We start from the raw sequence: 1,131,639 nt of genomic DNA, 5'->3' as shown, positions 1-1,131,639 counted from the left end.
CACACTATATTTAAATCTTGGATGCGATTTTTGTCATGTTGGTGACTTTCTACATTACTCCACCCTATTCCATCTGACACAGGAAAGAGTGTCCCCGCCTCCTTAAGCAGCCAATCAGCAGGGGTGAAGTGCATGGCACTTTTCCCATGTAAGAACCAAACCCAGCGGGCCCAAGCTGCCATTAATGTGTTCTGTGTGGAGGAGGAGGGTGGAGGGTGGAGGATTTTGCAGGCAGGTGATAGCAAATCAAAAACACATACACTCATTGACTACATTTGTTTAGGTCCCAGTGGCCCGATATTCAAATTGCAAATTATATACTTGAAGAAAAACTTTATTCTCAGGAGCTGACTATCTGCATCGCAGATCCAGAGGAAAGAACTTGTGTCACATATTAAAATCCATCATAGGTAAAGCTTTATTGTTCCAGACAAATCAACATGAAAGACAAATAAGTCCTTCACTCCTTTATATTAGTTTCTCTTAACAGCCTCAGCCTAACTCCGTCCAGGCCACGCCTCCCGACATGTTTCTCCCCACTCACAGGGCTTAGTCGTGGAGGTAAGCATCAAGCCATACCTCCATGACTAAGCCCTGTGTGTAGGCAGGTGCAGTCTGCTGTCTACACTGCAGGAGGCGTTCAACTGCAGTGGCAATGCAGAGGAAAAGGAAGTCAGGCAACAGGGTTCTTCTCTGGTTTCCTGTGTCACTGGGGCAGCGATCCACTTGGATGCTGGCCACCCATGTGACTCTGGTGGCCATCTTAGGTGTGGCAGAGTCTATTTAGGACCCTGGCCCCTGGGTTTGGCACGCTTTATGCGAGTAGGTAACCTCGTCTGTAAGGGACAGTACTAGTGACAGGAAAAGGTTCCTGATGAGGAGGGAAAGCATAGGGTTGCATCTCTCTGGATACCTTCCTGATTGGGCATGAGACAGCAAGGACACATTCTGTTCCCTTTCAACAGATGCTGTCAGTTCAGCTGAAACCTTCTTCTTCTCGTTATTGGAACTGTGAGAGTGCCCGACTGGGTAGCTGTCCCACCGGGTTTGTTGTGAACAGTTGCTGTATAACTTCAATACAAGTTTTCCATTGCACCTGACTGTGTAAGTTATTGCTGCCACATTACACTGCACCCCACCTGGGTGGGGCAAAACCTGTCAGGGGTGTGTCCTGGATGGAGTTAGGCTGAGGCTGTTATCACCTATTACACGCTGGGCTTGTATGATGTGGGGTGTCTGAGATTTTTCTCTTCTAGTTCTGCGGATTACGTGGAGTCAGGGTGGACTCCTAGCCTGACCTGCACCCTCAGTGGAATACACCAAATGGGGGACTTAGATGCCAGAGCGGAAACCCTAAAGTTGGTTTAGGTTCTCACTCTGCAAGGCGCAGTTGTGGGTGAAATATGTCAGAGAGGAAATTCCCAGGCAGGACTTCATATTTTGTACTGAACAATAACATTTTACCTACAAAGAATTATAAAGTGTGCCACCAGTTCTTTTCTTTAGATATGATAACAGTGTTTGGGGTGTAGACCAGCCCCTATCCGGCTTTGGGACCTGATAGATGAAGTGGTGACCCAGAACATAGGGGTAGGGAGTTGGTGACAACCTCTTTCTATCTGTATCCATTGTCAGTGTAGTATATTTTAAGCTGTATTGTTGGTGAAAAGATAAGATCAATTGCTGTTTAGCTCCAGGATCTAGGGTATCCCATAAACACGGGTCGCCAGTGGGTTGATCGAAAAAAAGCTGACTTAATTCCCCATCATCAGATTCGAGCTGGATGGGGGAATCCTCCCACTGAGCTATTGTGTTCCGACAGCGGGGAGACTTCTCCGCAGTCAGATTACAATGATCAGCGTTGTTTTGGCTATGCACCAAACGATTTTTGTTTTTTCCCACTCATTTACTGCCTAATTACAAACACCTATTCACTATATATAAATAAAGATAGGGGCTTGCTGCCCAACACTAACAACATATTACAAATTAGGAGAAAGTTTGGGGCATCATGTCTCATCACAAGCTAGGCCCACATTTAATAAACAAGTCCCTAAATTGCAATTGTACATCTGCATTCCGTACAAATAGTACATGCTCCCCTGATAATAAAGTAATAAGGATAAAGAAAACTTTTTAACCTTCTGTTAGATAATTTATTATATACATATTAGTATTAAATGTTAGCAGTAATACATAATATTCTAACTAGTGATATGCATATGTCAACAAATTAGGGTAAAAGTGTAGCGCTAATCAAAATAAAGACACCAAGTCCACATCCGAGGGGAAGAAAACCACAGAAAAAGTGTCCTTTCAAGATCGATATGTCTTCTTATACATGAAAACAGGGAAGAGCCATCACCAGGTTCAATCATACTGACTCTTACCAGAACTCACTGACCCTCATAACAAGGGTCAAAGACAGCAGGAAATCTCAGATCAGGTAAACATGACAGAGAAGATCCTCCCGGCGTTCACTCTTTGTGCATCTGTCTCCCTTCTAATGGTATCCTCAGTTCATGTGGAGATAAGGTAAAACACCTCCCATAGTGCAATACGATTAAAAATTTTATGGAAAAAACATGTAGCAACTTACATCAACAAAGGATAATAGCAGTGCGTCATGTTTCCTCCAGTACTATATGCAAATGTTGGTTCCAACTGACGTGGTCAGTTAGTGACGAAACGCATTGGAAGGAGCCAACGATGTGTAGCGCGATTACGGACGGGGGACATGGTGGCCATTTTGTTGGTTGGAAACCAATATTTGTGAATAGTACTGGAGGAAACATGACGCGCTGCTATTATCCTTTGTTGATGTAAGTTGCTACATGTTTTTTCAATATAATTTTTAATCGTACTGCACTATAAGAGGTGTTTTACCACATGAACTGAGGATACCATTAGAAGGGAGACAGATGCACCACAGAGTGAACACGGGGAGGATCTTCTTTTAATATCTAATTTTGATCTGTTTTCTATTCAAGAGCATGTGTTGGCTGCTTTTCACCATATTAAGGGAATTGGTTTAGTTTGAACTAAGCGCAGCATACTATTTATATAATATGTCAACAAATGCAGTGTCTGATCTTCATATGATACTATCCACTATGCAATTTACTGACCTCTAATAGAGCCAGAGTTACAGTGGCCCAAGATCATTTTCATGCCATTCTAGTCAGAATGGATTAAACTGCAATACACAAAAAAAAAAAAACGAATTGGGCTGTAGAGCTTCTTTTGAATTGTAGTTCTGTCTATATAATCTTTATGATTGAATATATAAGCAGGTGTATTTAGCTAGTCTGCCGCTAGCGGCTCTGACCCTAAATAGTGTGGTAATAGGCACTTATGTAATTAGGTGTTAGGTCCCCTTTTGGACAAAGCCTTCCTGTAGTGATTTAATGGGTGGAGTTAGTTCCCATCAAAAAATGCCAGAAGGAGAGGAGCCTTTTGAGACAGGGCATGGGGGCCAAACATCGAAAAGCCATGTAGATGTAGTCAGCTACTGCCAAGGGTCCTTAACAGGGATGAAACCCAGGAGAGGTAGTTTAACACCCAGAAGAGCCAGCTGTAGCGTAGCTGACTCTTGTTGCGGTCTGAAGTGTACTGTAAACGGGATGCAAAAGGCCTTTTAGGCCAGGCTAAGTGTTCTCCAATGTGAGTGCTGATAGACCTGGGAGTGAGAGAGTAACATCAGGGAGCATGCCCGGCTGGGCAGAACTCTAGTATGGGACATAGAGAGAGGCTGGTGTACTACACAAAAGTACCTAAGTGACTGGTACAAAAGGTTTATTCTTGTGTATGGCAATAGGCTAAAGAGTTCTCCCAGTATGTCAATGTGATTTTTAATGTCACGGCCATCTTTGCAAGCTACAATAAAGTGCAAAAAATTCAGTATACTTCTTGTGCAGACATTTTTTTCCTCTTGAATAGTGTTGAGCGAACACGGACTGCATTATTCGTGTTCGTACCGAATAATTGGATTTTTGTTACCCGAACACGGACACGGACACTTTACTGTATGTTTGGGAAAAAAATCCGTGTTCGGTCGTTTTATTTCCGGGTTTTGCATGTTTTGGCGCTCTTTTCATGGCGGGCTTTCAACAGCCAATCAACAATCGTTTAACTGGTGTGCCTTAAGCTATCCCAGCCATGCCTGCAAATGTATGAGTAGCTGTGATTGGCCGTCTGAAGCATGTGACCAAGTCTTTATAAGTTCGAGGCAGCCGCAGCGGCGTCATTCTGCTGCTTAGCTCAGGGACAGAGCACACATACGTGCTGGCTGCTGATTAGGGAAAGACAGGCAGGGAAAACTAATTGGTGTCCGGATAGAATTTAGGGTCAGGTCGGAGTGTTTAGGCAGGGCGAGTTGTAGGCATTTTAGGGATAGAGTCTGCTGAATTATAGGGTCAGTGTGTTCTACAAACTACAATCGATATTGCTGTGTGGTGTGGGATAGGAGATAGGCAGGTGTCAGTGATCCACATCCATTTTTCTGTGTGTGGGCTGCAGTGAACACAATCTTTTTGGGGTGCAGTGAACACAATCCTTTTGGGGTGCAGTGAACAAAATCTTTGTGGGGTACAGTGAACACAATCTTTGTGGGGTGCAGTGAAGACAATCCTTGTGGGGTGCAGTGAAGACAATCCTTGTGGGGTACAGTGAACACAATCTTTGTGGGGTGCAGTGAAGACAATCCTTTTGGGGTGCAGTAACACAATCTTTGTGGGGTGCAGTGAAGACAATCCTTTTGGGGTGCAGTGAACACAATCTTTGTGGGGTGCAGTGAACAAAATCTTTGTGGGGTACAGTGAACACAATCTTTGTGGGGTACAGTGAACAAAATCTTTGTGGGGTACAGTGAACACAATCTTTGTGGGGTGCAGTGAAGACAATCCTTGTGGGGTGCAGTGAAGACAATCCTTGTGGGGTGCAGTGAACAAAATCTTTGGGGGGTACAGTGAACACAATCTTTGTGGGGTACAGTGAACACAATCTTTGTGGGGTGCAGTGAAGACAATCCTTTTGGGGTGCAGTGAACACAATCTTTGTGGGGTACAGTGAACACAATCTTTGTGGGGTGCAGTGAAGACAATCCTTGTGGGGTGCAGTGAAGACAATCCTTGTGGGGTACAGTGAACACAATCTTTGTGGGGTGCAGTGAAGACAATCCTTTTGGGGTGCAGTGAACACAATCTTTGTGGGGTGCAGTGAACAAAATCTTTGTGGGGTACAGTGAACACAATCTTTGTGGGGTGCAGTGAAGACAATCCTTGTGGGGTGCAGTGAAGACAATCCTTGTGGGGTGCAGTGAACAAAATCTTTGGGGGGTACAGTGAACACAATCTTTGTGGGGTACAGTGAACACAATCTTTGTGGGGTGCAGTGAAGACAATCCTTTTGGGGTGCAGTGAACACAATCTTTGTGGGGTACAGTGAACACAATCTTTGTGGGGTACAGTGAACACAATCTTTGTGGGGTGCAGTGAAGACAATCCTTGTGGGGTGCAGTGAAGACAATCCTTGTGGGGTGCAGTGAACAAAATCTTTGGGGGGTACAGTGAACACAATCTTTGTGGGGTACAGTGAACACAATCTTTGTGGGGTGCAGTGAAGACAATCCTTGTGGGGTGCAGTGAAGACAATCCTTGTGGGGTACAGTGAGCACAATCTTTGTGGGGTGCAGTGAAGACAATCCTTTTGGGGTGCAGTGAACACAATCTTTGTGGGGTGCAGTGAACAAAATCTTTGTGGGGTACAGTGAACACAATCTTTGTGGGGTACAGTGAACACAATCTTTGTGGGGTGCAGTGAAGACAATCCTTGTGGGGTGCAGTGAACAAAATCTTTGGGGGGTACAGTGAACACAATCTTTGTGGGGTACAGTGAACACAATCTTTGTGGGGTGCAGTGAAGACAATCCTTGTGGGGTACAGTGAACACAATCTTTGTGGGGTGCAGTGAAGACAATCCTTTTGGGGTGCAGTGAACACAATCTTTGTGGGGTGCAGTGAACAAAATCTTTGTGGGGTACAGTGAACACAATCTTTGTGGGGTACAGTGAACAAAATCTTTGTGGGGTACAGTGAACACAATCTTTGTGGGGTGCAGTGAAGACAATCCTTGTGGGGTGCAGTGAACAAAATCTTTGGGGGGTACAGTGAACACAATCTTTGTGGGGTACAGTGAACACAATCTTTGTGGGGTACAGTGAACACAATCTTTGTGGGGTGCAGTGAAGACAATCCTTGTGGGGTGCAGTGAACAAAATCTTTGGGGGGTACAGTGAACACAATCTTTGTGGGGTACAGTGAACACAATCTTTGTGGAGTGCAGTGAAGACAATCCTTGTGGGGTACAGTGAACACAATCTTTGTGGGGTGCAGTGAAGACAATCCTTTTGGGGTGCAGTGAACACAATCTTTGTGGGGTGCAGTGAAAAAAATCTTTGTGGGGTACAGTGAACACAATCTTTGTGGGGTACAGTGAACACAATCTTTGTGGGGTGCAGTGAAGACAATCCTTGTGGGGTGCAGTGAAGACAATCCTTGTGGGGTGCAGTGAACAAAATATTTGGGGGGTACAGTGAACACAATCTTTGTGGGGTACAGTGAACACAATCTTTGTGGGGTGCAGTGAAGAAAATCCTTTTGGGGTGCAGTGAACACAATCTTTGTGGGGTACAGTGAACACAATCTTTGTGGGGTGCAGTGAAGACAATCCTTGTGGGGTGCAGTGAAGACAATCCTTGTGGGGTGCAGTGAACAAAATCTTTGTGGGGTACAGTGAACACAATCTTTGTGGATTACAGTGAACACAATCTTTGTGGGGTGCAGTGAAGACAATCCTTTCGGGGTGCAGTGAACACAATCTTTGTGGGGTACAGTGAACACAATCTTTGTGGGGTGCAGTGAAGACAATCCTTGTGGGGTGCAGTGAAGACAATCCTTGTGGGGCGCAGTGATCAAAATCTTTGTGGGGTACAGTGAACACAATCTTTGTGGGGTACAGTGAACACAATCTTTGTGGGGTGCAGTGAACAAAATCTTTGTGGGGTACAGTGAACACAATCTTTGTGGGGTGCAGTGAAGACAATCCTTTTGGGGTGCAGTGAACACAATCTTTGTGGGGTACAGTGAACACAATCTTTGTGGGGTGCAGTGAACAAAATCTTTGTGGGGTACAGTGAACACAATCTTTGTGGGGTACAGTGAACACAATCTTTGTGGGGTGCAGTGAAGACAATCCTTTTGTGGTGCAGTGAACACAATCTTTGTGGGGTACAGTGAACACAATCTTTGTGGGGTGCAGTGAAGACAATCCTTGTGGGGTGCAGTGAAGACAATCCTTGTGGGGTACAGTGAACACAATCTTTGTGGGGTGCAGTGAAGACAATCCTTTTGGGGTGCAGTGAACACAATCTTTGTGGGGTGCAGTGAAGACAATCCTTGTGGGGTGCAGTGAAGACAATCCTTGTGGGGTGCAGTGAACAAAATCTTTGGGGGGTACAGTGAGCACAATCTTTGTGGGGTGCAGTGAACACAATCTTTGTGGGGTGCAGTGAAGACAATCCTTGTGGGGTGCAGTGAACACAATCTTTGTGGGGTACAGTGAACACAATCTTTGTGGGGTGCAGTGAAGACAATCCTTGTGGGGTGCAGTGAAGACAATCCTTGTGGGGTGCAGTGAACAAAATCTTTGTGGGGTACAGTGAACACAATCTTTGTGGGGTGCAGTGAACAAAATCTTTGGGGGGTACAGTGAACACAATCTTTGTGGATTACAGTGAACACAATCTTTGTGGGGTGCAGTGAAGACAATCCTTTTGGGGTGCAGTGAACACAATCTTTGTGGGGTACAGTGAACACAATCTCATACTTCTGAAGATTTGAGGGTGCTGCCTGTTTCATCCTCCTCCTCCTCATCCATCCTTTTAGGGGTACAAACAATAGTAATTGGGGCCTAGTGTGCTTCTGTAGGTGTGAAAAACATACACTTTTTTTTGATCATATTTCCTATTCCGCTATTCAATAAAAAACCTTTGGGGATCAATTCATTTGCGGGATAGTCTGTGTCGGTACGTGTGAGATCCACCTTTCCAAGTTTTTGGGGTTCATCTCATACTTCTGAAGCTTTGAGGGTGCTGCCTGTTCCATACTCCTCCTCCTCCTCATCCATCCTTTTAGGGGTACAAACAATAGTAATTGGGGCCTAGTGTGCTTCTGTACGTGTGAAAAACATACACTTTTTTTTTATCATATTTCCTATTCCGCTATTCAATAAAAACCTTTGGGGATCAATTAAATTGCGGGATAGTCTGTGTCGGTACGTGTGAGATCCACCTTTCCAAGTTTTTGGGGTTCATCTCATACTTCTGAAGCTTTGAGGGTGCTGCCTGTTCCATACTCCTCCTCCTCCTCCTCCATCCTTTTAGGTGTACAAACAATAGTAATTGGGGCCTAGTGTGCTTCTGTACGTGTGAGATACATACACTTTTTTTGATCATATTTCCTATTCCGCTATTCAATAAAAACCTTTGGGGATCAATTAAATTGCGGAATAGTCTGTGTCGGTACGTGTGAGATCCACCTTTCCAAGTTTTTGAGGTTCATCTCATACTTCTGAAGATTTGAGGGTGCTGCCTGTTCCATACTCCTCCTCCTCCTCATCCATCCTTTTAGGTGTACAAACAATAGTAATTGGGGCCTAGTGTGCTTCTGTACGTGTGAGATACATACACTTTTTTTGATCATATTTCCCATTCTGCTATTCAATAAAAACCTTTGGGGATCAATTAAATTGCGGAATAGTCTGTGTCGGTACGTGTGAGATCCACCTTTCCAAGTTTTTGGGGTTCATCTCATACTTCTGAAGCTTTGAGGGTGCTGCCTGTTCCATACTCCTCCTCCTCCTCCTCCATCCTTTTAGGTGTACAAACAATAGTAATTGGGGCCTAGTGTGCTTCTGTACGTGTGAGATACATACACTTTTTTTGATCATATTTCCTATTCCGCTATTCAATAAAAACCTTTGGGGATCAATTAAATTGCGGAATAGTCTGTGTCGGTACGTGTGAGATCCACCTTTCCAAGTTTTTGGGGTTCATCTCATACTTCTGAAGCTTTGAGGGTGCTGCCTGTTCCATACTCCTCCTCCTCCTCCTCCTCCATCCTTTTAGGTGTACAAACAATAGTAATTGGGGCCTAGTGTGCTTCTGTACGTGTGAGATACATACACTTTTTTTGATCATATTTCCTATTCCGCTATTCAATAAAAACCTTTGGGGATCAATTAAATTGCGGAATAGTCTGTGTCGGTACGTGTGAGATCCACCTTTCCAAGTTTTTGGGGTTCATCTCATACTTCTGAAGCTTTGAGGGTGCTGCCTGTTCCATACTCCTCCTCCTCCTCCTCCATCCTTTTAGGTGTACAAACAATAGTAATTGGGGCCTAGTGTGCTTCTGTACGTGTGAGATACATACACTTTTTTTGATCATATTTCCTATTCCGCTATTCAATAAAAACCTTTGGGGATCAATTAAATTGCGGAATAGTCTGTGTCGGTACGTGTGAGATCCACCTTTCCAAGTTTTTGGGGTTCATCTCATACTTCTGAAGCTTTGAGGGTGCTGCCTGTTCCATACTCCTCCTCCTCCTCATCCATCCTTTTAGGTGTACAAACAATAGTAATTGGGGCCTAGTGTGCTTCTGTACGTGTGAGATACATACACTTTTTTTGATCATATTTCCTATTCCGCTATTCAATAAAAACCTTTGGGGATCAATTAAATTGCGGAATAGTCTGTGTCGGTACGTGTGAGATCCACCTTTCCAAGTTTTTGGGGTTCATCTCATACTTCTGAAGCTTTGAGGGTGCTGCCTGTTCCATACTCCTCCTCCTCCTCCATCCTTTTAGGTGTACAAACAATAGTAATTGGGGCCTAGTGTGCTTCTGTACGTGTGAGATACATACACTTTTTTTGATCATATTTCCTATTCCGCTATTCAATAAAAACCTTTGGGGATCAATTAAATTGCGGAATAGTCTGTGTCGGTACGTGTGAGATCCACCTTTCCAAGTTTTTGAGGTTCATCTCATACTTCTGAAGATTTGAGGGTGCTGCCTGTTCCATACTCCTCCTCATCCATCCTTTTAGGTGTACAAACAATAGTAATTGGGGCCTAGTGTGCTTCTGTACGTGTGAGATACATACACTTTTTTTGATCATATTTCCCATTCCGCTATTCAATAAAAACCTTTGGGGATCAATTAAATTGCGGAATAGTCTGTGTTGGTACGTGTGAGATCCACCTTTCCAAGTTTTTGAGGTTCATCTCATACTTCTGAAGATTTGAGGGTGCTGCCTGTTCCATACTCCTCTTCCTCATCCTCCTTTAGGGTAGGAAAAAATTTAATCGGGCCTAGTCTGTGTTTGTACGTGTGAGATACACAGTTTTTTATCCTATTCCGCTATTCAATACACACCCTTTTGGTGTAAAAAACATTAAATTGCGGCATAGTTTGCATATTTGACTGTGAGATACACCCGTGCGATACTGTTGTTCTTTTGTTCTGCTATTCAATAAAGACCTTTCTAGGGCAAGATCTTAAATTTCAGAAATATGAGGAGAGCGTCAAATAGGGGCCGTGGCCGGGGTCGTGGTGCTGCTGCTAGAGCTCCTGTTGCAAGGAGAGGACGTGGTCGATCTGTGCCAGCTACACGCACAAGTGAAACACCTTCCTCAAGTGTGAGTAGGCGACAGAACCTGCAGCAGTATTTGGTAGGGCATCATACGCCTCTAGAAGTGATGAGGCCAGAACACAGAGAGGCGATAGTAGATTGGTTTGCTGCTGACAGTGCCTCCAGTTCCTTCACATTGTCTCCCACCCAGTCTACTGCAGAAAGGTCAGAGTTGGCACCTGCAGCCAATGTCCAACCGTCTTTCCCCTCACCCCCTTGCAAATCAGGCAAGCAGTCTGAGCCCCAAGCCATACAGCAGTCTCTTATTCTTTTTGAGGACTCTGTCAGCAGGGTTTCCCAGGGCCATCCACCTAGCCCTGCCCCAGAAGTGGAAGAGATTGAGTGCAGCGATGCCCAACCACTTATTTCTCAAGATGAGTACATGGAAGGACCATCACAGCACATCTCCGATGATGACGAAACGCAGGTGCCAACTGCTGCGGCGTTCAGCATTGTGGAGACCGACAGGGAGGGCAGGGGTGAAGACTGGGTGGAAGATGATGTGGAGGACGATGAGGTCCTCGACCCCACATGGAATGAAGGTCATGCAGGTGACCTGAGTATTTTGGAGGAAGAGGCGGTGGTCGCACAGAGCCACCAGCACAGCAGAAGAGGGAGCAGGGTGCAGAAGCGGAGCGGCCGTGCCCTAGACACTACGCCTGCTACTGCCCAACGCAGCAAGGGAACGAGCGCACCAAAGTCAGCTCAAAAGAGTTCTCTAGCGTGGAAGTTCTTTAGAAAATGTGCTGATGACAGGACACGAGTGGTTTGCACCCTGTGCAATCAGAGCCTGAAGCGAGGCATAAACCTTCTCAACCTGAGCACAACCTGCATGATCAGGCATCTAAGTGCAAAGCACGAGCTGCAGTGGAGTACACACCTTCAAAACCAAGAAACGTCTCTGGCTCATCCTGCTTCCTCTTCTGCTGCAGTCTCGGCCGCTCCAGCCACCTCTGTAGTCATACCGGCACCTGCCACCCCGCAAACAGACGATCTGTCAGCAACACCACCACCTGGGTCACCAACAACCATCTCCACAATGTCCCGTGAAAGTGTTCAGCTTTCCATCTCCCAAACACTTGAGAGGAAGAGGAAGTACCCCCCTACCCACCCGCGATCCCTGGCCCTGAATGCCAGCATTTCACAATTATTGGCCTTTGAAATGCTGTCATTCCGTCTGGTGGAGACGCCCAGTTTTAAAAAGCTTATGTCGGTGGCTGTCCCACAGTACGTCGTGCCCAGCCGCCACTACTTTTCCAGGCAAGCCATCCCTTCCCTGCACAACCAAGTGGGGGGAAAAATCAGGTGTGCACTGCGCAACGCCATCTGTGCCAAGGTCCACCTAACTACCGATACGTGGACCAGTAAGCACGGTCAGGGGCGTTATATCTCCCTAACGGCACACTGGGTAAATGCAGTGGCGGATGGGCCTGAGGCGGATAGCAATTTGGCGCATGTCCTTCCACCACCGAGGATTGCAGGGCGCTTCAGTTTGCCTCCTGTTCCTAACTCATCCTACTCCGCTACCTCATCCTCTACCGCCTCCTCATCCGGACAGCGTAATACCTTCACCACCAACTTCAGCACGGCCAGGGCTAAACGACAGCAGGCAGTTTTACAACTTGCCTGTTTGGGGGACAAACCACACACCGCGCAGGAGTTGTGGAGGAGCATGGAACAGCAGACAAATGAGTGGTTGCTGCCAGCGAGCCTCAAGCCCGGCCTGGTGGTGTGCGATAATGGGCGAAATCTCATAGCAGCTCTGGGCCTAGCCGGTTTGACGCACATCCCTTGCCTGGCGCATGTGCTGAATTTGGTGGTGCAGAGGTTCCTTAAAAACTACCCCGATATGTCAGAGCTGCTGCAGAAAGTGCGGGCCGTCTGTGCGCACTTTCGGCGTTCTCACCCTGCTGCTGCTCGCCTGGCAGCGCTGCAGCGTAACTTCGGCCTTCCCACTCACCGCCTCATATGTGACGTGCCCACAAGGTGGAACTCCACCTTGCACATTCTGCAAAGACTGTGCGAGCAGCAGCAGGTCATAGTGGAGTTTCAGCTGCAGCACGCACGCGTGAGTCGCTCTGCGGAACAGCACCACTTCACCACCAATAACTGGGCCTCCATGCGAGACCTGTGTGCCTTGTTACGCTGTTTTGAGTACTCCACCAACATGGCCAGTGGCAATGACGCCGTTCTCAGCTTAACTATCCCACTTCTATGCCTCCTTGAAAAAACAATTCGGGCGATGATGGAAGAGGATGTGGCACAGGATGAGGAGGAGGAGGAGGAGGATGAAGAGGTAACATTTCAAAGGCTTTCAGGGCAGTCATTCGCAAGGGGCTCCGAGGGTGGGTTCCTGCACACACAAATGCCAGGGACACAATTGTCCAGCAGGGGCACAGTTCTGGAGGATGAGGAGGAGGAGGAGCTGGAGGAGGAGCTGGAGGAGGAGATGGAACCATGTTCACAGCAGGGTGGCACCCAGGCCAGCTCATGGCCATCACTGGTGCGTGGCTGCCAGGCTGGGGGGATACAGAGGACACGGACGATACACCTCCCACAGAGGACAGCCTTTCGTCGCCTCTGGGCAGCCTGGCACACATGAGCGATTACATGCTGCAGTGTCTCCACAACGACCGCCGAGTTGCCCACATTCTAACTTGTGCTGATTACTGGGTGGCCACGCTGCTGGATCCCCGTTACAAGGACAACGTACCGTCCTTAATTCACTCACTGGAGCGCGATCGCAAGATGCGCGAGTACAAGCGCACGCTGGTAGATGCGATGCTGCTGGCATTCCCATCTGACAGCGGGGCCACAGTGGAAGCACAAGGCAGAGGAGGAGGAGGAGGAGGAGGTCGCCAACGCAACCAGGGCACCGCCAGCACCTCAGAAGGCAGGGTTAGCATGGCCGAAATGTGGAAAAGCTTTGTCAGCACGCCACAACAAACAGCAGCACCAGCAGCTCAGATGGAACGTCTTAGCAGGAGGCAGCATTTTACCAACATGGTGGAGCAGTATGTGTGCACACGCCTACATGTAGTGAATGAGGGGTCTGCCCCCTTCAACTTCTGGGTCTCCAAATTGGGCACATGGCCTGAGCTTGCCCTTTACGCCTTGGAGGTGCTGGCGTGCCCTGCAGCCAGTGTATTATCTGAACGGGTATTTAGCACGGCTGGGGGCGTTATAACAGACAAGCGCAGCCGCCTGTCCAGAGACAATGTGGACAAGCTCACGTTCATTAAAATGAACCAGGCATGGATCCCACGGGACTTTTCCGTACCTTGTGCAGAATAGCAATGGATACCGACCTTACCCACCCATTGTTCCATTTTTGCTCTTTCTCACTCTTTTGGGGTGTACCCTCATTTAAAATTTGTGAAAAGAAGCAGTGTTGGCTACCTCGTCCTCCTTCTCAGGGCCAGATTAACGTAGGGGCTATTGGAGCTGCAGCTCCAGGCCCCTACCTTTTATATAGGCCCCGGGTTGGCCATATTCACTGTGACCGCTCTTCTGTCACTTGTAAACACAGAAGTCTGGCTTCTATGCTCGCTTCCCCAGGCAGCACCCTCAGAACCTCCCCACACAGCGCGAAGGCCTGACAAGGAGGGACAGTTGCCGATGCATGGATGTGTTTATGGGCTTCAGAGACAGCATCCCATGTTGAATTAGGCATGCATGGCTGCACCCTTCCTCCTCTGGGTGCATGCCAAGGCACGGCCCTTAAGGCCCTTCAAAATCCTCAGCACCAAGACCATGATGCTCTTAATCCGGCCCTGGTCCTCCTCCACCGCCGCTTCCACCTACACCGCCCATAGGTGTGCGCAGCCTATTGCATTAGGGTGTGCACCCCAAAGTTGAAATACACATGCATGTGTTTGCCTACATGTACATGGCCCCGATACATTACTCTCCCTGCTGGCAAAGAGAAATAGAGCAGAGCAGGTCCGAGGGAGATCTTTCCCATCTCCTCACTGGCAAACAGAGCGATAATGCTATGTGCCCTAGGTGATTAGGGTGTGCCCAGGTACACCCTGCACACCCTGTGCTCACGCCTATGACACCGCCACATCCACCCCCACCTCAACCTCCCTCCTACTCCATATGGGCCTCGTCCTTCAGAGATGAAGAACATTGTTTTATTTTTCTGTTTTTTTTTTTGTTGTTTTAAGTTATTTCCCTATCCACATTTGTTTGCAGAGCACTTGCCATGCTCTTAACTACGTTTTGCTGCCATTTGCAGCACTCTAGCCCTTTCCATTGGTGTTTTAGAGCCATTTTAGTGCCTTAAAGTTCGGGTCCCCATTGACTTCAATGGGGTTCGGTGTCCGGGAAAAGTTCGGTAAAAGTCCGGGACACGGACCCGGACTTTTTTTTAAAGTTCGGCCGAACCCGTCGAACACGGACATCTAGGTGTCCGCTCAACCCTACTCTTGAATATAAAGGCTCAAAGCTGGGGATGTTGTGGTGGGCCTATGGCCAGAAGTTGGGCACAATATAGCGAAGGCTTCTATCTACTAGCACTGAGTCACTGTTCTATCCAAGAAGAAACGGGTCTGAGGATTTAGCAATTTAACGCCAACACACAGCCAATGGTGGCCCCCCTTACAAGTCCTCCTGTAGAATTACGTATATCAACCATTCTATCCAGATATTGCACCATAAATTAAATAAACACCGACCTGACATCAAGATAAGGGTAATGAACATCTGGGGTAATTAAAGCGGACCTTTGCCCCCTTTCACTAAAAATCACATTAGCATGCAGCTCTGTATACTGATGTGAAATCTTGTCACATTCATTAGTTAAAATGTTTTTGCTTTTATGTAAAATTGCTGTTTTTCCACTTCCTGGTTGAGTGAGGCACAGGTGACTTAACCTGGCCTCACAACTACATCCTGGAAAGTTCTTGTCACACGTTCCAGGAGGCAGACCCTGAGTTCCGTGTAGTAGGGGTGATTGGTTAATCTGCCCTTACTGAAAATGGCCAGCAAAAGAAGAATAGGGAGGAAAAGAAAAATAAGTTTTGCAAAGAAAAAAAAAAGTGCGCAATCATCTATAAATATCTGTGTGGTCCTCTTTTAGGGGTGTTATGAGAAATAGCCCTCGCTAAACTGGATACTGTGGTGAACCTGTAGGTAAATAACAGAAACAGAACCTTCTCTAAGTGGAAGAGTGGGATTAATTATAAAGTAGGTAGTCCAGTACAGAGTCGATTCCATTCCTGGAAAATTAATCAGTGATCTAAGCAAAGCAATTGTGAGCAGAACTACTGCAACCAGCATATAACATTAACCATAAGTACTGTATATACAGTAGAGTAGATGAACACCAGTACACCAGTATAGAAATAATACAAGCTTTATGTAAGAAGATAAAAATAGTACATACATCCAAAGTACAAACAAGTGTTACCAGTAAAGGGCCTGATTCGAGTTCTGGTGGAAGTGTGCATATATACCTGGGTAAATATAGTTAATAATAAAGATTCCACTAGATACATGTTGCAGCAATGTCCAGCTGCAGGGGCTCCAGAAAATGACTGAGATGCAATGTCTGTCTTTGTGTCGAAGACCTGAAGACAAGATATATTAGTGGTGATGGGGAGATCCTCCAGTCATGGTTCAACCTGCCTGGAATACAGATTCTCACCACCGAAACTGTGGTGTGGCACTGGAACTCAGAGAAAGTCTATCTACTCTGCATCATAGCGCCTAGTAGTTTCTAATCGGTTATGCAACGGGACCTCTAACTACCAGAATTGTTCATCAAACGCCTAGCCTGGCTCTTTGACTATGCTGGTTATTGAGGCCTAAGCTAAAGCTAGCTATACGATCCCAGACCAGAATGGACAGGGTTTACTAAAATAGCAGGAGATGCATATAAACTCTATTACAATAAACAGGTCCATCTACTAATATACTAGATGGTGACCACTACATACAAACAGTAGCACATACCTAGCCATCTGGCACAGTGCATGTGAGATAATAACAAGACAGAGAGTCTGTCATAATGATTTAGATACATGAAGCAGTTAAACTATTAGAACATAAGAATACTTGTCTAATTGTTCCTGCTTCTAGTCTGAGTGAAATACAAATGCAACAGCAGCTCCTGTGTGTGTAAGGTCATGAGGCTCAGTTCTGTGTGCATATTTCTTGGAAACTCTCCTTTATATACCATCACAGTCCTCCAATCAGGGTGTCTGACTCAGTTACTATATAAAATACACAGAGGGCTCACCGACCTAGGGCATTATCCCGAGACAAATAACTTATTGTATAAAAACACAGTAAGTATTATATTCACAAAAGTAACAGTAAAAAGTGCATCACAGATCTCAGTAAGTTTCATCCAATGCATCAACATGTATAAATAACAGTCACTGAAGACCCCGTGGGCTGACGCGTTTCAAGGAATTCCTCTTCTTCAGAGCCTGACTCAGCAGGGACAGGAAGTACCTGTCTGTAACCAACGAACTCTGTGGTAATTAATAAGCAAAAGCTATTAACAAAAACAGACAGTAGATGTCATCAGACCCTACATCTGTTTGTAAATTGTCATTACTAAGCATCTCTAATGGTGCCTTTCTTGTAATTTTTATAAGAGTGAATTTCCTCTTTATTAAAAGTGTCTCAAACAAGTTCTATCTCAACTTGAGTCATTACCCATAGCAATCAGTCAGCTTTTATCTTTAATTTTTTTTCACGCTTAGGAAATTAAATTTTAAAAACTGATTGGCTGTGCTCCAGTTGTTGTGTGATAAACCCCCCACCCCCATTGTTTCCACCTTTGCAGCACCTTTTTCATTCCATCTGGTAATTATATTTTGAAGACCATTTAATATACAAATTCTTCTTAGATTTAAAGAATGGGCACTTTAGCACCAAATTTTGTTTAGAATTGTTGTATGTGTATATTGGAGCCACTTTATTGTATACTAAAATGACTTTTGTTAGTTTAGCCATTATTGGTGAGCAACACTATTGTATTGTTTCACACCAGGTTTAACTTAGTTTTGCTGCCATCTTGTGGCACAAATGTATAAGTGCATCTAGATTTCTTCATTTGAACTCAAAGCAGACCTTCACCCTTCCCATCCACTGTCCATCATTTCACCTCTACCCATCTCCTCTCTCCCAATCGGGCCTTTATTTATTTATATTTATATTTATTAATACCTCTTTTGAGGAATACTTTTTCCTAGATTCTTACCTAGGCCCCAATTAATTACTCAGTTGCCTCCTGGGATACTTACATCTTCAAGGTACTCTATAGCATGTGCATCACAACACATTGTCTCTTCCTGGTTCTTGCAGCCCGCTGCAAGAACTCAGAACTTTATGCAGATAAAGACTTTATTACTTTTGCCATTACTTTTGCCTTCCGGATCTACAATTTTGTTCAGTGTCAGTGAATCTGAAAGTATTGATATCAGAGGCTCAGTAAAACAAGCAGACAACTAGGATTTTCAGCATGAGGTCAGAAATGAAAGCTCCTGTGTTTCTTTAACCACTTTAAGACCAGAGGATTTTTCCTGCTTAATGACCAGGCCACTTTTTTCAACTTGGCACTGCGTGACTTTAACTGACAATTGCGCGGTCATGCAATGCTATACCCAAATGAAATGTACGTCCTTTTTTCCCCACAAACAGAGCTTTCTTTTGGTGGTATTTGATCAACTGTGCACTTTTGATTATTTGCGGTAATAATAAAAAAAAAGCGAACATTTTGCGAAAAATTTACATTTTCTACTTTGACAGTTAAAAAATATCCAATATATTCAATTTATGTCATATATTTAGGCCAAAATATATTTAGCTACATGTCTTTGACAAAAAAATTCTCAAGGAGTGTATTTTTAACCTCTTTAACCACTTAAGCCCCGGAAGATTTTACCCCCTTCCTGACCAGGGGGTATTTTGCGATTCGGCACTGCGTGACTTTAACGGACAATTGCGCGGTCGTGCGACGCTGTACCTAAACGAATTTGGCGTCCTTTTTTTCCCACAAACAGAGCTTTCTTTTGGTGGTATTTGATCACCTGTGCGATTTTTTTGATCATGCGCTATAAACAAAAAAAGAGCGTACATTTTGCAAAAATAGCAATATTTTTCACTTTTTTTTATATGAAATTCCCCAAAAAAAAAAATGTAAAAATCAAAATTTTTTAACATTTTCGGCCAATTTGTTTTATGCTACCAATGTTTGGTAAAAAAAATCGCAAAAAGCGTATTTTGATTGGTTTGCGTAAAAGTTATCGCGTTTACTAACAAAGGGAAAGATTTTTGTCATTTTTGTTGTTTTTTTTTTTAACGCGTAATGGCGGCGATCTGCGATTTTTTTGCGGTACTGCGACATTGCGGCGGACAGATCGGACCCTTGACTGACATTTTTGACACTTTTGGGGTTACCAGTGACATTACTGCAGTAATCAGTGCTATACATATGCACTGTTACTGTAAAAATACACTGGTAGTGAAGGGGTTAACTTTATTTGGGAGGGAGGGGCTGTGTGTGTCCCTAGGGGCGTGCTTTCTACTGTGATTGGCTGTGGCTTGAGCTGTAAGGACACTGATCAACGGATCTACACAGTAGATCCGTGTGATCAGTGTTTTTACACCGAGGAGAATGACAGGTGGCTTGTTTACACAAGCCGCCTGACTTTCTCCCTCTCCCCCGCCGATCGCAGAGTGGCCGGCGGACATCGGGTCCGCCGGTCACACACGTGGGGGGGTCCGTGACCACGCGGGAGCGGGAGCGCGCCTCCGGGGGTGTGCGCTCGCTCCCTAGACCCTCACAAGCAAGCGACGTAGCCCTACGTCACTTTGCCTGTGAGGGGCTGACCGCCGACGTAGATAGTCGTGCGGCGGTCGGCAAGTGGTTAAGGCCGGAAGATTTTACCCCCTTCCTGACCAGGCCATATTTTGCGATTCAGCACTGCGTTATTGTAATGGACAATTGCGCGGCCGTGCGACGCTGCACCCAAATGAAATTTAGGTCATTTTTCCCCACAAATAGAGCTTTCTTTTGGTGGTATTTGATCACCTGTGCGATTTTTAATTTTTGAAAAAAAGAGCGACAATTTTGAAAAAAAAAAAACAATATTTTTCACATTCTGATATATAGCATTCCCCAAAAAAATTTACAAATCAAAATTTTTTAACATTTTAGGCCAATTTGTTTTCTGCTACATATTTTTGGTAAAAAAATTGCAATAAGCATATTTTGATTGGTTTGCGCAAAAGTTACTAACTACGGGAAAGATTTGTCATTTTTATGGCAGTGATCTGCAATTTTTTTGCGGGACTGTGACATTGCAGCGGACAGATCGGACCCCTAACTGACATTTTTGACACTTTTGGGGGGACCAGTGGCATTACTACAGTAATCAGTGCTATAAATATGCACTGTTACTGTAATAATGACACTGGCAGGGAAGGGGTTAACACTGTTGGTGATCAAGGGGTTAAATGTATGCCTCATGCTTACTGACGTGTGGGAGGGGGAGGGGCTTCTGTGACAGAGACAGAGATCGCAGGTTCAGCTATGCTGAATCCTGTGATCTGTCCCTTTCTGTCACAGAGAAGATCCGTCTGCTTTGTTTACACAAGCGAGCGAATTTTCTCACTCTTTCCCCGACGATCGGGGAAGAGAGAAGGCGATCGCCGCCTCTCCTCCTCCTGCCCGACTCCTGCTGTGTCTAAACACAGCGGGAGCAAGCCTCTGGTGGCGTGCGCGGGCCGCAGAGACAGGGGGGAATCCAGCGACGTAGGTCTACGTTGCTGGACACAGGGCTGCCGCCTTGCTGCAGCAGCAGCAACGTGAGCAGTCTTAGAGCCGGTTCACACTCATGCGGCTGCGGCGTTCGCATGTAATGTCGGAGCGCAATGCTCCTTCATTACATGCGATCGGCTGTGCGGTGCGATTTTAGCCATACACTTTGTATGGCTAAATTCGCACCGCACCCGCAGCAAACACGCACAGGACCCTTTTTTGCAGCCGCATCAGGATCGGATCGCACAGCGGTTCACACTTGTGCGATCCGATCCTGTGCGAACTGCAAGATCGCACTGCGATATGTGATCAAACTGGGGGTGTCGTTACATTGACACCCCCAGCGTATCGCATATGGCAGTGTGAACTGCCGGAGGTGCGTTTGCGATGCGGGAACAGGCTGCAAATTCGCAGCCTTCCCGCATCACATAAGTGTGAACCGGAGCTTAAAGTGGTTAAAGTGATTAAGGCTCGGTTCACATATATGCGATGCGGGAAGGCTGCGAATTCGCAGCCTGTTCCCGCATCGCACACGCACCCCCGGCAGTTCACACTGCCATATGCGATACACTGGGGGTGTCAATGTAATCTTAACGACACCCCCAGTTTGATCGCATATCGCAGTGCGATCGCGCAGTTCGCACAGGATCGGATCGCACAAGTGTGAACCGCTGTGCGATCCGATCCTGATGCGGCAGCAAAAATGCCTCCTGTGCGTGTTTGCTGCGGGTGCGATGCGAATTTAGCCATACAAACTGTATGGCTAAACTCGCACCGCACAGCTGATCGCACGCAGAAGTGTGAACCGGGGCTAAAGCTTTGTTTTTTGTTTTGTTTTTTAAAATAAGAAACATGTTATACTTACCTGTTCTGTGCAGTAGTTTTGCACAAAGCAGCTCCGATCCTGTTCTTTTTGGGTCCCCCGTTGGTGCTCGTCCCCCTTGAGCAGTTCCCCCAGAGAAAGCCGTTTGCCCTGGGGGCACAGCTGTGTGCACACTCCATAAGAAACATATAGCCGCAGTTCAGCCCCGCCCCTGCTCTATCCCCATAGGCTCACTGGCTGTGATTGACAGCAGTGGGAGCCAATTGGCTCCTGCTGCCATCTCAGCCAATGAGGAGGGAGAGCCCCCATTCAGCCGAGGCTATCGTGAACATCGCTGGATTAGAGGGGGCTCAGGTAAGGATTGGGGGGGTTGTGGGGGCACTGCACACAGAAGGTTTTTCACCTTCATGCATAGAATAAGAGTAAAAAACCTTCAGCCTTTAGAACCACTTTAAGGTAAAGATTACTTTTCAAGTTGTAAACACTTACATATACTCAGTGGAGTTGCTGGCCTTAGGTGATTCATAGAAATTAAACAAATTCTCCTACAGAAGTTGTATCTGTTTATCTTCAGTCTTTTCTTCTCTACATCCGTTCAAAGTTCAGAATTTATAAAGCCTGTCTCAGCGTTCAGAAAAAAGGGGGCGGAGAGCTGAAATTACACTCTGCAGAGCTCAGTGAGGAAAGCTCTGGAAGCTGATTGGAGGGAAGTGACACACCGCCTTCACACAGTTCACAGGAAGAGGGCTGAGGCTGTCAATCAGCTGGAGATCCCTCCCCGTCACCATTTTTCCCTCCTTGTCCGCAAAACTTGTCAAAAGTAATTATGGCTGATAGCAGAGGAACGAAGCAGCAGACTTTGTGACACTTAATGCTCTTAATTGAGACAAGTATACACCATAGAAGGATATGCTTTTCTCATATTTCATGTTTGAGGTTAACAACCACTGTAAGTAAAGTAGTAACTTGTCGGGAACATTTAACCACTTGACGCCCATGCTAAAGCAGCAAGACGGCTACAGCGCAGGCTTCAAATGCCAGGAGGGCATACATGGATGTCCTCCCGTTCTCGCTGCCTGCTCTCCCCAGGGGGGCACACTCTGTGATCGCGGAGTCCTTGGGGTTCGGCTGATCACAGAGCAGGGTAAAGGGCCAATCGTAAAAGGCCCTTTACCATGTGATCAGCTGTCAGCCAATGACAGCTGATCACGGAAGTAAACAGAAGTCGGTTACCAGCTTTTTAGTTCCTTCACACTGTCAGCGTGAAGAAAAGAAGAAAGCCATTAACCAGCTTCTGTTAGAGGGACATCGGTCCCCTAATTGCCAACTATCAGTGCCCATTAGCACTGCCAATCGGTGCCCACCAGTGCTGCCTATTAGTGCCCACTATCAGTGCCACCTCTCTGTGCCACCTATCAGTGCCACCCATCAGTGCCTCCTGATTAATGGCCACATCAGTGCCCATCAGTGCAGCCTATCAGTGCCCATCAGTGAAGGAGAAAAGTTACCTGTTTGCAAACTTTTATAATAAAATATTAAAAAACGTTTTGTTTTGTTTTTTTATTTTTGGTCTTTTTTTTGTTTCTTTCGGTCTTTTAATGGCGTCTCAGTCTTAGTCTGTTGAGTTAAATATTGAGTTGGCCCATCCTTTGCAGCTATAACACCTTCAACTCTTCAGGGAAGGCTGTTCACAAGGTTTTGGAGTGTATGGGAATGTTTGACCATTCTTCCAGAAGCGCATTTGTGAGAAGGCCTTGCTCGCAGTCTCTGCTGTAATTCATCCCAAAGGTATTCTATCAGGTTGAGGTCAGGACCAGTCAAGTTCCTCCTTGCCTTGTGCACTGATCCAAATCATTTGGTGGGGGGGGGGGGGATTATGGTGTGGGGTTGTTTTTCAGGGGTTGTTTTTCAGGGGTTGGGATTGGCCCCTTGGTTCCTTCCAGTGAAAAGAACTTATAAGGCATCAGCATACCAAAACGTTTTGGACAGTTTCACGCTCCTAACTTTGTGGGAACAGTTTGGGGATGGCCCCTTCCTGTTCCAACATAGCTGCGCACCAATGTACAAAGCAAGGTCCATAAAGGCATGGATGAGGGAGTTTGGGATGGAGGAACTTGACTGGCCTGAAAGTCCTGACCTCAACCTGATAGAACACCTTTGGGATAATTTAGAGCGGAGAATGCGAGCCAGACCTTCTCATTCACATGGTCAATTCCCATAGACACACTCCTAAACTTTGTGGACAGCTTTCCTAGAAGAGCTGAAGCTGTTATAGCTGCAAAGGGTGGGTCAACTCAATATTGAACCCCACGGACTAAAACTGGGATGCCATTAAAGTTCATGTGTGTGTGTAATAATAATTTTGGTAATAAAGTGTATATGCCAGCTATAACCTGCCTTAGGCCTCTTTCACAAGGGCGTTCCGTATGTCCGTATATCACCCCATCCGTTTGCGGGTGATATACGGACATAATGCATGTCTATGGGATTGCGGATGTCAGCGGATGACCATCCGCTGACATCCGATTTGCGTCCTTTCAGTTCTGTTCCATTTTTTGGAACTGAACAGAACCCTATTTTTCTTCTGTTTAAAAAACGGAAAGGACGCAAAATCGGATGTCCGCGGTGTCATCCGCTGACACCCACAATCCCATAGACATACATTATGTCCGTATATCATCCGCAAACGGATGGGATGATATGCGGACATACGGACCGGATGACACAAGTGTCATCCGTGTCCGTAAAAAAAAAAAAAAAGTGCCGGAGTGGATCGCAATACGGTCCGCTCAGTGCGAAAGAGGCCTTATTAGTTTGAAAAGCTAGAAGTAAAAATATGTTGTTAAAGTGTAACTATTTCCTAAATATGTTTACATAACATTCATTTTAATCTTGTTACTAACTCTTTAGACTTTATACAGTGGGTACGGAAAGTATTCAGACCCCCTTAAATTTTTCACTCTTTGTTATATTGCAGCCATTTGCTAAAATCATTTAAGTTCATTCTTCTTCCTCATGAATGTACACATAGCACCCCATACTGACAGAAAAACACAGAATTGTTGACATTGTTGCAGATTTCTTAAAAAAGAAAAACTGAAATATCACATGGTCCTAAGTATTCAGACCCTTTGCTCAGTATTTAGTAGAAGCCCCCTTTTGATCTAATTCAGCCAGGAGTCTTTTGGGGAAAGATGCAACAAGTCTTTCACACCTGGATTTGGGGATCCTCTGCCATTCCTCCTTGCAGATCCTCTCCAGTTCTGTCAGGTTGGATGGTAAACGTTGGTGGACAGCCATTTTTAGGTCTCTCCAGAGATGCTCAATTGGGTTTAAGTCAGGGCTCTGGCTGGGCCATTCAAGAACAGTCACGGAGTTGTTGTGAAGCCACTCCTTCGTTATTTTAGCTGTGTGCTTAGTGTCATTGTCTTGTTGGAAGGTAAACCTTAGGCCCAGTCTGAGGTCCAGAGCACTCTGGAGAAGGTTTTTGTCCAGGATATCCCTGTACTTGGCCGCATTCATCTTTCCCTCGATTGCAACCAGTCGTCCTGTCCCTGCAGCTGAAAAACACCCCCACAGCATGATGCTGCCACCACCATGCTTCACTGTTGGGACTGTATTGGACAGGTGATGAGCAGTGCCTGGTTTTCTCCACACATACCGCTTAGAATTAAGGCCAAAAAGTTCTAGTTTGGTCTCATCAGACCAGAGAATCTTATTTCTCACCATCTTGGAGTCCTTCAGGTGTTTTTTAGCAAACTCCATGCGGGCTTTCATGTGTCTTACACTGAGGAGAGGCTTCCGTCGGGCCACTCTGCCATAAAGCCCCGACTGGTGGAGGGCTGCAGTGATGGTTGACTTTCTACAGCTTTCTCCCATCTCCTGACTGCATCTCTGGAGCTCAGCCACAGTGATCTTTGGGTTCTTCTTTACCTCTCTCACCAAGGCTCTTCTCCCCCGATAGTTCAGTTTGGCCGGATGGCCAGCTCTAGGAAGGGTTCTGGTCGTCCCAAACGTCTTCCATTTGAGGATTATGGAGGCCACTGTGCTCTTAGGATTCTTAAGTGCAGCAGAAATCTTTTGTAACCTTGGCCAGATCTGTGCCTTGCCACAATTCTGTCTCTGAGCTCTTCAGGCAGTTCCTTTGACCTCATGATTCTCATTTGCTCTGACATGCATTGTGATCTGAAAGGTTTTATATAGACAGGTGTGTGGCTTTCCTAATCAAGTCCAATCAGTATAATCAAACACAGCTGGACTCAAATGAAGGTGTAGAACCATCTCAGGGATGATCAGAAGAAATGGAAAGCACCTGAGTTAAATATATGAGTGTCACAGCAAAGGGTCTGAATACTTAGGACCATGTGATATTTCAGTTTTTCTTTTTTAATAAATCTGCAACAATGTCAACAATTCTGTGTTTTTCTGTCAGTATGGGGTGCTATGTGTACATTCATGAGGAAGAAGAATGAACTTAAATTATTTTAGTAAATGGCTGCAATATAACAAAGAGTGAAAAATTTAAGGGGGTCTGAATACTTTCCGTACCCACTGTAGTTGCATAGTTAGTCTGGCTGAAAAAAGACACATGTAGCTAGGTCAACCATCTATACGAGTGGCTCAGTGGTTTGCCCTTCTGCCTTGAAACACTCTCAGGCTTGAATCCCAGTCAGGACATTATCTGCATGGAGTTTACCTCCAAAAAGTCCTAAGCCATGTTAGAACCAAATGTGACTGACTATTTAACCTTATGTATACTTTAACCTTTAATAAAAACGATTAAATTACAAAAAAACGCCATTTAGAATTCCACCAGTCACATGACCTGTCAAGTCATTTGGGATCGCACAGGAACACTGGCAGGTTTTTCATTTCCAGGAGAAAAAGACTGCCAGCATCAAATATGGCACTAGATCCCGAAGATTAGAGAGACCCAGGACAGAGGAAAATGGAGCTTATTTGTCAGCACTTTGGGGGTTGGAAGTTTGATGGACCTTCATTAATTGATATGTAGGTGCTTTTAAACCTTTATTTGATGGTCATGGTCATGGTTAAGCTTTTGTGAATACTTCAGGAGTCAGGACCTATGTTGCAATAAGTTATTTTACTAGGCATGACGGTAAGAGTGAATCCAGGATGCTAGTCTTGAGAGGATATGATGTCAGGCATGCAGGCTCCACCCCCTATACACGTTACGTCAGCCCATAAGCATTGACTTCCTCGGTAGGGGGGCGGAGCCTGCCTGCATGTATTGGACCGATTTTGGATCTGAGCAATCTTCCATATATCCATTGATGATACCATCTCGTGCATACCCCATTAGAGGGAACAAGCTATTTTAGACCCTTGGTGATGCAGGGGTCTAAATGTGAGGTGAGAGGCCACATTTACTGGTGAAGGGTTGGTGAGCACAGTCAAAGTGGTGCCAAGCACTGAAGATTTTTTCACTGATTTCTGTGGACTCTTTATTTTTCACCTGGAAGCACTTCTTACCACTTTGTATTTAAGTGTTATTATAGATTTGGCGCAACACTGTTTTGGTTTTTCTATATTTTCATTGTATAGTGTGAACACAGTTAGTGGATGCTACCAATCATTTCTTTTAATATTAATTTAATATTAACACAATAATATTAACACATTATATATATATATATATATATATATATATTTGCATTTATATATTTGAGGGCACTATTTGTTTATCACTTCTCATATTTTTTGCACATTTTATATGCTGCACCATTGTTTTGCGTTGATATTTTCACTTTGTTTTTAAACTGGCTGGGCCACCTGAATTCCTCCGAAACCGCTGAAATTCTTTGTATGGCAAGCTTTAGAGGCACAATAATAGTCCAATTGTGGTATTTGATCTTGGGAGGAACATTTCCTTTAGTTTATTTTTTTATTTTTATTTTTTATGTGAATGCCGGGTTTGCAATAGTGTGAAAGTCAGGGCAATTTTTTTCATATGCAGCAGTACTTACCCCAAATCAATATACCTTTTATGTAACTGCCATTCAGCCAGGAATCTTGATGTATTAAAGCTGAATTCCAGGAATTTAGCAACTTTGCAAAAAGTGCAGGTACACTATAAGTTAAGTCCAATTAGGTGCATGTCCCATTTGGGGCTTATCTCTATTACTTCTATGTGACAGGTTCATTCCACTCTCAGGAGATATACTTGAGCTGTGAGAAGAGAGAAGCACACTGAGCAGCTATGCCCACCCCTCCCCTCTGCTGCCCATTCACAGAAACCTTGTATTTTGTAAATTAGTTTACATAACACAAAGGCTTCTGTGAATGGGCAGAAGTAGGTGAGGGGCAGGCATAGCAGTTCTAGCAACTCTGCTCTTGAAGGAACTGAGACCACAGCATGCAGTGCTGGAACTCCAGAAGTTATCTTCCTGGAGCACAATATACCTGTCAGATGTGAATAATAGAGATAGGTCTAGGAGGGAACAGGCACTTTTTTAGACTTAACTCAAGGTATGCCTTTTTTACAAAGTAGCTGAATTCCTAGAAATAAACTTTAAGCACTAAATATTGGTCTCTTATCTATATAACATTTCCTAAGAGGTGTCACTGCAATAAATTGGTGGTGATTTTACAAATCTGTAAACCCTCATGGCTAATAACATCACAAATTGTACACTGGAGGCACAATACTGTACCGAAATTATACAGAATATATATAGCACACACAGTTTGAGCAGAGCTTTACAAAAACAAAACAAAAAGGGGGACAGTACAGTTAATACAATTCAAGACAAGAATTAGGGGGCTCTGCTTCTGGAAGTTACAATTTAAAGAGAAGATGGCCTCTCCACCATTTTTTGTGCATATAATGGCTGATTAACCACTTCCATACCACGTCATTGAAAAATGACAGCGACAGGAAGTGCTCCTCGATTCGGGCGCAGAGCCCATCCCCGATCAAGGTAAACAGCCAATGATATTGGCTGTTTACCACGTGATCGGTTGTGTCAATCACAGCTGATCACATTAACCTCCCTGGCGGTATGATTCTTTTGGATTTTAGGTGCTGAAAGCGGTACCATTATTTTGCATGTAATTCTTGTGAATGAGCAGCCCAAACCAACTGTATACATTTATTATATATATGTATATATATACGTATATATATATATATATATATATATAATGTATATAGTTGGTTTGGGCTGCTCATTCACAAGAATTACGTGTGTATATGTGTATATATATATATATATATATATACGTATATATATATATATATATATATATATACGTATATATATATATATATATATATATATATATATACGTATATATATATATATATATATATATATATACACATACTGTATATATATATATATACTGTATATATATATACATATATATGTGTATATATATGTATATATATACATATATTTACATAAAAAGTACAGTAAAACTGCAGGAAAGGGCACTGGGGGGGCAATGTAATGTGATTTTATTTTATTTTGAACGGTATCAGTGTGTTTGGTGCATTTTACATTTGAATTTGCCGCCGGTTCCACCCCCCGGCGGACGTCACGTCGCCGGAGACGGAAGCCGGGGGTTGCAGACGATCGGGAGGAAGCTCCGCCGCCGCACACCGCCCGCAGTCTTCGCTGGATCCCGGAGAAAAGGTAAGTAAAACCTCCTCCAGCATCCAGCGATCTTCTTAGCGCTACCCCGAGTGTGACTCGGGGTTACCGCTTTTGGCACTAAAATCTTACCCCGAGTCACACTCGGGAATACCGCTAGGAAGGTTAACGGCTCCAGCGCAAGCCGCTCGTTCTCTTCTCAATGAAATTGGCTTTTTACCACGTGACCGGCTGTCAATCACAGCCTGTCACAGAATGTCAACAGAGGACACGGTAACTAGCTGTCACCGTGTTCTCCTCCTCACACACTGATCCTGTGTGAGGAGGAGATTGCGGTAACAGCTAGTTACCAATTACAATGCACCCCAAAACACACTGATTGCCCCCCCAATAAAGAGGACCTGTCACTAGCCCATCAAAGTACCTGTCACCAGCCAATCAGAGTACCCGAGTACCTGTCACCAGCCCGACAGGTACTCGGGTACTCTGATGGGCTGGTGACAGGTATTCGGGTACCTGTCATCGGAGTACCTGTCACCAGCCCATCAGGTATTCTGATGACAGGTACTCGGATGGGCTTGTGACAGGTACTCAGGTACTCTAATGGGCTGGAGACAGGTATTCGGGTACTCTGATGACAGGTATTCGGGTACTTTGAGTACCTGTCATCGGAGTACCCAAGTACCTGTCATCAGAGTACCCGAGTACCCGTCATCAGAGTACCCAAGTACCTGTCATCAGAGTACCCAAGTACCTGTCATCAGAGTAACCGAGTACCTGTCATCAGAGTAACCGAGTACCTGTCTCCAGCCCAGAGTGCCCTAGTACCTATCTGCACCCCATCAGAGTACCAGAGTACCTTTCTGAAGCCGATCAGTGTACCTGAGTACCTATCTGCAGCCCATGCGTCCTAGATTATGTGTTGGGGTGTTTGCTTTCCAAAATGGGATCATTTTGTGGGGGTTTCCATTGTCCTGGGGTTCTAGGGCCTTCAAAAGTGTTATTGGTTGTAATGAAATTATATGTGTAATTTATGCTCCTAGAACACCTGACGGTGTTCCTTGCATGTTGGGCCTCTGTATGTGGCTATGCTGTGACAAAGTCCCACACATGTGGTATCGCCATACTCAGGAGGAGTAGCAGAATGTATTTTGGGGTGTCATTTTTGCTATGTACATGCTATGTGTTAGAAATATCTTATAAAATTGACAACTTCGTGTAAAAAAAAAAAAAAAAATGCGTTTTCATTTTCTTTCCAAAAACTTGTGGAAAAAAAATAACATGTTCAAAAGACTCATTATGCCTCATAGAATATACATTAGGGTGTTTGCTTTCCAAAATGGGGTAATTTTGTGGGTAATTGCATTGTCCTGGTGTTCCAGGGCCTTCAAAAGTGTGATAGGTCGTTAGGAAATTGTGTGTGTAATTTATGCTCCTAGAACACCTGACGGTGCTCCCTGCATGTTGGGCCTCCGTATGTGGCCAGGCTGTGTAAAAGTCTCACACATTTGGTATCGCCATACTCAGGAGGAGTAGCAGAATGTATTTTGGGGTTTAACTGCAAGTATGCATATACTGTGTGTGAGAAATAACTTGTAATTATGACAATTTTGTGTAAAAAAAAAAAAAAAAAACATTATTTCTTAATTTTCCCAAGAATTGTGGGGAAAAAATTACAACTTCAAAAAACTCACCATGCCTCTTACTAAATACCCTGGAATGTCTACTTTCCAAAAAGGGGTCATTTGGGGGGTCCTGACATTTCAGGGCCTCAAGAAATGAGATAGGCCGTCAAAGATATGTAGAAGTATAAATTTTGGCCCAAATTTATGAAAAAAAATTACTTATTTGCAAAATTTTATAATGGAAACTAAAACAAAAGGTGTTTTTTTCAAAATTTTCGCTCTTTTTTCACTTATATTGCAAAAAATAAAAAACCCAGTGGTGATTAAATACTACCAAAAGAAAGCTCTATTTGTGTGAAAAAAATGATAAATAATTTGATTGGGTACAGGGTTGCATGACTGAGTAATTATCATTCAAAGAGTGAGAGCAGCACGAAATGCCAGTAGAATGCTTGGATGTATAGGGAGAGGTATAAGCAGTAGAAAGAGAGAAGTGCTTATGCCGCTGTACAGAACACTGGTGAGACCTCACTTGGAGTATTGTGCGCAGTACTGGAGGCCATATCTCCAGAAGGATATAGATACTCTAGAGAGAGTTCAGAGAAGAGCTACTAAACTAGTACATGGATTGCAGGAAAAAACTTACCAGGAAAGGTTAAAGGACCTTAACATGTAGAGCTTGGAAGAAAGAAGAGACAGAGGGGATATGATAGAAACTTTTAAATACATAAAGGGAATCAACTCGGTAAAGGAGGAGAGCATATTTAAAAGAAGAAAAACTACCACAAGAGGACACAGTTTTAAATTAGAGGGGCAAAGGTTTAAAAGTAATATGAGGAAGTATTACTTTACTGAGAGAGTAGTGGACACATGGAATAACCTTCCTGCAGAAGTGGTAGCTGCAAATACAGTGAAGGAGTTTAAGCATGCATGGGATAGGCATAAGGCTATCCTTCATATAAGATAGGGCCAGGGACTATTCATAGGATTCAGATATATTGGGAAGACTAGATGGGCCAAATGGTTCTTATCTGCCGACACATTCTATGTTTCTATGAGAGCGCCGAAAGCTGAAAATTGGTCTGGGCAGGAAGGGGGTATAACTGTTCTGTATGGAAGTGGTTAAAGAGGTTGTAAACCTCATAAACCCCCCCTCCCCCCCCAAATAAAAAAAAAACCCGTAAGACAAAAGGCATAATGAGCTAGTGATACTAGTGCATTATGAAATACTTACCTTAGAACTAAGCCCTCAAGTGGTGCCCGTACACCGCTGAGACGGCTGACATCTTCCTGGGTGTTTCTTCCAGGTTCGCTGTGAGTGGCCAGAGCTGCGATGATGTCATTCCCGTGCAAGCACGCCGGAGCTGCCATTTACGGCACGGGTTCTGAAGGTCCGGCCAGATAAGCCCAACCTTCAGAGTGCATTCACCAATGATGTCATCAGCTGCATGCACTCAGAATATCTCCTAAACTGTGCAAGTTAAGGAGATATTCACAGTACCTACAGGTAAGCCCTATTATAGGCTTACCCGTAGATACAATTAAAGCGGTTGTAAACCCTGGTAAAAAAAAAAAAAAAAAAAAAAACAACCTGCAAGACAAAGACATAATGGGCTAGTATGCATCGCATACTAGCCCATTATGTGTAACTTACCTTAGAACGAAGCCCCGACACGGACCCCCGGACATTGCTGCGGGCGCTGCCATGATCCCTCGCCGTCTCTTCCGGGTTCGGCGGCTCCGGCGCGGTGATTGGCCGGAAGAGACGGCTCCGGAGCAATGATTGGCCGGAGCCGCAATGACGTCACTCCCGCGCATGCGCGCGGGAGTGATTTTCCGGCAAGCTCCCGGCAAGTTAATTGAAGGTCCCCCCGGACCTTCAGGAGCGCATGCGCCGCTCGCGAGAGCGGCTGCATGCACTGTAAATATCTCCTAAACCATGCCGGTTTAGGAGATATTATTTGTACCTACAGTCAAGCCTTATTATAGGCTTACCTGTAGGTAAAAGTGTCAAAAAGCGGGATACTACCGCTTTAAAGAAGACGACTTTACTTCCTCCTTAACATAGTAAATCTGTGCATCATTCCTTTGCATTAAGTGTCCAAACCTTCCATAGTCATGTAATTAGAGATTACCAACTTGTGCAGTCATCGCTCTTCCTACCCTGCATCTTTTGAAATGAAATAGACAAGCAGGATCATGTGTACTCATTTTTAAAAACAGAACAACCTTATGGTACTTTCACTATATATTATTTAAAAGTGTGTTTTTAATCCATGTATTTTAACTTTTGAATTATGTCTTTATTCTGGTGCCTCAATTTCTTGGGGGTAAAAAAAAAAACACACCTACAGGCCACAGTCAAAAACAAGACAGTACAGTTTATATATTACATTTATTGAACATTTAAAAGAAACAAACAGGTATAATTAAATATTTAGGTGTAAAAACATAAAGCAAACCTGTACCATCCAAGGCAACAGAAGAGTTTAAAACATTACAGGAGTAACCATAATCTGTACTTCTTTTCTCCACCTTTGCCACCTTTCAGGCACTGAAGGCTGCAAGTAGGAAAGAGTAGTATAGCAGCTTCCCTCATGCCAGGAACTATCATTTATCTCTTGGGCAGTCCACCACCAATAAGGGCAGTAGGGGTGCGCTGTGAAGGCACATACTGACTGATTATGATATTACCTGGAAAGCAAACCTCCTATTTTGTGTAGGTTGAATCAAAAATGTCCACTCTAAAGCTGAACTCGTCATCTGTGAGAATTAACAAGGAAACAAGCAACCACCCCCACACACACTGCAAGAGTTAATGGTTTTTAGTCTAGGAGGGAACAGGAAATAAGCGGCAAGTTACCTTATTTCTTACTCCCAGAGCATCCAGAACTCTCAGACATTACAGTATATGTGCAGTCGCTTTCAGGGCCTCACATGCTACACAGGACAAACACATGATGACGTCTGACGGGTAATGGCTGGTCAAGTGGCAAAGAGGAACAGCTTCATGGGATCAGTGGTACGGCATACACAGGGATCCTCAAACTACGGCCCTCCAGCTGTTGAGGAACTACAGGTCCTATGAGGTATTGTAAAACCCTGACACTCACAGACATGACTAAGCATGATGGGAATTGTAGTTCCTGAACAACTGGAGGGCCACAGTTTGAAGACCCTTGGCAAAGAGTAAACGAAGGAGGAATAAGGTACATATTTTACCTTATTTCATTACCCACTAGACAAAACTAGCCGTTAACCTCAGCTGTGCCTAAGGAGAAGAAGGCACTGCCTTGTTTATTTTTACAGCTGGCCGGAGTTCATTTTTAGTCTTTAGCTTAAAAAAATGTATTCTACGTCCCTGCAAAACAGATACATTTGATAAAATACCCATTAACGTTAACATTTCAGGACATGAGTAAACCCACACGTGTGGAACTTTAACGAACTGTCAAAATGCTGCACTCGGTGTTGAGCAAGCCTTGAAGAATCCAAGAACCAGGCTTTGTAGTTTGCCATTTATATTTAAATGTCACATGTGTGCAGTGTGAATGAATCAAACATCTGCTACGAGGCACGTTCTGATAGCAGATGTCCTTGTCAGTTAAGAAATTCACAACCTGTGCTTGGACAGATCATGCTGCATGTGCTTAAATGCAAACAGTAGAGCTATTCCCTTCACAAGGATTACTTCATTGGCCTCGGGTCAGTCAAGTCCTGCTTAAACTAATAAAAGAAATGGTATAGAACTTTTCCATTTAGGTTTTTTAAAATAAATGTGATGCTAGTAAGGCACTATGCGCTAAGAAATTTTTTCATCTTTGCATTGATCTGTAGGTTTGTCACTTGTTTAGTTTCCACAAAATTAGGCCCTTTACACATGGACAACAGGAGCCTTTACAAATTTGTCTTCCTGTCCTATTGAAAATTTAATTGGAACTCCAATCATACCCTAAATCTCTTTCAACCCCCATTCTAAGACTATTCTATCTACCCTGTAAAAGAAAAGATGCCTACACTTAACTACTCTGAAGCCGCTTTGGACACATGACCAGCTTCAGTGTAGGTGACCGACTTCAGTAAGCCTATGGGTGCCGTAATCGTCCCGGCTCTGAAGCCATTGTTGCTGCCTCTCCTCTACACTGAAGCCGGCGCTGGAAGCCAATCATGTGACCGGACTAGTGCAGCTTCTAAGTACAGACATCTTTCCTTTTACAGGGTAGATAGAATAGGCTTAGAATGGGGGTGGAAGTACATTTTGTCAGGTTTTTACTGCAATGCCACTTTAACATGAGTTTCCCTGTGCTTACAGCTTACATATATATTCATGACGGTAAGATATAATACATATGTACCATAGGTCTAAAGAACCTATAGTATACAGATCTGCATGCACTTGTAGTGCTTGATGTAATGTCTGCTGAACTGTGGTATACAATTTATTACACCTGAGCTTAATCAGAAGGACTTTCAGACTGTAGACGTGTGTCCAATGCTATCAGGTAGCAAAAATACCTATAAATTTGCTGTTCCTCATGTGCAAAAAATAAAAACCTTCGAAGAACAAGCTGAGAAATAACATAAAAAAGGAACAGGATACTGGTCACAGCCCCCACCGGTGTTCACACAGTACTGTCATTTTAGGTACATGAAGTGGACCAATACAGATGCCCTTGATTAAAAAGCAATTACACAAAAATTGCTTTATATATAAAAGTTTTGTCAAGTGTAATAGAGGATTGTATCATTTTCAACACAATGTAGAAACTTAGCCTGATGATTAACAGTCGTAAACAGCACAAAAGGATTGAAGTAAAAGCAATATTTTTATGATAGGCAAGTGTCTAAGTGGTCATTTATATTCCCTTCAGGAACCTCAGCATTACATACAGGACAGTTGACTTTCCTGTTCTGGCTACTGGAGGTGGTTTGGTTAGTAGGTCTCGGTTGGTCCGAAGGAATAGTTATTGTTGGTTTATTGCCAGTAGTGCTAATTCCTGATATGTTTGGAAAAAAATGCTTAATCCCCTGACTGCTGTCCATTCTGGGCCTTTTAGGAGCTTGCCCAAAATGGCCTTCACTCCTGGATTCCAGTGAGGTAGATGGTATACTCTGCGATGAGGCTAGCATTTCAGAAGATATCCTCTTTTGTGTCATAGTAGAAGCTTTTTCACTTTTTGTCACTGATGATGCTGCATTCCTGCTATTAAAAGGCAGTTTTACTGGAGATCCACCAACACTGATGAACCTTTTCGTGTTGGCAACTGAAATTTTAGGCATCCCGGAAATGGGAAATTTGTTCTCCATTTTATTTGATGATGATGATGTCGTAAAGTTGAGGATTCCATTGATGGGAGTTTTTGGCACAGGCTTGGTTAGTGCAGGTGAAGAAGGAAGGACATTCTGGACTCTCTCATTTCGAATAGATTGACTGGATTCACCAAGCTTAAAACCTTTACCGCTAAAAGGCATAAACGTACGAATGTCAATCTTCTCGCTTTTTTCTGCAACAGATAAAATACGAAAATAAAAATTCAATATACTGTATCATTAGTCAAACACGCTATATATTTTCTCATTCATTGCACATTAAAATGGTTCCCCTCCACATACCTAGGAGAAATATTTACAAAGCTGTGAATGTGACTTTCACCAAACATTCACTGGTTGTGAATCATTTATTTAACAACACATGCACCCTGAAGATTCACCTGCAGTGAATGTTAAATTGTCATGTACTCCATATAAAAAAATTATATCACAACACCTTTAACTACCTCCCATCCGCGCTATAGCCGAAGTACGGCTGCAGCGCGGACTCACATTTTCGGGAGGCCGTCTTTAAACGGCCTCCCAGAGACAGGCTCCCCGCGCGCGCGCATCGGGGAAAATCTGTGTCGGCCATGTCCCTTGGACACAGCCGATCACAGATCGTGGTGAATGGCCAATCACAGCGGCCATTCACCACTTGATCGGACCGTCCAATGAGAGATGATCTCATATGTAAACATATGAGATCATCTCTCATCGCCAGCGCTCCTTCCTCACACAGACTGCAGTGTGAGGAAGGAGAGAGCCGATCAGCCATCGGGGACAAAGAAAAATGTAATCAGGGCACTGATCACCAGTGCCCTGATTACACAAGGTACACTAAACACACTAACTGCCCACCATCAATGCCCACAGTGCCCGCCATCAGTGCCCCCCATCAGTGCCCGCCATCAGTGCCCATAGTGCTGCCAGTCAGTGCCTGCTCATCTAGGCACTGATGAGCACTGACTGGCAGCACTATGGGCACTGAGTGTGAGCACTGATGGTGCTGCCCATCAGTGCTCATCAGTGCCGCCCATCAGTGCCGCCCGTCAGTGCCGCCCGTCAGAGCCCATCAGTGCCACCTCTCAGTGCCCAGCAGTGCCACCTCTCAGTGCCCAGCAGTGCCACCTCTCAGTGCCGCCTATCAGTGCCGCCTATCAGTGCGGCATATTAGTACGTCCTCATCAGTGCCACCTCATCAGTGCCCATCAGTGTAGCCTATCAGTGCCGCCTCATCAGCGCACATCAGTGAAGGAGAAAAATGTATTTATTTTCAAAATTTACTCGCAGAAAATAAGAAAAACTTTTTTTTTTTCAAAATTTTCTGTCTTTTTTCTTTTTTTTTGTAAAAAATAAAAAACCCAGAGAGGATTAAATACCACCAAAAGAAAGCTCTATTTGTGTGAAAAAAATGATAAACATTTCATATGGGTACAGTGTAGCATGACTGCGCAATTGTCATTCAAAGTGTGAGAGCACTGAAAGCTAAAAATTGGTCTGGATGGGAAGGGGGTTTAAGTGCACAGAAGGCAAGTGGTTAATGGTCTTCACACACACATTATATATATATATATTTTTTTTTTTTTTTTTTTTTTTTTATCTGCACCCCAGTGTCAGGGTTCTGAATCAGCAGATTTTCCCTGAAGTGCTGCTTCATGCATCTGCACATATACTGCACTGCACACTTCATTGTATGCTCATCATATTTACATCATGAAGCTGCCTTTTGCTAGAAGCTTCTGCAAATTTCCAAACTGTTACTAGTAGATTTACATAACATGTACCAATGCAATATCATAAACATACAGTACACATTGGCATTTTTATTCCTAGCTCTTCAAGTGGAACTTTCGTCAGAAAATTAATTAAGTCCTGCTAGGTCACTTCAGTCTGGCCCTTTTTGCAGGTATAGTTATGTAAAGCATTAACCACTTAAGGACCGCCCACCGTACATATACTGCAGCAGGACGGCCCTTAAGCGCAAAAACATGTAGATGTACGTGATTTTGCTTTAAGGCTCTAGGGGGCGCCCGCCTCCGGAGCTGCGCTCCCGGTGTGATTAGACACAGCGGGACCGGCAGCCACCATCGCCGCCGGCTTCTCGCAATTGTTAAGATACGGTTGATATTGTTAAGACACTATTGTTAAGCTACATCACTAATCTGGTCTCAAAATACCGACCAACTCGTTCTCTTCATTCCTCCCAGGACCTCCTGCTCTAGCTCCCTTGTAACCACTTCCCATGCTCGCCTCCAGGACTTCTCCCGAGCTTCTCCCATCCTCTGGAATGCTCTACCCCCATCTGTCCGACTATCTCCTACTTTGTCTACTTTCAGATGATCCTTGAAAACACATCTCTTCAGAGAAACCTATCTGGCATCCACCTAACAACTCTACTTTTATTTTCTCCATCAGCCCATCCCCCACAGTCATTACCTCTTGTATCTCTTGACCCTCCCTCTTAGATTGTAAGCTCTAACGAGCAGGGCCCTCCAATTCCTACTGTATTAAAGTGTATTGTATTTGTACTGTCTACCCTCAAGTTGTAAAGCGCTGCATAAACTGTTGGCGCTATATAAATCCTGTATAATAATAATAATACTGGCAGAACGGCCATCTGCCTATATAAACATGGCAGACGGCTATTCTGTCAGACAGGAAGGGAGAGATTGTGTGTTCCTAGTAATCAGGAACACAGATCCCTCTCTTCCTGCAGTTAGTCCATTTCCCCCCCTCCCCCCCACAGTTAGAAAAAACATTCCTTAGGAGCACACTTAACCCCTTGATCGCCCCTGATGTTAACCCCTTCCCTGCCGGTGTCATTTATACAGTAACAGAGCATATTATTTAGCACTCATCACTGTATTGGTGTCACTGGTTCCCAAAAACTGTCACTTAGATTTGTCCGCTACAATGTCGCACTCCCACTAATTAAACTGATTGCCGCCATTACTAATAAAAAAAAAAAAAGTCCATAAATCTATCCCATAGTATTATTTGTAAACGCTATAACTTTTGCGCTAACCAATTAATATAAGTGTTTGGGGAATTTTTTTAACCAAAAATATGTAGCAGAATACAAATTGGCCTAAACTGATAAAGAAAATAGATTTTTTACATTTTTTTTTATTGGTAATGTTTTATAGCAGAAAGTAAAAAATATTGTTTTTTTTTTTTCAAAATTGGTCGGTCTTATTTTTATTATAGCGCAAAAAATAGAAAATCACAGAGGTGATCAAATACCATCAAAAGAAAGCTCTATTTGTGGGGAAAAAATGACATCAATTTTATTTGGGTACAGCATTGCACAACTGTGCAATTTTCAGTTAAGGCAATGCAGTGTCGTATCGCAAAAAATGGCCTGGTCATTAAGGGGGTAAAACCTTCCATGGATGAAGTGGTTAAAATAAGTGCCTATACTGTTTAAAATCCAGTAATACACTGTCTTGCTCTGCCCTGCACATGCTCAGTTGCTTTCCATTTTCGGCATTTTTAGGCACTGCAGAGTTTGCAGAGGCTGATCTGCTGACAGCCTTGACTCAACCCCTCCTATTCTTTACAGCCAAAGAAGCTGCTTCTGTTTGATCTGCAACTGCCATGGTGCTGCACATGTGATCAGTTATGACACTAGCCGTTTGACAGTTTGGTTGAGGACACAAGCAAATGTGACAGTTAGCAATCCCAACATTCCAGGAATGTAACTTTTTTTTTTAAACAGTTAAATGGATAGGTTTAGTTCCTCTTTATGATTTACTACTGCTCAGGGGCTCTGGGCTTTAGCAAAATGGCAGCCTCCAGCAAGAAGACACAAGAGCAATGGTGGGGGCAATTTACAGCACACACTAATTTGGGAGCATAATTAATAATGTGGAAGGTATGTAAAGAACGTTATTTTTTATCATATGTTATAGGTAAAGTTACGCTTTTAAGGAAAAAAAAAACAAAATGGTTAGGGGTCAACTTTTTATTTTTCTGGTTGTTAATTTTTGAAATGGTTATATAATTTTTATATATTTAAAATTATATACATACACATGAAGTGACCACTCTCCTTTGTCTAAGCATGTTGACTGAGATAGTCCCCCTGTCAATTTTCCACTCCTGGAATGTGGACAGCAGAGAGGGCTGTAACAAACCGGTCAACCCACCTTAGAAGGCCGGCTACTTCCCGAACCGCCAGAACTCTTCTTGTGCCCCCTTGGTTGTTGACATAGGCCACGGCCATGGCATTGTCCGACTGGATCCATACTGGACACCCCTGGAGACGACTTGCCCAATGATCCAGACAAAGTCTGATCGCTCGGAGCTCCAATACATTGGTCGGTAGCCTGGACTCTTCCAGAGTCAAGACCCCCTGAGCACACTCTGTGCCGAGGACGCCTCCCCACACGGATAGGCTGACATCTGTGGTAACAACTGTCCAGTACAGGGGAAGAAATTATTTTCCCAGAAGTGCCGGAGAACGAAACCAACAAACTGAGGACCCCCTCATGTTCACATTGTCCAGAGACTGAGGATCTTTGTTCCACTTCACCAGAATCTCCTTTTGCAGAGATCTTGTGTGAAACTGTGCAAATGGTACCCCCTCAAAAGGTAAACACCATCAGGCCCAGCACCCGCATGCAAGCCCGGAGAGATGACCATCTGCTGGACAGCAGGAGTCAAAAAGTCTCCTGCGACTTGTGAAGTTTTTCCAGAGGAAGAAACACTCTGGCCGAGGCAGAGTCCAGAGTCAGACCCAGATAGTCCAGTCTCGTGAACGGGACCAGAGCAGACTTCTGAAAATTCAGAATCCAAACAAACTCCCTCAGTGTTTGCAGCGTAATCTCCAAGTTGGTCAACAGAGCAGTCGAAAGCAAAAGCAGACCGTCCAAGTACCCCAGTATCGCGATCCCCCGTTGACGCTGTAATGCTAGAATAGATTCACATCCGCAAAGTACGCTCCTCAAGGGCGATGGTGAATCTACCTAAAGGTTGATTTACTGGCTTGCAGCAGCGTGGGAAACACCAATTCAGACAACCCTCTAGCCTTCAGCACCTGGCTTCGACAGCCAAGCCGTTAAAGCCAGCGACTGCAAAGCAAGATGGAAGATTTACCCTTGAGCACGCAGATCTCTAAGAGGAAGTTACCAAGGAACATCGATGACCAACCCTAACAGATCTGCGCACCAAGACCGAAAAAGCCAGTCTGGAGCCACTAGGATGGCCATAAACCCTCCTGCCTCTAGTCTACGCAGAAATCATTGCAGAAGTTCCAGAAGAGGAAAGCCGGATTTCACTGAAGTTAGAGCAGGAAGTGGGAGTATACCCCCTGATACTGCCCTATGGGTGTAGTCAAACATTTTTCTGCCTAGTGTCCTACTCCTATAGAGAGCAGCATAACCCAAGGGTTAAAAAAGATCAGGAGCTGTGTCCATTAATGAGCGAAAGAGAAAATTAAATTTTTGTCTTACCGTAAAATCCTTTTCTCTGATGTTCATTGACGGACACAGCTCCAGAATCCTCTTAACCAGTGGTGTATGCTGCCCCCTACAGGATCAGCTTTACCTCGCCTATGGGGCAGTCCCAGGGGATATACTCCCACTTCGTGCTATAGGCATTCAGTTTTGTTGCAAGCAGAGCCAGAAGAAAAAATAACCCAACTCAATAGAGGGGGTGGGTGCTGCATCCGTCAATGAACATCAGAGAAAATAATTTTACGGTAAGACAAAAATCCAAATTTTTCTCTTTCGTTCATTGACGGACACAGCTCCAGAATCTTTTTATTAAAACAGAATAGCGCGCAAATGCAAAAGAAATTACTACCAAATCTGAAGAGAGTCCATAAATAAAAATGGGGGTTTGGTCCCACCATATGGCCATATCGTGCTCAAGCCCACTACTGCGTCAAAGTACCCCATTATCAGTGGGTCCTACACTATCCATGAAAAAGAGATGAATCCAGCCTTTCTAACCCTTGGAGATAATACTCCTTGCTGGGAGAGATGTGCAAATGCACTACAGGGGACTCCTCCTATATCCACTTCATGGTGGACACTGATTGAGTACAGGTGTGTGTGGGGGGTGGGGAGGGCTGCTCAACCTCGATAGTCTGGTCAGACCGAATACATAATAAACAGGCAAAAAAAAAAAAAAATTTTTTGCCAGAATCTTTTTAACCATTGGGATATCCCAAAGCAGTGTTAAACATGAGGGGTGATCAAAAATACAGCAGAAAATTTTTTTCCAAAGGGCTAAACCTAGCCAACCAGGTAACATGGAGCTCAACTAGGAAAAAATGAAACTCACCTGAAAACAATACACCCTTAAAGAGCACCAGGTCCTCTCAAACAGCGGCCTGTAAAACCGTGCAGCCTAAAGCAGCATCCACAGATAACAGTACATCTATTTTATAAAATTTTGTGAAATTGTGCACAGATGACCAGGTGGTCGTCTTGCAAACCTGTATCACAGACGCCTGGTGGCGGAAAACCCAAGAGGCACTAAGCGCCCACGTAGAAAGCACCTTCACAGGGAATGGAGGAACCCGACCCTTGATGGAATAGGCCTGCACCACCATCTGTCTTGTCCATCTGGAAATGATCGCGGCAGAAGCGACCAACCCCTGCGAGGTCCATCCGAAAAGGACAAACGGTAAGGTTAGTTTCCTTAGACTTAGGACACAGGGAAGGCAACACAATGTGTTCATTCAGATGGAAACCAGAAACAACCTTAGGAAGGAAAGACTGACAAGGGCCCAGCACCACTTTACCTCTGTAAGCCACCAAGTAAGGTGAACAACAAGACAATGCCACCAGCTCTGACACCCTGCGTGCAGAAGTAATAGCCACCAAGAAGGCTAACTTCTGGGACAATGGAAGGAGAGGAAGCTTGCAAATATTTTTGAAAGGCGGTTACTGGAGAACCGACAGCTCCAAATTGAGATCCCACGGAGGCAACGGAGACCAAACTGGGGGAGCCAAGCGGCGAACCCCCTGAATAAAGCTGTGAAGCAAAAAATGCATAGACAAAAGGATGGTAAAAGAAAACCACCAAGGCCGAAAACCTGGCCCTTGACAGCACCCAAGGCCAGGTGCTGCTCAACACCTCGTTGGAGGAATGCTGAAATCTGGGCCACTGAAAGGGAACAGGGATGACCCCAAGAGACTCACACGCGCAATGTACGTCTTCCAGGCGCACTGGTAAATCTTCCTAGAGGTAGATTTTCTAGCCTTTAACAGCGTGGGAATTACCTATACGGATAACCCCCTACCCTTCAGCACCTGGCTTTAAACAGCTAAGCCATTAAGCCAGCGACTGTAAAGCAGGATGGAAGATTGGCCCTTGGGCCAATAGATTTTCTCTAAGAGTAAGTCTCCGATGGGCATCGGGGACCGGCCGTACCAGATCCTGTGTACCAAGACCGGTGAGCAAGTCTTGAGCCACTAGGATGACTAGATCCCTTCTGCCTCAATCATTCGCAGAAGACTCTGCAGAAGTTTTAGCGGGGAAAGGCGTATATCAGATGATACTGACCCCAAGGAGCCACCAGTGCGTCTGTGGCGTCGGCCAGAGGATACCTTGACCTTGCCACAATTCTATGTACCTTCCTGTTGAGATGAGAGGCCAACAGGTCCACCTTGGAAATTCCCCACCGGAGACACAGCTGAACCTTTGAATGCCAGCTACCTCCCGCGCTGCCAGGACACTTCTTATACCCCTTTGGTGATTGACAAACGCCACGGCCGTGGCATTGTCCCATTGAATCCTAACCGGGAACCCCTAAAGGCGATTTGTCCATGAGCCAGACAAATGTTTTCGCCCGAAGTTCCAGTATATTGATCGGTAGTCTTGACTCCTCCAGAGTCCAGACCCCTTGAGCACATCCGTGCCCAAAACGCCTCCCCCACCTGGACAGGTTGGCAACCGTGGAGACCACCGTCCAGTACAGAACCGCCTCAAAAGGTAGACACCATCAGGCACAGCATCCGCATTTAAGTCCTGAAAGATAAGAGACTGCTGGACAATAGGAGCCAAATCGCATCCTGCAGTTTTTGGAGTTTTTCCCCAGGGAAGAAACAATCTGGCTGAAGCCGAGTCTAGAGTCAGACCCAGATAGTCCAACTTGGAAGTTCAATTTCCAATCAAACTCTTGCAGAGTCCATACAGTAATTTCCAGGCTGTCCTTTAGAGCAGTCGGAGACTCTGCTCGCAGAAGAAGAAGAGCGTCCAGGTACCCAGTCCCCAGCTGCCGCTACAATGCTTTTGTGAATACCCGAGCAGCTGAGGCGAGACCAAAGGGTAATGCCATGAATTGATAATGCTCCTCGCCCACAGCAAAGCGGAGGAAAGGCTGATGATGAACATATTTTGGAATATGAAGGTAAGCGTCCTTTGATGTGGGGATGCCACTACCGCACGAATGGACTCCATTCGGAACTTCTGTACCCGCACAAGGCGGTTCAAAGCCCTGAGGTCCAGAATTGGACATACCTTGCCTTCCGTCCTGGGAACTGTAAACAGGTTTGACTAGAAACCTTGAAAACGTTCCGATTTTGGAACCGGAACAATCACCCCTTGTAGTAGAAAGCCCCCAAAGGCAATCTAGGGTCAAACGCAGGTTGGAAGGAAAGAATCTCACTGGAGGATAAGACCGAAAGTCGAGCTTGTAGCCAGACCAAACCAGCTCGTGGACCCTTCTGTCTTGAATTAGGGAGGTCCATGGGTCCGGAAGAAGCAAAGATGTCCCCCCCCCCCCCACCTCAGACACGGCTGAGGGCACCCCTTCAGGCAGGAGAGGGCTTGTCTGCAGGTCTGGAAGAACCGGCTCTCAGGTTAACGTCTGCGACAAAACTCCTTGCCCCTGGCAGGTCTGTGGAAGAAGAGTTCTCTTCCCCCCTGTAAGGCTCTTAATATCATCCATATCATGCGCTGAAGGACAACTGCTATCACGGACAGCCTAGAAACTAAGGGAGCCACAACCAGAGAGGCGTCACAGACAAACTGCAACCCCTGAACCAACAGGTCCGCCAGCTCCGCAAGGGCAAGCTGTTCCTCTTCCAGATCCTGGCCCAAAAGCTTGCCCACTCCGTTAAAGTCTGGGACACAAAGGCTATGGTGAACCCCCGTCCTATGTACCGAACTGACCGTAGTAAACATGTGGCGGACCAAAGTCTCGGCTTTCCTGTCAAAGGGGTCTTTAAAAGCCGGAGAATCCTCCACTGGATTAGAGTGGATTTATTCAGCCTGGAACCTGAGAATCCACCACTGGTGGGACTGTCCACTTTTTAACAGGGACTCTTCAAAGGGATACAGTCTAGCGAAATGCTGAGGCACCGACCCATTGCATTTAGGTCATTGACTCGTGACAATTTTGTCAAAATAGGCGGGAAAAGGGAATGCTTTTGAAGCTTTTGGGGGGCTGTGGACGTAGACCCAATAGGGTCCCTACATACTAAGCTCACTCCGAAAAAATAATCAGGGGAGACTGCGATCCCGCAAGGGGACACCAGCCAAGGGTCTACAAATGGACAACCTATGAGACCCCGCAAAAGAACATAATAGAACATAGCCCCCCTTAAAGGTGGGTCGACCCGCGTGATGCGGACGCGCAGACAGGGCACCCCTGCTCACACAATAATGGCAGCAAGACTGTCACTAAAAATGAAGCGCCCCCCCACGGCACCACCCGGTTCAAGAGAGGTGTTAAGCTGACCATATGGCCCAAGCCACTGCCTAAATATTTGTGGGGGCCCAACCACAAATAGCACAGATCTTCAGTCTGGCAGATGCCCAAGGGGGGAGTTGGGGGGCTTCAGCTAGACCCACTCCAGCGGCGGCGCCCAAATCGACCACAGACCGCGTCTTACTAGGCTGCAAGCCATGGCCTAAATTGAGGGCGCCCTGCCACCGGGACGCGAGTCCCAGAGGATCCGACCACTCAGGGCAGCGGAGGGGAAGGTGGATGCCCAAGCGGAAGGCAGTGGCTGCAGCTATCCTCACAGGGGCCGCCTCACATGTGGTCGAACTAAATTTTAGTCACCAGCTCCCAGGATGGCAGGGAACCCTGTTCAACCCCCTGTTGCACCCCAGGAAAAACCCGGTCAGCATCAGCAGCTCGGCCAGCAGCAACTACAGCCAGCCCCCCCCCCCATTGGAGCATGTGGCAAAGCCAGCTCACAACTTCACCTGGGGGGGGGGGTGTATGGTGGTGGGGTTCTGAAAGACCCACAGTGACTGTTTAGAGGGGCTGGGGGAAGGGAGGGGAACCCGGGGGTCCAGCTGTCCCCAGGGAGGGGCCCACGTCTACCCCAAAAGACCACCAGGGGAGAGGGGGGAAACTACTTACCACACCATGGAACCAGGTGGGCATTGCTCCAGGCAGGCCACTGCACCATCGGAATGGGGGTGCCAAGAGGAACGCTGCGACTCAGGCCAGGACACGGTTGTATGCGCCATCGCGAGACGTTTAACTCACAGACCAGCCCCCGTATATTGAAGCTATGTCGTAGCCAACCTTGCGCGGAGCTGAGGCCTGCGCACGCTTGCTGGCCAGCCTGGGGAGACCTTAAGGATCTAGGATTATCTAGTCCGTCGCCCAGTCCAGCAGTTGATTGTAGTTCTCACAGGAACAGAAAATAATAAAAAGAGGAAAAAATTCCATTTATAAAAGGGAAAAAATGCTAGGACCAGAGATCCCAGCAAGGAACTAGGTCCTTACTCCTGACTAGGCAGAAAAAAAACTGAATGCCTACAGCAGAGTGTGGGAGTATATCCCCTGGGACTGCCCCATAGGCGTGGTAAAACTTTTTCCTGCCTAGTGTCCTACTCCTGTAGGGGGCAGCATAACCCAATGGTTAAGAAGATTCTGGAGCTGTGTCCATCAATGAACGAAAGAGAAATTATATTTTTTTACATGAAGAAGAGGAATGTCAGGATTGGCCCAGACTGGAAGTGGTTTTATGGACTTCCTACATAGGTAGTCAGACCAGTGAGATATCACTCCCTTGCTAGTGTGTGAGATTTGGCAGCACTTTGGGCCAGGGAGGGAGTGATTCCAAAGAGGTAAGTAGAAACCTCTCCCAGGTGATTTTGCGGGTGGCTTTGTGTGACCAGCGGCCAAATCACCTGTGTGACATCTATAATGGAGGTCAAGGCCTTAGTATTTGAAGCACCTAGACCAACAAACTACAGGTGGTGTGAAATTAATAAATGTTTTCATCATAAACCTTTATTACCATTCGTCGTGTTCTTGGCCTGGCTTTCAGAAACCTTCTCTTTTTTCTTGTCTTTGTGAGAAGTGGACTCTGGTTCTTTCACCTTTGTGTAAGTTCCCCCACAAGTTCTCTGATGGTCAGCCCACCAAGGATCATGTGCAGATGGTGCTCGGTTCATTGCGCGTTTCACATATCCAAAGTATGGTTTTCTGGACTGACAGGGGCCATTACACCTCCACCAGTGTTTTCTGTATTCATCTACTTCATCGTGAAAACTGTGATAAACCTAATTAGGTAATAATGATAAAGTAATACAGTGAATTTACAAAGGTAGTCAAAGCAGAACAAAGAAAAATACAAATACACTAATTGTTCATTTATTTCACTTTATGAAGAGCCTGTAAGAACACATTTATGATACCACTGTCTCTATAATAAAAAAAGTCTTCTGGAAAGATTTTGTGGTCCAAGGCTTACCGATTGAGATTCTATAGAAAATGTAGTTGACATCATACCCTTTGCTGGTTAACCCAAGTTATTAGGGGGATCTAAAGAATCCTCAAATCTTGCATATTTGATCTATCCAACTCCAAACGTTCTGCCTAAATTGATGGCTAACAGGGTACAATACTCTAGTACTGCTACTGGAATTTTATAACCAAAAAAGGTGTCTACAGAAAGTAGAGATCTTTTTCCTGATCTGGGCTTTTCACTATTTTTATGTGATGTCTAAAGAAGCTGCCAACTGTTTTCACAGATATAGTTAACTACCAGACTGGATTTGTTCCCAGCCAAAGAGCGTTGTTTGAGTGGGCCCAGCTTTTACAGTCAGGTTCAGAGACCAGTAGCTATAGCAGCAGAGGGATTTCCAACGACCAGCAGGATTGGTATACAAGCAGATCACCCCGGCAATAATCGCAGGCTCACCTGAGGTGCGGAGTCTAAGTATTAACCAGTGAGGCCGCAAGGCTTCACTGCCGGTTTCCCTCATCCTAGATGGCGGCGGCAGCAGCACCCGAGAGCCTATTGAAAAATTAGCGCTGGATTTGTGGATAGGTAAGTGTCCAAATATTAAATGTCACCAGCTACAGTATTTGTAGCTCCTGACATTTATTTTTTTTCTGAAGGAGCCTGGAGCTTCGCTTTAAGCTCTTCCAAATCTCTTCCACTAAGACTGAATACATTGCAATTATTTTGGCAAACTTGGATAGGTATACATACTTGTTTCTGTTCTTCAGATTTAAAGAAAGTCCATTCTAGTACAACTGATGAAACTTTCAAAGTGAATGCTAGGTGGAAGGCTCTACCTTGAAAGCGACAAAATATTTGAAGATGTCTCCTCCGTTACATCTCTAAAATTCGCCCCTTTTTAACTAATGAAACCACCAAGCTACTCATTCCACTACCTCGTTATCTCTTGCCTTGGACTATTGCAGGTCCCTTCTTATAGGCCTAGCTCTCTGTAGGCTGCCACCTCTTCAGTCTATATTGATTGCTACTGCCAGACTCATCTACCTTACCAACCACTCAGTGTCTGCCACCCCTCTCTGCCAATCCCTCCACTGGCTTCTGATTGCCCAGCAAATTGAATTTAATATACTAACAAAAGATACAATGCTATCCATAATGCTGCCCTGAGCTACATCACCAATCTTGTTTCCAATTATCCCCGAAACCTTCCTCTCCGCTCCTACCCAGACCTCCTGCTCTCTAGCTCTCTCGTCTCCCATCTCCCATGCTCATCTCCAGGACTTCTCCAGAGGCTCTCTCAGACTCCGGATCGCTCTACCTCAGTCTATCAGGCTATCTGCAACTCTGGCTGCCTTTAGGCGATCCCTGAAAAATCTTTTCAGGGAAGCCGATCACACATGCAACCAACTGAACTCTTAACTCTTCCATCTGCTCAACCCCCACAATTATAAACTTTTGTATCACTTGCCCCACCCTATTAGACTATAAACCCTCATGAGCACTCTTCACCCTCTTGTATTTTATTGTATTGTAACTGTACTGTCTCATTTTAGATTGTAAGGCACTCCGAAAACTGTTGGTGCTATATAAATCCCGTATAATAACAAAAATAATAATAATAATCAAATGATCAATCCCAGTGTTTTATTGAACAGTGCGCTCTGGCATTTTTTGAAAAGAGCAGAGATGCCTTTAATTTCACCATAAGCTCTGCAGGAGAATAAGTGTGCCAATTACAGATGCAAGGGGATGAGGATTTTGGGTAATTACATTTACAAACTAATATTGCTGGTTTGTACAGTAAAGGTAGCGTAGATACTATTAAAATGATCAAAAGTTTGGTGTAAAAATTATAAGCACCCTTTTCTTTTTACATTTTTTTGATAAAATAAACACTTTTTTTTTTTTTTTTTAAATATAATGAAAGGATCGCACACAATTTTCAGATACAATGTAATTACTTAGAGCTTCTATTTAACTATCTGGGCCTGCACCCCCTTTTGTTCAATTGATTAAACATGTACGTAAAACAATTACACACGTACTTACAGATATTTTGGCACCAGTAAGACCATTTATTCGATTCATATGTTTAAGGAACTCTGGACCATGAGAATCCCGATCCTTGTTGTTATGTGTGACAAACAGAAGGGCATGGATCATTTCATGGAGTAATGTCTGTAAAGCACAAAATCAAGTAATTCTTACACAAAGATTTACAGACAGAAAATGCTACCACCAGCCTTTATCTGTCAACTGAAAATACCTAAAGCATTAACATCAGTAAGTGAAACAACAATTACAGCCCAAAGTAAAAAGACAGAAAAGAAGAAACTCCGCATGACTTTTAATCCCAGTTGTCACTGACTTGGGCTCCTACTAACATTTGGTAATTTTTAAATGAAAACAGTGTACCAAAAACAAGTCTTACAAGTCCTTAACCACTTCAGCCCAGGAAGGTTTTACCCCCCTTCCTGACCCTGCCATTTTTAGTGATTTGGGTCTGCGTTACTTTAACAATTGCGCAGTAGTCCTTTTTTCCCCCATAGAGATTTCTTTTGGTGGTAATTGATCACCTCTGCGGTTTTTATTTTTTGCGCTAAAAACAAAAAAGACCGACCATTTTGAAAAAAAAAAAACTAAATGTTTTACTTTCTGCTATAAGGGGACATTCACATCTAGGCATTGCTATTTTTACAGGTGTTTTTCAGGAGTTTTTGCAGTGCTTTTAGGTTAACAAGTATCCATTAAAAATAAAAATAAAAGTGCCTGTTATCTGCCAAAAAAGAAGCTCATGTACTTTTGAGTGATGGGCGTTTTGCTTAAGGCGACAGAACATTCAGATGTGAACAGGGGGCATTGAAATGAATGGAGTTCGTCTTGTTGGGTGTTTTTAGAGCAGAAAATCGCCCAAAACGCTTAGATGTGAACAGAGCCGTAACCACTTAAGCCCCGGAAGATTTTACCCCCTTCCTGACCAGGGCCTATTTTACGATTCGGCACTGCATGACTTTAACGGACAATTGCGCAGTTGTGTGACGCTGTACCTAAACTAATTTGACGTCCTTTTTTTCCCACAAACAGAGCTTTCTTTTGGTGGTATTTGATCACCTGTGCGATTTTTTGATCATGCGCTATAAACAAAAAAAGAGCGTCAATTTTGCAAAAATAACAATATTTTTTTATATGAAATTCCCCCAAAAAAAAAAAAATGTAAAAATCAAAATTTTTTTACATTTTAGGCCAATTTGTTTTATGCTACATAAAAAAAAAAAATTGCAAAAAGCGTATTTTGATTGGTTTGCGCAAAAGTTATTGCGTTTACTAAGGGAAAGATTTTGTCATTTTTTTTTTTTTAACGAGTAATGGCGGCGATCTGCGATTTTTTTTTTTGCGGGACTGCAACATTGCGGCGGACAGATCGGACCCTATCAGTGATAGATCAGTGCTATACATATGCACGGTTACTGTAAAAATGACACTGGCAGTGAAGGGGTTAACTTTGAGAGGGAGGGGTTAAGTGTGTCCCTAGGGGCGTGCTTCTAACTGTGATTGGATGTGGCTTGACGTGTAAGAACAGAGATCAACGGCCCTACATAGCAGAACCGTCTGATCTCCATTCTTACACAGGGGAGAATGACAGGCGGCTTTGTTTACATTAGCCGCCTGCCTTTCTACCGCTGTAACGGACAATCGTGAGTGCCCGGCGGACATCGGGTCCACCAGGCACACGCACATTTCTTCATTAATTTAGGCCAATACGTATTCGGCTACATATTTTTGGTAAAAAAAAATCCTAATAAGCGTATATTGATTGGTTTGCGCAAACATTATTGCGTCTACAAACTATGGAGTAGATTTAGAGACTTTATTTTTTTATATATTTTTTACTAGTAATGGTGGCAATCATCGATTTTTAGCAGGACTGAGACATTGCGGCGCACAAATCTGACACTAAGTTAAATGATGCTGCTAAATTTGGCCTGGGCATCAATTACCTCTAGTCATGAAAGGTTTAAAGGTTTGCTTTACAACAATCCATACAATTTTGCATGGTTGGTGCTAAAGTTAGCTACTCATAACTAAATTGGTTCTAAAAGCAGAACATTTTTTTTTTTTTTTTTTTTATATAGTTACATACATAGTAGGTGACGTTGAATAAAGACAATAGTCCATTAAGTTCAACCTGTGTAGGTGGGTGTGGCTGTAATCATCTCACATACCCCTGAATGTTCTGATCCTTGAGATGTACGTCTAAGAGTCTTTTGAAAGCCACCATACTACCCGCAGAAACCACCTCTTGTGGTAGAGAATTCCACAATCTTGTAGCCCTAACAGTAAAGAACCCCCCACGTTGCCTGAGGTTAAAACGCTTCTCCTCTAATTGCATTGTATGTCCTCGAGTTCTCATACAATCTTTTCGACTGAATAGCTTTTTTTCTATGCTAAGATCACTATTGAAATATTTATAAATTGTTATGTCCCCTCTCAGGCGTCTCTTTTCCAGGGAGAATAAATCAAGCGATTGCAGACGCTCCGCATATTCAAGGTCCTCCAATACCCTAATCAGTTTAGTTGCCCTTCTCTGGACTCTCTCCAGCTCCAACACATCCCTCCTGAGGACTGGCGACCAGAACTGGACAGAATACTCCAGATGCGGTCGGACCAGAGTTTTATAAAGTGGTAGGATTATAGTCTTATCTCTGGAATACATCCCTTTCTTTATGCATGCTAATATTCTGCCGGCTTTGGCAGCTGCCGCTTGACATTGCATGCTATAGCCTAGTCTATCCTCTACCAAGACTCCCAGATCTTTCTCCATTTTTGATTCCCCTAAAGTGTATTGTGCTTTTATGTTTTTAGTCCCCAAGTACAAAACCTTACACTTCTCCACATTAAACCTCATTTGCCATGTCGTTGCCCACTCCGTTATTTTGTCCAGGTCATTCTGTAGGATATCTGCTTCATGCTGTGCAGTTATTGCCCTGGCCAATTTTGTGTCATCTGCAAAAACTGATAACGAACTACTGATCCCGTCCTCAATGCTGTTTATGAATAAATTGAACAAGGTTGGTCCTAGGACTGAGCCTTGGGGGACCCCACTTACCACCTCAGACCAGTTTGAGTATGCGCTGTTTATTACCACCCTTTGGACACGCCCTTTTAGCCAGTTCCGTATCCAAGAGCAAACCCTACGGTCGATGCCTGCAGACCTAATTTTATAAATTAAAACGCTTGTGGAGAACTGTATCAAACGCCTTAGCGAAACGCCTTAGCCGCGGGCGCAGCGCAGGTTTCAAAAGACCCGCCTCTGGCCGGCGGCCCGCCTCCCGGTGATGTCACTACTACTACGATCTGTGCATGAATGAACTAACACACCGGGCGGGCGAGCGGCCGCTAATAGCTGTAACTAAGTGAGCGCTTCACTTCCCTATCAGGCGGGTATCTCCTCTGACAGGGAAGTGAAGCGCTCACATAGTTTTAGTTATTAGCGGCCGCTCGCCCGGTGCGTTAGTTCATTCATGCACAGATCGTAGTAGTAGTGACATCACAGGGAGGCGGGCTGCCGGCCAGAGGCGCGTCTTTTGAAAGGAAGGACACCAGAGGAGCAGAGTGAGAGTAAGGAGCTTGCATCCTTGGGATGGGGAGGGACGCTGAGGCGGTGGGGGGGGGGGGTGTACTGCCGAGAGGGACGCTGAGGCAGGGGGGGGGGAGGGCGTACTGCCGAGAGGGACGCTGAGGCAGGGGGTGGGAGGGTGTACTGCAGAGAGGGACGCTGAGGCAGAGGGGGGGGGGGGGGAGCTGAGGCGAGCTTACCAATGGTATTAGTATTATGCAGCATGAGGGGGTTAATGTATTGCCACTGCTGGTCACTGATGCATTAGTGACCGACCAGTGGCAGTTAATTAACCCCTTTGTGCTGCATTAGTGCAACCAGTATCAGTGCAACCAGTGTTAATTAACACTGACACTCGTTGCACTAATGCAGCACAAAGGGGTTAATTAACTGCTACTGGTCGGTCACTAATGCATCAGTGACCAGCAGTGGCAATACATTAACCCCCTCATGCTGCATAATACAAATACCATTGGTAATTAAATTAACCACTTGCCAACCCGTCACAGTTCATATACTGTGACAGGGTGGCAGCGACAGGTGTACGTCGCTGCCTGTTTTTGGTGTATGCCCCTGTTCTATTTTAAAATTATTTGTGGGAAAAAGTAATTTTCGGTTTTCGGCCAAGGGCATCCTGCATTTTCGGTTTCGGCCCAGAATTTTCATTTCGGTGCATTCCTAATTTGAACCATGTATGGGTAGGCTGAATGTACCGAAATTGATTGATCAATCAATTTGGGTAAAGCCAGCCTGCCAGATTTTACATCCGTTTATCGTTACTGGCTGGTATATGCCTGGCCTAACCCAATTTTACTTCTTATGGTGGACTAGATTAAACAGGACTCTCCTTAAACACATGCGGCCACAGGGAAAACAACCTTCTTATATTATACCTTTTTGCCATACCACCTCCAAGGCCTGGTCAGAATACTCACAACTAAAACATTATCTTCAAACTTTGACCCCACTGCAATCACTTACTAGACCACAAATAGACTTCATTACTTCTTGAGGCAAACAGACCTGAACACTCGCCCTCCACTCTTTATCAACTGTTACTAAAAGAATTGTATACTCAGATTCTGTATTATCTAACCAAATGGGAAGAGGAACTTAATTTATCTCCTGATAATATTGACTAGGACAAGGTAATAAATCTCTGTTTCATCTACAGCCCAGAAACACAATTATAAAATAATTCCTAGATGGTATAGATGTCCTACACCACATTGACCCAACCATTCCAAACCTATGCTAGAGATACCATTCTGCTTCAGGAACAATGACATCTGGTAAATGACACACTGACGCGTTTCGTCATTGGCTGACTTCAACTGAGGGCCCTGACGAAACGCGTCAGAGCGTGAGCACGCTATTACCCCAACCATTACGTGCTGTTAGCGATATGGGAATTCCCGAATGCGGACGGCAGTCACGAGGTTATCCGAACCTCTCCGAGTGTGATCAGAGCGGAGCCAGGCTAACGGAGGTGTCCGAACGTCTCCGGGTACAGCAATTTGTGGTCCGATCCTAGGATTCACGGCCGGGGACGGAGCGGTATTGGTGAGATCTTGGCCGCCTATTATCCGGTCATCTCCTTTCGTTTAAATGCCTACTTTTTATACATGTGAGTGTAATGTGATGGGGATTGGCTGGATGTATTAATAAATCGTTTGCATTTGGACTACTGCCCTATGAGCTTTTTTTCCTCTATACACACATGTGATGCTGTTGGGAGTACTGCAGTGGTTATTGTCTATTCCCGAGTGTGAGATTCATGAATATCTGCCGGCATGTAGTATTCAGTGGAGTGATCCTGAGTCCACGATTTTGAAGGCATACTGATCTCAAGCCTTTGGTGAGTGTTGACTGCCTAGGGCAGTGGTGGCGAACCTTGGCACCCCAGATGTTTTGGAACTACATTTCCCATGATGCTCGTGCCCTCTGCAGTGTAGTTGAGCATCATGGGAAATGTATTTCCAAAACATCTGGGGTGCCAAGGTTCGCCACCACTGGCCTAGGGGGTCACGTGGTGTGGTGGAAGTTTTTGTTCTCCCAATCATTTCTTCACGCCGTGGTGATGGGTCATCCCTCTGAATCTGTTTGGACTATTTAGCACATCGTTCTCACTCACTTATATACATATTGACATTTATGTATAATCTTCAAGCGCTGCTTATGTGGTTACCTTTTTTTTGTCTAGACTGACCTTTGAGGGTATTCACATCTTTTATATCATTACCAATATATTGTAAGCTAACTGGCGATAGGATACCTAACACCCCTCAAATCACTCTACTTTCTGATACCTGGATCATACAAACAATTTAAAAAGGGTCTCCCATGTCACTTTCTAAATTCCAAACACACTATTATCTTTAGAAATTGGCAACAACCTAAAGCTCCCCCAATGGTGAATTTGGCATGCCAAATGGAATACGTATGCCAAATGGTAGGACGATCTCATGGGAAAATGGCAAATCTGATGATTTTCAAATAACTTGGACTATATGGTCTCATTTCAAATTATCTACAGAATTTACAGGTAAACTTTACCACATGGCCTAGAGATACCAAAACCTAGCCATCTTCTGCCAGGTGGGGCAGACAACCTAAGAACAGTGTTCGGCTCAAATATTTTTATCATTGTCTTTTTTTCTCCTTTCCCTTTTCATTTTTCTACATCCCTTATATCCCTTTTCCCATCTCTACTCCCCCCCCCCCCCTTTTACCTGAATAAATCTTTGCTGACGTACAATTTTTTGCATGTTCATACATATTTTCATGCATGTACAGATGCATGTGAAAGGAGTAATAAAGACTGGTCAAAAAAAAAAAAAAGGAAGAGTTTTTCCATTCAAGAAGGGATGCAAGCAGCTTCAAAGAGAATTCTGGGAAAGGATGCCCAGAGCATTGCTACTATAGTGCAAAAAAGTAAAATAGTAATATCCTGACAGTTTTAGATAATCACAATATATGTCGACTAAAAAATTTTTAGTAACACATTAGAAAATGATTTGTGTAGCAGTTATTGGTGTATTATTCGTAACCAGAAATAAGCATTTTTTTGTTAGCCATGTGTTCATCTTACCTGTACAAGATCTTTTCTTGGCCTTAATGACAACAGAGGTTTACTAAGACGTATAGAACACAAGCCTCCCCTTCCTTCATAGGAACAAACTCCTGCACATCTAAAGAAAACAGAATACAAAAAAAAAAAATTATAAATATATGCCATACATACATTCCCATATACATAGATTTATCCTTTGCTCTCTGTGACTGCAACCTTAATGCCCCTTTCACAGCTTCATCCGCACTGTCATGAAAAAACACACAAAATATGGATAACAGCTGATCATTTCATTTTACATTTGATTGCACATCTGTCTTCTGTTCAGTTCCATTTATATCGGTTTTGACCATGTCCACATGTTTAAATAGCCATGATTCTTTATATAGATAGATAGATAGATAGATAGATAGATAGATAGATAGATAGATAGATAGATAGATAGATAGATAGATAGATAGATAGATAGATAGATAGATAGATAGATAGATAGAGAGGTGGAATTAGCACTTTTATCTGTCAATAAGTGGCTAAACTGTACTAATTTTCCCCTATGGAAGTCCAGTATATACACTCACCAGCCACTTTATTAGGTACACCTTGCTAGCACCAGGTTGGACCCCCCTTTTGCTTTCAGAACTGCCTTAATTCTTCATGGCATAGATTCAACAGGGTGTTGGAAACATTCCTCAGAGATTTTGGTCCATATAGACATGATGGCATCACGCAGTTGCTGCAGATTTGTTGGCTGCACATCCATGATGCGAATCTCTTGTTCCACCAAATCCCAAATGTGCTTTATTGGACTGAGATGTGGTGACTGTAGAGGCCATTGGAGTACAGTGACCTCATTGTCATGTTCAAGAAAGCAGTGGTGAGATGATTTGAGCTTTGTGACATGGTGCATTATCCTGCTAGAAGGAGCCATCAGAAGATGGGTACACTGCAGTCATAAAAGGATAGACATGGTCATCAACAACACTCAGGTAGGCTGTGGCATTTAAATGGTGCTCAGTTGGTACCAAGGGGCCCAAAGTGTGCCAAAAGAATATCCCTCACGCCATTACACCACCACCAGCAGCCTAATAGATTAATCCTTTCATGTTGGTTATGCCAAATTCTGACTCTACCATCTGAATGTCACAGCTGAAATTAAGACTCATCAGACCAGCCAACGTCTTTCCAATCTTCTATTGCCCAATTTTGGTGAGCCTCTGCGAACTGTAGCCTCAGGTTCTTAGCTGACAGGAATGGCACCCGGTGTGGTCTTCCGGTGCTGTAGCCCATCTGCCTCAAGCCCCGTACACACGTACCGATTGTCGGGCGTAAATATTCGGCCGCCGAAGGATCGGCCGATTGTCGGCTTGTTAATATGATGCTTCCGACAACCGACAGCGACTTTTCGGCCGAACAGAATCGGGTGTGCAGGCTATAAAATTTTTGTTGGCCGTCACCAGAACGGCCGATTGTTCGCCAGTCAGTACAGAATTCGGCCGACAAACAGCAGATTAGCAAGACTGGGCATGCTCAGAAAAGAAAAAACACACGGAAAGTTAACCATCACATGACATCACTTCTGCAGTCGGCTGTTGTTGGCCGACAAAATTTGTGTGCAGTCTTTTGCACTTTTCAGCCGACAGGACAGCACCGGACAAAAGACGGCCGATCGTTCGGCCGACATTCGGTACGTGTGTGTACGGGGCTGTTGTGCGTTCAGAGATGGTATTCTGCATACCTTGGTTGTAACGAGTAATTATTTGAGTTCCTATCTATCATCTCACAAATATAAAAATCACAAAAAATCCTGCGCTAAAATGAGAAATCTATGTGAATAAATATGAAAAATATGACCGTGAAAGCAGCTGAGCACTTGATCAATAGTAAATCAGACAATATGGAAAAAGCAAAAATAGTGCAGCGCTATCTTATATGGTGCAACCCATACAGTGTATTACGATAAAATATACTGTGTATTTAAAGGAGTAAAAAGTCCATTAAAATAATTAAATGTGAATCCAGCAAATGTGCACAAGTCCCAGAATAGGTGATTACAGAACGAGAGGCTTGAATCCCAAGGTAAAACCAGGAACACACCCGTGATAAACGTATCAAAGTGGCTGCTTACCAGAAGCTTAGGCCTCCAATTTAATGGAACGGCCACACACGCTTAGATGTGAATCCAAATGCAATGCATCCTTCAGGAACCAGGGAGAGAGATATATTCTACTGCAACCTCTTAGACTTAGGACTCCAGGAATATTGACATGTGTATATGGAGGAAAATAAAGGGCATATAGCGTAATCCCGTATATAACACACAAAAAGTTTATTTAAAATAGCACTTACAATCGGCCGACTTGAATCGAGCACATCCAAAGAAACCGCGGCGTCCTGCGTGTATAGAAAAAGTCGGCGTCTAGGGGGCGTGACAGCTGTGCAGGGCGGTACCGGATGCACAGCTGTCACGCCCCCTAGACGCCAACTTTTTCTATACACGCGGGACGCCGCGGTTTCTTTGGATGTGCTTGATTCAAGTCGGCCGATTCTAAGTGCTATTTTAAATAAACTTTTTGTGTGTCATATACGGGATTACGCTATATGCCCTTTATTTTATGCACCGTTTAGGAGATATTTACCTTACATGCAGCCAGTGACGTCACTGGCGCATGCGCTCTGAAGGAACGGCCACTCGTGCCGTTCCTTCAGAGCTCCGTGCCGTGACAGTGGGCTCCCGTGCGTGTGCGTGGGAGTGACGTCACCGCGGCTCCGGCCAATCAGATGGCCGGATGCCGCGATCCCGGAAGATGGGCGACTGGACATGTCGCCCGTCATGCAGGTAAGCGGACAGCACGGCGGGGGGCTCGTTCTAAGGCAAGTATTGCATAATGAGCTAGTATGCGATGCATACTAGCTCATTATGGGTTTCTCTTGCAGGTGGCAAAAAAAAAATGTTGGGGGTTTACAACCTCTTTAATGGACTTTTTACTCATTTAAATACACAGTCTATTTTATCGTAATACACTGTATGGGTTGCACCATATAAGATAGCGCTGCACTATTTTTGCTTTTTCCATATCTATCATCTCAAACCAGTCTGCCTATTCTCCTCTAACCTCTGATATCAACAAAGCAATTTCATCCATACAACTGCCGCTCACTGTATATTTTCTCTTTCGGACCATTCTCTGTAAACCCCAGAGATGGTTGTGCGTGACTATCCCACTAGATCAGCAGTTTTTTAAATACTCAGACCAGCTTATCTGACACCAACAACCAGGCCACATTCGAAGTCACTTAAATCCCCTTTCTTCCCCATTCTGATGCTCGGTTTGAAGCATGTCTGAGTTGCCGTAATGCGATTGGCTGATTAGCAATTTGTGTTACCAAGCAATTGAACAGGTGTACCTAATAAAGTGGTGGGTGAATGTATATTTCATATATAATTTTTTTATTTGTAGTTTTTTTTTTTTTAAGAATAAGATTAAGGACTGGGGGGAAAGGCACTGGCTTATCTAGTTATCTAATCAATATTCCAACAGAAATATTTAAATTATAGGTTTAAAAAAAAAAAAAAAACACTGACTTTCTATTTAAAAAAATGGGCTTCTACTGAACAGACATCTACTGTGCACATCTGTTTACCTCAGTAATGTCTTGTTCACACAGGGAGTATCAATGCATAGGCCCATTGTGAGGCTGTGTTTACCCCACCCAGGTGCTCCATGCATTCTCACTGATATCAATCAGACCCTACTTGACATCTATACTGGTGCAGGTGTGAGTCCTCGGGCTCAGGCCCCTTTCACAAGAACGATCAGATCAGCCTGTCCGTTTTTTAGGCGGATCTGATCGGATGCTCCATGCATCCTTATAGGGGCAGTGGATGTCAGTGGAGACATGTCCGCTGACACCCGCTGTTAACTGCATCCGATCCTGTCTGAAATCCGGACGGATGGAAACCCTATTTTCCATCCACCCAGGGGATCAGATCGGATGAGAGCGGACAGGCGGTCCCGCTCTCATCCGATTCCCCCATAGAGAGCAGCGGGGCTCTGACACCTCCCTCTCAGCACACAGAGCGGAGAGGGAGCTGTCACCTTCCTGCTCAGCGGGGATCGGCGGATCGATCCCATGCTGAGCAGCACGGAGTCCGCCGACGGAGGCGGACCGTGTGAAAGAGCCCTCACAGTGTGTGTTTGCAGCCATGCACCTGCCTGGATGTCAAATTGGGAGCAGCATTTCTGTCTGTGCAGCCAGTGCATCCCAACTGACATCAATAGGACTACCTGCACGGAACACCTGTGTATTCCTGTGCAGGTAAACAAGGCCTCACACAGGTGTATGCATTGATATGCCCCTTCCATACAAGGCCTAAGGCCCCTTTCACACAGGCGGAACGTTCAGATCCGCCTGTCCATTTTTCAGGTGGATCCGAACGGATGCCCCATATCTATGGGGCATCAGATGTCAGCGGAGACATGACCGCTGACATCCGATCCATCAAATCTGGACAGATGGAAACCTTATTTTCCATTTGTCTAACGGATCGGATGAGAACAGACAGACGGTCCGTTCCCATCCGATTCCCCCATAGAGAACAGCGGAACCTGACAGCTAAACCTGAGCATTGTTTAACCACTTTAGCCCCAGCCACTGTGCTGCTACTGCGGCACAGTGGCTCGTTCCCATCCAGCGACGTAGACCTACGTCGCTGGACTCCTCCCCCTGTAGGCAGGCTCCCGCTGTTTTCAGTCACAGCGGGAGTCGGGCCAGGGGAGGAGCAGCGGCGATCGCCGCCGCTCTTCCCCGATCGTCAGGGAATCGAGTGAGGAGATCCGCCCGCCTGTGTAAACAGGGACTGACAGATCGGAGTTTTCAGCATAGCTGAACATCCGATCTGTCCTTCTGTCACTCAGTCACCTCCCCCCCACACGTCAGTAAGCACCAGGCATACATTAACCCCTCCCTCTCCAATAAAATTAACCCCTTCACTGCCAGTGTCATTTTTACAGTAACAGTGCATATATATAGCACTGATTACTGCAGTAATGTCACTGGTACCCCCAAAAGTGTCAGTCAAGGGTCCGATCTGTCCGCCGCAATGTCGCAGTCCCGCAAAAAAAAAAAAAAAAAAAAAAAAAAAAAAAATCGCAGATCGCCGCCATTACGCGTTAAAAAAAAAAAACACCAAAAATGACAGAAATCTTTCCCGTAGTTAGTAAACGCAATAACTTTTGCGCAAACCAATCAAAATACGCTTATCGTGATTTTTGTTACCAAACATAGGTAGCAGAAAACAAATTGGCCAAAAATTTTACAAAAATTTGATTTTTACATTTTTTTGGGGGGGAATTTCATATAAAAAAATGTTAAAAATATTGTTATTTTTTCAAAATAAACGCTCTTTTTTTGTTTATAGCGCAAAAAGTAAAAAGCGCACAGGTGATCAAATACCACTAAAAGAAAGCCCTGTTTGTGGGAAAAAAAGACGTAAATTTCGTTTGGGTACGGTGTCACACGTCCGCGCAATTGTCAGTTAAAGTCGCACAGCGCCGAATCGCAAAAAGTGGCCTGGACAGCAAAATCCTCCGGTGGTAAAGTGTTTAAATGCCACGGCCTACCTGAGTATTGTTGCTGTCCATTCCTTTATGACTACAGTGTACCCATCTTCAGATGGCTCTCTCCAACAGGATAATGCACCATGTCACAAAGCTCAAATCATCTCACCACTGCTTTCTTGAACATGACAATGAGGTCACCATACTCCAATGGCCTCCAGAGTCACCAGATCTCAATCCAATACAGCACCTTTGAGATGTGCTACACATCACTGTGAAAGGGACCTAAGCTGGGTCACCTTTTGAGCAGAAAAGTGTTGGCACTCCTGTCCCTCTGCCACTCAGGAACTGCCTTATAACTTTGTTAATGAGTACTAAGTGGGATCTGATTGATTGAGGTGCAGAGGAGGGCACACAATCTCAGCCAACTGGAGCCCACTTAGTTATCACTTTTGATATGTTTATTTGTTTTACAAAATGCATAAAAAGAATGCAAACAGTGTAAGTAGTAATATGCATCTCAGATGGATTTGTGTAATAGGGTCCCAAATGGAAAACAGGACAATATCGAGCACAATGTTCTAACTTTGTACAAAATATCTCCAAGAGAGAAAACTACCACATTCCCAGTGTCGTGCAGGTACATACAATATGTGGCTTGTGTAACAACGTGCAGGCACTCCTGCAAAAAAAAAAAAAAAAAAATCACATTTTCACATTTGACTCCTCCACTTCCTGGTCCCAAAGGAGAAACTGAGGACTGAGGGAGGGCAGCAGGACCTATGGGCTCCTACTGCTCTCTGTCAAACTCCTCTGAGGAGGGTGTGGCTTACTGATGCTGTGTGTGTCTATGGATGCACACAGCCTGGATCGGGAGCAAGCTCGCACAGGTGCCCCCATAACACACGGCTTGCTGAGGGGGCACTTGGAAGATGGAGTGGGGGACCACCAAACAGTAGGTATGAGACTGCTCTCTGCATTATAAGGGGGGGGGGGGGCAGCAGGCAACATTGCAGCACTGAGAACATGTTACATACTCCATCCCAAAATCGGGTGGAACATGTTCCCAAAAGGTGAACGTATCCTTTAGCCCCCGTTCCCATTGACTGCGGCTTTGAAATTATGCGACTTCATCTGAAATTGCACGCTTTCTCGGATGAGACTTTGAAGACGTCTATGCGGCTTCATGCACAGACGTCTATGTAAGTCACACCCGAAATCGCCAAAAGTAGTGCAGGAACTACTTTTTCAAATCAGTGCAGCACCGCAAAGTCGGCATCACACCGACTTGAATAGTGCAATTGCCGGCAATAGGCTTCGACTTGTCATGGGATTTGACCTGTCAAATTGCATGACAAGTCACTCCGATGTAAACGGGGGATTTAAGCAGTATTAAAGTGATTGTAAACAACCACCTTGTAAAACAACCCATTCAGTTTAAAATAAAAATGTAAGGCAAAACGTTTATAGATATAAAAAACATTATAAATACCTTTTTCCCTTGTTATATACGTGATCACATTCCCTCTGTTCACAGCTGTGTAAGAGCTGGGAGAAGGAGAAGGAGAAGCAACACTACACTGAGCTTCCCAGTGAATGGCTGTGAAGGGGGGGGGGGGGGGGTGTCAGGAGTCAGGACACATTTGATCATTGGAGAATAGCTAGAGAACTGACCACGGTGTGTTCTGCTTAGTGTGGTCAGTTATTAATAGGGAAGCAGAGGGACTGGCTGGAACACCAGGGATTTCACGCAAAGGAAGAGAACAGGATACTTTCTCATACAAGTACTTGGTACAGCAGACAAATATCAGGAATATGAAATGTTGAGGTAACAAACACTTTAAGACTTGGTGCCAAATCCCACATTATGTTGTGCTTTGAAACATGGCGCTAAATGCAAAGCACTTAAAACCATAGGTGTTCAACCTGCGGCCCTCCATCTGTTGCAGAACTACATTCCCATGAGGCATTGCAAGGCTGATAGTTACAAGCATGACTCCCAGAGGCAGAGGCTTGATAGGACTTGTAGTTCTGCAACAGCTGGAGGGCCGCAGGTTGAGCACCTGTGCTTTAAACTCTTCTATCCTTTACAGCAGGGATGGGGAACCTACAGTTCGGGGGCCGTATGCGGCCCCTGAAGTCATCTGAGTCTGTGTCTCTTAGCTGATCTGTCTGAATGGAGCCGATGCTTCCTGTATAGTTTCGTGCTCCGTTATTACAGTCTGAGTGAGTCACAGGTGGAGTGATATCAAATGCACTCCGCCTGTGACCAATACAGGAAACATCGCCTCTTCCACCAGCATGGCGCTGCTACACTTCTCCTAGCCAGCATTTCCCACCAGCAGCACACACAGCAGTACCAGCCAGAGCCAGCAGTACCAGCCAGAGCCAGTAGTACCAGCCAGAGCAAGCAGTATTAACCGCAGTACACACAGCAGTACCAGCCAGAACCAGCAGTACCCACAGCAGAACCAGCAGTACCCACAGCAGAACCAGCGGTACCAGCCAGAGTCAGCAGTACCTACAGCACAGTACCAGCCAGCAGTACCCACAGCAATACCAGCCAGCAGTACCAGCCTGAGCCAGCAGTACCCACAGCAGTACCCGCCTGAGCCAGCAGTACCAGCCAGCAGTACCCACAGCACAGTACCAGCCATCAGTACCAACCTGAGCCAGCAGTACCTACAGCACAGTACCAGCCTGCAGTACCCCCAGCAGTATCAGCCTGAGACAGCAGTACCATCCAGCAGTATTCGCAGCACAGTACAAGCCAGCAGTACCAGCCTGAGCCAGCAGTACCTGCCAGCAGTTCTTTTCAAAACTTACCACCACAAAAAAGTCGACTGCGCTCCAGACTGACCGACGCAAACTTGGAAAGCCTGTTGCTAGTAGCAACATCAACAATATCAGCTAACATCACACACCTCACCAAAGAGAAGCAGTTGCAGCCATCACATTAGGGGTGAGTTAATTAAATGTTTGACCAAATATAACAGGCTAATTTTTAAGGTGATAATTTTGTACGGCCCCCGAATGGTTTTATAAATACCAAAATGGCCCTTGGCAGAAAAAAGGTTCCCCACCCCTGCTTTACAGCCAAGGAAGCTGCTCCTGTTTGATCTGCAACTGCCATGGTGCTGCACATGTAATCAGTTATGACACGAGTAATTTGATGGTTTGACAGTTTGGTTGAGGACACAAGCAAATGTGACAGTTAGCAATCCCGGCATACAAGGAATGTAAGGGTCTTCCCAAACGGGCTTTCTGCCCGGCGGACTCCGTTTTCCTCAGTGGGGATGATTGAGCAGGTAGATGACAGGTCTGTCTCCGCTTACTTTGCAAAGACGGAGCTGTTAGATCCCATTCTACTGCATCCACCGAGGGAATGGAGGTGTAATGCTTTTCAGCTGGTCTTTTCCAGGTTGTACCATCGTTATAACCTAATTATTCGAGTTTTTAAGACAACAGCCAGTCATGGATGAGGGTGGGTTGGACTGTCTCCCTCTCACCTGTTCCCCCATCCATTAGCAGCCATGTGCCTCCAGTGGAGGACACTAAATTAAGAGTGTAGGACTGCAGATATAATGGGGTGCCGTGAAGTGGCTCTGCAGCTTTCACATGCGTTTGCAAATGTGTGTCAACTAAACCCCTTGTTCTGTGTACCAAGAGACAGGTTTTATTTGGTTGGTGACAGACTGGAGGGTGAGTACATCAGACTGGGGGCTGGCTGACTTTCATGCACCTCTTACAATCCTTCAACCTAATTTTTTTTCTTGTTATAGGGATGGAGACGCCGGGCAACACCAGCTTGGGTCTCACTTAAAGTCCCACCTAGTCCAATATGTTTAAGATCCCTGCTCTGTCCACGCCACCTGTCTATTTTCCTCTGATCCTACCCGATTCTCCAGACGCTTGGAAAATAGGGTTTCCATCCGTATGGATTTCACGGAGAGGATCGGATCGGAGAGCAGCGGGTGTCAGTGGAGATGTCCCCGCTGACACCCCATAAGGGTGCATGGAGCATCCGATCAGGTCTGCCTGAAAAACTGACAGGAGGACCTGATCGGAAATCCCGTGTAAAAGGGGTCTGTTTTTTTTAAACCATTAAATCGATGGGGTTAGTTCTGCTTTATGATTTACTGCTGCTCAGGGGCTCTGTGCTTCAGCAAAATGGCGGCATCCAGCAAGAAGAAGCAGGAGCAATGCTGGAGGCAATTTACAGCATACACTAATCTTGGTAGCATAATTATTAATGTGGAATGTATGTTGCTTGCTAAAGAACAATATATTTTTATCAAGTTGTTATGGATAAAGTTCCGCTTTAATGTGTTTCTACCGTATTGAGATCGGCAGAAGGCGCCGCCAGCAAAAACACAGCAGGTGTGATGAAAGGAATGGAAGGCGCTGTGACACAGGGGATGGAAGTTGCAGTGATATGAAATGACACCTGGAGGTGATGACAATGATGATGGAACATTCCAGGTGATCAGATCCTGGCTGTAGACAGACATTCACCTATTGATGACCCCCCCCCTAGTGTCCCCCACTCACAGCGTCATTTTGGGACTCCACCTGACCTCCACCCCGACCAGCTTCCCCCAGAAGAACGTCCGATTGAATTGGAGGAACAAGGCATGGATGTCTGGGCTGGGGTCCAGCAGCTCCCAAGATGGGTCCACTATAGAGAGATCTTTGGGCCGGTCTACAGCACTGACAGTCTCCTGAGAGGGGCGCCATGTCTGTTCCTCCGCCTCCCGATCGTATTGCTCTTGTAAGCGGACAGCCAGCAGCAGGTCATCATCCATAGCTCAGAGACCACCTTCCCCATTCACTAACGGCTGCCGGTCCCCGGAAGTGAGATCGGTAAAAGACCAGGAAGTGAGCGGCGCATACCGGAAGTAAACAGAAGCATCATCTGTCTCCCTTACGCGTCCCCGCCGCTTAGTGTGCATACTGCGCATGTGTAGTGCGCAGTCCCGATCATCAGGCAGGTCAGCTGACACGCTCTGATGTAACCCCAGAACAGTAGTGTTGTTGTGCTGTGTGTAGCTGGAGAAACTGTAGGTTTACAGCTCAACAGACATCATTGCAAATATAAAATAAAATTAAATCACTTGCCTTCCAGAAGGTTTACCCCCCTTCATGACCAGGTTATATTGGCACTGCATTACTTTAACGGACAATTGCGCAATCCTGCAATGATGTACCTAAATAAAATTTATGTCATTTTTTTTCCTCACAAATAGAGCTTGCTTTTGGTGGTATTTGATCATCTCTGCGTTTTTTTATGTTTTGCGCCAGGAACAATAAAAACCCGACAACTTAAAATATATAAATATTTTTATGCTTACTACTATAAAACATGTCCAATAAAAAAAATGGAAAAAATCGAATTTCTTCATAAATTTAGGCCAATATGTATTCTGCTACGTATTTATGGTAAAAAGAAAATACCAATATGCGTATATTGATGGTTTTAAGTGAATGTTATAGCGTCTACAAACTATATATATTTTTATTTATTTTTTATGCAAGTAATGGTGGCAATCAGGGACTTAAAGCGGGACTGACACTTTTAACACTTGGCGGGAACCAGTGACACTAATAAAGTGATCAGGGCTAAAAGATGCACTGTCACTGTACTAATGGCACTGGCTGGGAAGGGGTTACAAATTAATCTCACTTTGACTATAGGAATGTGTTAAACTGATATTTAACTCCTTCCCATCCGCGCTACAGCCTATATACGGCTGCAGCGCGGACTTGAATTTTCGGGAGGCCGTTTTTAAACGGCCTCCCAGAAAGACTCTCCCCGCGCGCTCCCAGATCGTGGTGAATGGCCAATCACAGCGGCCATTCACCACGTGATCAAGCCGTCCAATGAGAGATGATCTCATATGTAAACATATGGGATCATCTCTCATCGCCGGCGCTCCTTCCTCACACAGACACTGCAGTGTGAGGAAGGAAGGGGAGCCGACAGCCGCTGGGGACACAGAGAAATGTAATCAGGGCACTGATCACCAGTGCCCTGATTACTAAAGGTAAAAAAAACACACACATTGCCCCCCCATCAGTGCCCACAGTGCCCGCCATCAGTGCCCCCATCAATGCCCACAATCAGTGCCCATAGTGCTGCCAGTCAGTGCCCATCAGTGCCTGCTCATCTAGGCACTGATGAGCACTGACTGGCAGCACTATGGGCACTGAGTGTGGGCACTGATGGTGCTGCCCATCGGTTCTCATCAGTGCCGCCCATCAGTGCTCATCAGTGCCACCCGTCAGTGTCCATCAGTGCCATCCGCCAGTGCCCATCAGTGCCGCCCGTCAGTGCCGCCTCTCAGTGCCCAGCAGTGCCACCTATCAGTGCCCAGCAGTGCCGCCTATCAATGCTCATCAGTGCCACCTATCAGTGCCGCCTATCAGTGCCGCCTATCAATGCCGCCTATCAGTGCGGCATATTAGTGCCACCTCATCAGTGCCCATAAGTGCCACCTCATCAGTGCCCATAAGTGCCGCCTCATCAGTGCCCATCAGTGCAGCCTATCAGTGCCCATCAGTGCACATCAGTGAGGGAGAAAAATTTATTTTCAAAATTTACTCGCAGAAAATAAGAAAAACTTTTTTTTTTTTCAAAATTTTCTGTCTTTTTTCTTTTTTTTTGTAAAAAATAAAAAACCCAGAGGTGATTACATACCACCAAAAGAAAGCTCTATTTGTGTGAAAAAAATGATGGGTACAGTGTAGCATGACCGCGCAATTGTCATTCAAAGTGTGCGAGCGCTGAAAGCTGAAAATTGGCCTGGATGGGAAGGGGGTTTAAGTGCACAGTAGGCAAGTGGTTAATGTGTTCGACGCTGCTGAGGATGTCCATGACGAAACGCGCACGGCGCCGTCACATCATTTCCGGTTCCGGCTCCAGGAGGAACGCATTGCATTCCAGCTGCTTCCTGATTGCGATTTTATACTGATTGTCATTGTGAGTACCTGTCTTATATTTTTTAATAAAACTTAACAAAACGGTATAACACGATTGCTGCCCTTCTTTCATCTCCTATGAGTGCACCACCTACCCCAACGCCCTGAGGACCGCAAGGAGTATTTGAATAGGACCTTTAGGAGAACCCAGGGACCCGGGATTAGGAGACCACTTGGGATACCCCCATCCACTTCCCTAGGATCCTTAGAAGGACCCCCCAGGATACCCACCCAGGAGTGCCAGGTCGAGGCCCCCAGAGGGAACCAGGACCCACCAGAGGGATTTATCTACATATATATACCCGCTCTATACCCCTGTGTGGGGTGGGTATTTCCGGTGAGTGTGCTACTTACTCCAGGGATCACGAGCACCCGACCATTATACCCACCACAGGGTTACCACTGTCACCATTCCCTAAGGATCCACGGGCTGTGTTGCATGCTGCATATGGACTGTTGCCATTACTAATATTTACTCACCATATATCTGTTGCACACTGTTATTTATGCACACTGCCACTTTATTAATTTATTCATTTATCTTTATATATTGAAGAGTATATAGGGTCACCTTATATATATTCACCGCTTCTCGGCCTTTTGGCTAAGATCAAGTGTAGTATCTGTTCTTATCAGTTGGTATGGAACCTGATGGTTAGTATCGGTGGGGGCCGAAATGAACCAGGGCGCTCCGGAACAACCGGGGGACTGGGAAGTAAGCCACATCAGAGAAAGCCGGATGGGTCCATTGCCTCTGATTTGAATGGGTCCGCCCCTACCAGTTTGAAGGGAGCGAGAAAACTGGATTGGTTCCGTGGCCAGTTAGTACTGCTCCTGGATGTGATTGGTAAGGAACGGCGGTGGCGGTGGGGGAGCCTTTCCTCCTGGGTTGCAAAAGGCTTGTCCCCAGTTGAAGGTAGGTTCTCCCTAAGCTGTCCAAAGTTCTGATGCCCCCTGGTAGGATAGGGCTACACTCGGTCTGGCCTTTGGGCCGGGGTAGAGAAAGCCCGTAGTGTATGTGCCCCTGGGGTGGCAGCCCAGGGGTGCCTTAATTCTCACTGGTGAGGGGCAGCTCGCCTTGAGTTTTTCGGCACCATGGTCACTGCACCTACGCACACTTTTTTAAGCACCTGCCTCTTGGGCAAGGCCTTTTGGCTTCGACCAGAGGAATTTTTATTCCGGCCGGAAGGCCTGCCTTTGTTTTTCACTTAGGCACTAATTCACCTCTCCACTTCCCTTCCCCCACCTTTTTGTTGTGTGTGCTTTTTCTTTGTAGTGTTTTGTCACTTCACTATCACCTTTTTCTTCCTCTGCACGACGAGTACGGTGTGGGTCTCTGGGCCTACCTTGAAAGTCTTGGGAGAGGGTGGACACGGCCTTTTGGCTCAGTTCGCCCTCTCTCATGGGGTCTCCCTTCGGGGGAGCCCCACCCAGTACTTGGGGTGGGCTGTTTCGGCAGTCCCCCTGGAGAACGGGGTTTGCCAGGTCTCGGCCAGGCAAACCATAGGAAGTACCTTAGTCCCTGTCAGGAGTCTTGCGCCCCGGGGGATCAAGGTATAGGTCCAACCTCTTCGGAGGCCAGACAATTTTCGGACACCCTGTGCAGTTTTTGTGTGTTCACGTTTGCGTGTGTGCACTTTTTATGCACCGGGTGAAGTCTTTTGAGTGTGTTTCACACGCTACGGGCTAAAAAAAAAAAAAAAAATATTCACCCTTTTGGATTTGTAAGTGTGTGGTCACATTATTTATCTGTTTTTACTATCAATTCAAGGACCCACCACTATTGATTATCGCTAGGAGGGTTCACACTCCGTAGCACCTGTCACCTTTCTTTGGGTTTACTTATATACATCACGCTGATTTGCATCTGATCTGCATTCTTGTATCACTAGTGTTTCACTTTGATCATTCATTTTTAAAAAAAAATTGTGTTACCAGTGTTTTACTTTGATTATTTATTTCTATCCCATTATTTATCTTTGGCTTTTTTTTTTATACACCTCCAATATACCAGTCATTGTGGCAGCGCCATACCCCTTTTTTTCTCTTCTGATATTTAATGTGTTGTTATTTAATGTCCCCATAAAGTTGCTCAAAGATTCCTCATCACCCTGCCATAGAAACAGGAGGTCATCTATGTAGCGGCGGTAAAAGACTAATTCCGGCCAATCCCTGAAGTAACTAGCATCCCCCTCCCACCTGGCCATGAACAGATTTGCCAGACTGGGGGCAAATTGTAGCCCCCATGGCTATGTCCCTAGTTTGTAAATAGAACGTTTGTTGAACCAAAAATAGATTTGTGTCATTGTAAAATCTAGTAGTTTCAGAAAGAATGATTTTTAAATGATGTTAATAAGTAAATAAGTCAAGGCCTCCATCCCATCTTGATGCCCTATGCTACTGTATAGCGATGCTACATCAGCTGTAACTAGGAAAGTGGAAGAAACTACTTTGATATTTCTAACATCTCTTAAGCCTTGCTTGATATCTTTTATAAAAGACGGGGTTTCCAACACAAGGGGCTGGAGAAGGAAATCAATATACTCCCCCACTCTGGATAACAAAGAACCAATACCACATATAATAGGCACCCCCCCCCCCCCCCCCCCGGGAGCCCAGTCTGATTTTTGTATATTTTGGAGAGGTGTTACATAATGGGCAAATGAGGGGCGGATGGACATAAAAATCCCTTTCCCTCTTAGTGATTACTCCCTTCTTATACCCAGACAGACCGATGTCACTTTTGTATCTAACTGTGGGGTCCTTATTGTATTGGATTCTTTATGTATTATCATAATCCAAAATATTATAAACTTCTTAATATTATTAATATTTTTGTAATATTATACTATATATAGTCTTATGTTAATTAAGTGCCGGTTCACACTTATGCGCTTGCGCTTGCAATGCGAATTTGCAGTGCGAGTTTCCCTTGTGTTTTTCAATAGTACCAGCGCGATTGTAATGAAAATTTTATTGCGTTGATTATGTTAATTAACCACTTACCGCCCGCCCGCCGTCATATGACGGCGGGGCGGTGCGGCTATTATCCTGGGCGGCCGTCATATGACGTCCGCCCATTCAAGCAGGGCAGGCGCGCGATCGCGGGCGCGCCGCCGTGCACTGCCGGTGTCGGCGTGTCCCCGGGACACAGCCGATCACCGGCAGGGGGGAAACAGCCAATAGGCATGGCTGTTTCCCACGTGATCGGCTGTGTTCCAATGACACAGCCGATCACAATGGAGGCGCCCGGGAGATGACCGCGCATGCGCGATCGGGAGCGCGCAGCGCGGTCATGTTGGTGGCACTGTGTTCCGTAGGAACACAGCTGTCACCGGCGGTAGTAAACAGTCACTGACAGTGACTGTTTACTATGTGATCGGCTGTGAATCCATTCACAGCCGATCACAAAATGTAAACAAAGAGCAGTAACTCAGTGTTACTAGCTCTTCTCCCCTCATACAGTTTCCAGTGTGAGGGGAGCAGAGCTAGAAACAGTGAGTTACTGTTCTGTACATCTGTAAAAAGTAAAAAGCACACAAATAAATGTCCCCCCACACAGTCCTCAGCCCCCCCCAATGTCCCCTGTCACCCAACAGTCACCTCATCAGTGCCCAGAAATTGACACCCATAACGTTCACATGTGAGAGTAGCGATCGCAGGCAGAATAACCGCGATTCTGCCCGCGATCCGGAAATCATTGCAAATGGCGGGACGCCTGTGCGCTGCCCGTGATTTGCAATAGCACCCCAAACGCTGTGCGATGTTGCCGCCATTTCCTCCTGCCGAATCACGGTAACATCACGCAAACATCGCATGACGCCCAAAAAAGGTACAAGAGTTTCTTTGGGGCGTCATGCAATGTTTGCTTGATGTTACCGCGATTCGGCAGGCGGAAATCGCTGCAACATCGCACAGCGTTTGGGGTGCTATTGCAAATCACGGGCAACACACAGGCGCCCCGCGATTTGCAATGATTTCTGGATCACGGGCAGAATCGCAGTGATTCTGCCCATGATCGCTACGCTCACATGTGAATGTAGCCTAAAGTTCACCGGTCACCAGAGACTGCCATCAGTACCGCCGTGCACCGTCACCTGTCACCCATAAGTGACCATCGCCCGTCACCTGTCACCCCATCAATCACCGTCACCTGTCACCCCATCAGTCATCGTCACCTGTCACCCCATCAGTCACCGTCATCTGTCACCCTATCAATCATCGTCACTTGACACCCCATCAGTGATCGTCACTTGTCACCCCATCAATCGTCACATGTCACCCCGTCAGTGATTGTCATCTGTCACCCCATCAATCATCGTCACTTGTCACCTCATCAATCATCGTCACCTGTCACCTCATCAATCATCATCACCTGTCACCCCATCAGTCATCGTCACCTGTCACCCCATCAGTCATCGTCACCTGTCACCCCATCAGTCATTGTCACCTGTCACCCCATCAGTCATTGTCACCTGTCACCCCATCAGTCATCGTCACCTGTCACCCCATCAGTCATCGTCACCTGTTTGCCATATACATGCAATCACTTACTGACCGCCTAACGACTATATGCGTCGGCCATTAAAAGCTAAATACTGGAGTTATGGCAGCAGATAGCCCCCATAACCCCGGTATTTTTTGAAACGGCGGGCGGTCGGCTTTCAGATAAGGGTGGTCCCAGTGGCGGATTCGCCGCGGAATTACCCTTACGGTGCAGGGGAAGAGGTGCCCCCCCCCCTCCTGCCGCGTCCCAGACGTTTTCCCAGCTTACCGGACCCGCCGGCAGCGGGGAAAACTATCCGGTCCCGGATCCTCAGAGACAGGAAGTCGAGTGAGGGCAAGATGGCCCTCACTCAACTCTATGGTCTTGGAGGACCGGAGCTACGTCAAAAGACGTTGCCTAGCAACCGGTTTAAAGGGCCGCTTTTTTTTTTTTGCTTTTTTTTTTATCCTCTTTCAACAATTTTTTTTTTTTTTTTTGCTTTTTTAGTGTAGTTGTGAGGTGTGAGGTCTTTTTGACCCCAGATCTCACAATAAAGAGGACCTGTCATGCCTATTTCTATTACAAGGGATGTTTACATTCCTTGTAATAGGAATAAAAATGATCAAAACATTTTTTTTTTTAAACTGTGTAAAAATAAAAAAATAATAAATAAAATAAATAGGAAAAAAAAAAAAAAAAAAATTAAAGCGCCCTGTCCCCGTTAGCTCGCGCGCAGAAGCAAATGCATACGCAAGTCCCGCCCACATATGTAACCATACATGTGAGGTATCGTCGCAATCGTTAGAGCGAGAGCAATAATTTGAGCCCTAGACCTCCTCTGTAACTCTAAGCTAGTAACCTGCAGAAATTTTTTAAATGTTGCCTATGGGGATTTTTAAGTACCAATGTTTGGCGCCATTCTGTGAGCATGCGCAATTTTGAAGCATGACATGTTGGGTATCTAATTACTCGGCGTAACATTATCTTTCACATTATGGAAAAAAATTGTGCTAAATTTACTGTTTTCTTATGTTTTAGTTCAAAAAAGTGAATTTTTTTTCAAAAAAAACGCATTTGGAAGACTGCTGCGCAAATATGGTGTGATAAAAAATATTGCAACGATCTCCATTTTATTCTCTAGGGTCTCTGCTAAAAAAAATATATAATGTTTGGGGGTTCCAAGTAGTTTTCTAGCAAAAAAAAATGATTTTAGCTTGTAAACACCAAGTGTCAAAAATAGGCCCAGTCTTAAAGTGGATAAATGGACAACTTTGTGTAAAGCGCTACTTGGATGTTAGGCCTATGTATGTGGCCAGGCTGTGAAAAAGTGTTACACATGTGGTATCGCCATACTCAGGAGGAATAGCAGAATGTATTTTGGGGTGCAATTTTTGCTATGTACATGCTATGTGTTAGAAATATTGCATAAATGGACAGCTTTGTGTAAAAAAAAAATGTGTTTTCATTTTCTTTCCACATTTTCCAAAAACTTGTGGAAAAAAATGACATATTCAAAAGACTCATTATGCCTCAAAAATTATACGTTGGGCTGTTTGCTTTCTAAAATGGGGTCATTTTATGGGGGTTTCCATTGTCCTGGTGCTCCAGGGCCTTCAAAAGTGCGATAGGTTGTCAGGAAATTATATGTGTAATTTGTGCTCCTAGAATGCCGGACGGGGCTACTTGGATGTTAGGCCTCTGTATGTGGCCAGGCTGTGAAAAAGTCTCACACATGTGGTATCGCCATACTCAGGAGGAGTAGTAGAATGTGTTTTGGGGTGTAGTTGCAAGTATACATGTGCTGTGTGAGAGAAATAAAATGTTAATACGGCAATTTGTAAAAAAAATAAAAAAAAAAAATAAAAATCTTCATTTTGCAAAGCATTGTGGGAAAAAATTACAACTTAAAAAAACTCACCATGCCCCTTATTAAATACCTTGGAATGTCTACTTTCCAAAAAGGGGTCATTTGGGGGGTATTTGTACTTTCCTGACTTTTTAGTGTCTCAAGAAATGAGATAGGCCTTCAGTACATCAGGTGTGATCAAGTGTGATCAATTTTCAATGATTCGCACCATAGCTTGTGGACTCTATAACTTTCACAAAGACCAAATAATATACACTTACTTGGGTTATTTTTACCAAAGATAAGTAGCAGTATAAATTTTGGCCAAAATTTGTGAAGAAAAATTACTAATTTGCAAAATTTTATGACAGAAACAAAGAAAAATGCGTTTTTTCACAATATTTTCAGTCTTTTTTTATTTATAGCACAAAAAATAAAAAACCCAGTATTGATCAAATACCATCAAAAGAAAGCTCTATTTGTGTGAAAAAAAGGACACAATTTTTGTATGGGTACAGTGTTGCATGACTGAGTAATTCTCAGTCAAAATGTGAGAGCGCTGAAAGCTGAAAATCGGTCTGGGCAGGAAGGGGGTGAAAGTGCACTGTAGGCAAGTGGTTAAGCTCAGGAGGGGTGGAGCTGAGGGGAAATCAGACAAAAAATAAGAATTCGCACATAAGAATTCGCACATATCTGAACTGATAATGCGAGTCCAAACCGATTTACATTGATGTCTATGGAGACTAAATTCGCAACGCAACGCTGTAAACTCGCACAAGACCCTTTTTATCATCGCATCACATTTGCATCTGGATCGCAACGCATAGATGTGAACGACCGTCACGAATTCAATGTATTTTGTAAATGCATGCGATTGGAGACTATTTAGAACGCATCGCATTCGCAGTACAAGCGCATAAGTGTGAACCGGCACATAGTCTTCTTTATCCCAGGCTACCACACCACCAGCCTTATCGGCTGGTCTGATTAACAAATCTTTCCCTTACAACAGCTTTTTAACCCCAATATTTACAGCATGAGAATTTCTAGGATGATTAACCTGTAATAATTCTAGATCTTTAATCACCATTTCCTTCAGGTAGTAATGTAGGGAGTTGAAGCAGTCGGGGGGGGGGGGAGCTTAAAGATGCATTCCTAATGCTGGCCATATACTATATGAAAAATCGGTCGAAATTCAGTCATTTGGACAGTTTTTTCGTTTTTCGGCCAGTTAATGGGCACAAATCAGCAATCGGTTGTGAAGTTTTTGAGCCGAAAAAACTAAGGACAAGTTTGGAAATGTTCTGCCGAACAATAAATGGAAAGGTTAATGTTCCTGTTCTCACTAGGTATATGTGAAAAAAACAAACAAAAAACTGATTAATTTATGTCCATTGAACCATTTATCGGTCATCATTACATGATGGCACTATCGGTTGCTCTTGCGGCCAAGTGTTCATTTTTCTAAAATGAGTTTGAGCGATTTTTCGTGTAGTGTGCGGCCAGCATTAGGTTGAAGTTCCTCATTCCTCCTGAGTTTTGAGCATTTTTAGTAATAGGGTTCTGCAAAAAAAAATATTTCTTTCAGCACACCTGTCTAGTTTACTTATGAATGTCCACATACATTTGGAACTTAAATTTGGCCCTGGGCAACAATTGTAGACCCTTATCCAACAATGATGTTTCTTCAGGGGTTAAAGTGACTTCACGAAGGTTAAAAATACCATTATTGATTACGTCCTTCTTCTTTTGGGGTCTATGGACCCTCTCCCCACCTCTTGTGCCTCTGCATAGGCGCTTCTTTTTCTGAACTGACCCATTTCTAAAAAATGTCCCTGATATCCATATTGGAGCCATATTGGAAAGGCCCTACATTATGCTGCATATTTCTCCTATCACCATACATTCCGCATGAATCCTGTTTGTACTGATTGTTATATGTGTCTTGAGGGTTTCTCTCTCTATTTGGCCCTCCAAATGAACCCCTCCTAGGAGGTACACTTGGGCTATGATATTTTGCCTAATAGGGTCCTGCAGGAATGGGTCCCATATAGGAGCCTCCTCCTTGCCTACCATTTTTAGATTTAAATAGGTTACCTCTGTTATGATTTTTCCACTCATTTTGATATAATTATTATAGGGATGTGTTCTCTTTTTCCTATTTCCGATTTCCTCATCTTCTGATTTTTATTATGTACTAGGTTGGTCATCTTTTTGTGCTAGCAGCTTTACCTCCTAAGCACTCGCTGATTTTTTATATTAAAGTAGAATTAAAAGCAATAATTTTTTTTTCATTTTGAATAGAGTAAGGGAGGGTTATAGCCCCTGTTAGTTTTTTTTTTTTTTTTTTTTGCCATCTCTGTCCTATTGGAGAGATTTACCTTAATTTCTTGTCCCATAGCCACAACAGGAAGTGAGAGGAAATCCCTCCAAAGTGAGGGAATCCCAAGCTGTCGCCAGAACTAGTGTCCCCATTGGATGATATCCCTTCTATGACATCTATGACATGTAGTGCACCCCTGCAGAAGCCGCTAGTTTGATAATCCCTCTAAGTTTTTCTTCTTTTGACAGCCTTCTCTCACTAATCCTTGTTCACCTATCTTAATGCAAAGGGACCCCTTTCAGCTTTATAGCCTAAACTTCAGATAGACTGACCTGATGTATAAGGTATGATGAGGGACTACCAGGTCCGTACTGAGATGTATAGACTGTAAATGATGCGATCTGCAGGGGATGTCAATGTTAACTTAATTTCACCTTAAATGCCGTTTTCAAACGCAGTGCACTTCCTGCACCGGATTGCATGGCATAGTGGTACCACATGATCCAGTTGCTGTGTAATTTGTAAATTAGTGCATGCACTACTTTAGGTGCTGCAAACAAAGAACAAAGAAAGGGCGCACCGGCCTAGCGCATTATCCTCAATGTAGGCTTTATTATTAAAATGTAAAAATGGCTACTCACAAACAGAGATGTATAGTAACTAAGTAGAACTACTTCACTACTGTACTTAAGTACCGAAAGGCGGTATCTGTACTTTCCTGGAGTAGAATTTTTTTCTCCTACTTCCACTTTTACTTCACTAAATTTTTTCGATGATTTCAATACTTCTACTCCAAAAAAAATTTTGTGCTGCATAGTTACTTGTTACTACTGCCAGAAAAGTAGATGGCATGTTTCATGAAGTTCAAAAAAATGTGTATAATGTCATGTGTAAATCAGCGCATACAAAAATAAATGCTACTTTATGTATAAATAAAATGGTCTACATATCTGCTGTTAAGGGGAAAGAGAACCTCCCCCAACCAAGGAGAGTCACAAGCGTACATAGACCTTTTTTCTGGTAAGAGGCTGATTTTGCTTTTTTCACTGGAAGTTGAGAGCACAGGTTTTGCAGTTTTGTTTCACTGAAAGAGTCTATTCGGATATTATTTTGAACTTACGTTCATCCGCCGGGTAAGGGGGAAATCCATAAGGTGGTGGGAGTCTGCGCCTATTATTTGGAATAGCACCTGTTTGATTCCTGCACCTTTGAAAATATATTCATCTTGTTTTGACACATATATATGGTATTATGGCTCACTCATTATTGGAATATATTGTTGTATATCACATTGGTTTATATATGATTTTGCGCACCAATAAGCTGTGGGGAAAAAAAAACATGCAGGGAAGAGAAGGAGGGATGCTTTAAAGAGGAAAGGGAGGGAGATACTTTATCTGTTTTTGTTTACAAAAAGTTACAGCCAAAGGAATTGTGATTGTCCTTTAGGTTAATCATTTGAAATAATAAAAAACAATATGATGTTCAAACTTTTGACTTCTTTCTTTAATAGCTACATAACACAGTACTTGTACTTTTACTTTCAGTACTTGAGTAGCAACATTTTTAAAAAAACTACTTGCAATACTTAAGTACAAAAATTGTTGAATACTTTAGTACTTCTACTCAAGTCACTTTTTGATAGAGCACTTCCACTTCTACTCAAGTCACTTTTTGGTCGAGCACTTGTACTTTTATTTAAGTATGGGTTTCGAGTACTTTATACAAGTGTGCTCACAAACAATGGTATAAACCAGCATATCAATTCCAAATATCAGGAGCAGTCCATGTAAATATCCACGGTCCTTAGAGGATGACGGCTGATGCATTTCAAAGCTTTGCCTCTTCCTCAGAGCCCACAACTTTAGGCTGCTAAATACGGAGAGGAGAAGCACACCTATATTTTATGGATGAAATTGAAACCATATGTTCTTCTATGTTTTCTGCAGCAGAACAGCTAAAAATCATTAAAGTAGAACAAAACGCAAAACTTTCTTGATATTGGATAGATTACAGAAGGGTTATAACTCCCGTCAGATTATTATTTATTTATTTTTTGCCATGTCCCTTTGGGGAGATTTCCCTTCACTTTCTGTCCTGTGGCCACAAAAGGAAGTGAGAGGAATTTCCTCCAAAATGAAGGAATCTTTGGTTGTCAACTAGACTAGTATCCCCATTGGAAGATGTCCCATCTATTCCTGTTCTGGTGACTACATTTGGGTAATTTATTTATTTTACTTTCGCTCACCATGATAAAGGTAAACAGGAGAAAGAATGGGTGAATCTCCCAAACAGGGATATATACAGCAATAAAAACCTGTCAGGTGTACTAATCCTTCTCTGCTCTAACCAAAACTTAACAAACAAAAAAAATGTCAGTTATATACCTTATTATTGTAATGATGAAATGTGCTTCGATCACTTCATTCTTCTGGGACTGACATCTGTGCAGGTCAGTGAGTTTCCCACATACCAAAAAAACTTTCACCAGTATGCCATAATCCTCTTACTATCAACAAAGTATAAACTACTTCTATCACTTGCCTGACGAAGACTCCCTGCCTGGCTCCGAAACATTGCCGTATGTTTATCATGTGACCACGAAAATAAAGCTTTGGACCTGTTCAAGGACTCCCTGGTGTTCGGAGGACAGTTGCACAATTTCCAGCTTATGGTCATTACAGCACCCAGCCATACTCTTGAACATGTGCATAGGTGATATTGCATTCGTACTAAATCGTTAGCAATCACAAGAACTTCAAACAGCATAAGGTCTTGTTACTGCATGAAAAGAGATTTTCCAGCCCAGGTCCCCATGGTAGATATGACACCGATTGCATTTTTGGCCTCCTGCAGCTTGGTAGATTTACGTATCACTACAGCAGCAGGAGAAATGGAATTCTCAGGCTACTGCCCAAGCATGATGTATTTTGTCCTTAGATGGCCTGGCTCCGCTTTACAATATACCAGCAGAGCTCCCATCTTTGTGCTATAATCCCGAATACGAAATCTGCACATTCACACCTGCTGCATTCATACATGTGGAAATCGAATTGTTTGGGGCTAACAGTCCTGTTAATATCAGACTTTTACCTACACTACAATTTGAATGTTAGGCATCTACTACTGATGATCCAGGTAGTGAAAAGTTATTCTCGATGTAAAGACTAAGCCTAGGTTTACATCTTTGCGTTTGCGTGGGCACAGCTTCCAATTAATTTGAATGGGCTGCTGAAATGCAGGAAAAAAAATTCCCAGCACCTTTTCAAAAACGCACACGCAGGGAAATCACTGTGCGTTTGTGTGCGGAAAACCATGGTGCAATTTCCAGTGCGTGGGGGTGCCATTAACCCTGCGTGTCTGCCTAAAAGCAGCACATTTTGTGGGTGCAGGAATGCATGCAATTAACACGTCTTCCAGTGCCATCTTAAGAGCATTAAAGGGCCCGGGCAATGCAGTGCACTGGGGCCCCACCTACACAATCACCCACGAGAAAAAAAAAATGGAACAGATTACTCAGGATCTTTCTGTCAATAGGATTCTAAATATAAAGCTCAGTAAATTATTACATCCGTGTGTTAATGACCTAAGCTGCATGGGTAATATCTTCCTACTGAAAAATGTGATCACATGCCTGCAGTCATCTTAGGTTAGAGCCATGCAGAAGATTTGTAGTATCTTAAAGCAGAATTGAAGGCACAAAATGTCTCTTCTGCAAAAAAATACACTTACCTGCTTGTTCGCAATCCCTTGTATAATGTACACTGAGTTGCGCATGCACAGCTCAGTTTACATTCCAACACACTGCCTGTGTGTTGGAATGTCTGCACTCTTGTACATGTGCGGGAGTGACATCATCCCATGCTGGCCAATTAATAAGGTTGATGACTGTCCCCTAGAAGAAGCTAGGGGGGATGTCAGTGCTAGCGAGGAATCTTGCAAGTATGGGACCATGGGTGAGTATCTGTACCTTTAGTTCCACTTTAAAGTGGTATAGTAAGGCTTTGTTTTTTTTTAAAATAACAAACATGTTATACTTACCACCTCTGTGCAGTGGTTTTTGTAGAGTAGCTCTGATCCTCTTCTTTTCAGGTCCCCCGCCTGCACTCTGGGCTCCTCCCTCCTTGAGCAGTGCCCCCAGAGAAAGCCGCTTGCCCTTGAGGCACCACTACGTGCTCGCTCCCGAGCTCCTTCTATATGCATCCATAAGACTCTTCTCATTGGCTCACTGGCTTTGATTGACAGCAGTGGAAGCCAATGGGTTCCAGCTGTTGTCTCAATGAGGCAGCAGAGTCCCGGGACAGCTGAGGCTATTGTGAACATCGCTGGATCAGAGGGAGCTCAGGTTAGGATTGAGGGGGGCGCTGCACACAGGTTTGTACCAGAAGCCTGTTTGCGTTCTGGGTTGGCCTTGGGAGATGTTTTAAGGTTGTACTCAATAATGGAGGCATGAGGAGTGGATCCAGCTAGTCCTAGCAAGGGAATCTCAGGTGAGACGGATGGAAGCAGGTGGAATTATACAGTACTTGAAGATCCTATCTAGATCAAAAGGCATTTTTTGACCGTATGGTCATACTTTAAGGTGAGCGGGCAATTCCCGTATTAGTGGCTCGTGGTGGTATTCAGCTTCAGATGATCACTTTGGAACGATTACTAATAGAGAAGTGTCTGTGGACAGAGCATCTTCACCCATTACCGGATCACTTCCAATGTTTTTCTTGTTTTTGGACAGTGTTTTTCAATTTTTTTCTTTGGATATTTTTTAAAAGAAAGTAGACATTTTATGTTTTGTACAAATTAGGTGCGCTATATACACAATTATTAATATTTTTTTAATATATTGTTTTTTTATTGATAGGCTCAGATAAACATCAAATAAATGTGGAATAAGCGCACACATATAAATTTATCAGGCTGATACTCTGGCTTCAGAGCATTGTACACTGCGTCAGTAAAAGTCAAAGCAGTCTCCCTTAACTTAGGAGCAATAGCTGTAGGCAGAACCTACATGACGTAAGCACGCCTCGGCCATCTTAGTTTACCTTCTGACATGCTGGTATGCCTGTTTGATTCTTATTAAATGTGAGTGTCATTTTTATCCTAATAAATTGTGAGCCTTAATTACTACACTATGGTAGCCTTTTTATACCTCTGAGGTTAAGCTGGTTGGTTCCTTTACTGCCTCTGGATTGGAAGCCCACCTGACTGTGATTGTGGAGTATCGTTACATCTGGATTATCCAATACACTTTTTGTCCGTTAGCATTGCCGTTACTACCTGCTTTATGCACATGCCCTTACTGACCTCTCTATAATTTGGTGGTCCATACGATCTGGTTATCAGGATTGCCTCTCTCATCCCTGTGGTGACATGTGTTTCCAGATCAGGGGAGTCGTGGGGACTTGTCTTTCAAAGTTCCATGAACTTTTTTGCACTTTATTGGTCTATTTCTCTGGCGCTGCATCCCTTTGTTTTATTGTTCATTTATGGGTGCATGATCAGACTTGCTGGGGCTGGCTACCTACATCACTATTTATAGTATTTACTGAATTTACCAAGCGCAGATATATCTTTGTTTTAATACCTGTAGACTATAATTTCTCAGGGTTAAGTTTGTTTTTGGAGGACAAAATGTGATTCAGAATTAGACAGTCTCTGCGACCGATGGTTAAGAAGCTGCTAAGGTTTGGGTAAGTCATAAATAATCTGCTAGAGGATGCATGAGTATGCTTGTGGCCTCTGAAATCAGTAATCAAATAACTGAGTCATTTCAGTAAATTTTAATCCTATTGCATGAGCTCTGTCTGGTGTAGCTGAGTGCTCTGCCCCAGAAGGACTCTGAGGACAGTAGAGACTAACAGAAGAGGACAATGTGACTCCAGGATTCAGATATCAGCACTAATATTAGGCATGCTGGAAGCAGCTCCTGACTTGCAAGTGGAAGGGGAGCTGGGGGCATGCAGTGCAGTGAGCTTGTCTCTCTCTCTCCCCCCCCCCCCCACGTCGAGAATCAGACATGTTGCAGTCACAATGCAGTCAGACAAAGTACAGGCTCTGAGTAAGAAGCAAGACCTCAAGTACTTACGAAACCTTGTAGAAAAAGAGGATCAATAACAGAAGGGTCAGATGGCTGGAGGTGACCTAAGTCACTGCAGGAAGACTGTATCAAGAAATCTCGAAATTGAATGTGATTCTTTACAACTGGAGCAGGGGATATGCTTTGAGAACTGTAAAGTGTGAAAAAGGCAGAACGCTTGGAACAATCCTCTCTGTGGGATGACATCAGCTCTCTGTCCCACAGAGTGAACCCTTTTATAGAAAAGCCAGGGTAAACAGTGAATAATGGCACCCAGTGATCAATAAAAATGAGGGAGCACTGATTGGTCTGCTTACTGTGAGTTTTCAGAATTATGGCAAGGACAGAGGCAATGCAAGTGGCTCTACACCTGGAAAAAATGGATTTTTGTAAAATCTTACCGTAAAATCCTTTTCTCTTAAAGCGGAGTTCCACCCTGGTTATACATTTTTTTACAAAAATACCCCCGGGACAGTCAGGGCTAGCACATTCCACAATGGCTAGCCTCTGATCTGTCCCGGGTTGCACTTACCTTTCAGGAGATATACTTACCTTGAAATTGTCTTCTCCAGCGCTGCCATCTCAGGTGTGGGCAGCTTGAAGCCAGCACGATCCTCTTCCGCGTCCTCTTCGGTCCTCTTCCTCCTTCTTCGGTCCCACGATGCACTGCACCGGCCCCGACGTCACTTCCGGGTCGCGCGCGTCATCCCTCCACAGCTTCTGGGCATGCCCAGAAGCTGTTTAGAAGGGGATGACGCGCGCGCCCCGGAACTGACGTCGGGGCCGGTGCAGGCGCAATGATTCCTGGGAGCTATGACGTTCAGCTCCCAGGAATCATTGCAAAAGCCAGGAAGTGACGAATCGCCGTGGCCGCCGAGGGGAGGAAGAAGGAAGTAAGGTGAGTATATTTTCTCTAAAAGGTAAGTGAAAAAAAAAAAAAAATTGCGATTATCCATTTGTTTTTCAGGTGACCGGGAGCGAGAAGATGGAGGTAAGTATAAATTTCGGGTGGAACTCCGCTTTAAGCTCATTGACAGACGTAGTCCTCGTTGATTAATAACAACTCGGTTATGCTGCCCTCTACAGGAGTAGGACTAGACAGGAAAGAAAATGTTCTGGCCACACCCTAGGGGCAGTCCCAGAGGGTATATCCTCTCACTTCCTGCTACAGCAAATCAGTTATGTCACAAAGCAGTGTTTAGAGAATTTAACCCAACCCAACTCAAAACAGAGGGGCGGGTACTACGTCTGTCAATGAGCTTAAGAGAAAAGGATTTTACGGTAAGATTTTACAAAAATCCATTTTTCTCTGTCGCTCATTGACAGACGTAGTCCTCGTTGATTAATAACAACTCGGGACGTCCCAAAGCAGTACCACAAATGAGGGGTGGGATGACAGAAATCAAAATCCAGAAGGCCCAACCGGAGCCAACCAGAAGCATCAAGGACTCATCGAGCAAAAAGATGAAACAACCAACAAACCCTTGAGATAGACCAACAGTCTCCTCAGATTGCGGCCTGCAGAACCTTGTGGCCAAAAGAGGCATCGGCCGATGCCATCACATCAACTTTATAAAATGTTGTAAAGGTATGAACTGACGATAAAGTCATCGCCTCGAAAACCTGGATCGCTGACGCCTGATGGCGGAAGACCCAGGAGACACTAGGCGCCCGAGTAGAGTGCGCCTTAACAGGGAACGGAGGCTTCCGACCCTTAATAGAATAAGCCTGTACCACCGTCTGACTGATCCATCTAGATATGGTCGCGGCAGACACAGGCAACCCCCTTCAAGGGCTATCCGTGATCACAAAAAGTGAGTCCGTCTTACGAAAACAAGTTCGTAGTAGTCAAGTGTATCCTTCTGAACCCCATCCAAGGAGTGTAATGCAACTCCCAAGGATGGCTAGTCTTAGGACACGGGGAAGGTAACACAATATTTTTATTCAGATGAAAACTCTGAAAACCACTTTAGGAAGGAAGGATGGATTCGGAAGAAGAACCACCTTATCCCTATGAACCACCAGAAATGGGGAACGACAAGATAATGCGGCCAGTTCTGACACCCTGCGTGCAGAAGTAATGGCCACCAAGAAGGCCACCTTCTGGGATAATGTAAGCAAGGGAATCTCCCTAATATCTTCAAAGAGAAGTTTCTGAAGAACTGACAACACTAAATTAAGATCCCAGGCGGTAAGGGTGCATGCACTGGCGGAGCCAGATGTCGCACCCCTTGGATGAAATTCCGCACCAAGGAATGATTAGCCAAAGGTTTCTGAAAGATTGCCAACGCTGAAACCTGACCCTTGATAGTGCTCAAGGACAATTTCTGCTCAACCCCTTGTTGCAGAAAGACCAAGATTCGGATCACTGAATAGGTATGTGGGGGAAATCCAAGAGATTCACACCACGCAAATATAAGACTTCCATGTGCTGGAAGTCGCTTTCCTTGCTTTAACTAGAGGTAGGAATAACTGAAGCTGACACTCCCTTGTCCTTCAGTACCTGGGTCTCAATGGCCAGGCCATTAAGCCAGCGATTGTAAAGCAAGATGGAAGATCGGTCCCTGAGACCGCAAATCCTCCCTGAGAGGAAGTCTCCAAGGAGCGTCCGCGACTAGCCTCACCAAGTCGGCGTACCAGGCTCGACGAGGTCAGTCCGGAATTTCCAGAATAACTGGAATTCCCTCCACCTCTATCCTGCGAAGAAGTTCCCGCAGTCGATTGGATCCGAATCGGGCTGCTCTAGAGCTGCTCGGTCCAGTAAATCAGACAAAATCTGATCGCTCTCCCGATACCCTATTGGTAACCTGGATACTATCGGAAGGAATGACTTCCCCTGGTTGAGCATCAGAGGCTCCCTGGTCTGCTCGCCCAACCGGATCCGATTGTCCAGGAAATCGGAATTCTGATTCCATAAGAAAAGAATCTCTTTCAGGAGAATTCGGGTATGAGACTGGGTATACGGTACTGCCTCTAAGAAGGCCACCATCCGTCCCAGCCAATTGACGGACAGCAACATCTGAATCGTTGACTGAACCTTCTGGAGTTTCTCCGCAAGGAGAAAACCTCTTGCCCAGGATGTATCCAACCTTAGGCCCAGATATCTCAGTCTCCTGGTGGGAACCAGGGATGTGGGAAAGCGAAGAAAAACGCTGATGTCCTGCGATGATGGGGATATAAAGATAGGCATCCTAAATGTCTATGGACGCCAGGAATCCCCCTGATGCAGGGAGGCCACCACTGTTCGGATGGACTCCATCTTTCCCCAAGTCCAGAAATTGGACGCACCTTGCCCTCTTTCCTGGGCATTGTGAACAGGTTCGAATAGAACCCCTGAAACCGTTAAATGTTAGCAGGGAAGAATCGCACCGGTGGAAGTGATCGAAACTCGATCCTGTATCCTGACCGTATGACCTCGCGAATCCCTTAGTCTGGGGTTCCGGCAAGCCATGGATCCGGAAACCGGTGAAGACGTCCCCCCACTCCAGAGATGGGTAGGGGCGCATCAGGCTGTATTTGTCAGGCTTGGCTGAGCCGGACTTTTTGTTTAGCCGACCAGCGCCCTTTGAAACCCTCTGAAGGGGCTTTGGAGGGTTTCGCCTTATCGCCCGCCCTCGCGGAACGAACAACTCCTTATGAGCAGAAAGGGAAGGTCCTCGCTGGCTACGAGGTCCTCTTTAACCTAACAGTCTGTGGCAAGACAGCAGGTGGTACCGTCTATCCTTTAAAGAGGGATTCCTCAAACGGATAGCGCCTAGCCATGCGTTAGGAAATAACAGGGGTTCGTTTCAAAACGACCCCATTTGGGTAAAGGAAAATCCTTCGCCCTTTTGGTAGGCTAACAAGTACCAAAAAGGAATTTCAGTCTCAGCTACCTCTGCCGGTATAACCTCAAGACCAAAGGTTTCCCGGACGGACACAACTAGTGCATCCACCACTCTTGTGCTATGGCGGAGGCAGAAACGTTCTCCTCACTGCTGAGGAGACATTACCTGAGACAACAGCCCCATAAGAGGGACCTGCAGCTGCATTGACCAGCTCCGAATCCGTATCTGAAGTATCAGATAAACAATAGGGGTAGGCGGGGGTCGCTTCTTGATCCCCGTCCCTGACAGGCCACCTCCTCCCGGGATACCAAAGACTCCAAAACTGCAGATAATGCATTAAAAACAAGTGGGGTACTGGAGGGTCCTGCGGCCACCTTGAGGGGATCAGGTGGGGATACCTATGCGGCAGGGTCAATGATTATACAAGACACTTGCCAGCGACAAAAAAATGACAAAGTAAAAAACTTTTTTTTTTTTTGTGTCCCCCAGTCGCAACAGCGCCCCTCAGTGTTACTTGCCTTTTTGGACCCCACAGAGAGAGAGAGAGAGAGAGAGAGAGAGAGAGAGAGAGAGAGAGAGAGAGAGAGAGAGAGAGAGAGAGAGAGAGAGAGAGAGACCCCAAGGCTCATCCCTGATGCACAGAAGTTTTCATCAGCTTGGTCAGTGCTGTCCTGTTACAGACAGGAAGTCTTTGGCCCTATTTCCTGGGTAAAGGAGGCGGCTCCGCCCCTTAACACGCCTACCGGCACCTCCCCCTGGCTCCATGAGGTGTTTGGTCACCTCAAACATGGCCGCCCCCATGTTGGAGACGCGAGGCTACGCCAATATGGCAGCCTTGTGTGCTCTGCAAGAAAATGGCGGCGGCCTGTTAGGATAGCGGCGGCTTAGCAGCGGCCTGCGGGATGCTGTATACGGCCTAGCGGCCTGTGGGAGTGCATCGGCCCCCCAAACTTCACCCTGGATGGTGATAAGCCTGGACGGCGGTACCGGACTCTGGTGGGCCGCATGCGGTCCGTGCCTGCCCTTGCTGGAGGAATGCGATCTGGACTGCAGTTATACATGCATAGACATCGCCCTGTGAACACCTCTGACAGGTAGGATACCTTATGCTACCACAATAATATTCTAGTACTGGCACTGACTTCAGTCATCTTTACAGTTTTGAAATGACATTAGATTGTCAGCTCCCAAACCAAGCCTCCTGGTTACTTGTTCACAAAAATCACACTCAAATAGGGGGATCTGTGACACGTTATAGGATAGAGGGGAGACCCATCCTTACCATTTCAGAGAGGGGCCCGCGTTCACCACAAAACCCGTCAGGGGGAGAAGGGGGAACATACTACTCACCATACCGGAACCAGGCGGGCGCCAACTCCTGACAGTACCCCTCTCCACCGGGGTGGGAGGGCTGTCGACCAGTACGGACGCCGTGACTCATGGTCATTGGCGTTTCAGCGAGACGTTTAACTCGCAGGGTCAGTCCCCGTCCAGTGGGACTATGTCGCGGCCGACCCAGCGCGGAGCTATGGCCTGCACGCGCTCGTAGGCTGAACTGGGGTGACCACTGGATCTCAACATCCAGCCCGTCGCCCAGTTCCAGCTTTCTTGCTTGAAGATCTCACAGGAACACTGGAGAAAAAAAGCTGTCTAAAAATCTTATAAGAAAAAAATCCTGCCAGGACAGAAGATCCCAGCAAGGTATCTAGGTCCTTACTCCTAACTAGACAGAAAAAAACTGATTTGCTGTAGCAGGAAGTGAGAGGATATACCCTCTGGGACTGCCCCTAGAGTGTGGCCAGAACGTTTTCTTTCCAGTCTAGTCCTACTCCTGTAGAGGGCAGCATAACCGAGTTGTTATTAATCAACGAGGACTACGTCTGTCAATGAGCGACAGAGAAATACTAACTCAACCAGAACAGAGTCTTTCAGGCTCACTCCAAGGCCAGTGGGGTCCAGATGCGGTTCGTTTAAAAAGCCAGGATGAGGATTACCACACGGGATAGCTCAAAGTCAGAGGGGAGAGCTCCAGCAGAATTGTAGAGATGAGTCTTGGTTAATTAAAAAAGTGAAGAAAAAAAATAGCTAGAAACATGTGATTCTTCACAGGTTAGGCTTTACAACATCAGAGCTGAAGAAAATATGTCCATACTTCCAGGAAACTAGCAAAAAACTGAGGCAAGCTGGTAGTAGAAGGGGTTATACCCTAGATTGGCCCATAGTGTTTTTTTTAGTACGCAAGTTACCAATCCTCCCATAGATGGCAGTATAATCTGAAGGTTCGAGACATTTAAAAAGCTGCAATTGTAAATCACTGTTTAGAGAGTTTCCGCACTAGTTTATATGAAAGACAACTCTATATGTTCCATTCGAACCACAACTTTAAACAAATTTTTATTTTAATGACCATGACAAAAATATTTGGAGCTATGAAATTTACAGTTCATTAATTATTTTGGACCAAGCATTTCTTCAGGCTTGACCCACTGATCAAACTGTTCTGCAGTCAGGATTCCCAGTTTTATAGCAGTTTCCTTTAATGTGCCACCTTCCTTGTGTGCGGTTTTAGCAATTTTAGCAGCTTTATCATATCCTAAAATAAAAAAAAATAAAAATAGAGTTTAATATTAGTATGAGAATGTTCCTGAACAAAAAAAACACACAAACACAAAATGGCAAAAATGCTATTATCCTGTGAAACTGATAAGATTTATACGAAGCATAAAAAGATGCAGAATAGTGAAAGTAAAGCTGTGCTTTGTTACTGATAGGCAGCACTGACAGGCGATATTTATGAGAACCGATAGGCAGCACTGATGGGCACAGATAGGCGATAATGACGGGCACAGATAGGCGATAATAATGGGCACAGATAGGCGGCACCAATAGGCAGCACTGATAGGTGGCATTGATGAGCACTGATTGGTGGCACTGATAGGCAGCACTGATGGACACTGATAGGTGTCACTGATGAGCACTGATAGGCAGCATTCATGAGCACTAATAGGTGGCACTGATGGGGCTGCACTGATAATCAGGTTACCGATGATCAGAGCCCTGATTATCAGTTTAAACAATGTACTGACAGTCTTGCTGGTTAACGGCTCTCCTTTCCTCACACAGACACAGCGTGGGAAGAAAGGAGTGCTGATAACTGACAAGTCTGTTTACATGTGATCAGCTGATTACATAGTAAATGGCCACTGTGATTGTCCGAAGGACACAGCAGTCACAGAGCATGCTGGATGCATGACCCAGTTGGCATATGGTAGGTAGGGTTCTTCGAGGATGTCCATGGACGCCCATCTCAGGAGTGGAAGCCCAGATGGAAGGGGAAGGGGGGGGGTCAGGGGGGCCCATCATGGTTTCTTGCACCGTGGCCCTGAAGGTTCTAGTTACACCTCTGAATAAAAGAGAAGTAGGGCCAAAAATTGTTTGGTCACACTTCATGTGTTTTACAGATGTGCACTTACTTTTTCCATCCTGTGACCCAGAATCAGCAGACAGCTGTCAGGATTCACCCAGATTTCTGATTGGCAGCTGGCTCAGCCTCTCAGCATGCCACTGAGAAGCTGGGACGGCCGTTGTAGCAACGGCCGTTGTAGCCCGGCGCTCCAGTGAGTGCTGGAGGAGTAGAGCAGAGTGGACCCGAGAACTCAGCTCGGCACTGGCAGGGGACAGCTGCAGCATCGGATTTTGCTTTCCCACGCTTCTCCTTTAAAGCATTTGTAACCCCAACACTTCATATTCCTGATATGTGCCTACTATACCATGTACTTGTATGAGAAATTATCCTGTTCTCTTTGCATTGCTTCCTTTTGTGTGAAATCCCTGGTGTTTCTGACAGTTCCTTTGCTTTCCTGTTAAAAGCTGCCGTACTAAAGAGGAACTGCAGTCTGCTCATATAATGTATAATAAAAACATATTTGCCATTTTGAAGCTTCCCTCCAACCACTTTGCATATTGTTTTTTATATACTTTGATTCTGTACTTGACAAATATGTTGCATAAAACAGAAGCGCAACGGACCATTGTGAAGCCATAGAATTTAAAGGAGTACATTTTTCATGAGCTTTTCTTGCGCTAAAGGTGTCGATAATGGCTGACATTATTATTATTTATTTAATGACATTAATAAAAAAAGTAGAATATAATGCAATTCTATATAATGAATTAAAAACTGTCATTTTTGGATTTTGGCCAAGGGCATCCTGCATTTTCGGTACCAAAATTTCCATTCAGTGCACCTCTAATAGTTACATCACTGCTTGCTACAAAGGACTACCGAGGGGAAGTGACAAAACCGATGGCTGGGAGGATAGTGGGAATAGCAGCCATTGGTCTTACAATACGGATGTTAAGGGGCCTGGGGCCTGCCATTTAAAAAATACTTAGTGGATTTCTCAGTGACAAAAGACTGGTGAATGGAAAAAAGAACAAACTGGATTAATGTAGGAAGGCAGCAACAATTATCAAAATTTTTGCCCGGAGTTCAGCTTTAAGGGATTATTATAGCACAGAATGGAGGCTATACTAGTTTCCTACTAGCATAAACATGAAGAATTAGGGAAGTGTATAATCCAGAGGTCTCAAACTGGTGGCCCTCCAGCTGTTGCGCAACTACAAGTCTCATCATGCCTCTGCCTATGGGAGTCATGCTTGTAGCTGTCAGCCTTGCAATGCCTCAAGGGAATTGAAGTTCTGCAACAGCTGGAGGGCCACCAGTTTGAGACCCCTGGTATAATCCAACTGAAATGGGTTCAGAAGGAACTTTTAGGGCTCATTTACACTAGCAGTGGCCATCTAAAGACAGCATTTTAACTCCCAAAAGCCCACGGCTGTGGCGCGGCCCCATTTGATTGAATGGATTGTGAAAGGGAGATCATTTTTGCCCCACCATGATAAAAAGAATCTCACTCAAATCATAATATGGCTGCCTGCGCAGCTTGGGGGAGCAATATAAACTCAGCTCAGCCGCCAGTTTTTAAAGCCTCCCCATGTACAAGTCTAAACTAGGCCTTCTTCTAAAATCGACAGTATTAGGCCTGCATAGTTCACTAGAGGTTACATGGTATGAGTTAGATGGTATATATTCCAACCCTACTTTCTATGCAGATGTCTTACCTATATGGGGATTGAGAGCAGTGACAAGCATCAATGATTCACTCATCAGTTTGTTGATTCTCTCTGTATTTGCTTGAATCCCAACAACACAATTATCAGTGAATGAGACTGATGCATCACCTATAAGCCTGATTGAATTTAGAATATTTTTTATCTGAAAAGAAAAAATACGTACATAAGAAAAAAATAAATACAAGAAGCAGGAGTTTAAATGCTGCATTTTTTTTATTTATTTTATTCTTTTACAGTTGTATTACAACAATAAGGCCCCTTTCATACTTATGCGACCTAAAAGTTGCGCAAATTGTACCGCGAGTTTGACTGAAGTTGAAGCAATGCCTATGTCTTTGGACCTCAAAAGTATTACAAGGACTACATTGAAGTCGTTGCGACTTGAAGTCGTACAGATATGAACAGTACTCATTGGAAATCATGGAGTATGACTTGTCATGCGACTTTGCAGTCCCAAATTGCAGGACAAGTCACACAAGTGTGAAAGGGGCCTAAGTTGTATAAATAAATGACTTAGACTCGAGGAACAGTAAAAAAATATAAAACACAATAAGAGTCAACCTAACTCATTTGCTTTATCATATATACTGAGTTCATTGCCAATACATGTTCCAGGTCCCAACATACCTCACAATGGGAGTCCAAAGTAGAAGTGGGGGAATAATAACATGCAGCATGTGCATTGTCTCAGTTAAGGCATTGTATATTTAGGTTGAGTTATAGGAATATCTGACCAGAAAGGCTAATATTTATGGAACATCTACAACTACATGATAAATCAGAGATTGGGGAGTAATTATGCGTTTAAATAACTAAGTAACGAAGTACAGCACAATTCCCATTGTCAAAATGCACAAGACTTCTTTTCTCGTCGTATGAGGAAACTCCAACCAATTTCAATGCTATATTTACTATCACTCTTTATCAAGCATGGGCCAGTATCTAAAACACCGAACTAGGAAAAAACACAAGTACTTTATTTATTTTTTTATCAAGAAGTATTATCAAAACGCTCCCCCCCCCCCCCATTTTGGATAGAGTAAGGGAGGGTTGTACTGTAACCCTGTCGGATTTTTTTGCCATCTATGTTTCATTTGGGAGATTTTCCCTAACTTCCTGTCCCATAGACAGAACAGAGAGTGAGAGGTAATCCCTCCAAAGTGAAGAAACCCCTGGTTGTCACCAGAACCAGTGTCCCCATTGAAAGATTTTCCCTCTATTACTGTTCTAGGGACAACACAAAATTTGAGATTTTATTTTACTTCCAGTGAAAATGATCACCAGAACAAAATACAGAGGGTGAATCTACCTACCAAGGACTCAGACTGCAAACCTGACAGGTGTTCTAATCCCTCGACACTCCACCCAAAACTAAAAAAAAAAAAAAAAAAAAAAAAAAAATTTTGCCTTATATTATAAAGCACCTCATACCCAGTGTAATTTTAAAGGATGCATTTACACTTGTCTGTTTTGACACAGATTAAAAATCAATGGAAATACATGAAAACATGCCAACACGTGTTAAAGTGCATCACATGCCTTCTATTGATTTCCATTGCAAAAAAGATGATCCTTAAAAGGATACGTTCAACTTTATTAACATGTAACACCCGTACTTGGGATGCAATATATAACACGTTCCTAAAACGCACCTGCCCACACCCCCAGCCCCCCACCTGTAACAGCAGGTGGGGGATCCTCTCCCGTCACCCGCAGCCCACACAGAAGTGTCATTCATTCACAGAGATTTGAATGAATGAACTACAAGTCCCGTCTTCCATCACGGCAGATGGCTTGTAGTTCTCAAACTGCGGGGATGCTGCTCATTGATTCTTGCTGCTCTTCAATAACTGTCTGCCCATACGGGAAGTATGGGCAGACAGCTGTACTGAGCGTTTGCAGGAGCCTGACTTTGCACCCACAATCTACTAATCGCTGGTGCAAAGCTCTGCAGGCTCCGGAATAAAGAAATAATGCATGCAAATTTTTTACCTGCAAAGAATATGTGCATTTATTTATTTTTTAAAAAGGTAAAGGTATCCGTTAAAATGCATGTGAATGCATGAGAAATACCCCTTCACAGTTTTCATACCAATTGCCTGCTATCTATGGTAGCCATCTGCCTATCTCCCACAACCTGATTCAGTTACCATGAACAAAACTAAAAAAAAAAAAAAAAAAAAAAAAAAAAGGTTGGAAATGCAGCACTAGAGCCAGCAATTTATCACAGAAGGAAGTGTTTGGTTGTATCTTTGAGTGGCCTTGGATTTGGAAGTACCAGAGCACACTAAAGGGTTACAAAGGTGGTAACATGCAGACATCTGGATGTGTCTGCTCTGTGTGATATTTGCCAATTTATATGTTTTTGGACCACAGGATCACTTCATTTTACCTTTGAAGGCAGGTTAAATTGCATGCTAGGGATAAAATATGGATTACTTACAATCAGAGGCTTGAATACGTTCAGTTCAAAATGTCCATTACTGGCCCCTATTGATATAGCAACATGATTTCCCATCACCTGGGCTGCTACCATAGTAACAGCTTCACACTGAGTGGGATTTACTTTGCCTGCGTAGAAATAGTAGAAAAGCAGAAACAAAAGAAAAAAGGGTTTTAGTAAAGATCTTCAAAAAATAAGTGCAAAAATTATAAACAGTTCTTGGTAGTAATCATAGGACTTCAAAAAGTAGAATGGAATCAAATCAGATGATAAAAATAGATCCAGAAAGAGAATGCTCTCCATTAAAGAATCTGCATATGCCAATTCAGAACTGTCAGAATTATCACAACATAAATCAGTTTAAGAACAAAAGATTCTGTGTTAATAAATAAGGTGTCAAAAAAAAAAAAAAAAAAGGAAACTGCTAGGGTTGCACCAATGCCGATACTAGGCATTTGCACGGGTATCGGTACTTGTGCAAATGCACCGATACCTGAAATCAATATCTTCTGGTTTGGTTCTTTCAGCTGTCAGCAGGATTTCCCCACTAAAGCCTTGTACACACGATCAGATTATCGAACGACCTGTCGTCCGTTTTTTGTTGCATGCTAGTCTCATGTGGAAAGTGAAGAGGTTATTTTCATACGAAAATTCCCGTACGACAGAATTCAACTTCAGAAGTGATGTAATGTGTTGAATTGTTTTGTATGTGTTCTTTCGTTTCTGAGCATGCCTAGTCTTGCTCTTACGATTTTTTTCAGTCGAAAAATGTACTAATTAAACAAAAATCGGACGTTGTGTTGACGTACGATAAAAATTTTATAACCTGCACATCCAGTTTTTGTCGTCTGAAAATTCATAATCGGCTGCCGAAAGCACTATACTAACAATCTGAAAATTGGCAGATCGTTCTTCGGACTAAATGTTCCTTCAGATTTTTGTATCGTGTGTACGGGCCTTAACAGTTAAAATGTAAAGAAAAAAAATGCCGGTGTCGTGTCGAGGAATGCCCTCCGTCGGATAATGCCCGGGTCGGACTGCGCATGCTCCGTAAGTGACGTCACCCTGTCGGAACAGCTGATCGGCTGGGGTTGGCGCGTGCGCAGTCCGTCGGGGGCACAATCCGACGAGAGACAGAGCGGGGAAGAATCTAATGTCAGATTCTGACTCGCTCTGTACGATGATTACACATATGAACATTCTAACTCGCTATATGTAACTAATATATATATATATATATATATATATATATATATATATATATATATATATATATATATATATATATAGTGTATATAATATATATATATATATATATATATATATATATATATATATATATATTATATATATATACTATATATTGTATGTGTATATATATATATATATATATATATATATATACATATACTATATATATATATATATATATATATATATATATATATAGTGTATATATATATACTATATATATATATATATATATATATAGTGTATATATATATACTATATATATATATATATATATATATATATAGTTACTATGTATAGCTATATATAACTCATTAAAGGGGCACCCTGAAATACTATGATCAGTACTCATATAGTATATTATAGTATATATATAGTATAGTATATTTATATATATATATATATATATATTATATATAGTATGTATATATATATATATATATATATATATATATATATATATATATATATATATATATATATATATATATATATACACTATATATAGTATATATATATATATATATATATATATATATATATATATATATATATATATATATATATATAGTGTGTATATATATATATATATATATATATATATATATATATATAGTATATATATATATATATATATATATATATATATATATATATATATATATATATATATATATAGATAGTTACTATATATATATATAGCTATATATAACTCATATGGCACACATTAAAGGGGCACTCTGAAATACTATGATCAGTACTCATATGGGACACATTAAAGGGGCACCCTGAAATACTACGATCAGTACTCATATGGGACACATTAAAGGGGCACTCTGAAATACTAAAGGGGCACGCTGACTGCAATAATAAAAGGGCACTCTGACCGTGGGTCATAAAGGAGCTATGTGACTGGGACACATAACGGGGCACTCTGATAGGGACACTGGATGTAAAGGGGGACTCTGACGGGGACACTGGATGTAAAGGGGGACTCTGACGGGGACACTGATGTAAAGGGGAACTCTGACGGGGACACTGATGTAAAGGAGGACTCTAACGGGGACACTGGATGTAAAGGGGGACTCTGACGGGGACACTGATGCAAAGGGGAACTCTGACGGGGACACTGATGTAAAGGGGGACTCTGACTGGGACACTGATGTAAAGGGGGACTTTGATAGGGAAGCACTAGATGTAAAGGAGGACTCTGACAGGGACACACTGGATGTAAAGGAGGACTCTGACAGGGACACACTGGATGTAAAGGAGGACTCTGACAGAGACACACTGGATGTAAAGGAGGACTCTGACGGAGGCACCGACACAGGCCAAATTACGGCGGGGGGACATGAACTGCATGACGGCGGGGACACAGGGTGGAAGACGGCAGGGACAGGGGCTGAATGACGGCGGGGAAAGAGGCTGAATGACAGGGGGATACAGGCTGCATGATGAGGGACACACTGATGAGGCACAAATGAGGAGGCACTCATTGGCATGATTTAGACACAGATGGGCATGAGACACAGGTGGGCATAAATAGGGCAGAGATGGGCATGGATGAGGCAGAGATGGGCATGGATGAGGTAGGGGCGGTGCCCATCGGTGTGTACAGCGTGCGAAGAGAGAGCTAAACCAGACATGCAGCGTTCTGTTGACAAATGATCGCTCTGTCATTGGATGGAGCGATCACATGGTAAATGGCCCCTGTCGTTGGCCCTTTAACACAATCCGTGGGAAGCGCGATTCGGATGTCTCTGTACGCCCTCCCAGAATAGGCCGACCACGCTGTAGCCATCATTGGGCTATGCCCTGGTCGACAAGTAGTTAATCCCCATAGTCTTAGCTATCCGATATTACCCGTAAAGCGGGGCTTTGCATTACTTATGTTCTGCAATATTTGGCCAAACTCGATCACAATGCCAGTCTCTGTGAAAATTAGGCATTGCCCCCAAAAAATGTGTGTGGCTACTGGAGGTCCTCTAGTATAAGTTTGCCAAGTATGGTGCCCTGAACCCCCGTGGTTTGGGCTCTACATTTATAGAAGCTTGGCCTGCTATGTTAATCTATGGCAGAGTCTTAGTCTGGGAATTTGAGGGGCTACAGCTCGGACCCCAAATGAGTCCGGGGGCCATATTTGGCCCAGAGGTAGGGGGGTCCTTCCTTTACCACCCCAAACATTTTGGGGTTTGTTAGCTCAAAATTTCCTGATCAACTTTTTCTAGGGCCCCTTGAGAGTATGTGGCCCCCGGGCCATACGGCACAGCAGGGAGTGCTGGATACCATTGGACTATTCTGCGGTGGTCAGCTAAAGTCTACCCCAATGCAGGTCCCTGTGAAAATAAAGCATTGGCCCCAAACAAATGTATGTGCCAAATTTGGTGCCCCTGAGCACCGTGGTTCGGCTACCACAGGGCCCTACATTTAAGCTAGCCTGGCCCATTATGTTAATCTATGGTGCAGCCGCGATCAGGAATTTGAGGGGCCACAGATCGGGCCCCAAATTAGTCCAGAGGCCCAGAGGTAGGGAAGGTCTTCCTTTAACACCTCTACATTTTTGAGGTCGCTAGCCTGAAGTTTTATGGTCAGCTTTTTAGGGGGCCCCTTGGGAGTGTGTGGCCCTCGGCCACTAATGCGGAGTGGGGATTGGTGAGTACTGCAGGAATCTCTGGACTCTTAGCTATTTAACAATATTTGCAGAGCCTGGCTCTGCAGTTCCTATGTCCTGCGGTGGTTGGGCAAATTCCACCCCCATGAAGGTCCTCATGAAAATTAAGCATTGGCCCCAAAAAAATTTTGTGGCCCCTGGGGGTCCTCTAGTAACCCTATACCAAGTTTGGTGCCCCTGGGCAACATCGTTCCGCTACCGTGGGGCCCTAGATTTAGGCTAGTTTGGCCTAGCCTATGGTAATATATGGCGCAGTAGGGAATTTTGGAGGGGCCACAACGTGGGCCCCAAACATGTTCAGGGAACCTGGACTCTTTCAGGGCCTGGGCTGTGGCCCCCTCAAATTCCCACCCCCATCAGAGTCATGGATTAACATAACGGGCCAATGTACCATTTTTCTAGGGCCCCTTGAGAGTGGGGCCCTAGAGGGGCCCCACTCTCAAAAGAGGGCCAGTGTATCCAGCACTCCCCGCTGCATGGTACGGGCCGAGGGCTGCAAACTCTCAAGTGGCCCTGGAAATAGTTGACCAGTACATTTTGGGCTAGCGACTCCAAAATGCTTGGTAAAGGGAGCCCTCCCCTACCTCCGTGCAAAATATGGCCCCCCAGACTAATTTGGGGCCCGAGCTATTTCCAGGGCCACTTGAGAGTTTGCGGCCCTCGGCCCGTACCATGCAGCGGGGAGTGCTGGATATTGCAGGAATCCCTGGACTCTTAGCTGGACTCTTAGCTATTCAGCAGTATCTGTATAGCGCTGCTCTGCAGTTCCTGTATTCCATAGTGGTTAGCCAAATCGACCCCTATGCAGGTCCCTGTAACAATTAAGGTCCTAAAAAAAGCATGTGGCCCCTGCCACGTTTGAGGCCCCTAGCCACCTAGGGGTCAGCTAGTATCCCTGTACCAAGTTTGGTGACCATATCCCCCCGTGATTTGGGTACCACAGGGCACTAAATTTATGGTACATTGGCCCGCTATGTTAATCCATGACTCTGATGGGGGTGGGAATTTGAGGGGGCCACAGCCCAGGCCCTGAAAGAGTCCAGGTTCCCTGAACATGTTTGGGGCCCACGTTGTGGCCCCTCCAAAATTCCCTACTGCGCCATATATTACCATAGGCTAGGCCAAACTAGCCTAAATCTAGGGCCCCACGGTAGCGGAACGATGTTGCCCAGGGGCACCAAACTTGGTATAGGGTTACTAGAGGACCCCCAGGGGCCACAAAATTTTTTTGGGGCCAATGCTTAATTTTCATGAGGACCTTCATGGGGGTGGAATTTGCCCAACCACCGCAGGACATAGGAACTGCAGAGCCAGGCTCTGCAAATATTGTTAAATAGCTAAGAGTCCAGAGATTCCTGCAGTACTCACCAATCCCCACTCCGCATTAGTGGCCGAGGGCCACACACTCCCAAGGGGCCCCCTAAAAAGCTGACCATAAAACTTCAGGCTAGCGACCTCAAAAATGTAGAGGTGTTAAAGGAAGACCTTCCCTACCTCTGGGCCTCTGGACTAATTTGGGGCCCGATCTGTGGCCCCTCAAATTCCTGATCGCGGCTGCACCATAGATTAACATAATGGGCCAGGCTAGCTTAAATGTAGGGCCCTGTGGTAGCCGAACCACGGTGCTCAGGGGCACCAAATTTGGCACATACATTTGTTTGGGGCCAATGCTTTATTTTCACAGGGACCTGCATTGGGGTAGACTTTAGCTGACCACCGCAGAATAGTCCAATGGTATCCAGCACTCCCTGCTGTGCCGTATGGCCCGGGGGCCACATACTCTCAAGGGGCCCTAGAAAAAGTTGATCAGGAAATTTTGAGCTAACAAACCCCAAAATGTTTGGGGTGGTAAAGGAAGGACCCCCCTACCTCTGGGCCAAATATGGCCCCCGGACTCATTTGGGGTCCGAGCTGTAGCCCCTCAAATTCCCAGACTAAGACTCTGCCATAGATTAACATAGCAGGCCAAGCTTCTATAAATGTAGAGCCCAAACCACGGGGGTTCAGGGCACCATACTTGGCAAACTTATACTAGAGGACCTCCAGTAGCCACACACATTTTTTGGGGGCAATGCCTAATTTTCACAGAGACTGGCATTGTGATCGAGTTTGGCCAAATATTGCAGAACATAAGTAATGCAAAGCCCCGCTTTACGGGTAATATCGGATAGCTAAGACTATGGGGATTAACTACTTGTCGACCAGGGCATAGCCCAATGATGGCTACAGCGTGGTCGGCCTATTCTGGGAGGGCGTACAGAGACATCCGAATCGCGCTTCCCACGGATTGTGTTAAAGGGCCAACGACAGGGGCCATTTACCATGTGATCGCTCCATCCAATGACAGAGCGATCATTTGTCAACAGAACGCTGCATGTCTGGTTTAGCTCTCTCTTCGCACGCTGTACACACCGATGGGCACCGCCCCTACCTCATCCATGCCCATCTCTGCCTCATCCATGCCCATCTCTGCCCTATTTATGCCCACCTGTGTCTCATGCCCATCTGTGTCTAAATCATGCCAATGAGTGCCTCCTCATTTGTGCCTCATCAGTGTGTCCCTCATCATGCAGCCTGTATCCCCCTGTCATTCAGCCTCTTTCCCCGCCGTCATTCAGCCCCTGTCCCTGCCGTCTTCCACCCTGTGTCCCCGCCGTCATGCAGTTCATGTCCCCCCGCCGTAATTTGGCCTGTGTCGGTGCCTCCGTCAGAGTCCTCCTTTACATCCAGTGTGTCTCTGTCAGAGTCCTCCTTTACATCCAGTGTGTCCCTGTCAGAGTCCTCCTTTACATCCAGTGTGTCCCTGTCAGAGTCCTCCTTTACATCTAGTGCTTCCCTATCAAAGTCCCCCTTTACATCAGTGTCCCAGTCAGAGTCCCCCTTTACATCAGTGTCCCCGTCAGAGTTCCCCTTTACATCAGTGTCCCCGTCAGAGTCCCCCTTTACATCCAGTGTCCCCGTTAGAGTCCTCCTTTACATCAGTGTCCCCGTCAGAGTTCCCCTTTACATCAGTGTCCCCGTCAGAGTCCCCCTTTACATCCAGTGTCCCCGTCAGAGTCCCCCTTTACATCCAGTGTCCCCGTTAGAGTCCTCCTTTACATCAGTGTCCCTATCAGAGTGCCCCGTTATGTGTCCCAGTCACATAGCTCCTTTATGACCCACGGTCAGAGTGCCCTTTTATTATTGCAGTCAGCGTGCCCCTTTAGTATTTCAGAGTGCCCCTTTAATGTGTCCCATATGAGTACTGATCGTAGTATTTCAGGGTGCCCCTTTAATGTGTCCCATATGAGTACTGATCATAGTATTTCAGAGTGCCCCTTTAATGTGTGCCATATGAGTTATATATAGCTATATATATATATATATAGTAACTATCTATATATATATATATATATATATATATACATACTATATATATATATATATATATATATATATATATATATATATATATATATATATATATATATATATATATACACACACTATACATATATATATATATATATATATATATATATATACTATATATATATATATATATACTATATATAGTATATATATATATATATATATATATATATATATATATATATATATATATATATATATATATATATAATATACTATACTATATATATACTATAATATACTATATGAGTACTGATCATAGTATTTCAGGGTGCCCCTTTAATGAGTTATATATAGCTATATATAGTAACTATATATATATATATATATATATATATATATATATATATATATATATATATATATATATATAGTATATATATATACACTATATATATATATATATATATAGTATATGTATATATATATATATATATATATATATATATATATATATACATACAATATATATATATATAATATATATATATATATATATATACTATACTATATATATATACTATAATATACTATACTACTATAATATATATATATATATATAATATAATATACTATATATATATATATATATATATATATATATATATATATATATATATATACACACACTATATATATATATATATACTATATATATATATATATATATATATATATATACTATATATATATATATATATATATATATATATATATATATATATATATATATTATATACACTATATATATATATATATATACTATATATATATATATATACTATATATATATATATATATAAAACTATATATATATATATATATATATATATATTAGTTACATATAGCGAGTTAGAATGTTCATATGTGTAATCATCGTACAGAGCGAGTCAGAATCTGACATTAGATTCTTCCCCGCTCTGTCTCTCGTCGGATTGTGCCCCCGACGGACTGCGCACGCGCCAACCCCAGCCGATCAGCTGTTCCGACAGGGTGACGTCACTTACGGAGCATGCGCAGTCCGACCCGGGCATTATCCGACGGAGGGCATTCCTCGACACGACACCGGCAATTATTGGTTGTTAAGGAGCAGGGCCGCCACGTCCTTCACAACCAATGGCATTTCATCTGTCCCCGGGATTCCCCTCTCCACTGCCTCGTCCCCTCTGGCCAGCTGTCACCCTTCTGTCCTTAAGGACAGAGAGAGCAAAGCCATCTAAGTGCAGTATGACTGCAATTTAATGTATAAAAAAGGCAAAAAATACGCTCGCAAGTTTAAAAACACTTCAAGCATAAATGATGAATGTGGTGTTCATCTGCTCTACCCTTGAGTGGTAGTCACTGGTGTGTCGGTGGCCAGAGGCGCTGGTGGCTCCAAGCACTTCCTGGTGCACAAATTACGTCACTTCCAGGTACGTCATCAGTGCCCCAGAGTGTCTCAGAGTTTACCAGGAAGCGCTGGGAGCCACCAGCGCACCTGGACCACTGGCCACCGACACACCAGCAGCTACCACCCGAGAGTAGTGTAAAGGTTTTTTAAAAAAAATGCATGTTCCAAGAATGTCGTCATTATCCTTTTATAATTTGGCGAGCCACTGATCTGAAGCAAAAAGGTGCTTATCACCGGTATAGGATGCTTGACCTGCACACACCTGTGTCAGTCATCCTTGCACGATTACTTGGCCTCTGGCCTGAGTAATACAGAACCAGATGTTGGCAATGGCGTGTCTAAGTGGAAATCAGCTGCTTTTCCTCTGCTAATAACTAAGCAATGGCATTTGGATTTCGGAATAGGGTAAAGTAACTGCTCTTTAAAAAGAAGCTTTAAAAGTTTATGATGGGGAGTGACACAATGCTGCAGACGTTTTTATGCTATAACAGAGTTTTAACACCACTAGTGCAACACATTAGGGAATAAGAAAAATCTTTTACCTGGCATAATGCTGCTTCCAGGTTCATTTTCTGGCAAGATTAATTCTCCCAGACCTGATCTTGGTCCAGACCCAAGAAAACGAATATCGTTGGCGATTTTCATTAGGCTACAGGCAACAGTGTTTAGGGCTCCACTTAATTCAACCAATGCGTCATGTGCAGCAAGAGCTTCAAACTTGTTAGGAGCAGTGATAAATGGTAATCCTATTAAAAATTAAATACATATTTAAAAAAACACTTCCATTTAATAGATACAGAATACACAAAAACAAGCCCACCAGACATCATTTTGAACTGAAAAATAGTTCCATATCCGCTTGTTTACCCACGCAGTACATATATTGCAATGTGGAGGCTCCTAAAGGCACAGCAATGTACCTGTACATCGCCGCCTGTTTCCGGGTTTCAGGCGCGTGCCCCCTGCCGCCTACTCCCTTGTTAACACAGCGAGAGTTTGTCAGCAAATCTCAGCCAATGCTTCATGCCTGAGACCTGCCGATCAGCTGTGTCCAATTACAGCCCAGAGCCCTGTGTTGACAATCAACACAAAGCTCTATACAGAGGGGACGATCGCTCTGTAATGAAAAGCAGCACATATTACACACATTACACATTGTTAGGCACACAATTAATTAACCCCCTCGATTGCCCTTAGATATTAGCCCCTTCCTAGCCAGTGTCATAAGTACAGCGACAGTGTATATTAGAAGCACTGATCACTGTATTCGTGTCACTGGAGAGGTCAGTGGCATTTAGTTCCCACAAAGTGTCAGATTGTCTGCCACACTATCACAGTCGTCACTGCTGCCATGGCTAAAATAAAATAAATAAAACTATCCAGTATATATACACCATAGTTTGTAGACGCTATAACTTTCACGCAAACCAATATACACTTAAAGGGATTTTTTTTTTCAACAAAAAAATGTGCAGCAGAATACATTTTGGCTTCAATTTCTGAAGAAATTAGATATATATTTTTTTTAATGTAGGTTTTATAGTAGAAAGTAAACAAAAAAATTTGTGTGTGGAAAAACTGGCTTTTTGTCTTACCGTAAAATCCTTTTCTCCGATGTTCATTGACAGACACAGCTCCATATCTTCTCTGACCCTTGGGTTATGCTACTCTTCCTAGGGAGTAGGACACTAGGCGGAAAAGAGTTAAAAGAGTTTGACTACGCCCATAGGGCAGTCCCGGGAGGTATACTCCCACTTCCTGCTCTAGCTCTTCAGTTTTGTAACAAGCAGTGTGAGAAGAACATAACCCCCAACTCATTAGAGGGGTGGGTGCTGTGTCTGTCAATGAACATCAGAGAAAAGGATTTTATGGTAAGACAAAAATCCAGTTTTCTCTTTCATTCATTGACAGACACAGTTACATATCTTCTTTGACCCTTGGGACGTATCAAAGCAGTGTCAACATGAGGGGTGGGAAGAACACAGCAATAAATATACTTCCCAAAGGATAAATGTAGCCAACCTGGTAAAACAGGGGCTCAACCAGTAATAACTGGAGCTCACCTGACAAAAAGTACACCCTCAAAGAAGACTAATGCTCTCCAACAGCGGTCTGCAAACCCTTGCGGCCAAAGAAAGCATCTGCAGATACCAACACATCCACCTTATAAAACTTTGTGAAAATGTGCATGGACGACCAGGTGGCCACCTTGCAAACCTGCACCACTGACGCCCGATGACGGAAAGCCCAAGAGGCACTTAAGAGCCCATGTAGAATTCGCCTTAACAGGAAAAGAGGGATCCTGACACTTAATGGAATAGGCCTGCACCGCCGTCTGCCTAATCCATCTCAAAATGGTCTCAGCAGATGCGGCCAGCCCCTTACAGGGTCCAGCCGTAAGGACAAATAGGGAATCCGATTTTGGGAATTATTTAGTCGCTGCCAGGTACACCCTGATTGCACGAATCACATCCAAAGAATGTAAGGCAATCTCTTTAGGATGCCTAAGCTTAGTACACAAGGAAGATAACACAATGCATTTGTTTAAATAGAAACCAGAGACGACTTTAGGAAGGAACGACTGGCAGGGCCGAAGCAACACTATCTCTGTGAACCACCAAGTAAGATGAACGATAAGACAAGCTGCCAGCTCCGCCACCCTACGTGCAGAAGAAAAAGCCACCAAGAACGCTACCTTCTGTGACAATGTAAGCAGAGGAATCTTGCAAATATTTTCCAAAAGCAGATAATGAAGAACCGACAACACCAAGTTGAGATCCCACGAGGTCAATGGAGACCGCACTGGGGGAGCCAAGTGGGGAACCCCCTGAACAAAGGTGCGAACCACAGAAAACGTAGCCAAAGGACGATGAAAGCAAACTGCCAAGGCCGAACCTGGCCCCTCTGTGGTACCCCAGGCCACAAACTGCTGCACACCTCATTGGAGGAAAACCAAACTCCGAGTCACCGAAAAGGAGCAGGGGTGAACCCCAAGAGATTCACATCTGCAAATTACGCTCCTCAAACCTAGAAGTAGCTTTACTAGCTTACAGCAGTGTGGGAATCATCGATTCAGACAACCCTCTAGCCTTCAGTACCTGGCTTCCGACAGCCAAGCCGTTAAAGCCAGCGACTGTAAATCAAGATGGAAGATTGGCCCTTGAGCCAACAGATCTCCTCTAAGAGGAAGTCTCCAAGGAGCATAGGCAACCAACCGTATCAGATCTGCATTCCAAGACCAGCGAGGCCAGTCTGAAACCACTAGGATGGTCGTAATCCCTTCTGCCTTGAGCCTACGCAGGAGTCTTGGCAGAATATCAGACGATACTGGTCCCAAAGGAGCCACCAGTGCATCTGTGGCATCCGCCAGGGGATCCCGAGACCGTGCCACAAGCCCATGCAGACCCAGGAAAGTCGCTTAATGCTAAGCTCACCCTGAGAAACAGCAATCAGAGGAAGCGCAGATGACTGACATATCGGAATGAGAAGGGAAGCATCCTTACTAATCGATAGAGACCAGAAGATTCCCCTGTTGAAGGGATGCCACTACCGTAGGAATGGACTCCATTCGAAACATCTGTACCCACACAAAGCGGTTCAGAGCTTGAGGTCCAAGATTGGACGTACCTTGCTTTCCTTCCTGGGACCTGCAAACATGAATTAAATGTTTAGATTATGAGACGAACAATATCCGCTTGTAGTAGCAAGTCTTGCACCACCCTGAAGAGACCTCGCAGGCGGTCTGGGGATAAACTTAGGTTGGAAGGAAAGAACCTCTCTGAAGACCGAAAACTGAATCTTGTAGCTGGACCGAATCAGCTCGTGGACCCACTTGTCTTGAATCAGGGAGGTCCACGGGTCCGGAAAGAAGCAAAGACGTCCTCCCCACCCCAGATACAGGTGAGAGCGTTCAGGCAGAAGGGGTGTTGTCTGCAGGTCTGGAAGGACCTGCTCTCAGCCTACCAGACCAGGTCCCCATGGAACCTCCGGAGGAGGTCTTTCCAGGGAGAAAAAAAAAAAATCAGTGTTAAAAGGAAAAAATGCCAGGACCAGAGATCCCAGCAAGAAACTAGGTCCTTACTCCCGACTAGGCAGAAAAAAAACGTAAGAGCTAGAACAGGAAGTGTGAGTATATCCCCTGGGACTGCCCAATGGGCGTAATCAAACTCTTAACTCTTTTCCGCCTAGTGTCCTACTCCTAGGAAGAGCAGCATAATCCAAGGGTCAAAGAAGATATGGAGCTGTGTCTGTCAATAAACGAAAAAGAGAAAAAGATTTTTAAATTTTATTTGGATACAGCAATGCATGACCACACACTTGCCGGGTAAAGTAGCGCAGTGCCAAATAGCGCAAAATGGCCTGGTCATGAAGAGGGTCAAATCTTCTGGAGCTTGAGGCCTCATGTACACTGCTACTGAAAAACGGACGTTTAGGAGCAGTTGAGCATTTTTTTCAGCAGCCCCTAAACTCTCCTCAATGTTATCATATCTGCCCATGTACACTGAGGTTTTTATAGTCGTTTAGAGGCAGTTGCGCTTAGAGGCATTATCTTGAAAGCAAAAAAAAATGCATTCAGGACAGATGTTTATAGGCATTTGAAATGCCAAATACTTCTAACAGCTTGCAAACGTGTCTAAACGCGATAGAAATATTTACAGGCGTCTGTAATAGGAAAACATTGCTGACCATTTGCAATGGGGAATAACAGGAGAGAGAGAGAGCATGAGAGAGAGAGAGAGTTGTAGGCATTTGGGATCAGTAAAAACTTTTATCTGCACAAACTTTTCTAGACGAGAACGCTGATGAACGCTGGTAAACATGGAATGCAAAAGTGGTCAAATGGACGTTTAAGTTTGTTCACTAGCTGTCAAGTTACAGAGCCCAAAAGAGGTTTTCAAATGTCCACCGTACATGAGGCCTAAGTGGATATAATAATTATTTAATGAAATCAGTTCTCCTAGGCACCAAGCCACCAACACAAAATATTTAAATCCTTTTTTGCTACATGTTTTTCAAGCATTCAATGCTTGGATATCAAATATGTTCAACTAGTAACACATTAAGTCACCTTTTAGATCCCTGTAGTGTCCAAAGTACATTCACAAGGCAATCATCAAAAGTTTCCCACTGTTTAATGCCCTTGGACAAAACCAACTAAACCCATGACTCAAATTCATGCCTCGTACTGTTGGAGGAAGCAATCCTGATCTAAATCTGCTTTGCAATGATAGAGACGTAAACTGGACTTCAGAATACAACTGATTCCATTTAACATAACCAGAAGCTATTTATACATACATTTCATATGTTGTGGATGAACAAATGGGTTTCCTATAATCTAAAAAAAATATCTAACATACTGTATCTTAGGACATGGCCCCATTGAAATTGATATAGGAGGTAACTGTGCAGCCAACGGTAACACTAAAGGATGCAAAAAAAGCTATAGCTCGGAAAAGGACGCAGTTTAAATTGCAGGTATGCATGTATGTGAGGTCTGAATGAGACTTAGGAAGGAAAAACACAACAGAATAAGTCACTTTGTAGAAAAAATGCTCTTTTCTGGACCACATCTACTGCATCTTACCTGTAAGTTGAGACACTTTGGCAGCAACCTTCTCTGCAAATCCAATTCTAGTGTTTAAGCCAGTTCCAACTGCCGTGCCACCAGCAGCTAATTCGTAAACTCTTGGTAATGAACTTTCAATTCTAATAATGCCATACTTTATCTGCTGTACATAAGCACTAAACTCCTGGAAAACAAAAAGTGGAAACATATTCTGTTTAGAAGTACATCTAATACAGTGTGGAAAGTAATTGGCTGCCAGAGCTGTTAGCAGGGGCGTAACTACAGGGGTTGCAGGGGGTGCAATTGCAACCGGGCCCCATGCTCCAGGGGGCCTTCTCGGCTCCCCTGTACACCTGGATAGGAGGGGCAGTGAGGGCAGCATGTAGAGAAATCGCTGTCCTCCTTTTTCCTCCTGTAGCTGCAGGAGGAAAATAGAGGAGATTGGTTCTTCTGTATGCTGCCCCCAACACTCCTCCCATCCAGTTCACTTGTGTTCTGCTGTCTTTGCAGGACTTGTGAAAGGGTCCCGCTGCGGGACCGTAATAAAGGGCCCCACAATGAAAGTAAAGGGTCCAAAGATCAGTGGGAAGAGCCCCAGGCTTGAAGGGAAGGGCCCTGGGTAGGGGTCCGGGGGGGCCCTTCATGGTTTCTTGCACCGGGGCCCTGAAGGTTCTAGTTACGTCTCTGGCTGTTAGGAATGGAAAATTCTCTAATCATAGAAACCACAGAGATTTAAAACAAAGTGGAGCAGTGTAGAATGGGTTCTTAACCACTTTACTACCAGTCACGTAACCTCTACGTGATCAGACTTTGCGGGGTTATACCGGGATGATGCCTCTAGCTAGAGGCATCATCCCGGTACCGTTGTTTGAAGCCGACGGTCGGCTTTCCGTCGGTAACGATCGATGCGGCTCGGGAGCCGCTCGATCGTTACCCGGGGGGGCGGGAGGGGACGTCCCCCCCCTCCCGCCGCCTTCCGCGGCTTTGCTCGGGGCTACCGTCCCACCGGGAGCCCCGAGCACCCAGCCGGCACGTCCGCCGGCTGGATGGAGTCCCGATGAATGCCGGAAACGGCATCGATCGGGTCTCCGATGACGTAACCCGGAGGCGGCGTCCATGACGTCACGTCCGGGTTACTGTGCTGCAAAAGGCGGCAGATTTGAAAAACGGCTGTATGCAAAAATGCCGTTTTCGGCGTTTTGCATACAGGGAAGTGTAGTGGAGGGGTCCAGGGTCTTTTAGACCCTCGATCCCTCCATAAAGAGTACCTGTCACGACATATTGCTGTCACCAGGGATGTTTACATTGCTTGTGACAGCAATAAAAGTGATCAGATTTTTTTTTTTTTAAAAACCTGTAATAAAGTTTAAAAAAAAAGAAAAAATAAATAGGAAAAAAAAAAAAAAAAAAAATTTAGCCGTCCCCGTCACCGTTAGCTCGCGCACAAAAAAAAACGTATACGCAAGTCGAGCCGCAAATGAAATCGCTGTTCAAACCACACATGTGAGGTATCGCCGCGATCGCCAGAGCGTGGGCAATAATTAAAAAAAAAGAGCTACACTCTAACTCTAAACTGGTAACCGTTAAATAAATTTAAAGCGTCGCAGATTGAGATCTCTATTGACCGTAGTTTGTCGCCATCCCACGGGGGGGCGCAATTTTAAACCGTAACATGTTTGGTATCTATTTACTCGGCGTGACATCATCTTTCACAATATACAAAAAAAATGGGCTAACTTTACTGTTTAGTATTTTTTAAATGCAGTGAAATGTGATTTTTCAAATTTTTTCCAAAAAAATGGCGTTTTAAAGACCGCTGCGCAAATACCGCGTGACAAAAAATTTTGCAATGACCGACATTTTATTCTCCAGAGTCTTTGCTAAAAAAATATATATAATGTTTGGGGGTTCTAAGTAGTTTTCTAGGAAAAAATACTGGTTTTAACTTGTGAACAAAAAGTGTCCGAAATAGGGCTGGGGCTAAAGTGGTTAAAGTGTAACTCCACGTTCTTGGGGGGAAAAAATAGCAAATAAAGAAAAACAAATATAGCGTATACAATTGCGACATAAGTCATATTGTTATTGAATATTAAAAATTACATTTTACTTTTTAATCTGCAGCCACTATAATTTTTTGAAAATGCAATGCAATATGGCTACCTGGAGGTGCTATGTACACAGAATGTATACTGACCACACCCCAGAAACATCATTTCCAGCTTGTGTGATTGACTCACCAATTTTCCTAGAAGTCTGCTAAGATAGAAGTCAGATTTCAGGCATCCCCTGCAACAAAACTGTCATTTTTGGTGAGATACTCCCAATAGGAATGTGGTTCCAGCAGATTTCCTCATTAGTGCTCTGCAGCTGCACAGCTGACTGATGATAAAACCACTCCCATTAGACCCACTCAGCACAGAGGAACAAACAGTGGTTTCTTCAGAATAACAAAAAGGTAGGAATCTGCAGCAAAGGATGTTATATTCTTTGCAAGGTACATAGATAATCCAGAGGGGAATTTTTTTTTTTTTTTTTTCCAACAAAAGTGGAGTTGTGCTTTAGGTACTCTAAAAGCCTCATGAATAAAGGGCTGGGCTGAAAGGCCAAGTTCACATATATGCGAATTGGATGCGTTTTACACCACATCCAGTTCACATGACATATGAATGTGACTGGTTCACACATGTCCAATGCCACGTTATAGGTTTTTTTTTTTTTTTTTTATGTGAAAATCAATGGTTCCCTATGGGAGCCCAACGCCGAAAAAATAGCTTTTTTTTTTGCCCCCCTCAAGATCCTCAGAGCGCAAGTCGCACCACAAGTCAGGATCATCCTAATCCGACTTGTGATGTAACTTCCATTCAAATCAATAGGCTCCCATAGGGAACCATTGATTTTCACATTAAAAAAAAAAAAAAAAACGTATAACGTGGCTTAACGCTGTATAAGCAATGTTAAGCAGTCTTTAGCAGCGTCCTCAGAATGCACTGGCCCTGGGGTTTTTTTGCAGGTTGAAAACGCCTATGCCACTTATAGCTGCAAAACATCTGTGTGTGCATGAGGCTCCAAGATAACATGGAGGGGCGTTTTTAAGCTGCAAAAAAAAAAAAAAAAACACGTCTAACGCTACTAAATGCAGCTGCAAAAACGCCCTGTATATGCATGAGGTCTAATTACAAAACATGCTGTACTGGGTATTGTTGCCAGAAATGCAGTGAACTTGTTTTTCCCATGAGCCGAACTAAAAGCACAAGAAATCTTCTCAAACATCTGTAAACTACAATACTAATCTCCTTACTCTCTGTGTCATGGACTTAAACAAAGGAAGACATGTTAGGGCTGGATGTCAGTTATGGCACTCTCCACAGATAACGTGAAGGAGTGAGCATAGCCATTTAACATTTATTGGTGTATTTTAACAAATTCCCCACCCCCACCCCAAAACAGGAAGATTATATTCCCTTAGTGGGTATACCAGCTAAATGATTTAGTTGACCATTTAGTTTGGTATCCACATAGACATTTTATTTAGGGTTATGTAATTTAGCCATCTCCCACTAGGGGGAGTAAAGTCGTAGGATTACTTCCAATAACATACCTATCACGGTTATGACATAGCCTATTAGGTTCACCCTACATGGTTTATGAAGTTTTTTTAGCCCTTTTAGTATAAGACGATCTATGTCATTTTAAGATTTGTAATGTTATTACATGTAATTATGAGCGTGACTATATTTCGTAGTGTCCAGCATGGGCAGATGGACATGTTTGCTATTCAGAGGCATTTTTTCCAAATTTTGTCCCCATCCTCCATTTTGGAGAAGCCCAACCAATAGGATCCTTTCCACCACCATGAATGTAAACCAGAAGAGGCATTTTGTCACTTCCTGAAGACACCTACAAAGCAAAAACATACATCGGAGCGGGGGACTCGTCACTTCCAGGTCCCATGTGACTATCCACCAGGCCCAGTATTGAGAGCGAGGCGAGAATCGCATGCCAGAGTCAGACTGACAGGCCCATCTGCACATACTGTATACACCTAGTACCGGGAACAGGCACTAATACATGTGAGTGCACACTTTTTATGTACTTATTTTTTAGGTATTAATAAACTTACTACACCATGAAGTACTTCTTTATGTCTCCTGTGGAGTATTCCTACATCCTAGCCTTGTTGAGGGATCTAAAAGTGGAGTGGTGTTATCTAAGTATCAATCTGGGTTTCCAATAACGCTTTTCCTGACCTTCTGTAAAAAGAAGGGGTCAGAAACTTCTGGTGAGTTGCCATCCATTTATTGAGCACTCGTGGTGAAGAAACCAGCAGACAAGAATATCTAGAAGAATTTACTTTTGGTGTTGGAATGGTCACATTGGACTTTTATTACACATTTATGGTTTTAGTATTTTCAGCCTCTTTGTGACCACACTCCAGGTGGTGTTCAATGGACTTTGTTGTCATTATGGTTCCATTTATGATTTTTGTATTGTGAGCGCCTTTTCTTTATATAGCCACTCAAAGACCGTAATTGTGTTATGAGCAAGATTACCAGGTTAATATGAAGGAAAAAAAAAAAAAAAAAAAAAGCCTAAAAAAAGGAAACGAAAACGAATGCAGCCAATAACCATATCTAAGGATTGATAAGCTGAAATTTTTTTTTTACAGTTTTGGGTTAGATACATTTGAAATATTTGTGATTACTGTACCTGTCCCAGAGTAAGTGGCACTGCATCTTGTGTGTGTGTACGGCCAATTTTAATAATTTTTGCAAATTCCTTTGATTTCGCTTCCAAAGCATCGTGGAGTTTTCTCAATCCTGGTAAAAGGATGTCATGGACTTCTTTTGCAGCAGCAATATGCATTGCTGTAGGAAAGGTGTCATTTGAACTCTAGCAAGGAGAGAAAGAATGCAGTGGTGGCAATTATTTACTTGACTAAGTGAAAATGGTTTGCAATAGAACATAAAGACAACAACTATACAATATTAGAGAATATTCTGATAGGCACCATGTCAGAATGAAATGCTGTACAAGGTTATTTGTGGTCCTAACTGTATTTTATCAGATGCGTTATTTGTCAATGCTCTGCAATATCAACAGCACAATCTGTATAACATCACTAAGATGATCCTTGCTTGCTTCTGTATTGTAGATTAGTACAGTTGTTCAAAAATGTATAAACCGGTGCCTGACTATAACAAACATGAGCCCACAACTCAACAGCTTCTTAGGTTTTGCATAACTTGGGTAAGTGTTAGAACCTCTGCCTGTCACACACAGCAAAAACTGGTTTTAGCTTGAGTTGGGCTATAATCTACCGAGGATCACACACACACAGAATTTGAGTAACTGAAGCATGTAACAATGCCACTAGTAAAAAAGAGTAATACTCATATATATATATATATATATATATATTTTTTTTTTTTTTTCCTCTTTTTTTTAAATTTACATGAGAAAGATTAACTTAAAGTGGAACTTAAAGCGGAGTTCCACCCAAAAGTGGAACTTCCGCTCTTTTGCTTCCTCCCCCCTGAAAGGTGCCAAATGTGTTTTTGACAGGTACCCTTCCGCACTTCCGGGATATGACGCTGCGGCGCCGTCCCTCGGATGTTTGGCCCCCTCCTCCTTCCCCTGTCACCGAGGCAATAGGACTGCGCAGCGCACTTCGCGCATGCACAGTAGGGACCCGCCCGTAAAGCTGCAAGGCTTCACTGCCGGGTTCCCTTACCGGCAATGGCGGCGACAGCACCCGATAGCCGATGGAAACATCAGCTGCGGTGCCGACATCGCTGGACTCCAGGACAGGTAAGTGTCCTAATATTAAAAAGTCAGCAGCTACAGTAATTTTTGGAGGGGGTGGAGGGGGAGGCGGAACTCCGCTTTAAGTCCATAAATACTTACCTCTGTTCCAACATTTCCATTTCTGCAAGCTCCCTCGCAGATGGCAACATCAGTACAAACAAATGGCATCTGTCCCAACCTATAACTGGCCTTAATAGCAAGCAGCACATCAAAGTGAGACACACGTCAATCAAAAATAAATTCCCAGCCCAATTTACCAACCAGCCTGTAACAAACTGAATTGTCCTGTCTAACCATTCACGTTAAAACAAGGGTCTAGTTTGCACACATTTGCAAATACATGTGTAAGCTGGTGAGGCCGTGACAAGGCACCCCAGTATTATCTGCAGTCCTAACTTTATAAATTTTGAGAGCCTCCATAGTTGGAGCACATATGTAATAATGGATAGATTGAGGGCAGGCAAGCCGTGAGGGAGCCCACTCCTCCTTAAAAAGGCACAGGGAAGCACTGAACACCCAGCAAATAGCACAATGGCAGCGTAGATGTCCAGTGCGCCTTCGCTCCAAATAGCCAACGGTACAAACAAACTGCAACTGCCCCAACCTATAATTGGCCTTAACAGCAAAGAGCACATAGAGGAGTGACAAATGTCAAATAAAAACAAAGAGAAATTCCCAGCTCAACTTACCAGCCAGTCTGCAACAAACCAACAGTTAACTTTTTGTTAGAGGGCAACATCTCCCTGGCCAAATCTTTGGCCATCTTGACTGGCCAGCATGGGTTGATGTAAAGCAGATGCAGGTGTTCAATCATTCCAGCACCAAGGCACTGTGCTGAGATAGTACAATGAACTGCCCATGCACAGAAGATTTCAAACAGGCAGGCAAGTTTGCTAATTAACCTCTCTCCCAGCCTGACCGCAGTGTGGATGTGGATATGGAGTGGCCTTAGACAAATCTCCCTCGCAGGCCAGGCCCCTCTGATGCATTTTGCCCCACCCACCTGAGCTTAGTCATGGAGGTAAGCTGTCTATGGCCACTGTATATCCACATCCACACTGCGGTCGGGCTAGGAGTGCGGCTTCTTAACAGACAATGCATTTATCACTGGAGGATAAGTGAATACCCATGCCAACACCCCTATCTCTGAGGACCAGAGGGAACAAGCTCATCTCTTAGCTTTGAGCGGCGCTCTAAGTTCCATTACAGGCAGGCAAGTTTGTTTTATTGCAGATGAGACACGCTATGTACCTTCTGCAATAAAGAGTCTGGCTGCTTACATTTTTTTTTACTTATTACCTTTAGTTCCATTTCAACAGTCTTATCAAACTGAGGCAATTAAAAAAATATATCTCTATACTTTATCATTATTTAAGTACACGGGTAAAGCCATTATTTCTCATTACATATGCAATCTCTGCTACTTGCTACCAAACAGGGTGATGGGAAAAAAATAGACAGCAGAAAAACACATCCAATGCTTCTGGTAGAGACTAGGATTAGATTTTAGGTCACAAAAAAAAAAAATAAAAAGACTGTAGTACTTATTTTTTTATTAGCAATATTGTGATTTAGTAATGCTGACATGTGCCCTATTGATTCATATGCGGTATGACATTTAGAAACTAAGGGTAGCTCCTATGAAAAATGAGAAAGTAAAGGCCCGTACACACGTACCGATCGTCGGCATACAAACGTCGGTGGACGAAGGATCTGCCGATTGTACGCGTGTTAGTATGGTGCCTCCGACAGATGTCTGCGCACAATCCGCGGACAAAAGTCTTTCGTGCAAACATGAAAATATTTGTATGCCGACACCAGAACGGACGATTGTTCGCCTGTCAGTACACAATTCGGCCGACAGACCGCAGATTTGCAAGACTGGGCATGCTCAGAAAATAGAAAACACAGGGAAAGTTAACCATTACATGACATCACTTCTGCAGTCGGCGGACAAAATTCTTGTGCTGTCCTTGTGCTGTCTTTGCACTTTTCAGCAGACACCGACATCCCGGGGAGAAAAGAGGAACATTTGTAAGCCGACCATCGGTACGTGTGTACGGGGCTTTACTATCAAATACTTACCATAATTTTCCTTTCCTGGTGGACTCCATGGCAGCATACATTTGGGTAGCCCCGATCTCAATCCTACCCCCATAGGACCCCACTCCCATGAATTTTCAGGCTGAGCCAGAGGCCGCGTTCTGTAACTAGCCTTTATTAATGACTCTGAAAGGGAACTCCTGCTGCCATGGAATCCATCAGGAAAGGAAAATTATGGTAAGTATTTCATAGTAAATTTTTCGTTTTCCTGACAGACTTCCATGGCAGCATATGTTTGGGAACCAACTAGCTCAAAAAACAAGAGTTGGATGTCAGAAAAGTAGGGTTTCAATCATAGCCAACAAACCCTATGGATAGATATTGACAGCATAAGGAAGTTAGCTACACCCAAAGTGCCAGGACAGCTTTAATGGAAGATATGTCATCCTCCAACTACTCCTGGCGCCCTTTCACAGGGAGCCCATGAAGCCTACACACTCCTGGATGAGTATTGTGACTGCTTCCATAAGAACCAAGCCCTACGCTTTATAAGCCTAATGGACTAGCTGGAATAACTCTTCTCATAGAATGCCAAAGCCACAGATTGCCGCCCAGTATGGATACAAACACTATCCATAGTGGGCGGAAAGCCACAAGGATCCCTCTTGGCACAAGGCCCAGATCCCGGCAATCTCCTGACTGAGAAGAACCAAAACAAAGGCTGCCTTCATGATTGAGCCTTTACTCAAAACTGAACTGAAAGAGATTCCACCTGGAGCAGCAAGCTGTCAAGGGGCCTTACGAGCCCTGATTCTGGCAAAGCTTCCTGCTGAGGATGTAGACCTAGAGAGATTGACATCATGGCTCAATCCTTACTCCAACTGGACTGGAGGGGATTCCATCTGGAGCTGCAAGTTCCCAAAGGATCCTTCCTAGGCTAAAGCTGTGATCTTTGCAAACTTCCTGGCTGAAGAGCTAGCCCTTAGAGTGCCTGTCTTCAAAGCTCAGTCTTTAACGAGGAGGCTGACCTGCAAATAGATCTCATCTGGAGCCAGCAAGAAAACCCAAAGCAATAAGTAAACCCTGCCTAGAGAGACTTGGTTCTCCTTCGAGTCTCAGATGCAACCCTCAAAGTATTGGATGAGTAAGGGATAGTCTACCCAAGGGACATTGGATATGACAAGGACTAACAAGATCTGCCCTCTAATAGAGCTTTAGGATTAGTTGAAGTCCAGAATGCACCTGACCAGCAGACTGAAAGAAAACAAAGCAGTCCAAAATGAACAAGCTCTATTCGAATCCTTTTGAACAGCCCCCAAGGACACACCCAATCATCCTGCTTTAGTATACCCCTGAAGGACACAGCATCTTCCAATGAAAACTCCATGTATACGGCTAAGCTGATGAAGGCCGCATCAACCAAACAGGTCACTCATTATGCTCGAAAACCTCTTCCCCATAAGTGCCTTAATCTGAGATCCTGCAGTGCAGGTAGAAGTTTCCTGGTTGGGGTTCGAACTTGAGCAACCCAGTACTGCAAGGTGCTGACCACTAAGGCCCCTTTCACACAGGCGGACCGTTCAGATCCGCCTGTCAGTTTTTCAGGCAGATCTGAACGGATGCCCCATGCATCTCTATGGGGCAGTGGATGTCAGCGGAGACATGTCCGCTGACATCTGATCCGATCCTGTCCGTCAAATACGAAGGGATGGAAACCCTATTTTCCATCCGTCTGGCGGATCAGATCGGATGAGAACAGACAGGCAGTCAGTTCTCATCCGATTCCCTCACAGAGAACAGCGGGGATCTGACACCTCTGTCTCCGCACACAGCACGGAAACGGAGCTGTCATCCGCCTGCTCAGTGGGGATCGGTGGATCGATCCCCGCTGAGAAAAACGGAGTCTGCCGACGTAGCGGACAGTGTGAAAGGGGCCTAAGACATTCTGCTGCTCTGTCCTTCTGTTCAATTTGCATCCCTCTTGAAGAATGATCTTCTAGCTTAAAAATCATAGGAAAAAGGCAATGCATTCCTTTGGAAGTGCTAATTGCATTGCAAGTACCTCTGCCATTTTAGGCATCCCAGCAGCCTATGAAACGAGGTACAAAAAACCTGCTCAAAGATCTTCCTGCATATTCCTTTTAGGCATTGTTTGAAGAGAGGTAAATTGACTGGTCCTGCAAGGAAAAGCTTGACATTGTCAGAGTAGAGAATCCTTGCAGAGGGAGAGTTGTAACGGACTCCTTTAGGGCCAGTTCACACTATTGCGAGTGCGGCGATCGCATGTAATTCGGAGTGCACTGCTCCTTCATTACATGCGATCGGATGTGCGGATGCAAATTCAGCCATACACTTTGTATGGCTGAAATTCGCACTGCACCCGCACAAGACGCACAGGACCCTTTTTTCCAGCCGCATCAGGATCGGATCGCACAGTGGTTCACACTTGTGCGATCTGATCCTGTGCGAACTGTCAGATCAAACTGGGGGTGTCGTTAACATTTAATTGACACCCCCTGGGTATCGCATATGGCAGTGTGAACTTCCAGATGTGCGTTTGCGATGCAGGAACAGGCTGCGAATTCGCAGCCTTCCCGCATCGCACAAGTGTGAACCGGGACTCAGAGTGTCTTGACTATCTGTGGCAACCTGATGGTCGCTGTCATCTTGCAACTTGGATGCCTGAACAAGGCAGGAAATTCATACAGGGTTTTACCAGCCAAGGCATGAGCAGCAAAGGCCCAGTTTACGGTGTGAATAATACATTTAGATCTGGGGACGCTTAATAGCAAGTGTCCATTAGTCAGCTTTTCATACACTAGCTTTAAGAGACCTGCAAAAGGGTTGCCGATCCATGAACAGAATCAGTAGGGAGACACTGCCCCCTCCAGCTAGAACCTGCATAGAGCAGACAAGGCATAGAGGTATAAGGCTGCACAGGATTTGTTGCAGAAATAAACACATCTCAGTAAGTTTAATGAAGAACTCCAGATTGTTGAGTAGCAATTGTACATGTTATAATATTTCTTTTCTTAAGTCATGCAGTAATTTATTAAATGGCCTTCCCAATACAAACTGCATCTGCTGAAATTTAAGCTGTGCAGAGAGACAAAGTTAGGCTTCTTTCACACGGTCCGCCTCCGCAGGCGGATCCGTGTTGCTCAGCGGGGATCGATCCGCGATCCCCGCTGAGCCGGGCGGATGACAGCTCCGTCTCCGCTTGCAGAGCGGAGAGGGAGGTGTCTCAGCACCCGCTGCCCTCTATGGGGGATCGGAGGAGAGCGGACCGCTTGTCCGCTCTCATCAGATCCGCTCCGCTCCGATTACTGAACGGATGGAAAAATAGGGTTTCCATCCGTCCAGATTTCAGCACAGGATCGGATGCGGATGGCAGCGGGTGTCAGCGGAGGTGACCTCCGCTGACACCCGCTGCCCCATAGAGCTGCATGGAGGATCCGATCCGCCTAAAAAACTGACAGGCGGATCTGATCGGACCGCCCGTGTGAAAGAGCCCTAAGAGTGGATTGTTTGCTAGGTGAGAGAAAGGAATACTACCACAGCAGACTTCTCTCCACAGGTGATTTCATTAGACAGAGCATTCAACACAGAAAGAAAAAAACTTTGCTAAAACAAAAGCCCCGTACACACGTACCGATTGTCGGCCGTAAATATTCGGCCGACGACCGATCGGCCGATTGTAGGCTTGTTAGTATGAAGCTTCCGACAGCGCACTTTCGGCCGAAAAGAATCTGTCGTGCAGGCATTAAAATTTTTGTTGGCCAACACCAGAACGGCCGATTGTTCGCCAGTCAGTACAGAATTCGGCCGACAGACAGCAGATTAGCAAGACTGGGCATGCTCAGAAAAGAAAAAAGACAAGGAACGTTAACCATCACATGACATCACTTCTGCAGTCGGCTGTTGTTGGCCGACAAAATTCGTGTGCAGTCTTTTGCAGTTTTCAACAGACACGACAGCCCTGGACAAAAGACGGCCGATCGTTCGGCCGACGATCGGTACGTGTGTACGGGGCTAAACCGATATCTGTTCAGGACAGAAAGCAACTGCATCAAACTTTGATAAAAACCCAACAATGCACATCACAGCATAGACATCTCCATATGTTTGCATTTTGGTGATTTTTTTTTTTCTTTTCTAACCCAAGTGGAGTTACTCCCTAGCAGCCCGCACAGCGTCTGGTGACTTCTGCTGACCTCAAGCCAAACATGCTCACATATTCTGGACCTCGTCCACAGAGCAATCAATGCATCCGCAGGGCAACATAGATCCCAGAATATCAGAGCACACTGTCATGCTGGGCACACTTTAGAGGTGACCCGCTTTTAGCAGGGCATCTGACCGATCGCAACTGCTTGCCATTCGCAGAGCTTCTGTTCTTACAGGTGTCAATATTCTGCGCATGTGTGCCATTCACCACCTTGCTGTTAGCCGGGCATTTGGTGACTACTGGAGCCATCCTGGAACTTCTGGACACCACAGGAAGCTCCCAATATCCACACGGCTGTCCTGCGTGAGACCCCAGTCACCACATATTCCAAAAGGTAGGAAACTTCATACAAAATGGTCCTTATGAGTGAGGAGGACTAAAAAGGAACGCAGCCTCTGGCTCAGCCTGAAAATTTAGGGGAGTGGGGTCCTTTGGGGTAGGAGCGAGGGCGGGGCTACCGAAATGTATGCTGCCATAGAAGTCTGTCAGGAAAGAGGTTTATGGGGATCAGCATGGCAGACTTGATAAGATTAAAGATGATACAGGGTAACAAGTTAGAATTACACAGGAAGTCTGGCACTAGATTTATTGCGCTCGCTCGTTCGTGGGGACACCTCAAATGTGCGGTGCGATCACCGTCAACATATGCATGTGGGACCTAGATGGGAGTTTAAATTTGTGGTTAAGTACAGGGGCCCTTTAATTTTATAGAATTGTATTTTATTTCTTTACACTGTCCCTTTAATGTTTTTTCAGCAGCTTTATTGCTATCACAAGGTATGAACAACAACCCTGTGATAGCATGGGCTGTGGAAGGTCCTCTTTATGGAGAGATCTGGCGTCTATTAGACTCTATATTTCTCCTCTGGCCTCCAAAGCTTCTGATCAAACTGAGTGAGCTCAGGGGCCCTTAAAGTTTTTTATAATTTTATTTCTTTACACTGTTCCTTTAATGTTTTTTCAATCAACATTATTGCTATCACAAGGGATGAACAACAAACCTTGTGAGAGCATGGGCTATGGAAGGTCCTCTTTATGGAGAGATCTGACGTCTTTTAGACACCATATCTCTCCTCTGGCCTCCAAAGCATCTGATTAAACTGAGATCAGTTTGACCAGATGATGTACAAGCCAGCAATGACTTGTAAACCACAAATTAAAACCAGAAATGACAAAATCCTCATCGCTTCCGGTTTCTTACATCACAGAGGGAAGGCAGGCACTCTTCTCCTCCCCTTAGCACACAATGCAACAGCAATCCTGGTCTCCCGAATTGCTTGGGAGAGCCCAGAGAAGGCGGGAGAGCCCATGTAGAAGTGATCGGGTAGCTGTACAGCCACTTAAAGTGGAGTTCCGGCCTATTTTGCAACTTTAGTGATTCCTGGAGTGCTCACTATGCTGATCAACAATTGGGCATTTTGCATTTTTTTCGGGGGTCCCTTACCTTATTTTCAGGGCATTTTTGATTGTACTTCCTCCTTCTCCCCCCTCTGTGACCACAGCCACCGGACATCACTTCCGCCTTTGCATTGCATCCTGGGAGCTGTTTGTCATCACTCCCAGGAGGCTGGAATCAGGAAGAACCCCCAGAACACTTCCTGGAATCAGGAAGAAGGACACAGCAGATTACACTGCGGCTTCAGATGCCCACGTCTAAGATGGCCGCGCACAGACAGCGTTTTTAAAAGTAATATTTTGACTAAATTCCAATACTGTACACCTTGTAAGTATGAGAATAGCAGTTCTGTAATGATGGATTAGTATTATAGGGGTATTTTTAGTTAAAAAAGGTATTTAAGGCCAGAACTCTACTTTAAATCACTTCTACAGAAAAGCCCATCACTGGCTGAAGATTTTGGTACCAGGATGATGGCTACAGCTGCATTTTAAAAAATATTAGTAAGGCTCCAAAAGGACCTGAACTTTGGAAGCTGTGCCTGAAAGAAGGCCATCAAAGGGCAAAAGACTTGTCACTAGTATTGTCTGTAGGATTAATGCTAATGTGCTTTTCTCCATTACTGGCTTACCAGGTCTCATTCAGCACAGTGTCTGTGTGAAGGCGGCCATGTTGGTAGAGGAGGAGAACTTTGCCTCTTTATGTCAGAGCTACCACCCTGAAGACTGGTGATATGAGTAGCAGTAGAGCAGCAGCAAAAGGTGAATAAATTACACCATCACAGGAGAATTAAAGCAAAAGTAGGGAGACCGTTGCACTGCATGTCCTTTGGTACGAGAACAGTTCCCTCGCCAGCAAGAACAGTGAGCTACACCCCTAAAAACTCAGAGGAGACCCGCAGTCAGAGGCAGCAGCACCTTCTGACACTGCATATACACAGCTTTGATATGTCAGGAGGTGCACTGCTATTATAGCAAATTTTCCCTTTTCAGGTCAACTTTAATACAGAACAAAGTGCAGTGCAAATACAGCGCAAAGATCAGTGAAAAAAAAAAAAAAAAAAACTAATATCAATAATAAGTTGCTAGAATGCAGCTGTTCATAAATTATGGTGACCAAAATTCATAGGTGCAAAAGAAAATAAAATCACAGCGCAAACAATAATGAATCATATACAACATAGATAAGGTTCTACTCAAACTCATAAAGTGCACCGTGCAAATATGTGCAAAAAAAGCAGGAGTGTAAAAACCATGTAAATATATGCAGTAATAAAAGTGCCAGTCCAAATAAAATAGTTCATTAAGATCTCAGTAGATGATAAGATATATGCAGTCTCAAAAGTGTATCCCACGAATGTGCTGGAGTGCCAGGATAAAAGTGCACAAACATGCAATATTTTTCGGTGCTGTGAGCAGGTGCCGGTCCTCCCCCTTTGGGTGTTCACTTACCGGACAATGGTGACCCCTATGCCGTATAGCTATAGAGATCGACAGGGCTTGTGTCCTAGTAAGGAACCGACTGTCAAAGACTCCTCCAAGCTAGATGTATCTCCACAGATGTAAAATACCCCGATACATGTATTGGAGAAAAGGATGCTCACATAGTGTAAATCCGATAAAAGAATCGCAATTCCGGTCTACGTCTTGGCGATACGTCACTTCCGGTGCGGTGGAACGCACGCCGTAACCACGGGGCGTTCTAGCGGCACCAGCCACCAGGAAGGACGAGATTTTTTACCCTATACGCCTTATACACAGCCACGAAATGTGAGTTTGTTTTAACTATTTGCACAAATAAACATAAACATTCTTTTAAAATAAAATATTGCATGTTTGTGCACTTTTATCCTGGCACTCCAGCACTTTCGTGGGATACACTTTTGAGACTGCATATATCTTATCATCTACTGAGATCTTAATGAACTATTTTATTTGGACTGGCACTTTTATTACTGCATATATTTACATGGTTTCTACACTCCTGCTTTTTTTGCACATATTTGCACGGTGCACTTTATGAGTTTGAGTAGAACCTTATCTATGTTGTATATGATTCATTATTGTTTGCGCTGTGATTTATTTTCTTTTAATACAGAACAGGCAACCAACATATAATCGGATACTAGAGCATATTATATGGAAACCTATCCTTTTCTCCCTGTGCATTTCATTTTATTATTGCAGGCCACAGGAGTTAGCAGGGCCAGACCAGCAGCTTATATCAAGATTATGATGGGCAAAACACATACCTAAAATGTAGTATCCTGTGAAAGTGTTTTCATATAGCACCTAGAAGTTAGCAGAGTGTACTGGATTCCCTGTCACATCCTATGATGAGCCTAGTTTTAATTTAATGCTTGTAAGTGCATTTTAATCCTTTGGCGTTTTTTTTGTACCAGAGCCTGCTTCCCTCTTGTTGATGCCCAAGTGCTGCTGTGACACCTGTTTGCCTTATCTGTATCCATTCGATTGCGGACATCTCCTCTGGCTTGAATCTGTTATCCAGCGTGCCCTCCATTTCCTTATCCTGAAAACAGTAACAAGAACACTTTATTGTGTATCTGATATACCTGGCTTTTGTTAACATGATCGTTGGGGTGTACTGGATCTTTGCTTCCCAGTTTTCCACCCATCATCTCAATGGCACGGTTACTGATGACTTCATTGACATTCATGTTGGTCTGTGTTCCAGAGCCCGTCTGCCACACAGCTAGTGGAAAATGATCGTCTAATTTACCACTAGAAACCTTTATTGAAAGAGAAAAAAGAAGCCATCTTGAAGGAGTACATTTTCAGAAAAAGATCTTTCCTAAATTCTCAAAAATATAGGAACTTACAATATGTTACATTGACAATGTAATACGGTTGAAGAAAGGGTTGATGAAAACGTTACATTATGGCAAAAAAATAAAGAATACAGTCCAGTTTTCTTGGGAGACTTCATTTCTACATAGTTACATTAGTTATACTGGTTGAAAAAAAGACACAAGTCCATCTACAGTAGTTCAACCAGTAAATGGAAAAAAAAAAAAAAAAAAAAAAGGTTTTACAATCCTATATACACACACACAAACCTTTACTCACAGTTGATCCAGAGGAAGACAAAAAAAAAACCAAAAAAAAAAAACCACCACCAAAGCAAAATTCAATTTGCTCCAGCAGGGGAAAAAAATCCTTCCTGATTCCCTAAGAGGCATTCAGATATTCCCTGGATCAACTTTACCTATACATATTAATTTCCAATTATATTATGTACATTTAGGAAAGAATCAAGGCCTTTTTTAAGCAATCTGCTGAGCTGGACAAAGGCTTGAGAGAGAGTATATTCCACATTTTCACAGCTCTTAATGTGAAGAAGCCTTTCCATATCTGGAGATTAAATCTCTTTTCCTCCAGACCTAAAGAGCGCACCCTTACGTCCTCTGTGATGACCTTAAAGTGAATAATTCAACACCAAGTTCACTATGGACCGCTTTTGTATTTAGACCTGATGATCACCCCCCCTAATCTCCTCTTTAGTAATAAAATGATCAAATGAACATAGTATTTTGATATTATTAAAGCGGAGTTCCGGGCACAGAAATGATTTTTCAATAAACATACCCCCGGGACAGTCAGGGCTACTACATTCCACAATGGCTAGCCTCTGATCTGTCCCGGTTCGCACTTACCTTTTAGAAGAAATACTTACTTAAAAAATTTCTTCCACAGCGTTTCCATCTCTCTTGTGGGCAGCTGAAGCCGGCGCGGTCCTCTTCGGCGTCTTCTTCCGCGTCTTCTTCTCCCAGAATGCGCCTGCACCGGCCCCTCTCGTCACTTCTGGTGCGGCGCCGCATTCCTAAACAGCTTCTGGGCATGCCCAGAAGCTGTTTAGCAGGGGAATGCGGCGTCGCCCGGAAGTGACGAGCGGGGCCGGTGCCGTCGCATTGATTCCTGGGAGCGATGACGTTCAGCTCCCAGGAATCAGTGCAAGCCAGGAAGTGACGGCGGAGCCGCGGCGCTGAGGGAGGAAGTGAAGACTAGGTGAGTATATTCGATCTTCAATTACAAGGTGAGTTTAAAAAAAAAAAAAAAAACCTAACTATCTAATTCCTTTTCAGGTGAAGGGGAACAAGCGGACGGGCACAAAAAAAAAATATAGATTTTGTGCCCGGAACTCCGCTTTAAGTAAAATCAAATGGCACTAAGGTTGATATTAATGTTTAAAAAATTAATGATTTTTTTTTTTCCCTTTTCCAATGCAATTACGTGTGTCATGTGACAGTGCCTGGGCCTAGCGATTGGTTGGTAGGCCTTGACCACTGGAACAGGAAAGGAGGTCACCTGCTCCTCTATACCTGGAAGTGCTGGGCGTTATGGACATATGCATAGGAGGAAGGAGCAGCCAGAGAGAACTGGTCAGGCGGGTATAATGGGGGTCAGGAGTACCCTTTGCAGAGAATTTATCATTTTGTCCTGCATGACAGCATGACATCCTAACTAGATATATTCTTAAAATGTTCCCTCCGCCCTCCTAGCCCATTCCTACTTAACCTGTAAACGAAAAAAGAAAAAATCTGCGTACTTCTCTATATTTTATCTGCTCCAGTCCAGTTACATGATCTTACAACTCTGCGTAAGGGAACGGTCAACAACGGCGCTGAATTACAGAAGCTGTGATGTCACCCATAGGCTCCCATATCCAATCCTTTGTCAATGCTCCCTCCTCTCCCATGCAGCAGCTGCTGACCGACACAGGGAACCGGAGCTGCAGGATCATGTGACCAGACTGAATAAAACTAGATACATAAAGGATTCAAAAAATAGGTACGAACCAGGACCTAATGCCTGAGCATATACTGTAGACAGTCCCGTTAATTAAACCAATTACTGATAAATTAATATCATGGTTTGGAAATCTGGCACAACACATTTGTACTTAACAGTAAAAAGTAAAATTTGTATTTCTGAATATTTAAACCTGTGATGACAGTCACTTTGGTTTGGTAAATGGTTGTTAAAAATGGTAACAGTTCTACACTCTGCAGACAAGTAAAAATGGGCAACTTTTTATCAGACGGACAGCTTACAGTTTACCTCATCAGAAGCTTTGGAAATGTAATCTGCGATTTTGGGATCAAGGCCATAATCCTTATTTACTTCAGCTGCAGCCTTTTTCAAGATTCCAAATGCTCTTATGACAGGTATCTTTAGGAAAAAAGAAAAAAAATGTTTTCAGCACTTACACAGCACCCCAGCTGAAATTCAACCACTAGTTTGTAACACTTTTTTTTTTGCATTCTTTATTTATACAATTTTTCAGTACATGAACAAAGGAATAAAACGAACAAGAAAATTATAAAAGAATATAGGACAGATAAAGCAATCTGTGCGTAATAAGTTATGTTCATCATATTACTAACTACTAACGGAATTTGACAGGCCACAGGTAATAGTAGGGTAATAAGATTGGAAGGTTAGATAGGAGGCAGAGCTGCACTATTCTGGATAAAATGAGAATCACAATTTTTTTGCTAAGAATAAAGATCAGGATTCTCGGCTTAACATCTTTTACATTATACCAAAAAATTTAGCTAACTTTGACTGCTGACGTAGCCAGAACTTTTTTCTGCCAAATGTCCTACTCCTGTAGGGGGCAGTATAACCATACCGATAAGGATCAGAGAGAACTGCGTCCGTAAAAGAACGATAGAGAAATCCCATTTTCTCTTTCGTTCATTGACGGACACAGCTCCTGATCTTCTTAACCATTGGGACATCCTAAAGCAGTGTTAAACATGAGGGGTGGGAACAGCGAAAAAGGAGCGCAACAAAAAACAACTGGAGCTCACCTGAAAAAAACAATACACCTTCAAAGAGGACCAGGTCCTCTAAACAGCAGCCTGCAAAACCTTGCGGCCAAAGAAGCATTCGCAGATGCCAACACATCCACTTTTATAGAACTTTGTGAAAATGTGCACTGACGACCAGGTGATCGCCTTGCAAACCTGCATCACTGATGCCTGATGATGAAAACCCCAGAAGACACTGAGCACCCGAGTAGTGTGTGCCCTGACAGGGAAAGGAGGAAGCGGACTCTTGATGGAATAGGCCTGAAATCACTTTCTGTCTGATACATCAGGAATGGTCGCAGAGGAAGCGGACAACCCTTTCCAAGGCCCATCTGTAAAGCCTCGTACACACGCACAGATTGTTGGCCGACCGATCGGCCGTCTTTTGGCCAGTGTTGTTTGTTGGTTGAAATGTGCTCTAGACTTGCACTGGACTTTTGTTGGCCAACAAAAACCAACTTCAGAAGTGATGTCATGGGATGGTTGACTTTCCGTGTGTTTTTTCTTCTCTGAGCATGCCCAGTCTTGCTCATCTGGTTTTTGTCTGCCGAAATCTGTACTGACTGAGGAACAAATCGGCCGTTTTGTTGTTGGCCAACAAAAATTTTATAGCATGCACACCAGATTTTTTTCGGCCGAAAAGTCGCAGTTGGTTGTCGGAAGCATCATACTAACAAGCCTTCAATCGGCCGATCGGACGTTGGCCGACAATTTACGGCCAACAATCTGTGCGTGTGTAAGCACAAATAGGGAGTCCGATTTCCTAAAAAATACTCCGTAGCTGCCAGGTACACCCTAATCGCCCGGACCACATCCAATGCAAGCAAAGCAATTTCCTTCGGACGTTTTGGCCTGGGACACAGGGAAGGTAACTCAATGTCTTCATGCAAATAAAAATCAGAGACAACCTGAGGAAGGAACAACGGACAGGGACGAAGAACTACCTTATCACTGTTAATCACCATGTAAGGTGAACGACAGGGTAACGCCGCCAATTCCGAAACACTGTGCGCAGAGGTGAAAGCCCTCAAAAAGGCTACCTTCTGGGACAGCGTAAGCAGGGGAATCTCCCGAAGATTCTCAAAAGGAGGCTTCTGGAGGACAGAGCACCAAATTGAGGTCCCAAGTTGGTAACAGAGACCGCACTGGAGAGGTCAAGTGCCTAACTCCCTGAAGAAAAATACGCACCAAGGAGTGTGTGGCCAAGGGCCATTGAAAGATGACTGCTAAGGTCGACACCTGACCCTTGATAGTACTCAAGGCCAGTTTCTGCTCAACCCCCCATTAAAAGGAAGGTCAAGATCCGAGCCACCAAAAAAAAGAAGCGAGGATGAACCCAAAGAGACTCACACCAAGCAATGTACGTCTTACACGTACGATGGTAGATCCTCCTAGAAGTAGGTTTCCTAGCTTTTTACAGTGTTGGAATTACCGACTCAGACAAACCTCTATCCATCAGCACCTGGCGTTCAACAGCCAAGCCGTCAATGCCAGCGACTGTAAAGAGGGATGGAAGATTGGTCCTTGGGACAGCAGATCCTCCCTGAGAGGAAGCTTCCAAGGAACGTCGGCAACCAGCCACACCAGATCAACATAGCAAGCCCGGCGAGGCCAGTCTGGGGCCACTAAGATGGCCGGAATTCCTTCTGGCTCGATCCTGCGTAGAAGTCTTGGCAGAAATTTAAGTGGAGGGAAGGCGTAAATAAGACAATACTGACCCCACGGGGCCTGCAGTGCATCCGTGGCGTTCGCCAGAGGATCCGTGACCGAGCCACAAACCTCTGCACCATTCTGACGCCAACAGATCCACCTCAGGGATGCCCCACCAGAGACACAACTGATGAAACCCCTCTGGATGAAGGGACGACCCTCCTTGGTCCAACACCTGCCAACTGAGGTAATCCGCCTGCCAGTTTTCCACCCCGGGAATGTGTACAGCGGAGAGGGCTGGAACGAACCGGCTACCTCCAGAGACGCCAGGACACTTCTTGTGCCCCCCCTGGTGATTGACATAAACCACGGCCGTGGCATTGTGTGATTGAATGCGCACTTGACATCCCTAAAGGATGATCCGTCCAATGTTCCAGGCACAGTCTGATCGCTCGGAGTACCAAGACATAGATCAGTAGTCTGGACTCTTCCAGTGTCAAGACCCCATGAGGAGAATTGAGGCCTCCCCAGGTAGACAGGCTGGCATCCATGGTGCCCACCATCCATAACAAGGGGAGGAAGGATTTGCCAAGCCGAAGCACCAAAGAACGAAGCCATCATATCAAGGACAACTGGATCGGATTGTCCAGAGACTGCGGATTCTTGTCCCATTTGGCCAGAATCTCTCTTGCAGGGAACTAGCATGGAACTGTGAAAATGGAACGGCCTCGAAGGTAGACACTATCAGACCCAGCACCCGCATGCAAGTTCAGAGAGATTACCATCTGCTGGACAGCAGGAGAGGAATTACAGCCTGCAGTTTCTGGAGTTTGTCCAGAGGAAGGAGCACTCTGGCTAAGGCCAAGTCCAAAGTCAGACCCAGATAGCCCAGCTTTGTGGACGGAACCAGAGAAGACTTCTGAAAATTCAGAATCCAGTCAAACACCCTCAAGCTCGTAAGGTGATTTCCAGGTTTTCCACCAGAGCAGTAGGAGACTCCGCTCGCAGGAGGAGGTCGTTCAAGTAGCCCAGTACCGCGATCCTCCATTGGCGTAACAATGCTTGCACCGAGGCCAACACTTTCATGAAGACCCGAGGAGCAAAAGCGAGATCAAAGGTTACACCAAACTGATTTCCTTTCCCTGATGCAGGGAAGCCACCACCGTGCGAACGGACTCCATTCTGACCTTCTGCATCCGCACAAAGCAGTTCAGGGCCTTGAGGTCCAGAATTGGACGCACCTTGCCTTCCTTCCTGGGGACTGTAACTTCTAAACACGTTCCGAAGTTGGAACCGGGACCATCACCCTTTAAAGTAAAAGGTCTTGCACCGGCCCTAAAAGAGCCTGTAAGCGGACCGATGACAGTCGCACGTTGGAAGGAAGAACCTTACTGGAGGGTAAGAACGAAACCTGATCTTGTAGCTGGAACGAATGACCTCGTGGACCCACCTGACTTGTACGAGCGGAGTCCACAGGTCCGGGAACCAGCAAAGACGTTCCCCCCACCCCAGATACGTGTGAGGGCACACCTTCATGCTGAAGGGGCCTTGTCTGTGGGTCTGGAGAAGCCCCCTCTTGAGTTGTCAGACCAAGGTCGCTTGGATCCTCCAGAGGTGGCTCTCGAAGGGCTCCGATCCCTTGTTAGTCGACCCAGAGGGACGAATAAACTTCTTATGAGCCACAAAGGAGGGCCCACATCTACAACAAGGGTCCTTGACCTTTGTAGCCTGCAGAAGAAAGGTACTCTTCCCTCCTGTGAGACCGTTAATGATGTCATTCAGGGTAGCACCAAAACAGGAGATCTCCTTGAAAGGGAAGATCAGTCTTCCTTTAGAAGTCTTCTCCGCAGAACAGCATTTGAGCCAAAAGACACGCCGCCGAAGGACCACTGCCGAAACAGAGAGCAGAGCCACTAGGGAAGCCGAATCCAAAGAGACATCACAGATAAACTGCAGCCCCTGGACTAGCTGGTCCGCCAGCTCAGCAAAGGCGGGGGGGGGGGAGGAGCTACTCCACCTCAAGGTCACGGCGCAAAAGCCTAGCCCATTTCAATCAGAGTCTGCAACACCAGGGCAATGGTGAAAATCAGCCTCAGTGCCGAACCAGTCAGGGTGTCCAATACATATTGCGGGCCACAGCCTCCACCTTCCTGTCAGCCGAGTACTTAAAGGCTGGGGACTCTTCAACCGGAATCATGGTTGCTTCGTTCAATCTGGAAACTGGAGGGTCCACCACCGGTGTAACAGTCCACTTTTTAAGAAGGGATTCCTCATATGGGTATCGCCTAGCAAAATCGCTTAGGGACCCCAAGGTAACGCTTTGGTCGTCCCCACTATTTAGTGACAATTCTGTCAAAATAGGAGGGGAAAGGGCACATCTTTTCCACTCTGGATAGCTTGTAAATGCCAAAAGGGAACTTGTGCCTCCGCCACAGCTTCAGCTGCATCCTCCATCTTTAAGGTCTCAGGTACAGATACAATCAGTGCTGCCACTAGCGCCTTTTCATGGGCGGTTGCAGATGTGGAGGAATCATCCTCACTATCTGAGGATTCTGGCCGTGTGGTCACAGACCCAGCAGGGTGACCCACGTCCGCGGCGGCTGAATCCGGCAGGGTAAGGAGGGGGTGCTTTTTTGCCAGCCCGTCGCCCAAAAGCCACCTCCACCTGGGACACCAAGGACTCCAAGACCGCTGTCAGTGCATCGATGGATGAATGGGACCCAGAGGGCTCTGCAGCCTCAGAGAGGGGATCAGGTGGGGAGATGTGCTCCAAAGACTCAATGAGTCACCAGGGAGACCCCACAAGTGTAAAACACTGCTAAGGGATGACCCCCACCGCTCTGGCAGCCCACCCGGTTGCCAGCCACAGAGCACCAATCGATCCTCAGTAGACAGGGAGAGGCCCTTACCAGACTCACCACCCCGCAGAAACCAGGTACCACAGCTACCAGGAAAATCTGCACTGCATGAACAGCGATCAGGAAATTAAAGGATCCACGAGTCAATACCAGGGGATGAGGAGGGGCTACCACCGCTGAAATCGCCGCCCAGAGGGCTCCACTGTCATGGCCGCCACTATTTTCAATGGCAAACCACCAAAAAATGGCTGCCGGACTTCACCATCATGGCCACCGAGCATTAAGAACAAAGGCTACAACAAAATGGTGGCACCACAAGGGCTCCCAGGGACTCAGGAGGGATCCCTAGGCCTCAGAAAACTGGACAAGCAGGAAGGAGGGCCCCTGGCAGGAGCCCCCACCAGGTACCCCCCCCCCACAGCTGATTGTCCAGTTGTCAGGGGTGCACCCCCCCCTGCCAGCACAGCACCCTGCCCCCACTTCAGGCGGTGGGCCAGCCCCAGCGTCAGTAAAGGAGGGGGGGATGATATGGCCCACAGGGACCATCAGACCGATGAGGGGAGAGCCTAACTGGAAGGAGGTGAACCCAGGGGTCTGACTGTCCCAAGGAGGGGCCCACGTCCACCCCAAAACCCTTCAGGGGAAGAGGGGGACAGTCACTTACCATACCAGGCAGGCACCGCTCCAGACAGAACCTCCTCTCCACCAAAATCAGGGGCTGTTGGCCAGGAGGAACTCTGCGATTCCGGTCAAAACCTGGTTGTATGGGACCAATGCGAGGCATTTAACTCACAGACCAGCCCCTGTCCGGTGGGGCTATGTTGCGGCTGACCTAGCGTGGAGCACGCTCGCTGGCCAGACTGGGGTGACCACTTGATCTATATTATCCGTTGCCCAGTCCCGCAGTTGACTGTAGATCTCACAGGAAAATAATTATTCCTAAAAAGAAAACAAAAATTGGCAGGACCGTAGATCCCAGCAAGGAACTAGGTCCTTCCTCCCGACTAGGCAGAAATAAACTGAGTACCTTTAACAGAGAGAGGGAATATACCCCCTGGGACTGCCTATAGGCGTAGCCAGACTTTGTTTCTGCTTAGTGTATGACACCTGTAGGGGGCAGTATAACCCAATGGTTAAGAGGATCAGGAGCTGTGTCCGTTAATGAACGAAAGAGAAATACTAATTTTAACTTGTAAGCAACAAATGTCAGAAAAAGGCTTAGTCTTTAGGTGGTTAAACTGACCTAAATTGCAGACTAAAGTTCATCCCTTTGATCTAAAAGAACCAATATATAATGTTTAATTTTATCCCTCAGCGCTGAGCAATGTTGTGATAAACTTTGCCGGCTGACTTTTTTTTTTTTTTTTTAAAGCTGTCAGCTGTGAGCAGAGAACAGCTGTGCACTGAATCGTGAAAATGCCAGAATAAGATCGTAAGGGGGGTTTGAATAGAGATTGTGATTTTTTTTTTTTTTTGACGATTAGTCGTATAGTTCTAATAGGAGGCCAGAAGTAGGTCGGACTATGGTATAAAAGCAGTAGGTGTGGGTCCAGGGTCCCCCAAAGATACCAAAAATAATCAACAAGAAAGCAAAAACTGTAAATGAATTATAGAGACATATAAGCTATAGAGCTGCATGATTAATCATTAATAGATCGCGATTTTAACCCCCACACGATCTTAATCCAGCATTTCTACGATTCAGGCATGTAATTTCATCTGTCAGCGGAATTCCCTCACTGACAGCTGAAATGTAAAAAAAAAAAAAAGCCGCAATCATTGGTTGTTATAAGGAGCAGGGCCGCCGCTTGCTTAACAACCGATGAGTCAAAAAAAAAAGCCAGCAATGTTTATCAACAACATTGCTCAGCCACTGAAACAGACAGATAAAAAGAAACATTGCATCTTCTTATCTTTCCTTTTGTTTATTCATTTACAGATCAAAGGGATGAACGTTGGTTTGCAAATGAAGTTAATTTAAAGCAACCTTGTCAAGTTAAAAAAAAAAAAAAAAACAGACTGGTACATTAAAGCCGAACCCTGGGATTAGCAAATATTGTCTAAATACATTTGTCGTGTCTATTCCTCCTTGAATCTTGGTGTGCTTTCTGCATTTCATCCAGATCCGTTCAGTAATCCAGTGTGGAACTTTACCTCTGTGCAGGAGCTACCTGTAATAAAAGACCAGTTACCGCTGCTCTCTCATTCTGCATGGTGACTGGTCTTGTCTCAACCCCCTCCTGTCGTGCTTTGCAGACAGCTTGAAGTAGGTACCTCCCACAGCTGTGCTCGCTGCACAGGCTATGTACAGCACAGTGGTGTTGTCACCACTACTTTACAAGATAATATCTGGGTTTGAAAAGGCATTTGCAACATACTAAGTAGATTTATATCCTTGGTGGCTATTAGGGAGTATGAATGTTTTTGGTGCCTGGGGTTCAAGGTTCAGTGCCATTCTTCCTATAAAAACTATGCCCACCACCTCTAAAGCCAACCTCCTTGTGGCTAGACTGACCAATTCGAAAGGCTCAGGAATGTATTTAAATTATTACTGCATGGAACATACAAATAGAGATTTATTTAGAACACTATACATAGCAAAAACATCTTGAAACTGAAAACCAATACATTTCCTGGAGAGCACAGGATGGCCTTCGGTGATACTCAAAAGCTGCCAGCTTATTTTTGACAGTAAAAAAACTAAGGCTGTTATATGAAGAGACTACAAGGCTTATGTCAAAGTAGAAATAAAAAATCTGCAGCACTGCATCAGGGATAATGAGATGTGGAATTGCTCATAGCTATAAATACACAATATTCTGTTCCACAACTCCTTATGTAATGAAGACGTCCATGCCAATAATTTCTGGGCAGGCCCAGACATCTCCGGCAAGATCCATTAGGATGAAATCTACACCCCAGCATGACCAATTCTGCTACTCATATTTGTTGAGCTTAGGATGGAACTCAGTTATTCAGGAATTCACAAACTCTAGAAAACAGGCCTAAGTATTTAAGGCTTTGTTCACGACTTTTGATGCAGCTCTGAACATACAGTTACATGACAAGGTACAGCCCATTGATTTTAATGGAACTCTTTTAAATATACGCAACTTAAAGTCGCAATGACTTTGAAAAGGTTCCAGCACTACTTTGATGCGACTTGAGTGCCAGAGAGCGCAATAGTCATATTTAAAATCATGCGACTTTGGAGTCGCACAAGTGTAAAGAGCCTTGGATGATAAATTCCACACATATAAATAAGCACATCATAAAATCAGAGCACGCTTTGGATTTGAGAAAAGTTTATAGTTGGTTTAAATGTGATAGAACAACAGATTGCTAACTTCTATGCATGTGTTAGATTTACAGCTTGACTGGAATTACTATTCCCAAAGTAGAACAGAAGGCAGATATTTAATGTAAGGCCCTTGTATTTTTATTTGTGGATAAAAAATAATATATCAATCATGCTTTGGGTTGTTTCAATGACCGGTCTTTATTACATGAGCAGAAAGGGGAAGTGCTGGGAAATGGCCAAGCTATCTGGGATGATTGGTTGGATTAAAAAGGCATCATAAAACTTTCGGCAGGTATTCTAATTTATATAACATGCATTAATAAATAGTGAACCGTGGTCCGGACCCAGACCTAGCGACAGGTCAGTCTGGACTGCTGCGGCCTCGCCATTCAGCTGCCTGTATCTCCTCCTTTTCCCACACCCTCTGTCAAGACCTGCCAGCCCCCTCCTCCGCCCTGCTGCGAAGCCGACACCGTCATCTTCACAGCATGGCAGAGGACAGGAATGCCAACCAGCCTGGAAAAAGGGCGGGAGCAGCCCCACTCATCAAATTAACAAGCAGGGATTGGCTGCTATGACACAGGTCAGTCCCAGCAACCAATCACCCACTAGCCATAAGGGAAAGTTGGAATGCCCTGGCCCTCCCAGACCTAACGCACCTCCTGGCCCTGCTGTATAAGGTATGATTGGGTGCAGTTTAAAGGGGTTTCTAAAAGGGAGGGCTATAGTCTAAAGGGGGCTGCGATGTAAAGTTGGGGACTGTGATGTGAATTGGAGGGGTTGTAATGTAGAGACATTTTATAAATATAAAAGGGGGGTGCTGTATTGTAAAGAGTGGTGCTGTGATGTAAAAGGGGGGGGGGGGGATGTGATGCAAATCAGGGCTGTGATGTAAAGGTGGGAGCTGTAATGTGATGGGGTTGTCATTTAAAAGGGGGGCTGCAAAGTAAAGGGGTGGCAGTGATGCAAGATGGGGTGCTGTAATGTATAGGGAGCTGTAATTTAAAGTGGGGGCTGCGATGTAAAGGGCAGACTGCAACACTGCGATGTAAAGGGCTGTATTGTAAATGGGGATTATATTGTAAAGGGGACAATAATGTAAAGAGGAGCACTTTGATGTAAAGGGGGACTATGATATAAAGGGGAGCACTGTGATGCGAATAGGGGGGGGGGACTGTGATGCAAAGGGACTCTGTAAAATAAAGGGGGACTGCAAAAAAAAGATGGGGACTGCAATGTAAAGGGGGGTCATAACGTAAAGAGGAGCACTGTGATGAAAAGGGGGACTATGATATAAAGGGGAGCACTGTGATGCGAATGGGGGGGGGGGGGGACTGTGATGTAAAGGGACTCTGTAAAATAAAGGGTGACTGCAATGTAAAGGGGGGCTGTATTGTAAAGGGGGACCATAACGTAAAGAGGAGCGCTGTGATGAAAACGGGGATCATAACGTAAAGAGGAGCACTGTGATGTAAAAGGGGACCATATTGTAAAGAGAAGCACTGTGATGTAAAGGGGGACTATGATATAACGGGGAGTACTGTGATGCAAATGGGGGGACTGTGATGCAAAGGGACTATGTTAAGTGAAGGGGGACTGCAAAATAAAAGTGGGGAGTGCAATGTAAAGGGGGGCTGTATTGTAAAGGGGGACAATAATGTAAAGAGGAGTACTGTGATGTAAAGGGGGTACTGTGATATAAAGACAGGCCACTGTGAAGTAAAGAGGGGGGGGCTCCATGACGTAAAGTGGGGCTGTGTTGTAAATGGGGGGATGTTGATGTGAAGGGAAGGCCTAATGACACTGATGTAAAAAGGGGACTGTGATGTGAAGGGGAGGGGGGAACAAAAACGCTGATGTTAAAGAGGGGTTGTGATGTGAAGGATATGAATCACAGAACAAATATGAGATTCGGACTTCTGCTGGAATAAAGTTTACTGATCAGACCTCCGTGAATTTTAATTCATTACCCGTGTTATATAGGCATTTCAACTGTGAATTACATTTTTGGAAACAAATAGAAAATTTGTCACTCAAAATTTGATAACAGGTTCTAGGCACTTACCGGCATGCGTTCAGTCACGCCTCCAATTTTGAAATTCATTGTGGATCGAACAGTTTGGGCTCCATAATACTTGTCATTTGGGACTTTGAGCTCACCAAAGGTGTCCGATTCTATTCGATAGGATTCTGAACTAGCCTGAAATTACAAACCGGATTTGCTACATCACAAAAAGATTAGGAAAAACCTTTAAAATAAAGTCCATGTGTACAGATATTAAAAGCCTAACCCAAAACAGATATAAAGGTCCCTTCTACACTTAAGCAAGTTTGCTACGCAACTTTGCCGCAACTTGAAGCAATGCCTGTGTATGGGGTCTATGGGCCTCAAGTCACATCAAAGTCGAACCAAAGTAGTGAAGTCGCACAGATATGAATGGTACTCATTGGAAATCATGGGGTACAACTTGTCATGTGACACTGCAGTCCCAAATTGCAGGACAAGTCACACAAGTGTGAAAAGGGCCTAAAAAAAATAAATAAATAATGAATGCTATTAATTAAAGCGGAGCTACAAGCAAAGAGAGTTAAAGGCGAATGCCACTTTTCCACTGCAAGTACCAGTGTTCCGTGAGAATTACCTACCCGTGAGAAAAACCTACCCTCGTCACTTCCGGTTGCACAGCACTGTATGCAATTCGGCGTTTACATTAAAACAGCTGTGCTGCAATACGAGTGATCTCCACTCCTGTCCCGGTCACTTCCCTCATCTAGGCTACTAAATATAAAAGCGGCGGCGGGTGTATGAGAACATAAATTACGGAGCCGAGACCCGCTTTTATATTTACTAGCCAAGATCAGGGCAGTGACAGGGACAGGAGCGGAGATTACTTATATTGCAGTACACTTGTTTTAATGTAAGCGTGGCGTGGGTAGGTTTTTTTCATGGACACCCTGATAATTTCCTACTAGTGCGCATGCGCACTAGTCAGGTCCTCAGCTCTTTCATTAGGTATCCGGGGCTGTGAGCATGCGCACTGCTGCGCTGCTCAGCTGTTCCTGGCCGGAAATGACGAGGGTAGGTTTTTCTCACGGGGTAGGTAATTCTCACGTTACACCGGCTCGGCTCTACTCGGCCCTGCTTGGCCCGGTTTGCTTTTCCACTGCTGGTAGTGCATAGTACGGTGTTGGAACGGTTCGGTTCGGTACGGTATGGTTTGCTTTTCCACTAAAGTAGTACTAAAGTTAAGTGGGTGGGATAACAACGATTCTCTGACCAATCAGTGGCTAGTAGTGACTGCATGCAAAGGATTGTGGGATATGGTACCTCTTGGAACCACAATCGAGGTGGTACTGTTTTTGAGAGCCGTATCGTTCGGTTCCATGCAGTGGAAAATCGCCGCCGTACCGTACCGAACCGTTCCTACACCGTACCATGCGGTACCAGTAGTGGAAAAGCACATAAGCGAGCCGAACCGTTCGGTTCCATGTAGTGGAAAAGCGCCATAAGTTAACCTTTTTGGGTAGAATTTCACGTTTCATAATAAATAGAAGCAGTTTCTGCAAGGATGTGGTGGGAAAAGTTGACATATAACATGTCTGATGATTTTCACTTATCCAGGTCATGGTAGATCTACTAGTAGTTATTCACATTTAACTGAATTTTTTCCATATAGCTGAAGATGTTTCGTAGCATCCCCAAGCCATTTAGGCCGGGTTCACATAATTGCGGCCGCGGTTCCCTGCATGGGGCCCAGTGCGTTTCTGTTCACCTGTTCAGGTGCGACCTCAGCTCTGAATTTTTGCCTGAACTCTTATCTGAACTGGACCCAAACACGAACAGAACCCTTTTTGAATGTGAACCGGCTCCATTGAGAGCCGGTCACTCTCGCGTCCCACGTAAATTGGATGCGGGGAAACATGCATCCAATTCGTACATATGTGAACCCAGCCTTATTCCGTTCAGAACTGGAGAAGTGGCTTGGAAAAGATATAATAACACCTCCAACTTTAACCCCTTCCCATCCAGCTCCAGTATCCTTTTAACTGAATTTTTACACCCAGGGGTGGAAAGGACTGCCCGATCACATGACCACTTTGATTGGCTGTCACAGTGATCATACGATCAGGATAGGGTTGCCATCCTATCACTTTAAAACTGAACACATATTATTTGACAGGCTCTGTGGCCGATTAAGGTGGTAATTAAACTGCAATAAATGAACCCCAGAACCTGGGTAATTTATATATGTCCAGTTTTAAAGGGATGGGGTGGCAACCCAAGATCAGAAGCCCATCCCACCAGTTCCTGATCATTACTAGAGACAGTGCTGGGACAATGCCATCCAGCGCCCAGAGCAAAGATGCCAAACTGTGCCCCCCTCTTCTTTTAGGGTTAAAGTCAGGGCGCCCACATCCCTGCAATTGACCATTGCGCTCAGGGCAGCCGTCCCTCCTGCCCATTCCTTGTCCTGGCCATGACTAGAGACTTGTAACAGTGTGCTGGGAGCGCGCAGTGAATACACTCTCAGCAAAGAAACCTCAGCCATTAATGGATGCATATGTGGACACAAGAGGTTAAACAAGTCCAGTTGATGGTTAAGCCAGCCATACATGGTTGGAATCTCAGCCGGTTCAGCAGGAATCGACCAAGATTTGAACCGTTAATGGGCAGGCTGAATGTACCAAGTTGATCGACTGAGAGGTCAGATTCTCTTGCTATTTTCGCTAGTGGCTGCTATAGCTGCTAGCGATAATCACTGTCTTTCCCTGCCTGCCCCCATCCCGGGAACAGACAGACAATTGGTCAACAGGAGGGATTCCCCTGTCAGCACTCTCTGTGCTGACGGGGAAATCGTGCAAATTTCTTTCCTACAACCCGTGGTTTCAGGAAAGAAATTTGTAAGTAATAACATTGCCCTCTTTCTGCCTATAGCACTTTTATTGATCCCTCTTCAGTGTTTCTGCCTATAAGACTTTTATTGATCCATCTCCAGTGTTTCTGTCTATAGCACTTTTATTGATTCCTCTTCAGTGTTCCTGCCTATAGCATTTTTATTGATCCCTCTCCAGTGTTCCTGCCTATAGCACTTTTATTGATCCCTCTCCAGTGTTCCTGCCTATAGCACTTTTATTGATCCCTCTCCAGTGTTCCTGCCTATAGCACTTTTATTGATCCCTCTCCATGTTCCTGCCTATAGCACTTTTATTGATCCCTCTCCATGTTCCTGCCTATAGCACTTTTATTGATCCCTCTTCAGTGTTCCTGCCTATAGCACTTTTATTGATCCCTCTTCAGTGTTCCTGCCTATAGCACTTTTATTGATCCCTCTCCAGTGTTCCAAGAGACTGCTTGTATGTTACAAAAAAATGATCAGAAACTGGCAACATCTTACAAGAGTCTGCTCATTTTATATGGGGACAATTCCAATAAATATACTGGCACCTACAGTATATGGAATGCTCCCTACCAGCCTAAGAAGAGATAATCAAATTCCCATTCCTCATTGTGAAACCCCACAGCTGGATACATCATCAAAAGGGGCTAAAAGCAGATGACTGCCAGGTGCTGTAGAGCAGAGAAAATGGATTGATAATTAACTCCACATGTGTAATTTATTTCAAAACTATTCAGTTGCATCAGAGCGTTATGCAAAACAGTTTGAACTGGTAAACACTGCTCTATCACTTAACCGGTTGCCGACTGCTCACAGTATATTTACTGCGGCAGTCAGCCCCGGCCAGGCAGAGTGACGTAGGTCTACGTCACTCCTTTTAGAGCCAATAGCGGGCGAGCGCGAACCCGCCGAGGCGAGCGCCGGCCTCGGCTCGTTCACAAAGGAGTGTGGGCGTGTGACCGGCGGACCCGATGTCCGCCGGTCACACTACGATCGCTGGTACAGCGGGAGAAAGACAGAGCGGCTTATGTAAACAAGCCGCCTGTCATTCTCCCCTGTGTAAAAATGAAGATCAGACGGTTCTACTATGTAGAGCCGTTGATCTTTGTTTTTACACTAGGAGACCTGTCCCCCTACAGTTAGAATCACGCCCCTAGGACACACTTAACCCCTCCCTGTCCAATACAGTTAACCCCTTCCCTGCCAGTGTCATTTTTGCAGTAACAGTGCATATATATAGCACTGATTACTGCAGTAATGTCACTGGTACCCCCAAAAGTGTCAAAAATGTCAGTCAAGGGTCCGATCTGTCCGCCGCAATGTCGCAGTACCGCAAAAAAAAAAAAAAAAAAAAAAAAAAAAAAAAAAAATCGCAGATCGCCGCCATTACTCGTTAAAAAAAAAAAACACCAAAAATGACAGAAATCTTTCCCTTTGTTAGTAAACGCGATAACTTTTGCGCAAACCAATCAAAATACGCTTTTTTCGATTTTTTTTACCAAACATATGTAGCGTAAAGCAATTTGGCCGAAAATGTTAAAAAAATTTAGATTTTTACATTTTTTTGGGGGGGAATTTCATATAAAAAAAAAAGTGAAAAATAGTTATTTTTGCAAAAATTATGCTCTTTTTTTGTTTATAGCGCATGATCAAAAAATCGCACAGGTGATCAAATACACCCAAAAGAAAGCTCTGTTTGTGGGAAAAAAAGGACGTGAAATTTGTTTAGGTACAGTGTGGCACGACCGCGCAATTGTCCGTCAAAGTCACGCAGTAAAAAAAAAAAAACGCAAAAAACCCCCTGGTCAGGAAGGGGGTAAAATCTTCCGGGGCTTAAGTGGTTAAAGAGGCTGTAAATCCCCTAAGAAAAAAAAAAAAAAAAAACCTGTAAGACAAAGGCATAATGAGCTAGTATGCATCCCATACTAGCTCATTATGCAATACTTAGCTTAGAACGAAGCCCTTCCAGCGGCGCCCGCTCACCACTGAGACGGCTGACATCTTACCCGGTGTTTCTTCCGGGTTTGTGGGCTCCGGCACTGTGAGTGGTTAAAACCACGAGGATGTCACTCACGCACATGCCGCCGTTTACGGCACGGCTCTTTAGGTCCGGCACGGTAAGCCGGAACCTTCAGAGAGCATGCGCCGATGACACCATCTGCCGCATGCACTCTGAATTTCCCCCTAATCTGTGCAAGTTTGGGAGATAAGATTTACCTGTAGGTACTGTGACTATTAATGGCTTACCTGTAGGTACAAGTGGTGTAACAGACTTACTTTAATCTCTCTCTCATACCACGTACAAAGCCAATTTTACATATATTAGCTTTGTATAGCTGATCACTGGACCGTGGCACATATAAGCTACCAGAGTCCTGTGGAAACTAGTATGGGAGCTCAACCATGGGCAATACACATAAGCCCAAAACAACTATTTTATTTATGGTATTGCGACTGTACTGTCTCCCTTATTATACTGTAAAGCACTGCTTAAAAGGGGCGACACGACTTCCCGGGGCGACCTGTGAAGTCACGGTGAACAGCGTGCACCGCGACCTCGGCGCGACATGCACGGACTTCATATTATTGAAGTCAATGCAAGTCGCCTCCAGGTCGCCCCAAAGTAGTACAGGACCCTTTTTCTAAGTCGGAGCGACTTGTGTCGCACCTATTAGAACGGGTCCTGTGCTAATCAATGGCAGACGACCCACCGCGACTTGTCAGGCGACCAAGTCGCCTGACAAGTCGCGCTAGTGTGAATGGGGTCTCATGGAGGAAAAAAATAGCAAATAAAGAAAAAAACGTATACAATTGCGACAAAAGTCACATTGTAATTAAATGTTGTTAAAATTTACATTTCCTGTTCAATCAGCAGTCGCTGAAATTTTCTGAAAATGTAATGCAATAGGATATGGCTACCTGGAGGGGTTCTGTACACAGAATGTATACTGAACACACCCCAGAAACATCATTTCCTGCTTGTGTGATTGGCTCACCAATTTTCCCAGAAGTCTGCCTAAGATACAAGTCACATTTCTGGCATGCCCTGCAACAAAAATGTCATTTTTGGTGAGATACTCCCAATAGCAACACCGCTAAAGATATGCAGGCCAAGCAGCTTTCTTCATTAGAGCCCTGCAGGTGCACAGCTGATTGATAATTATGAAACCACTTCCATTAGATTCAATTTCCCACATGGGCACAGACAAACACACAGGGATTTCTTCAAAATAACAAAAAGGTTGGAATCTGCAACAAAGTTTGTGAAAATTGTTGCAATGTACAGAGATCACCCAGAGGGGAATGTTTTTTTCTCAATTTTTTTTAATTTTAACACAGTTTTAAAAAAAAAAAAAAAAAAAAAATCTGATCACTTTTATTGCTGTCACAAGCAATGTAAACATCCCTTGTGACAGCAATAGGCAGTGACAGGTACTCTTTATGAAGGGATCCGGGGTCTAAAAGACCCTAGACCCCTCCACTATACTTCCATGTAGCCGAAAACAGCATTTTTGAATACACTCACTTTTTAAATCCGACGCCTTTAGCAGCCATGTAACCCGGATGTGACGTCATGGACACCGCCTTCGGGTTACGTCATCGGAGACATGGCCGAAGCCGCATCCGGCTTTGATCGGGACTCCAGCTAGCCGGCAGACGCGCTGGCTGGTTGCTCGGGTCTCCCGGTAGGACGGGAGACCTGGGCAGGGCCGCGGAATGTGGCGGGGGGGGGGGGGGGGGAGTAACGGCCGAGCGGCTCCTGAGCCGCAACGGTCATTACTGCCGGAAAGCCAACCGCCGTCTCTAAAAAACGGTACCAGGATGATGCCTCTAGATAGAGGCATCATCCCGGTACAGCCACTTAAAGTCACCTGTTCATAGGTCTACGCCAGTTTGCGTTAAGTGGTTAATGGCAGCATAGGCACAGTATTTTTAATGCAATATTCACTAATTGTAAATGTGGTTGATTGGTGTGTTCATAATTTAAGGGCTAGCGCTGCTGATCACATAGAATATATTCAAATTGAGATAATAGTGTTAATTCTAGTTTTTAGTTTTATTTTTAGTTTCATTTACACATTAAATCTTTGGCGCGATTCACAGAAATCACAAATAGTTTTTGCAGTGCTTTACAATAAAAGGGTAGATGGTACAGGCATACAAAATATGGTTATAACAGCGTTTGCTCAGGATTACAAAAAAAAAAAAAAAAAAAAAAACATTTTAAAGTTGCATTTAAACAGTTGCATGCCAGAAACAGGCCAATTATATGAGAATTTCAGGAATCCTCCAATATACTGGCTGCCTTACTTCTATGCTGTTCATATTAGCCTGTTGTTACTGTTTATCAGGGCAAAGTGCAGATGGCACAAATGTTGAATTTTAAATGTTTACTTGTGGGGGTAGATGAAAATCATTTAAGGCCTTTTTCACACTTTTGCGACCTAAAAAGTGATGCAATTTTGACGTGGCTTGAAGCAATGCCTGTGTAATCTTGAGGTCTATGGACCTCAGGTCGCATCAAAGTCGGACCAAAGTAGTGCAGGGACTACTTTGAAGTCACACAGATACGAACGGTACTCATTTGAAATCATAGCGTACGACTTGTCATGCGACTTTGCAGTCCCAAGTCGCACAAGTGTGAAAGGGGCCTAAAGTAATATTGCGTGAACATTAACCACTTAGCGAGCGCCCACCGCAGATTTACTGCGGCAGGCAGAAACTCCTGGGCAAAGTGACGTAGTACTACGTCGCTCGCTCAGGAGACTCTAGGTGGCGCACTCCCGCCCCCGCTCGTCAGCCAGGGAGCCAGTGCGTGTGACCGACGGCTCCGATGACCAGCGGCCACTCACGATCTCCCGCAGCTGAGAGAGAAAGACAGACGGCTGATGTAAACACAGCCGTCTGTCATTCTCCCTGAAGAAATCACAGAGGCTATGCGATCCTGCTATATAGGATTGCATGTCTCTGATTACTTCACAAGCCACGCCCCCTGACAGTTAGAATCATGTCCCTAGGGACACATTTAACCCCTTGATCACCCACGGTGTTAACCCCTTCCCTGCCAGTGTCATTTTTACAGTAACAGTGCATAGTTATAGCACTGATTACTGTAGTAATGTCACTGGTACCCCCAAAAGTGTCAATGTCAGTTAGGGGTCCGACCTGTCCGCCGCAATGTCGCAGTCCCGCAAAAAAAAAAAAAAAAAAAAAAAAAAAAAAAAAAATCGCAGATCGCCGCGATTACTACAAAAAAAACAAAAATGCCATAAATCTTTCCCATAGTTAGTAAACGCAATAACTTTTGCGCAAGCCAATCAAAATACACCTATTGCGATTTTTTTTACCACAATTATGTAGCGGAAAACAAATTGGCCTAAAATGTTAAAAAATTTTGATTTTTACATTTTTTTTTTTTAATTTCATATAAAAGAATGTGAAAAATATTGTGATGTTTTTTAAATTGTCGCTCTTTTTTTGTTAATAGCGCAAAAAAAAAAAAAAAAAAAAAAAAAAAAAAAAAAAAAAATCGCACAGGTGATCAAATACCACCAAAAGAAAGCTCTATTTGTGGGAAAAAAAGGATGTCAATTTTGTTTGGGTACAACGTTGCACTACCACGCAATTGTCCGTTAAAGTCACACAGTGCCGAATCGCAAAATAGGGCCTGGTCATTGAGCAGCCAGCCAAATCCTCTGGTCTGAAAGTGGTTAATGTCTTAACCGCTGGCAACAAAAGTGAGTACACCCCTAAGTGAAAATGTCCAAATTGGGCCCAATTAGCCATTTTCCCTCCCCGATGTCATGTGACCCGTTCGTGTTACAAGGTCTCAGGTGTGAATGGGGGGCAGGTGTGTTAAATTTGGTGTTATCGCTCTCACTCGCTCATACTGGTCACTGAAGTTCAACATAGCATTTCATGGCAAAGAACTCTGAGGATCTGAAAAAAATGAATTGTTGCTCTACATAAAGATGGCCTAGGCTATAAGAAGATTGCCAAGACCCTGAAACTGAGCTGCAGCACGGTGGCCAAGACCATACAGCGGTTTAACAGGACAGGTTCCACTCAGAACAGGCCTCGCCATGATTGACCAAAGAAGTTTAGAGCACTTGCTCAGCGTCATATTCAGAGGTTGACTTTGTAAAATAGAATATGAGTGCTGCCAGCATCGCTGCAGAGTTTAAAGGGGTGGGGGGGGGTCAGCCTGTCAGTGCTTGGACCATACACTGCATCAAATTGGTCTACATGGCTGTCACCCCAGAAGGAAGCCTCTTCTAAAGATGATGCACAAGAAAGCCCGCAAATAGTTTGCTGAAGACAAGCAGACTAAGGATGTGGATTACTGGAACCATGTCCTGTGGTCTGATGTGACCAAGATAAACATATTTGGTCATTATGGACATTAATGGCTGTGTGTTGAGTTATTTTGAGGGGACAGCAAATTTACACTGTTATACAAGCTGTACACTCACTACTTTACATTGTAGCAAAGTGTCATTTCTTCAGTGTTGTCACATGAAAAGATATAATAAAATATGTACAAAAAATGTGAGGGGTGTACTCACTTTTGTGGGATACTGTATGTAAAACGGGTTCAAACCACACATGAGATATCGCCGTGAATTCATTCTAGCCCAAACCACCTCTGTAACTCTAAACACAAACTATAAAAATGTTTTAAGCGTTGCCTATGGAGATTTTTAAGTACTGAAGTTTGGCACCACTCCACAAGTGTGCGCAATTTTAAAGCATGACATGTTAGGTATCCATTTACTCGGGGTAACATCATCTTTCACATTAAAAAGAAAATTGGGCTAACTTTAGTGTTTTTTTTGTTGTTTTTTTAATTCATGAAACTGTTTTTTGCCAAAAAAAAAAAAAAAAAAAAAACACATGAAAAATTGCTGCGCAAATACCGTGTGTAAAAACTTGTAATGACCACCATTTTATTCCGTGGGGCAGTGATGGCAAACCTTGGCACCCCAGATGTTTTGGAACTACATTTCCCATGATGTTCATGCACTCTGCAGTGTAGTTGAGCATCATGGGAAAGGTAGTTCCAAAACATCTGGTGGTGCCAAGGCTGCCCATCACTGCCCTAGGGTCTCTGTTAAAAAAACAAAAACATATATAATGTTTGGGGATTCTGAGTGATTTTCTAGCAAAAAAAAAAATGGATGATTTTTCCATGTAGGAGCGGAGTGCCAGAATTGGCCTGCTATAGCAGTGTTTAAAGTGACCATGTTCTAAGAGAAAAATGGGGGCTGCCATCGCTGACCTCACTCAATAAATACAGATATCCCAAGTCTCCTGCGATGTGCGAGAGTCTCTCGTATATGGGCTGCGGCTCCCTGACACCCGCAAGTGCCGAGCGATATGCCGTCTTGGGCTGTCAGAACGGAGCCGATGTATCCTGTATAGTTCCGGCTCTGGCCTGTCACAGGCGGAGTGATATCAAATGTGAGAGGAGAGATACAGGAAGCATCGGCTTTACATGCTTCCTGCAGTGCCGCTCCTCACATTCTGTTGATGTCTCTCAGAGGAGCCAGCATTTCCCGCCAGCAGTAACAAGCAGCAGTACCAGCCGGCAGTAACCAGCCGGCAGTAACCAGCAGCAGTACGCGCCGGAAGTAACCAGCAGCAGTACGCGCCGGCAGTAACCAGCAGCAGTACGCGACGGCAGTAACCAGCAGCAGTACGCGACGGCAGTAACCAGCAGCAGTACGCGCCGGCAGTAACCAGCAGCAGTACGCGCCGGCAGTAACCAGCAGCAGTACGCGCCGGCAGTAACCAGCAGCAGTACGCGCCGGCAGTAACCAGCAGCAGTACGCGCCGGCAGTAACCAGCAGCAGTACGCGCCGGCAGTAACCAGCAGCAGTACGCGCCGGCAGTAACCAGCAGCAGTACGCGCCGGCAGTAACCAGCAGCAGTACGCGCCGGCAGTAACCAGCAGCAGTACGCGCCGGCAGTAACCAGCAGCAGTACGCGCCGGCAGTAACCTGCAGCAGTACCCGCCGGCAGTAACCTGCAGCAGTACCCGCCGGCAGTAACCTGCAGCAGTACCCGCCGGCAGTAACCTGCAGCAGTACCCGCCGGCAGTAACCTGCAGCAGTAACCAGCAGCAGTACCCGCCGGCAGTAACCAGCAGCAGTACCAGTCTGCAGTAACCAGCAGCAGTACCAGTCGGCAGTAACCGGCAGTAACCAGCAGCAGTACCAGTCGGCAGTAACCAGCAGAAGTACCAGCCGGCAGTAACTACCGGCAGAAGTACCAGCCGGCAGTAACTACCAGCAGAAGTACCAGCCGGCAGTAACCAGCAGAAGTACCAGCCGGCAGTAACCAGCAGAAGTACCAGCCGGCGGTAACTACCAGCAGTACCCGCCAGCGGTAACTACCAGGCCAGCAGTACCCCCAAGCAGAAAGTCACATGTGCTAGGGGTGCAACTAGCCCCCAGCACATAATTGTAAATATCCCAGCATGTGCAGTGTTTCTGACTCCTACCACCATGATCACTTCAAATCAATGAAGTGGTCATGGTGGTTAGAGTGTTCCTTTAATATCTCTCAGAAGAAGTAAACCTCCGTATACTTATTCCATTTTATTATCCTCTAGTTGTGTTAAATTGGTGGGGGTGAGTTTTTGCAGGTTTGGATGTCTGTAAATCTTGTTGCCCAGCTGTATGGTGTGCATACACTTGGAGACACAGAGCTGTGACTTGTAAGCTGTAATATGAGTGTGAGAGATCCTGGTGGCAATGCTTGTTACAGATCTGTGACCTGGAATGCCAATCAGTGTGTCACCTCCAACTCTGACATTATAAAATGAATGGCGATCAATGTCAGCCTCCCCCATTCTCCTAGGACTGTGCTCCCTTCCAGTGATCTGAAAATGTACCCATGACAGTGACCTCCTTGTAGGATTCAATCCCAACATGCCTGACAGTCCGCCTAGTGTGATCCCCAGGACAGGAAGGTCACCTTCCTCTGCAGCACGCCGATACCGCCGGCACACATCGATCCTTACCATCCTGCTTTGTTTCCAAGACAACTGGAGCCGGATCGCAGCACAGCGCGGCCCCCCCTGGCCGGAGATGTGCCGGAGAAGTTGTAGGGAACTGAAAGAACGGTGCATGGTGATCCCAGGACACTGACACTGAGCACAACACGGGGCCCGCCCACTCCAGAGCAGAGCAGCCAATCACCGAATCCAGGGCACGTCTACACGAGAGTACACTCCTAGGGAAGAGCAATCGATTGCCGTCGGTCCTGCTACTTTGTATCTATTGGAATCCGCTATATTTGCTTATGACGTTTAAATAAAAATGAATTACTAATGCTTGGGAAGTACAGGGGGCACTGCAATGTTTATATAATGGGACCCCCGAGAGCTAATAAAATGGCAGGTCCTGTACCGTCCCGGTGTGTAATACATTACATGCATACCTCCCAGCTGTCCCTGATTTCAAGGGACTGTCCCTGATTTGGAACAAAGCCCCTCTGTCCTCCTCATTTGTCCCTCATTTTGGTCTGATCTACAATGCATATGGAAAGTATTCACAGCGCTTCACTTTTTCCACATTTTGTTATGTTACAACCTTATTCCAAAATAGATTCAATTCATAATTTTCCTTAAAGCGGAGTTCCGGGCACAAAATCAATGTTTTTTTTTTGTGCCCGTCCGCTAGTTCTGGATAACCTGAAAAGGAATTGGATAGTTAGGTTTTTTTTTTTTAAAACTCACCTTGTAATTGTAGATCGTAAATACTCACCTCAGGGTACTCCCTCCCTCGGAGCCGCGGCTCACCCCGTCACTTCCTGCCTCGCGATGATTCCTGGGAGCTGAACGTCATAGCTCCCAGGAATCAATGCGACGGCACCGGCCCCGCTCGTCATTTCCGGGCGACGCCGCATTCCCCTGCTAAAGTGAAGTGAGGAGAGGGGCCGGTGCGGCGCATTCTGGGAGAAGAAGATGCGGAAGAAGACGCAGAAGAGGACCGCACCGGCTTCAGCACCGGCTTTAGAAGAAGTATTTCTTCTAAAAGGTAAGTGCGAACCGGGACAGATCAGAGGCTAGCCATTGTGGAATGTACTAGCCCTGACTGTCCCGGGGGTATGCTTATTGAAAAATGACATCTGTGCGCGGAACTCCGCTTTAAAGAGGTTGTAAACCCATGGAACTTTTTTTTTTGCTGCAACCTGAAAGAGAAACCCATAATGAGCTAGTATGCATAGCATACTAGCTCATTATGAAATACTTACCTAAGAACGAGCCCCCACCGTGCCGCCCACTCACCTGTATGACGGGCAACATGTCCAGTCGCCCGTCTTACGGGATCGCGGCATCCGGCCATCTGATTGGCCGGAGCCGCGGTGACGTCACTCCCGCGCACGCGTGCGGGAGCCGACAGTCACTGCACGGGGCTCTGAAGAAATGGCACCAGCGGCCGTTCCTTCAGAGCGCATGCACCAGTGACGTCACTGGCTGCATGTAAGGTAAATATCTCCTAAACGGTACATGTTTAGGAGATATTTACAGTACCTATAGGTAAGCCTTATCATAGGCCTACCCAGGGCCGGCCCTACCATGGGTCCCGGTGGGACCATGGGACCCAGGCGGCACTTAGAGAGGGGCGGCCCCCGGCCGCCTCTTCTCTTCGGCTATTGCTAAAAAAAAAAAAAAAAAAAAAGGTCCGCGGCTGGCCTGACATGCACACTGCGCATGTGCCGCCGGCCACCGCCGCTCGGAAAAGCCCGTAAAAGTTCGGCTATTTCCGGGAATAGCCGAACATGTACGGACTTCACCGAGCGGCGGCGGCGGGCGGCACATGCGCAGTGTGCATGTCAGGCCAGCCGCGGACCTTGTGCCGACGTTCGTTTCCCCAGGCACTCGGCTCTGATCGGAACTCCGCCTCCCCAGCACACATGGATTCCGCCCCTCCAGCTTCCTCCAGCCTTCTGAACTCCAGCTCCGCCTCCCCAGCCATTTTTAAAACCTAAGGCGCCCTTTAGGAACAGGTAAGTGAGACTGCTCCATACACAGCCACACTACCTGCCATTATGTGGGGCTGCATGCATGCTACAGAAGATGCAGTGCTGCGGCGGGCATGGTACATGCCCACAGCACTGCATCTCCTGTAGTATGCCCGCACCCTGCATTCTCCTGCACCATGCCCGCACCCTGCATTCTCCTGCACCATGCCCGCAGCCCCGCATTCTCCTGTACCATGCCCGCAGCCCCGCATTCTCCTGCACCATGCCCGCAGCCCCGCATTCTCCCGTACCATGCCCGCAGCCCCGCATTCTCCTGCACCATGCCCGCAGCCCTGCATTCTCCTGCACCATGCCCGCAGCCCCGCATTTTCCTGTACCATGCCCGCAGCCCCGCATTCTCTTGCACCATGTCCGCAGCCCCGCATTCTCCTGCACCATGCCCGCAGCCCCACATTCTCCTGCACCATGCCCGCAGCCCTGCATTCTCCTGTACCATGCCCGCAGCCCTGCATTCTCCTGCACCATGCCCGCAGCCCCACATTCTCCTGTACCATGCCCGCAGCCCTGCATTCTCCTGTACCATGCCCGCAGCCCCGCATTCTCCTGTACCATGCCCGCAGCCCTGCATTCTCCTGTGCCATGTCCGCCACCCTGCGTTCTTCTGTACCATGCCCGCAGCCCTGCATTCTCCTGTACCATGCCCACACCCCTGTTTTCTCCTGTACCATGCCTAGAGCCCTGCATTCTTCTGTATTATGCCCGCAGCACTGCATTCTCCTGTACCATGCCCGCAGCACTGCATTCTCCTGTACCATGCCCTCAGCCCTGCATTCTCCTGTACCATGCCCGCAGCTCTGCATTCTCCTGCACCATGCCCGCAGCACTGCATTCTCATTCTCCTGTACCATGCCCGCAGCACTGCATTCTCCCGTACCATGCCCGCAGCCCTGCATTCTCCTGTACCATGCCTGCAGCTCTGCATTCTCCTGTACCATGTCCGCAGCACTGCATTCTCCTGTACCATGCCCGCAGCACTGCATTCTCCTGTACCATGCCCTCAGCCCTGCATTCTCCTGTACCATGCCTACCACCCTGCATTCTCCTGTACCATGCCCGCAGCACTGCATTCTCCTGTACCATGCCCTCAGCCCTGCATTCTCCTGTACCATGCCTGCAGCTCTGCATTCTCCTGTACCATGTCCGCAGCACTGCATTCTCCTGTACCGTGCCCTCAGCCCTGCATTCTCCTGTACCATGCCCGCAGCACTGCATTCTCCTGTACCATGCCCTCAGCCCTGCATTCTCCTGTACCATGCCCGCAGCCCTGCATTCTCCTGTACCATGTCCTAGGCCCTGCATTCTCCTGTACCATTCCTGCAGCCCTGCATTCTCCTGTACCATGCCTGCAGCACTGCATTCTCCTGTACCATGCCCTCAGCCCTGCATCCTCCTGTACCATGCCCGCAGCACTGCATTCTCCTGTACCGTGCCCTCAGCCCTGCATTCTCCTGTACCATGCCCTCAGCCCTGCATTCTCCTGTACCATGCCCGCAGCCCTGCATTCTCCTGTACCATGTCCTAGGCCCTGCATTCTCCTGTACCATTCCTGCAGCCCTGCATTCTCCTGTACCATGCCTGCAGCACTGCATTCTCCTGTACCATGCCCTCAGCCCTGCATCCTCCTGTACCATGCCCGCAGCACTGCATTCTCCTGTACCATGCCCGCAGCCCCGCATTCTCCTGTACCATTCCCGCAGCCCTGCATTCTCCTGTACCATTCCCACAGCCCTGCAGGGCACTGTGGCATTATAGACAGTAGAAAGCCTGGTGCGCTCATCTGCCCAGTGTCAACTGCTCTGTCCTGCTCTTGCTGTCACTCCGTACACACTCACACCCCTCTGACTGCTTTCATAGTCCTATAGAATGTGGGGGCCTCTTGGAGGGCGTGAATTTTTTTTTTTTTTGGGGGGGGGGGGGCAGCATTTCATTCTCGGACCCAGGCAGCACAATGTCTTGGGCCAGCCCTGGGCCTACCTATAGGTAAAAGTGTCAGAGGAGGGTTTACTTCCTCTTTAAAAGCCTACAAACAATACCCCATAATGACAATGTGAAATAAGTTTGTTTGAAATCATTGCAAATTTATTTAAAAAAAAAAATCCCATGTACATAAGTATTCACAGCCTTTGCTCAATACTTTGTTGAAGCATCTTTGGTACCAATTACAGCCTCAAGTCTTTTTGAGTATAAAGCCCCGTACACACGTAGCGATTGTCGGCCGCAAATATTCTGCCGCCGACCGATCGGCCGATTGTAGGCTTGTTAGTATGAAGCTTCCGACAGCCGACAGCGCATTTTCGGCCGTACAGAATCTGTCGTGCAGGCATTAAAATTTTTGTAGGCCAACACCAGAACGGCCAATTGTTCGCCAGTCAGTACAGAATTCGGCCGACAGACAGCAGATTTGCAAGACTGGGCATGCTCAGAAAAGAAAAAAAACACGGAAAGTCAACCATCACATGACATCACTTCTGCAGTCGGCTGTTGTTGGCCGACAAAATTCGTGTGCAGTCTTTTGCACTTTTCAGCGGACAGGACAGCCCTGGACAAAAGACGGCCGATCGTTCGGCCGATGATCGGTACGTGTGTACGGGGCTTAATGCTACAAGTCTGGCACACCTATTTTGGCCAGTTTCTCCCATTCTTTGCAGGACCTCTCAAGCTCTATAAAGTTGGATGGGGAGCACCGGTGCACAGCCATTTTTAGATCTCCAGAGATATTCTTTTTTGAATCAAAAGAAAGGTTTATTGAGAAAATACACAATAATACATGTTATGAAACTCACAATCAAACATGTCAGTGCAGAACGTATAAAGAAATACAGCTCACAGTCTGACTCAAAGGTAAAAATATACAACATCAACAGGACGGATATCAGAGCTCCAGAAATATTCAATCAGGTTCAAATCTGGGCTCTGGCTGGGCCAGTCAAGGACATTCACAGAGTTGTCCCGTAGCCACTCTTTTGTTATCTTGGCTGCGTGCTTAGGGTCATTGTTCTGTTGAATGCTGAACCTTGGCCCTGTCTGAGGTCCAGAGCGCTCTGGAGCAGGTTTTCATCAAGGATGTCTCTGTACATTATTGCATTAATCTTTCCCTCAATCCTGATTAGTTTCCCAGTTCCTGCCACTGAAAAACATCCCCACAGCATGATGCTGCCACAATCATGCTTCAGTGTAGGATGGTATTGGCCAGGTGATGAGTGGGGCCTCGTGTTCTCCAGACATGACGCTTGCCATTCAGGCCAAAGAGTTCAATTTTTGTTTCATCAGACCAAAGATTTTGTTTCTCATGGTCTGAGAGTCCTTCAGATGCCTTTTGGCAAACTCCAGGCGGGCTGCCATGTGCCTTTTACTGAGGAGTGGCTTCCATCTGGTCACTCTACCAAACAGGCCTGATTGGTGGAGTGCTGCAGAGATGGTTGTTCCTCTGGAAGTTTCTCCTCTCTACACAGAGATATGCTAGAGCTCTGTCAGAGTGACCATTGGGTTCTTGGTCACCTCCCTGCCTAAGGCCCTTCTCCCCCCACAAGATTGGGTGATGCAATTCAGCAGAACTTCTGCTCATTTACTAATGCCCCGTACACACGTTCAGATAATCGGACGACTTATCGTTAGCATTTTGTTGCATGATACTAACATCGAATTCAACAATGCGTACAAACCGTATGATTTTTGTCGTACGATTCGGGAAAAGCTTCCTGGTTGCTTAGCTACGTATCGGATGGTGCAAAACAAAAATAATGGCAGCCAGGCTTTTTCCGTGTTATTTTAGTGTTTCTGAGCATGCGCGGTCTTTGTCGTTCGATTTTTATCGGACGCATAGTGTACTGATGAAACGATTGTCGTTCGCGAGGCTGTCGTACGACAGAAGTTTTCCTGTTTGTCCCTTTGGATTTTGTTGGATGAACTGTCATGATCGGCTGTCAAGAGCTGTGTACTAACAATCAGATCATCGTGCGATCAGGGCGAGTTTTTTCGTACGATTACTGGAACGTGTGTACGGGGCATAAGGCTCCATTGATATGAACCGCTGTTGGAATCGCCATGATTCCAGGACGAGTTTGCGATGCCAATATTCCTTAATGCCACTTCCCAAACAAGGTGCAATTTTGCCGTGATTGTTGCGGCAAAAAATTGTAACGCCAAATGCTTCTGGCTCTCAACCCCACAGGCTGTTGTCAGGGGTCTATATCAGGGCACATACAGTCAACTTTCAGGGGCCCTCAGCAGGTCAATATCTGGCCAAACAGCTTGCTCCCAGGGGCCCGCAATAAGTCTATATCAGGGCACACAGGGTGCTTTGAGGGGTCGGCTGTACATGTATGTTTTTGTGCAAAAGATTTAGGCAGATGTGAAAACATGCTGTAAATTAAGAAAGCTTTCAGAAAGAGAAGTGTTAATAGATTATTTTTATTAATTAACAAAACAGAGTAAAAGTAAATGAACAGAAGAGAAATCCAAATCAAATTAATATGTGGTGTGACCCCTGTTTGTCTTCCAAAGCATCAATGCTTCTAGGTACACTTGCACACAGTTTTTGAAGGAACTCGGCAGGGAGGTTGTTCCAAGCATCTTGGAGAACTTAACCACAGATCTTTGATGGTGGTAGGCTACCTCAAATCCTCTTCCTCCACATGTAGCCCCATCTTGATGATGTTGTGATCAGGGCTCTGTGGGGGCCAAACCATCACTTCCAGGACTTTTTGTTCTTCTTTACGCTTAAAGGAGTTGTAAAGGCAGAAGGTTTTTTATCCTAATGCATTCTATGCATTAAGATAAAAAGCCTTCTGTGGGAAGCAGCCACCCCGCAACCCCTAATACTTAGCTGAGCCCCATCACTGTCCAGCGATGTCCACCAGTCCCTCGGGCCGCCCGGAATTCTCCCTCTTGATTCGCTGAGACACAGCAGCAACGTTAACGCCAACAAGACTTTACAATCATTCTTAGATGGTTTTTAATAATTGGCTGCATGTTTGGGGTCGTTGACCTGCTGCAGAATAAGTTTGGGGGCAATCACACACCTCCTTGATGCTACGACATGATGGAAAAATATCTGCCTGTATTTCTCAGCATTGAGGACACCATTAATCCTGACCAAATCTCCAATTCCATTTGCAGAAATGTAGCCCAAAACTTTCCAGTGCTTTTTAGCCCCCCAATGCTCTTCAGCTCCCCACAGTGCTTTTCATCTCCCCCCGTGCTCCCTGGCTCCCCCCTAAGTGATTTCCAGCCCCCCCCCCGTGCTCTCCATCCCCCTGGTTTTCCCTGCCCGCCCCCCAAGTGCTCTCCACCCCTTGCACCTTCCAACCCCCCTGCAATGCTTTCCAAACCCCCCCTCCTTAATTCTCTCCAGTCCCCCCATTCCCCCCTGCCCTTCAGCTCCTCCAGTGCTCTCTGCTTCCCCTGTGCTCTCCGGCCCCCCTAGTGCTCTTCTATCTTCTATCATGTCTGCAGTCTCTGACCTTCTCTTGTATCATGTCTGCAGTCTCTGACCATCTCCTGTATCATGTCCTCAGTCTCTGACCATCTCTTGTATCATGTCCTCAGTCTCTGACCATCTCTTGTGTCATGTCCTCAGTCTCTGACCATCTCTTGTATCATGTCCTCAGTCTCTGACCATCTCTTGTATCCTGTCCTCAGTTTCTGACCATCTCCTGTATCATGTCCTCAGTGTCTAACCATCTCTTGTATCATGTCCTCAGTCTCTAACCATCTCCTGTATCATGTCCTCAGTCTCTGACCATCTCTTGTATCATGTCCTCAGTCTCTGACCATCTCTTGTGTCATGTCCTCAGTCTCTGACCATCTCTTGTATCATGTCCTCAGTCTCTGACCATCTCTTGTATCCTGTCCTCAGTCTCTGACCATCTCCTGTACCATGTCCTCAGTCTCTGACTATCTCTTGTATCATGTCCTCAGTCTCTGACCATCTCTTGTATCATGTCCTCAGTCTCTGACCATCACTTATATCATATCCTCAGTCTCTGACCATCTCTTGTATCATGTCCTCAGTCTTTGACCATCTTCTGTATCATGTCCTCAGTCTCTGACCATCTCCTGTACCATGTCCTCAGTCTCTGACCATCTCTTGTATCATGTCCTCAGTCTCTGACCATCTCCTGTATCAGGTCCGTAGTCTCTGACCATCTCCTGTATCAGGTCCGTAGTCTCTGAGCATCTCTTGTACCATGTCCCTAGTCTCTGACCATCTCCTTTAGCAAGTCTCCAATCTCTTACTCAAACTTAAACACGTTTCTAATAATATTAGCGATCTGTTTATGCCAAAGTAGGACTGTGCAGGGGAGGCAGAGAGTGCAAAAGGGGGAACTGTGATTAGAGAGACAGGGGGGGGCAGACTGCAAAGGGCACTGTGATGGGGGGGCTGTGAAATGTGTGCAATAAATATTCTTGAAAACATTACAAATTTTTGTGGGTGTTTTTACATTTTAAAGTTGGGGGGGTGGCAGATATAGGATCCGCCCCGGGTGCCAAATGCTCTAGGTACACCACTGCATAACGGGCATCTCCCGCTGTGACACGGAGCTTGAGTGTGAAAAGCCGGGCGGCCACTGTAACATAGTCCTGCCCCCTTGACCGGCTCCTGTGATGATAGGCGGCACACTGATCACAGGGAAATTAAATCAGTATGACGTGTATCATAGGAGCCGGTCTAGGAGGCGGGACCTTGTTACAGTGGCTGCCCGGGAAATTCAAAAGCTCTGTGACACAGCGGGAGATCACAGCTCTGTAATCTAGGCACCAGTAAGCTACATTTGGTGGGCACTGGTAAATTGCATTTAGTGGGCACTGGTAGGCTGCATTTGGTGGGCACTGGTAGGCTGCATTTGGTGGGCACTGTTAAGGCTGCATTTGGTGGGCTCTGGTAAGATGAATTTGGTAGGCACTGGTAATCTGCATTTGGTGGGCTCTGGTAAAATGAATTTGGTAGGCACTGGTAATCTGCATTTGGTGGGCTCTGGTAGGCTGCATTTGGTGGGGACTGGTAAGATGCATTTGGTGGGCACTGGTAAGATGCATTTGGTGGGCATTGGTAAGCTGCATTTGGTGGGCACTGGTAGGCTGCATTTGGTGGGCACTGGTAAGCTGCATTTGGTGGGCACTGGCATTTGGTGGGCACTGGTAAGCTGCATTTGGTGGGCACTGGTAGGCTGCATTTGGTGGGCATTGGTAAGCTGCATTTGGTGGTCACTGGTAAGCTGCATTTGGTGGGCACTGGTAGGCTGCATTTGGTGGGCACTGGTAAGCTGCATTTGGTGGACACTGGTAAGCTGCACTTGGTGGGCACTGGTGAGCTGCATTTGGTGAGCACTGGTAGGCTGCACTTGGTGGGCACTGGTAGGCTGCATTTGGTGGGCACTGGTAGGCTGCATTTGGTGGGCTCTGGTAAGCTGCATTTGGTAGGCACTGGAAAGCTGCATTGGTAGGCTCTGGTAAGCTGCATTTGGTGGGCACTAGTAGGCTGCATTTGGTGGGCACTGGTAGGCTGCATTTGGTGGGCACTGTTAATATGCATTTGGTGGGCACTGGTATGCTGCATTTGGTGGGCACTGGTATGCTGCATTTGGTGGGCTCTGGTATTGCTGCATTTGGTGGGCACTGGTAGGCTGCATTTGGTGGGCACTGGTAGGCTGCATTTGGTGGGCACTGGTAAGCTACATTTAGTGGGCTCTGGTAAGCTGCATTTGGTGGGCACTGGTAGGCTGCATTTGGTGGACACTGGTAAGCTACATTTGGTGGGCACTGGTAAGCTGCATTTGGTGGGCACTGGTAGGCTGCATTTGGTGGGCTCTGGTAGACTGCATTTGGTGGGCACTGATGAGGCTGCATTTGGTGTGCACTGATGAGGCTGCATCAATGCATTGATCTCTTGTATCATATCCGCAGTCTCTGACCATCTCTTGTATCAAGTCTGCAGTCTCTTACCATCTCCTGTCTGGGGGCTCTGTCTAACATAGATGCCATAGAAACATTTGTAAATGGGAGGAGTTAGTAAGATGACCACGCCCATGTGGGGGCACCAGAAAACTTTCTGCACCCAGGCGGACAACCCATGCTATGTCGCTGGCAGGGGTCAGAGCTGATGCAGCTGCATGGAGAGATGGAGAGTTTAGCTGTTGTGGGGGAAGGGCTAAGAGGTGGCTGCAGAGATAATCTGTGAGAGAAGGGTGCAGAGGTGAGCTATGGATGTGGGGGCAGAAGTGTTTTCTGTGCATAGAAAACCTCTGAACCCTGTACTCTATGCCTAACACCCTCCTGTGTATTATGTAGTCCTTTGCCCAGCGCTCTGTGTATTATGTAGTCCTGTGCTCGGCGCTCTGTGTATTATGCAGTCCTGTGCCCAGCGCTCGGTGTATTATGTAGTACTGTGTCTAGCACTCTGTGTATTATGTAGTCCTCTGCCCAACGTTCTGTGTATTATGCAGTCCTGTGCCCAGCGCTATGTGTATTATGTAGTCCTGTGCCCAGCGCTCTGTGCATTATGTAGTCCTGTGCCCAGCGCTCTGTGTATTATGCAGTCCTGTGCCCAGCGCTATGTGTATTATGTAGTCCTGTGCCCAGCGCTATGTGTATTAGGCAGTCCTGTGCCCAGCGCTATGTGTATTATGCAGTCCTGTGCCCAGCGCTCCATGTATTTTGCAGTCCTATGCCCAGCACTCTGTGTTGTATGCAGTCCTGTGCCCAGCGCTCTGTGTATTATGTAAGTCCTGTGCCCAGCGCTCCATGTATTTTGCAGTCCTATGCCCAGCACTCTGTGTTGTATGCAGTCCTGTGCCCAGCGCTATGTGTATTATGCAGTCCTGTGCCCAGCGCTATGTGTATTATGTAGTCCTGTGCCCAGCGCTCTGTGTATTATGCAGTCCTGTGCCCAGCGCTATGTGTATTATGTAGTCCTGTGCCCAGCGCTATGTGTATTATGCAGTCCTGTGCCCAGCGCTATGTGTATTATGCAGTCCTGTGCCCAGCACTCTGTGTTGTATGCAGTCCTGTGCCCAGCGCTCTGTGTATTATGTAAGTCCTGTGCCCAGCGCTCTTTGTATTGTGCAGTCCTGTGCCATTTGCAAAAAAAAAAAATGTCCCCGGATTTAATTTAAAAAATGTGGTCACCTTAACACACAGCCAGCTCTCAGGGGCCACAGTAGGTTTATATCAGAGCACACACAGCCCGCTCTCAGGGGCCACAGTAGGTTTATATCAGAGCACACACAGCTCACTCTCAGGGGACACAGTAGGTTTATATCAGGGCACACACAGCCAGCTCTAAGGGGCCACAGTAGATGTATATCAGAGTACACACAGCTCGCTCTCAGGGGCCACAGTAGGTTTATATCAGGGCACACACAGCCCACTCTCAGGGGCCACAGTATGTTTATATCAGGGAACACACAGCCCACTCTCAGGGGCCACAGTATGTTTATATCAGGGCACACACAGCCCACTCTCAGGGACCACAGTAGGTTTATATCAGGGCACACACAGCCCACTCTCAGGGACCACAGTAGGTTTATATCAGGGCACACATAGCCCACTCTCAGGGGCCACAGTAGGTTTATATCAGGGCACACACAGCCCGCTCTCAGGTGCCACAGTAGGTTTATATCAGGGCACACACAGCCCACTCTCAGGGAACACAGTAGGTTTATATCAGGGCACACACAGCCCACTCTCAGGGACCACAGTAGGTTTATATCAGGGCACACACAGCCTACTCTCAGGGGCCACAGTATGTTTATATCAGGGAACACACAGCCCACTCTCAGGGGCCACAGTAGGTTTATATCAGGGCATACACAACCTGCTCTCAGGGGCCACAGTATGTTTATATCAGGGCACACACAGCCCACTCTCAGGGGCCACAGTAGGTTTATATCAGGGCGCACACAGCTCTCTCTCAGGGGCCACAGTAGGTTTATATCAGGGCGCACACAGCTCTCTCTCAAGGGCCACAGTAGGTTTATATCAGGGCGCACACAGCTCTCTCTCAGGGGCCACAGTAGGTTTATATCAGGGCACACACAGCCCACTCTCAGGGGCCACAGTAGGTTTATATCAGGGCGCACACAGCTCTCTCTCAGGGGCCACAGTAGGTTTATATCAGGGCACACACAGCCCACTCTCAGGGGCCACAGTAGGTTTATATCAGGGCGCACACAGCCCACTCTCAGGGACCACAGTATGTTTATATCAGGGAACACACAGCCCACTCTCAGGGGCCACAGTATGTTTATATCAGGGAACACACAGCCCACTCTCAGGGGCCACAGTAGGTTTATATCAGGGCGCACACAGCTCTCTCTCAAGGGCCACAGTAGGTTTATATCAGGGCGCACACAGCCAGCTCTCAGGGACCACAGTAGGTTTATATCAGGGCGCACACAGCTCTCTCTCAGGGGCCACAGTAGGTTTATATCAGGGTATACACAGCTCTCTCTCAGGGGACACAGTAGGTTTATATCAGGGCGCACACAGCTCTCTCTCAGGGACCACAGTAGGTTTATATCAGGGCGCACACAGCCCACTCTCAGGGGTCACAGTAGGTTTATATCAGGGAACACACAGCCCACTCTCAGGGGCCAGAGTAGGTTTATATCAGGGCACACACAGCCAGCTCTCAGGGACCACAGTAGGTTTATATCAGGGCACACACAGCCCACTCTCAGGGGCCACAGTAGGTTTAAATTAGGGCACACACAGCCCACTCTCAGGGGTCACAGTAGGTTTATATCAGGGCACACACAGCCCACTCTCAGGGGCCACAGTAGGTTTATATCAGGGAACACACAGCCCACTCTCAGGGGCCACAGTAGGTTTAAATTAGGGCACACACAGCCCACTCTCAGGGACCACAGTATGTTTATATCAGGGAACACACAGCCCACTCTCAGGGGCCACAGTATGTTTATATCAGGGAACACACAGCCCACTCTCAGGGGCCACAGTAGGTTTATATCAGGGCGCACACAGCTCTCTCTCAGGGGACACAGTAGGTTTATATCAGGGCGCACACAGCTCTCTCTCAGGGACCACAGTAGGTTTATATCAGGGCGCACACAGCCAGCTCTCAGGGACCACAGTAGGTTTATATCAGGGCGCACACAGCTGTCTCTCAGGGGCCACAGTAGGTTTATATCAGGGTATACACAGTTCTCTCTCAGGGGACACAGTAGGTTTATATCAGGGAACACACAGCCCACTCTCAGGGGCCAGAGTAGGTTTATATCAGGGCACACACAGCCAGCTCTCAGGGACCACAGTAGGTTTATATCAGGGCACACACAGCCCACTCTCAGGGGCCACAGTAGGTTTAAATTAGGGCACACACAGCCCACTCTCAGGGGTCACAGTAGGTTTATATCAGGGCACACACAGCCCACTCTCAGGGGCCACAGTATGTTTATATCAGGGAACACACAGCCCACTCTCAGGGGTCACAGTAGGTTTATATCAGGGCGCACACAGCCCACTCTCAGGGGTCACAGTAGGTTTATATCAGGGCACACACAGCCCACTCTCAGGGGTCACAGTAGGTTTATATCAGGGCACACATAGCCCACTCTCAGGGGCCACAGTAGGTTTATATCAGGGCACACACAGCCCGCTCTCAGGGGCCACAGTAGGTTTATATCAGGGCACACACAGCCCGCTCTCAGGGGCCACAGTAGGTTTATATCAGGGCACACACAGCCCACTCTCAGGGGTCACAGTAGGTTTATATCAGGGCACACATAGCCCACTCTCAGGGGCCACAGTAGGTTTATATCAGGGCACACACAACCTGCTCTCAGGGGCCACAGTAGGTTTATATCAGGGCACACACAGCCCGCTCTCAGGGACCACAGTAGGTTTATATCAGGGCACACACAGCCCGCTCTCAGGTGCCACAGTAGGTTTATATCAGGGCACACATAGCCCACTCTCAGGGGCCACAGTAGGTTTATATCAGGGCACACACAGCCCACTCTCAGGGGCCACAGTAGGTTTATATCAGGGCACACACAGCCCACTCTCAGGGGTCACAGTAGGTTTATATCAGGGCACACACAGCCCACTCTCAGGGGTCACAGTAGGTTTATATCAGGGCACACACAGCCCGCTCTCAGGGGGCACAGTAGGTTTATATCAGGGTAAACACAGCTCGCTCTCAGGGACCACAGTAGGTTTATATCAGGGCGCACACAGCCCGCTCTCAGGGGCCACAGTAGGTTTATATCAGGTAACACACAGCACACTCTCAGGGGCCACAGTAGGTTTATATCAGGGCACACACAGCCCGCTCTCAGGGGGCACAGTAGGTTTATATCAGGGCACACATAGCCCGCTCTCAGGGGTCACAGTAGGTTTATATCAGGGCACACACAGCCAGCTCTCAGGGGCCACGGTAGGTTTATATCAGGGCACACACAGCCAGCTCTCAGGGGCCACAGTAGGTTTATTTTATGGCACACACAGCCAGCTCTCAGGGGCCACAGTAGGTTTATATCAGGTAACACACAGCACACTCTCAGGGGCCACAGTAGGTTTATATCAGGGCACACACAGCCCGCTCTCAGGGGGCACAGTAGGTTTATATCAGGGCACACATAGCCCGCTCTCAGGGGTCACAGTAGGTTTATATCAGGGCACACACAGCCAGCTCTCAGGGGCCACAGAAGGTTTATTTTATGGCACACACAGCCCGCTCTCAGGGGCCACAGTAGGTTTATTTCAGAGCGCACACAGCCCGCTCTCAGGGGCCACAGTAGGTTTATATCAGGGCACACACAGCCAGCTCTCAGGGGCCACAGAAGGTTTATTTTATGGCACACACAGCCCGCTCTCAGGGGTCACAGTAGGTTTATATCAGGGCACACACAGCCAGCTCTCAGGGGCCACAGTATGTTTATATCAGGGCGCACACAGCCCGCTCTCAGGGACCAGAGTTAGATTGTAAGCTTTAATGAACAGAGCCCCCTGATTCCTCCTTTATTAAATTATATTGTAACTGTACCTCTGATAGTAAAGTGCTAAACGGTTGGCGCTTTATAAACCCTATATAATAATAATAATAATATCAGGGCACACCCAAAACATAGACCGCCACTAGGAATAGAGGTCACACAAAGAAGTTACCTTCCTTCATAGACTAAGTGGCTTTGACACGGACTTTTTTTCCAAAGCACAAAAATAGTTTTATTACATTTCATTAATATATGTTATCTAAAAATTGAATCACAAATTAAAAAAACAGGGCACACACAGAGTGACCCGCAGTGCCCAGATTGGGGTACACACGCAGCTCTCACTATCGCAGTGTCCAGGGGTTCCATCCAACTGTCCTGAGATCGGGGATGCACGGTGTTCTATGTAGAGGTGCGGAGGGGGAGGTGCAGCGCTGTATTCATGTATAAGTGCGGAGGGGGAATTGCAGCGTGGTATGCTATGCAAAGGTGCGGAGGGGGAATTGCAGCGTGGTATGCTATGCAAAGGTGCGGAGGGGGAATTGCAGCGTGGTATGCTATGCAAAGGTGCGGAGGGGATGCGCAGCGCTGTATGTAGAGGTGCGGTGTATATCATTGGCGCGGAGGGGGATGCGCAGTGTTTTCTTATAGAGGTGCGGAGGGGATGCGCAGTGCTGTTGTAGAGTGGATGGTGATGATGCTGATGATGATGATGAGGCAGTAGCTCTCTCTCTCTCTCTCCTGTCGGCTCTGCCCTGTGTTCTCCTCTCTCTGCAGCAGACATGGCATCTCACATCCTGCAGATTCTCCGCCAAGGTGTGTGGGCGGCATTGACCGGAGGATGTTACCACGACCCCGAAGACAGCCAGTTCAATAACATCTGTCACCTGTATCTCTGGGTCTTCCTCCTGCTGTTACCTCTGGCCATGCATCTGGTGAGTCCAGCCTGTGCTGGAACATGGCATTGGCATGTATATAATAATATATGAGGGAGTGTGATAATAATACCTGCATGAAGCTAGCTCATCTGTCAGCCTTAGCTGATTGATTGTCCTTCTAACTATCAGGATTGGGACTTCACTGGCTGCATACTTTTTCAGATTTTCATGATATGCAAACAAACTAGAAAGGCTTTATTTATTAAGGAGGCTTTATTTATTAAGGTTTTCATTGGAAAGTGCGCAAACCTTAGGTGAAAGATGCATTTAAAATATTGAGTAGACCCCAGAAATGTAAAACTAAAATCTAAAAACTGTGGCAGCGCCCCATGTGGGCCTAATAGGGTTATGATTTTATATGTATTCCTCCAGCTTCATTAAAAACATTCACTGATTTTAAACTTTCATCCCTGGCACTTCCTTTTTCAAGGTGACAACACTCAGCCACCACCTTGCAATACAGTGACGGCGTTGTCACCCTGCATTACATGCCCGCAAGCGGGACATACTAAAAGCAAGCTTTTTCAAATAATTGTAGGATGAAGTTTAAAGAGTAAAGCCCCGTACACACGTAGCGATTGTCGGCCGTAAATATTCGGCCGCCGAACGATCGGCCGATTGTCGGCTTGTTAATATGATGCTTCCGACAACCGACAGCGAATTTTCGGCCGAACAGAATCTGGCGTGCAGACTTTAAAATTTTTGTTGGCCGTCACCAGAACGGCCGATTGTTCGCCAGTCAGTACAGAATTCGGCCGACAAACAGCAGATGAGCAAGACTGGGCATGCTCAGAGAAGAAAAAACACACGGAAAGTTAACCATCACATGATATCACTTCTTCAGTTGGCTGTTGTTGGCCGACAAAATTTGTGTGCAGTCTTTAGCACTTTTCAGCCGACACGACAGCCCTGGACAAAAGACGGCCGATCGTTCGGCCGACATTCGGTACGTGTGCACGGGGCTTTACTCCACTTTTCTTGAGAGAAAATGATTCCCCTCTGGAAATCAATATACGTTGTAGGGATTTAACAAACTTTGATGCAGATTCCTACCTTTTACAGAGGAAGTTAAAGCGGAGTTGCACTCAAAAGTGGAACTTCCGCATTAAGTGGTCCTGACCCCCTGACGTGCCACGTTTGGCATGTCATTTTTTTTTTTTGGGGGGGGGGGGGGCAGGTACCTAGTTTTTACAGGTACCTGCCTCCACCAACGCTCAGTCCGCCTAGGTCCTCCTCTCCCCCTCCCTCCCTGCAATCTTCTGGGACACGTCACAGGTCCCAGAAGATTGCCTTTAGATGTGATTAACCCTTACCAATGCTGACATGTTTGTTGCAGAAGATGCCCAAAATCTTATTTGCATCATGGTGCAGACTTCTGGGAAAATCATTGAGCCTATCACACAAGCAGGAAATGACATTTCTGGGGGCATCTGTGTACAGAATTACTCCAGATTGCTATATTGTATTGTGTTGTATTGCATTTTAAAGAAATGTACAGCATTGCATATTGAAAAAGAAAGTGCATTTTATTACAATATGGCTTATATTGCAATTATATATGCTATATATATTTTTTTTTGTTTGTGATATTTTTTTTCCTACGAAAGTGGAGTTGCCCTTTCAAGTTTATGTAAACCCTGTATTCTCATATAATTTGTGACTTGTTGATGTCATTTTAAAAGTCAATATTTCTAAAATCTGCAGCTTTTCTTATACTAATCCCTTATGATTCTACCATAAAAGTTCTTGTCCAGGCACTTTCTGTTATGGAGTAAAAACAATCTGTCCTTGTCCCTCCAATGCACCCCTGCATTGTCACCCTGTCACACATGTGACACTTGTATGGTATATTTTCAGGTCTCAGGGGACCCCTGATAAAAAATGATTGGAGTCAGTTGGAAAATGCTTCTTGCATTAGTGGTCAGTAAGAAGAATTCCCCCTACAGTGGTAGTCAGAATGTCACCCTTACAGATAGCTAATGCCTCGTTTCCAGTGAGCGGTACGGTTTGGTTCGGTACGGTACGCAATTTGTGCTGTTTCCATTGTCAAAAGTTATGAATGGTACCCTAATTCCGAACCGTACCGTACCACTTTTTTGGGACCCTGCCATTGGGGTACCAAGCACAATCGTACTGTACTAACAGGGTGGAGATACACTGTTGAAGTACTGTTGAGCTGAGGTACTGTTGGCAGTGGAAACGCAAGCATGATCAAGGTGTACCGTTCCAAACCGTACTGAACTGTACCAAACCGTACCGCTCGGTGGAAACGAGGCATAAGAAGATCAGAAAGTAGCTAAGTTCCGATAGGATTTCAAATGTCAATCCTTGATGAGGGGTAGAAAAAAAGAGGGTTATTGGGTATCTATCTATCCCTAACTTTGTCTGGATATCTAATAATCCCGTTCCCCTATAAACTGACCCTCCCGAGGATCCTTTTTTTGCAGCTAAGAAGATCCTTGGTGTCATGCAGCTGGACCTGTCAAGTGGTGTATGCTCTGGAACTATACAGACACAATGGGTGGCACAGTGGTGTAGTGGTTAGCACTTTCGCTTTGCAGTAAAAGGGTCACTGGTTCACAATCCCAACTACGACACTACCTGCCTGGAGTCTGTTCTCCCTGTGCCTGCGTGGGTTTCCTCCGGGTACTTCGGTTTCCTTCCATACCCCAAAGACATGCTGGTAGGTTAATTGGATCCTGTCTAAATTGGCCCTAGTATGTGTATGAATGTGAGTTAGGGACCTTAGATTGTAAGCTCCTTGAGGGCAGGGACTGATGTGAATGTACAATGAATATATGTAAAGCGCTGCGTAAATTGACAGCGCTATAAAAGTACCTGAAATAAATAAATTAAATAGCTGAAGGAACCGCTAGCAATCGCTGGAGAGATCTAAGGCTACGTTCACATGTCAGCGTATCGATCGCGGGCAGAATCACCGCAATTCTGCCCGCGATCCGGAAATCATTGCAAATCGCGGGACGCCTGTGCGTGGCCCGTGATTTGCAATAGCACCCCAAACGCTGTGCGATGTTGCCGTGATTTGCGCCTGCCGAATTGCGGTAACATCGCGCAAAAAAAATCGCGGGACGCATGACGCCCAAAAAAGGTACAAGAGCTTCTTTGGGGCGTTATGCACCCCACAATTTTTTTTGCGCGATTTTTTTTGGCAGGCGCAAATCGCGGCAACATCGCACAGCGTTTGGGGTGCTATTGCAAATCATGGGCAACGCACAGGCATCCCGCGATTTGCAATGATTTCCGGATCGCGGGTAGAATCGCGGTGATTCTGCCCGCGATCGATACCCTGACATGTGAATGAAGCCTAAAGGTTCCACAGAACCCTAAGGCTACGTTCACATCTTGGCGTTGCTATTACATGCGTTTTTATGGGCGTTTTTTCAGGCGTTTTTAATGGGCGTTTTACAAGCGTTTTTACATGCGTTTTTTGTGCAGCGTTTTTAGATTGAATAGAGACCAATGGAAAACGCCTGTAATCTGCCCAAAAAGAAGCTCATGTACTTTTTTGAGCGTTGGGCGTTTTGCTCACGGCGTCAAAACGCTCAGATGTGAACAGGGGCCATTGAAATGAATTGGATTTGTCTTGTTGGGCGTTTTTTGAGCTGATCCTAGAGCAGAAAAACGCCCCAAAACGCCTACATGTGAACGGAGCCTTAGGCTAAGTTCACATGTAGGCATTTTAGGGAGTTTTTCTGCTCTAGGATCAGCTCAAAAAACGCCCAAGACAAATCCTATTAATTTCAATGGCCCCTGTTCACATCTGAGCGTTTTGACGTTTTTAGCAAAATGCCCAACGCTCAAAAAAGTACATGAGCTTCTTTTTGGGCAGATTACAGGCGTTTTTATTTTTTTTCCATTGGTCACTAGTCAACCTAAAAACGCCTGTAAAACTCCTGAAAAAACACCTGTAAATGGCAACGCCAAGATGTAAACGTAGCCTAAGGCTCCGTTCACATTATAGCGTATGGATCACGTGCAGAACCGCCGCGGTTCCGTCCGCAATCGGGAGATTATTGCAAATCGCGGGACGCCTGTGCGTTGCCCGTTGATTTGCAATAGACCCCCAAACGCTGAGCGATGTTGCCGCGATTTCCGCCTGCCGAATCGCGGTAACATCGTGCAAAAAAAGTCGCGGGACGCAATACGATCCAAAGAAGCTCTTGTACTTTTTTGGTCGTATTGCGTCCCGCGATTTTTTTTTTGCGCGATGTTACCGCGATTCGGCAGGCAGAAATCGCGGCAACATTGCTCAGCGTTTGGGGGTCTATTGCAAATCGACGGGCAACGCACAGGCGTCCCGCGATTTGCAATAATCTCCCGATCGCGGGCGGAACCGCGGCGGTTCTGCCCGTGATCCATACGCTATAATGTGAACGGAGCCTAAATGAAATTGGGTGGTCTATAATGTTGGATGAGAGAGAATATGTTTCATATGATTCTTTTTATTTATGATACACTTTAGTAAACAATATACAATTTTGACATAACTTAGGCTACGTTCACATCTTGGCGTTGTTATTTACAAGCATTTTTTCAGGCGTTTTTATGGGCGTTTTTTTCAGGCGTTTTACAGGCGTTTTTGCAGGCGTTTTTAGGTTGACAAGTGACCAATGGAAAAAATAAAAACGCCTGTAATCTGCCCAAAAAGAAGCTCATGTACTTTTTTGAGCATTGGGCGTTTTGCTTAAAACATCAAAACGCTCAGATGTGGGCCATTGAAATGAATAGGATTTGTCTTGTTGGGCGTTTTGAGCTGATTCTGGAGCAGAAAAATGCCACAAAAAAGCCCCAAAATGCCTACATGTGAACTTAGCCTTAAAGTGTTACAAAACCCAGGACCCTGCATTCACTATATCTCGTCTCACACACACAGAACATGGAAATGCAACTATTTTAGTAAATATAAACGGCTAAATACCTTTTCTCATCAGCAGTATATAGCAGTCTTGTGACTTCTATCACTGCCTGGCAGACCACTGGTTACAGCTTGTAGGAGGAGTTGTTATTCTCCTCTGACTGTCCTATGAGGCTGCATGGCCCATTAACCTCTGTCTGGACAGTGCTAATTGGACCTGTGCCGATCACATACACCCTCCCAAAAAAAAAACAACTCTCTAGCAATACACACCAAACTGAGCATGTGCAGAGTGCCTCCAAGGCTCTGTTCTATCAACAGATGGATTGGGGACAGTAAAAGAAGGGGCGGATCAGAGAAGACAGTATCAAACATATATTTTTGAGGTTTGCAGATGTTTAACCCCTTAGGTTCCACATTGATTATAACAAGCATGCTTTACTGCATATACAGACTGATTTTACTGCTGTGGGTTTAGTAACACTTTAATTCAACTTTCTTCGGGTGTGCCTAACATCCAGGAGAGACTTGATAATCACTCAATAAGATTTTACTGTCAGATAACAGAATCTTCTTTTAAAGGATCTTGCCCTCTCTAAAAAACCTTATGGAGCCTGCAAATACCAGTGTTGGTCTTTAAATCTATCCCTATGGAACCCTTGTTCATTCCTGGTTAAGAGCCGGTTCACACTTCTGCGTGTGCCGGGTTCGCATGTCATGTCGGAGCGCACTGCTCCGACATGACATGCGATCAGCTGTGCGGTGCGAGTTTAGCCATACAGTGGCTAAATTTTGTATGGCTAAATTCGCACCGCACCCGCAGCAAAGACGCACAGGAGGCATTTTTGCTGCTGCATCAGGATCGGATCGCACAGCGGTTCACACTTGTGCGATCCGATCCTGTGCGAACTGCACGATCGCACTGCAATATGCGATCAAACTGGGGGTGTCGTTAAGATTACATTGACACCCCCAGCGTATCGCATATGGCAGTGTGAACTGCCGGGGGTGCGTGTGCGATGCGGGAACAGGCTGCGAATTCGCAGCCTTCCCGCATCGCAATAGTGTGAACCGAGCCTTAAGCTCCACAACGTGTCTTGAGTTTTGCTCAAGCTAATATTGAGCCATGCTCCTCCTGAAGCTGATTTCAACTGTTATGGTTTATCTTTTCCAATTTTTAGAATTTTAGTGGATGGTAAAGGCTTTGGCATTTGACAGATGAATGGCAGGAACTGGGACTTAGAGCCAGAAGTTTGGCCCCCCTCCTTCCCCTGTAGCCTTCTGGGACACATCACAGATCCCAGAAGACTGTGGGACCATTCACAAAGTGCACCGCAGGAAACTATCTGTGAAGCCACAAAGTTCCTCTTATTTAAAGCGGAGTTCCGGGCAGAGAAACGTTTTTTGGATGAACATACCCCCGGGACAGTCAGGGCTAGCACATTCCACAATGGCTAGCCTCTGATCTGTCCCGGTTCGCACTTACCTTTTAGAAGAAATACTTACTTAGAAATTTTCTTCCACAGCGTTTCCATCTCGGTTGTGGGCAGCTGAAGCCGGCGCGGTCCTCTTCTCCGTCTTCTTCCGCGTCTTCGTGTCCCAGAATGCACTGCACCGGCCCCTCTCGTCACTTCCGGTGCGGAAATGACGAGCGGGGCCGGTGCGGCGCATTGATTCCTGGGAGCGATGACGTTTAGCTCCCAGGAATCATCGCGAGGCAGGAAGTGACGGGGTGAGCCTCGGCGCTGGAGGAGGAAGCTGTCATAGGTGAGTATTTACGATCGTCAATAAAAAGGTGAGTAAAAAAAAAAAAAAAAAAATAACTATCCAATTCCTTTTCAGGTGCGGCATACCTAGCGGAGGGGCACAAAAAAAAAAAATCTTTTTTGTGCCCGGAACTCCGCTTTAAGATGCAGGCGCCTGCACCCGAAGCCGAATGAAAATTCAGCTCGGGTGAGGACATCACTAGATCCCTGGACAGGTAAGTGTCCTTATATTCAAAATTAGCAGCTAAAGTATTTGTAGATGCTGACTTTTTTGCCTGGCCCAAGATGGCTGCTGGAGTCTCCCTGTGACTGCAAGAAGGCACAGAGGAACCACGTTTCTCACAACTTCCTTGCCCTTCTGCATTGCCACTTCAGTCAAGCGCCACCTGCAGTGGGGAGTACAGACTGCACCTGCCTACATATGGGCAGCTATTTTTTTTTTCTTATCGTATGCTAGCCAGATTCACTTTAACCACTTCCGGACTGCCTACAGCATATATACCTCCGCAGGGTGTCGCAGGGTGGCCCGTGTGCGCAAAATCACATACATGATTGGACGCAGTGGGAGCCAATCAGTGGGTCCGGCGGCCGCGGGACCCGCCGATTGTTTAGCGGAGAGGTAGAACGGTGGTCTGCCTATGTAAACAAAGCAGATCGCCATTCTGTAAGGAAGGAAAATAGAGATTGTGTGTTTCTGCTAAGCAGAAACACGGATCTCAGTTTTCCTTCCAGTCACAGCACTCCCCCCACCATTAGAAAGCACTTCCTAGGAGCACACTTAACCCTTTGATCGCCCCTGATGTTAACCCCTTTCCTGTCAGCGTCATTTATACAGTGACAGTGCATATTTTTTTTAGGACTGATCACTGTATTGGTGCCACTGGTTCCCAAAACGTGTCACTTAGTGTCAGATTTGTCCACCACAATGCCGCAGTACCGCCATTACTAGTAAAAAAAAAAAAAAAAAAAATTCCATAAATCTATCTCATAACTTTTGTGCAAACCAATTATTATATGCTCATTGTGATTTTGTTTACCAAAAATATGTAGCAAAATACATATTGGCCTAAATTGATGAAGAAATTCGATTTTTGTACATTTTTTTTATTGGCTGTGTTTTATAGCAGAAAGTAAAAAATATATATATATTTTTTTTTTCCTTCAAAATTGTCAGGCTTTTTTGTTTATAGCCCAAAAAATAAAAACCGCATAGATGATCAAATACCACCAAAAGAAAGCTCTATTTGTGGGAAAAAAAGACATGCATTTGGGTACAGTGTCGCACAACCGCGCAATTTTCTGTTAAAGTAAAGCAATGCGGTATTGCAAAAAATGGCCTGGTCAGGAAGGGGGTAAAACCTTCCTGGGACTGAAGTGGTTAAGGGAACTACTAAAGACACTTCCAGTTTTTTCTTTTCATTTGACAAAGATTTGTTTTTAACATGCCATTCAACACACAAACAGACCACACAATCAAGTTTTTGTTTAAACATTCAACAGAATTTTTTTTTTGTTCGAGGCATGACTGTATTTCTACTTTAACATTGCTTTACACTGCAATATGTTTACTGACTGTATGTATTTCCCACAGGGCTTGCCAGCAACAAGACTCACATTATGCCTTTACTGCATATCCACAACTGTGTTGTTTACAGTCATTAAGTTTGTAAGTTTTCGACTACATCTAATGTTTGACAAAGGAACCGTGATCCATCATAAAAAACCCAACAAAAAGGCCAAGAAGGCCAAAGATGTCGGCAGCAGCAATATTTCAAGCAACCACACAGATCCTAGGTAAGATTGCTTTCCAATATGTTTATTATCAATTTTGACTTTTTTTCTGGTATGCATTGTTCTCTGTGAAAAAAGGTATAGTGCGCTCAACACAATCATAAATTGTAAACATATGACATCTGGGATGACCCAAATATTATGGTGATCTCATACAGTGTGAAAAACCATATGTGAAAATTCTTTATGCAAAAACATATACTTTATAACAATCATGAAAAATATATATAAAGTCCTCCAATTGATCCAGATAATCTCAAATAGCCAAAGATCAAGCTTCCATCAATATTGGATCTTCAATCTTGCTAATCTTAGAACGATATGTGAGGGTGAAATAGAAGAAATAGCCTCTTACCAGAAAACACTAAACAGTGAGCCTTATTGGTGAATAGGCACTTTCCACTCGTGAACAAATAAAATCTAGTGAGGTGACACCTCGGTGGTAGTGCAAACTTCTTACCAGAAGTATGTAGAGGGTAGGCATAAACCACTGTCGTTTATACGGATGCACCAGATAGAGGGTATTCAATGGCGGCTTCAATGTGTGGGCTGAATGTTTCTCCACTCCACCATATCCAACTCACCGATGTGGCTGGCGATACTGTACTCTAATGTAGCTCCCCCATAACAAAATATATAAAGTGCCAATAGTGCATTATCCTATATATCCTAAAATATTTTTCTGTTGTTGACAGCAAGAATGTAGAGTTGGATATTGAAGAAGTTACCCAGAGCCATCAGGAAAGCAACACTGCAACTTCCCCAGACTCACTTGTAAGTATTTATTGTTATACACACAATATATGAGATTGTGGATCATTAAAGAATATATAAACCCAATATTTCATATTCCTGATTGGTGGTTGCTGTACCATGTTCTTGTATGAAAAATATCCTGCTGTCTTTGTACTGCTTCCTTTGTGAGAAATTCCTGGTGTTCCTGCCAGTCCCTCCGCTTTCCTATTAAAAACTGACCACACGAATCAGGAGAACACAGCATGGTCAGTTTTATAGCTGTGCTGCAAACTCAGCCTGCTCTCCTCCAATCATCAGACTTGTGCTTACAAGTCCCCCTTTCCCTGCACAGCCATTCACTGGAAAGTTCAGTATCTGCTGTTTCTATACCCTAGCTCTCTGAGCTGCTTATGCAGCTGAGAACAGAGAGTATGTGATCACTTCTAAAAAAGGGGGAAAAAGTTATTTACAATGATATAACTTTTTTCCCCTTTTGTAAATATTTTATTATATTTTTTCATTAGACAACACTTAGACCCCGTTCAGACAGGGGCGACATGACTTGCTGGGGCGACCTGTGAAGTGCACCGCGACCTCGGCACGACTTGCACGGACTTCATATAATTGAAGTCAATGCAAGTCGCCTCCAGGTCGCCCCAAAGTAGTACAGGACCCTTTTTCAAAGTCGGAGCGACTTGTGTCGCTCCTATTAGAACGGGTCCTGTACTATTCAATGGCGATCCACCACGACTTGTCAGGTGACCAAGTCGCCTGACAAGTCGTGCTAATGTGAATGGAGTCTTAAGAAATGACACTTTGATACAATGTAAAGTAGTGAGTGTACAGCTGGTATAACAGTGTAAATTTACTGTCCCCTCAAAATAACTCAACACACAGCCATTAATGTCTAAACCGCTGGCAACAAAAGTGAGTACACCCCTAAGTGATAATGTCCAAATTGGGCCCAAAGTGTTAATATTTTGTGTGGCCACCATTATTTTCCAGCACTGCCTTAACCCTCTTGGGCATAGAGTTCCCTAGAGTTTCACAGGTTGCCACTGGAGTCCTTTTCCATTCATCCATGACAACATCACGGAGCTGGTGGATGTTAGAGAACTTGCGCTCCTCCACCTAACGTTTGAGGACTGTAGCTCCCCAGCACTCATGCAGCCCCAGACCATGACACTCCCACCACCATGCTTGACTGTAGGCAAGACACACTTACCTTTGTACTCCTCACCTGGTTGCCGCCACACATGCTTGACACCATCTGAACCAAATAAGTTTATCTTGGTCTCATCAGACCACAGGACACGGTTCCAGTAATCCATGTCCTTAGTCTGCTTGTCTTCAGCAAACTGTTTGCGGGCTTTCTTGTGCATCATCTTTAGAAGTGGCTTCCTCTGGGATGACAGCCATGCAGACCAATTTGATGCAGTGTGCGGCCTATGGTGTGAGTACTGACAGGCTGACAACCCCACCCCTTCAACCTCTGCAGCAATGCTGGCCGCATCATACGTCTATTTGCAGAAGACAACCTCTGGATATGATGCTGAGCACATGCACTCAACTTCTTTGGTCGACCATGGCGAGGCCTGTTCTGAATGGAACCTGTCCTGGTAAACCAATGTGTGGTCTTGGCCACGGTGCTGCAGAATGCTAGTGCTGGAATATTAGAGAGTGATAACACCAAATTTAACACACCTTCTCCCCATTCACACCTGAGACCTTATAACACTAACGAGTCACATGACACAGGGAAGGGAAGATGGCTAATTGTGCCTAATTTTGACATTTTTAATTAGGGATGTACTCACTTTTGTTGCCAGCGGTTTAGACATTAATGGCTGTGTGTTGAGTTATTTTGAGGGGACAGCAAATTTACACTGTTATACAAGCTGTACACTCACTACTTTACATTGTAGCAAAGTATAATTTCTTCAGTGTTGTCACATGAAAAGATATAATAAAATATTTACAAAAATGTGAGGGGTGTACTCACTTTTGTGAGACACTGTGTATATATTATATATATATATATATATATATATATATATATATATATATATACACACAGTGCCTTGCGAAAGTATTCGGCCCCCTTGAACTTTGCAACCTTTTACCACATTTCAGGCTTCAAACATAAAGATATAAAACTGTAATTTTTTGTGAAGAATCAACAACAAGTGGGACACACTCATGAAGTGGAACGAAATTTATTGGATATTTCAAATTTTTTTACCAAATAAAAAACTGAAAAATTGGGCGTGCAAAATTATTCAGCCCCCTTAAGTTAATACTTTGTAGCGCCACCTTTTGCTGCGATTACATCTGTAAGTCGCTTGGGGTATGTCTCTATCAGTTTTGCACATCGAGAGACTGAAATTTTTGCCCATTCCTCCTTGCAAAACAGCTCAAGTTCAGTGAGGTTGGATGGAGAGAGTTTGTGAACAGCAGTTTTCAGTCCTTTCCACAGATTCTCGATTGGATTCAGGTCTGGACTTTGACTTGGCCATTCTAACACCTGGATATGTTTATTTGTGAACCATTCCATTGTAGATTTTGCTTTATGTTTTGGATCATTGTCTTGTTGGAAGACAAATCAGGTCTTTTGCAGACTCCATCAGGTTTTCTTCCAGAATGGTCCTGTATTTGGCTCCATCCATCTTCCCATCAATTTTAACCATCTTCCCTGTCCCTGCTGAAGAAAAGCAGGCCCAAACCATAAAGCTGCCACCACCATGTTTGACAGTGGGGATGGTGTGTTCAGGGTGATGAGCTGTGTTGCTTTTACGCCAAACATAACGTTTTGCATTGTTGCCAAAAAGTTCGATTTTGGTTTCATCTGACCAGAGCACCTTCTTCCACATGTTTGGTGTGTCTCCCAGGTGGCTTGTGGCAAACTTTAAACAACACTTTTTATGGATATCTTTAAGAAATGGCTTTCTTCTTGCCATTCTTCCATATAGGCCAGATTTGTGCAGTATACGACTGATTGTTGTCTTATGGACAGAGTTTCCCACCTCAGCTGTAGATCTCTGCAGTTCATCCAGAGTGATCATGGGCCTCTTGGCTGCATCTCTGATCAGTCTTCTCTTTGTATGAGCTGAAAGTTTAGAGGGACGGCCAGGTCTTCGTAGATTTGCAGTGGTCTGATACTCCTTCCATTTCAATATTATCGCTTGCACAGTGCTCCTTGGGATGTTTAAAGCTTGGGAAATCTTTTTGTATCCAAATCCGGCTTTAAACTTCTCCACAACAGTATCTCGGACCTGCCTGGTGTGTTCCTTGTTCTTCATGATGCTCTCTGCGCTTTAAACAGACCTCTGAGACTATCACAGTGCAGGTGAATTCATACGGAGACTTGATTACACACAGGTGGATTCTATTTATCATCATTAGTCATTTAGGTCAACATTGGATCATTCAGAGATCCTCACTGAACTTCTGGAGAGAGTTTGCTGCACTGAAAGTAAAGGGGGTGAATAATTTTGCACGCCCAATTTTTCAGTTTTTTATTTGTTAGCAAAGTTTGAAATATCCAATAAATTTCGTTCCACTTCAAGATTGTGTCCCACTTGTTGATTCTTCACAAAAAATGACAGTTTTATATCGTTATGTTTGAAGCCTGAAATGTGGCAAAAGGTCGCAAAGTTCAAGGGGTCCGAATACTTTCGCAAGGCACTGTGTATATATATATATATATATATATATATATATACACACCTGTATATATATATATATTTACAAATGTTTTACCTTTCATTTCTATTTTAAACTGAATGGGTTGTTTTACAAGGTGAGGGTTTACATATACTTTAAAGGGGTTGTAAAGTCGGAGGGTTTTCTATCTTAATGCATTAAGATAAAAGCCTTCTGTGTGCAGCAGCCCCCCTAATACTTACCTGAGCCCCTTTTTATTCCATCTTTATGTCCACAAATGCCTCAGCTGTCAGGGACTCTCTCTCCTGATTGGCTGAGACACAGCAGCGGCGTTTTTTTTTTAACGAGTAATGGCAGCGATCTGCGATTTTTTTGCGGTACTGCGACATTGCGGGGGACAGATCGGACCCTTGACTGACACTTTTGGGGGTACCAGTGACATTACTACAGTAATCAGTGCTATACATATGCACTGTTACTGTAAAAATGACACTGGCAGGGAAGGGGTTAACTGTATTGGACAGGGAGGGGTTAAGTGTGTCCTAGGGGCGTGATTCTTACTGTAGTGGGACATGGCTACTAGTGTAAAAACAGAGATCAACGGTTCTACATAGTAGAACCGTCTGATCTCCATTGTTATACGTAGACCTACGTCACTCTGCCTGGCCGGGGCTGACTGCCGCAGTAAATATACTGTGTGCAGTCGGCAACCGGTTAACAATAAGCACAAGACATACCTCCCAACTTTCTAAAATGGAAATGAGGGACACCTATTAGCAAAAGTATGTAGGCATAGGACACACACCTTGCCACGCCTCCTGAAGGAGAATTGAACAAAAAAAATGATTGGTAAACTCACAAGTGCTTTTTTACCACTACTATTCCTTGACAGTACACTGGCTTTTGGAATTTACAAATGCAGCAATTTAGAAATTGGATGAAAGGTTTAGCACTGGGAAACACTTTTTGATAGATAAATAGTGCATTTTATATACAAACATATAGATCAGACCAAAATGAGGGACAAATGAGGAGGAAAGAAGGGCAGAGGGACTTTGTTCCAAATGAGGGACAGTCCCTCAAAATCAGGGACAGTTGGGAGGGATGCAAGAGAGATAACATGGAAGGAATATTGGGAGGAAGGCTGTCAGTATTGTGCAGATGGCTATCTATCAGTGTGCTGTGCTCAGAGGTTTTTGTACAGTATACAGAACACACTGCGCACACCCCTCCACCCCACCTAAGCAGAAGTGACTGCATCAGGGAGAATTTCATCTGCATCTCACAAGCACAGAAAGCCAAAGGATGCAAAGCTCCTCCTGCCTGCTAGGAAACATAATGCAGCTTTAAACCAGGAGCAGTCAGGTTAAATAAACTGCAGAACATTAAGGGTATCAAATGGCGACATTACTGGGTGCCAAGATGCACAGTCTGAACAGCAAGTATGGTGGAGCTGCATGCAGGCCGCAGTTGAATACCAGTGGGCTAGAGACTAGAAAGCAAGCACACAGACATAGAATTTACAAAAAATGTTAAAAATAACATTACAATCCCGAAATACTGAAAAAGAGAACTTTTAATTGTTCTGGCTTGCTCAGATTTTTTATACATGTACAAGCAATTCCTGGTGCTGAAAACCGGTTGGTCAGAGATCCCAAAACCTGTGATGTCAAGCTATATGGGATGGACGGCTTTTAGAAGAAGTGCCAATAAGTCATATCAGGGGTGCAGCTGTCCCATGCTCAGATCCAGCTGAGAGAAGTACAACACAACAAATAGATGGGTAGGATAGCGCTCCCAACAATGATGACAGGTGGGCACTTGAAGTCACAGATAAAAAAGGATGATCACTGTGATCATCCTTTTTTATCTGTGACTTCAAGTGCCCACCTGTCATCATTGTTGGGAGCGCTATCCTACCCATCTATTTGTTGTGTCAGATTTTTTATAACCCAGTCTGTATTTCAGCCAGCATGTATACTTGGGGTCCAGCCTTAAAGGAGAAGTAAAGCCAAAGCAGTTCATTCTGCACACCTCGAACCCATTCTCAGCAGACAGCACACTGAATTCAGCTGTCTGCTGATGTCACAGAGCCGGTCCAGGCTCGGGCAAATCGCGACAATGTCGGGATCAGCTCACATGCCTGGACCGGCACCCCGAGCCACTGAGAGCCTGAGCCTGCCACTCCCACCCCTCTTCACAGCCCAGTGCTCCAGTGTGTGAGGGGGGGCAGAGCAGGCAGCCGCTGACTGACAGTCAGCAGCTCTCTGCTCAGGGAGCTGTGAGAACCAAGCAATCGGCGTTGTTAGATCGCTCGGTTCTCTGTCTTAGAGGCGCCGGGGGGCGGATGCAGCTTTGGGCTGATGCTGCATCCACCTAGGTAAGTATGAAAGTTAACCCCATACTTCTTTTAATGGTCTGCTCATACCAAGCTTGACACATGTGTCACAGCTGACCATTATTTTCTATATGTGTGTGTATTGGTAACTTGAATGTTGTGATTAGTATATGATGAGTTTGTGTATATAAGCACCCTGCTTTTGGCCTATGGCCAAGTAAGCCCTGTCTGCCCTGCCCAGAACTGCATCAGCTGGGAGTTACCATGGGTGAGGACTGTCACAATGATGGTCACAGTGATTTCATTTTCAATAAACTGGAACATATGCAACATTATCAGTGTGCGGCGGTTTGCTATTTCCTTTCCATTATTTTCTATAGTTGGATCTGGCACATGTGCACTAGCTGAGACATTTTTGTTGTTTTTGGCAGTCATCTGTTTCCCTACTGTAGAGATTATACTTTGATTCCTGTCAGAAAAGGAAGTGGTGGGAAATCTCCCAAACAGATCCATCTAATACTAACCAAGACGTTAGGTTTAAAAGTAAATTGAGCTTTGAAGTGATTGTAAACGATCACCTTGTAAAACAACCCATTCAGTTATAAATTGAAATGAAAGGCAAAACATTTATGTATAGATATAAAAAAATAATATAAATACCTTCTTTACCTTTTTTATATGTAATTACATTCCCTCTGTTCTCAGCTGCGTAAGGGCTGGGGGGAGTAGAAGAAGCAGCACACTGAGCTTCCCATTGAACAGGGCCGTCTTACCGCATGGGCATGCTTGGCAGTTGTCCAGGGGCCCCACTTGCCCGCGGGGCCCCACCTGCCCAGCGACCCAGCCCAAGCCAAGTATTAGGAGACATTGCAAGTCTCCCGCGATGTGCGGGAGCCTCCCGCATGCAGCCTGTGGCTCCCTGACACCTACAAGTGCCGCACAATATCCTGGCTGTCTGTGTCAGCTGAGCTGCCAGAACGGAGATGATGCTTCCTGTATAGTTCTGGTTCCGTCCTGACAGTCACAGGCGGAGTGATATCAAAAGCACTCCGCCGGTGAGGAGACCAAGAGATACAGGAAGCATCAGCTCTTCATGCTTCCTCCAGCGTGGCACCGCTCCTCACACTCGCTCCGTTGATGTCATGTGTCTCAAGCCAGCATTTTCCGCCAGGAGCACCAGCCAGCAGTACCCCACCAGCCGTACCAGCCAGCAGTACCCGCCAGCAATACCAGCCAGCAGTAACCACCAGCAGTACCCGCCAGCAGTACCAGCCAGCAGTACCCACCAGCAGTACCAGCCAGCAGTAACCAGCAGCAGTACCCGCCAGCAGTAACCACAAGCAGTACTAGCCAGCCGTAACCACCAGCAGTATCAGCCAGCAGTACCTGCCAGCAGGAAGTCACATGTGCTAGGGGTGCAACTAGCCCCCAGCACATAATTGTAAATATCCCAGCATGTGTGGTGTTTCGGACTCCTACAACCATGACCACTTCAAATCACTGAAGTGGTCATGGTGGTTAGAGGGTTCCATTAATATCTCTCAGAAGAAGTAAACCTCTGCATACTGATTGCATTTCATTTGATCATCCTCTAGTTGTGTTAAATGGGGAGGGGGGGGGGCGCAGAGTGCCACCTCCCTGAAATAAGTTTGCCACCTCCCTGAAGTAAGTTTTTGTAGGTTGAGATGTCTGAATTAGTTCCGACTCCTGTGTGCATCCCGTCGCCGAACTTAGAAGGTGGCAAGCGCCTGTCGGCCCTGCGCTGCTGTCAGGCCACTTGGGCCATGGAGGGGGAGCCCACAACTGCAGGAATGCCTCTACGGAAGCAGGCACACACAGGACAGTCGAGTCTGACTCCCGTCCATGAGTGTGTTCACCGGCCCCAGCCACCAAACTTGGAAGCTGTCATTAGCCTGGCACTGCTGTCAGGCTAATCGGGCCATGGAGAGGTGCCCACAGCAGCAGGAGATCCTTCCTGCTTCCAAGGTCCACCGGGAGACAGGCACACACCAGGACAACCGCAGCGCAAGCCGCAAGAGCGGGGGCACTATTGCAGAAGCCTAAAGTGGAAGCCAGCATGGCAGAAAGGAAAGAAAGACAGAAAGGGTAAAGTACTAACGTTTTTATGTGCAAAAATTAATAATGTCTTTGTATGTTCAGAAAGCCAAAACATCTGCATGTCACTTTAATTTTGTATACAAGTGATGCCCAAATTAATAAGGCTATCAGTGTATTTTTTTTCTCGTGGGTGATTGTGTAAGTAGGGCCCAAGTGCACTGCATTGCCTGGGGGCCTATATTGCTTTTAAGATGACACTGCCAGTAAATGGCTGTGCAAAAGGGGGGGGGGTGTGTCAGGACAAGTCTGGTCATTGGAGGAGAGCAGGCTTAGTTCCCAGCATAACTGGAGAACTGACCATGGTTTGTTGTCCTGACCAGTTTGGTCAGTTAATAATAGGAAAGCAGAGGGGCTGACAGGAACACCAGGGATTTCACTCAAAGGAAGCAATACAAAGAGAACAGGTAAATTTTTCATTATATGTACATGGTACAGCAGTAAATAATCAGTAATATGAATGCTGGGGTAACAAACACTTTAAGAAAATCAGGGGAATTCAAAAATGCTATAAGGACTATTTTCTGCAAGCAATTTTCTTAAAGTGGTTGTAGACCTCAGACATGAAATATGAAAAAAGCATACCTTTTTTTACTGTGTACTTGCCTCTCTCCAAAGCTCTGAGTGTAATTTTGCTGCCTGGTTCCTCTGTTATCAATATGACTCAGTACTGGCATCTTTTACTGACACCAAGAGTCAAAATGGTGGGGGGAGCTGCAGCACTCACCCTGTGACTGTTATCTACAGCTGAGCTTGTTCTCTACTGTGTGAAGGGGGTGTGTCCCTTCCCTCCAATCAGGGCTCAGAGATTCCTTCCTCCTGCTGATAGAACTAAAGAGAAATCCTTTCATCTTTGTGTTTTCAGAAGGATCTACAGAGGAAATGGCTGCATCTATACAGCTTTTACTCCTTAGGAGGATTTGTTTCATCTCTGTTTATCATCTAGTGCTAGTCATTTCACTGGGTACGTGTGAGGGTTTACAACCAATTTAGGAACGACCCGCACCTAATTCATTTAAGCATTTTTCCTGGTAACATTACTGGCACAGGCGGTAAATTCAGGAAGTTCTTGCTACCGCTACTTTAGGAGCCTGTTGATATGGCAGCAACAGATTCTTACTGTCAGTTCTTAGAGTAGGAAACTGGAAGTAATAAAGACCATCTCTGAGCTGGGGTATAGAGGGTATAGAGGTACATCAGCACTAAGAGTTGGGCATGTCTGTTCCCAGCTGAAAGTTAAAATGTAAAAATATGGCAATGCCCATTTTTGGGAAATTACTTTTCACTGGGTAGATCCCTCCAGCACACAGGAGACCTCCGTTCCTCAGCACAAGTTGTGTCCGGTACCAGAGGGACCCCCTAGATGCCTGATGCCCAAGACCATCCTATCTATTATTCACACCTGTTCACATGCTACTCTTGTGAGTAACATTGTTTTAACCTTTTAATAAAAAGTGTCTTCATACTGCACTTAGATTGGCGCTTGTGGTTCTCTCCCCTTGTGTTTTGATGACAGAGCCGCTTCTCTCTACACTGCCAGCAGCCATCTCAATGTACAGATCCCTCATTGGAACTTTATTAGAACTCTCCTGCCCTCTCCATCCCAGTAAGGACTGCCTGAGCATTACTCGCTATCTGTTTGCGCCAATATCCCTTTGTAATAGTAAAAAGATAGCCTAATGTTTTGTGAATAAGGCCAATAGTTAACTAGGTGAACGCAAAATAGATTGAACATAGTATTGATATTGACTGACAAACAGGATATCACCAGCAGAATTTAAAACAATGTTTGAGTTTGACCTCCAAATCAGCAAAAACAGTAGCAACTCCCTAGAAGTTCAGCCATAAGCAGTAGGTAGGTTTGAGTTGCTAAAGGCTGGGGCTATACTGCTAACATGCACTAGTGGTTGAATTGCCAGGCCTAAACTGACTGGATAATCTTAGACCATAAAATGACTGAATGCTTAAAGAGACTAATAAGGTGTAATAATAGTACAGAGAGGGGCAGTCTCTAATATGGGTCTCCGCCCAGCTACTGTTGGGGCCCTTTAAGAACGTTGGTGCACTTGGCAAAAGTCTTTTGAGAGTCTATAGACAATGCAGAGGCAGTGAATACCGGCTTATTTCAGTATAGTCCTGCAGTCAGTTTTGGGTGCAGTTTAGTATTGCTGCACAGACAATTTGGAAGAGGTATAGTGCAAAATATTAGCAGGGGAGCTGGGTTAGCCTGGGTGTGGATGGGTTCTGCTGCCTAGATATCCTGCTTTCAGTGGCTCTTGTGTGTAACAACGAAAAGAAACCTGGTCTTGCGGCCCTCTCACCAACTTCTGGGCTTAGCAATCTGCTCTCACAGTGGAAGGGGCACCCTCAATTCTACTATTAATTTAACACAAGTCCAGTGGTCTGTAGCTGTCAGCTCAGCTGCAGTGAGAGAAGAGCTGTGATGCAGGCAGGGCTGCTGAAAGTTTTTCTCTCCCTCTGCTGATTAGTTCTGAGCCCATCTGGCTTGACCTCCTTGGAGGCATGTGGACATGGATGCATCTGCCAGAACTCCTCTGGTGCCAAGGGGGAGGTGATTCTACTTAAGTCCCCTTTGACTCCTCCTTTGCCCCCAAAGCATATAGGGATCTGTAGTTTGGAAACCCAGCTGCTCCATTACATGACTGTTGCTTTGAACCACAGTTCCCAAGGTTCCCACAGTCCTGGATGGAAGTTTATGGGTTTTCTTGGCTTTATTCTCCTTTTCTGACCAGAGGATGGTGTGCCCTGCCTTCAGTATCTCAGGAAAAACAGTATAATAAAAGCATCATCTCGGTCGACATATTACTGTAATCCAGAACCCGGCTACATCAAGTCCCCCCCACCCCTGGTACATAACTTCTCAACCATGCCCCTTTCAGTGTCTGTGGCTGGGGAGGAAGTGCACTGAGGAAGGGCTGTCCAGATAGACTCCTGACTTCAGTAGGGGCACCAACAAATTCATGTACCTGTTTCTGTCAGGCTCAGCAAAAAAAAGTCTAATAGTGTATGGTAATCTTTAGTGTTGGTTGCATGTCCATCTTTGTGATGAGCCAGTAATGAGAAGGTAGGAAAGGGTAGACTCTTGAAAGCAGAAGCTGGTTGTTGTTTGCACAACAGACCACCCCATGTTATGGATCTCTTCAGATGCTTTAGAATACAGCAAAACTAATATGCATGAGACTAGACATGCCTGCTTTATTATTGAAGTAGCAGTTTTACAGACATTATGGGGACTGCAGGTACATTCAAACATACAGTAAGAAAGCGCATGGGGTGTGCCAGGTGTGCCTGGGCACACCCTAATCACTCTGTGCGGTGCCGATTCCCCCTACTGCCTGGACTTCCTGCTGTGTTACCCCACAGTGTTGCTGGTCTCCCTCCTCTCCTCTCCCCTCAGCTTCTGTGGGGGATAATTTAGGATGGAGAGGAGGGGGGGGGAGGGCTAGCCAATATTTACCAGCCCCTTCCTTTTCTAGATGAACTCACTGGCTTACTATGTTCATTCATATCTGAAGCATCATAAAATGTGTTTACTATGCTTCAGTTTGTGAATGAACAGGAAGCCACTCTGCACAGAGCACTTCCCATTCATTCATTGTCCAGTGAGGCTGCAGAGAAAGGCATGTGTTTGAGCTTTGGGGTGCACATCCTAATGCAATAGGCTGCGCACACCTATGCATTTAAATATTTTTCTGTTTCAAGTATTTTATTAAATAATGCAAGTGAGTAACAACGTTTGACATACAGAATAATGCAAGGTAATGTAATCAAAGCTCGGTAACAGAGCATGACCAATAACCGTAACTACAGCAAATCGTGAGGGTTAGTAGACAAGGGGTGGTAAATGGGTTGTCACGAGAGGCATTTAAATATTTTTATTACTAAATGTTCAATATATTTTTGATGCTAAATGTTTTTAAGGCCTTCTGCTTTCTTCTGCAGTAATAAATATCCCCTCAAAATTGTTGATAAATTAGGCCTTACGTCCCTGGCCTATCAGTCACCTTTTCATGTCAAAAGTTTGTGACTAATTAGAACCCAAGCATGTCTGACAGTTGTTGTAACATGCTGAGCCAAATGGAAATGTGCAAGTCTAATTTGACAATCAACCATCTTTCTCATTGCATATTTTGCAGTCTAAACTGTTTGCTCTGCTTCTCTCCGCTTGTCACTTACCTGGAGGATGGGCATATGAGGCCACACACAGCATAAACTTGTACATATTTCCATGCCAGGGAAGCCCAGGTGCTAGGTATAGCCACCTATAGATATAAATGGCTGTGTGGCTGTACGCAGGTATACTCTGGTACTAGCATACACCAGTGTTTAATGTAAAGACTTTTTTCTACCTGTATTTTGCAGTTTTCAGTGCTGACATATGACTTCAATTCATCTTCCTGCTGAGTCCAAGAGCAGCAAGTGGGTGTGATTACTTAATGCTAGTGTTCTGTCTCAGCATCGATTGTACCTGTGACCCTCTTGTAGACCTCCAGTCTGTAAGTGTGTGCAGCAGGTTGAATGATGGCTTTAACAGATAGTTTACTCAATGAATAAAGACTCCAGAGGTGTTCTCCAATGCTTCTTTATGCTTCAAGTTAGCAAAGGCATAAACATAGAGGCTTTTCCATAGGTAAATTTACAATGAAGTTACACAGCTTCCACACTCTGCAGTCTCCTCATAACAACTAAACAAAATGGCAGTTACAGCAGGAAAATGGAGATGGGAGAAACCATCTAGCCAGAAACAGCAGGGGTGCTAGGAAGATACCAATAACATAGCATAACATAACATGTAATAACAACTGCTAGACAGTTAAAGCTGCGTGGCAGCACACTCCCCGCCTGGTATCGTGAGATACCACTACACAATTATTTTCCATAAACATACAATTAACATTGCATACAGTAGAATGCTATGTAGCCCTCTCCTCTAAGCTAACTATGCTAGAGATTTAAGTGACTCCTTCACATAACACTGAATCAGAATTTTTGGAAGCAGGCATAATTAGGACTGTCTCAGTGACTGGTCTCAGGAAGGTTTTTGGGCTCCCGTCCTTTACAATCCTGACTTTCACACTTCGGACCTTTCCATCATCACTAGCAATGGCCTTTGAAATAACTCCAACTGGCCACTGGATCCGATTGGTTTGCTTTTCTTTTAGAAGAACCAGGTCCCCTTCCTTTAAGTTAGGCTTCTGGGTTTGCCACTTTTTACGTCCTTGAAGAAGTGTGAGGTATTCCCTCCTCCATCTGTCCCAGAAACAATCTGCAAGGTATTGAGCGTATCTCCATTGACGTTTATATATGTCCTTTTCATCAAAGATGCTCTTTGGCGCTGGGATCTGTCCAATTTTCCGGCTCAATAATGCAGCTGGAGTTAAAACAGTTGGACATTCTGGGTCTGTGGATACAGCTGTCAGCGGTCTTGAGTTGATTATTGCTGCGACCTCAGCAAGGAATGTATTAAGTACTTCATGGGTAAGACGTGAAGAACTCACATCAAGCAACATAGAATCCAGTATGCGCCTTGCCATCCCAATCATACGTTCCCATGCTCCGCCCATGTGTGAAGCGTGTGGTGGGTTGAATTTCCACTGGTTTGCAGTGGTGGAGAAGGTAGCCCTTGGAGGTGGCTCCCTCTGAGAAGCCCGCTCCCGCAGGGGTTTGTTAATGCTCTGGGACGCTCTCTCGCTATAATTGAACTGGTTGGTCAGTTTTCTCTCCTTCTTGTTCCTGGATGATATTTCCTCACCTTCTGTCCATTCTTCACTAGCCTGAGCGTCAGACTTCCTATCTGTATCTTTGTCTCTTGGCTCTGTGGAGTCGTTGGTCTGAGTCTCTTCAATGACTCCCAACTTCGCCATCTGTCGCCGCGCTTCATCAGAGTCTTCGCGTGGCATGTTTCCTTCCAGGGAGAAGTGTACGGCCAGCTGGTCCACGATGCTAATGGGTTTGTAGGCCCGTTCCTTAAAACTGTACCTCACAATGTTCTGGGGGGCATGAGGGTTGTTTGTAGTCAGGATACGAGCGAATTTCTCCTTAAGTTCAGCCTCGCTGAGTTCCAGCTGGTCCGGAGGCTTAACCAGAGTCTTGGCCTGCATCCATTCATCAGCTCCATCCCCCATATCTGTGGAGTCATCTTCATCCTCCAAATTTCTTCTTGAGCAGATGTTGGAACTCAATGCTACAACTTCAGGCCGGATTTCCGGATCAGTATCTGGATCCTCCAGGTGGAAATCGATAATTTCTTCTGAGTTTGTAGAAGACTGGTCCATTAAAAACTTGGGTCCTGAAAACCAAATGGTTTGTGTGAGGACAACTGCTGGCACTAAAATCTTCTGCATGAATGCTAGAAAGTGCTCTTGCTTCTCAGGTTTGTTACGGAGAGTTTTCTTAAGTGCAGCAAATCTGGTTAAAGCTTGTTCTCGATTGTTAGTGAGAGTAAGCCTTGGTACTCGGAAGGGTAATGGAGCTACCCAATTGTTGGAATTGTCCTTGAAGAACTCTTCATCCATAATCTTAATGAGCTCCTTGTCTTCAACTGAAGGAGCAATCTTGTTGTCATCGCAAGTAGTCTGGTACACTGAATCACCAAAGTCCTTTTGAGAAGTGACCTTGCAGTTAATACTTTGAAGTGCTTGATATGGAACTTCGTTTTTGAAATCAAGTCTTTCCTTCACATAATAATGCGATGGACATTTCATCAATTGACAGGTAACATTAGTTTTGTAGGAAGCTACATCCAAGAGCTTGTGAGATTGGTCTAAACAGACTTCTCCTATTATCACCCATCCAAGATCGAGTTTCTGGGCTTGAGGAGCATCATCTGGACCGTTACATAACTCTCTTATTTTATGAACTCTAGGAATGTCTCTCCCTAGTAGAATCAAAATCTTAACATCCTTGTTAAGTGGTGGAATGTAGTTAGCAATGTGGCTCAAATGAGGGTGATGACGTGCAACCTCTGGTGTGGGGATTTCTTCTCTGTTGTTCGGTAGCTGATCACATTCGATTAGAGTTGGAAGAGGAAACTCTGTGTCCTCATATTCTGATGCAACTATGAAGCCATGGGCTCTTCTTCCAGAAGTATTGACCTTTCCTGCACATGTCTGCAAGGTATAAGACCAGGTCTCTCCTTGAATGTTGAATAGGTCAAAGAATTCTGTACTGGCCAATGAGCGATTGCTCTGATCATCGAGTATGGCATACATTTTTATGGAATTTTGTGGACATCCTTCAGGAAAAACTCTTACAAGACATATCTTGCTAGAAGACTTGCTATGAAGCCCTTCTCCACATACCTCTGTACACCTTGTGGTTACGGGGTCGGCATATTGCTCAGTTCTCTCCCCGCCATCATCTGATGTAGTCTTGGGGTTGCTGCCGGGTGAAGGTTTCCTTTTGAACAGGTCTGAATGAAGAGCGTCCACATGTTTGGCACTGTTGCAGAGAGAACATCTGATGGCAATCTTACAGTCTCTAGCTAAATGATCGGAGGATGCACAACACTTAAAACAGATATTATGCTCTTTGAGAAATGACTTGCGTTCTTCAATAGGCTTGTCCTTAAATGCACGACATTTGGAGAGAGAGTGTGGCGCATTATGAATAGGACACTGTTGATTAAGATTGCTAGCTTTAATGTCTGTAGCTAAGACGTTGGATGCTATTGCAGTCTTCCTCACGGCAATAGGATGCCTTAAATCCTTGAATTTACTGTTGGTGGCAATACCCCTTGAAGTACTTAAAGGAATGGTGGTTGTATCTGGATAGAAGAAGCTTGGGTCATTCTTGGATCTTGCAACCTTCCGCACGAACTCTGAAAAATAAGAAAAGGGAGGGAAGGAAACACAATGCTCATACTTATACTTTGATCCTACACTAGTCCACTTTCCCTGAAGATGACTAGGCAACTTTGCTACAATAGGATTTACGCCCTGAGCAGTGTCTAAATAGCTAAGACCTGGTAAACTAGGATCTAACTTAGCAATTTCAAGTTCATGAAGGAGGTCACCTAACTCTCTAAGCTTATGATTGTCCTTAACAGAGATTTTAGGAAAGTCGTTTAGTCTCTGGAATAAGGCAGATTCAATGACTTCGGGGCTCCCATAGTCTTGTTCTAGACGTTCCCAGGCAGCATCAAGGCCTGCTTTAAAGTTATAAATGTAGACAGATTTAAGTCTCTTTACTTGTTCTGAAGATTGATGCCCCAACCACTTTATTAGTAAGTCAAGTTCTGCTTGAGGTTCAATGTCCAAGTTCTTGGTTACCGCCTTAAATGTAGATCTCCAACTCCTGTAGTTCTCTGGGCGGTCATCAAATCTAGACAGTCCAGTTGTAATCAACTCTCGTCGAATCATATACTTGCTGAACTCTGCAATGTCAGTGCTTTCAGTTTTTATAGCCACAGGGGGTACTGATGGTGCGCCGTCTTGGACCATGGTTGGTATATGATGTTGGCTGGTAGGTAGAGAGAAAGGTGTTGCAGATGGGTTTAATTTAGGTAAAGGTCTGTCGACTGAAGGTCTCTGAGCATTTGAAGTCAAAGAGAGCTGTATCAAAGGGGGTATAGAGTTCATTCTGTAGTCTTCTGCTGTGCCCTTGTAATCTCTATGCACATAGGGTTGTGGTGGCACATGAGCTGTGTAGGTTGATTCACTTGATTTTGTGACGTGCGGTAGTTGTGGAGGGTCTCTGTTAGTAGGTGTGTCTAGTTGACCAGCTTGCTTTGGCGACACGTTGCCTTCTGATCCACTTGCTGGATGATTATGAGAAGAATCTCCAACTGTAGGTGGGACTGTATTGTCGTGGTTCTGAGTTAGGACAAACTGTAGGGTCCTTTCAACAGGGTCTTGACAAGCAGCTAAGCTGGTACAAGCTGCTCCTTCTTCTTCCAATAGGGCTTGTTCCAAGACAGATAACTCTGCTAAAGCTACTTCCTTTTCTCTGTTCTTCTGAAGAATTTCTAGCTGAGCCTCTGTGTCTGCTTGTATTCGTTTAGCTTCTGCCTTGAAGGCTGCTTCTTTTTCAGAGCAGGCGGCTTGAACCTGGGCTACTGCAACCTTTTGGCGAGCTTTGAGTATTTGGTCGCTCAGTATTGACCTTATAGAGCAGGACCGCAATGACTTAGAAGAAGATTTATGATATGAGTGGGCAGACCTAGAAGATTTTCCTGAGTGTCTGGAAGAAGCAGAGTTACAGGATATAGTCTCATGTAGCTGTGCCAATCTACGTTCTATCTGTGCCTTTGCTTCAAGATATGTGCTATGCCTCTGCTGGTCATTAGAAGTAAAGTCCTTTAATTCCAATGCAGCTTCCTCTATGTTGGAATGTGACAATAGGGAATAGTACTTCTCAGAAAGTCTTTTATAATTCTCAAATGCCTTCTTAACCCTTGAGAGAGCAGTGTTCAATTGCTCAGAATTGTTGCTAGTTTCATTAGTGGCTGTTATACAACTTAAAGTCTTTTCCCATAATGCAGTCAAGTTACTAGATGTTTCTTCCTTACTTGCTTCATAAACCTCCCTTGCCTTCAAGGATGGATGAGGGGCTCTGACAGGACGAGCAGAAAGAAGTAAGGAGTCTGCTTTATCTTGACTAAATGCAGGTAATTCTGTGAGATCTCTGTCAGACATAATAAGTACTGTATTTCTGGTGTCTTGTTAGAAATCTGCCAGAGCTCAGCTCTGTAAGTAGTAACTTCTGTTATTAAGCAGGCTGGCTGAGGTGCTGGGTATTTGATACAATAGCTAGCTATTGCTGGAACTAGTTCAAACTGGATCACCTCAGAAGGCTGTAACAGTAATGAAGCATTCAGTAGGTGGCTGGTTTCATATGCAGAGTAATGCTTCTGGTGACTCACAGACAAGTGTGGTACTTACTGTTCTGAAGCTGCAGAGTCTTGGAAATTTACTTTTCTTAAGCTGCAGAGATACCTGTGATGAATTCTTCATGTAAATTTACTCTCTGAAGCTGTGTACTCCTGTAAATTTACTGTTCTGTCTCAGCATCGATTGTACCTGTGACCCTCTTGTAGACCTCCAGTCTGTAAGTGTGTGCAGCAGGTTGAATGATGGCTTTAACAGATAGTTTACTCAATGAATAAAGACTCCAGAGGTGTTCTCCAATGCTTCTTTATGCTTCAAGTTAGCAAAGGCATAAACATAGAGGCTTTTCCATAGGTAAATTTACAATGAAGTTACACAGCTTCCACACTCTGCAGTCTCCTCATAACAACTAAACAAAATGGCAGTTACAGCAGGAAAATGGAGATGGGAGAAACCATCTAGCCAGAAACAGCAGGGGTGCTAGGAAGATACCAATAACATAGCATAACATAACATGTAATAACAACTGCTAGACAGTTAAAGCTGCGTGGCAGCACAGCTAGTAACATCACTTCCAGGGAGGGGCACTGTTCCTGTGTAGCCAGTGGGTGTATACAGGATGGGAGGAGCTGATTATAGGTTCTCGCCCAGTGTTCTCTCATCAGTAAGGATGAATTGTATATCATAATTCATGAGAAAACAAAGAAATAAAAAAGAGCAATAGTGGAAATGTAGACAACAGCTTTCCACTTTGGACACATAAAGTCGCATGACAAGTCACAGCCCATTGATTTCAATGGCACCCGTTCCCATCTATGCGACTTTAAAACTCTGCGACTTTGGAAACGTACCTGCACTACTTTGATGCAACTTTTGATACGACTTTGATCCAGAGAGTGTGAAGTTGGATCAAAGTCGCACTCTAAATCACACAACTTTGGGGTCGCAATAGTGGAAACTTAGACTAAAGTTCAGTTTCCACTAGTGCAACTTGTCATGCGACTTTGGACACACAAAGTCGCATAACAAGTCACAGCCCATTGATTTTAGGGGCAACCGTTCCCATCTATGCGACTTTGATCATCTATGCGACTTTGAAAATCAGCAACCTTGAAAAGGTACCTGCACTACTTTGATGCATCCAAAGTTGGATCAAAGCTGCACTCAAAGTGGCATCAAAGTCGCACTCCAAAGTGGCACTCTAGCCTAGTGGTTACATTTCCACTAGTGTGACTCTTAAGTTGTGAGATTTAGAGTTCGACTTTGAGTGCAGCTTTGATCCAACTTTACACTCTCTGGATCAAAGTAATGCAGGCACCTTTTTAAAGTCGCTGATTTTCAAAGTCGCATAGATGGGAACGGGTGCCATTGAAATCAATGGGCTGTGATTTGTCATGCGACTTTATGTGTCCAAAGTCACATGACAAGTCGCACTAGTGGAAACGGAGCCTAAAACTCATTACTCACATTTTGAGCAATAGAAATGGATCTGTATCCTTCTAAACTTTCACAAATGTTCCTTTGTATCCTATTTCTTTCATATATTGCACTGGTCACGTGACCCCCCTCCCTCTTCCCCCCTCTCTCCCTCCCTCCCTCTCTCTCTCAGGAGAAGCTGCTAGTCTAAATGAGGTTATGAAGATAGGAATGTACTGTGAAGGATAGGAGGGGTGGGGCTGGGGCTGGGCAGGTCTAGGCATGCCTGTCTAAGAAAGCCTGACAACCTTTTCAGGAAGTGAAAGACAGCATAGCAAGTTCAGATAATAGGAAATAGCGTTGTCGGTGAAGAACAGGAAGAAGCTGATTTGTCTGGCTAAGATAAGACTTTCTAGGCTACGCAAGCAGCTAGCCAGAAAATGAATAATATGAAAGATAAAGATATTTCACATACTGTTAATAGGAAAAATTTCATTTTTGACTGGAGTTTCCCTTTAAGCTTAAGTTTTAAGTCCTTAGGAATCAAAACTGCTTTATTAATTTGTCTGATATATTGTAGATTTAACTAATCATTTCTTTGTATATTTCTCCTTTAAAGGGGCGTGACAGGGGGTGTGTCCTATGCCTACCTTCTATTGCTAATAGGTGTCCCTCATTCCCATCTCAAAAACGTGGGCGGTGTGGTTTAACCACTTACCGCAAAGTGACGTAGACCTACATCGGCTGACTTTGCGTGGTTATACCGGGATGATGCCTCTAGCTAGAGGCATCATCCCGATACCGTTGTTTAGAGCCAGTGGTCAGCTTCCTGGCGGTAATGACCGATGCGGCTCGGGAGCCGCTCGATCGTTACCCCGGCAAGCGGGAGGGGACGTCCCCCCCTCCTGCTGCCTTCCGTGGCTCTGCCCAGGTCTCCTGTCCCACCGGGAGACCCGAGCACCCAGCCAGCACGTCCGCTGGCTGGATGGAATCCCAATCTAAGCCGGATGCGGCTTCGATTGGGTCTCCGATGACGTAACTCGGAGGCGGCGTCCATGACGTCACGTCCAGGTTACTCTGCTGCTAAAGGCGGTAGATTAAAAAAAAACAAGTGTATATAAAAATGCAGTTTTCCGCGATTTGAATACATGGAAGTGTAGTGGAGGGGTCTAGACCCCCGATCCCTCCATAAAGAGTACCTGTCACTGCCTATTGCTGTCACAAGGGATGTTTACATTGCTTGTGACAGCAATAAAAGTGATCAGATTTTAATTTTTTTTTTAAAACCTGTGTTGAAGTTAAAAAAAAATAAATATATAGGAAAAAAAAAATTTTTAGCCACCCCCGTCGCCGTTAACTCGCGCACGAAAGAAAACATATATGGAAGTCGCGCCGCGAATGAAATCGCTGTTCAAACCCCACATGTGAGGTATCGCCGCGATCGCCAGAGCGTGAGCAATAATTTAAAGGAAAGAGCTACACTCTAACTCTAAACTGGTAACCGTTAAAAAATTTTAAAGCGTCGCCTATTGAGATTTCTATTGACCTTAGTTTGTCGCCATTCCACGGGTGTGCGCAATTTTAAACCATAACATGTTGGGTATAAATTTATTTGGCGTGACATCATCTTTCACAATATACAAAAAAATGGGCTGACTTTACTGTTTAGTTTTTTTTAAATGCAGTGAAATGTGATTTTTCATAATTTTTCCCAATAAATTGCGTTTTAAAGACTGCTGCGCAAATACCGCATGACAAAAAATATTGCAATGACCGCCATTTTATTCTCCAGAGTCTTTGCTAAAAAATATATATATATATATATAATGTTTGGGGGTTCTAAGTAATTTCCTTGCAAAAAATACTGATTTTAACTTGTAAACAAAAAGTGTCAAAAATACGCCTGGTGGGTAAGTGGTTAACAAATACATATTGGCACTTATAAGTTGAAAATAAATCCTTCTGAATGCAGAATTCCCCAACCTTCAGGTGTGTGATTATGTTTTATTGACAGTGTTGTAGGAAATATATTAATAGTTTTTTTTATTTTTTTTTTTTATTTTAGGTCATAGAAGCAGTGAACCACAATGAAGGTCTCAAAGGTTTTTACAATTTTTTGTAATGATTATACATTATGATTTTTTTGTAATTACACTGAAAATTATTAGGATTTCTGCAAATTTTCCTCTTTTCACGACAAATATTCAAGGCATATAAAATAGTGTCTGTGGAGTTTTTTTTTTTTTTTGAGTATGGCTCCTTTCACACGGCCGCTCCGTGTGAAAGGTCCGCTGCGGGACTTTTTTTTTTTTTTTTACCACGGAGCGGATGACATTTCTGTCATCCGCTCCGTGTGCCCGCATATCATCCCATCCGTTTGCGGATGATATGCGGACATAATGTAAGTCTATGGCACTGCGGATGTCAGCGGATGACACCGCTGACATCCGATTTTCCTTCCTTTCCGTGTTTTACACGGAAGAAAAAATGGGTTCTGTTCCATTTGTAAAAACGGAACAGAACTGAATGGAGGAAAATCGGGTGTCAGCGGGTGGTATTCCGCTGACACCCGCAGTGCCATTCACTTACATTATGTCCGCAAATCATCCGCAAACGGATTGGATGATTTGCGGACACACGGAGCGGCCGTGTGAAAGGAGCCTAAGGGAATTTTTATTAACCAGATTTTTTACAAAACAAACAAACAAGCAAAAGTTACAAAAAAATACTTGTAACAAAACAAGACACTTCACATACACGGTACATGTTATTCGATCAATCAACAAATGAGTAAAACATTTGCACACAAGATATAGTGCACAACACTAAGAATATCCAGCATACATCAAGAGAAATAACTTCACCACTAACAATAGTACATGACTTTATTTTAGTTGGAATCACATTTGTTACTTTAGCTAGCCACAAAATGTACCTACTCCTGTCCGTAGCCTACTCTACCCCCAAGCTTTAACTAATTTTATCTACCCTGAGAAAGGCATGAATATGATGAACCATTCGAGTCTAACCACCAATACTTTAATATTATTTGTTTATTTATTTTTGTTAGGGTGTTAATATTACTACTACTAGTACTAATAATAATAATATTAATAAATGAATAAATACATGTAAAATAAATAGAAAAATAAAAATATTTGAAAATAAATAATAAATAAATACAATAAATGAGTACTAAGTAATAATAAATAAATAAATACCCCTAACCTTAACCCCTAACCCTTAAAAATAATATTAATAAAAAAAAACAATAAATAAACACCCTAACACAAAATAAATAAATAAATAATTATTATTATTATTGTTATTATTATTATTAACAATAATAATAATAATAATAATAATAATAATAATAAAAAAAATATTTTTTTTTTGTTCAGGTTTGGATGTTTATAATTATTATCAATATTAATAATAATAATAATAATTTGTTAAATATTTTTCAAGGTTAGGGTTTAGGGGTTAAGGGTTAGTTATTTATTTGTTTATTACATATTATACATTTATTTTTCTTATTTTTATGATAATTTTTAGTTATTTGTCTATTTATTTAACCTTTATTTATTTATATAAAATTACTTTTTGTTTTTTTTAGCAAAAAATCACATAAAAACAAGCAACAAAACAAGCAAAAGCACACAAAAATGTGCAAATTGTGTGTTTCTATTAATTTCTATGGGAATAAAAACGTGCAAATCTGCCCAATTGTAATTACAAAAAAGCTCCAGAACTTATTTGAGCTTCAGGCATTTAGCTTCAAGCTTCAAAATGCTGAGGTGTGAATGGGGCCTAAAGCCTTACAAAGTGATACAGTTTAAGTTTATGTTGCACCATCCCCAAGGGTGGATGTGACCACCAAAATACAATCTCTATTTTCTCAAGTAACACGTGTTTTTCACATAAGTGCTGCTTCTTTCCCCAAACAAGAAAATGGAAATGTAGAAGCAGCTTTGAGACATTTAATGCAGCTTAGATCGAGGTCAGCTCCAGGTCAAATGCACCTGTCAGTGAACTTCTTAAGCTGATCTCAAATTTAATGAAAATTCAATTAAAGAAAAGTAGCATTTGCCCAGTTCTGCCCTGAAATGACTCCTGCTAACCCCAGTAGCCTACCATTGTGTTCACACAGTGTCATAGGGGTCAATTCACTAAGAGTTAAATGACAGCAAATAAAATGCGGTAAAATAATGCATGCAGTAAATTAGTTGTGAAAGTTCAATTGACTAAGAATTTAGCATTAAATAACTAATTTGGTATTTTTTCGATTGTTCGGTAACTACCGCATTTTCTCACGCAGTAATTTATCGCACGTGTCGATGGTTAAGGGTTGTTTAAAGTTATTTCCTTCTACCATTTTACTTTTTAACATGTTTGTTATTTTTCTTTTGCAAAAAAAATATTTTTTAATCTAACATTTTTTACAGTAATCTGTATTTGGAGGCATTGAAATTTTAACTACCTTTATGTCTCCTGATGTTTGGTAATCCAAGCTCCTTTATTAAATCCATCATGCCATACATTCATAAATACGTGTTTTTTTTGTAAATGTATGGCCTACTAGAGTTGTTGAAAGTGCTTTTTTGTGTGTTTTTGGCCCAATTCTGCCGATGAATAAATAAATAGTCCCGCGCAATTAAAGTGCTCCCAATACAAAAATGAATAAATAAATAAATAGTGAATATATGAGTATTAAACAAATAAATAAATTAATATATATATATATATATATATATATATATATATATATATATATATGACATATATATATATATAAACATAAATATCAAATTGTCACAAATACCAAGGTGTTAAAAAACATGCAAAACAGTGATCAAAAATAGTGAATAAATACGTGTAACCACTGCATTAATATAATTAAGTCAGAGTGTTTCAAAACCATCTGGTAAACAATATACACTCATGTAAAGTGACAATAGTGCTGAGAACGATCTCCTCCGTGATCGATTAAATAATACACTTCCCAGTGAAAATGTGATCAAAAGAACAGTTCACTTCAAATGTGATAAAATGTGTGACAAAGCGAATCCTCCGTGGTGAATCACGCGTTATGGTTGACAAATGCCATTGTTGCACTTTTGGAAACGTTTACTTTAAATTTTTTTTTTTTTAAGTTCTTGATGTTAAATTTTAGCTGATGTCTGCATTTAATTTGCAATGCATGTCATACCTTTTTGATTTAATAAAAAAATAAATAAAATACTTGTGTACTCGTGATGTATAATAATGCTACATTTTTGCGTGTCCACTGTTGGTGGAATAGCGTCAACTTCCTGTGGTACCTCTGTGGGTGGAATTAAACCCCTCTCTAAGGGTAGTATTGTACCCCTTTCTGTGGGTGGAATAGTACCCATTCCTGTGGGTGGAATTAAGCTCCTTTCTGTGGGTCTTCTGTGGGTTGAATTAGGCTCTCGTGGGTGGAATGCCCCTTTCCGAGGGTTTGAATAGACCTCTCATTCTGATACCGCACTGGTTACTGCCACCAAAAGGGTGATGTTAAATTTATCACCTTTTTATAGTTCCTGTTTCGTTTGTGAATTGGACTTAACAGATTACCGCATGATTTTTTTTTTTTGCGTTGTTTACCACAAAATAATTTTTTTCTTCTTTAATGAATTGGACTTTATTTACCGCATGCAATAATTTATGCAGATGAGTATCATGATAACCTTACCACATGTGGTTAAGCTTTGTGAATTGACCCCATAGTCACAAATTTGATTACGTAATTATGCTTTTAATATGTTAACAGTATTGAGATTACAGGGTCCCAATCAGTAAATATCGTGATCATGAACCTACTTTTATAACCACCTCAATCAGGCATGGTCTGCTGGAAAGATCACATAGGCTGCAGCCTGTGGGGTACAGGTGTGTGGGAGGAGGAAAAGCCCCCTTCCAATTATCATAATGCTGTAAAAGTTAGCTCGCCAAGTAACTGCATGCAAAATACTCATATGTTATTTTTGTGTGGCATGGAGACAAAGATCTCTGGCAATTACCATTGTATAAAGTGGCTCAGAGAATAAGGAAAGTAGGGTACAAACACTAAAACTATTTTTTTTTATATTTTAGACCTTATTAAAGACCATTTTCCAGAAAAAACAAGGCTTTCTGAGATTTTAGAAGAGAATAACAAGCCAGCAGGGGAAAACGGTCATTTGTGGCAGGAGCAACCATGGTAAGTAGCTGGCATTCTAAACATATTTTAAAGTATATGTCCAGGTAAAATCTGTGTATTTCGGATTCAATAGAACTTCCTTTAATGCTCACTTTTTTTTTTTTTTTTTTCATAAATTTGTTAATGCTCACTTTTTTTAAACAAAACTGAGTGCTCTGTTATCATTAGATTTTCCAAAATGCTCCTTTCTATAAAATTTACTTTTGGAGGGCTGACAATGCTGCACACGCACTTCTTTGCAGCAGGATTGCCACACTCCCCCCAACCTCCTCTTTGTAATGCCTCCCCATGGGCAAGTAGTTTCTTGTCTTCCACAGGCCTCAAATGAGAGCCTACTCTAGGAGGGCTTTTCTCCCAGTTACATGTCTGCCATAAGTGCCCACCCACCAGTTCTGCAAAAAGATAAGGAACCCGAGGCTAAGTGATCACGTGACTGCAATAAAAAAAAAAAAACTGCACAGAGCTATCCATGTACCTAACAAACATGTTTATAGGCCTTGCCTATACATTAAAGGATGAGTTTACGTTTAGTAACATATTCATGTTACAACCATATTCAAGGAGTAACATGTTACTAAATCAGCAGCTGCACACCCTGTTTCCCGATCCCTCATTGTGACAGCAAGCGGGGGATCCTCTCTCCGTACCCATTGTCACAATTTAAAAACAGCGGGTCTGTTTGGGACCCCACCCACACAGCCGTGTCATTCTTTTAAAGCTATCTGTAAATGAATGAACTACAAGTCCTGTCTTCCACAGCAGAAGATGTCTTGTAGTTCTCAATGAACTGTGAGGGCACTAGTGAGTGCTTTTGTAGTTCATTCATTCTTCCTGCTCATTAGTACCTGTTTGCCCATATGAGAGAGAGGGCAGGATCCTGAACATGCACTTTTTACCTGAAAAAAAAAGTGCATTTAATATTTTTGTTTTAAAAGGTGAAAATTAGGAACATGTTACAACCATATTTAAGGAATAGCTTGTAACATTTTACTAAAGCAGCAGCTCAACACCCTGTTCCTTGATCCCTCCCATTGTGACAGCGGACAGGAGATCCTCTCCCTATACCCGCTGTAACAATTTAAAAACAGGGCCTCTGTGGGTTACTCCGGCCACACAGCCGTGTCCATTCATTTACAGCTATCTATGAATGAATGAACTACAAGCCTGTCGGCACAGCAGATGTCTTGTAGTTCTCAATGAACTGTGAGTGCTTTTGTATTTCATTTATTCTTCCTTCTCTTCAGTGCCTGTATGCCTGTATGAGTGCAGGATCCTGAAAATGCACTTTTTTACCTGAAAAAAAAATGTGCATTTATTATTTTTGTTTTAAAAAGGTGAAATTTAGGAATGTGTTACAACCATATTCAAGGAGTAACATGTAACATTTTACTGAAGCAGCAACTCCACACCCTGTTCCCCCTATCCCCCATTGTGACAGCGGATGGGAGATCATCTCCCCATACCCGCTGTCACAATTTAAAAACAGCACGTTTGTGCGGGACTCCGCCCACACAGCCGTGTCATTAATTTACAGCTATCTGTGAATGAATGTACTATAAGTCCTGTGGGCACAGCAGGTGTCTTGTAGTTCTCATTGAACTGTGAGTGCTTTTGTAGTTCATTTATTCTTCCTGCTTCTCAGTACCTGTATGCCTGTATAAGTGCAGGATTCTGAAAATGCACTTTTTTATCTGGAAAAAAAAAAAAAACTTTGTGAACTTTAACTTTATACCATAACACTTGGTAAATTTTAAAAAACAATTATGTTAGAAAAATCTACCTGCCCTTCATATTTATACAGGTATTTCTCAGTTGTTACTTCTATTTGTATCTCTAGAGTGAATGCTAATTACTTATTGTCCTACCTCTAAGTTACAACTAGAAACTAAATATTTATAAATTGAATTAAGAATTTTAGCATAGAAAGGAGATATTTTATCTGTATAATGCATTTTGTTGTATTTTCAACCAGGGTTAATTAAACAATATTCAGACTTATTGTGACTTTTTGTGCTTCCATATAATTCCATCTGACTAATATCTGTACATCTTTCATTACAATCAAAACCTGTGGGAAAACGGAACCTATGCAACTGTCTTCTGTAGAGGGAAGCAACATTTTTTCCATAATGTTTCTTCGGTTAAAGGTGTAATAAGGCCACATTGGGAAAAATAGCAATGCATGGGCAAATCTCAGTGCTTTTCACTAGTTTTTTATCCAGGCATTGTTGCATTAGCAGCTCACCCCACTCCCTTTTTGTTAGTAAGCTGGTGATCCGAGAACCCCTGTTTGTGATACAGCTGAGCTATTCTAAAACACACCCACTGTAGACTCTTTGTTGGCTCCTACACACATAAGGCCTCACATGAAAAAAAGTTTATAACGCAAAGACGTTTTTCATAAGCACCAATGAGGTTCAAGAGTGCCATTAAGGTTTGAATACAATCAGCAAAGAGAGAAGGTTAGACAACATAGCTTTTAGGAAGTACATTCCCAGTGACTCTTTAATGAGCTTTTGCTGCAGTTCATTACAAAGATTAAGGCGAAATTGAACTTCCGATTTTAGCATAGATGCAGCTTTGCTGGATAGCATTAATAGCTCAATATTTGTCTTTACTTGCTGCCTAAACTTGCTCTTTAAAATGTACCTGTTGGCTGATTGCTCTTTTCATGAGCGAATTACATTAATTTGTTAACCCCATCTACAGGTCAACAGGGTCTACCACACCTCCCCCCTTTCCCATTCACTTTTTTTTCTAAATCCCCTATCTGACCCCTTTTTTTGAGTCTGTAATCACGTTATGATTGGTAATCCAGAGATGCGATTTGTAGCTATGCCATTCAATCCCCTCTTCATGTCATTATCATGCCTCTACAGTCATGAAGCCCAAAAAGACCTAGCTACTTGAGAGCCAATAGCCAGTAACATGAACCTTAAAGAAAGACTCACTCACTCTGCTGTCGAAGAAGATAAGATATGGGTGTGACCACAGATTTAGGGATTTTGGGCTTTTAGATTTTTTTTAAATTTACTGCAATTATTAATAAGACAACGATAAAGTGTTATAGTGCTCGGTTCACACTGCTGTGACTTCTGAGACCCCAAGTTGCGTGACATGTGAAATCCCATGTTAGTCAATGAGAGCTGTCTTAATTAGCACTACTGAAGTCACTCGGACTTTAGAAAAGGTTCCGGTACTACTTCAAGGTGACTTCTATCATACTTGTGCCCATAGACTTTAATGGAAGTCGGATCCTCATCTAAATTTATGTGATTTAGATCTGACATTACAGGAAGATTACCCAGGCATTCCCTGAAGTTGCTTCAAGGTCGCTTCAAAGTTGCTTCAAAGTTGCACTCAAGTCACACTGAAGTCGCCTGGCAAAGTCGCATAACTTTTATGTCGTGGTATTGTAAACCTAGCCTAAATGAGTGTGTGTTAAGTGAGGAGCTTTACCTTTTCATCTTGAGCATGCGCCAAAACACATTACTTCGAAGGGAAAAAAAAGAGACTTTTTATTCTTTCTAAAAGATAATTCATTTTTTTTTATGACCCATGCAAGAGATTAGGCGTATGATGTCTTGTGCATCATATCGCACATGCACAATACAACATTGCATCAATCAGTATAAAAAAATTACTTTTATGGAGAACTCGCAGTTAAAAACAAGATCGCTCTGAAGGCACTGGTGATGTTGTCTTCTTAGGAGGCATCTATGCAGTGGGCGCTACGCCACCATTGCCTTCAGGGGAACCAGAAAAAAAGAAAGTAAGTAAACGAAAAAAAACTTTTAAAAAAACAAATATTAGATAATTTCCCATCAGCATAGCTGCATGCTGATGTAAACTTTATTGTAAGTTTCGAAAAAAAGAACCTTGGGTGTTTTTTGCTGCAAGACATTTTGTTCAGGGTTAAGCACTTAATTAGCTTTCCTCCTGGAACCCCTAGCTGGGGCAATTCGCGCACATCCCCTAATCAAGGGATTCCAGTTTGACTCCAACTCGCATTTAATCAACCTATTTGCGAATGATGTTGTTCTCCTCCTGACGGATCCACTCCTATCTCTCCAGCATGCCCACAAGATCTTAACAGACTTTAGTAATATCTCTTACTGTGACGTCAACTACACGAAATTCCTTATTTTAGATTTGGGAGTACTAAAGACCATCAGGAAAAAGCTTCAGCTTTACTCGTTAAATCTGAGTTATTCTTACATCCTGGAGGGGGGAAGGGGGTTGAGCCGAGCACCAGGTATAGTTTTTAAGAGTACTTTTGGTCCTTCTTCTTGAGAAACTAAATAACTAGCAAGGTACTAGATGCACCATTGTTTTACTGCAGCTGTTAGCTGGCCAGGGTTGCTTATTGCTTAAAATAATGCTAATCATGTAGGAACACAGCTGGGAAGGTCGGTTTCAAGGTTGCAAAAACACATTTATTTCTGGTGTGTAATTCTTTATTTTCTTGTAGATTAATTTAGGGCTCTTTCACACGGGCGTTCAGTTTTTTTTTGCCTGATCAGGTCCTTTTTTTTTTTTTTTGAAACGGACACGGATGAAACTTGTGTCATCCGGTCCGTCTGTCCGTTTTTCATCCCATCCGTTTGCGGATAAAAAACGGACATAATGTATCTCTATGTAAATACGGATGTCAGCGGATGACACCACTGACATCCGTTTTTGCGTCCGTTCCGTTTTTTGAATGGAAGAAAAAATAGGTTTCTCTTCCGTTCCAAAAAACTGAACTGAACGGAAAGGACGAAAAACGGATGTCAGCGGAAACGGACATACGGAACGCCCGTGTGAAAGAGCCCTTAGATAAGAAATTAAAAAATTAAAGCTCTGGCACTTTTTTTTTTTTTTTGGAAAAAAAGTGGACATTGCCTTTTATGTTTACCCATAACATCTACATGGGGTAGAGGACTGGACTTTAAAATGTACATCCTAGGTGGTTCAGTGGTAGGTATATTTTCTGATTTTTACTTTTGTGTAATAACCTATTCTAGAAAATGTTCTTTTTCTTGTTTTTTTTAATCTGCCCAGAACACAGCTTTTATACAGTGAAATGAAAGCTGCTTGGTTTCTGTAGGGTATTGTAGTTTATACATTGTCATTGCTTGACATTTCCCTACTGAATGAATACTCATGTGTGTAAAATTTCTACTAAATTACAATATATGTTGGATCAATTGTACTGTAGATATATATTAGTAGGGCTCTAAATTACATTCAAATTTTAGTTGCCAGGTCAATGAAAATGGTAAAGCCATATATAAAGTAATTCATACTTCACAACAAGATACCTCCGTTTTGCAAGTTATATGTGGATTGGAAACTTCATTGCAAGATGACGCACATATTCATACACAGGACAGTGGTGAGTTGTTAAACTTTTCCATTTATAATGTATACCAACAGCGCATGTCAAAAGGGAGGCTTGATGCGGAGAGAGAGTAGAGAGGTCATAATGACACAGGAAGCCTTTAACTAAAATATTACTTGTTGGGTGGACTGAACAGACCAGAAGACATGTACATTAGACATAGAGACTGAGGCTGGTAAGGGGAATTCTAATATTGAGATCAAGAAGTATGTACGTTATTTATACTGTGTATGACTTTGAAGACAATGTAAAAACATGTAACACTGTGCATTGATACTGAGAATACACACTTGTATTTGTCCACAAGATGGCAGTGTTAAGCACCGTTACTTGCAACTGCCGCATCTTAAGTTAAAGGGGGCCCCCTATCGCAGACCTACTGTTATTGTCTGGATTGTCGCAAAAGGACTGGTGAGAGGGTCGCTGACTCACCCACCATTACTGTCATTTAAGTTAATAACCCTTGCTGCCAGCCAGGCCTGCTGCATTCCACAACAGTGGCCTGACATCAGAGTCAAATGCACTACCATACCCTTATTGCTTTAAGCTGACATTCCTACTTTGCCACTGTGGTCACTGCAAGCAGGTTGCTGGGTTGAGTTAACCCTTTGTTTTCTGATATGCAGAACCTTGTCCTTACAGCAGCATCCATTTCTGTTCAAGCAATTTAAAAGAGTGTGATTTTGCAGCTTAAGTTCAAATCAATCTCCTAAAAGGGAAACATGCCTATTACACCCCCCCCCCCCCAGAGAGACTATTATCTACAACTCAAAACTCAACTCAACTTCTAAAGTGAGTCTTGCCCACAATTCAAAATTTTCAAGTGATCACTCCCAACAGGTTCACGTTTTAAAGTGAACTGTGCCAGTCACTTTGCCTCTTAAAGAGAATCATTCTGCTTCTTTCACATCTTAAAGGGACTGCACATTGTACTGCACACCAGTCATAGGGCCCCAACTAAGCTGGCAGAATCAACCTTTCATATTTTTTATATTCAGGGACTGTCTTTGTAGAAGTGCTGGTGTGCAGCAGGTGTATCAGATTCTCCTCTGGGATTGAAGACTAGACTCTCCTTACTGATGGCCTAGAAGTGATCTAACATATTTATCCTTCTTGATATCCTTACACGTCACACTTGGGGACTGATCTCCCAGTCAGAGGGCTATTGTTTATACCCTGTCAGGAACCATAAACCAAGTGGAGACAGAAAATGCAATTAAAATCACACCTTTAATAAAATAGCAAAAAATAACACCGTTCAGGAACCTAGTAAAAAACAAAAGCCAGGGTTTGGATGCCAGAGTGGGTAATCAGAGGAGCCAGGGTCAGGAACACTGGAGATCATAGACCATGCAAAGGCATGGAAGAAATTAGCAAAACTGTTTAAATAGCCAAATGGGCTGTCTTGTAGGCTGGACTAATGAAGTAGTGGTAAACAGGTGGATCACTGTGGAAACAACGAGTGGCTGGTAATTAACTGACAGCTGAGCAGCCTCTGTGCACTGAAAGAAAAAAGCTGCTCTTAAGTAGCAGGAGCCCAGCCCTGACATACCCTCAGTTCTACAGGACATAGGTGGCCATACTTCAAAGGTTACTTTAACATACTGTATTATTCTTGTGTTGATTTACTGTACTTATTAGGCAAATAAAGTGTACTTACACCCGCGCAAAGAAACCAAATTAAATAAAACCAACAAATGAATAACAAATAGATGAAAGAGAGGTGCTTGTTGTCATCAGACCCAACCAAGTCCAAATATGTAATAAATAATGTTCCAAGGATATATTCAATACCTGACTGCGTATAAATCCTAAAAGTAGAAACTCAATGTTTTTCCCTTTAAAATACAAACACAAAGGGGGGCGTGGCCGGATGTGATCGAGGCTAGTCGTGCTTCTGAGGAGCTCCCGCAGTATCCTGCTAATTACCCTGTTTGGGGCTATCCTCCTGCCTTTCTGCGGGTCACCTATTGTGGGGAAGTCCAGCTGCACCTCGGGGATGCCCACTTCGGCTTCAAAGCCGCAGCGTGAGCAACAATCCGGACGGAGGCAGACTCGCTCCACTCGCGGCCCGGGCCGGGGCTCCGCCTCCGCCATCTTGGATTCGTCATCCGTCCCTCAGCGTGCTTCTGGAGCGGGCGCGAAAATGGATGCGGCGCAGCAGGGAGCGGGTTCTTCTCCGGCTGTACAGGTACCTGTCCCCTTTCCCTCTACACCGCTGCAGGAGCAGGACCAGCGAGCCATCACGGCCCCCATCCTGGCTGCAATTGACAGTAGCAAAGCGGCGCTCATGGTCAAGATAGACCACCTTGCCTCTGAATGCACATTAATCAGGCATGACTTGGACAAAATGAGGGGCCGCATTACAACAGCGGAGGAGCGCATTTCCGAGGTGGAAGATAGTACTCACTCCCATGCCTCACAGTTGGCGGACCTACAGAACCTGGTCAAATCCCTGCAACATAGAGCTGATGACGCAGAGGACCGCCAGCGCCGCAAAAATGTCCGGGTGGTGGGACTCCCTGAAGGGGCAGAGGGGACTAGGCCGGCCATCTTTGCTGAACAGTTCTTTAAACAGCTCCTGTCCCTTTCGGATCTCCCGCCTACCTATGTGGTTGAGCGAGCCCACCGGGTTCCGATGGGTGCCCGACCACCCGGAGCTCCGCCGAGGCCTTTCCTGGTTAAGTTCCTGAATTATAGGGATCGGGACATGCTGCTATCGGAGGCCAGGAAGCACCAGGATCTGCACTTTGAAAATACCCGGATCATGCTTTTCCCTGACTTTTCTGCGGAAACCCAGAGGAAACGTCGTTCGTTCACGGAGGTGCGCAAACGACTCAGGGATAAGGAGATTAAGTACAGCATGATGTATCCCAGTCGGCTCAGGATCCAATACAATGGCGCAGTTAAATTTTATGAAACGCCGCAAGAGGTTTCTGACTGGCTGGATGGTCTGCGCTGAAGTGCCGCTTCCTTTACCTGCTTATTCCCCCTCCTGGATTATGCATGTGGTTCTATGCTGGCCGCATGATGGGCCTGTGCCATCTCTCTGGTGCGATACCCTTCCCCTTCTGTTTCCTGCAATGCCCCTTGGCTGCCCTGTTGGTTCCGGGGGCTCCTCTGGAGTCTTTTCTATTGTCATCACCTAAAGAGACTGCCGGACTTTGATCGCATTTGACACTCGTCCACAGTTCCAGATGTTGGGGAGTTCTGGGCTTAAGCCTCATACCGGCTGGATGGTTACTAGTTTTTTTTTTTTTTTTTTTGTTGCTGGTATAAGGGCATTGGGAATGTTTTGTTGGCAACTCGACCCTCTAACGTTTCAGCCTCAGTGGTCTTGGATCCTTTTGCTGCTACTTGCTCTCAGTTCACAACGCTATTTTTGGTGGAACATTTCTTTTTCTGAATCCCTGCTGACATTTTTTATTGATGCCCATGGCTGATGCAGTACGCTTCCTCTCATGGAATGTGAGAGGTCTGAACAATAAATATAAACGGGCCAGTGTATTTCAATGTTTGAAACAGGCGAAACCGCATGTCGTCCTCCTGCAAGAGACTCACCTGGATGGTAATCTGGTGCTCGCTTTGAAGAAACCGTGGATTCAAAAGGCGTTTCATGCCACATACTCCACGTACGCCAGAGGTGTATCGGTGCTTATTAGTAAATCTATTCCATGTTCCGTCCACCAGGTGATCTCAGACCAGGGGGGACGATATGTGGCTGTGGTGATGGAATTGTATTCGTTCAAATTTATTTTGGTTGCTGTTTATGTACCTCCTCCCTTTAATGTTCAGATGCTGTATGACCTACCTGCTAAGCTCTCGGCTCATGCCTCCCTGCCTATGTTATTTATGGGTGATTTTAATGCAATTTTGGATGGGGCGTTGGATACTTCCAACCCCACCAGGCAGGCCTCGGTGGATCTGGTTGCCTGGGCGGCTGCTCAGGGCCTGGTTGAGTTATGGCGTTGGAAGCATCCGGATGGTAGGGAGTACTCTCACCTGTCCACTACGCACCGCTCAGCGGCCAGGATAGACCTGGCTTTTGGTAGTGCTCGTTTCCAGTCCCTCGTGACTGCTGCTGATTACTTGGCTGGGGGGGTGTCTGATCATAACCCGCTTCTCTTGACAGTGCACCTCCGGTTGGGGGCTGGAGAGCGGGGTTGGAGACTGTCTCCGGGCTGGCTTCAACAGGATCAGGTCACCTCCCACCTGGTACAGGCGGTCCAGACGTACTGGGCGAGCAATGTAGACTCTGCCGAGCCTTCGGTGGTTTGGGAGGCCTTCAAGGCGGTGGCCAGGGGGGAGTGCATCTCAGCTATTAAAACTGCCAGGAAAGATCATAATGGGGAGCTCCGGTCTATGCAGGAGGTGGAGAGGGAGAGGGCGCGGGATCATGCTGCTTCGCCATCCGAGTCCACTTACACCTCCTTATTGGAGGCGAGGCGTCTTCTCTCACTCCACCTGTCTGATCTGGCCCATACTGAGGCTTCCCATTTCAGGGCTGCTGCCTTTGCACAAGGGGATAAAAATGGCAAATTCTTGGCTAGGTTGGTGGAGGATCAGAGGGCCCCTATTAACATCCCACGTATTAAGAATTCTAGGGGGGGAAATGCTCACTCATCCGCGGGATATTTTGGAGGAGTTCAGGAGTTACTTTGAGTCCTTATATGCCCCTGTCCATGACTATGACGATGCTGTCATAGAGTCTACTCTCCGTGGCCTGGCTCTACCTACCCTGACTGACGAAGATAGCGCCTTGCTAGACGCTCCGATCACTCCCCTGGAAGTGGAAGGGGCCATTGCCTCCTTCCCGCCGCAGAAGGCTCCGGGCCCGGATGGGTTCCCTGCGGACTTCTATAAGGAGTTCTCGGAGCAGTTGGCCCCGCGCCTGAGTGCCCTGTTTCAACACTGCCTGGAGGGGGGGAGCTCTCCCGCCGTCCATGATGGATGCATACATGGTGCTGCTGGCAAAACCGGGAAAAGACCCTGAGGACTGTTCCTCATACAGGCCCATAGCCCTGCTGAACGTGGACCTGAAGGTCCTAACCAAGGTCCTAGCGAATCGTCTGGCGAAAGTCATACATACCCTGGTTGACCCTGACCAGACGGGTTTCATGCCGGGGAAATCGGTGGATACCAATATTCGGCGTCTGTTTACGCACCTCCAACTCCCGGTGGCTGCCTCCTCGCAACGCGTAGTGGTCTCTATTGATATAGAAAAGGCCTTCGACTCTGTGGACTGGATCTATATGCACACGGTCCTGTCGCTCATGGGTTTTGGCCCCAATTTCCGGACTTGGGTGAAACTGCTATATTCTTCTCCTCGTACGGCCATTCGCTTGGGTCTGTTGACCTCAGTGTATTTTAGGGTGGGTAGGGGGACCCGTCAAGGTTGCCCCCTGTCGCCCTTCCTTTTTGTGCTTACCATCGAACCGGTTGCCATTGCATTGCGCTCCTCGCAGGGTTTTGAGGCGGTCAGAGTGGGCTCCATAAAGGAGTGTGTGGCGTTATACGCTGATGACATGCTTCTTTTCCTTAATGATCCTGGTCCTTCCTTACAGGCTGTCTTACGGATCTTGGATGAATTTGGCAAGTATTCGGGACTCCGGGTGAATTGGGGAAAGTCCTCGATGTTGTCTGTAACAGGAGTGCCTGGTGCACTAGTTGGAGATGGCCCCTTCCCGGGTTGGGTTGACGCATTTACCTACCTTGGGGTCCGGGTAACTAGGCATCCGAAGGACTATTATGACCTGAATCTCCTCCCGCTCCTGCCTAGGCTTCAGCGCCTGGTGCAGGTGTGGAGGAGGATTCCGCTTTCCCTAATGGGAAGAATAGCCCTCCTTAAAATGAAGTTTCTCCCTGTGGTTCTATATTTCCTGCGCCACTCCCCGCTGTGGGTTCCAAAGACGTTTTTTAGCAGATTGGATAGTATTATTAGCTCCTTCCTCTGGTCCCCCGGGGTTCCCAGGATTGGCCTTCGGGCCCTCCAGGAGCCTTGGGGTAGCGGGGGTCTGGCTCTCCCTGATTGGCGGAAATACTATCTAGCTGGGCAAATGGTTTTTGCGAGGCGATGGCTGCGGGCGGATGAGGAGGACTCGGCTACGGTCCTGGAGGCGGCGCACCTGGGATCCTATGAAAGTCTCCGTCTGGCTCTCCACAGGGGGGTGGGTTCCGACCTCCCGTTGACAGCGTCAATGAAGGCTACCATTAGGGCGTGGAGACAGACTCTACGACTGGCCTGCCCCAGCTACGTTGGACTTTCCCCGTCTACCCCTCTCTGGCTGAATCCAAAGCTCCCTCATTTTTACCGCTTACCTGACCCTATGGTGTGGGCTACTGTGGGGGTGAAGACGTTAGGGGACATAACGACAGAGGGAGAATTACTATCATTTGACAACCTACGTACAAGACATGACTTACCCTCAACTCATTTTTTCAGATACCTACAGCTGCGTCACGCCTTTCAATGCCAATTTACTGACACCAAGATCGAACCGGTACCATCTGAGCTAGAATTAATGCTAACTAATCCTGACCTTACCAAAACCTTATCTTCAGTTTACAAGGATTTATTCAGACTGACTCCACCAAGTATTGTGAAGTGTAGGGAGCGTTGGACCGCTGAAATTCCTGAACTCCAGGGGGAGGACTGGGATGACATGTGGGTTGAACCATTCAAACACCTCGTTGCTGCTAGAGACAAACTTATTCAGTTCAAGTTTCTCCATAGAATATACTATACTCCTGCTAGACTAGCTAAAATTTACCCCACGTCCTCCGCTGAATGCTGGCGATGCTCTGCCTCTCCGGCGGATGCGTCCCATATTTTCTGGGATTGCCCGCTGATTCAGCGCTACTGGTCGGAAGTTACCACCTGCTTAGGGGAGGTGCTGATGACTGCAGTCCCGCTGACTCCAAGTGTTTGTCTGCTGGGTTTGGTGGAGGAGGTAGTTCCCTCGGTGGCACATAGAACCCTTCTAACTATATTGCTATTTTATGCCAAAAAGGCCATATTGTTACAATGGAAGAAGGTGACCCCGCCTTCCCTGCTGTACTGGAAGGGTCTGGTGAATGCCGTGTTGCCCCTTTATAAAGAAACATATTTGTCCCGAGGGTGCCCCAAGAAGTTTGAGAAAGTGTGGAGGGCATGGGTGGAGTCTCCTGTTACCGTACGGTAGATAGCGTTTGTAATTTGTTGTGATAATGTTCACCTAACTGAGTGATGCTTCCTTTATGTGTGGGCTGGGAGCGGGGACGGCTGGGCACTGTTGCGCCGGGGCTCAGTCGTTCCGGGTCCCATTATCCTGCTTTTCTCGGAGGGAATCCGGCTGTGTTTGGGGGTTGGGTTGCCAGGGTGGGGGGTGGGGGGGGGACTTTACTGTTTTGATGCTGCTGTTTGTGTGACTCCCCCATGTTATGGTGAGCTGGTCTATTGTTTTTGTATGTTTTGTTTGTGTGAAAACTTCAATAAAAAGAATTTTACAAAAAAAAAAATACAAACACAAAAATGATTATGCGATAAAGAAATCTGTGCAAATACAATCGGTGCACTAATTACAAGAATTGTTCACAGTAAAATAAAAGTAAAAAAATATTGTTAAAAACATGTTGTGCCACCACTGTGCTCTTCCTCTGCTCCCACTTTTAAAATGCTGCACTCGAACTCGTCAACCCCTTTATTCAAAAAGGAGCTCAAAGGGGCTTATTTTATAAGTTGGCAACTTTCACAGGGGATTGGTAGGCTTCTATTAACATCCAATCCATCAGCTGGCTTCCCTTGTACACATGAATAAAAATGTGACCAACTCTACCCTTAAGCGGCTCTGTGCCTTTAAGAAGCTTGATAGAGAGATAAGAAACTCTTTTAATATTATGGATTGGAGGGGGACCCTGCACTTTTTTTTTTCTAAATTTTTCAAATCAAATGTTTTATTTACATTCAGCGGTCAGCAGGACACCCACTGACAGCTGATAAGTCATCTGTTGTTAAGGATGCGGTGGCCGGTTTGCCGGCCCTCTTGTTAACAACCAGCTATAAATTGGTTGTTAAAGACACAGGTGGGCTGCTGGCTAGAAAAAAATATGCAGGAACCCGGTGCATGGCAGAGGTTAATAGTGTTTAGGAGCTTCTAGGGGATGTCAGCTTTTTTTTCTGCTGGCCAATGGCTCCAAAAAAAGCAAAAAAAAAAAGTTTTCTGCTCCTAGAAGCTGAAGCTTAAAAAAACGCTCAGTTCCGGCACCTCTAGCACTGACTCTATGTAATGGCAAGGGGTGCTGGGGTGTGCTGCAGGGTCTAATAATGCTTGCTGCAGGGGGATTTATTCCATCTGGAGGGAATCTATTTTTGCAGGGGAGGTCTATTGTTGCTGAGGAGGTCTGTTGTTGCTGGGGGGACAGTTGTTGCTGGGAGAAATCTACTGTTGAGGAAGGGATCTATTGTTGCTGGCTGATGGAGAGTCTATTGATACTAGCTGTGGGGAGATCTGTTCTTGCTGCCAGGAGTTAATTGTTGTAAGGGGGCAAATTTTTTGGCGGTGGTCCATTGTTGTTATGGGGATCTATTGTTGCTGGAGAGGGTTATAGTGTTTCAGGCTGCAGGGGATCTATTTTACTGCTTTTCTTGTTATCATTACCATATTCCATACAAATTATTTAGCCCCTCAAAATTATACTCGGTTCTGTATTCTGTAAAATGCAGTACTGGGAGGTGGGTAGGAGGTGGAACCAAGAAATGGTGCCCGGAGGTGGGTAGGGGAAGAGAAAAGGGGTGACTCAGAAAGAAGGAGTTCCTGCATCTATTTTCTGAGAAAAAAAGCCCTGGTAATACTCTATGGAATAACCAAGGACCTGACATTTACAAAGGTGCAGTTCTTCTTGATGAACCAGTATGTCTCTGAAAGATCATTTTAAACTTGTCACAGACCTGGGTAATTTGTAATCTTAATTCTTATGATATTACTAAAATCTAAACCTCTTTAAGACATTCTGAAAAAAAAAACTGAAAATAAAAAAGCGGAGTTGTTATACTGCAAAAAGCAAAATGCCCAGTAGATGTCACTTCCTGACCACAAATTATTCCAGCAAACTGTTTTTAAAGCGGAGCTACACTGCAGCTGAGCAGCACAAACCAAAAACATTAATAATTTTTAATATTTAAAGCCTTTATCCATTCATGTCCCCATGTTTTGTTTTGCTGAGAAACCACTTAGAAGAACACCCCTCTAACATTTCTGGCCGCCGCAATCTAAAGGGCAGATTCATTTACTTCCTGGTATCTGGAATCCATCTGCCCCTAACTTAGGCATGCAGGCAGGAAGTGGTGCTTAGCTGAGAAAGTCCCTCCTCTCCTGAAGACTTCTGTTATGTATGACTATTTATGGTATCATTTGCCTAGGCATAGAAACCAGAAGGTAACTGAATAAATGTAAAAAAAAAATTAAAATAGTCAATGCTGATTGAGAGAGTGAAGTTCCACTTTATGTCTGAAGTTTAGTCTGCTTATAGCAATAATCACAAACCAGGCGCTCCTGGGATGCCTGTAGGGTGGAGGGATAGATGTACGCCTGTGAGGCTCCCCAGCGGTTGTTCTGCTGTTAGCCAACTAATGGCTCAGTAAAGAGATTCGCACCCAGGGCAGCCATAGGAAAAAAATCCAGTCCAGAAGTCAAAGTAATAATCACAAATCTGGTGCTCCTGGGGTGCCTTTAGGGTGCAGGGATAGAAGTAAGCCTGTGAGGCTCCCCAGTGGTTTTTCTGCTGCTAGCCAACAAGCATAGGAAGGGTGCTGATATGGACAAAAGTACATGAGGAAGGCAGCTCATGAACCACACTGGGATGCAATGGATAAGGAAGTCAGGTGAACATCCAGTATAGGAAGGGTTAACAGTTTATTGGTATTAATAAGGCGCTATGCGCTTTATCAAGTCATGGGCATAGCGCGAAACATGTAGTCATGGCAACCATATAGCTTATGGTCCACCCTGGTTCCTGGTATTTCCCCGCAAGTGGCGCCTGTCCGGCTGATGTCACCACTACGGAACTGCAGCGGAGTCCTTTCATCCTCGCGCCGGCTGGTTTCTGGCTTTGTGCACACACTGCTCAGCAGTCCTGGGAGACTGACCTCCTCGCACTTGTGTTGCTTGCTGCCAGGTGCCCTTGTCTACTCCAGCCCAGGGGGATGTAAGCATTTTATGTACTTTGTTTTTCGGTTATTAATACCAATAAACTGTTAACACTTCCTATACTGGATGTTCACCTGACTTCCTTATCCATTGCATCCCAGTGTGGTTCATGCGCTGCCTTCCTCATGTACTTTAGTCTGCTTATAGTCTGCCCTCCCTGGTTCCTCTATCTCCCTCATCAATATGCTAATAACATTTTAATTAAAATTGTTCCTTTTTCATTACATACCATATAATAGACCCAGAGGAGTCATCACTTCTCTATACAATACAGGCAGATCATGGCTGGTGGGAGCAGTAGGTATGGGATGAACATAGCTGCCAAAAACATCACAGCACCCTATCCCAGTACTCCTCTCAAGAGCATTTAGCATGCAGACTGATAACATCCATATGTGATGCTGAGCCTTAATGATTGCGAGAACTGAAATCTAATGAATCAAAGAACCAGGGACAGTTAGGCTGGGGAGGAAAGAGCTAGCTGATGCTGGATGTCCACTAGTTTGGAAATTCACACTGTGGGAATCTGAGTAAGCAATATTAGTGCAGGAGAGGGGGTAGCCTATACAACTGCTCAGGCTCGGTTCACATATATGCGATGCGGGAAGGCTGCGAATTCGCAGCCTGTTCCCGCATCGCACACGCACCCCCGGCAGTTCACACTGCCATATGCGATACGCTGGGGGTGTCAATGTAATCTTAACGACACCCCCAGTTTGATCGCATATCGCAGTGCGATCGTGCAGCTCGCACAGGATCGGATCGCACAAGTGTGAACCGCTGTGCGATCCGATCCTGATGCGGCTAGAAAAAAGGGTCCTGTGCGTGTTTGGTGCGGCTGCGGTGCGAATTTAGCCATACAAACTGTATGGCTAAACTTGCACCACACAGCCGATCGCATGTAATGTCGGAGCAGTGCGCTCCGATATTACATGCGAACCCCGCACGCGCACAAGTGTGAACCGGGGCTCAATACTATAGGTAAGGGTGAAGTTCCGTTTTAAAGGTCACTGTATCCAGGAACTAGATATAATAAATTAGACTTTCTGTTGACCTTTGAAAATACTGCTTACTAGTCCACTGGCTAACATTTTAGAGCCTGAAACTGAAGCATATACTATTTATTCTGAACTTGAAAGTTAAATCTGAGTGTATACAGGATCAGTACTTATCAAATATGCACTTTTAAGACAGTAAAACTAAATTATATATTGATAACAATTCTAATAGTTTGCTCCTTTGCACTTCACCCTTATATTTCTAGTACAGTTCAAACTGTCCTCTATCAGGCTTTTGCCAAGGAACCCTGACTAATATTTTTACACACACATGTGCAACAACTGGCAGTCTTTTCATATGACATCATATGACATCAACTGGAAGAAGAGATACTCCCAAGTGGAGGTTTGCTCGCTTTCTTGGAAGGTTTGAGGTTTTATAACTTATTTTCCATTCTAACTGGGAAATCATATAGGAAGCTAAGTGCTAATTGAGGTGTTTAGAGGTTGCTTAACGCAGTATTAAATGGTTTCAATTAACATTGACTATTTTCAATCCTTATGCTGCGAGCATTAGTAAATAGATAAGAGGGTATATTATAGGGGGAGGTGCTAGGAGCTCCGTGCACGTGATGTCGTCCACTCTGGGGTAGCGGACTTCTGCTTCACCTCCCACCACTAACCGCCATACAGACACCAGCAGAGACCGGCACCTGGATGGATCAGTGCCTGTCTGTGGCCATCCTGCTGCCCACCTACAGCTCTCTGCCTGCTAACCCGGACACAGGAGGCCAAGAACAGAGGAGCAGGTACCTGCATGTATCCTTCCCCCTTTTTGCGGATTGCTCGGCCTTAGCACACACATAATAACTGGCTGGCAGCTGAAGTCGCAGAGGGGAGAGAGAAAGACTGGGAAAGAAGGAGGGGAGGATCTGGTGGAGCTCTTGGAGAACCAGACCCTGGATCCAGCTGGGGACGAAGCTGTGCCTCTTAAAAGTAGAGATGTCCCGAACTATTTGCCGGTGAACATCGCTTGTTCACGTTCGCCGCGACGGGCGAACATATGTGATTTTTGGTCCGCCCCTATACATCATCATTGAGCAAACTTTGACCCTGTACCTCAGTCAGCAGACAGATTCCAGGCAATCAGCATACCCTCCCTCCCAGACCCTCCCACCTCCTATAAAAAAGCAAGGACAGCATCCATCTTAGATGCATTCTGAAGCTGCAGTGTTAGTTAGAGCAGGGAGAGTGCTGCTGCTGCTGAATTAATAGGGAAATCGTTAGCTAGGCCAGTGTTCTGTGTCCACTCCTGCTGTAAGGACAGCGCCCTGACAGCATCCTGACAGCACCCCAAAAAGCCCTTTTTAGGGCTGGTACATCAGTCTGCTTTTATTTTATTTTTTATATATATATATATATATATTGCAGTTGCCTGCCCGTGTGTGAGAGGCCACAGGTCCACAGACTGTACTGTGTGCACACCACTCATATCGGGTGGCATAGTACATTGCAGATAAAAAGGTCATTTAATTTTTACCCTTTAATATAACTGCAGTTGCCTGCCAGTGTGTGTCAGGCCCACAGACTGCACTGTGCCCACTGCCAGTGCCCACCACTCATATCGGGTGGCACAGTACCTTGCAGATAAAAAAGTCATTTCATTTTTACCCTTTAATATAACTGCAGTTGCCTACCAGTGCATGTCAGGCCCACAGACTGCACTGTGCCCACTGCCAGTGCCCACCACTCATATCGGGTGGCACAGTACCTTGCAGATAAAGTCATTTCATTTTTACCCTTTAATATAATTGCAGTTGCCTGCCAGTGTATGTACGGCCCACTGACTGTACTGTGCCCACTGCCAGGGCCCAACACTCATATAAGGTGGCACAGCACCTTGCAGATAAAAAAGTAATTTAATTTTTTCTCTGTAATATAATTGCAGTTGCCTGCCAGTGAGTGTCAGGCCCACAGACTGTACTGTGTCCACTGCCCACCACTTATTTAGGGTGGCACAGCACCTTGCAGATAAAAAAGTCATTACATTTTTTCTCTGTAATATAATTGCAGTTGCCTGTCAGTGAGTGTCAGGCCCACAGACTATACTGTGCCCACTGCCCACCACTCATATAGGGTGGCACAGCACCTTGCAGATAAAAAGTGATTACATTTTTTCTCTATAATATAATTGCAGTTGCCTGCCAGTGAGTGTCAGGTCCACAGACTGTACTGTGCCCATTGTCCACCACTCGTATAGGGTGGCACAGCACCTTGCAGATAAAAAATTAATTTCATTTTTCCTCTGTAATATAATTTCAGTTGCTTGCCAGTGAGTGTCAGGTCCACAGACTGTACTGTGCCCACTGCCCACCACTCATATAGGGTGGCACAGCACCTTGCAGATAAAAAAAATAATTTAATCATTTAATTTTTTCTCTGTAATATAATTGCAGTTGCTTGCCAGTGAGTGTCGGGCCCACAGACTGTATTGTGCCCACTACCCACCACTCATATAGGATGGCAGAGTACATTGCACAGCGCACACGCAGAGCCCCAAATTGGAAGTAAGAGGACCGACCAACCATCTTTTTCCATCTCCCGGTTCCTAAAATCTATTCCATTCACCGGCCCCTGATAGGGGACAAAACAGAGATTAAACTGGTAAGAACAGATTTTCTTAATTTAAAAAAAAGGGGACAGCCTCTGCTGAGCTGGGTATTTTTTGGCCGCGTTACTAAACGCTCATGCACAATGGCTGCAGGCTCATTGCGGAGGTGACAAACCTGGTCAGTCAAGCCCAAGGCAACATCATCGACCTCATCCCATATGCATTTTTTCTGGAGCGTGCCCTGCGAAGAGTGCTGGATCAGGCTGTAGATGAGCATGAAGAGGAAGGGTTGTGGTCACCATCACCACCAGAAGCAGCCTTGTCATGGTCGATTGCTGGACCTGCGGCAACGCAGAGAGAGGAGTCTGAAGAAGAGGAGTCAGAGGAGGAAGGTGGTTTTGAGAAGGTGGAAGACCAACCACAGCAGGCGTCCCAGGGGGCTTGTTGTCACCTTTCGGGGAAACTTGGTGTTGGACGTGGCTGGGTGGAGGAAGAGACCTTCAGTGACGCTAGTTAGGACAAGGAACAGGACACGGCTAGCTTGGTATCCAACCTTGTGCAAATGGGGAGTTTGCGGTTGTGCAAATGGACTGTTTGCGGTTGTTTGCAGTGCGTTAAACCGGGAGTTTGGTCTGTCAGAGTTTGGTCTGTCACTGTGAAGCGGGCGTAACCCTTACACTACCTGATCGATACAACATCATACCTGATCGTATACACACACTGGATGTTTTTAAGCACATTATTTCAAACAATTTAGGAATGTTCATGAGTAGGGAATGAACCCTAAAAGGACTGGGGAAGGCTCAAGGTATCGGAGCCGGACACCAAGGAAAATAACAAGCAAGATAAAGAAATAAAAAGAATAAGGACAGGATAGGGGGGGGGGGGGAGGGAAAGAAAGGGAAGGAAATTGGAGAAAAAAGGGCGGGGGGGGGAAGGGGAGGGGGGAGGGGGAAAAGGAATAGCGGGGAAGAAACAGGAAGAAAAAGAAAAGGGGGGAGGGCTGGTGGGATTTTTCAAATGGTACTGTAGCTCATAAACTTACAAAATTTTGTTAGAAATATAAAATATTTATTGATCCATGTTAAAAACAAAACAAAAAATCAGACAGTTACAGTATTGGGAAGAACTGTGCAGTACAAATACATATAATGTTGTTACAGCGGCAATTTATATATATATATATATATATATATATATATATATATATACACACACATTGTCCAATGAAAAACTCATCGGAATTTAACCCGACATGTTTTGCGGACTGGAATGATCTTTTTTTGTTGTTGGATTCTTGGATAGGGTGCGGTCACGAGCCATGGACCTCTTGGGCAACGCGTGGACAGGTTTCATGTCAGGTATTCAATCCACTTGTGGATCACGTACCAAAGTTGAGGAAGACCTTCGGGTCTATCTGGGCAAAATGCAGGGTCTTTTGAAATGCAAGTCCCATTTGTACTGACACATGGAATACTTCCAAAAGTATATCGATGAGAACATCAGCCCTCAGGGTCTGAGAATACATACTCTCCCCACTCTCAGAGATCCCTCTGAGAGATTTAAAAAGGAATGGGAGGGTATCCTAAATAATTGTAGCAGAGACCTTATGAAGTCCCTAATTGTTCAGTACAAACAGGACATGGCACTATTAGATAAAGACATAGAACTAACAAATACTCAATTTGAACATGTTTTAAATATACCTTCTTTTTCCACCAGCTGGGTGGATGTCAAAAATAAACTGGAAGCTATTAATAAAGACATCATCACTAAAAAACAAATAAAATTTAATAAAGATAAGCAGGCCTTCACTGAAGGTTATGCTTACAAATGGAATACCAAGACACGCACTTCACGCACATATAGATCACGTAAACAGAACAATCACGATTACACAGATGAAAATCTGGAATCTGATTCCTCACTTTCCAGTTCTGTCTCACAGATGTCACATTTTTCTCGGCAGGGACCTTCAGTCCCTAACAAATGCACAAAATCACAAAAGCGAGGCAGTGGTAGCACAGGCCCTCCACCCACGCAAACCACTAGTAATAGTAAGAAAAAAACAGATACACATGTACAATTAAAAACACTTACCCATATGACCAAGCTAGCACCCACACTACAAAAAGTCCTTGCCAAAGGGCTCATACCTAATACCAATACTGAAGATTCAGCTTCTACATCTGCAGATGATGGTTTTTTAGGGTTACCCAACCCTCAAACAGCCAGAAACGAAAAGCAAGGCAATTTATACACCTACATGAAGTCCAAAACCAATTGAGGAACTCCCTGGACTTATCCAACAATTTGAATATTATTAATTTGACTAATCTCAACTTAGCACAGAGAGAGGTTCTTGGCCTCGGCCTCGGCTTCTGTCCTTCCAGGGCTCTCGATACATCGGAAACCATTAAAGACTTGCATTTATTCGCAAGAAATCTTACCTTCAAATATATATATGATAATGATAGAAAACAAGAACAGTTGGAGAAGCACTTGGCGGAACAAACCAAGCATCTCTCTATGGCGGAGAGTCGAGCATTGAGAGACCTGGTTCTCCTCTACGAGGAGGGCAACACGGATGTTGTCTCTGCGATTGATGCCGTGGACGCCTCCGTTGGGGCCCCCCTGGTACTGGAGAACCAGGCCCCTAAAAAATAATTTAAAGCGAAGTCCAAAAGATTTCCCGATTTAGCCACCAATCCCAATATCTGGACTTTTGTCCAAAGAGTGTCACAAGAACTAAAGACTACTTCTTGGCCCTCAACGCCCAACAACATAACCAGTGAACAAACATCAGCACTAAAACAACTCCAGACGAATAAAGACATTCTAATCAAACCCTCAGATAAGGGTGGTAATATTGTTATCATGTCCCCTCCCCAATATGAAAAAATGTGCCTTGAAGTTTTGTGCAATCGGGATTGGTACTGTCCCATTTCACCCAATTGCATAAAAGACTTCATTGATGAATACAAGTCCTTGTGCACGAGTGTCTTCATAGAGGGCCTCATTGATAGAGACACCTACAACTTCCTAAATGTTAGACACCCCAAGGCTCCCACTTTCTACACCTTACCCAAGGTGCATAAAAACCTTGTGCATCCTCCCGGCAGACCAATTGTCTCTGGCAATGAATCGCTCACTGAAAATGCTAGCAAATTTGTGGATTCTTTTCTGCTGCCCCACGTGTTGGGACTTCCCTCCTACATACAGGACACAACAGATCTCTTGAAGCACTTGGAAAAGATTCAAGTTCCTCCGGATGCCCTGCTTGTTGCTATAGATATTGAGGCGTTGTACTCAAGTATCCCGCACGACCAGGGCATCCGGATGACTGAATCTTTTCTCAAGGAACAAGACCATAAAACATGGCCTTTAATGGATTTTGTCCTGAAACTTCTCAGGTTCATATTAACTAGGAACTATTTCACTTTTCTCAATCAGACATATCTACAAATTCAGGGGGTTGCGATGGGCACTTGCTGCGCACCCTCTTATGCCAGTCTATATTTGGGTGCCTGGGAACGGCTGGTCTTTTCGGACGATGAAATGGAGAGATGGTTGCAATATATTCTGATATGGCATAGGTTCATAGATGACCTATTGGTCATTTGGACAGGGACCTATATGGATCTTATGCAATTTCTAACAGCTTTAAATTCGAATAATTTAAACCTTAAATTTACACACACCATCCATAAACACCAAATATTATTTCTGGACCTAAAGATCAGCCTACTAGCGGATGGACAAATCGATACGGATTTATATCATAAGCCCAGTGTTGGCAATACTATTCTATGCGCAGCAAAGTGGCTCGTTCCCGCGCGCCGCCGGAGGCTCGCTCCCGCTGTTTTCAGTCACAGCGGGAGTCGGGCCAGGGGAGGAGCGGCGGCGATCGCCTCTGCTCTTACCCGATCGTCGGGGATCGAGTCTTGAGATCCGCCCGCTGTGTGTAAACACAGCGGGCGGATCTCTGAAGTGACAGGCAGGGTCAGATTGCAGGTTCACCTCCCCCCCCCCACACGTCAGTAAGCACCAGGCATACATTAACCCCTCCCTCTCCAATAAAATTAACCCCTTCCCTGCCAGTGTCCTTTTTACAGTAACAGTGCATATATATAGCACTGATTACTGCAGTAATGTCACTGGTACCCCCAAAAGTGTCAAAAATGTCAGTCAAGGGTCCGATCTGTCCGCCGCAATGTCGCAGTCCCGCAAAAAAAATCGCAGATCGCCGCCATTACGCGTTAAAAAAAAAACACCAAAAATGACAGAAATCTTTCCCTTTGTTAGTAAACGCAATAACTTTTGCGCAAACCAATCAAAATACGCTTATTGTGATTTTTTTTACCAAACATAGGTAGCAGAAAACAAATTGGCCAAAAATTAAAAAAATTTTTGATTTTTACATTTTTTTGGGGGGGAATTTCATATAAAAAAATTTGAAAAATATTGTTATTTTTTCAAAATAAACGCTCTTTTTTTGTTTATAGCGCAAAAAGTAAAAATCGCACAGGTGATCAAATACCACCAAAAGAAAGCTCTGTTTGTGGGAAAAAAAGGACGTAAATTTCGTTTGGGTACAGCGTCGCATGACCGCGCAATTGTCAGTTAAAGTCACACAGCGCCGAATCGCAAAAAGTGGCCTGGACGTAAGACAGCAAAATGCTCCGGTGGTAAAGTGGTTAAACCTAAACACCACGCAGATTGTAACACGCAAGGCCTAATATACCTCATGACCTGCCAATGCGGGGCTTTTTATGTTGGGAAAACGATCCGCAAATTAAGCCAACGCATTGGGGACCATATATATTACTCAGAAGGCGGGACAATTCAAACCAGCGTCACACGTCACATAGGCCTACATCATGGCTATGATAACACAGTAGTGTCTTTTTATGTCTTGGAGGTGATTATCCCAGACCCCCGAGGGGGTAACTGGGATAAGCGCATATTACAAAAGGAAACTTATTGGATTGAGTCTTTGGAGGCGACCAAACCCCCAGGGATAAATGAAGTACTAACATACAAACCTTTTTTGGGATAAGGTTTATTCCAGATCCAATTCTTGTCACCATCAATGTTTCCGCATGAATAATTCTTCCCCATTTAATCTCTGATAAGATTACCTTCGAGGTCCTGGCCCATTGCACCTATGATCCGGCCCATACAGCATGAGTGTGTGGACTTGATAAGGGAAAAATGTTTTATTGTTATCTGTTTTTTGTTCCTGATTGTCACTTTGATGGTTTATTCCATCATTCTGCATATGTTTCCCCAAAAGCATTAAAGCATCCATTATAATGTAAACTGTATACACCAATATATATATATATATATATATATATATATATATATATATATTTTTTTTTTTTTTTTCTGATAAAACCTGATTACCCGTAGGTTTCTTGTACCTATCGGGTACAGTAGTTATTATCTATTATAGGTTTTTGTGATCTTGGGTCTCGACCTATGAGGCACTATGACATAATGTATTGCCAATATGTATACCTTTAATTCTGCTATAAGGTGTATTTTATTGTGACTCTATTTGTTTTGATTAAAACTGATCGTTTGTCTTTATATTTTGTTGTGATTTTATATATCGGGTCATGCAATTACGGGCGCTTTCATTTGTCAGACACCTGTCTACTCTTCCCATGCCATTCCCCTTCTTGTCCGGGAGGGGGCTGTGCCTCCCTAATCTCCCAACGGATGTGTGATCTTCAGACATGCTGGCTGATGGATGGGCCCTCCCCTCCATTGCCGTCATTGTGGCCGCACGCAGCTGCGCAGTGTGGCTACCTTTCAGTGTGGCACTGCGCGCGCATCTCAGGTTGCGCGCGCAGTTGAGGATCTGACCCGCGTGTCTGTCGCATGTCTATGACTTGCACCGCGCGCTGGGTTGAAGGAGTATTTAGGCGGACGATTTCCCAGCAGCTTTTAGGAGATGGTTTTCACCACCGCTGCAGACACAACATGGTAGGTCCTGATTGGGCTGCTTTCATCTTGATATATTTACCTTATGCCTATTTGTTATCTTAGATGCTTCCAAACATCGGAACCCAGCCAAAGCACTTCTAGTACCACTTTATGCTGTCAGTGGATTTCCTTTCGCTTCAGCCAATATCCCACAATTTCCTAAAATGCTGCATCTGCTTTAACTTCTGGCCTCTCCGGATACTCTATTCACCATTGTATGAGTTAGTCCTTATTGCCCTACCAGACTATGCAGCTACACATTCACCACATGCTTAATATGACTTTTTATTCATGGCCATTTTTTTATATGCAGGAACTCTCCTTGCTGGTGTTTTTGCATTGGGCACATGTCCATGCTGCTTTTATTGCAGTACCTTCAATAGTGGCTTCTGCCCAGGTATTTATTTTGAACTTATGCTCTCTCCCCCCCTTTGGGGGATATAGCCTGCTTCTCAGTGGTGCCTATATACTTGACACCTGCTATATCTCTGATTAACCTTTCCTCCTGCTGCTGGTTATTCTGGCTGCTTTGCCTTTTTTCTCCTTCCACATCTGTTGGTGAGGCGTTTTTGGGATGCACGTTTTTCCTCTCTGTCTTTTTTTCGGTGACTTGGCACGGGTGAGATTTCTGGTGTACACATGGGGGCGCCATTTATTTAAGTATGACCTGATATTTTTGATGATAATAACAATATTTGTTGTATTATGCAGGTTAATAAAGGCACATTTCTACAGTATGATACATACCCCTGAAGAAGTGGATCATTCCAGTCCGCGAAACATGTCGGGTTAAATTCCGATTAGTTTTTCATTGGACAATGTGTATATATATATAAATTGCCGCTGTAACAACATTATATGTATTTGTACTGCACAGTTCTTCCCAATACTGTAACTGTCTGATTTTTTGTTTTTAACATGGATCAATAAATATTTTATATTTCTAACAAAATTTTTTAAGTTTATGAGCTACGGTACCATTTGAAAAATCCCACCAGCCCTCCCCCTTTTCTTTTTCTTCCTGTTTCTTCCCCCCTATTCCTTTCCCCCCCCTTTTTCCCTCCCCCCTTTTTTTCTCCAACTTCCTTCCCTTTCTTTCCCTTCCCCCCCCCTTTCCCGTCCTTATTCTTTTTATTTCTTTCTCGTGCTTGTTATTTTCCTTGGTGTCCGGCTCTGATACCTTGAGCCTTCCCCAGTCCATTTAGGGTTCATTCCCTACTCATGTATATCCAATTGGGATGTCGGTACCTTTAAATATATTCTGATACAAACACTATTAATCTACATCAATTTAGGAATGTTAGGGGATTTACGCGAGGATTTGCGGAAGTTCGCATTCTCGAACGGAAAATTTTATGTTCGCGACATCTCTACTTAAAAGGCATCCAAGGTTGGTGTAGGAATGATAAATGGACTGAAAGAAACTGACATGGCGAATAGATGCCCCTCTAAGACATAAGCAAATGGGATTAGAAAAGCACATGCATGTTTTGATGGGACTTCCTTGTATGTAACTATATTAACCATTTTTCATCCACTCACCCATCCATCCACCTACCCATCCATCCACCTACACGTCCATCCACCTACTAACCCATCCATCCACTTATCCCCCTGAGTTTTTCTGAGAACTAGAGCACCTGGATGTGTTAAAGTGTCCCGTATAATTAACATCTACCTCTATATAAACTCCTTCTGTTTCTGATATTTCATATAATTATGTAAATCCAGCCAGCTGTGTGTTTAGGCACTTAGCCACCTACCCACTCTCCCATCCATCTTTTTATCTGTCTATTTACCTACCTACTCATCCATCTAGTTATACATTCATCAACGTATCCCTACAAATAAATAGTGGAAGATAGAACTACCTTCTTGAACAACAACTTAAGTACCCACTACTCCCCCTGGAAAGGGAGGGGCAAATCTAACTGGCTGCACAAGGCAAAGATGAGAGGTAAAATAAACAAGGTGGGGGTTGAAAATCCACACAGACAGTTTCTGACCCAGGGGGGATCAAACTGTATGTGTCAGCAGAGACGAGTTTAAAAGAAGAAAGCGCCTGCAGCTAAAGACAGATAATGTCTACTTGGGCAGGCAAGCAAAAACCGGGGATAGAGACTACAACGGGCGCACATACAAGTGGCCAAGCTTCCAGCTGTCCAAAAGGCATTCGGGGCAATCCCTCAGGGAGCCCCAAAATACTTAATAAAGAGTTGAAGGAAGCCCTAGCAGGAGAGACAGGGACACCATTTGAAGATAAAGTAATGACCCAGGAAGCTCAATCAAGCGTACCATTAACAAAGGATATCCTAGTGGAGCTGCTAGCAAAGTTGGAAGTGTCACTGAAAACAGACATCGCCATGGCTCAGGCTGATCTGGGGCAGGTTCTTGATCGAGTGGAGGAGGTAGAGGAAAGACTAGATACACATGATCATGTTCTTGGGGAAATGCGAGTGCAAGTGAAAACCTCACAGAGAGCACATAGATCCTTTTTGTACAAAATAGACGACCAAGAAAATCTGCGCATAAAAGGCCTACCGGAGAAATATGGAGAGGGAGACCTGCCTGTATTAATGAGAGGAATATTCAACCTAATACTAGAGAGGCGAACATCAGAAATTTCAAAAATTGAGAGTGCATAGAGTAAGGAGGCCTCAAAACCAGACCATAGAGGTACCAAGAGATGTTATGGTGAGGTTTCACTATGCGGAAGAAAAAGCTGTAATAATGGAGAAAGCACAACCTTCATCTGGAATCACTTTTGAAGGAGTAGCTTTACAGATCTATGCGGACCTGGCAGTAGAAATGCTGACAAGAAGACAGCTCCTCAAGCTACTGAGAACAAATGTGTCTAGCCAATATCCAATATTGGTGGGATTTCCCAGCTTGTCTCAAATGAATAAAGGATGGGCGCACGGCGGTGCTAAGATTTCCAGAAGACTTGCAAGACTTCTGTACCAAGTTCTATCTGTCTCCCCCAGCTCTCCCTGGATTGGAAGAGAAAGGGGATGATCTAGCTCCATTAGGAAACAAGCGGTGGTGTCACGTACCTGGTAGGTAGAGCAAGAATGTGCGGAGGAAGGCCTCTCTTACACCTCTGACTCAGAGCCCCTGATAGAGTAAACAGGAGGCGCAGAGTGCAGAGTCTCACGAGTGATGGTGGACGTGCAGGCTGCAGGACTGCTGGTAGCGTAGAGTTCCAGAAGGAGGCAGGTGTCCTGGGAGTAGTTGGATCAATGCAGCAATTAGGAAGCCTCGGGGAATACTGGAAGGTAAGCAGAGTCAGACAAGCCGGGTCATACACAGAGAAGTCAGATCAGGTACAAGTGGAGAGACTGGAGAATGGTCAAAGAACAGGCTGGGGTCGGTGCAGGCAGAGAACTGGAGTAGTCAAGGGCAAGCCGGGTCAAGATTTCAGGAACAACACAGGTAACAGGAAGCAGGACTGGCACGGAACGCTGTAGACAAGACAGCACTGATCCGCATGCACACTCAAATTCGCGTCCTGGCACTTTCGCGTTTGCCAATTAGCCAATTAGCGCGCTTCTTCCTTGGGAGATTCGAGGGGCAGGACCTTGCCTGAGGTTGCCAACTTGTCTTCTGGCAGGACCTTCCTGACAGGTGGTCTTGAGCGGTGGGGAGTAGGGAGGATGAAAGCAGGGAATGAAGGTGGGAGGACAGGACAAAGGTCCCTCTACTCCAGATGTCTAATCTCCCCTCTTTTTTCTTTTTCCTGTCTCTCCCTTCTTTTGAGACGTCTTTTTTTTTTTCTTTTTCCTATGAGTTAGATGGAGGGGAGAATAGGTGTCTGTAAAGTCATGTTTTTGATATATATAAATATAAATATTTGAGGTGGAGAGAGTGTATGGGCAGAGAGTGTCTGATGGGGCGGTGGGAGGGGATTAGTGTCCGTGATACCTGCAGTATTGGATAGACAGAGGTAAAGGGAGAGGTACCTACCCAGAGGGTTCGAACAATTGGCGACACCAAGTTGAAAGTGGCTAGAACCAATTACCGGGCATGACCGGAAGTGCACCCTACCATCTGGGGAGGGAGGAAGGGTAGGGTTGGCTTCTTTTTTTTTTTTTTCTTCTCCTCTCTGGTTCCCACACAAGAAGCAGAATTGCTGGCTGGTTCATTGGTTGAATAAGGCCTTGTTAAATTTAGTGACCTATAATTTTAAAGGTTTGAATACCCCTAGAGACACATATCTCATATGCTTCTAGGTGTAGATTACCCTCCCGATACTATCCTACTTGGTTCTGTGGTGACTCAACCTCGAATCGTTCGAGAGGGGTTGCCATTGGATTTGCTGGCACCTCTACGTTTACGGTAGAGGGGCAGCTAGCAGACCCGGAAGGGCGATTTTTATTTATAAAAGGAAGACTGCTCCTGAAAAAGACATTGAAAAAGCTAATGGTTTTTATAGAAGAAAAATCATTTATACCAGGAGATTTCAATTTGTGCCTAGATTTACAGATGGATTCCTCAGGAGATGCCCCTCATTTATCAAGACAAAGTCAGAAAGAGATTAAGAATCTCCTCTACGAATATCAGTTAGTGGACATATGGAGAATTAGCCACCCGGCGTCCAGAGACTGTATCTTTTATTCAACAGTATATTCAAGGATAGACTACTGTATATACTGTTAGAACATCAACTACTAGACTGCTTAAGGGAGGTGACTATTAAATCTATCACCTATTAAATCTATCACTCTGTCCGACCACGCACCTGTGGTAGCTCAGATATAAGTTCCATCGGTGACACAGAGTAACTACAACTGGAAACTGAATGAATCGCTTAATCCAGGATCCTAGGGTCATTGACAAAATAGAACGGGAGCTAGGGGAGTTCTTTTCCATCAATTATACACCAGAGGTCTCCGAGGCCACTCCGTGGGAGACACACAAGGCCTATATAAGGGGCATTTTGATGGAAATAGGAGCACAGAAGAAGAAACAAAGAAGAGAGAATCTCCTTTTAAAAGAAATTCAAGAATTAGAACAGCAGTCTCGACCTAAAGGCATTCCAGAAAAGCAAGAACTAATTAGGAAAAGGGAGGAGCTAGCGGCCTTTATGGAACAAGAAACAAAACGTGCATTCCATATGGTTATGAAGGAATAAAAAAATAAATAAAATTAAAAAATTAAAAAAGGGATGAGGAAGGTGAAATGGTGTATTCATCCCTGGAGATGGTCAAGGTCTTTCATACATATAAAAGCGTATATAACATGAGCCAGTCAGTAGATCTTATGGGAAGACAAGAGATAGGTGTTAAAATACAGCAGTACCTTCAGAGCCTGGACTTCCCGACTGTGCCTAAAGAGGAGTTGGATCAACTAGAATGCCCAATCACACAGGAGGCGGTGATTAAGGCTTAAAGCGGAACTAAATCCATCAAATTAACAGTTTCAAAAAACAGTTACATTCAAGGCATGCCAGAAATGTAACTGTCCCATTTGCTTGTATTCCCAATCAAACTGTCAAACCATATGACTGTGTCATACAGTAACTGATCACGTGTGCAGCACCATGGCAGTTGAACATGGCTGAAAAGGATAGGAAGGTTTTTTTCCGCTCTAACGATACCTAATTTTTACTTAATGCTGTGTGAGACAACCTAAAATTGTAAAAGCCTGGTAACTGCTGTCATTATTCTGGCATTTCTCAGAGGCCAAAACTATTAAGACTTTTCTGGTACATTCCTTACCCAAGAATGTGTTCTATTGGGAAAATCCTGACAAGATTATCATCCCGCCCCAATGTTCTTTAAAACAAAATCAATAACAGTATGAAGCATTTAAAAGAAAATAGGCTGTTCTCACTGTAGACCAAGTGATTTCAACCAAATACTGACTCTGTCTATTGAGGATGCCCCAGTATTTAGGAATTGTACTAACAAATGCTTGGAAGCTCTTTTCAAATTTTCCCTAGCAGGTTGTGATATGCAATCTGTTAAACCTTAGGGGATGGATTACATTTATGTAACAAGATCTAGCCGCTATTCTTACTAATCCTATAGTGTTGAGTTTATACCTTCTGCCCTACACTATTGTGTGAATGACTTTGACATTAACTCATCTATTTTTCCAAATTAGTGCCATGTACATGAATATGCAGAAAACTCTTTAGCTGAAATGTTTATCTGCAGAACTGAAGTGTAAAAAAGCTTGTTTTACATGACTTTTGATAGTAAACGTCTTTTTGGTGCATCTTTTATAACTTCATAAAGAATATCACTGGCTGCAAAAGCACCCATTTATCCCAGCATTAGAAGCCTAGACATCAATCTGGAAAGATTCATCCTACTTTGAAGACAGAGAAAAAATCTTTTAGGCTTCAAATCCTAAATCTAGACCCGAATTAGGGATCCATTTCAACTGCAAGCCTTGGGCCCCACAATGCCTATCCAAACCTGCGGACAAGTCGTCTTCATCATGAAGGGACACCCTAATTATCCAAAGTGGTGGGACATCTGTTAGCCTTCGCAGACACCTGGTCAAAAAGCATCTCAAAAGCCTGAGAATATAGTGTCCAGGGACTTTAAGCTGGAGTTCAACACTCCATCCTGCTTGATGTGTGTGTTTTCCAGCCTGTGTCTCTGCACAGACTAGCAGACTTCCATGCTGCACTCGCATATCTATTGGCCCAGGGCGTTATGACCATTGTACCAACAACAAAAATGTTTCTGGGTTTCTACTTCCTTTAAACAGTTCCAAAACAAAAAGAAGCATTAGCATAATTTTGGACTTGAAAGCTTTAAATGTCTTCATTTGACCAGTTTGTTTAGCGCCAATTCAACCAGGGCTGCCATAGCTTACCTTCATTAGAGAGACTTTCTATAGTCTGAGGACATTGAAGATGTTTATTTACATGTCCCTATGTTTATACCACATCATCATTACCTTTGTAGGTGTCTAACACCACCTGTTTGTAGCTCTACCATTTGGCCTGTCTTCAGCACCCCAAGTGTTCACCAATGTGCACCAAGGCCCCTGTACCAGCCTTGTATTGGTTGCAAGGCATCCCCACACTGGATATCTGGACATCCTCCTTTTGAGGCAACAGTCATCACAATTCCTGATCAACAATGTGTTGTGGACAGTCCAAACCCTAAAAACGCTGGATCCTAAACCTTTAAAAATCAGTGCTGGAACCAACCCAACACCTGGAGTATCTATGTCTCATGCTGCTTACATCTCTTTTCCCAAAGAAAAACTCCTGACTATCCACTCACAGATTCAGACTCCACTATCCAGGAGCCTTCCAGCTCTGCGATTGTGCATTAGAGTTCTGGGCATCATGGTAACCTTTCTTAGAGACAGTTCCATTTGCTCAGTTTCACTCCAGAAATCTACAACACAACATTCTGTCACTGTGAGACAAACAAATTCTGTCCCTGAACAAACCGATTCATCCAACACCAAAAACCTAGTTGTCTCTGACTTGGTGGCTCAGGAATCCAGCCCTCGAGTTGGAAAAGTCCTTCCTTCCACTCTCTTGGCAAATTCTTGGCTGTCAGGCTAACAGACTGGGGAGTAGTCCTAGACACCTTTTGGACTTGTTTACCCTTTTGGCCTGGGGGTGATAAAAGTAGGGGGGTAAAGCAGACGGGTATGGTTCCAGCTGATTGGAAAAAAGCCAACGTGGTACCAATATTTAAAAAGGGGCCGAGATATATCTCGGGTAACTATAGGGCAGTCAGCCTAACATCAGTAGTCTGCAAGATTTTTGAGGGGGTGTTAAAGGACCACATACAAGACTTTAGTAATGAAAACGGTATTATTAGTAGTAATCAGCATGGATTCATGAAAAATCGTTCTTGCCAAACCAATCTATTAACCTTCTATGATGAAGTGAGCTGCCACCTAGATAAAGGTAAGCCTGTGGATGTGGTGTACCTGGACTTCGCAAAAGCCTTTGACACCGTTCCCCACAAACGCTTACTGTTCAAACTAATGAAGGTAGGTATGGACCATAAGGTGAGAACCTGGATAGAGAACTGGCTCCAGGGAAGTTTGCAAAGGGTGGTGATTAATGGGGAGTACTCAGCTTGGGCGGGTACGGAAAGCGGGGTCCCCCAGGGTTCTGTCCTGGGGCCAATCCTGTTTAATGTATTCATAAATGATCTAGAGGAGGGGATATCGAGTAAAATCTCAGTATTTGCGGATGATACTAAACTAAGCAGGCCAATATCTTCTGGGCAGGATGTGGAAACCTTACAAGCGGACCTGAACAAAATTATGGGGTCGGCAACTACATGGCAGATGAGGTTTAATGTTGAAAAATTTAATGCACCTAGGTGCCAGAAACCAGAAAGCAAGCTACTCACTAGGGGGAACCTCTGGGTGAGTCTAGGATGGAAAAGGACCTGGGGGTACTGGTAGACAACAGGCTTGGCAGTGGCATGCAATGCCAAGCCGCTGCAAGCAAAGCCAACAGAATACTGGGATGTATAAAAAAGGGGATTCACTCCAGAAATAAAGAGATTATTCTCCCACTCTACAAGACTCTGGTCCGGCCACATCTGGAGTATGCTGTCCAGTTCTGGGCACCAGTCCTCAGGAAGGGTGTGCTGGAACTGGAGAAAGTCCAGAGAAGGGCAACAAAAATAATTAGGGGAATGGATGGCATCAGCTATGAGGAAAGACTACAAGCACTGAACTTATTCTCTCTGGAGAAGAGACGATTGAGGTGGGATATAATATCAATGTACAAATATTGTACTGGCAACCCTAGCATATGGAAAAACCTATTCAGAGAAAGCAAATACAATAAGACACGTGGCCACTCACTAAAACTAGAGGAAAGGCGGTTTAACCTTAAAATATGCAGGGGGTTCTTCACTGTGAGAGCAGTAAGGATGTGGAATTCTCTTCCGCAAACAGTGGTATCAGCAGGGAGCATTGATAGTTTCAAAAAACTATTAGATGGGCACCTTAAAGACCACAACATAGAGGGGTATACAATGTACGGTTAACAGCAAACACACACACACATCATAGGTTGAACTGGATGGACTGGTGTCTTTTTTCAACCTCACTAACTATGTAACTATGTAGGCAGTTTAGCAGTGGGTTTCCTAACCCCTGACCGCTCACCCTAACCTTTGAAACTTCCTCCTCATCTACTCTGCAGGATTAGGCTAGAGAGCATTACAGTGATCCTTAGAGCTCCAAACTGGCCCAAAAAATGTTCTCCAACCTGATCAAACTTCTGGCAGACACCCCATAGACTCTTCCATGTCTACCAGATCTAATGTCCCAAGAGCCCGTTTACCACTCTGCTTACTAGCTGCTGGCTTTAAAGCAATACTTTTAAAGCCCAGGTCCTGAAGACCGATGCTTCTCTAACTTGATCATTCCCACCCTGTTAAAAAATCTAGGAAGCCTACATCCTGTAAAGTCTATCATCGTACATGGAAGGCTTACTTTGCCTGATATGAGGCAAGAAATACTCAGTGGAACAAATCCTAACCTTATTGCAAATAAGCTTGGATCAACAAACTGGCCCTAAGTACCATCAAAGGGAAAAATCTTGGCACTTGCAATTGTATTTCAAAGATTACTAGCTTTACATTTTTGGGTCAAAACCTCTGTACAGGGTTTGTTTCACATATCTCCTCCTGTACATGACCTGTCACCTCATGGGACTTGAGTCTTTCCTTTGAATCTGTTAGGGACATTCCCTTGTCCACTCTCAAGGTTGCTTTTCTTCTTTACTAAGTTGGTGTTGGCCTTTGACATCAACCAGGACATTGTTCCATCTCTGTGTCCAGCTCCTGTATACCAGAAGGAAATTTCCCTTCACTGCCTGTATGTGATTTTTTTAAGGTCTTACCTTGCCTTCCTGTTGGCAGCCATCTTGGACATGTGCAGACAGCTGTCTTTTATAAACTCTGTTTGCATCATTACTTGCCTGCTGCCTGGGCATTGCTCAGTGATGATGTTGCACACCTGACTACATATATCACCTGTTGGCTTGCAGTCCTTTGCCCTTGTGTTTGTGCTCCAAGGTGCATCACTGCTAGCAGTCTTCTGTTCTCCTTGTTCCTCCGTGCGTGACCTGGCTTTGCTGATGACTTTCCAGGCTCTCGATTCTGCATCGGTGGATGACCCAGACTACCTGCCTCTGGACTCGACCCTGGCTTGGATCACTACCTGCTTCTAGACTAGATCCCGGCTTGGATGACTACCCACTCTGGACTTGACCCAGGCTGGTCCTAATTTCGCTCCTCACTCTTGCTGTGCATTTATTGTTGTTGCTCTAATAAACTGCTTTATTTTACTTGTAGCTTCATGTGGTCTGGTTTCCTGGAACTCTGACAGATTTGTACTGTGAGGGTTTACCTCTCAGCCACTGCTTCCACCATTAAGTCTGACTCTATCCCTGATGGGCTTCATAAAGTTGAACCATCTTCTCGGTTCATTATTTCTAAATAGCTCAGACACATTATTGTTCAGGCTTATAGCCTTAAAGATAAGATTCCACTTTTCCCGGTCAAAGTGCACTATTTGGGCTAATAGGCATCGGACAGCTGTTTCCCAAATTTGCAAGGTTTACCCAGCATCGAGCATAAGATCATTCAGGCAGCTTTTTGCGCCCCATTTCGACTGTTTTCTGTTACGTTAGCCTGTTGGTGTTTTGTTACTGTTGCTCACCACTCAATTTGACTGCTTTTGAACATCCCATACGTTCTAAATACTTATCCCTTGCCCCCAAATAACGATTACGAAAGCAGCATTTTTAAACTTACTGTAAAATCTGTTCCTTGGAGTTCATTAAGAGACAATGGACCCACCCCTTTGTGTTTGTGATCTACTTCTATGTATTACTCTTCTACAAAACGAAAGCATGCTGGGAGTAGGAGGGGTTATTCTTGGCTGGCCAATAACTTGTTTGCTTGCCAGTATCTAAATCCTCCTGTAGGTGGCTGTATAACCCTTATGCCTCAGAATAAGCTCGAAGAAACTGATTTTATGGTACAAAAATCCAGTTTTTTTGGTTGTTACAAGGTTAATTAAGAAGATAAAATAATGAGTAATAGTAGAGTTTGTAACTAAAATCAAAACTACCTTTTCTTTTGACTCAGAGAAAGGAAATATTGGTAAGCTGATTGTTGTGGTTAATATCTTTAAATAGTGCCATTTACAGAGGAAGTTTTAGATTTACTTATAATGTAACAGTTGTTTTTTTTTTTTACATTTATTTTTTCAGAACACAAGAGATCATGCTGCCAGAAAGGTGGACACCAGTTGGAAATTCAGTGTGAATCAGTAAATCTTAGTGTGGCCTCCATAACACAGTGAGTAAATATATATCTAGGGTATTAATTATTATTACTATTATTATTCTTATACTTTCTTTATATTACACCAACAGTTTGCGCAGTACTCTACAAATTAAGGGGTGGCAGTACAGTTACAATATAATTTAATACAAGAGAGTTAAGAGGGCCTTGCTTGTGACAGCTTACCATCTAAAAGGTAGGATCAACTGAGTCAAATTATTAACTGTGAAGAATGGGCTTATGTATAGTACAACTAAATGTACAGTTGATTTATTAGGTGATGGTGTGATAGGCCTCCTTGAGGAGATGAGTAGGCGATAGTGTCGGATAATGAACGGTTGGTAACATGGATGAATTTGGCAGCAGCATTCATGTTGGACTGAAGGGGGGATAGCCTATATAACTGAGAAAGGAGTTGCAGTAATTGAGGTGAGAGATAATAATTAGTAACTTTGTTTGGTGTTGTTGGAAGGGGATCATTTTGGAGATGTCACAGAGGTGGCCCCGATCCTCCTTTTCTCGGGGTCCCACGCTGGTGCTCCTGGCTCCTCCTTCTCATCGGGTGCTCCAATAGCAAGCAGCTTACTATGTGGGCACCCGAGCCAAGCCACGGCTCTGTGTGTCTATTCACACACAGAGCTGTGGTTCGGCTCGCCCCCTCTGTCTCCTGATTGGTTTACTGGCTGTGATTAACAGCCAGTGGCTCCCGCTGCTGCAAATAGTCAATCAGGAGTGTGAGTCCCCAGAGAGGCAAGGCTCTTGTGGACATTGCTGGATCGAGAGGGGACTTGGGTAAGTATTGGGGGGCTTCTACACAAAGGTTTTTTTCATGAAGGTAAAAAAACTTGTACCATTACAACCACTTTAGGGCATCAAGATTTGGACAGTAATTAGATGTGGGTCTGAAAAGGGAGGTCAGAGTCCAGAATTATACCTAGCACTCTGGCATTCGTGGAGTTACCGATAGTTATATCATTGATCTTGAATGAAAAGTCAGGGGTGGAGGTGGGCTATTATGAGCTCAGTTTTGGAAAAAACAGGGGTTTAGTTGCACACATTTGCAAATACATGTGTAAGCTGCAGGCCCTGGCAAGGCACCCTGATATCTGCAGACCCTAACTCTACCTATAAAGATTCTCCACAGTAAGAGAACATGTATTCTGATGGAGTTAGACCTATAGCTCTGCATTCAGCAAAGCAAATGCTCTCTACTGATTGAAGTGTAACTCCAGCCAAAAATGTTTTTTAAGTGTTGAATAGATATCATAGAGAAGGGTTAACACCCCTGTAATATTTGTTTTGCTGTCTGTGCCCCTGTTCAGAAGATTTTACCTCACTTTCTCTTCTTGAGACAATTGGATTTTGAAAAATTTGAGTTGTTGCGGAAACAAGGATTGGTGATAAAGCTTTAGTGGAGACACCTTTTTCCCATGATAACTCTTACAGGAGTGAATTTTCCTTCGGGAGGTAGATTTCCTCCCACTTCCTGTTGTCTCCCTCTGTTTGTAAGTGTAAGTCGTATATAATTCGTTTGTATGCAACTCAGGAACTGCCTGTAGTCATAGATTTGCATCTTTGGGATTTATCATCACATGCTTAGAGACCAGCTGTAAGCTTTTAGCTAAATTTTGCTATTTTGAAGCAAGCCAATGAAGAAAAAACGAAACAGGAAGAACCCAAAGTATCTGCCTAAAAAAGAATTGGAGTCAAAGCATACCATACCAGTAAATCTAATTATAGTTGGAATTACAAGAAAGTACTTGAAGTTATCCTGAGTAAAAATGCACCATATACAGTATTTACCTTTTAAAATACAGTAAAAAATATATAAACAGATAATAAGCTAAATAAGATTTAATGTAAATTGGACTATACTGTACAATGATGACATTCAGTTATGTGTCCCCATAATTTTAAAAGAGTGTTATTTCAAAATGTCTTGTATTACTAATGATGATTTTTTTTTGTTCTATTTAGTGATACAGAGTCTAAGTCAGAAACAGAAACAGTATCAGAAAACCAGGGACTGTTTTCTGATGATCCTGATGAAGAGTCATTGCAAAAACAAGTTTCATCAAAGCCTGCAAAACAAACTGTGAGCAGGACAACAGAGGTTAGTGCTTAAATTTTATTCTTACATTTTAATTGTAGTAAAAAAGCATAAAAGTGCAAAAATCTAGAAGAGAATTCTAATGGGATAGCCGTTTGGTTTTGTATTGGTAAAGTGAGCCTGTTCTCAACATACACTGTTACCAAAAGTATTGGAATGCCTGCCTTTACAACATGCTCATGAACTTTAACGACATCCCAGTCTTAGTCCATAGGGTTCAATATTGAGTTGGCCCACCCTGTGCTGCCATAACAGCTTCAACTCTTCTGGGAAGACCGTCCACAAGGTTTAGGAGTGTGTCTATAGGAATGTTTGACCATTCTTCTAGAAGCGCATTTGGTCAGGCACTGATCTGGACAAGAAGGCCTGGCTCACAGTTTGCGCTCTAATTCGTCCCAAAGGTGCTCTATCAGGTTGAAGTCAGGACTCTGTGCAGGCCTTTCAAGTTTCTCCACCCCAAACTCACTCATCCATGTCTTTATGGACCTTGCTTTGTGCACTGGTGTGCAGTCATGTTGGAACAGGAAGAGGCCATCCCCAAACCTTTCCTACAAAGTTGGGAGCATGAAATTGTCCAAAATGACTTGGTATGCTGACGCCTTAAGAGTTCCTTTCACTGGAACTAAGGGCCCAACCCCTGAAAAACAACCCCACACCATAATCCCCCCTCCACTAAATGACTTGGACCAGTGCATAAAGCAAGGTCCATAAAGACATGAATGAGCAAGCTTGGGGTGGAGGACCTTGACTGGCTTACACAGACTTCTGACCTCAACCCGATAGAACACCTTCCGGATGAATTAGAGTGCAGACTGCGAGCTAGGCCTTCTCTCCATCATCAATGCCTGACCTCACAAGTGTGCTTCTGGAAGAATGGTCAAACATTACCATAGACACATTCCCAAACCTTGTGGACAGCCTTCCCAGAAGAGTTGAAGCTGTTATAGCTGCAAAGGGTGGGCCAACTCAATATTGAACAAAGAAGGCCCTGTCCGTTCTCCAACTGGAGAAACTGGCTGGGACAATGCAGGAATTTGAAGGTGCCAAGCAATAAATATACTATGTATGATCAAAAACGTATGTGAAATACTTAAGTATAAAACATCAACAATTTATTAATATATGATATTAAAAATATGTTACAAATGATCAGTTGAACAATATTCTGATCAGTTATACATATAATTAGCCTGATATTGATGAAATCCAGAAGATAAGGTATAAGTGCATATGGATCAATGCGTTTTGCCCAATTCAGGGGCTTCTTCAGGATCCATTTGCAGATAATTATATGCACTTATAAACCATTCAAGACGTGAATATCAGTCTGTTACACCCTGGTTAGGTCACAGCCAATAGACAAACTAATCCATAGAGATGTTAAAAGAAAAAGGGAAAAGGGGAGGGGAAGGGGGGGGAGAGGGGAGGGGAGTGGCAAAGGGAGAAAGGGGGGGGGAAGAGGGAAGGAGAAGGGGACGGAAAAGACGGGGGTGACGGGCCCTGAGTTTGGCCTAAATTCTGTAGCAAGTGGAGGGGGAAAGGGAGATAAAAGGAAATCTCTCACTCTCTATCCCCACCAAGGGTGGATTAGTTATACTTCCTAGCATTTAATCTGAACAATCCTAAGTGGCCATTCTCCAACACCAGTTGCGGCTCATGTGGCTGGAGCTTGAATTGCTAATTGGAAGGATAGACTTTCACAGATATTGAAGTGATACCATATCACTTGGTGATTACAAGCGGGGACGGTTAGCTAAACATTGGGTGCAACAGACTGATCTTGAATGGTTTATAAGTGCATATAATTCTCTGCAAATGGATCCTAAAGAAGAGCTGGAATAGGGCGAAACACGTTGATCCATATGCACTTATACGTTATCTTATGGATTTCGTCAATATCGGGCTAATTATATGTATAACTAATCAGAATATTGTTGTACTGATCATGTGTAATATGTTTTTAATATCTTATGTACTAATAAATTTTTGATGTTTTATATTTAAGTATTTCATATACATTTTTGATCATACATAGAAAATGTATTGCTTGGTACCTTAAAATCCCTGCATTGTCCCGGCCAGTTTCTCCAGTTGGAGAACGGACGGGGGCCTTCTTTGTTCAGTTTATTTAAGGATAGTGCCGTGAATTTTCTGTACAGCACCCTCCCCCCTTCCCCTTACACTGTCAACTCAATATTGAACCCTACGGACTGGGATGTCATTAAAATTCATGTGCGTGAAAAGGCTTGCATCCCAATACTTTTGGTAATATAGAGTGTATAAGTAATCCTGCGAGCTACTATGTTAAATATTATGTATTAAGCTGCCTACACTATTCACTCCCCTTGTGGTAAGTGTGCATAGAATATTTGATTGTAAAAGTGCAGCGTTAATGATAAAATAAAATTCAAATATCTGTGAATGCATATGAAATGTGATGTTAAAGACAATCAATAATTAAATAAATGCTAAGAATGCAACGCAGATAATAAAATGAAATTAAAATATCCGTGAATATATATGAATGTGAAGACAAAAAAACAATTAATTATATATAAACAAATAAGTGTTAAAATATATTGTCATTCGTGAATATAGTCCATACAATAAATACCAAGCGATATAAAGAATGTCTTAACCACTTCCATACAGAGCAGTTAGACCCCCTTCCTTCCCAGACCAATTTTCAGCTTTCAGCACTCTCACACTTTGAATGACAATTGCTCAGTCATGCTACACTGTAACCAAACAAAATTTTTATCATTTTTTTTCACACAAATAGAGCTTTCTTTTGGTGGTATTTGATCACAACTGGGTTTTTTTTTCTTCGTGATATAAGCAAAAAAAGAGCAAAAATTTTGAAAAAAAAACACTTTTTTTAGTTTCTATTATACAATTTTGCAAAAAATAAATTTTTCTTCATACATTTGGGCCAAAATTTATACTGCTACATATCTCTGGTAAAATTAACCCAAATTAGTGTATATTTTTTAGTCTGTGTGAAAGTTATTGAGTCTAGAAGCTATGGTACCAATTGCTGAAAATTGATTGCACCAGATGTACTGACGGCCTATCTCCTTTCTTGAGGCCCTGAAATGTCAGGACAGTACAAATACCCCCCAAATGACCTCTTTTTGTAAAGTAGACAGTCCAAGGTATTTAGTAAGAGGCATGGTGAGTTTTTTGAAGTTATAATTTTTTCCCACAATTCTTGGGAAAATTAAGAAAAACTTTTTTTTTTCTTTTTTTTTTCCCACAAACTTGTCAATTTATAAGCCATTTCTAACAAATAGCATGTACACAGCAAAAAAGACACCCCAAAATACATTCTGCTACTCCTTCTGAGTATGGTGATACCACATGTGTGAGACTTTTACACAGCCTGGCCACAAAAAGAGACTCCACGTCCAAGTAGCACCATAAGGCGTTTTAGGAGCATAAATGCACATAAAACTTTCTTACTACCTATCACACTTTTGAAGGCCCTAGAGCACCAATACAATGGAAAAGTCCACAAAATGACCCCATTTTGGAAAGCAAACACTCCAACGTATATTCTATGAGGCATTATGGGTCGTTTGAACATATCATTTTTTTCCACAGGTTTTTGGAAAATGTGGGAAAAAAATGAAAACTTTTTTTTTTTTTACACAAAGTTGTCAATTTATAGGATATTCCTAACACATAGCATGTACACAGCAAAAATGACACCCCAAAATACATTCTGACACTCCTCCTGAGTATGGCAATACCACATGTGTGAGACTTTTTCACAGCCTAGCCATATAGAGGGGCCTAACATCCAAGGAGCATCATCATGCATCCTAGCCACTTGCCTAGGCCTATTTTTGACATTTGGTGTTTAAAAGCTAAAATCAGTTGTTTTTCTAGAAAACTGCTTAGAACCCCCAAACATTATATATTTTCACACCGTATTTGCGCAGCGGTCTTCCAAACGCAATTTTTTTGGAAAAAATTCACTTTTTTTAATTAAAAAATAAGAAACCAGTAAAGTTAGCCCAATTTTTTTCCATAATGTGAAAGATAATGTTACGCCGAGTAAATAGATACCCAACATGTCATGTTTCAAAATTGCGCACGCTCACGGAATGGTGACAAACTTTGGTACTTAAAAATCCCCATAGGCGACAATTTCAAAATTTCTGCAGGTTGCCATCTTTGAGTTACAGAGGAGGTCTAGGGCTCAAATTATTCCCCTTGCTCTAACGATCGCGGCGATACCTCACATGTGTGGTTTGAACACAGTTTACATATGTGGGCGGGGTTTCTGTATGCGTTCGCTTCTGCGCGCGAGCTCACGGGGACAGGGCGCTTTAATTTTTTTTTTTTTTTTTACTATTTATTTTATTTATTATTTTTTATTTTTACACCGTTTAAAAAAAAAAAAAAAAAATTGATCATTTTTATTTCTATTAAAAGGAATGTAAACATTCCTCGTAATAGAAATAGGCACGACAGGACCTCTTTTTTGTGAGATCTGGGGTCAAAAAGTCCTCAGATCTCACAAGTACACTAAAAGATAGAAAAAAAAAAAAAATTATTATATAAAATGAAAAAAAAAAAAGGACCTTTAAACCGGTTGCTAGGCAACAACATTTTCCGTAGCTCCGGTCCTCCAAGACCATAGAGTCAAGTGAGGGCAAGCTTGCCCTCACTCGACATCCTGTCTGTGAGGATCCGGGACCAGATCGTTTTCCCCGCTGCCGGCGGGTCCGGTAAGCGGGGAAAAGGACCGGAACGCGGCGGGAGGGGGGGGGCGCCTCTTCCGCCATCCCGGAAGGGTGATCCCACGGCGAATCCGCCGCTGGGACCACCCTTATCGGAAAGCCAACCGTCCACCGTTTAAAAAAATACCAGGGTTATGGCAGCTATCTGCTGCCATAACACCGGTATTTAGGTTTAAACGGAGGACGTATATAAACCTTTTTGGACTTGGACATGGTGGCTGTATGAAGGATGACAGGTACTCGGGTACTTTGCTGGGCAGGTGACAGGCAGGTGACAGGTACTCTGGTACTGATGAGCAGGTGGAAGGTACTCAGGTACTCCGATAGACAGGTGACAGGTACTCGGGTACTCTGATGGGCAGGTGACAGGCAGGTGATAGGTACTGATGAGTAGTACTGATACTGATAGGTGATACTGTACTGATGGGTACTGATGATCAGTACTGATACGTGATAGGTACTGATGAGTACTGATGAGTAGTGATGGGTACTGATGAGCAGGCGGCAAGTACTCGGGTACTTCAGGCGTCAGGTACTCTGATGAGCAGGTGGAAGGTACTCGGGTACTCTGATGGGTAGGTGACATGTACTCGGGTACTCTGATGGGTAGGTGACAGGTACTCAGGTACTCTGATGTCGGGTACTCCGTTGACAGGTACTCAAAGTACCCGAGTACCTGTCATCAGAGTACCCGAGTACCCGTCATCAGAGTACCCGAATACCCGTCATCAGAGTACCCGAGTACCCGTCATCAGAGTACCCGAGTACCCGTCATCAGAGTACCCGAGTACCCGTCATCAGAGTACCCGAATACCTGTCACCAGCCCATCAGAGTACCTGAGTACCTGTTATCAGAGTACCTGATGGGCTGGTGACAAGTACTTGGGTACTTTGATGGGCTAGTGACAGGTGCTCTTTATTGGGGGGGGGGAAATCAGTGTGTTTAGCGTGCACTGTAATCGGTAACTAGCTGTTACCACACTCTCTTCCTCACACAGGATCAGTGTGTGAGGAGGAGAACACGGTGACAGCTAGTTACCGTGTTCTCTGTTGACATTTGTGACCGGCTGTGATTGGACACAGCCGGTCACGTGGTAAAGAGCCAATTTCATTGGCTCTTTACCTAGATCGGGGATCGACTCTGTCCGAGGGACGAGCCTCGTCCCCGATCGCTGCTCTGCGCGCCCCCAGGGGCGCGCATTGCAGAGAGAACGAGCGGCTCGTGCTGGAGCAGCTCATGTGATCGGCTGTGATTGACACAGCCGATCACATGGTAAACAGCCAATTTCTATTGGCTGTTTACCTTGATCAGGGATGGGCTATGTCCGAGGGACGAGCCTCATCCCTGATCGCTGTGCTGCGCGCCCCCGGGGGCGCGCAGTAGCAGCTAGAGCGGGCGGAGATCATATGACGGCTGCCCGGAACGGTAAAGCCATCCTGCCGGCGTCATATTACTATGCGCCGGTATGGATGTGGTTAAATATAATCCGTGAAAAAAATTATGAATAAAAAGTCCCCAAAGTAAAAAATAACAAGCAGTTGTTCACAAAATGATTTTGTCTGATGTTGTCACCTTCACTCGTGTGACCCCCCCCCCCCCCCCACAAGGTGGGTTTCTCACCTCATAAAGTGTGTCCTCGTTGTTACGCTTTGTCAATGACAGCATAAAATTATCCAACAGGGAAAGGGTGTGTAAAACTCCTCCGATGCTGTGGCTCCCAATCTGGCTTTAATGAGTTCACCAGCTCTCCTGCATGGGGAAAAAGAAAACATATATCCATGGTGCAAGTACCATTTATCAAATCCTGTGTTTATTAAAAATGTTTGAACACTCACATTTGTCAGGTGCTGCAGTGCACCAGACTATCCAAGCCAGATTTTTACAGGCACACAAGTATTCCGACATATATGCTCAATAGGGTACTTGCTGTTCAGCCCAGCAAACACGGTTCCTCTCACTGCCTCACTGACACAGCCTTGGCCCCTCCCCTACGCGTGACGACACAGGGACTGACGTATCTTCCTCAGGGGGAATCACTGTGTCATCACGCGTAGGGGAGAGGCCAAGGCTGTGTCGGTACACCCTGCTCCTCCAAGATTAAGGCATCAATAGCCAAGCCATCAAATTTAGAGACTGTACAGTAGGGTGGAATATTGGAACTTGAGAGAGCAATCCGGACGCAGTGGAAGAACCCAAGGCCTTGTCATTTCCAACCTTTGGATTTGTGCATACCAAATCCTCCTCAGCCATGCCAGAGCTACCAGAATTACTGGTTTCCCCTCTAGCTGGATCCTGTGCATCAAACGCGGAATCAGCTGCACCGGAGGAAAGGCAAAAATCAGGGAAAACTCCTTCCAAGTAGTCACCAAAGCATTCACTCCAACTGCGAATAGATCCCTAGTCCTGGACACAAATCTCTCCAACTTGTTGTTGAACCTGGATGGCAACAGATCTACGTGTGGGACCCCCCAGCATAGGCAGATCGATTGAAAAACTCAGGATGTAAGGACCATTCCTCCGGAAACTTCTGTTGACGGCTCAAAAAATCCACCTGCCAGTTCTCTATTCATGGAATAAACACTACTGTCAGGCATGGCACAAACTTCTCTGCCCAGGACAGGATGATATCCACCTCATTCTAGGCTGACCGACTCCTTGTGCCTCCTTGGTTGACATAAGCCACAGCCGTGGCATTGTTGGATTGCACCCTGACAGGGTGACTTGAAGTCTGCGTGTCCAGAATTTCAGAGCCTGACTGACTGCATGAATTTCCAGAATGTTGATGGGGAGGCGACTCTCTACCCAAGACCTTTTCCTCTGGACAGTAGCCTCCTCCAGAACAGACAGAGGGTCTGGCATGGAATTGAGCATAGGGAATAGCCTCGAATGCGGACACCATCTTCCCCAATAACATCATGCAAAGATGTATAGAAGGATATCTCAGCCTTAATATGGACCGAACCTGATCCTTCAGGTCTGAGACCCTTCTTGCTGGCAGGAATATCTTTGCCTGCACCAGACGTTCCCGAAATTGTACTTTCTGAAGGACATTTCGGCTTAGAGCCGACGCCGATCGATCTGTTAGTAATAGATCGTCCAGATATCCCTCGGAACCTTAGAACAGCCAATACAGGAGCTAGGATCTTAATGAACGCTCTTGAAGCTGTGGCTAACCCGAAGGGCAGGGCCACAAACTGAAAACGATGGTTTCTTATCGCAAAATGAAGAAATCTTTTATGGGCCTGAAATATAGGCACATGCAGATATGCATCCTTGATGTCTATGGATGCTAGAAATTCCTTTCCCTGCAGGGAGACTATGATTGAACGAATTGACTCCATGCAGAAAGAACGAATGTTCAGAAACTGGTTTAAAGCTTTGAGATCCAGAATAGGTCTCACATCCCTGCTTGGTTTGGGGATTATGAACAGGTTTGGGTGAAAATCCTTGAATCTTTCATTCTCTGGAACCTCAGTTATCACCCTTTGAGCTCTCAGCTGGTCCAACGCCCGAAAGAGAGACTTTCTTTTTAAGGGATCTGTTTGAATACTTGACCTTACAAACTGAGGATGCAGGAACACCCAAAATTCCAGCTTGTATCGCTGTGAAATGGTGGAGACAACCCTGTTGTCTTGAATGGACTCCACCCCTACCCCTGAGAACTGCAGAAGCCTTCCCTCCACCCAGGTGAGTGGGGGCGCCCCCTCACAGAGAGGGCTTAGAGGAAGATTTGGCTGATCTCTGGGCCCAGGGCTTTTTCTAACCTTGCCCTAAAGGCTTGGGTCCGGATGCAGGCGGTTGAGGCCGTCGCACACTGCCTGGAATTAGACGCACAGGTATTATGAGTGCTGGGGATCTTAAAGGAAGGACGCCTGCTCTTCCTCTTTACAGGTAGCCATGTACCCCCCCCCCCCCCCCCCGAGATCTTTTGGAAATGCTTATCTAGAACATCACCAAAAAGGTGTTCTCGCTGAAATGGAAAGCTAGCCAATAATCTTTTACATGGTAATTCCACAGACCAGCTCCAAACATGTGGAGCACCTCTCCACAGCAACCTTCACCTTTTAGACACTGGTGAAAAAAATGAAGGTACCTCCTGTGTGAGAGGGGTTATATAGGGGGTCATCAATTCTGATTGGTTGCCAGTGTCCTTCACCTATAGGTGGCAATATAACCCATATGTTATGATTTATGGCTCTGTGTCCCATGATGTACGAAAATAAATAGTGTATTTTTGACCCACACTTTTTGGAATGATGTGTTGAGTTTTTAGTTTTGCAATTAGCACTAGAATTAGCCTGGATCAGCATTTTTCCGTTAAATATAAGTATTTCACATAAACTGTGTTATAGAATCCCTGTTAGCCATACTTTAAATTTTAGGTGTTAATCTGCTTCAATAATGACCTCATTCATCCTCCTTTTGTAGCAAGACATCAAGGCCTGGAAGGACCCTTGCTATGCTGGAAATTAGACAAGCGAAAGTATGTGTTTCCTAGTTTACAGTTTAGTTTTAGTACATGTTAGACTGTTTTTAACCATCTGACATTTTCCTGTATGCCTTGGAAACTAACGATGTGCACGATGGAAAAATTTGTTTCTCATCCGAATCAAGCGAATGTATCCACATCAATACATGTTCATTTATTATGTTATTAGGTTGAATTCATTTCCTTATTCCCAACTGTCTTTTTTGGGCCACACGCTTACAAATTAAACAAATGATCTCTCAAGTTCAACTAGAATGAAGCACCCTCTAGCTTAGTGTGCTAGCGTACATAGTTTTTTTTTCTCTTATGTCCTCCGACAGTCGCCACCACCTCTAAGTCATCACTGTTGGGTATTGACTTCCCATCCGCAGGAGTAGCTAGGCATATAGACTTAGTCAAAAGACAAAAGGCATTAGCATATACACACCCATGGGGGCTGTCCCATCTGGTCAATACCCCCCCCCCCCCCCGCATCACCACTCCCAACTCAGTTTTAATCTGCCTAGAGTCAGGAGTAGTCAGGCTTACCTTGTGCTGGGGCTTCAGTCTCAGCCTTCCTAATCTTTTATTTGATTTTTTTGAAAATGCCAGTTTTTTCTCTTACTTTACTAGCTGTTTATTTTGTCAGCTTCTAGTGTTAGTCTTCTCTTCGGATGAAGATGGATCATGCGGTGCTGGGATTCGGACTGACCGCCCTGGTTCTCCAGAGCAAAAGGGTCAGATAGACCCCCAGCCCGCCATCGAGCGTTCAGTTATGGCTCGCCCTGGCATTACGAACGACCCATCCCTGTTCGCTGCAGGGATGCAGCCGTGAGGTGGCTACCTCACAGGACAAATCTGCGGTGCTGCAGTGTCATGTCCCTGGCTCACGGCACTCCCAGTCAGGTGAGGACAGCGGTTTTCCATGCATAGAGGCTTCCCACGCCATCTGGTACAGGTAAGTACTTCTGTGTGGGGCCTCTGTCTGGGGTGGCAGTCTGTGTTGCTGTGTGTCCCCCATGTCTGTGCCTGTGTGACTCCCTGATGCGGTCCCTGCGGGGATCGCTTGTGCAGTTTTCTGTATGTGTGGGGGTCCCCTTCCCTGTGTCACTTCGGTGCATTGTTGGGGGTGCAGACTTTGTGTGGCGACCGCAGCGGAGTGAACTTGCACGGTCCGCCATCTTTGATTTGGACAGGCATGGTCAGCCTCTCTGTGGGCGATACTGCATGCTGTTTTGGCGCCATCCGCCGCCATTTTGGTGGGTGTAGAACGATCGGTCCGACCGCATGTTCGGAGGCCATTTTCTTGAAGCCTCCAATGCAATCCTATGGGGCAGCCATTTTCCCTAAGACTGAAAGTCTTTAAGTTCAGCCTACTTCAGCAGCACTTCCTTTCCATATGCAGCAGGACTTTGCGGGCTCTGCAGGATATCACTCTCAATATTCCTCTGTATTATCGCTTCTGGCTCAGTTTTCTCTCTCCTTTTGGGGTCTTTGTCACTGTAGCTGTAGCGGTGGGCTGCGCATTCCGCAGCAATTTAAAAGGGGCAGTACACATTTATTGCACTGTTTTTTTCCGTGAAATTTGAGCAATGGATTCTCAGGAAAGCAAGTTCCCCCCCAGCTTTAGTGGGGGTCCCCAGTTCTCCTGTGGCCCCGCTGCGACCCGAGTTAGCTGCTGTAATGGCGACTTTGGTGTCTAATATGGAAATGCTGATGTCTGAACGTGCTGCAAAAAAGAGGCCCAGATTGTCTCTCTCTTCTGATTCAGATGGGGATATGGCTGCTGCTGTGAGCGTGCCCTTTTCAGGGTCCCGCTCATCCCTGGACCCCCCGGGGTCCGAGGGGGAGGCTGAAATGGAGGGGGTTGATACCTCCTCCCCAGGGTCACCTGAAGAACGGGTGACCATGGATGAGTTAATTGTTTCTGTTAAGGAAACCTTGCATTTAGAGGATGAGCCCTGTCCTCCGGGCATTGTGTCCTCATTTGGGACGCACAGGACCCGCAAGTCTGCGCAGGTTTTCCCCTGCCCAGCTGAATTTCATTACACTGTTAATGAAATGTGGCGCACGTTAAAACGTCCATTCCTGGTACCTAGTCGGTTCAAATTGCTTTATCCTTTTGCGCCGGCTACGGAATCACGATGGTGTGTGCCTCCACAGGTAGATCACACTGTGGCCGTGTTAAACAAGGCTACCTTGGTTACTACTGAGGATACCCCGGTTTTCCGGGACCCCACGGACCGGCGGTTGGAGTCTCTAGCTCGCCATTCCTATACGGTGGCGGGTTCGTTGCTCAAACCCGTTTTCGCATCCGTTCTGGTGGCTCAGGCAGTGGCTGATTGGACTAAGATGCTTAGGTGCAATCTCGTGTCTGATGGTGTTCCGCCTGCCCGGCTGGAAATGGTGGATCAGATCCACCAAGGAGTCATGTATTTGTGTGATGCAGCCTTGAATGAGGCCCCCTTAGTGGCTCGCCTCTCTACTTAACCGGTGACTGATATGGCTGAAGAGCTGGTCGGCTGACCAGTCCTCACGGAAAACAGTTGCTGATTTTCCCTATGCTGGTTCTCGCCTTTTTGGCGAGGCGTTGGATACCCTGGTGAAAGGCGTCACGGGGGGCAAGAGCACTATGCTGCCCCAGAACCCGAAGAACAAGTCCTTTCGGGGCAAGCGGGGTTCTGCGCCTAGATCCACTCAGGGTTCCTTTCGTGCCTTTCGGAACCAATCCAAGGGCAAGCCCTTCAAGGCCCAGGGCAGTCAGAAGAAGCCCTGGGCGGGTAAGCAGAAGTCCGGCAATGCTGGCGCGGCGGGTCAATCCGCCTCTGCCTGAAGGGGCGCCCTCACCCGTTTCAGGGGTGGGGGGACGTTTGCGCGGTTTCCTCCAACCTTGGTTGCTCCGGATATTGGACAGGTGGGTTCTGGAAATCGTTAGATCGGGATACAAGATCGAATTCCTTTCCCGGCCGGCGGACAGATTCTTTCTTCTTTCCCTCCAATCTTCATCTGCTTCCGGGGCGTCTGCAGGACTTGCATCAAGCGGTGCAGGACCTGCTTGCTCAGGGAGTGATTGTCCCGGTGCCTCATCGGGACAGGTTTCGGGGGTTTTATTCCAATCTGTTCACTGTGCCCAGAAAGGAGGGCAATGTGCGTCCTATTCTGGACCTAAAAGCACTGAACCGCTTCGTGCGTGTTCGGAAGTTCCATATGGAGTCTCTCCGTTCGGTGGTGGCCTCCCTGAGTCCAGGGGAATTCCTGGCCTTGATAGATCTGAAGGATGCGTACCTGCACATCCCCATTTTCGAGGGTCATCAGCGGTACCTTCGATTTGCTATCGCAGAGGACCACTACCAGTTTGTGGCGTTACCTTTCGGTCTCGCTTCGGCACCAAGGGTGTTTACCAAAGTGTTGGCGCCGGTTCTGGGCCTACTGAGGGTTCAGGGCATTGCGGTCTTGGGTTACCTGGACGATCTACTTCTGAGATCACGTGCCAGCCAGGACCTAGTGCGCGATCTGTCCACCATGGTGCAGACGCTCCAGGAGTTCGGATGGAACATCGACGTCTCCATCGCTTTGTCTTCCCTACCTGGGAATGATTCTGGACTCTGCTCAGGCAAAGGTGTTCTTGCCGGAGGACAAGCTCCGGACTTTGCGGGACGAGATCAGGTCCCTCAGGGACAGCCCGTCCTCGTCACTCAGGACCTGTATGCGGGGCCTAGGGTTGATGGTATCGGCCTTTGAGGTGATACCCTTTGCTCAGTTCCACACGCGGGCTCTCCAAGTGGAGATCCTGGCCATGTTGGACAGACTGCCTCAGTCCCTGGATCTGTGTGTCTCCTTGAGTCGTCAGACCAGATTGGCTCTTCTGTGGTGGCTCCAGTCCCCGTCTGTGGCGGAAGGCAAGCCCTTCCGTCCGTTGGTGTGGACGGTGATTACCACAGATGCCAGCCTGTCAGGCTGGGGTGGAGTTCTGGGCAACCTGTCTGCCCAGGGCACTTGGTCGGAGGAAGAGTCCTCCCTCCCAATAAATGTGCTGGAATTGCGAGCGATAAAACTCTGTCTCTTCCAGTGGTCGGGCCGTTTTCGAGGCCGTCCTGTCCGGGTACAGATGGACAATGCTACCGAGGTGGCCTACATCAACCACCAAGGGGGCACCAGGAGTGCTCGGGCGGCCCGGTAGGTGACCGACATTCTGTCTTGGGCCGAGGCTCATGTCCCAGCGATCTCGGCAGTTCACATTCCGGGTATGGAGAATTGGCAGGCCGACTATCTGAGCCGCCAGACCCTGGACCAGGGGGAATGGTCCCTACACCAGGAGGTCTTTTAAATGCTTTGTGCGAGGTGGGGATCCCCAGATGTGGATCTGTTCGCATCCCGGCTAAATCAAAAGGTGGAAAGGTTCGTGGCAAGAATGCGCAATCCGTTGGCGGATGCCTTGGATGCGTTGGTAGCCCCTTGGCATCAGTATCGTCTGATGTATGCCTTTCCTCCGATTCAGTTACTGGCCCGGTTCCTCCGCAGATTGGTCTCGGAACCGCACCTGGTGATTCTGGTGGCTCCGGACTGGCCACGCCGGTCCTGGTACGCCGAAGTTGTTTACCTGGCAGTGGCGCCTCCGTGGCGTCTGCCTCTGCGGGAAGATCTCCTGTCTCAGGGTCCGATCTTCCATCCTGCTTTACAGTCGCTGGCTTTAACGGCCTGGCTGTTGAAACCCAGGTCCTGAAGGACAGGGGTCTCTCTTCTGAGGTCATCCCTACCCTTGTCAAGGCTAGAAAGACCTCCTCCGGTAAAATCTATTGCCGTACCTGGAAGGCTTATTTCGCCTGGTGTGAGTCCAGGGGGTTCTCCCCTCGCTCGTACTCGGTGTCCAGAGTGTTGGCCTTCCTCCAGTCTGGGGTGGACCAGCGCCTGGCGCTGGCCATGATCAAAGGCCAGGTGTCTGCACTGGCTATACTTTTTCAACGCCCTGTGGCGTCTCACTCGCTGGTTCGCACCTTCATTCAAGGTGTGCAACATTTGGCTCCTCCCAGTAAGGAGCCTTTACCTCCATGGGACTTGAACTTGGTTCTGTCCTTCTTACAGCGTGCTCCCTTTGAAAACATTCGGGAAATATCGTTGCCTCTGCTGTCTAAGAAGGTTGCCCTTTTGGTGGCGATCACTTCGGCTCGCAGGGTGTCTGAACTGGCAGCGTTATCTTGCCGTTCTCCGTACTTGGTGATTCACCGGGATAAGGTGTTTTTTTGTCCGCATCCCTCCTTTCTTCCTAAGGTGGTCTCTGAGTTCCACATTAATGAGGACATTGTCCTGCCTTCGCTTTGTACGAAGCCTAAGCATCCTAAAGAGGTTGCTCTGCATTCCTTGGATGTTGTCAGGGCGATCAGGGTTTACCTGTCGTCTACGAAGTCCTTTCGGAAGACGGATTCCCTCTTTGTCCTTCCTGAGGGACCTCGGAAGGGCATGGCTGCTTCTGCAGCCACTATTGCCAAATGGATCAGACAGACCATTGAACAGGCTTACGCCTTGAAGGAATGGGTTCCACCCTTCCCGGTTAAGGCGCACTCTACCAGATCTGTCAGTGCGTCCTGGGCCTATTGGCATCGGGCCTCGGTGGCCCAGGTGTGCAAGGCTGCGACTTGGTCGTCGGTGCACACTTTTTCCAAATTCTACAAAGTAGACGTTCGGGCATCGGCTGATGCTTCCTTTGGCCGCAAAGTTCTCAGTGCGGCAGTGCCATGATGGACCCTTGTGTTTTTTTCTGGGTCCCTGGCTGTTGGCATTTGCTTTCCCGGGCTGTTGCTCCTGTGGAGCATTGTTTTTTCGGTTGCCCAGTTGGTTCTCTTACAGTGCATGTAAGATTCCTTTCTCTGATGTGGGTACTGCGTTGCCTTTTCTACGGTTGCGTCTCCCACCCCTCATGTTTATACTGCTTTGGGACATCCCAACAGTAATGACTTAGAGGTGGCGGCGACTGTCGGAGGACATAAGAGAAAACGGAATTTTTGTAAAATCTTACCTGTAAAATTCCTTTCTCTGAGTCCTCCGACAGTCGCCGCCCCGCCCCTCTTTTGGGGTTCTTATTACCTACTGCTATGCTACCAAACTGAGTTAGGAGTGGTGATGCAGGAGGGGTATTGACCAGATGGGACAGCCCCCATGGGTGTGTATATGCTAATGCCTTTTGTCTTTTGACTAAGTCTATATGCCTAGCTACTCCTGCGCATGGGAAGTCAATACCCAACAGTGATGACTTAGAGGTGGCGGCGACTGTCAGAGGACTCAGAGAAAGGAATTTTACAGGTAAGATTTTACAAAAATTCAGTTTTTTGTAGTGTTGGTAAAATGTTTGGCTTTGGCCATACAAGGGGGCCCCCAGATTCCGGCCCCCCATATGTAAATGAGTAGGGGGTACATTGTGCCTCTACCCATTCATCCAAAAAAAGTAGTGTAGTGTGAAAAAAGCAAAATGCCTTCTTCCTCCGGTCTTCTTCTTTCTCCTGTCTTCTACCTCGGGTCTTCTTCTTCCTCTGGTCTTCTTCTTTCTGCGGTCTTCTTCTTCTTCCTCCGTCTTTTTTTTTCCTCCGCTTCTTCCTCAGGTCTTCTTCTTCCTCAGGTCTTCTTCTTTCTCTGGTCTTCTTCTTCCTCAGGTCTTCTTCCTCTGGTCTTCTGACAGCTGATGACGCATAGGTTGTTAAGGTGGAAAGGGGGGGGGGGGTAAATAAGGGGGAGGGAGGGTGAGAGAATGGTCAAAAGATCCAGAAGGAAGACTGAGTAGAGTCCAGTGGTGAATTCAGCCAACAGACCTGACGTAAATGCTGACTCCACCCAGTGACAGGAGAGGATATAAGTGAAAGGTTACACTCATTAGCCAGATGTTTACCACCAAAAGATTTGTCTCCAATCCAGTGCACAGTAGTCTTCCTAGCAACAGCAGGCAGCTTGTTACCTGAAACAGAAATAACCAGCAAAACAGCCATAGAGAGACATGTACCTAACATTCATCCTAGCCCTCTATTAAGAGTAACATTTACTGTATTTAAAAACAAATGGGCGATAGGATAGGGATGACAATCCCATGGGGCCACGTCTCTTTTTTATTATTTTTTGACCCTGACATTCCAAAAGCTTAAATGGAGTTTTCTATGTTACTTTCCAAGCTGTTTTAGAAGTAGCAGGCTTTCATAATTGCCTCCCCCCAGTATGTTGATTACATATTCACATTAAAAAGTAAGCAAGTTTTGCTTCTATCTATCTAAGTGAGGAAATGTTTACAATTTATGATATGACTTGTGGCTCCAGAGTTAATGAATTCAGTGAAAAAGGATAAGGCACCCTCTTTAATTGAAAGGCACACATAGTTTCTGACGCATCCTCTGTTATCCCTGTTAACATTTTTGGCCTTTTGTTGATTAATATGCTTTTTGCTGAATAATTCTAGCTTTAAAAATTCTGCAGTTTGCTTTTAAATTACCTGTCTTTTTGCATACAAAACATTGACATGTTTCACTTTGCATATTACTTTTATTGCGGTCATTGGTTCTTAATGCAGATTCTGTAGTAGGACTTTTCACTGTTTGCATCTTCAGTTTTTTGCTTTTATTCATCCACAAGATTCCCTTTAACATATTCCAGGGTAAGCCCATCATCTGGGAAAAAATCAAGCGCTGTAACAACTATCTCATAGCTGTTTGGGAGACCACTGAGTAAAAGTGCTGCTATATGAAAGTCTCTTTTTCTCCTATAGCTTGCAGGCTTTCCATCATTTCTAAGTTACTTCTTATACTGTATATTCCTACACCTTTCACCTAATTAAAAAAGGTATAGTTTATTGGAAATGTCATCATTATGTAATCATGTCAATTCTGTAGCTCCTCCCACATTTGTTTTGCAGTTTCACACTTGCATATATGCACAATTTGATCATCATCTATATTCAGGTATATACCGTAGTAATTTGAGCTTTCAGATATTTTGTTGTCCATTCATCTGTAGATACGTTTAAACTGGGCTGCTTTATACACTTCCAGGTACCCTCTCTCCTATCAGCAGCATCTTCATTTAAAATTTTTAGGACTGGTAGCTCTGGTTTGTAAAAGTAGCAACTGAAAATGTTGATGAAACACTCCTAGTAGCCATCATATAAATGTTTTTTGACAGTTTTTCTTTTTCAGAGACTGTTTTGCATTCAGTTGTATCTGTATCTGCAACAGTGTTTAGTACTTTGACTGTAGCTGAACCAATAACCTTTTGGAAAGGTGCTGCAGATATGACTCTTACCAGTCAAGATGTTGTTGGACACATGGCTGAACCCCAGACAGGAATCGACATCATTATTCAAGCTTTAGCCCTAGTTTACACTTGGGCGGATTTGAAATCACGATACTTCAGCGAGATTTCAAAGACACATATCAATGCGATTTGCACTGTTGATTTCATTGCGGTTTCATTTAACACAAGTCTTTGCAATTCGCAATGAAATTGGTAAAAAGTAGTGAGAAACCTTTTTTATAATCGCTACGACATGAGTTGCAGTGATATGAATTATTCCATTGCCGACAATTGGATGCGACATGTATTGGGATTTTGAACTGTCAAATCGCAAGACAAGTCTCACTGGTGTGAACGGGGGCTTAAACTTAATACTATCACCTAATATTGGCAGAACTACTCGTCACTGTATAATATATGATGATGGTTGTTGCACTTATTTCTGTATAAACAGCATTCTAACAGTTCTACTTTGAATGCAGGTTTTCTTCCTCAAAACACAACAGTTTATTTAAAACAACTAATCAGGTACTACTTTTTAAATGGAACAGAAATTTGACTGGGATGCCATGGCAGCAGCTCCTCTTTTGCATCAGGTTGCTTTGCACCAAGATTTGTAAAACTAATTTTGTAAATATTCTTTGCTGTAATTATATCTTTCTAAACATATAGCCTATGGTACAGGTAAATAATTTTGTTATTAAAACTTGTATTGCATGTTTTTGCTTCCAGACATTGAGTCATGAAGCTGAAAATTCTTCATATGTCTCATCAGAATATAAATTTCCAAAGAAGCAATTCTATAAATTCAGCATTTTTCCAGGCAAATGGATTAAAGTTTGGTGTGACAGGCTTACATTTTTGGCATTGTTTGACAAGTAAGTAAGGGCTATGTAAACATGTATCCTTAAGTGGTAGTAATACAAAATGTTAATCTTTTGCAGTTTACCAATTCTTAGATGTGGTGGTTGCATCTAATCTGACAGATTTAAATCCCAAATCCAGGAACAGAAAAAAAATATATACTTGCAGTTGGCCTTTCCCATTGTGCAAGGGCTCAATACCTATTTATGCCTAGGGGTAGAGTAATAGGGTGTAATACTTTACTTCTTGCCATCTTTGTGACCAGTCCTCCCCAGCCTCCTCTCTAAGGCACTGCAGGCATAGTCATACACTTAACTCCTCACATACCATACAGGACTTCTAGCTGTGTATTTTACATGAGGGCGCCAAGGGACTACCCACAGCCTGAAGTGGAGGATAGAAAAGGAAAGCACCAGAGACTGCCAGAGTGAGAGGTAATACAGCCTCTTCCTCTATGCCCTAAAGCAAAGGTGTCCGACTTGTGGCTTCCGAGCTATGAATGCGGGCCAACAAAAAATTGTAAACTTACTTAAAAATGTTGATTTTTTTTGTAAAAATGTGTTTACACTTAGTGAACACATGCGGCCACAGACAGTGACACTGGTCTCTATTCACAGAACCAGATCACATGATTGGTAATTTAGGTGTTTTCCCAAATATTGCATGCGATCCTAAAAATGTTAATTCACCACTGCTTTATGCGGTATTTACGGCATAAAGCAAATACGCTATGTAAATGCATAAAAGAGGGAATAAATGTCAATTCACAGAAAAAAAAAGTTGCATGCGGTAAACAAGTAGTGCACCGGGCATGCGATATTCAAGGAACAACCAGTAAACAACCTGGTTGTTAAAGGAGCGGACAGCCGCCGTGTCCTTAAAAACCAATGAGTCATCAGCTGTCAGTGGGCTTCCCTGCTGACAGCTGAAAGTGAAAAAAAAAACCTTTCAGTATGACCCTGTCCCCTTGTGGTGCATGTTAGGTCGATGGCATCACAAGGGGGCCACTGAGTTATTTAAGAACTGTCTGGTGGTGGAGCTGGCAGACGGTGGGAGCCTTCGGTGCAAGTGGAGCTTTTTTTTTTTTCTTTCTTTTTTTTTTTGGGTCGCTGGTGGTGGCGGGTGGCGTGTTTGACAATGAATCTACACCGAGGGACATTTATTTTTATTTTTTATATAAAAGACTTGTCAATAACTTGTGTTGTGTTTTATTTACTTTTTACACTTTTTGGTAAATGAGTAGGTGTACTAATTAAGCCATATTCATTCACATGGGGGAGGGGGGCAGGACCCCGCTCACAGACGCCCACAATCACTGACCAGGGTTCTGGGGCCCACACCATTTTTTAATTTCATTTTGACATTGGATTTCCCCTCAAGATCTATACCAGACCCAAAGGTCTAGCATTGATTGGGGGCACACACCATTTTTTTTTTTTTTTCTTAATTCTTGCCAGCATTTTTTTTATTTTCATCTGTCAGCCCATTTCTTAACAACCATGACAGCTACTGGTTTGTTAAGGACGCTGGCAGCTGCCCTCTCCTTGACAAACAGCTAGTGACAATCCGTGGTAAGGATGCCAGCTAAAGCCAGCTGTAAATTACCTCAGGCTTTCACTACTAAAATAACGCATTTTTTTTAGTAGGCTAAAGTCTGCAAAGACTACAAAATTAGACTTGATCACCCATTGTCGTAATCAAAAGAGAAGCATAGTTTGCAAATTTCTTAGCAAGAGTCATCCACTGACCATCTGCAACCCAAGCAGGCAGGATGCATGCATGCCTACTTTTGCTCATCAAATACCTCTGCTGCCTTGCTTTTCTTGAACAGTGTATGCAGAGTTTTGCTTAGCACAAGCATCAGATAACAGGTCTGTTTTAATAGCACTTCAGTTAAAATCATGACCAAGAATTTATTTTCTTTCTGGCTGTTTAGCTAATTCCTTTAGCCAAGGAAACCAACCTAGTAGTATATTAATGAGCTTTTACCAACAAGGTGACCCTTGTGCATGAAAATAGACATTTTAAATGAATAATAATAAAATGCCTTCACAGTAATGTAGGAGTGAAATAGGTTGTCACAAGTTAATGCAGTAGATCTGACAGTACGCTGTGGCTAGTAAAGAGGCTATGTGAAAAGAGAAGCCCATCCTGGATCCTTGCAAGAAAGCAGAGCCTCACACCTACTAGGTGCTGGAAGGCATCTTCAGCATCCTCATTCTGATACTTTTGGTTTGTAGGAAGGCGAGTACCAAGTACCAAATCTAAAAATACCACGGATTGAGAATCTGATACATAAGTGACAGATTAGCCCTTAAAGAGTGACAGATTAGCCTTTAAAGAGTGTCACTACAATGTTGTACAAATTGAAGTACAGTGTGTGTATCACCTTCCCAGCTGTTGACAATATCATCTATTTACCTAATACCTGTTATAATAAATAATGTTGGCGGAGAATGGATTATGTTTCCATATTTGAGGTCCCTGTATCCCATCTTTAAGTTTGCATAACTGGAACCATAATTGTCTTCCATAATTATCTATTAGATCTGGGAATTAAAATTGATCTAGGTATTTGAATTAGTTGTGTTCTAATGATAATTGTGTACTATTTAATATAAACTGTGCCTGTTTGGGATTAATGCAAGTGTGTTTGGTGGTAAATAATGCTGCCAGACCTATGTGATTTGGGATGGATGTGCAGAAGGAACAGAGGTCTAAAGACAAACATTTTTAGTTATTCAGATTTTCCAGTAGTTAACAAAAAAATGGGATAGAGAAAGATGGGGCTTTACGGGCCAGTGGGAGTAGAAGGATCATACACAAAACCAGTTTATATAAAACAATTTAGCATTTTATTGAGTCAAAGATAAAAAACATGGGCAAACATGCACATGTTCACACGGACAATTTAACATGAAAAGAAATTTATAAAATCAATCAATAAGAGTTATTGGAAATATAGAAACACATCCCGTTAGGGACAAACCAAAAGCCTGTGTAGGATGGAGAATAGGTCTCAGAGTGGAAGAATGCGGTCAATGTAGGTCCCCAGCAAGCCGACGCGTTTCGCTCAAGGCTTTCTCAGGGCCTGAGAGACCAAAACAGACCGGTATTTCCTTTTTAAATGACTCAGGAGGTGGCAGGTTGTAGTGACACACAGAATAATAGATATAGCTTCTTCAATGTTCATATACAGCCTTCATATTGTACTTATAAACACATGTTTCACTAAGCTTAAATGTCCAGCCTCGCCATCACCACAAGAGCAACGCTTTTTTATACACTAGAAAAGCACTTTATTCTAGCTTGATTACCAGGGTTCTCCGATATATTCAGATAATTTTGAGGGTATAGGTGATCAGCACTAATAGCTGCACTTCATATGTCCACCTATGGTTTTCTCTTCTTTTAGACGAGCCCAGTGAGGTAACAGTTTGATATACTCTTATACTCTTAGATATATACGGTGGTTACAGTCTTTAAGTGGTTCACGCCAGGCAGGCTCTCTGGCCTGAACCACTTAAAGACTGTAACCACTGTCACTCTTGTGGTGATGGCGAGGCTGGACATTTAAGCTTAGTGAAACGTGTTTATAAGTACAATATGAAGGCTGTATATGAACATTGAAGAAGCTATATCTATTATTCTGTGTGTCGGTACAACCTGCCACCTCCTGAGTCATTTAAAAAGGAAATACCGGTCTGTTTTGGTCTCTCAGGCCCTGAGGAAACCTTGAGCGAAACGTGGCGGCTTGCTGGGGACCTACATTGACCGCATTCTTTCACTCTGAGACCTATTCTCCATCCTACACAGGCTTTTGGTTTGTCCCTAACGGGATGTGTTTCTATATTTCCAATGACTCTTATTGATTGATTTTATAAATTTCTTTTCATGTTAAATTGTCCGTGTGAACATGTGCATGTTTGCCCATGTTTTTTATCTTTGACTCAATAAAATGCTAAATTGTTTTACTGTATATAAACTGGTTTTGTGTATGATCCTTCTACTCCCACTGGCCGGTAAAGCCCCATCTTTCTCTATCCCATTTTTCTGTTATTCATATTAGGGGTAAGGGCCTATCTACACGGTACCTCTGTTTGTGCCATTTTCCAGTAGTTGGTATGAATTTTTAAAATATGAAGGCAAAGCAGGGACTAGTGGCTGTACGATAAAATCTAGAGGCCTTTGGCTAGATTTATGCTTCAAGCATAGGTCTGCTAGGAGGGGATTAATTGTCTTTATGAATCTTGAGTAAATTGTATAAATATGGCACGTTGTATAATTGTTTATATACGAAAGCCCCTTCTTTTCTTATGATATCGTTGGATCATTTTTTTTTTATTTTCAAACATATATGTAACATACACAAACAAAATCAAGGTGATCAGGATTGTCCAACACTTGTATAAATCCAAGAATAGGATTATAACATACACCACAAACTCAAAGGTGTTGAATAGCCTGTCCTGGGATAGGAACCAGGAGTCAGCGATATTGTACTCAACAATGTTGGTCAAAGGCCAACCCAACAGGAAAGGGAGGCCATTTTGACCACAGTAAAGGTCAGGAAGATAATTGATGGACCGTAGGATGGGAGCACCACACAGGGGATTTGATCTGGTGTCCATGATACACTCTGGATCATTTGTTTTAACAAGTTGTTTTTAATCATTTTAAGGCATACAGTTGCAAACATGCATGTACTAAATACAGTACAGTACAACACAAAAAACAATTTGCAGTTCAACTAGGGAACTGTCAGTACACAAGTTGTTGATCCACCGCAAAAATCTGACACATAGTTATGAATTAGTAGGCACTTATTATTGGCATGTCATGCCAGAGAGCAGTCTGTTTCAACTATAGCCCCAAACATTGGATATTGTTTGATAGATTATTTTTATTTTATTATAATTTTGGCAGTGGATCTTTTTTGGGAGGATGATAGGTATTTTTGTCTGAAAGTACATTATTGTACTGTACAGGACGCCAAGGTTGGGTCCTGGACAGTCGCTATATATCTCCTGTGTTTGGGTTGTGGTCTCTTTAAGGGAAGTTGGGAAATGTTCAGGGGGTCACCCAAGACGGGTGAGAAATTCCTGGAAATAGCTAAAATCAGGAGGACTGAATCGCAGTTCTCTCTGTGTTGAATAGAGCGATATTTGGGACCCGGAATTTGGGGGGCTCTGTAGTGATATTAGGGTGGGAAAGAGTCCCCACCCCTGACCATAAGGGATTCCAGCACACACAGGGTTAAGACCCATGAGAAGCAGTCCTTAAGAGACAGGAAGCAGCAATAGGTGAGTGTGGGGGGAGGAGTAGTTTGGTGGTTGCACCTGTCTGAAGGAGCTGCAAGTTTGCTGGAAGCTGCTGAGAGGTCTATTAAGGACTGTTACAAACCTTGGGGTGAAGACCCATCCACAAAACCGTATGTGCCTTTTTTCTTGCTTATTCCTTTGTGCTGAAGAAAAGCGGACTTTATTTTGTGTTTGATTTATGCACTGCTGGAAGCCTGTTTAAGTTTGCTGAAAATAAAGCCTTTTTGTTTATGTTTTAAACGGTTGTGCACTCAATCCGGTGGAGCTAGAACCCCCAAACTTTACAGTACATAATGATGGCTTACCTAGATGATGTACCTTTTTGATGACTATATCATCAAAAGTTATTATTTAAAGTTTTTTTAATTTTTTTTGTTTTTTTTTGGTATAGGTTTTGATTTTTGCTAGAGGCAGAATTACAGACATTTAGAAGATTGGCATATGTTGCATGGTAGAACATGTTTATGAATTAGCCTTTAGATTGGTAAGGGTAAAATATTTTGTTCAGAAGGAAGTATGTGTTATTTCAGGGGAAAAGGAGGAGTTCTAGGTCATTGCTATATGGAATAATGGAGTAAGCAGATAGATCTGGGTTATTTTCTAGAAATTCTTCCAGTATGTTGAGGACAGATGTATGTTGAGGTTCTAGTGTAGGACAACTATCCTGGGTATTGATAATGAGAGGGGATTTTTAAACAGTATTGGAAATAATACTTTTGTTAACTTATGTGTCGTAGTTTTGTTTAAAAAACAGAGGTTTGGGATAAATCTGTTGTGGTTGTAAAAGAGTACTTTGGCCTATAGTCAGGTGCAAAATTCAGTTATTTTATTATTGAGGGAATTTTCATTTTTGCCCATAGGGGAAGAAAGATTTTTTTTTTCTCATATTTTGTCTCCTATTGCTACCTTCTCTTTTTCCTCTTTTCTTATTTTTCGCCTTTCTTTTGGGTGGTGTGAAAGATTTAATTCTAAACAATTACTGTCAGTAGTAACAGTAATTGTGGGAACCTCTGTGGATTTTACATTTGTACAACTGGAATCTGAATTTTCTAGTTTTTCTAGTTTTTCCTGTTCGTTCACCTCAAAATGTCCAGAAACTCTTAGATGTGAATATATTGTATACTGGCTGGTTGTTTGTTCATTACGTCTTTTATCAGTTATGTGTGAAGCTTGGAGAGTTCTACATAATTCTTTTAGTTTGCTTCTGATTGAAGGAGGGGGTTGGTTGGCAAGGTTGTGTTCTCTCCAGAAATAGTGGATTGTTGAGTATCTAAACAAGATTCCTCAGATAACATTGTTTGAATTCTTAGATTTTTGTAGGAATTATAAGTTTAACAATATTGGTAGATAAATCCATAGGTGTCTTAGGGAGTTTAATTCTAATGAGTGAAACTGTGTCACCAATGATTGTGTGTGATGTTGGTTTGGGTACCTTACTAATCAAAAATCCTATCTTTTTGGTACTACTTGATATGTCTCTCTAGTTTTTTTTTTTTTATTTAATTTAGTAAGGTGTTTTCTTCAAATGTAATAGTATTATAAATAGTAATATAATTTACAGATAATTTCTATTTCTAGGGACTCTAACCATTTTTGGGCAGATTTTTACATTGTGTTTGTTTTTTCTCTTTGTCCAACACAAAATACTTATTTTTAGCGGTGCAAATCTCAGCTCATTTTTTCCATTTAGTTCCTAAATCTTGTTCTAAAAAAATATCATTTTTTTTTTATTTGTGGTCCTTTTTTCCATATGTCCTAATTCTTAAACATTCACATACTGTATACTCAATCCCTAGTATTTTTTCCAGTGTATGCTAATGTGGGACTGCCAACTCATATTACAGGCAATAAGAACAGATTCCCATTGTTACTATGATTCTTTGGCTTGAAAAAATGGGGAGAAGCTCTCAAAACAAGTAGCTATTGGAACTCCTCTGCTTTCCTGCAACCCGGTAGTGTGTGCTATCTCCAAGCCGAGAGGAATCTAAAGATTTTGCTATCCTTGCAGCACTTGATGGATCTGCTTTCCTGCAAGGATCCAGAATGGGCTTCCCTTCCCACACAGTCTCTCCACTGACTAAGCAAGGCTGTCAGATCTTCTGCATTGAAAAGCTGCTTCACTCCTATATTCTTGTGAATGCATTTTATTGTTATCACTTTAAAATGTTTATGATTTGAATGCCCATAGTTCACCTTGAGCCCTGTTCTATGTTTATATGTTTTCTTCAGTATATGAATCTTCCTTGACCAGCTAAGCTAAGGGGCTGCATGGCCAGTGTATTTTAGGACCCTATTGGCATTATAACTTTGAATTTACCTTGCATCACCTGGAAACTTTGAAGCACAAGTTGCAACTGTTATTTTTTATTGTTAGGAATGATGCGTATACAAACTACTTACAGTTACAAGAAAACAATAAAAGACATGTAGAGTGCTACAAATATGCATACATACGCACATGCACAAACTATCTATCCTTTCCAATAAAAGTAACTTAGTTACTGTTATAGCTTGTCAGCAATTTGCTTATCATACAAGACTTGGGGCATTAAGCAATTGTAGAAAAACAGATTATTGATTTTGTATTGTTCTATGGTAAAACCCCTCTTCTAGCTTATGCTGCAGGCTTTTTATCTGGAAACTTTGTAGCCACTCCCACATGGAACGTAGCACTTTTCTTTGGAGTCCTACATTAGTTTCTATTAAAGAAATATTTCTGCCTGCAAATTCCAGGTGGCAGCACAGTAGCATCACAAATATCACAACATAAATCACAAATATGTCTATCTCTATCTATCTCCATGTACTATATACTGTATATATATATATATATATATATATATATATATATATATATATATATATATTTCACAGATGCGGTGAGCAGCACTACAGCATGTTTCGTTAATTCATGTGCAAAGCAATCAAGCCATCCCACAGGCTACATATATAAAGAGAAAAGTCCACAGGGATTGCTGCACAAATATTTTTTCTTTTATTGGAAAAACATCCAGAAAGTACATACCAGTACAATTGCAGAGTATTTCATCAAGTGTAACAGTTACACAGCTATTGGGATAACGCCCTTCCTCAAACAGAAATACATCTAAATCCTCAAACACATACAAAGACTTATATATGCTTAATAACAATTAGGAATCCACCAAGTCATCAATCATTAATTAATTCAAATAGGTGTCTCCAATTAGTCGTTAAGAAGACTGAGATAAGGTTACAAGTATTGGATCCTTCCCCCAATACAATCAGTAATATCCAGTTTATTCAATCATATCAGTAAAACAAGAAAACATTTGTCATTATGATAGCTACAAAAAACACACATTTTAATTATTAAAATGACAACCTTAATCCTATGTTCAGATATTCGATATAATTGTCACTGCTGAAAGTGTAAAACACATTCACTAGTATATTTTAGACCAAACGGAGTACTTATAAAAATAGATATAAATCAAGCTCAGAATTTAACCCTTTCGGTTGTAAAATTTCCAAAAAATGAATCCACTGGACCTCACGCTTTCTTAGTTGTAGTTCACGATTACCTCCCCTTCTGTTTCTTTGTATACTATCTATGACCATAAACCTCAATTGGGACACTGAATGTCCTTTCTCTAAGAAGTGTCTCACTAATGGAAACTGTGTTAATTTGTCCCTAATTGAGTATTTGTGGCGAGCAATGCGATCCTTAACCCTTTGAGTTGTCTCCCCAACGTAATACAAGCCACATGGGCATTTGATGATATATACAACATATGAAGATTGACATGTATAGTGATCCTTAATTTTTATGTCGTATCCCCTATGTGGATGTGAAAAGTTTTTTCTTTTTATCATTTAGTTGCATTGAATGCGCAACTCAAACATGGATATGAACCTGTATTTTTTGGTCCTAGAAATGTCACAATAGGGCTGGGTTCAACATACTGATCTGTCTTTACTAACCTATCACGTAGGGTTCTACCTTTCCTGTATAATGGTAATGGGAGTGCATGAAATTCCGTAATATTGGGATAATTTTCCCCCAATATAAACCAGTGTCTCTTGACAATTTTTTGTATGTTTTTTGGAAACTTTACAACCGAAAGGGTTAAATTCTGAGCTTGATTTATATCTATTTTTACTCCGTTTACTCCGTTTGGTCTAAAATATACTAGTGAATGTGTTTTACACTTTCAGCAGTGACAACGATATCGAATATCTGAACATAGGATTAAGGTTGTCATTTTAATAATTAAAATGTGTGTTTTTTGTAGCTATCATAATGACAAATGTTTTCTTGTTTTACTGATAGGATTGAATAAACTGGATATTACTGATTGTATTGGGGGAAGGATCCAATACTTGTAACCTTATCTCAGTCTTCTTAACGACTAATTGGAGACACCCATTTGAATTAATTAATGATTGATGACTTGGTGGATTCCTAATTGTTATTAAGCATATATAAGTCTTTATTTGTTTTTGAGGATTTAGATGTATTTCTGTTTGAGGAAGGGCGTTATCCCAATAGCCTGAAACTGTTACACTTGATTAAATACTCTGCAATTGTACTGGTATGTACTTTCTGGATGTTTTTCCAATAAAAGAAAAAATATTTGTGCAGCAATCCCTGTGGACTTTTCTCTCTCTCTCAATCTCTCTCTCTCTCTCTCTCTCTCTCTCTCTCTCTATATATATATATGTATATATATATATATTGTATATATGTATTTATTTACTGACGCTACACTGCATAATTAGTCAAGAGTACCATCATAAACGGAGGATACAACTTCTTTCAAAATTCCAGTCTTCTTTGAAAAAGCTATATATCTGTGCTGATGCATCAAAGCTGATTTACCAAACCACCGAAACAGCTTATATCTCTCAGCAATTACACTGCCAGGTGTCTCAAGTTTGTCCGGACCTTCTGCATCATCAGTGGCAGGTGTAGGCTCATCAAGGTATAGCAGCTAAGGCTGCCGCAACTTGGGATCTGATTTATGAGACCCCAAGTCACATGACATGTGAAATTCTATGTTTGTCAATGATGGCTGCCTTAATTAGCACTACTGAAGTTTCTCCGACTGTAGAAAAGGTTCCTGTACTACTTCAAGGCGACTTCTTTCCGACTTGTGCCCATAGACTTTAATGGAAGTTGCCTGCAAGTCGGATCCTCATCTATATTGATTTGATTTTTGATCTGACATTACAGGAAGATTAGTCAGGCATTCCCTGAAAGTTGCTTAAAAGTCGTTTCAACGTTGCTTCAAAGTCACTTCAAAGTCTCTTCACAGTAGAATCAAGTAGAACTCAAATCGCCATGGCAAAGTCGCATTGTAAGTCAAGAGACTTTCAGGTCATGGCAGTGTGATCCGAGCCTTAGGAGGGCTTGGTTATTTCTCATTTACAAGAAGGTTTGAAATATGCTACGGGACACTCCCATGTCTTGATCCTTGATTTGGCCCAATGCAAAATAATGGATTAGCTGGCAACCAAAGTGAATAATTATGCAGTTACATAATTCTTAAACAGTAGTCAAGGTAGTCCAGACAGGTGAGAGGTCATAACCAGAAAAGAAGACAGGTTACAAATTCCAACAGAAACCACTTGTTCTAGCATTGCCACAGTGCGCTGTAAAGATTTTGTATCTGCTGCCATGTTACAATTCAGGCATGAAAAGGCATCTCATTTGGTGCAATGATTACCACTTTCCTTCACTTTTTACATAAAATTACATTCAATTTTGCATTTTGTAAAGTGAGAAAAAAAGGTTTCACATACATACAAATGTTTTATTATATATGCCAATGACCTTGGCTTATTGTTGACTTTTCTTTTCCCTACCCTGGCTTTTTGCTGTATATTTTCACATTTATATTTGGATGTTGCAGAACTGAAAATATTGGGGAAAACATCATATCAATATTGCTGGCCATCTGTGTTTCATTTTTTGGATTTTTGCTTCTGCACCAAGGCATCTTCAAAGACATTTGGATATTCCAGTTTTGTGTTGTTATTGCAAGCTGTCAATTTTGCCTTCTTAAGGTAGGAAATACCTTATATGGTATTGTGTTATATTATGTGATGAGTAGAGATGAACTAAAAAGTTGAGAGCAATTTTTCTGATTACAACTGGTCCATGTTTTCATAATGTGTATTGAAACCGCCACGTTTAGTCACCATCATAAACCCGTGTGACAGGAAGATTACACAGGAGCACAAATAAGAGAGAGCAACAGAACCTTGTCATCCTGTAACAACAAATCCCTAAACTAGAATCTTGTTGGCAGGATCACTAGGTATTTAAAAATATTTGAATTGCTTTTGAAATTACATTTCAAAACTTTCCGAAATTCCATTAAAAAATGAAAACTTTTAAAGTTAAAATTACATTTAAAATAAAAAATTACATTTTAGAAGTTTACATTTTAAAACTTATATAAGGTTTTAGTGATTAGGTTTTCATTTATTTTAGTCCATCTAGGCTTAAAGTGGATGTTCACCCTAATACTAAAATCTCTAAATCTGTAGGCATCCACGATCTAAGACAAACCTATCTAGCCCTGTAAAGAAGAAATTGCTATACATACCTTTTCTGAAGCCGCTACAGTCCGGCCTCCAGCATCGAAAGCTCTGCAGTGCTGACAGTGGCTGATAAATGCCTGGGAAGTGACCTCCCCCAAGGAGTTACTATGGGGCTTCCGTTGTCGGCTGCTTCTTCTGCACTCGCCTCCACAGAGAAGCTGCTGCTGACAGCTCAGTATGGGACTGGACCAAACCAGAATGGCTACAGAAAAGGTATGTATAGCAATCTGTTCTTTACAGGGGTATACAAGTTAGTATTAGATTGTGGATGCCTGTAGATTTAGAGATTTTACTATTAGGGTCAACTTCTACTTTAAAGGAATGATTTTAATAATGTGAGCAGCTCAGATACCTGATGCCGTGATGCAACAATTTTTTTTTTTTTTGCTATATTTGATACTGATCTGTATACTCCGGTCATGCATGGCAAATTAGTGGTGATAGCTACAAAGTGTGCATAGAGAAGGTGTAAAAGATTTGTTGCGTGTATTATGTTTCAATTACTATGCATTTAATATAATGCCTAACAAGTTCAAGGAAATGCATATAGATCTATACTAGTAAGAGAAAACCATATATTTATATAATCATTTTAATTAAACACTTCTAAAATAACATTATTTTTATCATGTTCACCCTAAAAGGAACTTACAAGATAGAAATATAAAAGCTGACATTGCTGAGGCAGTCAGACATAACTAAAAATCTGAAAATAGCTGACATGCCAACTGCATGACCTCACATCTCTAGTTTCTGCCTGTATCCCATTGTCTAACTGTGCATTGTAAGTCGTCATGTAGTTGACAGGCAACAACTGTTCAGATGCCAGTAAGTAAAACTAAATAAGTATGAAAAGACAGCCTGTACCATCAGTATATCAAGTGTCATCTCATAAAAAAGTTTATGCATTAGGGCACATTAAGTGAAATCAGTGAATCTGACATTCAACAAACATTTGCTGCAGATGAATCTTTCAGATGTGTGTGTGTTTGAAATGACTGTGATTGATTCACTACCAGTTGAAGGACTAGATGAAAGTCTTATCCATTGCTATATGAATATCCCCCATTGTCACAAAATCTTGAGCTAGATAGGTAAAAGCAGGAAATGCCTTGTGTAAAAGAAGTGGTCTAGTAATATAATTAAGGCCCTATGCACAAATATAATAATTCAATAAATTCTGTTTGCTGCAATAAGTACAATGCTGACAGCCTCTTTATAGATAGATAGATAGATAGATAGATAGATAGATAGATAGATAGATAGATAGATAGATAGATAGATAGATAGATAGATAGATAGATAGATAGATAGATAGATAGATAGATAGATAGATGACTATCTAGAGCAGTGGTCTCCAAACTTTATAAACAAAGGGAAATTTTACTGTTCTTCAGGCTTTTAGTGGGGCCGGACTATGGCCAGTTGGAGTAGAAAATGCCCCAGCATCAGTGGCCCATCATTGGTTTAATGGGGGGGGGTAGTGTCCTGTTGTTTATCAATGAGAAGAATAGTGCCCTATTGATGGTGCCAGTAGGGGAAATGGCGCTCTATCATTGGTGTCATTTGGTGGAATAGTCAGATAAAGCCAGATAAAGGAAAGTAAATCCAGGCCCCGATCCGCAGTTTGGAGACCACTGATTCGGAGCAAGCATGTCAAACTGGGGCATTTTGTCCTGCATGTGCTCCCTCCTTTTTGCCCTCATTGGTGTAAAAATGACCACTGAATAGGGACCCAACTGTCTTCAAGTTGATAAAGGAAATACATCCCTACATATTTTGCAGTACATTACAGGAAATGTTTTATGACCCCATCTTATAGGATAAGATGTTGCAGTTATAAGTGTGATGTTAATTACCAAGTTGTTATATTTTTCTAGACTTCAAGTGACTCTGCCATGAGATAAAATATGGGGGCTGCCATTACTGGCCTCCTTTTAAAAATATGAGCTACCTGGTGTGCTTGGCTGCAATACCGTGAATCACAGACCTAAGCCTAAGTTAATATCGATAAATATTAGCGGTTTTTATCTCTATACTTGTTTCTAGGTCAGTGACCTGCAACGTGAATGCATCAATAAGACAGCCAGGTAACTAACCTTTAAATGAATGGTCAGCAATGGCAGCCTTCATGTTTCTGTCAGGGTTCATTTAACTAGCTATGGCTCTCAGTACACATAATATGGTCCCATAAATACTCACTCTGTTAAGTTCAGTCCACTGTTTCATTTAAATTTGACAAACCTAATCTGGATACAATATCTGGGTACAGTTTACAAATATTGCCATTTTATTATTTTCATAGGAGCAAAAACAAAATCCTAGATCTGTATGATCAAATATTTGTATGCTATGTTGTGTGGTAATGTTTCAAATGTTATCAAGCCAATGTCATTTGACTGTCTTTTCCTTATCTAGAGTGTACAGCCAGATCCTGCATCACCGGTTCATGTAAGTTTTGGTGACACTGCCACCATTGCTTATTTTGGGTTTATACCAGGTATTTTGTATTTTCACCCCTACTCCACAAGAATTATTTATGTATAGCTCTACGCCTATACTGACTATTTTATTTTTTTAATCCCTGGTGGTGCAAACACCTAACACCGAAAAACAATTAAATGAACAAAAAACATGCATGTGAAATACGCACTAAAAAGTGCACTTAAAGGTGTGCTTTAGTCCACCCCCCAAAGGGGTAGGACCCCTCCCCGATCCCCCAGGACCCAAGGCTTCTGACAGGGACATAGGATATGACTGGTCCTCTTAGCCAGAAGGCATGAAGGCCTGGCAGACCCTGTTCTTCCAGATCAGCCAAAACCGACCATCGAATACTAGGTCAAGGTGCTCTCCTGAACAGAGACCCCCCACCCAGGGTCAGGGGAGGAAGTAACCTGAGGGCCACACATCATCCCCCTGGACATCAGGGCAAGCCCGAGGACTCACACCCTTCATCCTAGTGAGAAGACACACACATAATTGAAAGAGCAACAAACAGTGGAGAAATATAATTTAAAATAAGTGACCTTGCAATAGCACACTGGCTAGGCCCTGGAGCCTTTGACCATAATTGTTGGGATCAAACGTATCTTATTCATTTATTTTTTTAAATGTATGTACAGTATCTCACAAAAGTGAGTACACCCCTCCCATTTTTGTAAATATTTTTTTATATCTTTTAATGTGACAACACTGAAGAAATGACACTTTGCTACAATGTAAACTAGTGAGTGTACAGCCTGTGTAACAGTGTCAATTTGCTATCCCCTCAAAATAAATAAACACACAGACAAAAATGTTTAAACCGCTGGCAACGAAAGTGAGTACATCCCTAAGTGGAAATGTCCAAATTGGGGCCAAAGTGTCAATAGTTTGTGTGGCCACCATTATCTTCCAGCACTGCCTTAACCCTCTTGGGCATGGAGTTTACCAGAGCTTGACAGGTTGCCACTGGATTCCACTTCCACTCCTCTATGATGACATCACAAAGCTGGTGGATGTTAGAGACCTTGCGCTCCTCCACTTTCTGTTTGAGGATGCCCCATGGATGCTCAATAGGGTTTAGGTCTGGAGACATGCTTGGCCAGTCCATCACCTTTACCCTCAGCTTCTTTAGCAGGGCAGTGGATGTTTTGGAGGTATGTTTGGGGTCATTATCATGTTGAAATACTGCCCTTCAGCCCAGTCTCCAAATGGAGGGGATCATGCTCTGCTTCAGTATGTCATAGTAAATGTTGACATTCATGGTTCCCTCAATAAACTGTAGCTCCCCAGTGTCGGCAGCACTTATGCAGCCCCAGACAATGACACTCCCACCACCATGCTTGACTGTAGGCAAGACACACTTGTCTTTGTACTCCTCACCTGGTTGCCGCCACACATGCTTGACACCATCTGAACCAAATACGTTTATCTTGGTCTCATCAGACCACAGGACATGGTTCCAGTAATCCATGTCCGTGGTCTGCTTGTCTTCAGCAAACTGTTTGTGGGCTTTTTTGTGCATCATCTTTAGAAGAGGCTTCCTTCTGGGATGACAACCATGCAGGCCAATTTCATACAGTGTGCGCCGTATGGTCTGAGCACTGACAGGCTGGCCCCCCACCCCTTCAACCTCAGCAATGCTGGCAGCACTCATACGTCTATTTCCCAAAGACAACCTCTGGATATGACGCTGAGCACGTGCACTCAACTTCTTTGGTCGACCATGTGAGGCCTGTTCTGAGTGGAACCTGTCCTTTTAAACAGCTGTATGGTCTTGGCCACAGTGCTGCAGCTCAGTTTCAGGGTCTTCCAGTGACTTCCAGTGACCAGTATGAGAGAGTGAGAGCGATAACACCAAATTTAACACACCTGCTCCTCATTCACACCTGAGACCGGGGAGGGAAAATGGCTATTTGGGCCCAATTTGGACATTGTCACTTAGGGGTGTACTTACTTTTGTTGCCAGCGGTTTAGACATTAATGGTTGTGTGTTGAGTTATTTTGAGGGGACAGCAAAATTACACTGTTATACAAGCTGTACACTCACTACTTTACATTGTACCAAAGTGTCATTTCTTCAGTGTTGTCACATGAAAAGTTATAATAAAATATTTACAGAAATGTGAGGGGTGTACTCACTTTTGTGAGATACAGTATATATATATATATATATATATATATATGTATATATATTAGAAAATTGTTAAATATCCTGTCAGAATTTTTTTTGTCTTGGGCAAATTTCCTTTCAGTTCTTGCAGACTAACTGTCTTCCTTATTGGTACTGGTTGCAGACTGTCATATTTTATAGTCCTATATTTAAAATAGAGGAATTTACCCTCACATATTGTAAAGGAAGTTATGGGAGATATCTCCAACAGACAAAAACAAAAACACATAACAGTTTAGTTGATAATGGCTAGAACTATATAGTTCTAGCCATGTTTAATGCTTGTTTTAGCCTTTGTGCCTTCCTTTTTTTTTGTAATATAATCCTATTTTATTTTTTGTACAGGCATCACAGGAACAGGAAGTAAATGGTTTCAGGGTTCAAATTGCCCACGGAACCTTGCTGTGGAATTTTATAATCACATTTTGTCCTGTAAACAATTTAATGTTGTATGCCATACCCTACTAATATTGTGTTTATTTATTTTTTCAGGGATATAACCAAATCATTACATACAGCAGACCAGTTTATTTTTGTATTTTATGCAGTGTTATCTTGCTGCTAAATGCTGGTTCTGAAGTAAAAGACTTACATTTACACACTCTGTATGGATTCCATTTTTTGTCCCCAGAATGTTTTCAAAATGTCAGAGATCAAATTATTGGTGAGTATGTTGTAACGTCTATATTATTATTGGTTCAACCATGGATTTTGTGTAAAAAAAGTACATAAACCCCCTTCCCCTTCATCTACAAAGCTCTTCACAAGTTTTTCAAGTGTGCTTGTGCGATTTTGAGCCTATTCAGCCAAAAAAAGCATTAGTGAGGTAAGGTACATATACAGTATACTGTATATACTCTCATATACTAGACTTATGACCGCACTATACAGAGGGGCATTAATGAGGCAGGGTGGTTTTTACATACACTATATTGTCAAAAGTATTTGGACACCCGTCTTTACACGCACATGAACTTTATTGGCATCCCAGTCTTAGTCCATAGGGTTCAATACTGAGTTGGCCCACCCTTTCCAGCTATAACAGCTTTAACTCTTCTGGGCAGGCTGTCCAGAAGGTTTAGGAGTGTGTCTAGGGGAATGTTTGACCATTCTTCCAGAAGCGCATTTATGAGGTCAGGCACTGATGTAGACGAGAAGGTCTGGCTCTCTAATTCATCCAAAAGGTGTTCTATCGGGTTGAGGTCAGGACTCTGTGCCCTAAAAAAAAACCCACACCATAATCCCCCTTCCACCAAATTATTTGGACCAGTGCACAAAGCAAGGTCCATAAAGACATGCAGGCCAAACAAGTTCCTCTACGCTCATCCATGTCTTTATGGACCTTGCTTTGTGCACTGGTCCAAATAACTTGGTGGAGGGGGGATTATGTTGTGCGGTTGTTTAACAAGGGTTGGGCTTGGCCCCTTGGTTCCAGTTAAGGGAACCCTTAACGTGTCAGCATGCAAAGACATTTTGGACAGTTTCATGCTCCCAACTTTGTTGGAATAGTTTGGAGATGGCCTCTTCCTGTTCCAACATGACCAGTGTACAAAGCAAGTTCCATAAAGACATGGATGAGCAAGTTTGGGGTGGAGGAACTTGACTGGCCTGCACATCAATATGTACATTGTCATGATGTGTATACTGATGAGAACAGGCATGAAAAGGTAACTCCTGACAAAACAAGTTCAATTGCAGTTCTAGGGATCAGGGAATTTTCTCAGTGTAGACTATGCCATTTTATTTATGTCCCCTAATAAAAAAAAGATTTTATACATTGGTATTTAAAACTTTGACTTGACCCTATTAATTCTTTAATAATATAAAACTTTCAACAGTCTGCAATTACCAGAAGTGTTGATTTTCGAAGAGGCTTATACAGTATATATGCATATGCAGCATTGCGCAAGAAAATAAACCAAATCCATCCCCCAGCAGCCGCTAAAGTCAAACCCTCCCCCGGATTGTATAAGCATAAATAATGTAGACATAAACTCCCACTATATATTTATATACAATCACACACACACACACATCTTTGTGCACCAAGCCATTAAAGAGAAAACAACAAGTGCTTCATGACCTACTTAGCCTTTTTATATATTTTGAGAACTGAGCACGGAAGTGGAGGAGTGTCATTAGGAGAAGCATTTGTGGATTGTGACACAGTTTTGGACTTTTGCACAAGGACACTATTTCACTGTGTTTTTGATATATGGATTTATTGCATTTATTGAGTTGTTTTCACTTTTATGGTTTGGTGTACATAGATGAGGGTGTAATTGCACACATATACTGTATATTTACTGTATATAGCGCTGTCTTTTTGTCTACATTATTTAAGCTGACAGTTTAATGCCTTTAAAGACCTAAGAGGGTCTCCTTAGAATTTTGCAGTCTACAAAAGGGTTTTTATAGGATGTAAATAATATATTTGCACTTTCTTTTTTTCTTTTTTCAGTACTTGTGAGCTTGTTTCCTCTTATTTCCCTCCTGGGACTTTTTCCTCAAGTAAATACATTTTGTGTATATTTCTTGGAGCAAATAGATATTCTTGTGTTTGGTGGTGCTGGTAAGTTTTCTATAATGATTATTAAACCTTTTGTTCAGAGTACCTTTGAAAATAACACAGTAGAGTAGAAATACTATTTTTTTTTTTGTATTTAATATATACAATTGCAGTTGGTTACCTACTTGCCTACTGGGCACGTTTACCCCCTTTATGCCCAGGCCAATTTTCAGCTTTCAGCGCTGTCACAATGACAATTGCGAGGCCATGCACCACTGAACCCAATTACATCTTTATCTTTTTTTTTTTTTCACAAGTAGAGCTTCCTTTGGTGGTATTTAATTACCACTAGTTTTTTTTATTTTTTGGTAAATAAATGAATAAAGACCAAAAGTTCGGAAAAAAAAACAATTTTTTTTAATAGTTGTTATAAAATCTTGATCTTCGCTGATGAGGCTGCACTTATGGACACTGATAGGCTGCACTGATGGGCACTGATAAGGTGGCACTGGTAGGCACTGATTAGGCTGCACTGATAGCCATTGATAGGTGGCACTGATAGGTGACACTGATGAGGAGGCACTGTTGGGCACTGGTTGGCAGCCCTTTTTGGCACAGACTTGCAGAACTTGATTGGCAGTACTGGTGGGCACTGTTGGGACTGCACTGATAATCAGGACACTGATAATCAATGCCCTGATTATCAATGTACTGTAGATGTCCCTTTTAGTGAAGCCAGTTATCCGCTCTCTTCTCCTCTTCTCATGCTGTCAGCATGAGGAAAGGAGTGCCGATAACCGGCTTCTGTTGACATCCTGGATCAGCAGTATTTGGACACAGGTGATCATGTGTTAAAGAGCTGCTGAGTGGCTCTTTACCTCAATATGTAATCAATATGCAATCACAGTGTGTGCCATCATTTGACGGTGTCCCAGAACTAGTCTGCTGCGTTGTAGTAGTCTTTCGGCAATAGCGCGGTCGGCAAGTGGTTAAGATGTTATCTGTTTCACACCTTATTCATCAGGTCCAAACATTAACATTATTATATATAATAGATTGCTGTACGTCCTTCTGGTGTTCACCAAAGTATGTTATATCTGTCAAGGACTCACGTGCTGTGTGTTGATCCAGTCAGTTCACCCGAACCTGTGATGTTAAGTCCTTGTTGGCTCAACCTTTTGCCTCATTGGCTCTGGGTTTTCTGCTTTTGCACATGCTCTTTGAAATTTTAATGTTTGCACCAGCGCATAAAGTGTACCTAAAGTCCAAAAGGTAACAAAGTATGGGTTCCATAAGTATTTACACAACATTTAGTAGTGCCCATCGTCAAAGAATCCCTCCCATGGGCACCATTCATTAAACAACTTAGTAGCTGGGTGCTGCTACACAAAGGAGATTTTTGATGTGAAGATTGATCTATGATGTCAATATACCACTGGGCTATATGATGGTTTTTGAGGTAAATTATTTCATTTTTTTACCTGCATTTTAATGGATGGTATTAAAAAATGTGTTTTATGTTTGGTACAAATTGTGAAATTCTCTTTTATAAAATCAGTCTAAAACTGGCATGTAGACTTCATTTGTTACTCTTGTATTCTGTGTTTTTTTGGTCCAAAGATAGAAGATGTATGCAGGGTATAAGGGTAAAGCTCTTGACAGTGACGTCCCCTGTGTCTGTCTCATTAGCAGATGCTAGAGACTTTCTTTCTTAGACCCCCTTTCACACTAGCGGACCGATCGGGTTCGCCTGCCTGTTTTTTGGGCAGACCTGATCTGGTCACCCATTGTACTTTATTGGGCGGCAGATTTCAGCGGACATGTGTCCGCTAACACCTGCCAGGCATCTGATCCAACGCAATCCGCTGAAAACAGACGTATGGCAATATGTTCCCCATCCATCCATCGGATGACAATTAGATGAAAACAGACATGCAGTCCATTTCCATCCGACCACTTATAGAGGAGAGCAGGGATCAGTGGAGAGATGTCCCGCTAAACAGACAGATCTGCCCCATGTGAAAGGGGCCCACACATTTTGTATTGTGCCACACTTGTTTTATCAGCATTCTTGTATTTTTTATATATGAGCCTTAGAGGATATGTTAGTTTTATAGCTCACAGAAAATGTTCTAGAGCTTGAAATCAACTCTAGGTTTACATTTTATAGGTAGTGCTGGATAGAGAGCTTTATTTCTAAGAGAGCCAGCCTGAGCCATTCCCTTTAGGAGAGCTATCTCCTCTTTTATTTGCTTTACAGAGTTTTGTTTTAGAACATTTGTGAAATCTTGAAACACTGCTGTTTTAGGTTTTGAGAACAGTGGATTGGAATCACATGGAAAAACATACCTTGTGTACCTTTTCCCATACCCAGCTGTTCCCCTCTCTGCTTATAATATTCCACTCTGAGCAAACTAATAAAGGAAGCAGATATATTTAGTGCAAATTTTGTTTGTGACTTATAGGCCTAATTAAGTGGTTTTAGACTACGCATAAAAGTAAACCCTCAAGAGAAGGAGAGAGTTTACTTCTGTATATTTTCCTGATTAGGCTGGGGATACGCACCTGAAGCTGAGTTGCATATGGATCCAAGTGCAGGTGTCCAGTACAATGCTTAGGGAAATCTTATTTCTGCATATTTTGGAATAATAAATGACTCACTATAAACAGTTATATTACAATTCTTTTTACAACTTTTAAAAATAAGGTCCTTTGTTTCTATGGCACACATAAGTACCTTTTTTTATACAATCCACTACTATTGGTAACCACGTGTAGTGCTACCCCAGCGGGAGTCACTGTTTACTGGTTCCTTCTATTCCTGTACAGTCAGACAACATGCATTTCCAACTTGCACCCAGGAACAAGAAATCAGTCCATGGGCTTGTTTTTGTTGTTATATTGGGGAAAACAACTTGGTTATGGTATAGGGATTATGGGATGCCCAACTTCATTTGAAGAAAACAGATGAGGACAACTTCCTTCCTATGAACAGAGAAAAGATCATGGGCTGCTCTCCTTGCTAGAAACACCCAGTCTCTGGGATCAGTGACAAAGCCCCTTATGGACCAGGAGCTCTCAGCCCCCTTTGGGAAATAGTACAAATGTTGCAATGCATACAGAAGTATCTCCTCTCCTCTTGTAAAACTCCCTGCAGGAACTACCAGCCCTCCCAGCTGCTTGTCTACCAGTCCACCTGGCTGCTCCAAAGATCTCCCAGGGCAAGGGATAGAAAGGGTTAAGCATAGCCCTTTTCTTTTTAAAGCTTGCTACATGTGGCAGTCTCTCCCCCTTGTGAATCCTTTGTTGCACTGATATACTCACTCTGTCCTCCTTGCTCCCTGCTGCTCCTATACAAGATTCCTTCTCAAACTGGACGCTGAAAGGATTCTTCCACCTACATCCTCCTCAGCACTCCTTCTTCCACTCAACTCCCTTGCTGGCTAGGCTCTCCTATATTTAGGAGCTGATCCATTCACCCTGCCAGGACATTTTGCCTGGAGTTTGGTCAGACCCCCTAAGTATGCAGATCAGGACCTCCTGGCCTCCGCCCACTAAGTTCCAGAAGTTTCTCCAAGCCTCTAGATGCGGGGGAGGTACCAGAGACCTATACTGTATAGCTATCCAGCCCTGACCTGCAGTAACCTGACCCAATTTCAGACTCGCATAACTTACCATGAGTCTTAAACTTAAATTTACCTACACTAACACTAGTAGCACACTAGAGGGTGCTACACATACATAGCAGCAATTAAAGTAATTGAATAGTAAATAAAATTACATAATTGATGTTGAAATGTACAAGATTTTTAAACAAATCTATTCTTTTAGATATTTATTTTAAATGTAACTGTCACTTCTTTTTGCAGCAAAAGATGGGTTATTGTCAGCACTATACAGTTTATTTCGGAGCACTGTTATTGCTGCTCTTTTATTTATTGTTTGTCACCAATCCATAAAGGTAAGTTTATACCTTTAAAATCATCTTATATAATGCTGTAATGAAACAAAATTATATATAAGTATGATATGAAGGAGGAAGGAAGTGATTGGCGCTGCTTGGTGGGGTGTTTTGGGAATATATTTGTTAGTTACTATGCTTCTAGTGGGGTTTTATATGGAAGTATGTATAATAAATTAATAATAGAATCTGTGTGTAATCCACTAAAATCCGATATCAAATGACCAACTTGTATAAAATCAGAACAGGTCTATGTGTAATTTCTAAACATAAAAACCCTATATAAATTACATCAGCAAATAAATCTCATACGTGCAAATTGTGCAAAAAGAGGTACCAAAGTGAATACAAAAGGTGGGGTGATAAAAAAAAAATTAAATATTGTTTAAATGTTGTCCAGTAATAAATATATAACCATAAAATGACAATTGGTAAGTATGCTTCAAAAAGTACCAATGAATATAAGTGAAAAAATTAATAATGCATGTGTAACCATAAAATGACAATTGGTAAGTATGCTCTTAAAAGTGCCAATAAATATAAGTGGAAAGAATATATATATGACTGCCAATAAATAAATCGGTGCAAAGGTGCAAGAGTGAATGAATTCCTTGGTATATATATCAGTGCAAAACTGGCAGTAAAAAGATAATAAAAATATATAGAAAAAGTGTCCGTTTAAATAATCAAACAAATGGATCCAGACCAGTGTGCAGTCTCGGTGACTTAAAAATTCAAAAAAGAGTCCTAGATAAGTGAAGTCCGTATATGGTGGTTGAAGTGCTCTTTTCTCTATGCCCAAAGTATGGTGGGTGGGCAGAAGGAAAAAGTGTTCCTCTGAGCCTGGGGTCCTGCGCTTACCAGATTCCCTTACCCCTACAGGGGTAAACAGCGGGTCGATTTTTAGGGGATCGCTCCCACACACTGGCAATCAGGATCTCCCACGACCTCGGTTTCACTCCTTAGTAGTAGTACAGATGTCAGCTCAATAGGTATATAAGAAATCCAGTACAGTGCCTGGGTATGTAGAAGAAAAGGGAAGGAGCCTCCAATAGTGTAAAATTGTTTCTTAAAACATCTTTATTATAATAAAAGACATGTACTCACAATATATAAAACTCAAAAGTATGCCCGTCTGGCATAGGAGCCGCAACCTCCTCTCTTGCGGTGCACGTCTGAAGATAGCGTGCGTTCCGACCGCCGGATGTGCGTTCCAAGCCTCGGGTTCGCTAGACGGAAATGACGTGGTCACGCTCTCTCTACTCGTCTACCGAACCCGAGGCTTGGAACGCACATCCGGTGGTCGGAACGCACGCTATCATGCATTATTAATTTTTTCACTTATATTCATTGGTACTTTTTGAAGCATACTTACCAATTGTCATTTTATGGTTATATATTTATTACTGGACAACATTTGATCAATATTAATTTTTTTTTTTTTATCACCTCACCTTTTGTATTCACTTTGGCACCTCTTTTTGCACAATTTGCACGTATGAGATTTATTTGCTGATGTAATTTATATAGGGTTTTTATGTTTAGAAATTACACATAGACCTGTTCTGATTTTATACAAGTTGGTCATTTGATATCGGATTTTAGTGGATTACACACAGATTCTATTATTAATTTATTATACATACTTCCATATAAAACCCCACTAGAAGCATAGTAATTAACAAATATATTCCCAAAACACCCCACCAAGCAGCGCCAATCACTTCCTTCCTCCTTCATATCTATTCAAGTGCTCCCCTTCTTAGGGTCGCATTTTTGAAGTGGGCAGCAGCCAGGTGCGGTGTTAATTTCTACATATATACCCCCCATCCTAAGCGCGGAATTACATAGACCTCTCCATAAACAAAATTATATATAAGTTTAGTTAAGATATTCATTAGATTTATGAGCTTTGAGGTCTACTGGGTGCTTATTCCTGGAAATCCCCTGGTCCTGGCCACACAGCCTTACCCAAGAGAAGTTATATTTGTTATTCCACTGTTTACTGTAAGATTGGTTCACTTGTTCTTTAATTAAGGTTAGGCGGCTACTCCAGTCTAAATTCTGAAGTAACTTGGAGCCAATCAAATACTCTTTGCAATTACTGAGTGCTGTACTTGAGATTCAGATTGATGGCAATCAGCTGAAGGGGACACTGTTCTTTGGAATCTGGGCTCTGCTTGCTGTTTAGTGGGGATGGTGAAACAGAAAAAAGGGTGTGGCCTAGCACAGTAATGTAAGGATACTGTCTTAAGCCTCATACACAATACTAGTTTTGTTTCGATCAACTAAAAAAACCTGACAGCTCAGGCTGGAGTCACTGTACTAACAATCCAATGTTAGTACATCAATCTTCACTGCTGTGCTATTGTGTTCTGACAGGGGGGCGGCACCCCTGCCAGAACCCTCTTGTCAGGGCTCTTAGCCAATGGCAGATCGGGAGTCGGTCGGCAGACCTTTTTCTGTCATGACCCTGAACGGCCGGCTTTTGTCAGACACATGGGTCGAATGTTGGCCGGTTTCTATTGAACCGGCCGATGCCGCCCGCCATTTGTCCCTTGTGTACAAGGCTTTAAGCTGTGGTGTCCCTTGTCCAAATTTAGGGGGTTAGTGTTTCTTTATTTTCTGCGTTTGAGACTATTGAGCTTTGAATACTTATTCCTCTCTAGCAAATCATGATTAGGTTTATTGCCAGTGATGCAAGCTGGAGGAGGATTGAAATATTTGGAGTGACCTTGGAGAAAAGTTATTGTCCTCTGGGCGATTGCCAGGAGAGGTGACAATGTTGGAGGTCTTTGTCCTTCCAATCTTTTCCTGAAAAGGAGGTTGTGCAGGAAAATGTTGCCTCCACAGAACTACTGTGGGGGAGGGTGATACTGAAAGAAGGGCCTGAGTCTAGGCCTACGAAGTTGTATGCTGCCTTGCTAAAGAGTACATCCAGATGGAGTGAAGCAGGAAGATGATTGCCTATATAGAGCATCTTGGGAAGAAGCTTTGTTGCTAATTAGTGTCCTGGAGAGCTGGAGACCATTGCTGGAAGTTCTGGTTCTTTATCCTTGGAGGTACTTGAGCTACCTGGGTGTGTATAACAGTCAATATGCATTGACTGTTTCTAAAAGAGAAGTCTGGAGTCATTTTGGGGCTATCCATTGTCCTAACCCTCTTTTTGAGTGTATTGTGCTTTAATAAGCTCTTCAAATGTACTAAGTAGACCGTATGCCAAATTCCTTTCACCCCACAAAAAGTTAAAAATTCCACTCAGGGTTAGAAATGCTAGCCTAGCCTAGAGGTCCCCCTCTTCTACCCAGTAGAAAGGAATTCTATAGTAAGTAGAACTTCTCATAACGAAATTGTGGAACAGGATTTTTTTTTTTTTTTTTTATTTACATACAGTTAAAGAAATAGCTTTAAGTGAATAGTATATTTTAAAATAGCTTATTGGATTTGAATGTATCACTTACCACTCAAACATGTCTTTGTAATTATTTATTTATTAGGAGCCCTGGGACATTAGACACATTCCACCCCCTTTTTCTATTTTTTGTGGTCTTTTGATTTCGCTTTCTTATCACTTGAGCCGGCAAAGTAGTGATCCATTTATTCTAATGTAAGTAACATTTCTAAAATTAATAGCTATATATTTATTAGCAATGTTAAAACATTTAGAAAAAAAAATAGGAATATAGACATGCAATCTTTATCACTCTAGATTTCCTAACATAGGTTTGTAAAAGCTGAACTCCAGTATTTTTTTTTTCCATCTTCAACATGTTTCATTTGGGAATCAAATGATTATAATAACAGAGTATACAGAGTTTTTGCATTTCAAACAAAACCCAGGACGAGGAATGTGTTTGTAAAACAACTAAAAACATAAATGTGCATAGTTACTATAGTTTCTGCAGAAAATAAACTAGATTGTTTAATCAGGGGTTAGAAAAAAGAATAGAAAGAGTGACAGGGAGCAGGGTGTTGATGGGTATCCAGGAAAGGGGGGGGGGGGGTGGAGATGGGTGAGCTAAAGACGGCTTAAGCATGTATTGCAATGTATGTGAACGAAATATCCCTGTTTTTCATTGCATGGTTTGCTGGAGAGGGTGTATAGCAGGGTGCAGAGGGTCCATCGAGAATTTGGAGCTGGGGGAGGTCACACCCACACTCTGAATGGCAAGGTATAATTGGTAATTGGGCAATATGTGCATTAGTATTCCAATAGGAAGTGATCAATGCCTGGAGATAAGTATTTGTCTATACAAGGCAGCCGCACCTTGAGGTACTCATCTATCCAATCCCCTAATGTGGCTTTAAACCCTTCATGAATCATTACTTAGATAACTTGGTTTTTGTTTTCAAAAAGATAGAGTCTAGATGTTTTCGTGGCCTTGGCTATTGCCTGTTAGGCTGCTGTTGGGAGTTGGAAGTTTAAACAAACTGAGAGTGATATCAGGCAGGCATTATTTAGGATTGCCACAGTTGAGTCAGGGTGTATTTTGAAGACTAAGTAACCGGAGACCGTATGGGAGACTTAACCCAAAAGGCTGCAAATATTGGGCAGATCTACCAGATGTGTTCCCAGCACAGCACTGCCTCTAAAGCAAGAGGATAGGTGACTGAGGACAAATGCATTTATCCTAGGCTGGACCAGGTACCAGTAAGACAGCCCATTATAGTTTTCTTCAAGGACAGCAAAGTATAATGATAAGAACTACTTTGTGGTCTGGATTTGGTTCTAATGCTCCTCCTCAAGAGAGACACCGAGATCCACTGTCCATTTATTAGTATATGGGAGAGAGAGGAGGTTTTAGCAATCATTGTGGAGTTTAGTAAGATAATTAGGCCTCATGCATAGGGATCTCCTGAATATTTCTGAAGCAGGAAATGGGTTTAGAGAAGTCCTGTGGGGTTGAGGTTCTGTTGGAGACAGTGTTTAATCTCTAGGTACCTAAAGATTTCTGTCAGTTTTTTTTTTTTTTGCCATCTGTGTCTCATAGGGGAGATTTCCCTTCACTTGCTGTCCTATAGTCAAAACAGGAAGTGAGAGGAAATCCATCCAAAGTGAGGGAATCCCCGGTTGTCAACCAGTGTCACCAGAACAATTGTCTCCTTTGGAAGATTTTCCCTCTATTAGTGTTCTGATGTCAACCCAAAATATGATGATCACAGTAAACGGGACAAATAAATAGGATAAATCTCCCTAACAAGGGCAAAGACAGCAATAACAACTGACAGGTGTTCTAATCCTTCTCCACACTATCCAAAATAAAAAAATTAAAAAAAGCTTTAAATTTCTCTTGTAATGACTGAAAATAGATCAAGAGTCAGTTGGGTCAACTAGAGTATATAATTTAATCAGTCCAGGTCTCTTCCATTTGTTGAATGAGGCAAGAAGAACAGTACCTGGGTAGAAGGACAGATTGGCCTAGAAGGAGTGGAGGCATGTCATTTTTTTATTTATTCAAGCAGTCTAAGAATTTTACTTGGTTTTGGCCTCTTGCAGGTTACTGTACAGACTGTACGGCAGAGTTTATGGGGTGGGGGGGAAGCGTAAGGCAACATTCATGTGTTTTCCTTGCAAGGAGCCATACTGATAGGAAGAGAAAGCAGAGTAACAGAGAAACCCGCTCATCAGTGTGCTTCTTCTCCTTTCACGGTCCAGTCACAGGGTGGGGGTAAAAAGATCAGTTCCCCTGCTAGAAAGGGATGTGCTGTGGAGAAGAGCTGTCTAAATGTCCAGACTGGATGGAAAGAAATACAAATGCTTTGGCAGGTAAAACATCTCTCACATACTGTATGTATTTCATCTTTTTTTTTAACTGTTTGCCTGGAGTTCAGCTTTAAGGAAAAGAACTCGGAAATGTATGTGCTGTTGAGGATTAAGCAAATCTATAGCTTTGCCCTACAAACACAATCTAATTCCCCTGCTACGCATATATTAGGGCCATTTTTTTTTTTGCTCATCAGCTAATTACTTCATAAAATGTAACAAAACATGATATGATATCCAGCAGAGGGCCATGGTGAATTCTATGTCAATAAATCTTTACTGATTCTGCAGTTATATGATAAAATTATTTTGATTGCTTATTTATTTTATTTTTTTATAGATCCCTGGTTAAATGTAACATTTTTCGCAGACTGTTTTGTGAAAATGTAAAAAGTATTCCAACACAGCAAGAAGATCCGTTACAGCAGAAGATAAAGCTCTTATTGGTAAATTTCCTGAACAGTACAGTGAGGTTGATTTACTAAAGGATAATAAACTGCTTCACGTTGCAAGGGAATTTTTCATTAGCTTAGTTGATGTGATACAATTTCACCTTGCAAAAAAAACTGTATTATTGCTTGAAGATGATTGTATGATGTCAGTCAGCAGAGTTTCAGCTCATTTACTAAGTTAAAGTGTAAGTCCAGGCAAAACCTAATTAACGCTAAACCTGCTCTCTGCCACATTCTAACCCTAATCTATCTAACCCTGTAAAGCAAAAATCGCTGTACTTACCTATTCTGCAGCCGATCAGTCCATTCTCCAGCGGTGGAAGGTCTGTGCAGAAGATGACTGACAACAGCTGTGTAATGGCTAGGAAGTGACGTCACCCATAGAGTTACTATGGGACTTCTGTTGTCAGCTGCCTCTTCTGTACTGGCCTCCACACTGACAGCTGATGTAATATCTTGAAGTAGTAGCCTCAATTTTAGCAGCGCATATACCTTACCATACTAAATATATCCTACAAAATAGGTAGTGCTTATTTTAAAGTGACTGTGTTATAAATTAATATCTCTGTGCGAAATTAAAGTGCTATAGTGACAAAACCAGGGTGCTCCCCTTTATAAGATATCAATCCTTTTTAAAACTATAAAATATATTAAAGTGCATGTACTACAATCACATAAAATGCTGTTTACCAATTCATGGATAAACATACATCTAACAATCTTATATGCATAAATTCTCAAACCAAATAAATAGGTGCATATACATCAATCAATAAAGTGCTTTTGTGCTCTGTGCATCTTCAATTAATCACTCAAAGTCCAAAGTGTATATATCATATATTGTCCCATTCCTAACATTCTGCGAGATTTCCCATGTTCTAGTATACCTGAAGTTTGTAGCAGGTGCCCTGGCTTCCACAGGGTTTCAAATACTGAAGGTGAGACCCCTAGATGAGCATTCCATACTTGGTCTCCGAGCTGCTAGATCTAACTTGGCTGAAATTGGATGCACTTGGCCCCACTGTGTAGGGTCTAAAATCTCAGGAAGGAGAATAGGAGGTGCTTGGGCCAAAGACATGAGGACACCGCGACCTGCAAGGCCATCAGGACATTTTTGCCCTCACCACAGTTGGATGACTACGGATCCTGAAGAGGAGCTTGGAGACCACTGGGTCTGGTGGCTATATAGGTTAACCTGTTGACCTAACTGGATGTTAGTAGAGCCATTGCTTCAACTTGTGGGAAGCTCCTTCTTGCAGGAGTAACTTCCATTTATGGCGATAGAGGTTACTGTCAGGTTGAGATTCATTGAACTGGTTGTTGGTCTAGGGACACACTCTTGACATCCAAGACTTTGTATCTTACAGTGTCTGACAGGGAGTTCTAGGAAGCCAGAACACAAAGAACGATGAGATGAGACAGGTTCTGCTGTTAGCAAACCTGAATGGGAGATACCTTTCACATAGGTTTAATAATATTGTATTCCTTCTTGCCATGAAGATAGGAGATTACCATTGCCGTCTGTTTGGAACATAACTGAGGCCTCCTGTGTTTCCCAAACTACTTCAACGCTTGGGAATCACTGCACCCCTGACGTTAGCCACTTCGTCCTCCATTGGCATATGTCATTGACCTTGAGCTAGGCAGTCACTGAGGTGAATACCAAGAAAGTGAATAGATTGTGATGATTGGTATGCAAGGAAGCTGATGAAAGCTGAAAAGAGTAACTATCTTTAGCCACCACAAACGGGACTTGTCTTATATGTGGGGTTATCTTCTCTGGAGTAGGAAGCAAATTTCCATTACCTTATAAGGTCAGATTATAATGTTCTCAATCTTCCAGTGATTCCAACCGACTGCATGGATTACTGCAGACTACTTCTCAACCATTTGAGACCATGAAATATGAACAGATGGGATAGAGCTATGAATTGCCCCAGGTGAGAACCTAATACTATCACCTTTTGTGAGGTCAACTCTACAGTATTCCCCTGAGTGTCCAAAATGTCATTATTATAATGAGATGAGTTGGCCTTCCCGAGCTGATGATCCATCCAAATTTGATCTGAGTCTGAATCAGAATTTGCCAGAACCTGGAAGATGTTGAGCCACTCGCAGGCTGTTGTCCAACTATGGAACCTACTGCCCTTGCTTCTGCAAGATGGCCACTACTGGAAGCAATGTTCTGGAAAAAAGTCTTGAGTATGAGGAAAGGCCAAATGTTGTTGAATGAAGTAAAGCCCTCAGAAGCATGGGTGTACCGAAAGCGTATGTACACATCAGTTAGATCTAGAGAAAAACTACAGCTGCTTTATCTGATGGTTTGAGTGATTGTTCTCAATAACTCTATATAAAGTTTTGGATTTTGATTCTTTGTTCCATTTCCTGCCTAAATCTGCTTTTCAACTAAGAACACTGGATCGATGGCTCACTGTTGGAACAAGATTTGGTAACATTTGCTTAAAGCTTTAAAGAACCATAGTTGGGAATTAAAGGAGTTGGAGGAGTGGAAAGAAAATTCCAATGACTTCCTTCCTGCATAGGCCCCACCGATCCTGGGCCTCCTCTGCCCAATATTGCAATAAATTCCGCAAAAACACATGATGGGCAGATTTGAGTTAAAGGAACTTTGCTACTCCTAGGGAGGAGCAGACTAGGATTTAGGCGACCAAAAAAAGACAATTATGGATCTTTTAATCACTTCTATAGCTCTTCTCAGAGCCTGTCGCCAACTCTTTTTTCTGGGCCTAGGTGACTCGTCTAAGGGATTAGTCCCAAATCTAGACATCACTGATTCCATCTTGAATAGCAGTCAATTCACTTTAGAAAGAGGCATATGCAGTGAGTGGGTTAAGCCATAGGGCTTGACTAACCACACAGAATACTAGAGGAACAGCATACTGCATCACTGGTCACTTTAATTTCACTCAGGGATCACACACCACAGAGACTTATTACTGGTTCAGTTTGCCTTCAACTCTTCTGCTGAGAACCATATAGCCTTGGCTACTGAAGTGAACTCACAGGCAGCCCACACAACACTACCTAATGATATATTAAACCTAATTTCCAAATCCATATTGCTGTTCCCCTGCCTCTGCAAAGGATGAAGATTCCCCTAAGCCAACTGCCTCTGAAGTAAAGCTGGGCTCTACAGAAAGGATCCTGCATGTCCTGCTATCATGAAGACACATTTGGCCAATCTGATGAAAGCTCCTTGGCCCACTGCTTTTGAGGCAGAGGTACCCTTTAAACAAACTTAGCTGAATAATTAGCTTGGTACCTGAGCGTTAGCAACTAGAAATCCACCTAGTCAGTTTCAGCAGCGCCAACACATCTGACTTTTTGTTTACTGCTGCCTCATATGCAGCCGGTCAGATAACCACACTCCAAATACCACCCATGATGGTCCTTATTGTGATTTCCTTTAGTCTGCCTCTCCTGGCAGCACCTTGAATGTATAGCGGTTTTATTCAGAGCCAGAGAGGACCAGTGTTTACCAGAACAAGTTGCCTCTTTTCCTTTGGGGAGTGATGCTGGTATTAGGGGCTGGAGAGTTTTACCATCCATACTGCTCGCACACTTTTTTTTTTTTAGTATATTATACCTACCTGACCCTCACCTTAATGATCATGGCTGGTCTCTGAGCTGCAGGTTTGTGGTCATAATAAATGTCTGGAAGTACTGGCTAGGACATTAGCATTATACACTCTGTGGCCATCCACACATCCATCTGTAGACATTGAAACAGCAAATGGACCTATATGCTATTGTGAGCTAGGATTAACCCCTCAGAAAAAGTAATTACCAAATAGATGTGTAATAGACAAATTTTGCAAGGAAAACAAAATATACACAGAGGGCCAGACTAAACAAATAGTGTGTGGGGCCACAACTCACCAGGGAGGAGAGACTGGATCAGTCCCAACAAATACCAAGGCAGTACTGTTTTGCCTGCATCCAGAGACCAGAATCCTGCACCCCAGGACCTGGACCTGGGGGAGGCCTCCCTCGTATAGGCGGTATTTTGCCGAACGGAGGGAGCTTCGTGACAGGAGAGAGGCTGAACCTGTGTTGCTGGCCAGATGAATCTGGCAAGGTGAGGGTAAAATTAAAAAACTTTCCATAGTTATAACCGGTTGAGTATTTGAGGAACAAAAAAAGAATGCTGCCTTAGGGGGGGCGACTCATTTATATAGTATAACCAGTCCTTATTGGGTGAGGGTCAGAGCCTATACCCATACGTGGATGCTGTCATGCTTGTGTCAGAAAATTACATTTTTTGAGGCATTTTGTATACCAATGGTGTACAGAAAACCTCCAGGTTGCCATATTGTATGGAATTTTACCAAAAATTATAGGGTCAGGATTAGGTAGAGAGAGTTCTGGAATCAAATTTAAAGTGGTTGTAAATGCTCACAGTTTCTTACCTTCATGCATTCTCTGATTCAGATTCTATGATGGTTCAGAGGTTGGGATTAAGTCAGAGAGTCAGGATTAAGTTAGGCAGACAGTTCAGAGATCAGATTAAGAGTTCAGGGATCAAGTCATCAGCAAGTTACTCACAGATGGAGGCTTGTGTCTGTCATTTCCAGGGCCCAGCATCATTCAGGGGAACTGAGCAGTATGATGACTTCCACATTTTGTTTTTATTCCTCCATTTAAGCCTATCTTTGTAACAATGTATGGGTACCATCATGTCTCTATATGCCATGTTGTTGTTTTTTTCATTTTTGTCCAATATTGTTACATAGTTACATAGTTACATAGTTAGTGAGGCTGAAAAAAGACACAAGTCCATCCAGTTCAACCTATGATGTGTGTGTGTGTTTGCTTTTAACCGTACATTGTATACCCCTGTATGTTGTGGTCTTTAAGGTGTCCATCCAATAGTTTTTTGAAACTATCAAGGCTCCCCGCTGATACGACTGCTTGCGGAAGAGAATTCCACATCCTTACCGCTCTTACAGTGAAGAACCCCTTACGCACTTTAAGGTTAAACCGCCTTTCCTCAAGTTTTAGTGAGTGGCCACGTGTCTTATTGTATTCCCTTACTCTGAATAGTTTGTTCCTTATGCTAGGGTCGCCAGTACAGTATTTGTACATTGATATCATATCCCCCCTCAGTCGTCTCTTCTCCAGAGAGAATAAGTTCAGTGCTTGTAGTCTTTCCTCATAGCTGATGTCCTCCATTCCCCTAATTATTTTTGTTGCCCTTCTCTGGACTTTCTCCAGTTCCAGCACATCCTTCCTGAGGACCGGTGCCCAGAACTGGACAGCATACTCCAGATGTGGCCGGACCAGAGTTTTGTAGAGTGGAAGAATAATCTCTTTATTTCTGGATTGAATCCCCTTTTTTATACAACCCAGTATTCTGTTGGCTTTGCTTGCAGCGGCTTGGCATTGCATGCCACTTCCAAGCCTGTTGTCAACCAGTACCCCCAGATCCCTTTCCATCCTAGACTCACCCAGAGGTTCCCCCCCTAGTGAGTAGCTTGCTTTCTGGTTACTGGCCCCCAAGTGCATTACTTTACATTTTTCTACAATAAATCTCATCTGCCATGTAGTTGCCCACCCCGTTATTTTGTTCAGGTCTGCTTGCAAGATTTCCACATCCTGCATAGAAGATATTACACAATACCTTAAACAAGAATTAAAAAAAAAATAATATGGGTTTAAATTCAACAGCTGAATACTACATTTAGACAAATTGCAAGGGGGAGGATTCTTTTTTAATAGTCATCCTTTAAGTGACTGTCAGAGAGGTTTCAGTTTTTTCCTACTTATTGTTTCCTAAGCTGTGACTGGTTTCTTCTATTTTTTTTTTTCAATATAAATTATTATGGTTATTTTGTTATTGAAATAGAATAAGCAAGGCAAGTAAGATTAAACGTAAGAAATGGGCAAAAATTAAGACCTTTGGATTATGGTTTATTTATTGTTTTTTTTTTTATGTCAATTATCTTCTTCTTTATTTATGAATATGCCTTTGTTTTATCTGACATTGTTTTAATTTATTTAAACGATATTGTGTGGACATCCTAATCACAAACTTTTTTTTTTCTTCACAGAAAGAAATTTTAATTTCTGATCTTATTGTCTGCACGGTGATTGCTATTTTGACATTTGCAGTCAGTGCCAGCACAGTGTTTTTGTCTCTGAGAGTAAGTAATATATGTATATTTTGGAAATATTAATGCAAAATTGCAAATTACAATTTTGTTTCTGCTCCTTTTGTAACTTTTTACTTACTTTTGGTTGTGCATTGCTCATACTACATAATGAATCTATGGGGCTGGCTCAATAAATCTATAGAAAAGGAAATATGCACAAATAATGGTAAGAATAAGAATTCTTCAGAAAAATAAGTAATTCACCACACACTGGCCTGGAGCAATACATTTGAAAAGTTGCTGCAGCCCAGGGTGCAGTGATTGATTTTCTCTTCTCACAATTTCGCTGGAATACAACGAGCTTGACCAACACCCTGGAATCTTTTAGGAGAGCATGTGCTAAGTCACTCACCTGGTGCAGTACACATTTCTTCTTGTGAAATGAGAATTCTTGTTTATTTTCTCCATAAAATGAGCAGTTACAGCAGATTAAGTCCTAAGGGAATTAAATCCCATTTGTGCTAATTTTTTAACATTTTTAATGTTTTTGAATGTGCAGTAAGGAGCCGGCTGTGATTCATTAAGAACTCTCAGCCAGCTCCCAAAGTCAAGATGGTGGCACATTAGTATAGATTGCGGGAAGGCAGTACTGGACTCTATGGGCTGGTAAGTAACTGATTTTTTAAAAGTCAGCAGCTATAGTATTTGTAGCTGCCGACTTTTAATGAAAAAAAAAAATGGGTGAAGTTCCACTTTAATAGCCTTGGTGGATTAAAAAATAATGGAAGGGCAGCAGTATTTTCCTTTTCTGGAGAAAATGCTATGCAAGGCTTCCTCAAGTTCTACACACATGACCAAAGAGGAGTTTGGCAAGTTTTTTCTTCAGGCAATGGTAATCTGAAAATGTAATGGTGAAGTACAGAGGATTTATTTGTTGAGATTAAAGATACTTACGTATTGTGGTGGCTGAGCTAAAGTTGGTACTAAGCATGTTCACATAGCATAAAAAAAAAATATGTTGAATGTAGCAATACAGCTATTTAAATCTTTTTTATTTTGTTTTTAAATGACACAAATTATTTTTACCCAGTATATAAAAGGATTACATCCCAGTACACTACTAATACATTTTTTTCCGCACAGGAGCAAAAACTAACTGTGGGTGTGTTTATAAAGCAGCAAATGTGATATTCACCAAACATTCACTGTAGTTGTATGTTCTTGGTGCATGCATTTTCCCTTACAGGGGATATTTCACTGCATTCAATGTTTAGTAAATGTAATATTTTCTGTTTTTTTAATATAATATAATATAATAATATTATAATATAATATAATATACCGGTAATATAATAAATAATTTGTCCAGGACTGAATCACATTCTGATCTGCAGGGGAATGTGGATTCACTTCACTTTTGGATTCACTTCCACCTCAGTAGAAGAAACTTTTAAAGAAAAATAGTGAACCCTTTTAGAGTAAGGGGAGACTGTCAAGCCATAAATAGAGAATGGATGTCAAAAAAGAGGTGACCAAATGGATTAAAGCAGTGGCTCTCAACCACCAGCCTCCCTTCTGCCGATCCCTGGTTTCCTGTCTCCCCTGATAGCAAGACTTTAGCTGTTGGAGCAGATGGGGGCCTTGGCTCAGTAGGAGTGCAATGTCTTCCACTGGCTCCTTGAGTGGAGGTGGAGATGCAGGGGCCCTTCTGGTCAGCTGTGGATGCCCTGAGCACCTGACAGTGCCAGCAAGGTGATGCACACCAGACTTCAGCTTCCGTACCAGTGACAGAAAAGGAGGGGGAGGTGCCACCTGAGTGTAGTATTTAAGCATCCATGTTTTAATCCATAAGGTTAAAAAAAACTACACTCAGGTGGCGCCTCCCCCCCCCCTTTTCTGTCTTTCTTACAGAGTTTCCTTGGACACACTCTTAGGATCGCTGCCTCCTATAAATGTATTTTTTAACATGTTTTAATTTTATATCTCTGGACCTTTGGAGTCAATATACAGTTTCTGAGGCCTTATCTTGTTCAGGTCATTCACCTGTCTGTGCGCCAGATATTTATTTTCATGTCTACTTGTACAGAGCTGGCATGTGGGAGCCTTGCCGTTTTTGCCCTAGTTTTGGGGCCAGCGGGAGAGCACAACAGCATGGATTTATTGCTGGAGCTGCCCATTGCTGTCATCCTGCTGTCTGCCATGCACAGTGCTTCCCCAGTGATCACTCTTTCATTGATACCCAGTTTGAAGTGCTTGTTGTAAGTCTCTATCTATTCTGATTGATGTGTGCATTCATTTGACAAGTCACTGTGGAAAAATGTCTGCTCCAGGGATTTAACATTACATTAAAAATGAGAATTGAAAATACGCAGAGAGCTGGAGTAGTAACCAAAAGGAAAATCAGTTTTCACTGTTTATTTTTGGAGAAACATTAAACAAGAATATGATTGTATGCTTTGGGATACAGTTGCAACTGTGTGCTGTTTTTCTTCTCTATAGTTTTATTGGATTGGCCCTATAGCTTCCTATGATGATAAGTTATTAATATAAAGTGTATCTATAGCCCCAATTTATTTTTTTTGTTATGGCTAGAATAAATAAGGTTTAGAGAAGGTTTAGAATATACGTTAGCAATATATACTATATTACCAAAGTATTGTGGAACTGGCCTTTACACGCACATGAACTTTAATGGAATCTCATTCTTATTCTGTAGGGTTCAATACTGAGGTGGCCCACCTTTTGCAGCTTTAACATCTTCAACTCTTCTGGGAAAGCTGTCTACAAGGTTTAGGAGTGTGTCTATGGGAATTGTATTTGTGTGGTCAGGCACTGATGATGGAGGGAAGGCTTGGCTCGCATTCTCCGCTCTAATTCATCCCAAAGGTGTTGTGTCTAGTTGAGGTCAGGACTCTGTGCAGACCAGTCAAGTTCCTCCACCCCAAACTCGCTTATCCATGTCTTTATGGAACTTGCTTTTTGCACTGGTGCGCAGTCATGTTGGATCAGGAAAGTCCAACCCCAACCTGTTCCCACAAAGTTGGGAGCATGAAATTGACCAAAATGTCTTGGTACTGGAACTAAGGGGCCAAACTGAATCCCTGAAAAACAACCCCACGCCATAATCCTCCCTCCACAAAATTATTTAGACCAGTGCACAATGCAAGATCCATAAAGGCATGGATGAGCGAGTTTGGGGTGGAGGAACTTGACTGGCCTGCACAGTCTTGACATCAACTCGATAGAACACCTTTGGGATAAATTAGAGGGCAGACTGCAAGCCAGGTCTTCCCTCCAACATCAGTGACTGACCTCACAAATGCGCTACTGGAAAACAGTCAAACATTCTCATAGACCAGTGGTTCTCAACTCCTGTCCTCAGGACCCACTAACAGGACAGGTTTGCAAGATAACTGAAATATATCACAGGTGATATAATTTGCTGCTCAGTGATTGCAGTATTCTAGTCTGCATCTCCCCAAGCTAATGCTTAAAATCTGGCCTGTTAACGGGTTCTGAGTACAGGATTTGAGAACCACTGCAATAGACACACTCCTAAACTTTGTGGACAGCCTTCCCAGAAGAGTTGAAGCTGTTATAGCTGCAAAGGGTGGGCCAACTCAATATTGAACCCTACGGACTAAGACTGGGATGCCATTAAAGTTCATGTGCGTGCAAAGGCAGGCGTCCCAATACTTTTGGTAATATAGTGTATGTTATAAATATACAGTATGCTAGCATGTTAGCAATAGGTCGATACCGATCTACCCATCGATCACGGCCATGTTGGGGCATGGAAGGTTTTGAAAGAATTTACTGGTCTCCCTAAGGTAGAGAACCACTGTTTAAAACATATGTCTTAAGTTGGTTTCCTAGTATAGCCACTGGATGCAATAATTCTTCAATGCTTTTCTAGCAACATGTTAATAGTATTCACCGACAGGCTGCCTGGTTTATTTATTTATTTATTTTTTAATTTACGGAGGGTTTAGGCCTTATAGTCTAATTGTCTTCTCTTCTCTAACGTTGCATAACAAAAGATTCTTTCTTAATCGTACAGTGCATGGCACAGACATCTTTAAATCTTGACCATGCATTATATGCTGCCATCTTCAGGTTAGGACACTGCCAAACAAGTTGTTAGGATAGCCCATATAACCCCTCCCACTCCCAGCAATACTTTTTCATTGTTTTTGCTAGTGTCCTTAGGCTATGGATGAGCTCTCTCTATTTGGAACAAGTTTCTGGCTTTTGATTGCAATTAATTGAAAATTGAAGACTATGCCTGGATCTTCACTTGAAAATGTCCTTTCTCCACCTGGCTTCATCAATGCCACTGAGACAATATGACTGCATTTTCTGGATTGGGTACCCCTCTGCATTGCATCAGAGAATCATACCCCGCCACATGGCACTGGACTCTGCGTGTGGCCCTCTTCATCGGTACAGAAGTGTAACCAAGTATAGTTAGTGACAGAGTGCTCTAGAGGTGCAAGCCAGTGGCAATCTGAATCCCTGTAATAGTCAGAGACTGTGCTACAGAAGTGGTTGAAGACTGCAGTAATGCACAGTCTGGGGATGTACGTTACATTAGACTGCTAGAGATCCTTGCTAATGCAGTTCTTTTACAAGCCTATGCTTCCACTACTGACTGCTAGGGCTAAGGGCCACCCTGCAAACAAGGACTGCATCTGCTCCTTGGGCTGCAGGTTTAACAACAAGGTGTCAGGTATTTGTTAATATCAGCACACTTCTTCGGTATAAAGTGTAACCTTAGGAGATCTGTGGGTATAGTTTCAAAATATAACTACATTGGGATCAGAATGTTTTATAATTTTGAAACATTAGGCTAGTATTGAAATATTATCACAATAATCTTTTCTGGAAATAGAGTGTGATTTTTCTACAGGATTGAATATTCAACACCAAGAACTTAAGCAAGTACAAAATTCTTAAAAAAAAAAGATTGAGGTCTAGCCTTGTCAGAGACAAAACTGTCCAATCTATGGTTAATAACTTGATTACTGACTGTGACGGGAGTCACTTTGGACAGGGGGCTTGTGGAACCCAGATTACCTTCTGGGAAACGGGTCGGGAAACTCCTTGTCCAGCTCCCCCGGCCCCTCCAATGTGTAATTCACCCTGTGTCTATTAGGGGCATAGGGTGACCGAGAACCACAGTCTGGCCTGCACTAACCAGACTTACTGTACAACCACACCGAATTCAGCATTTCGTGTTACCCCAGATTTCCTGGGTTCTATATGTGTGGTGTGTGTTAAAATAATAAAGGGGCTTTTTCCCTTAGGACAGTAGCATTTAGGAACATAGCTTGATAGTTTGGGGTGGAGTGGGTTTTTTTATTGTTAAGTGTCTGTATCCCATTGTTCTATTGTTTTTGTCTGCCTTGGGATCAACCTATTATGGGATGTATAGGGGTATGTGGATTAGCTGCTAGATGGAAGGGGGATTTCGCCAGAAGCCCTTCCTAAAGACTGTCTACTGTTGGAAAGTTGACGATACCTGTGTGTCATGTTACTGAATGTAGTTTACCCTGCCCTGGGTCATTATGCAAAGAAGTGGGGATTGTCCCCTGAGTGTATATCTCTTTGTGCCTCGTTTGAATGAACAGTCTTATGCTTCTCACCACCATACACTGATGTCTCGACAAGTGACTGGGTGGTCTAAGGGATCTTGGATCATGCTGGTATCAGGAAGGGAAGCTTATACGGCAAACATACTCTTCTTGAGTAAGGGGGTCTGTTACATTGGTGGCAAGCGGTGGGATAGTGCTCCCTTCCTGTTAACATGTCTAAACCACCACCGGCATCCAAGATCGGGATAGAAGACTTCAGTCACCCTAGCGGAGATATGGACCTGGCACAGAGTTCCAGGGGCTTCTGCGGCTCCCCCTTTAAGTAATATCAAGGACTGTGTCTGCAGATCAATACTTGGAGATTAGGCAGCAGATTCGGGTGGAGGTCTGGATTGGAGCCCTCCAGGTTGCTGGTATGCACCAAGGCAAGTGCTTTCAACCCCAGGGCAACGGGTCAGTGACCAACGGGAGTTGCGGATGGCATTCCTGGGAGAGTGGCCCCAGGAGCAATGGGTATCCGAGTTGGACAGGCTGGTCCAGCAGGAGATGGAGCGGGACAATCGGTATTGGGCTCTGCAATGGCAAGCAGAGCAGGAATATTTAGGTGAGACAATAGAATGCTGTCCGGAGGGATATAGCTTTGGCGGCCCTGGATTGCTGTGAGATAGCCCTACAGATGTGTTTGCTTGTTTGGTGATGAAGGGGAACCTACCCTTGAGGACTTGCGAGAATACAAAGAGGCTATGCTCGGTTTTGCAGGGGTCTAAGAGCTTAAACCTGATCTGAAAAACTTGCTAAGGAAAGTACAGGATCTGGAAAGGGCATATAGAGAACTGCTAGAACGCGTTCAGCAGCATGCCCTAGAATTGGCAGTGTAAGCTCCAAAGATTGCCGTCCCCAAAGCTGAAGTGCTGACAACAGGGTTCTGCTAGCCTCTGCCAAGCACCAGTAAGATCTTCTGGGTTCAATGGACAGGAGATGGTGAACCTCTATCCCCAGATACCAGTTCCAGAGACTGGGGATTGAATAGACTTTCCTGCTGAGGAGGAGCAACCCGGTGAGCCTCTAGCAGAAGAGCTGGCATCAGAGCATGGCGCTGTTGACCATTAATTATATTGATGGGCAAATTACAATCATATTGGTTGCCCCATGTACTGTAGAGGACATTCTTAAAGCATATCAAACACAAAAAACAAAATTAAATACATTGGAAAAATCAATAATGTTTGCTATAGGCCTCTTGCACACTGCAGCTTAAAAATAAATAACAGCCTATTATTTGTAATGTGCCTACGCACACAGGAGCCATGCATTCTTCAGTAAAAACAAAATAGAAAAATCAGCATTTTTGGTCAGTAATTTATGCCTTATACTTCCAAACGCACACACAACTGCTCATTTGCATACTGTGCAGAGAAATAAAGCGAGAATAAGTTTGTGCAAAAATGCTTGACTGCACGTGAAAATGCGCGAACGCAAATGTAGCACTACCCCCTAGAGAGCTGCTGAGATTGGATTCCCCTGGGTTACCCGTAGCAACAGTCTGTAGAAACTTGTTACTTTAACACTTGGCTCAGACAATGAACAGTCCAGGGGATTTGGTTTTTTTTGTTTTTATTGGAACTCGAATGGGAGAAGGGATGAGTGGGATACTCCAACTTAGAACTATGCACAATATAGAGGACATCTGTAGAATGCGGCAAGGCCGCTGCTTCACTCTGCCACTGAAGTGAAGATAGTAAATGTGATCCTGTTGTGTTAAAACATCAGGGTCCTAACTTAGCACCCCCTTTTCTCACTTGCTGTGTATGCTAGCTCCCGCCTGGAGTGGTCCCCTTCCTGGGCAGACCCCCAGCAAGCTCCCTGGTACTCACTGTTTTTCCTCAGGTTGCTCTGCCACTTGCTCCACTGTCAGTATCCACTGGACCTCCTGGCTCAGCACCACACTTCTGGTCCACAAGGCCGACCGCCTGTGACCACCTTCCTCAGCAGCCGTCACCCTTCTCCTGGGATCTGGCTTCCCACCCAAAGACACCCTGTCACATGTGCCTGTGGCTTTTATAACATATCCCAGGATGCACCACTGTTGTGCCTACCCACTGGGATAGTCATAAAAGCCTGTGTGTCAATGGCTGGGTTTCCTCCACTGTTCAACAGGCTCTCCTATTGAATACAGTGGGGACACTCCCTCAGACCAGATGAATCGCACATGGACACATGCAACAGGCCTAACTACTGATCAGGCTCCCCTGTGAAGCAGGCAGAGAAAACTATACTTTGCCTAGCACCTACCTAGGAGGGTGCTATAAATATATGCAAAAATGCATGTGAATATGTGCAAATGCATACAAAAAAGACACCTGAAATCACATCTGAAAAAGTAGATGCTTAAACAGAAGTATCATATGCAAAAGGCCATGTAGAAAAATAATTTTTCTGTTTTGTGCTGTCTTATGCACATTTATGTAGAAAATGTTATGTAAAATTGACAAAAATAAATGCAGACAGCCAGTATGTTTGTTGGTCTAAATTAATCTGTTGTAAATTGTTATGATTAGTATAGCAAAAAGTTATAAAAGCCTAACTCTGAGCTTTTGGAACAAATAGCATTGTTCCTTCTTCTGGCTGAGGGGCTCCTATACCCAATAATGTAGTGGCATCCAAGCCTCCCCTTACTTCTTTTATGGTGCTTTGGTACCGTTTAAATTACCTCATTGGCTTAACATTTCATCAAAGCATTTTGGGCATGCCACGGAAATGATTTTTGCACTTCTATCTTACTTGTAGTTCTTGATTATATAGAACAAGTATACAGCTAACTGAAATGTGATTCTTCTGTACTTTTTTGAAAACTTTCAAAAAATTACTGAAACTGAAAGTCTAACTCTGGCCAAAACGTTTAATTTTGTTTTGGAAGGGGACGTGCCTCTGTCAGGGTTTTATTACCATCATTTTTTCTGACAGTGCCTTCCTGTCCCAGTAACAGCAACATACCCCCATTTCCTTTCCTGGCATTACAGGCACAGGAAGTGGGGAAAATCTTCCTAATGGGGCACATTCAAAATTTAAAATATGACTTAAAATCTTCTATTCTTCATCTACTGTAAAACTAAATAAAAATTGGCTAGAGTTAGACTTTGTGTAATGATGTATCTAAACAACTATTTAATTTTTTTTCTTACAGCCATTTCTTAGTATTGTGTTACTCGTATTAACACTGATAGTGGGTGTCCTGGCACACTATGTAATTCCTCAGCTTCGAAAACATCATCCTTGGCTATGGATTTCTCAGCCAGTTCTACAGAACAGAGAATATAAACAGAGGGAAGTTCTTGGTAGGTACAAAATGAATATGAATATCTTTCTTACAAGTTAAAATCAGTATTTTTTTGCTAGAAAAATAACCCCCAAACACTATATAAATATTTTTTAGCAGAGACCCTGGAGAATAAAATGGTGTCTGTTGCAAATTTTACGTCACACTGTATTTGCACAGTGGTCTTTCAAACACATTTTAATGAAAAAAGCAAAGCAGTAAAATTAGCCCAATTTTTTGGTATAATGTGAAAGATGATGTAATACCTAACATGTCATGCTTTAAAATTTGCGCACACTCATGGAATGAGGGCAAATTATGGTTCCTAAAAAATCTCCATAGGCAACGATTTAAAATTTTTTAATGGTTACCAGTTTAGAGTTACAGAGAAGATCTAGTACTAGAATTGTTGCTCTCGCTCTAACAATCGCAGAGATACCTCGCTTGTGTGGTTTGAACACTATTTACATTTGCGGACCCGACTAAGATATGCATTTGCTTCTGCGCGCGAGCATGGAGGGATGGGGTGCTTTACATTTCTTTTTTTTATTATTTTTTTATTTATTTTACTCTCTCTCTCTCTCTCTCTCTCTCTCTCTATATATATATATATATTTTTTTTTTTACAGTTTTATTTTTTATTTTTTGCATGCTGTCACCAGTGCAGTACAGTGTCATTATATGACTGGTGTGGCACTAAACAGGGATACTGACTGGTGACATTATGTAAAAAAAAATGTAAATCATTCAGCTAATCACATGGTGCATGGTGCTGTGACTGGCCCAGGTATGATGTGAGAGCTGTGGGCCAATCACAGCATCACTACACGAAGCAGAACTGTTATGAATGAAACATATTTATGACAGTTGTGTTTACACTGAGATCATGTGATAGCATAGCGATCAAGTGACATCCCAGCCACTCAAAGGCTGGTTACCCCGATTCACAATCCACCAATGCACTGGAAACATCAGTGCCGGAAGTCGCACCAGTGGCCATGTGCCTGGCAACGTAAAGGTACATCGCCTTGTCTGCAGCTGCCACCTGCCTGCAGTAAAACTTCTGTGGGCGAGCGGAGAATGGTTAATTAGTAGATAACTTTGCAAAGTTTTGTTTTAGAATCATAATGACTCTGTTAGTTTCATTTTAAACAGGACAAATTATAGTGTATTATTTTGTCTATGGTAAGACTATTTTTTGTTTGAACAGCAAAGTAAAAGAAAATAGTTTTTTTAAGTTTTGTTACTTTTTTGTCTCTGGATTGCATAAAACAATAAATTAAATTTTGCAATTCATACTGAGCCAGACAGCTGCCGCTCTATTTTTCTGGCAGCGGTAGAGGGAAGTGTGGTGTGCGATTCAGCACAGTCAACAAAAGTGCACTTTGTTAATGTTGCTGTACAGCAGATCCTGTATGGTGCGCCACAATCAAATACAGCATGTCTGCATTTTATTGCAGCATGCTGCAGCGCGGCTCCAGGCTGTGTTGCAGTGTAAATAGGATACACAGAAAACAATTGCTTTCTATGTGTCCTTGCAATGATAGACATTCTGAAATTTGTAAAACGCTGTTCACCGCACTATGTGTAAATTCAGCCTTTAAGTAAAGTGATTGTTGAATAAACAGGCCTCTAGCTGAAAGATAAAATTTGCTCTGATCCACAGAGAATGCACAGGTGTAAAAGTTGCTCTGATCCACAGAGAATGCACAGGTGTGAAAGCTGAACTGGTTTAAAAGCAATGAATATGATCAATCATTGCATGTGTATCTTCCTGGTGCATGTGTTTAAAGACCACTTGAAGACCAGTCCTTTTCTGACACTTTTTGTTTACATGTAAAAATCTGTATTTTTTTGGGGTGTTGCAAATCCTATATATCACACGGTATTTGCGCAGTGTTTTCCATAAGAATGTTTTTAAAAACATTACACTTCACGTGCTTTAAAATAGCAAGGGCGACAAACGACATACATTTCATTATCCATAGGGGACAATTTAAAAGCCTTTACAGGTTACCACTTTAGATTTACACAGGAGGTCTTGTGCTAGAATTACTGCCCTCGATCTGAGTTTTGTGGTGATACCTCACATGTGTGGTGTGATCGCTGTTTGTGGTGTGATCGCTGTTTAATTTATTTTTTAATGATCACTTTTATTGTTATCACAGGGAATAGAACTATCACATGTGATAGCAATAGGCAGTGACAGGTACTGTCCCATGCCCTTAAAAATCTTCTGATCTTACCAAGATTGGTATGATCCGGTGTTTTTTTCAAACCACTAAGGGTTTGTTTACAGCTTCAAAACGATAAGTTATAAAAGGCTCCAATGCTTCCGGTTTCTTAGACCATAGAGATGATTGGAGCTATTCTAGTGTCCAATTAGCTCTATGGTCAGCGACAGAACTGCCGGCTACACTCTCAGGGTCCCCCGGTGGGACAAATGAGCTTGAGAGAGACTCAAAAGGCGGCAGGAGGCACATCCCCTCCCACTGCATGTAAAAGCAATCCAGTAGCTAATTTGATTGTTTTTACAAGAAAACCGACCGCCGGATGAAAAAAACAATACCAGGATGATATGCAGCTACATGCATCATAACGGTAAAACCACTCAAAATCCAGCGATGTACCGGTATGACGCTGGTCATCAAGTGGTTACGGTAATTCACCTGCAGTAAACGATTGTTGAATGCCACATTCTCTGATTTAAAAATATGGCCCGTAATGTAACTCTGTAAAATAGTTTAATAAAATGCATAGAAATATAAACAATTCACAACCAGTATTTATGTGCATAAAATTCTTAAAAAGCCCTCACTGGACCCAACCGATCTGAACAACCTACGCCCTCTTTCCTCACTCCCCTTTTCATCCAAACTCCTCGAACGTCTAGTCTACAACCGACTGTGCGACCACCTTGCCGAGAATAGCCTCCTTGATCCCCTTCAGTCTGGATTTCGTCCTCAACACTCCACTGAAACTGCTCTCCTAAAACTGACAAACGATCTACTAATGGCCAAAACCAATGGACACTATTCTGTACTTCTACTTCTGGACCTTTCTGCTGCCTTTGATATGGTTGACCATCCCCTCCTCCTCAAAAAACTCCATGCCTTTGGTCTCCGTGACTGTACTCTTCACTGGTTATCTTCCTACTTATCCAACCGCACCTTTAACGTTATGTAAAATTCTACTTCCTCCTCTCCTCTTCCCTTCTCTGTTGGGGTCCCCCAAGGCTCTGTTCTTGGACCCCTCCTATTTTCAATCTACACCTCCTCTCTGGGTCAGTTGACGGCTTCCAATAACATCTCTACGCTGACGATACCCAAATCTATCTATCCACCCCTCAGCTCTCTCCCTCAGTCTCCTTACGTATCACTAATTTACTATCAGATATATCGGTCTGGATGTCTCACCACTTCCTCAAACTCAATCCATCCAAAACCGAGCTTATAATTTTTCCTCCACCACCTGCCCCTTCCCCTGATTTCTCTGTCAATATCGATGGCATTACTATCAGCCCATCCCCGCATGCCAAGGTCTTAGGTGGTGTCCTTCAAACCCCACGTCCAATTACTGTCCAAATCTTGGAGCCTCAGCCTCCGCAACATCTCCAAAATACGCCCCTTTCTAACCAAAGACACAACAAAGCTCTTAGTTCACTCCCTGGTCATCTCGCGCCTCAATTACTGCAATTCCCTTCTCGTTGGCATACCTCTACACAGGCTATCCCCCCTTCAATCCATCATGAATGCTGCCGCCAGACTCATCCACCTTACCAATCGCTCAGTGTCCGCTGCTCCTCTCTATCAAGCCCTCCACTGGCTTCTGCTTACCCAACGAATGAAATTCAAAATACTTACAACATCTTACAAAGCAATCCACAGCTTAGCCCCTAGCTACATCACTAGCCTAGTCTCAAAATTCCAACCTAATCGCGCTCTTCGTTCCTCTCAAAACCTCCTGCTCTCTAGCTCCCTCGTCTCCTCCTCCCATGCCTGCCTCCAGGACTTTTCCAGAGCCTCTCCAATCCTATGGAACTCCTTACCCTTATCTGTCCGATTATCTCCTACTCTATTAGTTTTTAGGCGATCTCTGAAAACCCTCCTTTTCAGAGAAGCCTATCCTACCCACACCTAACAAATATACCTCCATTTTCTCCATCAGCCCATCCCCCACGGTTATTGCCTTTTGTTTCACTTGACCCTCCCTTCTGGATTGTAAGCTCTAAGGAGCAGGGCCCTCTAGTTCCTCCTGTTTTGAATTGTATTGTAACTGTATTGTCTTCCCTCACATTGTAAAGCGCTGCGAAACCTGTTGGCGCTATATAAATCCTGTATAATAATAATAATAATAAAATTCAATGCATATAACATAAATGTTAACAGCCTCTGCCAAAGATTGCAACTTCTGCAAGTTCTTGAAGATATACTTATGTCACTGTTGCTTCATGAAAGCTTACTATTATTTGTTTTCCCCTGTGTAACAAAATGTCTCTTGGTAGGTAATTGCACAAGGTAATCAAGTATCAAAAAGCCGCTCGATCTTTATCCTTTATCCTTGGAGTTTGGCTTTAAGTATTAGGGCTTGTGTATACAGGCTTTTGCTTGCCCCATGCAAATGAATGTGAATGCAAAACCAACTCAGACACAACTCATAAGCATCTCAAATTCAAGCCAGTTACTGTATGTCCATGCACACAAACCCTTAACTTTTTGGATTGCAGTAAAGCAGCATAAACAATGTTGAGTCATCAAATGTTGAAAAATGTTAGTGTATGGGTATGAACAGACCATAATCAATCACTATTTTTTTTAATTTCTTAAAGGATAAGTTCACCTTTTATAAAAACATAATAAAAGCACATGATATTGCAGTTATAAAGAATGTGCCTTTAATATTGTTTTTACACTGCAGCCTGTAAAGCATTGCACCTGTGATCAGCAGATTGCGGATGCACTGCCAGGCTCCTGCAGACACTCAATATTGCTGTCTGCCATACCTCCCGTATGGACAGACAGTTACTGAATTCCACGAAGAATCAATGAACTACAAGAGCGCTCATCAGCGCCCTCGCAGTTCATTGAGAACTACAACTGACAAGACTTGTAGTTCATTCATTCACAGAATTCTATAAATAAAGGACACAGCAGAGGTATTTTTTAATTTTGAGTAGATCCCCTGCCAGCTGTCACAGCGGAGGATCAGGGGGGTGCAGGGACTGGAGCACAGTAACATGTTACATGTTACACCCTATATACAGGTGTAACATGTTAGAAGAGGTGAACTTTCCTTTAACACCTTAGTATTCAGAGTACTTTAGTTTCCACAAACGTTATGGTGTTCTTTTTACATTTTAGGTGCAGCACAACTGATGTGGTTTGAAAAGTGTCATGTGTGGCTTGTTTGCCTTGAGAAATATGTCTTGTATCCATCAATCATTTTGAGTGCTGCAACTATTGAGGCTTTCTCAGTCAGCAAATATTCAAGATTTGGAAAAAAGTAAGCTACACTGTTTCTATCATCCAAGAAATCATCCAAGGTAACAGTCGGATTGCTTAGTGTGTAGTACTGTTCACTAGGCCTAAGCAAAGCCCAAAAGGAATATTGACTTCATATTGTGATGAAACTGACTGTGAACATACTAATACATACTGAGTATTTTCTGAAAGAACATTATAACTTTTTCTTTTCTTTTTCTTTTACATGTTTCTGATGGCAGCTAACACTTTATGATAGCTGCACATTTCAAAATACCATCTTTGTCAACTAACAGAGCTTTTTTTCTCTTTCTAAAAGTCTTAAAGACAGAAGTAAAATAGTTATGTTAGCTGACATGTAGCACTGCCCTGCCTGTGAAAAATTGGCCAGTGCAGTTTTAAACCAAATTTCTCACAGTCTATTGACTGCTGGATAAAAAGAAAACCTTTACTTTAAAGTCTCTTTAGTGTCTATCGGTGCAGCCTCATCAGTGCCCATTGGTGAAGCCTCATCAGTGCCCATCGCTGCAGCCTCATCATCATCAGTGCCCATCGCTGCAGCCTCATCAGTGCCCATCAGTGCAGTCTCATCAGTGCTATCTCATCAGAGCCATCTCATCAGGGCAGTCGGAGCAGTCTCATCAGAGCAGTTGGAGCAGTCTCATCAATGCAGTCTCATCAGAGCCCATCAGTGCAGTCTCATTAGTGCCATCTCATCAGGGCAGTCTCATCAGGGCAGTCAGAGAAGTCTCATCAGTGCAGTCAGCAGTCTCACCAGAGCAGTCCCATCAGTGCAGTCAGAGCAGTCTTACAGTGCCCTCTCATCAGAGCAGCCTCATCACAACAGTCAGAGCAGTCTCATCAGTGCAGTCAGAGCAGTCTCGTCAGAGCAGTTTCATTAGAGCAGTCTCATTAGAGCAGTCAGAGAAGTCTCATCAGAGCAGTCTTATCAGAGCAGTCCCATCAGTGCAGTCAGAGCAGTCTCATCAGTATCAGTGCGGTCAGAGCAGTCTCATCAGTGCAGTCAGCTCAGTCTCCAGTGCAGTCAGAGCAGTCTCACCATAGCAGTTCCTTCTGAGCAGTCTCCTCAATATCAGTGCAGTCAGAGCAGTCTCATCAGGGCAGTTCCATCAGTGCAGTCAGAACAGTCTTGATAGTATCAGTGCAGTCAGAGCAGTCTCATCAGAGCAATCTCATTACTATCAGTGCAGTCAGAGCAGTCTCATCAGGGCAGTCAGAGCAGTCTCATCAGCAATAGTGCAGTCAGTGCAGTCTCATCGGGATCAGCGCAGTCTCTTTAGGATCAGAGCAATCAGAGCAGACTCATCATAGTGCAGTCAGGGCAGTCTCATCAGTATCAGGACAGTCAGACCAGTCCTCCCCACCGCTCACCATCAACAGGCTCAGCAGGCTTCCAGGTCCCCCTCTAATGGGCGGGCTGTCTCTTTATGTGCTCCTGCATCCGCCACGCTCAAACCACACCCCCACCACGCTGCCTCCATCCTGATATCCAGGATAGAGGCGGATTTTCGGGATTTTGCCCAGGACATTCTCAGACTAGGACAATGGCCTAATTTCCTGGAATCTTCCAGGCTAAGCGGACTGTTGGCAACTATGCAAAATGAGGATGCTTAAAGATGTCTTCAGAGCTTTATAGTTAGTAATTTTAAGATTTTCAAGTATTCACTTTTTTCTAAAAAGGTTTACCAATTGTGGCCTTCATACTCCTATCAGTAAAGCTGTCCTTTAAGATAAGTAAATGATTATCCACAATACATACACACACCCCATGTATCTGGGAGTTATTGTTTCGATATTATCTGCTTGTAATTTGCAAAAAGTATACCACTGTATACAATTCTGTACAATTTTGGAACTCTACATTTAAAATCCTTTGGAAATATTTACAATGCTTGTCTGATGCAAACACAAATATCAGTGCTCAGTGACTCCATGCATGATCCCAATCAGGGCCAGCCTTAGGTGTTCAGGCGCTCTGTGCGAGCTAATCCTGTGGCGCCCCCCCATCCTCACCTCTCGCCCCCCCTAAACATGGCTGTAGCTATTGAAAAACAATTTAAGAGTATAATTGCTGCTAATTGACTGCAGGTGGGTGCAGCAGCAAGATAAAAACAGGGAAAAAATCAGCACAAAAATAGTATTTACCATAAAATGAGATATATATATATATGTCATCCAAATCTGTGTCTGTTGTAAAAAGTGCACAGTGCAAAATTAATAATTAAATCTGCATGGCTACTACAGTATACATATCATATACCACTACTAGATAAATAACAATTAAATATTCATAACCTCTACAAAATGAATCAACGTGATTCCGTACATAGGCTTTTATTTAGGTCTGGTGAGTCAGTTTGGGGTGATTGGTGGAAGCAGCACATAGGGTGCTTTTTTGGCACACACCTTCCATTGAAGATTTGTCACCATAAATATTTATTTGCACTTTTTTGCACATTTTCTTGCACCTTTTTGGCACTTCGTTGGACTTTTCTTGGAACTTTTTTATGTTCACTAATAACTTAGCACCCCTAACATTAGAGACCCCCCACGGAGCCCCCCTTTACATCAGAAACCCCCCACAGAGCCCCCCTTACATCAGAGACCCTCACAGAGCCCCCCTTACACCAGAGACTCTCCACAGAGCCCTCCCTTACATCAGAGACCCCCCCACACAGCTCTCCTTACATCAGAGACCCCCACAGAGCCCTTCTTACATCAGAGACCCTCACAGAGACCCCCCCCACAGAGCCCCCTCTTACAAAAGAGACCTCCCCACAGAGCCCCCTCTTACATCAGAGACCCCCCACAGAGCCCCCTCTTACATCAGAGACCCCCCACAGAGCCCCCCTTACATCAGAGACCCTCTTACATCAGAGACCCTCAGAGTCCCCCCTTACATCAGAGACCCCCCACAGAGCTCCCCTTACATCAGAGACCCCGACAGAGTCCCCCTTACATCAGAGACTCTCAGAGCCCCCCTTACATCAGAGACCCCCACAGAGCCCCCCTTACATCAGAGACCCCCCCCACAGAGCCCCCCTTACATCAGAGACCCCCCACAGAGCCCCCTTTACATCATAGACCCCCCACAGACTCCCCTTACATCAGAGACCCCCACAGAGTCCCCCTTACATCAGAGACCCTCAGAGTCCCCCCTTACATCAGAGACCCCACAAAGAGCCCCCTTAAATCAGAGACCCCCCCACAAGCCCCCTCTTACATCAGAGACCCCCTTACATCAGAGACCCCCCTTACATCAGAGACCCCCCCACAGACCCCCTTTACATCAGAGCTCCCCACAGACTCCCCTTACATCAGAGTCCTCCCCCCCACAGACCCCCCTTACATCAGAGACCCCCCCAGACCCCCCTTACATCAGAGCCCCCCACAGACCTCCCTTACATCAGAGACCCCCCCAGACCCCCCTTACATCAGAGCCCCCCACAGACCCCCCTTCATCAGAGCCCCTCTTACATTTATGACATACTGGGGCAGGAGAGAGCTTACTTACCCCAGGATGAAGGCTGGCTCACGCTGTCTGCACCTTTCCTCTGTGTTAAAATTCCTGCCCACACATCCCCTGAGAGTGTGGGCGGGGCAGACCCAGGAGGAGAGGGGAGGGAGGAGGAGGAGGACGATCTCTCTCTCTCTTTCCTCTAACACACAGCTCAGCCCTGCAGACAGTCTGGACTCGGGATGGAGACAGGTACAGCCGCACAGCGGGAGGTAAGCGGCCTGTGTTAACCCTGTCCAGGCCGCGGTCGCCGCTTACCTCCCGCTGTGCGGCCTCATCATTTGCGAGCTGTGACAGCCGCACGCTGCCCCTGTTGCCCATGGCGCCCTGTGCGGCCGAACAGCTCGCACTCCCCAAAGGCCGCCCTGATCCCAATAAATTACCCATCAAATCTCAATAATTAGGCTAAGGTCCCATGAACTGAAAACCAGCCAGAGGCCCAAAGTAAGTTAAATGATAAATATGGCTAAAGCTTTTTTGGTCATACTCCTCATGTGCATTACAGGAGTGCACTTATTTCTGCACTCCTGTGACCCAGATTCAGAGGACAGCAGGCTAAAGTCTGGATCCACCAAGATGCCACACATTCTATTTTGAATAAAATATGGGTTTATGAGATTTGCCAATCATTGCATTCTGCTTTTATGTAGATTGTAGATGTAGATTTCACACACTGCCCCTACTTTTTTGGAATTGGAGTTATAATTTTCATGCTTGGTTAACATTGCAGGAACATCATCAAACTTCCCAGAAACAATTCTTTAGATACCTTCTAGTCAGCATTGGATATTTGGCCTAACACATTTGCCTTTACTTTCTTGGATCCCCTAGACTTACATTTCTTCTCTATTCTCTCCTGAATACCTGCCCAACCCATTCTTTTCCTTCCTACATTACGAAGTGGGACCAGGATATACATACTTCCATAGAATGGTAGTATTGGGGTAAAATTTGGTCTACAACAGCAAAATGTTCTTTTAAGATGACCATCCTAAACTCTGCAAAAAAGGCTTTCTTTAGGTGGTATTTGGTGCCCACCTGAATAGAAAGATCTGTCTCATAGCAACAGAAGTTTCCAGGGCTGTGGTCAACAAGGTGACATTAAGTATATTTGTTGTCCTTGTCTTAGCCACTTTTTTACTCTTGGTGGACAAACAGACCATTGCTAAGGCCTGGAAAAAGCGTTGAGTTAACTTAAAGAGTAACCTCACTTTTGTTAAGAAAAAAAAATCCCCTCTGGGTAATCTATGTACATTACAAGGATCTTAACAAACTTTGTTGCAGATTCCTTCCTTTTGTTATTCTGAAGAAGTTCCTGTGTGTTGTCTGTGTCCATGAGGGAAAGTGAATCTAATGGAAGTGGTTTCATAATTATCAATCAGCTGCTGTACCTGCACCTGCAGGGCACTAATGAGGAAAGCTGCACGGTTTGCATCCCTTTAGATGTGATTTCCTATTGGGAGTATTTCACCAAAAATTAAATTTTTGTTGCAGGGGATGCCTGAAATCTGACTTGTATCTTAGTGCAGACTTCTGGGAAAATCAGTGAGCCGATCGCACAAACAGGAAACTATGTTTCTGGGGTGTGTTCAGTACACATTCTGTGTACAGAACACCTCTAGATAGCCATATTGCATTGCATTTTACAAAATTACAGAGCTGCAGACCGAAAAAGAAAGGTAATTTTAATAACATTGATGTACAATATGAATTGTGTCACAATTGTATACGCTATATTATTTTTTTCTTTATTTGCTATTTTTTCCCCACGAAAGTGGAGTTACCCTTTAACTTAAGAAGCCTATAAAAATGCTAATAGTTAATGGAAAAAAAAAAAAAACAGTGGCATTCTTAAAGACGTCCAGGTGAAATTTCTAAAAATTTGGGAACCCTGTCTTAACTATGCCTTTGCATCTCAGCACCCCTCTAATCTCAGTTATTTATAGTCCCCCCTTTCCCACTTTTGGTCCCAAATCCTTGGAGGGAATACAGAGCCCCCTTGTCTTCTCCTCCCCTTCCCCTCTACCTCCACCCCCTCCCTTTTATTCTTGGTTTATCCCTTGTTGTTATTGCGAGAAGCGCATCATGGTTGCCTACATTATTTTTCCATTTGGACAGATTCTCAGATACATTCTGTTCAAGTTTTGAACAAATTATTGTTGTTTTTCATTCTTCACCTCTATGCTTTTTATGTTGCCAGTGTATGCTGACCTATTGATGCTGACCGCTGCTAAACTTTGCCCTTTGAAATTAAAACAAATTATTAAAACTGAAAGCCTATTAATTCAACCCCTGGGCTGAGCTGTGGGCACCAGCAGTCTCATTCGATTCTGACACTTAACCTACCAGGCCCACATGCAGCGGATGAAACCAGGAATCAATTGATTAAAAATATTCAACTGCAGGACCTTTAAACAGAACTTAGGACTCAGGTGACTAAAGCAGCCATCAGGATTCAGAAAAACAAACCAAAGCTCACAAGACTAAATGGCAGAGGTGGGGGACTCGAGTCACATGACTTGACTTGAGTCAGACTTAAGTCATCAGTTTGAGGACTTGAGACTTGCTTGACTAAAATTAGTAAAAGACTCAACTTGACTTTGACTTGAGACAGACATATGACTCGAAATGACTTTACTTTTTTAAGTTATTAAATATTTGGATTTTCTCAAGATGTGTTAAAGCAAAATCAATGTGCCTGTTATGTTTCTGACACCACAGTCACTTAAAAAACCTCAGTGTGTTCTGATTTTTAAGACACTGGCTATTTAACAATTTAAATACTTAACATGTTTTTAGTGACTGTGGTTTTGAAACATGACCGGGCGAAGGATTTTGAGCTGTTTGGGCATTCAAAGTGTTTCTTTAATATGCCAAGAAAAAAGTACTAAGCAGTTTTGTTAATGTTGAAAATAAAACAAAACCTTTCCTGACCACTGACGTTTACCTGATTTAAAGGTGAAAATTGGGGTAGATCAGTATTTTGACTTGATTTGTGACTTGACCAAAATAAATGACTTGACTTGACTTGCTTGACTTCTGGCAGGGACTCGACTTGACTTGCTTTCTTTTCGCCTCAGTAACTTGGGACTTGCTTGAGATTTGAAGGTTAAGACTTGAGACTTGCTTGTGACTTGCACATGTGTGACTTACTCCCATGTCTGCTAAATGGAACCTTTTGCTCAGTTAGTGACACAATATACTAAATAGAAGAGTTTGCAGTTGCTCTCAAGTGTTGTCACAAGTATCATAGGCATGCACACAGGGTGTCAATCACCCTGTGCTGGGAAGGTTCCCCCTGCCACTTGACTGCAGAGAAAGGGACTCGGGAATCTCTGTCCTCACTTCCCTTTTCTGCAATTAAATGGAGACATCAGACATCAGGGGTCTGTTTAGACTCCTAATATTTCACTAACCCCCCCCCATGGGGCTCCTAAAAAAAAGTTGTAAAAAACAATAATAAAAAATTATTGTAAAAACAAATATTGTAAAAAATAACATTGTAAAAAAGTAATAATATAAAAAATAAACTACTGACACCAATCTCTCCCTTCTGACACTGTCCACTGATATATATATATATATATATATATACTGTATATGTATGTATATATATATATATATACAGTATATATATATATATATATATATATATATGAACACACACACATACATACACACACACACACACGCATTCATGTGTGTTTGAGCCTTGGGGTGCACACCCTAATGCGGTAGGCTGCACACACCTATGACAAGCAGCAATGCTCAGTAAGGGCCCTATTTGTATCTCCTTTCCTCCCTGTCTCTGTTTGTTACTGCTACGACAGATGATGATCTAGTTTTGAATTATAACCGTTGTTGACAAGGTGAGGACATAGTATAATGTAAGCCAGTGTTCCAAAAGATGCATCTGCCTGCCCACAATATGGCAGAGCCAGATTCTTCTCTAGGCAGATGCCTGGGGCTCCACAGATAAAGGGGACCCAGCCAAAGGCCCTGAACCCAATGTTCACATCCCTTCTGCTTCTGGTTGCGGTAGGTAACCACTGACCATCAGAGGGCCATTCTCCCACTGACTACCAATGTAAGGGATAACTTATTTTACTGACATAGATACAGAGATAGAAGATGGGATTTTAAAGGTGCCACACAAAGGAATTAATATAAAACTTCACATTTTTCTTGTAAACATTAAAATTACTTTTTTTCACATAAAAACATCAAAAAATTATCATACAGTAATGCTGCAAAATACTCATCTCTACGTGTTTCGCCAGACTATGGCTTCTTCAGGAGATTCTAGAAAATACTGCATGGCAGATCACTGCAAAAACAGTAATATTTTATTTTAACTGCAGAACATTTAAATAACACATGGTCTTACAATAACTATAAATACATATGGGGAGGTTAAGCCCTTTTATATAGGTACAAGTACAAATATTTTTAGGCAAACTGGAAACACCCTCTCCTCATTTTGGTGCAAAAAATGGCCACTATGAATTCAGCATCGCTATAGCAAGAAGATATCAGTAACTGCAGAGGGAAGCGCATAGACCCAAGATCAAAAAGCCTGCCTTATGAGAGAGACAAATCACACGGATTACTTCATTCAGTCTGAAAAGTGTATTAAAATAAAACCTAAAATAAGGAAAAACACCATAGCTAAAGCTGACTTAAGTCAGAATAAGGTCTAAGAATTTATTTACATGGGATCACAAAGATCACTGCATCCAAGATTTAACTAAAATCAGATTAGTCTGTTTAATCCAAAAGCAGGTGCATGGTATGGGACAGTTTTAGATCTTCAAACAAAAGCTAGGACTAAAGCAGCAAACAAGTATTGGTGTTTCTCAAAAAAATAACTAATTTGAGCCAACAGGCAAAAAGTAAATTAGACTATGTCTTACCATTACACTTGCAATAAGACTCAAATGTGTCCCTCCCCAGGCTGGAATGCAGCAAAAAGCCGCCATGTCTGGGCATTTTTTACTCTCCCCCCCCCCCCCATCTCCCCTGGCGTCCAATGGTGCTGGGAGAGATACGGACACCAAAAGAATGCTACTACACATGAGCGGTCCCCGTCTGATATGATTTCATGTACGTGTGCAATAAATCATTTGGCACCATGATGGATAAGGGTTAAAGTGCCTATAGGTGGCGTAGGCAGGCGAAGGAAAATCCTGCCAGCCACCCTCAGTGTCCTAAATAAGAGGAAATAGGATGCTGCAATAGGGCGCCAGCAGGATGGCCACATAAATTAATTCCTGCTCCCCCTAGTGGCACCCTGGGCGTCCGTACGGTCACTGATGCAAAAACTTGACCAATTCAATGCAAACCCTCAAGTGGACAAAAATGGAATTAAACAAATTAAATGATATAATAATCCTATAAAGAGTGTACCCCCAGAAAGCCTTTACATTTATAAATCCATTTATAAATAAAAAATATGAGCAATTACAAAGACAATAAACTTTGTAAATATTTAACTATGATAATTGCCTGATTCTTTTACTGACCACAAATGTAATTGGGCGTTTCTCTCACTAACTAAGTATCTTCCACTGACCAGCAATGCATGCATAGTTCAGTTTACAAAAGATACTGTATAGTACATGCTGTGTATTGTTTTATGTTTTGTTTGTACCCACAGATTGGATTCTTTGTTATTATCTGTTGCTGGATTAAAACTGCTGAGATCTTGTTTCTGCAGTCCTATTCACCAGTATCTGGTTTTTGGATTCACAGTCCTATTTTTTCTCTTTGACTATCATGTTATATCAGAGAGTTTTTTACTGGATTTTTACTTTATGACCATCTTTTTCTACAAGGTAAAATAATTCATTTCATAGTTGCGTGTTTACTATACTTTAATTTGTAAATGAATGGGAAGCCGCTCAGCACAGAGCACTTCCCATTCATTCACTATCCTGTGCCGCTACGGCTGCAGAGAAAGATGTGTGTTTGAGCTTTGAGGTGCACACCTTAACGAAATAGGCTGCGCACACCTATGGTTGGTCTTATGTAAAGATTATCCTCTGGTTTATTCAACATTTTTATAGTTTTCCAGGAGACAGCAAGTTGTGTAATCAATGAACTCTTCACACAGGAAAGACCCTCTCGCAGCTTACGATTTCAAACATCTGTTCAAGTCCATTAACTGGGAGTATTCTTAAAGATTTGTTGCAAAAACTTCAGCTCAAAATTTTTCAGAAAAGGATGAAGAATCAATACTTCCCTTTCCCAAATGAAATAAAATATTTAATTCTTAAAGAGGAACTCCACCCAAAAAGGGGAAGTTCCGCTTTAGGGCTTGTCCTCTTGCACAATTGGCAATTGCACAATTGCCGCGGCGCTCGGTAATGGAAGTTCTCCTTCCTCCTTCCCCACTGCAGTCTTCTGGGACACTGATAGGTCCCAGAAGACTGCATCCACCAGTCACGATGCACAGCGCGACTCGCACATGTGCAGTGGGCACCAGGCTGTAAAGCCACAAGCTGTCACAGCCGGGTGCCCATAGTGAAGATGCCGATGCTGCCGACAGAGGATGAAGACGGTTGAGGGTGAGCTCACTGCTGGAGGTGAGTGGCTGTTTTTTAAAAGTCAGTAGCTAAACTTTTTGTAGCTGCTGACTTTTATTTTTTTGACAGGTGCCTGGAGATCCTCTTTAAAGATAAAAAAGAACCACTTATTTTTATTCCTGAAAAAAAAATATTAATTTAGGCAGAATCACACATGTGGCAATTGCAACTTTTCCTATTCTGGAATTCAACCCTGGTGGGCAAGTAAGTGACTGACAGTACAGCAACCTATAGAAAACTCAGCAAAAAACTGAACACACATGACTGAATACATATAGACACATATAGGCACCATATATGAGAAAAAAAAAAATTAAACTATATTTTTCAGGTTAGCTATAGGTAAGGCAATATTTCTCAAGCAAGGACAAATATGATAGTGGAGACAAAACATAGCCTGACATAACACTACAGCTCACAGAGGCATTCGGCTGTGTGGAAGGTGGCAATAAATAACCTCCTGGCATTTATGTGTAGGTGGAATCTAAGACAGTAAGGAGACACCTGCTGAAAGTGTTTTAAACCTCTGCAGAGCGATCACTGCTTCCCCACAGAGAGCTATGGTCCATCCATGCAGCATGCTGATTATAGACTTGTAGTCTCCAGCATCTGGGATCGCCATTGGTCTCCCTATTAGACATATGCTTCTCTTGGTATTAAATCGCCTGATTGTTGATACATGCCACCCACGAGATTAGATGCTCCTTTAAACCCTTTGGGATTGAAAACCCTCTACTGCCACAAGGTTCGATGCTGAACCTCATAGTTCATCTCTTATGCATTTTTAAAAGGGCTAAAATGTTATATTTTTTCATGTCTTTTTCCACTTTCCTACATTCATACCTTACCTATTCCCCCCCCCCCCCCCTCCCCAGACTGGATGGGGAGAACCTTCTGCAATATTTCCCACTTTCCCACACCGACACTGCTCAGAGGTTGTCTGTTTTATGTTCCATCATTATGTTCCACCTTTCTCTACTCCCAGAAAATAGATAGCATGTTTTTAAGGGACTCATCTTCCAAAGAATCTTCAAAACATTTTCATTCCAAATACCTCCAAGTCTTCTTGCTTCTGCCACAACAAAACAAAAAGTTTTGGGGACTTTCCAAAAGAATGTTGATTTTTGTTGCTCCAAGCAAATCTCAGACACCCATGGCAGGTACCTCATCTTACAAGGCTCCTTACTTGGTCCCAAAATAACTATGCTAACATTCTATGCTCACAACTCTTCTCAAATGTAATTTCTGTCCCATCTGTTTGAACTTCTAAATGCATGCAGCAAGGGCACTGAGTTCTTCTGTGGCAACTCCAACCTTGTCACCAGCCACAAATGTACCTTCATCCCCTCCTATGAGAATATATGGACTACTCCGCCCATGACAGCTACCCAATTGTAGATCCTTCCTGCTGTTCGATGGTTCTACCCCACTATAGTCCTGTGCTTTTACGTGAAATTCTCAAACATCTGCATGGTCACTTAAGTTGTTACTAAACCCAGGAGCCTGCATTCACTATATCTGCTCTCCCACAATACACAGAACATGGAATGCACGCAATTGACCAGCTGAGCACTGGTTAAAGCTTGTAGAAGTTTTCACTCTACTCTAACTGTCCTATGAGGCTGCATGAGCCCTGACCCTTTGTATGGCCCTGCGCTGATCATGTGCACCCCCCCCCCCCCCAAAAAAAAAAACTCTCTAACAATACACACCAAACTGAGCATGGGGCATGGGCAGAGTGCCCCCAAGGCTCTGTACTATCAGGAGACAGATTGGGGACTGTGAAAGAAGGGGAGGTTTGGAGAAGATAGGATCAAAGAGCCTTTTTACACAATGCGGAGGATTAACCCCTTACGTTCTACAGTGAGTATAACAAGCATGCTTCACTGCATATACAGACAGATTTTACTGTTGTGTGTTTTGTAACAATTTATTGATCCCCTGCTTGTATGCACAAATAGTGTAGTTAACAAGATTCAACAGTAAATGTTCTTTGCCTTTCCACGCCTCTTTCCTCAAGAAGTTATCTGGTCTACTCTCTGTTTGGAACTCCAATACAATCTTCTGTTCTGCAGGATCAACGCAATCAAAAACATTTACCTGCCAAAAACACTATTACTATAGAGTTCTGCCAATTCCCATATTTATTCACATATTATAAATCAAACAGAAACAAACTTTGGAATTTTCCTCATACCTGCGCAGACCCGAAATAGCAAGCAACATACTATACCGAAGGTCTGCATATCCCCAACTTAAGCAAATACTTCACAGGGTACAAATAGCACCCCTAATCTCCCTTCGAACAAGAAGTGGACAACCCTCATGGGCATACTGTATTTGCATATTGTTGAATGTGCACCAATACTCAGATACAACCTCATTTGGCTATAGGCTAACAACAGACTTTCTGTCACAGACCAGACTCTGGGAAATTCCCTTCAACAATGGGACAAAATAAAAATTTCAATTGATGTCGCTTCCCCTCACTTACCCCTGGTTAGCATAGTGGATCATCTTTACTGGATTTCCACTGGTGGATCTGCAAAGGAGTGAAGTACATATAGATCTTGCTTATAATTGATAGCGTCAAATCTCTCCAGTATCTCCATGACAAATAGCACATACTACCAATGGAAACTTTCCACTTTCTTTAAATTAAGCATAACATCTAACAAAGACCCCACAACAACCCCTATACTCCTGATGACTTTTGAGGACTGCTGTCTACAGGACCTAACACACACCGGCCTTATTTCCCAACTCTACTGCACTTAAATTTCTCGTTCTATTTCTAATAAACACCCATACTTGATAACATGTGAAATAGATCTTAGTAATGTTCTAAATCTCCTGAAATGGAAGAAAAAATGGATGGGACCTGCAAAATGTTCAACCAACATCCTTGCTCCAAAAGACTGCAGTAAGGTACTCTTTCGCTAGTACAACACATCACCAAATTCTCACTTGGGGCATCCCCAAACTGTTCCTTTCACCACATTTGGTAGTAATGCCTCAAAGTTGAAAAGTTATGAATATGGATCCTTTAACACTAGTTCCCTCTCCAGGAACTCCGGGGAAGCCCTACTACATAGACACATGTCCAGTAAATAGAGAACACAGAAAGCTTTCTATGGCAGTACTCTGAGCACTGGAGGTGTTTGTGTGTTTGTCTGTGTTTATAGACGCATGTCAACCTAACCACTTACAAAAAAAATGTTTTTTTTTTAATACTTCTGGCTCTCATAATACAGTAGTCTCCTTGGATAGACAACCTTCATTTAACCAGAGTTGTCTTACAACTGTTACTTCTATGAATATTTAGGTAGCTTGCAATCTTATTTTCCACCTTGGCGAGTCTTCTCCACCCAACCTCCATCTCCTTCTTCTTCCTTCTACAACTCTTCCTTTTCCTCCCCTCTCCCCTTTTTCTCCCTGTCTCTTTCCCCTCTTTCCCTCCCCCTTCTCTTCACTTTACACAACCCAAGCTATGCATCTCACTCCTCTTTCTGCTGCTTGGATTCTTTTCTCTCCAAGACACCAGTAAGGTGTTGCGATGTATAATTTCACTCATTCCTTACCTTTGTGCTATTAATAAATGGCTATCCCCCATTTTTTCTTTTCTGTGCCCCTTCTGACAACCAGGAAGGTATACACACATTTACTTAAGGATTGCAAGCACATGCACATCTCCAAACACCCACCTCCATCACACATTCCTATACCCCCTTACCACCAACCCCTATTTACAGTATTGTATATTCTGATCTGATGTGTATGATATGCAATTCGATCATTACTGTTAACCTACTGTACAAAAAGGGGGACTTCACCCGAAAAGAGAAGTTCCACTTGTTTGACTCCAACCCCCCTCCCCCTTTAGCATTTGGCACTTATTTGTTTTTGAGGGGGGAGCAGGTGCCTGGTTCTGACAGGTACCTGCTGCCCCTTCCGCCTTAATGGACTCGGTCATCCGAGCAGAAGTTCACTCCCCTCTTCGCCTGCAGCCTTCTGGGACACATCACAGGTCCTAGAATATTACTGGACCCCTTCACAAAATGCAGCACGCCTTGCACATGCGCAGTGTGAAGCTGGCTGGCTTCCCTTAGTTAAGATGGCAGTGCTAGAGACCTGAAGTCCAGTGAGGAACAGGCTTGGGTGAGGACAGCACTGGACCCCTGGAAAGGTAAGTGTCCTTATATAAGTAAGTGTCCTTATATAAAAATGTATTTCATTTTTTTTGGGAGGGAGACTGAAGCTCCTCTTTAAGTGTTCTTTCACATCTTGCCATTTGAAAACCTAATTAAACTATTGCGCAAGAAAGAACACAATTTTTTCTGTTCTTTGTAGGCACAATAGCTTTTATCTACCCTTTACTTCCAAGAAGCCAAATTCTAACAATTCTAGTTAGCTGAGATTCTTTGAAAGACTTTGAAAGACTTCTTGCATTTTCTGAAATGCTTGTTATATTTCTGCTACCACATTTTCTTTGTGTAGCACAAGTAGTAGTTTTAACCTCCCTGGCGGTATGATTGTTTCCGATTTTAGGTGCTAAAAGTGGTACCATTATTTTGCTAGTAATTCTTAAGGACGAGCAGCCCAAACCAATTATTTACATATGATTTTTTTTTTACTGTGCATTCTTCTTTATAACATCTCGGGAATGATAAAGTTTGAAACACAAAATCATAAATTATAATATAATAAATAACTATAAATAAGTTAAAGTATATTTATATATATATAGATATATGTGTATATCTATATATATATACATATCTATATATATATTTATATGTATGGATATATATATATAGATATATATATATATATCTATATATAAAGTACAGTCAAACTGCAGGAAAGGGCACTGGGGTGCAAACTAATGTCAATTTATTTTATTTTGTAATGTAATCCAATAGGATTACATAATATCAGTGTGTTTGTGTGTTTTACTTTTCAAATTTGCTGCCGGTTCCACCCCCCTGCGAGGGTCACGTCGCAGGAGACAGAAGATCCGGCCGCCGTATGCTGCAGGGACACATCACGGGATCCCGGGGACAAGGTAAGTAACCTCTACCAGGATCCAGTGATGCTCCCTGGTGGTACCCCGAGTGTGGCTCGGGGTTACTGCTAATGGCACTAAAATTCCTCCCCGAGCCACACTCGGGAATACCGCTAAGGAGGTTAATAGTCTCCTTGGTGATCTTACTAATCCCAATTCATACTATGGGGTTGATTTACTAAAGGCAAATAGGCTGTTCATTTTGCAAGGGAAATTACACTTGGTACAATAAATTGCCCCAGAACTTAATGAATATAGTTTTGTATGCATAAAAAACCCAATCTTGTGCTACAATTTTTTTTTTTTTTTAATGCTTTTTTGCTTGCACATGATTGGATGATGGAAGTCAGGATTACTTCACCTTATTCACTTCCCCTCTGGGTCAAATCCCATGCAAAGTGTAACTTCTCTTGCAAAGTGTAACTTCTCTTGCAAAGTGAACAGCCTATTTGCCTTTATTAAGTTAAATTCAATATCCACAGTAACCGCTGGGAATTGGCATTATTTACTTACTCTATCTTGCCCATGTTTTGCTCCCACTTTGCCCCTAGTAAAAAAAAATCTCCAACCTTTTTAACATTCTTTGCCTCAGCACAACTGCACTGTTCCCATTTAGAGGAAGTCTATCGCTACCAGAGAACTAGTTTCTAACGGAAAGGTTGGATTTTTTTCCAACATCTCAAATCTATTCCTAAACTAACTGAGCTGTTTGTTTAATTTTCCTAAGCTCTCTCTGGTATGGTACACTAAGTACTACACTAGTATACTAAGTACTAGTCTAAAAATACTACCTTGGAGATCCTGAAGTATATTTTAATTACCTTTCGTTCCCAATGTTTTTATTGTAGTTTAATCAATAAAAATAAAAGAATTACAAAAGTACAACGGACCATCGACGGGTCAAAAGTTCAAAAGTATTTAGTAACAGAAAGAGATATAGAAGTAGTAATGATCCTTGAATTCTATTTAGGGAGCTAAAGTTGAAGTCCATCCAAAAATGAGCTAGCAGATGTAGAGAATCCACCCATTACCCATTAGAATTCCAAGGAATTGGCTGTATACAGTACAGAACCATAAACAACCATTTGTGAATGTAGGATATTCTCCAAATATGCAGGAAACAAGGGAAAATAAAGGAAAGAGGGAAGAAAAGAAAGACAGTAGAGGCAAGCAACCTCACTGAAACTGGTACTAAGTCAGCATGTAGTGCCCATCAAGTATCCAAGGATTGCACGTTTTTTCAACCAAAGGCATCTTATTATGCAATAGTGCCAAAAGACATTCATTAATCAATTTTAAGGGCCTTTAATCTTACCATTGCATTCTTACTGCAATCGTGCACCATGAATACTGGTTCCTCAACTATCCAACTAAAAAATATTCTATTTAACAAAATGCCAAATACAAGAACCTCGGAGACTACGCCATGATGAATCACAATTCATAACAATCTGTAGTGACGAAAAGCAGTCTTTTTATCATTAATCAGTGTATCTTATTTAAAGGAGAAATACGTGGCCTAATTAACACTTCCCCCCCCCCCCCCACCTCTGCAGCAGTAAACCCAAAGTAGCTTCATACCTTAGCTCTGAGCAGATTGTTCTGTGTACAGCTGAAAAAAAGTAATGATTGATGTTTTATTTCAAAAACTGTGAAATTTTACAACTGATGCAGGCTTTGTTTTAATTAGATTGTATTTTTACACATTATAGTAAATTCAAACTAAGCTTAATCTTTTACAACTTAAAGTTTTTACAATTTGTTGGTTATATATCAATGTTTTTATATTAATAATTATTTTCTCTTTTAGTTTCTTGAACTACTAAATAAGATGAATTATGTGTTGGCGTATATTGCACCATGGCAAATTGCTTGGGGATCTTCATTCCATGTATTTGCTCAACTTTTTGCCATACCCCGTATCCTTTTCTTTTCCTAAATATACTAACCATTATTAAATATACTAATAATAAACAGACACAAATACATTGTTGTGGCAATTTACAGGAAGCTGGTAATATGTTCATGTACTGTAGTTAGCCAATCTATAATTATTTACACTTTTTGTGCTTTATTCTACTAACAACAATATAGATAATATTTTATTTAATTGCAACTCTATTAAAAATATATATTTGTTTTGATACGGAGGACAGAAATTTGTTAAGGCCTTTACTGCTGCTATATTCCGTATGTGTATTGTGTTTTAAACTGCGTCACAGTAAACGTTAAGAATTTAAAAGTAAGCCTTCCTCTTTTAAAACAGTGGCATCCTAATCCTTGATTACCTGATTCCATGGAACTGTCATATTGTATTTTGTTTACATTTTTAATGATTACTGTTCTGGTATTGGTTACTGTGATTACTTTAAAGTGGACTTTCAACCCAAAAGACATGTGCTTCGGGCTCCAACCTCCTCCCTCTCCCACAATTGGATATTTTCTTGTTCCTTTTCTTTTTTTTATGCAGCACTTTCTTTTTTCTCACCTAGGCAAGTATGATGTTGCATACATGTACGTAGATGTGCTGAAGGGTTCTGCTGGGCTTCTGTGCACACATACAAAATTTGACATGAGCAGAGTGGCACCGCAGGGCTCTGCCAGGCCCCAGAGGCTGGGAAAAAACCCTTTGGCACATCTGCTAATGTGCTGGACAATCAAAAATGTCAACACCAGTATAATTTTATATATATATATATATATATATATATATATATATATATATATAGTGTTATATATATATATATATATATATATAGTGTTGCCTTTTGTTATGTGTAAATGTGCATACACCCCAATCTTTGTAGTGGCATGCGCCTATACACAACTAGATCCTGAGAGATCTTTACACAAAAGAGGTAGTTCAATCCGCAATACACATTTATTGAAAGGGTTACATAATATATACATACAAATTACACACTAAACAGTATTTACAACACATTATTAGCACAAATCCCCTGGCTTATATGATATTTACAAATTACCCACAATAACCATATTTACAATACCATGTATGTATGAGCATGGAGTTAGGCTACCTTTTCACTTCAGGCATGGTGCCTGCCTTGTGTTCAAACACAAAAGAGAAAAAGCATGTATACATTTTAAGTGTGAGAGATATAGTCCATAGTTACCATCCCCCGGAGTTTCATCCTAGTCTGCCATGCAAGAGAGATTTCTCTCCTTCCCACCTTCACTAATATAGAACCATATCGCCTTGCTCAGAGCCATTCTGATTGGTGTAGCAATCTTACCCTTCTCCTCCCTCTGGGCATATCTTGTTCAGGATTGGACAATTTCCCCATCCCCTATATTTTGCATAACCCAGCCTCTCGATAGCCCTCCTCTCTGGGGGGGGGGGGGGATTAATCATGCTAGGTCATCTCCTGGGCCAAATTGTCCATCCTTGACCAGACACCCACCTTCCTTGCATATCTAAAGGAACAGTCTTTGAAGTAGAGGGCGAGATAAAGGAATGACCTGTCATGGACGATTATCAATTATTTTCTGGCCCCGTAATGTCTGGAGAAAAGGAATTTAATTACAGGGTGATACTATCAGTATGTGTTTAAGTGTAAATTAGCAGGTGCCTCCTGGTAGCTCAGGCATGCATTTCAAACTGATTTATTAGCCATTGATTACGAAAGCCGGTCCGTCTGGCTTACAAAAATTACACATCTACAGTCATATAGCAAATATGAGTCTGAAATCAAAACTTTGTACATTTATATCTATTTACAATTAATAATGGAGATTTATACATAACTCCTCATCAGGCAACACAGTAATGGAGATGCTCTAAGAGAAAAAAAAGACAAGGCTTTATTTATTGAGCATAGACATTATCAAAGTAGTGATGTAACCTCAATGTTTGTTATCATGTAAATACAGTAGTATATGAAGTAAAAAAGAAAAATAATAATCTGCGATGCAGATTATTGATTTGAAGTGAACAAAAACAGCTACCACTGAATTTGTGATACCAAATATTACATAAAAAATAAAAAACATTAGGTAGCGCTAAATTCAATTCAATACATATAATCCAAAGTGCAAATTTCAATTCATTATATCAAGTTTGAAATTATCATAATAACATTCAATAAATATTAATTAAAAATCATATATCCAAAGTGCAATGTATAAATCGTAAACCAAGTCCACAATAAACCACCAAGAGAATTGACACACATGATTCCAAGAAAAAGTCCAATTTCTATTATTATCTCCCTTAGTTGTAATATTAGTATGCAGACTTGATGTGGAATCCATGCATAACTCCCAAAGTGTATACCAGTATCTTCACTCACATGCAATACAGACAAAAAAGGCCTCTTACCAAATGTTGTGGACCATGAAATTATAAATGGTCAGGAGCGCTTACAACAATAGCCCTTTAACGGCATCTAGAATCGGTACCTCTCAGACAGATGAAAGGTACAAACCATAGTGAAGTACATAATACGGTATCCTGTTTTAAAGAAAATACCATGCACTTACATAAAATATCACCATAAGTGTTTTATTCAAATCCTGTAATCAATTAAAGCAGGCAGATCCTCTCAGACAGACTCCCCCCGACACTTGTGCTACACCCTACACGTTTCGTCAGGAAATGACGCCGTCGAGGGACTGGCTTATATATTTAGTAGTATAAGAAGAACTGCAAGGATTTGTGTTTCAGAGTAGTTAGTCTTACAGAATGGCTAACTAGTATTTCATTTATGTGCAGTACATTAGGTAAGCTTGCAGCAGGTACAGTATGTAGCCAGGCTCAGACTGACTGATTGCTAAACACATTTTCAGATAATATTGCAAACTAGAAATCATTCTATATATAGTATGTATTTAGGTAAAAAAAAAAAACAACATAAACACTCAGTAGAAGAAATACTTTTAAATCTCCTAGGGGTCCCTTTCCAGGTACAGTACATTTGTGAATCTGATACAAAACAGATCATGAAAAAGTGGAAACAAAATAGAATTTAAACAGTTTGTTTATCTCAAATCATAGTATTCAGGCTGCCTAACACAATTTATGCAATGTTTTCTTTTACATTTTTTTTAATAAAACCTTTTTTACAGGTGCTAAAGGTGTGCATAGTTTTAGATTTGTAAATGTATTTTCAGTTAAAATGTCATTCTTAATATAAATATTGCAGATAATTCTAAATATAAAAAACGCTGTCTTCAAACGATAACCAAAAACCTTGTGCCAAGGCTGATGGGAGTAATGGTCAGGGACATAAAGATGCATACAGTACATATGAATGCTCCCAGATTTGACTGTTAAACTGCCCAATCAAACAAATTAATTCTCAAATGTTTTTAGAAACTTCAACACTCAGGACCTTAAACATTGCAGATTACATTATATTCACAATATATAGTATTTACAAAAATAAAGTGTTCTCAGTGTACCTTGACACAATGTTGATTCAGATTCTGCTATGCTTTTCATTCAAACAGTTGCTACTTCTGTCTTGTCAATGCCACTTAGTCCTTTTCTTGGCAGTGTCATTTTTGTGGCATCATATGCAAGACCAATCAAGTTCTGGGAGAAAAAAAACAGGTAAAGGCTTATTTGGTAACATGTTTTGAAAAAGTAACAATCTTACCCCAATCCCCCTCCTGTTCTTTTGAATACAAAAGGCTTCATTTAAAGTTTTAGTTAGAGAAAGTCTGAAAAGAAACAGTTTCTGCTTCAGCATTACCACTGCATTGTGTACTAAACTTTGTTAAAGAAAAAAAAGTTAAGAAAAAGAATAAAAAAGTTGTATAAATGATAGCAAACTATCCATAGCAATAGTTTCTGTCTAAACAAAAAGCCTTGGTAAAAAACTCTGTGAAACAGATCTACTATGTAAAAAGGTCATTGTATTTTGTAGAAGAACACTGCAGGATTTTTGTATTTCTGTGCTTGCCTTCATCTATTTTATTCAACAAGGTAAACATAGAAATCACTTCTAATACAGAACTAGCTCCAGATCAGATCCCACAAATCAAGAACCAATAGGTGCTATGATTTTTGAATGTATAACAATGCATGTCAAAAATGGCTTCTCGCTCATTAATAGAAAATAAAGTATTTTTTTATTATTGCTTTATTTATGTTCTCAGCACTGTGCGACTTGACAATTTGAATACAAGACTACAACAGCAAATTGAAAAAGATCCAGGTAAATGTCTAATTTAATATTATATCAATAATTGATTGTGTGAAATGTTAGCAGGGCTTTTGTTTCTATTGTATTTTGCTTCTATGCACAGTATCTAGTTTGCTGTTTCAGCTGATTTTGCTTGTTATATAATATGTTTTTTCTTTTATGTCCTTATTTTACCTGTATTACCTTTCTTTGCAACACTCCATACAGTAGCATGATGGGATAATATAAATCATAAAAATAATAATAATGGTTACTAAAAACAGCTACTGTATCATTAGGATTAAAGATGCTCAGCAATCAAATAAATGCACAATTTTAATTTATTTATTGTTACAAATATTTATATAGCCTGACACTTTTACATATACAGGGGGTACCCAGGTTACAAACATCGGACTTACAAACTGAGGGATACAACAGAAAGTGAGGAGAAATCTACCTCTAGGAAGGAAATTCACTCCTGTAAGAGTTCTCATGGGAAAAAGGTGTCCCCACTGAAGCTTTATCACCAATCCTTGTTTCCACAACAACCCAAAACTTTCAAATTCCAATTGTCATAGGGACAGAAAGTGGGGTGAAATCTTCTGAACAGGGATATAGACAGCAAAACAAATGGTACAGGGGTGTTAAACCTTCCCTATGCTATCTTAAAAAATATTCTTTTGGCTGGAGCTACACTTAAAAAATTTACCTGTTTCGACTTACAAACAAATTTAATTTAAGAACAAACCTACAGTCCCTATCTTGTTTGTAACCCGGGGACCACCTGTACTGTACATTCACATCAGTCCCTGCCCTCAATGAACTTACAATGTAAGGTCTCTAACTCACATTGATACACTAGAGACAATTTAGACAGGAGCCAATTAACTTACCAATGTGCCTTTGGAGTGTGGGAGAAATCCTTCGCAACCACATGTAGAACATGCAAACAGGCAGGTAGGTAGTGCCATGGTTGGGATTTGAACTGACAACCTAGTGCTGCCAGGCGTAAGTGTTAATCACTTAGCCACTGTGCTGAAGGTATACATGTATGTTGTAATAATAAATGTATGTTGGCAATGTTAAAGTAAAGCAATCATGCGAGAGGAATGGTTCTTATCCATTTTCACATACTAGGTACACAATAATAGTTATTTGTCAACATACTGGCTACCTACTACAGCCAACCATATATTAAAATAAAACTTTAGTTATCCATATTCTTATAATTCTTTATTCAATTGTTTTTTCTATTTATATATAAAATATATTTTTCATTTGCAAAGTTCAATAATTTGGTTGATACGGACAAATTAAATATATTTATTTCCCTATTTTTGTGTATGCTATTTAATTTCAGGAAATGATGACAACAATTTAAATTCAATTTTTTATGAGCACCTTTCAAGATCACTTCAACATTCTTTGTGCGGAGACTTGATCTTGGGACGATGGGGGAATTATTCAGCGGGTGACTGCTTTATTTTAGTATCTGATTATTTAAATGCACTAGTACACTTGGTCGAAATTGGAAATGGTTTCATTACTTTCCAGCTTCGTGGGCTTGAGTTTAAAGGTAAGAAGATACAAAAGTCATCTCAAACTTCTATTTGTTTTGTGTATTTTAATACATACACATATAGAAAAATGTAAAGTGTTACTAAACTCACAAGAGTAAAATCAGTATATGCAGAAAAGCATGCTTATTATACTCACTGTGGAACCTAAGGGGTTAATCCTCTGAATTGTGTATATAGGCTCTGTGATCCTGTCTCTTTGATCCTCCTCTTCTTTAACTTACTCCAACCTATCTCGTGATAGAACAGAGCATTAGGAGTAAGGCTGCACATGTTCAGATTGGTGTGTATTGCTAGAGAGTTTTTCTTTTTTCTTGGGAGAGTGCATGTGATCAGCACAGGGCCAATCAGCACTGTCCAGACAGAGGATCAGGGAAGAATGAAAGCTCCTCCTACAAGCTTTACTAGGAATGGATACAATTTACAAGACTGTTATATACTGCTGATGAGAAAAAGTATTTAGCAGTTTGTATTTACTAAAATAATTGCATTTCCATGTTCTGTGCACTGTGGTAGACCAGATATAGTGAATGCAGGCTCCTAGGTTTAGTAACACTTTAAAGCACGACTGAAGGCACAGAAAAGACAAATAGACATTGTACTAGCAAACCTTATTTTATAGACATTTTTCCACTTTTATATTACAACAGTTGTACTGGGTGTCTAAATATGAGTGTGCTGTCCAATGGGCACCAGAGATAGACCCAGTACTGTCAGTAATCAACAAACCTTACAGTATGCACACCTAGGAACTTGCCGGAATTGAACTGGCAATGTCTGAATTTTGGTCTGGTTGCAAAGGTCATTGCCAGAATCAGTGGAATCTTTGGGATGGCCTGTAAACATTGTGTGCATAATGCTATTTGCGTGAGTAATGCACACTGTGCTTTGCACTCACTGGCTGCTTGAAGAGGAGGGGGGGGGGGTGCTGTGTGGGAACAGAAATTGATAGGTGGGTAAGTTTGTACCTTTCTAATTATCGTAGCAACTATGCCACTGAGTTGCTTGACTTGCTGACAACTGGAGAAAGCCTAGGGATCCGAGATATGCCACATGTGTTTGTCTAGATCCCTGTTTTTCAAATTCTATACAGTCAGGGTCCCCCATGAAAAGTATTTGTTGGTCTTGAGGCACCCCAGTCTAAAGCTTAGTTCACATTACTGCAAGTCAGGGAACGTGAAAAAGATCTGCTCTTTAGCAGGCGTGCAGGAGTGTCATCATTTTCTTAATGAACCACAAAAACAGTTCAGGTGCTGAAAGTACAACAGGATATATCTTGCGAGAATAGTTCTTGTATTAACCCAGCAGCTCTGTTGGAAAAAAAAAAAGGGGTGGTGCCAAAACAAGTCTTAGACCAAAGTTTAAACAAAGTAGGCACTTGGGAATCCCCATCCAAAGTGTAATGTTACTGCACTTAATGTATGAGTTCCAATTGTACACCACTATGCCACAGCATTTGTAAACCCATAAAGCAATCTATTAAAGATTTGGGCAAATAGTCATAAAACAAGTCCATATGATCAAATGGACACATCAGCCACAGTGTGCATGATGTGTCAAACAGTTCACAATTAATCTGTATATAAAATGACATCCAAGATATTGCGCTTATTCAGCCCTGGATTAGCAGTAATGGTATGTCAGTACTGTGGTGGGCAGGCAACAGCTGCACCTGATGGTCTATGTGGTTGGATCCCAATGGTGTGGGGATGCAAGCCGGTGTGGTGGAAAGGAAGCCACTGTAAGCAATGCAATGAGTGGCATACAGTCTGTCTCTGGGGACGGCATGCTGGATGTGATGTCATCCACTAGGAGGAACTGTTGTCATTACATGACCATTTGTCAAATTGAATGCCCATTCACAGAAGCCTTTGTCTTTTGTGAATGAGTTTGCATAATACAAAGCACTCTGTGATTGGTCAGGAGGAAGGGGGGTTGGTGCTACAGCTTCATTCGACTCTGCAGTTGCAGGAGTTGAGACCAGAAGGGCAGCTTAGGAAATCCAGTAAGGTAGGGATAACTTTCTCCCCAGAGCTCCATAAAACTGTCAGATGTAAATTAAAGAGAAACGTCCAGGAGGTGGCATGCACCTTTTTGGGTGTAACTTAAAGTGTGCCTGCACATTTTACAAAGTGTCTGATTTCCTAAAATTCAGCTTTAACTGTTGAAGTGGAGAGGAAATGAAGTAGACCTATACAAGTCAATTGGGCAGTTAACCATCCACAACAACCACATTGGCTTTGAACCATACTGATCAAGGCTATAGTTCTAAATACAATTGATGGATGGAGAAAGGCATAAATAGTCACAGCCTTTCTTTATGTAAAATAAATACTGTATCATGGGCATCAACTTTATTATGAGCATTATTATTATTATGGGCATGAACAGCAGCAGATGTGGTAAGGTGCCAGCTGAATCATGGGAAGAGAGATAGAATAAGGAGCGCGGTAGGTCTAAGCGCTTAAACTGCATAGATAGAAGTGCACTACAGTCTAGTCTGTTACTATATACTCTGACAGACTCAGATTTTTTGTAAAAACTGCAGATGTTTAGGAGTGTACTCTGAAAGAGTTAGACTCAGCGACCCCTTTCTTGTAAGAGATTTTAGTTGAAAACTATTGGTATTATGTGAGGTGTTATCTCCCTCAACATACAAATGCAAATAAATATTTCTGAAGGGACACAGTTAAAGCTTTTTGATTTTTTTCTATTAATTTATGGTTCATTTGTACATATTCTCTTTACTAGAAGAGGAATGTTGTAGCCTATAAAACAGTACTATGTTTTTTTATATTGATTTTTATGTTACTGTAGACTATGGACCTATCCTTTTACCATTTGTTAAACCCCCTTTTTGTTCAGGCCATTTTTCAGTTTTTGGCACTGTGATACTTTGACTGAAAACTACATGCAACATTGTACCCAGTTGAATTTTATATAAGTTTTTAGACAACTATAGCTTTCTTTTCTTTCTTTTTTATTATATGCAAAAAAGACTAAACTTTTTGGAAAAAAAAAGTTTCCCTTGCTTTAAATAAAACATTGCAAATAAATGTTTCTTCATTGAAAAAGGTGAGTTTTTGGATCTTATAGTGGAAAGTTAGGTAGTCATTTCTGCCACCATCCCGAGAGAATATTGTGTAGGTTGTGATGCCTCAGGTCAGGTATGGGATTTTAAGGGCAGGAGTAAAGGAGGTATGCAGTAGTAAATAAAATAAAATTTATTATACAGTGTATTTATATACAACAGAGGAGTGAATATATGGGTAAAGTCCCATTGTGCAGGTGAAGAGGAAATATAGGTTGTGTTACATGTGATAAGTACGTGACTTGAAAGTATCGTGGATAGGTCCAGCTCTGCAGTTCCTCTTGTCAAAGGACAGGGATTGGTGCAGAGAGGGGACCTGATCGGTAATCCGACATGTTTCGGCCTATCAAGGCCTTTATCAAGGATGTGTCACCGATTCTAAGAATAATTGAGAATAAATATATATAAATATCAAATCATGATATCATGGTGATTCAGAAACAATTGATATAAAGTATGGTTAAACATACATATTTGTCCACTTCTTAGGGTATTGCCTCCCCAAAGTTTCTCCAGGTGCTACAGGAACAGTGTGCTGTGTTGGTGAGAAAATGGCGATTTTAGAAAGGAATTGGGTATACAGAGATTTGCTCATAAATATAATAGTGATAATTACTTCTTGGGTAGCATGTCTGGTCCCAGGGTCCAATGTGGTTGAGGTTGGGGAAACTCCCACATTGATAGTAATCGTCTGTAATTATAGGTGTATAGACTTAATTACATACCGATGATAGTAAGTACATAAATTGTTGGGAAAAAGTTAGGTTTGGTTTAGGAGATATAATAAGTCTCCTACCAAATCTAAACTTACATTTTGGTTGGTTCCTGAATGGTAAAGTAACCGTTGCAGGATCTTAGTCCGTTTGGAGACGATTCCTGTGAACAAAGTGATGAACAGCCGTTGTCTGCAAGGTCCGTGTTCCTCCCTGGGTTCGGGAGAGACTGAGACATTGCAGTGTTCCCCGGCCTTTTATGGGCAGTCACGCATGCGCAGTCGTGCGCTGTGTGATGCCGATGGGCGGAGTCCGTGATACGGTGTGATGCGCGCCTGCGTGAGGCTGGAAACCGCATCCCTTGTAACCGTGCGGACGTGCCTTCGTGGCCGCCGACACGGAGTAGAAGCCGAGATCCCTGACAGGGATAGAGGAAGGTAGAGAGACCCCCCCATCGGTTTCAGATGCCCCGATCCCGGAGGATTCGGGGCTTACCGTGCCGGGAGCTCCTGGAGATTAAGGGAAGGAGGCAAAAGGAAGTTGGACAATCTGGTTAAAGAACTTGATTATGCGATGGTGCACTGTGCAACAGTGTCATCACATATGTGTATACATAATACGTATTACAATATTGTAACATTAATTAGGACATAAAATGAAATGAAAATTGCAGCATATATATTAAGAAGAAACGTCTGTGAGAGGATGTGGGTGGGTCGGAGGGAGAGATTGTGGTCGGTCTAGCCAGTTAAAAGATACTGGGTAAAAGATACTGAGTAGAATAGCCCAATGATGTTGTATGGGATTCAAAAAGGTCTATGGTGAACCATAGTGAAGTCGGGAGTGCAGATTGTATGAATCTTGGAGGGGGGAATGTCAGTTGAGATTATGCATATACTTTTGGGGGTTCCAGGGCCGGTTCTGTGTCCTGGTAGGGGTTTAATCTTTTTTCCCCGATGAAAAGCCTTGTAAGAAAGGACGGAAGCTTTGTGCTTCATTTAACCCAGGCGGGATAGTAGCTTTAAGTCGCGAAATCCATCGCATTTCCAATTGCAATAAGGTTTTATTCCAATCACCCCCTCGTAGCGGGATGTGGATCCTGTCCAGGGCCATGAATTTGATTTTAGGCATTTTGTAGTTGTGGTATTCTTTTACGTGTCTCCCTAGTGGGACATAAAAGTTGCCAACATGCATGGTCTGAAGATGTTGACTTACTCGTTTGCCAAACTCCTGTCGGGTTTTCCCTATATAGAAGGACCCGCATTCGCAGGTCATCATGTAGACTATTCCCCTGGTCTTGCAGTTGCAAAAATGTTTCGGGTGAAATGGGTCACCATTGGGTAGTATGGTATTGATCGTTTGGGAAATAACGTAACATTGGGCACAGGACCCGCAGGGGAACGTGCCTTTTGTTTTGCAGGGGTCTTTTTTGGATCCTTCTTTGAATTCACTTTTTACCAATTGTTGTTGTAGCGAGCCGGCTTTTCTGAAGGTGATGGGTGGATGTTGAGGTAGGAGTTTAGAGGTGCTGGGTTCTTCCAAGAGGATGGACCAATTTTTTGTGAGGATATTTCTGATTTCCTGGTGTTCGTTAGTGAATCTGATGATTATTCGGGTATCTGGTTCAGTTTGAGTTGGTTTTTTATTTTTAAAGAGCAGTGTTTCTCTGTCTTGTTGATTGGCACGATTAAAGGCCTTGCGTAGTGATGTTTTGGTGTAGCCTCTTTGTGATAGTCGAGTAGTTAGTGCATTGGCTTCTATTTGGAATTTTGCTGGATCTGAGCAGTTCCTTTTTAGCCTTAAGTATTGGCTATAGGGTATTGAGTTGATTAGAGGTTGAGGGTGAAAACTTGAGGCATGGAGAATCGAGTTGCCTGCTGTATCCTTTCTGAACAGTGTGGTGGAGATTTTGCCCATAGTATCTTTATATATTAAGGTGTCGAGAAAAGATACTTGATGTTTGTTATAGGTCATCGTGAAGAACATATTATGTTCGTTCTGGTTCATCTTGGTTAATAGGTCTTTTATCATGTATTCCGGTCCATTCCATATAATCAATATATCGTCAATATATCTTTGCCATATAAGGATTTTGTCAGTGTAGATGGTGTTTGCCTCGTTTGATAAAAATTCTTGCTCCCATGAGCCTAGGTAGATATTGGCATAAGATGGGGCGCAGCTGGTTCCCATGGCTACCCCACATGTTTGGATGTAGTAGTTGCCGCCAAAGGTGAAGATGTTGTGGTTGAGTATATAATCCAGCATGTCAATGATGAATTTATTGAAGTTTTGGTCTCGTTCACTGTGGCAATGAAGTATGTTTTCAACTGCCTGTAGTCCTTTGGTGTGGGGTATATTGTTGTATAATGATTCGACGTCTATAGTGATTAGGTATGTTTCTTCTGGAACAGTGATGTCGTTGAGTATCCTCAGGAGATGAAGGGTATCTTGGGTATAAGAAGGTAGTTCTTTGACATGAGGGCGTAAGTATCTGTCTATGACCCTGCTCATAGATTCTGAAATGCTTCCATTTCCCGAGATGATAGGTCTTCCCGGTGGATCATGCAAGTTCTTGTGTAGTTTCGGTAGGGCGTATAGTGTGGGGGTTCTTGGATGCGGTGTTCTGATATATTCCCACAATGTTTGGGAGATGATGCCATTCTTGAATGCATTGTCGATTTTGGAGTAGAAAATTTCTTCATAGGATTTTGTCATTATGGGAAGGATCTTCTTGTAGCATTTAGTATTCGACAATATTGTATGACACATGTGTTTATATTTATCTTTGTTCATGATGACTACATTTCCTCCCTTGTCTGAGGGTTTGATGATGATGTCATCATTATTTCTAAGTTCCTGGAGGGCTTGCTTTTGCTTGTTTGTTAAGTTCGACGTGTGTTGTTTCTCTTTAATTGATTCTATATCTTTGGTGGTTTGTCGGACGAAGAGTGCAATTGCTGGGTTAAGGTTGAGGGATGGGAATTTATTAGATTTCCTTTTGAAGGACAGTTGGTCAGGGGGTGTTTCCCGTTCATCTTCGTCAGGTTCTTTATCAGATTCAGTTGGATCGTCCCAATCATCTAGGTCACTTTCCTGAAGTAGTAGATTGAGGTCGCGGATGGCTCTGAACTCAGCCGCGGTTAATGTGGATGCAGGTTGTGAGGGTTGAGGTTGTTTTTGATAAAAGGTTTTGAGTAGTAAATTTCTGGCAAATAGGTTCACATCTTTGATGGTTTCGAATCTATCCAGGTTGGTATTTGGGCAAAAAGAGAGTCCTAGAGATAGTACTTCTTTTTGGTCATTCGTCAGTGTATGAGATGAAAGATTTATGACCGTTTTTCTTCCTCCCGTTTCTTCTCTGATTGGTGTTTCTTTGGCGGTTTCGGAGTTGTTTTCCCTAAAAAAAAACCCTTGTTGTTGTTTGGGGTCCACTTTGGATCTTGTAAAGAAATTATGGGGTTTGAGGGGTGGGTTCATGTTTCCCGAGTGTGTTCCTTGTTCCTCTGCAGGATTGGTTTCTTGGGGTTCCGTTTCCTGGTAGTTATCCTCATTAGTTTTATGTTGAGCTTCATGTTGTTTTGAGGGTTCCCTTCTTCTATTTTTATAGTGTTCAGTCCCAGAGTTATAGGAAGATGAATCCGATGAGTAGTATGGTTGTCCCATTCTATCTGTGGGTTTGCCATACTGATTTCTTCGGTTGGAGCGTTGATTGGCCCATCTATAGGCTCTGCCTTGGGCAAAGGCGTTCTTATCGCGCCAATATTTTCTTTCTTTTTTCCTGAGGATATCCTTACCATAGTCTTCTAAATGTGATTTAAGTTTATTTTCTTGTTCACTGTATAGTTGTGCCTTTTTGAGAGGGGCTAGTTGTTCGTAGGTTTTTTAATGTCAAGATCTAGGGTTTTTATTTGTCTTAAATATTCTTCTTGCAAAAGGATCATTAAATTCCGTGAACACTCGTTTAGTTGGTTTTCCCATTCTTTTTTGAGTTGGGTTGTGATGTTTTCCATAGTAGGGAAAATTTGGATTCTCAAACCTACAGGGTTGATTTTCTCGCTGATATAGCGTTCAAAGGTCTTAATGTGCCAGTGAAGCGCAGACTTTCTCTCCAGGTGTTTTTGGAGTGTCCTGAATAGTGCCAGGATATCTGATTCAGTTTGTTCTTTGACTTTAAAACTGGTTTGGATGCCCGACATGAGGGTCTCCCATTCATCGCCAACCAGATCTCCCACATCTTTTTCTTCTTCTTCAGTCATCCTTTCTTTGTAGGAGAAAGGTGTTGGTAAAAAACAGGTTTAAACAATGCCTTACTGAAACTGTGGAGGAAGTTCCACAATGAAGGCTATGTTAGCCTGGATTAGGTAGGTAGGTGCTTGCTGCCTAGCAACCAAGAATTGTAGTTTAGTGCATATAGTGTTTCCAAAGATCCGAGAGGACGTGGATGTGTTATCCATCCGGGGTATTCGTTGAAAAAGGTGAGTTTTTGGATCTTATAGTGGAAAGTTAGGTAGTCATTTCTGCCACCATCCCGAGAGAATATTGTGTAGGTTGTGATGCCTCAGGTCAGGTATGGGATTTTAAGGGCAGGAGTAAAGGAGGTATGCAGTAGTAAATAAAATAAAATTTATTATACAGTGTATTTATATACAACAGAGGAGTGAATATATGGGTAAAGTCCCATTGTGCAGGTGAAGAGGAAATATAGGTTGTGTTACATGTGATAAGTACGTGACTTGAAAGTATCGTGGATAGGTCCAGCTCTGCAGTTCCTCTTGTCAAAGGACAGGGATTGGTGCAGAGAGGGGACCTGATCGGTAATCCGACATGTTTCGGCCTATCAAGGCCTTTATCAAGGATGTGTCACCGATTCTAAGAATAATTGAGAATAAATATATATAAATATCAAATCATGATATCATGGTGATTCAGAAACAATTGATATAAAGTATGGTTAAACATACATATTTGTCCACTTCTTAGGGTATTGCCTCCCCAAAGTTTCTCCAGGTGCTACAGGAACAGTGTGCTGTGTTGGTGAGAAAATGGCGATTTTAGAAAGGAATTGGGTATACAGAGATTTGCTCATAAATATAATAGTGATAATTACTTCTTGGGTAGCATGTCTGGTCCCAGGGTCCAATGTGGTTGAGGTTAGGGAAACTCTTACATTGATAGTAATCGTCTGTAATTATAGGTGTATAGACTTAATTACATACCGATGATAGTAAGTACATAAATTGTTGGGAAAAAGTTAGGTTTGGTTTAGGAGATATAATAAGTCTCCTACCAAATCTAAACTTACATTTTGGTTGGTTCCTGAATGGTAAAGTAACCGTTGCAGGATCTTAGTCCGTTTGGAGACGATTCCTGTGAACAAAGTGATGAACAGCCGTTGTCTGCAAGGTCCGTGTTCCTCCCTGGGTTCGGGAGAGACTGAGACATTGCAGTGTTCCCCGGCCTTTTATGGGCAGTCACGCATGCGCAGTCGTGCGCTGTGTGATGCCGATGGGCGGAGTCCGTGATACGGTGTGATGCGCGCCTGCGTGAGGCTGGAAACCGCATCCCTTGTAACCGTGCGGACGTGCCTTCGTGGCCGCCGACACGGAGTAGAAGCCGAGATCCCTGACAGGGATAGAGGAAGGTAGAGAGACCCCCCCATCGGTTTCAGATGCCCCGATCCCGGAGGATTCGGGGCTTACCGTGCCGGGAGCTCCTGGAGATTAAGGGAAGGAGGCAAAAGGAAGTTGGACAATCTGGTTAAAGAACTTGATTATGCGATGGTGCACTGTGCAACAGTGTCATCACATATGTGTATACATAATACGTATTACAATATTGTAACATTAATTAGGACATAAAATGAAATGAAAATTGCAGCATATATATTAAGAAGAAACGTCTGTGAGAAGATGTGGGTGGGTCGGAGGGAGAGATTGTGGTCGGTCTAGCCAGTTAAAAGATACTGGGTAAAAGATACTGAGTAGAATAGCCCAATGATGTTGTATGGGATTCAAAAAGGTCTATGGTGAACCATAGTGAAGTCGGGAGTGCAGATTGTATGAATCTTGGAGGGGGGAATGTCAGTTGAGATTATGCATATACTTTTGGGGGTTCCAGGGCCGGTTCTGTGTCCTGGTAGGGGTTTAATCTTTTTTCCCCGATGAAAAGCCTTGTAAGAAAGGACGGAAGCTTTGTGCTTCATTTAACCCAGGCGGGATAGTAGCTTTAAGTCGCGAAATCCATCGCATTTCCAATTGCAATAAGGTTTTATTCCAATCACCCCCTCGTAGCGGGATGTGGATCCTGTCCAGGGCCATGAATTTGATTTTAGGCATTTTGTAGTTGTGGTATTCTTTTACGTGTCTCCCTAGTGGGACATAAAAGTTGCCAACATGCATGGTCTGAAGATGTTGACTTACTCGTTTGCCAAACTCCACATTGGACCCTGGGACCAGACATGCTACCCAAGAAGTAATTATCACTATTATATTTATGAGCAAATCTCTGTATACCCAATTCCTTTCTAAAATCGCCATTTTCTCACCAACACAGCACACTGTTCCTGTAGCACCTGGAGAAACTTTGGGGAGGCAATACCCTAAGAAGTGGACAAATATGTATGTTTAACCATACTTTATATCAATTGTTTCTGAATCACCATGATATCATGATTTGATATTTATATATATTTATTCTCAATTATTCTTAGAATCGGTGACACATCCTTGATAAAGGCCTTGATAGGCCGAAACATGTCGGATTACCGATCAGGTCCCCTCTCTGCACCAATCCCTGTCCTTTGACAAGAGGAACTGCAGAGCTGGACCTATCCACGATACTTTCAAGTCACGTACTTATCACATGTAACACAACCTATATTTCCTCTTCACCTGCACAATGGGACTTTACCCATATATTCACTCCTCTGTTGTATATAAATACACTGTATAATAAATTTTATTTTATTTACTACTGCATACCTCCTTTACTCCTGCCCTTAAAATCCCATACCTGACCTGAGGCATCACAACCTACACAATAAATGTTTCTTCATAAATTAAGGCCCTAGTCACACAAGTGTGATTTCTTCAGCCATCACTCTGCAATTCAGAACATTAGAAACCACATTATTGTTTATGGTGCCTGTTCACATCAATGCAACATGCAGTGCAATTTTTTGAAAAGATGCAGGTGCTTTTTTTGGCCCCATAGACTATAATAGGAGCACACAAAGAACACATTGTTGCCTAGCCACATAGATGAGTCCAAAATCCAAGATACCTTCAGGCTTTCAACTGGAAAAAATGTTATATATGATTTTCTGACTGCCTTTTACATTTTTGGAGGCTTGAAGTTCCAGGACAGTGGAAACACACACACAAAATGACCACATTTTGGAAATCCATTGCTCTAAGGTATTTGCTAAGAGAAATGCTGAGTACTTTGAAGATCACATTTTTTGTCATAAGTATTTTGAAAGTGAGTAAAAAATTGAAATACTAAAATAAAATTGCCATTTTATTAGGATACTTCTCACACACAGCATGTGCATACTTAGAATTACACCTCAAAACACCATATAATCTTCCTGAGTATTGGGATACCACATGTTTGAGACTTTTTAACAGCCTAGGGACCCAAACTCCAAGGAGAACCCTCAGGATTCCAAGTGCCATAAATTACACATCTGATTTCCTGACTACTAGAAACACCTGCAAAATGACCACTTTTTGGAAAGACATCATCCCAGTGTTTCACTGGCACTGGTGCTGACAACGCTCAGGACACTGGTTCTAGCTGACACAGGTACTAGATGTTACTGGTGCTGATTGGATATCGGCGCCCTGGTTCTGGATGATACTAGTACTAGATAACACTAGTACTGGTGCTGGCAGGTAGTGATTAGGACACATCTTCTGGCTGTCACTGATACCTCATAACACTGGTACTGGTGCTGGCTAGCAATCAGGACACTGGCACCTGATGATACTGGTACTGTCTGTGATCAAGACATTGGTACTAGATTTCAATGGTACTGGGGCTGGTGGAAATCAGAACACTTGTGGTAAATGACACTGGTACTAGATTTCAATGGTAATGACTGGCAATCAGCACACTGGTTTCTGCTGAAACTGGTGCTAGATAGCACTGGTACTAGAGTTGGCTGATGGTAATCAAGACACTGGTTCTGGCTTGTAAGAGAGTTAATGTATTTATTTTTATCTGTGTTTCTATTTTTTTCTTTGTCTATGCTCATGCCCTCAAGGTAATTGAGTCAGAAAGGTGCAAAATGTTACAATGTCTTAATGTTGCATTGTTTCCTCAGGTTAAACAGTGAGCTGGGGGCAATCAAGCAGGAATGGTTAATGCTTTTCCCACCATATTTAGCAAAGCTACTGTCCCCTACAGGTCAAACCATATAAAAGGGACTCACTCTTAGCCTCTTGAGGAGAGCTTCATGGAATACTGCCAAAATGTAGCCTGCTACTCTGTGGTGGTGATGACCCCCTTTGGGGGGTGATGGGAGCCTTGTTGGGGTTCCCAGTGGGGTCTGGAGCCTAGAAACCCTCATGAATTTATACCTACCAATCATGTATCCATTGGCTTTGTTGGTAACTGCCAATCATGGACTCCAAACACTTGCACTACCGCTTATGGATTTATTGCCTAAATGGACTTTGCCTTCTGCTAAAGGTACACACACTTTATGGAGCATACGGAAAAGAACTCTGTACAGGGATGCATAGAAACTGGCCTGAGAACTGTACTGTTATCTGCAGCTACCTCAGTAAAGGATACCATTTTTTCACTAAGAAGTCTCTTAAAAGAGATGCATGCATAGCGTATCAAATGAACAGGGCTTGCACACACAAGGGGTTGGAGTAAGAGAGATATAATACATAGAGTCCAACCTGTAGGATGCTGTCTAGTTTAGGCAATGTTGCCCTTGCTAGGGACATTTGCTTAAGGCACCCAACCAGCCAGGGAACAGGTGACAGGCGAGGTTGACAGCTCCTCTTGTAGTGAAGGGGCAATATGCTTGGCCCATTCACTGGCAACTGGTTCCCCAGGACCATTCTTGAAGCACAGAGTGCCCAGGGATTTCAGTCACAGGTGAGAGATGTAGAAGGGCCCCTGGAAGAGAACAAGCATATGGTTATAGTGACGTGCGTTTCCCTGTATCCAGTAGCAACAGTTGTACATGTCACTGGGAGTGAGGTGACAGGATATGCTGTGTTGGTGGAGGCCAGTACACCTGGGAAGTGGTGTTTTCTAACAAGTAGCTATGTCCAGAGGGTTAAGTGTTAACAGTGTAATAAGTCTGGCCACAAATTACAGAAGAGTTAACTGAGTAAGTTGCTGCCTGCTTCTAAATCTGGAGTTGCGCCTTAATGTTGAATTTGCCTGACCACACCCTCCTGCCTAGTGTTTAGGCATTAGCAAGTACAGTTTCCAAGTGTCCCCACTAGGGCACCTTAATCCCCGCTCACAGCCTGAAGCCTGGTATACACTAATACGTTTTTTTTTTTTTTTTTCGTTTAACCCAGCAGGAAAAAAAGCTGACAGCTCCAGTCGGAGCTGTTGTACTAACCGGACCGACTGACATACACACAGGCCGAATGTCGGACGGTTTTTATTGAACTAGCCGATGTCTCCCGACATTCGGCCTGTGTGTACTAGGCATTACACTGGTACATGATGACATTGGTACTGGTGCTGGCTGATGATCAGGACACTGGAACTATACAGTATGTTACTGGTGCTGGTGCTGGTGCTGGTGCTGTCAGCGATCAGGGCACTGGTTCTGCCTGACATTGTTTTCAAATGGCTCCTGCTCTATTAAAGTGGAAGTATTGTTAAATACGAACTAAGCCTAAACCTACTCCCACCTTTTTTTCTAAGCCAATTCTAACTACCCTGTAAGGGAAATGTGCCTATACTTATACCTATGCTAAGGGTGATCCTGTCAAGTCACATGATCTCTCCAGCCCTTCAGTGAAGAGGAGAGATCGGCAAACAACAGCTGCAGAGCCTGTGCGATGATGTCACCCATAGAGTTACTATGGGGAATCCATTGTCAGTTGTCCCTCCTCTACACTGAAGTTAGCGCTGGGACCCAATCATGTGACCAGACCAGAGCTGCCTCAGAATAAGTAAGTATACAGATCTTTCCTTTACAAGGTAGATACAATAGGCTTAAAATGGGGGTGGGAGTAGGTTTAGGCTTAGTTAAAAATTTGATTGGAATTCCACTTTAAGTGTGCCTTCCATCTTTTTTTTAAAACAGGAAGTGGTTAAGCACCTCCCACATTTAAAGCAATTTAGCCAATAGCACCATTTGGCTACGGTTAACCCCACCCACCCTACTCTGCCCTTATTTTCGAGAATTGCTTATTTCAAACGTATTGTGGCATGGTATAAAACCGATGAATATAGATGTGTGAAAAATACAATTATGTCCTCGTAGGCATCTCCCTAGATTTTAGATGCTTGGTAGACAGCCCAATGGAAATGTGTGATGGTTCACTGCACAGACTTGGTCAGGGGTAAAGAATATTTGGGCAAGAGGATGTAAACTTTGGGCAGGCTGCAGCTACCCTACTTAGGTAAGTAAGCAGGAGAGGTGGCAAGGCTGGAAATGTGGGTCAGGAGGGTTAGGTAGGGAGGGTAAATGTACTTAATTGAACTTGTTCTGTATTGTTGAAAACAATTCAACACTTTTCCGGGTGGCAGTTCAAATGAACATACAATATTACATTTATATATAAATTACATAGTATACAGTACTTTTATCTATTTCCTATGTAGGAGTATTTTAGAATGTTTAGTTCCATTTTAAGATTTTTTTTTTTATGTTGTATTGCTGTGATGTCATTATAGGATGAACTGATATGAAATGAACTGTAGTATGGTGAAATACATTTATTTATTTATTTATTTATTTATATAAAAAAATGTTTTGTATATTGAAATATATTTGCTTGTATTGGGGAGATTAAAATGGTAGAAAAGCCTAACTGCATCTATTTTTAAAAATGCCCACCTCCCCAACCTATCCTGCCTAAACTATATAAAAAAAGATTTGTGTACTTACCTATTTTAATCCCCATTTAGTCTAGTCATACGATCCTACAGCTCTGGGTAAGGGAGTGCATGACAACAGCTCTAAATTCCAGAACCGTGCTGTCACCCATAGGCTCCCATAGCCCAGCTATTGTCGGCGCTCCCTTCTTACCCCTGCAGCAACTGCTTACTGGTACAGGGGAGCCAGAGCTGCAGGATCACATGACAGGACTGTAGTGGGTTAAAATATGTAAGTATACAAATCCTTTTTATACAGGTTAGGCAGGATAGGTAAGGTGTGGGGGGGGGGGGGGCATTTTTAAGAATAGATATAGTTAGACTTTTCTTCTACTTTAAAAGACTTTGTTTTTAAGACTAATGAAATACATAAATCATTTTCATTTCATTTATAAAGGAACATACTGCCATCAGCGTGAAGTGGAAGCAATAACTGAAGGTTATGATGTCAATCAAGGATGTTGCTGCTTTCAGCCCGGACATTTACCACATGTACTTTCATGTAATTCAGCATTCAACCTAAGATGGCTGACATGGGAAGTAGTTAGGGGCCAATACATACTGGAAGGATACAATGTCATTTATAGTAATGCAGCAAGTCTGTTTCAAGTATTTGATCTCCGAAAAATTCTCATCAGATATTATGTAAAGGTATGGGCTCCTTTCCATTTTGTTAATATAAATTAACTAAATGCCCTTTAAATTATGTAATAATTTAAACACTGTTCTCAGAATTTGCATTACATGGTTTTGACAATACGTATGGAATTTTTTTTCCATTAGCTTATAGATGCAACAGAATTACAAAGGGGCCTATATACAGTACTAACTGTATACCTTTTTGTTAGTAGGTATACACATTACTATATTTATCTCTAATGCACAGGTTGAGTGCTGGGCTCAGGGGCAGGGGGGCATTTGCACCCAGGCACAGTGCTTAAAAGATATGCAGGGCTGGTGGCCCAGAGTGGTTATATTTCACTTTTCAGACCTCCTTTAAAACAGGACTCACCTTTAGTGACACACTCTGGACAATGTAGGTAATATGTAACTACCTTATCAAGTGGGTGGAGAATACGGGAAAAGCATTGCGGTTTGCCGATATTTCTAGAACCAAACCAGGTTTCATATATAAGTGTAGCCAGGTACTTGTCTAAAAATGGAGGGTGAGAGAAACATTGGCTGCAGCTGCTCTCTGTAACTTCTGCCCTGCTGTGCTAAACTGGGTAACAGCTATATCAAAGAGAGATAACACTGCTCAGGCTAGTCAAAGTCTACGATTCAAGGTGAGTGCTGAACCTCGGCTCGCCACCAGGAGAAGCATAAAAGAAGAAAATGGTCGCACACCACCATGGAATCCAATGAAGAAAAGTTATTTTATTCACATACCAAGTAGTGAACAAGCACGTAGCAGTCGTGTGAAACGCGTCTACCTTCCTACCCTGCTGTACCCTGTACCACATATGTGAATAAAGGAACTTTTCTTCATTGGATTCCATGGTGGTGTGCGACCATTTTCTTCTTTTATAACAGCTATATCAGCAAGAGGAGGTAGCTGCTGAGCAGGAAGACTTTAATTGACTGAGTCAAGCAGCACTGCACTGTGGGAACTATAGTCTAGAGGAGAGAGACTCTGCTGTAATCAAGAGCTTTTGAACTCCATTTTCCAGAGAGAGATTTCTAGGATTTCTGTCCAGTGTGCACCTCCGCTTCTGCATAACAGTGGCCTGAGCTGGATCAAGAGTGCTGAGTTCGGGGGTGCTGACAGACAGAGTCACCTGGGTGCAGAGCAGAGTGTGACTATTCGCTGTGTGTGACCGGATGGTGGTCTGCAATATCGCTCAAACTGGCGAGCTGCTAATGTGGGGACTTACTATCTGTTGCTAGAGAGACTGAGCCCCTTAGGAACTGACCATACAGCCATCTAGTAGCCCTATTGCTACCTGCAGGCTTGACTGGGACTATTCTCATTTGCACCAATGGTGAAAGTAGGCCCCAGCGAGTTAGGACTAAAAACTACAGCTGCTACACAGAGATTTTCATCTATGCTAAGAGGTACCTCTCAGGGGACATTACACCATATCTTAGCCATTCTCCTAGAGTGCATTCTAAGACTAGGTATAGTATATCAATAAATGATTATTTGCACTGTTTATTGTTGACTTGGCTGATTCATGAGTTAATTCCAATCTAGTGGTACAGAACTCAATTCTAAGTTACCCTGGCATAGTGGTTATACTGTCTAGTGGACTGTGTCTGAACCTACCTTCTGTGTGTTGATTTATGCTCAAACCACCATTTATTCTAACCTGTTCCAATACTATGAGTCTATTTACCACTAAATCTATCTATTTATAGACAAATTATCAAAGCCCCTTTAATATCACTCCCTTCTGGATCTACCAACATCTAACGATGCACACACTGTGCTGCGTAACTGTAATGTGTCTGTACAAAGAGCAGTTCCTCCTTGTGCTCCTTGCATGTTAGCTTCCTAAACTTCTTCCACTGCCTGAAAATGAGATAGAAGACAGGGCTTGTTTTCAGGTGTATTCAACTTACATTTGAGATCAGGTTTTTACTTTTGATCATTCACAGTTCATTGATAGGGGCATTCACTCTCTTTCTCACTACCTTCCTTCTGACTTTCTTATAAGAAGTAGCAACTAGAGATGAGCTCAGGCGTGTTCAGTTCCTAGTCCCAACCTACCTAAGCAATCCCGTCAGGATGCCCTCACTGCACACCGCCAATCATGGGCAGTGAGGCATTTCCTGGCGCACAGCTACACATACACACGCACTGGCTAGGCTGCTCATAATTGGCGTGTGCAGTGAGGATTTCCTGGCGGGATTGCTCAGGTGGGCTGGGACTAGGATCTGAACACGCTTGAGCCCATCCCTAGTAGCAACCTGTTTCAAACTGCTTTTGGATTACTATTGACTTGTATTGGGAGAGGAGAGCAGTAGAGGCCCTTCAATTGTTAACCTGCCAGCCTGATTTCAGATGTGCAGCCTATTTTAACAATATAATATAAAAATAGAATCCAGGCAGTTATTGTAGACATATTTTGAAATACTGTTTGAAAAAAAAATGTTTTGATGAATCCATAACGGGGCTAAATATTTTTGGAGCTGGATTTTTGTTTTAGAGCCGGTTCACACTACCACAACCAGAAAGTCGCCCCGTGACTTGAAGAGACTTGGAAGAGACTTGTGCACTACTTTGAAGAGACAGGCGACTTTGTCTGTGGGGAATGCCTGGCTAATCTCTTTCTTCTTCCTGGAAAGTCTGATAACAAGTCGTGTCAATTAAGATAAGGAGGCAACTCCCATTGAAGTATATGGGACAGTCGGATCACAGGTCGCCTCAAAGTAGTACAGGACCCTTTTCTGAAGTCGGAGCGACTTCAGTAGTGCCAATTAAGACAGCACTGATTGATTAACATTGCTTTTGTTATGTCAAGCGACCTGGGGAAACACAAGTCGCCTCACAAGTCGTGCTAGTGTGAATGGGCTCTTAAAGTAATGCAATAAATGTGTTTGTCCACAGAGCATAATATACTTCGCAACATGTTCACCAAAGCTTCTTCATTGGCTAAATGATCAATCAATGCAAAAGGCTTTACAATCGTTTACAAAGTGGGATCATGTGGAAAATGACCACACAATGTTCAATATTAACATAGATGAAGATTACATTCCATGCCTGCAAGGTATTACAAGAGCCAGCTTCTGCAGTGTTTATCTGGACTGGATTCAGTACTGTGCTAAACAAAATCCAAAGGTATTGTAAATTCTGCTTCTTTGCTTATGCATGTGCATATATATTGAAAAACATTTTAAAAAAAGTATTTTCTAACTAGCCTGCTAAACTTGCCAAGCTTCTATTTTCTCAGCTCAAATATTTGCTAACTAGCTAACTTAAAGGCCAAATACAGCCAATCTACTACTACTATTCTACTACTATTACGGTACTTTTGTAATCATAACTGCGCTAAAAGTGCAGTTGCACATATTTTGGCATGTCCTTTGCCTTCAGTCCCATCCTACCAGTCTAATACACACCAGGAATTACCTATGAAGATCTCGATTTTCAGGCCTCCTTAGTACCACATAGCTTCTTGTCAGAATCCTCTACAACAGGCCACATATGCACTCCACAATCTCCATTCATTTCTTCGGAGAGTTCTTACTGTTTACTGTTTACATCACTATTGTACATTTAAGATCAGTAGAAGGCTTAAGGTGATACTTAACAATAACTTTATTCTGTGAGAATAATCCATACACATCCACTACTTTATGGCCTGTAATCTATTTTTATGAAATTGTTTCTTTCTGTGTTTTTCTGCCTCCTTGTAATGCCCCTCCATAAACTCCTGAACCTTTCATTTTACTACTCACTTTTGTTTTTTTTTAATGAGTAGGGCACATTATTTGCGTTCTACAAATCCCATGGTCCATACTCTCTAGTCCAGGGGTAGGCAACCATTTGAGCACAGTGTGACGAAAAGTGTTTTCAAAGAAATTGAAAGCGCCAGCTCTTTAAAAATAATGTCAACTTCTTACTTTTAATCACGAAAAGCAATCTTTAAATAGTAAATGCTATAAATGACTTGAATAATAGTAAGAAATAAATATTCAGCTTTGCACCTTCACACTTCAGATTACCCCAATTCAAACCTTCCAACTTTCTGAGATGGGAATGAGGGACACTTATTAGCAAAAGTATGTAGGCATAGGGCACACCCCCTGCCAAAGGAGAAATGTACAAAAAATGATTGGTTAAACCCACAAGTGCTTTTTTACCACTACTATTCCTTTATATTAGCTTTTGGAATTTATGAGGGAAGCAATTTAGAAACTGGATGAAGGGTTTAGCACTGGGAAACACTTTTTAACCACTTCAGCCCCAGAAAGGTTTAACCCCTCTAATGACCAGGCCATTTTTTGCGATTAGGCACTTCGTTGCTTTAATTAACAATCGCACGATTGTGCGACACTGTACCTAAATACATATGATGTCCTTTTTTTTCCCACAAATAGAGCTTTCTTTTGGTGGTATTTGATCACCTCTGTGCTTTTTAGATTTTGTGCTATAAACAAAAAAATACGACAATTTTGAAAAACAAAAAAAAAAAAACAATATTTTTTACTTTCTGCTATAAAAGATTACCAATAAAAATTTTTAAAAAATCACATTTTTTTTATCCATTTAGGCCAATTTGTATTCTGCTACATATTTTTGGTAAAAAAAATCCCAAAAAGCGTATATTAATTGGTTTGAGCAAAAGTTATAGCGTTTACAGACTATGGGATAGATTTTTGGACTTTTTACTTAATTTTTTGTTGTTTTTATTAGTAATGGCTGCAATCAGCGATTTTTAGCGGGGACTCCAACATTGCGGCAGACAAATCTGACACTAAGTGACACTTTTTGGGGACCAGTGACACAAATACAGTGATCAGTGCTAAATTATTTGCACTGTTATTGTATAAATTACACTGGCAGGGAAGGGGTTAATACTGGGGTGATCAAAGGGTTAAGTGTGCTCCTAAATTGTGCTTACTAACTGTGGGGGGGGGGGGCTCTGTGACAGGCACACAGAGATCGGTGTTCAGTTCAGTTTAGCTGAGACACACAATCTCATTGTGCCTGTCTGACAGGAGAGCCGCCTGCATTGTTTACATAGGCAGGCAGCACTCTTGTCAGTTTCCCTGAAGATGGCGGGAGGCCGGCGGCGATCACGCCTGCTCCTCCCACGGTCTGGATCCTGCTGTATCTAATCATGCGCCGCCGAGTCCACATGCACATAATCACGTAGATCTACGTGATTATGCGCAGCCGAGCCGCCCTGCTGCAGTAAATTTGTGTGGGGTGGTCGGCAAGTGGTTAATAGCTAAATAGTGCATTTCATATACAACTATTTAGATCAGAACAAAATGAGGGACAAATGAGGAGGAAAGAGGGACAGTAGAATTTTGTTCCAAATGAGGGACAGTTGGAAGGTTTGCCAATTCCTGCAACTTCACATCTAAGATCACCCCAAATCCTGCACCTTCATACCTCGGATCACTCGAAATTCCTGTAGCATCACACCTCAGATCACCTGAAATTCCTGCACTATTAGACCTCAGTTCTCCCGAAATTCCTGCACATTCACCCCTCAGATCAACCCCAACTCCTGTACCTTCACTGCACAGATCAGCCCCAATTCCTGAACCTTCACAGCTCATATCAGGCCACTTCTTGTATCTTCAAACCTCAGATCACCCAAATTCCTACACCTTCACCCCTCAGATCAGCTCAATTCCTGCACCTTCACCCCTCAGGTCTCCCTCAATTCCTGCACCTTCACCCCTCATGTCTGCTTCAATTCATTCACCTTCACCCCTCAGATCAGCCCAATTTCTGCACCTTCACCCCTCAGATCAGCCCCAATTCCTGTACTTTCACACCTCATATCAGCCCCAATTCCTGTTCCATCACACCTCAGATCAGCCCAATTACTGCACCTTCACTCCCCAGGTCTCCTTCAATTCCTGCACCTTTACCCCTCAGATCAGCCCAATTCCTGCACCTTCACCCCTCAAGTCAGCCCCAATTCCTGCATCTTCACCCATCAGATCAAATCAATTCCTGCACTTTCACCCCTCAGGTCTCCTTCAATTCCTTCACCTTCACCCCTCAGATCAGCCCAATTCCTGCACCTTCACCCCTCAGATCAGCCTCAATTCCTGCACCTTCACCCCTTAGATCAGCTCAATTCCTGCACCTTCACCCCTCAGGTCTCCCTCAGTTCCTGTACCTTCACCCCTCAGATCAGCCCCAATTCCTGTATCTTCACACCTCAGATCAGCCCAATTCCTTCACCGTCACACCTCAGGTCAACCCAAATCCTGCACCATCACACCTCAAATCACCCCAATTGCTGCGCCTTCACACTTCATACCACTCCAATTCCTGCACCTTAATATTTCAGATCACCTCAAATCCTGGACCATCACCCCAACTCCTGCACTATCACACCTCAGATCAGCCTAATTCCTGCACCATCACCCCTCAGGTCTCCCTCAATTCCTGCACCTTCAACTCTTAGGTCTGCCTCAATTTCTGCACCTTCACCCCTCAGGTCTCCATAATTCCTGAACCTTTACACCTCAGATCAGCCCCCATTATTGCACCTTCACACCTCAGATCAGCCCCAACTTCTGCACCTTTACACTTCAGATCACTCCAATTCCTGCGCCTTTAAACCTCAGATCACCCAAATTTCTGCACCTTTACCCGTCAGGTCACCCCAATTCCTGCGCCATCACACCTCAGATCATCCTAACTTCTGAAACCTTCACACCTCAGATCAGTGCCAATTCCTGCACCTACACACCTCAAATCTCCCCATTTTCTGCATCTTCAGACTTAAATAAGCCCTAATACATGCACCCTCACTCCTAAGATCACCCCAGTTCCTACACCTTCACACCTCAGATCAGCCCCAATTCCTGTACCTTCACACCTCAGATCAGCCAAAGTTTCTGCACCTGTAAATTAGTAGTTCCCAATAGCTAACATGGTTCAACAGTGCAGGGGACAGGGGTCAGTGGAGCAGAGGATGGGGCAGAGGTCTGGGGTCAGTGGAGCAGAGGTCTGGAGTCAGTGGGGCAGAGGACAGGGGTCAAAGGACTGGGGTCAGTGAAGAAATGTATGAGGCAGAGGTCTGGGGTCATCAGGGCAGAGGACTGGGTATTAGAGGGCAGAGGTCTGAGGTCAGCAGGGCTGAGGCCTGGGTTCAGTGGAGCAGAGGATGGGGCAGAGGTCTGGGGTCAGAGGACTGGGTATTGGGGGTCAGAGGTATGGGGTCATCAGGGCAGAGGACAAGGGTCAGTATTATGTACCTAGTGCTGGAGGCCAATGGGGAGAGGGCTTTCCTTGCGGCTAAGTTCCAGACTCCCCTGAAACTGAGTACAGGAGGAGTCAGGCTCAAAGTAGCAAAGGTCGCCGGTGATGTTGTTTGCAGAGGAACTCAGAAGGATTTCTGATTTGCTAAGTAGTGGCTGCAGACAGGTGGCGTCTGTGAGACGTGGCAGGTCTGTGGTTGCACTGAAACAATAGGAAGGCAGTTCAAGCCAGAGTTCGGAGTCAGGGGTATAACAGAGCAGGCAAGCTCAGAGGTGATGCAAAGATCAGACACAGGAGAACAGAAGAGAATATCCATGAACAAGCCGAGGTCAGGTCAGGAGACAAACAGGAGAATAGGCAAGGACAAGCCAGGTCGGTAGCAGAGAACTTTCAGGATCACGGGAACATGATACAAGCTGACGATCAATCAACAACTTCAACCACTGACAAACTTCCTTATAAAGGCCCATGTGAAGGGTCCTAGAGCCCTTCTCCTGCAGTTGGTGTCCTGACAAATGCTTGGTCCTAGAGTCCTTCTCCTGCTATTGGTGCCTGGACAGTGCCCTCTCCCCGAAGGGGAAGCCCAATTGGGCAATTTTCCCTGGGTGTTTGGCCCAAAAGTCTGGGGGCATGTATATTGGCTTCCGGTTTCCAGGAGCTTTCTTTGGGTGGATACCTCTTCCATTTAATCAGATATTGGAGCTGCCTACCTCTCTTCCTGCAATCCAGAACTGACTCCACTTCATACTCTGTTGTTTCTCCAACAGTTACCGTGGTGGAGGTGGTTCCACTCTTCCTGGGAATGGGTTGGCTTGAGAAGAGAAATGTGAAAGACCGGGTGGATCCTGTAAGAGTCAAGCAGGGACAGCTCAAACGCCACTGGGTTTATCACACGCTTGATTTGGAAATGACAATATATCTTGGCCTGAACTTCCTTGATGGGCATGGTAATTTCAGGTTCACAGTTGACAGCCACACCTTGTCCCTGACTTTAAGGGAGGGATTACCCCTTAATTCCTGTCGAAGAACCTCTTGTAATCCGTTTGAGCCCGTTGTATGCAGTTTTGAAGGGTTTGGTAGTTGTACTGCTGATTCTGACATTGTTTCTGTGAGAGCGGTAGGGTAAAATCTGTAATTGGCCCAGGAAGGAGAGTGGTTGGTTGCTGAATGTAAAGAGTTGTTGAAGGCGAATTCTACCAGTGGGAGCGAAAATGCCCAGTCAAGAGGAAGCAGAGAAAAAACGCAAATATTGCTCCAGGATCTGATTTGTGCGTTCGGTCTGTCCGTTACTTTGAGGATGGTAGGCAGATGAGAGGCAAAGTTCCATTCACAGTGCATTACAGAGGGCTCTTCAAAACCTGGAGGTAAACTGTACCCCTGGATCCAAACCAATGTTACTGGGTAAACCATAGAGTCTAATGATCTCTTTGATAAAAATGTTGGCAGTTTCTGTGAGCCATCTTGGACAGATGATTTACCACTACCAAAATGGTGGTGAATCCTTCAAAGTGACGTAGGTCATCGATGAAATCCACGAAGATGATCTCCCAGGGGTAGTTAGGGATGGGCAGGGGCCTTAGTAACCCCCAGGCTTTAGCTTTGATGCCCTTGCTGCATAGTCACACTGTGCAGGAATTGACATAGGCCCTACAGTCACAGCTAAGGTTAGGCCACCAGAAGGCCCATTGGATGAGCTTGCAAGTTTTACTAGTTCCAAAGTGTCCAGCTAGCTGGTGTTTGTGAAATGTCTTAAGAACCCGAGGACTTGTCTCCATGGATATATGAAGACCTTATCTTGGTGCCACAGCAATCCATCCTGCTTTTTTAATGTGGCTTGTTCGGATTTGGGACATGATGCAAAAGCCTGCCTGATGGATGATTCCAGACTGGGCTGAACTAGAAAAAATTTTTGGGCAGAAAGAATGGTTCAGAAGATTCAGGGAACATCTGGGATAGGGCATCTGCCTTCCTATTCTCGAATCCTGGTCGGTACGTTAAATGGAAACTAAACCTGGAGAAAAACAAGGCCCATCTAGCCTGGGGAGGTCTCAAATACTCCAAGTTCTTGTGATCTGTAAAGATCATAATTGGGTGACTAGCGCCCTCCAGCAGGTCCCTCCACTCCTTGAAGGCTACTTTAATTGCCAGGAGCTCCCTATCACCCACATCATAATTCCTTTCAGCCTGGTTTAGTCTCTTGGAGCAAAAAGCTACCGGGTGAAGCAAAGCCTTTGGGTCCTGACATTGAGAGAGCACTGCTCCTGTTGCTACTTCGGAGGTGTGCTGGGCCTGGGTGTTGTAAGACAGGGGCAGAGGTAAATCGGGGTTAATGGGAAGACCATTACATATGGGCCAATTACCCATATGTGCCAAATCTGTCCCTTTATGCCAAATATATTGATGATATTCTAATCATCTGGAATGGATCAGCAGAAGACCTGTGTGGGTTTCTTTCCCATTGCAACAGCAACCCCTTTAGTATATCTTTCACCCATGTCATTGACTCCTCCCTAGTGTTCCTGGATCTGGAGCTTCGAGCTGGTGATGATGGTAACATCCTATCCAAAACACATTTCAAGCCTAGTGCGGGGAATTCCTATTTACATGCAAAGAGTAACCTTCATCCTAGGTGGATTAAAAATATACCCCTTGGACAATGTTGTAGATTGCATAGGACCCACACTTGGCGGATAGATTATGAGGAAAAAGGAGTGGTCCTGAAGAAGAAATTCTTAGAAAAAGGATATACCGAAGACAAGGTCGAGGATGCATACAGGAAGTATTGGGTACTATACAATGAGAATACCCTAAATGAGGGGAATCGATCGGTGAATATGTCCAGTCATAAGAATAAAAATAAAAACAAAAATAAGAATGCCTTTTCAGATGGGACAGAATCCATTAGATTTAGCACAACGTTTAACATCAAAGCATTTGAGATACAGCACATACTCCAGCAGGACTAGAGACAGGATCCGGTCCTAGGAAAAATGTTGCCATCTAAACCAGAGGTTGTGTTCAGAAAACCTAGAGATCTCAGGAGTCAAATAGCACTGAATAGAGCTAGTAAACTTAGGAACATCCAGGAGGGCATCTCGGGCCCTTGGTCTTCACTATTTGACCAAAGGGGGAGCTATAAATTTGGTGTAAAAACTGTGGATCCTGCTACTTTATGTTGGTATAGAAGAAAGGAAGTACTGGGGAGCGATGGTCCTTCAAGATCAAATAATTAATTAATTGTGGTACCACTTTGGTCATATATGGTCTCATTTGTCTGTGTGGCCTCTTTTATGTGGGGCACCCATTGTGGGTAAGATTTGGGGAACATAAATGTAGTATATGGAATAAGAACGAGAAGGAAAAGCGAAGGAGAGAAAAAAATACTCTGTTTCCTGGCATTTCAGGCAACATCACAATGGGGACCCGTCTGGTCTAAGGGTGTTTGGCATCAAGGCCATAAGTGGGGATCAAGATTTCAGTAAAAGATTCCGGAAATTGTGCAAGAGAGAGACCTATTGGATCTTCACTCTAGTATCTTTGACCCCCCCCCTCGGGGGACTCAATGAGGACCACGAGATTCACAGGGCTATTCAATGACAATCCCCTCGTTTAAAGTGTGTATTCCCATTTTATGAACCCAGCTTTTATTCTTATTTCCTGTGCATAACTTTCATTAGACCTACATTTCTAATGTGGGTGTACATGCATCCGTTTACATGTGAAATTATATACATGTAGGCGTTTATACTTTTAGTTTATAATCTCACTCAGATAGTAATATATGGTTTTAAAACTAAGCCCACATGCCCTCGTTTCTTTATTCTGTCTCCTTCTAATTTGTCCCGGTAGTAGTTGATAGCCATCGGGATTTATTTTAAAACATGTAGCATTGAGTTACTTCTGCACCATACACAGTCTCCTTTAGACAATCAAGTGAGGCATTTCTGAGCACCTGATGTCATCCACTCAATGCGGTTAGGAATGATACAGTAAGAATGAGGGGTGTTTTAATAATTTAGGGGGGATGTGCCCCAGGGATGAACCACACACTACATGCCTATTTGCCTGTCCTGTTTGCATTTAGTTCAGGGTGACTGGCCTGCCTTAGAAGCATATTCCCTGTGAGATACATATATTTAGAAGAAATCCAATGCAAAGTGTTATTGGATGCACACTCTCTCATATGTAGAGGCATGTGGTGCCAACATGTTTGGTGTGCCAGGCAGACCATCTTCAGGCCAGGATTATAGGGGCCCCCAGTCAAGTATAGGTTTACCCACCTGGCTATATCTTGCGTATCCCCCTATTGACAGGATAATTTGTTGCCCCACTGTTAGACGCACTGGGTAGCCGCACCTACAGTATTGCGATATTCCTGCGTCCCAATGTGGAACGCACTGGGCAGTTGCATCCCTAGAGAGGATATGGGCGGAAGTGACGTTTCGTGATGCTTCCGCATACCTGGATGTGACGCGGGCAGATGTGACGTCAATGGTGTGGGTTGTGGGCCCGTAACCAGGATATTCCTAAGATGGCTGGGAATATGGGAGACCTGATATCGAACCGGAGGTGTTCTTGGTGACTTGTATCTGTGGTTGCTAAGATAGGAATGGTCTCCTGGGTACCAGGTCCCGAGCTGGGAGTGGTGCCATCTGCTGTGTATATGGAGTCTTTGCTCCTTCGGTTTGAGAGGAATATGCAAGTCTTTCACAGTATTAATGTCTACGAAGCAGGTGCAGGCCCTAGAGTCAACGATTGCCCACAGGTTGACTTCCTTTCCAGCCACCTGCAATGAGATGGGAAGAACAATATGAGTGGATTGAGTCCCGGACAATTGGAGATAAGAAGAGGATGATTGACGGGGCCTACTTGGTCAGACGGGACAATTGCACAGCAAATGGCTCGTGGATCCACAATACAGACAGAGATTATTCTGTCGTCAGTGCTCCTTTTCTTCAGGAGTCAGAGCGGGTCGGAGTAGACCAGTCTGCAGAGGTTGCACATCAGATGAACTAAAAGGTTGAGGAGCCGGGGTAGGAATGGTTGGACCAGAGACCCTTGGCAACACCCATGTGGGTTGGAAGCTCTGGGTATGTTGGAAGCGTCGCTCCCATAGGCGTCTATCTAACTGGATGGAGAATTGGATGAGATTCTCAAGGAGGTAGGAGCCTCGATACGGGCCAATTCGTCCTTAAGGGTCTCAGCTAAGCCTAAACGGAACTGATACTTTAAATTAGCAGCATTCCATCTGGTATCAGCTAACCACTTACGGAACTCCACAATGTAGTCTTCCACAGGTCATCTGCCCTGTATAAGGGTATGGAGGGCAGACTCCGCAATAGCAGTCCTCTGTGGGTCATCGTAAAGGACAGCAATGGCCTCAAAGAATGTGGAAACAGAATCCAGTGCTGTATTCTTTTGCTCCAATAGGTTATGAGCCCAGGATTGCGGTACATCAGGCAATAAAGTCCTTGGTTGCAGAGCAAAATAAAGTTCACACGCATTCCTGAAGGCCCTCAACTTTTGTCGATCCCCTGAAAAGCGCTCAGGAGTGGTAACTCTGGGTTCTGGCAGAGGAAGTAACATGGCAGCTGGAGCAGTGGCCGGAGGACTGGAAGGAACAGCTAAAGAGTTGGGGCTCATAGCAGGGGTAGGTTCTGTGGAAGTCACTGTAATAGTAGGGGCGTGCACGCATCCTGCAAGCTGGAAGTATGCTTCTTGCAAATCCTTGATGGCTTGTGTAAGTGCAGTTATCAGCTGACAGAGAGCATCGCTGCAGCACCTCTCTAGGCCTCTGACATAGTGGCTGATTGATACTATCACATACCTGGTGCTGGAGGCCAATGGAAAGAGGGCTTCCTTGCAGCTAGATTCCAGACTCCCCTAAAAGTGAGAACAGGAGAAGTCAGGCTCAAAGTAGCATAGGTCGCCTGTGATGTTGTTTGCAGAGGAACTCAGAAGGGTTTCTGATGTGCTAAGTAGTGGTTGCAGATTGGTGGCGCCTGTGAGACATGGCAGGTCTGTGGAGACAATGGGAAGTCAGTTCAAGACAGATTTCAGAGCCAGGAGGATAAAAGAGCAGGCAAGCTTGGAGGGGAAGCCAAGGTCAGACACAGGAGAACAGAGGAGAATATCCGTGGACAAGTGGTGGTCAGGTCAGGAGACAGGTAGGAGAATAGTCAAAGACAAGCCAGGTCGGTAGCAGAGAACTTTCAGGAACAAGGATCACAGGAATACGGTACAAGCTGAAGATCAATCAGTAACTTCAATCACAAACTTCCTTATAAAGGCCCATGTGAAGTGTTGGTAGAGATGCTGGGTCCTAGAGCCCTTCTCCTGCCGTTGGTGTCCTGACAGATGTTGTGTCCTAGAGTCCTTCTCCTGCCATTGGTGCCCTGACAGTCTGTGCTAGCTGGGCACACAGCAGAGTACAGTGCCACACAGCACATAGCTGAGAACAGATTATTTTACAGACCTAACCAACCTGGAGATTTCACAGGTGAGAGCAGCAGCAAACTATGCAGCTATGTACTGTGTAGATAAAGGTTGTGTCTGTAAACAAAAAAAGTCCTTTTTCAGCTATGTGTGGGAGGGTCTGCTGAGTGCCTGTGCAGGCATGGGAGAAGCAGCTCAGCAGTCCAGGAACAGCGTCCATGGCAGGAGCATGCAATATACCCTAGATCCGGCCGAACACCAGTCACCTAACCACCTATGTCGGCTAAATGCATGAAAGCCAAATGAGGTGGGTGGGAGCTGAGGTGGGTGGGAACAGTGGTGGCAAAGAGGCAGCAAGGCAGGTAGCAAGCAGGGGCCGGATAATTTTGTTGATGTGTAGGGTATCCCAGGCTTCTTTCGCATGCTGGCAGAAATCCGACCATGTGCCATGCCTGGCACGCGTACCGGCGGTTGCTGACCCCTTATCTAGTCTATCTCAGGAGCGAGCAAGAGAAGGCGGCTACAATCCTACATACAATAGGACCATGAAGAATGAACATAGCCACCAGTTTTATTTTGAAATCAGAGTTTAGTATCACTTTAAGTAAAGGAAATGGTCCTAAAGTGTCACTAAAGTATGCACACATCTTTCTCTTCTTCCCCTGACTCCAGAACATGTCTGGATAAGACCGAGCCTTTGGAGTCAGGTGGCACATGCTCAGTTTGGTGCATATTGCTAGAGAGTTCTTTTTTTTTCCTTGGGAGGATGCATGTGATCAGCACAGGGCCAATCTGCACTGTCCAGACAGAGGGTCAGGGCTCCTGGAGCCTGATAGGACAGCTCAGTGCAGTATGAAAACTCCTCCTACAAGCTTTACTAGGAATGGATAGAAGTCACAAGACTGCTATATACTGCTGATGAGAAAAGGTATTTAGCAGTTTATTTTTATTAAAATATTTGCATTTCTGTTTTCTGTGTACTGTGACAGACCAGATATATATAGTGAATGCAGGGTCCTGGGTTTAGGTAACACTTTAGGTCACAGACCAAGTGCTTTGGTTATGGTCAAAAATCTGGTTTTAATACACATCATTTTTAGGATTGTATGCACTGCATTTTCATGAGGTTGTTCATTATCTAACACTGTGTTTAATGCAATATTGGTTTTAAATTATTTTAGAAAGTGGACTGTGATGAAGACTCGTTTCTGGTAACTATTTCCTTTGGACTGTGTATTCTGGGCAGAAGACTTTTGGCGGCAGCAACACATCACTTGTCTTTCAGGTAGATCTTGCATTTTTTTAAAAAAAATTGCAGAAAGTTTGTAGTTTACATGATAAATGAAAGCAAATATATAGCTTCCAACTGTCGTATAGTTATTTATGTAAGTCAATTCCTGTCCCAGCTAGCTGGGTCAGAAAACCCAGAATGGAGAACTTTGATATCTTTATAAAGGAGAATTTCCAGGAAGTAGACTGGTAAAACTGAGCAACATGTCGTGGCCATAGAGAAGATGCTGTTATTTTTTCACCCAGAACAGAAAAACTATTATAAACTACTAGGGAGGGTAACAAGTTCCAGTGCCCCACCACAATTCCACCCAGTGAGAAGTCCCATTCCAGGCTGGTCAGACAACAGTTGGAGGATACCTTGTGACCAATAATCTAATATTGTATATCAAACTTTTGATAAACTTTTGATTTTTAAAACGTGGCAACAAACTATGAAATCTAAATAAATCTGCTGTCCCACTTTAAAAACTGACAGAAAACAGTTGTGTTTCATTCCAAAACTGAATTTACTTCTGTGAATAGTTCTGTAAAACTGCAATAAAACCAAATAAACTGAGGTTACAATATGCTTTTACACATGCCTCTTTCAAATGCATACAGTAAACACATTTCTTTTGGAAACAGCCCACCTTCAAATCGCACAGCAAATACATAGCAGTGTAGTCCAAATATACCATGAACTTTAACGAACAATAAACTTACATATGTGTTTTAAAGGAAAAAAATAGACAAGCTTCACTAGTGTGCTTCTGGAAGGTGACTCTGCAAATAATGTGTGGGTAAAACTTTATTAACAAACACTTCCGGTTTCCTTTCCAAAAAGAAATAGACTGGAATTGCAGTGAACAACCAATAGATGACTCCCTAATGAACACGATAATAAATGTGAAAAAAAGTGTCCATAAAGTTTAATATTATCCCACTTGAAGTGACATATTAAATTTAATCAGAAGGAACAGTGTAATGTCCATAGACCAACATGCGTCAATTTGAATATCCAAGTGCTCTTAGTGGTAATCTTCCCATGCAAGAAATAGCCTCCCTCTACATCTGGTACATCACAAACTGCTTACCTCTAGGGATGGGCTAAACACCCCCCTGTTCGGTTCGCACCAGAACATCTCGAACAGGAAAAAAAGTTCTAGCGAACATGCGAACTCTATTAAAGTCTATAGGACACAAACATGAAATATCAAAAGTACTAATTTTAAAGGCTTATATGCAAGATATTGCCAAAAAAAAGTGTACGGGGACCTGGGTATCGCCCTGGGGGACATGTATTTTTTTAAAAACTATTGTTTTTAAAGGAGCAGTGATTTTAATAATGCTTAAAGAGAAACAATAAAAATGAAAAATTCCTTTAAATATCGTGCCTGCGGGGTCCCCTTAATGTGCCTGTAAAGTGGTGCATCTGTACAATATATGGAGCCTGCTGCAGCAATACCGACATTTCTAAAGGGAAAAAATGTAATTTAAACTTGTTTACAGCTGTAATGTATTGTCGGCTCTCAGCAATTAAATGAACCATACCCTAAACCATACCAGGCCACATGCCCCCAACAGGGGGGGGGGTGGATATTTTGGTGTGGGGGGCTCTGCACAAAACAAGAGTCACCGTAGACAATTTATCGATAGATGAAGGGGGAGTCAACATAAAAAAATTATAAGTGGACATATAGGCACTTATATCATTTTCACAATGGCGGTGCTTCGAATCATCCCAACATGTTTCGCCTATGTTGGCTTCTTCAGGGAACTTCCAAACAAGCACCAGTCTTCAAGTGTCTAACAAACATAAAGAATCCAAATTTTAGAAACTTTCACAAGAAAAAAAAATATAATAACAGTAATATATCAAAATATTGGTGTGTTGGCAATCAATATATTTGTCTCCTTATAGAACTCACCCCAAAGATGTTGAGCAGTAGGCATATATCCTCCCAAACAACCCTAGTGCCTGTACCAAGCCCAAACAGGGGAACAGCTAGGCAAGCCCTGCAATCGCAGAAGGCCTCAAGGCATGCCGGGCTACAAATAAATATGAGATACCACAGAATTACATCTAGTAATAGATATAATAATGAGACAAGAAAGCAGTAGGCTAATAAGTTGTAATACACTTACATTTCTTTCTAAAGAAATTAAGTCAAGTGAGGGAGCCTGGTTTAAAACAATCAACTCCAATTCAATGATTGGATAGATAAAATAAATCTCTACATTGTTATGGCTAGATTGTATCATGGGAAAACTGTGATAATGATTAATGTATAAAATTAAAAATTGAAACATTACATATTAATCTGATGGTGTATGTTTAAAAACACCAATCAAATGTATCATTTTGGAAAATAGTCATGCAAACTCTGCACAACAAATGATCTAGAGAGGGACAAGCAAAACTAAATAAGCAGAGTAAAATAAACATGTGTATGGGGATAAAAATCCCCCATTAGTCATTTGCATTATTCACCTGGCCTTGTTATATAACAAACAAGAACAGAGTAAAAAAAAATGTCATAAAGATAATGATGGCTCTAAGATGGATGATTATAGGAAAGAGATATAGAGAAAAGTCAACCATTAAAAAAGTAAAAGTTGTAGAGAATTCACTTACATATTGCCAAGACACAAACCAGGTACCGACTTCCTCTCTCCCACAGATAACATGTGGAGACGCCAGCCTTTTAACCCTCTCACTCGGTCGGCATCTGACGTCGCTGGCCGAGTGCAGACACATCTCAGTGAGAGTGCGCATGCTCCCGCCGGTGGACTCCGAGATCAGGCCTTCAAGTCCCAGGATGCACATCTCTCTGTCCAAGCAAGGGCATGACTGAAGCTGAGTTGTGCTCCGATCAAGAATGATCACAAGCACCATCCCCATAGATGGCAAGTGTCACATAGGGAGGGGTGCTAAAAAAGCACCACTCCTCGCATTGGGACAGCGATAAACATATCCAAGACAGGCCCAATGTGACCTACAATGTTTCCCAAAGTTTGGGGAAGGGATGACAAAGCCCAATTAAACTGGTTGGCGCAGGCAACAGGCGCTGAAAAACGGGCATTATTGAAAGAGCATCAGTTAACGCCCGGGATGTCCGTACGATAACAAATGTCACCATGCCGGCCCCCCTGGACGGGAAAAGAGTGGTAATATTAGGAGCAAAAATGGGATGATTGGGAGGGGGCAAATGGGGGGAAAAAAGGAAGATGAAAGGAAGATCGCCCCTCTTTTTGAATTGTTTAAAGGCATCGGTCAGCTGGCCACCTTCTCCACTGCTTCTCATTTGACTGAACAAAGCCTCAGAAACACGTTGTCCAGGAAATGGTAATCTCCCAGTGTCAGGAAAGGTGTTACATAAATTTTTCTTCAAGGTGTCCTCAAGATGTTTCATCCTCTGTAAAGGCAGGATGAGCTCTGCAACTTTACCCTTGTAACGTGGATCAAGAAGACCAACCAGTAATGATCCCTCTCCTTAATACCACAAACCCTTGTGTCCTTTCACAGGCTTTGGAGAATCAGGAAGCCCATGCAGCATAAGTTTGAGGAGGCATGAGATTCTGAGTCCTCTGGGTCACTAAGGATGACATTGTCAGGAGCAACCTCTCCCCAGCCACGTACAACTCCCGGGGTTTCTGGGGAATGAAAACCATGCCTTGAAGACTGCTGTATGTTATCCTCTACATCCATGCTGCCACAATCCTCCTCCTCCTCTTCCTCCTGTGTGTTTTGTAGCCCCACAGAAAGGGTATCTGCACAAATGGGGCCTTGTGAGGAAAGGAAGTCCTCCTCTTCCTCCCTCTCTAATGCCTCAAGTGCCCTATCCATGATTCCACGAAGCATGTAGTCCAGCGGGACCATTCTTGTGGCCTCCTCAAATGGTGACAGGACAGTGCATGCATCCTTAATCCACAGCCACTGGCGTGGCGAAAAGAAGCCAGGCTCCCCTGAGCCTGTCCCTGTGCCATACTCACACAGGTACTCATTGATGGCCCTTTGCTGCATTTGCAACTGCTGCAGCATTGCCAATTTTGAGTTCCATCTGGTGGGCATGTCACAAATGAGGCGGTTGATGGGCAGGTTGAATTCCTGTTAAATGTCAGCCAGCCGAACACTGGCATTGTATGACCGCTGGAAATGGCCACAGACTTTTCTCGTCTGCCTCAGAAGATTTTGTAAGCCCGGGTACCTGTTCAAGAAACACTACATCACCAAATTCAGGACATGTGCCAAGCATGGAACATGTGACAAGTGTCCCCGTCGGAGGGCGGAGAAAAGGTTGGTGAAATTGTCACATACAACTATTCCTGGCTTAAGCTGCCGTGTCATTACCACCTCTGAGCCTGCCCCTGCAGAGCTGACAGAATCTCTAGCCCAGTGTGGCTCCTGTCACCTAGACAGATCAACTGAAGCACTGCATGGCCTCTTTTAGCCTGACTGCTTGCCTAGTCCTTTGGACGCTTAGGGAGCACTGCTGGTTCAGAGGACAATTCAGCAGAAGAGGCCATAGAGAAAGAAGAAGAGGAGGGGTTGGAGCAGACAGATGGGGCAGAATCACCACCAGATTTTTGGAGGCGTGGTGGCAGAACAAGCTCCAGCACTTAACCCTGTCCTGCATCCTTCCCAGCTGCCAGCAGTTATTCAGTGCGCCATGAAGGAAATGTAACATCCCTGACCATGCCTGCTGGACTATGAGTCAGTAGTAATGTGAACCTTGCTGCTGACCACTGTGTCCAACGAGGCCAAAACATTGCCTTCCACATGATGGTACAGAGCTGGAATGGCCTTACATGAAAAGAAATTTATTTTTGGAACCTGCCACTGTGGTACAGCACATTCCACAAATTCACGAAAGGGGCAGAGTCTACTAGATGAAAAGGCAGCAGTTGTAGTGCTAGCAAGTTGGCCAGCAATTTGGCCAAGCCAGCGTTTAGATTCTGAGCATGTGGATGGCTGGGTCAGTATTTTTTTTTTTTTTTTACGGTTCAGCAACTGGGGTAGCAAAATTTGCCCGGTGGTGAAATCAACAGGTTGTGTTCTGTTAGCAGATTGGGTGCAAGTACCTGTGGCATCCATTGCTATAGCATCATCCTTCTCAGTGCAGGTTTTTGAGAAGACTTGAGGTATAGTAGGGGTAGAGATCCCAGATGAGGAGCAAGGAGAAGTCTGCATTTGTTGTCTTTCAGGTGCTGTTGCTAACACTCTGCATGGCAGGTTGTCATATGTCTTGTCAAGCATGTGGTGCCCAAGCGGCTGGTGTTCTGGCCATGCTTGATCCGCTTCAGACAGAGATTGCAAACAGCAACGCTGCGGTCTGCTGCACGTGCTGAAAAAAGCACACATCAATGAACTTTTGGAAGTCAGCGGAGAGTTAGCAGCGCCCTGCACCTGTGGAGCTTTGTGGTGTGATGCAATAGGGTGGCTGCCCTTAAGCCAGCCCCTGGAGGACATCCTACCTTTTTGGAGTTGTGCCTCCTCCTCCTTCTCATATTCCTCCTCTATTCTCTCAGGCACCCAAGTACAGTCAGTGACCTCATCATCCCCTCCCTCCTAATCACTGGAGCAAACTTGGCAGTATGCTGCATCTGGGGGAACATGTCTCCTAGTTTATTGTCCGTCATTGTCACCCCCTCTCTAGGCTCACATTATTCCCTTGCTCAACCTGGGAACCAACATCGGAGCATTCAAATTGCTGCCCATCCTCCAGCAGCATGTAACTGACACTATGATCGAAGAATTCAAATGACTCCTCCATGCATGATGGTGGGGCTACAGAAGGAGTAGCTGTGGACAAGGAGCCTGTGGAATAAGCTGCTTTGGCAGCTTTTGTGGAAGGCAAACTAGTATAAGCCTGAGTGTCAGAGGATGAGGAGGATGAGGATGGCTTAGTTATCCATTCCACAAACTATTCTGCATGTTGTGGCTCAATAACATGACCAGCACCAGAAAAAAGGACAAGCGTGCCCCGCCTGCAGAGGATGCACCATGTCCGCGACCACCACTTTTCATTGTGGATACAGAGGCTGCTTGCCTTCTTTTAGTGGCCTGTGAGCATCTGCCTCTCCTTGTTGGCCCTTCCGACATGATGGGGATTGTTTGGGGGGGATTTTTATAACTTTTTATTATAGAGTGTGGGAAGGGAATATGGTGCTTGGGTGCAATACTTTTGTGCTTGGTGCACTATAAACCGTTTTATTATAGTTTTTTTTTTTTTAATAAAGAAAAATGTAAGAAAGACAAAAAAAAAGAAAACCACTGGGGGGGGGGGAGATTTTTATAACTTTTTATTATAGAGTGTGGGAAGGAAATATGGTGCTTTGGTGCAATACTTTTGTGCTTGGTGCACTATAAACAGTTTTATTATAGTTTTTTTTTTTAATAAAGAAAAATGTATTAAAGCCAAAAAAAGAAAACCACTGCTGGCGCAGAAGGAATAGCACCTGCGATGCAGAAGGGGGACAGTAATTATGCAGAGGGAATAGCACCTGCGACACAGAAGGGGGAGTACTAATAATGCAGCCACAGAACCTGATGCTGCAAAAATAAAAAATAAATGAAAAGAAAAAAAATATCAATAAAAAAAAAAATGGGATCAGTGGGGTGACACAGATGTGTTGTATACACCAACACTCCATTGGCACCACTACACTTTTGTTACACAAGAATCAGCACAGCACTAAACTGCACTGACCGCACTAAACTGACTGACTGCACAATCAAAAAAACTACCTACATAGGGCTGCCATGTAAGCAGCCTTATATAGTGTGGGACGTGGACTTAGCCCCTGAGCCATGATTGGCAAAAGGCACCCTAGTCAGGTGCATGCCCAGGTCAGGTGCATGCTTTGGCCAATCACAAGCACTTACTGCACCATGCGATTCAGTGCAGGCATATGCACTGCATTTGCGATCTGCGTTTCGGTTGTCATTAACTTAATATTGACACCTGCTTCATATTGCAACTGAAATGCATTTTCAATGCATTTAGATCTAATAATGTCCTATCAATTTTCAATTGTGTTTCATATTAAAGTAAAACACAATTGAAGCAGCACTAATAATATTTAGGGCATAATTGCTGTCCCCTTGAAACAGTATTTATACTGTAACGGAACCATGACCCACAGTGTGCTTGTCGGCTTCCGTCAGTATACGACTTCCTTCAGTCTTGAATATAGATATCAGATTTTCCAGCCGTCCCCATACAAAGCTAGCCGACAACTTAGCTTGTACTGGAATCTTCTTTTTATTGAACAACGCACACAGTTTTTATACAGCATGGACATCCCCCTCCTGATCAGATTACCGCACACAGGTCAGGGGTTGCCTGATTAAATTATCATATGCAGATGAAATTGTATACAGAAATAGAATTAACCTGAACTAATTATCCTGCCATCTGGACAGAAACAATATGTAAGTTCATTAACATTTAACAATGGGACAGACAGGCTTAACAGAATCCACATCACACCTCCATACACAGACAATAGGGAGAGCCTGTCTCTGACATTGAAGTTCAATACACATTATCATAAGTGTAAACACAGAACCCATTTGAAGCAATCCAAACCATTAATTATCTGTCTTTCACTCCCAGTGACGGTGAGTATGGTCACATTTGCCCCCCCCCCCCTCCAAAGGTAGACTAACCAGGTACCAATCGGTCTTTGCCTGAGTTAGTCGGGTAACAAGTCCCAAAGAGTCAATCCATCATGGCAGCTTCCTTAAAAAAGTTCCACATAGTTTGTAAGTTTGTCCCGGCAGGAAGCATGGAGCTCTCATAGTCGATCAGTCTGTGGAAGTGGAGCCTCCTGCAAACTGGGCATTTTAAACACTGTTTCTAGAGGCATCTTGCTTTTCGTTCCTGCCTCTAAACGCATTAGCCTATGTGTCCATGCACACATAGGGCTTTAGAGTTAGGGGAGTTTAGAGGCACAACCCCCCCCCCCCTTCTCCACTGCAAGTGCATTCAGAAGCAGCAGCATTTTGGCAGAAAAATGTCTGAATGTCTAATGCGCCTAAACACGCCAACAGACCTAAGTGCTAGGCGCGTCAAGTGCTTGAGTGTTCATTCATTTCAAATGCCAGAATAAATAATATTCTGGGCAGTTAAATTAATAAACACCAAAACTCATGATGCACTTAAACAGGCCTAATCGCACCTAAACGCATTTGCAAAAACGCGGCTTTAGTCGCGTTTTTGGCGCTGCTTTTCTCCTGCTAGGAAAAAGGCATTTAAAAGAGCTGGGCAAATGCCCAGTGGGCATGAGGCCTTTTCATTCAAAGCATGCCCTGAATGTAACTGTTTTGGGAAACCATTAAATATATCAATTTAGTCCAACTTTAAAATAGTTTTAAAAACACAGGTGTTAGATGTTGATAAAAGTGTTATTTTACTGTGTCATTCTCACTTTATGATTAAAGTGGAACTTTAGTCAAAAAACTAAGTCCTGCTAGATCACTTTAGGCTGGCTGCAGGATCTGCAGGATCAAAAATATTGCCACATGTAATGTCTGAACAGCACAACAACCAACCCAGACTGACAGTCCCTGCTGGCCACAGGCAGCTGTCAGAAAGTACTTTGCTTGCTGCAAAAAGCCTCCTGCACAAAGTAGCTGACACAGCTACTGTGCTTATTCCAGTATGTGACATTGCCATATAATTTTAGCTCAACTGCAAAGCAGTTGTTTTATGTTTCAGTACTTATGTTTCCTCACCTTCTGTTATATATTCTCTTTTACTTTTTATGTTTTAACCAGGACCTAATCAGGATTTAGTTCCTATGCATAGGCCCACTGGACCTGTCTGTCTTAACTATTCATGGAAAAATACTTATTTATAGCTCAGCATTAGTAACATACCTATTTATCTATGGAGTATAAATTATACCCTTTATTGGTAAGCTCATGTTATTAAAGATGCGAGCATTCAGGACCCCTAGGTTCATTCAGGTCCTGAAAGCTTGCAACCTTTAATACCATAAGTAGTGTTGAGCGAACACGGACTGTATTATTCGTGTTCGTACCGAATAATTGGATTTTTTTTACCCGAACACGGACACGGACACTTTACTGTATGTTCGGGTAAAAATCCGTGTTCGGTCGTTTTATTTCCGGGTTTTGCATGCTTTGGCGCTCTTTTCATGGCGGGCTTTCAACAGCCAATCAACAATCGTTTAACTGGTGTGCCTTAAGCCATCCCAGCCATGCCTGCAAATGTCTTAGTAGCTGTGATTGGCCGTCTGAAGCATGTGACCAAGTCTTTATAAGTTCGAGGCAGCCGCCGCAGCAGCGTCATTCTGCTGCTTAGCTAAGGGACAGAGCACACATCAATGTGCTGGCTGCTGATTAGGGAAAGATAGGCAGGAAAAAACCATTTGTGTCCGGATAGAATTGAGGGACAGGTCGGAGTGTTTAGGCAGGGCGAGTTGTAGGCATTTTAGGGATAGAGTCTGCTGAATTATAGGGTCAGTGTCTTCTACAAACTACAATCGATATTGCTGTGTGGGGGGTGGGGTGAATCTGCACTCAATCCTGATCTACGATCTCTTCTCAATCCTGTTAGGGACAGAGTCTGCTGAATTTTAGGGAAACTGTGTTCTACAAACTACAATCGATATTGCTGTGTGGTGTGGGATTGGAGATAGGCAGGTGTCAGTGATCCACATCCATTTTTCTGTGTGTGAGCTGCAGTGAACACAATCTTTTTGGGCTGCAGTGAACACAATCTTTTTGGGCTGCAGTGAACACAATCTTTTTGGGCTGCAGTGAACACAATCTTTTTGGGCTGCAGTGAACACAATCTTTTTGGGGTGCAGTGAACAAAATCTTTTTGGGGTGCAGTGAACACAATCCTTTTTGGTGTGCAGTGAACACAATCTTTGTGGGGTGCAGTGAACAAAATCCTTTGTGGGGTGCAGTGAACACAATCTTTTTGGGGTGCAGTGAACAACATCCTTTTTGGGGTGCAGTGAACAACATCCTTTTTGGGGTGCAGTGAACACAATCTTTTTGGGGTGCAGTGAACAAAATCCTTTGTGGGGTGCAGTGAACACAATCTTTTTGGGGTGCAGTGAACACAATCTTTTGGGGTGGAGTGAACAACATCCTTTTTGGGGTGCAGTGAACAAAATCCTTTTTGGGGTGCAGTGAACACAATCTTTTTGGGGTGCAGTGAACACAATCTTTGTGGGGTGCAGTGAACACAATCTTTTTGGGGTGGAGTGAACAACATCCTTTTTGGGGTGCAGTGAACAACATCCTTTTTGGGGTGCAGTGAACACAATCTTTTTGGGGTGCAGTGAACACAATCTTTGTGGGGTACAGTGAACAGAATCTTTGTGGGGTGCAGTGAACACAATCTTTGGGGGGTACAGTGAACACAATCTTTTTGGGGTGCAGTGAACACAATCTTTGTGGGGTGCAGTGAACACAATCTTTTTGGGGTGGAGTGAACAAAATCATTTTTGGGGTGCAGTGAACAACATCCTTTTTGGGGTGCAGTGATCAAAATCCTTTTTGGGGTGCAGTGAACACAATCTTTTTGGGGTGCAGTGAACAAAATACTTTGTGGGGTGCAGTGAACAGAATCTTTGTGGGGTGCAGTGAACACAATCTTTGGGGGGGTACAGTGAACACAATCTTTTTGGGGTGCAGTGAACACAATCTTTGTGGGGTACAGTGAACAGAATCTTTGTGGGGTGCAGTGAACACAATCTTTGGGGGGTACAGTGAACACAATCTTTTTGGGGTGCAGTGAACACAATCTTTGGGGGGTACAGTGAACACAATCTTTTTGGGGTGCAGTGAACACAATCTTTGTGGGGTGCAGTGAACACAATCTTTGGGGGGGTACAGTGAACACAATCTTTTTGGGGTGCAGTGAACAACATCCTTTTAGGGTGCAGTGAACACAATCTTTGTGGGGTGCAGTGAACAACATCCTTTTAGGGTGCAGTGAACACAATCTTTGTGGGGTACAGTGAACAGAATCTTTGTGGGGTGCAGTGAACACAATCTTTGGGGGGTACAGTGAACACAATCTTTGTGAGGTGCAGTGAACACAATCTTTGTGGGGTGCAGTGAACACAATCATTGTGGGGTGCAGTGAACTCAATCTTTGTGGGGTACAGTGAACACAATCTCATACTTCTGAAGATTTGAGGGTGCTGCCTGTTCCATACTCCCCCTACTCCTCATCTAGCCTTTTAGGGGTACAAACAATAGTAATTGGGGCCTAGTGTGGTTGTGTACGTGTGATATACATACACTTTTTTTGGATCATATTTTCTATTCCGCTATTTAATCAAAAACCTTTGGGGATCAGTTAAATTGGGGGATAGTCTGTGTTGGTACGTGTGAGAGAGATCCACCTTTCCAAGTTGTTGGGGTTCATCTCATACTTCTGAAGGTTTGAGGGTGCTGCCTGTTCCATACTCCCCCTACTCCTAGCCTTTTAGGGGTACAAACAATAGTAATTGGGGCCTAGTGTGGTTGTGTACGTGTGATATACATACACTTTTTTTGGATCATATTTTCTATTCCGCTATTTAATCAAAAACCTTTGGGGATCAGTTAAATTGGGGGATAGTCTGTGTTGGTACGTGTGAGAGAGATCCACCTTTCCAAGTTGTTGGGGTTCATCTCATACTTCTGAAGGTTTGAGGGTGCTGCCTGTTCCATACTCCCCCTACTCCTAGCCTTTTAGGGGTACAAACAATAGTAATTGGGGCCTAGTGTGGTTGTGTACGTGTGATATACATACACTTTTTTTGGATCATATTTTCTATTCCGCTATTTAATCAAAAACCTTTGGGGATCAGTTAAATTGGGGGATAGTCTGTGTTGGTACGTGTGAGAGAGATCCACCTTTCCAAGTTGTTGGGGTTCATCTCATACTTCTGAAGGTTTGAGGGTGCTGCCTGTTCCATACTCCCCCTACTCCTCATCTAGCCTTTTAGGGGTACAAACAATAGTAATTGGGGCCTAGTGTGGTTGTGTACGTGTGATATACATACACTTTTTTTGGATCATATTTTCTATTCCGCTATTTAATCAAAAACCTTTGGGGATCAGTTAAATTGGGGGATAGTCTGTGTTGGTACGTGTGAGAGAGATCCACCTTTCCAAGTTTTTGGGGTTCATCTCATACTTCTGAAGATTTGAGGGTGCTGCCTGTTCCATACCCCCCCTACTCCTCATCTAGCCTTTTAGGGGTACAAACAATAGTAATTGGGGCCTAGTGTGGTTGTGTACGTGTGATATACATACACTTTTTTTGGATCATATTTTCTATTCCGCTATTTAATCAAAAACCTTTGGGGATCAGTTAAATTGGGGGATAGTCTGTGTTGGTACGTGTGAGAGAGATCCACCTTTCCAAGTTGTTGGGGTTCATCTCATACTTCTGAAGGTTTGAGGGTGCTGCCTGTTCCATACTCCCCCTACTCCTCATCTAGCCTTTTAGGGGTACAAACAATAGTAATTGGGGCCTAGTGTGGTTGTGTACGTGTGATATACATACACTTTTTTTGGATCATATTTTCTATTCCGCTATTTAATCAAAAACCTTTGGGGATCAGTTAAATTGGGGGATAGTCTGTGTTGGTACGTGTGAGAGAGATCCACCTTTCCAAGTTGTTGGGGTTCATCTCATACTTCTGAAGGTTTGAGGGTGCTGCCTGTTCCATACTCCCCCTACTCCTAGCCTTTTAGGGGTACAAACAATAGTAATTGGGGCCTAGTGTGGTTGTGTACGTGTGATATACATACACTTTTTTTGGATCATATTTTCTATTCCGCTATTTAATCAAAAACCTTTGGGGATCAGTTAAATTGGGGGATAGTCTGTGTTGGTACGTGTGAGAGAGATCCACCTTTCCAAGTTTTTGGGGTTCATCTCATACTTCTGAAGATTTGAGGGTGCTGCCTGTTCCATACCCCCCCTACTCCTCATCTAGCCTTTTAGGGGTACAAACAATAGTAATTGGGGCCTAGTGTGGTTGTGTACGTGTGATATACATACACTTTTTTTGGATCATATTTTCTATTCCGCTATTTAATCAAAAACCTTTGGGGATCAGTTAAATTGGGGGATAGTCTGTGTTGGTACGTGTGAGAGAGATCCACCTTTCCAAGTTGTTGGGGTTCATCTCATACTTCTGAAGGTTTGAGGGTGCTGCCTGTTCCATACTCCCCCTACTCCTCATCTAGCCTTTTAGGGGTACAAACAATAGTAATTGGGGCCCAGTGTGGTTGTGTACGTGTGATATACATACACTTTTTTTGGATCATATTTTCTATTCCGCTATTTAATCAAAAACCTTTGGGGATCAGTTAAATTGGGGGATAGTCTGTGTTTGTACGTGTGAGAGAGATCCACCTTTCCAAGTTGTTGGGGTTCATCTCATACTTCTGAAGGTTTGAGGGTGCTGCCTGTTCCATACCCCCCCTACTCCTCATCTAGCCTTTTAGGGGTACAAACAATAGTAATTGGGGCCTAGTGTGGTTGTGTACGTGTGATATACATACACTTTTTTTGGATCATATTTTCTATTCCGCTATTTAATCAAAAACCTTTGGGGATCAGTTAAATTGGGGGATAGTCTGTGTTGGTACGTGTGAGAGAGATCCACCTTTCCAAGTTTTTGGGGTTCATCTCATACTTCTGAAGATTTGAGGGTGCTGCCTGTTCCATACTCCTCCTCCTACTGCTCAACCATCCTTTTAGGGGTACAAACAATAGTAGTTGGGGCCTAGTGTGGTGGTGTACGTGCGAGATACATACACTTTCTTTTTGATCATATTTTCTATTCCGCTATTCAATTAAAACCTTTGGGGATCAATTCAATTGCGAGATAGTCTGTGTCGGTACGTGTGAGATCCACCTTTCCAAGTTGTTGGGGTTCATCTCATACTTCTGAAGATTTGAGGGTGCTGCCTGTTCCATACTCCTGCTCCTACTGCTCAACCATCCTTTTAGGGGTACAAACAATAGTAATTGGGGCCTAGTGTGGTTGTGTACGTGCGAGATACATAGACTTTTTTTGATCATATTTCCTATTCCGCTATTCAATAAAAACCTTTGAGGATCAATTGAATTGCGGGATAGTCTGTGTCGGTACGTGTGAGATCCACCTTTCCAAGTTTTTGGGGTTCATCTCATACTTCTGAAGATTTGAGGGTGCTGCCTGTTCCATACTCCTCCTCCTACTCCTCATCCATCCTTTTAGGGGTACAAACAATAGTAATTGGGGCCTAGTGTGGTTGTGTACGTGCGAGATACATACACTTTTTTTGATCATATTTCCTATTCCGCTATTCAATAAAAACCTTTGAGGATCAATTGAATTGCGGGATAGTCTGTGTCGGTACGTGTGAGATCCACCTTTCCAAGTTTTTGGGGTTCATCTCATACTTCTGAAGATTTGAGGGTGCTGTCTGTTCCATACTCCTCCTACTCCTCATCCATCCTTTTAGGGGTAGAAACAATAGTAATTGGGGCCTAGTGTGGTTTTGTACGTGCGAGATACATACACTTTTTTGGATCATATTTCCTATTCCGCTATTCAATAAAAACCTTTCTAGGGCAAGATCTTAAATTACAGAAATATGAGGAGACCGTCAAATAAGGGCCGTGGCCTGGGTCGTGGTGCTGCTGGTAGAGCTCCTGTTGCAAGGAGAGGACGTGGTCGATCTGTGCCAGCTACACGCACAAGTGAAACACCTTCCTCAAGTGTGAGTAGGCGACAGAACCTGCATCAGTATTTGGTAGGGCATCAAACGCCCCTAGAAGTGATGAGGCCAGAACAAGTTGAGGCGATAGTAGATTGGTTTGCTGCTGACAGTGCCTCCAGTTCCTTCACATTGTCTCCCACCCAGTCTACTGCAGAAAGGTCAGAGTTGGCACCTGCAGCCAATGTCCAACCGTCTTTCACCTCACCCCCTTGCAAATCAGGCCAGCAGTCTGAGCCCCAAGCCATACAGCAGTCTCTTATTCTTTTTGAGGACTCTGTCAGCAGGGTTTCCCAGGGCCATCCACCTAGCCCTGCCCCAGAAGTGGAAGAGATTGAGTGCAGCGATGCCCAACCACTTATTTCTCAAGATGAGTACATGCAAGGATCATCGCAGCACGTCTCCGATGATGACGAAACGCAGGTGCCAACTGCTGCGGCGTTCAGCATTGTGGAGACCGACAAGGAGGGCAGGGGTGAAGACTGGGTGGAAGATGATGTGGAGGACGATGAGGTCCTCGACCCCACATGGAATGAACGTCATGCAGGTGACCTGAGTAGTTTGGAGGAAGAGGCGGTGGTCGCACAGAGCCACCAGCACAGCAGAAGAGGGAGCAGGGTGCAGAAGCGGAGCGGCCGTGCCCTAGACACTACGCCCGCTACTGCCCAACGCAGCAAGGGAACGAGCGCACCAAAGTCAGCTCAAAGGAGTTCTCTAGCGTGGAAGTTCTTTAGAAAATGTGCTGATGACAGGACACGAGTGGTTTGCACCCTGTGCAATCAGAGCTTGAAGCGAGGCATAAACCTTCTCAACCTGAGCACAACCTGCATGATCAGGCATCTAAGTGCAAAGCACGAGCTGCAGTGGAGTACACACCTTCAAAACCAAGAAACGTCTCTGGCTCATCCTGCTTCCTCTTCTGCTGCAGTCTCGGCCGCTCCAGCCACATCTGTAGTGATACCGGCACCTGCCACCCCGCAAACAGACGATCTGTCAGCAACACCACCACCTGGGTCACCAACAACCATCTCCACAATGTCCCGTGGAAGCGTTCAGCTTTCCATCTCCCAAACACTTGAGAGGAAGAGGAAGTACCCCCCTACCCACCCGCGATCCCTGGCCCTGAATGCCAGCATTTCAAAATTATTGGCCTTTGAAATGCTGTCATTCCGTCTGGTGGAGACGCACAGTTTTAAAAACCTTATGTCGGTGGCTGTCCCACAGTACGTCGTGCCCAGCCGCCACTACTTTTCCAGGCAAGCCATCCCTTCCCTGCACAACCAAGTGGGGGAAAATATCAGGTGTGCACTGCGCAACGCCATCTGTGCCAAGGTCCACCTAACTACGGATACGTGGACCAGTAAGCACGGTCAGGGGCGTTATATCTCCCTAACGGCACACTGGGTAAATGCAGTGGCGGATGGGCCTGAGGCGGATAGCAATTTGGCGCATGTCCTTCCACCACCGAGGATTGCAGGGCGCTTCAGTTTGCCTCCTGTTCCTAACTCCTCCTACTCCGCTTCCTCATCCTCTACCGCCTCCTCATCCGGACAGCGTAACACCTTCACCACCAACTTCAGCACGGCCAGGGGTAAACGACAGCAGGCAGTTTTACAACTTGCCTGTTTGGGGGACAAACCACACACCGCGCAGGAGTTGTGGAGGAGCATGGAACAGCAGACAAATGAGTGGTTGCTGCCAGCGAGCCTCAAGCCCGGCCTGGTGGTGTGCGATAACGGGCGAAATCTCATAGCAGCTCTGGGCCTAGCCGGTTTGACGCACATCCCTTGCCTGGCGCATGTGCTGAATTTGGTGGTGCAGAGGTTCCTTAAAAACTACCCCGATATGTCAGAGCTGCTGCAGAAAGTGCGGGCCGTTTGTGCGCACTTTCGGCGTTCTCACCCTGCTGCTGCTCGCCTGGCAGCGCTGCAGCGTAACTTCGGCCTTCCCGCTCACCGCCTCATATGTGACGTGCCCACAAGGTGGAACTCCACCTTGCACATGCTGGAAAGACTGTGCGAGCAGCAGCAGGCCATAGTGGAGTTTCAGCTGCAGCACGCACGCGTGAGTCGCTCTGCGGAACAGCACCACTTCACCACCAATAACTGGGCCTCCATGCGAGACCTGTGTGCCTTGTTGCGCTGTTTTGAGTACTCCACCAACATGGCCAGTGGCAATGACGCCGTTCTCAGCTTAACTATCCCACTTCTATGCCTCCTTGAAAAAACAATTCGGGCGATGATGGAAGAGGATGTGGCACAGGATGAGGAGGAGGAGGAGGATGAAGAGGTAACATTTCCAAGGCTTTCAGGGCAGTCATTCGCAAGGGGCTCCGAGGGTGGGTTCCTGCACACGCAAACGCCAGGGACGCAATTGTCCAGCAGGGGCACAGTTCTGGAGGATGAGGAGGATGAGGAGGAGGAGGAGCTGGAGGAGGAGATGGAACCATGTTCACAGCAGGGTGGCACCCAGGCCAGCTCATGGCCATCACTGGTGCGTGGCTGGGGGGATACAGAGGACACGGACGATACACCTCCCACAGAGGACAGCCTTTCGTCGCCTCTGGGCAGCCTGGCACACATGAGCGATTACATGCTGCAGTGTCTCCACAACGACCGCCGAGTTGCCCACATTCTAACTTGTGCTGATTACTGGGTGGCCACGCTGCTGGATCCCCGTTACAAGGACAACGTACCGTCCTTAATTCACTCACTGGAGCGCGATCGCAAGATGCGCGAGTACAAGCGCACGCTGGTAGACGCCATGCTGCTGGCATTCCCATCTGACAGCGGGGCCACAGTGGAAGCACAAGGCAGAGGAGGAGGAGGAGGAGGTCGCCAACGCAACCAGGGCACCGCCAGCACCTCAGAAGGCAGGGTTAGCATGGCCGAAATGTGGAAAAGCTTTGTCAGCACGCCACAACAAACAGCAGCACCAGCAGCTCAGATGGAACGTCTTAGCAGGAGGCAGCATTTTACCAACATGGTGGAGCAGTATGTGTGCACACGCCTACATGTAGTGAATGACGGGTCTGCCCCCTTCAACTTCTGGGTCTCCAAATTGGGCACATGGCCTGAGCTTGCCCTTTACGCCTTGGAGGTGCTGGCGTGCCCTGCAGCCAGTGTATTATCTGAACGGGTATTTAGCACGGCTGGGGGCGTTATAACAGACAAGCGCAGCCGCCTGTCCAGAGACAATGTGGACAAGCTCACGTTCATTAAAATGAACCAGGCATGGATCCCACGGGACTTTTCCGTACCTTATGCAGAATAGCAATGGATACCGACCTTACCCACCCATTGTTCCATTTTTGCTCTTTCTCACTCTTTTGGGGTGTACCCTCATTTAAAATTTTTGAAAAGAAGCAGTGTTGGCTACCTCGTCCTCCTCCTCAGGGCCAGATTAATGTAGGGGCTATTGGAGCTGCAGCTCCAGGCCCCTACCTTTTATATAGGCCCCGGGTTGGCCATATTCACTGTTACCGCTCTTCTGTCACTTGTAAACACAGAAGTCTGGCTTCTATGCTCGCTTCCCCAGGCAGCACCCTCAGAACCTCCCCACACAGCGTGAAGGCCGGACAAGGAGGGACAGTTGGCGATGCATGGATGTGTTTATGGGCTTCAGAGACAGCATCCCATGTTGAATTAGGCATGCATGGCTGCACCCTTCCTCCTCTGGGTGCATGGCAAGGCACGGCCCTTAAGGCCCTTCAAAATCCTCAGCACCAAGCCCATGATGCTGTTAATCCGGCCCTGGTCCTCCTCCACCGCCGCTTCCACCTACACCGCCCATAGGTGTGCGCAGCCTATTGCATTAAGGTGTGCACCCCAAAGTTGAAATACACATGCATGTGTTTGCCAGCAGGGAGAGTAATGTATCGGGGCCATGTACCTGTAGGCAAGGAGAAATAGAGCAGAGCAGGTCCCAGGGAGATCTTTCCCATCTCCTCACTGGCAATGCTATGTGCCCTAGGTGATTAGGGTGTGCCCAGGCACACCCAGCACACCCTGTGCGCACGCCTATGTCACCGCCACATCCACCACCACCTCAACCTCCCTCCTACTCCATATGGGCCTCGTCCTTCAGAGATGAAGAAGAACATTGTTTTATTTTTCTGTTTTTTTTTGTTGTTTTAAGTTATTTCCCTATCCACATTTGTTTGCAGAGCACTTGCCATGCTCTTAATTACGTTTTGCTGCCATTTGCAGCACTCTAGCCCTTTCCTTTGGTGTTTTAGAGCCATTTTAGTGCCTTAAAGTTCGGGTCCCCATTGACTTCAATGGGGTTCGGTGTCCGGGAAAAGTTCGGTAAAAGTCCGGGACACGGACCCGGACTTTTTTTTAAAGTTCGGCCGAACCCGTCGAACACGGACATCTAGGTGTCCGCTCAACCCTAACCATAAGTTAACCAATGGTGTGTATCGTTTACATCCCAGACATTCTGCATTAAAAGACTCTAGTAAGGCTGTGAAAGAAAATTAAAAAGCAAATTTTATTCCAGGCAGCCAGTATCATTTTGGATTTCCTCATTTCCGGTTTCTGTTTGTTTGTTTACAAGCTATTACCGGCTTGCAAACCAGCTGATGAAACCGATCTTGGATTGATCAGCTGCTTTGGAGGGCAGAGGACCTGTCAATACCCATGCTGTCAGAAGGGTTGTAAAGTTAAAGTTTAATTTAAAATAAATAAATAAATGACTAGGCAGTGTACAAAAAACCTAAATAAAATAAATCAAAAACATTTAAAGCGCCCCCATTTCCCCTTTCTCATGCGCAAATGCAAACGTGCATGTAAGTCTCACACGCATATGTAAATTGTGATTGCGATACATGTGAGGTCAGAGTGAGAGCAATAATTCTAGTGCCAGATCTCCTTTTTAACTCTAAACTTGTAACTTGTAAAGGCTTTTCAAGCTTCACCTATGGATAAGTTAATGAACTGCAGTTTGTTGCCATTCCAAAGATGTGTGCAGTTTTAAAACTTGATGTGTTAGGTATCTATTTACTCTACACAACATCACCCTTTATATTTTATAAAAAATGGGTATTATATTATGTTTATGTACACTAAGATTTATTAACGTGTATTTGTTTGCAGAAAATTTGGGTTTCATACACAATGCATAAATATTATGTGACACAAAACATTGCAACACCCACCATTTTATTCTCCAGAGCCTGAACAATTCAGATTTTTACATGTACGTGTGAAATGTCTGAATTGGCCCGCACAGCAAGCGGTTAGACAGACATATGGTAGCTACAACTTCTTGTTATGGATTATAAGTAACTGGTGTTTCTCCAAAGTTATTCCCCCACAAATTAGTTACATTTTTAGCTGACTCACACTATACCAAGCTTTTGATCTTAGCCTTTCCATTGAAAAACAGTGCTGTAACATCACAAAGCTATAAACAGGTATAGCATATGATAAATGTGCCATTTAGTAAACCCATGAAAATCAAGGGGGACTCTTTGAGCCTGGAGAAATTGAGGTTTAAATACATTGTACCTAAAGTATTTTTACAAAAGAGGTAGAAAGGTGAAATAGTCTTCCACAGAAGGTTGTTCTAGCCAACTCATTTCTTTCAAAAAAGTCTGGACATGTTTCTATTTGCGCAAAATATACATTTGACAACATTGGAGAATATTGATCCATTTAGTGTCCATTTGCGGATCAGGAATGATTTTTTGTTTTAGCAAATTGCAACATTTTCTGAGAGTTTTTGTGTAACTAAATAATGTTATTATTGTATGACGGATGCTTGATGATGATGATGTGTGATGATGAGGTGTGACAAGTTATATAGCTATAGATATCATATTGCAGTTATATTGTTTGTAGATTTTATATAGTATCAACAATGGATCAAAGTTTTTGAGGTGTGTTTGTGCTTTATTGCAGTAGTGATAATCATAAGCGATACAAAAAAACGCCTCCTGTAGTCAAGATACAGAGAAAAAAAAGTGGTTACTCTAATGACAATAATAGTGGTTGGGTCTATTCCAGAAAAATGTACTTTATTTAAATACTTAGAAAATGGTTAGTGTATAAAAAATGTAGCTTTACAAAAATACTAGCTAACACCCAGTATTAAAAAAAATCATACAAGTTTTTAAGTATTTAAAAAAAAATACATTTTTCCTGCATAGACCCAACACTATTATTGTCATTAGAGTAACCACTTTTTTCACCCACGTATCTTGACCACAGGGGGCTTTCATGTGTATTGCTAATGCTGTTTTGGTTACAGTGACAACATTTAATTGATGAGTGGACTTTTGGATATTATATTTTTTTGTTTAATAAATGTTTATTAAGAAAGAACAAGACAGAACAAGCATATCAACAGATTACAGTGTGTAACATTTTAACAGTACATAGTTTGAATAGGGTTGGTACAAAAGAGGTAAGGTATAATACACATGTAGGAAAAGTCCAGAGTACATTAAGACCGACAGGATCAACTAAGATCATTAGAGGAGGTGTAAAACAGAGGGAATTACCTGGAATCTAACTAGGAAGGTGAGAATGACTTAAGTGGCACACTATAAGATGGAGGGATAAACATACAGGATACTAAGAAGGGGAGGGAGGGATAGGGAGGGAAGAAAAGAAGAAGAGAAGAGGGGGGGGGGGTGGATGAATTCTAAAAATTGACAACAAACAATAATCACAATACAGTATAAATATTACAGGGTTACTGGTCTGGGGAATCTAAGATAATCTCATTGTACAGTAAAGAAAATTTGAATTCGAACCAGTGTATTTTAGTATGACACTCAATTTTGCCTTTGGAAATACACATTAGTTCTTCTATAAGGTATATGAATCGACTTTACATACCCACTGGGATAGAGTGTGAATCTCTGGTTGACCTCATAGGGTGGGGATAAGAGATAAGATAAGCTTTAACGGCATTAAGAAGATGTGGTATAATGGAAATTTTGCATGGGCAAACTGGTTCGGCATTACAATGGAACAGTACTGCCCAAGGGTTAAAGGGCAGCGTGGTCCAAGTAATCAAATGGATATGTTGGAGGAAACCTTGCCAAAATGAGTGGATAGTTGGTCAGGTCCACCAAATATGTACATGGGTGGCTCTATATCCACAATTTCTCCAGCAGAGGGGGGAATGTGAGGGAAACAGGGAATGTAACTTGGCAGGGGTATAGTGCCACCTGGTAAGAAGTTTGTAATTGCTCTCAGATACTTTGGAAGATATGGAATAGGATTGTGAGAGTTGTAGGATTCTGTCCTTCTGTTTATTAGTATCAAATTCTGTTTCCCATTTGGTGAGGTAGTCCAGGTATGCATGTCACGGAGGGAGATGACTGCTTTGTAGAACTGTGAAATGTAGTGCAAAGGAGGATCCTTTGGACAAACGAGGGTTACCACAGGGTTTAGGTCTTGCATGTCCCCTGTAGGTTGAGGCAGGGAGTGGACGATTTGCATCAGTTAAGTGTATCTCCATTTGTCCATGAAGGTAGCAGGCCTTGTTCCCAGGAAGGATTGTAGGGGTTTAATTGTATGGATATGGAGTAGGTGATGTAATAGTAAAGGTTCATCTGGGTTACACAATTTGAATCCAGGGTCCATGGAACCAGGAAGGAAAAAGTGGTGGTTTAGGAGTGGCATCAGGGGTGAGTTGAAAGACAATGAATGACGTTTGTGTAACTGGTCCCAGATGTCCAAGGTAGAGAAGGTACGAGGTGAGGTCGTGGGAGCCATGGCTCTTGAAGAGCAGGGTATCTATGGCATAGTTGACAAGTTAGTTCCACTTAGAGTGGGTTTTAGTTGAACCCAAAGATTTGCATTGCCTGCATATTTCCAGTCAGATATTTTGGAGAGAGCAATGGGGTGATAGCATGTCTTGAGATTAGGGAGGGCTAGTCCTCCAGATCTTTTTTGGGATATTAGATTTACAGGCGGTCCCCGGGCTACAAACAAGATAGGGTCTGTAGGTTTGTTCTTAAGTTGAATTTGTTTGCAAGTCGAAACAGGTACGTTTTTTATATGTAGCTCCAGCCCAAATGTTTTTTTTTATGTTTTTTGGATAGCATATGGAAGGGTTAACACCCCTGTAACATTTGTTTTGCTGTCTGTACCCCCCTGTTCAGAAGATTTCCCCTCACTTTCTGTCCCTATGACAATTGGATTTTGAAAATTTTGGATTGTTAAGGAAACAAGGATTGGTGATAAAGATTCAGAGGAGACTCCTTTTTCCCATGAGAACTCTTACAGGAGTAAATTTCCTTTCCTAGGGGTAGATTTCCTCTCACTTTCTGTTGTCTCCCTCCATTTGTAAGAAGGAGTCGTTTGTATGTTAGAGGTTTTTAAGCTGGGGACCGCCTGTATAGGAATTTAATTTGCCTTATATTTTTGTGTTTATTTGAGTTAGGGTCCTTTTACACGGCCGCTCCGCTGCTTAAGTCCGCTGCGGGACTTTTTTTTTTTTTTTTCACGGAGCGGATGACATTTGTGTCATCCGCTCCGTGTGCCCGATGATATGCCCGATGATATGCGGACATAATGTAAGTATATGGCATTGCGGATGTCAGCGGATGACACCGATGACATCCGATTTTCCTTCCTTTCCGTTTTTTACACGGATGAAAAAATAGGGTTCTGTTCCATTCGAAAAAACGGAACAGAACTGAAAGGAGGAAAATCGGATGTCAGCAGATGGTATTCCGCTGACATCCGCAATGCCATTCACTTACATTATGTCCGCAAATAATCCGCAAACGGATGGGATGATTTGCGGACACACGGAGCGGTCGTGTGAAAGGACCCTTAGTGATAATCAGCGGTGATTGAATCAGGAAAATCAGGAATTTACACATTTTTCATTTCACTGAAAAATAGTGTGCATTGGTCTCATCTTCATAAAATTCTGTATTTTAGGAATGCAGGCAGTCTTGATTCATGTATTGTGTGGTTCTCAATAGATTTGACAATTCTACATAATTATATAATTTGGCAAATCATTAAAAATGGATTTTGACAATTATTTGGATTAATTGGATATTCACTTTTCTTCTTGATGCTTAGAAATATATTCTTCTGTCTGTACACACCAAAGGACTACTTTCTTCATTTCATATGTGTTTTAGTTAGAGTTAACCTGTATATTTGCATATTAGCTAACCTATCTTAACAGATGTTTGCCTACTCATTTTTCAGTTTGGATTCATTTCTCCATGGCCTTCATACCTTATTTAAAGGGCATTATCGAATATCTAAAGAAGAAGAATGGGTATTTGCAGATATGGACTTGTTACACACTGTTATTTCTCCAGCAATTCGGATGTCTTTGAAGCTCCACCAAGTATGTGTCCAATCCCACATTTTATTATATTGATGACCACTTTACAAGAACATACATGGGAATATTTAATGGGGCAATGTAAGGAGCTATAGCAATGTCTAAAATGCAGTAACCCATAAAAACCAACACGATTTCATATTTCATCTTTTTATAGTAGTCATAACAATAAAATATGTTTGCTTTTTTTTTCAGGTTAGTGAATGCCTTTTTAAACACTATAAGCATGATGGCAGGGGTGTTATTAGACCCCGGCATCCATGGCAGGTTCCTTCGTTCTTCTGCTGAGCACCTGTAGTGGTCTTTGCAGTAATTGCTGATGCCATTCTAAGTATGACAGACATAGACATTTGTTTAACTGTGGTTGTGGATGGCAGTGGATTTAGTAAGTATATTTGTATTTTCAGATGAAATGCAGTTAGCCTGCTTCAGATCCATATTTACCTACATTTATTGGCTGCAGCCTAGAGGAATACTTATCCTTTTATCCTAGACTGATCAACAAAAATCAACAAAAATCTGTTGAGCGCTCCCATGGCAGGCCTGGGTTTGACCACCCAGGAATCAATATCCCTTCTCCTGATTGGAGGAAAGAGGCAAAACGATGTAGTCAGCCCTTACAAACATTGCTGATCGATGGATTGCCACTGTGCCCTCAAGTGTGTGTGCCAGGCAAAGTGAAAATGGCGTAATAGAAGTCCTATTCATTTTATCACTAGCTGAAGTGCTGGTGCAGGAGCTGGTGATGAAACGCGTAGCAAGGGACTTCTATTACATCATTTCCACTTTGCCTGATAAACAGCAGTACAACAGTACTCTGTGGATTGGTAACATTATACAATTGTTTTGGTTTTGAATCCTGTAAGTGCATAATACACTTTTTATGAGCTGACCAAATAAATAAGCAGTAACCACTATGAAAGATCCCTACTGTTGTTTTGCTATTGTTTGCTTGGTTTAAGTATGCCTCTGGCTGTGCTGGTAATTTAAGTGGTCTTAAAGAAGCATAACACCTATAAGGAAAACTTGGATATGCCACTAATACCTTGGGGGAGTGAAAGTGATCCCAATGGTACTTTTGATACCAGAAAGCACATATTCACTTTATTGTTGGCAAGTCAAATAATATCTGATGAGTGTGTTGTGTTGTGTGGTGGAGAGTTTTGAAATACGTGGAGTCTATTTCTGTTTCTTTTTTGAGTTTGTTCATATGAGAGCCGGTGTTATATAATTTATAGTTAAATCTAACGTTTTGTCTGATGACCAAAAATTTCAAGTTTGGTTGCATTAGCCCAATGCATTCTCTTCTAGCCAATTTTCAGTCTCTCACATGCCTTCTAGCACATTGTCACTATCTTTTGACACTATAAAGCTGCCACTGGTGAGGCACCAGTTCAACAGCCACTGCGGGTTGTAGTTCTTTCAGTTTTCACAGGTCTCTCATAGTTCTCGCATAAGGCAGGCATCACACTTTTGACTTTGACATTGTAATAGTTATGATGACTTTGGCATTATACAGACTTTTTGAATTAAAATATCTACCATGGCAACATAATATTGGAAATTACATTAGGATAGTATGAAACAGGAATCTTTACTGTTACATCATAAAAGTAATTGATAAATCATATACAAAATATACTCACCGGCCACTTTATTAGGTACACCTTGCTAGTACCAGGTTGGACCCCCTTTTGCCTTTAGAACTGCCTTAATTCTTTGTGGCATTGATTCAACAAGGTGTTGGAACATTTCCTCAGAGATTTTGGTCCATATTGACATGATAGCATCACCCAGTTGATGCAGATTTGTTGGCTGCACATCCATGATGCGAGTTTCCCATTCCACCACATCCCAAAGGTGCTCTGTTGGATTGAGATCTGGTGGCTGTGGAAGCCATTGGAATACAGTGACCTCATTTTACTTTTTTAGAAACCAGTGGTGAGATGATTTGAGCTGTATGACATGGTGCAATATCCTGCTGGAAGGAGCCATCAGAACATGGGTACACTGTGTTCATAAAGGGATGGATATGGTCAGCAACAATACTCAGGTAGACGGTGGCATTTAAAGAATGCTCAATTGGTACTAAGGGCCTTAAAGTGTACCAAGAACATATCCCCCACACCATTATTCCACCACCACCAGCCTGAACCATTGATACAAAGCAGGATGGATCCATGCTTTCATGTTTTTTACACCAAATTCTGACCCTGCCATCTGAATATCGCAGCTGAAATCGAGATTCATCAGACCAGGCAATGTCTTTCCATTCTTCTATTGTCCAATTTTGGTGAGCCTGTGCAAATTGTGGCCTCAGTTCCTGTTCTTAGCTGACAGGAGTGGCACCCAGGCTGGTCTTCTTTTGCTGTAGCCCATCTGCTTCAAGGTTCGATGTGTTGTGCATTCAGAGATGGTATTCTGCATACCTTGGTTGTAATGGGTAGTTATTAGAGTTAATGTTGCCTTTCTATCATCTCAAACCAGTGTGCCCATTCTCCTGTGACATCCACATGGCATTTTCGTCCACAAAACTGCCGCTCACTGGATATTTTCTCTTTATTGGACCATTTTCTGTAAACCCTAGAGATGATTGTGCATAGAATCCCAGTACATCAGCAGTTTTTTAAATACTCAGACCAGCCTGTCTGGCACCAACAACCATGCCACGCTCAAACAGCCACTTAAATCCCCATTCTTCCCCATTCTGATGCTCATTTTCAACTTCAACAAGTCATCTTTACCATGTCTAGATGCCTAAATGCATTGAGTTGCTGCCATTTGATTTATACTACCAAGAAATTTACTGGTGTACCTAATAAAATGGTTGGTGGGTGTATATATTCCAATATTTTACCAGTTGTGACACTATAGCATCATATATTGACTCAACTTTTCAATCTAGTTGCCCTATAAACAACTCGGATATACATGCAGCTTGTAGTACACTAGTTAGGAAACGTGTCAAAAATGTTAAAATTTTAGGTTTTTAAGTTTCTTTTAAGAACATTTTTGACATTATCCACAGAGTCAGTTTGCTTGTCCTGAAGAATATGAAGATCATCCTGCACTTTTTGATGCAATTAAGGTATTTGAAGAAAAGGTTGTAATTTGTGATGAAAAAGATCCTGCTTGGAGAGCTGCAGTACTTTCTAACAAAGAAGAGCTTCTCACGCTGAGACACGTTGTTGATGAAGGGAATGATGACTACAGCGTGATTATGCTTCAAAAAAGCTACCTTAGCTTTAAAGTAATAAAGGTAATAGAAGTTGCTCACACTGGTTCTCTCAATGATATGTGTGTTTTTCACTTTATATATAAATATACTATAAATGTGTGTTTTTATTATATATATATATATATATATATATATATATATATATATATATATATAATACACACACACACATATATATATATATATATATATATATATATATATAAATATATATATATATATATATATATATATATATATATATTCTGACAATATGCTTCCATTTATATGTCTGTGGATTATTAGTCCCTATGAAAGATATTATGCATTTCAAACTGCATAGTAGTTTCCATGTTTTACACACTGTAATGGCTTTGAAGCTAGCAAAACTCTTTCAGTATGGATAAAGCCCAAGTGGGGTTGCTTTGTGCAAATAGCAAGAGTCCACACAGCAGGTCAGTGCTTCAAATTGGCTGCAATCAGCTTTATTGTGCACCCAATCTTAAAAAAAGCACAAAGTAGTTCCAGCATTCAAAAACTTAGGGGGCCTGTTCATAGTAATAAAGTATAACAAGTACAATATATCCTAAGCTGTCTGTGTTTCTCATTACATATCAAAATCCCCTTTCAATCAGGGAACTAGGTCTGGTTTTCAAATATGAAAAAATAAAGTAAAAAATAAAGTTATTCAGCATTTTGTATTGTTCTGAAAGCTTTATTTAACAGACTCGGAGCAGTGTAAAAAAAAAAAAAAAAAAACTGCAGCTCATAGTATACATATGTTGATACATATAGTCCATAATGATGTGTGAATTCTGTGTCAGGGCGGACCCTATGTTAAATATTTATTTGTACAAATATTGTGTATACAAAGTAAAAAGTTAAGAAATCCAATAAAAAATTACTCCAAACCTTTCTAATTTCATGCATTACTTACATACCGGTATACCTGTTTTTTGTTGTTAACTGCTTCAGCGTCCACATCTGTACACTATTATGGACCAGAGCAATTTTTACAATTCTGCTACAGGCCTGTTTTTATAGCTTTGTGATTTCTTAAGGTAGAAAAGTAATACATATATTTTTATTTCAGTCAGGGGTAAAAAAAATCACGTAGATACAAAGTATACATTTACAGTATCTCACAAAAGTTAGTACACCCCTCACATTTTTGTAAACATTTTATTATATCTTTTCATGTGACAACACTGAAGAAATGACACTTTGCTACAATGTAAAGTAGTGAGTGTACAGCTTGTATAACAGTATCAATTTTCTGTCCCCTCAAAATAATTCAACACACAGCCATTAATGTCTAAACCACTGGCAACAAAAGTGAGTATGTGAGTGAGTACAATGTGAGTCTATGCCACGTGTAAGAAATAACTAGTTAATATGACAATTTTGTGGAAAAATGAAATAATTCTTCATTACCCAAACTATTGTGGGCAAAACATTGCAACTTAAAAAAACTCTCTATGCCTCTTACTAAATACTTTGGACTGTCATCTTTACAAAAAGGGGTCATTTGGGGGGTATTTGTACTGTCCTGACATTTTAGGGCCTCAAGAAATGAGATAGGTAGTCAGTAAATGAGAATTGATCAATCTTTAATGATACGTAGCCAAGCTTGTAGACTCTATAACTTTCACACAAACCTATTATTATATACTTATCAGGATTTTTCTTTTACCAAAGACATGTAGCAGAATACATTCTGGCTGAAATGTATGACAAAATTTGATATTATTAGATTTCTTTTAAAACAGAAAGTAGAAAATGTTTTTTTTTTTTTCTAAATTTTTGCTCTTTTTTTTTGCTTATATTGTAAAAAATAAAAAAACTCAGTGGTGAATAAATACTGCCAAAAGAAAGCTCTATTTGTGTGAACAAAATGAATAAAATATCATTTGGGTACAGTGTAGCATGTCTGAGTAATTGTCATTCAAAGTGTGAGAGCACTGAAAGCTAAAAATTGGTCTGTAAGGAAGGGGGTGAAAGTGCCCAGTTTTGAGGACATGGATTACTGGAACCATGTCCTGTGGTCTGATGAGACCAAGATAAACTCTTTTGGTTCAGATGGTGTCAAGCGTGTGCGGCAGCAACCAGGTGAGGAGTACAAAGACAAGTTTGTCTTGCCCACAGTCAAGCCTGGTGGTGGGAGTGTCATTATCGGGGGCTGCATGAGTGCTTCCGGCACTGGGGAGCTACACTTCCTTGAGGGAACCATGAATGCCGACATGTATAGTGACATACTGAAGCAGAGCATAACCCCCTCCCTTTGGAGACTGGGCCGCAGGGCAGTATTCCAACATGATGACGACCCCAGACACACCTCCAAGACGACCACTGCCTTGCTAAAGAAGCTGAGGGTAAAGGTGATGGACTGGCCAAGCATGTCTCCAGACCTAAACCCTATTGAGCATCTGTGGGGCATCCTCAAATGAAAGGTGGAAGAACGCAAAGTTTCTAACATCCACCAGCTCCATGATGTCGTCATGGAGGAGTGGAAGAGGACTCCAGTGGCAACCTGTGAAGCTCTGATGAATCCATGCACAGGAGGGTTATGGCAGTGCTGGAAAATAATGGTGGCCACACAAAATATTGACACTTTGGGTCCAATTTGTACATTTTCCCCTAGGGGTGTACTCACTTTTGTTGCCAGCGGTTTAGACATTAATGGCTGTGTGTTGAGTTATATTGAGGGGACAGCAAATGTATACTGTTATACAAGCTGTACACTCACTACTTTACATTGTAGCAAAGTGTCATATATATGAAATAAAGCTTTGTGCTTTTTCAAAATGAGGGCTGATCAGGCTAAAGTAATGGTTAATAACTTTTTTTTTTTTTACTTGCCAGGTTGCTTTAACCACTTCTGGACCAGAAGGATTTGCCCCCTAATGACCAGGCCATTTTTTTGCGATTCGGCATTGCGTTACTTTAACGGAAAATTGCGCATTGGTTTTCTTTTGGTGGTATTTGATCACCTGTGCGATTTTTATTTTTTGCGCTATAAACAAAAAAAGAGCGACAATTCTGGAAATTAAAAAAAAAAACAATATTTTTCACATTCTGCTATATAACATTCCCCAAAAAAATGTAAAAATCGAAATTTTTCATCCTTTTAGGCCAATTTCTATTCTGCTACATATTTTTTTTTTATTGCTTTGTGCAAAAGTTAGCAAGTCTACAAACTACGGGAAAGATTTATGTCATTTTTATTTATTTATTTTTTTCTAGTAATGGCGGCGATCTGCGATTTTTAGGGGGACTGCGACATTGCGGCAGACAGATTGGACCCCTAACTCACTTTTTTACACTTTTGTGGGGACCAGCTACATTACTACAGTAATCAGTGCTAAAAATATGTTACTGTAATAATGACATTGGCAGGGAAGGGGTTAACCTAGTGGGTGATCAAAGGGTTAAATATGAGCCTTGGGGAGTGTTTACTAACTGTATGGGGAGGGGCTTGTGAAATGACCATAGAGACCTTTGGTCCTATATAGAAGGATCACAGGCGCTCTGTGATCATTTCAGAGAGAAGAACGGTAGGCTGTGTTTACAACAGCTGACTGTCCTCTTTCAGTGGGGAGCTATCGCGGTTGCCCAGCAGCAATCGCGGCCGCCGGCCCCATGCATCGGCATCCTCGCTGCCTAGTGGGGGCAGGAGCACGCTGTCGGCGGCGCACGCTTGCCCCCCCCCCAGCACCAATTGCGCAACCTGATATAGGGCTATGTCGGATCGCGCAGGAGGGCAAACCTGCAGCAGTAAATGTGCGGCGGGGGGTCCGGAACCTGTTAAAGAAGAATTCGGGGCTATCACTAACTAATCTTAAAACTGCCCCCACCCTCCTCCTAAAGCCTGGCACACATAGTAAGCCCATTGGGCTAAACGAAAAAAAAACAGCAGTTTACGAGGGTGTCTCTGTATGTACTAACAATTCAATGAAAGTACAGTGATCTCCCTGCCTTGCTATTATGTTTTTATAGGGGGACTGCCCCCTCCCTCTCCCGCCAGAACACACAGATGGTTTTCCAGCATTCTCATTCGATAGAAGCGGGTGGTGAAATCGGCTTCTGTCAAACAAGGACCTGTACATACATGCAGAATGTTGGCTGGTATCTACTGTACCAGCTGATATTTGGCCCGTGTGTGCAGGGCTTAACACCTATACTAACTAACCTGTAGATGTAGAAGAAACATGCTTATACTTACCTATTTTCTGGCTGCTCCAGTAGCAGCTTCAGGGAAGAGGAGGGAGAGCCAACAACAGATGGCCAATGGTAAGCTTATGGATGATGTCACATCACTGCTCAGGCATTTAAGCCTTTGACAGAGCAATCATCCCTGGAGCCAGCACTGGGTGATAGGGAGGAGATCATGTGACCGGACTGGAGTGGCCTGAAAATCGGTAAGTATATGCATTTTTCTTCTACAGGTTAGTTAATATAGGTTATAGAAGGAGGGTGGAAGCAGTTTTAGGACTAGTAATTAGGATGTATAGGCTGAAAAAGACCTGGTGAGAATGTTATTGGCTTAATACAATCTCAGGTGTATGAAAACAAAAGCTCTTCATAATCTTACAGTATGCTTTATTCAGAAAGAAGCCTTTTTCCCTACCAGTATGCTGCTATGTGGAGGCAAAAGTATGTTTGTAGTGGTCTGAGTCTTTGCTGATTGCATGCCATAGGTCTGACCCAACAGTAGTAAATATATTTTACAATGCATATTCAATTGACGATAATAAACATTTATTAATAGTAATATTTCTGTGTTTTGAATTCTAATCATCGCATTTTCATTTTAGGTCAACAAGGAATGTGTTCGAGGGCTTTGGGCTGGACAACAACAGGAACTAATTTTTCTTAGGAACCGTGACCATGAACGAGGCAGCATTCAGAATAACAAGCACGTGTTGAGAAATCTAATTAACTCATCCTGTGATCAGCCTCTGGGTTACCCTATATATGTTTCCCCTATAACTATTTCTTACCTGGGAATGCATGAGCAACTCAATACTTTATTGGCTGGACCAGTTGATGTTGGCCATATTACAACATTGTTTCAAACAAAATGGCGTGTGTAAGTAATACATGATATGCATTTTTGCATATAATTTTGTGAGTCTTGGATCATTTCACCGCATTCAATAAGCTTTAGGGCAAACTCTCCTGCAAAGTGCAATTTCCCTTGCAATCAACCCCATTGTTTTCTCCTGTTGCCTGGAATAGCTCTTTAATTTATGTGTATCTTCAGTAACCTGGCATGTATTCATCATATTAGCCTCCTGTGTGGAAATATTCTATGTATATTTATGAGTAATTTATAATATTAGTTTACTTGTAGAAAGGGTTCAAAATTTTATGACGGCAGTTCACCTAACATATCCTAATATCTAGTTGTATTTTGAACTCAACATAATTTCCGTCAAACTCCATGAATGTACTTCTTTATTCAGACCTGAACACGTGAGGAACACTTATGAAAGACTTAGCTAAAGACCATCTCCATAATATTTTTGTTTTTAATTCTTCTTATACATATTTTAAATCAAGTGGCATTCTGGCTGGTCAAGAGACAATCTGGGGTCCTTCGTCTTTTTAGCTAGTGTTGGCATTGGTCTTCAACTGCAGAGAGCAGTTGTCAGGGTTTACCTGATCCGAGGCCGAGGTGCTGAGAGGGCTCCCCTTGCGGCTCAGTGCGGCGCACCCCTGGAGATGGTACAGAGGGTGTGGTGCCCCAAGTGGCACGGGTTACCAGCACAGGCAGGTAGGTAGAACCAGGAGCAATCTGAGAGCGAACTGGAACAGGCTGGAATCACAGCAGGGTATAAGTCTTTCAAGGGCTCTGAAGCAGCCGGGCTACCTTGTGCCGAGGAATAGTCTCTAGTAGCGGAGACAGGTACTGGCCGAGGTCTGGGACTGGAGCAGGCAGCGGGAACCGTGGTACAAGCCGAGGTCATGCACAGGAGACAACCAGAATAGCCGAGGTCTTGAAGCAAGCTGGGGTAATACACGGTAGGTAACGGAAGCAAGGTCAGTGGGAGAAGCCAAGGGTCAAACCAGGAGCAGGAGATCAAACGGAATCAGGAACAAGCCGAGGTCACAACAGGAAATCTAAACAGGAAACAGGAAGCACGGGAACACAGGAAGCTGAGAGATAATCCAGCAATGAATCTGATCCTATGGCATCCTTTTATAGGCCATTTCCCTGACAGGCCAGCAGAGGGCTATGTCAGTTGAGTCAGGAATGTCCATTGCTATTACTGGCAATGTTGCCAGTTCTCCTACGGCCATTTCCCTGACAGCAGTTTTAACTCTCTCTGCAGTATTGTAGTGAGTAGCCAGGCTGGTGTGGTGATGCACCCCCAGAGCTTGCATCCATGACAGCTTGGGTTCAAAGGAAATGGGTAAAATTAAGCTGACCGTCATTCAGTACAGAAGAGGACTGGCATACAGGAGACAATGCCAGAGAGAGGGTAAGCATTACATCAAAATCTGCAATTTTTTTTTATTGTTGAACCTTCTGGACAATTTATTATGATAATATATTTTAAAAAATGGAAGTTCTACTTTTTATAGTTGAGGTGTCCATAAATAATCAATTATATTTATATATTAGTGATTCTGGGCTGACATCATTTGCCTGCTTTTAAAAGCATGCATAAAAGATGACGCTTTCTTTTTTGTCCTTTTGAATAACAAGATTGGAGTGTTTATCATGGTAATATGAATCTTTTATTCGTTTTACCATGACAACCAAAAGAGATATCGTTTTAAAATGATCAATTACATTTTACTGAACAGTATGTTAAAGTGGGACCCATGAATGATACTGCGAAGGGCAAAATTAATTGCTCTCCTCTCCTCTTATGTCCTTTCTCCTCTAAATAACTTTACAATGGCATGGAGGGATTTAGCTAATGCTTCTGAAATTGAAATATTTAGCATATGAAACTCAACAGAGGGGATGGATACATGCCTAGGTTAATAATATTAGATCTGGTCACAAAAGTAAAATATAGTATATCCATGTTTCTAAATTCAAGATTAGTTTAGATGTTAGAGCTTTACAATAAACAGAAAATATTGATATAATATTAGAGGTAATGTGGATTTTAAGTATCTTAAGTAGAATTTTGGTCAAATCTGTTTTTTCTAATTTTTGGTACTGTGTATAGGGTTTAGAAACGCTGGTGTTTATCATTGCTGGTATCTTTGTTGGGGAAATTTACTTACACTGACTATCCTGACAACCAATAATAGATAGTGAAGGGAAATTTATAATTTTACACTTGTCACATATCTTCTGTTGTGTTCTCCGGAAAAGTGAGAGGCAATCTCCCTAAAGGAGTCACAGCAAGTTTAATCTGCAGAGGTTTACAACTTTTTATTTTCTCTCCATAACGGCTGCCTGTTACTGTGAAAAGTTCATGCTTAGTATTTTTCATTTACTTATGTTAATTTAGACAAATGGCAAAAACTGTTTAAGCTCTTCTTTTAGTAAAGGTGAAGTTGAGAAAGATGCTTCTACATGTCTTTTGCTGTATTTCCTACAATAGCTTAAGCTTTTTATAAAGGAAATGTACCGTAATTTCTTCTATAAATGTACAAGAGTGAAGGGGTGAGAGGACAACCACAAAAAAATCATGCTTGACTGCTTGATTTATCCTCTCAACATGGAAGAGCCAGTGAGAACACCTATACTAGAATTCATCCACCCTGTTCTGAGTAATAAAATAATTGATGTATATAAAATATTTTAATTTTTTTAACCATTTATTGGAGAAGAGGGTAGGCTAGAAAAAGAGGCATGGCTGTTTGTAATAAACCTTTTTAAATATGCATTATCCATGCAATGCCCAATTTCAATTACATGTTTGTGCTAGCTGGATGCCTAATACACTTACAGCACATGGGCTATGCAGTACTCATCAAATTAGGTATGTACTCAGTTTAGTGCAATTTACATTTCAGACAATTTCACACATGCTACCGCACTGCACCTGGTGTGAAAAAGCCCTACAATGTAGTTTGTAAGTCATATTTAACCACTTTACCACTAGAGGATTTTGCTGTCTTACGTCTGGGCCACTTTTTGCGATTCGGCGCTGTGCGAATTTAACTGACAATTACGCGGTCGTGCGACGCCATACCCAAACGAAATTTACGTCCTTTTTTTCCCATAAACAGAGCTTTCTTTTGGTGGTATTTGATCACCTATGCGATTTTTACTTTTTGCGCTATAAACAAAAAAAGAGCGTAAATTTTGAAAAAACAACAATATTTTTCACATTTTTTTATATGAAATTCCCCCCAAAAAAATCTAAAAATCAGATTTTTTAAACATTTTTGGCCAATTTGTTTTCTGCTACCTATGTTTGGTAGAAAAAATTCACAATAAGTTTATTTTGATTGGTTTGAGCAAAAGTTATTGCGTTTACTAACAAAGGGAAAGATTTCTGTCATTTTTGATGTTTTTTTTTTAACGCGTAATAGCGGCGATCTGCGATTTTTTTTTTTGCGGGACTGCGACATTGCGGCGGACAGATCGGACCCTTGACTGACATTTTTGACACTTTTGGGGGTACCAGTGACATTACTGCAGTAATCAGTGCTATATATATGCACTGTTACTGTAAAAATTACACTGGCAGGGAAGGGGTTAATTTTATTGGAGAGGGAGGGGTTAATGTATGCCTGGTGCTTACTGACGTGTGTGGGGGGAGGTGACTATGTGACACAAGGACAGATCCAGGGTTCAGCTATGCTGAACCCTGCAATCTGACCCTGCCTGTCACTTGGGAGATCCGCCCGCTTGTGTTTACACAAGCAGGCGGATCTCCACACTAGATCCGCTGCTGCTCCTCCTCTGGCCCGACTCGATCGCCGCTGCTCCTCCCCTGGCCCGACTCCCGCTGTGACTGAATACAGCGGGAGCAAGCCTCCGGCGGCGCGCGCGCGCCGCAGAGAAAGGGGAATGCCTGACGACGTAGATCTACGTCGTCAGACGATAAGGAGCCACTTTGCCGCAGTACTATTACCGTACGCAGACGGCAAGTGGTTAAGCACTCTGTAGGTTGCAAACCCCCCTCAACCTCCCTCCTAACCACCCCCCCTAGCAAAAATTCCCCCCCCCCACCAAATTTACCCCACCTCACACAAACCCTCCTATCACAAATCCCACTCCAGCACAAACAGCCTCTCCTAAATACCCCCCCCACCACAAATATCCGTCCCAACACAAAACATCCCATCCCACCACATTTCTTTCATCACTAGAGAGAGCAGCAGTGAGTAGAAGAGAGCCTGGAGGATGTGCAGGCTGTGCTCTCTTTCATCTCTCCTCCCCCCTCCCCTCCTTTCTGTATGCAGCAGATAACACAGAACTCTCAGATCAGTTTGATTACTGCTCCCACCCAAATGAGCAGCCTGGAGAGGAGATAGGTGGAGGTATTCAAGCCCTGTACAGTCTGATAATGAAAGTGTTCCTCTATTATCTTCTGTGTTTAGCTGGCAAAACTGAAAGCTGTGCAGGCCGTCTGACCTGTCCTTAGCAACCAATGGTGTCAGCAGTTGGTAGTACGCCGGGGGAGGCTTGCACAGCTTTCAGTTTTGCCAGCATGACCTGCCTGTACACAGCTTTATGTCATTTTGTCGTGGCACCCCTGTTAAAAAACATGGAGTAGAGTATGGGCATGTATTTTATGCTGTCTTTGGTCCACTGGGGAGGTTTTTGTCCCAGAGACTAACAAGAAGTGAGGGGAAATAGCTACAAAGTGATGGAAGATCCCCTCGTAGACAATTGTAACTGGAACAAGTATCTCCCCTAGAAGATTTCCTCTCACCTCATGTTCTTGTGACAACTGCAAAATGTTAAATATCCCTTCACTCTCTTTCTTGGTGACAATGGATACCTGGGTAAAATGAAGAAGGTGAATCTTTCTAGCCAAGACATGGACAACAATAAATCTTTCCAGGGCTACTAACATTTTCCTAATCTTTCTAAAACAAAACAAAAAAAAAATATTACACAATAATTTAAAGCGGTTGTTCAGTCATTTTTTCATCTGTCCATCTATTAAATCTCCTGCCCTTGTTGTTTTAACTTTGGATAGTAAAACATTTTTTTTCTGCCAGTATATATCTTATACAGCCCACTTCTTCTTGTCTAGTAATAAGCCTAGGCTAATGACATCATGCACAGCTCTCTCTCTCACTCTCCTGAGAGTTTGCCAGCAAGGCAGGAGGGGTGAGTCATAGGAAAGCCAAGGAGAACTGGATGAGGGTGGAGATAACAGGAGACTGCAGAGATCCATGAGTATTCATAAAGAGTGGAGAAATGTGCAGGCAAGCAGTGGTGCGAGTGTGTCTGTCTGTATATATGTGTGTGTGTGTGTATATACATATATGTATAAGTCTGTCTGTGTAAGTCCAGGAAGTGAACAGCTAGCAGCTTCAGCTGCCCACAGCTAAAATGGGTGCTGCCAGACTTAGTGGAGGGAGATTTCTGCAGCATATTTGGCAAGTACAGAATCACAGTATATATAGAATAATATGCAAATCATTTTTTTTATTACAAATTATGTGAGCAGACTGCTCCTCTTTAATTACTAATAAATTCTGAAACAGGTCAACATTATGTATGTCTAGTTTTGAATATCACTTTTTAAATAAATCATTCAGGAAAATTTAATTTTTTATACACTTTAGCTTTTTATCAACCTTTTTTCTAGCATGAGGAAAGAGAATAGAAGTAATGACAACGTCGGAAATGCTGAAGAGTCTGACTGTGATAGAAGTTTATCCTCAGCAACCAGCTCTTCGGAAAGCAATGCAAGTAAAGGTTTAAGAAACTCTCAGAATGCGTGTAATGAAAATCAAGAGGGTAAATGCTTGGAAATAAAAAATCTGCAACCAATAGGTGAGTCTTTATTTTTAGTGTGTCTTGTTCTTATATGTATCCAATTACAAGAGGTTTTATAATATTACAATAAGCTTGGCTGTTTAAAATTTACCTGTGCTTTACCTATGCAGGCTGCGGAGCGCGTCCGAGCGAGTCAATGAGACTTGCCTGATCACAGATCAGAGTAAGGGGGTGGTCCCGCCCCTTACCACATGACCAGCTGTCAGCCAATGACAGCTGATCATGAGAAATAAACAGCAGCCAGCGATCAGCTGCTTTTTTTATCCTCACACCGTCAGTGTGAGGAGAAAAAAAAATGATCGCCGGCTGCTGTCAGAGGGACAACGGTCCCAAAGAGGAGAGGGAAAATTGTGCCCACCGGTGCCACCTACCAGTGCCCACAAGTGCCCACCAGTGTCACACACCAGAGCCACCTACCAGCGCCACCTACCAGTGCCCACTAGTGCCATCTGTCAGTGCCCACTAGTGCCATCTACCAGTGTCCACCAGCGCCACCAATCAGTGCTCACCAGTGCCACCTATCAGTGCCCCATCATAAGTGTCACCTACCAGTGCCTATCATTGCCCATCAGTGCCACCTACCTGTGCCACCTATTAGTGCCCACCAGTGCTCATGAGTGCTGCCTATTAGTGCCCTTCAGTGCCACCTATCAGTGCTGCCTTATTAGTGCTACCTTATCAGTGTCCACCAGTGTCGCCTATCAGTGCCCACCAGTGCAGCCTATCAGTGCCCAACAGTGCAGCCTATCAGTGCCCATCAGTGCAGCCTATCAGGGCCCATCAGTGCCGCCTCATCAGCGCACATTAATGAAGAAGAAAAATTACCTGTTTGCAAAATTTTATAACAAACTATAAAAACTGTTTGTTATTTTTCAAAATTTTCAGTCTTTTTTTTGTTTGTTCAGCAAAAAAATAAAAACCCCAGTAGTGATTAAATACCACCAAAAGAAAGCTCTATTTGTTTGAAAAAAATGATAAAAATTTCATTTGGGTACAGTGTTGCATTACAGTGCAATTGTCATTCAAAGTGCGACAGCGCTGAAAGCTGAGAATTGGCCTGGGCAGGAGGGGGGTTTAAGTGCCCTGCAGGCAAGTGGTTAAAATGTAAAAAAATGTATAAAATAGAGATTAAAATAAAAAAATAAGTGTCAATAATGTTTAAAATCCAGTAATACACTGTCTCACCTTGCTCTGCAGTTGCTTTCTATTTTTAGGCACTGCCAAGTTTGTAGAGGCCGATATGCTGACAGCCGTAAAGTGGAATTAATCCCGTCTATTCTTTACAGCCAAGGAAGCTGCTTTTGTTTGATCTGCAAGTGCCATGGTTTTGCACATGTGATCAGTTATGACACCAGCCATTTGATGGTTTGAAAGTTTGGTTAAGTACACAAACAAATGTGACAGTTAGCAATCCCGGCATTCCAGGAATGTATTTGTTTATTGAAATAGTTAAATCAATGGGTTAAGTTTTGCTTCTTGATTTACTTCTGCTTAAGCTTAAGGGCTCTAGGCTTCAGCAAAATAGCAGCCTCCGGCAAGAAGAAACTGGAGCAATGCTGGAGGCAATTTACAGCACACACTAATTTTGGTAGCATAATTATTAATGTGGAATGTTCCTTGCTGAAGAACATTATTTTTTATAAAGTTGGTATGGGTAAAGTTTTGCTTTATAGTTTGGGTGTGGCACTGATACCTCTGAAAAATAAAGTGGTTAAATTGAACCCGGGATAATAATATTAATTTAAAAAAAAAAAGGATATACATATACACTCTTAGCTATCATTTAGGCAGTGGAGGGGTGACAGACAATATTCTCTGTCTTGCATTAGTGTAATAGGGAAATTGCCTATGTTCAGCATTAGGCCCCTTTCACACGATCGGACTGATCAGGTCCGCCTGTCCATTTTTCAGGCGGACCTGATCGGGCCACCCATTCTACTCTATGGAGAGGTGGATGTCAGTGGAGATGTGTACGCTGACACCCGTCTGTTATCCAATCCGACAAGATCCACTTAAAACAGACGGATGGTAATACGTTCGTCATCTTACAGCGGGTCGGATCAGATGAAAACGGACATGCTGTCTGTTTTCATCCGATCTCCCCATAGAGGAGAGCGGGACTCTTGACAGGTCCGTCTCTGCACAGTGAGCAGAGACAGACCTGTCATCCGCCTGCTCAGCGGAGATCAACAGAGCAAAACCCGCTAAGCTAGCAGAGTCCGCCGAGCGGATCCGCCCCGTGTGAAAGGGGCCTTAGCGCTAAATGTATGAACTTTGTTTTGGAGTATTTACCCTTACCTACTGAGTCCTTGCCCAGTCCAAACTGCTGATTGGACCATTTGTAATACATATATTTATAAATAGTGACCTTCACCTCATCTGCATTTTGTAATTACCTAATATATATAACATTTGGTAGCGTTTAACATTTTTTTTTACATCTGTCATCTCAGTGTATGCCTGATTTCTATAGTAAAAGACCCAAAAAGGAAAATTTAGATCCTTCCATATCATTTTTTGCCGTTAAAAAAAAAAAAAAGAAAAAGTCCTGCAGACCAGTGACTGAAACCCAGTGAATAAAACTAGCGAATTGTACCATTTTTATAATACTAAACTGAAGGGTTGTACAGTTTTCATACTCTTAATTATTAATACTAAAAAACAACCATGCTATGTGTACCTAAGCATACAAATTTTTCCTGTTGCTGCTATTCATTTTGTAATTCTTATTATGTGCGATAAACCACAGCGCAAAACAGTAATGTGTTCATCAATCAATACCAGTGCAAACAAATTTGCTAAAAATAGATAGTTCAATGAAAATCGATTTATGAATTGATTTTCATGGGGCTATTTATTTTTAGCATATATACAGTATCTCACAAAAGTGAATACACCCCCCACATTTTTGTAAATATTTTATTATATCTTTTTATGTGACAACACTGAAGAAATGACACTTTGCTACAATGTAAAGTAGTGAGTGTACAGCTTGCATAACAGTCGACCAAAGAAGTTCAGTGCACGTGCTCAGCGTCATATCCAGAGGTTGTCTTTGGGAAATAGGCGTATGAGTGCTGCCAACATTACTGCAGAGGTTAAAGGGGTGGGGGGTCAGTCTGTCAGTGCTAAGACCATACGCCGCACACTGCATCAAATGTGTCTACATGGCTGTCGTCCCAGAAGGAAGCCTCTTCTAAAGGTGATGCACAAGAAAGCCAGCAAACAGTTTGCTGAAGACAAGCAGACTAAGGACATGAATTACTGGAACCATGTCCCGTGGTCTCATGAGACCAAGATAAACCTATTTTGGTTCCGATAGTGTCAAGCGTGTGTGGCGGCAACCAGGTGAGGAGTACAAAGACAAGTGTTTCTTGCCTACAGTCAAGCATGGTGGTGGGAGTGTCATAGTCTGGGGCTACATGAGTGCTGCCGCCACTGGGGAGCTACAGTTCATTGAGGGTACCATGAATGCCAACATGTACTGTGACATACTGAAGCAGAGCATGATCCCCTCTCTTCAGAGATTAGGCGCAGGGCAGTATTCCAACATGATAATAACTCAAACACACCTCCAAGACAGCCACTGCCTTGCTAAAGAAGCTGAGGGTAAAGTTGATGGACTGGCCAAGCATGTCTCCAGACCTAAACCCTATTGAGCATTTGTGGGACATCCTCAAACGGAAGGTGGAAGAGCGCAAGGTCTCTAACCTCCACCAACTAGCATGGTATTGTTCACATTACTGAAACACACGTGAAGCCAGCTTAAGAGATAACTTGAGAAAAAAATCTAACTAAAGAGGTTAATACAAGATATAGGTAAGGAATGGATAATGTAAGCAACAATTAATATCCATGTGTTTATCAATTGTCCAAGATAGAGTAAGTATACCTGGTGTTGGAAAAAAGACTTTATCACTTCATATGTAATAAATATTTTTATATTTTAAACAAAAAGAATGAAAATAAAAAAATCACAACTGATGGATAAATCTGGCTGGTTGGTGGATATTCAAACCTGCAAGATCTGGTAGATCTGGTAAATTACAGATTTTAAAGGATTTGCTTGTTTCTACTTAACGTGATTGTAAACGATCACCTTGTAAAATAACCCATTCAGTTTAAAATAGAAATAAAAGGCAGAACACTTGTGTATAGATATACAGTAATAACAGGTTATAACTACCTTTTTTACCTTTTTAATAAGTTATCACATTCCCTCTGTTCCTAGCTGCATAATAGCTAGGGGAGGAGAAACAGCAGGACACTGGTCTTCCCAATGAAAGGGGGGGGGGTGTCAGGACAAGTTTGATCATTGGAGGAGAGCACACTGAGTTCCCAGCATAGCGAGAGAACTGACCACGCTGTGTTCTCCTGCTTCGTGTGGTCAGTTTTTAAAAAGGAAAGCAGAGGGACTGGCAGGAACACCAGTGATTTCACACATAGGAAGCAATACAAAGAGAACAGGATACTTTTTCATACAAGTACATGGAACAGCAGGCATATATCAGGAATATAACAAGTTGGGTTAACATATTCTTTATTATAAATGGAAAAGCTGTTGAAATGTTTAGGCAATGGCATTACAGTCCTTCAAAGCTATGTTCTATTTATAACTATGGAGTGTTTTATATGCTGTAGCTTGTCTACAAACCACTGCTTCACACATATGGGGGTTGGGAACCAGTACATAATCGCATCGGTTCCCTACCTGCAGATAAAACCTTCTGCTTTTTAGCAGATGTGCAGGGTGTCATTAATTCTTACATAGTTCATCTGGTTGAAAAAAGACACAAGTCCATCAAGTCGAACCAATAAAAGGGGGGGGGAGTTATACAATCCTATGGCCACAGTTGATCTAGAGAACGGCAAAAAAACCATTAAAGCAACATCTAATTTGCTCCATCAGGGGAAAAAATTCCTTCCTAATCCCCCAAGAGGTAATTTGATATTCCCTGGATCAACTTTACCTACAGATGTTAGGATCCAGGTATAATATGTTTATCTAGGAAGGAATCCAGGCCTTTTTAAGCAATCTACTGAGCTGGCCAGAACCAAATCTTGAGGGAGTCTATTCCAGCTCTCACTGTAAAAACGGAAAATTTATATCAAATACTTACCGTAATTTTCCTTTCCTGATGGACTCCATGGCAGCATACGTATCGGGTTTGGCCCCGCCTCCAAACCTACCCATAGGACCTCACTCCCATAAATCTTTGCTCCTGTTCAGCACACGTGTTCTGTAACTATCCTCCACAGAAATCCGGGAGGGAACTCCTGCTGCCATGGAGTCCATCAGGAAAGGAAAATTACGGTAAGTATTTGATATAAATTTTCCGTTTTCCTGACAGACTCCATGGCAGCATACGTATCGGGAAATAACTCGCCGTACACACAGGGTGGGCAGGTGCTGAACAGAAAAGTTTTAATGCATTTTGTCAAACAGACAGGACTTGCAAACCAAAATTCACAGAAGAAAGAGCCGCTGGCTCAACACAGTAATGGGATAAGAAAGTGTTAATAGAGGACCACGATGCTGCTCTGCAAATGACTTCAGGAGCCACATGTCTGGATACTGCCCAGGAGGTAGAGATGCTCCGCGTCGAATGAGCTGTAACTACTGCTGGAGGGGTCAAGCCCTTAGCCCTATAAGCCCACTGGATGGTCTGGATGATCCAAGAGGAAATGGATCTCGTCGAGGCTCTTGAACCTTTGTTTTTTCCATAAAAGGTAACGAAAAGATGTTCTGATTTTCTGAAAGAGGAAGTGGCATTTAAATATCTCTTAATACACTCTCCAACATCCAGCGGATGAACCGAAGATTCTTCCTCTTCCTGTCTAAAGGTTGGTAATACTGTTTCTATGTTTTCATGGAAAACAGAGGTCCTTTTTGGTCTCGCATCCAGCATGGGGATGAGCACCACTCTGTCAGGAAAAAAGGTTAAGAAAGGCTCTTGTGTCCCAAAGGACCCAATTTCCGACACTCTTTTTGCTGAGGTTATAGCCACCAGAAACACTGTTATCAGTGTAAGCTCTCTTATGGTCAAAGAATCAAACATGTCTTGAATTTGACTCGCCAGGAAATCCAGAACTAGTGGCAGATCCCACTTGGGAAACCTGGGTTTTCTCTGAGGTCTGATTCTCACTGCCCCTTGGAAGAACTGACGAATTAGGGCATGAGTGGCCCAGGAGATCCCTGTAAAAGCAGAAATAGCCGAGACCTGGACTCTGAGCGAACTCACTGATAGAGGCAAATCCAGTCCTGATTGGAGAAAACTCAATACATCCTGGATCTTAATTGAAGATTGAGGATCAGGCCTTGTATTCAGTTGTGCAGAAAATTTTTCCCAGATTCTCTGATACACCCTGTTCGTTGAGCTTCTTCTAGCACTAAGTAGTGTCGAGATTGCCGTTTCTGGACAGCCTAAAGCCTGTAACCTCCTCCTCTCAACATCCAGACCTTGAGATGTAAACGGTCTGGGCATGGATGGAGTACAGACCCCTGGGACAATAGGTCCGGTCTGAAGGGTAGCGGGATTGGATCTTGGACACTGAGTAGCGTCAGAAGGGGAAACCATGGCCTGTTCGGCCAGAAGGGAATCACCGCCACTACCTCCACTGGCTCCGACCTGAGTCTCCGAAGGAACTGCAACACAATCGGAATTGGTGGGAAGGCGTATGCCCTGTGGAATCTCCACTGATCCGAGAGTGCATCTATCCCTGATGCTTGTGGATCTCTGAATCTTGAGTAGTACTTCGGCAGTTTGTGATTGCAGGGGGAGGCGAAGAGATCTACCTCTGGAGAAAACCCCAATGTTAGGATCCAATCGAACGTTTCCTTGTGAAGGGACCACTCGTTGTTGTCCAGATCCACTCTGGACAAGAAGTCTGCTTTGACATTCTGGACTCCTGGAACATAAACTGCTGAAAGATTCGAGAGATTTTTCTGTGCCCAGGACATAATCGGCTCCACTTCCCTCAATAGGGACCAGCTGCGTGTACCCCCTTGTTTCCTGATGTATGCCACTGCTGAGGTGTTGTCCAGGCGTAGCATGACAGGTTGGTCTTTTGTCAGGTGAGCAAATGCTCGAAGAGCTTGGAACGCTGCTCGGAGTTCTAGTATGTTGGATACTATTCCTCGAGTGGAAAACTCCCACCTGCCCTGTGCCACCTCCGACAGACAGTGGGCACCCCAGCCTATGTTGCTGGCGTCCGAGGTAACCACTACCCACGGAGCTGGTTTCAGAGAGTGGCAGTTCAGCAGGTGGTCTCTGCATAGCCACCAAGGAAGACTCGCTCTCATTGAAGGGGTTAGGAAGATGCGTTGATCCAGATGCCACGTATCCCATTGCTGAAGGAATCCCTTCTGAAAGGGTCTCATCCTCCACAGGGCCCACTTCACCATGGGGACTACTGCGACCATAGTCCCGATCACTTTCAGACATTGACGTGCCTGAAGATGAGAGGATGAGAGGGCAAAGCGAATCCTGTCTCGGAGAGTCCCTATCTTTTCCTCTGGAAGAGAGATAGTCGCCTTCTCTGTGTCGAACAGAGCGCCCAAGTAGATCAGGGACTGAGTTGGAATCAGGTGACTCTTCTCCTTGTTGAGTAACCAACCAAACTTCTGGAGAGTGGACACGACCTGCTCCAGATGAACTAATAGTTGGTCTCTGTCTTGGGACAACAGGAGTAGATCGTCCAAATAGTGGTGAAGACGGATACCTTTCAATCTCAGTAGGGCTACCACGGCCAATAAGATTTTTGAAAAGGTCCGTGGAGATGTTGAGAGCCCGAATGGGAGACAGATAAACTGAAGATGTAATCCTCCCACTTCGAACCGGAGAAACCTTTGAAAATCTTCGTCCACAGGGACATGAAAGTAGGCGTCTTTCAAGTCGATGGACACCATCCAATCTGCCGGCTGGACTGACTGCTGTATGGACAACAGGGTCTCCATTTTGAACCTTTCTTTTTTTATGAATTTGTTCAAGAAGGTCAAATCTATTACTGGTCTCCATGATCCGTTCTTCTTTTGGACCAGAAAGAGCGGAGAATATATTCCTTGGCCTCGCTCTGACTCTGGAACGGAGATGACAGCCCCTTGAGCAATGAGAGCTTCGACGTAAGAAAACAAAATCTGACGCCTTTCTTCTAGACATGGTATGGCAGTAGGCAGGAACCTTGAGCCTGGCCTCTCCTTGAAGACCCACTTGTGGCCTGAAGACACCGTCCTGACGGCCCAGGGGTCCTGAATCGAAGCCGCCCAGACATGTCGGAAGGAGCGTAGACGTGCACCCACCCGACATGTCTGAGCGGGCCCACCTTCAAAAGGACTTAGTGGGCTCGCGGTCCCCAGAGGAGACATTCTTTGTCGTCTTCCTGGAAGACTGTCTGGATCTCCAGTTCCGGTTGAACTCCCGACCAGGTCTATAAGAACGAGCTTCCCTGGCCCGGTCAGGCACAAATTTTCTGGTAGGCTGTCCTTTCTTGACGTTGAACTGGCGCCGATCCTGGGGAAGAAACCCAGACTTACCGCCTGTAGCCCGGGTTATGGCCTCGTCCAGTTTATTCCCGAAAAGGGAGGACCCCTCAAAGGGAATACGGCACCAAACTTGCTTTGATGCCGGATCCGCCACCCAAGGGCGGAGCCAAAGAGCTCTCTTAGCTGTGACCGAGGACAGCATAACTCTTGCCAACAGACGGATCAAGTCTATGGAAGCCTCCCCGAGGAACGACGCGCCCAGCCTAAGCTCCTGGATTGGAGCGCTTCTGGCCACCTCCTCCGAAACCGATCTGACCGATTCGTCTACCACATCAGCCCAAGACTCCATGGCCTTGGATAGAGCAGCCAAAGCCAGGACTGGCTTACAGGCCATACCTGCTGTAAGGTAGATTCTCTTCAAATCAGAGTCCATCCTTCGGTCCAACGGGTCTTTAAATGAGACCGTATCCTCTAAGGGAAGGGTCACGTGCTTGACCAGTCTCATGACTGCTGCGTCAACTAGGGGAGGGGACTCAAGATGTTTCACATCATCCTCTTTGAAGGGGTAAAGTTTAGCCATCTTGGATACTAAGGAATTCTTTCGTTCCACCTTTTTCCACTCCTCCAAGATGATTTCACCCAACTCTCCCAGGAAGGGAAAATTAACACGCTCCTTATTGAGCTGTTTAAAGTACTTCTTCTGCTTGGGAGGGGGAACAGCTGACTCCTCCCAATTTAAGGTCTCTCTGACCGCTTTAACCAGGGAAGGCACCAAGGTATATTCAAAACCCAAGCAGGGATCCTCATCTTCAGAGTCGCTACCTGACAAGAGCATCGACTGATGGCTTGTGTGGGCTGACTCGAAATCTTCCTGTACCTGTAGTGCTACAGGGGAGGGGCTTGGGGAAGCCGTTGCAGTGTCTTGAGAACGACTGACACCCAACTCTGCCAAAGAGTCCTTAACCACTCTCTTGACCAAAGCCTCAATGCGCTGATCGGAAGTATCCCTTTCTCCCGCAGCCTGGGAGAAACATCTATCACAGAAAAGCTTCCTCTCCGGGACACTAGCGCCACAGCCTCTGCAACCTGCTTTGTCAGGTCTCCGTGCGTGGCTGGCTGAAGTAGATGATTTTTGATGATGTGAGCCCGAACGGGACTTTCCTGTAGAGTGCCGGTGGCGAGAGCTTGAGCGTCTTTCACTTCTTTGAGAAGAGTGCCTAGTCTCTGAACGAGGAGGGCTGTGAACAAGAGAAAAAACAGAAAAAACAGACAGGAAGCTAGGAACACTTGAGTTCCTACCCCCACCCCCTATAACCCACAGCCCCACTAAGAAGCCCCAAATACCTGTTAGGGGCGGGCTGACCACCGGAGGGCAAAGTAGCTTCCATTCTGATGCTGACCTACAAGAATGAGCCGGACAGCAATGTCAGAAAACCAGCAAAAGAGGAGGGGGGGGGGAGGGGGGGGGGGGCTCCCAAACTGGGGCCAGTACTCACCAAGAACCAGAGGTTAGCAGGCAGAGCGGCAACGAACAGCAGGCGTCCAAAAACCGATCAGATGCGGAGTATGGAACACCCAGTATCAGCAGTGTGTATAAACACAACACTGCTGACAGTTCTGGGGTTTAAATATGGCGCCTGGTGACGTCATCAGCGCTCGCCGCCGACGCCAACTCACTGCGCATGCGCCGCGCTCTTACTGCGCACGCGCGAGAACCAAGCCTCGTTCTGGAGGCGCCGCACATGCGCAGTAGCGCACCGCACCGGCGGCCGGTCAGGAAGTGAACCGCTGACCGGCCCCGGACCACTAGCCACCAGGGAAGGCAGGAAAGACCAGGTAAGAGAAAAAACATATAAACAAAGGCAAATATAAGCATATAACATAGCTGCCATGGAGTGTACTCACGAACCGCAGACCACCAGGGATGGATGCACACCGGACTTATCTCTTTCAAGGGTACCGGCCACCCGCAGCAGCTGGGCTTTTTGGCCAAGGCTGCTACATCTTCGCCCCTCCTCCATACCCCGCAGCAGCTGGGGCTTATTGGAGAGCTCCATACCCGACAGGTAGAGCCATCCATCACCCGGAATCCATCTTCAGGTAGGATATCAGGTAATCCTTTGGAGGACAAAAAAAGAACACGTGTGCTGAACAGGAGCAAAGATTTATGGGAGTGAGGTCCTATGGGTAGGTTTGGAGGCGGGGCCAAACCCGATACGTATGCTGCCATGGAGTCTGTCAGGAAAAAACCTTTCTGTATTTGGAGAATAAATCTATTTTCCTCCAGATGTAAAGAGTGCCCCCTTGTCCTCTGTGATGACCTTACTCTACACCAAATTTACTATATGGACCACTTATGTTGTACATGTTGTTCAAACCCCCCCCCCCCCCCTAATCTCCTCTTTTCAAGTAAGGTTCCCAACACTAAACCTTGGGGTACACCACTGATAACCTTAGACCATTCAGAGTAAGAATCATTAACCACTACTCAGTGAATACAGTCTTTTAGCCAGTTTTCTATCCATTTACAAACTGATTTTTCCAAGCCTGAAGACTTTACCTTACACATTAGCCCTGTGTGGGGAACTGTTTCAAACGCTTTTTCAAAAACCAAGTTTACTACATCCACAGCCATTCCTTTGTCTAAGGTTTTACTTACTTCCTCATAAAAAGAAATCAGATTTGTCTGACAACTTCTGTCTTTAATGAATCCATGCTGTCTGTTACTTTTTCCAGCAAGAACTCAGCTATGTGTTTTTTTATTAAACTCTCCAGTATCTTCACAGCTATAGAAGTTCAACTAACAGGTCTTTAGTTACTTGGTAAAGACTTTGATCCCTTTTTAAGCATAGGCACCACATTGGCCTTACACCAATCCAGTGGTACTATTCCAGTCATTACGAGTCCCTAAAAATGAGAAATAATGTCTCTGAAATGGCAGAGCTCAATTCTTTTATGATCCGTGGGTGTATGCCATCTGGTCCAGGAGCTTTATTCACCTTTATTCTGTATAAATATTTCTGGATTATATCAATTGTGAGCCATTGTGAATCATTTGGGTCTGTGTCAATATCCCCATTGTGGACATGACCTCCCCCATGCTTCTTTGTATACACAGAGCCGAAGAAGGTTTTTAATACATTTGCCTTCTCTTTGTCTCCAGTCACCCTTTCTAGATTATTTTGTAAAGAGTCTACATGCTCACACCTGACCTTTTTACTATTAATATATTTGAAGAATTTTTGGGGAATTGTCCTACTATCTTTTTGCAATCTGTCATTCGTTTTGAATTTTTGCAGCTTTGATTCCCTTTTTACATATTCTGTTATATTCTTTGTAACATTAAAATGATGATAGTGTTCCTTCATTTTTAAATGTTTAAAAAGCTCCTTTCTCATTATTTATAGCTTTTTTAACTTTGGCTGTGAGCCACATAGGTTTCATTTTTAGCCTTTTAAACATATTGCCCATTGGAATATATTTTGCAGTGAGTTCACATACAGTGTTTTTTGAGGAACTCCCATTCCTGTTGTGTGTTCATCGATGCTAATATTTCCTCCCAGGTCTTGGAGAGCTGGCCTCATCCTTGGAAAACTTGCTCTCTTAATGTTAAGTGTTTTTATCTTTCCAGTATGTGCTTGTTGTTTACAGATAACATTATGGCCTCATGCACACTGGACGTTTTTACAGCTACTGTTTTTGGCTTCAGACGCTTATTTCTGCAGCCAGTAAACTCCCAAGCGTGTTATCCTATGTCGTTTTCTGGCTGTAAAAAAAACCCAGAGCTAGTGGATTTAAGAGGAGTTTTTCAGCTGTAAAAAAGCTGTAACCCTGAGAAAAGCTAAAAATGCCAAAAATTGCAGCTATTTGGCGTTTATCAGCATTTCTCAGCCATAAGCTTTTGTGGGAGTATAGTTTTGCTTAGAAAAAGCTAAAAAACACTAAAGCTATAAAACGCTGAAAAACACTACTGCGAATATGCTGCAAAACTCATTCTACAGCTTCGGCTTTTTACAGCTAACACTACTGGCTTTTTTAAAACGGTCAGTGTGCACGAGGCCTAAATGAAATAATTTTATGGTCACTGCTACCCAGAGGTTCTTTTATATGAACATTAGCAATAAGCTCTGCATGGTAAGCCATCTCCATGCATCTGAAAATGCAATGCGTTTCTGCTGTGGAAATCCCCATGATGTTGCATGCGGCTGCCCTCCAAGTGTGTTTTGAAAAAAAAGGTTGGGGACTTTATCCCTGATTTTCTAACAGGCAAAGCAGCCTATTCAAATAAATGAGCTGCTATGCCCATGCAAATGCACCTGCAAAAAATGCAGGAGTGTAAATCTAGCCTTATAAACCATGTCCACTGCGAGTCTAGTCTATTTCTTTTTAATTATGGTTCTTTTGTATACATTGGGAAAAACCTAGAAGCTGGTTTCTATGCAGAGCTTCACCAGATTTTGCACTCTCCAGTTTTAGTAGATCAACCCCGCTGTGTCAGTAGGCCGTTTTTCTTAGTTCCCATGTTCACATTTTAGTAAAAGTTAAAGTGGTTGTAAAGCCTATGGTTTTTATTTTACCTAAAAGTGATTGTAAAGTCTTGTTTAAAAATAAATAAATAAATAAATAACATGTTATATTTACCTCCCCTGTGCATTGGTTTTGCACAGAGCAGCCTGGACCCTTCTCTTCTTGGGTCCCCCATTGGTGCTCCTGGCCTTTCCCTCCTGTTGAGTGCCCCCACAGCAAGCACCTTGCTATGGGGGCACCTGAGCCGAGCTGCAGCTCGGAGTGTCTATTCAGACACAGAGCTTCTGTTCAGCCCCGCCCCCTCTCTCTCCTGATTGGCTAACTCACTTTAATTGACAGCCGAGGGGGCCAATGGCGCTGCGGCTGTGTCTCAGCCAATCAGGAGGGAGAGTCATGGATGGCTGAGGGACTCGTGGACATTGTTGGAGAGAGATGGTAAGTATTGGGGGGGGCTCGGGAGGCTGCTACACAAAGAAGGTTTTTTTATCTTAATGCATGGAATGCATTAAGATAAAAACCTTCTGACTTTACAACTCCTTTAATGCATTCTCTGCATTAAGGTAAAAGCCCTTTCATGTTCAGCTTCCTCAACTCCCCAAAATACTTATCTAAGCCCGATCTTGAGCTAGTGCTGTGCCCGAGAGGAGCAGAGCTGCTCTCTCTCTCTCTTTTTCCTTATAGGCTCAGAGACTGCAGCAAGAGTTATTGGCTCTGGCTACTGTCAGTCAAAGCCATTGGAAAAAGAGTGGGAGAGCGGAGCAGAGACTGCACAGTAACCATTTATTATTTGTAATTTATTGAACTGATTTTGGTAGACAAAATTTATACTTTCCATAAAAGGAGTAAAACACAGGAATTTTAACGTTACTATATTCTATTCAGAAGAAAAAAAAAAAATGTAGGGCTTTAGATTTATTTTAAAGAGATTCTAAAGGTACAATTTTTTTAAAATAATAAACATGGTATATTAACACAGAGCTGCCCTGAACCTCTTTTTCTGGAGTCTCCCACCAGCGCTGTTTGCTCCTCCTCTTCTGCATCTGCCCCATAGTAAACCAATTGCTATGGAGGCAAATGTGCGGGCTCATCATTGATGGGCTATGTGCATCCTTAGACACATACAGCACGGCTCTGCTGAATCTAAGGCTCCTTCCTCACAGGATTTGATTGACTCCTCTGTGTCTTGTGAGGAGAGGAACACAGACCAGTGCCACTGCAGATGGGCACAGATCAAGATAGGACTCAGGTACGTTTTTAGGGAAGTAAAAGGGCGATATAGGTAGTAGGACATTTTTTTACCTTAATGCAGGAAATGCATTTAGGTAAAAAAAATATTTTGGCTTTATAACCATTTTAAGGAATAATTAAAATTATAAATGGTTAATTCTTGTTGATGGAAAATTCCACTTTAACCACTTTAGACCCGGAAGATTTGGCTGCTCAATGACCAGGCCAATTTTTTCAACTTGGCACTGCGCAACTTTAACTGACAATTGCGCGGTCATGCAATGCTGTACCCCAACTAAATTTCGTCCTTTTTTTTCCCACAGTAAGAGCTTTCTTTTGGTGGTATTTGATCACCTCTGCGCTTTTTATTCTTTGCGATATTAATAAAAAGAGAGCAAAAATTTTGTGAAAAATTTACATTTTCTGCTTTGACAGTTAAAAAATATCCAATATATTCAATTTTTGTCATATATTTAGGCCAAAATATATTTAGCTACATGTCTTTGACAAAAAAAATTCTCAATGAGCGTGTTTTTATCCACTTTAAGACCAGAAGATTTTACCCCCTTCCTGACAAGGCCATATTTTGCGATTCGGCACTGCGTTATTTTAACGGACAATTGCGCAGTCGTGCGACGCTGTACCCAAATTACATTTACGTCCTTTTTTTTCCACAAATGGGGCTTTCTTTTGATGGTATTTGATCACCTGTGCAATTTTTAATTTTGAAAGAAAGAGTGACAATTTTGAAAAAAAAAAAAAAAAAAAAAACAATATTTTCACATTCTGCTATATAACATTCCCCCAAAAAATTAAAAAATCTTTTAAAACTTTTTTAACATTTTTAGGCCAATTTGTTTTCTGCTACATATTAAATTGCAATAAGTGTATTTTGATTGGTTATCGCGTTTACTAACTAAGGGAAAGATTTGTAATTTTTATTGTTTTTTTTTTTTTGTTTGTTATTTTACTAGTTATGGCGGCGATCTGCAATTTTTTTGCGGGACTGCGACATTGCGGCGGACAGATCGGACCCCTAACTGACATTTTTGACACTTTTGGGGGGACCAGTGACATTACTACAGTAATCAGTGCTAAAAATATGCACTATTACTGTAATAATGACACTGGCAGGGAAGGGCTGTTGGTGATCAAGGGGTTAAATGTATGCCTCATGCTTACTGACGTGTGTGGGGGGGGGGGGGAGGGGGTTCTGTGACAGAGACTCTGTATGGCAAACTGGAGTTTTAAATACGCTATTTATATACATATATGTATTTATTTATTTGTCTATTCACTATTGTTTATTCACTATGGTGATATGTATTTTATGATGTAAATGCGCAGTTCCTTTGTTTCTTTTAACGTTATAGGTGTTTTTTGCACTTTACAACATGCAGCTCTTTATTGTAGTTTATTTGTTTTTTGGGTATTGATTTGCGCAAGTTTACAACCTATCAGGTTCCTATATTTTCCTAACGCGGTTTTGTCAGTCTATGTCTGACGTCCTTACGTTACGTGCTTGTATACATCTGACCACTTTTACGTGTGGGATTATATATGAACTTCACAATTTATATGTCATTTCTATCACCTAAATGAAGATGTATTTATTTATTTGTCTATCCACTATTGTTTATTCACTATGGTGATATGTATTTTATGATGTAAGAGTGCGGTTCCTTTGTTTCTTTTCATAGTACCAATGTACCTATGGTTCCTTTGGCCATATATATTTTGTCTTTTTTAAATAGAAATATATATTTGTGTATACATCTTTTCTCTTTTCCAGGTAAAAGGAAATTGAAGAGCAAATCAGCACATACCCATTCTTCTTTAAACCAGATTTCTGCTCATTCCGGGGCAAACAAGGAAAAACGCCATACGTGTTGTGATGCGACAGATGGTTACAAACTTACCAAAAGACGATCTTCAAGTCAACATTGTGTACCAAATTGCACTCTCTCTCCCTATTCTCATGCAAATAAAAATATAAATGAACAAACCCAAGATCTGCAACAATCAGGTTACACGTCATCCACAAATTCAACATTAAGCCTTTTGTTTGGAAAGAAAGGCTTTTCTAGTGCTCTTGTTTTGTCAGGTCTGTCAGCTGCTGACGGAGACAATACAGCAGACACTCTATCCTCTGGCAGTGTAAACATTGTAGTATGTCCACTTTCTAAAACTGGAAATCAAACGGAGGTAAGTTAAGATATTTTAAAGAGATTTCTTAAACTTTAATCTTAAAGCAAAGTTTTGCTTTGTTTTTCCCCAGGAGGACATGCTCAGCTTTCCTTCACTCCCCCACTACTCTGTTTAGTAATTGGAAGCAGGGCCACCATCAGGGGGGGACAACCCATACACATGTAGGGAGCCCCAACCAACAAATTATTGCTGCTGTTTAGTAGCAAGTGCAACTCACTGGTACGGACCCAGGCCCCCAAACCAGCGAGTTGTTAACTTACTGTATAGTAACAGCCAGGCTTTTTTTCTGGCGGAATGTGCTGGATTGGTGTTCCAGCACCTCCGCCAGAGACAGTGAGTGAGAAGTACTCTCTGTACACTATTGCTTTAGCAGGGTGGCTGCAGAGTGAGCTGATGAAGCTTACTTAGTTCTGGCTGCATCCTAAGAGAGGGGAAGGCGGAGTGATATCATCTGAATTCCACCTCTCCCTGCAGACGCGATGCTGATTTGGGCGCCAGTCGCAGCTTAGCCATGTGGAAGAGCTGTGCTGTGTGTAGACTGCCTCACTGACTGCTCACTGCGGACTGGAGACGAGTGGTTAGGCATCACATTTTTGGTAAATTGATTGATAATGCTGCTGGATATGGGCCTGCGCTGTGACTTTCTCTTTGTTGGATTGGGCTGTTACTGTTTCTTTGTTGGATTAAGCTATCTCTTTGCTGGATGGAGCTGTTTCTTTGCTATATGGAGATGTCTCTTTCCTGAATATATGGGGATGTCTCTGCTGGACTGTGCCATCTCTTTGCTGAATATATTAGGATGTCTACTTGCTGGACTGGGCTGTCTCAGAATATGTGGGGATGTCTTTTTGCTGAATATATGGGGCTGTTGGATTCAGTGTAACGACCACCTGCCTAAACTAACTGGGTTATGTACAGAAAGCAAGATACATAGGGTAGAGCAAAATCAGGCTGAGGAGCAAGGCATAGCAGGTCAGGAATGAGCCAGAATAGGAAGAAGATACATGGGCCAGATACAAGCAGGCAGATTCTGGGCTACAGGTCACAGCTATTGAGCAGATGGGCATACAGGCAAAAATAGAGGCATTGTGGAAAGCTAGAGGAAAGCCTAAATACCCTTCCAACAACTTGCATTGGGTCCATACTAATTCCTAGGACCTGCTGGATGCTGGGAGGCACCTGCTGGTGGACACCAGAATTACGCATTTTAGGTATGAGGACCAAAGTGCGAACAGCAAGTGATTTAGTTCCTGACAGATTGTCTCTCAGCAGCACAACTCCCCATGCCCCACTTTCCCAGAGCTCCTGCTCTCTGTGTCAACATTCACACTTGAGCATAGCATGGTGTTTTTTTATGCTTTTTTAAACATTTTAGTAGTGATGTGCCATACAGGAGATTGATTGGAGCAAGACTGCACATTTTTGGCCCCATACAGTTTCAGTATGTGAGAGCGTAATTTTGCTGTTTCAATTGTATTTATTGAGGTTTATATAACATACAAAACGGTTGTACAATGTATAAAATATAAAGAGTTAAGGCGGATCACAAGTCATAGCTATGCATGTAAAATTTGCAATACAGGGAGCATTTTTTAAATATAGCATCAAAACACTATATAGGGTACCAAGAGTTATAACAGTATAGAAGTGGGACAGCAAGGTCCAAAATTCACTACCGTACCACCAAAAACAAGCAATTGGAGTGTGTGCTCCTCATCAGACAGATTATGGCCTGTATGGTGTTGGGCCTCTGGCGAGGGGCAGCAACAGGCCCTGAAAAGGCATATGCAAAACACAGGGCATGCAGTAACCAAAGTAGAGGGAGCTGAGAGAGTCTAGAAGAAAAGAGAAGAGAGAAAGGAGAGAGGTAGAAAAAAAAAGGGAGAGGCTGGGGTGAGGGAGGAGAGCATTGAAAGGCAAGGTGAAAGGCAGGTTAGTGCGTAATTTTTCTGGTGCTCCCATGGAAGTCTATGGGGCCAAAAGCGATAAAATCTGTCTGAAAAGAAGTTTCTATTACATAGAAACATAGAAGAGTGACAGCAGAAAAAAAGACCAAGTGATCCACCGAGTCAGTCCCATTTTTTAAAATGTATATGTATTTTATTTTGTTTTACTTTTTTGTTTTAGTATAGATCTATGTTTTTTCCACGCATGTTTGAATCCATTTACTGTTGACTGACTGGAAAGTGTCAGGTACCTGATTGGATACTGATATGACGAGGTTGGCCTCTCTTATCTCTCCAGCCCTGGCCCCACTGAGAGTGGAACAGAAGGTACCGAGAGACAGGAGGAACACGAGTGCCAGCAGGTGTTGATAGGAGAACTTGCAGCTGGAGTAGTAGATCCTAGGAAGCAGGTGGACAATCAGGACCAAAATGGTAGCTGACCCTAGGAAACCAGCCGAGATTAAAGGGGCACTCCACTTGTGCTTCAGCTTTGGGATGTGTGGCTTGTCAGAACTCTCAGCGAAATGCAAAGCAGGTGCAGTGGACAGCCAGCCAAGCACTCGAGAAGGAAGGACAGCCAGGATCGGAGGTAGTAGCGTGCCCACAGGAATAGCCAGGGTTATAAACAGGCGGGCATCGAGGTACCGAATTATAAGCAGAGCTGAAGTCAGGAACAGACCAGGGATCAGTAATGAAGCGACAAATCAGAAGCAGGATCCAAGATCAGGTCAGGGGCAAGCCAAGTCAGCAATGAGGGAAACACACAGGAAGAACAAAGGATGCAGGGAACAGCTGAAAGATCAGTCAGCACTTTGTCAGCAACAAGTGGAGTTCCAGCCTGTAAAAAAAAAAAAAAAAAAATTAAAAGTCAGCAGCTACAAATACTCTAGCTGCTGAATTTTAATATAAGCACACTTACCTGTCCAGGTATCCCACGATGTCAGCACCCCTAGCCGATTTGCCGGCATCTTCACTAAGGGAAACAGGAAGTGAAGCCTTGTGGCTTCACAGACTGTTTCCTGCTACGCATGCATGAGTCACGCTGCACTTTCTAAATGGCCCTGTGTGTCTCCCAGATGGCAGTGGGGGGAAGATGGAGGGGCTGGAAATTTTATAGATCGCCGTGATTGCGTGGTGATCTTACACAGAAATAGAAAAGGGTACCTGGTTGTGACAGAAATCTGCACCCCCCTCCCTCCCAAAAAGTGCCAAATGTGGCGGGGTGGTGCAAACAACAAGCACAGCTTCTTTTGGATGGAGCTCCGCTTTAAGCATGAGCAAAAGCATCCCTAACCACTTTGGGCCAATTCTGACAATTTGCTCCTACATGTAAAATCTACATTTATTCTTTTTTTGCTAAAAAGTTACTTAGAACCCCTAAACACTATATATTTTGTTTTTAGCAGAGGCCCTAATAAAATGGTGGGTGTTGCAATTTTTTATGTCACACGGTATTTGTCCAGAGTTTTTTCAAACGCAATGTTTTTGAGAAAAAGAAAAAAACTTTCATGAATTAAAAAAAAAAACAACAAAACACTAAAGTTAGTGCATTTTTTTTTTTATATAATGTAATGTGATAAAGAAGATGGTACTTCCAGTAAAAAGATACCTAACACGTCACACTTTAAAATTGCATCTGCCTGTGGAATGGCGGCTTAAAATTCTCCATAGGCGAGGCTTTAAATGCCTTTACAGGTTACCCGTTTGGAGTTACACAGGAGGTCTGGTGCTAGAATTATGCATTCCCACTTGCGCGTTAGCACGGTGGGATGGAGGCGTTTTAAACTTTATTGCTATCACAAGGGATGAACAACATCCTTTGTGATAGCATGGGTCTCTTAATGAACAGGAAGTGATGGCATACTCGTCACTCCCAGTTTCCAGGGTTACAGAGAGAGATGAATGAAGTCAATTCCTCTCGCTCTCTGTTCAGGGCAGCCATCACCACCAGCCACATTGCTCCGCACAATTGGACCGAAGAGCCCAGGAGAGGCGGCCGTGGAGGAGACCCCATTCAACCACCCGCAGTAGTGATCGAGTGGCTAATTAGCCATTCAGATCACTTCTGTCAGAAGGACAAACACCGGCTTAAGAGATAAATACCGGAATGATGCCTGTAGGTATAGGTATTATTCCGGTATAACCACTAAAACAGGAGGGTGTCCATGGAGGTCCTCCCGGCGGAAATGGTTAAAAAGCCCGTCTGGCCCCAACATGCACTGTGTACATTCCTGTGCGCATGCGTGTGCCTGGTTAGTATTCTACTAGTAGTTTCATGTGCATGAGCATCTCTGCGAGCCAAATGTCTAATAGGCATTCTCTGACAGGAAGTTTATTCCAAGCATCAATTAACCTATTGGTAAAATAATACTTTCCGAGATTAGTTTTGAACCTACTTCCTGCTAGTTTGAGATCATGGCCTCAACGTCTTGACCTTGGCTTCATATTGAAAATGAACCTATTTTACTCCCAAGATGTATTTAAAGGTTTCAATCATGTTCCCCCTTTCTGCTCTTTTCTTTCACATGGTAAGTTCATGAAGTCTCTCCTGATATGTTTTATCCCTCAGAATTTTCTTAGCCAGAAAACTGACCACAGTGAGAAGGATGTGCTCACATGTCTAATGTGGTCAGTTTGAAATGGGAAAGCAGGGAGAAGGGCAGGAAAATCAGGGATTTCACACAAACGAAAGAATACAAAGAGAACAGAAAACTTTTTAACACAAGTACATGGTACAACAGACACATGTCAGGAATGTGAAATGTTGGGGTAAAAAACACTTTAACTTTTTGAACCTGACGCTTTTGTTTACAAGCATCAGAGCAATGTACGGTAGTTACTGCATAGCAAACACAGCTGGGCTTAATATCTTATTACATACTAATCTTTTATTTATTAACTTACTATTACAATTATTATTCTTTTCGAATCACCCTTCGCATTATATGCTTGAAAAAATTTATTCATGTTTCATAGCATTTCCCTAAGAGCCGGTTCACACTACTCCGACTCAAAGTCGCCCCATGAAGGAGCGACTTTTTAGCGCCGACTTTAGCGCGACTTTGAAGAGACTTTGAAGAGACTTAGATGATAGGCAACTTTGTCTGTGGGGAATGCCTGGGTAATCTTTTTCTTCTTCCTGGAAAGTCTGATCACAGTCGCTTGAAAATAGATAAGGATCCAACTTAGAGGCGACTCCTATTGAAGTCTATGTGCACAAGTCGGATAGAGGTCGCCTTGAAGTAGTACAGGAACCTTTTCTGAAGTCGGAGCGACTTCAGTAGTGCATATTAAGACGCCTCTCATTCATTTACATTGAATTTGTAATGACAAGAGACTTGGGGCGACTTGAGGGCACACAAGTTGCGTCCCAAGTTGGAGTAGTGTGAACCGGCTCTAATTTGTGTATTTATGTTTAAATGCTATCTTAGTATAAGCAGATAATTACTTAATTTTTCTTGCAACAGAATTGATACATTAGAAGAATTTATGTTGTTTATATTGGATCATCATCATCATCACTCTTCTATTTTTCATATTCGATATGGTATGACTGTGCAGAACCAAAAAGCATTTTTTTACCCTTGTATCAATAAAAATGCAACAAAAGTTCTAACTCTTCCCCAACCTATCCAAAATTTAATAGGTCTTGGTTGGAGTTACACTTTAAGGCTACATTTGCACGGGCGACTAGCTCTGCTTTGAATGACAGAGGCAGGAATCTCCTGATTCCTTCAGTTTGTTTGGCCACCTATGAGCAGCTAGCTGTGGCTGCCAAGCCCTTCATACTTCAAAGACAGGTTGGTGGTGGCCACAGCTATCCGTGGCTATCGCAGCGCCAGCGTCACCTGCAGTGATCGCTACTGGATGCACGTAAAGTGCAAATGTAGCCTAAAGGCTTTAAAATGGCTCCAACAAAGCTGCTTGAAGCTATCTGAAAGTTCTACCAATGCTTTGTATAAGCTCACTCTACATGTTGACCTTACAGAAAGCTATGCTCTTACATAGAAGGCCTAAAGGAGAATAATGCTGGCCATACACTATACGAAAAATTGTTCGAACTCATGTTTGAAAAACAAACACTCGGTCGTGAGAGCAGATGATCGTGCCATTATGTAATGACCGAATTTTGATCGATAAATAGTTCAATGGACATGAATGAATCAGTCTTTCGTTTATTTTGTCACACATGCCTAGTGCAAACAGTTCAGGCGAGAAACACATTAACCTTTCAATTTATTGTTCGTTCGGCAGAATTTTCAAAACTTCCTTTGATTTTTCAGCTCTGAAAAGTTAAAACCGATTTTCTATTTGTGCCCATTAACTGGACGAAAAGCGAACAAACGGACCAAATGACAGATTTTCAAATGATTTTTCGGTTAGTGTATGGTCAGCATAAGAATGCAAGAATTTACTGTGCTACAGTTACCAAATTCAGCCTCAGAAACATTTCTAACTTCCTTTTAATAAATTCGCAAAAGTGCGGCAGTTTGCTGAATAGTGAAAATAAGTAATGGAGTAAACTTCGCCTAACTCTGACTCTTCTTTCTAGAGATTTTATGAAACATTTGAAACTGCAGAGATTGCTGAGGCAAGTCAAATGTCTGAACAAGAACATCAAGGTGGAGCTGCCAACACTCCTTCTCTGGAAACATCAACTGTCAGCCACTAAAAAAAGTTTGTCATTCTTTAATTAATTCAAATCTTCAGAGACAAGCAAAAAATTAGGAGCATGTAGCTGTAACCTCAAACTATGTCACTTTCAAATAAAAGATTTTTTCAGGGACATATCTTATGCAAAGTTGAACAGCCAACATGCCATGCATGTTCATTGATATATTTAATCACACCAGCTTGCATATGCTTTGTTATCTTTATTTAGGTATTTATTTAGTTAATTATTTTCCATTTTATTGTCGTCGAAACATTCACATGACAAATGTTGCATCAGTATTACTAACCTATGGTGGTATAACACTAAAACAAATTCAAAATAAAATTATTATATTCTCATGTATTGTTTTTATTGTCTCCAGCAATGATCGTTTCTCTCCATCTTTTCCATATTTTTCCAGTATCTCAGCTAGGTAACTGAATTAGTTAATGTTCAATTTTTGTTGGGGAAAAAAAGTGAAATATTAGTGTAATTTAATTTTCTTCAGACTAAAAACAATAACCTATTAGATTTTGCCAGTAATGGGCAATGTATTTTATATAGGGGGCCTCAAGTGCTGCCCCTGACTTCACCAACTAGCTGCACATGTAATGCTACACAAAACTGTCAGAGACTGCAGACATGCTACAGTTAAGGTTGCAGCCTCATTCCTTTAATCCATGACACATTAATTACGCAGGTTCTGAGGCTGATATAATGCACATAAGGCACCAAGTGAGTTTAATTACCACCTTAATCAGCCACAGAACTTGTGTAATTACTGGTTGTACTGGTTTAAAGGCATGAGGTAGCAACCTTAGCTACAGGTGATGGTCAGATTAATGACGACGTGCTACAGGAGTGGTTGGAGACTAGGAATATGCTAGACAGTTGGTGACTGGGGCCATGCTATTTGAAGTGCAGGCCATGTTTTATAAAGTGCAGGCACCACATTGGTTATTCTTCTGCAAGATCCATTAAAAAGATTGGAGAAAACAAATGCATAAAAGATATAAAGGAGTGAACAACACAGAAAAGGTAAGTATGAAAGACACCAAAACAACGAGCAGAAGTGAGTTTAAGCAATATTTTTTCTTTACTGGACATGGTGTACAGTGCGTCCAGAAAGTTTTTACAGCCCTTCACTTTTTCCACATTTTGATATGTTACAGCCTTGTTCCAAAATGGATTAAATGCATTATTTTCCTCAAAATTCTACAAACAATACACCATAAATACAACGTGAGCGAAGTTTGCTTGAAAGCTTTGCAAAAATTACTAAAAATTAAAAACAAAATAAATCCCATGTACATAAGTATTCACAGCCATTGCTCAACACTTCATTGAAGCACCAATTACAGTTTCAAGTCTTTTTGAGTAAGATGCTACAAGCTTAGCACACCTATTTTTGGGCAGTTTCTCTCCTTCTTTGCAGGACCTCTCAAGCTCCATCGGGTTGGATGGGGAGCGTCGGTACACAGCCATATTCAGATCTCTCCAGAGATGTTATATCTGGTTCAAGTCTGGACTCTGGCTGGGCCACTCAAGGACATTCACAGTTGTCCCATAGCCACTCCTTTGTTATCTCGGCTGTGTGCTTCGGGTCATTGTCTTGTTGGAAGATAAATCTTCGCCCCGGTCTGAGGTCCGGAGCGCTCTGGAAAAGGTTTTTATCAAGGATGTCTATGTACATTGCTGAATTCATCTTTCCCTCAATCCTGACTAGTCTCCCAGTTCCTGCTGCTAAATAACATCCCACAGCATCATGCTTCACTGTAGGATGGTATTGGTCAGGTGATAAGCAGTGCCTGGTTTCCTCCAGACATGACACTTACCATACCATTCAGGCCAAAGAATTCAATCTTTGTTTCATCAGGCCATAAAATTTTGTTTCTCATGGTCAGAGAGTCCTTAAGGTGCGTTTTGGCAAACTCCAGACGGGCTGTCATGTGCCTTTTACTGAGAAGTGGCTTCCATCTGGCCACTCTACCATACAGGCCTGATTGGTGGAGTGCTGCAGAGATGGTTGTTCTTCTGGCATGTTCTCCTCTCTCCACAGAGTAATGCTGGAGTTCAAAGTGACCATCAGTCACCTTCCTGACCAAGGGCCTTCTCCCTCGATCACTCACTTTGGCCAGGTGGCCCACTCTAGGAAGAGCCCTGGTGGTTCTAAACTTCTTCCATTTACAGATGATGGAGGCCACTGTGCTCATTAGGACCTTCAATGCTGCAGACATTTTTCTGTACCCTTCCCCAGATCTGTGCCTCAATACTTTCCTGCCTCTGAGGTCTACAGGCAATTCCTTGGACTTCATGGCTTGGTTTGTGCTCTGACATGCACTATTAACTGTGGGACCTTATATAGACAGGTGCGTGCCTTTCATGTCCAATTAACTTAATTTACCACAGGTAGACTCCATTTAAATTGTAGAAATATCTCAAGGATGATTAGTGAAAACAGGATGCACCTGAGCTCAATTTTTAGTGTCATGGCAAAGGCTGTGAATACTTATGTACATGTGATTTTTTTGTTTTTGATTTTTAATAAATTTGCAGATTTCAAACAAACTTCTTTCATGTTTCCAATTTTGAGGAAAATAATGGATTTAATTAATTTTGGAATAGGGCTGTAACATAAAAAAACAAAACTGGAAAAAGTTAAATGATGTGAATACTTTTTGGGTTCACTGTAGCTCTATTCCTGTAGGAGCTGCAGGAAAACTGTCCAGGTCTTCCCCAAAATGTTTGCCCTGCAGCCAAGCACACAAACTCATTCTCAAATCACCAGTCTAGGGGTGTTGTTTTTTGTTGCTTTATTTTTGTGGAACTTGAAAAGGGTTGAGGGAATTTAGTGGAACACTCTAAAACAGGAACTATGTACAACTACTTCTAGGAATTCTTTCTGGGAAATCTGTGATGAAGTTCGTGCTTGCAACCAACAGTGGACTGTAGATTTGAGTAGATTTGAGGTAGTAGTATTGGTAACTGCAAACTCCTTTCTTTAGAACCACAAGAGTAGAGTCCCATTTACAGAGGATTAGGTAGACTAAGCTCTAAAGAACACCGGCCGTTGTCCCCTTTAGACAGATCCATGGCTGACTCTCTAGTACAAGAGGGGTGGCAGCAGCTCAAAAGTCCCTAAAATCTCACAGAACCATCTGTACTTACACAAGGCCCAAGGACAGTTGGTAGCCTCCTTTCAGCTTCCGGACGACACCTTACTCCGGTGATACCAGACCATATCTTCATTGGATAGCTCCTCAGTCAGCTTTCTTTCTCTAGCTTCAGGGTCTCAGCATCCAGGCCCTCAGGTTGTCCACCTGAGGCCTCACAACAGCAGACATGTGACAGCAATGCCCTGGAGGGCAGCAAGCCCCTCCAGCTTGGACTGATCCTATTGGCATGGGATTGGCAAGGGGTGTATCAATATTCAAACTACCATCTGCATAACTCCACACCTATACCCAGAAGCTTCTCAAGCTCTCTGGAGACAGTTGGAGCTATCAGACAGACTGGCAGCAGCTGGGCACACTGAACAGACCTAACTAGTAGAATACAGCTGCACTCATAACAGAGAGCAAACTAAATTTACCTAACAAAACAATCATAGCCACACTAGGTACAGTGAGGCAACTAACTTTACAAAAATTTTTTTATCAAAACATAGTTTCACAAGATACAGTGAGCCATTAAATCTATCTATCGAATCCTGACACCTACCTAGGAGGGTGCTACACTAGTCAGTACCTAGTTGGGAAAAACACTGAATAGTACCACATGCAACTCTGGGATCTCAGGTTAAGCACCAAGAGATTATGTTATGTTAATGTAACATGCTTTACCTTCTTAATTACTTTACTGCATTACAGTATGTGTGTTTTACTGTCTATGTTCAAATCTGTTTCAGAGGTTCAGAGCATCGGCTTTTCCACACTACACTAGCACAAGTGATCTCTATAACTTGAAATCATTGCGCTCTAGTAAGAGGCCTTATTAGCTTAGGAGCACTTTAAGCACCGGTGCACTTTTTGCATTGAAGCACAGAGCACTTTGTTTGCGCAATAATGGACTCCTAAAAGATTTTGGACTTTTTATTATTAGCGAATAGCGATCAATTATTTTTCTTTATTATTTATTGTTTACAGATTGATTGAGAGCTGGCGGGGGACAGATGCAGCATTGGGTCAATGCTGCATCCATCTTGTATAAATGTTTATTTCAAATCCTAAACTTCTATTTTAACCACTTCTGGAGTGGAAGGTTTTACCCCCTTAATGAACAGGCCATTTTTTTTGCGATACGGCACTGCGTTACTTTAACCACGTTACCACCGGAGAATTTTGCTGTCTTACGTCCAGGCCACTTTTTGCGATTCGGCACTGTGCGAATTTAACTGATAATTGTGTGGTCATGCAACACTGTACCCAAACGAAATTTACGTCCTTTTTTTCCCACAAACAGAGCTTTCTTTTGGTGGTATTTGATCACCTGTGCAATTTTTACTTTTTGCACTATAAACAAAAAAAGAGCAAAAATTTTGAGAAAATAACAATATTTTTCACATTTTTTTATATGAAATTCCCCCCAAAAAAATGTAAAAATCTAAATTTTTTATCATTTTTGGCCAATTTGTTTTCTGCTACATATTTTTGGTAAAGATTTCTGTCATTTTTGGTGTTTTTTTTTAATGAGTAATGGCGGCGATCTGCGATTTTTTTTTGCGGGACTGCGACATTGCGGCGGACAGATCGGACCCTTGACTGACATTTTTGACACTTTTGGGGGTACCAGTGACATTACTACAGTAATCAGTGCTATAAATATGCACTTTTACTGTAAAAATGACACTGGCAGGGAAGGGGTTAATTTTATTGGAGAGGGAGGGGTTAATGTATGCCTGGTGCTTACTGACGTGTGTGGGGGGAGGTGACTGAGTGACACAGGGACAGATCGCATGTTCAGCTATGCTGAACCCTGCAATCTGTCCCTGCCTGTCACTTAGGAGATCCGCCCGCTTTGTTTATACAAACGGGCAGATCTCCACACTCGATTCCCGACGATCGGGGAAGAGCAGCGGCAATCGCCGCCGCTCCTCCCCTGGTCCGACTCCCGCTGTGACTGAAAACAGCGGGAGCGAGCCTCCGGCGGCGTGCGTGCGCTCCGCCCACAAGGGGAGGAGTAGGTCTACGTCGCTGGACTATAACGAGCCACATTGCCGCAGTAGCAGCAATGTGAGCGGTCGTTATGTGGTTAACTGACAATTGTGCGGTCGTGCAACGCTGTACCCAAAAAAAAATAATTGATGTCCTTTTTTACCCCACAAATAGAGCTTTCTTTTGGTGCTATTCGATCACCTTTTTTTTTTTTGCGCTATGAACAAAAACAATTCTAAAAAAAAAAAAAAAAAAAAACATTTTTTACCTTCTGCTATAAAACTCGGCTGATAAAAAAAAATAAAAAATTCAAATTTTTTCATCATTTTAGGCCGATATGTATTCTGCCAAATATTTTTGATTAAAAAAATCCCAATAAGTGTAAATTGATTGGTTTGTGCAAATGTTATAGCGTCTACAAACTAGGGGATAGATTTATGACATTTTTATTTATTTATTTTTTTTACTAGTAATGGCGGCGATCAGCGATTTTTAGTGGGACTGTGACATTGCGGCGGACAGCTCGGACACCTAACTGACACTTTCGACACTCTTGAGGGGACCAGTGACATTACTACAGTAATCAGTGCTAAAAATATGCACTGTTACTGTACTAATGACACTGGCAGGGAAGGGGTTAACACCAGGGGCGAACAGAGAAAGGGTTAAATGTGTCCCTAAGGGATGCTTTCTAACTGTGTGGAGGATGGGCTCACTAGATAAACACATTTATCTGTGTTCCTGAATAGCAGGAACACAAGATCTGTGTTAATTTCTGACAGAATGGCGGTCTGCCTTGTTTACTTAGGCAGACTGCCGTTCTGTTACTCTGGCGATCGCGGGTGGCCGGCGGACATCTCGTCTGCTGGACCCACTGATTGGCTCCCCCTCTGGCCAATCAGCACGCGCGCCCCCACTGTCTATTGCTCGAAACAACGTACAGTTACCTCGTTTCGCGCAATAGAGCCAACCTGCCGCAGTATATGTGCGGCGGCTGGTCGGCAAGTGGTTAAGCTAAACCCCAGGGAAATGTTAAAACTACTCTATAATTATGGCTCCCTTTACGACGCAAGGGTTAAATGATTGTTCTAGGGTGCTCTAATATATAATGTACAATGCAGGGCCAGCAGTTCTGCATTGCAAGTGAGAACACCAAGGACCTGCCCACAATCTGGGGCATCAGAGGGAAGGGGAAAGGGATGGTTGTCAGGGAGGAAGGAGTCAAGTAAGTAAAAATAATTTTCTCCTAGACAAAAATTTGCATTTAACCCTTGCAGTGTGGGGGAAGCACCAATGCAAAGGTAGTTAACAATTTTCCAGGAGTTAGCTGTAAGTAAAACAAAGTATTTTAGTATTAGCAGAGATTTTCTTCAGTGGAAGGGGAAGAGAAAACAATCAAGAGATCTCAAAATAAAAGCAGTTGAATTTACAAACACTTTCTTTATAAAAGTGGAGCTTCGACCCACCCCTAACAACCCCAAAGCTCTCTTTTGGGCCAAAAACCCTCTATAACTGGGGCAGCAATCATAAAGAAATGATCAGCGTATTATATATGTATTGTTGAGGTAAGGTTCGGTCTGATTGTGTGGGAAACTGTCACATATGTGCAGGACACTGGCCCAATCTGCTGCAGCTGGGGAATGCCCTGCCCCATAGCCTAACAAAGGGGCAGGAATATTAGTGACATTATTGTTAGTGTAATCAATTTTCCACTATAATATCCATGGCATCACAAATGGGACTACCAAAGACTGGAAGGGTCTCAACAACTTTTATCTTTTTTTAGAAACAGCAGACAAGATTTTTGTCCCATTCAAAAGAAGCAAGTGTGGCTTCATCTACATAGTCATATACTTTGTACTTAAAGGCACCTTCCCTTAAAACCATATACTGTATGTGAAGCTGTCCAGTCCAAGAATTATAAATAATGTCCATAATCATGCAAAACAGTGGAACAGTCACCTCACCACGTGGAAAATTCCTCAGTATTCTAACTGTGAATTTTCATATTGTCAACACCGGTCACCACCACCTCAGTAAGAAATGCGTAATCACCGCCAACCCACTGACCTCTAAATTAATAAAGGCCATCAAGCGCTGTATAATAAACCAGGAATATCATCCAAGCCAATCGCTTCATTCTTAAATGGTCCCTCTAGGGTCTCAAACTCTCCTTGGTCCTCGCTCCAGGAGTAATCACACCAAAAAATACCAGAAAGATAGTATAGTGTAGTCATTTTTTTTCATCCAGATAAAAACATACATATAAAAAAATTCCCATTCACTTGTGCAGGTGCCCAAGTTTAGTACCAAAGTAAACAGCCTCTATACGAACTCCCGTTGCCTCTCCACCCCCTGGAGCCCAGCATGTATCTCAAACACCAGAAGTTTGGGCCAGACATGACACCAGGGCAGAACCAGAAGTGATGGCAAGCATAAAACCTCTACTAATTTCACCAACAGCTCCTAGCCTGATGTCCTGCCTGACTTCTCAAGCCTGCATCTCCTGCTGCAAGTTCTGCTATCAACACCTGCTGGCACTTGTTTTCCTCCTGTCCCTCGACACTATCTGTTCCACCTCTCTGTGGGGCCTGGACTGGAGTTACAAGACAGGCCAACCTTGTCAATTCAGTCTCCTACCTGGTATGTGACACCTGGCCATGATCAAGTCAAATTACGGTCATACTGATTGCCTTGATCGGTACCATCTGAGAAGCAGCATATGACATGAATATGCTGTGCGTTGAGTGTTCAGTCACCCTTTCTGGCATCAGAAATAAGATTGGCCTATAAATGTGGCCAATGGCCTCAGTGATCCTTTACAAAAGTGTTTCCAGGGAAGGCCCTCACCCCTGTTTCTTCTTCTAGGCATCACAGCCTGTAGTAGCCTAAGGGCAGACATTCTGCCCACATTGAGTAGATGAAGTTGGCAGTCATCTTATGTTAGAAAGGTCAGTAGGCCTGGTTCCTGAACGATGTGGATTATGAACAATACTTTGAGTAGAAGCTCAGCCTCGGAATGAGGATAGCTCTGTTGGGCAGAAACTGAAGAAAGGGCTCATCCTGCCCCCATGCTCTAATTTCTGAAAACCTCTAGTTGAGGTAACGGTCACCAGACAGTCTTTGTACAACGTGAGAATTTTGATACAGCATGATTTCCAGAGGCCAGAATAATGAGCCCACAAGGAAGTCGAGTACCAATGTCAAATTCTATTTAGGATAGTGAGACTTCTCGGTGATCTTAGTTGTCAAACAGCATCACCAGTCTGACCGTTGCTCACAATGATTTTGTGAAAGCTGACCTGGTGGAGACTTGGACGTCTAATGAACTGAGAGCGAGTTCCATATTCAGTCACATTTGAAGTTAGCATTTTGTGTATTTGGGGTTCTGGGAATGAAAGTTGGATCTTACTGCTAACTGCTTAAACTTTCCTATATTCAGATATACCCATGGTTTGTCCCTGGTGTTCTGACTTTCAGTAAGGTGTTAGCATTGCCTCTGACCACCTGCTCCAATTAAAAGTCAGGACATTAGAGACCTCTGCACCACTATGAATGATTATATTGCCTTAAGACAGAAAGTTGAGTTACTGTGGCAGGGGCATGGATCCTGCATGCTGAACTGGCAGAAAAGGGAGCACCATGGTGATCTAAACCAGATTAATAGTCATTGTCATTGTTGGTAACTCCTGGCTTACCTGCTCAGGAGCGTTTGGTTCAAGGGCATGGAAAAAAGAAAACAAAATGTTTGTTGTAACTGCTTAGAAAGGGTTAGCTGGAGTCTGGCTTTTATTCGTTAGTCAACACTATTCTCTCCTCAAAATGACAATGCTGCTGTCCAAAGGTGTTTCCATTGCTCCTCCATCCAGTGCAAAAACACCCTAAGACAGGAAAAGTGCTACGTGGTAGTGACAAACAGTGCGGTGTTTATTGGTGCTATATACAAGTCTTTATACAAGTGCTGTACAGTGCTTTAAGGAAAAACCAGCAGGAGAAATAAGTACAAAACAAAAACCTAACCATGTCCCGGCACTAACTACACACAATGGAGGTCCTCGCTAACACTCTGACAGTTTCTACCAACCTTCTGCTCTCCTAGACAAACGTTGTCTGATTTCCCAGGCTGAGAGATCCCTGGCTGTCTGTCTCAGGTGAGTTTAAATTGGCCTGGGGAAGAGGACCAAGATTCGAACTTGATCATGGATCAGAGATCCCTAAAGGTGTATGAGAGGTGCCTGGGAGATGTATAAACCCCGAAAAGGACTCCCAGCTCTCTCTGGGACGCTCTGCTACACTGGACAAATCACTGGGTCAAAATCAATCAAAAAAGAAAAGCCACCACAATTAAAGCAGCACTAAACCCATCAAATCACAGTAGCTGTAAACCCTTACATGTACCTGTAATGATTACCTGTACTAGACACAGAACGAGGCGGCCATGTTGTTCGATTTGCTTATAGGATGCCATGGCAGTTTACAAAAGGCCCTCACTCACACAGCCCCCCTCCCCAAGCTAAATAATTCCTGGAATGCAGAGAGTTTTGACTTCAAACAAGCCGTTATCTGAACAGATGTCTGGACGGATATCTGTTCTGATACTCAGGCCGGTCGTAAAACCATAACTGGGCAAAGAAGGATAATGGCTAATGGGTAGTAAAACAGAGCCATTCAAGAGCTCTGTTAATTGAACACATTCACACAGAAATTCATAACTTTAAACACAAACAAGATATGTCTCTAGAAAGTGTATAGTTAAATGCAGAATAAAATACTGAACGGAACGAGATCATACATGACCATGTTAGCTCCTATGTAAGACAAGCTAGCTGTCAGATGCCTTACGGGTCAGAGGTTACTTTGAGATAGCCTGTGTTTGGTATCTATGGATATAAAATTCAATGCTGCACAATAATCAGTTTCAAGAAGGCAACTGGTAGATATTGGAAGATATGAATTATGGTATGTCTGTCTATACGGGAGGTTCCTTGGTATTGTCGTAAACCTTAGGGCAGCCCATGGCCACTGTGTTTATTGGCCAGGGGCCTCTGTTAACACCCCCTGCGGTCTCAGAGAAAAAGAGAGAAGCAGACGGGATTAGTGTTCTCATGGTAACATCAAGAAGGAACATCTATCAAGTTTGAGAACCGATCACAACTGGCTCAGCTTCTGAACTCTGATAATACTCAGGAAATTGAATGCAAGTATTCTCATTTCTCAATTCTACCTTATTTTTCTAATTGCTGAATTGTGTCGCTATTTCTTTGAAACACTCTGTTCTGTAAATATTTTATTCGCACCAATTTTAACCTTTTTATTATTAAACTTTATTCTGAAAAGTGTTAATCTTGTCCCTAAGCCCTAATGCAAACTAACAACGAACCTGCCTCTTGAAGAGTGCTACTGTATAGAATAAATCCTCTGAACATTACTGTCTGTGGTGACAGTGCGTGTTACAGATGATTATTCTAAAGTCATAATTGGTATTTCTAAAATTACGAGCGTCCGCTGGGCTCATAACGTAGTGGTGGTGGCAGTGAAAGGGTTAATTGCTTAATTAGCCGGTGACAATCGCTCTCAGCCTGCTGGCATCTAGATTGTGGTCCTGCAAGCTGGAAAATCTTTGTGCCGGGTGCAGCTGAGAGTGGCATTGTTACGCAAGTGACAACAGGGTGTGAGATTGGCTGGTGTCATGGTCTTACCTTCTTGCTGTTCTCCTTCGTTTGACATGTGCTGGCGGCCATCTTGGTTTCTGGGTTTCTTGTAGCCTCCCACCCTGCGGCTCCTCCTTCCCACTGGGAGGAGCTGGATACCTAGCTCATATATATAGGAGGTCTGTGGCTTCAGTTCCCTGCTTGGTCCTCTTGTGTTCACATGCTACTAAGACTGCTGCTACTTCTGGTTCCTGTTCCTGGCTTCGTCTGACTACCCTGCTGGTTCCTGATCCTGGCTTCGTCTGACTACCCTGCTGGTTCCTGTTCCTGGCTTCGTCTGACTACCCTGCTGGTTCCTGACCCCTGGCTTCGCAAAGACTCTGCATCGTTTTCGCCATCCGTTTGGACTTTTGCTTTATAGCTTGTTTTTCAATAAAGCTTTCTTATTTTCACTTATCTGTTGTAGTACGTCTGGTTCATGGTTCCGTGACATTAGGACCAAGCCATGAATTCTGACGGTACAGGGCCATCCTCGCTACCCACGCTGGTTGCCAGACTTGATCAGCAGGATCACCTGTTGGGTCGGTTCGCCGTGGCGTTGCAAACCCTGCTTGAACGCACGGTACCACAGGCCACGAATTCTGACGGTGCAGGGCCATCCTCACTACCCACGCTGGTTGCCAGACTTGATCAGCAGGATCACCTGTTGGGTCAGTTCGCCGTGGCGTTGCAAACCCTGCTTGAACGCACGGTTCATTTCGCTCCCGTTGCCGATGGGTCGGTTGTCGCTCCTGGGTCCGCTCCTACTGCCGCTCCGGTTGTTGCGCCAGAGTCTACCCCGACACCTGTTGTTGCGCCTGCGGTGTTTCGGGGTATGTCCGGTTCTGCCCCCCTTCCACAGCGCTTTGGGGGAGAGCCAACTCAGTGCCGAGGTTTCCTTAACCAGGTGGGCATTTATTTCGAGTTGCTGCCACATGCCTTTCCTACTGAGAGATCAAAGGTGGGCTTCTTAATCTCGCTGCTCTCGGACAAGGCCTTGGCCTGGGCCAGTCCTTTATGGGAGAACAACAATCCGGTGGTTGCCGAGTTTTCCGGTTTTGTTGCTTCTCTTCGGAAGGTATTCGATGTGCCGGCTCGTGCTGCCTCTGCTGCGAAGCTCCTTATGTCCATCAGACAGGGTTCACGATCCGTAGCTGAATACGCCATTGAGTTTCGTACCCTGGCAGCAGAGGTGGGCTGGAATAATGAGGCTCTGGTCGCTGCTTTCTCTCATGGTCTCTCGGATGCCTTGAAGGATGAGGTTGCAGCTAAGGACCTACCAGTGGAGCTTGAGTCTCTTATTTCTTTCCTGATTTTGATTGACACCAGACTCAGGGAGAGACCTTCCTTTAAGGAGAGTCTGCGGAGGCCTCCTAACAGATTGGCGCCTACCTTTGTTGTCCCACCCGTGCCTCCCTCTCCTCCCACGCCTCCTGGGGATGACTTGTCTGGGGGTGAACCCATGCAGCTGGGGTTTGCTCGCCTGTCCGAGGGGGAGAGGGTACTCCGGAGACGCGAGGGCCGATGCATGTACTGTGGTCTCGGTGGGCATTTTCGGTTGGCATGTCCGAACCGTCCAGGGAAACGCTCGCACCTGAGATCCTGTCGGGGGCAGATCTTGGGTGGAGTCTCCTCGTCCCCGGTTTCCCGTGTTGACAAACCACTGATCACTGTTGTCCTTTCCTGGGTCGGGGGCTCGGTGACGACCCAGGCGTTGGTGGACTCTGGTGCTGGTGGTTTGTTCATTGATAGTGTGTTCGCTGCCGCCAATTCCATTCCTCTGCAGGCTCGAGGTTCTCCTCTGGCTCTTGAGGCGATAGACGGCAGAGCCCTTCTGCCGCCACACGTGACTCATGAGACCCTTCCAGTGGGGTTAGCCATTGGTGCCGTCCACAGAGAGTCGGTCTGCTTCCAGGTTATTTCGTCTCCACACTACTCGGTGGTCTTGGGGTACCCCTGGCTCCAGAAGCATAATCCGATTTTCGATTGGAGATCGGCCGAGATCCTCTCGTGGTCACCGCAGTGTGGGGCTAGTTGCATCCATGGGCCTGTCAAGTTGCTGTGTACTTCCTCGGACTCTCTGTTGCCCCCTGAATACGAGGAGTACCGGGATGTATTCGATAAGGTGCGCGCGGTTGCCCTACCTCCGCACCGCCCATACGATTGTGCCATCGAGTTACAATCTGGTGCCGTTCCTCCTCGTGGCAAAGTCTATCCACTGTCGGTAGCGGAGAATGAGGCCATGGAGGAGTACGTGAGGGAGGCGCTTTCACGTGGACACATTCGCAAATCCTCGTCCCCGGCAGGGGCTGGATTTTTCTTTGTGAAAAAGAAGGGCGGTGAGTTGAGGCCTTGCATCGATTACAGGGGTCTCAATCGCATCACGATCAAGAACGCTTACCCGATACCCTTGATTTCCGAGCTGTTTGATCGCCTTAAAGGGGCCACGGTCTTTACCAAACTCGACCTGAGGGCGGCATATAACCTCGTAAGGATCAAGGCGGGCGATGAGTGGAAGACCGCGTTTAACACCAGGACCGGTCATTATGAATCCTTGGTTATGCCCTTTGGGCTGTGCAATGCGCCCGCAGTCTTTCAGGAATTCATCAACGATGTTTTCCGTGACCTGTTGCAGCAGTGTGTGGTGGTCTACCTGGATGACATCTTGGTATATTCTGAGTCCATGGAGACCCACATTCTGGATGTCAAACGAGTGTTGCAACGGTTACGAGAGAACAAGCTGTTCGGTAAGCTTGAGAAATGCGAATTTCACCGATCCCAGGTAACCTTCTTAGGTTACATCATTTCCGCTGAGGGGTTCTCCATGGATCCTGAGAAGGTTTCGGCTGTCTTACAGTGGCCCCAGCCCAGTGGTCTTCGCTCCCTGCAGCGCTTTTTGGGCTTCGCCAATTATTATCGGAAGTTCATCAGGGACTTTTCCATGCTAGCCAAGCCTCTCACGGATCTGACCAGGAAGGGCAGTAATTCCCAGGTCTGGCCGCCCGAGGCCATCCGAGCTTTTGAGGCTCTAAAGTCCGCCTTTGTGTCGGCTCCGATTCTGTCGCATCCCAACCCTGGGTTGCCCTTTGTCCTCGAGGTGGACGTGTCTGAGACGGGAGTAGGCGCCCTTCTGTCTCAGCGTAGAACACCAGAGGGTCCTCTGCTTCCTTGTGGGTTTTACTCCCGGAAACTGTCTTCCGCGGAGTGCAACTACCAGATTGGTGACAGGGAGTTATTGGCCATCGTGCAGGCTCTTAAAGAATGGAGGCACTTGCTCGAGGGTTCGGTGGTTCCGGTCCTCATCCTGACGGACCACAAGAATCTGACCTACCTCTCTGAGGCCAAGAGATTGACACCACGTCAGGCCAGATGGGCTCTGTTCTTGTCACGTTTTAATTACGTGGTCTCCTACCTACCCGGTTCCAAGAACATCAGGGCTGATGCCTTATCACGGCAGTACTCCGACCTGTCCAGGGAGGAGTCGATTCCGACTTCGGTCATACCTCCGAATCAGATCCTGGCTGCCATTCGCACCAGCCTGACCTCTCCCCTGGGTGAGCAGATTTTGGCGGCTCAATCTGGTGCTCCCTCTGGGAGACCCAACGGCAGATGTTTTGTGCCTGAGGAGTTGCGCACTCGGTTGTTGCGAACCTACCATAACTCCAAGACCGCGGGGCATCCTGGAAAGAATCAGCTGTCCTGGGCTGTTTCACGTCTGTTCTGGTGGCCTTCCCTACGTTCCGACATCGCCGCATATGTAGCGGCATGCTCCGTTTGTGCCCAGAGTAAGTCCCCTCGGCACCTTCCGTTGGGCCTTCTGCAACCCTTAGCCACCGGGGAGCGCCCATGTTCACACCTGGGGATGGATTTCATTGTGGACCTCCCTGCATCCCGTGGCCATACGGTCATTCTCATGATTGTGGATCGGTTTTCCAAAATGTGTCACTGTGTTCCTCTCAAGAAGTTACCCTCTGCACAGGAGTTGGCCACGATTTTTGCCAGGGAGGTCTTCCGGTTGCACGGCTTGCCCAAGGAGATTGTGTCGGATCGGGGGAGTCAGTTTGTGTCCAGGTTCTGGCGCGCCTTTTGCTCCCAGTTGGGGATTCATCTCTCCTTCTCCTCGGCCTACCACCCTCAGTCCAATGGGGCCGCAGAACGTTCCAATCAGGCCTTGGAGCAATTCCTTCGTTGCTATGTCTCCGATCACCAAGACAATTGGGTTGACCTCCTGCCTTGGGCTGAGTTTGCCAGGAACACGGCCGTGAACTCTTCCTCTGGGACGTCTCCCTTCATGGCCAACTATGGGTTCCAACCTGCCGTGTTACCGGAGGTATTCTCTCCCCAGGATATTCCGGCTGTGGAGGATCACCTTTCCGTCCTACGTGCTTCTTGGGTACAGATCCAGAAGTCCCTTGAGGTCTCTGCGCAGCGCCAGAGACTCCAGGCTGATCGCAGACGAGCGCCTGCTCCTTCCTACCAGGCCGGAGACCGTGTATGGTTGTCCACCCGCAACCTCAACCTTCGAGTGCCCACTCCCAAGCTGGCGCCTCGCTTTGTTGGTCCCTTCCGAGTGCTTCGCAGGGTAAACCCGGTAGCCTATGCCCTTGCGCTTCCTCCTGGCATGCGGATCTCCAACGTGTTTCATGTCTCCCTGTTGAAGCCTCTGGTGTGTAATCGTTTCACTTCCTCGGTTCCTCGGCCTCGTCCGGTCCGAGTGGGCAATCGTGAGGAGTATGAGGTGAGCAATATCCTGGACTCACGCCTGGTCCGCGGTCGGGTGCAGTTTTTGGTTCATTGGCGTGGTTATGGTCCAGAGGAGCGTTCCTGGGTTCCCTCCGCAGATGTCCATGCTCCTGCCTTGCTCCGAGCCTTCCACGTACGCTTCCCTCAGAAACCGTTCTTTACTCCGCGGAGGAGGGGCCCTTGAGGGGGAGGTACTGTCATGGTCTTACCTTCTTGCTGTTCTCCTTCGTTTGACATGTGCTGGCGGCCATCTTGGTTTCTGGGTTTCTTGTAGCCTCCCACCCTGCGGCTCCTCCTTCCCACTGGGAGGAGCTGGATACCTAGCTCATATATATAGGAGGTCTGTGGCTTCAGTTCCCTGCTTGGTCCTCTTGTGTTCACATGCTACTAAGACTGCTGCTACTTCTGGTTCCTGTTCCTGGCTTCGTCTGACTACCCTGCTGGTTCCTGATCCTGGCTTCGTCTGACTACCCTGCTGGTTCCTGTTCCTGGCTTCGTCTGACTACCCTGCTGGTTCCTGACCCCTGGCTTCGCAAAGACTCTGCATCGTTTTCGCCATCCGTTTGGACTTTTGCTTTATAGCTTGTTTTTCAATAAAGCTTTCTTATTTTCACTTATCTGTTGTAGTATGTCTGGTTCATGGTTCCGTGACAGCTGGTCCTTGGTCACGAGTTAGTGAGAAGGGCAGGGATCTGATACCCGCCACCCTCACAGTACCCAGTGAAGTCACTGGCCTCAGGTGACACACAGAGATGAAACAAATCCTCCTACATACATTGTAACTGTCCATCTACAGCCATCTTTCACTTACATCCATTCAAAGTGCAACATTCATACAGGATCTCTCAGCTCTGAAAAGCAGGGGGTGGAGAGCTGATGTTACATCAGTGAGGAGAGCTCTGAGAGCTGACTGAAGGGAAGGGAAGGGACCCCCCCTCCCTTCACACAGCACACAGGAACCGAGTTGGGGCTGTCAACCTGCTGGAGGTCCCTCCCCTGTCACCATTTTTCTCTCGGTGTCAGGAAAACTCATCAGAATTGATTCATGGCTATAGCAAAGGGACAAGGCAGCAGATAGAAGTGACGCTTAGTGCTCTGGATTGAGACAAGTACACACTATAGAGGGATATACTTTTTTCATATTTCAAATCTGAGGTTGCAAAAAACAGTTACATTTCTGGCATTCAGGAGAATGTAACTATCACATATGGTTATGCTCTCAACCAAACTGTCAACCCATCAAATGGCTGGCGTCATACCTGATCACATGTGCAGCACCATGGGAGTTGCAGATAAAACAGAAGCTAAGATGGCAGCTTTCTTGGCTGAAAAGGATAGGAGGGTTTAGTTCTGCTTTAGGGATTGGTAAACTGCAATATTTTGCTGATTTTCTTTTTAGGTTAAACTAATTTGAGCATCAACTGACAGGAAAAAATATTTCCAGAGATAAATTCAACGGCACCGCATCCCATTATGAAAGCTTATCCCCTGAAGAAGCCAAATTTGTTGGCGAAACATGTTGGGATTGTCACCCCAGAAGTGTTTTAAGTCTCCAGAATACCATGTTGGAGTTATTTTAATACTGCTGTTTGTATATGTTTTGTCCTAAATGATTTTTAATAAACTGAATAAAATATGTATTCATTTTTAATTAATTCTCCAGTTTATTGGCACCTAAAAAATCCCAGCTCCTACTGGAGCATTTTTTTCTTGTGTTTTATAATTTGAGCATCAATCGCTACTGTCTGAGCACTGGAAAAATTCTAAAGTGACTTTAAATGCCTTTTGTGGTATTGTGCATGGCTGCTGGGCAATTTCAGTGTGTCCCTATTCACTTGAATTGGTTGCATTTGGTGGACATTAGTTCCCAACGAACACGACAGTCTGCTGTTTTTTCACCCCCAACCATTAGTGTAAGCAAGCCCTTATTAACCACTTCTGGACCAGAAGAATTTACCCCCTTAATAAAAAGGCCATTTTTTGCAATTCGGCACTGCGTTACATTAACGGCCAATCGCGCAGTCGTGCGACGCTGTACTTAAATAAAGTTGATGTCCTTTTTTTCCACAAATAGAGCTTTCTTTTGGTGGTATTTGATCACCTGTGCGATTTTTATTTTTTGTGCTATAAACAAAAAAAAAACAATATTTTTCACATTCTGCTATACATCATTCCCAAAAAATAAAAATTTAAAAATCTAAAATATTTTTAACATTTTAGGCCAATTTGTTTTCTGCTACATATTTTTGGCAAACACAATCACAATAAGCGTATTTTGATTGGTTTGCGCAAATGTTATTGCAACTACTAACTACGAGATTTATGTCATTTTTATTGTTTTTTTTTTCCTAGTAATGGTGGCGATCTGAGATTTTTTTGCGGGACTGCAACATTGCGAAAGACAGATCAGACCCCTAACTGACATTTTTGACACTTTTGGGGGGGACCAGTGACATTACTACAGTAATCAGTGCTAAAAATATGCACGGTTACTGTAATAATTACACTGGCAGGGAAGGTGTTAACATAGTAAGTGATCAAGGGGTTAAATGTGTACCTAGGGGTGTGTTTCTAACTGTATGGGGGGCGGGGCTTGTGAAATGATCACAGAGACCTTTGATCCTACATAGAAGGATCACAGGCGCTCTGTGATTATTCCAGAGAGAACGGTCAGCTGTGTTTACAACAGCTGACCATTCTTCTCTCTTAGCGGGGAGGGATCGTGGATGGCGGTTGGCAATCGGAGCCGCCTGCCCCATGCATCGGAGTCCCCGCTGACGAGTGGGGGCGGTAGCGCGCCACCAGCAGCGTGCGCTCGCCCCCTAGCTTGCAGGCGCACGACCGATGTAAACCTACGTCGGTTCACGCAGGAGGGGCTGCCTGTTGCAGTAAAACTGCGGTGGGCGGTCCGGAAGTAGTTAAGTTGCATTTTACATGCATTTGTGGTGTGTTCTGGTATGTTTAAGTTAAAATATGCAGCATGCTGAACTCTTTTTAAATGCACAAAAAAGTGCTACAACAGTGTAAACTAGGCTCATTGAAATGCATTCATTTTTTTTGCATATGTATTGCTACTTCATTTAACCACTTCCCAACCACCCGCCGCCTATTTACTGCAGCAGGGTTGCTCGGGCAGGCAAAACGACGTAGACCAACATCGCTCATCTAAAGGTAGCTGGGGGGCAAGCGCACGCCTCCGGTGGTGCGCTCCCGCCCCCCAACGTCGGCGGGGAAGCCGGCGCGTGTGTCAGGTGGCTCCAATTGCCGCCTGACACCTGCGATCGTTCCCCGCTGAGAGAGAAAGATGGTCGGCTTTTGTAAACAAACGTCCTGGGATGATCCCTGGGATGATCGCAGAGCCCATGTGATCCTTCTATATAGGATCACATGTCTATGTGGTCATCTCAGAAGCCACGCCCCCCCCCCCACAGTTAGAATCACTCCCCTATGGTCACATTTAACCCCTTGATCACCTATACTGTTAACCCCTTCCCTGCCAGTGTCATTATTACAGTAACAGTGCATATTTTTAGCACTGATTACTGTAGTAATATCACTGGTCCGCAATAGTGTAAAAAATGTCAGTTAGGTGTCCGATCTGTCCGCCGCAATGTTGCAGTCCCACAAAAAATCGCAGATTGCAGCCATTACTAGTAAAAAAAAAAAAAAACAATAAAAAATTACATAAATCTTTCCCGTAGTTAATGGACGCGATAACGTTTGCGCACACCAATCAAAATACGCTTATTGTGATTTTTTTTACCAAAATATGTAGCGGAAAACAAATTGGCCTAAAATGTTAAAAAATTTTGATTTTTTAATTTTTTTTTTTGGGAATGTTATATAGCAGAAAGTGAATATTATTGTTTTTTTGTTTTCAAAATTGTCGCTCTGTATTTGTTCATAACGCACAAAAAATAAAAATCGCACAGGTGAACAAATACCACCAAAAGAAAGCTCTATTTGTGGGGAAAAAAGGACGTACATTTTGTTTGGGTACAGCGTCGCAAGACTGCGCAATAGTCCGTTAAAATAACGCAGTGCGAATCGCAAAATAGGGCCTGGTCATTAAGGGGGAAAATCTTCTGGTCCAGAAGTGGTTAAAAAAGTGTTCAACTACACACAGGCCCTTTTTCTTGTCATATCTGTATAATACTGTAACATACGGCGAACAGTCATAACATTATGACCACTGACAGGTAAAGTGAATAAGATTGATTATTTTGTTACAATGGCATCTGAAATTGGGTGGGATATAATAGGCAAGTGAACAGGTTGTCCCTGAAGTTGATGGGGTGAAAGCAGAAATAATTGGCAAGCCTGAGTGACTCTGACGGGTCAAATTGTAATGGCTAGACGACTGGGTCTCAGCATCACCAAAACTGCAGCTCTTGTGGGATGTCCCTGGTCTGCAGTGGTCAGTATCTACCTAGAGAGGAACCAGTGCACCGGCAACAGAGTCATGGGCGGCCAAGGCTCACTGATGCACATGTTGAGTGAAGGTTGGCCCATGTAGTCCAATCCAATAGAAGAGCTACTGTAGCTCAGAGTTCTGAAAAAGCTAGTGCTGGTTCTGATAGAAAGGCACCAGAACATACAGTGCATCGCAGTTTGTTGTGTATGGGGTTGGGTAGCTACAGACCAGACTGACCCTAAAGCGCCTACACCTGAGCATCAGACCTGGACCACAGAGCAACGGAAGAAGGTGGCCTAGTCTGATGATTTCAAGAGTGCTTTGAGGAACACAACTAGTTTGAGGTAATAACTTGGCCTTTCAAATTTTCCAGATCCTAATCCAATTGAGCATCTGTGGGATGCGGTGGAAAAACAAGTCGAATCCATGGAGGCCCCACTTCAAAATGTACTGGACGTAAATTGGCTGTAAAGCTCAGACATGAAATATGAACACAGACTACCCCTCTATAGTGTGTACTTGTCTCAATCCAGAGCACTAAGTGCCATTATTGTGCACTGCCTCGTTCCTCTACTATCTGCATTAGCCACTTCTGACAAGTTTTCCTGACACCAAGAGAAGAAAGGTGACAGGGGAACCTCCAGCTGATTGACAGCCTCAGAACTGTTGCTGTGTGAAGAGGGGCGTGTCCCTTCCCTCCAGTCAGCTCTCAGAGCTCTCCTCAATTGAGCGCTGCAGAGTGTAATTTTAGCTCTCTGTCCCATTTTCTGAATGCTCAGACAAGCTTTATAAATGCTTTAAACAGATGTAAACAAGAGAAGACTGCAGATAGATACAACGTATGTAGAAGGATTGGTTTCATCTCTGTGTATCGCCTTTGGATAGTCACTTCACTGGGTATATGTGAGGGTTTACAACCACTTTCAAAGGATCTGCTATGGACAGCTTGGTGCCAGATTCCACAGCATACCTTCAGAGGTCTAGTGGGGTCATTGTCTTAATGGTTTATGGTAGGCGTTCATAGTGTTATGGCTGATCCGTGTATATTTACATGATATGTATCCTATATGATATCTATGCAGTGGTGTAGCATGGGTTGTCAGCGCTTGGGGCAAGGCAAGCAATTTGCGCCTCCTAACCTGTGGAATTTTAGAAACCCCCACTCTCATCACACCCATCATCCTCTGATCACACCCCTCATCCTCTGATCACACCCCTCTAACTCTGATCACACCCCTCATCCTCTGATCACACCCCTCTAACTCTGATCACACCCCTCTCATTCTGATCACACCCCTCTCACTCTGATCACACCCCTCTCACTTTGATCACACCCCTCTAACTCTGATCACACCCCTCTAACTCTGATCACACCCCTCATCCTCTGATCACACCCCTCTAACTCTGATCACACCCCTCTCATTCTGATCACACCCCTCTCACTCTGATCACACCCCTCTCACTTTGATCACACCCCTCTAACTCTGATCACACCCCTCTCACTCTGATCACACCCCTCTAACTCTGATCACACCCCTCTCACTCTGATCACACCCCTCTCACTCTGATCACACCCCTCTCACTCTGATCACACCCCTCATCCTCTGATCACACCCCTCTCACGCTGATCACACCCCTCATCCTCTGATCACACCCCTCTAACTCTGATCACACCCCTCTCACTCTGATCACACCCCTCTCACTCTGATCACACCCCTCTCACTCTGATCACACCCCTCTAAATCTGATCACACCCCTCTCACTCTGATCACACCCCTCATCCTCTGATCACACCCCTCTCACTCTGATCACACCCCTCTCACTCTGATCACACCCCTCTAACTCTGATCACACCCCTCTAACTCTGATCACACCCCTCTCACTCTGATCACACCCCTCTCACTCTGATCACACCCCTCTAACTCTGATCACACCCCTCTCACTCTGATCACACCCCTCTAACTCTGATCACACCCCTCTCACTCTGACCACCCCCCCTTTCCTCCACTCTGTTCACACCCCTCTCACTCTGATCACACCCCTCTCACTCTGATCACACCCCTCTAAATCTGATCACACCCCTCTCACTCTGATCACACCCCTCATCCTCTGATCACACCCCTCTCACTCTGTTCACACCCCTCTCACTCTGATCACACCCCTCTCACTCTGATCACACCCCTCTAACTCTGATCACACCCCTCTAACTCTGATCACACCCCTCTCACTCTGATCACACCCCTCTCACTCTGATCACACCCCTCTAACTCTGATCACACCCCTCTCACTCTGATCACACCCCTCTAACTCTGATCACACCCCTCTCACTCTGACCACCCCCCCTTTCCTCCACTCTGTTCACACCCCTCTCACTCTGATCACACCCCTCTCACTCTGATCACACCCCTCTAAATCTGATCACACCCCTCTCACTCTGATCACACCCCTCATCCTCTGATCACACCCCTCTCACTCTGTTCACACCCCTCTCACTCTGATCACACCCCTCTCACTCTGATCACACCCCTCTCACTCTGATCACACCCCTCTCACTCTGATCACACCCCTCTAACTCTGATCACACCCCTCTCACTCTGATCACACCCCTCTCACTCTGATCACACCCCTCTCACTCTGATCACACCCCTCTAACTCTGATCACACCCCTCTCACTCTGATCACACCCCTCTAACTCTGATCACACCCCTCTCACTCTGACCACCCCCCCTTTCCTCCACTCTGTTCACACCCCTCTCACTCTGATCACACCCCTCTCACTCTGATCACACCCCTCTAAATCTGATCACACCCCTCTCACTCTGATCACACCCCTCATCCTCTGATCACACCCCTCTCACTCTGTTCACACCCCTCTCACTCTGATCACACCCCTCTCACTCTGATCACACCCCTCTCACTCTGATCACACCCCTCTAACTCTGATCACACCCCTCTCACTCTGATCACACCCCTCTAAATCTGATCACACCCCTCTCACTCTGACCACCCCCCTCATCCTCTGATCACACCCCTCTCACTCTGACCACCCCCTCTTTCCTCCACTCTGTTCACACCCCTCTCACTCTGATCACACCCCTCTCACTCTGATCACACCCCTCTCACTCTGATCACACCCCTCTAAATCTGATCACACCCCTCTCACTCTGATCACACCCCTCTCACTCTGATCACACCCCTCTAACTCTGATCACACCCCTCTCACTCTGATCGCACCCCTCTCACTCTGATCACACCCCTCTCACTCTGATCACACCCCTCTAAATCTGATCACACCCCTCTCACTCTGACCACCCCCCCTTTCCTCCACTCTGTTCACACCCCTCTCACTCTGATCACCCCCCCTTTCCTCCACTCTGATCACACCCCCAGATACCTCCCAACTCCGATCACCCCCCCCAGATTGCTCCACTCTGATAACACCCCCAGATACCCCCCTATTCTGATCCCCTCCCCCCAGTTTCTTCCACTCTGATCGCCCCCCAGGATACCTCCCCATACTGATCACCCCCCCCCTCAGATTCTTCCACTCTGATCATCACCCTCCCCTGCCCCCCGATTCCCTCTACTCTGTTCACCCCCCCCCCAGATTCCTCCACTCTAATCACACCCCCAGATACCTCCCAACTCTGATCACGCCCCCCCCCCAGATTCCTCCACTCTGATCACCCCCCCAGATACCTTCCATTTCTGATCACCCCCCCAGATTCCTCCACTCTGATGATCACACCCCCAGATACCTCCCCATACTGATCACCCCCCCCCCCCCTTAGATTCTCCACTCTGATCACCCTCCCCTCCCCCCATATTCCCTCTAATCTGTTCACATCCCCCCCACATTCCTCCACTCTAATCACACCCCCAGATACCTCCCAACTCTGATCACCTCCCCCCCCCCCCTCAGATTCTTCCACTCTGATCACACCCCCAGATACCCCCCTACCTACTCTGATCCCGCTCCACCAGATCCCCCCACTGTGATCACACTCCACCAGATCCCTCCACTCCACTATGATCCCGCTCCACCAGATCCCCCCACTCTGATCACACTCCCAGATAATTTATGTGTTATTCTGTGATACACAACTGGACACATTTATTTAGTGAGACAATAAAATCAGATTAGGAGAAGAGTGACAACTCAGGGGAACTCTGGCTTCCTCGTCCCGCAGCCACAAGACGGCAGACTTCAGCGGAAGCTCAGCAGAAACGGCGTACAGTAACCATGGCAACGACGGGAATCCCACCCTTCCCTACCGGCAACCCCCTCTGTGGTCTCCGATTGGCTGACCAGGCGAAGCCTAACCTTTGCCCTCTGACCTGATGATGCTCGCTGTTTCCTGCTCGCTGGCCTTGTTGCAGTCCAACGAGTGAGTGCCAAAAGGAGAGGCAGAGGTAGAGGGTGGGATTGATTGACGCTGCACGGAGGAGGCGGCGGAGGAGGAGGAGGAGGGGGGAGGACTCTCGTCAGGCAGCGCAGGGCTCTCTCTTCTGTCACTATTCCCTGCCCGGTGCTATTGAAGAGCAATGAGGAGGAAATCTCGGATCTTATTGTGTTTCGCCTTCCTGTGGCTCCTAGGAATCGCCTATTACATGTACTCGGGGAGCTCTGTGAGCAGCAGAAAGGTAATGAGGGGGAATGGGGGGTTCTGTACTGTGTGTGTAACCCTGTGTGTGCCGGGGGGAGGGAGGGAGGACACTTCCTTCAGCCACGTCTGACGTGTGAGGATTGCACAATGGTCGTCCTGTCAGTGGCTGTGTACAATGGAGGAAGGCAGCATTGTCTACTGTCTTGTCTGACCTTGGCCTAGACTCCCTATGAGGTGTGTATACCTGGCCCTGATTTCTAGGATTGGCCCTGCTGAGGGGAGCTCACCCTGCAATGTCTGGAGGCCTCTGATATGTCCCTGGATTCTCTATTTCTTCCCTTTTAAATGGATTTCCAGTCTGTTCACATTACATTAATTGAACAAGGCGATAGCGTCTCACATGTGTCATAGAAGTGTGTGGAAAGGCAAAACTTTTCTTCATTTTAGGTTTAGAGAGAATAATGAGAGGTTAGAACAGTGCTCCCCAAACTGGCTCCCTTTGTATGCCTTTATCTGAAACTTGGGGCCCACTACCTCTTATATCAATCATAGGGCCCTAATTCTATGACTGACACCAACGTCAGGCACTATTCTTCCCACTGGCGCCAACCACCGGCACTATTCTTCCCACTCACGCCAATGACGCCCCCAACGGCACTATTCTTCCCACTCACGCCAATGACGCCCCCAACGGCACTATTCTTCCCACTCACACCAATGATGCCCCCAACGGCACTATTCTTCCCACTCACACCAATGATGCCCCCAACGGCACTATTCTTCCCACTCATGCCAATGACGCCCCCAATGGCACTGTTCTTCCCACTCACGCCAATGACGCCCCCAATGGCACTATTCTTCCCACTCACGCCAATGATGCCCCCAACGGCACTATTCTTCCCACTCACGCCAATGATGCCCCCAACGGCACTATTCTTCCCACTCACGCCAATGATGCCCCCAACGGCACTATTCTTCCCACTCACGCCAATGACGCCCCCCAACGGCACTATTCTTCCCACTCACGCCAATGATGCCCCCAACGGCACTATTCTTCCCACTCACGCCAATGACGCCCCCCAACGGCACTATTCTTCCCACTCACGCCAATGACGCCCCCCAACGGCACTATTCTTCTCACTCACGCCAATGACGCCCCCAACGGCACTATTCTTCCCACTCACGCCAATGACGCCCCCAACGGCACTATTCTTCCCACTCACGCCAATGATGCCCCCCAACGGCACTATTCTTCCCACTCACGCCAATGATGCCCCCCAACGGCACTATTCTTCCCACTCACGCCAATGATGCCCCCCAACGGCACTATTCTTCCCACTCACGCCAATGACGCCCCCCAACGGCACTATTCTTCCCACTCACGCCAATGACGCCCCCAACGGCACTATTCTTCCCACTCACGCCAATGACGCCCCCAACGGCACTATTCTTCCCACTCACGCCAATGACGCCCCCAACGGCACTATTCTTCCCACTCACGCCAATGACGCCCCCAACGGCACTATTCTTCCCACTCACGCCAATGAAGCCCCCAACGGCACTATTCTTCCCACTCACGCCAATGAAGCCCCCAACGGCACTATTCTTCCCACTCACGCCAATGACGCCCCCAACGGCACTATTCTTCCCACTCACGCCAATGACGCCCCCAACGGCACTATTCTTCCCACTCACGCCAATGATGCCCCCCAACGGCACTATTCTTCCCACTCACGCCAATGATGCCCCCCAACGGCACTATTCTTCCCACTCACGCCAATGATGCCCCCCAACGGCACTATTCTTCCCACTCACGCCAATGATGCCCCCCAACGGCACTATTCTTCCCACTCACGCCAATGACGCCCCCAACGGCACTATTCTTCCCACTCACGCCAATGATGCCCCCAATGGCACTATTTTTCCTACTCACGCCAATGAAGCCCCCTACGGCACTATTCTTCCCACTCACGCCAATGAAGCCCCCAACGGCACTATTCTTCCCACTCACGCCAATGATGCCCCCAACGGCACTATTCTTCCCACTCACGCCAATGATGCCCCCCAACGGCACTATTCTTCCCACTCACGCCAATGATGCCCCCCAACGGCACTATTCTTCCCACTCACGCCAATGATGCCCCCAATGGCACTATTCTTCCCACTCACGCCAATGATGCCCCCAATGGCACTATTCTTCCTACTCACGCCAATGATGCCCCCAACGGCACTATTCTTCCCACTCACGCCAATGAAGCCCCCAACGGCACTATTCTTCCCACTCACGCCAATGATGCCCCCAACGGCACTATTCTTCCCACTCACGCCAATGATGCCCCCCAACGGCACTATTCTTCCCACTCACGCCAATGATGCCCCCCAGCGGCACTATTCTTCCCACTCACGCCAATGACGCCCCCAACGGCACTATTCTTCCCACTCACGCCAATGACGCCCCCAACGGCACTATTCTTCCCACTCACGCCAATGACGCCCCCAACGGCACTATTCTTCCCACTCACGCCAATGACGCCCCCAACGGCACTATTCTTCCCACTCACGCCAATGACGCCCCCAACGGCACTATTCTTCCCACTCACGCCAATGACGCCCCCAACGGCACTATTCTTCCCACTCACGCCAATGACGCCCCCAACTGCACTATTCTTCCCACTCACGCCAATTGATTCCCCCAACTGCACTATTCTTCCGACTCACGCCAAAGACGCCCCCAACGGCACTATTCTTCCCACTTACACCAATGATGCCCCCAACGGCACTATTTTTCCCACTAGCACCAGTGACACCCCCACCCAACGCCAACCTCGGCACTATTCTTCCCACTCACGCCAATGACACCCCCCCCCGACACCAACAACGGGCACTGTTCTTCACACTGATGCCAGTGACAGGCACTGTACACAATGGATAAACAGAAGGTATTCCACAATAACTTCTAAATGAACCAGTAGCGCAAACTTAGCAAAAAGTAAGTGCCATAAACATATATGTATAAAGATACAACTCGTAAGACTACACACAGTCCAACACTGCACAGGTGTGGATGACACGGATCATTGACTAACCCTACAGGCTTTATTGCTCAAACACGAAAGTGTCTTGGGCCACAGCATTTGGTGAGTGGGCATTTCTCCTCCCCCCCTTGGAGCACGGTGGTGGTGACCCTTTTGAGAATTACACCTGTATATCAAATTATCCCAGGAGAAATATTGAAGGATCATGGACTGATTAATATTAATGTGATTATTTCCTGATGCTATTGTGACATCTGTGCAGTGTTGGACTGTGTGTAGTCTTACGAGTTGTATCTTTATACATATATGTTTATGGCACTTACTTTTTGCTAAGTTTGCGCTACTGGTTCATTTAGAAGTTATTGTGGAATACCTTCTGTTTATCCATTGTGTACATTTATGTAGGTTAAGTAGCTGCATTGCCATCTTTTACTATATTTATTTGTCCTCATTCAGCGCTTGGGTTAGCTTATTATAGGTTTCGGTGAGTGCATAAGCTTTCTCTTTCAGTGACAGGCACTGTTCTTCCCACTGACGCCAATGACACCCCTGCCCCCCAGCCAAACACTGATGCCAGCGGCGGGCACTGTTCTTCCCACTGATGCCAGAGATGGGTACTTTTCTTCCCACTGAAGCCAGCGATACCCCTCCCCCCCCCCCCCCCCCAGCCGACGCCAGAGACGGGCACTGTTCTTCCCACTGAGGCCAGCGACAGGCACTGTTCTTCCCACTGGGGCCAATGACAACCCCCCCGCCAACATCAATGACCGGATCTATTCTTCCCACTGACGCCAATGACAACCCCCCGATGCCAGCGGCGGGCGTTGTTCTTCCCACTGACGCCAGCGACGGGCACTGTTCTTCCCTCTGACGCCAGCGACAGGGCACTGTTCTTCCCCACCCCCTGACCCCAGCAATAGGCACTGTTCTCCCCCTCCCCGACACCAACGATGGGCACTATTCTTCCCACTGATGCCAATGACGGGGCACTGCGCCCCCCCCACCAGCGACGGGCGCTCCCCCCAACACTGACAACAGACACTGTTGTTCCCACTGACACCAAGGCGAGCACTGTTCTTCTCACTGACTCCAGATGTACAATTGTGAGGGGGGTGGGAACTTAAACCTGGGGCAAATTCTCATCTAAGCTACAACTGCTTTCGTAGCTGACCTCTTAAGTGGTTAGCTTGTTCCTTTCCCACTCTTTTGTCTCCACCTTCTAGTGCCACCCAGAGCATCTCCCCAAGCGATACCTCCTCCAGGAAGAGAGTGCTAACCCTCTAATTTCATGTCATAATGCAGTGATCAAAGCCTGGATACTCCCTCACTGCCATTTATGTTCTTGTGGATTTGTACTAAGTAAATTTAGGGAAGTCGCGAGGCATAGACACTTGAGGAGGCTGACGGACTGGGCTGTATAGGACAGAGCTGCCAGAAAGATACTCACTGGCATCTGTTGCTGTCCTCTTCCAGATTCAGATGTATGTTTTAGATTGATTGACACAGGTTAATATTGTAGATAATTTTGGATGACCAGCTTAGATAATAATGCTTAGCTTAGTGGAGCAGATGCTATGACTAAGGATGTGGCAGACATACCTGGTGCCATTTATGAAGTAAAAATGTACAGTAATATGAACACGTGTAAAGATGTGTAGCGCTACCCTTACATCATCATATTCAACAAATTCACTATCCAAAAGACACCTAAATAATACAAAACAGATAAAATGAATAAAATTGCATAACTGGGTTCCGGAAGGCCAGGATCGGCTGGCTCAGGATGAGATGCTGACGGTCAGGCATCTGGGAGGATCCTGACATTATTGTCAGGATCCTTCCAGAGCAAAAGAGGAGGGAGGTTTGGGACTTTAAATGAAGCACATGGCTATAAAGTGATGAAAAATGGACGTCTAATATCATGTTTATTTGTACATATACACATATTGAGTCGTTGCAAAATAAAATAAATAAATAGTATTGCTCATTAATGACACATAGTACATGTATATTCTCAGACATATTGCCACACCACCATGGTGTGGGTGGTGTTAATTGGTGACCTAGACCTCTCTATAAAGATGCATTGATGGATGATGATTGTAAAAGCGAGTAATAGATCAAATGGAAGTAATAGCGTAGAATCGAAAAGGGCTCTACGCATTTCGTGGGTTCTTTCCACTCATCAGGAGCCGATGCAGGATAAATATGCTTATATCTGCAAAAAAGTGCATATATATGTAGTCTAATGTTAAATACAAAAAAACAGAAGGAAGAGAAAAGGGGGAGAGAGCCTCCCCCCCCCCCCCCCGGTTACTAACAGGTCAGCTAAAGGTTCCAAATGCGGTCCTGGAAGCCAAAGACATGTCTTCAACAGGTCACCAATTAACACCACCCATACCACGGTGGTGTGGCGATATGTCTAGGAATATACATGTACTATGTGTTAATGAGCAATGCTATTTATTCATTGTATATTGCAACTACTCAATATGTATTTATGTACAAATAAGCATATTACACGTTGATTTTCCATCACTTTATAGCCGTGTGCTTCATTTAACCTTCCTAGTGGTATTCCCAAGTGTGGCTCGGGGTTCAATTTCAGTGCCAAAAGTGGTAACCCCGAGCCACACTCGGGGTACCGCTAGGAAGATCGCTGGATCCTGAAAGCGGGGTTACTTACCTTGTCACCGGGATCCAGCGATGTATCCCGGCGGTGTCTGGCGGTGGATCTTCCTCCCGACCCTCTGCGAGCCCCGGCTTCCGTCTCCTGCGACGTGACGTTCACAGGGGGGTGGAACCGTTGGCAAATACAAATGTAAAACACACCAAACACACTGATAAAATGCAAAATAAAAAAAATCACACGTTTGCCCCCCAGTGCCCTTTCCTGCAGTTTTACAGTACTTTTTATGTGTATGTATGTATGTATGTGTGTGTGTGTGTATATATATATATATATATATATATATATATATATATATATATATATATATATATATATATATATATATATATATAATGTATGTGGCAGGGCACATGGATCCGTGGTCGACGGAAGATACGTGTCACCAAGGTTCCTGGCCTCGGTGAGATAAGAGCCGGTAATTCTGTGTCAGCAGCAGCTAGTGCTGTTTGACATTTTTCTATTTTAGTGTGGCTGCAAAGCCGAATCCGGGCCGGCTCTTATTGGGAGCAGTTAAGGTATGGGTGGGTGGCTGCTCCCCACGCTTCAGGCCAGGTCTTGCCTGGGGTTTATAAGGCAGACAGCCTAACAGGTGATTGAGATTTGTCTCCAGGCACCAGAAGGCTGTGGAAGTGAGTGTTGAGGCTGGAAAGCTTACAAGCAGATGAACTGACCCATTGCTGTGTGTGAACAGCACCAAAGAGACACAGGTGAATGGACTTGTTGCTGTGCTTAAACCTGCCTTTAAGACTGTCGTTTTCCTTTTTGTTGGGTGTGAGTTAACACCAAGAAAGACTGTTACTTTTGTGTTCCTGAAGTGTAAATAAAACACTCCTGATTTACTTTGAAGAACCATCTGTTTTGCCTCTATACTGCACCCGCAAATCCTACCTACCAGAGCAAATCCCCACAGGGGACACTTGGGGTGGCAGAAAACACAGGACCGCATACTACAGAGGTTTTATTGGCCCGGTGTGTTCAGAGAAGTGGAAGAGTATTGTAAGTCATGTCCGGTCTGTCAGATAGCTAGCCCCCAGCCCCATTTCCGTAGTCCCCTGATACCTCTCCCGATAATTGAGGTCCCATTTGAACGAATCGCTATGGATCTAATCGGCCCTGTTCCAAAATCTGCCAGGGGTCACCAACATATTCTAGTCATCCTTGACTACGCCACTCGCTACCCGGAGGCGATACCCCTGCGACCTACATCCGCCAAACTTATAGCTAAGGAGTTAATGGAAATGTTTTCCCGGGTGGGACTGCCTAAAGAGCTCCTGACTGACCAAGGGACACCGTTTATGTCCAAGGTTATGAGAGAACTCTGTAAGCTGCTCCACATAAAACAATTACGTACATCCGTCTACCATCCCCAGACAGATGGCCTGGTCGAGAGATTTAACCAAACATTAAAAAACATGTTAAAAAGAGTAGTTTCCAGGGATGGTAAGGACTGGGACCTGCTTCTACCCTATCTGATGTTTGCAGTGCGAGAAGTACCTCAGGCTTCCACGGGGTTCTCGCCCTTCGAACTGTTATATGGTAGGCATCCTCGCGGGTTGTTGGATATAGCCAAAGAGGCCTGGGAACAACAACCCACCCCCTACAAAAGTGTTGTTGACTATGTCACCCAGATGCAGGAACGGATGGAAAAGGTGATGCCCTTGGTCCGGGAACACATGGAGGCAGCCCAACGAGCCCAGAGTAGGATCTACAATCGACAGGCTAGGGTCCGGAACTTTAACCCAGGTGATCGGGTAGTGGTACTAGTACCAACAGTAGATAGCAAGTTCCTAGCTAGGTGGCAAGGTCCCTATGAGGTGCTCGAAAAGATAGGAGAAGTAAATTACAAATATATATATATATATATATATATATATATATATATATATATATATATATATATATATATATATATATATATATATATATATATATATATATATATATATATATATATATATATATATATATATAAAATGTGTGTATATGTATACATACATGCTTTAACTTATTTATAGTTTTTATTATATTATAATTTTTAATTTTGTGTTTCAAACTTTATCATACCCGAGATGTTATAAAGAAGAATGCACAGTAAAAAAAAATCATATGTAAATAGTTGGTTTGGGCTGCTCATCCTTAAGAATTACTAGCAAAATAAATGTACCGCTTTCAGCACCTAAAATCCGAAAGAATCATAGCGCCAGGGAGGCTTTACACATATACGGTGCCTTGAAAAAGCATTCACACCCCTTTAAAATTTTCCACATTTTGTCATGTTACAACCCAAAAGGTAAATGTATTTTTTGGGGGATTTTATGTGATAGACCAACACAAAGTGGCACATAATTGTGAAGTAGAAGGAAAATTTATAAACGGTTTTCAAAAATTTTTAAAAATAAATCTGTGAAAAGTGTGGTGTGCATTTGTATTGCCCCCCCCCCCCACCCGAGTAAATACTTTGTAGAACCACCTTTCCCTGCAATTACAGCTGCAAGTCTTTTTGGGGATGTCTCTACCATTCTTTGCAAAATAGCCCAAGCTCTGTCAGATATTATGGAGAGCATCTGTGAACCGCAATTTTCATGTCTTGCCACAAATTCTCAATTGGACTCTAACACATGAATATGCTTTGATCTAAACCATTCCATTGTAGCTCTGGCAGTATGTTTAGGGTTGTTGTCCTGCTGGAAGGTAAACCTCCTTCCGCTCCAGTCTCGTCTTTTGCAGACTCTAACATGTTTTCTTCTAAGATTGCTCTGTATTTGGCTTCTTCAATCTTCCCATCAACTCTGACCAGCTTCCCTGTCCCTGCTGAAGAAAAGCATCCCCACAACATGATGCTGCCACCACCATGTTTCCCGGTGGGGATGGTGTGTTCAGGGTGATGTGCAGTGTTTTCTGTCACACATAGCGTCTTGCTTTTAGGCCAAATTAAATTTTGGTCTCATCTGACCAGAGCACCTTCTTCCACATGTTTTCTGTTTCCCCCACATGGCTTCTCACAAACTGCTAACAGGATTTCTTATGGCTTTCTTTCAACAGTGGTTTTCTTCTTGCCACTCTTCCATAAAGGCCAGATTTGTGGAGTACACCACTAATAGTTGTCCTGTGGACAGATTCTCCCACCTGAGCTGTGGATCTCTGCAGCTCCTTCAGAGTTACCATGGGCCTCTTGGCTGCTTCTCTGATTAATGCTCTCCTTGCCTATCAGTTTAGGTGGACGGCCATGTCTTGGTAGGTTTGCAATTGTGCCATACTCTTTCCATTTTCGGATGATGGATTGAACAGCACTCTGTGAGATGTTCAAAGCTTGGGATATATTTTTTTTAACCTAACCCTGCTTTAAACTTCTCCACAACTTTATCCCTGACCTGTATGGTGTGTTCCTTGGCCTTCATGATGCAGTTTGTTCACTAAGGTTCTCTAACAAACCTCTGAGGGCTTCACAGAACAGCTGTATTTATACTGAGATTAAACTACACACTGGTGGACTCTATTTACTAATTAGGTGACTTCTGAAGGAAATTGGTTCCACTAGATCTTAGTTAGGGGTATCAGAGTAAAGGGGGTGAATACAAATGCACGCCACACTTTTCACATATTTTTATTTGTAAGAAATGTTAAAAACCATTTATCATTTTCCTTCCACTTCACAATTATGTGCCACTTTGTGTTGGTCTAATACATAAAAACCCAATAAAATACATTTATGTTTTTGGTTGTAACATGACAAAAAGTGGAAAGGTTTGAGTGTGAATACTTTTTCAAGGCACTGTATGCTGTATTATACATTCACATCAGTCCCTGCCCGCAAGGGGCTTACAATCTAGGGGCTTACAATCTAAGGTTAGGGACTCGCATTCATTCATTCATTCATACATACATACATACATACATACATACAATGGGGCCAATTACCTACCAGCATGTCTTCAGAGTTTGGGAGGAACTCGGAGTACCCGGAGTTAACCCGCACAGGGAGAACATGCAAACTCCTGGCAGGTAGTGGCGTGGTTGGGATTTGAACCACCGACCCGAAGTTAGGCTAGAGTTCCCAGCCACCGCCGCAGTGGCAGGAGGCTGTGTGCTGAGAGTACACTCATTGCGTGCTCCCAGCACACTGACCGAGCTGTCACCAACAGTTCTTGGTCAAGTCTTCTGATCCAGAGCCAGTGATACGGGCTCCAGATCATGTCAGCGCTGTGAGTTGCCAGTTGCAGAGGTTAGATGATTCAGAAGCCATGCTGCCTCCTGTGCATTAAAACATACTTGTGGCTTGAATCTTGCAAAACTAGACTCTCAAAACTTCTCCAATGAGCAGCAAATCCTCAATTTTTTGCTCTCTGTAGAATCTTCACATCTGACACTTCCTGGGCTGGATGCCTGGTTTCCCTCTGTGGGCTTTAGTTTCTTACCCCTGCTCCTTCATCACTACTGTTTTTCCCTAGTGCCATAGGGAGCAGCATCTTAAACAACAGCACATGGCGGGAGGCTTAGGCATCTGATTCTGTAGTGTTAGATGCTGGACGCCGTAGCTGGTGAGTGTTCTATTGCAGGCTTTTTTTCTTTTTTTTTCAGTTTTAATTAACATTTTACAATTTTAATTGTAAATTTATTAAAGTGGAGTTCCACCCTAAAATTATACTTACCTCCATCTTCTCGCTCCGGGTCACCTGAAAAACAAATGGATAATCGCAATTTTTTTTTTTTACTTACCTCGTTTAGAAGAAAATATACTTACCTTACTTCCTCTTCCTCCCCTCGGCGGCCGCGGTGAGTCGGCACTTCCTGGCATGCAATGATTCCTGGGAGCTGAACGCCATCGCTCCCAGGAATCAATGCGCCTGCACCGGCCTCGACGTCAGTTCCGGTGCAGGCGCCGTCATACCTTGCAAAACAGCTTCTGGACATGCCCAGAAGCTGTGCAGGGATGACGCCGCAGCCCCGGAAGTGACGGCGGGGCCGGAGCAGTGCATCGTGGGACCGAAGAAGAGTGAAGAGGACACAGAAGAGGATCACGCTGGCTTCAAGCTGCCCACACCTGAGATGGCAGCGCTGGAGAATACATTTTCAAGGTAAGTATTTCGTCTTGCAGGTAAGTGCAACCTGGGACAGATCAGAGGCTAGCCATTGTGGAATGCACTAGCCCTGACTGTCCCGGGGGGTATTTTTATTAAAAAAAAAAGTTCACTGGGTGGAACTCCGCTTTAACTAAAAAATGATCAGTTCACTGGTGATCCTTATTTCAACTCAGAAATGTTTATACAGAACTGAAGTAAGGAAAGGGGAAAGTGTTTCCAATAATGGCCAATCAGATAATAATTGTTAGCCCCCATTCACACTGAGCAATTTAAAGCACATTTTTGAAGCAATTCCAATGCCCAAACCAAATTTCCATATTGTTCTATTGTGCTTGTTCCTATCTGAGCCAAAGGATCATCGCTCAGAAAAAGTACAAGCTTGTTTTGGGGCATACTCGCATGTTTTTAATCCCAATGGACTTCAGCTGGAGCATCTAAAAAGGTGTGTAACAGGCTATATTTTTTCTTTTTGCCAGATTTTGCACCCAACAACTGTCTCCTCCTCCTTCCAGTAACTATCTTTTTATTGGCTAAAACACAAATGTTTAAACTTTTGGAAAGCATGCAAAAAGCCACGAAGTTCCAAAACCACCTAAATCCGCTTGAAATGTGAATCCAGGCCTAGGCCCTGTTCCCACCTGAGCGATTTTCTGCTTAAAGCTTGTAGCTCTAAAACGCTCAACAAGCCAAATCTCATTAATTTTAATGGCCCCTGTTCACATATGAGCGTTCTGTCGCTTGAAGCGAAACGTCTGCCCCAGACTACAAGTGCTTTTGGCCCAATGGACTTTAATAGAAACGCACGACTTGAGCGATTTTTCAAGTGTTTTGTCACGCGTTTTCTGCTCAAACAGCAGCTCTCCAGCCCTAATTTCCTCTCCCTTTCTTCCCCTAGTGCTTTGGATTGGCTATACAAAAATTCCTGTAGCTGTAAAATGTTTGTAAAAATGCTAAAAAACTCTCAAATAAAAATGCCAGTAAATCGTTACGCTCAGGTGTGATTGCAGCCTTATTCTTTTGGAAAATCAATCAAAGAATCGCATTAGACATTGTGGGCGGCAGTTCTGTGTATATTCTTTTTTTCTTTTCTCTCTGTTCTTGTATAAAGAGCTTCTTGATATTGGGAATAAAATAAGTGCTAAAGAAAAGAGTCAATAGACCCAAACAAAAGAGGTTTTCTGTTGGTCACAAAGATATTGTCGGCACAAAGATATTTACAACTTCCATAACGCGTAGTAAAATTCTTCGATTGCAGTAGGTCCAAAGATCAAGGAATTCTTTTTTGTGCTTTGTTATTGGCATTCACATGTTATTGGCGTCCGCATGCCATTACAAAGACTGCAAACCCCTGAAGGTTCTGCTTTTAATCACTTCATTAAAAATCAAGTTTACTTCTTAGGTCAGAATTGCAGCTTTGGGGAAATATAAGTTTGACGGAGAGCTGTATGTTTGAGTTTAAAATTGTTTATAGGAGGCCACTCAATAGAAAGGCTTTTTGAACTGCAGTACAACATTGGGGTTACAGTGTTGGCCAGCACTACAGAGGGAAAGAATTTGGGGATACTTATCTCAAATGATTGCAAGATGAGCAAACAGTGTGACCAGGCAGTAGGAACTAGAGCTGCAACTAACTATTATTTTCATAATGGATTAGTTGGCTGATTTATTGTTTCACATAATCGAATAATAATCTTAAAAAATAAAGAAAGTGTGGTGTATAATTTAGTTAGTATGTAAAGTTTTTAGAAAAAGGCAATTTATTATTAAATATCTCTAGGCAGTGGTAAATATTAATGACCAGCTATATGGTTAGGTAAGTACCTTCAGAAAAGTATAGTATTTAGTGCCCCTTATATAGCAAGGTAAAAAAACGTCCGCCTTTTTAGAACCACTCCCTTCCTGCCCAGGACTACATGTCCCATGAGGCATTGCTCCTCACATTCACAAGTTCTCAGGCACTTACTGATATGGATGATGTGCTGAGCTGTATGTGTGCTTCACTGTATTTCCAGATATGTAAACAAATAATGCATTTTGTATGCATGCCAACTAGCTGGCTGACCAACTAATCGATTATGAAAATAGTTGACAACAATGCATCAAAAATGCACAATTTAATAGATGTCTATGGAAAAGCACAGGTAACAAAAACTCCGAGTACACTGCACTGCACCCTTGCTTCAGCTAAACCACAATGTGGCAGTGTAAAAGTGGCCTAAATTGTTAAGGCTAAGGAAACATATGTAATACATCCTTGCAATATATGCACATTTCCTAAAATGTTACCCCTGTAAAGACCCTATAAGTACAGGAAAATATCTGTTGATCTGCCACAAATGCACGCCGATTCGAAGTTCCTGTTGAGGGCTGACAACACGTGCCTCTTCGGGAATTGAAATTTCAAGAAATGGTGTCAGCCCTAGCCCATAATCAAACTACTGTATTCCTCCCCCTATCCGCCTCTTTTGAACATTGGGAGCTGGGAGGGCTGATTAGGCTCTTTGAGATATCACGGGAGGAGTGAAAAAGACGCAGGACCGCTTTGAATTTCTGAGAAAATCAAATGGAATTTTTTTGCAATTATCAAACCGTTATAACAAAATGCTTTCAATGATCTATTTAGCAGACCAGAGCAAGGAGCATGTAAAATAAGTTTTTGTGCTTTTAGGTCACTGACCGCTAACCAGTATGAAGAAAAGGAGTTCAGATTTTTCTTTGACTTAAAGTGGTCATAAACTCTCCCACATAATTTTTGCACATATTAATCATCAGTGAATACAGTGCAAATCCCTGTATGTAGATGCCACTATACCTCCTCCATTTGCTTGTAGTTCGTCCCATTCTTTTTATTGACATGACCTGCACATGCGCATTGTCTCCCTGATTCACGGCATGCTCTTTGTGCAGTTAGTCCATTAATAAGTATACCGTGTCAGTCTTTTCCCCTCTCTGCGGCACTGCGCAGAGATACCGCGAGATTATAGTCCCATCCAAAAGTTCCTGATACCCATGTGACCTTCATCGTCAAACAGGTCTGCTATGATGATAGGCAGGACACAGTTGCCATAGCAAACCCAGAGCTAGAATGAGGCTAGGCTAAGAAAGCATTGTGCATCTGTGAGAACAGCTAGGAATAGAAGGGCGGAAGTATATTACAATGCGGACTTGGAAAGCCATACTTAAAATAGAGCTGGCTTTTCCCAGGAAGCACGGATTTTAAAACTGGGGGAAAAAAGTAAGAAACACGCGATTGGGGTAGGGCTGCCACGACGCGTCGACGTAGTCGACTACAAAAAATCGTCGACGTGCGTGAAAAGCGTCAACGCGTGACGTCACACGCCCTCTGGCCGGCCGCCGCGCCGCTTGAAATTCCTCCGCCGGGCTCCGTCCACACCGATGTCGGAGACGAGGTGAGCTCCAGCACCCCTGTACTCCGCCACAGCTTCTGCCGCAACGCCATCCTCCCCGATCACCCCCCAGCTACTTAGAGATGTCACATGTGCGGCCCTACACCGGCTTGTACTGTACTGTGGCGGCTTGTAATGGCCTGTTCTAGGTGGGAGGGCTTACTGGGGGGTCTGTACTGGGAGGGGGGCTTACTAAGGGGTCTGTACTAGGTGGGAGGGCTTACTGAGGGGTCTTCACTGGGAGGGGGGCTTACTGAGGGGTCTGTACTAGGTGGGAGAGCTTACTGAGGGGTCTGCACTGGGAGGGGGGGCTTACTAAGGGGTTTGTACTAGGTTGGAGGGCTTACTGAGTGGTCTGTACTACAGACCACTTAGTAAGCCCCCCTTCCAGTACAGACCCCTCAGTAAGCCCTCCCACCTAGTACATACTGTACTAGGTGGGAGGGCTTACTGAGGGGTCTGCACTGGGAGGGGGGGCTTACTAAGTGGTCTGTACTAGGTGGGAGGCCTTACTGAGGGGTCTGTACTGGGAGGGGGGCTTACTAAGTGGTCTGTACTAGGTGGGAGGGCTTACTGTGGGGTCTCTACTGGGAGGGGGCTTACTGAGGGGTCTGTATTAATTACAGGATTAATTAGCTAATCAAAAAACCACTCAATTAAGCAAAAAAAAAAAAAAAAATAAAAATAATCGTTCGATTAGTCGACTAATCGTAAAAATAATCGATAGATTAGTCGACAGACAAATTAATCGTTAGTTGCAGCCCTAGATTGGGGGTTATTATAATGTTGACTATGTTGTAATACTTTATTATAGTTTCTAAAAAAAAAAAACAGCATCTGAGGGGCAGAGTTACTTCCGCATTAACTGAGCCGCGTGCTTCTTCCAGGTCAGCCAAGCCTCTCGCATCTTCAGAAGGAGGTAAGCGGTGGCAGCCCCATATTTCTCGAACAGGTTTACTTTGACTTGTTCTTCAAAGTTGCATTCACTTGGTGCTTTAGAGGCCTCATGATGTGCAATTCACGTTGGTGCTGGAGGAGAGGATAATTGAGTTTCCTTTCAATACTAAAAAATGGGTGTCTGCAATGCTGTCTTCATCACATCACAGTATCCAGTACCCAGTTTTCTTCCCTACACAAGACTTTGTTGCCGGAGCCTGGGCAACCCATCAGTCCTGTAGGGGCTTGTAGTCACCATGAAGTGACACCAGCGGTGTCTCTAAACAATCTATGCATCAGCAGTGTCACCTAGCAATAAAATGAGTAATCAAGGAATACACAAGTAATACAGTGCCCCACATAGAGATAAAGGATGTATAGGCAGTAAAGGTATGCAATAAAATGGGTTTCCAGAGTTCAGCTTCAATAAAAGGTAGAATCTGAAGATTCTGATATCACAAATTTATAAAACCTCATCTAGTTGGTATATTTTTGAATGGATCTTCTCTGACTTTACATATCTTGTGACAGCAATAAAAGTGATCAAAATTTTTTTTTTTTTTAAAAAGAATAGTCTAAAGATAAAAAAATATAATTTAAAATAAAATAAAAAAAAATTTAAAGCACCTCATCCCTCCCTGCTTGCGCGCAGAAGTGAACGCATACGCAAGTTGCGCCCGCATATGAAAACGGTGCTCAAACCACACGCGAGGTATCGCCGTGATCGTTAGAGCAAGAGCAATAATTCTAGCACTAGACCTCCTCTGTAACTCTAAACAGGTAACCGTTAAATTTTTTTAAAGTGTCGCCTATGGAGATTTTTAAGTATTGAGGTTTGTTGTCATTCTGCGAGTGTGCGCAATTTTAAAGCATGACTTGTTATTTATTTACTCGGTGTAGCAACATCTTTCACAATATACAAAAAAATTGGGCTAACTTTACTGTTTTTTTTTTTTTTTTAATTCATGAAAGTGTATTTCTTACCAAACCATTGCCTTTGAAAGACCGCTGTGCAAATAAAGTGAGTGAGAAGTCTGCATATTCCACATAAACGTGTGGTGTCCTTTTTAACACTCGTGCTCTCCCCCCTGTGCACTCACCAGATGGATCTCCCCATTTAAGGGGTAGCTTGCAATCTCAATACAAATGACTGTCTGTGGATATCCCCATGGATGCCTCTGTAACTTTATCGTGCTTTGCCTCAGTGGTAACATGTAAAAATAGGTAATAAAAGCCTCCATAGTGTGAATACCGTTAACCATAATTTACTTAAAAAGTATATATTGCACTTACATTGAGATAAAATAAACCAGCATTCATATGTATACAAAACTAGGAAATCCGGAGCTCCCTGTGCTCCACAGACCAGATGTGACGCAATGACATGGTGCTCCACAGACCGGATGTGACGCAATGACAGTCTAGCTCCGCCTTATGCATTTTGTCACTCAAGACGTCATCAGAAGCTGCACCATCTTGTTACACCATCCGGTATTCCGGTATTTTTTGCGTACAGTAACCTAGCAAACAAAGGACACTTTATTTGAGGCCATCTTAAAACTTCGATTTTATATAAACAACTTACATATTATAAGACCGGGACACTCGATAAATACGTCACCGAGTTCCCAGGATATTGCAACAGCCATCATTAATAAAACTTATATTCAGTATAAAAGCACACATATTATACACAAAATAAAATGAAATTACAAGTACACTGCTATCTTAGCAATTTTGGACCACGTTAGAGAGTATAATGTTATATATACAGAAAATATATATTGTAAAGTACAGGTATGTAAATATAGTTAATGGAAAAATAATTACAATTAAAGGAGCGGGATTAGTATAACTCACTAGCATATACAAAAAATAATGATAAAAGCAGGATTAGTGTATCCTGCTGGCATGTGTTAAAATAAACTAAAATAATGAGGAGTTCAGTAATATGTACATACATTAGAAAATAGTAGGGACTTTTTAATAATGATATAGCTGAATACCCATATTTTAAATAAAGTAAAAAGGGTCAGGATTGATATGTCATACTGGCATGTCCAAAAAAATTGGTAAGGAAAGTCAGATACAAATTGAGAAAACCAGGAAACCTAGAGCTCAATTATTCGATATAAAACAGTTGAGGTCTATGTCTATGTTGAGGCCTTCTGGTTGGAGGGAATTTTAATATAAAAATCCATTAGGTTTCATTTTGGGAGACATTTATCCTTTTATTTTCTCCACGCCAGTGCTCTTTCACTAAGTCTATGCCATAGAAAGTCATAAATGAAGGATCTCTATTGTGAACTTCTCCAAAGTGTCTGGACAGGCTATGCCTAATACAACCTTTTTTAAGGCTGTATGTGTTCCCTGATTCTCTCGTGTTGTGGTCTTGTAGTTCTACCTATATACTGGTATTGGCATGGGCGCTCAATAACATATGTGACATGGGTACTCCTACATGGTATCAGTTCCTTAATCTTGTATTCCCTTCCTTTTACTGTAGACCCAAATGACTCTTCTTTCCTAGGTTGCCTTTTACTCTTCCTACACGGTAAACATTTTTGACATCTGAAAAAAACTTTCAGACTGGGGAACAGACTAATAGCTCGAGGTGGATCTAGGGCATTATGAATCAGTTTATTTGTAAGCGTAGGTGCCCTCCTGTAAATAAACTTTAGGCCATTGTGCAATAATTTTCTTTGTTGTCTTATCGGATTTCAGAATAGGCCAATGTTTCTTCGCTTTTCTATCTATTTTCTTATATTGTCTATTAAACCCTGTGAGAAATACAAATTCCATATTATTGGATCCGCTAGCTTGTTTCTCTTATAATTAATTCCCTCTTCATGTTTTTGACATTCTTCTTTAAATCTTCTAGTAATCTTTGTCTATGAACCTCTTAAGACTTCTGATTGTTTTTCAGAATCTTCGTTGCTGCTGCAGTTCCTCTGAATCCTCATAAGCTGTCCTTTGGGGACATTCCCTGGCTATTTCAGATGATGGGAACTACTTGTGGGAATGTACCCATTGCGGTCAGTCTGAAGAAGGTTCTTGTGCCCAATCTCCATCCTCCTTGAATATTTGCAATTCTAAATAATCAATACTATCCTGTTTCCATCTTCCTGAGAAGGAGATCCTATACTGATTGGAATTGATCTCTTCAAAGAATTCTTTAAGGGATGCCTCTGTACCTTTCCAGATCATAACTCTATCGTCAATTTATCTTCTATAAAATTTAGGATTCGGTCTCTCCCTGCCATAGATTTGTTCTTCATCCCACATGAACAGGTTTGCTTCACTTGGGGCATATTTAGCTCCCATAGCAACTCCTTGGACATAGTATTCCTTATTATACCAAAACAAATTGCTATTCATAGCAATTTCCAAGCTTTCTATTATGTATCCTATTTGTTCTGGTTTTAAATCTGTAAACGTATGTAGTGCCCATTCTGTACTCCTCAGGCCATCTTTCTGTACAATATTGGTGTACAGTGAGTTAATATCAATAGTAACTAGAAAGACTTCATCTGTTATCTGTAGATCACTCATTTCTGAGATCAGTTGTTTGCTGCCCCTTTAAATATGATTTACCTCTGGAAACCAGAGGTTGTATATACTTGTCCAGATATTCACCTACCCTCGAAAAGATGGAATTTATGCCACTGATATGTCTTCCTGGTGGCTTTTCCTGATTCTTGTAGACTTTGGGTAAATAATATATAACTGGAGTCTTTGCTGCCTCGGGCACTAAATATTTAGCCTCTTTTTTGTTCAGAATACCTTTTTCTTTCCCTTTTTATTGACGAAAAGGCTTCAATTTCTTCTCCTATTTCTTCTTTAGATTATGATTAAGTGTCTTATATGTGTCTTCCTTATTTAATAAGTTCATCATTTCCTCCTCATAATCTGTTTTATTCAAAATGAGCAATCCTCCACCTTTTGTCTGCTGGTAGAATTACTACTTCCTTTTTCTTTTCTATATTTCGAATAGTGTTCTAAATCGAATTTTCTTTGGTTTTATTGATTCCCAATTTCCTAATGTCTTCTTCTTCCATTTTCTTGAAGACTTCCCTCCCGGCTGTCATTGCCTGGGTTCTTTGGATTAAAAATTGAATTGCTCTGTAACTTCGTATGCTCATAGATCCTTTGTGTAATTTCGGCTGCCTTCGTTTTCTTCAATCAAAAAAAAAAAAAATAATGTAGTTTAGTTTCCTAACCAATTTCTGTAGGTCAATATAAACCTCAAATTGGTCTAAATTCTTGTCCGGGGCATACTTAAGTCCCAAATCTAAAATCCTCAATTCTTCTTGCCTAAAGTTTACTTTGCTTAAATTAAAAATCCCTGCTGCTAATTTTCTCCTTCTTTTACTTTGTTCCCCCCTCGTTTTCCCCTGGTTTGTTTTCTTCTTCCCAACTGTAGTGTCTGGGAGGCATTTCCAATCCAGTCCCCCAGTGGTCTCTCCATCGTTCCCATGTGACTTCTCTGTGTATTTGGTGATGGGATATCTGGTGTTGCCATACACTGATAGTCTGCAGGAGCCTGAGATTGCACCTACGATCTGATTCCGGGTGCAATGTTTTACGGGCTCCTAATAAAACAAAAATAATAAATGTATGTATTTTTTTTATTTTTTTATCTGCTTTTAATATCATAAAATCTATACACTGCCCAGCCAAAAAAAAGCCGCCACCAGAAAAAAGTCACACACTCTAATATTTTGTTGGACAGAGATTTTTAAGTACCAATGTTTGTCATCATTCCACCAGCATGTGCAATTTTGAAGCATGACATGTTTTGGTATCAATTTACTTGGCGTAACATCTTAAACATTCTAGAAAAAAATTTGGCTGACTTTACTGTTTTTTTTCTTTTTAATTTAAAAAAGTGTATTTTTTTCCAAAAATTTGCATTTGTAAGACCGCTGCGCAAATATGGGTTGACAAAGTCTTGCAACAATCTCCATTTTATTGTCTAGGGTCTATGTTAAAAAAAAAAAAAAATATATATATATATATATATATATATATATATATATATATATATATATATATATATATATATATATATATATATATATATATATATATATATATATAAAATGTTTGGGGGTTCTAAATACTTTTCTAGCAAAAATACGGATTTTAACTTGAATAATTTATTGCATAATGTGGTTGCATAACTGTGACACCCTCTTATAACTGGGGATGTAGCTTTGTTCAGAATTAAGCAATCCCGTGTATTTTTTCCCAAAAAATTGCCTTTGAAAGACCACTGCGCAAATACAGTGTGACAAAATATTGCAACGATCACCATTTTATTCTCTAGGGTCTCTACTAATATATAATATATATGTGTGTGTATGTATGTATGTATGTGTGTGTATATATGTGTATGTATGTATATATGTATGTATATATATATATATATATATTGTGAGGGATTAGCTCGGTGGTAGGCGTGGATGACCCCTTTGGGGGTGCGTTTTCACAGAGAGATAGCCGAGCAGAGGTTGAAAACAAGACTGATTTATTCATGCAATTTACTTCACACAATTGCAAGCGTCAAAACAGCCAAAATAAAATAAAAGACAAAATAAATCCTTGCCTCTGTGGGCGGCTACCTTCTCACGCTGGAACCTACCTAAGAAGTCTTTCCAACCTACTGTTGGGCCGACACTGCTGATCCTACAGCAGATACTCAAATGTCCATTTGTTTGCTTTTCACACAGCACGAACATTGTCCATTGAACATGTCCCTTTGTTTTCTTTCACACAGCACATGTTCATTTATAACAGGATCCTTTACTCTCCAGATTCTTCACATTGAACACAGTTCATTTAACAGGTCCCTTTACTCTTCACACTCTTCACATGGAACACTTTGTCTTCTCACCTTTGAGACGTCTTCACTCGTGGTTACCCTCCTTAGCTTCACATCGCTGTAGGGGGTCTTCTCCCATGCTCACCAGCTTGTCGGGAGGCACACATCCGACTGTCCCCCTCTCCCAGCCCACACGGCGACAGGCGGCAGCAGTCCTTCTCCCATGCCCACACGGCGTCGGGAGGTACACGTATGTCTGTCCTCCTCTTCCCAGCTCACACAGCGACAGGAGGCAGCAAACAATAGGAATTTCTCTGAACAAATTATAGAGCCTTAACTCCCTCATTCTGAACAGGTGAAGGCCTTTCAACTTCCTGCTGGCTAGCTCTGTAGCCAACACCCTAAATTAATTAATGGACTTTCTAAATCAGGTGGAAATGTATCTCCTTCCTGTGACTACATTCCCAGATTTAGCTGACTTCCTGTTACATACCCCCCCCTCTTGTTTCAACCCTAGGGTTGGGACACAGATTTCCAGGCACGCATGTGTCAAGCACTGCTGACTCACTGATAAGCCTCCTATTATCCTCAAGCTTCCGGATGAAACTGTTTTGTCATCTTCATTGACGGATTTCTCATAAATGCCACACAGTTTGTCTCTCATCTCATATACACATTCTTCAACTGCATTTTTGGCATCATTTCGCTCCTTCTCGTTTCTGTCATCTTCATTGACAGCTTTCTCATAAATGTCAGACAGCTTGTCCCTCATAACCGTCTGTCCAATCCACCACGGAGGACCGTGATCCATAGGCAACTCAATTGGGCTAGTCTTAATGTCTTCAACATTCTTAAGACGCCTCTCTCTGCAATCCATAAATGTTTTCCACACAACTTTGAGAACCTTTGCTTCACTAAGCTTTGTTCCAAGTAGGGACTCTTGACATCCCTCTGTGACTTGAGTTGCCTCTCCATACAGCTGTACACAATCATTGACTTTTTGTTGTAAAAGGGAATGATCTTCCTTCTTGAGCTTTGCTTGCTCTAAGATGCTGTGCAGAGGATTTTCCAATTGAGACAACAGGCTGTCACACATTTCTTCAAAGTGACCCCTGTTCCTTTTCCCAGAGATATCAATATCATTCAAACATTTCATATTCATAGGCAGATCTGAAGCATTTGCACTCATCAACTTCTTAAACTTTTCGCCCTCCTGAGCGAGTCGCAGTAAAGGCCTACTATTTGATTTGATATTCCGTTTATATTTCTTGCCAAACTCTTCACAGAAGTAGCCAACCAGAACATCATCAACTTTCCTTCCACCAACATAGGGGTCAAACGCAACAACACAGTTGAACCCAGCGATCTGGGTGGTATCCATTATAGACCTCCTCTCTGCATCAGTGAAGAAGCATGGAACTGCAACACATTCTTTTACAGGTTTCTTCAATGCACTTTCTGCTGAACTATTTGACCGCTCAAGGTCACCTAGTTCTTTTTCTCTATCTGAATTCCACATGGAATGCATCTCAAGATCACGATCAAACTTCTGCCACCCGTCTTTCACCAGTTCCATTTTGGAAACACTCCCTGAAAGGCACTTATTCATTTGCTTCACGTTTTCACCAACAGCCTTAGTTTTCTCCACTAGGTTTTCAGCCTGAACTGAGAAATCACCACATTTCTTACTCAGCTCCTTTGTTTGCTGAAGTTCTAATGATACATTTTCCAATGCTTGAAGTTTTTGAAGGAACGGTTTATTCCAAAGGGGTGATTCAAGCCACATGTCGTCACATTTCTGAGGCTCACTCAGGACAGACCCCAAAACACTGATCCTTTTAAAAACTGCATCAGGCACACTATCCCCTCTTTGGGACAGATCCTCTGTTGCCTGGAATTCCTCTTCCAGTTCCTGCAACGGAATCTTCATCTCTTCTACTTGCTGTTCTAAGGCTCGCTTAGACTTTTCTAGCTCCTGAACGCTTTTCACAACATCATCCTTGGAGCTGACCAATTCTTCCATTTCTGTACGCAGCTGTTTAACACTTTCTAGTTCAGCCTTACACTCTAGAGCTTCCTCCAAAGAGCGAGCCAAGAACAGGGCTTTGCTCTCGTTATCACGCACCTCCGTTTCTGCACGTGCGCGTTCTTCTGCATATTTTGCAGACAGTCTTCTCTTCACCAAGCATCTGATCAAACTTCTTTTTCACATCTTCAACACACTGTAATGAACCAACGCTTTCTTCCATGCGTTTTTTCATATCCGCTATCTGAGCTTGCAATGTTGCGACTTGCTCTGATAGGTTTTTCTTTGCTTCCGCCTCCTCTTTTAATTGTTCCAGGAAGCCATTTTTCTCATCTTCCATTTGTTTGAGCTTTGTGCTAAAACTCAGCCTTTGACACCTCTCTTCCTGTAAGAGTTCCTGCGTGTCTTGCAGCTGCGATTCCAAGATAGAAAAATCTTCTGCAATTTCTCTAGATTTGCTGTCTGCTTGAGAAAGCTGATTTGTAACATTGTCCAACTCAACCTGCAGTCGGTTTGCCTTCTCTGACAGCTTAGCACACAATCGGTCACCTTCTGACACCTTGACTTGCGATTCCAGAAGCTGTGCCTCTACTTTTTCCCTCTTATGTTCACAATCTTCTTTTCCCTGCATAAGAGCCTTCACCTCATTGGCTAGCATCTGGGAATAAGAATGTAATTCTGCCACACAGGCTTCTTTCTCCTTTAACTGCTGCTGGACACGTTGGGCTTCCCCTTTCCAACTTTCACAGTCCGCACGCCATTCATTTACCACATTGCTCAAAGTAGTGAGCTCATACACAGTACTCAGTAATTTAGCCTCTCTTTCACTTTTCTCGTTGTCGCTGAGAGACAATGTCGTTTTCAGAGCGACATTCTGTTCCTGCGACTCCTGCAGGTCTATTTTTGTAGCTCCCAAAGACTGAAGACTTTTTTCCAGCTGATTACGCAACTCCAACATATCAGCCATACTTTGCTTCTGCAAAGTCTGAATTTCACTTTCCTTTTCCATGAGGATGGTATCTTTCTCCATTATAGTCTCTCTCCGTTTTTGCAACTCGACCAAAAGAAGAGCAGTGGATTCTTCCCACTGTAACACATGAGACTTGAGTAGTTCATTCATTTCCTGCAAGTTTCTATGCTCCATTTTAAGCAATTCCAAGGCTTGTTCCTTTTCTTCCATTTTCCGTTGCAAGGCATCCAACTCAGCCCTGCACACATACTCGGTTTCCTCCAAACCGATGGCCTCCATTGGCTGCTGGCGTCTCTGTTTCCAGCCTGCCATGCTCTCTTGATGAGCCTTTTGTTGAGCTGCAAAGCTCTGCTGAAAATCCGCATTTGCCTGCTGTTGAGCTGCATTTGCTTGCTGTTGAGCTGCATTTGATATAATCAGATGTTTCAACATCTCCTCCATTTTGAGTTTACTTTTCATCTGAGCACACTGCGTCTCCATAGCAGTTTCATCAGTGTTGCTAGGGACAACAACCTTCCTCTTTAGTAGACTCTCTTTAGGCATGGATGGGGCTGGTTCAGACGGCAACATCCCCTCCATCCATAGAATCCGGTCTCTCATTTCATCTATCTTTGCATTCTTCAGGCGTTTTGAACGCCCCATCTTCAATAACTCCACAAACAAATTTTTCACAGTCCAGCAAAAAATTTTCAGACCACTGTCTCTTTAACACATGTAGTTTTTCTCTCTCTTGCAAGATCTCTTTTCCTGCACACACAGTTTGTGCAGTCACTTGCACCAGACACAACAAAGTTCATCAAATAATTTTGAGACCGCTGTCTCTTTAAAACACTTTTTTTTTTTTTTCTGTCAGGATCTTCTCTCCTGCACACATAGATTGTGCAATCTCATGCACCAGATAAAGTTCATCAAACATTTGCACTTCCTTGCAGGGATCTCTGCTTATGCCCACTGCATACCTCCACCATATGTGAGGGATTAGCTCGGTGGTAGGCGTATGGGTGACCCCTTTGGGGGTGCGTTTTCACAGAGAGATAGCCGAGCAGAGGTTGAAAACAAGACTGATTTATTCATGCAATTTACTTCACACAATTGCAAGCGTCAAAACAGCCAAAATAAAATAAAAGACAAAATAAATCCTTGCCTCTGTGGGCGGCTACCTTCTCACGCTGGAACCTACCTAAGAAGTCTTTCCAACCTACTGTTGGGCCGACACTGCTGATCCTACAGCAGATACTCAAATGTCCATTTGTTTGCTTTTCACACAGCACGAACATTGTCCATTGAACATGTCCCTTTGTTTTCTTTCACACAGCACATGTTCATTTATAACAGGATCCTTTACTCTCCAGATTCTTCACATTGAACACAGTTCATTTAACAGGTCCCTTTACTCTTCACACTCTTCACATGGAACACTTTGTCTTCTCACCTTTGAGACGTCTTCACTCGTGGTTACCCTCCTTAGCTTCACATCGCTGTAGGGGGTCTTCTCCCATGCTCACCAGCTTGTCGGGAGGCACACATCCGACTGTCCCCCTCTCCCAGCCCACACGGCGACAGGCGGCAGCAGTCCTTCTCCCATGCCCACACGGCGTCGGGAGGTACACGTATGTCTGTCCTCCTCTTCCCAGCTCACACAGCGACAGGAGGCAGCAAACAATAGGAATTTCTCTGAACAAATTATAGAGCCTTAACTCCCTCATTCTGAACAGGTGAAGGCCTTTCAACTTCCTGCTGGCTAGCTCTGTAGCCAACACCCTAAATTAATTAATGGACTTTCTAAATCAGGTGGAAATGTATCTCCTTCCTGTGACTACATTCCCAGATTTAGCTGACTTCCTGTTACAATATATATATATATATATATATATATATATATATATATATATATATATATATATATATATATATATAAAATGAATGTATATGTGTACTGACTCCAATTTAACATGAGTTTGAATGTGATTGATTGCTTAAACACAGCTACAGCTGGTGTGCACAGTTATGCAACCACATTATTTTAGTTTTTTTTTTTTTACTACCCCCCCCCCCCAAAACATTTTAGTTTTGTTTTTCAATTGAGTTGCATAGTTTATGGGTCACATTAAGGCCTCATGCACACAGGGCGTTAGAAAAAATGAGCTGCAGAGCCACTGCTAACGCCAGGAAAAAGCAGCTATAAAAACGTGCTATTAGTAGCTTTTTTCGCTTGACGTTAATGCACGTTTAGCCACGTTAGCTTTTAGCAGCGTTTTTCTGCCTCTATTCAAAACGTTTGAAGACGAGTTGCAAAATGTCTGTATGTGCATGAGGCGTAAAAGGTGGAAAAAGTAATGAAATTATTTATCATAGTCTCATCACAGAATATATATATATATATATATATATATATATATATATTAGTAAGTGTTTGGGGGTTCAAAGTAATTTTCTAGCAAAAAATACAGATTTTAACTTGTAAGCAACAAATGTCAGAAAAAGGCTTAGTCTTTAAGAGGTTAAACTGCTCTCATTTACAGATGGATGTTCATTCCTTTGATCTAAAAGAACAAAATTATATATTGTAAAACGTGTTTATAGTTATCTCGCAACCTTAACAAAGTTGATAAAAATTTGCCGAAGGCTCTTTTTTTTTTTTTTTTTTTTTCCTGACAGCTGTAAGGGCTCTTTCACGGAGCCGGTGACACTTGTGTCATCCGCTCCGTATGTCCGCATATCATCCCATCCGTTTGCGGATAATATGCGGACATAATGTAAGTCTATGGGCATTGCGGATGTCAGCGGATTTCACCGCTGACATCCGATTTTGCATCCGTTCCGTTGTTTCAACGGAACAAAAATAGGTTCCTGTTCCGTTCCAAAAAACGGAACAGAACCGAAAGGAAGAAAATCTGATGTCAGCAGATGGTCATCCGCTGACATCCGCAATGCCATTGACATACATTATGTCCGTATATCATCCGCAAAAAAATAGGATGATTTACGGACATGCGGAACGCCCGTGTGAAAGGGCCCTATGTGAGCAGAGAACGGCTCTGTATGAATCGAGGAAATTCAGTTTTTAAGATCGTTAAGGGTGAGGGGGGCCCTGAGTCGAGATTGCAATTTTGTTTTTGTTTTTTTTTTAACACTTCATCATGCAGCTCTACATTAGATATATACCGTGGAACACAGTGAAGACAGTCATCAAGTGGAAAAAATATGGCACAACAGGGACATTACCAAGAACTGGACGCCCCTCCAAAATCGATGCAAAGACGAGAAGAAATCTGGTCAGGGAGGCTGCCAAGAGGCTTGCAGGAATATCTGGCAAGTACTGGCTGTGTGATACATGTGACAACAATCTCCTGTATTCTTCATATGTCTGTGCTATGGGGTGGAGTGGCAAGATGGAAGCCTTTTCTTACGAAGAAAAACATCCAAGCTTGTGTAAATTGCAAAAACACATCTGAAGTCTCCCAGAGTCATGCGGGAAAATGTGTTCTGGTCTGATGAAACCAAGGTTGAACTTTTTGGCCATAATTCCAAAAAGACATGTTTGGCGCAAAAACAACATTGCACATCACCAAAAGAATATCATACCCACAGTGAAACATGGTGGAGGCAGCATCATGCTTTAGGGCTGTTTTTCTTCAGCTGGAACAGGGGTCTTAGTCAAGGTAGATGGAATTCTGAACAGTTCCAAATACCAGTCTGAACATGAAGAGAAATTTCATCTTTCAGCATGACAGCAACCAAAAGCATACATCCAAATTAACAAAGGAATGGTTTCACCAGAAGGAGATTAAAGTTTTGGAATGGCCCAGCCAGAGCCCAGACCTGAATCCGAATGAAAATCTGTGTGGTGATCTGAAGAGGGCTTTACACAGGAGATGCCCTCGCAATCTGACCGATTTGGAGTGTTTTTGCAAAGAGTGGGCAAATATTGCCAAGTCAAGATGTGCCATGCTGATAGACTTCATACCCAAAAAGACTGAGTGCTGTAATAAAATCAAAAGGCGCATCAACAAAGTATTAGTTTAAGGGTGTGCACACTTATGCAATCCTATTATTTTTAGTTTTTCATTTTTACTTCCCTCCACCTGAAAGATTTCAGTCTATTGTTCAACTGAGTTGTACAGTTTTATAGGTCACATTAAAGGTGGAAAAAGTGTGTGTGTATGTATATATATGGTGTGTGTGTGTGTGTGTATGTGTATGTGTGTGTGTATGTATATATATAGTGTGTAATGTGAGCAAAAATCCTGCTTTTAAATGAGCTGTCTTTTATGAGGCATTTTGTATGAATAAGGGTGTCCGTAGCAAGCCTTGAAGGATCGTTATCGGATCAGTCAGGTAGAAAGTTTTCACTCAGGCTGGTTGTATTTGTGTGTGCACGTTGTCTTCTCCTTTTAGTCTTTCTATGAGTCTTGACCTTTACAGTCCTCTTTTGCTACTGTGTTGTTGAGAACAAATGCACATTCTCCGTATTGGTGTACTTAAATGTCAATGTTTCTTGGCTCTCGATGCTTGTTGTCTCCCTTTTGTCTTCTGCAAGCTCAGTGGGTAGACTTTGCAGCTGTTTGCATTTTTCTGTGGCCCACAGTATTCCGAATGAAGAACTGTTCAGAAGGAAGCAGTCATGATTGGACTCTTTGCAGGAGATATTCAATTTAAAATTTTAATAATGTGGACTCAGTTATGAAATATTTATGTTTGTTCTTTTGGCTAAATGTACCGGTACCTAATTTTCTGACAGGGATTCTAAGCTAAGAGGCCCATTAAAGTGTGACATTTGCTGATCTCATGCAAATAACATAGACCAGCCTTTCTCAACCAAAGTTCCTCCACAGGTCGCAAGGGGTTCCTTAAGCAATGAATGTTTTCTGTTTTTCTATAACCCCTGAAATCCATGATCCTTCTTGGCTTTCTAGAAAGAGGACAGGCTTCCTACTGATTTAACAGTGTAAGGGGGGCCCTTCACTTACTGACAACTAATGTAAGTGACCACCAGTTGATTACTAATGTAAGGCGGTATTTCCCCACTGAACTCGTGTGTTAGGCCCCTTTCACATGGGCGTACCAATTGGGTACGCCCATCAGTTTTTTAGTCGGACCTGATCAGATCACAAATTGACCTCTATGGAGCTGCAGATGTCGGCAAACATGGGTCCATTGACACTCGCCGACATCCAGTCTGATCCTGTCCACTAAAAACAGAGGGATGTGGGATCAGTCACCATTTAAGTGTGGACTCACCACTGAACATATTACTTGCACATGTTTGATTATGGACTTTATTGCTGAACTGTATTTTGTTTACACATTATTCTGAAGTCTTCCAATTTTGTGCACTATTTTTGCACCTACAAGATTTGCTTGTTTTACACATTAATATTGTGGGTTTACTATTGAAGCGCATTATTATCCACTTTCTTCTACATATTTCTCTAGTGCTGCTTCTACTTACTGATTTGCGCACCTTTTTTTGACTTTTCATCACTTGATTGGTTACTATGCACAGCTGCATCAGGTTTTGCAAGTTCAGGTTTAGCATAATGTACTTACGGGTTTGGTGAGGGTTAGGCTGTGCTTTCCTATAGAGTTCTATTATGTCTCACTTTCTGAAAGCACATAAAAACTCCTGAACTTCAGAACTTTCAGAAAGTGCACCAACATCTCTTAACGGAATATAACACTTTGGGAAAGCACAGCTAACCCTCACAGATCCACACCTTTTATCATTACAAATGTTGAGTTATGACTTGGGCAATAATTGTTTGTCTAGGTAGTTTCCCTGACAGATAAGAGAAGTTGGGTCCCCCCCCCCCTTTTTTTTTTTTTTTGTTTGGCCAACAAATTTATTGAATTTTGGTATTCGGGTAATGGGGTTTGTTGCTACGCCTTATTAAATGCAAAGGTTTGTTTGGTCAGCTGTCACATTTGGGACCTTGATGGTAATAAACTGCTGCTTAAACTTTATGAAAGTAAAATATTCACTTTCAGCTGCTTGGCTTTCATACAAATGGGAGTGTGAGATTCTTTGTAATTAGAGTCTGCTAAATAGCAGGCTCTTCAGTTGTACGGGTACATTTTCATTCTTTTTCATTCATGCTCATTTCCATGGTCCTGGCTGTCTTCTTCACAACACCTTTCGTGTTCCATGTATTTGGGAATGACTGCTTTCACCACGAGGGTTATCTAGGAGGCTTTTGGTCTTTTGCTGGCTCTGGTTCTGGACCTTAGCTTTGCTCTGTTCTGCCTTGTCGGAACAAGCAATGCAATGAATAAAAAATAACATGCAACACTTTACATTTCTCTTGTGATTTATGTCTTACTGCTTTTATATGGACATTAAATATCTACCAAAGTGCATTAAAGTGGTTGTAAACCTCAGACATGAAAAATTAAACAAAGCATTTCCCTCTATAGTGTGTACTTGTCTCAATCCAGAGCTCTGTCACTTTTGTCTGCTGCTTCCTTCTTCTATCAGCATGAATCACTTCTGTTAAATGTTCCTGACACCAAGAGAAAATTGGTGACATGGGAGGGATCTCCAGCTGATTGACAATCTCAGCTCTGTTGCTGGGGGGGGGGGGGTGTCCTTTCCATTCAATGAGTTCTCACTGAACCCTGCACAGTATAATTTCAGCGTTTCACTCTTTTTTTTTTTTTTTTTTTTTTTTGAAAGCTCTGTCAAGCCTAATAAGTTCTAGACTTTGAATGGATGTAGAGGAGAGAAGACTGAAGATAAACAGATATAACTAATGTAGGATAATTTGCTTCATCTCTGTGTATCACCTGAGCCCAGTCACTTCACTGGATATATGCAAGGGTTTACAACCACTTTAACTTTATTGGTAAAGTTTGAGTGACTGCAGGTACCCCGGCCTGTTTCCTATTTTGGTTTCTCAACGCCTGGGGGGGGGGGGGGGTGTCATCCTGGTGCTCAGCTCCATGCTGTATACAGGGCCTCTACTTCTGTTCAAGTCTTTGCCCTAATCCCCTCTCCTGTCATTAAGGCTTAACCCCAGGCATTACTTTTATTACATACAGTGGATATAAAAACTCAACACACCCCTGTTAAAATGTCAGGTTTCTGTAATGTAAAAAAAATGAGACAAAGATAAATAATTTCAGAACTTTTTCCACTTTTTTTTTGTGACCTATAAACTGTACAACTCAGTTGAACAACAGACTGAAATCTTTTAGGTGGAGGGAAGTAAAAATAATAAAACTAAAATAATATGGTTGGATAAGTTTGCACAATCCTAGGCTCATAGTTTTGTTGAAGCACCTTTTGATTTTATTACAGCACACAGTCTTTTTGAGTCTATTAGCATGGCACATCTTGACTTTATTTGCCCACTCTTCTTTGCAAAAACACTCCAAATCTGTCAGATTGGGAGGGAATCTCCTGTGCAAAGCCCTCTTCAGATCACCCCACAGATTTTTATTCAGATTCAGGTCTGGACTCTTGCTGGGCCATTCCAAAACTTTAATCTTCTGCTTCTGGTGAAGCCATTCCTTTGATGATTTGGATGGATGCTTTGGGTCATTGTCATGCTGAAAGATGAAATTTCTCTTCATGTTCAGCTTTCTATCAGAAACCTGAAGGTTTTTTGCCAATGTTGACTGGTATTTGAAACTGTTAATAATTCCCTCTACCTTGTGTTCCATCTGAAGAAAAACAGCCCCAAAGCATGATGCTGCCACCACCATGTTTCACTGTAGGTATGGTGTCCTTTTGGTGATGTACAGTGTTTTTTCGCCAAACATATCTTTTGGAATTATGGCCAAAAAGTTCAACCTTGGTTTCATCAGACCATTACACATTTTCCCACATGCTTTTGGGAAACTTCAGATGTGTTTTTTGCAAAATTAACTGAGCTTGGATGTTTTTCTTCATAAAAAAAAAAAAAAAAAAAAAGGCTTCCATCTTGCCACTCATAGCGCAGACATATGAAAAATATGGGAAATTGTTGTCATGTACAATATAGCCAGTACTTGCCAGATTTTCCTGCAGCTCCTTTAATGTTGCTGAAGGTCTCTTGGCAATCTCCCTGACCAGTTTTCTTCTCGTCTTTTTCATCAATTTCGGAGGGATGTCCAGTTCTTGGTAATGTCATTGTTGTTGCCTTATTTTCTCCACTTGATAACTGTCTTCACTGTGTTCCTTGGTATATTTAATGTCTTGGAAATTCTTTTGTACTCTTCTCCTGACTGATACCTTTTAACAATGAGATCCCTCTGATGCTTTGGAAGCTCTCTGCAGACCATGGCTTTTGCTGTAGGTTGTGACTAAGAAAATGTCAGGAAAGACCTACTGGAACAGCTGAACTTTATTTGGGGTTGAAGAGGAAGTAAACACTCCTCTGTAACTTGTACCTATAGGTAAGCCTATGATAAGGCTTACATATAGGTACTGTAAATATCTCCTAAACATGTACCGTTTAGGAGATATTTACCTTACATGCCGCCAGTGACGTCACTGGCGCATGCGCTCTGAAGGAACGGTCGCTGGTGCCGTTCCTTCAGAGCTCCGTGCCGTGACCGTCGCCTCCCGTGCGTGTGCGTGGGAGTGACGTCACCGCGGCTCCGGCCAATCAGATGGCCGGATGCCGCGATCCCGGAAGACGGGCGACTGGACATGTCGCCCGTCATACAGGTAAGCGGGCGGCAAGGCGGGGGCTCGTTCTAAGGTAAGTATTTCATAATGAGCTAGTATGCGGGGCATAGTAGCTCATTATGTGTTTCTCTTTCAGGTTGCAAAAAGAAAAAAAAAACATTTTTGGGGTTTACAACCTCTTTAATCGGAGGCCCTTTAAATGATGACCGGTGTGTACTGACTCCTAGTTAACATGAGTTTGAATGTGATTGCTTAATTTTGAGCAACCACACAAATAATTTTATTTTTGATTTTTTACAGTGAATACTAGCGATTCTCTTATTAGACCAGGTGGAGAGTGTGACATCACTGCCCCCTCCTCCCCATCTTGTCCAATTTATATAACCCCTTATGTTCATAAAGAAAAAATACGAGGAGATTTGCAAATGGCAGCAATGCCGATCAAGCAACTGCCTGTGTTCGGTGTGCAAAGATGAAGTTGCTCTGCACAGGAATCCAGAAAATAGCAGCTATTGTTATAGTAGTGCCCACTACTACAATAATTGTCAGCTTCCCCAGTGATCCCTTTGGTATAATAAACTTAAAACTCCAATGCCATGATGTACAAATCTTCCTAGTGCTTTACCTTCGTGTACTTCCCCTGACTAAGTCATGTGACGTAGGGAGGAGCCGATAATGTTACACTGCAAAACCAGAAGTGAGTGGACCGCCATCTTGAGGGTTATCAGAGGTGCTAAATCTTAAGGGGAAGCTACTTTTTTATCTGAAGTGCACCAGAATCGCACACATTTTAATGTGCGTGATATTTTATCAATTATTCTGCCTTTTGTCTCATTATTTTGTCTCTCATTTATGCCTTTTGTCTTACAGGGTTTTTTTTTTTTTTTAAGAGTTTACAAACTTTTTAAGATGCATAATGCCAGAACCTTGATGGGGCAGTAGAGGTTCTGATATTTGACATTAGTTCTTAGTCAAAGGAGTTGCAGTATTAATGGGGATCAATGTGACCTAGTTGGGTACAATAGAATGCTGATTTATGAAGGGTGAAGGTGACATTTTTGGGTAAGTCATGGTGAATGCCTAGGATGGGAGTACTATGAATGTTTGCCTGAATGAATTATTACAACCGTGCCCAGGTCATATTCTAATACAGTTGGTCTAACTAAAAATCGGTATATTTGAAAACGCAAACATATTTTGATATAAGAATACATACAATATTCTCTCTCCATGATTACTGAGAAATGCTTGCATCTTTAACTTTACTTTTGTAAAACGATTGTTGAAATGCTGGCAGATTGTTAAGAAAAACAAAAGGCAGATTGTCAAAAAAAAAAATAAAATGAAAAAAACTGGTGAAACCGTCAACAAAATTTCCACGACCGCATACTCGAGAAATTGTTGGAGCGGAAACGGATTGATTATGTTTTTTTCTTGGCTCTCCTTACGTTCCTCAGTGACTGACATGAACTTATTTAAGGGATATTAACGCGGATGCAAATGGCAGAAGTAGGAAAATCTGTGTGCTGTCATGGAGATTATGTGGAAGGATCATTACCTCTAAGTAATCCGCAGTTCCTATTCCATGATGTCATATTTGAGAGATTTAACTTTACGTGAAACTTTACTGCAGCCAAAAACAGTTTTTTTTTTTCTCCTTTGTTTTGGATAGATTAGGGGGGAATTAGAACATATGTCTGCTGTGTGTTCACCTATTCGAGAGGCTTCTGCAAACTTCCCATCTCTGTTACAGAAGAATGAATGAGGAAATTTGTCATCTGTAATTCACTTGCAGAAATTCAGCCCCTTGTTTTTGCTGCTGCTGTCTGTCACTGGGGAAATTTGCCATCACTTCTTGTCCCCATGACATTTTGGTGGTTTATTTTACAATTTATTTATTTATTTTTTTATGTATTGCATGTGATTGTTTGTTTTGTTTTTTCTTTGCTAAGTAGATTTTCACCACGTTAGTTAATCTAAATGAAAATTAATTTGCAAAGTGAACATCCTATTTTCCTTTAATAAATCACCCACTGTGTCCCAATATTGGAAAGTTAGGCTCAGTTCACATTGGAGCTTAGGTGACTTAGTCCCCTGACAAGTTGTGCTTCATACAGTGCAATAGAACTGTCCTAATCGGTGCAACTCAAGTCGATCCGACTTAGAAAATGGTTCCTGCACTACTTGGGGATGACCTCAGAGTGATTTGCATTGACTTGTTAAAGAAATTGTTTAAAAGCCACAACAAGTTCATGCTGTTTGGTGCAGCTTCCAAGTCGGGGGATTTTGAAGCCAAGCTAGCGTGAACCAGAGACTAAAGCCCCGTACACAAGTACCGAATGTCGGCCGAACGATTGGCCGTCTTTTGTCCGGTGCTGTCCTGTCGGTTGAAAAGTGCAAACGACTGCACACGAATTTTGTCGGCCAACAACAGCCGACTGCAGAAGTGATGTCATGTGATGGTTAACTTTCCGTGTGTTTTTTCTTTTCTGAGCATGCCCAGTCTTGCTAATCGGCTGTTTGTCGACCGAATTCTGTACTGACTGGCGAACAATCGGCCGTTCTGGTCACAGCCAACAAAAATTTTAGTGCCTGCACAACAGATTCTGTTCGGCCGAAAAGTCGCTGTCGGTAGTTGGAAGCATCATACTAACAAGCCGACGATCGTTCGGCGGCCGAATATTTACTGCCGACAATCGGTACGTGTGTACGGGGCTTGAGGGTACATTTTGTCAATGTACAAAGGCTATCCGTCTCTCTCCACTTTTTTGGTATTATACCCTTTGCTGCATTTAACCACTTCCATACCGAGTCATGTAAAATGACGTCGGCAAAGTGGTTGTCTAGATCCGGGCCGCCGTCATATGACGTCGGCCCGTTCTAGCTGCTACTGCGCGCCCCCGGCGGCGCGCAGCGGCGCGATCAGGGATGAGGCTCGTCCCTCGGACATAGCCCATCACTGATCAAGGTAAACAGCCAATAGAAATTGGCTGTTTACCACGTGATCGGCTGTGTCAATCACAGCCGATCACATGAGCGGCTCCTGCACGAGCCGCTCGTTCTCTCTGCAATGCGCGCCCCCGGGGGCACGCAGAGCAGCGATCGGGGACGAGGCTCGTCCCTCGGACAGAGTCGATCCCCGATCTAGGTAAAGAGCCAATGAAATTGGCTCTTTACCACGTGACCGGCTGTGTCCAATCACAGCCGGTCACAAATGTCAACAGAGAACACGGTAACTAGCTGTCACCGTGTTCTCCTCCTCACACACTGATCCTGTGTGAGGAGGAGATTGTGGTAACAGCTAGTTACCTACTACAGTGCACCCTAAACACACTGATTGCCCCCCCCCCCCCCAATAAAGAGCACCTGTCACTAGCCCATCAAAGTACCCGAGTACCTGTCATCAGGTACTCAGATGACAGGTACTCGGGTACTCTGATGGGCTGGTGACAGGTATTCGGGTACTCTGATGACGGATACTCTGATGACAGGTACTCGGGTACTCTGATGACAGGTACTCGGGTACTCTGATGACAGGTACTCGGATACTCTGATGACAGGTACTCGGGTACTCTGATGACAGGTACTCGGGTACTCTGATGTCGGGTACTCTGATGACAGGTACTCGGGTACTCTGACAGGTACTCGGGTACTCTGATGATGGGTACTCGGGTACTCTGATGACAGGTACTCGGGTACTCTGATGACAGGTACTCGGGTACTTTGAGTACCTGTCAACGGAGTACCCGTCATCAGAGTACCTGAGTACCTGTCACCTACCCATCAGAGTACCCGAGTACCTTCCACCTGCTCATCAGAGTACCTGACGCCTGAAGTACCCAAGTACTTGCCGCCTGCTCATCAGTACCCATCACTACTCATCAGTACTCATCAGTACCTATCGCGTATCAGTACTGATCATCAGTACCCCTCAGTACAGCATCACCTATCACCTATCAGTCAGTGAGTACTACTCATCAGTACCTATCACCTGCCTGTCACCTGCCCATCAGAGTACCCGAGTACCTGTCACCTGCCTATCGGAGTACCCGAGTACCTGCCACCTGCTCATCAGTACCAGAGTACCTGTCACCTGCCCAACAAAGTACCCGAGTACCTGTCACCCTTCATACAGCCACCATGTCCAAGTCCAAAAAGGTTTATATACGTCGTCCGTTTAAACCTAAATACCGGTGTTATGGCAGCAGATAGCTGCCATAACCCTGGTATTTTTTTAAACGGTGGACAGTTGGCTTTCCGATAAGGGTGGTCCCAGCGGCGGATTCGCCGTGGGATCACCCTTCCGGGATGGCGGAAGAGGCGCCCCCCCCCCTCCCGACGCGTTCCGGTCCTTTTCCCCGCTTACCGGACCCGCCGGCAGCGGGGAAAACGATCCGGTCCCGAATCCTCACAGACAGGATGTCGAGTGAGGGCAAGCTTGCCCTCACTTGACTCTATGGTCTTGGAGGACCGGAGCTACGGAAAATGTTGTTGCCTAGCAACCGGTTTAACCACTTAAGCCCCGGAGGATTTGGCTGCTAAACGACCAGAGGGCATTTTGCGATTCGGCACTGCGTGACTTTAACGGACAATTGCGAGGTCGTGCGACGCTGTACCGAAACGAATTTGGCGTCCTTTTTTTCCCACAAACAGAGCTTTCTTTTGGTGGTATTTGATCACCTGTGCGATTTTTTGATCACGCGCTATAAACAAAAAAAGAGCGTAAATTTTGCAAAAATAGCAATATTTTTCCCTTTTTTTTATATGAAATTCCCCCAAAAAAAAATGTAAAAATCAAAATTTTTTAATATTTTCGGCCAATTTGTTTTATGCTACCTATGTTTGGTAAAAAAAATCGCAAAAAGCGTATTTTGATTGGTTTGCGCAAAAGTTATTGCGTTTACTAACAAAGGGAAAGATTTTTGTCATTTTTGTTGTTTTTTTTTTTAACGCGTAATGGCGGCGATCTGCGATTTTTTTTGCGGTACTGCGACATTGCGGCGGACAGATCGGACCCTTGACTGACATTTTTGACACTTTTGGGGTTACCAGTGACATTTCTACAGTAATCAGTGCTATACATATGCACTGTTACTGTAAAAATGCACTGGTAGTGAAGGGGTTAACTTTATTTGAGAGGGAGGGGCTGTGTGTGTCCCTAGGGGCGTGATTCTAACTGTGATTGGCTGTGGCTTCAACTGTATGCAGAGTGATCAATGGATCTACATAGTAGATCCATGTGATCAGCTCTCATACAGAGAGGAGAATGACAGGCAGCTTGTTTACACAAGCTGCCTGACTATCTCCCTCTCCCCCGCCGATCGCAGAGTGGCCGGCGGCGATCGGGTCCGCCGGTCACGCGCGCGGGGGGGTCCGTGACCACGCGGGAGCGGGAGCGTGCCTCCGGCGGCGCGCGCTCGCTCCCTAAACCCTCACAGGCGAGCGACGTAGACCTACGTCACTTTGCCTGTGAGGGGCTGACCGCCCACATAGATAGTCGTGCGGCGGTCGGCAAGTGGTTAAAGGTCCTTTTTTTTTTTTTTTTTTTTTTTTTTTTTTCATTTTATATTATAATTATTTTTTTTTTTTTCTATCTTTTAGTGTACTTGTGAGATCTGAGGACTTTTTGACCCCAGATCTCACAAAAAAGAGGTCCTGTCGTGCCTATTTCTATTACGAGGAATATTTACATTTCTTTTAATAGAAATAAAAATGATCAATTTTTTTTTTTTTTTTTTAAACGGTGTAAAAATAAAAAATAATAAATAAAATAAATAGTAAAAAAAAAAAAAAAAAAAAAATTAAAGTGCCCTGTCCCCGTTAGCTCGCGCGCAGAAGCGAATGCATACAGAAACCCCGCCCACATATGTAAACGGTGTTCAAACCACACATGTGAGGTATCGCCGCGATCGTTAGAGCAAGGGGAATAATTTGAGCCCTAGACCTCCTCTGTAACTCAAAGATGGCAACCTGTAGAAATTTTTAAATTGTCGCCTATGGGGATTTTTAAGTACCAAAGTTTGTCACCATTCCGTGAGCGTGCGCAATTTTGAAACATGACATGTTGGATATCTATTTACTCGGCGTAACATTATCTTTCACATTATGGAAAAAAATTGGGCTAACTTTACTGGTTTCTTATTTTTTAATTAAAAAAAGTGAATTTTTTCCAAAAAAATTGCGTTTGGAAGACCGCTACGCAAATACGGTGTGATAAAAAATATTGCAATAATCTCCATTTTATTCTCTAGGGTCTCTGCTAAAAAAAAATATATAATGTTTGGGGGTTCTAAGCAGTTTTCTAGCAAAACAACTGATTTTAGCTTGTAAACACCAAATGTCAAAAATAGGCCTAGGCAAGTGGCTAGGATGCATGATGATGCTCCTTGGATGTTAGGCCCCTCTATATGGCTAGGCTGTGAAAAAGTCTCACACATGCGGTATTGCCATACTCAGGAGGAGTGGCAGAATGTATTTTGGGGTGTCATTTTTGCTGTGTACATGCTATGTGTTAGGAATATCCTATAAATTGACAACTTTGTGTAAAAAAAAAAAAAAGTTTTCATTTTTTTCCCACATTTTCCAAAAACCTGTGGAAAAAAATGATATGTTCAAACGACCCATAATGCCTCATAGAATATACGTTGGAGTGTTTGCTTTCCAAAATGGGGTCATTTTGTGGACTTTTCCATTGTATTGGTGCTCTAGGGCCTTGAAAAGTGTGATAGGTAGTAAGAAAGTTTTATGTGTATTTATGCTCCTAGAACGCCTGAATGTGCTTCTTGGACGTGGAGTCTCTTTTTGTGGCCGGGCTGTGTAAAAGTCTCACACATGTGGTATCGCCATACTCGGAAGGAGTAGCAGAATGTATTTTTGGGTGTAATTTTTGCTGTGTACATGCTATGTGTTAGAAATAGCTTATAAATTGACAACTTTGTGGGAAAAAAAAGAAAAAAAAAATTTTTTCTTCATTTTCCCAAGAATTGTGGGAAAAAATTACAACTTCAAAAAACTCACCATGCCTCTTACTAAATACCTTGGACTGTCTACTTTACAAAAAGGGGTCATTTGGGCGGTATTTGTACTGTCCTGACATTTCAGGGCCTCAAGAAAGGAGATAGGCAGTCAGTACATCTGGTGTGATCAATTTTCAGTAATTGGTACCATAGCTTCTAGACTCAATAACTTTCACACAGACTAAACAATATACACTAATTTGGGTTAATTTTACCAGAGACATGTAGCAGCATACATTTTGGCCCAAATGTATGAAGAAAATTTTATTTTTTGCAAAATTTCATAATTGAAACTAAAAAAAAGTGTTTTTTTTTCAAAATTTTTGCTCTTTTTTTGCATATATCACGAAAAAAAAAACCCCAGTTGTGATCAAATACCACCAAAAGAAAGCTCTATTTGTGTGAAAAAAATGATAAAAATTTTGTTTGGTTATAGTGTAGCATGACTGAGCAATTGTCATTCAAAGTGTGAGAGTGCTGAAAGCTGAAAATTGGTCTGGGCAGGAAGGGTGTCAAACTGCTCTGTATGGAAGCGGTTAATAATGTTAGGACCAATGTTGATTTGTATTTTTTTAATGGTAATGTTTTATGAAATAAACAAACCCAGGGGTCGTTTGGGATCGTTATTCCAGTAATTTTGCCTGTAAATTGACGGACCTTTGTCCAAAATTCTCTGATTTTTGGACAATCCCAGAAAATGTGAAACATTGTTCCGGTATTGCCACATTCCCGCAAACATTTGTCTGTCTTATCTGTCTGAAACGTATTTATCAGTTCAGGTGTAATATAACATCTTAGCAGACATTTGTAGTTTATTTCTATTGTACTTACATCTATGGCCACGGATCCTACCGCTTTCAATACTACATCGGATTCCTGTTTTGACAATTGTGCCTCTGTTTCTTTCTCCCATTTTTCCATGAACGGGGGTTTCTCCAAGCTGTGCCATTCCGTCAGCATTTTTTAGATTTGTGATACTCCATGCTTTTGAGTAGATGTGTAACTTAATTTCTCAATAGTGTTTACATTTTTTTCTGTTCTGATTGGTTGTGGTAGTGACTTTAAAAAATCGCTCAGCTGGAGATACCTCCATCAATCATCCAGTTTTTATATTTTTATTATTTTGTTTTAAGTTTTGTAGTGTTTTAATGTGCCCTTTGTAAAGTATGTCCCTTAATTGTGTATTTCCAATCCATTTTCCATATTTTTCCTCAATTCCTGGTGTGAAGTATTTTGTGCCATTTAGTGATAGCATTGGTGAATTATATTCCCATTTAATTTGTTTGTTAATCTTATCCCATATTTTATAAACAACCTTTGTTAATTTGTGTACTCCTTGTGATTCTCTATATTTTGGTGGGATCCATATTGTTTTATGTAAGTGAGTATTATTTTGTGCACATTCTACCTCAACCCATCTTTTCCCCGTTTCTTCTTTTGTCCAGTCAATCATTCGTGTAATAATTACCGCCTTATAGTACCTTTTCTATATCTGGAGTTGCTAATCCACCCTGTGTTTTACCGCTTGTGAGAATGTTATATTGCACTCTAGGTTTTTTCCGTTGCCATATATATTTGGATAATAGGGTTTTCATTATCTTAAAAAAAGTTGAGGGGATGTTTATTGGTAATAAAGAAAATTTATACAGGATTTTGGTAATATAAACATCTTAACTATGTTTATTCTTCCGACCCAAGAGATTTGATTATTTGATCTATTTCTCATATCTGTTTTTATTTTGTTTAGTAAAGGTATAAAATTAGCTTGATATAGTTTTCCAATTTGTGATGTTATATATATCCCTAAGGCTCCTTTCACACGGCCGCTCCGTGTGAAAGGTCCGCTGCGGGACTTTTTTTTTTTTTTTCCACGGAGCGGATGACATTTCTGTCATCCGCTCCGTGTGCCCGCATATCATCCCATCCGTTTGCGGATGATATGCGGACCTAATGTAAGTATATGGCACTGCGGATGTCAGCGGATGACACCGCTGACATCCGATTTTCCTTCCTTTCCGTGTTTTACACGGAAGAAAAAATGGGTTCTGTTCCATTTGTAAAAACGGAACAGAACTGAATGGAGGAAAATCGGGTGTCAGCGGGTGGTATTCCGCTGACACCCGCAGTGCCATTCACTTACATTATGTCCGCAAATCATCCGCAAACGGATTGGATGATTTGCGGACACACGGAGCGGCCGTGTGAAAGGAGCCTAAGTATTTTAATTTAGCTTTTGCCCATGTATATGGAAAATATGTTTTTAATATCTGTTCTTCTTGCAGATTTAAACTGATATTAAGAATTTCTGATTTTATTGGATTTATTTTAAAATTTGATAATTTTCCATATTCTTTTAATTCCTTTTGGATATTCGGGAGTGTGATCCTGGGGTTCGTAATGAAGAATAATAAATTGTCTGCATACGCTGCAATTTTATGTTCATCCTGGTTTACATTCACTCCTTTTTATGTCTTTATTTTGTCTGATTTTTGCTAGTAATGGTTCTAAAGATATGAACAGTAGGGGAGACAGGGAGCACCCCTGTCTCGTCTCATTGCCCATTTCAAATCCTTCTGACAAGCCTCCATTTATTTTAATTTTTGCTGTTGGCTTTTTATACAGTGCCTCTATCCGTTGTCTCGTTTTTAATCCAATTCCTAATTCTTTTATTGTCTCCTTCATGAAGTCCCAATCCACCCTATCGAAGGCCTTCTCGGCGTCTATCGACAATAGGAGGGAGGGGACTTAATGTTTTTTTGTTTTAAGTAAGAGTAGCAAAGTTCGAATTACATTATCTTTCCCTTCTCTGCCTGGCACAAATCCGGTTTGATCCGGTTGTATCCATGTTTCCAGTAGGCTTTTTAATCTTGTCGCAAGGATTTTTGCAAATATCTTTGTGTCTGCATTTAACAGAGCAATCGGTCTGTAACTGGAACATAGAGTTTGATCTTTCCCTTCTTTCGGTATTACCGTGATATGGGCCATCAGAGATTCTTCCCTTAGATCTTCCATCCCGACTTTGTTCATATATATTTGCATTTTTGGTATTAATATTTCTTTGAATCTCTTATAATACTTTATTGTGTATCAGTCTGGACCCAGACTTTTCCCGTTTTTTGGATTGTTTTTAACACATCTCTAATCTCATTTTCAACAATCGGGGATTCTAGAAATTCTAATTTATCTTCTGTTATTTTAGGTAGATTTGCCTCTTTTAATATATTTTTGAATGTTTATTAATCTTTCCTGTCTTGTTTGTTGGGTTTCTTCTTTTCGAACGTTATATAGAGCACTATAGAAAGCGTGTAAAGCTTTAGCTATTTCTGGAGTTGAATTAACCATTTCGTTTCTACTGTTTTTAACTTTTTCTATATAGTTTTTTGATTTTTTTCTTCATTAATAATCTTGCTAAGGATCTTCCTGGTTATTCCTGAATTTATATCTATATCTTGCCAATTTATTAAAATGGTTTCTTCTTCTAATAAATCTTTTAATTTATCCCTTTTCAGTATGAGCTCTTTTTCAGTTTCTTTTGTTAGATCTTTTTTATGCTTTTGTTCTATTTCGTGTATTTTTGTTGTTAATTTAGTTATATGGTTGGTCCTCTCCTTTTTTTTTTTTTGAGGCTAGGGATATTAATATTCCTCTGATGTAGGCTTTATGTGTCTCCCATATTGTCGTAGATGATATATCTGGGGTTTCATTCTCTTGGAAATGGGTTTCTAATTCTTTTTCTATTCTATTTCCTATTTCTTCTTCTTGAATTAGGTCTTCATTTAACCTCCATATTCCTACATTCTTTTGATAAGAGGAGTTTTTTCTAGCGGCATTCTGCCGGGATTGGAAAAACAGGCTTCCTTTTAAAATTCCTTTCCCTTTTTTACAATGGGGAGATTCCCTGTCCCTACCCCTTCCCTTTCCCCCTCCCACCTTTCCCTTCCGTCTCATGTTGTTAGTCTTTTGATCTATTATTGATCCTAGGGTATCAAGTTGTCTCCTTGGGTCATTAGCCCTGGTACCCATTTCTTTTGCTCTGTTGCACTGGCACATTCTTCCCCTTCCTAGCTGGAAGAGTCTGCCAGGTTTGCTGGGGGAGCTGTCATATAATTCCTTACGTTACCTATTTACCCTCCCTCCCTTTCCCCCGCCCACTCCTCCCGTCTCTCCCCTCACCCCCTCACCCCCCCACGCCACCCCCTCATCCGCACAGTAAAAGCAAGCAATATGTAAGGAAAAAGGAACGTTTATAAAAAAAAAAAAAGGGGGGGGGGTCTTATTGACACCATTGGGGATATCAAAAAGTTCCTTTTAAGATTCTAAGTCGTCTTGCTGTTTCAGTTTCTTTTATTCATTCCGAGTTTCTTCTGGAAAGGTAAGTTTTGCAGTCCGCCCATCTTTCTTTCCTATAAGGCATGCTGGGAAACCCCAGTTATATCTGATTCCTTGTTTTTGCAGCTCTTCTATTAATGTTTTTAAGATTCTTCTTCTCCTTAGTGTTTCGGGTGCTAAATCCGTGACAAATCTGTATTTTTTGTTATTTTCTGTATTTATTAGTGATTTATTTTTCTTTAGATTTTCCCATATTTGAGCTTTATCTGTGTAGTTTTGGAATCTTATAATTACATCTCTGGGGGATTCTGCTGGAATTCCTGCTGGCTTTCTAATCCGGTGGACTCTTTCCATCAGTAATTGGTCGTCTTCACCTCTCCCTAAAACAGGCAGGGTTCGTACGGTCATTAAAATCCTGGAAAAGTCATGGGATTTTGACATGACACTTTCCAGGCCTGGAAAAGTCCTGGAAAATGAGTAAACTTACTAAGTTTTGGAAAAGTCATGGAAAAGTGTTGTGCAACTATTTAATTTTGTCTCCGGGCCCCCTGTATTCTGTAGGAGCGGGGGACAGTAAGTGGACTATTTTCTCTGTTTCGGGTTTAGGCGGATTAATCTGCCGCAGCGCACTGCACAGCTGAAGCCTGGTCACTGGCCTCTTCAATATGAATAGACCGTGACAGGCTGGGAACTCTGCGGCGGATTGATCCGCTGAAACATGAAACTGAGAAATCGTGCATTTACTGTCCCGCTCTCAGGGACGTACCAGCGGGGGGGGGGGGGGGGGGCGCGTGCACTGGGGGGTGTCAGGCCGGTGTCCGCCGGGCCGCCCGCATCTCCGCACTGAGGGGGGAGGGAGTGTCAGGCCGGTGTTCTAAAATTTAGTCGGGCCCGTGAAAATTCCGGACCCTCGTCACTTCCGGGGACGCTTCGTCACCACCCGCCGCGTCATCGAGCAAGGAACATGTTGAACAGCGGACTTAGAGGAGGCGGGAAGGAAGTGAATACTCATACTAAATAGTAATGATAAAAAATGTTTAGTATTTCTTATTTTTTTTTTTATCATTACTATTTAGTATGAGTATTCACTTCCTTCCCGCCTCCTCTAAGTCCGCTCTGCAACATGTTCCTTGCTCGATGACGCGGCGGTGTATGCGTCCCACCTCAGTCCCTCCTCCTCTCAGTCAGCTGTTCCTAAGTCTTAGAATTTTATCGGACCTTGAAAATGCATTGTGCGCATGCGCACCTGGGCTCGCATCAGCTGCGTTATGACGTAGTGTCACCGGAAGTGACGAGGGTCCGGAATTTTCATGGGTTCGACTAAATTTTAGAACTCCGGTGTCCGTCGTGCCGCCCGCATCTCCGTGTGAAGAAGGCAGCAGCCGGAAGAAGGTCAGTGAGGGTGCCTGAGGAGTCTTGTGTGCTGGATAGGAGGGGGATGGGATGGGACAGCTGCATAGAGATGAATTGAACTTTCCATATTCCTCATGCCTCATGTCGCTGAATGTTGTTACTCCTCCTCTCAGAAGCTGCACTAGAAATATGGAAAGTTCAATTCATCTATATGCATTCATCTATATGCAGCTGCCCCATCCCCCTCCTATACAACTTCCTTTGCTGGCCCCCCTCAGTGCTCTTTAGCCCCCCTCAGTGCTCTTTAGCCCCCCTCAGTGCTCTTTAGCCCCCCTCAGTGCTCTTACCCCCCTCAGTGCTCTTACCCCCCTCAGTGCTCTTACCCCCCTCAGTGCTATTAACCCCACCCCCTCAGTGCTATTAACCCCCCCCAGTGCTCTTTTAGCCCTCCAGTGCACTTTACCTCCCCCCCTGCTCTTAGCCCCCTCCGTGCTCTTTGTCTGGCTCCCCCAGTGCTCTCCACCCCCCCTGTGCTCCCTGGCTCTCCCCTCAGTGATTTCCTGTTCCCCCCCAGACAGTGCTCTCCAGTTCCCCCCTCCCCCTGTGCTCTCCATCCCCCTGGTTTTCCCTGCCTGCCCCCCCGTGCTCTCCACTCCCCTGCGCCTTCCAACCCCCCCTGCAATGCTTTCAAAACCCCCCCTTAATTCTCTCTATCCCCCCCCCCATGCCCTTCAGCTCCTCCAGTGCTCTCTGCTTCCCCTGTGCTCTCCAGCCCCCCCTAGTGTCCTTCTATCTTCTATCATGTCCTCAGTCTCTGACCTTCTCTTCTATCATGTCCACAGTCTCTGACCATCTCCTGTACCATGTCCGCAGTCTCTGACCATCTCCTGTACCATGTCCACAGCCTTTGACCACCTCCTGTACCATGTCCACAGCCTTTGACCACCTCCTGTACCATGTCCACAGCCTTTGACCACCTCCTGTACCATGTCCACAGCCTTTGACCACCTCCTGTATCATGTCCACAGCCTCTAACCACCTCATGTACCATGTCCACAGCCTCTAACCACCTCATGTACCATGTCCACAGCCTTTGACCACCTCATGTACCATGTCCATAGCCTTTAACCACCTCTTGTACCATGTCCACAGCCTTTGACCACCTCCTGTATCATGTCCGCAGCCTCTAACCACCTCCTGTACCATGTCCGCAGCCTTTGACCACCTCCTGTACCATGTCCACAGCCTTTGACCACCTCCTGTACCATGTCCACAGCCTTTGACCACCTCCTGTACCATGTCCACAGCCTTTGACCACCTCCTGTACCATGTCCACAGCCTTTGAAAATCTCCTGTACCATGTCCGCTTCCTCTGACCACCTCCTGTATCATGTCCGCAGCCTCTAACCACCTCCTGTACCATGTCCACAGCCTTTGAAAATCTCCTGTACCATGTCCACTCCTGTAGCCTCCTGTACCCTCTAACCACCTCCTGTACCATGTCCGCAGCCTCTAACCACCTCCTGTACCATGTCCACAGCCTTTTACCACCTCCTGTACCTGGTCCACAGCCTTTGAAAATCTCCTGTACCATGTCCACAGCCTTTGAAAATCTCCTGTACCATGTCCGCATCCTCTAACCACCTCCTGTACCATGTCCCCAGCCTTTGAAAATCTCCTGTACCATGTCCGCAGCCTTTAACCACCTCCTGTACCATGTCCACAGCCTTTGACCACCCACTGTACCATGTCCACAGCCTTTGACCACCTCCTGTACCATGTCCACAGCCTTTGAAAAATCTCCTGTACCATGTCCGCAGCCTCTGACCACCTCCTGTATCATGTCCGCAGCCTTTGACCACCTCCTGTACCATGTCCGCATCCTTTGACCATCTCCTGTACCATGTCCGCATCCTCTGACCACCTCCTGTATCATGTCCGCATCCTCTGACCACCTCCTGTATCATGTCCGCAGCCTCTAACCACCTCCTGTACATGGTACAGGAGGCCTTTGACCACATCCTGTACCATGTCCACAGCCTTTGACCACCTCCTGTACCATGTCCACAGCCTTTGAAAATCTCCTGTACCATGTCCGCATCCTCTGACCACCTCCTGTATCATGTCCGCGGCCTTTGACCACCTCCTGTACCATGTTGCAGCCTTTGACCATCTCCTGTACCATGTCCGCATCCTCTGAAAACCTCCTGTATCATGTCCGCAGCCTCTAACCACCTCCTGTACCATGTCCACAGCCTCTAACCACCTCCTGTACCATGTCCACAGCCTTTGACCACCACCTGTATCATGTCCGCAGCCTCTAACCACCTCCTGTACCATGTCCACAGCCTTTGACCACCTCCTGTACCATGTCCACAGCCTCTAACCATCTCTTCTATCATGTCCGTAATTTCTGACCATCTCTTGTCTTTTATCATGTCTGCAGTCTCTGAGGGGGTCTGGAGAGGAGTCAAAAGTGGGAGTGCTGTCGGGATGGGGATCACAGAAGTCAGACATGTGTGGATTGGGGAGAGGAGACTACAGGATAAAACCAGAGCATGGTGCACCTAAGAGGAGGTCAATGACAGTGCTGCCTGGCCAGTCTGAGGGGGGGTCACTGATGTAAGGGGGCACTGTTTTATAAAGGTTCCTCCTTATATCAGGACCCCCCCCCTCCCTTCCTTAGTGCATTCACTCTGTGGAAAGTGGTCTCTGGTCACCAGAGTTTCCCCCCTTCATCAGAGTTCTCAGCTTTTTCACCCGTGCGCCGGAAGTGACACCCGCTCCCAGCTGCGGCAGTGGTGCTTCCATCTCATCCACTGTAAAACAAGGGACCATTTTGAGTCGCGCTGTATCCAGAAATGAAACCCTAACTGCAGAGGTACTGTACACTACAAAGATTGTCATTTATTTTAGTAAAAATATGCTGGGTATGACATGGATTTTCTTCTTATTTAACATGTATACATAGACATTTCATGAAACTTTAGGTCATGAATATTTACGTAAAGTCATGGAAAAGTCATGGAATTTTATTGGTAAAAATGTATATGAACCCTGAACAGGGTTAAGAATTTTTTGCATCTTTTCTCCTAGATTTTCTTCTTGTGATGTTTCAGCTAGTCCTCGGATTCTCAAGTTTTTCCGTCTTGTTCTGTTCTCTTGATCCTCTAGTTTATATGCCAAACCTCTGAAGTTTTTCTTGACTTCTTTTATTTCTTTCTTCAATCCATATATTATTTTTGTTTGATCATCTTGCTTTTTTTCCAGCTCTTCCACCCGCTCCAGAGCATGTCCCAGGTCTGTATGGATTTTTACCAGCTCAATTTTCAGTGATTTCTCTAAATCTGCAAACATGGCTCGCATGTCTCCTTTTGTGGGAGCTTGTTCTTGTATTTCTCCTTGTTCTTCTTCGTCGTGTCCGGTTCTTAGGCTTAATTCTGGGTTTTCTATATTTGTGGGTGATTTTATTAACTTCAGTTCTTTCATTTTTATCTCACTTTATTTCTTTTTTGTTCCTGACTGTTTTTCCTGAGATGTTATGGAGTTGTCACGAGTCATATATTTCCTAATTGTACTGGGGTTTGAGCTTATCCTTGGTGATTTTGCTATGGCCCCTCCTCTAGTTGATTTTCCCCTCATTGTAAAAAAAAAAAAAAAAAAAAAAGGGGGGGGGGAGGTTTTTTTTTCTTCCCTCTCTTTTTTCCTTTTTCCTTTTTCCTTTCCTTCTCTTCTCCTTCCAGTTCCTCAAATGAGTTTATTTACTCGATATTATGACCTGCAGATTATCACGTGATTAATTAAAGATATAATAACCTGCAGATTATCACGTGATTAATTAAAGATATAATAACCTGCAGATTATCACGTGATTAATTAAAGATATAATTATTTAGACAGACGTTTCCTTTGATATATTCAGGCGAGTACGGTAAATGTATAAAAGTCCTTTCTGAGGTCCCTTTCCCCTTTTCTCCTTTCCTTCTCTCTTCTTCTTTCTTATAGACCTGTAGCTCCTTATAAATCCTCCAAGTGCACCTGGTGATATTGATTTGATGATATGGTGATATTCCCCTCCTTTTCTTCTCCCTTCCTCCTTCCTCTCTCTCCTCCTTCCTCCTATCTTCCTTTCTTCAGCTCTGCTCCTTTTCTCCTTCACCTCTCCAACCACTCCCCCTTAACTCCTCTCCTCTCCACCACACCCTCCTTTCAGTGAGTTTAGTATAACTTCAGTATTTTACTTAGAGAGGGCAATTTCACAGCCTATGTACTTAACTACTTGCCTTCTTTGCACTTAAACCCCCTTCCCATCCAGACCAATTTTTAGCTTTCAGCGCTCTCACACTTTGAATGACAATTGCGCGGTCATGCTACACTGTACCCATATAAAATTTTTATCATTTTTTTCACACAAATAGAGCTTTCTTTTGGTGGCATTTAATCATCTCTGGGTTTTTTATTTTTTACAAGAAAAAAGACAGAAAATTTTGAAAAAAAAAAAAGTTTTTCTTATTTTTTACGAGTAAATTTTGAAAATAAATAATTTTTTCTCCTTCACTGATGTGCGCTGATGAGGCGGCACTGATGGGCACTGATAGGCTGCACTGATGGGCACTGCTGAGGTGGCACTTATGGGCACTGATGAGGTGGCACTGGTGAGGAGGTACTAATATGCCGCACTGATGAGCACTGATAGGCGGCACTGCTGGGCACTGAGAGGTGGCATTGCTGGGCACTGAGAGGTGGCATTGCTGGGCACTGAGAGGTGGCACTGCTGGGCACTGAGAGGTGGCACTGCTGGGCAGCACTGATGGGCACTGGCTGGCGGCACTGATGGGCACTGGCGGGTGGCACTGGGCACTGGCGGGTGGCACTGATGGGAACTGGCGGGTGGCACTGATGGGCACTGGTGGGTGGCACTGATGAGCACTGATGGGCGGCACTGATGAGCACTGATGGGCGGCACCATCAGTGCCCACACTCAGTGCCCATAGTGCTGCCAGTCAGTGCTCATCAGTGCCTAGATGAGCAGGCACTGATGGGCACTGACTGGCAGCACTATGGGCACTGATTGTGTGCACTGATGGGGGGCACTGATGGTGGGCACTGTGGGCATTGAAGGTGTGATTGGTGTACCTCTAGTAATCAGGGCACTGGTGATCGGTGCCCTGATTACTTTTTTCTGTGTCCCCGGCGCTGTGCAGCTCTCCCTCCTTCCTCACACGCAGGCTCTGTGTGAGGAAGGAGCGCCGGCGATGAGAGATGATCTCATATGTTTACATATGAGATCATCTCTCATTGGACGACTTGATCACGTGGTGAATGGCCGCTGTGATTGGCCATTCACCACGATCTGTGATCGGCTGTGTCCAAGGGACACGGCCGACACAGATTTTCCCCGCTGCGCTCTCGCGGGAGCGCGCGGGGGGCGTGTCACTGGGAGGCCGTTTAAAAACGGCCTCCCGAAAATTCGAGTCCGCGCTGCAGCCGTATATAGGCTGTAGCGCGGATGGCAGGAGGTTAAGTTATGTATTAATATCCACCCAAAAACTCCTTCTGTGAATATGTTAACATATATATGTATCCTTTCCAGTTACTTTTCCTGTTACCAAGCTGGACAAATCTGCTGCCTTCTGTCTCAGTTCATTTATGATATATTTATTAATCCCTGGTGAATATGCTCTTTAAGCAGAAAAAAGACGACAGTGAGGATTTCAGAATTAGATTTTTTATAACTCACGATTTGCAGCGCAGTATCCCTTCTCCTGGAGGGTCTTCCTTCCTTTGTTTTTCTACGTAGTTCTTATTTTTACTCCTCTGCTTCCATCCACCTCTATATCTGTTTCCAGCCTCCGAATTTCCAAGCTTCGGTGATGGAGCTGTTCATCAGTGGAAATAGAGTGGATGGGTGATTGAAGTTTATTGTAAGATGGGGAGGATGTGGCAGGTGAGTGGGATGGGTGGATGGGATGGATGAGTGGGCCGATGCGGCCAGGAGCCTATCCCTCTCTCTTCTCTCCCTTTCTCACAAACCAGGCTGTATGTCAGTTTTCCCCCTGGGCTCCTATAACTTCCAGAGCACTCCTCTGGTGGGTCCTCTCCTCCGTTCTCCGACAATTGGTGGTGTCTAATGCAAGAACCGGAGTTGCAATGCGGGCTCTACGGTGAGGCGTCTATGGGGTGGAGAGGTAAGGCAGCGCTGTGAGACCCTGGCAGACCCAGATAAGGAGAGCAAGAAAAGCAGACCAATAAGGACGTCTCTGCTTACTGACGGTGATAAGGTGTTGTTGCGGAGCGGGGGGGGGGGGTGAGAGAGACCCTCCACTGGGCGGCTTAGGTTGGTCGAATAGAGCTGGGGGATTTTAATGGATTCACTACCGGCGGCGGGCAGGTTGAAGGAGAGGATGGGCGGGCAGCTGTGCGGTTGGGGAGACGGGCGGGCGGGCAGCCTCTTTCAATCACTGCTCCAGGGGTAGATTGTGAGCCGGGAGCTGGGAGCAGAGAAGCGTCTCACCTCCATGCGCTAGAGACAGCCTTCCCCCATGCAACCTACGTGCGCGTCACCAGGCTCCATCCCCCCTCATGACGGCCTTATGCTGATCTTGTATTCCGGGTCTTTGGAGATGCCTAGTTGATGTCTCGATTAAAGGGCTAAAAAATTGAAAGGGTGTCGGCCTGGCATATCTTTTAAATAGAAGGTATCACAACCCTAGAAGTTAACAATTCTCTATCTCCTCTTTCCCTGAAAGAGAGTATTACCTTTTCCCTAGCCTTTTAAGTAAAATTTAAAAAAAAAAAGCTTTGCATTTAAGATTTGGATATTTGGATTTGGACCACTATCAGGTTTTTACTGTGGTCTGTGTCACCGTTATGGAGGTTCAGCCTCTCTGTTTATCCTGTTTACAATTGTACGTGAAGATGAAAAAAAAACCCTAATTGTTGTTACCAGAACAGGAATAGAGGGCAAATCTTCCGATAGGGAAACTAGTTCTGGTGACAACCAGGGGTTCTCTTACTGTGAAGGGATTTTCGCTCACCTCCTATTTTCGCTAAGGGATAGGAAGTGAAGGAAAATCTCCTTAATGGAACACAAATGGCAAAGAAAAACCTCCCTTAGGCCCCTTTCAGTTTTTCATATACCTCCTATGGAGCAGGGGATGTCAGCGGTGACATGTCCGCTGACATCCCCTGCTATCCAAACTGATCCTGTCCGTGAATACCAGACAGATGGAAACCCTATTTACCATCCGTCTGGAGGATTGAATGGAAACGGACAGGTGGTCCGTTTATTATCTGATCTCGCATAGAGGGGAGCGGGGATCTGCAAAGTAAGTGGAGACAGAGCTGTCATCCACCTGTTCAGAGGGGATCGGCGGATCGATCCCGGCTGAGCAAAACGAATTCCGCCGGGGGACAGCCAGTGTGAAAAGACCCTTACTCTATCCAAGATGTAGAACTAAAGGCACAACTCTTTTCTCCATTTAACTCATAGCTTGCCTAAAGTGACACTAATTATCCTTACCCTCCTAAAATAATCCATAAACATCCACTAAAATCAGTACATTAAACCCAAAGCCAAAAATGTAATATATTGCAGCTTACCAACCATTCGATGTGGTGACTGCATCAGTTTTAATTTCTTTTGGCTTTTTCCATTTTTACCTATTGATCTGGCCAGTAACACACCTCCTGTATTAGGCTTCATGTATTCATAGCCTATTCTAAACACTGCTGCAGGAAAATGCAAAATTAAGGCACAATTGCGCCACGATTTTGCCACATTTTGCAGCCAGCGGTCCAAATGTTCCTATCCTAAATGTGATTTTTCCACGTTCATGTGAGGAAAGGGAAGGGGTTGAACCTCCCCTAACTGCATCAGCTCCTAAACGATCCTAAAACTGTATGTGTACATGGACACAGACTTTTATAGAGTTGAGTTTAGGCACTTTGGCAAAAATACCAAAAGCTCCTAAACTCAAGTTTAAGAGCAGTAGTGTACATGACGCCTTAGTGCCCCCACTCTGGATGAAGGAGCACCGGGGGCACATTTGGACAGCATTGTCAGTCTGAGGGGAGGGGAGTGCTACTTGCACTAGCAGATTTAAATACAGTGGGTACGGAAAATATTCAGACCCCCTTAAATTTTTCACTCTTTGTTATATTGCAGCCATTTGCTAAAATCATTTAGGTTCATTCTTCTTCCTCATGAATGTACACATAGCACCCCATACTGACAGAAAAACACAGAATTGTTGACATTGTTGCAGATTTATTAAAAAAGAAAAACTGAAATATCACATGGTCCTAAGTATTCAGACCCTTTGCTCAGTATTTAGTAGAAGCCCCCTTTTGATCTAATACAGCCAGGAGTCTTTTTGGGAAAGATGCAACAAGTCTTTCACACCTGGATTTGGGGATCCTCTGCCATTCCTCCTTGCAGATCCTCTCCAGTTCTGTCAGGTTGGATGGTAAACGTTGGTGGACAGCCATTTTTAGGTCTCTCCAGAGATGCTCAATTGGGTTTAAGTCAGGGCTCTGGCTGGGCCATTCAAGAACAGTCACGGAGTTGTTGTGAAGCCACTCCTTCGTTATTTTAGCTGTGTGCTTAGGGTCATTGTCTTGTTGGAAGGTAAACCTTCGGCCCAGTCTGAGGTCCAGAGCACTCTGGAGAAGGTTTTTGTCCAGGATATCCCTGTACTTGGCCGCATTCATCTTTCCCTCGATTGCAACCAGTCGTCCGGTCCCTGCAGCTGAAAATCACCCCCACAGCATGATGCTGCCACCACCATGCTTCACTGTTGGGACTGTATTGGACAGGTGATGAGCAGTGCCTGGTTTTCTCCACACATACCCCTTAGAATTAAGGCCAAAAAGTTCTATTTTGGTCTCATCAGACCAGAGAATCTTATTTCTCACCATCTTGGAGTGCTTCAGGTGTTTTTTAGCAAGCTCCATGCGAGCTTTCATGTGTCTTACACTGAGGAGAGGCTTCCGTCGGGCCACTCTGCCATAAAGCACGACTGGTGGAGGGCTGCCGTGATGCTTGACTTTCTACAACTTTCTCCCATCTCCTGACTGCATCTCTGGAGCTCAGCCACAGTGATCTTTGGGTTCTTCTTTACCTCTCTCACCAAGGCTCTTCTCCCCCGATAGCTCAGTTTGGTCGGACGGCCAGCTCTAGGAAGGGTTCTGGTCGTCCCAAACGTCTTCCATTTGAGGATTATGGAGGCCACTGTGCTCTTAGGAACCTTAAGTGCAGCAGAAATCTTTTTGTAACCTTGGCCAGATCTGTGCCTTGCCACAATTCTGTCTCTGAGCTCTTCAGGCAGTTCCTTTGACCTCATGATTCTCATTTGCTCAGACATGCATTGTGATCTGGAAGGTCTTATATAGACAGGTGTGTGGCTTTCCTAATCAAGTCCAATCAGTATAATCAAACACAGCTGGACTCAAATGAAGGTGTAGAACCATCTCAAGGATGATCAGAAGAAATGGAAAGCACCTGAGTTAAATATGAGTGTCACAGCAAAGGGTCTGAATACTTAGGACCATGTGATATTTCAGTTTTTCTTTTTTAACCACTTTACCACCGGAGGATTTTGCTGTCTTGCGTCCAGGCCACTTTTTGCGTTTCGGCGCTGTGCGACTTTAACTGACAATTGCGCGGTCGTGCGACGCCGTACCCAAACAAAATTGACGTCCTTTTTTTCCCACAAACAGAGCTTTTGGTGGTATTTGATCACCAGTGCGATTTTTTTTTTTACTTTTTTTACATAGTTACATAGTTACATAGTTAGTAAGGTTGAAAAAAGACATCAGTCCATTCAGTTCAACCTATGATGCGTGTGTGTGTTTGCTTTTAACCGTACATTGTATACCCATGTATGTTGTGGTCTTTAAGGTGTCCATCTACTAGTTTTTTGAAACCATCGATGCTCCCTGCTGATACGACTGCTTGTGGAAGAGAATTCCACATCCTTACTGCTCTTACAGTGAAGAACCCCTTACGCACTTTAAGGTTAAACCGCCTTTCCTCTAGTTTTAGTGAGTGGCCACGTGTCTTATTGTATCTCCTTTCTCTGAATAGTTTGTTTCTTATGCTCGGGTCACCAGTACAGTATTTGTACATTGATATCATATCCCCCCTCAATCGTCTTTTCTCCAGAGAGAATAGGTTCAGTGCTTGTAGTCTTTCCTCATAGCTGATGTCCTCCATTCCCCTAATTATTTTTGTTGCCCTTCTCTGGACTTTCTCCAATTCCAGCACATCCTTCCTGAGGACCGGTGCCCAGAACTGGACAGCATACTCCAGATGTGGCCGGACCAGAGAATGAACTTTTTGCGCTATAAACAAAAAAAGAGCGTTTATTTTGAAAAAATAACAATATTTTTAACATTTTTTTTATATGAAATTACCCCCAAAAAATATGTAAAAATCTAATTTTTTTTTAAATTTTTGGCCAATTTGTTTTCTGCTACCTATGTTTGGTAAAAAAAAATCATGATAAGCGTATTTTGATTGGTTTGCGCAAAAGTTATTGCGTTTACTAACTAAGGGAAAGATTTCTGTCATTTTTGGTGTTTTTTTTTTAAATGTGTAATGGCGGCGATCTGCGATTTTTTTTTTTTTTTTTTTTTTTTTTTTTTGCGGGACTGCGACATTGCGGCGGACAGATCGGACCCTTGACTGACATTTTTGACACTTTTGGGGGTACCAGTGACATTACTGCAGTAATCAGGGCTAAAAATATGCACTGTTACTGTAAAAATGACACTGGGAGGGAAGGGGTTAATTTTATTGGAGAGGGAGGGGTTAATGTATGCCTGGTGCTTACTAATGTGTGGGGGGGGGGGAGGTGACTGTGTGACACAAGGACAGATCAGATGTTCAGCTATGCTGAACACTCCGATCTGTCCCTGCCTGTCACTTAGGAGATCCGCCCACTCTGTTTACACAGGCGGGCGGATCTCCACACTTGATTCCCCGACGATCGGGGCAGAGCAGCGGCGATCGCCGCCACTCCTCCCCTGGCCCGACTCCCGCTGTGAATGAAAACAGCGGGAGCGCGCCTCCGGCGGCGCACGCGCGAGCGCCGCCTACAGGGGGAGGAGTCCAGCGACGTAGGTCTACGTCGCTGGACGGGATCGTGCCACATTGCTGCAGTAGCAGCAATGTGAGCAGGGCTAAAGTGGTTGATAAATCTGCAACAATGTCAACAGTTCTGTGTTTTTCCGTCAATATGGGGAGCTGTGTGTACATTCATGAGGAAGAAGAATGAACCTAAATGATTTTAGCAAATGGCTGCAATATAACAAAGAGTGAAAAATTTAAGGAATACTTTCTGTACCCACTGTACATTAAGCAAACTGAAGCCAAACTCCAGTTAACACTTTAGAAGCAGTTACAGCAAATGTATTTTTTTTTTCCTTTTGGGTAAAAGGCTATACATTGTGCCCTGCCACAGGATAAAAAGAGGTTATGATTTAAGATGCTCATTCAGGCAGGTTGAGGGGCTTCTGGGGGTTCGCTTATTTCAGGGGAAACTGTTTTTTTCAGTTTCCTCATTAGTTGGTATAACCCGGTTTGGGACCTGGAGCTCAGGATTTTGTAAAGATTTGGGAGGGATGAAATCTCCAGTCCTGGATTTCAGGTTTTGTGAACAATCGGCACACTGATTTGTTAAGGTGTCTGCAGGGCTCTTTTTGTAGAGCCCTAACTGGGGTTCTGGGCTCCACCCTGGCACAGAGGAGGTCTCTGTCCAGGGGTACAAATGTGAGCCAGAGCAGCAATGGGCTTACAAATGTATAGATCAAGCTTTTGGGAGAGATGCTGAATGGTACTGTGTCATGGTCTGTGGGACCAGACCAAGGCCAGACTAAAAGCAGACATAAAAAAGGATCACTCCCAAGGAGCCGCTGTACTAGCCATGCAATATTAGTACAGTGATCTCCCCTGCTGTGTTATAGTGTTCTGACGGGGGGGGCAGACCCCCTCACCAGAACATTCCAGTCAGTGCTCTCAGCCATTGGCTGAGAGCGCTGATCGAGAACCAATTGGCAGACCTTGTTCAGTCATGCCCCATCGACAGAGTAAGGTCCATAAAGACATGGATGAGTGAGTTTGGGGTGGAGGAACTTGACTGGCCCACACAGAGTCCTGACCTTAACCCGATAGAACACCTTTCAGGTGAGTAAGTGCAGAGACTGCGAGCCAGGCCTTCTCGTTCAACATCAGTGCCCGACCTCACAAATGCGCTTCTGGAAGAATGGTCAAACATTCCCATAGACACCCTTTCTAAGGGCTCTTTCACACAGGCGGACTGTTCAGATCCGCCTGTCCATTTTTTTGGCGTATCTGAACGGTCCCCCCATACATCCCTATGGGGCATCGGATGTCAGCGGAGACATGTCCACTGACATCCCATCCGATCCGTCAAATCTGGATGGATGGAAACCCTATTTTCCATCCGTCCATCGGATCGGATGGGATCGGATAAGAACGGACCGACGGTCCGTTCCCATCTGATTCCCCCATAGAGATGTACGGGGAACTGACAGCACATAGCACGGAGAACAGCTGTCATTCTCCTGCTCAGCGGGGGATCGGTGGATTGATCCGCCGCTGAGATAAACTGAGTCCGTTCGATGGACGGACTGTGTGAAAGGGGCCTTAACCTTGTAGGCAGCCTTCCTAGAAGAGTTGAAGCTGTTATAGCTGCAAAGGGTGGGCCAACTCAATACTGAACCCTACGGACTAAGACTGGGATGCCATTAAAGTTCATGTGCATGTAACGGCATGGGTCCCAATTTTGGTAATATAGTGTAGAAGGTGCTTTTTTGGAGTAAGATCTCACATAGGTGACATGGGTAATCGGACCATCCATTGTTCTCTATGGAGCGGCAGATGTCACCTGACATTTGTCCGCTATCACCCACCTGCATCCTATCCGATCCTGTCCGCCAAAAACAGATGGATTGGGGGGGTCTGTTTCTTTCTGACAGCCCTATAGAGAGCAGTGGGGCTGTGTCCATGTCTGCTCTGCATAGCAGAGAAGACACAAACCTGTCATCCACCTGCTCAGCAGGGTTTAGTGAAGAGATCCCCTGCTGAATAGGTAATTGTGCTTTGCAGAGTTCACCCTGTTCAGTTCAGTAACGTTTCTTTTAAAGGCCCGTACACACGTACCGATCGTCGGCATACAAACGTCGGTGGACGAAGGATCTGCCGATTGTACGCGTGTTAGTATGGTGCCTCCGACAGATGTCTGCGCACAATCCGCGGACAAAAGTCTTTCGTGCAAACATGAAAATATTTGTATGCCGACACCAGAACGGACGATTGTTCGCCTGTCAGTACACAATTCGGCCGACAGACCGCAGATTTGCAAGACTGGGCATGCTCAGAAAATAGAAAACACAGGGAAAGTTAACCATTACATGACATCACTTCTGCAGTCGGCGGACAAAATTCTTGTGCTGTCCTTGTGCTGTCTTTGCACTTTTCAGCAGACACCGACATCCCGGGGAGAAAAGAGGAACATTTGTAAGCCGACCATCGGTACGTGTGTACGGGGCTTTAAGAAAAAAACAGATGAAGTTTGCATCAGTTTTTTTTTGTTTTTTTCATCCACTACCAATGCAAAAACTGATGCAAAAACAGACAGTTTGTCCATTTACATCAGTTTTATGTCCGTACTGTTTTAATAACGGAACAAAAATAGGGCTTTGATCTGTTTCAGACTCCATTCACACTGCCGCGACCAGAAAGTCGCCTCATAAGGGGCAACTTTCAGCGCGACTTTGCGTTCAGCGCGACTTGTATGATAGACGACTTTGTACGACTTTGTATTTGGCCAATCCGAATATGATGGTTCTGGGTCATGCCCCAGGGACTATTAATCACACAAAAAAAAGTTCTTAAAAATTGTCGTTTTTGATAGAGAGGCAATTATTGAAAAAATTTTTGAAAAAAAAAAAAGAGATTTCTTTTGGATTTAGTGTCTGGGGGGTCTAAAAAGTGTACCTGTGAAGTTTCAGCTCTGTAGCATGTCCAGAACCAGAAAAAAAAAAAAGATAATTTTTCTTTGAATTTTTAGTAGCACAGGGATGGGGTTCCGCTCCTTTCACACCTATATGTGTGTGTGTGTATATATACCCCTATACAGAAGTTCAGATGTTATGCCTGCCTCCAAAGATGCTCAAAAAAATGCCCAATAAACGCCTGCAACAAAAACGCCCAGGTGTGAAAGGAGCGGAGCCCCATCCCTGCGCTACTGCAATTCTAACAAACTGGTTCTGGAGTCCAGTGGGGAATGCCTGGCTAATTTTCCTCCTTCTTCATGGAAAGTCGGATCACAAGTCGCTTCAAATAAGATAACGATCCGACTTGGAGGCGACTCCCATTGAAGTCTATTGGGACAAGTCGGATACAAGTTGCCTCAAAGTAGTACAGGACCCTTTTCTGAAGTCGGAGCGACTTCAGTAGTGCCAATTAAGACGGCTCTCATTGATTTACGTTTCTTTTGTTATGTCAAGCGACTTGGGGAGACTTGAGGGCACACAAGTCGCGGCAGTGTGAATGGAGTCTTAAACAGATGTTGACGGATTTGGATGTAAACTGATGTAAATCGATGATCATTTGTTTACATCCGTTTCTCCATAGTGATACATTGATGTCCGTTTTTTCATCTGTCAACGGATGGATGAAAAACAAAACGGTCTGTATGTGGCTCTTTCACACAGGCGGACTGTTCAGATCTGCCTGTACATTTTTTAGCGGATCTGAACGGTCCCCTCATGCATCTCTATGGGGCATCGGATATCAGCGGAGACATGTCCGCTAAAATCCGATTCATCAAATCTGGACGGATGGAAACCCTATTTTCCATCCGTCCAGCATATCAGATGAGAACGGACCGACGATCCGTTTCCATCCGATTCCCCCATAGAGAAGTATGGGGTATCTCTGCACACAGCGCGGAGAACAGCTGTCATTCTCCTGCTCAGTGGGGGATCGGCGGATCGATCCCCCGCTGTGATAAACGGAGTCCGTCCAACGGACGGATAGCGTGAAAGGGGCCTTACTCATGGCTTAGTAAAAATATGGGGGAGATTTACTAAAATGTGGTGCAGCTGTGCATTGTAGCCAATCAGCTTCTAACCTCCAGCTTGTTCAATTAGAGCTTGGGCAAAAAAAAAACCCTAGTAGTTGATTGGTTTCAATGCAGAAGTGAGCCTGATTTTGCACTATGAAGTTTTTAATAAATAAACCCCATAGATTTAGAAAGTGTTCTCTGACATCTGTCTTGTGTAACTTCTGTGTGCATTATAGAGGAAAAGGAAGAAAAAATGCCTCTTGATTCCTATGAAATATAAAGGCTATTTTGGAGAAGGAGGGAATCTCGAGATATCATATACCAATCTTATGTTTGAACATTGAAAAAATAAAAAAAGGGTTGGATTTCCTGACTCTGCAAGACTTTAGTAATTACGAGAAGATGGTCAAATGTTTTATTGTTGTGTCTTAATGTGAGTCCCTTTGTGTACAGGGGACACATGTAATCGCTGAATAAATCCATTGTCTGCATAGGCAAAGCAAATTAACCAGATGAACAATCCTCCAGCATCTGAGGCTGGTGGAATGAAGGATGCAATAAACATTCCAAGAAAGGCTACTTTGTAACAGAATGCATAGACATATGTTAACTGTGCCAATCATTTAACAGTTATGTTGCTAGGAGACAAGGTGCCTACCATATCATTCATAATTGGCAGAATGTATGATTTAGTTAGGTTTTCTTCTGTATTAGTATTAATTAATTAGTAAAAAAAACAAAAAAGGACAAGGGAAGCAGAATATGGGATTTAAAGGAATTTTTTCTAGATGAATAAAAAAATATTGGCTTAAAGTGATTGTAAAGTCTCGTGTGTGTGTGTGTGTTTTTTTTGTTAAAAATGGCAAACGTGTTTATACTTACCTGCTCTGTGCAGTTGGTTTTGCACAGAGCAGCCTAGATCCTCCTCTCCTCAGGTTCCTCTTTGGCTCTCCTGGCCCCTCCCTCCTGCTGAGTGCCCCCACAGCATGCAGCTTGCTATGGGGGCACCTGAGCCGAGTCATAGCTCCCTGTGTCCATTCAGACACGAAGTGCGACCTGCCCATTCCCCTCTCTCTCCTCATTGGCTCACTGAATTTGATTGACAGCAATGGGAATCAATGGTGCCACGCTGCTATCTCAGTCAATGAGAAGGGGGAGTCTCAGGCAGCCAAGACAATCCTGCAACATCACTGGATAGAGATGGGCTCATATAAGTATGGAGGGGGGCTGCTCTACAAAGGCTTTAAGATAAAAAAAATCTTCTGACTTTACAACCACTTTAATGCTGCCAGTCTTATCAATATGTGTTGATCTTAAAATGGGGAAAAAAAACATATTTTTATGTGTAATTTGTGTTTTTCGTGAAAGAAAATCCCAAGTTAGTGTTGTCACCTGAACAGGACACTATTCCAATGGGGACTGGTGACTGATGAAAACCAGAGGCTCCCTCACTTTGGTGGGATTTCCTCTCACTTCTTCATGTTGTGCTATGGAACAGTTAGTAAAAGGTAATTCCCCCTATGGCCCAGAGATGGAAAAACCTGACAGGGGTTACTCTATCCAAATCTTATTTTTCACCTGGTGATCTGGCCAGTAGATATGTTATCTTTCAACTTGTCCAGCAAAAGTTAAGGGTCATACAAACTGTAAGAAAATCGGGTGAGCATTTCCGTCCAAACAACTTTTGTACGATTTTTGTATAGTGTGTACACCACTTTCGACAACCGATTATGACTTTGTACGAACATTCCCAAAGGGACAAACTCCAAAATTGTTCTTGTATGGGAACAGAACAAGAGGTTTTCGTTTTAATAAGTACCGTTTCCGTACGATTTTCGTACAAGAAAAATCAGAAAAAGACTGCGCATGATCAGAAACCCTAAACAACAACAACAACAACAAAAAAAAAGTATTTTTTGTACAAATTTTTGTTCATTCATCAGTTTCAATTTGCTGTGAAACACCAAGGAAAATTGGACGGTCGTTTCCCCAATTTTCTTAGTGTGTACCCCACTTTAAAGAGTTGAAACAAACAATTTTAACACTGTCAGGGATGCTTACAGTGAGCAGCTTTTATTCATTTATGTAAAACCTTTTATCCCAAAAGGGGAAAAAAAAGAAATTTTAATATAAATGCTTAAAGTGGTTGTTGCCGCTTTATAAACTACACACAATCCCTTCTGTTGTGAAGCTTCCTATGCTGCAGTGTACGTTCTTTGTAAAAAAAAAAGATGCCTATTTCTACCTGAATTCACAGCGCTGATTAGCGGTCATGTCACTCCTCAATGCTCCCTCTCCCGATCTGATAGCTAGATTCCCCCGCTGACGTCAGTCGGAAGGAGAGGAGAGAGCGGAGACCTCACCCGGGGAGGAGGAGAGCCTCAAGGTGTCACGTGACTGCCGATCGGCACTGTGAATTCAAGTAGAAATAGGCATCTTTTTTACAAAGAACATACCCTGCAACATAGGAGGCTTTATAACAGAGGGTATTTTGTGTAGTTTATAAGGATATTTCAGCAGCAGGAAAAGGGGGGCGGGATTGGTAAGAGCTGGCAGGCAAGGGAAGGTAGGGGGGAAGAGGACACAGGATACAGAGAACAGAGCTGCGGATGACGGAGGCACGTAACCTCACCACGGTGTCAGAACACAGGAGCCATTATACACCGTGGTCAGTTTACCGGGGGGAGGGTATAGCTGGGCAGGATCAGCTGGGTTTTTCAGGTAATACGGGCGCACTGTGCTGTATAACCTGCTTTAAAGGAGCAGGATCCATATATATATATATATATATATATATATATATATATATATATATATATATATATATTTTTTTTTTTTTCTTTTCCAATTTTTACATATTTTACATTATCTGCCCAGTGTGATAATTTCACACTGGACACCTTATTCTTCCTGGTTTTCGTTGTGGGCTGCTTTGGGATGGGGGTGGATGATGTCTGTCCCAGGAGCTGCGATGTATGAAGAGGGAGGTCCCTCCTCCCTTGCTGCCCCCGCCCTTCAGACACGTCGGGCGGGGCCACCTATACATCGGCGCCACGCGTGGGTTCCGGCACCTCCCCGACGTCGCCACGCTTTTGCGTGCTAGTACATCTGGGGGGTCGCGGTCTGCGTCCCTCTCCCCCATTTGGTCACGGTCGCTTTATGCTTCTGCCAGACCCCTTCATACCTTTTCTCACTCATCAGAGGTGTTCACTTATTTCACCTTTTCAACTTAGCTCACATTCTCATTTTCACTATTCCGTTCATCAGCACATGCCTGGCACTAGTTTCCAAACAACTTACATATTCACCCCCTTGTCTCATTTTTCCTTCCAATTTTACTCTTATCAATACATCATAATGATCATTTACTGACTATACAATTATATTGACTATATAATTTATATCATATATTATACTATTTAATTTATAGTTCTATGACAGATCTGCAAGGTTACCCTACTCCTTATAGTTTACTCACATTCCTGCCCCCCACTAATTGTTTACCAACATATGTCTGACACCTATTCCTATGCACTGAGCATATCCACTCTTCTGTCTCACCATTCTTTCTATCTTTCATCTTTATTACTACCTTCCTACTGACCATATCCATATCACATGCCCTTCCTATATCTTACATAATACTTGATCACCTATATATGTGATAATTATACCCAGTATTATATATTATGTACTATACTACTTTATTTAAAGGTTTATGACAGATTTGAAAGGTACAATCCCCTCCTACTATACTCATCCGTCATCCATCCAGCATGGGCTCCCCTGTTGGCTTGGTCCGGTTGGACCCTTCAGCTCCCGGGTCAGGCATTCCCCACCGCCGCCTCAGTCAACCCATTACGATTCCAGACACATCGGCCTGTAAGTATATGGCGCTCCTCCCGAGTCCCTCATATTTACAGAATACTTTTTCATATATATTTTTCATTGATTTTTGCTACTCTTTTGTTTTTGTTGTTTCTCCAATATATGCATGTCTCTCTCTTTTTAGACCTAATTCTTATGCATTTACTCTGAATAAGCGAGCGTACAGCTCGCGAAACGCGTCAGTTCAAGATGCACTATACTCATTTACTTTGATATATGTATTTGTGACTATATTGGTGAGACTGTGATATACTGTACCATTATGATGTATACATTATGTGATTTACTATCAGATATTTTATGCACTTCTAATTTACTGCAATAAAAGCTACTCTTTTATTTTATTTAATTTGTTTTTTTTTATTTTTTACTTCCAGCCATAGCTACACACCTCATTTAAAGTCCCATGGGCCATTTCCCCTTTTCTATGTATGTATCGGGATGGAGGTGTGTTACCGATGTTAGCAGACCATATACCCCCTTTTTTTCTATAATTTTTTTTTAGGTTAACAAATGCTTTAAAGCGGAACTTAACTTTCTTGATCAACACAATGTTTAATTCTTGTTGCTAGCATTAGTAAATAGATAGGAAAGTACAGTACTGAGCAAAAGTTTGAGGCAGGTATGAAAAAATTCTGTAAATTAAAGTGGTTGTAAAGGTAAAGTCAGAAGGTTTTTTTTTTTTAATCTTAATGCATTCTATACATTACGATAAAAAACCTTCTGTGTGCAGCAGCCTCGCCAGCACCCCCTAATATGTATAGGTCCATCTGGTTCCAGCACGAGACACTTGGTTGTCTGGGACCCTCCCTCCTAAATAGCTGAGACAGCTACATGGCACAGTTACATGGCGCTATTAGCTCTCACTGCTGTCAATCAAAGTCAGTGAGCCAATGAGGAGAGAAAGGGAGCGGGACCGGGCTGTGGCTTTGTGTCTGAATGGATTCATGGAGCTGCGGCATGGCTCGGGTGCCCCCAAACCAAACTGCTTGCTCGGGGGCACTCAACAGCAGGGAGAGGCCAGGAGCACCGAAGGGGGGCCCGAGAAGAGGAGCATCTGTGCTGCTCTGTGCAAAACTACTACACTGAGCAGGTAAGTATGACATGTTTGTTACTTTAACGAAAAAAAAAACGAGACTTTAGTATCACTTAAAAGAGGAGCTTCAGCCCACCCACCAAAAAAATTAAGTCAGCAGTTAAAAATACCTTAGCTACTGACTTTTAATATTAGGACACTTACCTGTCCAGAGATCCTGCAATGTCGGCACCCCAATTTTTCAATCCGCTCTTGGGTGCTGTCCCAGCCATTCCTTGTAAGGGAAACTGGCAGTGAAGTCTTGTGGCTTCACAGCTGGTTCCCAACTACGCATGCGTGAAAAGCGCTATGCTTTTTGCATGGCCCGGCTGTGGGGGAAGGAGGAGAGAGACCTCGAACCGAACTTTCGGGGACCTCACTGCGGCAAAAACAGGTACCTGCTGCCCCCGAAAGGTGCCAAATGTGGCAGCGGAGGGGGGGGGGGAGCAAACAGGCGGAGCTTCCCCGTTTGGGTGGTGCTCTGCTTTATGAAAGCTTTCAGAAATTAGAATTAGAAGTGTTGTTAATTTTCATCAATTAAAAAAAAAAAAGTGAATGAAAAGAGAAATCAATATTTGGTGTGACTACCCCTTGCCTTCAAAACCGCATCAGTTCTAGATACACTTGCACTCAGTCTTTGAATGAACTCAGCATGTAGATTGTGTCAAACAGCTTGAAGAACTAACCACCGATCTCTTGTGGATGTAGACTGCCTCGGATACTTTTCTTTCTTCATGTAATCCCAGACAGACTCAAAGATGTTTGGATACAGGGTCTATGGGGCCAAATGACCACTTCCAGGACTCCTCATTCTTTACACTGATAATAGTTCTTAGTGACATTGGCTACATGTTTGGGGTCATTGTCCTGCTGCAGAATTAATTTGGGGCCAATCACACACCTCCCTGATGGTATGATGGATAAATATCTGCCTGACCAAATCTCCAACTCCATTTGCAGAAATGTAGCCCCACACTTACAGAGAACCTCCACCATGCTTCGCCTTGTGGTTTGCAATAGATTTTCTCAAGGATTCCATTCAACAGGTGTCTCGCTTTGCTCTTCTCTCAGTACACATGCGCAGAGTCCTGTGGCTGAAGGATTGGTCGGCAGATTGCCAAATAAGAAGTTACTGACGGGATTCCCATTCCATGGGAAATGTCTATTTGGTGAGGATCTCGATAAATATATCCAAAAGATTTCAGGTGGGAAGAGTGCACTGTTGCCTGTTAAAAGAAGGAATAAGCATGCATCTTTTAAGGTCCCCAGTGTTCCTGTGCTTCCTAATATGTCATCATCCAAACAATTTCGATGGCATCAGCCGTCAGGGTTTAGGAGACGTCAGGGTCAGAAAGAACCCTGGATCCAGTGGCATGCCAAGACAGGCTCCATGTCTGCCTTATAAAGGGGTGCCCCACTCACATGGGGGGGGGGGGGGCTTCTACAGTTCTCAGAGGCTTGGGAAAAGATAGTACAAGACAGGTGGGTCATGTCCACAGTGGCGCAGGGCTACAAGATAGAGTTTTTGGGAGTTCCTCCTCGGTTTCTAGGTATAAATGTTCCTACAAGTCCACTGAAAAGGAAACCCTTGTTCCAGGCCCTAGAAAGCTTGTGGGTACAGGGCGTGATTGTGGAGGTTCCGACCAGTGAAAGGTTCACGGGTTTTTACTCCAATCTATTAACGGTGCCAAAACCAAACGGTGAAGTGAGACCCATTCTGGATCTCAAAGCTCTGAACCAGTTCTTGATCGTTCGGTCTTTCTGCATGGAGTCAATTAGTTCAGTGGTAGCTTCTATGAAGGAAGGAGAATTTTTGGCATCCGTAGATACCTGCACATGCGAATTTTCGGGCCCCTTGAAAAGTTCCTGCGTTTCGCAGTGAGGCAGTGTCATTTTCAGTTTGTGGCCTTGCCATTCGGCCTAGCCACAGCTCCCTGGGTATTTACATAGGTCTTCGCCCCGATGTTTGCATTCTTTAGGGTCTCAAGGGATCTCCGTAGTGGGATATCTAGACGATCTGCTGCTCAAGAATCGATCAGGCCCAGGGCTAACACGTAATGTGACTCTGACAGTCCAGTTCTTAGAAGACCTGGGTTGGATTATAAACAGAGATAAATCAGCATTTCGGCAGTTCAGGTTCTAGAATATCTGGGTCTGATTCTGGACACAGCTCAGGAAAAAGTGTTTTTGCCTCCAGCAAAAATCTTGGTCATAAGGGGTCTGGTCAGGTTCATAAGAGGGAAGAAATATCCCTCTATACGGCTGAACATGAGGTTGCTGGGTAAGATGATCTCCTCATTCGAGGCAACCCCTTATGCGCATTTTCTTTCCAGGTTGTTCTAGAACAGCATTCTGTCCGCTTGGAACAAGAAGCTCCAAGCGTTAGATTATCCATTGGTTCCTATCCCCAAAGGAAAGGCAGGATCTCATGTGATAGTTGATACCCAAAAAATTAGGGGTGGCGGGGGGGGGGGGAGATTTTTTGCCCATATTCTGGAAGGTAGTGACCACGGATGCCAGGCTATTGGGCTGGAGGGCTAGTTTGGAGAAGGCATCTGTCCAAGTAAGGTGGTCTTAGGTGGAAAAGCTCTTACCCATCAACATATTGGAGACCCGGGCAACTTGGTTTGCATTTGTATTTTGGACGGCCAGGCTGCAGGATTGTCCTGTCAGGATTCAGTATTCCAACAATGCCACGGTTGTGGTTTAAATAAACCACCAGGGGAGCACCAGGTGCCAGGCAGCCCAGAAAGAGGTAAACTAATTTCTAGCATGGGCAGAGAAACGCATACAATTTTTGTCGGCAGGATTCATCCGTGGGTGGACAACTGACAGGCGGTCTTTCTAAGTCTCCAGCAGTTGTTTCCTGGGAGAATGGTCCCTACATCCTGAGGTTTTTCAAATAATATGCCAACGTTTGGGTACCCCAAAGGTAGATCTATTGGCGTCCAGGTTCAACAACAAGCTGGACAAGTTTGTATCCAGAATCAAGGATCCGATCGCTATTGGAATAGATGCGCAAGTGATCCCTTGGTATCGGTTCTCCCTGATCTATGCTTTTCCTCTGGTCCAACTTGTGCCACAGCTGCTGAGCAGAATACGGGTCGAGGGAAAACTGGTGATCCTGGTGGCTCCATCTCGGCCAAGGAGACCTTGGTACTCAGAAATTGTGAAATTTGGCAGTAGAGGAGCCATGGTCACTTCCATACCGTCCAGACCTACTTTCCCAGGGTCCCATATTCCATCATGCTTTACGATCGCTAAATTTGACAGTCTGGCTATTGAGACCAGAATCTTGAAGGATCGAGGGATTTTGGGTCCGGCTCTAGCTATGTTGATAAATGCTAGGAAGCCCGTCTCTAGAAAAATTTACTATAGAGTCTGGAAATCTTACATCTCTTGGTGTGAGTCCAAAAGATGGCATCCTCGCAAGTATGTGATTGGGAAAGTTCTTGCCTTTCTACAATTAGGAGTGGAATTGAAGTTAGCATTAGGAACTATTAAGGGGCAGATCTCGGCCTTATCTACTTATCTATTTTCTTTCAGAGACCAATAGCGACTCACTCGTTGATGCGAGCATTTCTGCAAGGTGTGATTCGCATGGTTCCGCCAGTTAAGCCACCCTTATGCCCCTGGGACCTAAATCTTGTGCTTTCTGTGATACAGAAGCAACTGTTTGAACCTATCAGGCATATTCCTTTGGTTCTCTTGATAAGGGAATTGGTTTTTGTGGTTGCTGTAACCTCGGCCAGGAGGGTGTCAGATCAAACGATCCTTTCTTGCAAGGAGCCATTTTTGGTCCTGCATCAAGACAGAGTGGTCTTGCGTCCCCATCAAGCTTTTTTGCCCAAAGTGGTTTCAAGCTTCCATCTAAACCAGGATATCACTCTGCCTTCCTTTTTTCCGAATCCTCGGACCACAGAAGAAAGATTATTGCATTCTCTCAACCAAGTACGGGCAGTCAAGGTCTATTTGAAAAGGTCCGCACTAATTCAGAGTACTGATGCTTTTTTTGTCCTGCCGGAAGGGCATAAGAATGGCCAGGCAGCGACAAGTTTGACTATTTCTAAATGGATTTGCCAGGCCATTGTTCAGGCGTATGATTTAAAGGATAGGGTCCCATCCTTTAGTTTAAAGGCGCACTCTACCAGAGGGTGGTAAGGGCCTCATGGGCGGTGCATCATCAAGTGTCTCTGTGGCTCAGATTTGGAAGGCTGCTACCTGGTCTTCTGTACATACAATCACTAGGTTCTACCAGGTGGATGCTAGAGAATTTGGAAGTAGCGTGCTACAAGCAGCAGTATAAGATCTTTCTTGTCTGAGGGTGATCTTGGGATTACTGTGTTCCCTCCCCTCAAGGGCATTGCTTTAGGACATCCCAGATAATCATGATTTGTAGCCTGCTCTGTGTCCTGTGACGTAAGATAAAGAAAATTTATTTTTCCTACAACTTACCTGTAAAATCCTTTTCTTGGAGTACATCACAGGACACAGAGGTAACTCTCCTCTTTTCTAGGATCTTCATTGCTTGCTACAAAAACTGAGGTTCTTCCTGTGTGGGAGCCTCCTGTCTATTGGTTTGCCAGTGTCCATTCATTATTATAGCCTGCTCTGTGTCCCATGATGTATTCCAAGAAAAAGATTTTACAGGAAGCTGGAAGGAAAAATCCAATTTTCTGTTACAAGGGATGTTTACATAGGGACAGTGTAAAAAAAAAAATGAATATTAAAAATGAAAAATAAGATATAAAAAATTAAATTTGCACCTATCCCTCCGTGCTCGCGCGCAGAAGCGAACGTATGCGTAAGTCACACACACATATGTAAACAGTGTTCGCACCACACGTGAGGTATCGCCACAAAGGTTTGAGTGAGAGCAATAATTCTAGTACTAGACCTCCTCTGTAACCGCTAAATTGGTAACCTGTAATGACGTTAAACACTTCGCCTATAGAGATTTTTAAGTACCATAGTTTGTCGACATTCCACGAGCGTGCGCAATTTTAAAGTGTGACATGTTAGGCATCTGTTTACTTGGCATAACATCAACTTTCAGATTTTACAAAAAATTGTGGTATGTATTTTTTTTTTTTTTTTTTTATCCCCCTACAATTTATATTTTCCAAAAAAGTTGTGTTTTACGACTTAAGGACCAGGCCTATTTGTGATACATGTTTATACGTTAAAATCAGTAATTTTTGCTAGAAAATTACTTGTAACCCCCAAATATTATATATTTTATTTTAGCAGAGACCCTAGAGAATAAAATGGAGGCCATTGCAATACTTTGTCACACCATGTTTGCGCATCGGTCTTTCAAATGCAATTTTATTGCTATTACAAGGAATGTAAAAATCCCTTGTAACAAAAATAAGCAGGACATGTCCTCTTTAATGTGAGATCTGGGGTCAAAAAGACCTCAGATCTCACATCTACCCTTAACCACTTCCATACCGCGTCATTGTAAAATGATAGGGGCAGGAAGCTTTTGTCGATCCGGGCCGACGTCCTATGACGGCGGCCCACTCTCGCCGCTACTGCGCTCCCCCGGGGGCGCACAGCACAGCGATCAGAGATGAGGCTCGTCCCTCGGACATAGCCCATCCCCGATCAAGGTAAACAGCCAATGAAAATTGGCTGTTTACCACGTGATCGGCTGTGTCAATCACAGCCGATCACATGAACGGCTTCAGCACGAGCCGCTCGTTCTCTCTGCAATGCGCGCCCCCGGGGACGCACAGCGCGGCCATCAGGGACGAGGCTCGTCCCTCGGACAGAGCCCATCCCCGATCTAGGTAAAGAGCCAATGAAATTGGGTTTTTACCACGTAACTGGCTGTCATTCACAGCCGGTCACAGAATGTCAACAGAGAACACGGTAACTAGCTGTCACCGTGTTCTCCTCCTCACACACTGATCCTGTGTGAGGAGAAAATAAGGTAACAGCTAGTTACCGATTACAGTGCACCCCAAAACACACTGATTGTACCCCCCAATAAAGAGGACCTGTCACCAGCCCATAAAAGTACCTGTCACCAGCCCATCAGAGTACCCAGGTTCCGGTCACCAGCCCATCAGGTACTCTGATGACAGGTACTCTGGTACTCTGATGGGCTGGTGACAGGTACTTGGGTACTCTGATGGGCTGGTGACAGGTATTCGGCTACTCTGATGACAGGTATTTGGGTACTCTGATGACGGGTACTTGGGTACTCTGATGACGGGTACTCTGCTAACAGGTACTCGGGTGCTCTGATGACAGGTACTCAAAGTACCAGAGTGCCTGTCACCAGCCCATCAGAGTACTCGAGTACCTGTCATCGGAGTACCCGTTGAGAGGAAGCGAAGTATGATGTTGCTCTGGTCCTCCAAGGCCATAGAGTCGAGTGGGTGTCGTCTAGCCCTCGCTCAACTTCCTGCCTGGGACATGGACGGACCGGATCATTTCCCATGCTACCGACTGCTCCTGTAAGCGGTGAAAACGACCAGAAAAAGGCGGGAGTGGGGGCGGGGGGTTACCTCTCCCGCCACCCATAAAACTGATCCTGTGGCGAATCTGCTGCCTGGACCACTTTTATGTGAAAGAAGACTGCCTGTCCTGTAAGAAAATACCGGGGTTATAACACCGGTATTCAACGCCAAAGTGCTGACGTAAAACTGCGGCACTGTGCAAATATTGCGTGACATAAAAAATTCCAACGATTTTCCATTTTATACCCTAGGATCTCTGCTAAAAAAAATATATCATGTTTGGGGGGGGGGGGGGGGGTAGACTGAATCAAACAGCCTTTTTATAGAGGATTAACACTTTAGGATTCACAGTAAGTATAACGAGCATGCTATACTACATATACAGATCAATTTTACTGTTGTGGGTTTAGTAACACTTTAAATCAACCTCAATGTTCCTAGTAAGTTGAGGACTTTAAGTCCCGGTTCACACTGCCACGACTTATCAGGTGACTTGGTCGCCTGACAAGTCAGGCTCCATTCTGTGCAATAGAACCGTTCTAATCAGAGTGACTCAATTTGCTCTGACTTGGAAAAAGGTTCCTGCACTACTTGGGGGCGACTTCGGAGCGGCTTGCATTGACTTCTATTCGAGAAGTAGTTTGCAAGCCACGATGAAGTCGTGCTGCATGGGGCGGCTTCAAAGTCGGGGCGACTTTGAGTCGCCCCAGTGTGAACTGGCTCTTAGATGTGCTGGAGTGTTGGATTTCTGAGAATTTCTCATTCTTTATCATGCTTTACTTTATGCAGCTATCCAGAAATCTAGGTGGGGAGGGAGTGGGATCTAGGGCAAAGTGGATCTGTGAGTTTAAACAAGGAACGTTGGTTATAAATATACTTCAGATGCTTTGTATATATCAAACAATATATGTGCTTAAATACATCACTCCTTCTAAGCAAATACTTCAAGTACACACAGAATCATTCCAAATACGTACATCATTTTAGCAAACAGAATTTAAATGTGTGACCTAAAGCAAGTAAAGATAAACACTAGTACATTAATAAAATTGAAGCTAATGTAAATGAACCAAATGAGATTTAGTTTGCCAAAGCGCTGTGTATCATAAACCGTTGCCATAATAATGTATATTTGTTTTCACTTTTCACTGTTGCATCTCATTGCTATTGATCTCTTGTAATCTCTTTGCAAGAGGCTTCCTGTTAATATACATGCATTACAGTGACTGTTGCGTGGCATTTCTCAAGATGGATTTTCTGATGGGTGACAACAGTGGCAGATGCTTGCATTGTGCGTTGAAACAGACACTTTTAGCTCTTGTGACAATGCAGGAGCCCAGTTGGGAGATGGGGATAGGGCAGCCTTTTTCAACCGGGGTGCCGTGGCACCCTGGTGTGCCTCCTAGGTTCTTCAAGGGTGCCTTGGCAAAATGCCTAAAAATTGCAACAAATTGCCACAAGTTTTTACTTTGCAGCATTACAACCCTGGGCACCGTGCAGGTCAAGCCACTGCACCCTGACAACCTATTACATTACTGGTTGATAAGGAGAATGACGCATGGCATCCTTGTTTACTCTTCCCCTCTCCATCAGCACTGGGGTCACATTGGCAATTAGAAGAAGAGAAACTGAAGGAGAAGAGAAACGTTAGAATACTATTCAGTACCAGTTTGCAATTGTGGAGGAAAAAAAATCCCTTCTAATGTTGGATGGCCCATGTTTTGGAGGTTGCCGATTTTATATTTAAAACTATTTATTTTATTTAAAAACTTTTTTTTTTTTACATTGTAGAATGGGGTGCCTCGAGATTGCGCAGAATTTTAAAGGGTGTTGAGAAACACTGGGATAGCGCACCATGACTTTCTTTGTAAAGCAGAAATAACCTGCTCTGTGCCTAAGTTAAAATTAACTTTTCCTTCGATAATATGTGGTCTGTCATTGATGACCTCCTACTGAAAATGCCAGTTGCTTGGCTATTATGCGGACCCTCTGGCTTGAATAATCTCAGCGATTTGACTGCAACAGGTAGGGGAAAAAAAAGAATGTCAGTTCTTTTCTGCATACTTGTATTGGGTCAGTTACCCCAAGTATTGTTACAGGAGGTTTAAATGAGAGTCTGGGAGTTAGCAATTTAAAGTGATACTAATCACACACTTTTTAACATAATTTACATTGTATCTTCAATTTCTGTATATGGATGATTGCACTGTAATTATTTTAATTAAAAAAAAAAAAAAAAGACATCCACGTTCCCTTTTCCTAGTCAATATACAGCTGTCACATGACCCAGATCTTGTATACATGGATACATAATCAGGAGGAGCTTCTAGTCCTCTGCGGCTGGCCCCATATTAAAAATTAAAAAAAAATAAATAAACCCTTTGGCATACAGAGCAAAAAATATATAATATCAATAAACTGTTTTTAAATTGGCATACAAATATATATTTAAAATCACATTTTTATTATTTTGTGGAAATAACATGGCATGGGTGGATTTCTGCCAGTCACAGGCTGTGTCACGCCCTTCAAACCTGTGTCTTAGGCCAGCCATAGACTGTTGATTGATCAATCTACTTGGGTACAACCAGCCTGCCGGATTCTTCTTGCGATTATTGCTAGCAGCTGCTATAGCTGCTAGCAATAATCACTGTCTTCTCCTGGCAGGGAGGGCTTCCCCCCGCTTTGAGAAGACAATATCTTGGCAGTGTCAGCACTGTCTGTGTTGATGGGGGAATAGTGTTCATGTATACTACCAATAAATAATAATCCAAAAAAAATAGTTGAGTCCCTTTCACACTTGTGCACACTTGGCACTGCAAAGTCGCAGGACAAGTCATACTCTGTGATTTCTAATGACTACCGTTCATATCTGTGCGACTTCAAAGTAGTGACTGCACTACTTTGGTCCAACTTTGATGCATTTTGAGGTCCAATGACCTCAAGATTACACAGGCATTGCTTCAAGTCCCAGTCAAAATTGTGGCAAAATCGCGCAAATTTTTGGTCGCACAAGTGTGAAAAGGGCCTTATAGGTCACAAGGAGACATTCCAAATGCAAGGTTACCAGATTTAACAATGATGCCAGTGACATATGCAGACACCCTCAGAAAAAAAAAAAAAAATATATACTAAGCCATGTTCATTATTCCTAAGAAGATTATTGGGCGAGAAGAATTAACACATACGCAGAAAGCTCCTGAAGAGTATGTTGCCTTATGAGTTATATAATGTATACCCTCCATTCCTTCCTTCCCTTTTCAGATACCCAAACTAAATAAACAGTGTGTGTATATACAGTGCCTTGCAAAAGTATTCGGCCCCCTTGAACTTTTCGACCTTTTGCCACATTTCAGGCTTCAAACATAAAGATATAAAACTAAATTTTTGTGAAGAATCAACAACAAGTGGGACACAATCCTGAAGTGGAACGAAATGTATTGGATATTTCAAACTTCTTTAACAAATAAACTTAAAAATTGGGCGTGCAAAATTATTCAGCCCCCTTAAGTTAATACTTTGTAGCGCCACCTTTTGCTGAGATTACAGCTGTAAGTCGCTTGGGGTATGTCTCTATCAGTTTTGCACATAGAGAGACTGAAATTTTTGCCCATTCCTCCTTGCAAAACAGCTCGAGCTCAGTGAGGTTGGATGGAGAGCGTTTGCGAACAGCAGTTTTCAGTTCTTTCCACAGATTCTCGTTTGGATTCAGGTCTGGACTTTGACCTGGCCCTTCTAACACCTGGATATGTTTATTTGTGAACCATTCCATTGTAGATTTTGCTTTGTTTTGGATCATTGTCTTGTTGGAAGACAAATCTCCATCCCAGTCTCAGGTCTTTTGCAGACTCCATCAGGTTTTCTTCCAGAATGGTCCTATATTTGGCTCCATCCATCTTCCCATCAATTTTAACCATCTTCCCTGTCCCTGCTGAAGAAAAGCAGGCCCAAACCATGATGCTGCCACCACCATGTTTGACAGTGGGGATGGTGTGTTCAGGGTGATGAGCTGTGTTGCTTTTACGCCAAACATAACGTTTTGCATTGTTGCCAAAAAGTTTGATTTTGGTTTCATCTGACCAGAGCACCTTCTTCCACATGATTGGTGTGTCTCCCAGGTGGCTTGTGGCAAACTTTAAATGACACTTTTCATGGATATCTTTAAGAAATTGCTTTCTTTTTGCCACTCTTCCATAAAGGCCAGATTTGTGCAGTAAACGACTGATTGTTGTCCTATGGACAGAGTCTCCCACCTCAGCTGTAGATCTCTGCAGTTCATCCAGAGTGATCATGGGACTCTTGGCTGCATCTCTGATCAGTCTTCTTGTATGAGCTGAAAGTTTAGAGGGACAGCCAGGTCTTCATAGATTTGCAGTGGTCTGATACTCCTTCCATTTCAATATTATCGCTTGCACAGTGCTCCTTGGGATGTTTAAAGCTTGGGAAATCTTTTTGTATCCAAATCCGGCTTTAAACTTCTCCACAACAGTATCTCGGACCTGCCTGGTGTGTTCCTTGTTCTTCATGATGCTCTCTGCGCTTTAAACGGACCTCTGAGACTATCACAGTGCAGGTGCATTTATACAGAGACTTGATTACACACAGGTGGATTCTATTTATCATCATTAGTCATTTAGGTCACCATTGGATCATTCAGAGATCCTCACTGAACTTCTGGAGAGAGTTTGCTGCACTGAAAGTAAAGGGGCTGAATAATTTTGCACGCCCAATTTTTCAGTTTTTTATTTGTTATCAAAGTTGGAAATATCCAATAAATTTCGTTCCACTTCATGATTGTGTCCCACTTGTTGTTAATTCTTCACAAAAAATTACAGTTTTATATCTTTATGTTTGAAGCCTGAAATGTGGAAAAAGGTCGCAAAGTTCAAGGGGGCCGAATATTTTCGCAAGGCACTGTGTGTGTGTGTATGTATGTATGTGTGTGTGTGTGTGTGTATATATATATATATATATATGTATAAAACCTTTTAATATATTGGGTGCTATTGACAGACCGGTATATTTTTGCCATTCATAGGCATTCCAGAGAAATCGCAGCTGCGGTTTGCGTTTTTTTTTTTTTTTAGGATAGTGAATAGTGGACCATCATTGGTGTCAGTGGCAGGAACTGTTTCCCATCATTGTCAGTGGGCAGAATAGTGGACCATCGTTGGTGTCAGTGGGCAAAATAGTGGACCATTATAGGTATCAGTGGGAGAAATCGTGGACCTTCAATACACAGGCAATTGTAAAAGAAAAAAAAAAGAAAAAACACATTTTTAAAATTAATTTTCTTTCTGTTTTTGAGAGAATGATTCCCATCTTGGATGTATTTCCAGAGCTATCTCCATCCATCCCTTTTTCTTCTGGACTGGTCCTTTATAGGCTGGGTCTGTGGTATTGTAAAGGTAACTTTCTGGCCTCACCAGCCTGATAAGTTCCTGTCTACCTTGCTACTTGCATGAATCAACTTTCTGGTTTTCTGGGCAGCCTGGGAAGTCTGTTGTAAGGGGAGGTTTTGGCATACAGGTTAAAAACAGGAAACTGTGGAAACGTGTCAAAAATGCAGTACTTGCGTTTCTGGCACATTTTCATTGAAGTCTATGGAACCAAAAACGCAAACTGCTGCAGGTAAAAAAGTCCCTGACGCTTTCCAAAAAATAGACCAGTTGAAAACGTGGAGGTGTGAGCCTGACCCATTGCAAATAATGTTAAATAAACTGTAGTGCGTTTCTGCAAAACGTACCACAAATTGCTTAGGTGTGAACGTAGCCTTAGTGTAGAAATACGCCAGTTACTGCTGTAGTGTGAGCGGGCCCTTACATGCCACTGACTTCTGCACTGTGCCTTTTGTACTACTAACCTCGGCATTTCTCTGACCCCCGCACCGTGTTTTTAGTTGCCTTTGAACTCTGAGTTAAAAACTACTAATCTCTGAACTCAGCATTATTGACTCCTGACCCCTTAGCTCTAGGTTACACACTACCGAACTTTGCACTGTTCACTGCTGACCCTTGTGCTCTGCATTACTTACTCCTAAGCTACATACCACACATCCCTGCACTTTGTGTTACTTATGAATGACCCCTAAACTGTGCATTATATACCGCTGACCTCTGCACTGTGCATTATATACCACTGACCTCTGCACTGTGCATTATATACCACTAACCTTTGCACTGTGCATTATATACCGCTGACCTCTGCACTGTGCATTATATACCGCTGACCTCTGTACTGTGCATTCTATACCACTGACCTTTGCACTGTGCGTTATGTACCACTGATCTCTTAATTACGCAGTACTTCAAGCTGCTGGCCCCAAACTTTTTAAACCTTTATTTTTAATGGGTTTAAATGTCTTTAAAAAAAATAAAGTGTGCTGCACGCTGGTGACCTTTGATCTCTTCCATGTTGTTCAAGTAGATCACCACCTATCCAAGATTGCCTACCCCTGCTCTAGAACATAAGCAATTAACTCTTTCAGTGTGGGCACAGTTCCGCTGCAAGGGACAATTTTATTTTTATTTGCCCAGAGTTGTGCTTTAACAAGAGGCAAAGGTCAAAGACAAATTGCAAAGTCTGAACAACGATGGCAATAACGGGAAATTATTGTGAACAACTGCGGTGACCTTTTTAGAGAAGAGGTACCTAGAGTCAGGTAATTGTATAAATGTATGCTAACACTTTTGTTTGATCCAGAACACAAAGGATCCCTGGTCATGCTTCAAAGGATGGGATCAACAGAACAGTATAGGCACCTCCTGCCCCAGCTGCCTGTTTTAAATAATGTGCTGGCATTGCACTTTGATATCCATCCATCCATAGACCGGTCCTAGCAGTTTGCACAACCACTTGGGTTTGTGGTCAGCTGAGGTCCAAAGCTAAGACTTTCGATACTGTTCCTATTCCACATTGCATACTTTGGCAATACCACACCTTCCTTGGCATCTGTAGGATTTCCAATGCGCTGAAAGCAACCACGTTTGACCTATCTGCCTCCTTTCTAACAGCAACAGAATACTGCTATTGTGATCTATTGCTTTTTTAAAACAGCGAGAAGATCACTAGTTTAGAAGTGCTGCAGAGATGAATGGGGGTTGGATTAGGCTCCTCTCACCTGATACAGACTTCTGAACAAAGCAAAATTACACAGTAAAATTAGACAATTCAATAAGATGCACCTTCCTGTTAATATCCGAGTCCTGCAGAACGCATTAGTCGCTGAATGACAATTAGGTTTATTGTGTGAGTGTCATTCAGCACACTTGTGCAAATAGCTCCTGTGTACCAATTCCGTCCTACTAAGATGTGACTCATTCTTACTTTGGTGCTGTGCTAATAATTTATGCAAACAGATTCTTTTGACTTTTGTGCCACCATGTAATATCAAAGGGGAAAAATCCCCTAAAATTTAAAGTTTCAATTTTAGAGTTTACCATATAAAAATCACCTTGAGGTCCTATTAAAAAAAAAAAAAGACGTGGTATTGGTGTATTCAGAGAGCTTTGCCAATTATATTTTCGCTTTTTTGTAAATGCTGCATTGTAAAAAAAAAAATCCCTGACCAAGCACGACAGCAATTTCTAGTATGGATTTAAACCCCCTGTGTGTTTAAACAGCTGAGGGAAGCATTTAGGGCCAGGTTTAAAAACTGCAAAAATAAAGTGCTTTTACTAGTCGTGTTCCTATAACTGACACCAAAGCCAAAAATAGCTACTGAAAAATAAAATGCCCATGCTTGTACATGTGGCTGGTATTTTGTATGCTTGTCTGTTTTGTTTAATTATTACCGTCCTAAATTCATTGTATCATGGATCATTTTTAATTTTGCCTTTATAACATCTTTCCAACTGAATGTATTGCTGAGTTGACTTGAAAACACAAGCATAACACAAACGTAAAAACCTAAACTTTAACAATTTCACACATTTGCTGAAATAAAACCGAAGCAAGGTTGCCTTCACTGAAAGCTAAAAACAGATTATTTTTTTTTAATTTCTTTTTATTAGGTCAGCATAAATCATGAAAAATGCACAAAACTGTGGGTACATACAGTGGCACATAAGTAATCTCAGGACACTTGCATACACTGCATTTACAAAATGCCATTGACAAAAAAAGAAAACTTTAATTTAAAGAGGAAGTAAACCCTCTGCAAAAAAATGAGAAAAAAAAAACCTGTAAAGACAAAGGCATAATGAGCTAGTATGCATCGCATACTAGCTCATTATGAAGTACTTACCTTAAAACGAAGCCCCCGCAGTGCCGCCTGCTCAGCGACAGGACAGCTCATATGTTCTGCCATCCTGCTTCCTTGTTCGCGTCCTCCGGCCATCTGATTGGCCGGAGGCGCGATTACATCACTCCCGCGCATGCGTGCGGGAGCCGCCGTTCACGGCACAGGGCTCTGAAGGAACGGCATGGGTGGCTGTTGCTTCAGAGCGCATGCGCTGATGATGTCATCGGCTGCATGCACTGTAAATATCTCCTAAACGGTGCATGTTTAGGAGATATTTATAGCACCTATAGGTAAGCCTTAATATAGGATTACCTGTAGGTAAAAGTATTTAAAGTGGGTTTACAACAACTTTAACAAATTGCCTCGCAGGGCCTAGGGTTAAGCGCAGGAACAATAAAAAAAAAAAAATTTCCTCAGCAGGCTCAAGAAGATGCTGTGTGGTGCCATGAGATAAGACAAAGGAGGAAAATTCCCCAATTATCAATACGGTAATACAAAAACAAGGGCATACAAACTGCCCCAACCCCCCCCCCCCCCCATTCCAGGGTAAACCAATCCAGCTGTGAACAGATATCCAGAGACTTTAAAATTAATCAGTGTGTAAGTACCTGAATTTTCCCTGGTTTAAGCCTCTTGAAGTCCCTGTAGAGTAGGACTGGAGTGTGGGAGGAAGAAGCCGCACCAGGGACCAATCAACTAATGTGCCAAAAAGAAGCATGTTGATGGGAGGAGTGATAGTGACAAACTTATGAGATGTGAGATTGAAGGTGAATATAGCTGCAAAAGCTGGTTTTGCTATTTTAGTCTATTTAGCCATTTCTATGGCCTGTACACACGATCAGAAAATTGTGTGAAAAATAGCGCTTTCAAAGTGATCGTATGATAATCTGATTGTTGGTACACAGCGTACGATCGTACAGTTTTCCTTTAATCAGTAAAGTTGTCCGAAAATACAATACAAATACACTACAACATATTACATGACTTCCAAATATTTATTCTGTCGTATGAGAATTTTTTTTCACTTTAGTAAATTCTTTATTTTCGATATGGAGACTAGCATACAACACCGAAAAAAATAAATAATAATTTGTCCGATAATTTCATCGTGTGTACTAGAGCTGCATGATTAATCATGAAAAAAAACGCGATCTAGATTCACCCCCCCCCCCCCCCCCCACCATCTTAAAATGGCATGTTCTAGATTCTTAGGCTAAATTCACATGTAGGCGTTTTGGGGCGTTTTTAGGTGCGTTTTTCTGCTCTAGGATCAGCTCAAAAATGCCCAACAAGACAAATCCTATTTCTTTCAGTGGCCCCTGTTCACATCTGAGCGTTTTGACGTTTTAAGCAAAATGCCCAATGCTCAAAAAAGTACATGAGCTTCTTTTTGGGAAGATTACAGGCGTTTTTTTTTTCCATTGGTCACTTGTCAACCTAAAAATGCCTGCACAAAAATGCGTGTAAAAACGCCCATAAAAATGCCTGTAAATAGCAACGCCAAGATGTGAACATAGCCTCACAGAGCCGTTCTCTGCTCACTCACATGTCAGAAAAGAAAAAAAAAGGAACCTTGGCAAATGTTTCTCAACATTGTTAGGGCTCTTTCACATGGTCCGCCTCCGTAGGCAGATCCGTGCTGCTCAGCGGGGATCGATCCGCCGATCCCCGCTGAGCCGGCGGATGGCAGCTCCGTCTCCGCTTGCAGTGCAGAGAGGGAGGTGTCAGAGCCCCCGCTGCTCTCTATGGGGAATCGGATGAGAGCGGACCGCCTGTCCGCTCTCATCTGATCCGATCCCCAGGCCGGATGGAAAATAGGTTTTCCATCCGTCTGGATTTCACGGACAGGATCGGATGCGGATGTCAGCGGACATGTCACCGCTGACATCCGCTGCTCCATAGGGCTGAATGGGGCATCCGATCAGATCCGCCTAAAAAACTGACAGGCGGATCTGATCGGAACGCCCATGTAAAAGGGCCCTTAAGGCTGCTAGATAACTATAAACACAATGTTTTACAATGTATAATTTCCTTTTAGATCAATGGAATGAACTTCCGTCTGCAAGTGAGGGCAGTTTAACCTCTTTAAGACTAATGTGCCATACACACTATAAGATTTTCTGAAGACTTTTTCCTTTAGACTTACCAAAACCATATAATATGAGGTCAAACCTAAACACTTTCAATTTGTATGCAATCTGGCAGGCCCTTGCACTACATTGAAAAGGTAAATCTGAAGGAAATCTACCAACAAAAGTTGGTCAGTGTGTATCCAGCTTAAGCCTTTTTCTGACACGTGTTGCTTACAATTACTTTCATACAAGACGCAGCTTATGGTCATCCTCTAGGCCCCTCCGGGGAACAGGTATAGAATTCTGCCTTCTTACTATCCCCCCCTCCCCCGTAGGCTGCCCTGCTCCTCCATATAGACTGGTGGAGAATTTCTTTACCTTATCTGGTGAGCGCTGTCTTGTCACTTGAAATATTATCAGTTTTATGTTTGTTATTGCTTTTTCTTGCAATGAAAAATTTCAATAAAAATATGATTTAAAAAAAAATCTGTATTTTTTGCTAGAAAATTCCTTAGAACCCCCAAACTTTTATATATATATATATATATATATATATATATATATATATATATATATATATATATATATATATATATATATATATTTCACTATTCCTTTTAATTTAAATGAAAAAACTGGGGAAATCTGCCAAAAGAACTGATTTTGTCTAACTTTAATTCAATTTTAATTAGGTCTATGTATACCTTCTACTGTGTGTTTATGAAAAACTTTAATCCATGTCCCCGGCATTAGCTTGTGTGTTTTGGCTCTAACAGAGGCAGAAATGGCTGCACTGGCAGGCAGGGCCACTGTACATTATTGCAGCTGCTTGGCGCTTTCTTTACCTGGAAAAATTCTAGGTGATGGCACTATTATTAAATGAGATGTGTGGGAAAAGGAAAAAAAAATACCACTCTGTGCTGTGCCCTTCCAGCGCTCACTGGAGCACCAGGCTGTGGAGGAGGCGTGAGGGTCTGGCTCAGCCCCTCAGCAGTGCACTGAGAGGCTGGTCCAGCTATCTGGGCATATCCTGACATTATAATGGTGTCAGTAGACCAGGGATCCTCAAACTACGGCCCTCCTGCTGTTGCAGAACTACACATCCCATGAGGCATTGTAAAATTCTGACATTCACAGACATGACATGATGGGATAATGTAGTTCCTGAACAACTGGAGGGCCAAAGTTTGAAGACCCCTGCAGGAGAAGACATTGCATCCTCTGGGTTCTCATCAGAAAAATGGCGGAGAACCCAAAATCTTCCAAAAGGACACTACAATACAGTACAGTTCAGTAGCACCTTTTCTGCTCGTTTTACCTAAGGAATGATGAATAAAGTGATATATTTGCCCTATTCCTTGCTCTAGCAGGCTTCCTCTATTTCATGTGCCCAGTCCCCCAAAGTTTTTACTGTTCACTGACCTGCCTGTAACCGTTTTCTAAGTTCATCCTGTACATTGTGGACCAGTCCTGCATTATATAGGATAGAGAGCATCAGACCGTAGAAGAGAACACCATGATCGGTGATCGGCTCATATCGGATCGGTAATGATTGGCTCATATATTGTTGCTGCAGTTTGTAGTGCCATAATTGATTGATTCCCCTATGTTCATACAATAATCCGCCTAGCTTGTCCCTGTTCATTAAATGGACAGGCATGTTCTTGTTCCGGGTTGCAATCCAAGCCTCACCATCACAAATGTGGGAGTATTAATGTGATAAAAGGCTGCATGGTGAGTTCTGTGTTAATTACTCTGCCTGCTTGTCTGATTTAATAATTTAGCTCTCACCTGAAGAGCACTAGACGGAGAGACCTGTGGATTGTGAAATATATAGTTTCTGAATAGGAAGTGTCAGGTCTCACACTACAGACAGATAACATGCAGAGGACCTGCCATGATGCATGCCTTATGTTTTAACACTGAAAATGCTGACTCAGGCATGTGAAGATTTTACTCTACTATAGGCTGTGCGTACAAGACAACAGATGACACCATGAGGGGAAAGACCCCTTTTACACATACGGTTCATATCCGCCTGTCAGTTTTTCAGGCGGATCTGAACGGATGCCCCATGCATCTCTATGGGGCAGCGGATATCCCCATAGCGGACGGAACCCTATTTTCCATCCGTGTGGCGGTACGGATTGGATGAGACCGGACAGGCGGTCCGTTCTCATCCGATTCCCCAATAGATAACAGCGCCGATCTGACACCTCCGTCTCCGCACACAGAGCGGAGACGGAGCTGTCATCCGCCTGCTCAGCGGGGATCGGCGGATCGATCTCCCGCTGAGCAGAACGGCTCCGTTGACGGAACGGAGCCGCGTGAAAGAGGCCTAAGACTGGAGCATGCAAAATCGGGTGCAACTCTGCATAGAAATTAATCAGTTTCCATATTTTTTTGTCCAAGCTTAATTGAACAAGCTGAAGTTAGGAGCTGATTGGCTACCATGCACAGCTGCACCAGATTCTGAGAGTTTGTTGTTCTAGTAAATCTCCCTCCACAAAACTACATGATCAATGTAAATCTGGCGCAGGTTAGAAGGTTTAGAATGCCTTTATTTAGTGGCAGGTAAGTCCTGTAAGAATAAAACCTGTGCAGACTTTGGTCACAAAGTGGCTATGGCTCCTTTCACACGGGTGGTGCGTCTGACAGTCCGTTCTGCTCAGCGGGGGATCGATCTGCCGATCCTCGCTGAGGAGGCAGATGACAGCTCTGTCTCCGCTTTGTGTGCAGAGATGGAGCGGTCAGATCCCCACTGTCTTCTATGGGGAGATCGGATGAGAATGGACCGCCTGTCTGCTCTCATCCGATCCAATCCTCCAGACGGATGGAAAATAGGGTTTCCATCCGTCCGACTTTCACGGACCGGATCGGATAGCAGTGGGTGTTAGCGGAGATGTCTCCACTGACACCCGCTGCCCCATAGAGATGCATGGAGCATTCGATCAGGTCCACCCGAAAAACTGAGAGGCGGATCGGATCAGATCGCCCATGTGAAAGGGGCCTAAGTCACATAATAAATGGTGGAAGTTTTAAAAATGAAAGCGTGTATAGTAAAGTACATAAAACAAAACCATTTTGCAATAAGGCAGGAAACCATTAAATCCCAAAGTTTTAAAAAGGTTCTGTTCCTCCTGTTGTAAATAATCTGGATCCACAATAACCCAGTCTACAGTGCTTCTAAAGCCAGCCATACATGGCTCTATCTAGTTCAGCCGTTGGACTGACATTTGTGGAGTCGGGTGGTGCTTGCAGGGCTACCCACAGCTTGAATTTGTAAAAAATGTAACATATTGCAGCTTGGGAGTCATTAGATGTGGTTTTTTTTTTTTTGACTTTCCTACCCCCCCCCCCCTCCCCTCTGTTTTCACCTGTTAATCTGGCCAGTAACATACCTCCTGTATTAGAGCGCCCCCACTCTGGATGAAGGAGACCAGGGGACACCTTTGTACAGCAGCATTGTCAGTCCGGAAGGAGGGAGGGAAGTGTTTATAGGGAATTTAAATACACTAATAAATTGAAGCCAAACTCCAGCTAACCCTTTTATAAGCGGATATAGCAAACAACTTTTTTTACCTTTTTGGGATAAAGGTTTTACATGAATAAATAGAAAATTATCATTGTAAGCACCCATATCAGTGTTAAATGGTTTGTCTCATCCCTGTAACTTGATACGTCTGCAAAAGAGCTTGTTCTCTTGAAAAAACAGACTTACTGACTGGATCACCAAACAGAAAATTGGTAAGCTGCAATATAATAAATGTTTGCTTTTGGGTTTAATACTGCTTTAATGTTCTACATATCAAATGAGGTTGAGCATAAATGGACTTCATTTTCTTCTTCCATGAAGTCCTAATGTTTGTTTTTAGTCTGTTCCTGGAGTTTCTTCTGGCTTGTATGTGGTGCACTTAGTACCCATTTATAGATTGAATGAATATATCTTGAATATCTGTTTCCTTCTATCATTGTTAGTCAGCCATTTTTTCTGTGGTCTCCCTGCTCTCTCTAATCTGTCTTCAGTCAGCATCTGCATTGTGCTTTCTAAAGAAAGCAAAATGCGGGCGATGTTTCAAGTATGTTGTACCTCGAGTAAAAGTAATTTGACCTTTGACAGGTCATGTGATGACTCTCCTCCCAGCTTTACATAAACACCCCCCCGCCCATTTTTTTATTTCTGTGCCCTGTTTTTTATGTATTTAGGTTATTAAAGTGTCATTAAATTCACCTCATATCAATAAATACTGTATTGCATGCTGTTCATAGTCCCTACAAGATTCGTCTGTATTCTGCAAAAAACCTGGTTGGTCGTGCTGCTCTCTTTCTCCACCTTCTGGTCATGTTCCCAATTCAGCTAGGGATTTTTGCAGCTGTGGTGGCAACTCTGCACATGCTCAGTTTTCAGTGAGTTTCTATTAATGATGGGCTCAGGCGTGTTTGGATCATACCCGCCAGGAAGCAGTCGCTGCACTCTGCCAATCATAGGCAGCGTGTGTATGTGCAGCTGGGAGCCTGGGAAATGTCTCACTGCCTATGATTGGCAGTGTGAAGTGACGGCTTCCTGGCGGGTATGATCAGAACACGCTGAGCCCATTCCTAGTTTCTATGCTGAGCATTTCCTCCCTATCACATCTGAGCAGGCCATGTTACTATAGAGTCACACATGTGGGCATACACACAGTGTTAAATGACAGCCCACTCTCATGCTCCTCCCACCATGACCACTAACCAGCTAAACATAATGGGGGTGGGATATTACATGTAGATTAATGGAGGCTTCACCTCCCTCTTTTTTTAAAACACAGGCTGGAGGGGCGTGACACAGCTGGTTAGTGGCAGAAATTTGCCCACACCATGTTATTTCCACAAAATAATAAAGATCTAATTTCAAATATACGTTTGTATGCCAATTTAAAACAGTTTGATATTTATTTGTACTATGTATTCCAAAACCTGATTTTTTTTTTTTTGAGTTTGAACATGTGACCAGCAGCAGAGGACTAAAGGCTCCTCTTGCTTATGGTTCTCTGCAGACAGGCTGGAAAAGAGCTGGGTCATGTGACCGCTGTATATCTATTAGGAAATAGGTACTTGGATGTTTTTTTTTTTTTTTAATTAAAATCATTACAGTGCCATCATCCACATACAGAAATAGAAGAGGCAATGTCAATTAAACTGTGTTGAGTATCGCCTTAGGATTAATTGCTCTTTAAACAGCATTTATAAATACGGAGTTGTAGAGCTGAATGTTGTGGTTAGTATTAATTATTGTTGCATTCAACAATGAGCATTTTCATTTTATTTTATTTTATTGTAGGACGATTGGAATGATATTGGTTTGCTTAAAAGAAGAGACCCACACAGCATAAATGAAGAAGAGAAAACTCAAAACTTGGAGACCCTTCCACCGGGTAAAAATTTAATTTGAGATTTATGTGATTTATTCAGCATTATCCATATTAAAGTGTGATTTTCTGTTTTTTACAGTCTTTTTCATTGAAACTTTTAATTGCAATACATGTCCAAACTAACAGCCTGTTAGGAATGTATCTTTTGTGAAAAATTTGGCAATTGTCGGTCTGGGTTGTGCTGTGTATGTCCCCAAAAAAAAAAAAATCACCTAAGTCTTTTTTATTGGGCACTGTACTCCCTGCTCTGCTTCCTATCTATCAGTTCACAGGCTGCAATTACCTGCACTTTTCCACAAAATAGTAAAATAAAATGGAAAATAGGGAGCTGGACCCAGATTGTTCATGGGAACATGTATCAGCTCCATATTGTGAAAGCTGTTCCCTGTCAGCTTGGGTGTTCTGGAGAACCCCGGAGTAGTCTGAAGAGTCCAATATAAAAGAATGAAGGCGTCACAACTCAAGCATAAGTCCAATAAATATTTATTATTCACAGCGAGGTCAGAAGCTACAGGGAAGTACAGAGTGCATTTCTGGCAGATCAACAGGTATTGTTCTGTACTTGTAGCGTGTTTAAAAAGCGAAAACAGGCGTAAATGTGCATGTAATGCAGATTTGTACTGAATGGCAGAAATTGTGTTTTTAAAACCTTCAAAATGTCATATCGAAATTTTATATGGTTCTCAAAGAGTTTTTATCTGCGTACCAATAAGATTCACTGCCTATGCTGTAGCATAAAGAAAAAAGTGGCCGGGAATTCTGAGGACTACGAATAGGAGACAAAATAGTTTGAAGGTTACCTTGAGAAAACAGTCTGCTCCCCACTAAAAAGCTGTTGTACATTAAAGTGGATCTTTAGTCTCCCCCCCCCCTTTTTTTTTTTAACTTCTATTAGCAGTTGCTCCCCCTCTTTAAATACTAATGGATGGAAAAATTATTATTTTTATTTTCTAGCTCCTAAAACTTTTTTTTTTTTTATATATAGTTTCTGTGCATTTCCTGCTTCCCCTGCCTAGGCAAATTGCATCAAAACTCTACTCCTAATAGGTAAAGAGAAGGCCCCTGCTATCACGTGAGAGCCGGTTCACACTACCACGACCAGAAAGTCGCCCCGTGACTTGAAGAGACTTGTTTAGAGACTTGTTTAGAGACTTGTTTAGAGACTTGTTTAGAGACTTGTTTAGAGACTTGTTTAGAGACTTGTTTAGAGACTTGTTTAGAGACTTGTTTAGAGACTTGTTTAGAGACTTGTTTAGAGACTTGTTTAGAGACTTGTTTAGAGACTTGTTTAGAGACTTGTTTAGAGACTTGTTTAGAGACTTGTTCACTACTTTGAAGAGACAGGCGACTTTGTCTGTGGGGAATGCCTGGCTAATCTCTTTCTTCTTCCTGGAAAGCCTGATAACAAGTCGTGTCAATTAAGATAAGGAGGCGACTCCCATTGAAGTATATGGGACAGTCGGATCACAGGTCGCCTCAAAGTAGTACAGGACCCTTTTCTGAACTCGGAGCGACTTCAGTAGTGCCAATTAAGACGGCACTGATTGATTAACATTGCTTTTGTTATGTCAAGCGACCTGGGGCTACACAAGTCGCCTCACAAGTCGTGCTAGTGTGAATGGGCTCTAAAAGGTGTAGTGAGGGACAGCTGCAGCTACCTGTTCAGCCTTCCCAAAGCTGGATAAATAGAATAAAAAGATAATATAAATAAAGCTGTGCGAGGGCCCAGAGACGACTTATCACCTTTATATTTACGGCTGCAAAAATCACGATCGCAAGGTCTTGGAGGTCTCCTGTCCTGCCATTCGCATAAACTCTCTTGGATTATGGTGAATGAACGCATGTCTGCCATATTAAACGATAAAATGAAGATGTTTGATAGGGTGTGGGAGCCATAGCTCCGTTAACTAACTGCTAACCCATAAACTTGTTGCCAGCTGTCTAGGTCCTGGAAACGTGGGGCGGGGGGTCTGGTCCACTCTCTTTCTTCTTTTTCCACTTCCTTCTTTCTTCTTTTTCCACTTCCTTCTTTCTTTCTTCTTTTTCCACTTCCTTCTTTCTTTCTTCTTTTTTCACTTCCTTCTTTCTTTCTTCTTTTTTCACTTCCTTCTTTCTTCTTCTTTTTCCACTTCCTCCCAATTGCCGCTTGCATGTGCTAGCATTATCTCTCCTGGTGATGGGGTACGGCAGGAAGCAAAGCAACCTGTTTTCTTACTCAACAATGGAAGTTTGCGGCGCCTTGTAATATTTTCTCTTTATGAATAATGCAGTTAGCTTAGCGACCAAACTAATTCTAAATCTTGACTAGTACTATGTAGCTTGAATAACTCTCTTGATGCCTCAGGGAAAATGTCAAGTACGTGTTAGGAGCTTGCAAACCACAAATGTTTTCTGCTTCTTTCTTTCTTTAATAACTGATGGACAATTGGGAAAGATGTGATACTGTTTGTTGTTTCTGTGTATTTTCTATGTTCTTTGTAAAAAATTTCAATAAAAACCATTGAAAATGAAAAATGAAGCTGCGCTTATCCAAAAATTTTATTATCCAAATTTTAATTTTCAATTTTAATTCCAATTTTAATTTCAATTTTCAAAAAACTCCACTCCTGTTGACTCCTGGGATATTTTTTATCAGGAGTCTTCGGGCATTTTTATTTTTGTTTTTTATTGTAAGGAAAACTGAGGGCGCTGGCTTCACCTGCCCGAAGTTAAAATGGCCACAGCGACCTAAAATTGCGAGTTCAGTTACAGCCTGCTTTTTTACAATGAAAAATGGCAGATTTAGAAAAATTTGATGAATGATCGTATCAAATTTTACACGGTGCATGTATTTTCTTCAAAAACTTTTAAGGTGTGACTGAAGTTCCTTTTTTTATAGGCTTTTCATACAATATCTCTTGCTCGAAATTCTGAGATGACCTGATGACATTTGATTGTATTCATACAGTAATCTTTTTTCCCCCCTATATTCTCAAATATTTAGCAGTCTGTACACTTTTCATACTGCTTTGATGAATATCCCCGCTGCATAGTGGAAAGAATGACATTGTATACAGATTACAGAAGCAAACTCATCCATGCGAGTCAGTGTTTTTGCCGTGGATGGGGCTGATTTGATGCTTGCATTCACTGATCCCATTTCTAGCTTCTAAAATATCTAGTACTATCTAGAAGATTAAAAAAAAAATAGAAATAATAGGTCCATGTGTTCTATCCTGCATTCTTACTTGTAATTGCCATATTCTTTTTAGGCTAAGTGCCTTAGAAGTTCCCTAAAAATTTGAATAATGAAAAAAAAATAATATCTATACATTAGGCATGCAAATAAACTTGGTATCTTGACAACAAATTTTGTGTTTCTTTATTTATTTTATTTTTTTCTTTACGCACATTAACTTTAATGGCATACCAGTCTTAGTCTGTAGGGTTCAGTATTGAGCTGACCCACCGTTTGCTGCTATACCAGCTCCAACTCTTTTGGGAAGGCTGTCCACAAGGTTTAGGAGTGTGTCTATGGGAATGTTTAACCTGTCTCGCAGTCTGCCGCTCTAATTCATCCCAAAGGTGTTCTATCAGGTTGAGATCAGGACTCTGTGCAGGCCAGTTAAGTTCCTGTACCACAAACTCACTCATCCATGTTTTTATGGACCTTTGTGCACTGGTGTTGGAACAGGAAGGGACCATTCCCAAACTGTTCCCACAGTTGGGAGAATGAAATTGTCCAAAATGTCTTGGCATGCTAACGCCTTAAGAGTTCCCTTTACTGGAACCAAGGGCCAAGCCCAACCTTTGAAAAAAAAAAAAAAAAACCCACACCATAATCCCCCCTCCACCAAATGATTTGGACCAGTGCACAAAGCAAGGTTCATAAAGACATGGATGAGCGAGTTTGGGGAAGAGGAACTTGCCTGGCCTGCACAGAAATCTGACCTCAACCCAACACCTTTGGGATGGATTAGAGCGCAGACTGCGAGCCAGGCCTTCTCATCTACATCAGCACCTGACCTCACAAATGCGCTTCTAGAAGAATGGTCAAACAATCCCATAGACACCCTAAACCTTGTGGACAGCCTTCCCAGAAAAGGTGAAGCTGTTATAGCTGAAAAGGGTGGGCCAACTCAATATTGAACCCTTTGGTCTAAGACTGGGATGCCATTAAAGTTCATGTACGTGTAAAGGCAGGCGTCCCAATACTTTTGGCAATATAGTGTATATTGCAATGTTTGTTTTTATTTTTTCTTCTTTATTGAATGGGATTTATAAAGTAAAGTGCCATGTTAATTTTTTCTCATTCGGTTTGTTAAAAATAAACCAATAATATGGTTTTGAAATCGCAGTTCTAAGGTGTGACATATTTCTTTTAAATTGCTTTGTCTAAAATTAATAAAAAAAATTGCTTTGTCTGCCAGTTTCTCTATTACGGGAGTACAAAGAAGAGGGATGGTGATAGGCTGAGGGATCGCTAATCTAAAAAAGAGAAAAGATATATATGGCTATTTGTTGATGCTGATGCCTCTGATGTGAGATATTTGGGCTTTCGAGTAATAGAAAAAATAATTAAAATGGCACATAATGTGTGAATTGTTTTTACATCTCTTCTGATGAGAAGCATACTGGATCTTTTTTTGGGTCCTAGGTATAATGATGGCTATAAATTTAACTGTCAGTTTTAAAATCGAATCACTGGTTTTGTGTTCGTGTTGAGATTGACCCCTATATGAAGCCAAATATAGTTATATAGTGTGGTTTTGATGCTGGCTACCAATTAAGGACCTAAATAAGTAGATGGACCTTTTGATATTCTTTAGGATTTTTGATGGGGACTTCCGGTTATTGTTTTGTTGGTTATCTTAGAAAGCTGCTAGAACAGACATATGGGAGCTATCATTGCGGACTTATTTAGGAAGATGCTTCCTAATCCTTACATTATAATCAATGACACCTAGTACAAGTATAGTATCTGGTCAGTATCTTACAAAAGTGAGTACACCCCTCTCATTTTTGTAAATATTTTAATCTTTTCATGTGACAACACTGAAGAAATGACACTTTGCTACAATGTAAAGTAGTGAGTGTACAGCTTGTATAACAGTGTAAATTTGCTGTCCCCTCAAACTAACTCGGCACACAGCCATTAATGTGTAAACCAGTGGTTCTCATCCTTTTTTCAGTCAAGGCACCTTTTAAAAATTATGGACAGTCTCGAGGCACCCCGTTCTAAAATGTAAAAGCTATTCGAATAGTTTAACATAATGCAGAAACATCCACAAGTCCATGTAGGACACCCAACGTTCGAGGTGATTTATTCTTCCAAAGCAAATATACTTTTGCAAACTAGTACTGACTAGTATTCCAATGTTTCTCTCCTCTCTGTTTTTCTCCATCACTCAAGCTAATGTTACCCCACCGCTGATGGAGAGGAGCAGGGGAGGGTCAAACAAGGATGCTATGCAGACAACTGGCATCCTCATTATCAACTGATGATGCCATTGGTTGTTAGGATGCCGACAGCTAGAAGATTGTAATGGTGCACAATGAAAACCTGTGACTTAGTGTAACTAAAAGGGCATCCTTCATCCACACATCGGCTTGTATACAATTTTTGGGCACTTTTATAGGCCAAGGCACCCCTGAAGAAACCTCGAGGCACTCTGGTTGAAAAAGGCTGGTCTAAACCGCTGGCAACAAAGGTGAGTACACCCCTAAGTTGAAATGTCCAAATTGGGCCCATATAGCCATTTTTCCTCCCCCGGTGTCATACGACTCGTTAGTGTTCCAAGGTCTCAGGTGTGAATGGGGAACAGGTGTGTTAAATTTGGTGTTATCGCTCTCACTCACTCATACTGGTCACTGGAAGTTCAACATTGCACCTCATGGCAAAGAACTCTCTGATAATCTGAAAAAAAGAATTGTTGCTCTACGTAAAGATGGCTGTAAGAAGATTGCCAAGACCCTGAAACTGAGCTACAGCATGGTGGCCAAGACCATACAGCGGTTTAACAGGACAGGTTCCACTCAGAACAGGCCTCGCCATGGTCAACCAAAGAAGAGTGCACGTGCTCAGCGTCATATCCAGAGGTTGTCTTTGGGAAATAGACATATGAGTGCTGCCAGCATTGCTGCAGAGGTTGAAGGGGTGGGGGATCAGCCTGTCAGTGCTCAGACCATACGCCGTACACTGCATCAAATTGGTCTGCATGGCTGACGTCCCAGAAGGAAGCCTCTTCTAAAGATGATGCACAAGAAAGCCCGCAAACAGTTTTCTGAAGACAAGCAGACTAAGGACAGGGATTACTGGAACCGTGTCCTGTGGTCTGATGGGACCAAGATAAACTTTTTTGGGTCAGATGGTGTCAAGCGTGTGTGGCAGCAACCAGGTGAGGAGTAAAGCTCTGGTGAACTCCATGCCCAAGAGGGTTAAGGCACTGCTGGAAAATAATGGTGGCCACACAAAATATTGACACTTTTGGCCCAATTTGGACATATTCACATTAGGGGTGTACTCACTTTTTTAGGGGTGTACTCACTTTTTTAGGGGTGTACTCCCTTTTTTGTTGCCAGCGGTTTAGACATAAATGGCTGTGTGTTGAGGGGACAGTAAATTTACACTGTTATACAAGATGTACACTCACTACTTTACATTGTAGCAAAGTGTAATTTCTTCAGTGTTGTCACATGAACAAATATAATAAAATATTTACAAAAAAGTATAGATAGATAGATTTATTTTTTATATCACATTTTCTGTAGAAATAAATATTATACAGGCAGCACAGTGGCTAAGGTGTTAGTACTTCTACCTGGCAGCACTAGGATCAGCGGTTTGAAACCAAACCATGGCACTACCTGCCTGTAGCTTGCATGTTTTTCCTGTGCCTGGCTGGGATTCATCTGGGTACTCCGGTTTCCTCCCACACTCTGGCAGGTTTATTGGCTCCTGTCTGAATTGGCCCTAGTATGTGTATGTTTTTGAATGTCAGGTCTGACACATCCCTTTACCAGTAAGTCAGGCGTATAACTTTGCAATAAGCAAAGCTCATGCTCACTTCTCATTAGAGGCTCTGACTCAGCAGGGAGCACGTTGAACCTTACCAAATGAGAGCAATGGTCCCATTCTTCAGCATTCTGGCATTGGACAGGCTTTTCTACTTGAGAAGTGGCTGCTTTGGGAAAAAAAAAACTTCTTTATAAGACATTGAGCACTTTTTGTTTTAATGCAACTCTAATGTATTGAGCTGATTTTCAACTGAAGGTTTAAATGGGCTTTTACCATGCATAGTTTATGCTTTCTCAGTTAATCCACCACTATGCTTAAGTAAAAAGTTGGATATGAATTTTCACTGCCCATAACTGTTCTTTTATGTTGTTTTATTAAACCAGATAATAAACTTTTTTTCTTTTTTCCCTTTTCTTTTCCCACCTTAGGTAAGGTACGGTGGCAGGACTTCGACCAAGATGCTTATGTTGGAGTTACTGTAGTGCGACCTGGTCAGGATGCTTATGCACGTAACAAATTTAATCAAGTGGAAAGTGATAAATTACGCATGGACAGAAATGTTCCGGATACACGACATGACCAGTATGTATATAAACTGTTATGAGAAACCTGTAAAAACCTGGGTGGAATTCTGGCCTAAAGCGAACTAGTCTTCAAAGGCTCCCACCCCTCTTCTAATACCTTTACAGACTACCCTGTGGAAGAAAGATCTGTATACCTGCCTATTTTCAGGCTGCTCTGGTCTGATCACATGATTTCATATGTGTCAGCCAGCTACAGGGTAGAGAAGAGAGAGCTAGACAACGGCTGGAATGACTGAGTAGTGATGTCACCCGTAGGCTTACTATGGGCCATCCGTTGTCAGCGCTCCTTCCTCTCCCATGAAGCTACCCATGAAAGGTAATTAAATCTTTCCTAAAAGAACGGTGAGGGGTTTTTAGTTCTGCCTAATTCCCATCTAGGGAGATGCATCCAATCTGCCCTAAAGATCACTATTGCAGGCTTTAAAATGAGGGAAAATCCCACATTTTGAGTTTTCATCAGAACAGTGATGGGCGTAATCGTCCAGTGAGGACGCTTGGTCTGGTGACAACTGTAGAAGAAGGAGAAATCTCTCACAGTGGATATATTTCCTTTTACCTGTTGTGTTTGCTGAACAGGAAGGGGAGAGAAATCTCGAAAGGCCTGTACACACTTGACGGAAATCGGACAAAATATCCCCAGATTTTTCTCTCTCTTGCTCAGCGTTCATTACCGTTTTTAGTTGACAGTGCATAAATGTTCACAAAATTTCTCGTCCGATTTTTTTTTTTTTTTTGGGACATTTGTTTCCAGACTTCCGGGTTGTCAGCAACTTCAGATCATGCGCGGTCTTTTGTATCCGATTTTTCACGGACGTACTGCATACACATTAAACGAAAATTGGTCGTCTGGGGACGGACGATAAAAATTTTGGTGTTTGTCCCTCCGTTTTTTTTTTTTTTGTTGAAAATGTCGGCATCGGCTGCTGAAAGTTGTGTACACACTAGCCGAAAATCGTACGATTTTACTTCGGATGGGAATTTTCGGCAGATTTTCTACTAGTGTGTACCCCACTTTAAATGGGACACTGATAATAATACAGAACCTGACTAGGGTTTTAGCATTCCTTAACCGCTTGCCGACTGCTCACTGTATATTTACTGCGGCAGTCGGCCCCTCACAGGCAGAGTGACGTAGGTCTACGTCGCTCGCCTGTGAGGCTCTGGGGAGCGAGCGCGCGCCCCCGCTCGGTCACGGACCCCCCCGCGCGTGTGACCAGCGGACCCGATGTCCGCCGGTCACTCGGCGATCGGCGGGGGAGAGGGAGAATGTCAGGCAGCTTGTGTAAACAAGCCACCTGTCATTCTCCTCGCTGTAAAGACACTGATCACTCGGATCTAGTATGTAGATCCGTTGATCAGTGTCCTTACAGCTCAAGCCTCAGCCAATCACAGTAGAAAGCACGCCCCTAGGGACACACACAGCCCCTCCCTCCCAAATAAAGTTAACCCCTTCACTACCAGTGTATTTTTACAGTAACAGTGCATATATATAGCACTGATTACTATAGAAATGTCACTGGTAACCCCAAAAGTGTCAAAAATGTCAGTCAAGGGTCCGATCTGTCCGCCCCAATGTCGCAGTACCGCAAAAAAAATCGCAGATCGCCGCCATTACACGTTAAAAAAAAAAAAAACACCAAAAATGACAGAAATCTTTCCCTTTGTTAGTAAACGCGATAACTTTTGCGCAAACCAATCAAAATACGCTTTTTGCGATTTTTTTTTTTTTTTACCAAACATAGGTAGCATAAAACAAATTGGCCGAAAATTTTAAAAAATTTTGATTTTTACATTTTTTTTGGGGGAATTTCATATAAAAAAATGTGAAAAATATTGTTATTTTTGCAAAATGTACGCTCTTTTTTTGTTTATAGCGCAAAAAGTAAAAATCGCACAGGTGATCAAATACCACCAAAAGAAAGCTCTGTTTGTGGGGAAAAAAAGGACGCCAAATTTGTTTAGATACAGCGTCGCACGACCGCGCAATTGTCTGTTAAAGTCACGCAGTGCCGAATTGCAAAATACCCCCTGGTCGTTTAGCAGGAAAATCCTCCGGGGCTTAAGTGGTTAATGTGTCCAAAATGAAAAATATTTTTCAAGGGCAACTACCATGAAAGGTATTGTAGTAATTGCATACAGTTATCAGAAATTCCTATTTTATCCACTGTAAAATGCAGGTCAGACCTTCTGGCAAATATATAACATGGTTTCGGAATTTGGTACCAACTATCACAATAACATGGCTACTTACAGCAGTAACCTTTTTAATTTATATGGTTGGATTCCCCCCACCGCCCCCAAAAAAATAATAAAGGCAGCCAAAATTTGAAGTACAGAATTATTGTTACCAAATTTTATAATTATGGGTGTTAACCACATTCAGTTATCCAAATAATGGTTCATATTTTTGTGATAGTGGTGCTTTAAACTGAAATGAAGAAAATAAAATACAGCTGAGCATCACATCTTTGCGGTCACCATTCACCTGCCAGTCAATGGCAGATGACGAATGGTGGAAGCTAATGAAATGGATTATGAGAGCTTTTATCTGTCATGTATATTAGGTCTGTGAGTTACCACCTGCCATTTAATGCATGTCATTATAAATCTTAAGTAATTCATCTTGCTTTTTGTGTGTTAGAAGAACAGTGTTACAGCGCAGTTTTATTTTCTTGCATAGGGAATGTTCTATAGAATCTTCTTGTAACCCATTTTGCTAACCACATACACTGGGATTGTTTTGGGTATATGCAGACTTTCCTTGGATTGTTTTGGTCTACAGCACAACTATTTTTTTTAGAGAACTAAGCCTCTGCAGGAAAAAATGGAACTCCCGGGGGTGTGGTGCAAGTGAGTTATCATGCATGAAATCACTAAATAAAGGGGCAGCAGTGAAGTATGGATGACATGGCAGCTGAACATCGAAACAGATGGGCTTAGGTTGCTAAAAATAAGCTTGATAAATGGGGTATTCCAGTCCCTCCTTTAATTTGGAGTGGGCCTATTCTAAACTAAAGTGCACCTACCTCCATGTAAATCAAAGCATAACCTATATTATGCAATGTTAGTAAAGGAAATGCTTGCTTGCCTGAGGCCCCCCAAGAAAATATATAACAATAAATGGAAAAAAAAAAAAAACCTGAAAGTGCTACATCCAGCTTTTTGACAAAATACATGTTCTCATTATTTCTAATTTATCAGTGCTGTTATTGGATAATCGTATATTAAAGGGTTCACCTTGCCTAGAACTGAAAATACTGAACTGAAAATATTGAACTGAAAATACAGACACTGGAAGTCTGACACATGACTTTCCTCTACTGCAGTTAATACAGCTTGGTGTTATCTGTGCTTCCAACTTTCGATTGAAAAGTGAAGGAGAAGCCACATGCTGGTGGGGGTCATCTAGTTTGTCCTCCCTTCAGCATGTTCCTTGTTAACACATGACTTTGCACAACAGTAGATTAGCTCATTGTGCTGCTTGCTGATACCAAGTAAGATTCAGGTGCTTGAAGTGATTTCTGAAGCTTAAATTAAAAAAAAAAAAAGCCATTGTACTTACCTGCTCTGTGTAATGGTCTTGCACAGAGCAGCCTGGATCCTCTTTTTCTCGGGTCCTTCGCTGGTGCTTCTGGCTTCTACCCCCCCTCAGTGCCCCCATAGGAAGCTGCTTACCAGGGGGGCACTCGTGTGTGCTTAATCCTGAGCTGGGCTGTCTGCTTCTATTTAGACACGTAGCCTGGCTCCCCCTGATCTCAGCCTCAGCAATTGCTCCCACTGCTCTCAGCCAAGCCTATCGGGGCTGCAGATGTGCACAGCGCTGGACCAAAATCTGGTTCAGGTGAGTATTTAGAGGGGGGAGCCACTATTAAAAGTTTTTTTTTTTTTTACCTTAATGCAGAGAATGCATCCAGGTAGAAAACCTGTTACCTTTAGAACCACTTAAACACCAGTTGCTTTTAAAAATACAGTTCAAGTGGTTCTAAAGGCAGAAGGTTTTTTTATCCTAATGCATCTATGCATTAGGATAAAAAACCTTCAGTGTGTAGCTCACCCCTCAGCCCCCTAATTCTTACCTGAGCCCCATCTTGATCCAGCGATGTTGCATGAGAACCTCGGCTATCCGGGACAATACCTCCTGATTGGCAAAGACACAGCAGTTGGCTCCTGCTTCTGTCAATCAAACTCAGTGAGCCAATTGAGAAAGAGAGAGGGGCGGGGCCGAGTTGTGGCTCCATGTCTGAATGGACACACAGAGCAGCGGCTTGGCTCGGGTGCCCCCATAGCAAGCTGCTTGCTGTGGGCGTACTTGGCAGGAGGGAGGAGCCAGAAGTGGCGGGGAGGGACCCTGAGAAGAGGAGGATCGGGGCTGTTTGTTCTGTGCAAAACCACTACACAGAGCAAGTAAGTATAACATGTTTGTTATTTTTAAACAAAAAAAAAACTTTACTATCACTTTACTGAACTCCAGGTAAACGGCTAAATACACAGATGAAATGCATACATGGGAGCTGTTTTGCCTTCTATCAGTATTACATTTTACACCAAGTCCTGAGATTTTCACAGCTCTGGCCTTCAGCACCACCCTGTCTACTGGGGAGGAGACCTGATCTTTGTCTTCTACAGTTTCATTTTTACAAACCAGTCCCCTCCCCACCCATATTCTGTGACTTAACATGAGAAAGCAGTAAACTGATATATTAAAGTAGAAGTCCACCCCTGCGCGGGTAATGTCTGTTGAAATGTCATTAAAAATAGAATTTGAAAAAGTAGAAGTCATCACTAACACTAAAATCTCAAAATCTACCGGCATCCACAATCTAAGACTAACCCATCTAGTCCTGTAAAGAAGAAATCGCTATACATACCTTTTTTGAAGCTGTTCCTGTCTAGTATCCAGCGGCGGAATCTCTACAGAGGAGACAGCCGACATTGGCTGGGAAATGAACAGGAAGTGAAGTCACCCATAGAGTTACTATGGGGCTTCCGTTGTTGCTTGCCTCCTCTGCACCCGCGTTTACAGACAAGCCTCCGTGACAGGTCAGCGTGGGACCGGACCAGAGCAGCTTCAAAAAAGTTATGTATAGCGATTTTCTTCTTTACAGGGCTAGATAGGTTAGTCTTAGATCGTGGATGCCTGTAGATTTAGAGATTTTAGTGCAAGAAAAGTTCCAAAAACAAAACCGAGTGTACCGGTATAATAGAGTAGTTTGGTTTTAATGGAAATGGATTAAAGTTAAAAGAAATCCCAAAACAAGCCATTGAAGCTGCCAGTTAGTAGAATGGTTTCTGATTGCAGCTCTAATTAATTATATGATTAATTACTGCCAGTTAAGTTCTAGCGTTGGATCTATATTTAGCCACTTAAACTGTCTAGTGGCTGATGAAGGGGATAAGCTTCTCCGAAATGAGATCTCCAAGCAACAGAATCCTGTGATTGTGCAGCAAGCAGGAGGAAGAGGAGATTTATGAGAGGAAGAGGCAGGAGCTGGCGCAAACCCCACAAACCTGATCTCAATCCGTGCTATTGGTGGTAACACCTGAAACCGTACCTCCTTTTTAAAGCTACTGTAGGAGGATTTTCAAAAGGATGTTTACTCTGAGGGGGGGATTTGCAAGTCGGCAGCTGCCGAGCGAATCCACCTGGGCTGCCGGTCCTAGTGTTGAAGCAGACACTTAAGTTAACACTGTAGTGTAGACAAAAGAGAAAAGGGGACAGGCGCCTCTAATTGTAGTATCTCAACTACTTGCCGACCGTCCGCTGCAGATATACTGCGGCAGGCTGGCTCAGGTGCGCGAACCGCCGCATCTGTACGGGAGCGCTCCTGTGGGCGCGCACCCCCATTAGCCAAAGGGAAAGCTGATTCACAGGGCCGGCAGCCGCGATTACTTCTCGGGGAGAGAGAACAGCGGTCTGCTGTTATAAACACAGCAGACCATTCTCTCAGGAATCAGCACAGAGCACCTGTGAGCCTCCTATTTAGGATCACAGGTCTCTGTGTTGATTCCACAAGCCCATCTCCCTCACAGTTAGAAAACACCCCCTAGGCATACACTTAACCCTTTGATCGCCCCCTGAGTTAACCCCTTCCCTGCCAGTGTCATTATTATAGTAACAGTGCATATTTTTAGCACTGATTACTGTAGTAATGTACAGTCAAATAAATAGCAGCGCGCAGAGAGTGTAGATTCCAAATAGTCCCCCAGTGAGATGAAATAAATGCTGTGAGGGTAAAACACCGATATGTCCACCACCAGGAGAGCAAAAAACATGCAGCCTCTTAGCAGATGGCTCAGGTTAGACAGAAGTCAAATACAGTGGGTACGGAAAGTATTCAGACCCCCTTAAATTTTTCACTCTTTGTTTTTTTCACTCTTTGTTATATTGCAGCCATTTGCTAAAATCATTTAAGTTCATTCTTCTTCCTCATGAATGTACACATAGCACCCCATACTGACAGAAAAACACAGAATTGTTGACATTGTTGCAGATTTATTAAAAAAGAAAAACTGAAATATCACATGGTCCTAAGTATTCAGACCCTTTGCTCAGTATTTAGTAGAAGCCCCCCTTTGATCTAATACAGCCAGGAGTCTTTTTGGGAAAGATACAACAAGTCTTTCACACCTGGATTTGGGGATCCTCTGCCATTCCTCCTTGCAGATCCTCTCCAGTTCTGTCAGGTTGGATGGTAAACGTTGGTGGACAGCCATTTTTAGGTCTCTCCAGAGATGCTCAATTGGGTTTAAGTCAGGGCTCTGGCTGGGCCATTCAAGAACAGTCACGGAGTTGTTGTGAAGCCACTCCTTCGTTATTTTAGCTGTGTGCTTAGGGTCATTGTCTTGTTGGAAGGTAAACCTTCGGCCCAGTCTGAGGTCCAGAGCACTCTGGAGAAGGTTTTTGTCCAGGATATCCCTGTACTTGGCCGCATTCATCTTTCCCTCGATTGCAACCAGTCGTCCTGTCCCTGCAGCTGAAAAACACCCCCACAGCATGATGCTGCCACCACCATGGTTCACTGTTGGGACTGTATTGGACAGGTGATGAGCAGTGCCTGGTTTTCTCCACACATACCACTTAGAATTAAGGCCAAAAAGTTCTATTTTGGTCTCATCAGACCAGAGAATCTTATTTCTCACCATCTTGGAGTCCTTCAGGTGTTTTTTAGCAAACTCCATGCGGGCTTTCATGTGTCTTACACTGAGGAGAGGCTTCCGTCGGGCCACTCTGCCATAAAGCCCCGACTGGTGGAGGGCTGCCGTGATGGTTGACTTTCTACAACTTTCTCCCATCTCCTGACTGCATCTCTGGAGCTCAGCCACAGTGATCTTTGGGTTCTTCTTTACCTCTCTCACCAAGGCTCTTCTCCCCCGATAGCTCAGTTTGGCCGGACGGCCAGCTCTAGGAAGGGTTCTGGTCGTCCCAAACGTCTTCCATTTGAGGATTATGGAGGCCACTGTGCTCTTAGGAACCTTAAGTGCAGCAGAAATCTTTTTGTAACCTTGGCCAGATCTGTGCCTTGCCACAATTCTGTCTCTGAACTCTTCAGGCAGTTCCTTTTGACCTCATGATTCTCATTTGCTCTGACATGCATTGTGATCTGGAAGGTCTTATATAGACAGGTGTGTGGCTTTCCTAATCAAGTCCAATCAGTATAATCAAACAAAGCTGGACTCAAATGAAGGTGTAGAACCATCTCAAGGATGATCAGAAGAAATGGAAAGCACCTGCGTTAAATATATGAGTGTCACAGCAAAGGGTCTGAATACTTAGGACCATGTGATATTTCAGTTTTTCTTTTTTAATAAATCTGCAACAATGTCAACAATTCTGTGTTTTTCTGTCAGTATGGGGTGCTATATGTACATTCATGAGGAAGAAGAATGAACTTAAATGATTTTAGCAAATGGCTGCAATATAACAAAGAGTGAAAAATTTAAGGGGGTCTGAATACTTTCCGTACCCACTGTAAATCTCATATCAATCGCTTGGACAATTGGCGTTGCATGCTACTGGAGGTCAGCCATGTTTTTGGATTGAAACTTGCACCACTTTTTTATTGTTACGTTTGTTGCTTTGGAATTAATGTGAGCACCTTGTGTGTGCAAGCTTTTGATGTTTTAATAAAACTTCTAAAAGATACCTGCGCAATCCGCCGCTGGGACCCCCCTCCCGCCGCTTCCCGGTCACTTTCCCCACTTACCGGAGCCATCAGTAGCGGGGAAAATTATCCAGTTCTCTCAGGTGCTGTGCAGGAAGTTGAGTGAGGGCAAGATGGTCCCCACTCGACTCAATGGCCTTGGAGGACCAGAGCGACGTCATATGTCGCTTCCACCCAACGGACTTAAAGGGCCCATTTTTTTTTCTTGCTAAAAAAAAATTATTTTTTATTTTTAGGGTAGATGTGAGATCTGAGGTCTTTTTGACCCCAGATCTCACATTAAAGAGGACCTGTCCTGCTATTTGCTATTACAAGGGATGTTTACATTGTAAAAAAATAAAATAAATAAGAAAAAAATAAAAAATGTAAAGCACCCCGTCCCTCCAAGCTTGCGCGCAGAAGCTAACGCATATGCAAGTCGCGCCCACGTATGTAAACGGTGTTCAAACCACACATGTGAGGTATCACCACGATCATTGGAGAAATAATTCTAGCTTATTGGAGAAATAATTCTAGAGCGTCACCAATGGAGATTTTTAGGTACCAAAGTTTGTCGCCATTCCACGCGCTTGTGCAATTTTGAAGCATGACATGTTGGATATCTATTTACTCAGCGTAACATTGTCTTTCACATTTTAGAAAAAAATTGTTTTTTTTATGTCTTTTATTTCAGAAAAATTTTACTTTTTCCAAAAAAGTTGCGTTTGTGACATTAAGTGTTGCAAAGATCTCCATTTTATGCTCTAGGGTCTCTGCTAAATATATATATATATATATATATATATATATATATATATGTTTTCTTTTTTCTTTCCAAGTAATTTTCTAGCAAAAAAAGTTTGATTTTAAATTGTAAACAACAGGTGTCAGAAATAAGCCTGATCTTTAAGTGTTTAAAGTGTTCTTAAACCCACAACCATAAAATCAGTCTGTATATGCAGTAAACCTGCTTGTTATACTCACTGTGGAACCACAGGGGTTAATCCTCTGCATTGTGTAAAAAGGATGTTTGATCCTGCTTTCTCTGATCCTCCCGTTTCTCCACTGTCCCCAATCCATCTGCTGCTAGTACAGAGCCTTGGAGGCACTCCGTACATGCTCAGTTTGGTGTGTATTGTTAGAGAGTTTTATTTATTTTTTGTTTGGGGGGGGGGGGGGGCTTATGATCAGCACAGGGCCAATCCGCAGTATTCAGACAGAGGGTCAGGGGTCATGAAGCCTCATAGGACAGTCAGGGGAAAATTAAAACTCCTCATACAAGCTTTAACCGGTGCTCGGCCAGACACTGAAGTCACAAGACTGCTATATACTGCTGATGAGAAAAGGTATTTAGCAGTTTAGTAAAATAATTGCATTTCCATGTTTGTTCTGCGTGCAGTAGGAGACCAGATAATGTGAATGCAGGCTCCTGGGTTTAGTAACACTTATTAATTACAGTATCTGCCCACAGCTGCCTTTTTTTTTTTTTTTTTCCACCTACATAATTTGGGACTTGTTGGGGCAGTAAAATCAGGCGTTTAATCGAAGATTTTATGACCTTTCTCTCCCCAAGTCCCCAAGCTACAAAGGCAGCCAGATGGGGGTGTACACATGCTTAAATGCTTTGCAACAAAAATTATTCCTATCGAGTTCAGTGGCCGAAAGCCACATATTTAAGTGGATGGGACTCTCTGAACCAAACATTAGACTTAGTTGCAGCGTGGTATTCCCTTTCAAAACAAACCAAGCATTTAGGAGATGGCAGTGTGGCCTCCTGCATTCCTGTCAGTTGTGCCTGCACCACTCCCGTGAAAAGGATTGCTCTTCATAGAGTGACGGGTTGATTTACTAAAGCTGGAGAGGGCAGAATCTGGTGCAGCTCTGCAGAGAAACCAATCAGCTTCCAGGTTTTTTTTTTTTTTTTTGTCAAAGCTAAATTGCACAAGCTGAAGTTAGATGCTGATTGGCTACGATGGCTACATCTGCACCAGACAGTGTTTGAACTGTCCAGTTTTTTTTTTTTTTATATATATATGTATTGAGAATTGTGTAGAAAACACTCTCCAGTTTTAGTAAATCAACCCCAGAGGTGTAAACGAGCCCTTAGTTACATAGTTGGTCTGGTTGAAAAAAGACAATTCCATCCAATTCAGCCAATAGAAAGGAAAGAAAAAAAAAATCATACAATCCTATATACACAGTACCATATCCACAATTGATCCAGAGGAAGGCAAAAAAAAAAAAAAAAACAGCAAAGCATGATCAAATTTTCAAAAAAATCCTTCCTAAACCCTCCAAAGGCAATCGGATATTCCCTGTATCAACTTTACCTATAAATGTTATTATCCAGTTATGTTATGTGTAACTAGGAAAGAATCCAGGCCTTTTTTTAAAGCAATCTACTAAGCTGGCCAGAACCACCTCTGGAGGGAGTCTTTTTCCCATTTTTATAGCTCTTACTGTGAAGAAACCTTTCCGTATTTGAAGATTAAATCTCTTTCCTACCAGATGTAAAGATTGCCCCTCTGTCCTCTGTGATGACCTTTAAAGGAGTTGTAAAGGCGGAATGTTTTTTATCTTAATGCATTCTATGCAGCAGCCTCCCCAGCACCCCCTAATACTTACCTGAGCCCATCTCTATCCAGCAATGTCCACAAGTTCCTCGGTTGTCCGGAACTCTCCCTCCTGATTGGCTGAGACACAGCCGCGCCGCCTTTGGCTCCCGTGGCTGTTAATCAAAGTCAGCCAATCAGGAGAGAGCTGTGAGTGAGCAGAGAACAGCCCTGCTGTGTATAAATAGAGGAAATGCCGAATTAAGATCGTAAGGGGGAGTGAATCAAAGCAATTTTGTTAATGATTAATCATGCAGCCCTATTATCTGCTCCTCCCCGCAGTGCCTGCACCCCACTCTCTGCCAGTCTAGAGTCCTAAAGACCAGAGCAGGGTCAATAGCCTTGTACTGGATAGAGAGACTAAAGGGACAGCCCGCCACTGAATCATGGAGGAGCGCTACCTGCAGGGGGAACAGAGGAGCAAAGGGTTTCTCCTCTGCTTTAGACAAAAGGAGCTATTAACCCTTGCAGTGCAGGCACAGCCCTACTTCTAGGGATAATCTTTTATTTGCCAGAATTGAATAGCAAATGTGGCATCTCATAGCAATTGCCATTGTAGCTGTGAAGACTAAAATCTCACTACTGAAATCTTTGAAAGTTGTAAACCGTTAGGTTGTTAAATATTCCATCTTCCAGATCTTACTATGATTTCTGACCTTTTTAGTACGGAGCTCTTCTGCTTGTGCCCCTGACTTGTTGAGTTTCTTTATTTCACCAGAATCCTCTGATTTTTATTCTGTGAAGCAGCTCTGAACCCACAACAACACAGACAAAGGCAGCTGTCAGACAAGCACATTTTCTTCATTCAGCAACTGAAGCTGCAGCAGATGGTACAAAGAGCAGAACCTGAAACAGAGTATTGCTCTAGAAAGGGCATTGTCATAGCAACTGAACAATCCAAGTTATTATATTACTGATACCGCACTCTAATGTAAACTTTCAAAGGGAGATGAATATTCTGATATGTCAGAAATTACGCTTAAAAACAGTTCTGTAAGAGATCTGCTTAGGGTTTAATGAATTTATTTGACAAGCTGTGTCTACCTTATCGCTTGCTTAAGTCATTAAATTAACCACATCCTTTTATCCCTAAACCCCAGGGACCGGGGATTGATTCATTAAAACTGGAGAAATGTAGAACAGAGCAGCTAGTTAGTTTCTCACCTATAGACATTTTCTTAGTTTAGTTATGTTTTCCTATTCTCCCCTAGCTATAGTGAATCATTCCTAAAGTGTATGTATAGAAAAAACTTTTCATTTTGGCTTTGGCTAGTAGATTTCAGGGGGGGGGGGGGGGGGGTTTGCAGTGGCTGCGAGTAATTTGTTGCAATGGCTGGTGTTAGCACTTCACCAGATGCAGCGTGTCGCTTGCCACCCCGGCCTGCCACCAGATGCAGCGTGTCGCTTGCCACCCCGGCCTGCCACCAGATGCAGCGTGTCACTTGCCACCCCGGCCTGCCACCAGATGCAGCATGTCACTGTATTCTGACACCAGAAATTAGCAGATATAGCTTGTCCTACTTACTCACGGCCTCTCGTCAGAGCTACAGCATTGGAGAGAGCGGAACACCAGCACATGCGTAGTTGCTACTGTGTTCCGCCCTATCCTAGAATGAGAGGGCGAAACAGCGGTGATGCAGGGGGGACAGTGAGAGATGTCATCTCTTTGCTCGCCTGTTGCACCTTTATTAGTGCAGCCTTCGCAGCCCAGCTGCAAGCAGAGCACGGACTGGCACTGGCCCAGGGGTTGGGGACTTCCGAGTTAAAGTGGCACTAAACCCACATCATAAAAATCTATGAATAAATGCTGTATTACATGCTGGTCATACTCACTATGAGATTTGTTTTCTGTATTCTGCAAAAAAACCTGGTTGATCCTGTTGCTCTCTATCTCCACCTTCTGTTTATGTCCCCAATGCATCCAGGTGATTTTGAAGCTGTAGTGGAATTCTGCACATGCTCAGTTTTCATTTAGTTACTGTCCTGAGCATTTTCTCCCTATTAAATCTGAGCAGCCAATGTGACTATAGAGTCACACATATGGGTGTATACACAGTGGTAAATGACAGCAAAACTCCATCCCTCCTCCTCAATGCCCACTAACCAGCTTAATACAATGAGGGCGGGATAATACATGTCGATTAATGGAGGCTTCACCTCCCTCTTATTCTAAGACACAGGCTAAAGGAGCGTGACACAGCTTGTGACTGGCAGAATTCAGAGCTGCTCGACAGGTACTGTCTGTTGGTACTTGTAGTTCCCCCATTCACAGAACGTGAACTTATCCTTTAAGGGTTGACTTGTGATATTTCAAAGCTGAATCGCCAAAAAAGGTTGTGACTTGTCTAGCTGTGCAGTGCAGCAAAATCCATATTTATGATATGCTGAAGTTGACTGCTCATATTACCTTTTTTAAGAGTCTCCTGCAGCTGATTCTTTTGTGGACAATCCTATTCGAATCTCTACCAAATGTGAAAAGTATTTCAGCACTCCTCTAGATTTGGTTGGATGGACATATGTCTACAAACTGTTAGGTAGTCGTGGCCGAGTGGTTGTAAACCTCAAATATGAATTATGAATAAAACATATCCCTGTATAGTGGGTGCTTGTTTCAATCCAAAGCACTGTGTAATTTCTTTGTATTGCTTCGTTCTTCTGCTATCTGTATGAGTCCCTTCTGACGAGTTTTGCTGACACCAAGATAAAACTGGTGACAGGGGAGGGAGTTCCAGCTGAACGACAGCCTTGGCTTTGTTCCTGGGTGCTGTGTGAAGGGGGATGTGTCCCGTCTCTCCAATTAGTTCTCAGAGCTCGCCTAACTGATGGAATTTCAGCTTTCTGCCCCCTGCTTTTCAGAGCTGAGAGATTCTGGGTAAATTCTGCACTTTGAATGGATGTAGGGTTAAGACTGCTGTAGATACACAAGTACAATGTATGACGGAGGCTTGATTTTATTTCTGTGTATCACTTGAGGCCAGTCACTTCACTGGGTATATTTAAGGGTTTACAACCACTTTAAGGTGATAGACTTGGAATCCGTTGTGGTTCAAACAAATACTGCCAACTACATTCTTCTTGCTCTTGTTAGGAAAATCACAGTGTATAGTTGCATTAAGGTAAAAGACACCCCATCATATATCCTAGCTCCCCTGTTCCTAAACACCTAAAGTATGGCTAAAGCTATTGTGGCCATACTTTTCCTATAGGTAACAGGAGTGCAGTTCGTTCAGCCGACAGCCGCCTGCTGTCGGCTGAAGCTCGCTGTTGGCTGACATCAGAGCCAGTCCAGGCTCTGAAAAAAAATAGTTCATATCCACCCAGAAGCCTAGACCGGCACCTGGCTTTGCCTCTGAGCAATCCGCTGAGAGCCTGAGCCAGCCCCTCCCACTCCCTCCACATCCCAGCACTTCCAGTGAGCACTGGAGGGGAGAATTATAAGTCACTTACAGTCACAGCTCTCTGTTCAGAGGACAGAACTGAGCGATCAGAGATGTTTGATCACTCAATTCTCCACCTAGGTGAGTATAAATGTTTTTTTTTTTTTTTAATTTCTTACCTTTTTTTTTTTTTTTTTTAACCTGGCTTCATGTCACTGCTACAGCGCTGTCTTTGGCTCTGACACCCCCCATTTCCTGCTGTCACAGGAGAAACTGAGGGAAGTGATGCCATAGGCTCCTACTGCTGTCAGTCAACCTTCTGTTAGGATGCAGCATAGTTGTGGCTTACTGGCACTGTGTGTGTCTATGGATGCACACAGTCTGGCCCAGGAGTGCACATGCACAGGTGCCTCCTTATCCCCCAGCTTGCTAAGGAAGCACCTGGAATAGGGCTTAGCCGATAGTCCTGACAGGGAACTGCCAGAAGAGAGTGTTTTCTGTGCAATATGGTTGCACAAAGCAGGTAAATATAACTTTTTTTATTTAAAAAAGTAGACATTAGCATTGCTCTAAATGCTACTTACAAAACTCACAAAGCATTAGATTGAGGATGTTTTTTGTCAGAATGGTAAAAGCTGACCAAAAACAATTTGATTGTACAACCTTAACCCCTTCGTTTCGGCGGAACGCAAATATGCGGCCTCAGCTTCAAATGGTTGATGGGGTGATGCCTGCAGCTAGAGGCATGGCCCAAAAAAACCACCGGTTTTTAGAGCCGGCGGTCTGCTTTCTTGTAATACTACTGATGCGGCTGAGCAGTCGCTCGGTTATTACAAGGAGCAGGAGGGGACGGCCGGCTAGCTCAAGACCCAAACAAAGCTGGATTTGGCTTTGATCGTGTCTCCAATGTAGAAACCCGGAAGCGATGTCATGAGTTACTGAGTTACTGAGTTACTGGAGTCTTAAAGGCGCTAGATTTGATAAAAACTACTTTATTAAAAACAGCCAAACTTGGCATTTTGAATGCTTTTAAGTGCAGAGGAGGGGTAAAAAAATGAATAAATAAGAAAAAAAAATGTCCCTCCGTGCTTGTGCGCAGAAGCGAACGCATACATAAGTCACTCCCGCTTTATGTAAACTGTGTTCAAGCCACACATGTGAGGTATGTCCGCGATTGTTAGAGTGAGAGTAATAATTCTAGCACAAGACCTCTTCTTACAGTTTTTTTAAAGTGTCCCCTATGGAAATTTTGAAGTACCGTAGTTGGTCGCCATTCCAGTGTGCATCATTTTAAAGAAAGACATGTTAGGTATCTATTTACTCGGCGTAACATCATCTTTCACATCCTACAAAAAAATTGGCTAAATTTACTGGTTTTTTTTTTTCTAATTCTTGAAAGTGTATTTCCAAAAGACCGCTGTGCAAACAACGTGTGACATAAAATATTGCAACAATCGCCATTTTATTAAATATATATACAGTATATATATATATATATATATATATATATATATATATATATATATATATATATATATATATACACACAGGATCTCACAAAAGTGAGCACACCCCTTACATTTTTGTAAATATTTTATTATATCTTTTCATGATAAAATTAACACAAATAAATCACCAGGCCCAGATGGCGTACATCCGAAAGTACTCAAAGAACTTAGTAAGACTATATCTAGACCACTGTTCCTGATCTTTGCTGACAGTATTATGACAGAAAATGTACCAGGGGATTGGAGTAAAGCTAACGTGATACCGATATTCAAGAAAGGGCAGAGGCATGTCCCAGGAAATTATAGGCTGGTCAGTCTGACATTGATAGTATGTAAACTTCTGGAGGGGATGATAAGGGACTATATTGTAGAGTTTGCTAGCAACAACAATATCTTCAGCAGTAATCGGCACAGGTTTACAAATGGACGTTCTTGTCAAACCACCCTCTTGACATTCTACGAGGAGGTGAGCTAGATAGGGGGAGACCAGTGGATGTGGTGTACCTGAATTCCGCTAAGACGTTTGATACAGTTCCCCACAAGCGCTTAATTTATAAAATAAGGTCTGCAGGCATCAACCACAAGGTTTGCTCTTGGATACGGAACTGGCTAAAAGGGCGTGTCCAAAGGGTGGTAATAAATAGCGCATACTCAGACTGGTCTGGGGTGGTAAGTGGGGTCCCCCAAGGCTCAGTCCTGGGACCATCCCTGTTAAATGTATTCATAAACAGCATTGGGGACAGGATCAGTAGTTCTATATCAGTTTTTGCAGATGACACAAAATTGGGCAGGGCAATAACTGCACAGCATGAGGCAGATATGAGGCATGAGGCAGATATCCTACAGAATGACCTGAACAAAATAACAGTTTTATGTGTGGGCAACGACATGGCAAATGAGGTTTAATGTGGAGAAGTGTAAGGTTTTGCACTTGGGGACTAAAAACATAAAAGCACAATACACTTTGGGGGAATCAAAAATGGAGAAAGATCTTTGAGTCTTGGTAGAGGATAGACTAAGCAACAGCATGCAATGTCAAGCGGCAGCTGCCAAAGCCGGCAGAATATTAGCATGCATAAAGAAAGGGATGTATTCCAGAGATAAAACTATAATCCTACCACTTTATAAAACTCTGGCCTGACCGCATCTGGAGTATTCTGTCCAGTTCTGGTTGCCAGTCCTTAGGAGGGATGTGTTGGAGCTGGAGGGGGGAGTCCAGAGAAGGTCAACTAAACTAATTAGGGGATTGGAGGACCTTAATTATGAAGAGAGTCTACAATCGCTTAATTTATTCTCCCTGGAGAAAAGACGCCTGAGAGGGGACATGATAGCAATTTATAAATACCTCAATGGTGATCTCAGCATAGAAAAAAAGCTATTCAGTCACAAGGATTGCATGAGGACTCGAGGACATACAATGCGATTAGAGGAGAAGCGTTTTAAACCCAAGCATCGCAGGGGGTTCTTTACTGTTAGGGCTACAGGATTGTGGAATTCTCTACCACAAGAGGTGGTTTCTGCGGGGAGTATGGCTACTTTCAAAAGACTCTTGGACGTACATCTCAAGGATCAGAACATTAAGGGGTATGAGAGATGATTACGGCCATGCGCGCCTACACAGGTTGAACTGGATGGACTATTGTCTTTACAGCTTGTAGAACAGTGTAAATTTGCTGTCCCCTCAAAATAACTCAGCACACAGCCATTATTGTCGAAACCGCTGGCAACAAAAGTGAGTACACCCCTAAGCTAAAATGTCCAAATTGGGCCCAAAGTGTCAATATTTTGTGTGGCCACCATTTTTTTTCCAGTACTTCTTTAACCCTCTTTAGGTTTTATTTGGTTTAGGTCTGGAGCCATGCTTGGCCAGTCAGTCACCTTTACCCTCAGCTTCTATAGCAAGGCAGTGCTTGTCTTGGAGGTGTATTTTGGGTCAATATCATGTTGGAATACTGCTCTGCGGCCCAGTCTCTGATGGGGGGGGATGATGCTCTGCTTCAGTATGTCACAATACATGTTGGCATTCATGGTTCCCTCAATAAACTGCAGCTCCCCAGTGTCGGCAGCACTCATGCAGCCCCAGACCATGACACTCCCTCCGCCATGCTTGACTGTAGGCAAGACGCACTTGTCTTTGTACTCCTCACCTGGTTGCCGCCACACAAGCTTGACACCATCTTAAGCAAATAAGTTTATCTTGGTCTCATCAGACCACAAGACATGGTTCCAGTAATCCGTGTCCTTAGTCTGCTTGTCTTCAGAAAACTGTCTGCAGGCTTTCTTATGCATCATCTTTAGAAGAGGCTTCCTTCTGGGACGACAGCCATGCAGACCAATTTGATGCAGTGTGCGACGCATGGTCTGAGCACTGACAGGCCGACCCCCCCCCCCCTTTTTCAACCTCTAAAGCAATGCTGGCAGCACTCATACGTCTATTTCCCAAAGACAACCTCTGGATATGACACTGAGCACGTGCACTCGACCTCTTTGGTCGACCATGACGAGGCCTGTTCTGAGTGGAACCTGTCCTGTTAAACCGCTGTATGGTCTTGGCCACCATGCTGTAGCTCAGTTTCAGGGTCTGAGGAAAGGAGTTTGATCCCTGATACCCGATTAGTAGGTGTGGCCAACGTCCCGGGGAAACATTTGGAAGATTTTTTGGTGCCTCAGGTCAAAGGAATTGGGACTTTAAGGGCTCAGTAAAAATAGTATGTTTTATTAAACATATATTGGTTTGCGATATGCAAAAAATTATAATACAAACATAATAAGACAATAGGTGCCAATGGGTTATAGACCCATGTGAAGAAGTGAAAAAATGGAACGAAAGGTGACAAAGTGAAAATGGTGACTTTTGGAACTCTGTCTTTTAGGCTCAGGGGTATGAGCTTGTTGAGAGAGAGTGTCTTGTCGAACTTCCGACGCGTTTCGGCATATTAGTATATTGCCTTTATCAAGGAAGCGGTGGAGAGTTCACCATATCTGGAAAATATATAGTGAGTATATATTGAAATATATGATATAGCACTATTTGAAAAAATAGTGAATAGTAATGAAGTAAGCACATACATGTGACTAAGCGGTCGATTTCCAGGCTTTGGTATTCCCATTGCTTGTCCCAAACTGTTCACACAGGATTTATGGAGGAAAGGCTGTCTGTAGAATTATATGATAGAGGCAGTGATGATATTGCCAACTGAGGTATGAGTATAAAAGGAGATATATGTTGAACAGACTTACATGGCGTAGGGGATCACTCAATATGTGTGAGGAGGAAGAGAGTCCTTCTCAATGACCTGAAAGTATAGCATATGGAATCACGATAATTGTTTTGAGAATTTGTTTATTTTGTTTAGAAAGCACTAAGGTAATTGGTGCTCGTCACTTAGGCTCCATGTACACGGGACGTTGTTAAAAGTCCCTTTGAATGCTGGAATTTTTAGGACGTTTGAAACGTCCGTTCGGTCGCGTTTGTACCCGCGTTTAGCGGGCGTTTAGCAGCGTTTGCGGGCGTTTGCGTTTAGAAGCGTTCCTAGAGGTCAAAAAAATGATTCCCCTTTAAAATGGAAAAACGCGAACGCTAAACGCAGGTCATCGCGTTCAGACGCGTTCAGACGCGTTCAGACGCGTTTGTGCGTTTGAAACGCCGGGAAACACACGTTCGAACGCAAATAATTGCGTTCTAAAAACAGTCCCTGAACGCAACTGCCTGCAAATGACTGTAAACGACCTGGTGTACATGGACAGATAAGATAAAATGTAGAGGGGTTCAGGGGCTTCTGAAAAAAACGCCCAACTGCTCCTAAACGGCCATTTCCAGCGTCCCGTGTACATGGAGCCTTACAGTGAAGGTCTTGATGGTGATCCAATTGTTGGTAAGAAGGCCTGTGAAGAGTGTTTTCCTGCTTTACATTAAGCCTGTATAGTGGAGTAGATTGTAGTTTGTGTTGGTACAGTTATAGTGATTTTAGTATTGGTATGAAGTATTGTTAGGAACTTACATTGAGGGGAGTTCCAGATACCAAACAGCAGGGGGAGCCCTGGTCATGGATCCTGGTAATTCCCTGGTGAGAAAGTTAGTGCTGATCAGCCTTGGTAGAAGGCATTTTGGGCACTTGTAATGAAGGTACATCCAACAATGCAAAATAAAGCATTGGTTGGATGATAAACTTACAGTTAGTAGGGCTAGGTTGATGCAGTTTCAGGGTCTTGGCAATCTTCTTACGGCCACAATTATTTTTTTCAGATTCTCAGAGAGTTCTTTGCCATGAGGTGCCATGTTGAACTTCCAGTGACCAGTATGAGTGAGTGAGAGTGATAAAACCAAATTTAACACACCTGTTCCCCATTCACACCTGAGACCGTGTGACACTAACGAATCGCATGACATCGGGGAGGGAAAATGACTATATGGGCCTAATTTGGACATTTCAACTTAGGGGTGTACTCACTTTTGTTGCCAGCGGTTGAGACCAACCTTTTTCAACCAGGGTGCCTTGAGGTTTCTTCAGGGGTGCCTTGGCAAAATGCCTATAAAGTGCCCAAAAATTGTATACAAGCCGACGTGTGGATGAAGGATGCCCTTTTAGTTACACTAAGTCACAGGTTTTCATTGTGCACCATTACAATCTTCTAGCGGTCGGCGGCCTAACAACCAATGGCGTTATCGGTTGATAATGAGGATGCCAGTTGTCTGCATAGCGTCCTTGTTTGACCCTCCCCTGCCCCTCTCCATCAGCGTTGGGGTAACATTAGCTTGAGTGATGGAGAAAAACTGAGAGAGAAGAGAAACATTGGAATACTAGTCAGTACTAGTTTGCAAAAGTATATTTGCTTTGGAAGAATTAATCACCTCTAACGTTGGGTGTCCTACATGGACTTGTGGATGTTGCGGCATTATGTTAAACTATTAGAATAGCTTTTACATTTTAGAATGGGGTGCCTCGAGACTGTCAATAATTTTTAAAAGGTGCCTTTACTTAAAAAAAAAAAGGTTGAGAACCACTGGTTTACACATTAATGACTGTGTGTTGAGTTACTTTGAGGGGACAGCAAATTTACACTGTTATACAAGCTGTACACTCAATACTTTACATTGTAGCAAAGTGTCATTTCTTCAGTGTTGTCACATGAAAAGGTATAATAAAATATTTACAAAAATGTGAGGGGTGTACTCACTTTTGTGAGATACTGTGTTTGTGTGTGTGTGTGTGTGTGTGTGTGTGTGTGTGTATCTATCTATCTATCTATCTATCTATCTATCTATCTATCTATCTATCTATCTATCTATCTATCTATCTATCTATCTATCTATCTATCTATCTATCTATATATATATATATATGTGTGTGTGTGTATTTATATGTATGTATGTATATACAGTGCTTTGCGAAAGTATTCACCCCCCTTGAACTTTTCGACCTTTTGCCACATTTCAGGCTTCAAACATAAAGATATAAAACTGTAATTTTTTGTGAAGAATCAACAACAAGTGGGACACACTCATGAAGTGGAACAACATTTATTTGATATTTCAAACTTTTTTAACAAATAAAAAACTGAAAAATTGGGAGTGCAAAATTATTCAGCCCCCTTAAGTTAATACTTTGTAGCGCCACCTTTTGCTGCGATTACAGCTGTAAGTCGCTTGGGGTATGTCTCTATCAGTTTTGCACATCGAGAGACTGACATTTTTGCCCATTCCTCCTTGCAAAACAGCTCGAGCTCAGTGAGGTTGGATGGAGTGAACAGCAGTTTTCAGTTCTTTCCACAGATTCTTGATTGGATTCAGGCCTGGACTTTGACTTGGCCATTCTAACACCTGGATATGTTTATTTGTGAACCATTCCATTGTAGATTTTGCTTTATGTTTTGGATCATTGTCTTGTTGGAAGACAAATCTCCGTCCCAGTCTCAGGTCTTTTGCAGACTCCATCAGGTTTTCTTCCAGAATGGTCCGGTATTTGGCTCCATCCATCTTCCCATCAATTTTACCCATCTTCCCTGTCCCTGCTGAAGAAAAGCAGGCCCAAACCATGATGCTGCCACCACCATGTTTGACAGTGGGGATGGTGTGTTCAGGGTGATGAGCTGTGTTGCTTTTACGCTAAACAAAACGTTTTGCATTGTTGCCAAAAAGTTTGATTTTGGTTTCATCTGACCAGAGCACCTTCTTCCACATCTTTGGTGTGTCCCCCAGGTGACTTGTGGAAAACTTTAATCTACACTTTTTATGGATATCTTTAAGAAATGGCTTTCTTCTTGCCACTCTTCCATAAAGGCCAGATTTGTACAGTATACGACTGATTGTTGTCCTATGGACAGAGTCTCCCACCTCAGCTGTAGATCTCTGCAGTTCATCCAGAGTGATCATGGGCCTCTTGGCTGCATCTCTGATCAGTCTTCTCCTTGTATGAGCTGAAAGTTTAGAGGGACGGCCAGGTCTTCGTAGATTTGCAGTGGTCTGATACTCCTTCCATTTCAATATTATCGCTTGCACAGTGCTCCTTGGGATGTTTAAAGCTTGGGAAATCTTTTTGTATCCAAATCCGGCTTTAAACTTCTCCACAACAGTATCTCGGACCTGCCTGGTGTGTTCCTTGTTCTTCATGATGCTCTCTGCGCTTAAAACGGACCTCTGAGACCATCACAGTGCAGGTGCATTTATACGGAGACTTGATTACACACAGGTGGATTCTATTTATCATCATTAGTCATTTAGGTCAACATTGGATCATTCAGAGATCTTCACTGAACTTCTGGAGAGAGTTTGCTGCACTGAAAGTAAAGGGGCTGAATAATTTTGCATGCCCAATTTTTCAGTTTTTTATTTGTTAACAAAGTTTGAAATATCCAATAAATTTAGTTCCATTTCAGGATTGTGACCCACTTGTTGTTGATTCTTCACAAAAAAATTACAGTTTTATATCTTTGTTTGAAGCCTGAAATGTGGCAAAAGGTCGCAAAGTTCAAGGGGGCAGAATACTTTCGCAAGTCACTGATTGTGTGTATGTGTGTGTGTATATATATATATATATATATATATTGTGTGTGTGTGTATGTATATGTATGTACTGTGTTTCCCCGAAAATAAGACAGGGTCTTATATTAATTTTGGCTACAAAAATCATACTAGGGTTTATTTTCAGGGGATGTCTTATTTATTTACGGTATGTACAATGACTATCTTAAAGTGATTGTAACCCTAAAATAAATAAATATTCTGATCCTTTAAAGCATGATAGACAGCAGAGTGCTTGTGCTGTGTCATTTAGCCCTCTCTATGTTATAAAAAAACCTGTAATAAAAAAATAAAATGTTCAAGAAAAGTTCTCTCCCCCCTCTGAAGTCTCAGAAGTCCGCAATTATGACATTCTGTAATACCAAAAATAAACCTTGGATAAAGTCATTGTAAAATTAGGTAATCGATTTTGTAAAAGGATTATGTAATGTGCAGTGTGTCTCCTTTTTGTAATTTTATTGTGGAAAATACCTTATTTACAGCACTGCTGGGCAATCATGTGACCCTCCGGAGCTCTACTTTCCCTCTCCGAATACTGCAGAGGGAGGGGCTAAGATCAAGAATTTTAATAGGGCTTATTTTCAGGGTAGGGCTTATATTGCAGCCATCTCTGAAAATCATGCTAGGTCTTATTTTTAGGGTAGGGCTTATTTTCAGGGAAACAGGGTATGTATGTATGTGTGTGTGTATATGTGTATATATATGTGTGTGTGTGGATATATGATTGGGGGTTCTACGTAATTTTCGAGCAAAATATACTGATTTAAACTTCTAAGCTATACATTTTAGAAAAATTTTTAGGTATGAGGGGGTTAATATCTACTACTAGCTGCAATGGCCTACCTGATTTGACACTAAATTGATCGGATCTCTTATATGTCCTCATACTACATTTGTTCCAATGAATGGTTGACCAACATTGTTCGTTATTTTGAGTCCATGTTTACCTGGTAAATATTCTTCAGTTTCATGCACTGTTACTATATAAATATTGAAGTATACTTGATAGGTTGAGCTGCTTGTCATCTAATTGGAAATTTGGAAACCACGTCTTATAAATGCGTGCAGTATATATTGGTTGCATTTGCAGAAGGATGTAAAAGATTTAAGCAAATCTAATTATCCATCTGTACTTGGAATGCAGTATGTTGAAAGAAGATTTAGACGATTTATAGTCCTGCAGCCTGGGCATAAAGTTGATGTAAAATCTAAGGTGGCTTTTTCTCATTGTGCATGTCACTCATCAGTATGCTAAGAAACAACTTGATCTTACAAAATGTTTTGGTCATTAGTACTTTTTAAAATTCGGAATTAGGCTGTGCTGTCCTCATTAAACATGAAGAAACGAACTGCATTTTTTAGCTAACCTTCTGACAACATCCATATCCCAAATTGCATGATAATGAATATAAGATGTATATTTTTGATGCAATAAATCCCATGGCTCACATAAAAAGCAGTTTTGAAGTAAACAGAACGTAATCTCATTCGCAAATTGACTTTTTCCCAGGAAGTTACAAGCTTGGTAGATTTCTAGCAGAACCAACTAGAATGTTTTGCATTTATTGAACAGATGTAACTAAAAACTTTAATTATCTAATGGACTGAAAGTCAACAGGTAAGTGGGGCTAACTGGTGGGGTTTACATACATTTTAGGTTTCTTTGTGGTTCGCTGAATAACAGCTGAAGGCAGATGTACCTTGTACCATTCAGGCTCCATTCACACCTGAGCGTATCAATTTTCTGGCGTTTTTCAGGCTTTTTTTTTTTTTTTTTAAAGCTTCTTTTGCTGCTTTTTACAAGCTTTTTTAAAGCTTTTTTAGAAGTGTATTACAAGCATTTTACAGCTTCAGGCATTTTTGTTTAGCCAATAGAAGGCACTAGGGGATGGAGAGCTGCTATTTGAGCTTTTTATAAGTGTAAGGGTATTCCCGCGCAATGGAAAAAAGAGAGAGGGGGGGTTACTAAGTAACCCTAAGAGAGTTTGCTGCCTACCCAGAAACTTTTCACTGAAAGTGAGAAGTCAAAATGAGTATAGTATGATGGTATGGGTAAGTGGCGCTCCTCTATAAAATATATGCAAATATGGTGTATATAATGTATTCAACCCAGATACAAGTGATTATGTATACACAAATACAATACAAAAATTATGACATAAAATTAAGTGTTTACTCGTGATTAACATCCTATGAGTCAATAAAGTGACTTGTGCAACAATAAATTAAGAGCCGTTTAAACCAGTAAATAATAGTGCAATATATATGCAAAGTTTTAAAAAACGTACCACATAGTGCAGAGAAAATGAATAAATTGAATTGAATCAGATAAGTGATAAAAAAATTATAAAATTAATAAAGATAAATAAATATGGTGGTAAAAAATAGTGATGGTAAAAATATATATTGGTATAACGATATGGTGAAACCAGTCTATATACAAAGCACTATTGCACTATTATTTACTGGTTTAAACGGCTCTTAATTTACTGTTGCACAAGTCACTTTATTGACTCATAGGATTTTAATCACGAGTAAACACTTAATTTTATGTCATTTTTGTATTGTATTTGTGTATACATAATCACTTGTATCTGGGTTGAATACATTATATACACCATATTTGCATATATTTTATAGAGGAGCGCCACTTACCCATACCATCATACTATACTTATTTGAGCTTTTTACTAGCATTTTACAAGCCTTTTACAAGGGTTTGTCTGCTCAAGTAAGGCGTTTCTATTGAAGCCTATAGGGCCAAAAAAACATTTTGTAATCTGCCCAAAAGAAGCTCATGTACTTTTTTGAGCTTCAGGCGTTTTGCATCAGGTGACAGCATGCTCAGGTGTGAACAGGGGCCATTGAAATTAATGGAATTTTGCTTGATGGGCGTTTTGGAGCTTCAGAGCTGAGTGTTTTAAGAGCTGAAAATCGCTCAGGTGTGATAAGGGCCTCAGGCTCCGTTCACATCTAGGCATTTTTGGGCGATTTTCTGCTCTAATCCTCAGCTCTAAAAATGCCCAACGAGACCAATCTCATTAATTTAAAGGGCCCCTGTTCACCTCTAAACATTATGTCACCTTAAGAAAACGCCCATCGCTCAAAAAAGTACATGAGCTTCTTTGTGGCAGATTACAGGCATTTTACTGCTTTTCTTTGGTTAACTTGTCAACTCAAAATGATTGCACAAACGCTGCAAAAAAGCAGAAAAATACCTTTAAAAAATAGCAATGCCTGGATGTGAACGGAGCCTCGGGCTGCATTTACACCTGAGCGTAGTGTCTTTGAGCATTTTTATGTGCGATTTTTGCACATGTTATGCGGAACTTGTGAATTTTTAGACATCATTTTTGCGCTTTGGCGTTTTTTTATTAGCCAATAGAGAGAACTATCATCTGTTGCATCATTTGTTGCTAGGCATTTCAGTTTTTTTAGCTTTTCCATTAGCTTTTATTTCTTTTTTTATTATACATTTTTTTTTGTTGGGGTAAGAGGTTAGAGTTAAGGTTAGGTTTGGGTTAGGAGTTGGGGTTAGGGTTAAGATTAGGGGTTAGGGTTAAATATTATTTATTATTATTTTTTTTTGTTAGGGTGTTTAATACTACTACCGTATTTTCGCGACCATAAGGCGCACGGATTATAAGGCACAGTATCAGTTAACGGTAAATTTTCAAACTATTTTCATATATAAGGCGCACCGGATTATAAGGCGCACTTTTTTTTTTGCAACGTTGATCCGCGCGCAACTTTCGCAAACAAAAAAATTACTAAAGAAATCGCGGGGTTTACTGGCAGGTGCTCAATTTGAAAACATTTTTCACGGATCGGCGTAGCCTTTAAACGCAGCCTAAAAAGAATCAAAACACTAAAAAAAAATGCAGGGAAAAATCACTCACTTTTATATAACTTTTAAACAGCTCTATTTTACAGTCTGCTCTATTCATCTTCCATGGAACCTTCGAACTCTTCGTCCTCCGTATCGGAGTTCATCAATTGGGCGATGGCGACATCCAGCAAACCCGAACCCGTATCGCCCGTATCTTTATCGTCAGAGTCATCAGTTTCGATACTCTCGATGCCGTCGCTGGTCAGTCTAGGAATGATGTCTGCCTTCGCGAACCCTCGGATAACAGTTCTGGCGGATACTTTATTCCAGGCATCCACTATCCACTGGCACACAGTGGCATAACTGGCCCGGTGTTGCCTCCCAGGCTTCGTGAAGGAGTGCTCTCCTTCCATCATCCAGTTTTCCCACGTGATTTGAAGGAACCATTGACACTTATGTCCAGTGGTTGCACTTCTTTGGTCAAACCATCCAGTATTACAGCAAGCTCCGAGTTGGTCTTTTTCACCAGGGCTTTCACACTCTGTTTTGTAGGCACATGGAGTCGTACAGGTGAGGGGGACTTCCTCCATGTTGATGATGTGGTCGGCCTGTATATTTTTTTCAGAGATCATGCTTTTGCAGTAACTCCGGAAGTTGGCCAACTTTTCCTCGTCATCCGCCGGCAACTGCTGAGACACCGTCGTCCTTGTACGGATAGAGAGCTGCCGTCGTTTCATGAAACGGTAGCACCAAGAAGGCCCTCCTTTAAAGTCATTGATATCCATTTCTTTTGCCATCGCTTTGGCTTTTATCCGAATGGCGACAGTTGAGATGCTTCTGCCAGCTGCTCTTTGTACCGAAATCCATCGGTCAAGTCTGTCTTCTAGTTGCGGCCATCTTGGTTCATTGTCGCGGAAACTTTTCTTCATCTTCTTTGCAAGACGTAGGTCATCTTCTTGCTTTCTCCACTTGTGCACCATGGACTCATTAATGTTGAATTCTCTAGCTGCAGATCTATTTCCATGTTCTTTTGCATGGTTGATTGCTTTCAATGTAAAATCTGCCTCGTAAGCAAGTCTGCTTTGTGGAGCCATTTCGAAGTAACTTTGGATTTACAGGATTTCTGCTTCAAGTTTGTTGCTACGCAATGTGAAACAGAAATTGTTTTGAGATCCCTTCAATACTCAAGGTTCATATATAAGGTGCACCGGATTATAAGGCGCACTGCCGATTTTTGATAAAATTTCAGGATTTTTAGTGCGCCTTATAGTCCGAAAAATATGGTACTTATAATAATAATAATAATAATAATAATCATTGTCATAATAATAATCATAATAATAAATGAATAAATGTAAAATAAAATACACAAATAAAAATAATCATAAATAATAATAAATACATTCAATAAATGAGTACTAAGTTATAATAAATAACCCCTAACTTAAACCTCTAACCCCTAATAAAATAAAATAATAAGTCGCTAAACACCCCGACCCTAACACAAAATAAATAAATTATTATTATAGTAATTCTTTTTTTTTTTTTTTATGTTGGGTGTTTATGTATTATTACTGTTTTTATTATTAATAATAATAATTTATATATTTTTTAAGGTTTGGATTAATTATTATTTATTACATATTTTTCATTTATTTTATTTATTATTTTTTGATGATTTTTATTTCTGTGTTTTTTTTTTACATTTATTCATATATTAAAATTTTTAAATGTTTTTATTTAAGCTGAAAATCGTGCAAATACGGGTGACAAAACACGCACAAAAACATGAAAATGATGAGTTTCCATTTATTTCTGTAGGAATAAAAACGCACCAAAATGCTTAAATAGTCCGATTTGAGCCTAAAAAAAAAGCTCCAGAATTTTTTTTTGAGCTTCAGGCGTTTGGCTTCAAGCGACTTGGAGTGCAGATGTGAACCATCGTCAGAAAATAATAGATTTTTTTCTCCTCCAGCATTTTGGAGTTTAGAGCTTCAAGCTACAAAATACTGCTGTGTGAATGGAGCCTCAGAGTTCATTCACACCACCCCTTAAAGGACAGTGCTGCCTAACACAGTGCCTGAGCTTTGTTCTGTATAGGACCAGTTCATACCACTACACTGAAGTTGATTTACTAAAACTGGAAAATGCAAAATCTGGTGCAGCTGTGCATGGTAGCAAAGCTGCTTCTTACTTAATTCAATTGAGCTTTGACAAAAAAAAACAAAAAACAGAGCTGCACCAGATTTTACACTCTCCAGTTTTAGTAAATCAACTCCACTGTATATCAGACATGGACAGATGTTTTTTCTTAACAGTCTATAGTGCAGTTTCATATTTTGATGACACATAGTTCAAGCACAAACTTCTGCTTATATGTCTAATTATACTTTTGTCAGCAGATGTACGGAAGGCCTAGAATAAAAGGGTGGGGCTGTGTATGTTTTTATAGATAGTTGTAGTATTTTAAGTTGACAGCAATGTTAACATTTAATTAGTAGATTGTATTACCTTTTTTAATTATTCAAGTCTCCTGTGGACTATTTAAACCACTTTTTTTTTTTTTTTTTTTGGTACGTGCTAGCATTTGGGTCTGCAGCCCCTTATGTGTTGTGGAGTCAACCTTTTAACACCCCTATCAAAAGGGATCCATTACCACCTATTATTATTATTATTATTCAGGATTTATATAGCGCCAGCAGTTTACGCAGCGCTTTACAATATAAAAGGGAGACAATACAGTTACAATACAATAAAATACAAGAGGTTTAAGAGGGCCCTGCTCAGAAGAGTTTACAATCTAATGGGGTGGGGCAGGTGTTACAAGAGGTTTTAACAGTAGGGAATGAGCTGATGGAAGATTAGTGATAGGCTTCCCCCGAAGAGATGAGTTTTCAGGGATCGCCTGAAAGCAGCTAGAGTAGAAGATAGCCGTACAGGTTGAGGTAGAGCGTTCCAGAGGTTGGGAGAGGCCCTGGAGACGAGCATGGGAGGAGGAGACGAGGGAGCTTGAGAGCAGGAGGTCTTGAGAGGAGCGGAGAGGACGGTTTGGGTGATATTTGGAGACAAGATTGGTAATGTAGCTCAGGGCGGAGTTGTGAATGGCTTTGTATGTTGTGGTTAGTATTTTGAATTTAATTCGCTGGGCAATCAGGAGCCAGTGTAGGGATTGGCAGAGAGGGGAGGCATACGCTGAGCGATTGGTAAGGTGGATAAGCCTGGCAGCAGCGTTCATGATAGACTGAAGAGGGGATAGCCTATGAAGTGGTAGGCCTATGAGAAGGGAGTTGCAATAGTTGAGGCGAGAAATACAAGGGAGTGAATGAGTAACTTGGTGGTTTCAGTTGTTAAAAAGGGGCAAATTTTAGAGATGTTGCGGAGGTGAAGTCTACAAGCTTTTGACAATGATTGGATTTGGGGCTGAAAGGACAGGTCAGAGTCTAGGATTACACCTAGTACCCTGGCTTGAGGGGAGGGATTGATGGTTGCATAACTAATTTTAATGGAAAAGTCATGGAGGGGGGGCATAGGCAGGGGGGGAATATTACCAGCTCAGTTTTAGAGAGATTTAGTTTGAGGAAGTGGTGCGACATCCATGTTGATATGTCAGTAAGTAAAGCCCAGTACACACGCACAGATTGTTGGCCATAAATTGTTGGCCAACGTCCGATCTGCCGATTGTAGGCTTGTTAGTATGATGCTTCCGACAACCAACTGCGAATTTTCGGCCGAAAAAAATCTGGTGTGCATGCTATAAAACAGACAACAGAACGGCCGATTTTTCCTCAGTCAGTACAGATTTCGGCAGAAAAAAATCAGAGGAGCAAGACTGGGCATGCTCAGAGAAGAAAAAACACGAAAGTCAACCATCACATGACATCACTTCTGAAGTTGGTTTTTGTTGGCCAACAAAAGTCCAGTGCAATGCAAGTCTAGAGCACATTTCAACCAACAAACAACACTGGACAAAAGACGGCCGATCGGTTGGCCAACAATCTGTGCGTGTGTACGGGGCTTAAGTTAGCAATGCGAGAGGAGACTGAAGGAGTGAGGTGAGGAATAGACAGATAGATTTGAGTGTCATCTGTGTATAGATGGTATTGGAAGCCCTGGGCGGTTATCAAGTGACCAAGGGTGGCGGTGTAGATAGAGAAGAGGAGGAGTCCAAGAACAGAGCCTTGGGGAACCCCCACAGAAAGGGGCAATGGGGAGGAGGAGGTAGAGTTGTGGATAACACTGAAGGAGCGCTGTGATAGGTAGGAGAACCAAGATAAAGCAGAATCTTTGAGGCCAAGGGAACGGAGTTTATTAAGAAGGAGCGGGTGGTCAACAGTATCAAAGGCTGCAGAGAGGTCAAGTATCTATTTATTATAATTAAATATTATTTCTCTAGCGCTCATTGACAGACGTAGTCCTCGGTGATACACCACCTTCGGGTTATGTTGCCTCCACAGGAGCAGGACTAGAAAGGAAATTAAAAAGCTCTGGCCACACCCTAGGGGCAGTCCCAGAGGGTATATCCTCTCTCTCTCTGCCTCAGCAAATCAGTTATTTTCTGTCTAGTTAGGAGTAAGGACCTAGATACCTTGCTGGGATCTTAGGTCCTGGCAAGAATTTTTTCTTAAAGGATTTTTTAGACAGCTTTTTTTCTCCAGTGTTCCTGTGAGATCTTCAAGCAAGAAAGCTGAACTGGGCGACGGGCTGGATGTTGAGATCCGGTGGTCACCCCAGTTCAGCCTACGAGCGCGTGCAGGCCATAGCTCCGCGCTGGGTCGGCCGCGACAAAGTCCCATTAAAGGACTGTCCACGCGAGTTAAACGTCTCGCTGAAACGCCAAAGACCATGAGTCACGGCGTCCGTATCGGTCGACAGCCCTCCCGCCCCGGTGGAGAGGGGTACTGTCAGGAGTTGGTGCCCCCCTGGTTCCGGTATGGTGAGTAGTATGTTCCCCCTTTTCCCCTGACGGGTCTTGTGGTGAACGCGGGCCCCTCTCTGTATGGTAAGATAGAGTCCCTCTCTATCCTATAACATGACACAGATCCTCCTACTTTGAGTGTGATTTTATGTGCAAAAAGCCAGGAGGCTTGGTTTGGGAGCTAACAATCTAATTGTATACATGTTAAAAAGATGTAATCTGTGGCATTCTGGGAATCTTACGGTGTTAAGAATAAGCTACCTACCAGTCAGAAGCCACGGACATGTAGACTGCCTTCCTAATCAGATCTCCAGCTATTAGCAGGCCTCCCGAATGGCCATGCGGTCCGCCAGGGCCGGTACCGCCAACCACGCCATATCCCCATGCAGAGAGAGTGTTGTGTGCCCTGCAGCACACCGCTATTCAGTACAGGCCGCCGCCATTTTTTTTGCTGGATCGCACGAGCCGCCATTTTGGCGTAGCCTCGTGTCTCCAGCATGGGGGCGGCCATGTTTGAGGTGATCCAAACACCTCGTGGAGCTTGGGGGAGGCGCCGGAAGGCGTGCAGAGGGCGGAGCCGCCTCCTTTCTTCCTGGGCAGCCAGCCAAAAGACTTCCTGTTTGTCAAGACAGCGCTGTAACCTGTTGCAGTTAAACTCTGAGCATCAAGTGGTGAGCCTGGGGGTCTATCTCTCTCTCTCTCTCGATCGATAGGGATCCCTAGCAGGTAACACTAAGGGGCTTTTGTGGCGCTGGGGGTCTGAAAAAAAAAAAAAAAAAAAAGTTTTTTATTTTTGAATTATATTATCCAGGAAGTGACTGGAATTATCATGGACCCTGCCACACATATTCCCCCACCTGTTTCCCTCGAGGGGGCCACGGGACCCGCCGGTGCACAGAGTATAGAGTCATTTACAGCAATTTTGGAGTCTATGGTGGCTCGGGTGGAGGCGGCCTGTCAGGGACGGGGGTCAAGGAAGCGACCCCCGCCTACCCCTATACTATCTGACACCTCTGACTCTGATTCAGAGATGGTCACTGCAGTTGCAGGTTCCTCTGCAAGGGCTGTTATCCCAGGTAAAGCCCCCTCAGACAGTGAGGAGGACGCTTCTTCTCCTGCTATAATTCAGGAAGAAGCATTGGTGGACGCACTAGTTGTGGCAGTGCAGGAAACCTTAAAACTTGAGGCTTTACCGGCAGAAGCAACTGAAACAGAGATTCCTTTTGGTACTAATAAGCCCATCAAAACGGTGAAGGTTTTTCCTGTACCTAAATGTTTCGGTAATCAGATTAAAGGAGAATGGGAGCATTCTAAACGTACCTTTACTATTTCCAAGAGTATTGCTAGACGCTATCCGTTTGAGGAATCCATCATTAAGAAATGGACGGTACCACCAGTGGTGGATCCACCTATTTCCAGGCTGAATAAAGCCACGGTTATTCCAGTGGAGGACACTTCGTCCTTTAAGGATCCGGTGGATCGAAAGATGGAAGCAGAGTCCCGCACCATCTTCTCTCTGATAGGGTCAGCATTTAGACCAGTAATTGTTATTGGTCTAGTTTCCCAGACACTTACGGAATGGGCGAAAATGGTACGCCAAGATCTTAGGGGAAAAGATATTCCCCAGGAGACATCTGATTTGATGGAACAGATTATACAAGGGCTACAGTTTATCTGTGACGCAGCCTTGGACACTACTCCCTTATTAGGGCATGCATCTAAGTCAGCGGTGATCCTCAGACGTGTGCTGTGGTTAAAATGCTGGTCAGCTGACCTAGGTTCCAAAAAGACCTTGACTAATCTCCCTTTTCAGGGGAATCGTCTATTTGGGGCCAACCTAGATGAAATCATTAAGGATGCCACTGGGGGCAAGAGCACTTTTTTGCCACAGGCTGCTAAAGCTAAGGGACCTCGCAACAAGCGAGGACCTTTCTTTACCGCCCATAAAGGGCGCCCGGCTGGTACTAGCGGGAAAGGCAAGACTCCTCCAGGAGGGTTCAAGAAGGGCTGGTCGGACAAGCAAAGGACCAACCCAGCCAAACCCGAAGCAAAGGAGTACACAGCCTGAAGGTGCGCCCCCACCCGGTTTCAGGGTGGGGGGACGTTTTCACCGGTATTCAGGACATTAGATCGAGCATCAACCACTACTACCGGTGCGATTCTTCCCTTCCAACATTTAAGTACTACAGGAAGCGGTAGTTACCGTTCCCTGAATAGATCTTTTCCTTTACCTTTTCCTAAGATTAGTCCCGATACCTCACAGGAATCGGATCTGGTTGACCAGATAGGCCAAGTAGCCTCTAGTCGGGTGACTTCGGTCCCTGAGGTTCAACCAGAAAAGATCACCTTTCCTGATAACAATCAGGTATCTGATAAATGTGTGGGAACAGAAAACGACCAGACTTTCTCGGATGGTCGGGGCCAGATACCTCTAGGGACGCCTGGTTCAGATTCTATCAGCGCCAGTGGTCCTAGAAATTCTAGGCTGGCCTCCTCAAGCCGGCCTGGCCGACTTGGACATGTTAGTCGTAGACGTTCCGTGGGAACTTCGTCTCAGGGAGTTTCTGTGGTCTCAAGGACCAATTTACTATCATGCTTTACAGTCGCTGGGTTTAATGGCCTGGCCATTGAGACCCAAGTACTGAAGGACAGAGGTTTGTCTACTTCAGTCATTCCTACCCTTATTAAAGCAAGGAAAGCGACTTCCAGCAAAGTCTATTATCACACATGGAAGACTTATATTGCGTGGTGCGAATCTTTAGGATTTCCTCCACGTACCTATTCGGTGACTCGAATATTGGCCTTTTTGCAACAAGGGGTTGAGCAGAAGCTAGCCTTGAGCACCATCAAGGGTCAAGTTTCAGCATTAGCAATCTTCTTTCAGAAACCTTTAGCTACCAAGTCCTTGGTGCGGAATTTCATCCAGGGGGTGCGGCACCTGGCTCCTCCAGTCCGCGCGCCCTTACCGCCCTGGGATCTTAATTTGGTTTTGTCGGTTCTACAGAAACCTCCCTTTGAAAACATCAGGGAGATTCCCTTGCTTACTTTATCCCAGAAGGTGGCCTTCTTGGTGGCTATTACTTCTGCTCGCAGGGTGTCAGAACTGGCTGCATTATCATGCCAGTCCCCATACCTAGTGATTCATAGGGATAAGGTAGTACTTCATCCTAAGCCATCTTTTCTTCCTAAGGTGGTTTCAGATTTTCATCTGAATGAAGATATTGTACTACCTTCCTTGTGTCCTCAGCCCAAGCATCATCGGGAACATGCGTTGCATTCCTTAGATGTGGTTCGGGCAATCAGGGTATACCTGAAAGCTACGGAATCTTTCCGTAAGACGGATTCACTTTTTGTGATCACGGATGGCCCCAGAAAGGGTTTGCCTGCATCTGCCGCGACCATTGCCAAATGGATTAGACAAACGGTGGTACAGGCTTATTCTATTAAGGGTCAGAGTCCTCCGTTCCCTGTTAGGGCGCACTCCACTCGAGCGCTCAGTACTTCCTGGGCCTTTCGCCATCAGGCGTCAGTGGTCCAGGTATGTAAGGCGGCCACCTGGTCGTCGGTACATACCTTTACAAAATTCTATAAAATTGATGTGACGGCATCGGCGGATGCCTCATTTGGCCGCAAGGTTTTGCAGGCCGCAATTTGAGGAGACCGGTGGTCTACCTCGAGGGTTTTTTTCTGTTTGAAAAAAAAAATAAAAATTTTTTTCTCTTTTTTTGGTTGATTCTCATCATTAAGGATGAGCATTGTAAACTTCTAGTTGGCACCGGTTGGGCCTTCTAGATTGGGATTTGATTTCATTTTCCCACCCCTCAGTTGTGATACTGCTCTGGGACGTCCCGAAGGTGGTGTATCACCGAGGACTACGTCTGTCAATGAGCGCTAGAGAAAAATGGATTTTTGTAAAATCTTACCGTAAAATCCTTTTCTCTTAGCTCATTGACAGACGTAGTCCCCGCCCCTCTGTTTTTTGAGTTGGGTTAAAATCTCTAAAGACTGCTTTTTCACATAACTGATTTGCTGAGGCAGAGAGAGAGAGGATATACCCTCTGGGACTGCCCCTAGGGTGTGGCCAGAGCTTTTTAATTTCCTGTCTAGTCCTGCTCCTGTGGAGGCAACATAACCCGAAGGTGGTGTATCACCGAGGACTACGTCTGTCAATGAGCTAAGAGAAAAGGATTTTACGGTAAGATTTTACAAAAATCCATTTTTCTAATATTTTTCACATTATATGCCTTCTCTTGGCATTTGATATCCTAAAGATAGGTTCTTGAAATGTCGTAACAATGGTACTTGCATACAGTACTGATGTATGAAAATCAGATATTCCTGAACTAAAAAACCACAAGGATGGGCTGTATAGAAGCGCGTCCACAATTCTAGTTTTTCTTTAATCAACAGAGTGCGACATATACGCAGATTTTTTTTTTTCTACTGACCTATACACAGCATGCGTTTTTGTGCATGTGTGTACAAGCCCATTGAAAATAATGAGCCACATTTGGATCAGTAAAAAAAATGCCTGAAAACTTGATGTACAATATTTAGGCTTCCACGTGCAATGGCTCTACTGACTTAACAGATACGAATCTCCAAAAGTTACTCTAAAGTGTAGATATAGACTGCATTTCTTGCTGTTTTTATTGTTTTTTAATGTTTAATACTAATACAGAATACCGTATTGTTAATATTTTATAGATGCCGAAGAAAGCACTGGAAAACAGAATTACCAGCCACAAGTGTCGTCATAACATTTCACAATGAGGCCAGGTCTGCCTTACTACGCACTGTTGTCAGGTGAGAAAGTGGGCTATTTTTTATCTAGAATGACTCAGAAAACCTGATTTTCAGGTAAACCTGAGATGGTTTCCCAGAATAATAGAAACTTTTTCTTTTATTCTGTTATTATACTAGCAATCTGCACTCCCACAGTGTGCTAAGGGCTGCCTGTTTGCTTGCTCATGAATTGGTGCAGTATTAGAAATGTGTAATACAAGGAAACTATCTGTTTATGGGGACAACAATGTCAGTAGTCATTGGCCTTTCCTTAGTGCTCTTTATACATTGGATGCAGTATATTGTATTTTTTACTTGAATGATAGAAAGTAATAATGAGTCTACCCATGCAAAGTGTTTATAAGAGGAATAAAGATCCACAAGAATGTCTTTGGCTTCATTCACACCTGAGCGTGTAGTTTTCAGGCGTTTTGTTTTTTTTTTTTTTTTGGGCTTTTTTTCCAGGCTTTTTTTTTTTGGGCTTTTTTCAAGCGTTTTTTGGGCTTTTTTTCAGGCGCTTTTTTTTTTTTTTTTCCCGCTTTTTTCAGGCGTTTTTGCAGGTGTTTGGAGGCAGGCATTGACATCTAACAAAAGCTTGTAATCTGCCAAAAAAGAAGCTCATGTACTTTTTGAGATTTAGGCGTTTTGCTTCAGGCGACAAAATTCTCCTATGTGAACAGGGGCCATTGAAATGAATGGGATTTTGCTTGTTGGACATTTTGAGACTTTAGAGATGAGTGTTTTATGAGCTGAAAAATGCTCAGGTGTGAACTGGGCCTTATGCAAGGACTCTCGCTGTAGTATTGAAAAATGCACAGCTTTATTTAAACAATCAATAATCAAAATACAAAAAACATTTCCACCACTACAATTAGATTAAAATCATGACAATATTATCATAACTGGGCTAGCAGCTGCTCGCATCACAACTCAATTTGCACTCCTACACATACAGTATCTCACAAAAAAGAGTACACCCCTCACGTTTTTGAAAATATTTTATTATACCTTGTGTTGAGTTATTTGAGGGGACAGAAAATTTACACTGTTATACAAGCTGTACACTCACTACTTTACATTGTAGCAAAGTGTCATTTCTTCAGTGTTGTCACATGAAAAGATATAATAAAATATTTACAAAAATGTGAGGGGTGTACTCAGTTTGTGAGATACTTTGGGGAATAAAAGAGAAAGATCTTAGGGCTCTTTCACACGGTCCGCCTCTGTGGGTGGATCCGTGCTGCTCAGCAGGGATCGATCCGCCGATCCCCGCTGAGCCGGCGGATGGCAGCTCCGTCTCCGCTTGCAGTGCGGAGAGGGAGCTGTCACAGCTCCCTCTGCTCTCTATGGGGGATCGGATGAGAGCGGACCGTCTGTCCGCTCTCATCCGATCCCTGAACGGATGGAAAAATAGGGTTTCCATCCGTCCAGATTTCACAGACAGGATCGGATACGGATAGCAGCAGGTGTCAGCGGAGATGTCTCCGCTGACATCCGCTGCCCCATAGAGCTGCATCCGATCAGATCCGCCTAAAAAACTGACAGGCGGATCTGATCGGATCGCCCGTGTGAAAGAGCCCTAATTGTCCACTCTGTTCGGGATACTAAGTAATTGAATACAAGGCAAAGATGCCCGTAAGGCCACCTTGGTCCCTAGCAGAGCGTAGGAGATTACTCCGCTACAGTCACTTATTGCTGTATAGTATGTATTCCAGATCAAATCTTCTAAGACCAGACCATCTGGTCTTATTTACTTCAATCAACTTTAGGTCTACCAAAACTATAAAATAGGAGGACCTACCTAAAGTATCCAATCGGGCAGGCTCTTGTACTTCAAGCCTATTGAGATTGTACAATCAGATTGTAGCGTGTGGGGAGCTTTACAATTTTTCTTTTGTAAGTAGCCACAACCCGAGTCAGAACAAGAGCGCTCTCTATGCCTATCTAAGGTTTTTGCTTCAAATTCACCAACACTATTTTGCTATAACAACATAAACTATTGAATATTTTCTATAGTTACTTTCTGTATTTCTCTTTCACAGTAACTATAGGAAGGGCTTACATGGTTTATGACATTCTTTTTTTTATAAACCCTGTATAATAATAATACATTTTCTTTATTTCAGTGTATTAAAAAAAAGTCCTCCTCATCTTATAAAGGAAATTATATTAGTTGATGATTACAGTGACAGTGGTGAGTCAATGCCTTTTTTTTTTTTCCTTATGCTTTTTATGTTCTCAAATTCATGTCTATAGTCTCTAAATGTTAAAGGCAGAGCTAATAGATCTTTAAAGTGTATATTCACCTTTTCAGAAATAATGAAAAGATGAACAAATACCCTACACCCCCTCTCCCCCATTCCTCCGCTGCACTTATCCCCGTGGGTGATGAGCTGTTAATGCCCACGTAATAGTGGTCCTGGGATTTGAAATCCCACCGCTCTTCTTCCCCTTTTTTTGTAGGGCTTTGGGACAGTTAAAAACAATTCCATCTGGTCAAAGCAATCACGATCATGCACTGACCAGAATGACTCTGATCCATTCTGGAAGCTCTACAGAGAGAGGGGGAAGAAGAGTGGGGGTTTCAAATACCCGAAATGCTACTTCAGCTGCCTGGGCACTGATGGCTACCTGCCCATTGAGGCGGGAACCAGGGGATGGGTGGGGAAGGGTGTAGGGTGTTCACCTTTTCATTTTTTCTGAAAAAGTGACGTTAAAAAAAATGCTGATAGGCAATTTAGATGCTTTCCTAAATGAATGTCAGGAATAATTAATTGTTCATTATATAGGTCCGGTGTACAAGCACTCCTTTGCCAAGTTCTTTTTTTAGTCCTGGTTCACACTGTTGCGATGAGGGAAACCCTGTGATTCCAGTGCGGGTTCCAGCATCTCACATTGGTTCACACTGACATTTGTGAACCACTTGGAGTGTTAATGTAAAGTTAATGACAACCCCAAAAGAGATTGTAGATCGCAGTGAGAAGTATGCAATGGGACAGGAATCGGATCACATGGGTATGAACTCCCATGCAATATGATTCAAGTGCGGACCAAAAAAAAGGGTCCTGCACCATTTTTGTGCGAATGCGATGCAATTTCAGCCAAACAGTTTGCATGGCTGAAATCACATAGCACAGACATCGCATATGATGTGCACAGCAATGCGGTGTGAATCACATGCAACGTCTGTGATTGCACCAGTGTGAACCCAGCTATATCTTGGGGCCAATTCACACCAGTGCGTTTTAGTGCAGCTGTAAAACACAGATCAGTGGAAGGACATTCGAAAAACAATCATTTTCAGTTTGTCCTAGTTACAACATAATGTTACGTTGCACTAAAATGCAAAATGGATGTCAGCGGGCGCCAAAAGGGATGTCAATGGATGTCAACGCGCCTTAAAAGATGACTAAAATGGATGGAAATGTACATGCATTTTAGCGCAAGTCAGTGTGAATTGTAGTTCGATATGCAGTATATAAGTGTTATGCACTGCAATGATTGTAAACCAATACATTTTTAAGGATATCTTTATTATATTCACTTCCTGCCGTGTGTGCTTAAGACTTTAAACTAGCCTTTAACAGTGTGCCATTAACACATTTTTACTTTACTTTTTGTCTTCACTTTATACATTTTTTTTAACAGAAAAGGAACTTTATAGAACTTTTAAATAAGGGATTTTTTCTGTTTGTATGGACATTACCAGACCTCTTACCAGTGTTACCAACCTACCAGATTGAAATTGACTGACATGACACCCAAAATTTACTGGCACAGCCAAGTTTTTACTAGCATTTCCAAAATTACAGTTTTAAGTGCAAAGTTCAGTATTTTGGCTACAAACAAGGACAATATGCATTTATCAATGTGATTTAAGGTAGATATTAGGGCAAAGATATTATTCATTTTCGATATACTAAGTAAGTATCTCAGGGACAGGACTCCTGAGTCACAGTGACAGTCTCTCTACATGACAGGTGGTCCCTTCAGTCCAAATGGCACTGACAGTCCCACTCCTGGCTTGCCTTGCTCCTGTCCTGCAGACCCGCACATTAGGCTCTAGCCGCTCCACTCAGCTCCCTTGCACCATGACATCACATGACGCGCTCAGGCACCACCTCTGCTAGAACCTATCTCCGCCCGTATACGCTGTAGCAGGCACTCGGATGGCCTCCACCGGCTCCAGATCAGAACTGCTCATGCACAGTTCCGAGCCAAGTGTCACGGACCTATTTGTTTACTGGCAACCTTTTCCTGTTACTGGCAGTAGAAAAGTGCCCTTTTTTTACTGGCTGCCAGTTAAAATACTGATGGTTGGCAACACTGCCTCCTACCTACCCCTATTTGTGGGGGGAGTGTATCCATCCATTGGACTGCTCCCCAGAAATTATATTTCATAAATTTTTTCCAAATATTCATGTTTCTCCTCTGAGACTGTTTTGATGTTGAATGGAGTCTCTAACCGAAAAAATCAGAAGCCTTAACTCAATCTAAACCCACCTGAACAAATCCGCCAGGAAAGGGGCCAATCATAAGCAGCCATGGCATTCAATGTATACCATAGACATACTGTGTCCATGGTATACGTGTGGTGTCAGGGAATGCCCCAGCCGCAGATGATTGGTCCAGACAGGTAATGGCTTTCTCATGGGCTTGAACCCGTGGGTTCAGTTCCCACTTTGAGCACACCCAAGCTCATCACTATTCCTAACCCATACTTTTGCTAATTGTATCACGCTCCAAATCATACAAGTGAGTTGCACTGATTAAAGGTTTTGCAGGATGGAGTAATATGTGAATAAGCAGTGAGCCAGTAGTATAGGACATTACATTGCTGACCTTCTTCTGAAAATGCTAATTGCCCAGCTTGTCATGTTCACCCCTTGACTTAAATGCTTTAGTGTGTTACTGATCTGGAACAAGTATGCGGGCTGTCAGGTTAAAGGGTAGTCAGAACACTTGCTCTTTATACTTTTAATCAGTGGTTTAAAAATGACTGTAATCACTGGATCAGCCTGGCAACTAGTGTTTTCAGAAGGTTAGTTTTGCAGTGGCAGCCTTTTTTTTGAGAATAGGTTTGAGAACAGGTTTATTTTGAGTATGTACAAGACTGAAACAAACTATCTCCTTACGCACAGACGTAAATCTCTGGACACAGCATGTTTTCCAGAGGTTTATGCCCATTCAGTAGTTTGGGCGAGTACAGCGAATACCTGCATACAGCCATTCATTGCTATGGGCAACTCTATGCTGCAGCTGTGTTTCCCAGGCATGATAATATGTTCACAATTTACATTGTACGCCCACATGAAGCTTAAAGTGATTTGTAAAGTTATATTTTTTTCAAATAACAAAAATTTTATACATACCTGCTCTGTGCAATAGTTTTGCACAGAGTAGCCCGAACCTCTTCTTCTGAGGTTCCCCCGACAGCACTGTCTGCTCCTCCTCTTCAATGTCTGCCCCTAGCAAGCTGCTTGCTAGAGGGGCAGACGTTCAAGCTCAAACACATCTCAGCCCCGCCCCCTCTCCCCCTGAGTCTCGAGAGAGTGAGAGCGCAGCTATAGATTGCGATCAGGCTCAGGTAGAGCTACACGATTAATTGGTAAATTGTGATCTCGACCCCCCCCCCCTCACGATTTACAGAGCCGTTCTCTGCTCACTCACAGCTGTCAAAAAAAAAGAGCCCCGCAAAATGTTTATCCACCTTGTTAAGGCTGCTAAGATAACTAAAAACACAATGTGTTACAATGTATCTTTTCATTCTTTTAAAGAGGTTGTAAACTCATTAAAAAAATTTTTTTTTTCTTTTTCCAACCTGAAAGAGAGAGACATAATGAGCTAGTATGCATCGCATACTTGCTCATTATGAAATACTTACCTTAGAACGAACCTCCGCCGTGCCGCCCGCTTACCTGTATGACGGGCGACATGTTCAGTCACCCGTCTTCCGGGATCGTGGCATCCAGCCATCTGATTGGCCGGATCCGCGATTACGTCACTCCCACGCATGCGCGCGGGAGCGGACGGTTACGGCACGGGGCTCTGAAGGAACGGCACCAGCAGTCGTTCCTTCAGAGCGCATGTGCCAGTGATGCCACTGGCTGCATGTAAGGTAAATATCTCCTAAACGGTACATGTTTAGGAGATATTTACAGTACCTATAGGTAAGCCTTATCATAGGCTTACCTATAGGTAAAAGTTGCAGAGGAGGGTTTACTTCCTCTTTAAATCAAAGGAATGAACTTCCGTCTGTAAGTGAGGGCAGTTTAACCTCTTAAAGACTAAAGTGGGGTACACACTATAAGATAATCAGGCGGACGATTGTCTGATTTTCCTTGTTGTTTCACAGCAAATCGGAACCGATGAAAGAATTTTCTTACGAAAATTCTCGTACGACAAAGGCTTTTTTTTTGTTGTTTATTGTTTCTGATCATGCACAGTCTTTCTTTTCTGATTTTTCTTGTACAAAAATCATACGAAAACGGTACACATTAAACGAAAATCGTTGGTTTTTTTCCCGTACGAGAAAAATTTTGGAGTTTGTTCCTTTGAGAGTTTTTGTAAGAAAATTCTGAATCGTCTGTAGAAAGTTCTGTACACACTATACGAAAATTGTACCAAAATGCTTTAGACTAAAATTTTCGCCCGATTTTCTTAGTGTGTACGAGTCTTTAGCCTTTTTTATGACAATTGCTGCTTACCAGTTAAAATCAGTGTTTTTGGCTAGAAAATTACTTAGAACCCCCTACTTTTTGGAAAAAAAAATAGAGAATTACTTAGAACCCCCAAATATATATATATATATAATATCCGAGACCCTAGAGAATAAAATGGCAATCGTTGCAATCTTTTATGTCACACTGTATTTGCGCAGAAGTCTTTCAAACGCAGTTTTTGGGGAAAAAATACTCTTTAATGAATTAAAAAAAAAACTAAACAGTAAAGTTAGCCCAATTTTTTGAATAATGTAAACGAAGATGTTACGCTGAGAATCGGAATCTTTATTCTAAGCAAAACAATCGTGATTCTCATTTTAGCCAGAATTGTGCAGCTCTAGATGACCATGGAAGGTTTTTTTTTTTTTTTTTTTTTTTTTTTTTGACTTAATGCAGTGAATCCTCCAAAGTAAAAAGCTTTAAGCCTTAACAACCACTATAAGTTTACTGGACAGAAAGTCATCTGGGTTTTTGAGAACATTACTGCATTTCCCTGATTTTAGGATTACTGTATGGCTAAAAATTTATGGATACATGTACATCATAACTTTATGATTATTGAACGTGATTTACAATATAGATCATTTAAATCTTTAACGGTCCAGTAGCAATTGGCCGAGAATCAAACCATGTATGGGCAGGCTGAAAGTGCTGAAGTTGATGAACTTGGGTACAACCAGTCAGATTTTACATGTGATTATTGGGTTCTCCTGGTGGGGATGGCTCCTCCCTCTCGCCAAGGGAACACAATGGCTCCTTAGGGGGGGGGGCGGAGGATTCCCCCATCATCACTGAGAGTTTTGATGGGGAATCCAGTGATTTCCTTTCTGCAACCACAGGCCATCTAGTATAGCTCCAAAAAGCTAAATCGCTTCCCGTTGAGTATGTGTTATGTGCACAATGTCTTGTAGCCAGTGGCCTTTTTAAAAGTTTAACATTTTACTGTGTTTGTTTTAAAGCTGAAGATGGTGCTCTGCTTGGGAGGATAGAGAAAGTCCGTATCCTTAGGAATGACCGCAGAGAAGGTATGTCAGTTTTATTAAACTGTGAATGAAGTAAACCTAACAATTGATTAGAATAAATTCCTCTTGCTCTGTTGCACTTGAACATAAAAAATAGAAAGGTCTCTGAAATGCTTAAAGTAATGTAAAAATCGTTGTACTTAATACTAAAGCACCAAGTATCCTACACATATATATACTTTTAATACTGTTTTTCATCTGTTGCATTTCGACACTGCTATTTATATGATTGGGTGAAAACACATGGGAACTATCAGGAGACAGGAATAGATTGTTGTCATTTTAACAGGAATTTCCTTTTCACAAGTTTTTAAATGAAAGCTTCCGCTTTAAAAGCATTGACTTTTGAAATTCTCTTTAAAGTTGGAGATTTTAATGATTGGTTTTGTATTGATTTTAGCTGAAGCTCTCTGGAACAGGACTTGGAAAAAAGACCCGACAAACGACTTTTCTGCTTTCTGCTAGTATTGAAAATGAAAGCTTGTTTTGGACAGCTTCTTGTTCTCTAATTTTCAGGCAATATGCTGCAGTTATAGGAACCATGCATCTACAAATCCTTTTTATCTACTTTGTGTAATTTTTGCCGTGGTTCACACTGATGCAATGCGGGAAACGCAGCGCATCCTGCACCTTTCCTGCACTGTATTGCAATTGCACATCGTCCATGCGATCTGCTGCATGTGTCAATGTTAGGTTAACGACACTCCAAAACAGCAAAAACAAAACAGTGTAAACACCCATGTGAAGCGTTTCAGGTGCCAAAAAGGGTCCTGCACCATTTTGGTGCGAATTGTATGGCTCAATTCGCACAAACATTGCATGTGGTGTGATGTAATGGAATGCGGTGTGAATCACATGCAATGTCTGCTATGCAAGTGTGAACCCAGGCAAAACAAAATTCTTCTTTGCTACTGTGAAAGGGTTTGCAGTATTCATTGTTGGTGGTGCTTACGCTCACAGTCCTAAAAGAACCAGAAAGCATGATGACCATAATAGATGATAGTATGGAATTGTATTGGTTAGTTCTCACAGAACTGGTATTTCAGTTGATGGGAAAACGCTGAAGAGTTTACCCAGCAAATACTTTTTTTTTTTTTTTATTGCTTGCTGATTCTATTGGTGAGTAAAGCCCCGTACACACGCTACGAATTTCGCCGTCTGGTCGTCCGTCTTTTGTCCAGAGTGGTGTCTGTTGGTTGGAATGTGCTCTAGACTGCACACAAATTTTCCCGTACGACAGAATTCTACTTCAGAAGTGATGTCATGTGTTGGATTGCTTTCTATGTGTTCTTTCATCTCTGAGCATGCCCAGTCTTGCTCATAAGATTTTTCCCCGTCGTAATCTGTACTAATGAGACAAAAATCGGACGTGTGTTGACCGAGGACAAAAATGTTAATGCCTGCACATCAGGATTTTGTCAGCCGAAAAGTCAGAGTCGGCTGTCAAAAGCACCATACTAACAATCCGAAAATCGGCAGATCGGTCGTCGGACGAAATTTCCCTTCCGAATTTCTTATCGTCTGTACGGGGCTTAAGAATGAGCATGGTTTGGTCTGAACTTGGATTAGGCCCGAACCAGTGACTCCTGCCCACTGCCGCCCAGTCAGCAGCGGTCAGGACATTCCCCGCCCTTTAGCTGCACATACACAAATGGCCGCTAATACTTGTTACATCTTTGATCTAGATCTTTCCTTAAGTTCTTGGGTCAGCATACCTGCTATAGTCATTGAGAGAGTCTTATGCAGGCCATAGAAGGGTCGAATTCCGAACAAATTTTCTTTTGAAAATCAGAAATGTTGTGCATTATGTAATTCAATGGTGCTACTGTTGATTTCGAAGTTCAACCAACCAAGCCTTCAATTTCGTGGCCGGGAATCTTCTTTTCTTTCCTCTCTGGGATTTTTCATTTCTTTTGCTCATGCGCATTTATTTTTTGAATATATTTCTCACACGATTCTCCCATCATTGATTAGAAAATCATTCATTTTTCAAAAGATTTCCAACACGCCCGATCGCTCAAATTTGATGATCGCATGGAAATCTGCCATTGCTGCTGCCCACTAATGGTGGGAAATTCTAACGAAAATATGATTTTCGAAAGAAAATTCTTCCGAAATTCCACCCATGTATGGCCAGCCAGCTGGAACACCTAAAATTCTGGTTGGCAGGAACAGAGTTCCTATAAGACAGACAAATCTTGGGGTTGTAGTATCAAACACCTACAGAAGCGGAGTTTCAGGTTCCACCTGCTGTATACCTAAAATATCATTTTTGGGTGAATTGACCCTTTACATGTTTTTATTTTGACACAATTTCTCCTTTTGAATTAGCAATTTTATAGATATTAACTGATCTCTAAATATTTCTAAACAGGTATATGACCAATGAGCTAAAGAAAAGTGGGAACCAGTTTTTTATTTTAAGAAACCATCTTGCATTAGCCTGAGTACACAAGGCTGATATCAGGTTGCTGAGGTTTACTTAAAGCAAAGTTCCCCCCAAAAGTGGAACCTCCGCTTATCTGATTACTCCCTCCCCCCCCCCTCCGGTGCCACATTTGGCACCTTTTGGGGGAGGGAACGGGTACCTGTATTTGGCTGGTACCCTGTCTCCACTTCCGTTGGAGCTCGGCGCGTACGTCACCAGTTCGACTCCCCTCCTCCTTCCCCTGCTGCCGGGCCAGTAAGAGAGCGCAGCGTGCTTCGCGCATGCCCATGCGCAGTAGGGAACCAGCTGTGAATCCGCAAGACTTCACTGATGGGTTTCTTTACCGGCATTGGCGGCGGCAGCACCCGACAGCTGATGGAAACATTGCTATGGGGGGCGGACATCGCATAATAAAAGTCAGCAGCTACACTACAGTATGTCAGTATGTGTAGCTGCTGACTTTTCTTTTTTTTTTGGAGGGGGGGGGGGTTTGGAACTCTGCTTTAAAGTGGAACTTTAGTCAGAAAATCAAGTACTGCTAGAACCCTTCAGGCTGGCCCCTTTTGCAGGTATAGCCATGTAAAACATTAAAAATTAGTGCCTATACTGTTTACAATCCAGTAATACTCTCATCCTGCTCTGCACATGCTCAGTTGCTCTCAGGCATTTTTAGACACTACTGAGTTTGTAGAGCTTGGTCTGCTGACAGCCTTAAAGTGGAATTAAACCCTTCTATCCTTTACAGCCAAGGAAGCTGCTTCTGTTTTAACTGCAATTGCCTTAGTGCTACACATGTGATCAGTTATGACAGCAGCAATTTGATGGTTTGACAGTTTGGTTAAAGACACAAAAAAAGTGACAGTTTGCTTTTCCAACCTTCCAGGAATGTAACTGTTTTTTGAAACTGGTGAATTGATGGGTTTATTTCCACTTTGATTTACTGCTACTCAGGGGCTCTGGGCTTCAACAAAATGGCAGCCTCCAGCAAGAAGAAACAGGGGCAATACTGGATGAAATTTACAGTACACATTAATTTTGGTAGCATAATTATTAATGTGGAATGTAGGGTAACATTATTTTTTATCAAGTTGTTATGGGTAAACTTCCGCTTTAATGCCATTGCTTTCCATTCACTATTCTTGGAACTTAATGATGGAATACGTGGTTTAAAGTTTTTAATTGCAACAACTAATTTATTCTGTCATTAAACCATTTATCAACAAATGTCACCTGGAAACTTCTCACCTAGCTTTTACGAGTGACTTGGGCATGGCAATGGCTTTTTATGAGTAATGACCCATATGTAAAGGGCCAACATAGCTTCCAAGGTGATAGGACTTCATGTCAGGTGATTATAGAAATAAAGGCCAGAGTGAGCGCAATTACTTGTTGTAACCTGGTGCAGCCAAGGTAAGCATACATGTAGTGTGTGAAGCTGCAGAGATATACCTTTAAACTAGGACAACTTGGTCTAGGGCTGCTACATTTTTACGCAGTGCCAGATTTACCTAACAGTAGCTCTGGCATTTCAGCGCCCACCTCCCCACTAGCACTACCTGCAGTATACCGTAATCCCGTTCCCAATGCCTTATCTCCCTTATCAAGCTGACACCTGTCAGCTTCAGAGATATGACTTCTCTGCTATGTGAGGGATGGGCGCAGACCATGGGACTGTTTGACGCTTCCTGTTTATTAATATTGGTTTAAAATTGTTATGCTTGTGAAGTAATAGCCTGTTGTCATTTTATTGGTAATTGAATCATTAAAATAAGTCTGTTAAAAAGTAACAGAACAGATGTCTACTTTGTTGCTTAATTTTGTATCTTTCATCAACCTGTATGTCCACATGCGCACTGCAGCTGTCAAAACGCCTGTTTTACAGACATGGACGTCTTTTTTTTTTTTTTGGCCTCCTAACGCTCCTTATTTTAGGCTATGTGTCCATGCACGAATAGGTGTTTACGGGTGTTCAGAGGCAGGGACCATTAAGGGGGGAAAAAAAATCTGTACGCACCAAAATCACGCTCAGGAAAGGAGCGTTTGGTCAGCAAAAATGCCCAATGAGCCTAAACGCCAGGAGCATTTATTTAATTAACCAGGATAAATTATTTTCTGGCCAATGAAATGAATGAACGCCCAAATGCTTTCAACAACCTCTATGGCCACATGACCACTACATCTCTCAAATGCCCATTTTACAGGTGTTTGACTTTTTTTTATTTTTTTGGCCCCAAAACACCCCTCTATGTGTCTATGCACAAATAGGCGTTTAGGGGCAAGGGCCTTTTAAGGGTAAAATATCTGAACGCAGCAAAATCGCACTCAGGAAAGGAGCATTTGGACAGCAAAAACTCCCAATGTGCCTAAACGCTAGGAGCATTCATTCATTTTAATTGCCAGGATATATTCATATTCTGGCCAATGAAATGAATGAATGCCCAAATGCTTGACATGCCTGTACACATCTGAGTGTGTTTCAAAAATGTGGCTTTAGGCATGTTTTTAATGGTGCTTTTGTTGACTGTTGCAAAATAAATGCAATACTGAAACCATGGTGTATTGTCACTCTGATAATAACTTGCCAGTTGCAGAACAATGCAATTGGCAGTTTTCTGAGAAGGATTTTTTTAGATGGACATTTTGTTCCATAAGAGTAATAGTAATAATTTTACAACCAGGATATGCCTCTTCCTGCGCAGTTTGCTAGGTGTAAAGAAAGGTGTGCATACGTGGGTTAAGTCTGAACTTTGTACTTTTTATTTATACTTCTCCTACGAGCCTCTGAAAAAATCCAGTATAACCTACCCACAGAAGATAATGTTTTCAGCGATACTGTCTGCAACCTCCCGGCTCGGAGTGTATCCTCCTGTGCTCTTAAAATTTGATCCAAGGAGACTTTTTTGCTCATTCAGATTGGTGCAGAGCAGATTACCCATCTCCAAACAGAACCTGTAATATTGCTTGTTTACAGAAAGTCTAGGTTCACACGTGCCCGCAAGTGAGCGGGTGGTAGCGAGTGTGGGCAAGTGTGACCTGTTCCCACACCTTCAACCAAATCTGGCTGCTCTGCAGGGACAAGAGGGGCAGCAATTCTTCCTAATGGCACCCAGTGCATCTCTGCCTGCAGCGTGCTTGCGGGTGTGGGAACTGCAGGGAGATTGTATGGTCAAAAGCACCATGAGATTTCCCTGCGGGCTCATTTTTAAAAGCCAAAGCACACCCTAAACATGCATTTTAAAAGCTGGTGCTGCTATAAAGACCAATATACAAAAAGAACCACAGAGAATAGAGCACACATAAAAAATAAAGTTACTTTCAAATCTTACAAGGCTAACTAAAAACTCCTGATCTTAAGAAGTAAATATGGGGATTTAGTCCCACCATATGGCCATACCATGCTTAATCCCACCACTGCGTCAAAGTACCACATTTTCAGTGGGTCACTTTTCGTATAATGAAAGATACATACCACTTCTCTTAACCATAGGCGATACTTACTCCTTAGGTGGGAGAACTGTGCTTGGTGCAGATTCTACTGCTTAAACTGCACTAAAGGGACTCCTATAAATACTTACTGGTGAACACTGATGATGAAGTACTGGTGTGGGAGAGTGGGGTACTCCACCCAAGCAAGTCTAGGGGAAGCACTTAATATGTAACAAACAAAGGGTTGAGAGGTACACCCTAAATATGCATTTCTAAATCTGGTGCTGCTATAAAGATTTATATGTGATTTATCTTTTATTATATGAATAGTGTAGGACCTAAAGAAAATGTGGTACATTGACCCAGTGGTGGGCCTAAGCACAGTATGGCCATATGGTGTGACTAAATCCCTATATATATACTTATTAAGATCAGGTGTTTTTAAGTAGCCCTGTAAGATTTTAAAGTAACTTTTTTTGTATGTATGCCCTATTCTCTGTGTTTCTATGTGTATATTGGTCTTTATAACTGAAGGTGACGTTATACCTGATCAGGTAAATAAAGTTACAATCACTTGAAGAGCATCTCCAAGCCATGCTTGCATTGGGCTATGCAAAGTAGTGTTTTTTGATCAATGGCAAAGAAATTAAATGATTCTTTCCTCACATATATTGGCAGAAATGTGGTGGCCACATCACTTGTCAGATATGGTAACTCCCCATTTACACAGATGGACCAATCGGATCTGCCTGTCAGTTTTTTAGGCAGACCCAATTGTTGCCCTCTATGGAGCGGCGGATGTAAACAAACGTGTCCCTTTACACCCGCCGACATCCGATCCTATCTGCTAGAAATAAAACGACGGGGGGATCCGTTCCCCATTCATCTGGTGGTTTGGATCAGATTACAGTCAGGGGTAAACTAGCAGGCGGTCCGTTTTACATCTGACCACACATAGAGGAGAGCGGGCTGTCATCTGGCTGCTCTGTGGTAATCAGCGAAAAGATTCCCTTGCTGAGCAGACAGATCTGCTGGCGGAGTCCACCTGTGTGAAAGAGCCCCAAGGGCCCATGCATACTAGGAGCAGAGAAAATGCCAAGACCGTTGGCAGAAAAAGCGGCAGAAAAAATGCTCATAGTAGCTCATATTGCACAAGAGTTTCGGAGAGTTCATGGGCATTTGCTTTTTACAAGCATTTTTTTTTCCCCCCAAAACATTCCCTTCTGCTTATTTTTCAATTCACACTTGAAATGCAAATGCTCCTACACACCGCGTTTAGGAGCGTTAATCATTTTTTTCAGCCTGAAAGCTCATCTCAAAAATGTGATCCAGAGGAGCTTTTTTTCTGCTTTTAAACGCTTAAACTATGCCTCTAAACACCCTAATGTGCCTAATGTGCATGGACACATAGGAAAACATTGAGCTGCTTCTACAGGAGAAAAAATGTAAAACTCCTTTTTAAACCACTTTAAAAAAATGCCGCTTCTAAAAGAACCCTGTGATGTGCATGAGTTGAGTGTCTCCGGGGTCTCTCATTCCTCATTGGCTGAGACCGCAGCGGGAACCATTGGCTTTTTCTACTGTCAATCACAGCCAGCGAGCCAATGAGGAGAAATTGAGGGGCGGGGCTGACCCCCAGTTCTATGTGTCTTATGGATGCATATAGTGGGGCTCGGCAGCGTGCATGCACCAGTGCCCCCAGAGCAAGCTGCTTGCTATTGGGGGTACTGGCTGAAGAAGAGGAACTAGGAGTGCCAGCAGGGGACCCAAAAAGAGAAGGATTGGGGTTGCTCTGTACAAAACCACTGCTCATAGCAGGTAAGTATAACATGTATGGTATTAAAAAAAAAAAAAATGTGCCTTTAATACTACTTTAGACTTAGTGTGCATGGACCCTAAAAATGTAAAGCACTGACCTGTTAATGGTTCACAGTATTTCAATTCCTAATGTGAGAGACTATATGAACACTTTTTTTCAGCATTGGCCTATTTAACCCAAGGTTGGACTATTCAGAAGATATTTAGAATTTGTATTCTTCATGCTTTCACAGAAGCTAGACTTTGTACTAAATAGACACTGGAAAAGCTCCCAGTAATTAAATATTCTGGAAGCAATTCTATTTCCCAAGAGCCGCTGTGCAGCGGAACAATTATATTGCTATTCCCAAAATGCCCTCTCTTTATTTTCTACAATTATCTATTTTATTATGGTCTTGGTGAACTATTTAAGATCTAATTTCTCTTCGAGCAGTTAGTTGCTATGAGCGTACCTGGTGGCTGATATCATACAGAGAGTAGTGGTGTCTACAGTACAGTCTCCCCACCCGTTTCCCAGCATTGTCAGCACTACAACTGGGCAATTAACAACACAGATCTTCCACCTTCTGGCCATTTGTCTCCTTTGCATGTTTAAAGATCACACTTTTTACCAAACTGTGCAAATTCAAGGGCAAGTACCATCAATGTACCATCTGGTAGAAATGGAATGTAGGTGACATTGCAGCAGCAGCGACGAACAGATTAGAACATTTAAACCTAGCCGGAGATGGTCTCTGGGACCTCTTGCCTTGAACTATTTGAATATGTAGCATACAGTTTTTTATTTTATTTTTTTAATCTTCACGCAAACGCTTATATTGCCTTATAATGCATGTGTGTGCCTGTGGAATAGACTCCTGCAATGTAGCTATTAGGGGAACATATACATACAAGGAAAACACTGGGTATATGAAAAAAAAAAAACATAGGTTTTATTATAAAAAAAAAAAAAACACAAACCAAACAATAAAACATTGAATATAGGGTTCAATTATTTATTTAGATAAAATACACTCCACGTTTAGACTTAGGAGTACATTTAAACAATCTTTAAAAGATCACCCCATTCGATTGTAAGCTCTTCTGAGCAGGGCCCTCTAAATCCTCTTGTATTTTATTGTATTGTATATGTACTGTCTCCCTCTAATATTGTAAATTGCTGGTGCTATAGAAATCCTTAATAATAATAATTAACAGGTAAAGTATATGACAAGCACATTCCTATTGGAAGCACTGATGTCATTATATGAGTATATCCTTAAGATTTTGTCATACCAGCATGATGAAACCCATAATTCTTATTGTATTAAAACCATAAATTCACTGGAATCCTGCAGATGTGTGTAGTCTCTTTTCCATGACGGGGGAAGGGTAGAAGGTTCTCATAATGGTAAATGCAGAAGGTGTGGTGGTGGAATTTCTGCGCTAATAGGGATTGATTATTAAATATTAAGGAAAAGAAAAAATAAGCTGCTGCACATAAGGAATCATAGAAAAACCTAAGTACAATTGAAATCAAGAATGTGCTGCGCTAAAAATAGTGATTGTGATGTCACCAGATTATACCATTAGAATCAAATCATTAAAGATCATATAAAACTCAAAATCAAATCAAGACCATCAGTGATTGTGATATCACCAAAAATGTGCCATATGTGTTCAAACAATTCTTAAATAACATTGCATAAATCAAACAATCCGTGCAATAGGAAGTGAAGAACAGAGGATATTTAAATCCAAATAAAGTCCATAGTGATTTAGTGTAGAAATTTAAGAAAATCAGCCACAAGTCCCAGAGATCATTAAATCCACACGGCACTTTTAGGGATGAGAAGGAGACCGATGTGCAAATCTCCAAATAGTTGAATAAATTGGCTGCTTACCAGAAAGAGTTGGTCACTCAAACTAATGAGTACACCTGTATGAGCTTGTTTGTAATGCCAGGAATGGCCACAGGGTGTCACCTTACAGACTCAAACACGATATCCACATGGTAGAAACAGGGAAGAAAGTGTAGACAGGGACATAGCGTAACTCCGCATAAAAACGTTTATTGTATTAAAAGCAGGTATCACACTCACATTTATGATGAATGTCTAAGGCATGTAAAGCTGGAAGGAACTGCATCAGAAGCGAACGAACATCTCCAACGGTACAGTGTATCTTGGAAGCCGGCTGTTGGGGGCGTGGTTGCGTCACGTCTGACTCACCCGACCGGTTTCGTCATACGCTTGACGTCATCAGGGGCTCTCTGGGACTTGTGGCTGATTTTCTTAAATTTCTACACTATATCACTATGGACTTTATTTGGATTTAAATATCCTCCGTTCTTCACTTCCTATTGCACGGATTGTTTGATTTATGCGATGTTATTTAAGAATTAATTGTTTGAACATTATATGGCACATTTTTGGTGATATCACAATCACTGATGGTCTTGATTTGATTTTGAGTTTTATATGATCTTTAATGATTTGATTCTAATTGTATAATCTGGTGCCATCACAATCACTATTTTTAGCGCAGCACATTCTTGATTTCAAATGCATAAGGTGTCAGAAAGCGCTCAATGGTCATCCAAAATCTACAAACAGGAAATAAACATCATCATTTACTCGAATCAATACAAACCATAAAGAATGTAGTTCTCTGCTCTGAAACATAGATGACGGTGTGCCTTTATCTTGTAATTGATATGTCTGTCTAATTGGCTAATTATTGTGTTTCATCCATACACATCCTATAGAAATACATTCTTTACTGTTTGTATTGACTTCAGTATAGCATGATGTATATTTCTTGTTTGTAGATTTTGGATGACTATAGAGGGCGTTCAGACACCTTTTGCATATACCTTACCTTATGAGGGCCTCCTACCCTTCCCCAACACGGGAAAGAGATGACATACATCTGTAGGATTCCAGTAAATCCATGGTTTTAATACAATGAGAATTATGGGTTTCATCTAGGGATGCACCGATGCCAGGTTTTTAGGACCTAGTACCGATACTTTTTCTCAAGTACTCACCGATACAATTTACCAATACCTATTTTTAGTGTCGTGACAGGTTTTTTTTTTTTTGAGCTCGTTCACACCACACATGCATGAAAACTGATTGGAAAGCTACACAGATTTCACTTGCATAGACCTCCGTTTCACATAATTTTTCATGCGCAGTTCAATCTGTCTTTACAGACTGTTCACATATGTGCAGGCCAGCCGCAGTGCGATTTGAGGTGCAATTTCTAATCGCACGCGATACACTTTGCATTGGAATCTGAACGAAATCGCTCTGCAAACCAACCAGCACATACACGACCTGAGTCTGAGGGTCTCGGTTTTAATATCGGAGCATTTGCACGAGTACAAATACTTGTGAAAATGCTTAGCTTCGTCATGCTGGTATGAACAAATACTCTATCTTTTGGGTATGCTCATATAATGACATGAGTGCTTCCAATTAGAATTTGTTTATAATATACAGGTTTTTTCTTTTAAAGAACGTTCACATGTACTCCTGAAGAAGAGAATCCATCGAAACGCGTCAAGTCTACATGTGGAGTGTATCGGATCTAAACAAATACTTGAACCTTATTTTCTGTATTTTATTGTTTGGTTTGTGTTTTGGCTTTTATTGAGATTGGGTTCACACTGGTACGATTTGGGAAACCCTGGGAATCCTGTGCGGGTTCTTGCATAGCACCTGAATCGCAGATGGCTCACACTGACCTCTGCGAACAGCTGCGGGTGTCAATGCAAAGTTAGTGATACCCCCAGACCGGTTTGCAGATAGCAGCGCAAACTTCGAAATGGTACAGGAATCGGATCACATGGGTGATTCCAGTGCTGACCAAAAAAAGGGCCCTGTACCATTTTGGTCTGAATGCGATACAAATTCAGCCATACAAACTGTATGGCTGAATTTGCATCGCAGAGACATCGCATGTGATCTGCACAGCAATGTGGTGCAAATCACATGAGATGTCTGTGAGCGCACCAGTGTGAATCCAGCCTAAATGTTATAATAAAACGTATGGTTTATACACGTTATGTTTTCCTTGTATCTATGTATTCTAAAAGTTCTTGGCTACTACCACTGTTGTTTGTTTTTCCTAGATTTAAGTACAAAGACATATACAGTGCCTTGAAAAAGTATTCATACCCCCTGACATTTTTCACATTTTTTGTCATGTTCCAACCAAAAATGTAAATTTATTTTATTGGGATTTTATGTGATAGACCAACACACAGTGGAACATAATTGTGAAGTAGAAGGAAAATGATAAATGGTTTTCAAAATGTTTTACAAATAAGTATCTGAAAAGTGTGGTGTGCATTTGTATTCAGCCACCTTTACTCTGATATCCCGCACTAAAATCTAGTGGAACCATTTGCCTTCAGAAGTCGCCTAAGTAGTAAATGGAGTCCACCTGTGTGTGTAATTTACTCTCTTTATAAACACAGCTGTTCTGTGAAGCCCTCAGAGGTTTGTTAGAGAACATTTGTGAACAAACCGCATAATGAAGGCCAAGGAAAACACTAGACAGGTCAGGAATAAGGTTGTGGAGAAGTTTAAAGCAGGGTTAGGTTATAAAAAATATCTCAAGCTTTGAACATTTCATAGGGCACTGTTCAATCCATCATCCGAAAATGGAAAGAGTATGGCACAGCTGCAAACCTACCAAGACATGGCTGTCCACCTAAACTGAGAGGCTGGGCAAGGAGAGCATCAAACAGAGAAGCAGAAGCGGCCAAGAGGCCCATGGTAACTCTGGAGGAGCTGCAGAGATCCACAGCTCAGATGGGAGAGTCTGTCCACAGGAGAACTATTAGTCTTGCACTCCACAAATCTGGCCTTTATGGCAAGAAGAAAGCCTTTGTTTGAAGCAAGGCATAAGAAGTTCAGTTTGCAATTTACGAGAAGCCACATGAGGGACACAGCAAACATGTGGAAGAAGGTGCTCTGGTCAAATGAGATCAAAATTTAACTTTTTGGCCTAAAAGCTAAACACTATGTGTGGCAGAAAACTAACCCTGCACATCACCCTGAACACACCATGGTGGCAGCATCATGTTGTGGGGATGCATTTCTTCAGCAGGGACAGGGAAGCTGGTCAGAGTTGATGGGAAGATTGACAGAGCCAAATACAGGGCAATCTTAAAAGAAAACCTGTTAGAGTCTGCAAAAGACTTGAGACTGGGGTGGCTCACCTTCCAACAGGACAACGACCCTAAACATACAGCCAGAGCTACAATGGAATGAATTGGATCAAAGCATATCCATGTGTTAGAATTGCCCAGTCAAAGTCCAGACCTAAATCCAATTAAGAGCCTGTGGCAAGACTTAAATTTGCTGTTTACAGACGCTCTCCATTCAATCTGACTGAGCTTGAACTATTTTTCAAAGAATGGGCAAACATTTCATTCTATATGTGCAAAGCTGGTAGAGACATCCCCAAAAAGACTTGCAGCTGTAAATGCAGTGAAAGGTGGTGCTACAAAGTATTGACTCGGGGAGGTTGAATACAAATACATAACACATTTTTCAGATATTTATTTGTAAAATATTTTGAAAACCATTCATCATTTTTCTTCTACTTCACAATTATTTATCACTTTGTGTTAGTCGATTACATAAAATCCCAATAAAAATAAATGTACGCTCTTGGTTTTGGAACGTGTCATAATGTGGAAAATTTCAAGGGGTATGAACATTTCTTTCAAGGCACTGTAGCACACAGTATATTAAATAATCCACTTATACTGCTGGTAGCTACAAATATTGAGGATGATTGCTTCGTCCAGCCATTCAGAATGTCTTGAGGTGATCTCATAATTTGGGTACATTTTATGTTTTGTGCTAACATAAGTCTGATTTATTTTTATTTTTCCAAATTCATTTTAAGGTTTTCTTCGTGTGAGCAGGGCTAATGGTCTTGCTGTCTTTTTATAACAGGTCTTATGCGTTCTCGTGTTAAAGGAGCAGATGCAGCTCAGTCCAAGGTTCTCACCTTCCTTGATAGCCACTGTGAGTGTAATGAGCATTGGTTGGAACCCCTCCTCGAAAGAGTTGCTGAGGTAACTTAAAAATAGTATTTGGTAAAACTCATCACAACCCACATATTGTTAACCCTTTCAAGTCCCAGGGTAAAATAATTTTTTCTTACCAGATTGGATTTCAATATTTTGGGATGCAATGGTTTACTCAACAGCTTTTTAACTGCTTTGCATAACGAAATAAATTTCATACCATTTTTGTAAACACATATAGACCTTCAATTGGTAATTTTTTGAATCGTGTTTTTTTTTTTTTTTTTTTTTTTATATAAGAAATAGAAAAAAATGCAGTCTTAATTTGTTGTCTTTTCACAGCTGGAAAATGCTGTGAGCAGAAGAAGAGCTGCTAAAATTGTACCAAGCAGCAGTAAAGTTTGTTACCGGGCTCATTCCTAAAACATGGTGATTACATGTTCAACTGAAATTGGCTGAACCTTAATTAAAGCCCACCCCCGGGAGTCAAATGCTCTTTATGTCTAGAAGTGCATGGATGAAGAGCAAGGAATAAGGTAAAATTGCCTTATTCCTCGTTTCATCAGTGTACTTCCAGCACTGCGTCTTGACCTTCCCTCAGGCTTCCATGTAAGCTTCATCCAGCTCTGGAGCCAACCAGAGTAGAAGTGTAAGGTAAGTACTACACCATGTGCTTCAACCCCTAGACATATGGAGCATTTAACCCTTACAGTGTGTGGGGGGGCCCCCTGCAAGGTGGTAACTTTAATTAAAGCATAGTGATGACGTTCTGTGTCACCACTCTGTTACATTGGCTACAATTTGGTTAGGATGGGTCCTCCTTTCCTTTACAGCCAAGGAAGGTGCCATCTTAGCCTCTGTTGCATCTGCAGTTGCCACAGTGCTGCATATGTGATCAGTTATGACACCAGCCATTTTGATGGTTGAGATGACAGCTTCTTTGTTAAGGTGGCTTCACACTGCCTCGCTGCACTTTGGCAGCGGCACAGGTGCAGTGCAGTATACCTGCGGTTTTGATGCAGGTTAGCTGCACTTTTCCATAGACTTTTTTTGTTATGGCCAGCATTTTTGTGCCTTTTCTGAAAGCACACCAAAATTCCTGTAAGACCTTTGGTGCGCTTTCATAAAACGCACCAAAACCCCAGGGGCTCAGTGTGAAGCCACCCTATAGGATAAGAGACTTTAGTTAGGCTTTATTGGCCTCCTGGTACAGGAGGATGTTAAATTACAGTGGGGGGTTTCAGGGTTAAAGTGTTTGTAAACCTCTTAAATGAAAAATGAACAAAGCATTGTGTGTATTTGTCTCAATCCAAAGCATTGCATGTAATTTTTGTCTGCTGCCTCTTCCCTCTGTTACGTGCACGAGTCACTTCTGACAGGTAATGCCCACACCACCAAGGGTGTAAGAACCCACACAAATCTGGGGGGGGACAGCATTTTTACTCGCCAGGTATATGCTTTTTCAGTAAACTGCGAGAGAGTGTGTGTGTGTGCAATACAATTAATTCATCGAATTTGTTTATTATATCCCACATAACCCACATAGCATTAATAAAAATTAACCCACATAGCATTAATAAAAATTAACCCACCTGGCATTAATAAAAATTAACCCCCAAATTAATCCCATGGCATTAATAAAAATTAGTGCTGGTGCTGCTGCTTGGCTTGCTGGCTGGGCTGGCATATGCTTGCTGCCAGTGCCTTGCCTTGCGCTGCCGCCGGAACCTCCTCACTGTCCGGTCCCGGTCCCCGACACACAGTGGACAGACTGCTAGGTAGTCAGTCAGTACTGTCCATGTGACGCCACTCCCGCATGTGCTTTAGGTCTGGCCGCCTAGGCTGGGTGCTTGGTGCGCGCCGCGCACTCTCCCTATGCTGGTGAGACTTCTTGCATGATGCCACTACGCTGTGCACGCCCCCCTCCACACGCCTGCCAGCCTGTGTTTGTAGGACAGAACAGGACCCCCCAGGGCAAGACAGGACCCCCCAAAGACAGGAAAGGACCCCTCAGGATAAGACAGGACCCCCCAAAGGAACAGGACCCCCAAGGACAGGACAGGACCCCCCAAGGAACAGGAAAGGACCCCCCAAGGAACAGGAAAGGACCCCCCAAGGAACAGGAAAGGACCCCCCAAGGAACAGGAAAGGACCCCCAATGATTGCAGAGTGCCAGCCACAGCATTGCCCCTAATGATTGCAGAGTGCCAGCCACAGCATTGCCCCCAATGATTGCAGAGTGCCAGCCACAGCATTGCCCCCAATGATTGCAGAGTGCCAGCCACAGCATTGCCCCCAATGATTGCAGAGTGCCAGCCACAGCATTGCCCCCAATGATTGCAGAGTGCCAGCCACAGCATTGCCCCCAATGATTGCAGAGTGCCAGCCACAGCATTGCCCCCAATGATTGCAGAGTGCCAGCCACAGCATTGCCCCCAATGATTGCAGAGTGCCAGCCACAGCATTGCCCCCAATGATTGCAGAGTGCCAGCCACACATTGCCCCCAATGATTGCAGAGTGCCAGCCACACATTGCCCCCAATGATTGCAGAGTGCCAGCCACACATTGCCCCCAATTGCAGAGTGCCAGCCACACATTGCCCCCAATGATTGCAGAGTGCCAGCCACACATTGCCCCCAATGATTGCAGAGTGCCAGCCACACATTGCCCCCAATGATTGCAGAGTGCCAGAACACAGCATTGCCCCCAATGATTGCAGAGTGCCAGAACACAGCATTGCCCCCAATGATTGCAGAGTGCCAGAACACAGCATTGCCCCCAATGATTGCAGAGTGCCAGAACACAGCATTGCCCCCAATGATTGCAGAGTGCCAGCCACACATTGCCCCCAATGATTGCAGAGTGCCAGAACACAGCATTGCCCCCAATGATTGCAGAGTGCCAGAACACAGCATTGCCCCCAATGATTGCAGAGTGCCAGCCACACATTGCCCCCAATGATTGCAGAGTGCCAGAACACAGCATTGCCCCCAATGATTGCAGAGTGCCAGAACACATTGCCCCCAATGATTGCAGAGTGCCAGCCACACATTGCCCCCAATGATTGCAGAGTGCCAGCCACACATTGCCCCCAATGATTGCAGAGTGCCAGCCACACATTGCCCCCAATGATTGCAGAGTGCCAGCCACACATTGCCCCCAATGATTGCAGAGTGCCAGCCACACATTGCCCCCAATGATTGCAGAGTGCCAGCCACACATTGCCCCCAATGATTGCAGAGTGCCAGCCACACATTGCCCCCAATGATTGCAGAGTGCCAGCCACACATTGCCCCCAATGATTGCAGAGTGCCAGCCACACATTGCCCCCAATGATTGCAGAGTGCCAGCCACACATTGCCCCCAATGATTGCAGAGTGCCAGCCACACATTGCCCCCAATGATTGCAGAGTGCCAGCCACACATTGCCCCCAATGATTGCAGAGTGCCAGCCACACATTGCCCCCAATGATTGCAGAGTGCCAGCCACACATTGCCCCCAATGATTGCAGAGTGCCAGCCACACATTGCCCCCAATGATTGCAGAGTGCCAGCCACACATTGCCCCCAATGATTGCAGAGTGCCAGAACACAGCATTGCCCCCAATGATTGCAGAGTGCCAGAACACAGCATTGCCCCCAATGATTGCAGAGTGCCAGAACACAGCATTGCCCCCAATGATTGCAGAGTGCCAGAACACAGCATTGCCCCCAATGATTGCAGAGTGCCAGAACACAGCATTGCCCCCAATGATTGCAGAGTGCCAGAACACAGCATTGCCCCCAATGATTGCAGAGTGCCAGAACACAGCATTGCCCCCAATGATTGCAGAGTGCCAGAACACAGCATTGCCCCCAATGATTGCAGAGTGCCAGAACACAGCATTGCCCCCAATGATTGCAGAGTGCCAGAACACAGCATTGCCCCCAATGATTGCAGAGTGCCAGAACACAGCATTGCCCCCAATGATTGCAGAGTGCCAGAACACAGCATTGCCCCCAATGATTGCAGAGTGCCAGAACACAGCATTGCCCCCAATGATTGCAGAGTGCCAGAACACAGCATTGCCCCCAATGATTGCAGAGTGCCAGAACACAGCATTGCCCCCAATGATTGCAGAGTGCCAGAACACAGCATTGCCCCCAATGATTGCAGAGTGCCAGAACACAGCATTGCCCCCAATGATTGCAGAGTGCCAGAACACAGCATTGCCCCTAATGATTGCAGAGTGCCAGAACACAGCATTGCCCCCAATGATTGCAGAGTGCCAGCCACACATTGCCCCCAATGATTGCAGAGTGCCAGCCACACATTGCCCCCAATGATTGCAGAGTGCCAGCCACACATTGCCCCCAATGATTGCAGAGTGCCAGCCACACATTGCCCCCAATGATTGCAGAGTGCCAGCCACACATTGCCCCCAATGATTGCAGAGTGCCAGCCACACATTGCCCCCAATGATTGCAGAGTGCCAGCCACACATTGCCCCCAATGATTGCAGAGTGCCAGAACACAGCATTGCCCCCAATGATTGCAGAGTGCCAGCCACACATTGCCCCCAATGATTTCAGAGTGCCAGCCACACATTGCCCCCAATGATTTCAGAGTGCCAGCCACACATTGCCCCCAATGATTTCAGAGTGCCAGCCACACATTGCCCCCAATGATTTCAGAGTGCCAGCCACACATTGCCCCCAATGATTGCAGAGTGCCAGCCACACATTGCCCCCAATGATTGCAGAGTGCCAGCCACACATTGCCCCCAATTGCAGAGTGCCAGCGATCCCCCCGCACTTACCTCTCTCGCAACTTCTCTTCAGTCCCCGGCTCCATGCGTCTCAGAGTCTTCAGTCCTCCCGCGGCGCCGCCTCCTCGTCCAATGGCACGGTTTTTGCCTTTCGGCCAATCAGGAAGCGGGAGGACCCGCTCCCTGATTGGCCGGGAGGAGGATCCGTGTGACAATAGCGAATTCTCATTCGCTATTGTCACAGAATGGGCGGGTCGGGCGCACTGCTGCTCCCTGGCCGCCACGTCTGCGGCTGCGCGGTACATTCAATTGTACTGCGCTCGGACGCGCCACGGCTAAACTGGGGGGGATTTCAGCATACCCGTCCCCCCCGCATTATTTCCTGGGGGGGGATGTGTCCCCCCCGTCCCCCCCCGGTTCCTACGCCCATGCACACCACAGAATCCTGGGTATAAGGAGGGAAGCTTCAGCACACAGCCTGTGATTGACAGCCTCAGCTGTGCATGTTTCCCTATGTGCTGCGTAGGTCTCAGATTACACTTGACTGTCTTTTCTGTAGTGTGTGACATCAGATCCCCACCCTCTGCCTGCTAGAGCTCAAAAATTCTGTGTAAACTGTACATTTTGAAGGGATGTAATGGATAAATGGCTGCAGATAAGCAGGTACAACTTATGTAGGAGGATTTGTTTCATTGCGGTGTATCACCTGAGGCCAGTCATTTCACTGGGTATATTTCTATATTATTATTATTTCACAAATCTATAAAAATAATTGGTAAATAAAATCTGTGAATACTGTACTTAACAAAGTGAATAATGCAGAGCACTGTATAAACATATTCCATTCTAAGTAATGAGATTGTAAACAATCTAAAATAATGAGCAAATGGATGTTTAAACACTTGCCTACTGGGAACTTTTATACCCTTCCTGCCCAGGCTGTCGCACTTTGATTGACAATTGCGCGGTTATGCAGCACTTTACTTATATGAAATTTTTATCATTTATTCACACAAATAGAGTTTTCGTTTGATGGTATTTAATCACCACTGGGGCTTTATTTTTTTGCTAATTAAAGGGAAAAAAAACAAACAATTTTGGAAAAGAAAAAAAAAAGTTTTTCTTAGTTCCTTTGCAAACAGGTAATTTTTAACCTTTACTGATGTGCGCTGATGAGGCTGCACTGATGGGCACTAATAAGCGGAACTTAGACTGCAGTGATAAGCACTTATGGGCACTGATTGGCTGCACTGAGAGGCTGCACTAATGAGGCTGCACTGATGTACAGCACTAATGGGCATTAATAGCTACCACTGATGGGCAGTACTGAAGGGCACTGATTGAAATTGATAGGTGGTATGGACACAGTTAACCACCAGTGACCACAGCTATTCAGTTGTCAATATTTGGGGGACCAAAGCAGTCAGTGACAGCCCAGGACTAATCGACCTCAGAAAAAGGGCATGTTTAGATCCTAAAGACTGTAGATAGGGAGAGATAAAGTAAACCGGTCAGAAATTTTAAACATTGAAATGCCTGTCTGATTGCATCATATACAGTGCCTTGAAAAAAGTATTCATAACCCTTGAAATTTTCCACATTTTGTCATGTTACAGCCAAAAACGTAAATGTATTTTATTAAGATTTTATGTGATGGATTAACACAAAGTGGCACATAATTGTGAAGTGGAAGAAACATGATGAACGGCTTTCAATTTTTTTTTTTTACAAATTTCTCGAAAGTGTGGTGTGCCTTTTGTATTCAGCCCCCTTTACTCTGATACCCCTATCTAAAATCTAGTGGAACCAATTGCCTTCAGAAGTCACCTAATTAGTAAATAGACCATCTGTGTGTAATTTAATCTCCATATAAATACAGCTGTTCTGTGAACCCCTCAGAGGTTTGTTAGAGATCCTTAGTGAACAAACAGCATCATGAAGGCCAAGGAACACACCAGACTGGTCAGGGATACAGTTTTGGATACGTTTAAAGCAGGGATAGGTTATAAAAAAAATATCCCAAGCTTTGAACATCTCACAGAGCACTGTTCAATCCATCATCCAAAAAGGGAAAGAGCAACTGCAAACCTACAAAGACCTGGCCATCCACCTAAACTGAAAGGCCGGACAGGGAGAGCATTCATCAGAGAAGCAGCCAAAAGGCCCATGGTAACTCTGGAGGAGCTGCAGAGATCCACAGCTCAGGTGGGAGAATCTGTTCACAGGACAACTATTGTCGTGCACTGCACAAATCTGGCCTTTAGGGACAAGAAGAAAGTCATTGTTGAATGGAAGCCATAAGAAGTCCCGTTTGCAGTTTGCGAGAAGCCATGTGGGGGACACAGCAAACATGTGGAAGAAGGTGCTCTAGTCAGATGAGACCAAAATTGAACTTTTTGGCCTAAAAGAAAAACGCTATAAGTGGCGTAAAACTAACACTGCACATCACCCTGACCACACCATCCCACTTTGAAACATGATGGTGGCAGCATCTTGTTGTGGGGATGCTTTTCTTCAGCAGGGACAGGGAAGCTGGTCAGAGATTCAATGGGAAGATGGATGGAGCCCATAATAGGGCAATCTTAGAAGAAAACATGTTAGAGTCTGCAAAAGACTTCAGACTGTGGTGGAGGTTCACCTTCCAGCAGGACAACGACCCTAAACATACAGCCAGAGCTACAATTGAATGATTTAGATAAAAGCATATTCATGTGTTAGAATGGCCCAAGTCCAGACCTAAATCCAATTGAGAATCTGTGGAAAGGCCTAAAAATTGCTCTGCGTAGATGCTCTCCATCCAATCTGACAGAGCTTGAACTATTTTGCAAGGAAGAATGGGCAAAAATGTCACTCTCTAGATGTGCAAAGCTGGTAGCGACATCCCCAAAAAGACTTGCAGCTATAATTGCAGAGAAAGGTGGTTCTACAAAGTATTGACTCAGGGAGGCTGAATACAAATACTTGCCACACTTTTCCAATATTTATTTGTAAAAAAAATTTTGAAAACCATTTATCATTTTCCTTCCATGTCACAATTATGTCCCACTTTGTGTTGGTCTATCACATAAAATTCCAATACATTTATGTTTTTGGTTGTGACATTTTTTCAAGGGCTATGAATACTTTTTCAAGGAATTGTATGTAACCCTCTTTGGTGAGTCTCTTAAGTTTCATTTTTATACATCCCTAAATTCTGTACTAAGCCCTTCCATACAGCTGAGACTTGATTAGTGACCTTTTTATAGGAGCTCCTATTGGACAGGATGCAGGCAGATTGGCAGGGCTTTGCATTAAGTTCAGAAGGAAAAGTCCTTAGTACAGAATCCTGTGGCACATAGAAGAAGGGGGGGTCCTTGCTAGTAAAGAATAACAGCTGGCACCTGCGCCACCTGCTCTCTGAATTCTGGAAGGTGTGCCTTTAAAAATACATGCAGAGGGAAAGTGACAAGCCATCAGTATTGACTACGATCTCCCTGTATCTGATCTTTCCCCCATAAATGACCATGCATTATTCAGCACTGTATCTGTGTCGGTGTGGGCAGTCATTTTGGTAGAGGAAGGGCTTAGCTTCCTCATGTCAGAGCCTCCAGCAAAGAGAACAATGAGCAGCACAGTAGTGGCATTACCAGATCTCACTCTAAATTTCCTAGCAGTCAGAAGCAGCAGTGCTTTAAATTTCACTGTAGATATACAGCTATGAGGCTGAAGGCACTCTCGCATACCAGAAAGCACACTGCTCATTTTCTGGGTACTGCTCAGGCACAGTTGATATTTCTGCATGTTTCCTATAACATTGCAGATATTCACATTTTAAATTCAGTTCTAAGGCCCCTTTCACACGGGCGCACCGCCTGATGGAGTCCATACTGCTCAGCGGGGGATTGATCTGCCGATCCCCACTGAGCAGGCGGATGACAGCTCCGTCTCTGCTTTGTGTGTCAGATCCCCGCTGTCCTGGGGAGATCATGTCTATGGGGAGATCAGATGAGAACAGACCACCTGTCCGTTCTCATCCGATCCGATCCTCCAGACGGAAGGAAAATAGGGTTTCCATCTGTCCGGATTTCACAGACAGGATCAGATCAGGTAGCAGCGGGTGTCCGCTGACACCTGCTGCCTCATAGGGATGCATGGAGCATCCGATCAGGTCCGCCTGAAAAACTGACAGGCAGATCAGATCGGATCGCCCATGCGAAAGGGGCTTAAAATGTCTGACAGTTTTAACTTGCAAGTCGTACGTCTGTATAAAATTGGATTTTAAACACCCCTACAAGAAGCACAAATTCCATGACTTATTAAAAAATTATACAAACCTTTATTTTAACCAGTAAAAGCATTTATGTTAAAAACATATATTCCCTGTATACATTTATACATTCCTATCCTCGATTGTTATCCACCAAAATGGATATGGACCATGATGGTTGAGTTGAAACAGGTAAGTAAGGTTGATTTGTTTCACGGGGTTACCGCTTCCTAAGGACCTCCTGTTTCTTACATGTGCATAAGAGGATCAACAAGCTCTGAAAGCAGAAATATATACTGAGTTTACAATACATTCAGAACAAATTTGAATATACAATGACAAACCATATAAAACATTTATATAAAAGCTATACCCATATTGAAGAGGAAGGTGAGGGGGAAAAAAAATAGCAGAGAGTATACCTTTAAAGTATGACTATGCACGAGTGTGCACGTGCATTTTTAACTTTTTAAAGGCTTCCAGCTTTGATATGGTTGTGACACTGCATATAACTTTACCTTGTTGTTGGTTTGGGGTTTCTACTGCAGCCTCCGGCACCAACATTTCCATTTTACTACAGCCAAAAGCATCTCTTTAGTGGCATGCCATCGCAAACCCAAAATGTCAGTGTGGCCAATCAAAAAAACAAAAATAAAGCACATTGAATGTGGTAATGGTTTAATTAAAGTATAAAGGGACCTCTGCCATTAGAAATGTTGGGGGGCTGCCATTGCTGGCCTTCTTCTGAAAATGCTAGTTCCCTGCCTGCCATGCTGATGTAATTAGACTCTAAACCTTGCAAATTCCTACAAGTACCACTGGTGATTAGGAATGATCGAACGGTTCGGGTCGACCATCTGTTCGGCCCGAACATTGGGTGTTCGCGGTTCGGCCGAATTTAGAACTTTTTGCCCAAAAAGTTTGGAATTCGGCAACCAGAACCGACCAAAATGCAATGGTTCAGGAAATGGGCTTTAAAAGCCTGTGATTGGACCAGAACCACTAGCAAAAGCCAATTGAGGGGGCAGAAGAATGCTAGGAATGTGATTGGAGTGACTAGGGGGTCCATAGTCCAATCATTAGTGAATACGCCCCCCAGTATATAAGATAGCCCCCGCCAAATTCCTAGCATTGTTATACAGGACATGGAAGAGAGTGGAAGCAGTTCTGCTAATTTTACTTTAAAAGTGTCATTTAGCATTTATTAGTGTGAGGAAAGGGATAGCTAGTGTAGTTAGAGTGCTCCTTTACACTTTAGTTAGCTTCAAAAATTTAGTTTCTGTAGGGAAAGTGTGAAGTGTCAGGGTGACCGTAATGTAGTGTAGGGTTAACTGACTGCTATGGCAGGGTGACCGTAATGTAGTGTAGGGTGAACTGACAGTGACTGCTATGGCAGGGTGACCAAACCCTTCCATATCAGGGTGACCGCTATAGAGAAAAGCTAGTTTCTCTCAAGTCACTTTCGCTTCTGTAATATGGCTTCGCCGCCGCCAGCATTCTTTTTGGCTGCAGGCGTTGCTAGTGCTTTTTTGAGCACATGTTTGGAGTCGGACATTAAATCTGAACATGTGTATAGGGGGTATATATACACACCCATGTCTGTATATATACACCTAGACATATATAGGTGTGAAAGGAGCAGAAAAAACGACTTGCGCTAATGAAATAATTAACACCAATATAGTTACGCTCCTATCACACCTATATATGTCTAGGTGTGTATATACATATAAGTATGTGTGTATATACACCACTATACACAAGTTCAGATGTTTTGCCTGCCTCCAAAGAACCCAAAAAAATGCCCAAAAAAACACTAGCGTAAAAAAAAAAAACGCCCAGGTGTGTTGTTGCAGGCATTTTTTGGGGGTTTTTGGAGGCAGGCAAAACATCTGAACTTGTGTATAGTGGTATATATACCACTATACATAAGTTCAGATGTTTTGCCTGCCTCTAAATAACCCAAAAAAACGCCTGCTGTTAAACCGGCAAGGTGTGAAAAGCGAGAAGCCAACATCCTGTGCTGTAAGTGTTCTAATACAAATTATCTTTTTTTTATGGTTCTGGACATGCTACAGAGCTGAAACTTCACAGGTACACCTTTTAGACCCCCCAGACACAAAATCACACAAAAAAAGTTCTTAAAAATTGTCATTTTTGATAGAGAGCCAATTATTGAAAAAATTAAAAAAAAAATTTTTCTTTGGATTTAGTATCTGGGGGGTCTAAAAAGTGTATTTTTTTATTTTATTTATTTTTTATTTTTTTTAATTTTTCCAATAATTGGCTCTCTATCAAAAATGACAATTTTTAAGAACTTTTTTTTGTGTGATTAATAGTCCCTGGGGTATGACCCAGAACCCTAGGCACTTTTTAGGGACATTTATTGGGTTTTAGGGCTTCAAAATGGTGTTTTTTGATTACCGAAGTTCGGGTCCCATTGATTTCAATGGGGTTCTGAAATCCGGGCCGAACTTTCGGGTAGTTCGGATGTTCTGGCCGAACCGAACTTTTGAAAAGTTCGATCATCCCTACTGGTGATCAGGATCCAGTTATACCCATGATAGATACTTTCTGGCCTCTGAATATTATATGATGCCTACTCCCTATTATTCTTACAAAATATTACTGGGTTATCATCCTTTTTTTTTTTTTTTTTAATGCACACCAAACTAGAACATACGTGGGATTTTCTTGGTGCTGCAACAATACAATTCCTTGAAAGTTTTCTTTATTGAATAGCCATTTAAAATACATTGAAAAGATATACAGTTCTACTTTACATATACAGCAGAAGCTATTGATCTTGAGGAAAACGGTGAAGCCTTTATGGAGAAGAGAAACATTAATATTTTCTGCTGTATATGTAAAGTGAAACTGTATATCTCTTTTAAATGTGATTTTAAATGGATATTCATTAAAGACAACCTTTTAACCATTTCAATACTGGGCACTTTTACCCCCTTCCTGCCCAGGCCAATTTTCAGCTTTCAGCGCTGTCGCACATTGAATCGCTCAGTCATGCAACACTGTACCCAAACTACATTTTTAAAATTTTGTTCACAAAAATAGAGCTTTCTTTTATTGGTAATTAAACACCACTGGGTTTTTATTTTTTTGTTAAATAAACTAAAAAAGACTGCAAATTGCGAAAAACCCAAATCAGTGTATACAGTATTATTTTGTCTGTAGGAAGGTTATATAGTCCACAAACTATGGTATTTATCTGAAAATTGATCACAGGCACAGCTTTTTTAAAGTTGTAATTTTTGGCATCATTTTTGGGAAAATGAAGAAATAAAAAAAAAAAAAAAACTACATGCATTCACCAGTGCAGTGTAGCACATCATCATATACCTGGTGTGGTGGGGACCAGGGACAATGACTGGCGACAGTACAGGGGAAAAAAATGTAAACATTTTTTCAAATTTTTTTTTTTTTCTAATCATTTTTTTTATGATTATTTATTTGTTTATTTTTTAACACACTTTGACCATAGCAATATAATTGTTACCATAAAAGGGTTGTAGTACTTTGGGGAAGTGATCAGTCATTTTTTTTTTTTTTTTTCACATTTTGTTTGCCTTTAGCAATGAATTTCATTGCTATAAGCAGCCATTTTACTGAATGAAATTGATTCATTAAGTTTGTTTTGCTGTGATTGGCCACAGCTGATCACATGGCACAGATGGGCTGTGATTGGCCCAGTCTGTACCATGTGATCACTGAGACCAATCACAGCAACACAATTGTATACAATGGATGGCTTGAAAGGAAGCCATCCATTGTTTACAACTGTCATGTAACCTGCTGTGATTGATTACAGCGGTCTCATGGTACCAGCAATGGGCCGGTACAGTGATCACTGCCAGTTCCTGATCGCACCACAGCGCGACCCTGCCGGCATGTGTGACCAGAGGATGTCATATGATGTCCACCTGGAAAGACGAGAGGTTCCTGTCTGTGTATTCTTGCCATAGACCAGATGGGAGCCGGTAAAGGAATGTTATTGTTTCAGCACCATGAATATCCCAAGTATGTTCTAGTTTGTGTATACTCCCTAGTATTCATTTTCCGTCATAATTTGAAAGGTTATTTGATTAATGATAGTGGAGTGTGTGGACATCTATTAGTCTAGATTTCAGTTTAAAGCCTTGTTCACATGGATATTACTTGCATGCCCTGTTCAGGGCTGTATGCTGCCAGCACAGAGATGCACAGGTGGTTGCATGCCCCTCTCTCATAGATGTCTATTGGGACACATGGCTGCACAGATACATGTCTGAATGTGATACCTGTGTGGGTGTGTGCCCCCCCCCCAACTCACCCTGGCTGCGTTTGGGTTCACGCACCTGCACGGGTGTTACATTGGAACACAATGGCTTTGTCCGTGCAGCCACTTTTCCCAATAGACATCTAAGGAATTGCCGACACAGGAATGCACATGTGTTGGCAAAACATGGCTCTACAAGGGGCATGCAAGTAATCGGAGCTTGAAAACCACTTTTTTTTTTCTCTACATTTTATGTGTGTACATAAACTAGCTTCTTTCAGCCATGCTGCAAGTATTCATTGAGTGTTAATTGTCTCTGGCAGCCAGCTGTACTAGAGAAGATTAGAAGATTTGCGCAGATGATCCTGTTACATGATTTTATTAATAGCATTACCAATCCTGGCTTATTTTTCAAATTGCCTTTGATAACTGATAAATACTACTTGGCCTCTGTGTATGACTTGTGTAGTGATAGTGTTAACGGTCACTGTGTGCTTTCAGATTGTTTGATTGGTCTGAGTCTATAAAATGTAGATTACTATAATGTGACTTGGGGTCTCTGCTGACACATTTTTAGCTTGTGTCAATGGCATCAGTTTGACATTAGTTTGAGATGCTTCTGAGATGATTTAGAATTTGACCTGCAGTTGTCCTCCTTTTGACTTCCATTTGACCTGTTTCAAGTGGGTTTTGCTGTCCCATAAGTGTGTATAGGAATGCAAAACCCGCTTAAAGCAAACAAAAGCTTGTTGACACTGGATGAAATATAACTAGATCTTCAGATCAGTCATGACGCACAGATACCATCCTCAGTATGGTAAAATTCATGCATAAAAGCTAAAACAATAATATATTGGCTGTTACATGTTTGGAAGATCTTTTTGTGATAACACTGCCTATTCAGCCTTGCTTAATGGTTACAACAGCAATTCCAAAAAAGTTGGGTCGTTTTGTAAAATCTATATAAAAACAGAATGATTTGCAATTCTCAAACCCATTTTTTTATTCACATTGGTAAATAGAAAACATAACAAATGTTGAAACCGAGGACATTTTAACCATAACCAAATTTTTACCATTTTAGGAAAAAAAAAGTAATTTTGAAATTGATGGCAGCAACCCGCTTCAAAAAAGTTTGGGCGGGGCAACAAAAAGCCGGCTAAGTACTGTGGATATAAAAAGTCTTGGCTTCTGTGATGTAAAAAAATGAGGCAAAGCAAAATCATTTCAGAATTTTTTTCACCTTTTTAATGTGACTTATAAACTGTACAACTCAATTGAAAAACAAGCTAAAATCTTTTAGGGGGGAGGGGGGAGTAAAAATAAAAAACGAAAATAATGTGGTTGCAGAAGTGTGCACACCCTCTTATATCTGGGGTTGTAGCTGTGTTCAGAATTAAGCAATCACATTCAAACTCATGTTAAATAGGAGTCAGTACACACCTGCCATCATTTAAAGTGCCTCTGATTAACCTCAAATAAAATTCAGCTGTTCTAGTAGGTCTTTCCTGACATTTTCTTAGTCGCATCCTTACAGCAAAAACCATGGTCCACAGAGAGCTTCCAAAGCATCGGAGGGGTCTCGTTGTTAAAAGGTATCAGTCAGGAGAAGGGTACAAAAGAATTTCCAAGGCATTAGATATACCATGGAACACAGTAAAGACAGTCATCATCAAGTGGAGAAAATATGGCACAACAATTACATTACCTCTGAAGAGGGCTGTGCACAGGAGATGCCCTTGCAATCTGACAGATTTGGAGTGTTTTTGCAAAGAAGAGTGGGAAAATATTTCCAAGTCAGGATGTGCCATGCTGATAGACTCATACCCAGAAAGACTGAGTGCTGTAGAAAAATCAAAAGGTGCTTCAACAAAGTATTAGTTTAAGGGTGTGCACACTTATGCAACCAAATTATTTTATTTTTACTTCCCTCCACCTAAAAGATTTCAGTGCGTTGTTCAACTGAGTTTTACAGTTTATAGGTCACATTATGGCCCCTTTCACACGACCGAACAAATCTGGTCTTCCTGTCCATTTTTCATTCGGGCCTGATTGGGCCACCCATTCTCCTCTATGGAGAGGCGGATGTCAGCTAAGATGTGTACGCTGACACCCGTCTGTTATCTGATCCCACAGATCGGCTTAAAACAGACGGATGGCGACACGTTCACCATCCATCCAGCGAGGCGGATCGGATGAAAATGGACACGCTGTCCGTTTTCACTCGATCTCCCTATAGAGCAGAGCGGGACTCTGACAGGTCCGTCTCTACACAGTGAGCATCTGCCTGCTCAGCGGGGATCAACGGAGCAATCCCCACTGAGCTAGCGGAGTCGGCCAAGTGGATCTGCCCTGTGTGAAGGGGCCTAAAGATAGAAAAAGTTCTGAAATGATTTATCTTTGTCTCTTTTTTTTTTTTTACATCACAAAAACCTGACATTTTAACAGGGGTGTTTAGACTTTTTATAGCCACTGTAAGTGGAACTAACGAGGAAGAGCTAGAAGAACATTTTGCAACAAATTATGTTAATTGGCAACAGATCAGTAACCTGATTGGGTATAAAAAGCGTATCTTATGGGCCATACACACTATAAGATTTACTGAAGACTTTTTCCTTTAGATTTTCCAAAACCAGATAATATGAGGTCAAACCTTAAACACTTTCAATTTGTATGCAATCTGGCAGGCCCTTGCACAACATAGAAAAGGTAAATCTGAAGGAAAAAGTCTTCAGAAAATCTTATAGTGTGTATGGCCCTTTAGGGAGTCAGAGTGTCTCAGAAGTAAGAAAATCCAAAATCTCTGTACGCAAGAGGCAAGGCTAAAACCTATTTTCTTTATCGCTCATTGACAGTCGTAGTCCTCGTGATTCAACACCCTCGGGTTATGCTGCCCTCTACAGGAGTAGGACTAGACAGGAAAGAAAAAGTTCTGGCCACACCCTAGGGGCAGTCCCAGAGGGTATATCCTCTCACTTCCTGCTCTAGCAAATCAGTTTTTTTCTGTCTAGTTAGGAGTAAGGACCTAGATACCTTGCTGGGATCTTCGGTCCTGGCAGGATTTTTTTCTTAGAAAAGATTTTTTAGACAGCTTTTTTTTCTCCAGTGTTCCTGTGAGATCTTCAAGCAAGAAAGCTGAACTGGGTGACGGTCTGGATGTTGAGATCCAGTGGTCACCCCAGTTCAGCCTACGAGCGCGTGCAGGCCATAGCTCCGCGCTGGGTCGGCCGCGACATAGTCCCACTGGACGGGGACTGACCCTGCGAGTTAAACGTCTCGCTGAAACGCCAAAGACCATGAGTCACGGCGTCCGTATTGGTCGACAGCCCTCCTACCTCGGTGGAGAGGGGTACTGTCAGGAGTTGGCGCCCGCCTGGTTCCGGTATGGTGAGTAGTATGTTCCCCCTTTCCCCCTGACGGGTCTTGTGGTGAACGCGGGCCCCTCTCTGTAATGGTAAGGATGGGTTCCCCTCTATCCTATAACATGTCACAGATCCCCCTAATTGAGTGTGATTTTTGTGTACAAGAAGCCAGGAGGCTTGGTTTGGGAGCTGACAATCTAATTGTAAAAATGTGAAAATGATTGTAGTCAGTGGCAGTTCTAGAACTTTACTGTGATAGTATAAGGTATCCTACCTGTCAGAAGCCACAGGGCGATGTCTATACATGTATACTGCATTCCAGATCATTCCTCCAGCTAAGCAGATGCCTCCCGACGGCCACGGACCGGATACGGCCCGCCAGGGTCCGGTACCGCTGACCACGCTGACCACCATGAGGGTGAAGGGTTGTGAGGCCGAGATCCTTCTGCAGACATGCCGCTATTCTGTGCAGGCCGCCGCCATTGTCTGGTAGATCGCACAAGGCCGCCATTTTGGTGTAGCCTCGTGTCTCCAGCATGGGGGCGGCCATGTTTGAGGTGACTCAAACACCTCATGGAGCCAGGGGGAGGCGCCGACAGGCGTGTTAAGGGGCGGAGCCGCCTCCTTTACCCAGGAAATAGGGCCAAAGACTTCCTGTCTGTAACAAGACAAGCACTGAGAAAGCTGATGAAAACTTCTGTGCATCAGGGATGAGCCTTGGGGTCTCTCTCTCTCTCTCTCTCTCTCTCTCTCTCTCTCTCTCTCTCTCTCTCTGGTCCAAAAAGGCAGGTAACACTGAGGGGCGCTGTTGCGACTGGGGGACACAAAAAAAAAAAAAAAGTTTTTTACTTTGTCATTTTTTGTCGCTGGCAAGTGTCTTGTATAATCATTGACCCTGCCGCATAGGTATCCCCACCTGATCCCCTGAAGGTGGCCACAGGACCCTCCAGTACCCCACTTGTTTTTAATGCATTATCGGCAGTTTTGGAGTCTTTGGTATCCCGGGTGGAGGTGGCCTGTCAGGGACGGGGGTCAAGAAGCGACCCCCGCCTACCCCTATTGTTTATCAGATACTTCAGGGGCTTTTGTCTCAGGTAATATCTCCTCAGCAGTGAGGAGCACGTTTCTGCCTCCGCCATAGCACAAGAGTGGTGGATGCACTAGTTGTGTCCGTCCGGGAAACCTTTAGTCTTGAGGTTACACCGGCAGAGGTAGCTGAGACTGAGATTCCTTTTTGGTACTTGTTAGCCTACCAAAAGGGCGAAGGATTTTCCTTTACCCAAATGGGGTCGTTTTGAAACGAACCCCTGTTATTTCCAAACGCATGGCTAGGTGCTATCCGTTTGAGGAATTCCTCTTTATAGGATAGACGGTACCACCTGCTGTCTTGCCACAGACTGTTAGGATAAAAGGACCTCGTAACAACGAGGACCTTCCTTTTCTGCTCATAAAGAGTTGTTCGTTCCGCGAGGGCGGGCGATAAGGCGAAACCCTCCAAAGCCCCTTAAGAGGGGTTTCAAAGGGCGCTGGTCGGGTAAACAAAAAGTCCGGCTCAGCCAAGCCTGAAGATACAGCCTGATGTGCCCCTACCCATCTCTGGGGTGGGGGGGATGTCTTCACCGGTTTCTGGAGGACACAGGATCGAGTTTCGATCACTTCCACCGGTGCGATTCTGCCCTTCTAACATTGAACGGTTTCAGGGGTTCTATTCGAACCTATTCACAATGCCCAGGAAAGAGGGCAAGGTGCGCCCAAATCTGGACTTGGGAAGAAATAGAGTCCATCCGTACAGTGGTGGCCTCCCTGCATCAGGGGGATTTCCTGGCGTCCATAGACATTTAGGAGGCCTATCTTTATATCCCCATCATCGCAGGACATCAGCGTTTTTTCGCTTTCCCAAAGATCATCCCTGGTTCCCACCAGGAGACTGAACTATCTGGGCCTAAGGTTGGATACATCCTGGGCAAGAGAGTTTCTCCTTGCGGAGAAACTCCAGAAGGTTCAGTCAACGATTCGGATGTTGCTGTCCGTCAATTGGCTGGGACTGATGGTGGCCTTCTTAGAGGCAGTACCGTATACCCAGTCTCATACCCGAATTCTCCTGAAGGAGATTCTTTTTTAATGGAATCAGAATTCCGATTCCCTGGTCAATCGGATCCGGTTGAGCGAGCGGACCAGGAAGTCTCCGATGCTCAACCAGGGGAAGTAATTTCTTCCGATAGTATCCAGATTACCAATAAGGGTATTGGAACTGAGAGCGATCAGATTTTGTCTGATTTACTGGATCGAGCAGCTCTAGAGCAGCCCGATTCGGATCCAATCGCATATGGCCTCTTCATCCAGAGGTTTTTCACTAGCTGTCCCTTCATTGGGACATCCCGGATGTGGATCTGTTGGCACCTTGGCTTAACAGGAAGGTGCGGAGGTTTGTAGCTCGCGCCGCGATCCTCTAGTGGAAGCAGCAGAAACGCTGATCGCCCCGTGGGGGCAGTATCAGCTACGGCATGCCTTCCATCCTCTCAAGTTGCTGCGGGAACTTCTTCGCAGGATAGAGGTGGAGGGAATTCCAGTTATTCTGGAAATTCCGGACTGACCTCGTCGAGCCTGGTACGCCGACTTGGTGAGGCTAGTCGCGGACGCTCCTTGGAGACTTCCTCTCAGGGAGGATTTGCGGTCTCAGGGACCGATCTTCCATCTTGCTTTACAGTCGCTGGCTTAATGGCCTGGCCATTGAGACCCAGGTACTGAAGGACAAGGGAGTGTCAGCTTTAGTTATTCCTACCTCCAGTTAAAGCAAGGAAAGCGACTTCCAGCACATGGAAGTCTTATATTGCATGGTGTGAATCTATTGGATTTCCCCCACATACCTATTCGGTGACCCGAATTTTGGTCTGTCTGCAACAAGGGGTTGAGCAGAAACTATCCTTGAGCACGATCAAGGGTCAGGTTTTCGGCGTTAGCAATCTTCTTTCAAGAAACCTTTGGCTAATCATTCCTTGGTGCGGAATTTCATCCAGGGGGTGCGACATCTGGCTCCGCCAGTGCGCGCACCCTTACCGCCTGGGATCTTAATTTAGTGTGGTCGGTTCTTCAGATACTTCTCTTTGAAGATATTAGGGAGATTCCCTTGCTTACATTATCCCAGAAGGTGGCCTTCTTGGTGGCCATTACTTCTGCACGCAGGGTGTCAGAACTGGCCGCATTATCTTGTCGTTCCCCATATCTGGTGGTTCATAGGGATAAGGTGGTTCTTCTTCCGAATCCATCCTTCCTTCCTAAAGTGGTTTTCAGAGTTTTTCATCTGAATAAAAGTATTGTGTTACCTTCCCCGTGTCCTAAGACTAGCCATCCTTGGGAGTTTGCATTACACTCCTTGGATGGGGTTCAGAAGGATACACTTGACTACTACGAACTTGTTTTCGTAAGACGGACTCACTTTTTGTGATCACGGATAGCCCTTGAAGGGGGTTGCCTGTGTCTGCCGCGACCATATCTACATGGATCAGTCAGACGGTGGTACAGGCTTGTTCTATTAAGGGTCGGAATCCTCCGTTCCCTGTTAGGGCGCACTTCACTTGAGCGCTCAGTACTTCCTGGGCCTATCGCCATCAGGCGTCAGTGGTCCAGGTATGTAAGGCGGCCACCTGGTCGTCGGTACATACCTTTACAAAATTTTATAAGATTGATGTGATGGCATTGGCGGATGCCTCATTTGGCCGCAAGGTTTTGCAGGCCGCAATTTGAGGAGACCGGTGGTCTACCTCGGGGGTTTTTTTCTGTTGAAAAATTTCTGTTGAGTCTCATCATTGAGGATGAGCATTGTAAACTTCTAGTTGGCACCGGTTGGGCCTTCTAGATTGGATTTGATTTCCATTTTCCCACCCCTCATTTGTGGTACTGCTTTGGGACGTCCCGAGGGTGTTGAATCACCGAGGACTACGTCTGTCAATGAGCGATAGAGAAAAATGGATTTTTGTAAAATCTTACCGTAAAATCCTTTTCTCTTAGCTCATTGACAGACGTAGTACCCGCCCCTCTGTTTTTGAGTTGGGTTGGGTTAAATTCTCTAAACACTGCTTTGTGACATAACTGATTTGCTAGAGCAGGAAGTGAGAGGATATACCCTCTGGGACTGCCCCTAGGGTGTGGCCAGAACGTTTTCTTTCCTGTCTAGTCCTACTCCTGTAGAGGGCAGTATAACCCGAGGGTGTTGAATCACAGAGGACTACGTCTGTCAATGAGCTAAGTGAAAAGGATTTTACGGTAAGATTTTACAAAAATCCATTTATTGGTTGCCTGTGATCTTCTGGCCCTTAGACAGCACTGCATTAAAAACAGGCATATTCTGTGATGGACATCACTGCATGGGCTCAGGAATACTTCCAAAAATCACTCTCTGTGAACACCATTTGCTGTGCCATCCAATAATGCAAGTTAAAGCTCTATTATGCGAAGAAGAAGCCATTTCTGAGCATAATTTAGAAAGCCACTGTCTTCTCTGGACCAAAGCTCATTTAAAATGATCTGTTGCAAAATGGAAAACTGTTCTGTAGTCCGCTAAATCAAAATGTGACATTCTTTTTGGCAACCATGAGCACTCCTCAGGACTAAAGGGGAGAGGGCTTGTTATCAGTACTCAGTTCAAAAGCCTGACTCTCTGATGATATGGGGGTGCATTAGTGCATATGGAATGGGCAGTCTGCACATCTGGAGAGGCAACAAGATATATCCAGTTTTCAGGGCAGCATATGCTCCTCTCCCAAAACTCCAGCAACTGGTTTCTTCAGTTCCCAGACATTACGGAGTGCTGTTAAAAGAAGAGGTACACTGTGGTAACATGGTCCTGTCCCAACATTTTTGGAAATGGGGTTGTACTTTGTCAGCTTTGGGTTACCCTGTCCCAACTTTTTTGAGACATGTTGCTGCGATCAATTTCAAAATGACCTTATTTTATTTCTTAAAATGGTACATTTTCTCACTTTAACCACTTGCTGACTATGCTATAGCCGAATGATGGATTCAGTACAGACTGCCATTTCTAGGAGGATGTCATATGACAGCCTCCCGTGATCGCACCTGTTGCGGCGCGTGGGCAGCACGCTTTGTGATCACAGTGTCCTCCGGACACTGCTGATCACAGATTGAGCAAAAGAGACAGCCAGTGGCTATTTACCACTTGATCAGCTGTGTCCAAACACCGCTGATCACGATGTTAACAGAAGCTGGTTATTTGCTTTTCCTCACTCTGACAGCGTTAGGAAAAGAGAGCCAATAACCGGCTTCTGTAAAAGGGACATGTACACTGATAATCAGGGCTCTGATTATCAGTGCAGTCCCAACAGTGCCCACCAGTGCTGCCCATCATTGCCGCCTATCAGTGCCCATCAGTGCAACCTCATTAGTGCCTTCTCTTTAGTGCCTATCAGTGCAGCCTGTCAGCGCAGCCTCTGTAGAGCACATCCCTGAAGGAGAAAAATTACTGGTTTTGTAACAAACTGTGAAAACTTTTTTGTTTTTTCAAAATTTTCGGGGGTTTTTTAGTTTAGCAAAACCGAGAAAAAAAAAAACAGTGGTGATTAAATACCACCAAAAGAAAGCTCTGTTTGTGTGAAATTGACAAAAATGTAATTTGGGTACAGCGTTGCAATTGTCGACAGCGCTGAAAGCTGAAAATTAGCCTGGGCAGGAAGGGGGTAAAAGTGCCCAGTAGGCAGTGTTTGAAAGGTGATATATTTTTCTATTTACTATTGTGAAACAAAATATAGGAATTATGAGATTTGCAAATCATTGCATTCTATTTGTATGTAGGTTTTACACCGCATCCCAACTTCTTTTATTGGTATTGCGGTTGTAACAACTAAACAAAGTTGAATAGGCAGTGTTATCGCACAAAGATCTTCCAAATGTTTAATAGCTACCTGCACTCACTCCTCCCTATCCTCTTCTCTTGTTTTCTGGTTCTCTCTAGTTTCATATGACACTTGCAAAACCCCCACTGAATCTTAAGATGCTCGTAACTCCCACTGATTATCCTTTGTGATTTTATAGCTAGTACATTACACTACAACCCACCTTACAGTCCTGTGCAATTTTTCTTATGCTTTATTAACAATTGTCATGTACTTTTGCTGTGTTCTTTCTATATTTGCCTCTGTCAACCTTTCTCAAAAATGCAATAAAAATGTATTGAACAAGAAAAAAAGTTTGTGTGCAGCTGAGACTAATAGTGTCTGGATAGCAGATAAAATGTGGACCTATAAATGGAGGCTTTATCCCACCCACAACTCTACAAAGCAGACGGGTTTCTAGGACCCACATCTTAAAGTGTTACTAAACCCACAACAGTAAAACCAGTCTGTATATGCAGTAATAATAATTGCATCTCCATGTTCTGTGTACTGTGGGAGATCAGATATGGTGAATGCAGGTTCTGGGTTTAGTAACACTTTAAAGTGATTGAAAGGCTGTTTTTTTTTTCTCAAACATGTTATACTTTCCTGCTCTGTGTGATGGTTTTGCACCGAGCATCCCTGATCCTCCTCTTCTCATGTCCCCCGCCAGGGCTCCTGGCTCCTTCCCCATGCTGAGTGCCCCCACAACAAGCTGTTTGCTAGGCCGTACTCATGTGTGCTCATTCCCGAGCCCTGTTCTGTGTGTCCATAACACATACAGTGCCTTGCGAAAGTATTTAGCCCCCTTGAACTTTGCGACCTTTTGCCACATTTCAGGCTTCAAACATAAAGATATAAAACTATTTTTTTGTGAAGAATCGACAACAAGTGGGACACAATCATGAAGTGGAACTAAATTTATTGGATATTACAAACTTTAACAAATAAAAAACTGAAAAAAATTGGGCGTGCAAAATTATTCAGCCCCTTTACTTTCAGTGCAACAAACTCTCTCCAGAAGTTCAGTGAGGATCTCTGAATGATCCAATGTTGACCTAAATGACTAATGATGATAAATAGAATTCACCTGTGTGTAATCAAGTCTCCGTATATATGCACCTGCACTGTGATAGTCTCAGAGGTCCGTTTAAAGCGCAGAGAGCATCATGAAGAACAAGGAACACACCAGGCAGGTCCGAGATACTGTTGTGGAGAAGTTTAAAGCCGGATTTGGATACAAAAAGATTTCCCAAGCTTTAAACATCCCAAGGAGCACTGTGCAAGCGATAATATTGAAATGGAAGGAGTATCAGACCACTGCAAATCTACGAAGACCTGGCCGTCCCTCTAAACTTTCAGCTCATACAAGGAGAAGACTGATCAGAAATGCAGCCAAGAGGCCCTGATCACTCTGGATGAACTGCAGAGATCTACAGCGGAGTTGGGAGACTCTGTCCATAGGACAACAATCAGTCGTATACTGCACAAATCTGGCCTTTATGGAAGAGTGGCAAGAAGAAAGCCATTTCTTGAAGATATCCATAAAAAGTTTTGTTTAAAGTTTGCCACAAGCCACCTGGGAGACACACCAAACATGTGGAAGAAGGTGCTCTGGTCAGATGAAACCAAAATCGAACTTTTTGGCAACAATGCAAAACGTTATGTTTGGCGTAAAAGCAACACAGCTCATCACCCTGAACACACCATCCCCACTGTCAAACATGGTGGTGGCAGCATCATGGTTTGGGCCTGCTTTTCTTCAGCAGGGACAGGGAAGATGGTTAAAATTGATGGGAAGATGGATGGAGCCAAATACAGGACCATTCTGGAAGAAAACCTGATGGAGTCTGCAAAAGAGCTGAGACTGTGACGGAGATTTGTCTTCCAACAAGACAATGATCCAAAACCTAAAGCAAAATCTACAATGGAATGGTTCACAAATAAACATATCCAGGTGTTAGAATGGCCAAGTCAAAGTCCAGACCTGAATCCAATCGAGAATTTGTGGAAAGAACTGAAAACTGCTGTTCACAAACGCTCTCCATCCAACCTCACTGAGCTCGAGCTGTTTTGCAAGGAGGAATGGGCAAAAATTTCAGTCTCTCAATGTGCAAAACTGATAGAGACATACACCAAGCGACTTACAGCTGTAATCGCAGCAAAAGGTGGCGCTATAAATTATTAACTTAACCGCTTGCCGCCCTCCCGCCGTCATATGACGGCGGAGCGACCATTATCCTGGGCCGCCGTCATATGACGGCGGCACTTTAAGCAGGGCAGGCGCGCGATCGCGTGCGCGCCGCCCTGCACTGCTGGTGTCGGGGTGTCCCCGGGACACCCCCCGTCACCGGCAGGGGGGAAACAGCCAATGGGCGTGGCTGTTTCCCACGTGATCGGCTGTGTTCCAATGACACAGCCGATCACAATGAAGGCGCCCACAAGATGACCGCGCATGCGCGATCGGGAGCGCGCAGCGCGGTCATGTCGGTGGCACTGTGTTCCGTAGGAACACAGCTGTCACCGGCGGTAGTAAACAGTCACTGACAGTGACTGTTTACTATGTGATCGGCTGTGAATCCATTCACAGCCGATCACAAAATGTAAACAAAGAGCAGTAACTCACTGTTACTAGCTCTTCTCCTCTCATACAGTTTCCAGTATGAGGAGAGCAGAGCTAGAAATAGTGAGTTACTGCTCTGTACACATGTCACAAAGTAAAAGCACAGAAATAAATGTCCCCACACAGTCCTTAGCCCCCCCCCCCCCAATGTAACCTGTCACCCAACAGTCACCTCATCAGTGCCCAGAAATTGACACCCATAACGTTCACATGTGAGCGCAGCAATCGCGGGCAGAATCACTGCGATTCTGCCCGCGATCCGGAAATCATTGCAAATCGCGGGGCGCCTGTGCGTTGCCCGTGATTTGCAATAGCACCTCAAACGCTGTGCGATGTTGCTGCGATTTCCGCCTGCCGAATCGCGGTAACATCGCGCAAACCACGCATGACGCCCAAAAAAGGTACAAGAGTTTCTTTGGGGCGTCATGCGTTGTTTGCGCGATGTCACCCCGTCAGTGATTGTCATCTGTCACCCCATCAATCATCGTCACCTGCCACCCCATCAGTCATCGTCACCTGTCACCCCATCAGTCATCGTCACCTGTCACCCCATCAGTCATCGTCACCTGTCACCCCATCAGTCATCGTCACCTGTTTGCCATATACATGCAATCACTTACTGACCGCCTAACGACTATATGCGTCGGCCATTAAAAGCTAAATACTGGGGTTATGGCAGCAGATAGCCCCCATTATCCCGGTATTTTTTGAAACGGCGGGCGGTCGGCTTTCAGATAAGGGTGGTCCCAGTGGCGGATTCGCCGCGGAATTACCCTTACGGTGCAGGGGAAGAGGTGCCCCCCCCCCCCTCCTGCCGCGTCCCAGACGTTTTCCCAGCTTACCGGACCCGCCGGCAGTGGGGAAAACTATCCGGTCCCGGATCCTCAGATACAGGAAGTCGAGTGAGGGCAAGATGGCCGTCACTCGACTCTATGGTCTTGGAGGACCGGTGCTACGTCAAAAGACGTTGCCTAGCAACCGGTTTAAAGGGCCGCTTTTTTTTTTGCTTTTTTTTTTTTCCTCTTTCAACAATTTTTTTTTTTTTTTCTTTTTTAGTGTAGTTGTGAGGTGTGAGGTCTTTTTGACCCCAGATCTCACAATAAAGAGGACCTGTCATGCCTATTTCTATTACAAGGGATGTTTACATTCCTTGTAATAGGAATAAAAATGATCAAAACAATTTTTTTTTTAAAAATAATAATAAATAAAATAAACAGGAAAAAAAAAAATTAAAGCGCCCTGTCCCCGTTAGCTCGCGCGCAGAAGCAAACGCAAACGCAAGTCCCGCCCACATATGTAAATGGTGTTCAAACCATACATGTGAGGTATCGCCGCGATCGTTAGAGCGAGAGCAATAATTTGTGCCCTAGACCTCCTCTGTAACTCTAAGCTAGTAACCTGCAGAAATTTTTAAAATGTTGCCTATGGGGATTTTTAAGTACCAATGTTTGGCGCCATTCTGTGAGCATGCACAATTTTGAAGCATGACATGTTGGGTATTTAATTACTCGGCGTAACATTATCTTTCACATTATGGAAAATTGGGCTAAATTTACTGTTTTCTTATTTTTTAGTTCAAAAAAGTGAATTTTTTTCAAAAAAATCGCATTTGGAAGACTGCTGCGCAAATATGGTGTGATAAAAAATATTGCAACGATCTCCATTTTATTCTCTAGGGTCCCTGCTAAAAAAAAATATATAATGTTTGGGGGTTCCAAGTAGTTTTCTAGCAAAAAAAATGATTTTAGCTTGTAAACACCAAGTGTCAGAAATAGGCCCAGTCTTAAAGTGGATAAATGGACAACTTTGTGAAAAGGGCTACTTGGATGTTAGGCCTATGTATGTGGCCAGGCTGTGAAAAAGTGTTACACATGTGGTATCGCCATACTCAGGAGGAATAGCAGAATGTATTTTGGGGTGCAATTTTTGCTATGTACATGCTATGCGTTAGAAATATTGCATAAATGGACAGCTTTGTGTAAAAAAAATGTGTTTTCATTTTCTTTCCACATTTTCCAAAAACTTGTGGAAAAAAATGACATATTCAAAAGACTCATTATGCCTCAAAAATTATACATTGGGCTGTTTGCTTTCCAAAATGGGGTCATTTTATGGGGGTTTCCATTGTCCTGGTGCTCCAGGGCCTTCAAAAGTGCTATAGGTTGTCAGGAAATTATATGTGTAATTTGTGCTCCTAGAATGCTGGACGCTGCTACTTGGATGTTAGGCCTCTGTATGTGGCCAGGCTGTGAAAAAGTCTCACACATGTGGTATCGCCATACTCAGGAGGAGTAGTAGAATGTGTTTTGGGGTGTAGTTGCAAGTATACATATGCTGTGTGAGAGAAATAACCTGTTAATACGTCAATTTGTAAAAAAAAAAAAAAAAATCTTCATTTTGCAAAGCATTGTGGGAAAAAATTACAACTTCAAAAAACTCACCATGGCCCTTATTAAATACCTTGGGATGTCTACTTTGCAAAAGGGGGTCATTTGGGGGGTATTTGTACTTTCCTGACTTTTTAGTGTCTCAAGAAATGAGATAGGCCTTCAGTACATCAGGTGTGATCAAGTGTGATCACTTTTCAATGATTCGCACCATAGCTTGTGGACTCTATAACTTTCACAAAGACCAAATAATATACACTTACTTGGGTTATTTTTACCAAAGATAAGTAGCAGTATAAATTTTGGCCAAAATTTGTGAAGAAAAATGACTAATTTGCAAAATTTTATGACAGAAACAAAGAAAAATGCGTTTTTTCACGATATTTTCAGTCTTTTTTTATTTATAGCACAAAAAATAAAAAACCCAGTATTGATCAAATACCATCAAAAGAAAGCTCTATTTGTGTGAATAAAAGGACACAATTTTTGTATGGGTACAGTGTTGCATGACTGAGTAATTCTCAGTCAAAGTGTGAGAGCGCTGAAAGCTGAAAATCGGTCTGGGCAGGAAGGGGGTGAAAGTGCACTGTAGGCAAGTGGTTAAGGGGGCTGAATAATTTTGCACGCCCAATTTTTAAATTTTTTATTTGTTAAAAAAGTTTGAAATATCCAATAAATTTTGTTCCACTTCATGATTGTGTCCCACTTGTTGTTGATTCTTCACAAAAAATTACAGTTTTATATCTTTATGATTGAAGCCTGAAATGCGGCAAAAGGTCGCAAAGTTCAAGGGGGCCGAATACTTTCGCAAGGCACTGTACATACACCCCTGCCCTTATTCCCCGCGTTACTGGCTGTGATTGATAGCAGCAGGAGCCAGTGGCTCCTGCTGCTGTATCTGAGCCAATGAAGAGGGGAGGAGCCAAGCGAGCCTCTGCCCTCATGCACATCGCTGCATCGAGAACGGGCTCAGGTATGTATTTAGGGGGGCTGTGCAGGGAGCTGCATTTAGAAGGTTTTTTACCCTACTGCATGGCAAGGTATGAAAGTAAAAAAACCTTCTGCCTTTACCACAACTTTAATATCTGAGAAAACAAAAAAGTTTGTTTTCTCCATAACAGACACAATTCATGATGCCCCTTACCCTTACCATGTGTAGGTGGGAGAGCTAAGTGACACTCTATTTCTATTACTTTGTGACGATTGTGTATACACTGCAAGAATGTTGAACATTTATTAATGTAGAACTTATGTTGCAGAGATGATTTTCCTCCTTTAGGCTCTGTGCACACGTTTTTCAGCTTGTAAAAAGCTCATCTCCGAAAGTCTTAAAATACCCAACAAGCAAAATCCCATTCATTTCAATGGCCTCTGTTCACATATGAGCGTTTTGTCACCTGAAGCAAAACGCCTGAAGCTCAGAAAAGTACATGAGCTTCTTTTTTGGCAGATTACAGGAGTTTTGTTAGATGTCAATGCTTGCCTCCAAACACCTGCAAATAAAACCCCTGAAAAAACACATGAAAAACGCCTGAAAACGATACGCTCAGGTGTGAGTAGAGCGCCTTAGCGTAATGATTGTTTTAAGCCAATTTTAGTAGACTATTGACTTCAGACAACCCCAAGAAAAAGGTTGAGTTGTGTTAGGTCTGGAGACTTAGGTCCAGTCAAATGGCTTTCTATCTACTCATTTGGAAAAGTTTGATTTAAAAAAAAAAAAAAAAGAAAAGAAGAAAAAATTCTCACAGTAAGAGTAAAATGTAATGGGTCACGGTCTCGCTGAAACTACATTTTGTGTTGCTGCAACAAAGGAATGCCTCTTATTGAGAGATCGGAAAAGATTGCAGCATACAGAGGAACATTTTCCCTGTTACAGTACTGACCAAAGTGACGGCCCAATTAATCTGTTAGCAAGTATCCCTGTCCACAGCATAATACGTGGATCAGTTTGAAAATGGCCTTTAGTCATTTAGTTTGGGTTGTTTTTAGACTAGTAGCTTGTATTGTGGCAGTTGACACTACCATTAAGATGAAATGAGGCTTTATCTCTGTAGAACATAATTAATTCCCATTGTTGTATGAACCACTCACAATATTTCATGCGGCCGTCTGTGTCATTGCCTGCAGTTCCTTGATCAGCTGCATTTTATAGTGATGGAAATAATGGTTCCTATCAGTTTGATGTCTTTGGTTCCAGACTTTTGGGACACCTTTTATATTCCTATGAGATTAACGTTTTTATTCCCTTGGGAGTTTTGAGTTATTATGATGTACATGCAAAAGATTTTCTTCTATTAGTCATTAAGGAACAGAGCATGGGGGGAGGGGCAGCAGCGCTATCCCACGGTACATAGTCTACAATGTAACTCAGGCAGACTTGATGGAAAACCTTGAAAGGTTTATTTATAAAAAATATATAGTGATGATTAAAACATAATAGAATGTGTTCCAAACCAGATCTGTAGCGTTGCTAGGGGTCACAGGATGACCGAGCTGCTGGGTGAGCCGGAACTGTGTAGATGATCACAACAGGGAACCAGGCAGGAGGGAGAAGGATCTAATGTGCCAAAAGCAGACCGGACCAGCCGGTAGGGTGGCGTGGCTTCCTTCCACCCGATAGTGTGGCTGCTTGCACCGGAGCAGTGTAGACGAGCCGCCACCCGGAGGTATCCACAGCGGAGGCCGCTACCCGGAAGTGACGCCGGGACCCGGCCTGGAAAGCACAGCAGTGTGAAACATGTCATCACGGCAACCCTGATGCTTTCCAGGCCGGGTCCCGACGCTTCCTGACGTCACTTCCAGGTAGCGGCCTCCACTGTGGATACCACCGGGTGGCGGCTCTGCGGCACGTCTATACTGCTCCGGTGCGAGCAGCCACACTATCTGGTGGGAGGAAGCCACGCCACCCTACCGGCTGGTCCGGTCTTCTTTTGGCACATAAGATCCTTCTCCCTCCTGCCTGGTTCCCTTTTGTGATCATCTACACAGTTCCGGCTCACCCAGTGGCTCGGTCATCCTGTAACCCCCAGCAACGCCACAGATCTGGTTTAGAACACATTCTATTAGGTTTTAATGATCACTATATATTTTTTATAAATAAACTTTTCAAGGTTTTCCATAAAGTCTGCCTGAGTTACATTGTAGACTATGTACCGTGGGATAGCACCACTGCCCCTCCCCCCATGCATTGACTTATGCTGAATCAGCATTAATTAGCAGCAGCACCACACGGTAATTTGACTTTATTAATTCCTGAGAGTGAGAGATATCACAGTTAGCGCTGGACGTCCCTTTGTTGTTCGATTAAGGAACAGTGCCCTGTCCTAGGTCCAATTTGTGGACAGTCATTTTCAGACCGTACAGGGATAAAAAAAAGTACTAGTTGATATATATTCAATCCAACTAATATATAATCCACGGCGTATATTTGTGGTGCTACTTACGCCGCACTTGAGAACGCCAAGTATGATTTATGGTAACATACCAAACAGGAGGCTTAAAGGGTAACTCCACTTTCGTGGGGGAAGAAATAATATAGCATATACACTTGTCTTACACCACCCGCTAGTAACCAAAAACATGGCCGCCTCCAAGACGGCGACAACTACCAGGCGGAGTAAGAATCTGCACTAATTATACCATGTACTCGGGTGTATAGGCTGCCGGTGTTGTGTGAAAACACCAAGTGCCCGAAATCTCCAATTATTCCCAGTGTACACTCACAACAGGGAACCAGGCAGGTTGTGAAATAACGTGGTTGGAGATTTCGGCAGGTTGGAGTTTTCGGCAGTACACCGACACCCACTGAGCGAATGACAAAAGAGAGCTCTGTGTAGGTAAGCAACACTGAGCCCTCTTCTGTCAGCAGTGATGTGTCCTTTTTTTTTTTTTCTCCCTGCAAACGAGGGAGTAAAAACCTGCACATAATTTAGCGAAAACATTACACTGCACACACAGTAAACATTGTTAGGCACACAGTTAATCCTTTGATTGCCTTTATATGTTAACCCCTTCGCAGCCAGTGTCATTAGTACAGTTACAGTGCATATTTTTAGCACTGATCACTGTGTTAGTGTCACTGATGATGTCATTGGCAGTCCATCCCCCCAGCGTCAGTTAGTGTTAGATTGCTCACCGCAATATCGCCGCCATTAATAGCATAAATTTAAAAAAATTCCAGTGTATGTATGTGTGTGTGTGTGTGTATATATATATATATATATATATATATATATATATATATATCCTTAATAGATGCTATAACTTTCACTTAAAACAGTCAATATACACTTCTTGGGATTTTGTTTTATCAAAGACTTGTAGCAGCATACATTTTGCCCAAAATGTATGACGAAATTTGATTTTTACATTTTTTTTTAATTGGTTATGTTTTATATCCGAAAGTAAAAATATTTGGGTGTTTTTTTTCAAAATTTTCTTTTGAAATTTTTTTGATCAAACACTACCAAAATTAAATTGTTTGTATGGAAAAATGACTTAATTTCATTTGTGCACAGTGTTGCATGACCACGCAATAGCCAGTTAAAGTAGTGCAGTAGTAGTAGTAGCAAAACATGGCCTGGCCATGTAAAACCTTCCAGAACTTGGGTGGTACATTTTTGCACAATATTCCTAGCCTGATAAAAAAGAAGTAATGAAGCCAGCACAATTGAGGTCTGGTAAATTGCAATATATTACTTTTTTTTTTTTTTCCTCGGGTTTAGATATAGAATGAGGCAATGCAGGTTCTTAAAATATATCAGTTACAGACAGGGCTGCTGTTAGGCTGTACGAGGCCCCCTGATTTCTATCTGACAGGGCCCCCCTCTGAAAATATCAAATTATATTTTTGCTAAAATCCTACAGCCGCAATGCTATACTTTGCAGCCATGGCTGAAATTTTACCCCCATCGAACAAGAAACATTCAGGTGAATTACACTGCTGTGCAAGTGCCCCGCAACTGCATACAATAACTGCAGAATTAAAGCAGCTAGTGGGGAGGCAATGTGCATCCTCTCCACCTGTCAAATGCTCTCTGAAAAGCAATCCAAATGCTGACTGCTCTTTGAACAAGTATTAAAATATTGTGATCCCTGCGCTATGTAGTGTTTGGAATACGCTTACAAGACTTATGCTGGGGTATAAGGTGTATATTCCTCGCAAGTATTTTGATGTGTGTACCCCGCTCTGTCTAACCATAAGTGCTTGATAAATATCCCTATTCATTGTTTGTACTAAAACAAAGTATTTAAACTACAATACATATTAATTATTGAAAATTAAAGGATAAAGTGCAATCAGTGGAAAAAATGTGCATAAACAATAAGTCCTTTAACCCCTAAGCCTTTTTTTTTGACAGATGTTGCTTACAAGTTAAAATCAATATATTTTGCTAGAAAATTACTTGGAACCCCCAAACATATCTTTTTTTTAACAGAGACCCTAGAGAATAAAATGGCGATCGTTGCAATATTTTATGTTACACAGTTTTTGCGCAGCAGTCTTTTAAATGCAAATTTTTTTTGGAAAGAAATACACCTTCATGACTTTAAAAAAAAAAAAAAAAAGTTAAAGTTAGCCAAATATTTTTGTATAATGTGAGAGATGACGTTACACCGCGTAAATAAATACCCAACATGTGATAGTGTAATTCCGCTTTTATTATTAAAAAACATATATAAGCCGTTTGGGCACTTACCGTACAAAACTCTTCTCTTGCATGTGAGCATGTAGTAATGCAGTTCTGGAACTCAAAAGTCGTGGTTTGCGTTCCAAAGAACTTGACCTAACCGGAAGTATCCACACACTTAATGCACTTCACTCCGCCCAGGAGAGACGCTTCCTTAGCGGAGCGAAATGCATTAGGCGGTTTGATACTTTTAGTTCCGTTATGTCCGCTCTTTGGAATGCGAACCGCGACTATTAACTTCCAGAACGGCGTTACTACATGCTCACATGCAAGAAGAGAGTTTTGTAAATTCCCATTAGGCTTTTAATAATAAAAACTGAAATACACTATATATTTCTCCTGGTTCTATATCTCTACATTCATATGAGGTTATTTGACCTTACAGTACCTGCCGGATTAACAAAATGGAAAAAAAAACAAAACATTCTTTACCATTGGAGGATTGCTTTTGAAACACAGGCGCTTAAACCCTTACTAGTCAGCGAGTGAGGGCCTATCAGGAGGGGAGGACAACGGTACTTTTTGGAATATACTGCCACTGGAAGAATAGGATAACCAGAATTGTTTATACACATTTTGTGCAGTGATTGCACTTAAGCCCCCGTTCACACTGGGGCGACCTGTGAGGCGACCTGGTCGCCTCACAGGTCGCCGCAGGTCGCCTCCCATAGGGAAGCTGCGGACCCGTTCTGATAGGAGCGACACAAGTCGCTCCGACTCAGAAAAAGGGTCCGGAGCTTCTTTGGGGCGACCAGGAGGCGACCGCCATAGACTTCAATGTTATGAAGTCCGTGGCGGCCGCTCCGAGGTCGCGGCGCGCTGCTCGCACCGCGACCTCGGAGGTCGCGGTGCGAAGTAGCGTCGCCCCAGTGTGAACGGGGGCTTATCTTTTAATTTTCTATTATTATTATGTATTGTGGTTTAAATACTATGTTTTTGTACAAACAATGAATGTGGATATATATCAAGCACTTAAGTGTCGGTTCACACTATGGCGACACGAGTTTGGGGCGACTTAATGAAGTCGCCGTGCACCGCGACTTCGGCGCGACTTGCACCGACTTCACATAATGGAAGTCAATGCAAGTAGCTCCGACTTTGTCCAAAAGTAGTGCAGGAAGCTTTTTCTAAGTCGGAGCGACTTGAGTCGCTCCTATTAGAACGGTTCCAATTGCACAGCACGATCCGCGACTTGTCAGGCGACCAAGTCGTCTGACAAGTCGGAACAGTGTGAACCTGCACTTATGGTTAGACAGGACTGGGTACACACACCTAAACATTTAAACAAGTCCCTATTTTTTTTTTTCAAATTTATTTTTTTTTTGTTTTGTTTTTTACATTTGTTTATACTGCCCTGTTGGGTGGCTTTTTGAGGGGTCTAAACAGCTCCCTGATGTCTCACATGTGAGACAGAGAAAGGCACTGCGGACAGAGGTTCCTCAGTCCCTTTTTCTGCTGTCTCAGCTGCACTGGACATTGAATGAATGTAAAGTGCTCTGGGCTAAGTGGCCTCCTGTTCATTCACAAACTTAAGCTTAGTAAACACAATTTACTATGTTTTAGGGATGACTGAACAAAGGAGGAATTGGTACCATCACTCACTGTGTTCATTTAAAAAGGGAGGGGGCCGTAAATAGGACATATTTATCGCCGCCCCCCCTCTTATTCTTATACAAATCCCCTGTGTTCCTGCAGCAGCTTATGGCTTCAGAGGAGAGGAGGGAGGCCGGCAGCGATATGGAAGAGAGGGTAAACAGGGGCCTAGACAGCAAGTGGTGGGGGAGCAGATACTGATCCCCCTGCAGTGCAGCTGGGGGGAGAAAACAAAGAAGCTGGCAGTGCTGCCGGGGAAGGCAACAAGGCAGTACAGCTAGCCCTTCTGCTTAGCAGGTGCCTGGGTCTCCCTTTGAACTTAAAGGGCCTGGTATAGGAGGGCCAACTGGTACTGCCTTAAAAGCGGCCCTGGTTACAGAGGTTATCCATCAGATAATAGAATTTACTTTTTTTTTTTTTTTATCAAATTGTTCTCTGGTAGATGAAGCCGTTTATTGACCTAAATTCCCATCAGGGAAAAAAGCCATCTCATTTAAAAGATAAAGTTATCCGTATTCCTAATGCACCTAATGTGAAGGACATAAGTGATCTTCACAGCTGTTTTATGATTCTCTTTTCCCAGTATAACAATTCAAACTGTCTGAATATTCCCAATGCATCTTTATAGTTTACAGCTCCTTACCAGTTACCTGGGTGTGTTTTTCCTGCATTTTGCTGCGTCTCATAGTGCAGGAGTATGCATTGTGCATAATATTTCAATGCCTTGCCCTCCATAGCTGTGTTGTGTTGACAAAATCTGGCTAATGTCTATTTTGCTAAAATTCTTTTTGGTCAGAGATGTTTGGTTTTTGTTTTTTTACTTAAAATTGTATTAAACCCAAAAGCAAATATTTTATTATTGCAGCTTACTAAATCTTAGACGTCATGGCTGCATTTGTTTAGGTTTTTTTTTCCTTTATTTTTACTTGATGATCCTGTCAGTAAGTCTGCTGTTTTTCAGCAGAATAAGCTGACCTGCAGATATAGCAGTAAGAGTTAAGACAAACCATTTAACATTGACAGGAGTGCTTTTATGGTCCGCTTTTATTACTTTATGTAAAACTTTTATCCCAAAAGGAACACAATTATTTGCTGTAGCTTTCGTAAAAAGTATTAAGCACCATTCACACTTGTAAACAAGAGAAGAGAGAAAGAGGGTATGGCCACCCTAGTGTAGTACTGTTTATTGGAGCACATATTAAATACTTTTCATAGGTTGCTCATATGAAGGCATGAAGTACACATGTTCTCCGCTCCTGGATGGTCACTGTAAGAAGAGTCGATGGATGAAGGACATCCAACCTCCACAAAGCCGGGTGGCAGCTTACAAGCCGCCCAACATTACCTCCGGCGTCTACTGCAGACCACGCGTGCGCCTGGACCGGCTGGCTTTGCGCTGTAATTAGACCCGCTGCAGGGGGAAAGCTGATGGACACAGAGACCAGTACGGCAGCCCCTGGGGTTGCTATGATGACGTGTTTATAGGCATGGGCTCCTTTATCAAGTCCGGAGGCGGATTATAAGCTGCCATCCGGCTTTGGGGACGTTGGATGTCCTTCGTTCATCGACTCTTCTTACAGTGACCACCAGGGAGAGGGGAACGTGTGTACTTCATGCCTTCATATGTGCTTCAAAACGTGAGTGCAACTTTATGGAAAGTTTTTATTATGTACTCCAACGTACAGTATTACACTAGGGCGGCCGTGCGCTCTTTCTCTCCTCTCCTGCTTGCATAGATCCATCTTCACTACCCAATGGATTAACAAGAGTGCTGCAGCACCTTAAGTGAGAGAAGATTTGTTTCTTTTAACCAAGAGTACCAGCTGGACTTGGGAGTTTTTTTGACCAGCGCATGAACTGGTGAATTGTTTGTTTTCCATTCACACTTGTGGCACTTGTCATGCAATTTTAGACACTAAAGTCGAATGGCAAGACACACCCCCTGTTTTTCATTGACAACCATTCAAATATGTGCGACTTAAAGTCTCAGCAACTAAAGGTTCCTGAACTACTTTGGTCCATATTTCATGTGACTTGAGGGCCACAGACTACAATGTAAACCCTCCAAAGTTGCATGAAAGTCACACCTGAATGTTATATGTGTGACAGATGTCCATTATCATTGGTCAAAGTCACATCCAGGTTGCATCCATCCAAAGTTGCATCAAAGTCGCGAACAGAGCCTAAGCCGGAGTTTGGCTTCAATAAATTTAGCATATCTAAATCTGCTAGTCCATCTACACTACCCTCCCCCTTAGACTACAATGCTGTTGTCCAAAGGTGTCTCTGTTGGGGGCACTCTAATACAAGGGGTGTGTTACTGGCCAGATCACCAGGTGAAAACAGAGGGGAAAAAAGCCTAAAAAAGAAAACAAACACATCCACCACATCTAAGAATTGGTAAGCCGCAATACAAAAAAAACATGCATCTAGTCTTTTTAGATGTGTTGTATACATTTTCGTACAAATTCTAGCATAACATACATGTAAAAAATTATAGTTTATATTGGGCGTGGGAGTCTGAAGAACCACCACCTTGTGTCCATAGTTCTGACTTTCTTTACAACAATGACTGTGGTATGTGAACACAGCTTTATTGAAGAGGTACTTGTGTGGGCTGGAGTTTTTCTGTACATTGCACTTCAGGCTTGTGACATTTTTCTTCTATTGAGTGATGGTGTGGAAAAAATCCTTTTGTGTTCTGTTTAGAAACTAGTATAGATAGAATATATTGTTTGGTTCAATTTATCACTATATTAATTGCCAACGTCTTTTCCTAGAATTAAATGCAGTGCCTTGAAAAAGTATTCATCCCCTTGAAATTTTCGACATTTTGTCATGTTTCAACCAAAAACGTGAATGTATGTTATTGGGATTTTATGTGATCGACCGACACAAAGTGGCACATAATTGTAAAGTGAAAGGAAAATAATAAACGGTTTTCCAAATTTTTTTGCAAATATCTGAAAAAGTGTGGCGTGCTTTTGTATACCCTTTACTCTGAAATCTCGAACTAAAAATCTAGTGGCACCAATTGCCTTCAAAAATCACTTAATTGGTAAATGGAGTCCACCTGTGTGTAATTTAATCCAAAGTATAAATACAGCTGTTCTGTGAAGCCTTTTTAGAGAACCTTCGTGAACAAACAGCATCATGAAGGCCAAGGAACACACCAGGCAGGTCAGGGATAAAGTTTTGGAGAAGTTTAAAGCAGAGTTGAGTTATAAAAAAATATCCCAAGCTTTGAACATCTCACGGAGCACTGTTCAATCCATCATCGGAAAATGGAAAGCGTATGGCACAACTGCAAACCTACCAAGACATGGTCATCCATCTAGACAGGCTGGGCAATGAGAGCATTAATCAGAGAAGCAGCGAAGAGGCCCATGGTAACTCTGGAGAAGCTGCAGAGATCCACAGCTTGGATAGGAAAATCTGTCCACAGGACTATTTTTTTTTAAAGGTTAACTTTATTGTACACATTAAAAAAATGTACACAGCATTTATGTAAATTTAACATAAAAAGTCAATACAAACCAAAAAAAAAAGGGGATTGAGCTAACCGCGCTCAAATATCACAGCACACAAGGGTGAAAAATGTCCAGTCATTACATGTGGAACATGAATTGAGTTGAGGGATTAGACATATCACATAGATATTTCTACAGGTGTCAAGTAAATATCATCTGTAGAATAACACATATTAATACAACTGTCTAGCAAAAAAAAAAAAAGATTAAATAACAGTACTTTCATCCATAAGCACTGCTCTAGCTATTAGATGCAGCGATTAGTGCAATCAAAATTCACCCATACATCCCAGACTTTATGAAAATTACAAGGACAGCCTCTGGCTTCATACGTCAATTTGTATAATGGAAGCACTTGATTAATAAGAGTAAGCCTAACAGCTATAGTAGAAGGGGCTGAGGACTTCCATTGCATAGGGATAGATTTCTTAGCATAATATAGAATATAATAATATAGAATAATCTAATCCTAGAAATAGCTGGGTGTTTTTAGAGAGGGAATCATCATCATTATATCAAAGGAGGCACCTTAAGGGATTACAAACATTAGGTATTAAAGAAATGGAGCTGATATAAGAAGTGACTTACGACCAAAATGCTCTGATTGGCGGGGACTCCCGCACCACATGATAAAACGTTCCATCCGCTAAGGAGCACCTGGATCACAGTAAGAAACCAAATCCTGGTCAGCTTGAAAAAACTGAGTTAGAAACCTCCAGCAATAGAAAGAGTATAGGCCACAAATGGTGTAATAAACACAGGCAGAGCAACATTTTCAAACATGCTTAAATAACAGATCTCAGCAGCTATAGGTAGAAGAAATCATTGCCAACCCTCAGCAAGGAGGTGTATGACGGCTTGAGTGGGATGATGCAGGTAACCCCAGGGTGTCCACCCATTGTACTGCTTCTCGCGGATCAGTGAAGAAGTGTGCCTTGCTCTTGGTATATGACACGTAGCTAGGAGGGGAGAGGAGCCTTGAAACGCGGCCGGCATTCCCGATTTTGACCACCTCCCAGCAGGCACACCAAAAGCAGGAAGGCTGAACTGGCAAAACGGGGGATTTTTCAATCACTTGGTCAGCAGGATTTTTGCACAATACAGGCGGGTAGATTGGAGCTCCAGAGAACCGCTCCCTACATCCAGGAAGTTGGCCAAGCCCCCCAAAGGACAACTATTAGTTGTGCACTCCACAAGTCTGGCCTTTATGGAAGAATGGCAAGAAGAAAGCCATTGTTGAAAGAAAAGCCATAAGAAGTTCTGTTTGTGAAAAGCCATGTGGGGGACACAGCAAACATGTGAAAGAAGGTGCTCTGGTCAAATGAGACCAAAATTGAACTTTTTGGCCTTAAAGCAAAACACTATGTTTTGCGTAACACTGCACATTACCCTGAACACACCATCCCCACTGTGAAACATGGTGGTGGCAGTATCATGTTGTTGGGATGCTTTTCTTCAGCTGGGGCAATCCTAGAAGAAAACCTGTTAGTCTGCCAAAGACATGAGACTGGGGCGGAGGTTCACCTTCCAGCAGGACAACGGCCCTAAACATATAGCCAGAGCTGCAATGAAATGGTTTAGATCAAAGCATATTAATGTGTTACAATGGCCCAGTCAAAGTCCAGACCTAAATCCAATTGAGAATCTGTGGCAAGACTTAAAAACTGCTGTTCACAGACGCTCTCCAACCAATCTGACAGAGCTTGAGCTATTTTGCAAAGAAGAATACGCAAAAATTTCACTCTCTAGATGTGCAAAGCTGGTAGAGACATCCCTAAAACGACTTGCAGCCCTAATTGCAGTGAAAAGAGGTTCTACAAAGTATTGATGAGGGGAAAATGCATTCAGATAGCAGCAATCTGAGCATATACAAATTATACTGGTGATGCCAAATCCTTAAAAAAATTGTTATAGTGAAGGTGGCGGTTCCCCATCCGGGGAGGGTCTTGTGGTTATCGTTTAGGAAGATTTAGGAAGTATCTATCAGATGGGTCTCCATTTTGGACTCAAACTACAATAAATTAGTAGTGATGGGGCTGTTGACGCCAGCCAGGCATTTGCCAATCCTTGGTCGTTAAAATTCCAAGGTTTCCTACTTTCTACTAACTACATGAGCTTCCTGCAATCCACAATACCCTCCTCGTTATTTACAATTGATTTTGATGCACATGTCTAGTTCTATAACACTATACAGAGTATCCCAATAAAAATGCTCCAGATGAAGCTTTGAAAACAGCGAAACATGTTGAACAATGTTGAATCTGTACATATGTATGTCTGAATACAGCATCAGCTGGTCTGGTTGGATGGCAGTCCGTGTTCTCTGGCATCCGTCGGCAAGATTCTTCTAATGTCAAGTATTTGCCTATACAAAAGTCTGCAAATATTCTATGTATATTCTGTATGGAATTAATATTCAAACAAACTGCTACATAATTTGTATATAATTCTCGGGCCTTCTATTAGGTCACTTTTATATCTAGTGGTTTCCCCGGTTTTTATATATATTCACAAATAAAAATTGAATTTTATTAATTTTGTTGTGCCAAAAAATCCTTGTCTCCCAATCCTTCCTTCTCTTCTACAAAGTATTGACTCAGGGGGTAATACAAATGCGCGCCACATTTTCAAATATTTATTTGTAAAAAAAATTCCTTCCACTTCGCAATTATGCGCCACTTAGTGTTGGTCCATCATATAAAATCCCAATAAAATACATTTATGTTTTTGGTTGTAACCTGACAAAATGTGGAAGATTCCAAGGGGTAGGAATACTTTTTCAAGGCACTGTAGCTGTTCCCCCTTGCAGATCTATTCCACTCCATTCATCCCACTTTGTCCTTTTTAGCTTCAAGCAGTCAGAGCACTTTTCACAGGTGTTTAACATCAGATGAGGAGTCGATATGTCGCAACCTCACTGCCTGTTTTAACCCCTAAAGGCCGCACTACCATACCTCAATAGCGGGCATTAGCCGGGTGGATGCAGCATAGCCTCATGCCATGGCAATGCGTACACCCGTGGTTGGGAGGACAGTGAATACTTGGCTCAACCGTGTGGTTTTAATCCCCCCCCCCCTCCCATCCCCAAACCACTAGTGTAAACATACTCTTAGTCCCCTTTAGATGGGCAATGGATGGTCCGATCAGGTCCGCCTTAAAAACTGACAAGTGGACCCGATTGGGTCTGCCCATATGCAAGGGGCCTTAATGCTAATTTTTTTTTTTTTGTATTGTTAATAAATAAATATACAGTATATATATATATGTATATATATATATATATTATGTGTGTGTATGTATATGTATATATATATATATATATATATACATACACACAGTGCCTTGCGAAAGTATTCGGCCCCTTGAACTTTTCAACCTTTTGCCACATTTCAGGCTTCAAACATAAAGATATAAAACTGTAATTTTTTGTGAAGAATCAACAACAAGTGGGACACAATCATGAAGTGGAATGAAATTTATTAGATATTTCAAACTTTTTTAACAAATAAAAAACTGAAAAATTGGGCGTGCAAAATTATTCAGCCCCCTTAAGTTAATACTTTGTAGCGCCACCTTTTGCTGCGATTACAGCTGTAAGTCACTTGGGGTATGTCTCTATCAGTTTTTCACTTCGAGAGACTGAAATTTTTGCCCATTCCTCCTTGCAAAACAGCTCGAGCTCAGTGAGGTTGGATGGAGAGCGTTTGTGAACAGCAGTTTTCAGTTCTTTCCACAGATTCTCGATTTGGATTCAGGTCTGGACTTTGACTTGGCCATTCTAACACCTGTATATATGTTTATTTGTGAACCATTCTATTGTATATTTTGCTTTATGTTTTGGATCATTGTCTTGTTGGAAGACAAATCTCCATCCCAGTCTCAGGTCTTTTGCAGACTACATTAGGTTTTCTTCCAGAATGGTCCTGTATTTGGCTTCATCCATCTTCCCATCAATTTTAACCATCTTCCCTGTCCCTGCTGAAGAAAAGCAGGCCCAAACCATGATGCTGCAACCACCATGTTTGACAGTGGGTATGGTGTGTTCAGGGTGATGAGCTGTGTTGCTTTTACGCCAAACATAACCTTTTGCATTGTTGCCAAAAAGTTTGATTTTGGTTTCATCTGACCAGAGCACCTTCTTCCACATGTTTGGTGTGTCTCCCAGGTGGCTTGTGGCAAACTTTAAACGACACTTTTTTTATGGATATCTTTAAGAAATGGCTTTCTTCTTGCCACTCTTCCATAAAGGCCAGATTTGTGCAGTATACGACTGATTTAGAGGGACGGCCAGGTCTTCGTAGATTTGCAGTGGTCTGATACTTCTTCCATTTCAATATTATCGCTTGCACAGTGCTCCTTGGGATGTTTAAAGCTTGGGAAATCTTTTTCTATCCAAATCAGGCTTTAAACTTCTCCACAACAGTATCTCGGACCTGCCTGGTGTGTTCCTTTTTCTTCATGATGCTCTCTGCCCTTTAAAGGACCTCTGAGACTATAACAGTGCAGGTGCATTTATACGGAGACTTGATTACACACAGGTGGATTCTATTTATCATTAGTCATTTATGTCAACATTGGATCATTCAGAGATCCTCACTGAACTTCTGGAGAGAGTTTGCTGCACTGAAAGTAAAGGGGCTGAATAATTTTGCACGCCCAATTTTTCAGTTTTTTATTTGTTAACAAAGCTTGAAATATCCAATAAATTTCGTTCCACTTCATGATTGTGTCCCACTTGTTGATTCCTCACAAAAAATTACAGTTTTATATCTTTGTTTGAAGCCTGAAATGTGGCAAAAGGTCATAGTTCAAGAGGGCCGAATACTTTCGCAAGGCACTGTATATATTAGTTTTTCTTCTACAATTTTTCAGTATGAAAATTTTCTAGTCTGTACTAATTGTTTGTTTTTTTTTGTTTTTTTTCTCTTACATCTTTTAGGACAAAACTAGAGTTGTATCTCCAATTATTGATGTGATTAATATGGACAACTTCCAGTATGTTGGGGCATCGGCAGATTTAAAAGGAGGTATGTAGCATATTAAATATTGGAGAATTCAAATTCGTTTTTTATAAATATTTGCATTTGCAGTTTTTAATAACGCCAAGCATGAAAGTTTCCCATCCTGCATTCTCTACATTGGTACAACTGAGAATTGAACGCTGAGAGTAATAACTTTGAAAATGATCAGCTTATTGACCCCTATTAGCTATTAGAAAATTGAATGAATGTTCCAAAATCCAACTTTCTACTTACGAAATTCTGCTTGTTTATGGCCACCCGATCTATGAAATTGGTGCGGTCCCTGCAAACGATCTATGAAACTGGTGCAGTAGGAAGTCACTTGCAGAGTTCCTTAACTTCTTGACCTCCAGGAAGATTTACCCCCCCCCCCTTTTATGACCAGGCCATTTTTTTGCGAATACAGCACTGGGTTTCTTAAACCAGTGTAGCCCCAAGCCTATTTTTGACACTTTTTGTTTACAAGTTAAAATCAGTATTTTTTGCTCGAAAACTACTTAAAACCCCCAAACAGTATATATATATTTTTAGCAAAGACTTTGGAGAATAAAATGGCGATAATTGCAATATTATTTGTCATGCGGTATTTGCGCAGCAGTCTTTCAAACGCGTTTTTTTTTTTTTTTTTGAAAAATTACCAAAAATCACATTTCACTGCATTTAAAAAAACTAAACAGTAAAGTTAGCCAATTTTTTTTGTATATTGTGAAAGATGATGTCGAGCCGAGTAAATAGATGCCCAACGTGTTATAGTTTAAAATTGCGCACACCCGCAGAATGGGGACAAACTATGGTCAATAAAAATCTCCGTAGGCGACGTTTTAAAATTTTTTTAACGGTTACCAGTTTAGAGTTAGTGTAGCTCTTTTTTTTGAACAGTGTGGTTTGACAGACATCGCATGTGATTCAGGACGCACTGCTCAGAAAATCACATGCGATGTCTGTGCGATGCGAATTCAGCCATACAGAATGTATGGCTGAATTCGTATCGCATTCGGAAACAACTCCCACAGGACCCTTTTTTGGGTGTTCACACCCGTGCGATCCAATTTATGTTTGAACTGACAGTTCGCACTGCGTTATGCAAAGGGGTTTCGTTAACTTTGTATTGACCAAACCCCCCCCCCCCCCCCCCGAAAATTTGCATAAGGCAGTGTGAACTGCCTGCGAGTTGAATGCAATGTGGGAACCCGCAGTGGATACGTAGGGTTCCCGCATCGCATATATGTGAACCTGCACAAAACGCTATATTTTCTAAAAGCACATGACTAGTACAATAAAAAGAAGATGCTACTGATTTCTAGGGCCCCAACAGTTTTGCACCAATGTTTTTCAAAATAATATTTTGTTAAAATTACACTACAATCATTAGCAGATACAAACATAGCAAATTTTACAAAAAATCCTGCTAAATTCTTACTAAACATAAAAGCTTAAAATGTATTGAGTTAATACATAAATATTTGTAAATTTTTAATTGTGCCTTTTTAGGAAATGGTGAAAATCAAATGTACACACAACTGTAGATAACCAAATTTCTCAGAAAATCTGAAGGTTTTAATTTTTCACTTACAGCTTTCAGTGTTTGTAAAAGATCCTCCAAAGGGCCATGTTTTTGCTTCCAGGGCACATAAACAGGGCCCTTCTGCATGCTGAATGGGCTTCTGCTCCCATATGAATGAGCCCATAATGTGTTTAAATGCAATTAGTGTAGATACTTGCATCTGTGCTGAAAAAAGAATCCCATGCTAAATATTTTTTTGGACAATTTGCTGAAACCAAAGTAGTGGAACACAGAAAAGTGAGTAAAGTTCCGCTAGAAGTACACCTTTATGATTTGCATTCAATAATGTAATTTCCAGTCAATCCAGCATTTTTAATAAATGTTGAAAACAAATATCCTTGTGTTGCTTATCCTTCCTTAGTCATTTTTTTTTTTTTTGTAATCCAGTTTGGGTATACCTCAGCGGCCTTTCTAAAAGGGGAATGTGAAAAGGATGTCCAGATGAGATTGTGATTTGTAAATAAGATTATAAAGGGTCTGAAAGGCTTATCCATTGAGTCAGACAGTAGGATTCTCTCCAGGGAGTAAGCTAGTTCTTAACAAAGAGTGTCAAATTGGACCTAAATATGTATGAAAAATAAAGCTAATAGCTGTGGGAGCTAAAGGTGTTTTAAGCTATTTGGCCGTATGAAGTGGCAATTTATGCAGCTCAGATGAAGTGATTCTAAAGGTTCTAATTTTTTTTTTTTTAATGTTTTACTTACCTGCTTTGTGCAGTGGTTCTGCAGCAGAGCAGCTCGAATGCTCCTCTTTCGGGTCCCCTGTTGGTGCTCCTGGCCCCTCCTTCTTGCCAAGTACCCCCAGAGCACTCGTGTGTGCTCGCTCCCGAGCCGCCTCTGTGTGTTTATGGGTCCTGCCTCCTGCTCCCTCCTCTCTGGCTGTGATTGACAGCAGTGGGAGCTGCACACTGAAGGTTTTTTACCTTCTTGCATAGAAGGTAAAAAGTATTGTCTAAGCCCTTGTTCACACTGTCACGTGCAATTCACACAGGAATCGCACCTCATCATTTTGTATGGCTCGAACCACACCGCATCCACTCGAAAAAGGTGCTAGAAAATAAATAAAGGTAGATGTGGTCTGAACTGCTGTGTAGATTATCACTACCTCTACAGAACCCCCCCTACATGCAGCGGTCTACTCCAGGAGACAATAAAACAAGCCTGCTCTGATCTTGCCAGGTTAAAGGAACCATACATGAGAAAGTATCTGTAAGTTAATTCAAAGTGACCTGTAAACTAGAGAAATGTCTGAATATCCACAAGTTTCAAAATGTGACTCCGACAATCTAATTAAAGGATTGTATTATCTACATACAAGGAGATTTTCTGAGTTAGTGAGTTAACACCATAATCTCCACTTCCTGGAAACGTCAGTTTTTCAGTTGTAACGGCATTGTAAGTAATTGTCTCTGCACAGCTTTATCATAAAATAGATGCCCTTATTGAGGTCACATCACTGTGTTTTTTTTTTGCTGTTTGCCAATGCGCTGAAGTGCACAGGAATGGAAATCTTGTTATTATCTATATAGTGACTGTTCAATGCCACATGCTGCAGTGCAATTTTTGTTGGGGTGCAAGTGCTTCTTTGGTGCAGCACAGTAAATGTTTGGCCCCATAGACTTCGATGAGTGAGCATGATATGTACATGCATTTTTGGTGTATTTTTGGTCTTCTGCTAAAAAAAAAAAAAAATAAAGCATATAAAATGCAAAAAGTGCAAAAACATGCTATAAAAAGGTCTAAAAACATATTGTTCTGCTCCTTTGACTCCATTTTCATGTCATTGTGGCCCCTACAAAATAATGCACAGTTTCTTTGCAGCAAAATTCAGGCTGCCTTTCACATGTGGTCCTTTCATATTAATAAATGCCTTGAAAAAGTATTCATACCCCTTAAAATGTTCCATATTTTGTCTAGTTACAACCAAAAACGTAAATGTATTTTATTGGGATTTTATGTGATCGACCAACACAAAGTGGCACATAATTGTGAAGTGGAAGGTAAATGATAAATGGTTTTCAAAATGTTTACAAATATCTGAAAAGTGTGGTGTGCGTTTGTATTCAGCCCCCCTGAGTCAATACTTTGATTAAACACCTTTCACTGCAATTACAGCTGCAAGTCTTTTTTTGGTATGTCTCTACCAGCTTTGCACATCTAGAGAGTGAAATTTTTGCGTATTCTTCTATGCAAAATAGCTCAAGCTGTGTCAGATTGGATGGAAAGCATCTGTGAACAGCAATTTTCAAGTCTTGCCACAGATTTTCAATTGGATTTAGGCCATTCTATAACATGAATAGCTTTGATCTAAACCAGGGGTCCTCAAACTTTTTAAACGGGGCCAGTTCACGGCCCCTCAGACACTGTTTGGGGCCAGACTATAGTTTGGAAAAAATATAAACGAATTCCAATGCGCATATTTTTTATTGTTTTATTTATATAGTGGCGGCTGGTGCTCATTTTTGGGGGGGCGCAAACAGAAAAATGTATTTTGCTTTGCGGCAAAAAAACGCTGTAAAAAATTGCATGACTTTGAGGTCACAAAAGTGTCAAAGGGACCTTTAGTAATCAAGGTATAGTGTGCCCCCATCAATGCAGAGTGACCACCGTGCCCCCTTTTCAATGCAAAGTGACCAGCATGTCCCCTTTCAATGCAGAGTGACCAGCGTGTCCCCTTTCAATGCAGAGTGACCAGCGTGTCCCCTTTCAATGCAGAGTGACCAGCGTGTCCCCTTTCAATGCAGAGTGACCAGCGTGTCCCCTTTCAATGCAGAGTGACCAGCGTGTCCCCTTTCAATGCAGAGTGACCAGCGTGTCCCCTTTCAATGCAGAGTGACCAGCGTGTCCCCTTTCAATGCAGAGTGACCAGCGTGCCCCCTTTCAATGCAGAGTGACCAGCGTGCCCCCTTTCAATGCAGAGAGACCAGCGTGCCCCCTTTCAATGCAGAGACCAGTGTGCCCCCTTTCAATGCAGAGAGAACAGGCAGTGCACTTACCTGCAGCGGCGGCTTCTGCTCAGTCCCCCGGCGTCTCCTCGAGTCCTCCCGCCTCCTCCTCGGCCAATGGTATGAGCCTGCCTTTCGGCCAATCAGAGCCTCAGAGCCTCATTAGAGCCTCTGGCTCTAATTAGGTGAATCACGAAAAAAAAAAAAAAAAAACATGAATGATACATCCCGGCCGGCGGGCCAGGTTCAGGACCCTGGTGGGCTGTAGTTTGAGGACACCTGATCTAAACCATTCTATTTCAGCTCTGGCTGTATGTTTAGGTTGGTTGTCCTGCTGAAAGGTGAACCTCTGCCCCAGTCTCAAGTCTTTTGCAGACTCTAACAGGTTTTCTTCTAAGATTGCCCTGTATTTGGCTCCATCCATCTTCCCATCAACTCTTATCAGCTTCCCTGTCCTTGCTCAAGAAAAGCATCCCCACAACATGATGCTACCACCACCATGTTTCGCAGTGGGGATGATTTGTTCAGGGTAATGTGCAATGTTCGTTTTCCGCCACACACAGCGTCTTGCTTTTAGGCCAAAAAGTTAAATTTTGGTCTAATCTGACCAGAGCACCTTCTTCCAAATGTTTGCGGTGTCCCCCACGCGGCTTCTCGCAAACTGCAAATGGGACTTTTTATGGCTTTCAATCAACAATGGATTTCTTCTTGCCACTCTTTCATAAAGGCCAGATTTGTGGAGTGCATGACTAAAAGTTGTCTTGTGCACAGGCTCTCCCACCAGAGTTTCCGTTGGCTTCTTGGCTGCGTCTCTGATTAATGCTCTCCTTGCCTAGCCTGTGAGTTTAGGTGGATGGCCATGTCATGGTAGGTTTGCAGTTGGGCAGTACTCTTTCCATTTTCGGATGATGGCTTGAGCAATGCTCCATGAGATGTTCAAAGCTTGGAATATTTTTTTTAAACTCAACCCTGCTTTAAACTTCTCCACAACTTTATCCCTGTATTTTTTTGTGTATTGCATTTAGACTATTCCAGGTTTTGAAGATTTGTTCACTAGACATTATACCTAGAAATGGCCTGATTTTAACAGCACCCTGTACCAGAGAATACCTCTTGTTTTGCATTGAAGCGTACGTATTTTTCATGTTATAGCTCCTGTTGAAAACTGTAATTTCAGATAACTATACCAAATGGTCCTTAACACTTCTGGATTCATGTAGATCTTTATCAGCAGGCATGTAGTAGAGGAGCCTGGAGTCTGTACCTTCTCTTTTTCTTGAATTCCCTCAATGAATCTTTCAGGACTCTCTAACCCACATGTGTCAAACCCGAGGCCCATGGGCTGAATCCAGCCCACCAGGCCATTTCGTGTGGCCCACTGCACTGAACAGAACTTCTCCAGAACCTGCACCTCTCTGTGCAGCAGCAGAACCTCCTAGTCTCTGCCTCCCCTGTTCTCAGCATTCAGAAGATTCTGGCTGCTGACTTTAGCTCTCTTCCGGTCCCCCTCCAGACCCTGCACTTTCTGCTTCCCATCCTCGCCCCCAGCTTCTTCCTGGCAGCAGCACACTGTAAGGGGGTGCACTGTAATGAAAGGGAGAGTGGGGGACTCTTGACCCCTGATGGTGGTTGTTGGCGTGCTCTGGATATCTAGTCCGATATAACTGGCCCTTTGACCATAATGCTGAGGCAGCCCACAATGATATTGAGTTTGACACCCCTGCGCTAAGCCTTAAAGCTTTGAAAAAGTACCTTCACAATCCACTTCAGACAAACCTACAATTTTGGCTAAATGTTTTTTTTAGTCCCTGGGCATTCACTGCATTCTCATCAGACACAATAAGGTTGATTTACTAAAGGCAACTAAGCTCTTCATGCTGCACGTTAAGTTGCATTTTGCAAAGGAATTTACCCCAGAGCTTAGTGAATGAGGCAAAACTCTTCTGAGTTCCATAATCCAAGTATAAATTATGTGCAAGCAAAAATGCTGTTGTGTTTTTTTTTTTTCTCCCCCTGCACGTAATTGGGTATTCTTTGCAAAGGGAAATTTCACTACATTGACTAAGCTCTTTGGCAATTTCTTGCAAAGTGCAAATTCTTTTGCAAAGCGAACAGCTTGTTTGCCTTCAGTAAATCTCCCCCATTGTCACATCATGTATAGATCACTTGCTACTCTTCAAGCATACCTAAACAGAATTATAAAATTGTAATGTATTGCAGATTATCAGCCCTGGCTTGAAAAAAGAAAACAAATGCAGCCACCACATCTAAGTACATTTTCTGAATGTAGAGATTCCAGGTTAGTGCACAGGAAATTACAAGGACGCTGAATGCTAGAAATTCCGCATCCTTGTAATTTCCTGTGCACTGACCTGGAATCTCAAAAAAATGTTTTGAGCATTAAATGAGCAAAAGTAAAGTCTGGAGCCAGTAAAATCAGCTAAAATGTATAGTCCTTTTTTAAATGCAGCAACAGACAGGCAGAAAAAAAAAAAAAACACATTTCAGCCCTCAGGCCTTAATCATGGTTGCCTTGATTAAAGCGGAGTTCCACTCTGAAAAAATTTTTTAGATAAAAATAACCCTGGGACAGTCAGGGCTAGTGCATTTCAGCAATGGTGGTCTCTGAACTGTCCCCTGTTTCACTTACCTTTTAGAAGAAATACTTACTTGTCCAGCGCTGCCATCTCAGGTGTGGGCAGCTGAAGCCGGAGCGTCCTCTTCGGTGACGTTGGAGTCCCAGAATGCCCTGCACCAGCCCTGCTCATTATTTCCGGTGCAGGCGCATCATTCCTGCACAGCTTCTGGGCATGCCCAGAAGCTGTTTAGCAGGGAATGACGCGCCTGCATCGGAAGTGACGAGCAGCGCCGGTGCAAGCGCATTGACTCCTGGGAGCCAATGCAAGCAGGAAGAGACGGCGTGGGCCGCGGCCGCAGAGGGAAGAAGAGGAAGGAAGGTAAGTATATTTTCTTTAAAAACAAGGTAAGTAAATAAAAAAAAATGTAATTATCCAATTCTTTTTCAGGTAAAAAAAAGCAAGCGAATGGTGAAAAGTTGTTTTTGAGGCCGGAACTCCACTTTAAGGCCTGAGGGCTAAAACGCATTGGATTTATTGGCTATTTATCACCACTTTTAATAAAGGACTATACATTTTATCTGATTTCCACTTGCTCCAGCCTTTACTTTTTGCTCATTTGAAGATTGGAGGTTTTCAGAGACCATTGAGGCTGGGAGCCTTGGCTTGGAAGTGGAGTATGATTCACAGGAGGTGGTAGCTCTATACAACTTTTCCAATGTTTTGAACTTTCCCCCGGTTATCTTCTGTAATGTGGTGTTTATAGTCTATTCAGATAAGCAGCCTAGGGTGACAATGCTGCTCCTCCAAAGATACGGTATATGAATGAGTGTTGTCACCCTAGGACAGGGGTCTTCAAACTATATCCCTCCAGTTTCAGGAACTACAATTCCCATCATGCCTAGTCATGTCTGTGAGTGCCAAAGTTTTACAATGCCTCATGGGATGTGTAGTTCCGCCACAGCTGGAGGACCGCAGTTTGAGGATCCCTGCCCTAGGACATGAAGTGGATTATTGGCAGCATCACCAAGAGAAAAAAAAGGGGGGGTGCCTGAAAACAGAAAACGAATTTAGCCGGGACTGGCAATCTGTAACATGTTTGATTTTTTGGATGAAGATTAGCTTTTCCTTTTGTTTGCTTCCCCTCACCTCCTTGTACAGGTAAGGCCCCCTAAATATTCAGATATTTTGCTAAACTGTGTTTACCAGTCTTTAGAACATTGTATGTATTATGTTACCTGTACTACCCTTCTTGATTATATCAGTTACTCTTTATAGTGGCACACAAGATCCTATCTCCAATATAAATAAATAAATAGTAAGCTGGCAAGAGACGTGAATTAACACTGTTACTTTTCATGCCTGCTGGGACACAGTACCCTACTTTATCTCCTGTTACCAAGTAAGGGAGTTGCTGAGGTCACTAGAAAACTTTCCTGAATGTAGAAAGCAGTCATGAATGGAGAATGACAGCAATTTGACCATCTCACCAAGGCTCGTGTGCTTCAGTCTTTCCCACTTTACAAACACTTTAGGTTAAGATGTATAATTAGTTATTTCTGTGAATTTATTAGACATGTACAACTGGTTCCAGAGATGTGATGACATCCAGATTCTTAATGCATAACCAGGGATAATGGAAACCTGTAGCGTAGGAGGCTGTTATTGCTGACTTCTGCTGCATGGCTATGGTGGTAAACTAATAATGTCAATTATTTCTAAGTCACTGACTCAGAACAAGCATGTCCATCATGCCAGGAATTCTAATTTTACTTGTTTCTTGCTTGTTCTGGGTCAGAGACTCCAGAGGCAGCCGGGCAATTAACAGTTTCAGATGTAGGCCAGAAATGTCAGCCTACATAGTTATTTCAGAACAGGTTTCATTCTATACATATATTAATAGCAGATAAAGGTCTTTAATCTTAATCATCATTAAATCATAATGTTGATTTGAATTGTGCTGCCGTTTTTATATCCATGTTAATTTGTGCTAGGTATTGTTTTACATTTGCTTATGAATTTAAAAAAGAAGTGCTGGATTGAAAAAGAATAAACAAACTCACCTATGTGGATGCAGCATCTGTTCGATGCTGCAGTCGTCCCCTGCTAACTCTAAGACCAAAAACCGAGCGATCATATGACACGGTGAGGTTGAGCGAGCTGCCCGTCAAGCATCTGGGTGGATCTCGACAATATGGTTGAGGACCTTCTAGAGCAGCCCACTGTTGGCTAAATCTCAGACACAGGAGTGCAGAACTAAGGCCTGCCATACAAGATTTGAATTGTTAATGGGCAGGCTGAAAGTGCCAAGTTGATCGATCGATTAACTTGGGCACAACCAGCCTGCCGGATTCTCTTATGAATATTGCTCTGCAGGAGGGATTTCCCTGTCAACACTATCTGTGTTGATGGGGGAACTGTGCAAATTTCTTTCCTGCAACCCATACAGGAAAGAAATTTGCAGCGAGTATGGTCTGTCTAAGTGCACTCCTTTGACCCACATGAGAAGTATGGCCATACTTCTCCTTAAAGTGGTAATGAACTCAAGAAAAAAAAATTGGTGTAGTCCTTAGACGGTTGCATTTGTTTTCTTTTTTTTTTTCAGGCCTTCCTTTGTTTCACACAGTTATCCAGTCAGTAACATAGTTCATGTTCTAGGGTGAATGCTCACTTACTGTACTGTATCTGTGGAGGAACAGTTTATACAAAGAATTTAGCATTTGTTGAAAGAACTTATAAACACTATACTTTTTTATTTTTTGCTAGGATTTGATTGGAACCTGGTTTTCAAGTGGGACTATATGACACCAGAACAAAGGCGAGCAAGACAAGGAAATCCAGTAGCCCCCATTAAGTAAGCATTTTTTTTTTTTTTGTGTCATCTCTAAACTAGTTTCTGAAGAACTATAGAAATAGAATGTCATATACACAGACTGTGGGACGTTTACAAAGCATTGCATACAGATTGTGTATGTAAAAAATATTTGCAATTTCCTAAATACTTTTGGCAATGGTAAAGGCTCAATTCATGACATGGTCACATGTATAAGTATCTTTGATTTTAGCCATGCAACTTTAAATTTCAAAACTCGTTTGGACTCTGCTAAAATAACTGTAAATTTTTTGGAAAATAAAATATCCAAAAATATTACAAATAAATATCTGAAAAGTGTGGCAACCACCTTTTGCTGCGATTACAGTTACAAGTCTTTTTGGGTAAGTCTTTATCAGCTTTGCACATCCAGAGAGTGAAATTTTTTGCCCATTCTGCTTTTCAAAATATCTCGAGCTCTGTCAGATTGGATAGAGAGCATCTGTGAACAGCAATTTTCAAGTCTTGTCACAGATTCTCAATTGGATTTAGGTCTGGATTTTGACTGGGCCATTCTAACACATTAATATGCTTTGATTCAAACCATTTAATTCTAGCTCTGGCTGTATGTTTAGGGTCGTTGTCCTGCTTGAAGGTGAACCCAGTCTCAAGTCTTTTGCAGACTCTAACAGGTTTTCTCTAAGATTGCCCTGTATTTGGCTCCATCCATCTTCCCATCAACTCTGACCAGCTTTCCTGTCCCTGCTGAAGAAAAGCATCCCCACAGCATGCTGCCACCACCATGTTTCATGGTGGGGATGGTGTGTTCAGGGTGATGTGCAGTATTCGTTTTCTGCCACATATAACGTTTTGCCTTTAGGCCAAAAAGTTCAATTTTGGTCCCACCTGACCAGAGCACCTTCTTCCACATGTTTGCTGTATCCCCCACATGGCTTCTCACAAACGGGACTTATGGCTCTTCCATAAAGGCCAGATCTGTAGAGTGCATAACTGTGGACAGATTCTCCCAACTGAGCTGTGGATCTCTCCAGGCCCTCCAGAGTTACGATGGGCCTCTTGGCTGCTTCTCTGATTAATGCTCCCCTTGCCTGGCCTGTCAGTTTAGGTGGATGGTCATGTCTTGGTAGGTTTGCAGTTGTGTCATACTCTTTCCATTTTCAGATGATGAATTGAACAGTGCTCAGTGAGATGTTTAAAGCTTGGGATATTTTTTTTATAGCCCAACCCTGCTTTAAACTTCTCTACAACTTTAGCCCTGACCTGTCTGGGTTGTTCCTTGGCCTTCATGGTGCTGTTTGTTCACTAAGGTTCTCTAACAAACTTCTGAGGGCTTCACAGAACAGCTGTATTTACACTGAGAATAAATTACATACAGGTGGACTCAATTTACTAATTAGCTGACTTCTGAAGGCATTTGGTTCCACTAGATTTTATTTAGGGGTATCAGAGTAAAGAAGGCTGAATACAAATGTAAGTTCCATTTTTTAGATACTTATTTGTAAAAAAAATTGAAAACCATTTATCATTTCCTTCCACTTCACAATTATGTGCCACTTTGTGTTCTATCACAGTGATTGTGAACCTTGGCACCCCATATGTTTTGGAACCACATTTCCCATGATGCCCACCTACACTGCAGAGTGCATGAGCATCATGGGAAATGTAGCTCCAAAACATCTGGGGTGCCAACGTTTGCCATCACTGGTCTATCACATTAAATCCCAATAAAATACATTTACGTTTTTGGTTGTAACATGACAAAATGTGGAAAATTTCAAGGAGTATGAATACTTTTTCAAGGCACTGTACTATAAACCATTTGAGCAAAGCAGAGCCCATATATCACAGAGAACATTGTTGATAATGGTATCAACTAACTGACCCTCAACACATACAACCACACATTCCAACGCCACCTCCCCATGGGTATCCGCATGGGGGGCAAGTGCCCCCCCCCTGGAATCTCAACTCCCCCTTTAAAGTATTTGTTAAGCCACTTAATACTATCCTGTATGGTCTGTTTAATAATCCTGTGTATCCGTGGCCCTGTGTCTGTGTTTTAAAAAAATAAGCCGTTCTTTATCGGTTTTCATAGCGCCGATCGCCGCTCACGTGACCTGTCAGCTCTCTCCTCTCCCTGTCTGACAGCTGCCTGCAGCTGGTGGGGCCAGGGATACCCTGGTGACGTCAGTCGGGAGGGGAGGAGGTGAGAGGCGGTGGGTCACGTGAGCGGCGATCAACGCTCTGAAAACTGGTAAAGCGCGGCTTATTTTTCCCCTTTAAAAATAAATATTCGCAAGTCGTGGCTTGCGCGGTGACTGACATCAGAAGCCGCACGGACCACTGTCCTCTGCCCCAGGCCCCGGTGCTATCATTCCAGGAAAGGGGAAGCCCAGGACAAGAAAATTGAGTAGATTTGTGGCCCCGTGCACATGGCATGTGACCTCACAGCTCGTACTGAAGTCACATTTTTTTTATTTGTCAAAATAAAATGACCTTTTAGCCCCCGTTCACATCGGGCTGTTTTGACAAGTCAAATCACATGCCAAATCTGAGCCTATTGCCCGCAACAGCACTGTGCCCAAACGGTGTGGCGCCGTACCAATTCCAAAAAGTAGTTTCTGCACTACTTTTGCCAACTTTGGGGGAAATTTCAAAATACATCTGTGCAGGAACTCGCACAGATGTCTGCCAAAGCGCCCCCGAACTCGCAGTCACACGCGGGTTTGAAATTGTGCGAGTTCACCATGATTTAAACCCGTTCTCACTGGGAACGAGGGCTTTAAAGCAGTGATAAACCTACCTAATTATTTGTTTCCCAAAGCAGTTACATTCAAGGCGTGCCTTAAAGCAGAACTACACTCACCTCCACTCCAGCATTTTGCTGTCCTGGATCTCCCTCACTGGCTGCTGACCTCTTCAGCTGGTCTTCTTCCAGGTTCTAATCTTCTCGCCATTTTGATTGCCTGGGGTGGGATGACGCCACTCCCATGCATGTGCGGGAGTTGATTCACCTTTGCTGATACATGCTGAGCACAGTGTACATAGTATTTCTCTTCTGCATTAAAAAAACAGCTTTTTCACAATTGTTTTTTTATAAGTTCCACTGTAAATTATAACGGTTAAAGTTACTAGCGTGCTTCTGTCAGCTCTCAACTGAACCGTCAAGCCATCAAATGACTGCGGACATAGCTCATCATAAGTTCAGCACCATGGCAACTCTAGATCAAACAGAGGCTAAGATAACTGCTTCCTTGGCTGTAAAAAATAGGAGGGTTTGGTTCCTCTTTAGGAATGTCTGGAGGCTTTGGGTGGCCTCCATTCCTGGTCCACATCTTACCTGGAACGCAGCCCTCATTATTAGTCTCAGCTGTGCACAGGTCTTCATACAGTATATAAAAGGGAACAGAAAAAAAAAGCGCCTCTAAGTTTTAACTAAGGTCCCTTTAAGCGCCGGTTCACACTGCAGCGACTCTACTTCGCACCGCGACCTCCGAGGTCGCGGTGCGAGCAGCGCGCCGCTACCTCGGAGCGGCCGCCACGGACTTCATAACATTGAAGTCTATGGCGGTCGCCTCCGGGTCGCCCCAAAGAAGCTCTGGACCCTTTTTCTAGGTCGGAGCGACTTGTGTCGCTCCTATTAGAACGGGTCCGCAGTTTCCCTATGGGAGGCGACCTGTGAGGCGACCAGGTCGCCTCACAGGTCGCCCTAGTGTGAACCGGCACTAATTCTAAATGGTTAACAGTTACAATCAAAGATAGATTGACTATTTTATATACGATAAGGTATATATTGTTTGATGAGCATGTTCTAGAATGGTTTAAGTTCCCGTTCTAATAGGAGCGACTCAAGACCCTTCCGACTTAGAAAAAGGTTCCTGCACCTTTTTTTTTGCAAAGTCGGAGCGACTTGCATTGACTTCCATTATGTGAAGTCGTTGCAAGCCGTGCCGAAGTCGCGGTGCACGGAAGACGGCTTTAGTCGCCCGAAGTCGGGTCGGATCAGTGTGAACCGACACTATACCTCTATATCATCGTTTAACCCGAAGACCACTTTTGCTTTTGGGATATGGTATCTTTATTTTTATTTTTTTGTATATTATTCATTAAGGTTTGGTTCACACTGCTGCTATTTGCTGATTTTGATCCGACTTTCAGGGGTGTTATGTAGTGCTTCTTGGATGTAGTCTTCATATTCTATAGGGCCAAATTCATGATAGATTTGTACCAAAGTAGCACAGGAATGTTTTCCAAAAACGCTCCATGCTGAGTCGCATTGATGTAAACTGACACCATTGAAATGTGATTTTCATTGTCATGCGATTCTGTGCGACTGAAGGCGCATCTGAAATCACACTAGTGTGAACCAGGCCTTAAGGTTTTCAATAAAGTATTGACATATCGCACCTGAGGAAGATTATCATAATCGCATACATCAAGTGTGTCTTATGAACATGTTATCACCTGACAGTGGCATTAAAAGCACCATACACAACAAAGTCAAACATGTCTATTGGTCTTGAGTATAGTAGAAAATTTATAGTAATAAAACAAATAATCAGTATTAAAAAACAATGTAACTGCATTGGTGTGGTTATTATTCCTCTTCTTCTAACCAGCTATTGCATTGGTTTTTGCAATAACATAGATAAGAGATGTATCAAAATAGCTTGTGAAAATTAGGCATATAAAAAGTAGTAAAAAAAAAAAAAAACTATCCAAATCAAAGATACATAAATTTAGGTCATAGATAAAGTACATAGAAATGTGTTTATTGTTTATCTGGTATTTGGCTATTTATTTTCACACTGATATTTATTGAAAAAATAAAAAGTGTACCGCGCTATGGATGGATATAAAGTGCTATACCTAAATGCAGCTGTTCAAAAAATAAGGTAGTGACCAAATTTTCTACAAGGTAGTGACCAAATTTATTAAAGCACTAACTAATATCTCCCAGCACCTAAACCTACTTGGTTATGAGTAAAAACAACATAAAGACAATCTGTTTTATTTTTATTAAACCATTTTCTGTCCTGTGAATTCTTACTGTACATTTTATTTTTTTATTTTCAGAACACCAATGATTGCTGGTGGGCTGTTTGTAATGGACAAGTTCTACTTTGAAGAGCTGGGGAAGTATGATATGATGATGGATGTTTGGGGAGGTGAAAATTTAGGTATGTATTTTATGTACCAGGACGTATGTACTGAACGATTTGGCAACCAATGAGTAGGGGGCTGTGTTGACAGGCTTTGGATAATGTTAATGGCATCAGTTTGAGATGATTCTGAGATCATTTAAAATGACCGGTGCATTTGACCAGCAGTTGACCACCTCCTGACCAACTTCAAGCAGGTTTTGCATCTCCATAGACTTGTATGAGAAAGGAAATCCTGTTTGAAGTGAATTAAAGCCAGTCACAAAGGCCCTAACAAGCCAGACAATCACTAGGTAATGCAACTGTACAATTATTCCTACAGTCTTGGGACTTTTTTTTACTCTAGGGGAATTTTGTAACGCATGCAAACTTCATATTATTGAATCCATTCTGTCAGCCCAAGTCTTACCGGAGCAATATGAAACTGTAGTTATTGAAAATAAAAGACAAACTGCAGTACAGATTGGGTATATTGACCCCACAGTTATTCATCAAGTTAATCTGATTGAGACCTTCGAAATCTCATAGGGCTTTTTAACCACTTCAATACCAGGTACTTTTACCCTCTTCCTGCAGAGTCCAATTTTCTGGTTTCATGGCTGTCACACTTTTAGGCACGGTTCACACACTGTTCACTGCTCTGAAAATCACATGCGATGCCTGTGCGATACGAATTCAGCCCTACAGATAGTATGGCTGGATTCGCATCTGATTCTGCACAAACACGCACAGGACCCTTTTTTGGGGCCGCAGCAGAATCGGATCGCATAGTGGTTCACACTTATGCGATCCGATTCATGTCCGAATGTCAGTTCGCACTGCGATATGTGAACTGATCTGGGGGTGTCGTTAACTTTGAATTGACACCCCCAGCGATTTGCATATGGCAGTATGAACTGCCTGCGCTGGGAATGCGATGTGGGGACCCGCAGTAGATTTGCAGGGTTCCCGCATCGCATAAGTGTGAACCTGGACGTAATGAAAATTTTGCGGTCATGCAACTCTGTAGCCATATGCCATTTATATCCTTTTTTTTTTTTTTTTTTCTTGCTACGTAAACAAAAAAGGCACAGGTTTTTTTTTTTTTAAAGACTTGTACTTTTACAAACATTTTAAAGCAGTTTTGCATTGATTAATGTGGCAATTTGCTGGCAAAAATGTTAACATTAATCTTTCGATCAGCTTTGTGACCGAAGTGCCAGTTTTAGTTTTGCATGACCGTGATGCCTGTTACTCTTTTCTCTGTTCTGCTGCAATTGCAAGCACTTATTTAGTGATGAAATTAACCAGTATTTTGGATGGGTTAAGGAGAACTTTTTAAAAACACGCAGTTATGTTCATTTTCATTGCTGCTAATTTATTATGCAAAATGCCTATAGAAATTAAATCTGTCCCTAACTAGCATTAGGAGCAAAAGAAGTGCCTGATCAGCTATAACAATTCAGTGAGACAGTTTCGATAAATGTCCCCAATGTGTATTACACTGCATGCATCATTTTGTCCGTGTTGCATTTGTTACACATTGGTTTTTTTCTCATGCTTATCATTGCATGTTTTTATTTGGTAGAAAGCATTGAAGAACTTGGGAACATGTGGGTATTATGATTCTTGCAGTTTACTGTGATATTCTCTGACCTATATTCCCTTACAGCTCAGCTTGGTTTTTGTCTGCAGCACCTAGGCAAAGGACAGAGAGACCCAGGTAATGCCGGGGATCTGAACACTCACAAGAAGATGCTCTAGCATTGTGCAGGAGCTTCTTGTGTGGTCTTGGGTCTCACCAGAAGGCTTGTTATGTCACTTTTGCTCAGGAGCTGCAGATGGATGCCAGGGTGTAGATAATTTTATTAAAAATTTCTCCTTAGGTTTTTTTTTTTTTTTTTTTTATACAAGAATTTAGCATTTTTCCTTATGGTGGCATAGGATCTAATAGGGGAGTGGACTGTATATTGATGCAGGACCTGCTGTAAAGCACCCGTTTCTTTTTAGCTTGCTATTGGTGCCTTCAAAACCCTACCAACTTTCCCCCGCCTGTCCACAGAGAGAGTGCTACTAGCATCTGAGGCAGTCTCATTGGACAGTAGAATGGCAGTAAACCCATGAAGTCACAGAAAGTCACGCCTGAAAAAAAATTGAAAGAGACTTTGTCCTCATGCCCATGCTGAAACATTCTTCAGAAGAACTTTGAATTTTTAAAGTTAAAAATGGAATACAGGCTTGCTTTAAATTGGACTTGATCATTCTGTTTATCATGATCTAGAAAATGTATCAATGTGTCATTCCTGGCGCATTGCTTTGCTTCCTTTTTTTTTTTTGCACAGAACTTTATTAAAATGTCCTGCTGCGGTGGCATTGCGATGCTGTCGTTCATATCACAACGTAGTGCACTGAAGAAAAGTCCTGCATGCGGTACTTTTTTCAGCGCAAAACCGCAACGCCATGGCGTAAACTTGCACTCTTAAAAATAATGCCTTGTCTTTTGCCTTGTTTTTGCATTAGGGCTGTGATGAAAATCGCTTCCAGCTCAGCCCAGCCACATCTGGCGTGAACAGGCCCTTACGAAAAACAATTACATCTGTGCTTGCAATGGATTAAATTGTGTATGAGATCCTATTTATCAACTAATTGGTTTATCAATAACTTAGTATAACAATAATAAGGTTGAATAAACTTTCTTTTTCTAAAGATGACAGAATATATACAGTATACAGTGTATTATACAGTATTTACTGTATATTGATGAATAATTTAGATAAATTTAAAGGTTTTTCGGTCCAGAATATATTCCTATAGTAAACTCCGCAGAGGGCAGTTAACATGTTTCTTCTCATTCCAGCCAGGGGTGTAGAGTTCTCATTGATTGAGTTCTTCCTAAATCTGTGTTTCTCTTTTGACTATCAATTAGAGATTTCATTCCGGGTATGGCAGTGTGGTGGAAGTCTGGAAATAATTCCTTGCAGTAGAGTGGGACATGTATTTCGCAAACAGCATCCGTATACATTTCCAGGAGGAAGTGGAACAGTGTTTGCCAGGTAAGGCTAGTTTTGGCAATTCTTTGTTGCTTATAAGGAACTGTCATTACTAACTTTTAGACGTTTAAGCTCTAGGGCTATTATTTTTATCCTGGTTTTACTGCATTAAAAGTAACTGACCTGGAAGGTCTGAAATGTCCTGCATAATTGTAAAAATAAATCGCTTTACTAGGTAGCGAAGCCAAATGACTTTAAATTTTTAAATAATGTTTCTTGTAATTACACTGGAAAAATCTCAGAATGCTTACAAACTAACTACAGGTGTGTCTCAAAAAATTGTAATATCATTAGAAAGTTAACTTATTTTAGTAATTAAAGTCAAAACATTAAACTCATATATGATATAGATTCATTACACACACAGTGATATATTTCAAGCATTTCTTTCTTTTAATTTTGATGATTATGGCTTACAGCGAATGAAAACCCAAAATTCAGTATCTCAGAAAATTTAGAACAATCCATAAGACCAATAAGAGAGGACTTTTAATACAAAAGAGTTGACCTACTGAAAAGTTTATCCATGTACAGTATAGTATGCACTCAATACTTGGTCAGGGCGCCATTTGCATGAATTACTGCATTAATATGGCACGGCATGGGGGCGATCAGCCTGTGGCACTGCTGAGGTGTTACGGAAGCCCAGGTTGCTTAGATAGCCTTCAGCTCATCTGCATTGTTGGGTCTGGTGTCTCTCATCTTCTTCTTGACAATGAGGTTTAGGTTCCAGTGAGTTTGCTGGCCAATCAAGCACAGTGATACAATGACCATTAAACCAGGTATTGGTACATTTGGCAGTGTGGGGCAGTTGCCAAGTCCTGCTGAAAAATTAAATCAGCATCTCCATAAAGCTGGTCAGCAGATGGAAGCATGAAATGCTCTAGAATTTCCTGGTAGAGGGCTGCGCTGACTTTGGACTTGATAAAACACAGTGGACCAACACCAGCAGATGACATGGCTCCCCAAATCATCACTGACAGTGAAAAAAAAGAAAATGTCAGAGCCAATCCTCTCAACACCACATCCCAAAAGATATGTCAAAAAAACAATAGAAAGGGGAACCAGGACTTTTTAGGTGTTGAACTTCCCTGTCAGGTACTAATATATCACAACTGTATAAAACGTATCTATTTTATTGAATGCAAGTTAAAAAAATCCTCCAATTAATGAAGATACCGAATGGAATATAAGAACAACACTTAACATAAAATCACATTGAATAACCCATAATACAGCTCCCCTCAGTGAAATTGGAAAGGGGAAGCTTGGGGGTACCGCTCCAATGACCATCAGACAAGGAAACCCAGATAGCCAAACTCAAAGGAACGGGACTCCACCCGATGCGTTTCAAATTATGGCTTCTTTAAGGTTGTTTGCATATGGGCTTCAAATGGGTTACTACGAATATAAGAAAAGAACATCATCAGCTAGTTTCTAACATATATTTCACATACTAAATAGTATTTGATATAGCAATATAATACACAGGAAAAAATTTACAAATGCATAAATAATGTTGCAGTCAGCCATAGAGAGATCAGTGGAAGGGAACAAGTGTAGCCAGTTCAAATGACTGAGACAGAAGGAGGTCCCAGGACACAGAGGAACGAAAGGCCACCTCCCAGATGCCCAAAAACAAGATGGAAGATGAAGAGGAAATAAAGGAACAGAGCGCACACCGCCCTAGTGTAACACCATTTATTTGAAGTTAATAGAAGCCATAAAAACAGGTACTCACAAACAGATAGGAAGTCATGCATGGAAATAAATATCCCCCGATGATGTTTACAGGGCTCTCTCCTCCTAGCCTCGGCGGCTCAGCTGTTCGTCCTGCACTGATCAGTGAGTATCGTACGGCTAAGCCAACCGCCTCGGATAACTCAAGGAGACTCGATATGATGCGCCTGCGCACGGCCCAGCCGCCGCCGCACACTTTCCAGGAGCCGGATGCTGTAGCCACTCAGAGAAACTGACAATGCGGTTAAGCAGAGGGAGACTCCCCGATCGGGACCCAGAGCATGACTTTCATGGGGTTGCTAAGGACAACGTTTCGGAGGCGTAGCCTCCTTCTTCAGGTCTGAAGAACCTGAAGATAATATACAGTTTGTGTATGTGTATAAAATCTGGTGATCTGGGGTAGCTCTGGAATAACCGTCAACCAGGTTGGTAAAAGCAAAACCATTCATTCATTTGAATCCTGAATAAACAAAAAGACAGCTATCTTCAGTCAAAGTCAATAAACAGTCCAAATCCTGGTATCCCAAAACTAAACAGCAGGCTTACTGTCAATCTTTGGTCCCATACAGAGGTTAGGCTCCTCCATAGTAAGGGTGCCACACAGGGGGTTAGCAGCACACGTCTCAGCTTGTTTGAGAGCTCCCACTTGCCACACAGCTTGTGGGTCTCTCTCCCCCCCCCCCTCCCTTTCGTGACACAGGTGCTGATTTCCCTCTGCTGACTTTCAAGCCTCCCTTACTGGGGACTTAACCCCATCAAGACCTTGTCCTGGTAGTCAGGGTTTGGAGTCTCTTCCTACCCAAATCTCTTTGACTGTCTGAAATACCAGGTCCCTAATACAAATTTAGCATATCCAGAGAGTACTGAAAATCAGTCCTCTCCAGCCAAACTTCAATTTCTCTACAACTGCCCCCCTTAATATCAGGGAAATGTACCTGCCATCCAGGACACATTCCCATTGTCCTGTACAATATATATCAATCTATATATACAGTATCTCACAAAAGGGAGTACATCCCTCACATTTTTTGTAAATATTTTATTATATCTTTTCATGTGACAACACTGAAGAAATGACACTTTGCTACAATGTAAAGTAGTGAGTGTACAGCTTGTATAACAGTGTAAATTTGCTGTCCCCTCATAATAACTCAACACACAACCAATAATGTCTAAACCGCTGGCAACAAAAGTGAGTACACCCCTAAATGAAAATGTCCAAATTGGGCCCAAAGTGTCAATATTTTGTTAAGTCTTAACCCTCTTGGGCAATTAATTCACCAGAGCTTCACAGTTTGACACTGGAGTCCTCTTTTACTCCTCCATGATGACATCATGGAGCTGGTGGATGTTAGAGACCTTGCGCTCCTCCAACTTCCGTTTTAAGGATGCCCCACAGATGCTCAATAGGGTTTAAGTCTGGAGATATGCTTGGCCAGTCCATCACCTTTACCCTCAGCTTCTTTAGCGAGGCAGTGGTCGTATTGGAGGTGTGTTTGGGGTCGTTATCATGTTGGAATACTGCCCTGCGACCCAGTCTCCGAAGGGAGGGGATCATGCTCTGCTTCAGTATGTCACAGTACATGTTGGCATTTATAGGTTCCCTCAATGAACTGTAGTTTCCTAGTGCCGGCAGCACTCATGCAGCCCCAGACCATGACACTTCCACCACCATGCTTGACTATAGGCAAGACACACACACTTGACACCATCTGAACTAAGTTTATCTTAGTCTGCTTGTCTTCAGCAAATTGTTTACGGACATTCTTGTGCACCATCTTTAGACGAGGCTTCCTTCTGGGAGGACAGCCATGCAGACCAATTTGATGCAGTGTGCAGCGTATGGTTTGAGCACTGACAGGCTGACCCCCCCCCCAACTCTTCAACCTCTGCAGCAATGCTCGCAGCACTCATGTGTCTATTTATCAAAGACAACCTCTGCATAGGAGGCTTTGGTCGACCATGGCGAGGCCTGTTCTGAGTGAAATAAATATATAGTGTTGCGCAAATAAAAAAAATATTAAATAAATTAATTAATTTGTGCTTAAATTATTAAAAACCCAAAATATTTATATGTGACATAATATTAAAGTGCTAATAGTGCAAAGTGCAAAAAGCCAACTATTAGCACTATTACCACTCTATATATTTTCACTGGACTTTTATATCTATATATTTTCTCTTTTCTATGAGTATTCTATTATATTTACCACTTTATTAGCACTATTAGCACTTTAATATTATGTCACATATAAATATTTTGGGTTTTTAATAATTTAAGCACAAATTAATTAATTTAATAATTTTTTATTTGTGCAACACTATATATTTATTTCAATTAAGCACACTATTATGAGAAGTGGAGTGTCTGCGGCAAAAAACTGATCGATTAGAGCCTCAGGGTCGCTCGCAGGACTTATTCCTTATACTGTTCTGAGTGGAACCTTTCCTGTTAAACTGCTGTATGGTCTTGGCCACCATGCTGCTGCTCAGTTTCATGGTCTTGGCAATCTTGTTATAGCCTAGGTCATCTTTATGTAGAGCAACAATTCTTTTTTTCAGATCCTCTGAGAATTCTTTGCCATGAGGTGCCATATTGAACTTCCAGTGACCAGTATGAGAGAGTAAGAGTGATAACACCAAATTTAGCACACCTTCTCCCCATTCACACCTGAGGCCTTGCAACATTAACGAGTCACATGACACCGAGGAGGGGAAATGGCTAATTGGGCCCAATTTGGACATTTCCACTTTTTTTTGCCAGCGGTTTAGATGACATGGCTGTGTGTTGAGTTATTTTGAGGGGGACATCAAATTTACACAGTTATACAAGCTGTACACTCCCTACTCTACTTTGTAGCAAAGTGTAATTTCTTCAGTGTTGTCGCATGAAAAGTTAAAATATTTAAAAAAGTGTGAGGGGTGTACTCACTTTTGTGAGATACTAACATTTATGTCCGATCTATAGAAGCACCTAGGTGGCTTTTATGCATGCAGTAATGTATATTATACCCTAGAACATTCCTTTCATAACTTAATAGTTAAAAACTTTTGAAATACGTTTCCCTATAATATACATGTTATTACCAGTGACTAACCCTGGAGGGGTTTCTAATTGGCTGACTAAACCCTTTTGATCTTGTTGTTAAACACAATGAAAAAACCTACCTGCAGTTAATGAAAATAACAATTGAGACCAATATAGTATTTACAAACCTTTTTTCTTGCTATAGTAAACAATTAACAATTACCAATTAGAATAGAATTAGAATATTCTATTCTACCAGTCCTGAAGATCTTCCTTTTAATATATAAAAGGACGTCTACCTGTCTATCCATGTACATCCAGAAAAATACACATATATGTATGTATTATACATACAATATACAAATGCCTGCATTGAGCTCTTAGTAAACTTGTTTTAAACCGAAATACCCACCTGTCATGAGTGCAGCCTGCTGTGTCAAGTACTTACTTTCCTCCCCGTTCATTACTGTTTGGCCTTGCCCAAGGCTGCACAGCCTTTCTAGAGTAAGTTTCGCCATTGCCATTGCTGTGTGGCGCTGGGTAGGCCCCCCACATTGAAGGTAACTGGAATATGGAAGTAGGTAAGTATTCGACCAAGCATGCTGCAATTAGGACTGGTTCACATAGATGCAGATCAGTGCCTTTTTATTCTGCATCAGAAATGCATAGACAGTGTTTAACATGGATTCCATTTGAGAGCATTGCATTTTTTCTGTATGGAAAGCATCTAGAACACATCAAAAACACACCGGAGTGCACATGTCTTCAATTGAGATGAAGTAAAAATAAGGGGAAAAAATGCACTGGAACGCATCAAAAAAGTGCTTGCAGAAATGCGTCCGGAATGCAGAAATTGTGGTGCAGAAATTGTGGTGTGACCTGGCCCTTAGGACTGGTGGACACTTAAGTACAGTACAAGTTCAGAAAAGGCAAACTTGTACTTTAAAGTGGTTTTATGAATGAAGTTAAAAAATGTTAAGTGTTCAGCCCCCCCCCCCCCCCCCGATGCTTACCAAAGCCCAATCTCCATCCAGCAATGTGCACGGGAGCAACGGCTCTCCCAGGTGTCTCCCTCCTCCTCATTGGTTGAGATGCAGCAGTAGGAGCCATTGGCTCCCACTACTGTCAATAACATCCAATAAGTAGTGAGCTCAAGTACGAGCATGTACAAGTGCCTCTATAGCAGGCGGCTTGCTATGGGAGCATTCGACAAAGGGGGAGGGGCCAGAGTGCCAGCAGGGAACCCGAGAAGAGGAGGATCGGGGCTGCTCTGTGCAAAACCACGGCACAGAGCAGGTAAGTATAGCATGTTTGGTATTTTCAAAAACAATTCCTTTTACAAACACTTTAATTAGTATGGCATGTATTCTGTGATTTGGCGAAAACAGTTCTAGGGATTTTGTTACATGCTGACAAGATTGCATCACTCCAGCACATTTGTCACATTCATGCTGTGAACCTCCTGTTCTAACCCGAGCGAGATCCTGTGTACTTGTTTCCATCAATATGTCACAGCAGAAATGTGATTTGTCAGCCCATGCAATGTTTTTCCAGTTATCCAGTTTTAGTGGTTCTATGGCTAATGCAGACTCCATTTTCCTTTTGTTGGCTTGGCTGTGAAATTCAGCATGATCTTCTGCTGCTATAGCCAGCCAACCTCTTCAAGATTTGTTCAGATGTACGCTTGGTATGAGTTGGTATTTTGAGCAGCTGTGAACCATTTGCCTAAAGTTTATGTTAACCCTAAATCTATTTTTTAGTATGTTTGGCATTGTGCCTTCCTACATGATGTTTTTCAGGCAAATAATTTGTGGATCTGTTGCAATGTTTCTTACCTAGCGAACCTGCCAGTAACTGATTTTCTGTTGCAGGCTGTCCCCACTAGGGGCCCTTTCACTCTATGTTCAGTTATCTGCCATTTTCCTCATGGATAAATGCAAGTAACTGCAGTGACACACAGAATGCCATAGTTTTGACACCAGAACATGGTGCTTCTATGCGATCCAGAGCTGTGCAACATTATGCAGCATGTTTGTATAACCTTATACCTCTCTGGAAGGCCTTGCAGGTCGCCATGCTTCTGTGCAGTAACAAAAATGAAGTGTGCACTTTACGTAAAGTTCAAACAAAAATAATATAAAAAGGAGCTGTATGATGCGATAAAACGCATATCATACTGCCCCTGTCACACGGCTCTGGAGCCCTAAATGGCTACGGCCTTCACACTAAACTGCTGCAGTTTAACCCCTTCCCACCGGCACCTCCCAACCCTCTAAGAGCTTCTAGAAGCTGGGAGGCAGACATTTAGGTCATTTGACCGCTGTAGTTGGCTGTCACAGTGGTCACATAATCAGAAATCTCCCAATAGCAAGCATGTATCAGGATCTTTCCGAACCCCACCGGCAACTGTGCTTGGAGCACGCTCTCAGCACAGAAATGTTTACATTAAGGCCGCATAAATGTGGAAAATAAAAAATAAGAGGCTGCATATATGCGTTCAGCCAGGGGAAAGAAGTTAACGTGCAGGCTAATTTGTACGAGCCCTAGACCACTACCTCTAAAGCCGCTGCAGCTTTGTCAGTCTGTTGTGCAAGTCTTCAGTTGGCCATCTCTAATTGAGAAGAGTAGAGCTTCACCTGCTGGCTGTATGAAAGGGCTCTTTCACACGGTCCGCCTCTGTAGGCGGATCCGTGCTGCTCAGCGGGGATCGATCCGCGATCCCCGCTGAGCCGGCGGATGACAGCTCAGTCTCTGCTTGCAGTGCGGAGAGGGAGGTGTCACAGCCCCCGCTGCCCTCTATGGGGGATCGGATGAGAGCGGACCGCCTGTCCGCTCTCATCCGATCCGATACCTGAACGGATGGAAAAATAGGGTTTCCATCCGTCCAGATTTCACGGACAGGATCTGATACACGATGGCAGCGGGTGTCAGCGGAGGTGTCTCCGCTGACATCCGCTGCCCCATAGAGCTGCATGGAGGATCCAATCAGATCCGCCTAAAAAACTGACAGGCGGATCTGATCGGACCGCCCGTGTGAAAGAGCCCAAAGTCTAATTTATTGTGCTTTTTTTTTTTAATTTTTTTTTTTATTTAATCCTAACCATAATAAAGAAAATTTATACAAAATGGCATTCTATTTAAACCTGTCATTTTGGCTAACTATATAGACAAATTTTTATAAATATGTGTGTAAATGTAAAATGTTGTTTGAGGTTTGTAAACTGTCTTTAACATTATTATCTTATTGATCTGTAAGGATTTAGACTTTTTTCACAAGTGTATATGTACAGTGTAGCAATGTTTCCAGGCCTTGAGCCTGATGTGGGTCTGGCATTGTTACCGATGACCCCTCCAACACATTTAAGTTGTGAACCCAAGTGTGAGAATTAAGACCACTCCGGCATCTTTGGTTGGTTTTGTTTATTGTATTTTTGGGATAAGAGAAGGGAATGAGAGGGATACTCCTCTGGCTCAACTAGGTTAACGGGGACTTTATACAAAAATGCCGTTGGCGCTGTCTTGACGCTAGCTGAATGCCAAACAGCGCTTCCTGAGGCTTGAAAATACTGCATTGCTGAACTAGTGCTGGAACCTCGACTTTAACTTGTTTGTTAAGATCCAGGACTGTAAAACTCTTGACTCCTGACACTCGATTTAGCTCAAAAGTCTCTGAACAGCTCCCTCCAACCCTTCACTGGCTGAGGTAGCGGCTTGTCACCGCTTGTGCTGCTGAAACACTTAACTCTGTACACTGACTCTTCAGGGCCCAACCACTGGTACCCCCTTTACACTTCAGGGTCCTCTGACTAGGTACCCCCTCTAACACTTCAGGGTCCTCTGACTAGGCACCCCCTTTAAAGCTAGCTGACTCCTGGATCCCCGGAACCTTCTCTGGAGTGGTCCCCTCTACACTTGGCAGACCCCTAAGGGCAGTTCACAGTACTCACGACCTTGGAAGTCTTTCCTGGAACTGAACCCCTCTTCCTCCACTGGTCCTCGGCACACGGATCCCCTCTGCAGCTCAACTCCGCTCACTCTGCGACTCTCAGGCAACCACCCGAGCCTCCCGATCCTTCTGACCGGAGGAGAGACAGCCGTACTCTCCCTCCTGGGACTCTGCTTCCAACCAAAGACGCTGCATCATGCGTTCCCTCAAAACTTATACCCACTCCCAGAATCCTCTGCGGCAGAATCTGCCTTCTGGGGTAAATACAGGCCTGAATGTGTCTCTGATTGGGTTTCCTTCAGTGCCCAATGAGAATCCTCTCATGGAGCCAGTGGGGAGACTCCCCTCTCAGAAGACTCACCTGGGAGACATGACGGCCAGCTGGAATCATGGCCCTGCTGTCAGGCAGCCAGGGCCCACTATACTTTTACCTAGCACCTACCTGTAGGGTGCTACATACAGTAATGTTTTTTTTTTTTTTTTAACCTTTTGATGTAAGCTTATGGAGTTATGGCTGTAACATTCAAGTGGGCCTGTTTCTACAGGGTGAAGATGGAAATAATTTGTAAAAGAAGATTTTCTATACTTACCTTTTGGGGTCCATTGTTTTGAAACACTGTGGTGATGCTACTCCACTACTGCTCCATGTTCTCCTCACTTTCTGATGTATAGAGTACTTGCTCCCCCTCTGCACACTCTGGTTCCTCCTGCCAGCTAATAGATCACTAAAGTACATATGACCTCCCTGGAGGAACCATGGCATGCGGCAGGGGAAGCAGGTTTTCGACCCATCCGAAGGAGGAGCAGCATCACGGCAGTGATTCAACTCAAAGTAAGCCTTGTCTTTTACAGGTAATTCTTCTTTCAGGTTTGATCCTATAGCAACCGGGTTACTTTGATGTTAAACAGCTCTTCATTCAAGTACATATTGTAATATATGTGTTTTCCAATTTCAGGAATACACGCAGGGCAGCAGAGGTTTGGATGGATGAATACAAGAATTTTTACTATGCAGCTGTGCCCTCTGCTAGAAATGTACCTTATGGAAAGTAAGTATTAGCTTTGACTCATTTTATTTAATAAAGATGAACCTGTTAGTAACTTTACAAATGTGTGACTACATTCTTAAAATTTCACAATATGCAGTACAAGTAAACTTTTTTTTCATAACGTGCTGTACTTTTTGTAAAAATGCATTTTTTTTTTTTTTTTTTGTTTCGTTCAAGTGACTCTGTCTAGGCTAGGATCATGTCATCAATCTGCTGCAGGCAGGAGAAAGCATTTTCTTTGTCTGCTCTCCTCCAGTAATTAGAGGTACCTGCAGAGGTACCTGTAAGAACAGATTTACTTTTAGGCAAAGTCTTTTGTTTATAGGTGGCATATTACACCTGTGTTAAAGCTGCACTCCAGGCACAAAAAATGAATATACTTACCTGCTCTGTTGCATTGGATTTGCACAGAGAAGCCCGAATCCTCCTCTTCTCAGGTCCCTCTTCTGTAATCCTGGTTCCTCCCTCCTGTTCAGTGCCCCCGCAGCAAGCAGCTTGCTATGGTGCACCCGAGCTGAGTCACAGCTACCTGTGTCCATGTGACACAGAGCCTCGACCTGGTCCCACCCACTTTCTCCCCTGATTGGCTAACTGGCTTTGATTGACAGCAGCGGGAGCTGCTGTGTCTCAGCCAATCAGGGAAGAGAATTTCAGTTGGCTTTGACACTCGTGGACATCGCTAGACAGAGGGGGACCTCAGGTAAGTGTTGGGGGGGGGGGTGTTTGCTGCGCACAGAAGGCTTTTTATCTTAATGCATAGAATGCATTAAGATAAAAAAAATTCTGCTTTTACGACTCCTTTAAGCTTAACTTATTAAGCTGAAGATAGAAGCTGATCTTATTTTTATGTTTGACAAATGTATTCAACATGAGCTTACTGTTTGCGATCGTGTAGGGAAGACTTTAAATTCATTCAATTTTATGTGCTTTCTTTGACTTTATTGGGGAGATTTTGTCTCACTTCCTGTCCCCGTGACACTTGTTCCAGAAAAAAAAAAAGAATATGGTTGTCACGAAGACAAGAATGCTCAGACCGCAATAAATAAACCTTTTCATAAGAAATCCTTTCCAACTCAACTAAAAATTTAGCTATTTCTGTCTGGAAAAAAGTTCCATCACTTCCTATACTGATAGGAAGTGAGGGGGGATTTTCCCAGTTGGGATACAGCAGCAAAAAAATACTTGAGAGGCTGTAACCTATTCAAAATGAAATCTGTTTTGTCTGTATTTGGACTTTAGCAAATTCAATTTTAACATATTATGTATTCAATTATAGTATTCAGAGCCGCACAGAGCTGAAGAAAAAACTGGGCTGCAAACCTTTCAAGTGGTATTTGGAGAATGTATACCCAGAACTCAGGTAAGATTTGTGTTCCTGTGAGGTTGTCATTTCTTCTGAATGTGGGAATTAAATCTGAATTTTATTCTGGATGCAAAATACAATTTCTATAAATTTCTAAATTATTATGGGAGCAGCTACCATTACTTTTTTTTTTTATAAGTGGGGACGTTCCAGGACTGGCAACATTTTTCATGCTTTAGTGGTTTTCTAAATTCCTAAAGCATTTTCCCTGCTGATAGTACAGCCAAATTAAAGTCACATAAATAGATATTTCGTTTGATGGACTTACCAACAACCATTTTCATAGTCTTACTGCTTCTCTTATTTTGATTATCTTACCACCACATTCCTGTTGCAGGGTTTTGTAGAATGTCTAGATAGGACTTTATCAATCAGTTGGCACTAGACTGTATGGGTGCTCAACCTGTGGCCCTCCAGCTGTTGCGGAACTAGAAGTCCCATAATGCCTCTGCCTTTGGGAATTGTGCTCATAACTGTCCTTGCAATGCCTCATGGGATTTGTAGTTTTGCAGCAGCTGGAGGGCCACAGGTTGAGCACCCATGCACTAGAGTTTGATTTAGTGCTCTGAGCACTCAGTAACAGCGCTGAACTGATGCAACCCCTCAGTACAAGCTTGTGTGAGGAGACGTGATGAGGGTTGGGGCAGTTATTCAGCCCTGCCAACACTGAGCACTGGAGTGTGAGGGCAGCAACCAGTATTTTTACGAAGTGAAAAGATAAAGTTGTGCTTTAAGTGGATATTAACTGTTGAGAATCTAGCCAGAAAGCTTCTTAAAGCAGAGTTGGCACCTTTCAGCTGGGAGGGGTGCGGTTACCTATTCTCTTGTGTTTATGAGGTTTAATGAGACTTGATCAATAAAATATGTATATATTTTAGAAATAGCGTATTGATATCCATAACTCAAAAGTCTTGTTCCAATCAATTTTGTCATATGAATGTGTACATTCTGTCCCAACATTTGCACACTTTAGGCTGTGAGCAGAGGGGGGCTGTTGAACTGTACTAGTACTCCGCCTTCTCTACAAGAAGGCACAGACAGCAATAATACTCTTGTTCCATTCAATTTTGTCATATGGATGTGTACAATCCATCCCTACATTTGCACACTTAAGCAGTGAGCAGTGTCTCTAGTCACATGAGTCAGTGAGTCCTGATCTGCATAAAACTGCTCTGGCCCGATCTCTAATTAAAGTTGGTTGTAAAAAGTCCAGTTTTTTTTTTTACCTTTATGCATTTTATGCATGAAGGTAGGAAACCTTTTGTGTGCAGCAGCCACCCCCCCCCCCCCCCGAATACTTACCTGAGCCCGATCTCGATCCAGCGATGTGCACAAGAGCAGCGGCTCTCCTGGGTCTCTTCCGCCTCATTTGCTAAAACAGTGGGAGCCATTGGCTCCCGCTACTGTAAATCACAGCCAGTGAGCAAATGAGGATAGAGCAGGGGCGGGGCCGAGTTGCGCTGTGTGTGTGAATGGGCAAGCTTCTTGCAATAGGGGCAATCTCGGCAGGAAGGGCTGCTTGTTATGGGGGCATTCGGCAGGGGGGAGGTGCCAGCGGGGGACCCAAGAAAAGGAGGATCGGGGCTGCTCTTTGCAAAACCACTGCACAGAGCAGGTAAGTATGACATGTTTGTTATTGATTAAAAATAAAAACAAATCTGCAACCCTAGCTCCCGTTTTTCTATCTTGATAGGGATTGCTTAGGGTTTAAAATGCAGATTGGGGTTATTGGAGTAAAGCCATTTGGTTGCATTTTCAGACTGCATAATACAGTGGACAAGTCAAGTGTACAAAAACCTAGAGACTCCAAGATTAATTTAAAGCAGATCCTTGCAAAATAATTGGTATATTTAAATTTTGCTGGAGGGTATGATGCATCCTGATGTTTGGTAAAACTTCAATAAAAACTATGTAGGAAGACTTGTGCAGCTTAATGATGGGGTGCTATGTAGGGAACGACCGATTATCGGCAACACCGATATATCGGGGGCCGATATGCACTTTCCCCGATATATATATCGGAATCAGCCCCTGAGGTCACCGATATTGCTGACATTTAGGGAGAGTGTTTGTACCGTGGTGATGCCTGCAGCTAGAGGCATCACCCCAGTACCAGTGTCCATAGCCAACGATCAGCTGACTTGTAATGACAACCGTTGCGGCTGAGAAGCTGCTCGGCTGTCATTACAAGGAGCAGGAGGGGACGTCCCCCCCCCCCCCTCCTGCCGCCTTCTGCGGCTCACCCGGGTCTCCCGTCCCACCGGGAAAGACCCGGGCATCCTACCTCCGGGTCTCCATGTAATAAAAAACAGAAGTGATATCCGAAGTGGGTACTCGGCACCGAATTAAAATAACTGACAGCATTCAAAACAGCCAAACTTGGACAATAGACAAACGGGTTCCAAGGAATACTAATTATTAAAGTATTTGAAGCTACCATATATAATGTGCACAGATTTATAATATTTTCATTGATTTGTTTCAATTTATTTCTAGAGTTCCTGACCATCAGGACATTGCATTCGGAGCCTTACAACAAGGAACCAACTGTCTTGACACATTGGGCCATTTTGCAGATGGAGTTGTGGGTGTCTACGAATGTCATAATGCAGGGGGTAACCAAGTACGTATTTGACCTGCAAACAAAGAAACATAGTATTTGACCTGACCTACAAACATAGAAACAACTGATGGCATTATTTTAATCTGTTCTGTTTAGTTCTGATTTATATAAAATATCTATGATCTCCAAAACACCAGTAGAAGTTATTAATCAATATGTCAAATGAAGTGCCTTTCGTTAACCTTTTAACAACCGGAGTGCCTTTCAGTAAGTTGTTGAAATTAGAAAGCGGTGACAAAGAAAGGGGAGTGACTTCAAATTTGCAGTGTCTGCGCTTTTTTTTTTTTTGTTTGCAGATTTACATCTGTGGGCTCTTGTTCATTTGTAGCGAGTCAGTCACTCAAGCAGTTAAAAAAAAAATATGTAAAAACTGTTGTCATTTTTTTCTTTTTCTTTATTTTCTTTTTTTTTTTTATTGCGAGTGAAATGGGTTCTTAGCTTGCTGCTAGTATAGATAATTGGAATGAGTGGGCACAATTACGAAGAATTCCCTCTTCCAGAAGTTCTTTTCTGCGGTTGGCGCAGAAGCAAGTGGGTGTATATTTGGTTAGATTTAGCAATTCACTGTTCATACGCATTTACATTGGCCAAGGCAGTGGCTTTTTGTTGACAGGCAAGGTAGAGGCAGATATTTAGCAGGAACAAAGCTGATAGCATGCCCACTCCCTACGTCTTCATGCATCGCTACAGTAGCAAAAACATTGGCACCCTGAAAAAGGTGAGTCAGGAATCAACTGGCGGTGTCCGTTAAAATATCTTTTTTGAAATCAAGACCTGCTATAGTAATGCTTTGCATTGACTACAGATGTTTTGAGCTTCGACTTTAGTCCTACTTTTCAGTGTTGTATCCCTGTAAATGGAGGCCTTGTGAGTGTCGGATCCTCTGCTACATTGTTACCACCTTAAATACCAGGTAACCTCAAACTGGTAGAGATTTATTAAAAAAAATAATCTTTTATTAGAAATACAGGCTTCACACCAAATGCTTGGAAGGGATCTACATGCAGATTTTCCACTTTTTAAAAAAAAATCTTGAGCAGGTGGAAAAAGTAAAATAACATTTTTTCCAACACTGTGTGTGTATGATTAACCACTTGGAGCCCGCACTATAGCTGCAAGACGGCTACAGCAAAGGCCGGGAGGGCATACATGAATGTCTTCCCATTCTGACGCTGCCTGCGTGCCCCAGGGGCGCCCTCTGTGATTGCCCAGTCCTTGGGGCTCGGCTGACCACATATTGGGGTGAAGGGCCAATCACGGCGGGCCCTTTACCAAGTTATCCGCTGTCAGCAAAGACAGCTGATCATGGAAATAAACAAAAGCCGGTAATCTGCTTTTTTTCCCCTCATGCTGTTAGCGTAAAGAAATGAATAAAGCCGTTAACAGGCTTCTGTTAGAGGGACATCAGTCCCCTTAGTTCCTATCAGTGTTGCTAATCAGTGCCCTCCAGTGCTGCTTATCAGTGCCACCTATCAGTGCCCATCAGTGCAGCCCTAAAGGGTTTTTTATAGCCATAAGACAAAAAGTCTGACATCTTTAAAAGTTCATTCACAATTTACATGGTCCAGATCAGTTTTCTTTGATTACTGTCATTTTCTACGTATAAATGAGATTTCTGTATGTTTTATTCCTTTAACGTTTCAGGTCTTCTCTCATAGAAGGCACAGCCCTGCAAAACATCCTGAAACATTTACTGTGTAAAGTAATGCAAAGTATACACAGGGGTTGGACAACATTTTGGAAACAAGTATGGTAAAAGAACAAAATTGTTACCTAATACGGTGTTGGGACTGCCTTTAGCATCCAAGACGGCCTGAATACTCCTGGGAATTGACAAATATAAGTCTTGGATGATGGATAATGGAATCAGATACCACTCTTTATGCAAAAATCTGGGTCACAATCCTGCGCAATGTCCTTTTTGTCTTTTGGTCAGTTGATCATGTCAACTGGGCATATGTTTATCAGATTACATTTTTCTGGAAACTGTATATGCCGACATAACCTTTTGATACTCTACCTCGTGACACCGCAAAGAAATTGGCAACTTCAGTCACCAACGCACCAGCTAAGCTGGCACCAACAATTTGCCTTCTTTAAAACTCCATAAACTCTGACATGACTCTGTATTACTTGCAGCGCATGCAGTGAATGACAAAAGTGAGGCTTCCCACCTGTTAGCTTGGTGTCTCATCACAGAGCGAAAGCAATGTAGTCCCTTTCACACCTGCAAATCATGTAGTGTTTCCATATGTTTTTCCAACCCCTGTACATTGCTGCCTAGGAACCTAGCTTTTATCTACTGTCAAAGTCCTACATGATACTGTTGTCTGATCCACAATACAGACTGTCCGATTTATTTTTTCTTTTTACATGCAGAGATGCTGACAGTTATCCTGTTTGAATTTTTTTTTTTTAATAGAAAGTCATTTTTACTGTCAAATCAATGCAGAGTTTTCAGAGTTTTTGGTCTGAGGACTCTCTTGGGAATGGAGGAAAGACCCCCATTTTAGACTGGGTTGCCTCAAGGTTTGACATACTTTTAAAGAGTGGTGTTACTAACAAAAGGTTGCGAAGCACTGTGTAAACTCACGTCACCTAATGTGTGGATCCTTTTTTGGTTGCTAGTATAGTTAAAGTGATATACCAAAGTCTCATTTTCTTTTAGTTTAAAATAACAAACATGCTATACTTACCTGCCCTGTGTAATGGTTTTGCACAGAGGAGCCCAGATTCTCTTCTTCTCAGGTCCCTCTTCAGTGCTTCTGGCCCCTGCCTCCTGATGAGTGCCCCCACAGCACGCAGCTTGGGGGGCACCCAAGCCAAGCCACGCCACAGCTCCCTGTGTCCATTCAGACACGGAGCCATTCCCCTTGCTGTTCTCATTGGCTTTTGGATTGGATTTTGACTGACAGCAAGAGGAAGCCACTGGAGCTGCTGTCTCAGCCAATGAGGAGGGGAGTCCAGCACAGCCGAGACACTCCTGCAACATCGCTGGATCTAGATGGACCGAAGGTAAGTATTAGAGGGGCTGATCCACACAGAATGCTTTTTATCTTAATTGTGGACAAAAATTACCTAAAACATGGATATCATTTTTATAATTTTTCTTCTTCAACGTTAAACCTGCATTCCCACTTGTGTAGTCCATGAGTACGTTCAAAGATGTGCAATTTTTCACATGTTCACGAAACACGTAAAAAATTGCATGTCACACTTGTGTTACCATTCATTATTAATGAATGCACCAAGCAAGAGCCACAGTTTTGCTTGAGCAAGAAAGTGTGGTTAAAAACACATTAACCTAAAACAGCATGATTTTTTTCCTGTGTCATCTGTAGGGCAGCTCATTGAAATGAATGGGCAGCCCTTTGTGCAAATCAATGCACTACAGTGTTAATGCTACATAAATTCTATTAAAGTCTTATTCAAACATACCTACATTGCTTTATGCATTGTTTTCATGTAAATTCTGCCTACTGGAACATGCATATACTGGTCAAGGCATGCCATTGGTGATAACTTCTCACAGTTGTCAATGTGCTTATGTCAGCTCTTACTAATCATTCAAGTCCTCAATAGCTGCTGATATAGCTGATCACATGTGTAGCACCATGGGAACTGCAGATCTACTGTAAATAGAGGATAAGATAGCAGATTGGAATATACTGTATGAGGGTTTATTTTGGATTTTGCAGGCTTGTGTTTGGTGATAATAGAAGATACTCTAATGTTTCACTGCTATTCAATATGAAAATAATTTTAATTATATGTTAGCTGCAGAGCTAAAGACCTAAAAAGTGATTTGTATGTGAGAAATTAAAAGTAAGAAAAGATTTTCTTGATTGTATTCTTTTTACTTCAGGAATGGGCTCTTACGAAAGATAAATCGGTTAAACACATGGATCTTTGTCTTACTGTTGTGGACAGAGCACCGGGATCCCTTATAAAACTTCAAGGCTGCAGAGAAAACGACAGTAGACAAGTAAGGACTGTACCCATGGTTCAGATGTAATGGATTTGCGGTATAATACCACGCTAAATTCATATAAATTCCCTGTAGCTGCCAGCACTACAGTAGACAATGTACACCCCTCACATTTTTGTAAATATTTTATTATACCTTTTCATATGACAACACTGAAGAAATGACACTTTGCTACAATGTAAAGTGTACAGCTTGTATAACAGTGTATAACAGTGTAGGTTTGCTGTCCCCTCAAAATAACTCAACACACAGCAATTAATGTCTAAATCCCTGGCGTGAGTACACCCCTAAGTGAACATGACCAAATTGGGCCCAAAGTGTCAATATTTTGGATGGCCTCCATTATTTTCCAGCACTGCCTTAACCCTCTTGGGCATGGAGTTCACCAGAGTTTCACAGGTTGCCACTAGAGTCCTCTTCCACTCCATAACAACATCACTGAGCTAGTGGATGTTAGAGACCTTGTGCTCCTCCACCTTAGGTTTGAGGATGCCCCACAGATGCTCAATAGGGTTTAGGTCTTGGGACATGCTTGGCCAGTCCATCACCTTTACCCTCAGCTTCTTTAACAAGTCAGTGGTTGTCTTAGAGGGTTGTTTGGGGTCCTTATCATGTTGGAATACTGCCCTGCGGCCCGGAGGGAGGGGATCATGCTCTGCTTTGGTATGTCACAATACATGTTGGCATTCATGGTTCCTTCAATAAACTGTAGCTCCCCAGTGCTGGCAGCACTCATGTAGCCCCCAGATCATGACACTACCACCACCATGCTTGACTGTAGGCAAGACACACTTGTCTTTGTACTACTCGCCTCGTTGCCGCCACACACACTTGACACCATCTGAACCAAATAAGTTTATCTTCCAGTAATCCATGTCCGTAGTCTGCTTGTCTTCAGCAAACTGTTTGCGGGCTTTTATGTGCATCATCCTTAGAAGAGGCTTCTTTCTGGGGTGACAGCCATGCAGACCAATTTGATGCAGTGTGAGGCATATGGTCTGAGCACTGACAGGCTGACCCCCTCCCCCACCCCTTCAACCTCTGCAGCAATGCTGGCAGCAGCACTCCTACATCTATTTCCCAAAGACAACCTCTGGATATTTATTTTTTTTCAGATCCTCAGACTTTTTTGCCATGAGGTGCCATGTTGAACTTCCAGTGACCAGTATGAGAGAGTGAGCGTGATAACGCCAAATTAAACACCTGCTCCCCATTCACACCTGAGACCTTGTAACACTAACGAGTCACATGACACCGGGGAAGGGAAATGGCTAATTGGGCCCAATTTGGACATTTTCATTTAGGGGTGTACTCACTTTTGTTGCCAACGGTTTAGACATTATTGGCGGTGTGTTGAGTTATTTTGAGGTACGCAAATGTACACAAACAAGCTGTACACTCACTACTTTACAAGATATAATAAAAGATTTACAAAATTGTGAGGAGTGTACTCAATTGTATATGAACTATACAATTGCCTTCATTTTTTATTTCCTTTTTTGGCATTTTTTGCACTGTGCACTTTGTATCCATATGCTATATGGTCTTGTAAGATTACTATTCACTTATTTATTGAGTCTTTGTACTATGCACTTTATACCCATATGTTATATGGTTTTGTGAGATTATTATTCATTTATTACAATTTAAGTGCTGCACTTTTTATGTATAGTTCAGATGTAATACCTCTCCAATGTCCTTTAAAACATTTTAGCTTAAAGCAAAAGATGTATTTCAAAATATATTAAAATCAGGGCTTGACAAATTTGCCTGAAATCTAGGAGCCAGCTAAAAAAGTTAGGAGCCAATTTTTTTTTCTTTTTTTTAAACTAACAACCAAGCTTTATTTAAAAAAAAATGGATACTAAATTTTACACATAAATATGACTAGAACCCCGCTCTCCTCTATAGGGCAATCGGATGGAAACAGACCGTCTGTCTGTTTCCATCCAATGCCAACTGATCCGATCCACGGGATGGATAGAAAATAGAACCGCCATCCGTCTGTTTTTGGCGGACAGGATCAGATGGCGGCAGATTACCGCTCCATAGAGGAGACTGAAAGTTCTGATCAGGTCTGCCTGAGAAACTGACAGGCGGACCTGATCAGACAGCCTGTGTGAAAGGGGCCTTCGGCTGTGTGGCTGTGGCATGGCAGGGAGATGATAAATATATATATATATATATATATATATATATATATATATATATATATATATATATTTTTCATTAATTGAAAAAAAAAAGAAATTATTATTATTATTATTTTTTTAAATAATTTAAAAAATAAATAATAATAACCACATTCCCTGTCCACTTACCTTTAAGCAAAGGTAAGTGGAAAGGGAGATGAAGCCTGCAAAATTTTCATCTCATCTCCTCTTGGGAAGGAGATGGGCAGGCATTGAGAACAGGCAGTGGAAACAGTCATTAGTGACTGCTTGTGAAACTCCTGGCCACCACAAGAGGGCGCCAGTTCCCCGTTGGAAGCCTCTCTCATCTCACAGAAGAAGGCCGAAAAGCCTGGCCTCAAATTTCAGACGGAGCGGTAGTCCGTGCACTCGGGGAGGAGGTGGGGGGGTGCAAAAGGGACAGGACACCTCCTGCAGGGCACCCTAGGCGCCAGGTCGCTAATTCTAGTCGCCAATGGCGCCCGGGGTTTGTCGAGCCCTGTATTAAATGGTAGAACTATTTTATTATTGAATAGAGTCATGAATAGTTAAAACTCATGTCAACTTTTCTTTTCCTTCTCATCCATTGCAGGACTTAGGAAGTCTTTACTTTTGGGTATTATTGCTGCCTACAGTATTATAAACTAAAAAAAACAAAATAGGCAAGCCGAGGAGAAATCCTCCCAGTGTGCCTCAGTTTGTGTTTGTTTTTTTTTCAATTTTTTTTGATGCTGGCACTTTGTCCCTTTTTGATTGCAACTTTTTGACATTGCCATCCTCAGCCAGGCTTTTGGAGTACTGTGTCTGGATTCTACTGCACTGCACATGCAGGGATATCCTGGAAGTGACCTTGAGGCATTGGACACTTTCCAGATTCTGTTCTTATAAAAATTGGCTAAAGACTCACTTGGGGTATAGGCCAGTCAGGCTGAGCGCAGTGAGGTACCTCAAATATTTGGGTCATTGGACACCTTAAATCCTTGTTCCTGACAGTTTTGCGGTGAAAGGGGTTGATGCTGTGGGACTAAGCACTGACATAATCTGCTGGGGGCAGTGAAGCGCACGCATGTTTCATGCTTTTTCCACTGCAGCTTCTGCTTGCAAAGAGCCACATGGAAACTTGATCTTCAGTCTGTTTTTGTGGCCAACCGACATTGGTCACCTCCAACCATCCGATCATTATTTGCTGCCAGCTGTGCAATCTTCAGGAGTACCTGAGGCCTGGCCTCTTAGGCTGGCCATACATGGTTCAAATCGTTAATGAGCAGGCTGAATGTACCAAGTTAATTGATCCATTATCTTGGGTACAATCAACCTGCTGGATTCTCTTGTGATCCTTGCTACCAGCTGCTGTAGCCGCATAGCATGCTATAGCGATAATCACGGTCTTCTCACGGTGGGGATGGCTTCCCCTGCCCCCACCTGCAGCAGGAGAAGACAATTGGTGATTCCATTGTCAGCAGTACTTGTGTGGATGGTGGTTGCAGGAAAGAAATTTGCACCATGTATGGCTGGCCTTAGCCTGAACTTCTATGTTTCTTTACTCTCACGTGGTCGCATCATGGTTAAATTTAGACACCAGGGAGGAGGGGTGGTGGGGTCCTAAACTTGAGTGTTACCTGCTCGGGTTCTACTAGTTCTGGAGCTGCCTGACCGTGCCGACATCCGCAGCCTGGAATCATGCTATTCTCTTTGATTATATGGTATTTGGCTGCATCAGGTGTGGCAGAGCCCTATTCTCTCTTTGCTGAGGTTTTTGGCATGGTTATGCAATATTTTATGACCGAAGGACCCGGATTAACCAGTTATTTTTGACTCTGATAACAGAGGCCACAAGCACGCTCCCACAGCCAACCCTGCAGATTCTGTATCTGATTTCTCTACAGGCTCAGCAGTTTCCAAGCCATCAGCTGCAGAGACTCTAATTCTATGTTGCTCCAGTCCTTCACTGATTGGCTTGTCCCTGAGAAGTTGCAGTCTCCTGCTTTCATTCCCAAATTAAACTGCACTGTTTAAGCTCATGTTGATGCAGTGTGCACCACTCTGAAACTAGAGGATCAGCCTGTAGCTTTTATCAGCGCTGTTTCCAGTTTTGGGTCATTTAAGACTCTTAAGCCCTCAAAGGCTTTCCCTTTGCACTTGCTTTTCTAATTTTTTCTCTATGGAGATTGTAGTCATCCTGACAAGTTGTCTTTCTCTCCCTCAAATATTTATTAGCCTTTTATCTGTTTAGTATAGGTATTGTGCAAAAGTGTATATCCCCACTGTGAGACTAGCAGTATCCCGCCTAAAAAGGGGGGCTTACTATTTAAGTATAGGACACACCTGTCTTTAGGGACCCAACTTATAAGCCACTGGAAGCCCTTTCTAGAGCTCTGCTGTCACTGGTGGTTCCTGCTGTTCATTTAATTCTGGTTGTTACCCTAATTGCCAAACCATGTCTGACTGGTTAAAATGATCTAATTTCTTGACTCTTTGCTTACAGAATGCATGTAGCAGATGGCTGTTTCATTATATTTCAGCTGTGATGGTTTGCTATAAGCCTCCTGCCTCAGTTGTTACATATATCCATTCACATGCCTCAGTATGCTTTGGCTAAAGTGCTGGACTGTGGAGTCCTTGTGTAAAAAGTATTTGATCCGCATGGCGGACAAGGGACAGCATCTTTTTAGGCCAGTTCTTCAGGATGCTGCTGGTGGCAAGAGCACCTATCTTTCTCAGCATAAGAGGCCCACGGTACAGAATAAAAAAGCCTTCTCCCCCTTATCTGTAAAGAAACTTCCCTTTTTTTTTCCTCCACCTTCTTGACCCCACTTAGCTAACTCAGTTTGTCAAATCCTCAGACACGCTTTCCTCTGCTTGTTGGGGCACCTCCATTTTTTTAAATTGCGGAAGACGCTTGTTAACCTATGCAGGCACTTGGTTAGCTTGTGTCTTAGATATTTGGGTGTGGGAGGTAATCTCCCAGGACTACAAAATGGAGTTTTGCTCCCTAAACCCCTCCTCGGTTTATGCCCTCCAAGCCTTCTGTGTCACTGTCCAGATTAGCAGATCACCATCAAAACCTCTGAGTTCTTCGTACTAGTGTGGCAGAATGGTTCCAGGGGTTTTACGCCAACCTGTTCTGTTTCCAAGACTAAAGTGGATATTCATTCTATTCTGGAACTCAAAGTTTTGAATGTCTTTATTTGCATCCCAAAATTCTGCATGGAATCTACCAAATCAGCCATCGCCTCCCTTCACAAGGGAAACTTTCTGGTTTTTCTGGACATCAAAGATTTGTAATCACATGTCCCAATCATTCCAGCTCATGTGCAGTTTGCCCATTTTGCCTACACTTTCAGTAGATGACCCTGCTTTTTGAGCTGTTGTCTGCACCTCGGTTTATTGCTGAGGTGCTGGCCCCTATTATACTCTTAAACACTAATATATACAGCGATACCAAATCCAAAGGATAACATCCCACTCAGTCAGCTGCCTGTTACAAAATTATTCAATATGCTCTCTGGGAAAATGTTGCAAAAGTATTTGCAATTAAAACAAAAATGTATCGGAATTGTTTCAACAGGTCCATACACTCTTCAAAGTCCATACATACGTCATGTCCAAACAGAATCTCATGATTTATGTCTCTTTTGTTAATGTAATCCACAATCCTATCTTTCACCATTTATTTGCTGAAAACATCCCCCATGCTGCAAAACTCTTCTAATTCACAGTAGAAGAGGGACTAATACACACAGCAGATCTTTCTGTATGCACTGGCTAGACCCACACAAAGACACCTCTAGAGTTCTGTGTGCTCAGAAACTTCTGTCCCACTTGTAACCTGAATAGTCTGGGTAGATTCGCTCCACACTGCACAAGTGATTGTGGCTGTCACACTGTCTCCAGTTTCCACCCTCTCACGCTCTTCTGCCATCCAAGCCTCACTGTCAGTGCTCTCCTTGTCTGAGCTGCATACCTCATGCTGTGGAATGCCATTCAGCACCCCTCCTGCACAGCTCCACCTGAGTTTCTACAAATCACAGGGATCCAATCCTCAGGTTGTCAATTGGATAACTTGAAAACAAGAATAATGTTCTTGCTTGTTATGTTTTAAAATATTAAAACGATATTCACAAGCCACTAAAATGATGGCGCAAATCAGAGCCACTGTCCCCAAGTGCACCGCAAGAGCCTGACGCTCTCTCCGCAGTTATGAATGGTTACTGGCTCTTCAATTGGTATACATGGCACTTGATCACATCCAACTACGGATGCAACTAATGATTATTTTCATAATCGATTAGTTGGCTGATTATTATTTCAATAAATCGACTAATCAGATAATAACCTTAAAAAAAAAAAAAAAATTGTGGTGTATAATTTAGTTAACCACTTAAGCCTCTGAAGATTTTACCCCCTTCCTGACCAGGGGGTATTTTGCGATTCGGCACTGCGTGACTTTAACGGACAATTGCGCGGTCGTGCGACGCTGTACCTAAACGAATTTGACGTCCTTTTTTTCCCACAAATAGAGCTTTCTTTTGGTGGTATTTGATCACCTGTGCGATTTTTTTTGATCATGCGCTATAATCCAAAAAAAGTGACAATTTTGCAAAAATAACAATATTTTTCACATTTTTTTATATGAAATTCCCCCCAAAAAAATGTAAAAATCAAATTTTTTAAAAATTTTTGGCCAATTTGTTTTCTGCTACCTATGTTTGGTAAAAAAAATCACAATAAGCCTATTTTGATTGGTTTGCGCAAAAGTTATTGCGTTTACTAACTAAGGGAAAGATTTTTGTCATTTTTGTTGTTTTTTTTTTTTTTTAACGAGTAATGGCGGCGATTCTTGGTCCTTTGACCAAGAATAGAAAACTTCTTCTTGGTCAAAGGACTTTTCAGACAGTGAATGTGGTTTTCGTTCGGAAATTGCATTCGTTTTAAAACTGAATGTTAAAAGTAAGTTACATTTTCAAACGACATTCTTTTATTCAGCGAATGTATAAATATTTTTCGTATGAATATTCTCGTCCGAAAATCGATACGTGTGTAGCCAGCATTAGGCTCGGTTTACACCTATGCAGCTTGCTTTTTATCTGTCTCTGCAGTGCTTTTTGCTGTGCGTTTTGCGTACGCGATTTTGCTGCAATTTGCGTTTTGCATTTTTTATGCTTTTGGTTTTGGCCAATTTGTTGGGCATAATAAAAAACTCAATGTTATACTTACCTGCTCTGTATAATGGTTTTGCACAGAGGAGTCCTGATTCTCATTTTATGGGGTCCCCCTGACGCTTCTGGCTCCTCCTGCCTTCAGAGTGCCCCAATAGCAAGCTGTAAAGTATAGTATAGTGTGCCCCTATAGCAAGGTAAAAAAAAAAAAACACCTGCCTTTAAAACCACTTACTTCCTGCTCGGGACTGCATGTCCCATGAGGCATTGCTCCTCACACATTCACAAGTTCTCAGACACTGACATGTATGGATGGTGTACTGAGCTGTACACTGTCTGCTGATATGTACCAAATAATGCATCCTGTATGCAGGCCAACCAATCGACTGACAAACTAATCGATTATGAAAATAGTTGAAAATATTTTTATAATCGATTAGTTGACGATTAACCGATTAGTTGTTTCGGCCCTACAGCCAACGCGTTTCGATGGTTTACAGCCTTCATCATGGGTGGAGGGCTGAGTGATATTACTTCCTTTTAACTACTTCAAAGATTAACCCCATTTTAGCCATTAACTAATTCATTGTCCTTTTTAACCACTTTACAACCGGAGGATTTTGCTGTCTTCCGTCCAGGCCACTTTTTGCGATTCGGCGCTGTGCGACTTCAACTGACAATTGCGCGGTCGTGCGACGCCGTACCCAAACGAAATTTACGTCCTTTTTCTCCCACAAACAGAGCTTTCTTTTGGTGGTATTTGATCACCTGTGCGATTTTTACTTTTTGCGCTATAAACAAAAAAAGAGCGTTTATTTTGAAAAAATAACAATATTTTTCACATTTTTTTATATGAAATTCCCCCCAAAAAAGATGTAAAAACCAATTTTTTTAAAAGTTTTTGGCCAATTTGTTTTATGCTACATATGTTTGGTAAAAAAAATCGCAATAAGCGTATTTTGATTGGTTTGCGCAAAAGTTATTGCGTTTACTAACAAAGGGAAAGATTTCTGTCATTTTTGGTGTTTTTTTTTTAACGCGTAATGGCGGCGATCTGCGATTTTTTTTTTGCGGGACTGCGACATTGCGGCGGACAGACCGGACCCCTGACTGACATTTTTGACACTTTTGGGGGTACCAGTGACATTACTGCAGTAATCAGTGCTATATATATGCACTGTTACTGTAAAAATGACACTGGCAGGGAAGGGGTTAATTTTATTGGAGAGGGAGGGGTTAATGTATGCCTGGTGCTTACTGACGTGTAGGGGGGGAGGTGACTGTGTGATTCATGGACAGATCGGATGTCCAGCTATGCTGAACAGTCCGATCTGTCACTCCCTGTCACTATGGAGATCCCCGACGATCGGGTAAGAGCAGCGGCGATCGCCGCTGCTCCTCCCCTGGCCCGACTCCCGCTGTGAATGAAAACAGCGGGAGCGAGCCTCCGGCGGCGCGCAAGCGCCGCCCAGAAGGGGAGGAGTCCAGTCACGTTAATACTACGTGACTGGACGGGAACGAGCCACTCTGCCGCAGTAGTATTACCGTGAGCGGTAGTAGAGTGGTTAAATATAGATATAATTTAAAAAAAATGCATAAAATGACTTTGGCAGAATATATGACACCCTTATCTTTAATACCATACTTTAAAGGATTTCATAAAAAAAACAATTCAAATTGAAATCCATATTTAACAATTCATATGCAATGTTCCCAAGGTATATGTCCTTTCCCATTAAAGTGAAATTACAGTCTAAAATAAAAAAATATGAGCAGGCTTTTCATTTCAGAACTGACGAGCAATGGCTCATCAACAATAAAAAAGCATACAGGTACCTGCCTTATAGCCATCTTTTCGGCATGGTGCCTGTGTGCTGAGATGAATAAACTCCTGCGCATTGGTCAGTCAAGATGCTGGCGAGGGAGTTCATGAACATTCGGCCATTGGAGAGTTGGCGACTATTGCAGACTAGCTCTACTTTAAGGTGCACTGGCTTCTTGTTTCACTATGTCTAGGTGGTTAAGGCAGACCATCTTCCAAGCTTATGATCTCAAGGGTTCTATGTTTTTCTGTTGAGGTGCATTCTACTAGATATGCAAGCTTTTTTTGTTTATTTTGTTGGCATCAAACAACTGGTTCCCAGGTTTGTAAGGCTGCCACGTGATCTTCTGTTCACATATTTTTCAAGTTCTACCAGTTGACATTGTGGCTTCAACTAATGCCAGTTTTGAGCATATTCTTCAGGCATCTCTTTGAGCAGCAGGCAGTCCCCAATTCTCTGTTGTTTTCTTGGGCCTGTTAGCAGTTGTTTACTATGTTTCCCAGCCCTCAGTTGGACAGCTTTTGGACATCCTGAAGTTGGAAGACTTCATATGTCTCTAACTGGGTGAGGAAAAAAACATGATTTTTGCACTAACTGTAAAATCCTTTACTGGGAGTCCATTGAGAGTCCCATCCCTCTGTGTTATTATCCTGCTAAAGGTACTGCTTTGCTTCAAATTGAGTCATGCTGGTAATGGTAGTCTCTATCCTGGGTTAGCCCACGTTTTTTGTTTGCCAGTGTCCAATCCTGTTGGCGGCTGTTTAACCACAACTTTAAAGACTTCCTATGTTCCTAAATGGACTGCATGAAGAGGATTTTACGGCGAGTACAAAAATCCTATTGATTGTGGTCTGTGTCCATAGGCAAAATTTTCTCTAACTTCCTGTCTTGAAGTTAAGCGTGCCCATTGAAACTATTTTTTTCTATTCTTGCTCCGATGACCCCTTAAAATTTAGGTTTTTTTTCTTGCAAATCTATTGCAATAAAACTTGAACAAATCGAGAGGGTGAATTTCGACAGGGGGGGAAAAGACAGCAGCTAAAATCTGGCGAGTTATCTAGCTTCTTCCTGCTTTATCCAAAATGGAGAAAATAATATGTTTGGCTTTAGATATCCTTTAATTGAAAATCCAGTTTTACTATGAAAAAAAAAAGTTCTCCACAACTCGGCTATATACGCTTCAGATCCTTCCCTGCTTCTGTAATGTGCATCGTTTATTGCTCATTCTAAAAATCGCTTAGTAGTAGAATCACCCCTTGCTATAATCGCATGATCTTACCCAGCATTATACAGCGAAATCCCTATGGCACTAAGCCTAAAGCTGGCAATATGTGATAAGATCCCTGCTGCCACAAGGGAGATTAGCTGTGTACTCATCTTTGCCAGAAGGGATTGCAGCTCCCAGAGGTTGCCTGGCCCAAATACATAAAAAAAAAAATCCAAAAACTGTGCCCACGATGTGTACATCTAAAGGAGATTCTCTTACCAACTATGTAGTCCTATCTGACTAGATACAAATTTGAATTGATTGTTCAGGTTTGTCTTATTAGATAGATTTGGTGCATCTAAAGTTAATTGTACAGACAATTCACACTCTGTTTTATATGTTGTATTGCCAGCTTAAGAAATCATGTTGCAATGTCCCATTCCATTCAAAAGGTGCCTGTAGTTGAACCTTAACTAAAGTTCTGCTGCAAAAAACAGCAAGCAGGCAGGCTTTTATTGCCGAAGAGACATGCAAAGTTTCTTCTGCAATAAAATGCCTCTATCTGACATTGTTGTGTGAACAGGGCAGAGAACCATTCTGTTCTTTAAACCCTTGCAGAACACGTGCAGAAAAACTGACGTCTCTGCACCATGGTGTAAACGAGGCCTTAAGTAGAATGAAAGACCATACAATAAGGCCTACTCGATTAGGTACAAAATGTTGTTTCTGATTTTTACTTTCTGATATTTACTGTATAACTCTGTGATAATACACACACACTTAAAATGTATTTTTTTACCTAGTAAAACAATGCTGCTTTTTAATTAATAGAAATGTTTTGATACCGTTAAGTATTAGGACTAGGTTCACACTTATGGTGGAGCATGTGTAAATCGCACACATCCCTGCACCCACAGGCAAAACCTGCTGTTCCTTAGCAGATGCGCTGGGGTGCCATTAATTCTTTAATTGCACCCCTGCTATTAATCCTTAATGGCACCCACATGCATCCGAAAATGCAGCGTGTTTTCGGGTGTGGGAAACCGCATGCTGCTGCATCCTGGGACTGCCCTGTGGATGTGTTTTAGGAAAAGGGTCAGGGACTTTTTCACTGCATTTCCTGCAGGTACAGCAGCCCATTCACATTCAAGGCAAAGCAATCATGTCTGTGTAATGCTCCCCCTGACCCACTCATACTTCTCCAGCATTTATCAAATTGGCTGGTGTAAGCGTGTAAAAGAGTGGGGACTTCTCCGTCTACCTCATGAGGCAATACTTGATCCCAGTAATTGACCGCCAGCTCCAAGCATTAAATTATTGAAGGTTACATGCTCCGCCTTACTTGGCAGCATCAAGCATTTTGTCCTGGCTTTGACACAGGAAAGAGCATCGTTGGATTGCTAGAAAAGGTGGTCTTCATTGGGTGGGGGGGGCTTTACATAGATAGTATCCCTTTGCCATGACTCTTTAAAAACACAAGTAGGGTAATTAATGATCTACATTTGTTTTCTCTAACCTTAACTTTTTTTTTTTTTTTTCAAACTTTCCTTTTAATTTAGAAATGGGAACAAATTGAAAATAACTCCAAGCTGAGGCATGTTGGAAGCAACTTTTGCCTAGACAGTCGGAATGCCAAAAACGGTGGTCTAACAGTAGAAGCATGCAGTCCTTCTTTATCGCAGCAATGGAAATTTTCACTCAACCTGCAACAGTAGGAAGTCTCAACAGCTAGGAAAAGTTGGGGGAAATAAGCATCATTTCATGGACATTGATTCCGAACGCATTGCAGATGTATTTGTTGAACGTTCTTCGGAATTTATATACCTCAGTATTCCATCTTGACATTGGAATGTGGGATGTAGGCTGGGAGAAGAATTACAAGACCAGGGCCTTCTTCTGCTCTATGTTGTCATTGGTTAACAGTATTGTATCACTGTACGTGGGCCCTTGAGGAAAATCAACAAAATAAACTATGTTACTGCAAGAGGGGAGGTATAGATACACGCTTGAAAAGAAGTGGTAAATCATATCTGGCATTTCTGTGGACATAGTTTTTTTTATATATATCTATCTATCTAAAAACATTTTCTTTATTGGGAAAAGTGGTCCAGATCCCTTGATCTGAACATATTGCAAAGTATGTTTGCAGCTTCTCAGAAGACTGAATAAATGCAATACTTCCTTGGTTGGAGGTGACGCCTGAGAAATCAGGACAGTAGAACCATTTTTGTGTTGTATAAAGAGTTTTTAAATTTGCTAGTCCTCATCAAATTACTGATAGAAGATCATGTTTGCTCAGTCCAGTTGCTGCCAGAAGTTTTGTATTTTCTCACTTGAGCTTTGAGTGAAAATGTGTGCATTTTGATTGTGTCAGAATGATTTTATCCTTTTTTTTTTTTTTTTTTATTGATCAGAATACAGTGATATTGTTTCATTTGAAACCACCTTTCTGAATCAGTGAACTCTAAAAATTCCAATCACAATAGAACACTATCCTTTTGCTTGGCATTGTTAAAATGATTATTTTCTTTTTTAATTTCTCTTTGCCAAGGAGCAGTCTTTTTAAAAATGAAAGCAAACACTTTTTAACTGTACACCTGTATAGTGTTTAAAATTAAAGAGATTTAACCATCCCAAACAGAAAGTTCAAAAACTGTGCTCTTTTGATAGACTCGTAAACTCAGTTTTATTAAACCTTAGCCTAAACCTCATAAATAATTTATGTCACTAGGGGGGAGATTTACTAAAACTGGAGCACTCATAATTTGGGTCAGCTATGCATGGTAGCCAATTAGCTTCTAACTTCACCTTGTTCAATTAAACTTTGATAATAAAACCTGAAAGCTGATTAGTTTCTATGCAGAGCTGCACAAGATTTTGCACTCTCCAATTTTAGTAAATCAACCCCTATGTGTGCTGTTGCTTTCTATCAAAAATCTAGTCTTTGGTTGTATATTACCTGACAGTTGTCCCTTCCTCAGAGCAGCCACATTATTGCGGTAGATTTCTGTATTGCCACTCTGCCCCTACATGCTCCAAATTCATTGTGAGGAAGCCTTGCACTTCCTCTTTCCTCCCCAACTATACACCTGACCCTCCTACACATCATGGGAGGTCAATGACCGTGATTGAAAGTGAAGCACTTCCCTCTTTTCCCCTGTCATTCTTGCTGCCCAAGTGGCCATCGTAAATATGCACTTCAATAAAACTAAAACTCCACTCGAACATTGCATATATTTTTTATTCATTTATTCCAATTTAGAACTTTTTTTTTTTAAATATACATTCTGCGTGCGTACCCTGCAGAGTTCATATGTGGTCATGTGGCAAAACGTTCAAACCAAACTCTTAATGAGAATACAAAAAATAGCAGCAATGCTTGGTTTTATTGGAGGTCAAGGTCATGTAGAAATGAAGGACAGGGAAGCAAATAGGAAGTGCTTTGCTGTCAATCACGTTCACTGAGACGTCTTGCAGGAGTGTTAGGTGAGGTTATATTTCGTTTTCGTTCATTGACAGACACAGCTCCTGATATTCATAACCGTTGGGTTATACTGACCCCCTACAGGAGTAAGACACTAGGCAGAAAAGAATTCTGACTACACCCATGGGCAGTCCCAGGGGGTATACTCCCTCTCTCTGCTATAGCCACTCATTTTTTTTTAATGCCTAGTCAGAAGTAAAGCCCTTTTTCTTGGCTGGGATCTTTGGTGCTGCAATATTTTTTAGATAGAAAATGTTTTTCCTTCTGGATTTTTTCCTGTGCGATCTACAATCAATTGGCGGACTGAGCAACGGGCTAGATAATCTAGATCCAGTGGTCACCCCTGTCTGGCCAGCGAGCGCGCACAGACCTCTGCTCCTTGCTAGGTCGGCCGCAACATAGCCCCACTGGACGGGGGCTGGCCTGCGAGTTAAACGCTTCACGGGGTCGCATACGACCGAGTCTCGGCTCGAGTCGCAGTGTTCCCCCGATGGACATGAGTTCCCTTCCTTCCCACAGGCATCCCCCCTTACCAAGTCCCTCATCCTGCCCCCCCCCCCCTCACGCTGGGGCAGTATTGGTGGTCTGGCAACTTTCCTGGAATGGGGGCAGGGCGCTAACTGCCCCTCCTCATCCCCCGGTGCTGACTGACATTTCCCCAACTGATCCCTACTCTGAGGCTGCGGGGCCCTCTGGGTCTCAACCATCCATCCGTGCACTGGCGGCAGTCCGGGAGTAAGACACTAGGCAGAAAAGAATTCTGACTACACCCATGGGCAGTCCCAGGGGGTATACTCCCTCTCTCTGCTATAGCCACTCATTTTTTTTTTAATGCCTAGTCAGAAGTAAAGCCCTTTTTCTTGGCTGGGATCTTTGGTGCTGCAATATTTTTTAGATAGAAAATGTTTTTCCTTCTGGATTTTTTCCTGTGCGATCTACAATCAATTGGCGGACTGAGCAACGGGCTAGATAATCTAGATCCAGTGGTCACCCCTGTCTGGCCAGCGAGCGCGCACAGACCTCTGCTCCTTGCTAGGTCGGCCGCAACATAGCCCCACTGGACGGGGGCTGGCCTGCGAGTTAAACGCTTCACGGGGTCGCATACGACCGAGTCTCGGCTCGAGTCGCAGTGTTCCCCCGATGGACATGGGCCGGAGTGTTCCGGTGGACATGGGCCCCTCCTTGGGACGGTCGGACCCTAGAGTTCCCTTCCTTCCCACAGGCATCCCCCCTTACCAAGTCCCTCATCCTGCCCCCCCCCCCTCACGCTGGGGCAGTATTGGTGGTCTGGCAACTTTCCTGGAATGGGGGCAGGGCGCTAACTGCCCCTCCTCATCCCCCGGTGCTGACTGACATTTCCCCAACTGATCCCTACTCTGAGGCTGCGGGGCCTTCTGGGTCTCAACCATCCATCCGTGCACTGGCGGCAGTCCGGGAGTCCCTTGTGTCCTGGGTGTAGGTGGCTTTTGGGTGACAGGCTAACAAAAAGCGCCCCTGTCTCATCAGTTTCCGAATCTGATTCGGCCGCCGCAGATGTGGGTCACCCTGCTGGGTCTGCAACCACGCACCTGGAATCCTCTGATTCCTCCATGTCTGTGACCAAGTACGAAAAGGTGCTGGTGGATGCACTGATTGTATCTGTGTGTAAGGCCCTGAAGATGGAGGACGCAGCTGAAGCTGCAACGGAGGCGCAAGTGCCCTTTGGCACTCACAAGCCATCCAAAGCGGCAAAGGTGTTTCATTTCCCTACCTATTTTGACAGAATTGTCGCTAAAGAGTGGGGACGACCAAAGAATCCCTGTGGGTTCCCTAAGCGCTTTGCTAGGCGTTACCCTTATGAGGAGTCTCTTCTTAAGTGGAATGTTCCACCGGTGGTGGACCCTCCAGTTTCAAGGTAAATAAGGCAACCATGATTCCCTGGCCTTTAAGGATCCAGCTGACCAGAAGGCGGAGGCTGTGGCCCGCACTTTTTACACTCTGGCTGGTTCAGCAATGAGGCTGGTATTCACCATCGCCTGCACCGTGACCTGGAGGGGGAATAGCTTCCCCCCCGCCTTTGATGAGCTGGAGGACCAGCTGGTCCGGGGGCTGCAGTTTATCTGTGATGCCTCTTTGGATGCAGCTTCCCTGATGGCTTGCCTCTCTGTTTTGGCAGTGGTCCTTCGGCTTGTCTTTTGGCTCAAGTGCTGGTCTGCAGATCAGACTTCAAAAAAGGCCTCGACTGATCTTCCTTTTCAAGAAGATCGCCTATTTGGAGCCACCCTGGATGACATCATTAAAGGTCTCAAAAGGGGAAAGAGTACTTTTCTTCTGCAGGCTACTAAGGGTAAGGAACCTCATCGTAGACATGGGCCTTCCTTCTCAGCTCATATGTTTTTTTCATCCCTCAGGGTCGACTGACAAGGGCTTGAAGCCTTTCAGGGCCTCTTCTGGAGGATCCAAATGAACCTGATCTGGCAAGCCAAGATTGGGATTCTCCAGATCTGTGGACAAGGCTCCTTCTGCATGAAGGTACGCCTTCACCTGTACCTGGGGTGGGGGGATGTCTTTGCTGGTTTCCAGACCCCTGAACTTCCCAGGTGCAAGACAAGTGGGTCCACAAAGTCATTCAGTCCGGCTACAAGAGATTCACTCTTGTCCCCCGGCAAGGTTTTTTCCTTCCAACTTGCGCCTGTCCCCAGTCTGCTTACAGGGCCTGTTTGGGGCGGTACAGGACTTGTTCCTTCAAGGGGAGATTGTCCGGTTCCAACCTCTGAACATTTTGAGGGGTTTTAGTCAAACATTTTCACAGTTTCCAGGAAGGAAGGCAAAGTGCGTCCAGTCATGGCCCTCAATGCGCTAAACTGCCTTGTGTGAGTACAAAAGTTCAGAATGGAGTTCATTAGAGCGGTGGTGGCATCCCTTCCTCAGTGGGATTTCCTCGCCTCTATCGATATCAAGGATGCCTACCTTGACATTCCATTATGTGCCAATCACCAGCGTTTTCTCCGATTTGCTGTGGGAGATGAGCGTTATCAGTTTGTGTCTTTACTCTTTAGTCTCGCATCTGCTCCTCGGGTCTTCACAAAAGTATTAGCCCTGGTGCTATCTTTGCTACACCAACGGAGGATCGCTGTACTGGGCTACTTGGACGATCTCCTTCTGCAAGTGGAGTCACCCTCTGCTCTAGTGGAGAACCTGGAGATCACAATACGAATTCTGCGGGAGTTGGGCTTGATTCTGAATTTTCAGAAGTCTGCTCTTGTTCCATCCACAATGCGGACTATCTGGGCCTTACTCTGGACTCAGCCTTTGCCAAAGTGCTCTTCCTCTGGACAAACTCCAGAATTTGCCTCCTGCTGTCCAACAGATGGTCATCCTGCGGGACTTGCATGCGGGTGCTGGGCCTGATGGTATCTGCCTTCGAGGCTTTTTCATTTGTGCAGTTCCATACGAGGTCCCTGCAAAGGGAGATTCTGACCAAATGGGACAACATTTTGCAGTCTCTGGACAATCAGATCCGGCTGAGTCTGGGAACAAAGGAGTGTCCGATATGGTGGCTTTGTCCTCTGCACTTCGGCTGGGAAAATCCTTCTTTCCTTTGTATTGGACAGTGGTCAATACGGATGCCAGCCTATCCAGCTGGGGAGGCGCCCTCGGCAAGCATTCTGCTCAGGGGATCTGGACGCTGGAAGAGTCCAGACTCCCGATCAATGTCTTGGAACTTTGAGCGATCAAACTATGTCTGGATCATTGGATGGATCGTCTTCAGGGTTGTCCAGTGCGTATTCAATCGGACAATGCCATGGCTTATGTCAATCACCAAGGGGGCACAAGAAGTATCCTGGCGGCTTTGGAGGTAGCCAGCATTCTAAGGTGGGCAGAACAGTTTGTTCCAGCCTTCTCTGCTGTACACATTCCCAGGGTGGAAAATTGGCAGATGGATTACCTCAGTCGGCAGGTGTTGGACCAGGGGGAGTGGTCCCTTCATCCGGAGGTGTTTCATCAGCAGTGTCTCTGGTGGAGCACCCCCGTGGTGAATCTTGTTGCATCTCATCTCGACAGAGAGGTGGAGAGGTTTGTGGTTCAGTCAAAGGATCCTCTGACAGACGCCACAGTATCCTCTGATTTAAGCCTTTCCTCCTCTCAGACTTCTGCCCAGACATTTCTTCGCAGGATCGAAGCAGAAGGGATTTCGATCATCTTAGTGGCCTCGGACTGGCCTCGCCAGGCTTGGTACGCCGATCTGGTGTGACTGGTTGCCGACGTTCCTTGGCAGCTTCCTCTCAGGGAGGATCTGCTGTCCCAAGGACCGATCTTCCATCCTGCCTTACAGTCGCTGGCTTTGATGGCTTGGCTGTTGAACGCCAGGTGCTGAAGGATAGGGGTTTATCTGAGTCAGTGATTTCTACACTGTTGAAAGCTAGGAGTGCGAGTCTCTTGGGGTTCTTTCTCGCTCCTTCTCGGTGGCTCAGATCTTGACATTCTTTAAAGGGGAGGGGGGTTGAACAGAAATTGGCCTTGAGTACCATCAAGGCCTAGGTGTCGGCTTTGGCAGTCTTCTTCCAATGACCTTTGGCCACACACTCCCTTGTGCGTTCCTTTCTTCAGGGTATCTGACATTTGTTTCCTCCAGTGCGGGCTCCGTTGCCGCCTTGGGATCTTACTTTGGAGCTTTCAGCTCTACAGCAGCCTCCCTTTGAAAATATTTGGGAGATTCCTCTGCTTACACTGTCCCAGAAGGTGGCCTTTTTAGTGGCTATCACCTCTGTGTGCAGGGTGTCGGAACTGGCGGCCTTATCCTGTCGTTCACTTTACCTGGTGATTCACAGGGATAAGGTGGTTCTTCGCCCCTGTCCGTCGTTTCTTCCAAAGGTTGTCCCTGATTTTCATTTAGATGAAGATATTGTGTTGCCTTCCCTGTGTCCCAGGCCTAAACGTCCAAAGGAAATTGCCTTGAATGCCTTGGATGTGGTTTGGGCAATTAGGGTGTACCTGGCAGCTACGGAGTCTTTCTGGAATTCAGACTTTCTTTTTGTGCTCACGGATGGACCTCATAAAGGGTTGTCCGCTTCCTCTGCGACCATTTCCTGATGGATCAGAAAGACGGTTGTTCAGGCCTATTCCATCAGGGGGCCAGGTTCCTCCTTTTCCTGTCAAGGCGCACTCTACTAAGGCACTTAGTGCCTCCTGGGCTTTCCGTCATCAGTCAGTGACACAGGTTTGCAAGGCAGCCACTTGGTCGTCAGTGCACACTTTTACAAAGTTTTATAAAGTGGTTGTGTTAGCATCTGTGGATGCTTATTTTGGCTGCAAGGTTTTGCAGGCTGCTGTTTAAGAGGACCTGATCCTCTTTGAGGTCGTGTTGGTTTTTTAAGGTGGGCTCCAGTTGTTTGGTTGCCTGATTGGCTAATGTTTAGCCTAGGGAATTTTTTTAGTTTTTCCCACCCCTCATGTTTAACACTTCTTTGGGACGTCCCAATGGTTATGAATATCAGGAGCTGTGTCTGTCAATGAACATCAGAGAAATGGATTTTACAGTAAGTCAAAAATCCCATTATATATATATATATTTGTCCATGAATTAAACGTGCACTCCTTTCATGGGTTCTTTGTCACTTGCTTACTCTGGGATTTTTAAAATGTATTTATTTATTTACAATCCGTTTCGTGACCACCAAAGCACCAATTGTGGTAGCGTGTGGTCTGCGTGGACAAGGGCAAATAACGCATCATAATGCAGTGACGTGCATAAAACATCACATGCTTAAAATGTGCTCCGTACACATATTTCTTATCGATTTACTGAAGAACTTACATATCAACTTACAAAAGATCTAAAATAAGGTATTTACTACCATTCTAAAATGGCAATATATGGACAATTATTTTACAAATACCATAAACCTCCCATACATTAAAGCATGTGCATGCATGGGTTTACAAAAACATTAAAGGGGTTGTAAAGTCAGAATAGGATAAAAAGCCTTCTGTGCGCAGCAGCCCCCCTAACACTTACCTGAGGTCCCTCTCTGTCCAGCGATGTCCATGCGTGTCTCAGTCGTGCGAAATTCTCCCTCCTGATTAGCTGAGACACGGCAACGGCGCCATTGGCTGCAGTTGCTGTCAATCACAGTCAGCTAGCCAATCAGGAGAGAGAGGGGGGCGGGCCAGTGTTCCGTGAAAAAACCATACCCGTGAGAAAACCATACCCTCGCCACTTCCGGTGCACCTACGGAGGGTATGGATTTATCAAAGTAGTGTGTGTAATGTTACACTTGCCGCCGTTACATTAAAACAGCTCCTATGCAACATGAGTCATCTCCGCTCCTATCCCTGTCACTTCCCTGATCTCGGCTAATAAATATAAAAGCGGATCACGGAGCCGACATCTCTGTCATTTACATTTCATAGACCCGCCGCCGCTTTTATATTTAGTAGACGACATCAGGGAAGTGACAGGGATAGGAGCGGAGATGACCCATGTTGCAGCCGAACTGTTTTAATGTAACCGCCGCAAGTATAACATTACACACACAACCGTGATAATTTCATACCCTCCGAGCATGCGCACTTGTCAACTTCTCTGCTGTTCAATGATGTATCCGGGGCTCTGAGCATGCGCACTGCTACGCTGCTCAGCTGTTTCTGACAGGAAGTGACGAGGGTATGGAATTCTAACGAGGTATGGTTTTCTAACGTTACACCGGGTCTCTTTGTTTGAATGGACACGGAGCTGTGACTCGGCTCAGTGCCCCCATAGCAAGCTGCTTTCTGTGGGGTCACTGAACAGGAAGGAGGGACTAGGAGAGCAGAAGAGGGACCCAAGAAGATGAGGACCCAGGCTGCTTTGTGCAAATCCACTGCAACAGAGCAGGTAAGTATAACTTCATTTTTATAGGGAAAAAACGAGACTTTACAATCACTTTAAATTACAACTTGGTTTACATAGATGTCTAACACCATTTATAAATGCATATACAGTATATAGATTAAAATGTTTAAAGTCTCTTTAAAAAAAAACAAAAAAAAAAAAAAAAAATGTTATGCTCTGTGCAGTAGTTTTGCACTGAGCAGCCTGGATCCTCCTTTTTTTAGGTCCCACACCGGCGCTCCTGGCTCCTTCCGGGTACCCCCACAGCAAGCAGCACACACAAGCAGGCGCGCTCCCTAGCCGCGGCTCTGTATTGTCCATTCACAGCCCTGCTCCCCTTTTCTCCTGATTGGCTCAGTGGCGGTCATTGACAGCATTGGGAGCCAATGGCTCTATCTGCTGTCTCTACCAATGAGGAGGTAGAGTCCCTGGAGAGCCAAGGCACATTGCTGGATCAAAATGGGGCTCGGGTAAGTTTTCTGGGGGGTGCTGCACACAGATGTTTTTTTCCTTCATGCATAGAATGCATGAAGGTAAAAAAAAACCTTGAGCCTTTAGAACCACTTTAGAAAGCCTTTAAATTTACAGGTAAATCCATTTCACAACATGATTGAGCATCAGAAATATAAATGCAACTTGGGATGGCTACAGATCAGCTTTAACGAGTCAAAATCTAATTTTGCACCCATAAGGGAGACTATAGTTAATGCACAGAATTAGTAGCTCTTTTTAGTACTTTAAGTTAACTCGTTTTTTTAAGTAAAAATTAATTGGGGCACAGTACTTTATGTTCTGTACTTTTGGAGTGTGTTTGCAGGAAATATGGAAGCCGAAACCTAATCACACCAGACTACTGAAAGGCGTTCCACTTCCATATGTATTCCACCATGATTGTTTGGTTATTCATGCTCTGTTATTTTATCATAGACTTTATTGAGCATTGTTTGTGGTATAATTTTATTCAATTCAGCTTGAAGCAACCGTGGGGAAGGTACCAGTCCCCTGTTAAAATGTACCATAATTACATCATTTTCTCAATTTTGTTTCTTCAAATATGGTACCTAGGAGGTAGAAAATTAAGCTAGCTATTGCTGTTTACTGTTAGGCAGATTTCGAAAAAAAAAAAAAAAATTGTGTATCTATGTAATTGCAGCAGCCACTTAAGCCAAGATAAGATCAGCCAAGAATACGAGGTTTAAATTTTGGGCAGTCATTTTGCCAATAGGCACACATTGTCAATTCTGTATGTTGTCATTGTTGGACATGCCTTCCGAACTGCCAGAGGATTCCTTAACAAAGTGTAGCACAATAGCCACCTTTGTGTGCTATTATACCATTGGATTTTCCATCCCGGCTGAATAGTAATGATTTGGCAGGAATGGTCAGGGGCAACATATATACACACCAGCTATTGGCAATATAGGCCTAAAAGTAACCTTTGTTTACTGCTAAGTGACTTGCATATGGGTACCTTCACAACTGTTGCACACTAAACTGGTCAAATAGAAGAGAACTTTGTGAAATACATATTTTTTTGTCTCTCTCGTGTTCAAGTGTATCAAATTTCAGTCATTGTTATTGAATTGCTGAAAACTGAGGAGAGGCAACGCACACACAAGATGGGTGGTTAAATGTATATTCTCAAAAGCTTACTCTGAAATCTGTCCAGTTTGTGCACCCCATTAATTGCCTTTATATACTGTATAGAAAAAATTGTAGGGTTACTTTTGCCCATTGCACTCTAGATATATAGTAATTGTCGGTAATGAGGTATCCCAGATGCTTTGCCAGATTTTCATTGCTGCCTGTGCTCCAATTGAGTAGAGTTTCCTTCTCTTATTCCAGTCACCACTGGACACCAAAAACAATGGGTGTCTATCTTTCGAGTGGGGAAACGGTAACAGCATTTCTGTAAGGTGGGGAATGGTTACAACTACTGGTTTTGATCGTTGCCTCACTACTGTCAAGGTGGTTAGGAGGAAAAGGCAATTTCTGTAGCAGGATCACAAAGAACAGTAAGAACAATAATAGCAGTTCTAAACCCCCCCCCCCCCTCTATTTAATGCTAAAACAGCTCACCTTAGAGTGTAACTGTGGACAGGCCATGGACTTTGAAAGACAACTTGTCCCTGCAGGGAAAAGTTGAAGTGTCTCTGCAAAGGACTCCCCTGACAACCACCCCCCTCCCCCTTAGACCCTGGTTACACCTGAGCGTTTTTCAGCTCCTAAAATGCTCATCTCTGAAGTCTCAAAACTCCCAACTAGCAAAATCCCATTAATTTCAATGGCCCCTGTTCACACATAAGCGTTTTGTCGCCTGAAGCAAAACGCCTGAAGCTCAAAAAAGCACATGAGCTTCTTTTTTGGCAGATTACAAGCGTTTTTGTTAGCTGCCAATGCCTGCTTCCAAACACCTGCAAAAAACGCCTGAGAAACCACCTAAAAACGATACGCTCAGGTGTGAAGGGAGCCTTAAGGCTCGTACACACAATAAGAAAATCTGAAGGGAAATTTCTTCTGATGACCGATCTGCCGATTTTCGGATTGTTAGTATTGTGCTTTCGACAGCTGACTCCGACTTTTCGGCCGACCAAATCCTGATGTGCAGGCTATATAATTTTTGTCGTCCGTCAAAACAACATCTGATTTTCGTCTCATTAGTACAGATTTAGACGGAAAAAAATCTTAAGAGCAAGACTAGGCATGCTCAGAGACAAAAGAACACATAGAAAGCAATCCAACACATGACATCACTTCTGAAGTAGAATTCTGTCGTACGGGAAAATTCGTATGAAAATAACCTCTTCACTTTCCATATCAGACTAGCATCCCACAAAAAACGGACGACAGATCGTTCGATAATCTGATCGTGTATACGGGGCTTTAGTTAGCCATAGATTGATCGGAATTTGGCTGGTGCAGCAGGAAGCCTCCTGACTGTCAGAATACAATAACTCCCCGGTGGGGACTCCCTCATCCAAATTGAAGGTGTAGATGGGGGAAATCGCTTCATTTTCTTTCGTTCAACCAGCTGAAAAAGATTATATAGAAAGTACTAAAATCCTTTTTTAATCAGTAAATTAACTTTAAAACAAGCCTTCTCTGACCGCTCTAGCTGGAGGCACTGTTGAATAATTAATCTTAAAGTTCACAGCAGAAGCATTGAGGTCCTAATGTAATCCAGCTCCCCTTCCAACAGTGGCTTCGCAGCCTTCCAGCTTTCTAAACACTAATGTAAACGCAAAGCATGTTCTCAAAATGGGCAACTGGTTTAATAAGACTTTAATGCTGAGGATAAATTACTCCACAATGCCTGCAGCTGTGAAGGTAAGGAAGGGCTTGTTTGATATAGTTTACTGCTTAAGTATATATAAATGTATAAATGTCCATAGCCTGGCTGTAGTTCGCATTACATGCTGTTGCCCTCCTGTATTACACTAATACTGTTATAATGCTTGCAGGATTGTGCATCACCTTTTTATACTCTGTTCAGTGTGATTGGCGTTAGAATGGTGTGTAAAGCAAATCTCCATCTTGCTACACTTAACCACTAAACTCACTCTAGAGTAGTAGGACAGTATTTTTTTTTTATGAATCAAATTTCCATTATGCGGAGTCTAGCAGTTTTATTTATAGGGTGTGTTTTCAGAAGTCATTCAGCTGGCAGCTGTAAAAATACAAAAGCTCCATTCACCGCCTGTGGGATCTATTGCCTCTTTTTCATGAATGAAAAAAAATTGTAATTTCACAGAAATTGCTTTATTTTGCTGTATCCTGTACTGGCAGGTTGTTTTGCAAATTAACCGTTTAAAAAAAAAAAAAAAAAAAGTTGGTGTAAATGTATTTACCATGCTTTTAACTTTTCAGTCCTTTTTAATGCTGCATTCTCATTGTGACATACAGTACCTTGCAAAAGGAAGAGATTTGCTTTTGATATTTAGGTATGTTTACATGACATGGTGTGCCAAAGTCATTTGCTGTAAATTATATTTAAGCGTTTTATCCCCAGCCTAATGAAGAAAGAGAAAAGAGGAACACTTTTTTTTTTTTTTTTTCCTAAAAGACCCTTTCTACCGTGAGTAGGCAGCGCAAGGGGGTCAGAATTGCATTTTCATTGTTATGAAAATAATGCTGATGTAATAACCTTATTTTTTTTATTGAAAGGTATAGTTTGGTAACTGTTATTTTAATTTGGTTACAATACTACAATGGTGTCTGCTGTACAGGGCCTGTTTAACTTAAAAGAAAATAAATACTTTATAGATAAAAATCATCTTCTTTTTTTTTTTTTTTGCTCATTTCACTGTAATCTGCTAAAGTGCATTTCTCTTGGGGCGGGGCATGTTATACTGGTCAATTTTAAAAAAAAATATTTGACACTTAAAATATTAAAGATGATACCAGGCAGATATCAAGACACAAATAAATACAGCTTTGTCTTAATTTATAAATCATTACATGCATTTTTATATGAAACCAATGTACGGACCAACATTTGATTTTGCTTCAGCCCCTTACAATACAGCAGCTCTCAGACTGGGAGTGGGAGGGGCAAGACTGAGAGCCAGTCCGGTTTCATGCAAATGGCGGGCATACTCTGGCAGCAGATCTACCTACTCAGCGGGTAATGAGTCCGCAGATCCCCCCGCTAAGCAGGCAGATGACACAGCTTGCTTTCCTCTGTGGGCATATGGATAGAAAAGGACCACCTGTCCATTTTCATCCAATCGTCAGATCCGCCAGATGGTTGGGGAACAGATGCCATCCGCCTGTTTTTAGCAGACCGGATTGGATCAGATGTTGGCGGGTGTCCGTTGACATCTGTCACAACATAGAGAGCAATGGAGGGTCCAATCTGGTCTGCCTGAAAAACTTGACAGGTGGACCCAATCGGCCTGTCCATGTGAAAGGGGTCAAATGGCATGTAAATCGGGGAAATTGCCGGCAAGGGCACTGTCCGAATTGGTGCGGTGCTGCGCCGATTCCCAAAAGAAGTTTCTGTACTATTGAAGATTTTCATAGACATCTGTGGAGGAACCAGCACAGATGTCTGTGAAATCGCATCTGAAGTCGGACTGAAATGCCGGCCTGGAATCAGCTGAACTTGCACGATTTCAAAACGGCGCCTGTGTGAACATGGGCTAAGGCCCCTTTCACACTTGTGTGACATGTCCTGGGACTGCAAAGTCGCATGACAAGTCGTACCCTATGATTTCCAACAAGTACTATTCATATCTGTGCAACTCTAAAGTAGTCCCTGCACTACTTTGGTCCGACTTTGATGCGACTTGAGGTTCATAGACCTGAATATTACACAGGCATTGCTTCAAGTCCAGTCAAAATCATGTCACTTTTAGGTTGCACAAGTGTGCAAGACACCTTAGTCTGCTGCTGCTCTTTCAGTGTCAAGCCAAAAACTTGAGGTGGAGTGAGGACATTACTGTATACCTTCACCATAACTTTTGTTATCCACCTGGTTGTGTACAGTATATCTCAGGACTGGATTGGCAAAAATCTAAATCCTTTGGCAGGTAAGCAGCTCCCTTTCGCTGTTTGCCTGGAGTTTAGCATTAGGCTCGGTTCACACTGCTGTGACATGGGATCCGACTTGTGAGACCCCCAAGTCGCATGACATGTCAAATTCAGTGTTTACCTATGAGAGCCATCTTAACTGATGCCACACAAGTGGCTCTGACTTTAGAAAAGGTTCCTGCACTACTTTGGTCTGACTTGGGTGCGATTTCAGCCCTTGTACAGGCTTCTAAATAGCATCCAAGTTGGAACGACGTTGCAGGCAAAGTCGTACAACTTTGTCATTGCAGAAGTGTCAACCGAGTCTTAAGAGAAGTAAATGACAACCTAAATCCAGGGTACTTTGGGGCCGATTCACTAAGAGTATAAATAACGGCAAATAAAATGCAGTAAATCTGTTGTAAAAGTTCAGTTTTTCGATTATGCAGTAATTACTGCATTTTCTCATGCGGTAATTTATTGCACGTGTTGGTAGTTAAGGGTTGTTTTAAGGTAATTTCCTGTGGGTGGAGCCAGGCATTGCATAACTTCCTCCGCATTGTCAGGCGTGAGCTAGAGATGGGAGAAGTCAAACATGGTGGATCCGGTGGAGCGCATGGTAAGTTGCTATCTACACCATCACTGCCTATTCCAGTACGCTCTCTGCAAGTTCTGCATGACGCTGTACACCATCACTGCCTACTCCAGTATGCTCTCTGCTTGCAAGCTCTGCATGACACGTTTGTACAACATCACTACTCCTGCATAAAACATCCACATTTAACTCCATAATTTCCATGTGCAGTAATACAGCATCCATCTTGAATTTTACCACTCTCTGCATGCATGCACCATTGCAGCATTACTGCATCCACCATGCACCTTGCCACCAGCAAACTCTGCATGCACCATTGCAATGCACTTCACCGCTAGCTTTGTTTTGAGTGCAGAGTACATACTAGCAGAAGTAAAATTTGTCATTTGCAGTGGAAGATATTGAAAGCAAAAACACATTTTAATATGACAAGTTACTAAAGTATCCAAATGCTGACCACCCACAGTATACAGTATGTACGTCATTACTTTGACATTTATGACCGAGGTTATGGCAGCACCTAGCTGGTGGTCCCCACCGGGCTCTATGCCCTTAGAGGACCGACGTCACTTCTGGATCTCGGGCTTAACAATTTTGTTTTTTTTCCATTTGCTTTCAAAGGTACATTAGAGATCTGGGGTCTTTTTGACCCCGGATCTCTCAATAAAGAGGAACTGTCATGCTTATTTCTATTACAAGGGATGTATCCTATTACAGGTGATTAAAAAAAAAAAATTAAAAATAAAGGGACAGTGTAAAAATAAATAAGAAAAAATAATGTAAAGGGCCCCATTGCTCCATGCTCCTGTGCAGAAGTGAATGCATTCGTAAGTCGCTCCCGCATATATAAACAGTGTTCAAACCACACGTAAGGCATCACCGCGATCGAATAAGAACAATAATTCAAGCACTAGAACTCTTCTGTAACTCTATAAACAGGTAACCTGTAAAAAAATGTAAAGCCTCGCCATTGGAGATTATTAAGTAGCGTAGTTTGTCGCCATTCCACAAGCGCATGCAATTTGAAAGCATGACATGTTGGTGTCTACTCGGCGTAACATCATCTTTCACATTATACAAATAACAACATTTAGGCCTCATGCTCACTGGACATTATTAAAGCTGCTGTTTTTGGTGTCAGACATTTTTTTCTGCAGTCAGTGAACTCCCCAGCATGTTATCCTATGTGTCCATGCACACATAGGCTCTTATCAGCAGTTTTTGGTAGGGGCGTTTTCTGTCTGGAAAAAAAAAACAACCAGAGGGTTTTGAGAGTAGTTTTTTCAGCTGTAAAGACGCTCTAACTCTGATAAAAGCTTAAAATGCTGGAAAAACGCCCAAAAAAATGCTGCTTTTCTGCATTTATCTGTGTTTTTGAGCCATAAGCTTCTGTGGAAGTATAGTTTTGCTAAAAGGACTACAGCTGAAAAACTCCTTCTACAGCTTTCTACAGACGTTTTGATAACGTCCAGTGTACATGAGGCCTTACAATCAACACAGTACTCTGTATTGAGGGAACAATCTTGCAGGGAGAAGAAACATCAAGATCTTTAGTAAAAAGCAGCATGCGTTACACAAATTACCACTTGTTGGGAACACATTTAACCCCTTGATTACCCGAGAGATTAACCTCTTTCCAGACAGTGTCATTAGTACAGTTAAGGTATATAGCATTATCACTGATCACTGTATTGTTGTCACTGGCGATGTTGGTGTCAGTTCCCACCCAGTGTTAGTGTCGGATTTCGTGCTGCACTATTGCAATCCCATTATAAGTCGCTGATTATTACTAGTATAGAAAAAATAAAATTAAAATTCCAGTTTATATATACCATAGTTACAGGTGCTATAACTTTCATGCAAACTAAATATTTTGGCCAAAATTTATAAATAAATTTGATTGTTTTTGGATATATTTTATAGTAGAAAGTAAAAAATATATTTTTTTTTCAAAATTTTCTGTTTTATTGTTTATGTAATAAAAAAAAAAAACAAGTAGTTATCTAAAACCACCAAAAGAATTCTCTATTTGTGTGAAAAAATGATAAAAACTAGTATTTAGGTACAGCGATGTATGACTGCGCTATCACCAGGTAAAGTAACGCAGAGCTGAATGTCAAAAAAATCCCCTGCTGATGACGGGGGTAAAATCTTCTGGAGCCGAGGTGGTTAAGCAAGTTTTGCAGAACCATGCTAATGTTTGTTTTTTTTATCTTTCTACTGATGAATGAACCCCAAGAAGAAAACTTGTTAATAATGCTGTTTGTGATAAACTGAATGCACTTATTAATTATAAAATTTATATTTCATGGTGTGTGATCTGTGCAGATGTTAGAAGTGTATTGGGTGCGACGGTCACTCCAAAAATGAAGCAGGTGACCAATAGTCTGGTAGGGAAGAAGAGGTGGTCTGTTAGACGTGAGGGAGCACGTGGTGGGTGGCCATGCTGCAATTTGAATCTCTGCACACCAAACAAGTGTTGACTTTTGTAGTTGTACAAATACCAATAAGGCAACAGCGGGGCATACGGGTAATTGTAGTTTTCAAGCGATAGAGGAGAAATGTATTTGTACGCAGACAGAGGAGACATTAATAAGTCAGTACATACATGTGATATTAGAAGGTATCCCCTTCCACAATACACATATTGACTTCCAGCAAGTACCCTATGTTGAAAGTGGGCACACTTACCTCCAGGATCAGGCTTCTAATAGAAGTCCTTAAAAGGGTCAGGAATCCAGCCTGCCGTGACTCCCGCACTCTGCAATGCTGTGAGTTTTAACAATGGTACGGACAGGAGAGGAGTCCACTAAGGCTGCTAAGTGGTGTGGCCGTGGTCGGGACAGGACTGTCAGATACAATCTGACAGGAAGACTCAATGAACTACCACAGCGCTTCACAGTGCCCTGGTAGTTCATTGAAAACTACAAACCGACAGCCGCAAAGGCTGTTGGCACTTGTAGTTTTCCTTTCACAGAGGACTGTGAATAAATAAAAGGGCTGGGCAGGGCAGGTGGAGTCCCGCTTTGCCTTTTTTTGTTTGTAAATTGTGACAGCCAGAAGGGGGGAAAAGATCCCGCTAGCTGTCAGGGCAGAGTATTGGGCGAGGGGGGGGGTCTGTTGGTAACATGTTATATGTTACACCCTGAATATTAGTGGAACATGTTACAAAAGGTGAACTTATCCTTTAATTTTTAATTTGGCATGCAAGAAGAATACAAATAATGCCCAGTACTATATATGAATCCACAGTGACATCTAATGGCAATTTTTCAAACTGCAGGCTTTAAAACCTGGTATTTTCACCAATACGTTTGACTAAGAAATTTTACTTAATCCTACCGAAAGGTCCTTTCCCATGGGTGTTCTGATTAGTTGCCCTGTCAGTTTTTTAAGCGGATCTAAATGGAAGCTCCATATTCTAAGAGTGGGTGGATATAAAATGAATGTACCCATTTACATCCAAGGATCTCCATAATTTAAGTTCAATTAGAAAAAAGTTTGCATCTTTTCTGTTTTTTCAGATCTAAGCCTCATGGATCAGAAGTAAGAGGATGCACATCCATTTACATCCGCCTCCCCATAGACCTAACATTGGTCTGTTTAGCTTGGCATAAAAAAAAAAAAAAAAAACATTGAATTCAGCAGGGGATCTATTCACAGTTATTTTTTGCCAACTATGTCCCATTGGGAAGATTTGCCTTTACTTCCTGTTCTAGAGATGCAAATAAATAAATAAATAAAACATCTCACCAAAGTGAGGGGAATTTCTGCTATTACACAGACAAATAGAGGGGTAAATCTTCCCAACAGGAACCCAGACAGCGCTAAAAACTTGAGTTGTCTAAACCTTCCCTACACTATCCAAAACTTAGGTCAGCCATAGATGGTTTAAGAGTCGGTTCACACTAGGGCGACACGACTCCTTACTACTTCAGGGGCGACTTGTGCATTCCCATGCACCACGACTTCGGAGCGACTTGCAGGGACTTTACATAATGGAAGTCTATGCAAGTCGCCCCGAAGTAGTACAGGACCCTTTTTCTAAGTCGGAGCGACTTGTGTCGCTCCTATTAGAACGGGTCCTGTAGCGGTCAATAGACCGCGAGGGAGCGCGACTTGTCAGTGTGGACCGGCTCTAAATCAGCTTGAACTGACCAAGATTCGAACCGTGTATGGGCAGGCTAAATGTACCAAGTTGATCGATCGATTGATCAACTTGGGTATAATCAACCTGGCGGATCTTCCATGCAATTATTGCTAGCGGCCAGCAATAGTTTTTTTTCTTCCGACAGGGATGGCTTTCCTCGCTTCCCTGTCAGGAGAATACAATGACTCAGCAGAAGGGATTCCCCCATTACTAAGTCTGTAGGACAGTATATAGAATGACAAACTCCAAAAAAACTCTTGAAAAAGAATTAGTTAAATTAGTAAAAAGGTCAGGCCTGAGCATGTCGGCCTGTTACAAAATAATCTAAAGTGGGTGACTGGGGAGGTTCAAGCTTATTGATACCTACAAAGTAGATGTCCCTGGGGTTTCGATTATGAACCTCTCTGAAGTGGACAGAGAGGCTATGATGTTTAAAGGCCTGTTTGATGTTATAAATATGTTCTCTGAGACAGTCCCTAAGGTGCATCCTAGTCCTACCTACATATTGTTTCCCACACGTACTTTGAAGGAGATAAACAACATAGGTAGAATTACAAGAGATAAACATATCCAGATTGTAAGTCTTTGCCAGGGTTAATAGAAGAAAAATGATCCAATTTTTCCATCTACTTTTCATCTCGTATATCACAATTTTGTTACAGGAGTGAAACCCATCAATGTTGGAGAGTTTTTTTTTTTGAGGCCATAGACCGTTCGAATCTTGGCCAGTTTAGCAGAGACCATGCATGTGCAGCCTCATTGTTTGCTCAATCAACTTGGGTACAACCAGCCTGTGGGATTTTTTTATGTGATTTATTGCCAGTGGCTATAGCCACTAGAATAAATTACTGTGTTCTCCCGGGAGGGACAGCTTTCTCCGCCCCCCCCCCCACCAAGAGAACACCATAGCTTTACCAGAGGGATTCCCCCATCAACACAGTCAGTGCCATTGCTCTCTGCAACCACTCTGTCTATCTGTCTATGGCCGGCTTTACTTGCAGCATTACCTGTTGAAAATAAATGAGAAAACAAATCTGAAAAGAAAACAAATGGAGTCATCACATCCAAGGAGTGTTAAGCTGTTTAGCGTTCACCCCTGCAAGAGCTGCTCATTTGTGTCCCTGGATTCTTCACCCACTAGTGATGCTGCAGCCAGGCAAACAGCAACGTTCACACCTCTGTTTCAGTAAACAGTCTAGGGGTTGCCTTTTTAAAAAAATAATAAAAATTATTGCAGATTAACTTGGATGGGTCTTTGGGAAACTGTGGGATACTCCAAACACAAGTGTCAAGACATTCTTCCATTTGCAGCTACAGAACAGTCCTTTCAGCAGCAGGACAAAAAGTGGACAGCATTGGGACACCATCAGCAATGTTCTGGGCCAGGCAAGCCATAATATTATTTCCCGCAGCAACAGTCAATAAGATCCTTCTCTCAGGTCTGTACTCACATTGTGTCTCTAGGACGTGGGTGTCCCCCTTAGACTCAGGCAAACAGCCTCATCAGTGACCCCCCCCCCCCCCTCATCAGTGTAAGCCCCCCCAGCTATGCACAGCTGGGACCTCCATGACACTAGAAAAATGTTCAGCTGGACTGCCAGGTAACCTCTCCTCCTGAGAAAGAACCCTGCTTTTACAGGCTCTAAACTATCAATGCCCCTTCCCAGCCACCATCTGGGCAACTTTCCCCAGGGATTGGCTGCAGCTGCGTAAATATTCAGACTGCTAGTTTGATTCTCCCACCCACTACATTCAGGGGGGGAAGCAATCAAAGGTTCAGTCTGCAGAGCCTAGAACAGGTCAAAGCAATCACATGCTGCTCTACTGATTACAGCAGAGCCATAAAACTAAATGTGCCTAACTAAACTACCAGCTTATCTGGGAGGGTGCTACATCTGCAATAAATTACATTTTTGATTTTGGGCTTAGATAAAATTTAAACATGCCTGGGATAAACATAGGTCATCCATTAGCACAGGGGTCGGTAACCTATGGCTCGTGAGCCAGACGTGGCTCTTTTGATGGCTGCATCTGGCTCGCAGACAGAAGACAAACATAGAACAGTGCACAAACAGGCTGGCGGAGGGGGGGGGGGGGCGTGCACAGCGTCATGACGTCACGCCAGCAGAGGGAGCGTGCGCGCATCTGCGCACCAAGAACCACCAGCCCGTCCCAGGCCCAGCCCAGGCCTAGAGCGTGCGTGGATGGGACAGGCGTGAGCGTGGACTGACTGGATAGAGTCAGTGAGAGTGTCGGTTGGTGAGGCGGCGAGGCAAGGCAGCATATGCCAGCCCAGCGAACAGCAGCAGTCAGAGGAGCCTTTACCAGGACATGAGGAGCAAAAGGGGGGGCGGGGCATCAGTTTTAGAAGTGGCAGCCTGCCTGGGAGTCACTGGAGCAGTGAGTCCACTCACTTCACATTTGCATCTCATACCACCCTCACACCGCTGAAAATGACAATGTGGCTGACATGCTGACAGAATTTTACAGCTGAACTGCTCCACTTACCTGCCACCTCTAAAATCGAGGCTCCCTGGCCTGCTCCTTGTGTGCTGGCTGTGTCTGGTTCCTTTACTGCGTGCTGCTGCCTCGCCTTACCGGTGACTCCACTGATGCTGTCTGCACACACTCTGGGCCTTCAGTCCTGTCCCAAGCCCCTCCCTATGGTGGGTGTTTGGAAATGCAGGCAGAGGTTAGGGATATTATGATTCTATTATACAATCCAGATTTTTCATGTAATGTGGATACAGTTCTCATCCTATATGATCTCTTGTCCAGCCTATCCACTTAAGGGCCAGGTCTATTCTGTTTTCTTTTGCTAGAAAATTACTTGGAACCCCTAAACATTACATATACAGTATATATATATATATATATATATATATATATATATATATGTAGCAAGGTTTCCAGGCCTATGGCCTGATGTGGGTCTGCCATTAAGTGTTTCGCGAACCTCAATCAGGTTCAAAATAGATTTCTTGCTGCTGGATCTGATAAGATAGGTAATCAGAGTGCATGCACGAGGATATCATAGACTGACACACATGTTCAGGTAAATTATACTTCCTGTTTATTTCTAATGGACAGTCTATTATATAGTTAGTAGGCGGTGTCATATGTTAGTACGTCATAAGCATAATATTAGCATAATACTGATTATTTGCAGCTTTCTGATTAGTCAGGTCCGTTATAAGGTGGTCCCCTTCGAGTTCATGAATGTTATCTTCTTTTGAAGGCACTGTGCCAAGGCTCCATCTTTCTTCTCACATTCCATCTCGGTGGCCGGGGGGAGTAGCTATCCAGTAACGGCCATTTTGAGTAAGGAAGACAGGAAAAATATATGTACATGTATAAAAAAATACACATAGAAAAATAGACATTTTGCTTAATTCACAAGTGTTCATCACATTCCTTCACACCATTAGTACCGGTAATCTCTCCAGCCCATGTGAGCTGTGACCCTGGGTGTGACAACTGAAGCAGCGACAACTCCGGCATCTTTGTTTGTGGTTTTTATTGGAATTAGGGAATGGGAGAAGGGAATGAGTGGGATATTCCTTGAGGCTTAACTAATTGCAATTGGGACTTTACTCCTGAAATGCCCGTTGGCGCTTCCTTGACGCCAGACGGCGCCAGCCAACGCTCACTGACACTGAGAACACTCTGTAGAACAGAAGAAGTGCTGAATCCTCGACTTATAGTCCAGAAGATCCAAGACTAAGAACTGTAGAACTCCTGACACTGTTGTACTGTGAAAGTCACTGAATACTTTCCCCCGCCTGGCACAGCTTGAGGTAGTATAAAGTAGAACTCTGTATAGCTGTTACTTTAGACTGAGTCCTCTTTGTTGAAGTGAAACACAGCGCCCTCTGCTGTCCCTTTGAACACTTCAGTGAGGAACAGGGCAGGTCACAGTCTCTCATGACCCACAGTCCTGCTGAGTCAGGGAAACATCACAGGGGTCCAGTAGGGCACCCCACACCAAAGCTCTTGTCCGCTCAAGAACTTTGCAGCAATTTCTTCTTCTGTACAGACTGTGGATGAAGTCTCACACAGCCATTTGTAATCCACAAAAGATCCTGGCCCGATGGCCCAAAGGATCCAGAACACAAAATTTAGCTTTCAAAAGACCCGGACCCTGATGATCCCAAAAGGTCTAACAACACAACACTTGACTTTTCCAAAGACCCTGGCCCGATGGCCCAAGGGGTCTATTTCCCTTTAGCAGATGCAACTTGAATCCAGCACTATATTAGTTCATGAACAAAAGATTTCCTTGGTCAATTGTGATAGCTGGCCACACAAATTTTTTTAAGTTTTTCCTTCCTCCTCTTGCCACTGATGAATACTGACAAATGTTTCCCTTTCAAATATAGTACTCTGGATGAGGTACTTGAACATATTCTCCATTTTCATTTTTGACCCTGATGGGCCAAGCTTGTCTTGAGCCATCTGGGCGGCAGACCTCTACCCTATCTATGTAGATAGAGCACCAATAATACCGCTGAACCTTGACCTTGTGGAATTTCTCTTTTAATCCTTCCTCTGGAGAGTCTCAGTACAGCTTGGGGACACAGAGGTAGTCCCAGATAAGTTCATCGCACCACCAGTGCCTGAACTTCTCCACTAACAGCATGACCTAGCTCCCTTGAAGCATAGGGGTAGTCATAATCGTACTCCAAGGCAACCTTTTTCTGCATCCACCACGGCATTCTTGACAGTCTGGGGAGGGTTCTCTGGTTACCTCTCCCTGGTGGAGAAAATGGGGTATGTACCCTTTGGATCATCTCCTCATAGGCAATGTTCTGATCCCTGGCCATATTTCCCGATGGGGTGAGGTCTGGGACCCTTGTAACATAGGCCTCACAGAACCCCAATTTCTGAGCCAGTTCCCCCTCTTTCAATAGCCTCCTTGGCTTCCTTGTCTAGGGGTGTAGCAACTTCGGGACCTGCGGAGCTACTTCGTCTCTGATCCCCATTCCCATTCAGTCTCCCCAATGGATCCCCAGTCATTCATACCTTCTTCCACAGAGCCATGCTTCAGGTAGAAGGATGGGGAATCCACCCGAACGGGCCAATTTTCACCCTCACTGCTGACGGTGGAGAAAGACAACTGGGCAGCTTCTATCTGGACAGGCTGGGGAATACTTATAGGGGCGGATTCCATGATGGTATTGACCGACGATGCTTCTAGCCAGGTCCCTACTGTTTGGGTGGACACGGATCCCCTCCCTAGGGAGCTCTGCGACCGAACCCCCTTCCCGCAGACTGTGAGCCCACCAACTGCAGGCAGGGCCTCCATCTGCATTATCAGCCTGAAGATGCCTCTTCCTGCTCCGCGGAGGAACTTTGATTCGTTCCCGTCATCTCCTGAGTGAGGCCTGTCTCCCACATAACTGCAAGCTTCTTGGGATGGCCCTCACTCGTCTCTGCCCTGAGCAGCAAATCACCGCATTGCCCACGTTGAACCCACGCCTGCACCCTCAGAGTAATAGTGGCACTTTGGGGACATACCACTCCCAGGAACTCCCGACCTCCTCCGGTGCACAACATGAGTTCGCCATCCGGCACCATCCGGATACCGGTATCCCAAACCAGCGGGGGATCGGGCGGGTAGATCTGCCCTCGGCTCTCCGCAGGGTTTTCGGCCACAGTGGTAGTTATAGCGGGAACACTCTTCGCTCCTCTGGTGATCGACATGCCTCCTTCTCCTACACGTGTCTCTCGCACGGCCGCGCCCAGAGGAGGGGATGTTAATAGGGTCCCCTGGGTCGCTCCTGATTGGCCAGAAGTTCCCGCTATCTCCACCCAGTCACCATTTTGGACGGTGGCTCCTCCTTTGGCGCGCTTTCCTGCGTTGTACTGTAACTCTTCCCCTGCCATGCTGCTGCACTGCAAACACTTAGGAAGTAGCTGCAAAGCGGAGTATGTCACTTGCTAGACATACATCCGCCCACCTTAATTGCACTAGGGCCTCCACTCTGCAAGAATAGCATCCTGCCATTGACTGCACAGTCGATACTCCTCTTCCTTGCCACACACGTGCAATTAACATCTTCCATATTGGCTCCGGGACTAGCTCCACGGCCCTCCTCGGTGTGGCCGACTACAATTCCCACAGTATGTGTGCACCATCCATAAAGAATAAATGTCCTGCTTTCAGATGCACGGTCAACATTGTTCCACATAGCGTGCACCACCACCCGACCCCCGGCACCACTCTTCCCATGCCCCTGGCCTCCATTTTCACTGTCCACACTAGGACCTCCGGCGGCCACTTCTATGTCCTTCCCTGGACCCTTGATGCCATTTTCACTGTCCACACTAGGACTCCTTGCTATCAGGCAGTTGCTGCATTCCCGCATTCCTGGCATACTTGTCTCCTGCTTTCCACTTCCTGACAGCAGAATACAACTCATAATCCATATGAAGAGTCTTGGTCACTTTACAGTCTTTCTTGGAGCATTTGTGTTGCCACAAACATCCCTCTCTGTGGGCCTCAATCCACTCTCCCTGCCTCCCGTAGTTGCAGTCTCACACCCGGCCTGATGCTGAGGTAGCAGTTCCGGACACAAAAGTGGATTTTTTGGACTTTTTCTTGTGCCATTGCCAGAGCAACTGGCCCAGTAGCTAATGGCAAAATACTGGAGGAGCCCCGAAATGTAGCAAGGTTTGCAGGCCTATGGCCTGATGTGGGTCTGCCATTAGTACCGGTAATCTCTCCAGCCCATGTGAGCTGTGACCCTGGGTGTGACAACTGAAGCAGCGACAACTCCGGCATCTTTGTTTGTGTTTTTATTGAAATTAGAGGATGGGAAAAAGGGAATGAGTGGGATACTCCTTGAGGCTTAATTAATTACAATTGGGACTTTACTCCTGAAATGCCCGTTGGCGCTTCCTTGATGCCAGCCGGCGCCAGCCAACGCTCACTGACACTGAGAACACTCTGTAGAACAGAAGTGCTGAATCCTCGACTTATAGTCCAGAAGATCCAAGACTGAGAACTGTAGAACTCCTGACACTGTTGTACTGTGAAAGTCACTGAATACTTTCCCCCGCTTGGCACAGCTTGATTTAGTATATAGTAGAACTCTGTATAGCTGTTACTTTAACTGGCACACTCTGTGCAATTCAGGGCCCAAACTGCAGGTGCCCCCTTTGGCCTTGAACTCTTCAGGGTCCACTGACTATGTACCCCCTCTGTAGCTTCAGGGTCCTCAACCTAGGTACCCCCTTTGCAGCTAGCTGACACTGGATCCCAGAACCTCTTCCGGAGTGGTCCCCTCTAACTTCAGGCAGACACCCAGGGGCAATCCTCAGTACTCACGACCTGTGTAGGCTTTCCTGGGACTGGACCCCTTTCTCTCTCCACAGGCCCTCGACACACCGGATCCCCTCAGCTCAACTCAGCACTCTCGACCGGGCAACACCCTGAGACATCCACCTTCCTCAGACAAGAGGAGAGACAGCCGCACTCTCCTTCCTGGGACTCTGCTCCCGCCAAAGACACCGTGCCACGCGCTTCCCCAAAACTTATACCCACTCCCAGAATCCTTTGCAGCATAATCTGCCTTTTGGGGTAGTTACAAGCTGGGATGTGTCCCCTGATTGGGCTTCCCACACTGCCCTATGAGAATCCTCTCACAGGAGCCAGTGGGGATACTTCTCCCCTCAGCAGGCACATCTGAAAGCCCTGACACCCTAGCTAACAAATCACAGCCCTGCTGTTAGGCAGACAAGGCCCACTATAGTTTTACCTAGCACCTACCTGTAGGGTGCTATATATATATATTTTACATTTTATTTTGGGGAATTTCATATAAAAAAAATCTGAAAAATATTGTTATTTTTCCAAAATTTTTGCTCTTTTTTTGTTTATAGCGCAAAAAGTAAAAATGGCACAGGTGATCAAATAGCACCAAAAATAAAGCTCTGTTTGTGGGAAAAAAAGGACGTCAATTTAATTTGGGTTTTTGTAAAATGCAGATAGAAAATTAATAATTTTATTTTACACAAAATAATGAATATAAAGAGAAGTATGGAATTAAAAAAAAATCATACTCACCTAGGCGGATGCTGCATCTCTTCCCCGCCGTCTCTAAGGCTGAGACCTGAGCTATCCAACCCCGCTGATCCCTCAGTTCTCCCCACTGCTCTGAGCAGACTGCGGTGACTCAGTTACCACTGTCTGCTCTGCCCCTGCGCTCACTGGAGTGCTAGGCTGTGGAGGGGGGGTGGGATCGACTGACTCAGGCTCTCAGCAGCTTTTTGAGAGGCTAAGCCAGATACCAGTCCAGGCTCCCGGGCGGATCCAGACCATATGGCTGCGTTCTTTCCTGAGCCTGGACCAGCTCTGTGACGTCAGCTGACAGTGAGCTTTAGCCCACTGTTGGCTGAAAAAGGGTCACAGGAGTGCAGAATGAACTGCACTCTAGAAGTACAGCCAAATGAGCTTTGGCTGTACTTCTCCTTTAATAAGATATTTCTCATACACAGCATGGCCATACTTAGAATTACACCCCAAAACACATTCTGCTACTCCTCCAGAATATGGGAATACCACATGTGAGACTTTTTCACAGCCTAGCCACACAGAGGGGCCTGACACCCAAGAAGCACCTTAAGGTGTTTTAGGGGCATAAATTACAAATCTGATTTCCTGACAATCTTTCATATTTATGGAGGCCCAGGACACTGGAAATAATTGGGGCACTGGCTCTGCTGACACTAGTACTAGTGTGTTGGTGATCCGGGCAATTGTCTGGCTGTGATCTATATATTGGTATGGTGGTGATGAGGACCCTGGTATGAGGTTTGCCTGTAATCAAGATGCTAGTGTGAGGTATGGTGGTGATCAGAGCCCCGGTGTAGGGTATGGCAGTGATCAGTAGGGATGATCGAACGGTTCGGGTCGACCATCGGTTCGACCCGAACATTGGGTGTTTGAAATTCGGCCGTATTCCAAACTTTTTGCGGTAAAAGTTCGGAATTCGGTCACCAGAACTGCCCAAAATGCAATGGAACAAGAACTGGGCTTTAAAAGCCCATGATTGGCCCAGAAACGTCAGTAAAAGTCAATTGAGGGGGCAGGAGTCTGCTAGGAATGTGATTGGAGTGACTACGGGGTCCAGAGGCCAATCAGGAGTGAACACGCCCCCCCAGTATATAACATAGCCCCGCCAAACCTCTAGCACTGTAATACAGAGGCTGTGGAAGAGAGTGGAAGCATTTGTGTTTCTCCTGCTGCTTGTAAAGCTCCAGTGTCATTTTGCAATTATCTTTTGCTGTATGGAGCTGTTCTTTTAGTGTGAGGAAAGGGATATGCAGTGTAGTTAGGGTATTATATACCACTATAGTTAGATTCAATAATCTAGTTTTTGTAGGGATACTTTTAAGTGTCAGGGTGACCATAGTGTAGTTTAGGGTGACCTGACTCTGCCATGTCAGGGTGACCGAACTCTGCCATGTCAGGGTGACCGAAGTGTAGTTTAGGGTGACCTGACTCTGCCATGTCAGGGTGACTGTAGTGTAGTTTAGGGTGACCTGACTCTGCCATGTCAGGGTGACCGTAGTGTAGTTTAGGGTGACCTGACTCTGCCATGTCAGGGTGACCGAACTCTGCCATGTCAGGGTGACCGTAGTGTAGTTTAGGGTGACCTGACTCTGCCATGTCAGGGTGACCAAACTCTGCCATGTCAGGGTGACCGTAGTGTAGTTTAGAGTGACCTGACTCTGCCATGCCAGGGTGACCGAACCCTGCCATGTCAGGGTGACCCCACTATGCAGATTCTGAGTTAGGGGTATATGTGTGTATATATACATATACACATACACACACACATATATATACCGCGGAATCCCCCTTCTCTGGCTGCTCTCCATGGGACCCTTCAGCTCCCGGGTCAGGCTTCGGTCCGCCACCATTACACGGGAATCCAATCTCCATGTAGTTCCATCAACCTGTGAGTAATCCACACTCCTTTGTATCATCATTATCCCTTTTGAATTGTTAACTTTAGCCTTACAGCCTTTCACACATACTCAAACTTATTGTTCTTTTGTAGATACATCCAAATACATAGATCTCTGAAGAAGGGAGATGTAGCTCCCGAAACGCGTCAGATCAATATGTATCAAAATCTACTATCATGGAACTATCAACACTGTATCTAGGCTATTGTCCAACCAAGTGGTCACACCAGGATATCTATCAACGTCTAATATTGTACATGTTATTACACTATGCCATTATGGCCATCGAGCCGTGCTATGTGAAATTTTTTACATGTCATCATTATTCGCTAAACTTGTCTATACAATAAAATTTATACATTGTTTTACATATTCAATTTGGTATTTATTCAATCTCCAGCCAATAGCACCAACCTCATTTAAAGTCTCGCGGGCCATTTTTCTGTATTTATATGTTAATTTGGGATGGAGGCGTGCTTGGGCGGGAACTAGACCATTACCCCTTGTGTGTATATATATATATATATACATACATATACACACACACAAATATATATATATATATATATATATATATATATACACAGTATACCCCTATACAGAAGTTCAGATGTCATGCCTGCCTCCAAACGCCTTCAAAATACGCCCAAAAAACGCCTGAAACAAAAACGCCCAGGTGTGAAAGGAGGGTAACCCCATCCCTGCGCTACTGAAATTCTAAGAAAAATAATCTGTTTTTTTTCTGGTTCTGGACATGTTACAGAGCTGAAACTTCACAGGTACACATTTTAGAACCCCCAGACACTAAATCCAAAGATAATCAATTTTTTTTTTCAATAATTGGCTTTCTATCAAAAACGACAATTTTTAAGAACTTTTTTTTTGCCTAATTCATAGTCCCTGGGGCATGACCCCAAACCCTAGGCACTTTTTAGGGTCCCATTGATTTCAATGGGGTTCTGGAATCCGAACCGAACTTTCGGGAAATTCGGGTGTTCTGGTCAAACCAAACTTTTCAAAGGTTCGATCATCCCTAGTAATCAGGAGGTTAGTATGGTGTATGGTGGCTATCAGGACATTGGTATAGTATATGGCAGTGATCAGGACCCTGATACGAAGTATTGCATTGATCAGGACACTGGTATAGGGGTAATTAGGATGCTGGTATGTGGTAGGGCAGTGATTAGGGCTCTGGTATGGTGTATAGTGGTGATCAGGACAGTGGTATGGCATATGGTAGTGATAAGGATGTTGGTATGGCATATGGTGATTATTGCCATATGGTGTATGATGGCAATCAGAATGCTGATATAGAGTATGGCAGTGATCAAGACACTGGTATGGGGGTGATCAGAATGCTTGTATGAGGTATAACGGTGATTAGGATGTTGGCATGGCGCATAATGGTGACTAGGATGTTGGTATGGTGTATGGCAGTGATCAGTACGCAGGCATGGCGTATGGAGATAATCAGGAAGCTGATATGAGGAATGGTGGTGATCAGGAAACTATTATAAGGGATGGCAGTGATCAGAGCGCTGGTATGAGGTATGGAAGTGATCAGGACTCTGGTATGAGGTATGGCAGTGATGAGGACACTGGTATCAGGGTTGGCCAGATCAAGACACTGTTATGAGGTATGGCGGTGATCAGGATGCTGGTGTGGGGTATTGCAATGATCAGGATGCTGGTATGGTGTATGGTGGTGATTAGGACACTGATATGGTATGGCAGAGATCAGGACACTGGTATGGGAGTGATCAGGATCCTGGTATGAGATATGGCGGTGCTCAGGACACTGGTAGGGTGTATGGTGGTGACCTGGGCATTGTTATGGTGTTGATAAGGATGCTGGTATGGTGCATGGAGGTGATCAGGATGTTGGTGTGGTGTATGGTGGTGATCAGACACTCGTACAAGGTACGGTGGTTAAGACACTGGTATGTGGAATGATGGTAATCAGGATGCTGGTATGAGGTACGGCGGTGATCGGGATGCCGGTTTGAAGTACGGCGGTGATCGGGATGCCGGTATGAGGTACGGCGGTGATCGGGATGCCGGTATGAGGTACGGCGGTGATCGGGATGCCAGTATGGCGGTGATCGGCAAATAAAAGAATCCTTTTTATTTTCATTTGCTTCAAAGGACACTTTCCTGGACCCTGTCATGGCCTGCAAGCCCAGCCCACTGCCCAATGGTTTTCAAAACTTTATAAAAAAAAAACAAACAATCAAGCAGTCACAAATAAAAGAATCCTTTTTATTTTCATTTGCTTCAAAGGACACTTTCCTGGACCCTGTCATGGCCTGCAAGCCCTGCATACTTTAGTGCACTTGCACTGCAAACATGTAGGAAGGTCTGAAAATGCAAACAGCATAGCAGAGACAGACAACAACACTAGTATTTTACTAGAAGTAACAGTAAAATTGGTAAAAAACGGTAGTAGTGCAGTTTACTGCTTCATAAAAGAAAATATTAATATAAGCCAGGCCTACCACCATTTAAAGTACAACTAAAGGCAAAACTTTTTGGATTTTGGATAAAGTTTGGCCTATAGTTGTACTTTAAAGGCAAGCCAAGATAGAAGAAGCCAGCCAGCCAGCCAGCCAGCCAAGCTAATATTCTTGTGAAAATGGTCATCATAAATTCCCACAAAACATTATATATAAATCCTTTTATGTGAATATGCATTGCAATAAATTCCAGGTGTGCCATAACCGGTCCTCTACAAAACAGACTTCCTGACTAGTAGCAAACATCAAGGGTGAACCTGGCAATAGTGCACTGCTGCATAACTTCCATGTTCACCGTGATGTTTGTTTCCCTCTGCAACTGCCAGTCAACTCAAGTGAGTTGATGGATTGGCTGCTAGAGGGGAGTTACAAATATAAGCTTTAAGCTTATCAATTCACTTATGTCACTTACTTTACAGAAAACGTTATCTGTCCTGCAGACAGTCTCTGTCTCTACCACGATTAAACCCAACTGAAGCCAAGCCAAAGCCACCATTAGAGGAAGGAAAACCCTTGACAGAGTAAATCATCAACTGAAGCTTAAACCTTGAGTAAATCTTCATGGGATCACAAAAAACACACAACACGATTGTCTGCATCAGAATCATGAGAACTGAAGAAAGGTTTGGCATTGCCACACTGGTACAACTCAAGGCATATAGGTTAGGTCAGGTTTGTGTGTATTTGTGATCCAGTAAAGATTTAATCAAGGTTTTACGCTTCAATGTATGATTGATTTAATCTTTCAAGGATGTCCTTTCCTGTACCGTGGCTGCCTGGCTTGCCTTCAGTTGTCTAGATACACTTTTACCTTTAGTATTTGTTTGGTTGAGGGAACCCCCTACACTTGCTATTGCTACAGAGTACAACAGACCAGCAGACAGACATGCGTTGCAATAAATTTCAGGTGTGTGCCATAACCTGTCCTCTACAAAACAGAGCACTTCCTGACTAGTAGCAAATATCAAAGGTGAACCTGGCAATAGTGCACTGCTGCATAACTTCCATGTTCACCGTGATGTTTGTTTCCCCCTGCAACTGCCAGTCAACTCAAGTGAAGTGAGTTGATGGCTGCTAGAGGGGAGTTATACAAATATAAGCTTAAATAATTATCAATTCACTTATGTGAATGGACCATTTTTGAAAACAAGCCATTCTCCATCTCTCCAGTGCCAGAAAAGCTGTAAAAAATATAAAATGTTCCAGGTTCACTGCGATTGTGTTTGCCCCTGCCATTGCCAGTCAACTAAACACAGTGTGTGTGTGTCGTGACTCGTGACAACTCAAAAGCTTATACGCAGCCTCAGCATCAACTCAACACACACACACACACACTGTGTGTGTGTGTGTTGAGTTAATGCTAGAGCTGCGTTATAAGCTCTTGAGTTGTCACGACAGTCAGTCAGTCACGTTACAGAAAGAAAACTTTACCTGCACTGCACTGAGCAGCACTCTACCATGTCGATTACATCTGTAACTGAAGCCAAGCTAGCCAACAAGCCACCATTAGAGGAAGGAAAATCCTTGAGAGAATAAATTGTAAACTGAAGCTTAACCTTGAGGAAATCCTATGGGGGGTCACATTCACAAACTCACAAATATAGTATATTACACAAGAATCCACAATTGGTGTTTGTGATCCAATAAGATAAGATTTACTCGAGGTTAAGCTTCAAATGTACAAGTTATTTCTCTCAATGATTTTCCTTCCTATAATGCTGCACCGTGGCTAGCTTGGTGTCAGTCAGTTGTCTAGAAGAAAATACACTTTAATATTATTTATTTGGTTGAGGGTTAAATGAACCCCTGCCTACTTGCCTAGACACTTTTAGTGTGAAGCAACGGAACGGATTATGGATTGGAAATGGACACATTGGACAGGACAATCTTCAAAAACAAACCATCAGTGCTATAAAGCTATAAAACAAGACTGGTGATGTGACTGACTGGTGACTGGCGGCAGACTGAATTAGTAATTACTAATTCATTAAAAACATGAATTAGTAATTATTTCAGTGCTTAGCATTTGGGAAAATGTAGGTTTTTCTGTAAGAACACTAGATGATCCACATGCTCAGGTTTAAGACTGCTTCTTTTCGCTGTTATAACATCTCCTGCAGTAGAGAAAACCCGCTCTGCAGATACACTTGTACCTGGGATACACAAGTAGTGCTTTGACAGCTGAGAGAGGAGGGGGAATATGACCTCATGCTCACGCCGCCATTTTAAAGGGTCCTCAGTGAGAGGCAGAGGTGGGGCTTTACAATATTTTTCCATTTCGTCTTCTGCCTTGGCATAGGGGGTCTTAGGTTCTATTGCACCATCAGGGAAAGACTGCCCCAGCAAAGTCATGAGCAGCGATGTTGTGGCCTTTTTTTTGGGAGGAGAATGGCTGTCCTCAATGGGTGTTGTTTCTTCTTCCACAGTTGCTTTTTCCCTAGGCACTTCATCCACATTTGTCCTTCTATTAGATGTAATCTGTGTGTTTGAACAAAAGATAATAGTATAAGAAGAGCTGAACTGACTAAGAGTGTGATTCATTGATGAGGTGTGGGAAACTGCACGGTAATCCATACCATACAGTTCCACTTCCCACACCGCATCAGTGAATCAGGGCATATTACACAACACAATGTAGCTGAGCTTCTAGCTGTCTGGCAGGAAACATGATGAAATTCTAATTACCTCCAAAGATGCAGCCTCCTCAGTCAATCCTCTGTATATCTCCGATCTCTCCTCCTCTGTGAGAATAAAAGGCAGTCCTTTAAAGCGAGGATCCAGAGCAGAGGCTGTATGAAGGATCTTCTTCTCTGCCTCACTGCTGTACCTCTTCAGGAGATCTGTTTTGATGGCATTCTTGATCTCATGGGTCATGGCTGTGTCTCCCATGGTGTCTTTCATGCTCTGGAGCAGTTGTGCATTTAGAGGGACAATGAGAGACACTGTTGGGTTGCGCTCTTCTGACATCAGCAAGGTTGCATCCTTCATTGGCTTTAATGCACTCACAGCGTCCTCTGCATTTGACACATCTGTTTCATTGAGAGTGCAGAGATCAGACTCTCCTTTTCTGACTTCTGGAGACAGCAAGGTGGCACAAACTGCAGGTTGTTGTTCTAAGAACCTCTCGACCATGTCATATGCGCTGTTCCATCTTGTTGGCACATCAGTTATTAGCTTATGATTCTTCAGGCCCAGATATTGCTGTTTCTCAGTGGCTTGCTCTAGTGCTGCGATGGAAGAATGTGGATATTCGTCGCACTCTGGCGAGAAGCCTGGAGAGCGTGGCCCCTTTCAGTGCCCGCTGACATGCAAGATTGAGTGTATGGGCAAAACATTTAACATGAGGAAATTTACCAACTTGAGCTGCAACTATCATGTTCGCCGCGTTGTCGGTCACAAGCACTACAGATTTATCAGACAGCTGCCATTCTTCCACGACATGAGACAGTAGCTCTGCCAGATGAGCACCTGTGTGAGACTCATAAATGGCTCTTGTTTGCAACACATGTGACAAGACCTGCCAGTCCTTAGTAACGTAATGTGCTGTTATTGTAACATAGGACTCCGTTGTGACTGACGTCCATGAATCACATGTTATTGCGACTCGACTGGCTTGGTTCAATGACGCAAGTACCTGAGCTTTGGTGTCATGGTAGAGTGCAGGTATAACGTTTTCTGTAAAGTGCCTGCGTGATGGGATCTTATAACGTGGCTCTAGCGTCTTCACAAGGTAGCGAAACCCGGCGTTGTCCACAACTGAGTAAGGCCGTAGGTCCTTGGCGATGAAAGCTGCCACAGCTTTGGTTAGTTTCTTCCCTTTTTCTGAGTTGGGCGGATAAGTTGACAGTATGGCATCAATTCTTGGCTGATCTGGGTCTAGCAGTCTTTCCTTGGCAGTGGTGGCACTGCTGGTGGCGACAGGTGTTACTAACTCAGAGTGAAAACGGCTAACATGGTTTCTCAAGTTCGTAGTATTCCCTAGGTATTTAATTTTTGTGTGACAGGCTTTACATACGGCGTGTGTCTTGTCCAACTCACGCTTCCCTGTGTGTTCGTAAAATCCAAAATGTGCCCAGATGTTTTCTCTTAAAACGCTAGGTGCATTTTTTATCTCTCGATCTTTTTCTCCTTCTGCCATTACCACCATACTACCACGTATGTGACGGAGACGGATGACGTAAGTTGCCAAACTCTGTCAGTGTTTAAAAAAAAAATAAAAAAAAAAAAACTTGTAAACTAAGCCGCAACAAGTCAACCAAGCAACATCTTTCATAAAATATGACTGTCTGTCAGTCAGACTCCCTTATGCATGCACTGAGCCAAAACCCCCGGGGCCCCCCCTTACCCCACAGCTGCCTGTGACAGTGACAGTGACACTGACAGAGACCCCCCTCCCCCCACAGCTGAGCTGACACTGCAGCCTGACACACTGACAGAGACCTGGGTGGATGTCCCACACTTTCCCCAATCCCCCACAGCACTGACAAACACTGAGAGTGAGTCCCCCCCCTTGCCCAGACCCCCACAGCTGACACTGACAGAGACCTGGATGTCCCTTCCCCAATCCCCCCCAGCACTGACAAACACTGAGAGTGAGTCCCCCCCCCTGCCCAGACCCCCACACTGACAGAGACCTGGATGTCCCACACCTTCCCCAATCCCCCACAGCACTGACAAACACTGAGTGAGTCCCCCCCTTGCCCAGACCCCTATAGCTGACACTGACAGAGACCCCCAGGCCCCCACTGACACTCAGAGAGAGCCCCCTGGCTGCCAGACTGCCACAGCAGAACAGTACCCCCGGGCCCCGACCGACCGTCCCCTGTCCCAGGCCCCCCCCATCACAGACAATGACATCCCCCAGAGATACAGACGAGACCCCCATGAATGATTACACAATTATTTGTTCGGACATACCTGCTGTGTGACTGTGTGGGTTGTTGTGCACTGCATTGCAGAGGAGGACAGGTGCTGTGCTGCTCTCTGGGCTCTGTGGCGGGCGGCTGGCGTCACTGGCAGTGGCGTGGCGGCTGGGCCTCTAGGGCCTGTCGGCTACGGTGAGGTGAGGCTGGCGGCGCTGGCTGGCTGCGATGGGGACGCACTTGGGGCTCCTCGCTCCTGTGTGTGTAGTGTGGACTCACTGGACTGGCTTCTGGCTTGGCTGGCTGGCTGGCTTCTTGGCTGCAAGGCTGCAGGTGGGAAGCCGATACACGCAGGGGATGTCTTGCTGCGCCTCGGCCCGGGTCAAAGAGACGGAAGGGGAGGGGCGGAGCCTTTTTATTAAGCTCCCGCCACTAACCCACCAATCAGCTGCCGATCTTGTGTTTTTTTTTCTCCCTTGCGCGATAGGGCGTGGCCGCGGCTGATGACGTCATTTCCTAATCGATTATGCCGGCAGCCCCCATCGATGCAGAATCGCGAAGGGTCGAATCGCGATGCATCGATCTTTCGATTATATTCCCCAGCCCTACTGTGCACTGTAGTTGGTGTGTACATGCAGTGTGACAGGCAGAGTACTTACAGCCTGCATTAATCGTCCTCTCTCCTCTTATAGGTGATCTTTGAACCATGCACAAGCTCTGATGCAGGGTGGCATACAGATACCTCCTCAAACAGGAATAGAGAGGAAATCTTTCAATAAGGACACAAGTTCTGATGGCAATGGATTCTCTCACTTTGGAGATTTGGTCTGGCTAGAAGACAGGAAGTGAAGGGAAATCTCCTTTAATGTGACACAAAAACCAAAGAAAAACAATTGACTGGGAACTTATAACTCCCCCTACTCTATCCAAAATTAAAAAGTTGTATTTATTTATTTCTCTTTAGTTCTGTATAAACTGAGGAGTGGATTGTGAGCTCCTTACACACTGGACATTCTACGTCCTGTTACTATCAATTAGAGCCACTAGAGGGCGCACACACACCCTTTCGCTTCATTATAGGAAGGGAAGGTGCAGCAGAGTCGGTAGCGGAGAACGGCTGCTTGTGTCCCCTGGCCCGGCTGAGCACAATGAGAGCTATTATCCAAAGGGTGACTCAGGCCAGTGTGACCGGTAAGTGGCCGGACACAGCGCATAGGAGAGCGGCTGTTGGTGACAGGCTGAGCGCAGTGTGGAGAGGAGGGGGGGGTGGAGTGATGACATTCTCCTCCCTGTGTGTGCAGTGCACCAGGAACCGGTGTCTCATCCGGGCACTTCCTGTCCACACACCCATCCCCATCCCAGGCATGGAGGGGGGAGGGAGACACTGGGCTCCTCCACTACACACATCAGTACGGATCCTGGATGAGCCCAGAGTAGTGTTCATTCAATGGATCTCAAATCCCTACATGGATCATATGTGGATCCCATTAGACATGTGCTGTACATAAACTCCCCCATACATGGTACAATCTACACCAGCTCTTTGAGGACCGACCTAATCTATCCAATCACTTTGTATACAATTGGACAGGTCCCTGTTCTACACACTTGCTGGCCATACATGCTATGATGTTATCATCCAATTGAGTACATTGGCCAGAGGGCAGAAAATGATCAATAGTTCTGCATCAATTTGACAGCATCATTTGGCCATTAATCAGTACGAGTTTGAACCCGCCTGAGTGATCCCACCGGAAAACTGTCACAGCCAATCAGGAGGCATGCTGCATGTATACAAGGGTCATGAATTTGTGCAATTGCTGGGCTAGGAATGTCTTTGCCACCTATGATTACCAGATGACTTTGACAGCTTCTCAGACTAGTTTGAAATTGTTATTCAAGGGAGGAAGGCTTTCCCATCATCGGTGTCAGTGGGAGGAACAGTGCCCCGTCATTGGTATATGTGGGAGGAACAGTGCCCCGTCATTGGTATATGTGGGAGGAACGGTGTCCCGTCATTGGTATCTGTGGGAGGAACGGTGTCCCGTCATTGGTATCTGTGGGAGGAACGGTGCCCCATCATTGGTATATGTGGGAGGAACGGTGTCCCGTCATTGGTATATGTGGGAGGAACGGTGCCCCGTCATTGGTATCTGTGGGAGGAACAGTGCCCCGTCATTGGTATATGTGGGAGGAACGGTGCCCCATCATTGGTATATGTGGGAGGAACGGTGTCCCGTCATTGGTATCTGTGGGAGGAACGGTGCCCCATCATTGGTATCTATGGGAGGAATGGTGCCCCGTCATTGGTATCTATGGGAGGAATGGTGCCCCGTCATTGGTATCTGTGGGAGGAACGGTGCCCCGTCATTGGTATCTGTGGGAGCAACGGTGCCCCATCATTGGTATCTATGGGAGGAATGGTGCCCCGTCATTGGTATCTATGGGAGGAACAGTGCCCCGTCATTGGTATCTGTGGGAGGAACGGTGCCCCGTCATTGGTATCTATAGGAGGAATGGTGCCCCGTCATTGGTATCTATGGGAGGAACAGTGCCCCGTCATTGGTATCTGTGGGAGGAACGGTGCCCCGTCATTGGTATCTATGGGAGGAACGGTGCCCCGTCATTGGTATCTGTGGGAGGAACGGTGCCCTGTCATTGGTATCTATGGGAGGAATGGTGCCCCGTCATTGGTATCTGTGGGAGGAACGGTGCCCTGTCATTGGTTTCTGTGGAAAGGAACAGTGCCCCATCATTGGAATCTGTGGGGGGAACGGTGTCCCGTCATTGGTATCTGTGGGGGGAACGGTGTCCCGTCATTGGTATCTATGGGAGGAACAGTGCCCCGTCATTGGTATCTATGGGAGGAACAGTGCCCCGTCATTGGTATCTATGGGAGGAACAGTGCCCCGTCATTGGTATCTATGGGAGGAATGGTGCCCCGTCATTGGTATCTGTGGGAGGAACGGTGCCCTGTCATTGGTATCTGTGGAAAGGAACGGTGCCCCGTCATTGGTATCTGTGGGAGGAACGGTGCCCCGTCATTGGTATCTGTGGAAGGAACGGTGCCCCGTCATTGGTATCTATGGGAGGAATGGTACCCCATCATTGGTATCTATGGGAGGAATGGTGCCCCGTCATTGGTGTCTGTGGGAGGAACGGTGCCCTGTCATTGGTTTCTGTGGAAAGGAACATTGCCCCGTCATTGGTATCTGTGGGGGGAACGGTGTCCCGTCATTGGTATCTGTGGGGGGAACGGTGCCCCGTCATTGGTATCTGTGGGGGGAACGGTGCCCCGTCATTGGTATCTATGGGAGGAACAGTGCCCCGTCATTGGTATCTATGGGAGGAACGGTGCCCCGTCATTGGTATCTATGGGAGGAACGGTGCCCCGTCATTGGTATCTATGGGAGGAATGGTGCCCTGTCATTGGTATCTGTGGGAGGAACAGTGCCCCGTCATTGGTATCTATGGGAGGAACAGTGACCCGTCATTGGTATCCATGGGAGGAATGGTGCCCCGTCATTTGTATCTGTGGGAGGAACGGTGCCCTGTCATTGGTATATGTGGAAAGGAACGGTGCCCCGTCATTGGTATCTGTGGGGGGAACGGTGTCCCGTCATTGGTATCTATGGGAGGAATGGTGCCCCGTCATTGGTATCTGTGGGAGGAACGGTGCCCTGTCATTGGTTTCTGTGGAAAGGAACGGTGTCCCGTCATTGGTATCTATGGGAGGAACAGTGCCCCGTCATTGGTATCTATGGGAGGAATGGTGCCCCGTCATTGGTATCTGTGGGAGGAACAGTGCCCCGTCATTGGTATATGTGGGAGGAACGGTGCCCCATCATTGGTATATGTGGGAGGAACGGTGTCCCGTCATTGGTATCTGTGGGAGGAACGGTGCCCCATCATTGGTATCTATGGGAGGAATGGTGCCCCGTCATTGGTATCTATGGGAGGAATGGTGCCCCGTCATTGGTATCTGTGGGAGGAACGGTGCCCCGTCATTGGTATCTGTGGGAGGAACGGTGCCCCATCATTGGTATCTATGGGAGGAATGGTGCCCCGTCATTGGTATCTATGGGAGGAACAGTGCCCCGTCATTGGTATCTGTGGGAGGAACGGTGCCCCGTCATTGGTATCTATAGGAGGAATGGTGCCCCGTCATTGGTATCTATGGGAGGAACAGTGCCCCGTCATTGGTATCTGTGGGAGGAACGGTGCCCCGTCATTGGTATCTATGGGAGGAACGGTGCCCCGTCATTGGTATCTGTGGGAGGAACGGTGCCCTGTCATTGGTATCTATGGGAGGAATGGTGCCCCGTCATTGGTATCTGTGGGAGGAACGGTGCCCTGTCATTGGTTTCTGTGGAAAGGAACAGTGCCCCATCATTGGTATCTGTGGGGGGAACGGTGTCCCGTCATTGGTATCTGTGGGGGGAACGGTGTCCCGTCATTGGTATCTATGGGAGGAACAGTGCCCCGTCATTGGTATCTATGGGAGGAACAGTGCCCCGTCATTGGTATCTATGGGAGGAACAGTGCCCCGTCATTGGTATCTATGGGAGGAATGGTGCCCCGTCATTGGTATCTGTGGGAGGAACGGTGCCCTGTCATTGGTATCTGTGGAAAGGAACGGTGCCCCGTCATTGGTATCTGTGGGAGGAACGGTGCCCCGTCATTGGTATCTGTGGAAGGAACGGTGCCCCGTCATTGGTATCTATGGGAGGAATGGTACCCCATCATTGGTATCTATGGGAGGAATGGTGCCCCGTCATTGGTGTCTGTGGGAGGAACGGTGCCCTGTCATTGGTTTCTGTGGAAAGGAACATTGCCCCGTCATTGGTATCTGTGGGGGGAACGGTGTCCCGTCATTGGTATCTGTGGGGGGAACGGTGCCCCGTCATTGGTATCTGTGGGGGGAACGGTGCCCCGTCATTGGTATCTATGGGAGGAACAGTGCCCCGTCATTGGTATCTATGGGAGGAACGGTGCCCCGTCATTGGTATCTATGGGAGGAACGGTGCCCCGTCATTGGTATCTATGGGAGGAATGGTGCCCTGTCATTGGTATCTGTGGGAGGAACAGTGCCCCGTCATTGGTATCTATGGGAGGAACAGTGACCCGTCATTGGTATCCATGGGAGGAATGGTGCCCCGTCATTTGTATCTGTGGGAGGAACGGTGCCCTGTCATTGGTATATGTGGAAAGGAACGGTGCCCCGTCATTGGTATCTGTGGGGGGAACGGTGTCCCGTCATTGGTATCTATGGGAGGAATGGTGCCCCGTCATTGGTATCTGTGGGAGGAACGGTGCCCTGTCATTGGTTTCTGTGGAAAGGAACGGTGTCCCGTCATTGGTATCTATGGGAGGAACAGTGCCCCGTCATTGGTATCTATGGGAGGAATGGTGCCCCGTCATTGGTATCTGTGGGAGGAACAGTGCCCCGTCATTGGTATCTATGGGAGAAACAGTGTCCCATCAAAATCACCTCAAAATTCATACCAGACCTGAGGGTCCGATATGAATTTGGGGGGGACCCCGTGCCATTTTTTTTTTTTTTTTATATCTTTGGCATAAAGTTTCCCCTAAAATCAGTACGAGATCAAAAAGGGCCTGGTATGGATTGGGGGGTACCCCCGTTGTTTTTTTCTCATTAAATTTGTGGTCAGAACTGATGAAACGTGCAATTCAAATGCATTCCTGTTGAAGACAATGAGCCTGAAATTCCCATTTGAACCACACCGCACCACAGTGCTCGGAAAACGCTCAGGACTCTTTTCAAATTTACAGCTAATTTGCACTGCCACTGCACCGCATATATGTGAACTGGCTCCATAGAAAACAGGAAGGAAGAGAGGAAAGATCCCTGGTGGCGCACATCCACGGAGTCCTAGGGTGCCCCTGGGGTGGGGCGAAACACGTTGGAGCCTGGCCTGGCCGGAGCCCAGGATGGGGTGTCTCTCTCACACCACCATAAGTCTCTGTGGATGTGTGGCACCAGGGATCCTTTCCTTTCTTCCTTCCAGTGACTACAGGAGCTAGGGTGAGCTCCATCCCTTGCTGGCACTCCTGCTGTGGATGCAGCATTACCCAAACTACTCCCCATAGTGATCGAGCCTGAGCGGCACTCTAAAAAAAACGTGGGCCTATAGAAAACTGCTTTGGTTCACATGTCATGCAAATCAGATGCAGTTCAAAATGCATCCAAATTGCATATATGTGAAAAAAGGAAAGTCGCTTTAACCACTTAAGCCCCGGAAGATTTTACCCCCATTCCGACCAGGGGCTATTTTGCGATTCGGCACTGCGTGACTTTAACGGACAATTGCACGGTCGTGCGACGCTGTACCTAAACGAATTTGGCGTCCTTTTTTTCCCAAAAACAGAGCTTTCTTTTGGTGGTATTTGATCACCTGTGCGATTTTTTGATCACGCGCTATAAACAAAAAAAGAGCGTCAATTTTGCAAAAATAGCAATATTTTTCACATTTTTTTATATGAAATTCCCCCCCCCAAAAAAATGTAAAAATCTAAATTTTTTAACATTTTCGGCCAATTTGTTTTATGCTACCTATGTTTGGTAAAAAAAATCGCAAAAAGCGTATTTTGATTGGTTTGCGCAAAAGTTATCACGTTTACTAACAAAGGGAAAGATTTTTGTCATTTTTGTTGTTTTTTTTTTAACGCGTAATGGCGGCGATCTGCGACTTTTTTTGTGGTATTGCGGCGGACAGATCGGACCCTTGACTGACATTTTTGACACTTTTGGGGTTACCAGTGACATTTCTACAGTAATCAGTGCTATATATATGCACTGTTACTGTAAAAATACACTGGTAGTGAAGGGGTTAACTTTATTTGGGAGGGAGGGGCTGTGTGTGTCCCTAGGGGCGTGCTTTCTACTGTGATTGGCTGTGGCTTGAGCTGTAAGGACACTGATCAACGGATCTACATAGTAGATCCATGTGATCAGTGTCTTTACAGCGAGGAGAATGACAGGTGGCTTGTTTACACAAGCTGCCTGACATTCTCCCTCTCCCCCGCCGATCGCCGAGTGGCCGGCGGACATCGGGTCCGCTGGTCACACGCGCGGGGGGGTCCGTGACCACGCGGGAGCGGGAGCGCACCTCCGGCGGCGCGTGCTCGCTCCCTAGACCCTCACAAGCAAGCAACGTAGCCCTACGTTAGTTTGCCTGTGAGGGGCTGACCGCCGACGTAGATAGTCGTGCGGCGGTCGGCAAGTGGTTAAATACGCTCTTTAAAGTTGAATCAAGCAGTACTTAGGTCGCCAGAAGGTTGCCTGGCAAAGTCGTTTTGTAAGTCGTGCGACTTTCAGGCCGCGCCAGTGTGAACCGAGTGCGAAGGATAGAGACTCATGTGCAGAAAGTATGGGGTTGATTTACTAGTATTGGAGAGTGCAAAATCTGGTGCAGCATAAAGCCAATCAGCATCTAAGGTCAGCTTGTTCAATTAGGCTTTAAAAAAAAAAAAACCTGGAAGCTGATTGGTTACTATGTAGAGCTGCACAAAATTTTGCACTCTCCAGTTTTAGTAAATCAACTCCACAGTGACTTTAGATGGGAATCCTCTAGGACCCATAGTTGTGGTCTATGTATACTACTGTATATAAGAAAGGAGGTTTGCCCTAATCATGTAATCAAATGTGATGTTCTTTAACCACTTGCCGACCACCCCACGCAGATTTACTGCGACAAGGCAGCTCGGCTGCGCATAATCATGTCAATCTACGTGATTATGCGCCCGCGGTCTCGCGCCGCCGGAGCCGCGCTCCCGCTGTGATTAGAGCGCAGCTCCTGCTGTGATTAGACACAACAGGAGCCAGACCATGGGAGGAGTGGGCACAATTGCTGCCGGCCTCCCGCAATCTTTACAGAAACTGACAGGAGAGCTGCCTGCCTATGTAAACAAAGCAGGCGAGTCTTCTGTCACACAGGCACAGTGAGATTGTGTGTTTAAGCTAAGTTGAAACCCCGATCTCTCTGTGCCTGTCACAGAGCCCCCCCCCCCCCCCCCCCCCCACAGTTAGTAAGCACAAATAGGCATACATTTAAGCCTCTGATCACCCCCAGTATTAACCCCTTCCCTGCCAGTGTCATTTATACAGTAACAGTGCATATTATTTAGCACTGATTACTGTAGTAATATCACTGGTCCCCAAAAAGCATAAAAAATGTCAGCTAGGGGTCCTATCTGTCCGCTGCAATGTCGCAGTCCCGCTAAAAATCGCTGATCGCCGCCATTACTAATAAAAAACAAAAAAATAAATAAAAAGTCCAAAAATCTATTCGGTAGTTTGTAACGCTATAACTTTTGCGCAAACCAATTAAAATACGCTTTTTGGGATTTTTTTTACCAAAAAAAAACTGGCCTAAACTGATAAAAAAAAATAGATTTTTTATATTTTTTTATTGGGAATGTTTTATAGCAGAAAGTAAAAAATATTGTGTTTTTTTCCCAAATTGTTGCTCTTTTTTTTTTTTTTTTTTTGCGCAAAATCTAAAAACTGCAGAAGTGATCAAATACCACCAAAAGAAAGCGCTATTTGTGGGGGAAAAAGGACATCAATTGTATGTGGGTACAGCGTTGCACAACCACGCAATTGTTGGTTAAAGTAACGCAGCGCCGAATCGCAAAAAATGGCCTGGTCATTAAGGGGGTAAAACCTCCCGGAGCTGAAATGGTTAAAAACTTCAGTCCAATGAGACCTTTTTTTTAACCTATTAATAAATTAGTCTTAGGTCAGATTTGTTCTAGCTTGTTTTCATAGTTACATAGTTAGTGAGGTTGAAAAAAGTAATCAGTCCATCCATTTCAACCTATGATGTGTGTGTGTGTCTACTGTTAACCACACATTGTATACCCCTGTATGTTGTTGTCTCTAAGGTGCCCATCTAATAGTTTTTTGAAACTATCAATGCTCCCTGTTGATACGACTGCTTGTGGAAGAGAATTCCACATCCTTACCGCTCTTACAGTGAAGAACCCCTTACGCACGTTAAGGTTAAACTGGCTTTCCTCTAGTTTTAGTGAGTGGCCACGTATCTGTGGGAGGAACGGTGCCCTGTCATTGGTATCTATGGGAGGAATGGTGCCCCGTCATTGGTATCTGTGGGAGGAACGGTGCCCTGTCATTGGTTTCTGTGGAAAGGAACAGTGCCCCATCATTGGTATCTGTGGGGGGAACGGTGTCCCGTCATTGGTATCTGTGGGGGGAACGGTGTCCCGTCATTGGTATCTATGGGAGGAACAGTGCCCCGTCATTGGTATCTATGGGAGGAACAGTGCCCCGTCATTGGTATCTATGGGAGGAACAGTGCCCCGTCATTGGTATCTATGGGAGGAATGGTGCCCCGTCATTGGTATCTGTGGGAGGAACGGTGCCCTGTCATTGGTATCTGTGGAAAGGAACGGTGCCCCGTCATTGGTATCTGTGGGAGGAACGGTGCCCCGTCATTGGTATCTGTGGAAGGAACGGTGCCCCGTCATTGGTATCTATGGGAGGAATGGTACCCCATCATTGGTATCTATGGGAGGAATGGTGCCCCGTCATTGGTGTCTGTGGGAGGAACGGTGCCCTGTCATTGGTTTCTGTGGAAAGGAACATTGCCCCGTCATTGGTATCTGTGGGGGGAACGGTGTCCCGTCATTGGTATCTGTGGGGGGAACGGTGCCCCGTCATTGGTATCTGTGGGGGGAACGGTGCCCCGTCATTGGTATCTATGGGAGGAACAGTGCCCCGTCATTGGTATCTATGGGAGGAACGGTGCCCCGTCATTGGTATCTATGGGAGGAACGGTGCCCCGTCATTGGTATCTATGGGAGGAATGGTGCCCTGTCATTGGTATCTGTGGGAGGAACAGTGCCCCGTCATTGGTATCTATGGGAGGAACAGTGACCCGTCATTGGTATCCATGGGAGGAATGGTGCCCCGTCATTTGTATCTGTGGGAGGAACGGTGCCCTGTCATTGGTATATGTGGAAAGGAACGGTGCCCCGTCATTGGTATCTGTGGGGGGAACGGTGTCCCGTCATTGGTATCTATGGGAGGAATGGTGCCCCGTCATTGGTATCTGTGGGAGGAACGGTGCCCTGTCATTGGTTTCTGTGGAAAGGAACGGTGTCCCGTCATTGGTATCTATGGGAGGAACAGTGCCCCGTCATTGGTATCTATGGGAGGAATGGTGCCCCGTCATTGGTATCTGTGGGAGGAACAGTGCCCCGTCATTGGTATCTATGGGAGAAACAGTGTCCCATCAAAATCACCTCAAAATTCATACCAGACCTGAGGGTCCGATATGAATTTGGGGGGGACCCCGTGCCATTTTTTTTTTTTTTTTATATCTTTGGCATAAAGTTTCCCCTAAAATCAGTACGAGATCAAAAAGGGCCTGGTATGGATTGGGGGGTACCCCCGTTGTTTTTTTCTCATTAAATTTGTGGTCAGAACTGATGAAACGTGCAATTCAAATGCATTCCTGTTGAAGACAATGAGCCTGAAATTCCCATTTGAACCACACCGCACCACAGTGCTCGGAAAACGCTCAGGACTCTTTTCAAATTTACAGCTAATTTGCACTGCCACTGCACCGCATATATGTGAACTGGCTCCATAGAAAACAGGAAGGAAGAGAGGAAAGATCCCTGGTGGCGCACATCCACGGAGTCCTAGGGTGCCCCTGGGGTGGGGCGAAACACGTTGGAGCCTGGCCTGGCCGGAGCCCAGGATGGGGTGTCTCTCTCACACCACCATAAGTCTCTGTGGATGTGTGGCACCAGGGATCCTTTCCTTTCTTCCTTCCAGTGACTACAGGAGCTAGGGTGAGCTCCATCCCTTGCTGGCACTCCTGCTGTGGATGCAGCATTACCCAAACTACTCCCCATAGTGATCGAGCCTGAGCGGCACTCTAAAAAAAACGTGGGCCTATAGAAAACTGCTTTGGTTCACATGTCATGCAAATCAGATGCAGTTCAAAATGCATCCAAATTGCATATATGTGAAAAAAGGAAAGTCGCTTTAACCACTTAAGCCCCGGAAGATTTTACCCCCATTCCGACCAGGGGCTATTTTGCGATTCGGCACTGCGTGACTTTAACGGACAATTGCACGGTCGTGCGACGCTGTACCTAAACGAATTTGGCGTCCTTTTTTTCCCAAAAACAGAGCTTTCTTTTGGTGGTATTTGATCACCTGTGCGATTTTTTGATCACGCGCTATAAACAAAAAAAGAGCGTCAATTTTGCAAAAATAGCAATATTTTTCACATTTTTTTATATGAAATTCCCCCCCCAAAAAAAATGTAAAAATCTAAATTTTTTAACATTTTCGGCCAATTTGTTTTATGCTACCTATGTTTGGTAAAAAAAATCGCAAAAAGCGTATTTTGATTGGTTTGCGCAAAAGTTATCACGTTTACTAACAAAGGGAAAGATTTTTGTCATTTTTGTTGTTTTTTTTTTAACGCGTAATGGCGGCGATCTGCGACTTTTTTTGTGGTATTGCGGCGGACAGATCGGACCCTTGACTGACATTTTTGACACTTTTGGGGTTACCAGTGACATTTCTACAGTAATCAGTGCTATATATATGCACTGTTACTGTAAAAATACACTGGTAGTGAAGGGGTTAACTTTATTTGGGAGGGAGGGGCTGTGTGTGTCCCTAGGGGCGTGCTTTCTACTGTGATTGGCTGTGGCTTGAGCTGTAAGGACACTGATCAACGGATCTACATAGTAGATCCATGTGATCAGTGTCTTTACAGCGAGGAGAATGACAGGTGGCTTGTTTACACAAGCTGCCTGACATTCTCCCTCTCCCCCGCCGATCGCCGAGTGGCCGGCGGACATCGGGTCCGCTGGTCACACGCGCGGGGGGGTCCGTGACCACGCGGGAGCGGGAGCGCACCTCCGGCGGCGCGTGCTCGCTCCCTAGACCCTCACAAGCAAGCAACGTAGCCCTACGTTAGTTTGCCTGTGAGGGGCTGACCGCCGACGTAGATAGTCGTGCGGCGGTCGGCAAGTGGTTAAATACGCTCTTTAAAGTTGAATCAAGCAGTACTTAGGTCGCCAGAAGGTTGCCTGGCAAAGTCGTTTTGTAAGTCGTGCGACTTTCAGGCCGCGCCAGTGTGAACCGAGTGCGAAGGATAGAGACTCATGTGCAGAAAGTATGGGGTTGATTTACTAGTATTGGAGAGTGCAAAATCTGGTGCAGCATAAAGCCAATCAGCATCTAAGGTCAGCTTGTTCAATTAGGCTTTAAAAAAAAAAAAACCTGGAAGCTGATTGGTTACTATGTAGAGCTGCACAAAATTTTGCACTCTCCAGTTTTAGTAAATCAACTCCACAGTGACTTTAGATGGGAATCCTCTAGGACCCATAGTTGTGGTCTATGTATACTACTGTATATAAGAAAGGAGGTTTGCCCTAATCATGTAATCAAATGTGATGTTCTTTAACCACTTGCCGACCACCCCACGCAGATTTACTGCGACAAGGCAGCTCGGCTGCGCATAATCATGTCAATCTACGTGATTATGCGCCCGCGGTCTCGCGCCGCCGGAGCCGCGCTCCCGCTGTGATTAGAGCGCAGCTCCTGCTGTGATTAGACACAACAGGAGCCAGACCATGGGAGGAGTGGGCACAATTGCTGCCGGCCTCCCGCAATCTTTACAGAAACTGACAGGAGAGCTGCCTGCCTATGTAAACAAAGCAGGCGAGTCTTCTGTCACACAGGCACAGTGAGATTGTGTGTTTAAGCTAAGTTGAAACCCCGATCTCTCTGTGCCTGTCACAGAGCCCCCCCCCCCCCCCCCCCCCCACAGTTAGTAAGCACAAATAGGCATACATTTAAGCCTCTGATCACCCCCAGTATTAACCCCTTCCCTGCCAGTGTCATTTATACAGTAACAGTGCATATTATTTAGCACTGATTACTGTAGTAATATCACTGGTCCCCAAAAAGCATAAAAAATGTCAGCTAGGGGTCCTATCTGTCCGCTGCAATGTCGCAGTCCCGCTAAAAATCGCTGATCGCCGCCATTACTAATAAAAAACAAAAAAATAAATAAAAAGTCCAAAAATCTATTCGGTAGTTTGTAACGCTATAACTTTTGCGCAAACCAATTAAAATACGCTTTTTGGGATTTTTTTTACCAAAAAAAAACTGGCCTAAACTGATAAAAAAAAATAGATTTTTTATATTTTTTTATTGGGAATGTTTTATAGCAGAAAGTAAAAAATATTGTGTTTTTTTCCCAAATTGTTGCTCTTTTTTTTTTTTTTTTTTTGCGCAAAATCTAAAAACTGCAGAAGTGATCAAATACCACCAAAAGAAAGCGCTATTTGTGGGGGAAAAAGGACATCAATTGTATGTGGGTACAGCGTTGCACAACCACGCAATTGTTGGTTAAAGTAACGCAGCGCCGAATCGCAAAAAATGGCCTGGTCATTAAGGGGGTAAAACCTCCCGGAGCTGAAATGGTTAAAAACTTCAGTCCAATGAGACCTTTTTTTTAACCTATTAATAAATTAGTCTTAGGCCAGATTTGTTCTAGCTTGTTTTCATAGTTACATAGTTAGTGAGGTTGAAAAAAGTAATCAGTCCATCCATTTCAACCTATGATGTGTGTGTGTGTCTACTGTTAACCACACATTGTATACCCCTGTATGTTGTTGTCTCTAAGGTGCCCATCTAATAGTTTTTTGAAACTATCAATGCTCCCTGTTGATACGACTGCTTGTGGAAGAGAATTCCACATCCTTACCGCTCTTACAGTGAAGAACCCCTTACGCACGTTAAGGTTAAACTGGCTTTCCTCTAGTTTTAGTGAGTGGCCACGTATCTGTGGGAGGAACGGTGCCCTGTCATTGGTATCTATGGGAGGAATGGTGCCCCGTCATTGGTATCTGTGGGAGGAACGGTGCCCTGTCATTGGTTTCTGTGGAAAGGAACAGTGCCCCATCATTGGTATCTGTGGGGGGAACGGTGTCCCGTCATTGGTATCTGTGGGGGGAACGGTGTCCCGTCATTGGTATCTATGGGAGGAACAGTGCCCCGTCATTGGTATCTATGGGAGGAACAGTGCCCCGTCATTGGTATCTATGGGAGGAACAGTGCCCCGTCATTGGTATCTATGGGAGGAATGGTGCCCCGTCATTGGTATCTGTGGGAGGAACGGTGCCCTGTCATTGGTATCTGTGGAAAGGAACGGTGCCCCGTCATTGGTATCTGTGGGAGGAACGGTGCCCCGTCATTGGTATCTGTGGAAGGAACGGTGCCCCGTCATTGGTATCTATGGGAGGAATGGTACCCCATCATTGGTATCTATGGGAGGAATGGTGCCCCGTCATTGGTGTCTGTGGGAGGAACGGTGCCCTGTCATTGGTTTCTGTGGAAAGGAACATTGCCCCGTCATTGGTATCTGTGGGGGGAACGGTGTCCCGTCATTGGTATCTGTGGGGGGAACGGTGCCCCGTCATTGGTATCTGTGGGGGGAACGGTGCCCCGTCATTGGTATCTATGGGAGGAACAGTGCCCCGTCATTGGTATCTATGGGAGGAACGGTGCCCCGTCATTGGTATCTATGGGAGGAACGGTGCCCCGTCATTGGTATCTATGGGAGGAATGGTGCCCTGTCATTGGTATCTGTGGGAGGAACAGTGCCCCGTCATTGGTATCTATGGGAGGAACAGTGACCCGTCATTGGTATCCATGGGAGGAATGGTGCCCCGTCATTTGTATCTGTGGGAGGAACGGTGCCCTGTCATTGGTATATGTGGAAAGGAACGGTGCCCCGTCATTGGTATCTGTGGGGGGAACGGTGTCCCGTCATTGGTATCTATGGGAGGAATGGTGCCCCGTCATTGGTATCTGTGGGAGGAACGGTGCCCTGTCATTGGTTTCTGTGGAAAGGAACGGTGTCCCGTCATTGGTATCTATGGGAGGAACAGTGCCCCGTCATTGGTATCTATGGGAGGAATGGTGCCCCGTCATTGGTATCTGTGGGAGGAACAGTGCCCCGTCATTGGTATCTATGGGAGAAACAGTGTCCCATCAAAATCACCTCAAAATTCATACCAGACCTGAGGGTCCGATATGAATTTGGGGGGGACCCCGTGCCATTTTTTTTTTTTTTTTATATCTTTGGCATAAAGTTTCCCCTAAAATCAGTACGAGATCAAAAAGGGCCTGGTATGGATTGGGGGGTACCCCCGTTGTTTTTTTCTCATTAAATTTGTGGTCAGAACTGATGAAACGTGCAATTCAAATGCATTCCTGTTGAAGACAATGAGCCTGAAATTCCCATTTGAACCACACCGCACCACAGTGCTCGGAAAACGCTCAGGACTCTTTTCAAATTTACAGCTAATTTGCACTGCCACTGCACCGCATATATGTGAACTGGCTCCATAGAAAACAGGAAGGAAGAGAGGAAAGATCCCTGGTGGCGCACATCCACGGAGTCCTAGGGTGCCCCTGGGGTGGGGCGAAACACGTTGGAGCCTGGCCTGGCCGGAGCCCAGGATGGGGTGTCTCTCTCACACCACCATAAGTCTCTGTGGATGTGTGGCACCAGGGATCCTTTCCTTTCTTCCTTCCAGTGACTACAGGAGCTAGGGTGAGCTCCATCCCTTGCTGGCACTCCTGCTGTGGATGCAGCATTACCCAAACTACTCCCCATAGTGATCGAGCCTGAGCGGCACTCTAAAAAAAACGTGGGCCTATAGAAAACTGCTTTGGTTCACATGTCATGCAAATCAGATGCAGTTCAAAATGCATCCAAATTGCATATATGTGAAAAAAGGAAAGTCGCTTTAACCACTTAAGCCCCGGAAGATTTTACCCCCATTCCGACCAGGGGCTATTTTGCGATTCGGCACTGCGTGACTTTAACGGACAATTGCACGGTCGTGCGACGCTGTACCTAAACGAATTTGGCGTCCTTTTTTTCCCAAAAACAGAGCTTTCTTTTGGTGGTATTTGATCACCTGTGCGATTTTTTGATCACGCGCTATAAACAAAAAAAGAGCGTCAATTTTGCAAAAATAGCAATATTTTTCACATTTTTTTATATGAAATTCCCCCCCCAAAAAAAATGTAAAAATCTAAATTTTTTAACATTTTCGGCCAATTTGTTTTATGCTACCTATGTTTGGTAAAAAAAATCGCAAAAAGCGTATTTTGATTGGTTTGCGCAAAAGTTATCACGTTTACTAACAAAGGGAAAGATTTTTGTCATTTTTGTTGTTTTTTTTTTAACGCGTAATGGCGGCGATCTGCGACTTTTTTTGTGGTATTGCGGCGGACAGATCGGACCCTTGACTGACATTTTTGACACTTTTGGGGTTACCAGTGACATTTCTACAGTAATCAGTGCTATATATATGCACTGTTACTGTAAAAATACACTGGTAGTGAAGGGGTTAACTTTATTTGGGAGGGAGGGGCTGTGTGTGTCCCTAGGGGCGTGCTTTCTACTGTGATTGGCTGTGGCTTGAGCTGTAAGGACACTGATCAACGGATCTACATAGTAGATCCATGTGATCAGTGTCTTTACAGCGAGGAGAATGACAGGTGGCTTGTTTACACAAGCTGCCTGACATTCTCCCTCTCCCCCGCCGATCGCCGAGTGGCCGGCGGACATCGGGTCCGCTGGTCACACGCGCGGGGGGGTCCGTGACCACGCGGGAGCGGGAGCGCACCTCCGGCGGCGCGTGCTCGCTCCCTAGACCCTCACAAGCAAGCAACGTAGCCCTACGTTAGTTTGCCTGTGAGGGGCTGACCGCCGACGTAGATAGTCGTGCGGCGGTCGGCAAGTGGTTAAATACGCTCTTTAAAGTTGAATCAAGCAGTACTTAGGTCGCCAGAAGGTTGCCTGGCAAAGTCGTTTTGTAAGTCGTGCGACTTTCAGGCCGCGCCAGTGTGAACCGAGTGCGAAGGATAGAGACTCATGTGCAGAAAGTATGGGGTTGATTTACTAGTATTGGAGAGTGCAAAATCTGGTGCAGCATAAAGCCAATCAGCATCTAAGGTCAGCTTGTTCAATTAGGCTTTAAAAAAAAAAAAACCTGGAAGCTGATTGGTTACTATGTAGAGCTGCACAAAATTTTGCACTCTCCAGTTTTAGTAAATCAACTCCACAGTGACTTTAGATGGGAATCCTCTAGGACCCATAGTTGTGGTCTATGTATACTACTGTATATAAGAAAGGAGGTTTGCCCTAATCATGTAATCAAATGTGATGTTCTTTAACCACTTGCCGACCACCCCACGCAGATTTACTGCGACAGGGCAGCTCGGCTGCGCATAATCATGTCAATCTACGTGATTATGCGCCCGCGGTCTCGCGCCGCCGGAGCCGCGCTCCCGCTGTGATTAGAGCGCAGCTCCTGCTGTGATTAGACACAACAGGAGCCAGACCATGGGAGGAGTGGGCACAATTGCTGCCGGCCTCCCGCAATCTTTACAGAAACTGACAGGAGAGCTGCCTGCCTATGTAAACAAAGCAGGCGAGTCTTCTGTCACACAGGCACAGTGAGATTGTGTGTTTAAGCTAAGTTGAAACCCCGATCTCTCTGTGCCTGTCACAGAGCCCCCCCCCCCCCCCCCCCACAGTTAGTAAGCACAAATAGGCATACATTTAAGCCTCTGATCACCCCCAGTATTAACCCCTTCCCTGCCAGTGTCATTTATACAGTAACAGTGCATATTATTTAGCACTGATTACTGTAGTAATATCACTGGTCCCCAAAAAGCATAAAAAATGTCAGCTAGGGGTCCTATCTGTCCGCTGCAATGTCGCAGTCCCGCTAAAAATCGCTGATCGCCGCCATTACTAATAAAAAACAAAAAAATAAATAAAAAGTCCAAAAATCTATTCGGTAGTTTGTAACGCTATAACTTTTGCGCAAACCAATTAAAATACGCTTTTTGGGATTTTTTTTACCAAAAAAAAACTGGCCTAAACTGATAAAAAAAAATAGATTTTTTATATTTTTTTATTGGGAATGTTTTATAGCAGAAAGTAAAAAATATTGTGTTTTTTTCCCAAATTGTTGCTCTTTTTTTTTTTTTTTTTTTGCGCAAAATCTAAAAACTGCAGAAGTGATCAAATACCACCAAAAGAAAGCGCTATTTGTGGGGGAAAAAGGACATCAATTGTATGTGGGTACAGCGTTGCACAACCACGCAATTGTTGGTTAAAGTAACGCAGCGCCGAATCGCAAAAAATGGCCTGGTCATTAAGGGGGTAAAACCTCCCGGAGCTGAAATGGTTAAAAACTTCAGTCCAATGAGACCTTTTTTTTAACCTATTAATAAATTAGTCTTAGGCCAGATTTGTTCTAGCTTGTTTTCATAGTTACATAGTTAGTGAGGTTGAAAAAAGTAATCAGTCCATCCATTTCAACCTATGATGTGTGTGTGTGTCTACTGTTAACCACACATTGTATACCCCTGTATGTTGTTGTCTCTAAGGTGCCCATCTAATAGTTTTTTGAAACTATCAATGCTCCCTGTTGATACGACTGCTTGTGGAAGAGAATTCCACATCCTTACCGCTCTTACAGTGAAGAACCCCTTACGCACGTTAAGGTTAAACTGGCTTTCCTCTAGTTTTAGTGAGTGGCCACGTGTCTTCTTGTATCTCCTTTCTCTGAATAGTTTGTTCCTTATGCTAGGGTCGCCAGTACAGTATTTGTACATTGATATCATATCCCCCCTCAATCGTCTCTTCTCCAGAGAGAATAAGTTCAGTGCTTGTAGTCTTTCCTCATAGCTGATGTCCTCCATTCCCCTAATTATTTTTGTTGCCCTTCTCTGGACTTTCTCCAGTTCCAGCACACCCTTCCTGAGGACCGGTGCCCAGAACTGGACAGCATACTCCAGATGTGGCCGGACCAGAGTCTTGTATAGTGGGAGAATAATCTCTTTATTTCTGGAGTGAATCCCCTTTTTTATACATCCCAGTATTCTGTTGGCTTTGCTTGCAGCAGCTTGGCATTGCATGCCACTGCCAAGCCTGTTGTCTACCAGTACCCCCAGGTCCTTTTCCATCTTAGATTCCCTCAGAGGTTCCCCCCTAGTGAGTAGCTTGCTTTCTAGTTTCTGGCACCCAAGTGCATTACTTTACATTTTTCAACATTAAACCTCATCTGCCATGTAGTTGCCCACCCCATTATTTTATTCAGGTCCGCTTGTAAGGTTTCCACATCCTGCATAGAAGATATTGGCATGCTTAGTTTAGTATCATCCGCAAATACTGAGATTGTACTAGATCGAGCTCCTTTGCAAATGCATGCACATACAGAAGTGGCTGCCTATTAACCACTTCAATACCGGGCACTTTCACCCCCTTCCTGCCCAGGCCAATTTTCCCCTTTTAGCGCTGTTGCATTTTGAATGACAATTGCGCGGTCATGCAACACTGTACCTACACCAAATTTATGTAATTTTCCCCCCACAAATAGAGCTTTCTTTTGTTGGTATTTGATCACCTCTGGGTTTTTTCTAAACAAATAAAAAAAGACCGAAAAATTTGAAAAAAAAAAAAAAAAAGTTTTTTTGTTTGTTATACAATTTTATAAATAAATAAAATTTTCCTGCACTGATGAGGCTGCACTGACAGGCACTGATGAGGAGGCACTGATGGGGTGGCACTGATAGGCGGCGCTGATAGGCAGCACTGATAGGTGGCACTGATATGCAGCACCGGTGGGCACTGATAGGCGGCATTGATGGGCACTGATAGGTGGCACTGGTGGGCACTGATAATCGGCACTGACGGGCGGCACTGATAGGCGGCACTGGTGGGCAATAATGGGCACTGGTGGGCTACACTGATAGATGGCAATGATGGGCACTGGTGGGCAGCACTGATGGGGAGGGCAATGGTGGGCTCACTGAGCCCTGATTGCCATCCCTGGTGGCCATAGTGGTCATCCCTGGGGTCATAGGTGGGCATCCCTGGGGTCATGGGTGGGCATCCCTGGTGGTTCTAGTGGCACCCCCCCCCCCGAGGGTCTGCACTGGTAATCAATGATCTGATTACCAGTGCCAACCCCCCCCCCCCTGTCAGGGGAGCCGCCGATCGGCGCTCCTTTACTCGTGCCTGTCAGGCACGAACTAAGGAAAGCCGATCAACGGCTCTTCCTGTTTACTATGTGACCAGCCATGATTGGACACGGCTGGTCACATGGTATAGAGCCTACGTCAGTAGGCTCTTTACTGAGATCGGAGTTGCAGGGAGTGAGACTGACACCTCGCATCACCGATCACCGCTCTGCGTGCCCCCCGGGGGGCGCGCAGAGCTGTATTATCCTGCTGCCGTCATATGACGTCCGGTCAGGATAATACAACCACAATCCCGGCGTCAAACGCCTATAGGGCGGGCGGGAAGTGGTTAACTGAAGACTCCAGACAAGTAAGAATGGGAGAAAATGGCAGCTAAATATTGGTTAGCTGCTTTGGATTACATTTTAGATATGCTTTATTTGTATGTTGCTTTTTCATATAACTGCGTGCTAATACACCCTAATCTTCCCGTCAATCTACTAACAACCTATCTTTACATTTACAGTGGGAGAAGAACAGGTCAGCTCCATCGGACGGGGCATCTGTGTGTTGTTGGGTATTTCAGTAGAAGATACGCAGAAGGATATTGATTACATGTAAGTTCTTCACCATTTTTCAGTATCATTTGTATATTAAACTTTCCTTCTCTCCTGTGTTTGTTTTCTATCATTTGTACAGTATCTCACCAAAGTGAGTACACCCCTCACATTTTTGTAAATATTTTATTACATCTTTTTATGTGACAACACTGAAGAAATGACACTTTGCTACAATGTAAAGTAGTGAGTGTACAGCTTGTATAACAGTAAATTTGCTGTCCCCTCAAAATAACTCAACACACAGCCATTAATGTCTAAACCGCTGGCAACAAAAGTGAGTACATCCCAAAGTAAAAATGTCCAAATTGGGCTCGATTAACCGTTTTCCCTCCCCGATGTCATGTGACTCGTTAGTGTTGCAAGGTCTCAGGTGTGAATGGGGAGCAGGTGTGTTATCACTCTCACTCTCTCATACTGGTCACTGGAAGTTCAACATGGCACCTCATGGCAAAGAACTCTCTGAGGATCTGAAAAAAAGAATTGTTTCTCTACATAAAGATGGCCTAGGGCCTAGGCTATAAGAAGATTGCCAAGACCCTGAAATTGAGCTGCAGCACAGTGCTCAAGACCATATAGCTGTTTATCAGGACAGGTTCCACTCAGAACAGGCCTCGCCTTGCTCGACCAAAGAAGGTGAGTGCATGTGCTCAGCGTCATATCCAGAGGTTGTCTTTGGGAAATAGATGTATAAGTGTTTCCAGCATTGCTGCAGAGGTTGAAGGGGTGGGGGTCAGCCTGTCAGCATTCAGACCATACACCGCACACTGAATCAAATTTGCCTGCATGGCTGTCGTCTTAGAAGGAAGCCTCTTCTAAAGATGATACACAAGAAAGCCCACAAACAGTTTGCTGAAGACAAGCAGTTTAAGGACATGGATTACTGAAACCATGTCCTGTGGTCTGATGAGACCAAGATAAACGTATTTGGTTCAGATGGTGTCAAGCGTGTGTGGCTGCAACCAGGTGAGGAGTACAAAGACAAGTGTGTCTTGCCTACAGTCAAGCATGGTGGTGGGAGTGTCATGGGCTGGGGTGCATGAGTGCTGCCGGCACTGGGGAGCTACAGTTCATTGAGGGAACCATGAATGCCAACATGTACTGTGACATTGTAGGGATAAATGGTGTAGCGCTTATATAATAAAACAAATGAACTCCACAGTCCATATAAAATATATCAATCATTGGAAGGAAAGTCCGTATCAGAAAGACGTGCTCCCAAAGGTGTAGCCAATCACTTCACACTCCAACAATTCTGTGCAGAGAGACCACCACCAAGAGAAAAGATGGCCCCTTACCGCAATGAATGGATCCCCACTACAGAGATCAGATCCAGATCCAGATCCAGCTTTTGGTGCGCATAAAGTCAATTTGTATTCTTTTTGGCTATTGGGAGAAGATTTAAATCAAAGTTGTTGTGTTTGCAGTTGAGCTTTACTTCCGCACCTCTGTGTTGTATGCTTATTATCATCACAGTTGTAGAAGGTTTCATTGTGAATAAATTTGGGAATAAAGCATATAGTTTGCATATATTTTCTAAAAGGGTTACTAAACCCACAACTGCAAAATCAGCCTGAATATGCAGTAAAGCATGATTATTATAATCACTGTAGTACCTAAAGGGTTATTCCTCTGCATTGTGTGCAAAGGCTGTTTGATCCTGTCTTCTCTCATCCTCCCCTTTTTCCATAGTCCCTTGATAATTTCCCGATAACACAGAGTCTTTGGAGTCAGGCTGCACATGCTCAGCTTGGTGTGTATTGATAGTTTTTTTTTTTTTCTTGGGAGAGTGCATGTGATCAGCACAGGGCCAATCGGCACTGTCTAGACAGAGGTTCAGGGGTCTTGTACTCTCATAGGATAGTCAGAAAACTCCTCCTACAGCTGGACCAGGCTGGAAGGTGGCTGCCCTTCGGGGTATCCCACATTAAACACATCTTGCTCAACGGGACATTAGTGTCCTTTGAGCAATTGCAACTTAGATTCTCCCTACCGAATACTATGCTGTACTACTACATGCAGCTCCGGCATGCACTACGGGCTCAGCCCTCCTTGTTACAGTCCAGTTTGTCCTCTACTCCAGTATTTTTCCTTATGGAGCAATTTACCTCCACTAAAGGTTTTATACCTGCTTGTTACGCTGCCTTGTTGGGTTTATATCTGGACAGGTATCCTTGCAAGGCGTGTGATCAGTGGAGTGGGGATGTGGGGGAGATCCCTGACGAGCAGTGGTAGGATGCCTTGGAGTCAGTTAGAAAATGCTCGCTCAATGTTTCTCATCAGGTGTCCCAGTTGTATATCCTCCTTCGAGTTCATCATACCCCAGTGAAACTGCATGCTATGGGTCTTTGTCCGGACAATATGTGCAATAGATGTGACAGGGATGCGGGGGATCTAATACACTTGTTATGGAGATGCCCGAAACTGCATCGGTACTGGGCATCAGTGACTTCCACTATAACCCATTGGATCCCAAGCACTGCCTCTTGGGTATACTGGATCACATTATACAAGATAGATATTTATGTGAGGCAGCTACTCGAGATCTGTTTCAGGCTCGGCTGCTTATTCTTAGACACTGGATTGATCGGGACTGATCGGGATCCCCCACATGTAGGATGTGGATAGAGCAATTGGGCTCCACCCTTTGCGTGGAAAAATATATATACCTGCATAGGAGTGATCCGGCTAAGTTCCAGAAAATCTGGGGGGTTTGGCTGAGTTCTCCAGGGATGGCTCCTACGGACCTGATCCTAGACTGTCTGCTGCTTTAATTGCTGGGGGTGGTGTGGGCCTCCTGTGGTCTGGGATGGTGGAGCCGCTTTGCTCTTTGATGCATGATTAATCTCTAGAATTGCAATCTTAGGTTCAGGATGATTTCTGCTTGTCCCAGGATCCAGAGATGTGGCCGCCTGAACCCTTGATTCTCTCCTCTCGCCAGCGCCAACAATAGAACTGTGGGCACCCGGCTGTTACAGCTTGCTGCTTCTCAGCCGGGTGTGCACTGCGCCTCTTGACCATGGTCCGGCAGTCTACTTGGACCTGTGATGTGTCCCAGAAGATTGCAGGGAGGGGGAGAGGAGAACTTCCGCTTGCATCGCCGAGGGCCCTAGGCAGCCCGAACGGAAGTGGGATCGGGTACCTATCAAAACTAGGCTACCCCCCCCCCCCCCCCAAAAAAAAAAAAAAAAGGCCAAATGTGGCAAAAGAGGGGGGGGGGGTACTTCTCCTTTTGGGTAAAGCCCTGCTTTAAGTAAATACTGTGTTTTTGAGCGTTTCCTATTAAGGCATACATTTTAGAAAGTGAGTGTGAATATCCTGTGCTTGTGACCACACATGACTGGCAGGATGTCAGTTTGCACATTTTAAATAAAAGGGGGATGCATCCTAACAAAAAATTTCAAATGATACTAAAGCTAAAAACTTTTTTACCCTAATGCATTGTTTGCATTAAGATAAAAACGTTTTTCTTTTTCTCTGCCTTTCCCATTCCCTGTGTGTAAGGAGAATAGATTCAGTGCTGTGCACAACTGCATCTCTTCTCCCCTCTCTTCCTCTTTACACAGAACTCAAGCAGGTGCCATTGGCTTCTGCTGCTGTCAATTTAAATGCAGTGAGGAGGAAATAGGTCAGGGCTAAGTCCCAATGTGTAAGTCTATGGAGCGTGGCTCCTTAGACACACCGCTCAGGAGCACCCGGACACTGTGTACCTTCATAGCCAGTGACTTGCTATGGGGACACATGAAGAAGAGGAGGAGATAGGAGGGCCACCAGGGGACTCAAGAAGAGAAGGATCGGCGCCGCTCTGTGAAATACCTCTGCAGAGAGCAGGTGAGTATAACAGGTTTGTTATTTTAATAAAAATAAAAAAATTTGACTTTAGTAAAACATTCAGTGCTTCAATACCTGTGGCTGAAGTCACGGGGAGGAGACATCACCTCCAAAAACAGATTATGCGGCATCCCCTTTACAGGCGCTTTTACTGTTCAGGCCCGACCTGGAAACTGTGTTGGACAGAACTGAAGCCAAAAACAAGGGATTTCCTCAAACCAAAAAGAGTAAGGGGAAAACACCCTTTCGCCAATCCAGAGGGTTCGATAAGACTGGTCCAAAATAGCGCTGGACACAACAAAACAAACCCGGCAAAGAGGAGTTTATCCTCAAGCCGTTCGTCCCTAAGAACAAAAAAACAATGATGGTCTCCGGGCAGGAGAGGGGGAGCTCCTCGACTGCCAGGGTAGGAAATTAGGGGAAACATAGTTTCTTCCTCGCCCGGTAGCGGTAGGCTACTTGATGGGGCTTTTCTGTCACCCCCCCCCCCCCCCCGACCAAGTACCTACGTATCTTCCTAGTCACAGTGGATCAGCAGGAGTCACATGTACTGATAGGAAAAAGCTATTCAAGATGCCTAAGGTATGTGGTGCTAGGGCCGGCTTCCCCTCAACATCTTCCATACATAGCTCTGCTGGTTGGCACCTCCTCAGTACCCAGGATCTGCTCACAGCTAAGGTTCAAAGCCTTATGACCCCTCATACAATTAGTCATAGGGCTAAGCCCAGGTCCAGATGAGCCGCTATTCTGGGAATCAGCAGGTGAACAAAATGCCAGGCTACACAAAAGCATAGCTTGCTTACAGGGGCAGAGCGTGGACACAGTAAAATCCCTACTATTCCTGAGATCCCATGCAGGAGCGTGCCAGAGGGGATCTTGTTTCAGTCACTTAGGGAACCTTCGCGTACAGCCTCATCTAATACTTCTAAGCATACCCAACTTCCTGTCGCAAGGGTGGATCGGCCACCCGAGCCACAAGGTTATGAGCTATTCAGCCTGGTGCCTGAAAGGACAAGGTTGCAAAACAAAGGTCTGTCTAACAGGGTGATTGACTGAAAACCGATGACTAGAGCCATTTATGAGAAAGTGAGAAAAAAGTTTTCTTAGATTTTTTTGCAGGAAGGAGCGGACAAGGTTTTCTCTTATAACACTTTGAAGGTTCAAGTAGCAGCCCTATCTTCCCACCTAGATATGAGGCTGGTAGAAGACATGATCATAAAAAGATTCCTGCTCTCATTAAGGAAAGCCACACCCATGAGATGCAGCAGAACTCCAACATGGGACCGCGCCATGGTACTCAAGGGATTTCTCCTGGCACCCTTCAAACCACTGGAGGACAGTTCGGATAAATACCTTACACTAAAAACAGTACTCCTGGTGGCATTGGTATCAGCAAGAAGAGTCCGCGAAATTCAGGCTCTATCCATGATAGAACCTTACTGTTTAATTCTGGCAGATAAAATTATTCTCACATCCGATCCTTCTTTCCTACCGAAAGTCTCTTCAACTTTCTACAGATCTCAGGAGGTGGTCATTCCCTCCCTTCCAAATTCTATGGATAGTAGGAAAAGAGTCACTTGTAACAAGCTGGATGTAAGGAAGATCCTGATAGCTCACCTCGAAAGAACTAAAGCATGGCGTAAAACAACCACGCTATTCATCCTCCATGCAAAGCGAACAAAGGGAAGTCGGCTTCAAAAAGTACGATAGCCAGATGGATAAAGCTTGCTATTCAAACAGCTTACCAAGCAGTAGACCTTACCCCACCAAGCGGAGTCACAGCCAACTTAAGCAGGGCTTGGGCATCATCAAGTGCAGAAAGCCAGGGCAACACCGGAGCAGGTCTGCAGGGCAGCGATCTGGTTGAGTTTTAATACCTTTGCAAGGCATTACCGTATCGACCAGCTGTCAAGCCAAGACCAGATATTTGGTCGCAAGGTGCTCCAGTCTTTTTCCCCTCCCTAGTAAGTATTGCTTGAGAACATCCTCTCAGGTGCTGCCCTGGAAGACGATTAGAGAAAACAGAGTTAGGTACCTGGTAACTGTTTTTCTAAGAAGTCTTCCAGGGCAGCATCAGTTCCCGCCCTAAACAACATTAAAAAAGGGGCTTTGAGGATTTAAAGAGCTTACTGAGGGTTCGGTACTTTGATATTACTGAGGCTGAAGGTATGACTGACTTTTTTTTAAAATGGTGGACTAATGTGTTTCCTGTTTCAGGCTGGTGGAGCCTATCTCTCAGGCGCTGCCCTGGAAGACTTCTTAGAAAAAAAGTTACCAGGTACCTAACTCTTTTTTAAAACCAACACTGGTCAAAACAGGAAAATACGCCTTTTTACGCCTTTTTGTCTATTGATTGCATACAGAATAATAATGTTTGCAAAATAACAGGGTCAAAAGAAAGCCTGAATGGTCCTCCCCTTCCAAAAAAAAAAAAAGGTATTTCTTTGCTATTGTAAACTATAACATTGTCACGGGTCCATAATGGAAATTTGCTGTGGTTCATATTTGGTATAAATGTACAAGAGCTGTAGTGGTAATTTTTGAAAATATCTATTTATTGTATTCAGAAAATGTTTTTCTACTTGGAGCATCAGGTCTAAACCTTGCTGCTTGTCCTTGCAGGGTGAGAAAGATCCTGAATCTTCGGATATTTACAGATGACAGTGGCAAACATTGGAGTAAAAGTGTTATGGACAAGCAGTATGAAGTGCTTTGCGTCAGCCAGTTTACTTTGCAGTGCGTCCTTAAAGGAAACAAGCCCGACTATCACATGGCTATGCCTTCCGAGCACGCTGAACCATTCTACCAGGACTTCTTGGAGCAAATGAGAAAGGCCTACAAACCGGACTTAATCAAAGGTACTATTTCATAGTATAGGTATTGTATGCCTCATCTACAGTATCTCACAAAAGTGAGTACACCCCTCACATTTTTGTAAATATTTTATTATACCTTTTCATGTGACAACACTGAAGAAATGACACTTTGCTACAATGTAATGTAGTGAGTGTACAGCTTGTATAACAGTGTAAATTTGCTGTCCCCTCAAAATACCTCAACACACAGCCATTAATGTCTAAACTGCTGGCAACAAAAGTGAGTACACCCCTTAGTGAAAATGTCCAAATTGGGCCCAATTAGCTATTTTCCCTTCCCGGTGTCATGTGACTCATTAGTGTTACAAGGTCTCAGATGTGAATGGGGAGCAGGTGTGTTAAATTTGGTGTTATCGCTCTCACTCTCTCATGCTGGTCACTGGAAGTTCAACATGGCACCTCATGGCAAAGAACTCTGGAAAAAAAGATCTGAAATTTTTTTTTGCTATAAATAAAGATGAATAGGCTATAAGAAAATTGGCAAGACCCTGAAACTGAGCTGCAGCATGGTGGCCAAGACCATACAGTGGTTTACCAGGACAGGTTCCACTCAGAATAGGCCTCGCCATGGTCGACCAAAGAAGTTGGATGCACGTGCTAAGCATCATATCCAGAGGTTGTGTCTGAGAAATAGATGTATGAATGCTTCCAGCATTGCTGCCGGGGTTGAAGGGGTGGGGGGTTCAGCCTGTCAGTGCTCAGACAATACGCCACACACAGCATCAAATTGGTCTGCATGGCTGTCATTCAAGAAGGAAGCCTCTTCTAAAGATGATGCACAAAAAAACCCACAAACAGTTTGCTGTTTACTGGAACCATGTTCTGTGGTCTAATGAGACCGAGATAAACTTATTTGGTTCAGATGGTGTCAAGCATGTGTGGCAGCATCCAGGTGAGGAGTACAAAGACAATTGTGTCTTGCCTACAGTCAGGCATGGGTGGTGGGGGTGTCATGGTCTGGGGCTGCATGAGTGCTGCCGGCACTGGTGAGCTACAGTTCATTGAGGGAACCATGAATACCAACATGTACTGTGACATACTGAAGCAGAGCATGATCCACTCCATTCAAAAACTGGGACATAGGGGAGTATTCCAACATAACAACCCCAAACACACTTCAAAGAAGACCAATGCCTTGCTAAAGAAGCTGAGAGTAAGGTGATGGACTGGCCAAGCATGTCTCCAGACCTAAACCCTTTTGAGCATCTATGGGGCATCCTCAAACAGAAGATAGAGGAGCGCAAGGTCTCTAACATCCACCAACTCTGTGATGTCATCATGGAGGAGTGGAAGAGGACTCCAGTGGCAACCTGTGAAGCTCTGGTGAACTCCATGCCCAAGAGGGATAAGGCAGTGCTGGAAAATAATGGTGGCCACACAAAATGTTGACACTTTGGGCCCAATTTGGACATTATCACTTAGGGGTGTACTCGCTTTTGTTGCCAGCAGTTTAGACTTTAATGGCTGTGTGTTCAGTTATTTTGAGGGGACAGCAAATTTACACTGTTATACAAGCTGTACACTCACTACTTTACATTGTAGCAAAGTATAATTTCTTCAGTGTTGTCACATGAAAAGATATACCGTAATAAAATATTTACAAAAATGTGAGGGGTGTACTTCCTTTTGTGAGATACTGTAAATATTGAGTACACATTGTACATGTATGTGTATAACTATAAAGAAAAGGCAACGCTGTGTATGTAAGGGAATTTTTTTTTTTCTTTCATAATGGTATCTTTTAACCCTTTCACTGCCAGAGCTGATTTTGCCTTTTTTTTTTTTTTTGTACACATTTTTAAAATGCACATTTTTGGCCTGGAGATAGTTTAAAACCCCAACAGATTATATATTTCCTGTAAGCAGAGACCCTGACAAAAAAAAGTGTTGGTCGTTTCTATTTCTTTTGTCGCATGATATTGGCACAACTATTTATGAAGTGCTGATATTCAGTAAAATACACAACATTTAATTTTAATGCACACAAATGAAATATTGTATATTGCCTAATATTTTTGGGGGAAAAAGTTAGCCGCTACCCAGCATGTCAAGCCTTAGTATTGTGTGCACCTGTTTAAGGGCAACAAACTTCACTACCCAATATTGTCCATTAAAAGTGCTTTAAAAGCCCTTACAGGTCATCAGTCTAGGGTGAACTATAAATACAAGACTTAGAACTATTGCTCTCACTCTGCTTTGTACACTGATACATGTGTAATGCAGTCGCTGTTTTTGTACATAGATGTTCCCAAAGCAAGTGTTTTCATTCATATTGGCGAGGGGGGGTTGTGCCTATTTGACCCCTGACGCTTTGGCTGCACTCCTAAGAGGATAATTGAGTGGAAATCATGCTCCATTAGCTGCTTCTTTATTGGCCACAGCAACCCAGGAAAGTGACAGGAGAAACCAGAATTGGTTTAAGACAGATTGCTTCCAGGTTCTTACTAGCTCAGGAAGAACGCTGGTCTCCATCCCCTCTACATTGCGACACTTGCTATGTGGGACCTGGGCCCACAGGTAAGATAGTGGTGACTGGAATACATGGCAGGGGGTCAGGCAGCACTTATGGGGGTCTGTAGAAACAATTAGGTGGCTGTGTAGCTTCCCAGTCACTTTCATTTTAAATCCAACCGTTGGCTTGTTAGATTTTTACACAGCTGGGAGTGTATGTACAACCTCCTGTTGCTGGGATTGTGTGTACAGCCTCCCGCTGCTAGGGTTAATTTACATACCCAACCTTTCGCAAGAATCTTATACTCCTCTTTCCATGTTCCTGACAAAGTTATGCTGTGTGGCCCATGGGTAGCCTCCAAGTTGCCTTTGCAAACTCTCCCAGGCAGTCCCCAATTTCTGTCAATGCAAAGGAGAATCCCATTTACCCCTATGGAAAGGTGAGTCAGTCATTGGAATGCATAATGGAAGGAATTTCTAAGGAATAAATGGGATTTTCCATTCAAGTAGGGGAATAGCTGGGAGCCACAGAGCGATGACTGTGTGGCTTCCCGTGGACCACACACTGTGGATCTGGCAGTAGTGTGGACAGGTGAGTATAAAACAGCCCACACAAGTCTTCTTTTTTCTTTGTTCAACCAGTGGGTTAAATAAAAAAAAGAAAAAAAGACTTGATTCCCCCATACACACACTTGATATGGATGGGGGAATCAGCTCCGCATAGCTATTGTATTTGGACTGCAGGGAGGCTTTCCTGGCATTAGAATACTCTGGTCAGCGCTGACGGCTATAGCCAGCGGCAATGATCGAGCAGGGAAAATCCAACGGGATTGTTGTACAGAAGTCAATCAGTAGATTGACTTCTGTACAACCAGCCTGCCCTTACATAGATTGAAATTCACGCGGTCCCTGCTGATCTGGCAGAATTTCAAATCCTGTATGGCCTGCTTAAGACTTTGGGAGGTGTAGTTGGTAGGGAGATAGTGACAGGGTTCAGTTATCAGCAGGTGACTGTGGCATGGCCTGTAATACTTCCAAGGTGAAGATATATTGGGGATAAAGAGTTTTTTTTATTCTTTCTGAGAGAGTTGAATGCTATAAGTTTGATACTCTGTATAATGTTAGGTAGCTTTAGCAGCAATGTTTTAGGAAATGTTTTTTTTTTTTTTTGGAACCAGAAGGGTTTGTATAGAATTTGTTGCATTATGTTGTTTGTGGATTATGCTTGTTTCTTGTCTTATTTGTTTATTAAAGGTACTTATATAGCGTTGTCAATTTACACAGCGCTTTATATATATATATACAGTTTATCATGTACATTCACATCAGTCCCTGCCCTCCAGGAGCTTACAATCTAAGGTCCTTAACTCACATTCATACTTAAACACACTAGGGCCAATTTAGACAGGAGCCAATTAACCTACCTGCATGTCTTTGAAGTATTGGGGGGTTTTCATGTTTTTCTTATATTTTTGTATTAAACTGCGAAGCCTTCTTAGATCCTGGTCCCAGAACATTTCTGGGACCTCAAATTTTGTCCAATTTTTCTTAAGCTGTGCATTGTGTAGCACCCTACAAGGTAGGTGCTAGGCAAAGTATAGTGGGCCTTGGCTGCCTAACAGCAGGGCGATGATTTTCAGCTGGGCTGTCATGTCTCCCAGGTGTTGCTATTGAGGCTGGGGAGTCTCCCCACGGGCTCCATGAGAAGGGTTCTCATTGGGCAGTGGAGGAAACTCAATCAGTGGCACATTCAGGCCTGTACTACCTCAGAAAGGCAGACTCTCTGCCGCACAGGATTCTGGGAGTGGGTATAAGTCTGAGGGGAACGCATGACATAGCCTCTTTGGCGGGAAGCAGAGTCCCAGGAGGGAGGGTACGGCTGTCTCTCCTCCTGTCAGAAGGATTGGGTGTCTCGGGTGGCTGCCTGAGAGTCCAGAGAGAGAGAGAGAGAGAGAGAGCTGAGCTGAGCTGCAGAGAGGATCCGGTGTGCCGAGGACCAGTAGAGATAGAGGGGTTCAGTTCCACGAAAAAGCATGCCAAGTTCCTGCATACTGTGAATTGCCCCTGAGGGTCTGCCTAGTGTAGAGGGGACCACTCCGGTGAAGGTCCCAGGGATCCAGGAGCCAGCAAGTGTCAGAGGGGGTGCCTAGTGAGAGGACCCTGAAGTGTCAGAGGGGGTGCCTAGTGAGAGGACCCTGAAGTGTCAGAGGGGTGCCTAGTGAGAGGACCCTGAAGTGTCAGAGGGGTGCCTAGTGAGAGGACCCTGAAGTGTCAGAGGGGGTGCCAGCGGTTGGGCTCTGAAGAGTTAAGTGTACAGTGTTAACCACTTTAAGACCAGGCCTATTTTTGACACTTTTTGTTTACAAGTTAAAAATCAGTATTTTTTGCTAGAAAACTACTTAAAACCCCCAAACATTATATATATATATATTTTTTAGTAAAGACTCTGGAGAATAAAGTGGCGATCATTGCAATATTTTTTGTCACGCGGTATTTGCGTAGCAGTCTTTCAAACGCCATTTTTTTTGGAAAAATTAAGAAAAATCACATTTCTCTATCGCTCATTGACAGACGTAGTCCTCGGTGATACAGCACCTTCGGGTTATGTTGCCTCCGCAGGAGTAGGACTAGACAGGAAATTAAAATGCTCTGGCCACACCTTAGGGGCAGTCCCAGAGGGTATATCCTCTCTCTCTCTCTGCCTCAGCAAATCAGTTTTTTTCTGTCTAGTCAGGAGTAAGGACCTAGATACCTTGCTGGGATCTTCGGTCCTGGCAGGATTTTTTTCTTAGAAAAGATTTTTTAGACAGCTTTTTTTCTCCAGTGTTCCTGTGAGATCTTCAAGCAAGAAAGCTGAACTGGGCGACGGGCGGGATGTTGAGATCCAGTGGTCACCCCAGTTCAGCCTACGAGCGCATGCAGGCCATAGCTCCGCGCTGGGTCGGCCGCGACATAGTCCCACTGGACGGGGACTGACCCTGCGAGCTAAACGTCTCGCTGAAACGCCAAGGACCATGAGTCACGGCGTCCGTATTGGTCGACAGCCCTCCAACTTCGGTGGAGAGGGGTACTGTCAGGAGTTGGCGCCCGCCTGGTTCCGGTATGGTGAGTAGTATGTTCCCCTTTTCCCCGTCGGGTCTTGTGGTGAACGCGGGCCCCTCTCTGTAATGGTAAGGATGGGTTCCCCTCTATCCTATAACAGGTCACAGATCCCCCTAATTGAGTGTGATTTTTGTGTACAAAGCCAGCAGGCTTGGTTTGGGAGCTGACAATCTAATTACAAAGTATGTTTAAATGATTGTAATATGTGGCAGCACTGGAAGCTTACTGTGTTACTAGAAGTATCCTACCTGTCAGAAGTCACAGGACAGGGATGCGGCTTGCCAGGTCATTCCTCCAGCTGAAGCAGGTCTCCCGACGGCCATGCGGTTCCGCCAGGGTTCGGTACCTCCGGTCAAGCTGATCTCCATGAGAGAAAGGTTTTGCGATGCCTAGTTACTGCAGGACGCCGCTATGCTGTACAAACCGCCGTAGATCGCACGAGGCCGCCATTTTGGCGTAGCATCGTGTCTGAAGCATGGGGGCGGCCATGTTTGAGGTGACTCCAACACCTCGTGGAGCTAGGGGAGGCGCCGGAAGGCGTGCAGAGGGGCGGAGCCGCCTCCTTTCTTCCTGGGCAGCCAGCCAAAAGACTTCCTGTTTGTGAACACAGCGCTGTAAACTGTTGCAGTGAACTCTGAGCATCAAGTGGTGAGCCTGGGGGTCTATCTCTCTCTCTCTCTCGCTCGATAGGGATCCCTAGCAGGTAACACTGAGGGGCTTTTGTGGCGCTGGGGGTCTGGAAAAAAAAAAAAGTTTTTTATTTAAGTTTGGATTGAAGTTTCCGGGTAGTTACTGGAATAATCATGGACCCTGCCACACAAGTACCCCCACCTGTTTCCCTCGAGGGGGCCACGGGACCCGCCGGTGCACAGAGCATGGATGCATTTACAGCAGTTTTGGAGTCTATGGTGGCTCGGGTGGAGGCGGCCTGTCAGGGACGGGGGTCAAGAAAGCGACCCCCGCCTACCCCTATAATATCTGACACCTCTGACTCAGATTCAGAGATGGTCACTGCAGCTGCAGGTCCCTCTGCAAGGGCTGTTATCTCAGGTAAAGCTCCCTCAGACAGTGAGGAGGACGTGCATTCTTCCGCCATAATTCAGGAAGAAGCATTGGTGGACGCACTAGTTGTGGCGGTGCGGGAAACCTTAAGACTTGAGGTTTTACCGGCAGAGGCAACTGAAACAGAGATTCCCTTTGGTACTAACAAGCCCATCAAAACGGTGAAGGTTTTTCCTGTACCCAAGTGTTTTGGTAATAAAATCAAAGGAGAATGGGAGCATTCTAAACGTACCTTTACTATTTCCAAGCGTATTGCTAGACGCTATCCGTTTGAGGAATCCCTCATTAAGAAATGGACGGTACCACCAGTGGTGGATCCACCTATTTCCAGGCTGAATAAAGCCACGGTTATCCCAGTGGAGGACACTTCGTCCTTTAAGGATCCGGTGGATCGGAAGATGGAAGCAGAGTCCCGCACTATCTTCTCTCTGATAGGGTCAGCATTTAGACCAGTAATTGTTATTGGTCTAGTTTCCCAGACACTAACGGAATGGGCGAGATTGGTACGCCAAGACCTTAGGGGAAAAGATATTCCCCAGGAAACATCTGATTTGATGGAACAGATTATACAAGGACTACAGTTTATCTGTGACGCAGCCTTGGATACTACTCCCCTATTAGGGCATGCATCTATGTCAGCGGTAATCCTCAGACGTGTGCTGTGGTTAAAATGCTGGTCAGCTGACCTAGGTTCCAAAAAGACCTTGACGAATCTCCCTTTTCAGGGGAATCGCCTATTTGGGGCCACTCTAGATGAAATCATTAAAGATGCCACTGGGGGCAAGAGCACTTTCTTGCCACAGGCTGCTAAAGCTAAGGGACCTCGCAACAAGCGAGGACCTTTCTTTACCGCCCATAAAGGGTTCGCATGCCCGGCTGGAACAAGCGGGAAAGGCAAGACTCCTCCAGGAGGGTTCAAGAAAGGCTGGTCGGACAAACAGAGGACCGACTCAGCCAAACCCGAAGCAAAGGATTACACAGCCTGAAGGTGCGCCCCCACTCGGTTTGAGGGTGGGGGGACGTTTTCACCGGTATTCAGGACATTAGACCGAGCATCGACTACTACTACCGGTGCGATTCTTCCCTTCCAACATTTAAGTGCTACAGGGAGCGGTAGTCACCGTTCCCTGAACAGATCTTTTTCTTTACCTTTTCCTAAGATTAGTCTCAATTCCCCACAGGAATCGGATCCGGTTGACCAGACAGACCAAGAAGCCTCTAGCCGGGTGACTTCGGTCCCTGAGATTCAACCAGTAGAGATCACCGTTCCTGATAGGAATCAGGTGTCGGATAAATGTGTGGGAACAGAGAACGACCAGACTTTCTCGGATGGTCGGGGCCAGATAGCTCTAGGGACGCCTGGTTCAAATCCCGTCAGTACCAGTGGTCCTAGAAATTCTAGGCTGGCCTCGCCAAGCCGGCCTGGCCAACTTGGACTTGCTAGTCGCGGACGTTCCGTGGGAACTGCGTCTCAGGGAGTATCTGCAGTCTCGAGGACCAATCTACCATTGTGCTTTACAGTCGCTGGTTTTAATGGCCTGGCCATTGAGACCCAAGTACTGAAGGACAGAGGGTTGTCGGCTTCAGTCATTCCTACCCTTATTAAAGGAAGGAAAGCGACTTCCAGCAGAGTCTATTATCACACATGGAAGACTTATATCGCGTGGTGCGAATCTTTAGGATTTCCTCCACGTACCTATTCGGTGACTCGAATATTGGCCTTTTTGCAGAAAGGGGTTGAGCAGAAGCTAGCCTTGAGCACCATCAAGGGTCAAGTTTCAGCATTAGCAATCTTCTTTCAGAAACCTTTAGCTACCAAGTCCTTGGTGCGGAATTTCATCCAGGGGGTGCGGCACCTGGCTCCACCAGTCCGCGCGCCCTTACCGCCCTGGGATCTTAATTTGGTTTTGTCGGTTCTACAGAAACCTCCCTTTGAAAACATCAGGGAGATTCCCTTGCTTACTTTATCCCAGAAGGTGGCCTTCTTGGTGGCTATCACTTCTGCACGCAGGGTGTCAGAACTGGCTGCTTTATCATGCCAGTCCCCATACTTAGTGATTCATAGGGATAAGGTAGTACTTCATCCTAAGCCATCCTTTCTTCCAAAGGTGGTTTCAGATTTTCATCTGAATGAAGATATTGTACTACCTTCCTTGTGTCCTCAGCCCAAGCATCATCAGGAACATGCGTTGCATTCCTTGGATGTGGTTCGGGCAATCAGGGTATACCTGAAGGTTACGGAATCGTTCCGTAAGACGGATTCACTTTTTGTGATCACGGATGGCCCCAGAAAGGGGTTGCCTGCATCTGCCGCGACTATCTCCAAATGGATTAAACAGACGGTGGTACAGGCTTATTCTATTAAGGGTCGGAGTCCTCCGTTCCCTGTTAGGGCGCACTCCACTCGAGCGCTCAGTACTTCCTGGGCCTTTCGCCATCAGGCGTCAGTGGTCCAGGTATGTAAGGCGGCCACTTGGTCGTCGGTACATACCTTTACAAAATTTTATAAAATTGATGTGATGGCATCGGCGGATGCCTCATTTGGCCGCAAGGTTTTGCAGGCCGCTATTTGAGGAGACCGGTGGTCTACCTCGAGGGTTTTTTTCTGTTTGAAATTTTTGTTTTTTTTTGTTGAGTCTCATCATTAAGGATGAGCATTGTAAACTTCTAGTTGGCACCGGTTGGGCCTTCTAGATTTGGATTTGATTTCCATTTTCCCACCCCTCATTTGGGATACTGCTCTGGGACTTCCCGAAGGTGCTGTATCACCGAGGACTACGTCTGTCAATGAGCGATGGAGAAAAATGGATTTTTGTAAAATCTTACCGTAAAATCCTTTTCTCTTAGCTCATTGACAGACGTAGTACCCGCCCCTCTATTTTTTGAGTTGGGTTGGGTTAAATTCTCTAAACACTGCTTTTGTGACATAACTGATTTGCTGAGGCAGATAGAGAGAGGATATACCCTCTGGGACTGCCCCTAAGGTGTGGCCAGAGCATTTTAATTTCCTGTCTAGTCCTACTCCTGCGGAGGCAACATAACCCGAAGGTGCTGTATCACTGAGGACTACGTCTGTCCTCACTGTCCTCACTGCATTTAAAAAAACTAATCAGTAAAGTTAGTCCATTTTTTTTTGTATATTGTGAAAGATGATGTCACGCTGAGTAAATAGATACCCAACATGTTACGGTTTAAAATTGCGCACACCTGCGGTCAATAAAACTCTCCATAGGCGACGCTTTAAATATTTTTTAACGGTTACCAGTTTAGGGTTAGAGTGTAGCTCTTTTTTATTTTAAATTATTGCTCACGCTCTGGCGATTGCAGCGATACCTCACATGTGTGGTTTGAAAAGCGATTTAATTTATGGCGCAACTTCCATATACATTTTCTTTCGTGCGCGAGCTAATGACGACGGGGGCGGCTACATTTTTTTTTTTTTCCTATTTATTTAATTTTTTATTTTTAACACAGGTTTAAGAAAAAAAAAAAATCTGATCACTTTTATTGCTGTCACAAGTAATGTAAACCTCCCTTGTGACAGCAATATGCAGTGACAGGTACTCTTTATGGAGGGATCAAGGGTCTAAAAGACCCTAGACCCCTCTACTGCACTTCCATGTATTCAAAACGCCAAAAATTGCATTTTTGAATACATTCACTTTTTGAAACTGCCGCCTTTAGCAGCCGAGTAACCCGGACGTGACGTCATGGACACCGCCTCCGGGTTACGTCATCGGAGACCCGATCGAAGCCGCTTCCGGCTTTGATCAGGACTCCATCCATCTGGCAGGCGTGCCGGCTGGGTGCTGGGGTCTCCCAGTGGGATGGGAGACCCGGGCAGAGCCTCAGAAGGCGGCGGGAGGGGGGGGGGGCGTCCCCTCCCGCTCGCCGGGGTAATGATCAAGCGGCTTCCGAGCCGCATTGGTCGTTAACGCCGGAAAGCCGACCGCCGGCTCTAAAAAACGGTACTGGGATGATGTCTCTAGCTAGAGGCATCACCCTGGTATAACCACGCAAAGCCAGCTGACGTAGGCCTACTTCGCTGGTCGTAAAGAGGTTAAAGGTTGCAGCAGCACAAGCAGTTACAAGGAGCTACCTCAGTCAGTGAAGGGCTGGAGGGAGCAGGACTTTTGAGCTAGACAGAGTGCCAAGAGTCAAGAGTTACTACAGTCCTGGATCTTCTGAGGTAACCAAGGAGTTAAAGTGGAAGTTTCAGCACAGTTCAGCAAAACAGTATTTTCAAGCGCCAGGAAGTGTTGGTAGGCATTCAGCTGGCGTCAGGACAGCGCTAACAGGCATTTTTCTACAAAGTGTCCCAGTTAAACCTAGTTGAGCCAGAGGAGTATCCCACTCATTCCCTTCTCCCACCCCCATCACAAAATAAGCAAAACAAACCAAAGATGCCAGAATGGTCTTTGTCTCAGCTCAACTTAAATGTGTTGGAAGTGTTACCGGTAACAATGGCAGACCCACATCAGGCCTAATGCCTGGAAATCCTGCTACAATTAGAAATCTTTTCTGGCCTATATCTTTTGATTTATTTGATCATGTACACTGATCAGCCATAACGTTATGACCACCATCCCTAATCTGTCGAAGCATGGTCTCTACTAGACCTCTGAAGGTTTGCTGTGGTATCTAGTACCAAGCTGTCAGTGGCAGATCCTGTGGGGCCTCCAAGGATTAGACTTCTTTTTCCAGCACACCCCACAGATGCTCGATAGGCCAAGTCACCACCTCAAACTCATTGTTGTGTTCAAACCATTTTTGGTATTCATCAGACCAGGCCCTTTCTCCCATTGCTCCATAGTCCAGTTCAGATACTCACATGCCCATTGTAAGCACTTTTTGCTTTGGACATAGGTCGGCATGGGCACACTAACCAGTCTGCAGCTGCACAGCCCCATACACCACAAACTGCAATGCACTGTGCATTCTGACATCTTTCTGTCGGAACCATCATTCACTTTTCAGCTGTTTGAGCTACAGTAGCTCTTTTTTTTAGTCGGAATACACAAGTCAGCCTTTGCTCCCCACGTGCGTCATTAACCCTTGGCCTCCCATGACTCTGTCACTGGTTCCTCAGTTTTCCTTCTTTGGACCACTTTTGGTAGGTTCTGACCACTCCCAACCGGGAACATCCCACAAGAGCTGCAGTTTTTGGAGATAAAAAAAGCAAGGGAATTTCCAGTCACTACTTACCAACCAGCCAGCGACCAACCAAATATTTTGTCTAACAGTATGCGTTAAAAGCAGGGGTTTAGTTGCACACATTTGAAAATACATGCGTAAGCTGCAGGCCACAGCAAGGCACCCTGATATCTGCAGACCCTAACTCTACCTATAAAGAGTCTCCACAATGGGAGCACATGCATTCTGATGAGATAGATGGAGGACAGGTGACTGGAGGTAGCCCACCCCTCCTTAAAGGCGCAGGGTCACACTGAACACCCAGCAGTTTTTGGAGATACTCTGACCCTGTCGTCTAGCCATTGCAATTTGGCCCTGGTGAAAGTCTCTCAAATGCTTATACTAGTCCATGTTTCTGCTTTCAACATATCAACTTCAGGGACAACATACTCTTGCTGCCTAATATATTACACCCACTTTCAGATGCAATTGTAACAAGGTAATCAATGTTTGTCACTTTTCCTGTCAGTGGTCTTAATGTTATAGCTGATTGGTGTATAGTACAATACATAAGTGCTACTTTCACTTTATCAACAAGGGATTATTCAGTCTAGTTGTACAGAGCATGCTATAGTGCTGCTTTCTCAGACATTGCTCTTTTCCAATTAAAATCCCATCTCCCACCCACACATTAGTCTTACCTCGGTGAGATGCCCCCCTCAGCACTCACATTGGTCTTTCCCTGTTACGTCCTACCTCCAGCACACACAGTGGCTTTTTTTCCAGTGAGATCCCCCCTTCAGCACACACCGTGATCTTTACCTAGTTACGTCATACCTCCAGCACACACCCTGATCTTTCCCCAGTAAGGTCCCACCTCCAGCACACAGTGATCTTTACCTAGTTACATCATACCTCCAGCACACACCCTGATCTTTCCCTATTAAGATACCACCTCCAGCACACACCCTGGTCTTTCCCCAGTAAGGTCCCACCTCCAGCACACACAGTGATCTTTACCTAGTTACATCATACCTCCAGCACACACCCTGATCTTTCCCTATTAAGATACCACCTCCAGCACACACCCTGGTCTTTCCCCAGTAAGGTCCCACCTCCAGCACACAGACATGGCTCTTTCCTGTGTGTCCTTTACAGTTCAGCAGTCATTTCTACCTACTCATTCTCTACTGTAGTCTCTGCAGAGGAAAGGCTTCTTATTGCATTTTATTAACTGTGTTGGAAGACGTGAGGAAGCTGTTGTCTATGTGAGATTAATGGTTTATGCACACAGAGCTTTTATAGGCATGTTGTATGTTTAGCCTAATTTCCAGATGTTTTCTGGGGACCTGAGTGTGCCCTGTACAGCCTGCTATATAAGTGAATGGCTGTAAACAGCCATGCCCTTGTAAACACTGATGCTTTTGTGACTTGGCTTTTACCCACACATTTGCGTCTGCCATATTTTTTAACTTGCAACATGTGAGATTAAACGCCAATACAAAGAAGCATCCCATTTACATTTACAAGAGCACGGCGACGTAAAGCCATTCACTTGTATGGCAGGCAGTACGCTACATGCGTAGCTCCCCAGGAGCTGTAAAGCGCTAGGAAATAATGCTAGGCAAATAATAGGCCTATAAAACCCCATGTGCATGAACCTATAGGAGTCTGTAGTGTAGGAATGTTTGTAGTGCAGGATTGTGCAAGTGTGGTATAATACTGTGGAGAAGTAGGATGGAGAGCCTGGCAACTTGTTCTTCCGATTATAATGCTTTATTGATACAGGTAGTGTGTACAAATTACAGTGACCTATGCGTTTCAGCTGTTGGTTTCGGCCAGTGATAGTTGTGACTAAAGCTGGATACACACTATACAATTTTATTTAGATTTTTTTCTTTAGATTTACCAAAAGCATATAATATGAGGTCAATCCTAAACACTTTCAATTTGTATGCAATCAGGCAGACCCTTGCACTACATAGTTGAAGGTAAATCTAACAACAATAGTTGTATAGTGTGTATCCAGCTTAAGGCTAACAGCTGAAATGCGTAGGCCGCTGTAATTTGTACACACTACCTGTACCAATAAAGCATTATATTTGGAAAAACAACTCGCCAGCTCCCCATCCTACATCTCCATGTTGTGCTTGGGTGCAAGGAAGACACAATGAGCTAGTGCACCATCTGCTTTCCTCTACGAGGAATCCATTGGAGCGTTGTCTTTTTCTCCCCACAAAGTGGTATAGTACTGTGCCCAGAAATCTCAAATCTTACTTGTCTTTTTATTTCATTTTTTAAGAGATGCTCTCTAAGGTTTATTCCTGTTTATGGGCATGCAGATTTTTCTTTAATTTTAACACTAGCATACAGTATGCTCTGGTGATCATATGAAAGGCTGACCCCGCCATTCAGAAATAAGCCTGAAAAGGGCATAGGACAGAGCAATTTTGTTCACTACATAAATCTGCAAAAAAATGCTTGCTAAAATCCTGTGGTTTGTACATCTCACCCAAAGGGCTTTTTATTTTTCTAATTAAAAGTGGAGTTAACCTTTAAGCCCAGCTAATATAATGTTCATAACGTTTGTGCAGCATATTGTTTTAAAGTAGAAGTGCACAGTGACTTTAATCGTACAAGTAATAGGATATTGATTTCTTGGTAGAGAACAAAACAATATTCTGTGTTATGTTACAATTTATAGTTGTAACAGCGAGCATATTGACTGCATTGACTCAGACTTGTAGGTAATGCTTTGAAAATGATGTTTTGAACACACAGTTTACAAGACGTAGCTGTCGAACGATACATCTAACTTCACAGTAGACACACTTAGGAATTCCTGAATGAGGCATTTAGTTCTGATTTATTGGGTGCTACTGATTCTAAGCAGACAGAACTCATTCTAATTTTGAGAGTACAGAACACTCAGTCAACACGGGGGAATTAATTTTGGCTCATTTGAAAGCATTTCATATTCTGGTGAAATGTAAAAATATTTTACAAACTATATGACATTTTTATTACACTTTTTTAACAGTTATAGAAAACGTATGCATTTAGGGCTCATCCACATGGTTGTAGAAAACGCTGCGTCAGATACATGCAATACATAGTTTTGTACACATCTGAATGCAGCACCAATGAAGCTTATGGGCTCATATGCTGCATCTTGCAGTGTAAACTTGTGCTTCATTTGGCTTATGCAAGTGCATCCAGACCACATATTTGGCAGTAATTACCTATGTATGCAAGTAAACATTCAACGTTACCACGTGTACTGGCATGCACCATTGGTGACACTATTGGTCTCTGCCACTGCTCAGGGCCAAATGAATAAGTCATCCATTCATTGACCATGGTGGAGGAGTTGCCATCTGATTAGTGCAAGACCCTATTGGGTCCACTCTGACAATCAAATTTTACACATACAGAAATGGCTCCTCCCACCAGCTGTCATGAGCAGACCGCAACACTGTAAAACTATTCTGACTCGGCCCCTGACATATCCCATCGGATCCGCTTTGATAGCCAGTCAGGGGAGCCATGTGGGAGTTGAACAAGCGGCACTTTCACTTTTAAGTGACAATGCATTATACCTGCGTAATGTTTGAACAGCATATTGTTGTCTTCATCAGAATCCCCTGTGACAAGGTGACAACACAGGAGCACAATTAGAAGGCAAGGACAGGACAAATTACATTAACATGTTAAAGCCCAGCCTCCTGCTCCCCCTACCCTCAACCCACACACACCTATTTTTTAAAATTCTGTACATACATATCTTTTTTTTTTATAGCTTCCCAGGATAAATGAACACCTAAAGTACAGGTACAGTTGTGCTCATAAGTTTACATACCCTGGCAGAATGTATGATTTCTTGGCCATTTTTCAGAGAATATGAATGATAACACAAAAACGTTTCTTTCACTCATGATTAGTGTTTGACTGAAGCCATTTATTATCAATCAACTGTGTTTACTCTTTTTAAATCATAATGACAACAGAAATTACCCAAATTACCCTGATCAAAAGTTTACATACCCTGGTGATTTTGGCCTGATAACATGTACACAAGTTGACACAAAGGGTCTTGAATGGCTATTAAAGGTAACCATCCTCACCTGTTATCTGTTTGCTTGTAATTAGTGTGTGTGTATAAAAAGTCAATGAGTTTCTGGACTCCTGACAGACCCTTGCATCTTTCATCCAGTACTGCACTGACGTTTCTGGATTCTGAGTCATGGGGAAAGCAAACGAATTTTCAAAGGATCTGCGGGAAAAGGTAGTTGAACTGTATAAGGGCTCATTCACACGGTCCGCCTCCGTAGGCGGATCCGTGTTGCTCAGCGGGGATCGATCCGCGATCCCCGCTGAGCCGGTGGATGACAGCTCCGTCTCCGCTTGCAGAGCGGAGAGGGAGGTGTCTCAGCCCCCGCTGCCCTCTATGGGGGATCAGATGAGAGCGGACCGCCTGTCCGCTCTCATCAGATCCGATCCGATTACTGAACGGATGGAAAAATAGGGTTTCCATCCGTCCAGATTTCACGGACAGGATCGGATACGGATGGCAGCGGGTGTCAGCGGAGGTGTCTCCGCTGACACCCGCTGCCCCATAGAGCTGCATGGAGGATCCGATCAGATCCGCCTAAAAAACTGACAGGCGGATCTGATTGGATCGCCCGTGTGAAAGAGCCCTAAAACAGGAAAGAGATATACAAATATATCCAAGGAATTGAGAATCCCAATCAGCAGTGTTCAAACTCTAATCAAGAAGTGGAAAAGGAGGGGTTCTTTTGAAACCAAACCACGGTCAGGTAGACCAACTAAGATTTCAGCTCCAACTGCCAGGAAAATTGTTCGGGATGCAAAGAAAAACCCACAAATAACTTCAGGTGAAATACAGGACTCTCTGAAAACATGTGGTGTGTCTGTTTCAAGATGCACAATAAGGAGGCATTTGAAGAAAGATGTGTTGCATGGTTGAGTCGCCAGAAGAAAGCCATTACTATGCAAATGCCACAAAGTATCCCGCTTGCGATGTGACAAAGGACCGAGAGAAGCCTCAAACCTTTTGGCACAAAGTCCTTTGGAGTGATGAGACCAAAATTTAGCTTTTTGGCCACAACCATAAACGCTACATTTGGAGAGTCAACAAGGTCTATGATGAAAGGTACACCTTTCCTACTGTGAAACACGGAGGTGGATCGCTGATGTTTTGGGGATGTGTGAGCTACAAAGGCACAGGAAATTTGGTCAGAATTGATGGCAAGATGAATGCAGTATGTTATCAAAAAATACTGGAGGAAAATTTGCATTCATCAGCCTGGAAGCTGCGCATGGGGCGTACTTAGACATTCCAACATGACAATGATCCTAAACACAAGGCCAAGTTTACCAGTCATTGGCTACAGCAGAATAAAGTGAAGGTTCTGGAGTGGCCATCTCAGTCTCCTGACCTCAATATCATTGAGCCACTCTGGGGAGATCTCAAACATGCAGTTCATGCAAGACAGCCCAAGAAATTACAGGAACTGGAGGCTTTTGCTAGGAAGAATGGGCAGATTTACCATCTGAGAAGATAAAGAGCCTCATCCACAAATACCACAAAAGACTTCAAGCTGTCATTGATTTTAAAGGGGGCAATACACGGTATTAAGAACTGCGGTATGTAAACTTTTGATCAGGGTCGATTGGGTGGTTTTTCTGTTGTCATTATGATTTAAAAAGAGTAAACACAGTTGATTAAGAGCCGGATCACACTGGGGCGACTTGTCAGACGACCTGGTCGCCTGACAAGTCGCCGTGGGTCGCCTGCCATAGATTAGCACAGGACCCGTTCTAATAGGAGCGACACAAGTCGCTCCGACTTAGAAAAAGGGTCCTGTACTACTTTGGGGCGACCTGGAGCGACCTGCATTGACTTTAATGATATGAAGTCCCTGCATGTCTCTCCGAGGTTGCGGTGCGCGCTGTGCACCGCGACTTCACAGGTCGCCCCGGCAAGTCGGGTCGCCTGTATGTGAACCGGCTCTGATAATAAAAGGCTTCAGCCAAACACTAACCATGAGTGAAAGAAAAGTTTTTGTGTTTATCATTCATATTCTCTGAAAAATGGCTAAGAAATCATAAATCCTGTCAGGGTATGTAAACTTATGAGCACAACTGTATACTCTTTTACACCTCTTTAATACAATTATAATTTTGAATGAATAAGTATCTTATAAAGTGCTGCTGTCCTAATCATCAATACCTCAAATATACTTTTAAATGACTGTGCAACACCCCCCCAAGGTAATATACTCCTTGAGTTTTCTACCCACCTGCCTACGAACTTGGCTCACATGGTCACTGCACCGTTGCTACAGGAAACTCCCCTAGCCATTCCCAGTCTGTGCTTTTAAGGACCATCCATTCTTACAATATGTAAAGGCTGTATGTAGGCTGTCAATCACTGGGTAGAATGATGGACACAGTCTCAAAGTACAACTAAAGTCTGTAAACAAGCCCTAAGTCCAGTTACCATGTAATGCCCAACCCTTATAAATTAAATACAACATTTCCTTTACCTTTCCTGACTGAGTCAAATCCTCTCTCTTTTGTGTCTCACATGCTCCCTCTTCCAGACACTGCAGCTTACAGTGGGAGGGATTCAGTTGTAGAGGCAGTGCTGTCAATCTACATAGCAGTGGGCAGGTCTAGGTGTGGTCAGATACTGATTTACACACCACCAGCATATAAAGCAGCAGTGCAACATTTTTCCTCCCACTGTAGTACAAGAAAGCACAGCCTACATGAAAGTGGCAACTCTGGACTCCAGAGCAGTGCGTCATTGTAGCCAAACCATCAGAAGAAGCTGTTTTAGGTTTAAATATTTTCTTGGGTGGCCATAGTTTTACTTGAAAGGATAATTGTATGAAAATACAGTTGTTCTTTAAAACACCTGGGGCTTTTTTTCACCATTACTAGCCATTATTTTAAATGGTAAAACTAGCCGGTACAACAGGCTGAACAATGGGTAAAGGGTTTAGAGCAATTTAAAAAACACTAAGCAGGTAAAGTAGTGTTAATCGACTGTGACAACTTAATTTAATCCTGTATGTTTCCTAATGGCAGGTGTTCCTGTCTGTCTTTTTTTCGTTTAAATGCCAGCCAGTCACGTGAGCGCAGATCGGCGCTCTGAAATTAGGTATGGACGGCATTTTTTTATAAAACACAAAGACAGAAGCACTTCCCATTAGGAAGCACACAGGATTATAGAAGACATTAAAAGTAATTTCAGCAGCAGCAGGAGAGGAGGGGGTGGGCACTGACCCAGGAGCAGACAGACAGGCAGGGAGGGGAGAGGACAGAGGAGGACAGGAGAGCTCCGGATGACGGAGGCTTGTAAACTGACCACGGTGTCAGGACTCGGCAGCTATGATAAACCGTGGTCACTTTACAAGGGGGAGGGCAGAACCAGGCAGGATCAGCCAGGTTTTTTAGGTGATACAGGGGGCCAAATTACACAGCACAAGCACTGTACTGTGTAACATGCTTTAAAGGAACAGGATCCAGTTTTTTGGGGGGTAACAGACACTTTAAATATGATTTCTATTTTTTACAGCTTTCTACACCACAGCTAAAAGAGGGACATCCAAGGAGGAAAGAGTGGTTGAGGAAATTGGTTCCAAAGGAGTGACAGTTGGGAGCTATGTAGATTGATAAGATTACCGTATTTACATTTACTAATCTCTTTTACAAAGAGTACTTCATATATTAAACAAAACATTGAAAAGGCCATGCATTCTCAATAATCCTTGAGCAAACTTTTATTTGAGTTGGTATCAATGAGTGGCCCAATTTAAAGATTTCTGGCCATGGCAGCTGCACTTGTTTCACTTATTTCTAGCTTCAGCAATCATTTAGGTGAAAGTTACAGCAGCCATGGCCGTGCATTATTTGCCGAGGGAACATCTTGTCTTTTGGATTTATCATGTAACTTGCTGATTGCAATTTTCACAGGATTACTGTATTTCTGATCCCAATGCACTCAAGTTTAATTTTTGTTAGCACAGTTTCCATTCAAGCAGCCAATTCAAGATGATTGCTGATGAGAAGGTTTTATAATGGCTAGATGTAGGGAATTGATTAGTAAGGAGGGATTTGATTAAAAAAAAGACAGGAAACTTTTTAACATAAGCACACAAAATATTTTAAGTGATTGAGTGATATAGACATTTGTTATTCTTTGCTCTTGGATGTTTTGTCACTTCTTGCCACAGATACAGGAAATATGTTGTACCTAAGAAAAAGGTGACCCCATATTTTACAATCTAATTGTACAGTCTCCTTTATTTCAGGTGTGTGTGTATATATATATATATATATATATATATAGCGCTGCCAACAATTTATGCAACTCTTTACATACTATACATTAACAACAGTCCCTGCCCTCAAGGAGCTTACAATCTAAGGTCCCTATCTCACATACATACATAGACACTGCTCAAAAAAATTAAAGGAACACTTTTTAATCAGAGTATAGCATCAAGCCAATTAGACTCCTGGGATACTGATCTGGTCAGTTAAGTAATAGAGGGGCTTGTAAATCAGTTTCAGCTGCTTTAGAAATAATGAAATGAATAGGTGTGCTAGATAGGCAACAATGAGACAACTTCCAAAACAGGAATGGTTTTACAAGTGGAGGTTTTTTCCTACTCCTCTTTTCTGATTGTTTTTCACTAGATTTGCATTTGGTTAGGGTCAGTGTCACTAATGGTAGCATGAGGCGATACCTGGGCCCTATAAAGGTTGCATAGGCAGTCCAACTCCTCCAGAATGGCACATTAATATGTGCCATTGCCAGAAGGTTTGCTGTGTCCCCCAACACAGTCTCAAGAGCATGTGGGAGATTCCAGGAGACAGGCAGTTTCTCTAGGAGAGCTGGTCTGGGCCATAGAAGGTCCTGCACCCATTAGCAGGACTAGTATCTGCTCCTTTGTGCAAGGAGGAACAGGTTGACCACTGCCAGAGCCCTACAAAATGACCTCCGGCAGGCCACTGACGTGAATCTCTCTGACCACATGTGACATACATGAAAGAGTCTGTGGAGAATCTTATGCTGCCTCTATATCATCGTTCAATATGACCGGTTTGGTTGTGGGCAAGTCTGGGGAGGCATATCTATGGAGGGATGCACAAACCTCTGCAGGCTAGACAATGGCACCCTGACTGCCATTAGGTATCTGGGTGAAATCCTCGAACCCTTTGTTAGACCCTATGCTGGTGCAGTGGGTCCTGGGTTCCTCTTGGTGCATGACAATGCCTGGCCTCAAGTGGTGAGAGTATGCAGCCAGTTCCTGGAGGATGAAGGAATTGATACCATCGAATGGCCCCCACGCTCGTCTGACCTAAATCCAATAGAACACCTCTCTGACTTTATTTCGGTCCATCCGACGCCACCAGGTTGCACCTCAGTCTGTTCAGGAGCTCAGTGATGCCCTGGTCCAGATCTGGAAGGAAATACCTTAGGACACAATCTGTCGTCCCATTAGGGGCATGCCCCAACCTTGTCAGGCATTCATACAAGCACGTGGGGGCCATACAAACTACTGAGTACCATTTTGAGTTGCTGCAATGACATTTCAGCAAAATAGACCAGTGTACTGCATCATTTTTTCACTTTGACTTTTGGGGTGTCTTGAATTCAGCCCTCTGTAGGTTGATAGTTTTCATTTCCATTTCCATCAAACGATGTGGCATCCTTTCATTCCTAAAACATTACCCAGTCCATATCTGTATAGATGTTCAGCATGATATTTTTCCCCATTGAGATCTGATGTGTTTTCAAAGTGTTGCTTTCATTTTTGTGAGCAGTGTACTAGGGCCAATTTAGACAAGAGCCAATAAACCTCTCGACATGTTTTTGTAGTGTGGGAAGAAAACGGCAGTACCTAGAGAAAATCCATGCATGCACAGGGAGAACATGCAGACTTCATGCAGGTAGTGTCAGGGATCCCAGTGCTGCAAAGCAGAAGTGCTAACTTTTAAGCAACTGTGCTGCCCACAATACTCTTATCAATGGCAACTGACCAACATATTTGCAACACAAAGGCTTGCCTGGTTAGATATACAGTAAGTGAATGGAATGTTCAGGTAGACCCTCACACCCAGATTTTAATGGTAAGAATTGCCCAATGCAGGGATTCCTAAACTACAGCCCTCCAGTTGTTCAGGAACTACAATTCCCATCATGCCTAGTCATGTATGTGAATGTCAGATTTTTACAATGCCTCATGGGATGTGTAGTTCTGCAACAGCTGCAGGGCTGTAGTTTGGGAGTCCCTAGCCTAATGTATATCTAAACTCAAGAAAAAAACATTAATATACTACATCTTACCAGATATGGTGGCTGCATGAGTTTTCTTTTTTTTTTCAACTCTGTACATTTTCTGCAAGTACTGAAAAATACATGTTTATGTTTTCATAAATGCTGTCTTTGTAACTTCCTATGCACTGAGCTGAAATCTTAAATAATTTTATCAAATTTCCCAGCTGTCTTCCTTGATCAAACACTGTTTTATCATGGATATGTGATAGTTTGTTTTTGGGGTTGTATTCGAGATGTGCAAAGAGAGATCACACATACTTATAAGTATGATATTTAATCAACAACAGATAACATATGTAATATTGTTAGAAAAATTAACAAGAAAACTTAACTGAAGATGCCTTTTCGCCACAGAGTCCCTCCTGCTTGCACGGCGTTGCACAGGTGATCAGACCAGACACATGCTCTAGAGACGAGACTGAAAAATCCAAGTCTTTAGCTGTGTTATATACAGACCTTGCATGTAAGAAAATGGCCAGCTCCCCTTGCAAGCCACATGACCTTTCAAGGACTTGGTCAGTTTGTAATGACATCTTTTGGTATGAAGCCCGCTAAGGAGACCAGGCTTTGGAGGCTTCTTAGATATTTTGAGACAACTTTAAAGTATAAGTTGACCTTTGGGAACATGTTTTTATGGTGGAACATATAACTTGTTCCCAATGCCGCAGCCTGATGCCCCCCTCCCTGTGGCAGCATTACGGGGAGAAGTTCCCTGTACTAGCTGTCACTTTTTAAATCCGCTCGGCCATGCAGGGCTTTGCCCATGCGGCTGCATCGTTCATTCACATAGCTCAGTGTGTGAATGAACTACAAATCCCGGCATGTTTTGTGGTTGTTGGCTTGTAGTTCTCAATGAACTACTATGGCACTATGGAAAGCCATGGTAGTTCTTTGCTTCTTCCTGTCGGATTGTATCTGCCTGCCTGTACAGGATGTATGGCACACAGTTACACTGGCAGATCTGTTGCCAGCCGGTGCCCGCATTACCTGCAAAAAAATGTGCATTTATTATTTTTTCTAAAAGGTGAACTTATCCTTTAAAAAGTAAATATGAAATGTTCTTTATCAAACACCTACCCCCATATAATTAAGATAAGTAGAGAGGAAGATGTTCTGTAGTCCCACCCTAGGGTGCCAATGCTGCACCTCCTTACAGCACAGTTATTGAGCGTTGCCACCCTGGGACATGAAGAGTTTAATGGCAGAATTAACCAGGTAAAAATGTATTATTTATTTTATTTCATGGTATGGGAAAAATTCCCCTAGGGTTGGGATTTTTTAGGCACAAAAATATAGAAAGATAAGATATATGCAAAAATAATAACTTATTATTTTTGCATATACAGTAAAACCTTGGTTTGAGAGTAACTTGGTTTAAGAGCGCTTTGCAAGACAAGCAAAATTTTCATATAAATTTTGACTTGATATACAAGCGATGTCTTGATATACAAGTAGCCTCAAGTCACAGCTGAGTATAAAAGAGAAGAGGGGCGCCTTTAAGTGTAGCAATGTGGTTAAATTTAATGAAGGTACAACATTTAGCAACTCACATGGTTGATGATTGCAACAGGCACATCTAAGGATGCAGGCATCAGGGGTAAAGCTGTCCACATAGACCGTCCTCCGCACCGCCATCTACGTCATCCCTTCCATGCTGCCCCTCGCTTTCAGATCACTTTACTGCAGGGTGGTCTTCCCGGTCAGGATTACAGACTGGCAGCCAGCGGTGCAGAACATAGTCTTTGTGGACAGCTTTGCCCCGGATGCCTGCATACTTAGATGTGCCTGTTTTATTCATCAACCATGTGAGTTGCTAAATGTTGCACCTTCATTAAATGTAACCATATTGCTACACTTAGAGGCGCCTCTCTTCTCTTTCATACTCTGTAGCTCCTGCTGGATTTTGCTTCTAATCCCCTTGTGGAAGCGGCTATTTGTGGATGGACATTTTATGGTTATATAACCTCTCGCAATGCTATAATCTTTTTATATGGACTATAAACTGAAGGATTTATGAATAAATGGTTGTGGAACGAATCATCTGAGTTTCCATTATTTCTTATGGGGAAATTCGCTTTGATGTAAGAGTGCTTTGGATTACAAGCATGTTTCCGGAACGAATTATGCTCGCAATCCAAGGTTTTACTGTATCTTATCTTTCTATATTTTTGTACCTAAAAAATCCCATCCCTAGGGGAATTTTTCCCATACCATTACTTCAATAGGGATGTGGCACGCACAATAGGAAAACTGGCCACGAGCAAAACCTTACTATTTATTATATTTCAGGTACTTATATAGTGCTGTCAATTTACGCAGTGCTTTTACATATACATTGTGCATTCACATCAGAATAAAGTTAAAAGAAGCCTTTAAAAGAAAGCAAATACATCTACTGCATCTAAGAAGTATTAATGGGCTGAAATATGTTACACTTTTGGTTTTTGGTTTAAATGTGCTCAGAAAACAAAAACTCAGTTTCCTGCAGTAAATGTTACTGTGCTCTCTTCTAGACGGCAAGTTTGGAGCATACATGCAAGTGAACATACAGAACGATGGCCCAGTCACTATACAATTGGAGCCTCCAGCATCGACAGCTGACCCAAAATATGTAAGTGAATGCCTGGAAAAAGTAATTTAAGGTCATATACACATAGGAGGGTTTATAGAGAAAAGCTCATTGATAAAAATGAATGCAGTGGACAAGAAAGGGGGGGGGGGGGGGGGTGTTGTCCTGAAAAAAAAAACCCTGTTTTAAAAGAAATACATAAGATGCTATTGCTGAATTCTCTTCTGACACATGCTTGGTGCACTTTAGAAGGAACTAAAATTGGATCCTTCAGCCCTATTGTAATATACAAGTTGGCTGTACCTTCTCTTGTCCCTAACCCTTCACGTGTAGTGGGAGAGATATGAAAGCTGCCATTGCTGATGTGTTTTTCGAAAATGTTAAACCCCTGGCTATTTGACTTTAAAAGCTTCAGAGTTGCTGATCTAGAACAAGCATGAAACAAGTGAAATCAAGTTTATCAGCACACTTGTTCCAGGTCCAAGACCTGGAAGTTTTCAGGGACTGAACTGCAATGACAGCCGGGCAACTATTGTTATCTGAAGGATACATCTGCAAAGGTATCCCCAATATTACCTCACTACAGGATACCTTTACATAGATACTGCTGATTTGGTGTTTTTAAGCTGCTACTGGTCCATGGTCCATCAATGTTTGTGCAGAGATCCTGAACTAAGGCACACAGAGCTCTATGGATATCTGGATAGGCTAGATGTTTAACCATTAAGGACCTATTTATAGAGGCTCAGAGGTCCTTGCAGCATTGAGAATGGTGTATGCTTATCCGGCTGGTAGGTACTCATGAGTAAAGATAGGCTCAGGTGTGTTCTGATCCTAGTCCCAACCCACCTGCACGATCCCATCAGGAAGCCCACACTGCTAATCGTAGGCAGTGAGGCAGTGAGCCACAGGGAGTGAGGCAGTGAGTATCTCCTGATCTGTGCAGCTGCGGCCCGGGAAATGTCTCAATGCCTGTTATTAGCGTTGTGCTGTGTTGGCTTCCTGGCAGGATCAGGCAGGTGGGTTGAAACTAGGGATGCACCGATCTGACTTTTTTGGTCTCAATCCCGATCTTTTGCTTTGTGAAATTGCCGATCCCGAGTCCGATCCGGAAGTACTGTTTTGTGAGCTTATAACAAAATAATACTTCCAGATCGGTATCGGCAGATACCTTATAACAATTTTGCATTCAAAATCTAAAATGTCATGGGTTTAGTCTTTAAGAGGTTAAACTTCCCTCCTCCGGCAGACAGAACGAAAAGATACATTGTAATCATTGTTTACTTAACTGGGAGAGTTGAAAGGCATTTGCAGGAGGCTCTTTTTTTTTTCTTTGACAGCTGTTCTCTGCTCCTTCACAAGCTATAAAGAGCAAAACCGGATCGGCTCGTGGATCTGTTAATTTTACCGATCCCCGATCCAGCTATTTTGCCCGTATCTGGGCCGGTATCCGATCCGAATATTGGATCGGTGCATCCCTAGTTGAAACTAAGATCCCGAATACGCCTGAGCCCATCTTTACTCATGAGTGACAGGTGTTTGGTACAGCCACCTTTACAAATCAATTACAGGCTGCGGTTGTATGCATATCACCACGCATCATTGTTTGAATGTGTACAGGGAGGGATGTGTGCCTCTGGATGCAGATGTTTTGTGTCTATGATCAGAGGCGTAACTAGAACCTTCAGGGCCCTGATGCAAGAAACCATGAAGGGCCCCCCAGACCCCTGGCCGGGGCCCTTACCTTCAAGCCCAGGGCTCTTCCCACTAATCCTGGGGCTCTTTACACTCGTTGCATGGCCTTTTATTACGGTCCCGCAGCAGGATTCTTTCACAAGTTCTGCAGTGGGCCCCCTTCCTGCAATCTTGGGGCCTCCCCACAGTGGTGCAGTGCCAGGGTCCGGTCGCAAGTGTGACCTTTGCAATCCTGGAAGTTTACCCACTGGTTTGCTACCGGGCCCCCTGGAGCATGGGGCCCGGTAGCGATTGCAACCCCTGCAACCCCTGTAGTTACGCCCCTGTCTATGATCATTCATTTATCCCTGTAGGCATTTAAATGCTTGGATGTGCAGTTACCAGCGTAGAGCTGCAGCCTATCATTGATTTGTACAAGCAGCTGTATGCAACACCTGTCACTCCCAGGCACCTCCTGGCCATGCATAAAAACTCCTTCTTCACGCTGCATGGACCTCTGGAACTGTGTTAATGAGCCCTAAAGCAGGTGAAAGAGCAATAACAGGGTCTGTGTCAACAGGTTATGAGCTCGTTGTTAGATACAGTCAGCGCTCAAGTGGGAAAAAAACGATACAATCATGCTGAGTGAAATTTTGGAATATGTCCTTTACTGGTAAAAGTTTTTCTTTCTGTAATTGCAATAAACAGTATTCACGGCTTTTCTGCTTTCTAATGCACAGTATCCATAGCTTTGCTATGTTCTAAAACACAACTTTGCTACTTTTTAATACACAGCATCCATGGCTTTTCTACTTTCTAAAACACAGCATCCGACAGCTTTGCTACTTTTTAATTCACAGCATCCTTTGCTTTAGAATGCAAAGAATCCACGGTTTTGTTACTTCCTAATATGAAGTATCCACAGCTTTGTTGCTTCCACCGGACATCTTCTACAAACAGTCATCATTTGACAACTTCAAATAACATTAATTAAAAATAGTTAATCTGGTACTCACAAATGTTCTTTATTGACTAGATATATCTCATAAAATGCCCTCACTAAATCAACACAACTGTTGTGTGGTGTCACAAAACTGTATAGAGCTACATACAGTAAAGTTACACACAGTTTGACAACACCACAAAACAGTTGTAACCAACGTGCATGGAGTGAGTGCAAATGTGAGATGGCACATTCTGCTTGCCGAAGGAATGTGTTAAAGTGGAAGTTCAGCCAAAAACAAACTAACTCTAAATCTACTGGCATTCACGTTCTAAGACTAATCTGTTTAAAGCGGAGTTCCACCCAAAAGTGGAACTTCCGCTCATTTGCTTCCTCCCCCTCTCCGGTGCCACATTTGGCACCTTGCAGGGGGGAGGGGGGAACGGGTACCTGTTTTTGACAGGTAACCTTCCCCACTTCCGGGAGATGGTTCCCTTCCCTTCCCCCGCCACGAGCCAATCCAAATGCGCAGGGCTCGTTGCGCAAGCGCATTAGGGACCCGCCTGTGAAGCCACAAGGCTTTGCTGCAGGGTTCCTTCACAGGCAATGGCGGCAGCAGCACCCGACAGCCGATGAAAACATAAGCTGCGGTGCCGACATCGCTGCACTCCAGGACAGGTAAGTGTCCTAATATTAAAAGTCAGCAGCTACTGTATGTGTATCTGCTGACTTTTAATTTTTGGAGGGGGAGGGGATGAGGCTGGAACTCTGCTTTAACCCTGTAAAGCAAAAATTGCAGTATATACCTTTTCTGAATCCGATCCGGTCCAATCTCCAGCAGTGGATGCTGTGTGCAGGAGATAGCCAACAACGGCTGGGAAGTGACGTCACCCTTAGACTTACTATGGGGCTTCCATTGTGGGCTGCCTCTTCTGCACATGCCTATACAGAGAAGCCGATGCTGACTGCTCAGCGTGGAACCAGACCAAAGCGGCTGCGGAAAAGGTATGTATATCTATTTTTTTGCTTTACAGTGCTAGATAGATTAGTCTTAGAATGTGGCTGTCAGTAGATTTAGAGTTAGTTTTTGTCCGAGAGTCTACTTTAAAAGATTTAATGCAGAATGAAAAAAATATTTAGTCATTCATGTGGAGTATATTTTTAGGAGAATGTATTTAAGCCGTGGATGTTCCATTATGTATAGGTAATCAAAGGTTAACTGTACTCTATTGCGAGTTATGCACCTAAGCTTGACAATAGTATGTAATTGAAGGCAGTAGTGGCTTGGTTATTTAAAGACCACGCACATGTGAGCAACAGCTCTGGTGAAGAGGGTTCGCTCTTGAAACAGTGTTACTCTCTAATAGGATCGCTACAGGGAATTGTTTTTTACAGATGAGTGTTGAGCAGGTCTCTTCCTGGATGCTCTTTCTGCAATACATACAGTACATTTTTTTTTTTTTTTTTGAACGGAGTAGTGTCAGCCCTGCCCAGTTTGCTTTTGCTAGGTACTCAGATCCACCTACTCTCCTATCTCCACAACATAATCTTTAATCATTCTAAAGTCCCAATATAACATCTAGAAAAGCTAATTCCTCTCCTTGAAATGTGCACAGGACAGCTCTGAATTTCTGACATGTTCAGCTGGTATTGTTTTGCTCTTATCAAACAAATATAACAAAATGCATCCTATCATATATTATAATGACACAAAGGGAGCAAAGAAGATGTTTGTTGTTAGGGTTTACATACACTTTAACAGATGGATTTTATTGATGTTTTCTTAGGGTGTTTTCACACTTGGTGCGATTGCCTGGTCCGAACCCGAGTTCGATTGCCCCCCCCCCCCGGCCCCCGATGGACTGTGTTCACATTTTATTTTTGTATCCGAACCGCGGTATGCTGGTGTCTTCAAGCTGCAGCCAGCGCGTACTTGTGTTGCTTGGCAACCGCTGTAAACGAGAAGGTGCAGAAATGGATAGAATTGCTCGCTTTGGTACGATTGCGTTCTCATCAGCAGCGAACCATACTGGAGTTCACATGAAATGTACCCCAGACCACCCTTTTTAAGTGGACTCGGGTACAGTTCGCGGGTGCGCACCCGAGTTCAAAGACAGTGTTCACATCATCAAAAAGAACCAAATTCTGAGGTCAATCGAACCCGGTGCGCACCAAAAGTGCTAGTGTGAAAACGCCCTTAAACTCTTTTAATACTACAAATATATTTAAAATTTGTCAACTTTACAGTCAGTAAAAGCAACTTACACAACCCTCCATGTTTTTCTGGGCTTACTTAACCCAGCTGTGGTCTTTCTGTCCCATCCCTTCTTATACTGCATCCACACCCAGCACGCATCTGCACAGATGTAAACCAAGGGCTTGTTTACACATGAGGTTTGACGACGGATGAGCCACGGTTTAACCACCCACATCTGCTCCCCATTTAGCTGCAGAGACAGCAGCCAGTGTCATGCACATGCTGTGGCCACAGCAAGAAGTATATTCCCAGGTAAATGGGGCTGTAATGTAATCACTCTACAACTGTGTGCATTATGGCCACCTATCATAGCATTATGACCACCCACCTACTATTGAGTAGGCCCCCCTTTGGCCACAAACAGCCCTGAGCTGCAAAGGCATTGACCTTTCTAGACACACTGCTTCCAACAGCCTGGCTTCCTCCCATATGCCATCCTGGTGCCAGGACCATGTAAGCAACACACATGCACACGGTCATCAGGCCACCTTCTTCTAATGCTACTGTAGTCCAGTTCTGATGCTTACGTGCCCATTGTAAGTGCTTTTGGCTGTGGCTATGGGTGCCCTGACAAGTTTTTGGCTATGCAGCCACATACACAACAAACTGCAATGCACTGTGTGTTCTGACACCTTTTTATCAGAACCAACATTACCTTTTTCAGCAATTTGAGCTACAGTAGCGCTTCTATTGGATGAGACTACACAGGCCTGCCTTTGCTCCCCACGTGCATCAGTGAGCCTTGGCTGCCAATGATCCTGCCAGTTTTCCTTCCTTGGACCGCTTTTGGTAGGTTCCGGCCACTGTAGACCCAGGGACATCCCACAAGAGCTGCAGTTTTGAAGTTTTTCTGACCCAGTCGTCTAGCCATTACAATTTGGCCCTTGTCAATGTCATTCAAATCCTTACACTTCATTTTTTTTTCTGCTTTCAACACCTCAACTACAGGGACAATGTGTTCACTTGCTGCCTAATTTATCCTACCCACTTTCAGCAGCCATTGTAACAAGATAATCCATGTTGGCCCGGTTTCACATTGCTATGCTTTAACCGCTTGCCGACTGCGCACAGTATATTTACTGCGGCAGTCGGCCCCGGCCAGGCAGAGTGACGTAGGTCTACGTCGCTCGCCTGTCACTCCTTCCAGAGCCAATAGCGGGCGGGCGCGCGCCCGCTGAGGCGCGCGCCCGCCTCGGCTCGTTCACGGAGGAGTGCGGGAGTGTGACTGGCGGACCCGATGTCCGCCGGTCACACTACGATCGCCGGTACAGCGGGAGAAAGACAGAGCGGCTTGTGTAAACAAGCCGCCTGTCAGTTCTCCCTGTGTAAAAGTGAAGATCAAACAGTTCTACTATGTAGAACTGTTGATCTTTGTTTTTACACTAGTAGACCTGTCCCTGCACAGTTAGAATCACGCCCCTAGGACACACTTAACCCCTCCCTGTCCAATACTGTTAACCCCTTCCCTGCCAGTGTCATTTTTGCAGTAACAGTGCATATATATAGCACTGATTACTGCAGTAATGTCACTGGTACCCCCAAAAGTGTCAAAAATGTCAGTCAAGGGTCCGATCTGTCCGCCGCAATGTCGCAGTACCGCAAAAAAAATCGCAGATCGCCGCCATTACTCGTTAAAAAAAAAACCACCAAAAATGACAAAAATCTTTCCCTTTGTTAGTAAACGCGATAACTTTTGCGCAAACCAATCAAAATACGCTTTTTGCGATTTTTTTTTACCAAACATAGGTAGCGTAAAACAAATTGGCCGAAAATTTTAAAAAATTTTGATTTTTACATTTTTTTGGGGGGGAATTTCATATAAAAAAAAGTGAAAAATATTGTTGTTTTTGCAAAAATTATGCTCTTTTTTTGTTTATAGCGCGTGATCAAAAAATCGCACAGGTGATCAAATACCACCAAAAGAAAGCTCTGTTTGTGGGAAAAAAAGGACGTGAAATTCGTTTAGGTACAGCGTCGCACGACCGCGCGATTGTCCGTTAAAGTCACGCAGTAAAAAATCGCAAAATAACCCCTGGTCTTTTAGCAGGAAAATCCTCCGGTGGTAAAGTGGTTAAAAAGCGATATTTGATTTTAAAAAACGCATAGAGGATTTTAAATGTGTTGTGTTAAAATTGAATGCAATGCATATGCAGTGAATAGATGGTTGTTAAGGACAACGGTGGGTGCTAGGTCCTTAACAACGAGCTATTCACTAGTTGTTAGGGATTCTGGCGGGTGCCAGGTATGCTATTCACTGGTTGTTAAGTAGCTGTAACCCGACCTTAAGTTTTTCTATTTGTGTTGGTATATACTGTATATAGATTCAAAAAATTTTATTGGCCATCTTGGAACATTTTCCATCTCTATAATATTTTACCAAATTTTATTTTAATTTGCTACTAAACCTATGGTTCTATGTCTATAACAGTATTCTATAACTAGTCCTCTTTTAGTCACTTTTACTTATTAAGACTCTTTCCATATTTATTTCCAATACATAAACTGTATATTTAACGAGATAGCTTCTTGATATATCAGGTATTCTGGTTTCATTGGAAGTCAGATTTGGTTGTGGTGTTTTTAAAGTGTGCAGTGTGCGCGCTTGTGGTTTGAACAGTTTGTTTGTTTCAAGTAAAACACATTTTCAGGAAGTGCAGAGGGAATGAACTTTCATGTTTAGATTGTTCATGAAGTGGTTAGACAGGATTGTCCATAGCTGTTCTGATTCCACCAGGGGGCAGTAGTGGTGCATAAGAGTTTTACATTTTCAATTTTTTTTGGGCTTCAGTTTTCTGTACTGTATTTGAAATAATCAAGAACTTTTTGTAATTAGTTTTCTTAGTTGTTGTGTCTTTTTCGACAAGATTTTGAAGGTACTGTGGCTTTTTTAACTAAATTATTAATTGGCTTTTTAATCTGTGTATTAAAAAAAGAATACCTTGTATCATGAACTGAAGCACACTCCTATCCAATTCTTATCAAATGCCTTGTGCATGAAAAGGAAAGCATAATGGCATAAATTAGGATGCTACAATGAATTACTTTGTTTTGATTGGGTATAAGAGATTTGCTGTGACTATTTAAAGATTGGTTTGAAGTTTCTTTTTTAACTATTTGAAAATGAGCCTGTTTGGTCTCTCAAAGCATTGCACATTTTTATTGAGGACTTTAACATGTTATCCTGCCTAAATAGGCCACTGCCATTTAGGAATACAGTTTCCATGAAGGGATGTGCGTGGTAAGCAACAACGTTTAGGTAAATGGTATATTTTCAAGTAACATCCACAGGAATGGCAGGACCACCAGCAGAACATTGCCCAAAGCATCACACTGCCTTCTTCCCATACTGCATCCTAGTACCATCTCTTCCCAGGTAAGCAATGCACACACACCCGGCTATCCATGGTATGTAAAACAATACCTGATTCTTTAGACCAGGCCACCACCTTTCACCTCCATGGCCAGTTATGATGCGCATGTGCCCATTGTAGGCACTTTTGGCTGTAGAAACAGGCCAACATGGGCACCCTGACCGGTCTGTGGCTATGCAGCCTCATATACCGAAAACTTTGATGCTAATTTTTTTTCTGCTTTTGACACATAAACTTCAGGGACAACATCTATATGTGTGTGTATAACAATGATGTTGGATGATCTTGATGATATTTGCATCAAGCACACATGTATGCATAGATGGTGCATAGGGTGGGTAACACCACTAAAAAGCAATGGGGAATGATGGTGCATAAGTCCCAAAGTAGTTCATATAAAATGTACAGCAGCACTTGGAAGGCAGCTCCTTAGAGACATGAAGGAATCTCTTCAGTAATGAGAAAGACAACAAAAGGGCGCCAATCTGGATACAGCATTAAAAACATTGTAAATGTAATAAAACAAGTGGCAACTCATATCTAAGAAGGATACATGCACATGTGGCAAAACAGATCAGTGTTGCCAATGCGTCCTAGATGTATCAGGGATCCTAAGAATCCACCACTCCAGATCATGCACAAAACCACTATATTTCCAGAGCTGGAAGCCGCAACAAATTGATGTCCTAAGGCAGTAACGTAGATCGCACCAGAGAAGCCAAGTGCTGAACTCCCTGAAGGAAAGTGTGTGGTCAAGGGCTGTTGAAAGAAGACCTCTCAGGTCGACATCTGGCCCTTGATAGTACTCAAGGCCAGTTTCTGCTCAACCCCCCGTTGAAGGAAGGCCATCTAGAAAAGCTAATTCCTCTCCTTGAAATGTGCAGAGGACAGCTCTGAATTTCTGACATGTTCAGCTGGTATTGTTTTGCTCTTATCAAACAAATATAACAAAATGCATCCTATCATATATTGTAATGACACAAAGGGAGCAAACGAGAAGTTTGTTGTTAGGGTTTACATATACTTTAACCAATGGATTTTATTGTTTTTTTCTTAAACTCTTTAAGTACTACATTATTTAATATTTGTCAACTTTACAGTCAGGAAAAGCAACTTACTCAACCCTCCATGTTTTTCTACGCTTACTTAACCCAGCTGTGGTCTTTCTCTCCCATCTCTTCTTATACTGAATCCACACCCAGCACGCATCTGCACAGATGTAAACCAAGGGCTTGTTCACACATGAGGTTTGACGACGGATGAGCCATAGTTTAGCCACCCACATCTGCTCCCTCTTTAGCTCCAGAGACAGCAGCCAGTGTCATGCACATGCTGTGGCCACAGCAAGTAGTATACTCCCCGGTAAATGGGGCTGTAATGTAACCACCAGATTTGAGCCACTGAAAAAGAACGAAGATGAACCCCAAGAGACACACCACGCAATGTACGTCTTCCACGTACGATTGTAGATCTTCCTAGAAATAGATTTCCTCACTTTTAACATCGTTGGAATCACCGACTCCTTCCTCTATCCATCAGCAAACCTCTATCCATCAGCACCTGGCGTGCATCTGTGGTAACCACTGTCCAATACAAGGGGAGGAAGGAATTTCCCAGCCGAAGCACCGGAGAACGAAGCCACCATATCAGGGACTCTTACGTTCTCTGGCTCAGCTGGATCTGATTGTCCAGAGACTGCTGAGTCTTTTCCCATTTGGGACCTTGTATGGAACTTTGTAAACAGAATCGCCTCGAAGGTAGTCCACAGGGATGACCATCTGATGGACAGCAGGAGACGAATTACAGCCTGCTGTTTCTGGAGTTTGTCCAGAGGAAGGAGTACTCTGGCTAAGACTGAGTCCAGAGTCAGACCCAGATAGTCCAGCTTTGTGAACGGAAACCAACTGGTCCACCATCTCAGCAAAGGCAGAGGGGAGCTGCTCCCCCTCCAGGTCAAAAGCTTAGCCCACTCGGTCAGAGTTTGCGACACCAGTGCAATGGTAAATACCGGCCTCAGTGCCGAACCAGCTAATGTGTAAATATTGCGGGCCACAGCCTCCGCCTTCCGGTCAGCCGGATCCTAAAAGGCCAGGGACTCTTCAACCGGAATCATGGTTACTTTGTTCAATCTGGAGACCAAAGGGTCCACCACCGGTGGAACAGTCCACTTTTTAAGAATGGACTCCTCAATGGGGTAACGCATAGCAAATCGTGTAGGGACCACTAGGGGACGTTTTGGCTGTTCACACTTTTTAGCAACAATTCTGTCAAAATAGGCGGGGAAAGGAAACGCCTTTGCAGCTCTGGATGGCTTATGAGTGCCAAAGGGAACTGACGCCTCTGTTGCAACTTCAGCTGCGTCCTCCATTTTTAAGGTTTCACGCACAGATACAATCAGTGCATCCACCAGCGTCTTTTCGTGCGCGGTTGCAGAAGTGAAGGAATCATCTGAGAACTGTCCCACGTCTGCTGCGGCCGAATCAGATACAGGATCTGAGGAGGCAGGGGAAGGCAGGGGGCGCTTTTTGCTAGTCTTTCGCCAAAAACCAGCTCCACCCGGGACACAAAGGACTCCAGGACTGCCGGTAATGCATTGATGGATGCTTGGGACCCGGAGGGCCCCGCAGCCCCTGAGAGGGGATCAGATGGGGAAATGAGCTCCAAAGACTCCATTAGTCAAAAGGGGGACCCCACAAGAAAAGGTGTAAAAACACTACTAAGTGACATCCCCACTGCTATGGCAGCACCACTCGGTCGCCAGTAACAAAGCAACTAATCGATCCTCAGCAGAGAGGGGGAGGACCCCACCAGACTCACCACCCAGCAGAAACAGGCACCTGCAGCCACCAGGATAATCTGCACTCCGTGTGTGGCGATCAGGAAGTGAAAAGATCCAGGAGTTAGCACCAGGGGATGAGGAGGTGTTCCCCTGCCAAAATCACCACCCACAGGGCTCCACTGTCATGGCCGCTGCTATTTTTAATGGCAAACCATCGCAAAATGGCCACCGGACTACACAAGTTGGCAGCCATGCATTGAGCACACAGGCTACAGCAAAATGGCGGCAACACGAGGCTCCCAAGAGGCCCCCCCCCCACAGCTGAGCGCCCAGTCACTAACTGAGCACCCCCCATGCCCCCATCACCAGCACAGCACCCTGCCCCCACCCCAGGCGGTGGACCAGGCCACCCCACAGCTCCAGCATCAGTAAAGGAGGGGGGGGGGGGCGATATGGCCCACATGGACCAGCAGACCGATGAGGGGGTGCCTAACGGAAAGGAGGGGAACCCAGGGGTCCAACCGTTCCATGGAGGGGCTCATGTCCACCCCAAAACCCTCTAGGGGGAGAGAGGAGATAGTCACTTACCATACCAGGAATCAGGTGGGCACCGCTCCAGACAGAACCTCCTCTCTATCGTAATGGGGGGGCTGTTGGCCAGGAGGAACGCCGTGACTCGGGCCGAGACCCAGTCGTATGCGACCTCACAAGGCGTTTAACTCGCAGGCAAGCCCCTTTCCAGTGGGGCCATGTCATGGCTCGACCTAGCGCACGGGCTGAGGTCAGCACACGCTCGCTGGCCAGACTGGGGTGACCACTGGATCTAAATTATCCATCCCGTCGCCCAGTCCAGCAGTTAATTGTAGATATCACAGGAAAAAATCCAGAAGGAAAAAATGTTCTATCTAAAAAATGTTGCCAGGACCAAAGATCCCAGCCAGGACCAAAGATCCCTGCAAGGAACTAGGTCCTTACTTCTGATTAGGCAGGGAAAAGAAAACTGAGTACCTATAGCAGAGAGAGGGAGTAAACCCCCTGGGACTGCCCATAGGCGTAGCCAGAATTTTTCTGCCTTACTCCTTTAGGGGGCAGTATAACCCAATGGTTAAGAAGATCAGAAGCTGTGTCTGTCAATGAATGAAAGAGAAATATAATTTTAATCAACAGATTTAGACCATATTTTGTGGTAAATAAAAGTTAGTGCACAATTATGTACACGTTGTATTGGATAAATTTACAGGAAAATTAATTTATCTCAAAATGTATCTATGTTTTCTACCTTTATCAAATACCCATCTTTCCCCTAAAAAAGGATGTATTATATGTTGTAGTAGACTGCAAAACCTAAAACATATAATGTGCAGACATAGCTGAAATGAAAAAGTTGCTCTGGGACTCTAGGGGATTTTGGAAGAAAAGGCCCATTGACTTAATTGGTAATAAAGAGCTTTATAGTTTGACCATTCTAGTAAATGGGTCTTTGGTGCAAATCTCTCTTTACGTTAAAAAAAGTTAATAGAATAAATATGCCCAGATACTGTGTTTAAATGAATTACTGGAAAATATTGAAGTGATATGCAAATAGAAATAATTATGCAGTACTCATTAAAACGGAACTAAACTGTATCTGAGCACCACAAACTGAAAATGCTATTTCATTTATTTTTAGTATTCAAAGAAAAAAGTCACCCATGCGTTTGAAACCCCCATTGCATGCAGAATTTTTTTTCTAGTATTCTTCCTGCAGGTTTGTTATGATCTTGACAACAAAAATAAAATTATTTTTTGGAAATTAAATAAATGTATATTATCTATATTATATTATTGTATATATTATTTATTTTCTATATTATAATAATATATTCACTGCTCAAAAAAATGAAGGGAACACTATGAAAACATATCAGATCTCAATGGAGAAAAATATTATGCTGGATATGTATACTGATATGGACTGGGTAATGTGTTAGGAACGAAAGGATGTCACATCATTTGATGGAAATTAAAATATCAGCCTACAGAGGGCTGAAGGCAAAGACACCCCGAAAATCAAAGTGAAAAAATTATGCAGCAGGCTAGTCCATTTTACTGAAAGTTCATTGTAGCCACTCAAAATGGAACTCAGTAGTTTGCATGGCCCCTACCTTCTTGTACGCATGCTTTGAAACGTTAAGGCAATCTTCTAATGAGATGACAGATCGTGTCCTGGGGTATTTACCCCCAGATCTGGACCAGGGCATCACTAAGCTCCAGAACATACTGAGGTGCAACCTGGTAGCGTCCGATGGACCGAAAAACATAATGTCCCAGAGGTGTTCTATTGGATTTAGGTCAATCGAGCGTGGGGGGCCAGTCAATGGTATATTAATTCTTTCATCCTCCATGAACTGGCTGCCTACACTTGCCACATGAGGCAGGGCATTATCATGCACCAGGAGGAACCCAGGACTCACTGCACCAGTGTAGATCTGACAATTGGTCCAAATATTTCATTCCTGATACCTAATGGCACTCAGGGTGCCTTTTTCTAGCCTGTAGAGGTCTGTGCATCCCTCCATGGATATACCTCCCCAGAGCATCACTGACCCACCACCAAGCCCTTCATGCTTTATAGATGTTACAGGCAGCATAACATTCTCTAAGGCAGATCCGTACACGTCATTCACATGTGCTCAGAGTGAACCTGCTCTCATCTGTGAAAAGCACAGGGCGCCAGTGGCCGACCTGCCAATTCTGGTGTTCAATGGCAAATGCCAATCCATCTCCACGGTGCCGCGCAGTGAGCACAGGGCCCACTAGAGGATATTCGGCCCTCAGGCCACCCTCATGGAGTCTGTCTCTGATTGTTTGGTCAGAGTCATTTACATCAGTAGCCTGCTGGAGGTCATCTTGTAGGGCTCTGGCAGTGCTCACCCTGTTCCTCCTTGCACAAAGGAGCAGATACCGGTCCTGCTGATGGGCTAAGGACCTTTTATGGCCCTGTCCAGCTCTCCTAGAGTAACTGCCTGTCTCCTGGAATCTTCTCCATGCTCTTGAGACTGGGAGACACAGCAAACCTCGCAATGGCAGGTATTGATGTGCCATCCTGGAGGAGTAAAGTTTTTTGAGCAGTGTATCTATCTACTGTCCCATACCGTCATAACCAAAAAAGTAACCTAAAAATTGATAGCAGTTTGCTGTGTGGTATGACCTAAACATAACCTGATTGGGTATGCTCTCCACAATTGAAGCTTATGGAAAGACACAATGAAATGGATTGCCAGGTATAACTATTTGGAGAGGTGGCAATGAATGCTCTGTATATTTTCATGTTCGCAAATATTAGCTTATTAGCAGGTGTTGGCTGATTTCCCAAGACAAAGTTATTGCTTTAAGCAATCAGTGCATTTTCTAACCTGAACTAAAAAAGATTGTCAGGACATACTTGGCTGTTGTGTTTAGCACCAGCCCCCTTCCCCTAAAAGATTAAAGTATAACTAAAGGCAAAGGTGGAGAGGTATTAGAACACCTGCCAATTTTATTGCTCTCTGTGCCCCTGTTATGGAGATTTGTCCTGTTTGCCATTATCATTGACAGGAAAAGAAAATCCCAAATCTAATTTTGGGTTGTCCCAAGAAAAATAAGGGGGAAATCTTCCAATGGGGACACTAGTGCTGGTGACCTGGGGGTCCTCAAGGAATTCCCTTAATTTTCAGGGATTTCCTTTCAATTCCTGTTTGGCTATGGGACAGGATGTTAAATCTCTACAATGGGACAACGATGGCAAAAAAAAAAAAAAAACTAACAGGGGTTAAAACCCCCCCTTACTCTATCTAAAATCCATACTAAAGTATCACTAAAGCCAAAACTTTTTTTTTAGTTTTGGATAGAGGGGAGGTGGAATAAACAGTTTTTTCTGCTGTCTGTGTCCCCGTTAGGGAGATTAACCCTCTCTATTTGTCCTGTTTACCATTATTATTGAAAGTAAAGGTAAAAGAAAAACCCACATTTTGGGTTGTCCCCGAGAAAAGTAATAAAGGGAAAATCTTCCAATGGGGATGCTAGTTCTGGTGTCCTGGGGCCTTAACACATTCTCTTAATTTGCAGGGTTTTCCACTAGGGGTGTTAAAATTAATCGTAGCATCAATGCATCGTGATGCAGCCTTGAATGATTCAGATTCGATGCTGAGGAAGGGCCGAATCGATGCATGGAAGACGTCATCCCGACTCCCCCCCGCCTCTTTCAGGACAGCCCTGCCAGTGCACTCTCTCCCAGGACAGCCCTGCCAGTGCACTCTAAAGTTAAAACAAATCAGTGTTAGTGGCTCCGTTTCAGGGATCCGTTCCTACATTGTGTAAGGGTTAATATAAACCGATGCCTCTACCTTAATCCCCTCTGATCTTTCATCACAGTCACGTGCCCTCTGGGCGGCCGTTCTCCTCCTCCCCCCTCCTCCCAGCCGGAGTGCATGAGACTGACGGCGATGAAAGATCGGAGATAATAAAGGTAGAGGCATCGGTTTACATTAACCCTTACACACTGTAGGAAGGGATCCCTGAAACGGAGGCACTGCAACTGATTTGTTTTAACTTTAGAGTGCACTGGCAGGGCTGTCCTGGGAGTGCAGGGGGGTGGGGCTATATCATGTAAATTGGCTGTGTAATGTAAATAGGGAGCTGTATAATGTAAATGGCGGATTGTGTTATGTAAATAGGTGCTGTATAATGTAAATGGCGGGCTGTGTTATGTAAATGAGGGGCTGTCTAATGTAAATAGGGGCTGTATAATGTAAATTGGGGGCTGTGTTATCTAAATGGGGGGCTGTATAATGTAAATAAGGGTTGTATAATGTAAATGGAGGGCTGTGTTATGTAAATGGGGGGCTGTCTAATGTAAATAGGGGCTGTATAATGTAAAAGGGGGGTTGTGTTATGTAAATGAGGGAAAAATTCAGGAACTGGTTACCACCATTAACCCTCAACACTAGAGTAGAGCTCCCAAGGTAATGCACAATGCTAGGGGTCAGGGGAGAGGTAATCCCAATCTCCTAGTACCCAAAGATAATTTCTGTGTGGGGTGATAATATCCAGTTGTCCAGCTCGACATGTTTCACGCCAACGCACTTCTTCAGGACCTTAAGGTTAAAAATTATTTTTTATAAGTAATATACTGTACTAATAAGGCAGGCGGAGACCCCTCCATTTCCAAATGCGGATGTGGGGGCATACAACAGACAAAAACAGTACATACAACTCATAACAACAAGGGAAACAATGGTGTGGCCAGGCAGATCCATATGAATGTACCAAGCATATAAGTAGCATATGGCTAAAATGCAAGAGTATAAAAAATATAATGGACCCAGAAACAATAGTTAGTGAGGGGCCCACCCTTTACTTTGCAGAAGGAAATAACATGGGGAAAATAAAACACTAATGGTGGCACATCTCCATCCCTAAATTGGTTGCATAGAGAAAGAAGGGTTTGGGACTTTGAATGAGGCTCATACAAATGTGCCTCCATCCCTGTATCTGGGAGGAAAAAGGAGGATGTGGGACTTTAAATGAGGTGTGCCTGGTACCATGAGTATAATAACAAAATAAACAGAGTAAACATGTACAACCTTATGTAAACGGTAATTTATTATGTTATAGAAAAAATAAAAACATATTTGGGCGTATGATGTAATAACTTGGTACATAAATGATATAGTGGAGCCATGACAATAGGAAACCAAAATAATGGATGCATATACATACATGATGAATACAAAGGATGAATACATGTACAGAGATATAGCAGTAATCAAAAAAATCTGAGTAATTGCATCCAAATTGCAATTCACAAATCTAAAAGACATATATAGGTATAAAAGTTGTAGTGCATAAATATACATGTAGCAAACACAATGCCCATCATGGGTAGTACTTGCAATTAAATACATAGAATGGCCCCAAGAGATTGAGTGTATGGGTATACTGAGATAGTCTGTACGGGAACTGTGGGAGCTGTATCTACACACATGAGGATGGTCCAAAGGGGTACAAAAACAAATGCCATCTCGATGAAGAAAATGGTAAAGCCTCGCCTGGCCTTCCAAATAAAATTCTATAAGGAGTATTAATTGTATATAAGGTACAGGAATTGTATATAATTACCTATATAGTGTAGTCAAACTATAATTGGATACCAAGATCAGGAGGCGAAAAAACATCAAAATAGTCCCCAAGTGATATAAATATTGGGCAGTGCTCAAGCTACTGTGGAAATGTGAAAGTGAGGTGATGAAGAAGAAGAAGGTGAAACCAGAAAGAGACCGAAACAGAAAGCAGGTCAGGGTAGAGAAGATGGGAAGACTGGAGAATCCAAAACCACCTTTACTCTCGTTGCGGGGCCCTTTCAGAAGTTCTGCAGTGGGCCCCCTTCCTGCCTCCACATGGTGGCGGAATGCCAGGGCCCGGTCGCAAGTGTTACCTTTGCGATCCTGGAAGTTCACCCACTGGTGTCAGTAGTTTTTATTTTTTGATATGTTAATTGTATTATTTTTTACCATTTAATTTAATTTTTTTTACAATGTCACTGACTATGACTCTCTCCATTCAGAAAAAGAAGGAGCTGGTAAATTACATATTTACCGACCCCTTCCTGGTTCTCTTTTGTGACACATCCCATGCAGCAGCCGGCAGGGGAGGGGAGGGAGCACAGTGGGGGGACCAGGGGAGCACACAGGGGCCCAGAGGCAGCAGAACACAAGTGAACTGGATAGGAGGAGTGGTGGGGGCAGCATACAGAGCAACCAATCTCCTCCATTTTCTTCCTGCAGCTACAGGAGGAAAAAGGAGGACAGTGATTTCTCTACATGCTGCCCATGTCGCCCCTCCTATTCAGGTGTATAGGGAAGCCACACGGGCCCCCTGGAGCATGGGGCCCGGTTGCAATTGCTACCCCTGTAGTTACGCCCCTGGTTACAGTCACAAGAGTTGGAGTTGGGCTTTAATTTGTTTGTCTTTTTTACTTAGAGGCACTTAACTCCTGCTAACCACCCAAAAAATAAAAAATCCCTAACACTTTTCCCTTACAAAAAATACTATACCATGGAGTCTTGCTTGAAGCAAATGTTATCTATCTCCAGCGCCACCATCTTTAATTGAGATCCTGTTTACAGGACAGGACAGAAATCCTCTCGACATATCTTGCTCATACACCACATCTCCCATGCATGCACAGAAAGAGAAAATGGCTCCTGGGATGGCTATGTCACACCAGCGAACTGGCAGAGACTCATGGCATGTCGGCACATGCAGAGGGAAGTGATGCCATCCTGGCATAGGCTGGGATTTTGCAAGAAAAATAAATAAATACGAAATCTAAATACATTTTTTCCACTAATGTGTAAGGAGGAGCTGGGAGGAGGCAGAAGAGAAGACCTTGCACAAATGGGTAAAGGTTTTACTTTAAGCAATTATGCACCCATCTATGGCTATGTTGTCCACAGAATGACAGTGCTGGTGCGTGAATTTACTGCAGGGCAGACATTGTTGTCACCCTGTTACAGAAAGTGGAAAAATAATAGATTTGTTGGCAGGATCAACAGGTTATTTATTATAACCAGTTCAGCTCTTTGGGCATACTATGCACGGCCGAAGAATGAACCTTTTAATCACAATCTGATGGTTGCAGTAGCAACCTGCCGGCGCCTTCCTCCTTTGGTTCCCAGGCTCTCCCGCTATTACCGTTACCTGGGAAAACAGCCACCGGCTAGGAATAAGAGATTGCAGTAAGACCAAGGCAAATCCATGTCTCGCTCTCGAATGCAAACAATGAAAGTGATGTCACTTCTGGTTTCAGATGCACCCTTTCCCAGCCAGTACAGCCAGGGGATACAACTAACCAGGGCGATTTGTGCTTGGTTAGATTGTGTACTCAATGCAACCTCATCTTTTATATTATAACAAAAAAAGGAATTGTATGGTGTGGTTTTCCACTAAAATTAATTTTATTCTATTTTTTCCGGAATATTTGCGTTTAATAAATAGTTGCGCAAATATCATGTGTAACAAAAATTTGCAACTATCACCTTTTGATTCTACAGGGTCTTCTAAGTAAGTCATTTTATTGCAAAAAATTAAGATTTATACACGTATGCGACAAAAAAAAAAAAATTCTCTGGAGCCAAACTGGTTACAGGTACTTCTAAAGCACCAACCATTTACGCAGCGCTTTACATATATATTGTATTAATACAGGAGGAGATTCGGAAAAACAACAAGTGACAAATGCAAGTGAAAGATTGCATCATGTATGTATTTTTTGATTTATTTTTTGATTTATGCCCATGGATACACTTTAAATGCTTTGTAAAACAATTTTTGTGCAGCAAACAAAAGACAAGGGTACCAGTGTTTACTAGCAGTACGTTATTAATGTCTGTCGTCTTGTGTTCGGTTTGTCCTGCTTCTTTTAAATGTAAAAACTATTTATAATCATTTTTTCGAATAATATTTGGAAGAAAAAAGAAACGAGGCGAAACTCCAGTGTGTTTACCGATGAGTGAATTCTCTTGTATGCAATGCTGTCAGCTTCATCATTTTTGGATTTGTGTATTTGGATATTATAAGTAGTGGAAAAATTGCGTATGCAAGCCTGAGCTTTAGAGTCAGGAATCAGGACGGGGATGAAATAACAAATCTGCCTATTCCACTATTAAATGTTGAACTCCACATAAGATCAATTAGAAGAGAGAGTTGTGGCTGCTGCTTGATTAAAAGGGAATTTCAAATTATGTCACGTTATTACAACCATTAAAAAAGCGCAGAAACAACCATTTTTAATGTATTTTTTATTAGGCAAATTAATTTGTAAGGAGACATAAGAATATGCACAGAGCAGACATCTTTTTCCATTGCTGTCAGGTGGTTTCCCCCTGTGTATTTGACTTTTTGGAGTCTACAACTAAACATCATCACACTATTCTGGAAAGCCAGTTAGATGCCACTGTGCCTTTTCATTCGAGGGAACATTCTGTTTATAAGACTTTTTCATGGAGCATAAAGCCATTTTGACCAGGTGCATGGGGCTCTGATGTTTAGCTGCGGGCAAAGGGCACAAATGTGTCATCCAGCCTTAACACAGTCAGCCTGTCAAACTCTATGAGAGGCTGACAGCTGCTGCGGCTGGACAATGCACCTAGTAGTATGTATGTTTAGGGCAATATGCGGCCAGGGACGAATGCCCAGAAAACAGATGTGGCGCAGGGCTTCAGGATCCAGCAGTGTGAGTATGGAAATTCTTACATTCAGAGTGTCTGCGCATGCCCTAACCCCCTGGCCCGTGGTGCACATATGTGCTGCAGGGCTCTCCTGAGACCCAAAGACTAAGCAGGGCCTTTTGGAATACCAGACTGAAAAAGATGGTAACAGGAAAGGTGCTGGGCTGAAGCTAAAGGGGTCTAGTGTTACTTTTTAAAGTAGTTTCAACTACCCCCCCCATAATTTTTTTTATAAATAGCACTCCTTATCTGGTTTTGAGAACTGCACATTTTAGATACTTACCCACCCAGCGGACCCAACATTGTCCAGTTGAGATACTCTTCTCTTCTGGCAGCGCTCGGTCCTGCGCCACCATGGTTTCCTGTGATTTCATCGATAAGCTACTGGCTGTTCCAGGTTCAGCTGGTGCGCCTACCAATGACACGTCGATAGGCCTGCCCCCTCCTCCTTTCCTCCTCCTTGAAAGGCTATGCCTCCTTTTGATATGTGATGTGTATATCCTAGAAGGAGCACAGTGTACGTCGTTCACCTAGGTCATGGGTGTTCAACCTGTGGCCCTCCAGTTGTTGCATGAGGCATTGCAAGCTACTGACAGTTACAAGCATGACTCCCAAAGGTAGAGGCATGATGGGACTTGTAGTTCTGCAACAGCTGGAGGGCCACAGGTTGAGCACCTTTGACCTAGGTGAATGACGTACAAGGGGGGAAAGGCAGGGCCAAACATTTTCTTAATCACTTCCCGCCTGTGCTATAGCTGAAAGATGACTATAACGTGGGCTTACTTTGCCGGGGGGGGGGGGGTGTACATGGACGTCCTCTCATGATCACTCTGCACACGCTTCCTTTGGACTCATCTGATCATAGATCGGGGTAAAGGGACATTCACAGCGGCCCTTTGTGATCAGCTGTGTCGAATGACAGCTGATCACGATGTAAACACGAGCCGGTTATTGGCTTTTCTTGGAGAATAGAGCCATTAACTGGCTTGTGTTAAAGGGGCATCTACACTGATAATCAGGGCACTGATTATCGGTGTCCTGATTATCAGTGCAGTCCCACCAGTGCTGCCAATCAGTGCTCACTGGTGCCGCGGCTGCCTCATCAGTGCTTATCAGTGCAGCCTCATCAACGCCCATCAGTGAAGGAGAAAAATTACTTGTTTGCAAAATTTTATAATAAACTATGACATATTTTTTTTTTTTATTTGTTTAGAAAATAAATAAATAACCCAGCGATGAATAAATACTACCAAAAGAAAGCTCTATTTGGGTGGAAAAAAAAAAAAAAAGATAAAAATTTCATTTGTCATTTGGCTACAGTATTGCATGACCACGCAATTGTCAAGTGTGACAAAATTGGCCTGGGCAGTAAGAGGGTAAATAAGCCCAGTAAGCAAGTGGTTTAAAAAGAAAACCATAAATTAAAAAAAGCTTGCTAATTGTAGAGGACCGGAGGAGGGGTGGAGTAGAGGATTAACGTTTCTTTATCGTACATCACGGGACACAGAGCAGGTAATAATGACTATCTGGGTTATACGCTACCTTTAGGTGAATGGACACTGGCAACCAATAGACAGGAAGTTCCTCCCATATAAACCCTCCCATACAGGAAGACCTCAGTTTTTTTGCCAGTGTCTTGAAGGTGGTGGTCATGGCTGTAAAAGCTCTTCAAATCTCAAAAAATGTCCCAGTAATTGGGAGTTCTATCAGATCTGTTCAAATGGCTAAGTGCCAAAAGAATGGTACCCGAGCCTCGGCTAGAGAATACCCGAGGTTTTCCCGGTGACCCATTTGGGCGCTGGACCCTAGTAATGAAACCCTGTTTTTTTATTATCCCAAGGAGATGTATTCTGTATGTGGGACTATGACACCAGCTGGGGTTTTTATTGATGTTCTCCATCGGGAACACAGATAGCTATAAGAACAGGGCATTCACCACTGAACCACCACCGTTGTGTTTGTGTCAGTGTCTCCTTTGCAGATTTCACTTTATTTCTTATGGTGAGAAGGTTGTCACCAGGACAGGAAGTGAAAGTAAACCTTGCCAGTTAGACCTCATAAATCAAAAAAATCATTGATAGATGTTCTTTTTCCCATTGTATCCAAGAAAACAACAAAAAAAATTCACTGTTTTTTCTTAGTTGCATAGAGGGGTGAATTTTTATATGTCACCTAGAATCATTACCCCATAATAAATAGCAGCATCAAGAAAATGTCAGGGAGGGGGAGAATTCATGGATGGCACTAGCAGTTCACATTAGATGCTGGACTATACAGCTCCATTTTTTTTTGCTTGGCTCACTACATGAAATAAATGGAATCATTCAGTATGGCAGTGCTGACGTGCAAAGTTAAATAACCCCCAGCTTAGCATACACATTTCAATTTGCTATAGTTAGGTCAGTTATGAGATCATATATGAGAGGGTGCATCCTCAGTGTGCACATTTGGTATTGGTGAGGCTGCCCTATAACGTCTTTGGTAGTCTGTCAGCCTTCCTTTTGGCATATACAACCCTTTCTTTCCAGAGCGAATCCTGAAAAGGATACTATGGAGTTAAACTAAAATTAAAAAATAGAGATATTTTTGGTGTTGCAGTTTGTTGTGTTTCATTTGCAGTGCTGTGATTACCGCACGTGATTTAGGGTTTCTTCTGTTTGCATTTGCATAAATTATGATGCCTGCAGCTCCATCATACATTTAAAAGTAGTTATGCCTTCTTTCCAAATGTAAATGTTAAAATATGTAAGCATCAAAGTATTGCGATTGAGGGAAAAAGTGATCTATGCTTTTTTTGCTTGTTTATTCTTATGTACTATACAGTATTTCTGTACATGTAGGTCAGGGCTGCTAAAAATGTTGGAGAGCTATGAGCAGCATAGAGGTGCGGTGTTGTATTCTGTCACATTATGGATAGGGGAGCGGTGTTCCTATACATATGCAAGTACCAGATTTCAGAAAATCTATATTTTGCTTTGGGAAGCTCTGTTGATTATGTCACATAGATAATCGCATTGGGAAAAGCAAGGTTTGTCTCTTTTTGGTGCTTATTTTCTGGCAGTTAGCTTATATTAATACTTATTTTGTCTTAAATGCTTACATTATAGGCTCCATTCGCATCAGCATGTTTTCCAGTGCGACTTTTGGTGCAATTTTGATCCGACTTTACATTCTATGGATCAAAGTGGCATCAAAAGTCGCTCCAAAGTAGTGCAGGCACATTTTCAAAGTCGTACCAATTTGAAAAAGTGCCATTTGAAAAGAATCTGGTGCGACTTGTCATGCAAATTTGATGTCCATAGTCGTATGACAAATCCCACAAGTGTGACTGGAGCCTTAGGGTCCTTTCACACGGGCTTTCCACCCGGCGGACTCCATTTTGCTCAGCGGGGATCGATCCGCCGATCCCTGCTGAGCAGGCGGATGACAGGTCTGTCTCTGTGCTGAGATGGACCTGTCAGATCCCCGCTCTCCTCTATGGGAGATCCGATAAGAACGGACCGCCTGTCTGTTTTTATCCGATCACATCCGATCAGATCCTCCAGACAGATTGAAAATAGGGTTTCCATCCATCTGGATTTCAGTGGACATGTCACTGCTGACATTCGCCATTTCATAGAGGTACATGGAGCATCCGATCAGGTCCGCCTGAAAAACTGACAGGAGGACCGGATCGGAAAGAACCCTAAAAATGAATCTGTGCTTTGACAATGCACACATTCTAATACCCTTCCTCCACTGCTGCACTCATTTACCTTTTTGTTGCTCTACTGCTCCCTTCAGCCTCTGGTAGCAAAGTAAAAAAAAAGTTTGCATGTTCTACCTGTGCCTGCATGGGTTTCCTCCAGGTACACCGGTTTTCTCTCACACCCCAAAGACATGCTTTAGGTTATTTGGCTCCTGTCTACATTGGCCCTATGTATGTATAAATGAATAAAGCCTAGTACACACATGCCAAATATCGGGCGGTATCAGCTGGTTTCTAGTCAACCCGGCCGACATTTGGCCTGTGTGTATGGCAGCCAGTCCAGCTTCTGTCGAAGGGGTATGACTGAAAAAGTTTGGTTGATTGGCGCTGACCGGTGTATTCTGGGCGGGGGCGTCCCCCTGTCAGAACTCATTATCTCAGCGGGGAGATCGCTGTACTAATAACATCGGATAGTTAGTACAGGATTTCCTCCTGTTACTCTATGGGGATGCAGCAGTTGTGCGAACACAGCCGCAGGTTTTAATTTCAGGTGTGTGGATGAAGGTGTATGGCTCCAAACACGGACAGTATGCATTTGGGGCCACTGTTCCGCACCTGCACACCTGACAAATTAGGACCTGCAGCTGTTTATACAGCTGCTGAATTCGCATAGAGTAACAGGCTGCTCTAGCAAACTGTTGATTCACACTGTATGGGCCAGAGAATACATAAGAATGAGTCCTTAAATGTTTTTTTATTTTTATAATTTTTTTACATTTTTGTACAATTTATTTTTTTTTTTTAAGGTTAACTCTAATGAGAAAAAAAAAATAGCAAAAAAAAAAAAAAAAAAAAGTATTGCATATATAATTGAATGTTCTTAAAAATGACCTTTCCTTTTCAATCTGCAGCTCTGTAATTTTCTACAGCATGCAGAATGGCTACCTGGAGGTGTCCTGTACACAGAATGTTGCTTGTGTTCTTGACTCACTGATTTTCCCATAAGTCTACACTAAGAAAGTCAGATTTTTTGCATCCCCCGCAACAAAAATATATTTTTTGGTAAAATACACCCAATAGAAAAAACTTCTAAAAGGATGCAGACTCTGCAACTTTCCTCAGAGCCCTGCAGGCACAGCAGCTGCTTCATAATTATGAAACCACTCCCATTAGACTCAGCGGGGCACAGAGGAACAAACAGGGATTTCTTCAGAATAACAAAAGGTAGGAACCTGGCTACAAAGCTTGGTAAAATCCTCGCAATGTACATATATCACCCAGAGGGGAATGTTTTTTTCTCAACAAAAGTGGAGTTACGCTTTAAAAATGATTTTTTACAATGTCTAAATAATATTTTTTCCAATTTATTGTTTGAATTTTTTAAATAATTAATATTTTTTTTTTACTCCTGAAATCTCACCTTTTGAGACAGAGAAAAGGAATTGAGGACACAGATTTCTTCAATTCCTTTCTCTTAGCAGCACTGCAGATGAATGAACAGGAGATCGAGGCTCCTGTTTATTCATAAACTGAAGTATAGTAAACTGTGTTTACTATGCTCAGTTATCGATGAACACAGGAGTGATCAGTACCGATCACTTGCTTTATCCATTCATTCTTTAAATGAAGGGGCCAGTAAAATACATGTTTATCGGTCCCTTCCACTGCTCTCCATCCTGACAAATGCTCCTGTGTACCTGCAGCCTCTGCCGGGACAGGGAAGCCGGAAGAGCAGGGGGCCCTGGGCACACAGGTTGGAATACAATGTAAGCAGAACAGGGAGAGAGATTGGTGTCGTCTGTGGGGGCTATTATAGGAACTATGCCCTGTGTGTCTCTCCCTCCAAAAGCTGAAAGCCGATGGGAGGGAGAGGGGGAGAAACCGGCTATCAGCTGCTGCAGAGAGTCACACAGGGCATTGTTATTGTAATTCAGGGGTAGGCAACTTTAAATAGGTGGAAATCTACCTGAATACCATGGGAGAAGTCAAGGATCACCAGGCACAATGCTGCTTCTTCACACCTGATTTAAGCCTTTAATTGCTGTACTACTGTGTTGCAGTTACATGCCTTGCAAGGCAATCATGGGTTTAAAGCGTGTGGTGAGGAGGCAACATATTGCCTTCTCACGAACTGTCAAACACGGATTGCTTTTCAGAGGAGCGCCAGTGCCTATTGCACTTGTGAACGAGCCCTTAGTTGCATTAGGCAGCACGCCCTTAGAGTTCATTCACATGTAAAATTGGGTGGTGGTAAAATCCTGTGGTTAATTTGTGGTTTTATTGCCCCCAATCCCTACCCCCTTTAGCAACTGAGGCAGCAGCCAAAGGTGTACACATGCCGCAGTAGGAATTAGGCCACCTGTTGCTTTTGGTGGGTGCTACTGCCTGCCAATTGGTATTCATTCAAATAAATGAGGCCAATCTGCAAGTGCCCCTCAACTGCATGCTTCTGCGGGGTCCAAGGGGTTAAAGCAGATAGCGAGAAAGCAACACAACACTGCCTGCTTTACCCTTTGTTTGCTATACTGTACAAGGTTGCAGGGCACTTGCAGAGTGCCTCATTCACTTGAATGGGTCAAGCTTGGAAGGTGCCACACCCACCAAACAAGACAAGGCGTATAACTCCTGCTGTGGCTGCGACATGTGTACACCCCTGGCCACTGCAGCTATAGGGGGTGCGGTTGGGGCAGGGTTGATAAAAACATGTCTTAACTATGAGGTTTTATCACCCCCCAAACTGCCAATGTAAATAAACCCTTACTGTTCTGAGCCCCCTATAAGGCTGCTTTCACACTGATGTCCTGTGGTTTACCTTTACCGCATGGCAGTGCAGTGCATTTGCAACTTTCTTGGGTTAGCTGCACTTTGCCATATACTGCAATTACATCCTGCAGGTGTGGTGCAATTTCCGAAAGCTCACCAAAACTCTTGTTGGGAAACCGCAGCACATCAGTGTGAAAGCAGCCATATACAATTATGCCCAGTGTGTTTTTTCACACTGACCTGAAGGTCTCTTCTTTCCTGCTCCTGGCACCACTCTGGAGACTGCTAGCCAGGATAAGAGGGGGAGTGCAGTTGGTATCACTCTGCATGGAACAAGTGCCAGGCTCTTGCTCCCTACAATAGCTCCAACTTTATAAGTAGTCCCTCTGCATTGCATGCTGTTTGATGCTCTGGAATGGCAGGTCAGCAATCACAGATGGCGATCTACCAGTCACCTATCCGCGATCTACAGGTTGCTGACTCCCACTCTAATTAATCCCCCTCCCTGTTGGGGCTTCCTGTGTCCCTGGGCTCTCTACAGGAAGACCTGTGATACCCTCCTGATGGCGGCCCTGGGAAACCCTGTGGTACCCTCCTGTCGGCTGCCCTGGGAAACCCTGTGGTACCCTCCTGTCAGCGGCCCTGGGAAACCCTGTGGTACCCTCCTGTCGGCGGCCCTGGGAAACCCTGTGGTACCCTCCTGTCGGCTGCCCTGGGAAACCCTGTTGTACCCTCCTGTCTGCTGCCCTGGGAAACCCTGTGGTACCCTCCTGTCGGCAGGCCCTGGGAAACCCTGTGGTACTCTCCTGTCAGTGGCTCTGGAAAAGACCTGTGTTACCCTCCTGCCACAGCTCTAGGAAATTTAAAGCTGTTGTTGAGTTCTCCCTTACACAGGGGAGCCAGAACTGCTGCATCATGTGACCGGACCACATTACAAATCAGTAAATACACAAATATTTTTTTAATTCAGGGTGTGCAGGATAGGTTGGAGGAGGGGGGAGGTAAAATTTTTAAAAAAACATTATAATTAGCCTTTACTAACCTTTAATATCCACCTATGTCCATTTCATATTGCCAAATAAGTACATTTCAAATTGTTTATGGGAAGGGGAAAACTGGGCAGAAATGACCATTGGGAGATTGTTAGAGTTAGAGCTGATCATTTACTTATGGAAAACTAGGCAGAAACCTAGGCAGAAACCTATCATTGACTATTGGGGAAAATAGGTTTGAGCTGATCATGGGCATGGAGAAAACTTGGCAGGAGCTTATAACTTAAAAAAAAAAATAGTTAGAAATAAGATCCGATCTTGGGTAGGTGGAAGAGGGTGAGATATGATTGAAAGATGATGGCAGGAGGTTAGGAAAGCCATAAGTGAGCTGATTGTTGACAGATCGTGAGAGCTGTTTCTGAAGGGTGAAAGGTAGAGCAGTTAATTGAGAACTACTACTCATAACCCTGCCCATAACCCTGCATTGATCATGAGAATGGCAAGGAGAATAGGGGAGTCGAGGAAAGCGCCAGTCAAGAGAGCGGAGGATTAGGCAAGTAAAACTGCTTTTTCTGGCCCCCAAGATCTAAATGAGCATTAAACCCTTGCAGAGTGGGGGCAGCCTCACTGCAAGGGGGATATTTTCTTTCCCTGGAGGTGGGCTTTAAAGCCACCTCCTAGAAGTTATAGGGAGACAAATGGAAAAGATTAGAGGACAACAATTCGCTTGCAGGAAAATGGCAAATGGCGAATGTTTATTATTAGAACTTGAGTTACCCATTTTATTTTTATAGCTGGTTTATTTAGCATTGTCCTGTTCCTTGGGTAAGCTAACCACAGTATCTGAACTAAAGCTGGGATTTTTTATTTTGCAGTATATCTATCTTGCTTTTATTGTTGACATGACATAAAATTCTAGAGTATATGTCAGAAGCCTGGGCTCAGTATGTCAAGCATGGACACATATCACAGACATGTGGTCAGAGATGAGACTAAGTAGATTTGTACCCAACCTGCTCCAGGGCATTAATGTCATTTGCTCTATTCATGGTGTTCAGAAAAACAAGACATTTGGTGTGCTATTGCTATTTTAGTCTTCTCTTGTCAGTGCACTACAGGATGGATGGGATAGAAGCCACAATGTAAAACTTTGAAGATGATTGTATTTTTGGCACATGGGAGCAGCTGCATTGTACTTCTTTTAAGCCACCTCTTGTCAGTTGCATCAAAAGGCTCTCAGTCATCAAGATAAGTCATTTCATTAGGGCTTGCTCTGTGCTTACAAATATATGTAGTTGAGTATTGCTGGAGAGCACTACTGAAAATTTCTCATTATTGTTTGTAACCGCAATGGTTCACTGATTGACATTAAAAAATATATCTTTTTTTTTTAAGGGTAAGGAAACTGAAAGTTTCCCGACCTTGTTTGCTCCCCTTCCACTTCTGAACTGATTTAATCCACCCTTACCCTACTCGGTCGCATACTTACAGTACCTATTATAGTACCCAGTCTGCCATAATGTTCACCGATGGCTGGTGTTCTGCTGAGATCTCCAACGATGTTGCTTCCTTTGAGTCTACACCAGGAATAATTGGAGATTTCGACCACTTGGTGTTTTTGCAGAACACCGGCAGCCTTTACACTCCTGTAGATGTTTTAATCAGTGGAGATTGTTAGCCTGCCAACAATCTGCACTAATTATAGTGTCTACCAGAGTGTATAGGCTGCACTGTTCTGTGAAAACACCAAGTGGTCGAAATCTCCAATTATTCCTGGTGTAAACTTACCAGAAATAACATCGTTGGAGAATTCGGCAAATTGGAGTTTTCGGCAGAACACCGGCAGCTTGGGCAAGCACAGTAGAACCCCATAGGGGCCTTTATGTGGCTGTGAGATGGGTGAAAGTATCCAAAGTTTTCTTATCCTTTAAAGCAGGGTTTCTGGTTCCTCCAAAGGTTGCTAGGGGTTCCTTGAGTTATAAGCAATTTCTGCCTGTCGGATAAATCACCAATGACACCAATGATCTTTTTAGCTCTCTGTAGGGGGATTATTCCCAAATACCACAAATGTAAGAAGCATTCTTCCCACTGACCATCACATTAAAGTGATTCTAAATGTTTACATTTTTTTTAAAATAACAAACATTTTATACTTCCCTGCTGTGTGCAATGGTTTTACACAGAGCAGCCCAATCCTTTTCTCTGGTCCCCGGTCTGCGGTCCTGGCTCCTCCTTCCTGGCAGTCTCCCTGCTTTCTTATTTCAAACTGACCATGCTAGGTGTGAGCTCACATCCCTCCCAACGTGGTCAGTTTTCTGGCTGTACTGGGTGAACAGCCTTCCTGACATGTCCCCCATGCACAGTTATTCACTTTAAAGATCAGTGTACTGCTGTTTTTCATCCCTTATCCCCTTAATCCCCATTATGTACCTTTTATCACTTATATTATACTAAGGTATTTATATTTTTTTTAATATATACACAATCAAGACAAAACACTTTAATTCGTTTGTTTGTCCAATTTTGTTATGAAAAATCTGCTGTGGTTTAAGCTAGTTTGCACCAATGTGCATGTTTTTCTGTTTAAAAATAACAAACATGTCATACTCACCTGCTCTGTGCAGTGGTTTTGCACAGAACAGCCCCCCCGATCCTCCTCTTCTCAGGTCCCTTGCCGACACTCCTGGCCCCTCCCTCCTGCTGAGTTCCCCCACAGCAAGCAGCTTGCTATAGGGGCATCCAAGCTGAGCCACTGCTCTGTGTGTATTCCCGCCCCCTCTCTTTCCTCATTGGCTCACTGGCTTTGATTGACAGCAGTGGGAACCAATGGCACCCGCTGCTGTCTCAGCCAATAAGGAGGGAGAGTCCCGAACAGCCCAGACTCTTGTGCAACATCGCTGGATCGAGAGGGGGCAGAGAGGGGCTGCTGCACACAGAAGGTTTTTAAATAAACCTTCTGCTTTTAGAACCACTTTGATTTTGCTTGTAGTTGTGAACTTACTTTATCCTTCTATAGTGAAATGTTTACTGCTGAGCTTGTAAATTTTTACCATTCGTGCAAAATATTGCATAAAAAGGACCATAAAAACACTGCATATCGAATGATCTCTGAATTATTCTTAAGACCATTTCTAGACAAATATTTTACTCCTCCCCTAACACCCCTCTCTTACCCTAACATCCCTCTCTATCCTCTAAAGCCTTTTATAGTTGGCTCCTCTTCGGGGAGTGTAGACCAGTTACACTGCACTCATATCAGCCATTCCCCTTGTGGTGATGTCTCCAGTCTGTAGCCCAAAAGTACCCTGCCGCTGGACAGCCACTGGTAAGTGACCTCATCACCCAGGCAGTGGCGTGGGTATCTGAAGAAGGACCCGCCTCTTCTGCAGACGGTAGAAGACTCTGTCTTTTAGTTTACCACTACCATTAAAAGTTTAAAGTAAAAGAAAATTCTACATTTTGGATTGTCCCTAGAAAAGTAATAGAGGGGAAATGAAAAAATAAATTTGCCTATAGTTCTACATAGACACATCCTGTGCCCTCAGTGGAGTTCACAAACTCTGGAGGAATAGCATAAAGGTATGAGAGGCAGGAGAAAAGAAGAGGTATACAGGCAATATAACGAAACCAAAGAAATTCCTAGCTCATCTTCCTGACCAACCTGCTAACCAACCGAATTGTCCTGTCTAACATTATGTGTTAAAAACAGGCAGTATGGTGGATGCAGCAAATGCAATACCCAGCTCATGGGACATTGCACACTGGGCAGAGCACTCAGCAGCACACATATCCAGCACAGTGGACACCGCACACATCATAGGGAATCCTTTCACAACAATGGAACATATTTACTGGCTTACCCTGCATCATTGTAAAAGTCTCATATAAAATATTGAGCTTAATCCTTGTTAATATAGCGATTCTCACCGAAGATCATACCATGTATTAACATGCAGAGAAAAATGGAAACATGGGTACCATAATGCAAAACATGAGTCTTCGCTATACTTGTACATCCCGCTTTGATGGATGGCGTAGTCTCTGTTTGCACATTATTAAAGCCTATCTGTTGCTGTCTAGAAGCTCATGTAAATAACTTGCTTGAGGACAAACATCTGCTGCTTTTGTGAAACATAATACATGTTGTATTCCCTGGTAACAAGTGCCAAACAGTATATTCCAATGCCAAAATCTCACCAATTGTTTAGGAAGTTTTATTATGGGCTATAGATGCCACTACAAATATTTTTTTTACACTGAAATACAAGAAAATAATAACAAATCCCACTTATGGCCAAGTTACATCGATGATTCTGCTAAGGTGTCAACCATGAAGTTGCAACTGACACTTTCAGTAAAAGATATCGCTCCTTGCTCACTGGTGAGGAAACGATGGTGAAGTAGACATCTGGCTATATTGTTCAGTAAGAAATCAACACCATAGGAGAAGGTAGGCTGTCGCTTAGCAATCCTGTTGCTGTAAGCTGTCATCAGTGACATCACTAATGGGGCATAGGCCTTATATTTGGATAAACATCCTCATTAAAATGTCGCAGTTCAGGAATTGAGCACACATTGATAGAATATATATTTAAAAAATTCCTACTTTTAAAGGCCAACTAATATTTTTTTTTCATCTTACAGCAGCATCCACACGTGTTGGGCCACCCAATAAGAGGGGATTTTTTCCTCCACATTTGCAAACTGGTACTAACTAGTACTCCAGCTTTACTTTACGTTTCTTTCCCTCACTCGGCTACCAAGCCTCCAGTGCTGTGGGGGCAAACAAGAATGCATTGTAGATGCCCTATGTCCTCATAAGCTGATGATGTCAGGGTGCCAGTGACTAGTCTGCATGATGCCCAAGGGTGTAACACTACACAAACCTGTGACTTTGTGTAACAAAAAGGCGGACTTGATCCACTCGCTGCTTTTTGACAATTTTGGGCGAATCATGGCAATTTTCAAAGCACCCTGGTTGAAAACGACTGGATTAGACAGACACATGACCAGGATTAATCCCTCTATATGGGTTCACATGCACTATATTACCAAAAGTATTTGGACGCCTGCCGTTACACGCACATGATCTTTAATGGCATCCCAGTCTTAGTCCGTAGGGTTCAGTATTGAGTAAGCTTAGTCTTTGCAGCTATAACAGCTTCAGCTCTTCTGGGAAAGCTGTCCACAAGGTTTAGGAGTGTGTCTATTAGCGATGCACCGAATGTTCGGCAACCGAAATTATTCGGCTGAAAATAGCCAAAAAAAGCACTTTCGGTGTTCGGCCGAATAAGTAAATAGGCCGAATAAATTTTGCCGAACAATGACGTTTTTAATGACGCAATCAAATAACCCGCGTAGAGTGAGAGGCGCGCGCTTTATGCAGCAAACATGTCAGCAGTGTGGAAGCACTTTAAAGTGTCAGAGAAAGAGGCAAAAACGGCCGTTTGCAGACATTGTTCTGCTGAATTGTCCAGAAGAGGTGCATCTGCAAAAACGTACAGCACCTCAAGTTTAATTTATCACTTAAAATCAAGACACCCCGAACATCATGCAGAGTACGAGAAAGACACGGCGGCGGCTACGGCAACAGCAGCAGCGAAAAGAAATGTAGCTCCCAGTCCTAGGACACCCACTCCATCTGTGGCTGACTTCTTAGAAAAGGCAAAAAAGTTTGCCAATGACAGTGCCAAAGCTAAAGGTATTACTAAAAGGATCAGGAATTCATCGCATTGGATGATCAACCATTCTCTGTTGTAGAGGATGTTGGATTTCGCAGGCTTATAGACCATATTGAGCCCCGTTACACCATCCCTAGTAGACGGCATTTCTCAGACGTGTGCTTACCTGAGATGTATAAAGTCGTTTCAACTAACGTCCATGAGCTTTTGGCCACAGATATTGCAGCCCTCAGCTTCACGACTGATATTTGGAGCTCGGATGTGAGCCCCACTAGTATGCTGAGTTTAACTGCGCAGTGGATCGACACAGATTTCAAGCTACAAAAGATTGTGCTTCACTCACAAGAGTTTAGAGGGTCCCATACAGCTGTAGCCATATCCGAGGCGTTCGCCAACATGTTTGACACTTGGTGTATCGACCGATCTAAAGTGCATGCGGTAGTCAGTGACAACGCAAGAAATATGGCTAAAGCCATGGAAGATAGCAATCTGAAAGGCATATGGCACACACAATTCAACTGGCGGTCAACGAGGGATTGTTGAGTCAGCGCAGTATAGCAGATGTGATAGCGATAGGCAGGAAAATTGTTGGCCATTTTAAACATTCACCGCTTGCCTATGCGCGCCTACAATCTATCCAAGAACAGTTCGGAATGCCACAAAAACGTTTCCAACAAGATGTGAGCACAAGGTGAAACAGTACATATTATATGCTGGAAAGCCTTTTTGCGCAAAAGCGAGTCTTGGCTACATACATAGCAGATCATGACCTGCCCGCGACATTCACCGCACACCAGTGGGTGTTAATTGAGAACGTTCTCTCTCTTCTCGCCCCCTTTGAGCAGATAACAAAAGAGAGAAGCTCATCTGATGCATCTGTGGCAGACGTCATACCCTTACTTGCAGCATTAAAGCGTCTTTTAAACAAAGAGGCTGAAACAGACCACGGAGTGAAAACAACTAAAAGTGCGCTCTTAGAAGCTGTCAGCACACGATTTAGTCAGGCGGACTCAGAACCCCTGTACTGCATCGTGACTGTGCTTGATCCACGATATAAAGATCATTACTTGGATGTGGGGGAAAAGATGAGCACACGAGAAATGATCCAGGCCGAGTTGGATTTGGGAAAGCCGCTAGGTGATGGAGACGGTCAGGTGATGCACAGCGCAGGAGATGAAAACAGCGCAGAGAGTAAACGGGCTCGTACTACAGATGAGCCTCGCACAGTCTCGCTGTCTGACATGTTCGATGAGATCCTCCAAGAGAATAACCCATTTGCAAGACAGAGGACAAGCTCGACCGCTCAACAGTTAGATGGGTATCTCTCAGAAGTCCCCATCCCCAGGAGCAATAACCCTCTCGAATTTTGGAGGACCAATCAAGGCCGCTTTCCCGACTTGGCGCAGATGGCACGCAGGTAGGCTACTTGTATGGGAGACATTGTTCGTTTTGAAATGAGCAACTGTCAGAAAACTGCAATAAAATTTTCAACTATTCTGCAGGTACTTGTCTGCTCCATGCACAAGCACCGACAGTGAGAGACTGTTTAGTGCTGCATCTCATGTCATCGATGAGAAGAGGAACCGACTTTCATGTGAGAAAGCAGAGAAACTACTTTTCATAAAGAAGAACCTGCCACTTTTCCTGAAGAAGTAGGCTAAGTAGGCTTATGTCTAGGACAGTTATTCATTTGTTTTGGGTTCAGCCACAGTTTTTGCACTATTCAATGCACATTTGTTGTTGTAGACATACAGAGTTACATTCTTTCAGCAGTCAGTTATAGGCCTAACGTAGGCTATTCAAGAAAAGGGCTTCAAAGATGGCAGAAATTTTTTTTTTTTTTTTTTTTTTTTTTACTAATTTATTTATTTTAAGTTATATTGTGCTTTGTTTGTATAATATTTGCTGGAATGTTCAAAAATGTTCAGTGTTAAATAAATATTTTGAAATTGTATTTTTGTTATTTGATTTATTTATCTGAAAAGCAACACAAAATAGTAAAAAGCTAATTTTTACCATTTAATTATTGTAATGGTGAAAAAATTGGCAAAATAAATGGAAAAAATGCGAAACACCGCGTTCGGTATTCGGCCTTCGACCTTCGGCCAAGCATTTCATTATTATTCGGCTTCGGCCAAGAATTTCATTTCGGTGCATCCCTAGTGTCTATGGGAATGTTTGACGATTCTTCTAGAAACGCGTTTGTGAGGTCAGGCTTTGATGTTGGAGAGAAGGTCTGGCTTGCAGTCTCTGCTCTAAGTAATCTCAAACGTGTTCTCTCGGGCTGAGGTCAGGACTGTGTGCAGGCCAATCAAGTTCCTCCACCCGAAACTTCCTCATCCATGTCTTTATGACCCTTGTTTTGTGCACTGGTCCAAATGATTTGGTGGAGGGAGGCTTGTGGTGTGGGGTTAATTTTCAGGAGGTGGGCTTGATTCCTTAGTTCCACTGAAGGGAAATCTTGAGGCGTCAGCAAACCAAGACATTTTGGACAAATTCCTGCTCCCAACATTGTGGGAACAGTTTGGGGATGGCCCATTCCTGTTACAACATGACTGCACAACAGTGAAGGTCCATAAAGACCTGCACAGAGTCCGGACCTTAACCCGATAGAACACCTTTAGGATAAATTTGAGCTCAGACTGTGAGCTAGGCTTTCTCTCCAACATCAGTGCCTGACCTCACAAATGCGCTTCTTGAAGAATGGTCAGACATTCCCATAGACACACTCCTAAACCTTGTGGACAGCCTTCCCAGAGGCGTTGAAGCTGTTATAGTTGCAAAGGGTGGGCCAACTCCATATTGAACCCTACGGACTAAGACTGGGATGCCATTAAAGTTCATGTGCCTGTAAAGACAGGCATCCCAATACTTTTGGTAATATAATGTATGTAAATGGCAAGTTGGGCTTGGTTCCGCTGCTGGTTGGGAGTTATTATTTGAAGGCGTTGGATTACAAACTTTACATAGAGAAGAAGGTTTTGAAATATTGACACACTGATGATTTTTTTTTCTTCATGCTGAATACACTCTCTTATGAAAATTATATTAAAGGTTGATTTTTTTTTTTTTTTACGTAAAAATGATGCTGTACTTACCTGCTGTATGCATTGATATTGCTCAGAGCATTCTCTTCCTTTTCTCCTTGTTGGTTTCCTGCCGGTGTTATCCTCTCCTCCTTCTAAATGCCTCCTCAGCAAGCGTGGTGCTAAGGGGCATCTGTGCGGGCGTGCTCCTGATCCAGGCTGTGCGCGTCCATAGACACATACAGTGGTGATAAGCCATGCCCCAATCTCTCTTCACAGGAGTTTGACTGTCAGCAGGAGGAGCCAATGGCTCCCGCTGCCCTCAGTGCCCTGTGGGACCAGGAAGTGAGAAGAGCGGTGTTGAGGCCAGGACAGCACTGGATCAGTGAGAGGAGTCAGGTAAGTGTTTGGGGATGGGGGAACAAGTAATGGGGAGTTTTTTTTACCTCAATGCAGAGAAAACATTAAGGTAAAATAAAAATTTTAGACTTTACAACCACATTCAGTAAGTCTGAGCTTTGCCCATACAGAACAAAGAAACAGGTTCACTTTAATACTAGCCCTTGCAGCAGCTTATATTAACCTTCACTTTGCTACCCTACCCATTTAACACCTCTAGTACTTGCCAGTTGGTATGCTTGTGCTCTAGTACCCGGTGATGATGTCCTGTGTAAACTGTACTAGGATTAGCTTGGAGCTTACATAGGGCTTCTTTTTTGCTCCCCGTGGCAAACGGAGTGAAGGGAGAGCAATGGAAAGGTAAGCATAAGCTGCTGAGTAGCTGGCTTTAATGCAAATCTGTTGCTTTGCCATGCCTAAGCGAATCACAGGTTCATGGTAAAGCTGAACTCTAGGCAAACAAAATCCCCAGTCATTGCAGTTTTTTATTTTTTGAAAAATATTGTATTTTAATTGGAACTAGTATAAACCCCAGAATTTGTCTTGATTTCAGGCTCTTGTAATTCTCTGTTGAGCAATACTGGGCATAGGAGGGGGCAGAGATGATCCTGGCTTGACAAGGAACATACTGACAGGAGGAGAGAGCAAGAGATCATGTTGGCAGTCTCTTGCTTTTCCTTCTCTGTCTAATTATTACTGTCTAATTGTAGACTGGAGGCAGGAAGGTGACCTAGTGGTATTGCTTATCTTCAGTAAAAAAGTCAGATCACTAGACTAGCTGTGCATGAGCTGTGTGAAAATGTTAGGATTGGGTGGGCAGAATACAAATCCCTTTATAGGCAAAATTGCACCTATATTTGGCTGTCAATCAACATAAATCTTTAACTTGTTTTTTTTACATTTCTTCAGTTGTTTCCTGGTTTCTGATCTTGGCCAAAATGATGTCACACTTACCAGGATTCTTCATTGGCATTTTTTTTTTCATCTGGAGGAGAGGCTTTGTCAGAAAACACACCCTCTTGCCTGCCTGCATGCCTGAGCTAAGGGCAGATGGATTCCAGGAAGTAAATGCTACATGAATCCTCTGCCATTACTCAAGATGGTCATGGCTAGAAATGCTGGGGGGGGGGGTTTCAAACTGTTTTTTTTTTTTTTTTAACAAAATAGAGCATGGAGACATAGATGGGTGAGTGAGTTTGTTTTGAATATTAAAAATAAATGAAATAGCGTTTTCGGTTTGTGATGCTCAGATAAAGTCTGGTTCTGCTTTAAGCTGTTTGCCTAGAGTTCAGCTTGAGCTTTATCTTTAAACATTGCTGTTGGAGTTATCTTTTATGTCCCACTAATGCCATTTAAAGCTCAGAAAGTTTTTAAAGATCGGAAAGTATACAAAGTCTGTATCAGAGCTTGTAGTTAATTATTGATGTACATGGCTAAACCTCAATTAAAAATCTAATTAGCATTTGAAAGTTTATAAAGATAGTACCTGATATCATTGATGTTTTATGTCTAATGCTTCAAACACTAGTATTGCTCATCTAGGAACCTTTGTTCTTGAGTGAAATAAACACAGAAGACAATATAATGTAGAGATATTTTATTTTCAGTACAAATGTTTATTTTAATATTTGTGCGTCTGCCAAGATTGTTATATTAATATCCCACTCCTGGCTACCAAAACAATTCTGTATTCTTCACTTGTGACCATTTATTTCTAATGGCAATTCTTCTTTTCTACCGTATCTGTTCAAATGTCCTTTTGGGGATGATTAGCAAAAAGTACAGCACAGAAAAGTCAAACAAAATTAGAGCATTTGACCATGACAACTAGTCACTATTCATCCTTCAACAAAACTAAGATTCTTGTTATGGTTAACAGTTTCATCTATTTATTATTACAGGTACTTGTGTATTGGCATCAATTTATGCACATAAATTATATAGTGTACATTTGTTGCATTAGTCCCTGCCTTCTAGGACCTTACAATATAATGTCCCTAACTCACATTTACACATAAACATACCAGGGCCAATTTATATGGAAGCCATTTAACCTACCAGTATGTCTTTGGAGTGTGGGAGGAAACTGAAGTATCTGGAGGAAACCTGCCCAGGCACAGGGAGAACATGCAAACTCCGTGCAGGTAGTGCCATGGGCGGGATGTCCCTTTTTTTTCCTGCATTAAAGTAAACCTGACTTAGCCTTATTTACTTCTAAGGTAGCAGCAGTGCTGAAGGGAAATGCGATAAAAAAAAAAGCCACTCAAAAACAATATCTTGGGACTCTGACCTCCAACAACTAGTAAAAGAAATATATTCAAGAGGCTTATGTAATCCACCGCACAAAACTTACATTCTATAAAAAGAAGCTTGATTCATCAAATATGTATATCGCCCATCACAATAAAAATATTAAAAGCTTCCTTGCAATGGCCCCCATCTATTTTATGTATCTGAAGTGTAGTATATCTGCAAGTACTTGACCTCTGCCCATGTTTACATTAAAGTGGACCTTTATCCAGGAATATGAATTTCTTTGCTCTGCCTTCTTGCCCCTCTCCTTTTTTTACAGCTGAAAAAAAGTTTAACAATATTTTTTTCTCTTTCGTTCATTGAAGGACACACCTCCTTATCTTCTTGACCATTGGGTTATGCTGCCCCCTACAGGAGTAGGACACTAGGCAGGAAAAAACTTCGACTATGCCTATGTGGGCAGTCCCAGGGGGTATACTCCCACTCTCAGCCATAGGCACTCAGTTTTTTACTGCCTAGTCAGGAGTAAGGACCTAGTTCCTTGCTGGGATCTCTGGTCCTGGCAATTTTTTCCTTTTAAGTTGAATTTTTTTCTTTTCTTTGGTATTTTGTTCCTGTGAGAATTTACTATCAACTGCAGGATTGGGCGACGGACTGGATAATCTAGATCCAGAGGTTCCCCCCAGTCTGGCCAGCGAGGGCACGCAGGCCTCAGCTCCACGCTAGGTCGGCCGCGACTTAGCCCCACTGGACAGGGGTTGCCCTGCGAGTTAAAAGTCTTGTGAGGGTGCATACGACCTGGCCTCGGCTTGAGTCACAGCGTTCCCCCTGGCTGACAGCCTCCCCTATTCCGATGGAGCAGTGGTCTGTCAGGAGTGTTGCCCACCCTGTTCCTGGTATGGTAAGTAGTTGACCCCCCTCTAATCCTGGAGGTTTTTGGGGTGGACATGGGCTCCTCCCTGGGATGGTCAGACCCCTGGGTTCCCCTCCTTTCCACGCAGCGCCCCTCCTTTCTCGGCGGTCCTCTGTGGACTTGCTACCCCCCATCTGCCCACCCCTCTCTCATAGGGTGGCCTTACCTTTTAGATCAGTCTGGGGTGTCGAGCTGGTGATGGGGGTGGGGGGCGCGCTGCCAGAGACTGGACAATTTACCTTTGGAAGGGGGCTGTACCTGGGCCCCCTTTCCTGCTGAGATTGTGTTCTGTGCTTTTGGGGTCCCCTCTGGGCCCCGGGAGCCACGTGGGGCCACCGTGTTCTTGTCGTTTTTTGTCTTGTAGATCGGTGGCCATTTTCCTTTGGTTTTTCTCAATGAAAATAGCGGCGGCCATGTTTTTGAAGCTGTAGCACAGTGATTTCTGAGGCTGCTATCAAAGCAAGCTGGGCTTTCATAACACCTCAGCAGTGCCACAGGCAGATTACCTCCATGCCATGCCGCATTTATGCAGTAATTCATGCAAAAGGAGCCCTGACCAAGTATTGAGTGCATACTATTCTGTACATAGACATACTTTTCAATAAGCCAACATTTCTGTATTAAAAATCCTTTTTTTTTTTTGGTCTTATGTAATATTCCAATTTTCTGAGATACTCAGTTTTAGGTTTTCACTAGCTGTAAGCCATAATCATCAAAATTTAAATAAAGAAATGCTTGAAATATAACACTCTGTGTGTAACGCATCTATAAAATAAAAAATATACGAGTTTCACATTTTGAATTGAATTACTGAAATAAAATAACTTTTTGATGGTATTCTAATTTTATGAGATGCACCTGTATATTTGTAGTAAAAATACCCAAATATTACAAATGTTTAAAAACTACAGTAGTTTTCCTTTAAAGGAAATGCAACTGCTACATCTTTAACTGACTTCAAGAGGAACTACCTTTTAAAAATGTAAAAATTTGCTAGGGTTTTTTTTTTGGCAGAAGGCATTGTTTTTCTCCTGTAATTTAAACTGCACAGTGCCCTTTCTCAATATGCTGAAAATAGAGCTAGGTGGTGGAAATTATGTACAGTGCCTTTCAAAAGTATTCACCCCTTTGGCTTTTTACCTATTTTGTTACATTACAGTCTTAAGTTCAGTGTTTTGTTAATCTGAGTTTTTTATCTAATGGATCAGAACACAATAGTCTAAGTTGGTGAAGTTAAATGAGAAAAATCTATACATAAAACTATTTTTTAGATGTAGAAAACAGAAAATTGTCATGTACGTATGTATTCACCCCCTTTGTTATGAAGCCCATAAAAAGCTCTGGTGCAACCAATTGCCTTCAGAAGTCACATAATTAGTGAAATGATGTCCACCTGTGTGCAATCCGAGTTTTACATGATCTGTCATTACATATACACACCTTTTTTTGAAAGGCCCCAGAGGCTGCAACACCTAAGCAAGAGGCACCACTAACCAAACCCTGCCATGAAGACCAAGGAACTCTCCAAACAAGTAAGGGACAATGTTGTTGAGAAGTACAATTTAGGGTTAGGTTATAAAAAATATCCAAATCTTTGATTATTACCCAGGAGCTTCATCAAATCTATCATAAACAAATGGAAATAACATGGCACAACAGCAAACCTGCCAAGAGACGGCCGCCCACCAAAACTCACGGACGGGGCAAGGAGGGCATTAATCAGAGAGGCAGCACAGAGACCTAAGGTAACCCTAAAGGAGCTGCAGAGTTTCACAGAAGAGACTTGAGTATCTGTACATTGGAGGACAATAAGCCGTACGGTCCATAGAGTTGAGCTTAATGGCAGAGAGGATAGAAGAAAGCCATTACTTTCTGATGAGACTAAAATTTTACTTTTTGGCCATTAAAGAAAATGCTACTGTATGTCTGGCGCAAACCCAACACATCACATCACCCAAAGAACACCATCCCTACAGTGAAACATGGTGGTGGCAGCATCATGCTGTGAGGATGTTTTTCAGCAGCCGGGCTGGGAAACTGGTCAGGGTTGAGGGAAAGTTAGATGGTACTAAATACAGGGATATTCTTGAACAAAACCTGTACCACCCTGTGCTTGATTTGAGGCTAGGACAATGACCCCAAACCCCAAAACACACTGCTAAAGCAACACTTGAGTGGTTTAAGGGGAAACATGTAAATGTTTTGGAATGGCCTAGTCAAAGCCCAGACCTCAATCCAATAGAAAATCTGTGGTCAGACTTAATGATTGCTGTTCACAAGCGCAAACCATCCAACTTGAAGGAGCTGGAGCAGTTTTGCAAGGAGGAATGGGCAAAATCCCCAGTGGTAAGATGTGGCAAGCTCATAGAGACTTATCCCAAGCGACTTGGAGCTGTGATTGCTGCAAAAGGTGGCTCTACAAAGTATTGACTTCAGGGGGGTGAATAGTTATGCACATTGACTTTTTCTGTTATTTTGTCCTATTGTTTGTTTCACAATAAAAAAAAAAAAACATCTTCAAAGTTGTGGGCATGTTCTGTAATTTAAATGATGCAAATCCTCAAACAATCCATGTTAATTCCAGGTTGTGAGGCAACAAAACAAGAAAATGCCAAAGGGGGGTGAATACGTTTGCAAGGCACTGTAACTTTTGTGCACAATTAGAGGAGTTTCATCATTAGTAGATGTCCAAAGGCCGAAAAAGAGCATTGCAGGAAGAAGTAGAAAAGATGATGTTGACATCAAATGGAATGGCAACTGGAGGCTGGATCAGTCACTAGAGGAAGGCATAATGTGCAAGTAAGCTGTGATTATGATATCCCCCCCTCCCCCCCCCCCGTGCATTTATGCCAGCTAGCCTGTTCATTCACTGCAGATCAGTGAAATGCCTGGTACACCCCAATCTGGATGTCCATGTAGCAGTCTCTTCTACCTAACAATGTGGCATTGGGTGCTAGAGTGCTGTCACTTTCAGACAGGATGAGGGTCTTTAGCACTTTGTAAGCTGCAATAGGGTTCTTACACATGGCTTTTTCATTATCCAGATTATCCAAACAGGTCAGTGGTCTTTTTGGTAAACATGCTACTTTGCCATACAAGCGCAGAGTAGAGTTTAATTTTCTCCAGTGCTGAGAGCTAGAAAATTGTTGGCCCTTGGCCCCACACTCTATCTGCAAAGTATTGAGGAGACATCCTCTCTTTAGACCCCTGATGTCTTAAAGAAATGTGTTGAATTGCATGTATGGGAGCATAGTGCAGTTTAGTTCATCTCCTGGGGAGTGAACGGATGAGCTGATAATTATCTGAACACTCTAAGGGCCCATTACAAAGCAGTAAGGTGTGTATCTTACTTATACATCATCTGATCTTGTGTAAAACATTGCATTGGTTCCTGACATTGTGCCATTCCATAGAGCAGTGGGCTTAAAATGTCATCCCTTTGCTTGCCTTTTTTTGTCCCTTGGGGCAACATTTCTTCCACAGACACCAGCGATAGGGGAACACTTCCTTCAAATGATACCAACAATGGAGCTATTTCAACCATTGACTTCAATGATGGGGTGCTGTTCCTCCCACTGACACCAATAATTGGGCACTATTTTTCCCATTGATATCAATGATGGGGCACTATTCCTCCTCTTACTGACCCCAGGCGCTAAGTAATTTTTTTTTTTTACTCCCACTGACCACTGAACCTGAGACATTGTCCCTCCCCACTGACACTGGGACATTTTCTACTCCCACTGACCACAGTCCGGCTCCCCAAAGTCTAAAGAACAGTAAAACTGGCCCTTTTCATAGCGGACAGACTCAGTATTTACCACCTGTCAATGGCAGTGAGAGATCTTGCAGCCTATCCTCCTCCTTTGTACTTCCCAATCTTTCTGCTGTCCTTGTTTTAATCCCACAGTCTCAGCGTATCATTAATTTAGATGCCGTTGATATGGCAAGCGCTATGAACAGATTAAGTGTTCCTCCGAGAAGGTAAATAAATAAAAGCACTGGCTAATCAGGCAGACGGAAAGACAAAGTGTGATTAATGAATTAGTCATCTGTGTTTGTGTTATTCATTAATCGCCTAACTGGCTTGATCTGACAGCATTAAAAGTTGCCTTGCATTTTTACATGTAATTTATCATTGCAATATTGCAGGCACATGGCTGGAAAAAGGGTCAGTAACCAAAGGCATTGCAATGAACATGATCCTTGTTTTATGAGTTAGGGAGCTCTTGAACTGAGACAAACATGCTGCCAGTAAAGTGTTAGGATCAGGACACCTTGGGGATAGAAGGAGTGACGGAATGAAGGACACCTCCCATCACGCTCGCTGCAAATCTGTTCTGACAGGTTCTTCTCAAAGTTCTGTTTCCTCAGTAGTGGTTTAGCAGTGGTTAGCAAATATATCAATCAGCACTGTGAAAAAGTCTGTACTGTTTTCATTGATACAGTTCCAATCTTTGTCTTTCTGTGGGTGGCTGTTTAGTAAAATTCACCATTAGGTACAAAAAAAATGGCTAAATCTTAAGACATTCCCCATTCACTAATAAATAAAATGGGCATTTTATGATGTTTGGATCAATCCAGAAAATATTTTCACCCATCTATTGCCGAGTTCTATCCAGTGGAAAAAGATTTTATAAAAAAAAAAAGTGGCCTCAGTCTTAAACAAACATCTCACTGTACCAATTTGAAGATGTTCATTCAAAGACTCTGAAAATGGGAAGTCTGAGATGCACTCAAATGCTCTCTTTACACTTGCATGCCCAGCTCTGTAATTACCTATGGTTACAATTTCCATCTGCCAAACTGCAGCTAACTGGGCTAGGGCAATGAACAACCAACACAATCCTGTTTTTCAGGACCATACTCTAACTAAGCATCTACAGCAATTATCTCTTGCCCTTCTCTTTTGGAAAAAGTAAGTACACACATTTCCAGAATGGCTCTGATCTCCATTCACATGCTCAGTATCTTGTGGCTTAAAGCCTGCTCAGCTGAAACTGCCTGTAAAAGACACCCCATATGTATTCCCTTTGAACCACTTTGGCACTTAAAACCTAAGTTCAGCCCTTCTGTTCAGTGTAAGACTTAGCCCACAAAGTCCACCAAATCTTCCCCAAAGCCTTTTTCCCCAATAAAGGTTCACTTTCACTCCTTAGAGTGGGAGAATGTCTGTAACAGTGTGCCTCTTTATGAGTCACAGAGGTCCCAGACCCATGGGTTCAATCAGTGGTTTGAAAAGGGTGCAAAATAGAATTGAAAACTTTGCCCCCTCGCCTCTTCCTTTTTTCATATCAACCAGAATCTGCGATTTGCAGAATGCCCTGAACTGTCTCTTTTATTATGTATAAGAGAGTTGTGTGGAATGGAGTATATTTTAGCTAGTTATTGTGACAACAAAGTATCATCCCTAAATAGTTCGTGGAAGGAGAGAGAGGACTTAAAATATACTTAGCTTGTCTCATCAGTGTATACAAATCCAGTAGTAGTAAAAAATTCATCTTTTATTTTATACAATATATAAAAACTGCATGTCTTAATAACTGCAGAATACATTACAAAAAAGGGGGGTAAGTTGGATTTTTGTAAGAGGGTTGACGCGTTTCGCGGAACAGCTGCTTTTTCAGAACCATACGTCTTAAATACAATGAAGAGGTCCACTCATAAGACAATCAAAACAAATATAATAAAGAAAAGAAAATGCAAACATGAGAAGATTATGAATTCATAAAATATTGGTGCATGGTCAAAATCCCATGGCAAGTTGGTAATTTGTACATGCTATCCATAGAAGATATCCATACAGGGTTCAAAAACATTCCTTATGTGTGAGAAAAGCAGAGTGGAAATACGAAGCCGAGACGGATCCATCATGATACACCCATGCCTGAGAGCACCAAAATTGCCCCCGACTGATTCCGATATAAAAAAGACACATACAGTAGCTTACAAAAGTGAGTACTCCCCTCACATTTTTGTAAATATTTTATTATACCTTTTCATGTGACAACACTGAAGAAATGACACTTTGCTACAATGTAAAGTAGTGAGTGTACAGCTTGTATAGCAGTGTAAATTTGCTGTCCCCTCAAAATAACTCAACACACAGCCATTAATGTCTAAACCGTTGGCAACAAAAGTGAGTACCCCCCTAAGTAAAAATGTCCAAATTGGGCCCAAAGTATCAATATTTTGTATGGCCAACATTATTTTCCAGCACTGCCTTAACCCTCTTCTTGGGCATGGAGTTCACCAGAGCTTCACAGGTTGCCACTGGAGTCCTCTTCCACTCCTCCATGATGACATCACAGAGCTGGTGGATGTTGGAGACCTTGCGCTGCTCCACCTTCCGTTTTTAGGATGTCCCACAGATGCTTAATAGGGTTTAGGTCTGGAGACATGCTTGGCCAGTCCATCACCTTTACCTTCAGCTTCTTTAGAAAGGCAGTGGGCGTCTTGGAGTTGTGTTTGGGGTCATTATCATGTTGGAATACTGCCCTGCGTCCAATCTCAGAAGGGAGGGGATCATGCTCTGCTTTAGTATGTCACAGTACATGTTGGCATTCATGGTTCCCTCAATGAACTGTAGCTGAAGCTTCCCAGTGCCGGCAGCATTCATGCAGCCCCCCCTGACTGTAGGCAAGACACATTTGTCTTTTTACTCCTCATCTGGTTGCTGCCACACACACTTGACACCAGCTGAACTACATACGTTTATCTTAGTCTCCTCAGACCACAGGGCATGGTTCCAGTAATCAATGTCCTTAGTCTGCTTGTCTTCAGCAAACTGTTTGCGGGCTTTTTTGTGCATCATCTTTAGAACAGGCTTCCTTCTGGGATGACAGCCATGCAAACCAATTTGATGCAGTGTGCGTCTGAGCACTGACAGGCAGACCCCCCACCCCTTCAACCTCTGCAGCAATGTTGGCAGCACTCATACCTCTATTTCCCAAAGACAACCTCTGGATATGACGCTGAGCATGTGCACTCAACTTCATTGGTCGAGGCGAGGCCTGTTCTGAGTGGAACCTGTCCTGTTAAACCGCCATATGGTCTTGGCCACAGTGCTGCAGCTCAGTTTCAGGGTCTTGTCAATCTTCTTATAGCCTAGGCCATCTTTATGTAGAGAAACATTTCTTTTTTTCAGATCCTCAGAGAGTTCTTTGCCATGAGGTGCCATGTTGAATTTCCAGTGACCAGTATGAGAGTAAGAGCAATAACACCACATTTAACACACCTGCTCCCCATTCACAACTGAGACCTTGTAACACTAATGAGTCACATGACACACGGAAAGGAAAATGGCTAATTGGGCCCAATTTGGACATTTTCACTTAGGGGTGTACTCACTTTTGCTGCCAGCTGTTTGGACATTATTGGCTGCCTTTTGAGTTTTTTTTGAGGAGACAGCACATTTACACTGTTATACCAGCTGTACACACACTAATTTACATTGTAGCAAAGTGTCATTTCTTCAGTGTTGTCACATGAAAAGATATAATAAAATATTTACAAAAATGTGAGAGGCGTACTCACTTTTGTGAGATATTGTATTTCACTTATTTAAATGCAAATTAATTAATAACTTTTTTTAAATGCGTTTTTCTGGATATTTTTGTAGTTATTCTGTCTCTCACCGTTAAAATGAACCTACCATTAAAATTATAGACTGATCATTTCTTTGTCAGTGGGCAAACATACAAAATCAGCAGGGGATGAAATACTTTTTTCCCCTCACTGTATGTGTGTATTATCAATATTGTATTTGTTTATTGAAACTTCAATGTAAAAAGAAGAGGAAAAAAATGAGTGTTTTTTTCATGATAAAACAGTACACTTTTGAAAATGTTTTTGTTGCTGTGTATTTTTCAGTTAAGAATTAATAAAATTGACGATAGATCCACTTTAATCAAAAAATACAGAATATTATGCTAAGTACACTTTAACTTACCATTGCTTCTCGCGTTAGCTGCTTTATCTTGCGATTCAGTTTATTTCTTCATATTTATAAAAGTTAAAATGTCTTTTTAAATAAAAATTCAAATTGCATGATTTACAATAAGGATGACAGTAGGTATTATATTTTGCACTGATATGTAGCCCACAAACACTCATACATGAAAAATGACTTGCTTTATCGTTTTGTCTAAACATGAACCTAAAATAACTTTAAGGCTTTTATAAAAGAAATGTGATGTACTGTGCTGAAATGACCTTAATATCCACATGCTGTTAAGACTTGTAGTATTTGCGTCAGTTGACTTTCAATATATATATATATATATATATATATATATCAATCATACATAAATAAATAAAAAGACCAGTGTTGTAGTTTGTACCACAAAAAAATGTGTTAGATAGCAAATGAAAGAAGTCCAAACAGAGGCACAAACAAAGTGTTTACAAAGCACACAGATTTCAGGCATTTCAGGCATGTGTAGGTAGACAGCCATAGCTAAAGGTGACAATGTCTGGGAATTTAGCATAGTGGGAGGTGATCATGGCTCAGAATTAAGCATAGTGGGAGGTGATCATGGCTCAGAATTAAGCATAGTGGGAGGTGATCATGGCTCAGAATTAAGCATAGTGGGAGGTGATCATGGCTCAGAATTAAGCATAGTGGGAGATGATCATGGCTACAAATGAGGCATAGTGGGAGGTGATCATGGCTCAGAATTAAGCATAGTGGGAGGTGATCATGGTTCAGAATTATGCATAGTGGGAGGTGATCATGGCTCAGAATTAAGCATAGTGGGAGGTGATCATGGCTCAGAATTAAGCATAGTGGGAGGTGATCATGGCTACAAATGAGGCATAGTGGGAGGTGATCATGGCTCATAATTAAGCATAGTGGGAGGTGATCATGGCTCAGAATTAAGCATAGTGGGAGGTGATCATGGCTCAGAATTAAGCATAGTGGGAGGTGATCATGGCTCAGAATTAAGCATAGTGGGAAGTGATCATGGCTCAGAATTAAGCATAGTGGGAGATGATCATGGCTACAAATGAGGCATAGTGGGAGGTGATCATGGCTCAGAATTAAGCATAGTGGGAGGTGATCATGGCTACAAATGAGGCATAGTGGGAGGTGATCATGGCTCAGAATTAAGCATAGTGGGAGGTGATCATGGCTCAGAATTAAGCATAGTGGGAGGTGATCATGGCTCAGAATTAAGCATAGTGGGAGATGATCATTGCTCAGAATTAAGCATAGTGGGAGGTGATCATGGCTCATAATTAAGCATAGTGGGAGGTGATCATGGCTCAGAATTAAGCATAGTGGGAGGTGATCATGGCTCAGAATTAAGCATAGTGGGAGGTGATCATGGCTCAGAATTAAGCATAGTGGGAGGTGATCATGGCTCATAATTAAGCATAGTGGGAGGTGATCATGGCTCAGAATTAAGCATAGTGGGAGATGATCATTGCTCAGAATTAAGCATAGTGGGAGGTGATCATGGCTCATAATTAAGCATAGTGGGAGGTGATCATGGCTCAGAATTAAGCATAGTGGGAGGTGATCATGGCTCAGAATTAAGCATAGTGGGAGGTGATCATGGCTCAGAATTAAGCATAGTGGGAGGTGATCATGGCTCAGAATTAAGCATAGTGGGAGGTGATCATGGCTCAGAATTAAGCATAGTGGGAGGTGATCATGGCTCAGAATTAAGCATAGTGGGAGGTGATCATGGCTACAAATGAGGCATAGTGGGAGGTGATCATGGCTCAGAATTAAGCATAGTGGGAGGTGATCATGGCTCAGAATTAAGCATAGTGGGAGATGATCATGGCTACAAATGAGGCATAGTGGTAGGTGATCATGGCTCAGAATTAAGCATAGTGGGAGGTGATCATGGCTCAGAATTAAGCATAGTGGGAGATGATCATTGCTCAGAATTAAGCATAGTGGGAGGTGATCATGGCTCATAATTAAGCATAGTGGGAGGTGATCATGGCTCAGAATTAAGCATAGTGGGAGGTGATCATGGCTCAGAATTAAGCATAGTGGGAGGTGATCATGGCTCAGAATTAAGCATAGTGGGAGGTGATCATGGCTCAGAATTAAGCATAGTGGGAGGTGATCATGGCTCAGAATTAAGCATAGTGGGAGGTGATCATGGCTCAGAATTAAGCATAGTGGGGGGTGATCATGGGTACAAATGAGGCATAGTTGGAGGTAATCATAATTTGTATTGTTGCATAGTGGGAGGGCATTCTGGCTGATAATAGGGCATAGTTGGAGGTGATCAAGATTGGGAATGAGGCATATTTGCCATGTTTGTGGTTGGAAATGAGGCATATTTGACTGTAATCATTGCTGGGAATGCGGCATAGTGGGAGGTGATTGTGGCTCATCGCTGGCAATGTGACCTAGTGGGAGGTTATCATGTCTGGGAATGAGGCATAATGGGAGGTTATTGTGGATGGGAATGAGGAGCAGTTGGAGGTGACCATGGTTAAGGTGGGTGAGGGAGACTGTTTATGGTGGATGTGGAGAACGGGGTGAAATGTGAAATGTTCAAGTTTGGGGAAAGTGGTAGATGATCATGGTGGGGAAGGGAAAAGGGCATGAGGTGATTGTATCAGTAGGTAAGTAGTTTGCAAGCGTATTGTATTGGAGAAGTAATGCAGAGTGGAAAGGGATCGAACAGTGGGGGCAGGGAGACAGAGTAAGAATAGTATCTGATCATATAGAGGGGGATAAGGTAGAGCAGCAGCTGACTGGAACATAGGTCATTACTCCTTAAAGCCCAACTCCAGGAAACTTGGAAATTCTCACTTGCATGTTACCTACTCATTTAGGTCTAGGGGGCATAGAAAAAAATGTTTATGTACCTGATCCACTGATTCTCTGTGCTACTAGACTGGTCCACACAGCGTCTTCTGCCCCACGCTTCAGCAATGCAAGGTCCTTAGTCCACTACCGGAATGTGGGGAAGGGTCATCTGCCAAGGGAGTGGAGGATCGGATAAGTAAACATGCTTTTACCCTCCCCTAGAATATACTAGCAGTTAACCTTTTCTGTGCGGGTAGATTTTTTTTAATACCCCATAGTTGGGATTTAAAAAGATCTCTAGCTTCTGCCTCACAATAATGACAAGACGTCATAAAATAACAGTTAAGGAGAGCAGGAAAAAGAATCACCTTAGGTGGAAATAAAAACAATTTATGAGAAATAAAAGATTTCATAAGTTAAATAGACATTTCATATGAAAAAAATACCAATTACCCAAAAATGATCACGAGATAAACTTGGCTACTGTAGTGCCCCCCCCTCTATCAAACAGTTTGCAAGATCAAACCCACAGTTTTGTTGGCACCAGATTTTAGCTAGATATGTCCAGGCCATGTATTGAATTGCAACATGTGTGGCTCACTTAAGCTCTCAAACACCTAAAAACCTGGATTGTAGTTTTATGATGCCTTTGAACAAGCCAGCTGCCTAAAATTCAAAGTAGACTTAAAGTCTAAAGTGTAAAGGCATGAAATCCCGGATAAGGATGTGTGTTATAAGCAGTAATCTCTCAAATATCTCAACAGTTGAATATCATTTTTTTTTCACTGAATTTTCCAAACCATTTTATATGCAAATTTAATATGTAAACAAGCAGATGTCACTAAATTATATATTCAAATTGTATTCCTGAACTGCAAGTAAATATGTGTTACTTTTACATATTTGTATCACATAATTTAATGCAAATTACATCGTTTAGTAGTTAATAAAATTACCAAGACAGGAAAATGTTTAACAGCCACAGTGACAGATAAAAGTATATAGGACTTTTAAAGCGGTAGCAAACCGCTGTGTTTTTTTTTTTTACCTGCAAGGTAAAGACATAATGTGCAAGTATATACTAGCACATTATGTGAAACTTACCTGAAAACGAAGCACTTCCAGCGTCGAGGTGTCACTGCTGAGAGAGCTTCCTTCTTCACCTGGTCTTCCTTCCGGGTTCATGGACTCTGTCTGTGTGAGTGCCTGCAGCCATGATAACCTCACCCCCCGCGCTTGCGCACGGGATCCGCTGCTTACGGCACAGGACCCTAAAGGAACGACCCGGGTGACCATTTCTTCAGAGCGCATGTGCTGGTGACATCACTGGCTGCATGTACAGTAAATATCTCCTAAATGGTGCACGTTTAGGAAATATTTACAGTACCTATAGGTAAAAGTCAGAGATGGGAGTTTACTCCCACTTTAAGGTGCTCTCTCACCCTCAGGAAAAATGATTCATACACAGCTTTACATAAAACTCATCTATTTCAATTACAACATTTTTAAAACCAGGGAATACACCCATAAAATCAATAAATGGATGATATATCACAGAACATTTAGCACAATGAACTCGAAAACACTTTCCTAAATCAAAGAATTCTGTATAGCAAACAATAGTAATATTCTGTTAAGAAAAAACAAAAGTGAAAGAAAAGCAGTTGCAAAGTATGGCTACAACGAAGGTGAGGTAAATTGAATCACACGAAGCTTTATTGAATGAAAAAATTATGGAATAAAAGTTAAAACAACAGCATCAACATTGCACAGAATGTTATAAGAGAATTACCTATCGACATAAAGATGAAACACTGTAAAAGGTCCTGTCTGGTGAAAAATGGCACCACTACGCTGCAGACTCCACCCACCACCCCAATTGCACATTGAAAAATCCAACAATCACTTGAAAAATCAAAAAATATTCAAAAAATGTTCATGACAAAAATGAAATTAATTGTAGTGCTCTTGGAGTGTGAACATGATATATATGGAGAGAGCCACCTCCAGTAGAAGCATCCAGTTGGAGATATTTGTGCAAATTTTGATATAAGAGTTTTGGTTGGTGGTTATCAAAGGTCTCCGTATATGACCGTTAGGTGCAGGGTCCTCACACCCATATGGTATACAAGGGCAATTGATGGCTCTACCACAACTTCCTCTGGTAAATGGACATGTATTGAATGGCTGCACTTTCCAGATGAATCTTTAAACACAGAACACAGCAGTAGACACCATGTAAAGCGGCACGGACATATGACTGAAACGGACAGACAGGCAAGCGAAGCAGGCAAACAAACAGATGGCTTTAAACATTGATTTGCATACCCGGTCTGATATTCAACCAGTATATGTGTCTGAGCAGTCAGGACGCTCTGCAGCTAAATGTCCTCTGGTCTGATTGCAGTCCGGTGTATAAGATTATGCTTACTGATAGACACACTTTGTATGTCTCCGACCGTTCAGTCAGCCTTCCATCTCTATAGATTTCACCAGGACAGGCATGTTAGCAAACATGTAGTCACAGGAACAGAGCCGTTTACTGACCGTGTGGATGGTCTGAGTCCGTGTGATGTCCGCTTAGTGCCGTCCGTCAGTATGTAGAAGTCAGTCCAATTGTGTGTCCGGCCATGGTGAGTCCGTTGAGGGGGCAAGCCTTAGTGTCCGCCAGAGAGCGTGGGAGCTTATCCGTCTACCAATCAGGGCTTGGGCATCGAGCATCCGAACTGTGTACGCGGTCAAAGTTTCCGATAGGGTGGAGGGTGGAGTCCGCAGGCGTAGTGGTGTGTGACGTCGACGCGTTTCGCGTGACGCAGCACGCTTCTTCAGGACGTAATTAGCGTCCATTACGTCAGTCTTTTAATACTAGGAGCTCAGCGATCATTGGTTAAAGACAGTCAGGCTCCCTGCTGACGTGTTATCACCTAAATAGTGACCCCTAGTGGACTCGGGAGAGATCAACACTAAAAAGAAGCACATAGATTGTTACAAGCAAAATATATGACAACGTAATCAATACTATCATATGTGGTTGTAAATAAGCAACATTCAAGGTGATTAGGAGTTAATCTATGGATGAAGGGAGCAGAGGAATCCAGTTATCATTTTTACAAATAGATAAAGAGGAGCATTTAAGAAATCAGGGATTCAAGTGTGATCTAGGGAGGCAGTTCTTATCACATTTATTGCCTAAACAATAATCAAGGGATATTTACAAAGCCCTGATACTCTTATACCATATCCACACCACCATACATGGAGTATATATAATGGACATATACAACCCATATAGTATATAGCAATATATGTTATATTGGTGATCTATTAAATAAGAGAACATAACAGGGTTGATACATATGTCCAAGTATAACTACTCCAGAATTGTTGTTATTGATTCAAAAATATTTTCAGACTACACTTGGTGTTAAGGCCTTTAGGTACAAGAGTTCCGAGACAAAAAATCCAGGCTTTCTCCCTTTGAAGGAGAATCCTGTCATAATCACCTCGTCTGGGTGAAAGATCAAGGGAGAAAAAACCTTTTACTTTTAGGCCTTTAGGGTCACTATTATGTAGTTCTTTAAAATGAATGGCAAGGGGGGTGTCTTCATTGAGTCTAATGCTTTTGATGTGTTCGTTGATTCTTATGCGGAGCTGACGCTTAGTTTTCCCCACATAGAATTTGTTGCATGGGCATTGAATAGAGTAGAGGACTTTGCTAGTTCCACAATTGATGAACCGCTGTATGAGGAAGGTTCTGGTACCTTCTGAGTTTGTGAAGACATTGGTTTTCTCCACAAACCTACAAATGCCGCAATGGCCACAGGGAAACATTCCCTTAAGAGGAGGAAGATCTGTAAGCCAGGAATGTTTAGTGTTTTTTTGGAATTCTGAGTGAACCAAATGGTCGCCTAGATTATTTGCTCGTTTTGCCACCAACAAGGGCCTGGGTCCTACTATCTCTCCTATTTTCCCCGCTCTTCTAAGAATGTGCCAATGATTTTCAAGAATGGTTTTTACTTCATTCCATTGCCCACCAAATTTGGTGATCAATCTAGGGCAATTATCCTGTTTTGGTTTTTGTTTCTTAATGGGATTAAGGATTTCTTGGCGTGAACGTTTACCTGCCAGTTTTTTCGCACGTCTAAGGGTTCTGTGAGAGTATCCTCTCTCACGGAACCTGGAGTAGAGCTTTGCAGCTTCCCGGTGGTATTCAGCAGGGTCAGAGCAAATCCGTTTGACCCTGATGAATTGCCCTACCGGAATTCTGCGAATCAGGGATCCAGGATGGTAACTGTCTGCACGTAATAACGTGTTTGCAGCAGTTTCCTTTCGAAATGTGGAAGTAGAGAGACAACCTTGGTTTATCTTGATTTTGAGATCAAGGAAAGAAATTTCAAGGGGATCTGCTATATATGTAAGTTTTATATTCCTAGGGTTAGAGTTGAGCTCAATCATGAACTCATCCAATTCACCCCTAGAGCCAGTCCATAAAACCAATACATCATCAATGTACCTCAGCCATGTTTTTACATGGCTGAGGTACATCAACGAAGTGTATATGGTTTCCTCCTCCCATAGGCCTAGGTGGAGGCATGCGTATGATGGGGCCCACGGGGCTCCCATCGCGGTCCCTTGTATTTGCTGGAAATTGCTTCCGAGAAATTGAAAAAAGTTGTTAGTTAAAGCAAAGTCTAAGATTTCAATCAGGAATTCATTTTGGGCCCCAAATTTATAATGTTTTTGTTCAAGGAAGTGATAAACGGCTAATATTCCCCATTCATTGGGAATAGATGTGTATAATGATTCAACATCTATTCCCACCAGTAGAGCTCCATTTGGGACCTCAATATCACTAATTTTCTGTAGAACATCACTAGTGTCCCTGACGTATGAGGGCAAATCCATCACCAAGTCTTTAATGAATGAATCAAGATATCTACCGAGTTTTTCAAGGGGTCCCCCGATTGCCGAAACAATAGGACGGCCCGGGGGGTTCAAGAGATTTTTATGAAGTTTCGGAAGAATATAAAAAGTCGGTATATTGTAATTGGGAATTTCAAGATATTCCTTCTCGGACTTGGTGATTAGGTTGGCCTCATACGCCAGGGACAGTTTGATGTGGATTTCAGCCGCCAATTGTGGGAAGGGGTTGAAAGTCAACTTCCTATAGGTACTGCTGTCCGAGAGCAGCCGGGAGACCTCGGCCTCATAGCTGGTCTCAGACATCAGCACCACATTGCCTCCTTTATCACTCCTTTTTATGACAATGCCCTCTGCTTTCTTCAGCTCTTCCAGAGCTTGTCTCTCATCAGCAGTGAGATTATCAGAAACTGGGAGACTCCAATCAATCTTGGTTAAGTCCTCTTCCACAAGCATAAGAAAGGTGTTAAGCCATTTGTTGGTAGTGAATTTAGGCATAATAGTAGACCTGATTAGGAGCTTACATTTCCTCCGATATGCACCAGAAATCAATTCCTCATCCAGCGGTTCATCAATATTCTCATCAAGTAGGGACTCAAGAATCTCCAATGCTTCTTTGTCACTGGGGTCACTCGACTCCTGGGCATCAGCCACTGTGTCTTTGTCTTGGGAAAATAATGAGGAAAGATAGACTTTTCTTAAGAATAGACATATATCTTTATATACATCAAAATGGTCCATTTTTGCAGTTGGTGAAAACGATAAACCTTTCTGTAGGAGCAGGATGTGTGATTTATTTAGCGGAAAATTAGATAGATTAACCACTTTACAGTCATCATGAGTGGGAACTTCTATTTCTAGGGGCTGAACAGACACATGATTATTTACCTCTAGTTTCTTTTGGTCCGTGCCCTGGTTTCCCATTGTGATCCTGCTTCTACGTTTCCTCCTCCTTTTACGCCTTTTTTTGGGGGGGGAGGATTGTTTGTTTTCAATATCCCTCTTGATGGAGGGGGTGATTCGTCTTCTTCCAGGGTTCCCTGTCCTAAAAAACGGACCGATCTATCTTCTTCATCATCACTTCCCAGGGCTCCTGATCTATTATTGGACCTACTTCTATTGGTATTCCTTCTACGTCTTGAGCGACTTCTCCTGTTGTGTCCACTTAGGTCAAAAATTTCCCCCTTTGCCCAGTCTGATAAATCTCTTTGGAATTTGGATTGCTTTGTACTTTTAAGATTTTTTTGGGATTTTTCGATCTCTTTTTTAAGTTGGTCATTGAACTTATCAAACTCATCTAGGGATTTAAGGTGTTCCAGTTTTTCTTTTGTTTCACTAATTTCCTCCTCCAGGTTTTTAAGTTGGAGTTTTTCCTCTTCTACGATGAGTTTCATAACTTCAATGCCGTGTGAAATACATTGGATTTTCCACTTCTCTAAGAATCTATCGGTGTGCAGATGTATAGCAGGGATAACTCTCTCCCTAAGACCTCGTGGGATGATTCCCTGACTGATGTACGATTCCAGGGATAGTATATCCCACTTTCTGTTTAGTGAGCGTAAGATGAGTTTTTTATGTTCCCTAAATAGGGATTTTAATGTGTCATCTGAACTTACCTCTATGCTAGTATCTTTATTAAATACTGCCCTGATCTCCTCATCCAGAGAATCTCCTAATATAAATGCCATGATTAAGATCAAGTCTTAAAATCTATTATCACCCAGGATGTTTTAAGAACGTTGCCCAGAGGAGCAAAATAATCAACCATATAGATATATCCCGATATACCACTTACAGATAAATCATCTCCATATCGGTGGAAAACCACATATAATGGCAATTTTCTGTGCATATATACATAAGTATTTATATATACATGTATATTTATATTTTAGGAATGAAGATGCTGTTGTTTGTGAAGTCAAATATAGTTTCAATAAAGCTGTATTACTCTATGGTCCAGTAAAGAAATGATTCCTATATGAATCAGTTATATAGACATGTATTCCAAGGGGATGGGGGGGGAGGGATACCGGACCTTAGAAAGCCCACTCAACCCACAATGGGGTATGGGGGTGTGATGTATGTATATACATATATATGAAATATATTACCTCAAACCCAACGGCATATAGCCTGTGTGCCAAGCAACTAAAAAATTATAAGAAAAAACAAAAGTGAAAGAAAAGCAGTTGCAAAGTATGGCTACAACGAAGGTGAGGTAAATTGAATCACATGAAGCTTTATTGAATGAAAAAATTATGGAATAAAAGTTAAAACAACAGCATCAACATTGCACAGAATGTTATAAGAGAATTACCTATCGACATAAAGATGAAACACTGTAAAAGGTCCTGTCTGGTGAAAAATGGCACCACTACGCTACAGACTCCACCCACCACCCCAATTGCACATTGAAAAATCCAACAATCACTTGAAAAATCAAAAAATATTCAAAAAATGTTCATGACAAAAATGAAATTAATTGTAGTGCTCTTGGAGTGTGAACATGATATATATGGAGAGAGCCACCTCCAGTAGAAGCATCCAGTTGGAGATATTTGTGCAAATTTTGATATAAGAGTTTTGGTTGGTGGTTATCAAAGGTCTCCGTATATGACCGTTAGGTGCAGGGTCCTCACACCCATATGGTATACAAGGGCAATTGATGGCTCTACCACAACTTCCTCTGGTAAATGGACATGTATTGAATGGCTGCACTTTCCAGATGAATCTTTAAACACAGAACACAGCAGTAGACACCATGTAAAGCGGCACGGACATATGACTGAAACGGACAGACAGGCAAGCGAAGCAGGCAAACAAACAGATGGCTTTAAACATTGATTTGCATACCCGGTCTGATATTCAACCAGTATATGTGTCTGAGCAGTCAGGACGCTCTGCAGCTAAATGTCCTCTGGTCTGATTGCAGTCCGGTGTATAAGATTATGCTTACTGATAGACACACTTTGTATGTCTCCGACCGTTCAGTCAGCCTTCCATCTCTATAGATTTCACCAGGACAGGCATGTTAGCAAACATGTAGTCACAGGAACAGAGCCGTTTACTGACCGTGTGGATGGTCTGAGTCCGTGTGATGTCCGCTTAGTGCCGTCCGTCAGTATGTAGAAGTCAGTCCAATTGTGTGTCCGGCCATGGTGAGTCCGTTGAGGGGGCAAGCCTTAGTGTCCGCCAGAGAGCGTGGGAGCTTATCCGTCTACCAATCAGGGCTTGGGCATCGAGCATCCGAACTGTGTACGCGGTCAAAGTTTCCGATAGGGTGGAGGGTGGAGTCCGCAGGCGTAGTGGTGTGTGACGTCGACGCGTTTCGCGTGACGCAGCACGCTTCTTCAGGACGTAATTAGCGTCCATTACGTCAGTCTTTTAATACTAGGAGCTCAGCGATCATTGGTTAAAGACAGTCAGGCTCCCTGCTGACGTGTTATCACCTAAATAGTGACCCCTAGTGGACTCGGGAGAGGTCAACACTAAAAAGAAGCACATAGATTGTTACAAGCAAAATATATGACAACGTAATCAATACTATCATATGTGGTTGTAAATAAGCAACATTCAAGGTGATTAGGAGTTAATCTATGGATGAAGGGAGCAGAGGAATCCAGTTATCATTTTTACAAATAGATAAAGAGGAGCATTTAAGAAATCAGGGATTCAAGTGTGATCTAGGGAGGCAGTTCTTATCACATTTATTGCCTAAACAATAATCAAGGGATATTTACAAAGCCCTGATACTCTTATACCATATTCACACCACCATACATGGAGTATATATAATGGACATATACAACCCATATAGTATATAGCAATATATGTTATATTGGTGATCTATTAAATAAGAGAACATAACAGGGTTGATACATATGTCCAAGTATAACTACTCCAGAATTGTTGTTATTGATTCAAAAATATTTTCAGACTACACTCGGTGTTAAGGCCTTTAGGTACAAGAGTTCCGAGACAAAAAATCCAGGCTTTCTCCCTTTGAAGGAGAATCCTGTCATAATCACCTCGTCTGGGTGAAAGATCAAGGGAGAAAAAACCTTTTACTTTTAGGCCTTTAGGGTCACTATTATGTAGTTCTTTAAAATGAATGGCAAGGGGGGTGTCTTCATTGAGTCTAATGCTTTTGATGTGTTCGTTGATTCTTATGCGGAGCTGACGCTTAGTTTTCCCCACATAGAATTTGTTGCATGGGCATTGAATAGAGTAGAGGACTTTGCTAGTTCCACAATTGATGAACCGCTGGATGAGGAAGGTTCTGGTACCTTCTGAGTTTGTGAAGACATTGGTTTTCTCCACAAACCTACAAATGCCGCAATGGCCACAGGGAAACATTCCCTTAAGAGGAGGAAGATCTGTAAGCCAGGAATGTTTAGTGTTTTTTTGGAATTCTGAGTGAACCAAATGGTCGCCTAGATTATTTGCTCGTTTTGCCACCAACAAGGGCCTGGGTCCTACTATCTCTCCTATTTTCCCTGCTCTTCTAAGAATTTGCCAATGATTTTCAAGAATGGTTTTTACTTCATTCCATTGCCCACCAAATTTGGTGATCAATCTAGGGCAATTATCCTGTTTTGGTTTTTGTTTCTTAATGGGATTAAGGATTTCTTGGCGTGAACGTTTACCTGCCAGTTTTTTCGCACGTCTAAGGGTTCTGTGAGAGTATCCTCTCTCACGGAACCTGGAGTAGAGCTTTGCAGCTTCCCGGTGGTATTCAGCAGGGTCAGAGCAAATCCGTTTGACCCTGATGAATTGCCCTACCGGAATTCCGCAAATCAGGGATCCAGGATGGTAACTGTCTGCACGTAATAACGTGTTTGCAGCAGTTTCCTTTCGAAATGTGGAAGTAGAGAGACAACCTTGGTTTATCTTGATTTTGAGATCAAGGAAAGAAATTTCAAGGGGATCTGCTATATATGTAAGTTTTATATTCCTAGGGTTAGAGTTGAGCTCAATCATGAACTCATCCAATTCACCCCTAGAGCCAGTCCATAAAACCAATACATCATCAATGTACCTCAGCCATGTTTTTACATGGCTGAGGTACATCAAGGAAGTGTATATGGTTTCCTCCTCCCATAGGCCTAGGTGGAGGCATGCGTATGATGGGGCCCACGGGGCTCCCATCGCGGTCCCTTGTATTTGCTGGAAATTGCTTCCGAGAAATTGAAAAAAGTTGTTAGTTAAAGCAAAGTCTAAGATTTCAATCAGGAATTCAATTTGGGCCCCAAATTTATAATGTTTTTGTTCAAGGAAGTGATAAACGGCTAATATTCCCCATTCATTGGGAATAGATGTGTATAATGATTCAACATCTATTCCCATCAGTAGAGCTCCATTTGGGACCTCAATATCACTAATTTTCTGTAGAACATCACTAGTGTCCCTGACGTATGAGGGCAAATCCATCACCAAGTCTTTAATGAATGAATCAAGATATCTACCGAGTTTTTCAAGGGGTCCCCCGATTGCCGAAACAATAGGACGGCCCGGGGGGTTCAAGAGATTTTTATGAAGTTTCGGAAGAATATAAAAAGTCGGTATATTGTAATTGGGAATTTCAAGATATTCCTTCTCGGACTTGGTGATTAGGTTGGCCTCATACGCCAGGGACAGTTTGATGTGGATTTCAGCCGCCAATTGTGGGAAGGGGTTGAAAGTCAATCACCTTGAATGTTGCTTATTTATAACCACATATGATAGTATTGATTACGTTGTCATATATTTTGCTTGTAACAATCTATGTGCTTCTTTTTAGTGTTGATCTCTCCCGAGTCCACTAGGGGTCACTATTTAGGTGATAACACGTCAGCAGGGAGCCTGACTGTCTTTAACCAATGATCGCTGAGCTCCTAGTATTAAAAGACTGACGTAATGGACGCTAATTACGTCCTGAAGAAGCGTGCTGCGTCACGCGAAACGCGTCGACGTCACACACCACTACGCCTGCGGACTCCACCCTCCACCCTATCGGAAACTTTGACCGCGTACACAGTTCGGATGCTCGATGCCCAAGCCCTGATTGGTAGACGGATAAGCTTCCACGCTCTCTGGCGGACACTAAGGCTTGCCCCCTCAACGGACTCACCATGGCCGGACACACAATTGGACTGACTTCTACATACTGACGGACGGCACTAAGCGGACATCACACGGACTCAGACCATCCACACGGTCAGTAAACGGCTCTGTTCCTGTGACTACATGTTTGCTAACATGCCTGTCCTGGTGAAATCTATAGAGATGGAAGGCTGACTGAACGGTCGGAGACATACAAAGTGTGTCTATCAGTAAGCATAATCTTATACACCGGACTGCAATCAGACCAGAGGACATTTAGCTGCAGAGCGTCCTGACTGCTCAGACACATATACTGGTTGAATATCAGACCGGGTATGCAAATCAATGTTTAAAGCCATCTGTTTGTTTGCCTGCTTCGCTTGCCTGTCTGTCCGTTTCAGTCATATGTCCGTGCCGCTTTACATGGTGTCTACTGCTGTGTTCTGTGTTTAAAGATTCATCTGGAAAGTGCAGCCATTCAATACATGTCCATTTACCAGAGGAAGTTGTGGTAGAGCCATCAATTGCCCTTGTATACCATATGGGTGTGAGGACCCTGCACCTAACGGTCATATACGGAGACCTTTGATAACCACCAACCAAAACTCTTATATCAAAATTTGCACAAATATCTCCAACTGGATGCTTCTACTGGAGGTGGCTCTCTCCATATATATCATGTTCACACTCCAAGAGCACTACAATTAATTTCATTTTTGTCATGAACATTTTTTGAATATTTTTTGATTTTTCAAGTGATTGTTGGATTTTTCAATGTGCAATTGGGGTGGTGGGTGGAGTCTGTAGCGTAGTGGTGCCATTTTTCACCAGACAGGACCTTTTACAGTGTTTCATCTTTATGTCGATAGGTAATTCTCTTATAACATTCTGTGCAATGTTGATGCTGTTGTTTTAACTTTTATTCCATAATTTTTTCATTCAATAAAGCTTCATGTGATTCAATTTACCTCACCTTCGTTGTAGCCATACTTTGCAACTGCTTTTCTTTCACTTTTGTTTTTTCTTATAATTTTTTAGTTGCTTGGCACACAGGCTATATGCCGTTGGGTTTGAGGTAATATATTTCATATATATGTATATACATACATCACACCCCCATACCCCATTGTGGGTTGAGTGGGCTTTCTAAGGTCCGGTATCCCTCCCCCCCCATCCCCTTGGAATACATAATATTCTGTTAAACTGGATGATAAAGGATGAAGGCAGGGCTTGACAAATTTGCTTGAAATCTAAGAGCCAGCTAAAAAAGTTAGGAGCCAATTTTTTTTCACATATGCCGAATGGCCTGCTTCAGTCGGACCAGCTGTCATACACACAGGCCCAATGGCGGCCAGTTTTTATTGAACCGGCTGATTGTTGCCCGCCATTCAGCCTGTGTTTACTTGGTTTACTTCTTCTGAGAGAGAATAAAGGAACGCTCCAACCACCATGACCACTTCAGTGATTTGAAGTGGTCATGGTGGTAGGAGTCAGAAACCCTGCATATGCTGGGATATTTACAATGATGTGCTGGGGGCTAGTGGCACCCCTAGCACTTGTGACTTTCTGCTGGTGGGTACTGTTGGCTGGTACTGCTGGTGGTTACTGCTGGCTGGTACTGCTGGCGGTTACTGCTGTGGGTACTACTGGCTGGTACTGCTGTGGGTACTACTGGCTGGTACTGCTGGCGGGTACTGCTGTGGGTACTGTTGCTAGGTACTGCTGTGGGTACTGCTGGCTGGTACTGCAGTGGGTACTGCTGACTGGTACTGCTGGTGGGAAATGCTGGCAGAGAGTGTGAGGAGCGGCTCTGGAGGAAGCATGCTGAGCAGATACTTCCTGTACCTCTCGGAGCATTTGATGTCACTGTGACAGGACGGAGCTGGAACTATACAGGAAGCATTGACTGCCTTCTATCACAACTGACACAGAAACCTGGGACATAGAGTGGCACTTGTGGGTGTCCGGGAGACACCCGCACCTTGCGGGACACTTGGGATGTCTGGCAACAGGACACCTGCCACAGTGTAGCCCAGGTGCCAGGCCGCTAATTCTAGTCGCAAATGCGACCTGGAGCATGGGGTTTGTTGAGCCCTGGACGAAGGTATCATCTCCCACACCTTCTTCCTTTACCATCAAATTTAACAGATTATTACTATCGTATGCTATACAAAATTCTTTGGTTTAGGAAAGTGTTTTGGAGTTTATGTTGAAGGTTTTATGATATATCATCCATTTATTGGTTTTATGGGTTTTAATAATTTGTAGTAAAATTTGATTAGTTTTTTTATAAAATTGTGTGTATGAATACTTTTTTGTGAGGGTGAGAGAGCACCTTAAAGTGGATCTTCACTGTATCTGAGCACCAAAAACTAAAAACACTATTAAATTAATTTTTAATATTCAAAGCAAACACCCCCATCCATCCATCCATGTCTCCATCCTTTATTTTGTTGAGAAATCACTTTGAGAAACACCCCTCCTAGCATTTCTGGTCCTGGCCATCTTGAATAAGGGCAGATAACTCATATAGTATTTACTTCCTGGAATCCATCTGCCCTTAGCTCAAGCATGCATGCAGGAGACTGTGGTTAGCTGAGACAGCCCCTTCTCCCCTCCTGAAGACTCCTGGGATGTATGAAATAATTTGCCTGGGCAAGAAACCAGAAAGTAAGTGAAGAAATATAAAAAAAATGTTTAAAACAAGTATATATGATGATAATCATAAAAGGTGCAGCACTGATAAACAAGTCCAACTCTTCAAAGGGAGTCAAGTGATGTGCAGAGAAGCCGATGCAAATTGAATTTGAGGAAAGATCCAAACAGAACCACCACCAACACCACTGCCTCTTGCCCCAAGACGTAGACCCCCTGTTACAGAGGGTCAGATGAGCTTGATATTTAATCTCATGCTCTGAAGCCACAGGCGCCCCTCAAGTCCTCAAACCAGGTAATGGTAGACCAATTTGTGTTTCTCCAGAGGCATACAGAGCTCATAGATAGAAAAGGGACAACTCATAGGGTAGTACGTTCCAGCAAATATATTGAATAAAATATAACTCACATTTAGTCGGATGACAGATTGCAGTTGTAACCTGGAAACCAATAGTTTCCGACCATAAAGATGGCCGCTACGTCCGGTTGCGCGATGACGTCATGTGTCTAGTCTCCTCCCTACGCGTTTAATCAGCGATGATGTCGTCAGTTCTATATGATAAACTTTTCTATCTATTTACTAATGCTAGCAGCATGAAGATTAACAATTAATCAGTGTTGATTTGAGATAGTGAAGTTCCACTTTAAAAGTTCCATATACAGTACTTCCATTTCTTCTTTAAAATAGTCCAGAGGCAACTTTAACTAATATGCATAATTTCGGTTATTTCATATACTATTTTTACGTTACTGTGCAAAACAGAGAGACCATGTTCGATGTAGTCAAATGTAGATAATGTCTACTTTGTATAAAAATTTGTATCTGAAAGGCATTTAGTTTATGCCCAAGGCTGGCCATAGAGCATCAATAATTCCTTCAATTCATTCAAAAATGGATGTACCTTTTTTTTTAGTTTGCTTGTTTATTTCATGGGGTGATAAACTGGCATATGCCAAGCAAACAAATTTTTAAAACGGTCGAACGTTAGCTAAAGATTTTATTAGTGCAATAAGTTGCAGAAGTGGGCATCTGTTTACAGACCAGTTATACTTTATCTACAAATTTAACAGATCAGAGTGAGAGCTTTGCTGATTGGAGCACTGTAAGTCTGACTTAGTACGTAGGAGGCACTTTGGAATGCTGCTCTCACACAGCGCTGATCAGTTATTTTCTACAACATACTGCCAAGCATTTGACTTTTCTGCTGGGGCTTGGGAACCTTTAAATAAAAAAAAAACAAAAAAACAACAAACATTAGGACATTGGTCACGTTATTTAGTTCAATCTTAGTTTATTAGGTTTTCATTTCAGATACCATACAAAAGAAAACCATGAAAATAGCAATCAAAGCCACATAGTGGCATGCATTGTAGAGTATAGCATGAAAGGCACACCGGTACAAAGGTAGATGCAGATGTATCAAGGTACACAAACATAAATCATATCTAGGTCAAATAACTTTGATTATTTAGTAGTAGCATGTTATGGGTTCTCCATATCTGCCACCTACCTAAGAATTGTTGGTAGTATGCCTACGTGTCTTAGTAAGTATCTAGTTTTGCTATAGGATATTAATCAGAAGGGAGAGGAAGTGTGGAAAAATAGAAAAAAGGAGAAAATAAGTAGGGGCAGAAAGCATAACAGAAATGTCGGAGTGAGAGGTTGGAGTAGAGAAGAGGAATGGAAGTTTCACGAGGGACAGAAAAAGTGCCACCAAACTCCACTATGACTGGGATGATGAGGAATTATATTTATGAACACATCATGTTTTGTAATTCCAGGGTGTAGTGCAGGGGCGTAACTACAGGGGTTGCAGGGGTTGCAATTGCAACCGGGCCCCATGCTCCAGGGGGCCTGTGCGGCTCCCTTGTACACCTGGATAGGAGGGCGGCGGGAGTAACATGTAGGGAAATCACTGTCCTCCTTTTTCTTCCTGGAGCTGCAGGAGGAAAATGGAGGAGATTGGTTCCTCTGTATGCTGCCCCCACCACTCCTCCTATCCAGTTCACTTGTGTTCTGCTGTCTCTGGGCCCCTGTGTGCTCCCCTGGTCTCCCCCCCCCCTACTGTGCTGCCCCCCCTGAATGTGCTCCCTCCCCTCTCCTGCCGGCTGCTGCAGGGGATGTGTCACAATAGAGAACCAGGAAGGGGTCAGTAAATATGTAATTTACCAGCTCCTTCCTTTTCTAAATGGACAGAGTCATAGTCAGTGACATTGTAAAAAAATAAAATAAAATGCTAAAAAATAATACAATTAAAATACCAAAAAAATAAAAATTACTGACACCAGTGGGTGAACTTCCAGGATCACAAAGGTCACACTTGTGACCGGGCCCTGGCATTCCACCACCGTGGGGAGGCCCCAAGATGGCAGGAAGGGGGCCCACTGCAGAACGTGTGAAAGGGTCCTGCTGCGGGATTGTAATAAAGGGCCCCGCAACAAGAGTAAAGGGCCCCAGGATCAGTGGGACGAGCCCCAGGCTTGAAGGAAAGGGCCCCAGTGAGGGGTCTGGGGGGCCCTTCTTGGTTTCTTGCACCGGGGCCCTGAAGGTTCTAGTTACGCCTCTGCTGTAGTGGAATACAGTCCACGTAGCCCAGATGTGTTTTGATATAGTCCTTTATTTTTTGCTTTAAAGAGATGTTGTAGGTTTATATTAGAGTCCATTTCCAATGCCCATTCATCCAAGGGGATCACCTATACCGAGGAATCACAACTTTGTCAGGGTAACTTTGTGTCAGGGACCATTGTTCCTGTCTCTCTAGAGCAGTGTTTTTCAACCTTTTTTCCCCCAAGGCACACTTTAAATCTGGAAGAATCTCAAGGCACACCAACCAAAAATGCGGCCTGGACTGGACGGAACAACATGACGTCGCTCTGGCCCTCCAAGGCCATAGAGGCTATTAAAGAGGATATACTCTTTCATCGACCCCTAGGACAAGCCGGCTGCACTATTGGATTGCTTCTTGGGTGAGCCGGTGGGAGGGGGGTACATCCCCTCCCGCTGCTTCTGAAAGCATTCCAGTGGCTCATGTGCTGCTTGGAACCCTTTCATTAGAAAGCCAGCCGTGGACTGTAAAAAACAATACTGAGGTAATAGCTGATATCTTCAGCCATAACCCTGATAAACCATTTCAGAACCGGAACGTATATTTAACTATGACTCGCTGCAGTGCAGGTGTAGCGCAGGGTACCTGCACTTTTCATGTGCGTTACCTGCCGTTTCTCATCAACTTCTATTATGTCCTACATTTTCTGAAAGCACACCAAAAATGAGGGACATAATAGAAGTCTATAGGAAACTGCAGGTAATGTACATGAAAACCACGGGTACCCTGCGCTATACTTGCACTGCGGCCAAACTGCAGCAGAGCAATGTGCAAGCGGAAGATAAAATAAAAAGAAGAGCAGTTACCATTAAAGAAATATAGTTACTATTACCAATAATAATAATAACCAACATATCTTATGTATATTTATATTGCATTAAAAAAAAAAAAAAAAAAACAATCACCATGCCTGCAATTATACCTAAAACAAAAACATGCAGGTAAATTACAGGTACAGAGGAGCTCATATGCAGCCACTGAAAAGCCTCCTCCCTGTTCTTCCTCCTCTCCTCATGCTCTGCTTCACCTCCCCTTGGGAAAAGCGCGCCAGCCAGCGTCTGCTGGGACCTGCGTCTTGCACATCCCAGAAAGCTGTGCGTACGCTTGACCCGTCCCTAGCAACCGATGACCTCATCGGTTGGCAAGATGCGATCAGACGGCCCGCACAGCTTCCCAAATGCCTGTGGCAGCAGGAAGTGAACATTAGACAGCGGACCAGAACCGCTGTAACAACAAGGCTTAACTGAGTGGCCAACACAGTTTGTAGATCAGATAGGGTAATTTTGCCACTGCACACCTGGGGACTCTTCACGGCACACCAGTGTGCCGCGGCACACAGGTTGAAAAACGCTGCTCTAGAGTAGATACAGTATTTAAAATAGATTTCCAGAAGCTTTTAATAGGGGGACATTCCCACCAAATGCGAGTCATATTTCCACTTGGGCCCTAACAACGTCAACAGACCTTAGGGAGAAGTGGATAGAAAGGATGGAGGACAGCTATACGATTCAGTAAGGATTTTAACAATATTTTCTTTAACTGTAGTGGCTATAGAGAGTTTATGTAAAAAAATGTCACTTTGTTATTTAGAACCATCATGACTTTATAAAAATTTTTGAAAAACTACAGTTGAGTTTTAAAATCTGTTATATCCTTAACACATAAGACTAAAAAGATTCCATGCAGAATTGCTGAATGTGTGCCCAAACAGTAAAACAAAAATGTAACATATTGCAGCTTACCAGTCTTTAGATGTAAATGCAAATTTTTTTCAGGCTTTTTGCCTATTATTGCTAATCCTGTCTATGTCTACACTCATATCTTCACTGTATCTATGGAGGGATCCACAATCTGGACAAGCATGCCTGCCTCAAAGTGGTTGTAAACCTCAGACTAGTTTTTCTGACACCAAGAGAAAAATGGTGACAAGAAAGGGATCTCCAGCTGATCGACAGCCTCAGCTCTGTTCCTGTGTGCTGTGTGGAGGGGTGTGTGTCCCTTTCTGCCAATCAGCTGTCAGAGCTCTCATCACTGAGCTCTGCAGAGTGTAACTTCAGCTCTCCGTCCTCTTTTTTCTTAAAGTGATTGAAAAGTCTCGTTTTTTTTTTCTTTTTATTAAAATAACAAACATGTTATACTTATCTACTCTGTGCAGTGGTTTTGAACAGGGCAGCCCAGGTCTTCCTCTTCTTGGGTCCCTCTTTTGCTCTCCTTGCTTCTCCCTCCTGTTGAGTGCCCCCACAGCAGGCAGCTTTCTATGGGGGCACCCAAGCCCAGCTGCATCTCCGTGTATCCATTCAGACATGGAGCTGCCATTTTGCCCCGCCTCTCTTCTGATTGGCTAACTGAGTTTGATTGACAGCAGCAGGAGCTAATGGCGCAGCTGCTGTGTCTCAGCCAATCAGGAGAGAGAGTCCCCGATGGCTGAGGCACTCGTGGACATCGCTGGATAGAGACGGGGCTCAGGTAAGTATTAGGGGGGCATCTGCACACAGAAGGCTTTTGTATCGTAATGCATAGAATGCATTAAGATAAAAAACCTTCTGACTTTACAACCCCTTTATCTCTCAGACAAGCTTTATAATTCAGCACTTAGAACAGATGTAGAGAAGAAAGTGCTGCAGAAAGACAGATACAACTTATGTAGTTGGATTTGTTTCATCTGTGTGTGACCTTTGACCACTTTAATTCTTTTCAAATACATGTTGGATTGATGGGAGTAGTAGTTTGCACATGGAAGGCAAGGATGTTTGTACTTTCTTTCTAGCTCACAGGAAATGGCAAGGATTTTCTTGCGAGATCAGCAAGTGTTTTCTGTACTTGCTGAAAATATTCTTGGAAAAAAAAGAAAACGAATGCAGCCATCACCTCTAAGGACTGGAAAGCTGCAATGTATTACATTATGTTTTGGGGTTTGGATACGCTTTAATGCTCACATAGTGGTAGTTTCTATTTTAAAGTTCCATTAGGATGGTTATGATTATGTGGGTCTTTATTCTTGTTGTCAAATCGTTGTCGTATCAGATGAAGAATTGTCATTGAAAAGCCCAAAGCAATTTCCAGAAATACTAACACTTGTTTGATTTAACATGCTTGTAAGGACACATCTATTATTTCTGAAGGCTTTGATTTGCTAAAGAAATGGGTTGAGAATGCAGTAATCCCTATATGTATACACTTGGCTAGAAACAAGAACAGGAGCCTCTTGGAGCAGCATTGATCTGACCACATGAAACATAAAACAGGCAGAACACAATATACATTGTGTTTGGTGTCTGCACAAAAACTGGCCGGATTATCTTTTTTTTTTTTTTTTTCCTTCTGTCCCAGCTGTTGAGCTTTATCCCTAGAAATGATTACACATCCTCGATACTCCCCCTTTTTTCTCTCAAGCCTAGATCTAAATTGCAAGCTTGCAACGACCTACTTTTCTTTAATGTGTTGCATAAAAGCAAGAAAAGGAATGACCTCTTTTACAACCAACTGCCTCAGTATTAATTATCTTGTTAAAGTAATTACGTGCAGCAAGATGTGGAAATTACAAGTGTCGGGAAGAGCTAGCAACTATCAACCCAGCCCTGCAGTGCTGTATTGTCTTTATTACAAATGCCTCTGGTTAAAGCATGCATGGTAATGAAGATGATACAGAACAGCGGATTGTATTGTAGGGATGAGTTCAGAGTTCCTAGCAGTTCTGCTGGCCATACGTACAGTGATATTGGATGCTTTCCATCAGCCTAAAATAAAAAAAATTAAAAATTGCATGGCCTTGAACCCTCCAGAGTAGTCTGCTAGTCATATTTTAACCACTTTACCACCGGAGGATTTTGCGGTCTTACGTCCAGGCCACTTTTTGCGATTCGGCGCTGTGCGAATTTAACTGACAATTGCGCGGTCGTGCAACGCCGTACCCAAACAAAATTTACGTCCTTTTTTTCCCACAAACAGAGCTTTCTTTTGGTGGTATTTGATCACCTGTGCGATTTTTACTTTTTGCGCTATAAACAAAAAAATAGCATTTATTTTGAAAAAATAACAATATTTTTAACATTTTTTTTATATGAAATTCCTCCAAAAAAATATGTAAAAATCAAATTTTTTTTTAAATTTTTGGCCAATTTGTTTTCTGCTACCTATGTTTGGTAAAAAAAAAATCACAATAAGCGTATTTTGAGTGGTTTGCGCAAAAGTTATTGCGTTTACTAACTAAGGGAAAGATTTCTGTCATTTTTGGTGTTTTTTTTTTTTAATGAGTAATGGCGGTGATCTGCGATTTTTTTGCGGGACTGCGACATTGCGGCTGACAGATCGGACCCTTGACTGACATTTTTGACACTTTTGGGGGTACCAGTGACATTACTGCAGTAATCAGTGCTATGTATATGCACTGTTACTGTAAAAATGACACTGGCAGGGAAGGGGTTAATTTTATTGGCGAGGGAGGGGTTAATGTATGCCTGGTGCTTACTGACATGTGTGGGGGGAGGTGACTGAGTGAGTCAGGGACAGATCGCATGTTCAGCTATGCTGAACACTCCGATCTGTCACTCCCTGGCACTTAGGAGATCCGCCCGCTCTGTTTACACAGGCGGGTGGATCTCCAAACTAGATTCCCAGACGATCGGGGAAGAACAGCGGCGATCGCCACCGCTCCTCCCCTGGCCCAACTCCCGCTGTGAATGAAAACAGCGGGAGTGCCGCCTACAGGGGGAGGAGTCCAGCGACGTAGGATGTGTTACTGTGTACGAAGGATGATTTTGCATGATTATAGTGTAACACAAAATCTATTATTATAGCAAAACTAAACTCACTCAAGTGACAATAAAGTGGTCCTAAAGCCAAAATGTTTTTTTTACCTTAAAGTAGAACTTTAGGCAAAACTTTTTTTTTCATTTTGGATATACTAAGAGAGGGTTATAACTTCTTTTTAAAAAAGTTTCACCATCTTTGTCGAATTGTGGAGATATACCTTCACTTCCTATCCCATAGCCAAACAGGAAGTGAGGGGAAAACCCTGCAAATTAGGGACATCCTTGGGAACCCCCAGATCACCAGAACTAGTGTCCCCATTGGAAGATTTCCCCTCCATTACTTTTCTGGGGACAACACAAAATTTGGGTTTTTATTTTGCTTTCGCTTTAAATGATAAAGGTAAACAGGATAAAAAGAGAGGGTGAATCTTCCTAATGGGGACACAAACCACACAATAAAAAAAAAAAAAAAAAAAAAACTGACAAGCATTCTAATCCCTCTGCACAATATCCAAAACTTAAAAAAAAAGTTTTTCTTTTAGTTATACTTTAACCGCTTCCCGACCAGCTAGTTCTGGGAGGACATCTATGGGCATCTTCCCACATGTGCACTTCCTGCAGCCCCCCCCCCCCCCCCCGGGCATGCTTCAGGCGTGCTCTGTGACCGCTGTGTCCTTTGGACACAGTTGATCACAAATTGTGATAAAGGGCCAATCATATCAGCCCTTTACATTTTGATCGGCTGGGTCCAATCACAGCTGTTCACATGTAAACAGAGTTGCAGATTATTGGCATTCCTTTCCTCACATACTGTCTCTGTGTGAGGAAAGGTTAGCCAATAACCAGCAAGTCTGACAGGGCACTGTAAGTACATTGTTATCAGTGGTGAGTAGTGCTCTGATAATCAGTGCAGCCCCATCGGTGCTCATCAGTGCAGGTTAACAGTGCCCATCAGTAATGCCCATCAGTGCAGGTTAACAGTGCCCATCAGTAATGCCCATCAGTGCAGCCTTATCAGCACACATCAGTGAAGAAAAATTACTTATTTGGTGCCCAATATGGCAAAAACCGCTGTGCTGAGAGCTTTAAGGGTTCATGGATTCCAGGAAGTAAGTGTTATATGAACCATCTGCCCTAACTCAAGGTGGCCGCAGCTAGAAATGCTAGAACAGGAAAGGCCCTCCAAAAAAGCGGGACTATTGTAGGCAAAAATAAGACAACAGTCAAGAAACATAAGCATATATATATATATATATATATATATATATATATATAATGTATAAATGTTATTGCACAACAGAGTAAAATTGTCCAAAGGACAAACCGGTATTGAGCTAAATTGTATGTAGATAGAAAGCAGCACATAAGCCAACAAAGATCTCTGACACATAGGAAAAAGGAGGTGAAGCATCCAACGCTTTTCCAGGCTTCAAATTACTCTTCTTCAGGGTTGCTCACATACAAGTATACATAGAAATTCTAAAATATAAAAGAAAACAATAAATACAATGTATATAAATATCAAACCAGATAGATACATCAATATGTGTCAGGGGGCGGCATATATAATATAGGGACCACTGACCAGATCCAAGTTGGATTCTCCATGTTCAGAACTAGCCCAAAACATGTATAAAACCAAAGAGAGAGTTCATCTGCATTGCCCTAGAGTATGGGGTTGAAAATGTATAGTCAGAGGATATACACTGCCTGGCCAAAAAAAAAAAAAGTCGCCACCAAAAATATAAAGGTCACGCACCTTTACCTTTGATTACGGCACGCATTCGCTGTGGCATTGTTTTGATAAGCTTCTGCAACGTCACAAGATGTATTTCCGTCTAGTGTTGCATTCATTTTTCACCAAGATCTTGTATTAATCATGGGAGAGTCAGAATACTGCGCAAAGCCTTCTCCAGCACATCCCAAAGATTCTCAATGGGGTTAAGTTCTGGACTCTGTGGTGGCCAATCCATGTGTGAAAATTATGTCTCATGCTCCCTGATCCACTCTTTCACAATTGGCAATCCCGTGCCATCAGGGATAAAAAAAAAAAAATCTATTGATGGATAAACCTGGTCATTCAGTATATTCAGATTGTCAGCTGACCTCATTTTTTGGGCACATACAGTAACTATCTAATAGGATAGTTACTGCATGCTTAGTTTTGTTAGTTGCTTAGTTAATTCCAGGTGGTGACTTTTCTTTTTGGCCAGGCAGTGTATGTAATTTATACTGCTTATCAAAGTAAGGGTCACCATAATAAAAAGTTGCGTGTTTCGGTACACTTACATCTGGGACAATAGTCAAATGGGTCCAACCATGTATGCATAGGAGTGTGCCGATAATGGTCAGATTGGCGTTTGGTCAAAAATTGACTGAATATGTCCAAGCAGGGACAGGCTAAAGCAGAGAATGGAGTAGATCAAAACATACCAGAGTGTAAGTGAGTCGGCATATCCTCAAGTTATAATGATCATCAGTTGGATACAGCTCCAATAAATAGTAAAATGACCTACCAGGATTACAGCATATATACATGTGCAGCAAGTGCTGTCTAGGCAACACTGAAGCCAAGCAGGGCTTCAGTAGTTATATATGCCACCAAGGAACGAGAGGGAGCCATTTGGTGTTCAGAGAGAAACACCTTGGGACAGCAGCCAATGGCGATGAAGCTGGGAGGAAGGCTGGGAAACACCCCCTGGGCCGAGGGGCGCACGACCACAACAAAGGGAGTGAAGGCGCGCCGCGTCATCCGCCCACTGGCGCATGACATGGCCGTGGGTGGCATTGAAGGGGGCAGATACCTGAGGCGACTGCCAATTGCAGGCCGGGAACAGCTGCGAATGGCAAAGAAGCCCTGATCCGCACACAACAAGGATAACAGTCAGCACACGGTCCAAAAAAGGCAGGCCACCACAGTGCCGACATAACGGAGGATGGGACGGAGGCCCACATGCGCCGGGCGGCACCATGAGGAGGGGGGCAGAGGCAGTTGGCCAGCCCCAGTGTCAGTTACAATGACAGGTTTATATATGTACGCAGTCTTTCTATGCAAGGGGGCAGCAGAGAGCTGGAAACAAGAGAAAGAATTCCCAATAAGAAAAAAAGGGGGGGCCTAAATCATAAGGAGCATACCAAACTGACAATCTGGCCAGTGACACAGTACATACATGTCACAATCCCATAGTGGCAATTGGGTCCTGATTGGGAGCCATCCAAAAAAGGCCTAAAAGATATGGCCCTGTTGAGACCTGGTAATGTAGCTGCGTTGATCCTAAAGATCAAACAAAGCTTGCACTGGAGGAGGGTCTTATTCCAATCACCTTGACGCAGGCTTGGGTGGATCCAACACCAAAAATTTAATCTGGAGAAAATGTCCTCCATGAAGCTTAGCAACATGACGACCAAGCAGTAGTTCATTGTCGCGAGATTGCATGCTCGAAATGTGTCGATGTGCTCTCCTCCATGGTTCCAACTTAGTTTTACCGAGGTAGAATCCAGAGCATTCACAGGTGAGGAGGCATACTATCCCTTTTGTCTTTCAATTGGCGTAGGGTTTGGGGATATATTTTTCCCTATTTAGATAGCAAAATGTTTTTAACTGTATTGATGTAACGACAGTAGTTACACCCTCTGCACCTGAAAGTGTCCGTATATTTACAGGGATCTTTGCGGGCATTTCCCCTGTATTCACTCTGCACCAGGCTTTTACCTATCGACTTGGGTAGTCTAAAAGTGAAACCTGGTACTTCAGAGACACATAGTCCTATGTTCGGGTCAGTGGTTAAGAGATGCCAATATTTTTTGACAATATTGGTGACCTGTTGGTGTTGGTTGGAATACCTAGTAATAAAACGAGTGGGTACGGCGGGGTTCTATTCTTCTTAGAATAGAACAGAAGTTCTTGTCATGTATTTTGGGTGGCTTTTTATGAGATAGAAATGCTAGGGGGTGTTTTTCAAAGTGATTTCTCAACAAAATAAAGCATATAGAAACATTGATGGATGAGTTTGCTTTGGATAAAAAAAATGTATAGCATTTTTTTTGGTTTGCGGAGCTCACATACGGTATAATAGGGTAGTTCTGCTTTAAAGTTGTTATCCAGCCTCTCACTGTTGTAGAGGAGCTTCTTCTGTACTGAGATTTCTTAACCTAATTTCACTGCACACTGTGAGAATTTCACAATGTGCACTAGAAGCTGGCGAAAATCAGATACTTCATGGCTAACATTATCAATCCATTTCCTCGTCAGCCTTACTGTCTCTGGCCTACCCCTTTCATTTATTAGATTTCAGTTTTTTTATATCATGAAGGCCAAAGAAAGCCCGCAGTTTCAGATTGGCATCTAGGCATCTTGATATTTGCATAGAGGGTATAGTAGTGACCTAGGGACCAGTGGATGGGACAACAATGAGCAGTTGGGGATACAGGCATTTAACACTCCCAGAAGTGTCAGAAATTATTTTTGTAGCTGTTGAATAGGGTAAAGAACAGAGAAGATGGATGGTTGGACAGGTGAGTATAAATGGTGTTTTGCAAATGTGTTTTTGTTTTTTTTTAACACAAATTTTTAAATCAGAAAGAGAGTTCAGTATATCTTTTAGGCTGGGTACTCACAGATCACAACATCAGTAAGTGAAGCTATTTTGATCTGCCTTCTTTGCACTCCAAAATCGAATCTAGATCTCATTAAGTTTGACTTCTGCATATTTATCAGATGGGATGTTTTGGCGCAATCACTGCTTACGACTTCATCGCATCTTATGAAGCTATTAGGGGTAGGCATCTTAATGATGAATGCTCATTGGTTAACTTTTCTCTTATGACGTGTCTGTACTTTGGCACAGAAATATGTAACTCCATACAAGTTAAATATTTCAGAGTCTGGCTCTAACCTTTTTTCTACTGCAATTAAAGCAATATAGATGGGTCAAAGACATCCCAGTCTGTGATTGGATAGTGAAGGAGCAGCAACACATTGATGAGGTTAACCTTATGTTCTCCCTTCCTGTTGGTCAGCAACCTGTGTACTGTGCATTGTAGTAAAGCCTGGTTGGCTTGCATGTCTCCCCTTCTCTCTCAGTCTGAAACCTGCTTTGCAGGATACTACAGGGGGTGGGCAGTAATCTAAAGACAGACTTGGGTACTAATTAAAAATACATTTTAAAAAATGTATTATACATTGCAAAACTTTTTCCACCTCTCTACCATAAATCTGAAAATGTGATGAAATCATCTCAAGAATCTGGATACTAATTTTATCCAGTTTTATCTCACGTTAGCTAATGCAGTATGGAATGCAGCGGGATTAAAGCCAGCTGTGAACAGACTTTAACATTTGTAGCAATTAAATTAACCTGATTATATTTTATACTTGAAAGGACTCTTGAAGAATGTATAGCAAATGAAAAACATACATATAAAATAGTTTCAGAATCATAAAATATGTGAATTACATGATATTATTTAAGCAATAAATACATGTTTATGACTCAGGCCAAAACCTTTTTTTTTTCAACAACCATCGTTCTGTTAAGCAGCGCATAAATTATACTTTTTTTTTGTTATAAAAATGTGGGCTTTATTTGGTAAGACAGAACAAAAATTTGTGAGATGCATAGACTATAGTAACCAATCAAACTTATAGCTGAACACCAGGAAAACAACTAAATACAAAGATGAAATAAATGTAATTAAGCTGCTTTATTTTCAAATTATTTTGTATTCTAGTTTAAATTACAGTTCACCTCCCTATCCTGGGACTGGACAGTGAAATGAGAAGCAGCACATGGATGAGCTCATGTCAAAGTCTTTCCTTGCCCTCCTGTTGGCAGCAATCTTGTACATGTTCAGACTGCTGCCTCTTATAGACTCTGATTACATCATCACTTCCTGCTGCCTGGGCCCTTGTGTTTGTGCTCCAGGGTGCATCTCTGCTAGCAGTCTTTTGTTCTCGGTGTTTCTCCATGCAAGATCTGTTTTGGCTGACGACACTCCTGGCTCTTGACCTGATATCGGCTAACGACTCTCCTGGTTCTCGACCCGGCATCGGCTGATGACTCTTCTGGTTCTCGACCCGGCATCGGCTGATGACTCTCCTGGCCCTCGACTCGGCATCAGCTGATGACCTGGCTTTGGCAGCCTACCCACTTCTGGATCTGACCCCAGCTTGGATTACTACCTGCTCCTGGACTTGACCCAGGCTTGTTCCTGCTCCCATTTCCTCACTGTTGCTGTGCGATTATCATTATTGCTGTTTCCTCTGAAATCTGCTTCATTTTACCATTAACTGCATTCCCGTGTGGTCTGGTTTCCTGGCACCCTGACGACTCATCTTTCTGTCACTCTACTCTTTCCCCCTATCAGCATGTCCCTTGGACAAACAAACTCATTGTGCTGCTCTACCCCAGTCTAAGCTCTGCTGTTCAAGGACTAAGAGAGGCCTTTTGGCCGAGACTGGAGCAATTTTTATTACCTGGCCTCAAGGTCTTGCCATTGTCTTGCAAATGGGCACTTTTCATTTTTTTCTTCAAGTTTGTCACAGCCCATTTTTATGTGTCTTTTTCACTCACTTGATGGTAGGGTTCAGGTCTTCAGGCATACCCTGAAGTCTAGAAGGAGGATGTGTGGCCATTCGGTTCCTTCCTATCCTGCCTGTGGGCCTCTATTCCTGGAGAGCTACTAACTGAATATGCAGTGGTTGGCTGTGGCTAGCCACAAGGAGATGAGTTTGCCGGGCCTTTTTGCTAGAAGGAACAGAGTGCCTTGCCTCTGTCAGGAATCTGTGTCCCAGGGGGTCATGGAGGTCCTTCCTCTTCAGGAGAGGACCAGTGAAGCACCCTGTGCACTTTTTTGGTTACTTGGTGTTTGTCCTTTGACCACAGACTGAAAGAAGCTGTTACCAAGACATATTCAGGTACTTCCACTACTTGCATTTTAAAAAATACATTTTATAATAAGGAATACAGAGCTGCATTAATGCGTGACTTTGTATCTGTCTGGAGTCCAGCTTTAATTTTACTGTAACCACATCGGAGAATGATGATTTCTGGTTTGTTGCTGTAGAGTTCCCTAATGACCACATCAACCAGTCTGAAAGCATTTGGAAAAAACAAAACTCTAGAAGAAAAACATGTCTATATGTGATGGTTACCTTAATAGATAATGATTTCTCACACATTTTTCTGCCTTAATTTACAGTATTACATTTTCCATTTGGCTGTTTTACAGTTTGGCCTAAAACAATTACCCAACAACAAAAGATTGACTGTTAAATGGGCACCTTGGGTAAAACATAAAGTGCAGTGCCACTGTGCAATCCTTTGGAAATTTTTCTGTCCATGTAAGAGTGGTGGGACACAACTAAGGTTTGACTGACCATTGGGATTATTTAAGTAAGCGCAATCAGCACGCTTTACTTTCCTCTACTATTCCTGTGGAGCTCTTATTCCATTATGTAAAAATACAAGTAGTTCTACCTAAAAATCACCTCACTTTTATTAAACCTGTAGTATTTATTTGAAAATCATGTCAGCTGCTTGAAGCAAGTGGCCATTTATGAAGATGCTAATAATCTTACATGGAATAGAAGCTCCAGGCTCCAGGTTTTGCATGAGATGTACAGCCCTTAGGTCAGTTGCACACTGATGTAATAATTTACCGCTGTTTATACCCAGGATTCTGTTGACAGAAAGATCCTGAGTAAAAATGTTCTGTAAAGACCTTGAATATCTGTTTCTAAACCCAATAAATATATATATATATAGCGTACCAATCCTTAAATGTGGTAGCTGCATTTGTTTTCTTTTTTTTTCTTAGTTTTTCATTTACTTACTTTTCCCTTGGTTACCCAGCCAGTAAAGCTGGCCATACATAGATTTTCAAATATTTGTACGAAAATTCTGTGTACATTCAGTGATTAGATAAATGCCACTCAAAAATACAGTTAGAAATGTATTCATGCAATAAAAATTTTCCATCCTGTTACTTTGAATTTTCCCATCACTGTGGTCAAATACAAACTTGGATTTGATCCCATTACCTATTAGAATGAACGTTTGCAAATCAAATCCTGAAACAAAAAATTTTGAAAGAAATTCTGCTAGTGTGGGGCCAGCTTTAGTCTAGTATTTTCAACTTCCTTTAACGGGCCGAATTGTCCAGCAAAACATTCAGCTAGAGGGAGGAGACAAACCATTTACCATTGACAGGGGCGCTTACAGTGATCAGCTTTTTCAGATCAGATTGATTTTGGCAAAATCTTTATCCTAAAAGAAAAAATGCATCAGCACCACCCTCTCCACAGGTTGACAATACTGCTGTCCAAAGGGTGGCGCCATTGTTCCTCCATAGAGTGGTGAAACCCTAAGGCTGCCATACACCCATAGAATTTAATTTCAACATTTTTGTTATAGAAGCATTCATTTGATTTTTTTAATATTTGTGGGGTCAAGTTTAGATATTCTTAGATACTTTGCACATGTAGGATAAAGCAACAAGTTCACTGGGGGCAAAGGGAAGAACCTGGTACTTCTGAATTTTGGGGAGCATGTGACTCACTGTCTGTCCTCCCACATGATAGCACTGGTGATTGCATACTTGCCAACTGTCCCGTTTTTGCAGGAACAGTCCTGGCAAATAGGAGCCTGTCCCGGGCAATATACATTTTCCCAGCAAGCGACCATTTATCGGGCTGCCCGTAAATGCCCGGTTTCGGGCAGCTCGTGCCTGTAAAAAAAAATTTGTTGCGGGCCAACATCGTAACTGCGCATGTGCCATTCTGATGTCTGCCGGGCTCGGGAAAGCTCGTACAAGCTCGGCCGGGCGGACGCATGCGCAGTTATGTAATGGTGCTGCCATTAAAACCCAATAATATCAGATATTATAATTAGGTTTTATCGTACTTATTTACACCTTGCACTTTATTTACTTAAACTTTATACTTGTATTTATATTTACATATTACATTTTTTGTATGGTCACACCTGAGCACATTTGAAACTTTAGAATTGCAGGGAATTGTGATGGGAATTTTAAACTTTAGGCAGAAATAGTGCAGCTGAATGGGAGAATTATTCCAACTCTGCTACTTTGGCCTTAAGTTTGAAATTCCCTTTTCAATATCCTGTAATTCTCTCTTTATTGAGTAGACCCTATAATCTGATAAGTAGGCGGAGATGAATTATGCTGAGTGGGTGGAGCTTCAGGTGAAGTGGGTGTGGTAAGTAATTGATCGCTGTGCTGCAAAGTGTCCCTGGAAATTTTTTTCAAATGTTGGCAACTATATGATTGTTGATTGGCTTCACCCCGTCCTCATGTGTGTGTAAGCTCCAAGTTGCATCTTACACAGGGGTTCTTCTCTTTGTTCCTAGGGCTGAAGGACCTGGTAGGGCAAAGCAAACTTTGACATTAAACTGTATTCGCTGCCAAGATATTTAGTTTATGATTTTTACTCCACTTACTTATTAACAATCTAAGACAACTAAGAATATACTGTGATTATGGTTTATCTAGTGCGTCTGTGTTTTACCTATGCAGACCGTATCTCTACACACAACGTAGGCGTTGCCTATGCCCAGTGAAGAGTTTTATCTCTTCTTTATATAAAATAGGAATATTCATACGTCTCTATATTAACCATGGTATTTGGTAGGGATACTCAACCGCTTTTGGACAATCCTCATTAGTACAAAGTCTTATTGTTGTGCTTAAACTAATAATTCAACAGCGGCAGTTCTAAACATGGTATTGCTGTTGGAAAACTAACATTGTATTGGAAAACTTGAATACTATACAGAGGTTGTATTTATGAGCTGCTAGTTGAGATCTAGCAAAATGAAAAATATACAGCTATTTTTATGAACTAGGGTATGGTCTACTTTTAAAAAGAATCATGCTTATTCTTTGCCAGAACGACTGAACCTTGTAGACCCATAGCCAATTCAGTTTGTAAGTACCAAACAAATCAGTGCATGCTGGATGCTCTACAAAAATGCTGTCAGATAGAAGGGTGGTGGATAATGGTGTTTGTACATTGGGCAAGTATTTGTTAGACAATCAGAAATGCTTTAGGGACCACAAAGCTAGGTAACATGCATATGTGCAATGTGGTTCCTTTTATTCTTAATTGCCCCCCAATGCACCTTGCCAGTACATCTGTATTCTTGCACACAGCAAGGCAGGGTTAGAAAAAATGCTGTCAAAAAAGCCAATTTTTTTGTCAAAAATAAATAAAATGGTAAAAAGGCGCTGGTATAGATTAATATTCTTATTAAATTGGATATATTTGTAATGAATATTAAAGTGCTGGTTATGTGCAAATAATGCTGTGAATATTCAAAATAAAGTACTAGCTTTTATGTGCAAAATCTCTGTGAATATTGCTACAAAGTGACGTGTTATGCCCCATACACACGTGCAGATTATCTGCAGACTTTTGTCTGCAGACTTACCAAAACCATATAATATGAGGTCAAACCTAAACACTTTCAATTTGTATGCAATCCGGCAGGCCCTTGCACTACATAGAAAAGGTAAGTCTGCAGACAAAAGTCTGCAGATAATCTGCACGTGTGTATGGGGCATTAATTGAAAATGTGTCCTTATCTCAGTACTATACAGTGCAATCAATAGAATAATGGATATAGCTCCTTGAGGAAATATAAATATAAATAAAATTCCTCTAGGTGCTTGACAATAGTGGTATACTTATTATATCTTCAAAATAAATTGTCCCAAGAAAATATAAATACAATACTCCGTAGATAAATAAATTGGTAATATAAATAAAATACATATAATAGTGCTTCAATAGTGCTTCAAATGATGAACTGTGATCCAAAAAGTTCATGCAAATGGTGTAGGAGTTAATTTGATTTAGATCAGGTGCTCCAGTGAGTAAGGGTGATAATCAATGCCTCTTACCAGATATTAGTAGGTCACACAGACCTCAAGCGCCTGTGATCCTATTATATGGGTGGATCAGACCATTAAGACTCCTTCATTCCACATTATTTATTTGTATGGTTCCAAGAAAAATTATTTTAAAGATGATAGGAAAATATAATCCTCCTTCTCCTCACTCCTCCTTTTATTATCTCTTGTAGATACGTATAAAGCCCATATGCAGGGAGACAAATGTGAAGCCAAAAATAGTGTAATACTGTAATTTATTGTACAATTAAATAAATCATAAAAATTGGCTGCTTACATATTGTTGTGCCCACCTGGCACAGGGCAATGCGCATTGGTTGCTACTGGGTAGTAATAGGATCAGGGGCACTGGATCTGCAGTCTCCTAATGCTCACTGATCTGCTTTCCTTGTTTCCCTTGTAGCGTGGCAGCAGTCCGGCGTGCGTTCCAATGTGGGGGCACAGGATCTGCAGTCTCCTAATGCTCACTGATCTGCTTTCCTTGTTTCCCTTGTAGCCTGACAGTGGTCCGGTGTGCGTTCCAATGTGGGGGCACAGGATCTGCAGTCTCCTAATGCTCACTGATCTGCTTTCCTTGTTTCCCTTGTAGCGTGACAGTGGTCCGGTGTGCGTTCCAATGTGGGGGCACAGGATCTGCAGTCTCCTAATGCTCACTGATCTGCTTTCCTTGGTTCCCTTGTAACGTGGCAGCAGTCCGGTGTGCGTTCCAATGTGGGGGCACAGGATCTGCAGTCTCCTAATGCTCACTGATCTGCTTCCTTGTTTCCCTTGTAGCGTGACAGTGGTCCGGTGTGCGTTCCAATGTTCACGACAACAACAAATTATTTTGTCAAGTCTGGTCCCTCTGCTAAGTGCTAAGCACACGTTATGCATGACACACTTTTAACGCAAAGCACTAGAATTTTTTAAATGGGCCTATTCTAGTCATTATGACAGATAGTCTAAGCTTTAAAGCTGGCGTAAGACTCTGTCTGGGACAATGGGTCTGTGACCATTATTATTATTATACAGGATTTATATAGTGCCAATAGTTTGCGCAGTGCTTTACGCTAAAAAGGGAGACCAATCAATTATGATACATTGCCCATCGGACTTTAAAAGGGTTGCAAAGTTCACTTCCTCAGGAGATTGTGTAGTTGAATGAAATATCTGCAGAGAAACCATGTCATTAATATACTATAGTAAGAAGAAAATTCCAGGAGAAACATATCCACAATAAAGAAAAAGCTTTAAAATAATAAAGTAAAAGCTTTCTATAAATGTGTTGTTCTTTTCTCCTCACTATAGTAGAATAATGACATGGTTTCTCAGATATCCCATTTAACTGCATCTCCTGAGGAAGTGAACCTTATTTCACGTAATGCGTTGAGTTGCAGGATATAAACTGATCACCTTTTTATGTAATTAGGTCTTTACGCAACCATTTGTTATTTTTGGATCTATTCTATTCTTAATGTGATTTTCTCTGTCGCTCATTGACAGACGTAGTCCTCGTTGATTCAACACACTCGGGTTATGCTGCCCTCTACAGGAGTAGGACTAGACAGGAAAGAAAACGTTCTGGCCACATCCTAGGGGCAGTCCCAGAGGGTATATCCTCTCACTTCCTGCTCTAGCAATTCAGTTTTTTTCTGTCTAGTTAGGAGTAAGGACCTAGATACCTTGCTGGGATCTTCGGTCCTGGCAGGATTTTTTTCTTAGAAAAGATTTTTTAGACAGCTTTTTTTCTCCAGTGTTCCTGTGAGATCTTCAAGCAAGAAAGCTGAACTGGGCGATGGGCTGGATGTTGAGATCCAGTGGTCACCCCAGTTCAGCCTACGAGCGCGTGCAGGCCATAGCTCCGCGCTGGGTCGGCCGCGACATAGTCCCACTGGACGGGGACTGACCCTGCGAGTTAAACGTCTCGCCGAAACGCCTAAGACCATGAGTCACGGCGTCCGTACTGGTCGACAGCCCTCCTACCTCGGTGGAGAGGGGTACTGTCAGGAGTTGGCGCCCGCCTGGTTCCGGTAAGGTGAGTAGTATGTTCCCCCTTTCCCCCTGACGGGTCTTGTGGTGAACGCGGGCCCCTCGCTGTAATGGTAAGGATGGGTCTTCCCTCTATCCTATAACATGTCACAGATCCCCCTGTTTGAGTGTGATTTTTGTGAACAAAAAGCCAGGAGGCTTAGTTTGGGAGCTGACAATCTAATTGCAAAGATGTTAAAATGATGAAGTCAGTGGCAGTACTAGAACTTTACTGTGATAGTATAAAGTATCCTACCTGTCAGAAGCCACAGGGCGATGTCTAGATATGTATACTGCATTCCAGATCACTCCTCCAGCTAAGCAGATGCCTCCCGACGGCCACGGACCGCATACGACCCGCCAGGGTCCGGTACCGCCGACCACGCTGACCACCATGAGGGTGAAGGGTTGTGAGGCCGAGATCCTTCTGCAGACATGCCGCTATTCTGTGCAGGCCGCCGCCATTGTCTGGTAGTTCGCACGAGGCCGCCATTTTGGCGTAGCCTCGTGTCTTCAGCATGGGGGCGGCCATGTTTGAGGTGACTCAAACACCTCGTGGAGCTAGGGGAAGCGCCGGAAGGCGTGCAGAGGGGCGGAGCCGCCTCCTTTCTTCCCGGGAAGCCAGCCAAAAGACTTCCTGTCTGTTCTAGACAATGCTGAAACAAGTTGCATTTTGAAACTCTGAGCAGTAAGTGGTGAGCTTTGGGGTCTATCTCTCTCTCTCGCTCTATAGGGGTCCCTAAGCAGGCAACACTGAGGGGCTTTGTGGCGCTGGGGGTCTGAAAAAAAAGAAAGTTTTATGTCTTTTTGGCAAATTGATTTTTCCGGGCAGTATCTGGAATTATCATGGACCCTGCCACACAGGTACCCCCACCGGTTTCCCTCGGGGGGGCCGCGGGACCCGCCAGTGCACAGAGTATGGATGCATTCACAGCAGTTTTGAAGTCTTTGGTGGCTCGGGTGGAGATGGCCTGTCAGGAACGGGGGTCAAGAAAGCGACCCCCGCCTACCCCTATATCGTCTGAGACTTCAGATTCAGATGCTGAGATGGTTATTGCAGCTGCAGGCCCCTCTGCAGGGGCTGTTATCTCAGGTAAGGTTCCCTCAGACAGTGAGGAGAACGTTCATGCTTCCGCCATAAATCAGGAAGAAGCATTGGTGGACGCACTAGTTGTGCGGTTCGGGAAACCTTAAGACTTGAGGTTTTTCCGGCAGAGGCAAATAAAAAGGAATTTCCCTTTGGTACTAGCAGACCCACCAGGACGGTGAAGGTTTTTTCTTTACCCAAGTGTTTGGGTAAAAAGATTAAAGAAGTATGGGATCATTTTAAGCGTACCTTTACTAGTTCCAAGCGCATTACTAGACGCTATCCGTTTGAGGAATCCCTCATTAAGAAATGGACGGTATCATCAGTGGTTGATCCACCTATTTCCAGACTGAATAAAGCCACGGTTTTTTTCAGTGGAGGACGCTTCGTCCTTTAAGAATTCGGTGGATCGGAAGGTAGAAGCGGAGTCCCGCACTATCTTTCCCTGATAGGATCAGCCTTTAGAACAGTTATTGTCATTTGATCTAGTTCTCAGACATTTACGGAATGGGCGAGATTGGTGCGCCAGGACCTGAAGGGGAAAGGTATCCCCCAGGCAACATCTGTTTTGATGGAACAGATTATATAAGGACTACAGGTTGTCTGTGACGCAGCCTTGGATGCTACCCCCCTATTAGGGCATGCATCTATGTCAGCGGTAATCCTCAGACGTGTGCTGTGGTTAAAATGCTGGGTCAGCGTAAGTACTACAGGGAGCGGTAGTTACCGTTCCCTGAACAGATCATTTTCTTTACCTTTTCCAAAGATTAGCATCAGTTCCCCACAAGAATCGGATCCGGTTGAACGGACAGACCAAGGAGCCTCTAGCCGGGTGACTTCGGTCTCTAATGTTTAACCAGGAGAAATCACCACTCGTGATAGGAATCAGGTGTCTAAAGAATGTGTGGGAACAGAGAACGATCAGACTTTGTCGGATTGCCAGGGCCAGATAGCTCTAGGGCAGCCTGGTTCGGATCCAGTCAGGCAATATCAGGGTGATGATGTAAGTCATTTGCCAAGGATTTCACCATCTGTGCATTCTTCACAGCATCCCGAAGGCGCGGAGATTGGTAACGCGCGCCCACGATGCTCCAGTGGACGCAGCAGACGCGCTGAACGGCCTGTAAAGGCAGTGTCAGCTATTAAAGGGATTCCCTCATCTCAGATTGCTGCTGAGATTTCTCCGCAGGATGGAGATGGAGGGAACTCCAGTTGTCCTGGAAATTCTAGGCTAGCCTCGTCAAGCCGGTCCGGCCGACTTGGACATGCTAGTCGCGAATGTTCCTTGGGAACTTCTTCTCAGGGAGTGTCTGCGGTCTCAAGGACCGATCTTCCATTGTGCTTTACAATCGCTGGGTTTAATGGCCTGGCCATTGAGACCCAGGTACTGAAGGACAGAGGGTTGTCAGCTTCAGTTATTCCTACGCTAATTAAAGCAGGGAAAGCGACTTCCAGCAAGGTCTATTATTGCACATGGAAGACGTATATCGCGTGGTGCGAATCTTTAGAAATTCCTCCACGTACCTATTCGGTGACCCGAATATTGGCCTTTCTGCGAAAGGGGGTTGAGCAGAAACTAGCCTTGAGCACCATCAAGGGTCAGGTTTCAGCATTAGCAATATTCTTTCAAAAGCCTTTGGCTATTAAGTCCTTGGTGCGGAATTTCATCCAGGGGGTGCGGCACCTGGCTCCACCAGTCCGCGCGCCCTTATCGCCCTGGGATTTTAATTTGGTTGTCGGTTCTGAAGAAACCTCCTTTTGAAAGCATCAGGGAGATTCCCTTGTTTACTTTATTCCAGAAGGTGGCCTTCTTGATGGCTATTACTTCTGCACGCAGGGTGTCAGAACTGGCTGCATTGTCAGACCAGTCCCCATATTTAGTGATTCAGAGGGATAAGGTTCTTCATCCTAAGCCATCCTTTCTTCCAAAGGTGGTTTCAGGCATCATCTGAATGAAGATATTGTCCTACCTTCCTTGTGTCCTCAGCCCAATCATCATCAAGAACATGCGTTGCATTCCTTGGATGTGGTTTGGGCAATCAGGGTATACCTGAAGGCTACAGAATCATTCTGTAAGACGGATTCACTTTTTGTGATCACGGATGGTCCCAGAAAGGGGTTGCCTGCATCTGCCGCGACTATCTCCAAATGGATTAGACAGACGGTGGTACAGGCTTATTCTAGTAAGGGTCGGAATCCTCCGTTCCCTGTTAGGGCGCACTTCACTCGAGCGCTCAGTACTCCTGGGCTTTCCGCCATCAGGCATCAGTGGTCCAGGTATGTAAGGCGGCCACCTGGTCGTCGGTACATACCTTTACAAAATTTTATAAGATTTAGGTGATGGCATCGGTGGATGCCTCATTTGGCCGCAAGGTTTGCAGGCCACAATTTGAGGAGACCGGTGGTCTACCTCGAGGGTTGTTGTCTGTTGGAATTTTCTGTTGAATCTCATCTTTAATTGATGAGCATTGGAAACTTCTAGTTGGCACCGGTTGGGCCTTCTAGATTGGATTTGTTTTCCATTTTCCCACCCCTCATTTGTGGTACTGCTTTGGGACGTCCCGAGTGTGTTGAATCAACGAGGACTACGTCTGTCAATGAGCGACAAAGAAAAATGGATTTTTGTAAAATCTTACCGTAAAATCCTTTTCTCTTAAGCTCATTGACAGACGTAGTACCCGCCCCTCTGTTTTTGAGTTGGGTTGGGTTAAATTCCCTAAACACTGCTTTGTGACATAACTGATTTGGGACTGCCCCTAGGGTGTGGCCAGAACGTTTTCTTTCCTGTCTAGTCCTACTCCTGTAGTGTAACGTTCATGCGTTTTTGTTTGCGGATGGATTTACAGCTGCAGAATTATTACACTCAGTAGGCTTGTAGAGAATGTGTTGAACAACATATCCAACTCTCAGGACTTCATCACCGTGTACAGCCTGTTATATACTATATATATTAATAGATGTTTTAATGGAGGGATAGAGTATATGAGGATATATAGATGAGAGACAGGCTATGGTATGGTGAGCACTAGAAGTAGTATAGGAGAGTTGCAGGTGATGGTAAGCAGATAGGTTCTGATGTCAAGTATAGTGCAGATGGTAAGAGGACACAGATGGAGTATACTTTAGACAGAGTAACCTAGTGCAAGGATAGTTCAAGGTAGTCCCAAGAGCTAACAGTCTTATGCAGATGATAGTGAATAGATAGATACAGATAGTCTTGGTAATTGCAGTAGATGACAGTAGGAGATTGGTTAGTAAGAATCCCCTGCGGGGTACTTATCACTTAGATAGGTTAGGAAATACAATGTCCAGAGGAGAGGGGTGATCCCGTAGCGGGATACGGATCACCAGCGAGGTTTCCGGCTTAGTTCAGCAAGGAAGGTATGTCAGCAGCTCCGACTTCTCAGGCGTAGGTGCGATGAACATGTGGGTTTGAACGAGCGATGAGTGAGAGCAAACCGGCGATTGAAATAGCCGCTCATAGCGGCGCTCGGCAGTGATGTCATCCGGTCTTAAAGGTGTATGCGTCCTTTGTATATACAAGATGGGACGCAAAGAGAGGAGAAATATAGGAACAAGGGTACCATAGGTACCGGAACATTACAGTACCCCCCCCCCTTAAGGTCGGCTCCGGAAGGCCTCTAGAGCTGGTTTTTCCAGATATTTCGAGTGGAAATTGCGAATCAGTCTAGGGGCATGGATATCGGAGGTATCCAGCCAGGTGTCATCTTGGGGCCCATAATTCTTCCATCGTACAAGATACTGGAGTCTTCTTCTATTGAAACGGGAATCCAAAATTTCTTTTATTTCAAATTCTTCTCCACCCTCCACTTGTACAGGAGGTGGAGGTGAGATAGTAGGCCTTATTCCTTGGCTAGGAACATGGGGCTTCAGTAGAGACACATGGAAGACAGGATGTATCTTGAGGTCTACTGGCAATGTGAGTTGTACTGCAGCTTTTCCAATAAGCTTCTCTATTGGAAAAGGTCCCAGAAATAGAGGTCCAAGTTTTTTACTAGGGATCTTTAGTCTTAGATTTTTTGTAGAAAGCCAAACAAGATCCCCAATGGCATATTGGGGAGAGGGTTTCCTACGGAGGTCGTAGTATTTTTTATGTTGGCTATGAGCATGAGATATTGTATTGTTGAGTAATCCCAGAGAATCCTTTATCTGGGCAAGATAATCAGATGCTACTGGATTACTTGATGGTAAGATACGTGGAGGAAGGAGTGTGGGATGAAACCCATAATTCAGGTAAAACGGACTTTGCTTAGTAGTGCTATGAGTAGCGTTGTTATAGGCGAATTCCGCCAGTGGAAGGAGATCTGCCCAATCGTCCTGTAGATACGAAGTATAGCAACGCAGGTACTGTTCAATGCACTGGTTAACTCTCTCTGTCTGTCCGTTGGTCTGAGGGTGGTAGGCAGAAGTAAGGTTACGCTCTATTCGCAGTATCTGACATAGAGCTAGCCAAAATTTTGAGATGAATTGTGAACCACGGTCAGACAGCAGTGTTTTTGGAATACCATGTAACTTAAAGACATGTTTCACAAGTAATTCTGCTGTTTGTTTGGATGAAGGTAGTTTTCGGATAGGGGTGAAATGTGCCATCTTGGTCAGATGGTCCACTGATACCAAGATGGTGTTGAATCCTTTGGAAGGTGGTAGTTTCACTATGAAATCCAAGGATACCACTTCCCACGGAACCTGGGGTATCGGTAAACTACAAAGTAATCCTGATGGTTTCGTGTTGTCAATTTTAGACCTTGCACAGCTATCACAAGATGAAACGATCTTTTTTACGGTTGTCTTCATGTCTGGCCACCAAAATTGCCTAGTGAGTAGATTGAGAGTTTTAGTCATACCCATATGTCCTGCCATAGGTACATCATGCGACAATTCTAAGATCTTGGTTCGCATAGTAGGGGGTATGTATAATTTATCGTTGTAGTAGAGGAAGCCTTCTGCGTCAGTAGTTAGTTGTGGTGGAGGTGAATCCAACCCTATGCTGTGCAAAATCTCCTCCTTCAGTGAGCGAACAACTCCGATAATACGTTCAAGTGGTATTATAGGAACTGAGGGAACCTCAGTGCAATCTTTCTCGGCTAGTCGTGAGAGTGCATCCGCTTTTTTATTTTTGTCTGCGGGCGTGTAAGTTACTAAAAAATTAAATCTCAGAAAGAATAACGACCACCGTACCTGCCGGTGGGAAAGAGTTCTATTAGTCTGAAGGTATTGGAGGTTCTTGTGATCAGTATATATCAGAATTGGCAATTGAGTGCCCTCAAGTAGATGTCTCCAATTCTCTAATGCCAGTTTTATGGCTAATAACTCCTTCTCACCTACTGGGTAGTTCACCTCGGGGCTACTTAATGACTTTGAAAAGAAAGCAACTGGGTGAAGAGGTGAGGTGTTTGTTGGTCGTTGTGAGAGAACTGCTCCTACTGCCATATTAGACGCATCTACCTCCAAGATGTATTGAAGGGATGGGTCTGGATGGCATAGTATGGGGGCAGTAGTAAAGCTTGATTTCAGCAGAGAGAATGCTCCATTTGCTTCCTTTGACCAATTAAATGGTCTCTTCGTGCTTGTAAGTTGTGTGAGAGGTTTCACAATCGCAGAGAAGTTTTTAATGAATTTCCTATAGTAATTAGAGAATCCTAGGAACCTTTGTAATGCTTTGCGAGTGGTTGGCACAGGCCAATCCAGAATGCAGGATATTTTACTCATGTCCATTTTGATTCCACTTTTAGATATAATATATCCTAGGAATAGTACCTCCTCTTTATGAAAGAGACATTTCTTTGATTTAACATATAAGTTATGTGCAAGTAGTCTTGACAACACAAGTCTCACATGTTTTATGTGCTCAGGTAAGGAATGAGAATAGATAAGTATATCGTCCAAATATACTACCACACAAACATCAAGCAAGTCTCGGAATATCTCGTTTATAAAACGTTGGAAGGCTGCGGGGGCATTACATAGCCCAAATGGCATTACAAGGTACTCAAACAGTCCGTATCTGGTTCTGAATGCCGTCTTCCATTCATCCCCTTTACGGATTCGAATTAAATTGTATGCCCCTTTTAGGTCCAATTTTGAAAAGAAAGAAGCCCCACGCACCTGTTCGATAAGTTCAGGAATAAGAGGTAAAGGATAACGATCCTTTATTGTGATGGCATTTAATCGTCTGAAATCAATGATAGGCCTAAGGCTAGAGTCCTTATTGCGGACAAAGAAAAGCCCAGCAGCAGTGGAGGAAGTAGAAGGTCGGATGAATCCTTTTGCCAAGTTTTCATCCAGATACTCTTTAAGGTGAGAGAGTTCATCCTGTGAGAGAGGATATACATGTCCGTAAGGCAACTTGCTATTAGGGAGCAGATCGATACAACAATCATAGTCCCTGTGAGGAGGTAACATTTGAGCGTTTTTCTCGAGAAAAACCTCCGATAAATCTTGATAACACTTAGGAATAATGTCATCTGGCAGTACAGACAGGATCCTATCATGTGTGGGGAGGTTACACGTCGTCTCGCAATACTGAGAAGAGAAGGCTAACGTTCTTGTTTTCCAATCGATGATTGGTTGATGTATGTGTAACCAGGGAAGTCCCAAAATGATTGGAAAATGTGACGAAGTTAATACATCAAAGGTGGTGGTCTCCACATGAGACTCGTCAGCAGTTACAAGAAGTGCCTGTGTCTGACTGGTGATAGGACCAGAGGATAAAGGTGTACCGTTAATAAAACTAACGGAGACAGGTTTGGGTTTTGAAACAATAGGTATTTTATTAAGGGAGACAAAACAAATGTTAATGTAGTTTCCACAAGATCCTGTGTCAATCATAGCCTTGGTGGTGATCCTAGTTTGGTCCCACTGCAATGTTAATTGAACAAAGAAATAAGGATTAGGAAAGGAAGTTGTGAGTCCCCCTAGCAAGACATTTGAACACTCACCCTCTTTTCTGTGGACAAGAGGACAGTCGTTTACCAGATGATTCGGGGATGCGCAGTACATGCAAAGATGTTCGGTTTTCCTCCTGGCACGTTCAGAAAGGGTCAGAGGTGGACGTATCATTCCTACTTCCATAGGAGTAGGGTCAGCAGGCAACATCCGAGAAGGACTGGAAAATGGTGAGCCCATCTTCTCAGCCTTTCTTTCTCGTAGTCGTCTGTCAATATTGATACTGGTCTGGATCAGTCCCTCTAGAGTGCCAGGTAAATCCGCTTGGGCGAGCTCGTCTTTAACGGCCTCAGATAGGCCGAGTCTAAACTGCGTTCGCAAAGATGTGTCATTCCACCCTGAATCAGGGGACCATCTTTTAAAATTCGCCACGAAATCTTCAACAGGTCTCCTTCCTTGTTTTAGGGCCCGTAACTGGGTGTCAGCGGTACTCTGCTTGTTGGGGTCTTCATATAAAGTAGCAAGTTGTGCTAGAAATAAGGGATAAGAATTAAGGAGTGGATCATCCTTTTCAAAGAGAGCATCTGCCCAGGCCCGGGGTTCACCCGTTAAATAGGAGATGATGGTACAAACCTTAATTTGGTCAGTGGTGTAGGTTAGAGGTTTTAACAAAAAAAACAATTGACATGCGTTTTTAAATTCACGGAATTTGCTCCGATCACCAGAAAACACTATAGGAGGGTTTATCTTAGGCTCACGGGGCTGAGCAGCAGGAGGCTGTGTGAGACGGCCAAGCTGCTGTCTCAAGGTTTGATTGTCATTTTTTACCTCTGTAAGTGCATGGATCAATGCATCTACTTGTTGTTTTAATTGTAGTACATGAGTGGATAATTCTGCTGAATCCATATTTTTTTAAAGGCTCGTTCAATCTGTAACGTTCATGCGTTTTTGTTTGCGGATGGATTTACAGCTGCAGAATTATTACACTCAGTAGCCTTGTAGAGAATGTGTTGAACAACATATCCAACTCTCAGGACTTCATCACCGTGTACAGCCTGTTATATACTATATATATATTGATAGATGTTTTAATGGAGGGATAGAGTATATGAGGATATATAGATGAGAGACAGGCTATTGTATGGTGAGCACTAGAAGTAGTATAGGAGAGTTGCAGGTGATGGTAAGCAGATAGGTTCTGATGTCAAGTATAGTGCAGATGGTAAGAGGACACAGATGGAGTATACTTTAGACAGAGTAACCTAGTGCAAGGATAGTTCAAGGTAGTCCCAAGAGCTAACAGTCTTATGCAGATGATAGTGAATAGATAGATACAGATAGTCTTGGTAATTGCAGTAGATGACAGTAGGAGATTGGTTAGTAAGAATCCCCTGCGGGGTACTTATCACTTAGATAGGTTAGGAAATACAATGTCCAGAGGAGAGGGGTGATCCCGTAGCGGTATACGGATCACCAGCGAGGTTTCCGGCTTAGTTCAGCAAGGTCAGCAGCTCCGACTTCTCAGGCGTAGGTGCGATGAACATGTGGGTTTGAACGAGCGATGAGTGAGAGCAAACCGGCGATTGAAATAGCCGCTCATAGCGGCGCTCGGCAGTGATGTCATCCGGTCTTAAAGGTGTATGCGTCCTTTGTATATACAAGATGGGACGCAAAGAGAGGAGAAATATAGGAACAAGGGTACCATAGGTACCGGAACATTACATGTAGAGGGCAGCATAACCCGAGTGTGTTGAATCAACGAGGACTACGTCTGTCAATGAGCTTAAGAGAAAAGGATTTTACGGTAAGATTTTACAAAAATCCATTTTTATTCAGGTATGTACAGTTGTGCTCATAAGTTTACATACCCAGGCAGAACTTATGATTTCTTGGCCATTTTTCAGAGAATATGAATGATAACACAAAAACTTTTCTTTCACTCATGGTTAGTGTTTGGCTGAAGCCATTTATTATCAATCAAATGCGTTTACTCTTTTTATATCATAATGACAACAGAAACGACCCAAATGACCCTAAACAAAGTTTACATACCCTGGTGATTTTGGCCTGATAGCATACACACAAGTTGACACAAATGGGTTTGAATGGCTATTAAAGGTAACCATCCTCACCTGTGATCGAGAAACGTTTGTGTTATCATTCATATTCTCAGAAAAATGGCCAAGAAATCATAAATTCTGCCAGGGTATATAAACTTATGAGCACAACTGTAAATACAAATTGGATCATTCTAATGATTTATTTATTTGTTTTTGTGCAACTCTTTTAAAGTCCCTTAAGCAATGTGTGTTTTTTGAGAGTTCTCATATACATAGGGACTGAGCTGCACCCATATCCATAGTTATGTTGGTCTTTTGTATTTTGAGTATAATTTAAGACACAGTTCCATACAAGAGGGACCAAAGGGCCCTGCTCATGAGAATTTACAATCTAATAGGGAGGGGCAAGTGGTAAAAAAATAACTGTGAAGGATGAGGTGATGGAAGAATTAAAAGCTCAGTTATTAGGCGGAGGTGGGATAGGCTTTCCTGAAGAGATGCGTGTTCAGCAATTGCCTATAGGCAAGACCGATGCAGGTAGGGAGTCCCAGAGGATGGGAGAGTAACCAGGGGAGGCTCCTCCCTCCCCCTTTTTACTTTTCTACCCCCCCTTGTTTTTTGCAATTAATATTAGACTACAAATATACTTTATTGCAGGTACAAGCTTATTTACCCTGCATCGGCTCCTGATGAGTGGAAAGAACCCACGAAACGCGTAGAGCCCTTTTCGATGCTACGCAATCACCACTATCTGTTATATTACTTGTTCATACAACCATTATTTATCAATGCATCTTGACAGTGAAGTCTAGGTCAATTTATAACACCCACAACACGCTGGTGTGGCGATATGTCTTAGTGCATATATATGTACTATGTGCGATTAATGAGCAATACTATTTATTCATTGTATTTTGAAATGACTCATCATGTGTATATGTACCAATAAACGTTTTATACATTGATTTTCTACATCATGTTATAGCTGTGTGCTTCATTCAAAGTCCCAAACCTCCCTCCTCTTTTATCTGAACCAGGGATGGAGGCATATGACCCTACCCAGTTATTGCCTCATTTAAAGTCCCACATATCCCCCCCTTTTTTTTAACTAATTCGGGGGGTGATCCGAGTGATAGGTGTAGGGTGAAGAAAACATGCACCCCTCCAGCACTTTATGGACTGATTTTTGACTTTTTTGAGTTTATATATATATATATATATATATATATATATATATATATATCCAATTATTTTATGTGTCTATTTTTATCTCTATTTATTTTATACACTAATGTTTGGACAATTTGCTTATAATTTTTTATACAACGTTTTTATATAGGTTTATTCACAGTGTTTTACATTTGCACACTAGCATTTTATTGCACGATATTTTAACTCCTTCCACAATAGTATATATACAACTTTTAATAGGCAGCGCCATTTTACCTCGCTTTACTTCCTTATAGCATGAAGGTTGCCTATCAACCGGCCCCAGGTAGGCCCAAAGATAAACCGGAATTGCAAAAGGTTAAAATTCCCTGAACCAGACCCAACTGAGTTAAGAAGAAGGACTCCGGACCGTGTCCTAGGAGCCCTCTCGTTCGGGTTCGTCAGCAGATTGCTATGATCACATTGTAGCCAACATTAGAGAACAGAGTGAGGAAGAAGAAGGTAGAGATATGGAAGAAGAAGCAGACAGGCAGGAAAGAGAAAATAGAGAAAGGGGATAGGAGAGAAAAGGAAAGAAGGATGTTCCTGCGGCCCAGCTCCTGAAGACCTTGAGGGAGATAAAAAGTAATAAAGGGAAAATGAAGGAAAGGACCATCTTATAAGTATAATTTAATAGGTATCTCCACTTTCGTTCGGAAAAAAATATTGCAAATGAAACAAAAATTGAAACAAAAATAATATAGCATATACAATTGCAACACAACCCGAATAGTAACTTAATGTTATTAAAAATTATATTGTCATTTTCTGTCAAATTCAATATATAGCAACCTAGAAGTGTTTCATAGGCAATTGGCATACTAAACAACCCCGGAAATGATATTTCCTGCTTGTGTGATTGACTATATGATTTTTCACAAGTCTGCACTAAGTTACAAGCAACTTGCAGGAGATACTCCTAAAGGCTTAGTTGCTTCTAAAATGATGCAGACCCTGGAACTTTCCTCATAAGAACCATGCACATGTATCAGCTGATCAAAAATGAAAAAAGTCACTTCCATTCAGAATCAGTCATGCACAAGACATGAGCTGTTCCTCCAATTCAACTCCCTGCAATATACATAGATCACCCAAAGGGGATTGTTTTTTTTTTTCTCAACAAAAGTGGTTACTCCTTAAACCCCTACAGACCTGTCACAATCAAACTCCGCATTAAACTGTACAAACCCTTGGGGTTTTTTTTTTTATTACTATCATAATTATATATACAACATTCAAATAAAACAAATGTCACTATCTCTGATTCCTTCCAGGGTGTTATTAGTATTCATTTAATTTTATGATTCCTACTGAAAGCAACCTTGACGTTAAGAAGTGTTTTTTAAAATAATTAATCATGGGTGTCAAATGTGCTAGATGAGTCACTTCCAAGTGCATTTATTGAACTCTGAAGTGCTGTGTGCATTTATTACATCTGCTTACAGCACTACATGGTTAAGATGTGGGTTAAAGGGTGTAACGCTCCTGCGTTTTTATTGTAAGCTGGATTTGCAGCTGCAGAATCTCCACTCAGTAGTCATGTAGAGATGTGTTGGAATACCAGATCCAACTCTCCAGACTCATCACTGTGGGCCTGTCTGCTTCAGCATACAGATATACACACACTCAATAAGATGTTCCTGGAGTGATAGGGTGTATATGATAGTATGGAGGTGATGTGCTGAAGGGACAGGTGTGAGCAGTGACAGTAATGGTAAGCACTTGATAGTAATGTTCAGGAGAGTAGTAGATGGTAATAGGTAGAATGCAGATAGGTTAGTAATCATGTATGGTAACAGGTGGTAAGGACAGCAGATGACATATACAGGATAGACTAACCCAGTGCAAGGATAGATGGTAGTAGACTCAAGAGCTAGCAATCTATGTAACAGTGCAGATGGTAGAATTAGTATGCATAGATAGTAACAGTCCTTAATGTGCAGAAGATGATAGTGTAAGTTAGTTATGGAGGATTCCCCTGTGGGGTACTTATCACTAGTAAGGTTTAGTAAGTAGAGGGGTCCAGTAGTGAGGGAGTGATCCGGTAGCGAGATACGGGATCAAATAGCTGGAGGTTTCGACAGCAAGACAAGGCTTGTAAGCAATGTAGGCACACATTGAACGAACAACGTGAGAGAGAACGCCGGCGATTGAAATAGCCGCTCAGCGGCGCTCAGCGATGACGTCATCCGTCTTAAAGGTGTATGCGTTCCACCTAACTAGAAAGGTGGGACGCAATGTTGAAAGGAAAATGGTAAATAAGGGTACCAAAGGTACCAGAATCTTACAAAGGGTTCCTATCATCAGATCAGTTTTTTCAACAACATACTTCCTTTAAGATCAAATGTGCATTTAATGTATTTTAGGTATGCTATTTAGCTGTGAAAGCCTTACTTGTGTAGACATTCAAAAGACATAAGGCATAAGATAACTACTGCTGGGCACCGCAGTCTTGGATGTTAGCAGCCTTGGCAGACTCCGATCTATCACTCCGCTGACACTCTGTAGTGTTTCCTTTGCCACTACCCCACTGCTACATGGAAGGGTAGGTAGGGAGGTGAGGGGCGGAGGGGGTAAGCCAGCACAGATAGTAATTAGACACTCCTGGAAAAGAAGAGGGCTTTAAAGAATGGTTACGCTTCTGAACTAATGAAATTTGCTAGCACGTTTAGAGGCATGTTGCAGGTGAATAGAAATAATTTATAGAAAGGAGAAACAATGCAAGAAAGCATTTGAATTACCTGATTTTTATTTGCAATTGTTCTTCTCTCAAAATTGGTTAGACAAAGGTTAAGGGGTAGAAGCCTGTGTCTGTGTCATTTCCCTGGAAACCACTAGATGTCATCATAGGTCCTTAGGTCATTCTTATAAGCACCAGTGTAGGACCTTCTCAAGGTTGGTCTCTGAGTTGATTGTCAATCTTCCCCATCATTCACAGGTGTTGCTTCTAGGTTATAAAAGACCAAGTGGTTGGATCCACTTCCTTGGTCTGATAGCCGACAGAAGGTGATTTTAGGATTTCCGCCCCCCTAGGGGAGAGGTGTCTGATCTGTTGTCTTTGGAGAGGGTGAATGAACTGTACTGAAGTATTTTTAAAAAACATTCTTTAAAGCCCAACTCTGGGAAATTTGAAAATGATCCTCATTGCAAGAGTTAACTGCTCATTCAGTCTAGGGGAGATGTGAAGCTCTTTAGCCTGGTGCTCTGCTCCCCCAACTGATCTTGCTCACTTGTGTTTCGCCAGTGGACTGTCCATTGGCATCATCATGTCCAGTGCAAGGCTATGGACTCTGCATTGGTCTTGATGACGTCAGGGCCTTAGACCGCTGGCGCATGAGGAAGAAGACACTGCAGGGACTGGTCTAGCAGCACAGAGGAGCAGGGGATCAAGTATTCTAATCTACTTTAACAAGCCTAAGTTCAGTTTCTGAGTGGATTGGATATTTGTAATAGGGATAGACCGATATGGCTTTTTCAGGGCGATACCGATATTTTGGTCATAACGTATCAGTATCAGCCGATATGGGCCGATATTTTGTACATTTAAAGTTTTGAAAAATAAACACAATTTTTGACACAAATCGGGTGCTGAACATGTTAATTTTTGTTTAATGCTTAATGGCTGGCTTGCTGGCACCCTGTGGTGGGTGGCTGGCTGGCACCCTATGTTGGGTGGCTGGCATGCTGACACCCTGTGGTGGATGGCTGGCTTGCTGGCACCCTGTGGTGCATGGCTGGCTGGCTGGCACCCTGTGGTGGGTGGATGGCTGGCTGGCGGACACCCTGTGGTGGGTGGCTGGCTGGCTTGTACCCTGTGGTGGGTGGCTGGCTGGCACCCTGTGGTAGGTGGGTGGTTGGCACAGGGGCTGTGGGTGGCTGGCTGGTAGAGGGCCTGTGGGTGGCTGGCTGGTACAGTGCCTGTGGCTGGCTGGTTGTCTGGAACCCTGTCTGTGGGTGGCTATCTGTCTAGCACCCTTTGGTGGATGGCTGGCTGTCTGGCACCCTGTGATGGGTGGCTGGCTGGCTGGTACAGTGGCTGTGGGTGGCTGGCTGACTGGTACAGTGCCTGTGGGTGGCAGGTACAGGGCCTGTGGGTGGCTGGCTGGCTAGTACAGTGCATGTGGCTGGCAGGTACAGGGCCTGTGGGTGGCTGGCTGGTACAGTGCCTCTGGCTGGCTAGTATAGGGCCTGTGGGTGGCTGGCTGGCTCACTGGTACAGTGCCTGTGGCTGGCTGGTACAGGGCCTTTGGATGTGGGTGGCTGGCTGGCACTGGGCTGCTGTGGGTGTATGGCTGTGATACACTTCCGTGAGACTAGCCCGTCTCCAGACCGATATATCGGGGAAAGTGCATATCGGCCTTGCCGATAATAGGTCTATCCCTAGTTTGTAAGATTCACCTTTTATCTATGTAATCTTCACCAAACTATGTGCCTTCAGTCTTGTCTGTGATGTAACAAATGCCTCTAAATATTTGATGCTCAAATAAGTTGCCCTTATAAAAGATTGCTTTTCGCTACTCAAGCAGACCGGCCTAGACTGTTGATATTTATAGAGAGGGGAGTTACTCTTAAATATGATGGGGACAAAGGAACTTGTGACGGCTAAAGAGGGAGAGCTGAATAGCGGGTCTGTATTCTAATGAGGTCAGGCTGGGCCTTGCCTAGAATTTCCAAGGGGCTGATGTCTGTGTGTTCCGCCCTGTGGCAGAAGCAGGAAACTCTGTAGAACCCAATACAAAAGGATTTCATTGGCACCACATTGTCTGCCCTGAGTGGAAGTTAAGAGAGTTAAATCCCTATCTGGTCTTGCTATGTTATACTAACTGTTTGAAAAGAGAATGCAAAAAGCAAATGATTTGTTTAATAAGCAGGCTGAGCAGCAAGGGAAAGATGCTTTATCGTCCTCTCTGAGGAGTGCAGCACACGTTCTGGCCCTGACCCATGAAGGGTGGGAGACTCTAATGGGAAATAAAAAATTAAAAACCTTTGAAAGCATTATAGATAATTATGGGAATTTTAAATTGGACATGCTTATTATTTCTGTAAAAGGATTGAAAAGAGAAGCTTTAATGTTTAATGTACCGTCTATAATAGAGGACTGAATTGATCTCTTTGGTCTCGTTTTATTTCATTACTGTCCAATCAGAAATAAATTATATTCTATTTTAAACCCTCCTTTTGAGCAAAACACAATTGAGTGAGAAATATGGGTATAACTTCAGCGAAAGATTTAAACATTTATGTAGTGGTACAAACTTAAAAAAACTGTTTACTGTTGTGTGAACTTCACGTTAAAACATGTTTGCTGAGGCAGAGATTTGCAAGTCATGTTGCAGCTACAAAACCACAGAATTGGAAGTCGTCTAGCTTTCATCTGGCTCATTTGTTATTAAAATGGCAAAACAACGTATAATTTATATGTATGGTATATACTGTATACACTGTGTGTACATCATTTGGTCTGCACAAGCAGTAAAAGCACTTTAAAACAAATATTCCCCTCTGTAGATATAGGCATTGTGGAGAAATTCATTTTTATAGAGTCTTAGCAGCCTTCCAGCCTTCTAATGTAAACATACATCACTTGTTTCTTTCCCCCTTTTTTCTTCCTCTTTTCTCTTCTCAATTATTCTTCCTTTTTCCTCTTCTCATTTATTCTCACCCCCCGTCTCCCCCAAAACCCTTGCTTAAGCCTTGTTCCTCTCCAAAAAACCCTCCCTTAGTGAAAATGGCATTAAAAGTCCTTTGGTGATTCAAACAAAAAGTGACAAATGCTAAAAAATTTTATATCCTTGGTATAGTGCTCCAAAAAATGTGGGACATTTATTAGTAGTCCTTGGTATAGTGCTGCTGAAAATCACCAGTGTACGGTTTTTATTTATTTGTGAAACTTTTTTTGGTGAATGAGTAGGGGTACACTGTACCCCCATAGTCAATCACATAGACGGGGGCTAGGATCTCAGGCCCCCTTTTTAAAGGGGGCTTTCAGATTACGATAAGCCCCCCAGCCCACAGACCCCCAGAACCACAGCCCATGAGGGCAAGTTGCTTTGGGGTGGAGGGGGCAGAGCCCCCCTACCCAAAAGCACCCCCTCATGTTGAAGGCATGTGGCCTGGTGTGGTTCAGGAGGGGGGGGGCATTCACTCACCCCCCCCCCTCCTGAGCTACCGGGATGCATGCTCGGATAAGGGTCTGATATGGATCCTCGGGGGGAACCCCACGCGGTTTTTTAATTTTTAATTTTTTTTTCTATTGCCGAGTGGCAGGAATAGCTTGAAGCCGCAAAGTACATTTACGTGCATTTTTTTTTCTTTAGAAATGTCAGTTTTGCTATAGAAGCTTCAAAACACGGCACAGATGCACTACTTTGCAGGAAGACTAAGGGGTCCCCCCAGGCACTATATTTAAATTAATTTTTCATTTTTATTCTTTCATTTTAAGCATCAGTAAAATCACAGCTCTTTTCAAATGATTGTTTTTTTTTTTTCTTTTTTAATTGCATTGATACATGTTCCCCAGGGCAGTACCCATGTCTCCATACCCTTTTAATGGCCAATAACTTGCATATAAGCCTTCTAAATGGGGACTTTTTTATTTTTTATTTTTATTTTTTATGTTCGTGTCTCATAGACTTTAATAGAGTTTGCAGCCCTGGGCCAAACTTTTCCCCTGTTCAAAAGTTCTGGTGCAAACCGAACAAGGGGGTGTTCAGCCCATCTCTAGCAGGCAGGAGGGAGTGCTTAGCGGAGAAAACCCCTCCTATAGTCTCCTGGGATGTATGACATCATTTGCCTAGGCCTGGAAACCAGGAAATAAATGAAGTAACATAAAAAGAAAACAAAAATTTTAAAACGTATAACTATAATATACCTTTCTATGTACTAGTGCTGGCAGCATAAGGATTCAAAATAATCAATGTTGATTGGGAGAGTGAAGTTCCACATTTAAGTATAAGCACTGTTTGGCTATATGACCCCCCCCCCCCCCCCCAAACCTAATTACAGGTTTCTCTGCCTCCATCACTCCCCAGGTTATAGGTTTTGAAATAAGAACTTTGTTGCCTTGTAGTAAAAAATTCTGAACTTCTCTGAAAAATTACAGATGGAGAATGGAAGCGTGAAGCAAGATAAGATACTATGCTAAATGATTTGTTAAACCTAGGTGTAGACACTTTCAGACCTTCTTTGTTGCTTAGAGTAACAAAACAGATTATTTTGCTGATGGCCAAAACGCATTGGATTTTTATTTGACTGTTGTTCATATGCTAAAATAAACTATGTTTTAGCCGACGTCCATAGCACCAGTCTTTCTCCTTTTTTGTATGGATTACATGGGGGTTTACAGAGACCTCATAGAGCCCATTCACACTAGCACGACTTGTGAGGTGACTTGTGTTGCCCCAGGTCGCTTGACATAACAAAAGCAATGTTAATCAATCAGTGCCGTCTTAATTGGCACTACTGAAGTCGCTCTGACTTCAGAAAAGGGTCCTGTACTACTTTGAGGCGACCTGTGATCCGACTTGTCCCAGCGACTTGTTATCAGACTTTCCAGGAAGAAGAAAGAGATTAGCCAGGCATTCCCCACAGACAAAGTCGCCTGTTTCTTCAAAGTAGTGCACAAGTCTCTTCCAAATCTCTTCCAAGTCTCTAAACAAGTCTCTTCAAAGTCACGGGGCGACTTTCTGGTCATGGTAGTGTGAACCGGCAAATAGGCTTGGTACTGTGTTTTTGAGGCTCACCTAGTAGTAGCTTGTTTGCACCTGTTTCAGTTTTCTTCTGATTAACCAGAGCTCCCTCTAAACGGGTATACTCCCTTCATTGCTTCAGGCTGTGTGTAAGCCTTGGTCAGCTTCTGTTGTGGATATTTGCTTTAATGAGAATGAACACAGCCATGAAACAAGGACAGCAAGTGGATACATCTCTGCAAATGATTTCTCTTGAGAGCCGGTTCACACTACCACAACCAGAAAGTCACCCCGTGACTTGAAGAGACTTGTTTAGAGACTTGGAAGAGACTTGGAAGAGACTTGTGCACTACTTTGAAAAGACAGACGGCTTTGTCTGTGGGGAATGCCTGGCTAATCTCTTTCTTCTTCCTGGAAAGTCTGATAACAAGTCGCTTCAATTAAGATAAGGAGGCGACTCCCATTGAAGTATATGGGACAGTCGGATCACAGGTCGCCTCAAAGTAGTACAGGACCCTTTTCTGAAGTCGGAGCGACTTCAGTAGTGCCAATTAAGACGGCACTGATTGATTAACATTGCTTTTGTTATGTCAAGCGACCTGGGGCTACACAAGTCGCCTCACAAGTCGTGCTAGTGTGAATGGGCTCTTAAGATCGCTGAGCTAAGGTATCTCAAGTTTTCACCAGGGATGTAAGTATCATACCTTTGCATACTGCAAGCAATGTGGAATATAAGAAACTGCTACATGCCATGAAACATGAAGTTAGAGTTTGGTGGGATTTGGAGGGTCTAAAGTGATATGTGGATGAGAGCACGATCCCATGGGGACTCAGAGTAAAAAAGGTCCCTTCCACTATCTACTCTGAATTATTTGGTAAGGAATGGAATGGCATTGTATCCAAGTGTTCATTTGAACTTATGAAGTTAATTATAAGTTATGAGGAGCCAGCTTTAGAATCTGCAACTATGGAGGTAAAAACATGTAGAGCCTCCTTTGACAAGTTTGTACAATTGCCGGTTCACACAGAGTTAATTAAAAACTGTTGGATTTCATTACTGATCTTGAAAACTCTATAATAAATACAAAAGTTCCAAATACCTTAGAGATGTGAAAGATTACCAGATGAATGTAATTTATGAATCCCCCATCCCACGGTGGGATCAGAATATATTCCGCACTCCCTGTTTAATTTTTAAAAAACAGAAATAAAAGGTGGAAACACAGACATGATGCATCCTATAAAAGTGTCAGTTTCAGCTCACCTGATACATCGGATTCTCCATCTAAAATATCAGATGCCAGGGGAGCTTAGCCTACTCAAGATTCGAGAAGTTCAGTAAGCTTTGTTTTTTCACGGGATGATGGTGCCAGTGAAATGTCAAAAAACGATCCACCTCTAAGTTACCGTACTTCAAGCATTTACGGTTAGCAAAAGACAAAAAAAAAAAAGACAGAGGGGGAAGGTGAAAGGGAAGTAAAAAGATACCCCATTCGGAAGAAGGCCCACAAGAAATGACCATTGACAGTTAGATTTCGCTGGCTACCAACGTTGTCAATCTGTCAGATTTTCCTCTTACTGTTTTTCATCTTTCCTAACTATCAAGGGGCCTGTGTTTGCACCAACTTTTCACTTCAATGTCTTTTCTACCCTGCTCGATGTCAATAAATTCATTAGAAATATTTTATTAAAAAAACATTTTGTTAACGACAGTGAGGATGGTAGCAGCGAGACGGGTGCTACACTCGAATGAGGGGGTGTTTACATAGAGCTTTGATAGCAATAGTTTCACTTCTTTTCCTGATTTATCCGCTAGATTGACTTTGGATCAGCTTTCTTCAGAATGCATGGTGTAAGGAGCAGTAACGTGGAGAAAGGAGATAAATATTTTTACCCTGTCTATGCAAGAGGTTTAGCAGTTGAAGCTTTCCAAGAAATAATTGAAAGAGAACTCAGTGTTTTGAAAACACATACTGGCAACCCCCATAGACCCAACCTGAGTAGGGAAGAGTTCAACGTCATTAAACATTTGCAAGAAAATAATCAATTTGTTATTAGGGAGGCTGATAAGCGGGGTGCAGTGGTGGCGCTCAGCGCTGACCAATATCACACTGAAGCTTTGAGGCAATTAAGTGATGCCAATACATATCGCCCCCCATAGATACAATGCCACAGAAACCTTCAATATCTCTTTGAGTCTTATTGATGAAGGTCAGCAAATGGGACTTTTGAATGTAAAGACCACTGAATTTTTAAACGTACATAACCTCATCACTGCTTCTTTCCATCAATTGCCTAAATTACACAAATCCCAAGTCCCTATACAATGGCGTCCTATTATGGCTGCATTGGCTCTCTCTTAGAGCCCCTTGGCGAGTGGGTTGATTTCCATCTTCAGCGCCTCGTCCAGAGGCTCCCAGGTTACATCCTTGACAGGACATGTCTTACATGAACTCCAAAATAAAAAGTGGATGGATGATTTAGTATGAATGACTTTGGATGTCACTGAATTGCATTCCTTCATACCCCACTCACTGGCATTGGAAGCTGTAAAATATCACCTCCAGAAGTATAGTTGGTATACATTAGAACTTCAGGACTATCTTCTAAGATGCATAGATTTTCTTTTGACCCATAACTTTTTTTTTTTGACAATACCTATTACTTGCATTTTTGTGTGGTGCATTGTTGGGTGTCAAATTTTCTCCTTCCCTAGCAAATATTTATATGAGCTGGTGGGAGGAATTTTATATTTTTTCCCATCTTAATCCATTTCATAGCAATTTATTTTGGTATGGTAGATTCGTAGATGATCTGCTTATCATTTGGGTTAAGGATAACGCTACTTTTGATATCACACCATTTTTTCACCACGTAAATGCCAATGATCTTAATTTAAAATTTACTGGTAATTGTCACAACAAAGTCATAGATTTCCTTGATGTCACCTTGGAAGGTGATCCCTTTGCCCAAACTGTTTCCACTAAAACTTTTAACCCACTGCGAGTAACACCACTTTACTTGCCAGTAGTTGTCATCCAGCCCACACTATTAAGGCCATCCCGGTAGGTGAGTTTACCAGAGCCAGAAGAAACTGCTCCATGCAGGTTTCTTTCAATAATGAATGCAAAGTAATTAGGAACAGACTTGAAATCCAGAGGTTATCCTCGGTGGTCCATCCAGAGAGGTTTTGAGGTTGCAGCTGCCAAACAGCGAGCCGATTTTATTATCCAACGCTCATACTGTTAGATTCAAACCTACCAATTTGAGGAAACACAAGAGCTCCAAACAGCCTGTCACCTTTGTCACGTCATACTCAGTTGAATATCATCAAATCACTAACATCATAAAGCAGAACCTCCCCATTCTGTATTCTGATAAAACCTTCTATAATGTTTTATCCAATGGTGTTTGTTTCTCCAGTCATCGCGCACCCACGCTTAGGTCCCTTTTATCTCCAAGTCTTGTGTCCCTTGATAATAAAAACACAAAAAGAAATGGCCCACGGGACTTTATATGAGGGACGTGCTCAGTGGCTGGAAATGATAGACATGCACAGTATATAAATAAAATAACGATTGATTTTATTGCATAAAATAACAATAATTGCTCAGTGGCGCATACTGTTGTAGCTCAATGGCCTAAAATATGCATAACATGTAACATGATGATAACATGATGTATTTATACTTGAAGTAGGCAACTTGGTGTGACCTCTTGCTTCGAAAGTAACAAAAATAATATAGTAGGATGACGTCACAGTGGAATATATATGTTGTGATCTGACGCGTTTCAGGAGCACTCTCCCTTCTTCAGAGATCAATATATTCAATGTGTTTCTATAAAAAGACAATGTTGTTACAGGGTGCAGTAGAGGTAAAATTGAAAATGAAAAAGGTTCAAATATAGTAAAAGGAGCTGAGGGAGTACTGTATACTCACAGATCAAACAAGCTCAAATGGCAAGAGTGGACTTCTGTATGGCAGCGGTGCGTCACGTCTGACCCGGGAGCTGAAGGGTCCCAGAGTGCCAGCAAACAGAGTGGGGATCCCATGGCAGGCAAGTGTGAGTGTATAACAGAAAGCCTTCCAAACCTGTTGTGTAATAAATGTCAAAAATAGTGAATATGTGGCAAATATGCTCACAATGGAATTAAACTGGTATAATTGGTACCAGGTGGGAAGGACTGATGTGACAATACATGGGGTGACTGAAAAAGTGTGGAAGTCTCCAAACACTTCAGGGATGTTCATAAAGGCAATAAAAGTTCTTTCAGGTTTAATGGTGTTGAGAGAGTATTGCCGGCAATGTGGGGTGGGGATAGATACGGTAGATTATTAGAGCGCGATTACAGATTACAGACCCTCATCCCTCTTGGCCTTAACCATAGATGGGATGTAAATTTGTATCTGAAATGATATATGTGTATATAATCTAGGCCGTTTTTGCTTACTATTTTGGTTGGTATACACATACAGTATTCAGATTTGTTTAGCCCCGCTCTTCCTTACTCCATTGGTAAAAAGGATGAGGTAAAAAGCCAATGCGGCTCCTGACATTTAAAATGTTCCCACACTAAGATATAACATAATAAATAGAATCAGTGCTGCGCTGCTCAATTCCAAAGTATTAATGTGAAACAAATGCCCGCCAGAGGGTCTAGAACACAAATGTAATAAAACAATGAATAAACCCAAAACTGGTGCACATAACCAATATTGAATAGACATATAATAAATGTGTTGTGTGGTATTGCACAAATGACAAACTTTTTAATAAGTAGAAGCTATGCTGATCAACCAACATACACATAATAAATTTAAATAGAAACGGATATCTGGAGGTATATACTTTTTCAGAATACTTTTTCATTATTCTTTTTCAATATATTTAATTATGTTCCTTTTTTATCTTTGTGATACTTGTTTTTATATACATCCAGTCAAATTGTATGCTTATAGTGGTCTTCTTTTCTCTGTTTTGATATTTACCACCACCCCTTTTTTTTTTGGGTCATGTGACCCTTGGGGTTAACCATATTATTTATTTTACTCTATTTAAGCTGTTTGTGTCACTTATGTGTTAGCCATAATTAAGGCCTGATGGCCGAAACGCGTTGATGGCAATTTGTCTCAAGAGGTAGAATCGTTCGACTGCCATCAGCCTTACAGTAAGCAAGGACTAAAATCTGTTTTGCTTGCATTATGTACATGTTAAACCAGTATATTATATACACGACTTATCTTTACTTGTGATGCTGTATTTTTTACTGGATATTTTTTTTCAGGCACTTCTTTTCCTGTCTATGCAATCAACCCCTAAAATTCCATCTAGCTACTTTTTTTTTCCCCCCGAAACATTTTTCTGCTAGATCAAAGCATCAGTATGCAACATAAATCACATTTATCTCACAGCATGTATTCTTCCACTAGCTCCTCTGAAATATGAATTTGGAAATGCAGCACATGTACGGTCACACAAAAGCTATTTATTCTCCTTTTTCCACTAAAAATATACTTTTTTTTTTTTTTCCCCCAGCGAACGGGGTACCATTATTATACTATACCTTTTATTCAGTACCGTGGTGCGACTATCTTTGTCAGTGGTGTCCTTTTTTGGAGTTTTGATTGCAAGCACAATATGGTCTCAAAAAATGAATAATTGAAAAGTTGCAGTTAGAGTCAGAATGTAAACTGCTAATTCCAGGCCCTTAGATGCAAAACCAGCAGGAAAGCGCAATTGCTTTTGACATTTCTGGGTAATGTCGGAGCAAACAAGCTCAGACACAGATTGATAAAAGAAAGGGACCTATTCTAAGTGCTCTCTATATGGAACTGAGTCTGTCTATATAGCTTTAGGTCATTCAGAAACCTTATTTGAAAATTTACAGGTTACACACCTGTCTATCCTGCGATGCTTTAAAGTTTTGGAATACTTCATTAACCACTTCTGGACCGGAAGGATTTACCCCCCTTAATGACCAGGCCATTATTTGCAATTTGGCACTGCGTGATTTTAATTGCTAATTTCGCGGTCATGCAATGCTGTACCCAAATGAAATGTATGTCCTTTTTTCCATGCATGCTGCAAGTGCTGTTTACATGACACCAGACCGCGTTCTCCTTTGCGTGCAAACATGGGGGAAAGGGGTGCTTAAATTTATTTATTTATTTTATTTTGACACCTTCCCTTTAATTTTTTCATTTTTTTATTTTTTATTTTTTTTAACCATTTTTATTGTTATCACAGGGAATTTAAATATCCCCTATGATAGCAATAAGTAGTGACAGGTACTCTTTTTTGAAAAAAAATTTGGGGGTCTATTAAACTCTGGATCTCTCCTCTGCCCTTAAAGCAACTGGCTACACCATTATTGGTTTGATCAGATGATTTCCCAATTTCCCAAAGGTGCGGTTTATATCTGGCGAAACCAAAGTCATCAAATGCTCGTAGCTCCCGGTATCTTAGGCCATAGAGATGTTTGGAGCCATTCTGGTCTCCAATCAGCTCTATGGTCAGCTGACAGAACCACCAGCTGCAGTCTCAGGTTATCTGGTGGGTTTAGAAGAACCCGAGAAAACCGTGGAAGGTGGCGGGAGGGGGGGGGTGTCCCCTCCCACTGCTTGTAAAAGCAGTCTAGTGGCTAATTATCTGCTAAGATTTATTTTGCATGAAAGCCGACCGCTGGCTGTAAAAAACAATACCAGAAAGTGCTTGGTATGCCCACCATTAGACCTCCCAGCATCCATCCGCTTCTAACAATGCAATGCAAGGCGAACGAAAAAAAAGGAACATAGCGGATTCCTCCATTCGCATCAATCGATGTGCAAAAGTGTTAAAAAAATATATGGCGAAGCATAGGGGATCCGCCCTCTGTGTCCACCCCATCCCCTATGCTTCGCCATATGTGCTCTTTTTTTTTTTTAATGTGGTGGTGAAATCAACTCCTACAGCGCTGAAATCATTGATTTACGTATATGCAGAGAGCAAATGCTGTTGGTGTCAGAATAAACAAATCAGTGCTGCAGCTGATGGGCGTACCTGCAAAGCAAAAAAATGGTAAACAATAAAACACAGTAACAGTAAAACATTTCAACATAATAGTAAACCGTACAGTAAAACAGTAGAATGGTGGTGTCTGCAGACAAAACTATGGTTAACAATGAAAATCACAGCAACAATAAAACGTTACAGTATAGCAGTATAATATAAAGTACAGTAAAATTAGAAAGAGTAGAAAAGCAGAGTAAAAACTGAAAATTAACTCAATAAAATGACACTATTTTTTTGCTTTTTATTTTCTAACTTTTTTTATAAACTTTTTGTAACTGTAAAAAAATTGATCCAGGCGAAAGCCATCTAACACCTTTCAAGACCCTGTGTAAAAATGTGCCCTAGACTGTGCCGTGCTGTGCCCTATACTAATACTCTACATGCAGCCGGCTCACTGCATCTGGATTGGAAATTGGGCCACAGCACCTTCAGGATACAGAAGGGCTGTGATGATCTCTTCCTATAATTTTAGAAAGACTCCTTTTCTTTCTGATGCTTTGTAGAATGCATTAGCGTCCAGCAGAGCCAATTGGAATAAGTATACAGACACTTTTTTGTACCAGCGTCTGGCCTTACAGGCAATTAAGTACAGCGCCATGATTTGGTCTTTGAAGTCCACCCCCCCCCCCCCATGTTAAGGTGGTATTCGTGGACACAAAGGGGCTTCTCAACAACACCAGTCGCCGTTACATAGTTAAGTTAGTCAGGTTGAAAAAAGACACAAGTCCATCTGGCTCAACCAATAAAAAAAAAAAAAAAAACAGTAATGAAAACCCAACCATACAATCCCATATACACAATCCTATACCCGCAGTTGATCCTGAGGAAGGAGAAAAAACACCAGCAAAGCATGATCCAATTTGCTACAGCAGGGGAAAATAATTCCTTCCTGATCCCCCGCGAGGCAATCTGATATTCCCTGGATCAACTTTACCTATAAATATTAGTACCCACTTATATTAATTACAACCAGGAAATAATCCAGGCCTTTTTTAAAACAATCTAGTGAGCTAGCCAGAACCACCTCTGGGGGGAGCCGTTACAATTTGGTCTGTCGTATCTGCGTGAATAGAGGACCGAACGAAAACATTCCGTATGTCACTCCACTTCACTGCAAGCAATTTATTACACTCCAAGCAGGCTCTCTTCCCCTGTCTAAGTCAGGAATCTACAAGCCATTGGGGGAAGCCCTGGCGATTAGGTCGCACGGTGCCACATACGCCAATTCCAAAATCAAAAAGGTGACTAAAAAGTGGCACACCTGTGTAATAATTATCTATGTATAAATGGTACCCCTTTCCGAAAAAGGTGACACCAAGTCCCAAACAATCTTGTCACTGCTCCCCATGTAGTCTGGGCAGTTGGGGGGCTCCACATTGCTATCTTTTCCCTCGTAAATCTGGAAACTACCTGTATAGCCTGTTGCCCTGTCACAAAGCTTATACATCTTGACCCCATATCTGGCATGCTTGCTGGGGAGAAACTGTTTGAAAGCAAAGAAGCCAGAAAATGTAATCAGGGATTTATCAACGCAGACAGCTTATTGGTGCATAAACAAGGCTGCAAACTTCTGGTTAAAGTGATTCATGAGGGGCTGAATTTTGTGGACCGTTCATATCCAGGGTCACCCCGAGGACGACAGGATTCATTGTCACTGAAGTTCATGAACCGCAAGATTTGCTTGTATCTAGTCCCAGCCATAGCAGCAGAGAACAAGGGCATGAAAGAATGAATTGGGCCAGTTGACCAATATGACCGCAACTCTCTATTTTTAGTAATGCCCGTGATGAGGGATAAGCCCAGAAAGGTTTTAAAATTGGAAACAGTGATACATTTCCATGCAAATTCTCTGACAAGGGTCAAATTTAAATTTGCGGCGATGAATTGATGGGCATATAAATTGCTTTGGTCCACAATAGATCTGTAAAGATCTTCCGTGAAAAACAGCTCATAAAAACCAAGGGGAGTAAAATTGGCTGTTTCCACCTGAATTCCAGGTTGGCCAGTGAATGGGGGAAGTACGGGCACTGCAGAAGTGGTGGGCTCCCAATCAGGCTTTGCAAGCGCATCAGCAGGGACACTATGGGCTCTACAGGTCTGCCTTTGAATTATTGGTGGCTGCGGGACAGTACTTGTGCTAGCCACCGCACAAGCTTGAACTGCCAAGTGTTACTGCAGTGCTGGTTTGGATGTACTAGGCTGCTTGTGCTTGCCAGTTCACCAGAAGGTTGAGCGCCTCTAATATTGACACTCTGCTGCATACGAGAACCCTGCGACTGTTGCACCTCAGCAACAGAAGAATGGGGTCGGGTGCTCCTGACCTTAGCACGGACCATTACTCCGTCATCATAACTATCTGTCAGGGTGCCGCTGCTCTCTACAGGTTCGAATACTGAGCCAGATTCTGACAGTGAGGCTTCCCCATTGCTCTGACCTGTCATGCTCAGCATTGCGTAGGCCTCTTCGCTAGTGTACCTCTGTTTGGACATTTTGGTCAATAAATGTATAGCTACGTAGTGTGACTCACGGGTAAAAAAAGCACCTGGTTGTCAAGGACTGTTTGAACCGCTACCAAAAAATGTAACTGCTAGTGCTAGCAGAGATCAGGCCTGACTCTGCTAACGCTGGGGTTTAGTGTGCTGTGTATTGGAAGTGACAGTAATCGGTTGATGCTGCACTTCTTGAGGGGGAGGAGGGGCTAAAGGCAGGTGCTGGCAGGTGTCAGGGCTGATCCTCCTAACGCTGCATTTTGGGAACACTGTACTAAACTATTGGGACGCTAGTATAGTTCTGATCAGATGAAAGATATTGATCCGTTCAGACACTATACTAGTAATAGAGGTGTTTAGTGTGTGTGTGTGTCACTGGAAATCAAAGGGTTAAAATGTATTACTAAACAAGCGGTGGGAAATCTGACGCTATCCTGTATTGACATTAACATTAACGCTAACTGATGTCACCTGTGACACTAATACAGTGATCAGAAAAAATATCTAAACACTGAAATAGTGACACTGTGATAGGCCAATGAAGGGGTTAACTGGGAATGATAAGGGGGTTAAATCTTTATTAGGGGATATATGGTAGGTACCCTAAACCTATCTGGGACTGCCTCTAACTACCACTAATGGTCTCTCACACTAACCAAAGTCACAAGTGACTCTAATACAGTGATCAGTAAATTATCTGTATACTGTATATAGTGTACACTGTCACAGGGAGTGAAAGAGTTTACTGGGGGTGATCAGGGGGTTAAATCTTTACTAGGTTTAGGGTACCCACCATACATCTCCTAAGATTTAACCCTCGATCACCCTTAATTAACCCTTTAACTCCCTGTCACAGTGTACACTATATACAGTATACACAGAATTTACTGATCACTGTATTAGTGTTACTTGTGACTTCAGTTAGTGTGAGAGACAGTTAGTGGTAGTCCTGGATAGGTTTAGGGTACCCACTATACATCCCCTATCTGGGACTACTACTAACTGTCTCTCACACTAACTGAAGTCACAAGTGACACTAATATAGTGATCAGTAAATTCTCTGTATACTGTATATAGTGTACACTGACAGGGAGTGAAAGGATTGACTGGGGGTGATCAGGGGTTTAAATCTTTATTAGGGGAAGTGTGGCGGGTACCCTAAACCTATCTGGAACTAACACTAACTGTCTCTCACATTTATTGAAGTCACAAGTGACACTAATACAGTGATCAGTAAATTATCTGTGTACTGTATATAGTGTACACTGTGACAGGGAGTGAAAGGGTAACTGGGGGTGATCAGGGGGTTAAATGTGTGCCTGTGTGTACTGGTGTCAGTGTAGTGCTTGTGTAATCAAGGTAGATGTTCTCTCTTTGGCTGGAAGCCAAAAAGGGCTCCAGGAGAGAAGCATCATTTCCTGTGCCTGTGTTTACATTACACAGGCACAGGACGTTCTGCAATTGGTCAGAATAGATCACCAGGTCCAGGCTAAAAATCATTGGCGTGGACCTGATGACAAATTTGGTTCTGAACCGAATCAGAACTTCGCAGGGACGGCGGGCGAGCGCTCCTCCTAGCCCAACGCGCAACCGGCGTATAGTTATGTCGGTTCACGCAACCAAGCAACCTTGCCGCAGTAAATCTGCAGGGGGCGGTCAGCAACAGGTTAAAGTGTGTAGATTCTCCATACAGGGAAGTCACCCATCCTTGCTTAAAGTTACCTCGATGCATGTTCTTCACAAAACTTCCATTTATGGCTGCACCACAAACTGAAAATGCTATTTAATTCATTTTTATTATTCAAAGCAAACAAACTCACCCATCCATTCATGCCTCCAAGATTGTTTTGGTTGAGAAAAGCATTAAGTACACCACCCTTAAAATGCATGAGAGATACTTTTGCAAAATCTGTCTGCACCAGTCTCTTTGTATTCCAGGTTGTGTCTTTTTGCTGGCTAGTTGTTATACACATATATGTTTTTTTTTTTTTTTGTCTTTACATTAATACATGGATTTACTACACAATGAGAGTTATCTCTTGGCCCTTATGATATGTATTATATTGGGGTTGTCATAGCAAAGATCTGCTTGTGCTTGTGCGATCCATTTGTTAGATGCTATTCTTCCATCTCCATATGTGTCCTGGTTGGTTAAAGCTAGGAGAATTGGCCCAAGACTAATACATGCTGGGTGCAATATACACTATATTGTCAAAAGTAATGGGACACCTGCCTTTACACGCAGATGAATTTTAATGGCATCCCTGTCTTAGTCCATAGGGTTCAGTATTGAGTTGGCCCACCCATACAGCTTCAACTCTTCTGGGAAGGCTCTCCACAAGGCTTGAGGTAAGGACTCGCACATCCGTGTCTTTATGGACCTTGCTTTGTGTACTGGTACGCAGTGATGTTGGAACAGGAAGGGGCCATCCCCAAACTGTCCCCACAAAGTTGGGAGCATTAAATTGTCCAAAATGTCTTGGTTGCTGATGCCTTAAGAGTTCCCTTCACTGGAACTAAGGAGCCAAGCTCAAGCCCTGAAAAACAACCCCACACCATAATCCCTCCTCCACTGAATGATTTGGACCAGTGCACAAAGCAAGGGCCATAAAGACATGGATGAGTGCGTTTAGGGTGGAAGAACTGGACTGGGTTGCACAGAGTCCTGACCTCAACCTGATAGAACACCTTTGGGATGAACCTCTCTTCTCTGTCACTGCCAGCGCTCACTGGAAGCACTGGGCTGTGGAAGGAGCGGGAGTGGCTCTTAGGGGCTTGCTAAGAGGCTGAGCCAGTGGCTGCTCAGGAATCTAGGTGAATCTTGACTTTAAAGTGGTTGTAAACCCTCTCCTATACCCAATGAAGTGAATAGCCTCAGATGATACACGGTAATTAAACAAATCTCCCTACATAAGTTTTAAATGTATATTGTCTGTTTCTCCCTTTTTACATTCTGTGTAAAGTGCAGAATGTGTTAGAAATCTGGTTTCCCCTTTCAGTAGTGGGTGTGGAGTCTGGGCTTACACTGTGTGTGAGCTGATTGGAGGAAAGGGAGACACCCCCACTCCACATAGGCAGAGGAATGAATGAACATGCAGAGCTTAAGTCTGAATAGACAAGCTCTCTGCTTATCTCCCTCTAAGCTTCCTCCCTGACACAAACGTTCAGCTACTGTTATCTCCTGTCGAAGAACTTGTTAGAAGTGACTCTGCTGATAACAGAGGAACAGAGCAGCAGAAAGAAATGGCACTTAGAGCTTTGGAGAGAGATGCATAAACAATATAGATATGTGCTTAGGTCATATTTCATGAATGGCGTTTACAACCACTTTAAAGTCAGGATCAATCAAGAGCCTGGACCGGCTGAGCGGCATCAGCTGACAGCAAGCTTTAGCCCACTGTCTGCTCAAAATGGGCCCGGAGGAGAAGTAGGACCAAAATAGCTTTGGCCCTACATCTCTTAATATTGTTTCTGGTAATATTGTGGAAGCACTGAATTATATTTACTGCTAGGAGAGTATGTTTAGCTGAGAAAGCAACCTCATTCTTATTTTTTTGCAGTTAAATTAATTTTTGTACACTTGCTTTTTAGCGCCGCATGTTGTACTTATTGCATATCTTGTATCAGCATATAGTGTAGGCTGCTTTACTGTACGCTGTATTTCTGAGCCATGAGCAAAAATTGCATTCCTATGTATTCAGCAAATAAGAAATAAACCGTCCCATGTATTTACTAAGGCTAGAAACATAAGGATTAAAAATAGTTAAAGGATAAGTCCAGGCAAAACCTAACTAACGCTAAACCTGGTCTGTGCTACATTCTAACTCTAATCCAGTGATGGTGAACCTTGGTACCCTAGATGTTTTGGAACTACATTTCCCATGATGCTCATGCAGTCTGTAGTGTAGTTGAGAGTCATGGGAAATGTAGTTTCAAAACATCTGGGGTGCCAAGGTTCGCCATCACTGCTCTAATCTATCTAACCATGTAAAGCAAAAATCGCTGTACTTACCTATTCTGCAGCTGATTCGGTAAGGTCCCAGCATCAGCTGTCAGTGGCGGCTTCAGTGTGGAGGTGGGTGCAAGAGAGGCATCCGACAACGGAAGCACGAAAGTAACTCTATGGGTGACGTCACTTCCCAGCCATTTCACAGCTGTTGTCGGCCCTCTCCTGCACAGACCTTCTGCCGCTGGAGACTGGACCAGATTGGCTGCAGAATAGGTTAGTACAGCAATTTTTGCTTTACAGGATTAGATAGATTAGGGTTAGAATGTGGCACAGAGCAGGTTTAGCGTTCGTTAGCTTTTGCCTGGACATATCCTTTAATGTTGATCAAGAGAGTTTAGTTCTGCTTTACCAAAGAAAATTATCTGCAGATAATTTTCACAAGTTTAAAAAGATCTGGAATATTTTGTGCAGTTCCCATTGTTCTCTTTTTATTTAGCTTAACTAAGGCATCTCATATATGAATACGTTTTTTTATTCATCAACCAGTGGGTTGAACGGGAAAAAAAAAAAAAGATTTGATTACTCCATACACACATTTTAGGTGCCCCCCCCTGCGCACAATAGCAGAACATAACAGCACAGCGGTAGGGATTCCCTCATCCATCTAAAGTGTGTGGATGGGGGACTCCCTCCCGATGTGCTATTGTGTTCTGACAGTGGGGAGACTTCCCCACCACCAGAATACAATGATCAGATTTGCCAGCTATAGCCAGCGGCACTGCTCGATCACGAAAAACTAGATACATGGATCGAAATTCATTCGGTCTATGTTGAACTAGCTGAATTTCAATCCATGTATGGCAAGCCAAAGCCACAACATGAGTTGTAATGGCGCAATAGCCTGACTGTACAGATCAATATACACTCACCAGCCACTTAATTAAGTACACCTGTTCAATTGCTTGATAACACAAATTGCCAATTAGCCAATTACATGACAGCAACTCAATGCATTTAGGCATCTAGACATGATGAAGGTGACTTGCTAAAGTTCAAACCAAATGCTGAATAATTTTAGTATCTATTTCTATAATCATGTTGAGTTTTTGCACAGATATGTTTTTCTGTGATGGCTCGTTCAATTTTTGATATGTTCTTCCATGCTAGACATCGCTCGGAACCCATTACAATAGAGCTAGTGCACCTAGCAGTTAGACAGAAAGTGGAAGCTGTAATATTTCATTACAACTAGTGACTCACCTTTCTTTCTGGAACACGCTGTCCTTGAACTAAATTTAACTAGTGTCTAAGCTACCAGCTACTTAATCTACAATTCTTCTAGAATATTATTTCCATCTTTGATCAGCCATCAGTTCTGTCGTACTGTTTACTGTTAGGCACATCCGGAAAGATCGCTGAGTGGTTAGTGCAACAAGACACACATTTATCTAAATAACTGCATTTATAATAATAATGTCCACATTTCAACTTACCTAAATTTGTTTATTTTTCAATGATAGAACAGAGGTATCAAGCTGTTGTTTACCTTGTCTGAACTCCATACTGATAGTAAATTCAGTAAAAAAAGTGCCCCGTTAATGCTGTGGTAGTTTGGGAAGCATCCTATATGGTCTCCTCTGAGGCCCTAAAAACCTTATATACAGGGGTTTAAATACATCTCTTCCCCTGACAGTGGCAACGAGGGCTGTCCTGAGGGCATGGTCGATAGCTCAGGCAGAACGACCCACCCCCCCCCCCCCCCCCCGGGCATGTTTCACTGTATATGGCTTAACCCATCCTTTACCGAACTTTGCCTAAATACCTGACCCTCCAGATCTGGGCAGTAAAAGGCACTAAATACCTGGATCAAATTTGTTCAGGAGGAGAACTAAAGACCTTTGATCTAAAAGCGCAGTTTGATCTCCCTAACATACATTTTTTTTAGATATTTGCAACTCAGGCACGCATTTCATACCCAATTGGAAAGGTCACTGGTAGCTTTCTATACCTCTACCCTTGTGAATCTACTTGGAGATGATTCTCTGACCAAGCCCCTTAGAATATTTATAAAACTATGCTCCCTTCGGTCCACTCGTGACTTGAAAATCTTATATCTAGATGAACATTCGATTTTCTTGGGTTAGATGTTGGGGACTGGGAGGAGCTATGGGAATGTTTCTTTTCTACATCTGGTTTCAGCTAGGAATAGACTTGTACAATTTAAAAATCTACACAGAATTTATTTCGCTCCTGCACAATTACACAATATATATCTCTCCATTCCTGTGGCGTGCTTGTTGTGCTCCGCAGACTCAGCAGATTTTATCCATATTTTCTGGCTTTGTCCTCATATTCAAACGTTTTGGGTAGATGTAATATAATTTATCAGGTCAGTGACCACTATCCAGATACCTAAGTCAATGGAGGTCTGTCTGCTGGGTCTGGCGGATCCCCCATCCCGCCGCAGAGCCCAAAGAACCCTGGTTGGACTGCTTTTATTTTATGCGAGGAAACTTGTTGTGCTCCAGTGGAAGTCTATGTCTGCTCCCACTTCAACACAGTAGAAACAATTTATTCTGGTTACCTTTGTACAAAGCCACATACCCATCAAGGGGCTGCTCTAAAAAAATTCTATAAAGCGTGGGATATTTGGATTGAGGAACCCTCTACCAATGCAGACCTAGGACCTTTGGGTTAAACAGCTCAATGTCTTAAAATATCACTACGAATCATTTTGGTTTTCAACCTATAGAGTGGAGAACTTCATCCCTAATCTGGTACATACCTTAGACTCTGTGTAGGCAAATCACGCCTTTTGGTAGGAATCCTTAAGTGGATAATTGGAGTGTACTATAATTTTAGTGTCCGTTCGGGCACTAGAGTTGTTGAATGTATGTGTTTTTCTTTTATGTGTATGTATCGAGCCTGGGTATGCCCAATAGGCTTTGTTTTGTACCACAATTTCCTTTTCTCAAAATAAACAAGAATTTTCAAAAAAATAAAAAGTGCCCCCTTCCCCTATGAAATATGAAAGCCAGTTTTAACATATCTGGAACATTTATTTAGCCTGCAAGCAGAGGAGACAATTGCAGACTAGGGGTTCAGAGCTGTGACAGCCAGCTGCCACCAGGAGACTTGAAGAATGGAACATAAGGGGGGCCCTGGCTAGTTCCTCAGCAGTGGGCAAGGAGTTTGGTGGCTAATGGGGGTCCTCAAGGACAAGGGGGCCTTGGGCAATTACCCAGGTTGCACCTCCAAAACACCAGCCCTGCAGACACAAAAAAAAAAAAAAAAACTTTGTCCTGTTACGAACACCTGATATATACATGCTTCTTTTAAATCAGTGCCTCAAAACTAGTTAAGGAAGAATAAACTAGTCAGCAATGGTAACTCACATAGGTGTATAAAGATGGGTTTTTGTTAAGCACAGCATATCGTAAGAGTTTTGTAACTACATCACTGCTTATATTTATTGGGATAAATATCTTACATATACCACAGATACTGGCATGATCTTTCTGATAGCTGGCATGATCTTTCTGATAGCTGGCATGATCTTTCTGACAGAAGTGTATTACTTTTTTCTGTTTGCGCTTGCAAAATTAATCCAGAAATAGGAATCTAGTTCCAACAAATATTACTGAGCTGTAACGATTTTTTTATTATTTGATGTTTTTTTATACAACACAAAGCAATATTCTTCCCCCTCCTAATCCACCTTTCAAGAGTAGGCTTCCCTAACTCTTACATTCTTGCCAAGAAATATTTGTTGTTTTGCTTTCAATATCCTAATTAGGATCTTAAAATTTCGATTGCTAAAAGAGCATATATCCAAACTGTCACTATAATAGGTTGCATTTTATCTGGGTTCTACTGTATGTGTATTTTGATTAGAATGAAGAACTGCAAATCTGTTGTAGTTTAATGTATTTTAAAAACACATAAAAAAGTAGGTCATAGCAAGATGCACCAAGAAACTCTATCTATCTATCTATCTATCTATCTATCTATCTATCTATCTATCTATCTATCTATCTATCTATCTATCTATCTATCTATCTATCTATCTATCTATCTATCTATCTATCTATCTATCTATCTATCTATCTATCTATCTATCTATCATACTGTGCTGACCTAAGAGGTGCAGTATATTACCAGGTTACCAGTGTAAGGAAAGACTTCATTGATCGTCCACTTCAAGAGAGCAGAGCTTTGTGCATCTTGCGTGAAATATAAAATGCAACCTCTGTTAAACAGTCTACTGGCACCCTAGATCTGGTATGCTGATTACTTCCCCCACCTTTCCTGACCTGCCAGGCTGAATGCTCAGATAAGGGTCTGGTATGGATTTTGGGGGGGAACCCCACGCCATTTTTATTTTTTTTTCAATCAATTTTGCATTGCTAACATTTTCGCATGTCACAAGTCGGATCAGTAAAGATGCTGATCTCACTTGAATGCAATTTCCATTAAATTCAATGGGTTGAAATAGGACCCAAGGCAGACCAAAGTAGCGCAGGAACCTTTTCAAAAGTCGGACCAGTTAAGATGGCTCCCATAGGGTAAACATTGATTTTGACATGTCATGCGACATGTACTCTCAAAGTGAGAGCGCATTTTGCACCAGTGTGAACCGGGCCATATTGGGGTACATTTACTAAAACTGGAGCGCCCAAAATATGGTGCAGCTGTGCATGGTAACCAATCCGCTTCTAACTTCAGCTTGTTCAAATAAGCTTTGACAATAAAAACCTGGAAACTGATTGGTATGCAAAGCGGCACCAGTTTTAGTAAATTTCCCTCATAGTGTTTTTTTACAGAGTAACAATTATTTGAGCAAATAATCTTTTTTCATCCGCTAGCTGCATTGTAAAAGTTTTTTTCTTTACTGCTTTACCTGGTATAACTTAAAACAAATGTAAAGCTCTATTGAAACTTACAATACATTTGTATTACTTAAATGCCTTCAGGCTGCATATAAAATAGGAAATATATATATATATATTTTTTTTGCTGTTTCAGGAAGCATGGGCAAGTGTTTGGGAATCGGTTGTTAGTAGTGTTGAGCGAACACGGACTGTATTATTCGTGTTCGTACCGAATAATTGGATTTTTTTTACCCGAACACGGACACGGACACTTTACTGTATGTTCGGGTAAAAATCCGTGTTCGGTCGTTTTATTTCCGGGTTTTGCATGCTTTGGCGCTCTTTTCATGGCGGGCTTTCAACAGCCAATCAACAATCGTTTAACTGGTGTGCCTTAAGCCATCCCAGCCATGCCTGCAAATGTCTTAGTAGCTGTGATTGGCCGTCTGAAGCATGTGACCAAGTCTTTATAAGTTCGAGGCAGCCGCCGCAGCAGCGTCATTCTGCTGCTTAGCTAAGGGACAGAGCACACATCAATGTGCTGGCTGCTGATTAGGGAAAGATAGGCAGGAAAAAACCATTTGTGTCCGGATAGAATTGAGGGACAGGTCGGAGTGTTTAGGCAGAGCGAGTTGTAGGCATTTTAGGGATAGAGTCTGCTGAATTATAGGGTCAGTGTCTTCTACAAACTACAATCGATATTGCTGTGTGGGGGGTGGGGTGAATCTGCACTCAATCCTGATCTACGATCTCTTCTCAATCCTGTTAGGGACAGAGTCTGCTGAATTTTAGGGAAACTGTGTTCTACAAACTACAATCGATATTGCTGTGTGGTGTGGGATTGGAGATAGGCAGGTGTCAGTGATCCACATCCATTTTTCTGTGTGTGAGCTGCAGTGAACACAATCTTTTTGGGCTGCAGTGAACACAATCTTTTTGGGCTGCAGTGAACACAATCTTTTTGGGCTGCAGTGAACACAATCTTTTTGGGCTGCAGTGAACACAATCTTTTTGGGGTGCAGTGAACAAAATCTTTTTGGGGTGCAGTGAACACAATCCTTTTTGGTGTGCAGTGAACACAATCTTTGTGGGGTGCAGTGAACAAAATCCTTTGTGGGGTGCAGTGAACACAATCTTTTTGGGGTGCAGTGAACAAAATCCTTTTTGGGGTGCAGTGAACAACATCCTTTTTGGGGTGCAGTGAACACAATCTTTTTGGGGTGCAGTGAACAAAATCCTTTGTGGGGTGCAGTGAACACAATCTTTTTGGGGTGCAGTGAACACAATCTTTTTGGGGTGGAGTGAACAACATCCTTTTTGGGGTGCAGTGAACAAAATCCTTTTTGGGGTGCAGTGAACAAAATCATTTTTGGGGTGCAGTGAACACAATCTTTGTGGGGTGCAGTGAACACAATCTTTTTGGGGTGGAGTGAACAACATCCTTTTTGGGGTGCAGTGAACAACATCCTTTTTGGGGTGCAGTGAACACAATCTTTTTGGGGTGCAGTGAACACAATCTTTGTGGGGTACAGTGAACAGAATCTTTGTGGGGTGCAGTGAACACAATCTTTGGGGGGTACAGTGAACACAATCTTTTTGGGGTGCAGTGAACACAATCTTTGTGGGGTGCAGTGAACACAATCTTTTTGGGGTGGAGTGAACAAAATCATTTTTGGGGTGCAGTGAACAACATCCTTTTTGGGGTGCAGTGATCAAAATCCTTTTTGGGGTGCAGTGAACACAATCTTTTTGGGGTGCAGTGAACAAAATCCTTTGTGGGGTGCAGTGAACAGAATCTTTGTGGGGTGCAGTGAACACAATCTTTGGGGGGGTACAGTGAACACAATCTTTTTGGGGTGCAGTGAACACAATCTTTGTGGGGTACAGTGAACAGAATCTTTGTGGGGTGCAGTGAACACAATCTTTGGGGGGTACAGTGAACACAATCTTTTTGGGGTGCAGTGAACACAATCTTTGGGGGGTACAGTGAACACAATCTTTTTGGGGTGCAGTGAACACAATCTTTGTGGGGTGCAGTGAACACAATCTTTGGGGGGGTACAGTGAACACAATCTTTTTGGGGTGCAGTGAACAACATCCTTTTAGGGTGCAGTGAACACAATCTTTGTGGGGTGCAGTGAACAACATCCTTTTAGGGTGCAGTGAACACAATCTTTGTGGGGTACAGTGAACAGAATCTTTGTGGGGTGCAGTGAACACAATCTTTGGGGGGTACAGTGAACACAATCTTTGTGAGGTGCAGTGAACACAATCTTTGTGGGGTGCAGTGAACACAATCATTGTGGGGTGCAGTGAACTCAATCTTTGTGGGGTACAGTGAACACAATCTCATACTTCTGAAGATTTGAGGGTGCTGCCTGTTCCATACTCCCCCTACTCCTCATCTAGCCTTTTAGGGGTACAAACAATAGTAATTGGGGCCTAGTGTGGTTGTGTACGTGTGATATACATACACTTTTTTTGGATCATATTTTCTATTCCGCTATTTAATCAAAAACCTTTGGGGATCAGTTAAATTGGGGGATAGTCTGTGTTGGTACGTGTGAGAGAGATCCACCTTTCCAAGTTGTTGGGGTTCATCTCATACTTCTGAAGGTTTGAGGGTGCTGCCTGTTCCATACTCCCCCTACTCCTAGCCTTTTAGGGGTACAAACAATAGTAATTGGGGCCTAGTGTGGTTGTGTACGTGTGATATACATACACTTTTTTTGGATCATATTTTCTATTCCGCTATTTAATCAAAAACCTTTGGGGATCAGTTAAATTGGGGGATAGTCTGTGTTGGTACGTGTGAGAGAGATCCACCTTTCCAAGTTGTTGGGGTTCATCTCATACTTCTGAAGGTTTGAGGGTGCTGCCTGTTCCATACCCCCCCTACTCCTCATCTAGCCTTTTAGGGGTACAAACAATAGTAATTGGGGCCTAGTGTGGTTGTGTACGTGTGATATACATACACTTTTTTTGGATCATATTTTCTATTCCGCTATTTAATCAAAAACCTTTGGGGATCAGTTAAATTGGGGGATAGTCTGTGTTGGTACGTGTGAGAGAGATCCACCTTTCCAAGTTGTTGGGGTTCATCTCATACTTCTGAAGGTTTGAGGGTGCTGCCTGTTCCATACCCCCCCTACTCCTCATCTAGCCTTTTAGGGGTACAAACAATAGTAATTGGGGCCTAGTGTGGTTGTGTACGTGTGATATACATACACTTTTTTTGGATCATATTTTCTATTCCGCTATTTAATCAAAAACCTTTGGGGATCAGTTAAATTGGGGGATAGTCTGTGTTGGTACGTGTGAGAGAGATCCACCTTTCCAAGTTGTTGGGGTTCATCTCATACTTCTGAAGGTTTGAGGGTGCTGCCTGTTCCATACCCCCCCTACTCCTCATCTAGCCTTTTAGGGGTACAAACAATAGTAATTGGGGCCTAGTGTGGTTGTGTACGTGTGATATACATACACTTTTTTTGGATCATATTTTCTATTCCGCTATTTAATCAAAAACCTTTGGGGATCAGTTAAATTGGGGGATAGTCTGTGTTGGTACGTGTGAGAGAGATCCACCTTTCCAAGTTGTTGGGGTTCATCTCATACTTCTGAAGGTTTGAGGGTGCTGCCTGTTCCATACCCCCCCTACTCCTCATCTAGCCTTTTAGGGGTACAAACAATAGTAATTGGGGCCTAGTGTGGTTGTGTACGTGTGATATACATACACTTTTTTTGGATCATATTTTCTATTCCGCTATTTAATCAAAAACCTTTGGGGATCAGTTAAATTGGGGGATAGTCTGTGTTGGTACGTGTGAGAGAGATCCACCTTTCCAAGTTTTTGGGGTTCATCTCATACTTCTGAAGATTTGAGGGTGCTGCCTGTTCCATACCCCCCCTACTCCTCATCTAGCCTTTTAGGGGTACAAACAATAGTAATTGGGGCCTAGTGTGGTTGTGTACGTGTGATATACATACACTTTTTTTGGATCATATTTTCTATTCCGCTATTTAATCAAAAACCTTTGGGGATCAGTTAAATTGGGGGATAGTCTGTGTTGGTACGTGTGAGAGAGATCCACCTTTCCAAGTTTTTGGGGTTCATCTCATACTTCTGAAGATTTGAGGGTGCTGCCTGTTCCATACCCCCCCTACTCCTCATCTAGCCTTTTAGGGGTACAAACAATAGTAATTGGGGCCTAGTGTGGTTGTGTACGTGTGATATACATACACTTTTTTTGGATCATATTTTCTATTCCGCTATTTAATCAAAAACCTTTGGGGATCAGTTAAATTGGGGGATAGTCTGTGTTGGTACGTGTGAGAGAGATCCACCTTTCCAAGTTGTTGGGGTTCATCTCATACTTCTGAAGGTTTGAGGGTGCTGCCTGTTCCATACCCCCCCTACTCCTCATCTAGCCTTTTAGGGGTACAAACAATAGTAATTGGGGCCTAGTGTGGTTGTGTACGTGTGATATACATACACTTTTTTTGGATCATATTTTCTATTCCGCTATTTAATCAAAAACCTTTGGGGATCAGTTAAATTGGGGGATAGTCTGTGTTGGTACGTGTGAGAGAGATCCACCTTTCCAAGTTTTTGGGGTTCATCTCATACTTCTGAAGATTTGAGGGTGCTGCCTGTTCCATACCCCCCCTACTCCTCATCTAGCCTTTTAGGGGTACAAACAATAGTAATTGGGGCCTAGTGTGGTTGTGTACGTGTGATATACATACACTTTTTTTGGATCATATTTTCTATTCCGCTATTTAATCAAAAACCTTTGGGGATCAGTTAAATTGGGGGATAGTCTGTGTTGGTACGTGTGAGAGAGATCCACCTTTCCAAGTTGTTGGGGTTCATCTCATACTTCTGAAGGTTTGAGGGTGCTGCCTGTTCCATACTCCCCCCTACTCCTAGCCTTTTAGGGGTACAAACAATAGTAATTGGGGCCTAGTGTGGTTGTGTACGTGTGATATACATACACTTTTTTTGGATCATATTTTCTATTCCGCTATTTAATCAAAAACCTTTGGGGATCAGTTAAATTGGGGGATAGTCTGTGTTGGTACGTGTGAGAGAGATCCACCTTTCCAAGTTGTTGGGGTTCATCTCATACTTCTGAAGGTTTGAGGGTGCTGCCTGTTCCATACCCCCCCTACTCCTCATCTAGCCTTTTAGGGGTACAAACAATAGTAATTGGGGCCTAGTGTGGTTGTGTACGTGTGATATACATACACTTTTTTTGGATCATATTTTCTATTCCGCTATTTAATCAAAAACCTTTGGGGATCAGTTAAATTGGGGGATAGTCTGTGTTGGTACGTGTGAGAGAGATCCACCTTTCCAAGTTGTTGGGGTTCATCTCATACTTCTGAAGGTTTGAGGGTGCTGCCTGTTCCATACCCCCCCTACTCCTCATCTAGCCTTTTAGGGGTACAAACAATAGTAATTGGGGCCTAGTGTGGTTGTGTACGTGTGATATACATACACTTTTTTTGGATCATATTTTCTATTCCGCTATTTAATCAAAAACCTTTGGGGATCAGTTAAATTGGGGGATAGTCTGTGTTGGTACGTGTGAGAGAGATCCACCTTTCCAAGTTGTTGGGGTTCATCTCATACTTCTGAAGGTTTGAGGGTGCTGCCTGTTCCATACCCCCCCTACTCCTCATCTAGCCTTTTAGGGGTACAAACAATAGTAATTGGGGCCTAGTGTGGTTGTGTACGTGTGATATACATACACTTTTTTTGGATCATATTTTCTATTCCGCTATTTAATCAAAAACCTTTGGGGATCAGTTAAATTGGGGGATAGTCTGTGTTGGTACGTGTGAGAGAGATCCACCTTTCCAAGTTTTTGGGGTTCATCTCATACTTCTGAAGATTTGAGGGTGCTGCCTGTTCCATACCCCCCCTACTCCTCATCTAGCCTTTTAGGGGTACAAACAATAGTAATTGGGGCCTAGTGTGGTTGTGTACGTGTGATATACATACACTTTTTTTGGATCATATTTTCTATTCCGCTATTTAATCAAAAACCTTTGGGGATCAGTTAAATTGGGGGATAGTCTGTGTTGGTACGTGTGAGAGAGATCCACCTTTCCAAGTTGTTGGGGTTCATCTCATACTTCTGAAGGTTTGAGGGTGCTGCCTGTTCCATACTCCCCCTACTCCTAGCCTTTTAGGGGTACAAACAATAGTAATTGGGGCCTAGTGTGGTTGTGTACGTGTGATATACATACACTTTTTTTGGATCATATTTTCTATTCCGCTATTTAATCAAAAACCTTTGGGGATCAGTTAAATTGGGGGATAGTCTGTGTTGGTACGTGTGAGAGAGATCCACCTTTCCAAGTTGTTGGGGTTCATCTCATACTTCTGAAGGTTTGAGGGTGCTGCCTGTTCCATACCCCCCCTACTCCTCATCTAGCCTTTTAGGGGTACAAACAATAGTAATTGGGGCCTAGTGTGGTTGTGTACGTGTGATATACATACACTTTTTTTGGATCATATTTTCTATTCCGCTATTTAATCAAAAACCTTTGGGGATCAGTTAAATTGGGGGATAGTCTGTGTTGGTACGTGTGAGAGAGATCCACCTTTCCAAGTTGTTGGGGTTCATCTCATACTTCTGAAGGTTTGAGGGTGCTGCCTGTTCCATACTCCCCCTACTCCTCATCTAGCCTTTTAGGGGTACAAACAATAGTAATTGGGGCCCAGTGTGGTTGTGTACGTGTGATATACATACACTTTTTTTGGATCATATTTTCTATTCCGCTATTTAATTTAACTGGGCCTCCATGCGAGACCTGTGTGCCTTGTTGCGCTGTTTTGAGTACTCCATCAACATGGCCAGTGGCAATGACGCCGTTCTCAGCTTAACTATCCCACTTCTATGCCTCCTTGAAAAAACAATTCGGGCGATGATGGAAGAGGATGTGGCACAGGATGAGGAGGAGGAGGAGGATGAAGAGGTAACATTTCCAAGGCTTTCAGGGCAGTCATTCGCAAGGGGCTCCGAGGGTGGGTTCCTGCACACGCAAACGCCAGGGACGCAATTGTCCAGCAGGGGCACAGTTCTGGAGGATGAGGAGGATGAGGAGGAGGAGGAGCTGGAGGAGGAGATGGAACCATGTTCACAGCAGGGTGGCACCCAGGCCAGCTCATGGCCATCACTGGTGCGTGGCTGGGGGGATACAGAGGACACGGACGATACACCTCCCACAGAGGACAGCCTTTCGTTGCCTCTGGGCAGCCTGGCACACATGAGCGATTACATGCTGCAGTGTCTCCACAACGACCGCCGAGTTGCCCACATTCTAACTTGTGCTGATTACTGGGTGGCCACGCTGCTGGATCCCCGTTACAAGGACAACGTACCGTCCTTAATTCACTCACTGGAGCGCGATCGCAAGATGCGCGAGTACAAGCGCACGCTGGTAGACGCCATGCTGCTGGCATTCCCATCTGACAGCGGGGCCACAGTGGAAGCACAAGGCAGAGGAGGAGGAGGAGGAGGTCGCCAACGCAACCAGGGCACCGCCAGCACCTCAGAAGGCAGGGTTAGCATGGCCGAAATGTGGAAAAGCTTTGTCAGCACGCCACAACAAACAGCAGCACCAGCAGCTCAGATGGAACGTCTTAGCAGGAGGCAGCATTTTACCAACATGGTGGAGCAGTATGTGTGCACACGCCTACATGTAGTGAATGACGGGTCTGCCCCCTTCAACTTCTGGGTCTCCAAATTGGGCACATGGCCTGAGCTTGCCCTTTACGCCTTGGAGGTGCTGGCGTGCCCTGCAGCCAGTGTATTATCTGAACGGGTATTTAGCACGGCTGGGGGCGTTATAACAGACAAGCGCAGCCGCCTGTCCAGAGACAATGTGGACAAGCTCACGTTCATTAAAATGAACCAGGCATGGATCCCACGGGACTTTTCCGTACCTTATGCAGAATAGCAATGGATACCGACCTTACCCACCCATTGTTCCATTTTTGCTCTTTCTCACTCTTTTGGGGTGTACCCTCATTTAAAATTTTTGAAAAGAAGCAGTGTTGGCTACCTCGTCCTCCTCCTCAGGGCCAGATTAATGTAGGGGCTATTGGAGCTGCAGCTCCAGGCCCCTACCTTTTATATAGGCCCCGGGTTGGCCATATTCACTGTTACCGCTCTTCTGTCACTTGTAAACACAGAAGTCTGGCTTCTATGCTCGCTTCCCCAGGCAGCACCCTCAGAACCTCCCCACACAGCGTGAAGGCCGGACAAGGAGGGACAGTTGGCGATGCATGGATGTGTTTATGGGCTTCAGAGACAGCATCCCATGTTGAATTAGGCATGCATGGCTGCACCCTTCCTCCTCTGGGTGCATGGCAAGGCACGGCCCTTAAGGCCCTTCAAAATCCTCAGCACCAAGCCCATGATGCTGTTAATCCGGCCCTGGTCCTCCTCCACCGCCGCTTCCACCTACACCGCCCATAGGTGTGCGCAGCCTATTGCATTAAGGTGTGCACCCCAAAGTTGAAATACACATGCATGTGTTTGCCAGCAGGGAGAGTAATGTATCGGGGCCATGTACCTGTAGGCAAGGAGAAATAGAGCAGAGCAGGTCCCAGGGAGATCTTTCCCATCTCCTCACTGGCAATGCTATGTGCCCTAGGTGATTAGGGTGTGCCCAGGCACACCCAGCACACCCTGTGCGCACGCCTATGTCACCGCCACATCCACCACCACCTCAACCTCCCTCCTACTCCATATGGGCCTCGTCCTTCAGAGATGAAGAAGAACATTGTTTTATTTTTCTGTTTTTTTTTGTTGTTTTAAGTTATTTCCCTATCCACATTTGTTTGCAGAGCACTTGCCATGCTCTTAATTACGTTTTGCTGCCATTTGCAGCACTCTAGCCCTTTCCTTTGGGGTTTTAGAGCCATTTTAGTGCCTTAAAGTTCGGGTCCCCATTGACTTCAATGGGGTTCGGTGTCCGGGAAAAGTTCGGTAAAAGTCCGGGACACGGACCCGGACTTTTTTTTAAAGTTCGGCCGAACCCGTCGAACACGGACATCTAGGTGTCCGCTCAACCCTAGTTGTTAGTAAAACTTTTTAGTTGTTAGTAAATCTTTTTAGTTACTATATCTTATAGTATTACTTGAATATAATTTTTAATAGTGAATATCTCTAAAATGGCTTCTTTCCGGTAATTTGTATATGAAAGGTCACACTGTGACACCAGTGCCAAACCTTGGGGCTCATCTTTGCAAATTATTTACTAGCAAAAGCGATATGGTCTTTGATTTTGAAACTATAAAATGCTATATTTTTTTTGCACAATACATACATCATTTGGTGTTTGTAGTGAAAATATGTTTATTGGACATATACAGTATCATAAATATCACAAAAAAAAAAAAAAAATAGGCCTTCACATATATAAATTATTTCTGGGCATACAGAGATCTGTATAAATGTTTTTTCAACATTCTATGTAATTCATGCAGGATGTTTTCTTTGGCAGAGACTGTAGAGCAGCGCTCTGGATATGTGGGTCTTAGTTTATAACATTGATGACTGATAACATGCTAGTAGTGTCAGGGTATTATTGGCTGTGTCAGCTCTTCTAATCAAATGATATCAACGCATGACAAATCAGCAACTTATTGGGTCAGACATTACATTAAAACCCCATTCTGTTGCCTGTCTGAAATTGTGAAGAGAGACCAGCTGTAGCCTACAGGTTACATGATTATGCAAAAAGTCCCCAGTGTTTGATGAAGCATTTTGAATCCATTGTGTCATAGCAAGGAGAGATGAATATGAAGCACTGGCAGCTGCATGGAATATATAAATGGATCCTGCTTCATAACGTCAGTGCTCAATAGATGAATATACTTTTTATAAAAAAAAGCTGTGTATGGTGCCCCATAGACTGTAAATCTCAGAACGGCGATTAATTACAGAATTAGCTGCATGTGCTTTTGGGAAACCAGTGGTGAGTAACTTGATAAAGCATATCCCTCCCCCCCCCCCCCCCCCCAAAGTGTGTGTATATGCTTTTGGTTTTTTGGCCGTATTAGAAATTTTTGTGTCAAAATATCAGTGCCTTATGAATTGAGGCAGGGAGGACATAGACATTTAACTCTTCCCTGTTGTCTGAAAAGTATTGCCAGGAGCAGGGGTAGACATCATTTTCCCAAGGTGCCACTGAAAAACTGGGACTGTTGTAGGGGGCCGAGCCTAATTTTCTCACTATTAATTTTGGACCTGGGAAGGTCCCTAAGTATGGAAACATATTAAAAACCTAGCACTAGGAATAATAGGTATAACTGCTCATGAAATAAGTCTCTATCAAGCAGACGATTAGGGGTTGGTAAAAACGGGTGGCTGAACTGTAGTTTTACCAGCTGCCCACCCGAACTGTAAAATAACAGCCGGACAGGGCTGTTCACATGCTGTGGTTGTAATGCTTTGCTTTGGATTTTTTAAAAATCGGGGTGCAGAGTGGCAACACTTGTCAAACTCGCCCTCTGAGTTCAATGGGCCTGCACCACAACCACAGGTAGTGCGGCAGTGTAGTTTTAAACTAGGTGGCGAGGAGATGACAAAACCTCCTTATCACCTGTCCAATGCCCTTTGAAAAGCACTGTGATTAGAAAGAGAGTGCCTGAGATTGGTACAGCGAAGATTTCCTAAATGAAGAACGGGTGCACAAGTCCTGAGGTTTGCAATGTTCAGGCGCCAACACAGGAAGAACGTGACCGGGTAACAGAGTGGTGGTGGGGTGGCATCACAATATTTCTTAGGTAGTGCTCTCCTGCCAGATCCAAGTCTCCCTGCTGTACCAATCAGCTCCTCAGGCTCTCTTCTTCCAGTTCTTACAGCTCTCCATACAGACATCTGTCAGCTTCCTCACTGAGAAAGCAGACAGGCTCGGAGAGGCATGCTGACAGTGGAGGCATCAAGGGCTGGATGGGGACAGATGTGTCCCTGAGGCCAGGTCTGGCAAAGAGGAATGTTCTATTGCACTATTGAACTATGATGGCTGTGATGTGCAACTGGAGCTAGAGAATCACTGCCCTGCTTTAGGTTGATTTTTTTGTATTGCCAAAGAGATGTTCGGTGTTATAGGAATGATACCTGATTGTCATACAGCAAATCATCAATGTGGACTTTATGCAGGGGATCCAGATAATCTCTTTTTTCTCTACTTTTCCTCGACAGACGCAGCTCCATATCTTCTTTAGACCATTGGGTTATGCTGTTCTCAGCAGGAATAGGACACTAGGCAGGAAAAAGCTTTACCACGCCTATGGGGGCTGTCCCTGCAGGCATAACCCCACACACTCTGCTACAGCATCTTGTTTGTTTCTGTCTAGTTTAGGAAAAGGACATAGTTCCCTGTTGGGACTTTGGTCTTAGCTATTAATAGGGAAATTGGTATTGTTTATTTTTCACTAGTTAGAGTTCCTGGAGAACTACAAGCAACAGCCGGCTGTGGTTTCGGACTAGATATTCTGGATGCTCATAGTCTCCCAGCCTGGCCAGCGTGAGCAGGTTATAGTCTAGAACTAGGCCTCGCCAAGACAGAGCCCCGATGGATGGGGACGAGCCTGCGTGTGGACAAGTCTCGCTGGGAAGCGATCGACCTGCAATGCCCTGAGTCGCAGCAAACCCCCTGGCTGGCAGCACCCCCACCCCTAGTGGGAGGTGGACTGTTCGGAGTGGCGCCCACCTGGTACTGTGGTATGGTGAGTAATACTGTCCCCCCAATCCTCTGGCAGTCTCAGGGTGGACGTGGGCCCCCTCCCTGGAATAGTCGGACCCTCAGGGCTCCCTCAATTCCCCTGGCCTCTGGGATGTTAGGCCTACCACGTCCAAATATTTTCCCCTACCGACAGCATGTCCTACCTCCAGGGGGTGGAAATGTTGCTGCCGCGGCTGCTTTTTTCTGTGGGGGTGACCTTGTCCTGGTGGGGTCCCTTCCTAGGGACCCTCTGATGCCTCTTGTCTGGGACCCCCTTTGGGGGTGTGGGAGACCGCATGATGTGCCATGGGGGCCGCCATTTTGCTGTAGATTCAGGCTTTCTTTCCCATTGAAATGCATGGGCAACCATTTTTTGTTGTGGCTATTGGGGTGGCCATTTTCTTGTAGTCCACAATGCTGGACAGGCAAACGGCATGCAACACAGAAATCTAGCTATGACAGGCTATGCTTGTCATTTCCTGTGGCAGATCGTTTTACTTTCTTTTTCACAATAACGTGCTGGCAGTTTTCTTAACGGTTTGGTAACGTTTCTGGGGGCCCCTCTAGGTTTTTCTTACCCACTCTGCTACCTGATTGTTTTGGATAGGGACTAGGTATACCGATAATTTAGCGGTGGAATCGCGATTAAGCGATTTTAAAGTGACACTCATCTCAGTGTAAAATGGAGTCCCAGAGTACTATTTCACCTACAGACCCCTAGGAGTGGATGCGGAACCTTCTGGGTCGCAGCCCCTGTCTGCGATTACAGCAGTCTTGGAAAGCCTGGTGACAAGGGTAGATTTTGTATGTAAAAGTGTTGCTAGCAGCAAACACCTTATGCCTTCGCCTCCCTCGGTAGTTTCCTCAGATTCTGAGACAGATATGGCCGCCACAGACACACCTCATCCGCCGTCACTGGGAACGCACATTGGTGGAAGCACTTAAAGTTTCAGTGCAGGAAACGTTAAAATTGGCAGCAGAATCTACAGCGTCTGGATCGCAGATGTCTTTTGGTTCCCGAAAATCGGGCAAGGTGTTTACTTGTCCGGAGCTTTTTGACGATATTGTCAATGAACAATGGCGGCGCACAAGCACATGCTAGTGGTGCCTAAGCGCTTTAAACACCGTTATCCTTTTGCAGATGCAGTTTCCACTAGGTGGACCGTGCCACCAAAAGTGGATCACCCGACTTCCAGGCTGAATAAGTCTACTGTAGTTCCAGTGGAAGAATCCCCAGCCTTCACGGACCCTGTGGATAGACGGTTGGAGTCTCTGTCTCGCCATCTACAGGTTCCATATTGAAACCAATATTTGTGAATGTTATGGTGTCACAGATGGTGACTGAATGGGTTAAGTTACTAAAGTGTAACTTGGAAGCTGAGCAGCTCCCCCCATCAGTGCTGGAACTAATGGACCAGATGGTTCCAGCCCTGGTGTTCATGTGTGATGCATCCCTGGATGCAGCTTCGCTAGTGGCCAGAGTGTCGGCAGTGGGGATTGCGATTAGACGCATGGTGTGGTTGAAAAATTGGTTTGCGGAACAGGCTTCCAAAAAGGCTTTGACAGATCTTCCCTTTAGGGGGGAGAGGTTGTTTGGATCCTCTCTGGACGAGTTGATCAAAGGCCTTACGGGGGGGAAGAGTACTCTTCTTCCTCAGTCCGCTAAGGGCAAGGCGCCATGTCATAGACGGGGGCCTTCCTTCACTGCTCATAGGCGGCATTTTCGTACCTCCGGGTCACAAGAAAAATGGAAGCCCTTCAGCTCTTCTGGGAGTTCCAAGAAGCCATGGTCAGGTAAATCAAAGACCAGTCAGTCTGGATCTGCAGACAACCCCTCATCTGCATGAAGGGGCACCCTTTACCCGCTTCCGGGGTGGGGAGGACGTCTTTCCTTCCTTCCGGGACCTTGGACTTCCTTGATTCAGGACAAGTGGGTTCACAAACTGATGTGATCTGGGTACAATCTGCACTTATCTCCAGACCGATTAAGGAATCTACAAGAGGCAGTACAAGATCTGTTGGCGCAAGGGGTGATTGTGCCCGTTCCCCCTCAGGAACGCTTTCAAGGGGTTTATTCAAACCTGTTTACTGTACCCAGAAAAGAAGGCAAAGTGCGTCCAATTCTGGATCTCAAGGCTCTGAATTGCTTTGTGCAGGTACAGAGGTTCCACATGGAATCCATTTGAATGGTAGTGGCATCACTACACCAGGGAGACTTTTTGGCCTCCAAAGATATCAAGGACGCATATCTTCACCTCCCTATCTATGCTGGTCACCAGCGGTCCCTTCGCTTTGCCGTAGCAGAAGAACATTATCAATTTGTGGTGTTACCGTTTGATCTCGCCTCCGCTCCTAGGGTGTTTAACAAAGTATTGGCCCTGGTGTTGGCTTTGTTGTGCCAACGGGGGATTGTGGAACTGGGGTATCTGGACGATCTCCTATTGAGAGCAGACTCTCATTCAGCCCTGACGAGCGACCTGACGATCACTGTCAGCTCCCTGCACGAGTTAGGGTAGAACATCAACTTCAAGAAGTCCGCCATGATACCTTCCTTGAGACTGGAGTATCTGGGCTTGACTCTGGATTTAGCTTTGGTGAGGGTCTTTTTCCCCCCGGACAAGCTGCAGAAGTTGCACGGGGTGATCCGGTTGTTTGCAAACAATCTGTCCTCTCTGCGAACTTTCATGCAGGCCTTGGGTCTGATGGTATTGACCTTTGAGGCGCATCCGTTTGCTCAGTTCTATAACAGACCTTTGCAAAGGGAGATTCTTGTCAAATGGAACAAGGATCCAAAGTCCTTAGACACTTTGATTCGGTTGAGCCACAAAACAAGATCTGCTCTGTTGTGGCTTCATTCTCCAGCACTGTGCCAGGGCAAGTCCTTCCTCTGGTTGTTTTGGACGGTGGTAACCACAGATGCCAGCCTGTTGGACTGGGGAGGGGTGCTGGGAAAGCTCTACCTGGACAGTAGAAGAGATTGTCCTGTTCGGATTCAGTCAAACAATGCCATGGCTGTGACTTACATTAATCACCAGGGGGGCACCAACAGTGTCTTGGCGGCCAGGGAGGTGGCCTAGATTCTGGCCTGGGTGGAAAAGCTTGTTCCAGACCCTCTCTGCTGTGCACATCCCAAGTGTGGAAAACTGGCAAGCGGATTACCTAAGTCGTCAGGTGTTGGATCAAGGGTAGAGAGTGGTCCCTACACCCAGAGGTGTTTCATCTCCTGTGGGGTCGGTGGGGGACACCCAAGGTCGATCTGTTTGCTTCTCGTCTCAACAAGAAGGTGCAGAGGTTTGTAGCCAGATCTCGAGATCCTCTGGCCGACACCACAGATGCGCACTGGTGGCTCCTTGGGGTCAGTATCGGCTGATTTATGCCTTTCCTCCACTGAAACTCCTGCCGAGGCTTCTACGCAGGATAGAGGTGGAAGGGATTCTGGTCATTCTGGTGGCTCCAGACTGGCCTAGCCAGTCTTGGTACGCAGACCTAGTAAGGTTGGTCGCCGATGCTCCTTGGAGACTTCCTCTCAGGGAAGATCTGTTGTTTCAAAGTCCGATCTTCCATCCTGCTTTACAGTCGCTGGCTTTAACGGCATGGCTGTTGAAAGCCAGGTGTTGAGGGATAGAGGTCTTTCTGACTCTGTGATTCCTACGCTACTGAAGGCTAGGTAGTCGACTTCCAGGAAGATATATCATCTTACGTGGAAATCGTACATTACATGGTGTGAATTGCTAATGGTGTACCCTCACTTGTTTTCAGTAGCTAGGGTTTTGGCCTTACTGCAAAAAGGGGTTGAACAGCGGTTGGCTTTGGGCACTATCAAATATTTGGCTATATATTTTCAACGCCCGTTAGCTACGCATACCTTGATTTGTACTTTCATTCAGGGAGTGCGCCATATGGCTCCTCCAAAATGGTCCCTGCTACCTCCGTGGGATCTGAATGTGGTATTATCTGTTCTTCAAAAACCTCCTTTTGAGAACATTCGGGAGATTCCTCTGCTTTCATTGTCTCAAAAGGTTGCTTTTTTGGTTGCTATCACTTCTGTCCGCAGAGTATCTGAATTGGCAGCGTTGTCATGCCGCTCATCATATTTGGTGGTCCACAGTGATAAAGTGGTACTCTGACCAAATCAGTCTTTTTTCCCTAAGGCTCCATTCACACATGGGCGTTTTTGATTGTTTTTCAGCTCCAAAAACGCTCAAAAAAAAAGTTCCAAAACGCCCAACAAGTAAAACCCCATTCATTTAAATGGCCCCTGTTCACATCTGAGCGTTTTAACGCCTGAAGCAAAACGCCTGTAGCTGAAAAAAGTACATGGGCTTCTTTTTGGGCTGATTACCAGCGTTTTTGATAGATGTCAATTCCTGCCTCCAAAAACACCTGAAAAAAAAACGCCTGAAAATCCCGGTAAAATTGCGGTAAAAATTGCGGTAAAAATCGCGGTAAAAAAACTGCAGCCTAAGGTGGTTTCTGATTTTCATTTGGATGAAGACATTGTGCTGCCTTCACTCTGTCCCAAGCATAATCATCCCAAGGAAATTGCCTTGCATTCTTTGAATGTGGTTCGGGTGATCAGGATTCACCTGGCGGCCTTTGAGTCTTTCAGAAAATCAGATGCTCTATTTGTCTTTAACGAGGGACCTCATAAGGGATTGGCTGCATCTGCTGCGACCATATTCAGATGGATCAGGCAGACGGTTGTTCAGGCTTATTCGCTGAAGGGTCAGGTTCCTCCGTCCTTTGTGAAGGCGCATTCTACTAGAGCGCTGAATACCTCTTGGGCCCTTTCGCCATCAGGCGTCAGTGATGCAAGTTTGCAAGGCGGCAACTTGGTCGTCTGTACATATGTTCACAAAATTCTACAAAGTTGATGTGTTGGCATATTCGGATGCCTCCCCAAGCCGCAAGGTTTTGCAGGCTGCTGTTTAAAGTGACTCTTTTTTGTTCTCCTTGGGGGTGTATGTTTTTGCCAGGTGTGCTCCAGTTTTTCCTGGTTGAGCTCCATATTACCTGGTTGGCTACGTTTAGCCTTTGGGGAGTTACATTCTTCTTTGCGTTGTCTTCCCACCCCTCATGAAAATACTGCTTTGGGACATCTCAATGGTCTAAAGAAGATATGGAGCTGCGTCTGTCGATGAACGATAGAGAAAACTGAATTTTTGTATTTACCCTAAAATCCTTTTCTCTGAAGTTTGACAGATTCAGCACCCGCCCCTCTACTTATGAGTGAAATGTTTTTTTTGTCTTCTAAACACTGCTTGCAACTAAACTAGATGCTGTAGCAGAGTGTGTGGGGTTATGCCTGTAGGGACAGCCCCCATAGGCATGGTAAAGCTTTTTTCTGCCTAGTGTCCTATTCCTGATGGGAGGAGCATAACCTAAAGAAGATATGGAGCTGCGTCTGTTGATGAACTTCAGAGAAAAGGATTTTACAGTAAGTAGAAAAATCCTGTTATGTCAGTTAACACACAATATACTTCCTCGCTGCCAGTTTTCTATACTAATAATATTAATAATAGACCTTTATATTATAACGCCTTTAAAGGTGGCTTCTCAAAGCGCTTTACAAGGAAATACACAGGATACCATAACATAAAGGAAAAAGGGACAATTAAGTGAAACCTTGTCTAAAGAAAAATGTTTTTTGATTTGAATTCGTTTAGAGAAGATGACTCTCGTTTTAAGGAAGTGAATTTCTTTTAAAAGCAAAAGAATTTTTTTTTTTTTTTAAATTTGTTTTGGCCCTAGAAACAGAAGTGACATTGGGTCGCTCCGGTCCTCGAATGGCATAGAGACGAGTGGGGGCCATCTTGTCTCCCGCTCGACTTTTTGCCCAGCAAACGGCATAATCAAATTGCTTCCGGACTTTACTGGCGGCTCCAGTAAACCTAGAAACGACTGATAAGTGGCTGGGGGGGTCACCTCTTCCGTTGCCTTTAAAAGTGATCCCGTGGTGAATGCGCCCATGGGACAACTTTTATCTGATGCAGAATTGCCCAAAGTAAAAAATACCATAACACCAATATTTAACATAATTGAAATGACGTATTTTTACTATGGGCTAGTCAGCAAGGGGTTTTTTAACCACTTGCCGACTGCCCCACGCAGAGTTACTGAGGCAGGGTGCCTCGGTTGCGCATAATCATGTAGATCTAAGTGATTATGTGCACGTGGTCTCGGCGGCGCTCCCGCTGTGATTAGACACAGCGGGAGCCAGACCGCGGGAGGAGCGGTGGAGATCACCGCCAGACTCCCACAATCTTCACAGAAACTGACAGAAGACCCGCCTGCTTATGTAAACAAAGCAGGTGGGTCTCCTGTCACACCGGCAGAGAGAGATCATGAGTTTCAGCTAAGCCCCCCCCACAGTCAGTAAGCACAAACAGGCATATATTTAACCCTTTGATCACCCCCAGTGTTAACCCCTTCCCTGCCAGTGCAATTTATACAGTAACAGTGCATATTATTTAGCACTGATTACTGTATTAATGTCACTGGTCCCTAAAAAGTGTAAAAAATGTCAGTTAGGGGTCCGATCTGTTCACCGCAATGTCGCAGTCCCGCTAAAAATTGCTGATCACCGCCATTACTAATAAAAACAACAAAAAAAAAGTCAAAAAATCTGTCCCGTAGTTTGTAAACGCTATAACTTTTGCGCAAACCAAATAAAATATACTTTTTGGGATTTTTTTTTTACCAAAAATATGTAGCAGAATACAAATTGGCCTAAACTGATAAAAAAAGTTGATTTTTTTAAAAAAAAGGACATCAATTGTATTTGGGTACAGTGTTGCACGACTGCGCAATTTTTTGTTAAAGTAACGCAGTGCATAATCACAAAAAATGGCCTGGTCATTAAGGGGGTAAAACCTTCCGGAGCTTAAGTGGTTAAAGGGACATCAGCACTGATAACCAGGGCACTGATTATCAGTGTCCTGATTTTCAGTGCAGTCCCAACAGTGCCCACCAGTGCTGCCAATTAGTGCCACCTATCGGTGCCCATCAGTGCAGCCTCATCAGCACATGTCAGTGAAGGAGAAAAATTAGTTTGCAAAATTTTATAACAAACTATGAGAAATGATTTTTTTTTGGGGGGGGGTTCAAAATTTTCAGTCTTTTTTCGTTTGTTTGGAAAGAATAAAAAAACCAGTGGTGAATAAATGCCACCAAAAGAAAGCTCTGTTTGTGTGAAAAATTGATAAAAATGTAATATGGGTACAGTGTTACATGACCCCACAATTGTCATTCAAGGTGCAACAGCTGAAAGCTAAAAACTGGCCTGGGCAGGAAGGGGGTTAAAGTGCCCAGTACGCAAGTGGATACGAGGTGGCACCACGTCTCGTGTAGACCTAAATTAATGCAGAATGGATGCGCAGTCCATTTCATTCAGGCCCAACTGCATTTGTACAACATTTTTTTGATTTCCGGGATAGTCAAAGAGTAAGATATTATCTCGTATACAGCCTTGCATCCAAAGTTCCATTATGTTAATGTCTGTTAGTCTATGGAAAAAGTTTATGTTCCTGAATCTTCAATCAAAACTAACATTTTAGTTTTAGGCAAGTAATAGTGAATTAAATTGGCCTCCAGCCTGTGATACATTTCCGAGATTTCCATTGACAGATATGTCTGCAGTAGTTTGTATTTACACCCTTTACAAAATACCATACCTAAAATATGACTTTCTCACAGTTAGATTCCAATTTGTTTATTCTGTTTCCTAGACAATCCATTAGTGTGCGATAGCACCATCATTTAACTTTGAAATAACCTTGTGTATGGGGAAAAACTAGGAATTTTGGAGATGCTTTGCAACCGGAGGCTCTAAGAGATATAATAGTAACTACGTATCAATATATATGCATTATGGTTGAAGTTGACTTTAAAAAACAAAACATTTCAAAGGTGTATGCAAAATACCATATCAGCATGTATATTTCTACTAAGAATTAACATTTTACAAAATGAGGATGAAAACCACTTCTCTGATTACAGTGCAGTCTATTTTAGTGTGGTTTTGTATGTGAGAATGGAGTTTAAAAAAAAATGTATTGTTCATTTTGTCACCCATAATATACTGATATAACACAATGTAGAATTCCATCAGAACAAGGATGGAAAAGAAAATGAAGTAGTGTGATGAGTGGGAGAAGATTAATTTCCCTTGACAAGCAGTTTACACTGCACAAGTACAAAACTGTTATCTGTTGGGCTTGTGCTATTTAAATCCCCAGCCAGAAGAATTGGTATGTAAGGGTAAAAACGTACACATTCTATTAATAACTCATGTATACTGTATAAAGGTAGTCTTGATGCTTGTAGTGTATATAGTGCACAAACCGTGCCAAAAATAAAGGCTCTGGGACTTTCAATCTTTGTAAACCGCAGACAGTTACCTAGGTGTAGTAATAAGGCCAAGTGCAGGGTTTCAGAAATTGGGTTACTTTACATTAACATTTAGAGTCATGGGTAAAAATATTGGCACCTCTGTGAGATAATGCATCACTTCGCATCGGAAAATTGTTGCAATTACAAATGTTTAGGCATTCTCATATTTTTGGCTTTTGTTTGTATTGGTATGACATCAAAAAATGGAGAAACAAAAAGCCAAATCTGACACATTCCATGCAAAACTCCAAAAATTGAGTGGACAAAATGATTGACACCCTCAATGGAATATTTTGGTAGCACACCCCTTGGAAAAAATAACTGAAATCATTTGCTTCCTGTAACCATCAATGGGTTTCTTACACCTCTCTACTGGATTTTTGTACCACTTATCTTTCGCCAACTGCTCCAGGTCTCTCAGGTTGGAAGGGTTCCTTTTCCCAACTGCTGTTTTGAGATCTCTCCACAGGTGCTCTATGGGATTTAGATCTGGACTCATAGCTAGCCTGTTCAGTACTCTCCAGCACTTTGTCCCATTTCTGGGTGCTTTTTGACGTGTGCTTTGGGTCATTTTCCTGCTGTAAGAGCAATGACCTCTGACGGAGACCCAACTTTCTGACACTGGGTCTACATTGCACCCCAGAATTCTATGGTAGTCTTCAGATTTCATAATGCCATGCACACGGTCAAGATACCCAGTGCCTGAAGCTGCAATGCAACCCCAAAACATCAGTAAACCTCCACCATGTTTGACTGAAGGGATTGTATTCTTTTTTTAACCACTTTAGCCCCAGCCACCGCAGATGTAGTGCGGCAGGCTGGTGCTTCCAGGCAAAGTGCCGTATATGTACGGCGCTCGCCCGGGTGGAGCTAGGGGGTGATTGCGCGCTCCCGCCCCCGCTCCTCAGCTGGGGAGCCAGTGCGTGTGACCGGCAGCTCTGATGGCCGCTGGCCACTCGCAATCTCCCGCAGCTGAGAGAGAAGGACAGACGGCTGATGTAAACACAGCCGTCTGTCATTCTCCCAGAGGCTATGTGATCCTGCTATATAGGATCGCATGTCTCTGTAATGATCTCACAAGCCACGCTCCTGACAGTTAGAATCACGTCCCTAGGGTCAGCACTTAACCCCTTGATCACCAGTAATGTTAACCCCTTCCCTGCCAGTGTCATTTTTACAGTAGCAGTGCATATTTATAGCACTGATTACTGTAGTAATGTCATTGGTACCCCCAAAAGTGTCAAAAATGTCAGTTAGGGGTCCAATCTGTCAGCCGCAATGTCGCAGTCCCGCAAAAAAAATCGCAGATTGCCGCCATTACTAGTTAAAAAACAATAAAAATGACATAAATCTTTCCCGTAGTTAGTAAACGCAATAACTTTTGCGCAAACCAATCAAAATACGCTTATTGCGATTTTTTTTTTTTTTTTTTTACTAAAAATATGTAGCAGAAAACAAATTGGCCTAAAATGTTAAAAACATTTTAATTTTTACTTTTTTTTTTTGGATAATTTCATGTAAAAGAATGTGAAAATATTGTTATTTTTTCAAAATTGTCGCTCTTTTTTTGTTTATAGCACAAAAAATTAAAATCGCACAGGTGATCAAATACCACCAAAAGAAAGCTCTATTTGTGGAAAAAAAAAGGACATCAATTTTGTTTGGGTACAGCGTTGCACGACCGCGCAATTGTCCGTTAAAGTCAAGCAGTCCTGAATCGCAAAATAGGGCCTGCTCATTGAGCAGCCAAATCCTCTGGTCTGAAAGTGGTTAAGGGCCCCAATTCTTTTTTGAAAACCGTAGAATGATGGGCTGTACCAAAAAGCTGTAATTTTTCTCCCAAAAGGATTTTGGCTTCCTTGTGTAAGTTTTTGCAAACTCCAATCTGGCTTTTTTAGGTTTGTGTCAGCAGTGGGGTCCTCCTGGGTCTCCTACCATAGCATTCCTTTTTCATTCAGATGACGTATAGTGCGATCTGACACAGTTGTACCCTGTGCCTCAAGGTCAGCTTGAATTTGTCTGGAAGTTGATCAAGGTTCTTTATCCACCATTCAAACAATCCTTTGTTGTAATCTTTGATCTACTTTTTCCTTTTGTCTGCGTCCAGGAAGATTAGCTACAGTGTCATGGGCTGTAAACTTCTTGAAAATGTTGCGCACAGTAGACACAGGAACATTAAGATCTCTGCAGATGGACGTGAAGCCTTGAGGTTGTCCATGCTTTTCCACAATTTGTGTTTTCAAATCCTCAGGCAATTCTTTGCTGCTTGTTCTCTTCTCCATGCCCTGTGTGGTACATAGAGACACACAACAGAAAGGTTGAATCAATTTTTCACCATTTTAACTGGTTGACGGTGTGATTTCTATATTGTCAGCACCTGGTAATTGATACAGGTGAATTTAATTGTAAATTACAGGAGCATCACAGACTTGGAATGCAATTATTTCTTACAATTTGTAAAATAAAGTAATGTTACGCTAGATATAAAACAGTACTCTATAGTTTGTCCTGTAAATGACACTAACCTTTTATTTCTGGTACAAAACATTGCAAAGTTATATACCCATTGAATACTATTTTTTTTTAATGCAACACTAAATATATTAATGAACAAAATAAAGAAAATAAGAAAGATAGCCTTTAACTTTTTCCTGACTATCCTAATGTACATATTGATTCCAAGTCAGTGATTAAGAAAGTCCTGGTCAGGATAGCAGCTAGTTAGTCAAAGCCTAACTCTGCCCGCACTGCATAGATCATACTCACCTCATACTCACCTGATCCACCGATCACACTCCCAACACGGTCCAGTGGTTGACTGTTCCTGTCTATGGAGTATGCTGTGAGCATGCTGACGTCAGGAACAGTCTGTTTTCAAGGCCACTGGACCGCAGGGGAGGGGGGGGGGGTGGGTGCAATAATTGGCGAGTGAGGTAAATATATCATATCTCTGCTGTCCTCTCCCCTAGAACAAAACAAGCAGTTAACCTGTGCAGTGTTAGCACAGCACATAAAGACACGGATGAGCGAGTTTGGGGTGAAGGAACTTGACTGTCCTGCACAGAGTCCTGACCTCAACCTATAGAACACCTTTGGGATGAATTAGAGCAGAGACTGTGAGCCAGGCCTTCTCATACAACATCAGTGACTGACCTTTCAAATGCACTTCTGGAAGAATGGTCAAACATTCCCATAGACACACTCCTAAACTTTGTGGACAGCCTTCCCAGAAGAGTTGAAGCTGTTATAGCTGCAAAGGGTGGACCAACTCAATATTGAACCCTACGTACTAAGGCTGGGATGCCATTAAAGTTCATGTGCCTGTAAAGGCAGGCGTCCCAATACTTTTAACAAGTAGGTGTGTATGGACGCTTCTGTGGATCCAGGCAGGCGGTGTATTGGTCACCTGCACCTGGGCAGTGCTTGAGAGGAGAAGCTGCTCTAAAGACAATGAAAAAGAAGCAAGGCGCCTCCAAGTGCAGTAACTCAGGTGTTTATTTAAAAATAAAGGGTTAAAAACACTCAAAATGAGCAAGCTGAAACATGCGCAACACAAAGCTGTAGTGATCCAAGATCCGTCGGGTATCTTCAGGGTCACTGCTCTATTGTGCGGACATCCGGAGCTCCGCTTCCTGTGTGGGCGTCCTCTTCGCTGTGTTTGGGCATCAAGATCCTGGCAACAGGGCAGAGACGTGAGCGGCCGGTATCCAGTGACACGAGCTTGATGCCGAACACAACTCAGAGGACGCCCACACAGGAAGCGGAGCTCTGGATGTCCGCACAATAGAGCAGTGGCCCTGAAGATACCGGACGGATCTTAGATCACTACAGCTCTGTGTTGCACATGTTTCAGCTTGCTCATTGTGAATGTTTTTAACCCTTTATTTATAAATAAACACCTGAGTTACTGGACTTAGAGGCGCCTTGCTTCTTTTTCATTGTCCTAATACTTTGGACAATATAGTGTATTTGTTCCCCTGCCAATTTTGTAAAGAAAAAATGTATGTCAGCGCCTCTTTAAAAATAACAGCATGCAAACCGTGTATATATACCAACACCAACTTTAAATAAATAATAAGGTTGCAGCGCTACAAATATATGATAAACTTGATGTAATGCACAAAAAAATATAATATCATAAAAAGACAATCAAGTCTAAACGTAAAAGTCCAAAATTGTGTGTATAACAATGATGGTTCTCGGTGTTCAAAATTAAGACGTGTCACCATGGTGATAACCTCCACCCAATGGAAAAATTCCGAACTCACCAGAACCCTATGCTGTATAGATTATAGGACAGCATAAACACCATAATGTGGAATAACTCCTTGATGAAAAGTACTGGAAAGTATTCTCAATGCAACAATCTCTGCGTTCCTATGTTAATAGACAGGTCTCCTCACCCACGATATCCACCAATCATGAAGAATCACCAAACATGAGAAAGGAATCTCATAGTGTAGTATTTATTAAAATTCATAAATAAAATATATAAAAACACACACTGACTCACTCTGTTGAGTAGTCGGATCAATCCATAAAGGTCCATATATACAATAAAGTGCAGTAGAAGTGGAAAATGCACTTACTCTAGAAGCCGCCACACTAAAATTAGAGTGGCGGCTGGATCTCAGACAATAAATCCTGCTCGACGGCCATTTTGCGTCACGCGCTTCTTCAGGAGCTCACTTACAAAAAAATTAGGAATTCATAATTTTGTTTATCATAGACAGAATATCAACCAAAAATCCAGAAAAAACACATGATACAAGTGTTTTAAATGTAAGTGCAGTTCAGTGAGTAATATAAGTATGTGATCCCCAAGCAAAACATGACAGTACTTGGTGAAGAAACTCTTGTTGGCAAGCACAGAGAGTAAGACGTTTCTTGTAGTTGGTTACCTGGTTTGCACACCACTCAGGAGAGATTTTGAAAAAAGAGATTCGGATTCAGTGGTTTTCCTGGGAATTGCCAACATCCCTGTTATAGAACCAAAGAAGCAAAAATCCCCTAGAGGGTGGGACTTTAAATGGCAATGACCAGGACTTGAGTAGTATGAGTATCAATATTTATTACATGAATATACAAATTTCAAGTTGTACAAAGAAACAAAACATGATAATGTACAGAAAACATTGAGCATTAAAAACATGTGGCCAGAGAAATACGTCACAAAAACTAGGAATGGCTGAGATGTCCTGAAAGAGACCAGACGCGTTTCGGTCGATCACCTTTCTCAGTGGTCCAAAAAAGGAAAGTCTCAGACTAAGGGTGTAAGAAACATTGTAATCAATAAAGAGTAATGATATTACAATCACTTATACATTTGCATATTTTCATATTTTCAATGTGCAAAAGTGTCTGTTACACCAAGCATGGAATACATTGTTCACAAAATTATATAGAGGTTCATACATACCATATGAGGACATCCTAGATGAGACGAGAAGAAGAGACGGCCACAAGAAGTAAAAACGAAACAGGAAATAACCTGTAATTCTTGATTTCAAAGGACTGCTAATCACCCACTCTCCCGACCATGTATCCTGCCATAGGGGAAGTATACTTCCATATCAAATTCGAAGAGTTAGATGGTAGTTAAAGTGCAGGGTGGAAGTGAATACAGCAGCGAGAAAAGGCCGCACCTATCCCAAGAGCTCCCTCGAGGATCCCAAAAGATCAGCCAACCATAAGAGGCGTCTAGGATGGGAGAACAGGAAAAGGGTGTATGTTCGATATCAAGGCAGAGGGATAAATGTCATTATCTTAAAACACAGATGGCCATAAATATACGTACGATCAAAGTGATCTTCATCTGTATGTCTGTGTGTGGATAAGTAGTATTCAGATGGTAGGAAATGGGTAGTCTCAATACATAGGCTCCCTGAGTAGGGGGAACAATTGAAGACCCTATATTGGGTCAATAAAGTATGGATGAGACTATAGAATTTGCATGAATAGCAAAAGTATCAACATATTCACCCATAGATAGTGTATAAAGAGAGACATGGTGTATTGAGATTAGAGATTCCCATAGTATGACATTGTAGATTGGAAAGGAGAAAGTTCATATCCCTGTTTACAAATATGCAGGGAGAGATTTTGGTCCACTCTTCTTTACAGATGGGCGGATCACTGGATACCGGCCGCTCGCGTCTCTGCCCTGCTGCCAGGAGCTTGATGCCGAACACAACTCAGAGGACGCCCACACAGGAAGCGGAGCTCTGGATGTCCGCACAATAGAGCAGTGGCCCTGAAGAAACCGGACGGATCTTGGATCACTACAGCTCTGTGTTGCACACGTTTCAGCTTGCTCATTGTGAATGTTTTTAACCCTTTATTTTTAAATAAACACCTCAGTTACTGGACTTAGAGGCACCTTGCTTCTTTTTCATTGTCCTAATACTTTGGACAATATAGTGTATTTGATCCCCTGCCAATTTTGTAAAGAAAAAATGTATGTCAGCGCCTCTTTAAAAATAACAGCATGCAAACAGTGTGTATATATACCAACACCAACTTTAAATAAATAATAAGGTTGCAGCGCTACAAATATATGATAACCTTGATTTAATGCACAAAAAAATATAATATCATAAAAAGACAATCAAGTCTAAACGTATAAGTCCAAAATTGTGTGTATAACAATGATGGTTCTCGGTGTTCAAAATTAAGACATGTCACCATGGTGATAACCTCCACCCAATGGAAAAAATCCGAACTCACCAGAACCCTATGCTGTATAGATTATAGGACAGCATAAACACCATAATGTGGAATAACTCCTTGATGAAAAGTACTGGAAAGTATTCTCAATGCAACAATCTCTGCGTTCCTATGTTAATAGACAGGTCTCCTCACCCACGATATCCACCAATCATGAAAAATCAAACATGAGAAAGGAATCTCATAGTGTAGTATTTATTAAAATTCATAAATAAAATATATAAAAACACACACTGACTCACTCTGTTGAGTAGTCAGATCAATCCATAAAGGTCCATATATACAATAAAGTGCAGTAGAACAAGTGGAAAATGCACTTACTCTAGAAGCCGCCACACTAAAATTAGAGTGGCGGCTGGATCTCAGACAATAAATCCTGCTCGACGGCCATTTTGCGTCACGCGCTTCTTCAGGAGCTCACTTACAAAAAAATTAGGAATTCATAATTTTGTTTATCATAGACAGAATATCAACCAAAAATCCAGAAAAAACACATGATACAAGTGTTTTAAATGTAAGTGCAGTTCAGTGAGTAATATAAGTATGTGATCCCCAAGTAAAACATGACAGTACTTGGTGAAGAAACTCTTGTTGGCAAGCACAGAGAGTAAGACGTTTCTTGTAGTTGGTTACCTGGTTTGCACACCACTCAGGAGAGATTTTGAAAAAAGAGATTCGGATTCAGTGGTTTTCCTGGGAATTGCCAACATCCCTGTTATAGAACCAAAGAAGCAAAAATCCCCTAGAGGGTGGGACTTTAAATGGCAATGACCAGGACTTGAGTAGTATAAGTATCAATATTTATTACATGAATATACAGATTTCAAAGTTGTACACAGAAACAAAACTTGATAATGTACAGAAAACATTGAGCATTAAAAACATGTGGCCAGAGAAATACATCACAAAAACTAGGAATGGCTGAGATGTCCTGAAAGAGACCAGACGCGTTTCGGTCGATCACCTTTCTCAGTGGTCCAAAAAAGGAAAGTCTCAGACTAAGGGTGTAAGAAACATTGTAATCAATAAAGAGTAATGATATTACAATCACTTATACATTTGCATATTTTCATATTTTCAATGTGCAAAAGTGTCTGTTACACCAAGCATGGAATACATTGTTCACAAAATTATATAGAGGTTCATACATACCATATGAGGACATCCTAGATGAGACGAGAAGAAGAGACGGCCACAAGAAGTAAAAACGAAACAGGAAATAACCTGTAATTCTTGATTTCAAAGGACTGCTAATCACCCACTCTCCCGACCATGTATCCTGCCATAGGGGAAGTATACTTCCATATCAAATTCGAAGTGTTAGATGGTAGTTAAAGTGCAGGGTGGAAGTGATTACAGCAGCGAGAAAAGGCCGCACCTATCCCAAGGGCTCCCTCGAGGATCCCAAAAGATCAGCCAACCATAAGAGGTGTCTAGGATGGGAGAACAGGAAAAGGGTGTATGTTCGATATCAAGGCAGAGGGATAAATGTCATTATCTTAAAACATAGATGGCCATAAATATACGTACTATCGAAGTGATCTTCATCTGTATGTCTGTGTGTGGATAAGTAGTATTCAGATGGTAGGAAATGGGTAGTCTCAATACATAGGCTCCCTGAGTAGGGGGAACAATTGAAGACCCTATATTGGGTCAATAAAGTATGGATGAGACTATAGAATTTGCATGAATAGCAAAAGTATCAACATATTCACCCATAGATAGTGTATAAAGAGAGACATGGTGTATTGAGATTAGAGATTCCCATAGCATGACATTGTAGATTGGAAAGGAGGAAGTTCAAATCCCTGTTTACAAATATGCAGGGAGAGATTTTGGTCCACTCTTCTTTACAGATCTCCAAACCCTTAAGGTTTCTTGGCTGTCACTTGGCAGCACCCTCCATAAATTTTCTATAAGATTAAGGCCGAGAGACTGGCTAGGCCATTCCATAACCTTAATGTGCTTCTTCTTGAGCCAATCCTTTGTTGCCTTGGTGGTATGTTTTGGGTCATTGTCATGCTGGAAGACCCATCCATGACCCATCTTCTGTGTTCTGGCTGAGGGAAGAAGGTTCTCATCCAAGATTTTACAATATGTGGCCTCGTCCATTGGTCCTTCAATGTGGCAAAGTTGGCCTCTACCTCTATCAGAGAAACCGCCCCAAAGCATAATGTTTCCACCTCCGTACTTTACTGTAGAAATGGTGTTGAGGTAATGTCAAAGAGCTCAATTTTGGTCTCATCTGACCACAGCACTTTCTCCCAATCCTTCTCTGAATTATTTAGATGTTCATTGGCAAACTTCAGATGGGCCTGTACATGTGCCTTCCTAAAGAGGGGGACCGTTGGGCACTGCAGGATTTCAGTCCATGGTGGCATATTGTGTTACCAATGGTTTGTTTGGTCACTGTGGTCCCAACTGCCTTGAAATCATTCCCGTGTAGTTCTAGGCTAATCCCTCACTTTTTCTCATGATCATCCTTACCTTATGAAGCAAAATCTTTTATGAAACTCCACACCGAGGGTGTCTGGTTATTTTGTATTTCTTCCATTTGAGAATAATCGATCCAACAGTTGTCTTCTTCTCACCAAGTTTTTTGCTGTTGGTCTTGTAGCCCATTCCAATCTTGTGCAGGTCTACAATCTTGTCCTTAATGTCTTTTGACAGCTCTTTGGTCTTGCCCATGATGGTGGGTTTGAATGGAAGAAAAAGATTCTGTAGACAAGTTTCTTTTATACACATAACAAGTTGTTGTTGGGAGCACCTTCTTAACCACTTCCATACCAAGCCTATTCTGGCACTCCTCTCCTACATGTAAAAATCATCGTTTTTTTGCTAGAAAATTTCTCAGAACCCCCAAACATTATATATGTTTTATAGCAGAGTCATCCTAGGAAATAAAATGGCGGTCGCTGCAACTTTTTATGTCACACTGTATTTGCACAGCAATTTTCCTAACTGTTTTTTTTTTTTTTTTGCCTAAAAAATGGTTTCATGAATTAAAAAAAAAAACACTAAAGTTAGCCCAATTTTTTTGTATAATGGTAAGGATGATGTTACGAGTAAATAAATAGATACCTGATACTTAATACTTAATTACTTAATTGGTACTTAAAAATTTCCATAAGCGAAATTTTAAAAATGTTTACAGGTTACCAGTTTAGAGTTACAGAAGAGGTTTTGGGCTTGAATTGTTGCGGCAGTACCTCACATGTGTGGCTTGAACGCCGTTTACATATGTGGGTGCGACGTGTATGCATTCGCTTCTGCGTGCCGGGACAGGGGGCGCTTTAACAGTTTTTTTTTATTATTGTTTATTTTTTTATTTCTTTTATATATTTTTTTTTGATCACTTTTATTCTTATTACAAGGAATGTAAACATCCCTTCTAATATGAATAGGGCATTACAGGTCCTCTTTATGGAGAGATGTGGGGTCTATAAGACCCCACATCTCTCCTCTAGGCTGGAAAGACTGAGATAAGAAAAAAAAAATGATCTCTGCCTTTTCACTTGAGTCAACGGCAGTATTTACAACTGCCAGGCCGGACGTGATGTCATAATCACATCACATACGTTCCCCCGAGAGTCATAGAGACTGCCGGGGGCCATCTGGTCCTCTGTATTCTCTATGGCGGATTCCTTCTCTGGCTCACTGATCGCATAGGCGACCCAGTAGAAGCATCGGAGTTTGGCTGGGGGGGAATGTGCCTGTAAGAACGATCAAGAGGTTGAACTGCTGCTATGATTGTTCTTACGGTGCAGGGAATCGCCGGCTGTAAAAGATATCTGAATGATGCCTGTAGCTGCACTCAAAGTCCAGGACGTCATATGACGTCCTTGCATGGGAAGTGGTTAAATTGACATGACTAATCTATATACCACATGAGCACATACTGTAGCCAGTCTGTGGGAGCCAGAATTATTGTTGGTTGGTTGGGGATCAAATACGTATTTTACAAACTGAACTGCAACTCAATTTATAACATTTGTATCATGTATTTTTGCTAGAGTTTTGGTTGATACTCTATGTCTATCGTTTTAAATACACCTATGATAAAAAAAAATTAAAGACCCTTCCTTTCTTTGTGAGTGGGAAAACTTACAAAATCTGCAGGGGATCAAATAATTATTTTTCCCGCTGTATTTTCTTTTTTATAATTATAAGTTGTTCTCGTGACACATTGCATTGTATTTGCATTCAGATAGTCTCTCTCTAATTGTATGCCCATATACTGTAGGTTGTGGTATTAAAAAAGAAAGGTAGGAAAATTAATTACTATGTGTAAAGCTGGCCATATATGGGTCAGTTTTTTTTTTTTTTTTCAACCAAGGTTGAATGAAAAAATTACCTGTTTCCCCCATCCAACCATTTGAGGTGGGGATGGAAATCCTACTCGCTGCACTATTGTTTTTTCACAGCTGGGAGAATCCCCTGCTGTCAGAATACACAAACCAGCACTACACTACACTAGTACTACTGTTGCCTGCGGTACGGATCGAGCGGCTTTTATCCGAGAGAACGGTTGATGGGTATATTGACTTCGGTTCAACCACAGTGGCCACACATGGATTGAAATTCAGCTGGTTCCTGTGGGACAGCCGAATTTGGATCCATGTACTGTATGGTTGGCTTTTATTTTTAGCCGGGCTATAAGTGACTTTAAACAACAGGTTTTTTTTTTTAAATGGTAAAGTCTGGTAAACATGAAATGTAAATTAAAATAATTAAAATGGCAATATTATTAAATGTCATTGTTTATTTCTGGTAATCTATACTAATAAAATCCAAGTGGGATTGCGCTACTGCGCATGTGCCCCACGGACAGCCATTGGGAGCGCAGAGACTTCAACCCATCCTACTTCAGTCTGTTAGGGCAGGACTTCCCAAACTGTGGGTCGCAACCCACAGCCACATCTGAGTGAGTTGCCGGCAGTTACTGCTGCCAGCCCATAACAACTGCCTTTTCACATTACGGTGATGAATTCTGTCATGAACAATAAAAGCCATTTAAATGTTGTATTCAATGTACTTCATAATGCACATATATATTAAAGACTTTACATTTCATTCTGCACAATATATATATATATATATATTATAAAAGAATAACTACAACATGGCACTTCAGCATGTGATCAGCTCTGCAGTTCGGTGGGTAATTTGCATAAACCACTCCCACCTACCAATCAGACAGTAGAAGTTATCTGCTCAGCAGCACACATAGGCTCTGTGTACACTATCGGGGTTACATAGCAGAAGTAGAGAGAGAGAGTAGGAGGCGTCTCATTACTCTGTGAAGCTGACATTTTGTACTGTGTATATTATATATATATATATGGGAATATTGTCTGAGTAGAGAACACAAACACAGCTCTTATCGGGGCACATTAAAGGGGACTCTGACGGCATTATTAAGGGGGACTCTGACCACATTATTAAAGGGGACTCTGACGGCATTATTAAGGGGGACTCTGACCGCATTATTAAGGGGGACTCTGACCGCATTATTAAAGGGGACTCTGACCGCATTATTAAGGGGGACTTTGACCACATTATTAAAGGGGGACTCTGACCGCATTATTAAAGGAGACTCAGACTGCAATATTAAAGGGGACTCTGACCGCATTATTAAGGGGGACTCTGACCGCATTATTAAAGGGGGACTCTGACCGCATTATTAAAGGGGGACTCTGACCGCATTATTAAAGGGTACTCGGACTGCAATATTAAAGGGGACTCTGACCGCATTATTAAGGGGGACTCTGGCCGCTTTATTAAGGGGGACTCTGGCCGCATTATTAAGGGGGACTCTGGCTGCATTATTAAGGGGGACTCTGACCGCATTATTAAGGGGGACTCTGGCCGCATTATTAAGGGGGACTCTGGCCGCATTATTAAGGGGGACTCTGACCGCATTATTAAAGGGGGACTCTGACCAGGGGCACTTTAACCGGGGCTCATACAGGGGAACTCTGACCCGGACACATAAAGGGACACTGATGTAAGGAGGCACTCCGATGGGGACACTGATGTAAGGAGACACTCCAATGGGGACACTGATGTAAGGGAGCACTCCGATGGGGACACTGATGTAAGGGAGCACTCCGATGGGGACACTGATGTAAGGGAGCACTCCGATGGGAACACTGATGTAAGGAGGCACTCCCATGGGGACACTGATGTAAGGGAGCACTCCGATGGGGACACTGATGTAAGGGAGCACTCCGATGGGGACACTAATGTAAGGGAGCACTCCGATGGGGACACTGATGTAAGGAGGCACTCCGATGGGGACACTGATGTAAGGAGGCACTCAGATGGGGACACTGATGTAACGGAGCACTCCGATGGGGACACTGATGTAAGGGAGCACTCGCCAGTGGGGACACTGATGTAAGGGAGCACTCTCCAGTGGGGACACTGATGTAAGGAGGCACTCCGATGGGGACACTGATGTAAGGAGGCACTCCGATGGGGACACTAATGTAAGGGAGCACTCCGATGGGGACACTGATGTAAGGAGGCACTCAGATGGGGACACTGATGTAAGGAGGCACTCAGATCGGGACACTAGATTGGATTGCTAGATTGCTAGAGCAACAGGGACACAGTGCACAGTGCGTGACAGGTCGGACAAGGAGGCTGATGAGGGAGAGACTTAAAGATATTAAAAGGACATTGTATGAGGAAACTTATACTTGGAATTGCATGAGGAAACTTATACTTGGCAAACCCTTTGACTGTAAATATTGTGGTGAAAAAAGCGAATAGAGCCATGATTAATTTTTAAAGGAAAAAAAGCTGTTGCTGTCAGGAAAAGGATCATTTAAACAGAGGAAAAAACCCGTCGCACTCAGCAAAGCAAATCTGCGACTGTAGAAACGCTGTTAAAGGGACATTGCCTGATTAAAATCTACCACTGTAAGTGCATTACTGTAAAAAAAAAAAACGCAGAACATAGACATGCTATTAAAGGGACATTTATAAGCAAACTGACTTTAGTAGCAAAGTACGCCTTACTGGAACAAGTCTGTTTTTACAAATGTTTGACCACATATATCTAGCGCACCTTAATTTAACGGGCTTAATGTCTAGTAATGACATAAAAAGGCATTTACAAAAAAAACTATACATTTTATTTAATAGGCCGTTAGGTATTCTAAATAGAAACCGACAATTTCTCTTCAGAAAAATGTTGACATAAGCCGACATTAGCAATGTGACACAAAGGACCCTGAAATTATTTCTCCTATCATGTTCATCCCTCTGTCTGGCTATTTCCAGTCCTGAGTGGGACAGATCTATTTTTTTTTTTTCCTGAGCTGTGAACAATTTTACATTTTATATTGCTCTTGGTATAGTCAAGAGGATTTTGGTTTGAAGATTTTATTTACCGACTCTTCAATGTGCACTTTATACTTATTTCATGCTTCACCATTTCTTTAGTACAATATACTTATAAAACTAACTGCAAACACTTAAAAGCGCTAAGTCTTTATTGTTATTCCAAAATTACTATGATTACAGATCTGCAGTCTTTATGATAACTTAGCAATTACAAATAAGCACATTTCTAGTTTCTTATTAGTAAGTGGAAAATGAACACTAATTTTACTTAATTTTATGCCCAATCTGAGTTAATTAAGGTTTGATACACGCTACAAAGAGATAAAAATGTCCAGTAAGAACAACAAAAATCAAATGCAGTAAAAAGCACAATCATTGGAGGGAATAAAACACATTTACAATAATAATCAAACAAACATTAAAGTTCAATACAGAGTACAAAGCCAACAACCATACAGAAAATGATGTATAAATAATTTGGCCCACGTAGAACATGTGCATTATAGGTCAGTAAGGACGATTGGGTGCTATCTAAACTGTTAGGAGCCAAACAAGGTAGGTGAATGGAGAATAGGCCTGAGGGAAGATGGAGGGAGCATGTGGCTTGAGGACCATCCTACCGCCCCACCTGGCCCCAGTACCCAAAAAAAGGGGGGGTGGGAATGGGGGAGACAAAAAAGGAACAGAAGTAGGCAGAGGGCAGACGTGTGGTAAGTGAAAAAGAAATGGAAGGGGGAGGGAACAAGGGGCACTGCCTGGGGGGGGGGGGGGCTCATAGGAAAGACTCACCGTTGGGGTTGAGAAGATGTTAGACCAGAAAGAAAAGAAAGTAAGGAAATGTAAGAGATCTCACCAATCGTATTGCCAGAGGAATGCCAGGATGAGACCAGATTGTCCAGCACGTATAGCAGGAAATCCCTTGTTGTCAGGAGTGTTAGGGCCAGAGGTGGGGGACTCGAGTCACATGACTTGACTTAAGTCAGACTTAAGTCACCAGTTTGAAGACTTGAGACTTGCTTGACTAAAATTAATAAAAGACTCGACTTGACTTTGACTTGGTATTCATGACTTGAGACTTGACTTTGACTTGAAACATATGACTCGAAAAGACTTTACTTTTTAAGTTATTAAATATTTGCATTTTCTCAAGATGTGTAAAGCAAAATTAATGTGCCTGTTATTTTTCTGACACCACAGTCACTTAAAACACCTCAGTGTGTTCTGATTTTTAGGACACTGGCTGTTTAACAATGGAAATACTTAACATGTTTTTAGTGAGTGTGGTGTTGAAACATGACCGGACGAAGGATTTTGAGCTGTTTGGGCATTCAAGGTGTTTCTTTAATATGCCAAGAAAAATCACTAAGCAGTTTTGTTAATGTTGAAAATAAAACAAAACCTTTCCTGACCATGGACTTTTAACTGATTTAAAAGTGAAAATTGGGGTAGATCAGTATTTTGACTTGATTTGTGACTTGACTTGACTTGCTTAACTTCTACCAGGGACTCGACTTGACTTGCTTGCTTTTCGCCACAGTAACTTGGGAATTGCTTGAGACTTGAAGGTTAAGACTTGAGACTTGCTTGTGACTTGCACATGTGTGACTCACTCCCATGTCTGGTTAGGGCTCAACTTTTTCTAGAAAAGTCAATATTTTCTTAAAATGTATTTGCCTATATCTCGAAGTCTACTTATTATTTTCACATGGAGTTTCCTTGAAAGTAATTGCAGCTTAACCGTTTTGCTATCTCATATTCAGTTTGAACGGCCTAGTTGCGCAGCAAGTTCTCTTTAAAGATAATGTCAGCTGAATAAGAAATCCTGCACATCAACAGTTTGTATAATTTTTTAACCAGTTGATCCATGGCTCCATTTCATTTGAGGTATTCTCTTAATGATTGTCAAAAAGCATGCTGTTTACGGAAATCAGTAGCTCAAGTTGATGATTTATGATTGCAGTGACTCATCCCTCATTGAGCAGCTTAGGGTATAATATGCTTTGTGGCAGGAAATATCTGTCCTTTAACCCCAGTTTAAGATCTTATAAACTTAAAAATGATGATATCTAAAAAATAAATTGACCCAACACCTTTATAGCTTACCTTTTGAGTCATGAACCTCCACAGATAAAAACTAAATTTAAAGACCTAATCTGGGTTCCAGGCTCCCCCGCTTTTGGTATCAACAGGTGTATGTTACTCTTCTTTTTTTTTTTAATACTTTTTCTGACATCTTCTGGTCAACAGGGGCTTCTCCAGCATCAGCTCTTCTCCATTCTGGGTAGTCCTTATCAATGTAGAGAGCACTAGTGCACTGTTAAAGAGGTTGTAAACCCTCTTGTATAACTTTTACCTATAGGTAAGCCTATATTAAGGCTTACCTATAGGTGCTATAAATATCTCCCAAACTTGCACCGTTTAGGAGATATTTACAGCGCAAACTGCCGATGACGTAATCGGCGCAGGCGCTCTGAGGGAACAGCCACCCGTGCCGTTCCTTCAGAGCTCAGTGCCGTTAACAGCGGCTCCCGCGCGCATGCGCGGGAGTGATGTAATCGCGCCTCCGGCCAATCAGATGGCCGGAGGACGCGAACCCGGAAGCGGGACGGCAGGACATGTCGCCGTCCTGTCGCTGAGGTGGCGGCACGGCGGGGGCTTCGTTTTAAGGTAAGTACTACATAATGAGCTAGTATGCGATGCATACTAGCTCATTATGCCTTTCTCTTTACAGGGCTTTTTTTTTCTCTGATTTTTTTTTGGACTTTACTTCCTCTTTAATAAAGGGCGTTTTGGTGATGCCTCCACAGATAGAGGTCTCAGTCTCAAGGGTTGAGTGATGCTGGGTGTCATTCAACCTGAATTAAGAGGACTTCTTTTGACCCTGAAGAGGTACTGGTTGGACAGCATCTGGGAGACATTTAGAAAAAAAAGTGAAATTCAAAAGCAATTTATATACATTATTTATAATTATTCATTGTAACCACAGTAAAAAAAAAAGAAGACATGCTGTAATTACAAGTATAACATTTGCCACATAGGGAATCAATGGGCTACGAAAATTCCAATATGTACAGATTTATTGACAATACAAAGATTAAACAAAGTTGGAAAAATAAACTCCAGTATACATATTGTATTCCCAAAGCCAAAAACTACTCTAGGAACCCCAACTTTTCAAGCTTTTGACATTGAGCACCCTTAACTAAAGGGGTGCAAGATAGTCATAGATTTACCATTCCATCACCTATTTAGCAATACTACAGGATGCTACCAGATTTGAATGTCCAGATATCCCCATGAAATGTTTCTGTTAATAGGAAAAGTCTATCTGAAGATGGATTTATTCAATTTAAGCTGGGTTGATCTATAGATTGATCTTTGCTTTAACTTTTCTTCTAGTAGAAAAAAGGTCATTTAAAAATGCAATTGGCTGAACTAATTTTTGTGTTTTCTTTTGACACGTACCAGCAGAGGCCAGTACAAAAGTGTCAATGTTCAATTGCTTTTTTTTTTTTTTTTACGGACAACCAGAATATTAATCAAATGAATGAACGCCAAGACTAGCAGTTTTCTTTCTGGGGTACTCTAGTTTGCTTAGTGCTCTCAAGTGAAATGGATTCCACCCACACATAGTTCAATGACAAAGGTTTTGTGCTAGGAATAAAAATGATTTGATGTACTTTCACAGAAACAGGTTAGCTGCTTTTGGAGGACTTCTGCTTTACATTATATCATTAACAGTGGAAATGTATAAGCAATAGCAGCCTTTCATATACATTATGGATGGGGTTTATGTTACTAATATGTTTGTCATGCACAAAATGATCACTTTATAAACACTGGAAGAATTGGAACATAAACCAGTGCTAGGAAGCTTTAGTGCGAGTCTGCAAGCCCTCGGTACAAACTGTTCTGATTGTCTGTAAAACTTGCCAGACTTACACAGTTTAGGCTTCTGAGTTAAAAGCTGCCAACAAGTTAAAATCAAGTTTAAATCATGATTAATGTAAAGTTTGGGAGGTTAAGAACAAAGCCGTGTGCACACCAATGCATAAAGGTACCCTTACATGGGCACAGAATGTCATATGAGCTGTACAATTGCCAGATGATCATATAGCATTTTGACAATGTGCAAAAACAAAATGACTGTAGCAGAGAAGGACTGACTGGTGATGAATGGACAAGCTGGTGAATATAGTTATTCCTATTGTTATCTGCTGATATATGCAGAGATACCCAAGTTCTGTTCAATTTGCCCTATGGAAAGCTTATCCAACATGTCCTCTTCATTGGAAATACACGTAGACTCTCCATTATACGAACGCGTCCAAGAAAATGAACCATTTGATGACCTGATTGTAACTGAAGGAATGAGCCACCTCACCTGTGTGTTAGCACGCTTTGGGCTTCCAATAAGTGGGAAGAAGTTGCCATAAGGTTGTGAAGCTGTGAATAGTTAAACATAACTCTCGGTGTATGTGGTTGCAATGGTTGTATTTGTTGGTCTTGTTAAGTGGCTACATACAGTAGGTTTGGCAGATTTAAAAAACTGGCCTGCAGCTCACTTTGTTGGAGTTGTGATACCGATAAGGGTACTCTCCTCTATATCTTTTGGGAATGTTTGAATTCGCCCATTCTAGCAATAGGCTTTACAGATTGTGTTTAAACTTACAGGTTATTCTCTATTTGATGACCCAGCTGCTGTTTTCCTTAACTTGACTCCTATGTCCATGTAGCACTACTCCCAAGGGAGATGCTGAGTGTGGGTTCCCCTGGGATATCCATTAGCAACAGCAGTACATTTAAGCATGTTTCCAAGTGTGATTACCTCAGACAAGAACCATTCCAGTTTCTTTGGCTTTTTTAGGGTTTATTGAGAACTTGGATAGGAAAAGGGAGGAGTGGGATACTCCCAACAACTGAACTTTGCGCAAAATAGGCAGGGACTATACAGAACTGCTGACTGACGCCGGTTAACGCTGGCTGACGCTGGTTAACGCTGACTGACGCTGGTCACGTCTAGGCCTCTTACTTTAACTTCACTTTGGACTATGAAAAGTCCTTTAAGCTCCCTAAGGTACTCCTTCCTGAGGTAGCTGACTTGTAGTGTAGACACTTCAGGGCCCTTCCTGGAGCCCTCTTTTTTCCCTATACTTCAGGGCTTCACAACTTGGCACCTCGTTTACTGTAACATCCCAGGTTAGCTGGCTCTCTGATCCCCTTCACCTCTCTGGAGTGGCCCCCTCTCTTAGGCAGACCCCTGAGCAGATCTTGAGTACTCACAACATTGGTTTTCCAGAAGAATCCTGCCTCACAGCTCCACTTGTTCAGCACACACTGGATCCTCCACAGCACAGCTCGTCCCCTGGTCCCTAGGCCGACTGCCTGGATCACTTTCCTCAGCAACAGGAGGCGAGACAGCCGTCCCCCTCCTCCTGGGACCTGGCTTCCCGCCCAAAGACACCCTGTCAAATGCTCTCTTCCTATTTATGTGCAATCCCAGGATGCATTGCAGGAATGCCCTCCCACTGGAACTGACATAAACCAATGTGTGCCACTGGCTAGGTTTCCTCCACTGTCCAATGAGCTCTCTCATTGGCTGCAGTGGGGACACTCCCTCAGACCCAGTGAATCACACTTGGAAACATGACAGGCTAAACTAACAGATCAGACCCTCCTTATAAGCAGAACAGGGCCATAACTATGCTTTACCTAGGAGGGTGCTACATCCAGAAAGAATTATTGTAAGTCTTTACTGAAACACCTTCTGAATGCAGCCAGGGCTTGCATCCCCAGCACGTGGAGACATCAAACGCCCCCCTCAGTCTCCCAGTGGTTTGCTAGGGTGAATGACATTCAACAAATGGAACACCTTACTGCGATTATGAGAGATAGGACCGAGGCAAACGAACTGTGCTGGGCCCAATGGGATTTGTTTCATATCTCGAATGATTACCTATCATACACTTAATTAAAGAATTGATCTCTAAAGACCATTTTATCTGACCCCCACTGTGTTCCCCATTCTTCCTTTTGCTCTTATCCCTCCCTCATTTATTTTCCCCTTCTCTATTCTTCCCTCTCCTCGCCTATGCTAGCTCTCTTGTTCCCTCTCCTTCTATTACCCATTCTCAGGATATGCAAGTGCCCCCCCTCCCTTCATATTTACTATAAATCCTCAATAGGTGTGCTTAATGTGACTAGAAAGAGTCAGTATCCTAGTATTATAGGTGTTACAGTAGGGGGCTTGATGGATCCCAGCCGAGCAAATAGATAGATCCTGGTGGCGTTTTCTCTCCCCCTTCTTACCATCAGTTTTCTGGATCCCGACATGATGGCTCTGTCTTATTCAACAAGATGGAGCTAAATACGAGTTAGTTGATCAGCCGTGAAACTGAGACTTATCTCACTCCAATGTTTGTAAACCTTTATACTCTATACCCACGTTTCCTGATACCAGGATATTATTGCTTTGTATTTTTTGTTGTCATTGTATATTTTCTTGCATACCTCTAAATAAAGAATTAAAAAAAAAAAAAATTGTTTACTTTTACATAGTTGCATAGTTAGTCTGGTTGAAAAACTAGCATTAATCCAGTTCAACCCATAGACAACAAAATATGCACACACTAATAGAAAACCTCCATATACACAAACCTATACCCACAGTTGATCCAGTGGAAGAAAAAACCTGAATAAAGCAGAGTGGATAAAAATCAATTATTTAAAGAAAAAAAAAAAGAAAAATCTGATTTTTTTTTCTTTAAATCTGTTTTTTTTTAATTTAAATCTGATTTTTTTTTATTTTTATCAAATTTATTTTAATAAAATGCTTTTGAAGTTAAAAAATCTATAAAGATAGTTTTCTATTTAAGATACATTAATAATTTAGTTTATTCAGCATGAAATAGAGCTTAGTTATGTAGCATGAGGCTGTGTATTCTGCAATATTTACATTTTTGTTAAAAGAGAAGTATGGTTTTGGCATTTACCCCAAATTTATACTTACCTAGGTGGATGCAGCATCGGTCTTCTGGCGCCTCTGCACTGAGAACCGATCGATCGAACACCACCGATTGCTCGGTTCTGAGAGCTCCCCGAGCACAGAGCTGCTGACTGTCAGTGAGCAGCTCTCCGCCCTGCTCCCTCCTCGCTCATTGGAGCGCTGAGCTGTGGAGGGGCATGGAGCAGCCAGCTCAGGCTCTCAGCAGCTTGCTGAGGCTGAGCCAGATGTCAGTCCAGGCACCTGGTGCATCCTGACTCCGTGCTCGTGATGACGCAGTGTCTGGCCTGACTTCTGTGACGTCAGCAGAGAGCGGACTTCAGACCGCTCTCTGCTTAAAACGGGTCACAGGAGAGCAGAACGAACTGCACTCCTGTAATTCATAGGAGATGTACAGCCAAACGACCTTTGGCTGTACATCTCCTTTAAACTCATTCAATGAATCCAAGCTCTACAACTGCATTGATGCATTTACACAGTTTTTCACTAACTACCAACAAGAATGGGTCCTTACATTTAAAGAGTACCTGCCATTGCTGATCCATCATGGCAACGCCTGTTGCGGGCATCCACTCACCTGCTGCCGCCACATCCCTTACCTTGTTGCGTCACTGCCACATCACCAGCCGTCCCTTTAAGGGACTGTCGGTGAGTCAACGGCAGGTCAGAGGAGGAGCCGCTGTGGACAGTTGCTCTTTAAAAATTATGATTTAAATAGAGGTTCTTTAAAATAGGCCTTTTTACTAGTGATTTAAATCATGATTTAAATCAACCTGATTTAAACCAAATCCACCCTGCAAAAAAGCATGTTCCAATTTGCTCCAGCAGAGAAAACAATTCCTTCTAGATCCCCCAAGAGGCAATCGGATATTCCCTGGATCAAACTTTTAGTAGAGATAACCATGCCACACTTTATCAGAAATGGGAGATCAGATCTAGCACATACCAGTTTGGTAAATCAGCTGTGTGGTTTGGGACATTGTGAGAGAATAGGGGATGTTGGCATTGACTGGGGTGGCCATTTAAGGCACTTCAGCAGCATGGCATATATGGGGAACATTGCCAGGAGCATGGTGACTGCGTGTGGCGCCCTTCTAGGGATATTGAATCTTTAGAGGGAAACCTGCCAGGGGCTCAGTGACCACATGGCACAGCCTGCCATGGCAGCAACATGGGACACCAAGGAGGAGTCAATGAAACACCCTGCTAGGGGTTTGGCAGACACATTGAAGTCTAAGCCAGGAACATGGCAGCCACAGGGCCACCCTGATATAATCAAGCACTGTCAAGTTATGACAGATTATGTCATATGCAGTAAATCCGGAAAGTATTCACAGCGCTTCACTTTTTCCACATTTTATGTTACAGCTTTATTCTAAAATTGATTACCTTGATTATTTTCCTCACAATTCTATAAACAATACCCCATAATGACAATGTGAAAGAAGTTTGTTTGAAATATTTTCAAATTTATAAAAAATAAAAAACGAAAAAAATCCAAACAAACGAAAAAACATGTAGTGTGCCATTAAGGCCGCCTTACCAGGTTCCCTGGCCAATAAGTAAACTGTTAGTTTTTTGGTCAATTTTATTTAAAGGGTAACTCAACTTTACTGGGAAAACAAAATCGCAAAAAAAAAAAAATAGTGTATACAATTGCGACACAAGTCATATTGTAATTGAATGTTATTAAAAATGACCCTTTCAATCTGCAGCTCAGTCGTTTTCTGTAAAATACAATGCAATATGGCTACCTAGAGGTGTTCTGTACACATATGTCATTTCCTGCTTGTGTTATTGGCTTACTGATTTTCCCAGAAGATACAAATCAAAGTTTTGGCATCCCTTGCAACAAAAATTGCATTTTTGGTGAGATACTCCCAAAAGGGAAGTCACGACTAAAGAGATGCAGACTTTCCTCATTAGAACCCTGCAAGTACAGCAGCTGATTGATCATTATAAAACCATTCCCATATAGATTCACTCTGAAAGTGGACACAGACAAACAGCTATTCCTTCAGAAAAACAAAAACAAAGTTCGTTAAAATCATTACAATGTACGGTACATAGATCACCCAGAGGGGAGTTTTTTTTTCTCAAGAAAAGTGTAGTTGCTCTTTAAGGATAAGACTAATATTAGTACTCATCCTTTTATTCTTGTTTGTCCCTGCAACCTGCTCAATAAAGTTCATTGCAAGGAGTACCTATTTTGCCGATAACCTAAATTTCACACACTGAGACAGGGGGCCTCAAACTCTTTGTAGAGATTTTTTTTTCCTGCAGCAGTTGCACTTGCTACCCTGGAGGCACTGAAGTGAACTGCTCTTTTATCTTTATGGAAAACCTTTTCTTACATTCAGTTCCCTCTAGTGGTGCCTGGGCGGAACTTCTGCAGAAACAATAGTGTAAACATGCAGTTTTGAGGCTGGGGGAGAGCCTGTATGAAAATCCTGAATATTAGCTAAAAATTACCCCTTGCTTTTGAGGTTTTTAAAGTAGGCAACTGTACTAATGACACTGGCAGGGAAGGGGTTAACATCAGGGGCGATCAAACGGTTAAATGTGTGCCTAGTGTAAGGGATTAGCTCTGTGGCGGGCGTGGATGACCCCTTTAGGGGGTGCGTTTACACATTAAGATAGCCGAGAAGTGGTTGCAAAAACCGTGTATGAGTTTTATTCTTGCAATTTTTCTTCACACCAGTGCAAGCATCAAAACAGCAAAATAAAAATAAAACAAAATAAATCCTTGCCACGGTGGGCGGCTACCTTCACACACTGGAACCTACCTAAGAGTCTGTCCCCAACCTACTGTTGGGCCGACTTTCTTATCCTACAGCGGATACTCAACAGTCCATGTTTTATCTTCTCACAGCACATGTTCATTGGACTTTCCTTTCACATAGAAAACATGTCCCTTTGTTTTCTCTCCACATAGAGAACTTTCCTTTGTTTTCTTTTCACATAGAAAAACAATCCATGTCCTCACCTTGTGAAGTCTTCACAGCTGTTTACCCTCCTTAGCGCACATCACTTCAGGGGGTCTTCTCCCATGCTCAACAGCTTGTCGGGAGGCACTCATCTGTCTGTCCTCCTCTCCCAGCCCACATGGCGACAGGAGGCAGCAATCCATAGACTTCCTCTGGACAAATTATAGAGGCCTTCATTTCCTCATTCCGAACAGCTGAAGGCCTTTCAACTTCTTTACACCTTCCTGCTGCCTTTGGCAGCCGACACCCTATAGTAATTGGTGAACTTTCCAAACCAGGTGGGAATGTGTCTCCTCTCTGTGACTACATCCCCAGATTTACCTGACTTCCTGTCACACTAGTTAGTGCTTACTAACTGTGGGGGAGGTGCTTCTACTGCTTGAAGACCTAAATCGGTGTTCCTGCTTCACAGAATCCATACCTTCTATACTCGCACAATGACAGTCTGCCTTGTTTACATAGGCAGACTGTCATTCTTCCAGAGCACCGAATGATCACCGGGTTTCCGGCGGACATCGGCTCCTGCTGTGTAAAATCACAGCGGAAGTGAGCCACCGCCGGCACGCGCTGTCGCTCGAAACCCGGAAGTACCGAATTATGTATATATATATGTATATATATATATATATATATATATATATATATATATATATATATATATATATGATTTGGAGCAGAGAGGCCACCCTATAGCAGTAAATCTGCTATAGGGCAGTTGGGAACCAGTTAAAGAATTTGTAAACCCAACATTTCATTTTCCTGATATGTGCCTCCTGTACCATGTACTTGTATGAAAAACGATCCCATTGTCTTTGTATTGCTTCCTTTGTGTAAAATCCCTGGTGTTCCTGCCAGTTCCTCTGCTTTCCTACTAAAATCTGACCACACTAAGCTAGAGAACACATCGTGGTCCATTATCTAGCTGTGCTGGGAACTCTCCTCCAATGATTAGACATGTCCTGACACATCCCCCCCATGCAGCCTCTCACTGGACTGGGAAGATCAGTGTGCTGCTGTTACTCCTCCACCCAGCTCTTATGCAGCTGAGAACATAGGTAATGTGATCACTTATAAAAAAAAAGTGTGTGTGGGGGGATGTATTTATAATGACCTTTATAACTATACACAAATATTTTACCCATCATTTCTATTTTAAATTGAATTCGTTGTTTTACAAGGTGATTGTTTACAATGACTTTAAATGTCGTTTTGAATATTTGCTCATTTAGAAACTGATAATTTATAATTCGTTTTTCACTTTCACTTTTCTCTTTGGGGTGTATTAATAATACATTTGCAGAGCTATCCTTCCTACAAAACTACATGTACGTTTATTCTGTGCAAATGCCAGCAAAACTGAATGTTACTAGGCTTTTTTCGCTTCTAGGTGGATGTTCTTCATTCAGAAGAAAAAAGTGAATCAGGAAATTACCACAATATTGTCACTAGATAGAACTGATGATCAAGGATGTAAAGGATGTAAATGCCTATTATATACTATATCAGCCAGCACCATCTGATGGCCATAATGCAGTATTTTTCTCAATCACTCTATTGTCATGAATGAAGAACATCCGGCCTGGACAGAAAATATTCTAGTAATTTTTTTAATGTTACATAGTGAGGTTGAAAAAAAGACACCAGTCGTTCAACCTATGATGTGTGTGTGTGAATTTGCGGTTAATAATACATTGTATACTTCTGTATGTTGTGGTTGTTAAGGTGCCCATCTAATCGTTTTTTGAAACTATCGATGGTCCCTGCTAATACCACTCCTTGTGGAAGAGAATTCCACATCCTTACCGTTCTGACTATAAAGAATCCTTTAAACAGTTTAAGGTTAAACTGCTTCTCTTCTACTTTTAGTGAATGGCCACGTGTCTCTTTAAATTCCTATTAGCTGAAAAGTTTGTTTCCTATGCTAGTGTCGCCAGTACGGTATTTGTACATTGATATCATATCCCCCCTCAAGCGTCTCCTCTCCAGAGAGAATAAATTCAATGCGTGTAGTCTTTCCTCATAGCTGAAGTCCTCCATTCCCTTTATTCGATTTGTTGCCCTTCTCTAGACTCTCTTCAGTTCCAGCACATCCTTCCTGAGGACTGGTGCTCAGAACTGGATGGCATACTCGAGATGCGGCCTGACCAGGTCTTGTAGAATGGGAGAATTATCATTTTATCTCTGAAGTGAATCTCCTTTTTTATTGCATGTCATTGCTGGACTTGTCATCTACTAGGACCTCCCAGGTCCTTTTCCATCCTAGATTCCCCCAGAGATTCTCTCCCTAGCAAATAACTTGCGTTCACATTTCTGGCACCCAAATGCATCACCTTACATTTTTCAACATTAAACCTCATTTGTCATGTAGTTGCCCACCCCATTATTTTGTTCAGGTCTTCTTGTAAGGTTTCTACATCCTGTGTAGAAGTTATTGCCCTTTTAGTTTTAGTTTAGTATCATCTGCAAATACTGAGATTGAGTTATTTATCCCATCCTCTAGGTCGTTTATGAATAAATTAAATAGGATTGGTTCCAGGACAGATCCTTGGGGGACCCCACTTTCCACACCAGACCAATCTGAGTACTCACCATTTATCACCACCCTCTGTTACTGGCGTTTGTATAGAACAGGGGTCTCCAAACCTTCCAAAGGGCCGTACATTCGTCCCCGTGTGTACGGCAGCTGGTCTGACAGAAGCCGGCCAAAGGGGCATGACCAAATAGGATCTGCCATTCGGCATCCAATCAGCACTCTCAGCCAATGGCTCTCCCCCTGTTAGAACACAATAGTTCAGGGGGAGCTCGCTGTACTAACATCGGATAGTACAGCAGCCCCTTCTGAGCTCTTCAGTTTTTTGTTTTTTTTTTCATTTAGCCCACTGGGTTTAACAAAATAAAATGAATAGTGTGTACTAGGCTGAAGCAAAGGGCCAGTTTACTGTTCTACAGGCTTTAAGGGGCCATAATGTGTCCAGTGGGAGTACACAATGCCCTATTGTTGGTTTTAATGGAAGGAACAGTGCCTCATCGCTGGTATCAAGGGAAGGTACAGTGCCCCATCACTGGTGTCAGTAGGAAGAATAGTGCCCCATCACTGGTGTCAGTGGAAGGGATAGTACATCATCAATGGCTTTAGAGGAAGAGATGGTGCCAAATTATTGATGTCAGTGGAAGGATTGGCATCTATCATTGTTGTCAGTTGCAGTAGTGCCCCGAGGACCAGGTAAAGGCAAGCAAAGGGCCACATCCAGCCCTCAAGCCAGTTTGGAGACCACTGGTATAGAACATGGAGTTTCTCAGGACAAAAAGCTCTGCAAAGTTCCTTATCTATACTACACCAGAAAACATGCATCGGGTACTACGGCAGTTAAACACGAATGTTCTGCCATTTCAGGGGTGAATAGTTTAGGCTAAGTTCACATGTAGGCGTTTTGGGGCGTTTTTGGGGATTTTTTTCTGCTCAAGGATCAGCTCAAAAAACGCTCAACAAGACAAATCCTATTTATTTCAATGGCTCCTGTTCACATCTGAGCGTTTTGACGTTTTAAGCAAAACACCTAACGCTCAAAAAAGTACATGAGCTTCTTTTTGGGCAGATTACAGGCATTTTTACTTTTTTCCATTGGTCACTAGTCAACCTAAAAACGCCTGCACAAAAACGCCTGAAAAAACGCCTGTAATTAGCAACGCCAAGATGTGATCATAGCCTTAATGTATCTCATCATCTCTTCCCATAAAGTGGCTGGGAAAAAAAATTGAGATCTTTTTTTTTTTTTAGGAATAAAAACCCAGCACATACAAGGTTGCATTGCACTGCCAGAGGATTTTATTTTCCAGTTTATTTTTTATCTCTACTACGCATGCTGTTAAACTATGCTACAGCTGGTGCCCCATGGAAAAGTAGCGATATGTCACCGCAGCATGTGCATTGTACAACTGCAAGACTAAAATTAGTTCAAATTGGAGCAGAGACAACGAAATGCCATAAACATAAATATTTCACCAGCTACATTGTTGTAATGTGCGTAAATAATTACCAGAAGGATTCCGCACGTGTAATAGTGATACATTGAAGCAGCCTAACGACTTTTTGTGCTGTACATGGATTTCCGCTTATAATTTATTGCACGCTTTTACTGTTATATTGTTTCCAGGCTGCAGTTGTTATTTTTATCGTTGAGGCCCCTTTTTTTCACAACGTGATAAAGATTTGTATTGTAATGCCCTAGTTACAGGAAGAAGAAGGTGGGCTTTTTCTTTTTTGGCTGGATCGAAGAATGGCGCACATACATTGTACTCTAAGTTTCCTGCGGAGTGCATTGTAAATGTATTATTGATGAAGTGTGCTTATTTATAGAACGTGCTAAGACGTTAGAAGGCATTTCTGGGATGCATTGCTCTACCTACACCAATGTAAGAACTCGGCAGGCTTCCCTTTGTCAGCCGGGACTGAGCTTCTTAGCATTCCATGTAGGTTTTCTGTATAGATCTGGGAGTTTTATGTAGTGTTAAGCTCTAAAGTTGACTGGCAATTATGAAAACACTTTATCTTTAATACACACATTGGCAGCCATAAAGTAAGTCATATCTGTAGGTAGCTGAAATATTTTTACTTTTCCTCCTATACAGCAAATGGCTCCATTATAAGTCTTTATATACAGGTGGCTGATAACATTTAAAGGGAATGTATAGTCTCTTTGGGTTTTTGTTTTCTTTTATTTAAGCTAAACCTGTAAAAGAGATAAGCCTGATGGAAATAATCTTCTTAAAGCGGTATTAAAGCGAAAAAACAAAATGTAATATATTTCAGCTTACCAATGCTTAAATGTGGTAGCCACAATAGATTGTTTTTTTTTTTGGTTTGATAAAGAAGCCCCCAGAGATTTGAAATACCTAACTATGCCCATCTGCGTCCGATTCCAATGGCAGTGATGCCACATCTGGTCCAGCATCCCCTGTGCATTCCAACTTCCCGGCACTTTGTGGTGTACACTCAGCAAAAGATCATACTGCTAGCTGCCTGCATAGTGTCCTCTCACCCCACTGACAGCGGAAAACTCTGGACATGGAGATATGCCTTGTATGACACACCAAATGTGACCAATTGTCTTTCTCTAGTAAAGTGTTCTATGCTACTGCACTTAATTTGGCGCCCTCTGCTGTCATATTTGCTTGTTTCAGAGATCACTTAGTCTGGCACCCTCTGCTTGTTTCAGAGAGTACTTAGTCTGGCGCCCCCTGCTGTCCTATTATCTTGTTTCAGAGATTACTTAGTCTGGCACTCTCTGCTGTCCTATTATCTTGTTTCAGAGAACACTTATGGCTGGAATACACGATAATAAAATCGGCCGAAAATTTCCGTTCAGCGAGCGATATTCTACTCGTTAATGCCCGGTCATCAATGAGCGATATCGATATTGTGAACGAAAAATACCGTTTGAAAAACACGAAAAATTCTGTTGCCTCGTTTGCGAAAGAATTGTATTCTATACGTTGGTGTTGAGGTCGTTCAGTTTAAATCTGTATAACCTCATCACGCATGCCCGAAAATATTTGGTCGGCGGGCAACGGTCGGGCGATATTCGGACTGTGTATGTTGGCAACATTTTCGACCGGCAAATACTTTTATAAAAGTCGGTGTTCGAATGATCGGGCGATATTCTAATCGTGTATTCACACCATTAGTCTAGCACCCTCTGCTGTCCTATTTACTTGTTTCAGAAAGAACTTAGTCTGGCGCCCCCTGCTGTCCTATTATCTTGTTTCAGAGATCACTTAGTCTGGCGCCCTCTGCTGTCCTATTTGCTTGTTTCAGAGATCACTTAAGGCCCGTACACACGTACCGATCGTCGGCCGAAAAGCTTCGGCCGACGACTGATCTGCCGATTGTAGGCTTGTTAGTATGATACCTCCGACAGCGCACATTCGGCCGAAAAGAATCTGTCATGCAAGCATTAAAATTTTTGTATGCCGACACCAGAGCGGCCGATTGTTCGCCAGTCAGTACAGAATTCGGCCGACAGACAGCAGATTTGCAAGACTGGGCATGCTCAGAAAAGAAAAAACACAGGGAAAGTTAACCATTACATGACATCACTTCTGCAGTCGGCTGTAGTCGGCGGACAAAATTCTTGTGCAGTCTTTTGCACTTTTCAACAGACACGACAGCCCTGGACAAAAGACGGCCGATCGTTCGGCCGACGATCGGTACACACATCGGTGTGTATGGGGCTTTAGTCTGACCTTTTTCTCCCTGTAACTAGTGAATTACAATTACTGCTGTCCTATTTGCTTGTTTCAGAGATCACTTCACTCTTTATAGTAGCAGCCTTGGAAATGTGCAGAGTGCAATCAGCTTTTTTTGCACATTTTATTGAGCTTATTTGACCTTATTGGAGCTTTTCTGAGCATACCTTTTTTTCACAAACCCTCCCCTCAGCTCATTTTTCTTTTTTGTCTGTGTTTTCACGCTTTTTTGCACATTTTTGGGCACTTAGGGGTCTTTTCTGCACGAAAGCTCTTCTCCGAAATGCAAGTTTGGTGGGGGGGGGGGGAGGGGGGGTTCTGCCTGTAAGAGCATATGCCTGCAAACTCCTGAAAAAGCCATGGAGGGTGGCTAACATGAAGGGGAGTTTCTAGGCAGAAAAAAAAATTAGCTCAAAAAAGCTAAAGGTCCTACATAAATTAATAAAAGCTGCTCATTGTCAGCACCCCTGTCGGTGGTAAATGGTTTGTCTCAACCCTTCAACAGCTACCTTTGCTGGACAGCTTGGTCTGTAAAGGATCTTGACTTTCTGGCAGCAGAAAATTAAAGTAAAAAAAAAGAAAAATAATGTAGTCACCTCATTTATTAATTGAAAGGCTGCAAATATAATACATATTTATTTTGGGATTTAATGCACTTTAATATGCTTTTCATATCACTGATAATATTGCACTTCCTAAATGTACAGTATCTCACAAAAGTGAGTACACCCCTCATATTTTTGTAAATATTTTATATCTTTTCATGTAAACAAAACACTAAAGGAATAACACTTTGCTACAATGTAATGTAGTGAGTGTACAGTTTGTATAATAGTGTAAATTTGCTGTCCCCTCAAAATAACTCAACACGCAGCCATTAATGTCTAAACCGCTGGCAACAAAAGTGAGTTCACCCCTAAGTGAAAATGTTGTGCCAAAAGTGTCAATATTTTGTGTGGCCACCATTATTTTACAGCACTGCGTTAACCATCTTGGGCATGGAGTTCACCAGAGCTTCACAGGTTGCCACTGGATTTCTCTTCCACTCCTCCTCCATGATGACATCACGAAGCTGGTGGATGTTAGAGACCTTGCGCTCCTCCAACAGATGCTCAATAGGGTTTAGGTCTGTAGACATGCTTGGCCAGTCCATCCTCTTTACCCTCAGCTTCTTTAGCAAGGCAGTGGTCGTTTTGGAGGTGCGTTTGGGGTTGTTATGTTGGAATACTGCCTTGCAGCCCAGTCTCCGAAGGGAGGGGATCATGCTCTGCTTCAGTATTATGTCACAGTACATGTTGGCATTCATGGTTCCCTCAATGAACTGTAACTCCCCAGTACCGGCAGCACTCATGCAGCCCCAGACCATGACACTCCCACCACTATGCTTGACTGTAGGCAAGACACACTTGTCTTTGTACTCCTCACCTGATTGCTGCCACACACACACTTGACACCATCTGAACCAAATAAGTTTATCTTGGTCTCATCAGACCACAGGACATGGTTCCAGTAATCCATGTCCTTAGTCTGCTTGTCTTCAGCAAACTTATTGCAGGCTTTCTTGTGCATCATCCTTAGAAGAGGCTTCCTTCTGGGATGAAAGCCATGCAGACCAATTTAATGCAGTGTGCGGCGTATGGTCTGAGCACTGACAGGCTGACCCCCCACTCCTTCAACCTCTGCAGCAATGCTGGCAGCACTCATACCTTTATTTCCTAAAGACACCCTCTGGATATGACACTGAGCACGTGCACTTAATTTCTTTGGTTGACCATGACGAGTCCTGTTCTGAGTGGAATCTGTCCTGTTAAACCACTAACTGGTCTTGGCCACTGTGCTGCAGCTCAGTTTCAGGGTATTGGGAATCTTCTTATAGCCTAGGCCATCCTTATGTAGAGCAACATTTTTTTTTTCAGATCCCCAGAGAGGTCTTTGCCATGAGGTGCCATGTCGTACTTCCAGTGACCAGAGAGAGTGAGAGCGATAACACCAAATTTAACACACCTGCTCCCCATTCACACCTGAGACCTTGTAACACTAACAAGTCACATGACACCGGGGAGGGAAAATGGCTAATTGGGCCCAATTTGGACATTTTCACTTAGGGGTGTACTCAATTTTGTTGCCAGCAGTTTAGACCTTAATGGCTGTGTGTTGAGTTATTTTGAGGGGACAGAAAATTTACATTGTTATACAAGCTGTACACTTGCTACTTTACATTGTAGCAAAGTGTCATTTCTTCAGTGTTGTCACATGAACATATATAATAAATATTTACAAAAATTTGAGGAATGTACTCACTTTTGTGAGATACTGTAGGTTTTATTTCATCTCAATTGTAAATAGTAATTCCACTAATCCAATAAGAGTGCTCCCTAGTGACCAATATATGAATCTGTACATTTAATTTGTATATCTAGGCAAAATAAAAAATATAAATATTTGCAATAAATTGCACAATACCCAGGATTGCACTGAGCTCCTTACTATCTGTTTGAGCTAACAACCTTATCTATTTTGCAATGAAATTTCAAGCTGTGTTGTCAACCCTGCCTAGCTGTCCCTTCTGGACTACAGGATACCTCTTTATAGTGTTATGGAGATGAGGAGGGGGATTGTAGTTGAAGAGAGAACTCCCTACAGTTGGGATTTCTGACAGTCAACAGGTATTATTCTGTCCTTGCGGCATTTGTTAATAGACAAAACATGGGGAAATGTGCATGAATTACAGAGATGATGTATCAAATATTTTTTTTACACTCTAACACAAAAACATAAATAAGCAAGTGCAAGCCTATAAAATTTAAAGGGTTTAGAGGTGCGTGTCAAAAAATTAGAATATCATCAAAAAGTTAATTTGTTTAAGTAATTCAATTCAAATTGTGAAACCTATATTTCTCTTACGTCCTCCGACAGTCGCCGCCACTTCATAATCTTCACTAATGGGTAATTGACCTTTTCTCCGCAGGAGTAGCTAGGCAACAAGATTTGTTAATATCAAAGCTTTTAGCATATCACACCCCTAGGGGGTGGTCCGCTCAGTCAATACCTCCCTGCTTCCTGCATTCTCAACTCAGTTTCTAATGCCTAGCTTAGGAGTAGCTGGCTGGTCCTGTGCTGGGGCTTTCAGTCTCAGCCTTCTACCCTCTTTTTGATTTTATTTTGAGTATTTTTCTCTTTCTTTTCTTTTACTTAGCTGTTCTTTTTCTCAGCATTAGTTTAGTTTCTTCGGATGAAGATGATCATGCGGAGCTGGGTCTCGGACTGGCCGTCCTGGATCCCAGGGTTCAGGGCCAGGGGCTTCCCAGCCTGCCATTGAGCGTTCAACTCAGGTTTTCCCTGGCATATTGAACGACCCATCCCTGTTCGCTGCAGGGATGCTGCCTGTGAGGTGGCTACCTCACCGGACGCCATTTGCGGTTTCGCACCGCAGTTCCACTGCGTCCTGGCTGCGACACTCCCTGTCCTCAGTGCAGCGGTTTGGTCGCTGGAGAAGGCTCCCCACGCCATCCGGACTGGTAAGTGCAATTCTATGTGGGGACCTGTCTGTTTTGGGTGTCGGTCTGTGACTGTGTGACCCTGCATGTCTGTGTATGTGCTGAGCTCCCTGTCAGATTCCTGTGTGGAATAGCTGCCTTTCTGTGGGCTGCGGGGGGGCTCTCCCGCTCTGCTATGTGAGAGTATGGGGCAGACTATGTTAGACATGCTGTGCGGCGGCCGATACTGCGGTCCGCCATTTTTTTGCGGCAAAATGATGGTGACCGGCCCTGTGTGGTATGGTGCGGTGTTTTGGCGCCAAGCGCCGCCATTTTGGCGGCGATCGATCATACAGCCACATGTCGGCGCCATTTTCTCATTGCCTAAAATGCCTCAGCCGAGCGGCCATGTTTGTGTAGCCTGCATAGGCTTTATAGGGCGGTCAGTCATTGCATCACTTCCTTTTGCTCTGGAACAGCGATCGGTGGCAGCAGCCTGTATGGTCTCTCCAGTATTTCCTTGCTCAGTGTCCTTATCCCTGTGGGGGTCGGTACATACAGTAGGGTGCGGTGGGCTACGCTCGCCGCGGTCTTAAAGGGGCAGTCCTCCTTTTTTCAATTATTGCTGGGGCATGGATTCTCAGGATTGCAAGTTTCCTCCCACCTTGGTGGGGGGCCAAGGGGCTGCTGCATCCCCCGAGGGGCTGATCTGGCTGCTATTGTGGCGAACTTGGCTTCTCATGTGCAGATGCTAATGGCTGATCGATCCGCAAAACGGCCCAGATTGTCTATTTCCTCTGAGTTAGAGGGCGATGGGGCTGCTATGGCTGGAGTGCCCTTCTCAGGGTCTCGCTCGTCTCTGGACCTTGGGGGGTCTGAGGGGGAGGCTGAGGTAGAAGGGGTTGATAATTCTCCCCCTGGCTCGCCTGAAGAGCTTTCACTCATGGATGAGTTGGTTGCTTCTATCAAGGAAACACTGCGTTTGCAGGATGAACCATGTCCTCCTGCTTTGATGTCCTCTTATGGGACGCAAAGGAAACGCAAAACAGCGCAGGTTTTTCCCTGCCCTGCGGAATTTCAGCGTTCAATTTAAAGAAGCCCTTTACTGTGCCCAGTAAGTTCAAGCTGCGTTATCCATTTACACCCACCACGGATGAGCGTTGGTGTGTGCCGCCTCAGGTGGATCACGCGGTGGCGGTTTTGAATAAATCTACTGCGATCCCTGCTGAGGATACCCCGGTGTTCCGGGACCCTACGGACAGGAGATTGGAGTCTCTTGCCCGTCATGCTTATACGGTTGCTGGTTCTATGCTGAACCCTATTTTTGCTTCCATTTTGGCGGCCCAGGCTATTGCGGATTGGGCGCAGGTGCTCAGGCGCACCCTGGTGGCTGACTCTGCTCCACCGACGACATTGGCTATGGTGGATCAAATTCATCAGGGTGTCATGTATTTGTGTGACGCGGACTTGGATTTAGTCCCTTTTGGCTGCACGCCTCTCGAGTGTGGCGGTATTGAACCGTCGCCTGATATGGCTGAAATGTTGGTCGGTTGACCAATCATCTCGCAAGACTTTAGCTAATTTGCCCTACGCGGGATCTCGGCTTTTTGGCGAGTCTTTGGATTCTCTGATAAAGGGAATTTCCGGGGGTAAGAGCACTCTCTTACCCCAAACTCACAAGAATAAGTTTGTTCGCGGTAAGAAGAATACCTCGTTTAGGCCCTCTCAGGGGTCCTTTCGTGCCTTTCGGTCGCAATATAAGGGCAAGCCCTTCAAGGGCCAAGGCTCCCAGAAGAAGCCGTGGGTAGGTAAGCAGAAGTCCGGCCAGTCCGGATCCGCTGCCCATGCCAATTCGGCCTGAAGGGGCGCCCTCACCCGGTTCTGGGGTGGGGGGACGTTTGCTCGGTTTTCTTCAACCCTGGCTGGCCCGCATTCGGGACAGGTGGGTTCAGGAAATCCTTCGATCTGGATACAAGATCGAGTTTCTCTCTCGGCCGGCGAGCAGATTTTTTCCCTCAAATCTTCAGCTGTCTCCGGAGCGCTTGCAGGATCTGCACCTGGCGGTGCGGGACCTGCGGGCCCAGGGAGTGGTGGTTCCGGTGCCTCATCGGGACAGATTTCGGGGGTTCTATTCCAATCTGTTCACTGTGCCCAGAAAGGAGGGCAAGGTACGTCCGATTTTGGACTTAAAAGCTCTGAACCGCTTTGTGCGGGTTCGCAGGTTCCGCATGGAATCCCTGCGCTCGGTGGTGGCTGCCCTGGTTCCGGGGGAATTCATGGCCTCCATCGACTTGAAGGATGCGTACCTTCACATCCCCATTTTCGAAGGTCACCAGAGGTACCTTCGATTCGCCATTGCGGAGGATCATTACCAATTCGTGGCGTTACCCTTTGGTCTCGCTTCGGCTCCGCGGGTTTTCACCAAGGTGCTTGCGCCGGTCCTGGCTTTACTGAGAGCCCAGGGCATCTCTGTCTTGGGGTATCTGGACGATATCTTGATTCGGTCTGCGACCAGTCAGGGCCTGGTGAACGACCTGTCCATCACGATGCAGACTCTGCAGGAGTTCGGTTGGACGATAAATTTTCCAAAGTCGACGCTGTGTCCGTCGGTTCGTCTTCCCTACCTGGGGATGATCCTGGACTCTGTTCAAGCGAAGGTCTTCCTGCCGGAAGACAAGCTCCGGACACTTCAGGACAATCAGTGCTCGTCCCTCCGGACGGGTATGAGGTGTCTGGGATTGATGGTCTCGGCTTTCGAGGCGATTCCCTTCGCCCAGTTTCACACACAGGATCTTCAGGCGGAGATCCTGGGCAAGTGGGACGGGCGTCCGCAATCTCTGGATCTGCGGATTTCGTTGAGCCGCCTCACCCGAAGGGGTCTTTTGTGGTGGCTCCAGTCCCCGGCGGTGTCGGGGGGCAAGTCCTTTCGTCCTTTGTCGTGGACGGTGATCACCACGGATGCCAGCCTGTCGGGCTGGGGTGGTGTTCTGGGCGTTCTGTCCGCCCAGGGAACTTGGTCGGAGGAGGAACCCTCCCTTTCCGATCAACATTCTGGAATTGCGAGCGATAAATCTCTGCCTTCTGCGTTGGACGGACAGGCTTCAGGGCCGTCCGGTTCGGGTGCAGACGGACAATGCCACGGCGGTGGCCTACATCAACCACCAAGGGGGCACCAGGAGTGCCCGAGCGGCTCGGGAAGTAGCCGACATTCTGTCTTGGGCCGAGACGCACGTCCCGGCGATATCTGCAGTTCACATTCCGGGGGTGGAGAACTGGCAGGCGGATTATCTGAGTCGCCAGACCCTGGACCAGGGGGAATGGTCCCTTCACCCGGATGTCTTCCAGATGTTGTGCGCGAAGTGGGGATCCCCAGATGTGGACCTGTTCGCGTCTCGTCTAAACTACAAGGTGGAAAGGTTCGTGGCAAGGACGCACGATCCTCGGGCAGACGCCTCAGACGCGTTAGTGGCGCCCTGGCATCAGTATCGTCTGATGTATGCCTTTCCACCGATTCAGCTGCTGTCCAGGCTCCTTCGCAGGTTGGCCTCGGAACCGCACACGGTGATTCTGGTGGCACCAGACTGGCCTCGCCGGTCTTGGTACGCAGACCTCGTGAATCTGACGGTCGACGCTCCGTGGCGTCTGCCTCTTCGAGAAGATCTTCTGTCTCAAGGGCCGATATTCCATCCTGCTTTACAGTCGCTGGCTTTAACGGCCTGGCTGTTGAAAGCCAGGTCCTGAAGGATATGGGTCTCTCCCCTGCGGTCATTCCCACTTTGATCAAGGCTAGAAAAGCCTCTTCGGGGAAGATTTACGACCGTACTTGGAAGGCGTATTTTGCCTGGTGTGAGTCCAGGGGGTATTCCCCTCGCTCATACTCGGTATCGAGAGTGTTGGCTTTCCTTCAAACGGGCGTGGACCAGCACTTGGCGTTGGCCACGATTAAGGGTCAGATTTCTGCGCTGGCCGTTCTCTTTCAACGCCCTGTGGCGTCTAATTCTTTGGTTAGCACCTTTGTTCAAGGGGTGCGACACTTGGCCCCTCCTCGGAGGGACCCTTTACCTCCATGGGACTTGAACCTTGTTCTGTCCGTGTTGCAGCATGCTCCCTTTGAGAAGATCAGGGAGATCTCGTTGTCTCTGTTGTCCAAGAAGGTTGCCTTTTTGGTGGTGATCACTTCGGCTCGCAGGGTGTCGGAGCTGGCGGCCCTGTCCTGCAGCTCTCCCTACTTGGTGATTCACTTGGATAAGGTGGTCTTACGACCTAACCCTTCTTTTCTTCCGAAGAGGATCTCGGAATTTCACCTCAATGAGGACATTGTCTTGCCTTCGCTTTGCGCGAAGCCTAAGCATCCAAAGGAGGTGGCTTTGCATTCCTTGGATGTTGTTCGGGCGCTCAGAGTTCACCTGAAATCCTTTCGCAAGTCGGATTGACTGAGGGGACCACCCCCTAGGGGTGTGATATGCTAAAAGCTTTGATATTAACAAATCTTGTTGCCTAACTACTCCTGCAGAGCAAAGGTCAATTACCCATTAGTGAAGATTATGAAGTGGCGGCGACTGTCGGAGGACTCAGAGAAAGGAATTTTACGGTAAGATTTTACAAAAATTCAGTTTTTCTATGGAATAATTACACACAGAGTGATATATTTCAAGCATTTATTTATTTTAATTGTGATGATTATGGCTTACAGCTAGTGAAAAATGCATAATTCAGTATCTCAGAAAATTATAATATAACATAAGACCAATAAAAAAGGGTCTTTAATAAAGAAATGTTGGCTTACTGCAAAGTATGTCCATGTAGAGTATAGTATGCACCCCATACTTGGTCGGGGGTCCCTTTGCATGAATTACTGCATCAATGAGGCATGGCATGTAGGCGATCAGCCTGTGGCACTGCTGAGGTGTTATGGAAGCCCAGGTTGCTTTGATAGCGGGCTTCAGCTTATCTTCATTGTTGGATCGGATGTCTCTCATCTACCTCTTGACAATACCTCACAGATTCTCTATAGAGTTTAGGTGAGGTAAGTTTGCTGCTGGCCAATCAAGCACATTGATGCCATGATCATTAAACTGGTGTGCCAATTCCTCCTGTAAAATGAAATCAGCATCTCCATAAAGCTGGTCAGCGGAGGGAAGCATGAAGCTCTCTAGAATTTCCTGCTAGAGGGCTGCAGTGACTTTGGACTCAATAAAACACAGTGGACCACCCCCAGCAGATGACATGGTTACCTAAATCATCTCTGACTGTGGAAACTTCACAGTCAGTGATGCTTGCAACTTGGATTCTGTGCCTCTCTACACTTCCTCTAGACTTTGGGACCTTGATTTCCAAATTAAATGCAAAATTTACTTTCATCGAGAGGACTTTGGACCACTGAGAAACAGTCCTGTCCTCTTTCTCCTTAGACCCCGTAAGTCACTTCTAATTTTGTCTCTTGTTCAGGAGTGGCTTGACACAAGGAATGCAACAGTTGTAGCCCATGTCCTGGATATGTCTGTGTGTGGTGGCTCTTGAAGCACTGTCACCAGCTGTAGTCCACTCTCTGTGAATCTCTCCCAAATTCTTGAATGGCCTTTGCTTCAGTTTGTGGTCCTTTAGTCTCGCTTCTGCTCCTTGGGTCTTCACAAAAGTGTTTGCCCCAGTGCTAGCATTGTTACGCCAATGGGGGAATCGCAGTACTTGGCTACTTGGACGACCTCTTTCTGGGAGTGTAGTCTCCTACTGCTTTGGAGGAAAACCTGGAAATCACCATACGAACTCTGAGGAAGTTCGGCTGGATTCTGAACTTTCAGAAGTCTTCTCTGGTTCCGTCCACAAAGCTGGACTATCTGGGTCTGACTCTGGGCTCGGCCTTAGACGGAGTGCTCTTTCCTCTGGACAAACTCCAGAAATTGCAGGCTTCAATTTGCCTCCTGCTGTCCAGCAGAGGGTTAATCCCTCTGGACTTGCATGCAGGTGCTGGGCCTGATGGTGTCTACCTTTGAGGCCATTCCGTTTGCACAGTTTTATACAAGGTCCCTGCAAAGGGAGATTCTGGCCAAATGGGACAAGACTCCGCAGTCTCTGGACAATCAGATCCGGCTGAGCCGGGGAACGAAGGAGTCCCTGATATGGTGGCTTTGTTCTCCGGCGCTTCGGCTGGGCAAATCCTTCCTCTCCTTGTGTTGGATAGTGGTCACCAGGGATGCCAACTTGTCCAGCTGGGGAGGTATCCTCGGCAAAAATTCTGCTCAGGTGCTCTGGACACTGGAAGAGTCCAGACTACCGATCAATGTCTTGGAACTCCGAGCAACCAGACTGTGCATGAACCATTGGAAGGATCGTCTTCAGGGATGTCCAGTGCGCATTCAATCGGACATTGCCATTGTTTATTTCAATCACCATGGGGGCACAAGAATTGTCCTAGCGGCTCTGGAGGTAGCCGGCATTCTAATGTGGGTAGAACGGTTCGTTACAGCACTTTCCGCCATTCACATTTTGGGGTGGAAAACTGCAGGCAGATTACCTCAGTCTGCAGGCGTTGGACCAAGGGGAGTGGTCCCTTCATCCGGAGGTGTTTCATCAGTTGTGTCTCTGGGGGGGCATCCCCGAGGTGGATCTGTTGGCATCTCAGCTCAACAGAAAGGTGCAGAGGTTTGTGGCTCAGTCACTGGATTCTCTGACGGATGACACAGATGCGCTAGTGGCCACGTGGGCTCAGTATCGTATGATTTACGCCTTTCCTCCTCTCAAGCTTCTGCCAAGGCTTCTACGCAGGATCGAGGCAGAAGGGATTCCAGTCATCTTGGTGACTCTGGACTAGCCTCGTCACGCTGTGTATGCTGATCTGGTGCGACTGGTCGTTGACGTTCTTTGAAAGCTTTCTCTCAGGTGGGATATGCTGTCCCAAGGACCAATCTTCCATCCTGCTTTACAGTTGCTGGCTTTGACGGCTTGGCTGCTGAATGCCAGGTGCTGATGGATAGAGGTTTGTCTGCGTCGGGATTCCAACGCTGTTAAAAGCTAGGAAATCTACTTCTAGGAAGATCTACCATCATACCTGGAAGTCGTAGATTGCATGGCACGAGTCTCTTGGGGTTCATCCTCGCTCTCTTGGTGGCTCGGATCTTGACCTTCCTTCAACAGGGGGGTTAAGCATAAACTGGCCTTGAGTACTATCATGGGTCAGGTGTCGGCCTTAGTGGTCTTCTTTCAACAGCCCTTGGCCACATACTCCCAGGTGCGTACTTTTCTTCAGGGAGTTAGGCACTTGGTCCCTCCAGTGTGGTCCCTGTTGCCGCCTTGGGACTTCAATTTGGTGCTCTCAGTCCTCCAGAAGCCTCCTTTGGAGAACCTTCGGGAGATTCCCCTGCTTACGGTTGCCTTTTTGGTGGCTATTACCTCTGTGCGCAGGGTGTTGGAATTGGCAACATGTTATCCTGTCATTCACCTTACTTGGTGGTTCACAGAAATAAGGTGGTTCTTCACCCCTGTTCATCGTTACTTCCAAAGGTTGTCTCTGATTTTCATTTGTATAAAGACATTGTGTTGCCTTCTTTGTGTCCCAGACCAAATTGCCTTGCATGCCTTGGGTGGGGTCCGGGCAATTAGGGTGCTAGGGAGTCTTTTAGGAAGTCAGACTCACTATTTGTGCTCACGAATGGGCCTCGGAAAGGGTAGTCCGCTTCCTCTGTGACCATTTCCAGATGGATAAGACAGACGGTGATCCAGGCCTATTCTGTCAGGGGTCAGGTTCCTCCCATTTTTCCCATTTTTTTAGAAGCTTTACTACTGCTATAAGTGTCTGCACTTTTTTGAATAATACGATTTATTGCACGTTTAGAATAACAACAGGAACACAGATTCGTAATGCAGTACATGCACAGCAACAGTGTACATATACAGAAGGCTAAAATAATAGAAGTGCTAATAATAGAAGTGCTAATACATTCAGGTGTTCATACATGTGACAGATTTTTTATGACAGAAGAAACCCTATTTGTCTCCATTGTCACAACCCTTCCTCCTGCCTGTCAATGTTTATGTACACTGGGCAGTGAATGCATGGCTCAGCACACATTTACGGCACTGCTTTGTGCAGTGCTCATGGACTGTCACCCGGGCCCAGCCAATCAAGCGGTCGAATAGGCTGAACCCGGTAAGCAAGATCGGTAGAAGATTGAAGCGTCTGTGACAGCCAAGCGTATTGGAGGAGATTGCCTGGCAGCACTGTTAAATTCTTCAACAAAAACATTTATCAAAATTTTCATCAGCAGGCCTTTTTACAGTGATGAAAACAAAACGAAAAGTACACCTCATTTTCGTCCACTGACGATAACTATGACGAAAATCAATTAAGTTTTCGTTAACAAACTAAACTAAATTGTGAAGCAGGGACGTTTACCCTTATAAACTTTCAATTACCCATGGAGCTGCGCCTGCTTCCGCTTCTAGAAAGCAAGCGAGTCAAGTCTGTAGCGTTCTTCGCTTAGCAGCAGTTAGCAGGCTATGCAGCCAGCATTACAGCCCTCCGAGTTCTCAGACAACTGTCCAGAGCAGCACTGTGCAACAAGCCTTCAGACGAGAGTCCCACTCCCTCAGATGACCGCCCAGCACACTGTGAGTATGTACATTACATTTTCAGGCCTCCCCTCAGACGACGATCTGGCACTGTGAACCATTACAGGCCCCTTGGAGTCAAACCACCATCTAGAGCACTGTGTGCATTACAGGCCTTCTCTGACCACCAGCATCCAGAGGACTGTACGTTACAGGGCAGCCCTCAGACCTGAGACCACCATCCAGCACTGTTCAGCATTACAGGCCTCTCAGAGTCAGACCACCCTCCCAGAGCACTGTGTGCATTACAAGCCTCATCTGACTTCCGGTATCCAGCACACTTTGCATTACAGGCTTCCCCTCAGACCTAAGACCACCATCCGGCACTGTGCAGCATTACAGGCCCCTCTCATACCAACATCCAGAGCACTGTGCAGCATTACGGGCCTCCTCAGACCACTGTCCAGAGCACTGTGTACCATTACAGTCCTCCTCAGACCACCGTCCAGAGCACTGTGTAGCATTACAGCCACTATCCAGAGTACTGTGCACAGCATTACAGGCCTCCTCTGACAGACTATCATCCAGAGCACTGTGCAGCATTACATGCCTCCTCAGACCACTGTCCAGAGCACTGGGTGCATTACAGGCCTCCTCAGACCACTGTCCAGAGCACTGTGCGGCATTGCAGGCCTCCTCAGACTGTCCAGAGCACGGTGTAGCATAACAGGCCTCCTCAGACTGTCCAGAGGGGCTAAATCTGTATCTGTGAGTTTGTTAAAACCTTAATACCATAAATAATATATTTGATTTTTTTACTCCAGAAGTATATAATGAGTTTCGAAAATCTATAGAAATGCTTAAATAATGCATTATAATGTCACAGATCAGCTGTGGAGCTGATCTGTGTCTTACTGTTTGCATACGTTTTTTACCTTTTGCTGCAGTAGGTCTTCTGGCACTTGTGGTTCCACAAGCCTGTGCTCTGCTCTTGCTGCACTGACTTAGCAGTTAAGGGGGTCGCCTGCTTCACCTGATGGTTATTATACCTTACTTCCTGCTACTTCCTGTCCAGCCTCCCATGTGGCTCCCTAATTAAATCCTGCTCAGACCAGTTTCTGGTTGCTTGAGCAACACTTGTTCATGAGCTCCTTTTGTGTTACCTTTCCTACCTGACTTCTTGTGGACTGATCCCCTGTGTACCGGCCCGGTTAGTTCTGATTACGTTTGTCTGCTGCCTGCCCCGATCTTGACTCGTTATCCAGCTTTCCTTTTGCTCCATCCATTCATCCATCCGTGCCTGCACCATGTCTTTGGGAACTCTCCTCGTGAGCAGGGTGAACCTGGGGGTCATGACCTGGGGTCAGCACGCAGCGAAGTCCAAACTCCTGTGAGGGGGTCCCTGGCAGAACACTGGCTGGCCCTTAGATTCCACGCCCTGGGGGATCCCGTGTCACCTGCTCGTCTGTGGGTTCACATCCATAGAACTGTGACATATAATGACTAATAACTAAAACAGTTGCAGATGACTAAAATGGGACTAAAACTAAAATGGCATTTTAGTCAAAAGACTATAACTAAAACTAAATCAAAATTAGATAACAAAATTAACACACACAGGTAAGTCTGATGTGCTAACATATGGTGCGTATTAGTACATTAGTTCCCAGGGGGCATTATTTATTTTTTAATGCAGAATTTCAATTCCGCTTTAACCTGTAACAGTGCTTTACTGTGCTTTCAGCATGAACATGTTTTTAATCACCATTGTAACATCTACGAAAAAATAATTTTTAATGACTCAAATTTTTATTACTGTTCTAAATTTTTACTCTGGTGCTAATTATACACATTTGCAAATGCTCCCTCTTTAGTGCTATGTTACCCACTTCAATACCGGGTACTTTTACCACCTTCCTGCCCGGGCCAATTTTCAGCTTTCAACACTGTCGTACTTTGAATGACACTTGCTCGGTCATGCAACACTGTACCCAATCAACATTTTTTATGATTTTGTTCACACAAGTAGAGCTTTCTTTTGGTGGTATTTAATCACCACTGGGTTTTTATTTGTTGCTAAATAAATTAAAAAAGACAAAAAAAAAAAACACTTTTTTCTTTGTTTCTAAAATGTTTCAACCAAAGGCTCCTTTCACACGGCCGCTCCGTGTGAAAGGTCCGCTGCGGGACTTTTTTTTTTTTTTTTCCACGGAGCGGATGACATTTCTGTCATCCGCTCCGTGTGCCCGCATATCATCCCATCCGTTTGCGGATGATATGCGGACATAATGTAAGTATATGGCACTGCGGATGTCAGCGGATGACACCGCTGACATCCGATTTTCCTTCCTTTCCGTTTTTTACACGGAAGGAAAAATAGGGTTCTGTTCCGTTCATAAAAACGGAACAGAACTGACAGGAGGAAAATCGGGTGTCAGCGGATGGTATTCCGCTGACACCCGCAGTGCCATTCACTTACATTGATGTCCGCAAATCATCCGCAAAAAAATAGGATGATTTGCGGACACACGGAAAGCAGCTGAGCGGCCGTGTGAAAGGACCCAAATAATCTTTCTTCGTGAATTTATGACAAAATGTATTCTGATACATTTCTTTAGTGAAAATAGCCCAAATCAGAAAGTCCTACAGTTCACAAACTATGGTATATATCGGCCTGTCCTTTTCCTTGTGGCCCAAAAAATGTCAGGACAGTACAGATATCCCCCAAATGACCCCGTTTTTGGAATGTAGACAGTCCAAACTATTTAGTAAGAGCATTGCAAGTTTTTTAAAGTTATCATTTTTTTTTGTCATACTTTTTTGGAATTACTTTTTTACTGACTTTTACAAGTGCAGTACAGCATCATTGAATAACGGGTGTGTCAGCGATCAGGGACATTGACGTGACAGTACGAAAAAAAAAAAATAATAATAATAATTTTTAATTTTTTTTAGAACACTTTGACCAGATTAGTATAATGTTACCATAGTAACATTGTACTACCTTGGGGAAGTGATCTTTTTTTTCACATTATGTTTGCATATAGCAATGAATTTCATTGCTATATGCAAGCATTTTACTGCATGAAATCCATTTATTCAGTTTGTTTTGTTATGATTAGCTGTGATTGGCCACAGCTGATCACATGGCACAGATGGGTCATGATTAAATGTAGGCACTGTTCAGCCAGCAATTTTCCACCCGGCACCTTTGATGAAAGTTAATTGTCAAGCAGGAATCGGCCAACCTTTGGGCATGACAGCCTTACGTCTCACTTTCGACTGTGTGTGGCTGCACATCTCAATGACAGACCAATAATAATGCATTGTAGAAGACAGAGCCAGGATTTGGACCAGGGAAGCTGGTCTGCATTTGATTACCAGAGCATGGTATTTTGTACAACCAGGATGCTAAGTAGAAAAAGTAACCTGACTTGTTGACACTAGTATGGTTTGTCAGGACAAGAACTGGTGGGGGGGGGGGGTTTACTGTGTTTCTGTTGCTGTCTGTGCCTGCGTATGTTGGTGATAGCACCCGTTTTTTCATTGATATCACAGGGGTAGGAAGTGAAGGAAAATTTCCCCAATGAGGAGACAAACAGGAAAAAATCTCCAGGTCGGTTATTTTTACCCTCTAGTTTGCAAGCCAGTGAGCTGGAAAACATATGTACTCCGCTTATTCCGGTCTGTGATTTTCTTTAAACTGGTGAAAAGACCAGCAGAGACCATGATACATGCCTGGAATCCTGTAAAAGCATATGAAATGAAATGTCAGACTCTGTTATCTATGGCTCCCCCTAGTCAGAACCAGAACATTTTTCAGCAGCATGCCAAACTGTATTTTAGATTCTGTACTTGGCTTTATAAGATTGCTGATTGTGAATAAACATCCGCATTTGGAAGCAATCCTCGTTTGTTACATCATTGGTCCCAAAAAGGCCCATAAAACACTCAGTTTTAAAGTGGCAGTAAACTCAGTTTGGGTCAATTTTGATAATTGATGTTTTAATAAATTTTTTACAAGATAACACAATATGTCAACATAAAAGAATGTACATTATCAGAAAAACCAAAATATACACAACTCTTAGTTAGATAGGACAACAATTGGATCAGAAAAAATAGCCAGGAATCATACAGAGTGAAAGAGTGCCTTAATAAACTAATGAGTTTGAAAAATCTTAAAGAAAGTTAAGGTGCAGTAAACATAATAAAGTAGCAAAGTGTGTGGCACCGTTATCCAGATGTTATACGTTGTGCAAAAAAAAAAACAATACATCATCAATTATACTTGACACATCAAGCTAAGAAATAGAAATGATAAAGCAATAGAAAGGTACTTAGTAAAAACCTCTCAAAAATAGAAAGCGGAAGTGGAAAAAGAGGAGGGGGGGGGGAATTATAAAAAGCCCCTCACCACGAAAACCAGCCACAGAGCCCAAAATGTCATCTAGCTACATAACTGGGAGATGGAGTGACCCAAACCCAGTTAAAGGGGTGTTAGGAATGTTACTTATAGTAACCTTAGTATGCAATTTGGGTCAATTTTATTATGATTGCCAGGCATTGAGAAGGTAGGAAAGAAGAAGCCGAGATCTACACCTCTGAGCTGTATATAGTAAGTGCTCCACTTCTAGCACCAACATGTAGGTAACGTCCCACAATAGCAGTGCACTGGGGGAACTAACTTCAGCAGAATCTTCATTCCCTTTCACCAAAGACTCTGATGTCCGCTCCCAAGTAGAGTCCCATCATGACCCAAAACCATAGCACCGCAAGACCTGATATTTGCAACTGGGAGTAACTTCTGATTTTACCCCCTTTATCCTGCCCTATCTGTTACAGAGGACCTAACTTTACAGTTTAGGTCTGCTCTAAATACACTTTGGTTCCTGGATTTCACACACTGCACCGTACTTGTCAGGGTAGATAAAATAAAGATTGCAATTATTGCACACATGGGAAAAATATAAGTAGGAAGTAATACGGAAAGCAGTATGTGGTGAATTTCTTACTTTATCTATTCCACCATATTTAACCAGTGCAATGCATATTAAAGGGTACGTTTAATAAAATGTAACATTTAGTCTGATATATGAAATAAGTTTTGCATCCTATTTCTTTTTGGGACTCCATTAGTAGGATCTCCTTGCTACATGTCATGGCTCTGTTATCTATCTTGGGGTGTTCGTTCTTCAGTTCCGGGGTATCCAACCCCTGGCCTGCGGGCTACATGGGGCCTGCAACCTCCTTCTCTGGGATGGCGGGTTGGCAAGCCCAGATTGCAGGTTCCTGACCCACTATCCCAGAACATCAGTGTTGACAATGGAGCCGGCAGTAGAGAGCAGAGCTGATACCAAATGCACCCCACCTGGGACAGCATTTTTTAAATTAAAATCACATAGCAATGGGCACATCTGTTTTAGTTCTGCCCTGGTTACTCTGGGTTACTTTTAAACTCACCTGCTCTGAGCCATAGATTTCTGTTATTACCTGCAGGTTTGGGGCACTTTCTGAAAGGAAAGTCACAGGTGCACTGCGCTGCACTCGCAGTGCGGGTAAACCGCAGTGCATCAGTGTGAAAGCATCCTTAGGCCCCTTTCACACGATTCGGTCTGCCTGTCCATTTTTCAATCAGACCACCTTTTCACCTTTATGGTGGACTTGTGTCCGTTTACATCTGCCTACCTCCAATCTGATTCTATCCAGGCAGATTGGATCAGAGGGCCCATAGAGTAGAGTGGGATGTTCTGGTGTCCATTTGCATATGCAGAGTGCACACGGACCTGCCATCCACCCGCTCCGCTCATTGTGGGCCGTGACCAGTTACCAAGTCGCTTAAAGTGGTTGTAAAGTCAGAAGGTTTTTTTAGCCTAATGCATTCTATGCATTAAGATAAAAAGCCTTCTGTGTGCAGCAGCCCTCCTAATACCTGAGCCCCCTCTCGATCCAGTGATGTACACTAGTGCCTGGCCCTCCAGGACTCTCCCTCCTGTTTGGCTGAGACACAGCCGTGGTGCTATTGGCTCCTGCTGCTGTCAAAGTCAGTTAACCAATAAGGGGAGATGGGGGAGGGGCCAAATACACACAGGATACACACAGCTGTGGCTTGGCTTGGGTGCCCCCCTTAGCAAGCTGCTTGCATTGGGGGCACTCAACAGGAGGGAGGGGCCAGGAGAACTGAAGAGGGACTTGAGAAGAGGAGGATCCAGGCTGCTCTTTGCAAAACCACTGCACAGAGCACGTAAGAATAATGCGTTTGCTATTTTTATATATGAAGAAAAAAAACAATACTTTAGTATCACTTTAAGTGGCCCTCGCTCTTCAAAAGGTTGGACACCCATGCAGTCTAGTTCATACTTCATAATATAGAATTTCCAAAAAAATTCTAGGAGAAAAATTATGACAGGTGGTCAGAAAAAGAAACTTATGTGAAGAAACCTCACTAATAGTCCTTAAAGGATGTAACAAACCTTTAATAGATTTTGCTCTGCAGGATCTGCCAAAAACTGAACTAGCCATTCTGTTTTCAAAGTGTCCATAAGACCTTCCTTTGATGGTTAATGTTGGATGGATATGTCATGCTCAGATTTCCATCTCACACCATTACTAGGATACAATGCACAAGAATCTTACACCTGACATTTACAAATATAATCATCAAAGTGGAAAGACTTTTAATTGAAATGGATTTAGTAGAGAGGTTTATTTGACACTAGTTAAATATTTAGAGTAGTCTTTTTCTGGTTTGCCTCTGATGCATCTCTTAGTGGTTCGTAGGTGTAATGGAATATCCGTTGAAATTATTATTGTTTATTATTTTTTGTCTCTCCATAGCGCTTGTCACAAATCTAGCTTTAGGAAAGAATCCTAGAGAATATGTCCATTTTTAATAATGGCTTGTACATTATACTTAGAGGAATTTTGCTTTGCTTTTTGCTGACAAAAAAAAAAAACCTGCTTACTAGTGCCTGCAGTCCAGCATTGCCTTCCTGCAGTTGGCTCACTACTGTGGGCATCACCATCTTGATTGTGGGAGCCGGCTGTGGCTTCCTGAGAAACCATAGCCGGTGTTCTGTCAGAATACTGCTACCTATCAGATTCTGCTACCGGAAGTGATGTATTGACTAGAAAAACTTGCTGTGCATGCACCATGCGTTCCAACATGGCCGCTATGCATTTCAATAGGTTTCCTAATGTGAGAGAACACGAAGCATAGGCGGACATCTTCTTACACCCATGCAAGTCTTGAATTTTACATTTATTTTAGCAGTAAACTCACCTTATATACTGAAATAGACTATTTCACTGCGACCGAGTATATAATCAGTTTGTCGTTGAGCAGTGCGTGGTGTACCAAGATGGATGTCGCCACCTTCTACCTGCAGGTTTCTCGCTATACTTACTAGAATAGAATAATATTACAAATGTAATACTGTGATTCAGTATATAAGGTGAGTTTGCTGCTGTAAAATTCAGGACTTGCGTGGGTGTAAAAAGATGTCCGCCTCTGCTTCTTGTTCTGTCACATTAGGAAACCTATTGGAATGCATAGCGGCCATGTTGGAACTCATGGCGCATGCGCAGTAAGTTGTTCTAGTCCGTACATCACTTCCGATAGGAGAATCTGATAGGTAGCACTATTCTGACAGAACACGACATCCCAATGCTCATGCGCAGAGCTTTGTGACTAGTCCTGCAGCCTTCTGGGACGTGTAACCTGTCCCAGGAGGCTTTAGGAAAGGAAGGGGCAAGGGGTATCATCTTCACCTTGGCAAGGATTGCGGAAGTGGGAGTGGGTACAGATAAAAAAACGGTACTTCCCTCCAAAAAAAACTGTTAACTCAGTTCCTCCAGGCTGAGGGATGAACCAGCTGGACTTTACTTCTTGAGTGAAGTTCCGCTTTAATTATGCAACAACCACTGGTAATATGTATAAAGTATTCACTGTAAAAAAAAAAAAAAAAAGGTGGCATCCTGCATAGTAATATTTTGTTCTATTATACATCAAAACATTTATATGTACAGTAATATCAATGTTTGACTATAGCCACAGCATTGAGTTAAAGCATAAGGCTAGCAACTGGGATGGGATGGGCACATACCAGGATAAGAAAGCACTAAGTAACTAAAAATTACACATGGGTTCTAACCCTAAAGAAAAGTAGCTGCAACTAGAGCTGCACGATTCTGGCCAAAATGAGAATCACGATTTTTTAGCTTGGAATAAAGATCACGATTCTCTGTGTAACAAAAAAAATATTGGGATAACTTTACTGTTACGTTTTTTTTTTTTATTCATTAAAGTCTATTAATTGCGTTTGAAAGACTGCTGCGCAAATACAGTGTGACATAAAATTTTACAACAATCGCCATTTTATTCTGTAGGGTCTCTGCTAAAAAAATATATAAAATGTTTGGGGGTTCAAAGTACTTTTCTAGCAAAAAAAACTGATTGTAACTTGCAAGCAACAAGTGTCAAAAAAAGGTCTAGTCTTTAAGAGGTTAAACTTCCTTTCTCCCTGGCAGAGGGAAGGGAAAGATACAATGTAATCATTTTGTTTATAGTTACTGGCAGACTTATGCTGATAGGCGTTTGCGGGACGGGAGGCTTTTTTTTTTTTTTTTTTCCACAGCTGTTCTCACTGCTCCCTATGCAAAGAATCGAGCATATGTCAGGTTTAGATCGTCAGGGGGGGTGAATCGAGATCGCGATTTTCATACAATTAATCGTGCAGCTCTAGCTGCAACGCTCCAAAAGCAAATCGGCCGAGGGGCGTGGTGATGTCACGTCTGGTCCCATCCAACGTGTTTCGTCATACGTTTGGGGTTGTTTATTATTTTTTATAATAAATTGAGATATTTTTAGACTGTATTACGCTATGTCTGTTTGTATTTATTTTATGCCCATTGGAACCTGCCTTTTTTTACCTGGAAACCTACCTGATTGAACGATCTTGATTTGCTTTTGGAATGCTGCATCTACTTTTTTCTCCTTGGAGTTTACATGCTCAATTATTTTATTCATCATGTGAGTGCACATTTTTTATAATAAATGAAGTTATTTTTAGACTGTATTACGCTATGTACGTTTGTATTTATTTCATGCCCATTTGGAACCTGCCTTTTTTACCTAGAAACCTACCTGATTGAACGATCTTGATGGTCTATACCTGGTGGGTCATATCCCCCATAAGTGCTATAGGCTTTCCATTAATTTGGAAGCCATTACACTCTGGTAAGCGGCCATTCTCTTATCACATTTTGGTGGTGTCTTTTTCTATCAAGCTTTGGGAAGATCGACTCTCATTTCCATGCTGGGATTTGTGGTTCCTCTCTTTAAGAACGTGCTGGTTCTATCACTGGACATTTCTTTATTCATTTTTTATGGACACTTTTATGGACTTTACATATATTTTGATATATTATAAGCTTGTCACTTATGTTATTCACTAGGAGTGTATGATCACACATTTTTCACATGAGTTATGTAATTTGTCATTAACCACTAGCGCTACATGTATTATTTGTAAGTCCACCTTTTACAGAAAAATAATAAATGCACGTTAAAGAAAAATAAATGTTTTCAGGAAAAAATGTGCATTTAATATTTTTTGGATAGGAGCCCAGCATTTACACCGGTGCTTTTACACAAAAGTATTAATTTTCTTTTAAAAGCACAGAGTTCATGATCTGGGCCTTCCTGCAGACCCCCTAGCTATCTGATTCTCATTTTGAAACATTTGAAGCGTAACTCCACTTTTGTTGAGAAAAAAACATTCCCCTCTGGGTGATCTCTGTACATTGCAGGGATTTTAACAAACTTTGTTGCAGATTCCTACCTTTTGTTATTCGGAAGAAATCACTGTTTGTTCCTCTGTGCTGAGTGGGTCAAATGGGAGTGGTTTCATAATTCTCTATCAGCTGTGGCAGCTGCAGGGCTCTAATGAGGAAAGCTGCAGGGTCTGCATCCCTTAGACGTGTTCCTATTGGGAGTATCTCACCAAAAATGACATTTTTGTTGCAGGGGATGCCAGAAATCTGACTTGTATCTTAGGGAGACTTCTGGGAAACGTTGGTGAGCCAATCACACAAGCAGGAAATGATGTTTCTGGGGTGTGGTCAGTAAACATTTTGTGTACAGAACAGCTCCAGGTAGCCATATTGCATTGCATTTTCAGAAAATACAGCAGCTGCAGATTGAAAAAGAAAGGTAATATTTAATAACATTTAATAACAATATGATTTGTGTCACAATTGTATACGCTATAATATTTTTTCTTTATTTGCTGATTTTTTTTTTCCCCACGAAAGTGCAGTTACACTTTTAGCAGTGCATAGGCAAAGGCAGTATTTGTAAATTAGAAGAAATAAGGATTGCTTAAAATATATGCAGTACATGTAGAATTCTTCTTTTATAATGAATGACTATATTGGTGTTATTTCTCCATGACAGCTGCATTGCATGTTTTTCTTCTGATTCCTAAGCATTGTTAATCTAGTGTCAGTAATACTTGCAAAGTCTTTAGTTTGGTGGGGACGTTGGCGTTTGATTTGACAGCTGTTTATCCTGTTACTCTGCTGTACAATACAGTCTTGCCAATTACACATTTTCTTCTTTTGTTAACAATCTGCAATGACTTCATGGTAATCCTTGCAAATATAAATTCCACTCATAGATCATTTTAAAGTAAGGGGATTTGGTTCAAAATGCTCAGTGCAACTCACTTTGATGATCCAGTTTACAGTTACATTTTTAATATGCTATTGTCGTCTATAGCTTTTGTGTGAGAATATGGGAAAAATAGAGCTGAATTAGCCCCCTTTTCTTTATGGGATGGCGGCAGGAGCAGTTAGAAATCAATCCTTTTTTTTTTTCTCTTATTATTTTTTTTTAGGTTTTATTCTTTCAGTTTCTATCAGCCTGAGCCTCTACTTGCTTTTTCAATTCGAGACTGAGGAGGAGTGAACGTGGTATTGCCCGCTTCTTGTACTTATCTCATTCACGGTCATGGCTTCTTTGACTAACAGGAATCACCTGAAAATCGTATCGTGGAACGTTAAGGGTCTTCGGTCTCTAAGTAAGCGAATGCAGGTACTTAGACACCTTAAACGTCTGCGGACAGATGTAGCTCTCCTTCAAGAGACCCATCTCTCCTCAGACGATCTCGACCGCCTACGCAAACTGTGGGTGGGTACAGTATATGGCTCCTCTGCTATAGGACGGAAAGCTGGAGTGGCCATTTTGGTACATAAAGATCTACAATTTAATCTTAAACAAATTCGGGCAGACACTGAGGGTCGTAAATTTACTATTTGAACTCACTCTTAAGTCGGGTGATTTGGCAATTACAAATATTTATGCACCTAATTCCCCCATTTTTTTCAGGATATGACATCATGGATACTACAGGTATCGAATACTTTACATCTAGTTGGTGGGGACTTCAATTTGGTCATGCATTCATTAGAAGACCGTACAATTCCCGATTCTAAGATTTCCCACACTCTATCACGATCTATCCTGGATTCAACGCCATTAGCTCGACATATTTCATCGGCTAATCTTACAGATGTGTGGCGTATTACGCATCCTATTGACCGTTAAATTTACTTTTTTTTTATCTCCACATCAGTCCTTTTCACGTATCGATTATTTCTTTGCGTCACCAGCTCTCACTTCATTACTCCGAGACCCGGTTATTCATGACATGACTATTTCGGACCATTGTCCTATAGCAATATCTCTCCCTTTCACCAAAATTCCTACATCAACGCCCATATGGCGTTTTCCATCTTTCCTAAAAGATAATGAGGATTTTATACACACGATGCGATCGTTGTGGAAGGAATATTCCTCGCACAATGTTTCGTATCTCACCTCTGATCCCAACTTATTTTGGGAAGCAGGTAAAGCCTTTTTAAGGGGCAAGATTATATCCTATACCTCTCAATATAAAAAACATGCACGACAACAGTGCCTAAAGACAAGCCAAGATTTACGACACGCCCAAGAGAACCCAAGAATGACATTAAATCGCACTCCTTCTACCATTAAAAACTGGCAGTGTGCGAAAAACTCCTTTGATTTGTGGGCTGCACAGCAAGAAGCGTTCAGGTCGTCATACTATTCCCTACACTATCATAAATTTGGAAATAAAGCTGGCAAACTCCTTGCTAAAAGGTGTTCGGATACTCATTGTCCGACATGTATAACAGCCCTCAAATCAAAAGATGGCACCCTTGTTTTATCACCGACTGAGGTCAGTAGGATGCTGGTAGAGTATTATACTGCATTGTACTCTACTGACCCTACTGATCTCGATACTGCGCAGACTTTACTAGCGAAAATACGCCTGCCTACACTTACATCGGCGGATATAAAAAGCTTAAATTCTCCCATTTCATTGGAAGAGATTCGACTTACTATCAAAGCTCTTCCATCAGCTAAAGCCCCTGGTCCAGATGGTTACTCAGCTGATTTCTACAAGCTTACTAACGATTTTATATCGTCCACTCTTCTCCCCGTTTTCCAATTAATGTGGTCGGGGGGTCCTTATCTCCCTACGGGATCACTCGCTCACATTAAACTCATCCCCAAGAAAGGGAAAGACTCACTTCTGCCCGGATCATATCGTCCGATATCTCTGATAAACGTGGACGCAAAAATTCTTTCAAAGATAGTTGCTTCACGTCTTGCTGGTCTTCTTCCGTCACTTTTGCTTCCTGCTCAGTCAGGATTTGTCACGGGCCGCTCAGCGACGCTTAATATCCGCAGGGTGCTTCTGGCACTTGAACATGCTAGAAGAAATCCTCAAATAGATGCAGCCATTATAACGATAGACGCTGAAAAGGCCTTTGACAACATTAGTTTCAACTGGCTTTTTAAACTTATGGAAATATTTGGCTTTTCTGGCTCTATTCTCCTGTTTCTTCAACAAATGTATAAATCCCCGACTGCTAAGCTCTCTACGCTAGATTTCACTTTGGATACTATCCACTTAACGAAAGGGACACGCCAAGGCTGCCCTCTTTCCCCTATTCTTTTTAATTTGGCCCTTGAGCCTTTATCTAGACTTCTTAATTCTCCAGAGGGTATTAGCGGAATTCCTGTCGGGAACCAAACCTTAAAATCTGCTTTATTTGCGGACGATATTTTGATATTTTCGTCTAATCCTCTTAATGATTTCTTAATTCTTAAAGAAATGTTTGCGACCTTCCGTCTCTCTGCTCGGGTTTTCGGATAAATTTTGATAAAAGTGAGGTATTAGATCTACATCCTCAACTGTCCGCCCACTGGCGTAGACTATCCCCATTTGCTATGGCGCCACAATATATAACGTACCTTGGCATTCGCATAGGAAGGGACCCCTAATTTTTATACACCCTTAACTTTCCACCACTCATTTGTAAAATTGTCTCTGAGTTGCAGACCTGGGCGACCCTCCCTCTCTCACTCTTCGGGAGATGTCATTTATTTAAGATGGTATCTTTTCCGCGTCTTATATATCTATTACAGACACTTCCTTTACTCTTGAAGCACTCGGATGTGCAGAGAATAAATAAAGCATTGAACATTTTTTTATGGGCTTCTAAAAAAACCTCGTATTAGTTTAAGAAAGGGGGGGATAGGTCTCCCGGATATTCGCCTTTATAATTTATCATGCTTATTAAGACAGGGTCTTGATTGGTTCACAGGAACATCACAATATTCTAATTTCGAGCTTGAAGAAGCGCTGGTATTTCCATATACCCCGCCAGCCATCCTCTACTCCTCTCTCAGGGCGCTACCACCCCATCTTAAAAACAATATTGTCATCAGAGATACAGTGGTGACATGGAGGGAGGTGCGAAGGATGGTGGGCTTGCCCTCCAGTATCTCTAGCTACCTTACTATTCAAGGCAATCCCATGTTGATTCCCTCTACTACACAAGCAGCCTTCAGACAGTGGGCAATTTTGGGACTAACTAAAGCCTCATCGCTTTATGACAAAATTACCAACCATTTCAAATCTTTTCAAGTGCTGAGACAGGAATTTAATCTGCCCTCTTCTCATTACTTTTTCTACCTACAAACTACTTCCTTTTTGCGGACTTGCTGCAGATATGGAACAAATCCATTTAAACCTTCCTTTATCAACGTAGTGCTTCATCAAAAAGAATATTCTATTTCTATTTTATATAAGCATTTAGTGTCTCATTCGTTGAGTAGGATTCAACAGGTATTATTCTAGAAATGGTCTCACATTCTGGGGGATGAAACATTACCGGAAAAGCTTCTTAAGAGCTATAAAAGAATACACTCTATTATCATTTCTGAAAATTGGCGGGAAACTCATTTTAGAATAATGCATCGGGCTTACTATCCTTTTCGACATTGCCTAGTTGATCCTACCCAAGCGCAATGTCCGTGGTGTAAAGTCACACGGCCTACGCTTTTACATCGACTCTGGGAATGTCCTCATATCAGCAATTTTTGGGACAGCGTGTTTGGTTATATTTTTCTTATTTCGGGTATGGGTGTACCTAAGACTCCTACTACCTGCCTTTTTAACTGCATATCCTTTTCTTCACAATGGACCCACCTCTGCCTCTTGGCAGCACGCAGAACGATTATGGCTAACTGGATTACCTCCACCCCACCAAATCTCTCACAGGTCCAACAATCTGTGCTGTCTCTATGCCAACTGGAAAGACTTGACGTTATGCTTTCCAACTCACGTACTACCCCGAGATTTCTTACCAGATGGAGATCATTTCTGGAATATACATTTTCAGAAGAGAGCTTGACAGATATGATACGACCTTTTAGATTCACTGAATGTTATTCTTCTAGGGACACGGCCGATTTTTTTTTGGCAACATAAGGGTTGCATACTAGATAGGCTCAGGCTGAATCTTGAATCTCCAATCCCCCCCCCCCCCTTTTTCTTCTGGGTTTTATTTTTCCTTCTTTTTCGTGTTTTTATTTTATAATTATTTTTTTTTCTGTTCTTCTCCTTTTTTTCTTCGTTGTCTATTTATACAAAGCCTTGGAGTGTTTGACCCAAGTAATTGGCTGCATTAACACTGCTTTATATTTTTTGTCTTATTTTGTATGTAAAAAGGAAAATAAAAATGTATATATAGAAATCAATATGACCTTTTATTAACCTTTATTTAAGTATAATGCTGGTCATGCACGCACAGAATTTCGGCCGAAAATGGTTGTTTTAGGAAAGATCGTTCGAAAATCTGGCCGTTAGTGAACACAAGTTTACCGATGATTTCGATCATGTGCCCGGCTAATGTCGATGGATCCATAGCGAAAACTTTTATCGTTTCTACAAAAGTTTTTACGTGTATGGTAAAATTGAAACGAAAATAATATTCTGACTCATATTGTGCATGTTATTGAACGATCATTATGATCATGAAAACGATTATGTAAAAGAGTTTATTCTGTAAGTTAGTGGCCAACTCGATTTCGACCGACGAATAATCGTTCAGTCTGAAAACTGACGAAATTCTGTGCGTCTTTGGCCAGCATTAGGCTATCCCTGAGGTAAGGGTCGTTTGACCTTTTTTCTCTGGGGTCATTCAGCCTTCTTTCCCACCCATTTCTAGCTTGTATCTGGGTATTTTTTCAAACAGCTGTAGCCTTCCTGCCCAAATGAAGCCTGTTTCTGGGGAGATTTTGGCGTGAGCCCCGCTTTCCCGCTCAAATCTCCTGCCTAGATAGCTCAGCCAGTCCCATCCAGTTCTTTTTAGGGCTATTTAAGGAGAACCCCCAGCGGCTCTGACTCACCTGCCTCAAGAAAACGGAGCTGTGGTGTTCCCCTCCCTCACTCCCTCCCCCTTATTCTTTGGTTGTTGTGGCCAGTTATTAATTTTTGGTTAAAATGTCGCCTTTGTGTAATGCTTAAGTGGACGTTGATGGTTTTTCTTTTCAAGTTGAAGTTTTGGTTGGATAAATTTATTTGAATTTCATGTTGTATAATTTCAACCTTCGCTGTAGTGGCTAGGTTGTTTTAAAAGTGTTGTGTTGTAAAATTTTGAAATAAAGTATTTTATTTACGTTTATTATACCAATAATAAAACGGCCGTGGCCTATTTATTCCAATCCATTGTCGTGTTTGTGTTTATTAATTTAGATAAGCTAATTCAGGTATAGTTATTTATACCACATCCTGCCTGCAATCCCATATGAACCTTCAGATTGCAGCCACGTTTATCCAGATCTTAAAAACTCTTACATAGGTAATGTAACACAAGATGGACATATGACAAAATTTCACGTGTCAAGTCAAACAGCACATTTTGGACTTAATTCACTGAAGAATATCTCATGAGATAATTGAATCACATGAAACATTTTTTCCAATTATCTCATGAGATAATGAAAATGTTAGTTCACGATCACCTTATGAGGTATTTAGGCCTAATGCATACTGAATGTTTTTACGGCTGCTGTTTTTCGCGTCAGACGTTTTTCTACAGCTTTCTACTGCCATGTTGATAACATCCAGTGTGCATGGGGCCTCAAGAGGAGTTTTTCAGCTGTAAAAACCCTCGAACTCTGATAAAAGCTGAAAAACACTGAAATTTGCCAAAAAGCGTTTTAAGCCATAAGCTCTTGTGGAAGTATAGTTTTGTTTAAAAAAAAAAAAAGCATAAACCGCTTCTGCTAAAAAAAAAAAAACTGAAAACGATACTGCAAAAATGCTGCAAAACTCATTCCACAGCCACAGCTCTCTATAGCTAAGCAGCCACTCCGCTGTTATTACAAGCAGCGGGAGGGGACGCCTCTCGTCGCCTTCCGCGGCTTGCCCGAGCTCTCCCATCCCATTGGGAGACCTGAGCCACCAGCTGCCACATCCCCCAGGGACCTGAACAAAGCCAGAATTGGCTTTGATCAGGTCTCCGATGTAGTAACCCGGAAGTGACATCACGGCTTTACTTCCAGTGTACTCGGCAGCCAATGGCGCCAGTTTTAAAAAGTTCAGAGGAGGGGTTTGGGGTCTTTTATACCCCAGATCCCTCAATAAAGAGTACTTGCCACTGCCTATTACTGTCACAAGGGATGTTTAAATAAGTATTGGTCAAGGCATGAGGTTTTGAATGAATGTAAAAATATTATAGCTATTTTGGAGTAGCCTCTACTTTTTTGGACCAGTTTCTCGACAGTAATGCATAGGAACCTAAATATGGAAACACACAGAATCTTTGGGGTTGATTTAAGTAAAGTATTACTAAAGGCACAAATGTTTTTTTCTCTTTCGTTCATTAACAAAGGCAGCTCCTGATCTTCATAAACATTGGTTTATATGGCTCCCTACAGGAGTAGGACACTAGGCAGAAAGAATGTCTGGCTACGCCTATGGGCAGTTCCAGGGGATATACTCCCTCTCTCTGCTATAGGTACTCAGTTTTTTTCTGCTTAGTCAGGAGTAAGGACCTAGTTCCTTGCTGGGATCTCTGGTCCTGACAAATTATTATTTATAGATGGAACATTTTCTCCTGTTTTTTTCCTGTGAGATCTACAATCAACATGCCAGACTGGGCTGGATAATCTAGACCATGGGTGTCCAACCTTTTGGCTTCTCTGGGCCACAGGGAAAATGTAATGTCCTTATTCATACATGTATGAACAAGGACATGACATATTATGAAAAAACACAACTAGTTATTAAAAAGCATATTGCAACAATTTACACACGCTAATGCACATACCTTTTCTACTTATTTTGAAGACTGCTGGCGGTTACTGCAGGTGTGGTTACTGCTGGCGGGTACTGCTGGTGGGTAATGCTGGAGTTTACTGCTGGCGGGTAATGCTGGTGGTTACCGCTGGTGGGTAGTGCTGGTGGTTACTGCTGGCGGGTACTGCTGGCAGTTACTGCTGGTGAGTAATGCTGGCGGGTAGTGCTGGCCGTAACTGCTGGCAGGTAGTGCTGGCGGTTACTGCTGGTGGGTAATGCTGGTGGTTACTGCTGGCAGGTAGTGCTGGTGGGTAATGCTGGCGGTTACTGATGTTTATTACTGCTGGCGGTTTCTGCCGGCAGTTACTGCTGGCGGGTAATGTTGGTGGGTACTGCTGAGAGAGAGAGAGAGGCCCAAGAGAGAGAGAAAGGGTTGATAGAGAGAGAGAGAAGGCTGAGCGAGAGAGGGAGGGCTGGGGGGGTAAGGGCTGACAGAGAGGGCTGAAAGAGGAAGGGGGAAGTGGGTGGCTTAGAGAAAGGGAGGGCTGAGAGGGGGGACAGAGAGGGAGGGGGCTGTGAGAGGGGGGAGGGGGCTGCGAGTGGGGAGCTGAGAGAGGGGGGCTGAGAGTGGGGGGGAGGGGGGCTGGGAGAGGGAGGGCTGAGAGAGGGCAGTGAGGGGGAGATGTGAGAGACCCCTAGCACTGTTCCTAGCTGCAGTCCCTCCCCATTGCCCCAGAGTGTCTGTTTGCAGATCTGCAGGCCAGGTCTGTGTATGATGACAGACAGTACCTTCCATGCCATGATGCCAGTCTGTCTTCTTGATTTTCTTCCACTTCCAGCAGCTCCCGCAGTAGTCTGCGCCTCCTGCCCCTCTTGTGTCACACCTTTGTGCCCCCGGTCAGCCTGTCCTCCGGCTCCAGGCCTCACATTAGAGAGCAAAGAGGAAGTTGGAGCAGTCCATGCTCTGGAAGAGCAGGATACGCTGCGCCTGCTCTTTCTCGTCTCTTCAGGGGGCCGGGGTCAAGGAGGAGGCAGTGCCATGGTGGAGCTGTTCTCCTGAGTCTCTGGCTCTCAGGCTGCCTGCACGGTGCTGATTGCTGCTGCGCCCCCACAGACAGCCGGGTAAAGGATGAGGTGCACTGCCTAGTGGACGGTGGCCCCTCCTTGGGACGGTCGGACCCTGGGTTCCTCTCCTTGCTGTAAGGAACCCCTCTTCATCTGTCCCCCACATCCTACCCCCCCTCCACTTATGCTGGGGCTGTTTAGGTGGTCTAGTCCACCTCCTGGTGTGGGTGGGGGCAGGGCACTATAATGGCGACGGGGGCGAGGGGATTGCGCGACCGGATGATCGGTTGTGCGGGGGGTTGTACCTGGTGGGGGCTCCTGCCAGGGCCCCCTGTCCTGCCTGGGTCTTTCCTTGAGGCCTAGGGATCCTTCCTAAGTCCCTAGGAGGCTTGTGCTGCTGCCCAGGGTCGCCGTTATGCTGTAGCCTTGTGTGCTCAATGGTGAGGAGCCCTGTGGGCGGTGATTTTTGCGGTGGGAGCCCCTCCTCACCCCCTGGTCCTTACTCCTGGATCTGTTCACTTCCTGATTGCCGCACGTGGAATGCAGATTATCCTGGTGGCTGCAAGTGCCTTTTTTCTGCTGGGTGGTGAGTCTGTTGGGGTCCTCTCCATCTCTGCTAAAGATCGCTTGGTGCTTTGTACTTGGCGACTGGGTGGTCCTGCCACCACGGTGGGAATTGTCCCTTTGCTGTGTTTTACACTAGTCTAGTGGCTAATTATCTGCTAGGATTGCTTTTACATGAAAGCTGACTGCTGGCTGTAAAAAACAATACCAAAAAGTGTGTGTTATGCCCACCATTAGACCTCCCAGCATCCACCCACTAATGATGGGCATACAGGCAATGTTCTTTTTTTAGAACATAGCAGATTCCTCCATTCGCATCGATTGATGTGAATAAAGAAATCTCTGCCAAGAAAAGTGTTAAAAAATATATAGCGAAGCATAGGAGAGATCCGCCCTCTGTGTCCAGCCCATCCCCTATGCTTCGCCATATATGCTCTTTTTTTAACTGCGGTGGTGAAATCACCTCCTGCAGAGCTACAATCATTGATTACGTATATGGTGAGAGCAAACACTGTTTCTGTCAGAATAAACAAATCAGTGCTGTAGCTGATGGGCGTACCTGCAAAGCAAACAATGGTTAACAATAAAACACATTAACAATAAAACATTACAGTATAACAGCATATTATAAAGTACAGTAAAAGGAGAAAGAGTAGAAAATGTGAGTAAGATCAGAAAATTAACTCAATAAAACGAAAACTGTTTTTGACTTTTTTATTTTTTTTGTAACTTTTTTTTTTTTTTGTAACTGTAAATAAACTGTTCCAGGCTAGGGTCTCTCAAAATCGGATAGCCAACATCTTTCAAGACCCTGTGTGAAAAAGTGTGCCCTAGTCTGTGCTGTTCCCTATACTAATACTAATACTAGTGTGTGGTAGCGATGGAACCAGTCCCCAATGCAGAGACCAGGTTGGCCAAAACAAGAGAGGCAAAAATAACGGGTGTCACCCCTAATATTTGTGTTTCCTACAGACACGACATCTTCTTTGGGGTGCTCTTTGGGTAGGGGTACAAGGGAGGACATCTGGAAAATGCCTCTCAGGCAGCCGGCTCACTGCATCTGGATAGTGAATTTGGGCCACAGCACTTCCTGGATACAGAAGGGTTGTGATGATCTCTTCCTGGAATTTTAGGAAGGATCCACTTCTTCCTGACACTTTGTATAGCACATAAGCGTTCAGCAGAGCCAATTTAAAAAAGTATACAGACACTTTTTTGTACCATCATCTGGCCTTTTGGGCAACGAAGTATGGCGCCATCATCTGGTCGTGGAAGTCCACCCCCAACCCCCCCTGGTTAAGGATGTATTTGTGGACACAGAGGGGCCTCTCAATCTCAACAACACCAGTTGCCGTTGCAATTTGGACTGTCGTATCTTCGTGAATGGAGGACAGAATGAAAACATTCCTTGTGTCCAACTTCACTACAAGCAATTTATCAGACTTAAAGCAGACTCTCTCCCCCCCGTCTAAGTCGAGAATCTACAAGCCATTAGGGGAAGCCCCGGTGATTAGGTCGCACAGTGCCACATGCACCAATTCCAAAATCAAAAAGGTGTCTAAAAAGTGGCACACTTGTATAGAATTTGTCAACATATAAATGGTACCCCTTTCCGAATAAGGGTGACACCAAATCCCAAACAATCTTGCTACTGCTCCCTATATAGTCTGGGCAGTTGGGGGGCTCCACAGTGCTATCTTTTCCCTCGTAAACCCGGGAAACTACATGTATAGTCTGTTGCCCAGTTACAGAGCTTATACATCTTGACGCCATATCTGGCACGCTTGCTGGGGAGAAACTGAAAGCAAGGCGGCCAGAAAATGTAATCAGGGACTCATCAATGCAAACAGCTTGTTGGTGCGTATACAAAGCTGCAAACTTCTGGCTGAAGTTGTTTACAAGGGGCCGATTTTTGTGGAGCCGGTCGTATCCACGGTCACCCCCAGGACGACAGAGTTCATTTTCACACCTGTCATGCTCAGCAATGTGTAGGCCTCTTTACTCGTGTACTTGTGTTTAGACATTTTGGAAAATAAATTTATAGGTACCTAGTGTGACTCAGGTAAAAAAAAAAGCACCTGGTTGTTAAGGACTGTAAACCTCTAACAAAAAAATAAACTTCTAGTGCTAGCAGAGACCAGGCCTGACTCTGCTAACGCCGTGGTTTAGTGGGGTGTGTATTGAAGGTGACAGTCATCTGCTGATTCTGCACTTCTTGGGGGGGGGGGGGCTAAAGGCAGGTGCTGACAGGTGTCAGGGCTAATTCTGCTAACACTGCCTTTTGGGAACACTAAACTATTGGGGACGCTAGCATAGTTCTGATGGGATCAAATATATTGATCTGTTCAGACACTATACTAATAATGGAGGTGTTTAGTGTGTGTCACTGGCAATCAAAGGGTTAAAATTTTTCACTAAATATTAAAATTTAAATATTAAATTAAAATGTATTTCTAAATATGTGGCGGGCAATCTGACGCTGTCCTGAATTGATGCTAACTAACTGATGTCTCCTGTGACACTAATACAGTGATCAGAAAAACTACCACTAGCTACCTCTAATTGCCTCTCGCACTAACTGAAGTCACAAGTGACACTAATACAGTGATCAGTAATACTGTATATAGTGTACACTGTGACAGGGATTGAAAGGGTTAACGGGTGATCAGGGGATTAAATCTTTATTGGGGGATATATGGCGGGGACCCTAAACCTATCTGGGACTACCACTAACTACCTCTAACTGCCTCTCACACTATCTGAAGTCACAAGTGACACTAATGCAGTGATCAGTAAATTTTATCTGTACTGTATATAGTGTGCACTGTGAAAGGGTTACTTAGGGGTTGATCAGGGGGTAAATGTGTGCCTATGTGTACTGGTGTCAGTGTACTGCTTCTGTACTGACAGTAGATGTTATCTCCTTTCACATTGGAACAGAAAAGGACTCCAGGAGAGGAGATTACATCATATCCTGTGCCTGTGTTTACATTACACGGACACAGGACATTCTGAAATTGTCCTGAACCAATTTAGAACATCGGGGGGGGCGCGCGCCCCTCTAGCCCTGGGCACGACCGCCGTACAGGTACAGTGATTCGCCCAGCCAGCCTGCTGCATACACCATGGTACCCTAGGCAAAAACAACCATTTAACCCTTGCAGGGGAGGGATGGGTTCCCAATGTTTAACTCCTAAATTGATATTAAATCCCTATTTTAAGCATTTTCAACAGCTGATATAACCACTTACTAAGTATGCAATTCCCATGTGTTTAATTCTTACCTATGTTTTTGTTTAAGCTAGTGCCATTATCTCTGTCCCAGGTTTCCTGTGTAAGAGTGGTTCCCTTGTCTTTACACATCCTTTGGAGCCACCCTGGCATGCAGGCATTAGAATTGTGTCTCCTTACACCATATGCATCAAGAGAAACACACAGGGCTACTGATAAGGCAGTATAACCAGGCCTCCTGTACCTGGCTCAGGCCCCATCAGTTCAAAAGAGCAGGTGAGCAGGAGCAAGGGCGCTACTGCCTTATTGCTAACTCTTGTGGCTCCCACTGCAGCTCTTCTGGCTTCCCCTCCTTTTTCTTCCTCTGACTGCACTGCAGGAGAATTAGTATCTGTGTCCCCGCTCCCCTGCTGTCGGGCCCTCCCTGTGTGTCCTCCTTCCCTGCAGCACTGCCAGCTTCCCTCCTCTCCTGCCTGCAGATGCTGAGGGCACTCAGGTGGATATTTCAGGATGCAGAGTGGGGAGTGTGCGGTAAATATGTCCTATTTACCAGACCCTTCTTTTCCTGAATAAACACAGTGAGCGATTGCCACTGATCACTCACTTTGTTTACTATGCTTCAATTTGTGAATGAACTGGGAGTCTCAGAGAGCTTACCATTCATTCACTGTCCAGTGCAGTTGAGGCTGTCTGTTTACACCCCTGATATTTTACCAAAGGCCCCCTAATAGGGCATGATTTCTAACAGCAGCCCTGAAACATTGGGGTGAAAGTGGGGGGTGTCATGGTGCTCTTCTAATATCCCAAGGTGGTACAAGGAATGTGGGTGGATGGGAGGGGGGGGGGGGTTATGGGGCTGCGTGGGGGGGGAACAAAGTTTGGTACTGTAGGGAAGCTATAGTCCGCGGCAGCCGGCTGAAGCGTGGAGAAGCCCTGAGAGATGCAAGAAAGGAGAGAGCGGCGCCAGCTTAGTATAGTACAAGTTTATTTAACACTGTTAAAATTGGTGACTCACTGTCCGAGGTTGGGTGAGACCGGTACACAAAGACTGTTAGGGTCATCCATCTTCCTCTTCCAGGATAGTGGTCATAGGAGAAGGTGGTGAGGTTCCAGAGGTATAGCCGAACCGCTGTGGGGCTGCTAGTTGTCACTGGCCGCGGCGGAGCATGCACAACAGGGCTCCGGCTGCCGACTTCTGATCCCTGATGACATCACTTCCTGGCAGGAGAAAAATAGGGGTTGCACGCGTTCGGAGCATCCGTGCTCCTTCGTCAGGCGATGGGAGTGTCTCAGGTGGGGCAGGGAATTTATACCCTGTTGCCGGACTAATTGCAAAGACATCTGTCTGTGGGGGGGCGGAGCCAAAAGACTCTAAGAAAGTCATCTCAGTGAAAAAACACAATTGGGGATACATGTCTCTAGGAAATCCATAAAAGTACATAAAAATACATAAAAATACATGATGGTATTACATAAAAGAGGACTTATAAGAATAAATCCCATAAAAACAATACTGACATGGCCATGGGGAAAATAGATCGGTAATGTGTGTATACATCTACATGAAAAAACGGTATTGGAGGGAAAAAATAAAAATAGAAATAAATGTAAAGATAAAAAAAAAATATATAAAGATAAAAAAAAAAAAAAATTAAACATAAAAATAAAAATATATAAATAAACATAAAAAAAAACATGAAAATAAAAGTAAAAATAAAATAAAGATAAAAATAAAAATAAATATAAAAATGAAAATGAGAATAGAATACACATATACATATACATACATATACACACATACACATATAAATTTATATATATATATATATATATATATATATATAAAAATATTGATGGAAAAAAAAATATATATATATGTCACTGATAGGGAATGATGTGTGAATGTATGAGGTGTCACAAGTATATGTGCAATATTTTAGAGTGTGATATTGATTTCTAATCCCTCGTTTAGGCCTCCTGGCGCTAGAGTGTCCAGGGTATAAATCCAGTAGTTTTCTCTGGTGCACAGTCGCTTGAACCATTCAGCAGGGGGAAAGTGTGCAGGGATGGCTTCCAATACCCACACTTTGAGTCCATCGGAGCTCTTGGGATGATACTCAGTAAAGTGTCGGGGGACGCTATGTTTATCGGAACCTGTTTCAACAAGGTTCCGATGCTCTCCAAAGTGTTTGCGTAAGGTCCGTATAGTACGGCCTACATAAAGTAGGTTGCAGGGGCACACGAGGCAATAGATGACATATTCCGTCGAACAAGTGTAGAAGTCAGTGAGGTGATGGGTTTTTCCATTGTTTGTGAATTCCTTTAGACTGTGTCTCACATGTTTGCATGTTAAGCACCTGGTCTTACAACATTTGTACATTCCCTTGATTTGGAGAAAGGAGGTGAGTGATGAGTTAGTTTTTGGTCTAATGGAGCGGACCTGGCTTGGTGCTATTAGAGTTTTGAGGTTTTTTGCGCGCCTGTATGAAAAACGGGGGCGCTCGGTGAGGTCTGCACGTAGGTAAGTGTCTTCCTTTAGGATTGCCCAATGTTTATGGAAAATGCGTTCCATGTGCTTGAATTTACTGTGAAACTGGGTAGTGAATCGTGCAGAGGTGGGATGATTGTTTATTTTCCTTGTATACTCTGCTCTACTTTTCTTTAAATCTTCATGCAGGTAGTGGTCAGAGGCTTTTGTTATGAGTTCTTCAGGATAACCCTTTTCAAGAAATTTCTGTTTGAGTAGTGTTCCATGGTGGAGATATGTTTGGGACTGAGTGCAATTGTGTTTAAGGCGGCAATATTGGCTCTTTGGTATGTTCTGAATCCATCTGGGGTGGTGACAGCTATTGTAGTGCAGGTATGAATTTCCAGCGGTGGGTTTGACATAATTCTGAGCACTGATTGTATTATCATGATGGTATAACTCGAGGTCCAAGAAAGTGAGTTTTTCGGCATCTGAGACTGATGTGAAGGAAAGCCCCATCTGGTTGTTATTGCAGTGTTCGAGAAATGGTGGTATGAGGGAGGCAGGGCCATCCCAGATGATAACTATATCGTCGATATATCGACCGAAGAAGATGAGATGAGAAGCAAAGGGATTGTTGTGCCAAATGTATTGCTGCTCCCAGTAGCCCATAGTTAAGTTGGCGTAACTGGGGGCAAAATTGGCCCCCATGGCTGTGCCTTTGATTTGGGTGTAGAACTCGCCATTAAACTCGAAGTAATTGTGGGTGAGACAATATTCTATGAGATCCAGGAGAAAGTGTGTTTGCCGGGGATTGAGTGCAGATTCATCATTCAAGAAGAAACGTACGGCCTGAAGTCCAATGTGATGTGGTATAGATGTATAGAGAGAGACTACGTCCAAAGATAGCCAGAGATATGATGGTTGCCATGGGTAAGAGGATAATAGGTCCAGTAGATTGATGCCATCCTTAAAATATGACGGAAGTTGTTGGACTATCGGTTGAAGGAAATGGTCGATATAGATGAAAAAATAACTGGAGACACTCTCCATGGCTGCAATGATGGGTCTGCCCGGGGGATGAAGGGGATCTTTATGGATCTTGGGGAGATGATAAAAATATGGCCTATGGTAAAAGTCATGTTTGAGAAATGACACTTCTGTGGAGGTGATGACATTGTCCTGTGCCGCTTTTTCAATGAGGGAATGAGCTTCCACTTTGAATTCGGGCAAGGGGTCACTGGTGAGTTTTAAGTAGGTGGAGCTATCGGACAGAAGCCTGATGGATTCTTTAATGTAGTCAGCTTTATTTTGAACGACCAGGCTACCACCTTTATCCGCTGATTTTATGATGATATTTGGGTTTTTCATGAGTTCCTTTAAAGCCGATTTTTCCATAGGTGTTAGATTGGAGGCAGGGTGTGTTTGGTCATGGGATGATTGGCACATGCGGCGTATATCAGCGTGGACCACTTGGTAGAAGCTTTGGATGTACGGACCTTTAGCAAATGTGGGGTAAAAAACTGATTTGGGCCGAAACGTAGTATGCTGTATGGGTGGGGAACCAGGTAGGTTTTGAGAAAGAATGGAGACGTAATCATCAGTATCGCAAGTGTATAGATCTTCTAAATTCTCTAGAGCCTGTAGTTCTTGTGTATTGAAATGATAGTTCTGTTCAGTGGTGGGAGAACTGTCAATATCATCTATATTGGGTATTGGTGATTCCTTTGTACTGTTTTTGTTTTTGTTAGCTTGAATATGGAAGAAGCGTTGCACCGTAAGGTTCCGTATGAATCTGTTCAGATCTAAGAAAAGGGTGAATGGATTGGGAGCAGCTGTAGGCACAAAAGTGAGTCCTCGGGCTAAGAGGGATTCTTCAGATGTGGAGAGGGGGTCTTTGGAGAGGTTGAAGATTTTCATAGTCTGCGTGACTTTTCTGGTCTGTCAGTGTCTACGTTTTCCCCCTCTTCTACCTCTGCGATGAATTTTCTTTTTGAGCAGGGTAGGGGGGTTTGTACTAAAAAAGACTGGGGGGAAGAGGGAGCTGGTAAGCTTATAGGGGGTGTGTTGGGTGTAGCATTAGGGGGCTCCTGTGATTGGGGAACCGAGTTCACTCCTGTGGTAGGAGGGTCAGTGGTTAATACATGGTATTGCGTGTCCTCTGTTCCTGAGCTGGTTTGGTTGGATGGGCCGGGTTCAGATGTATGGTGTTGTTGAGCTGTGGGCATGATATGCTGTTGCCCAGTATTGTCAAGTGGATGGGGTGTGCTGGAATCTATTTTTGATCTGGTAGCCTTTTTGCTCCTTTGGCGAGGGACTTCTGCTTGACCACTGCATGGTGTAGAGCAAGGTTGGGACGGAATAAGGGGTTTAGGGGGGTCCTTTCCACGTGGTGGTAGGTTGCTGGAAGAACAATTGGTCTGTTTTGATGATGCACGTACCCTCTTGAGTAGCGAGGGTGTGGGAACAGGGCGACAGTCCATGAGGGGGACTGGGCCTATAGCGGTGGTGGATGGGAGGGAAGATTGTGTGGATTTCCGGCTGACAGGGCGACAGTCCATGAGAGGGACTGGGCCTGTGGCAGTAGTGAGAGGGGGGGGACTGTGTGGATTTCCAATTGAAAACTTTTTTCTGAGCATAGTCATCTACATCCCTTCGTATTTTCTGCAATTTGTTTCGAAGGAGGGAATCTTCTAGAAATTTTGTGTTTAATTTAAGTTTTCTGAGCCAAGAAGATGGAAATGGAGAAAAGTCTTTTTGGAGGGAAGAAATTAGTGTTGAGTTTTGGAGATGAAGGAATGGTATTGGGCTTCTCTCTGTGTGATAATAATGGACATCCATTTACGTGTGCAGAATTCTGATATGTGGAACCATTCTCGATCCAATTCTTCACTCAAGAATGGACAATTTTTTAGGACCCTAAGGCCTCTAGGGGTGATGTGGTTATTGAGATATTCTTGAAGGAAGAACCTATCCCACCATTGCATATTGGCCTTATGAAGAAGGTCTTCTATTTTGCAAAATTTTGCACATAATAGGCGATATTGGGGTCTGGGGATGGAGGCCCGATTTTGAAAAAAAGTCGATGGGAAAAGCATGTATAGTTCGTCAAGTATAGTGTACTTGGCGGACTCTATGTGTTCAATGATATCCATGTTGGGAAGAAAAAAAAAAGAAAAAAAAAAAACCACACACCAAAAAAAATAAAAAAAAAAAAAACAAAAAAAAAAAAAGAAATAAAAAAAACCACACACCAAAAAAAAAAAAAAGGAAAAAAAAAAAAAGGGGGGGGGGGGAAGGGAAGGAAGGAAGGGACACACGAACTCAGGGGAGGAGAAGGAAAAGGTAGTGAAGACTGGTATAAATTTTACTATGTAAGAGATGGTGGTGAGATACTGGAAGTGATCTCTGATAGTACCTTACATAAAAACAAGATATATCTCATACATAAAGCATACAACATATGAATATACACACATATATACATATGGTGAAAAGTAAGGAAATAAAAGCAATACCATGTGGGATAATGCATGAATATATATAAATGATATTGCAAAAGAGACTGAGCAATAATGCAAAAAGGGGACTGAGATGAATATACTCCGTTGCTGTAAGCTTTGTTTAAAAACTGTCACTTGAAGAAAAACAAATTGTTTTTATGAAAGAAATCACGGCATGAAGTTTTCATGTGCCAATATTATAAAATGTCATAAAAAGGTGAAACATCCAATAGTTCAAGAGAAATGGGTTGGGAGAGGGAAAGGGAGGGGGTGGGAGATCACTGGTATACAGGTGTACCAATAGGATTAGAGGCAGCTCATGAAAGTTCTCCTGGAAGCACAGACATGAAAGTGGGGGGTGTCATGGCGCTCTTCTAATATCCCAAGGTGGTACAAGGAATGTGGGTGGATGGGAGGGGGGGGGGGTTATGGGGCTGCGTGGGGGGGGAACAAAGTTTGGTACTGTAGGGAAGCTATAGTCCGCGGCAGCCGGCTGAAGCGTGGAGAAGCCCTGAGAGATGCAAGAAAGGAGAGAGCGGCGCCAGCTTAGTATAGTACAAGTTTATTTAACACTGTTAAAATTGGTGACTCACTGTCCGAGGTTGGGTGAGACCAGTACGTTTTATTTTTATCTTTATTTTATTTTTACTTTTATTTTCATGTTTATTTTTATGTTTATTTATATATTTTTATTTTTATGTTTAATTTTTTTTTTTATCTTTATATATTTTTTTTTATCTTTACATTTATTTCTATTTTTATTTTTTCCCTCCAATACCGTTTTTTCATGTAGATGTATACACACATTACCGATCTATTTTCCCCATGGCCATGTCAGTATTGTTTTTATGGGATTTATTCTTATAAGTCCTCTTTTATGTAATACCATCATGTATTTTTATGTATTTTTATGTACTTTTATGGATTTCCTAGAGACATGTATCCCCAATTGTGTTTTTACTGAGATGACTTTCTTAGAGTCTTTTGGCTCCGCCCCCCCCCCACAGACAGATGTCTTTGCAATTAGTCCGGCAACAGGGTATAAATTCCCTGCCCCACCTGAGACACTCCCATCGCCTGACGAAGGAGCACGGATGCTCCGAACGCGTGCAACCCCTATTTTTCTCCTGCCAGGAAGTGATGTCATCAGGGATCAGAAGTCGGCAGCCGGAGCCCTGTTGTGCATGCTCCGCCGCGGCCAGTGACAACTAGCAGCCCCACAGCGGCTCGGCTATACCTCTGGAACCTCACCACCTTCTCCTATGACCACTATCCTGGAAGAGGAAGATGGATGACCCTAACAGTCTTTGTGTACCGGTCTCACCCAACCTCGGACAGTGAGTCACCAATTTTAACAGTGTTAAATAAACTTGTACTATACTAAGCTGGCGCCGCTCTCTCCTTTCCTGAAACATTGGGGGACTTCTTCCCCTAATTAAGTCACGTGGGACGCAGCAAGATGAGATTGAGCGATAGGCAAACCGGAAGTGTCGCCGGAGGACCAGCTCGCTGCTCTTTGATGTTCTTTCTTGTTTACTGCTTAGCAAGTGAGTGTTTTTAGTTGTGTTTTTACTTAATGAAATTGGGGAAACAATAATACACTATGTGGAGCTTTCTTCCCTTTACGTAACACTTTTTAATTGAGGAGATATCCGGACCACCACAGATGGGATATCACCCATTCCAGAGAGTCATCAGTTGAGGCCGATTTAGGAGGCCCCCGGAGGCATCTTGAATCATAAACATCACTCGGCCTAAATCCTTGCCGCTGTAAGGTGAGCGGATAGTACACAGAGAGGTGTCACTGCACTGGATAAATGAGACACCAATCCGTTTTCTACAATTTTTGCATGGTGATAGGATTTCACACACAAGTATTTTTTGTACAATCAGATTCTATGGTGTTAATCATTTTTTCACTATCTATTTATGAACTTTCTTTGATATATTTTGCTATGGACTAGAGATCGACCTATTATCGGCAAAGCCGATATATCGAGGGCTGATATGGACTTTCACCGATATATATCGGAATCTGCTTTTTATTTACCGATATTGCCGATATTTCAGGGAAAGTGCGTGTACCGGGGTGATGCCTGCAGCTAGAGGCATTACCCCGGTATCGGTGTCCATAGACGACGGTCGGCTGTCTTGTAATGACAACCGATGCGGCTGAGAAGCTGCTCGGCTGTCATTACAAGGAGCGGGAGGGGAGCGTCTCCCCCCTCTCGCCACCTTCCACGTCTCGCTGGGTCTCCCATCCCACCGGGAGCCCCGGGAATCCTACCTTCACCTCTGCCGTCTGACCCGGGTCTCCATTTCTTTGAATTTGGCGCCGCTGCGTACCCGTAAGTGATGCATGACATCACTTCCGGGTACTGGCGGCGCTGAATTAAAAAAAAATTACAGCATTCAAAACAGCCAAACTTTGAATGCTTGAGTGCAGAGGAATGGTTTGGGGTCTTTTAGACCCCCCAGATCCCTCCACCACAGTACCTGTAGACATTATAAAAAAAAAAAAATATCGGTATCAGTATCGGCCTTAAAAAAACGATAACGGTCGTTTACTACTATGGACAGGATCACTACACTGATTGATATAGTTTTTTTACGGTTTACTGGAGATCTATCTTTACCAGTTCACTATGTTTTGATCACTGTATTCACTTAGTGTGACACTCTGACATTTATGTATGGTTTTTGATACTTTTTATTGATTTACTTACCACTGCATTCATAGTTATATGGACATTTGTCACTTTTAATATCTTCTATCTACTGGTTATTCATCATTTTTCCTCAGTGGCCAGACTGATTGGCCGGGTAACAAAGGAAAGGTGACTATGTAAAGCTGGGAATGTGGCAGTGAGTGAACCAGTTGTTTGCCCTCGGGACTGCATTGTACTGTGGAATTCTCTACTTTATTGCCGTATACTTTAAAATGCAGGTTGGTCTCATTGATTCCACTGGTGTTGCATTTACAGCTTAAGCACAGAACAGGTTAAAGATCTTTTTTTTTCCATTTGAAGAAGCACATTCACTGGCACTAAATTCCCTTTTGTACATAAAATTCACGGCATCTGTACATTTAATTCCAGTTCTTGATTATGTAGGAGTAGAGAAGCAGAAATGCATGTTAAAAATTGATTAAAGTACAAGAGTATATGATGAAAAAGGAGTGTCGGAGGGCAGTAATACCATGGAGACTCATGTTATACACTTCCAGTTTGATTCATAGCATTACTTATAACATATTATTCAAACTGAGCTGCTAAAGTGTTCTGTACACTTCCACTGTTTAAATGACTTTCAGTAGCTTCATTTAAACATATCAAATGAATTTCCAGACATTATTGTGTGAACCCAATATAGAGAACGCAGCAAATACACCGAACAGCCACATAACTTTATGACCACTGACAGGTTAGTTGAATATCTGGTTACAATGGCATCTGAAAGACGTGAAGTGGGATATATTAGGCAGCATGTAGACATGTTTTCGCTGAAATTGATGTGTTAAATACAGAAAAAATGGGCATTGAGGTTTGTTTTGTATGGGGCAGCGTAGCCTCAGATCACTCAGGATGCCCATGCTGTCCTCATGCGAAAATGCCTACACTGGGCATGTGAGCATCAGAACTGGACCACAGAGCAATGGAAAAAGATGGCCTTATCTGATGAATCACATTTTCTTTTAACATCATTTGGATGGCTAGGTGTGTCTTAGACTAAGCACCAGCTTGGGTGCTTGGCCCTCCTGAGTACAACCTGAGACTTATCTGGAAGTACCCCACTTAGGGCAGGGTCTTCTTTAGGTATGGGCCAAAGTTTTTGGATGTCTCTTCTGACAGCCCAGTGCTGGTCATTAAATCTAGTTATAAAAAATGTATCCCTTGATCCAACCTGCTGTCTGCCTTGTGTACCTTTATTTAACCTGGGACAGTAACAGTCAACTGCCTTAAATATGTTCTCCCTATTGTAACCCTTCTCAATAATTTTTTGGGTTAACACCTCAGCTTGTGCCAAATATTCTGACGCGTTGGAGCAATTCGTACGAAGCCTACAAAATTGGCTGTAAGGGATATTATCTTTCCACCTAGGCTGTTTTTATGCAAGTAGGAATTGCCCTCCGTCTCATTAAAATGAGATGATCTTATCTTCCTGGTCCCAAGTCAACACCAGATCCAGAAACACAAGATAGTGGGCATCCACCACATGTGTAAATTGGATACCATATGTATGGCTGTCAGGATCAAGGGAGCTACTGTGAGAGGTTGGGGTTTTCTCCCGTCAGGATTTTTCAGCAGTGAACAAGGAGAGATACCAGAGAAAACTTTTATATACTAATTGAATATCTGTCATAAAATGTTAATGCATTGATTGAAGTGTTTTTATTGTTACCTTTTAAAAGCAGTGTTAATTTTGGCAGCAAATTTCAATTTAGTTTTAGTCTTAGTCTTAGGACTAAAATGGCATTTTAGTTTTAGTCCTATTTTAGTCTTCTGCAAGTGTTTTCGTTTTAGTCGTATTTAGTCGACTAAAACTCCAGTATATTTTAGTCGACTAAAACGCCCTACATTTTAGTCGACTAAAACTCATTTTAGTCATCTATAATCAAATGGGTGTAGTTCAATTGTAATTTGTAATGCATTATTTAAGCATTTCTCTACAATTTCCAAACTCATTATATACTACTGCTGGTCCTGGAGTGAAAAATCGAATATGTTATTATTTATGCTTTGAGCATGCACCAGTGTTAATTTTTGGCAGCAAATTTCGATTTAGTTTTAGTTATAGTCTTTTGACTAAAATGCCATTTTAGTTTTAGTCGTATTTTAGTCTTAAGACTAAAATGCCATTTTAGTTTCAGTCGTATTTTAGTCATCTGAATTGTGTTAGTCGACGAAAACGTTTTAGTCGGTTTTAGTCGACGAAATTAACACTGTTTAAAAGCTGTATTACACTAGGGCAGATGTGCACTCTCTTACCTTTTTGTTTTTAGTCAACAAACTGAATTGATACTGTCTAATATTTCACATGAAGACCAAGGGTTTTCATCTGCACACATTTGCAAATACATATGAAAGCTGCAGCGGGCACGTCATGACACCCCAGTACACTGCAGTCCTAACACTATCATTTTGAGTCTCCTGAGTTGGAGCACATATATAATAAAGGATAGATTAAGGGCAGGTACAGTGCCTCGAAAAAGTATTCATACCCCTTGAACTTTGCCACATTTTGCCATGTTACAACCAAAAGCGTAAATTTATTTTATTTTTATTTTATGGGATTTTATGTGATAGACCAACACAAAGTGGCACATAATAGTGAATTGAAAGGAAAATGATAAATGGTTTTCATTTTTTTTTTACAAATAAATATCTAAAAAGCATGGCGAGCATTTGTTTTAAAGCCCCCCTGAGTCAATACTTTGTAGAACCACCTTTTACTGCAATTACAGCTGTAAGTCTGTTTGGGTATGTCTCTACCAGCTTTGCACATCCAAAGAGCTACATTTTTGCCCATTCTTCTTTGCAAAATATCTCGAGCTCTGTCAGATTGGATTATGAGCGTCTGTGAAAAGCAATTTTCAAGTCTTGCCACAGATTCCCAATTGGATTTAGGTCTGGACTGGGCCAGTCTAACACATGCATATGCGTTGGTCTAAACCATTCCATAGTACTTCTAGCTGTATGTTTAGGGTCGCTGTCCTGCTGGAAGGTGAACCTGTGCCCCAGTCTCGAGTTTTTTGCAGACTAACAGGTTTTCTTCTAAGATTGCCCTCTATTTGGCTCCATCCATCTTCCAATCAACTCTGATCAGCTTCTCTGTCCCTGCTGAAGAAAAGCATCCCCACAACATGATGCTGCCACCACCATGTTTCACGGGGGGCATGGTGTGTTCAGGGTGATGTGCAGTGTTAGTTTTCTGCCACACTTAGCGTTTTGTTTTTAAGCCAAAAAGTTACATTTTGGTCTCATCTGACCAGAACACCTTCTTCCACATGTTTGCTGTGTTCCTCACATGCCTTCTTGCAAACTGAAAACTGAACTTCTTATGGGTTTCTTTCAACAATGGCTTTCTTCTTGCCACTCTTCCGTAAGGCCAGATTTGTGGAGTGCACGACTAATAGTTGTCCTGTGGACAGATTCTCCCATCTGAGCTGTGGATCTCTCCAGCTCCTCCAGAGTTACCATGGGCCTCTTGGCTGCTTCTCTGATTAATGCTCTCCTTGCCCGGACCTGTCAGTTTGGTGGACGGCCATGTCTTGGTAGGTTTGCAGTTGTGCCATTCTTTCTATTTTCAGATGATGAATTGAACAGTGCTCCGTGAGATGCTCAAAGCTTTGGATCGTTTTTGATAACCTAACCCTGCTTTAAACTTCTCCACAACTTTATCCCTGACCTGTCTGGTGTGTTCCTTGGCATTCATGATGCTGTTTGTTCAGTAAAGTTCTCTAACAAGCCTCTTAGGGCTTCACAGAACAGCTGTATTTATACTGAGATTAAATTACACACAGGTAGACGCTATTTACTAATTAGGTGACTTCTGAAGGCAATTGGTTCCACTAGATTTTAATTAGGGGTATCAGAGTAAAAAGGGCTGATTACAAATGCACGGCCTCACTTTTCAGATATTTATTTGTAAAAAATTTTGAAAAGCATTTATCATTTTCCTTCCACTTCACAATTATGTGCCACTTTGTGTTGGTCTATCACATAAAATCCCAATAAAATACATTTACATTTTTTGATTGTAACATGACAAAATGTGGAAATATTTCAAGGGGTATGAATACTTTTTCAAGGCACTGTATACCTGGAGAGGGCCCACTCCTCCTTAAAGGTACAGGGCCACACTGGAAACCTAGCAATGGCACAATGGCAGCAACGATATCCAGTGTGGCTGGAGCTTACGCATGTATTTAGATATGTGTGCAAACAAAAACACCTAGCCTTTAACGTGAACTGTTAGATGAGATCAATTTGGTTTGCTGCAGGCTGGCTGGTAAGTAAGCTGGAAATTTTTGTTGTTTTTTGACATAGGTCACCTTTGCATGTGCTCCTTGCTGCAAAGGCCAGTTATAGGTTGGGGTGGTTCGGTTGCCATTTGTTTGTACTTATCCAGAGTTGCCAAAAGTGCTTGTTTGAAGTCATTGGTGCCAAAGGAGGTTAGACCAGCTATTATATCCAAAGGTTCACATACTTTTTCCTACAGTGCTGTAAATGTTTAACCACTTGCCTACTGGGCACTTTTACCCCCTTCATGCCCAGGTTACATTTCAGCTTTCAGCGCTGTCGCACTTTGAATGATAATTGCACGTTCATGCAGCACTGTACCCATATGAAATTGTTATAGTTTTTTTCACACAAATAGAGCTTTCTTTTGATGGTATTTAATCATCACTGGGTCTTTTATTTTTTGCTAAACAAACAGAAAAAAAATTTTTTGAGAAAAAAAAGTTTTTCTTAGTTTCTGTTATAAAATTTTGCAAACCGGTCATTTTTCTCCTTCACTGATGTGCGCTGATGAGGCTGCACTGATGGGACACTAATAGGCAGCACTGATGGGCACTGATAGGCAGTACTAATGAGGCGGCACTGATGCGCCCTAATGGGCTGTACTGATGAGGCAGCACTGGTGGGCACTGATGAGGGGGCACTGATGATTCTGTACTGATATGCAGTACTGATGGACAGTGATAGGCAGCACTGAAGGGTACTGATAGGCGGCACTGATGGGCGCTGATAGACAGCACTGATGGGCACTTTTGGGATTGCACTGATATTTAGGACACTGATGATCAGTGCCCTGATTATCAGTGCAGATTGTCCCCTTTCACACTAGCTGGTTACCAGCTCTCTCCTCTCCTCATGCTGTGACAGCGCAAGGAAAAGAGTGCCGATAACTAGTGTGTTTACATCGGGATCAGCTGTTATTGGACACAGCTGATCACGTGGTAAAGAGCTGCTGTGATTGGCTCTTTACCCCGATCTGTGATCAAACACAGCGATCATAAAGTGCGCCAGGTGCGCGCCTGCAGCAGGCACGGCAGGGTATCATTGTATTCAATAAAGACACTAGAAATTAAAACTGTTTCTGTTATATGTTTAACTGCTTAAGGACCACCCCACGTACATATACTGCAGCAGGGCGGCCCTTTAGCGCAAAATCACATACGGGTACGTGATTTTTTCTTCTGGGTCTAGGGCGCGCACACACGCCGCTGGCGACCCACTCCCGCTGTGATTGGACACAGCAGGAGCCAATGAGCGGGTCTGGCGGAACCGATTTCCACCAGGACATGCTGATCATTCCCGAGGCAGGCAGAACGCCGGTCTGTCTATGTAAACAGGGCACATCGCCGTTCTGTGACAGGAGAAGACAACAATCTTGTGTTTCTGCTAAGCAGGAACACGGATCTCTGTCTTCCTACAGTGCAAGTACCCCCCACACAGTTAGAAAGCGGATCACTGTATTACTGTGTTGCTGGTCCCTGAAAAAGTGTCACTTATGCCCCGTACACACGTGCAGATTATCTGAAGACTTTTGTCTGCAGACTTACCAAAACCATATAATATGAGGTCAAACCTAAACACTTTCAATTTGTATGCAATCCGGCAGGCCCTTGCACTACATAGAAAAGGTAAATCTGAAGACAAAAGTTTTCAGATAATCTGCACGTGTGTACGGGGCATTAGTGTCCACTTTGTCTGTCGCAATGTTGCAGTCCTGCTAAGTCGCTGATCAAAAAATCAATAAATATTTTATATAAATATCCAATAGTTTGTAGATGCTATAACTTTTGCGCAAACCAATCCTTATACACCTATTGGAATGATCAAATACCACCAAAGGAAAGCTCTAGTTGTGGGTAAAAAAGGACATACATTTTTTTTGGATACAGCACCGCACGACCACATAATTGTCAGTTAAAGTAACACAGTGCTGTATGAAAATGGCCTGGTCATGAAGGGGGTAAAACCTTCTGGGACTGAAGTGGTTTAGCACATTTTATGTCTATTGTTGTGCCTTAGATGGGGATCAGATCCCATTTTACGGGACATTACTGCAGAAAACCAGTTAATTTCAAGGGGTTCACATACTTTGTTGTGTCAGTGGGTGTGTGTGTTATACTGTATATATATATATATATATATATATATATATATATATATATATATATATATATATATATATATATATATATATATATATATATATATATATGTGTGTGTATATTATTAATATATTAGCTTCAAAGCAAATATTAAACTATAGTGTTTTTTCCTAACACCAATTTAATTAAACTTTTTATGATATGTACTTATTTTGTCATTATTCCTTACAGCTTGCAAAACTTGAAAAGCAACAACAAAGGAAAGAAAAGACCAGAACTAAGGTCCCCTCAGAATCTCGAGAGAAGAGTACACCCAGCACTAAGGATGACCCTAGTGCAAGCAGTGGAGCAGAGGGAGATGTGTCCTCCGAAAGAGAGCCCTAGTGATTCTGGAAAGAATTAGCAGGTGAAACACCATTCATTATGAACGTTTACAGAAATAAATGTTAATATATGACAATACATGTCCAAAATAGAGAGATGCCGGAGACTATACAGAGTGACTGCCAGAAAGACTGCACTATACAGAGAAACTGCCACCATGACTTCACTGCCCTGGAAAAACTGCCACCATGACTTCACTGCCCAGGAAAAACTGCCACCATGACTGCACCCTATTGCACCATGCTGATTGCCATAATTTGGGCCATGCAGGCTACCAAAGACTGGATCATGCTGATTGCTAGGGACTAGGCCATGCATATATGGTTATTACTTTTTACCTGGGCAAAATACCATCCTTCTGGACTTTTCTTTCTTGTCTATTGAGGAACTCAGGAATTCTTGGGTTATACTGCAACAAGAGAACTGAACACTGGCAACAAAAAACTAGAGATGCACAGAAATTTTGGCAACCGATAGATTCGGCCGGAAATGGGCCTATCCCATTTCGGCCGAAAAGGGGTTAAAGTTGCCGAAAATGTATGGCCAGTAATATCTGTAAAAATGAGCTCTTCGCTTCCCTGTTATCTGCGGGTATCTGTGGTGACAGCTGCGATGTGATCCTCTGCGCCGGACGCTTCATTGTTAGCTACACTGGTTGCTTTGAATGCCAGTCGACTGGCGTCTAGCAACCAGTTACGTAGACGACCCAGCATTCATAGCGTAGGAGGATCTCGTTCTCCTCCGCGGCTATTGCTGAATCGCTCCACCCACCTCCTCCCTTCATGTGCTGAGCGCTGCGGAGGAAGGTAATGTGGCTGTCTGCTGTGTTTTTTATTATCTCTCTGCCATACATGTTCTTGTGCAGTCTAGGGGTATATAGGAGGCTACAAATAAAAGAGAAGCACTCTTATTAAATGTAAAGGCTGCAATGAATAAAGCATTACTATCCCCAGTATGACTAATTAAAAAAAACAATCTAAAAAACTTTCTCCCCCTTTTCCATGCAAGAAAAGAGAGAGAGAGAGAGACCATTTTTCTTGCATTTAAAAAGGGGAGAAAGTTTTTTAGATTGTTTGTTTTTTTAATTATTCATACTGGGGATAGTGGTGATTTATTCATTGCAGCCTTTACATTTAATAAGAGTGCTTCTCTTTCATTTGTAACCTTGTATCAAGAAAATGTGCAAATAATGCAACAGATCAGCAATAACTTTGTAGTAATAGATGTGCAAATATGACAATATGAAAAGGGTTTAGATACCAGCGCTATGGAGTTTCAGTACTTTTTTGGACTAAGAAATGGTGGTGTAAGCTGCCCCCAACCTACCACTGAGGTAGTAGAATGGTAAAAAGTGCAAGTGATGTTGGGACCGGCACTACCACATAAATATTATGTCTGTGCAATTCCATAAACTGTATAATTCATATAAAAGTGCATATAGTGCTTAAACCAAAGTGCTGCGTGCTATAAAACTTCCAATATATTCCCATGGGCTGTGCTCAGTGTACCATATAAAAACACATGTGTACATATAAAGTGCTGAGTGCTATTGATAACCACGTGTGTGGAAGAAGGTGGCTTTGCTTTCCTATAAATAAAAGTGGGTTTTGTGGGGAGGATATCTCTTAAAGTAGTGTCTGCTTTCAATATAGGCCAGTGTTTCCTTATGATTTTCTCTAGGGCCTTATGTTGGGTGTTATATCCTGTTAGAAAAGCAAACTCAGTGTTCTTATTTCCATTTGCTCTATTTGACGTATCCTTTATCAGGTTTTCCCTATCCATTTTTTCCACTATCTTCTTGATATTGATGAGTTCACTGCGTTTGTATCCTTTCTCGACAAACCTGTCAATCAATATCTCAATTTTTTAATTTTTAGGAGCCTCCTTTGACCTTTTTTAGATTCTCCTTTTTTAGATTCTCCTCATTAGAAGCATTTTTGAAGTATTTTTTGAAATATTTTTAGAAATGTTTTAGTAATATTTTTAGTACCAACACACTCCTATTTTATCGTTTGATTTTTGGAATTTTTTGTAATTTCGTACATTTTTTGTACTTTTTAGATGCAGTTTTAATGCATTTAATGCATGTTTTAATGCATCTAACTTTATCATCCTCCAAGATTCTATATGAAGTGAAGTCTTTTTGCCATATTTAAATATATATATCTTTAACTTCTCGCTGAAAATTCCTCATTTCAAGAAAAATATCCTCATGGGAATATCCAACTGCAAGTATCCTACCACCTCCGGTTTCACCAATTTATTATGTCATCCTGTTTTCATCCTATTGGGTATCATCTTTCAGCCTTTTAATTTTAATTTTAATATAATTTTTCGTCTGGAACTGCATCGGTTTTACCCATGAAATATGGGATTCAACCCAGAAAATACAAAGTCACAAGCAACATGGACTTATATTTATGGATGGACTTGTATAGAGGACTTCTTCTTACAAAGTTTTTATATTTTTTATTAATAAAATAAAAAAAAAATTTTTTTGTACGATTTTTATCTCACCGATATTATTGTTACATGTATGGGCACTTTTTTATATATATATATTTTTATATATATATTTTTTATTAATCGCACAGACACTTGGGCCCACTATTAAATATTAAGAAGTCAACATCATCACCTAATCACTTTATCACTTAAACTATTTATTCACATAATTTATAATTTTTATCGGCAGCACTGATTATCGGCTCACCCCGATTAAATCAGACACATCACTGGTTCGCACAATATAGTACAAAACATAATGTATTATAACATATTATAGGGTTTTAATATGTGGAGTCGTATTCTAAGTTTTAAATAAAATGTATGTTTATGTATACGGCACACGCAACAAATAGGGAGTTCACATGATGAGTTAAGCTGTTTAGGCTGCGGTATGGGTGCACCAAGATGGCCGCCGTGTCCGGCCTCAAATCAGTACACTAAGATGGCGCCGACCCAGCCTATAAAAAGACCGGGAGTAGCGATAGATGGCACGCTCCAGATGACGTCGTATGACGAAACGCGTAGGGCGTGGTTTGCGTACGTCAGTACGTCACTTCCGGGAACGGTGGTTTGAGCTGGTGGAACGCGGAAGCGACCCGGCGAACACCTCAAGCTGATAGTGAACTCCCTAAATGTGAGTGGATGCTACGTTGTTTCACCCTAACAAGGATATACTACGCAATGGAGGCTTATTTTTCTGTTCTAGTGACCAGGGAGTGCTGAGCCACCTTCTTAAGAGTGCGGTAAGCAACGGTGCAATCGGTGGTACACCCACTGGCGCCAAATTTTGTTATAGCACGCAATCACACACGTGGTTATCAATAGCACTCAGCACTTTATATGTACACATGTGTTTTTATATGGTACACTGAGCACAGCCCATGGGAATATATTGGAAGTTTTATAGCACGCAGCACTTTGGTTTAAGCACTATATGCACTTTTATATGAATTATACAGTTTATGGAATTGCACAGACATAATATTTATGTGGTAGCGCCGGTCCCAACATCACTTGCACTTTTTACCAAATATGACAATAAGTGCTGACAAATGGTTATAATAATTTCCTATACCCATTTTTCGGCACTTATTGTCTTTTTTGCACATGTTATGATTACAAATTTTTTCTTGATTTGTTGTGAATTATCAGTATGCGAATCATGGCATAAGTGCAACCAGTATCAGTGTCAGTGCAACCAGTGTTCATTAACACTGACACTGGTTGCACTAATGCAGCACAAAGGGGTTTATTAACTGCCACTGGTCGGTCACTAATGCATCACTGACCAGCAGTGGCAATACGTTAACCCCCTCATGCTGCATGATACTAATACCATTGGTAATTAAATTAACCACTTGCCAACCCGTCACAGTACATATACTGCAACAGGGTGGCAGCTACAGGTGTACGTCGCTGCCTGTTTCTTGCCCCTGTTCTATCTATTTTAAAATCATTTGGGGGGGAAAAGTAATTTTCTGTTTCGGTTTTCGGCCAAGGGCATCCTGCATTTTCGGTTTTAGCCCAGATTTTTCATTTCGGTGCATCCCTAAAAAAAATGGATAATCTGCCCACAACCGTCATGGCTCAGTTTTTTTGTGAGTGTTTTCACGAGAGTGATTGTGTCTTTGTCAGGTCTGCTGTTCTACATTCAAACGCTGCTGGTAGATTTATGCCGAATAAGTTAAATCTTGGAAATCTCTCTAGACAGTCATCAAGTGCAAGTTTTCCCAGTTTATACTGGTATTCTCTGTATGACAGAACTTAATTTCTGGTAGCTTCTCCAGTCATCTACAGCGCAAATTCCCAGTCCATTATTTATGCGGCTGTTCTCTCTGCGACAGTCTTGTGGTCAGTATTGACTACCTTCCTGTGTTCCAGTTTACATAGGAAAGTAGTTTTCTGGTCAGGCCAGAATACTTGGGTTTCCCTATGCAGCTCTCAGTCTAGACCAGTGATGGCGAACCTTGGCAACCCCAGATGTTTTGGAACTAAATTTACCATGATGCTCAACTACACTGCAGAGTGCATGAGTATCATGAGAATTGTAGATCCAAAATATCTGGGGTGCCAAGGTTCACCATCACTGGTCTAGAGTAAAGGCAGTTTTTTTGTGTCTAAATAACGAATTGGTAACCCAAAAGAAACTGCGCAAATGGTGATATTCGATAATAAATTATTAGTCAAATGTTGTTTATATGTGAGGAATTGCTTCCATAGTGCAAGCTGCAATAAAAACGTGTATACGCATAAATAGTGAAAAAGGGTGAATATATTGCGCTTAAACACTTAAAACACAACCAAAAAAGTGCTTGTGTGCATAAACATATAAATAAATAAATATATATATACTAGTGAATAAATAAATATGAATAGATTACAAGCATCACCGGGATACAAATAGCCAAAACCGGGGGGCGTGTCCTGGACATGGCGGTGTGAAGTCGTGTTCTGAGTGAGCTCCGGCCATCTCCCTCGTTTACAGCTCTATTTCATACCTTCATCCACGTCGGGCATGAACTCTGGCCGCCGCAGACGATCCCGGAAGCCCCTGCGATCATCCCCGAAGTCCGATTTGCATCGGTTCTTCCCTAAGACACGATCGGCTTCAGCCCGCGCTCACGCGGCCGGCTCCATTGCGGCTTCCTCCCCCTCCTCCAGCATGGCACTGGCGCCGCCGTCGCCTACCACGTCGTTTCAATCGGAACCGTGGATGCTATCGGGCACTCCTCTCCCTCATGGCTCTCCGATGGGACGCCCGCCGGCGACGCCCGAGCACGGTATGGATACGGACCTACGGGCTTTAATCCGGGCCCTGCCGACCAAAACGGATATGGAGGCCATGGTTCAGCGTGTGGAGGAAGCCCATAGGAGGGACTACCAGGCGGTTCGAGCAGACCTTCAGCAGCTGACTGACCGGGTCTCGGAGGGCGAATCCTCGTTCTCGGCGCTGGAGGCCCGGGTGTCGCTGCTGGAGCAGGGCCACTCGCTGCACTCACAGTATGTTACTGCTCTGCAGCTGAAGATGGAGGAGATGGAGGACCGTAGTAGGCGAAACAACCTCCGGCTGCGAGGCCTACCTGAAGCCACCGACATGGACTCGCTCCGGCCTACCCTGCTGTCCATTTGCCACAATCTGGTGCCTGATATCCCCCAAGCCGAACTAGAATTCGACAGAGTTCATCGTGCCCTGGGCCCGCGCTCTCCGGACGTTGCCAGACCCCGGGATGTGATATGCAGACTCCACCATTACTCTCACAAGGAATCCATCCTTAGACGAGCCTGGGACATTGGAGACATAGACTTTGATGGCGCCACCCTTAGAATCCTTCCGGATCTCTCGCGGGCCACGCTGCAGCGCCGGGCGCTGCTGCGTCCCCTCCTGGACAAGATCCGCCACAAGGGCTGCACCTATCGCTGGGGGTTCCCCATTTCCCTCACGGTCCGTAAAGGCTCGTCTTCCTTTACTGTGTCGCACCCAGAGGACCTACCGGCACTTTTCTCCTTCCTGGAAGTGGACCCCTTCAGCGTCCCTAACTGGCTCCAGCAATTGCCGAACCCGCCTCGCCGGCCCCCGGGCTCCTCCAACCGTGGCAGTGGGATGCCGCCGCGTACCCCTAGAGGCAGGAGGAGGCTGGTGCCTGCGACACCACAGGAGGTAAGGGAGGTCTGAGATGTCTACTCGTCCCTACTTTCACCCTCTGACTGTTGCCACCCCACCCTAGCTGTTTGCCAGGTTTCAGCCACAGGGTCACCGAGACGTTGGTTTTGTTTCTGCCCCCCCGACTTGTGGCCACCGGTTTACCGCCCCCCCCCCCCCCTGATCTCACTCTATTTGCTGGTGCCTTGCGGACACGGTGCACTTCACCCCATGAATGACGCCTCTGGCTCCGGAGTTGCCTTTGCCCCGGCCTCCCCCCCCGCCCCCCCCCCCTCCTTCGGGATGCCTCCCTGTGACTCCTAGGATGAGACATGTACTATCCGTGTTGGCTGGACACTGCTGGATATTTGGAACCTGTTTAGCCCTGCACCATGCTGGAGAACTCTAGACTATCCCCCACTCGGGTCCATGACGGAATGCGGTGTGCCACCTGCTATCAGATCCCTTCCATAGCTGTCCCTACTGGCAGTGCCTTGTACTGGTATCCGTGTTTCAGTTTTGATGCTCTCTTGTGGGGGTTGTCTGGGGGGGGGGGTTGGGGGACGTCCTGGGGGGATGCTTGGTTGGAGGTTGGGACTTCCAGCTTGTGCCCCTGGGGGGGAGTGGGGTTGTCCGTCCCCTTCTTCCTCCCCGGCGGCTCCATGCATGGACCTGAGCCTTTAAGAATTGGGTGTGTGCTGGGCTCCTGCAATTGCATATGGGGGGTTGGGGGGTTTGTGACGCAAGGGGATTGAGCCCTGGCTGGGCAGGGGGGCGGCCTTGGGTTATTGGCTATGGGGCATGCGGAGATGGCCTCTGGAGGGGCACTGTAGTGCCTGGGAGTTTTCCTCTCTGGGTACATCCTCGACTGCCCCCCCTTTGTGGCTGGCCAAACTAAGTCTCATTGGGGTGTGATGTGGTACTTTGTTGTTACCATGGCGACATCTGGAATGGTGGCTCCTGGGTCCCCCATGGAGCGCGCCCTGAGTGGTTTCCTCGGGCCTGCTTCGTGGTCTGCTGTGAACCCGGACCCCACTATACAGAGCTGTACTGATTTTATCGTTTTCCTGCAATTCATGTTCTGTTATATTACATCAAGTTTTGGTATGTTATTTCATTAACCTTTGTTTTCATAGAGGGAGCTCTGGCCCCCGGAGCTCGACTCGCTTGCTGTGTTCAGTTCTACCCCCCACTTAGGCCCACACCCTAGAGGGTTCCTCCCCTTATTAGGGTGTATTTCATTTTTGTTGTTTTCTCTCCTTACCTTCCTCTTGATCTCCCCCTCCTATTTCCTCTCTTGTTCACCCCTACCTTTTCACTCCCACAGATTTCCGCAGCGCGGTACCTCTACTTACTTAACCCCCCCCCTTTTCTTTCCTCCCTCTCTCCCCCTTTTCCCCCGCCCCTTCCCCCCCCTTCTCTCCCCCTGCTAACCTCCCTCCCTGACCATTATGGACCCCGTGCGAGTGTCTACGTGGAATGCCAGGGGCTTAAATGTGCCCGAAAAGCGGTGAATGCTTATGGGAGACCTCCGACGCTCTCGCTCTGACATCGCGTTCATACAGGAAACCCATTTTAGAGCTGGAGGCCTTCCCTTCCTCCAGAACAGATTCTTTCCTACTGCCTATCACGCTACCAATGATGTATCTAAATCCAGAGGAGTATCCATCCTGCTTTCGAGCAATATCCCATGGTCTCTGCTTGATATACGGACAGACCCGCACGGACGCTTTCTTTTCCTCAAGGGCCGCGTTGGCGGCCGGATGGTGACACTTGCGAATGTCTATGCTCCAAATTTACACCAGGACTCGTTCCTGCGTAAGACCTTGCTGGCCCTGATGGATTTTTCCGAAGGGACCCTGATTGTCGGCGGGGATTGGAACATCCCCCTGGACCCCCTGGTGGACACGTCCTCCGGGGTTTCCTCAGTGCCCCGGGGTGCCCGTACGCAGGTGGTCAAGCTGCTTCGGGAACTTCAGCTGGTGGATGCCTGGCGCATCCTACACGCTGGAGAACGCGATTATTCCTTCTACTCTACCCCTCACAATGTATACTCCCGAATAGACTTTTTCCTGGTCCCGCACCGCCTGCTCTCCTCGGTGGAAAGCATTGAAATTGGTTCCATCACTTGGTCGGACCACGCTCCGGTACTTCTGGAAATACGCCTGGGGGGCCCGGGCAGGGAGTCGGACTGGCACTGGAGGCTAAACGAGAGCCTTCTGCAGGACCCTGAGGTGCTGGCGGATGTTTCCCAACAGCTTCAGGACTACTTCCGGCTGAATGACACCCCGGACAGCGACCCCGGAGTGGTCTGGGAGGCCCATAAGGCCGTCATCAGGGGGGTGCTGATGGCTCATGGCGCTCGAATTAAAAGAGACAGGGAGAAGCAGCTGAACACCCTTATGGCGGATATTTCTCGCCTGGAGGATCGGCACAAGAGGCACCGGGGGATTGCGGAGGGTGCTGAACTGGCTAACCTTCGCTCTCAGGTAGCGGATCTGTTACAATACCGCGCTAAAGCGGCCTTGCAGCGATGCAAGCGGTTCCAGTACGAATCAGGAGATAAGTGTGGCCGTATGCTTGCTCGGGCTCTTAGGGACCAACGGGCGGCCTCTTATATCCCCTTCGTGACTTCTGGTGACGGCCGTAAGCTGCATATGCCCAGAGAGATTGCACAGAGATTTGGTGATTTTTACTCATCTCTGTATCACCTACCCCAGGAACGATCCCATGACGCGGAGGTCGCCTCTTATCTAGATTCTGTGGTCCTGCCCAGGTTCTCCTCGCCGGACCGTGAGGCTCTGGAGGAGGAGTTCTCGGCAGATGAACTTGCTACGGCCCTTAAGTCAGCGAAAAAGGGCAAAGCCCCGGGACCGGATGGCCTGACGGTCCTCTACTACAAACCGCTCCAGTCACATTTGCTCACTCCTATGCTTAAGGTGTTCAACGGGATTGGGAAAACCACCGCATTCCATGCCGACTCCCTACTGGCGCACATATCTGTAATCCCTAAGGAGGGTAAGGACCCTGCGGCGTGTGGGAGCTACAGGCCGATATCCCTGTTGAATTCCGACCTCAAGCTGTTTACTAAAATGGTGGCATCTAGGCTGCAGCCTCTTCTCCCTGGCCTGGTCCATTTGGACCAGGTCGGGTTTATATCCACCAGAGAAGCCAGGGACAACACCATCAGAGCCCTGAACTTGATCCATCATGCTAAGGTCTCCGGCGTCCCGACAGTGTTTTTGAGCACGGACGCCGAGAAAGCCTTTGACAGGGTGAGCTGGCCTTTTATGACTGGGGTGCTGGAGCGCCTTGGTGTCGGCCGTCGTATGTTGGCTTGGATCATGAGCGTTTACACTTGCCCACGTGCGAGGGTTAAGGCGAATGGGGTTTTCTCTACGCCTTTTTCCATCTTCAATGGCACTAGGCAGGGTGCCCCCTCTCGCCCCTGTTGTTTGCCCTTTCCCTGGAACCCTTTCTTTCCAGGGTTCGCCTTAATGCTGATATTGCTGGGCTGTCCGTGGGTGCAGTCTCCCATAAAATATCGGCCTATGCAGACGACCTCCTCTTTTCCTTAACCAACCCTGTGATATCCCTGCCGAATTTGCTCCGCGAATTCAATCTCTACGGGGTAGTGTCCAATTTTAAAATCAATTACCACAAGTCGGAGGCGATGGGGGTCTCTTTACCACCTCAGATACTGGACTCTCTCAGCCACAGTTTCTCTTTCAAGTGGACTTCGTCGGCCCTGAAGTATTTGGGGACCCGAATGCCGCCCAATCCAACGGACGTTTTCCGGCTGAACTTTCCGCCTCTTCTGGCTACGGTACGGGCCCTCCTGAGTAAATGGTCCGCTGGCTTACATTCTTGGTTTGGCCGCTGTTATATTCTAAAGATGTCAATACTGCCGAAGTTCTTGTTTCTGTTTCAGGCCCTCCCGGTTTTGATCCCTGCCGCCTTTTTTAAGCAAGTGAACACAGTCTTTACCGAATTCATTTGGGCTGGACGTCGCCCCCGACTCCGGGGATCGATCCTTACACTGCCGAAGTCGTATGGAGGTGTGGCGGCCCCCGACGTCAAAAGATATTATCAGGCAGCTCATCTGACCCGTCTGGTCGACTGGTGCAGACATCCCCACCTGAAACTCTGGGTGACTCTTGAGGCATCCCAATGCTCGATACATCTTCCGGGCGCCCCGTGGCACATAGCGTCAGTGCCGCTTGGCGTCAGCCGTCATCCTGTGATCGGCCCGACTCTCAGGGTCTGTGCCGCGGCTCTCGCGGTGGGAGACTCCCGGAAGATAGCCTCGCCCATGTTCCCGGTTTTGGGTAACCGAGCCTTTCCATCGGGATGTGACGACGGTCGATTCCGGGCCTTGCTGGAGCTGGGGAACTTCCGAGTGTCGCACTTCGGTTCTGGAGGCTCTTGGCCCTCCCTCATCCAGCTGACGGCACCGGGGGGCCGTTTTGAGTTGACCCGGTGGCAGGCTCTACAGTTGTTACACTTCCTCCGGGACCTGGGCCCACGGTCCGCCTTCGAGAGGCCTTTAACAGCTTTGGAGGCCCTTTTTACTCACGACACCCCCCTTCCGCACGCTTTATCCCTGATCTATTCCCTGCTTTCGGAACCCCGGGGTGACTTTGTTCTTCCCGGCATCCTGAAATGGGAGCAGGAGTTGCAGAGGACTTTTACACTGACTCAACGTCGGAATATTGTTCGCTTCTCTCTGAAGTCTTCTATCTGTACGCGTCTCCAGGAGGTGAACTATAAGATTTTGATGCACTGGTATTATACCCCGTCGCGAATAGCGAATTTCTTCCCGGAAGCATCAGACAGATGCTGGCGATGCCGTGCGGATCGTGGGACGATGTTGCATGTCTTCTGGAGCTGTCCGGTCCTGAGCGACTTTTGGAGGCGGGTTAGGGAGATCTCCCAACGCATGACCGACTTTGTACTCAGCGATGACCCTGCGCTCTTCCTCCTCCATTGCTCCTCCATCAAGCCTGAACATTATAAGAAGTCCATCCTCCGCCACCTCTTTAACGCAGCGAAGGCCTGCATTGGGGCCTGTTGGAAATCCGCCGCCCCGCCGTCCATGCGGCTCTGGCTATCCAAAATCAAGCAGATTTGTGACTTTGAGGACCTGGTGCTGACCTCGCAGGGCAGGAGGGAACTCTACTCAGCTACGTGGGGATATTGGAACGTGTTTGTCCTGTCGGACGAGGGCAGAGCGCTCCTGGACTCCTACTGATCATTCTTTCTGGCCCTCAGGGCCATTGCCTCGCACGGGGCCTGCTGACCATTGTCCTTCTACCATCCTCCTCTCCCCCCTTTTCTCCCCTCCTCTCCGATCTGTTGTCTATTTCTCTCTGAGGGCTCAGCGATGGCCGCTGGGCAGGTCTTACGTTTAAGAGTTTATTATCCCCTTCTATCTCCACCCTGGCCCCTCTTCTTTCTCCTCCCCCTGCTGCCCAGTGTCCCCTTCTTTCTACCCCACCCCATCATTGTCCCCCTTGTATCTTTGTACCCTTCCCTAATGTGTTGTATGCTCACCTTTTCTGATATTATTTTGAGGCAAGCTACTCTCCACTGTTTACGAAACTGTTGGGATTACGCTACACGTTGGCCGTTTGCTCTAGTAGATCTCTACATGTTCTTATATGTTATGAACGGACCTGCTGTCTATTTACCCTGTTTGAGTAACTCGGGTTTGTTGACATTTTGCATCCACCTTTCTCACCCATACTGTTTTGTGTATTGACTCTGTACGCTACAACACATCTGTATCTGTATAATGATGTATCGCTTGTACTCATGTTCTCTTTTTTATGTTTCATAATAATAAAAAAGAATTTGAAAAAAATATATATGAATAAATAGATAAATAAATATATATGTTGTGAAAAAGTCCTTAGTGAAATATATCAACAGTCCTTAAAGTGCCCAGTGCAATACGGATCTCTCAGCAATGACTGAAAATCACTTTAGCTTCAAGTGAGGGACCTCCACCATAGGGACTTTCTCCACCCAGTGCTCAGGGTAAATACTTCTTACCGAAGCTGGTGGACCCCTTAATTACAGGGGGTCTAAAACAGCATATAAGGTCCACAAATGCCTCCAAGCTATCCTTCAGGTCCCTTAATAAGGCTCAGCTCGCACAAGGAACTCCAAGTATTTCCAGGGTGGTATGGTATGGGGAAAAAGATAAGGAAACTCCGATAGTGTAGTATGTTCTAATATTGGGGTTTATTAATAGAAATGCACTTACTCAAACATCATATACAGAATGCCTTCATGGGGTAAATGCAGCATGGGTTCGGTGTACGGGACGCTCCTCTGTTCCTGCGTATCACCAACCCGGAACTCCACGGTCTCACGTTCCCGACGCACGTTTCGTCAGACGCGCTGACGTCATCAGGGGATCTTTTTCACAACATATATATTTATTTATCTATTTATTCATATATATTTATTCACTAGTATATATATATTTATTTATTTATATGTTTATGCACACAAGCACTTTTTTGGTTGTGTTTTAAGTGTTTAAGTTTTTTTGTGTCACTGTGGTAAGTTCCTAGGAGGTCTATGCTAGGTTTAGGTTCCCCATGAAGATGGCTCAGATCCAAGTCATTTAACAGGAAACACTTGCCCGCCTGTATGTGTTTCTGATGTGCCATTTATAAAAGGCACATCAGAAATATACATCCACTACTTTACCATTCTTAAACATACTGCATTAGTGAAGTAGTTAAAGTAGTTAAAGCAGTAGTATCCTCTGAGTACAAAAACAAAAAAAACCCTGTAAGACAATGGCATACTAGCACATTATGAAATACTTACCTTAGAACAAAGCACCCACACGGTCACCCAGACACCGCTAAGGAAGCTGTCATGTTCCCTCCGCATCTCTTCCAGGTTCGGCCGACTCCGGCGCTGTGAGTGGCCAGAGCCGCGATGACGTCACTCCCGCGCATGCATGTGGGAGTTCACTTTCCGTCAAGAAGCCGGAAAGGAGCTCTGAAGGTCTGCCAGACCTTTAGAGCGCATGCGCCCCTGGTGTCAGTGGCTACATGCAGGGTGAATATCTCCTAAACCGTGCAGGTTTAGGAGATATTAATTTTACCTACAGGTAAGCCTTATTATAGGCTTACCTGTAGGTAAAAGTTAAAAAGTGGAGTATAATACCGATTTAAGTTCGTTCTTGAGAATACCTGGAATGAACAGTATTTTAGCTGTCTCTTAAATGTGTATACCCAGTTCTCAGTGTGATATTTTCTCTTCAAAGCACAGCACACGGTCAGATTGTACTCTATGCATACCCTGTGCTAATGTGGGTTGAATAACATCTCATAGTCAGATTGTACTGGGAGAGTTTACTTTTATAGTTAATTTACATCTTCTGTTGTGAATTGTTCTGTGCAGCTTTGCAATTTCACTTACCCTGATGTAGATTTTCACATTGCATAACCCTATAATTTCTGAGCGACCATTGATTTCCCTTCCAACGTTTTCTGTTGTGGCCACAATGTATTTTTACATCTGGCCATTTGCAGGATTCTTTGGGTTTTAACACTTAGCTTTATTTTGTTTGGCCGTCACTTCTACTTCTCATGAGAAGTGGGGTCACGTTGCATATGCAAGCAAAGTACAGGCTTTAATGTCACTTGGCTTTTCTGTGAAGTGGGCACCTTATGGTCTGTTTCAGCTGTTTGCTGGGGAACATCTCTCACCTATGGGTCAGTAACGTTTGTTTTTTCCCTTCTCTGGTAAATGTGATGGATTTCTTTGGTTCAGTCTCTCTGAAGAAATCATTTAGACCGATGAGAATGTTTTCCCCCGGTTGCAGCGGTCAGCTCTACCTTTGGATTAGCGAAATTAACAGCTCCTTCTTGCAGTTGTACTTTGTCAATTCTGCATTTTTTGGTTATAAAATGACTCAAAAATGCAATATATTAAATATAATCTATTTTTTAAAGGCAGAAGCCCTGTAGAATAAAAAGCAGGTTGTTGACATTTTTTATTTTGTATGGTACTTGCGCAACTGTTTATCAAATCTCTATTTTCAGGAAAAAAATAAACTAAATTGAATTGTAGTGCACATTAACACAGTTTAATCCCAAACCAATTTTTTATGTGCAGAGTAAAAGATGAGGTGGTAATTGCATTCATGAAATGGAGAAAAATTATGGTACCCAAAATTATCAGAAGGTGACACTCTAAATGCTTTTACAGCTCATCAGTTTAGAGTTAACTATAAGTGAGATCCTAGTATTTTTTCTCACTCAGATGAGCACAGCAATATCCAATATGCATTGCTTAATTGTTTACATACACGTACACACCCTACGCATGCATTTGCATATATATATGTGTTTGTGCGCACGGGGAACAATACATCCTTTAATCTTTTTTTTAAACATATTTTAACACTTTTTAGTTTTGTTTTTCTTTTATGTTGTCACAGGGGCTAACAGGCCCCCTAATGTGATAGAATTGGGCAGGTAAAAGATAATTTTTATGGAGACATCAGGTGTCTGTTGGATCTCTAATGTCTCCCCTACCCTCTGCTCCAGTGGATCCAGCACTTGACTGTGCATGATTTGCTGTTTCTCTGGCATTTCATGCTAGGAGTTTGCCTGATGTGAATTGGAAATGCTCAGTTGAGTACTTTCATGTTCACACTCAGCAGAAAGGATTTCTGACAAGTGGTTATTGTGGTGCTCGGGAACCACAGAGTTTCTGGTTGGGCCTTGTGGACTAACAGAGACTAGATCATACAGACCGCTAGAGACAGGGCCATGCAGAAAACCAGAGACTGGACGATAAATAAAACCAGAGACTAGATTATACAGATCACCAGAAACTGGGCCATAAGGACTGCCAGAGACTGGGTCATATAGACTGTTAGAACCTGGTGTATTCACTTAGGGATTGATGAAGCACTGAAGACAGGGTTTATAAGATAAGAAGCTAAATGCTTGACATATACAGTATGAAATGTATTTGAGAACGGTCTTAGTTGCTGCACTTTTTTAATTCGGTTTAGCCACTCTTTAACAGTGTAGCTTGGTTGGTGATTTTTTTTTCACTGCAGAAAAAAAGTATTTAAAGCAGAACTTAACTCCCAAAATCCATAATTTTTTTTTGTTTACTTAGGGTTTTTTAGTCCTCTGGCCCATGCCCCGCCACCATTCTTGCCTAAGCCAGAATGATGTGTCCTAAGCCTTGCACCCTGCTGGGATATTCACGCCACATCTCCCAGGAGGCTGAGTACCAGACACATAGAACAGCCATAGTGTGGGCCTGGTTGTCTGACCACTGTAAAGGCAGCCAGCTGAAGATGGGCCAAGATTGTGGTGCAGGACCCAAACTTTGTCACCTTAACAACAAATCACAGCTGAACAAAGCTGGTGACGCTGTGGTTGTATGTGTTTTTAAAATACCCTAGCAATACTGGTGAGAGGGGAGGAAATGGGAGGATTTAAGTCCTGATTTTAAATAGCTTGGTCACAACTTAATACAATGCCTCTGCCCCCAGGTCCCCGTAAACATGTTCAGTAAGGAAAACTGACAGCCTTGGGGATTACTGCAATGCTGTTATCAAGGCAGATTTGGTTTTGTATGGTAATAGTATGAAAAAATAAATGTAATGAATTTTTTAAAATTAATACATAACTAGATTTTTTAATATCTGCCTGGAGTTCAGCTTGAAATGTCAGAGTTAATTAAAATATTCCGTGTTTGACTGTAAATTGCCTGCCAGTTTCTGGCATGCTAAAAGCAAAGACTGTTCTTTAAAGTGGTTCTAAAGCTAAAACATTTTTACCTTAATGATTTCTCTGAATTAAGGTAAAAAAATGTTTTGCCACTTGCTGTCCTCCTCTACCCCTAAACACTTACGTACTTAAGTCCTGTACTGTTCAAGCACTGTGCCCATCTGCAGCTCTTCTTCCTTCTCTTTCTCTACTCATCAGTCAAATCCTGTGAGCTGAGAGCAGGTCCGAGCTGTGTGTGTCTATGAACACACACAGCCCGGCTTGGAAGTTAGCCTACACGTCTGCACCATAGCCAATGACTTGCTATGGGGCAGACCGAGAAGAGGAGGGGCCAATATTGCCGGCCGGGGATCCCAGAAAAGGAGGTTCAGGGCTGCTTCGTGCAATACTATTGCACAGAGCAGGTTAGTATAACATTAAATGCTTTAAAGTGAACCAGTACTGGGAGAAATACACATTTTTAACCTCTACCAGAAAATAGTAGCCTACATGCTTCCTCATTCTATATTTCCTTTTAAAGTCAACCCCCTTCCCCTCTGCCAATGACTCCCCCCCGTCAAATTTTACCCTTCCTTGACCACATTTCACAGAGATCTGTTCTTTTCCCTTTTACTTTCATGCCTAAAGTAAGGCTGTTGACTATTAATGTACAGTTCATTTTTTAATTCTAATCTAAGTATGTATAGACCTGGAAAGTACCACGTTCATGTGCATACTTCAGGGACCCGCTTACTACTTCCTTGTTTAACCACTTCAGGTCTCATTTTTTTATACCAGAGCAATTTTTAAATTTCCACTATGGGTCTGTTTATTAGTTGAAAATTTTGTAATTATTTATGTTAACAAATAATGTATGAAAATGAAAAAGAAAAAAAAAATGTTTCTTAGTCGTACAGTATGGAACATGGAATCTTTAGATTTTATTATGAGTTATATGCAGCTATCTTCAGGTGATTGGACACTGGCATTATCTATAAAACCACTCCCACTTATTGCTAGCATCAGTTTTTTTCTAGTATTAGGACCTTTTCTCTCTATTGAAAGATGCTTACCTTCTTTCTTTGGAGGTTTTCCCTCGCTCTTTCTGATGATTCTGCTTTCAAAATGATTCTCCTATCAAGATCCCGATTTTCTCTTTTAGGTGCAGGTCTGCGGGCGATACTGTGCTGACCTGGGCTCTCTGAAGCCAGCGTGGCCTTAGATGCAGATAATTACTGCGCCCATGCGTCCTTGCTCTCAGACAGGCTTCACAGCAGTAGAGGTTGTAATTACCTCTCTAGTGACACCTTGCACTGCATATAACAGATCCAAAGTGCAAAACAAAAAGATGGGCAGATGACCTCACTAGCTTAGACTCATCCCATGGATGAGGGGTGTAATCATTTATTCCCACAGGGCCCTAGTACACTCTGTTTGGAAAGCTGCCCCAGTCTGATTCCTTGTCTTCACTTGGGAACTCCGCTGACCTGTTTGCCACACACTCTTCCTCCTTTTTATCAGGAGAGGAATTTTATGCCGCAATGTTTAATTTCATGCGCAGAATTTTGGGCTCTATTGAAGCTATTGATACCAGGGGTCACAAATGTGCTTTATAATCTCCCCTTATGAGTCAGTCTTTGACTTTGCCCTTGAAGCAGACATACAACCAGAGGAGTTGGTAGATTAGGAAAATCCTCCCTCTTGTTTGGAGAAATCGAATCAGGATGAGATGCCTTCAGCTGAAATTTCATCCCAACTTAAGGATACCATAGCTACTTGTATTGATGCTGTATGCTCCTGCTTAGCATTTTAACAGCCTGAGACTGCTCACCCCAAGGTCTCCAGTATAGAGCCCCTATACTTGCCAAAGCTGCTAAGACTTTCCCAGTCCAGGCATTTGTGGAACCTGTCCTAAATGGGGACTGACCTCGACTGGAAAAGACACCTATATCCTAACTTGATGAAAGTTTTTTGTGGAAGTGGACAGTTTCATTAGTTAACTCTTCTCTGTCAACAAGACCCTCACAGCCCCTGTAGAGGATAATCCCATGTTCAAAGACAAGAAGTTAGAGGCCTTCTTTAAGCCCCTCTTCTCCTTAGCAGGCTCCGCCATGCCAATTGCAGCTGCTTCTATGGCAGTCTCAGAACATTGCTGTTTGGACAAATGCTTCAGTCCACAGCCAATTAGATCCTTCACCAGTGGCCTTATGCTACAGCGTGAACAGCTTGCCAGATACACTTAGATCTCTAAGATTAGCCTTTCCATCCACATGCGCAGAATCCTTTGGCTCAAATGTTAGTCAGCGAAACTCCCTTGTAAAGAATGCCTTGAACGGCTTCCCTTTGAAGGTGAACACCTGTTTGGCCCCTCCTTTTATAAATATGTAAAGGCGATTACAGGGGGTAAGAGTAATCTAGAAAAAGAAGACTTGTGCTTCTACAAGTAGGCGTTATACTCCTGAGTTAGGAAGGGTTCCTTTCGTCCCTCCATGGCCTCCAGCCTCAAATCTAAGCCAGGAACATTATTTTGTAGAAAAACATGGCCCTTCAGATAAGCCAAGTCTGATATCTGATGCCCTTCTGGTCCCAGGAAATCTCAGACATCTAGGTCCAGATTGTCTTTTCCAGGAGCTACAAACGGGAGTTTCAAACTACCCTGCTTCGTGCTTTCAAACTTGCCTTCAAACATGCAAGGATGGATAGCTCTTCAGCTGCCATTCAGCAGCTTCTGTCTCAGAGAGCCATTCCCCTGTATCAAAAGAGAAACACTTTTAAGGCTTCCACTCAAACCTTTTTGCAGTTCCCAAATCAAATAAATAGGACCAGCCTATTCTGGGTCTAAAGACTCTTAACTTGCCTCTACAGTTTCATAGGTTTTACATGGAAACTGCCAAATCAGTCATTTCCTTTCACATTCTGATTCTCATTCAGATGCCAATTGCACAGTCCTATCTTTCCTAACCATCAACACTATGCGGTTTGCATTGGGCAATCAGCATTACTAAACTGTCTCCCCTTCCCTTTGGCCTGTACACAAACCCAGAATTTTCAACAAGGTGCTTGCCCCTGTCTTAGATCTGCTCGGTGTTCAAGGGATTTATGGTTTGGGATGCATAGATCATCTTCTGCTGAAAGATCATCTCCCCTATCCCTGTTAGCCAATGCCTAGTGAACACTGTAGAGTTGACTTTGCTCCCAACCTCCCAAAGTCATCGCTTGAACTATCTAACAGGTTAGAGTTCAAACTGTCCTTATGCTTTCAGGCCCAGGCCTTCGGGGTTCAGAGGTGACCCTCACTTCATGCCTGCATATGTTTTTCTTGTCTGATGGTTGCCTCCTTTGAGGCTGTAACATACACCCAGTTTCACTCTACCCAAATGTCGGCAATATGTTTGGTCGTCAAAGTCCATGAAGGAAAACAGATGTCCCTCCATCTTGACAGTAGGCTGGAGAAGGCCATCATATTGATGAGGCCTTATCAACTTATTTTGGAAATTTTGCAACAACATCTTAAAAAGATTAATTGACATATGGTATTGCGGCTATATTTTGTGTGGACATCTAGGCATCAATAACTTATAGTCACAAAAGAGTTAAGCTACCTACCTTAAAATCTCCAACTCTTAAAACCCCAAAAACCCTTAGATCCTCTCTTAGGTAGAACTGCACATGCTGACCCTATCCACCTTCTACATCCCAGGCATGGAAAATTGGCAGGTGGAATTTTTTAGTCTTCAGCATCTGGATCCTTGAAAATATTTCTCCATCCGAAGATGTTCCAAGACCTGAAATGAGGGACGACTAACCTGGATCTTTTGGCATTCAGATATATCAAAAAACTGGACAGGTTTTTCAGCAGGTCAAGGAACCTGCAGGCATTTGCAGTAGATGCTTTGGTAACCCTGTCATATCAGTTTATTTTCTTCCTTTCAGCCCCCCTCCCACTCAGATCCCCCCTCATCTGCTGCACAGGATCAATGTGGAGGACATTCCTGTGATTCTCATCGCACCTATTGACCCAAGAGAATGTGGTACATAAGCGTACACAAATTCCTGATGAGACTGTCAGTGGGCCCTCTTGGATCATCTGGAGCAAGGGCCAAAGGCCAATATACCCTCCTGCTTCCCAGTCGCTGGCTTTGACGGTATGACTGTTGAAGCCCAGGGGCCTTTAGGATTGGTTATCTCTGCCCTCTTGAAGGCTTGAAAAGCAACTTCCCAAAAAGTCTACCATAGCACCTAGAGGGCTTATTTTGCTGAGAACAAGGAAATTTTGTCCTAGAAAAAGCTCAATGGGTTGCATTCTGTCCTTCCTCCACTCTGGTCTGTCCTTCCTCCACTCAGTACTCTCAAAGGGCAAAGTGCAGCCCTGGCCATTCTTTTTAAGAGACTGTTGGTCTCTCAATCTCTAATTAAGGCCTTTGTGCTGGGTGTCACACACTTTTCTTCTCCTGTCCTCCTCAGTGTTTCTGTGTGACCTTAATCTGGTTCTTTCAGCTCTTCAGAAGCCATCCTTATAACCTATTAGGGGTATTCCCTTATCTGACCTTATTCGCAAAAAGAGCCTTTTCTTGTGTTACACAAGGACACGTTTGCCTGAGGCTTAAAGCTTACCTTCCCTATATCCTACTCCGAAACATCTAGTAGCAATTTCCCTCCACTGTCATGGCTGGTATATTTCTCAGCCGCTCCCTTTTTTCGCAAGCGGATTCCCTCTTTGTTCCTCTATAGGGCTTTTGCAGAGGGCTACCTGCATCTTGCTTCATCATTGCTGAGTAAATAAGATTGGTCATTTTTCAAGCCTATAGTGTAAAGGATAAGTTCACCTTTGGGAACTTGTTACATGTTTCACCCGATTTTAAGGTGTAACATGTTCCCAGTGCTGCAGCCGCCGTCCACTACCCCCCTCCCTGTGGCAGCAACCCGGGCAGAAGTTACCCGTACTAGCTGCCACTGTTTTAAAAACAGTGCGGCCGTGTGGTCGGAGCTCCATGTGTCTGAAGGGAAGGAAGGTGCTAAATTAGGGTTAAGAAGGGGTTAAATGGGAACAAATTGTATTGTACATATAAATGAAATACAGTATAATATAATAATACAGTGCCACGCTGTACTACTCATTTATACTTGTACATTGCTTGCAAGGGTCATTGTACAAAGGAGTGGCTGCATTTTGAATGGCATTTTGGTAGCCAGTAAATTATTGGTAGTAGTGGTGGGGGTAGGAGCGGCAGAGGGAGAGGTGAAAATAAGAAGTATGTCCTAGAAACTTTGTTGGAGGACATTATTCCTACGTTTAATATCCTCAAGTCTTTATTATAAAATATCACTTAAAGGAGATGTAAAGTCTCAAGGTTTTTTTAGCTTAATGCATTCTATCCATTAACCACTTCCCTACATACATTTACTGCGGCAGCGTGGCCCCTAAGTGCAAAGTCACATGCCTGTACGTAAATTTGTAGATGGGCTTTAGGGGGCGCACACGCTCCCCCGGAGCCGCGCTCCCTCAGTCCGCGGCCACCCGCAAACGTTCAGGAGAATGACAGAAAAGCGGTCTGGCTATGTAAACAAGGCAGACCGCCGTTCTGTCAGACAGGAAGAGAGAGAGATATTGTGTTCCTACTAATCAGGAACTCAGATCTCTCTCTTCCTGCAGTCAGTCCATTTCCCCCACAGTTAGAAAGCACTCCCTAGAAGCACACTTAACCCTTTGTTCGCCCCTGATGTTAACCGCTTCCCTGCCAGTGTCATTTATACTGTAACAGTGCATATTTTTAGCACTGATCACTGTATTTGTGTCAGTTAGTGTCAGATTTGTTCGCTTTAACCACTTGCCGACTGCCGCACGACTATCTACGTCGGCAGTCAGCCCCTCACAGGCAAAGTGACGTAGGTCTACGTCGCTAGCCTATGAGGGTCTAGGGAGCGAGCGCGCGCCGCCGGAGGCGCGCTCCCACTCCCACGTGGTCACGGACCCCCCCGCGCGTGTGACCGGCGGACCCGATGTCCGCCGGTCACTCTGCGATCGCCGCTGCAGAGGGAGAAAGTCAGGCAGCTTGTGTAAACAAGCCGCCTGTCATTCTCCCCTGTGTAGAAACTGTGATCACACGGTTCTACTATGTAGAACCGTTGATCACTGTTTCTACAGCTCAACAGACAGCCAATCACAGTTAGAATCACGCCCCTAGGGACACACACAGCCCCTCCCTCTCAAAGTTAACCCCTTCACTACCAGTGTAATTTTGCAGTAACAGTGCATATGTATAGCACTGATTACTGCAGTAATGTCACTGGTAACCCCAAAAGTGTCAAAAATGTCAGTCAAGGGTCTGATCTGTCCGCCGCAATGTCGCAGTACCGCAAAAAAATCGCAGATCGTCGCCATTACGTGTTAAAAAAAAAAAACAACAAAAATGACAAAAATCTTTCCCTTTGTTAGTAAACGCGATAACTTTTGCGCAAACCAATCAAAATACGCTTTTTGCGATTTTTCTTTTACCAAACATATGTAGCATAAAACAAATTGGCCGAAAATGTTAAAAAATTTAGATTTTTACATTTTTTTGGGGAATTTCATATAAAAAAATGTGAAAAATATTGTTATTTTTGCAAAATTGACGCTCTTTTTTTGTTTATAGCGCATGATCAAAAAATCGCACAGGTGATCAAATACCACCAAAAGAAAGCTCTGTTTGTGGGAAAAAAAGGACGTCAAATTTGTTTAGGTACAGCGTCGCACGACCGCGCAATTGTCCGTTAAAGTCACGCAGTGCCGAATCGCAAAATACCCCCTGGTCAGGAAGGGGGTAAAATCTTCCGGGGCTTAAGTGGTTAATGTCACAGTCCCGCTAAAAATCGCTGAATAAATAAAAAGTCAATAAATCTATCCTATAGTTTGTAAAGGCTATAACTTTTGCGCAAACCAATGAATATGCTCTTTTTGGGATTTTTTTTTCACCAAAAATATGTAGTCAGTAATCAAAATCGTCTGTTTTTTTTTTTGTTGTTTATTGCGCCAAAAATAAAAACTACATAAGTGATCACATACCACCAAAAGAAAGCTCTATTTGTGGGAAAAAAAGGACATCAATTTTATTTGGGCACAATATCGCACAACCGTGCAATTTTAAGTTAAAGCAATGCAGTGCCATATCGCAAAAACTGGCCTGCTCATTAAGGGGGTAAAACCTTCTGGGGCTGAAGTGGTTAGGGTAAAAACTCAGACCCCCCCCCCCCTTATTTTTTCCTGAACCAGAAAGTTCCAGCGACAAGCACGAGCCCAGCGGCTGCAGCCACTGTCCCGGATCCTCTTTGGATAGATTGACAGCAACAGGAGGCATTGGCTCCGTGCTGTTAATCAAATCCAGTGACACGGGGGTGGGGCCAAGTCCTGCTGTCTGTGTCAATGGATGCAACAGAGGGACTTGAGTGTGCCCGCACAGCTGCCCCCATGTAAAGCCGCTTTCCATGGGGGCTCCCAATGAAGAGAAGGAGCCAGGAGTGCCACCAGGGGAGGGGGGGGAGCAGAAAAGGAGGTTCGGGGCTGCTCTGTGCAAAACCCTTGCACAGAGCAGGTAAGTATAACATGTTCATTGTTTAAAAAAGAATGTGAATACTATGCCCAGCTAGCACATCCTGGACAAGAAGGAACAGGTATGGAGGCAGGCTTTAGTTTACTTTTTTGACATTAGGATACCTCAGGCTTTGGTATCAAGACATTTGTTTAAGATCTTGCAGAATGTTATTATTCTGAATATGATAACCTTATAAAATGGGCCACATCTATGTTTTGCTACAGCAATCATACTGAACTGTATTTATGCTCCATTTTCATTTGTATGTTCTAGTGGAGTCCAGTTTTGACCATTGCAAAGGATGGCAGCAATATCAGTGAAATTTTATATTTGTAATGCTGACAGGAAGCTTTGTTTGTTTTGGGCATGTGTCCTAATTGAGGTATAGTTAAGTTAAAATGTTATTATTTTACTAATAGGGGTTAGTGATTGTGTATCCTTATATTTGTATTTCTCTTCCAGGAGACCATCCACCTGGAGAAAATAATATTGGTGTTCTTATGGAATAAAGCACCGAATATGCAATATCTGTTTGTGCTTGTTGCCTGTTTGTGCAAACTGCACAGTGTCCACAGCAGTCATTCTATTGTGTGATTTATGTTTGATTTGTTATAGTATGTTGAACTTAATTTAGTTCTCAATTGGACCTCTTTAAGCTGACCACAGGCCCAGAAATCTGTTTTTTTTCACAAATAAAAGGACAAGCCCAATTTCATAATGCTAAACTCCAAGCAGATAAAAAAAACCCATGTTACCCAGTGTCAGTGCTTTGCGTAAGTGTTCACCCGCCAAGCCCCCCCACTCTGGACACATTTTATGGGCTTGGAACTAATTTGGATATTTTGTTACTACAAAAAATAGTATAGATATTCTTTAAAGAGAATTGGGGCCAATACTCTTTTGGCCTACTTCTGCGGTCACAGGAATGCACTTAGTTCTGCACTCCTGGGACTTGTATTCAGCCGACAGTGGTCTAAAGTCTGCTGTCAGTTGACATCACTCAGTCGGTCCACACTCTAGAGAGATCCTGACTTTAATGCCAGGATTCACCCAGATCCCTTTGGAGGAGGTAAAGCTTGTAAACATCACGACACGGTTGAGGAATGAAAGATCTGGGAAAGATTGGAACACAGTAGAGGAGTGAAGACATTTGAGAGAATGAAGCACAGTGGATAGGAATACCCAGACTCATAGGAAAGAGGATAATTATATTGACAGGTAAAAGAGTTCACTGATATTTAAACTTTTCAATCACCTTAAAACGGAAGTTCACTCTCTCACAAAACATTGACTATTTTTAATCCTTATGCTGCTAGCATTAGTAAATAGATAGGAAAGTATATCATATTTACTTGTTTTACCCCCCTTTTTTTTAACATTTCTTCAGTTACTTCCTGGTTTCCATGTCTGGGCATATCATATCATACATCCCAGGAGTCTTCACGAGGGGAGGAGGAGTTTTTGCAGCTAAGCACACCCTCATGCTTGCATGCCTGAGCTAAGGGCAAATAGATTCTAGGAAATAAATGCTGCATAACTTAACTGCCCTTACTCAAGATGGCCACAGCCAGAAAGCTAGTGGTGTTTTTCAAAGTGATTTCTTATCAAAATAAAGTATGGAGACATTGATTAATGGGGGTATTTGCTTTGAATATTAAATGTGAATAGCGTTTTTAGGTAGTGGTGCTGAGATGCAACGTAATTCCGTTTTAACGCTGGATTCCAATCTTCATATTCACTTCTAGCCCAACATCCTACTTGTGTGCAGCATGAATGTAATGATCATGCTCCAGGACGCCCTTCCCTCTTATCTCCTGATTTCAGTGCAGGAGCCACACTTTTGTCAGGAAGAGAACTCCTGGTATGCTAATATTTTATGAGAACAACAAAGCAGGGTCAAAATGTCCTTGTACATCGTCGATGAAATGGCAGCCGTTGCGGGGGTAACCTCTGCCACTGTGGGGTACAGTAAATACAGGAGTGAGAACTTCAAATTATTTATCATTAAGTAAAATAGTGCTGTCCTACATTCCATTTAGTTTGTCTTAAATCAAATTCTCTTTAGTTTAGAAAATCTTTGGGGGAATACCCAAATCTGATGTTTAGGATTTTTTCCAAAACACCAACTATTGTGGTAAGGAAAGAATCTGTCCTTTAATTTAATTTGTCCTTTGGCAAGTACTAGACTGTGGTGCACAATGAAAGGAAACCCATAATGAGGAAAACCTATAATCAACTAATGGTGACCACCTTTTGAAAATGGTAGTCCCTTACTTTAATACTTTCAGTCACTGGCCCAGAAGTATCCATCAAGCGGGTAGGGATGAAGTCAAAACTCCCAATCTTCATACTTGTTTAAGAGAATCTCAAAAAGCACTAAAGCCAATGCATCAGCCTGAAAGCCAGGCAAGTAACTTTTTTTTAGAAGGAAAGGTCAACAAGGCTTATTAAATACTCCTAGTTTAACTGGAACTTTCTGGCAGGAGATTGCAGAAAAACCAAGCATAAATGCTCATTTTGATGCGTACTTGCGCACATTTATGAGCACTTACATGTATATGGAATTTAGTGTAAATTAATTTTGCTGCCCAGAATACTAATTTATTCTGGCAACCAGAATAAATTTACACACATATGTGTGTTTAGGCATGTTTATGTATGTTTACACCCATACGCAGGTAAATAATGCTCATAAGCTCCCGTCCGAAAGCAGCCTTGCAGCATTTTTTTTTTTTTTCATGCCTCTAAACGCTGCTTATAAAATACTGATCTAAATGTCTGATATGCATGGCCACAAAAGCTATCAAAGAACTGCGTTTAAAGACATAAAAAAATATGCTGTTCACATGTAAAAGTGTCGTTTTTAATGCCTGTGTGCATTAGGCCTCAAAGCTCAAATCCAGTTGATTTTTTTTTTTTTTAATGGTAAAATTGTACCAACAGGAATTTTATAACTTCCCTAATCTGTCCAAAAGTAATTTAAAAAAATTGCAGTAGCTGGGCATGAAAAAAATGTTTTGTTTCCTCACTGTTGTACCAGCAGACTATTGTACCATATAAGCCATGATTAATAGCAGAATATTGAAAGTTTAAATCCTAAAATTGGCTATTTCGATTAACAAGCACAGGTTTTTTAGTTAAATTTAACAAAATAATGAAGCTATTTATACAGAAAAGAACCAAGAAATACAAAGCAAAAAAATCTTGATGATCATGAGCAGTATTAGTGCTGCTAAAAATTAGGAAATGCGTACATTATCCTGACACACAAACATGGGGTGGAGATGGTTCTTGTCTTCTTATAGTCTTACAGAATGTAGACCATGTCATTGGGCAATAGAGTACAACCTTATTATGAAGAGCTCAGCCTCCCACAATCTTTTAATATTACTGTTCTCTGATATTCTATGGTAGACTGATAACATACAAGTCAAAAAGGGACACATGCAACAAATTAAATTTTATAACACACAGATTACCTTCCTAATATCAATTTAATGTTATTGTTTCAGGGAACAAAAGACCATGGAGGACAAGGGACAGTAATTAATTTCATAATGGAGTCCTGTTTTCCTAACACTGTGTGTGTACTTGTCTGAAGCTCACAGCTTGTATTCAGCCTTCTGTGTAATAAAAAGTGTTATATTTTGAAAAAAAAAATCCTTCTTGTCTTTATTTAAATGGACATGAACATTAATAAAGGTCTGTGTTCTCTATTAGAAAATTAATTGTAGAGATGCGTGCTGAAGGAAGAGGTGATTGGGTAAAATGAATGTTGTCAGGACAAAAATGCTATCTGTATTGTATATAAAACACACCCCAGTGATTCTTTTTTCTCATTTTAAAGATCAACCCATCAAAAAGGGATACAGTATTTTACTTATAGGAAGAGTATGATGGGCTGAGATACCCTTGCTACCCATACTTCTTGGGAAATCAGTTAGCAATAGCTCACTATCCCTTACCCTGTCTCTGTTTCCACCAGCCATTTAGTTTTGGGTATTCTTACTCACTTTTCCCTTTCCTATAATACTTTACACCTTGACGTCTGCCTATAGTGTTTAAAGGTGGAGTTTGGGGTTGCAAAAAAGATAAACATATATTTACCTCTATGTTGCAGCTGTCCCACGTTGGCCGAGAACTGAGATCACATGACTGCTGATCCCTCAGTTTTTCCAGATCGGAGAGTGGTGACTCTGTCATCACTCTCTTCTCTGCCCCTCCAGCACTCACTGGAGTGTTGGGCAGGGGTGGGGGTGGGCACAGCTGGCTCCAGCTATAAGCCTCACACTGAGAGGCAGAGCCAGCTGTCAGTTAGCTGGCAGTTGGATGGATCCCGACAAAATTGTCAGGATCTTTCCAGAGCCTGGAGCGGTTCTGCCACAGCAGCTTACAGCAAGTAATAACCCAATGTCAATTGATCCTGGGTCACACAGAGCAAAAGTATGTTCACTTCTGTGACCCACAACAGAAGCGTGGCCAAATAAACGTTGGTAATACTTCTGTCTTAAAGGATAAGTTCAGCTTCAGGAACATGTTCCACTTGTTTTTCCCACTTCTCCAACTGCTCGGTGATCCGAGCCCTGTGTGTGACAGCAGTACGTCCTGCTTCTGGAAGGAAGAGCAGAAGAAGCTGTTGTCCGTAGAGTACTGTGGTACTGGTACTTGTACTGGGTGTTATACTTACACATTACTTACAACACAAATGGTCCATGTTGGGATGAACCTACCAGGTCCTAAACATTGTCATAGGTAGCAATATAAATGGATTTCAACGTGCCTGCAAGTACCTATTTTACTCACCAAATCAGTGGTCAGTGGAGGTTCTGACATGTTGCGCAGTGGGGCTTGAGCTTAGCATAGGTAGAGTTAGGCTTCATGTACACTGGCAGCTCCTAAACTTGAGCTCCTAAACTTAACTCCATTAAAAGCCTATGTGTCAATGTACACATATGCTTTTAGCAGAGTTAAGGAGCTTCCACGTTCAGGTGAAGTTAAACCTCCTTTCTCTTACGTCCTCCGACAGTCGCCGCCCACTTCATATTCATCACAATGGGGGTTATGACCTTTGCTCCGTAGGAGTAGCTAGGCAACAGAATATGTTAGTATTAAGGCTTTTAACATATCCCACCCCCAGGGGGTGGTCCCCTCAGTCTATAACCCTCCACTTCCTGTATCCAACTCAGTTTCAATGTCTAGCTTGTCAGGAGTAGCTGGATGTCTCTGTGCTGGGGCACTTGTCTCAGCCTTCTTTCCTTTTTTGGATTTTATTTGAGTTTTTCTCTCTTTCTTTATTTAGCTGTTATTTTTACCAGCGTTAGTTAGGTCTTCTGATGAAGAGGATACTGCGGGCTGCGTCTCGGGCTGACCCCACTGGTCGCAGGTTGTGGGTCAGTGGTTTCTCAGCCCGCCATCGAGCGTTCAGTCAGGTATCGCTCCTGAGTTTTCTGAACGACCCATCCCTGTTCCGTGCAGGGATGCTAGGGTGAAGTGGCTACCTCACTGGACGCTGTGCGGTTTCTCAACCCACCTTCTGCTGCGTCCTGGATGCGACTCTCCCTGTCTCATGTACAGCGGCTTGTTCGCCTGTGCGGGTCCCCCATGCCATGCAAGAGGTAAGTGTATCTATGTGGGGACCTGTCTGTCTGGGGGGTGTCAGTCTGGGACTGTGTTACCTTGCCCTGTGTTCACACTATTGATGTTTCCCTATCTCTCACACTGCATGCTGTGGGCTGCAAGGAGGGGGGGGCTGTGCTGCACTTCTGTGTCAGTCTGAGTGGGTGAACGGCTGTGTGCTGTGGAACTTGATGCTATCATGTTTGGGGCACATTACAGCGCCGCTGCGGCGGTTCACCATGTTATTTATAACTTGTGGTGTATTTTTATTCCACCTTCATGGGGTGGGGGAGCGGCGGGTTTGGCGCCATTTTGGCTGTACTCGCTCCGGCCGCATGGTACACATGCATGGCGGCCATTTTCTTGTAGCCTCCCATAGGCTTTCATAGAGCGCCCTGCATACAGCATTTCCTTTCTCCAGGAGCACCGATCTAGGCAGCAGCAGCAACGGTCTCTCCAGGTTTTTTTCCCTCTATTTCACTGTATCCTTGCCTGAGTATACCTTCTCCCTGTGGGGGTCCCTGGTGTGGGTGTGCCTGTGTGGCGGTGGGCTACGTTCGCAGCGCCTTATTTAAAGGGGCGGTCACCCATTTAATTTTACTCTTTTGGGGCATGGATTCTCAGGAAAGCAAATTTCCTGCCACATTGGTGGGAAGCCAGGGGACTGCTGCTTCCTCCCCAGGGGGGGGATTTGGCTGCGATTGTGGCTAGCCTTGCGAATCAGGTGCAAATGCTGGTGGCTGCTCAATCCTCAAAAAGGCCCAGAGTTTCGTTTTTCTCTGATTCAGAGGGTGATGGTGATGGGGCTGCTGTGGCTGGGGTCTCCTTGTCGGGGTCCCGTTCCTCCCTGGACCTTGTAGGGTCAGAGGTGGAGGCTGAGGTTGAGGGGGTTGATAATTCTCCCCCTGGCTCGTCTGAAGAGCTTGCACTCATGGATGAATTGGTTGCTTCTATCAAGCAAACACTGCGTTTGCAGGATGAACCATGTCCCCCTGCTGCCTTGGCAGCTTATGACGCAAAACATCGCAGGTATTTCCCTGCACTGATGATTTTCAATGCGCTGTTAAGGAGCAATGGCGTAATATACACAAGCCTTTTGCTGTACCGAGTAGGTTTAAGCTGCGCTATCCTTTTACGCCCGCTACTGATGAGCGTTGGTGTGTCCCGCCTCCGGTGGACCACGCGATAGCAGTTTTAAATAAGTCCACTGCGATTCCTGCTGAAGATACCCCGGTGTTCCGGGATGCCACGGACAAGAGGATGGAGTCCCTTGCCCGTCATACCTATTATATTATGGGTTCTATGCTGAAAGCTTTATTTGCTTCGCTTATGGCGGCCCAGGCGGTCGCGAGCTGGACGCAGGTGCTTAGACGCGTCCTGGTGGCTGATTCTGCCTCCCAGGCGACTTTGGATATGGTGGATCAAATCCATCAGGGTGTCATGTATTTGTGTGATGCGTACCTGGATATGGTTCCGTTGGCTGCACGTGTACATGGTGTGGCGGTGTTGTCTCGCCGCTTGGTTTGGTTGAAGTGTTGGTCGGTGGACCAATCTTCGCGTAAGACCTTGGCTAATCTGCCCTATGATGGTTCTCGCCTTTTTGGTGAATCACTAGATACGTTAATTAAGGGGATCACGGGTGGTAAGAGCACGCTCTTGCCCCAATCCCACAAGGTTAAGACGGCTCCCGGTAAGAAGCATGCTTCCTTTCGGCCCCCTCAGGGGTCCTTTCGTGCCTTTCGGTCACACTATAGGGGCAAGCCGTCCAAGGGTCAAGGCTCCCACAAGAAGCCGTGGACTGGTAAGCAAAAGTCCGGCCAGTCCGGTTCCGCGGCCCACAACAGTGCGGCCTGAAGGGGCGCCCTCACCCGGCTCTGGGGTGGGGGGACGCTTGCTCGGTTTTCTTCGGCCATGGCTGTCCCGGGTGCGGGACAGGTGGGTTCAGGAAATCGTTCGATCTGGCTACAAGATCGAGTTTCTCTCTCGGCCGGGGAGCAGATTTTTTCCCTCAAATCTTCTACTGTCCCCGGAGCGTTTGCGGGATCTGCATCTAGCGGTGCAGGACCTGAGGGCTCAGGGAGTGGTGGTCCCGGTACCTCATCGGGACAGATTTCGGGGGTTCTATTCCAATCTGTTCACCGTGCCCAGGAAGGAGGGCAAGGTACGTCCGATTCTGGACTTAAAGGCGCTGAACCGCTTTGTGCGGGTGCGCAAGTTCCGCATGGAATCCCTGCGGTCGGTGGTAGCTGCCCTGGTTCCGGGGGAGTTCATGGCTTCCATCGACTTGAAGGATGCGTATCTTCACATCCCGATTTTCGAGGGTCACCAGAGGTACCTTCGATTCGCCATAGCGGAGGATCATTACCAATTTGTGGCGTTGCCCTTTGGGCTCGCCTCGGCTCCACGGGTGTTCACCAAGGTGCTGGCACCGGTTCTGGCTTTGTTGAGAGCCCAGGGCGTCTCTGTCCTGGGGTATCTGGACGATATTCTGGTTCGGTCTGCGACCAACCAGGGTCTGGAGGAGGCTCTGTCCGTCACGTTGCAAACTCTGCAGGAGTTTGGTTGGACGGTGAACTTTCCAAAGTCCACACTGTGCCCGTCGGTTCGTCTTCCCTACCTGGGAATGATTCTGGACTCTGTCCAGGCGAAGGTCTTCCTACCGGAAGACAAACTCAGGACTCTTCAGGAGGATGTCAGGTCCCTCAGGGACGCTCCATCCTCGTCCATTCGGACGTGCATGCGGTGTCTGGGATTGATGGTCTCGGCTTTCGAGGCGATTCCCTTCGCCCAGTTTCACACGCGGGGTCTCCAAGCGGAGGTTCTGTCCTGCTGGGACAGGCGACCGCAATCCTTGGATCTTCGGATCTCGTTGAGTCTTCGGACCAGAAGGGATCTTCTGTGGTGGCTCCAGTCCCCGTCGGTGTCGGGGGGCAAGTCCTTTCGTCCCTTAACATGGACGGTGATCACCACGGACGCCAGCCTGTCGGGCTGGGGTGGTGTTCTGGGAGTGCTTTCCGCCCAGGGTACTTGGTCGGAGGAAGAGTCCTCCCTTCCGATCAACATTCTGGAAATGCGAGCGATACACCTCTGCCTTCGACGTTGGACGGACAGACTACAGGGCTGTCCGGTTCGGGTGCAGACGGACAATGCCACGGCGGTGGCTTACATCAACCACCAAGGGGGCACCAGGAGTGCCCGAGCGGCTCGGGAAGTGGCCAACATTCTGTCTTGGGCCGAGACGCACGTCCCGGCAATATCGGCAGTTCACATTCCGGGGGTGGAGAATTGGCAGGCGGATTATCTGAGCCGTCAGACCCTGGACCAGGGGGAATGGTCCCTTCACCCGGATGTCTTCCAGATGTTGTGCGTGAAGTGGGGTCTCCCGGAGGTGGACCTGTTCGCGTCTCGTCTGAACCACAAGGTGGAACGGTTTGTGGCAAGGTCGCGCGATCCTCGGGCAGACGCGTCAGACGCGTTGGTTGCTCCGTGGCATCAATACCGGCTGATATATGCGTTTTCACCGATTCAATTGCTGTCCAGGTTCCTTCGCAGGTTGCACTCGGAACCAACCACGGTGATTCTTGTGGCACCAGACTGGCCTCGCCGGTCCTGGTACGCAGACCTCGTAAATCTGGCGATCGACGCCCCGTGGCGTCTGCCTCTTCGAGAAGATCTCCTGTCGCAAGGGCCAATCTTCCATCCTGCTTTGCAGTCGCTGGCTTTGACGGCCTGGCTGTTGAAACCGAGGTCCTGAAGAACAGGGGTCTCTCCCCTGAGGTCATTCACACTTTGATCAATGCGAGGAAGTCTTCCTCGGGGAAGGTCTATTACCGTACTTGGAAGGCTTATTTTGCCTGGTGCGAGTCCAGGGGGTTCCCACCTCACACTTATTCGGTGTCTAGGGTGTTGTCCTTCCTTCAGACGGGTATTGACCGCGTTTGGCGCTGGCTACAATCAAGGGTCAGGTGTCTGCGTTGACCGTTCTTTTTCAACGTCCTGTGGCATCGAACTCTTTGGTTAGCACTTTTGTGCAGGGGGTACGGCATCTGATCCCTCCTAGGAGGGACCCTCTACCCCCTTGGGACTTGAATCTAGTTCTGTCCGTGTTGCAGCGTGCTCCTTTTGAAAGGATCAGGGAGATCTCGCTGTCCTTGTTGTCCAAGAAGGTCGCCTTTTTGGTGGCGATTACCTCGGCTCGTAGAGTGTCGGAGCTGGCAACCTTGTCCTGCAAGTCTCCGTATCTGGTCGTGCACTTGGACAAGGTGGTCTTGCGACCTAACCCTTCTTTTCTTCCGAAGAGGGTTTCGGATTTTCACCTCAATGAGGACATTGTCTTGCCTTCGCTCTGCGCGAAGCCTAAACATCCGAAAGAGGTGCAGCTGCACTCTTTGGATGTTGTCCGGGCGATTAGGGTTTACTTAAAATCAACTGAATCCTTTCGCAAATCGGATTCCTTGTTTGTCCTTCCGGAGGGTCCTCGGAAGGGCATGGCGGCGTCGGCTTCTACCATCGCCAAATGGATCAGACAGACCATTGAACAGGCATATGCTTTGAAGGGGAAAGTCCCCCCTGTGCCTGTGAAGGCGCACTCTACCAGATCTCTGAGTACGTCTTGGGCCTGTCGTAATGGGGCCTCTGTGGCCCAGGTGTGTAAGGCGGCGACTTGGTCGACCGTACACACTTTCACAAAATATTACAGAGTAGATGTTCAGGCATCGGCGGATGCTTCCTTTGGCCGCAAGGTTCTTAGTGCGGCAGTTCCCTAGAGCCTTTGTTGCGGGCTCCTTGGCTGTTTGGGATTATTTGTTTTTCCCTGGGTTCTTGCTCCTGTTGAGCGAGTGTTTTTTTCTCATTGCCCAACTGGTTTCCTTCCTTTGGTAAGGTTCCTTTCTCTGATGTGGAGATGGCGTTGCCTTAGGCGCGGCTGCGTTTCCCACCCCTCATGTTTGCACTGCTTTGGGACGTCCCCATTGTGATGAATATGAAGTGGGCGGCGACTGTCGGAGGCGTAAGAGAAAACTGAATTTTTGTAAAATCTTACCTGTAAAATTCCTTTCTCTGAGTCCTCCCACAGTCGCCGCCCCCGCCCCTCTTTTGGGGTTGTTGGTTATATACTCTACTGCTATTCCACTGAAACTGAGTTGGATACAGGAAGTGGAGGGTTATAGACTGAGGGGACCACCCCCTGGGGGTGGGATATGTTAAAAGCCTTAATACTAACATATTCTGTTGCCTAGCTACTCCTACGGAGCAAAGGTCATAACCCCCATTGTGATGAATATGAAGTGGGCGGCGACTGTCGGAGGACTCAGAGAAAGGAATTTTACAGGTAAGATTTTACAAAAATTCAGTTTTTACTGAACGTAGAAGAATCGTGTTCAGGATAGGAATGTTTGCCACGGGAAAATGCAAAACCCGGCAAAAACGCAGTTTGCTGCGGTTTAGGAGCTGCCAGTGTGCATGAAGCCTTACTAAGACTTTGTTAACTTGGTCAACAATCAGAAATTTTCCAACAATGGAAAGGCAGATAATTTAATTTGTTAAAAGTACAGCTAGCAGTTTGCCATTTAGGAGCTAGTGAAAAAAATCTAAGATAGTTAATCTCAAGTTTCTTTTCTGTAGTTGTCCAGATTGCTTCTCAGTATCCTTGTCCCAAGACAGCTCAAGATATTACTGGAGGTCTGTATGGGTCGCTGATGTGACAGATAGACAAATGACACTCAGACTTTAAAGCCCTAAAACCGGTGACCTCTCCAAATACAATGTGAAGGTGATAACAAAGTAATTCCTGATCACTTGGTTAAAACTCAAATAAACATTTTCTTAAAGTAATAAAATGCTAATCAAAGTATTAAAGAATGAGTAAAGTTTTAAACCTCACAGCTTAAATTGATTGTAAGTGATAACCTTGTAAAACAACCCATTCAGTTTAAAATAGAAATGAAAGTAAAAACATTTGCATATAGATATAAAAAAACATTATAAATACCTTTTTTTCCCTCTGTTGTCAGCTGCATAAGAGTTAGAGCAAGAGAAGCAGCTGCACACTGATCTTCCCAGTGACTGGCTGGCAAGGTGGGGGTGTCAGGACAAGCCTGATCATTGGAGGAGAGCAGGCTGAGTTTCCAGCATAGCTAGAGAACTGACCACGGTGTGTTCTGCTGTTTTAGTGTGGTCAGTTTGTGATAGGAAAGGAAATGGACTGACAGGGACACCAGGGATTTCACGAAAAGGAAGCAATACAAAGAGAACAGGATATATTTTCATACGAGTACATGGTACAGCAGGTACATATCAGGAATATAAAATGTTGAGTTTACATATTCTTTAAAGTACTTTTAAAGCTAAAATGTTTTTTTACCATAATGCACTTAGGGAAAGAAAATGCCCCAATAACTGTTCATTACCCCCTGCCTCCCTAAAAACGTACCTGACTCCTCTCACAATCCAGCGCTGCCCTGGCTGCATCACTGCTGCTCCCTCTTTCTGCTTTTACAGGACACAGCCAGAGTATAAGCTCCCGCTGTTGTCACTCAAATCCTGTGAGGAGAAGAGCCAGTTGTATGGCCAAGCTAGGCTGTGCGTGAGTCTATGGACACACACAGCCTGGCTCGGGAGTCTGCCAGCATGAGTGCCCCCTCAGCAGCCAGTTTTCCACATCTCTGTGCACAGTGCAGGTAAGTATAGAATATTTTTAAATTTTAATTAAAAAAAAGGTTTCATATCCCCTTAATATACAGATGCATGTAAAAAAAATATATATATATTATCAAAAAGTTAATTTATTTCAGTAATTCAATTCAAAAAGTGAAACTTGTATATTATATAGATTCATTGCACACAGAGTAATATATTTCAAGCATTTCTCTCTTTTAATTTTGAGGATTATGGCTTATAGCTAGTGAAAATCCAAAATTCAGTATCTCAAAATATTATAATATTACATAAGACCAAAAAAAAATGGATTTTTTAATACAGAAAGGTCGGCTTACTAAAAAGTATGTCCATGTACAGTATATTATGTACCTAATACTTAGCTGGGGCTCCTTTTGCATGAATTACTGCATCAATGTGGCATGGCATGGAGGCGATCAGCCTGTGACACTCCTGAGGTGTTATGGAAACCCAGGTTGCTTTGATAGCAGCTTTCACCTCTTCTGCATTGTTGGGTCTGGTGTCTCTCATCTTACTCTTGACAATACCCCACAGGCCGGGGTGAGTTTGCTGGCCAATCAAGCACAGTGATACCATGATCGTTAAACCAGGTTTTGGTACTTTTGGCAGTGTGGGCAGGTGACTAGTCCTGCTGGAAAATTAAATCAGCATCTCCATAAAGCTGATCAGCAGAGGAAAGCATGACGTTCTGTAGAATTTTCTGGTAGAGGGCTGCGCTGACTTTGGACTTGATAAAACACCGTGGACCAACTCCAGCAGATGACATGGCTCCCCAAATAATCACTAACTCTGGAAACTTCAAAGTGGACCTCATGTCACTTGAATTCTGTGCTTCTCCACTCTTCATCCAGTCTCTGGGACCTTGATTTCCAAATGAAATTCAAAATTTACTTTCATCCGAAAAGAGGAATTTGGACCGGTCCTTTTTCTCCTTAGCCTAGGTAAGATGCTTTGGACATTGTCTCTGGTTCAGGAGTGACTTGACACAAGGAATGCCACAGTTGTATCCCATCTCCTGGATACATTTGTGTGTGGTGGTTCTTGAAGCACTGACACCAGCCGTAGTCCGCAATCCTCTTAAGGCTGCGATTATCCCTGTTGCTTGTGCACCTTTTTCTACCACACTTTTTCCTTCCACTCAACCTTCCATTAATATTCTTGGATACAGCACTATATGACCAGCCAGCTTCTTTAGCAATGACATTTGTGACTTACCCTCCTTGTGGAGGATGTCAATGACTGTCTTCTGAACAACTTTCAAGTCAGCAGTCTTCCCCGTGATTGTGTAACCTACTGAACCAGACTGAGAGACCATTTAAAGGCTCAGAAAGTTACAAGAGTTAATTAGCTGATTAGAGAGTGATACTACAAGTCTACGATAGATACTGAATTTTGGGTTTTCACTAGCTGTAAGCCACAATCATCAAAATTTAAAGAAAGAAATGCTTGAAATATATCACTCTGGGTGTAATCAATCTAAAAATTATACGAGTTTCACTATTTGAATTGCATTACTGAAATAAATTAACTTTTTGAAGATGTTCTAACTTTTGGAGATGCACCTGTATATGAAGACACCAAGCAACTGTGCCAATGTAATCTTTCCCTGTGCTCTTGAAGCTCTAATCACAGTCCCAGGCTTGTGTAAACATTGCTCCTTACAGTATATTCAATTTGTCTGTGTCTGCATTAAACGGCATACAAGGAGAAAGAACAAGAAAAACATCTGCTTCACACTCCTGTTTGATTCAATGAAGCACATTTACTAAATGAAATAAAGAAAAATAGAGATAAACTATATGAATCGGTCGTGTTTCCACGTGAATGTGTGCCAATGTTCGCACTCACATGGGTGATAGCCATCTATGAACCTAATAACTGATTATGCACTGCTATTCAATGTTTATGGTGTGTTCCTAGTTTGGCATACAATATCCAAATAATTTTTATGTTTACGCCCCTGCAATAAAAAATAAATGTATTGTGACAGACTCACTATATAATAAAATGCACATTATTTAGGCTCCATGCACACAGCGCACACTTAGCGTCCAATCAAAAATGCAAACCAAAGGGTTTTATTTTTCCTTCCTCTAAACACACAATATGCATAGACACATAGGACAACATTGAGCTGCTTCTACAGACAAAACTCCTATAGAAGCAGTGTTTTTTAAGCCAGTGTGCATAGACCCTAAAAGTGCAAAAAAAGTATGCTATGCTTTTAGAAAGTCAGTGTATGTGTAAGTATTTACCATTGGAATCTGTATTTAAAGCACCAACATATAGAATCTCAAAAACTGATTGGTGCTTAAACCTCTGGCATACACATAAATGATTTGCACATGCATAGTACAACATCCCCACACAGGCTGCCGATAGAAGGGTGCAGGTAACCCACCTGTACTGGCCCCAGGCCCCATAGGGTCAGCAGGGGGATCCAGCCTGCCAGAAGGAGAGTATAAGCTAGTCCATCAAACTGGTTTAGCGAGTGGGTGGACCAGTCACTTATCGGGCCTGTTGGTGGTTTTCCACTCTTATCCATAGGTCCAGGAAGGATATCTTGTGTTGGTCAAAAGTATAAGTGAGGCGGATGTTCCTATCATTGTCGTTTAGAGTATTGATGAATGTTTGAAGTGTTGCATGGTCTCCTTTCCATACCATGAGCACGTCGTCTATGAACCTGAGCCAGGTGTGGGTGTATTTTTGGAACATCTCGTCATGATATACTATTTCTTCTTCCCAAAGGCCTAGGTGTAGGCAAGCATAGGAAGGTGCCCATGAGGCTCCCATGGAGGTGCCTTGGATTTGTTTGTAGTAATGTGATAGGAATTAGAAGTTGTTATTATATAGTGCAAAGGACAAAAGATCAATCAGGAATTCGTTTTGATGACCGAGTTTGGGAAAAGTCTTTTCAAGGAATGTTTCAACTGCCTTGATTCCCCATGCATGTGGGATCGAGGTGTATAAGGATTCCACATCTATTCCAACCAACTAGACTCCATCATCTATTTGTAACGTGTTGATTTTTTCGAGTACGTCCCTTGTATCTTGCACATACGATTCCAGGTCTGTGACCATACTTTTGAGGAGTGAATCTAGGTATTTTCCAGTCCTTTCCAATGGGCCATGTATTGCGGAGACAATTGGTCTTCCTGGGGGGGTGGTTAGGGATTTGTGTACCTTGGGTATGATGTAAAAAATTGGCGTGTTATATTCCTGTACATTTAGATATTCGTATTCTCGTTTGGTTAACAGACCGTCCTCTCTGGCCATTTTCAGTTTACGATTTAATTCGCCGACTAACCTCGGGAAAGGATTGTTGTCCAGTCTCGTGTAGGTGTTACTGTCTTTTAGCAGCCTGTTGATCTCTTTTTTGTACTGACTGGCTTCCATTGGCAAGTTTGTGTAGGTCTGTTTGTACCTGGTTTAAAAAGACACTGAGCCATTTGTTTTTGCCTATTTGTGGCATATTAAGAGATCTGATGTGTAGATTAGATTTCCTGAAAGTGTCTGGTCTGTCAATAGTATTGGTTTCTTCATTTTCTTGCAGTAGTGAGTTCAAGATGTCAAGCATCCTCTTGTCCTCCTCATCCTGGGTTGAAGAGGGTTCTTTTCAGGCCATACACAATTATGTGAGAGGAACAAGCTCAATATTAAGACATCCATGTGAACTTCCCACATCCCCCATTTTTCACCCTGATAAGCCATTTTTTGTACCGGCCGGTTTTGTATTTTTGTTACATGTTGTCCGTCTTGTTTTCTGTTCATTGTTGAAACATCATGACTTGTACTGCACAGTGTGCATTCCACACATTATTATTATAATAAATTGACCTATTATCACATCATTTATGTGTACCTTGTGCATCATTTACCCTCCAAATAACCAACTTTTTTCTGCGACCTATGCAGAACACTTTTCCCATGTATGCGAATTTGGTTTAGACGGTGAATACAATACTTACTGAATACACTTAAGTGTATACACAGACACAGGAAATTTATCCTAGGTCCGCACCAACCCCAACAACCACATTTTTTGACATCCTGCAAGGTATAGGAGCCATCAAAAATCCAAAAGATGGCAACAGAGCTCAGGGGACCAGGAAACATAAACTTCAGGTTATCAAGGCGCAGAAAAGAATGTCATATTTTCATCAGCATTTTTATTTTATTTTTGCTTGTTAGTATCACAGCCCACTGACTAATATTCAATTTCTGTGTCAAACTTATAACCTCTCAAAACATGGCCTGTGAATAAAGGCAAAACTGACTGTGGATCGTTCTTGGAGTTGCGTTTGACACATCTGCTCTACAACATCTCTTTCACTTCGATTCTTGCAAAAATAATACAGGTTTCCTGTAAGAGCTGACCACTAATTGGATATTGGGATGGTGGGTGGAGTGCCAGAGCTCCAAAGAAGTAACAACATAGAGGCCGCTTGAAGGATATGGATAGTGAAGTACAACCTACATACGTTCATGCATTGAGTGAGCCAAAGTATATCTCATTTAGTAGGTAGCAAGCCTCTCCATGCTATACATATGATGCCAAAACTGGGTACATATGGAAAAGATTGTTCATTGTTGAAGTGTATTTACATGCATTTAAATTTTTTGTTATTTATATTCTCACTAGTTAAAGAATGGCCATTGTCTAAACTGCAAAACCTTCTATGTTTTTTTAAAGGTTTCTGTAGCCCATTAGCCTGACCTTATCCCAATTCCCTGTGGCTCGGTCTGCCAGAGCCAGCAGATCCATTTGTGTAGCTTCCTCCTTTGTTCCAGCCTTCTGAGACCACTGTGCCCTCTCAATTTCTCATTACAATTATCCTTTTTTTCTTTTGTCCAGACATTCACTGGAATGGCATTACAAAGCTTTGCAGTTTTTCTGTCTCATTAACTGCATGTCATCATTTCAAAGTCTATGTAACCTTTGAACTGACTTTATAGTTTACTACAAATACTGTCTGGTATTAACTGCAATGTTTCTCTGACAATATAATATATTAAGCATTTTGCAATAAATAGTTGAGAACACTGCTCATTTCCTGACATGGTAGCCAAACTGGCCTGTAACTGAGACCACTGGTATATAACACTTTATTATGTTGGACCTGTACCTTGTACATTCAGAGCAATCTAACAGGTTCTATGGGCAGCCTGCTCCTATCTGTTGCTGATACTCCCCTTCCTTATGCTTACCTGCCTCCCTGTTTGCTGGAACCATATAAAATACCCAGTACATCCAGGTATAAAGGAGCATGAGACTCTTTTTTTTGTTTCTTCTATGATGTAGCACATGGTGCCTCAGTGGTCAGTTACCAGGCCTGAGTTCTGTTGCCCGAAGCCAAAATACCCATGGCATCATTCAACCTTGAAAACTGGCAGCATCTAGTGGTGAAGGAGTGCTGTGGTGGAAAGCTCTGGATTGAAGGTGAGTGGGCACTTATCCCTTGCACAAGCCAGCACCCTCTCTTGGGGCCTAGAGTGGGCAAGAGCCTGATACCTGTAAGCAACACGCAATGGCCTTGTTTTTTGGAGGAGTAAACCCTGTCAAAAGACCTATCCCAATGTTGAAGAACATGCTAGCTAGTCTAAGCATAGCAGGGAGCCAGTCCAAAACACCAGTCTATCCAGTTCAATTTGTGTGTGTGTTTGTCACTATCATTTCCCATATCCCTGTATATTGCGCTTGCTAAGATGCCCATCTAAGAGTTTCTTTGAAACGATCAACACTTTCCCCTGACGCCATCGATTGTGGAGGAAGTTCCACATCCTTACTGCTCTAACAGTAAAGAACCCCCTACGCAGTTTAAGGTTGAACCGCATCTCCTCCAGTTTCATTGAGTGATCATGTGTCTTCTTAAGCTCCTTGAAACTGAATATTTTTTTCCCTATGCTAAAATAATCATTGAAGTATTTATATATCCCTATAATATCTCCTCCCAAGTGTCTCGTGGAGAATACGCTTAATGCTTGTAGTCATTCCTCCTAACTGAGGTCCTCCTGTTCTCTTCTCTGGACTCTCTCCAGTTCCAGCACATCCTTCCTGAGGACTGGTGACTAAAACTGGATGGCATACTCAAGATGCGGCCAGACCAGATTCTTGTACAGTGATAAAATTATAGTTTTATCCCTTGAGTAAATACCCTTTTTATGCTAATGTTCTGCTTGCTTTGCTTGCAGCAGCCTGGCATTGCCTTCCATTGCTAAAAAGTTGGTGACTTATTAGAACCCACAGATATTTTTCCATGCTTAATTCCCCCAAAGGTTCTTCCCCTAGCGAGTAACTTGCCATTATGTTTTTAGCCCCAAAATGCATTACTTTACATTTTTTAACATTAAACCTCAGTTGCCATGTAGTTGCCCACCCCATTATTGTTTTAACCACTTCTGGAACGGAAGATCTTCCCCCTTAATGACCAGGCCATTTTTTGAGATTCAGCACTGCATTATTTTAACTGACAATTACGCGGTCGTGCGATGCTGTACCCAAATAAAATTCATGTCCTTTTTTTCCCACAAATAGAGCTTTCTTTTGGTGGTATTTGATCACCTCCGCGATTTTTATTTTTTGCGCTATACACCAAAAATAGCAACAATTCTGAAAAAAAAAAAAAACAATAATATTCCCAATGAAAAAAAAAATGTAAAAATCGAATTTTTTCATCATTTTAGGCCAATTTGTATTCTGCTACATATTTTTGGTAAAAAAAATCCCAATAGGCTTATTTTGATTGGTTTGCGCAAAAGTTATCGCGTCTACAAACTAGGGGAAAGATTTATGTAATTATTATTTATTTATCTTTTACTAGTAATGTCGGCGATCAGCGATTGTTAGCGGGACTGCGACATTGTGGCAGACAGATCGGACACCTAACTGACATTTTTGACACTTTTGGGGGGACCAGTAACATTGCTACAGTAATCAGTGCTAAAGATATGCACTGTTACTGTACTAATGACACTGGCAGGGAAGTGGTTAACCCAAGGGCAATCAAAGGGTAAATGTATGCCTAAGGGGTGTTTTCTAACTGTGGGGGGGGGGCTTATGGAATCATCACAGGGACTTGTGTTCTTAAATAGGAGCCCTGTGATGATTACTGAGAGAAAAATGGTCTGCTGTGTTTACAACAGCAGACTGCCGTTCTCCCTCCTTGGAGAGCGATTGCGGGTGCCCGGCAGCAATCACGGCCGCCAGCCCCACGCTTCAGCTTCCCTGCTTGTGAATGGGCACACATGTGCGCCCCCCAGGATCGCTCCCTTGAACTGCCGTACAGCCACGGCGATTCACGGGCACCTGCGGACTTGCCACTGTATATAGGGCGGTTGGTAGGCAAGTGGTTAAGGTCTTCCTGTACAGTTTCTATATCCAAAAATTGGAGCTTTAACACTAAGTTTTTGATATTCCTACGAAATTGCAATCTACAAGGGATAGGAATTTTAAAGGCGCCAATATCAATACTCCACATTTAACATAAACATGAACATTAACATAAACATATGTTACAGTAATGGCCAAAAATATTGTCATTTCTGTCAGATAATGCACCACTTCGCCCAGGAAAATTGTTGCAATTACAGATATTTAGGCATTTTCATGTTTACTTCTTTTGTTTTTATTGGTATGGCACAAAAAAAGTGGAGAAACAGAAAGCCAAATATGGCACATTGAACGCAAAACTCCAAAAATGGACTAGACAAATTATTATTGGCACCCTCAATGTATTTGGTAGCACACTGCTTGGAAAAAATAACTCCCTTCCTGTACCCATCAATGAGTTTGTTACACCTCTTTACTGGAATTTCGGACCACTCATCTTTCGCCACCTACTCCAGGTCTCTTAATTTGGAAGGGTTCCTTTTTCGAACTACTGTTTTGAGATCTACCTCTGATGGAGACTCAACTTTCTTACACTGGGCCCTACATTGCACCCCAGAATGTTTTGGTAGTCTTCAGATTTCATAATGCCATGCACACAGTCAAGACATCCAGTGCCCGAAGCAGCAAAGCAACCCCAAAATATCAGTTAACCTCCACCTTGTTAGATTGTAGGAACTGTATTATTTTCTGTAAAGGCCTCGCTTCTTTTCCTGAAAACAGTAGAATGATGGGCTTTACCAAAAAGCTGTAATTATGCTTCGTCTGTCCGCAGCACTTTCTCCCAAAGGGATTTTGGCTTTCTCAGGTAAGTTTGGCAAACTCCAATCTGGCTTTTTTATGTTTGTGTCAGCAGTGGGGTCCTCCTGGGTCTCCTACCATAGCATCCCTTTTCATTCAGATGGCGTATAGTGCAAGCTGACACAGTTGTGCCCTGTACCTGGAGGTCAGCTTGAATTTGTCTGGAAGTTGATTGAGGTTCTTTATCCACAATTCAAACAATCCTTCTTTGCAATCTATGATCATTTTTTCTTTTATTTACAGTATATTGATAGCTTATGCAGCATTCATAAGACTCCTGAAGAATCCCTATTTTGGTGAAACATGTGGACCTGAAGTCACTGCATCATTGCTCAAGCTGCACGTTCTTCTGGTGTTTAAATATTTAATAAATATAATAAAAATGTTTTTTTTTTAATATATTCTAAATGTTAATTGTAAAGTATTGATTTTGGCACCTTGAAAATCCCACATTTCTTGTAGTTTTGCAATTTGATTGTACAGGCGCATATTATTTTCTCCTTAGCTGTTGTAAGGCTCTAATTGGATTCTGCCAACCTACTCCCCTTTGGTTTCGGCATTCTAGTTATACTACTATTATTGCCCCTAGTGGCACCCTTTTTTTTAATAAAAATACATTTAAAAACCAAAAAAATGAAACATTAATTTGATATTAAATTTATTTACTTTTAGAAGAGGAGTATAGACTAACATTAGATAATCTGGTTGCTAAATTAACACCTGTGCATGTAAACATCCAGTCAGTCAGAGCTGTGCGCGTCCACAGATTCCTGGGACGACATACCCCCTGCTCCCTTCTTCCCTTTACATCCAGCAATTCAACTCATGGCAACCAGAACCTATCGCTCCACTGCCGACAATGTGTAATGTACGTTGTCTCTTCTGTTTCTATATGTGGATGATGGCACTGTAAATATTTTAATAAAAAGAAACATCTAAGTACCTTTTTCCCAATCAATATACAGCTGTCACATGACCCAGCCTTTATACATGGAAACATAGCCAGGAGGAGCTTATGGTCCTCTGCTGCCGGTCCCATGATCCAAAAAAAACAAAAAGAAAAACAGACTTTGGAATACAGAGTAAAAATAAATCATTAATATCAATAAACTGTTTTAAGTTCTCATACAAATATATTTAATATTAATTTGAAATTAAATCTTTATTATTTTTTGGAAATAGCATGGTGTTGGATTTCTGCCAATCACATGCTGTCACGCCCCTCCAGCCTGTGTCTTAGAATTGGAGAGAGGTGAAGCTTCCATTAATCTACATGTAATATCTTGCCCCCATTGTGTTTAGCTAGTTAGTGGGCATAGAGGAGGAGATAGGGAGTGGGATGTCATTTACCATTGTGTATACACCCACGAGTGTGACTCTATAGTCACATGGGCTGCTCAGATGTGATAGGGAGGAAATGCTCAGCATAGAAACTCACTGAAAACTGAGCATGTGCAGAGTTGCCACCACAGCTGCAAAATCCATAGCTGCATTTGGAACATGAACAGAAGGTGGAGAAAGAGAGCAGCAGGATCAACTATTTTTTTTTTTCAAAATACAGAAAACAAATCTCACTGAGTGACTGAGTATGATGTAATACAACATGTATTGATCGTTTTTTATTATGTGGGTTTAGTGACACTTGAGGCTGGGTTCACATTAGCGCGAATTGGATGCGGTTTCCCCTGCTTCCAATTCGCATGACAGGAGAGTGTGCCCGGCTCTCAATAGAGCCGGTTCCCACATCTTCGGAGCGGACGTGGAGCGGGTGGCACAGGGGTCCTGTGTGTCTTTGGTTCAGATTCAGGCTGGAATTCCTGCACAAATTTGGGCCTGATTTGTCCCTGGAACGGAGAACAGGGATGCACCAGAACCCTGCCGTGAGCCACGTCAGCACGTCAGATGTGGTGCAGATCATCTTGGACCTGCCAGCGGTGACAAGGGACGACACATGTTTGGAAACAGGGGGCATAGAAAGGAACTGAGCATTTTTTTACCCTAATGGAGAGAATGCATTAGGGTAAAAAACACACCTCTTAGTACCAATTTAATTAAAATAGTTATTAAACAGGATCAACACTATGCCCAGTGGAAATCACTGCACTGTGAACAAGACCCGTGAACCACGGAGGACAACAAATTTCATTAGCATTAAGCCACAAATATTTTTTTTTTTTTTTTTTTTTTTTTTTATACACTGCCAAAATTAAACTCCTAATCTACAACAAATACAGAGAAAAGTGCTTTACAATATGCAATGAAGGCATAAACATGATAATCAGAATCAAAATTACAATTATAAGTTCTTTCATAAACTGCCTTTCATCGAAAACATAATTTAGTTTAAAACTAAAGCATTCAACATCAAGCCCCATTGTAAGACTGTACACAGATTTATTGCAATTTACATTCCTATAATACATTATTCATTATAGTAAAAAAAACGGCTGATTTTCTTAATTTAGTATGTTTAATATACCTTTTTTTGTACTGTACCCAATGGTGGTTTAATCAGTAAATCTGTACTAGTGATGGAAAAAAAACAAGACGGTATTTAATATCTGCCTGATCAGCATTTGTCAGCAAAACACATCCTGGCAAATGCACATTGTGAAGGTCACCTTTCCTTTACAGGGCAGCGGAGACAAGTGTCAGACAATATGCAGCTGGGATCAGCAAAATACATATCAATAGTAACAAGATTGATCAGTTTACTTATGCTGACCAGGAATGTATATATTAATCCTGTGCAGGACTGCCGTGGTGGGAGCTAATGTCATCACATTCAGATAGATTTACGGTCATACTGTACAGTGTAGTCACTGATATGTCTTATGTCATTGCAAATTGTTTTTGGCTGTTTTAATTCTATTTTTCATTAAATAGTTTCGCACTGTGTTTTTCTGTCTCCTTGTAGTGTCCTTCATACAGTGGCGGATGGTGCATTGGGGGCGCCAGGGCACCGACTACATGCGGGGCACTGGACGCATGGAGTTCAATGGGGCTTTTTTTTTTTTTTTGTTAGCATGTGATTAGAGCCAGAGGCTCTAATAGGCTAAAATAAAAAGGTGGGCTCGGGGCGCAGAGCACTGCTATCCAAAGCCCACCCAGTTGTGTGACAATAGCGAATGAATATTCGCTATTGTCACACGGATCCTACTCCTGGCCAATCAGAAAGCGGGTTTGAGACCCGTTTCCCGATTGGCCGAAAGGAGAAGCCATGCCATTGGCCATGGAGGAGGAGGGAGGAGACGCAGAAGACAGGGGGAAGAAGCTGAAGCCGCCGTTGTCGTCGCCATGTGCTGCTGCTGCCTGTCCTCCCTCCACATATCATGGCAAGGTGAGTGAGCCAGCGGGGGGGGGGGGGTTATGGTGTGCAGCCTGTTGTGGTCCGGGGGGGTAGTATGGTGCGGTCCGTCAGCCGATCCCCCCCCCCCCCTCCGGGCCATGAAGCACCAGCCGCCACTGCCTTCATATGCTTACATACCTTTCCTTTACCCTATCACTTCCATTTGTTTCGAACAAGCAGTCCACACTAGTGGTGGTCATGTGTATTGCTCGATGTACACTACAAATCTTACAGTCCATTTAAAAAATGAGCAAGAAAGGGTGGTTATGCTCTTACTTACAGTGTGGCCGTTGAAAATTAATGTAGCCTCCCTCTAACAAGAATTTGCATCAAAGGAGAAAAAAAAAAGTGGAATTTGGAGGAGACTCAGAGCAATACATTCTTGAATAGAATATATATATTTTTTAAACCAGAGTTTAGAATCACTTTAACCACTTGCCGACCACAGCACGACTATATACTGCCGCGGTCAGCCCCTCCTGGGCAAAGTGACGCACCGGTACGTCACTCACCCACGAGCCTCTAGGGGGCGAGCGTGCCGCTAAAGGTGTGCTCCCGCCCCCGCTCATTCCCCGATATCCCCGCGCGAGTGACCGGCGGCTCCGATGTCCGCCGGTCACTCGTGATCTCCCGCTGGAGAGGGAGAAAGGCAGACAGCTGATGTAAACACAGCCGTCTGTCCATCTCCCTGATGTAACTGCAGAGACTATATGATCCTGCTATGCAGGATCGTATGTCTCTGTGGTTACATCACAAGCCATGCCCCTCCACAGTTAGAATCACACCTCTAGGGATACATTTAACCCACTGATCACCAGTAAAGTTAACCCCTTCCCTGCCAGTGTCATTTTTACAGTAACAGTGCATATGTATAGCACTGACTACTGTAGTAATGTCACTGGTACCCCCAAAAGTGTCAAAAATGTCAGGGGTCCGATCTGTCCGCTGCAATGTCGCAGTCCTGCAAAAAAAAAACGCAGATCGCCGCCATTACTAGTTAAAGTGGAGTTCCACCCTAATTTAATACTTACCTCCATCTTCTCGCTCCGGGTCACCTGAAAAAGAAATGGATAATTGCATATTTTTTTATTTTTTTTTACTTACCTCGTAGCGAAGAAAAAATACTTACCTTACTTCCTTCTTCCTCCTTCCTCGGCCGCGGCCCGTCGTCACTTCCTGGCTCTACAATGATTCCTGGGAGCTGAACGTCATAGCTCCCAGGAATCATTGCGCCTGCACCGGCCCCGACGTCAGTTCCGGGTCGCGCACGTCATCCCCTTCTAAACAGCTTCTGGGCATGCCCAGAATCTGTAGAGGGATGACGCGCGCGACCCGGAAGTGACGTCGGGGCCGGCGCAGAGCATCGTGGGACCGAAGAAGGCGGAAGAAGACGCCGAAGGGGATCTCGCTGGCTTCAAGCTGCCCACATCTGAGATGGCAGCGCTGGACAAGACGTTTTCAAGGTAAGTATTTGTCCTAACAGGTAAGTGCAACCCGGGACAGATCAGAGGCTAGACATTGTGGAATGTACTAGCCCTGACTGTCCCGGGGGTATTTAAAAAAAAAATAAAAATCCAGGGTGGAACTCCGCTTTAAAAAAAAAAAAAAAAAAACAATAAAAATGACATAAATCTTTTGTAGCTAGTAATAACTTTTGCGCAAACCAATCAAAATACGATTATTGCGATTCTTTTTCCAAAAAATATGTAGCAGAAAACAAATTGGCCTAAAATGTTAAAATAGGTTGATTTTTACATTTTGGGGGGGGGGGGGAATTTCACATAAAAAAATGTGAAAAATATTGTTATTTTTTCAAAATTGTCGCTCTTTATTTGTTTATAGCGCAAAAAGTAAAAATCGCACAGGTGATCAAATACCACCAAAAGAAAGCTCTGTTTGTGGGAAAAAAAGGACATCAATTTAATTTGGGTACAGCATTGCACAACCGCCAATTGTCTGTTAAAGTCACGCAGTGCCGAATCGCAAAATAGGCCCTGGTCTTTGAGCAGCCAAATCCTCCGGGGCTTAAGTGGTTAAGTACCATTTACAGGTCTTGTCCCTCCCCTAACCTGCGAATAGACAGTAAAAAGAAAAGCAGCAGACTGATGAGCTCATCTCTTGGTTCTCTCTCCTATCAGCTTGCTTTTTGTGCAGTCTCTCTATTTACCTGCCTGAGTGTTGCTGTATAGTGGATCTCTTAAGAGATTCAGAAATATCATGTAGGCACCTGGAGGTACCTCCAATACAAAGTGAAAGACATTTGGATAAATTCTTTCTGACCGCAGTTACATTTTAATGGAGATCTACTGTACTGGTCCTTCTTATGCCTACTGTTGGAGGTAAATCTGTGAAACATGACAAACAGATATTCCTTGCAATTGTACCCATTCAAAATTCAAATTCCAAACTGACATTTCTCTGAGAGTAACTACTTGTGATATAAAATTAAATCTTATAATTGCATATCTGATATGTACTGTATAGTTACTTAGGCCAGCCATACACAGAGCAAGCTTCTTTCCTGCAACCACGAGCTGCAGGAAAGAAATTCGCTCAATGCCCCCATGGACACAGATACTGGCAATAATCGCAAGAGAATCCGGCAGGCTGGTTGTACCCAAGTTCATAGATCAATCAACTTGGTACATTCAGCCTGCCCATTTACAGTTTGAATCTTGGGCGGTTCCTGCTTAACCAGCCGAGATTCAAACTGTGTATGGCCAGCCTAACTGTTTTTCTGTGAACACATATAAGGTCCCAAAACTATGTAGGTATTCTCAGAGTATATCTATTAAGTCATAGATATCCAAACTTTCTAAATAAAGGGCTAGTTTAGTGTCCTTCAGACTTTAGGGGGGCTGGATCATGGCCAGTGGAGGTAGACAATGTCCTGGATACAGTGGGAATAAACAGTGCCTTAGGCTTTGTGGCCCTTGGGAGTTTAGTAATTACATAGCTCCTGCAGTCAGTAGAAAGAATAGTGCCCCATCATTGATGTCATGTTTGAGGAATAGTGCCCCATCATTGGTATCATGTTGGAGGAATAGTGCCCCATCATTGATATAATGTTGAATGGATAGTGCCCCATTATTGATATCATGCAGGAGGAATAGTGCCCCATCATTGATATCGTGTTGAAGGAATAGTGCCCCATTATTGATATCATGTTGGAGGAATAGTGCCCTATCATTGACAACATGATGGAGAAATAGTGCCCCATCATTGATATCATGATGGAGGAATAGTGCCTGGTCATGGATATTATGTTGGAGGAATAGTGCACCATCATTGATATCGTGCTTGAGGAGTAGTATCCCATCATTGATATCTTGCTGGAGGAATAGTGTCCCATCATTGATATCATGTTGGAAAGTAGTACCCCATCATTGATATCATGTTGAAGGAATAGTGCCCCATTGTTGGCATCAGTGGAAAGAACAGTGCTCCAAGGACCAGCTAAAGGCTAGAAAAGAGCCACATTTGGCCAATGAGGCACAGTTTGGAAACCACTGCCCTAAAGTTGTTCTAAAGCCTAAGTATCTTTTTCCCTAATGCATTCCTTGTATTAAGGTAAAAAATGTTTAGGCATCGAATTTGGCCCCTTAACCCCCCCCTCCTCATACTTACCTGAGACCCCGTTCACTCCAGCGATGTGCACGTCTGCAGATCTTCTCTCCCCTCACTTCTGTGTCTCACCAGCTTTGCTGGGGCACCCGGAGCCATTGGCTCACAGTGCTGTCAATCAAGGCCAGTGTCGAGGGAGGTGAGCAGAGTCCCACTGTCTATATCAATGGACTCAGCAGCAAGGCTCAGGAGCGCACAAAGCGGCTTCCCCTGGGGGCACTCGACAGAGAGGAGAAGCCAGGAGAGCCAGTGAGAGACCCAAGAAGAGGAGGTTTGGGGCTGCTCTGTGCAATTATTTTGCACAGAGAAGGTAACTATAAAGATGTTTGTTTTTGTTTTTTTTTAATTTTTACTTTACAATCGCTTTAAGAGGATGATGCTCCCAGGAAAATATATATTTTTGGAAAAAGATGTAGGTTCCCCGATGGTTTGTATTTATTGACCAGTACTGACATTACTTGACATGCAGGATTTCAGTCAAAAAACAAGACAACTCTGATATCTGTGTGTAGCACAGGTAGGTGCTAGGTGTAATGTTCCGGTACCTTTGGTACCCTAAATTACACTTTCCACAAGTGTATGCGCCCTACCATTTACTTTTGGAAAGGTGCGCATACACCTTTAAGACTGGAGCTGTCATCACTCAGCGCCGGACTAGATGGCTATTTAAGGCGTCGGTTCTCACTCACATGTGTTCGTTCAAACACCCTTATCTGGATGCTAACCTTGCTTGAAGCTTCCATGCTTGCAAGCTTACTTCGCTGACGGAACCTCGCTGCGCTGATCCCTGTATCCCGCTACTGGATCATCCGCCTCTCCTGAACCACCCTTCGGCTGTATCGCTAATAGTGCTAAGTACCCCGCAGGGGAATTCTCTATAAACTTATACTAAGCTTACACTATCTAGCTCTGCATAGTAGAGACTGTTTATCACATCTGCATAAACTAGATTGCTAGCTCTTGAGACTACTGCTACTTTTCTGCACTGGGTTGATCTCTTTTGTATGTCCACCTGCTATTCTATCATCTGCTATCATACAACATTGCTAAACCTTCCTGCATCCATCTGCTACTGTCTCACCTTCAAGTGTCTATCACCTACCACCTCTACTCAACCTATCCCTCAACCTTCATCATTGTGTTACCACATGCATAAAGTCACTCTAGGAACCAGCTTGCTAATTGTGTGTATTTACTGGCTGAAATAAGACCTTCCACACATGATGAGTCATTGAGGTTGGGAATGGTATCTCAGCATATCTCTTACATGACTGCTGACGTGGAACTATTTCTGCAGCTGAAAATCCACACCGTATAAAAACGCAGGAGCGTTACAGATTGAACGAACCTAAAAATGGATTCAGCAGAAATAGTTCCAGAAATAACCACTCAGGTGACACAATTAAAACAGCAAGTATCTGCGTTAATGCACTTGCTGAATTAAAAGAAGACAATCAGGCTCTGTCGCAGCAGGTAATTAGACTGACACAACTTACCTCTGCTCAGTCCCCTGAACCCAAGATAAATCCCCCTTTGGTATTTACAGGCGATCGCAAAAAATTTCGCGAATTTAAAAACGCATGCGAGTTACTTTTTTTGCTAAAACCTCGTACCTACCTTACTGATCACATTAAGGTTTGTACTATTATTTCTTACCTATCAAGCGATCCTCGAGCCTGGGCAGATTCTCTTTTTGAGAAAAACGACCAGCTTCTCAACTCCTATGCCTTGTTCCTGGCAGAGCTCACTAGCCTATATGATGACCCCAATAGGCAGAGTACTGCTGATCTTCAGTTAAGATCCTTGAAACAAGGAAGGAGGCCTGTGGAAGACTTTGTCGCAGAGTTCAAGAGATGGACCCTTGATTCAGAATGGAATGATGCATCTCTGAAAACCCAATTTAGGCTTGGCCTATCAGAAGCCGTTAAGGACGAGCTCGCCCGAGCGGATCTGCCAAAAACCCTGGATGCATTAATACAACTCAGTATTACCATAGATAGAAGACTACGAGAAAGAAAGGCTGAAAAGATGGGAATGCCATTATCCGTTTCCTCTCGGAGTCTGGCCGTTCCTATGGAGGTAGGAACCATACGCCCACCGCTATCAACTATGGAAAAAGCCAAAAGACGAAATGAAAATCTCTGCTTGTACTGTGCATTCCCGGATCACAAGATAAACGTCTGTCCCCTAGTCAACAAAAAGAAGGGTGAGTGTTCACATGTCTCTCTAGGAGGATTGACAACTTCATTCACTAACCCCTACATTTCTGTTTTTTTGACATTACAGTGGGACCAGAACAGGATTACTACTAAGGCCATGATTGACACAGGATCTTGTGGAAATTATATGGATATATGTTTTGCTGCTTTAAATAAAATTCCTATTATTTCTAAACTCAAACCTGTCTCAGTAAGTCTTATTACCGGTGTTCCGTTATCCTCTGGTCCGATCACCGATCAGACACAAGCACTTCTAGTCACTATTAACGAGTCTCATAGGGAGACTTCTACCTTCGATTTAATACCATCACCCCACTTTCCCATTGTGTTGGGACTTCCCTGGTTGCACACACACCAACCAACCATAGATTGGAAGAAACGGTCCTTGACCTTCCCTTCTTGTTATTGCGAGGAAACGTGTAACCTCCCGTTTTCCGGGAAGATTCTGTCTGTGGTGACAGATGAGATTGCACCACTATGTTATCAGGATCTTTCTGAGGTTTTTCTTGAGAAAAATGCTCAAGCATTACCTCCTCATCGAGACTATGATTGTAGCATTGATCTACTCCCAAATAGCAAATTGCCGTTCGGTCATGTTTATCCTCTTTCACAGGATGAACTTGCCCATCTCAAAACCTATTTGGATGAGAACTTGGAAAAAGGTTTTATTAGACCTTCCACTTCTTCCACAGCAGCAGGACTCTTTTTTTGTTCGCAATAAAGATTCAAGTCTCAGACCTATCATCGACTACAGGAAATTGAATGCTATCACAATAAAAGATCGCTATCCTCTACCGCTTATCCCTGAGCTCATTGAGCAGGTGCGTGGAGCTACCTATTTTTCAAAATTAGACCTGAAAGGAGCATACAATCTCATTCGAATCCGTGATGGACACGAGTGGAAGACTGCGTTCAGAACTAGATACGGATTGTTCGAATATCTTGTGATGCCATTCGGCCTATGCAATGCCCCTGCAGTTTTCCAACGATTTATAAACGATATTTTTAAAGACTTACTAGATGTCTGTGTTGTGGTATATCTGGACGATATACTTATATATTCACGGACCCTGTCTGAACACATAAGACATGTAAGACTTGTATTATCGAGATTGCTTGCACATAATCTTTATGTGAAGCTGAAGAAATGCTTGTTCCATAAAGATGAGGTACTCTTTCTAGGCTACATCATATCCAAAACGGGAATCGAGATGGACATAAGTAAAATATCCTGCATTCAGGATTGGCCTACACCAACTACACGCAAGGAGCTACAGCGATTTCTGGGATTTTCAAATTTCTACAGGAAGTTCATAAAAAACTTTTCTGCTATTGTGAGACCCCTCACACAGCTCACTAGCATAAAAATACCATTTAAATGGTCAGAAGAAGCAAATAAGGCTTTCCACTTGTTAAAGACAAGGTTTACTTCCGCTCCCATATTACGCCATCCAGACCCATCCCTCCAATACATTCTGGAGGTAGATGCGTCAAACCTGGCAGTAGGAGCAATACTCTCCCAACGACCTACCCCCACTTCACCACTTCATCCAGTCGCCTTTTTTTCTAAATCCCTGAGCAGTCCCGAGATAAATTACCCCGTGGGTGAGAAGGAACTGCTTGCTATAAAATTGGCTCTGGAGAATTGGCGACATTTACTCGAAGGCACCCAATTACCAATAATTATATACACGGACCATAAAAACCTCCAATATCTTCAGACTAGTAAAACTCTCTCGCATCGACAGGTACGATGGTCACTATTCTTTCTAAGGTTTAACTTCCTAGTGACCTACACACCTGCAGATAAGAACAAAAAGGCGGATGCACTATCACGACTAACTGAAGAAACCTACTTTGAAATTCCTTCCGTTCCTATAATACCTCACAAACGCATTATTGGAGTTGTCCGTTCCTTGAAGGAAGAGGTTCTGCATGGTATAAGGTTGGATTCACCCCCACCACAACTAACTACCGATGCAGAAGGCTTCCTCTACTACAACGACAAACTTTACATACCACCTACCCTACGCACCAAGATCTTGGAATTATCACATGATGTGCCTATGGCAGGACATATGGGTATGACAAAGACTTTCAATTTGATTTCTCGGCAATTCTGGTGGCCTGACATGAAAACATCTATACAAAAATTCGTCTCTTCATGCAATGTCTGTGCCAGGTCCAAAATTGACACTACGAGACCATCCGGTCTACTATGCAGTCTACCAATACCCCAAACTCCATGGGAGGTTCTGTCATTGGACTTCATCGTAGAATTGCCTCCTTCCAAAGGATTTAATACCATCTTGGTGTCAGTGGACCATCTGACAAAGATGGCACATTTCATTGCTATTCGCAGACTACCTTCGTCCAAACAAACGGCAGAACTCCTGATGAAACATGTCTTCAGATTACATGGTATCCCAAAAACTCTTTTGTCTGACCGTGGATCCCAATTTATTTCTAAATTCTGGCAAGAACTATGTCACATACTACGGATTGAGCGGAAGCTCACTTCTCCTTACCATCCGCAGACCAACGGACAGACTGAAAGAGTCAACCAATGCATCGAGCAGTATTTACGTTGTTACACTTCTTACCAACAGGATGATTGGTTGGATCTTCTCCCCCTGGCAGAATTTGCCTACAACAACGCAACTCACAGTACAACCAAGCAGAGTCCGTTCTACTTTAACTATGGGTTCCATCCCTCTATTCTCCCTCCACGCATCCTTCCTTCAAATAACCCAGTAGCCTCAGACTATCTTTCCCAAATAAAGGATTCTCTGGGTTTACTAAATACTACCATTGCACACGCTTACAGTCAACAAAAGAAGTACTATGATCTTCGTAGAAGACCTTCTCCACAGTATACTATCGGGGACCTCGTTTGGCTCTCAACAAAAAACTTGAGACTGAAGATCCCTAGCAAAAAGCTTGGACCTCTGTTCTTGGGACCTTTCCCAATCAAGAAACTTATTGGAAAAGCTGCAGTGCAGCTTACATTGCCAATGGACCTAAAAATCCATCCCATTTTCCATGTGTCTCTACTAAAAACCCATGTTCCGGACCAAGGAATAAGGCCTAATATTCCACCTCCCCCTCCTGTACAAGTTGAAGGTGGAGAAGAATACGAGATAAAAGAGATTCTGGATTCTCGTATCTACAGAAGAAGACTTCAGTACTTGGTTAGATGGAAGAACTATGGGCCCCAAGACGACACCTGGCTAAACACCTCTGACATACATGCCCCTAGATTAATCCGCAATTTTCATGCGAGATACCCAGACAAACCAGCTCCAGAGGCCTTCAGGAGCAGGCCTTAAGGGGGGGGTATTGTAATGTTCCGGTACCTTTGGTACCCTAAATTACACTTTCCACAAGTGTATGCGCCCTACCATTTACTTTTGGAAAGGTGCGCATACACCTTTAAGACTGGAGCTGTCATCACTCAGCGCCGGACTAGATGGCTATTTAAGGCGTCGGTTCTCACTCACATGTGTTCGTTCAAACACCCTTATCTGGATGCTAACCTTGCTTGAAGCTTCCATGCTTGCAAGCTTACTTCGCTGACGGAACCTCGCTGCGCTGATCCCTGTATCCCGCTACTGGATCATCCGCCTCTCCTGAACCACCCTTCGGCTGTATCGCTAATAGTGCTAAGTACCCCGCAGGGGAATTCTCTATAAACTTATACTAAGCTTACACTATCTAGCTCTGCATAGTAGAGACTGTTTATCACATCTGCATAAACTAGATTGCTAGCTCTTGAGACTACTGCTACTTTTCTGCACTGGGTTGATCTCTTTTGTATGTCCACCTGCTATTCTATCATCTGCTATCATACAACATTGCTAAACCTTCCTGCATCCATCTGCTACTGTCTCACCTTCAAGTGTCTATCACCTACCACCTCTACTCAACCTATCCCTCAACCTTCATCATTGTGTTACCACATGCATAAAGTCACTCTAGGAACCAGCTTGCTAATTGTGTGTATTTACTGGCTGAAATAAGACCTTCCACACATGATGAGTCATTGAGGTTGGGAATGGTATCTCAGCATATCTCTTACATGACTGCTGACGTGGAACTATTTCTGCAGCTGAAAATCCACACCGTATAAAAACGCAGGAGCGTTACACTAGGTAAATGTATAGTGGACCTTGTCTGCCTAACAGCAGGGCTGTGATTTATTTAGTCAGGGTGTCAGGGCTTCCAGATGTGCCTGCTGAGGAGAGAAGTATCCTCACTGGCTCCTGTGAGAGACTTCTCATAGGGCAGTGTGGGAAGCCCAATCAGGAAACACATCCAGTCCCAGGAGAGAGAGTGCGGCTGTCTCTCCTACTGTCTGAGGAAGGTGGATGTCTCGGGGTGTTGCCTGAGGATCCAGAGAGTGTTGAGCTGAGCTGAGGGGATCCGCTGTGCAGAGAGCCTGTGGAGCGGGAGAGGGGTCCAGTCCCAGGAAAGCCTATACAGGTTGTGAGTACTGAGGATTGCCCCTAGGGGTCTGCCAGAGTCAGAGGGGACCACTCCGGAAGAGGTTCTGGGATCCAGAGCCAGCTATCTGAAAGGGGGTACCTAGGTTGAGTACCCTGAAGTTACAGAGGGGGGTACATAGTCAGTGAACCCCGAAGAAATAAAGTTAAAGGGGGCACCTGCAGTTGGGCCCTGGAGTGTACAGTGTGTGTCAGTTAACAGTTGCAGTTTCACAGAAACCTAAAGTGTACTACCTCAAGCCAGTGCAAGGCGGGAGAGGAGTATTCAGTGACTTTGCAGTGTCAGTAATTCTACAATCCACAGTCTTGGGTCTTCTGGACTTATAGTCAAAGATCTAGCACTTCTAGCAAGCTACAGAGTGTTCTCAGTGTTAAGGAGCGTTGGCTGGCGTCGGCTGGCATCAAGGAAGCGGCAACGGGCATTTTTTCTAGGATTAAGTCCTAAGTGTAATTAGTTGAGCCTAAAGGAGTCTCCCACTCATTCCCTTCTCCCATCCCCTTAAATCCAATAAAACAACAAAACAAAGATGCCGGAGTTGTCAATGTCTCAGTTCTCACACCCAGGGTCGCAGCTCAAATGGGCTGGAGAGGTAACCAGCAACAATGGCAGACCCACCTCAGGGCACAGGCTTGGAAACCTTGCTACATGTGTTATTATCAATTAAGGCTGCATGTAGACTTGAGCCGAGCGCCTCATCATTTTTAAGGCATTTTTTGAGTGTTTGTATGGGCAATCTTGAGTTTTTGCATCTGGTTTTTGCATCTTGTTTCTTATTTAAATTATTTTTTAACCAATGAAATGCTAGTTTCAATGGGATAAAAAAAAAAACTGGGATAGACCCTCTTTTTGCGTTTTTATATGTTCTTTCAGGCGTTCATATTGAAGTCTATTGAAGACAAAACTGCCTAAAGTTTGAACCACCTTGTAGCTCAATAGAAGCTCATGTATTTTTTTTTTTTTGAGCTACAAGTTTCAAGCTTCCTGCTACTCGAATGTGAATGGGGGTTCAAAACAAAGTTTACTATACAGTATGTCATTTAGAGTGATGAGAAACCTTTAAGCACAGTTGGATGTGTTTAGGATAGCAGTCATTACAATTCTTCTTAATAAAGCACAGTGGTAATAAAGTTTTCATTCATGAAAGGAGCTAAAGGACTTCATAACAAAGAACACTTCATTATATGGATTAGCCTTTGTACACCTGTATAAATGAGCCTTCATTTTAAGCTGAACTACTAAAATATCACATAATCTTTAAGTTTATATACACAGCAAGCACAGCCATATAACGAATATTTAGTCATGTAAACTATAGGGTTATTTCTATATAACAATACACATATTCATATAGTGACAAAATGCAGAGTACAGTATTTCAGTTTGTATAACTACCCTTCATGTTTTTATATTATAGATACACTATATTACCAAAAGTATTGGGACACCTGCCTTTACACGCACATGAACTTTAATAGCATGCCAGTCTAAGGCCCCTTTCACACTGTCCGTTCCGTCAGCGGACTCCGTTTTTCTCAGCGGGGGATCGATCTGCCGATTCTCTACTGAGCAGGTGGATGGCAGCTCCGTCTCCACTCTGTGTGCGGAGACGGAGCTGTCAGGTCCCCACTGTCCTCTTTGGGGGAATCAGATGAGAACGGACCCCATGTCCAATCTCATCCAATCCCATCCGATCCGATCCACCAGATGGATGGAAAATATGGTTTCCATGCGTCCGGATTTCACGGACAGGATCGGATTGGATGTCAGTGGACATATCTTCACTGACATCCGCTGCCCCATAGAGATGCATGGGGCATCTGTTCAGATCTGCCTAAAAAACTGACAGGCGGATCTGAACGGTCCACATGTGTGAAAGGGGCCTTAGTCTGTTGGGTTCAGTATTGAGTTGACCCACCCTTTGCTGTCCACAAGGTTTAGGAGGGGTAACAACTTGTAAGGGGTGAAGGGATTTATAAGAAGCCCAACTTGAATCAAGGAACAACAAAGGGGACAACTTCCTTCTTCTGTAAAAAAAGATCCTGGACCTCTTTCCTTCCTGTACACACACATAGTCTTTTGTGGATCTATAGCAAATGTCCATTACAGACTAGGAGCTCTCAGCCCCTCTTGGAAATAGCACAAAATGGATGCAAACTGCGTGCAGAAGTGTATCCTCTCCTAATGTACAGTAGAAGTGCTCCCAGCTCCACAGCTTGCAGGCACTACCAGCCCTCCTGGCTGCTCTGAAGATCTCTCAGTGCAAGGATTAAAGGGTTAAGCACAGTGCTGCCTTTTAGAAAGCTTGCAACATGTGGCAGTCTCTCCCCTTGAAAATGCCTGTGTGTGCTGACGTACTTACTCTGTCCTCCTTGCTCCCACTGGTCTCAAATTAGACTCCTAGACAAACGGTGATGCTGTAACGGTCCTAAGCCAGCCCGAACCCAGCCTTGAGGTAGAGACCCCCCTAGACCTAGGGGATCCCTCCTAGGCCACGACAGTCTCTTCGGCACTCCATTTTCCACCTGACTCCCCTGCTGGCATGACTCATCCATTATTAAGGGGCTGACTTAGCCTCCCTGCCAGGGCAGTACGCCTGGGGATTGACCAGGTTCCCTCAAGTATGCAAATCAACCCTCCTGGCCTCTGCCCACTAACTTCTAGAAGTTTCTCCAAACTTCCAGATCCAGAGAGAGGCAGCAGAGATTTGCCTCTGTGAGTCATCTAGCCTGACCTGCAGTAAACCCTGACTCTGACTCACACTCACTCATTTACCATAAGTCAATAGATTTGCCTGCACTATTCTAGTAGCACACTAGAGGGTGCTACTTATATAAATGACTTTGTATGGGCTTGTGCAACTTTTAGAGTGGGACTAAATTCCAAAGAAGAACTATTAAAAAGTAGAGATCGACCGATTATCGGCAACACCAATATATATGGGGGGCCGATATGCACTTTCCCCGATATATTGGTATCGGCCTTTGGATTGACTGATATTGCCAATATTTTCGTTATGTCATTGCGTATGTTGCACGCACATGTTCTGCCTTCTAACACCGCCTCCCACGTCTGCGCAGCCCATACGTGACGCCATTTCACCGTGCGCTGCACACGTTCTCTGCCTTAAGACCTCGTGTTACAACCAGCTGTAGTTTGGTCCAGTCACGGTGCTTGCCATCCATCCACCCACAGGCCCTGGCCTCAGCCACCAACCACAGGTTGCCAGCCACCAGCCATCCAACCTACAACAACAGAACAGGGTGCTAGCAGGCCAGCATCCAGCCACTCACTCCACAACAGGGTTCCAGCGAGCAAAGCAGCCACCCAGTCCCAGATGACCCCAAGCCAGCCACCCAACACCGTGACCAGTGACCCACAGTGTTGCAGCAACCCAGCTACCCACAACAGGCCAGGGTGAGTGAGTGACACAAAGCCAGCCACCCACACAACACGGTGACCCCAAGCCAGCCACCCACCACATTGTTCCAGCAAGCCAGACACCCTCCACAGTGTTCCTGCAAGCCAGCCACCCACCACAGTGTTCCAGTCAGCCAGCCAACCACCCACCCACCCATCCACCCACCACAGTGTTCCAGCAAGCAAGCCACCCACAACAGGCTGACACCAAGCCAGCCAGCCACCACAGTGTTCCTGCAAGCCAGCTCCCCATAACAGGGTGACACCAAACCAGCCAGCCACCACAGACTTTTCCTGCAAGCCAGACACCCATAACAGGGTGACACCAAGTCAGCCACCCACCACAGGGTTCCTGCAAGCCAGCCACCCATAACAGGGTGATACCAAGCCAGCCAGCCACCCAGAACATTGTGACACCAAACCAGCCAGCTACCCACCACAGACTGTTCCTGCAAGCCAGCTACCCAGAACATTGTGACACCAAGCCAGCCACCCACCACAGTGTTCCTGCAAGACAGCCACTCATAACAGGGTGACACCAAGCCAGCCAGCCACCACAGTGTTCCTGCAAGCCAGCCACCCATAACAGGGTGACACCAAGCCAGCCAGCCACCACAGTGTTCCTGCAAGCCAGCCACCCATAACAGGGTGACACCAAGCCGGCCAGCCACCACAGTGTTCCTGCAAGCCAGCCACCCATAACAGGGTGACACCAAGTCAGCCAGCCATCACAGTGTTCCTGCAAGCCAGCCATCACAGTGTTCTGGAAAGCAAGCCACCCACAACTGGGTGACACCAAGCCATCCACACTGCCAGGCATCAGCCACTAACCCACGTTGCCGGGCATCAGCCACCAACCTACAACAGGGTGCCAGCAAGCAACCCACACTGCCGGGCGTCAGCCACCAACTCACAACAGGGTGCCAACAAGCAACCCACACTGCCAGGCGTCAGCCACCAACCCACAACAGGGTGCCAGCAAGCAACCCACACTGCCAGGCATCAGCCACCAACCCACAACAGGGTGCCAGGAAGCAACCCACATTGCCAGGCGTCAGCCACCAACCCACAACAGGGTGCCAGCAAGCAACCCACACTGCCAGGCGTCAGCCACCAACCCACAACAGGGTGCCAGGAAGCAACCCACATTGCCAGGCGTCAGCCACCAACCCACCACAGTGTTCCAGCAAGCCAGCCACCCATAACAGGGTGACACCAAGCCAGCCAGCCACCCACCACAGACTGTTCCTGCAAGCCCGCCACCCAGAACATTGTGACACCAAGCCAGCCAGCCACCCACCACAGACTGTTCCTGCAAGCCAGCTACCCAGAACATTGTGACATCAAGCCAGCCACCCACCACAGTGTTCTGCAAGCCAGCCACTCATAACAGGGTGACACCAAGCCAGCCAGCCACCACAGTGTTCCTGCAAGCCAGCCACCCATAAAAGGGTGACACCAAGCCAGCCAGCCACCACCACCACACTGTTCCTGCAAGCCAGCCACCCATAACAGGGTGACACCAAGCCAGCCAGCCAGTGCCACCACACTGTTCCTGCAAGCCAGCCACCCATAACAGGGTGACACCAAGCCAGCCAGCCACCCACCACAGTGTTCCTGCAAGCCAGCCACCCATAACAGGGTGACACCAAGCCAGCCAACCACCACAGTGTTCCTGCAAGCCAGCCACCCATGACAGGGTGACACCAAGCCAGCCAGCTAGCCAGCCAGCCATCACAGTGTTCCTGCAAGCCAGCCATCACAGTGTTCTGGAAAGCAAGCCACCCACAACAGGGTGACACCAAGCCATCCACACTGCCAGGCATCAGCCACCAACCCACATTGCCGGGCGTCAGCCACCAACCTACAACAGGGTGCCAGTAAGCAACCCACACTGCCAGGTATCAGCCACCAACCCACAACAGGGTGCCAGCAGGCAACCCACACTGCCAGTCGTCAGCCACAAACCCACAACAGGGTGCCAGCAGCAGCAGCAACTTCAGCAAGCCATTTTTTTTCTAAATCTTTTTTGTGTCTTTCAAGTTGAAATTGAGATGGATGAGGAGAGGAAAAGTAAAAGTGTGGTCTGGGACTATTTGTCGTTTCAACCTTCTCCAGGAAAAGCAGCAGTGTGCAACACATGTACAAACAACATAAGCATGGGATCAGTAACTGCAAAAAACAAAAACATGTCAAATCTTTGGGCCCATCTAAGAGTTCATCATATTGAATTGTATCATGCAGCACAGAAAAAATAAAATGAATATCAATGTGATTTTGATTCAATACCTCCTCCACTATCCCAGGCAACAATAACAGATATGTTTGTGAAAAAAAACACATGTCACTGTCTAGATTCAGATGGAAGATCCCAACTGCTGGACAGAGTAATCACAGAGATGATTGTCACTGATAACCAGCCACTTACAATGGTGTCTGACTCAGGATTTCAGCGGTTGATGTCCATACTTGAGCCAAGCTACACACTGAAGAGTGAGAAGCATTATCGAACCAAATTGCTGGCAAAGCTTCACCAAAAGGTCATTGACAAAGTAAAGGCTATGCTACAACCAGAGAATTCTGGCAACTCACTCTCATTCACGACAGACTGCTGGTCACAAACAGAGTCAGAGTCACTAATCATTCTTACATGCCACTTCATTGACAGCGGATGGACAAAAAGGCAATTGGTGTTGAATTCAAAAGTGATGCAAGGATCCCACACAGCTGAGTACAGTAGACAAATGTTTCTAGGCATGCTTGAAGAATGGGGAGTCAACAAAGGCCGATTGATGCTTGCGCAACTTTGAGACAGTGGAGCAAACATGCAGAAAGGAATGAGACTTGCTGATATGTCAGACCTCTGTGTCATGGCACACAACACCCTCCAACTTTCAAATGATGGTCTGTCAAGCCAAAGAGCTTTGATTAATATATGTTTTGAGACGCATGAAGAGATTAAAAAAATGTTGTGCTTGCAAGTCTTTTGAATCCTCAATACAAGAAACATGCTTTCTCTTCTGATGATATATTGGCTAAGGCGAAACAATGGCTGACTGAAGATATTAAACAGGAGGTGCAGGAGGTTCCTGCCGAAAAGACAAGTCCAGAACATTATTTTTATTAAGAGCAGCATGCTGCAAAAACAGACAAATGTCCAAAAATATGTCAACTAACAGAAGAGAATCGTCTTCATTGTGGTCGAATTTATCAAGGCGTTTTCAGTGTTGAGGATTGCAGAGGATTCAATTTCTTCTGAATCTGCAACTATGAGCCTGGATGATGAACTTCATCTCTATTTGAAAGAAGCAGCATTGACAGAAGAAGTCATCCTCTTCAGTGGTGGAGAGAAAATGAGGCACGCTACAAAAGACTTGTTTCCCATGGTAGACGATACCTCTCTCTCTCTGATCCACTGTCCTCAACTCCTCCTGAACATGTTTATGAAGTCGCAGCATTGTATGAACAAAACAGAAGACCTTTAACAGGTGACCAGGGATATGCTGAAATGTTCTGCTTTCTGCATATAATATTGTTCTACTTAACTGGGAATATTGAAAAGAGTAGTGTCCACTCCACTCCAATCCACCGTGTAGCTGTTGCCAAGCTTTTTTTCTAGCAGTTATGCACTGACTGCAGTAGCTGCAGTGAGTGCCCTACTGCAGTGCAAAGAGTCCAATCCAATGTCTAGCTGTTGCTTAGCTTTTTTTCTAGCAGTTTTGCACTGACTGCTGTAGTTGCAGTGAGTGCCCTACTGCTAAGAGTCCAATCAAATTCAATGTCGAGCTGTTGCCTAGCTTTTTTTTCTAGCAGTTTTGCATTGACTGCTGTAGTTGCAGTGAGTGCCCTACTGCAGAGGTAGTCCACTGACTCCAGTCCAATCCACTGTGTAGCTGTTGCCTAGCTTTTTACTAGCAGTTTTGCACTGACTGCAGTAGTTGCAGTTAGTGCCCTACTGCTGAGTCCAATCCAATGTCTAGCTGTTGCCTACCTTTTTTTTCTAGCAGTTTTGCACTGACTGCTGTAGTTGCAGTGAGTGCCCTACTGCAGAGGTAGTCCACTGAATTACTCCAATCCAATCCACTGTCTAGCTGTTGCCTAGCTTTTTTCTAGCAGTTTTGCACTGACTGCTGTAGTTGCAGTGAGTGCCCTATTGCAGAGGTAGTCCACTGACTCCAGTCCAACCCACTGTCTAGCTGTTGCCTAGCTTTTTTTCTAGCAGTTATGCACTGACTGCAGTAGCTGCAGTGAGTGCCCTACTGCAGTGCAAAGAGTCCAATCCAATGTCTAGCTGTTGCCTAGCTTTTTTTCTTGAAGTTTTGCACTGACTGCTGTAGTTGCAGTGAGTGCCCTACTGCTAAGAGTCCAATCCAATCCAATGTCTAGCTGTTGCCTAGCTTTCTTTTCTAGCAGTTTTGCACTGACTGCTGTAACTGCAGTGAGTGCCCTACTGCAGAGGTAGTCCACTGACTCCAGTCCAATCTACTGTGTAGCTGTTGCTGAGCTTTTTCTCTAGCAGTTTTGCACTGACTGCAGTAGTTGCAGTGAGCGCCCTACTGCAAAGAGTCCAATACAGCAGAGGTATGTCCACTGAGTGACTCCAATCCAATCCACTGTCTAGCTGTTGCCTAGCTTTTTCTCTAGCAGTTTTGCACTGACTGCTGTAGTTGCAGTGAGTGCCCTACTGCAGACACAGAGGTCCACTGACTCCAATCCAATCCACTGTGTAGCGGTTGTCTAGCTTTTTTTATAGCGGTTTTGCACTGACTGCACTGCAGTAGTGATTTATTGCAGTGAGTGGGTGCAGTACTGCAGCAGTTTATTTATTATGCAATATGCATTCCATTAATGCACAATCAGATGATGTGAAATGCAAATGTCCCTGCAAGTGCACTTTTCCTATCAGTTTTCATGCAGTTAAGGTGTGAAGAATGTTAAAAATGTTAATAAATAAAGATTAACATGATTATTAAGAGATTTGTTTCAAAATTTGTGGGGTTTTTTTGCAAAATTTTACATGTGTGAAAATATTGGACAATATCGGCCGATACCGATTGGCAAAATATTGGTATCGGTATTGGCAACGAAAAACCGATATCGATTGATCACTATTAAAAAGTCCCAAAATCTATTACTTGTTGGTTGATTTCTAGAACACAAAAGAGGGGGGAAAAATTCACCACCTGCGGTTTGTAATCACCGTTTCTGCAGGACTAGGAGACATGCAGGCTCCTGAATAAATGCCCATAAAATCTTGTCCTCTAACAATATTAATATACTTGGAAAATTTCATTTCTTCTGTGACAAATTAGGTACAACAATATACCCAACCCAAAATGAAAATAATTTATGAAGGTACAGAGGTAAAGATAAAATAGGTATTCAGTAACTAAGAGGGTATTGTTTGGACTGCCCTGTTCACTGTGTCCCCTCCATGCAATAAGACTGGACAAACAAAACCAAAAATAATACAAGATTCACAATTTTTCACAATACAATTTTTCACAATAGGTCATGTTTAAAAATGCAAATATGTGATTAGATTTAGGCTCATTGCATTAATATCACAGAAAAAGTAACACATAAAATATGTCTTAAATGCTTTCAACTTTATTTCTAGGAAACTTAAATTATTCAAATCCGCAAATGACGTACATGTATCATATTAGGCCTGGGTTCACACTGCCCCGACTTCGAATCCGACAATCCTGTGAGACTTCATCACAGCTTGCATACGACTTCTTCATCCACTTCAGCTCCAGAAGGTTTTACCCCCCTCAAAATCTGGAAACAATAAGCAATCTAAAAACAATGTCTATAAAGTGTGCTTAAATATCTGGCTGCTAACACTGTATGTGTAAAGCACTTCACATAGACATAATGAATAAATATCAAATAGTGCTGCGCCAGAAAAAAATGCAAAAAGTGCTAATAATTCAACAATAATCGCATCAAATATTAATCACATAAAATATTAATAAATAATGTGAAGAAATAGTCCATAAAGTGCAAAAAAGTGCTAACAACATTAACCACTTTACCACTAGAGCATTTTGCTGTCTTACGTCTGGGCCACTTTTTGCGATTCGGCGCTGTGCAACTTTAACTGACAATTGCGCGGTCGTGCGACGCCGTACCAAAACGAAATTTACGTCCTTTTTTTCCCACAAACAGAGCTTTCTTTTGGTGGTATTTGATCACCTGTGCGATTTTTACTTTTTGCGCTATAAACAAAAAATAGCATTTATTTTGAAAAAATAACAATATTTTTAAAATTTTTTTACACGAAATTCCCCCCCCAAAAAATGTAAAAAACATTTTTTTTTAAATTTTTGGCCAATTTGTTTTCTGCTACCCATGTTTGGTAAAAAAAATCACAATAAGCGTATTTTGATTGGTTTGCACAAAAGTTATTGCGTTTACTAACTAAGGGAAAGATTTATGTCATTTTTGGTGTTTCTTTTTTTAACGCGTAATGGCGGCGATCTGCGATTTTTTTTTGCGGGACTGCGACATTGCGGCGGACAGATCAGACCCTTGACTGACATTTTTGACACTTTTGGGGGTACCAGTGACATTACTGCAGTAATCAGTGCTATATATATGCACTGTTACTGTAAAAATGACACTGGCATGGAAGGGGGTTAATTTTATTGGAGAGGGAGGGGTTAATGTATGCCTGGTGCTTACTAACGTATGGGGGGGGGGAGGTGACTGAAATCTGAACCCTGAAATCTGACCCTGCCTGTCACTTAGGAGATCCGCCCGCTCTGTTTACACAGGCGGGCGGATCTCCAAACTAGATTCCTCGACGATCGGGGAAGACCAGCGGCGATCGCCGCCGCTCCTCCCCTGGCCTGACTCCCGCTGTGACTGAAAACAGCGGGAACGAGCCTCCGGCGGCGCGCGCGCGCCGCCGAGAGAGGGGAATGTCTGGTGACGTAGACCTACGTCGCCAGACGATAACGAGCCACTGTGCTGCAGTAGCAGCACAGTGAGCAGTGGTAAAGCGGTTAATATTAATCAACAATGTAAAGAAATAATCCACAAAGTGCAAAAAAGTGGAAGGTGCTAACAAAAAATATTATTAATAAATACCATGAAAAATATTACAATAATGTGCAAAAATTAGTCCATAAAATCGCAGTGGGTTATACTTCAGTGCAAAAATCTATAAAGTGCTCTGTGCTTCTTCACCACCCCTATGGATAATCCTCTCATCTTACTCCTGTTTCACCAGCAGGTCAGATAAAGCAGTTCCCCATGTGGGGATATATCCAATCAGGTGTAGATCTTTAGTTTAAATCCTTCAGATCCCTCTCAAGGAAAATGATCCATATATAAGGCAGAAAGGAAGAAATCCAGTGCTCTCTGTCATTTAGGAATCACCATGCAGTTTATTAAAAGCAATATATACTCACAAAATAGGCACAAGCAGCTGTGGGGACTTTACAGACATTCAATGTCTACCATGGCCATAGTTTGAAATAGAAAAACAGGATCCGCCCGCCATACGTGTTACGTCGGTATTGACTTCTACAGTAGGGAACCCTACCTTTTTAAATCATGCAGCTAAATACCTTCTTTTACATCACTGATGTGCGGCCACGTGACCTCCCGATAAGAAGGTAATCATAGTTCCTACCACTGTAGTCCACGGATCAGGAAAGGAGAGCCGCGAGTGGTCACGTGACTGCACATCGGAAAAACAGAAACTGCACAGTATATGTTGTTATTACAGAGGGGCGTTCAGGATCAGCTTTTATTTATTCATGCAAAACCTTTATCCCAAAAGGAAAAACAAAAACAGCTTGCTGTAACAGATTATAAAGTGTGCACTATCTTGCACTCTATCTTGCTCTCATTTTACTCTCTCTACCCACCTCTTTCTTTTTTCTATCCTTTTACTTACTCCCTATCCAGCTTTCAATCTCCTTCCCTAATAGAGAACAAAACCGATGTCGAGTTATGTTGTCATTAGCATGTTTTGTGACAAATTGTATTTAAATGCCTTTTTGGTACAGTGTATGCCATGCTTAATTGTCTCATAAAAAACATTTAAAAAATAAAGTGTGAGCTGAAATTTAGCTTCCATTTGTTAGTGTATCTAAATCTGCTAATACATTTAACACTCCCCTCCCCCAAACTGAGAATGCTGCTGTCTGCTGTGCCTCCTGTGCTCATTCATCCAGGGTGGTGTCTTACGAATACAAGAGGCCAGATCGGCAGATGAAAACAGAGGGGAAAAAAAGCCAAAGAAATATCTAATGATCAGTAAGCTGCAATATATCACATTTTTGGTTTTGGGTTTAATACTGCATTAACTTGCGTGCTACATCTATAAAACATAACATCAATATACAGTTTTATACTTCAGTCGCACAATAAGTTATGTTTCCTCACTACCCAGGAAACAGTAGCGTCAGACATGCTTGCTGATTACATCATTGCCGGACATGACATCACAAGATTGTTTATGCCGTGATCTCAAAGGCACTGTATCTGCGTATGTGATGTTAAAAACAGTCTCGTGTTCTGACCTCTTCAATAAATTACAGACTGTGTACCTGGCGGTTACCTAGCAACAACAGCATCCTTACGTTGTATTGCTGGATATCAAGAGCTCTGGAAACGTTCAGCCTGAGAATAACCATGTCCTTTATATAGTGTAATAGTCATGCCCAGACAGTTACATGACACTTTTCCAAGACAATATAACCCGTGACGATTCTTCCCCAGTAAAGAACTGGCTTTTGTTGATCTTTGCATACATTTAACACATAAACTGACTATTATTATAGGAAATATATATATATTTAAGATATAAAAATGGATCTTCTTTTTATTATAGTGGAAAAACGAGAGAGGCATGTGAATGTATTTTATACAGATGAAGTTTGTGCTATTTCAAAATGTTTAAATAGGACAAGATTCTTTCACTATCTGCTTGCCAAGTTCACAGGGAGTCAATAATAAAATTGCTGCCTCCTTGCAAGGCTCTGTTTTGTCTGAAGTAGTTACAAAAAAAAAAAAAACACTTATTAAAGCATTGCAAAAATGGAAAAACACAAAAGGGGGAGAATGATAAATTATTGCAAAGTTATATATTATATAATAATTTTTTCCATTATTTGGGAAATTGTATTCTTCAATACAATTAACAAATGGTTAATTTTGTGTTTATGATTATTTCTTCATATTTCTGTGGAACAGTGTATGTGTCCTATGGGTGCATGTGTAAGGCTGGCCATACACTATACAATTTTCTTGTTCAACTTTCCTTTAGATTTACCAAAACCATGTAATATAGGGTCAAACCTAAACACTTTCAATTTGTATGCAGTCAGGCAGGCCCTTGCACTACGTAGTTTAACCGCTTCCATACAGAGCAGTTAGACCCCCTTCCTGCCCAGACCAATTTTCAGCTTTCAGCACTCTCACAATTTGAATGACAATTGCTCAATCATGCTACACTGTAACCAAACAAAGTTTTTATCATTTTTCTCACACAAATAGAGCTTTCTTTTGGTGGTATTTGATCACAACTGGGTTTTTTTTTTTCGTGATATAAGCAAAAAAAGAGCAAAAATTTTTTTTAGTTTCTATTATAAAATTTTGCAAAAAATTAATTTTTCTTCATACATTTGGGCCAAAATTTATACTGCTACATATCTCTGGTAAACTTAACCCAAATTAGTGTATATTATTTAGTCTGTGTGAAAGTTATTGAGTCTAGAAGCTATGGTACCAATTACTGAAAATTGATCACACCAGATGTACTGATGGCCTATCTCCTTTCTTGAGGCCCTGAAATGTCAGGACAGTACAAATACCCCCCAAATGACCCCTTTTTGTAAAGTAGACAGTCCAAGGTGTTTAGTAAGAGGCATGGTGAGTTTTTTGAAGTTATAATTTTTTCCCACAATTCTTGGAAAAATGAAGAAATTTTTTTTTCTTTTTTTTCCCAAAACGTTGTCAATTTATAAGCTATTTCTAACACATAGCATGCACACAGCAAAAATGACACCCCAAAATTCATTCTGCTACTCCTTCTGAGTATGGTGATACCACATGTGTGAGACTTTTACACAGCCTGGCCACAAAAAGAGACTTCACGTCCAAGTAGCACCATAAGGCGTTTTAGGAGCATAAATACACATAAAACTTTCTTACTACCTATCACACTTTTCAAGGCCCTAGAGCACCAATACAATGGAAAAGTCCACAAAATGACCCCATTTTGGAAAGCAAACACTCCAACGTATATTCTATGAGGCATTATGGGTCCTTTGAACATGTCATTTTTTTCCACAAGTTTTTGGAAAATGTGGGAAAAAAATAAAAACTTTTTTTTTTTACACAAAGTTGTCAATTTATAGGATATTCCTAACACATAGCATGTACATAGCAAAAATGACACCCCAAAATACATTCTGCCACTCCTCCTGAGTATGGCAATACCACATGTGTGAGACTTTTTCACAGCCTAGCCATATAGAGGGGCCCAACATCCAAGGAGCATCATCATGCATCCTAGCCACTTGCCTAGGGCTATTTTTGACATTTGGTGTTTACAAGCTAAAATCAGTTGTTTTTGCTAGAAAACTACTTAGAACCCCAAAACATTATATATTTTTTTTTAGCAGAGACCCTAGAGAATAAAATGGAGATTATTGCAATATTTTTTATCACACCGTATTTGCGCAGCGGTCTTCCAAACGCAATTTTTTGGGAAAAAATTCACTTTTTTGAATTAAAAAATAAGAAACCAGTAAAGTTAGCCCAATTTTTCTCCATAATGTGAAAGATAATGTTACGCCGAGTAAATAGATACCCAACATGTCATGCTTCAAAATTGCGCACGCTCACAGAATGGTGACAAACTTTGGTACTTAAAAATCTCCATAGGCGACATTTTAAAAATTTCTACAGGTTGCTATCTTAGAGTTACAGAGGAGGTCTAGGGCTCAAATTATTGCTCTTGCTCTAACGATCGCGACGATACCTCACATGTGTACTTTGAACACTGTTTACATATGTGGGCGGGGTTTCCGTATGCATTCGCTTCTGCGCGCGAGCTCACGGGGACAGGGTGCTTTAATTTTTTTTTTTTTACTATTTATTTTATTTATTATTTTTTATTTTTACACAGTTTTTTTAAAAAAAAAAATTTATCATTTTTATTTCTATTACAAGAAATGTAAACATTACTTGTAATAGAAAAAGGCACGACAGGACCTCTTTTTTGTGAGATCTGGGGTCAAAAAGTCCTCAGATCTCACAAGTACACTAAAAGATAGAAAAAATAAAAAAAAAAATTAAATAAAATGAAAAAAAAAAAAAGGGACCTTTAAACTGGTTGCCGTAGCTCCGGTCCTCCAAGACCATAGAGTCGAGTGAGGGCAAGCTTGCCCTCACTTGACATCCTGTCTGTGAGGATCCGGGACCTTATCGTTTTCCCCGCTGCCGGCGGGTCCGGTAAGCGGGGAAAAGGACCAGAATGCGGCGGGAGGGGGGGGCACCTCTTTTGCCACCCCGGAAGGGTGATCCCGCGGCGAATCCGCCACTGGGACCACCCTTATCGGAAAGCCAACCGTCCACCGTTTAAAAAAATACCAGGGTTATGGCAGCTATCTGCTGCCATAACACCGATATTTAGGTTTAAACGGAGGACGTATATAAACCTTTTTGGACTTAGACATGGTGGCTGTATGAAGGGTGACAGGTACTCGGGTACTTTGCTGGGCAGGTGACAGGTACTCTGGTACTTATGAGCAAGTGGCAGGTACTCGAGTACTCTGATAGGCAGGTGACAGGTACTCGGGTACTCTTATGGGCAGGTGACAGGCAGGTGATGGGTACTGATGAGTATTACTGATACTGATAGGTGATACTGATACTGTACTGATGGGTACGGATGATCAGTACTGATACTGATAGGTGATAGGTACTGATGGGTACTGATGAGTACTGATGAGTAGTGATGGGTACTGATGAGCAGGTGGCAAGTACTCGGGTACTTCAGGTGTCAGGTACTCTGATGAGCAGGTGGAAGGTACTCGGGTACTCTGATGGGTAGGTGACAGGTACTCGGGTACTCCGATGACGGGTACTCGGGTACTCCGGTGATGGGTACTCAAAGTACCAGAGTACCTGTCATCAGAGTACCCGAGTACCTGTCATCAGAGTACCCATCATCAGAGTACCCGAGTACCTGTCATCAGAGTACCCGAGTACCTGTCATCAGAGTACCTGAGTACCTGTCATCAGAGTACCCGTCATCAGAGTACCCGAGTACCTGTCATCAGAGTACCCGAGTACCCGTCATCAGAGTACCCGAGTACCCGTCATCGGAATACCCGAGTACCCGTCATCAGAGTACCCGAGTACCCGTCATCAGAGTACCCGAGTACCTGTCATCAGAGTGCCCGAGTACCTGTCATCAGAGTACCCGTCATCAGAGTACCCGAGTACCCGTCATCAGAGTACCCGAGTACCTGTCATCAGAGTACCCGAGTACCCGTCATCAGAGTACCCGAGTACCTATCATCAGAGTACCCGAGTACCTATCATCAGAGTACCCGAGTACCTGCCATCAGAGTACCCGGGTACCTGTCATCAGAGTATCCGAGTACCTGTCATCAGAGTACCCGAGTACCCATCATCAGAGTACCCGAGTACCTGTCACCAGCCCATCAGAGTACCTGTCATCAGCCCATCAGAGTACCCGAGTACCTGTCATCAGAGTACCTGATAAGCTGGTGACAGGTACTCGGGTACTTTGATGGGCTAGTGACAGGTGCTCTTTATTGGGGGGGGGCAATCAGTGTGGTTGGGGTGCACTGTACTTGGTAACTAGCTGTTACCACAATCTCTTCCTCACACAGGATCAGTGTGTGAGGAGGAGAACACGGTGACAGCTAGTTACCGTGTTCTCTGATGACATTTGTGACCGGCTGTGATTGGACACCGCCGGTCACGTGGTAAAGAGCCAATTTCATTGGCTCTTTACCTAGATCGGGGATGGGCTCTGTCCGAGGGACGAGCCTCGTCCCCGATCGCCGCGCCCGATCGCCCGTACGCGTTGCGACGAAGTCAATGACGCAACGCGTACAGGGGAGGAGCCTGCACGTCATCACGTCGATTCCCGGAGACCACAGGCAGCGTTTGATGCTATGATAAGTCCGCACTGCTGAAGTGCTTTGAAATGTAAGTGCGATTTCACCATTTATGATTTAATAAATAGCCTTAAAATCAGAGAGCACTAGATCTTGCTTTTATTTTTCCACACCAATGCCATATAAACCTGGAGGGACTATCAGGAGGCGGTGATGGGAAGGCAAACCAGACTGCAGTGATTATCCCAGAGTGTGTATTGACTCTCAGGAGTCTGTTCCTAAGGTGAGCTGCTAATCTGTCACTAGTCACTAGGAGCACCTGGAGTGAAGCATGCAGCACTTTTGATCACGTTTGTGGATGAAGATTTTTTGATTTTCTTTCAGTCACTATTTTCACTGAGGATTGGGACTATTAATATTATTGATTTTATAATCATGGCTCAGAAATTGATTTATCACTTTAGTATCACAGTTGATGGACTGATTTAGAGTTATTGTGATAACATTTTGTACACCAAACATATTTATTTATTTATTTATCTCCAATGAAAGACTTGGCGCAGCAATATTATTTTCTTTAAGTTTTCATAGGGTAGATAGCCTAGGGGACAAAAATTAATTCAGCAATCCATTGTAGTGCTCACCCCCGAAGAGACCGCTGGAAATAGACAGGTTCTTCTAAACTAGCAAAGAGGCTGCCTGCTACTGACACAATTGTAAGCACACTGGCAAAACAGGCTTAGTCTAGAGCAGGGGTCTCAAAAACTATGGCCCTCCAGTTGTTCAGGAACTACAATTCCCATCATGCCTAGTCATGTCTGTGAATGTCAGATTTTTACAATACCTCATGGGATGCAGGGCTGCCATCAGGGGGGGGGGGGGGGGGGCATACACATGTAGGAGGCCTGGGGATTCTGAACCCAACCAACGAGATTGAGTTGTTGCTGTTGTAATAACTAGAAATTGCTAAAGCAGGGTGGCCACAGAGTAAGCCGATGTAGCCGAAAGGATGTCTCTTTGCTGGATTGGGCTCTTTGCTGAATACTTGAGGCTATCTCTTTTCTGGATTGGTGTGTCTCTTTGCTGAATATTTGGGGCTGTATCTTTGCTAGATTGGATTAGTTTTTATATATTACGTTGTAAGAGTGTTAAAAGAAAAGTGTGTGCACTGGAGGACTCGGTGGGATGGCCAGTGGGCGGATTCGGTGGGACGGCCAGAGGGTGGGCCCTGCGGAATGTTGGTTATCAGGCCCAGAGGGGCCCAGGCCTAAAGCTGTGTAAAGGGCCCCAAAATTTCTGATGGCTGCCCTGATGGGATGTGTAGTTCCACAAACAGCTGGAGGGCCGTGGTTTGGAGATTCCTTGTCTAGAGGATGTCCTTTTGTGGATTTTATTTGCATAAAACCTGAAAAGAAGAGTGATAAGGGTGCAAGATATTTAAAAACAATATCTTAAATCATAGGAGGACTAATGTCTTAGCACTAAACCTATAGCAGCAGGCACACATGAAAATCGCAAACTCAAATCTTACTCACAATGCTCCAAGAACTGTCTGCCACCCAGCTTCCATATGACATTCTTCAATAAGGGAGACAAAAGATACTTCTCCAGACCAGGACTCCCAAAGCAATGCCCTCCAGCAGATTAATTTAGCATTTTTTTCCAGGCCCTCATCCTAACGCCAACTGAGGCCTAAACGGCAACTCTTATTTCAAACTCAGGTCTCACTTACACTGTCCTAAGAGCTGTCTGCCAGCCAGCTTCCAATAGACAGTATTCAGTGAGGGAGACAAAAAATCCTTCTCCAGACTAGGATTCCCAAAGCAATGCCCTGCAGCAAAAAAATGTTGCAATTTTATTCCAGACCCTCATCCTAATGCCAGCTGAGGCCCAAACTGCAATTCTTATTTCACACTAGATGCCTCCCAGTTGCCCCAAGAGACAATGAACCCTCCTAACAGAGGAGGAAGAACACTCTGACCAGGCCTCCAAGGCATTTATCACCTCCCCAGACACCTTCAAGACCCCTCCTTCCAGGGATTCCAGGGAGTTATGATACATATTTATAACTGTCATTGACCCTACCTGCTCTATTTTCCTTGAATGTTCTTCTAAAAACAGGCAGGAGCAATCAATCCTCCAGCCCAGAAAACTTTGACCAGACAAAAAAAAAATTCTCCAATGACTATGGTAGAGCCAAAAACTAAAGTTAGCCTAACAGGAGCAAGGAGCTACACCATTCAAAAGTTTAAAAAAAAAGGTTTTGGCTCTAGAAACTTTAAAACATCTAGGGGATGAAAATCTCTGAACTGCCAAGACAAAATTTATAAAAGCAAAAGGAAGCAGACCCATGAAACCCTGGATTCTGCAGTACATTGAACAATAATCTTTTAACAGTGAAGAAGCTTAGTGATTTAGCTTGATCAACATCATCTGTTGGGCTTTACAAGGGTATTACTGATTTTACTTTACTTTACTTTTACTTACTATGATACCAAAGCTCATCTGTGCTATTCTGTTACTTTGTTGCAGCAAATGTACATGTACCTGTGCTCTAATGAGGGTCACTGCAACATAACTGCCAATGGTCTGTTTCAAATGCCCTATATGCAATGATAAACCCTCTAGGCCCAGTGTGTGCTGACAGTATGGCTACTTGCTGAAAATGAAAAACGGATAACCCCTGTGCTATCTTGAGAAGGTTAAACAATATGTATAATAGAAATAAAGCTGCAAGCGCCAATCAGCCCATCCTAGGCTGGAAAAATTGAGATAAACAATAAAAATGTTGTTAACAAATAGAGTAGTTTGTATTTTTATGGTTTTTGAGGTGCCATCACAAAGATTTTTCACAGACAATGTTTAAAATTCCAATTTTTTTTTATTTATTTAACATATTAAAATTCATCATATAAAATTATTCTTATGCATATATCAATAAACCAAACCTTCTCGACATGTTTCGCTAGAAAACCATAGCTTCTTCAGGAGATTTTGTCTGGGTATTGTCCACATAAGCTAGTAATAGATAAATAGTATCATTATTTATTACATGACAATCATACTGTCCATATAACAAACAACCCCAAATATATATCACAAATTATATTAAATTAAATTGTGTAATATAATTTAATGGATCTAATATAACGGATAAATACCTTTTCTCATCAGCAGTATATAGCAGCCTTTTGACTTGTATCAGCTCCTAATAAAGCTTGTAGGATGAATTTTCAATCTCCCCTGATCCTCTGTCTGGACATAAAAAGATAACGAAAACAAGAGAAGGGCACACCAACCTAGTGCCATTCTGTTAAACATTTAATGAAAGATAAAAAAGGTGTCATACATCATCATGTAATCAATACGCATATCAAGGTACTGTATGGACAGATATCCTTCAGGACATGGACTGTCCCAATATTGAAAGGAGGCCAGATGGCATCTATACAGGTTAGGCTAACGCGTTTCAAGGGAGAACACTCTTTAGACCAAAAGACACAAATGACTCACTGCACAAATATATACCTACAAGTTGGATAGTGGCTATACCTGGGACCCAACTGGAGACTCTAGAGACATGTATCATGACATTTTTCAGAGGAACATCCATCCTTTTTTTTTTTTTTTTGCGTGGCTTACACCCATTGGTTATTGTTTCAACCACTTTCCAGCCCGGTCTCTATTTATTTATTTATCTACTTATGTTAACCAGTGTCTATTTTTTAGTATTTTTTTTTAGTATTTATTATATTTTTTAAGTATCGTTCTAAAGCACTCCTGGGGAAAAGTGGGCAGCTCCCCTTTTTTGTGGTTGCCGGTGTCGACATGTCACTTTAGGCCTTTTTAGATTTATATTTATATTTTTATAGTTACCTTTTACAGTGTCTATGCACTTTGGACTTTAGGAGAATTTTTTTACAAGTGGCCAACCTTATTTTATCTTATAAATATATAAATATACAAGTTGGAGTATGGTTTTAGGAAGTTAAGAACTCAAATGACCCCCATGAATGATAGTTTTACAGCTAGATATGAAGCTACTCCCTCTTTTAACCCCATTAGGTGCTTCTCTTCTATAAGCAGGTAAAGTAAGGGCCAATGAATGATAAGTGGGTCTGCCCTGGCTGATTGTAGCTTACATCACTCATCACATCCGAGCTCCTAGACGGGGCCGGATGTGACGAGGTCAGCCACCGGAAGTGACATAGAGGCCAGTGGAACTCACGCTCCCCGCACTTCCTGGTTTGTGAGTTGCGTGTGTTCCAACAACATTTGGCGCGCCCTAAGATGGTGGCTGGGGTAGCCCCACACTGCTTGTTACCTGATTCTTGCGGGGGGATACTGGCAAACACCATTACTATAACCCCCTATGTGAATCCACCCTCTCAGAGAATTGAGACAAGGTCCAGAAAAATAACGGTGGGTACATTGATGGTAGCCTAAAGCCTTAAATACAAATGGATATATGCTTGGTTTATGAACATGTCACAGGCAAACTAACATGATGTCATATGTATATTATACTGTAATGAGTATGTTTAAGATATATTGCACAGTATATCCTGTTTTAGACGATAAATGTTGCCTTCGAACAATATACATAGTTACATAGTTAGTGAGGTTGAAAAAAGACATCAGTCCATCCAGTTCAACCTATGATGTGTGTGTGTGTGTTTGCTTTTAACCGTACATTGTATACCCCTGTATATTGTGGTCTTTAAGGTGTCCATCTAATAGTTTTTCGAAACTATCAATGCTCCCTGCTAATATGACTGCTTGTGGAAGAGAATTCCAAATCCTTACCGCTCTTACAGTGAAGATCCCCTTACGCACTTTAAGGTTAAACCGCCTTTCCTCTAGTTTTAGTGAGTGGCCACGTGTCTTATTGTATCTCCTTTCTCTGAATAGTTTGTTCCTTATGCTCGGGTCACCAGTACAGTATTTGTACATTGATATCATTTCCCCCCTCAATCGTCTCTTCTCCAGAGAGAATAGGTTCAGTGCTTGTAGTCTTTCCTCATAGCTGATGTCCTCCATTCCCCTAATTATTTTTGTTGCCCTTCTCTGGACTTTCTCCAGTTCCAGCACATCCTTCCTGAGGACTGGTGCCCAGAACTGGACAGCATACTCCAGATGTGGCCGGACCAGAGTCTTGTATAGTGGGAGAATAATCTCTTTATTTCTGGAGTGAATCCCCTTTTTTATACATCCCAGTATTCTGTTGGCTTTGCTTGCGGCGGCTTGGCATTGCATGCCACTGCCAAGCCTGTTGTCTACCAGTACCCCCAAGTCCTTTTCCATCCTAGACTCACCCAGAGGTTCCCCCCCCCCCCCTAGTGAGTAGCTTGCTTTCTGGTTTCTGGCCCCCAAGTGCATTACTTTACATTTTTCAACATTAAATCTCATCTGCCATGTAGTTGCCCATTAATGATATGTGAGGGGCAGGACTAAATAATGAGGGCAGTGCAACTTATATATATATACAGTAGGTATATATTATATATATATATATATAGGTATATATTTGTGCAGTGGGTCATTTGTGTCTTTGACTCTGTGGTAGAGAGTTCTCCCTTGAAACGCATCAGCCTAACCTGTATGGATGCCATCTGGTGTCTTTGCAGTATTGGAACAGTCCATGTCCTGGGGGATATCTGTCCATACAGTGCCTTGACATGCGTATTGGTTACATGCCTTTGTGAGTATGATGTATGAGACCCTTTTTCAGTGGTGTATTTAGGTTTTGTGCTGCCCTAGGCCTGACTAATCTCGTGCACCCCCTAATTTAACTATGACCCACCCCTTCCTATCAAGGCCACACCCCTTCCTGTTTAAGATCCGCCCTGACGTTTGTAAACCACGCCCATTCCTGTTTAGGCCCAACCTCTTCCTCTCTGTACATTAAAAGTGGGTACCAAATGGGTGATCAAATACCACCAAAAGAAAGCTCTGTTTGTGGGGAAAAAAAGGATGTAAATTTTATTTGGGTACAGCATCGCATGGCCGCGCAGTTGTCAGTTAAAGTAACGCAGTGCCGAATCACAAAAAGTAGCCTGGTCATTAAGGGGGCAAATCCTTCCGGTCCAGAAGTGCATTGATTTCAGCATGCATGGAACACTTTGCACATGCTGAAATTAATGCAAACGCATTAAACAGTTCACATTCTGTGAAAGCTCATGTACAGCAAAGTGCTCCATCCATGCATGCTGAAATCAGTGCAACGTCATTAAACAGTTCACATTCCGTTAAAATGTATGTATTGCAGTGCAAAGTTTAAATTTGGTTGTCCGACTGGCCGGAAAGTAAATATGGTACCTGCTGTCCTGGCCTGGGGGTTCTCTGGTCCTCCTCTCTCTCCTATGGACAAAGACAGACCTCTCCCCCGCACAGTTACACTGTGTAGTGATGCTGTGCGGAGGAGGGTAAGCGGAGCATTAGGCTCCGCCCCCACCAGCTGAAGTAAGTGCAGCCGGTCTGGCCAGTCACCGGCCGCTCTAGCCTCTGTGGGGCAACCAGTCCCTCCCTCCCCCCTGGCAAAGTAGGCCTCTTACTGACAAGTGGCACTGTATAGCAAGCCCCGGCCGCTGGGGACTGTATGTGTGCAGCAGGCGGCTGTGGCGGCAGGAGGCAGCATGGGGGGCGGTACTCAGAGGACAGGTCAGGGAGGGCAGGGGGTTTTCTGTGTGGGGGGGTGGCAAAATATCCCTAGAACAGCCGTCGGCCTAGGCCAAGATACAGCGTAGTAATAGTTAGAGCATGGAACACTTTGCAGTACATTTTTTTTTTTTAGATTTATATTTTTTTATATTTAATGTTTTTTTTACATTTTTTTTTTTTTTTACAGTACATGAACTTTCACAGAATGTAAACTGTTTAATGATTTTTCATTGATTTTAGCATGCATGAGACACTTTGTACATGATAAAATCACAATGCAACATCATTAAACAGTTCACATTCTGTTAAAATGTATGTACTGCAGTCAGTGCAAAGCACAGTTTTAATTTAGGTTCATTTACAGTACCTGCTCCTGGCTCCTGCTGTCCTGGCCTGGGGGTTCCCGGGTTCTCCTCTGCTCTCTATCCCCTGCTCCCCCCCAAACACGCACAGTCAGTTGCACTGTGCAGGGCAGCCCAGGGATCATGTGCAGGGATGGCGGCCGCACGGAGGAGGGTGGGCGGAGAATTAGGCTCCGCCCTACCACCTAAATTAGGTGAAGTTACCAGCATCTATGGGGGTGGCACTGTCCCTCCCCTCCCTCCCCCCTGGCAAAGTACGCCGCCGTCGCCGCCCTTTCAGCTGCCTTCAGTGAAAGGCAAATCTGTAGTCTTCTTCAAGCCGCCGGCCGCCTGGGACTGCTTGTGTGCGGCAGGCGGCCGTGGGCGGCGGAAGGCAGCAGAGCGTTGCCGCTACCCGGGATTCGGGAGGACGGGTTGGGGGGGTTTCGTGCAGGGGGGGTGGCTTTTTTGCCGCCCCCCTGCAAAGTGCCGCCCTAGGCCTGGGCCTTGTCGGCCTAGGCCTAGATACAGCACTGCCCTTTTTATCTTTCAATAAATGTTTAACAGAATTGCACTAGGTCGGTGCTCCCTTCTCTTGTTTTCATTATCTTTCTAGTTCTTGTGGATATCCATGGCCCATAGAGGGCAGCAAGATCCTAGGCGCTACTAACGAAGTATAAGATACACTTCCTTCTCTTAAAGCAAAACACCTGTGCGCAGGAGAGTTACTTTTGATCCTCTGCCTGGACATGTCTGGACAGTGCTGATTGGCCCTGTGCTGATCACATGCACTCTCCCAAGAAAAAAAAACTCTTTAGCAATACACACCAAAATGAGCATGTTCAGTCTGTCCCCTGGCTCTGTAAATATCAGGTTTTTTTTTCCGAAGACAGTAAAAGAAGAGGAGGATCAGAGAGACATGATCAAACAGCCTTTATACACAATGCAAAGGATTAACCCCTTAGGTTCGACAGGGAGTATAAGGATGCTTTACGGCATATACAGATTTTACTGTTGTGGGTTTAATAACACTTTAAGCTCTGAAGCATAACAGCTTCCTTACCAAGGGGACCTCCTCAATCACTGAACAGTACTTCTGGTTTAAACACTTCATACAAAAACTTCCCATAGAGGATCCGACATCCAGGCATCCAGAATCTGCTGGACTTTTATCTGATCCCATTTTCATTTCCCTGACTTCAGTGCTTGCCTGTCCCTACCAAATAAGTTCCTCTCCCTAACTACACTTCCCACTCTGTGGTTACTTGATGATGCATCACAAAATAGCTGCCATGAACACTGTATCAAAACTAGACACAGGCTCTCCCAAGATGGTGCCTATGGCAGAGGACACATTACTTCTGTGCTACGGCCAGTAGCATGCAGCAGTCCCATGACTGTGTTGTTTAGTACTAAAAGACAAGGATTAAGTAATTTAGCAATCACAGGATCACTAGATCACTCAGGCGACCCATCGCTCTTTGGTTATAGCAAAGCCCACCTCCATTCACCTACCTACAAATCATTGTTATACAATTATGTGTTTGTGCAATGCGGGGGAGAAAGCTGGCCATATGCTCGCTAACAATCATTGATGGTTCCCATAATGTTAGCATATTTCTTCTGTGCCCCCAAGGTAACAATCACATTTGCCCTTGCCACTGTGCTTCGACTTTTTATGCAGCTTGTTAGTATTCGAAGGTTTCAGAAAACAACTTTCAAGTAAAGTTGTCCGGGTGCTTTTAGCATTTCCCTGAGCACAGATAATGGTAGTTTTCATCCAGTGTCAAAGCCTCCCTACCATTAGCATCTGCATTAATTTTTATAACTCCAAAGGCACTGCTTTGAACTCTCGCTACAAAACTGTGCTGATTACCTCCTGTATGTCTGAAATTATTACATCTATTTTTGCATTTGCGCAAAGTGCCCCTTATCTCCCTGTCTCAGTACAACAAATATCCTCTCTTGCTGTGACATATTTTGAAGTGTAATTTTTTTTGTAATTTTCATCCTTTTCTTTGTTTTATACAGTCTGCATTGGTATGTTGGAGAGGTGAGAGAAAACATGATATAATGCCTTAAAATATATCAGCCATTTTGTACTTTTACTAAAATCCCGAGGCCCAAAGCCCAAGCTTGCCCAAATAAGTTTACAGCATTACAATTTCTGATATCTTATTTTTTAGCTTGTGGCTCACAGTAGGAAAGAAAAGATGTGACAAAATAAAAGCATTTGCTTTTGGAATATGCAAACCACCAGCAGAAACTTCTGAGATAAAGTGATTATTGTGTATATATCCTACAGTACTTATTTTTTTTCCCTTGAAACACATTAATATACATTTATGATATAAATGTTATACATTTTTGGATGTGCATGGCAAAACACAGTGACATCCATGTTAAAATCATCACAAAATAAAACTTAACAGCACTTTAGTGATCCGCTGAAAACAGACGTATGGCGATATGTTTGACATCCATCCAGTGGGTCGGATCAGATGAAAATTGACAGGCTGTCCATTTTTATCCGATCTCCCCATAGATAAGGGGGGGGGGGGGGCTGAGGGCGGCTGCTGCACACGGAAGGCTTTTTATCCTAATGCACAATCACTTTCACAGTGACTGATCACTGTGGTAGCACAGAGGCTACCATAGCGATCAGGTGACCTGGAATCGGGAGATCCGGGTCCCGATCATTGGTGAGAGGGAGATCCCTGCCTCTGTGCTGGAAGCAATCTGTGCGGTGCTCTCCCAGCACAAAATGAGATACGAATATATGTGGCCCCACAGAAAAAAAGCCCACTTCTGTGAGGCCTCATATATGTGTTACGTTGGCAGGAAGGGGTTAAGCTGGCCATAGATGGATCAAAATTTGATCCATGTATAGCTACTCCCGTTTATGAGAAGTCAATCTAATGATCTAATCTTCACAAACGGGAATGTTGGAAAATTTGTGGTCATTTAGCCCTGCAGCCAATCAGTGCTGCAGTGCTGATTAGTGTATTCTGACTAGGGAGGAGTCCTGCTGTTAAAATACAACAGTGCATTGTGAAGGGGTGAATCCATTTGTTTTTTTTCTTTTTGATCAGCCGACTGACTGGCAGTCATAGCAGAATCAGAGACTTTCTGGTGGGAAGCTTTGGCACTTGGTCTGTGAGGAAGAAGGATGGATTGATGGGTCTCTGGTAACTTGGGAGCAGGCAGCAGAATGGGAGAAAACATGGGGCGTGCACAAAGATAGTGTTCTAATGCTTCTTCAGCATCCACTACACCCAGCATACTGGAGCCTTTTGACTGGGTGGCCAAAGCCTTAGGGAATTTCCTTACTCACATGTGCAGAAGGATGGTGCCTGTAACGGAACCGACACCCACACTGTGCTTGTGGGCTCCTGTCAGTATATGGCTTCCTCCCACTCTTGAACATATATATCAAATATTCCAGCCACCCCCATACAAAGCTAGCCGAAGCTTGTTCTGGAACCTTCTCCTTTATTGAACAGTCCCACGGTTTATATACATCATGGACATCCCCCTCCTGATCAGATTACCTCATCAGGTCAGGGGTTGCCTGATTACATTATCATATGCAGATGAAATTGTATACAGAAATAGAATTAACCTGAACTAATTATCTAGCCATCTGGACAGAAACAATAAGTGAGTTCATTAACAATTAACAATGGGGCAGACCGGCTTAACAGAATCCACATCACACCTCAATGCACAGACAATAGGAAGCGACCACCAGTGACAGACTGTCTGTCTCTGACATTGAAGTACAATACACATTACCATAGGTCAATTGGTTTCAGTATTAATTACAGTAATAGGAAACACAAGGGTAATATAAGACACTGAATTTCAAAAGAGCCAATTTCCCTAAACTGCGCTCGCTGCTAGAAAATATCAAATGGGATAGAACCCTGGGAACAAAGAACACGGAGGAAAAATGGGAGTGCTTCAAGAGCATACTTAACAAGGGGGTGGGCCAGTGCATTCCACAGGGAAATAAATTTAAAAGAGCAAAACTAAACCCTGGGTGGCTAAACTCCAACATAAAAATGTATATTAGAGCTAAAGAAAAGGCCTTCAAAAAATACAAGACTGAGGGGTCATTGGCAGCATTTAAGCACTACAAAGAGTGTAATAAGAAATGTAAAGATGAAATCAGGGCGGCTAAAATAGAACACGAGAGACATATAGCGGAGGAGAGTAAAAAGAACCCCAAGAAGTTCTTTAAGTATATAAACAGTAAGAAAGCGAGGCCAGAACACATTGGCCCCATAAAAGATGATAAAGGAAAAATGGCCACTGAGGACAGAGAAAAGGCGGAAGTGTTAAATAATTTCTTTTCTTCAGTCTTCACAAAGGAATCGGGGGGCTACACGAACCCAGCTTGTAAGGCCGAACTAAATAATACACCTCAGGAAGTGCCGCCATGGCTAACAGAGGATAGACTTAGAGCTAAACTAGAGAAACTTAACATAAATAAATCCCCGGGACCGGATGGCTTGCACCCAAGGGTTCTTAATGAGCTCAGCCAGGTGATTGCCAGACCATTATTCTTGATCTTTAAGGATAGTTTACAGACAGGTATGGTGCCAGCTGATTGGAAAAAAGCCAACGTGTTACCAATATTTAAAAAGGGGCCGAGATATATCCCGGGTAACTATAGGCCGGTCAGCCTAACATCAGTAGTCTGCAAAATTTTGGAGGGGATGATAAGGGACCACATACAAGACTTTAGTAATGAAAACGGTATTAAAAGTAGTAATCAGCATGGATTCATGAAAAATCGTTCATGCCAAACCAATCTATTAACCTTCTACGATGAAGTGAGCTGCCACTTAGATAAAGGTAAGCCTGTGGATGTGGTGTATCTGGACTTTGCAAAGGCCTTTGACACCGTTCCCCACAAACGCTTACTGTACAAACTAAGGAAGGTAGGTATGGATCATAAGGTGAGTACCTGGATAGAGAACTGGCTCCAGGGGAGAGTCCAGAGGGTGGTGATTAATGGGGAGTACTCTGATTGGGCGGGTGTGGAAAGTGGGGTCCCCCAGGGTTCTGTCCTGGGACCAATCCTGTTTAATTTATTCATAAATGATCTAGAGGAGGGGATAATCAGTACAATCTCAGTATTTGCAGATGATACTAAATTAGGCATGCCAATATCTTCTATGCAGGATGTGGAAATCTTGAAAGCAGACCTGAACAAAATAACGGGGTGGGCAACTACATGGCAGATGAGATTTAATGTAGAAAAATGTAAAGTAATGCACTTGGGGGCCAGTAACCAGAAAGCAAGCTACTCACTAGGGGGGGAACCTCTGGGTGATCTAGGATGGAAAGGGACCTGGGGGTACTGGTAGACAACAGGCTTGGAAGTGGCATGCAATGCCAAGCCGCTGCAAGCAAAGCCAACAGAATACTGGGTTGTATAAAAAAGGGGATTCACTCCAGAAATAAAGAGATTATTCTTCCACTCTACAAAACTCTGGTCCGGCCACATCTGGAGTATGCTGTCCAGTTCTGGGCACCGGTCCTCAGGAAGGATGTGCTGGAACTGGAGAAAGTCCAGAGAAGGGCAACAAAAATAATTAGGGGAATGGAGGACATCAGCTATGAGGAAAGACTACAAGCACTGAACTTATTCTCTCTGGAGAAGACACGATTGAGGGGGGATATGATATCAATGTACAAATACTGTACTGGCGACCCTAGCATAAGGAACAAACTATTCAGAGTAAGGGAATACAATAAGACACGTGGCCACTCACTAAAACTTGAGGAAAGGCGGTTTAACCTTAAAGTGCGTAAGGGGTTCTTCACTGTAAGAGCGGTAAGGATGTGGAATTCTCTTCCGCAAGCAGTCGTATCAGCGGGGAGCCTTGATAGTTTCAAAAAACTATTGGATGGACACCTTAAAGACCACAACATACAGGGGTATACAATGTAAGGTTAAAAGCAAACACACACACACATCATAGGTTGAACTGGATGGACTTGTGTCTTTTTTCAGCCTCACTAACTATGTAACTATGTAACTATGTAAGGTGTAAACACAGAACCCATTTGAAGCAATCCAAACCATATTCTCAGTGACAGAACTACATTCATGTTCCCTATCGAACGTCTCAGGACCTGTTCTAGTTCTGGAAGTGAAGTTGAATGTGTCTAAGATGATGGAGGAGAGAGCAGGGGTGGAGGCTTTCTTTGGAGCAAATTTAGAGGAGAAAGACAAGGGAGCTACATTTATCTAGAGGAGACTGTCATCATTTATTCTTTACAACGTGATTGCCCATACCATGCAAATGGGGGGCAAATGTTTTTGGTGAGTGGCCAGTTGATGGGAGTGGTGTTGGATGTTGCATTGGTGGTGGAATTTATGGTGACATAATTATCCTTTACTCACGGGATCCACAGCATTGGATGTTATATTAAATTAAGCACCTTTTTCACAGAACTGTGCAATATTCATCATTCTTTGGGACTTTCATGAAATATTTTTTGAAACTCTTATTTATTTATTTATATATTTATTTATTTTTACAGCATTTGCGCTGCTTGATGTTTTTCTTTTAAGTGGTGCATTCCAGGGTTCGAGTCCTGCGGGAACGCATGGGAACGACGTCCCCGCACTATTTCCACAGCAGGAACACCGTTCCCATTGCTCCAGTCCTCCTGCAGGACCAGGGTAGCCAGAAGAGAGAACAGTGCAGGCAGCCGCAGCGTCTCATCGCTCGCGCCGCCTCTACAAACAGGCCGGTATTGAAAATTTCAGGTAGGACACCGGCGGAGGGGGCGTGCACAGCGACATGATGTCACGCCAGCAGAGGGAGAGAGCGCAGCAAGCACCACCAGCACAGGCCTAGAGCGCGCGTGGAATGGACAGGCGTGGGCGTGGCCTGACTGGAGTGGAGTGAGTCGATCGATGAGGCGGCGAGGCAAGGTGAAGGCAGCTGGCAGCATATCCAGAAGAATACTGCAGAACAGCAGTCAGAGGAGCAGGCCGGTTTTGGAAGTGGCACTGGGGCTGGGAGGTGAGTCACTGGAGCAGTGAGTCCACCATCCACTCACTGCACATTTGCCTCTCATACCACCCTCACACTGTAAAATTCTGTCAGCATATCAGCCACATTGTCATTTTCAGGGGTGTGTGACTCACACACCCCTAAAAATGACAATGTGGCTGACATGCTGACATAATTTTACAGCTGAACTGCTCCACTTACCTTACCTGCCACTTCTAAAATCGAGGCCCCCGGGCTCCTCCACTGATGCTGTCTGCACACACTCTGGGCCTTCAAATGCATAAACATGAAATATTTTTGAATCGTGACTGATGCCCTTTGTCAGGAATATTTCATGTTTATGTGTTTATTTGGCCAATTTGTCACGAATGTTTCATGTTTATGCATTTGAAGGCCCAGAGCGTGTGGACGACATCAGTGGAGTCACCGGTAAGGCGAGGCAGCAGCACGCAGTAAAGGAGCCAGACACAGCCAGCACACAAGGAGCAGGCCCGGGGACATCGATTTCAGAGGTGCCAGGTAAGTCCACTGCACATTTGCATTCTCGTGCCACCCTCACACCCCTGGAAATGACAATGTGGACTGACACGCTGACAGAATGTTACAGTTGAACAGGCAAACATGTAAAATACATGTCAGTAAGTTTGCTATGTCCAGCTGTAACATTCTGTCGGCGTGTCAGTCCACATTGTCATGTAACGTTTATGCGTTTAATATCCATTGTTTCTTGACAATGGGAATCAAATGCATAAACATGAAATATTCCAGACAATTGTCATCAGTCATTAATATTTTCATGAATATATCATAATAAATGTTGCATTGTATTTTCTGTGAAATATAGGAGCGTATTTTTTTTTTTCGGGGGGGGGGGGGCGCACGGGTGGATCTCGGGTGAGTTCCCACACTTTTTTCCCCAGGACTTGACCCTTGGTGCATTCACTATTTTGATACTTTAGGGTAACTGCACTTTCGTGGGAAAAAACAGTTAGCAAATAAAAGAAGATAGCTTTTACAATTTTGACACAAATCATATTGTAATTAAATATTATTAAACATTTCCTTTCTCTTTCAATCTGCAGCGCTGTCATTTTCTGTAAAATGTTATGCAATATGGCTACCTGGTGGCGTTCTGTACACAGATGGTTTACAGCCCCCCCCCGGATATGTCATTTCCTGCTTGTGCAATTGGCTGATTTTCCCAGAAGTGTGCACTAAGAAATACGTCAGATTTTGAGCATCCCTGCAGCAAAAAAATATTTTATGATGAGATACTCCCAAAGGGGTGTCTAAAGGGACGCAGACTTTGCTAAGTGCCTCATTAGAGCCCTGCAGGTGAAGCAACTGATTGATAATTTTAAAATCACTCCCATACAGATTCACTTTCCACATGGACACAATCAAACAGCTATTTATTCAGAATAACAAAAGATAGGAATCTGTAACAATTTTTTTTCTTAAAAAAACCCTGAGATGTACATAGATCACCCAGAGGAGAATGTTTTTTTTAATCAAAAGTGGAGGTACTCCTTAAAGCAGAATTTCACTATCTCAATCACGATTAACTATGTTCAATACTTATGCAGCTAGCATTAGTAAATAGATAGGAAGGTTTATCATATTTACTTGTTTTACCTTTTTTTTAATATTTTTTTCAGTTATTACTTGGTTTCTAGGTTTAGGCAAATGATGTCATAGATCTCAGGAGTCTTCAGGAGGGAAGGTGGTTTTTGTTTTTTTTAGCTACGCACACCCACCTATCTGCATTTCTCAGCTAAGGGCAGATGGATTCCGGGAAGTAAATGCTTCATTAATCATCTGCACTTAAAATGCTAAAGGATGTTTTTCAAATAGATTTCTTAGCAAAATAAAGCATGGAGACATGGATGGATGGGTAAGTTTGCTTTGAGTATTACAATTTAATTGAATAGTGTTTTTGGTTTGTGGTGCTCAGATGCATAGTTCTGCTATAAGGTTAAACATGTTAATGTATCTCCAAAATTAATTTCAATCTTATTAAATCTGCACCCAAAAATTGGAGCTAATGGTGGCCATGCAATCACAACCCAGCTTGACTCTTAGAATGGACGGGGAAATCATTTGATTTTTCTCTCATTCTTTTGTTCAGTCTGTGTATGGCTGCTTTAACTGTCAGCAACAGGACAACAGTAACAGGATCACATGATTCCTATGAGAGAATAATATAACAAAACAGCAAAAGCTGGAACAAAAGTTTACCTGGATAGGATCGGAAAACAGAATTGAAAGCAAGAAATAACAAACAGATCTAGGCTGGCATTCAACGTACCAGCCATGGCTGATTACCAGGCATACATTTATAACCTCAGGCATCGCTAGAACAAGAGACAAATGGGCTAAAAAAAAAAAAAAATAGAAGAGCAAGGTAAAGCAGGTCGTAGACAGACTATTAAACAGGAGACATGCATCCAACAGAAGCAATATTAGAGAAAGTATAGACCCAGAAGGGATGGCACAACAAGCAACGCTCAAAGCAGCAGACAATAATCGCACCAGGAGGCTCAAAAGAAGGTAGAAATAAAGATTAAATCCATACAGAACTTTAAGGATTCCTATAAATCACATGTCATGTATATGGAGAAGATCACTATTATCAAGAAAGCTTTTTAAAACTCATCTCCATAAACTTTTATTGCTTTGTTGAATACTTATATTTACCTGTATTTAATTGTTGTATGTACTTGTATTTTCTGAGAGAGAAATCATCTGTTAGCACCAACCAAGACAGGGTTATGGAAAGAAGGCAGTCTCATAAAGTACATAAAACAAACTATAAAATGGGGGTGCAAAATACTGTCCTTCACTTATGAAGGAACAGGCCACCATCAACACTATACAGTGCAGATGGAGAAATCTCTAGCTGTGGCTATAACATTCTGTAACATTCTAGCACCCGAGGGGGGGAGGAGTAATCTTTTTCCCACCTTTCCATCGGTGTGTGCACAGGTTTTCCCTGGGGGTCCAGCCTCCCTCCTGTGTTCTCTAAAAGGAAAGAGGTCTGGATTCTAAGGGAGCTCTTGAAAAAAATGTAGGAAAACGCATAGGGAACCTACGCTAAAGATTTGCTGGGACTTATGAACCACATTGGAATGCCGATTCCCTGGAAGAAACTTAAACCACTGCCAAGTTTGAACTTTCCTCTAAGAGACTTAACCTGTGTAGGTAACCTGGGGCAGCCACAGTTAGGTTCAGTTAGGAACAGAATGTTATTGCATGTTATGCATGTTGCCAGGTTTACAGTAAATGTTGATTCAACTGCTCAGAGCGTGGTCTGAAGTTATGGAAAGGGATGCATGTGAGGTCTTGGCATATTATTAATGAACTTGGGTCCTTAACCACAATATGGGGTATGAGTAACATCAGTATCTACAAGGAGAAACAGCAACCAGCCGTTGGCGTGGTACTTGGTTTGGTGACAGGTTCTCAGGTAATGAGGGGGTTGGTGCTTTGACTCCCTCCCTAGCTGTCCATCTCCCTTGTTCGCCGGGAGAGGACCAGCATTATTGAGATCTATGGAATGGTCACTTGGTACTGAGAGAGAAGAGTTAAGTGAAAGCACGCATGAGGTCCACGCTATGTGCTCGGTGGTACCCCTTTCGGTTACAGGGAGTGAGGTAACAGAGATACGCTGGCTGGTGGAGTGGGCAGGGGCTCAGCCTGTCCCTCCAAATACAGCTCATACATCAGTACACATGTGTCGGACATGGGACAATGAATCTTAAGGAGGAACTCCTAGCTTATCTCTAAGTTAGGAGACCACCTTAATGTTTCACTTTTCTGATGACCATGGCTTCTGCCTGGTCCTCGGGCATTGGTGAGCATGCATTCAGGTGAAGTTAGTGACCCCGTTAAATGCCTGGCATAGCCAAAAGAACCACCCTTAAGGGGAGCCTCTCATGTGACCCTTGCTTGACACCCAACAAGAGAGGGAAGTATGAAGGACATGACGGACAACCTAAGCCCCCCTTGCATGCACCTGTTATTCGTCAGAATATCTGAACAAGAGTCTGCAAGTGACTGGATGCAGCCAATGTTTGACCAACAATTTTCAGCCCATCTTCTTCATTTTTTCAACCAAAGGATGTCGGGCAAGAGGGGGTCAACAGCAACTGGCCAAGCTTCATATACTGAGTACCCAGCTTAGGAGTATTAGTCAAATCAAAAGGTAAGAAAACACTGTAAAGCTCACCTTCTATTGTTGCCAGAATCACAAGATCCATATCAAACACATTTGTATCGGGATAATGTTCCCGGTGAGAATTGGCAGCTTGCAGTCGACCCCAGATAAGAGTTCTGTTACTTAGAGAAAGGAAGGAAAGATCTTTTCTCAGCGCATCCACTTGGATACTTGTAAACAGACTCACTGTCCATTTTCTTTTTTAGTCTGAAAAGGAGACAGGACTTACCATGAACAGGTCTCCAACACATATATAAAATGTCAGGCAACATTTCATATGTGCTTGGGAGCCTGTGTGCTCTACGACAACATTATGGCACAAAGTGCATAGATGGTAGAATATTTTTTTTTTGGAAATCTGCCACAGATGTTGTTTATCAGTAAAGATGTTGCTGTTCTTGTATTAAAAAATGGGAAGAACATGCAGTGACATATAATTTCATCATAACCGTGTAGTTCTGCTAGGAAAAAACAATGCTAAAAATCTACCGCTTCAGAATGGTTGTTGCACCTATGTCTTTATAAACAGCATCCTAACAATTATATTCTTGCAGACCCAGCAACAATGGTTAAAAGTTATAAAAAAAACTGTACGTATACCATCATTTTTTTTAGGGGTTAGTTGATGAAATTTATGTTTCTTATCAAAATTACTATACAGTAATCAAGGTGAAAAATAGGATACATTCCGGTAGTTTCAAATGCAGTATGGCTGTTGGAGTTGATGATTTCTTTCCACTTAACATGGAAAAGTTTAAGGTTAGAGACTTCTAGTCTGCAATATGGTTTTCCATTCCAATATATTTTCCCTTCATAATGTATGCAATCTTGAAATTAGTCTTCTTGGTACTGTAAATAATGTAATTCCAGGTAATCCCTCTTGGTCTCTTTGTTACACTTATGTTTTTTTCATGCTCATATATTAGTGGTCATAAAATGGAACAACCTGTAAGTCTATGCATGTTAGAATGGATAATACCAATTTACCTATACATTTACATTAAAACAGACTTTCGTATAACAATAAAATTCGTCATGAATCTAATTCTCCTCCCCTCCCTGTTACACAAACACATGTCCTTTTTTCTGGTGTTTGTCCTCATTTATTGCCTAGCCAAGAATTACGTAGCTTGCAGCCACCTGATGTATCACATCACACAATCCAGGAGCCTTCAGGACAATCTCCTCACAGTTTTTCGATCTCCCACACGCGCAGCATCACTTCAGCAAGGGGCTGCCTGTGAGTGACCAGGAAGTAACAGCTGCCACCCAAATTTAATATGGTGGCACGGCAAACAAAAAAAAACTTTGAAGACTTTTGGTGTGAGGAAGACAGTGCTGGACTTCATGGGCCGCTAAGCTTTGTTTTTAAAAGTCAGCAGCTACAATACTTAGCTTCTGTCTTTTTAGAAACTTCCTCAATATGGGAGGATATACCCATACATCCACCTAATCCCGTGCCTCATGCATGCACTCTAGGGTGTGCAGTGGTGCACTCTGTGATTGCTGTGTCCTTCAGATCAACGTAAACAAAGGCTGCATGATTGCAGCATTTGAGCCATTTCTTCTCACAGTGATCAGCTGTGAGAGAGAACAAACTGCTTACAGTCATCGTGGTCATTTTGTGGATGTTAACTCTGTGCTGCTGCTCCAGAGCCTCCAAAGATGTAATAGGTAGTCTGGAAAATTAGATGTGTAATTTAATGCCCCTAGAAACCTAAAGGTGCTCCTTGGATTTTGTGTCTCTCTATGTGGTTAGGCTGTGAAAAAGTCTCACACATGTGGTTTGTCATACTCTGGAGGAGTAGTAGAATATGTTTTGTGGTGTAATTCTAAGGATGCCTATGCTGTGTGTTAGAAATATCTTATTAATTAACAACTTTGTGAAAAAACATGCCTTTCAGAAAATACCTTGGGATGTTTGCTTTCCAAAATGTTTTCAGTTTTTGGGTGTTTCTCCTGTCCTGGCACTTCAGGGACTCAAGAAAAATGATAGGTACTCAGAAAACTAGATGAGTAATTTATGCTCCCTGAAAGCCCAAAAGTAATCCTTGGATTTAGACCTCTCTGTGCATCTAGGCTGTGAAAAAGTCTCACACATGTGGTGTCTCCATACTTGGGAGGAATAGAAGAGTGTGTTTTGGGGTGTATTTGTAAGTATGACAATGTTATGTGTGGGAAAATAATGTGTTAAAATTAAAATTAAATTTCTTAATTGTTCCCAAAAATTGTGACATAATTACATCTTCAAAAGCTCCCTATGCTTCTTACTAAATACCTTGGACTGTCTACTTTCCAAAAAAGGGTAATTTTGGGAGTATTTGTACTGCCCTGGCATTTTAGGGCTTCATGAAATGAGATAGGCTTTCAAACAGACTAAATCATTATAATGCTACACCCAGAGGAGCTGATTAATAGCTTGGGTTCCCTGTTCTTTGCCTCTACTCTGTGGGCAACCTCAGCCTCTCTGACAGACCAGGTTAAGTAGTTAGAAATTTCAGTACTGTTGAGAGCACACAGATAAATACTCTGCACATAACTGTAATTCAGTATCAGGAAGTAGACACCAGACTGATTAGTGGAAACAGAACTTATTATATTGTTATGGGTTGAGGTCAATGGCAGCAGTGTCACAAATTAGTAAATGAAGAATGCAGTAAATTGCAATTCTCTGGTCAGTATGATCACTAACTTGTAGCAGGTTGGTGTGGAGTTCTAGATAGCAGGAGTAATCTATACTTGCAAACCTACAAATCCGCACAAAGCAATGGCTTGAATGACATTAACTATGATGGTGAACAATGCTGTTATAACTTTAAACCTTTCTTACAACCAGTATGCTGTACTGTTAGAGTGTACTCTAGAAATACCTATGCTGAGACCCAGGTCTCACTGCAGAGGCCTCCCTTTACTAGTGGCAGCAAATGAAGTCCTAATAGAGCAGCTATCTAGCGAGAAAGTATTTTCCCCTAGTTCTTCAGCTGGCTAACATTGTGGGCCATTATTTATGTTGGTGCACATAAATACAGTCCTGCTAAAGTCTGCATGCAGTGGTAAAGGCTGCTAGTCAAATGCCCAATCTCTATGTGGTCAATCCCTACTAGCAGCAACAAGGTCTAAAGCAGCAGTGCCCTTTCATCAGTCCAAGCAGTATGGCAGCAACAGTCCTGCTATTCAGATGTTTTCTGGATATGCCTGCAATGGCTCCGGTCCTTAGCCCACAGGTATACAGTGTTCCAGTCTCTCTGCAGCAAAGGTCTGTGCCCTGCCAATAGCTCAGTCCTCAGCCTCTGTGCACTCTGAATTTCTCCCTCTGGTCCCCAGCACAGGGCCCTAATGTTTGGCTCAGGTTGCAGGTTAATGTCAGGTGAACGCATATCCAGAAAGGCATGTGTGCTCACTCTGATTTCATGTGACAAAAGATGAAGCTCCCTGGTCTGCAGCCTGGGAAATACAGCTTTTTCTCTTCCCTCACACTGTTTCCTCGTGAGTACGGTAGTTCAATGGTCCAAAGGATTCCACAGCATAGCTCCCATTCAGGACTTCAACTTCGACAGTCCTTTGCAGCCAGGATACAAGTCATTGGAGCTCCTTGGCTAGTCTGCTCCCCAGATGGCTTGCTATCCCACATCTTAAGGGCAGTGTGTAAGTCACATTTTTCTACCTAGATATATGCATGTAATAGTTTTGTGATATTGAAATTTCATTTTGTTTATAACTTTCCTAAATCTATTATATATTGACCATGTATGTATTTCTTTAGCTAGACTTCTCACTCCAAACACGCAAATAAAGCAAAACCTGTCGACCTCTGATTGCTTGGAACCCTTTAGGTTTTTATAGTAATTGAGTAGTATATGTGTCCTTGGTGGGTCCTTCATCATGGGGCCCAGACTTTTGGAGTTATCTTTTAACATGTGTTTTTAAATGCAATAAACTTCATGTAAACTTTTTTACTCACTGAGTTGTTTGTCCAATTTGTACCCGTATGGTTAAACTGTAGATAAACACAAAATATTTTTCAGTGTGTTCTTGCGTCATGCTTCATTGTATACAGAAATTTATTTTTTGTAGAAGAAGAAACAAGCGCCACAAGAAACAAGCGCCACAAGTGCAGTATTGAAGTAAAAGTACATGTTTTTATTAAGATTCACTCACATGATGGGGGAGATAAAAGGCTTGTAAACAAGAGTCAGACCTGAGGAAGGAGCACCCATGCTCCGAACGTGTACCATTTTGACCACACCCACCGCTGCCTCTCCGTCTCCTCGGTGATACCAGGCAGATCACTCCCCCTCCCACTACCCCCGGGCCATGGAATCCACCGGTGTGACCAACAATGTGGAACACTGCGGACGACGCCCCCCCCCCCCCCCCCGGACCCTAGCAGACAGCGTGGAATCATGTTTACAAGCCTTTTATCTCCCCACCATGTGAGTGAATCTTAATAAAAACATGTACTTTTACTTCAATACTGCACTTAGATTGGTGCCGCTTGTTTCTTCTTCTCCAACCCGCAGAGCTGCTTCTAACTCTGATAGCTGGCTGCCACCCCACCACAGTGCTTCCATCGGTGCATGTGGACTTATTACATTGAACTTTATTCCCTATATCTATATGCACTTGTTCAAATGCATGATCGTATATTGACCTTACAATATTTGTTTTTATTATTTACTCCACCTCCCAACAACACTCCCCTTCATAGCGCTGAACAAATATATTTCTCCTAATTCTTTTTTTGTGACTCTTTTGCAAAGTTTTTTACCTTGTGATCCTGCCAGAAACAGCACTTCCTCTTGTAGGTTGACAATGTTATGTCACTGCCTTGCATTTAGCAGCACAATTGTCAGCCTGCTATGTGCACTAATTCACAAAAATTCAGCCCAGCGCTCACTCCGAATGGGAAGACTGGCATGCTGCTCTCCTCAGGCAGGGAACTCCAATACAGGTACATAGAAAAGAAAGAAAAGAGGAGGCGCAAACACCTAGTGCATTACCTGTGGTCAATTTGCAAATTGTTTAATAAAAAATGCCAAATGCATACTCACAGACGTAGAGATAAAAACATGTTATAAGAATCCACCATGTGTGAACTGGGACACGTCCTTCAGTCAGGACCGCTAACGCGTTTCGGGGGTCAGGCCCCCTTCCTCAGAGCTTTTTGTGACTCTTTTGCAAAGTTTTTTACCTTGTGATCCTGCCAGAAACAGCACTTCCTCTTGTAGGTTGACAATGTTATGTCACTGCCTTGCATTTAGCAGCACAATTGTCAGCCTGCTATGTGCACTAATTCAGTTGCATATTGGGCTACCTGTCTAATAGAGAAAGGCAACCCAAGAGCGGCCACAAAAAGGTATATAATGCAGAAAGAAAGTGCTAGTGCTTATTTTAGGGTAGTGGCATAGCATCGTCAGCTTGCAACAGGAAGCGCTGATACTGGCAGGTTCATAAAGTAATAAATAAATAAAAGAAAAAAAAAAACTATTTTCTGTAAAAAGAACTTTGTACGGCAAGATATGGTGCCAAAAAAAAATACATTTAAGGCCTGTGTCACCAGGCTTTTGTTCCCTTCAAACAAGTTTGGAATTCTTATACAGAAGTCAGTAAGGATGCAAAAGAGACTTAAACCAGGTCAACCAGGTCAGGGAATTTTGAATCATCTGAGAAGCATCTCAAAATGATGTCAAACTGATACCATTAACACAAGTGCAAAGCTTTTCGACACAGGCCCTTAGGATTCACATTTTAAATCTGTAAGCTTTGAGGGAGAAGAATATTAAAACATGAATATAAGTCTTGTGTTCCTGTCTTGCACACCACTTTGGTATCAGTCCCTAGTATAAATGTTGAAACCCACGAAGGGGAAGAAAGGAGAGAAGTGGGACTTTATGATACCCTAAAAATCAGAAAAATGTATACAGAATATAAAATCACATATTTATTGAAATTTCATTAAAAATAACCCCATAAAATCTTGGGGAGCAATAAACAAAATACAATATATAACAAACTGATAAAAAGATATATCACATTAGGTCAAATCACTTCATCACTTGTAACAGTGGAAACACGGCATGAAACATGGAGGTCTCCTTTACACAGATCCAGGTTCCCAACATATTTCAACTGATTAGGTCTTCCCCAGGGGTAAGGCAGTCCTAAAGGATAAGGCTTTAATACTGCCATCCCCCTGAGGAAAACTTAATCCGTCAAAATACATAGAAACATAGAATGTGTCGGCAGATAAGAACCATTTGGCCCATCTAGTCTGCCCAATATATCTGAATCCTATGAATAGTCCCTGGCCCTATCTTATATGAAGGATAGCCTTATGCCTATCCCATGCATGCTTAAACTCCTTCACTGTATTTGCAGCTACCACTTCTGCAGGAAGGTTATTCCATGCATCCACTACTCTCTCAGTAAAGTAATACTTCCTCATATTACTTTTAAACCTTTGCCCCTCTAATTTAAAACTGTGTCCTCTTGTGGTAGTTTTTCTTCTTTTAAATATGCTCTCCTCCTTTACCGAGTTGATTCCCTTTATGTATTTAAAAGTTTCTATCATATCCCCTCTGTCTCTTCTTTCTTCCAAGCTATACATGTTAAGGTCCTTTAACCTTTCCTGGTAAGTTTTTTCCTGCAATCCATGTACTAGTTTAGTAGCTCTTCTCTGAACTCTCTCTAGAGTATCTATATCCTTCTGGAGATATGGCCTCCAGTACTGCGCACAATACTCCAAGTGAGGTCTCACCAGTGTTCTGTACAGCGGCATAAGAACTTCTCTCTTTCTACTGCTTATACCTCTCCCTATACATCCAAGAATTCTGCTGGCATTTCGTGCTGCTCTATTACATTGTCTTCCCACCATTCTGAAATAATTACTCCTAAATCCCTTTCCTCAGATACTGAGGTCAGGACTGTGTCAAATATTCTATATTCTGCCCTTGGGTTTTTACGCCCCAGGTGCATTATCTTGCACTTATCCACATTAAATTTCAGTTGCCAGAGTTCTGACCATTCTTCTAGTTTTCCTAAATCCTTTTCCATTTGGCATTTCCCTCCAGGAACATCAACCCTGTTACATATCTTTGTGTCATCAGCAAAAAGACAAACCTTACCATCGAGGCCTTTTGCAATATCACTTATGAAGATATTAAACAAAATTGGTCCCAGTACAGATCCCTGAGGTACCCCACTGGTAACATGACCTTGTTGGAGCTCTGGATCTCTGGATCTATGTAAAGGAGATCACCATGTTTCACACCATGTTTTCACTGTTACAAGTGATGAAGTAATATGATGTGATGTATCTTTTTATCAATTTGTGATATATTGTTGTAAATTGCTCCCCAAGATTCTATAGGGTATTTTTAATTATATTTCAATAATTATGCGATTTTATATTCTGCATACATTTTTCATATTTTGAGGGTATCATAAAGTTCCACTTCTCTCCTTTCTTCCCCTTCGTGGGTTTCAAGATTAAAACGTGCTGCTCTCATCATTGTTCTGCTGCTCCTGAACTAGGGAGAGACTCAGAGACCTATAGAATAGACTACAAATATATCAAAGGGAGTGCATAATCTGGCTGTGTCTGTCCGAGGAGTATCTGGGTCACAAGATTGGCTGATAAGAACTACAAATTCTTTTGCAGGTAAGACAGTTCACATGCAGTCTATTTTTTTTTTTCAACTGCATATTTAGCTGTTGGCCTAGAGTTCTTCTTGAAATAAAAACAATTTAATTTATTGTAGATTTATGGTTGATAGTAGCATAGTTCAGTTAAGTGCAACGAGACCTTTTACTCGGGTTGTAATGCTGTGATGTTTTAATAAATGAAAATATTACTATGTTTTGAGGTCTGTGGTTGTTATGTATTCATCTGAATGCATTATCCTCTCATTTTGTGCCAGTATCTTGAAAGGAATGATAAAGATCCTACTGCCGATCCTCATGGGACAGTTGTTCATCACTGTTTAAAAGTTATCACACTACCAGTTGTGGTTTTAGGTCTGTGATTCTTTCATCTCTTGGATAACTAGTGAACTGTGAACACCAAGCTATTTCATGCAGGTCTACACACAGTCAGGGAGTACAGGCAAATATAAGATGTTAAAGAGGAACTTCACAACCCCACCTAAGGGATTTTTGCTTGTAACTCCCTCTTACCTTGCCCACTGGGTTGAGCTCAAATAGCATTCTCACCCACCCAACACATCCAGTGTTGTCCTGCTGTGATCCACCAATTCCCCACCACATTCCTGGTCCTGCACCTACATCTTTCTTTCTGACATCAGTGGGAACACCTTGTTTTTTCAGGGATCTTGCAGTTGGCCCCTAATAATTTGATGCTGAGTAGAGATGGCCTTGCGGTTCGCAGCGACCTTTGCTCGTTCGCTGTCCGCCGATCATGCGAACATATGCCGATGTTCATGGCCACCATATTCTTTTACATTGTGAAGAACTTTGACCCATGACACATCCATCAGGTGGTATAGGACAGCCAATTGAGACATTTCAGCACATGGACATACCCCCTACCTTATAAATAGACCTGACCTTGCTGCCATTTTACATTCTGCTTTTTGTCAGGGTGTAGGGAGAGGTTTGCTATGTGGAGCAGGGACAGATTGTCAGTGACACAAATTGCTCGGTAATAGGTCCACAAAAGTCCTTTTAATTACTGGTATTAGGTGTACTGTCTAAGTGTCTATATTCTGTCTTTTGTCAGTGTAGGGAGAGGTTTGCTGTGTGGAGCAGGGACAGATTGTCAGTAACACAAATCGCTCGGTAAAAGGTCCACAAAAGTCCTTTTAAGGACTGGTATTTGGTATAGATGTACTGTCTAAGTGTCTATATTCTGTCTTTTGTCAGTGTAGGGAGAGGTTTGCTGTGTGGAGCAGGGATAGATTGTCAGTGACACAAATCACTTGGTAATAGGTCCACAAAAGTCCTTTAAAGGACTGGTATTTGGTATACTATTGTTTGGTGTGCAGTATATAGGGGTGTAATACACTTATAATATACTTTCTAATATAGAAAGCATATTATAGTGTATTTGGGTACTGCAGAAATGTTGCCTCTTTCGCTGCGTTAACTCTGCTACACACAGTGACAAAAGTTACTAGAAAATATTTTTCATAACTGGGTGTGATAGACCAGTGGCCATCCAAAACGACAGATTGAAGCGGGTTGTTATACTTTCATAATAGTGTATTTGGGTACTGCAGAAATTTTGCCTCTTTCGCTGCGTTAACTCTGCTACACACAGTGACAAACGTTGCTAAAAATATTTTTCATAACTGGTGTGATAAACCAGTGGCCCCCCAAAACAACAGATTGAAGCGGGGTGTTATACTTTTATAATAGTGTTTTTGGGTACTGCAGAAATTTTGCCTCTTTCTCTGCGTTAACTCTGCTAAACATAGTGACAAACGTTGCTAAAAATATTTTTCATAACTGGTGTGATAAACCAGTGGCCCCCCAAAACAACAGATTGAAGCGGGGTGTTATACTTTTATAATAGTGTTTTTGGGTACTGCAGAAATTTTGCCTCTTTCTCTGCGTTAACTCTGCTAAACATAGTGACAAAAGTTACTAGAAAATATTTTTCATAACTGGTGTGATAGACCAGTGGTCCCCCAAAATGACAGATTGAAGCGGGGTGTTATACTTTCATAATAGTGTTTTTGGGTACTGCAGAAATTTTGCCTCTTTCGCTGCGTTAACTCTGTTACACAGAGTGACAAAAGTTACTAGAAAATATTTTTCATAACTGGTGTGATAAACCAGTGGCCCCCCCCCAAAACAACAGATTGAAGTGGGGTGTTATACTTTCAAAATAGTGTTTTTGGGTACTGCAGAAATGTTGCCTCTTTCGCTGCGTTAACTCTGCTACACACAGTGACAAAATTTACTAGAAAATATTTACGTTGTACTGGGTGGCAACATACTTAGACCCCCGGTACAAACAAAAAATGTCTGAAATGTTACCACCATTACAGAGGGCTGTCAGAATGCAGCACTTCCAAGCCTTGCTTCAGGAAATGCTGCATTCTGCTTTTGTGTGCGCTGGCAGATGAATTTCCACTCACAGAGAAACAGTTGCGGGTAGCAATCCAACAGCGCCTGCAAGAAGAGGGCAATTTGAGGATGCGTTGGTCACTTCTGATATGAGATCATTCTTTCAGCCGACCCATCAACAGCTGTCCTCCGGATCCAGCATCAGGAAATGCCTAGACCGACAGGTGTCCGGCTACATCGGGTTAACGGCCGATGTGGATGCTCTGAGAAGTGATGAACCCCTGGACTACTGAGTGGGCAGGCTTGACCTCTGGCCAGAGCTTGCAGAATTTGCAATGGAACTGTTGGCTTGCCCCTCATCCAGTGTCCTGTCCAAAAGGACGTTCAGCGCAGCAGGGGGGGGGGATCGTGACCGATAAGCGTACTCGCCTAGCTCACGACAGTGTTGACTACCTCACATTTATAAAAATGAATGAGGCATGGATCTCGGAGGAATTCAACACGTGACCAGTAGACCATGTTGGATTCCAATTCCTCATGACAGCCCACAAATATCCGCCACCACCCATAACAATTCATGGTCCCTGTCTTAGGTAAATACAGCAACATAAAAGGCCTTTTATGTCTGTTGAATGCCTAATTTTTGGGGCCGACACCTATTTATCCTGTGAAAGCCTAATGTACCTCCAGCCACAGAATACCAAGTTCTTTGCTTTCAGGTGAACACCTGTAGGCTAATTTTTAGGGCCTGTACTGGCCGACACTTACTTCTGTATCCTGTGAATGCCTAATGTACCTCCAGCCACAGAATACAAAGTTGTTTGCAGTCAGGTGAACGCCCGTTGGCTACTTTTTGGGGCCTGTACTGGCCGACACTTACTTCTGTATCATGTGAATGCCTAATGTACCTCCAGCCACAGAATACAAAGTTCTTTGCTGTCAGGTGAATGCCCGTTGGCAAATTTTTGGCACCTGTACTGGCCGACATGTACTTTTTTATCCTCTAAATGCCTAATTTTTCTGACTGACATTGGAAATCAATGGGTCTGTAAACGTTCTGCTAAATTGTGGAACAGATGCGGACCCATTTTACAGACGTGTGAATGGACCCTATATGTATTTAACATGTATTTACCGGCTGCTGTCAGTTCTGGCTGATTTAAAAAATAAATAAATACATTTTTTGGCTGAAAAAAAAAAAAAACATTTTATGGCAAGTTTTCCAATAGCAATACTTCTGGTATGTCGGTGTCCATGTTGTGGGACTATGTGTGCACAGCTAGTAAGTATTTTGTGGCTGCAAATATGACCTGGAGGTTTTTAATGTTCGCCTGCCATTGAAGTGAATAGGGTCCGCCGCGAACTTGCAGTTCGCGAACATTTGAGAAAGTTCGCGGGCCGCGTTCGTGAACCACCCTGTCCGATGTTCGTCCATCACTGATGCTGAGTTCAACTTCCTCCATCTACTTTGTGCACGCTGATGCCTCCTCATAAATCTGGGAAGGATATCCCAGGAAGCTGCTCTAGCAAAGGAGAATTTATTTTTGCCTAGGCAAGAACAGTGGGAAGGAGATGGATTGGAACCTCCCTCCAAAAAAAAGGTTAAAAAACAGCTTATATAATTTCAAAAAGGGTGGGGCTCCAAATAATCTAAATTCTTTTGGGGAATGAAGGTCAACTTTAATAAAAAAATACATGGATATAGGTTTTTTATTGTGCACTAGTGAAATCTACAAATGATAATGAATACAGCAAAAGAAGCTGTAAGGCTGTACTCAGACATGCACCAGTCCTTTCCGTCCCTCTGAAAGAGATCCACAGTGAATAATTTTTCAGAGGGTGGTTGATGGGCAGTTGGGAGACAAAATGTTTCCTCCGTGCCTCTTTTATTAAACCTGAAAATGCCAAACCACCACACTGCAACAGTGTGCATTGCGGCCCCTTTCACTTCCTTTTGTGGGTTGTGCTTGGCAGTAAAAATGCCTTCCGAAACATGACATGGGGTTGATGTTGACGTGATGCAGTGCATTGCGGCTGTGGCATATGTACAGCCCTGTGCAGTTGGTAAAACCCCTACCCCCTGCTTTTACCACCCCATGTCCACCCATGTAAATGAGTCCTAACAGTGTGTACAACAGAAAACAAGCAGAAAACAACAGACAATACTACAAGTGTAAATTACACAAAACAATAAAAGAGTACATTTTGCAGGAACAACCTATTTGCAAAACATGCAATTGGGATACGAACAGAAAAAAACAGTGTACAGGAATGTGGGCTAAACTTTAACCCTAGGGGTTACACAAGCAATTAGTAATGTTACTGAAAATACAGTATCTCTTCATTAAAAAATGTATCTTGCTGCACACTGTTAGCTTCTCATAGCAGTGAATGACATCATAGCACATGTAGACATCTTTGGGGGAGAGATATAGAAAATAGCCCTTTCCAAACTGGCTCTGGCACTAAACCAGTAGACAATTAGGAGAACCAGAACCTTCCCTAAGCGAAAGAGTAGGTTTGATAACCTTGGCAGTGTTTCCACCCAGGACAGGGCCTCAGTAAGTAGAGGGGATTCCCTTCCTGGAAAATAATTGGTAATGGAAGCAAAGTAATAACAGCTTCTTATGGAAAACATTGGTGGTGTGATGTAGTAAACCAGTGTAAGCCTATCTACACTGCTTATCAGTCCCTAACAGTTTCTAAAATGCCATACACCCAGACCTCTGTCTACCAATGAGCCATCGGGTGCCTAGCCTTACCCTATACCGTTTACTAAGCCCTGAGCTAAATTTAGCTAGATGTAGCTAAATTTAGCTAGAGAATCCGAGACCAGAATGTGTTGTGATTGTGATTAAACTGTGTTTAAACAGTCAGTGGGGATTGGTCCCAAAGAAAATGATGATACTGATTGTTGTTTACAATCTGCTTTATGGTATTCAAAGTAAAAAATAAAATTGAAATTCCTGTACCATTTTCATTTCATTGTGGCTTACGTTTGGTTACCACACTCTTCTAAAGGTTGAGAACCCCTGATCTAAAGCATGTAGACTTTGTTAAGCAATTCAGCATTTTTTTTTTCAGATATCAGCATGGGTAAATTGCATGACCTAAGTGACTTTGAACTCCGGATGGTTGTTAGTGCTGGACCAGGTCACTGCAGCCATGCCAGTTACTGCTGGTCTTCTGGGATTTTGTATGCAGCACAAACTCAAGGGTTTACAAAGCATGGTTTGACAAACAAACAAATTACATTCAGTGAGCGGCAGACATGTGGAGGAAAACACCTAGTTGATTAGAGAGGTCGAAGGCAAATGGCTAGACATGTAAACTTTAACAGGATGACATTTCATTTACTCTGTTTATCAAAAATAATTGCCATTTTTTGCATAAAATACAGTTTTGACCTTTCATTAGGTTTTTTTCCCCATGTTAGTGCTGATGATCTTCTGCAGCCTCTTTTCCGTCTATATGTACGCACAGCTGTACATTAATGCTCTTGATTTCTTTTCTAAAAGTGACAATGCTGGACCATGCCAGGGCAATGTGTATTTGTGCAACAGCTTGTAGTCAACCAGGAAAGACAGCGCTACATGGGTTTGTGTAATCTTGGTAGTGATCAATTGTTACCAGAAACGATATCCAGGGTGACAGTTTATTGTACAATCACGATAATGGACACAAGTCAGTTAAAATATGATAGCAGGTAGTTTCACCAGTGCGGTGAAAACCAGTGAAAGGCTGCTGGGTCCGTTCGCGATCAGAGAACAAGGTCGCTGAAAAGTGGATGTTGCCTAGCCCTCCACCTTTCAGCGGCCTTGTTCCCTGATCGCTGAACAGACCCAGCAGCCTTTCACTGGGTCTGTTCATATAGTGTATAAAAAGTATGATGTGTTGTCAGACGTCCCCGGACACCCCATTTGGGAGCTAATTGTGCCGGGGGGGGGAAGACAACAGGACCAACCATTAGTTTTCTTGTTCAAAAACATTGAAAGAGCGAAAAAAAAGAGCTGGAGAGAGTCCAGAGAAGGGCAACTAAACTAATTAGGGGATTGGAGGACCTTAATTATGAAGAGCGTCTGCAAACGCTTGATTTATTCTCCCTGGAGAAGAGACGCCTGAGGGGGGACATGATAGAAATTTTTAAATATCTCAATGGGGATCTCAGCTTAGAAAAAATGCTTCTCAGTCGAAGGGATTGCATGAGGACTCAACGGACATACAATGCGATTAGAGGAGAAGCGTTTTAACCTCAGGCAACATGGGGGGTTCTTTACTGTTAGGGCTACAAGATTGTGGAATTCTCTACCACAAGAGGTGGTTTCTGCGGGTAGTATGGTGGCTTTCAAAAGACTCTTAGATGTACATCTCAAGGATCAGAACATTCAGGGCTATGTGAGATGATTACGGCCACACACACCTACACAGGTTGAACTGGATGGACTATTGTCTTTATTCAACCTCACCTACTATGTAACTATGTAACTATGTAAATTATGAGGCCATTCTGCCCATTCATTTTATTTTGTAAATGAGACTGTCCACTATATAACCCTATTTAAAAAAAAAAAAAAAAAACTGCTTGCGTTGGTGTGGTTATCCTATAAAGTGGATGTAAACCCCATTCATGAAATTTGACCTAAGCACATATATATGTAGTATTTACTTATCTCTCTCCAAAGCTTTAAGTCCTGTGTCTTTCTGCTGCTCCGTTCCTTGGTTATCAGCATAATAACTTCTGACAAGTTTTCGGACACAGGAGATAAAAGCAGCTGGAAATGTGTGTCGGGTGGGTGCATAGCGATATATTAGATGAGAGCTGGTCTATTCACAGCACAGCTCTGCAAGTTTCTTCATTTCTATGCCTATGTGGATGGGGGGGGGGGCGGGGGTGCCTTTTCTCCAATTAGCTGTCACACAGTGTATGCCAAGACTCCACACCCAGTGCTAGAACAGGAAGAAAAAATTCTAACACAATGTTCACTTTCTAAAAAGAAAGAAAGCTGAAGACAGCAGATATATAAATAAAACTTATTTAGGGAGATGTGTTTCATCTTTGAGTATCATCTGAGGCTGTTAACTTCACTGGTAATATGTGAGGGTTTACATCCACTGCAAGGTTTTTCCTGCACATTTTTGCATTATGGTACAGTCCTATTGACTAAATAGAATGATCCCAAAACGTTCTAATTTCCTCCCAAAATACACAATACAAAGTTCTACCTCTCTTAACATACAGAATAGCAGACAATATCATGGGGTATGTGGAGGACATACCGGAGAGCCAATACAATGATAAAATATGGCCTGATGCCCCCCGTGATGCACCTCCATCCCTAAATGACATAAAACATTGCAAAGTTTTTCTCTTGGGATTTTAAATGAGGGGCAACACGCCCAATGCTGAAATATAAAATGCAAGTTAATTAGAACATACAATGTCAGCAAGTAAACACAGACAAGTACTCTATTATCAAACAGATTTGTGATGGTATACATACTACTGTATATTATATATTCATGGTCAAGTTTAGTATTCCATAGAACAATCCATGGTAGGTATGAAAATGCATCTTGGTAGCCCAACACGTTTCGTGAACAACTGCTCACTTCCTCAGGGGTTGATGCGATGCATAATTTTCATGAAATAAAACAGTTTGTGGCATGTAATAAAGACAGTAGATAACGTTATACTAATGAAAAAAAAATCTGTTAAAAATAAATTGCATACTCATGGTCCATTAGCTGCCACTGGGAATGTCTATTCCGGGAGCTGTGGACCTGGAATCCACGAGGGCCCGGCAGGACAAACAGGGCCATAGGCAAGCACAAACCAACATAGTGTGGCATCCACGGTGATTGCTGTAGGAGATATATCTACAGTATGTATCAGATTCATTTCTAAAGTATATATGAATAGTATTATCCGCAATCAGTTCAACAAGTATAATACTGTGCAGTAAGTAGAAGTATCATCTAACAACACTAGGAGTGAGCCTGAGTTTAAAAAGTATGCATCTGATGCTCAGAGTAAATGCTAAAAGTGAGAAATAAAGCACAGCTACTGGGATAGACATTTCCAGCGGCAGTCAATGAACCATGAGCATGCGATTTCCTTTTGAACAGAGTTGTAAGTATGGGCCCCTTGGTGGCACTGTTTTGCATTAGTATAACATTATCTACTATCTTTGTTACATGCCACAAACTGTTTTATTTAATAGAAACCATGTATCGCATCAACCCCTGAGGAAGTGAATGGTTGTTTGCGAAACCTGTCGGGCTACCAGGATGCATTTTCATACCTACCATGGATCGTTCTATGGAATTTGTAACTGAACTTGACCATGAATATATAATATACTATGTATAACATCACAAATCTGGTTGATAATATGGTACTGTGTTTACTTGCTGACATTGTATGTTCCAATAAACTTGCATTTTATATTTCATCATTGGGCGTGTCGCACCTCATTTAAGATCCCAAGCACAAACCTTGGCAACGTTCTATACCGGAGAGCCGATTTGTGCTCCAGTTCACATTTTTTACAGAATGAAATCAGGTTCTGGGGGCCCTGTGGAGCATAGCAACAACTTGAAAGAGAAACAAAAGAAGGTGTAGTCAAAACCTGCACCAGATACCTCCAGTTGCTAAACCATTGTGGCAAACACTTTCTGGTAGTGTCAAAACTTCTACGCCACCTCCCACACATTTCCAGTGAGGCATTTCAGTGATGTGCCAATGATGAAAGGGATTGAGTGTCCAACACTACTACAAAAGGCTGAAACTTTGTCCAATCAGAGTGGAGGCTTTGAAAAATTCTGCAAATATTTACAGTCACCTCTAGGTACCAGCACATTGCACTTATAAGGAACCTTTTTTTCCTTGTAAAATTGACAATAACACTTTAATTACAACAGATTTGGTCAATATTCTCCAGCATATTTATTGCTATATTCTGTGCAAAGAATTTGTATTGCAATGTTTGCTGGGCATTCTAGTAACATACATACAGTAACTGTGCTGTTTAGGATAATTGCTGTGCTACTTTACTTTTCTTCCTGATAACCAATACTGTTTGGATGTGTCATGTGCAAGAGAACATAACTTGAAAGGTAGGCTAACCAGAAATAATATGGTATGTAAATCACTAAAATACTATATATTTCAACTTATATTTCATTTTTTTGGCCTTGAGTTTCATTGTAAACTGAGTTGGGCATATCGTTAAATCCTTGTTGAATAACACATGACGTGTATGCACATTTGTTTTATCTATTTAGCAACACAGAATGTACAGAGAAAATAAATAAATCCATAATTAATAAAAAGCTATTTTACAGGAATCCTGTGTAGATAATCGCAAACTTTGATAAACCACAAAGTACTCTTTCCAGTGCTGTTATGGAAAAAAAAAAGAGATTCTTTAAAGGTCAAGAAAAATATCCCCCCAAAAATAAGTAAGTGCGTGGAAATATAAATCAGTCTTTTGCAGAGATTTGCAGTTAACATCTTTGCTCAGCCTTAAGAGGCTTATTGCGTAAGCTCTGCAGCTGCAATTGGTCAAAAACTGCTGTTCAAGGCAGTAAGAATTTGGGGACTTTATAGAATAATCTCCTAAATCTGCATTATCTTAGGAAAAAAAAAAACACATAGTACAATTTATTTTGCTTAAGCATGATCTTTAGAATAAAATGTGCTTTTTGCAATTTTTCCTTATATGTAATTTATTTCATGTATTCTAAATACAATCCCAGCTTCCCACTCACCTTCAGGAAGAACATATGAAAGTGGGATCTCGAATAGTTTAATTATCTTACTTTAAATTAAAGGTCAAATTAATCCAATAAAGTTTTTTTTTTCTGTATACTTCTGCAGGTCTAACTTCCCCATCATTTTGTCATTTTGTCCAATATGTCTGGGACTCCAGCTGGATCTTGTTTTGACACATAGATTACATTAGTCTTTGGCTTGGGTAGTGGTGCCACTTGCAGTGATAGCTACTTACTTCCAACCCTCAAACCTGAATGCAAGGTTTGCAGCTGCTGGGCCCACGCAGGCACAGGAAGAACATGCAAACTAAAGGCATATAATGCCATGGATGGGATTCAAATCAATGACCCTAGTGCTGCCAAGTGGAAGAGCTAACCATTTAGTCACGGTGCTGCCTAAATATGTTGTATTTTATTTTAACAACATATAAAATAAAATCCAGCACCCGTCCACTCATCCACATTTCTTTTATTTCAGATCAGCCTAAAAAAATACAGGACAACCAAATATGTTGTATTTTATTTTAACTACAGGTTTGAGTATCTCCTGTAACTTGGTATTATCCATTCTTCTTATATTTCAACACAAGTGACATTCAACAGTAAATGACAACGCTGTACAAGTGCCTCCGGCAAAGGCTGTATGGCAATACCACTACAACTTGAATGAAAATAAAATCCAGCACCTGCCGACTCACCTACATTTTCTAGTTCAGATCAGCCTAAAAACATACACGACAACCAGTTAACACATTTTAACCTACTATGGTCTTAAAGCTATGATTAAGACTCTAGCACAGGGGTCTTCAAACTATGGCCCTCTAGTTGTTCAGTAACTACAATTCCCATCATGCCTAGTCATGTCTGTGAATGTCAGAGCTTTCCAATGCCTCATCGGACGTGTAGCTCGGCAACAGCTGGAGGGTCATAGTTTGAGGATCCATGCTCTAGTAGGTAGTGGGTTGAAACGTGCTAGTCAACTGTCCTATATTTTTTTTACGCTGATCTGAAATAAAAGGCACTGTGGATGAATTGATGGGTGCTGGACATCCATTTTTTTTTTTACTTTGTGTATTTACGTCTTGGATTAGGGCAATTGCTCCTGTGCACTGTGAGAGGGTGGAAGGAGTGCAGTGGAGGGTGAGCCATTTTCTTTTGTGTTGTGGCTATCAGTACCACTACAATGCTCCACACAAAAGGAAACTCTGAATGCATCATGAGAATTTTTTGTTCCATATTCAGTCTAAGAGGAAGAGGTATACCCACACACAGGCTCACATGTACGTTCAAATGTGCCTAAACAGGTGCCCTGTCAACAGAAAGAGCTTTTGGCAGAAAGGATTATGTGTACATTTTGCGTCCCATTATGCTTCCTTTTATCAAAACGAAATTTATACACACAGAAAGAGCTTCTTTTCCAATAGCATACTCCTGAGGTATTGTCACTACGGAGATCTTTGAGGGATTTCTTGCTGACATTTGATATAGTCTGTAGATCCTTCTGGATTATACAACGGCCATGAATGAATTATGTGTCAAAACAACATTCCTGTAAGCCACTGATTTCCAACAGCCTGAGCCTTCTTTGTACACGTCATGAACTTTAGCAATTCACAGAGATGTATATTTTACTTTGATAAATGATAAATAAAATTTCTTTTTATGTCAAGCATTTTTTGCTCAGTAGTGCCTCCAGCCACTGAACACCGTGTTATGTATATATCGTTCCTCCAAATAAAGTTGCTTTTGTTGACCTTACAAAACTTCACCTTCACTCAGAAATGTTCCAGTGTTGTCAGTACGGTACTTGAGATGAAAATCTAGCACTTAGTGTCTTAAAATAAGGCCAAAAGCAAAAACTATTAGTTATTTCATTACCGTCCCTCTAAATTGTCGCTTCCTTAATAGTCATCTCCTGTTTTTTGTCAAGTGAAGTGTGATTTCTGTGAGAAGACGCTGGAAACAACTTTGCCTTGTATGGCTCTTTGCAGACCTGTAGCATTTCTAGCAGAAACGCTCTTACTAAGTAGTTAGCATCTACTAGTAGGATGATTCATTTAATCCCATCTCCAGTGATTTACTTTATTAGAGACTGCTCTTTGCCACAACACTAAAGGCAGACCATATAAAGTCATGCCAGGCTCTAGGTAGACCTGGTTTATCTCTCTCACTAAATGGCAGACCTTGCTTGCACATAAACTTATATGTTCCCCTAGATATCTGGGCTCCATTAAATCGTTCTATGCACACATCAAGTGTAACAGATACTGTAAACATCGAAGTATCTCATATCTGGTGAAGATAGCCAGGATAGCAACAGAACCTAGTTTTTATTATAAACAAGCTCTCCATAATGATCACACAAAAAAAACTGTTTTAGTGGCATTTTGCATGTGGTTATCCTATTTTATATTATGGATTCTCCTTGGAATGCATAAACCATGATATGCAAAATCTTGGGTCATTGAGCACCCATTACCAGCTTTATGAAGCATACAGCACCACACGCACCCTGGCACAGCAAGGGTATTATTCTCTATATATCACAATCATGTATTTTAAAGATTTTTAAAAATGTTATTTAACACACTTTTATATATATATTTTCCGCATATTTACCTGCTGCCCAACAAAAGTGACATGGCTTGGGTGCAAACAAACTTTACAAGGGGTGTTTACAATGGTTAACTTTTGGATGAATCCCATTTATATCATGTGCATTGGTCTTAAAATACAATCCTAAAGCATGGACAAGGCAATTTGCCATATGCCCTATTTATTCAGTTCACACTTGCAGTAGTGTGAGCTTATAAAAAGTAGAACATACAGTACTTTTTTTCATTGGGAACATGTCATAATGCGCTACACCACATAAATGGAATATTATTTTGCAACATTACATTAACGTTAATGAAAATATGGTAAACAATGCAATGCATAGTTTATTTGTGTACACCAGTGGCTGTGTCACAACATAGCTGCTGGTTTGAACCAGTGGTTCCCACAGTTTATTAAAATTATTGCTGAAATTGCTCAAGTACCCCTTGCAGTGATATAGTTTGTGATTGTCACTTTTGTTGGGTACCTTGGGAGGTCAATATCCAGAAAGCAGGGCTTTTTTTCAGAAGGAACGTGGGGAATGCAGTTCCAGCAACCCCAGCAATGAATTTACAGTATGTAATGGCAAGGGGTGGTGGGGTTTGTTGCAGGATCAGTTGATGCTGGCTACTTGGGAATATACAGTATTGTCCCTGGGGGAAATCTATTGTTTCAGGGGGGCTAATGTTGCTGGGGGTTCAATTGTTGCTGGGAGGGATCTTGTGTTGAGGGAGGGGTTTACTAATGCTGGCAGATTTATTGTTGTTGGGGGTGGGTGGGGCTATTGTTGCTGGGGGTATATTGTTGCAGGGAATCTATTGTTGCTGGAGGAGTGCTATTACTGCTGGAGGAGATCTATTGTTGCTGAGGGGAGAATATTGTTGCTGGGGGAGAATTGTTATTGATGGGAGGAACTATTGTTGCTGGGGGAGACCTGTTATGGCTGGGGGGAACAATTGTTGCTGGTGGGATTTATTTTTGCTGGGGGAGTTCTGTTATTGCTGGGGGGAACTATTGTTGCTGGGGGAGATCTGTTATGGTTGGGCGGAACTATTGTTGATGGTGGGATTTATTGTTGCTAGCTGCAGGGGATCTATTTTACTGTCTTTCTTGTTATCAATAACATATTCCGTACAAATTACTTAGCACCACAAAATGGTTCTTGGGTCTCTAAAAGGGGTGGTACTGGGAGGTGGGTAGGGGGTGAAACCAAGGGATAGTACTGGGAGCTGGGTAGGGGTCGCGAACAAGGGGTGACTAGGAAGAGGGGAGTACCTGCACCTATAAAAGCCCTGCCAGAAAGTAGAGATTTGTTTAAATGACCCTGTCACTTCTCTAAAAAACCAAAAACAAAACATATGCAGCTGCTTCCTGCAATCAAAGAAGCTCAATACGTACCTCTCTGGTGACTAGTCAGTGAAATCTATGCTGTTTTCATCAGCCCCAGACATTGCTGCTATGTGTCACTGGGTGCGTCAGATAGTCATTCCCCACTGGGTACTGTGGCTCTTCCCACCAGCAACTACACTACTACAGGACGAAGTGGTCGGCAGTGGAACTACAATGCCCAGTGGGGGACCCATTATCCGACACAAACCTGAAGTGACGTAAAGTAGCGTCTCCTGGAACTGATATAGACAGCCATGCCTGCACAGTTCACCCCTAAAGAATGGTTTCCTGAGACGGGAGAATAAAAAGCAGATAACAAGCGCTCTGGGAGATCTAGTGTTACCCAAATACTTAATAATAATAAGCAGAATTTAAATCAAATAAAAAGTATGTGAGAAGTCTTTATATATCTCAGAATGTCCACTAATGATAATTAAAGTATATAACACTTGGGCAGCTCTTCTCAGAAGTGAAGGCCAATTCTGCCACCGAATATTGTATTAAAAAAAACAGAAAAGTACCTCTAAGTATATTATTTTATTATACAGAGAGAACAGCAGTGACAATTGGCAACTCACGATATGGACGAACATCGGCCAGAGCGGTTCACGAACGTCAGCCGAGAATTTTCTCAAAAGTCGGCGAACCGCAAGGTCGCGGCGGACCCCATTGACTTTAATGGGATGTGAACATTAGGCATTCACAGTATACAGAAGTAAGTGTCGGCCTGTATAGGCCCCAAAAATTAGCTCACATGGGTTTAACTGACAGCAAAGAACGTAGTATTTGATGGCTAGAGGTACATTAGGCATTCACAGTATACAGAAGTGTCAGCCTGTATAGGCCCCAAAAATTAGCCCACATGGGTTTAACTGACAGCTAAGAACGTAGTGTATTTGATGGCTAGAGGTACATTAGGCATTCACACAGGATACAGAAGTAAGTGTCGGCCAGTATTGGACCCAAAAATTTGCCCACATGGGTTTACCTGACAGCTAAGAAGGTAGTATTCTGTGGCTGAAGGTACATTAGGCATTCACATGATACAGAAGTAAGTGTCGGCCTGTATAGGCCCCAAAAATTAGCCATTCAATGGACATGAAATGCCTTTTATGCCGCTGTATGTAGCGAAGCCAAGGACCAGGAATTGCTGTGGGTGGATGGCGGTCTGGAGGATATTTGTGGCCTGGCATGAGGAATTTCAATGAAACATGGTCTACTGGTCACATGTGTTGAATTCCTCAGAGATCCATGCCTCATTCATTTTTATAAATGTGAGGTAGTCTACACTGTCATGAGCTAGGCGAGTGCTCTTATCGGTCACGATCCACCCTGCTGCGCTGAATGTCCTTTCGGACAGGACATTGGACGGGGGCAAGCCAACATTTCCATTGCAAATTGTGCAAGCTCTGGCCAGAGGTCAAGCCTGCCCACCCAGTAGTCCAGGGGTTCATCACTCCTCAGAGCGTCCACATCGGCCGTTAACCCGATGTAGTCGGACACCTGTCGGTCTAGGCGTTCCTTGTTGCTGGATCCAGAGTACAGCTGTCAAAGATTCGGCTGAAAGAAGGATCTCATATCTAAAGTGACCAAGACATCTTCAAACCGCCCTCTTCTTGCAGGCGCTGTTGGATTGCTACCTGCAACTGTCTCTCTGTGACTGGAAATTCCTCTGCCAGTGCACGCAAAAGCAGAATGCAGCATTTCCCGCAGCAAGGCCTGGAAGCGCTGCATTCTGACCGCCCTCTGTGATTGTGGTAACATTTCCCCCATTTTATGTTTGTACCAGGGGTCTAAGTATGTTGCCACCCAGTACTGGTCCTTGGCCTTTATGCATTTTATACGGGGGTCCCCCTTAAAACACTGGAGCATGAAGGCCCCCATTCGCACTAAACTGGAAGCGGTGTAGTGGCCTGCTTCCAGCTCATCATCCAGGATAATGTCGTCCTCGTTCTCCTCCCCCCATCCACGGATAACAGCAGGGATACCAGAAAGGTTTAAAGCATGCTCTTCTTGCTCCTCCTCATCCCCCCCAGCACCATCCTCCTCTGACTCTTCTTCAGACCCCTGCTGTTGATTCCTCTGAGATGGAGTAGCACCCACTGGGAATTCATCCAACATTGCGACTCCCTCATCTTCTTGCTCCTACTCCTCGACGGCTTGATCAAAGACACAACGTAATGCACGCTCCAGAAAGAAGGCGTAAGGTATGATGTCACTTATGGCACCCTGGCCGTGACTAACCAGTTTGGTGATCTCATCGAATGGCCTCAGAAGTCTGCATGCGTCCCGCATGAGCAGCCACTGGCGAGGTAAAAAAAAAACCAAGCTCCCCAGAACCTGTCCTGCCGCAGAGTTCGTACAGGTAATCGTTAACTGCACGTTTCTGCTGGAGCAGCCTATCAAGCATATGCAACGTTGAGTTCCATCACGTCAGGCAGTCACAAATAAGACGCTTGACGGGCAGGTTGTGTTGCCGCATGATGTCAGCAAGGTGAGCCATGGCTGTGTAAGATCTTCTGAAATGGCCCGAGATTTTCCTGGCCTGTCGCAAGACGTCCTGGACCCCAGGGTATTTGCCAACGAATCGCTGCACCACCAAGTTCAGGACGTGTGCCATGCATGGCACGTGTGTTATTTTGCCCTGTCTCAGCACGCTCAGCAGATTGGCACCGTTGTCACACACCACTTGTCGCACACCAACTGTCAAATTCAGCTGTGTAAGCCACTGATCTGCCTGTGAACGCAAAGCTGAAAGGAGTGCAGGACCAGTGTGGCTCTTGGCTTCCAGGCACAACAGACGCAGCACAGCATGGCAACATCTCACCTAGCATGTGGAATAGGTTCTGGGGATCTTGGGCGGCGCAGTGGAAGAGACGATAGCAGCAGAACAGGAGGAGTCAGCCGAGGAGGAGAGGGAGGATGAAGGGGGAGGAGAAAAAGAGGCACGCCTGCTTGCAATCCGTGGCGATACAACTAAATCTACACATGTGCCACGGGTTACATGCTTGACGGCCGTCAGAAGGTTCACCCAGGGGGCAGTAAAAGTGATATACCTTCCCTGCCCGTGTTTGCTAGACCATGTGTCTGTGGTCAGATGTATCTTGGCACCAACACTGTGTGCCAGAGATATATTCACTTGCCGATGAACATGGCCATACAGCTCTGGAATTCCTTTGTGCGAGAAATATTTCCTGCCTGGGACCTTCCATTGTGGTGTTCCAATGGCCACAAATTTACGAAAGGCCTCCGAGTCCACCAGTTGATATGGCAGTGGTTGGCGGGCTATCAGTTCCGACAAGCCAGCTGTCAAACGTTGGGCAAGAGGGTTATCCAGCGTCATCATTTTTTTAAGCTCCAACCTTTGGACCACAGAAGCCTGCCTTTTTCCAGAACAATGTGATGACGGCATCATGGAAGGTGGAGTGGAGGACAAATGTGAGGAGAGAGGAGAAGGAGAAGGGGCTGGACGGTGATAGCCTGGAGTGTGGCTTTGTGGGTTCTGACAATGTTGCTCCCACTGGGCTCGGTGATGGGAGTTCAGGCGCCTTCTTAAGGCGGTTGTCCCTAGGTGAGTGTTGGGCTTACTGCGACTTATGCGTTGACTGCAAAGGCTGCAGATGGCAACACTGTTGTCAGCAACGGACACATTTAAAAAAGCCCACACTGTGAAGACATGTGCCGGCATCCTGGGAGCGCCAGATGTGACTTTACATGGTTGATGGCTCGCTTCTGATACATTTGCAGTCTGCTTTGTACCTCTTGTGCAATGCAAGTTCTGCCTGCCTCTCCTCCCTATCTGCCGGTCCGTCTCTCCCTCTGAACTCCCCTCCTCTTCCTCTCTTGTGGCCACCCACGTGATGTCTATAGACACGTCATCATCCACGTCACCTTCCCTACCATTAACACTCGAAATCTCGGAGTAGGCAGCAACAGCGAGGACCAACCTCCTTGGGCTGATCTGGGGACTGTCGCCAGACTGCTGAGTGGCGGCTGTTGCTACCTCCTCTTCCTGATCCGATGCCAACAATGGTTGCGCATCGCAAACGTCTTGTGATGGATCGGAAAATAACTCCAGTGATCAAGCGGAGGGTATGTGGTGGTGGTGTCTTTGGGGGTGCACACAGCAGAGAGTGAAGAGGGTGCAGATAGAGAGGATGAGGAGGGTGCAGAAGAGGAAGGCTGAGTGAGCCACTCAACCAAGTCTGGTGCGACCTTTGACGTAATCGAACCCGCCTTCTGAAACCTCACACTTTGGCTCCGGCCTACTGCTCCTGCCCTACCACCCCTGCGTAAGTGTCTGCCTCTTCCTCTGCCTGTCATGTTTTTAATTTACCCTGTGACAAAAGTCTCTAGAGAATCACAGTATATCTGTAAAAAGGTATATAACACCCCGCTTCAATCTGTGGTATTGGGGGGCCACAGGTTTATCACACCAGTTCTACAAATAATTGGCCAGTAACTGTTGTCACTGTGTGTAGCACAGTTAACACAGCAAAAGAGGCCACATTTTTGCAGGACTAAAATACAATCTTAGAAAAGTATACTGTTAAATAACACCTCACTTCAATCTGTGGTATTGGGGGGCCACAGTTTTATCACACCAGTTCTACAAATAATTGGCCAGTAACTGTTGTCACTGTGTGTAGCACAGTCAACACAGCAAAAGAGGCCAAATTTTTGCAAGACTAAAATACACTCTTATAAAAGTACACTGTTAAATAACACCCCACTTCAATATGTGGTATCGGGGGGCCACTGAACTATCACACCAGTTGTTCCAAAAATTGGCCAGTGAGTTTGGCACTGTGTGTATCAGAGTTAACACAGCAAAAGAGGCAATATTGTTGCAGGACACAAATACACTTGTAAAAGTATACTCAGATAACACCCCACTTCAATATGTGGTATTGGGGGGCCACTGGTCTATCACACCTGTTGTTCAAAAAAGTGGCCAGGGAGTTTGGCACTGTGTGTATCAGACTTAACTCAGCAAAAGAGGCAATATTGTTGCAGGACTAAAATACACTCTTAGAAAAGTATATTGTTAAATAACACCCCACTTCAATATGTGGTATTGGGAGGCCACTGGTCTATCACACCAGTTGTTCAAAAAATTGGCCAGGGAGTTTGGCACTGTGTGTATCAGACTAAACTCAGCAAAAGAGGCAATATTGTTGCAGGACACAAATACACTTGTAAAAGTATACTCAGACAACACCCCACTTCAATATGTGGTATTGGGAGGCCACTGGTCTATCACACCAGTTGTTCAAAAAATTGGCCAGGGAGTTTGGCACTGTGTGTATCAGACTAAACTCAGCAAAAGAGGCAATATTGTTGCAGGACACAAATACACTTGTAAAAGTATACTCAGACAAACCCCACTTCAATATGTGGTATTGGGGGGCCACTGGTCTTTCACACCAGTTGTTCAAAAAAGTGGCCAGGGAGTTTGGCACTGTTTGTAGTATTGCTGCAGCAAAGCTCAGTCACCACACCTGTCACAATGCTGCACAGTGCACAATAATACTACTAATCCACTATAATATGTTTTCCACAAAGTATATTATACTGTGGATTACCCCCCCCCCCCTCCCCTATATAGTGCACTGCACAGCAATACCAAAAAAATTGCAGCCCTTTATATTACTTTTGTGGACATTAACAGAGCGTTTTGTGTGACTGCTGCCGATCTCTTAACTGCCCCTAAAGCACAGACTGGATACCTGTCCCTAACCTGAAAAGAGACTGGACCTTTACCGAAATACCAGCCCTTAAAATTACTTTTGTGGACATTAACAGAGCGATTTGTGTGACTGCTACCGATCTCTTAACTGCCCCTAAAGCACAGACTGGATACCTGTCCCTAACCTGAAAAGAGACTGGACCTTTACCGAAATACCAGCCCTGAAAAGGACTTTTGTGGACATTAACAGAGCGATTTGTGTGACTGCTGCCGATCTCTAACTGCCCTTAAAGCACCGACTGGATACCTGCCCCTAACCTGAAAAGATACTAGTAGACCTATACCGAAATACCAGCCCTGAAAAGGACTTTTGTGGATCTTAACAGAGCTATTTGTGTCTGGCAATCTCTCCCTGATGCATACAGCTGACCTCTACCTACGCTGACAAAAAGCAGAATGTGAAATGGCCGACAGCTCAGGTCTATTTATAGGGTAGGGGGCATGTCCATGTGCTGAAATGTTTTAATTGGCTGTCCCATTCCACCTGACGGCTGTGTCATTTGTCAAAGTTCTTCTGAATGAAAAAGAAAATGGCGGCGGGGACATCTTCGCGAACATCGGCAAAAGTACGACTTTTCGCGAATTTGCGAACAAGCAAAATGTACCGCAAACCGACCGCCGTAGAGATGAGTAGGCCATCTCTACTCACGAGATGAGAGTAGATAAAAAGCCCATCAGGTAGGATGGAAGGATCTCCAACAGGTGAAGAGTGATCCAACTATCCAGAGACTGCATCAGGGCAGGAAGAGATGCCAGCAGCATCCTGATCATATTGGGTTCTGTGTTGAGCTGCAGGGTGGAACACTGTGATGGGTGAAGATTGTTTTCCTGTTTCAAACAGAATCCTGCGGCAGGACTGGTAAGTCCAATTTAAAATATTTACACATACAGCAAATGTAAATATTTTATGCACAGTTCCCTTTAAAAGATAATAGAGACCGAGTGCCATGTGAGTCTCCACATGAGACTATGGATGTTAAGCTATGCAAAATACATCTTGTTAAAAGCTCTGGTATTTCCTTAGGAATTAAATGTGCCAATTGTATCAGTTGTGATTATATGAGCTTGTGCAGTTGTGGGATTGATGCAAAGTTTGTTTAAACATTATTTCTTTGCTTTTTGTTTGACACATTGTTTTTACCCTGTGCTGATCACCTGAAAGGTATCAGCTGTGACAAACAAGATTCAGCCTAAGCTGCTCTCACCCCATGTTGCTGTTTTCTCCTTGGCGCATAAGTGCCTGCGTGTTCGTTTCCTCCCTCGATAGCGTGTTTGTGGCAATGGCCCATTCATGCATGCACGAATCTTCACCTTTTAAAACAGGGGTGCGCCGCATGGAGGGAGTGTTTGCATGCAATTGGCATGCACGTGGCCGCCACGTAGCACGCCGTGCATGCTCAATACAGCATAAAAGGACACGATTTATAAGGAACTATTTCCAACCCTCTGTCAGAGGCTGAAGGGGACATATAGCATCAGCAGCTGGGTTGTGTGAGTCACTGTGGGTGTATGATTACTGGCACAAACAGGTTCTGTATATTTGGGATAGTCAGTGCTGTGTGTGATAAGCTGTATAAGCTTGGCATAAGCCTTGAGTGCACTGAAGTTAGTATCACAAGTTTGTATTGCTATAAAGCAATGTCTGCCCGAAAAAAGGGCTGGGGGAGGCACAGTTGGAAGGGGCACTGTGATGCCACCATCAGGCCTTGAAGGTCCTAGCCATGCTTCCTCTGAGTCTAATCCTCTTAAAGAGCCAGAGGCAACTAGCCAATCTGAGCCATTACGGTTGTCAGGCGTAATAGCTACTCCAGGTGCTTCTGCCGCAACCTACGTCACTAAGGACGATTTGGCATCGGCATTAGCCAGCCCTGAGGGTAAGATTGCTTGCTTGATTGTAGCATCTCAAGGAGGGAGGAAACATGATAGATCCCCCTAACCTAAGCCACCCCCTGAATCAGTTCAGGATTGGGCAGAGGATGTGGAAGAGGTAGCTGACAATGACACTATGGATGGTCAAGCTGAGGTTTCCACTTCTGGGGAGTCAGGATCAGAGGAGTCTTTATCAGCCTCTCAAACCCAGAGATTGTTGGTTCAGTCTCTTACTGAAATGGTTCGGTCTGGATACAAATCCCACCCCCCCCCCCTTAGAAACGGCTGAATTCTCTTTTTCCTCTCTAGGCTCATTGCGCCCTCCTCATAGTCCTTCGAACGTTTTCCCATACTTCCGCTCTTGAAGCAAGAAATTTATAATGATTGGGATCATCTTGATAGGATTTTTGTTCCTCCTCAAAGGTTTTTACTATTGTATCCTATGGAGGAAAGGTTTGTTAACCACTTACCGTATATCGACTTACCGGTACGTCGGGTAACTTTGCGGGGTTATACCGAGATGATGCCTCTAGCTAGAGGTATCCATTATACTGGAAATCTCCAATGATATTAATAGCAAAATAATGACACGCCAGTTTGTCCTAATAAAGTGGGGGTTATTTTAAAAGGCTTTATTATATGGTATATCTTTCTGCTCATTCATTCCAGATCATGGGAAGATCACTGCAGAGCCCAGTATTTTGTCCCTGAAAATATATTTTTCCTAAATATTTTTGCTAGCCAATTCACAAGGTAAACTATGGATATATGAATATTCGTTAAAAAATGTTTTCAAATATATCTTCATGATTATCATGATCAGGTATGAGAGTCATATACTGTATATACCATTATTATTCCAGCAGCGACTCACCAGCCTTGAAAGAGATTTTTTCTGATACCATATGTTCTTTTTTAACTATCGGAGGAAATGGCCCAGTTATCCAGCATACAGTATACCTACACAGTGCATTTTTTTTTATTTATCTTATAGTATGAGATTGCTGTTGTTGCCTCCAATGAAATTCTATGAATATGTGCTCTATCAACAGATAAGGAGCCCTGTATATTTTTATCCCTCCTTTGAGGGATGGGATTCCCGCATTCGCCGGGAGAGACCATCTTCCTTGGGCTCTTTTGTGTGGCTTCACCTGGGGTAAGAATGCACATGGAATGACTCCACATGTTATTCATATGTAATGTTTCTTGTTAAGTATATATACTGTTTTTAAACTTGGAACTAATTTTCGAATACTGTTTTTCAGTATTAGATATTAATTTCTGCTCTATATGATGATGTATTAAGCTCCTGAAGAAGCTTTCAGAAAATTCAGATGGTATTTGCTACAGTTGACAGTTATTACATCTTTGGTCATCCCATCTGTGATTCACTTTTGAAGAGCAAAACAATTAATGACATAGAAATCTGTGTCTATATTTTAGATATGGATATGTTTTTTTTTTTTTTTTTTTATGTCTTTGAATAAAATCTAATAAAACAGTTTGTTTTGTCAAGCCTTTATACAGTACTATCAAAGTCCATACATGACTCAATTTTTCTTTTCTCGGGTACTCTGACGAGCTGGTGACAGGTACTCGGGTACTCTGATGAGATGGTGACAGGTACTCGGGTACTCTGATGAGCTGGTGACAGGTACTTGGGGCACTCTGATGGGCTGATGACAGGTACTCGGGTACTCTGATGGGCTGGTGAAAGGTACTCCAGTACTCAGGTGAGCTGGTGACAGGTACTCGGGTACTCTGATGTGCTAGTGACAGGTACTCAGGGACTCTGATGGGTTGGTAACAGGTATTCAGGGACTCTGATGGGTTGGTAACAGGTACTCTGATGAGCTGATGACAGGTCTCCTTTATTTATAGGGGCAATCTGGGCACAGTAGTACACACTCTAAATTGGTAACTCACTGTTCCACGATCTTCTCCTTACACTGGATCGGTGTGTGAGGAGGAGTACCCGGTAACAGGCAGTTACCCCCGTTTGTTTACATTTATGACCAGCTGTAATTAGACACTGCTGTTCACGTGGGAAAGAGTAATTTTATTGGCTCTTTACCCTGATCAGGAATGGGCTTTGTCCAATGGACAAGCCCCATCCCCGATCGGCGCACTGTGCGCCCCCGGAGGCGCGCAAAAGCGGCGGGAAAAATGACCTGAAAAATACCTTGTATATGACCCGCTGTGATTGGACACTAAATAAAGAGCCATTTTCATTGGCTGTATGCTCTGATCGGGGATGGGCTTTGTCCGAGAAACACGGCTCATTCCCGATTGCCATGATGCACGCCCCCGGGGCATGCACTAGCAGCAAGAATGGGCGAATGTCATAGGACGTCCGCCCAGAGGGAGGAGGTGTTCCTGCTTCATTTGCCTATATGCCAGTAGGGAAGTGGGTAATGGGCTCTTTTCTGCGCTAATATAGCCACCCAGGTTCAACTTTAGTTCTTTTATATTTGTTGCCGGTCAGAGTACATTGGCTGATGCCATTAATTGATATGTGTTAAAGTACTCCCATTTTTCCACTGTGGTTTTTGTTTCTAGAATATCTCCACATTTAATACTGTAAAGTATGGAGCACAACTTAGTAAAGTTGGCTCTCTTGAAGTTTATTGTTCTTGTACTATGCTCCTGTCTCCTTTTCATATGATTTCTGGTGAACATACTTTAATTACCCTGTGATCCCAAGGTATCCCTTACTTCCATGTCTGCAATCAGCTCCATTTTATTTGTAATTAGCAGGTCTAGCAGAGCATTGTTTCTAGTTGGAGGATCCACCAAATGACCCGTGAAGTTACCCATGAAATGACCCATGAAGACATTCAAGAAATGGCGAGAGTTAGATAACTTAGCAGTTCCATCTGCCCAGTCAATATCCAGATAATTAAAGTGCCTCTTGATAATAACATTACCCTGCGTCGCCACTATTTCTGCATGTGAGAGGAGATCAGTCTCCTCTTCATCTTTAAGGTTAGGGGGCCTGTAGCATAACACCCACTATTAATTTCCCATTTGTTTTTTCCCTTTGAATCTCCAGTCACAAGGATTACACATCCTCCTTACTAACTCTTGACATACATGCACATCCCTCCCCTTCCTCTGCCTACCCTGTGCCTTATAGTGGTGGCTGGTCAATAGGGGGCGCAGGGGCGCCGCCCCCCCCTCCCCCAAGGCTAGTCACATCCGTAACATCAGCATAAAATAAAAAAAAATGTGTACCTTTAATGGGAGCGGGGCGCTGGACACATTGCTGGTTATGGAGAGGGGTGGGGGTTTTGGCATCATCTGTCTCTTTCTTTGAAGCTGATTGGCATCCTTTTAGAGTGTCCTCGGGGCGCAGATCGATGCACCCGAACACTCCCACTGTACAATTGCTGTTCTGTGATTGGTCCAGGAGTCATAGGGGCGGTGCCTGGGCGTCTCTCTGAGCCTCTCCCCATGCAGACGTCATTTCACCTTCAGGGCACACAGGAAGATAGAAGACACAAATGTCTGTAGCCAGTGAGGAGGGGAGATGAGAGGAGACGCTGGCAGTTCTGCTAACCGGGATAATCATTAACTAAAGAGTGTGCCAATATCTCCTCCACCCTATACAGGCCAGGACGTGAGCCCGGGGTGGAGTGTGGAGGGGAACCCAGCTCTTTGCATCCCTCATAATTCCACAGAAGTCTTCTCATGTCTTCTGTTCCAGTGACAGCTGTGCAGGCTGAGGAGGCAGGCTGTGTATAAAGAGTGCCTATCAGGGAGATCAGGAACCACAACTCCACCACGAGCACACACAACAGGTTCTGTCACAATCCAGACACCCTGCTGGGAGAGGTTGACACCTAACACCGAGATCACTGTAAGGTGACACCATACAGGTAACACTGACAACACCAGGGGGTGACACCACACAGGTAAAACTGCCAGGGTGACACCACACAGATAACACTGCCAGGGTGACACCACACAGGTAAATTATTTGTGTGGTGTCACCCTGGAAGTATTACCTGTGTAGTGTCACCCTGGCAGTGTTATCTGTGTGGTGTCACCCTGGAAGTATTAGCTGTGTAGTGTCACCCTGGAAGTGTTATCTGTGTGGTGTCATCCAGGCAGTGTTATCTGTGTGGTGTCACCCAGGCAGTGTTTCCTGTGTGGTGTCACCCCCTGGTATTGTCAGTGTTACCTGTGTGGTGTCACCCTGGCACGGTTATCTGTGTGGTGTCATCTTGGCATTGTTATCTGTGTGGCATCAACCTGGTACTTCCAGGTTGACGCCACACAGATAACACTGCCAGGGTGACACCACACAGATAACAGTGCCAGCGTGACACCACACAGGTAACACTGACAATACCAGGGGGTGAAACCACACAGGAAACACTGCCTGGGTGACACCACACAGAAAACACTTCCAGGGTGACACCACACAGAAAACACTAACATGGTGACAATACACCGGTAGCACAGCCAGGGTGACACCACACCTAACATTGACAATACAGGGGTGACACCGCACAAGTAACAAGAACAATACCAGGGTGACAACACACAGGAAACATTGACCATACAGGGTGACACCACACAAGTAACAAAAGCACAACCAGATTGACACCACACGGGTAACAGTGACAATACGGTGGTGACACCACACAAGTAACAGTCTGCTACACATGACGAGGAGTGAGGATGGATGGACTGATTCAGAGAGGAGGACAGTCACAGGGCAGCGCTAAAAAGCCAGCCAGCCAGGAGGACAGGAGGCCTCAGCCCAGTCGATCCCCGACTTCAGTTCTGCAAACACAAAAGGTGAGTGGAAGCAACCCCCCATCACCAGTTTGCCAGGGAAGGGAGGGAATGGATCATGTAATGGCCCATACTGGAAGGATTTAGCAGGACTTTGTTACCACTCCTGCTAAATCCTTCCAGTATGGGCCATTACATGACTATGAGCTTTCTGGACTGTTATCAGTTAGCATTGTTCCCTGTTATCCCCATGAACTACAAAACACCTCCCCCTGTTATGAAGAAGAGAGGGAGGCCTTACCTCCACTCACAGATTTTAATCAAACAATTTTCTTTTGTAAATGAGGTCCTATTAATTGGATGCATTTAAAATGTACGTGATTTTACCTTTTACATTCTCTTTAAATGCCTCCAAAAAGTAAAAGAGGAATTCTGATTTAGAAGGAGTTCTACCTTTTTTGTTTTGGGTAACAAAACAAACTCCTTCTAAATCAGACTTCCTCTTTTACTTTTTGGAGGCATTTAAAGAGAAAAGGTAAAATCACATACATTTTAAATGCATCCAATTAATAGGACCTCATTTACTAAATAAAATTGTTTGATTAAAATCTGTGAGTGGAGGTAAGGCCTCCTTTTTAACATTTTAGGCCAATTTGGTTTCTGCTACATATTTTGTACCTTGATTACTGAAGGCCCCTTTCACACTTGTGTGACCTCAAAGTTACGCAATTTTTAGCTGCGTTTTTTGCTGCGAAGCAATGCCTATTACATTTTTCAAAAATGTTGAGCACCAGCCGCCACTGGTGCCAGGAAAAAGTAGGAATTATATTTTTTACATTTTCTAATACCTTCCTTTTTAACATTATTCTTTTCTGAGCTCAGTTGTTTTCCTACTGTTTGGGATCTCCTGGTCACTGATCACAAAGCCCCTGGCATCCTTCCTTCATGATCCTGGTCACTAATCAGAAGACTTCCGACATTTTTTCTCCTTCCCTCTGAATCACTTTTCACACAGCCCCCAATGCCCTTTCCTGCTTACTGATCACATGGCCGACGGCTTCTTCTCCTCCTGCTTACTGATGACATGGTCCTTGGTGTCCTCTCCTCCTGCTCTTTTTTAACACAGCCCCTGGTGTCCTCTACTACTGCTCCTGCTCACTGATCACATGACCCTCGGTGTCCTTCTTGATCCCGCTTACTGATTACCCAGCCGCCCGTTGGCCTATCCTTCTGCTCACTGATTGCACAGCCCCCAGCATCCTCTCCTCCTGCCCCCACTCACTGATCACCTGGTCTTTGGTATCTGCTCCTCCTGCTCCCACTTTCTGGTCTCCTTCTCCTGCTCCCACTCACTGATCTCCTGGCTCCCGGCATCCTTTCCTCGTGCTCCCGTTTCCAGCCTTCAGCATCTTCTCCTTCTGCTAACTGGTCCCCTACGTCTTCTCTTGCTGCTCACACATCCCCATTGTCCTCTCCTCCTGCTCTCTGATTGATCAGCTCCTGGTGTCCTATTTTCTTGCTCCTGCTTACTGATCACAAAGCCCCCTGTGTCCATTCCTTTTGCTCACTGATTGCACAGACCCCGAGCTCCTCTCCTCCTGCTCACTAATTGCATGGCCTCTGGTGTCCTCTTGCTCCTGCTCACTGATTCACGACCATCTGTACCCTCAGTACTCATAGCACCCCGGTTGCAATTGCTCAGTTCTACCTGTGCCCCAAGTTACAATACCTCAGTACTTACAGTCCATAATTTTTTAGGATCACGCTACCTTAGTACTCACAGTGCTTCAATCATGATACCTCAGTACTCACAGTGCCACAGTCACACTACATCAGTACCCACAGTATCCCAGTCACACTACCTTAGTACTCACAGTGCCCCAAGTCACAATACATCAGTACTCAAAGTGCCCCAAGTCACTTCAGTACTTACGGTGCCCCAATTTACACTATCTCAGCATTCACAGTGCCCCAATTCACACTACCTTAGTAATCACAGTACCCCAATTCACACTACCTTAGTAATCACAGTGCCCCAATTCACACTACATTAGTAATCACAGTGCCCCAGTATTCATAGTGCCTCAGTACACCTACAGTGCTGTCTAGGGATCCTTCCCACTGTTCCCTTTCACACAGCCTCAGCCTTACTCCCACCACCTCCACCTCTGCTTCAAGCGCCTGGCTGCTAATGTATATGCTATATGTTTATTCATTTTTTATTTTATTTAAAATTATTTTTTTTATTTTTTTAAATTTATATTTTTTTATTTTTATATGAAAACGTATAATATAGGCATATTCATTGTACATGTTCACATTTTGAGTAAACACCCCAAGTGTTAACCTTATCCTAGAAGAAAACTGGCAATCTGCTGGAAAAATCTGTCCTGGGTGTTATTAGATCCATCCATGTCCATGAATACTATCAAAAGATTGCTAGGTCTTTGAACACAAAATAAATTCTCCCACAAATAGCTTGCGATGGATATATAGCTAAAAAGATAAAGGGATAAAACATAAATTCTAAAATCATAATAAAAGGAGGCCAACACACTGACACAGAGGGTAATGACTATTAGCAGTTTTTTATTGTTATTGTCCTGCAGTGCTCCAAGCTTGCTCAGCTCCTTCCATATTTCTGACACAGATTATAAAAGGTCTCATGTTATACCTGTGTATAAAGTTCAAGTGTTTAACCTGGCAACAGTGAAGAAAAGAGGTGGTTGTCTGAGCTTTTCCATACCATATACGAAGGACACCCAAGGGTGAACTTAAAGCAGGTATAAAAGCTACAAATTAACACAGCTTTGTATTCATCAATACATTATTGAAAAAAACAAACAAATATTGTGTTTTTAACCGCTTACCGACTGTATTGCTTACATGTATGGTGGCAAGGGGGCTCTGCTGCTCCGGATCACGTATTAGGTACGTAATCTGGCATTTTCATGTAGGGGGCGCCTGTGAGATGCCGGCGACCCAACTGTGTTATGATTATACACAGCAGATGCCGATCAGCGGGTGCTGGCCAATGGATGACCGCTGGCACCCACTGATCGTCAGAAAGACACACAGGACAGAGCTCTGCCTATGTACACAAGGCAGAGCTCTGTCCTGTCAGCAGGGAAGTTATGGATTTTCTTTCCCCACAAAGCAGGGAATAATGTCCATCACTTCCCTTAGTAAAAGAAGCACACATAGTATACCAAAACGCTGCTTAGGCACATATTTACCCAGCCAGTGTCATTAGTACAGT

General features: G+C 43.4%; 5 protein-coding genes across 6 annotated transcripts; 3 read left to right on the top strand and 2 right to left on the bottom strand.

Annotated features, from left to right (window-relative positions):
- Positions 1–35,416: 35,416 nt before the first annotated feature.
- On the bottom strand, positions 35,417–66,681 carry SPRTN (SprT-like N-terminal domain). Its single transcript, XM_082252609.1, has 5 exons — positions 66,369–66,681; positions 56,278–56,377; positions 49,619–49,747; positions 47,120–47,384; positions 35,417–36,094 (listed from the first exon to the last, which is right to left on the bottom strand). Exons 1-5 carry the CDS (start codon positions 66,620–66,622, stop codon positions 35,418–35,420), a joined length of 1,425 nt encoding a protein of 474 aa, XP_082108735.1. The 5' UTR covers positions 66,623–66,681; the 3' UTR covers position 35,417.
- Positions 66,682–89,716: 23,035 nt separating this feature from the next.
- Positions 89,717–150,422, bottom strand: FH (fumarate hydratase). 2 transcript variants are annotated; one of them, XM_082252066.1, is made up of 10 exons: positions 150,262–150,421; positions 138,404–138,538; positions 127,775–127,885; positions 125,269–125,445; positions 113,932–114,114; positions 109,243–109,408; positions 104,198–104,401; positions 94,933–95,060; positions 92,478–92,631; positions 89,717–89,946 (listed from the first exon to the last, which is right to left on the bottom strand). In XM_082252066.1, the coding sequence occupies exons 1-10, from the start codon at positions 150,367–150,369 to the stop codon at positions 89,804–89,806; spliced, it is 1,509 nt and encodes a 502-aa protein (XP_082108192.1). In that variant the 5' UTR covers positions 150,370–150,421; the 3' UTR covers positions 89,717–89,803. The 2 variants fall into 2 exon arrangements, with proteins under 2 accessions (XP_082108192.1, XP_082108193.1); XM_082252067.1 differs by lacking the exon at positions 113,932–114,114 and having other exon boundaries at positions 150,262–150,422.
- A 15,448-nt stretch (positions 150,423–165,870) lies between these two features.
- Positions 165,871–422,669, top strand: LOC309551844 (pecanex-like protein 2). The gene is made up of 34 exons (XM_082252546.1): positions 165,871–165,881; positions 165,930–166,179; positions 174,416–174,618; positions 175,311–175,389; positions 196,796–196,832; positions 200,845–200,950; positions 206,191–206,327; positions 237,345–237,432; positions 239,395–239,530; positions 257,742–257,887; positions 269,089–269,242; positions 272,201–272,233; positions 274,929–275,100; positions 276,898–277,008; positions 280,815–280,906; positions 284,404–284,513; positions 287,011–287,116; positions 293,194–293,286; positions 302,014–302,164; positions 307,506–307,647; positions 316,820–316,997; positions 324,623–324,731; positions 328,258–328,387; positions 328,936–328,994; positions 330,325–330,540; positions 345,825–346,078; positions 348,978–349,211; positions 360,944–361,047; positions 384,975–385,119; positions 388,145–388,375; positions 393,148–393,422; positions 399,076–399,263; positions 415,295–415,707; positions 422,209–422,669. The coding sequence occupies exons 2-34, from the start codon at positions 166,027–166,029 to the stop codon at positions 422,326–422,328; spliced, it is 4,905 nt and encodes a 1,634-aa protein (XP_082108672.1). The 5' UTR covers positions 165,871–165,881; positions 165,930–166,026; the 3' UTR covers positions 422,329–422,669.
- A 24,096-nt stretch (positions 422,670–446,765) lies between these two features.
- Positions 446,766–691,908, top strand: GALNT2 (polypeptide N-acetylgalactosaminyltransferase 2). Its single transcript, XM_082249573.1, has 16 exons — positions 446,766–446,954; positions 534,360–534,453; positions 541,876–542,029; positions 578,142–578,240; positions 580,346–580,413; positions 585,901–585,966; positions 599,593–599,714; positions 642,947–643,034; positions 652,879–652,966; positions 658,022–658,125; positions 661,013–661,139; positions 670,807–670,899; positions 672,176–672,259; positions 674,759–674,885; positions 678,751–678,870; positions 690,793–691,908. The coding sequence occupies exons 1-16, from the start codon at positions 446,856–446,858 to the stop codon at positions 690,946–690,948; spliced, it is 1,689 nt and encodes a 562-aa protein (XP_082105699.1). The 5' UTR covers positions 446,766–446,855; the 3' UTR covers positions 690,949–691,908.
- Positions 691,909–728,238: 36,330 nt separating this feature from the next.
- On the top strand, positions 728,239–1,028,915 carry DTD1 (D-aminoacyl-tRNA deacylase 1). The gene is made up of 6 exons (XM_082249574.1): positions 728,239–728,367; positions 747,774–747,864; positions 754,318–754,553; positions 779,208–779,305; positions 1,001,638–1,001,812; positions 1,028,780–1,028,915. Exons 1-5 carry the CDS (start codon positions 728,325–728,327, stop codon positions 1,001,788–1,001,790), a joined length of 621 nt encoding a protein of 206 aa, XP_082105700.1. The 5' UTR covers positions 728,239–728,324; the 3' UTR covers positions 1,001,791–1,001,812; positions 1,028,780–1,028,915.
- Positions 1,028,916–1,131,639: the final 102,724 nt, after the last annotated feature.

This window comes from Pelophylax lessonae, assembly GCF_965119305.1.
Source record: "Pelophylax lessonae genome assembly, chromosome: 3".
In the NCBI taxonomy this organism is placed as follows: domain Eukaryota; kingdom Metazoa; phylum Chordata; class Amphibia; order Anura; family Ranidae; genus Pelophylax; species Pelophylax lessonae.
This window is presented reverse-complemented; position numbering and strand designations above follow the sequence as displayed.

Bases quoted from the DNA above. Each gene is read 5' to 3' on its own strand.
- LOC309551844 (XM_082252546.1), top strand. From the start codon at position 166,027: ATGGCATCTCACATCCTGCAGATTCTCCGCCAAGGTGTGTGGGCGGCA. The intron at 287,117-293,193 runs GTAAATTTCCTG...TTTTCTTCACAG, and splicing joins AGAAGATAAAGCTCTTATTG to AAAGAAATTTTAATTTCTGA. The intron at 302,165-307,505 runs GTAGGTACAAAA...TTTACATTTTAG, and splicing joins TAAACAGAGGGAAGTTCTTG to GTGCAGCACAACTGATGTGG.
- GALNT2 (XM_082249573.1), top strand. From the start codon at position 446,856: ATGAGGAGGAAATCTCGGATCTTATTGTGTTTCGCCTTCCTGTGGCTC. The intron at 580,414-585,900 runs GTGAGTCAATGC...TTTGTTTTAAAG, and splicing joins TGATGATTACAGTGACAGTG to CTGAAGATGGTGCTCTGCTT. The intron at 585,967-599,592 runs GTATGTCAGTTT...TTTTTATAACAG, and splicing joins TAGGAATGACCGCAGAGAAG to GTCTTATGCGTTCTCGTGTT.
- DTD1 (XM_082249574.1), top strand. From the start codon at position 728,325: ATGAGAGCTATTATCCAAAGGGTGACTCAGGCCAGTGTGACCG. The intron at 728,368-747,773 runs GTAAGTGGCCGG...TTACATTTACAG, and splicing joins GACTCAGGCCAGTGTGACCG to TGGGAGAAGAACAGGTCAGC. The intron at 779,306-1,001,637 runs GTAAGTGAATGC...TATTCCTTACAG, and splicing joins CGACAGCTGACCCAAAATAT to CTTGCAAAACTTGAAAAGCA.
- SPRTN (XM_082252609.1), bottom strand. From the start codon at position 66,622: ATGGATGATGACCTGCTGCTGGCTGTCCGCTTACAAGAGCAATACGAT. The intron at 56,378-66,368 runs GTGAGTGGGGGA...TGTTTTCTTTAG, and splicing joins TGGAGTCCCAAAATGACGCT to ATGTGCAGGAGTTTGTTCCT. The intron at 49,748-56,277 runs GTAAGATGAACA...TGTGCTTTACAG, and splicing joins CAAGAAAAGATCTTGTACAG to ACATTACTCCATGAAATGAT.
- FH (XM_082252066.1), bottom strand. From the start codon at position 150,369: ATGCACCGTTCTTTCAGTTCCCTACAACTTCTCCGGCACATCTCCGGC. The intron at 114,115-125,268 runs GTATATCAGATA...TCTCCTTGCTAG, and splicing joins ATCATGTTAACAAAAGCCAG to AGTTCAAATGACACCTTTCC. The intron at 104,402-109,242 runs GTAAGATGCAGT...AATTTTTAATAG, and splicing joins CAAAGTGTCTCAACTTACAG to GATTACCATTTATCACTGCT.